The sequence below is a fragment of the Narcine bancroftii genome, chromosome 2 (genome assembly GCF_036971445.1).
Source record: "Narcine bancroftii isolate sNarBan1 chromosome 2, sNarBan1.hap1, whole genome shotgun sequence".
NCBI classification, from domain to species: domain Eukaryota; kingdom Metazoa; phylum Chordata; class Chondrichthyes; order Torpediniformes; family Narcinidae; genus Narcine; species Narcine bancroftii.
In genome coordinates, this window is record NC_091470.1 from 142,896,608 (window position 1) to 144,032,781 (window position 1,136,174).

Below are 1,136,174 nucleotides of genomic sequence, written 5' to 3' on the forward strand. Positions count from 1 at the left end.
TTCCCTGGGGCCTCCAGTTTCCTCCCACTCTTCAAAGTGTACTGGGGGTTGTGGGTCAATTGGATGTAATTGATGGCACAGTCTCATGGGTCGAAAGGCCTGTTACCATGCTGTACCAAGTTCGGGCACCTGCCTACATTTTGCCCATACCTTGATGAAGAGCTCAAGCCCAAAATAATTGGTTCTGTATCTTTACCTTTGCTATATAAAGAACACTGTTTGACTTGCTGAGTTTCTCCAGCATCAGGTTGTTACTTCAACCGCGGTGTCTCAGACTTTTGTGTTTTACTTCAACCAATTAGTTAGTTCAGGTTTTCTGAGTCCTTGGGTTGTAGATATCTGACTGGATGCCAGAGTGTGCAGGGCCGTGGACTATAGAAGTTAAGATTTGCAGGTATGGGAGGAGGCAGAGAGACAGAGGTGGTAGGGGGGGGACGGGGGGACAGAATATTACAATGCCATGTTAATGCATATTGGATAAAATGCTGTTCCTTTATCTGTTGCAGACTGCTACAGGCACTGGTTTAAGAATGGAAGCACAACTTGCATTAGGTGTGTTAATGGGACCTCAGCGCATCCATCAACCAATCAGACTGGGTGCATTAAATGTGAGTGACCAAACGCTTTGTGTCACTCAGTTTTTGTAGCTCGCCACTCGCATTAACTATCTGAGACTTTCATGTAACTAAACAATAGTTATTTACTTGTGTAGTTGAAATACTTGTCCTGCATGTGTATTGTTTGTCTATATGTGTGTTATGTCTGGTTGTGTGTCTGCATGTTTTGCACCGAGGACCAGAGAAGACTGTTTCATCAGGTTGTACTTGTATGGTCAGAAGACAATAAACGTGACCCCACCCCACAATCTGGCATGATCCAGTTCCACATTTGTGTTTTGGCTGGGATGAGATAACTTTTTAAGAAGCAATGTTTGTGCAGTCCGCTGGTGGGTTGCCCTTGTACTAAACCTTCCAGGAGAATGGTGGCATCGCCTACACTGTGTTGACTTTACTGCCAACTAAGAGATGATATTTTTAATTTAGACATACAGCTCAGTAACAGGTCCTTCCGGCTCATTAGGCTGTGCTGCTCCAATGCCCCCATTTGACCTTTTAACCCCATATGTCTTTGGGAGGAAACTGGAGCCCCCGGAATGGTAGAATGTATAAGCTCCTTGAAGACAGTGGCGGATTTGATCCCGGGTACTCCCCTAACCATGCTGTCCCGTGTTCTTGATGAAGTAGACGCGGTTGTCTGCAGGGTGCCCTGCCTCGCGACATCCCACCCATTCCACCTACATTCACTTAACCATATCTCCATGTTCCTTTACTTCTCTCCTCCCTCTCGTTGTTTGAGCTTCCTCTCTGATCCTTAATTGAATTATGTTTATTTCAGGTTTTAGGCTGGATGTCGTTCCGACACGCTGCTTTTTAAGAGCAGTGCAAGAGAGTTAGAAACTCTGCAGCTTTTAAGCAAGTTTGCTTTACCGTGACTTCAGTGTTCAGGTATCTTCTGCTCTATGGGAATTTCACACTCATTAGCTTTCCTCTTACAGTGCATTCCAGCAGTGAAAGTAGAACTGCAAATGGCACCACTCTGGGCCCAACCATCCTTAAAATTGGTAAGAGAACAACGTTGAGACTCCATGCAGCTTGCCAGCTGTTGCTAAAGAAACAGTGTCATTTACACTTAAACATAAAGTTGCTTATTTTCTTTTTCTCTTTTGTCTCTGTGTAAGGAGGACCAGGAATCGCTGCCTCTGTGTGCCTGGGAACACTAGTCACTGGCTCTCTCTTCATTCTGTGCGTGGCCGCTTTTTTTTATCTCAAGCGGTCAAACAAACTCGAGGATTTGTTTTGTCAACAAGGCAAAGGTGACTTGCTGCCTTATGTTCCTTTATGTTTGTTGAATGTGTTGTTGAGGCAAATACAATTGGGGTGACTTTAATCTGAATCTTGTATTCCATTTCATTTTCCCTCCTAGGGTTTCTTCCCCCATTTCTGTCCCTCCTTCCTCTGGTATTTGGGTAAAGAGGTGGCTACTCGATGTTATGTCCACCTTGCTGTGTAACATCCTTTATCCAGTGGATCATTCCCCACTTGCTTGTGCCGGACAGGGTCCAATTGGCTTTAGTCTTTGGCCTTGATCTTGTTGAGAACCTTCTATTTTAAATGGTGCCCAGTGAAAAAAACAAAAACTACAAATACTGGAATGATGAGCAGGTAAAGAACTGCTGGAGGAATTCAGCAGGTCAGACAGCATCTGTGGGTAGGAATGGTCAGTCATCGTTTTGGATCTGAACCCTTTATCAAGACAAGAAGGAAGGGGGTGAATTATAAAGGGGGAAAGAAGCTTGGGTTGGGCCCAGAAGTGAAGAGTTTAGGACGGAAGGTGGGAGAAGTGGAGAGCGTCAAACAGTATAAAAGTGGGCCCTTTGGTTCCATTACCCATGCCACCAAAATGTCCCACCTACACTAGTCCCACCTGCCCACACTTGGTCCCTATCCCTCTAAACCCATCCTATCTATGAATTTTTTTGTTGAAAGTTGCAATAGTACCTGCCTCACCCACCTCCTGTGACAGGCTGTTCCATACACTACCCTCTTATTTTAAACTAAAAGTAACTCCTTTGGTTCCTTGTTAAATCTCCCCCCACCCCCAAACCCATCCCCTTACACCCATATCCTTTGGTTATCAATGTCCCCTTCTCTGGGCAAAAGACTGCGTTCATCCATTCTATTGGTCTGATAGTTGTGTGAGATCACAACTTCATAACTTCTGTGAGATCACCCCCTCATCCTCCTGTGCTTCAAGGAATAAAGCCCCAGCCTGCTCCACCTCTCCCTGTAGCTCAGTTCTGGCAGCAACCTCTTAAATCTTCTCTGCACCCTTATTAAATTCGATCCATATTGCCAGTAGGGGTTGGGTATGTCTCTTATGTGAGATTAAAATTTGTTTGATTAGAAATTTATTGGCATGGCCTTCCAGTGATTTGTATGGGCACTCTCAGTCCTGACATCTGGCTGTCTAGGTCTGTCGTCCATGTGATGACGCCATTCCCTGTCTCCCACACCCCTGTTTGGAAGTTTGCTGGGGTATTTGCCTCGTCAGCCTTATCCTGGCCACAGCAAAGGTGCAGAACCCTTCACCAGAAGATGAAGGTCATTTGGGTGTAATTGGGTGGCGTGGGCTCATGGGCCAAAAGGTCCTGTTACTGTGCTGTATGTCTACATTTTTTTTAAATTTAGAAACATGACCTCGGGATCAAGACGTTGTGGCAGCTTTTGCTCAAAATTCCTGGTTCATTTGGTGCAGCCATTAGCCAGTGGTTCCAAGGCAATTAGCCAAGATTCCGTGACACAAATGTTGGTGGAATTTGGATGCAGAATTTCTGAATATATGGTCAAATATCTTCATGACTGTTCCTGGATGCTAATCCAACTTTTGACTATTTTCACACAATCTCTGAGAAGACCAATCATTCATTTGTCTCAATTGATGGGGAGAATAACATCTTTCTGCGCCGTAAAGAGATGTAGATTTTAATGCTTTAACTTGGTATTAGCCTGAGATTAAATGTTAGATGATGTTTGTAGTTTGTACACAGCATTAAAATGTTGCTTGGAAAAACAAAACTTAATTTTGTTTTAAAGAAGAACATTGGATGAAAGAATGAGAAATTACCATTCATTATTTGGCTGTAAAGTGCATCAATCTCTTACCACCTGGGAATGGGATTAAGATAGTGTTTTTGGCAAGTATTTCAAAGCTCTAAACTTCTAAAAGTTGCTTAACTTCATAAATTCCATTTATAACTTTTAAGAATTAGATTTTATTTTAAAAAGAGATTCCATCACGGAAGATCTTGTTTGATGATTAGTGTTTAGATGTGATGTCCTATCGAGTAACAAAGGTTCTCCCACCATTTTATTCCCACTTTGACTTCATCTCCTACATCTTGGAGCTGTTGCTAACTCAGTTCTCTGGTCAAAGATGTGCACTGTATCGGTAGAGGGAAATATTCGACCAGATTTGTCCTACAATCATCCCACGACATGGGGAAGGATCATTGCTGAATTTTGAGATTCCAGCTGAATAGGGGTCCACGAAGTGTCCTTGGGGAAAGTTGATGTGGCACCATTTTTAGATGAATCCGTATATCAAATTTTAAACGGGAGAGAAATTGAAAGGGGTAAGTAACTGAAATGATTACACTGGTTCACAGGAGGAAGCTATGGATCCTCTTGTGCCCAACTTGGCTCTTTGATCGGGTAAACTAATCCCGTTTCTCTGTCCTTACCACAGCACCACCATTTTTCCTCCAAGTATTTATCCATTTCTCCAAGTGTTCCTATTGAATCTGATCCCTTTGCACTCTCACAAATTTGGTGTGATGTGGATTCGACCACCGCCAGTGGGCTGATAACGCCTCAAACCGTGCATCTTGGCGCCTCACAGTTTGGCGGGCAGCAGCCTCCTTTGAAGAAGACCGCAGAGCCCACCTCACTGACAAAAGGCAAAGGAGGAAAAACCCAACACCCAACCCCAACCAACCAATTTTCCCTTGCAACCGCTGCAATCGTGTCTGCCTGTCCCGCATCGGACTGGTCAGCCACAAACGAGCCTGCAGCTGACGTGGACTTTTTACCCCCTCCATAAATCTTCGTCCGCGAAGCCAAGCCAAAGAAGAGAAATCTGTCCGCTCAATAAGGGAATTTTTATAATCCTATCTATTCACCATTTTAAGCACCATTATCAAATCATCCTCAATCTTCGCTGTATCGAGAAGTAGATTTTCCATCCTCTTTGTGTAGATGAAGCCCTTTGTGGATGATACCGAATGGAAAGGTTTCCTCCACTCCCTCGCCATAGACCTTAAGGTATCGGATGAACGGTGCTGATTACACCATTGTGTCCTCACACTTATCCAAGGGTGTTAATTAACCTCAACCAGGGCACTGTTCTATTAAAACAACTTTGGTTGAGTGTTTTTATCCTTGGTAAAAGTGTGTACAGCTGTGTAATTGACAGTGTTCACCAAATGGAAGAAGGGTCTTTCTAACTAATACTTGTTCATTTTCAGGTTCAATACTACAGCCTTCTGAAGTGGTAAGTACCATCTGCATTTCTTCCACATGGACTTGGGATTCTTCATTGGAGTGAACCATGTAAATGCAATTTATTGGACTTGGATGTAACCTAACCTGGAGGGTTTTTTAACGTTCAATTTCACCTGTTGTCTGTCTCCAGCAATGCTGCTAATCATCTGAACAGCTTGGTTACTAAATGACCATCTGTTAGATGTGTGGTCAGTAACGCTTGTAGGATCAGAATTTATTGTCATGAACAATCACGAAATTCATTGTTTTGTGGCAGCTTCACAGTGCAAACATTCATATAAACCACCTTACAACAAGAAATAAAAACAAGAAAAAGTCACAAAGTGAGGCAGTGTCTGTGTTCATTGATCATTCAGGAGTCTGTTGGCAGAGGGCAAGAAGCTGTCCTTGTGCTGCTGAGGGCTCGTCTTCAGGCTCCTTTACCTTTTTCCCCATGGTAGCAGAGTGAAGGAAGCATAACCTGGGTGGTGGGTGTCCTTGAGGGTAGAGGATGCTTTCTTAACTCACCACTTTTTGCAGATGTCCTTAATGGAGTGAAATCTGGTATCTGGGATGTTGCAGGCTGTTAACAGCTCACAAAGAATAGCCGCTGGCAAGCCTTCTTTGTGATTGCATCAGTGTGAGGGCTCCAGGACAGGTCCTCGGAGATGTTGACATCCAGAAATTTAAAGTTCTCAACCCTCTCCACTACTGAGCCCTCAGTGAGGACTGGGTCGTGTTCTCCTGACTTCCTCCTGGAGTCTACAAACATCTTGATTTTGCTAACATTGAATACAAGGTTGAGTTGGTGAGATACCAGTCAACGAGCTGATCTCTCTCCCTCCTGTACATTTCCTCCTTGCTGTTGGTGATTCTGCCGACAACCGTGATGTCATCGACAAACCTGTAGACAGCATTGGAATTGTTCCTGGCTGGCCCCACAGTCATGGGTGTTGAGAGAGTAGAGAAATGGGCCATGTACGCATCCTTGAGGTGCGTCTGTGTTGATCATCAGTGAGGAGAAGATATCTTTACAGATGTGTACTGACTGTGGTTGGAGCTGTAGCAGCTGAAGTTGTTGTGAAGACTTTGCTCTGCATAATGGAAGACTGGGAGATGGGGGAGTTTTGATTTGTGCACTGTTTCTAGAAATTGTGTGCTGTGTAATCTGGCCTGACAGGGTGGTATGTTGTTGCAAGAACAGTGTAGACACTAACATAATTGAGCAAACATGGCAGCTATTCTAGGCACAGCAAGCTCGCGGCGACATTACACTTTAATGGCCAGGTGATCTCATTTGGTTCTGTTGGTTGGGAGGTAAACAGGACAAAAAGCAATAGCTCTGCTGGACATGATGCCATCTTAAACTAATTCCACTCGTCTACACATGGTTTGCATCCCTTTGTCCCTTGCCTGTGTAATCTGTCTAACCCCCTATTAAACGATGCTGCTTCCACTGCCTCCCTGATCATGTGTGCAGTCACCCTCTACCCTCTGTGTAAATATATTAAAGAATTTCCTTAAAACCCTTCTTTTTAAACTCCCACTCCTGTCATCTTGAACTAATGCCCTCTAGTTTTTGATATTTCCATCCTGGGTAAGACTACCGACTGCCTTCCCAATATGTGCCTCCCATAATTTTATAAACAGCCATCAGGTCATTCCTCAGATGCTTCTGAGAAAATAAGTTTGACCAAATATTGTCTATTAGTTTATATAAAAGTGCTGGAGAAACTCAGTAAGTTGAGCAGCTTTTTATACATCTGGATAGATATATAACCAATGTTCCAGACATTAATGAAGTATAAGCAAAAAGCAGGCAGGGTCTGAATATCATGGTAGGGGGATGGGGGAACAGCACAGGCAGGAGATAATGGGTGGATAAAGAAGGGAGGGCACGAGAGAAAAAAGCTGAGAAGTGATGTGGGAGGGTTAGGGTTCACAAATGAGCTCTGTGAATGGAGAGGGAAGGGGATGGAGAGCTGAAGGAAAGAAGATGAATGGGGAAGAGAGGGAGAACGGGGATTGGGCTAGCAGAAACCGTAGGAGTTCATGTCAATGCTGTCCAGTTGGAGAGTGTGCCCAGACTGAATATTCGGTGTTGCTTCTCCAATTTACGGGTGAGTGTCTCGAGTGACAGGAAGACTTTCTCCGTTGTTTGAGACACTGCCGTCGTATCTTCTCAGTTTGACCCTTTAGTTCATTGACTTGTGACCAAATGCACATCTGATTGCTGCAGCAATGTGGCACTACCCTGGCGTTCCTCACTGCATTCCCTATCCCTCTGCATGACTGAGATTTGAACCCTTGATCTGACAGCAGTGGTGCAGACTATTGAATGCTAAACATAAAGCTTAACTTGGCATTCAACTTGATTAGACTTTTATGCTAATTAAACTGAATATAATGGAATTTAGAATTGGATTAGAATCGACTCACTGTATTTGATTTGCCTGACCGTTCCAAGCAATCTTTGTGCAAATGTTCTGTCAGTAATTTGTGTAATCTCCTGTCTCCTTTATAATTTAATGGTACTGTGATTCTGCTGCCATACTATCTGGAACGCTGATGTGTACATTTTCTGATCTTTCCACAGGCAGGAGCGATGAGCAGTTCCACGAGGTCAGGTGATACACTGGGACGTTACGATGGAGAGTATTCCAGACACAAATGTAATTATAAAGATTAGAGGGGTTGTCGATAGAGCACTGTGTTTTTTGTTTGCAATCCATGAATAATCTGGTACGGATTGGGCCTCTCTGATCCAGCATCCTTGGGGTCAAACTGGTCAGGCCAGAGAAAAATCCCCCTCCTCTCCTTACACTTCTTGGGAGAACTGTTCTTTTCGCAGTATCAACATTACTGGATCGTATGAGTGTTCTGGGAATTGTCTGTAAGCCAAGTTTTTGTCAGTCGGAACACTCATCTGAGATTGTAAAAGTTGACCTGCTAGGTTAATTAGCTGCTGGTTAGTAGATTTTAGTTCATTTTAGATCTTGGCTCTCAATAAAATTGAGGGTCTCAATAAGATTAAAAGTGTGCAGAGAAGATTGATAGGATGTTGCCAGGACTTGAGGAAATGAGTTATAGGGAAAAGTTAAACAGGTGAGGACTTTATTCCCTGGAACATAGAAGAATGAGGGGAGATTTGATAGAACTGTTTAAAATTATGAGGGGGACAGAGAGAATAAATGTGGGTAGGCTTTTTCCACTGAGGGTAGTAGATGAGATACAAACCAGAGGACATGGTTAAGGGTGAAAGGGACCATCAGTGGTGGGAGTATGGAACAAGCTGAAGTGGTGAATGCAGGCTCAATTTTGGCCTTTAAGAAAAATGTGGACAGGTACAAGGATGGATGGGTAGGGAGGGCTAAGGACTGGGTGCAGTTCAGTGGAATGAGGCAGAATACGTTGCTAGTGTAGATTCAAGCCTGCCACATCACAGGAGTTGTCAGAGCACAGAATGCCAGACTAGAGAGTTTCCTGCTTGAACTGCACGACGTTGGTCTCTGTGATTAGACTTGAGACCATTGCTTCCGAACAACATTTTTCCACTCTCCCTTCACCACAACAGCCACTTGATAGTCGAGAATACTTCGGCTGCTGTGTGTACAGTGTGGCATCATCATCTTTGGGGTGTTGACTACAGATGGTGCTCTGAGCATCCCCTACTGTGTCCCACAAATTGTGGTCCATGTTGAGGGACCGGTGATGCGAATCTGCTAATCCTGTCTGGTTACGTCCCACGGTCCAGTGTTGCTGGTTCTTTGAGGGACTGTTTCAGGAAACCTCAAGATCTTGGTGATAAACAGGATCTTGTTCAATCCCTCAGTCACCCAAAGGGTCATCTTAATAATTTGCTTCCATTCCATAAGCAAGGTCAAACCAGGTTTTCAGTGCAAGCAATCAGATGACCACGTTCTTCTCTATCTCCAGCAGCATTCTCCAGTAGTGATGCATTTGTATCTTTGTGCATGTTTGATATGCATGTACCAAGATGCCCGGATAGAGGCTGTGAAGATCTATGAGCAGAGTTAGAAGGTGTAGAGCAGTGGTTTTCAACTCACATACCTCCTTAAGTAATCCCTGTGCCATCTGTGCTCTGTGTTTAATGAGGGGATGAGAGTGGGGAAAAATGGTTGAGAACCACTGCTCTAGACCCAGTTGTTACTGAGATATTTTGGTTGAGAAAAATTGTCATTGGCCCATTTCCTTTGGAGTTATGAAACCGTTCACATAACGAATCAATTAGGGACGATTAAAACAGTGGCTTTTCCCCCACTCGGGTTCCACCTTAAGTAATCCCTTATTAATCACAGAGGCCCAAAGTTTGAGAACCACTGGTGTAGAACCTCCTCCAGTTTTTCAATTTCCTTTCCATTATTTGAACCTATAAGTATGTAACTCCTAGCTAAAGATGATAATGCCCTTGCATGTTTTTAACTAAACATTTTCTCTGCAGCACCAAACAGCTGTACTTTTCACTACAGATTAGACTTTTAGAACATTACAGTGCAATACAGGCCCTTCGGCCCATGATGTTGTGCTGACTATATATACCTACTCCACAACAATCCTTCCCTCCCTCACACCCATAACCCTCTATTTTTTTCTTACATACATGTGCCTGAGAGCCTTTAACTATCCCTATTGTACCAGACTCCAGCCCTGGCAATGCATTTCAGAACCCACCACTCTCTGTGTAAACAAAAAAAAACTTATCCCTGACATCTCCCCTAAGCTTTCCACCCCTCACCTTAAAGAGATGTCCTCTGGTATTTGCTATTGTTGCCCCAGGAAAAAAGCTGCTGGCTGTCCACCCTGTCTATTTAATGCACTGCCTGTTATGGGATCACAGAGAGATGCAGCACAGAACCAGCCCCTTCAATACTAACCATGCATTGATCTCAATTCCACCTTCTCATCAGCTCCCATCCAATGGCACAGGCTGTTCTATATGTTAACTTGCCTGGATAGCACGCTATAGTGTTTTTTTTCACCTTGTCTCAGTACACGTGACGATAAATAAATCACTACTGTGAGTGTAAAAACCCTTGGGCCAACATCACAGCACAGGAAGGTCGTGGTGAAGTGATGGGCCTTGGTCGTGAATGGCATGTTCCAGGGTCCTAGAGGTTGGGGGTTGGGCGGGGGGGTGGGGGGAAGTGCCACTGAGGCTCAGTGCAGCCACCACAGCCTCTGTGGGGGAAGGACCAGAGTCCGGGAAAACCTGCCATCACTGGGCACTGCAGGCACTGTGAGTCTATTCAAAACACAGAGATGCTGGAGGAACTCGGCCGATCTTGCAGCGACCATGTTTCGGCCCTGAACACTTCCTCAAGGAAGGGACTGAGGTACTGGGCCCTGTATGGTTTAATCAAAAACCTTGAATTGTTTGCTTAAGAAATATATGAAAAGAAATATTGATGTCTTTGCATTTAATGTAGGAAGGTGCCAAAAGTGGTAACAGTGGGTTGTACGGCCTAGAAACCGGCCCTGCAGCCCAGTCTGACCCACTGTCACTCCAAGCTGGTCCCATTTGCCCATATCATTCTAAACCCTCTCTATGCACCTGTCTAAATGTTTTTCAAATTTTACCATCATCCTCACCTCTGCCACTTCCTCTAGTAGTTCATTCCACACACCCTCCTCCTCCAGTCCCCTTTAAATCTTTCACCTTAAATCTACATCCTCCAAGACTCCCCTACTCCAGGGGAATGGGGTAGGTGGGGGAAAGACTGTGACCATTCACCTTACCTCTACAAGGTTCCCCTCAGCCTTCTGCACTCCAGGGGGGAAAAAAGTCCTTGTAACTCACATCTTCATGATTCGTTTCTGCACCCTTTCTGAGCTATTGTTTCATACCTTTGTGTTGAGTGGAGAGTCTATTTCTACTGTAAATTCTAATGGGCATTGAAATGTCAGTGATCTGGCAAATGCTACACAAAGCATTTGTGATCCGTGCTGAGCGTGCGTCGGGGTCTGTGTCTGTGCGTCGGGGTCTGTGTCTGTGCGTCGGGGTCTGTGTCTGTGCGTCGGGGTCTGTGTCTGTGCGTCGGGGTCTGTGTCTGCGCGTCGGGGGTCTGTGTCTGCGCGTCGGGGTCTGTGTCTGCGCGTCGGGGGTCTGTGTCTGCGCGTCGGGGGTCTGTGCGCGTCGGGGGTCTGTGTCTGCGCGTCGGGGGTCTGTGTCTGCGCGTCGGGGGTCTGTGTCTGCGCGTCGGGGTCTGTGTCTGCGCGTCGGGGTCTGTGTCTGCGCGTCGGGGTCTGTGTCTGCGCGTCGGGGTCTGTGTCTGCGCGTCGGGGTCTGTGTCTGCGCGTCGGGGGTCTGTGTCTGCGCGTCGGGGGTCTGTGTCTGCGCGTCGGGGGTCTGTGTCTGCGCCTCGGGGGTCTGTGTCTGCGCGTCGGGGGTCTGTGTCTGCGCGTCGGGGGTCTGTGTCTGCGCGTCGGGGGTCTTTGTCTGTGTGCATGTGTGTCTGTATGCACCAATCACCAAGTTGTTGAAATGTAAGCGATTGGCACATTATTCTCTCCCATCCTGATCGGGATGTACATTTTGTGTTTCAGTCCGGAAGGAGAGGTATTCGAGGAGGGAGCGGCTGTCTACCTCTGTGGCCTCTGCAGCCATGATTGATGTTTGAATTCCCTATGATGTTAGTGGTGTGCTCAAGATCCAGATCTGTGGATGGCATTTAAAGGATTTCTGTTGCCCTGCCCTCTTGTCATCCACCTACCAGATTCTCTGATCTATTGATGTCGAGGTGACAAATCCTATGCGGATAATTGGTTAAAAATTAGTGATGTGGCAGGGTTGTGAGCAGGACCCCATCCAGCCTGGATGTGTCATTCACTATTTTAACTGGCTGCCCCAGGCTCTTGTGATTTAACTTGAGGTGCCAGAAGGGACAGCGACTGTATGGCAGAAGGCAGAGCTTCTTCCTCTGAGGGCTCCATGCCTGCTGTTTGCTGTTGGGAGGAGCTGATCTCTCTTCTTTAATGAGATTTATTTTTTTTACTGAAAATGCTGTCATGTTGAAAAGGAAGATTGAAGTACCCCAGGTTTCTTTTCTGCTCAGCTGACATTTTGCAACTCGATTATGGGCAGTTAGTTCCCTGCTCGCGCCTTGGAAGGACATTGCTGCAGTCACAGGACTTTGGGTTTGACCCGGCCGATCGTTTGCTCCCTTGACGTCCACCTGCAGAACGTCACCTTGCTGGTGTCTCCCCAACCAAATGTGGCTTTCATTGAGGGAAGGCAGCTCGAGGCAAGTGGGTGATCCCAGCCTGTGTCATTCATCTCCAAACTCAGCAGGTCGGGCAACAACAGTGAGGAAAAATGGTCGACATTTCATCAAGGCTGAGAGAGTCAGTGTCATGAGGACAAGGTGAGAGGGGTTGGATAAAGGCCAGTAGGGGATGGGTGAACAGGTCAAGGCTGTTGATTGGCCAATGCCAGACTGGTGCCCCCATCTCTCTGGCACTGGCCAATCAACTGGATCATCCTTCACCAACCCCTCCTGGGCTCTGTCCAACCCCTCCTACCCTGTCCTTGCTACACAGACCATCTACTTCTCTGCACTCTCTGCCTTCATGAAGGGATCAGACCTGAAATGTCCCCATCCTCTTCCCTCCAGAATCTCTGGATGTCATTCACCTCCAGGTGGGTGAATGTAAAGGTAAATGAAACAGGGTTCACTTTCTCATCAGTCAGAGAGCAGAGAGGGTTTTACAGAACTTTTGGGTTCATATACGATGTATTAAATACCTGACCGTATTTGATATTTTAAAAGGATTGAAATAAATATTTCTCCACTGTGCTGTGTCTAATTTTGATTGCATTTGAATTTGTCTCTCAATGGTTTTATATTTCTCATGCACTCCTGCACCCATGCAGCACGTGGCATTGAGGTGGAGAACCAGGGTGTTCAACAGTGTTCTCTGAAATGTAAAACCAGGTACAGTGATATAAACTGTCACTTTGGAAGGCACGAAAATTACAAATAAAAATCCGCAGAGGCTGGAAATCTAAAGCAAAGTGCAGAAACCCCTCGGCAGGTCAGCCTGTATCTGTGTGAAGAGAAATGGCCAATGCTTCAGATTAAAGACCTTTCGACCGAGCATGATCTGTTCCCATAGCTGTGGAAGGCACGCATGGAGGCTGCAATCGCAGTGGGTCCTGGGCTTTCCTTTGAGGTAAGGCATAATCCTTCAAAACCTTGAGTAATGTATAATGCACAAGAGTGACCAGGTGCTGCATGCGCTTCGTGGAAAATGTGTCAAGCAAGAAACAACACTGCCTCAGGAAGCAATCTGGAGGGACTCGAGAGAGGGTCGAGCAGCAGTAGTGCTCGACGTTTAGACTCGTGCCTTGAGGTGGAGAGCCAACCCCAAATGTTCACGGTTCTCCCACAGATGCTGCTCGACCTGCTGAGATCCTCCAGCACATTGTGGTTTCTGAGCATCAGAATTTATTGTCATGAACATATCACAAAATTCATTATGTGGCAACATTACAGTGCAAATATTGCTGTAAATTACATTTAAAAATAAATTTGTGCAAAAGAAGAGGAAGTGAGGCCGTGTCTGTGGTTCATTGTCCATTCAGGAATCTGATGGGGGAGGGGAAGAAGCCATCTTTGTCTTCAGGTTCCTGCACCTTCCCAGTGATCACACAGTGAAGAGAGCACTCCCTGGATGGTGGGGGGGTCCTTGAGGATAGAGGCTGCTTTCTTAAGACCGCCTCATGTCGATGTCCTCGATGAAGTGAAGTCTGGTGCCCGTGATGTCACAGGCTGAGTTCACAACACTCTGGAGATTTTCCCTGTCCTGTGCATAAGCACCTCTGTACCACGCAGTGATGCAGCCAGACAGAATGCTCTCCCCAGTCCACCTGTAGAAATTTGCAAGAGTCTTTGGTGAAATAATAAATCTCAAACTCTTCACTAGGTATAGCTGCTGGCGAGCTGCCTTCATGTTTGCATCAACATGTAAATTAAATGGGTTGGCTATTTCTGGTTTATTTTTGCTGTTTTACAGCCATGATGGACCTCCGCTTGATATCTGCTTTTTGTACAACCCTGTAATTTTAAATACAGTAAAACTTACCCGAACTTCAAGCAACCGGCAAAAAAAATCATGGAAAATAAACAGGTAAAAATTATGGAATTTTTAAATTGGCACACCTCACTGTTAGTTCACCAATCACACATCACACAGTCTCAAGCAACCAGAAAATTCCCTTATCCAGCATCTACCAGTGGGGATGAGGGGGTTTCACTGAATATTTTGTTGTTCTTGCATTGAATTGTCTACAGTTACACTGGTGGCCACATGAGGGCAGACGAGACTGGAATGGAAGTCCACTAGGACAGATGTTGGATCTCCAATGGTGGGGGCAGACAGGGTCTGATGAAGGGTTCATGTTTCATAAACCAGGACCTTCAGACCTTCAGTCATTTAATGTCTTATAAGCCAACCAGTGGTCCAGGAACTGAAACAATCAATGTTTCCCTTTCCATGAATGCAGGCTGAACTGTGGGCTTTTTACAGCACTTTCTGTTTGGTCGGGGCTTCAGTAATGCATGACTTGTAAATCCACCCAGGAACAGGGGGGGGGGGGGGGGGGGGAGGGAGGGAGTGGAATGGATTCACGGGAATGTGACCAGGACTGTTTGGATTGAATCAGGAGACTCTGGGTCTTGGAGCTTAAAAGACTATAAAATTGTGTGGGGCCAAGTTCAGGTAGGTCAATCCAAATCCGGAGGGCACGGCTTTTGGTGAGATGGGGAAGATTTAGAAGGGGATTGCTCTCGAGAACATTCAGGGACATAATATGAAAGTGTTTAGGTTATTGGCCAGCCTGCAGACTTCTAAGTGCTGACCCAGAGACACAACTTCAAATCCTACCAGGGCAGCTGGGAACTTTAAGTTGGATAATTAAATAAATCTGAATTTTTTTTTTAATTAATAAGTAAAGGATGTTGGGGAATAGACGAATGCTGGCAATTCAGAATCAGGTTTATTGTCATGAACATGAAATGTGTTTTGTAGCAGCTGTATCGTGCAGAACCTCTGTCACGGTGGCCAGTGGAGAGCTCGCATATATATGGCGAGCTCTCCACTGGCCACCGTGACAGAGGTGCACCAAAGAAAAGGTACAAGGACTGCCTAAAGAAATCTCTTGGTGCCTGCCACATTGACCACCGCCAGTGGGCTGATATCACCTCAAACCGTGCATCTTGGCGCCTCACAGTTCGGCGGGGAGAAACCTCCTTTGAAGAAGACCGCAGAGCCCACCTCACTGACAAAAGGCAAAGGAGGAAAAACTCAACACCCAACCCCAACCAACCAATTTTCCCCTGCAGCCGCTGCAACTGTGTCTGCCTGTCCCGCATCGGACTTGTCAGCCACAAACGAGCCTGCAGCTGACGTGGACATTTACCCCCTCCATAAATCTTCGTCCGCGAAGCCAAGCCAAAGAAAAAAGATCGTACAGAACAAGGTGCAACGTTACTATAAATTACAATTCTGTAAATACAAGATTTTAAAAACATAAGTAGTACAAAAAAGAGAAAAAATAATATTGACCATTCAGAAATCTGATGGCAGAGGGAAAGAAGGTGTTTTTGTACCATTGGGTGCTTGTCTTCAGGCTCCTGTACCCCCCTTCCTGATGGTAGCAGTGAGAAAAGGCCATGGCCTTGATGATAGAGGCTGCTCTCTTGAGACACCGTCTTGTAAAGATGTCTTTAATGCCCATGATGGCTCTGGCCTGTTCCTGTCCTGCGCATTAGCACCTCCACACCAGGCAGAATGCTCTCCACGGTACATTTGCAAGAGTCATAGATTTCATACCAAATCTCCTACAACTTTAATGAAATATAGGCACTGGCAAGGCTTCTTCGTGATTACATTGATATGCAGGCTCCAATAACAACTACGTCCTGTGAATAAATAAACGAGGAAGAGTGAGGGTGGTGTCTCTCCACACAGAATCAGGCTCTGTAGATGAGCCTGAGTGGGCCAGATGATGTCTCCTCCTGCAGGGTCCAAGTGTCCATTGGAGAGATACCAAGGGGCACCATCCATTCAAACGACGTGCTCACCTTGACAACCTTTAGATCTGAGGCAAACTGAGGAGATTCAGAACTGAATATTGAATGATCTAATATCATAAACAAGTAACAATGCAGGAGAGGGACTTCCCTGACACATAAAACACACTAATGACCGTCTATATTTCATAACAGATCAGAAGAGAGAGAAAAGGTAAATCAAGCAAGTCAAGTTTATTGTCAATCTGATTGCACAAGTACAACCTGACGAAACAGTGTTCTCCCATCCTCGGTGCAAAACCACACAACCAGACATAACGCACATATTCATCTATACAAATAAATAAATATTGTTTCATGAATAGGAGCTTCTTGGATGGTTAATGTGAGGAGATCCTTGGGTTGTTCACCACTCTCACTGCCCGTGGGAAGAAGCTGTTCCTCAGCCTGGTGGTGCTGGCTCTAATCCTCCTGGATCTCTTCCCCAACGGGAGCAACTGAAAGATGCCATTTGTAGGGTGGAAGGGGTCCTCGATGATTTTGCACGCCCTCTTCAGACAATGATCCCGGTAGATCACATCGATGGAGGGGAGGGGAAATATAAAAGGAATTTAAAAATGCTACAGTTGACCAATAAATAGCTGTGTTAATATTGCCGAAAGTTCTGTGGAAGTCACTACTTTGTGAATAACTGACTACTGGGCACTAGGATCTTCAGGCTGAGGTGTCATTCAGCATTAAACAAGACTCCTGCACCTTCACACAAAAATATAATCATGGGCTTGTTCTATAGATTGATGGCAGTCTATAAACAGGAAAGGCTTGATATGGATTGGAAGGCAAGAGGGATAGGATGATAAAAAGATGTGCAAGGTGAAAGAGGAACTGTAAATAGAGCGTAATAAATGCAGAATCATTCACTCCATTTATCAGATGAAGGGTGGGGTAGTTCTGGCAGCTGCAACTTGCCTCATCAGAGTCAGAGCAGGACACACCCAGATTTCCACCCATAAACTGACCCACAAGGAACTGTGACAGACAGTTTCTCTTTCAATGTGACCCTGCAACATTCTCTGCAGTTCATTGCGATAGGTGCCTCAAATAGTTGCTGTTATCAGTCAGAAACTTCCCACACAATTATCAAGAAGTGCAATAAAGAATGAACCATGACAACCCTTAAACCTAAGACAACGGCTGGGCACATTCGAGAATCAGTAACACACTGCGCACACGACTTTTCAAGTATTCCATGGCTGTGTAAAGCCCAGATCTCCAGAGGCAATATCCCAGACCTCCAAATGTCTCTCTGCACCAGACATTCTCAACCTTGTATTGGCTATGACACCCCCCCACCCCCACCACTCCCCCCCCCCCACCACCGGAGGGTTCTGCTCGGTTTACAGGATCCCTTCCCTGTAAAGCAGTTAAGTTCAGTTGGTTTCTTCTGTATTTCTCTCCCACCGATGACATAAGAAACATTTTTAAAATTTATGTTGTGAGATGAAAACAAAGCAAGGCTTTTACTTAAATGTGCTCCCTGCGCACCGCCCCCCTCCCCCGTTGAGAATGGCTGGACTTTCCATGATTAATATCACACTTTTATGCAATAATTGTGAATATCTTTTATTAATTATCTTTTTCTGCTTTGCGGTGGTCATTTAATTTCTATTCATTAGAACATGGAACATTATAGCACAGTACAGGGCCTTTGGCTCACAATGTGCTAACCTCTCCAATCTAATCCTTTCCTACCTTCCACCCATATTCCTCTATTTATCTTGTATCCATGGCCCTGTTTCAGAGTCTTTTAAATGTTGCTATTGTTCCAGCCTCCACCACAATCCCTGGCAATATATTCCGGGCACCAAGCAATCTGTGTTAAAAAAAAAACCTATCCCTGATGTCTTCCCTAAACATTCCTCCCTAATACAGATATTCTCTGATATTTGCTACTCTTGCTCTGGGAAAAAGTTGCTGGCTGTCCACCCTATTTATGCCTCTATTAAGTCACGTCTAATTCTTCTTTGCTCCAAAGAGAAAACTCTGCTATCCTTGCCTCATGAGACACGTTCTCCAATCCAGGCAACATCTGGTAAATCTCCTTTGCACCCTCTCCACATCCTTGCTGTAATGACATGAGCAGAACTGAACACATTATTCCAAGTTCCAACCAAAGTTTTCAGAGGGGCAAAAACAAAAAAAGCAATAAAATAAGGACCAGTTGAACGATGGATAAATATTTTCCCTGTGCTCCAGTCAGGGGCTGTGAGAGTGGGCTGTATAAGGTCGGAGAACCATTTAAAAAGCAACGGGAGAGGGAGATTATCTTTTTAATCCCTCCATTGGCCAATTAGCTGCAGCCAATAAAAGGAAGTGGAGTGGCCAGTGTGGAGTGGCCCAGTACAGGAGTGGTCATTTGAGGCTTTGGCTCGAAAGGCTTCGGCAAGCAGAGGCTGAGTACGAACCACAGGTAAGGTTAGATAAGATCTTGGCTTAATGGAGTAAGTAGTGGAATGGCAACTGGGGCAGTGGATGCGCCAATTGCAGGATGTGGAAAATCTGGGAGAACATAATTGTACCTGATGACTACACCTGCAAGAGGTGCATGCAGCTACAGCTCCTTACAGACTGTGTTAGTGAATCGGAGCTGGATGAACTCCAGAACATTTGGGAGACAGAGGGTAACAGAAGCTATAAGGAGACTGTCACACAAGAGGCTATCACACAAGACTGTCAGGCAAGAGGCAGGTGATTGTTAGGTGAGGGAAGGGAAATAGGCAGTCAGTGCAGAGCAACCCTGTGGTCATTTCCCTCAACAATAAATATACAGTTTTAGATACTTTGGGGGGAGGTGGTCGATTTATCAGGAACAAGGCATGGTAGTCATGCTCTGGAACAGAGACTGGCCCCTCAACTAAAAAGAAAAGGAGGAAGAAGAGATAGCTATAGTAATTGAGGAGAATAGGAGAGCAAGATCGAGTCTACAGGATAGTATGAGGTATGGTGCTGGGCTCAGAAATATCTCTGATTGAGTCCATGACATTTTCAAGTGGGAGAGAGAGCAGCCGGATGTTGTGGTCCATGGTTCCAATGATAGGAGTAGGGTAGGTCCTGAACAGAGAATAGAAGAAAGAAGCTGAAAAGCAGGAAACTCAGGGGTGGTGATCTCAGCATCGCTGCCTGTGCCACGCACTAGTGGGGGTAGTAACAGGGATATGTAGCAGATGAAGAGTTAGTGCAGGGGGCAGGGGTTCAGATTTCTGGATCATTGGGATCTCTTCTGGGGAAGGAATGACCTGAACCAGAAAGGGACCAATATCCTGGCGAACAGGTTTTTGCTAGAACTGTTGGGGAGGTTTAAACTAGTTTGGCAGTGGGGGTGGGAACCCAAATGTGAGGTGTAGAAAGTGGAGCAGAAGGTGGAAAGGATGATGTAATGGGGGTTTGTGAGAGAGGACAGGCCGATGAAGCAGAAATGTAGTCAGTTGGAGGGTTGGAAATGTGTCTATTTCAGTGCAAGGGGTATTAGGAATAAAGGGGGTGAACTAAGAGCATAGATGATGTGGCCATTAAGAATGAGGAAGTACTGGATCTTCTTAAAAGCATTAGGATTGATAAGTCCCTGGGTCTGGATGAGAAATACATTGGTTGCTGAGGGATAGGGGGAATTGGTGATGATCTTAGCATCAGGGGAGATGCTGGAGGATTGGAGAATGGCAAATGTGGTCCCCTTGTTTAAAAACGATATTAGGGAAAATCCTTGGAATTACAGACTGATGAGTCTGACGTCAGTGGTGGGCAAACTATTGGAGAGGATTCTTAAGGACAAGATTTACAAGCATTGAGCGAAGTACAGTCTTCTCAGGGATAGCGTGGCTTTGTGAAGGGAAGCTCATGCCTCACAAGCCTAATTGAATTTTTTTGCGGAAGTAACAAAAGAAATTGATGAAGTTAGGGTGGTAGATGTGGTGTATATGGATAAGGTATCTGACAAAGTCCCTCATGGGAGACGCATTCAGAATGTTATGAGGCATGGGATCCATGGAACTTTGGCTGTGTGGATTCAGAATTGACCTGCTGATAGAAAGCAGAGAGTAGTACTGGAAGGGAAGAATTCTGCCTAGAGGTCGGTGACTAGTGGAGTTCCACCCAAATCTGTTCTGGGGCCCCTGCTGTTCGTAAATTACCTGGATGAAGAAATAGGGGGATGAGTCAGTTTTCAGATGATACGAAAGTTGGAGGCATTGTGCTAGTGTTGAAGGCTGTCATAAATTACAACAGGATATGGATTGGATGTAGAGTTGAGGGGAAAAATGGCAGATGGAGGTCAATCTGGATAAGTGTGAGATGATGCATTTTGGAAGGTCAAACCAGAAGGCAGAGTGCAGGGTTAATGGTCAGATACTTAACAGTGTAGAAGAACAGAGGGACGTTGAGGTCCAAAACCATAGATCTCTTAAGGTTGCCTCACTGGTCAATAGAACATTTAACAGGTCTATGGGATGCCAGGCTTCATTAATCAGGGATTGAGTTCAGGAGTTGTGAAGTGATGTTCCAGCTCTAAAATCTCTGGTGAGACCACACGTAGAATATTGCAGAGAATTCTGGTCACTTCAATACTGGAAAGATGTGGATGCTATGGAGAGGGGACAGAGGAGATTTACCAGAATGTTCCATGGATTGGAAAATATACCTTATGAGGCAAGGTTAGCAGAGCTGGGACTTTTCTCTTTGGAGTGAAGGATGAGAAGTGACTTTGTAGAGGTCAACCAGACCCTTAGAGGAATAGATAGGGTTGGACTACCTGCACCTTTTACCCAGGGTGGGAGTAGCAAACACATGTACAAAGTGAAGGGAGGGAATTTCAGGGGGGACATCAGGGGTAAGGTTTTTACACAGAGAGATGTGGGCTTCTGGAGTACATTGCAGGGGCGGTGGATGAAGCTGAAACATTGGGGGCATTTAAGAGACACGGATGAAAGAAAAATAGAGGGTTATGAGGTAGGGAGGGTTTACATTTTATTTGGTAGTTTGCTGTAATGTTTTATGTTCTAAGAACCCTCTGCATTTTAAAATAAGTTATGAGTTCTGTAGAATTAATGTGAGCGGATTGGCTTGGTCCTGGTCTAATACCTTAATCCTGTGTGCCTTTGGAGCAGAACTTGAACCCAGCCCTCTTAACTCCAAACACTGCAGCAGGAAAAAGTGTTACTTGTCTTTTAACCTTTCATCTGGAATGCACTGGAGCCCGACCTCCCGCAGACTTATCTGCATTTCACATAGACAACTGGTTCCATGTCTGTGGCAAAGTTGAGGGGCAAAATTCCAGGTTTCTCCTTGAAAATAGGAAATGAGTCAACTGACAATTAACCGATACAAAAAACAACGTGTGAGCAGAAATGCCATTCCAGTGATGCAACATCTGACTTTATTGTTAAACTATAAAAACAAATATTGCAATTGGAGGAAACCTCAGCTTTGAGTCACTCTACATAATGGAGAAAATGGCTCCAGGCCAACATACCTGCACATAAATAAGCATTTCCAGTCTCAGGAATAAAATAATTTTGTATCATTTTGTAAAAATTGCTTTACTGCACAGCATGAAGGTGCAACAGTGACTGCACTTTCTGAGAAGACAGAAATGGGCAAGGCTCCCACCCACCATCATGTCAACCTTCTACAGGAGCTTTATCGAGTGTGTCCTGGCCGGCTGCGTCACGGTGGGGTACGGTTGCTGTAGAGAAATGGATTGGAGGTCAATCCACAGGACTACAAGAGCAGCAGAGAAGATCATTGGAGTTTCCCTCCCCCCATCAACGTGATCTACCAGTATCGTCTGATGAGGGCGCGCAAAATCACTGAGGACCCCTTCCACCCCCATCCCCACACAGCATCTGTCAGCTGCTCCCATCGGGGAAGAGGTACAGCACCACCAGGCTGAGGAACTTGACCTGATACAATTCCACTGAGACTGTCCTCAACTGAACTCACGAATTCAATACTTTGATCACCTTTATTGTTTGTTTTTCCAACTTGTGACCTGTTTCCTGGGCTAGGGAACAGGTGCCTCCTCTGTAGCGGCCTCCAGGGGTCATCTACTGCATCCGGGGCTCCCGTTGTGATTTCCTCGACATCAGAGAGACTGGGCTCAGACTGGGAGATCACTTTGTTGAGCACCTTGGCGCTGTCCACCGCAAATAGCGTCGATCTCCCAGTGGTCACCCATTTCAATTCCCAATGCTGAAATGTCTGTTCATGGTCTCATGCACTGTCAGACCAAGACATCTCATCTTCTGACTGGGCTCCCTCCAACCAGATGGCATTAATATCGACCTCTGGCTTTCATTAAACTCATTTCTCCCCCCCCCCCCATCACCTTCCCCATTTCTCTCTCCCTTCCCTGTCTCCTTTCTCACAGACATGATAATTTCATACCTTCCCCCCTCATCGTATCCAATGAACACCTGGTGTTGGTCTGGATCCTCCCCCAGCCGGCTCTGTCTCTATTCTGGGATTTCTTGCTTCTGGCTCATTCTGATTATTCCTTGAAGAAAGGCTCAGGCCCGAAACATCGGCGATGCATCTTGAAAAGACTGGCTGAGTTCCTCCAACATTTTAGTTGTTTTTACTACAATCACAGAGTCTGCAGAATTTCATTTTTCACTTAGGTGCCTCATTCAAAGGATCTACATACTGAATAATAGGGATCTGGAGAGTGTCTTAGAGCAGAGGGATCAGGAGCACCAGTACAAAGTATCTTGAAGTGGCATCATAGGTAGATAGGGAGGTCAAAAAGCTTTCAGCACATTGGCCTTCGTCAGTCAGAAGACTGAGTACAGGTGTTGGGAGGTAATGTGGCAGATCTATGAGACAGTGGTGATTTCCCATCTGCCTTCTGTTTTGGTCGCCGTGCTACAGGGACAATGTTGTCAAGCGAGAGAGGGGGGAGAGAAGATTTACAGGAACATTGCCAAGACTCGGGGTCTGAGCTACAGGGAGAGGTTGAGCAGGTTGGGGCTTTATTCCTTGGAGGACAGGAGGATGAGGGGGTGACCTTTCAATCAATTCATTTTAAGGGCAGTCCTACTTCTTAAAGAGAGAGATGGAGGATCATCAGGCAAGTTGCTTTGAGCCTGAAGACGAGCCCTCAGCAGCACAAAGACAGCTTCTTCCCCTCCACCATCAGATTTCTGAACGGACAATGAACCACAGACACTGCCTCAGTTTCTCTTCTTTTCTTTGCACTAATTTATTTATTTTTAAATGTAATTTATAGCAATATTTGTGCAAAACCATGAATTTTGTGACACATTCATGACAATCAATTCTGATTCTGCTTCTAGTTCCTTGTATTGGATTTCCACTCGATGCCATGTGTGAGTTGGCAAGGACTCGGTGGGGTAAATATTAAATAGCTTAGGGCAAATCGAGGTGGACAATTAATGCCAGTTTTATAATCATCATCTCAAACTTCATAATGTACCAATGCCCATTCTGTGTCAATATCCCTTACACCATATCTCGAGTCTTGCTCACAATCTCCACTCATTAAATGAAGGGTGAATGTACCCATGAGGACTGAATGGTGTACAGCAGATGGAAATGATCAGGTGGGGTGATTAATGGCTCAGGGCAAAGATCAAATGGTTCTAAACCATCTTCAACTGCCCTGAGATTAGATGATAGGCTCTGAAGTTGCTTCCAAGTAATTTATCGCTTTATAATGTGTACACACTAATAACTTCATTTGTTTTCCTGACAGTTTTCAGGGTATTTCTGTTTCCGGAAGCAGCGATATTAAAGCTGGGAGGTTCTAGAACATGAGTTTTGTGAGAAAAGACAATCCACCAACAATGGGTTTCCCAGGGCCAAAAGGCATGGTGTAGCAGTAACATTGGCAATTTAACAGATTAGTAATCATTGCACTGGGCAGCATCAGAAGATCAGACTTAGGAGCAGAAATAGGCCATTCAGTCCATCGAGCCTTCCCATGCCGTTCCATCACGAGTTGATCCATATAACCATATAACTGTTTACAGCACGGAAACAGGCCATGTCGGCCCTTCAAATCCGTACCGGTTCACTTGAACAACTCCACCAGCTCCTCCGCAAACTCCCGAGGGAGTAGAGGCTTTCTTCATGTTCCCCACTCAGCCCCACTGCTTGGCCTTCTCCCCATAACCTTTGATACCCTGGCTCATCAAGAACCTGTCAATTTCTTTTTTATTAATGTTTTAATTTTGATTTTCCAAAGACTCGTGCAAATCTAATAAACTGAATTTTACATTTTTTATCCTCGTAATACGATTTACAGAATCCTTACACCCTCCCCTCCCTATCCCTTAAATTATACAAATACCAAAATATAAAAATACAAAAACCCCCTCAATACCGCCAAAGACAACGATTTTCCTCGAGGCCAGAGGACCTCGGATGTTAATAAAAAACGGGTCATGGCAGAAACACACGTTGTCTGCACCACATTCCCCATTTCATACTCTAAATCCTTTACCTGCTGGGACAAATTGTTTCTTTTATTTGGGGAAGGGGGGGTGTGAATTGTATCTGTGCCCCGAAATGCCTCACCTACGGTTGCCACACTTCAATGAATGTGTCATATCTAGTAGGTGATTTTCTCCAGTATTTGGAGAACCCTGTATTTCCATAATCCAGAGTGCGATATTTAGCTGGGAGTCGGGCTTCCACATAACCCTTATACACTTCCTGGCTACTGACAAGGTGACCTTCACAGTCTAAACCATGTCTTCCAGAAGGTACAACAACGGATCCTGTGGAAAATCTACCTGTGTAATTTTTTTTCAGCGTTTTATCAATCTCTGCCAATGACCTGGCCTCCACAATCACCTGTGGCATCAAATTCCACAAATTTCACACTTACTGGTTGAAGGAATTCCTCTGTTCCAAGCAGACACTCTTCGATCCTGAAGTTATGTCTCTTTTCCCAGACACTCCCACTATGAGAAACAACCTTTCTATATCTACTCTGTCCATGCCTTTCAATATTTGAAATGCTTCAATGAGATCCCCCCCCTCAGTTTCCTAAATTCCAATGGGTACAGGCCAAGAGCAGACACCCACATATATTAACCCTTTCATTCTCAGAATCATCCGTGTCTGAAACCTCTCCGACAGCACATCTTTTCATCAAATGAGCCCAAGACTGCTTGCAATTCTCCAAGTGAGCAGAGCCTGGGATGCTGTCTCTCAGTGTTGGTTTAATATGTCAATACACCCACTGTTTCCTTGTTCATCACAGTCGATCATTCTGCTCCCATTATTCAACCAGAAACAGGCCCTTCAGTTCAGTGAATCCATGCCAACTGTCCACTTAACAAAGAAGTCTGACAATGTTGTGTTTGCACAGATTGCTGGTGGGATTTTTCTTGGTGGATAAAGTTATTGGAGGTCCAATAGACTTTCAATGAAAATAAGAGCAAACTGCAGATGCTTGATATCTGAAATATCAGAGGAAGTGAGGGCAGCAAATCAGCTCACCCTCACCTTCCAAGACAGAGTTGTAGAGTTGTACAACACAGAAACCCCACACGTCCATGCTCATCGACATTGACGCCATTAGTCTACTCCTGGACCATGTTCTGCACTTTGCCTGTTCAAATGCCTATTGAATGTAGTAACCTCAAGTTGAACGCAAAGATATTTTCAGATTTGCTGAATCACATAGGAAGTTGGAGAAATATTACCATGTTTAATCGCATAATGATGCTGGCACATTTCATTAGTTCAACTGATCAAAAAATATTTTGCCACTGATTTTCATTTGTACTCAGCATCTGATGCCTCTTGCATCAGTGTCCAACAATAGTCGGCCAGCACTGATGCCATAGAACTATACTGCCCAGAATCAAGTCCTTCAGCCCTTCTAGTCTGGGCTGAACGATTATTCTGCTAATTCCCACTGACCTGCACCCAGTCTATTCCCCTCCTCTCCATGTACCTTGTCCAAATTCTTCTTAAAAATTGAGTCTGCATTCATCACTTCAGCTGGCAGCTTATTCCACACACACTCCACTCTCTGTGTGAAGTTCCCATTAAACTTTTCCCCTTTTACCCTTAACCCATGTCCTCTGGTTTGTATCTCACCGACCCTTAGTGGAAAAAGCCTTGTCTACATTTACTTTGTCTATCCCCCCCTCATAATTTTGAGTACCTTGATCAAATCTCCCCTCATTCTTCTTCGCTCCAGGGAATAAACTCCTAACCTGTTTAACCTTTCCTGGTAACTCAGTTCCTGAAGTCCTGAGTAAATCCTAGTAAATCTTCTCTGCACTCTTTCAAACCTATTGATATCTTTTCTGTAGTTTAGTGACACAGAAATATCTTATCTGCATAAGTTCAAGTAAATGCCTCCAATCTCATTGGACGGTGCTTCATCCTACAGCAAGACAATGATCCCAAATAGACCACTAAAGCTAAAAACTGGAAAATTCTCGAATGGCCAAGTCAGTCACCTGGTCTAAATCCAAATGAGCTCGCCTTCCATATGCTAAGGAGAAAAATTAAGCTCTGGCAACAAGCAGGAGCTAAAGCACAAGAGGGATTCCAGTTTTCCTGATACTGCTTTTCCATGGTCACAATTCCCAGTGAAACCTGTCACCGTGTTCGTCACTGATGGCACCAAGATCAGCAGGGAAGAAGTCCAAGTGTGAATGGAGAAAATGAATTTTCAATGACATGTTACACTTCATGGTTGAAGTAGACTTTAAAATATGACAAGAAATCACAGAAATATATTATATCTAAAAAACGGTATGTGATAGGAAATTTTAAGGCAATTTTCATGATCAGCATCTCACAATCCACAAATACAATCAAAAGTGGTCAGGAAGCAAAATCTCTCTGTCTAGAGTTATTGGGCCCAAATTATCTATGGTAAGTGCTGAGGTTTGTTGGTGGACTGTGTGATAGTACAGATTCTATCACCAATGAAGGCGTACTGAGGGTCGTGTAGGATGACTGTGATTGGCTGAGAGCGTAGCCACACCTACTGGCAGGTCTTAAAGGGTTGCTCCGAGCCAGACCAAGTCATTCTGGACTGGTTGACCTATTTGTGATATGCTACAGTCTTCTAGTTAATAAAAGCCTTAGTTTAGATCAACAAGCTTTTGATTCTTTCAATGCGCTCTACAGACCTTATTCAGCAGCAGAATCCATGGCAAGGTTATGTACAGTTTACACTTCATCTTCATCAACCTACTTCTTTTTGCTGAGAAATCTGGCCTTTGGCTTCTTTTTAAAAGATGACCTTTTTATTTAAATGACGACTGAAGGGCTTGCTGTCCCTTGGCATTTTGTAGTGAATCAGAGAATATGAAGTCAGGGTGATTCAGCAATTTCCTTTTTCACCAAAACAAATGTTCAGGGCACTCCAATTATTGTAAAGGACTCCAGATTGGCAGATCAATTGCCATGACTTTTCTTTCAGGGCAGCCTGCAGTGCAGCAAGTGGAAACACTGCCTCAAAGGCCCAGTGACCCTGACCTCCGGGTGCTGTGCGGAATTTTCACTCACCGCTGTAATCACATGGGTTTTACTGATATGCTCTGGTTTTCTTCCTCGTCCCGGAGGCATGCAGATTCCTGCTTTAATTAACTGCTGGAAATTCCCTACTGCCTGGGTGAGTGGGGTCGTTGATGAGTAAAGTCACAGGTTAGTTTGGAATCGGATTGTGCTGTGAGCTGTCACAGACTCGATGGACTGAAAGAAGCTCCTCTATGTTATAGAGACGTAGAGTCAGACAGCATGGAAACAGGCTCTTTGGCCCAACTTGCCCATGCTGGCCTAAATCTCCCACCCACACTAGTCCCACCTGCATGTGTTGGACATTATCCCTCTAAACCCATCCTATCAAAATATCTGCACACATTTTACCAGACTCATCAAAGACTCTATTGTGAGCTACATCACAGCATGAAAGTTAGTCAAAGGAAAAAAAATTACAGGATGTTTCAAAAGCTTCCTCAATCAACTATGTCATTCTCAACAATTTGGGGCTTTCCCTGCTCAAACTGAGGGCCCATGTTCATGCATTGAGGGGGCACAGGACATCTCTGCGAGGGCTTGAAGGAACATACTTTTCCATCATTACCACCCTCCTGCCTGTTTCGGGAGTCACCTCTTGCATCTCCTGAAACCAAGCCTGAGGGTCCCAGTCTACCCACATGACCTGTGAATTGAGATATCACACAGTACAGACCCTTTGGCCCACAATGGGTGCTGACCTATGTAAACCTACTCCACAATCAATCTGACCCTACTCTCCCTCCCAGTCAGCACCCCCCATTTTACTTACAATTTAATTTACTGAGAAAAGCTTTTGTGTGGTATCCAGGGGAAGTTAGCCCTTCCTTGGGTGCCACAGATGGTGCAAAATCTAACCAAGGTGCAGAGTGTAATGTGAAACAGAAAATGTTGAGTTAAACAGTTCAAGGGGAGCAACATTTTACGAGTGGGAGATCTACTCAAGAGCCTGATAACACCAGTGGGGAACCTGTTCTTGAAACACAAGAACTGTTTCAAATTCACGCATCTGAAAAATTCCTCAAATTCTACCAAGCCCAATGCAATTTATGGGAATTGCATTCATCGATAATTAGCTCCACCATCCCACAAAATACACACCTCTCAAACCCTGACCCCAAAAAATGGGGTCAATTTATGAAGCAGACCCTGCAAAACCTATTGGATGCTACTTCGAAGCGATGCATATAATCCGCACCAGTGCCAGATTTAGCTGGAGACAGTGAACGTCATAAAGCAACCCCACACCTTGGTCACAGAGCACCTATGGCATAGGGAATACTTAAGGTGGTCTGTGAGTGGAAAGAAAAAGTTTTTCAAAAACTCACTGCCCAAACCCTAACCATCAACTACTCTCGGCACAGCAAACGACCTGTCTGCATACTGAAACAGCGCCCCTTTACTTGCATTTTCCTTCCTTACTACCAACTCAACCTGTCATTAACGTTCACTCTACTGTGAAGAACTCCCTTCTCCACATGGCAGTCTGAGGACACCACAATGGCCTCAGTGCTTCACTGGAGTAGAAAAAAGCCACCCTTGACCACAAGCAATACTTAAGAAGACACCCGTCTCTTTCGTCCAGCTGCCCTCGGGATACAAGTGTAATTGTTCCCTCAAATGGTGACACAGGGAGACAGGGTGGTAAAGATGGCACTTAGCACACTGCCCTTTGTACTGACAATAACCACACCAGCAGTGCAAGTATAAGACAGCTGTAATAAACTAATATGTACACTAAGAGGTCTTGTCTCTCTGCAAGACGAACCTGGAAGGCTAGACTGTAGACAAGGTGACCGGGATGACCCCTGGTGACCTAGTGGTGTAATTACATATCACCACATTCACCCCCCCCTTAAAAAATTGTTATCCCCCCCCCCCACCCGTCCTCCTTCCCTTGTTTGTAAGTTCATGTCCAAAATTTTTCGTGGCTTCCGTTGCCTTCTGGACCTCCTCGGTAGTGGTATAGGGGTGGGGAGTGTGGTCTGCCTTTCAGCCTTTCTTGGTGGAGGTGTGGGAGTGGGAAGTACTGGATGGCCATGTGGGCTTGCCTCTTGTATGGGATTAGGTCCTGCCATCAAGTCTAGGGTGGTAAAAAAAAAAAAAAAAAAAAAAAAAGTCTAGGGTGGTGATATTTTGTGGGGTGGGCGTACCCAGGGTCTTGGTATAGTCCTCAGGGGTGACTCGATAGACGACTGTTCTAGTGACTGCTGCTGCGCTCCTTGTTGATCCGTAGACATCTGTGATTCCTCCACGTTGCTCACACATCTGGCCGGCGCGAGATCCCTGGTGGCCACCGAGTCTTCTCTTCCATCTGGGAATGTGACGAAGGCGTACTGAGGGTTCGCGTGCCCCAACTCCACTTGATCCACCAGCAGGTCTGCTTTGTTGGGTCTGCAGTGTTTCCGGAGAACAGGTCCCGGTGTCATCGTCCATTTAGGCAGCACTGTGCCCGTCGTGGCTTTCCTTGTGAAAGAAAAGATACGTTCATGTGGGGTCTTGTTAGTGGCAGTACACAACAAAGAATGTATAGAGTGTAGGGCTTCTGGCAACACTTCTTGCCATCTAGGTCTTTTGCTTTTAAGGTCAAGAGGACCGTTTTCCAGATAGTGGCATTTTCCCTTTCGACTTGTCCATTGTAACTTGTAATGCGGCTGGTAACAATCCCTCTCTCGTGCAGGTACTGCTGTACTTCTGCGCTCATGAATGCAGCACCCTTGTCTGTATGTATGTAGTTCGGGTTCCCAAATATGCTAAAGATGGGTTGGAGGCATTTTATAACAGTGGCTACTGATACATCAGAACACGGGATTGCGAAGGGGAAACGGGAATATTCATCTATCACGTTTAGGAAATAGACATTTCTATTATTGGATGGGATCAGGCCTTTAAAATCGAGGCTGAGGCACTCAAAAGGTTTGGTAGGTTTTATCAGGGTGGCTTTGTCTGGCCATTAAAGTTGCAGTTTGCATTCTGCACACGTGGGGCAGCTCTTCTTGACCTCACTTCCTCTACCAAAAATGGAAGGTTTTGGGTTTTAATGAAGTGAAACAGACTAACTACCCCCAGGTGGCCCAGCTCATTGTGCAAGCTCTGCAACTGGGACATGTGGTTAAGGATGGCACATGCCTCTGGACAGCGTGTCCGGGGGCTCGTTGAGTCTCCCGGGGCAGTATAGAATGTCGTAGTTAAATGTAGACAATTCTATCTGCCAGCGCAGGATTTTGTCATTCTTAATTCTCCCCCTGTTCTGGTTATCGAACATAAAGCCACAGACCATTGATCCGTGATGAGGGTGAAGTGTTTGCACGCCAGATAATGTCGCCAGTTCCTTACTGCTTCCACAATGGCTAGGCCCTCCTTCTCTACTGCTGAGTGTCTTACCTCTGACCCCTGTAGGGTTCGCGAGAAAAAGGCCACCGGTTGTCCGTCTTGGTTTAGGGTGGCTGCCAGAGCCACATTGGATGCATCTGTTCCTACTTGAAATGGCATCGACTCATCTATGGCCTTAGCGATATAGCTTTAGCGATATGGTCCCTAATGTCCCTGAATGCTCTGGTGGCTGCTGGGCACAGTGGGAAAACTGAGTCTTTTATAAGTGGACAGGCCCTGTCGGCGTAGTTGGGGACTCATTGGGCGTAGTAAGCGAACAGTCCCAAACGCCTTTTTAGTGCTCTCAGCGTGTGTGCACCGGAAGGTCTCGGAGAGGGCGCATACGGGCTGGGTCTGGGCTGGGCTGATTTCTCCATTCTGCATTATGTAGCCCAGGATTGCCAACTTCCTGGCGCAAAAGACACATTTGTCTCTGTTGTACGTTAGATTCCTTTCCTCGGCTGCCTGGAAAAAGCGTTTTAAATTTGTGTCATGATCCTCCTGAATATGGCCACAGATTGTCACATTGTCTAAGTAGGGGAACACCGTTTTCAGTTGGAACTCATCTACTATTCGGTCCATTTCTCTCTGAAACAAGGACACTCCATTGGTGACACTGAAGGGGAGTCGCAGAAATTGATACAGCCTGCCGTCTGCCTCAAATGCTGTGTGTAAATGCGATCGGTGTTTCTAATGGGCTGCCTTCAGGTCTATAGTGGAGAACACCTTATACTGCATAATGTTGTTGACCATGTCTGCTATGCGTGGCAAGGGTTAGACATCTAGTTGTGTAAATTTGTTGATTGTCTGGCTGTAATCCACTACCATGCACAGTTTTTCTCCTGACTTTACTACAACCAACTGGGTTCTCCAGGGGCTGGTGCTCTGCTCTATGATGTCCTCCTGTAGTAGCCTGCGGACCTTTGTCCTAATGAAGGCTCTGTCCCTCGGGCTGTACCTCCTGCTCTTTGTGGCTATTGGTGTGCATTCTGGGGTCAGGTGTGTGAACAGCGGAGGGGGTTCTATGTTCAGCACAGGCTGCAGTGTTGTTTTTTCGTATGGCGTAATGGGGGGGGTGAGGCCCATTGTGCACTATTGAAATGCTTTCTTAATGCACTGAAAATCTAACCCCAAAAATACCGGGGCACAGAGGTGAGGGAGTACTAGTAATTTGAACCCTTTGTATTTTGTGCCCTGGATTTCTAGAGTAACCCTGCAAAACTGTTTTACCTCAGCCGCAAGGCTGCTGGCTGCTAACAGGATCTGGTGCTCACTCGGGCGTGTGGGGAGGGCAAGGCAGTTGATTAACCCCTAGTCAATAAAACTTTCAGTGCTTCCACTGTGTATTAAGCAATTTACCCTCACATCATTAATTTTGATGCACACAGTGGCGTCAGATAAATTGCGTGGATTCGCCTGATTCATGCCATAACCATATAACCATTTACGGAGCGAAAACAGGCCATGTTGGCTTTTCGAGTCCGCACCGGTTCACTGATTTTGTGCACCCTCTTCAGGCATTGGTGATTTTAAGTGTAGTGTGTCTTTGAGAATTTTAACATCTATCCATACGTACTCTGTACTTTGGATGTGAAATCTCATATTAAAATATTCAAGAACATTGGCTGTGTGGGAGAAGCCAGTGAGTGGCCGTGGACAGTAGCTTCTCAGACTGGAGGCCTGTGATTAGTGGTGTGCTGCAGGGATCAGTGCTGGGACCAGCGTAGCTTGACATCTAGATCCACAATCTGGACAACAATGTGGTGATTGGATCAGCAAGTTTGCAGCGTAGGGAAGCAAGTCTGGCGTGTGCATCATGTCCTTCCATCCGATAGTACTCGGCGTCATATTCATCTCCTGAAGACTGTGTCCTCTGCTCTGTAGCATTTGTCCAAGATAGCCAGCTGCACATGGCATTCTTCTTCTTCTGTTTGTCTGTGGAGAAAGAAGTGCTTTCCTGCCTCTCATTAGCATGAGAATGGGCCTTGGCTGTGGCCTTGGGGCTTCTGCAGGCTTTTGCATAATGCCCATGTTTTCCACAGTTGGAACAGACATTTTCTCTGGCAGGGCAGAGAGCTCTGGGGTGCTTTCTTTGTACACAGAAAAAGCACTTGGGACCCTCAAGGTGCTGCTGCTGTGAATTTCTGTCAGGCAGCATACTTTTCGTGGGGCGAGAGAGTCCAGCAGAGTGACCTTTGTCCCAGTCCCAGGGTCCTGTGAGTATTCCTTCAATTCTTTCCTAATGCTTTCTAAAGCTTCTGCAATAGTCTCTGCCTCAACTAGCCCCACCATTCCTTTCTCCAGCAATCGATGTCTCATCTCAGTGGATCATATGCCTGCAACAATTCTGTCCCTAATAAGGTCCTCCGCATACTCCTGAGTTGATACTGCTTCAAAGTTGCAGCCTCTCGCCAGGTCTTTCAGAGAGTATAAAATCTCTGGCAGACTCCCCTACTTGTTGTGACCTGGTCATTGTGGAGATATGTAATTACACCACTAGGTCACCAGGGGTCATCCCGGTGACCTTGTCTATAAAGCAGTCCAGAGCTATAGTCTAGCCTTCCAGGTTTGTCTTGCAGAGAGACAAGATCTCTTAGTGTACATATTAGTATATTAAAACTGTCTTATACTCGCACTGATGTTGTGGTTATTGTGAGTACAGTCATGAGCCTGTACCGGGAGTGGAGTTCGCTATGCCCCTTACTGTAATGCCTCTGTAAAGTGCTCATTGCCTCTTGGTAGGACCTGGCATCCTGTATAATGGAGCAAGGGTGGTCTCCCAGCTGCACTAACAGCAGCATTAATAGCTCTTTATCCGATGCCTCAGCACCCTCCACGTAATTCAGAAAGCATCTCTGCCAGTGGCCGAAGAGCATGCCGCCTCCGGGATTTCTGGGGTTGAGCTCCAGCCTGTCTGGTTGCAGCACATGGCTAATCCTCAGTCTCTGGTCTCTTAGGTAATGTGGGGGCACCCCAGGGGTCGTTCCCGTTCTCCGTGTGGTCTCTGGGTCTAGGTGTAGCAAGGGTGGACCCTGGGGTACTGGAAGCTGCTGGTAGAGCCTCTATGGGGCTTGTTTCTGCTGGAGGAGTAACCTGGGTGCTTGGGGCTATTGGCTGAGTCTCTGGCTTTGGGACATTTGCAGTGGGCTTAAAGGGATCCCAGTGGTAGCGTCAGGTCTCTGTGGTACTGGGGAAACTGCTGCTGGGGGAGTGACAGTGGTGTCTGCATTCTCTGGCTCTGGAGTGGTCGGGAATTCTGCACATAGGTAGCTATCAGGAGCATGTCGTGAAGATCCTTCCACCCACACTTGTAGTGGCCCCTTTCTGATCGGACTGGGATTTAGGGTCGGTGGCACCTTTACCGGCGAACCCATAGGCAGGCAGGGCTCTTGGCCATTTTTTACCTGCCCTATCATATTTCTGTGGTCTTCTCCGCATTCCACCATGATTCCAGTACATCGGTCCCTCACCGTCTCTGTCCGTGGATGCACGTGCATGCTGGTCGTCCCCGGATTCCATTCCTCAGGAAGAGTCTCCAGGTGGTTGGGAATGCGCATTGGAGCAGAAGCAGCTTCCAGCCTAGTAGGATGGAAGTTTATTAAATTGTTTATTAGTTTATTAAATTGTACTGACAATAACCACACCAGCAGTGCGAGTATAAGACAGCTTAAATAAACTAATATATACACTAAGAGATCTTGTCTCTCTGCAAGACGAACCTGGAAGGCTAAACTGTAGCTCTGCACTGCTTTATATACAAGGTCACTGGGACGACCCCTGGTGTCCTAGTGGTGTAATTACATATCACCACACTCTTCATCGATCAGGGCAAGGTGCACAGGAGCTGTCACTTCTTGATGCAGCCAACATGACATTGGTGAGAACACACTTGGCGTAGCCTGCTCAGTTCTGGTCCTCTGGCAATAGGGAAGGTGTGTAAAAGCTCAATGCTGGGGAAATGCAGCAGGTCAAACACTTTTCTTTATGTAGCAAAGATAAAGATACATAACCAAAGTTTCGGGCTTGAGTCCTTCATCAAGGGATGAGCAAAATGTCGGCAGGTGCCCGAACAAAATGGTGGGGGGGAGGGGCAGGAGGAGGAGCGCAGTCCTACAGGCAGGAGGTAATAGGTGGATAAGAGAGGGAGAGCACATCAGCAAATAGGGAGGGGGATGGCTCTGTGAATGGAGAGGGAAGGGGTGGAGAGCTGGAGGAAGGAGACAGAGGGATGGGGAAGGGAGGGAGAATGGAGAGTGGGTCAGCAGAAACCAGAGAAGTGAAAGGTGTGATTAGGTTGGTAAGGGCACAGAAAAGATTCACCAGGATATAACCAGGGCTAGAGGGCTTGAGCTACAAGGAGAAACTGGATAGGCTGGGACTATCTAGAATCTTGTAGAGTAGTTATTTCTTTTCCACTCATTTAATCCCTCACTTAGCACAGAACATAGGTGGTGTGTGGGGTAAGAAAAAGGTTGAAAACCACTGATCTAGTAGGCATGTGGGTCAAGCTGCCAGATGTTGTCACTGGTCACTGGGAGGGAAATGCCTGATTCTTCCACAGTCAAACCCTTGACTCACCTCTGGGCTCTCACACTGACCCTGTATAGCAAACACTGGCACTCAGCCCCTTTAGCCTTGCCCATTATCTGTTGGTTGATCTTCCTAACACCATCAACCTTGCCTGGGTTCTATCACCACCAACCCCCATCTATCTCAGTTGCGAAATTTTAAGTTGACTTCTAACCTCATTAGAGTTCTGGGAAGGAATGGTTTACACTTCTCTGAAACACACAAGCCCAAGGTTTAATCAAATCCCCAAACTTGCTATTCCCAAATATTCAAAGATCAATCTGCTCTTTTTAAAAAATTTTTTTTATTTTTCACACTATGAACCATATTAACCAAAATACACACAAATATTTCCCTCTTGAATATACACAGTGTCATTTTCTCTCCTTTTTCCCCCCTCCCTTCCCTCCCTCCTTCCCACCCCCTCCCTACCCACTAAAAGTTCAACATATACAATAAACCCATTAAACAATGTCATCACACAATGAAAATAGACAAGAAAATTGTGTCATCTACTTTTTCACACTGGGACAGTTCATTTCTTCTTCTCATTCTGTCATTTTAGGGGGTGGAGGTCCGCAGTAGGCCCTCTCCGTTGTGTTCCATGTACGGTTACCAAATTTGTTTGAATACTGTGACATTATTTTTTACATTATATGTTATTTTTTCCAATGGAATACATTTATTCATTTCCATGCACCATTGCTGTACTCTCAGTCTATCTTCTGATTTCCAAGTTGACATTATACATTTTTTTGCTACAGCTAAGGCTATCATAATAAATCTTTTTTGTGCTTCATCCAGTTTGAGGCCTAATTCTTTACTTCTTATATTACTTAGAAGAAAGATCTCTGGATTTTTTGGTATGTGGCTTTTTATGATTTTATTTAATACCTGATTTAGATCTTCCCAAAACTTTTCCACTTTCTCACATGCCCAAATTATATGTACAAAGATCAATCTGCTTGTTTACATTGAAACAATTAAAGTTGCAACAGGTATTAATCATCATCCATTTTACACTGTTTCCACTTGTAAAATCATCATCCATTTTACACCGTTTCCACTTGTAATATCATCTTGCGACAAAGATAAAAGTATCAATAAAGGAAATGTCGGCTTGAGGCTCGAAGCAAAAAAAATCCTCCACAAATGTGTTTTTTTTAGTCACATAAAGCAATTTCCTGGAAAACTTTAATGCTGCACAATAGCTTTGTCAGTGTCGATAATAAACCATCCTGCTGTTTCCTCAGGGCTACTGCATCTTTGAATTGGCCAGCTCTTCTACAATTGACACAGCGACAGGAGAATCAGATTTAATATTGTCAGTCAATATTGAATGAACGCACAGAAAAACTCTTGTACTTTTGGGCTTAGTGCTGAACAGTGGCATTGGCTCCCAGAGCCAATGAGGAAACAGGCCCTTCGGTCCAACTTTCTCATGCTGACCTATATGTCCCACCCACACTAATTCCACCTGCCTGCGTTTAGCCCATCCTGTCCATGTATCCATCCAATGGTACCTGCCTCAATAACCTCCTCCAGCAGCTCGCTCCAGGTACCCACCACCCTCTGTGTAAATAGGTTCCTGGTAAATCTCTTCAACCTTGCCTTAAACATCTGTCCTCGGGTTACTGATTCCCCTTCTCTGAACAAAAGACACTGTGTATTCACCCAATTTATTACTCTCATGAGATCACTTCTCATCCTGTGTTCCAAAGAATAAAGCCCCCACCACCTGCCCCCCCCACCCCCTGCCCCCCCCACCCCCTGCCCCCCCCCACCCCCTGCCCCCCCCACCCCCTGAGTCCTGGCAACATCCTCGTAACTATAGCGCTGTACAGGCCCTTCGGCCTCGATATTGTGCCGACCCATATATTCCTTCCTAAAAAAAAGTACTAAACCCCCCCTATCCCATAACCCTCTATTTTTCTTTCATTTGTGTGTCTGTCTTAAATTGCCCCCAATGTTCCAGCCTCCACCACCACCCCTGGCAAGGCATTCCAGGCTTTCACAACTCTCTGTGTAGTAAACTTACCCCTGACATCTCCCCTAAACTTCCCTCCCTTCTTCATACACATGTCCTCTGGTGTTTGCTTTTCCTCCCCTGGGAGACAGGTGCTGGCTGCCCACCCTATTTTTGTCTTTCATAATCTTGTTCAGGGTTGGCGCCAGAACGAATGTGAGAGGGGGTCATTAGTATGCTAGAGAGGGGGGCACAGGGCAACGCTCATAAACTTGATCATTGGTGGGGAGGGTGCTGTTGGATGCTGGGTCCAACCCGCTGATGAACATTAACATCATCTGCCCCTGCAATGTAGGTGAGGGGAGGCTGCTTTTATGTGTCTGATTTCACTAGACACAAGGGACGCTTGGCACACGCCAATGACGCAGGTGGGGGCAGGGGTGGGTCTGACGGTGAACAATGGCTGTGACTGAATGGGAGGCACAGCACCTCGCTTAGGGGGGCAATCCCCATAGATGCCCCCCCCCCCTTGCCATCGACCCTGATCTTGTCTACCTCTATCGAATCTCCTCTCATCCTTCCATTAGAGAGAAGTCCCAGCTCTGCTAACCTGGCCTCATAAGACTGGTTTCCCAATCCAGGCATCATCCTGGTAAATCTCCTCTATCCCCATCTCCATAGCTTCCCCCTTCCTTCCTATAATGAGGTGACCAGAACGGAACACAGTACTCCAAGTGTGGTCTTACCAGAGATTTGTAGAGTTGCAACATGACCTCTCTACTTTTGAACTCAATCCCCCTATTAATGAAACCCAGCATCCCATTGGCCTTCTTAACTATCCTATCAACCTGTGCAGCAACCTTGAGGGATGTATGGATTTGCACCCTAAGGTCCCTCTGTTATTCTCAGGAAAGAGAGAGAGAGAGAGAAAGAGAGAGAGAGAGAGAGAGAGATCACACCCACACACTTAGAGACAACCACACACACACACACACACACACACACACACACACACACACCCCTCCATTTAATCATGAGTCATGAGTGTGGTCACACTGAACACCAGGTAAAATTCAACATACATGACCAGAGCTTGGACTGATTAAATTGGAGAAAAGCTTCAAAGCAAAATGTCGAACATCTAGGCATTGCAGATATTTGGAGAAATCTGTGAGTAATTTGGGAGAGCTGGAACAAACTGACATAATGAGTGAGGTGCGCAGATAACAAGGTTATTGGCACCTACAGAGTGTTTCGACATCTGGTTCTGCTACGCCCCGTATAGTTTCTTATCAGATCATAATATCACACTCACATCCCATGGTCAGCCAGTTCTATCCTGAATTCTACAAGCTAACACCATCTCCCATGTCCTTTTGACACTGTGTTTTCTCAGTTTAATGTAAGATTCCAGCTCAGAATCTCTCCAGAACCAGGAAATGAATAATTCAGCTGGATTTATTGTCAAGCATTTCTTTGATTCAGTACATTGGAGAAACATGAAACAAGCTGAAGGTAAACACATAAAAGATCAAAAAGCATCAGGAGAACAAACTCAGTTCCTTGTTCCTCTTTTTAAATTATACATTATTTTAACCAAAAATAGGCATTATTCACAATAAATTATTTACAAGAGGAAATTCTTTCTAAGTCTCATCCCACCCTGAGGTTTGTATCCATACATTTCTATCACTGAACATTGTTACATTCATTTCTATTTATACCATTGCCATCCCCTGTGACACTTCTCCCCCCCCCCACCCCCACCCCCACCCCCTGTTGTTTGAGGGACTTCCTCTTGATCTCAGCCCTTCAACCTTCATCTCCCAGTGATGGGAGGACTCGAGACTGTGGTCCTTCCTTGCAGCGCCCTCGTGTTGACCGCGCCAAGCCTCAGTGCATCCTCCTGAGGCCTGGAATGTGCCAGTTGGCAGGAATCCCTCTCGGACATCTCCATGTGCTGAACGACCAAAAGGGTGACTTTCAAGTTGATGCATACATTTAACCAAAGACCAAACTTTTCGAATGTGGTATTCAGTGAAACTGATTGGTGGACGTACCTGGAGCATGCTTCTCCCACCCACTTTAAACTCACCCAAACTCTGGTTCTTGTAGTCCCTTTGATCTCACCGAGGCCCATGCTACCGTTTCTATTAATTCCTCCCTTCCTTGAAACTCACCTGGATCCTAAACTCTCCAGAAACTAACGAGGTTCAACAGTAAAATTGTTAATCTACTATAGTTTATGATATTTGTAAAAAGTAAATTTTTTGTGTGTTGAAGTGGGATAGTGTCTAATAGTCTGGAAGATCAGGAATGAAGTGTGTGCTGGATGACTGGACTTTCGTTGGTAGTTTTTACACCATGTTGACTTGCTGCTGTTGTTCTTACATGGCGAACCATTCTCCTGCCGTTCCACACACGTTTACTGCAGGCAGGAAGCTCAAGGTCCAACTGTTGGCAAAATGCATCGTACCAGCGATGACCAGCGAAAGGCACAGAGAGGTTTACAAAGGTTGGCGAAAGAAAGGACGCTGTTACAGGGGCATGGAGCAAATGGGCAAAGCACCAGCAAATAACTGGAGTGGGGTCCTGAAGTTCAGTGAGTTTATGCCAGCCTTAACTGTGACCCTCAGACTGATCCTATTTGCTGCACTGTTCGCTGCCACTTTACAGCGGCAGTGATCAGGTCCCACTGCCCAGAAATACAAACAGGTTCCACAACTATTTACATCTGCCGCCCTTTCTCAGGCCATATTCAGAACGACCTGCGACCAGACAACGGCGCGGGGGTGGGGGGGATGGTTAGTGGCATCACTGAGAGGGAGGATTAGTGGTGGGGTTGAGGGGGGGGGGGGAGTTAGTGGTGGCGCTGAGGGGGGTTAGTGGTGGAGGTGAGAGGAGAGTTGGTGATGGCACATGAGGGGGGGGGTTAGTGTTGGTGCTGAGAGGGGAGGGTTAGTGGTGGGGCTGAGGGCGAGTTTTAGCGCTGAGTGTGGGGGTGAGCCATGCCAGTGCAACATGGGGGCCACCCCGAGTCTGGCCTGAAAATTACTGCACCGGTTTCTCCATTAAACTTTGCAGCAAACTCTATAGTTACCAGATGGAAGGTTCCGACCACCTCCCTCCCCACTTTCCTCACCGCCCCCTCGGATCTTTCCACCGCCCATAGGGCAGGGCATATATCGCACCAGCGCCCACCTTGGGAATCTCTCGTGTGGTGGTTCGCGCCCTCCTTTAAACAGGGTCTGTAATCCGGGTCCCACTGCCCTGGGATACGAACTCTCCCTCTCTCTCCACATGCTGCCCGACCTGCTGAGTGTTTCCAACATCCTCAACGTTCAAGCACATCACACTTCCTGATTTTCATTTTAAATTAGTACCTTACCTAAACCTCAAGTGCAATCTTCTGAACATCTGCCTATCCACTTGTTTTTTTTATTTCAGTTAAGATGTTTTGGGCAATTTAAAGGTATAATTGCTTTGTTTTTTTTTAACAAATATTGAGTCATTGTACAGCAATCAAGGAATCATTTCACAATATACTGGGATATTGATAACACACCGGCTCTTGAGCAATTTGATTTCCTTCTGGTCTGGAAGGTCATCCTGTGCCAGGAATTCTTTATCCAAACGTTTCCCCCTTCCTCTCTCATCCACGATCTTGTTCCCTTCGACCTCCTCTTTATAATGCACATAATAAATGTTGTCTCCACTGCTCAGCGACTCCTCAGTTAAAACATTTTTATTTGCCATACTGCACGGTAACAGCCCACGAGTCTTTGCTGTCACCCAATTAACCTACAACCCCCGGCACATCTCGAATGATAGGACGAAACCCGAGCCCCTGGGGAAACCCACGCCAAAGTGGCGAGAACCTATCAACTACAGACAGAATGGGTTCAAACCCTGGCGCTCTCCGATCCGCCTCGACAAGACTGGACAGAAGTGCCCGTTGGGTGAAGCTTGTGCATCTGCCGAGGGCAGAAAGGGGGAAAAGAGTTTGGTGGGTTCGAACCCACCATTGTCCGCAACAAGTTTGTCCATTCTCCTCATGTCTGCGCGGGTTTCCTCCGCCTTCCCCCCCACGTTCCAGAGTCGGACGAGGTTTGTCGATTAATGGGTGCATTTGGGCAGGCATGAGCTGGTGGGCCAGAAAGGGCTGTTTCTGTGCTGTATCCCTCCAGTAAACTGATTTACAGATGGTTATTCAGCTCTTTGAGCCGGCACCCCTTAATTTGCGCATATCTGACTAGGTTGAGGGTTTGCAGGATGACAAAGTGCGAGGAGAGGGAAAAGGTTTAAGTTTCCTGTAGCTCTGCACTTGTAGCTGTGGAGAAATACCCAATGTTAAAACCGTCTTTATCTCTCAAGTTCGCCAGCCTTTGGAAAGAGCGGTCTCAGTCCCTGAAAGGGGTTGCTCCTCAACCTCAGGATGCACTCCTGATCTACAGGTGCCCGGAGTGGAGGGGGCCACTAGGAGGTTCTCCTTGTGGGGTGGTTGTTGGCCAAACAAAAGAGCGGTTTCAGCCACGTCTAGAGTAGAGTAGGAACCATCTGGCACAGTTCCCTTCCCCTCACATCCAGGTCCTCCCCCAGTGTTTGGGGCAGCAGGTGATCTCCTGTGCCCCTTGTCAAGATGAGTGCCACTTCGGGGTGCGGGGCTTTCACCCTGCCGCATGTCAGCCCATTGATATTTCCTACCCGATCTGCTGACGGGTCACTGACCTGAAACCTTCACGTAGTTTCTCTTCCTACTGACCTGATGAGGGTTTCCAGCTTTATCGATTTTTATCTCAGATTTGCAGCATCTGTAGTGTCCTGACTTTCCATGGCAGATGGTGTGAGGGTTTCCCAACTGCTGGTCGGGCCGGCATATCCACTCCTTATTGAAGGTCGGGTCCGAGATGTTCAAGTTGGATGGCGGACCAGCGAGGGACCCCACAGGCTGCAGGCGACTTGTGGTTGAGGAACTCCCCCCCCACCCACCCCTCCCCCTCCCCACGGGCTGCTGGAGACTGGCTCATGGGATACACATGGGATACTCATGTCTGCCTTAAAGTATGTTACAAGTTTAATATATTACAATGTAACAATAAAAGGAGCCTTAAAACCTGAACTTGACTGGGATGTAAACGGAAACTAGGGATCCCCGAGGAAACTCTGTGGGCACAGGGAGAACGTGCAAACTCCACGCAGACAGGACCAAGCCTGCGCTCACCAATGGGCTAAACACTTGGAGTAGTCTCTGTTTTTATCTTATTCTTATTCACATCTGTAAATCCCCCCTGGGGACATTTTCCTCAGGCAAAGCTGGTAGTTGCTGGCAGGGAACTTCCTTGTGGGTTTCTCCTGCCACCAGCATTGAACGGGTCTTTCTTAAACATGCAGGTCTCTTAGCGCAACCATCACCGCAGATCAGCAGGAACTGGACACGGCCGGTTGCAGGCATTGTATAGTTGGCGTTGAATGAAAGAGTTAGGAAGCAAATGTAGACGATAACAGCACAAACAGGCTATGTTCGATTTCCAGCGTCTGCCATGAAGGATGGTGTGCAGGAGAGATTGTTGCATGAATAGTTCCACTGAGTTAAGCAGTTCAGTAGTTAACCAATGCTGCCCTGTTAGAATCTCACCCCCAATACACACGGCCTTCCAGTCAACAGCAAGGAGGTCCTCACTTCTATCTTTGCAGAATGCAGATTGACTAAGAGTGTGTCCGTGACTTTGTCACGGTTCATCCCCACACCTAGACCTGCAGAAAGACTTGATGGTCTTTCACTCGGTGAAAGACACACTTTGGTCTGCCCGGAATCCGTTGGTCTTCCAGAATACGGGGATGTTGGTTAGGGAATTTATTGATGGAAAAAACTCCTGCTCTGATGTCCCAGGCTCTGTCATGTTTGACCCCTTCCACCCTGCACACGGCATCTTTCAGCTGTTCACGTGGGGGAAGATCCAGGAGGGTCAGAGCCAGCTCCACCAGGCTGATAAACAGCTTCTTCCCCCGGGCGGTGAGAATGTCTGGTTGTGTGTCTGCCTGTTTTGCACCAAGGCCCTCTTCACTCTGCTGGGAAAAGGCACAGGAGTCTAAAGATGAGGACTCAATGGTACAAGGACAGCTTCTTCCCCACCACTGACTCTACCTGACTTGGACTTTTCCTGCACTATTTTAATTTATTGTTGGAAGGTGGTTGATATGAATATTTGCTCTGTGATGCTGCGCAAAACAATGAATTTCATGACTTGTTCATGACAATAAGCTGGGATTCTGATGAAGCCTCCCCCTCCCCCCCTCCCCCGGAACAAACTCTGTGCTGGAGAAACCCCGCAGGTCAGACAGTGAGCAAAGATAAGGGGTTGCAGAAATGCTGGAAATTCAGGGCAGCATCTGGGGCCAGAGGACAACGGGCTGAAGCATCAGGGTCGACGTCCCCTGTGCAGGCTGCCAGACCGGCTGGGTTTCTCCAGCACAGAGGCAATGACCTCCAGCAGCAGCAGCCTGTCTCGGTCGCGGTGCAAACTGCTCCGATCCGAATCGGAACCAGGAAGTGAAGCGCGGCCACTTTGCTCTATAAAAGAGCGGAGCGCGGACGGATGCCACATGTTCACGGCCGGTACCAGGTCCAGGGAGCCGGTAACCAGTAACCAGGTCCAGGGAGCCGGTAACCAGTAACCAGACTAGGTCCAGGGAGCCGGTAACCAGTAACCAGGTCCGGGGAGCCGGTACTAGGTTCAGGGAGCCAGTGGCCGATAACCAGGTCCGGGGAGCCGGTACCAGGTCCAGGCAGCCCCGGCCCTTCTGCTCCGGAAAGGTAAGTGAAGGCGCTTTTCACATTGAATACAGATTTCTTCCTGATCTGAATGTTTCACGCACATTTCGAGGGAGTGGAGGTTGCGAGTTCCTGTGCTGTTCTCTCTGCGAATATTCCTCCGGTTATAACGTGGTGGGGGGTGGGGAACATAAGGCCATTCAACCCATCGCGGTACTCCAAGTTGTTAAACTGAATTGTGCGTTTAGTTCCACTCCCCATGCCTGGAGACTGAAAATATTGGCAGTTTTAACTATTTGTGAACGACTTCTCTTTAGGACTGCAGTGGCTGGTCCCCCTCGGACACTGCGGGCTGGCCCCCCTCGGACACTGCGGACTGGCCCCCCGCGGACACTGCGGACTGGCCCCCCGCGGACACTGCGGGCTGGCCCCCCGCGGACACTGCGGGCTGGCCCCCCGCGGACACTGCGGGCTGGCCCCCCGCGGACACTGCGGGCTGGCCCCCCGCGGACACTGCGGGCTGGCCCCCCGCGGACACTGCGGGCTGGCCCCCCGCGGACACTGCGGGCTGGCCCCCCGCGGACACTGCGGGCTGGTCCCCCTCGGACACTGCGGACTGGACCCCCTCGGACACTGCGGGCTGGCCCCCCGCGGACACTGCGGGCTGGCCCCCCGCGGACACTGCGGGCTGGCCCCCCGCGGACACTGCGGGCTGGCCCCCCGCGGACACTGCGGGCTGGCCCCCCGCGGACACTGCGGGCTGCCCCCCCGCGGACACTGCGGGCTGGCCCCCCGCGGACACTGCGGGCTGGCCCCCCGCGGACACTGCGGGCTGGCCCCCCGCGGACACTGCGGGCTGGCCCCCCGCGGACACTGCGGGCTGGCCCCCCGCGGACACTGCGGGCTGGCCCCCCGCGGACACTGCGGGCTGGTCCCCCTCGGACACTGCGGACTGGACCCCCTCGGACACTGCGGGCTGGCCCCCCGCGGACACTGCGGGCTGGCCCCCCGCGGACACTGCGGGCTGGCCCCCCGCGGACACTGCGGGCTGGCCCCCCGCGGACACTGCGGGCTGGCCCCCCGCGGACTGGATGGGGGTTTTGAAGAATCTCTGCCAGAACATTCCCAGCAGAGATTGTCCTGAAATTAAACACTTGAAGCTGGCTGCTGCTTTGTCCCTCTCTCGCAGAAGTAAAACACGGGAATCTGAAGTAAAAACACACACAAAGCTGGAGAAATCAGCAGGTGCTTCTTTATGCAGCAATGAGGCACATTTTGCTCCCCCCTTGATGAAGGGCTGAAGCCCGCAGTGTTGGCCCTGTATCTGCTCTGTCAGGTTCGCTGTTTCACGGCTGAGTTTCCAGGACGGGTGTGTTTTAATAGTCGGAAGCAGTGAGAGGGAAACCGATTTTCTGATTCTCCACAGTAGCCAGTTTATTCATAAAGTGAAGGCTTCATTTGGCCAAACAGCCCGTCCACCCACCCCCCCCCCCCCCCCCCCCCCACCCCACCTCTGCTGGCTGTGGCCGGTTTCCTTATCGGGTTTGTTTAATTGCCCGAGGTTTTAGTTCAGAAAAGTGTTTTTCTCTGTGCGTTGAATTTCCCTTTCTCTGGCACCTTGTCCACGGATGGGCCGGGGTCCAACACCAAGGGGCAGCAGGTTACCAAAGGTGCCAAGCAGTGACTGAGCCTTTCCCCCAGGATGCTTCCCTCATCAATTCTTTGTCTGCTGGAGATTACAAAAGGTATGTGTAGTTGTGAAGTGAAAACAGGACATTCTGGAAAGTGACTGCAGATCCATAACCTAACAGACCGGGCCTGGATGAAGCAAAATAAGCCCGTGCATTGGGCACCAAGGGAATGGGCCAGCACAGAGATTTTCCCAGGGCCGATTGACCAGGGTGCAGCTGATCTTGGGGCCCACAAAAAGGGGGGAAAAACATACAGGTCCATACAAATATGGGTAGATTTAATATCGTTGTGGGGTCCGGCCTGGAAGAAAACTGGATTTTTAATCTACTATTTCACAATCAGGACTTATTGAGTATTAATGTCTTGTCTGTTAGCATCATTTGGCCTTTCTCCTGCCCTGACAGGTCAAAAGCTTTTTTAAAAAAGATTGTAACCCCTAGAGTTGGAAAGGTTAACCCCTTTTCTTTCTGTACAGATTTTTTTCTGCTCTGTGGAAATTTTCAGTGTTGAAATGTTGCCTGTGTATTACTGCTCGCTATTGGCAAGACCATGTGTTCTACAGTGGAGAATGTTAATTTGTGGGCAAACTTTTACTAGGCAATGAGTAAGGTGGGCTCCGCGGCAGCAACCTCTGGCAGTTTCTGTGCTCACCTCACCCTGGGAAACCAAGTCGAGAACTTGTTTCCAATGTGAGAGATGACACCTTTTCTGTTTTAAAAAAAAAACAAAACCTCAACCATGACCTGTTGTAGAGCTTCCCTCGTGGTCAGAATCTCACACGGGCCTCGAGTTTAGATCAGCACCTGGCTAAAACGGAAAGAGGTTTGGGTTGTGCATGGATATGCTGTTTTCGTCTGGTGTAACGTGGCTTGGAACAGGCCTCACACCCCAACACGTCCATGCTGCCAAGGTAGTGTTCAGGGCTCGTCCCATTTGGTCCCTATAAACCTTACCTGTCCATAGATATGAACAAATGCCTTTGAATGTACAAATGTACCATTTCTGCTGGCAGCGAGACACCCCCTCTCTGAGTGACATAGCTGCCCCTTGTCCTGTTATTCCAGATCCCATTAACATCCAATTCTCCAGTTTCTGCTAGCTCAGTCCCCATTCTCCCTCTCTCCCCATCCCTCTGTCTTTCTTACAGGTCTCCATCCCCTTCCCTCTCCATTCACAGACCCTCCTCCACACCCCCCCCCCTTGTCCTTCGTCCCTTATCCACCTATTACCTTCATGCGGTGCACCCTGCCCCTCCCCCCCCCCCCACACCATTCTGTTCAGGTGTCTGCCTGCATTGTGCCAGACCTTTTTTTTTTTTTTTTTATAAATTTTTTTATTTTTCACACCATAAATCACATTAGCCATGATATACACTATTTCTTTTCACACATATACAGTGACTTTTTCTCCCCCCCCCTTTCCTCCCAAACCACCCCCCCACCCCCCCCTCTCATCCATTTTAGGTATACAATCTAGGTTGCATTAATCCAGTCAGGCAATGTTGTCATTCAACAAAATTACACCAGAAATTCTACTGAGTCCATTCTTTTCTTTCCTTCTCCTTCCATCAAGTGCCAGACCTTGATGAAGGGCTGAAGCCTGAAATGTTGGATCTGCACCTTTGTTGTTTAAAGGACACTGTTTGACCTGCTGACTTTCTCCAGCATTGTGTTTGTACTGCAATCATGGTGTCCGCAGACTGTCCTGTTTTACTGCTGCCCCTTGTCCTGTTGTTCTGACTCAACACTGACCTTTTTTTCCAATTCCTCCTCAGGTTCACAATGTCTGTCACAGACCAGGTGTGGCACACCTCCAGCCCCTCTTCTCTGGAAGATGTCGCGGGGAAGTCTGCGGACTGCCTGGACAGGAATTCTGAGGAAGGGCTGGAATGCATCATCTGCTTCAGCAACTATGACAACATCTTCAAGGCTCCCAAACTGCTCGAGTGCCAGCACACATTTTGTTTGGAGTGCCTGTCCCGGCTCATGGCATCAAAGCCTGCAGAAGAGGCTGATGGTATCACCTGCCCCTTTTGCAGGCATAAAACGGTAGTGTCGGAGCCTGGGCCCCCTGCCCTCCAGACGAACCAGAGCTTGCTCGCTAAACTACCCCCACAGCTGCAACTTGAAGAGGCAGTGTGGATGGAGGGCAAGAAACTGTGTCACAAGAAGAGTGAGACAGAGACTGGGAGCACCGACTTTTGCATCTGCATTGACATTGGTGAATCCAAACATGAGAATTCACCACCTGCAGCAGAAATTGAGAACGGAGCACAAAATTGTTTTTCCTTCCTTGGTGACTGGAAGAGACTGGTCCTTTTTATCATGATCTTAATCATATTTGCTGGTATTGTACTTTGGCCAGTCCAGTGTATGATTGTCACAAGGAATCTGAGCTGTGTCCCTGACCCAGCAGCTCCAACGCAAGACCCAGCAACCACCCCTCTTCCCTTCACCAGTCCTTTCTGAGACACCCTGAGCAAGTGCTGGCTGTCGAGCTCTTGAACATTCCCTCTTCTGCTCAAACCTGAAAGATTTCTAAAGAGGGATCAAAACTGCTCTGCGAGAGCAAAACCATTACTGAAGGTGGATTTTGTTTTTCAGCTTCCTAGAGAGAGAGTAGTGACTTAACTAAAAACACGGAAGGTCTGGAGGAACTCAGCAGGTCTTGCAGTGTCCAAAGGACATTAAAACATGCCATGGAAGTTTGGAGCTTGAGCCCTTCTTCAAGGGGTTTTTACCACAATCCCAGCATCTGCAGACTTTTGACTTTCACTCCAGTGACTTTACTGTTCAGTGACTGCAATTTTGCATCAACAATAATTATGTGAGGGAAAAAATTGCATTGCATTGCAAACACTTGAGGGCTAAATCAGGCATCAGCTGGTTTAATGTTCTTTCTGTGGCCACAAGTTGACTGGAATTGACTTGCTTGTATCTGCACCTTATGTGTGCTTTTCAAAGTTTAATTTGAGAATATTTTAGTCCAGAGAACTCTTAAATCTATAAACTACATTAATATTCCCCTGGACAGGAATATGCAAGCATGTTCAATCTACATTATGTGGTTATTTGTAGAATGTGCCAACCTATATTCACAGCACGTTTGGTGGAACAGTTGGTTTTTACAGGGACCAGCAATCGGGACTAGGATTCAAATCCCAGTCTGTCTGAAAGGAGTTTGTACGTTCTCCCGGTGTCTGCGTGGGTTTTCACCGGGAGTTCCAGTTTCCTCCCACCGTTCGAAACACCCCAGGGGTATAGGTGTAAATTGGGCGGCACGGACTTGTGGGCTGAAATGGCTGTGGGTCTAAATTTAAATTTATAATTTAAAAAGATGCTTAATTCAATTGGGCAAGTAGTTTTAGAAAGAGAAGTGTATGGTAATTCCTTGGTATAGAGAGCCACAATGTGGAAAACCAGCAACTATTGGGGTAGTAAGAAGTAAATATTCAGAGTTTCTGACAGGTTAAGGTGAGACTCCAAATGTTGTAGCATGCCAAAACCTGTCAATACATTTTAAACACTGTCCCTTGTTAAATGATTGTTTATGTGATATTTGACTGTGAATGATAAGCCTTGAAAAGTAAACCTGGTGTTCATTTTCTAGGGTACCAAGACAGGAAGGATTTAGTACTTTTTATTGGTAGGACTATATAGGCCTGCACAACATCAAGGGCCGAAGGGCCTGTGCAGTGCTGTAATGTTCTATGGTACATTTGGAAGCTTGTTTCAAGAAAAAGCCCCATCATGGCTGTGACAAATTATCTTTTTCAACTCGGATTTTTCAATTCTGTGACCTCAGACATTCAAATGCAACGCAAAACCAGTCCCGCAGGATCAAATGAGCTGTATTCATGACTGTTCAATTAGGTTTCAGGTACTGGCCAGATTTTTTCAGATGTAAATAATGCTCTTGCTATTGAGGAATATCTATACAGAAATTATTTATAATATTATAATAAATCTTTTTTTTTAAATTGCCTCATGATATCTACATCACTTATAAGATATCTTACTGATTCACACCATCTGAATGATTCCCAAAACTTGTGTGGTTCCCAAGACTGGTAAGTGGAATAAATCCTCTTGACAATGAATGTGCTACGCATACAATTTAATGTGAATAGCTGTTCATTGAATATTCTCCAATTAGATTTTTTTTTAACATCCATAGTTCTTTTCTGACTCCCTGTTAATCACTTATTCAAATTTATGCTGAGAATTGAAACTTGCTTTAAGGAAAAACATGATAGATTCTGCATAAAAGAAATCCTTATCACTTCACACCATAAGACATAGGTGCAGGAATAGACCATTCCGTCATCGAGCCTGCCTCACCATTTAATCATGAGCTGATCCATTTCCCCATTCAGCCCCACTGCCCGGCCTTCACCCCCATAACCTTTCATGCCCTGGCTAATCAGGAACCTATCAATCTCTCCCTTAACTACTCCCAACAACTTGGCATCTGCTACTGCCTGTGGCAACAAATTCCACAGATTCACCACCCTCTGGCTGAAGAATGTCCTTCGCATTTCTGTTCTAAGTAGATATCCTTCAATATTAAAGTTGTGTCCTCTTGCTCTAGGACTAACCCTCCCCCCCCCCCCCCCCCACCATGGCCAACAACCTTTCTACATCTGCTCTGTCCACATCTTTCAACATTTGAAAAGTTTCCTTGAGATTCCCCCTCATTCTCCTAAATTCAAATGAATACAGGTCAAGAGCTGTCAAATGTTCCTCATATGATAACCCTCTCATTCCCAGTATCATCCTTGTGAACTTCCTTTGAAATCCCTCTAACGCCAACACATTCCTTCTTAAATGAGGAGTCCAAAACTGCCCACAATACTCCAAGCGCTGCTGAGACCATACGAGTGTGTTGGCACCTGCAGAATCAAAGATTACAAAGCTACTTGATCCTGTCAGATGTTTTTTTAAAAAAAGGAGTGTCTGACTACAAACTTTATTCACGCCAAATTCCCAACCTGCAGCATCATTTGGGGAAAACCCTTCACTGAGACTTTTCCCCCTTCACTGCTTGACCCCATGGGTTCCTCCAGCAGATGGTGTTCTCCTCCAAATCCCAGCATCTCCAGTCTCGTGTCTCCTTGCTCTTTGGGAAACCTGTTTCTGTTGCAATATGTTCAATATTTTCTGTGATGCTGTTTCAGGGTTAGTTTAGAAATTATCTAGGGTTCTTTTAAAAGTGTTGAGTGGACTTTGGGAAATAATGTACTTTATTCACAATAAATTATTTACCAAAAGAAAACTGTTCAGTCTTCTCCCACCCATAGTGTTGATCGTATCCATATATTCCCATCAATGTACATTATTAAATTTGTTCTCTAAATACACTATTGCCACCCTTGTGGCACCTTGTTGTTTCTCCTGCCCCATCCCCCCCCCAATGTTGTTCGAGGGGCTTCCTCTCAGCCTCAGTGCCCGGTGATGGGAGGACTCTAAACTGTGGTCCTTCCCCACAGCACTTGCATTGGTGGCACGAAGCCTCAGCACCTATACCTGTAGCCTGCAACAAACCTGTCGGCAGCATTCCCTCTGTCACTGATATTTTCATGTGCTGAAAGATCAACAGGTTTCGGGCAGATCAAATGCGTATTTCACTGAATTAATGGTCTTCCAGCAGTTCAGGATGTCTGTCTCTTGGTGTGCGTTCCTGGGAACACCCTGTCGAGCACAATTTTCTGTCATGCAGTCTCTGCAAATCTGCATTCACCAAAGAGGTGGGTGACTGCCTCCACTGCAATTAACTTTTTAAAAATATTTTTAAATTTTTCACACTGTGAACCATATCAACCAAAATATATACAAACGTTTCTCATTAAATATACACAGTGGCATTTTCTCCCATTTTTACCCCCTACCCTCCTTCCCCCCTCCAAAACCAACACTGCAGTTATCTTGAGGACAACGAGTGTGGTGGGAGGTGTTCTGGTTGTGCAGAAAGGATCTGATTGAGGGGACGCTGGTCATTGCCAGCCAGGCGAAGTCCTGGAGAAAGGACCTGATTGAGGGGACGCTGGTCACCGCCAGCCAGGCGAAGTCCTGGACAAAGCATCTGATTGAGGGGACGCTGGTCACTGCCAGCCAGGCGAAGTCCTGGAGAAAGGACCTGATTGAGGGGACGCGGGTCACTGCCAGCCAGGTCAAGTCCTGGAGAAAGGACCTGATTGAGGGGACGCTGGTCACTGCCAGCCAGACGAAGTCCTGGAGAAATGATCTGATTGAGGGGACGCGGGTCGCCACCAGCCAGGTCAAGTCCTGGAGAAAGGACCTGATTGAGGGGATGTGGGTCACCGCCAGCCAGGCCAAGTCCTGGAGAAAGCATCTGATTGAGGGGACGCTGGTCACTGCCAGCCAGGTGAAGTCCTGGAGAAAGGACCTGATTGAGGGGATGCGGGTTGCCACCAGCCAGGTCAAGTCCTGGAGAAAGGACCTGATTGAGGGGACGCTGGTCACTGCCAGCCAGGCCAAGTCCTGGTGCTTGTTTGTGAGAACTTGGCAATGAGGCGTTCTGCCAGATGAAGACAACAGATAATGCGAACATGAAATTTTCTTTAGTCTACTGTAAGGCAGACAAAGATTTGCCTGATGTTTGGGTGAAGTCTCCAAATGTTTCATTCTTGTTTTTCAGCCTCATCATGGCTTCTTTGACTTTCATTGGCACGCCTCTGGGCCTCATGTTGAAAAATGGCAACTATAGACTACAAAGCTTAGAAACCAGCCCAGCTCTCTTATACCTGTAATAGTGAAACAATTAACTATACCTGAGAAATCACAAACATCTGTGAAGTCAAATGTCCCAAACATTATGGTGCCATGAAAGGAGGGGACGACATATAAAAAGTGCTGTAATTTTTAGATGGTCAAACCAAAATGTGTACGAATATCCTTGAAAAATATAACATCTTCACTCATCCTTTGGATAATTTCTATATATATATATTATATATACACACACACACACAGAGACAGTAAATCCCCGGTATCCAGCACCTATTGGGATTGGTAGATGCCAGATAAGTGAATTTTCCAGTTGGTTGAGGTTGTGTGATTGATTGATGAACTAATGGTGAGGCACACCAATTTTAAACCTGTTTTCTGAGATTTTTTTGCCAGTTGCTTAAGGCTGTTGGTTGCTTGAATTCCAGAGAACAGGGATTTTACTGTATATAAATATTAAAACTAGCAATATTAATGATAATTCATTTAATCAATAGATTATGCAAGTTATTTATATCTATATAAAATATCTCCAGAATGAGGAGAAGAGACTGCAACTGGTCAATGTTGTGAGAATTGCTCCTGGCAATGAACAGAGAAGGAGAGCTTTCAGAGTACTTAAACCAGCTGCATAAATAGTACGGTTTAGAAACTAGTGGATAACGGCATCTTTCTTGTGCAGTGAATAATAATGAATTCATTGTCATACCAGTTGGAATGAGAATCTCATTTATTGCCATGAAATTTGTTGTTTTTGTTCAATGTAGAAAATTACTAAACTTTCTACTTGTTGCACCCAAACAGATACTTTTGTTTAAAAAACCCACCTTCAATCTTTCTTCTTTGGCTTGGCTTCGCGGACGAAGATTTATGATGGGGTAAATGTCCACATCAGCTGCAGGCTCGTTTGTGGCTGACAAGTCCGATGCGGGACAGGCAGACACGGTTGCAGCGGTTGCAGGGGAAAATTGGTTGGTTGGGTGTTAGGTTTTTCCTCCTTTGTCTTTTGTCAGTGAGGTGGGCTCTGCGGTCTTCTTCAAAGGAGGTTGCTGCCCGCCGAACTGTGAGGCGCCAAGATGCACGGTTTGAGGCGATATCAGCTCACTGGCGGTGGTCAATATGGCAGGCACCAAGAGATTTCTTTAGGCAGTCCTTGTACCTCTTCTTTGGTGCACCTCTGACACGATGGCCAGTGGAGAGCTCACCATATAACACGATCTTGGGGAGGCGATGGTCGTCCATTCTGGAGACGTGACCTACCCAGCGCAGTTGGATCTTCAACGGCGTGGATTCGATGCTGTCGGCCTCTGCCATCTCGAGTACTTCATTGTTAGGATGAAGTCACTCCAATGAATGTTGAGGATGGAGTGGAGACAACGCTGGTGGAAGCGTTCTAGGAGCCGTAGGTGATGCCGGTAGACGACCCATGATTCGGAGCCGAACAGGAGTGTGGGTATGACAACGGCTCTGTATATGCTTATCTTTGTGCGGTTTTTCAGTTGGTTGTTTTTCCAGACTCTTTTGTGTAGTCTTCCAAAGGCACTATTACCCTGGGCGAGTCTGTTGTCTATCTCGTTGTCGATCCTTGCATCCGATGAAATGGTGCAGCCGAGGTAGATAAACTGGTTGACCGTTTTGAGTTTTGTGAGCCCGATGGAGATGTGGGGGGGCTGGTAGTCATGGTGGGGAGCTGGCTGATGGAGGGCCTCAGTTTTCTTCAGGCTGACTTCCAGGCCAAACATTTTGGCAGTTTCCGCAAAACAGGACGTCAAGCGCTGAAGAGCTGGCTCTGAATGGGCAACTAAAGCGGCATCGTCTGCAAAGAGTAGTTCACGGACAAGTTGCTCTTGTGTCTTGGTGTGAACTTTCAGGCGCCTCAGATTGAAGAGACTGCCATCCGTGCGGTACCGGATGTAAACAGCGTCTTCATTGTTGAGGTCTTTCATGGCTTGTTTCAGCATCATGCTGAAGAAGATTGAAAAGAGGGTTGGTGTGAGTATGCCTTGAATTACCCATGGAGAGAAAGAATTAATTAAAAGATTTGATGCAAAATAAAATGCAAAGGGCCTTCTGGCCCTTTTTGACTTTTTTTTTAAACAGACTCTTCTGGCCCACGAGCCTGTGCCACCCAATTGAGGTTGGGAGGACATGGGGAGAACGTACAAATTCCTTAAAGACAGTGCCGGATTCAGACCCAGGTTGCCGGTGCTGGAAGAGATTGCACTAACTGCCACCCCTTTTTGTTGGGCTCCTGTGGACAGGGTAGGGGAGGAGGTCACATTGAAAGAGCAGGTAGCGAAAGGACAGGGAATTGGGGATTATGTGGCACTGAATGGCACAAAAGAGGAGTAGAGGTCATAACCATATTGAACAGGCTTGTGGCAGGTGATCTGCTGCTCCACCTTTGTGTTTTTCTCGAAAAAATTTAAAATATTTTTAAAGTCGTCAGTTTGGTTCTTGTAAATTTTGCAGATTTGAAGAATCACAGACAACACTGGGATTTATCATCCAGCTCTGTAAGAGTGATGGTGGGCCATATCAATTTGATGAAACTAAACAGCTTCCTTCAGGGCATAAATAGGCTAACAATGGTATCAACTGGTTATCTGAGACAGAACAAAGAAAAATGGACCATATTTTTAATAGCTTCAATGACAGCCTCATATTTCAAATTCTCTGAGGTGAGGTTTGAACTCTAATTCCGTGGATTATTAGGCCAGATCTTGGAATTTAATGTATAACAGCACAAACATATTTTACATACTCAACACGATTGTTTTCAGTGAGAGGAGGTCCCTCCTATCAAAGGGAGAGCACACTTGGGTGCTTTAATTTTTTTTTTAATTTTTAATTTTTCACACCATAAACCACATTAACCATGATACATACTTTTTCCTTTTCAAATATATACAGTGCCATTTTCTCCCCCCCCCACTCCCATCCCACCCTCCCTACCTCCCCCCTCCCGTCCATTTAAAGTACAAAATCTAGGATACATTAAACCAGTCAAACAATGTTGTCATTCAATAAAAATAAACAAGAAATTCCACTGAGTCAATTCTTTTCATTTCCTTCTCCTTTCATTAATTTAGGTAGTGAATGTCCCCGGTAGGTTTTCGCTATTGTGTTTCATGTAAGGCTCCCATATTTGTTCAAATATTTCAATATTATTTCTTAAACTATATGTTATTTTTTCTAATGGAATACATTTATTCATTTCTATATACCATTGTTGTATTTTCAAATTATCTTCCGATTTCCAGGTTGATATAATACATTTTTTTGCTATGGCTAGAGCTATCTTAACAAATCTTTTTTGTGCATCATCCAAATCAATTCCAAATTCTTTGTTTTTTATGTTACTTAGGAGGAAGATCTCTGGATTCTTTGGCATATTGTTTTCTGTAATTTTATTTAATATTTGGTTTAGATCTTCCCAAAATTTTTCTATTTTCTCACATGTCCAGATTGCATGAATTGTTGTTCCCATTTCTTTTTTACATCAAAAACATCTATCAGATACTGTTGGGTCCCATTTATTTAACTTTTGAGGTGTAATGTAGAGCCTGTGTATCCAGTTATATTGTATCATACGTAACCTCATATTTATTTTATTTCTCATCGTTCCAGAACATAACTTCTCCCATGTTTCCTTCTTTATCTTTATATTTAAATCTTGTTCCCATTTTTGTTTAGTTTTACCATTTGTTTCCTTATTCTCCTTTTCTTGCAGTTTAATATACATATTTGTTATAAATCTTTTGATTATCATTGTATCTGTAATCACATATTCAAAGTTACTTCCCTCTGGTAACCTCAGCCAGCTTCCTAATTTGTCCTTCAAGTAGGATCTCAATTGGTAATATGCCAGCACTGTATCTTGAGTTATATTGTATTTATCTTTCATTTGTTCAAAGGATAATAATCTATTTCCCGAAAAACAATTTTCTATTCTTTTGATCCCTTTTTTCTCCCATTCTCTAAAGGAAAGGTTATCTATTGTAAAGGAGTAACTGATTTTGCGTCAATATTAGTTTTGGTAATTGGTAATTTGTTTTATTCCTTTCTACATGAATCTTCTTCCAAATATTGAGCAGATGGTGCAGTACTGGTGAACTCCTATGTTGCACCAGCTTTTCATCCCACTTATATATGTTCTGGTACCTTCTCCCCTATTTTATCTAGCTCTAATCTGGTCCAATCTGGTTCTTCCCTTGTTTAATAAAAATCTGATAGATATCTTAATTGTGCTGCTCTATAATAATTTTTAAAGTTTGGCAGTTGTAAGCCTCCTCGTTTATACCATTCTGTTAATTTATCTAGTGCTATCCTCAGTTTCCCCCCTTTCCATAAAAATTTCCTTATTATTTTCTTTAACTCCTTGAAGAATTTCTCTGTCAAGTGTATTGGCAGAGTCACGTGATGGAGTAGTGGCCGGACGGTGAACTCCAGCCCTCTCCAGAAAAGTCGGGAAAAACAAGGGAAAACACAAAGGCACAGAAATAAAAGTTAAAGAAACGTGAGTATAAAGGTGGAAAGAAGATGGCGACAAAAAAAGAAAAATTAAAATCAACGGTAAGAAGAGAGGAAGAGAAGACAACGGAGGAAGAAGGAAAAGGCCTTACCTGTCCGAAGAGGCCCGCTGTGGAGAGAAGCCCGCTTCCTCAGGTCGGTAGAAATAGGACTACAAAAATGGCTCGCTGAGCCGAGTAAAAGTGCGCAACCGCGCATGAAAAAAAACACACCTACGGGAGGGGGGACCTGCTGGGGAGTCGATCTCCACAGCCGGCAACGACAGCTGCAGAACACCTGCAGCAAGAAGAGACCACAGAAGACAATAGAAACAAGAAAGAAGAGGAGGAAAGGGCAACAAAAAAACAACAGATGGCCAACCCAGAGGAAGAAGAGGAGGAAGAGTACAGTGAAATAGAAGAAGAAGGGAAAGGCAAGATAAAGGATATACTTTCTCTTGTTAGAGGATACATGGAGTCATTTAAAGAATGGCAGACACAGGAATTTAATGATTTAAGAAGAAGAATAAACAACACAGGAGAGAAAATGAACAAAATAGATATGACCTTAACAGAAATGGGAAAGAAAATGGACAAGATGGAAGAGCGGGCAGTAGCAGCAGAAATGGAGGTAAAAGACTTAAAAAAGAAATTTGAGGAATCTAATAAAAAAGCTATAGAGACACAAGAACTGCTAGCTCAAAAAATAGATATATTGGAAAATTATAGCAGAAGAAATAACATAAAGATACTGGGCCTTGAGGAGTCACGTGATGGAGTAGTGGCCGGACGGTGAACTCCAGCCCTCTCCAGAAAAGTCGGGAAAAACAAGAGAAAATACAAAGGCACAGAAATACAAGTTAAAGAAAAGTGAGTATAAAGGTGGAAAGAAGATGGAGACAAAAGGAGAAAAATCAAAATCAACGGAAAGAAGAGAGGAAGAGAAGACAACGGAGGAAAAAGGTGAAGGCCTTACCTGTCCGAAGAGGCCCGCTGTGGAGAGAGAAGCCCATTACCTCAGGTCGGTAGAAAAAGAACTACAACAATGGCTCACAGAGCCGAGTAAAAGTGCGCAACCGCGCATGCGCGATGCGCATGAAAAAAAACACACCGACGGGAGGGGGGACCAGCTGGGGAGTCGATCTCCACAGCCGGCAACGACAGCTGCAGAACACCTGCAGCAAGAAGAGACCACAGAAGACAATGGAAACAAGAAAGAAGAGGAGGAAAGGGCATCAAAGAAACAACAGATGGGCAACCCAGAGGAAGAAGAAGAGGAAGAATACAGTGAAATAGATAAAGGGAAAGGCAAGGTAAAGGATATACTTGCTCTTGTTAGAGGATACATGGAGTCATTTAAAGAATGGTAAACACAGGAATTCAATGATTTAAGAAGAAGAATAAACAACACAGAAAAGAAAATAAATAAAATGGATATGACCTTAACAGAAATGGGGAAAAAAATGGACAAGATGGAAGAGCGGGCAGTAGCAGCAGAAATGGAGGTAAAAGACTTAAAAAAGAAATTGGAGGAATCTAATAAAAAAGCTATAGAGACACAAGAACTGCTTGCTCAAAAAATAGATATATTGGAAAATTATAGCAGAAGAAATAACATAAAGATACTGGGCCTTGAGGAGTCACGTGATGGAGTAGTGGCCGGACGGTGAACTCCAGCCCTCTCCAGAAAAGTCGGGAAAAACAAGAGAAAATACAAAGGCACAGAAATACAAGTTAAAGAAAAGTGAGTATAAAGGTGGAAAGAAGATGGAGACAAAAGGAGAAAAATCAAAATCAACGGAAAGAAGAGAGGAAGAGAAGACAACGGAGGAAAAAGGTGAAGGCCTTACCTGTCCGAAGAGGCCCGCTGTGGAGAGAGAAGCCCATTACCTCAGGTCGGTAGAAAAAGAACTACAACAATGGCTCACAGAGCCGAGTAAAAGTGCGCAACCGCGCATGCGCGATGCGCATGAAAAAAAACACACCGACGGGAGGGGGGACCAGCTGGGGAGTCGATCTCCACAGCCGGCAACACAGCTGCAGAACACCTGCAGCAAGAAGAGACCACAGAAGACAATGGAAACAAGAAAGAAGAGGTGGAAAGGGCATCAAAGAAACAACAGATGGCCAACCCAGAGGAAGAAGAAGAGGAAGAATACAGTGAAATAGATAAAGGGAAAGGCAAGGTAAAGGATATACTTGCTCTTGTTAGAGGATACATGGAGTCATTTAAAGAATGGTAAACACAGGAATTCAATGATTTAAGAAGAAGAATAAACAACACAGAAAAGAAAATAAATAAAATGGATATGACCTTAACAGAAATGGGGAAAAAAATGGACAAGATGGAAGAACGAGCAATAGCAGCAGAAATGGAGGTAGAAGACTTAAAAAGAAATTGGAGGAATCTAATAAAAAAAACTAAAGAGACACAAGAATTACTAGCTCAAAAAATAGATATAATGGAAAATTATAACAGAAGAAATAACATAAAGATAGTGGGCCTTAAGGAAGATGAAGAAGGCAAGAATATGAGGGAGTTTATAAAAGAATCGATCCCTAAGGCCCTAGGATGTCCAGAACTACAGCAAGAAATGGAAATAGAAAGGGCACATAGAGCATTGGCCCCTAAACCACAACCACAACAAAAACCAAGATCTATTGTAGTAAAATTCCTAAGATATACTACAAGAGAAAAGGTACTGGAGAAGACAATGGAAAAAGTAAGAGAGGGCAACAAACCACTGGAGTATAAAGGGCAAAAAATCTTCATTTATCCAGATATAAGTTTTGAACTCCGAAAGAAGAGAAAAGAGTTCAATATAGCAAAGGAGATTTTATGGAAGAAAGGATATAAATTTACACTGAAGCATCCTGCGGTATTGAAAATATTTATTCCAGGACAACAAAACAGACTGTTCTCGGATCCAGAAGAAGCACGAAAATTTGCAGAACAATACAAAAATAGACTGAGGGATGAAGACGGGTAATGAGAGTAAAAATGATCACGATTGATATGTATGTGGGTAAAGACAAAAATAGACTGAGGGATGAAGACGAGTAATGAGGGTAAAAATGATCACGATTGATATGTATGTGGGTAAAGAGGTATAAGAGTGAATAGATACAATGTGCATACGTGAATGTATCTGTACTTAGAGGAAAATATAGATAGTATAGACAAGAATTAATAAGGGAAGGTAATGGAATAGAGGGAATAAGGAGGGAATTAAAAGAGTGACCTTTGTGACATATGAAAAGTGAAATATTTTCTGGGGGGGGCCGGGTGGGGGAAAAGAGCGGTCACTGCAAAATCAGTTGACGCTTGCGAGTGGATTCGCAAATCCAAATGGAGAGGGGAGATGTGGTTGAACGACAAGGGATAAAGGACAACTCAGGAGGGGAAGTGGAGATTGGGGATAAAGAAGATAGAAATAGGAGAATAAGGAAAATGTTGGATGTTGTAGGAATGTTGTCTGGTAAAGAGTTGAAAATAAGAAAACAGAAATGGAAAAGGAGGAAAGGTAATGATGGAAAAACGGAAAGAGAAGATAAACAAAATATAAAATGGCTACGCTGAACTATATGACTTTAAATATTAATGGAATACATAACCAAATTAAAAGGAAGAAACTACTAAATTTACTGAAAAAGGAAAAAATAGATATAGCATTTGTCCAAGAAACACACTTAACTGAATTGGAGCACAAGAAATTAAAGAGAGATTGGGTAGGACATGTAACAGCAGCATGGTATAATTCAAAAGCAAGAGGAGTGGCTATATTAATTAGCAAAAATGTGCCATTTAAAATAGAAGTGGAAATAATAGATCCAGCAGGGAGATATGTTATGATAAAATGTCAGATATATTTGGAGCTTTGGAATCTACTTAATATATATTCACCTAACGAAGAAGATCAAAAGTTTATGCAAGATATCTTTTTGAAGGTAGCTAATACGCAAGGGAACATACTAATAGGAGGGGATTTCAATCTGAATTTGGATCCAAATATGGATAAAACGAGGAAAAAAATTAACAGGAAGAACAAAGTAACCAAATTTATAATTAAATCAATGCAAGAAATGAAACTTGTGGACATATGGAGGAAACAAAACCCAAAAGAAAAGGAATACTCATACTACTCGACTAGACATAAAACATACTCAAGAATAGACCTATTTTTGTTATCAGCTAGTATGCAGGACAGAGTAAGAAAAACAGAATATAAAGCGAGAATGCTATCGGACCATTCACCCTTAATACTGACAGTAAAGCTAGAGGACATCCCTCCAAGAATGTATAGATGGAGATTAAACCCCATGCTACTTAAAAGACAGGATTTTAGAGAATTTATTGAAAAACAATTAAAAATGTACTTTGAAGTAAATATGGAATCAGTGGAAGATAAGTTTATACTATGGGACGCAATGAAAGCATTCATTAGAGGACAAATAATAAGTTATGCAACCAAGATGAAGAAGGACTATAATCAGGAAACAGAGCAGTTGGAAAGGGAAATAATAAACATAGAAAAAAAATTAGCAATAAAGGAAGATACAACCAAAAGAAGAGAATTGGCGGATAAAAAAATAAAATATGAAACATTACAAACATATAAGGTGGAGAAGAATATAATGAAGACAAAACAGAAATATTATGAACTAGGTGAAAAAACACACAAAATCTTAGCATGGCAGCTTAAGACAGAGCAAGCTAAGAAAATGGTATTGGCAACAAGGAAAAAAGACAAACAAATTACATATAATCCAAAAGAAATTAAGGAAAACTTCAGAGAATTCTATGAACAATTATACCGAACTGAAAACGAAGGGAAAGAAGGGAAAATAGATGAATTTTTGACTAAAATTGAACTACCAAAACTACAAATAGAGGAACAAAATAAATTAACAGAACCATTTGGAACAGTAGAAATACAAGAGAAAATAAAAAAAATTGGACTCCCAATAGAATTCTACAAAACATTTAAAGATCTAATAATACCGCCCCTCCTGGATGTAATCAACCAGATTGATGAGACACAAAACTTACCAGATTCATGTAAAACAGCAATAATTACAGTGATACTAAAACAAGGGAAAGATCCACTCGCACCAGCGTCATATAGACCAATATCTCTGCTAAACACAGATTATAAGATAATAGCTAAACTATTAGCAAACAGATTAGCAGAACAGGTACCGAAAATGGTAAATTTAGACCAAACTGGATTTATCAAAAAAAGACGCACAACAGACAATATTTGTAAATTTATTAACTTAATTCATGCAGTAGAAGGAAATAAAGCACCGGCAGTAGCAGTTGCTTTAGACGCAGAGAAGGCCTTCGACAGAGTAGAATGGAATTACTTGTTCAAAGTATTGCAAAAATTCAGTTTACCGGAGAAGTATATTAATTGGATTAAAGCATTATATAAGGGACCGTTAGCGAAAGTGACAGTAAATGGACATGTATCAAAGCAATTTAACTTAAGCAGGTCAACGCGGCAGGGATGCCCACTATCACCATTATTGTTTGCGCTAGCTATAGAACCACTAGCAGAATCGATAAGAATAGATAATAATATAAAAGGAATAAAAATAAAAGACAGGGAATATAAAATCAGTCTATTTGCGGATGATGTGATAGTGTACTTAACAGAACCAGAACTATCAATAAAAGAACTATATAAGAAATTGAAGGAATATGGAGAAGTGTCGGGATACAAGATAAACGTAAATAAAAGTGAAGCAATGCCTATGAATAACGCGGATTTCTCAAAATTTAAGGAGGAATCCCCATTCAGATGGCAAATGCAGGCAATAAGATACCTAGGTGTGCAAATAAACAAAAATCTAGGCCAATTATATAAACTCAATTACAATCCACTAATGAAAAAATTACAGGACGATTTAGAGCATTGGAAAGAGCTACCACTAACACTGATAGGAAGGATAAACTGTATTAAAATGAACATTTTTCCAAGGATACTATACTTATTTCAGGCATTGCCAATACAACTGACAGAAAAATTCTTCAAAGAGTTAAAGAAAATAATAAGGAGATTTTTATGGAGAGGGGGGAACCGAGGATAGCACTAGATAAATTAACAGAATGGTATAAACAAGGAGGCTTACAATTGCCAAACTTCAAAAATTATTATAGAGCCGCACAATTAAGGTACCTATCAGATTTTTATCAAACAAGGGAAAAACCAGACTGGACGAGACTAGAATTAGATAAAATAGGGGAAAAGATACCTGAACACATATTATATAAATGGGACGAAAAATTGGTACAACATAGAACTTCTCCAGTATTACACCATCTCCTCAATATATGGAAGAAGATTCATGTAGAAAGAAATAAAACAAATTATCAAATATCAAAACTAATATTGACGCAAAATAAGCTACTCCCTTTTACAATAGACAACCTTTCCTTTAGAAAATGGGAAAAAAAAGGGATTAAAAGAATAGAAAATTGTTTTTCAGGAAGTAGATTCTTATCCTTTGAACAAATGAGAGATAAGTACAATATAACTGGAGATACAGCACTGGCATATTACCAACTGAGATCCTAATTGAAAGATAAATTAGGAAGCAATTTGAGTTTACTAGAGGGAAGTAACCTTGAATATGTGATTACAGATACAATGTTAATCAAAAGATTTATAACAAATATGTATATTAAACTGCAAGAAAAGGAGAATGAGGAGACAAATGGTAAAACTAAACAAAAATGGGAACAAGATTTAAATATAAAGATAAAAAAGGAAACATGGGAGAAATTATGTTCTGGAACGATGAGAAATACAATAAATACGAGGCTGCGTATGATACAATATAATTGGTTATACAGACTATACATTACACCACAAAAGTTAAATAAATGGGACCCAACAGTATCTGATAGATGTTTTCGATGTAAAAAAGAAAGGGGAACAACAATTCATGCAATCTGGACATGTGAGAGAGTAGAAAAATTTTGGGATGATCTCAATCAGATATTAAATAAAATAACAGAAAACAATATACCAAAGAATCCAGAGATCTTTCTCCTAAGTAACATAAAAAATAAAGAATTTGGAATTGACTTGGAAGATGCACAAAAAAGATTTGTTAAGATAGCCCTAGCCGTAGCAAAAAAATGTATTATGTCAACCTGGAAATTGGAAGATAATTTGAAAATACAACAATGGTATATAGAAATGAATAAATGTATTCCATTAGAAAAAATAACATATAATTTAAGAAATAATATTGAAATATTCGAACAAGTATGGGAGCCTTACATTAAATACAATAGCGAAAACCTACCGGGGACAAACATTACCTAAGTTGATGGAAGGAGAAGGAAAGAAAAGAATGGACTCTGTAGAATTTCTGGTGTATTTTTGTTGAAAGACAACATTGTCTGACTGAATTAATGCAACCTAGATTGTATACCTAAAATGTATGAGAGGGGGGGGGTGGGGGGGGGGTGGCTTGGGAGGAGGGAGGGGGGTGGGAGAAAAAGTCACTGTAAATGTGTGAAAAAGAAAAAGTGTATATCATGGCTATTGTGATTTATGGTGTGAAAAATAAAAAATTTTAAAAAAAAAGATAGTGGGCCTTAAGGAAGATGAAGAAGGCAAGAATATGAGGGAGTTTATAAAAGATTGGATCCCTAAGACCCTAGGATGTCCAGAACTACAGCAAGAAATGGAAATAGAAAGGGCACATAGAGTATTGGCCTCTAAACCACAACCATAACAAAAACCAAGATCTATTTTAGTAAAATTCCTAAGATATACTACAAGAGAAAAGGTACTGGAGAAGACAATGGAAAAAGTAAGAGAGGGCAACAAACCACTGGAGTATAAAGGGCAAAAAATTTTCATTTATCCAGATATAAGTTTTGAACTCCTAAAGAAGAGAAAGGAGTTCAATACAGCAAAGGCGATTTTATGGAAGAAAGGGTATAAATTTATACTAAAGCATCCAGCGGTATTGAAAATATTTATTCCAGGACAACAAAACAGACTATTCTCGGATCCAGAAGAAGCACGAAAATTTGCAGAACAATTACAAAATAGACTGAGAGATGAAGACGTGTAACGAGAGTACAAAAGACTGCGAACTAAAAAGTCATAAGTTTTGGGCTCCTGAAGAAGAGGAAGGAGTTCAAAACATCGAAAACGATCTTATGGAAAAAAACTATTCTCGGATCCAGAGGAAGCACGAAAATTTGCAGAAATAGACTGAAGACGGGTAATGAGGGTAAAAATGATCACGATTGATATGTATGTGGGTAAAGAGGTATAAGAGTGAATAGATACAATGTGCATACGTGAATGTATCTGTACTTAGAGGAAAATATAGATAGTATAGACAAGAATTAATAAGGGAAGGTAATGGAATAGAGGGAATAAGGAGGGAATTAAAAGAGTGACCTTTGTTACATATGAAAAGCAAAATCTTTTCTGGGGGGGGCTGGGTGGGGGGGAATAGCGGTCACTGCAAAATCAGTTGACGCTTGCGAGTGATTTCGCAAACCCAAATGGAGAGGGGAGATGTGGTTGTCTGACAAGGGATAAAGGACAACTCAGGAGGGGAAGGGGAGATTGGGGATAAAGAAGATATAAATAGGAGAATAAGGAAAATGTTTGATGTTGAAGGAATGTTGTCTTATAAAGAGTTTAAAATAAGGAAACAGAAATGGAAAAGGAGGAAAGGTAATGATGGAAAAACGGAAAGAGAAGATAAACAAAGTATAAAATGGCTACACTGAACTATATGACTTTAAATATTAATGGAATACATAACCAAATTAAAAGGAAGAAACTACTAAATTTACTGAAAAAGGAAAAAATTGATATAGCATTTATCCAAGAAACACACTTAACTGAATTGGAGCACAAGAAATTAAAGAGAGATTGGGTAGGACATGTAACAGCAGCATTGTATAATTCAAAAGCAAGAGGAGTGGCTATATTAATTAGTAAAAATGTGCCATTTAAAATAGAAATAATAGATCCAGCAGGGAGATATGTTATGATAAATTGTCAGCTCCTAATTAACATAAAAAACAAAGAATTTGGAATTGATTTGGAGGATGCACAAAAAAGATTTGTTAAGATAGCCCTAGCCGTAGCAAAAAAATGTATTATGTCAACCTGGAAATTGGAAGATAATTTGAAAATACAACAATGGTATATAGAAATGAATAAATGTATTCCATTAGAAAAAATAACATATAGTTTAAGAAATAATATTGAAATATTCGAACAAATATGGGAGCCTTACATTAAATACAATAGCGAAAACCTACCGGGGACAAACATTACCTAAGTTGATGGAAGGAGAAGGAAAGAAAAGAATGGACTCAGTAGAATTTCTGGTGTAATTTTGTTGAATGACAACATTGTCTGACGGGTTTAATGCAACCTAGATTGTATACCTAAAATGGATGAGAGGGGGGGGGGGTGGGGGGGTGGCTTGGGAGGAGGGGGGGGGGGAGAAAAAGTCACTGTATATGTGTGAAAAAGAAAAAGTGTATATCATGGCTAATGTGATTTATGGTGTGAAAAATAAAAAATTTAAAAAAAAGTGTATTGGCAATGCCTGAAATAGGTATAATATCCTTGGAAAAATGTTCATTTTAATACAGTTTATCCTTCCTATTAGTGTTAGTGGTAAATCTTTCCAATGCTCTAAATCGTCCTGTAATTTTTTCATTAGTGGATAATAATTGAGTTTATATAGTTGGCCGAGATTTTTATTTATTTGTATACCTAGGTATCTTATTGCTTGCATTTGCCATCTGAATGGTGATTCCTTCTTAAATTTTGAGAAATCCGCATTATTCATAGGCATTGCTTCACTTTTATTTACGTTAATCTTGTAACCCGACACTTCTCCATATTCCTTCAATTTCTTATATAATTCTTTTATTGATAGTTCTGGTTCTGTTAAGTATACTATAACATCATCCGCAAATAAACTGATTTTATATTCCTTGTCTTTTATTTTATCCCTTTTATATTATTTTCTGTTCTTATCAATTCTGCTAGAGGTTCTATAGCTAACGCAAACAATAAAGGTGATAGTGGGCATCCCTGCCGTGTTGACCTGCTTAAGTTAAATTGCTTTGATGTATATCCATTTACTGTCACTTTCGCCAATGGTCCCTTATATAATGCTTTAATCCAATTAATATACTTCTCTGCGAAACTGAATTTTTGCAATACTTTGAATAAATAATTCCATTCTACTCTGTCAAAGGCCTTCTCTGCGTCTAAAGCAACTGCTACTGTTGGCGCTTTACTCCCTTCTACTGCATGAATTAAGTTAATAAATTTACAAATATTGTCTGTTGTGCGTCTTTTTTTAATAAATCCAGTTTGGTCTAGATTTACCATTTTCGGTACCTACTCTGCTAATCTGTTTGCTAATAGTTTAGCTATTATCTTATAATCTGTGTTAAGTAAAGATATTGGTCTATATGACGCTGGTGCGAGTGGATCTTTCCCTTGCTTTAGTATTACTGTAATTATTGCTGTTTTACGTGAATCTGGTAAGCTTTGTGTTTTATCAATCTGGTTGATTACTTCCAGAGGGGAGGAATTAATAAATCTTTAAATGTTTTATAGAATTCTATTGGGAATCCATCCTCTCCTGGTGTCTTATTAATTTTTTTTTATTATCTCTTGTATTTCTACTATTCCAAATGGTTCTGTTAATTTATTTTGTTCCTCTATTTATAGTTTTGGTAGTTCAATTTTAGTTAGAAATTCAACTATTTTCCCTTCTTTCCCTTCGTTTTCAGTTTGGTATAATTGTTCATAGAATTCTCTAAAGTTTTCCTTGATCTCCTTTGGATTATATGTGATTTGTTTGTCTTTTTGCCTTGATGCCAATACCATTTTCTTAGCTTGTTCTGTCTTAAGCTGCCATGCTAGAATTTTGTGCGTTTTTTCCCCTAGTTCATAATATTTCTGTTTTGTCTTCATTATATTCTTCTCCACCTTATATGTTTGTAGTGTTTCATATTTTATTTTTTTATCTGCCAATTCTCTTCTTTTAGTTGTATCTTCCTTCATTGCTAATTCTTTTTCTATATTTACTATTTCCCTTTCCAACTGCTCTGTTTCCTGATTATAGTCCTTCTTCATCTTGGTTACATAACTTATTATTTGCCCTCTAATGAATGCTTTCATTGCATCCCATAGTATAAACTTATCTTTCACTGATTCCGTGTTTATTTCAAAATACATTTTAATTTGTCTTTCAATGAATTCTCTAAACTCCTGCCTTTTGAGTAACATGGAGTTTAATCTCCATCTATACATTCTTGGAGGGATGTCCTCTAACTTTATTGTCAATATTAAGGGTGAATGGTCTGATAATATTCTAGCTTTATATTCTGTTTTTCTTACTCTATCTTGCATACGAGCTGATAACAAAAATAGGTCTATTCTTAAGTATGTTTTATGTCTAGCCGAGTAATATGAATATTCCTTTTCCTTTGGGTGATATTTCCTCCATATATCCAAAAGTTGCATTTCTTCCATCGATTTAATTATAAATTTGGTTACTTTGTTCCTTCTGTTAATTTTTTTCCCAGTTTTGTCCATATTTGAATCCAAATTCAGTTTGAAATCCCCTCCTATTAATATGTTCCCTTGCGTATCTGCTATCTTCAAAAAAATATCTTGCATAAACTTTTGATCTTCTTTGTTAGGTGAATATACGTTGAGTAGATTCCAAAACTCCGAATATATCTGACATTTTATCATTACATATCTCCCTGCTGGATCTATTATTTCCTCTTCTATTTTAAATGGCACATTTTTACTAATTAATATAGCTACTCCTCTTGCTTTTGAATTATACGATGCTGCTGTTACGTATCCTACCCAATCTCTCTTTAATTTCTTGTGCTCCAATTCAGTTAAATGTGTTTCTTGCACAAATGCTATATCAATTTTTTATTTTTTTCAGTAAATTTAGCAGTTTCTTCCTTTTAATTTGGTTATGTATTCCGTTAATATTTAAAGTCATATAGTTCAGCATAGCCATTTTATACTTTGTTTATCTTCCCTTTCCGTTTCTCCATCCTTACCTTTCCTTCTTATCCATTTCTGCTTTCTTGTTTTGAACACTTTATAAGACAACATTTCTAAAACATCAAACATTTTCCCTCTTCTCCTATTTAAAACTTCATTAACCCCATTCTCCCCTCCCCCCCGAGTTGTCCTTTATCCCTTGTCGGACAACCACATCTCCCCTCTCCATTTGGATTTGCGAATTCACTCGCAAGCGTCAGCTGATTTTGCAGTGACCGTAACTCCTCCCTACCCAGCCCCCCCAGAAAAGAGTTCAATTTTCATATGTAACAAAGGTCACTCTTTTAATTCCCTCCTTATTCCCTCTATTCCATTTCCCTCCCTTATTAATTCTTGTCTATACTCTATATATTTTCCTCTAAATACGGATACATTCATGTATGCACACTGTGTATATATATATATATATATATATATATACACACATATACCCCTTTACACACATACATATAGATCGTGGTCCTTTTTACTCTTATTACATGTCTTCATCTCTCTGCTTGTTTTGTAGTTGTTCTGCAAATTTCCTTGCTTCCTCTGGATCCGAGAATAGTCTGTTTTGTTGCCCTGGAATAATTATTTTAAGTACCGCTGGGTACCTTAACATAAATTTATATCCTTTTTCCCATAAGATCGTTTTCGCTGTATTGAACTCCTTCCTCTTCTTCAGGAGTTCAAAACTTATGTCTAGATAGAAAATTTTTTTTTGACCTTTATATTCCAGTGGCTTTTTGTCCTCTCTTACTTTCTTCATTGCTTTCTCCAATATATTTTCTCTCGTTGTATATCTTAAGAATTTTACTAAAATGGATCTTGGTTTTTGCTGCGGTTGTGGTTTCGGGGCTAAAGTTCTATGTGCCCTCTCTATTTCCATTTCTTCCTGTAATTCTGGTCTTCCCAGAACCCTGGGGATCCAATCTTTTATAAATTCTCTCATATTCTTGCCTTCTTCATCTTCCTTAAGGCCCACTATCTTTATATTATTTCTTCTATTACAGTTTTCTATTATATCTATCTTCTGAGCTAACAGCTCCTGTGCCTCTTTAGCTTTTTTATTAGATTCTTCTAATTTCTCTTTTAAGCCATATCTACAAATGTTTCTCGTTTTTCCATATTTTCCACTCTTTTTGCCAATTCTGATATGGCCACTTCCATTTAATTTATTCTTTCTTCTGCATTCTTAATTCTTCTTTTTATCTCATCAAATTCTTGTAATTGCCATTCTTTCACTGATTCCATATATTCTTTAAAAAAAGATACATCCATTGTCTTGTTTTCCTCTTCTTCTTCCACTTCTTTCTGTTCTTCTTCTTCTTCCTCTGGGTTGACCATCTGTTGTTCCCTTGTTTTCTTTTTACCCTCTTTCTTGTTGTCGTTATTGTCTGTGTTCTGCACCTGCTGCTGTGCTGCAGGTGTCTCTCTCAGCTGTGGAGATCGATTCCGCAGCTGTTCCCCCCCTTCCGTCAGTGTGTTTTTTTTCATGCGCGGTTGCGCACTTTTACTCGGCTCTGCGAGCCATTTTTGTAGTCCCGAGCCCGGGACCTCCACTGACCTGTGGGAGCGGGCCTCTCTCTCTGCGGCGGGCCTCTTCGGACAGGTAAGGCCTTCACCTTCTTCTTCCGACGTCTTTCCTTCTTCTTTTCTTCCCATTGTTTTTGGTTTTTCTTTCTTCGCTGCCATTTTCTTCACACTTTTACTTTCACTTTGTTTTGGTTTTTAAGTTTGTGCCTTTGCTTTTTCTCTATCTTTTTTAAACTTTTCTGGAGAGGGCTGGAGTTCCCCTACCGGCCACTACTCCATCACGTGACCGGTGCTTTAATTTTAAAGCCATACACAACCACCATTTAGCTGGAAATTATAAATGTCAGACTGAACTCTTGATGTGGGGTCTGCAACTGCAGCTGTTCAGTTCTTTCATAATTCACAAGGCAGTGAAAAGACAAGTTGCTTTTTTGAGTAGCTTTATATATAAAAATCACACCTCAATTTTTGGGAAAAACCAATATACAGTGTTGAAAAGAGAGATGTTTATTCTGCAGTACAGTAGACCCTGAACTACAAACAAAACGTAGTAGACAGCAACTGTGCTGGATAGATTGCACCAATCAACGAAGATTTTGCTTCCTGAACTCTTTTGGGAATATTTTATTGATTTTCGACTGCTGATCTTGAAAATCACCATAAAACTTTAGCTATAGCCTATTTTTGTAATTTCCTGTCCTATTTTAAGTCCATTCCAAGCATACAAAAACCCTGAAGTGCAACATGTCATTAAAAATTCATTTTCTGCATTCGCACTTGGACTTCTTCCCTGCTGATCTTGGTGCAGTCAGTGGTGAACATGGTGAAAAGTTTCACCAGAACAAATGGAATTCATCAATGCTGGTCAACTATTGTTCGCACTGACACAAGAGGCATCAGATGCTGAGTACAAATGAAAATCGGCAGGAAAAACTTTTCAGGTCAGTTGAGCTAATGCAATGTGTCAGCATCAATTATGCATTTAAACAAACGAAATTCAATCAAAGTTAATTTAATATTTCTCCAACTTCCTATGCGATACAGCAAATCTGAAATTATCTTTGTGTTCAACTTTAAGTTGTCTATCATAATCCCCAATTGTTTTACAGGAAGCAAACCTTTTGAAAAAATTTGTTGTGCAGTGCTATTTTGTACATCAACTAAGCCAATGAGAGTTATAAAAGTATAATTTAGCAGACACAAAAGTGCAGACCTTCCATTCACCTTTATCTTTGAAATGGGTACAAAAATTTAAAAAGCAAAGGCACAGAATTACTCTAAATTGGTCTACAATATCACTTTGCTGAGGTTTTATGCCCTTCTGAAGATTTTTTACCTCATCACCATCAGAATGAGATTGCAATCTTCTACTCAATCACCAAGCTTATGTGACAGCATAATATTCAGAGAATGTTTCTCCTTTCATAATAATCCCCACTATAATTAAAAATAATGTACAAAATACAGTTTGCTTCAAGTAATAAACCCAGAGGGGCAAACAGAATCCTACATGGGTTAACCAGCACCTGGAGATACTGGAGCCATGAAATAGTTAGTTGCAAGCAGTGAGTAAAAAACTATCTAGTCACTCCACTGATGGAATAGCTTCTTGCTATTTCACTACTTCCCCAAATATTCAGTTTTTAGAAATATTGAGGATAGAAATAATTGACTCAAAACAATCAAATTGCAATTATGGGATATTCTGCAATACGATAGAGGTACCTATACAATTTGTTTCCCAAGACAATGGTAACATAATTAACACTGTACACATGAAAAAAATGTTAGCCACCTTACCATTAATCCTTTCTTACCCTATCTTTATTCAGGACTGAATTCAGGAGCATTGAAATATCCTAAAAAAAAACTCAAGCAAATCCATTATTTTGGTGGCAGTGATTGCATAAACTAATTTTCATTATGGGAAGTGTTATACCAGCACAATACTAAACGTGCATTTACACCCAAGGCAAATCCCAGAAGGTCAAGGTTTCTTAATTTTTGAATGAACTAAATCACTCCAATAATTTGATCGGCATGCAAACATGAACTAAAAAACAGGGGATGCTGGGAATGCTCTGTAGGTCCTGTGGGGAGAGAACAATCAACTTTTCAACATCGTTATTGACCTGCTATGTGAATTCTGTCTGTGTCCCTGCAGGTGATTTTTGGACATGATTATTTCTAGCATTGTTTGCTTTTATTCAGATTTCTAGCATCTGTAGTTTCTTTTAAATTTGCAGAGAATTTAAACCAAATGTCACTATGCTCTTGTCTACAATTAAACTTCAATGAAAGGTAATATTTAATAAGAAATTTGAGGAGTGTGGCAAGGTCTATAATTTTCTATCTTTCTGTTTCTTGGTGTTTCAAATGCACGAGTACATGAAGGAGTTTGACATTGTTCTGCTCAATTGAGTGAAGTTCACATTTGACCTTCTCTTGTAGAAGCTCATGCAAACTGGAGTTGACAAAGGCTAAACCTATCAAGCAAGTCTCCACAGCAGTTCAGAGACCTCTTCACCATTATTTAGAATAAAAGTAAAACTGTAGATGCTGGAAACCTGAAATAAAAACAGTAGACTGAACAGAACATGCTGGACACCCACAGGTCATAGTAGGTGACGGAAATGGCAGAAGATGAGATGTTGGATGCGGAGACTGGTGGGGTGGTCGGTGAAGACTTGTCACCTGCTTTGCCGAACCAACATGGAGTGACTAACCTCTACTGACCAATTGTCTGACCCAAATTAAACCCGCCTTTCCTGCCACATCATCAATCTACTGACTGATCACCTCTCTCAGAATCTGTCCAATTCCTCTCAAATATCTATGCCAACTCCTCCACCATCCTCCTGGACTAACCCCAATACAGGCACTGGCCATGAACCTCTACTGACAGACTGGCACAGAGTGCCAGCTTCCCAGTGTCCCACTTGCAGAATCTACACATTTTTTTCATTGTGATGAGCAATCCTTACCCATGAGCTTGTAATCTCTCCCCTCCCACCGATTTTCTGAGCCAACACAGACCCCCTACCCTCAGCCTTGGGACTTGTTCCTGCAACATACCAGATCTAGCCCCCAGTCCTGTATTTGTGTGGCTTTCTTTATGGGCTCTGCCATAAAGGAAATGCATTTCATTGCAGACAAAATAGGCAATGGCCCATAGCAAACTTCCCCATTTTCTGGGCTGTTGGTTTTGAATTCCAAATTTCTGAGTTGCAGTACCACAGTTCCCCTGCTCAAGGTGCTGTTACCGAGTTTATCGATTCTACTACAGACAGGGTTGCTGCACCCTGGGCTTGTAACATTCTCATTAAAATTTATTTGCAAAATGATAATAATTTATCTTTTTACAGCAAAAAATAGGGACAACATAACCAAGCTTATAATTTTCAAAATCAAACATTTCTCTTTTTCTTCCTAAAGGCATTGTATGGATAATCATTAAATTTTAACAAAGGAAAATTAAACATCCACTTATCAGTTCCAAGGAAAAACACTTAAAAGCACATCTCCAAATACAAGCTGACAAAAAGCAGGCTAATTTTAAAAAATACATTGCTATTCAATAAATTGAACCAGATTTAGAGGGCAGTTTTCTCCAGGCATTTGGTTCAGAGAAGTGCAGGAACCAGGGCAAGCAGGGGTGGAATAAATTTCAACGTAGATGCACGCTGAAGCCATCTGCCAACAGAAGTCATTCTGAGAGCAAAAGGGATGATGGCAACTTGATATCGCTGAACTTTGAATGTACAGCAGGAGAAATCAAGAGTTCAAGTAAAAAAATTCAGACCATGAATCTGATAGCAAACAGTTCTGCAAATTTTTAATCAGATGATTAAATATTTTAATTATAAACAGGATACACCACATCTGATGCGAGTAATTACAAAATAGGCTTTGTAAATGCACAAATAGTTTAGGCTACACTTATATCGTCAAAGAAAAGTTGATAGTATCAATAACTTGCATTTCTAAACTGGTGGTGATGATGTGCCAAACAAAAAGAATAAAGGAGATCTTAAATATTAAATTATGAGATTATGATGGGGATGACAAGGACTGAGAAACATTGATCTGCATCAACTCTTCCAGGTGTTGATTTGCTTTCAATATTATGCATGAATTGAGAGTACTGTCTACATTTTTTAGCAGGCTGAGTCAATACATGAAGTAACCGATCACAAATATAGAATGGATTCTTGATGACATCAAACTTATGCAATGACGACTTTATGTCAATCCTGCCAGACTGTGTTGCAATGATCTAGATGTGCTGCAAATAATTCAGAATGGCTCATTTGTAAATGATTACATCCTTCACTTCTTTGTGCCTGTGTGGGTGAGTCCTTGCAACAAGTAGGTGGTGGTGGAGCAGGAAGTAATGCAGCTCACAGAGAAAAAGAGGAAGTGAAGTTAGAAGCTCCTTTCCTGCCATGCTCTTGTGGCAGTCTGTGAGCCCACCTTTTTTGCAGAATGCAGATTCGCCGAGAGTGTGTGGAGCAGGATGTCAGGGACCTTGCCACAGTTCAACCCCTGCTGCAGGGTGACAGGGGACTCTGGCTTCTAGGCTGTTCCCAGGGACGCACACAAAGTCAGACATCCAGAACTGCTAGAAAATCATCAACTTGGTGGAAGATATACTTGTCTGCCCGAATCCTGTCCACCTTTCAGCACACAGAGACGTCAGTGAGGGAAAGCTGCCAACTGGCACGTTTCAGGGTGCAGGAGTATGTGCTGAGGGATGTACTGAGGCTTGGCGCAGCCAACACGAGGGCAAAGGGGGTAGGACCACAGTCTCGAGCCCTCCCCTCACCGGGCATTGAGGGGCTTGTAGGGAAATCCCTCAAACAATAGAGGGATGTAATGACGGTCCACCACAGTGGTGGCAATGGTGTACACATAAATGAGTGTAACAATGTGCAGTTATGGTAATGTATGGATACCAAAGTAAGGGGCGAAGAGAGTTTGAATGGTTTTCCTTTTGTAAATAATTTATTATGAATAAAGTTCATTTTGGTAAAAAAAAGTTAGCATAATGCTAACCCCTCAGAAGACAAGGCACTGTTAGTATAGGGATTAGTGCAATGTTGTAACAGCACCAGTGACTGGAATTTGAATCCCCTGCTGTCTGTAAGGAGTTTGTACGTTCTCCGTGTCGGTGTGAGTTTCTTCCAGATGTTCCGGTTTCCTCACACCGTTCAAAATGTAGCAGGCTTTGTAGGTCAACTGGGTGTAATTGCACGGCACAGGCTCGTGGGCCAAAGTGGCCTGTTACCGTACTGTATCATTCAAAAAGTTGGGAGTAAAATGGCAGATTGTCATTTACAGGACAAAACTGTTAACAAAAATAAGAATTGCTGGAACACTCAGCAAGGACATGATTGCATTGGAGAAGAGTAGATGTTGCCTGGATTCGAGGAGTTAGTTACGATGGGAGATTTGACGGGCTGAGTTTGTTCTCCCTTCAATGAAGGAGGCCAGGTTGGGAGAAGATTATGAAAGGTAGAGAAGAGTTGATGGTCCATTTTTTGCTATGTTGGGGGTATTTAAAACAAGAAGGCATAGACTTAAGGGTGAGAGGAAGGAGTTTTAAAAGGTCAGGAGGGCAAATTATCTTCACACAGAGAATGGGTGAAATCTGGAACTCGCTGCTAGAAGAGGTGGTGGAATCCGATACAATCACCACATCATTGGCAAATGAGGAATATCAACGGCTGATACACTCCTTTGTGCGTAGCTAATTTCATTTGCAAAATGTTGAAGTTGCTGCATTGCTAATATGTATATCATACGTACAGCCAGTCCACTCGGTACATTTATCTTTTTGTGTTGCTGCCTCCAGATGCTTTGGAAGTTTTGATATTTAAATTTTCATAAAGACAGGACGATTCTTCTTTCAACCTTCGGAGGAGGAAGGAAGTAATAGTAACCTGATTTCATTAAAATGGAGTCATTCAGACAGAGACTCGTCTTCAACACACCTAGTCCAGACTGACCCTCAACTCTCCCAGATTCTACCACTCACCTACACTCTAGGGGCAATTTACAGCAGCCAATTACCTAACTTTGGGATGTGGGAAGAAACCAGAACCTGCAGGGAAATCTACCTGGTCAAATGTGCAAACTCCACACAAACAACAACTGAGGCCAGATTTGTACCCAGGACTTCTGGCCTTGTGAAACTGCATCTTTCTTAATGGCATCTGTATGGAACTGACATAACACATTTAAACCAACATAGAAAGACTAAGTTGTTAATTATTCCTTCTCAATATGTACTGGGAATTTAATGAGGTACTATAACAAAAAAGCAAAGTTTATCATTTTATCCACAACTTAAAATTGATTACAACAGGGCATTAAACTATGAGGTTCAGTGAAGAAACCATTAGACACCAGTGAAGTAAAAAATGATGTGTGTGAGAACAGGGTGATTTTTGAGGGCATATTATAGCTATTACTGTGCCATTGACCCAGGTTCGAATCCATCGCTGTTTGTAATGAATTCTCCCTGTGACTGCATTGATTTCCTCCCATGTTCCAAAAACATATGGGATTAATAGGTTAATTAGACACATGAGTGTATTCTGGCAGCATGGGCTGGAAGGGACTGTTTCCTTGCTGTATCTCTAAACTAAAATTAATTTTAAAATATAGCGCTTGAAATTAAATAATCATTTGCATCGGCTTGTTCTAGGCAAAATGCTATGCTCTAATCAGTGTAAGCTGGTTGGAACACTAAGCCTTGGTGTGTAAAAAAAGATATAGCATTTATTATTTTAACTGCCAGAACACAAAATTACTTACAATAAAAAATCTCGAGATGGGCCAGCGTGTCTTTTGGTCTTGACCTCCATAGGAAGATATCGGATATTTGAGTACTCGCGGTCCTTTGTTTTGCTCTTCTGGAATAAACAATATTCAGATACTTTAAGCAGCTATTTTTTTTTGTAAGAACTCTGCAATTTTAATCTCAAATTTAGTCCCAGATATCCTATTTTAGTTCACAGTGTATTTTAATCTAGCTCTAGTTACTAGTGCACTTAACAGATAAAACATAGTACAAGCGTGGAACTGGCACAGCATACATCAGATGGTATCTGGTGACAGCTTCAATTACTTCGTTTATTGCTGCTACATAGTGCAGAAAGAGCAGCGACATTTATAGATAACAGCAGTTCTGAAAGCAAAACATGATTAACACAAAACTATTTTTAGGTAACAACTACGAAAAGGAGGTGCTTGTCAATCCATGCCGCTTTACACAAAATTCAAACTACAATAAGCATTGATATAAATTGAAGCTTTATACCTTATGGAATAGCTGCCTCACTCTAATTTCAAGACAAAAGTATTGATACAAAGGTTGCTCCAAATGAGAAAGGATTCTCTCTCTGTTATTTGTTTTGGGAAGCTTAGTGGGTAATAAATGAGATGATTACCTGTTCTTCCAGTAGTCTTCTCTGAACAGTTTCAATATATTGCTGGACGGCCATATATATGAACTTGTATTGAGCCTCAGTTTGGACCATTCCTGATCTTTGTTTTCGTACTATTTGAATTGTTTTTGGGATGTCTATATCACAGTCCAAACCTATTGGGGGGGAAACGTTTCATTATTTTCATGATAATTATCCAATAAAGTGCCAGGTGAGACCAGAACGAGTGTCAAGATTCAGGGAGCACATTTATGGCAGATGAGGAAGAACTGGTTCTCTTTCCGAGAGAGAAGTAAATCTGGAATTCTCTGCCCAAGGGAGCAGTTGAGGTTGCCTCAATTAATGTGTTTAAGATGCAGACAGATTTTTGAGAAGCAGGAGAATTAAGGGTTATGAAGAATAGGCAGGTAGATGGTGCTGAGACATCCCATGATCTTATTAAATGGCACAGCAGCCTCCACAGGCCAGATGGTTGACTCCTGATCCTATTTCTTATGTTATGTCTTGTTCCAGCTATTCAATGCATACAATTACATCATCTGGAGTGCTTGCTGAAACTGGGTTAGAGATTTTGCTTTTGAAACATCACGAGTTACCACAGTAAAAAGCATTTTACACCAGACTCTGTTCATTGAAGCTGCATTATTTAAAAAGGCCCTTTAGGTCCATTGCTTTCTATGCTTTGGGGATTTAAGTACTTGTGTAGATGCTTCGTAAACATTCCAAGGCAATTTCCTTTCACCACCTCTTTAGGCTCCTTATTCGGAATTCAATCACCTCCATGTCGAATACCGCCCCCTCTGAACCTTACTAAACCTCTTACCTCTCAGTTTAAACCTTTGCCTTCTTCTCTTTGACACCCTCAACATGTCTAAAAGTTTTTTTTTTACAATCTACACCAGCCACATGATATTTAAGGGGGGGTGGGGAAGCCATGGACTGAAACCATAAAATATTTTTATGTAGTTGATGGAAGTATGAAAAAAGCCAAATAAACTTGATTGCTTCACAGGGAAGTAGAGCCATAAACTTTGAGTGGAGTCTCAAGGGGGCTATAGCCAAAAAACAGGTTGGTCTCCACATCATAATTTTACCCATTTTTGTTGGGGATCCTCAGTCTCGTCTGCTCCATTACTTCAATGCTCCAATCCAGGCAGAATTGGTGAACCTCTTCTGCATCCTCTTGGGTGAAATTACATCCTTCCAACTGGAGGGGCACACAGAATTCTAGATGCGGCCTAACCAATATTTTGTAATGCTGGCTGAGGACACCGCCAATAAAAAGTTATTGACGTTGGCTGCAAAACATGACACCAGACGGGCAGTTGGCAGGCAGCACGTATCTGTACATAATTGCTGTTCATGAATGAACTTTGAGCCAATTTAAGCTTGGACCTCATAGAACTTGATGTTCTGTGGTGACATTTTGGCCTGGTAGTAAACAGAAGGCTGCAGTAACCGGCACATGTACATAATTTTTTTTTTCTGGGGTTAAGAACAGCAATCTTGTATGAAACTAAAAAGTGCTGAAGATCTTTGAAAAAAATTAGTTTCCTTCATCAGTCCCTTTGAAGATCATCAGTTTAGTCATTGAGTGCAAGTATAAATGGCAATAACAAGTCGGGTATATGGCTTTCCATGCATACCTCAACATTGCAACTTCTCATCCAAACTCCCGGTGATTCAACTATTTATTTACCAATCATATTTATTTATTTTAATATTTGTGTATACATACTGTGCATGTGTATCGTTTGTCTGTGCATGTGTTTGCAGTGTGTTCCACCAAGGACGCAGGAAAAATGTTACGTCAGGCATTACTTGTACAGTTGGATGATAAATTAACTTAAAATTGTTTGTGGATTGAAGTAATCCAATTTGCTTGTGAACCAAAGAGATGGGCTAGATGGCTACCTAAAGATGGCCATATTAGAGCCACAATATATAATAGGTAGATGAAATAAAATAACACAAGGAGGAAAGAAAAGTTAAAAGAGCAAAATTGTTCAGGAGATGAAGACACATTTTATAAGCATTTTTCATGATTGTTGGATAAAACGGAGCATTTTCTATACATACTGTACATCTCACAGAATAAAATCTAACTGAAGAATTACTCTCTCTATGCGAGTTGTTCCTCACCTTGTCTACTGATGTCAGATATTAACATATCTATGACAATTATGGTTCCTGTTCTCCCAATTCCAGCACTGAAAAAGGAAAAAAAAAAGGTTAATAAAATATTAAAAAGTAACAGAGGGAATTTGAGGGATTTAAAAATAAATAAAATTTACCGAAAACATTCTTCTGCTACCTTCAATAGTGATCTTTTTTTGAGGGAAAAATGGGGACCATTAATGGTCAGACACAGAAATCCTAATTCGAAAGGGGAATGCTACTTTATTTAGTTGAGATCATATCTTTTCTACTTTTTAAAAATTATTTGAATAATAAAACTGTGGGGAGTTGAGGACTGTTTTTTTTTTTTTTTTTTTTTTTTTTTTTTTTATTTTTTTTTAAAATTTTTTATTTTTCACACCATAAATCACAATAGCCATGATATACACTTTTTCTTTTCCACACATTTACAGTGACTTTTTCTCCCTCCCCCCTCCCTCCTCCCAAGCCACCCCCCCATCCCCCCCCCCCCTCTCATCCATTTTAGTTATACAATCTAGGTTGCATTAATTCAGTTAGACAATGTTGTCATTCAACAAAAATACACCAGAAATTCTACTGAGTCCATTCTTTTCTTCTCTTCTCCTTCCATCAACTTAGGTAATGTTTGTTCCCGGTAGGTTTTCGCTATTGTATTTAATGTAAGGCTCCCATACTTGTTCGAATATTTCAATATTATTTCTTAAACTATATGTTATTTTTTCTAATGGAATACATTTATTCATTTCTATATACCATTGTTGTATTTTCAAATTATCTTCCAATTTCCAGGTTGACATAATACATTTTTTTGCTACAGCTAGGGCTATCTTAACAAATCTTTTTTGTGCATCCTCCAAGTCAATTCCAAATTCTTTATTTTTTATGTTACTTAGGAGAAAGATCTCTGGATTCTTTGGTATATTGTTTTCTGTTATTTTATTTAATATCTGATTGAGATCATCCCAAAATTTTTCTACTCTCTCACATGTCCAGATTGCATGAATTGTTGTTCCCCTTTCTTTTTTACATCGAAAACATCTATCAGATACTGTTGGGTCCCATTTATTTAACTTTTGCGGTGTAATGTATAGTCTGTGTAACCAATTATATTGTATCATACGCAGCCTCGTATTTATTGTATTTCTCATCGTTCCAGAGCATAACTTCTCCCATGTTTCCTTTTTTATCTTTATATTTAAATCTTGTTCCCATTTTTGTTTAGTTTTACCATTTGTTTCCTCATTTTCCTTTTCTTGCAGTTTAATATACATATTTTTTATAAATCTTTTGATTAACATTGTATCTGTAATCACATATTCAAGGTTACTTCCCTCTGGTAAACTCAAGTTGCTTCCTAATTTATCTTTCAAGTAGGATCTCAGTTGGTAATATGCCAGCGCTGTATCTCCCGTTATATTGTACTTATCTCTCATTTGTTCAAAGGATAAGAATCTACTTCCTGAAAAACAATTTTCTATTCTTTTAATCCCTTTTTTTTCCCATTTTCTAAAGGCAAGGTTGTCTATTGTAAAAGGGAGTAGCTTATTTTGCGTCAATATTAGTTTTGGTATTTGGTAATTTATTTTATTTCTTTCTACATGAATCTTCTTCCATATATTGAGGAGATGGTGTAATACTGGAGAAGTTCTATGTTGTACCAATTTTTCGTCCCATTTATATAATATGTGTTCAGGTATCTTTTCCCCTATTTTATCTAATTCTAGTCTCGTCCAGTCTGGTTTTTCCCTTGTTTGATAAAAATCTGATAGGTACCTTAATTGTGCGGCTCGATAATAATTTTTGAAGTTTGGCAATTGTAAGCCTCCTTGTTTATACCATTCTGTTAATTTGTCTAGTGCTATCCTCGGTTTCCCCCCTCTCCATAAAAATCTCCTTATTATTTTCTTTAACTCTTTGAAGAATTTTTCTGTCAGTTGTATTGGCAATGCCTGAAATAAGTATAGTATCCTTGGAAAAATGTTCATTTTAATACAGTTTATCCTTCCTATCAGTGTTAGTGGTAGCTCTTTCCAATGCTCTAAATCGTCCTGTAATTTTTTCATTAGTGGATTGTAATTGAGTTTATATAATTGGCCTAGATTTTTGTTTATTTGCACACCTAGGTATCTTATTGCCTGCGTTTGCCATCTGAATGGGGATTCCTCCTTAAATTTTGAGAAATCCGCGTTATTCATAGGCATTGCTTCACTTTTATTTACGTTTATCTTGTATCCCGACACTTCTCCATATTCCTTCAATTTCTTATATAGTTCTTTTATTGCTAGTTCTGGTTCTGTTAAGTACACTATCACATCATCCGCAAACAGACTGATTTTATATTCCCTGTCTTTTATTTTTATTCCTTTTATATTATTATCTCTTCTTATCGATTCTGCTAGTGGTTCTATAGCTAGCGCAAACAATAATGGTGATAGTGGGCATCCCTGCCGCGTTGACCTGCTTAAGTTAAATTGCTTTGATACATGTCCATTTACTATCACTTTCGCTAACGGTCCCTTATATAATGCTTTAATCCAATTAATATACTTCTCTGGTAAACTGAATTTTTGCAATACTTTGAACAAGTAATTCCATTCTACTCTGTCGAAGGCCTTCTCTGCGTCTAGAGCAACTGCTACTGCCGGTGCTTTATTTCCTTCTACTGCATGAATTAAGTTAATAAATTTACAAATATTGTCTGTTGTGCGTCTTTTTTTGATAAATCCAGTTTGGTCTAAATTTACCATTTTCGGTACCTGTTCTGCTAATCTGTTCGCTAATAGTTTAGCTATTATCTTATAATCTGTGTTTAGCAAAGATATTGGTCTATATGACGCTGGTGAGAGTGGATCTTTCCCTTGTTTTAGTATCACTGTAATTATTGCTGTTTTACATGAATCTGGTAAGTTTTGTGTCTCATCAATCTGGTTGATTACATCCAGGAGGGGCGGTATTATTAGGTCTTTAAATGTTTTGTAGAATTCTATTGGGAGTCCATCCTCTCCTGGTGTCTTATTATTTGGTAAATTTTTTATTATCTCTTGTATTTCTACTGTTCCAAATGGTTCTGTTAATTTATTTTGTTCCTCTATTTGTAGTTTTGGTAGTTCAATTTTAGTCAAAAATTCATCTATTTTCCCTTCTTTCCCTTCGTTTTCGGTTCGGTATAATTGTTCATAGAATTCTCTGAAGTTTTCCTTAATTTCTTTTGGATTATATGTAATTTGTTTGTCTTTTTTCCTTGTTGCCAATACCATTTTCTTAGTTTGCTCTGTCTTAAGCTGCCATGCTAGGATTTTGTGTGTTTTTTCCCCTAGTTCATAATATTTCTGTTTTGTCTTCATTATATTCTTCTCCACCTTATATGTTTGTAATGTTTCATATTTTATTTTTTTATCCGCCAATTCTCTTCTTTTGGTTGTATCTTCCTTTATTGCTAATTTTTTTTCTATGTTTATTATTTCCCTTTCCAACTGCTCTGTTTCCTGATTATAGTCCTTCTTCATCTTGGTTGCATAACTTATTATTTGCCCTCTAATGAATGCTTTCATTGCGTCCCATAGTATAAACTTATCTTCCACTGATTCCGTATTTACTTCAAAGTACATTTTTAATTGTTTTTCAATAAATTCTCTAAAATCCTGTCTTTTAAGTAGCATGGGGTTTAATCTCCATCTATACATTCTTGGAGGGATGTCTTCTAGCTCTATTGCCAATAACAGGGGTGAGTGGTCCGATAATAGTCTAGCTTTATATTCCGTTTTCCTAACTCTCCCTTGTATGTGGGCTGATAACAGGAATAGGTCTATCCTTGAGTATGTTTTATGTCTAGTCGAGTAGTATGAGTATTCCTTTTCTTTTGGGTTTTGTTTCCTCCATATGTCCACAAGTTTCATTTCTTGCATTGATTTATTTATAAATTTGGTTACTTTGTTCTTCCTGTTAATTTTTTTCCCCGTTTTATCCATATTTGGATCCAAATTCAGATTGAAATCCCCTCCTATTAGTATGTTCCCTTGCGTATTAGCTACCTTCAAAAAGATATCTTGCATAAACTTTTGATCTTCTTCGTTAGGTGAATATATATTAAGTAGATTCCAAAGCTCTGAATATATCTGACATTTTATCATAACATATCTCCCTGCTGGATCTATTATTTCCTCTTCTATTTTAAATGGCACATTTTTGCTAATTAATATAGCCACTCCTCTTGCTTTTGAATTATACGATGCTGCTGTTACATGTCCTACCCAATCTCTCTTTAATTTCTTGTGCTCCAATTCAGTTAAATGTGTTTCTTGGACAAATGCTATATCTATTTTTTCCTTTTTCAGTAAATTTAGTAGTTTCTTCCTTTTAATTTGGTTATGTATTCCATTAATATTTAGAGTCATATAGTTCAGCGTAGCCATTTTATATTTTGTTTATCTTCTCTTTCCGTTTTTCCATCATTACCTTTCCTCCTTTTCCATTTCTGTTTTCTTATTTTCAACTCTTTCCCAGACAACATTCCTACAACATCCAACATTTTCCTTATTCTCCTATTTCTATCTTCTTTATCCCCAATCTCCCCTTCCCCTCCTGAGTTGCCCTTTATCCCTTGTCGGACAACCACATCTCCCCTCTCCATTTGGATTTGCGAATCCACTCGCAAGCGTCAACTGATTTTGCAGTGACCGCTCTTTTCCCCCCACCCAGCCCCCCCCAGAAAAGATTTCGTTTTTTATATGTCACAAAGGTCACTCTTTTAGTTCCCTCCTTATTCTCTCTATTCCATTACCTTCCCTTGTTAATTCTTGTCTATACTTTCTATGTTTTCCTCTAATTACAGATACTTTCACATATGCCCATTGTCTCTATTCACTCTTATACCTCTTTACCCGCATACATATCAATCGTGGTCATTTTTACCCTCCTTACCCGTCTTCATCCCTCAGTCTATTTTTGTCTTTACCCACATACATATCAATCGTGATAATTTTTGCTCTCATTACCCGTCTTCATCCCTCAGTCTATTTTTGTAATTGTTCTGCAAATTTTCGTGCTTCTTCTGGATCCGAGAATAGTCTGTTTTGTTGTCCTGGGATAAATATTTTCAATACCGCAGGATGCTTCAGTGTAAATTTATATCCTTTCTTCCATAAAATCGCTTTTGCTGCATTGAACTCTTTTCTCTTCTTTAGGAGTTCAAAGCTTATATCTGGATAAATGAAGATTTTTTGCCCTTTATACTCCAGTGGTTTGTTGCCCTCTCTTACTTTTTCCATTGTCTTCTCCAGTACCTTTTCTCTTGTAGTATATCTTAGGAATTTTACTACAATAGATCTTGGTTTTTGTTGTGGTTGTGGTTTAGGGGCCAATGCTCTATGTGCCCTTTCTATTTCCATTTCTTGCTGTAGTTCTGGACATCCTAGGGCCTTAGGGATCCATTCTTTTATAAACTCCCTCATATTCTTGCCTTCTACATCTTCCTTGAGGCCCACTATCTTTATGTTATTTCTTCTGTTATAATTTTCCATTATATCTATTTTTTGGGCTAGTAATTCTTGTGTCTCTTTAGTTTTTTTATTAGATTCCTCCAATTTCTTTTTTAAGTCTTCTACCTCCATTTCTGCTGCTATTGCCCGTTCTTCCATCTTGTCCATTTTTTTCCCCATTTCTGTTAAGGTCATATCCATTTTATTTATTTTCTTTTCTGTGTTGTTTATTCTTCTTCTTAAATCATTGAATTCCTGTGTTTGCCATTCTTTAAATGACTCCATGTATCCTCTAACAAGAGCAAGTACCTCCTTTACCTTGCCTATCTTTTCTTCTTCTATTTCCCTGTACTCTTCCTCTTCCTCTTCTTCTTCCTCTAGGTTGACCATCTGTTGTTTCTTTGCTGCCCTTTCCTCCTCTTCTTTCTTGTTTCTATTGTCTTCTGTGGTCTCTTCTTGCTGCAGGTGTTCTGCAGCTGTCGTTGCCGGCTGTGGAGATCGACTCCCCAGCTGGTCCCCCCTCCCGTCGGTGTGTTTTTTTGTATGCGCATCGTGCATGCGCGACTCCTCGCGCATGCGCGGTTGGAGGACTGTTTGTTTCTGATGTTTAACTGTTTGATTTATAATCTGTAACCTTGCATTCTATGTTTCTCTTTTGTATGCTTAAGTTTAAAATTAATTAAAAAAATGGAAAAGAGAATTTGAAAACGGGGAATGCAAGTAGAGTTTTGGATTGTGAAACAATTTGTAAACCCAGAAATTTCCAGAAATCAATAAGGATACTTTTGAATTGCAAGGAATAAAAGAACAGTGTTCTGACTGAATTCTATCTCTATCTGAAATACTGGGAAATCCATGTATATTGGGGAGGAGTTCAGAGCCCTACAAATTTCCCAGTAATAAACTACTTCTCTCAAATTATATCAATGCGACTTGGACATGGAAACAAAAATTTAGTCAGATACTGTTATTTCCAGTGCCATGTGAATGAAAGCCACTTCTCTCAGAGAGGAACAAGTGGTGTACAATTGTTAACAGGTTGAATTCTCCCACTTCAAAACTTAGGTGTTTGCAACTGTAAATATTTCTTAGCTTTTTCTATATTGGAGGAATCCATCCAGGGGGTTCCAAAGCACACTTGTCACTGGGCAATCTCAGCACAGCTCATTTCCCTGCAGCACTGTGATTTTAAAAAGAAATTTGCTGACCAGGTCCCTTTAATTCAGTTATAACCTATGAACCATACCTGCAACCACATAGAACTAGTTGCCATTCCCCAGCTCACAAATGCTGAACCAACCAGACCATGAACTCGTGGCTTCTAGGCTCCAAATCTCTCGAGACTGTGCCAATCTCTTGACCTGCTAATTTCACACCCCTTTCACCCCACCCACAGTCAGATCTCCATTCAGCCCGAACCGGTCCTCATCGAGAAGTCAGCAGTGGAGAGGGTCAACATCTCTGAGGATTTGTCCTGGAGCCTCCATGTTGATGCAATCATTTTTTTTAATTATAATTTTTTATTTTTCACACTGTGAACCATAACAACAAAAATATGTACAAATGTTTCTCGTTAAATATACAAAATGGCATTTTTCCCCTTTTTCCCTCCCTTCCCCCTTCCCAGCCCACTCCAAAACCAATAAATATTCAACATATACAATACAATAAAACAATGTCTTCACACAAAGGAAAAACAAACCAGGAAAATGTGTCATCTACTTTTATACACTAAATCAAATAGTTTTGTGTTCTTATCATTTTAAAAGGTGGAGGTCCGAGGCAAGCTCTCTCTGTTATGTTCCATGTATGGTTCCCAAATTTGTTTGAACAATGTGACTTTATTTTTTAAATTATATGTTATTTTTTTCAATTTATACATTTCCATGCACCATTGCTGTATTCTCAGGCTCTCTTCCATTTTCCAAGTTGACAATATACATTTTTTTGCTAGTGCTAAGGCTATCATAATAAATCTTTTTTGCACTTTATCCAATTTGAGGCCTAATTCTTTATTTCTTATGTTACTTAAAAGGAAGATCTCTGGCTTTTTTGGTATGTTATTTTTTGTGATTTTATTTATTATCTGATTTAGTTCTTCCCAAAACGTTTTACAATAGACAATAGGAGCTGGAGAAGGCCCTTCGGCCCGTCAAGCCAGCACCGCCATTTTACAGATCATGGCTGATCACTACCATCAGTACCCCTTTCCAGCCTTATCCCCATAACCCTTAACTCCTTTGCCCACTAGAGTCTTATCTCTCTTTTGAACATAATCAGCGAATCTGCCTCTACCACCCTCTGTGGCAGAGCATTCCACAGACTCACACTTCTCTGGGTATAAAAATGCTTTCTCATCTCCGTCCTAAAGGGCCTAGCCTGTATTCTTAAACTATGCCCTCTAGTCCTCGTCTCCCCCATCATTGGGAACAAGTAATCCGACTTCACCCTGTCTATCCCCCTGATGATTTTGTATACCTCAATCATGTCCCCCCTCATCCTTCTAAACTCCATCGGATACAAGTCCAGTTTTTCTAGCCTTTCAGCATATGTCAACCCCGCCATCCCTGGAACTAACCTTGTAAATCTGCGCTGCACACCCTCTATAGCTAGTATGTCCTTCCTCAAAATTGGAGACCAGAACTGGACGCAATACTCCAGGTGGGGTCTCACCAGGGCCCTGTACAACTGCAGAAGGGCGTCTCTGTTCCTATACTCCGATCCCCTCTTTATGAAAGCCAACATGCTATTAGCCTTCTTCACAGCTTTCTGAACCTGCATGCTAGTCTTCAGTGACCAGTGAACAAGTACTCCCAGATCCATTTGCTCCTCCCCACTCCCTAGCTTGTCTCCATTTAAATAATACTCAGCTTTCCTATTATTGCCCCCAAAATGGATAACCTCACATTTGCTTACATTGAACGTCATCTTCCATTCAGCAGCCCAACCTGTCCAAGTCCCTCTGCATTTTCCTGACATCCTCCTCACACCGCCACCCAGTTTCGTGTCATCTGCAAATTTGCTCAAGTTATTAATAATCCCCTAATCCTAATCATTTACATAAATTACAAATTGCATGTACTGTTGATCCCATTTCCTTCTTACAGTGAAAACATCTATCTGATAATGTTGGATCCCATTTTTTTAATTTTTGAGGAGTGATATGTGTAACCCTGTGTAACCAATTATACTGTATCATGCGTAACCTTGTGTTTATTGTATTCTTCATAGTTCCAGAACATAACTTTTCCCATGTTTCATTTTTTATCTTTATGTTTAAATCCTTTTCCCACTTTTGTTTAGGTTTATAGCTTATTTCCTCATTTTCCTTACCTTAATATTTGTTACAAATACATATTTGTTACAAATCTTTTAATTATCATTGTGTCTGTAATCACATATTCAAAGCTGCTTCCTTCTGGTAATCTCAGTCTATTTCCCAATTTATCCTTTAAATAAGCTTTCAGTTGATGGTATGCAAACATTGCACTGTGAGTTATTCCATATTTGTCCTTCAACTGTTCAAATGTTAATAAATTATTTCCCAAAAAACAATTTTCTATTCTTTTGATTCCTTTTCTCTAAAGGAAAGGTTATCTATTGTAAAAAGGATTAGTGGGTTTTGTGTCAATCACAATTTTGGTATTTGGTAATTCATTTTTTTCCTTTCTAAGTGGATCTTTTTCCACATATTAAGTAAATGATGCAATACTGGTGAGCTTTTATATTGCACCAGCTTTTCATCCTACTTATAAAGTATATGTTCCGGTACCTTCTCCCCTATTTTATCTAGTTCTATCTTAGTCCAGTCTGGTTTTTCTCTTGTCTGGTAAAAATCTGATAAATACCTTAATTGTGCGGCTCTACAATAATTTCTGAAGTTTGGTAACTGAAAACCAGCCCGGTTATACCTCTCTGTTAATTTATCTAACGCTACCCTTGGTTTCCCCCCTTTCCACAAGAATTTCCTTATTATTCTCTTTCGTTCATCAAAGAATTTCTCTGTTAAGGGAATTGGTAATGTTTGAAATAAGTATTGTATCCTTGGGAAGACTCATTTTAATGCAATTTACCTTCCCTATCAACGTTAGCGATAATTCTTTCCAATGTTCTAAGTCTTCCTGCAATTTCTTTATTAGTGGCTGATAATTTAATTTGTACAAATGGCTTAAATTATTATCTAACCTAATACCTAGGTATTGGATTGTGTTTGCCATTTAAATGGTGATTCTTTTTAAAATTCTGTATAATCCGCATTTCTCATTGGCATCACTTCACTTTTATCTGCGTTGACCTTGTACCCCGATATTTCTCCATATTCCTTCAATTTCTTATGTAATTCTTTTATTGATATCTCTGGTTCTGTTAGGTATACTATGATGTCATCTGCAAATAAACTGATTTTATACTTCTCCTTTATTTTTATCCCTTTTATTTTGTTTTCTATTCTTATCAGCTCGTCAACGGTTCTATTGCTAAGGCGGACAATGTGGGGGTTAATGTACATCCCTGCCTAGTTAATCTACTTAATTTGAATTGGTTCGATACATATCCATTTACTACTACATTTACCAATGGTCCATTATATAATGCTTTAATCCAATTAATATATTTTTCTGGCAGATTGAACTTCTGTAATACCTTAAATAAGTACTTCCACTCTACCCTGTCTAAGGCAACAGCCACCATTGGTTTCTTAATTCCTGAGCTGCATGAATTAGATTAATAAGTTTACAGACATTATCCGCTGTTCATCTTTTCTTAATAAATCCAGTTTGATCTTGTTTAACTATTTTTGGTACACAGTTGGCCAATCTGTATGCTAATAATTTTGCTATTATCTTATAATCTGAGTTAAGTAGAGATATTGATCTATATGATGCTGGTGTTAATGGATCCTTCCCCTTCTTTGGTATTACTGTAATTATTGCTGTCTTACGAGTCTGGCAAGTTTTATGTTTCTTCTACCTGATTCATTACTTCCAGGAGAGGAGGAAATAATAACTCTTTAAATGTTTTATAAACTTCTATTGGAAATCCATCCTCTCCTGGTGTTTTATTGTTTGGCAGCTTTTTTAATATATCCTGTACTTCCTCTATTTCAAATGGTTTTATCAGTTTGTTTTGTTCCTCTTCTTGCAATTTCGGCAGTTTAATTTTAGCTAAAAACTCTTCTATTTTATCATATTTCCCCTCATTCTAAGTTTGGTATAATTGTTCATAAAATTCCTTTAAAGTTTTCTTTAATCTCTGTTGGGTTATATGTGATTTGTTTGTCCTTTTTCCTTTTTTTTTAAACTTTTTTTTCACACCATAAATCACAATAGCCATGATATACACTTTTTCTTTTCCACACATTTACAGTGACTTTTTCTCCCTCCCCCCTCCCTCCTCCCAAGCCACCCCCCCACCCCCCCCTCTCATCCATTTTAGGTATACAATCTAGGTTGCATTAATTCAGTTAGACAATGTTGTCATTCAACAAAAATACACCAGAAATTCTACTGAGTCCATTCTTTTCTTTTCTTCTCCTTCCATCAACTTAGGTAATGTTTGTTCCCGGTAGGTTTTCGCTATTGTATTTAATGTAAGGCTCCCATACTTGTTCGAATATTTCAATATTATTTCTTAAACTATATGTTATTTTTTCTAATGGAATACATTTATTCATTTCTATATACCATTGTTGTATTTTCAAATTATCTTCCAATTTCCAGGTTGACATAATACATTTTTTTGCTACGGCTAGGGCTATCTTGACAAATCTTTTTTGTGCATCTTCCAAGTCAATTCCAAATTCTTTATTTTTTATGTTACTTAGGAGAAAGATCTCTGGATTCTTTGGTATATTGTTTTCTGTTATTTTATTTAATATCTGATTGAGATCATCCCAAAATTTTTCTACTCTCTCACATGTCCAGATTGCATGAATTGTTGTTCCCCTTTCTTTTTTACATCGAAAACATCTATCAGATACTGTTGGGTCCCATTTATTTAACTTTTGCGGTGTAATGTATAGTCTGTGTAACCAATTATATTGTATCATATGCAGCCTCGTATTTATTGTATTTCTCATCGTTCCAGAGCATAACTTCTCCCATGTTTCCTTTTTTATCTTTATATTTAAATCTTGTTCCCATTTTTGTTTAGTTTTACCATTTGTCTCCTCATTCTCCTTTTCTTGCAGTTTAATATACATATTTTTTATAAATCTTTTGATTAACATTGTATCTGTAATCACATATTCAAGGTTACTTCCCTCTGGTAAACTCAAGTTGCTTCCTAATTTATCTTTCAAGTAGGATCTCAGTTGGTAATATGCCAGCGCTGTATCTCCAGTTATATTGTACTTATCTCTCATTTGTTCAAAGGATAAGAATCTACTTCCTGAAAAACAATTTTCTATTCTTTTAATCCCTTTTTTTTCCCATTTTCTAAAGGCAAGGTTGTCTATTGTAAAAGGGAGTAGCTTATTTTGCGTCAATATTAGTTTTGGTATTTGGTAATTTATTTTATTTCTTTCTACATGAATCTTCTTCCATATATTGAGGAGATGGTGTAATACTGGAGAAGTTCTATGTTGTACCAATTTTTCGTCCCATTTATATAATATGTGTTCAGGTATCTTTTCCCCTATTTTATCTAATTCTAGTCTCGTCCAGTCTGGTTTTTCCCTTGTTTGATAAAAATCTGATAGGTACCTTAATTGTGCGGCTCTATAATAATTTTTGAAGTTTGGCAATTGTAAGCCTCCTTGTTTATACCATTCTGTTAATTTATCTAGTGCTATCCTCGGTTTCCCCCCTCTCCATAAAAATCTCCTTATTATTTTCTTTAACTCTTTGAAGAATTTTTCTGTCAGTTGTATTGGCAATGCCTGAAATAAGTATAGTATCCTTGGAAAAATGTTCATTTTAATACAGTTTATCCTTCCTATCAGTGTTAGTGGTAGCTCTTTCCAATGCTCTAAATCGTCCTGTAATTTTTTCATTAGTGGATTGTAATTGAGTTTATATAATTGGCCTAGATTTTTGTTTATTTGCACACCTAGGTATCTTATTGCCTGCGTTTGCCATCTGAATGGGGATTCCTCCTTAAGTTTTGAGAAATCCGTGTTATTCATAGGCATTGCTTCACTTTTATTTACGTTTATCTTGTATCCCGACACTTCTCCATATTCCTTCAATTTCTTATATAGTTCTTTTATTGATAGTTCTGGTTCTGTTAAGTACACTATCACATCATCCGCAAACAGACTGATTTTATATTCCCTGTCTTTTATTTTTATTCCTTTTATATTATTATCTATTCTTATCGATTCTGCTAGTGGTTCTATAGCTAGCGCAAACAATAATGGTGATAGTGGGCATCCCTGCCGCGTTGACCTGCTTAAGTTAAATTGCTTTGATACATGTCCATTTACTGTCACTTTCGCTAACGGTCCCTTATATAATGCTTTAATCCAATTAATATACTTCTCCGGTAAACTGAATTTTTGCAATACTTTGAACAAGTAATTCCATTCTACTCTGTCGAAGGCCTTCTCTGCGTCTAAAGCAACTGCTACTGCCGGTGCTTTATTTCCTTCTACTGCATGAATTAAGTTAATAAATTTACAAATATTGTCTGTTGTGCGTCTTTTTTTGATAAATCCTGTTTGGTCTAAATTTACCATTTTCGGTACCTGTTCTGCTAATCTGTTTGCTAATAGTTTAGCTATTATCTTATAATCTGTGTTTAGCAGAGATATTGGTCTATATGACGCTGGTGAGAGTGGATCTTTCCCTTGTTTTAGTATCACTGTAATTATTGCTGTTTTACATGAATCTGGTAAGTTTTGTGTCTCATCAATCTGGTTGATTACATAACTTATTATCTGTCCTCTATTGCAATTTTTCATTGCGTCCTAAAATATGTTTTAATTTGGTGTTCAATAAACTCTCAATTCCTGCCTTTTAAGTAGCATGGAGTTTAACCTCCATCTATATGTTCTTGGTGGGATGTCCTCCAGTTCTATTGCTAATAAAAGGGGTGAATGATCTGAAAGTAGTCTAGCTTTATACGCAGTTTTCCTAACTCTCCCTTGAATATGTGCCAACAACAAAAACATATCAATCCTTGAGTATGTGTTATGCCTACTTGAATAATATGAATATTTCTTCTCTTTTGGATGCTGTCTCCTTCATATATCCATAAGTTTCATTTCCTGTATTGATTTAACCATAAATTGGATTACTTTATTCTTTTTGCTTGTCTTTTGTCCAGTTTTATCCAATTTTGGGTCCAAATCAAGGTTAATATCCCCTCCTATCAACATATTTCCTTGTGTGTCTGCAATCTTCAAAAAATATCCTGCATAAACTTTTGATCCTCCTCATTAGGTGCTTATATATTGAGCAAATTCCAAATTTTGAGTACATCTGACACTTTATCATTACATACCTCCCTGCTGGATCTATTATTTCCTCCACTATCTTAATTTATACATTTTTGTTAACTAATATGGCTACACCTCTAGCTTTTGAATTATATGATGTTGCTTCTACGTGCCCTACCCAGTTTCTCTTTAATTTATTATGTTCCACTTCAGTTAGATGCGCTTCCTGCACAAATGCTTTATCTATTTTTTCTTTTTTCAGTAAATTTAGTAGCCTCTTCCTTTTAATTTGGTTATGTATTCCATTAATGTTCATAGTCATATAGTTCAACGTGGCCATATTATATCTTGTTTACTTCTCTTTTCCGCCTTCTCGCCACCTCCATTTTATCTTTTATCTTTTAGTTTTACCTTTTTAAACTCAAAGTATGACAACACATTTAAAACATAAAATACTCCAACAATTCCCACACCTAATAACACCTTAACCCCAAATGCACCCCCCTTCTCTGAGTTGACCCTTAACCCTTGCCAGGTAACCATAACTTCCCTTTCAATTTGGTTTGTGATTTTGCTCGCAAGCGTCAAGATTTCGCAGTGAAGGTTATTCTCTCCCCCCACCCAGCAAACACTTTTCTTTTTATATACATATAACAAAGCTCTCTCTTTTATCCCCCCCTTCTTCCTTCCTTCCCTTCTCTTTTCCATCTTTAGTTCTTTACATATACATTATTTTTATATCTTTATATATAGTTTCTTCTTTCTTGTTACATCTCTTCTTCTGTCCTTCAAATACTCTGCAAATTCTTCTGCTTCCTCCGGATCCAAGAACAGTCTGTTTTGCTCCCCAGGGATAAATATTTTAAGTAAGGCTGGATGTCTTAACATAAATTTATAACCTTTTTTCCATAAAATCGATTTCACTGTATTAAATTCCTTCCTCTTTAAGAGTTCAAAATTTATGTATGGGTAAAAAAAATTTTTTGTCCCTTATATTCCAACAGCTTATTATCTTCTCTAACTTTGTTCCTTGCCCTCTCCAGTATATTTTCTCTTGTTGTATATCTTAAAAATTTTACTAGGATGGATCTTGGTTTTTGATGCATCTGTGGTTTCGGAGCTAGTGTTCTGCATGTAAATCTGTCGTTCCCAGGATCTTTGGGATCCACCCTTTTATAAATTCCTTCATGTCTGTGCCTTCTTCACCCTCCTTCAGGCCCACTATTTTTATGTTGATTCGCCTACTATAGTTTTCCAAAATATCAATTTTCTGAGATAACAACTCTTGTGACTAATTTTTTTTGTCACTTTCTTCTAATTTTTCTCTTAAATCATTTACTTCCATTTCTACAGCTCCTCCACGTTTTCTACTCTTTTCCCTATTTCTGTGATGACCAGTTCTAAACTTTGCATTTTATCTTCTGTTCTTTTTATTTTTCTTTTAATTGCACTAAATTCTAATGTTAACCATTCTTTTAATGATATCATTTGTTCTTCAAAAAAGGCTTTATCTATATTCTGTCCACCTGTTTTACCTTCTATTTCCCTGTGAAGATCTTAGTCTTCTTTTTCCTCTTCTGCTGTGTCTGTACTTGTGCTTGTGTCTTCTTCTTCTCTTTGTATCTGTGTCTCTTCTGTTTTCCCTGATAAATTACTTCCATGTCTTTTTCTGGCCTTCTCCTGTTGGGCCTTTTGCTGTTGGTCTTCCTTTCGTAGGCTGTCTGTCTGTCTGGCCTTCTGCTGTTGATTCTCTTGTTGACTGTCACCCCGCTGTCGTTCTTCTTCATCCGGCTCCTCGCTCCTTTCCTCTCATTTGTTTTTATCCTCCAGCTGAGTGCACTGATGCTGAGCGTCCCTCAGCTGTTCGTGTTGTACCTGCCCGCTCCTCGGTCGAGCCCCCCTCCCACCGGTGTTCACTTTTTCTTTTGATTGCACAGTTGCGCACTTTTGGCTCCAAGAGCCATTTTTGGAGTCCACCAGTCGTGACTTCGCAGGGCACTCACCAACCTCGGAGATTGGCTGCTCTTCACCACTGCAGCTCCCTGCTCCTTCGTGAAGGTAAGGCCTCCTTCCTTCTTTTCCAGTGCTTTTTATTCCTGTTGTTCTTATTTTCTCTTTCTTGGATGCCATCTTCTTGTTCTTCTCTGTAACTTTATCTTCTATTTCTTGAGTTTTGTATTCGTTGAGCCTTGTCTTTTCGAAACTTTTTTTCTGGAGAGGGCTGGTTCAACCCAACCGGCCACTACTCCATCACATGACTCTCCCATGTTTTTTAAATTAAAAAATTTTTTTTCACACTATTTACCATATTAACCAAAATACACACAAGCATTTCCCTCTTGAATATACACAGTGTCATTTTCTCCCCTTTTTCCCCCCTCCCTTCCTTCCCTCCCTCCTTCCCACCCCCTCCCTACCCACTAAACGTTCAACATATACAATAAACCCATTAAACAATGTCATCACACAATGAAAATAAACAAGAAAATTGTGTCATCTACTTTTTCACACTGGGACAGTTCATTTCGTCTTCTTCTCATTCTGTCATTTTAGGGGGTGGAGGTCTGCAGTAGGCCCTCTCTGTTGTGTTCCATGTACGGTTCCCAAATTTGTTCGACTACTGTGACGTTATTTCTTAAATTATATGTTATTTTTTTCCAATGGAATACATCTGTTCATTTCTATGTACTATTGCTGTACTCTCAGGCTCTCTTCTGATTTCCAGGTTCACATTATACATTTTTTTGCTACAGCTAAGGCTATCATAATAAATCTTTTTTTGTGCTTCATCCAGTTTGAGGCCTAGTTCTTTACTTCTTATATTACTTAGAAGAAAGATCTCTGGATTTTTTGGTAGTGGCTTTTCGTGATTTTATTTAATACCTGATTTCGATCTTCCCAAAACTTTTCCACTTTCTCACATGCAAAACATCTATCTGATACTGTTGGGTCCCATTTATTTAACTTTTGGGGCGTGGTGTATAGCCTGTGTAACCAATTATATTGTATCATGCGTAACCTCATGTTTATTGTATTTCTCGTAGTTCCGGAGCATATAGCTTTTCCCATTTTTCATTTTTTATCTTTGTTTAGATCTTGTTCCCACTTTTGTTTGGGTTTATAGTTTATTTCATCATTCTCTTTCTCTTGCAGCTTGATGTACATGTTTGTTATAAATCTTTTCATTCTCATTGTGTCTGTAATCACATATTCAAAACTGCTTCCTTCTGGTAACCTCAGCCTACTTCCCAATTTGTTCTTCAAGTAGGTTTTCAGTTGGTGGTATGCAAACATTGTATCATGAGTTATACCATATTTGTACTTTATTTGTTCAAAAGATAATAAATTATTTCCCAAAAAAAATTTTTCTATTCTTTTGATCCCTTTTCTCTCCCATTCTCTAAAGGAAAGGTTATCTATTATGAAAGGGATTAGTTGATTTTGCGTCAATATTAATTTTGGTAGTTGGTAATTTGTTTTATTCCTTTCTACATGAATCTTCTTCCAAATGTTGAGCAGATGGTGCAGTACTGATGAACTCCTATGTTGCACCAGCTTTTCATCCCACTTATATAATATATGTTCTGGTACCTTCTCCCCTATTTTATCTAGCTCTAATCTGGTCCAATCTGGTTCTTCCCTTGTTTAATAAAAATCTGATAGATATCTTAATTGTGCTGCTCTATAATAATTCTTAAAGTATGGTAGCTGTAAGCCCCCTTGTTTGTACCATTCTGTTAATTTATCTAGCGCTATCCTTGGTTTCCCCCCTTCCCATAAGAATTTCCTTATTACTTTCTTTAGCTCATTGAAGAATTTCTCTGTTAAGGGAATTGGTAACGATTGAAATAGGTATTGTATCCTTGGGACAATATTCTTTTTTTTTTAAAAATTTTTTTATTTTTCACACCATAAATCACATTAGCCATGATATACACTATTTCTTTTTCACACATATACAGTGACTTTTTCTCCCCCCCACCTCCCTCCTCCCAAGCCACCCTCCACCCCCACCTCTCATCCATTTTAGGTATACAATCTAGGTTGCATTAAGCCAGTCAGACAATGTTGTCATTCAACAAAATTACACCAGAAATTCTACTGAGTCCATTCTTTTCTTTCCTTCTCCTTCCATCAACTTAGGTAATGTTTGTCCCCGGTAGGTTTTCGCTATTGTATTTAATGTAAGGCTCCCATACTTGTTCGAATATTTCAATATTATTTCTTAACCTATATGTTATTTTTTCTAATGGAATACATTTATTCATTTAAATTTAGTAGTTTCTTCCTTTTAATTTGGTTATGTATTCCATTAATATTTAAAGTCATATAGTTCAGCGTAGCCCTTTTATATTTTGTTTATCTTCTCTTTCCGTTTTTCCACCATTACCTTTCCTCCTTTTCCATTTCTGTTTTCTTATTTTCAACTCTTTATAAGACAACATTCCTACAACATCCAACATTTTCCTTATTCTCCTATTTCTATCTTATTTATCCCCAATCTCCCCTTCCCCTCCTGAGTTGTCCTTTATCCCTTGTCGGACAACCACATCTCCCCTCTCCATTTGGATTTGCGAATCCACTCGCAAGCATCAACTGATTTTGCAGTGACCGCTATTTCCCCCCACCCCCCCCCCCCCAGAAAAGATTTCACTTTTCATATGTCACAAAGGTCACTCTTTTAATTCCCTCCTTATTCTCTCTATTCCATTACCTTCCCTTATTAATTCTTGTCTATATTATCTATATTTTCCTCTAAGTACAGATACATTCACGTATGCACATTGTCTCTATTCACTCTTATACTTTACCCGCATACATATCAATCGTGATCATTTTTACTCTCATTACCCGTCTTCATCCCTCAGTCTATTTTTGTCTTTACCCACATACATATCAATCGTGATCATTTTTACTCTCATTACCCGTCTTCCTCCCTCAGTCTATTTTTGTAATTGTTCTGCAAATTTTCGTGCTTCTTCTGGATCCGAGAATATTCTGTTTTGTTGTCCTGGAATAAATATTTTCAATACCGCTGAATGCTTTAGTATAAATTTATACCCTTTCTTCCATAAAATCGCCTTTGCTGTATTGAACTCTTTTCTCTTCTTTAGGAGTTCAAAACTTATATCTGGATAAATGAAGATTTTTTGCCCTTTATATTCCAGTGGTTTGTTGCCCTCTCTTACTTTTTCCATTGTCTTCTCCAGTACCTTTTCTCTTGTAGTATATCTTAGGAATTTTACTACAATAGATCTTGGTTTTTGTTGTGGTTGTGGTATAGAGGCCAATACTCTATGTGCCCTTTCTATTTCCATTTCTTGCTGTAGTTCTGGACATCCTAGGGTCTTAGGGATCCACTCTTTTATAAACTCCCTCATATTCTTGCCTTCTTCATCTTCCTTAAGGCCCACTATCTTTATGTTATTTCTTCTGTTATAATTTTCCATTGTATCTATTTTTTGAGCTAGTAGTTCTTGTGTCTCTTTAGTTTTTTTATTAGATTCCTCCAATTTCTTTTTTAAGTCTTCTACCTCCATTTCTGCTGCTACTGCCCGCTCTTCCATTTTGTCCATTTTCTTTCCCATTTCTGTTAAGGTCATCTCTATTTTATTCATTTTCTCTTCTGTGTTGTTTATTCTTTTTCTTAAATCCTTAAATTCCTGTGTTTGCCATTCTTTAAATGACTCCATGTATCCTTTAATAAGAGAAAGTATATCCTTTATCTTGCCTTTCTTTTCTTCTTCTATTTCACTGTACTCTTCCTCTTCCTCTTCTTCTTCCTCTGGGTTGGCCATCTGTTGTTTCTTTGGTACCCTTTCCTTCTCTTCTTTCTTGTTTCTATTGTCTTCTGTGGTCTCTTCTTGCTGCAGGTGTTCTGCAGCTGTCGTTGCCGGCTGTGGAGATCGACTCCCCAGCTGGTCCCCCCTCCCGTCGGTGTGTTTTTTTTCATGCGCGGTTGCGCACTTTTACTCGGCTCTGCGAGCCATTTTTGTAGTCCATTATTTACCGACCTTGGGGAGCGGGTTTCTCTCTCCGCAGCGGGCCTCTTCGGACAGGTAAGGCCTTCACCTTTTTCCTCCTTTGTCTTCTCTTCCTCTCTTCTTACCGTTGCTTTCGATTTTTCTTTTTTTGTCGCCATCTTCTTTCCACCTTTATACTCACTTTTCTGTAACTTTTATTTCTGTGCCTTTGTGTTTTCCTTTGTTTTTCCCGACTTTTCTGGAGAGGGCTGGAGTTCACCGTCCGGCCAGTACTCCATCACGTGACTCCTCGGGACGATATTCATTTTAATGCAATTTACCCTTCCTATCAGTGTTAGTCGTAAATCTTTCCAATGTTCTAAGTCATCTTGTAATTTCTTCATTAATGGCTGATAATTTAATTTGTATAGATGGCCTAGATTATTATCTAGTCCAATACCTAAGTATCGGATTGCTTGTGTTTGCCATTTAAATGGTGATTCTTTCTTAAACTTTGTGAAATCCACATTATTCATACGTGACTCTCCCATGTTGATGCAATCATGAAGGCGACTAACCAGCAGCTATACTTTGAGGAGCTTGAGGAGATTCGTTATGTCACCAAAGACTCTCAAAAAGTTAAACAGCTGGACCGTGGAGAGCATTCTGGCTGGTTGCATCTCTGTTTGGTATGGAGACACCAACACTCAGGAGAGGAAAAAACTTCAGAGGGTTATTAACTCAGCCTGCATTATCAACCAGTCTTCACTCCTTTGAGGACATCTACAAGAGGCAGTGTTTTAAAAAAGCACCCTCTATCCTCAAGGACCCCCACCACCCAGGCCATGCCTCCTCACTCTGCTATCATTGGGAAAAAAGTACAGGAGGCTGAAGACTCAGTGACACAAGGACAGCTTCTTTCCCTCTGCCAATGGATACTTGAATGAACAATGAACCACAGATATTGCCTTACATTGGATTTTTCTAGCACTATTTTTATATATTTTGTAAGGTAGTTTATATAAATGTTTGCACTGTGATTCTACCTCACGACAATAAATTTTGTGACATGTTCATAACAATAAATTGTGATTCTGAGTTCCTGACTCAGCAGCTAGCCCCATTCTTGCCCCTTCACTGAAGGGATCTGACTCTGTGATGCTCTCCATCTAACAACTCAGTGGACAACCCCTCACTCCTGATCAATTGTCCTACTTTGCTCAGAATTGTTCCATTAAAGACTGATCCTCATACTGTACATGATAGATATCTCTTCAGATTTTTACCCACTTCCTGTTCCTTGAGATGCTTTGATGAAATATGCAAAGGAAAAGTTTTTATAATTCAGTGGCAGTTGAAGCCTTGAGCCTGCTATTAAATTTTAAGCAGCTTACTAACATCCAGTTCACTTTGTTCTTGCAATACAGCTCATAGCTCTAGTTTCAATCAAAATACTGAAGTCCCCATTATCCTTACAGTTCCTGCTGTTTTAAGCTATACATCATGGTGATCAGTATACAGTGATCCAAAGACCAATTAGCACATTATCTAGGTACCTGCAGTGTACTATAATGGGGCCAGTATCTGGAATACTTAGTTGCGTTCTGTTTACTTGGTCCAGGAAACTCAATACTCCTCCTGGTTCATTGGGAACTCCATGGTCAGGCCAGCTGAGATACTGATACTGCCATATGTGCCGAGGCAATTCATTCTGTGTGAAATAAAACCATAAACATATTTTAATTTACTGGTTTATTTTGCAATCAAAATCCATCAATAGAAAAATCCAGATTTTGAGCTGAGCTGCAGAGTAAAATGTAGCTAACCAAAATATACAACTGCAATCAAAATAACGTGGTTTATCTTAGTTTAATAATGTCACATGCTAACCCCTGCTTATGTATTATTTGTCTGTATGTGTGTTATGTCTGGTTGGGTGTCTGCATGTTTTGCACCAAGGACCGAAAAATGCTGGCTTTGTCAGGTTGTACTTATGCAATCAGATGATGAATTTGACTTGATTTGGTATATGATTGGAAGGAAAAATTGAGAATCACCGGCTTACTAATCACATTGAAATTGAAAACATCCAAAATGACAGCAGTCACTCAACATTATTCTTTTGAAAAATTGTCACTGCATCTGCCGAGATCACCCCTGTAAATGCAGCTGCATCGAATGACTCTTTAAAAAATTCAACTAAATGATGCTGTTGATGAAATTCCAATCAAGTGCATAGTTACCCGGTCTGTTCGTGTAACCTCCAGGTCTCGTACAATGTAATCTTGTGCCATGCGTTCTCCAAGATTCTGCACTGAAATCGTGCCATACACATTTGATGTCTGTGAACTTGGCCAGTAGCGAACACATTTATTCTGTAAAAAAAAAGCAGACGATGGCAAATAACAGTGCAATTCTCATCATGAAAATTCAACAAAAATATTTATAATACACAAGTTAACTCAAATACAATAGCAGGAAAATCTCTTTCTAAAGAACTTTGGGCATATTGCTACGCATGCAAAATATTTTTGCTTGGTGATATGCTGTGCAATGATTTCATCGAAGAATGCAATTTATTTTAAAACTGCAAGGAGAATTTTGTAAAGGGGTACAGAAATGGCCAGTCAGATGTAAAAAGGATCTATTGTCAGGACCATGTCAAAATGAACACAAGGGTTTTATGGTACTCTCATTAAAATAATTGGTCTGAACTCCTGTTATGTATTAGTCTTTGTGTTGAGAATGCAGTATAGCAGGCATAGTATCACATTTAAACAGCTATTCCTGTGCCCTAAAATGCCAAACGTTCTTTTACAACAGTGCGAGTTTATAAAAACAAAATAAAATAGTTGAGCTTGGGACAGGGGTGTCAAACTCTCCCACCATGGAGAAAGGCCTAATGTGATATGGAGAGAGGGGAAATCAAATATTTCATGTTTTTAAAAGGAGGGGCATCTTTCTCAGGAGTCTGCCATCTAGGCTGCTGGCAACATTTGACAGAACACATGCCTGGCATTTGAAAAATGACAGTCATTAGCCTGGAAAATTAAATATCAGTGATCTCGTATATGTTGGAGTACTTAGGATATTATCTAGCTGACCTCAGGGAGTGGCTCCTCTTTCCACAGTGGGTCCCTGCTTCTTCGTACAGGTAAGGGCTTCACCTTTCTCTTCTGGCGTCTTTCCTTCTTCTTTTCTTCCCGTTGTTTTTGGCTTTTCTTTCTTTGGAGCCATTTCCTCCACACCTTTATTTTTTATTTGTTGTGATTTGTGTGTCTGGGGCTTTGCTTTTTCTTTACTTTTTTCCTTCTTTTCTGGAGAGGGCTGGTATTCTCCTACCGGCCACTACTCCATCATGTGACTCCTGGATACTAGCTAGCTAATGAGAAATGTTGCTTAAGATGGCCATAAAAAGAATGAATAAAAGTATCGAAGTAATGTGTCTTCAACTAGACTGCTTACCTTTATGGGTGAGAATAGAGTTCATAGGGGGTGGACAATTTCATCGTGATGCAATAATGTAGGAGCGGGGTATTCAAGTGAGGACGGTACCGAAGGCCAGTACCGAAGGCCTATAATAATGTAGGGGCAGGGTATTCAAGTGAGGACGGTACCAAAGGCCAGTACCGAAGGCCTACAATAATGTAGGGGCGGGGTATTCAAGTGAGGACGGTACCGAAGGCCAGTACCGAAGGCCTACAATAATGTAGGGGCGGGGTATTCAAGTGAGGACGGTACCAAAGACCATGTACCAAAGGCCAGTACCGAAGGCCTACAATAATGTAGGGGCAGGGTATTCAAGTGAGGACGGTACTGAAGGCCATGTGACGTCAGGGCTTATTTATCATTCCACACATGAAAAAGAATTTGAAAATGAGAGGACCACCTTTTGCCATGGTCCAGACACATGAAAAAAAGAAACTGGCACAAGATTTCTGAAGTAAGAAGAAGAATTCCAAACATAAATCTTGAACTACTACCCAAGCTTTGAGGAAATTAGAATGAGGTCACTCAGAGAGCAGAGTAATAATGATGAGAAAAACAAGGATTTTGATTCAGAAGGATAATGAGGTTCTTGAGTCATTCAAGTCGTATGCCCTTTGGCCTGACTCATTCATACCGACCAAGTTGTCTTCCTGAACTTCATACATTTTCCTCATATCCTTTTAAACAATTCTAATCATTTTAAAATGTTGTCGCTTTAGTTGCCCATTCAGAGCCAGCTCTTCAGCGCTTGACGTCCTGCTTTGCGGAAACTGCCAAAATGTTTGGCCTGGAAGTCAGCCTGAAGAAAACTGAGGTCCTCCATCAGCCAGCTCCCCACCATGACTACCAACCCCCCCACATCTCCATCGGGCACACAAAACTCAAAACGGTCAACCAGTTTACCTATCTCGGCTGCACCATTTCATCAGATGCAAGGATCGACAATGAGATAGACAACAGACTCGCCAAGGCAAATAGCGCCTTTGGAAGACTACACAAAAGAGTCTGGAAAAACAACCAACTGAAAAACTTCACAAAGATAAGCGTATACAGAGCCGTTGTCATACCCACGCTCCTGTTCGGCTCCGAATCATGGGTCCTCTACCGGCATCACCTACGGCTCCTAGAACGCTTCCACCAGCGTTGTCTCCGCTCCATCCTCAACATCCATTGGAGCGCTTTCATCCCTAACGTCGAAGTACTCGAGATGGCAGAGGTCGACAGCATCGAGTCCACGCTGCTGAAGATCCAACTGCGCTGGGTGGGTCACGTCTCCAGAATGGAGGACCATCGCCTTCCCAAGATCGTGTTATATGGCGAGCTCTCCACTGGCCACCGTGACAGAGGTGCACCAAAGAAAAGGTACAAGGACTGCCTAAAGAAAGCTCTTGGTGCCTGCCACATTGACCACCGCCAGTGGGCTGATATCGCCTCAAACCGTGCATCTTGGCACCTCACAGTTTGGTGGGCAGCAACCTCCTTTGAAGAAGACCGCAGAGCCCACCTCACTGACAAAAGGCAAAGGAGGAAAAACCCAACACCCAACCCCAACCAACCAATTTTCCCCTGCAGCCGCTGCAACCGTGTCTGCCTGTCCCGCATCGGACTTGTCAGCCACAAACGAGCCTGCAGCTGACGTGGACTTTTACCCCCTCCATAAATCTTCGTCCGCGAAGCCAAGCCAAAGAAAGAATTGGACCTGCTTTCACCACTTGCTCTGGGAGCACATTCCTCAGATCTTCCACTACCCTTTTTAATCCTACCCTTGCCATGTAACCATATAACCATTTATGGAGCGGAAACAGGCCATGTTGGCCTTTCAAGTCCGCACCGGTTCACTGATTTTGTGCGCCCTCTTCAGACTATTTATGCCTTCTAGTTTTAGGAAACTATCCTGGCAAAAAGACTGTAACCAAGCACTTTTTCTACACTCATGATTTTACACACCTCTAAAAGGTCACACCCCAAGCCTACTCCACTCCATAGAAAAAGCCATTGCCTATCTAGTCTTTCCTTTCAACTCAAACCCTCCTGTCCTGGTCAAATCCTTGTGAATCTTTTCTGTACCCCTTCAGGCTGAATGATATCTTTCCAATAGCTTTGTGCCCAGAACTGCACACAATACCCTAGTTGCTGGGTGATGTTCCAACACCAGTCCTCAAGATAAAACCATAGAAATTCGGAGAAACACAGAAGCTGCAAATGCTGGAATCTTGAGCAATTAAAAAATTTCTGGAGAATCTCAGCATGTCAGACAGAAATGTCAATGTTTCGTATTGGAGCTCCTTATCAACACTTAATCTCTGAGTGGTCATTTCCACCCATGAATGCCGTTTGACCTACTAAATTCTTCTAGAAAGTCATCTCGGGTTGGTGCTGCTAAATGCAACTTACTGCAGTACCAACATGTGTTCTGCCTCAAAATTTAATTCAATTTACCGCAGGAGTAATACACAAGTTGGTTATTAATCTGCTGTAGAGAATGGTGGTCTAAAGTGAGGGGGTTGGGGAGTGGGGCAAAGGGGAGAAACCCCAAAAGAATCTAGTGTGTGGATGGGATTAGGACCAAAGAAGAGGGTAATGCAAAAGATGTGGGAGGGGGGAAGGGAAGAGCAGAAGACAAGTAGATGAAGAGAGAGAGAGAGGGCTTGTACCCAAGGAACGAAGACTGCTCAGGTGGAATATGAAGTTGTTTCTCGAGTTTACGTTGGGCCTCACTCTGGCAGCAGTGAGACCCAGGACAGATAGGTCAGTGAGGGAATGGGATTTAAAATAGCATGCAACTGCAAACTTGGGATGGCCATGGTGGACAGAGCGTAGATGCTCTGTGAAAAGACCTCAAGTCTATGTTTGGTGTCACTGATGAAGAGAAGGCAAGCTCCTACTCTCACCTCATCTACTGCATTCAATCAACCCCATGTAGTATCCTCTACATCAGTGACACCGAAACAGTTGTGGACTATTTGGTAGAGCATTTACTCTGTCCACAATGACTATCCAATCTCCTGGTTGCATGCCATTTCAACTCCTTTCCCATTTCCACACCACATGTCAGCCCTGAGCTTTCTCCAGTGTCAGAATGAGGGACAGAGGAAGAACTCATCATATTCCAGCAGGGCAGTCAACAACCAAATGGCATGAACTCAAGAAATTTTCTAATTTCAGGTAACGAGACCCCTCTCTTCTTCTGTACCTCTTCTGGTCTTTCCCATTTCCCTCCCTTTTTTGTCCTCTTTCCTTCCAAACCCCCTAGGTATTCTCATCTCCCTCCTCATTTTTTGGCTATATCTCACTCCACTCTCATTTTCTAACAAGATTCTTCTATGCTCTCTCCTCTAGCCCTTGCCCTGCACCCCCCCTCCCCCCAATTCCCTTCGGTCCCACCTGGTCTTTCTTTACACCACTATTTTCACCTTCTCTACTTACAGATTCCAGGCCTGAAACCACTGTCTCTAATCATCCCCTCCACCCTGTGTGACTTGTCTTCCTCACATGACCCCTTTTGTTTTCTTGTCTCTCTCTCTCTCTCTCTTTCTCTAGCATCTGCCTCTGTCCCTCATATTTCATTTCCACCTGGTTGCCCAATCCTCTGTGGGGGCCCCTTTCTCATCTCTCCCACCCTGGACTATTTCACACTGTGCAGATGAAGAGTTTTGCCTCAAACACTGACTATTCTTTTTCTCCCACTGATGCTGCTTGATCCACTGAGCTCCTCCATTGTTTGATTGCTCATGGCAGAGATGGGCAGCAGGCTGCTTAGTTCTGGAGGACATCAAAGCCAAGGCTGAAAGCATTTCTCACTTGTGGTCTAAGTATAATGACAAAAAGAGTCCCGATAAACTGTTCATTTCGGAGGTTATTGCATAGACAGCTTGACTTTTCATTGAAGAATACTTACAGAAATTCCTAAATTTATACATTCTTTTTGATAGAACAGAAATAATAAATATTTTATCCATGCACAAGAAGTCACTCACCTTTCCTCTTTCTACTTCTTTGGTTGTCATGACAACCACATGGGCATCTTCCTGATAAATCATTTTCCAAAAATCATTAATGGTTTCCTGAAGACAGCCTTGTGTTGCAATGTAGTTTTTACAGTCATCTCCATTCTTTCCATTCTTCAGGTTTATGCAGACAAAGGTAAAACATTGTTCCAATGTATGGCATTTCATTTTCTTTTACTCAAGTTGAACACAAGTTAAAAAGTGAACAGTTGACGTTTTGGGTCAAAACCTTGGTTCAGGATTGAGAGCTACTGAGCATCCCACTCTTTTCTCGAGAAGGTGGAATGAGTTGCCAGCAGAGGTGTTGGATGCAGGGGTTGTTTTGACATTTAAGAGAAGATTGGATTGGTACATGATTGGAGGTGAATGGAGAGCTATGGTCTGGATCCACGTCAATGAGACTAGGACATCAAAGATTATGGGGATAAGGTCGGGCAGTGAGGCTGAGTGGGAAAATGGATCAGTTTGTGATTAAATGGTAAATCAGATTCAATGGGCTATTTCTATTCCTATGTTTTATGGTCTTAACTAGGCACAAAAAATAGTTTAGCACAGACTAGATGGGTGAAAGAGCCTGTTTCTGTGATGTAATGTTCTATGTTCTATTCATTTTCTTCCATGGATACTGCCTGACCCACTGAGTTCCTCCAACATTTGATAGGTAAACATACTCTGCAATATTGTGGATACAGAAGCCTTTGATAAAACTCACAACTCATTTATTTTCTCACAAATATAAAACATTAGAGCATCATTCACATAGGATTACTTCAGTGATGGAGGAGTTAAATCAATAAAATCCAGCAATGAGTTTTAATTGCCTTGCAATATCTGCAGAATTTAAATTTAGTTTACAACTTCAAACTTTAAAAAAAAGCTACTCTTGAAAATTATGACACAAAGCTACCAGATTATCGTTAAAGACAGATAATGTCATCCAGTTCCCTTCTTTGGAGGATGAAATCTGTCATCCTTAACCCATCACATAACCACACCAAAGTTGTCTGAAAAAGGATAGAGAACAATTCAGTGGAGAGGTAATCAGGGATGGGAAATCAATGCAGACCTAATTAGTGATGCTAATTTCTTGAAAAAAAAAGTACAAATACATAAAAATATATTCTGGAGTCTCCACAAGTGGCTGGCATAAAGGATTTCCACTACAGTTTTTCACCACGGTCATTCTGAGAGAACTGAATCCTCTTCAACCCTGGTATAGGACAGAGCCAACATGCAGATCCCATGAAGCAACGTGCTCCAGCGCCGTGGAGAAGTTTACAATAATCACAAAGCCATATTTCGTCCACTGGGCAAGACTAAACAATTGAATAGACTACCCTTATTGGAAAAAATAACCAGTTTGAAAAGAGTGAAGCTTAATCATGGTCACAATGGTCCTGATAGCACTGACAACTTTTCCTAAGCTATGGCTGTAGCTGGTGGCAGACTTCAGTCACCATGCCCTCTTCTGCTCTGCTTGTCTGACTTCAATTTCCTAATTCTGTTGGGAAATTGCAAAGGGAATGTTTCTATCACATCCATGCTACAGCATTGATTTGTCCAGAAGTCAAAGTTGCCAACAACCTCCCAGCTCCCACTTTGCCACCTCTGCATGCTTTCTTGATTCAAGAAAGCAGTATTTTTGAATAACAAGCCAATCCTGGTTACATTTCACCAAAATAAAGAATTTTCAAGTCACCTTGAAAATGAATAAATACTTACTGTGATATGATTAGCATTGATATAATCAGATCCTATTACACTTTCATCGACTTCTTTTAGCCTAACTCTGGTATTATCAACTGCAATCAAAAGGCAATGATGATCATAATCAGGATGTTCTTTTTTTTTAAAAATTACTTATCTATGATGGCAAAACAGTGTTCCAAGAAGAACAATGCGTTATAATGAGTACAGATACGTTGGATGTTGATGAAACACATGGTGTGATAAGTGCAATGCATGCCAGCTCACTGCAAACTGTGCTCTGTGGAACATTTTGTTACAATTAGTTCTGACAGGAAGTGATGAAGTTTGGAAACATTAATTCAATTTTTATATTTAATTGACATTTGTAAAAACATAAATCAAATCAGTGATAATCAATGCTAAATATAAGCTCAATATTTTTTAACAGTATGATGCAGCTTTGATGAACAAGCTCATTTTTAATCGCAAATAAATCTTTGCACTTGCCTTCCAATGGAGTGAGAGCAGGACAATACTGATAGAAGCAGGGAGGTAATCTTTACTTACATGGCAAAATGTTTTTGTATCTGTTTTTGTTTTTGTTTTCTATTCGCTGGCCCTCCTTTCTGCTGTACAACAGTTTGTATTCTTGCTGCTGAAGAAGCTGTTAAGGAAAAATGATGAAATGTATATCATATGCCTGATTAACTTTCAGTCAGCTGGGCAGCCATTTATAAGAATCCATTACAAAAACAGTCATTATATTTTCAGAACTTCATTTACTTTTTGCTACAAAGCATGTCAATAATCCTTTATTTACAATCATATATTCCTGTAGACATTTTCGCACTTAATTTTGTGACGGCTAAATAATTAATATTTTTCCCTTGCTTTGATCTCCCAAAGGAGATGGTTAAGTTATTTCAGGTGTATGCAAAACAAGATATACCAACAGTATTCAAGCAGTTGTTATGGCCAGTTAAAATAGTTTTTTCTGTGTCTTTCATTTAATCTGCCAAGTAGCTCATTTCAAACCCTTTTTCATTGGCTTTCAGTAGCGCAGATCACAGCCAAATCACTTCTACCTTACCGTTGTGCCTAAACAGGTTAAGTTTTGGAGACAGATAAAGGGCACATTACCTCATTGTCAGGTTAAAGAGCTGGTGACAAACAATCAACGTGTGGTGATGCAAGGTCATCAACCTCAAACTAAACCAACTCTGCTGGAAAAACTCAGTGGGTCGAGCAGAATCAGTGGGAGAAACAGAATGGTCAGTGTTTCAAGCCAAAGCTTTTGACTGGTGAAATGTAGTAGAAGGGGACAGGATGGGAGAGATGGGGCAGGAGTTGCATCAGGTGATCCTGATAGAAGTTAAGCATGACAAACTGAGGCAGAACATTGGCAGGTAACATAAAAAGAGCCAAGAAAAACAAAGGGGTCAGGTGGAGGAAGTCAAGTCATACAGGGTGGAGTGGGTTTGTTTAGCTTCAGATTCCATCTTCATTCCCCTGTGTCTTCATCTATCTCAAATGCTTGTTTTACTCCCAAAGCTGTTACTTAATCTGCTGTTTTTTTCAACATTTTCTGTTTTATTTTATTTTGAATGTATAGCAGCTGAAGTAACTTACTCAGTAAAGAAGAAGCATCAAATGACAGGACAGAAATAAACACAAGTCATGGATTGAATGAGGCTAAGGAGACAAATGTCGGTACCTACAAGATTGGGTGTCACCTATTGGCTGCTCAAGCTATGATTTACACCAGGCAGTTGATATGTGTGACTTCATACTATTTACAAAAATACAGAGACATTCACCTCAAACTCTTCCCAGAAACCTTGTTTGGCCTTTTCTGTGTTATCTGCTGTTTTATTGAGTTCCTTCACCCGATTCTCTATATTTGCAGCATTTATTCTTGTGGCATTAAATGGCTGTAAAGAAAAAAGCTCTATTAAAATCATATTCTTTTTCAGCTGATTTAATTGAAAAGTCATTATCGAGCACAAATGCCAGATGAAAGACGACAGTCAAGTCTGAGGGAGAAATTCAAGTTGTGCATGCACTGATTCTGAATAAAATCAATGTTAATCTAATTAGATTTTCTGTAGAGATTTGGGACTGAGAGGCTGAGGATGTGTGGATGGAGAGAGTCAGGGATCAGAATGAGGGATTGGTCAGTACATATCACACCAGGCATCCTAACAAGGAAGGGCATGCAATTGATAGAAGATTCAGGCCATGATTCAGAAAGCGGGTTGGACAAAGAGGTCAGGAAGAGTACTGACTGTCGGTGATCTGTGAAGGTGGGAGGAAGGGTTGGTGGAGGGGTGGGGGGGGTTGTTTGGTCAGCAGACCAGTGTCGGAGAGACAGGAACATATTTTGAGGTTGCTTTTGGGGGTGGGAGTTAATTGTGGATGAATGGTGTTGAGCAGGTAGAAGTGAGAGATGCAACCCCCTTACCTGGTAAATATGTGTTCAGGAGATTTTCTTTGAGTAATGCTGAAACTGATCTCAAACTCTATCATGCCTTGCAGGAATACTGGGAACAACTAAACATGGTGGGATGGTGAACATCCCTGTTCACGTCCTGGGACTCTAATCCCTCAGTGAGGGAGATAGATGCACGGGATTCACAAAGAAAAGAGAACAGAGAACACTACAGTACAGGCTCTTCAGCCGTCAATGTTCCACTGACCTATATATTTCTACTCAAAAACTACCCCATAACTCTCTATTTTTCTTTCAGCCATGCGGAAGCCTCCACCACCAACCTGGCCATGTGCAACTCTGTGGAGAAAAAAAAACTTGCCTCTGATATCTCCCCTAAACTTTCTTCCCTTCACTTTTAAGATAAATAGCGCAGAAAAACAAGATACAATGATCTAATTGTATTTTAATTTCAAAAGAATTCACCTTGTTAGCGGGAAGGAATAAAGGCAAATTTAATTGTACAATTGTTTCCCTCGCGGTACATTCACAGGTAGCACAGCTAGAGCTGTAGCTTCACAGCTCCAATGATCCAATTTCATTCCTGACCTCTGATGCTCTCTCTGTGGAGTTTGCATGTTCTCCAGGTGAGCACATGGTTCTGGTTTTCTCCCAGGTACCAAAGATATGCGGCAGGTAGGTTAACTGACCACTATAAATTGTCGCTTGTGCATAGACAAAGGGTAGAATCTAGGCGGATTTGCTGGCAATGTGGGGAAAGTAGAGGAAGTTTTATCCTGCACACTGGCCTAGACGATGGATTGACGTGGGTTCCTTCTACAATGTGCAGTGATATAAGAATTTTTTTAAATCTTGAGTATGTACTCAAATCTTTGAGCAGGGCAGGACAAGTCAAGGAGGTTATTAAAGCAGCTTATTTGGTGCTTAAATGCATTGATAAAAGAGTAAATAACAAAAGGTAGGATATTATTCTAAACTTTTATCAAACACTGGTTAAAAAGTAGATAGACAATAGACAATAGGAGCTGGAGAAGGCCCTTCGGCCCGTCAAGCCAGCACCGCCATTTTACAGATCATGGCTGATCACTACCATCAGTACCCCTTTCCAGCCTTATCCCCATAACCCTTAACTCCTTTGCCCACTAGAGTCTTATCTCTCTTTTGAACATAATCAGCGAATCTGCCTCTACCACCCTCTGTGGCAGAGCATTCCACAGACTCACACTTCTCTGGGTATAAAAATGCTTTCTCATCTCCGTCCTAAAGGGCCTAGCCTGTATTCTTAAACTATGCCCTCTAGTCCTCGTCTCCCCCATCATTGGGAACAAGTAATCCGACTTCACCCTGTCTATCCCCCTGATAATTTTGTATACCTCAATCATGTCCCCCCTCATCCTTCTAAACTCCATCGGATACAAGTCCAGTTTTTCTAGCCTTTCAGCATATGTCAACCCCGCCATCCCTGGAACTAACCTTGTAAATCTGCGCTGCACACCCTCTATAGCTAGTATGTCCTTCCTCAAAATTGGAGACCAGAACTGGACGCAATACTCCAGGTGGGGTCTCACCAGGGCCCTGAACAACTGCAGAATGGCGCCTCTGTTCCTATACTCCGATCCCCTCTTTATGAAAGCCAACATGCTATTAGCCTTCTTCACAGCTTTCTGAACCTGCATACTAGTGTTCAGTGACCGGTGAACAAGTACTCCAAGATCCATTTGCTCCTCCCCACTCCCTAGCTTGTCTCCATTTAAATAATACTCAGCTTTCCTATTATTGCCCCCAAAATGGATAACCTCACATTTGCTTACATTGAACGACATCTTCCATTCAGCAGCCCACTCCCCCAACCTGTCCAAGTCCCTCTGCATTTTCCTGACATCCTCCTTTCACCCCACACCACCACCCAGTTTCGTGTCATCTGCAAATTTGCTCAAGTTATTAATAATCCCCTCATCCAAATTATTTACATAAATTACAAACAACTGAGGACCCAATACCGATCCCTGCGGCACTCCACTCGTCACATCCTGCCATCCTGAAAAAGAGCCGCTTACCCCAACCCTTTGTTTCCTATTTCTTAACCAATTTCCTATCCATGCCAGCACCTTACCTCCAATACCATGCTCCCTGATCTTGCCCACTAGTCTCCCGTGCGATACTTTATCAAAGGCCTTCTGGAAGTCCAAATACACCACATCCACAGGCTCTCCCATGTCCACCCTCTTTGTCACATCCTCGAAAAATTCCAGAAGGTTAGTCAAGCATGACTTACCCTTAAGGAATCCATGCTGACTAGCCCTTATACTATTATTTCTGCCTAAGTGTTCTGCTATTACTCCTTTTATGATAGACTCCAATATCTTCCCCACCACCGACGTCAGGCTGACCGGTCTATAATTTCCCGTTTTCTCCCTCCCTCCCTTCTTAAAAATCGGCACCACATCAGCCACTCTCCAATCCTCAGGGACCTCCCCGAATCTATGGAACTTTGGAAAATGTCAACCAGTGCTTCCACAATTTCCATAGCAACTTCTTTAAGCACCCTGGGATGCAGCCCATCAGGCCCTGGGGATTTATCAGCTCTCAGTCCCAACAATTTACTCACAACCTCCTGTTTCTGGATCCGGATATCCATTAGATCCCCTACTTCCCCAGGAAAGTTCCCCAAGTCTCTTGACACCGCATGACCATTACCCCCTAACTGACCATAACCTATAACCTATATCCTCCTAGAATCAATTACAGGTTCCATCACTTATTACAGTATGTAGTTTAGCAAAATCTTAGAAAGAATGCGAAAGAAATTTAATGAAACAGTTGCAAAGATGAGGATTTTCAATTATGGGAATTGTTTTCTTGGAACAGTGAAGTTAAGAGATTTCCTGAAAGTTTTAGGAATTGAAAATTACTTTGATAGTGAAGAAGGAGAAACTGTTTTCATTGACAAATAGATATAAAGCTTAGAAGAGGCTTGAGGGGTTTTATGAAAGAAACAGGATTGTCAACTGAGCCAGAGACAAAATGAGCACTTTTAAAAAAATATACATATACGTTGTCACCTGGAATGCACCGAATGAGAGCAAGAGGAAGCAGATTGAATAATGCATTCGAAAAGGGAAACATTTGATAAATAGCTAAAGGCAAGATATTTGCAGGATTATGGTGAAGGAGCAGGGAAAGTGAGTCTAGTTGAAGAGTTCAGCTGAGAGCTTGGACAGGCAAGATGGAGCAATGGCCTTCTTTTGTATACAGCATTATTCTGATTCTGTGCCAAAAGGTGCAAACACAAAGTTTGTAGTGTTAATCACCAAAGTGTTGCTGCCTCTACAAATAATGGGATGTTTGCCAGATTTTCTGTCTCTGTACAAAATTATTTAGAAATATATGACTACACTTCTCACTATTATAGTACCTGCTTAAGGTGAACAACAATTCCAGAAACTTCTACCATGGGGTTTTTTTTGTAGTGTTCCACTAGATCTGTAAGTGTGTCAAATCTTTCACCTCCACCAACATCATACTTCCCAGCCTGTATGAAAACATAAACCAGACTGATTAAAATGTAAAGAAGTTTATAATATCTATTTCCAGAGTGAATTGGAGCGCAGCATTTTTCCAGTTTGAGATTTTAGCATAAACATAATACTGTAGCATTTCTTGGCTGGATAAAGGGAGGGGTGAAATTCTATAGACAGAGTGATATCATATGAGCAAATGACATCCATTCTACTTTGTCTGATATTTAATTTTGTTGATACTTCCAGTTTGAATAACCACCCGAGGTAGAACAATAGCACAGAACTACTAACCTTTTGATGATCATGTTCTCAAAGCAATATCCTTCTTCTGTATTTGTTAACTGCCTGATTTAGGAAGCAGGGCATTCCCATTTCAAACGGTAAATACGCTGATTCTCTGCTGAGCTTTAAGAACTTTCAAGACGGTGAAAGGGAAAAAATCTTCATGTATTGGACAAAATCATGTTCGAATGTCAAATCAACCCCAACCTTGTGAATTTTTCATTTTCCACACCAAATATTATGCTCTCTTGTAGGAATTGGGAGAAAAAATTGTACTGCACATCAATGGAATTGTTCACAAATTATTAGAATTTTTGAGTATAAAAGGTCACGTAATAATTTTTTGCTGGAAGATATGATCGGTGGAAATCATCTTATTTGTGAGTGACTGCAACTGAAAATTTGGAAAACTTCTGTCCTTGTGTGATATTGAACTCAAGTCCATGAAGGGGAAACATACCATTCTAACTCTGTATCATTCAACAATAACAAGTAAAATGTTGCTTTCTTACTTCTAAAATTATTTTCAAGAGGACTATTATCTGCAATGTGGCGAAAGGTAGCAATAAAACCTCATTTTATAGCAAAATCATACTTCAAAGAGGATTGAGAAAAACAAAATAAACTAAACAAATGATGGCAGAAGGACCAGCTGCAAAACTAGTTCATTAATAATTCCCTGCTGGGAAGAAGACTAGATACAAATAGAGGTCTTCAAATTCTACAGCAGTTTTACCATACTTCAGCTATAATTAATGAGAGACTAGAAAACCTGCAAAAGTGAGTAGGGACATAATACTGACTGGTATCCGAGGTTCAGGGATTTCTTAATTATTTCCTTACACCGTCAAAATGGTCTGGACAACAGGAAGAGGAGAACTACTTGCTTACCACGTTTATTTGAGCTCAGACAAGCAGTTGGCTGTTATTGTGCCATGTGACACAAGTACTGGGAGCCAAATGGAGAGAGAATATTCATGGAAGACAGGTCACCAAAACAAAAAGGAGAAAAGAGATCTTCATGCCATATGGTATACAGAGGACATGACACATATTAGAAGCCTCATTACAGGCAGGGATCCAAACTTCTGACTACGTGGTGTGCTCGGTAAACTAAATACCCTGGCATTTACCTGAAAATCAAAACAAATGATTTCGGAAAACTTACATCTGGAAGGGGCATGAGGAGGTTAAAATTATCAGGATGCCACAGGGAAATTGAATTTGGGCCATCCGCAGAATCATGAAATAAGTCAATACTTTAGTATTTGTGTTATAGTACATTTCACAGGAAAGCGAATGACAATAATTTCTCATGCATTTGGTTTACATGATTTGGTGATTCTTTGGAAAGAGAAATGAATAATGTGATTTCTGCACAACGTGATTGGATGTGTAATATTCAAATTTATCTTGCTGGTTGAAACATGGAAAGAGCTTAGATTCTATAATTGCTTTAGAACAAAACAGTTACGGGAAGATGAATAATGAATGATACAACAATTTAATGGTTGTGTGAACCAAATGAACCACTTGGAAACTTACTTTCACAGTTTCAAACTTTGTCATCATGACCTTCAGCCAGAAATCAATTTTGCATAACTATTATTTTGGTAGAAGATAGTGACTAGTATCTCATTTACCAAATAGTGGGTTTAAACAACTTCAGCAACCCCAAGAAAATGTTCATTCCAGCCCATCTACTATTTTCTTACTGGAAGCCGACATATTAATTTTTCTGCGGCTTTCAGAACTAAACACAGAAATTTGCAAAGTAAAAAAGTTTAAAATCTGACAGGGATACTCAGTATTGGTTACCATGTGTATTTTTTATAATTTTAATTGCAAATTCTTCTCTAAAAGATTCCTCCGTGGACAATGTTTAATCTTGCTGCTCAGTGACTCAACGGACAAACTGAAGCACTGTGATACCTTTGGAGTATTTCTCTATTTTAAGCTCACACAACATTATCCTGTTTAGTTTCCTCCTGTTTATTCCTGATGAACTAGTTGCGGTCAGGTATTGATTCACATGTGTCAAGCACTATGGCATTGGTTTATCCACCTGACATTTCCTTTCATGTGAAACTTGGTGTCAGCAATAAAAACAGAAAGTGCTTGATAACAGCGGGTCAGGCAGAGACTGTGGAGGGGGAAGCACGGTTGACATTTCATGGCAAATCTTAAACTGAGATGTTAATTCTGTTTCTCTCGCCACAGATGATGCCTGACGAGGTACATCTTCAGCCCTTTCTGTTATATTTCAGATTTTCAGCAGTTTTCTTTTAGCTCTCATCATTAAGGCCCTGAAACAGTACGGAATTGTTTTATTCATGCAATTCCATAAATATTTCTCATCAGATCGCAATGTTTAGTGATTGGCAGAAATAACCACATCTATTATCCTTAACGCTTGTCAACTAATTCAGTGTAAACCAGTAATTATCAGGGAATTTCACTGCCACAACGAACAGACAAAAATCCAAATGAAGGGCTCAGAAGATCCATCTGTGTCAATAAGCAGAAGCATAGATTAAAGGTAGAACAATTAGAGTGAAGCTATTTTTTTTTCCATCCAAAGAGTGGCAGCGGTCCAGAAATTATAATCTGTTAGGTCCACAAACTTTGTCAAAATTAAAAAGTATCTAAATGTAGATTGATGGATCATAACCTACAAGACAAAGTTGGAAATGGGATTCATCTGAATAGCTTTTCCAACTTGCAAGGCTACAATGAGCTCTATGCAATGAGCTTTATGTGAAAACCTAGCATTCTATGAAGTACTTACTTAAGTGTTTGTTTTGATATTATTGTTATTTACAATCAAATAGCTATCATGTAGAAGTTTGATCTTCATTTTAAAAAGTACATTTTTAAGCTTTGTTTTCTTAATAAAAAAAATTATATTAAACATGTAACCAATCTAATCAGCCCACCTGATACCCAATCATCACATGTGTTACTCTTGGTTTGCGATCTCCATTTTCAACTTTTTCTTCATTGGTTAGCACTGACAGTACAAAATCCCCTGGTTTACTGAGACTTTCACGCACTAGGAAACTTCCAGGCTTTCCTTTATCAGTCAGAAGTTTTTCTGCATCTTTACCTGATAGATGTCCATGATACCACCTGAAAATAGATGACATTAACAATGCAACAGGCTTCCTGCATTTCCCATCCATTATAATTACCTGTGAACACACATTGAGAAAACTATTATTGTATAATTTTCTTCTTTACTGGAACTGTTTTGTCCTGGAGAAATAATTTGTGTCATATGAGCCATTTTAGCACTCATACTAGTAACATGATATTCATGTCTATGAGAACCACTTCTTGAAGCTAAAAATCTTCACATAAATGATCTCCATAAAGCAAGGGGTCCTTTAATGTTTGGACTAAATTTGTTTAAAAATTCCTAATAATTTGTATGTACCCACCGATTCATAATCATACAGCACAGAAACTCTTTCACCCATTATGTTGGCCATCAAGTACCTAACTCACTCTTCTCATTCACAAACACTTGGTTTGTAGTCTTCAAGCTTTACTGATTCAAGCAGTTCTCCAGGTGTGTCTTCAATGCTGTCAGATTACCTGCCTTCTCATTCTGAGGCAATGTGTTCCAGATTGCAACCCTCTGGGTGAAAACAAATCTTCCTCAGATCAGTTTTAAATTTCTTATTCTTCACCTTAAACGTACTCTCTATTCTTAGATACTTCTGGCATAAAGTATCTCATCATTCACCCTTTCAATGCCACACACTATTTTATACATCTCTTCCCCATCTTCTTCACCCTGTGTTTACATTGCAGCAGAGATCTCTCTTTTTCCAGAACATGGAACATAAATGACCATGTAAAATAATAAAAAAAATATATGCTGAAGAAACTGCAGGTCATGCAGCATCTGTAAGAAGTAGAAGGCAACAATGTTCTAGGAAAGCCTTGAATACTTTGTATAGTTCACTTAATTTTTAATTTCATGTTCCCACACAGAGCATCTCTTTAATTTTATTCCTAATTTCAATATTAGGAGTGCTTTGAGCGACTGGTAATGGAACCTCAAAGTGCACCTAGTAGCGACAACTGACCCATTCCCCTTTGCCTATCAGCTAAACTGATCCATGGGCTATGCAATAGCCCTGACCCTCCACTCCATCCTGACCCACCTATACAATGATACCTCAAATACTAGACTGTGGTTCATTGACCATCTCGGCATTAAACACAATTGTACCTCAGAGGCTGGTGGATAAACTGGCCTCCTAGGACTCAGTACCTCTCTCTGGAACTGGATCCTGGACTTCTTGAGTGAAAAACAGCAGTCTCACTGGGTTGGCAGCAAAACATCATGCCAGGGCTATGTGATCAGCCTGCTACTGTGCACACTGCTAACTCTCGACTGTACTGCCACGTTCAGCTCCAACGGAATCATCAGGTTTGTGGATGACAGACGGCAATTGGCCTTATCGTACAGAGAGGAGGTTGACAGGCTTGGACAGTGGTACAAAGCAACAATCCGACTCTCAATGAGGACAAAGGAGATGATTATGGACTTTAGAAGGATGAAGGACCACTCCCACTACAATGGCTCTGTCATAGGGAGAGTGGGGAGCACAAAACTCCTTGGTGTCCATTTAAAGGATGATCTATCCTGGACCCACAACATCTCATTAGTCAGGAAGGAGCAGCAATGCCTACAGTTCCTCTGGAGGTATAGGATGGCAAGGCTACTGGCCACCTTTCTAAGAATGTTCAAGAGATGCACAATAGAGAGTATCCTGGCTGGCTGCATCATTGTGTGGTATGGCATCAGATCAGAGGATGATTAAAACAGCTAAGATCACTGGGTCTCCCTTCCTTCTACTGATATCTACAGGAAGAAGCGCTTAAAGAGGGATCAGAGAATCATGAGGATCCTTATCATCCAGCTCACAATGTCTCTGAGACACTACCTTCAAGGAAGAGGTACAGGAGCATAAAAACCAGGACTGCCAGGCTGGGAAACAGCTTCTTCCTGCAGACAGTGAGACTGTGGAACGATCCTAGAATCCTAGAAACCCATAAATTATTTTTATGTATATTTATTTTGGATTGCCATGTATATATGCCATTTGCGTGTCGGGTGTACTGTGTCTGTGTGTGTGCTGTTTAGACAGGTTGCATATGTATAATCAGATGACAATAAATCTGAACGTGATCAGTATTACAGTAGGAAGGGAAAGGAAGTAATTGAGAAAACTCTCCAGTGGTTAAAAATAGGTCCATTCAGCCAACTGAGTGATGGAATGCCAAAAGAAGTGGACCATTATGCCAAAGACGGTAGACAGGCCAAGAAGGAAGAAAAGGGGAACACATCTTTATCACAACCACAAGATATGTTCAGTGTTGTAACAGTAGCTACAATCTGATTGAAATAATTTAAAGACCATATTCTGAGAAGAATGGCATGAACTTGGAAGATCAGTATAACTAAAATGGATGAGAGGGGGGGGGGATGGGGGGGTGGCTTGGGAGGAGGGAGGGGGGAGGGAGAAAAAGTCACTGTAAATGTGTGGAAAAGAAAAAGTGTATATCATGGCTATTGTGATTTATGGTGTGAAAAATAAAAAATTAAAAAAAAAAAAAAAAACTTGGAAGATCATAAAATATTCAAGGAGTTTGGAGAGGAAAGGAGATTAGGGATGGAGCTTTCTTTTGTTGAAAGAGGTGATGGAACCATTCTTAGACTAATGGTTCTTTAACTATCAGAAGGAATCACATTCAAATTAGTCTTGCTAACTCGTTATATCTTGGAAACAGTCAGATATTAAAAAAGGACTATCAATAAATGTCTTAACATTCATGGATTAAAATGAAGAAAAATTACTACATGGGCCTGCAAATTGTTGGGCATTACAAGGACAAATGTCAGTAGTGACGAGGTCCAAGGAAATAGGGCTAATGAACAAGCATTGCACAATCAAAAACTTGCCTTCTGGTTCTTCTGGGAAGTCAAGGGAGAGAGAGGGGCATCTGTTGGCACCCTCTATAGATTTCTGAGTGGTTGGGGCCAAAAGAGTTGGAGACCTGGGGAAATTAGAGCCTTGGACAATTGGTGATGTGTGCTTTGGGAAGAGGGTCACTAGCAATGAGGAAATCAATATTACCGAGTTTTTGTGAAGTAGTGTCCCTTTTGATGCATACCTGATGCTGAAATCATACCTGGAGGAGGTCACTGAGTGATGCAAGACAACTGGAGTAAAAAACAATCTACTGGAGGAACTCAATGGTTCGAGCAACATTAGTCTAAGAATGGTTCCAGCCCAAAATGTTGACCATTGTTTTTGTCCCACTGAAACAGCTTGACCCAGAGTTACTCCATATCAGTTTTTGCTCCAGATTCCAGCATCTGCAGTCTCTTATCTATCCTCAAGGCAACTGGAAGTGACTTTATCATGCTTCACCCATTAAACTATATTTTCAATGGTGTCATGCTTCAATAAACAGTGGTACACCAACTCACTTGCATCCTTCAACACATTATCTGTTGCTGGGGAGTAGCAGACCAACATAGTGCACCCCCTCTGTTGAGGAGGAGAGGCACGGGGAAAGTGACCACAGCAGTGGACCAGTGGGGGGTGGGGCGGCTCAGCTGCTGAAGGCACTACACAATCTGCAGGTGGTTGGCACTTTGCGTTTGAAGGACTCAGACGTGCTGGCGATAGTTATGGGAACCAGGTATCGGAACCCGGATTTGAGAGGGTGCTGAGGACTGACAATGGTTTGAACTGGAGTCTGTGCAGTTGCAGAGGCGGCAGGAACCCTGGTGACAAATCCACGGACACTCAGTGTGTTTGAAGGGATTCCCTTTTGCTTCTCTTTTTTTAATTGTTACGGGAACTGGGCAATGATCATAGCGACTTTGTTTGCCTTATGAGAGTTAAAGGTTGAAGTACTGTATATCATGTATAACATTTTATGTATTATTATGTGACAATAGAAGGAAATTTGAACATAAATCACATATTAATGCCAAATCAAGAAGAAAAATCATATGCAGCTATGGCAATTGGCAGAGTAGGCTGCCTGCATGTCGTGAACTGTGATCCACCATGAGGTTCTGCAAATTTTCAATAAGAAGCATGGTGGTAGTCATGGCTTGCTGCTGTTGTTCATGCAGAGCAGGCACTTGCACAAAGAAAAAAATAGACCCTTAGGAGCGGTGTGGCTACATTGCTGCTCTGTGGCTCTCCTCCTCCTCCTTCCTTTCAGTCAGGCAGTAAAACATCTGAAGCAGAGGCAATAACTGTGGAAGAGGCAACATATGGAGAATGTCTCCCACCACACAGAGAAACTGCTGGACAACACATGTTCAGCATCAAGAACCTGGTAATGGTTGCTCAGTTGCTGATCTGTACATCTACTCAGCTCAATTCGTGGGATCATGGGCTCTCCTCCGAGGCAGCAAGAAATTGCAGAAGTTCCTTTTATTCTGTGAACGCTAATAGGCTAATTCAGCTGCAAAAGATGTCACATGCCCAGGTCAACCTTGACTCAAGAAACCCCCATTCTCAGCACAACCTCATTTCGCAACCAAGATGAATGACCATGCAGTGACTTAATAGGCAATGACTAAACTTTTTCAGCAAATTTAGAAGCTACCAAGTCTGCAGTGGAACAGAACAGAGAATGTCACAGACGGATAGAGAAATAGGCCTCGCAAAGTCTTTGCAAGGGAGATTAGATTGGAATTGCAGAAGGCTGTTCTTTGACTAACTGTAAAAAAGTTGTCACCTTCTCCCTCCACTTTCTCCTTTACCCTCCCTCACTTGTTTCTCTTCTTTCTGTGCCCCAGTTTCTGGCAATGACTGAACAACAATCTTGACACCCTATCATCATGGCTCCCAGCTGTTTTAAGCCTCTTGTGGGTTCCCTTACCCCTTTGACTGTCATTCAAGATCTCTTGGGACCAACAAAACTGACATCAGTTGATAATAAAATTCTCTTGCTAATACTTTGGAATTAAGATAAACCAGAAAATACATTTGCAATAATTGGTAGATCTTGATTAAGAGACACCCCTGCTGAAAGGTCTTAAGCTTGCCTTTTGCACAAATAAAAATGGAATGAGCAGAAGGATTAAAAGAATTACCTTTCTGATGTTGGATCTTGGCAGTTGAGGGGATACTTTAGTTCAATTACATCGCCATTCTTCTCTCGTAAAAGGCCTTCTTGATCTGTATAATGCTGAACCAATTCTGCTAATGTTGCAAACTTTTCTCCTCCATAAAGATCATAGTAGTCTCCTGAGTTCTGAATCTTTATATGTGTCACTTCTACATTTCGTCTGAGAGAAAAAAAAGATTAATAAAGTTCAATTATTTTCATCACATTATTGATCTATCTGAGAGGTGGGGTATATGCATGCCAGCATAGACTCTGGTGGAAAGAGAAAGTTAAGACCTCATAACTGAGCAATGCTAATGTCTGGCCTGAAACAGGTTTCTAATCTCTGGACTTACTGTAGTGGGCTCAATAAGGCACTGGAAAAATACCATCAGCACTGTCTTTACAAAATCCTGCCAATTCACTGCAAGGATAAGGCAACCAACATCAGCTTCCTATCCCAGGCCATTATTCCCATCTCAATGGCATCCCTAGCCCTGAGGCCCTGTTCACCTTTGGTCAGGTATATTGGGTATTTTGGTGGTTTGCTGAATCTTGGTGATATACACTGGCAGCTCCAGTGGTCACTTTGTTTCCATGCTTGATATGACAGTATTTTCTCTGTTGTGGAAGAAGATTATGAAATGGTTCCAAAGGTGATGACCTAAGGAATGCAGGGCATGTTGACAAACTTTGAAATCATCCAGGCAATAGGAAACAATGCAAATGCTAGTAGGTTTTCTGATTGGATGCTGGTGACCAGCAGTGTTGCAAAAGTGACCCTTGATGCTTGTAAAATACATGAGTGGCTTGGATGTGGAAGTTGGAGACAAGAGCAGCAACTCTATGGATGACACAAGATGGGCAGAGAAATTGATAATATGGAAGGTTGACTTAGGCTGCAGAGAGATATCAAAGAGTGGGTGAAATTGACAGGAAATGTGAGTTCATTCATTTCGGGAGCATGAATGAGGCAAGGGCAAGCACCACGAATGGTGGGGCCTTGGCAGCATTGAGGAAAGGAGCTTAAGAGTATGTCCACAGATCATTGAAGGTGGTAACCCAGGTAGAAAACATGGTTAGGAAAGCATACTATATAAAAGGCCTATTTAGTCGATGCATTAAATGCAGAAATAGGGAGGTTAAGCTGCAACTTTATAAAACTATGACCAGACCTCAACTAAAGCACTGCTAGCAGTTCTGGTCACCGTGGATACATTAGCAATGGAGGGAGTGCAGGGGAGATTCATCAGGATGTTGCCCACAGTTCAGTTATGAAAAGAAACTGAAGAAGTCAGAACTTTGCTATCTGGAATAAAGAGGAGATGGAAGAGGAGGAGGTGGTGCAAGAGGAGAAACTAATCACAAAGTCTTCTATGCAGTAAGATTCAAGTTTGTCACATTCACCAAAAAATACTGTTAAATGGTCTTATTGGATCTATTATACAAATACTGTACAGTGGAAATTTTTTGCAAAGAGCAGTTTTCTGCAATTTCCCTAAAGCTGCATTTACTCTAATATATGAACTGAGAAATCATCTCTAGAATATATCAAGTCTCCAAGGAGATTTGTACAGCTTTCGAACTCAAAATGAAAATTCACTTTGTGGAAGTTAAATTGCTGAGTTATTATTCTATGAGAAATAGGAAAATGGTGTAGGCATTATTGAATAATAAATGGTAAAGCTGGAAATAATAACAATGTGAAATGACATTAATTAAAAATAATGATTTATTTTAATATTTTCATAATACTGACAAAGGAGCAATCCATGAAGCATTTACAAGAATAGATTACATCAGAATACGAGATTTAAATATTAAATTTACACACTGATAATATTGAGATGAAGGGAATTGTCTTTAAAATGCTCAAAGTTTTAAAAAAAATTATGATGTGTCTACCATAGCTATTTCGCAGAGAACAAATGATTGACTGCATTGATAATAATTTACATATAATTGTTTAAAGCCACAGAGAGAAAACACCAAGTTTTTACAAAACTATTTTGTAAAAGTTCTAGAAGAAGATAGGAACAGTGGGAAAGAGGTGGGAGGGTGCAATATCAGTCAAGAAAATATCAGAGTAGTCTTTGGAGAAGTATCATGGGAGGTAATGTGGGTGGAAATCAGGAACTGAAAAGGAGTAGTCACCTTGAAGGGTGAATTCTACAGATCACCCAACAGTCACTGGGAAATAGAGGATCAAATATATAGAGAGATTGCTGAAATAACAAAGCTGTAATTGTGGGTGATTCCAGCTTCCCCAACATTGACTGGGAATGCCAATGCGAAGGGATTGGATGGCATGAACTTTCTACAGCAATATGTGAATAGGCCTACTGGGGAAGGGGCAATTTTGGATCTTGTATTGGGGAATGAAGCTGGTCAGAAACAGGAACAATTTGTAACCAGTAACCACAATTCTAACAGCATTAAGGTAGTTATGGAAAAGGATACACTGGTCCTCCAATTTAAATCCTAATTTGAGACAAAGCCAATTTCCAGAGGATTAGGCAAGAGTTAGCCAATAGCTGATTCGATGCAAATGATAGGGAGTATAAAAGCATAATCACCACATGGGAGGCGTTTAAGAGAGTGACAAGGAAGGTCCAGGATGAACATATTCCCAGAAGGGTAAAGGGCAGGAATGGAAAGGTAAAGAAACCTTAGTTAACAAGAGACATAGAAGCACAGATCAGGAAGAAAAGGGGGCAGGTTCAAGATAATTGCTTGTGAATGAAAGGAAAGTAGAAGCAGAGCGAAGAGGGGAAAAAGGATAAAAGAGGTTATAAGATAGATTTGGCAGAGAATGTAAGAAAGAATCCAAAAACATTTTGAAAGAACAAAAGAGTCTCAGTGGTAGGAGACAGAGTGGTTGTAGAAGCGAACAGTGTGGTTATAGAAGTGAATATTCAGACTATATGAAGGACCATTGGAGAGCCTCGTGATTCAGAACCTTGCTTTTTATAATAATATACAAGTGGTTTGGACTAGGATGTTTGTGGCAAGGTAAGTTTGCTGATGACAAAAATATGTGTTAGGTGTACATAGAAGAAGGTTTTTTGGGTTTGCAATGAGATCTAGACCAGATATGAAACCAGGCTTAGAAATAGCAGATACAGTTCAACTCACAGAATTGGGAAATGCTGCGATAGGATAAATCGAGCTAGAGCTGGACTTACCTTGTTAATGATAAGAGTCCTAAAGGGTGTTATGGAGAAGAGGGACTAAGGGATGCAGCTCTTTAAAGATAGCATTGCAAGTATACAAAGTGATGAAGAGCACTTCCCTTCATTGGTTGAAGTATTGAATACAAGTGTTGGGACATCATGTTGATGAGGCTACATTGGAATATTGTGTGAAGTTTGGTTGTCTGGTTATTGAAAGAATATTATGAAGTTGGTAAGGGTACAGAAAATGTTTAGGAAGCTGACACCAGGATTAGGGAAAATGACATCATTAGAGATGGGAAAATTTGGGCTGGTCTTCCTTAGACCATAGGGAGTTCAGAGGGGATCTTATTGTGGTCTGTAAGATCAAGATGAGCATTGATAAGATGAACAGTGGAAGCCTGTTTACTACAGAGGGAGAATCGAAGATGGGAGAGGTCATCTATAAGGCGAGGAGTTGGGATTTAGTAGGGATATGATGGGACAGTTTTTCATTCAGAAGCTGGTAGACATATGGAACAAGGGGGTCATCTATAAGGTGAGGGGTTGGGATTTAGTAGGGATGTGATGGGACAGTTTTTCATTCAGAAGCTGGTGGACATTTGGAACGAGGGGTCATCTATAAGGCGAGGAGTTGGGATTTAGTAGGGATGTGATGGGACAGTTTTTCATTCAGAAGCTGGTGGACATATGGAACGAGCTACCATACAAAATGATAGAGGCAAGTACATTAGCTTCCTTTAAAAAAACACTTGGATAGACACATGACTGCGAGAGCTTTGGAGGGGTATGGCTCTAATGCAGGCAGTGGGCTGAAAGCAAGAAGGCACATTTTTTCAGCTTGGACAAGCTGGGCCTGTTTCCATTCAGTAGGACTCTCTACATTTTTTTTAAAAAAGGATATTGGAGGCCTCTTTAAGGACAGATAGATTCAAATACACACTGAGCATGTTATTTGGCTGGTTTTCTCAAACTATCTCAGAGCTAGTTCTGCATTGGAACTGCCAATGTTTGGGATTGTAGAACAGAAATTCATGTTCAACCCCCATCCTTCTCAGAGAGATTTTGAATTTTCATTTTTGCTGTTCAGAATGCCTACAAGCTTGCCATCAAATTGAAATATAGGAAAACAATGCACAAATATGGACTGACGAGATGCTAAAAAAGTGTTTGAGTACTTTGGACCGGAGGCCCAAATACACTTTACAAAAATAGCTTAAGACCTCTCCAATAACTTGCAAGATCATCGTGCTGAAGTGTCTTGCATGGTGGTGAAGACGATAAATGTTTATCTAAAGACTAAAATGGACTGACGAGATGCTAAAAAAGTGTTTGAGTACTTTGGACCGGAGGCCCAAATATACTTTACAAAAATAGCTTAGGACCTCTCCAATAACGTGCAAAATCGTGTTGAAGTGTCTTGCACGGTGGTGAAGACGATAAATGTTTATCTAAAGACTAGATTATAAACTTTACAGATGTGTTATTTCTTTTCAAATCAAACACCTCGCCCCCACACGTCCTCTATGAAACTCGTAAACAGTAGTGGAAAAAGGTCACAAGCCAATTAAAAAAAAAAAATTGTCAACCAATTTCTTGGTAAAATATGAAAGGAGGGCTTTTATGCAATTATAGAAAAAGTAAAGAATTAACGTGTAAATATGGCTGGGTAATTCAACCTGGTAATCTGACTTTCATTTCTATTTAAAATTATAAGCAAGAACTTTGATCACATCTTTTTCTTGGTATATTTATTAATTAGAATTAATCTTGAATGAAAGTGTTACTTATTTAACTGCATTAACTGTACACCATCAGAACAGAAACAACCAAACCATGATGCCAGAAATCCAAGACGCTTCAGGTGCTAGAATCGAAAGCATTTTCAAGTCCCGACCCAAAACATCAACAATTCTTTTTCTTCCCATTGATGCTGCTCGACACATCGAGTTCCTCCAATATCAGTCATACTTGTATAAATAAGGTCTGTGTGTAATCTGGATAATCTGTTTATTTAAGTGAAATATCCAACTTTAATGTAGATTTCACTCAATAGGATCAACCCATTAACAAAAAAACGGAGCAGTCGCAATGGCACCATAAGATTCCATTAAGCTAATTTCATACCTTCCAAATGTCCCAAATTCAAAAAGGGGTTCACCATTCAAGATATTGAGAGAACATAGAACAAATCAGCCCTCAATGTTATGCCGACCCATATACCCCTTCCTAAAAAAAAGTACTAAACCCTCCCTACCTTGTAACCGTCTATTTTTCTTCCATCCATGTGTCTGACTAAGAGTCTCTTAAATGCACCCAATGTTTCAGCAAGGCATTCCAGGCGCCCACAACTCGCTGTGTAAAAACTTATCCCTGATGTTTCCCCTAAACTTCATTCCTTTCGCTTTGTACAGATGTCCTCTGGTGTTTGCTGATGCTGTCCTAGAAAACAGCACCATTCCTATCTATGCCTCTCATATTCTTGCAGACCTCTATTAAATTTCCTCTCATCCTTCTATGCGACAAAGAGAAATGTCCCAGCTCTCCTAACCTTGCCTCATAAAACGGGTTTCCCAATCCAGGCAACATCCTGGTAAATCTCTTCTGCATCCTCTCCATAGCTTCCCACATCATTCCTATAATGAGCTGATGAGAGCTGAACACAAAACTCTAAGTGTAGTCTTAACTATCCTATCAACCTGTGCAGCAACCCTGAGGGACATATTGATTTGGACCTCAAAGTCCTTCTGTTCATCCACACTCTGAAGTAAATGACCATTAACCCTATTTTCAGCCTTCTAGAGACTCCTTCCAAAATGCATCACCTCACACTTATCAGATTGAACTCCATCTGCCACTTTTCTGCCCAACTCTGCATCCTGTCTATATCCTCTTGTAACTTTCGACAACCTTCAGCTCCATCCACAACTCCTCCAACCTTACTGACCCATTCTTCCGCCACTTTATCACAAAGAGCAGGGGTCCCAGAACAGATCCCTGCGGAACTCCACTAGTCACCGACCTCCAGGCAGAATACTTTCCTTCCATTATTACTCTTTTTGTTTGAATATTTTATTTACAATTTCAAGCCACATTAATTTCAAATATATTCGAATATGATAATTCGTATACAAAAAATGTGGTATATACTAAATACCCCCTCCCCACACCCCCTCCCTCCCTCTCCCTACTACCCCCAACCCCAAAGACAGAAAAAGGAAAGAAAGGAGATATACCTATCAATAACATAATTAAATGCCATGGATTAGGGAAACACCACCATAACCTGCCAAAGAGAATTCAAAACTTTAAACCCATATAATCCAAATAAGGGCTCCACATGTTCCGATAAAAAAGATAATTATCACATAAATTATACATTATCTTTTCCAATGGAATACATAATCTCAATTCCATATGCTATCGTTGCAAACTTAAATCAATCTCATTTTCCGTGTAATCGCTATACATTTTCTCGCTACAGCCAAAGCTAATCTCAAAAACAGTTTGATACCTGCTTAATTTCAGTTTCAAACCCAACATTTTAACATTACCTAATAAAGATAATGTTGGTTCCATCAACAATTTAATCTTAAAAATTTTCTCTAAAACCTCCTTAAGTTGCATCCAAAAAGGTTTAATAGCACATGACCAAGTGGAATGTGAAAAAGAACTAAAACAAATCTGAAGAAATTAAATTATATCTCTAATTTTTCAGGAGTTAAATATAACTGATGTATAAAATTATAATGATCTAATCTATATCTCACATTGACAATCTTAGTCATAGTATCTTTATGGAAATTTCTCCATTCCTCCTGATCAATTGCTATTCCCAAATCTTTTTCCCACTTTAATCTAGACTAATGCAAATCTAATTTAGGCATTTTATTCTGTAATAATGAATATATTTCAGATACAAATTTTTTCTTCCCGCCTTCCAAAAGTAGAATTTCAAATTTTGACTGCCTTGGCATCTTTAAAACATCTCTTATTTTGAGATATTTAATTGAATTATGGAGTATGATATATGAGGAAATAGGTACACGGGAAAATTTCAAGTAAGACACCTCTGTATCAGAATAAACTTTTTCCTTTTACCCTGAATAATCAACTTTTGAAAATATAGGATCAGAAAGGAATTAAGATTGTCCAAGATTGCTACGAAGTGGGTCATTTTATTACTTTTCAAAGAATAAAAGAAAAATATGAAATACCACAAAGTACCCTTTTTGTTATTACCAAATTAGAGCTTTATCATTGCATAATTTTGGACATCCACTACTACTCTCTGCTTTCTTCCTACAAGCCCATTTTTTAATCCATTCAGCCAAATTTCCACTGATCCTATGCCTCATGGGTTTCTGGATGAGTCTCTCATGGGGGTCCTTGTCAAATGCCTTGATATAAAGCAACAGAGAGCCTTACAACATACATCCACAGATCCTCCGAGGTAGCTGTACGGATTAATAAAGTGGTTAAGAAGGATGAGAGAAGGGTTTTCTTTATTAGTGGAAGAGTGGAATAAAAGCAGAAAGGTTGTAGAGAACTAAATTAAAATTTGAATGAAGCACTGTGAATTATTCCATTACCACTTTTCAGGTTAGATATGATTGTACTGGAGACTTATTTTTAAATGATAGAGCATAGTAGAAAGTCCTTTAGGCCCACAAAACCCGTGCAGCCCAATTAACTACCAATTCTATATGTTTTGGAGGGTGTGTGGAGAAAACCCATGTAGGTCAAGGGGAAAACTTAAACCCGGGTCACTGGCACTGTAATAGCATTGTGGGTGCTGGCAGCATTGGAAATATTGGATAGGCTGGGATTGTTTTCTTCAGAATAGAGGAAGCAGAAAGGGAGACTAAATTGACGTATAAAATTAGAGGAGCCTTTATAGGGTAAATAGGGCTTATTTTCCTTAGCATATGGATCAAAACCCGAAAGAAAGAGTTAAAGGGATAGTACAGATCAGAAACTCTGTGTCTAGAAGGGTGGTGTAGTCAGAAACCCTTACCACATTCAAAAAGGAGTGGCTAACAGCAGCAGAACGGTGCTGGAAGTAGAATTAAGATGGGTAGACTTTTTTGACAGGAAGATATGAAACAAAAGGGACATGGTTTTCTATAATTTTGCACTTTCTATTTAAGTACTGAAATATGTATTGAATAATCAGCTTTAGGGGTTTAGAGTCTGCCAGTCTCCTAGACAATGGGTTAATGTTAGCACTTTCTCAGATGAAAACACAGATTCTCAGAGTTGTAAGAACAGTCCATTGCATTTTTTTCTGAATGAATCCAGACATCAGAATCTTCATATCTCTGAAAATCTTGATAAGTTTACTGTAAGGTTTCAAATGCTGTGGGGACCATTCTTGAATTACTTTCATACCTCTAGACATAATATTATTTTTGAATTTTAATATTTTCCATTTTATTTCATAAACAAAGTACATATTTTCTTTAGTCATACACCTTGGGTATAGGGTTTAGAATCATGCTGTATGTGGACAAAATTATTTTTGATGCAATTTTGAATGATAGTTGTGTTTTATAGTTTGTGCTGAATTATCCAATTTGTTATTAATATTATGCATTCCATAAATGTTTTGTATATACATGCTTATTTGTGAAAATTAATAAAAATAATTAAAAAGTTAAGTTCATTGTAGAGACAAGTTATATTCACTTAAGCCTTTCTTCATTACTGCAACCTGAAAACTTTGTTGGCATTCTAGTTGGCATTCATACAGTTCACTTCAATCATTACTTTTACATGCCAAAAAAACAGTAGATGGTGCCCCAAAACTAACTTTAGGTCCTCTACACCAATAGTATGTCCTTGTAGATCTTTTTTATCATCTCTCCTTTGCTTATAATATCAGTTTAATCAAAATAATTTGAATTGACATCACAGGCAAAAGAAAACATTTACGAAAGCCTAATCACCAGAAAGCCACTCTGTGGTATCCACATGCCTGAAAAGTTCTAAATTTCAATATTGTTCCCAAGATATTTAAATATATTCTGTGGAACAGATATATTGAAAACATGAGAGAAAGCTGGCTTACACAACGTGTGTCCATTAGTAATCAGAGCAACAAAAAAAACACACGTTCCTGGTAATTGAAAAGAGAAGTAGAAAATGCAGTAAACACTCAGTGGGTCGAGAGGAGTCACGTGATGGAGTAGTGGTCAGCAGGGGAATACCAGCCCTCTCCAGAAGAGAAGGAGGAATAAAGTGACAAAGTTCAAGAAACACAAAACATAATAAATAAAAGATAAAGTTGTGGAGAAAAGAAAAAAAATGGCATCCAAGAAGGAAAAAGTAAAACAACGGGGAAAAAAGAAGAAAAGACGCCGGAAGAGAAAGGAGAAGGCCTTACCTGCATGAAGAAACAGGGAGCCTCCACCCCCTAAAATGACAGAATGAGAAGACAAAATGAAGAAGACAGTATGTAAAAGTAGATGACACAATTTTCTTGTTTATTTTCATTGTGTGATGACATTGTTTAATGGGTTTAATGTATTGCATATGTTGAACATTTATTGGGTGGGAAGAAGGGAGGGGAGATAAAGGGGAGAAAAATGACACTGTGTATATTCAAGAGGGAAATGTTTGTGTGTATTTTGGTTAATATGGTTCATAGAGTGAAAAATCAAAAAATTTAAAAATAAGAAACAGTGAGCTGTGGTGGAGAAGAGAGCCCATTCTCAGAGGTTGGTGACGACCCCGTGAGTCGCGACCCCCCCGACCGCTGGACTGCAAAAATGGCTCTCAGAGCTAAACAAAAGTGCGCAGTGCGCTTACTAAGGAGAAGAACGCTGACGGGAGGGGGGCTCAGCCGAGGACTGGGGAACCACAGAGTGACCAGCTGAGGGATGCCCGACAATGGGGCTCTCAGCTGGAAGAAGAGGAAAGCAACAGGAAAGGGAGTGAAAGGAAAGAAGAGCAGCAGCAGGAGGCCCAACAGATGAGTAGCCCAGAAGAGAACCAACAGCAAGAAGCCCAGCAAGAAGAAGACCAGCAAAATGAGATAAGCAACTCATCAGGAAAGTCAGAAGAGACACAGATACAAGGAAGAGAAGAAGACACAAACATAGATACAGACACAAAGAGGAAGAAGACCAAGATCTGCACAGAGAAATAGAAGGTAAAACAGATGGACAGAATATAGATAAAGTTTTTTTCCAAGAACAAATGAAAGTATTAAAAGAATGGTTGACATTAGAATTTAGTGAAATGAAAAGAAGAATGAAAAGTACAGAAGAAAAAGTGAGTAGAATAGAGCTGGTCATGACAGAAATAGGGAAAAGATTAGAAAATGTGGAAGAATGAGAAACGGCTGTAGAAATGGAAGTGAATGACTTAAGAAAATTGGAAGAAAATGATTAAAAAAATTAAAGAGTCACACGAGTTGATATCTCAGAAAATTGATATGTTGGAAAATTATAGTAGGCGAAACAACATAAAAATAGTGGGCCTGAAGGAAGATGGAGAAGGCACAAATATGAAGGAATTTATAAAAGGATGGATCCCCAAGGTCCTGGGAATGACAGAAATACAGGAAGGAATGGAAATAGAAAGGGCACACGGAACACTAGCTCCGAAACCACAGACACATCAAAAACCAAGATCTGTTTTAGTGAGATATACAACAAGAAAAAATATACTGGAGCGGGCAAGGAATAAAATTAGAGAAGACAATAAACCATTGGAATACAAGGGTCAAAAAATATTTTTTTACCCGGACATATGTTTTGAACTCTTAAAGAAGAGGAAGGAGTTTAATATAGCAAAATAGATCTTATGGAAAAAAGGTTATAAATTTATGCTTAAAATATTTATGCCTGGAGAGCAAAACAGACTATTCTCGGATCGGGAGGAAGCACGAGAATTTGCAGAATGCCTACAGGACAGAAGGAGAGATGAAGAGTTGTAACAAGAATGAAGAACGGCGATAAAATACATATAAAGATGTGAAAATAATGTATATGTAAGAATTAAAGAAGGGAAAAAGAAGGGAAGAAAGGAAGTAAGGGGGAAAAAAAGAGGGTGTAAAAAAACATCTTTTCTGGGGGGGTTGGGTGGAAGAGAATAACCATCATTGCGAAATCAATTGACGCTTGCGAGCGGGTTCACACTCCAAATGGAGAGGGGAGTTGTGGTTGCCCGGCAAGGGATAAGGGGAAACTCAGAGGGGGGGGGAAGAGAGACATTTGGGGCTAAGGGAATATTGGATGTGGGAGATGTTCAAGTATTTTATGTTTTAAATGTGTTGTCACACATTGAGTTTAAAAAGGGAAAACTGAGAGATGAAAATGGGGAAAAGGGGGATGGTGGTGGTGAGGAAGAGGAAATGAGATGGTCAAGTTGAATTATATAACTATGAATATTAATAGAATACATAACCAAATTAAACGGAAGAGGCTATTAAATTTCCTGAAAAATGAAAAAATAGACATAGCATTTGTGCAGGAAACGCATCTAACTGAAGTGGAACATAATAAATTAAAGAGAAACTGGGTAGGGCACGTAATGGCAGCATCATATAATTCAAAAGCCAGAGGTGTAGCTATATTAATTAATAAAAATTTACCAATCAAAATAGAAGAGGAAATAATAGATCCAGCAGGGAGGTATGTAATGATAAAGTGTCAGATATATTCAGAATTATGGAATTTGCTCAATATATATTCACCTAATGAAGATGATCAAAAGTTCATGCAAGATATTTTTTTGAATATTGTAGATACGCAAGGGAATATATTGATAGGAGGGGATTTTAACCTTAATTTGGATCCAATGTTGGATAAAACTGGACAAAAGACGAGCAAAAAGAATAAAGTGGCCAAATTTATGGTTAAATCAATGCAAGAATTGAAACTTATGGATATACAGATGAGGCAAGGGAGAAGGAATACTCATATTATTCAAGTAGGCATAAAACATACTCAAGGATTGATATGTTTTTGCTGTCGGCCCATATTCAAGGGAGAGTTATGAAAACTGAATATAAAGCTAGATTGCTATCTGATCATTCACCCCTGTTATTAGCAATAGAACTGGAGGTCATCCCACTAAGAACATATAGATGGAGGTTAAACTCCATGCTACTTAAAAGGCAGGAATTTAGAGAGTTTATTGAACGCCAAATTAAAAAGTACTTTGAAATAAATACGGAATCAGAGAAAGACAAATTTATATTATGAGATGCAATGAAAGCCTTCATTAGAGGGCAGATAATAAGTTGTGTAACTAAGATGAAGAAGGACTACAATTTGGAAATAGAGCAGTTGGAAAGGGAGATAGTAAGTACAGAAAAGGAACTAGCAACAAGGGATGATAGAACAAAAAGAGAATAGGTGGACAAAAGAATAAAATATGAAACATTACAAACATATAAGGTGGAGAAGAACATAATGAAAATAAAGCAAAAGTATTATGAACTAGGAGAAAAAGCACAAAATATTAGCCTGGCAACTTAGAACAGAACAAGCTAAAAGAACTGTATTGGCATCAAGGAAAAAGGACAAACAAATTACATATAACCCAATAGAGATTAATGAGAACTTTAAGGAATTTTATGAACAATTATATCAAACTGAGAACGAGGGGAAAGATGATAAAGTAGAAGAGCTTTTAGCTAAAATTGAACTGCTGAAATTGCAAGAAGAGGAGCAAAACAAATTGATAAAACCATTTGAAATAGAGGAAGTACAGGATATATTAAAAAAAGCTGCTAAACAATAAAACACCTGGAGAGGATGGATTCCCAATAGAATTCTATAAAACATTTAAAGAGTTATTAATTCCTCCTCTCCTGGAAGTAATGAACCAGATAGAAGAAACACAAAACTTGCCAGCTTCATGTAAGACAGCAATAATTACAGTAATACCAAAGACGGGGAAGGATCCACTAACACCAGCATCATATCGACCAATATCTCTACTTAATTCAGATTATAAGATAATAGCAAAACTATTAGCAAACAGATTGGCCGACTGTGTACCAAAATAATAGTAAAACAAGATCAAACTGGATTTATTAAGAAAAGACGAACAGTGGATGATGTCTGTAAATTTATTAATTTAATTCATGCAGTTCAAGGAAATAAGATGCCAACAGTGGCTGTTGCTTTAGATTCAGAAAAAGCCCTTGACAGGCTAGAATGGAATTATTTATTCAAAATATTACAGAGGTTCAATCTACCAGAAAAATATATTAATTGGATTAAAGGTACGAGGAAACTATGGCAAGCAGGGTGAAAACTAATCCAAAAGAGTTCTACAAATATGTTAATGGTAAAAGGAAAGCTAGAGACAAAATTGGTCCCTTAGAGAATCAGAGCCTAGAGAAATGGGGGAGATATTGAACAGTTTCTTTTCTTCGGTATTCACTAAGGAGAAGGATATTGGGAGATCTGAGATAAAAAAAGGAAATTGGGTAAATATGGGGAATATAGAGATTACAAAAGATGTAGTTTTAGGGCTTTTGAAGAATATAAAGGTGGATAAGTCTCCGGGACCAGACGGGATCTTTCCTGGGACATTGAGAGAAGTGAAGGAGGAAATAGCAGAGGCTCTGGCAGTAATTTTCCAAATGTCATTAGATATGGGGATAGTGCCGGAGGATTGGCGCATTGCGCATGTGGTTCCGTTATTTAAAAAGGGTTCAAGGAGGAAGCCTGTAAGTTTGAAGTCTGTGGTAGGTAAATTAATGGAGAAAATTGTTAGAGATAGTACTTATAAACATCTGGATAGACAGGGTCTGATCAGGAGCACTCAACATGGATTTGTGGGAGAAAGGTCATGTTTGACCAATCTGATTGAATTTTTTGAAGAGGTGACTAGGAATGTGGATGAGGGTAGCGCAGTGGATGTTGTCTATATGGACTTCAGTAAGGCCTTCGATAAGGTACCACATGGAAGGTTAGTTAAGAAGGTGCAGTCTTTAGGTATAAATTTTGAGATAGTCAAATGGATTGAACATTGGCTGAAAGGGAGAGGCCAGAGAGTGGTAGTGGATAATTGTCTGTCAGGTTGGAGGCCGGTGACCAGTGGTGTGCCTCAAGGATCTGTATTGGGCCCATTGTTGTTCGTTATATACATTAATGATCTAGATGATGGGGTGGTAAATTGGATTAGTAAATATGCAGACGATACTAAGATAGGTGGAATAGTGGATAATGAAGAAGGTTTTCAAGGATAGCAGAGGGATTTGGGCTGCTTAGAAAAGTGGGCTGAAAAATGGCAGATGGAATTTAATGCTGATAAGTGTGAGGTGCTTCATTTTGGTAAGAAGAATCAGAACAGGACATACGTGGTAAATGGGAGAGCATTGATGAATACAGAAGAGCAGAAAGATTTAGGTGTAATGGTACATCGTTCCCTGAAGGTAGAAACTCACGTGAATAGGGTGGTGAAGAAGGCTTTTAGTATGCTGGCCTTTATCAATCATTGCATGGAATATAGGAGTTGGGAGGTGATGTTGAGATTGTATAAGACGTTGGTGCGGCCTAATTTGGAGTTCTGTGTGCAGTTCTGGTCGCCTAATTATAGGAAGGATATAAACAGAGTGGAGAGAGTGCAGAGAAGGTTTACCAGAATGTTACCTGGGTTTAAGCATCTAGAGTATAGGGAGAGATTGGACAGATTAGGTCTTTATTCTTTGGAGCGTAGAAGGTTGAGAGGGGATTTGATAGAAGTATTTAAGATTATGAAAGGGATAGACAGAGTGGATGTGGATAGACTATTTCCGTTAAGAGGAGGAAAGATTAAAACAAGAGGACATGAGTTAAGAATTAAGGGGCAGAGGTTTATAGGTAACATGAGGGGGAACTTCTTTACTCAGAGAGTGGTAGACATGTGGAATGAGCTTCCGGGAGAAATAATTGTATTATTTAAGAAAAGGTTGGACAGGTATATGGATGAGAAGAAGATGGAGGGTTATGGGCATTGTGCAGGGAGGTGGGACTAGAGAGGGGTATTTGGTTCGGTGCTGACTAGAAGGGCCTAATGGCCTGTTTCCGTGCTGTAAATTGTTGTTATGTTATAAAGCATTATATAATGGACCATTGGCGAAGGTAACAGTAAATGGATATGTATTGAACCAATTTAAATTAAGTAGGTCAACTAGGCAGGGATGTCCATTATCTCCCTCACTGTTTGCTTTAGCAATAGAACCATTGGTAGAAATGATAAAAACAGAAAATAAAATTAGAGATAAAAATAAAGGAGTAATAAAATTAGTTTATTTGCAGATGACATCATAGTATACTTAACAGAACCAGAAATATCAATAAAAGAATTACACAAGAAATTTAAGGAGTATGGAGAAATATCGGGGTACAAGATCAATGCAAATAAAAGTGAAGTGATGCCAATGAATAATGCGGATTATACAGAATTTTTAAAAGTATCACCATTTAAATGGCAAACACAAGCAATCTGATACCTAGGTATTAGGTTAGATAATAATTTAAGCCACTTGTACAAATTATCAGCCACTAATAAAGAAATTGCAGGAAGACTTAGAACATTGGAAAGAATTATCACTAACGTTGATAGGGAAGGTAAATTGCATTAAGATGAATGTCTTCCCAAAGATACAATACTTATTTCAATCGTTACCAATTCCCTTAACAGAGAAATTCTTTAATGAACTAAAGAGAATAATAAGGAAATTTTTATGGAAAGGAGGGAAACAAGGATAGCGTTAGATAAATTAACAGAGAGGTACAACCAAGGTGGTTTTCAGTTACCAAATTTTAAAAATTATTATGGAGCAGCACAATTAAGGTATTTATCAGATTTTTATCAGACAAGGGAAAAACCAGATTGGACTAAGATGGAGCTAGATAAAGTAGGGGTGAAAGTACCAGAACATATACTATATAAGTGGGATGAAAAGCTGGTACGATATAAAAGCTGGTACGATATAAAAGCTCACCAGTATCGCAACATTTACTTAAAATATGGAAGAAGATTCACGTAGAAAGGCTAAAAAAATTTTACCAAATAACAAAATTATGATTGACGCAAAATCAGCTAATCCCTTTTACAATAGATAACCTTTCCTTTAGAGAATGGGAGAGAAAAAGAATCAAAAGAATAAAAAATTGTTTTTTGGGAAATAATTTTTAAACATTTGAAGAATTGAAGTACAAATATGGAATAACTCATGGTACAATGTTTGCATACCATCAAATGAAAGCCTATTTAAAGGATAAATTGGGAAACAGACTGAGATTACCAGAAGGAAGCAGCTTTGAATATGTGATTACAGACACAATGATAATTAAAAGATTTATATTGAACATGTACATCAAGCTGCAAGAGAAGGAAAATGATGAAATGAGCTATAAACCCAAACAAAAGTGGGAAAAGGATTTAAACATAAAGATAAAAAATGAAACATGGGAAAAGTTATGTTCTGGAACTATGAAGAATACAATAAACACAAGGTTACGCATGATACAGTATAATTGGTTACACAGGTTATATATCACGCCCCAAAAGTTTAAAAAAAAAATGGGATCCAACATTATCAGATAGATGTTTTCGCTGCAAGAAGGAAATGGGAACAACAGAAAATGCAATGTGGGCATGTGAGAAAGTGAAAAAGTTTTGGGAAGATCTAAATCAGATATTAAATAAAATCACAAAAAACAACATATCAAAAAATCCAGAGATCTTTCTTCTAAGTAATATAAGAAGTAAGGAATTAGACCTCAGACTGGATGAAGCGCAAAAAAGATTTATTATGATAGCCTTAGCAGTAGCAAAAAAAATGTATAATGTCAACTTGGAAATCAGAAGAGAACCTGAGAGTACAGCAATGGTACATGGAAATGAATAAATGTATTCCACTGGAAAAAATAACATATAATTTAAAAAATTATTTGAACAAATTTGGGAACCGTACATGGAATACAACAGAGAGGGCCTACTGTGGACCTCCACCCCTAAAATGACAGAAGGAGAAGAAGAAATGAACTGACCCAGTGTGTAAAAGTAGATGACACATTATTTTTGTTTATTTTTTATTGTGTGATGACATTGTTTAATGGTTGTATTGTATATATTGAATGTTTATTGGTTTTGGAGGGGGGTGGGAAGAGGGAGAAGAAAGGTAGGGGGAAAAAAAGGGGAGAAAATGCCACTGTGTATATTTAAGAGGGAAATGTTTGTATGTATTTTGGTTGATATGGTTCAAAGTGCGAAAATTTAAAAAATATTTAAAAAAACACTCAGTAGGTCAATCAGCATCAGCAGAAGAGAGTTGACATTTTGAGTTTACGACTCTTCATTTCAATTGAAAAACAAGAAAACAAGCTTGAAGAGAGAGGACAGCGTGACAGTGTACACCAAAGTTGTCAAGATAATAATTACTTAAAAACCCAGTAGTTAGAGACAAACACGAACACATTTAATTTAACGTTTGATAGTTATATCTGTATATTTCTGAAAGAAAAAGAATCTCAGCGTTGTGTGATGTCATGTATTTTAAAATTTGAACTTTGAAAGTAGATGGCTGTATGTGGCTGCCTTTTGAAAGGATAATCATTAATTATATTTACAGTACCCATGATTAAAACATTATACCCATTTGATAAAATATTATGTATCTGGGGACAAATAGATCTATAAATTTTATTCCAAGTGACCAGACAAGAAGAGATCAGCTCAAGGACTTCTCACTTAGTGACTCTGCAGGGAACTCTCTTTTGCTTCTCTTTCTCTGACTGTTACAGGCACTTCAGGCAATTTTTGCTAAAGTTGAATAGGTCTACTTACAGCAAACCAAAGGTAATCTTGTGTAATATGACACTCTTCTGAACCCTTTCCAAAGCCTCCATAATGGGGTGACCAGAATTGCACTAAATTCTCCAAGTGTGGCAGAATCAAAGTATTATATAACTGGACTTATTTGCAGAAGTGCTTTGGAGCCTTACTTAAAGGCAAATAATTTAGAATTTTATTGTTTCCTTTATGGATCACATACTAAGTCAAATATTTTTAAATATTTCCTGAGCACATCATAAGTGAAAAGATAAGAAAATTAAAGAGCCTATTATTTCTGAGTAATTAAGAGAAAAAAGAATGGAAGTTTTCCATCAAAACCAAAATCTTTCAGCTTTAACTTACACATAAATTCACAGAGGTTTAAAATTCAACACTCAAGTAATTGGGATCTGTCCTTGTATGCAAAAACTATACTATACAAGCCATTTAGCTGAAATAAAAACAAACCTGGCAAGTTGATAGGTCCTGTGTGAGAGCTCCACCTCAAGTGAGTCTCCAAATTATTAGTCCTTTCTCTGGCTGCAGCTTGTTAACATCACATATCTCGTTGCCTTCTGCCTAATTTTTGAGTTAATGCGTATTGGTGTGAAAAAAAAAACAATACAGAAGTGTGTCATTTGTCCTCCAAACCATGCTCTGCTTTCTCTGCTACTGTTCCTTCATTTTCCTGTCATTGTCTTTAGACAGAGTAGGAAGGGGAGATGTTGGATGTGTCTTTCCATGCAGTAGGAAGGTTTTTTTTTAAAAAAAACAACATCGTCTTGCATGCATTTGGTGAAAAGGGTCAACACTCATGCAGACACATTTCTGGAAGGGATCATTTTTATAATCAAATAGCACATTTGAAATTTATATTGCTATGAATCGTCAACTGAGAAAACTTAGTTCTAAAACAATTCTATTCCAGTTTCAAATTATTAGTAAAAATTTGTTGTGCATTTTTCAATTATGCATTTTGATTTAGTCCTGGTATAGACAAAGCAGGATCAGTGAAATGAGAATCACTGAGAATCTTCATGGGTTGAAGGATTATGTGTTATAAATAAGAACTTTATGGAAAAAGTTTGCAAAACAAGGCTATATTAACAAGATTCTGAACCAGAGTCTTTGTGACACTGTAATAAGGGAGATTTTGTTTTGCAGTGAACAGAACTTTTATTTAATTTAGTTGACAATTGAGAGATTAATGGAGAGTTTAATTCTTCCCATATTTTGGACATTAATGTCATTTGCTTTGTGCTACAACTTTCTACTCATAGTTGACAATGTTCACACATCCTATTACACCTGGTCTAATGCCAGGCTGAAACTAAGATAGAGGTTGAGTCACATAGGCTTTCCACTTCCCCAATGAAAAAAGTACACAAATGATAGTTCCTCCTTAACTACTCAGCTGCTTCACTGCCTCCCACATCTTGCAGAAAAAAAACAAGCATAACAACACAAAAAACCAACCACACAACATTGCTTTGACTGGAATGGAAAATAAATAACTGCTCTATTTACACAAAAACTGACAATTTCTTTTCTGGTCTCTGACCCTTACTTAGCTTCTTCCAAAGAGTTAATGGACTGGATGACATCCTGGTGCACATTCCAGAGTAATATCATCGTCCTTTCCTGAAAGTTCACCTATAACGGTGTCTTTGTTCTAATACAATGACAATTTCATACAAGAGGGCTTTCACTTTGTGAAGAATGATTGGTTCTGGACCAAGTCTTCAGCAGCACAGCTGAGACGTTGCCATTGTGCTTGGCCTTTGCACTAACCAGTCTACCCGGTCAATAGAATCATGTGTACTCAATTGAATTGACCGAGGACTTATTTCTGTGATGGTGGACATCTCTGGAGTTGGCCAAGATTGGTCATTCAGTTGGTTCTTCTGCCAGAAGATGGCTCCAAATACTTTGCTTGAGTTCTGCCATTACTCAAGGTGGGATGGTCACAGAGTGTCTTGCGGTACAGGAGGATGTTGTTTGAGGAATTTCATCAGTCCCATTTCCTCCTCTCTTTATTTCTCTGTATTCTTGCAAATTATTCTTTCTCTCATTCACACAAATCCCATTTAATGATTTTTAATTGTTAATCACTTGCAATCAGAGGTAATTCACTGCAGCCAATTAGCTGACCAGCATGTTTTTTAGAAAGTGGGAGGAAACCAGCACACCATCAGAAACACACATGGTCACAAGGAGAATCTGCAAGTTCCACATAGACAATATCCAAGTTCAGCATCAAACCTGGAGATGTGAATCAGCTGTGCTAACTGCTGCACCTCATTCCACATTTGTCCTCATACCTGGTTAACTGTCGAATGTGATCCAATTGCAGAGATTTGATTGGTGATCTACCATTTAGGGAATTTATTTAGCTTGCCTAACATTAATGCTTCCACTGTTTTGTGCTTCAGTTGGTTAGCATTTTAGGTGCACTCAGTATCAATAGAGTGGATCTCCCAGTGGCCACCCATTTCAACCCTATACCCTTGCCAAAATGTCTATCCATTGCTTATACACTGCCAGACTGAGACCACCTGCAAATTGGAGGAACAGCATCTCATTTTCCATCTGAGCCCCCTCCAACCGGATGGCATTAACGTCGACTTCTCTGGTATCCATTCTCTTTCTCTCTCTCATTCCCCCATCTCCTTTCACAGAGTCAAAATCAATTCTCACTTTTTCTCTTATCATATCCAAGTAACACCTTTTATTGGCATGGACTCCTCCCCTGGCCAGTCTTCAGTCTTTATTCTTAGGTCTTCTTGTTCATTGCTTATTCCTTGAAGAAGGGTTCAAGTCCAAATCATCAATAATATATCTTTACTTTCTATGGTTGTTGCGAGACCTGCTGAGTTCCTCCAGCATTTCTGTGTTTCACTCCACTCAGTATTGCTCACGACTCAAACAAAATGGTCATGAGATTAGAGAGACTCTTTGTTTTTCAGGACAGTGGCAATGCTGGCCAGGCCAACATTTATTGTTTACCCTGTGGTGTTGGAACTACTGGTACTTCTTGAATTAATGCAGTTGAACAGGATGCTCCAACCTATAGACAAATGGCAATGTATTTTCAAATCTAGATGATGCGTGAACTGAAAGGGAATGTGCATGTGATGCTGTTCCTCTTGGGGGCAAAAGGAAGTGTTTTTGAGTAGCCTAGGTGAGTAACATCAGAATATAATGCACCAGTGTGGATAAGATGCCGACCAAGCAGGTTGCTTTGTTCTGGATGGTGTGGAGCTTGTCATTTGGTGTTGGAGTGGTGCTCATGCAGCTAAATGTTGGATACACCATGGTACTTCTGCATTTTACCTTGTTGGAAGTAGTAGGGCTACGTTTCAGGGAAGTGAACCACTCACCACAGGAGAGCCGATCTCCAACCTGCTCTGTGACCTCTGTACTTATGTGGCTGATTCAGCTAATTTTATGGTCAATGGCTCCAATAACCCTCCCTGCTCCCCACCCACTTCCCAGAATGTTTTTGTTGGGTATAATTCTACAGCCAACAGTATCCATCCCGCATTGGTGCCCGCTTTGATCCCCTTCCTCTCATTTAGCTCACAGTGCGACTGAGCTTTTCCTCATTGTGAAAAGCCTGTTTATAATATAATTATTAATAATTAGGTTAGGAAATTAAGAGTCAAGTAGGCAAAATGTAAATCATAAATGCACCTCATGACATACATTTTCCCCATCTCTCCTTTTTCCATTCCCTTTGCCCTTTGTCTAATTGTAATGGTTCCCTGATCCACCTGGTTTAACTACCAGTGTAAAACTAAGCCAAGTGTGGTACCAATCCACCTCATCTGATTTCATGTCACATAAAAGGGAAATTTGAACTGATGTAACTTTTATGATTGCCAGAATGAAATCCTATTATTTTTAAACAAATGTCAAATCCTAAATAAACGTACAAAATAAATTCACAGTCGGGAGCCAGTATTAAAACAGTTTATAACTGAAATACATACATGAGATGTTTTTAAACTAATCTTCACTTTTGTTATTCCTACCACTAAAACTAAAAACCACATATCTAATTCAATTCAAATTCGACACTGCCAATCTGCACAATACACTAATGTAGTAATCTGCTCCTTTTAATATCAAAATTGCATAGCAACAGCTTTTGAAATAATCACTAGAATTATCAGCTATGCTCATTAAGTATCTGATAACTTGCTTATTTCCATGAATCAGTGCTGCCCAGCTGTGTCATTATCTAATCCAACTGTAGTCAGAGAAATTACAAGATGAGCACATGATCAAAAGAGTCATTCGAGTGATCTTGAATTCATACAAATGACAGAAGCTTCAAGAATTATGCCCTTGTCCCAGGGATGACAATTAACTTTAGTCATTGACTTCATGGAAACACAGAAAGCAGGGGCAGGCCAGGCAGCCCTGCCATTCAATAGAATGATCACCCCTCATTCAAATTCAGTACCCTGCTCCATCTTTCTCCCCTTGTCTCTTCAGCCACAAGCACTCAAATGTATTTCCTCTTTAATATATTTAATGATTTGGCTCCAACTGCAATAAGCTGTGGTAGAGAATTCCCCTAGTCTCTCTGCTCCCCATTTTAGTCTTTTGTGCTTTACCCCTTATCCTCGTCTGTGACCCCTCGTCCTGATTCTTCTGAACGTAATTTACCTTCACTTCATTACATCAGTTTTACCCTTGCAGCAATTAGTCTGTGAAGCATCTGTGGACTCCTTTCGTTGTAAAAAACACCCTTCTTCAGATAAGGAGACCAAATCTGCATATGATACTGAAGGTGTGGTCGCAGAAAGGTCCTATTCAATTATAGCAAGATATTCCTGCTTTTATACTTGCATCTTTTCAGTATGAAGATCAGGTTCACAGTTTTCTGTTTTCCATTAAAAAAAACATTTAAGTGCCTCATCCACTAATAAAGAAAGCGGCATTATCGAACAGATACATTGAAAATGAAATGGAGAAAGGAATAGCGTTTTTATGAAAAGCTGGGTAGTCAAATTGCACAGCTGCTTATCAGATATAAAGCTTACAATGGTCATGATGAGCATTTAACCAGGCAAAGCTCACACAGAAAGGAAACCAATTGATAAGGACACCTGCATTATGGAGTATATCTCGTGGCATCTCCTACACTCAGGTGGCAGATCACAGCCTCTTTAAAACATCAAGGGGCAGAGAAATTTTATCACGATGGTAACTGATATTCCAGAAATTCTTGACTTCTGCAACACAGGATTTCTCAATAGAAATAATTATAAATTTATGAAAAGCAACAGGTAGGTTATGGTGGGTAGTCTCAAAGGAATAGCTGTCATCACAAGATCACAAAGAATAAATAGAAACAGGAATGGGGAAATTGGCCCTTCATGCCTACTTTATCTTGATTTCTTTAATGCCTAAAATTTCTTTCAAGCTCTATCTTGAATATACTCAGTGATTGTGCCATTAGTTTTCTGGGTAAAGAAAGGTCTTCACCCCCTATGTTCTGAATGGCTAATGACTAGATAGAAGATCCCACGCTGGGGAAATGCAAATTCTGAATCTAGCATAAAGCTCCTTAATGTTCAGTGAGATCATCTTCAATTTTTCTCAACTCAATAAGGTGTACTGTGCCATTAGTTTCCTGGGTAAAGAAAGGTCTTCACCCCCTATGTTCTGAATGGCTAATGACTAGATAGAAGATCCCACGCTGGGGAAATGCAAATTCTGAATCTAGCATAAAGCTCCTTAATGTTCAGTGAGATCATCTTCAATTTTTCTCAACTCAATAAGGTGTACTGTGCCATTAGTTTTCTGGGTAAAGAAAGGTCTTCACCCCCTATGTTCTGAATGGCTAATGACTAGATAGAAGATCCCACGCTGGGGAAATGCAAATTCTGAATCTAGCATAAAGCTCCTTAATGTTCAGTGAGATCATCTTCAATTTTTCTCAACTCAATAAGGTGTACTGTGCCATTAGTTTTCTGGGTAAAGAAAGGTCTTCACCCCCTATGTTCTGAATGGCTAATGACTAGATAGAAGATCCCACGCTGGGGAAATGCAAATTCTGAATCTAGCATAAAGCTCCTTAATGTTCAGTGAGATCATCTTCAATTTTTCTCAACTCAATAAGGTGTACTGTGCCATTTCTTCATATGAAAAACTCTCCATCCCAGGAATAAATATGGTGAACGTTCACTAAAGTATCTTTATCACAAATATTTTCTGCTTGGATAGAAAGCTCAGACCTGTTCACATTATTCTAAATGCAGTCTCACTAAGAACTATGAACCTGACATACGAGTGCTCAAGTAGCAAGATCTATCACATGCAGTGGGATATGCTGGAGCTCAAATGCGTTCAAATGTAATTCTTATTCTGGAATAGGATTAAACTGCAGCAGAATATCAAAAACACCAAGTTCCAACACCAGTACTTTTAGGATCTCAACTCTATATTGCAAAGAAAATTTTTATGATGTCAGGGATACTCATGTGGCTTTGACCAAGATAACTCATTTCTCCTTATCCTTCTGGATCTGTCTGCAGCTTTTGGTATGGGTGGCCTTCCCCTTCTTCAATATCTCTCCTCTATCATACACCTCAATTTCTTGCCATATTTTATTCTTATCCAGCCAGTTGTAGTTAGACAAGCACCAAAGACAGCTGTGTTTCCTCCACCTACACAGTTACTTTTTACCTTCCACCCCCTCATTTTTCTACCAGTGTCTGCAGATTGATGCCTTTGTGATAACGCCTAGAATGCAAGGTAATTATAAGCAGGATGCATTGCCTTTGATTACATACTTAGTTATATGGGACCAGATATAGTGAATCATGAGGGTCAATGCCTGATCTTAAAAATAGCAGACCCCAGTTTCATTCATATCTGTGTGCAGTGCAGATTATATCACAATTTGCCTACTCTGCATTTCCCTCCTAGGTGTTGCCTGTGCTTGCACTCGTATCCTTGTTGAACCTTGTTGGGTGTACAGCCTGACAGAAACAAGCACTCACAGACATACCACCAAAAAAAATGCATGCTATATTTTGTACTGCTGGCTTTTCACCAATATTTTCTATTGAATACAGATGCAGTTACAAAATTAGCTGTCTTGGAAGTTTATGGCATTTCCAATCACCTTCAGATACTCGTCAGGTCCATAGTCGAGTTCTTACTGAAACTACATTTGGAATAGTGTGTATAGGTCTGGTCTTCCTACCCAAGCAGGAAGTGTTTGTGATAAAGGGACTTCAGTGAACATTCACTATATTTATTCCTGGGATGGAGAGTTTTTCCACATGAAAAATATAACTATGCAGACTACACTTTATTGAGTTGAAAAAATTGAACATCATCTCAATAAAGAAAAATACAAGATACTCTTGGAAGTAGACTGAAGTTTGCTTTGTTGAGCAAACATTATAAGAGAAGGGATAGAAAGATATGTACTGCGTGTAATAGATCTTAGTACTCAAAGCTCTCTCCTGATTCCAAAATGTAATTGGAAAGAACATTTGTTATTTGCTGTTACTTTTTTTTGTGCTTGTTTTATTAAATTACTTGGAAATTTGTGATTCTCTGGCATAATGCACAGCAGTAACAATTTTGGAAATCTACTTTACAACTCTCCTGGTTTTTATTTCCAGGGACCTCTCAGAGGCCAGCCACTTCAATTCCACATCCCATTCTCATGCTGACATGTCTGACAATGCCCTTGTACTATCACGTGGATGCCACGTGTAAATTGGAGGAACAACACCTTGTATTCTGTCTTGGCAGTCAGCAATAATGAATTTCTGGTAACCCTCCCTCCCACTATTTCTCCCCACATTTCTCATTTTTTTCTTTCCTCCTTTCCTTTTGTTGATCCCTCTGACACCTTTCCATCCCTTGTTTTTCCCTGTCCATTGCCCCCACCTCCCAACCCTTCCTTCATTCATACTATCACAAAGGATCTTTCTCAGCTCCATTCCCCATCACATTAGCTTCTTCCTTCTCTTCCCTCTCCCATCACCATCCAACTCCAAGCCTGTGCTCCTATTCTCTTCCCCTCCCATCCCCACATTCTACACCAGGCATTTCCAAAGAACAGTCCAGGCTAAAACATGGACTTGACCTGCTGAGTTCCTCCTGCACATTTGTGCTCAGTTTAATTTCTAAATACCTGTTTTAGCATTGTACACAATCCTTGATCCGGAACCCTTGCGGGACAGTGTGTTCTGAATATCGGATTTTTCTGGATTTCGGAAAGCCAGATTTAAGCCCACCCGAATTGTGCTGCCATATCCACCCCCTCGCCCTCCCGAGTCGTGTTGCCGGTCTCTCTCCCCACTTGCCGGATTTTGGAGCTTTCCAGATTTTCGGTCTGGATAAAGGATTGTGTAGTTGTAGTTTCGGTCTGGATAAAGGATTGTGTAGTTGTATTAGACAAAAGGCAAAGGAGGAAAAACCCCAACGCCCAACCCCAACCAACCAATTTTCTCCTGCAACCGTGTCTGCCTGTCCCGCATCGTACTGGTCAGCCACAAACGAGCCTGCAGCTGACGTGGACATTTACCCCCTCCATAAATCTTCGTCCGCGAAGCCAAGCCAAAGAAGAATATATATTAATTATGAGAAATTGTTATGTTTAAAATCAGACTTTGTTAGTTAAAATCAAAAATGCTTTGGATCAGATTTAAGTTTGACTATATTGGATCTGGATTGGGACACAATTCTTAAGTTGGCTACTAGCTCTTCAACATGTGCTCGACATTGTATATTACATTTCATAGTGGTACACAGAGTGCATTTGTCTAAGGCTAAATTGTCTCATTTTTATTCCCATATGACTCCTGGTGTGACAGGTGTAAGAGCAGAGAAGCATTATTAATTCATATGTTCTCGACTTGTCCTAGTCTAGAAAAATACTGGAGAGAGGTTTTCCATACTTCAATATAGATTTAACACTGAATCCTTTGGTGGCCCCTCTTCAGTACAACAAGAGGGAAGGAGACTTTTTTTATCTCTGGTTCAGAGATGCGCCATTTCTTTTGGCGAGGTGCACAATTTAACTTAAATGGAAGGGGTTTTCCACCTACTCATGATCAGTGGTTGCTTTACATCTTGTCCTGTTTGAATATGGAAAAGATTTATTATTCAATTAATAATTCAGATACAGGATACCAGAAGTGATGGGGGTCGTCTATGAGTCACGACCTTACTTTATAATTTTACTTCAATGTAATTAAATTGTCCAATTCGTATCTTTTCCACATTCCTTATCTTATTTTTTTAACCTTCATTTTTCTTTTAAATATTAGTTATATATTACATCTGGCAACATGGTTAGGTAAGGGGTTTGAGTTTTTCTCCTCTTTTATTTTTTTAATATTATTAGTTTTTTTTCTTAAAAAATGGTATATATTATTTAGAATATGAATTATGAAAATGATTAACAATTTATGTACGTTAGTGAGATACAGAATATTTTTGTAACTGTCCATACTATCTTATTTGAATTGTACCCTTTTTGTTTGTATGTTCTTGATTAAAATCAATAAAATTATTTTAAAAACCATTGTCGAAACAACGAACAAGTTCAATTCTGTTGTGACACGTATATCAAAATGCTCAGAATATAAATGATAGGGCCAAAACTCTTAGTACGAACAAATACTCTGACAAGAACCAAAAAAACTAAAAGGAAAACTCATCTATTTTTTGTTGCAATAATGACCATAATATATGGGAATTTTCCCTATATAATATTAATAGACACAACCAAGAGCTTGTTTTGGGGAATTATTGTCCATACTAGCCTACTGAGGCTCCAATATGAAGCATAGATGAAATTTGGCCATCAGCCTATATTTAGCTATGATTTGGTAAAACGAAGAGGTGGCTTACAGTCCATGCTTGAAGATGTTTTTTCCCCATATTCAAATAAGGTGACAAATGTTGGAGGGCCTGCAAGAAAACTGCTGGCCCTGAGACAAATACCACTCCTGCTACCAAAAAGGTAAATATTGCCACTGTAAATGACTGAATACGCCACTCAGAGAAAAAAAAATCCTCAAATTGATATGCATTTAGGAAAAGCTCATCGGTACTCCCAAATGTTCCTATCCTAGACTCGAACAAGAACTTGGTCCTTCTCAATTTTCTTATTACTATTGCATCCCGTCTTCTTCATTTTTACCTTCCGAGTGATATCTTTCCTCAAAAACAATATTTTCTTGACTAAATAAAATAGGCAAATATAGTTAGGAGACATCAAATAAGTACAGGTCGAGTACCCCCTATCCAAAGATCCGAAAACTGAAAAGATCCAAAAACCAATATTTTTTTTAGTGCCGACAGGATGTCACAAGTGGAAAAAAATTCAACACCGAACTTGCCCATGTGGGGCATTTGTCTGCGCCTGTTTGATTACAATAACAGTAAAAAAAAAACCCCAAGATCTTTGCTACAGGCCAGGAAGATGCCATACAGAGCTGGGTCCAAGTCTTCAGCATCGGCTGCAGCCAGTCAGCAATTCCATTCTCAATATCGGGTGCAGTGCCGACCGCATCAATGAAGTCACCTTGGGCTCCCAGGCAGGAGTGGGGACCTCAGGCTCCTGGACAGGAACAGGGACTGTAGTCGAGGACTGGTGGCGGCAGATGGGATGTGGTCTTCTTTTGTAAGTAGAGATAGTTTTTTTTGGGTAAGTACTAAACATTACATCATATGAATTTTCCACTTGTGACATCACGTTGGCACTCAAAAAGCCTGCCATTGTTTGTTGTTGCTGTTTAACTTCTGATACAGGTATTCTGCTGATACTACTGTGCCATTGAGTTCCACTGTTCCAAAATCTGAAAAAAACCCCAAAAAAGTCTGGTCCCAAGCATTTTGGATAAGGGGTACTCAACATTTTAGATAGTGGGAATCAAAACAGCAATTCCAGAGTTTAGCGCTAACTCTAAACCACATAATATTAGTACATTTCTTTGCAAGTATAATTTTCTTCAATCTGCTAATTGTGTCTTACCTAATTGATAAGGTGAAGTCTCCAGGGTTGCTTTTGCTGGGTCGTGCTAGAAAACTTCCATGAACCCCTCTAGATAATAAGAGGTCCTCTGCTTCAGCTCCAGTTATACTGGGATGGAACCACCTGTGCCAGAAAAAAAGACATTTCCTTGAAATGCTAAAGAAAAAGAGAGAGTGCTCAAGGAAACTCATTTTTCATGTTATTTATTAAAAAACCAGTAGCCAATAGTTTTAATTAAATAATCTAAAACTTAGTAGGCAAGAATTCTGATGAGCAGAATGATTAGTAGTAATTAATGCATTATTTGACAGGTATTTGACAGGTATTTGACCTGTGTTTTCTGACAGGATGTGCCTCGGCAATTTCTTCACGTTTTGGAGTTGATGACATTGTAGCCAGTCTGAAACATTAACAGTATTTCTTGCAACAGTAAAAACACAATGCTGGAGAAACCCAGCAGGTCAAACAATATACTTTATACAGCACCTGCCTACATTTTGCTCACACCTTGATGAAGGGCTCAGGCCCAAAACGCTGGTTATATAACTTTATCTTTGCTGTATAAAGTACATTGTTTGACTTGCTGAGTTTCTCCAGCTTTGTGATTTTATCTCAACCTTGGTGTCTGCGGACTTTTGTGTTTTACATCAGTATTTCTCGCATCCTGGATGCTGACTGTCTGACTAAATATTTCCTGTATTTTCTGGGTTAGGGGTGCAGCTAATGCTGGGGCACAATACATCAACTCTACTTTCACCTTGTTGTATGGCTCCATCACTTTTGCTCTATTCATTGATTTCAGTCTTGTGTTTTCTCTTTCCATAGATCCTGGCAGATCTGTTCATTATTTAAATATTTTCTGTACTCAACATATATGCATACTCAAAAAATAACTAAGAAACTGGTCACCACTTTCATCACTCTGTTCATTGCTCTTAACATCTTAAATGTTGACCATAAATTTTCATTGTGCCAAGTTAACATCTTAAAGAGCTATTGCATTGGTTATAGAAAGCTGTTAATAACAAAACTATTCATTGCCATAGGCCAATAATCAGAACTTTGAATTGATATTAACATTACCATTTAGTATTTCCCTATCCATTAGTAATTCATAATTTAAGATTACAGTAATTTTAAAAAATCAGAATGCTGAATAATATACAAAAATTACTAACCAAATATACATCACCATAATCATAATTTTCATTAAGAATGGTGATATGCATTACTGAATCTTCACATTTTGGTCGAAAAACATTGTTAGCAACTTAAAATGAGTTATGTGTTTAAGGTATCAAGTATAAATGCCACATATTTAATCTATAAAATGCTCAAACCATCTTTGTTTTTTCATATCAGACATGAAACATATCAGACAGAAATCAACCATCACACCTTCACAACTGCTCTTACATTTCTTTGTGGCTAACCATATTTTCCACTAAAACTCATCCAACGTTCCATTCATCAGAAACTATATTCAGCAATAAAAATGCAAACTTTGACAAATAGTCAGGTTGCTATGATGTAAAATTGAGTTGGTAGATATTTCATTTGATGGACAGTATTCTCAAATTCAAAGGGAGTTGTAAACCAAGAAATAACAAGATTTTAATCCATTAATATGGCACAGACTAATCTATCTTTTCATATTTTTTTTTTCCTGTTCATTGACAACTGAATTATTGTAATACAATGATCACAAAATGAGGAAAAAATATCATGTAAATATCCTGATCAAGATTACTGGAAAGGAACCAAGGAAATGAAATCATTTTGCAAAATTCTAGTGATAGCAGGTATATGATTTAGGCGCATACAAGTCAAATGCAGGGATGTCATTTGTGGGACAGTTCTCATCTGGCATGTATGCTGTTGAAAATGTGCGCATGGCCAAAGCAGATTGAAGCTGCTGTTTAGGTTCCATCCACTGGATCTTTTCGTGATCTCTAAGCCTGTATTTTTGTCATGCAGAAAGACAATACAATCTGATGTTTCTCAAGCCCAGAGTAGAATTACCATCATGATGCATTTAACACTAGTCTTCCTCGACATTATCATCTGTGTGCCACTTACCATTTTTGTTTCACTATTGATGCAGATCCACAAAGTCCCTTACCATGTGCTTATTCATGGAAGTACCAACTTGTATTTTCCAAAAATGGTTAAAAAAAAGTGGCTTAGCTATACCAAACTTTAAAATTTGTTGACCCTGTTTAATTTCAACTACAGGAAATAGCAATTTAACATTGCACCAGACACTGGCAGTCATGGAAGTGATTTTCTATAAATCTTTCTGATATATAAATATTACATCACTTGAGGGGTCAGGACTTTGAAATGTACATGGATTAAAAGGATAAGAGTAATGCACCCATTGACCAAAGCTCCATGAGAACAGTGGCATAAGGTTCAAGTTACAGAATGGGTAATCAAGTAGACAGCATTAATACTTTTGGGACCCGAGTACAAATCCCACTGTGGTGGCTACTGTAAGGTAAAACATCATGAGATGGGAATGTGTAAGGAGTTACCCTGTACAGGGCTGTAACAAGATGTGAATGCATCCTTGTACTTACAAGATAAGAGAGACATTGATGGATTGAGAGGCAGGAAGCTAGCAGGGAAAGGATAGCAACAGTTTTAGTCATTGGACAAGTAATGATATGATGATGTTCTAAGCATGTATCCAAGGGTATAAAAAATCACCATTTTGCTGATAACGGCAGAATGCATTCTCCGACTAACATGGTTAGTTGCAAGTGTTACAATCCGGTAATAAAGAACAAAGAACCCTGATTTCGACTCAGTCTGGTGTTTGTCTCACTCATTCATGAACAAAGCAGACCTAACACTACCCAATTTAAATTTAGGAAATTGTATCTTTTAGAATTTTAAAAATAAACTAGTTTCATGATCATGAAATTATTAGATTGTTTTAAACATCCATCTGGCTCATTAATGTTCCAATAGGAAGAACATTTGTCACTCTTCTCTCATGCGATTCATGTGCAACTTCTGACCTACAGCAATATAGTTAGTGGTCAACTGATCTATAACAAAACATTCAATCATAAAACCAGCAAAGTGAAAACACAAGGATAAAACCTCCATGATGACCTCTTGTTAGCAATGTTATGTTGCAAAAAGTTTATCAATCTCATGCAGATAGTCAAGGATAGTAAATGTGTCTTTCAACCCCATTCTCCCACCTCATGCTCCACTCTTCAAACTCATAGCAATCAGTACAAATCAGGACTGGAATCTTGTGCCTGACACCACCCTGACATAATTATCATTAATTCAAGCTTCACATCATAGAGCATTTAGATTGTGAGCTATTCAACGAGCAGGCAAGCACACACCGTGACAACATAGGGACGAAGACAGTTCAGTTCAGATTGACACCAGTGAAGATGCCCATCCTCAGAATTATCACACTGCTACTTATGCTTCCACTGAAGTTCAACATGGAAGAGCACAAATCAGTAGCTGTGAGAAAACTGTAGGTAAAGAGCATTCACTTTTCATCCAACCTCAAAATCTAGTGTTGGGAAGTTCCACACACAAAAAAATCAGTGTTACTTGTACAACTTCCTCATCGGAAGACCCCAATTAGAACAGATTGTAAATGTTTCCTCCTCCCCCCAACCATCATCACCCTTTCTCTACTCCCACGATACCCATGATTTCCTAGCCAAGTTAGGGTCCAACGCAATCCATACATTTGGTGATGAAACCTTCATTGCTGGCCTAATTGTGGGTAATCAGGAATCAGAATTCAGAAACCAGTATCCGGTTATGTGAACTAAAACAATTTTGCTCTCAACATCACTGAGACCAAAGGGAAACACATAAAGACAGCAAAGATGCATACATCAGGATGCTCCCTTATAAACTACATCATCTCCTCAAAACTCAGCAAACTCCAAGACCTGGGAGTTAACAACCCACTGTGTATTTGGATCATGGATTTCCTCATCTCCAGACCACAATTACTGAACATTGGTAAGAACATCTCTTCCACAATCTCCATCAGTACCGGAGCACCACAGAGCTGTGTTCTGAGCCCCCTGCTCTACTCACGGCTGTGTGGCTCGGTTTGACCACAACACCATCTACAAATTTGCCGATGCTATTATGGTAGTGGGTTGCACAAAGGAAGGGGGATTGAAAACTTGGCTGAATGGTGCAGCAGCAACAACCTCCCACTCAATGTCACCAAAACTAAGGAGCTGATTGCCAAGGAAAGCCAGTGGTATTCAATCCAATTATCATTTGGGGATCAGAGGTGGAGAGGATAAGCAAATTCAAGTTCTTGGGAGTCACTGTCTCAGAGCAATTTCCTGGACCCAACACACTAATGGCATCATGAACTTCCTCAGGGGTTTGCAGAGGTTTAGTATGACATCAAAAACCCTAGCAATTTTCTACAAGGGTGTGGTGGAAAGTGTGCTGACCATCTGCATCATGGTCTGATATGGGGACACCAACACCCTTGAGTGCAAAGCCCTCCAAAATGTAGTGGACACGGCCCAGGACTCCTAAGCAAAACCCTCCCCACTATTGAGTACATCTACAGGGAACTGCCATCAGAAAGCAGCAGTAATCATCAAAGACCCTCACCACCCAGCATATGCTCTGTTCTCGCTGCTGCCATCAGGAAAGAGGTATCGGTGCCACGAGACTCGCACCACCAGGTTCAGGAACAGCTACCCCTCCACTATCAGACCCCTCACCAACAAACTCAATCAGGGACTCATTTAAGGATTCTTACTTGTGTACTTTATTGATTTTCTTTTTGTTCTCTCTGTATTGCATAGTTTGTTTACATTCGTTAAGTTTGCAGATGTTTTGTTTACGTTTTATGCTGTGTAAAGTTCACACTACCAATTAGTGGTAATTCTGCCTCTGCAGGAAAAAGGAATCTCAGGGTTGTGTGATGTCGTGTATGTACTCTGACAAGATATATGAAAGCTGAAGGGGAGGCAGAGGGACTATGCCACTAGTCTTTGTTAGCAGTGGAAAGGATTGTCAGCTTCATATTGCTGGGAGTCCCATATTGGAGGACCACCTCTAGAACCAGCTCACTGTGGCAACCAAGAAGGTATGGTGAATTGATATTTATAACATTTTATATTTACATTTATTATCTATCTTTTCTTAATTTCTAGTCATTGTTTGTTAGTGTATTTTATGGACATGTGTAGCTGCAACAAGCAGGAATAGTGGTGCATCTGTAACTCTCATATCAACACATTGCACTGCTCCCTCTGGAGAATGTAACTTGGCAAAAAACAAATCAGGACAAATTGCAATGATGAGGCCGATCAGATTGGCTGTGTATGGAGCAATGGTTGTTGCTTAGTTCTTATGTGGTCAGCCCTCCGAGATTTTGTGCATAATATTAATGAGAAGAAAATTTCTACTGGGCAGATTATGCTTGCTTTTTAAAAGTCTGAATCCCGAGATGAAGTGAATTGTGAGTGGTGTGCCAGTTTTTATTCTTACTACAATTTCTGATTTAACTGAATGATTTGTTTAATGTAGGAAAGATTTGCTTCAACATTATTGAAAGACTGCAATCAAACATAGATCAGTCAAGATGAGATTTCCTTTCCAACGGAACACAAGAAAAATGAGTTCAGGAGGACATCATCAAGCCAATCCCACTACTTCATAGATACATTGCTGATTGGCTGATCTACACTGGCCTCAACTACCCTTCTATGCCAGTTCTCCATGCCTCTCTACTTCTCAATCAATTACACTGGTCAACAAATGTTTTCAGGTTTGCTTCTTAAAAAAAATAATTGGGGATTATGAGAGGAAACTTCAAGCTGAACACAAAGACAATAGTTGGCCAGCATTGATGGATTCCAGTTGTCCTGATGTCACTGACAGCACCAAGATCAACGGAGAAGGAGTCCAAGTGTGAATGTAGAAAATGATTTTTCACGACGTTGCGTTTCATGGTTTTGTCTGCATAAAGTAGACCTAAAATATGACAGGAAATCACAAAAATAGGTTCTATCTACAAAAAAGGTACATGATGGGAAAGTTTTAAGATGATTTTTGTGATCAGCAGCCCAAACTCCATAGAATACACCCAAAAGTGTTCAGGAAGCAAAATCTTCGATGTTCTAATGATCTAGTATCCACTAAACTGCCTGGGGAGAGAATTCCAGAGATTCATTACTCTGCACAGTAATAAATTTCTACTTACTTCAGTTTGAAATGATCATCTACTTTTCTTGTACTTGTGTCCTTATTGTTTGAGATTCTCCCACAAGTGAAAACCATCTTAGGATCAAATGAACCTCACAGAAGATGTGACTTCAAAAAGTTACAGAGTCATTACTCTTTTACTTTACATTCCAGATAAAATAAATGACAAAATTTCATTTATTTTTTGATTTTTTTTATTAGTTTTTATAATAAATACAGTATAATGAAGAAAAGGGAACAAAACTGAAAATACAATGCAGTGTAAAAAAAAAATCTATTTATATCTATCTCAAGATAAAACTTCAAGCAGTACAAACTCAGTCCCCGTCCCCTCGCCCCTCCACTGGAGGAAGACCGTCCCCTCGCCCCTCCACTGGAGGAAGACCGTCCCCTCGCCCCTCCACTGGAGGAAGACCGTCCCCTCGCCCCTCCACTGGAGGAAGACCGTCCCCTCGCCCCTCCACTGGAGGAAGACCGTCCCCTCGCCCCTCCACTGGAGGAAGACCGTCCCCTCGCCCCTCCACTGGAGGAAGACCGTCCCCTCGCCCCTCCACTGGAGGAAGACCGTCCCCTCGCCCCTCCACTGGAGGAAGACCGTCCCCTCGCCCCTCCACTGGAGGAAGACCGTCCCCTCGACCCTCCACTGGAGGAAGACCGTCCCCTCGCCCCTCCACTGGAGGAAGACCGTCCCCTCGCCCCTCCACTGGAGGAAGACCGTCCCCTCGCCCCTCCACTGGAGGAAGACCGTCCCCTCGCCCCTCCACTGGAGGAAGACCGTCCCCTCGCCCCTCCACTGGAGGAAGACCGTCCCCTCGCCCCTCCACTGGAGGAAGACCGTCCCCTCGCCCCTCCACTGGAGGAAGACCGTCCCCTCGCCCCTCCACTGGAGGAAGACCGTCCCCTCGCCCCTCCACTGGAGGAAGACCGTCCCCTCGCCCCTCCACTGGAGGAAGACCGTCCCCTCGCCCCTCCACTGGAGGAAGACCGTCCCCTCGCCCCTCCACTGGAGGAAGACCGTCCCCTCGCCCCTCCACTGGAGGAAGACCGTCCCCTCGCCCCTCCACTGGAGGAAGACCGTCCCCTCGCCCCTCCACTGGAGGAAGACCGTCCCCTCGCCCCTCCACTGGAGGAAGACCGTCCCCTCGCCCCTCCACTGGAGGAAGACCGTCCCCTCGCCCCTCCACTGGAGGAAGACCGTCCCCTCGCCCCTCCACTGGAGGAAGACCGTCCCCTCGCCCCTCCACTGGAGGAAGACCGTCCCCTCGCCCCTCCACTGGAGGAAGACCGTCCCCTCGCCACTCCACTGGAGGAAGACCGTCCCCTCGCCACTCCACTGGAGGAAGACCGTCCCCTCGCCTCTCCACTGGAGGAAGACCGTCCCCTCGCCACTCCACTGGAGGAAGACCGTCCCCTCGCCACTCCAGTGGAGGAAGACCGTCCCCTCGCCACTCCAGTGGAGGAAGACCGTCCCCTCTCCACTCCAGTGGAGGAAGACCGTCCCCTCTCCACTCCAGTGGAGGAAGACCGTCCCCTCTCCACTCCAGTGGAGGAAGACCGTCCCCTCTCCACTCCAGTGGAGGAAGACCGTCCCCTCTCCACTCCAGTGGAGGAAGACCGTCCCCTCTCCACTCCAGTGGAGGAAGACCGTCCCCTCTCCACTCCAGTGGAGGAAGACCGTCCCCTCTCCACTCCAGTGGAGGAAGACCGTCCCCTCTCCACTCCAGTGGAGGAAGACCGTCCCCTCTCCACTCCAGTGGAGGAAGACAGTCCCCTCTCCACTCCAGTGGAGGAAGACAGTCCCCTCTCCACTCCACTGGACGAAGACAGTCCCCTCTCCACTCCACTGGAGGAAGACAGTCCCCTCTCCACTCCACTGGAGGAAGACAGTCCCCTCTCCACTCCACTGGAGGAAGACAGTCCCCTCTCCACTCCAGTGAAGGAAGACAGTCTCAGTCCCCTCTCCACTCCAGTGAAGGAAGACAGTCTCAGTCCCCTCTCCACTCCAGTGAAGGAAGACAGTCTCAGTCCCCTCTCCACTCCAGTGAAGGAAGACAGTCTCAGTCCCCTCTCCACTCCAGTGGAGGAAGACAGTCTCAGTCCCCTCTCCACTCCACTGGATGAATATGTGTAGAGAGAGAGAGAGAGAGAGAGAGAGAGAGAGAGAGAGAATCTATACACACACACACACACACACACATATGTATAAACCCCACCTAACCTATTCTATTAAAAAAAAATCTGATCAGCTTATCCTGTGGGTTACATATATTGTGTAGATTTTGATTCATACCGTGTATCTTCAAATTTCACCGATCAATCAAATACATGATATCTATTTTTTTTCTAAACTTATACAGGACATAATATGAGAAAACCATTGAAACACCATTGGAGGTCTAGAGTCGTTCCATTTGAATAAGATGGTTCTTCTAGCTAACAATGTAGAGAAGGTCATAACAGGTGCAGAAAAACTCCCTATGTCCGGTTCAATAACCCCAAAAAGAGGAGTTATTGGATTGGGTCGTAGTTCCACCTGAAATACAGTTGAAAAGATATTAAAAATTTCTTTCCAACAGATTTCTAAGAATGGACAAGACCAAAACAAAAAAAAGACTTTGGGATGAAAGAGATACAAAAACTGAGGCAATATTATCATTTTAACTGCATTAATATGACCTATTAAAGATAATGATAAGGAGATCATGCAGAAAAAAACAACTTCACGTTCTCAAATAGAAAAAAATTGAGCTGACATAAATCTTTAAATTGTTTAGTAATTTTAACCCCCAAGAACGTGAAATTAACTCTGACAATCTTTAATGGAACTTGAATGTAGATAGGGCCCTGCATATTCATCAGGAAAAGTTCACTTTTAGGAAGGTGTAGCGGTACGCTTGGAGGGAGTGGGCAGACCAGCACTAACAAAGGTTTAATTTATATCCAGAGAAAGAGGAGAATTGAGAAAACACAGATAATATAGCTGGGATAGATGTTTTGGGATCTGAAATATAAACAAATAAGTCATCTGTATACCGAGAAACCTTATGAGTTATTCTGCTTCTGACAATCCAATTAACTTCATGAGTGTCTCTAAAGGCTAATGCCAGAGGTTCTAAAGCTAGATCAAATAGCAAGGAGCTAAAGGGACATCCCTGTCTAGTTCCCCTAAACAGCCTAAATAAGGAGGATTTATTATTATTAGTAACCATCATAGTTAAGGGGTACTATAAATCAATTTAATCCATGATATAAAGTTCATACCAAAATTAAATCTCCTTAATGTTTCAAATTTAAATTCTTCATTTCATTGTGCACAAATGGGAATTAGGCTAAATGTTTATTACACATGAAGACCTTTAAAAGATATAGAAAATCCGAGACTGGCTGAAGCAGAACCTTTTTCCACTGTATCTGGATAATCATTAGGAAAATAGTGTAGTTGTTCACAATCTGTAGGAATTATAACCTACTCTACAAAGCAGTTCCTGCATATCATATATTACACTACAAGCTTTTTATAACTACGGTATATGGATTTGAATTAGCATTGGCAGTCTGAAAGGAATATGAAGCTTAAAAGGTCAAGGCTCCAGTGAGCTTTATATGAACAACCTTCACACAAAGCTGCTTGTCTTGAAGGCTTTACAGCTTGCATCAACTCATTGACAAAACCTTCACCTAGCCTTTGGATATACTAGCAATCGGTAATATTGTGGCATCATATTTCATTTGTACACTGTCAGCCCCTAACCTTTCCCGCACTTCTAATGCTTCTATTACCTCTGCGTTGTCAGACCATTTATCCAATATCCAGGTCTGGACATGTAGTAGGATTCTACACCAGAAGAACTAAAACCATTTTCTCTGAGTAAATTGGATAACCTTGCAGTATTAAGTTTTCTCCAAAATTAATGGTGTCACAAATGAAGAATGGTGTACCATGACTACCTTTTTTTTTAAAAAAAAAGTTAAGTGTTTGGTTTTTTGGAAAAAAAAACCAAACATTTACAAGGTGAGAGCAAGTTGTGGCATAATTTCAGGAAAGCATTTATCATTTCTCTTTGCAGATTTTAATTTACAAACATTTAAATAAGTAACTTGCCAAATATTGGGAAAGTGGGCTAAACAATCCTTCAGTCACTCCAAAATAAATTGCCTCTGCTACAACACCAGAAATTAAATAAAAGTGAGATTGGTGGAAATATCCAACAGGCCAGGGTTGGGGTGGAGGTCGGGGAGATCAGTTTGATGCTCTTTCAGCAGTTGTTACATCATTCTGTTTTTATTACAGATTTCCACCTTCAGTAATGTTTGTTTCACAAACATTGGTAATAATGTTAAATTATGAAAAACAGAAAATTTATAGGAAAGGTAGATTCATATTAACTTGCCAGATGCTGAAATGATTGCAGAATTAGAAATATTGCAGTGTCCAGTTCATTTACATTTAGCAAAGTTCATAATAGATCTCACACTAAACTTAGTCTCCTCTCCCTCGTAGAACCCTTCTCTTACTGTACTAGGTATTTCATGATAAACTTCAACTTAAACGTAAATCAAACGCAGAGAAAGTTGGCAACAGTCACCACTGAATTTTTGTGAAGTGATAAAAATGTATTCTTGTCTATCAATGATATATAATTTCATAACTTTATGAAATCATAATTTTATGAAATAAAATATATCATAACTTCATTTTTGTTTCAAGGACACAATACTTTTATTAATACCATTGACATTTTCACATGACCAAAGAATTTTAGAATGCTTTGAAATACACCTTCTTAATATTAGCAAAATCATTATTTCGGAGATGAGAAAGAATTGCCAATTAAACTAGGCAGAAGTTTCAGAGTTGGGAGTATAAGAATGGAATTATTTTGAACCAGTATTTATTTAGCAGTTTGACAAGGATTTCTGTCTGAATTATTTTTTTTTAATTTCAAGAAATATCTGGCTACGATCAACTTTCCACTCACTTTCTTGATATTACTCTGCAGCAAAAATAAAAAAGGGTACTGAAAATGCCCCAGAATTAGCACATTTAATGTTCAACATTTTTTCTGTAAATTACTTCCACTCATTTCTTCTAACAGAATGACCAACTAGCCATTGATGCAAGTCTCAGAATCAAAAGAACATAGTGAAGACATGCAGCCTTACAGGGTGTCCACCACAGACTTATCTCTTTTGTAAATTTTATCATTAATGCTATTTACCACTATAGTCTGTGCATAAGTAAATTACAACACTAACTTTTGCAATAATTATGCAATTGTAACCATGCAAAATTTATATCTCATTTAGGATTGTAAATTTACACTGTAACTTGCAACTATCTTTTATAATGATTATCTGAAATTTTTATAGGATTAAAAGTACAACAAGGAAGTATAATCATATAAAACTAGGGGTAAACATCAAGATACGTTTAGTCAGAGGAAAGTGTCACAGAATGCCTTAAAGGAGCATTGTCACAACTGCCAGAGGGAATTGCTAGTTTTTCAGCTAAAACCATAGCAGCTAAGGACAGTAAGAGGCAAAATTGGAAAAGTACAGAAATCTCAGATAGTTATAGATGGGAGCATTTACAGAAACAGGTAGGAGTGAGGCAGGAGCATTTTAAAATCAAACTGTTGCTTCCCCAAGAATCAATATAGATTAGCATGCATTAATGATTGAATGGAAAAATGGAAGCCAAGATAAAAGCATTAAGGATTTCATGTAGAGGATAGCAGATGTGAGAATTGTCATGTAATTGCTAAAGCTGGATCAAGCAAAGGTAATAAACATAGTAAATAGAGTTTACAACAGCCATAAAGCCCAACTATGTGGAATAAGGAAATGTTACTAAAATGGTTCAACATCAGACAGTAGAGAGGCCACCAACTAAAAACCTACTTAAAGGACAAATTGGGAAGCAGGCTGAGGTTACCAGAAGGAAACAGTTTTGAATATGTGATTACAGACACAATGATAATTAAAAGATTTATAACAAACATGTACATCAAACTGCAAGAGAAAGAGAATGAGGAAACAAGCTGTAAACCCAAACAAAAATGGGAACAAGATCTAAACAAAGATAAAAAATGAAAAATGGGAAAAGCTATACTCCGGAACTATGAGAAATACAATAAACACGAGATTACACATGATACAATATAATCGGTTACACAGGCTATACACCACGCCCCAAAAGTTAAATAAATGGGTCCCAACAGTATCAGATAGATGTTTTTGCTGCAAGAAGGAAACGGGAACAACAGTACATGCAATTTGGACATGTGAGAAAGTGGAAAAGTTTTGGGAAGATCTAAATCAGGTATTAAATAAAACCACAAAAAGCAACATACCAAAAAATCCAGAGATCTTTCTTCTAAGTTATATAAGAAGTAAAGAATTAGGCCTCAAATTGGAGGAAGCACAGAAAATATTTATTATGATAGCCTTAGCTGTAGCAAAAAAATGTATAATGTCAACCTGGAAATCAGAAGAGAGCCTGAGAGTACAGCAATGGTACATCGAAATGAATAAATGTATTCCATTGGAAAAAAAAATAACATATAATTTTTAAAAAATAACACAGTATTCGAACAAATTTGGGAACCATACATGGAACACAATGGAGAGGGCCTACCGCAGACCTCCACCCCCCAAAATGATAGAATGAGAAGAAGACGAAATGAACTGACCCAGTGTGTAAAAGCAGATGACACAATTTTTTTGTTTATTTTTATTGTGTGGTGACATTGTTTAATGGGTTTATTGTATATGTTGAATGTTTAGTGGGTAGGGAGGGGGAGGGAAGGGAGGGGGGAAAAAATGGGGAGAAAATGACACTGTGTATATTCAAGAGGGAAATGTTTGTGTGTATTTTGGTTAATATGGTTCATAGTGTGAAAAATAATTTTGTTTAAAAAATAGACAAATGACAAGAAGTTAAAATCAGATGTTCTCACTGGACCTGCAGAGATCAGAATGTTTTGGAAGAAATAATTGAAAGGCAGGATGTAGATAAGAAATAGAAGGTCAATATTCAGACCCTTGATGGATATCAAACATAATGTTGCAGCAATATCAGAGAAAAATATTAGAGCAATCAAAGATTTGTCAAATTTTTTGACAAATATTGATTGTATGCAATATTTCTGTATAAAAGGCTTTCATTCTAAATTAAAGATGGAAGAATAAATAAAGTAATCCCCCTTTCAAACAGCTCTTGACCTTACTCTGTACGGGAGCTTGAGAGCGGTCATTTATCATATAATATGAGACAGTTAATGAGTGATTAAGCTGCATCAGTAAATCCATAAATAATGTGAACTTCACTTATGGCACAAGGAAATGTCCAAGAGGTGAAATTCAACTGAAATCTGTAATGTAATTGATCTTTTCATTTCTGTTGTTATATTTAGAATTCAATGAACCTCAAAAGGTCCTGTTCAGAGGGTATTTGCATCTTATTTGATATGCAATGTTGTTTCAATTTTGTTTGAATTTAGATACCACACCATTTACAATGATTATGAGAGCCAGATTACAACCATATTGTAACAGCCAACTACAAAAAGGTACTGTGTGCTGCTGCTCTTGACTGCAGACAAAAACACTCTTCTTAGGAAATAAATATAAAAATTAAACAAGACAAAATAAAGGTAATGCTTGTTCTGTGTAATTCACTGACAAATAACCACTTTAGCCATACTTCCTATTTTGCTAACTTAAATTTCAAATGAAATAATGAGCACTTCAACTCACAAATAAATTTACCAAAATTTTTTTAAAAATCGACATTAATTGGTTTGCAACAACTACTCAATACATGATTGCATGTTGAATAATGCCCAATATGAATGATTTTATGCAATGAGCAGTAGCATTGAGTAATGTTGGGATTGAAAGTTCTGCTTTGCATCCAAGTTGTTCACCAAAGAGTTAATGCAGCCCTGTACTTCACAGACAGGTAGAAACTTGCATTCATAGAACACCTACTTCTGGACGCCCCTATCCACTTACTGGCGATAACTCTGGTGGTGTGAACAGTTATTCAGGAAGTGTAATAACCAATTGTCCACAGAAGTTCCCATACACAGCAATAACCTTATTATCCATTTATGAATGATAATTAAGGGATAAAAATTGTTAAAGACATAGCAGATGCTCCCCATGCAATAAGAACATGCATAGTAGGAACAGAACCTGTGGCCTCTGTTGAACAGGATGTCCAAATCAAACTGCTTGCATTTAATAGATATCTTTCCAACTCCTTCATATTTATGTTTCCATGTAGAAGCCTCTTAAATAGGATTACTGTATGGCAGTCAATTCCAAGCTCCCCCCACTGTCCGTGCAAAATATTTCCCCAACACTTCACCCTTAAACTTCCTCCCACTCAGCTTAAACACATGTTCCCAAATGTGTGATGATTTTATCCTGGAGAAAATAATTCAAAGTGTCCACCCTATCAATGCCTCTCATGATGTATCTCTATCAAATTCTTTCATGTATCAGCGTCTCACACATTTGCCACAGGAGGTACATTTCACAATTTGTTATTTATAATTAAATTAAAAAAATGATGGGTTGGGGTTCACAGAACTTAAATGGATGCTCCCTAACAGAATTGAAAAGAGCAAAACATCCGTTGAAATGTGTAAAGAAAATATAATTTGTCTTTTGCTGGTATTGTGAGTCAACTTCCACGAAAACTGAATTTTACATCTATATCATGGAAATTCGACTATATGATTCGTGGATTAATTTGTATTTTATAGAGCACTACGAATCCCCTCTAATTTTTCAATGAGCCCACAACAACTTGCATCCAAGAGAGTGATTTATTCTGAAGCTTCGGATTGTGCCAGAAAGTGAATGCAGTGCAGGAAGGCTGAGACAGTTTCATGTTTTAGCTTGTTTTCAATACAGTACTTATGCCATGGCGCCTTACTCAGAGATCAGCAGGAAAAAAAATATCTTTGTTGTTGCTGGAATATCGTAGCATTTAACTTCAGTTGCAGTTTTGCAAAACCATTTTAAGACACATTCAAAATTTCTATGGTTTTTACTTTGAACTTTTCAATCTCCTGCACATAATTACACTAATTTCCTTAAATTATAGTTAATGTTTCTAAAGCCTAATTAATAAAGTAGATCAAGTTCACGCATTTATTTTTAAACTCTGCTGTTACTGATATTTTTGTTTTAGACAATAGACAATAGGAGCTGGAGTAGGCCCTTCGGCCCATCAAGCCAGCACCGCCATTTTACAGATCATGGCTGATCACTACCATCAGTACCCCTTTCCAGCCTTATCCCCATAACCCTTAACTCCTTTGCCCACTAGAGTCTTATCTAACTCTCTTTTGAACATAATCAGCGAATCTGCCTCTACCACCCTCTGTGGCAGAGCATTCCACAGATTCACACTTCTCTGGGTAAAAAAATGTTTTCTCATCTCCGTCCTAAAGGGCCTACCCTGTATTCTTAAACTATGCCCTCTAGTCCTCGTCTCCCCCATCATTGGGAACAAGTAATCCAACTTCACCCTGTCTATCTCCCTGATAATTTTGTATACCTCAATCATGTCCCCCCCTCATCCTTCTAAACTCCATTGGATACAAGTCCAGTTTTCCTAGCCTTTCAGCATATGTCAACCCCACCATCCCTGGAACTAACCTTGTAAATCTGCGCTGCACACCCTCTATAGCTAGTATGTCCTTCCTCAAAATTGGAGACCAGAACTGGACGCAATACTCCAGGTGGGGTCTCACCAGGGCCCTGTACAACTGCAGAAGGGCGTCTCTGTTCCTATACTCCAATCCCCTCTTTATGAAAGCCAACATGCTATTAGCCTTCTTCACAGCTTTCTGAACCTGCATGCTAGTCTTCAGTGACCTTCACATTACAATTTATTGTTTTATGTTGATGTGAAATGAAGAATCAACATTATAATTCTAGGATTACTGAAGACTTAGATTATAATTCACCCCTAGTAGATAGCCATATTAATAATTTTAAAAATCACATTATAATCTGCTTTTGGAGTTCATTCAAATACAGTACAATGAATCTCAGAGGCAGAGAATAACAAGTTTAGTAATTGCGAATGCAGATGAACATCTAGGACATTCTAGGTGATATTGTTTCACACACTTGTGCAGTTGCATGTTGTTTACATGGTAACAAGATCACAAACAATTTAGAATCAATTGAGATAGAGGCTCAGATAAAAATTAAACATCAAAATACATTTTAAATTCACCTAAATACTGAAAGTGTTGTATAAATAAACTTGATAAAAATCGATTGCTATTCCAATGATAACACAAATGAAGAAATTGGATCCATCCATCTGTGTTCAGTACTTGTATAATGTGGATAGCAAGGAACCTTTAAGCTTTAAAGTCAACAATTTTGTTACGAGTTTAATGATGCGATATAAATGGTCCAGTACAAAAGATGACAAAAGGCAAGTAAATTATGTTGAATGGTCTTTTCAAAATATTAGTGCATTACAAAAAAATGGCTGGTTTTCTTAGTACACTATCATGCTGCTACAGTTATTGACTGTTATCTAATCCCTATAGCTCCGTAAAAATTCCTGCAACAGTTCAGGAAAATAATAATCATCAGTTTACAAAAATGCTTCACTGTAGCTGAAGAATTTTGTAAAGAAGTTCCAGTATGGTCAAATAAGATACTTTGAAATTGTAACCAATGTAAAATAATCTCTCAAAAATAAACTTAAATTCAAAATCAAAGTATTCCAATTAATTCTACTCACAGATGGATACCTTTCTTCATCAAGCACTTATTTGCCAAGAAGTTATAAGAATCATAAGTTTGGCCAAAAGAACTAATTTTCTGTTGAGTATTGCTTCTTGGCTGTACTCACTGCCCTAGGCATAGCTCTTCCAAACTCAATGGAACTAAATGAGTGAAGGTGAACAGAACCAACAATCGACACTTGCATTCACATTTTATGCTAACAGCCAACAATGTATTTCTATCCCACAGACTCCCAAGATCATCTAAATTCTTCCAAATCACATCTTATTTTCCCCAAATTTCATGATAATGGAACAAGCAACTCAAATTTCAATAAAAGGCATTTTTAAAAGGGTTGTTTTAGTGGCCTAGAATGGATTTAACATTCAGAGGTTTAAATAAGTTCACATTGGTTTCTGCAGTAGATTGCAATTAACAAACTATTTTTGCTGTATTTTTTTTAAACCTTTCGCACTTTATTTTGTCAAAAATCTATTTTAAGTTCTGAAGTAAGAATATGGAAAAAAATATTTTAAAACCCCCACAATTCACAATAGGAATTTGTATTTCTCAGGTGTAAAACATTTTAACACTTTTAACAGGCTAGTTAATAACAAGTATATTTAAATTATTCTAATCTATTTGATCAGCTGGAAAAAATAACTTCCTTCAGAATTACTATTAGATATAGCACATCCTTTAATAAGAAACAAATCACTATATATTTCCATACCTCACCATACTGTCCAAAGCTCTTCAGTCCTACACATAAAGCCAACAGCTGTTAATCCAATTTAAACACTCACAAGTCAAAAACTTCTGAACTGCTTGTGAAAATAAAGGAGTTTAATCAGGATTTGGTGAGCGTGGTCAGGCAGTTAGTTACATGAATATTTTTTTTTTAAAACACGTTGCAACACTTGTTTAGAGATTCTGCATTTTATATTAGGATGCCTGTAGGCTATGACGACAGCTGCTTCAATGAGGTTGAGCAGCGGAAAAGGAAATCAGATCAAAGTCCTATCTTAGAGAGAGCCGCAGGCGTTATTAGGAAGCAAAATACCAACAGGCTCGGTGCTGGCTCATGTTAGAAGACATTTAACAACGTACATTTCCCTAAACAATATGCAAACATATTCCTACAAATGTTCTATTTAGTATTTCATAAATTGACTAAGGAATAACATTTTTGCCCAGCATTTCATGTCAAGTGATAGCAATGAATTCTTACCTATCAACTGAATCTACGACCTATTTTTCTAATCGGTAATCTTGCAGCTTTCAGAATGGAGCATGTACAGACTGATAAATTGGGAGGATGAAACATTTCCTCATTTCTTTCAAACAGTTTCAAACTTAGTATGTGCAGAATACCAAAATATTCCATTGCTTATTGTAACACAGATTCAGTTCCAAGTTTAATCTTCAGATTCAGCTACCAACGATCAACAACTCATGTTAACCTAATTTCCAAACAAGACAGGCCATTATAATATTGGGGACTATAATAATTTAAATACCTTCACCCTAGTTTATTTCAATAGGTTATACTGTTAAAGCCATATTGAGGATTTTAACTACTTAAAAATCAGCATCTCTGAAATCAAGTTCAATACATTTATTTGACAATAATATCATTTGTAGAGAGTTGGGATGAACACATTTACTCTTTTACTACTGTTTGCATTCTACATCAATATGGTCATCAGTATTTCTAAATATCAGCTTTCTCATCTTGCTGTTGTAGACGTGGTTTCAACAATAAATTCAACTTCAAAAGCACAATTATACCTTATTTTTCACAACAGCTATTCTTAAACTTCAATGAAGTACAAGTCTGCTCAATCCTGAAGTTACCTTTTGAATTCAAACCATAAAATTGGATCTTCCATCATTTAATAAATATATCAGTGTGACAAGACTCATATCACCAGGTTCAGGTACAATGGCTGACATCAGACACTGAAACAACAGATCAGAGTCTAATTTGAGGTCTAATTGCACATAATTTATTATTGAATATTTTTGTAGTTTATTTACAGCTTGTTTACATTTCTTTCTTTGCTTATATTTATCTCTTTTATAAACAGATAATTTTCTTGAGTACAGATAACATTACTGCTGAGTAGAAATTCCGCCTGGCTGAAGGAAAAAGAATCTTGTACTCTTGACAATAAATTTGAACTGGAACGGGCTTTCTTATTCAGCTCTATTGATTACAAGATGCAAACATTTACAGGAAAAAAAGCAAAATTTGCCAATGTTTTGACTTTGAGAAATTCAATGACCATTAAAAGTGTATAGTTGGACAAGGAGAGCAACAATGAGTCAATCAGGGCTCATGATTAATAGAGAAAACTTTATAGTAACTTCTAGAGTTGACACATTCTGCTAAATGTGAAATCCAGAAGTTACTGACAGTATTTCTTTGCTATTATACCGTGTGTAGGAGCCATTCTTGAGAGTATTCAATGATCATCTATTGGCAATGTAAACATATTGAAAAGGTTACTCCTTGCTAAATGAAGTTCTACTGAAGTACTATTGATGTTTCTTTGGCTTGGCTTCGCGGACGAAGATTTATGGAGGGGGTAAAAAGTCCACGTCAGCTGCAGGCTCGTTTGTGGCTGACCAGTCCGATGCGGGACAGGCAGACACGATTGCAGCGGTTGCAAGGGAAAATTGGTTGGTTGGGGTTGGGTGTTGGGTTTTTCCTCCTTTGCCTTTTGTCAGTGAGGTGGGCTCTGCGGTCTTCTTCAAAGGAGGCTGCTGCCTGCCAAACTGTGAGGCGCCAAGATGCACGGTTTGAGGCGATATCAGCCCACTGGCGGTGGTCAATGTGGCAGGCACCAAGAGATTTCTTTAGGCAGTCCTTGTACCTTTTCTTTGGTGCACCTCTGTCACGGTGGCCAGTGGAGAGCTCGCCATATAACACGATCTTGGGAAGGCGATGGTCCTCCATTCTGGAGACGTGACCCATCCAGCTCAGCTGGATCTTCAGCAGCGTGGACTCGATGCTGTCGACCTCTGCCATCTCGAGTACCTCGACGTTAGGGGTGTGAGCGCTCCAATGGATGTTGAGGATGGAGCGGAGACAACGCTGGTGTGAAGATGGGAGCAACCATTCAGCAAGCAATAGTACCACATTCATGTCTCACCCACGGCATCTGTTTGAATGAAGTGGTGTTTGAATAAAATAGCGGCACCCAGGATGAAGAGCCATCTGTGCTGCTGGGGCCACTTTCCCAAAATGTCTCCTTATCACTGCTTAGTAAGAGTCTATATCTTTATTAATATATTATTAATACTTTATCTGTAAACTTGGGGGAGGAGGGGTGTTAATTATGATGGTTGCATAGTTAGCACAGTGATTTTATTGTCCAGCCAACCTTAACTATGTTGCTGTTTCCCTCATTGCATCAGGAGTGCTTCCAATTATATGAGTGGCATGCCAGTTCAAAGAAACTTGAAGTGGAGGTACACTACTATGCAGGCATCAACTGAAGAGTCGCTGTGGAGATGATTTAGCGTAAGACATGAGGCTGCATTGAAGATTGGAAGAGATGTTTTTACCTGCTGAAGGTCAGATCGTACATTTAAATTGGAGCATTGAATTTATATTTGCATTTAATTTAGCTCTGTGATGAAATGGAAGCTGCAATGGTTGGGAATAAAGGAAAAGTAAGATTAGAACTATTGTTGAAAGAGGAAGTGGAATTCTGCTTATTCTAAGTAGCCCAAAGTTTTTAATTACAGGCAAAACCAGCCAGGAAGAGGCTCTCCCAGATGTTTTCTCCCTCCCTTCTTCTTCACCACAGTTGCTTCCAGTTGTTCTGCTCACAAGAGCTGAGCCCAGATCATGCTGTTTCACAGGATAATGCTGTGTGTAGTGCTGATCCTCCAGTGGAAGAATGTAGAACCATTGACTCATCATCCCAATAGCAGGTGACACCGTGATGCTCGTTGACCTTGTAATTGTAGAATTCAACCATGTGATTTTTGTTGATTGTTCAAGATGGTTGCTCAAATCCACTAGCAAACTGTGCTTTGGAAACATGGACAACATATAGTAGATATCTCAAGGCAATAGAGAAACATCACAAGAACCCCTTCAGTCATCCAAATCCACTGGTGAACTAATGTCATTATCCTCTTCCAGGCCCACATCCCCACCATCAAGGCTACAATCATACTCAACAAAATTCAATGGGTGAGTCAGATCATTTGTTTCCCTGAAAATAAATTCCTACTCTGAGTTTCAAGGTCTGGAAAGTCACACGATATTCCTTATAAAAAGTAACATCCTCACCAATTCATGGTGATCCCTGAGCTAATACTGTACCAATCTTGCTGAGAAGCATCCATAAAAGTACCATAAACCAAGACTCTCAGGTGGGAGCACAAAGAGGTTAAGTGCAAACAATAAAGAGCATAACAGTCCAACTAACTCACTCTATGATCAAGCACTAACTGTTCCAGCTGTGGCAGAGTTTGCAGATCCAATACAGGACTCTTTCATCTCCTACAAAACTGTGGCAGAAGTTATCCTTGTCTGTGAGAGTCTGCACAAGACTCATGGCATCCAGAGCTGCATTCTGGCTTGCTGTGGTCTGTAGTAATAGAACAGTAGTTCTCAAACTTTTTTTCCCCCTACTCATATACCACCTTAAGTAATCTCTTCCTAATGACTGTGGTTAGTAAAAGATTACTTAAGGTGGTATGTGTGTTGGAAAAAAAGATTGAGAACCACTGTACTATTGGATACTTGGTAGCTCTTTTTAAGTCTAGTAGTTCTTGAGCGAGGGGTCTTATAATGTCTGCCCGATGGTAGGAGAGAAGTTCATGGTTAGGGTGTGTTGCATCTTTAATGATATTCCTCGCCCTGTCCAAATAGACTTGATGGTAGGCAATTGCATTCCAACAATCTGTTGGGCAGTTTTCACTCCCGCTGGAGTGTCTTCCTATCTTGTGCAGAACAATTCCCGTACCATGTCAAAATATTATATGTCAGCCCACTCTCAATAGCACACCTATAGAAATCCAATAGTATTCTAGGGCAGAGGTGTAACTTCCTCATACATTTAAAAAAATAAAGACATTGTTGTACCTTTTTGATCAACATTGATGAAGTCAAAGACCATGTGAGATCATCAGAGATATGGACCCCAGAAATTTGAAGCTCTATAACCATTCTACCACTGCTCCACTGATGTAAATTGGGATGTGTGTGTAGCTTCCTGCACATGTAAAATCCACAATGATCTCTTTTGACTTCTGGGTATTGAGAATAAATTGTTCTCAGCACACCACATGGCTGGGTGCTGAACCTCATGCTTATAAGCCTGATCCCCTGTGATCAGGCCTTTATAATTAAATTTGAGTTGTATATGGGAACGCAACCTTGGGGAATTCCGGTCGTTGTTCAAGGCGATACTGGAGGAGAAAATATGTCCAAACTAACAGACTGAGGTCTGTTAGTAAGGAAATCCAGAATCCAATTACAAAAGGATGAGCTGATACCATACAAACAAAGTTTGGTTATCAGCTTTGATGGTACAACAGTGTTGAAAGCCAAACCATAATCAATAAATAGTATTAATCAGATGCCGCTTGAAAAAATAAATTCAAGTTTCAAAGAACAAGCATCCTATCAAGTTCAATAGACTCCACAAAATTATTTGTATATTTGGAAATAATGTGCTCCCTGGTATTTACATTTTTACTTTAACCTTGTATTACATTATGATTTGACATTTGCCTACATCTAAATACAGTTCAGCTTTTCACATCATATCACATGACAGGATTTTGTCCAGTCATGCTACAACATCAGAGTGTAATAAATATCCTAATAAATATCCTCAGCAAGGCAAAGCTTGCTGACTTTCATATACTGCATGTTCCAACAGGTTTCTCAGAACAAACATTGCAAGTGGAATAAAGAACATGCAGAGTGAGGGGAAAATAAATAATTTGTCAATATGCAACCCATTATAAGCCTGTGGTTTTTGATTTCTTTCACTTCAATTAAGATCTGCCATCCCTCAACTGTGCATCATCTGTGTATCTGATAGTTGAGTCAGAGAGAAGAAAATGCATCAGAACTGTCATGGCATAACCAAAATTGAGGCAATCCTTTGCCTAGAAATTTTTTTTCTTTCTTTGGCTTGGCTTCGCGGACGAAGATTTATGGAGGGGTAATGTCCACGTCAGCTGCAGGCTCGTTTGTGGCTGACAAGTCCGATGCGGGACAGGCAGACACGGTTGCAGCGGTTGCAAGGGAAAATTGGTTGGTTGGGGTTGGGTGTTGGGTTTTTCCTCCTTTGTCTTTTGTCAGTGAGGTGGGCTCTGCGGTCTTCTTCCAAGACCGTGAGGCGCCAACATGCACGGTTTGAGGCGATATCAGCCCACTGGCAGTGATCAATGTGGCAGGCACCAAGAGATTTCTTTAGGCAGTCCTTGTACCTCTTCTTTGGTGCACCTCTGTCTCGGTGGCCAGTGGAAAGCTCGCCATATAACACGATCTTGGGAAGGGGATGGTCCTCCATTCTGCAGACGTGACCTACCCAGCGCTGTTGGATCTTCAGCAGCGTGGATTATAGTCCCAATAAAACACATGAAATTTTTCAGTGCATGACAGGTTAGCAAATATTTTGTTGGAGAGCTCACATATGCAAAATTAAAATGAGGACCCAAATTTTGCATTCACAGAATAGGAAGGGAGAGCATTGGCAAAAAGGGGCAGACAGAGCTGTACATGCAAAGTCATATGTTTGCATCCATTCCACTGGTTTTAATCTGCCTTCAGGCATTCCCCTCTCACGGCTAGCGCATACATATTCCACCAAGACAGCCATTTCTTTTCAACACTTTTGAAGTCCCTTCTCCTTTTGCCTTGCAGGATAAGTGTCAAGGAAGCAACCCCTCAGTATTCAGAACTTTTCTAGTCCCAGTGTTACAAAGCTGGATGATCATGTGCTGATTACCATGGGCTTGTCATGCAGCCAATCAATTATTCAGTGTTTGAATTCACAGTGATTAGACAAAGGACTAATTAATGTATCCTTTCAGATCTCACCACCCCTCATTGCACTGTTTGTTCCCACCTCATGAATCTGTGCCTTCCCCTTACCATTACTCTATTCTTTTGTTTCCATCACTCCAAAATTGCAAGAAATTCCCTCTCCTTCCAATTTTACTGAGGCCGATTGACAACCTGAATGCCAATTGCTCTGCAAAAATCTGCTGTTCTCTCTCAAGGTGCCATTTATGCTACCACTATGGGTATTCTCACAGTGGTCCGACATTTTCCCTACAGCCAGTTAGACTAGTTAGGCTAAAACCTAGCTACATTTGGTTTTATGTCCACCGGTACACTCCTCCACTGGAGATAAAGACCTTTTATTTCACAGGTAGGAATAAATAAAAATAATCATTCATTAAAACAAACTTGGAAAGATTTTATTGTCAGAGTACATCACATACAACCCTGACATTCTTTTTCCTGTTGGCCAGGTAGAATTACCCTTTATTGGTAGTGCAAAAAAAATACTCAACACTACGGTTGAAATGTTCATGTTTCCACCACTTTGAAATTTCACTTATTTTTCTAAATTACTCATTATGGAATTGTACAGAAAAGAACTGGGATAAACATATTTAAGATTCAATTTATTGTCATGTAATAAAAACACTGTCATATTACACAAAATTGCCTTTTGTCTGCTGTAAGGCAAAAGTGTTCACCATCAGCAGAAATTGTCTAAAGCACCTCTTACAGTCAAAGGAGAAACAAAAGAATTCCCCCAGAATCACTGAGAGTCCGTGGATTCCCCTCCATTGCTCCCACAGCCTCAGTCCAGTCCAAAATTCCACCATTCGGAAGGATTGTAGTCAATCTGCTGCTTCTCAGCCATATTCTTGTCCTCTCCCTTTCCCTATACCCCTTGATGTCAAATCCAACCTCTTCATAAATATATTCAATGTCTTGGCATCCACAGCCCTCTAACAATTTTTCCTGATTCAGTATTTCTGGACTGCCTGCATCATCCACCAACAAACCAAGGAAACATTTTGTCAAGTCCTGTCAGAATTTTGTACATTTTACTTTCCTTTTAAAACTTGGTTACACGATCCATTCCAGGCTATATATGTTTCAATAGCTTGTATTTCAGGGGTCAAAAAGCTGACCATCAGAGTGGGGAAATGGAGTCCAGAGACATGCAAGAGACTGCAGGTGCTGGAATCTGGAGCCAAACACAATCTGCTAAAGGAGCTCAGTAGGAGAAAGAGAACTACAGGTATGACCCCCGCTTTACGAAAGTAGAACATCCCTACGAAACTTTGCATAAGCCAAAATGGCGTAAAGTGAAGACCCACGCTCCTGTTCGGCTCCGAATCATGGGTCCTCTACCGGCATCACCTATGGCTCCTAGAACGCTTCCATCAGCGCTGTCTCCGCTCCATCCTCAACATTCATTGGAATGACTTCATCACCAACATCGAAGTACTCGAGCTGGCAGAGTCCACAAGCATCGAATCCATGCTGCTGAAGACCCAACTGCGCTGGATGGGTCACGTCTCCAGAATGGAGGGCCATCGCCTTCCCAAGATAGTGTTCTATGGCGAGCTCTTCACTGGCCTCCGAGGCAGAGGTGCACCAAAGAAGAGGTACAAGGACTGCCTAAAGAAATCTCTTGGTGCCTGCCACATTGACCACCGCCAGTGGGCTGATATCGCCTCCAACTGTGCATCTTGGCGCCTCACAGTTCGGCGGGCAGCAACCTCCTTTGAAGAAGACCGCAGAGCCCACCTCACTGACAAAAGACAAAGGAAGAAAAACTCAACACCCAACCCCAACCAACCAATTTTCCCTTGCAACCACTGTAACCGTGCCTGCCTGTCCCGCATCGGACTTGTCAGTCACCAACGAGCCTGCAGCAGACGTGGACATACCCCTCCATAAATCTTCGTCCGTGAAGCCAAGCCAAAGAGAAGAGAGAGAAGACCCATTCACTACTATTGAAGGCTATTTTCGTAAAACCCATTCAAATTTCTTTCAGATTGCAAACACAGGTTTCTTTGTAAAAGCACATTTGTGTTAAGTTGAGTATTCATAAAACAGGGTGTATCTGTATTAACAATTCAGGCCAGAACCCAAATGAGGATGGACTAAGAGTTGGTGTCATTCTTCTTTGGCTTGGCTTCGCGGACGAAGATTTATGGAGGGGGTAAAAAGTCCACGTCAGCTGCAGGCTCGTTTGTGGCTGACCAGTCCGATGCGGGACAGGCAGACACGATTGCAGCGGTTGCAAGGGAAAATTGGTTGGTTGGGGTTGGGTGTTGGGTTTTTCCTCCTTTGCCTTTTGTCAGTGAGGTGGGCTCTGCGGTCTTCTTCAAAGGAGGCTGCTGCCCGCCAAACTGTGAGGCGCCAAGATGCACGGTTTGAGGCGTCATCAGCCCACTGGCGGTGGTCAATGTGGCAGGCACCAAGAGATTTCTTTAGGCAGTCCTTGTACCTTTTCTTTGGTGCACCTCTGTCACGGTGGCCAGTGGAGAGCTCGCCATATAATACGATCTTGGGAAGGCGATGGTCCTCCATTCTGGAGACGTGACCCATCCAGCACAGCTGGATCTTCAGCAGCGTGGACTCGATGCTGTCGACCTCTGCCATCTCGAGTACCTCGACGTTAGGGGTGTGAGCGCTCCAATGGATGTTGAGGATGGAGCGGAGACAACGCTGGTGGAAGCGTTCTAGGAGCCGTAGGTGGTGCCGGTAGAGGACCCATGTCATTAGGGATTGTCAAAGTACATGAGACAATAAGCTTGAATAGTTTGTCCAACAGGTTCACCTGGCAACAACCTTAAAAGATCCTCCTGCAAAGAAAATTGATGCTTGAAAACATCGTGATTCTGAGAGCTCTTCAAGTCTTTGGAAGTGCAAGAAAGGCAACATGCAGTTCTGATAAATGTTCACAAGTCAGAGATGCTTTCTCCTGCAGGCCAGGCAGAATTATCTCTTAATGGTGATGCAAAAAAAATCAACATACAAGAAAACAAATAAGGAAATGCAACCAACTGTAATATAGAGAGAAAATAATAAAGTACAAAACTAAAAATCTCTAAATGAGTCCTGTTTGAGTTTGTTGTTAAGGAGGGGTAGTAGCTGTTCCTGAACCTGGTGATGTGAATCTTGTGACACCTTTACCTCTTTCCTGATTGTAGCAGTGAGAACAGAGCATGCACTGGGTGACGTAGATCCCTGACGATTGCTGCTGTTCTCTTTCTGAAAGAGGCATTCTCTGTATATACTCTTGATGGTGGCGAGGGTTTTGCCTCTGATGTCCTGGGCCATGTCCACTACCTTTTGAAGGGTTTTACGCTCAGGGATATAGATGTACTGGGTATTGGTGTCCCCATGCCAGACCATGATGCATCTGATCAGCACACTTTCCACCCTAACCCTAAGTTTGCCAGGGTTTCCGATGTCATACCAAACCCCTGTAAACTCCTGAAGACGTAGTGCTTTCTTCATAATGCCATTATTGTGTTGGTCTCAAGAAGATCCTCTGAGACAATGTCTCTCAAGAACTTGAATTTGCTCATCCTCTCCACCTCTGATCTCCCCTTGATCACGCGATCGTACACCTCTGGCTTTCCCTTCCTGAAGTCAACAATCAGCTCCTTGATTTTGGTGACATTGAGTGTGAGGTTGTCGTTGGTGAACCTTTCAACCAAGTTTCAATCTCCCTCCTGTATGCTGACTCAGCAAACTGAGACAAACAGTCATAGATGTATAGTGAGTAGCAGGGGGCTAAGAACACAGCTCAGGGTGCTCCAATACTGATGGAGACTGTGGAGATGTCCTTACCAATCATCACCGATGAGGGAAGGATGACAGGCAGAGGCATTTGATTGAATTGGAGCAGAGGCAAAGAAAATAAAGTGGTTAGGTGGAGGAAGATGGGTCATAGAGGGTGGAAAAGGGTGACGTGGAAACAAACGCTGCCGGTGCTAAAGTCTGATGAGATATGGTCACAATAGTGGTATAATGAGATAGATGAAACAGAAAAGGGGAGGGGGTGAAGAAAGTGGAGGGGGGGGGGAAGAATGCAATAGAGCAAATATGAGTGGAAGATGATGGAACCAAAGAAGGTGAGAGATGAGAATGGGTGGGGACTGGAGGATGAAATGGAAGTAGCTCGGAAGAAGAGGGAGGGGACTAATTATTTTGAAATTCTATAAATCAGAGAATTGAACCTTGTGAATTATGGCCGAAGCAACTTTATTTTTGCTGATTAGTTCCTTTCTATAACAGTGTTAGCAGAAGGAAAGATTGCAACATCAGATATAGATCTTGAAATCACAGTTTCCACACAAGAATGAAATCACTTTTTCTAAGATACCTACACGGCCATCAAATGAACAATTACTCATACATTAATGTTCATATCCTCATACCTTCCTCTGCTCCTGTTCCCCACCATCCTCATCTTTGTGGGTGGAGTGGGAGATCTGGAAAGTTTATTGAGATGTACAGGGTAAATATCTTAGAGTAGTTGAAGTTTGGAATGGGCCACCAGGGTTAGTGATGGAAGTAGATATAATAGTGGTATTTAAAGTAAAACACAAAAATCTGTAAACACCATGGTTGAAGTAAAAACACAATGGAGAAACTCAGTAGGTCAAATAATATTCTTTATATTGCAAAGGTAAAAATACATAACTGACATTTCGGGCTTAAATCCTTTATCAGAGTATACAAAAATGTCAGGTGTCCAAAAAAGAGTGGGGAAGCAATGGTTGCAAAGGCAAAAGGTGGAGAAGGGAGGGACATAACAGCAGCAAGCAAGGAGGGATGGCTGGGTGGATGGAGAAGGAAGGAGGGAAAAGTCGATGTTAATGCTATTTAGCCGGAGAGTGCCCAGATGGAAAAAACAAGTGTTCCTCTAATTTATGGTGGTCTTGGTGGGATAGTACACAAGGTCCTGGATAGACATATGAATAGGAGAGCATGACACAGAGCTGAAATGGTTGGCTTCTGGGAGGCCTCTATCACTAATGTGCACCATCACGATCTCTAATGTGAGGACGGAATGAAGGTGCTCAGCGAAGTGATCTTCCAGTCTGCACCCAGCATCTCCGACGATAAAGGGAGCACTGAATGCAGTCAATCGATCCAGAGGATGCACGAGAAGTATTGCTTCACTTGAAAGGCCAGTTTGGTGCCCAGACCGTGGTGAGTGAGAAGGTGTGGGTGCAAATGTGGCACCTCCTGCAGCCACAGGGGAAGGTGTAGGAGGTTATTGTGGAGAAGATGCGTCTGGCTGTGGGATCCTGTTGTAAGTGCCGGAAATTCTGTTGGATGCAGAGGCTGGTGGGTGAGGACAAGAAGGATTCTGTGTTTGTTGTGTCTTGGGCCGGGGGGGGGTTGGGGGGAGGGCAGATGAGCAGGAAATGGAGGAGATGCAGATGAAGGCTGTTGATAGTGGTGGTGGAGGGGAGTCACATTTGTGGAAGGCAGACATTTCAGAAGATCTTGATTGGAAGACCTCATTTTGGGAACAGATGCGGCAGAAAGGAATAGAATCCTTGCAGGGGGACAGGGTATGAGGAAGTGTAGTCAAAGTAGTTGTGGGAGTTAGTGGGTTGGTGGAAAGCTTGTGTCCAGAGATGGAGAGAGATTCAGAAAGGGAAGAGCGTTGTCGGAAATGGACTAGACGAGTTTCAGATTGGGGTGGAAGTTGGCCACAAAATGAATGAAGTTGACAAGCTCATTGCTGGTGCACAAATCATCCGGATTAAAAAAAAAGTGACGTTTAAGATGTTTCTCGAAAGGCACAAGTATGGAGGGAATAGAAGGCTGTGGATCACGTTCCAGCAGGAGAGTTTTAGTTTAATGTGGTATCAAGCTCAGCGCAGACACTGTGGGTCCTGATCTTCTATGATGTTCAATCTCATATGAATGCCTTAATATTCTGAAGAACACAGTGCAGGCATAGAATATTACATTATGGACTGCTTTGTCATGACAAATGGTTTTCTAGCAACTGGCAAGTCTATTATTATAATACTTTATATTATAAGTCTTTTGAGCAGCACTTGGATAACCAAATGTATTCAGGTAAATCTTGCAGTTGTTCCTATCTAATTCTGCTTTTTGGTGAGACAAGATATTTTAGTCAGGTGTTTGATTTTTTTTAAAGTTGAAAGCAGCATTCATGCAGCCAGCTGCTGAGCTTTTCTGTATTGCCCTCAATGTTTATAGAATGGTATGACTTTCTGTTTGTATAGATTCCATTTGAAATATGGAACACAAACAAAAGCACAAAACCAATCTATATCTGAAACTTACCAGGAAAGATGACCAGTCCCGAGGAAATTAAAAATCTGCTTTGAATGTCTTGAAGTCATGAAAAGCCATGATAGTTATGAATGAGGCTCAGGCCATCACACATCCTCCACCCTTGGAAAAGCAGCCAATATATTAAAAGACACATCCCACCCCAGCCACCCTCTTTCACCCTCCCCCATCAGGAAGAATATTCACAAGTACAATGTCACATACCATTAGATTCAAGGACAGTTCTTTCCTGCCATTAGACTCCAAATTAACCTAATACAGTTCTGCTGCCATTGCTCCATACTAACTGATCTCTCTCTGTAACAGCATTTCTGTACTGTATCTCACATTATACTATGCAAGAGATGACTAACTAGTCCACTTGCAAAACAACTTCTGTCATGACATCTTGGTACATGAGACAATTAGCTTGAATAGTTTGTCCGACAGGTTCACCTGGCAACAACCTTAAAAGATCCTCCTGCAAAGAAAATTGATGCTTGAAAACATCGCGATTCTGAGAGCTCTTCAAGTTTTTGGAAGTGCAAGAAAGGCAACATGCAGTTCTGATGAAGGGTCACAAGTCCATGATGTTGATGGTTTCTCTTTCCACAGGTTTTGCCGGATCTACCCAAGTTTTTATTCCAGCGCTATTTAATTTCATATATGCAGCATCTGCATTAATTACATTGTGTAGTGGGCAGTATAATTTGATCATTAGTTTTGTAATTAACATTCTTTTGAGAGCAAGAGCAAAAAGGTCCACAAGGGTGAGCGAAAATATTAACAGCACAACTGCACTTCATGCCTTCATGAAAAATGTTTGGATTTTGTTTTGCTGTCTTCATCATTTAAATACAAAATAAATCATTTCAGCATAACTTCTTTCCAAATATTAAGAGGCCGAAATCAGGCCAACATGATCACTGAACAAAGAGCTCTTATCTACAATGTCAATGTCTGATTGGTGTCCCTTACAAAATCACACCTGCAATTTGTGGACAAGCTTTGTTCAATGCAATCAGGTCGCACAAGTTCATACTCTTTTTACACTAAAAACCTGCATTACCGCGTATGCACAACCCATCTCTGGATGCTGACTGACATGTGAATGTTCATACTACTTAGAATCTTACAGGAATGGTTCAGAATTGCATTAATCTTTGCAATCTGTTGAAGGAGTTTCCCCAAACCAAAAAGTTATTGTTGCATGTAATCATTTTAAACAATGCAGTCGCTGACAAGGTTGTAATAATGCAGAAAGTTCTAAACCACTGAATAAAGAGATGCAGTTAAGACGAAAAAATGATTTCAGTTTATTATGACACAGTAAACGTATCAATTTATTCATACATTTCAGTGTAAAACAAGCAGATATTACTGTCAATTATCATCAAGAATTGCCCATGAAGAAGTCATTCTGAATGAGAATTGCATTAGTCAATACACTTTGTTACAACAAAATGCTTCAAAACTTGTTTCATTTATTCAACGTTTTTGAATGATTTATTTTTGAAATTTCAAAATATAACTAAAATTGGAAATAAATAACATAAAAGTCACCATTTATATTTTAAATTCCACCGAATAAACAAATATATAAATCAGTCACTTGTAATTAAGAAATCTGCAAACAACAAACAAGAATGAAACCCTGAGCTACAGGGAGAGGTTGAGAAGGCTAGGGCTTTATTCCTTGGAGTGTAAGAGGATGAAGGGTGATCTTACAGATTGCACAATCATGAGAGGAATAGATTGAGTAAATGCAGAGGGTCCTTTTGCCCAGAGTAGGGGAATTGTTAACCAGACTACACAGTTAAGGTGAGTGGCAAGGAACCTGTGGGGTAACTTTTTAAAAAAAAGTGTGTGGTGAATGTATGGAACAGGTTGCAAGAAGAGGTGGTTGAAGCAGATACTATTGCAAGGATGCAAGTGGGACAGCGTGGGTAATTTGGGCCGAAGTGCCAAATTAACAATATTGGTAATTCTTAGATAACAATACTGTCTCTGGAAATGGGCTGTTTCTCACTGAATTTGTTTTGTGCTACTATTGAATTGGATAAACCTAGCTGGATAAAATCTATATGGTTCATAATTTACAGATTTAATACATGGTACAACAATAGAATGCTAAGTGCACATCAAGGACTAACAGTAAATAATGATAAGGGCTATGTACTTAAATCAATTCATGGTAAATCACAGATGAATAACCGCATAATAAAGTCTGAGCTATTTTGTTCAAAACTTCTGACCAACATACATTCCTAAACAACAACAATGCTCAAAAATGGGGTTCACCACAGATCCTTGCAGAATAAAGCTTGATTTTCTGTACATGTCTGAGAATAAATATCCAGATAATTACAGTAGACAAGAACAGAAAGCACAGAAAATTCAAGCAAAAAATAGACTACACTACACTGACCTTCTGTACTAACCCCTTATCTTTCTTTTTCTTTGACAATTAACAATAAATCAGTCTCCTTTTTTTTGGTTATACCAAGCAACCCAGCCTCTACAAACTGAGTACTGAATACCAGATTTCCTATCTTCCAAGTGAGCAAATAGCTATTTCCCCCACTGACTGACCCACCCTTCCTTTTGAGACAAGTCCTTTACTCTGGGCACCCCATGCATGGGAAACATCAAACACCTGCCTATTCTGTTAAACCCCCAAGAGCTATTTTGTGCTTCGCCTCTCATTCCTTCCTCCCCCCTCCCCCATCCCATCCCACCAGCTCAAAACAATACAAGCCGAATCATCTGCTTCACTTGACAAACCCACCACTCCAGGAATCAGCATCACAAACCTTTGTGTAGAATAGGGAGACCAAGCCCATAAATAATATTCCAGACATCTCACCAGCCAATTTGCCTTCCTATATATACAGTAATTTATAGTACGTTTACTAACTAGAAAGATTGTTTTTAAATCCCAGCCTCAGGTTTTGCCCACCCCACCTATTTGCTCTCCCAGCACGCCCTCTGCCATTCAGTCGGCCACGACAGTGCTGTATCTGCGAGCATGGTGCATCCAGGAAGGTCCAGACCGCTCTCTGCTTCCTGAGGCAGGCTCGCTGGGCTCAGCAGGATGCAGGCAACTTGGCCCCCACTCATGGACGGAAACACGCTGCTATTGTTAACAGTGCAATCAGCCTCGCCAGGCACCAGGGCCCGGGGGAGCTCGGCTGCGGGCCGCGCCGGGGCCAGGAGGGCAGACGAGCAGGGTCCCGAGGCCGGGCCGCCAGCGCCCGGTGCAGGGGGCTGCGAGGGAAGGCGGCTCGCGGGGACGAAGCAGGTGGGGTCAAGGGAGGCGAGCCTGAGACCCCGGCTCCCGCTCATCCACCACCCCCCTTCTCCGAGGCGAACACACGACCTGGGGGGGGGGGGGGGGGGGGGAAAGAGGGGGCGAGGAGGAGGACGCCACGGTCTGCCTTACCTCCGGGATGTCATGGCGTTGGCGGCCGGGGATGGGGAAGCGAGGAATGGCCACAAACGGCCGCTTGGCAACCACCAGCCTATCAGCGCCCACTTCGTGAGCGCTCCGTGCGCGAGCCTCCTCCCATCACGCGCTGACCAATCAGGACGCGAATCCCGCCCTTGTCGGCGCTGGGCAAAGGTCCGAGGATGGCAGTCGCGCGCCCCCCCACCCCCAGCGTGCCCTCTGCGCGCCCCCCCCCCCATCGCGCGCCCTATGCGCGTCGCTGCAGTGGGGAATTCGAATCCCACGGCAGGAAATAGAAATTAAAGTTTTCCAACTGGTGTAAAATAAATATGCCAACCTTCTGACCGTGAGCAAGGAACTGGCTCCAGAAATTGTTGGATGGTTAACAAAGGTTCACTTACTGCCCCACCAGCCTCCGCATCCAACACATCCTCCATCACAATTTCCTCCCCCCACTACCTGACCCCACCACTAGACACATATTCTCCCCTCCGCCCCTCTCCGCCTTCCACCGGACTCCCTCGTCCACTCCTCCTTCCCCACCCATCGTCCCTCTCCGCCTTTCACTGGACTCCCTCGTCCACTCCTCCTTCCCCACCCATCGCCCCGTGGCACCTTCCGCTGTGACCGCAGTAAATGCGCGACATGCCCCCACTCCTTCCTCACCACCATTTGGGGCCCCAAACAGTCCTTCCAGGTGAAGCAACGCTTCTCTCGTGAATCCGCAAGGCTTATCTGCTGCATCCGGTGCTCCCACTGTGGTCTCCTCTACATCAGAGACTGGGAGATCGCTTCATTGAGCACCTCGGCTCTGTCCACCGCAATCACATGGATCTCCTAGTGGCTGCCCATTTCAATTCCCCATCCCATTCACTTGCTGACGCATCTTTTCATGGTCTCTGCCAGGCTGAGACCGCCCACAAATTGGAGGAACAACAGCTCATCTTCAGACTGGGCTCCCTCCAACCGGATGGCATTAATATCGACTTCTCTGGCTTTTGTTAAACCCCTCTCCCCCACTTCTTCCCCCAGCTCTGTCTCTCTCCCTTTTCCCTGTCTCCTTTCGCACAGACATGATCAATTCTCACCTCTTCCCTGATCATAGCCAATGAACACCAATGTGTTGGTCTGATTCCTCCCCCAGCCGGCACTGTCCCTATTCTGAGATTTCCTGCTTCTGGCTCATTCTGCTTATTCCTTGAAGGGCTCAGGCCTGAAATGTTGGCAAAATGTCTATCTCCTATGAACGCTGTGAGACCGGCTGAGATCCTCCAGCATTTCTGTGTGTCTTTACTACAATCACAGTGAGGACAGACTTTTGTATTTCACTCAACATAGGTTCAAACCCCAACTTGGGTGATGCAATCCCATCTCTCACTCATGTCCTTCAAAGCAGACAATCTGCTCTTCTCTGGGTAGCCTATTTGTAACTCCAGGCCCATTAATGTGAATGAGGGAAGTTGCTGGTGGCTATTTGTTCTGGAGACACAAGAGACTACAGACACTGGAATCTAGAACCTCAAAAATACAAACTGATGGAGGATCTCAGCAGGCCAGGGTGCTGGGAAATGGACAATCAACTTTTAACAAAAACACACAGAGAAATGATGGAACTCAGCTGATCTCGCAGCGTCTGCAGGAGACAAAGATACATTATAATGTTTTGAGCCTGTGTCCTTCTTCAATGTATAAGCAAGAACAGGAAGGCATCAGAATAAAGACTAAAGACTGGGAGGAGAGGAGTCCAGACCAACAAAAGGAGTTCATTGGATATGATGTGAGGAGAGAAGGGGATAAAATGGGTGGCAACCAGGAGCTGCTACATTGGACCACAATGACAGAGCTCAGCAAAGCTGTCAGTATTTGACTTCATAACTGCTACGTATTTGCTTTCAGTGACTGGTTACTGAATTTCTTCATTTATCAACACTTCTTTCTCAGTCTAACACTGTTTTAATAATGTGCTGTTTTTCTTTATTTTCTACTATTTAACTTCACATTTACTCATGTCAAACCACACCTGCCCTCTTACTCATTCTGCTAAATTTGTTCTGAAATCTCTTTACATCCCATCACATGAACACAGTTTAGTGTTGTTGACAAACTTTCAAACATTGTTCTGGCTTTCTTGATCCAATTTATATCAGTATATTGTGAATCTTTCTTTCTTTCTTTGGCTTGGCTTCGCGGACGAAGATTTATGGAGGGGGTAAAAGTCCACGTCAGCTGCAGGCTCGTTTGTGGCTGACAAGTCCAATGCGGGACAGGCAGACACGGTTGCAGCGGCTGCAGGGGAAAATTGGTTGGTTGGGGTTGGGTGTTGGGTTTTTCCTCCTTTGCCTTTTGTCAGTGAGGTGGGCTCTGTGGTCTTCTTCAAAGGAGGTTGCTGCCCGCCAAACTGTGAGGCGCCAAGATGCACGGTTTGAGGCGATATCAGCCCACTGGCGGTGGTCAATGTGGCAGGCACCAAGAGATTTCTTTAGGCAGTCCTTGTACCTTTTCTTTGGTGCACCTCTGTCTCGGTGGCCAGTGGAGAGCTCGCCATATAACACGATTGTGAATAACCTTGGGGAAAATACTGATCCCAACAATACAGCATTCATAAATATTTTTATTCAACTCTCTGTTCCCCATCCATAACCAATTATTAATCCATGCCATTAGCCCCTGTAAAATTCCCATCGTCTGGTCTTGAGTTGTTCAGAGATCCTAATGGTTTGACATCTTGTACAGTCGTTACCCCGGACTGGAGTTGGGGATCAGGAGTCTGAACAGAGTGTAGAACTAGAGCCAGGGCAAGGGTCCATACTGTGGCCAGACTCAACTGGCACATGAGACTCTGGTTTGCTTCTCTCACCTTTAAATAGCAAATTGCCATTCATAAAACAGTCCCAAATTGAGATAGCTTTGGAAAATTATCTTTGGGGCCATCTGCTTCCTGAGATGCAAGTTGTGCCTTACCCCAACGAGTTACATTAATGAAGACCATAACTTTTTCTGACTATAATAGGTTCCTGTTCTTAATAGCTCTTATAGAAAATATTGAAAACACTCCAAAAAATTTAGACATGAGTTACCTTGCTTGTCCCAATTTAAAATCTGTCAAGCCACCCTGAATTTATGACACTCTGATCTAATTAATTATCTTTGTTTTCTGCCACTTCAAAGTCACCAGCAGGAGAACTTTGTATCGTTTCCCCCCAGTTTAAAATCTGTTTCTGTTACCTAAAATGCCTAGAAATCAAAGCACTAAAATAGCATTGTACTTTCTATAACTACTTAATGATGAAGGGAGCCCTATTGAAGATGACGTCATGTGTACGATTGGCACTGGGGAAATGCACATGTACTGGAGTGAAGCTACATAAGGTGGTGAATGAACCTCAGAACATCACACCAACCCCTCCCCTCCATGGACTCCACCTACATCTCCCGCTGCCTAGGAAAGGCAGCCAATACACTGGAGGACCCACCACACCCCAGACACACTTCCTTCTCCCATCTCCCATCAGGCGGGAAATCATGCACCACCAACAGGTTTAGAGGAGTTTCTTCCCTGCAGCCATCAGGCTCTTGACTAAACCTCACAACCTTACTATCATGTTGCACTTGCTTGGTACTAATTGATCTTCCTTTTCACTACAACCTTATACTCTGTGAATGGTGTTCTTCACACCGCCCAATGTTAGAGATATCCTACTCCTAGAAGAACCCTTTTCAATGTATTAGGAATAATGTGACAAAAAAACTTAAACTAAATAATTTTGCCTGGAAGTCCCCAGATCAATTTCCTTATGAGCCAGGCTTTAATACAAGGTTGCTACAAGACATTTCAAAATATGCACAGTATGCATTTTAATGTATGAAAAATTTATGCAAATATAATGCCCCCGGTATGCTTTTAACATTCCCTCGGTAATAATGTGATTACATCATTGATCACGAAGCTTCTCCCCCCTTGCACTTCCTTCCAATTTTCCATATTTTTTCGTGGATTCTGAAGTAGAGAATCCGACATGTTACAGCCCTCTGAGGGAAGAAATTCCTCTTCATCTCTGGTTAAATGGGAAACCCCTTATTCTGAATCTGTGTCTCCTTCTAAAACCTACCCTATACATTTTCACAAGATCATCTCTCATTCTTCCAAACCAACAAGAATAATCCCGAACCGTTTAGCCTCTCATGTTCATACTTTAATCCCAGGAATTGACCTAGTGTCCTTTAATTTCATTTCATTTTAATGCAGAGATATGGCACAGTAACAGGGCCTTCTTACACACGCTACCCAAATACATCCACGTGACCAATTTACCTACTTACCCCATACGTCTTTGGAATGTGGGAGGTAACTGGAGCACCCAGAGGAAACTCATGTAGACACGGGGAGAACATACAAACTACTTACAGACAGCAGCAGATTCGAACCGCACCTCTAATAGTGTTGCGCTATTACGCTAACTGTGGCACCCTCTACATTCCGCCTCCAAAGCAAGTACTTCACTTCTTAAATATAGAACCCAAGATCTCCACAGTTTTTCAAACAGTGTGATTTACTTTGCAGTCAAACTTTACGAAGATAATAAAATGGTCTTGAAGCTAATTCACAGTTAGTAAAGATGTTAGATTTGCTTCTTAGATCTTGGCAGTCACATAATGTCTCGAAACCCTACAAGCCATGTGCTGGAAAAATTTGTTAATTGAATCTGCCGTCACGGATATGGACGCACCAACTCTCAAGACAAGAATAAACTCCAGAGGGTTGTTAACTCAGCCTGCAACATCGCAGGCATCAGACTTCCCTCCATCATGGACATGAGGCAGTGTCTTAAAAAATCAGCCTCTATCTTCAAAGACCCCCACCACCCAGGCCATGGCCTCTTCACTCTGCTACCATCAGGAAAAAGGTACAGAGGCCTGAAGACAAACACTCAGTGGCACAAGAACAGCTTCTTCCCCTCCGCCATCAGATTCCTGAATGATCAGTGAACTGAACCACAGACACTTTTCATGCTCTATTATTTTTATATATTTTTTATTTATAGTAATATTTTCTCTTTGTCGCTGCCGCAAAACATTGCATTTCATGACTTGTTTGTGGCAATAAATTCTGATTCTGATGACTAATACAGGGTCCTTGCTCTCAGCTGCAGCACATACTGCATTCGTTCTGTGCTCAAGTTTGTTTTGTTTGTTGCTTGCTCATTCAACATTTCCAGTCATAGAACTCTGGTTCCTGTACTACAATGGAAGTCCAGAGGCTGATGAAAGTCACTTAATATATTGGATATGATTCAACTGAGATTTAGAAGCATCACTATAACACATCAAATGATTACTAATTACTCACAGAATGGGTGAAAGGTGCCCATTTAATAGGAAGAAACCAATGTCTGATGGCTCTTTGGACATTGATAAATTTTTAAGGCACATTTTAAAAAGCCATGCCATTACTTCCTGATAATTGGGTGAAATTATTTTTAACACCTGTGAAATAAATTAGTATTATTTCTGGCCGATTCACAAGGTGTGCGGGCTGGAAACTATCCTTCATGACACCTTGGCAAAGCAAAAAATGGAAAAAAGTAATAGTTTCATTCCAACATTCTCTGAAGAATAATGCTCTGCAGAAATACTTGGGCAATGCAGCATGCATTGGAGTGAGATAGATCCCCAGCTTTGCTACTTCATTGGAACAAATCCCAGGCTACATGCATGTATGTGTACATCATTACAGGATACACAAAAGACCACATGAAAAAATGAAAATTGATGTTTACCTTGTTTCTCGAAATGCCATGAGTTGATGGTGTGGAAATTAAAGCCCCTTTCACACTCGCCAGTGATCCCAGGAATCAAACGCCTTGGCCTTTAAAGGGCCAAGCGTGAAAGCAAAATCAGCTCAATGTCGGCATCAGGTGACGTCATCTCACGCCAGGGATTGACTGCCTCGACCCCTAGTACAATCCCCGGAGTCTGCAGATGCTAGCATTGCAATCAGGCAAGTGTGAAATGGATTATCGCGCCAGTGGGAGATAGAACACTCCTAACCCCAGGGATGGCTCCTTGCAAGTGTGAAAGTGTTCAGTATCCCAGTTAAGAGTGGTCAAGTATGAAAAGGCAAACCCCCATTCCTATCCCAGAACACTGAACAGCCAGTTTAGTGGGATGCAAGTGTGAAAGGGGTTTTAGTGTGGAAATGTATGCCCCACATGCACTTCTAAATCTGTGGGCATGTGTACATGGAAGTATGGATTCAGAATTACCCATCATAATATAATTAATGCACGCAATTGTCTCTGGGCAGTATGTTCACCGAGTTTAAATTAAATGTTTAACACTTGCATCTCACCCAGGCAAACTACCATATATTTCGGCTTACAAGGAGACCCTGAAGCACCCAAAAAACACGCCAAAAACAGGGATTGTCTTACAGCCCAGTTACAAAAATGTGACCTTAAAATTCTGCTCAAAAATATCACTCGATTGTTCCATAACCCACTCAGACCCCACCCTATAACAAATTTTTAAGCTACCAGTATATTAGAAATAAATTTTATTGTAAAAAGGCATGTCTAAAATCCTTCAAAATCACTATCATTGTCTGAGGTAAAGAACTCGGCGAGCACATCCGGAGTCTCACTGTTTACACCGTCATCATACGGGTCCGTCTGAATCTGATGAGTCAGCTTCCACTTCATCGTCAGTGTCCCACAATAAAACATCCTCCGTATCCTCCAGTGCACTGGAGACACTGCACTTTTTGGAAGACTTTATTACAGTCTCTACTTTCACTTTGATTACAAAGTTACACAACACAGCAAGTGATGCAGCGCACACGGCCTCTCCTTTTCTAAAGAATTTTTCATCTTCTCAGTTAACGTCAAATGTCCTTGCAGTGGCACAGTTGGTCGATTCCTTGGTCACTTAATGACTTTTAACTTAAAACTTGTCTCATATTTTCTTCATTTTGCTGGAGGCTCCATGATATCACCCACCTTCCGGCCACACCCAACAGCTCAGTCAACGAGCCACCAACTCAGTCAACGAGACACCAGCTCAGTCAACGAGACACCAGCTCAGTCAACACACGTAATTTTTAGGGGGCGTGGGGGGGGAAGTTGTCCAGTATATAATAAAATCATGAAATTCAGGCTGAAATTGGGGACCTGTCTTATCTGAAGGTCAGCTTATATGCCGAAATATACGGTAAATACCCAGCACAAGTGATCATAGGTATTGTAAGGCAATCTCAACATAACTTGAAATGGCAGAGTGTTTTTGTAAATCCACTGCATTTCTGCAACAAACAAATATCGGGTAAATAATGGTTCTGTTGGAATACAACGGCATGCAGAGCTCAATGGAAACTGTGCAGACACTATTGCTTGAAAGAAGGATTAATTCATCCTGAACAGATGGCCTAAGGCCACTATTAAAAATAAATGCTGGCAAAGGAATCCATTGCCTCCAACATTAATTTCTTGGCTTACTTGGACAATAACATACATCTTATTTCAAACATCAATTGCTCAGTTTTAAATGACTGTTGACATATTTTAAATGAATTATAATTCAAAAATATAAGTACACAGTTTCTCCAAAAGTCATTACTTCTTATCTAATGAACACATTCAATAGAGTTGTTCCATTTGCAAACTTTGGTTACAAAGAAAATATTGTAGAGCATAAGCAAATAGTACCTAAAATAATCTTTTTCGTGTACTCAGGTAACAAAATACAGTAAAACCCCTGGTATCTGGTGCCTAAGGGGATTGGTAGATTATTTCAGATTTATTGTCTGAGTCCATTCATGACATCAGATGCAACCCAGAAATTCCTTTTTCCTGTGAGCGTGGCAGAATTACCACTAATTGTGGATTGCTGGATAAGTGAATTTTCCATTTGATTGAGAAACTAATGGTAAGGTACACCAATTTTAAACCCGTGTTTTTTCAACCTCTATTTTCTTCCATGTTTTTTTCTGTTTGCTTGAGACTGCTCGTTGCTTGAATTCTGGATAACAGGGGTTTCACTGTACAGCCACTGGATAGAATTATTCCAGGTGTACATTTCTTTCCCCTAGGCTGTTGAATGATTTTTGCTTAGCAAAATTGATTGTATTTTAAAAAAAATTTACTTTGAAAAGTTAGGAATTATACTGAAATAATTTCCTGGACCAATGAGTTCTGAATTTCTGAGATAAATATTGCAAATAACTTTCTTCTCCTGCTTATAAATTCTTATTTAAATTTGATCGACACAAATGCACCATTTCCTATACTCTGTGGCAAAACCTGGTTGAAATTTAATCTAGTTTTGGTATTTATAACCAAGTCTCAATGAACTTGAACACTATGCTTTTGTTCTGGGAGGTGGTCTGAGATATGTAACAAAGGCTGAGTGTCTGGTGGAACAATGCAAATCAAGGATCTTTGTCTCTCAGCTGCAAAAATCAATTTATATCATTTCATTTAATTTCTTGTGACATTCAGTCCAACAAAAAGACCCTTGCTAACTATCAACAGTGACTGTAGTCCAGCACTGCATCTTCTACTACAAGATTACAGCACAATTATGCCTTGTCCAATAGCCATGTACATTCTGTTCTTAAATACGTCAGATGTTTAAACTTCTTTACATGTTTATGTTACTGTATTACATAAATGAACATCATGAATCTTTAACATTAAAGATTTAACTTTCCTTTGTGATGCAATTTTCAAATATGAGCCACTTTCCAATTTACATGTAAGAAGCTTGCAGGTTCACCTTTAATTTTTAGGACACAGACTGTGGAAGCTGGAATCTGGAGCAATAAAGGAGTTGCTGGAGGAACTCAGTGGGTCAGCATCATCCGTGGAGGGAAATGGAGAGTCGCCATTTCAGGGCAAGACCCGGCATCAAGACTGAATGCGAGGATAAAGTGGGGGGGGGGGGGGAAGGATGAAACAAGGGTGGGTGATAGGAGTAATTCTGCTTCTGTCTCCACAGATGTTTCCTGACCTGCTGAGTGTTGCAGCATCTTCTGTATTTATTTCAGAATTCCAGTATCCACAGGAATTTGTTTTTCTTTGGTCACTATTATTGGCCAAATCTAATGTTACATTTTGAACACAACTCAGATAACTATTTTCACACAAAAAGGGAAATCAAATGTATTTGGAAGTTTTACACTTTATTTCAGGATGATTGGCCAAATGACACGAGTAATAAAGTTAGTAATGGTTACATCATGCAGTTCACATACTGTCCTTACAGATTAATTACAGCAGTTTACAATGATCATGTACCTGAAAATACATTGAATGGAAACACATAAATAATACCAGCAATTTCTCTCTTTAAAAAAAGGGCTTGAATAATTTTTACACAAGAGTTAAAACACCAGCAGTAAAACGTCAAGAAAGAAAATGGGTGCACAACACATGGTGTGCACAGTGAGGTTCCCCACAAGTACGGTGAACTTGGCATTTAAGGCATTTCCGAGGGCCCCCCCCCATTTCTCACAAACATTTCTGAAGACAAGACACAGCACTTGGAATGTTTCTGTTATACTCAATTTCTTGAATTCCCAGTTCAACCAAACACACCAGTTCCTCCCCTTGACCCCCCCACCTTGTCGAAAGCAGTGACCTGCACTTCAGAGTTTCATGCTCACTGTGGTGGGGGCTGTAATGATGAGGTAAGCAATGTGAGGACAACAGGGCTCAGAGATTTGGGTCATTGCAAGTTTCTTAAAAAAAAAGGCAACAATCTAAGTGCAGAAAAAAGCTGCAATTTGATGATAGCAGGTAGCTATTGAAACTGTGGTAGCTACCAGGGTAAATTATTGGCCTAACAGATGGTCAGCGAAGACCCATCATCTCCTGCCATTGCATTTTGCAGGATTTTTTTTGGCTGTTATATAATAAAAGATGCCAACTCCAGCAATGTAGAAGGTCTTTTAAATACCAGAAGAGTATGTCGCTACAACCCTCTCCTGCGTTTGTCCACCTTGCGTTTCCTTCAAGGACGGACGAAGTCCCATTCCCTCCTAATACAGTGTCTCATTCTTGTCCTTATAGACGACCTCCTTGCAGGCTTATATAATGAAATCCATTTGACTGTCATACAAAATAAAGAAATGCCATGTATCCACACTAATTGTTAAGGCGGAATTGTTTTAAAAAATACTATCTAGCAGAAAGAAAAATCACGTGACAGAGCCAGAATGACACCAGAAAGTAACACAGATGACACATATCACAGTCTGAATTAATCCACATTGCAGAGACCACATTTTTTACAGCAGTCAAGATACATTCAAGACCATTCATGCCACTTGCAGAATCCTTAGGTGGATTTCATAGTTCACGAGAGCAAAGCTCATTTTCAGCCAACCCTTTTCCAACAGCCGAAAGTAAAATCCCCAAGTTGGACGCGGCTTCGGAGGAGTAACCAGCACCCATGTGATTTCCGTTGACTCAGTCAGCAGGCAAGTTAGCGGCAAGAAGCAGCTAAATAGAGATTTATATCATGGGGCTGGCTCCATAGCACTCCACACATGGGACAAACTCCTTGTTTCTTTCCAGTGAAGGTCAGAATATCATTCTTTATCTATTACCATTAAAATATAGGCATATTCTCATGGTCTGGCACCTGTAGGCCTCATGCAATCTCACAAGAGTTAAGTGAAGGTATCATCACATATTGGTCTATAGTATGTACTGTACACTATACACAGTGAGCAACACAGGTGGGGGGGGTGGGGGGTGTTACATCTGTGATTGGGATGGTGTAACGGGTTGAATTGTTTCACACAAAAGTACCATTAAATGGCAGAGTAAATCTTGTAAATTATATCAGTTTGAATTCATATTTTTCCTGTTGATGGAAAGCAGTAAATGTTTACCTCAGTTTGTGAGAAAATATATTACGGGCAGATTAAGGGAGCTCATGCTGACGGAGAGACTCCAATAATATTACATTACTTAATCTAATTTAAATGATTCTCTGTCTCTTCACTTCTTGATCTCAACCAAAAGCACGATGAAGGGTATTTGTTATGAAGTATAATTTTAAAAGAAAGTCACAGGTACTTTGAATTATGTGAAAAATCCAGAATGTGTCTCTTTGATTTTTGGAAATGAATACATCTGAAAATCAAAGGGAAACTGAAATCTTCACACAAGCTGCAATTGCTTTGATCTAATGATCAGGCAGTTTTAACCCACACTTTCCACAAACACCCACAGCATTGTCTAGTTCATTCTTGAAATGTGTCTAATTCTCAAAATGTACAATTGAATAAAACAAAAATGGCATTAAAAAATCAGTAGCTTTATTGTGCATGTCAATTTGATGAAAGGGGTCAAATCTGAGTAAACGTATTTGTAATGTTGGATCTGCAGATGGCAAACATTATAGCGTTTAACTCTTCCAGTTGTCACTAAGAGGAGTTGAACCACTAGGTCTGAGGATGGGGATGCAATGATGACAGAAGGTAACACCAGCACCAAGTATCACAGGATTGAGTACAACTGAACTGACTGTGTACAGTGTAATTGTAGCCAAGGACATTTTTGATCGTTTGGTTTGCTTGTGAGATTAGCTTGATATACTGCAACAAAAACATTTTCAATATAAAAAGCAATAAAAGTATACAAAAATAGAAAATAATTACAGCAGGAGGCATAGCCTCTTCATTTTTTGGCTGGACAGTGTAATATTGTGGGATTATTCAAGGCGTCTTCTACTAACTGGAGCTCCTGGCGATCAATGACTACATCCTTTATGCAGCCAATGAAACCAGTGCTGTAAGCTTTCGGCAATCTGTTTCCAGGGGCCAACTTCTCAATTCCACCTAGACAACAAAGCAGTTATCTGTGAGAACTGTGTACAGCAGGTCTGATAAAACTCAAAAGCTTTGTGCAGGGATATGAATCTCCAATCAGAGTACTTTTGCTAGAGTACTTCTCACTTATTTATGGGAATATTACATTACAGGCTGAGGAACTCTTAATCCTAATGATGCACATCAATATGGTTGAATCCCAATTAATAAATAATGGAACCAGCATTAGAATGGGTTATTCTGAGTTCAGGAGGCCCATTAACTGCGTGACTATTTCAAGGAACATTTTCACACCAGGAGCTCAAATGAAATTTTTCTTTAGGATATTAATTGTTAAACTAAGGTTTGAAATGTGAGCCTCTTTAATGGTAACTTCATCAAGTCATGAAGAAATTAAACAGTATTTAGAAATGTTTACAGGTAGTATCTTCAAAGAGAATTTCTGTGGTATTGGAATTCACTCCATACACTTCTTATGTCCTTGCTCATTCCAGTCGAAAGGTTGTGACTGCTTTAAACTAGAGTGGCAAGGGGTTGGCAACGTGAGCAGCAGGGCTGTAAGTGGAGGGGCTGAGGGGAGGGCAGATGCTGGGGCAAGCAAGCCTGCTAAACTGAAGGGACAAAGTGTGTTTAAATTTAAACGTAGGCATACAGCACGGTGACAGGCCCTTCCACCCCGTGAGCCCGATTAACCTACAACCCCCAATAAGTTTTGAAGGGTGAAAGGAAGCTGGAGAACCTGCAGGAAACCCGTGCTGACATGGGGAGAACATACAAACTCTTTACAGGCAGTGTGGAATTTGAACCCAGGTCGCTGGCGCTTTAACGGTGTCATGCTAACTGCTACACCAACAGTGCCAACCCATGGTTTATTTTAATGGTGGATAAGGCAGATGAACTTAGAGCCCGGATCGGTATTTGGGATTGTGATATTGTGGCCGTTGTAAGGGTGACAGGATTGGCAGCTCAACTTTCCTCAGTTTCATTGTTTTGGATGGGATAAGGAGGTAAAAGGTGGTGACGCAGCATTGCTAATAGGGAGACTGTCACAGCTGCAATCAGAGAGGACATAATGGTGGGCTCAACTACTGAGGCAGTGTGGGTGGAGATCTGAAATAAGAAAGGTGCAATCACTCTCTTGGGTTTACACTATAGGCCTCCCAATAGCTACTCGAAGGTGGAAGAACAGGTATGTAGATAGATTATTGCAAAAACAACAGACTTGTCAGAGTGGGGGCTTTAATTTCCCCAATACTGACTGAGATGGGCCAGAATTTGTCAAGTGGGTCCAGGAGAGTTTCTGGCAGCAGCAAGTAGATATTCCAACAAGGAAGGGGCTATATTAGACCCTGCATTGGGAAATGATCCTAACCAGAGGAGCAGAGTTTCAGTGGGGAACAGTTTGGGAAGAGTGATAACTCTTCCCTAAGTTTCAAGATAGTTATGGAAATGGTTAAGTTTGGGTCTGGTAGAAAAGTACTAAATTGGGGGAGGGCAAATTAAGGCAGAATTAGAGGGATCAAGGGCAAGTTAATTGGGAGCAGGCCTACAACTGATGTGTGGGTGTTGTTGAAGGACCAATTAATCAGAATTCAGGACTGGTTTGTTCCAGTGTGGAGGAAAGATAGGGATGGCAAGGTCAGGAAATCTTGAATGACGAGAGTTCATGGATTTTGTCAAAAAATAAATCAAGACAAAGGTGAAGTTCAGGAAGCTACAATCAGACAGGGCACTGTAGGAATATATAGACTGCAGGACATTAGAATGGCCAGTAGGGTCCATGACATATCCTTGAAGAGCAGGATTAAGAAAATCCAAAAGCATTTTATATTTACATTCAAACGAGAGAATGGTGATGGAGAGGATAGGTCCACTCAAGGACAAAGGAGGGAATTTATGCTTGGAGTTAAAGGTGAGGTTTGAAACTTTGGTGTTTACCAAGGAGAAGGACATGGAGTGTGATGGGAGCAGAATGTGGGGCATCTTCATGTTAGGGCATTTTGAGATCTAGAAAGAGGTGATGTTGGATCTTTTGAGAAGCATTCAGGTAGACAAGTACTCTGGGCCTAATATACTGTATATGGCAGTTATAGTTTTATTTGAACATCATGATCAGTACTGACGTATGGGCTGAAGGGCCTGATCCTGTGTTGTCCTATGTTCTCCAATGGTCTTATCAGCTTTAATAAAGAATTGGTAAAGTCACCAAAATTAAACCCATGAACCACAGCAAACTGGACCCTCCCAAGACCAAGGAGAATCACAACATCACTCTACCTCAAACGTGGAAACCTGTCAACTTATTCGCTGAAAAAACTTCCCTCATTTTAACTCTGAAACTTAGGAAATCTATTCTGGAAACAGTAGCCTGAGTCGATCAGTAACTTGCCAATCCTATTTTTGAAACGTTTTGATAGAACTGCAGGGACCATCCAAGGTACTCAACTTACCGAGCCAGAGTGCTCCATCAGTATCCAGCTGTGTGGCACCAAAAGGGGAAGAGCCAGTCACGGGGGCTTCATTTCCCACTTGCAGAGTCCCATATCCATGTATTCTGTTGAATCATCAGGAAAAAAGGAGGAATTATATAACATCATTGAAATGGAATAAGCAATCATGAATTGTTATCAGCATTGCAAAGAGATCACATTGAATTAGTTATCTTTACCGGTTCGCTTTAATCCTAACCCACTGGTTTGTGTTGACTGGAATTGTAGACCGGAGGGTGACTGGCTTGGATCCGAGATCGTATGTCATCTGCACAAACCCGTCCACCACAGCCAGTGCAATGTAGTCTGATTTCTCAGCAATCTTCCCACTCCACAGAATCAGTCCCTGGGTGGCTTCTGTTTTGATGCTCATTTCAAAATAATTAACTTGTACAGCTTTCTCACTGGAGACAAAAATAAGATCCTGTTAACGGCACAAGCACAGAATTTAAAACCTGCAACTAACACAAAGAGCACACTGAACATTTATTATATTATGTCACCTTTAGGGTCCTATAACTCCTCTGTCACTCCAGTGCTTGGAAAAATAAAAGTAATTTCCATACTCCCAGAGGCCCAAATTTGAGGATTTTAGATTTGTTTAAATGGAGTAAGTATTGGAAGAATTTTAATCAGATTCAATAAAATTGGATATTATTGGCACCTAAGTTTGGCTGCTTGGTTCATTCTCTCACATGTACAGGGTTTAATATTGGGAGGAGCAGAACACTGGGTAAAAGTAGAGGTCCCAATTACAGATCACAGTCACAAATGTGCGACAATATTTTGAGAAGCCTTGAAGAAACTTCAATTACATCGTCCCCTGGCAGTGGCCTCAAGGGGTTACAGACCCCAGGGGAGCAGTGGACCGGCACAGGGCACCAGAAATGGGGAGAAACACCCTCATTGAGAAGGAGAAGCAGAGGAAACAACCCTACAGGATGGTGACCAGGACAGCGAGGGACCCACACAGGCTGCTGCAGACTGGCTCATACGAACCAGGTATCAGAGCCAGGATTCGGGAGGGTGTTGAAGGCAAGAAGGGCTCCTGAGGGGCATCATATCGGAGGTTTGGATCTGGAGCTCGGGTTGCCAGTGGATAAAATAGGGGTGTATGCAGCTGTAGAGGGTGTGGGTGTGCTGGAGGTGAATTCACAGACACTCAGTGTCTCTTGCTCCCCGTCTCTCTTATTGTAAGGGGCACTGGGCAACATTAATGGCCACTCTTTGTCTTCCTTATGGCAGGGAGAAGGAAATTTTGAGTAATATTAGATTTTCTGTTTTATTCTATCATGACAATAAAAGAATCTTGAATCTTAAGATGGAAGTACAATTCAACAAGAAGAGATTAAGTGGCTTACATCCAAACTCTGCTTTGATATTGATGCTTGTAGAGATTCCTAGTGACATCCCTTGGCATCATTCTCTGGAACAGGAATCAGGAGCGGTGGTTGGGAAATGGACAGGTTTGAGGAATCATCTGATTGGTATAAGGACCAACTGTCCATCAAAGTGAGATACTGGGAAACGGAAATGGGGAATATCGCTTGTACCCAGACCATCGGGTTCAAATCCCACACCGTCTGTAAGGATTTTGTACGTACTCCCCATGTCTGCGTGAGTTTTCCCCAGAGGCTCCGGTTTCCTCCCACCATTTGAAACATCCTGGGGATGTAGGTCAGTGGGTGTAATTGGGTGGCATGAGCTTGTGGGCCGAAATGGGCTGTTACCATGCTGGAGGTCTAAATTTGAAGATAATTAAATTTGGCACTCTGTATGTGGGTGGCTTCATCACTGGAAAATTAAGATTAACATGCAGAATGTTTGCTCAATTTCTGACTTTGTATATCCAAATAAAGATTGGCTTTTTGGGGTTATTGCTGAGCTAGTGACCCTTAGAAGGTTAACAGACCGTCCTGGCTACTTGCACAACACAATCACAAATTCCAGGGATACAGAACACTTAAAGACCAAGTAGCATCAAACACACCATCATAATAAGGTCTTTAAGTCAAAGGAACTGAGAGCAAACAGAACTGCTGCACAATCCAACAAAACAACATATTACGGATCTTTATGCCAGATAAATATTAGTCACACCAAGCAATTAAATTTATGTAAAAATGCCAATTTCTCATTTTAAGATTCAATGTAATATTCTCAGTTTACAGCTGATGTGGCAGGGACAGACATTTGTGGTAAGGTCTCCGAAGATAGGTACAGATTGCTAGAGGATCAACGAGCCGGGAGATTGTCTGTATAAATTAGGGAGATTGTCTGTATAAATTATTGCTTATTTATCCGGGCAGCATCTGTAATGGCTGCAGGCCAGTTTACTTCACAGAATACTGGAAGATTAAAAGAAAATTATTTCACCAAATGAAACTCTTTTTCATGTCTTCGTTCCCATTTGATAACATTTCTTTCCTGCAGTTACCAGACTCCTGAATGAATATTACAACAGTAAAGTTATGCTGTCTTTGCTGTCCCAACTCTCTGTAACTCTGCACTTCTGTTGTGTGTATGGGATGTCTAACTGGACTGCATGCAAATCAAAGTTCATCACTGCTCATCGATAGATGTGACAATGAACTTGAACTCTCTCTAGAGTAAATGGAAAAACAAATATTGGCGCTTCAAGGTCTTCAGATCCTTCTGACCCTGATGGTGCAATTCTATCCTGCAAGAGCGCAAGTGCATGTAGGTTTGTGCCAACTGGGTCCCCATTTCCGCTAGTTCCCCAACTGCAGAGTCAACAGAGGACGATGGCAGGTAGGAAAGGACATGTGGGGGGGGTCACAAATAGAAATTGGGCTCTTGGGTTGGTCCCACATATCTGCTGGTTTCTGTCTTTCCGAAGAGCTAAAAGAGGAGAGAAAAATTGGAGGTGGCAGTGGTATCCTGTGCCATTACATGACAGTTATCCATAGAATATTGTGATCTCCGGCTCTGTATACGCTTATCTTTGTGAGGTTTTTCAGTTGGTTGTTTTTCCAGACTCTTTTGTGTAGTCTTCCAAAGGCGCTATTTGCCTTGGCGAGTCTGTTGTCTATCTCATTGTCGATCCTTGCATCTGATGAAATGGTGCAGCCGAGATAGGTAAACTGGTTGACCGTTTTGAGTTTTGTGTGCCCGATGGAGATGTGGGGGGGCTGGTAGTCATGGTGGGGAGCTGGCTGATGGAGGACCTCAGTTTTCTTCAGGCTGACTTCCAGGCCAAACATTTTGGCAGTTTCCGCAAAGCAGGACGTCAAGCGCTGAAGAGCTGGCTCTGAATGGGCAACTAAAGCGGCATCATCTGCAAAGAGTAGTTCACGGACAAGTTTCTCTTGTGTCTTGGTGATAAGCGTATACAGAGCCGTTGTCATACCCACACTCCTGTTCGGCTCCGAATCATGGGTCCTCTACCGGCACCACCTACGGCTCCTAGAACGCTTCCACCAGCGTTGTCTCCGCTCCATCCTCAACATCCATTGGAGCGCTCACACCCCTAACGTCGAGGTACTCGAGATGGCAGAGGTCGACAGCATCGAGTCCACGCTGCTGAAGATCCAGCTGCGCTGGATGGGTCACGTCTCCAGAATGGAGGACCATCGCCTTCCCAAGATCGTATTATATGGCGAGCTCTCCACTGGCCACCGTGACAGAGGTGCACCAAAGAAAAGGTACAAGGACTGCCTAAAGAAATCTCTTGGTGCCTGCCACATTGACCACCGCCAGTGGGCTGATAACGCCTCAAACCGTGCATCTTGGCGCCTCACAGTTTGGCGGGCAGCAGCCTCCTTTGAAGAAGACCGCAGAGCCCACCTCACTGACAAAAGGCAAAGGAGGAAAAACCCAACACCCAACCCCAACCAACCAATTTTCCCTTGCAACCGCTGCAATCGTGTCTGCCTGTCCCGCATCGGACTGGTCAGCCACAAACGAGCCTGCAGCTGACGTGGACTTTTTACCCCCTCCATAAATCTTCGTCCGCGAAGCCAAGCCAAAGAAAGAAAGAAAGATTGTGATCTCCAGACAGGGTTTGTTTCAGTTTGGAGACTTTATGACACTGGATACATGAGAAAACAAGCGAGTTTTCCACACGTTTCCATTTCTGAATGAAGGTTGTTTACCTGTATCATTAACACTGTCTCTCTCTTCACTGACACCTGACCTGCTGAAAGTTTAATTGACTGCATCGACGTGAGGCACTGCCTGAAGTAGGCAGCCAATGTTGTCAAGGATTCCTGTCACTCTGGTCACAACCTCTTCTCACTGCTCCCTTTGAGCAGAAGGCACCTCTAGGTTCAAGAACTATTTCTTTCCCAGTGGGTTTTGTATGTGGGTGATGCACACTTGGAGTTATGGGGAAAAGGTTGGCCACACCTGACTTATTTTCTTTGGAGCAAGGGGGGGCTGAGGGGAGAACTGATGGAAGTTTATGAAGCTACATGGAAGGTCGAGTAGACAATTGGAATCGTTTTCCCAGGGTAAAAATGTCAAATACTAGCAGATGTGCTCATGGTGAGAGGGAGAGGGTGTCTATTGACATGAAGAATGGTGGATGCAGAGATGATAGGAGCATTTTAAGATAGATACATTAATATAGGGAAGCAGGGAATAGAGGGAGGTCTGTCATGTGCAAGCAGCAGAGTTTGATTTGACATCATGTTCGACACAGACATTGTGGACCAAGGGGCCTGTTCCTGAGGTGTTCTGTTCTGTATTCTCGGTAGTGAAAATTATGAAGTGGAGAAATATTTCAAGGACAATATGAGGGGACATGGGAATGAGCTGATATACTTTGGATGGCTTGAATAGAGAAGATTATTATTATTTATTGCAGTGTCATAAGGCAATATGTAAAGTGCACAACCTATTAATTGGTGTTGCACTTCATCTTCACCTGCTCGATGACAGACAATCTCTCAACTGATCCTGTAGGAATTATATATGATCAGGGATGTTTGATTTTGGTGGGATACATGGAATGGAAGCCTGCATTTATGTACTGTCTTTACATCCCTGAGAAGTCCTCAAGGGACAGTGATCACGGTGGCAGATCCAGTGAGGGGCTCTGCGGCTGAAGAATACATGGCGACATGAGGCGGGCTGGTGACCTGCGTCAAAGGACTCACATCAGGATGCAGATTGCTGGAGACTGGCTGAAGGAATACCAGGTATTGGAACTGGGATGCTAAAGGGTGCCGAGGGCAGGGAGGGCTCCCAAGGGGCCTCGGGCGCTGAAGGCTTCCTGATCATGTCGAAGGTTTGGATCCGAAGCTGGGTTGCCGAGCTTGGACTGAAGTCCGTGTGGCTACAGAGGCAGCAGGAGCGCTGGGAGGCGAATCCACAGACTCTCAGTGACTCTGAAGGGACTCCCTTTTGCTCCTCTTTCTTTACCTGGCAATGCTAATGGAATATTGTTGTCTGCCTTGAGGGAGACTAAATGCAATTTTGTGCAATATTACATCTGTTTTATTACCATGATAATAAAAGAATCTTGAAAATGTCCTGGTCAACAAATTGATGTTGTAGCCACTGCTGTGATTTTAGCAAAGCTTTTCATCTGGCAAAGGTTAATAATTCTCAATAATCCTCAAGACTTGCACCACCGGGTTCAGGAACAGCTGCTTCCCTTCCACCATCAGATTCCTCAACGACAAACTCAATCAGGGATTCGTTTAAGGACTCTTGACTTTTGTACTTTATTGATTTTTTTCTTCTGTCTGTATTGTACAGTCCGTTGGTCTACATTTCTTTATTTGTTTACATGTGTACGTTGCGTACAGTTTTTTTGCATGACCGATTAGTGATAATTTTGACTCGCCCACAGGAAAAAGAATCTCAGGGTTGTATGTGATGTCATGTATGTACTTTGACAATCTATCTGAATTATTTAATAAGACTCAAATTCTCTATCTACAGTAATTCTGTGATAATCTAGTGAATTCAGTGGGTTAGTGTTGATCCAAAAATATAGCAGGATCAAGTTCTCTCTCAGTTTCTTTATAGACTGGACCTGAGATGTCACAACAAAAGTCACCACACACAAGAGGGCAGGTACTGGAAAAAGCAGCGAATGTAAGCATGACAACTCACCTTTGTTCCATGGGATAATCCATGAATTCAGGACTTTAGGGGAAAAAGAAAATGCATGCACGCAGTAAGTAGCAGCGAAGATATTTTTAAATTGCTGAATCATTACGGGATATCTAAGGATCTGTAGAAAGCCAGGCTATGCCTTAACTAACCAAAAGCTTTAAAGTAAGATAGGTGAAAGCTCCAAGAACAGGACCAACCAGTTTTTTTGAGATCAACTTAGTCCTATATACCAAATGTAAAAACCAGGAACTAGTGTTCTCCAAGATAAAGCTTATGAAAGCTTATAGCAATGAGTTGGATCAGCAACTCCTGATAAAATGCAGGAGACATCAGTCCCCTTCAATTCCAAAGCATCGCACAACATTTATTTTGGAAATGAATGGATGTATGAGAATGAGATGGGGAGATCTTAAATGTTTTTTTGTGCCTGTATTTCATCAGAAAACTGGCACAGAGTCTAGGAAAGTAAGGCAAACAAGCAGTAAGGTCATGGAAACTATACAGATGAAAGAGGAAGAGGTGCTTGCTGTCTTAAAGTGGATAAATGTGTTGATAAATCCCCAGGGCCTGACATGGTATTCCTGAGACTTTGAGGGAGGCTACTGCAGAAATGGCAGGAGCCCTGGTAGATCTATTTAAACCGTCCTTAGCCACTGGCAAGGTGCTGAAAGATTGTAGGATAGCTCGTACTGTTCCATTATTTAAAAAAGGCTCCAAAAAGAACTCAAGAAATGATAAACCTGACATCAGTAGTAGGTAATTGATTGGAAAGTATTCTAAGAGATTGGATGTAAAAATATTTGGATAGTCAGGGACTGACTAGGGATAGTCAACATGGCTTTGTGCATTGTAGCTTGAGTTTAACAAATCTCACAGTTTTATGAGGTTACCAGGAAAGGCTGTGGATGTTGTTGACATGGACTTTAGTAAGTAAGATTCAGTAGTTTGGTATTCATAGTGAGTAGTAAACTGGATTTGACATTGTCTATATGAGAGAAGCCAGAGAGTGTAGTGGATAATTGCCTCTCTGGAGGCCTCAGGGATCGGTGCTGGGTCCATTGTAGTTTGTCATCTATATCAATGATCTAGATAATAATGTGGCAAATTGGATCAGCAAATTTGCAGATGATATAAAGGTTGGAGGTGTAGTGGACAGTGAGGAAGGATTTCATAGTGTGCAGAGGGGTCTAGAACAGCTGGAAAAATGGGCTGCAAAATGGCAGATGGAATTTAATGCAGACAAGTATATGGTGTTGCATTTTGGAAGGACAAACCAAGGTAGGACATATATGATAAACAGTCGGGCACTGAGGAGTGTGGCAGAACAGAGGGATCTTGGAATACAGATACATAATTCCCAGAAAGTGGTGACATAGTTAGATAAGGTCATAAAGAGAGCTTGGCAAACTGGCCTTCATAAATCAAAGTATTGAGTACAGGAGTTGGGATGTTATGGTAAAGTTGTACAAGACATTGGTGAGGCCAAATTTTGAATATTGTATGGAGGTTTGACCACACAACTACAGGAAAAGTATCAATAAAATTGGAAGAGTGCAGAGAAGATTTACTACGATGTTGCCCAGACTTCAGGAACTGTGTTACAGGGAAAGGTTAAACAGGTTAGGACTTAATTCCCTGGAGCATAGGAGAATGAGGGGAGATTTAATAGAGGAATTTAAAATTATGAGGGGGACAGAGTAAATGCAAGCAGGCTTTTTTTTACTGAGGGTAGGTGAGATATAAACCAGATTACATGGGTTAAAGGTGAAAGGTGAGACATTTAGGGGGAACATTAGGGGGAATTTTTTCAAGCAGAGAGTGGTGGGAGTATAGAATGGGCTGCCAGCTGAAGTAGTGAATGTGGTTTTAACACTTAAGAAGAATTTGGATAGGTACATGGATGGGAGAGGTATGGAGGGATATGGACTGGGAGCCGGTCAGAGGGACTAGGCAGAATACTAGTTTGGCATGGACTAGATACCTACTCCCTCGACTACGGTCGGTATGAAGGTCCTTGCAAGAAATAGCTAATGAAAGGAAAAGGAAAGTTCCTGTAATTTTTTTTAAATGTGACTGGTTAAATTGAAGAAGTTAAATTATCAATCTGGGTTTGATCCTACTTTAACTCCCCAGAATCCCATTGTTCTGATCACCACCTAATGAAGTAATTGGAAGAGGGTGATAAACCAACATTAATACAGGTTAGGATGATAAAGGTTACATTAGAAGGCAGGATGAAAAATACATCCACCATGATTCAAATGATGGAGCAGACTCGATGGTCTGAATGGGCTAATTCTGCTCCTATAACGTATGGTATAAGATCTTGCTGGATCAGAAATGAATCTCGAATGGTTCCTCTGAGCACAACAAAACAAATATTTTCAATATATTGTAATATATTTCATCAGCTTTACACTATCAAGTGGAGAATCAATGCACCTGGCAATATGCAACGGTGTCAAAGCTCATTGGTTAGGTTCAGGAGGAAAAAGCTTTGAATCGTAACTTAAGGGTTATGCTGGTGAAGTCGAACACCACATTTTCACTCCCTGTAGGGTATCAAAATATTTACATGGAGAATGGTGGGTGCCTGGAACAGGTCCCAGAGGCAGAGGTGGAAGCAGGTACAGGTAGTACTTAAGTATTAGTACTTAAGACTCTCTTGTGAATGTGCTTTATTTAAGGATTTTGAAGGAAATAATAAAATGTAAAATTATTCCTTGACTGGGTGGAAATCACTTATGGTAGTTTTTGATACGTTTTGAAGGCCAATAACTTCCTAAAAACAATTTAATCCTGCTTTTCTTTTCCCACCTGAAGTGATGGCAAGGAAAATTTGAAGGTTTGATTTTAAATCCTGGGTCGAAGCTGGCAATGCCAATTTGAGATGGACTACCATCGGGCAGCCCCTTCCCAGGTTTCCCCTTCCCCCGCTAAGATGCCTGTGCAGCTTTGCTTCTCAGTTCATGATAAATCAGACAGGCAGATGACGTAACAAAAAAAGGTACAATGATAAATTTTGATGAAGGGCTCAAGCCCGAAATGTTGGTTCTGTATCTTTATCTTTGCTACATAAAGGACCTGTTGAGTTTCTCCAGCAGCGTGTTTTTACTGCAATGATAAATCTTGGTAGGTAACCGAGGAATGTGAGGACAAACATATTGGGTGTAGGAGCAGAGAGGTGGGTGCTCTGACCTACCTCGGGCTCACTGAGCTCCAGGGCAGGGATATGGCAGATTCTCCCTGTTAGACCCAAAGCCAGAGACACCCACAATACCCCCAGCACATCCTCCTGGGAGCAGCGAGGCTGCAAGGCAACGTCAAAGGGGTTGGAAAAGGGAGCCAATTCCCCAGTTGTGGGTTCCTCAGCACAAAAGGATCTGGTAGGAATGAGGATTAAAATAAAATTAAGGATTCAAGGGCTTGTTGTTGTAGAGGAGGATAGTGATGGAGCTTGGAGGGGTCATAATGTTGGGAGCAGAAATTAACATGAAATAACTCCAGAATTGGAGATATATGTAATGAAGTCAATGTGTATCTATCAGGTGACACCACTTGTTGGGGCACCTTCCTCTTAGACTTCAGTCTACACCCTTGCCCAAAGCTCCTGGTGTACTAAAGATATTAATGTGGTTGAAGGTTCCTAACACTCTTGGTGTAGCCAAAGTTCACCACAATTGCATTACAAGTGGTATGTTACTTCTCGACATGAGGTATCAATAACATTACTAGCTGTGTGTTACACTCTGTAGATTTCAGTCTTCAATCAACAGCACACATGGATCTTTGCAGGGCCTTGAAAAACAACTGCCTGGAATGGCCAGAACATCTGTGATGATAAATGGTTTTATTTTTCTACAAGATCTGGGCCATCTATGTTGCTCAGATCTTATAGAATTGGATGTTGTAGCAGAGTTTTCAATGAGATACGCCTGGTTTGAGAAGATGCCTGTGCTCCTGCACATCTTAGTGCAGTTTTGCTGATAAGTTCATGACAAGTTAGACAGGCAAGATGATGTATAATGAAGGTGGTGTGATGATCAATATTGGTAGGTAACTGAGGAATATGAAGAGTACAATCACATTGGGTGTAGGAACAGAGAAATGGATGCACATGCCCATGAGGCTTTGTTACAATCACATTGGGTGTAGGAACAGAGAAATGGATGCGCATGTCCATGAGGCTTTGTTGCTGTCATAAACAGAGAAAGAGAATGGAAAGGCAGCTATGGTGAGCCTTTATATAAGATCCATCTGCCACAACTGGGGTCCCCATTTTAGGAAGGATTTGCAAATAGTTCCAAAGGATGAGGGACTTGCTACAAGGAACAGCTGTACTGACAGGGACTGTTCTCCTTGAAGGAAAGGAGGCTGAGCAGAGTCATGGCATCAGTGCTCAAACCAATGAGGGATCGAGTGGGAACAGAGAGGGCATCTGTTCCAATTGGTGGAAGAGCCGAGAGCAAGAACACTAGGATTTAAATAATGGAAGATGACATGGGCAACAACTGTTTGCCACAAACACGATATGGAATGTGGTACCTGAATGGGGATGGATTAGTTTCAGTGGTGAATTGGATCAGTATTTGTAGAGCAATTGGGAAAGGATGAGAGTGGATCTGGTGAAATTGTTACAGCTCCAACTGAAAGCGGTGAATGGGATCCTGTCAATATTCTACATACCACACCCTGGAGAACTGTATGATAGGTGCAGCAGGGTTGTCTCTGTGGAGCATAACCCATTGCCAATGCATGCTTCCAACACACTTGTCCACATCTGGAATTTTTGATATCATGGTCTCGTAAACATCATGCAGAAAGGAAAAACAACGCAAACGAGTTCAGGATCGGGACTTTGTACTTACTCTGGGATCTCATTTGCAAGATGGCTTGGATAGAGAAAACAAGGAGACACATGAGAGACAAACAGACAGTGATAAATCGTGACAAGTCACAATGTTGGACAACTTCCAGCAACTGGATAGTACAAACAGAGGAAGGCTTTGTTCTTTTTAGTAGACCACAACGCACAATAAATATGCTTAATATTTGGACTGAATAGTTATATGAGAACATTTAAATGTGACACACAATACATTTCAACATTAACACAATTTGGAAAGTGAGAATCAGGCTGGCTGCTCTTTTGGGGAATAAAACAGGCTCCCCGAGTCTAGCTTGGGTTGACATCTGAACTCCAGTCATTGATAACAGGAGTCTATGAAACATCAAAGGGGACCCAGTTCAATCTTGCCAAGCAGACGTTGATGGGTGCTTTTCACTGCTGGTCAGAGGGCAGCGTTGAAGGTGAATAAAGTGTGGTCCCCTCCTATTAGTCTGTATGAGCTATAAATCAAAGATGTTTAAGTTAGGAAGGAATGGTTAATGTAGTCCAGCGTCACAGTTTGTATATTTGTAAGAATGCCCTGAGATAGTTAAGAACCAAGGACAAATGAACTGAAACATCTCCTTATGTTTCAGAAATTAAGTAGATGGTTCCAACCGGCAGCTACCTACTTGCTCAGGTGATGAATCTGTTGGGAAACTACAAAGATATGATAAGGCATTTGGTTGTGTCATGACATACCTCCTCGTCACTGTGTTGTGATACTCGATGAATGTGCGTCCATTAAATGCTACAGATTCACTTCCACTGGCTGACTTCTCCTCAAGTGCTGTAGAAATGGAGAGAACAAAATAGTCCAAGTTTCATTCGTATTCAAATTCAGAGTAGAATTTATTTTCAATTAATCAGTGCCCCATGAATCTCCCTTAACAGGATGTGCATTGGCCTAGTACCAGCCCAGTGCCCATGGTAACAACTTGCCTTAATCTAACAATCAACTGATCAGACACTCAACACTCAAAAATCACTTCTCTGGAGCCAGTTCATTGAGGCACACCTTCTAAAGAGTATGAGATTTGACATGTCATCGGATACTCTATCGAATTTCTAAAGATACACTGTGGAAAGTAGACCGACTGGTTGCATCAGAGCCTGGTTTGGGAATTCGAGTGCCCAAGATCTCAGAGAGCTGCAGAAGATAACAAACACAATTAGGTCTAGCAGGCTCTGACCTCCCATCCACTGCAGAAATTACGTGAGGTGCTACCTCAAGAAGGGACCCCTTCCACCTTGGTCACAACTTCTTCTTAATGCTACCTTCAGGCAGACGGAACAGATGCTTTAAGTCCAGCTCTAGGTTCAAGAACAGTTACTTTCCAACAGCTATCAGGCTCTTGAGCTGCCCCTTGTTATACTAATCAGGGGCTGCTCCGACACCACAAAAGGTTTGTCTGCACTATTGCAAGTGACTTTTTTTGCACTAGGATTGCTGCGAATATTTATTATCTATCTACCTTATGGATTCATTGTCTCTTTTATTCAATTCAATTATTATAGTTTATCTTTACAGGTACCTGTTCAGCTACAACAAGTATGTACATTGTACAATGTATATGATAGCAAACTTATTATCATTATCAAGCAATTAAATTCCCTCTCTCATTCTTTTAAACAGTGGATATGTGCCTTGGCTGTACAACATTCCCTCATAAGATGATCCACTCATTTCAGATGTTGGTTTTGTAAACCTTTGCTGAACCGCTCCCCTTGCATAAGCACCTTCCTTCAATACGGCTTCATCTGTTATTGGTGAAGACTATTTCTTCACCCACAGATGCTGCCTGGGCTGCCTGCTGAGGTTGACACATTTTCCATTTTTGATCCATTTGCTGAATTGTGAGGTTTATTGATATCACCAATGCCCCACAGAAATGCCAGACGGATCTTGCTGCTGGTCCACCCTCCTGATCTCCAGCTGGCCTCTGCCTTCTGGATGGGTGAGAGGGTCAGCGATAAGTTGACCCATGAGGAGTTCATTGCAGAAGCTCCTATCGTCTTCCATTTGCACAACCAGATGTTTAAGGCATATTTTTAAGTTGCATGATGCCAAAGCAAATCTTGTGGCCATGTTGCAACACCAACATAAACTTAATAAACTTGTAAACTTTGTAACAAGAGAACCATAAATAAGATTCTGCGCCTGATCTCAAAATAACACTTGGACACGTCTCAAATCAGCCTCCCTGAAAATATGTTCTGCTTTTTGATGGAGATGAGACGGTGAAACAGAGAGATGACACCATGTTGAATAAAAGCAAATAGAAATGCTGCTTATACATCTGCAGTCCTCAAGAATGTTGTAGTAATTCATCTTGTGTCTCTCTGAGCAAGGAAGAGTGTGGTGAATCTGTGGAATTCGTTGCCACAGGCAGTTGTGGAGGCCAAGTCATTGGGTGTAATTAAGGCAGAGACTGATAGATTCTTGATTAGCCAGGAGATCAAAGGTTATGGGGAGAAGGTTGGGCAGTGGGACTGAGTGTGGAAATGGATCAGCTCATGATTAAATGGTGGGGAAGACTTGATGGGCTGAATGGCCTATTTCTGCTCCTATGTTTCATGCTCTTATATGGATTATTTCTGTTTTTAGGCATGTTCTGATTATTCACCATCCACTGTTTGCCCAGCGTGACACTGATTCACACAAACTCGGAAAGTCCCAGATCCAATTCCCCTCTGGCACTGAAGTAGCAGAATGAATGGCTATTAAGATGCCACATCCTAGATTGGGTGGTGTGGTGGGTGGAGGAATGATTGAACTCTGCACTCTGTTCCCAATCCTCAGAATTACTCCCTGCTCAGGAATGTGGTCACACAACCTGTTGATACTGCGCTGCCAAAGTGCCACAAACACGGGTTAAAAGTTAAGCCAGACATGGTTTGGAGGAGAGAGAATGGACAAGTTGGATATTCTTCCGAGACTCTCATATTTATGAAGCAATATTTATTTGTATATATGAATACTTGTCTTGCATACTTATTGTTTGTCTGTATGTGCATGTTATGTCTGGTTGTGTGTCTGCGTGTTTCGCACCGAGGCTGTTTCGTTAGGTTGTACTTGTGCAACCAGATGATAATAAACTTGCCTTTTTTCTCTGGAGCAAAGGAGGCTAAGAGGTGACCTGGTAGAAGTTTACAAAGTTAAAAGAGGCATACACAGGGGAGATAGAATCTTTTTCCCACGGTAAGAGTATCAAAAAGAAAAGGACATGTTTATGCTGAGAGGAGTGAGAGTTAACACGGATCTGAGCGGTAAGTTTCTTTTTACACAGGGAGCAGGCGATATTTGGAACTCGCTGCCAGAGGAGATGGGTGAAATCAGATACAATCACCGCACTTGTGATGTGTAGAGAGACAATTGGAATTAGTGCACATAGTCTAAAAGGTTAGCATGGACATATTGAGCTGAGGTGCCTGTTTCTAAGCTGTACGACTCTCACCCTGTGGTAGATTTCAACCATCGGAAGGGGAGTTCAGAAATCCTACAGAATCAGAAATCGCTATTTTCACCCTGATTTATATTTGTGATATTTTTGTCACTTGTTGAAGTCTGGTAAACACACAAATGAACATTCTGCTTGGACAGTAATTGACGTCAGGCAGTTGAAATGGCAATTATTTACACAGAACAACTACACATTTGGCTTGGTATAGAATTGTTAAAAATTCATGTTCCCATTCAATTTTACTTATAGTCTGGAACTTTAATACAATTCTGTCCAAAAATACAATGTGACACATTATTACACTGAAGAACATGAGTTAATTATGAATCATTACACATTCTTTATGCAAGACGCTCATTTATCAACAGTACAAATGTAGTTTTGATGAATTTATCCAACACTGAGTTGAGGCATACCAAAATTTGGTCACATGCCACACAGATAAATGTATAACTGGGTGCCATAATACTCTGTGATTTTGAAGGACTCTCTTTTGCTTGGATGCTGGGAAATTTCTGCTGATGGTGAATCTTTGTCTGCCTTATGGCAGCGTAAATGCAGTTTTGTGTATTATATCTGCTTTTTAACATGACAATTTAAAAAAATCTTGAAACTCGAACGCAGGACTTGGCATTCCAAATCCAAATTGCTACGCAATAACTCGAGCTGAAAAGTTGTGGCCTTTAGCTTTAATACAGAATCAGGATCATTTGTTTTTACCCTTCAAAGGCCTGTCATTATCTACTGTCAAGGCTCAATGATGTGAAGTGCTGCCTTGCAATGGTGAGAGAAGATGGATGGCACACTAGCTCATCTGGTAGAGCTGCCCTCTCAAAGCTCCAGAGACCCGAGTTCATCCCTGACCTCCAGCGCTGCCTGGATGGAGTTTGACTGTGACCACATGTGCTTTGCTCAGCAGCTCTGTTTCCCACTCACATTCCAAAGACGTGCAGATTGGCAGGTTAATTGGTGACCCACGGTGTGTGGATGAGTGGGAGAATGTGAGGGGAGTTGAAGGGAATGCGATGGGAAGAGTATAGGATTGATATGCTTAATGATTGGTGCAGTCCTGGTGGACCAATGGCCCCGTGTAACTCACAACCACTCACAGCAAACACAGATGATCCTACCTTTTTCACACTGTGGGCCTGAGAAGCCACGCTGGCACATGCAGTCATATTCCCTGAGTCTTGGGCTGCAGACACCACCATTCTGACAGGGATTCCTTGTCTTTGTGCAGGCATGCCAACGAAAGTTGGAAATCTCCATGGCATTACGAATGTTTTCTTTTTTAAGCAATGGAATGGATTTTAGTGAAAGCTGGATACAAATACAGAAGGAAAAATTACCAAAGCATAATTTGCCATGTTATTAAAAAACAAGCAGGCACAAAAGTGCAGATTATAGTAGTGAAGCTATTTTGTTTTCATAACTTCTTTTATTTGGCAAATTTCGTGAAACCACTTGATCCTGGAGCACGACTGGAGGGAAAAACTGTGTGGATCCTCAATACCTTACTCTCACCAAGATGGACTAGGGCAGAGGCACCAGGGAACCCCAATACCTGCAGGTTCCCCACCTTCATTTCAAAGCCAGCCACCCAGGTTCGAATCCCGCACTGTCTGTAAGGAGTCTGTACTGTGTCTATGTGGGTTTCCGCAATGCTCCGGTTCCCTCTCACCCTCAAAGAGGGGTTTAGGTTAATTAGGGTGGAATTGGGTTTAAATGGGCAGAATCAGCTGCTACTGTGTTGTAAATATATATTTTTTTAAATTAAATTTCATTGCTGGATTTAAATCCTCAAATTCCCTGCTGAAGAAAGTGCCTCACCCTCATCTTGGGCAGCCACTGGACGAGGATGGCTTTTACACTATTGTCCCTGGAAGGTTCAACGTGGGATCTTCAGACTCTGCTATAGGTGGAGTTGAAGGAGCAGCTAGATAGGTGATTGGAGGGGGGGTGGAGACCACTCTTTCCCCTACTCCCAGTTAATGGTTCTCTGTCTTCCAAATGTTCCTCCTCCATGAGATTGTTCCAGTTTCTCGAGAAGACTCTGGGAAACACCTTGCAAGTGTCTGTCCTCTGTTATCTCTTATAGCGATGCATCTTGGAGTGTTTTCTTCAGAGGCCCTCATCCAGCATGCAGACGTAGCTGGCCCACGAGGATCGCTGGAGTGCGAATGGGGCCTTGGTACTGGGGATATCACACAGAGATGTTGACGTTGCTTTGCTTCTCGTCAGAAGGTTTGGAGTGCTTTGGGGTGGTGACTGCTCCAGTGATTTGAACTGCCACCACTCCAAAGGTTGCCTTTGCTTTATGAAACAACTGTTATACAAGCAAGAAAATTTGGCAGGAAAGACTATAAGTCTTGGGAGTAAAATTAGGCCATTCAACCCATCAAGTCAGCTCTGCTATTCAAATCATGGCTGATGTATTTTTCCTCTCAACCCCATTCCCCTGCCTTCTCCCCATAACCTTTGATGGCCTCACTAACTAAGAACCTATCAACCTCTGCTTTAAATCCTCCCAATGACTTGGCCTCCACAGCTGTTTGTGGCAAAGAATTCCACAAATTCTTCACCCTCTGGCTGAAAAAACCTCTGTTCTACAGAGTCAACCTTTTATTCTGAGGCTGTGCCCTCTAGAGCTAGACTCTCCCACCACTGGAAATATCATTCACCTGTCCACTCTATCCGGCCCTTTTGATACTCAAAATGGAAAAAAGTTAAGGGATCCCCAGACTTACCCATACCTGTGTATCACTTGGCATTGTGGGAATTACCATTCAACCCCTTTGAAAAAATCCAGGGTCCACTTCAGAGACACACCTTAATTACAACCATTGGACATTCTCATAAATTGAAAACCCGAATCATGAGATGTGTAGACTCCAATCACCAAGCAAGGAACTTCAGGTTAATTAGTCAACAATCATTTTTATTCAGTTCTCTATCCCCAATTCCTGTTTAAGGCTCATTCAATACAGTCACTGATAGTTTTAATTATATTTACCTTTTGAATAGCTCCAGTGAAACCAGAGGTGATGGCAGCTGCGCGGGCAAACTTATTGAAATCCGGTGCTCCACCCACATAAAAGGCCTCTTTCAGATTCAGTGCTGTGTGTGGGGCCTTTGGATGAAGAACATTCCACTGTTAATCAAACGGGCTGACTGGGAAGCTATTTGCACACATAATTGCACATCAGGGATGAAGCCAATCGCAGAGAGTGGCGTAATATCTCAGCTAAAAGTCAGCCTGTCACTTTAACAATGCAATTTAATTCTCATGGTTCTTTGTTCAAATTGAAGTGCCGTTTACACCAAGAGCTTCACTCGCCTGAGTCATATTTAATTCAGACAAAAGTAATTGTGCTGAATGTGACAGGTTGACTTTAAACTTGAGTATGGTGATGAGCAAATGTAATTCTGTCGTGATAAAATAATACACCGATGAGGTACACAGGATGGCGATGGAAACTAATAAGTTAGACAGACTGAAAAGCTTTTCAAATTAAACCTCGTGTGGCTGACACCAAGACAGAATCTCTGAATAAATCTCATGGAGAAGTGCAATTTCAGACCCACAGAAGTCCCTCCAATTAAAACTGCGCCAATGAAGCTCACTTTTTGATGACAGAGCAACTATTTCTGTGTTTGCTTTCTACAATGAAATTCTGCACGTCTTATTTCAGCATAAGTTTTAATCATCAGGGATGAAGTCTCATTACTTCTGTCAAAGGGAAGTGGCCAATAATTCACCGTCTGGAAGTAGTTGAACACTCATTAACACTGTGTGTTGCTTCAGAAAAGAAATCCATCGACTTGCAGGGAATCTATTTCAGAGGGCCACTGTACAACATGCTGCCTTTGTTATTCAATTGCTATCTAGATGAGCTTTTGAAAATGATTACTTGTGAAATACATTAATAGTGAATGGGAAGCACAGTTCGCACAACGCTGTTACAGCGCCAGCAACTGGGTTAAAATCCCGAGCCGTCTGTAAGGAGTTCTCCCCATGTCTGCGTGGGTTTTCCACGGGAGCTCCGGTTTCCTCCCACTGTTCGAAAATGTTCTGGAGGTTGAGGATTAATTGGATGCAATTGGACAGCATGGGGTTTGTGGGCTGAAGTGACCTGTTACTGTGCTGTATGGCCAAATTTAAATTTAAAAATGGAATAAGGAGAGGCAGGATATGTTGGGAAACAGCACCTAATAGCCTGAATATGCCTGGGACTGTCTGATCTCAGAAGCTAAGCAGGCTCAGGCCTGGTCAGTACTTGGAGGGGCCAGACTGTTGGTTTCGGTGAGGGGCGCTGGACAAAGTGACTACTCTCTGTCTGCCTTACGGTAGATAAAAGTTAAAGAATTTCATGCATGTTACATTCTAAATGTGGTATTACATGGCAATAATGGAACCTTTTTTCCCCTGGAGAGGGAAACCATACAAAGGTTTATAAAACCATGAGGGACTGAGATAAGTTGGATGATCATCATGTTTTAGCCTGGGTGGGGAATCTAAAACAGGAGGACATTGGTGAGAGAGGTAAGGACCCAAGGGGCACCTTTCTCACACAGAGGGTGGGGGTGCATGGAATAAGCTGCCAGAAGAAGTGGTAGAGGCGGGGGATAATGGTAACATTCAGAAGACATTTAGACAGGCCTGTGGATAGGAGAGGGATATGACGCATGGGTGCGGCTGAAGGGTCAGTTTCTGTGCTACATTATTTTATGAGATGGTTTCCTGCCGGACAATTGGATGTTCAGTCAAAGGTTTATGTATCGTCCCAAAAGCTGACTCTTGATAGTTCCTGTGAACAGCTGGTGTCTTTGTGCAAAATTCTGTGGCAGGTCACGTCACCAGCATGCTCTGACTTGTCGAAACAAAATAGAATGCAATGCTTGACAGGACTGGAGTCCAAATATAAATGCTCTTATTAAATGACACTTAAGGATTTTTAAAGTTTCAGCTGTCAGGCAGAAATATGTCTCAGAACACAATCTGGCCTCAGTCCTTCCCCGATTTGTTACACTGAACAAGGTGGGCCAGGAGCTCTTTGCTTTCATTGGGCTCAGAATTACAAAGTGTCAAACTTGGCCTTTGGCCCCAAGGTTAAAGACCAGCCATGATATCACTGAAAGAAGCAGACATGATAGGCCAAATGGCCTATGCCTGCTTGTGCTTTCTGTGTAAGAACATCTGGCAGATGAATGAGCTGGTGTGTGGTAAAGTCAAAATCAACACACACCTAAATACAAGGATGCATAATATCAGATAAATCTTACACACACACACAAACACGTGCACACACACGCCCACATATGCAAACACGTGCATACACACTCACACGTGCAACACCAAAAATCAAGGTTTTGGTAAGTACATTAAGTGAGGATCTCTTTCCTCAGTGCAGTCCCAGGTGAGAGTACTGAAAGTGGGGAATGGCACAGTTTCCACTCACCTGACAACAAAAACTCTGCTGGAGGAACCTGCTTGAAAGGCTGGCCCTTCCTTTCCTCCCACAGATGCTGCTTGGACCACTGAGTTTCTCCAGCAGATTGTTTGTGCTCCAGATTTCAGCACCTACAGCCTCCTGTGTCCCTCCATCTCATTAACGGGGTCCGACCACCTACATCCCCATCACCTGACACTCACCCACTCCCCTTTCTAAGCCAACCTGCCTTCACAGCCACTGATATTCAACACTTGGTTCTGAGGAAATTGTGCCACACAAGACAAGATGCTCTAACAACTACGACTACATTTAGCAATGAAATTGGATGAACTTAGAATGGGAAAAGGAGGGAGTGATCTTTTTGTGTTGCTTTGCATGTTACCTTGCGCGATTTCTTAAATCCAGAAAGCAGATCAGAATAAAAACAAAAACAAACATAAGAGAGAAAAAGGAATCAGTAAGAGCAAGGAAATCAATCAAAAGTTTCTATGTCATTCCAATGAAAGTCTGTGGAGGAAGCATGTTAGCATCACAGGCTTTAACTTTACAGGTTATAAACATGTTTAATGTTTCATTATTCATTTTATTGTTGGAACTGTAATTTTAGGCAAACATTTGGTTAAACCAGTGGTTTTCAAACTTTTTCGTTCCACTCACATGCCACTTTAAGTATTCCCTATGCATTCGGTGCTCTGTGATTAGTAAGGGATTACTTAAGGTGGTATGTGAGTGGAAAGAAAAGTTTGAAAACTACTGGGTTAAACTAACAAATGTCACTGCCCAGCTTGTCACAATTACTCCAACACCAAGGATAAACTAGCAGGGCAGTAGCAGGTTGAATTCTGGCCATACCCTGGAAACCCATCTTTCCTGCTTCTTGCACCATATCATCACCCACTCCCACCCACCAAGTGTGGCAAGAGGGGGCAACAATGATACAGACTTAAATCCTCTCCCTCTGCCCTACACACTTGGAACAAGGCAATTGCTTTTGAAAGATTTGACCCCACATTAGAATCAGAATTTATTGTCATGAACAAGTCACGAATTCATTGTTTTGTGGCAGCGTCACAGTGCAGTTTATATAAACCACCTTACAACAATAAATAAAAAGTGCACAAAAAGTCAAAAGAATTGCGTTCCTTCCAACACAAGTTGAGCCCAACTTCATGTTCTCAGTTTTATCCAGTTTCTAAAAGTCATAAACTTTTGTTGTGAACCTACCAATAGACACTGAACACAGTTCTCAATATCTGTGTCCAGATCAAACTGAGCAAGACCCAGTGGCAACACTCTGCTTAAGTAACTGTCAGCCCAAAGTTATTTTCACTGCAAATGGAAAGATCCAATTGGTGAGTCCTGTTTTTGGTCCAGCAATGTAATTGTAAATGTAAGTAGATCAGAACAAGTCCTTCCTTCCAAATCTTGACAAGACAATCCAGCTTTACTATATTTTCAGTTGCTTCTGAATGTCTCTACCCAACTACGTCTCAACAACTATTGTCTGATTCTCCATCTCTGAAGACCCTTTGCATAGTAATAGTTGTCCCCAGCCTCCAACCCAAACTGATATTGTACTCACTCCAGTTGCACTCCTTCCCCACCCACCATTACCTGTAGGTGACATGACTGATGCATCCACAAGAAGATCTTGTACTATCACTCCCATTCTCCTGGGTCTGAGTGAGGGACCTTGACAACACTGATGCAGGATCCCCAAAGACTTCCCCGGCCAGGATAAATTTCTTGCCCATCTAAGCGAAGATATTGCTAAAGGCTTCCATGTTAACGAAGAGCTGTGTTCTTTGTTTCCTACCCTCCCATCACTAAGGCAATTGTTTTGATGGTCATTGATGACAAGCTCCAGAGAACAAAGTGAAAATACAGCAAACAAAGAAGAGTTGGAGGGACTCAGCAGGTTAGACGGCAGCTGTGGCACGAGATGGTCAGTCTCAATAAAGGCTCACAACCTGACTGGCCATTTCTCTCCAAGGACGCTGAAGAGCCCACCGAGTCCCTCCAGCTTCTTTGTTTGCTGAAGATTCCATCATCTGCTCTTCTTGTCCTTCTCCAGAGTGAAAATACAGTCTGAGAACATTTAACATGCACCTGCTCCACTGGATACCTGAAAATGTTGGAGTTGACAAGGAAAGGACTTTATTCCACCTACCGGAGATTCCCCAGAGACTAATTCATCCTTGTTAATTTTCATTAACCCTTTCCGACCATTCCTTTCCACAGTAACCACATTCCAGATATTGAGTGGGATGGGTGCCTTAGTCCTATAGTGGAGAAAAAAGTAATATGAACTTGTTTCAGCTCATTATTGCAAGTGCTGTTGCAATTAGAAGAGACAGAGCCATAGCAAGATTATCTTTTATTACATTACTCTGCATATTTGTTTAATTTTCCAACATTACTTAATGGAAATTTATTTCTAGGAGACTGTACACTTTTGACAGTTGAAGCTTAGTGATAATGATAGATTTTTCAAAAGGACCTGTCCTATTAATTAATTGGACTGGATTTTACAACCCAGTTTAAAGTGTGTGTTGTGTAGAGTAGGTTGGATATGCTTTCCACACATTCACCAATCCTTCTGCACAATGTGAACCTCTAACAGTGAATACTTCTTCTCCTGACTACACAGTGTGGCATCATGAGAGATGGGAGGAATGAGGGAAGGGTCTACAATCCTAAAACAGGTCAGAGAAACCTGTGCGTACCTGATCATATGAGAGTTTATTGCCAAATACATCATGCAAATGTCCCAAAATCCTTACCTGCTGTAGCCACACAGTAACGTAAGATACACCCACTCCAACAATATACATTAAGTTAGGAAAATAGATGATTAAATACAAAAAGATAGATAGATCTATAACATTTACAGTCGTAGTTAGTGCAAACAAAAAGTGACTTTTCAAGAGTGTAGAAGATATTGAGGTGGTCCCGTGGTAGGTTATTGTTACGGTTAGGGTGGTATGGGGATGTTCAGGAACCTGAGAGCTGTCGAATAAACACTGCACAAATGTTGAATGTGGTCTTTGGGCAAAATGAAGGAACAGCTAAAAAAAAAATAGCAGAGAATACCAGGCTTCATAAATAGAGAGGGAAATACCGAGCTTCATAAATAGAGAGGCAAAGCAGTCACATTTTACATTTAAATTTAGACGGACAGCATAGTACAGGCCCTTCCAGAAAATGGGAGCACAGCCCGGACGAAGCAGGTGGGTTTCAGCAAGGAATTCTGATGCAGGATATTGGCTGGAAATGGCGACCATCCCTCTTGCATCCAAAATAATGCTGTCCAAAGCACTGAGTTCCTTCAGCAGATTGTTTTTCAGCAACTGCAGTGACTTTTGTCTCCAGGAATCAGAAATTGATTGAAGGAAAATTAAAACTGGAGGTGCAGAGGGAAAGGCATGGACGGACTAGATTGTTCTCATGGATACACTGCAGAGCTTCCTTCTGAACTGCCACAATTCACCGATTTGATGACACACCTTTCTGCGTGAACTTTCTACCCTGTCGTTTATTTGCAGGTGAATGTCTAGCTTTTGCACAACAACCTTTCTTCAAGGTCACCAAAACTAAGAAGCAGATTGTTAACTTCAGGAAGGGAACGCCACAGGAGTACAATCCCGTGAACAGTGAGAGATGAGTACAATCCCATGAACAGTGGGGGGATCAGAGGTGGAGAGGGTGAGCAAATTCAAGTTCTTGGGAGTCACTATCTCAGAGGATCATTCCTAGACCCGACACTCTAATGGCATCGTAAAGAAAGCATGTCAGCGCCTCTACGTCCTCAGGATTTTGTGGAGGTTTGGTCTGACACCAGAAACCCTGGTAAAGTTCTACAGAGATGTGGTGGAAAGTGTGCTGATAGGCTGCATGGCAGTCTAGTATGGGGACACCAGTACCTCTGGTGTAAAGCCCTGCAAGATAGTGGACGCAGCCCAGGACATTGCGGTCAAAAGTCTCCCCACCATCAAGAACATCTACAGGGAACGCTGCTGTCGGAGAGCAGCAGCAATCATCATGAATCCACATCACCCAGCACACGCTCTGTTCTCGCTGATGCCATCAGGAAAGAGGTATCGGTGCTACAAGACTCACACCACCAGTTTCAGGACCAGCTGTTACCCCTCCACCATCAGACTCCTCAACAATAATCTCAATCAGGGACTCATTTACTTATTCACTTTATTAATTTTCTTTTTGTCTCTCCGTATTGAACAGTTTGTTTACATTCATTCTGTTTACATGTTTTACAGTATGTACAGTTTTTTTGCACTACCAATAAGTGGTAATTCTGCCTTGCCCTCAGGAAAAATAATCTCAGGGTGGTATGTGATGCCATGTGTGTGAAAGACAGCCTGCACTGTAACAGAACACACACAGCAGAACCACAGAGCATACAACCAACTTTATTATATTACGCTAGTGGGAATAAGGGATGCAAAGAGTAGACGGTGTCACCCATTCTCTGCACTGAACCTTACTCAAAGTACACAGCATTTTGACACATCTCATATGGTTCTTTTTGGCAGTGAATTTTTCACAAGTTGTTAAACGGTTGTTTTGCAGTTGATTGTTCCTGTTTCTTATTACCATCTCTGTGGTTTATTAGGTATGTAAATAACTGACATCAAACAGTTAAGCACGTAAACAGTTAATCCCGTTTAAGTTTTGGTCCTTACATATTTAAGGTGATGTCTTGAGGGTTTGTTTCTAATAAATATCTTTCGTTTTGGTCTCATTGTCTAATGCTAATTATTTATCTGCAGGGTAAATCAAATCTTTAACACACACAAAGCAAAGGAAGTTTCTCTTAGCATTTGACATTTGTGTGTGATGTTTCTGCATTCGTTGATATGAATGGTAATTGTCTATTATCAGTTTGTCCTTCCTGTGTGACTTCTTAAAAATTATTTTACATGTATGTACTCTGACAAAAAACCTGAAAATACAGATGTGGAATGATTTTAAACATTCATGCAGAATCAACCAAATACTTGACCAGTATTTACTAAGATGGTGAATTTGTCACACTGTAGGAAATTATCACTATATGATGGTTTAATGCATCAGCGGTGCTCCGATGGCTGATGTGAGAGATTGTAGGTTTACGAGAGAGAGCTTGTGTGTCTGTTGCACAGCTCAGTAGCTGGAGGGAGGGCTTCACACAGAATCTGGTTCAAAAACATGAGCTTTGGTTCCCTGGTGCAATGATCAAGGCTGCCAGGTGCAAACTCCCTTACAACACGGGAAGTCTATACGCAATGGAATACATTTAATTTTTTGTGCATATTCTCTCATTCAAGTAGATTGTGAACTCCATCCACATCTAACCAAGGCTACAAGTCTTAAATTTTAATTTAGAGATGCAAAACGGTTACAGGGCCTTTCAGCTCACGGGACCATGCCACCCAGATACACTCACATGACCCATTAATCCCATATATCTTTGGAACATGAGAGGAAACCAGAGCACCTGGAAGAAATCCACGCAGACAAAAGGAGAACAAACTCTTTCCAGACAGTAGCGATATAAACTTGGGTCTCTAGCGCTGGAACAGCATTGTGTTAACCGCTACGCTAACCGGGCCACTCAGTAAATTGTGGACAAATATATATAAAATCATAAAATGGTGAAAAACAGCTTTGAAAGAGAAATTCCCTTAATAGTGCCAAATATTGTAGTTTACAGTTTCCATCAATTAATTTTAAACTATACTGATATTAACAATACATTTAATATTGATTAAATATTTTCCCCATTATCTGGTGCAATAATAAGTGGAGATCTTGCTCTTTGTTCCGTTACCTGAGAACTGCAGGTCCTTTTCCAAGGTCATATTTAAACTCCAAGTAGCCATCACGCAGATTTAATGACACAAAATCTCCACGGCCATCAGTCTTCTGTCCATTGTAAAAGATCATTCCATTGGGGTCCTTTGCCAAGAAGACCACCTCCATAGACAGCTTCTGACTGCAATCAACAGTAAGTTAATAAATACAATGATTTATCTCACACATATCTCGAGCCCACTCTACTTCAACCCCCACCCCCATAAAGAATTTGAATGTTCCAGGTGCAAATGATCATCAATATTACTTCAAGAGTTGCACCATTTTGACAGGTACAAAGCAACAGTGCTTTTATTATCTGATGGACTAAGGACCAAATGACACATGTTTCTCAGAGGACACAATCACAGAGATTGATAGGTTCTTGATTAGTCGGGGCATTAAAGGTAATGGGGAGAAGGCCGGGCAGTGGCGTTAAGTGGGGAAATGGCTTGACTCACAATTAAATGATGAGGAGGCTCAATGGGCTATTTTTGCTCCTCTGTCTTGTGGTCTTATGCTTTCATGATTTGGGTAAGAGATGTGATGGGATATGAGGAACTATTTTTATATTGGGAATGAAATGAGCTAGAACTCACTGACAATGAAGGTGATGGAAACTGACGTGATCAAAGACTAAAAAAGGCAAATGAATATGCGTGAGGGGAAAAAATGTCGTATCACTGGGGTTAGTCAGGGAATAAGATCAATAGGAATGCTTAACCAAGAGCTTGATGGACCAAACAGCCTCCTAGAGTCCTGTAGTGATACAAAAAGAGATACCGGAGTATCAGAACTAGAACCACGAGGCTGAGGAACTGCTTCTTCCCCCGGGCACTGAGAATGTTGAACGACTCAAAAAACAACTCTGTGACTCTACTATTTATTAAGAATATTTATTCTAATATATGTACATACTGTATAGACTGTGTAGATGTATCATTTGTCTGTATGTGTGTTATGTCTGTCAGCATGTTTGCTGTTGCTTTGGGTTGGACTGGTACAACTGGATGAAAAATAAAATTGAACTAACTGTATTGAAAGGGTACAGGAGAGATGAATGATCTTGGAAACAGTAAACTTCATGATTCAACAGCATAGGTCAAAAGGTTCTCTGTCTTGTCCAGCTGGGAGGATATATCACATCATAATTCTAGTTCTAAATCAGATGTGGAAATGAAGCTCAAAGAAAATGGCCAATCTGCTGAAAATTAACACAAGATTTTCGACCTTCCATCTGAAAATTCTAGTCATCATTTTGGCAAGGTGAGGATTATTTAAAGTCGCACACCTGGGAGGACCCAAGTTCTCACCGCTTTGACATTCAGCATGCTCTCAGCATCTCCTGGATCTGGCTCAGAGTTCAGTCCATGGTGCAGCGATCAGAGAAATGCTGATAAATGGCACTCATTAATCACTGAACTCCAAGGACTGCTCTCTCCTTACTGCCTTACTAATGGGTTTTGCAGATTTATCCTCACTTCCGTAGTTTTGTCATTTAAGCTAGAGTATTAATGCCTTTTAATTTTTTATTTCCACTTGAACAGCAATATTAAAAATCAAAGCACCCAAGTTTAGAAGATTTTTCATTGAAATAAGAAATTTATCATTTAAGGTATTTTCCCCTTCAGTTGTCATTAATGCTTCGTGTATGTACATTTTATATGTATGGTCACTACTTGGTTATACCTCCTATTCAGTGGATGGTCCTTTGTAAACTTTCTGTAATTTGCCTAAGTTTGACAGCCCCACTACACCTGTAGCAGTAATAAATATCGATTCCCTCCCTTTTTATCTGAACAGATTTCCTGTTTCCAAAAGTTAAATAATCCATTTGGAAAAAAAAAACCCCAAACATCTTCTATTTGGAAATTGATTTTGGGAGGATCAGCCTTTGGGAAAAGTTGGGGACCGTGGTTTTGTGGTGTGTGTATGTGCTCAGAACATTGGCAGGTCAGACTTCAGGTTTAATTGAGAGTGAACTCACAGCAAATCACTGACAAATGTGTGGATGCCATTCATTTCCAGGTATGAAAGTCCATTGAACTCTGGGATGAAGGCCTTGCCTTGATCTTGTTCCACTTCTGAAAATGAAATACAATGAAGTCAACACTTTGAGAGTGAGTGAGCCTTTGACCTGTTGTAGAAGCATCCTTTAGAAATCCCTGTAATCCTCATTGGTTCAACATCTCATTCTTCAACTCCAGAGATTGGCTCCAATCTACTCAACCTCTCCTCACATTAACTAACCGAGACGCTCATATTTATGAAACAATATGTATTTATTTATTTGTATATATGAATATTTGTCCTGTATATGTACTGTCTGGATGTATTTTTCACCGAGGACCAGAGAATGGTATTTCATCAGATTGAACTTGTGCAATCAGATGACAATAAACTTGATATGACTTGTCTAAGGCAATGCATGAGCTAACTTAGTCCCTTTACTCATCAATCCTATGGCCACTCTGGCTGCTGTCTTTGGCCTCTTGCACTGTTTCACTCAAGACCAATAGAAGCACAAGAGGCAGAACCTCTTCCTTGATCTTAACACATTACAGCCTTCAGGATATGACATGAATTCAACAATTTCACATAACCAGAGGTGTCTATGCACAGGGCAGGTTAAAAACTCCATCGAGGACCACGAACTCCATCCATAAGAATTGGTCTCTCAAGAAAGCAGTCTTCCTAAAGGACCCCCACCACCCAAGGCCATGCCCTTTTTACACTGCTACCATCAGGAAGAAAGGTACAGGAGCCAGAAAACGAACACTCAACATTACAAAAACAGCTTCTTCCCCTCCACCATCAGATTTATGAACGAACCATAGACATGATCTCACTTTCTCCTATATTCTTTCATTTATAGCAATGCTTGCACTGTAATGTTTCCGCAAAACAACAAATTTCATGACATGTTCATAACGATAAATTTTGATTCTGATTTTAACCAGCCATCGCAATTTGTGTGAAAACGGTCCAGTTATAATGAAAGGTTCTTTTGTTCTTATGTAAAACTGGTATAAATGAGCTGAAGGGTCTATTTCCATCTTATGATTCTATATCATGCCATTATTTTCTGATGACAACCTACTCAAGATCCTTTGCTTTCTCTCCAACCACACTACTTTGTTCTCCCAGATGTAGGCTCACAAAAATCTTACGGAATTGAAAAGAAGACTCCATTTCTTTTGCAAAATACCACTGATGAAAGCTTCCATCTTCATCCTTGACACCAGTGAGAGTATTAATAAGGGACCGTAACAGAGCACAACATGACAATGATCCACAACAGCTTTGTCTCCCAATTACCATCAAGATGGCAGAATGTTCATATCTTCACGTTCTTACAACACAGAAGGAGGCCGTGACAGCTCACGGGGAAACCTCCTTGCCGTCACTGTCTTTGTAACCCTCTCCTCCCACATTCCAAACCTTTCTACCACTCTCCCACACACCAGGGACAATTTACAGCAGGGAATTAATCTAGAAACAAGCACATCTTACGGATGGAAGGGGAAAATGGAGCACCCCCTCACAGGGAGAATGTGTGAACTCCACACAAACAGCGTTGAGGTCAGGATCGAACCCAGTTCACTGGAGGTGTGTGGCAGTGGCTTCACCCAGTGCACTACTGTGCCTCCACAAGGATGATTCCCTCAAAACTCATCAGCATGATCAGGGTCTCAACACCCCACTGCGTAATTGGATCATGGATTTCCTCACCTCCAGACCACAATCAGTGTGGATTGGTAAGAATTTCTCCTCCACAATCTCCGTCAGCACCAGAGGCCCACAGGGCTGCGTTTCTAGCCCCCTGGGTCTACTCCCTTTACACCTACAACTGGGTGGCTCAGTACAGCAACAACACCATCTATAAATCTACTGACACTGCAGGGAAAAAAAATGTGATGTCAAGTATGTACTCTGACAATAAATGAGTTCTGATTATTCATTGGGAACTTGCTGTAGTCATTTGGCTGGCTGTGGAATGGGAGAGCTTAGACAAGTGTCCCTCCCTCTCTCAGTGACAACAGATGTGTAGCAAGTTTAACAAAGTCACCAATTTACTACACAGTAAAATCCTTGGAATCAGACACTTTTGGGATTGGTAGATGCTGGATCAGTGAATTTTTCCCATTGATTGAGATTGTGTGTTGTGAGACTGGCAAACTAACGGCAAGGTGTGCCAATTTAAAATGTTGTATTTTTTTAACCTGTTTATTTTCCTCAATGTTTTGCTGGCTGCTTGAATTCCAGATAACAGGGGTTTTACTGTATTTGTCACAATCCAATGTAAAAGTTGCAATTTACATCCCAGTGGATCTCAATCGTAATTTAGATTCGTGGAGAGCTTGTCTTCAGAGACCCAGCATGGGTAAAGTATTCCCTCAGGTAAGATGGTCTATTAGGTATAGAAGTAGGGATCTGGGAGGGCAAAGTGGAAATAGCCAGGGTTCTCCCTACTTAGTGGGGAACAGGGGTAGACCATGCTGGAGTTAGACTGTGATGTGCAGCACAGACGAGATGGGCCAAACAGCCTGTTTCTGTGCTGTAGTGCTCTATGGTTCTTTGGCTCTGTGTCATCCAAGTTCAATGTGGCTGCATTGTTTGCCCAATTGCTCACTCAGAATACTGTCACATGAAAGATGCTTTTTTGAAACTGTGCCCAAGCAGAATTAATCCCTTGAGTTCAGGTTTGCTTGGGCCAGTGCCCCCCCCGCCCCAATACACCAGTTAACCTATAAGCCCCGTGTGGTTTTGAAAGGTGGGAGGAAACTGGAGCACCACGAGGATGCGGGGAGTAGGGACAAACTCTGACCCAACAACGCCGGATTCTAACCGGGTCACTGGCGCTGTATAGGTGTTGCAATAACTGCTAAGCTAACCGTGCTGCGCACTTAATTTGAATGCAGAGCAACGTTAAATTTCTCATTTGCTGCACGATGCAGGGAAAAAATTTCACTCACAGTGTCATCAAATTTATGAATCCAACCCATCAGGAGAAATCCCACATTGTGGGCAGCACAGTTACCAGCACCAGTGACATGGGTTCAAATCCATCACTGTCTGTAAGGAGTTTGCATATTCTCCCTGTGACTGCCTGGGTTTCCTCCGGGTGCTCCGGTTCCTTCCACTTTCCAAAGATGATCAGGGTTAGTAGGTTAATTGGTCACATGGGCATATTTGGAGAGCGCGGGCTCGTGGGCCGAAAGGGCTTGTTACTGTGCCGTATGTTTAAAAACTTCTCTTCTTTTTTCCGAGATTAAAATTAAAACTTTTCCAAGGATTTGTTAGAGCCACAGACACTGGAACCTGGAGCTGGAAACAATTTGCTGAGGGACTCAGTGGATCAATTGGAGTAAAAGAATGGTCAATGTCTCAGGCTGGAAGCCTCCGTTGAGTGGAATCTCATTATCCTTGATTCCCTCAATGAAAAAGCACCAAATGAAACACATTAAAGCACTCATCCATTTAGCTCTTCTGCTGACAACTGTAATCCGGCATACATTGCTTTGAAGTTTGACAATGTTGGAGCATTAATATTGTCTAGGGAAAATGGTGAATAGGTTGCACATTTCTGCTCCGTGCCAAATGCAATTTAGAGTAGATTCTCAGAATAATCATCTTTAAGATGCCTGGAGAACAAATGCTTTCAAACTACTTTTAGATGCTGTTTTGGTCAATGTTTTGAAATATTTGTTCTGCTTTCTTTGGACACTGCAGGGTTTGTCTCCCATCGACAAAGCCTTGTCGCAATAACGGAGTAACAGAACCTGAGGCTGTTCGTCAGGATGAGCCTCACACAGCACCCATGAATTCTCATGCACTCACCACCAGCAATTCCCACCCCAATCTTCACTGCACCACCAGCTGCCTGTGGAATAACACCACTGGTTAGCCAGCATCTCACGGTGTAAAGGTAGCCTGCGTGACCTTGGACGACCACTGATTGGCAAAGTATTGAACAGCAAGACTCATTCATGCATCCATCCTAGATAAAAATACCAATAGCTCCTCAATATTTCTAGGTATAAGAATAATTTAAAGATAAAGTTGAACATACAATAAGTAAAGGCCTTTGTAAATACAAACTCCTTGTTTGACACATCTTTGAAGAGTTTATCCCACTGTCCCCCGAGTTCACCGACCAACCAGACAGAAGGCAGGTTGAGGTTCCGTGAGTGAAGTAAAACTGATATTTGATTCAACACAGTTCCAGTCCGTTGCATTCCACTGAACACACCTGGATGGACCAAAGTAAAAGTGGAGACACACAAGGGACTGCAGACGCTGCAATCTGCCGGGGGAACTCAGTGGGCTGAGCAGTGTCAGTGGGACCTTTCATCAATACTCTTAATGGCTGAAGAGCTACCCCCAGTGTTGCAATGATGAAATGACCATCAGCACATTTCCTAATGCCCTCAGCCCGAGCTCTGTTACTGTCAGCAATTAGATTCTGCAATGCCACTCACCTGTACAAAAACAGAATCTGCAACATATCACGGATCTGAATGCTGAGTCATCCCTTACACAACCTGAGCATCATTCTAAAACTATTCCTCTCAGGTGAGGAAATCTCAGTCACTGTTAGCAATTCCAAAGACCATCTTAAGTTAACTGGAATTTTACTTAGTGATATGTTATGCTGGCCACGTCAGATTGTTCTCATTACATGCTTTAGAGAGGAAAAAGAAAAACTGCAGAATTATGTTTAAGTTGACAAATAAGTTATTAATGTGCTGTTCACATCTTGTATTTTGATTGCACACTGATTTAAAACTGTTCCCAGGTGAACGATCAGCTCTGATTAATCTCCACACTGTGATCATTCTGTTGAGAGAGCTGTTGATGATCATTTTATCTGCTTGGTTGGCAGACTCAAGGTTATGCCATACCTCGTTCACAGAGCTCTCCCTCACGTCCCATTGGGCATTCACACTTGGCTCCACCTTCAGGCAGCACCATGCAGTTGGCTGATTGGTGGCACGGATTTGGGTCACATGGGTTGTGCTTGTCGGCACAGGTTGGCCCTGAAAGATGGCAAATTAAACATAATTAAACACCTTCTAACATGTCGCATACCAAAGCTGTAGAGAGAATCTATCAACCAACCAGGAAACACAAAAGAGTTACTTACTACAAGATTACAGATGATATACAGTGCAGAAAAGGGGCCATTTGGCCCATCATCCAGGCTGGTCCATTTGAAACTATCATTGTGTTGCCTTCCCCCTCATTTCCTTCCTAACCCTACACTTAAATGGGCACAATTTGTGTAGTGGTTAGCGCAATGTCTTTACAGGGTGTGATAGTACAGATCTATCACCAATGTACATAGTGTATATAGTTACTGTATCTAGACTGTGCTTACAGCGATTGGCTGAGAGCTAAGCCACACCTATTGACTGGGCCTTAAAGGGTTGTGTCCCTAGCCAGGTCGGATCATTCCGGACTGGTCGGCCACCTGTGAAGAGCTCCTGTCTTTTGATAATAAAAGCCTTGGTTTGGATCAACAAGTCTTTGATTCTTTCAACAAGCTCTACACAGGGTTCAAATCCAGCATTATCTGTAAAGAGTTTGTACATTCTCCCCGGGGGGGCTCTGGTTTCCTCCCACCATTTGAAATATACCGGGGGGGGGAGGGGTGTAGGTTAATTGGGCAACACAGGTTCATGGGCTGAAATGGTCTGTTTTTGCACTGTATGTCTAAATTTTAAAATTTAAATGTGTCAGCACTCATTGTGAAGTGCTTTCCACATTCCCACCACCCCTTAACTAATGAGCTTTCTGCCGAATTCTCTGTTGGATCTTGCAGTGACTGTCTGATATTCTTTGCATCTGGTTATGCTCTTTTCCAGAACGTAGAGAAGAAACAAGGCCTTCAGCCCACGATACTGGTGTCAAACCAAGTTCAACCAAATCTCCTCTACCTGCACATGGTACATATCCCTCCTAAAAGCCCCTTAAACACTACTCTTGCATGTGCTTCCACCACCACTCCTGGCAGCCCGTTCCAGACACCCACCACTCTCTTGCTGCCCACATTTCCAGAAAGAAATGCCAGGATTTCTTCTATCTGCCCACCTATGACTACTTGTTCACACAGGTCTTCAAGGTGAATTAAATGGACAAGTTCAGCTCTAGATTGGACAGTAATTTCCCCCATATTAGTGAGCTATCTGGATGGGCCAATCTTCGGCAACGATGCCCTCACCTTTCCTGAAAGGCAAAGTAGGCAGGGGAGGGGGGGGGGGGTGCTCCGTAATGAGTCAGCAGTTCCACTCCCACCTCCTGGAGACCACTGAAACTCAATTTTAACGTCACCATCAACGTCCATTCTTTTCTTATATTTACACATCACAGTAGAAGCCGATCAGGGTCATTTAAACCCGCCCAATTATGATTAACCTACAGCCCCATACGCTTTGGAGGCTGGGAGGAAACCGGAGCAGGTTACGGGGAGAACATTCAGCACCAGATTTGAACCCGGATCACTGGCGCTGTAATGAGTTGCCTAACTCTGCTGCCCATTCTTGCAGATGTCCCGGTTGGATTTTATTGGGGGAACAGTATTATTAAAGAAGATATGCTCCACGGTCTCTGGGTCGAAGGATACTGCCCAATAGCCACAGTCAGTGGTCAGTGAGCCTCCATCATGGTGAGCCTGGTTCCTGGTGGCCAACTTCCCGGATCGTCTGCCTAGAGTTGAGCATGGGCAGGAAATATTCCCTATCCCCTCTCCTCCCAAACCACTTCACCAAGTTCCCCCTCTGTTACTCAGTGAGCCCGCCTCATGCATCAAGTTCAGTTCCTTGGTTTGTGATAGATATCGTTTCCCAGGAGACAACCAATTAGAACACTGCAGAAAATAAATCACAGATTTTATTAAAAAGTTCACCAGAGATGTTCTGAAATCTTTGAAACTTTCAGCGGGAATCTTCAGACCAATGACATCAAACCTGCCCCAACCAACTGCCCAGTTAGCTTTCACCTCAAATGCCAAAGTGGTTACCTGAAAACTCTCCAATGCATTCGCAGTGGAACATCTCTGCCTCTTTCACATGGCATTTGCCCTTGTTCTTGCAGGGGTTGGGGCTGCAGGGATTATTGCCGCATTCTCCCACCCCACTGCCGTACAACACATCGCTGCTCCTCTCTTGCAGGTCGTAGATCAGGTTATTGACATCGAGCAGACGGATGCAACCCTGGAGACCCTTTGTTGCTGTCGTCCTTTCTGTAACACTGGAAATGCAAAGGGATTTTCATAACACCCAGGCAACTGACAAAACTGGAGCTGTAGATATCGACAAATTCAAAACACACAAAGAAGATGTGTGGATACTTAAAGCAAGAATATGAGTGAAAATTTCTTCTTTATCACCTGACTCAACAAGTAATGAGCTTCTGATATTTTTGACTCTGTTTCTGAATGTCAATTTTAGGAGCTCCAATTTGTATTTAAGACGGAGTTGAGGAAAAACTGTTTTCTCTAGAGATCAGCAAATCTGTGGAATTCTCTACCCAGGGAAGGAGTTGATGCGACTTCATTAAACATATTTAAGGTTCAGTTAGATAGATAGATTTTTACATAAAAAAGGAATGAAGGGATATGGGGAAAACGCAGGTGGATGGAGTTGAGTCAATGATCAGAGGAGCCATGATCTTATTGGATGGCGGGACAGGCTTGACTCCTGTTCCTATTATGTTCTTATGTACAGCTAATCAGGATCATGAACCTGCCCACCACCGCCCCCGCCCCCCCCAACCATAAACTACACTGGGACCACCAAAAGATCTGTCTGCTCTGTTGTAACACCTTTTTTTCCTTACACTAACTGGAACTGTGAATATTTATTTATCTAACCTTTATTATTTATTGTCATATACAAATGTGCTGGGCACTGTGTGACCTGCTGAGTTTCTCCAGCACATTTGTATATCGACCCCAGCGAATGCAGATTTTCTTGTTTAAATTTTAAATTATCTCTTTTTGTGCCCTCCCATATGATGGTAATTTGATTTATGCTATGGTAGATGGTATATCTGGGACAGCCGTGTGGCTGCAGCAAGTAAGAGCTTTGGGGCATCCGAACATTGCGCTTATGGATACGAAAAACTTTCTTTCTCATAATACACCTGCCTTTTTGCAGTCTGACTGACGAGTGAATCGAAATGCCTAACTCTATTCTGAAATGCTTGTCAAGTACACAGTTTAGGAGGAGTAAATTATGGTCTCGTGTTAAAGCTGAAGAGATACATCAGAGCCCCAAAGATTCAAGCAATCCTTGGAGACCTCTTACAACTTGCAGTTTTTCAACACGTGGTCTGTGGGAAACAAGTAGATTGTAATCATCAGATTGACACCACATCCTCCAATACTTCCAAATGCAAGTCCTCGCACCTGGGCAAGGGTCAATGATGCACTTCGAGGCACACAAGATACGAGACACATAAAGAGGACAGGAGCTAGCATGCAATATGGGAAAATCAAACACACTTACAGTGTCATTTCATCCTCTGGCGTTCCTCCCAGGAAGAGATCTGTGTCCAGGTTGAGTCCATCTGTCCCAGGAGGGCTTTCCCCGATCAGATGGGGCTCTCCGTCCACGGACAGCATCCCGCTGCGCCTGTTCCGGTTCACCACCACGTGGTGCCAGTTTCCGGGCTTTATCGGAGTTTTGCTGGTGATGACACCAGTCCCAGACCCCGTGTTAAACCTTCAGGGATGGGGAGGAACACAAAGTGACTACTCCCAGAAGCAAAGTCATTTAAGAACTCAAGAGTCAGTCCTCATCACAAACCTTTCCACACCGGTTTCTTTCAATCAATGTTACTTATTGTTACAGTCCATGACTTGCCAAGATCTCAAATTCACATCGATTCCCCTGGATATCCGTCTTTATATTTGCTGTTGTCAGCAATTGGCAATGAAACAACAAACTTGCATTTTTATGGAGCCCACCATCACAACCAACGGGATCCCTTTCAGCTGTAGTCATTGTCATAATATTGCCACACACAGTTGCTAACGGCACTCTCCCACTCTCATGTTATAACTACACAGCAACACAAGGACGGCAGATGCAGTACACGGAGGGACTCGGTGGGTGAGGCAGTGCCCGTGGAGGGATATGAGTCCCTTTATCAAGGGGGAGGTGGGAGTTAAGAGGAGAGGTTGGACGTCCAGCACCTCCAAATTCAAGAACAATTTTCATCCAACAGCCATCGAGCTCTTGAACCTCCCCATACTGCCCTAACCCGAACCATAAACTACTCTGCAGCCATCCAAAGATCTACCTGTGCTATTGAAATGTTTCTTTTCATGCACCAACTGCATCTGTGAATATTTATTGATCTTTTATATTTATTATCTCTTTTTCTGTCTTGGAATACTGTGGTAATTTAATTTATACAGTGGTAGTCGGTGTAACTTACGTATCTGTGTGGGTGCAGCAAGTAGGAATTGGAGTGCATCTGTACATTTTACGTGTGTATATGACAAGAAAAACTTATTACAAACTTGGGTTGTTTTTTTCAACTTTTAAATTTAGGCATGCAGCACAGTAACAGGCCCTTCTGGCCCACGAGCCTGTGCTGCCACAGCGCCCCAATTAGCCTACAATCCCCATACGTTTTGAAGGATGAGAGGAAACTGGAGCATCCAGAAGAAACAAACTCCTTATAGACTGGGCAGAATTCAAACGCGGGTTCCTGCCAATAACCACGCTGCCCTCTAGCCATGAGAGATATTGATAGAGTGTACCGTCAGATTCTCCTTCCCAGGGTAAAAGGGCCATACACTACAGGACATGCATTTAAGGTGAAGGGGAGGAAGTTTAAGGCAGCTTTGTGGGGCAAATATTTTACACAGTGTTCCTGGAATAGGTTGACGGGCCGCCAGGGGTAGTGGTGGATACGACAGTAGCATGTAAGAGACTTCTAGGTTGGCGCAGCAGTTAGTGCAACGCCTTTACACCACCAGTGATTGGGATTCCACACTGCCCATAGGAACTTGCATCTTCTCCCTGCGTGAGTTTTCCCCAAGGACTCTGGTTTGCCCCCACTGTTCAATACGTACTGGAGATTGTAGGTTAATTGGGCGGCAAGGTCTCATGGGCCGAAATAGCCTGTTACCATGCTGCATGTTTAAATTTAAAATGACTATAAAGGGGATGAGCATGTTTGAGCAGCTGAGATTTAGCTTCATATTCAAAGTCCTGAGCTGTACGGTTCTGTGCTCATGCATGAACACAAAGGAAGGCAGCAGTGAGAACGGTTACCTAGCCATAGAGACCCAATTAAATCTCTCGTAACTCCTCCCAGCTGTTTCTTTAAGGAATCCAGATGTTTCTCTCCTCTGGTAGAGTGATGCAAACATTTATTATCCACTAGGTTGACTAAGTATTTTGAAATGGCTGTTCAGGATGATAGTTATCTATGGAAAGGGACTTAAAGTGTAAAATTACATTTCAATATAAATTTTATGGTAATGTCTAAAAAAAAGCACCTCATGGGGATGGTTAAATTTCATTTTCCTCTTCAGTGGAAATGCAAATTTGCAAATGTCCAAGGCTCCAAAGTATGAACGTGGGTTACGTGGAATTAACTTATGGTTAGATTTTGTGTTTTAATGAAGCTTGTTACATGTTTGGGGCAAGACATTGAGCACAGTAGTTAGCGCAACACTGTTACAGCGCTAGTGACCAGGGTTCAAATCCCGCACTGTCTGTAAGGAGTTTGTACGTTCACCCCGTGTCTGCTCCCGTTTCCTCCCACCCTTCAAAATATACCCGGGGGTTGTAGGTTAATTGGGCGACATGGGCTCATGGGCCAGAAGGGCCTGTTACCGTTCTGTACATCTAAACACAAATTTAATGGAAGAACATCCATTCTACAGTCAACGCTCATTATTCTAAGGATGCTTTAGGCAGACTTCTAATGATGAACAAACTGTGAGAAGCTGGAGGGACTGAGCCAGTGAGGCATGAGGCTGAGAAATGGTCAGGACCTTTATCGAGACATGACCAACCAGAGATGTGGGAGGCTGCAGGAGCTGGGTCCTGAAGCTAGACACAAGGTACTGGAGGAACTCAAATCCATTGCTCTGTTTCTTCCGTTCATGCTGCTTGGCCTGCTATGTTCCTCCAGCAGATCGATAGCGAGGTACTTACTGAGTGACCAGTTCCCTTCTCGAACATTGCCTGACCTACCAAGACCTTCCAGTTTCTCAAGATTCTGCTTGCTTAAGATTCCAGTACCTGCAGATTTTGTGCTCAACTTTCTACAGGAGCTCTATTGAGAGCGTCCTGGCTGGGTGCATCACAATGTGGTACAATTGCTGTAGAGAAATGAATCAGAGGCCAATCCACAGGGTAGAAGAGAGGATCACTGGAGTCTTCCTCTCCTCCCCATCTCCAATTGACAGGATCTACCGGGATTGTTGTTTCAAGAGGGTGCGCAAAATCACTGAGGACCCCCTTCCACCCTCACACAGCATCTTTCAGCTGTTCCCATTGGGGAAGAGATACAGGAGTATTAGAGCCAGCACCACCAGGCTGAGGAACAGCTTCTTCCCATGGGCAGTGAGAATGCTGAACGACTAAAGGAGCTGCTCACACTGACCCTCCGAGACTCTCCTATTAACAAAGCAATATATTTATTTCTATGAATGAATACTGTACTTGTTCTGCATGTGTATTGTTTGTCTGTATGTGTTATGTCTTGTGTGTCTGCGTGTTTTGCACCAAGGACCGGAGAACGCTGTTTCATTGGGTTGTTCTTGTAGAATTAGATGACAATAAACTTGAACTTGATCTCTACCTTTAATTGTGCTGGGGTCAGTAATGAGTTCCTTTTGACCACCATTGCATTTCGTACCTCAGCTCCACGTAACCCCTCCGAAGGGCGAGAGAAATGAAGTCCTTGCCCTTTTTCTGTCCATTGTACAAGAGTAATCCATCCAGATTGGAGGCACGGAACTCCATGCTGATCCGCACTGTGTAGTAAGCCTTCATCGTCTTAAATGCAAGGTAGGACCTTCCACCAAACTCGGGGATGTAATACACAATGGCTGCTCGAGGGAAAATACAAGTCAGTAGTGGTCACAAATGACAGCAGTATCTGAACTAGGGTACATTTAAAAGATGACATTATGTTAACTTGAGTAACCAATTACTCATCCTTACAATGAACACCAAAATAATTTTTAAAACTAAACATTATGCAAAGGAGATACATGTTTTAATTTTATTTAAAATATTAAATTTAAACATACAACACAGTAACAGGCCCTTTCGGTCCACAAGCCTGTGGTACCCAATTACATCAATTGACCTACAACCCACGGTACGTTTTAAATGGTGGGAGGAAACTGGAGCCCCCGGAGGAAACCCATGCAGATATGGGGAGTGCGTACAACTTCTTACAGACAGCGTTATGCTAACTGCTACACTCGATCACTGGTGCTGTAACAGCGTTGTGCTAACCGCTATCCTCGATTTCAGGCACTGTAACAGCATTTTGCTAACCGCTACTCCCGATCGCTGGCGCTGTAACAGAGTTGTGCTAACCTCTACGCCCGATCACTGGTGCTGTAACAGTGTTGTGCTAACCACTACTGCCGACCGCTGGCACTGTAACAGCGTTATGCTAACCACTACTCCCGATTGCTGGCGCGGTAACAGAGTTATGCTAACCGCTACTCCCGATGCTGGCGCTGTAACAGCGTTGTGCTAACCACTACTCCTGATCGCTGGCGCTGTAACAGCGTTGTGCTAACCGCTACTGCCGACCGCTGGCACTGTAACAGAGTTATGCTAACCGCTACTCCCGATGCTGGCGCTGTAACAGCGTTGTGCTAACCGCTACTCCTGATCGCTGGCGCTGTAACAGCGTTGTGCTAACCGCTACTGCCGACCGCTGGCGCTGTAACAGCATTATGCTAACCGCTACTCCCGATGCTGGCGCTGTAACAGCGTTGTGCTAACCGCTACTCCTGATCGCTGGCGCTGTAACAGCGTTATGCTAACCGCTACTCCCGATTGCTGGCGCTGTAATAGCGTTATGCTAACTGCTACTCCCGATGCTGGCGCTGTAACAGCGTTGTGCTAACCGCTACTCCCGATGCTGGCGCTGTAACAGAGTTATGCTAACCGCTACTCCCGATGCTGGCGCTGTAACAGCGTTATGCTAACCGCTACTCCCGATGCTGGCGCTGTAACAGCGTTATGCTAACCGCTACTCCCGATGCTGGCGCTGTAACAGCGTTGTGCTAACCGCTACTCCCGATGCTGGCGCTGTAACAGCGTTGTGCTAACCGCTACTCCTGATCGCTGGCGCTGTAACAGCGTTGTGCTAACCGCTACTGCCGACCGCTGGCACTGTAACAGAGTTGTGCTAACCTCTACTCCCGACCGCTGGCGCTGTAACAGCGTTATGCTAACCGCTACTCCTGATCGCTGGCGCTGTAACAGAGTTATGCTAACCGCTACTCCCGACCCTTGGCGCTGTTACAGAGTTGTGCTAACCACTACTCCCGATCGCTGGCGCTGTAACAGTGTTGAGCTAACCGCTACTCCCGATCGTTCGCACTGTAACAGCGTTATGCTAACCTCTACGCCCGATCACTGGTGCTGTAACAGTGTTGTGCTAACCACTACTGCCGACCGCTGGCACTGTAACAGCGTTATGCTAACCACTACTCCCGATCGCTGGCGCGGTAACAGAGTTATGTTAACCACTACTGCCGACCGCTGGCACTGTAACAGCGTTATGCTAACCACTACTCCCGATCGCTGGCGCGGTAACAGAGTTATGCTAACCACTACTGCCGACCGCTGGCACTGTAACAGCGTTATGCTAACCACTACTCCCGATCGCTGGCGCGGTAACAGAGTTATGTTAACCACTACTCCTGATCGCTGGTGCTGTAACAGCGTTATGCTAACCGCTACTCCTGATGCTGGCGCTGTAACAGCGTTGTGCTAACCGCTACTCCTGATCGCTGGCGCTGTAACAGCGTTGTGCTAACCGCTACTGCCGACCGCTGGCACTGTAACAGAGTTGTGCTAACCTCTACTCCCGACCGCTGGCGCTGTAACAGCGTTATGCTAACCGCTACTCCTGATCGCTGGCGCTGTAACAGAGTTATGCTAACCACTACTCCTAATCGCTGGCGCTGTAACAGCGTTATGCTAACCGCTACTCCCGACCCTTGGCGCTGTAACAGAGTTATGCTAACCGCTACTCCTGATCGCTGGCGCTGTAACAGAGTTATGCTAACCGCTACTCCCGATCGCTGGCGCTGTAACAGAGTTATGCTAACCACTACTCCTGATCGCTGGTGCTGTAACAGCGTTATGCTAACCGCTACTCCCGATCGCTGGCGCTGTAACAGTGTTATGCTAACCGCTACTCCCGATCGCTGGCGCTGTAACAGCGTTATGCTAACCGCTACTCTCGATCGCTGGCGCTGTAACAGCGTTATGCTAACCACTGCACTAACCCTGATTTTCTAATTGTTTCCCTCTTAAAGTGACTCAGAGCTGATCTATTTCTGGTGAGGACCTTTCACAAGATGCTCAATGAGAAAACTTTTCAGATTATATCTCACATCCAAGTTCTGACCTGATGAACATTATTTCAGCTGTTGTATTCTAGCTGCCCAATATTTAGAAGTAAAACATGAAAGTCTGCAGTCACCGTGAAAACACAGCGCTGGAGAAACTCAACAGTGTCCTTTATCCAGCACAGATAAAGATACAGAACCAATGTTTCGGGCTCGAGCCCTTCATCAAGATATTTTAGCCCAATATTTAGAGCTCACTTCACACTTTATTTCTCCTGAACAGACATCCCATTAATAACATGGGGTAGAGCCTCTCTTAGATATTTTAAGATTTCTGTAAACCAAACAATGAACTTCACAGCCAACAATAAATGTTTTTTTTTAAAAACTGAGTTAAATGTGGTAATATCTTCCTGAAGAGTGATGTGGTTTACAACCAAACTATAATTAATGACAAAGTATCAGAGCACATGGTGTAACACGTGAAATTAGCAATATATTTAGGATTATATTTGTCTGAAAATGTCTAGTTTTTATGGAAAATGTTGAATTTTCAATGTTATTCTCCAACCTGGTGAGAATATGTAAAGGAGTGTTGAAATAATGGAAGGAAACAATAATCTTTTCATGTGTACCTTGACGCTGTAAGTTGTGCGCAGCTGTATGAACATTAAATATAGTATTGAGAGAGCTGTCCATTCCATGAGCTCAAGGAATGGAGGAAGAACTCAGCTGGTCTCACAGCAACCGCAGGAGGTAAAGATACATTACCGACGTTTTGGGCCTGAGATGTGAGACCCTCCAGCATTTCTACAATCAAAGCGTCTACAACTTTCGTGTTTCTTTCAGGAATGGAGGATAAGGCTAAGGAGGCTCTGTCTCCTCTGACCTCTTCAATTCATTGGTAAATCCATTCATTAAGTTGTGTGAGACACTGTGATCGTAGTAAAAACACACAGAAATACTGGAGGAACTCAGCAGCGTCCGTGGGAGGTAAAGATACTGACGTTTCAGGCCTGAGCCCTTCCTCAAGGTATGAGCAAAAAACAGGAAGGCGTAAGAATAAAGACTGAAGACATGCTGGGGGGTGAGATTGGGGGGGGGAGTCCAGACCAACAAAAGGTATTAATTGGTGGTTAGGATAAGAGGAGACGGAGGGGAAAGGGAAGAGGGGGAGAGAGAGAGAGCTGGGGGAAGGCTGTGATAGCATGGATCTCCCAGTGGCCACCCGTTTTAATTCCCTACCCCATTCCCATGCTGACACATCTGTTCATGGTCTCATGCACGGCCAGACTGAGACCACCTGCAAATTAGAGGAACAACAGCTCATCTTCCGACTGGGCTCCCTCCATCCAGATGGCTTTAACAATGACTTCTCTGGTTTCCATTAAACCCCTCCACCCACTTCTTCATCCCCTTTCCCCCTGAGCGGGCTCTCTCTCTTCCCTTTTTCCTTTATCATCTTTCACAGAGACAAAATCTATTCTCTCCTTTTGTTGGTCCGGATCCCTCCCCCAGCAGCCTTGGTTATTTTGACACCTTCCTGTTCTTTGCTTATACCTTGAAGAAGGGCTCAGGCCAAAAATGTTGGTCATGTATCTTCACCTCCTGTGGATGCTGAGACTGGCTGAGTTCCTCCAGCATTTCTGTGTGTTTTTACATTCATGAAATAGATCTAGAAGGACCCGTTCCTTACTTCGCTCACAGACAGCTCCTCCCCTCCCGGCTGGGCAGCTGCAGGTGTAGCTGACCCCGTCGTCTTCACAGGTGCCTCCGTGGAGACAAGGTTGGGAGTTACAGGGCCGATGGACCTTGACGGTGGCGGGATGCACCTCCACCTTCCGCGAGAAGGGCGGTCTCCTGGTGGTGGCTGGCTTTGTGGTGGTTATGGGCACCTTGGCGTGCGGGAGAACTTTCGGCCACCTCGTGGTGGCTGGCGGAGGGCGCCTGGTGACGGGTAGTGCCGAGGCAGTGGTTATGGGGACTGTGGTAGCAGCCGCGGTGGTGCTGGTCGTTGTAAACAGAACTGGCGCCCAGTCTACAGGGAGAAAACCGTACATTCTTAATTAAACCAACTCACAACATTCATTCAATCCAATAACTCTCACACAAATCACTTCCTCAGCACAAAAATATTTCAAAATGCTTCATAAAAATGTAATCAGCTGAAAAGAATTACATTTACACAACTAGATAGAGTGGATGAAAATAACAATGAGTCATGGAGATGTACAGCAGGGAAACAGGCCCTTCAGCCCCTCCTGTCCATGTTGACCAAGCTAGTGCCATTTGCCCACATCCCTCTCAACCTGGAGGTCAATCCACAGGACCATAAAAGCAACAGAGAGGATCACTGGGGTCTCCATTCCCCCCATCCCCCACGATTGATGATACCTACTGGAATTATTGTTTAAAAGAGGACTTGAAAATCATTGAGGACTCCTTCCATCCTGCACACAGCATCTTTCAGCCACTCCCGTCAGGGAAGAGATACAGGAGTATCAGAGCCAGCACCACCAGGCTGAGGAACCGCTTTTTCCCACGGGCAGTGAGAATGCAGAACGACTGCTAAACAACTCCTCATGACTCTACTATTTATTAATAATATTTTTTAAAATATGTACTGTGCACATATGTACTGTTTGTCTGCATGTGTGCTGTGTCTGTCCTATTCTTCACTGTGGACTGGAGAACAATGTTTCATCAAGTTGTTATAAATTCTTAAATTTAGACGTATGGCACAGGTAACAATCCCTTCCGGCCCACGAGTCCGTGCTGCCCAATTAGACCCAATTAACCCACAACCCTGGTATGATTTTTGAACAGGTGGGAGGAAACCGGAGTTTCCAGAGAAAACCCACACAGACATGGGAAGAACTTACAAACTCCTTACAGAAAGCACAGGATTTGAACTTGGGTCGCTGGCGCTGTAACAGCGTTGCGCTAACCTCCACACTAACTTTGTTCTGGTACATTCAGATGATAAGTAAACTTCAATATGAACTTGAAAAGCCCCAGTCTCTCCTTATAGCTCAAGCCTTCCAGCCCTCAAGGTATTATCTTTGAGAATTCCTTCTGCAGTTTTGAGTGATAAAAAACCTAAATTTAAATTTGGGACGTTTCTGCCAACTGGACATTCACAAATCACTGGGACTTGTGCACAACTGCAGACCAGTAATTCATCGCCCTACCACCAGGTGGTGGCATTGTGACTCATTCGACCCAGCCTTGCTATGACTTAGCAAATGAGTGACCGGCTGTTAGTAGCTGAGGATCAGGAGTGGAGCTCAGCTTCTAGTAAAACACGGGCATCTGCACAAATGCAATGACCTGGCGCACCTTAAGAAAGGCTGCTCATCAGAAGTTTTGAACAAGTGACTGCAATCCATAATCCACCAAACATTTGGAATATTCATTTGAAATATTACAATAAAAAGGTGAGCTGCAAATCCTATTATGAGACACAAATCAGACAGATCCAAAGGAATAAAACCTTGTCAGTTAACAAATTGTTCCTCTTCATTATCCAGGGGTTTATTTTCTGTTCTCCGTAAAAAGACTGAACGCCAAATATTGTTGAGGTGCGTTTTCCATAAAGCAGGGTTCGGACTTACTCTGGAGACACAGGATGCTGGATGGAACCTGGAGCAACACTCAATCTGTTGTAGGAACTGAACGGGACAACCAGCATCAATGAGAGAAAAAGAACAGTCGGTTCTTCAGGCCATCAAGACTGGCTTCTGGCGCAGAATGTTGACCATTCTCTTTCTCCCACCCATGGAGTTCCTCCAGTAGATCGCATGCTGCTTCAGACTGCCCCTTGTGCTGTGACCAAGGTCATTCATTGGGGCAGGAGAACTGGGCGAGACTCCTGCCCCCGGGACATTCCCAGGTGTCCTGTGGCAACCGGGCTCAGGAGAGATGTCTCCACCTTTGGTAACAAAGACGTGCATGGTTAAGGCACGACAATGAGATTCACCAGATTGTTTCCTGCATTGGAGGACCTTAGTTATGGGGAGAGATTGGATAGTGGGTCCATTTTCCCTGGACTGAATGAGGCCAAGGGGTGATCTGATGGAAGTGACAGATAGTCAGAGGCTTTTTCCCAAGGTAGGGGGTATCATAAACAAGAGGACATAGGTTTGAGTGAGAGATAGGGGATTGGAAGGGATACGTCTGACACAGAAAGTGGTGGTCAAAGCTGGAAGAGGTATAGAATCTGACACAATTACTAGTTTTAAGAGACATTTAGACAAACCCTTGAATAGACAAGCCAGACAAGGTCCTAATGTGGGCAAATGGGAGTGGTGAGATGGGCAAACACGTTAGCACAAACAAGTTGGCTTGAGGGCCTGTTTCTGAGCTTTATTGCTCTGACTTGATGAGAGCAGTGAACGTTTACCGAAGTCCACGATCTTGACGTTGTCCTGTTCCGGTTTCTTCAAAACAATGGATTTTCTCCTGGACTGTTTCACTTGTTGAAGCAGGGCCCTTTGTACGTCATGGGAATTGTAACTCGTTCCTGGAACGATTATAAAACAGGGAAATTCAAGGTGTAATTATCCACCCATAGAAGAGAACAGGCCCATGAGGAATCGCGCTCCTGCATTTGAGGCCGACATAATGAAACATCAGCACTTACGTGGATCAAAGTGGACTTCAACAATGATGCGCACAGGGTCGCTGGGGCCCAGGCCATGCACACGGACACTCTTGAAATCTTTCTTGACATTTGAGTTGCCCAAGAGTTCGTTCAGCTGGGTGGGGTTAAGATGGTGGAACATGGGATTAAACGATCAGAGACACAAACTTGGCTGAAAGCAAGATGGTTCTCAACCTTCTTTCCACTCACATCCCACTTTAAGTAATCCCTAGGCCATTGGTGCTCTGTGATTAGTAAGAGATTGCTTCAGGTGGGATGTGAGTGGGAAGGGAAGGTTGAGAATCACTGCTCTAGACCTAATTGTTCCTGAAATATTTTGCTTGAGAAAAATGGTCATTGGCCTATTTCCTTTGGAGTTCTGAAACCGTGCACATAACAAGTCAATGAGGGACGATTAAAACAGTGGGTTTCAAACTTTTTCTTCCTACCCACATCCCACTTGAAGCAATCCCTTACTAATCGCAGAGCACCAATGGCATAGGGAATACTTAAAGTGGGATGTGTGTGGAAATAAAAAGGTTGAGAACCACTGCTCTAGTCAGAAGCTACCAATGTCCAAACCTGTACAAGGTCCCCATATGAGAACCCATTGAGGAGCAAGTCCCAAGCTCAGCCTTGCTCACCACCCTAACCCTACACAGCCCCTGACCAATGCTTTGAGAGACCTCAGAGTGCAGGAAAATGAATAGATAATAGGTGTAGGAGTAGGCCATTCACCCCTTTGATCCAGTACTGCCATTCACTGTGATCATGGCTGATCATCCGTTCCTGCCTTCTCCCTGTACCCCTTGACTCCATTATCTTTAAGAGCTCTATCTAACTCTTTCTTGAAACCATCCAGAGAATTGGCCTCCACTGCCTTCTGAGGCAGAGTGTTCCACAGATCCACAACTCTCTGGTTGAAAAAGTTCTTCTTCAACTCCGTTCTAAATGGCCTACCCCTTATTCTTAAACTGTGGCCTCTGGTTCTGGACTTCCCCCAACATCGGGAACATGTTTCCTGCCTCTAGCTTTTCCAATCCCTTAATAATCTCATATGTTTCAATCAGATCCCCTCTCATCCTTCTAAACTCATGTGTACAACCCCAGTTGCTCCAATCTTTCAACATATGATAGTCCTTCCATCCTGGGAATTAACCTCGTGAACCTACGCTGCACTCCCTCAATAGTGAGAATGTCCTTCCTCAAACTTGGAGACTAAAACTGCACTCAATACTCCAGGTGTGATCTCACCAGGGCCCTGTACAACTGCAGAAGGACCTCTTTATTATGAAGAGCAACATGCCATTAGCTTTCTTCACTGACTGTGGTACTGGCACACTTAGTTTCATTGAGTGATGAAAAAGGACACCTAGATCTTGTTGTACTTCTCTTTTCCTAACTTGACCCCATTCAGAGAGTAATCTGCTTTCCTATTCTTGCCACCTCACATTTATTCACATTAAACTGCATCTGCCATGCATCTGCCCACTCACCCAACCTGTCCAAGTCACCTTTCGTTCTCATAACATCCTCCTCACATTTCACACGGCCACCCAGCTTTGTGTCATCTGCAAATTTGCTAATGTTACTTTAAATCCCTTCATCTAAGCCATTAATGTATATTGTAACTAGCTGTGGTCCCAGCACTGAGCCATGCAATTCCCCACTAGTCACTGCCTGTCATTCTGAAAGGAACCATTAATCCCTCCTCTTTGTTTCCCGTCTGCCAACCAATTTTCTATCCACGTCAGTACCCTACTCCCAAAACCACGTGGTCTAATTTTGCCCACTAATCTTCTATGTGGGACCTTATCAAAGGCTTTCTGAAAGTCCAGGTACACTACATCCACTGGCTTTCCCTTGTCCAGTTCCATAGTTACATCCTCCAAAAATTCCAGAAGATTCGTCAAGCATGATTTCCCCTTCGTAAATCCACGCTGATTTGGGCCGATCCTGTCACTGCTATCCAAATGTGCTGTTATTTCATCTTTTATAATGAAGATGAATCATCTCTCCAAACCATCACCCGGTTCCCAAACAATAGCATTAGGAAACATCTGGTGTGGCTGGGGACTTCTGATGGGGTCACGGGAGGGCAGATGTGCAAGAAATTGCACCCATCGATTTGAATCTTAGAAGTAATTTATTTTCAGCTCGACAGCACCTGTTTCATTTGTCCCTCACCCACGGAGTGACAAGTGAGTCTATTTTAGTCCAGACTAAAGGCTAGCACAGTCAAGAGCTGATGGATATAAATGAAGCAGAGTGCTATGGAATGAATCTGTTACCCCAGTACTCAGTGGCATTAATACCCAATTCGTTCCTCACAGATAAGCCGACTCTGGACCAATATCTTACACGCGCAGCAAATAATTAGTCTGGCATGTGAAATAAATGGATGGCGAAGGACCCGGGATGCGGTGTCAGCAGAAACCAATTGCTTCATCTAAACTTTAATCTTCCTCTGTCTAACGTTAAGATAAACAAAAGGATGCTAATTGCTGATGACCAGGGAACCGATATCACTTACAGCATTCTCAATACTTCTGGCTGTTTCACCAAACAGCTCCGATTTTGGGTCATCCATCTCTGGTGTGTAAAAAAGTTCTTGACCCTCCACCTCTTCCACAATGAGGACTCCTTGGAATACCTTAGTAGCTATCAAAAGCACAAAAACAAAGAGGTAAAATTGGGATTAGTCTGCACCCTGATTTATCATGTTAAACCCAGTTGCATCAGCTCTGGCGAAGGGGAATGGTTGGTAGTGCCAGTCTTGGGGTTAGTAAGATGAGCCTTGGAATTAGTAGTTTGTAGGACACTTGGAGTGGATGTGAATGTACGTTTGGTTGGTAGCGCATAAATACCAGATGTTACCATCGCCTTGTCTCCAGAGTTCCAAACTACTGAGGCTGGCAAGACGTTAAGTAGACAAAGAGAAAGAATTATTAGAGAAAAGACAGATGGAAATGAATAAGTAACTAAATTCCTCGAGCAGTTCACGTTTACATTGAAGTTATAATGCATATTGCGTCAGTAGCGATTCAGATACGTCAGAATGAATACATCCCTGATTGATTCAATCAGTTGGACTAAATTGGCATCACTTGCTTTTTGTCCTTGATTGGAAGTTTGAGGAAGAGAAACATATAACCCACTTCTCTGTAATTAATTCAAAATTTACACCTTGCAAAATATGAGAAGCAATTTTCCTACTTCTGTGCCTGAATGTGCTCGCTGAGTCTTGGCAAATTTCAAACTTGACATTTTGAGGTTACGGATTGCCTCGGTAATTTAGAAAGAAAATAACTTGCCCAGGACACAATTCAAAACTGTCACAATATAATTATATTGCAGGCAAAACGATTAGAGAGTATATTCATGACCCCCATGTTACTCCCATTTCACAATTACTACGCCGAATAATGTTATTTTAACACAGCAAATGTATAAAGATAATCCAGGCAAAAATGTTTTAAGTTGCAAGGTTAAAAATGCAGAGATAGAAGTTCAGCTTTTGGAATAATTTTCTTTACAATGTTACAAGTTCAAATATTCTTTGTGAGTTTGATGTGAAGAATCAATGTTCAAGTCATCAGAACAAATTTTTTTTTTGTGGGGGCGAGTGTTAATGTGGGTGCTGACCAAGACTTCATCACAAGTTCCACAAGGTAACCTTCCTGGGAAGATGCTGATGACACCTGACAAGTCCATCCCTTGCATCTTTAAGGCACTTACGTGGGCAGTTGCTTCCCTCACCATCCACAGATGGGGTCTTTCCATCAGAGCAGCAGCCGAACTCTGTATTATCACACGTTGACCTCTCATTTGGAACTGGAGTTGGAGGCTCAGTCGAGGACTCGTTGAAACCTGCAGATGACAAAGGTTAATTGGGGTCATCTGAACGCTAAACTGCCGTGAACTATATTTCTACTTCATTCCACAATCAACAAGTTCATGAAGGACCTGTGATCTCCATGATCACAGCATCCATAGAAGGTTAAGGTATAGAACTGACAATTCAGGGCTGAGCCCTTCAAGATAGGAGTATATTCATGGCAAAGATTGCTGTGGCAAAAGATCGTCAATGTTCTGACTGAAGGGTTCAGAGCCCAGAATAGCCACCCTTGCTTCTACATTTAAAGTTATGTTCTCCAATATGAGGTCCGTGGTGAGAATGAGATGACACATCTGAATATCTGGCACAAATCACAGGAAGTTAATTTGGTCAATTATTTTTAAAAGAGGAGTTACCAAAGGCTGGATGTTATGGTGGCAAGGGATGTTGAACCAAGCCAGCAAGTTGGGAGAAATCAGTCTGGAGACACAAGGGATGTGTCAAGGAGGAGGATCTCATCAGTCCTTTCCATGGACGCTGCCCGACCTGTTGAGTACCTCCAGCTTCACCATTGGTGACAAATAAACCTCCCTTAACTTAATTTTAAATTTTAATTAAATTTAATTTTTAATCCTTAAAAATATAATTTAGACACTTAGCAATGTAACAGGCCATTCTGGCCCACGAGCCCATGCTGTTCAATGACACCCAACTGACGCACAACCCCTGCATGTTTTGAACGGTGACAGAAAACTGGAACCCTCAGAGGAAACACACACAGACATGGAGAATATTCAAACTCCTTACAGACATCGCTGGATTCAAACCTGGGTCACTGGCACTGTAATAATTTTCGCTATGCACTACGTTACCCATGCTGGCCAAGGGAATTCCCTTCTGACCAAGGGAATTAAATGTTTCAATTAATTCTGAGCGTCTCTGAAGAATCAGGTTAAGAGAGAACCTCTATCCGGTACTTGTAAATGAGATACAGTGCTAAGAACATCACCCTGGCATCTGAAAACCTTCTATCACATCATCTGGTCACCTGATACCAAATCAATCAATTTAAATTTACCTATTTAATTTCCACAACATTGCCAAATTATATTGGGTAGCACAGTTAGTGTAGCAGTTAGCACAATGGTGTTTCAGCTCCAGCGATTGGGACTCTCCCCATATCTGCATGGGTTTTTCCTGGGGGCTTCGGTTTCTGCCCACCCTTCAAAAATGTACCGGGGTTGTAGGTCAACTGGGTGTAAATTGAGTGGCATAGGCTCGTGGCCAAAAGGGTCTGTTACCATGTTGTATGTCTAAATATAAAATTTAAATTTAATAAAATTAAAATATAAGAAATTAATGTTTTATTGCAATTTCCTTGTTGCAAATGCAGAAGGTATGCACTAGAGATGAACAGATAAACTTGATGTAAGGGATGAATTATTTAATTACATCTGTCTGCTTGATAAATATTGAAGTTAATGAGTGTAAAATTGCACTTTTCTTTCACTGCGCACTTTAATGGGTATTGAGCGTCACAGAGTTAATTGAAAAGAAAGCATAAAATGGAATTCTTGCACTTTTTAAAGAATTTCCTTGTTAGTTAAAAAATCAGCAATAGGTTGCTCCAGACCTATGTAGAAACATAAGAGCAGACACAGGCCATTCAGCCCTCGATCCTGTTGTGCCATAGAAGGTGATTACGCTGCTCCTCTGTCTCAACTACCGCTCTCATCCCAAACTCCTTCAATGGTCATTGAATTCCTGGGAAAATATATTGATGGACGAGTCATCACAAGTCCTGTGGGCCAGGCTGCTTGGAAGCCACTGATTTGTTTTTGCTACACCTTGATCCCTCTCTGTCAAAGATTTTCATTTTAGACGTTACAGAACTTTCACACACCAATCGGGTGCCCAGCACACATGTTCTTTGATCTGTAAATCTTCTTCTAAATTACAATTGACCCTTTGAACGTGTACTGCCATTGATTGTCACGGCCGAACCTTCCCCTTTCTGCCGTGTTTCTATATCCCTCCATTCTCCTGGACTGGGAGATATAAAATCCATAGCATCCATGCACTTAATGCAAGGACAAACATGTGTTCTACGTCAGAGCAGTTAGTGCAATGGTGAGCACAACTTTATTACAGGGCCAGTGACCCAGGATCCAATCTCATGTTGCCCGTAATGAGTTTGTACGTTCTCCCCATGTCTGTGTAGGTTCTCCTCAGGTGCTTCAAACTCTCCAAAACGTACGAGCTGTAGGTTAATTCGGGTGTAATTGGGTGGCACGGATTTATAAAGGGCTGGAATCGGCTTCTACCGTGTGGTAAAAAAAACTGCCGAGAGTTCCAGTCTTCTGAGGTTAAATCCCATGCTTGCTAAGGAATTACTGGTTGTACATTGAAATTTTACATTTAAAAATTTTAATTAAAAAATATATTAGACATACAGCATGGTAACAGGCCCTTTCGGTTCACGACTCCATGACGCCCAATTACACCCAATTAACAAAGGTTAATTTTAGATGTTACAGAAAATTATTTAATAATTTTGAAGGGTGGGAGGAAGCTGGAGCCCCCAGGGAAAACCCACGCAGACACGGGGAGAACGTGCGAACTCCGACAGACAGTGCGGGATTCGAACCCAGGTCACTGGCACTGCATCAACTATTGCGTTAACTGTGCCACCCTTTCAATAAGTTTCCTTCTACCACTAAACCAAACTTTTATTCTAAGTGGACGTACGACACTGGCTCCAGAGGACAACTACCCATAATTGTGATTCAATAATTCAGGAGGCGCTCTGACGTTATCAACTTTTACATTCTTGCCTTATTTCACTAAAAGGAAGTCAAATTACGTTACCCATCGGCTCAACTCCACTGCCTTCCAGATTACCGCTTGCTTCCAGATCCGTGTCTCCACTGAAATCCCCACTGCCTGACAGATCAGGGGGCTCAGATGAAGTGAGTGAGGCTGGAGGCCAGCCAGTGGTGGGGTGGCCAATGACGCCAGGACTTGCGGTAACTGTGTACATCTTATGGACCTGTGGGCCTGTTGTATTGTCAGTCATAGGAAAAATTGTGTTAAGATTTGGTAAGGTCTCCAGTGGAACAATTTCGGACAGGTTGGTATGTTCTTTTGGTGATGGTGTGAGATCGGTTGTCTGGATATTGCCAGTGGAGGGTGTGGTTCCTGTTGGTGAAGACAAGAAGGTTTCCATTTAGTTATAGAGATAAACACAGATTTACTCAGGGAAACAAACACTGAGGTGGATTGAGGCAGCCAATCCACTGTCTGAGTAACTCTAAAAGAGCAATTCAGAAATCTGCAGACACTGGCATTGTAGTAAAAACACAGAAATGTCAGAGGAACTCAGCAGGTCTCGCAGCATCTATCAGAGGTAAAGATATGTACCTGAGGCTTTCTTCAGGGTATGTCCTACCTTGATGAAGGGCTCAGATCCAAAGTCGGTCATCTACCTATACGTCCTATGGATGCTGCGAAACACAGAACACTACAGCACAGTACAGGCTTTTTGGCTCTCGATGATGTGCTGACCTGTATATTCCTACCAAAAAAAAACCCAAACCCTCCCTACCTCGTAACCCTCTATTTTTCTTCCATCCGTGTGCCTGTCTAAGAGTCTCTTTAAGGGCCTCCACCACCATACCCCCAGCAATGGATTCCAGGCCCCTACATCTCTCTGTGTAAACACATCCCAATGTTTCCCCTAAACCTTCCTCCCTTCACTATGCACTGATGCACAGAGACCTGCTTTCTTCCAGCATTTCTGTGTTTTTAAATCAATATTTTAAAATCATGACTGAGAAGAATTCTCTTTCATAATTTTATCAGACGGAATAATTAACTTATGCAAGAATACATCTCCTAACATTCGTGTTTTTTAAAAATCTCCAGGAAATGGAATGCCAAAAGCAGTATACATAAAGTTCAGAAGAGAAAATAGTTTCTAACCATTTTGGGATCATTCCCCCTTTGACACAGTCACCAGGCCTTGCAAAGACTCCAGGACAGGACTGCAAGACCTGCAAGCACGTCTCTGTGCATCTCTCGTCGTACTTGCTGTTGGTTCTCGCCAAATGGCAGAGCTGCACTCAATTGGCCATGCGGTCACCCTGGTTGTTTTGTCAAACGCTTTTGCTGCTCGGAACAGACACGAATCATAAAGAATAGGAGCAGGAGTCGAGCCTGCTCCGCCATTCACTAAGGTCAAAGCTGTGGACTCAGCTCCATCTACCCGCCTGTTTCCTGTTACCCATAATCCCCCTATTCTTCAAAAATCTATCTGCATCCTAAAGAAATGAGGCTGTCTCCACAGCTTCCTTGGGTAGAAGATTCCACGGATTCACCGTTCTCTGGGAGAAGCCGTTCCTCTTCACTCTCAACACCCCACTGTGTAATTGGATCCTGGATTTCCTCACCTCCAGACCACAATCAGTGAGGATTGGTCAGAACATCTCCTCCATCTTACCGATCAGGGCTGTGTTCTTAGCCCCCTGCTCTTTTTGCTTTACACCTGACTGTGTGGCTCATTACAAAAATTACACCATCTACAGATTCACTGACGATACCACAGATGTGGGTTGTATAAAGAAGGATGATGAGTCAGCATAAAGGAGGGAGATTTAAAACTTGGCTGAATGATGCACCAACAACGACATTGCACTCAATGTCACCAAAACCAAGGAGTTGATTGTTGACTTTAGGAAGGGAGAGCCAGAGGTATACGAACCAATGATCATTGGGGGATCAGAGGTGGGGAGGGTGAGCAAATTTAAGTTCTGGGAGTCACTATCTCAGAGGATCTCTCATGGACCCAACACGCTGATGTCATCATGAAGAAAGCACGTCAGCGCCTCCATTTCCTCAGGAGTTTGCGAGGCTTGGAATGATATTGGAAACTCTGGCAAAATTCAACAGATGTGTGGTGGAAAGTGTGCTGACTGACTGCATCACGGTCTGGTATGGAGACACCAATATCCCTGAGCGTAAAGCCCTCAGCCCAGGACATCTCAGGCAAACCCTCCCCACTATCAAGAACATCTACGGGGAATGCTGCCGTCGGAGAGTAGCAGCAATCTTCAAGGATCCACACCACCCAGCACACGCTCTGATTTCACTGGAAAGAGGTATCGGTGTCACAAGACTCGCACCACCAGGTTCAGGAACAGCTGCTCCCCCATCACCATCAGACTCCTCAATGACAAACTCAATCAGGGTGTCATTTAAGGGCTCTTACTTCTGGACTTCATTGATTTTTAAAAATTCTCTGTATTGCCCAGTCAGTTTGTGAACATTTTGTTATCTGTAGTTTTTTATTTGTTTACATGTTTATGCTGTATACGTTTTTTTTTCACTACCAATAAGTGGTAATTCTGCCTCGCTTGCAGGAAATAGAATCTCAGGGTTGTATGTGATGTCACGTATGTACTGACAATAAATCTGAAATCTACGCTAACCCCGTCGTTGTTGGAATCAACCTGGCGAACCTCCTCTGCACCACATCAAGGTGACGCACCGGTTTCTGTCTTGGCTGAAATCAGAGAATTAAACAAAGATCTAAAATCGGAGCTGGTTATTTTGTGCGGTTCTGTATCACAGAAGAGAGTGCCTCTATTTCTCGGACTAACTGCACCAAGCGCACTCATCTGCTCATCACAATGCGTTAATGATCAGAGCATCTAACTACTTTATTTTACTGCAAGTGCACTTTTGAACAGATCTCACAACAGTTGCTCAGTTATTTTTTTTTCCATTCTTCACTGAATCCACAACTATTTCCTCCAGATGTTCTGAGTGAAACCTCTGTCGTAATATTCAGTTAACGGTGTTCAAAATATGAAACACCTCATGGCGTTTAACTGAAGAGCAGAAGAGTAGATGGTATCGAGTCAGGATGGGATTATACTGCCATGACGTGTCCACCGCCCCCGTAACAGTTCCCAATGCAGGGAAAAAGGCACCTATGATTTCACTTGCTGCTGGTTGCACAAATGTATTCATAAAAGCACGGACATTCTGAATATTAACCAGGCCACACAGGAGGTGAAAGTCCGCTAAACATTTTTGACTGCAAATACAATGTAACAGCCTAAGGAACAAATGTATTTTATGAGATGTAAACGGAAAATTGGAAAGTCACAGCGGTAAAGTATTGACCAGAATGTGTGTTGAGGCCAAGATCCATGTCGACACAGGACAGCAGGCTGTGTCTCAGACACAACTGTGGGCTGGAGGTTGGGAGAGTTCAGGGAGTTACTCCTGTTTGAAAAATATACAATCAGTGAATGAACATCTGCAGAAGATATCCATTGTGCTTGGAATCTTCCCTGAATGTGTATTATACATTTCCGATGACTATTGCAAAGTATGTGAATTTCCGCTGACAGGATCAGGAACGTTTTCCAAACCTGGACACGTTTTAGCTTGAGAATGCACTTCCATTTTTAATTCCTCAGCGAGCGGCAGCAGATGTGATTCATTTCCACTGCTCTTCTCAGAAAGAACGAGGAGAAAACAACAACATCTTAATTCACAGGCAGCCAATAGCATTCACTCTGCACTCTCTCCATCCATACTGAATAGTTCAACAGATGTTGTGCTAAAAAACAACTAAAGGAACTAAATGTAGATCCAATGAAATCCCCAGAGGAAATATTTCACAACAATTGGCAAAATGTTTGCATAGAAGTTCAGTTGAAGAGTATGACCTAAATCACAGCGCATTATCAGCGTGTTTGGCAGCATGCAGACAGGTCGTTGCGTCCAATATGCTGACCCTGCCTGCTCCATTAGCCTGTTTTCAACATGTATCCCTCTAACCTTTCTAATCCACACACCTGTCTCACTGCCTTTTTTTAGACATACAAAACAGTAACAGGCCCTTCCACCCCACAACCTATTTTGGAGGGAGGGAGGACACTGGAACACCTGGAGGAAACCCCTTGCAGACATGGGGAGAACATACAAACTCCTTACAGACAGCACCAGTTTTGAACACGGGCCGCTGGCGTTGTAACAGCATTTCACTAACTACTAAGCTAACCGTGCTGTCTTTGAAATGGCACAAAATCTACCACTGTCCGGCATTCCATGTACCCACCATACTCCGTGAAAAACGTGTCCCTCAGGTCCTCCCGACCTTGTTTAGTGTTACAATCACCTACCCTGGGGAAAGGCCATGTCTACTTACCTTATCTATGACCCTCAAGGATTTACAACACCTCTACAAGGTGCCCCCTCAGCCTCCTACTTTCCAGGGAGAAGTCACTGGGTTACCAGAGCTCTGCACGATATTCCAAATACTGCCACCTTCCCAGTGTTTCATTTCCCAAAATGGCTTGGCCTTATATCCCACTTAAGAGCATAAGACAGGAGCAGAAATAGGCCATTCAGCCCATCGAGTCTTCCCCTCTATTTAATCATGAGCTGATCCATTTTCCCACTCAGCCTCACTACCTGGGCCTTGTCCCCATAACCTTTCATGCCCTGGCTAATCAAGAATCTATCAATCTCTGCCTTAAATACACCCAATGACCTGGTCTCCACAACTGCCTGTGGCAACAAATTCCACAGATTTACCACCTTCTGGCTGAAGAAATTCTGACTCATTTGTGTTCTAGGTGGATGCCCTTCAATCCTGAAGATGTGCCCTCTTGTCCTAGACTCTCCCATCATGGGAAACAGCCTTTCTACATCTACCCTGTCCGTGCCTTTCAACACTGGAAATATTTCAATAAGATCCCCCCTCAGTCCTCTCAATTCTAGTGAGTACAGGTCAAGACCTGTCAAACGCTCTTCATGTGATAACCCTTTCATTCCCGGAATCATATATGTGAACCTCCTCTGAACCTTCTCCAACATCAGCACATCCTTTCCTCAATGAAGAACCCAAAACTGCTCACAATGCTCCGTGGGGTCTCACCAGTGCCTTATTAAACCACATCCCTGCTCTTGTATTCTATTCCTCTTGAAATGAACGCTAGCATTGCGTTGGCTTTCTTCACCACCAACTCAGCCTTCAGGCCATCCTGCACGAGGAGTCTCAGGTCTTTTTTGCATCTGGGTATTTTCTCCCCACTTCAAGAAAAGTCTGCCCATTTTTTTTCTACCCATACACTTGCAAGTTGTCTGTCCACTTGGGTAGGGAGTTGAGTAAGGGGAGTGCATTCTTTCTCCCTCTGACCCTTTCACAGTTCACTGAAACACTGCTCAATCGTCTGCCTTACCTTGACAAGAGCCCTGGTGCAAAATGTTGATCACTGACCCTTGACGACATGCAATCGTTTTGAGCTGGCACTCATTTGCATAGGTCACTCCATCAGAGCCACAGACCTGACAAGATACAAGGAAGTTATAGAGCGAAGATCACACATCATCGTTACAAACAGCAGCAAAAAGGATGAGAACAGGTCAAGGTCATTCAGCCCCACTGCTATTTTTTTTTAATTAAATTTAGACATACAGGACAGTAACAGGCCCAATTTACATCCAGTTGACCTACACCCCCAGATCTGCATCCATTTGGATTTGGAGCTCGGGTTGCTGGTGGACTCAACAGTCTGTGTGGCCGAAGAGGATGCGGGAGAGCTGGAGGTGAATCCACAGACACTCAGTAACTCTGAAGGGACTTTCTTTTGCTTCTCTTTCTCTTGTACTGTAAGGGGCTCTGGGCATCATTTATGGTGACTGTGTCTGCCTTACAGCATGCAGAAGGCAACTTCGTGTAATATTATATTTTCTGTATTATTATTTGACAATAAAAGAATCTTGAAATCTCAAACTTTGAAATTCCCTTGCCTGTAATGTTCCCCAGAAAATCTGGTTCCTCACATCTGAAGAGCTTTCCTTCTTTTTCATGACATCATTATTTGATCATTCATCAAATTTGTCAACTCAGGTAAAGCAAAAGCAAGATTGTGTAACTTGCCTTCAAAATTTAACCCTTCAACATCTGGTGAACCTGTACAATACTTCTCCCGAAGGTAAGTGCACACACAGGAACCATCAAAGCTGTCGTCGAGCTGGGGGTCACACTGAGTTCATGTACACCTGAATCATCACTTCTTTAATACTGAACTTGAACTTGAGCCTCATGCCCACTAAGTGATTTCTAGTTTACTGTGTTCGACTCTTGTTTGTCTCCCTCTCTCAACCATGAATAAAATCTGAAAATTATCCATTTACATTTTTTATTATAGTTTTGACTGACCCTGTCTTGAACAGACCCAAGTTCCCTATTCTTCTGACTCATTTTATAGAAGAACCATAGAACGCTACAGTATAGAAAACAGGCCCTTCTAGTCAGTGCCAAAACATCATTCTGCTAGTCCCACATTCGGGCACCTGCCTACATTTTGCTCTTATCTTGATGAAGGGCGCACGCTTGAAACGTTGATGATGTATTTTTGCTGAACTTCTCCAACATCGTGTTTTTACTTCAACCACAGGGTCTGCAGACTTTTGTCTGGTTATTAATCTTTACCTCCTATGAATGCTGCAAGACCTGCTGAGTTCCTCCAGCATTTCTGTGCTGTCACACCAACATTTGGTGCAGTGTGAAACACGAAACGTGCAGACTCTGTGATTGTAGTAAAAACACGATGCTGGAGAAACTCAGCAGGTCAAACGGTGCCCTTTAGAGCAAAGATAAAGGTGCATAACCAATGTTCTGGGCTTGAGCCCTTCATCAAGATGAAACCAAAATGTAGGCAGGTGCCCAAATAAAATTTTATCAAAGGTTTTCTGTATGATTTGGTTTTTATACCAGTTTCTTGACACACATTAATTCCTTCACAACTTGTAACTCTCCTAATGCTTTGGATATAAAATTTTTCCCCCTTAAAGCTTATTTCTTCATTGATTTTATGACCAAAAGATCACACTGGACCTTAAATGTCCAGGTATTCTGAATTAATAACCTGTGAGAAACAAGTTGCCTAAAGCATATCCAGAATTTTGGAGAGGAGAAGTGAGAATTATCGCTTCTGATGATCTTACCTTAAACTGTTTATTTTTCGGGCAGATGGATGGAGGACATTCACAATAAGCTCGCCCAATACTCTGCACACAGGTTGCTCCGAACTGACAAAGCAGGTCAGCACACGTTCTGGACACAGACGGATCTGTCGGAAGGCAGAATTTAAATTTTTTTAACAATTTAGACCTCCAGCATAGTAACCGGCCCTTCTGGTCCACGAGTCCACGCCGCCCAATTGACCTATAACCCTTAGTACATTTTGGAGGGTGGAAGGAAACCGGAGCCCCTAGAGGAAACCCACGCAGACACGGGGAGGGCATATAAACACCTTACAGACAGCGCCAGTTTGGACCCCAGTCACTGGCGCTGTAACAGGGCCTCCCACCCCATGTTCATTCAGCGGCTGACCAGGATTTGTGACATGGGCACGAGTTAGCCAGAGGCACAGAAGGAGGTCATTACAAGTGACCAAAAAAAGACAGGAAATTCACATAAAATCCAACAGGATTGTGCCCCATAGAATCTGGTCACTGACATCTGTCCAAAGAGCCTTCCTTATCTTTCATGACATCTTCATCTGATCATTCATCAAATTTGGCCACTCAAGAAATGCCAAGCTGAGTTCATGCAACTGGTCTTCAAGATTTTAGGAAGTATGTGGACAGGGTGGAGAGCCAGCACCTTTTCCCCCCAGGTTGCAATGGGCATTCGCAGAGGGCATCTGTTTAAAGTGAGTGGAGGAAAGTTTAGGGCAGATGTCATAGATACATTTTTACTCAGAGTATTGAGTACAGGGCATTCATTTGTTGCCTGTGGTGGTGGTGGTGGAGGCTGGTACAATAGGGACATTGTGAGAAAAATAGAGGGTTCTGGATGTGAGGGAGGGAAGGGTTAAATTGATCATGAAGTAGGTTCATATGGGTTAGCACAACATAGTGGGCTGAAGAGCCTGTACTACATTATAACCATCTGTGTTTCTTTAAATAAAATCCTGTTGAATGTAGGGTCTAAACTTGGGATGTAAATCTTTTCTTAGAGAATGCCAACCACATCTAAATCTTTTAAAGGACCTTTCGTTGAAACATTGACTCTTACCATCCATGGAGATTTGTCTCCGATTTGTGGTATCTGCAGCTTTTTATTTCAATATTTAATATTTTGTTATTTGCTCCAATTGATTCATGACCTTGTTAACATAGAATATGGAGATCGGTAACAAGGCCAGCAAATGATGGTGTACAAATCGAGCATCTGCCAAGGGACTCAGCAGGTCAGCCAGCCCTCTGTGGAGGGAAATGAAGAGTCGACGCCTCAAGACGACACCCAACGTCTGAAGCAGGTGGTGCCTAACGGTTCGGACTTTCTCCTGCGGCCTGTCTTATGCTCCTGATTTCAACATCTGTGGTCTCCTGTATCACCAACAATTCCCCTTACCCAATCCCCGAGAATGCGCGTCTCGTCATCCGAGGGAGGTTAAGATCAAGGTTGAGGGTTTGGAGGGTCAAAGATGGTTAAACAAAGTGTAGAGGTCAATATTCTTCATGCTCCTCAGGGTTGTCATTTACCCTCCTCTCACGTCTAACCTCTCCAAATGCAACGCTTCCACACTTGCCCTGGTTAACCTCCACTGCCATTTCTCCATCCAAGTTTACAATGAATCTATATCCTGCTGACCTCCCTCATTATCCACCGCTCTGCCAGATTACACCCAGATCACCAGTGCGCATCACCCAGAGGTTGAGCAGGAGTTGGCTTTCACCTTGATTACAGCCGTTGGGTCCCAGTTTGCTGCCGTTGGGGCACTGGTTGCACTTTGTGCCGCTGATGCCAGCCTTACAGGAGCACAGTCCCGACATCTGCTCACAGTCATCCCGAACCGCCCCAAAGGGCTCGCAGTTACACGCTGTGCAGGGAAGACAAGGAACAGCATGGGTCAGACTGCAGGAACAGTGGGGATATCACAGCCCACGACCAGAATATTGCATTCTCCTCCCTTTGGCTTGGTTAGAAATGATGGTCACATTTAAAACAACGCAGACTAAACCCCAACAAAGGCTACACTTTGAAAGGGCTGTGCTGAAAACAGAAATGCTTAGCATGTTTTAAATGGCGAGAGATTGGGGAATGTTCATGTTGGAACCTATCAAAGTTCCTGCTCTTATTTTCCAGTGAAGGCTTTGGATGGTGATCAGGAGAAGCATCTTTGTCCGGTCATTTCCTCCCTCAATTGGAATGCAGAGACTGGCTGAAATGTCCCAGCTGTTCCCCTGGCTGGGACATCTGAAACCCAGTCTGGAAAAAAGTCCAGAGGGTAACGAACTGCCTCCTCTGAGATTGCATGCTGAGCATTAGTGCCCTGCTGCAGTGTAAATGTATTTGTGGTATTCGTGCTGCAACAGCTACTGGCAACTATTTCTCACAGAGGTTCCCCATCATGATTTAAGATTCCTTTATTGTCTTATAATAGTACAGAACGTGTACTATTACATGAAATAGTCGCCATTAGTGTCGCCTGGCACTTCTTGCCATACGAGAGAAAGAGAATCTAAAGGGAGTCCCTTCAGAGTCACTGAGAGCCTGTAGATTCGCCTCCAGTTCTCCCGCAGCCTCTGCAGCCGCACAGACCCCTGTCTGATCCATCGGCCGCCCTAGCTCCAGATCCAAACTTCACATCCTCTTATCACTGCTTCAGGCAGAAGGTAAGAAGCCTGAGGTCTGGCACCACCTTACTTCTTCTCCAACAGCCATCAGACTCTTGAACCTCCCTGTACTCCCCTAAGACTATTCCAGGACCATCAAAAATCTCTCTGCGCAACTGGCATAGAATAATTTTTGTGCTACCTGTTAACTATGGAAAGTTATTTATTTCTCTTTCTTTTGTATCTATTTTCTTCTTTTGTTTTATCTTGCAAGTTGAATTGTTGTTGGTGTATTTAATGTTCCTGGAAGCTGCAGCACAGAGAACATTCAGTGCAACTGAAATATATTCACAGCAATAAACTCTTAATTCATTAGTTAACCAACTAACCAATTTATTCATTCATTCATTCATAAGACCAAAAGACATAGGAGCAGAAATAGATCATTCAGCCCATTGAGTCTGCCCCACCACCAATCATGCGCTGACCCATTTCCCCACTCAGCCCCACTGCCCCAGCCTTCTCCCCATAACCTTTGATGCCCTGGCTAATCAAGCATCTCCCAATTTCTTCCTTAAATACACCCAATGACCCGGCCTCCACAACCGCCTGTGGCAAAAAATTCCAATTCCTCTATATCTCTGTTCTAAGTGATAGCCTTCAATCCTGAAGTTAAGCTCTCTTGTCCTAGACATTCTCACCATGGGAAGTAACCTTTCCACATCTACTCTGTCCACTTCTTTCAACATTCAAAATGTTTCAATGAGATTTTCCCCTCATTGTCGTAAATACCAACGAGTACAGGCCAAGAGCCTTCAAACATTCCTTGTATGGTAACCCTTTCATTTCTGGAATAATCCTTGTGAACCTCCTATGAACCCTCTCACATTCTTTCTTTGTCAACACAATGTGCTGAGAGATGGTCCCACAATGTGACATGCAGTTTGGCTCCCGGACTTCCTTGATGGCCAGTCAGCCGATGTAGTTATTGATCCATTTGACAGACAAGCATCAGGAACAGAAAAACCACCCAATCATTGCCCCCTCTGCTGGATCCTACAATCCAGTAAGAAAGGCCTTATTGTTCCACTTACGAGTACATCCACTCTTCTCATCTGTGACAATGCCTCGGAAGTTCCAGAACCCGGGCTCACAACGGTCACATTTCAGACCTCCCACGCCAGGTTTGCAGGAGCACTGACCACTGCTGGGGCTGCAGGTTTTACTGTACGATCCATATCTATTACACTCACAGGTGCCTGGAAGGGATAAATCAACAAATGTTTTCATCTGCTGCCTGCATAAGCAATGCTGAATCTTGATTTACTTAAGATTACATTTTTAACCATAAAAACTTCAGAAAGTTGGGGAAAAAGTAAACACCACCAATACAAGAGAGTGGAGTGATTTTAAATACATAGCTGGAATAAGTAGAAACAGATTGAGAAATCAGTTGGGGAAACTTGCCGATTGGTAAATAATGGTCAACATTTTTTGAAGGTACCTTGTAATTTACCACACACATACATTCCACTTGAAGTAAACACTCCAACAAAACCAGTTAAAGCATTTGGAATGAGTGGGTGCACCATCACTGTGCAGTCCCTCCCATGTAAAAGTCGACTACTTACCCTTTTTTGTCGCTTGTGTTCTGTCTGACCTGTGTAAAAGTTGACCCCCCCCCCCCCCGATTTGTGGCCCTGACCACTTGCTCATCCAAGCCCCCATTACCCCAACTGCGAACCCTTGCCTTGGTCATCCGCCCAGAGCCCCTGACATCCTGACTGCCCACCCATTCGAGCTCCCAACGCCCCAACCATGAACCCTCGTGTCAGCAGCCCACCCACCTGACCAGCCAGACTTAGACTCTCTCCTAGACTCCCATCCAAGCTCCCGACACCCGGAACGTGGACTTACCACCCCGGTTCCAGCCATCTGAACTCCCGATGCCTTGGAAAAGCACAGGTACTTACCACAGTAAAAAATATGACCAATTTAAAAGTCGACCTTCCCCCCTCAAATTTGTCCCAAAACATTGGTCAGAACAACATGACTACTGCACAAGAATTGTATATACGATATCGTCAGTAAAAACCATGAAATGCTGGAGGAACTCAGCAGGTCTTGCAGCGTCTATACCAGGTAAAGACAGATCACTGGCACTTCAGGCCTGAGCCCTTCCTCAAGGCATATCATTTTATTTTTAATTTAGACATACAGCATGGTAACAGGCCCTTCCAGCCCACGAGCCTGTGACCCAAATACCCCAAATAATCTACAACCCTGAATGTTATGGCATAGAGATTACTTAAGGTGGTATGTGAGTGGAAAGAAAAAGAGAACCACTGCTCTGGAGTATTGTTTTGACCTGAAGAAGGCAGCATGTAGCCGATTCACCATGGATGGCCAATCATAGTGGGGTAAAGGGAGAAGGAACATCAGTCAATGTTCATTGGAGCTTGAGTGGTCATTTCTACATTGCAGTTCTGGAGGGGATTAATGATGTGGATGAGCAATTTAAAATTTAAATTTAGATATACAGCCCAGTAACAGGCCCTTCTGACCCACAAGCCCATGCCATGCAATTACACCCAATTGAACTACAACCCCATGTACATTTTGGAGAAAACCAAAGTCCTCAGGGAAAACCCACGCTGACACGGGCAGAACGTACAAACTCCTTACAGACAGGACGGGATTTGAACCCCGATCCCGATCGCTGGCACTGAGAAAGCATTACGCGAACTGTGATTTTGCTTTGGAGAGTGCAGAACCTGGGGGTCAAGTCTCACGGTGAGGGGTCAGCCATGCAGATCAAGAGGAGGAAGAACTTCCTTATTCCTAGTTTCTGGATCTTCGGGAGACTGTGCACGCTCGATCATTCAACACATTCACATTCAAGGTTGCAGTCTGACGGATTTTTGGATAAGGAAAATATAAATCAGGGTGCTGGCTGAAAAGCTGACTACCAATAATCTTACTGAATGATGAAGCCCTAATTCTTTATTGTTTCCAAACCTTACTGGAACCCTACACACCAGAAACAATCCACCAAGAACACACTTTCCACTCTTATTTGGAACAGCCAATGTTCAGGAGGAATTCAGGATATTGCGATTGTGAGAAACTTCTCAGTAGGATTACAGGTGATCTTTTGTGTGGTAATCCCTTGACAGTACAGATAGTGAAAAGGGTGAAAATCAAGAGTAGGCAGACGCTGTGATTACAGTAAAAACACACTGAGTGCCAGTCTTTTGGTGTCCATAGGAGACAAAGATACATTGCCAATGTTTGACCCTGAGCCCCTTCCTCACAGAGTAATCAGAATAGATAACAGAGGCTTCATTGAGTTTGTAGACAAAGGGGTTAAAAATCCCAATCATCACAGTCCTGCGTTAAAGAAGAAAGAATGGAACCATTAGCTCTGCCAAGGTAGGGCCTTGTCATGGGCGTGAGATTATCAGCAGATCTTAAGAGGGATAGATGCTTGGGTTAGAGGAGGGAGGAGGAGATGGTTAGTTACACCACAAGCTGAGAGTTATCTGAGGTCAGCGGACCCCATGTGGCTCAGCCTTGGAGTCTGACAGTCCTGTCCACCAGCCACTGAGTAGCTGATGGGAAACTGTGATTCTCTTTGGTCTTGTTCAACCTCTTCATCAGAGCAAGCTGGGCTCCTGGCTGCCAAAATTCTTGGCTCCTTACAGCACCCAAGAACCAGGTTCAATCCTGACCTCTCGCGCTGTCAGGGTGGAGTTTGCGCACTTTATCTGTGACTGTGTGGGCTTCCTCCAGGTGCTATGGTTTCCTTCCACATCCCAAAGATGTACAGCTTGGTAGGTTAATGGCCCACTGTAAATTGACCCACCCCCCTGTGGGGGGTGGGGGGGGGTGTTGATGGGAATGTGGGGAGAACAAAAGAAGATGGGATTAATGTGGGATTGGTGTAATTGGGTGGATAATGGTTGGCACAGATTTGATGGGCAGAAGGGCCTGTTCCTATACTGACCATGACAACTCAAAAACTGATGTGGTCACCCCAAAATTTCCTGCCTTATTTCATCTCTGACAGTGACAATGATCCAGATTTCAAGTTCAACTGCCCCTCCCTCTCTCTCAACCTCACTGAAGCCCCTGAGAATGGGCTTCACACATTTTAAGGCTTTAACATTTGGGTGTGAACCGTAATAGGAAGCCACCATAAAACAATATGGCTTCTTTGCTTCAAGGTGCTTCAATGAGAGATTGTTGTGGATTGTGAATCGGAGTGAGGGGGGGTGGGGTTTGGACCGATATCTTTGAACCACAGCCTCAACAGTATCCTTTTGTGCCATCTGAGGTCATCTGGTTGGTACAAAATCCAGTTGTTTTAACAAAAGAAACCGACTTACTTGGACATCCTGCAAAGCCGACTCCCTGAGCAGCCGTAACATTGTCACGGCAACACCCGTAGACCGATCTGCTGCAATGCAACTCTGGAACCGACGAGGGGCTGGCATCTGCAAGAAGGAAAGCAGGTCCGAATGAATACGTGTTGCACACAGGTCTGGCAGAAATGGAAGAATGGAGTTATATCACACAGTACAGAAACAGGCCCTTCAGCCCAGCAGGTCCTGCTAACCATCACACCCACCTATGCTAATCCTGTTGACCTGCATAAGTCCACACCTTCTATGCATTATAAACACCATGAGGACTCCCCATTGCTTCAGGCAGCTCACTGCAGACTGCAATCACTGCCTGGATGAATAAAGAATCCCCTTCTACTCCTCAACCTTGCATATTCACATCTTTGTCTTAGATAACACCATCCCAGAAAAAAATATTCTTTCTGTCGACCCTCACAATTCTGTTTTGCGTTCTGGAGGGAGCCTTGGGCTTGGGGAAGGGATATGGAGAGCAGGGAGCCGCAGGGGAGAGGAGGAAAACCAGAGGTTGCTGGATGGAGAGGGAGGAGTGGGGGTGATGAGTAGGAGGGTGTGGAGTGGGAGGGAGGTGTGGAAGGGAGGAGAGAGGCAGTGAAGGGAGTGGGAGGGAGGAGTGCAGGGGATTGGGAGGGAGGGGAGTGGGAGAAAGGAGTGAGGGGTGAGGAGTGGAAGGAAATAGGAGGGGAGTGGGAGAAAGGAACGGGGGTGAGGAGTGGAAGGAAGTAAGAGGGAAGGCAAGAGGGAGGGGAGTGAGAGGGAGGACAGAGACAGGGGTGGAAGGGAGGGTAATGGGAGGAAGGGACAATAGACAGTGGGTGCTGGAGTAGGCAGCACCGCCATTTTTCAGATCATGGCTGAGTAGGAGGAGGGGAGTGGAGTGAGGAGGGTGGGGGGAGGGGAGTGGGGGAGAGGAGTTGGGGTGAAGGGAGTGGGAGGGGTCGAGGGGAGTAGAGGGCAGGAGGAGAGTGTGGGAGGGGACTGTGGGGTGAGGAGTGGGAAGGAGAGGAAGTAGGTTCCAACTTCATGCTTCACATTTCCTAACAGACGCACAAATGCCGGTAAATGTTTGATGCAGAAATGTGTTAATTGCAAGCATCTTGTAGAAGAAATGCCTGTGGTGCATTCCCTCATGCTCACACTGAACACACAGTTGTATTATTAGTGGTAAAGAAAACTCTCTTGTGAAATAGACAATCTGACATTCTGGCAGAGTACACAAGGTGCGTTATGTGCTGGGAATGCTTTAACCAGCCAAAATGCAGTTGATGAAGTAATTTCCTATCAATTAACCTTGGTAGGTCCTTCTACACATTGAATGCACATTATTTATATGTAATTATTCTCTTCTCACTGATTTTTTTTCTGGAGAAGTTATCTCGTATTTATTGGTAGATGTCGTAGTTCTTTCATTCAAAATCAACGTTGCTGTTTAAGAGACTGCCGTCTAAACTGTTATTGGCCAGCACTACGCTGTTAAAGAAACTCTGTAAATAACACTTCCCCCTGTTTATTTAATGTATTCACTGGAAGAATTATTTTGAGGACTTGCTCAGAGTTTGCACCGTTTTCAACTCTGGGCTTCGGTTGAGACAGGCAATTTTATTTATTTCTAAGCATGTAAAAACAACTTGCGAAGAACAGCATTTGATCCTAGTCATCTGCAGCCCACACTGCATCTGGATCCAGAACCACATTCCAAACCAGCTGCCTGCCACAGGCTGACTGAAGCAAAGGCAGGCAATTAACAAGCTGTGCTTTCCACCCACAGATCCCGCTGCCAACTCACAGGAGCAGATCGCAGGCCATGTCTTCCAACACTCAAGGTTCCGCGTTATGCCGTGTACACAAATACTGATCATAAAACATATTTCCTGTGTAAGCTCACACACAGAGGGGCCACTAGACCAGAGTCCCCACCCCCCTCCAATCGAGAAAGAGCAGCAGTGTCTGTGGATCCTGCCACCTCCTCCGTGCCACCCTCTCCTGCGCCCCAGTAACCTCTGCAGCTGCACGGCCTCCGTCTGTTCCAGCCGTGACCCCAAACCCCAAGCTCCTGAGTCTCCATCTTCGGCCCTTCGGGAGCCATCAACATCCTCATGGATCCTAGTCCTGATCCCTGGTTCCCACAAGCCAGTCTCCAGCAGCCCACAACCTGGTACGGATCCCTTGCTGGTCGGCTGGTGTGTTCTCCTACCCGGTGGGGTCCTCTTCCAGGTTTCTCCCTGCTCGCCAGGAGGCTCGGGGAGGATGGACATGAAAAATATGTCCATTCAGATCCCTTTTAAATCTTTCCTCTCTCAACTCGACTCAATGCCTTCCAGTTTTCGATCCCCCTAAAGTGTGGGAAAAAGACGATGACTATTTCCCACTTTGACGCCCCTCTTGATTTTATAAACCTCTGGAAGGGACCCCTCGGCCTCTCAGCCTATCCAGCATCTTCTTATAATTCAGGCCTGCCTACCTCAGTAACAAGGCTGGCTGTCCCTGTGGAGGATGTCATTGGGATTTATAGTGGAGGTTGATAGGTTCTTCATTAGTAAGGGTGTCAAAAGTTGTGGGGAGAAGGCAGGAGAATGGGGTTGAAAGGGAAAAATACTTCTGCCATGATCTGAATGGTGGAATGGACTCGATGGGCCAAATGGCCTAATTCTGTACTATGTATTATGTCTGGCCAGGTTGTAAAAATGATTAATAAGGCATATACAATATTTATCAATAGAGTATAAAAGCCAGAAATTCATGCAGAAGGTTCATATACACTGGTGCAGTCTCAGGTGGAGTATTGTGTTTGGTTCTGGTTGCTTCATTTCTGGAGAGGTTTATGAGAGTGGCTCCAGGAATGAGGCCCTGGAGTTACATTGGAGAGTGGGACTGTTTTCTATGGAGAAGCTGAGGGCAGATCGGAGAGAAACAAGGAGGGAGGTCTGGCCAGAGTGGACGGTGGGAATCTGCTCCTGTTTTGGCAGAGAGGCTGAGTGCAAGATCATGGAGTTGAGAAGTAAGAGCAATGTGGAGAAAACCCTTTCTTCACCGATTGTAGTTGAATCGGGAATGCACTGCTTGCAGACATGGAGGCAGGTTTTGGATAACATCCAGTGAGGAAATGCTTGCAGGGTTGCAGAGAAGTGGTCGGGCAAGTGAAACTAACACTGACAAAGAGCTAGCACAAACCATTTGGGCTGAGTAGCCTCCTGTGCTGCATCCATAATTTTACAGTAGGTGAAACTGAACTGAGGAGGCAAACGTCCAAATGTTGATGTTAAAATTGATTTTGAACTCATTTTTTCTCTTTTGTTTCACATCTGATATTTCGCTAATTTACTCAAATAATTAATTGGTATAAAGAGGGTGTCACAATTGGCATCCCCTCAAACACCAAACCTTTTAACAACTCAATAAATCAAGCAGTTGTTTTTCCATATGTTTTCTAGTACTGGGTCTTCATTATGCCAGCAATGTCCTCACTGTAGCACCAGCAGCGTGTGGAGAGCTAAAAGGAAAACCTAGATGACAACGTCAACCTGGACTTACATGTCATTTAGACCTACAGCCTGGTAACAGGCCCTTCCAGCCCATGAGCCCAAATACACCCAGTACGTTTTTGAAGAGTGGGAGCACCCGGAGGAAACCCACACAGACATGGGGAGAACTTACAAACTCCTTACAGACAGTGTGGGATTCGTACCCTGTTCACTGGCGCTGCAATGGCGTTGCACTAACCGCTATGCCAACAATGGCGCAGTGGTTTCTGACTCCACTCAGAGAGTGGTGGGTGTGTGGAACAAGCTGTCAGCTTAAAGCGGGCTCAATTTTAACATTTAAGAAAAAATGGATGGGAGAGGTATGGAGGGCTACAGACTGGGTGCAGGTCAGTGAGGATAGTTCGGCACAGACTAGAAGGGCCAAAAGGCCTGTTTTCTGTGCTGTTCTGTGTTCTAAGGGAGGTGTTCAACCATGCCGAACTGCTAAGAGGTGTAGTTCTTTGTTGAGGACGTCCCAGCACTCGGGGATCCTGGATCTGAAAACATGATCATCACTTTGGCAGATGCTCCTTACTTTTCTCTCTAATGTTCCTTACCCCTCCCCCCACCACCACACACTCCACCTTTCCCGCTTTCTGTCCAGCCCCCTCTCCCCTCTGCCTCTCCCCAGCTTCCACCACCCCTGGATATAGGTGACATCTCCCCATTTTAGTCTCAGTTCACCAACCACTTTCTCCCACCTCACCTGCTGAGATCATCCCTGTCAGAGCGAAGAAAATTAAGAAAGTGTCGAGGACTCAAGTTTGCCACAGAGTTTGACAAGGTGGTAAATGTTAATATTATTCCTCTCTCTGACTGGAAGTTTAACATCTTCTCAAGGGACCATTACAATGGAAGTTCTGATGACAAATGACCATAAGTTAAAGGAGCAGAAAGAGGCTGTTCAGCCCATCAATTCTGCTCTGCCATTCCATCATGAGCTGATCCATTCTCCCACTCAGCCCCACTCTTCCCACAACCTTTGATACCCTGACTATTCAGATACCTATTAATCTCTGCCTTAAATACACCCAATGCCCAAATTTCAGAGGTTAAAGAAATCTCTCTGGATCGGTTTTAAATGGGCACCCTTCAATCCTAAAGTTGTGCCCTCTTGTCCTAGATTCCCCAACCATGGGAAACAACTTTTCCACATCTACTCTATCCAGTAGAAATGCTTCTACAAAGTTTCCCCTTCATTCTTCTGAACTCCAAGGAGCACAGTCCAAGAGCCGACAAACGTTCCTCATACACTAATCCCTTCATTCACATCAAATTCCTCCATATCTCTGTTTTAAATGGGCTCCTTTCAATCTTGTGACTTATTGTCCTAATGTAGTTACTCTGGACCCACACACACAGGATGGAACATCTGCATGGATGCATTTCACCACACAAGGACACCTACAAGGACACTGACAACTTCATTTGATACACAAAAATATACTGGTGAAAAGGTGTATTTGCAAGAGGTAGCACAGATGTGTCCCAGTAGGAAGCTCAAGGATCAGCTTCAGCTAAATTTTTTATTTAATTTAGAGATACAGTATAGTAATTGGCCTGTGCCACCCAAATACAGGCACGTGACCAATTAACATATAAACCACATACGTCTTGGAATGAGGGAAGAAGCCAGAGCACCTGGAGGAAACCCATGTGGCCATGGGGAGAGCATGCAAACTCCTTGCAGACAGTGGGGGATTCGAACCTGGGTTGCTGGCACTGTTACAGCGTTGCACTACCTGCTACGCTGACCGTGCCGCCCTGTGGATGTTGGCTGGAATGGTAGAAATGAAAGGGTGGTGAGCAGATTGTGACTCCGTGGTAACAGATGGCCACGTTACATGGACAAAGGGCTTTACTGGACAGATAATGACTGGAGCACACTAGGATTCGTCTCTGGTGATTATTAGCATGTTAAATTACTTATCAACTGTCACTGCATTATTGTGCAGCATTGCAAATGAACATGAGTAGAGATCAGGAAGGATTTTAATAGAATGGTATAAAGTTTGATGTGATTGAAGGTTAATTAAAATATGGCAGATTGGTGAGAGTGTGAGTGCATGTCTGCATGCAATCAGAGCTTTAGGGACTCAGTGGGTCAGGCAGCATCCATGGAGAGAAATGCTCAGTCAGTGTTTTGGGTTGGATTCCTTTTACAAATTGCAATAAAGAGTTCCCTACCCAACTGTCCATTTCTCTCCGTACACACTGTCTGACTCACTGAGTCCCTCCAGCAGCTCACTGTTTGTTCATGTTCCAACACTGGCATTTCCTGTGTTTCTCGTGTGTGTGCACATTTGTGTAGGCGCGCGCATGTATTTACTTGTACGTGTGTTTGCATGAGTGTGTGCATGGGTGCATGTTTGTGCACGTGTGAGTGCATGCGTATTTGCGCGTGTGTATTGGTGTGTGCGAATATGTTTGTGCACTCGAGCACGGAGCACAGATGAAGAACTTACTTTTGCAGGGACTGAGCATAATAATGTGCAGGTCCTTTTGAATCATACATCGCATCAACTTCAGACCACACTCATTGTCGTAGGTTACCCCATCTGACCCACAGACCTAGAAAGAGAGAGGAGAAAAGCAGTAGATTTTTAAAGGAAAATACTCATCACCACATTGGGTAACTGACATCTCATCAGTCTCAGTGCTTTTTAAGAACAAAACACTGAATGGGAACAAACTGCAGGAGGAAAAGGATGCCTGTTTGTCTCACAAACGGCAATGTGCTAAACAGCGAACTGCCTCATTAAACGTACTTAAGACTCAAATAAAGAGATTTTATTAAAATAGAGGAACGAAGAATTGATAGAGCTGAAACCATGGCCAAATCAGCCAGGACAGAGCAGGTTCGATGGGCTGAGTGGCCTACTCTAGTTCTTATTTTTTATCTTATGAACGCGACCATCCAGAATCATCTAACACCCTCTCCAATTCTGACCAGGAACTAAGTTTAAAAAAAACTATTCTCCTCTTATTTTGTAACTTGACATCTGCACACAGTGCCTCTGAGCCCAGGGACAAGTGACCTATCTCTGACCTCTACTAATAGCTCATGAACTCCGTCATTAAAATACCCCCAAAGGGGTCTTGATCCTTGCACCTGCTCAGACCTCCACCTTGTAGTCGAGATGGAATTAATCCCCATGGACGCGCTGAAGCCACGCGGGACGTGCCCCGTGTGCACTTATCAACAAGTGAATCCTAGTCAACACCAACACGGAAGGCCATTCGGCCCATTTTTGCCAGTGTTGGTAGCAGCTCCCTTTCCTGATCCCATCTTCTAACACTGGGGCCAGCTCAAATGCACATCCACGGACTGATTAAATGTAACAGTTGTGTCTGACTCCACTTTCCTTAATGTAGAAAATACCAGCATCAACCCTGGGTGGGAAGTTTTCCCTTCCCTCCCTTCTAATCCAGTCACTAGTATTTTTAATTTAAAAAATAAACTATTCATAATTTAAAAATGTTGAAAAAAGGAACCTCTTTGCTCACCATTGCTGCTCATGAGACCCCCCCTTCTTCTGTTGATAGAAGGGGGTTTGCCACCGGACTCGGCCCGTTCCAAAAGCAGAAGGACTCCAGACAGCGCTGCACCAAACCCTGCTAATCCTGACTTCCGAACCCAGAGCTCAGGGAAGCAACCTTCAATTGTTATCGCTATCCCAGCCCCTCCTGATTTGATCAACCTCAGTTGAGTGTCTGCTTCCGTCTCCTGCTCTGGATAAGCCAACCCAACATCCAATCTTCCATGATGAGCCCCTGCAGCATCTCCTTCATCAAAGTTCCTGAGGTTAGGAATTCTTCAGACCCACAGATGACAGTGTGTTCCCCGGACCCTGACTCTTCAATTAAAATTCCAATCGAATTGTGCTTCTATCGCGCAAGAAAAACAGTCCCGGCCCCAGTGGCCTGGCTCGAGATGAGGAACCCACACAGGCTGCAGGCTGTTGGTGACCTGCGGTCAAAGGATTCACACCAGGCTGTGGACTGAAGGGTACCAGGTATCATAACCAGGATGCGAGAGGTGCCAAGGTTGGGAGGGGGAGTCCCAAGGGGGCTTGGGTGTTGAAGGCTTCCTGATTGTGTCGGAAGTTTTGATCTGAAGCTCAGGTTGCCGATGGTTTGGACTGAAGTCTGTGCAGCTTGAGAGAAGGCTGGAGATGAATCCATGGACGCTCTGTGACTCTGGGGGTGGGGGGCTCTCTTTTGCTTCTCTTTCTCTGACTGTAAGGGACACCGGGCAATTTCTGCTGTTGGCAGATCTTTATCTAATCCAATTCATGTAAGGTTACACCTGTTTTATTACATGATAATTTAAAAAAAATCTTGAATCAATTAACATTTGACCTCTCAACTCTATTTCAGGCAATCGGCTGCCCAATTATACATGCTGTGAGATCCAGGCAGATGGGCATGTGGTCCTCTCCTCTGTTGAACTCATCTAACAAATCATTACTGTCTCAAGAAATGTATCCTGATGTTGGAGTGCCCAGCCGCACTGCGGGAGGGTCTTCACCAGTTGCGCCGCTTCCCTGGGGAGGGTGGAATAGTGGTGGATCAGACCAGTTGGACTGACGACACCGTGAAGGGGTGGGACGGGGGACACGATGCAATTCCTGGACTGGACAAGCTCATCGGTCAGAGGTGAGGGAGGGGGGGAGGGGGAGCGTTACTACAGTCTGCACAGGAAGTGCTTAATAATAATCAAATCATGGGAGCTGCAGGACTGACCACTGCAGAGAACCTCGGGAGGATGCCGACAAGGGGCCATTAATAAAGAGAAGATTTACTGAAGGGAAACAAATTCAGCAGAAGTCAATTTAAATAAGAGTAACACACTGCTGCTGTTCGTCATTAATATCTCCAGTCTCAGCAGAGCTCAAAGTAGAAACTAGGTTAGCAACAACATGTTTATTTACTCAGAATTAATTTCTGCTCCTGTCTCAGAAAAGCCTCCCCATTTTACTTCAGTCACCATCTCAGTCACACTAGTCTGGCTGATCCCAGCACCACTTTGTTCTCTCTCTCTCTCTCTCAAGCCCAGAGTTATCGAGCTCAGAAGCATGCCATTCGGCCCATTTTGTCCATGCTGACCTCCTTATCCAGCTTAAATACTTTCCAACCCAACCTGCACAAAAAGAGTGTCCAAATGATCATGTATTTTTCTTGCATGAGGATCGTTGTCAATAGTCAATATCTATTGTGCATTTATGTTCTTAAGTTTTACTATTATAATTTTCTCATATGTGGCTGCAGCAAGCAGGAATGTTGGTTCATCTGTACATTGAATGTGTATATATGACAATAAACTTATTACTTTATCACTCCAGAGGGAGCAAGTTCCAGATCCTCACCTCCCTCCCTCTGGCTAAAAAAAATCTATTCATCTGCAGATTTATTGATGATAAACGCACAGAGATGCTGGAGGAGCTCAGCCGGTCCCGCAGGATCCAGAGGAGTTAAAGATATATTACCGACGGTTCTGACCCGTGTCCTTCCTTGAGGAATAAGCAAAGTACAGGAAGGTGTCAGAAATTAACGGTTGAGTTCCTCCAGCATTTCTGTGTGTTTTTACTACAATCAGACTTTTGTGTTTAGATTTAAATTAGATTTAGATTTCAGGTTTATTGTCAGAGTACATAAGCGCCATCACATACAACCCTGAGATTCTTTTTTCCTGCGGGCCAGGCAGAATTACCATTTACTGGTCGTGCAAATAAAACCTGTACTCCATGTACACATGTAAACAAATAAAGAACTGGCTGTACAATACAGAGAGAATTTAAAATAAAAATCACTACTGTACACAAGTAAGAGTCCTTCTCTCACTCCTTATTGAGAAGATGAACTAGTGGTATAACTAGGCCTGAGCTCTCATCTCCCCTCACACCCAGCCAGAGAAACATTTCTGATCAGCACGTCACTAAACTGAGGAAGTTCAATGAAGAGTAATCCTTCCTTTGTTAATAGGAGAACGGCTTTGGCCAAATCAAAAACATTTTAAACACAAACCTTTTCTTTGATTTCTAAAGCAGTGTAGCCTGAAGGATTATTTTACAGGCAGTAGCTATAATTTATAAGCACAGGAACACGGCAATGAATCATCATCAATCATCAGTTTGTATTTGTTTTTACAAAGAGCAAGGAGAAACAAATCAGTTTCACACCAGGTTTTGCCTTAATTTACGGAGATGCTTGTAGCAGGCCAGCACAAACAGAAGGTGATTACTCACAGGAGACAAAGGGACACCTTGGCACGAGATTCCACAATCGCACGGTCCATCTTCTGAGTCTTCATCCCACATCCCTCCGTATTTTCGGCATTTCTCCTGCTCACACTCATTATTGTCACCTGAGCCAGACCCTCCCGACCCACATTCTGCTGCAAGAAGGAGACAAAGAGGAACGGGATTGAGATGGGAATACTGGTTCGGACACTAACGGGGCAATTATAGCCCCACCCACCAAGCAGGGCTCGCCTGAGGTCACGCTTAAAACTGGCGCCACAAACTGCAGGTGCTGTTAATCCAAACACAAAATGGGAAATACTGGAAACTCTCAGCATCTGAAGGGAGTTAATGTCTCAGGTGAAGGACCTTTCATCAGAACTGGGAAAATGAAAAGGCAACCCTGTTCTAAGTTGCAGAGAAGATGGGGGTGGGGGGGGGGGGGGAAGGGGGCATGGTGAAGAGAAAGCCAGCATCTGTGGAGAAAGAAATAAGTTCCTGTTCTAAGTCAATGCTCCCTTCAGAAATACCGTATTTCTGATGACGTGAATGGGACCACCCCCAGATTTTCCACCTAAATGGAGGCTTCGAGCTATACCCTTTGTATAGGACAACCCCCTCAAAGTCTAGCACTGACCAGTGGAGTGATACTGTCACACACAACATTTTAATACCAAATGACCCTGTAAAGGTTTTAATTTTATTAGCATATTTTAAAATAAACCAATGCTGTAACAGGCCATTTGAAGCGTATACAGAGTCAACGACAGTTGGACTGGGTGGATGGACTCTGGTGGGGAGCGGTGAGACTTCTTTGGACACACGTGCAGGTTTGCCCCTTCAATGCACACGCATTCTCGCATTCTTTTCACTGTTGCCACTGAAGTCCTGACCGGGACACTTCAGTCAGAGCCAGTGGGATGGAGATAGGATACGGAGAGTGATGGAGAAGATGGCAGTGTTACTGAGACACCACTGTCAAGAGGCGGATTTCAGACCCGGCGAATAAGATGACCTGATTTTGAGGCGACAGTTTTTTAAGTTTTGAATTGTTGTATATGCTGGTATAAACGGTATATTATGATGAAAGGCCGTTGACCGAATTGTTAGCTATTTCTCTCTTCACTGATGTTGCCTCATTGTTGAGCATTTTTCTTTTTACATTTCAGATTTATAGCATCTGAAGTTTTTATTTTGCTTTACAAGAATATCTGTCCACCTCCGACTCCAGTGGATCAATAGAGACGATGAGCGCTGAGGTATATTATGAATAAACGTCAGTTGCAGAAGGTTTTGCTTTGAATTATGGCCATGTATGAACTGAATTTGAGAAGTATGTCAACAGCAGTACCATGTGGCAATAAAAATGGAAAGTCACTCCTTTACGAGACTGATAGAATCAAGTATCAATTGGACAGTTCATAAATGAGCAATTGGCTTGTGAAGTCCCCACACCTTCATGCTCTTAATGTCAAGTGGACCCTGTGACCAGCCCTCCTCGTTCTGCGACCTGGCCGAAGTTTCTAAACTCATTGCATTGGCCTTACCTCCGCTGACAACTTAATTTCACCACCAGGCATTGAGCCATGCTTGGAATTAATGAATCAATGCTCTCGATCCTCAGTTAGAACTTGTGTTCATTAAATATATATATATTTTTTTTCTTTGGCTTGGCTTTGCGGACGAAGATTTATGGAGGGGGTAAAAGTCCACGTCAGCTGCAAGCTCGTTTGTGGCTGACAAGTCCGATGCGGGACAGGCAGACACGGTTGCAGCGGCTGCAGGGGAAAAATGGTTGGTTGGGGTTGGGTGTTGGGTTTTTCCTCCTTTGCCTTTTGTCAGTGAGGTGGGCTCTGCGGTCTTCTTCAAAGGAGGTTGCTGCCCGCCAAACTGTGAGGCGCCAAGATGCACGGTTTGAGGCGATATCAGCCCACTGGCGGTGGTCAATGTGGCAGGCACCAAGAGATTTCTTTAGGCAGTCCTTGTACCTCTTCTTTGGTGCACCTCTGTCACGGTGGCCAGTGGAGAGCTCGCCATATAACACGATCTTGGGAAGGCGATGGTCCTCCATTCTGGAGACGTGACCCACCCAGCGCAGCTGGATCTTCAGCAGCGTGGACTCGATGCTGTCGACCTCTGCCATCTCGAGTACTTCGATGTTAGGGATGAAAGCGCTCCAATGGATGTTGAGGATGGAGCGGAGACAACGCTGGTGGAAGCGTTCTAGGAGCCGTAGGTGATGCCGGTAGAGGACCCATGATTCGGAGCCGAACAGGAGTGTGGGTATGACAACGGCTCTGTATACGCTTATCTTTGTGAGGTTTTTCAGTTGGTTGTTTTTCCAGACTCTTTTGTGTAGTCTTCCAAAGGCGCTATTTGCCTTGGCGAGTCTGTTGTCTATCTCATTGTCGATCCTTGCATCTGATGATATGGTGCAGCCGAGATAGGTAAACTGGTTGACCGTTTTGAGTTTTGTGTGCCCGATGGAGATGTGGGGGGGCTGGTAGTCATGGTGGGGAGCTGGCTGATGGAGGACCTCAGTTTTCTTCAGGCTGACTTCCAGGCCAAACACTTTGGCAGTTTCCGCAAAGCAGGACGTCAAGCGCTGAAGAGCTGGCTCTGAATGGGCAACTAAAGTGGCATCGTCTGCAAAGAGTAGTTCACAGACAAGTTTCTCTTGTGTCTTGGTGTGAGCTTGCAGGCGCCTCAGATTGAAGAGACTGCCATCCGTGCGGTACCGGATGTAAACAGCGTCTTCATTGTTGGGGTCTTTCATGGCTTGGTTCAGCATCATGCTGAAGAAGATTGAAAAGAGGGTTGGTGCGAGAACACTTCTCCATTAACAATGGCGTGAAGCAAGGCTGTGTGTTCATTAAATATTAACACATTGTGAATAGGATCATATTGTCTTTGTGGATTACTCATTATTCAATCAACCCAAACAACTCTGTATTTATCATGCACAGGTTCTCCTCGTGCAAACATTGGGATTTCATTCTAGACTTGAAAAATCAATGCACTTTGATTCAATGGCCAACACTCTTCATTGAATAACAATGGACAATTGAAAACCCTTTGCTTTTGCCACACAATACTTGACCAGGACAGGTTTAACACAAGAGTTTACCTTCAAACTTTGAATCTTCTCCAACCCTTCACAACACAAACAATCTAATGCAGACACTTCAGTTTAAATTTAATCTGTATTCCTCGTGTTATTTCATTTGTAATTATCGTGGAGGTGATTTGTGGAGTCACTGAGTAGATACAAACTCTTACTGTTCATTTAACTGTGAGGATACCAGACAGCTCCCACTTGCTATGTAGCCATGGCTAAGAATTTCACAGCACTCTGTTAATCATAGGCTTACTGGTTCGTGAGTATTACAAAGTAGAAGAGATTATACAACTTGGAAAGAGCAGTGAATTAGGACATTTGAGCGTTTCTGTGTTTAATGCATGGTTGATCAATGTTTTTTTGTGCTCGACTTCCTGTGCTCAGTCTATTAGTTTCTTGACACCAATCTATTAGTTTCTTGACAGAAATTGCAATAAATCTCTTGAAATATATTCACAGTCTCTGCTGGATGACTGAGCCCAGACCTGGTAGAATGTGGTTGGGGGACAACGTCCAGCCCCCCAAAGGTCCAGGTGATAAAAAAGGTCACAGAACGATCTTAGATTCCAGGATTCACCCACTCCAAGCCAATTGGAAAGGATCTCCAGTGCTCTGCAGTTTGATCAAACGCATTAACAGAGAGCAGAGGGCAATTGTTCATCACTTCTGCCCCTCCCTCTGTGACTGGGAATGCAGGGACTCACAGAGATGAGGCCGAATAAATCTGATCAGCTCATCAGATAATTCCCTGCTGCAATGAAGTCCTGTCACTTTCAAATACTTTCCAAAGAGGGTGTAAAACCAATAAAACTGTCAAAACAATTCCCTAAGAATGTTCCTTCCGCCTGGAACATTAAGATTCAGTATATCTGAATGGGTTTACAACATGGTCAATTACATTACACTGGACATGGCTATCTCTCCTTTGCTTTATGAAGGCACACTCACATTTAATTTTATTTCATTTGGGCGTACAGCGCGATAACAGGCCCTTTTGGACCACAAGCCCGTGCCCCCCAAATATACCAATTAATCTATGATCCCCAAACATTTTTTGGAGGGTGGGAGGAAATTGGGAGCGCCCAGAGGAAACCCACGCAGACATGGGGAGAACTCCTTACAGACAGCACTGGATTCATCCGCGAGTCAGAGAGAGATGCAGCGCTGAAACAGGCCCTTCACCATCGAATCTGTGCTGACCATCAAACACTCAATTTTTTTTATACCAATCCTCCATGAACCTCTGTCTTCTCCCCACGTTGCCAAGAATTTGCTGACAGACTCAGTCCCCCTCACCCAGATACCAAAGCTCACACAGAAGCAGTAAACTCTCTCCATCTCTCTCTCTCTCTCTAAGACCACTCAGGAACTTAGAGCAAATAAATAACCTTCTGGAAGAATTTAGCAGCGAGAGCAGCAGCAGTGTGAGAGAAAGAATAACCAGGGTTTTGGCTTGGAACATCGTGAAACACAAAAGTCTGCAGACACTGTGACTGTAGTAAAAGCACACTGAAACGCTGAAGGAACTTGGCTGGTCTTTTCAGCGTCCTTTACAAACCAAGATACATCACTGGCGTTTCGGGCCTGAACCCTTCTTCAAGGAATAAGCAGAATGAGCTAGAAGCAGAAATCTCAGAACGTCACAGAATACAGACCGTCCCGGCTGGGGGAGGGGCCCAGTCTATAAACACTGTTAACTGGATACAGTAAGGGTAGAGGTGAGAATTTATCATCTGTGCAAAAAGAGACAGGGAGGGAGAGGCAGGATTGGAGGAAGGTGATGGGGAAGGAGCGGCAGGGGTGGGAGGGGGAGGGAAGGGGAGGTTTAACTCAAGCCAGATATTAATCAATATGCAACATCAATCATTCTTTTCCCCCCAGAGATCAGGCCAGAAAAGTTGGTTATATCTTTACCTCCTGTGGACGCTGCGAGACCTGCTGAGTTCCTCCAGCATCTCTGTGTTTTTACTACAATCACAGCGTCTGCCGGCTTTCATGCTTCATTCCTGGCAGGTATATAGATCGTGACGCCCCTCCAACCTACCGTCATCGCACGGACCCTCTTTAACAATCTCGATTTTCCTTTTCTGCTGACAGGAAGCAGACTGCAAGTCACAGAGGTGCAGGTAGGTGACACCATCACTTCCACAAACTGACGAGATGACTTGGATCTCACACTGGGGACACACACACCGATCAGCATCGCACGTTGCCCCAAACAGGCAAATGGATGAGCCACATTTCTCTGAGAAAAGGAAGAGCAAGAAGGTGAGAGACAGATGGGAACTGGGCAGAGAGACTGCCACATCAGAACCTTTTATCCCAAGGGACGGTACTTCCCATTAATGCAATCTTAAAGGTGCCTTGATATTCTCAGGGCATTGCAGTGTGAACTACCACCAGAGATTTCTTTACATTGCATTTAAGGCAAATAGGCCATTCAGCCCATCTGATTTCTGCACTCCTTGAGACATTGCAAGTTGGTTTATTGTCACATATCCCAATTTGTAGTGGGAAAGTTTGATTTGCAAGCAATCCAGCCAGACATCCAGAATCAAAATTTATTGTCCTGTTGTTTTGTGGCAGCATCACAGTGAAAATATTTATATAAACCACCTTAAAATAGTGCACAGAAAGTCAAAGTAAGGCAGTGTTTTTGGTTCATTGTTCATTCAGGAATCTGATGGCAGCAGGGAAGAAGCTGTCCTGACCAATCAACCACCCATTTTTTTACACCAATCCCCCTTGAACCACTTTCCCATCAATTTGCTTACAGATTTGGTCCCCCTCACCCAGACACCAAAGCTCTCTTCTCTCTCTCTCTCTCTCTTTCTCTCTCTGTGTTCCTCTTCAATCTCCTGTACCTTTTTTCCTGATGATGGCAGAGTGAAGAAGACATCTCATACATAATACAGTAAATAAAACACAGATGTGGTTTTACAGGGAGGCACAACATAATTCTACTGTTGTGAGGGTCATCCAGGAGTCTATCAAGGGAGCATTATCCTCTGTCAGCAACAGGCCAAGACAGCAAATTAACTGTATGGACAATGTGAAGCTTTAAATGGTAACTATGAAAGTATTGAATTATTAGTGTCCTCCAAAGTTGAAAGCACAAACTTCTAGATTCAAGGACGGTTTTGTTCCTGATGTTATCAGACTCTTAAATGAACTCCTCGTGGGTAAAAGATGTTTCCTCTGCACTATTTGATGAAACTTTTCTCTATACCCTTTACATTCATTGGCTTTGGAGGCGGTGCAGAGGAGGTTTACCAGGATGATTCCAGCAATGAGGGGGTTGGCTTATGAGGAGAGATTGAGGCGTCTAGGACTGTGCTCACTGGAATTTAGAAGAATGAGAGGGGATCTTATAGAAACATAAAATGATGGAAGGTTATCGATAAGATCAAGGACGGTAATGTTTGTATTGGTAGGGGAAACTAGAACTTGGGGACATAGCCTCAAGATTCATGGCAGTAAATTTAGGATGAGAGAAATGGCTTTTCCCAGAGAGTGGTGAATCTGTGGAATTCACTGCCTACTGAAGTAGTGGATATATTCAAGACAAGGATGGATAGATTTTTGCATAGTAGAGGAATTAAAGGATATGGGAAAAAGGAAGGTTTGTGGAGATGAGCCTATGACCAGATCAGCCATGATCACATTGAATGGTGGAACAGGTTCGACGGCCGATTCCTGCTCCTACTTCTGATGTTCTTTGCAGCATTCTTTGACTTACTGTAACACAACACACTGCTCGTTTGTCTTATTGTGGCACTAGTTACTGTACAGGTTGAGTGCCTGGATATCACGCAAAACAAAGCTTTTCACTGTTTCTCTGTGCACATGATAATAAACAATTCAATTGAATTTAATTCAAATTCAATTCACTGTCCTTCCTTAGACTAGCTGAAACATGACTTCAGACCCACCAATGTTCCTTGATTACGGATAGACTGTAAACACTGGGATTGCCAGCATTCCACCGAGATCCAGATCCAAAACATTCCTTTGGTCCTCTCCACCCTATTGGCTGAGACAGTGCTCCTTCTGGAGAAGGTGCAGACAATACCTAAAACGGTGTTTAACTTTATTTGATTCCTGAGCTGTCCAAGAAACTATGCCCTAGTGGATTAATGACACAGTTACCTCATTTAAATAACCCTTTAATCACAGTGGCATGTTATAGACTTCAATAATAACTGAGTAACATTTTTCTGAACGTACTAATACCTCCCAGTGACTGGGATGAAGGATCAAGGACAAAGCATATTTGTCAAACATCAGATGGAATTACAGCTCAAAGTGCAAGATCAGGCAAATCAGCACAGTTCACACATAAAAATAACCAAAATTTCAGCACGTCGAAGTCCCTCTACTTAAACAAACCCTTCAAATTTAATTAAATAATTGTATTTACAGGAAAATTCCAATAATCTGCTATCCAGCTATTCAGGAACCTCATGGTTTGGCAGCGGTCTCATCAGGTATTGTTGCCTCTCTCCCTTTAAACTCACTGAGACCTTTGTCCCCACCCTCCCTTTCAAATCAACAGCAGTCCCCTCACTGCATCCCCTTTCAGCTGAGAAGGGCCACGGTCCCCACCCTCTCTTGAAACTCACTGGGGCCCCAGTTCCTGTGAACCACTGAAACATTCCAAGTGCACTGGAAAATTTACTATATTGCCATTTACATTTATTATCTAAAGAATTTAATTAATGTTGTGCTAGGATATTAATAAGAATAACGTGCAAGAGTCTGGGTGATCTGCTGGGCACAAACACCAAACTCATAACCGGTTGTGGAGCTTTCTGGCATGTTGTACACAAGATGATGAAGTGTCCCTTCATGTGACGGATTATTTCTACAGGGTGTGGTGGAAAGTGTGCTTTATGGTCTGGGACAGGGACACCGATACCCCTGAGCATAAAGTCCTTCAAAAGATAGTGGACACAGCCCAGGGCATCACAGGCAAAACCTTCCCCACCATTGAGAACATCTACAGAGAACACTCTTGTTGGAGAGCAGCAGCAATCATCAAGGATCCACACCACCCAGCACCCACTCTGTTCTCGCTGATGCCATCAGGAAGAGGTATCGGTGTCACAAAACTCGCACCAGCAGGTTCAGGAACAGCTGGTCCCCTTCCACCATCAGACTCCTCAACAACAAACAATCAGGGACTCACTTTTCCACTTTATTGATTTTTTAATCTCTGTATTGGACAGTCAGTTTCCTTATAGATTGTTTACTTGTTTATTTACTTGTGTACGTTCTGTACAGTTTTATTTTGCAATGCCAATAAGTAATTCTGCCTGGGCCGCAGGAAAAAGAATCTCAGGGTTGTATGTGATGTCATGTATGTTTTCTGATAATAAAAAAATCAGAAATCTATTTTAGAGTTTGAATGAGTACTCGGGAGAGTCGAGGCAGTAGGACCTCTCTCTACACTTTATGGGGCTGGTGCTTCATGCTGCTGTAGATGAAGGGAGGAACATTTCCAAGAACAACATGGAGAAATGCCTTGAAATTATTAGCATCCCACAAGGCTGGAGCTTGACTTAATGTCCCATCTTAAGTGATACTTCCAGCCTAATGACTCTGCTGTCAAATACAACCATTTCTGTTCAAGGGGACTTACTGCATTCTCCCTGGCCTGCTACTTGGAGATCTGTTTGCTTGATGCAGGATTGAACATGAAGCTCACACTCATTCTCGTACGTGTTACCATCTGTGCCGCACACCAGCTGCTGAGAGCTGACGCACTCTGTGGAACAAACACATTTCCCCGTCTCTGCCTCGCAGATGGCCCCAAACTGGCAGTTTCCACAACGATCTGGAAGCAAAACAAATGATGAGATCATTCGAAAACCAAAATGACACCTTTTCCATGAGGATCGGGGGACAGAAAATCGAGTTCCACAATTCCCCAAATGTTTCCCGGACAAAGATGGATAGCAGGTACTCCAATATTTCACAGATCCTCCTTTTCAATATTCAGGATTCTTCTGGCCACCAAGATTGTCCATGCAGCTAGAAGTCTGATTTGGCACAGTTCTGCAAGGACTCAATGAGGTGGGGCTACTGATTAAGGGAAATGTTGCTGCCCCCCCACCCCTCCCATGATGTGATCCAGCAGGATTGTTGTATAAAGAGGTCGCGCAAAATAATTGAGGACACCTTCCACCCTGCATACAGTATCTCTTAGCTGCTCCCGTCGGGGAAAATATATAGGAGTATCGGAGCCAACACCACCAGACTGAGGAACAGCTTCTTTCCACAGGCAGTGAGAATGCTGAACAACCAAAGGAACTGCTCACACTGACCCTCCCAGACTCTCCGATTCATGAAACAACATCTATTTTTTTATTTGCATCGATGTATACTTGTATTCTTGTCTGTAGATGTGTTATGTCTGGTTGTGAATCTGTGCACTTTGCACCAAGGATTGGAGAACGCTGTTTCGTCAGGTTGTACTTGAACAATCAGATAATAGTAAACTTGACTTTACTATTATAGCAACCAGGAGAACATCCTTAAAACAACAGATGCAGGTCAGACAACATCTGTGGGTGGAACTGGTGAGTCAATGTTTCAGGTCTTTCATTACAGAGATTATATATGCCAGGTTTTTAATCTACCTAATATCACCCACGGAGATCCAGTGCCAACACAATCAGGTCCTGATGACAATGTTACATGGAATTACATGCAATCTACATGAGGGAAACAACTCATTCAGGTTTTATTCTCCACCTACACTCCAGTTCATTAACTTGATTCGCTTTTCCCTTCCCCTGTTTACCCTCTTGCACATGCCCAGCATTAAATGTATCTCGACTATGTGCTTCAGCCAATCCTCCAGGTGGTGATCAGCACCAACTAATGGGATCAGCCGTTCCATTTGGAAGCCTGGCTATAAAGCATTAATGAGATGACTTCATGTTCTCAAGAACCATTTAATGACAAGCAAGACATAAATCAATCCAAGTACAAGAAAACTCTGTAGATTTTCATTACAATATCTGTTTTTTAAATAATCCCAAGGTTTTCACCACCTGCACTGTCAGCATTGAGGGAACTTTTGATTCCTCTTAATACAAAAGAAAAATCGAAGAGAAACTTTGCCTGTTTGCAGCTCACTGGAGTAACGAGACTTTTAGTTGGTCTCCCTGGGAGCTGTTCTCTCAGTCTTAATTTTACACCAACTACTGCAAATTGGATGAGCAAAATCCAATTCCATCAGTGAATCGTGAAGAATATTGCCCTCAAATTTCTCTCTCATCTGCAGCTCTGTGGTGAGGTCATTATGGATGGACCTCCCACCCCCCCCCACCCCCCCCACCCACGTCCATTTCACTAAAGACAAGGAACAAAGCCTCCCACAACATCGTTCGCTACCACTGGATGCTCTAAAGGATTTTTTTTTCTTACCTATAAATCAAATCCATTTGAGCTCAGGTTTTGAGCGCAAATGATTTTTTTTCCCCTCACTCTTTTGTAACATGAATGCACTATTTCCAGAAGGAAGTAAAAGATGAAAGTCTGCAGACACCATGGTCGAAGTAAGATCACAATGTTGGAGAAACTCAGCAGCATCCTCCAAGTAGCTTGAGATAAAGACGCATAATAACGTTTTGGGCCTGAGCCCTTCATCCCTTCGTCAAGGTGTTAGCAAAATGTAGGCAGGCACCCGAATACCTTGGTGAAGGGCTCAAGCCTGAAACGTTGGTGATGTATTTTTATCTCAAGCCCGAAATGTTGGTGATGTATCTTTACCTTTGCTACATAAAGTACTCTATTCGACCTACTGAGTTTCTCCAGCATCATGTTTGTACTACTTCCAGAAGGAAATTGGTCTGGGGACTTCTGCCGACAAATGTACAAATGGAATATCCCTATTGTAATATAAATACATGATGATATTAACATAGACAATGCTTATTTCAACCCGGCCTGTGGAAATTGAACCAATAAAGTGAAACTTACCACTTCGCTTGCATTAAAACAAGGGGCAACCATACGCAAGGTCGCCAAACAGATGTAACTTAAAGTGTTCTGGGTGCTTCAGTGCCCCTCTTTGAACCTTGTACTGCTTGTACAGAGATTACTTTGAGCATCTCAGTGCTTACGGACTTTTGTTGGGGAAAGATTCAAGCTGCAACTCTGCCTAAGCCATTAGGTTTACCTCACAGAGGTTGGGGTCATTTGTGAAATGTCTAGTATCTCAATTTTAAATTACCGGCATCTGGAAACTATGTCCCTCATTTGAGAGTCTCCCACCAGCAGAAATGTCTCCACATTTCTCAACATTTGGCAGCACAGTTAGCACAACGCTATTACAGCGCCAGTGAGCCGGGTTCGAATTCCCCGCTGTCTGTAAGGAGTTTGTACCTTTCCCTATGCCTGTGAGGATTTCCTTTGGGTGCTCTGGCTTCCTCGCACATTCCAAAGACGTATGGGGTCGTTGGTCATGTGGGTGGAACTGGGTGCGGCAGGGTCATAGGTCAGAGCAGGGTCATAGGCCGGGGGTGGGGTCAGAGGCTGCAAATGCCTGGTACTGTGCTGTATTTCTAAATTATGAAAACATCTATCCTGTGGGACCCTTATGGGATCTTGTATGCTTTAATAAACTCCAAAGAATACACACACTGTCTGTCTCACCTCTCTTGACAGCAGAATCTCTTTTGGAAAGCCTCCAATGCCATCATATCCTTTCTGAGCTAAATGAATTAAAATTGTACGTAGTTTTCAAGTGTGACCTCCAAAATAGTACGTCAAAAATAGATGAAACCCACCATCATATATTTTCAAACAAGGAAGTCCGTTTATAATTCTAACTAAGGCTGAAAAACCTGGATCTTAAAACTTAAATGGGTTTTGCTATTCGATAACATTGTGGCTCTTCAACATTTCCTGACCTTCCCCAGCCACCAATGAAGACTCAGATTGCATGGATCCTTTTGAAATTCTCATTCATCTCTACACTTTGGGGCTGTATTTGGAACCAGGACCCAAAAGGCAAATCGTTGTCTCAACCAGCGCCTTCCCTTATCAGAGGAAGGAAAATTTAATCAGATTATTTCCTTCAGATCAGTAAATTATGCATGATCCAAGGTTACATTCGCTCAACGGAACATCCATTTGTAGATTTAAATTAAGGCCATCTCACATTAAAATATAATGCCTTCCTATCAGCATCCCCTGTCTCCTGAGTTATAGAGATAACTGTTTCAACAGCATGTCAGGGTCTTTATGAAGGAGTGTTATTGATAACACCCACAGCCCTGCACTAACATTGTAGAGAGATTAATAACAGTACATGACAATGGGGAGAAATTCGATTCAATAGAACACCTTAATGGAATGTCATTCTGCTTTCTATGCAGATGAATCCATGAAGAATCCAATAACGCGACCTAGCACAGATTCTACTCAACTGCCACAACTCACATTAACAGAATATGATACCTCAAATGGAAAGATTCAGGGCCGGCGGGGGGGCCCTTTTAATTTTTAATTAAGACATACAGCACAGTAACAGGCCATTTTGGCCCACAAGTACATATTGTGGTGTAGGTGAATTGGGTGGCACGGACACATGGGCCAAAATGTGTCCTGTAGGTCAAAATTAAAAATTAAAAGGTTGCCCCCCCCACCCCTCCAGGTAGATCATTTCACTGTTAGAATGGAAATGGGACATTTACAAAAAAATAATTTAACTCCTAAAATCTACAATCTCTCCCCCTCCATGAGAAATTGTTGTTTGGTTGAGAAGGGTTTTAAAGTAATTGAAAGTGAATTGAGCTCTAAAAATCCACTGGTAAACCCAAAAAGGGAATTTTGTCAGCGGTTATTATTTTTGTCAGTAGGTTTACAATTGTAAAAATGAATATATCAAAACATTAAACAATAAGTAATATACACAATGGATAACTCGTTAAGGAAACAAATCGCAAAGTTTGAGGGACACCTTGGTAGGTTCTTCGATTGATTTCCAATAGGTAGGGGGTTAACCCAGCTTCAAGAGGGAAGTAATTTGGATCAATGCTGGGTTTGATCCCAGCAAGAGGTCAAGCAAAATGCAAAACAGAAAGTGGTTAAATAAAATGAATATTCCCAGGCAATTCTCTAACATCCCATCTGATGCGTTTTGAGGAATGGATGGAGGATACAAGGCATTGGTTTGAATTCTGAAGTAAGTAGAGTCAAGAGGAAGGTGTCCATCCTCTCAGTCACTGCAAGACGAAGCAAAGACCCTGAAGGGAACAAAAGTCTTATCGTTGGAATTTGGAGAATAAGGAGGATTTCAATTAAACATTTTGAATGTTGGAAGCCATGGAATGTTGGAAGACATGAACGGCAGGAGGAAACCGGAGCCCCTCAAGGAAACCCATGCAGACATAGGGAGAACATACAAACTAACCTTACAGACAGGGATTTGAACCCTGGTCCTGTTCGCTGGTGCTATAACAGTGTTGTGCCTCACTAAAAATATATTTTTTTCACCTTTATTGGAATTTAGGAGAATGGTGGGGTGAGGGTGAATCTCACATTGAAACATTTTGAATGTTAAAAAGCGTGGACAAAATAGATGTAGAAAGGTTGTTTCCCGTGGTGGGAGAGTCTAGGACAAGAGGGCACAACTTCAGAATTGAAGAGTGTCTGTTTAGAACAGAGATATGGAGGATTTCTTCACCCAGAGGTTGGTGAATCTGTGGAATTTGTTGCCACAGGCAATTGTGGAGACAGGGTCATTGGGTGTATTTGAGGTAGAGACTGATAGGTTCTTGATTAGCCAGGGCATCAAAGGTTATGGGGAGAAAGAGAGGCAGTTGGGCTGAGTGGGAGAATGGATTGGCTCATGATTAACTGGAGGGGGCAGACGCAAAGGGCTGAATGGCCTATTTCTGCTCTTTTATCTTCTGACTCGGGCTCGAAACACTGGTTATGTACCTTTGCTATAAAGAAAGCTGCGTGACCAGCTGAGTTTCTCCAGCACTTTTGAGTATGAAAAGGCAAAAACAGATTCTTTTGGTGGACTTTATAATTGGAGAATTGACAAAAACTGCTGGAAATGTAAAATAAAATCAAAAATGTTGTAAGGCCACAGCAAGACAAACCAGATCTGCTGATTGAATCCGGAATGAACAGAAATGGTGACCAAGAAATTATTTGTCTTTAAAAATCCATCTGGTTCATTCTGGGGGACAGAAACCTGCTTTCGTTGAACAATTTGGCAAACAAATGACTCTAGATCCACCAATGTACAAAACTGTTAACTGCCTCCTCAGCTGAAGGCCCATTCGGAATGGGTGGTGAAAGCTGCTCCTGCCTTCCATGACCAACCTAGATTTGGGGATGGATTCATTGACCTTGATCATTCTTCAGAAGAGTACAGAACAGAAACAGACCCTTCTGCCCAAATATCTGTGCTGACCATGATGCCAATTTAAACTCATCCCACCTGCCCACTCATGGTTTATATCCCCTCCATACTCGGCCCATCTCATCAGCTTCCCCCACCTCCCCTGACATCATGCTCCAGACACCTGTATAAAAGATTTCTCTCATAAATCCTCTTTAAACTCCCTCCCCCTCCTCTATTTAACATTTCTACCCTGGGAAAAAGACTTTAGACCTAACCCTGCAAGACCATGGACCCTATATTGAAATCTTACATTTTTGGCACCAACAGTCACTGTGAATATTTGTCTAATCCTTCTAAATTTATTACCTTTTCCTTCCTTCCTGTATGGTCATCTAATTTATATTTATTGCAGCTGGCAGCAGGTAAACTTTTTGGTGTTTTTATGCATTGTACGACAATAAACTCTTATTCACATAGTCAAAATTTTGTCAGGTCGCCTCAACCTCGAATGAAAACAATTCAACCTTGTCCAACCTCTTTTTTTAGACACCCAGCACGATAACAGGCCCTTCCGGCCCACAAACCCACAATTAACCTACTCAGTGGGTCAAGGAGGATCCATGGGAGAGAAAGAATAGCCGGAACCTTTCATCAGGACTGAGTGTGGAGCAGAGACGGCTGGGAGGGAGGGGATTGGTGAACCAGGGAGAAAATCAACAGGTCATGAACAGATGCTGAAATCTCATAGCAAGTTTTGGAAACTTATCCCATGAACGTGGAGACTGGTGGGATGGAAGGGGGGGAGTGTTCTATTACACTTTCAAGTGTATTTTTATCCTATACTCCATAGGATTTAGTAGTTTTAATTGTAATAGTTAATGTTACTTATATTTTTACATTATATTAGTGGTCGGTTTACTTTGTTTCAATAAGGATTTTTTTAACCTGTGCTTGTCTAGGCTGGTTTGAATGGGTTTAAGATTAACATAGTTATCAGGGAGAACTACTTACAAACCAGTTACCCTGAGTTTCATCCTCAAACTTTAATTCTCCCAAAGTGAAGATTCATTATTTTCTCTCCTCTAACCACTGATTATATTTTTGCAAAATAAATCTCCACTGGTGTACACTGCTGGCAATAAACAATCATTAATCTGGAGCGTCAGATTGCAAAATAACTTCCCACTGTGAGCGAAAGTGAAAAGATCCAGAAATGAAATCAAGAAAAGGATCATTTTCGTGCTCGACAATTCCTGCATAGTTGTTGCCACGGCAATGCCAGGAAATGCCACACTTTCTTCTATCAGGCAAGATTGAGGGAGACCAGGGACATGAATAACTGAGACAGCAAGAAACAGACGGGACGAGATGGAATGAGCAGAGGAGATGTGAATCCTTAATTCCCCTCTGTCACAAAGTTTAAGCTAAAAAAAAACCAAGCCTTAACCAGTCCACTTCCCACTTGAACAGAAGGTGGGGGGTGACAGGATGTGGCCAATGAGGTAAAACCAAGGTAACCATGGAGATAAACTGCTTACAAGGCTGTCTGGTCAATGAGTGAATGGAAAGAGAGAGTGAGAAGACAGACAAGCAATGAACAAAAGGATGTAGACAGTGCAAAATGTAGAGCTGGAAGTCAAACCAGTTTGACCTGCAGGTCAGAATGGGCACGATATTGTCTGCCAGTGAATAAAAAGGGGATAATGAAAGTTAAGTCAATTTCACATCCCCTTTGCCCCACCCTACCTTCAGCTTAATGAGCATTCTGACAAGCGGTCCTTGACTTGAAATCTTAACTCTGTTTCTCTTCCCACAGATGCAGCCTGACCTGCTGAGCATTAAAAACATGATGTTGGAGGAACTCAGCAGGTCAAACAGTGTCTTAACTATAGCAAAGATAAAGATTCATAACCAGCACTTTGGGCTTGAGCCGCTCATGATACCTTGATGAAGGGCTCAAGCCCGAAACATTGGATATGTGTCTATCTTTGCTATGTATGGGACACTGTTTGACCTGCTGTGTTTCTCCAGCATTGTGTGTTTCTTCAACTACGGTGTCTGCAGACTGTCGTGTTTTACTGCTGAGTATTTCCAACATTTTCTGTTTTAATTTCAGATTCCTGGCATCTGTAGTTATTTTTGATTTTCGAAGGTTTGGAACTCTTTTCTGTGCTGAACCAGTCCTGCATTCCTCTGATTCCCTCCACATATGCTTCCTGAGTTGTTGCAGCAAATTGTTTGTTTTTGGCTCCAAATTCCAGTGTCTGCAGCCGCCTGTGTGTCCTATCACAATTATTCCCCTGGCTCCTCTCCGGCCACCCTCGCTGCAGACCATCACACTTACTTTCACGCCTCCAGCTCTAATGAAAGTTGACTGAGCTGAGGAGTTCACTTTGATTCTTTATTATTCTCCAGCAAACTTTCCAGCATTTTTTATTTTGTTTGTGATTTTCAGCGCCTGCAGATCTTTAAGCCTCTGAAGGACAAGGCAGCAGTTGGCTACACCATATTTTATTCATTGCTAAACCATCCTGAGTGACAACCATCAACAGCATCTGGAACGATAACGAACAGCCATTTCCTGAAAACTAAGTACTGTCTCTCCATGGTTTTCTCCGCAGGCCAAAAGCCAGCGACCAGGGGTTAGTATTCAACAAAGGTGGTCCTTTGATTTGACCTGCACTCTGAGCTGAGTTAAAGATCATACCAAAAATTAAAAAAAAATTGATTTGTTTTAATGCTCCTTGCTGGCTGCAGTTCCCCCAGGTGGGTGTGGAGATTGAGGTCAATGTACGAGGGGAAAAACACGGACTGGTTAGCAATGTTCCCTCTAATTTTCAGTAGTCAGTGGGCGCAAAAATCCTAGGTTGTGCAAATTTTTCTCCTGTGACAAAAGTATTTATCCACTGAATATTTGTGCAAATGTAAATTTGAAATGGTTTCAAGATCATTTGGGCACGGACTATCTCTCATGGCTGATAAAAGTGTATTTGGTTATTTTAATATAAATATGATTGCATTCTACGAGGTGACGTATTTAGTTCAGATTTTAATTCTACGTTATTTTAGGGAACTAACCTTTTGTAAGCACATTAATTTCCTTTGTATGCTGGTTGCAAAACGTGAGTGTTTGCACACCTGCACAGCTTAGAGGGAACAGTGGTGGTTCAATATTTTAAAATGATCCTTTCTGCACGTCCAAACAAGCAACTCTTATGTTATGAAGAGTCACAGAGACAATAGGGCAAGTGGCTTTAATGCCACTTGTCATCATTCTGCACGTCTATGAGTGTAGGGATCCACACGCAGCACAATGGTTCAGCTGGAGGTGTTGCTGGGGCTTGTTTGGAGGACATCCTTGAGGAGATAGCAGGTAATAATAAAAATGAGATCCAGTGTTCAGAAGCTATTTCACAATGTAAACTACAAGCAGTATTCCATTTTGAAATTAAAAATACAGCTATATAAATAAACAGTCCTGTCTCCTGAGAACAGACTACAAGCCTACAGCCAGAGATCACACAAGAGACCTGGTTTGTAAACTGACTTGACAGCGAGATTTCCTCATACGCATGAGTCAAACACGAGACTTTGATGCTGTATCAATTGGCCGACATCAAATCAGCCATTGCCAGTTGTGTTAAGATCAAGTCAAGTTTATTGTCATCTGATTGTACAAGTACAACCCAATGAAACAGCGCTCTCTGGTCCTCAGTGCAAAACTCGCAGGCACACAACCAGTCATAACACATATACAGACAAGCAATACACATGCAGGATAAATATTTCACCTACATCAATAAATGAATAAATATTGTTTTGTACATATGAGAGTCTCAGATGGTTAGCGTCTGGAAGAATGATGCCAGTCCAGACAGGTTAGCTTATTACTTAGAACCTCAAACATGGTCTTCAGCATATTTGTACTGTCAATAAATAACTGGGGTATGTGTGTATCCAGACAGTCATCCCTCACAACACCGATGCCTGAAGTTTGTATCTCCAGATGCTGTTAGACCATTGAAGTGACCAAGAAACAAACTGCTGAAGGAACTGAGGGGGGGGGGGGGGGGTGGGGGGTGGAGGGCTTCAACCTGAAATGCCGACAGCCATTTCCCTCTATGGATGGTGCCTGACCAGTTGCTCCAGCGTCTGTATTCCCTTGAGCATTCCTGTTGACAACACTGTCTCAACAGTGGAGGGTGACGACCTTGTCATTTGAGATGTGCTCCCATTGTAAATATGTTTCAATGGAACAATATCTCTGCACCGAGAATATTGAAGTAAACTGTCATTGTAACCATTGAAATTGTGTGCAATCACACTGCATTCTTCATTTTTAAGACCATACGGAGCAAAGGAGGCCATTCAGCCCATCAAGCCCCCATCACCATTCCATCATGAGCTGCCACTGAGCTGCATTTCCTGGCCTTCTCCCCATAATCTTTGATACCCTATTCAGATTCCTGTCAATCTCTGCCTTAAATACACCCACAGCCGCTCGTGGTAACAGATTCCAGAGGGCCACCACTCTGGCTAAAGAAATTCCTCTGCTTGAAATGAACACCCTTCAATCTTGAAATTGTGCCCTCTTGTCCAAGACGCTCCCTCCATGGGAAACAACTTGGCCACACCTACACTGGCCAGACTTTTCAACATTAAAAATCTTTCTATGAGGCCGCCCTCATTCTTCTGAACTCCAAGGAGTCTAGTCCAAGAGCCGTCAAACACTCCTCATGTGCTAATCCCTTCATTCCAGGATTCATTCTTGTGAATCTTCTCTGAACCCTCTCCAATACCAGAAGATCCTTTCTTAAATAAGGAGCCCAAGACTGTACCCCATACACCAAATGAGGCCTCACCTGTGCCTTATGAAGCCTCAACATCAATTCCCTGCTCTTGTGTTTTATTCCTCTAGACACGAATGCCAACATTTCATTCACCTGCTTCACCACCGACTCAAACTGTAGGTTAACCTATAGGCGGGGTGGGGGGGAGGGTGGTAGTATTCTGCATGAGGATTCCCAAGTCCCATTACACCTCCGAATCAATTTTCTCCCTATCCAAATAATAGTCTGCCCTTAAAATCTCATTACACGTTGAGTTCAGAGAAATTCATCTAAAGAATTTTTCCACAATCTGCTTGTCACATTGAGAAAGAGCCTTTCGACCTCCAGCTTCATTCTCTGTGGAGCTCATTGAAATTCACCATAGCTGCTGTCTCATGGCTCCTGTGATGGATTCAATCCTGACCTGTGGTGTTGTCTGTATGGAGTTTGCACACTCTCGAGGTGAACCTCAAAGACGTGTGGGGTGGTGGGTTACCAGCACTGTAGATTTCCCTGAGAGTTTCTGGGTGGTAGAAATCTAGGAAGGTGGGGAGGGTGAGTGGGGGAGAGATCAATTACAGGGAAAATGGATTGTTTTGTGAGCTAGTACAACCTCAAAGGGCCGAATAATCTCCTGTATTGTAAGGAGTTGAGGTGGCCCACTGTTGGGTTAACCATCTTGCCTACAGGTTATTGATAAAATAAAAGGTGTCCCAAACCCAACCAGACCTGCTGCATCTGGGATCAGAAGCCTGGAACATCACAAAAGGTGGTCTATGAACCAGTTGATGCCTTTACCCTGACAATTAATGGCTTTGTCATGCTCCCCACACTGTGTTTAAAATGGTTTTGTCACCAAATGGCCATTTTTCAAGCAGAATAAAAACAGGGAGGATTATTCATCACAACCAAGACTAGATTGGCCATTAATCAATCCATTTTCTGTGGCCTAGATTAACTGAACGACAGGGGGAGGAAAAAAACTGCAGATGTCAAAAATATGAAAGAAAATGTTGGAAAACGTGAACCATGTTTTTCTTTCCACAGATGCTGCCTGGCCAGTTGAGATCTTTCAGCATTTTTAGTTTTATATCAGCCTTTGCTGGGCAGCTTTGCAAAGCATGAGCAACGCCCATGGATTCACTGGGACTGTCGCCCTCACCAGACATCACCCTCCATCTGAATTTATGCAGCACCGGTGAGACCTCACAGAGTGTTGTGAGCAGGTTTGGGCTCCTCATTTAAGAAAGGATGTGCTGACATTGCGGAGAGTTCACAAGGATGATTTCAGGAATGAAAAGGTTATATCATATGAAAAGTTTTTGACATCTTTTGGCCTGCACTCGTTGGAAGTAAAACACGAAAGTCTGCAGACAACTTAGTTAAAGTAAAACAGAATGCAGGAGAAACTCTGCCGGTCAAACAGCAAAGATAAAGATACACAACCAATGTTTTGGGATTAAGCCCTTCATCAAAGTATAGGCAACATGTTGGGGGGAAGGGGAAAGAACACAGGCTCACAGGAGGTAATAGGTTGATAAGGGAGGGAGGGCCCACCAGCAAACGGGGGGAGGTGGGCTGGCTCTGTGGAGAGCTGGAGGAAAGACAGAGGGTTTGAGAAGAGAGAGGAAGAATGGGGAATGGGTTAGCAGAAGCCAGAGAAGTTGACGTTATTGCCATCTGGTTGGAGAATGCCGAGATGGGAAATTATGTGTTGTCTCTTCAATTTATGGGTGGCCTTGGTCTGAACAGTACATGAAGCCATGGACACATATGTCAATGCAGGAGTGGGGATTGAAATAGTTGGCCACTGGGAGATCCCTGTCACTGATGCAGACAGAGCAAAGGTGCTCAGTGAAGCGAGCTCCCAGTCTGTCAGTGCTTCCTGAGGAAGTCGGCCGCTGAAGAGCTTTCTTCACTATGACATTTGTGTGTTGGGTCCAGGAAAGGTCCTCTGAGGTAGTGACCCCCAGGAATGCTGTGTGACCTGGGGAATTTCTCTGACGTGTTGTGCATTGCCCATAACCGCAGCATCTGCAAGACCTTCTTGTACAATGGCATACGTTGCCTGCAATCTGCCAAGTGACTGCAGAGAACAACTGTAAGTTAACAAGAAGTCTGCAGATGCTGGGGTCTAAAGTTGCACACACAAAAGTGCTAGAGGAACTCAGCAGGTCGTGCAGTCATCATGGAAATCATAGTCAGTTGACGTTTTGGGCCTGAGCTGATGATTTTACTTTCCACAACGCTGCGTGATCTGCTGAGATTTTCCAACATGCTTGTGTACTGCACTGACACACCTCTCTGTGTTTGCTGCCGATCTGCCTGTTGCTTATGGAACAACAAATACCATCATAAAATATCCCCTTCATTCAGGCGATCACATGCTTGAGCAGGGCAAGGCTGCCAGCATCCATTCCCTCTGGGTTTCCTGCCATCGGACCAGCCCCATGCATTCGACACTCAAACCTCGGTGACCTTGACTGTCAGACACTGCTCCTGTTTCAGTTCAAGACCATCTGGGCTGCACAGCCCACGCTGTTAATCTGAAACCATTCAGCATCTTCCCAAAAGGCTTTCATGCTTCAGAAGTTCGATAGGAATCAAGCAAAAGTGTGGAACACAAATCCAGGTTCCACACGGAGTGGAAATAGAGAAAAAGAGAAAATGGACCCACAGTCCCCAGACCATTACGGAGTTCCAAAATTAAAAATTACTCACGGGATATTACACATGGGGTAGCCAAACTCACTTTGTTGGTGATAAGAAAGTAGGGATTTGCTTTTTTAAAAATCTGTTTGACTGAAGCAAAAATCACATAAGTTTGTTTGGTTTCCAACTGCTCTGTGAGAGTGAAAGAGGGAGGGGTGATGGGCAAATGGGGGTGGGGAGGGTGGGAGAACATGGTTAAACTACCCAGAGCCCATCCAACAAACCCCAGGTTAGATACAAAGAGCACGGAGGGTTCAGGAGCCCCTCTCTACTGTAATGAGTACTGACCTTGCGATGGTTCCCAAGTTTTCTGAAGTGAAAACGTAGCCTTGAGCTTAACCTGGTGAGTTCTCCTCACTTGCTACCATCTGATTTGTTATCCTTTCACCTTAAGAGGTCAAAGGCTGGGTGAAACAAGATCCCCATTCGTAAAGTGCACACGCTATCTCACATCATGAAGAGAACACTCGCGTTAAAATGTTGGGAAAGGTGTGAAACATTCTGCAATGTCTTGATTGCAGACAAAGCACAGAAATGCTGGAGGATCTCGGCCGGTCTCCCAGCATCCATAGGAGGTAAAGATATATTACCGACGTTTCAGGCCTGAGCCCTTCCTCAGGATATCAGGTATTCCTACCTTTAGGAAGGGCTCAGGCCCGAAATGTCGGTAATAGATCTTTACCTCCTATGGGTGCTGTGAGACTGGCCGAGTTCCTCTAGCATCTCTGTGTTTTGACATTAAAATGTGAAAACTGAAGAAATAAGTTGAATCCATCTGTTGAAATGAACTCAGGCAATGAGTTGAAGAGGAAGAGGGAGCGCTTACAAGGAACAAAGACCTTTATGGAATGTTTATACCCGTGAGATGTGAGCAGGTTGTAAGCAGAGAGACATTCCGATTGGAATTTGTTCTGTAAAACTGGGAGGGTTAGATTTCCAGTCCATATGCTGGGTTCATCATCCAGATGAAATAAGAGGCAGTTGGCGTTTTGAGCCTGGCTGATTTTCAACACTTCTGATGAAGGACTCAGGCCCGAAATGTGGATGGCCTTTTACTGCCTGTGGATCTGTGGATGCTGTGTGACCTGCTGAGTTTCTCCACCCTCTGTGTGTGTGTGTGTGTGTGTGTGTGTGTGTGTGTGTGTGTGTGTGTGTGTGTGTGTGTGTGTGTGTGTGTGTGTGTGTGTGTGTGTGTGTGTGTGTGTGTGTGTGCGTGCGTGCGTGCGGGCGGGCGGGCGGGCGGGCGGGCGGGCGGGCGGGCGTGCGTGCGTGCGTGCGTGCGTGCGTGCGAGTGAGCAAATGAGCAAAATCAGTGCATTTATTTGAACAAAATCTTCAGGAATATCCACTTGACTTACCACAAGGACCTTTGTGCTTGATGGCGATGTGCTTTTTCAGGGTGCAAGCCATGGCTTCTAATTCACACTCATTGCCGTAAATGTGTCCGTCACTGCCGCAGACAGGCTCGTATATGCTTGGGCAGATCTGCTGGCACTCACACACAGCTTTATTATTCTTCACTATGCATTTGGACCCAAAACCACAGTCAACGTTCAGGCAGGGGCTTAGAGTGTTCAGGTCTGTTTGAAGAAATCAGGCAGGAGGTTAAGTTTGAATTGATGCATTTCCCTTTGCAGTGGCTTGGTTAACAAGAGACCAAACATGAAATCCAAACAGCCATTAGTTGACCCATCCTTGACTCTAAACAGTGGTGCATGGATATGCATGATCTGGGACAGCCCCAGTGCTGTGAACTTTTGTAGCTGCCCATGGAAGCTCTTGTGCTTTTCGTGGACCAGCTTTGCATTATTTGCACATTTTGGCTTCGTTGTTGCCTCCCAGGGACAGCATCTGATACTGGAAAGATGGGCAAACTGAACAGAAATTCTCGAGATACCGTGGGCCTGGCTTAATCTGGGGGAGAGGGAGGGAGAAGGGTAGAGAGAGGAAGAAGGGAAAAATCAGAGAGAGAGAAAGGAAGGAGGTGGAAGATGGAGAGAGAGGAGGGAGACAGAAGAGAAAAAGAGAGCGAGAAAAGGTTGATTAACAAAGTAACAGAGTATCACCAGCCCTGCTTATGTGGTGTTGTAAATTCTGCTCAAAATAATAAATTAGGGAGGAATAATTACTGATTTCAACGCAAATGGTTCCCCAGTCACAACAGAGTGGCTTCGTGAGAGATGATTGGTGCAGAAATGGCTACAAAGTCCAATAAATCATGATTAATTGTGCAACTGCTGTTGAGATCATATTCCTGTTGCATCAAAATCTAAGCTGTGCCAACAACCTCCTCAACTCAGGAGACTGCGCACAGAGCTTTGATCTCGGGGCGGGGGATTCAGGAAGCAGAGGCTGACATCAAGTTGCTGGGGAGGGGAAACTGATCAAAGTATTGAAGATTATGAGAGAGGACAGACAGTCAAATGATTTTCCTATGATAGGGGTATTAAAGACAAAGGGCATAGGTTTAACATCACAAGATCTGGGAGCAAAAGTCAGTTCACTGGCCCATTGAATCTGCTCCACCATGACTGATCCATCCTCCCACTCAGCCCAACTCCCTGTAACCCTTGATGCCCTGACTAATCAAATACCTGTCACTCTCTACCTCAGATACACCCAGCGACCTCTCTTCTACACCCTCCCTTGGCAACAAGTTCTACAGACTCACAATCCTCTGATGAAAGGTGAAACATGGGAGATTTAAAGGGGTTATAACCGCTGCAACCGTGTCTGCCTGTCCCGCATCAGACTTGTCAGCCACAATCGAGCCTGCAGCTGACGTGGACTTTTACCCCCTCCATAAATCTTCGTCCGCGAAGCCAAGCCAAAGAGATAATGGTAAACTTCTTTTCAGAGTATGCCTTCATCTGAACCCCTCCGTTTCTGGGAATCAACCTGGTGAACCCCTTCTGAACCGCCTCCAAAGCCAGTCCATCCTTCTTCAAGTAAGGAGACCAGAACTGCACGCAGTTCTCCAGATGCAGTCTCACCAGTACATTGTACAGTTACAGGAGAACCTCCCTGCTCTTAAATTCAATCCCTCCAGCCATCCTTCTTGATGATCCACTGCAACAAACTATTAGTGATTAGTGCACAAGAATCGCCAGTTCTCTCTGCACAATAGCATGCTGCAATTTTTCACCAATTAAGTAATAGTCTGATCTATTTTTCTTTCCAAAGTGGATGACCTTACACTCACCAACGCCATACACCATCAACTAGACCCTTGCACACTCATGGACCCTTATGGGACTGTGGCTGAATGGACTGCTTTTTAGAAGAGATTGTTGCTTGCAAAGGAGCCTCAGAATCACTCAATGTCTCCACACCTGGAGAAAGAAAAACTGGGGCCTCTTCTGTTCAGACCTTTCAAAATGTGGAACCGTCCAACAGCTTAAAAGAAAGCAAACAAAGGATAGCTTCCCCCTCAAAACTACAGTGTCATCTCAGGTGGTTGTTAAACACCCCTCACGTTTCAATAAGAATCTATAATAATCTGCTCCTTTTGGAAAATAAAGCCTGTTGCATTTCCTCATGATAATTTCCTCGGGGACAACTTGACATCATGTGACAAAGAGATGAAAACTGAAGCAGTCAGGTATTAGCATAGCTGGGACTTGATTACACATTCAACTAACCTCGGTTTTGTAGTTTTAATTCAATATGGATCAATTCAGATTGAAGCAGAGCTGCTGGAGAGACGCAGTGATAAGTTATTGTGTACTGATGCAACCCTGGGTTTAAACCCAGCATTGCCAAAGCCGCCCTGCAGCCAATCTCCCCTTCCACAGGGTGAGAGAAAGATTGATGATAACATCTAATATTCTTCATCGGTGAAACTGGCTTAAAATAAATCTGTACTGGTTACAAACCAGCGATAAAATTAAAAAAGCTCAGCTGGAGTATATACTACATCACATCCAGAGGCCTTGGTTCAATCCTAACCTCCAGCGTTTTCTGTGTGGAGTTTGCAGGAGCTTTCTGTGACTGCATGCTCTGGTTTCCTCCCACGTCCCAGAGAAGAGTGGGTTAATTGACTGCTGTAAAGTAACCCTATCGTGCAGGTGGGGGGAGTTGATGGAAATGTAGGGAGAATAAAAAAAGGCTTGAGTGCATGATGGCTGACACGGATTCAATGGGCAGAAGGGCCTGTTTCTGGGCTGTAAAATTCTCAGCCAGACAAACCTTTTAAAGGGAGCAGAAGTGCGACTCATCAGCTGACACCAGCTGTGGGGAGTATTTACTCATTTCCACACCTCACCTTCTCCAGAGCCCCTGCACCACCTGGGCACTTTGATGCATGAACCAAGGAAGGAGAGTTAAAGCGGAAAGCCAGCTTTGATAAGGGAAAGTTTGCTGGCCCAATTTTACAGCAACAACATGAGTCCACCTAGACGACTGATAGTCCATGATCCTTGCACCATCTCCTCAGAAGGGCAGTCCATTCAACCCCATTAGAACCACAGAATACGACAGCACAGAAATAGGCCCTTCAGCCCTTCTAGTCTGTGCCAAACTATTATTCTGCCTAGTCCCACTGACCTGCACCTAGTCCATAGCCCTCCAAACCCCTTCCATCCATGTACCTGTCCAAATTTTTCTTCAATGTTAAAATTGAGCCCATAATCACCACTTCAACTGGCAGCTCATTCCACACCCCCACCTCTCTCTGTGTGAAGACGTTCCCCTTTCACCCTTAACTGATGCCCTCTGGTTTGCATCTCACCTAACCTCAGTGGAAAAAGCCTACTTGCATTTACTCTGTCGAATCCCTTCATAATTTCGTACACCTTCATCAAACCATTCCCACCGCTCTGTAACTGCTCCAGTTATTTAACTTTACTTTTGCCTCATTTCCTTCCACCTCCGTCTCCTTCCGCCTGTTCAGCTTCTCTCCCACCACTGGAAACAGATCCCATCTTATTGTCAGCCATCCTTTAAAGCATTAAACCAAGGTACTATTGGACCAAATGCTTCCCTGGCCAGTGTTTACAATCTGAAATGTGCGACATTCAAGGAGCGAGCAGCTGGAATCGTCATGCTCCTCCTACCCCACCCTCTACTCCCAATGATAATCCCAACTGGGTGAAGTACCTGGAGGCTATCAGTATACCAGCAGGTGCCGGTGACACACACAGAAACATTTCACAAATGATGTAGGAAGAAATCACTCCGCTCAGCCCGAAGCAGACGCTGCTGTCAATGCTCAAGAAGCAATGATGAAGATTGCTAAAAACCGGACAGTTTCAAAATGCCAGCTCCATGGACGTAGCCCGCATTGGGAGCACCTGCAAGCAACCCTCTGAAACAACAGCATGAAGGACAGACCGATCCCATACACACAAAGCTCACAGCAAAACCAGGGTGTAAAAAGAAACTTCTTCCATTGCAAAAGCAGCATACCTTGCCTCCCCTTCCCTCCTGACTGCTGATTGGTGATGGCTCCGTCCGGTAGAACATTTACCCCCCCCCCCCCCCCACCTCTATCTTCTGATGTCACACTATCCAACTGGAGATGGCATCTCGTGCCCTGGCTCAAGACGTGTGCTCTGAGAAGCACCTTGCCTTTCCCTGGAACTTGCTGCATGGGAAAATACTCCAGGATGTTTCGGAGATGGGTTGGGAAGGGACAAGTAGTTACAGAGGGAGGAGAGCTGGGAGAGGTGAGGGTGGAAAAGCTTTTGAAGGAAGCTCCAGAAGCCAATGCCAAAGGTTTTCCAATCGGTTCATGGAGGAATGTTTGTAAGAATGTGAAGTTGAAGGACTGAGGTTGTCCCAGGTGGATGGGAAAGGCCGAGAAGGAGATATCCTTTTATTCACAATAATTCACTTTTAAATGAAAAGTTAAAATAAAACCTGCAGATGCTGGAAATCTGTAATAAAACCAAGACCATGGGAAGGGGGGACGTTGTACTGGAGAGGGTGTAGAGGATGTTACCTTGGATGGAGAGTTTGAGCTGTGAGGAGAGAGAAGAGGCTGGGTTTGGTTTCCTTGCAGCAGAGGAGGCTGAGAGTGGACCCAGTGGAAGGATTATGACAGGTTTGGAGATCAGGCAGGGAGGTTGACAACACTGAGCTGAGCTGGGGGGGGGGGGCGGGGGTGGTCAGCAGGAGGTGCTCGGAGTCACTTGTGAACAGGTATCGGGAGCAGATGTCAAGGCTGATCTTGAGACAGGGAAAATGCAGATGGTGGAATCTGGAGCAAAAAACAATCGGCTGGAGGAAGTCAGACGACCGAGTGGTATCCGTGGGAGAATAAGTGCCAATGTTTCGGCTTGACCTGATACCTGAATGAAGGGGTCATCCTTTTTTCCCTCGGATGCTGCTTGACCTGCTGAGATCCTCCGGTAGTGTAGTCTTTTGCTCCAAGGCTAATCTTGCTGCTCTCTTGGTCTGGGAGTACTGGAGCCCCATCGCCACATACCCCAGAAATGTTCAGTCAAATTTTATGGGAAAGAACCAGACAATTCTGATGAAGAATGATGGGAAGGATTTTAGGGATCATTAATCAGGCCGTGCTTTTTACATCCTAATGAATCAATCAAAAGAATTCAGATTGGTTTCACAATTCATTGGCAGTGGTAATCTCTTCTTAAGGAGGATAAAAGGGTTTTCATTGAACTGCACAGTGAGGAAGATGAATTGGTGTGGTCTGCAAGGATTTGAAGAGCTGCTCACATTTTTACCATGTTGCATGTCACACCATTTCCAGACTGCTTCCCTAATTAGGAGCTCCTCTCCAGAGGTTTTTGCAGCCTTTCCCATATATTACATGGACACAATTGAGTGCTGATTTTATTTAATCCAATACTATCAGCAAATAAGATGGTTCATAGTCTCGATAGAGGTTCCCGTCTCGAGACGCTGATTGACCATTTCTCTCTGGATGCAGCCTGGCCCAATGAATACCACCACTGCTGGCGCAAGATTCCAACGTCTGCAGGCTTTGCGTTTCTCAGGCTGGTCTGTATTCAAGTTAGAAACGAATGCAGAATCTCTCACCGAAGCTTGTAGTTAAAACTAAGGTCATAAGTATGCTAGCTTCATAGCATTCCCTGAAATTCCTGGAGATTTCATAACTTGCCAAAATTAATTCCTATTCAGGAACTGAAAACTAATATTCATGTAATTAATCAAGGGGCATCTTCAGAGAAATGGGAGGAACTTTAAAGCCTGATTGTTACATTGCAGGAACAGAATATTAATGTCCCTGAAGGCTTAAATTACGTATTATGCCTTCAGGATTTTGCACATTATGTTAATTTAATAAGGCCCCCAGGTAAGTGTAAACAGGAGGGAAATTTTACAGAATCAAAACTGTTTGTAGTGCTAAGTCTGCTTCTCAAATGCCAACACAAAGCCCATTAATGAAGAGAATCGAGGACAATGGACCTGGAATTTGGTTCATAAATAAATACCATTTACTCCGGTTGAATATCTGGTAGCCTCTGCTGACGGCAAGTCAGTAATTGTGTTACTTGGGAATGATCGATGTGGAGAATCTGCTGTGAGGAGTATGCTTCAAGACACTTCGTGATGGAATTAGCAGTCTGTCCAATAAACAATTCCAGTCTGACGCTGTCAATCTGTCTGAAATCTGCTGTTTTTTTCTACACCCCTGATGCAAACTCACATATCATGCACACAGAAACAGCTCATAACCAAAGATGCCAGGCAGCTGGGCAGATGATACATGCACAATTTCATCAGCTGTGATTCATGAGGACAAGGGTGGGAGGGTATCCATGCTCAGGAGGTCCTGGCTGATGCAGGAACGTACGTGCCCAAAACATCACCTCCTGTTCTCTCCCAGCTAAAGTCAAAACTGGGCAAATCATTTCAGGAAAGGGTTCAACATTCAATTATCATCTGATACAGACCTTTTACCACTTTGCTCTGACCAGTTTACTATTTAATTGGATTGTCAGCTGTGAAAGGTTTCCTCCAGATCTCTGTAGCCCTAAGTTCCTTCCTTCCAAAACAGGAGCCCATCCAAAACTCAGCTGCCAATACCTCACCTGTACTGTCCCTTTCTTGTGCCCATTGGCTGTTTAATACGCCATGCCTCAACTAAAATTAAAATTCTCATCCTTGTGTTCAATTCCTTTTCCCACCCCTGCCAGTCACCAAACTCTCCAATATCCCTGCATTCTGACCATCTTATATTTCCTTCAATTCAATATCCCACCATCAAGCCTGGGCGCTAAGCTCCTGAATTCCTTAAACCCTACTGGCTCGCCTGAGTTTTAGTTCACTAGAAATCTTTGCCTGGCTTGGGGCAGTCTCACAATATCGCTGGGCTTCACGTTGTTAAGTAAGAAAATGTGTGGACGCTGGGGTTGAGGGCAATACACAAAAGTGCTGGAGAAACTCAGCAGGTCACACAGCATCCGCAGGAAGCCAAAGCCAGTCAGCGTTTCAGGCCTATGCCCTTTAACTTCCGAAGTGGGCCGTAAGGGCCTGTGACTACATTTTTAAGAACTCCTATCAAGCCCAGAATTCTGTAAGAGTTCAAAAGTCCTCCAACCCTCGGATTCCCTACTGCACCTGCTCCCTAAAGCTGCTGTAATTTTATGCACCTTTATCAAACTAACCCTGTTTAAGATCCACCTTGGTTTCAGGTCTTCATTATTCCTGCAGCAGAGCGATTATTCCTATGTTACCACACCCTCCTTCCACTTTAAACTCACATCACTCTGTCCTTTAACCACATGTCTGAGATCACACACCACCAGATTCAATGACAGATGCCTTCCCACTGTTATCAGACTCCTGGACGACCCTCACACTCAGAAAATGATGTTGCCCTTGCTCTGTTCTAACTGATGTCTGCACTCTGTATTGGTGGGCGAGGTACCCAATGATTGCTCACGAAACAAACGTTCTCACTGCACCTCAGCACATATGGTGATAAACATGAACAATGATAAGGGGCGTCACAGTTAACATAGTGGTTAGCACAACACGGTTACAATGCCAGTGACCAGGGTTCAAATCCCATGCTGTCTGTATGGAGTTTGTACATACATGCTCACTCTTTATGAAACAACTGGAAAATTAACTTGTGAACCAACTATTTAATCAAACTTTTGGCTGAAAGCTGGCCATGTTATTAGCAGGCCATGTTGGGAGGTAGGCATTCAAAAGCAAACCATAAAATGTTTAGATTTGGATGTGTACATGGAGGTGAGAGAGTTAAAGGGTTATGGGGAGAGAGTGGGAGGGTTCAGCTAGTGGAGTTGTTCAAATGAACCAGTTCAGACTCGAAGGGCCGACATGGCCTGTTTCTGCGCTGTAAATGGTTATACGGTTATGGTTAAACCTCGTGTAGGTTTCCTTTGGGTGCTACGGTTTCCTTCGGGTTGTAAGTCAATTGGATGCCATTGGGCGGCAGGGACTCATGGGCTGAAAGGGCCTGTTACTGTACTCTATGTCTAAATTTAAATTTTAAAAAATTGAAATAAAAAACAGAAATGCACCTTTATTTATATGTTAATTTTCTGGCTCCTCTGTCAAAATTCCTCAAAGCTGATCCTGTTTATACAAAATCTATTCTTTTTGGGCTTTGTGTCCCTAATAACAGACTAGGAGAAGACAACAACACATGATGCCCGTGACATTACTGGTGATCCCTACCATAAAGAGAGCCTCATCTAGCTGCTCGGATCAGCATGCAGAGTTCCGAAGCTCAGCTGGATTAGAACTGGAGCCTCTAATTAGGAGGAAGCTCTGACTTCAGGGGAAGATTGAATATTCGGTCACCCAGTTTGATACCAATCTGAGAGCAGCGGAGTTTCACGTTCCCATCTGTCAAAACATTGCTCCATGAGTGTTGTGTGGAAGACCAGGAACGGGAACTATGTGGTCTCGGCCAAAGAAACCCACTAAAATGAGTAAAAATCACATCAACATTTAGCCAGACATTCTGCTCGGTAACAGACTCCTTCAGCCCAAGAGCTCGTACCGCCCAATTATACCTAATTGACCTACAACCCACAGTTCATTTTTTGAAGGGTGGGAGGAAACCAGAGCCCCCGGGGAAAACCCACACAGACACGGGGAGAACGTACAAACTCCTTAGAGACAGCATGGGGTTCGAACCCCTGTCCCAATCACCGATACTGTAACTCTATTGCGCTGACTGCTCTGCCAACCGTGCCACCCAGAGAATCTGCAGAAAATTTGGAGGACGGGTTGCTGCCGGTTGTACCCACTTCTCTTGTGTTGCAGAGTGGGAAGAGTAAATAAAATTAATCAGCAAGGTTGGAATGATGCTTAACATTTTGCCTTGCTGTCATAAATGCAAAAAACACTCTTGCACTGATGTGGTGGTGAGAGTTGTGAATGCATGGCTGCAGGGACCAGGTTTCTTTGACCCTGGTCTTGGGTGGTTATGCACATAACTCTGTGACTGTGTGTCTTCATGGGTAGTCTGGTCAACTGGCTACTGTACATCCCCCGTTGTGCTGGGTAATGGCAAAAAGCTGAAGGGGAGGAAGCTGCAGAAAAGTTGGGGGGGGTTGGGAACAGGACAGATGGGATTCTTCCCTGGATGGACTTGATAGGCCCAATAGCCTTCCCCTGTGTTACTTCAAGGAGTAAACCAGTGTTCCTTTCTCACTGACCTGACGTGTTACGGTGCAACTCAACTCTGCAGTAACAACTACAGCCAGGTTGATGGGGAAATGATTTGAAAGCAGGTCTTTTTTTTTTAAACCACAGTCTCAAGGAAGGAGAAGCAACAACATTCTGAACAGGAAGAAGCCTCCAACCTTCTAGAAGCTCGCTAGCTTCTTGTTAGCAGAAAGTATAAGACAAAACACAATCGAGACCTTGGGGAAATATCATTTGAAGGATCCCAAAATAATTCACCAACTTTAGAAACATTTCACTTCATTTTAAGTATCGAGGTCTTTTTTTTGGTCTGAGGGGTTCTGATGGTGCCTTTTCCATCAAGTATAATTGTTTTTCATGGAGGAAGTTATATACTTTAGAGCAAATCCTTTTGGGTCAGGAACAACCTGACCTTTCCCCTCAGATGACCATGGTCCGGCAAGGTTACATTCAAGGTCCGAAGAGCTCTCACAGGTAAGGTCAGAGGTCGAACTCGCAGAGACAGTGATGCGCCGCTCCGACTGTGATTGGACAGTTTCCCAGACAAGACAAAAAGATGTGGTCGTCAGTGAGACACTGCATACGAGAAAACACATTTGACATAAAGGAAAGGAACACTGTTGAAAGGCAGCACATGAATGGAACTGTGGTCTGGCACTACCAGATGTAATGAGCATGCACAACGATGGTTCAACGTGATGAGATGGGAGGTGGATTTAGAAGGGAAATGGAAGGATGGTGAACAGGAGTTATCCTGCAACATTACTCTCGGTGAGTTGAGGACCCAACAATGCAAACTTAGAGCAAGGATTCTTTGTCAAAAGCCAAGTGAGGCAGTGTTGCACACAACAGTTTTACGGAGGTCAGGACAAGCTTGCCCTCGCACACAGGCCGGACGGTCTGAGTGCGTGGCAGAGCATCGCTACTCCTTACCGCAAGGCCCCAGGTGTTTGACCGGAATGAAGTTCTGCCCCACACATTCAGCTTGTTTGCGCTCGCAGTCGTTGTTGTAGCTCTGGTTGTTCTGGCCACACACGGGCGTGTAGGCTCCGTCGCAAATGATGCGGTCACAGGAGCAGCGCGCACTCCCCCTTCGGTTGAGACATACAGCATTGAACTTGCACTCTTCCTGACACTTGTCTGCAACAAAGGGAATAGGCCGATATTAACCTCACCATTCCACACACTGCAGCAGAGATAAGCTTTTCATCTAATGCTCAGAATCACAGAGGTTGACCCAGGGAAATGAATGGCACTGAATTTCAGAAAGGGCAGTATAGTTGGCGAAGTGGTTAGCACCACGCCTTTATAGCACAAGTGATTGGGACCGGACCTGGATTCGAATCCCGTGCTGTCTGAAAGGAGTTTGTATGTTCTCCCTGTATCTGGGTGGGGTTTCCTCTGACCCTTCAGAAATGTCCCGGGGTGTAAGATAATGAGGTGTAAATTGGGCGGCACGGACTCATAGGCCGAATTGGCCAGTTACCATGATGAATGTCTGAATTTTTTAAAACAATTCAATTGTGCAAATCTTACTCCCTGGTTATTTCCAAATTCAACAGAGAACACACCTTCATGGTTAATGAGAAGCTGGAGAGATCAGTGGCTCAGGCAGCACCCACAGAGAGAAATGTTTCAGGTCCAGACCCTTTAGCAAAACTTGGAAAATGAGTTTGTGGAGGTTTGGTGTGACATCAGAAACCCTGGCAAATTTCTATAGATGTGTGGTGGAAAGTGTGCTGACCGGCTGCACCATGGTCTGGGATGGGGACACCAATATCCCCAAGCGTAAAGCCCTGCAAAAGGTAGTGGACACAGCCCAGGACATCACAGGCAAAACCCTCCCACTATCGAGAACATCTATGGGGAACGCTGCTGTTGGAGAGCAGCAGCAATCATTAAGGATCCACACCATCCAGCACATGCACTGTTCTCCCTGCTGCCATCAGGAAAGTGGTATCGGTGCCACAAGACTTGCCCTACCAGGTTCAGGAACAGTTACCCCTCCACTATCAGACTCCTCAACAACTCACTCAGGGACTCCCTTAAGGACTCTTATTTTTTCACTTCAGCATTTTTTTCCTCTCTGTATTGAACAGTCTGGTTGTTTACATTTCTTTATTTGTTTAGATGTGTACGTTCTGTAGAGTTTTTTTTGCACTACCAATTAGTGGTAATTCTCCATTGCCTGCAGGTAAAAGAATCTCAGGGCTGTATGTGATGTCATGTGTGTACTCTGACAATAATCTGAACCCTGAATCATAAATGTCTCAATTTCTCTCCACAGACACTGCTTGACCTGCTGTGTCCCTCCAGCCTCTGTTTGTTCACTCAAGATCCCAGCATCGCCTGTAGAAGGGCTCAGGCTCAAAACGTTGACTGCCTTTTATTTCCTATGGATGCTGCGTGACCTGCTGAGTTTCTATGATATGTTTGTGCACTGCACCAACAGCTCCAGGTTTTCTTCTTTATCACCTTCAGACCCCTGCACCTGCAGCTTTTTGTGTGATTACAAGCGGCACATTTAACAGCATCATCCTGGCAATACTCAGGTATCCAGAGGTTAAATCAAATTCCAGCAAGCCAATAAATTCAGAAAATGCAAGACACTGCACACCAACAATTTCACTGGTAGAATGTGATTTCGATCCCAATAGGTGACTCCTTTGTTTCAGATATGGGAAGCTACTTGTTCATTCCAATCCACTACTCTGCCATTGGCTCAGGAGCCCCAGGGCCAGGTACACTGTGAGCTGTCCTTCCCTGGGGATGGACAGATAGTGTGACCTTCTCACTCTCAGCTACTTCCTGACATGAAACTTTGCAGAAGACCCGGCTCCAGTAATTAGTTTTGCCTGAGGTAGGTGAGAATTTATCTGAGGAAAGGACAGAGATTTAAGGTCTTCCGCTCGTGAAGTTTTCACCATTGTGCTGAGGTTAATCGCCCGATCAAATTCTGAAATGGAAACCAATACTGAACATTTTTTTAACCCGACACCAACCACAAAAGAAGCCAGGTTTTCAAGAGGGGCTTGATTCCAGGACTGCTCACCTCTGGGCAGACAGGGACCTGAGCGAATTTTCTGGAGGTTGATGCCTTTCAGAGCGCCCACTCTCTCCATGATGCACTTGTTGCTGTAGGTCTGCCCATCGTCTGCGCACACCGGCTTATCTTCCTTCGGGCAACTCTCTGGTCGTGACAGTACCTCAGGCTGACGCAACCGGGGTTGGACTCTGCACGCTTTGTTCAGGTCACTCTGTGCATCCTTGCATGGGTCTGCGAACAGGAAGAAATCAGTGAGTGACCCCGCATCACTTCCTTCTCCACCTGCCAGCTGTATGTACTTACACAGGCAACTAGCAATTGAATTGTTTATTGTCACCCGTACTGAGTTCAGTAAATAGATTAATTTTGCGTGTTATCCAGGCAAGTCAACTCAGACAGTAACAAATAAATAAATTGCAAGGTGTAGTAAAACTTAGTGCAGGGTACAGCAGAAAATAAGTGCAAGGTACAGCAGAAAATAAGTGCAAGGGCATCATCTTTTGCCACGGAGAGGTCTGTTTAAGAGTCTGATAACAGCAGGAGATGGACTGTTCATGAACCTGGAGGTTCATGTTTACAAGCTTGTGTATCTTCTATCTGACACAAGGGGAGACGAGAGTGACCGGGGTGGGACGTGTCTTTTATTATGTTGACAGCTTTATCAAAGCAGCGGGAGGTGTGTAGATGGAGCTGATGGAGGGGAGATGTGTTTGTGAGATGGACTGCATTCACAACTCTGTGGAGGCTGGATATTTAAAGGTATTTACAAAGGCAGATTAACATTCAACAGATTGGGCAGTTGAGGCTGAGAGGAACTGACATTAAAATAGTCATTAAAACCTGGAGATCAGCCATTATCACATTTAATGGCAGGGCAGGCTTAGGGGGCCATGTGGCCTCCTCCTGAGGGGCTGTGTCTTTCTCCTGAGGGGCCAAGTGGCCTCCTATATCACCATATTCACCATAAAACAATTACAGCACAGAATCAGGCCAGTTCGGACCTTCAAGTCCATGCTGAAGACCTTCTCCAAACTAATCCCATTGACCCGCACTCAGCCCATAACCCTCCACACCTCTTGTCCATATACCAATCCAACTTTTCCTTAAATAATAAAATCAAAACCACATCTACCACTTTGGGCAGAAGCTCATTCCACACCCCCACCACCCTGAGTGAAGAAATTCCCCCTCATGTTCCTCTAAACCTTTCCCCCTTCAATCTCAATCCTTGTTTGGATCTTCCCCCACTCTCAATGGAAAAAGCCTGTCCCCATTTACTCTATCTGTCCCTCTCATAATTTTATCAAATCACCCCTCAATCTTCTATATTCCAGGGAATAAAGTCCCAGCCTGCTCAACCTTTTCCTGTAGCTCAAACCCTGAAACCCTGGCAACATCCTTGTAAATCTCCTCTGCACTCTCTCTATACTGTTTATATCCTTCCAATAATTCGGTGACCAAAACTGCACACAACATTCCAAATTTGCCCTCACCAATGCTTTATACAACTTCCACATGACATCCCAACTCCTGTACTCAATACTCTGATTTATGAAGCCAACATACCAAAAGCTTTCAGGGAATTATGTATCAGAATTTCTCAATTGTTTACCATTTAACATGGATGATCTTTGCTGATTAGTCCGACCAAAATGCAGCACCTCACACTTATCAGTATTAAACTCCATCCGCCATGTTTCTGTCCATTCTTCTAACTGTCCGATATCCCACTGCAAGCTTTGAAAACCTTCTTCACTGTCCACAACATCATCAATCTTTATATAGTCTTCATACTTACTAATCCAATTTACCACCCTACCACCCAGATCATTAATATATATGACAACAACAGTGGACCCAGTAGCGATCCCTGAGGCACTCCACTAGCCACCAGCCTCCAATTTGACAAATAATTTTCTGCCACTACTCTCTGGCATCTCCCATCCAAACATTGTTGAATCCATTTCACTACTTCAACATTAATACCTAACGATTGAACCTTCCTCACTAATCTCTTATACAGAACCTTGTCAAAGGCCTTACTAAAGTCCACATAGACAACATTTCCCTTTGTCAACCTTCTTAGTAACCTCCTTGAATAATTCTATAACCTTTGTTAAACATGGTATACCATGTGCAAACCTGTGTTGACTACTCCTAATCAATCCTTGTCTTTCCAAATAATTGTATATACCATCTTTAAGAACACTCTCCATTAATTTACCCACCACTGATGTCAGATTCACAGGCCTATAATTACCCAGTTTTGTTTTGGTGCCTTTTTTAAACAATGGAACAACATGAGCTACTCTCCAATTCTCCAGCACCCCCCCTCCCCCCACCCCACTGTGACCAGTGACATTTTAAATATTTCTGTCAGAGCCCCTGCTACAAAGTCCTATGGAATATCCTGTTAGGACCCAGAGATTTATCTATCTTTATTCACTTTAAAATAGCCAGTACTACTTCCTCATTAATCTATAAATTTTCCAAGACATCACTTTTTCCTTACTTCACCTGGCTCAATATTCCTTTCCTTAGTGAATACTGAAGAAAAAAATCATTTAAAGTTTCCCCCATCTCTTCTGACTCCTCACAGAGGCTACCCCTCTGATCCTCAAGGGGCCCAATTTTATCCCTCACTATTTTTTTACTTTTAATGTACCTGTAGAAACCCTTGGATTTATTTTTACTGTCCCTGCCAAAGCAGCTTCATATCTCCTTTTAGCCTTTCTAATTTAAGATTTTTTTGCACTCTTTATATTCTTCAAGCATCTCATCTATTCCCTGCTGGTATCTATTCTACACATCCCTCCTCCTCCAAACCAAATTCCAAATATCCCTTGAAAACCAAGGCTCCCTATATTTTCTAACCTGAAAATATAGGCCCTCCTGAAGGGCTGAGTGGCCTCTTATTTTCTTGTGATCTTGTATACGGACTGGTGTGAAGTATCAATCCTTGTCTGTCTGTTGATTCAGAAACTTGACGTAAATCTCTGGGAGACTCAGTCCAAATCCTGCCCCAACAACTAAAGAGTACAGTGGTGCAAGGGTTAACTGACAGGACCAGCAGCCAGCAATCCCGATTTGGAACACGAGTTCAAATCCCTCCGTGGCAGTTGGGGAGCTTAAATTCAGGTAATTAAATAAAGCTGGAATTTGAAAAAGAATTATTCTCCATAACGGTGACAATGAAACAACAGGATTCTTGTAAAAACACATCTGGTTCAGTAATGTGAGTGAAGAGAAGAAATCTATTGCTCTTACCCTGCCTCGCCTTTCCCCATCTTAACTGCCTGCCCAGTTCAGGGGTAATTAGGGGCTGTAGAATAACTGCTGGTATTGCCTGTGATATCTCCAAGACTGCATGATGTTTTAAAACTTCAGCAGGTCTTTTGATTCATAAAACATCTTGTAAATTTGAGCCACGGTTTTCCACAATCTTGCCGTGGGCTGAGCAACAGACGGCAACTGAACTCTGCCACAGCGTGCACTAATACAATGAGGCCATCCGAGGGCGGCAAGTTAAATTGGGGCAGATAAATAACTTCAGTTTAACGGCCCTGTGAGCAATCTGGAGAAGTATCTTTGGTGTGGGGTTATATGAGCTCGGTACGGTGGGTGAGGGGAAAATCTGCGGCTCAGGTGCGGAATAAACCTCAGAGAGGGAAGGTCACCAGAACAGAGATTGGACGGTAAAGAAAACATTGGATCACAATGATCCCAGGGACCGGAGTGGCCTCAATGCTTCACCATTATATTTGATTAGTTCCATTTCCCAGAATTGGTTCTGTGTCCTCAATAAGATGAAAAAAATCTACTGATCCGCATTTTGGATTTCTGCCTTTGAGCTTCTGCTCTGGAGTGGTTCCACATTTCACTGGGTGATGTCAAGCCAGCGCTCCATGTTCTCCTTGTTTTTTTTGTCACACTTAATGATACAACAGTCTCAAGCAGTTGAGGCCATTACATTTCCAGTGTTCCTAAGATTCTCAAAATTCCAAGGCTGACTCCCAGTTCTCCACTGACATTCTCCAAGGGTGGCACACCCTTGCTCTGCTCTCTATCAGTACAGGGAATAGCTCAAAAATCTCATGACATTATGTCCTTAATCACTTCAGGAAGCCAACATAAAGAGCCCCCCCCCACACCCCCCCACCGTCACCCTGGTCACAACCTCTTCTCACTGCTTCCTTCGGGCAGAAGGTACAGAAGCCTGAAGACTAGCAACTCCAGGTTTGAGAACAACGTTTTTCCAACAACAATCAGGCTCTTGAACCTCCCAAAACTACCCCAAACTCAAACCGTAAATTACTTCAGGATGCCAAAAGATCTGCCCACACTTCTGAAATGTCACACTGTTTTTTGCTTGCATGAACTTAACTAGGAAATATTTCTTTATTTATCCTTAAAATTTAGACATACAGCACGGTAACGGGTCTTTCCGGCCCACAGACCTGTGCTGCCCAATTACATCCAATTGACCTACTATCCCCGGTAACTTTTTTGAACGGTGGGAGGAAACAAGATCCCCTCCAAGGAAAACCCACACAGACATGGCAACAACGTACAAATTCCTTACAGACAGCGCGGGATTCACATCCTGGACCCGATTGCTGGTGCAGTAACGGTGCTCCACTAACCACTGCACCAATCACGCCACCTTTATCTCTGTACGATCATTTATACATTTGCAATTGATGCATCTCTTGTACCTGTTTGGCTGTAGAAGGTAAGAATTACAGTGCCTCTGTACAATGTACTTGTCTATGTGACAATAAACTCTCATCCACATCAGGTACATCAGTTAGACTTCTCCTAATCCAAGTCTACCCGCTCCATTCTGCCTCTCCTTATAATTTAGCTTCTTTGAACTCTGACGACTAAACTGCGACCTTCATCTCTCCGCAACCTTGGATTGTGCTGGGTTCATCCCCGCTCACTTACCACAGAACCCATCGGACTTCTTGTAGATGTTCTTGTTTTGGTCACAGGCGTACTTGTTCAGTTCACATTCGTTCCTGTAATCCTGCCCATCACTTCCGCACACGACCTTCTCCAGCTGCCCACTGCAAGTAGTGGGGCAGACACACTTGGCTGACTGCCCATCAGAAGACTGGATGCAGGAGCTGCCAAATCCACAGGTCACCTCACTGCAGGGGTCCTTCAGACCTGGCACACAGAAAGCAAGAGGCATTTTATCAATGGGAGCAATCCAACAGTGCTTTTTGCCTCAAGCTCTGAGGTTTCTACTCCCTCCAACTCATCTTGAGTGCAGTTATACTGCAGAGGCCATGAAACGTACCTCACTCCAACTCTGGACACTTGCTCTGTTCAGATGCCAGATGGAGTTCAACTGCAGTAAGGGAATTAAAGAGTGCCCACAAGTTCAAGGCTGACAATGCGAGGCTGAAGCTGTTTGAGTTCATTGGCACATATCTCAAGGTGAAATTATGGAGTTTGTTTTACGAGTAGTCCAGCTAGATATCCCAAAAATAGTACAGGTAGAACACAGTATGTAGGATTAAGCTTGAGATTTCAAGGTCAAGGGTGACTCAGCAAGGTCGCCAGGTAGAGAAAGGTCTGGGCAATTGAGAAAGTTCAAAAGTACCATTGTAAGGCCAAGGGGCAGAGAAAAGTTGGGGGAATGGAAAAAGGTCAATTGCAAGGTCAAATTCGGCAGTGATCCATCGAGTGGCTGTGTTTAATTGTCTTCCTTTGGGATCTTAGTGCCACATTGTTTGCAGGTGCAGGTTGCATGTGGCTTTTGGGAGCCAGAGCACTGGGAGGCCGAGATTAACCTTGGAGTTGGTCTCCAGTGTGCTTCAGTCTGCAGACAGACAATTAGGAGCTCTAACCTGCAGGATGGTCAGGGAGAACAGAGGAACTCGTGCTTTCCCCAGCAGTAACAACTGATCACAAGAGCAGTGACAGATGAAGGTTAACGTCAGCCCCACCTGCGGAGGTGGGGGTGGGAGAGAATGTTATTAATTGCATATTGTCCCAAGGATGTAGGTGAGTGGTGGAATCTGCCAAAGGGGGTAAAGGGAGGCGAACGTTTCTGGCCTGGGCCCTTCATCTGATTACAGGTCTTTCAGCCCACAACATCTCCACTGACCAACAAGCACCCACTGCGGACACAAGGAGAAGCTGAGCATCTAAACAATTCGGGCAGTGTCCATATTTTGGGCCCTTAATCGAAACATCCTGGTGAAACACACTCTTCCTTGCGATGTGGGAGTTGGCTGTGCACCTGAAGGGAACAGGCAGCCACAGTGGGAGCATGCAAACTCCACACAGTCACCGCTGGAGGTCAGGGTAGACCCTGGGTCACTGGAACTGAGAGTCAGCCGTTCTACTTGCTGTGGCACTGTGCGTACCCGTAATCTATGACCTCCAAATGCTGGCCTTCCCCAGAAACCAGATCTGGGAATGGAGACTACCACTGAGACATTCAATAAAAGTGGTTTGAAAATCAGAAAAATTCCCACCTACTAAACATCCCTCTGAACAGTGGTAAGGACACCGCAGCATTCATATAAAGCCTGACACTATATACCTTCATTGAGAACAGATGAATATTTATAAAAAATAAACAAATGCAAGTCCTATTAAAATAACAAAATATCTAAGTGTATAATTAAATGTAATTTGCAATAGCTTGAGCAATTTAAGTGAATATTCTGAAGAAATATCACCTGTAGCAAATGTCTGATTTAATTATCACTGAGACACGCTGTCTTCAAGTTACTGCTGGCCTGCTGCCGACTGAAAACCGAACTGTGTATTGTTGTTTGACAGCAAGTCTACTCTGTAGCGCTGAGAGGGAGTCAGATTTAATTAAGGAGATGATATTTCTGCTGCTGGTAGATATGCCAAACACCACAGCCAGTAATTATCAAACTTACCCTACCATTTCCGAACAGCTTTTTTTTGCTCATCCCTTATGATGCCAGGATGGTTGAACATCAACAATTCTGCCTGCTGATTAATAACATCTACCTTACACCTTAAAGCCTTCCTCAGGATTCTTTGCTGGCACATTTTCGTGAACCTCAGTCACATCACTTATCGTTGTGTTTGCCCCGATGTTATCAGGCCGTGTCCTCCTGCCATTCACACAGAGTGGTGATATTCCAGAATTACCATCAACCTTTCCAGCTTTCTCCCACTGCTGTCCCAATCTCCATCATCTAGCATCTCACGTGTTGGGAATCCTTCAGGGCCCGAAGCACATGTATTCAGCAACAATAATACAAATTTACTTCACTCCTCTACTCCAAGAAAACATCCAGAGGTGGCTGGTGGGAGCGTCATTATGTGACCTCCCACTCTGGCTGATGTGCTCCACTCTGTCCTGATGTGCAACTCCTTAGCACCATCACCCATCTGAAAGCACAGAACTCCAGTGAATATACAATCGTAACAAAGATCTCAAGTATTGTCCACAGGTTTGGTTTTTTAATCTGAGGAAGGATGTTCTTGCTATTGAGGGGGTGCAGCAAAGGTCCACCAGACTGATACCTGGGAAGGCAGGACTGACGGATGAAGAGAGACTAAATAGACCATGGTTATGCTCACTGGAGTTTAAACGAATGTGAGGGGATCTCATTGAAACATGTAAAACTCTGACAGGACTAGGGAGGTTGAATGCAGGAAGAATGCTCCCAATGTTGGGTCACAGTCTAAGGAAAAGAGGGAAGCCATTGAGGACTGAGATCTGAGACGAGAAGAAACTTTCTTCATTCAGAGAGTTGTGAACTTGTGGGACCCACCAATCACAGAAAGTTGGAGAAGACCGGTTCATTAGATCCATTCAGAAGGAAGTTGGTGTCGTCCTTGAGGCGAAAGGAATCAAAGAGTGTGGAATAGAGTAATGAGGTCATATGATGAGCCATGATTGCACTGAATGGTGCTGCAGCCTCAATGGGCTGAATGGCCTTCTCCAGCACATATTTTCCATAATTCAATCTACCTACATGTCACCATTCTCACTGCTGGACTGACGACAAGTCATTCAGGAGGTTAAACCTTTCTAAATTAGCATTGCCAAGGCTCATGAAAAATGTTTTGCTGCTGCTCTCCGACTGCAGTGTTCCATGTAGATTTTCTCAATGCTCATGCCCAAGGGTTGAAGATGTCACTGTAATTATTATCAACCACAACCACTGGAGGAACACAAGAACTGGATGAGATCCTGCAGGGACCCAGTGGTCAGGCGGCATCTATGAAGAGAAATGCCAGCCAATGTTTTAGGTGGAGACCATTTATTGATAACGATGACTGACCATTCTACCCAGGATGCTGCCTGACCGACTGAATCCTTCCAGCTTCTCGCTGTTTGTTCTTGATTTAGGCTAAACTTTTTTTCAGGCAATCTACTGAGAGCATCCCGGCCAGCTGCATCACAGTGTGGGACGGTTGCTGCAGAGAAGTCCACAGGACCATAAGAGTGGCAGAGAGGATCACTGGAGTCTCCCTCCCCCTACTGATGTGATCTACTGGGATCGTTGTCTGAAGAGGGCACACAAAATCATTGAGGACCTCTTCCACCCCGCACACAGCATCTCTCAGCTGCTCTCGGTGGGGAAGAGATCCAGGAGGATCAGAGCCAGCACTACCAGGCTGAGAAACAGCTTCTTCCCACCGGCAGTGAGAATGGTGAACGACCCAAGGAACTGCACATACTGACCACCTGAGACTCTCATATAGACAAAATAATATTTATTTATATAGATATAATACTTGTCCTGCATATGTATAGTTTGTCTGTATGTGCTACTGTTTTGTACAATCAGATGACAATAAACTTAACTTGACAAAGTAAAACCACAGTTTTATCATATAGTTCTAACTCCATTCAATGACTTGACATTGAAATGTTCTGCCTGAATTTGTATCTCTGAACAAATGTTGAGAGCTTCAAACACCATCTTGTTGCATAACCAGAGCTACAGTAACTCAATGAACAGTTTGGGGAAAATCCCCTGGGAAGGATGTAATTTTAATTTTTTTTTAATTTAGACATACAGCACATTTTGGCCCACAAGTCTGTGCCACCCAATTTACACCCCATTAACCTACATCCCCAGTACATTTTGAACCCTCGATGTTGTCCAACCCATATATTCCTTTAAAAAAGTGATAAACACTCCCTATTCCATAACCCTCTATTTTCTTCCATCCATGTGCCAGTCTAAGAGTCTCTTAAATGCCCTGATGGTTCCAGTCTCCACCACCATCCCTGGCGAAGCATTCCAGGCACCCACAACTCTCTTCATAAAGACCTTACCCCTGATGTCTCCCCTAAACTTCCCTCCCAACCCTGAGGGGTGGCCCCTTTAGGCTCCTACACCAAGCGCAGTTGATCCAACCTCCCCAAAAGAGAATTTAAAAGTTCTGAATGAGGAGAAACTGGATGAATGTTTCCCATCAGTTGGCATTAGCACAAGGGGATGCCTGATCACTTGTAGTGTTGTGTCACGATTCCAACATTACGGCAAACCTCCCTCTCTGCTCCCACTGGCCTTCTAATCTTCACTGTGCAGTCTTACACACTTTCCCTTGCCCGCTTCTCCCCTCCTAGTCCATGTTAACTCCCTGAGCACACACACCACAGCTATCAACACCACCAGTGACCGATACTTTTAGGGTAACGTGATCTCCAAAGGCAGAATGCAGCAGTATTGTTCAAGAAAATTTGACACTGAGCTAGAGAAGAAGATATCAGGGCAGAAAGCCAAAGGTCAGCTTGGAGACAAAGACTTTAGAAAGAGTTAGAGCAAAAGAAATCAGGACCAAATAGAAGAAGAGCTTCCAGAGGTGACACATGCATCACCAGGTTTACACGTGAAGATAAAACTGGAGCTGAAATATTGCAGGACTGCGGAGATATGGAGAGGTTGAGAAATGAGAGATGAGATCACAAGTAAAAGTAAAGATGAACTGAAATTCTTACTTGCTGCAGCCACACAGGTATGTCACGGACTACAAGGAATAAATTAAATGGCCACAATATGCTAGGACAGGAAGAGAGATTAAGAAAATAAAAGGATAGATAAACGAACATTCACAGTTGCAGTTGGTGCAAGAAAAAAGTGAAATTTCAGTAGGGCAGACAGATGGTTTATCCGGGAGGTTTACGGTTAGGGTAGGATGGGGAGGTTCAAGAGACTGGTTGCTGAGCAGGTGGAGATTAGAGAGATGAAGGGACAACTGTGCTGTAAAAACACAACGCTGGAAAAACTCAGCAGGTTGAACAGAGCTCTTTATGCAACAAAAATAAAGATTCATCACCAACATTTCGGCCCCGGGCCCTTCATCAAGGTATAAAAAAATGTTGGCAGGAGCCTGAATAAAATGGCGGGGAAAGGAGCACGGTCCCACAGGCAGGGAGTAATAGGTGGACAAGGGAGGGAGGGCACAGCAGCAAACAAGGGGATGGGGGGAGCTCTGTGAATGGAGAGGGAAGGCGGTGGAGAGCTGGGGGAAAGGGAATGGAGGGGAAGAGGAGAGCAGGTTAGCAGAAGTGGGAGAAGTCGATGTTAATGCCATCAGGTTGAAGAGTGTCCAGACAGAAAATCAAGTGTTGCTCCTCCAATTTACGGCTGGCCTTGGTGGGATAGCACATGAAGGCCATGGACACATGCTACTGAATGGTGAGCTTGAAGAAGGGCTCAGGCCCAAAACGTCGGTAATATACTTTACCTCCTATGGATACTGTGAGACTGGTTACCGGAAACTAGTTTTGCGAACAATCCTTGTTGTGTTTTTACTTTCCCAATGCAATGGCCGTCCCAAATCAAGTCAGTAAAAGAGCTGCTATTGCTTCTTCCTGGTGTGTGTGACTTTGCTCAGCACATTTCATGAAACATCCAAATACAATTCTTGTTTAATCCATTGATTAACTGTCAGTGATATCACAGCAGCTTTAATGTTGTTTAAAAGTTTGAGAACAGTGCAGTAATGCTCCAATAACAATGACTCCATTTAAAACGAAGAGCAAAATGTTAACAGATTTTTTAGAAGCAAGATTTGATGCTGTCTGCCTCTTAACACTATCCAATTCACCTGAAGAAAATTACTTCGTAATGCATTATCATTCTAGCATTGCTTGCTGCTGTGTCATCCTTGACTGAAGTTCCAGATTAATGTCGAGCTGCTGTTATGCTATCGAATGCAGTGTGGGAGAAAGGTCAGCCTAATTTACACGGTATCCGCAGGATTTTAATTTCACATCCAACTCACCTAGAGCAGCTGCTGTGAACTAATCACTGGCCAGCCACCTCGTTAACTTCCGTCCGAGAGGCCAGGCACAGTATTAGCAGCACTCTGCAGAGAGACTGGGACCTTGGAAGCTACATCACAAGAATTCCCACAGAGTGGACAGCTTCGCTATGAGCCAAAAGACATGTATTACCAATGCAGGCCATTCCGTAATGGCCTACTCCCCAAAGATGACGCCCTCTCCTGCTCCTTCCTTTCCAAGACTCGCACCATTAGAAAATGTTCTGACTCTTCACAACATGGCTGGCACGGTTATCATAGCATGTTACAGTGTCAGTGATCAGGACTGGGGTTCAAATCCCGCGGTCTCTGTATGCTCTCCCTAGGTCTGCATGGATTTCCTCTGGGGGCTCCGGTTTCCTCCCACTGTTTAAAACATACTGGGGATTATAGGTCAACTGGGTGTATTTGAGTAGCATGGGCTTGGGGTCAGAATGGCCTGTTACTGTGCTGTATGTCTAAATTTAACATAAATACAGATTTTTTTGTATTATCTATAAGTAGAAATTCTGCCTGGTCTACATGAAAAGAATCTCAGGGCTGCATGTGATGCCATGTATGTACTCTGACAATAACTTTGAACTGTGGTCCGTTGCCAAAATTCCTCACTCATTACTCCGACATTACCTCACGGTCTCTCCCATTAAGAGGGGAAAGGGCAGAAAGCACAGAGTAGGATCCCCTCCCAGTCACACGGAAATATATGACTAATTCTTCACCAACACCCAGGTCGAAATCCTGGACCACCCTCCTAAGCAGTACCGTGAGAGCTCCTAGCAACTGTTCAAGACAATTGGCAGTCAAGGATGGCTTGCAAATGGCGCCCACAACTTTAAGGAAAAGACAGCACCACCTTCCCAAAAAAGTACATTCTTTATATTACTGAGACAGGCTTTAAATACTAGGATTAGTTCATAACTTGCATTTAAATTTCACTCTTGCCCTGATGGGGTTTGAACTCATATCTTCGGCTTCTTGATTCAAATCCAATAAGGTAACCACATCAGAAACGAGTAAGATTCCTAGCTCATTAGCCACAGAGGAAGGGATCTATTGCTGTCTGTAAAACCTACTTTTAACAAAGGTTCTGGTCACCTGTCTTAATAAGTGGATAATGGCAAATTGTATCCAATAGATGCCTTGGGGCATTTTCCAATGTTGTCAACTCTAAGTCAATTCAAGTTGTTGTCTAGTGCATGTGTTGAGTAGCTGCAGACATAATCGATATACAGTATACCTTCCCAGCCGAGTTATTCAATATGCTGCATATTTCAGATGAAAGTTCTTGAATGTAATTTTCATAACACTTCTGAGTGACAAGTTCAAACAATTGTACAAGGCACATTTAATGAAGCAACAAGTGTTCAAACAAAGCTAACTGAAAAATTGTTTCACATTTGAAGTCATCTCTCTGAAAGCAACAGAAAACATTAACTAGTCAAGAAAGCCTCTTCACCCTGTTAAAGAGCTGCCGTTAATCAGGAAGCAGAATGGTGGCCAGATGGACTTTGCAAACAATAAAGTGCACGTTAAGAGTTAGGCGTGGAGCATGTATGGTGGGATAGCTGATCCCAGAGTCCGACATCTGGAACTACTGGAAGACCAGTAAAAGGCGCACTTCAGCCTGCCCAAAACCCATTAGTCTTCCAGCACATGGAGATATCAGTGAGGGAACATTGCCAACCAGCACATTCCAGTCTGCAGGGACGCACTGAGGCATGGTGCAGCCAACATGAGGGCACTGTGGAGAAGGGGCACATTCTGGAGTCCTCCCATCGCCGGTCATTGATGGGCTGAGACTGAGGGGAAGCCCCTCAAACAACAGACAGCAAAGAAACGACAAGGTGCCACAGAGTGGGTGCCAGACTATTTTGTGCCTTAGGCAAGGCCAACTACTTGCATCAACCCACCCCCCCCCAAAAAAAATTGCCAACTTCCATTTTCAAAAACAGTTGTTTTGTAGAAAAAAATGAAAAGCACTAAACAAAATTGCTAAATTTAATTTAAATTGCAAGAATAAGTAATCGATGTTTGATTATCTTTCTCAAATACAAAAGAAAATATTTTGGCACACAAATCATTTTAATCCAAAGGGCACTTGGTAGGATGCATCCCTCCACCAAGGACAACACCACATTCAAACCTTTTACTTCACACACCTTCAAGTCCATGTACCTTCCCATGTCCATTTGCTTTCCATAAGAACAATGCAGTATGAAAATGCCCCTTTGGCCCATCAAGTTTGCTCTGACTTTCCTGGAACCATTTTTACAAATCTATGTTATTCCCTTTTATTTATTTTCCCCACATTTCTAGTATTTCTACAATTCACTTACATATGACAGTGGCCAATAATCTACCTGCCCACATCTTGGAGATTCAAGAGGAAACTGAAGCCTCCAGAAGAAGCTCACATGGTCACAGGGAGAAGGTGCAAATTGCACACAGAAAGGGCCAGAGTTCAGGGCAGAGGCCAGATCGCTGGAGCTGGGAGGTAGAAGCACTATTCATTGCAGCCCTGTGAGATGGCATCGACTAGAGCAATAATCAAGTTGATAACATGTCCATTTAAGAACTGCCTGGAAGGAGAATATCTCTGTATTACACAAGAACAACTGGGAGAACTTGCAATACATTGATAGAGAACCATGAGCAAAATGTAACTATATAATTTCAGTGTGGCTTTACACAGAAATTCTAGAATGTTTTCTGTTAGTCTGCCTTTTGAAGTTCTCATGTTTTATGAAACTTTGACAACTAGGTGAAACAAAGTCATTAATGTAATGACAAGAGTAGCCTAGAGTAATTGATGAGGATTTCTTTTAAGAATTTATATATATTTATTTCTCATCTATGAATATTGATTGTTATTCTGTTATTAGAAACCAGCTGGTACCTGTCCTGAGCTATCCTTTACGAGTGACTCTGGACCACCTTGGTATCCAATCTGCTTGGTTCCTCTTCTCATGAATTATGATCCCCTAAAAAGGGGCTAGTCATGGATGAAGTGTTAATGAATTGCTCAAACCAACGTTAGAATTATTGGATCAATTTATGTAAATACCTCACTTATTCAAATAACTTACATTGACTCCCCTTGGCAGTCAGCCTACAGGCAAACACTGGAGCTCCAAAGCTGACTCCAAACCCTCCCCTCGGCCTACTACCGCACATTCACTCCTGAGTCCAGTGTGTGCGTGCGGTAGGCCGAGGGATCAGTGAGGGTTCAGAATTGGGACACAGGCATCCTTGTTTTAAATTTTTTTTTCACACTATAAACCATATTGATCAAGATACATACATTTTTCTTTTCAAATATATACAGTGTCGTTTTCTCCCCCCTCCCTCTTCCCATCCCACCCTCCCTACCTCCCCTCCCATTCATTTAAAGTTCAGAATCTAAGATACATTAAACCCGTCAAACAATGTTGTCACTCAATAAAAATAAACAAGAAGTTTCACTGAGTCAATTCTTTTCATTTCTTTCTCCTTCTGTCATTTTAGGTGGTAGATGTCCCCGATAGGTTTTCTCTATTGTGTTTCATGTATGGCTCCCATATTTGTTCAAATATTGTAATATTATTTCTTAAATTATATGTTATTTTTTCTAGTGGAATACATTTATTCATTTCTATATACCATTGTTGTATTCTCAAGTTATCTTCTAATTTCCAGGCTGACATTATACATTTTTTTGCTAGAGCTAGGGCTATCCTAACAAATCTTTTTTGTGCACCATCCAAATCAAGTCCAAATTCTTTGTTTTTTATGTTACTTAGGAGGAAGATCTCTGGGTTTTTTGGTATATTGCTTTTTGTGATTTTATTTAATATCTGGTTTAGATCTTCCCAAAATTTTTTCACTTTCTCACATGCCCAAATTGCATGAATTGTTGTTCCCATTTCCTTTTTACAACGAAAACATCTGTCAGATACTGTTGGGTCCCATTTATTTAACTTTTGAGGTGTAATGTATAGCCTGTGTATCCAGTTATATTGTATCATACGTAACCTCGTGTTTCATAGTTCCAGAGCATAACTTCTCCCATGCTTCCTTCTTTATCTTTATGTTTAAATCTTGTTCCCATTTTTGTTTAGTTTTACCATTTGTTTCCTCATTCTCCTTTTCTTGCAGTTTAATATACATATTTGTTATAAGTTTTTTGATTATCATTGTGTCTGTAATCACATATTCAAAATTACTTCCCTCTGGTAACCTCAGACTGCTTCCCAATTTTTCCTTCAAGTGGATTTCAGTTGGTAGTATGCCAACACTGTATTTTGAGTTATATTATATTTATCCTTCATTTGTTCAAAGGATAGTAATTTATTTCCTGAAAAGCAATTTTCTATTCTTTTGATCCCTTTTTTCTCCCATTCTCTAAAGGAAAGGTTATCTATTGTAAAAGGGATTAGCTGATTTTGCATCAGTATTGGGTAATTGGTAATTTGTTTTATTCCTTTCTACATGAATCTTCTTCCAAATATTGAGCAGATGATGTAATACTGGAGAATTCCTACGTTGTACCAATTTTTCATCCCATTTATATAATATATGTTCAGGTATCTTCTCCCCTATTTTATCTAGTTCTAATCTAGTTCAATCTGGCTTTTCCCTTGTTTGATAAAAATCTGATAGGTATCTTAATTGTACGGCTCTATCATAATTTTTAAAGTTTGGCAGTTGTAAGCCTACTTGTTTATACCATTCTGTTAATTTATCTAGTGCTATCCTCGGTTTCCCCCCTTTCCATAAAAATTTCCTTATTATTTTCTTTAACTCCATGAAGAATTTCTCCATCAAGTGTATTGGCAATACCTGAAATAGGTATTGTATCCTTGGGAAAATGTTCATTTTAACACAGTTTATCCTTCCTATTAGTGTTAGTGGTAAGTCTTTCCAATGCTCTAAGTCGTCCTGTAATTTTTTCATTAGTGGATAATAATTGAGTTTATATAGATGGCCGAGGTTTTTATTTATTTGTATACCTAGGTATCGTATTGCTTGCATTTGCCATCTGAATGGTGATTCTTACTTAAATTTTGAGAAATCCGCATTATTCATTGGCATTGCTTCACTTTAATTTGCGTTAATCTTGTAACCCGACACTTCTCCATATTCCTTCAATTTCTTATGTAATTCTTTTATTGATATTTCTGGTTCTGTTAAGTATACTATAACGTCATCTGCAAATAAATTGATTTTATATTCCTTGTCTTTTATTTTTATCCCTTTTATTTTATTTTCTGTTCTTATCAATTCTGCTAGTGGTTCTATAGCTAACACGAACAATAAGGGTGATAGTGGGCATCCCTGCCTTGTTGATCTGCTTAAGTTAAATTGCTTTGATATATATCCATTTACTGTCACTTTCGCCAATAGCCCCTTATATAATGCTTTAATCCAATTAATATACTTCTCTGGTAAACTGAATTTTTGTAATACTTTGAATAAATAATTCCATTCTACTCTGTCAAAGGCCTTCTCTGCATCTAAAGCAACTGCTACTGTTGGAGCTTTATTCCCTTCTACTGCATGAATTAAGTTAATAAATTTACAAATATTGTCTGTTGTTCGTCTTTTTTTAATAATTCCAATTTGGTCTAGATTTACTATTTTTGGTACATAGTCGGATAATCTGTTTGCTAATAGTTTAGCTATTATCTTATAATCTGTGTTAAGTAAAGATATTGGTCTATATGACGCTGGTGCGAGTGGATCTTTCCCTGTCTTTGGTATTACTGTAATTATTGCTGTTTTGCATGAATCTGGTAAGCTTTGTGTTTTATCAATCTGGTTGATTACTTCCAGGAGGGGAGGAATTAATAAAACTTTAAATGTTTTATAGAATTCTATTGGGAATCCATCCTCTCCTGGTGTTTTATTATTTGGTAGTTTTTTTATTATCTCTTGTATTTCTACTATTTCAAATGGTTCTGTTAATTTATTTTGTTCCTCTATTTGTAATTTTGGTAGCTCAATTTTAGTTAAAAATTCATCTATTTTGTCTTCTTTCCCTTCGTTTTCAGTTTGGTATAATTGTTCGTAGAATTCTCTGAAGTTTTCATTAATCTCCGTTGGATTATATGTGATTTGTTTGTCTTTTTTCCTTTTTTTTTAAATTTTTTATTTTTCACACCATAAATCACAATAGCCATGATATACACTTTTTCTTTTTCATACATTTACAGTGACTTTTTCTCCCCCCACCCCCCCCCTCATCCATTTTAGGTATACAATCTAGGTTGCATTAATTCAGTCAGACAATGTTGTCATTCAACAAAAATACACCAGAAATTCTACAGAGTCCATTCTTTTCTTTCCTTCTCCTTCCATCAACTTATGTAATGTTTGTCCCCGGTAGGTTTTCGCTATTGTATTTAATGTAAGGCTCCCATACTTGTTCGAATATTTCAATATTATTTCTTAAACTATATGTTATTTTTTCTAATGGAATACATTTATTCATTTCTATATACCATTGTTGTATTTTCAAATTATCTTCCAATTTCCAGCTTGACATAATACATTTTTTTGCTACGGCTAGGGCTATCTTAACAAATCTTTTTTGTGCATCTTCCAAGTCAATTCCAAATTCTTTATTTTTTATGTTACTTAGGAGAAAGATCTCTGGATTCTTTGGTATATTGTTTTCTGTTATTTTATTTAATATCTGATTGAGATCATCCCAAAATTTTTCTACTCTCTCACATGTCCAGATTGCATGAATTGTTGTTCCCCTTTCTTTTTTACATCGAAAACATCTATCAGATACTGTTGGGTCCCATTTATTTAACTTTTGCGGTGTAATGTATAGTCTGTGTAACCAATTATATTGTATCATACGCAGCCTTGTATTTATTGTATTTCTCATCGTTCCAGAACATAATTTCTCCCATGTTTCCTTTTTTATCTTTATATTTAAATCTTGTTCCCATTTTTGTTTAGTTTTACCATTTGTTTCCTCATTCTCCTTTTATTGCAGTTTAATATACATATTTGTTATAAATCTTTTGATTAACATTGTATCTGTAATCACATATTCAAGGTTACTTCCCTCTGGTAAACTCAAATTGCTTCCTAATTTATCTTTCAAGTAGGATCTCAGTTGGTAATATGCCAGCGCTGTATCTCCAGTTATATTGTACTTATCTCTCATTTGTTCAAAGGATAAGAATCTACTTCCTGAAAAACAATTTTCTATTCTTTTAATCCCTTTTTTTTCCCATTTTCTAAAGGAAAGGTTGTCTATTGTAAAAGGGAGTAGCTTATTTTGCGTCAATATTAGCTTTGGTAATTGATAATTTGTTTTATTTCTTTCTACATGAATCTTCTTCCATATATTGAGGAGATGGTGTAATACTGGAGAAGGTCTATGTTGTACCAATTTTTCGTCCCATTTATATAATATGTGTTCAGGTATCTTTTCCCCTATTTTATCTAATTCTAATCTCGTCCAGTCTGGTTTTTCCCTTGTTTGATAAAAATCTGATAGGTACCTTAATTGTGCGGCTCTATAGTAATTTTTGAAGTTTGGCAATTGTAAGCCTCCTTGTTTATACCATTCTGTTAATTTATCTAGTGCTATCCTCGGTTTCCCCCCCTCCATAAAAATTTCCTTATTATTTTCTTTAACTCTTTGAAGAATTTTTCTGTCAGTTGTATTGGCAATGCCTGAAATAAGTATAGTATCCTTGGAAAAATGTTCATTTTAATACAGTTTATCCTTCCTATCAGGGTTAGTGGTAGCTCTTTCCAATGCTCTAAATCGTCCTGTAATTTTTTCATTAGTGGATTGTAATTGAGTTTATATAATTGGCCTAAATTTTTGTTTATTTGTACACCTAGGTATCTTATTGCCTGCATTTGCCATCTGAATGGGGATTCCTTCTTAAATTTTGAGAAATCCGCGTTATTCATAGGCATTGCTTCACTTTTATTTACGTTTATCTTGTATCCCGACACTTCTCCATATTCCTTCAATTTCTTATATAGTTCTTTTATTTATAGTTCTGGTTCTGTTAAGTATTTTTTCCTTGATGCCAATACCATTCTCTTAGTTTGTTCTGTTTTAAGCTGCCATGCTAGAATTTTGTGCATTTTTTCTCCTAGTTCATAATATTTCTGTTTTGTCTTCATTATGTTCTTCTCCACCTTATATGTTTGTAGTGTTTCATATTTTATTTTTTTATCTGCCAATTCTCTTCTTTTAGTTGTGTCTTTCTTCATTGCTAATTCTTTTTCTATTTTTACTATTTCCCTTTCCAACTGCTCTGTTTCCTGATTGTAGTCCTTCTTCATCTTGGTTACATAGCTTATTATTTGCCCTCTGATGAACGCTTTCATTGCGTCCCATAGTATAAACTTATCTTTCACTGATTCCGTATTTATTCCAAGTACATTTTAATTTGTCTTTCAATGAATTCTCTAAAATCCTGCCTTTTAAGTAGCATGGAGTTTAATCTCCATCTATACATTCTTGGAGGGATGTCCTCTAACTCTATTGTCAATATCAGGGGTGAGTGGTCCGATAATATTCTAGCTTTATATTCTGTTTTTCTAACTCTGTCTTGCGTGCGAGCTGATAACAGGAATAGGTCTATTCTTGAGTATGTTTTATGTCTACCCTTTGGGTGTTGTTTCCTCCATATATCCAAAAGTTGCATTTCTTGCATCGATTTAATTATAAATTTGGTTACTTTGTTTTTTCTGTTAATTTTTTTCCCAGTTTTATCCATGTTTGAATCCAAATTAAGGTTGAAATCCCCTCCTATTAGTATGTTCCCTTGCGTGTCTGCTATCTTCAAAAAAATATCTTGCAAAAATTTTTGATCTTCTTCGTTAGGTGAATATACATGGAGTAAATTCGAAAACTCCGAATATATCTGACATTTTATCATTATATATCTCCCTGCTGGACCTATTATTTCCTCTTCTATTTTAATTGGTACATTTTTACTGATTAATATAGCTACTCTTCTAGCTTTTGAATTATATGACGCTGCTGTTACATGTCCTACCCAATCTCTCTTTAATTTCTTGTGCTCCATTTCAGTTAAATGTGTTTCTTGCACGAATGCTATATCAATTTTTTCTTTTTTCAGTAAATTTAGCAGTTTCTTCCTTTTGATTTGGTTGTGTATTCCGTTAATATTTAAAGTCATATAGTTCAACGTAGCCATTTCATACTTTGTTTATCTTTCCTTTCCGTTTCCTCATCATCACCTTTCCTTCTTATCCATTTCTGCTTTCTTGTTTTGAACACTTTATAAGACAACATTTCTAAAACATCTAACATTTCCCTTATTCTCCTATCTAAAATTTCTTTGACCCCACTATCCCCTCCCCTTCCTGAGTTGCCCTTTATCCCTTGTCGGGCAACCACATCTCCCCTCTCCATTTGGATTTGCGAATTCACTCGCAAGCGTCAACTGATTTCACAGTGACCGTAACTCCTCCCCACCTAGCCCCCCCCAGAAAAGATTTCAATTTTCATATATAACAAAGGTCACTCTCTTAATTCCCTCCTTACTTCCTCTCTTCCCTTTCTTTCCCTTATTAATTCTTATCTATACTCTATATATTTTCCTTTAAATACAGATACATTCATGTACACCCATATATACATACACACACACACACACACACACACACACACACACACACACACACACACACATATATATATATATATATATATATATATACACCCATATACACACATACATATAGTTCGTGGTCAATTTTGCTCTCGTTACATGTCTTCATCTCTCTGTCTGTCTTGTAGTTGTTCTGCAAATTTTCGTGCTTCCTCCGGATCCGAGAATAGTCTGTTTTGCTGCCCTGGAATAACTATTTTAAGTACCGCTGGGTACTTTAGCATAAATTTATATCCTTTTTTCCATAGGATCGCTTTTGCTGTATTAAACTCCTTTCTCTTCTTCAGGAGTTCAAAACTTATGTCTGGATAGAAAAAAAAATTTTTTGACCTTTGTATTCCAGTAGCTTTTTTTCTTCTCTTATTTTCTTCATTGCTTTCTCCAATATATTTTCTCTCGTTGTATATCTTAGGAATTTTACTAAAATGGATCTTGGTTTTTGTTGTGGCTGTGGTTTAGGGGCTAGTGTTCTATGTGCCCTTTCTATTTCAATTTCTTCCTGTAATTCTGGTCTTCCTAGAACCCTGGGGATCCAATCTTTTATAAATTCTCTCATATTCTTGCCTTCTTCATCTTCCTTAAGGCCCACTATCTTTATATTATTTCTTCTATTATAATTTTCCATCATATCTATCTTCTGAGCTAATAGCTCTTGTGTCTCTTTAACTTTTTTATTAGATTCTTCCAATTTCTTTTTTAAGTCCTCTACTTCCATTTCTATGGCTGTTTCTCGTTCTTCCACCTTGTCCACTCTTTTTCCTATATCCGACATGACCATCTCTATCTATTCATTTTTTCTTCTGCACTTTTAATTCTTCTTTTTATTTCACTGAATTCTTGTGATTGCCATTCTTTTACTGATTCCATATATTCTTTAAAAAAAATATCCATTGTCTTGCCTTTCCCTTCTTCTTCCATTTCTCTATGTTCTTCTTCTTTTTCCTCTGGGTTGGTCATTTGTTGTTTCCTTGTTTTCTTTTTACTCTCTTCTTTCTTGTTCTCGTTGTTTTCTATGTTCTCTTCCTGTTATTGTGTTGCAGTTGTCATCCTCAGCTGTGGAGATCAACTCCTCAGCTGGTCCCCCCTCCCATCAGTGTTTTTTTTTTCATGCGACTGCGCACTTTTACTTGGCTCCGCGAGCCATTTTTGTAGTCCCGAGCTCGGGACTTCCACTGACCTGAGGGAGCGGGCTTCTCTCTCCGCGGCGGGCCTCCTCGGACAGGTAAGGCCTTCACCTTCTTCTTCCGATGTCTTTTCTTCTTCACTTCTTCCCATTGCTTTCGACTTTTCTTTCTTCGCTGCCATTTTCTTCCCACTTTTACTTTCACTTTGTTTTAATTTTTATGTTTGTGCCTTTGTGTTTTGTGTGTTTTTTTAAAACTTTTCCGGAGAGGGCCGGAGTTCCCTGACCGGCCACTACTCCATCACGTGACTCCCTGGGACACGGGCATCCTGATGCAGACGCCAAACCCTTCCCTCAGTAGTCAGCCTACAGGCACACGCCAGAGCATCTGATGCCGGATCCGTACCCTATCCTCAGCCTAATACACACCTGAGCGCCCGATGCCAACTCCGAACTCTCCACTGAACTATGGGGCACAACTTACTCTCTTCAACAGTGCACCTCTGAGCTCTGCACCCTCGGCAGTTGCTTAGTTGGCCCAATAGTATCGCCGGCCCTGGGTACTACAGTGGTGGTAATGGTGTATTTAGAGAATAAATTAAGAATGTACATTGATGGGAACATATAGATTGGGGTGGGCAATCTACAGCCTGTGGTCCGCATCCGGCACACAATCCAAATTTATCCCGATGGCAACCCAAAGGAAAAGTCTTTCCCTAGACTGACACCTATGTGCATGAGCGCCACAGCCAAGCAACAAGGTCCCTACTATTTGGCGGGGGGATGAGCAGTAGAATGGATGGGCAGGAAGCTGCATGGCATTTGCGGGGGCACCGCAGGCTGTCTGAGCCCTGCTCCGGCATAGCTGGAGAAAATCACCTTGGAAAACCACAGTGAGCCTGATGTGTTCACTGTACCAGGGATTCAGCACAAATGGGCACTTTTTGAGATGGAGAAAGCATGACGGGAAGCAGAAAAAGCCAAGCTGCAAGTAAACGGAGGGAGGGTGGGGGAAACACTGAAAAGAAACTGGCCTGGTACACCCGGCTTAATCCTTACCTCACAGGGGATCGATTGCTGAGGTAAAGCAAGTTTAAAAACGTTTTTATGCAGAAGGCTGCAGATTTTTTTTATCCTTCTCCTGTTGCGGAGGGTGGGTGGTACACTGTCATCTTGAATTTAAAGATGGCGTCCCCTGGTTATATCATTAGCCAAGAGACCCCAGGCAAGAAATAATTGAAATTACTATTTATTGTACATAAAGTGTAATTTTGGTTAACAAAACATATGGTACAATAGCTCATACTTGTGAAAGTCAGCACAAGGATCTTTACACAGTGAACTTACATGGACAAGGAGAGCAGAGAGAGTGGAAGGTTGCAGAGTTGATGGTGAGGAAGTAAAGGGGATTGGGAGACGGTCGTAGTTAGGATGCAGCGAAAGAGGAGTCCACCCAGTGAGCTGGAATCTGGTTGTCGGTCAGGCAAACCTGGCAAGGTAAACCCAAAGATGAACCCATCTGGTAGAGGTAGAGGACCTCCAGTGGAGGTCTTGTTGGGAGCAGACCCTTTAACCCACACAAAGGGTGGTACGGTTAGAGTAGCGGTTGCCGCAAGGCTGTTAGTGTTAGCGATCAAGAGCAGGGTTTGAATCCCACGCTCTGTGTCAGGAGTTTGTATGTTTTCCCCGTGTCTGGGTGGATTTTCCCCGGAGGCTCTGGTTTCCTCCCACCCTCCAAGATGTATAGGGGTTGTAGGTCAATTGGGTGTAATTGGGCGGCACGGGCCCGTGGGCCGAAAGGGCCTGTCAACATGATGTATGTCTAAAATTTTTTTTTAAATTCTCAACCCCTGGTTTGGACTTGCTTCAACATCAAAGGCTCTGCAGCTATCCTAAGCAATGAATCCCACAGATTCACTGAACAGCTGGCCTTACCCAAGGTAGATGATGAGGAACAGGTTGAACCTACATTTACTAATTCCACACATTTCACACCCTCAGAAGGTGCCAAGAATGGATTAGGTCTGCAGCACTCTTAGCTGTGATCAAGGTCCAGTGGCAGATTAAATGGAGCAACACCTATTTTTAAAAAAACATTCACATGCCCTCATCTTTTTGTAAACCACAGTAAGGCCCTGTTACAAAGCATTGCAGAAGATTTCAGTCCTTTTCCAGAAACAAATGTAAAAAATGAATTCATTGTGGAGTTCGAAAAAGACTAGCTGCTGGATCAATGGGAGGATTTGTATGCAATATTATTGAACAAAATTGCCTATGAATGTATCCCCGGTTGGACTAGTTAGCACACCCTGCCTCTGACATTCAACCCATTTTTAAATTCATTGTGCTGCATGGATATGCTACAAAGGCATGGGAGTGAAGGTGCTCCCACACAGCTGTTGGATGACAACTTCAACGATTGGTACACAGTGATGGCGAAGGAACTGCAATTTATTTCATTCGGAAATTAGCACCACCGGATGGAGTTTAGCCAAAACCTTACTGAGAAGTGGATCAAGCAAAAAGGAAAAGGGTCGAATGGCCTTCATGCTCTTTGCCAGCCTCATCTCATTTGCTGGTACCCTATAACCCTCAATTTGTCTTCATCTTAAATATATTGAATTATATGGCTTCAACCAGGCCACATCAGCCCTTCTAATCTGTGCTGAACCATTTTCTTTTGCCTAGTCCTACTGACCAACACCCAGTCCGCAGCCCTCCATACATATCCCATCCATGCATCTGTCCAAATTCTTCTTAAATGTTAAAACTGAGCCCCCATTCACCACTTCAGCAGGCAGCTTGTTCCACGCCCCCACCACTCTCTGTGTGAAGATGTTCTCCCTAAACCTTTCCCTTTTCACCCTTAACCCATGTCCCCTGGTTTGTTTCTCACCTACCATGGAGGAGATGCTGCCAGAATGCAGATTGTTTGAGGCCGGGTGTTTTTAATCACCTGAAACCATTTCCTAAATCAATCTCAGGACTTACCACAAGGTCCTTTTCTGATAACCTTGATCCTGCGTTGTTGAGTACACTGGGCCGTTTCAAGCTCACACTCATTGCTGTAGGTGGAATAATCTGTCCCACAGACCGGGGCCACAACGGTCGGGCAGGCGCCTCTCTTGCAGACACACATCCCCTTGGCTGGATCCTTGGGATCCCTTTCACACATGGCTCCAAATCCACAAAGGACCCCTCTGCATACTGGGGGAAAAATGGGAGAATCATGTTAGAGGCAACATTTTTTTTTTCCTCACGATTCTGCTCTACTGCACAAAATGGATGAGACTGCGAACACAAAATGACCTTCTCATCAACTGATCTGCACAGTTACCTTGATACGAGACTGTACCTGTAATCGTGCAAAGCTGCAGGAACATCAACAAGGACACACCAGCAGCAGGGATATTTATCCAAATCCATTTTGAAAAATCCTACTAAATCTGCATCCTCTTCAGGCAGGGATTCCAAATCCCAGCCACTCTTGTGAGTATTTCCTGTGTGTGTGTGTGTGGGGGTGGGTGGGTGTGTGTGGGGTGGGGGTGAGTATATGTGTGTGAGGGGTGGGTGTGTGTGTTGGGGTGGGTGGGTGTGTGTGTGTGGGGGGTGGGTGTGTGTGTTGGGGGTGGGTGGGTGTGTGTGTAGAGTGAGATGATAATAAATGAATGAGCGGCCAGAGAAAACTATAGAAGCGGGCATAAACAGCACATTCAAAATACATTAAGAAAGATATATGGATAAGAGTGATTTGGAAGACATCATATGATATGAAAACTAATTTAGTTCAGACTTTCGGAACCTGCAGTATTTTGCTTTTGAAATGTGATCCCTCACTTCATGAACTAGACTAATTAACCTTCCATGTACTCCCTCCTCAGCATTCACACCCTTCCTTAACTGCAATGCTGGAGTTCAGGGCCTTCAACCTGACATGACCATGCTGACCACATTGGCATTCAGCAAGCAGGAATTCGGCACACCTTTATGTTGCACCCCGTACATAACAATAGTTTTCATATCATATGATGTCTTCCAAATCACTCTTATCCATATATCTTTCTTAATGTATTTTGAATGTGCTGTTTATGCCCGCTTCTATAGTTTTCTCTGGCCGCTCATTCATTTATTATCATCTCACTATACACACACACCCACCCCCCCCCCCCCCCCACACACACACACACACACACACACACACACACACACACACACGAAGTGCTATATGTAAATACTTTGAGATGATATACTCAGTTATAGGATAATATTCAACAATTTCACAGCCTGTGGGAAAAAGGTATTCCCCATCCTGACTGTCCTGATTTTGATGCTCCTGTGCCTCCTTCCTGATGGCAGTGGGTCAAAGACACTGTGTGCTGGGTGGAAAAGATACTCTATAATTCTCTGAGCCCTATTTCAGTAAAGCTTCTGGTAAATGTTGTACAATAGAGGAAAGGGAGACCCCAGGATCATCTCGGCTGTTTTCATGATCCTCTGTATTGACTCCCAGCCCGATGTTACCGTTCCATGCAATGATGCAGCCAGTTAGATTCAGGCTACCTTCTGAGTGAAAAAGATAGCATCAAGTCCCCCTTATTTCTCTCTCATCTCACCTTCAAACTTTGCCCTATAGTTCTAGAGTCATCAACCCTGGGAAAAAGTCTGTGACCATTCACATTATCCAACCCTACTAGGAATGAAGACCCAGTCAATCCAACCTCCCCCAATAACTCAAGCCCTAAAATGCAACACAATATTTGTGCTTTAAACAAGCTTAGTATAAAAACCTAGTTATTTATGCATGTTGTTATAAAGTTTGGATATATTTACTTTTTAAAAATGCTTGCCCTGTTAAATTTTTGTGAGATGAAACAACCTTAATTCTTTGGCCCTCTCTGAAGTATTGCCATTTAGTTTTCTCAATCTTCTTACCAGCATTTACACACTTCTGTGTTGAACATCCTTGGCTGTGTGCCTGCCCGTTTACAAGATATAAACAGCGAATGTGTTGGCTTAGCTTTAAAGAGGCAAAATTGCCTCTGAACCAAGATCAGACAAGTTGGCCTGCACACGCAAAGTACTGCACCCACACAACAGTTTGGTTCACATCCAACTAGAGTAAAGGGAGCTGAATCAACTCATCAACCACAACAAGCAAACAGAATGAGATGAAAGTCGGTAGGGAGAGGAAAACACATTAATTAATCATTTCCCACCTTTACTGTCCACATGCACCTCTCTATTGCTTTGTATTGTATTCTCTGAACTTGCCTTTGCTTCGACTGCACGGAATAAAACTTCACACTGTCATTATTAACAAGCCAGCCCCTTACACCTTTGTTGCAATGTAATATTGCTCAGTTCCCCAGGATAAGATCATCCTCGTAGATGGCTAATCTGTGCATTAATCTGATTGCCCACTGTAACAAGTTTTGATGTGCAGTGACAATTTTGTAATTTTAACCGTTATATTGGGAACTGGAAGAATATAAAAAGAGGATCCATATCAATCTCAAGCCATTTCTCATTCGCCATTTTCAGGCGAGGGGATGCAGAGCTTTGGAATCATCGTTCAGGTGGCAGGCCTGAAAGTGCGGCGCTGTCCACCTGAAAGGGACAGCTGCACGGGAGCGCAGTCTGACTCCTGTCCACTGTAGCTGTACTCCCGCTGCATTCAGGTGCCTAGGGTTGGGTCTTCAGTGCTCTGGCGATTATCCCTTCCAGAGGAGGGTTAGAAAGTGCGCCTCGGAGGCGCCTCCTGCTCCTTCAGGTGGGTACCCCGAGAACCGCATCGGGGTATTCTGGCCACCTGAAAGAGCCTATTGACTCTGTGACTGTTTTATGGATTACATAAGCAAGCCAGGTAACTTGAGATCAGTTCAAAAGCAGCTGTGATATAAGTGATGTGGAATTTGATACAAAGTTTGCGATAAGAATAAGAAATGCTGGAAAGACTCAGCAGATCAGGCAGCATCTGTGAAGGAAGAGCCTTCACCTGGACAGGGAGAAATCATGGAGAGAAGAGTAGAGCCTCTTCTCAGGAAGAGAAGTGGCAATGGTTAAATGTGGATAAAAACAGAAAATTGCAGCTGATGGAAATAAAACAAAAACCTGCTGGCCGTTTCTCAGGCATCTCATCGAAAAAAGAGATTTACAATTAGCATGGCAGGTCAAAGAAACTGTTTCCCTTTTAATTGAATTGGGTACATATTCTAGAATTAGGGACATCATTTCAAGATAAGGAAATTTATGTCAGACAGAATGAAGAGGAATGTTGAACTAGAGAGTAATTCAGATCAGAAACAAGTGCTTGAGTTCATTGACCATCAAACGCCCATATACACTCACCACATTTTATTCTCCCTATCTTTCTGTTAACTTAACAATAACAAATTTATTGTCATATGCTCCAAAATGTTTACCTTCCACAATGCACCTACATTAGGGACAATTAACAGAGGCCAATTAACCTACCAGCCTACGTCTTTACAACGTGGGAGGAGACAGGAGGATTGGGAGAAACAGGAAGAAAGAGGAAACTCCACACAAATAATGGCAGAGGCCAGGATGGAACCTGCGTCACGGGAGCTGTGAAGCAGTGGCCATATTCTCTGTGCCTTGTTGGCTCCCTGGAATTCACAGTCCCAGAATCAAGTCCTTATATTCATGACTATGACATGTTTCGGTGAAAATGAAGCTGAAACCAAGATCAGATCAGCCATTAAAAGGCTGACCTTGGAGGCTCCTGGCTACTAAAGAATGCGTTGAATTGGTGTGAGTCAGCTCAGAATAAGAATTTATTGTCATGAACATGGGACAGTCGAAGTAGGAGGAAACCACTTGGACAGCGGTGAGTACAGGGAAGCAGATGAGGTGAGTGGGCTTTAGGAACATAGGAACATAGGAAGTAGGCAAAAAATAGCCCATCAAGCCTGCTCCACTATTCAATACGATCATGGCTGATCTAATTTATGACCTAACTCCACCTACCTGCCTTCTCCCCATATCCCCTAATTCCTCTATCATGTAAAAATTTATCTAACCGAATTTTAAATATGTTGAATGAGGCAGGCTCAACCACTTCCCTGGTTAGAGAATTCCAAACATTCTCTACTCTCTGGGAAAAACTATTTTTCCTCATCTCTGTCCTAAATCTACTCCCCCGAATCTTGAGACTGTGTCCTCTCGTTTTAGTTTCCCCGGCCAGCTCAAAAAACCTTCCTACATCTACCCTATCCTCTTCTTTGGCTTGGCTTCGCGGACGAAGATTTATGGAGGGGATAAAAAGTCCACGTCAGCTGCAGGCTCGTTTGTGGCTGACCAGTCCGATGCGGGACAGGCAGACACGATTGCAGCGGTTGCAAGGGAAAATTGGTTGGTTGGGGTTGGGTGTTGGGTTTTTCCTCCTTTGCCTTTTGTCAGTGAGGTGGGCTCTGCGGTCTTCTTCAAAGGAGGCTGCTGCCCGCCAAACTGTGAGGCGCCAAGATGCACGGTTTGAGGCGTTATCAGCCCACTGGCGGTGGTCAATGTGGCAGGCACCAAGAGATTTCTTTAGGCAGTCCTTGTACCTTTTCTTTGGTGCACCTCTGTCACGGTGGCCAGTGGAGAGCTCGCCATATAATACGATCTTGGGAAGGCGATGGTCCTCCATTCTGGAGACGTGACCCATCCAGCGCAGCTGGATCTTCAGCAGCGTGGACTCGATGCTGTCGACCTCTGCCATCTCGAGTACCTCGACGTTAGGGGTGTGAGCGCTCCAATGGATGTTGAGGATGGAGCGGAGACAACGCTGGTGGAAGCGTTCTAGGAGCCGTAGGTGGTGCCGGTAGAGGACCCATGATTCGGAGCCGAACAGGAGTGTGGGTATGACAACGGCTCTGTATACGCTTATCTTTGTGAGGTTTTTCAGTTGGTTGTTTTTCCAGACTCTTTTGTGTAGTCTTCCAAAGGCGCTATTTGCCTTGGCGAGTCTGTTGTCTATCTCATTGTCGATCCTTGCATCTGATGATATGGTGCAGCCGAGATAGGTAAACTGGTTGACCGTTTTGAGTTTTGTGTGCCCGATGGAGATGTGGGGGGGCTGGTAGTCATGGTGGGGAGCTGGCTGATGGAGGACCTCAGTTTTCTTCAGGCTGACTTCCAGGCCAAACATTTTGGCAGTTTCCGCAAAGCAGGACGTCAAGCGCTGAAGAGCTGGCTCTGAATGGGCAACTAAAGCGGCATCATCTGCAAAGAGTAGTTCACGGACAAGTTTCTCTTGTGTCTTGGTGTGAGCTTGCAGGCGCCTCAGATTGAAGAGACTGCCATCCGTGCGGTACCGGATGTAAACAGCGTCTTCATTGTTGGGGTCTTTCATGGCTTGGTTCAGCATCATGCTGAAGAAGATTGAAAAGAGGGTTGGTGCGAGAACACAGCCTTGCTTCACGCCATTGTTAATGGAGAAGGGTTCAGAGAGCTCATTGCTGTATCTGACCCGACCTTGTTGGTTTTCGTGCAGTTGGATAATCATGTTGAGGAACTTTGGGGGACATCCGATGCGCTCTAGTATTTGCCAAAGCCCTTTCCTGCTCACGGCCTTCATAATCCTACATTCTTCTGAACTCGAGCGAATACAATCTTAGACGATTTAATCTTTCCTCAGAAGTCAACCCCTTCACCCCAGGGATCAACCTAGTAAACCTCCTCTGGACCGTCTCCAAAGCCAGTATACCTTTCCTCAAATATGGAGACCAGAACTGGACACAGTACTCCAGGTGCGGTCTCACCAGTACCTTATACAGTTGCAACATTACCTCCCTACTTCTGAATTCAATTCCTCTAGCGATGAAGGCCAACATTCCATTTGCCTTCTTAATAACCTGCTGCACCTGCAACCTAACTTTTTGCGATTCATGCACAAGCACTCCCAAATCTCTCTGCACAACAGCATGCTGTAGATTTTCACCATTTAAATAATATTCAGCTCTTTTATTTTCTTGCCAAAGTGGATAACCTCACACTTACTAACATTGTACTCCATCTGCCAGACCTTTGCCCACTCATCCAGCTTAACTATATTCCTCTGCAGACTCTCCATATCCTCATTACAATTTGCTCTTCCACTCAATTTGGTGTCATCCGCAAACGTGGCTACACCACATTTTGTACCCTCCTCCAAGTCATCAATGTAAATGATGAAAGTTGTGGGCCTAGCACTGACCCCTGCGGCACCCCACTTACCACTCTCTGCCAACCTGAAAAACTCCCACTTATCCCAACTCTCTGCCTCCTGTCAGACAACCAATTTTCAATCCATGCCAATATACTTCCCTGGACTCCACTTTCCAGTAACTTACTGATAAGTCACTTGTGCGGCACCTTATCAAACGCTTTCTGGAAATCAAAATATACAACATCAACCTGTTCCCCTCTATCCACCGCACCCATTATATCCTCAAAGAATCCTAACAAGTTTGTCAAGCAAGATCTTCCCTTTCTAAAACCATGCTTACGTTCCAAAATTTTCACTATTTCATCTTTAATGACGGCTTCAAGCATTTTTCCAACTACAGACGTCAAGCTAATTGGCCGATAATTTCCAGTCTTCTGCCTACATCCCTTCTTAAAAAGTGGCATGACATTTGCTGTCTTCCAGTCTGCCGGGACCTGCCCAGAGTCCAAGGAATTTTGGTGTATGACCACCAATGCATCAACTATAACTTCTGCCATTTCCTTCAGAACCCTTGGATGCATATCATCAGGACCAGATGATTTGTCTGGCTTTAGTCCCATTAGTTTCTCCATCACTACTTCCTTTGTAACAACTATTTTATCAAGGCCTTCCCCAACATTCGCATCCTTAACTCCGCACTTGGGCATGCTGGACGTGTCTTCCACCTAGAAGACTGACACAAAATATTTGTTCAATGCCTCGGCCATTTCCTCATTTTTTGCTACCAGTTTTCCTTTCTCATCCTCCAAGAGTCCTATGTTAACTCTGGCCACCCTCTTCCATTTTATATATTTATAAAATTTTTTGCTTTCTGTTTTTATATTTTGTGCCAATTTACTTTCATAATCCTTTTTCCTATTTCTTATTTCCCGCTTTGTAACCCCTTGTTGTCTCTTAAAGTTATCCCAATCTTCCAGTTTCCCACTTCCCTTTGCAACTTTGTACACCTGTGCCTTCAATTTTATACTTTCCTTTATTTCCTTTGTTAACCATGGTTGATTTTTCCCTCCTTGCTGCCCTTTTCCCTGACCGGAATTTATTTTTGTTCAGCATTACAAAATATTTCTTTGAAAATCTTCCACTGTTCCTCAACTGTTTCATCAATTAGCCTGTGCTAATTCTTTAATTTTCCCTCCTTGCTGCCCTTTTCCCTGACCGGAATTTATTTTTGTTCAGCATTACAAAATATTTCTTTGAAAATCTTCCACTGTTCCTCAACTGTTTCATCAATTAGCCTGTGCTCCCAGTCCACTCTGCCCAATTCCTCCCTCATCCTATGGTAGTCACCCCTGTTTAAGCATAATATATTAGTTTTAGATCTAACTATTTCCCCTTCCATTTGAATGAGAAATTCAATCACACTATGATCGCTATTTCCCAGATGGTCTCTGACTATTACATCATTTACTCTACCTATCTCATTGCACAACACTAGATCCAGGAGAGCATTTTCTCTTGTGGGTTCCTTAACATGCTGCTCAAGAAAGCTATCGCGGATGCATTCTATGATGTCCTCTTCCAGACTCCCACGACCAACTTGATTTTCCCAATCTATGTAGAAGTTAAAGTCCCCCATGACTACTGCCGTATCATTATTACATGCCTCACTTATCTCTCTATTTATTTCCTGTGCCACTAAACTATTGTTAAAGGAGCACGGAGGGCAATTGAAGGGTTAAAGAGTGGGTTGATTTGTTGGAGTGAGTAATTGAGATAATTGGCAAGGACAAATAAAAGGAGGGGTAATTTACGGGTGTGTGTTTGTGTGTATGTGTGTCTGTCTCGAAATGAGGAAGAGCTTGCTTCCAGCGAGGTATGGCCAGGATTTTCTTTAATTAATTTAATTAACAGGCATAGGTAATGGAGGCAGTAATTAGGGGAGTCCAGTGCTCTGGCTGTAGGATGTGGAAAGTCAGGGACAGCACATTTATTCCTGATGACTACACTTGTAAAAGGTGCATCCAGCTGCATCCCCTGACGAACCGAGTTAAGGAACTGGAGCTGGATGAACTTCAGATATTAAGAAAGCAGAGGTAGTGATAGACAGGAGATTCAGGAGGCAGTCACCCATAAAAGTCAGGAGACAGGTAACTGGATGACTGTCAGGAGAAGGAAGGAGAAGGGGCAGAAAGAGCAGAGCTCCCCTGTGGTCATTCCCCTCAACAAGAATACTGCTTTAGATACTGTTGGGGGGATGACCTATCAGAGGGTTACCTCTCCGGTGCAGAGGCTGGCACTCCCCCACCCCAGCTCAGAAGGGGTAGTGAAGAGGAGAGGTATGGGAATTGGGGACTCATTGGTTAGGAGAGCAGATAGGAGGTTCTGTGAATGAGATTGAGGCTCTGGATGGTATATTGCCTCACAGGTGCCAGGGTCAGGGATGTCTCTAATTGAATTCATAGCATTCTGGTCTGAACCTGGTCAGGGGGCGGACCTCTCAGTGGGGGAGCATCTTGGTGAGAGTGACCACAACTCCCTGAGAGGTGGTCGACATGGATTTTAGCAAAGGCATTTGACAAGGTCCCCCACGAGAGACCCATCCAGAAAGTCAAGTGGGGACCAATGACATAGATAGGTGTAGGGATGAGGTCCTGAAGAAAGAATATAGGGAGTTAAGAAAGAAGTTAAGATGCAGGGCCTCAAGGGTGGCAACTCAGGACTTCTGCTTGTGCCACACATCAGAGAGGGTGGGAACAGAAAGTTGTGGCAGATAATATGTGGCTGACGAGTTGGTGCCAGGGGCAGGGGTTCAGGTTTGTGGATCATTGCAATCTCTTCTGGTGAAGGTCTGACCTGTACAAAAAGGATGGGCTGCACCTGAACTGGAAAGGGAGTAATAATCCTGGCGGGCAGGTTTGCTAGAGCTATTGGGGAGGGTTTAAACTAGATTGGTGGGGGAGGGGGATGGTTGGGAATCAGAATGTGAGTACAGAGACTAGAGTAGATGGACAAAAGTATGATGCTAGGTGGTCTGAGCTGGTGAGGAAGGACAGGCAGGGGACAAAATATAAAGGAAGCCAGTTCGAGGGGTTGAAATGTGTCTATTTCGATGCAAGGAGTATTAGGAATAAAGGGGATGAACAGCATGGATTAGTACGTGGAACTACGATGTGTGGCTGTTACAGAGACTTGGCTGGAGGAAGGGCAGGGTTAGCTGATGTGGGTACCAAGGTTTAGATGTTTTGAAAGTAATAGAATGGGAGATGTGGAGGGGGGATGAGTGGGGGAGGGGGAGAGGGAGTAGCATTACTGGTCAGGGATAGCTATCAAAAAGGAGGAGGCTGCAGAGGGAGGGTCCACTGAGTCGATGTGGGTGGATGTCAGAAATAGGAAGGGAGCTCTCACTGCGCTGGGAGTCATTCTATAGGCCCCCAAATAGCCCTTGGGACACCGAGGAGCAGATAAGCAAGCAGATTTTGGAAGGTGCAGAAACACAGGTTGTAATTATGGGTTATGGGTGATTTCAACATCCTAATATTGACTGGCACCTCCTGACTACAAAAGGGATAGATGGGACTGAATTTGTCAGGTGTGCCCAAGAAAGATTCCCGACACAGTATGTGGACCAGCCGACAAGAGGAGATGCCAGACTGGATCTGGTTCTGGGCACTGAACCTGGTCAGGGGGCGGACCTCTCAGTGGGGGAGCATCTTGGTGAGAGTGACCACAACTCCCTGAGAGGTGGTCGACATGGATTTTTGCAAGGCATTTGACAAGGTCCCCCATGAGAGACCAATCCAGAAAGTCATGAGGCATGGGATCAGTGGAACCTTGGCCGTGTGGATAAAAAATTGGCTTGTAGGAAGAAAGCAGAGAGTAGTAGTGGAAGGAAAGTATTCTGCCTGGAGGTCGGTGACTAGTGGAGTGCACACAGATCTGTTCTGGGACCCCTGCTGTTTGTGATTTTTATATGACCTGGTCGAAGAGGTGGAAATTTGTCAAAGTTTACAAGAGGATAAAGACAGGATGCAGAGCTGGACAGAAAAGTGGCAGATGAATTTCAATTCAGATATGTGTAAGGTGATGAATTTTGGAAGGATTAACCGGAAGGCTGAGTACAGGGTTAATGGTTGGTTACTTAAAGGTTGGATGAACAGAGGGACCTTGGGGTTCAAAACCACACATCCCTCAAGGTTGCCACCCAGTTGATAGGATAATTAAGAAGGCCTATGGGATGCTGGGATTCATTAATAGGGGGATTTAACTCAGGAATAGAGAAGTCATGTTGCAATTCTACAAATCTCCGGTGAGTCCACACTTAAGAATATTGTGTTCAGTTTTGGTCACCTCATTATTCAAAGGATGTTGAAGCTGTGGAGAGAGTGCAGAGGAGATTTACCAGGATGTTGCCTGGATTGGAAATCAAGTCTGATGACGCAAAGTTAGCAGAGAAGAGACTTGATAGGGGTCTGCAAGATTCTGAGAGCCACAGATAGGTTGGAAAGGCAGCACCTGTTTCCTAGGGCAGGATCAGTAAAAACAAGAGGACATATGTACAAAGTTAAGGGAAGGAAGTTTCAGGGAGATGTCAGTGATGGTTTTTTTTTTACACAGAGAGCTATGGGTGCCTGGAATGCCTTGCTGGGTATGGTGGTGGAAGAGGCATTTAAGAGACTCTTAGACAGGCACATGGATGGAAGAAAAATGTAGGGTTACAGGGTTAGGGTGAAGGACTTTTTTGTTAGGAAGGAATATATGGGTCAGCACAACATTGAGGGCTGAAGGGCCAGTACTTTGCTAAATTGTTCTATGTTCTATGAACATGTCACAAAATAAGTTGTTTTGCGACAAATTTTCAGTGCTGATATTACTATATATTTACATTTAAAAATAAATAAATTACTGCAAAAGTGAGGTAATGTCCGTGGTTCATTATCCATTCAGGAATCTGATGGCAGAGGGGAAGAAGCTGACTTTGTACCGTTGGGTACTCGTCTTCAGGCTCCTGTACCTCCTTCCTGATGGTAGCAGAGTGAAGAGGGCATGGCCTGGGTGGCCTAGTTGGTGGGGGTCCTTGAGGATAGAGGCTACTTTCTTAAAACACCGCCTCTTGTAGATGTCCTCGATGGAGTGAAGTCTGGTGCTGGTGATGGTGCTGGTTGAGTTAACAATTGTCGGTAGCCTTTTCATGTCCTGTGAATTGGCACCTCAATACCAGACAGTGATACAACCAGCCAGAACTTCTCCACGGTACACCTGTAGAAATTTGCAAGAGACTTTGGTGATATGGCAAATCTCCACAAAATCCTCATAATATATACCTGCTGGCGAGCCTTCTTCATGATTGTACTGACATGAAGGTCTGAGGACAGATCTTCAGAGATGTTGTCACATAGGAATTTGAAGTTCTTAACCCTTTCCACTATTGACCCCTAGATGAGGACTGATCCATAATCTCCTGATTTTCACTTCCTAAACTCCACAATCAGTTCCTTAGTTTTGCTAACAATTAGTGCAAGGTTCTATCTGGGCACTCTCCTGCTGGATGGCATTAACATATCCGATTTCTGTCAGGCTACTCTCTGTTCACCCTTCCTTCCCTTTCTCCATCTTCTTTCCCTCAGTTCTCCATCCCTTTCCTCTCTATTAACCGAGCCATTCCCCGCACACCCCCCCCCACAACTACTGCTGCTGCTCTCCCTTCTCCATCTATTACCTCCTGCCTTTGGGACCTTGCTCAACCCTCTACCCCTCCCCCTTACCTTTTTGTTTGGATGCTGTCGACATTTTTCTAAGAAAGGCTCAAGCCTGAAATGTCGGTTTTATATCTTTCTCTTTCTGTTTGACCTGCTGAGTTTTTTCCAGCATTGTAGTTCTTTTTCAACTACAGTGTCCACAGAGTTTCGTGCTTTACTTTTGAATGCAAGGTTGTCGTGGCACCACTCAATGAGCTGATCTAGCTCCCTCCTGTACCCTTCCTCTTTGCCGTCTGTGATTCTGCTGAGGACTGTGTTTACAAGCTTAATAAGTACATGGCAACTGTCTGTCTGCCTTAAGGCAGGCAAAAGTTAAAGAATCTCATGTATGTTATACTTTTAACATATTATTTGAGAATAAAAGGAACCTTGAACCAGGAAGATGATGTTGCATATTTCCATCAAGAGCTGGGAGAGTTTTAAACTTCAGCAGTAGTAATGGTTTTATCTCTACAAAGATACTGCAAGCAGGATGAGTTCAAGGCCAATGGGTCAGTGGCAATTGAGATGGATTATAATTGGTGTCTGGGAGTTATCACTTCATTACCTTCCAGTCTCTGGAATAAATTCCATCATCTTCTCCTTTACTTTTAGTTATTTCTTAACAATTAAGTGGATCTGACAGAAATGGAACGTTTAATAGTCAATTGGTTTCACCTTGTTCATGCACTTTAGATTCTAAGCAGCTAGCCATGCCTGAGCGCACAATGAAAATTCGACCATTCTTCAAGATGAAGTTCGCCGTAATTTTTTCCCTCTATTTTGTAAAAGGAAAATTACTTCATCTAATTTCTCTCCTTGACTGCTCCAGCGCAGCCAATCTCCAGCACCCACCCCACTTGGTGCATGCTGTGTCACTTGGTGCTCAGGGGGAACCATTCATCCATGAAGGGTAAGATGGTCCCCTTTGATCTCATCCCACAAGTGATTCCCAGCCAACACAAGAGAACAGGATCGCGTGTAGTCCATTCACCCCCTCCCCCTCCCAATTCACCAAGATCATGGCCAATCTGCCCGAGGCCTCATCTTCTCTGTGCTGGTCCCCCCAAGCTTCTCAAAAATGTATCTACCTCCACATTAAATACTTCTGATGGAGAACCTGCCCACGCCTCTGGAGGTAGAGAATTCTAGAGATTTGCTATCTTCTGCAAGAAGAAACTTCTTTGCAATTTTAGGTCAGGACCCCTTCTCGAGATTATTGTTGAGTTTCAAAGAAAAGGTCCCAAGCTGAAACATTGACTGATTATTTCTCTCCACGGATGCTGACCGACCTGCTGAGACCTGGAGGCAAGAAGGGCTTTGTTACCGTGCCTTATGTGTAAATGTCAAATTTAAATTCAAAATTACAGTACTTGCAGCTTTTTCTGTTTCTCCATTCTATACATTTATTCTTTCATTTTCATCTTAATTAGTTAGCTCTCTCCAGATCTGACCTCCCAAGATCTCATGCTGTTGTCACAGAATGAGATTTATCATGGAAAGAAACCATTTGGCCCATTGTGGCTGTACTGCCTCCATGTAAGAGCAAAATGACCCATGCAAAATGAACGTTCACATAGTCACTGGCTGGGCAACCATTAGATAATCTGTCAGAGATGGAATGTGAAGAATATTATCCCCATTTCCCACACCCTAAGGATTCCATCTTTCCAGGTTTTCTCAGCATCCAAACAAAGTTGGGAAACGCTGCCATTTTTCCTGTGGATATTCTGAAGGTAAGGATGTGGGTAAAAAGGTCAGAAGGCAGTGTCAGCAAAAGGATAAATGCATCCAAACAATGTTAACACCGCAGTAGGTGAGTGAAGGTGATTAGATGGTGACAGGTTCTTTCCCAGTGGAGAGCAGCCAGTAGATTGCACATCGTAGCAGGGATCCACTTGAAGTGCATTACTCCAGGCAAAATTATTTACTCACTGATCCACTGGAGATCTGAAATTTTAAACAAGTTCTGTCTGCAGTCACCCAGAGCTCGGATGTAAAACACATGGTGTTCTGGTTCACATGAACAGGGAGGTTATATTGAGCTACGTTGAAGCAATCCAGGCATTGAACTCGAGGGAGGATATGAAGATCCTTGATAGGCTGGAGAATGTTTTCTATGAAAAGGGAATTCAGATCCAGATGACAGTAGAGAAACTGGAATTCTCCTTGGAGCAAAGAGGTTTGAGAAAAGAATGGATGGAGGTTTAGTTATTTAATGGATTAGGGGAAAGTGATGGGGCTGTATCTAAAAAACTTGTTCTACCAAGTGAGTGGTTCTGATAAGAACAGTAGTAAAGACAAGATCAGCTAAGGAGGAGACACAGGAAAGACAATCCACAGAATTCCTGCAGATGCTGTAATCTGGAGTAAAGATCTGCAGGAATTCTGTCGATTGTCTTGCCCCTTTCACATCGCACACTCTTTTAGGAAGCAGGTAAACTTACTGGACATGCAGTACCCAGGAAGCCATTCACACTGTCCTGGATCTCTTGGATCTAAGTGGGGGGGGAGGGGGTCCCACCTCCATGAGTGATGTATCACGTACTCACAGGGCAGTGAAATCATAGCAGGAATAAAGCACAAACACACTCAATATGTAAAAGACTGTGGGAAAATCTACCGCAGGGGGCTTCAGATTGTTCAAACTTAGGACAAACCCACAGACCAGCTTGTCATTATTCCCTAAACAATAGGGAACAAGTATTCACATAGCATGACATTGTATTAGCTATTTATTTCAAGTAATCTTGAGATGATTTAAAGCACAGGTATGCGGTCCGACAGCCCCACCAGCCGTGCTATGAAATATAACTGTGCAGTGACAGGGCTGTGAGCCGGTGGTGCTATCAGTGTGTACCTGTGCTTTAAATCATCTCAAGACTATTGACAACACTACCAGCCCAACGCAAACACGCAGGCACGAACCTCACTAATGGTACTGGGTAATTCGAGTAGATCATTCACACCGCCACAGAGTGGTTATCGAGTTAATGTGGTTGAGCTCTGATATTTGCCCCACCAAGAATCGGAGCTTAGTTGGTTTTAACTCACCCTACCCGGTTGGGACATTTCCCACCACATGATTACCAGGTATGGACCTGCTAAGTTACCTGGCTCAACCCACATGCACTCGGCGATGTGAAAGGGAAAGATTGTCAGAGTGATTGACCCATTGAGTCAGAACACTGACTGAGAGTGTGAAGAGGAGAGAGCTGGTTTAATGAGGGTGGAAGGGGTTGGATTGGGAGCAGTAGGGAATTAATGAACCAGGGAGGAGATGAAGGATGATGGACCAATGGGAAGATGATTGGCAGTTGCCAGAAAAAGAGAGAGGCAAGAGAAAAAGGAGTGGGCGAGTCCCCTGATGATCTCATCCTATCCATATTTGAGGATGACGTGCATGCTGCCTTCAAGAGAGTGAATCTGAGGAAAGCATCTGGCCAGACGGAGTACCTCGCTGAGTATTAAAAATCTGTGCTAACCAACATCCAATGTATTCACGGATATCTTCAACATCTCACTCTGGCAGGGCGCGGTACCCACCTGTTACAAACAGACATTAAATAATACCAGTGCCCAAGAAGAGTGCAGTAACCTGCCTTAATGAATGTTGACCAGCAGCCCTTACATCAACAGTGATGAAGTGTTTTGAAAGGTTGGTATTGAAACATATCAGCTCCTCTCTGAGTGGAGCCTATCGTAGCTGCAGGTTTACGGCACATGCCATCTCACAAAGCCCTGGAACATCTGGACAGCAAAGATGCATACATCAGGATGCTCTTGTTCAACTACATGTATGTACTCCGACAATAAATCTGAAGTCTGAAAAGGCACTGAGGAAGTGACGTGATAGAGATTGGCCTTCTGTACAAGGAATTGAATGAACTTTATACATGGATAAAAGAGCCTCCTTTAGTGCTGTAACAGTTCTACAGGTCCATGTGGTGTTACAGCATGATGCTGTGAATAGCTCTGTTATAACCATAACCATATAACAATTAAAGCACGGAAACAGTATCCCAAGTCAAATGATTCCAAGTCAAGGTCCACGTATTGAGTCCTCAAGACAGCACTGTATCTGGTTCCCCACGCTAAATGAATAATACAGAGGCATGCATATGACAAAAACAAGGTTTAACAGGGAATACCAGAACTCGGAGGGTCTAATAATCAGGGAAGACTGTAAAGTTTAAAGCTCTTTATGAGAATGCTGAGATACAAGCAGATAAATCTCCTCACAATTATGAAAGGGCTGAATAGAGCAAACATAGAGATTCAAGATTCAATTTATTCTCATTGTAAAAAAACAGTGTCACATTACATGAAATTACTTTTGTCTGCTATAAGGCAGACAGATTCGCCATTGGCAGAAATCAACTGAAGTGCCTCTTATAGACAGAGAAAGAAAAACAAAAGTCACCGAATCTCCGTGGATTCGCCTCCAGAGTTTCCGCAGCCTCTTGCAACCTGAGCTCCAGATCCGAACCTCCAACACGGTCACCCCCTCGCATCCCGGTTCCGATACCTGGTACCCCTTCAGCCAGTTTCAAGCCAGTCTCCAGCAGCCCCCAGCCTCCGTGGGTTCCTCATCTCGAGTTGCCGTGGTCACCGTCCTGTGGGTCATTTCCTCTGCTTTTCCTTCTCAAACAGGGCATGGTCTCCCTGGTCCTCCGCTCCCCTGGAGTCTGCAGCCCCTTGTGGCTGCTGCCGATCATAGGCACCACCATTTTGGGTGCAGACCCCGCAGTCGCGGGATTTTAAATAAAGCTACCATTGGCTCCTTTAACGGGCTGTTCAAAGTCTGTGTGGAGCTGACAGCAGTTGACTGGGTGGTTAGACCCCACGGGAGTGCTGTATCTCTGCTCCTCACTCCCCGTGGGTCTGCACCAGTGGCAGCACTGCCATTACAGCGGTTACAGCAGTACCGCCATTTTCCATTTTGATGGTGTCTCTGCCATGGAAGATGGTTATGAGTAAATGTTCCTTCATTGAATGAGCTGGTGACTGATCTACCTTTGCCCCTTATCCCGTAGTAACTAGCTTCCTTGGGATGTCTGACAAGCTGTCCTTACTCCACTACAAATCATACTGCAAAATCACTGGTCAGTAGGTCCACGTTACATTATCTTCATTAATAATCTCCAGATCTCAGATTTATTGTCAGAGGACATACATGACATCACATTCAACCCTGAGATTCTTTTTCCTGCAGGCCAGGCAGAATTACCGCTTATTGGCAGTGCAAATAAACTGTACCCAATGTACATAATGTAAACATGTAAAAATGTAAAGAAATGGGTGGCATAATTAACGTAATGGTTCGCTCAAAGCTGTTATAACACCAAAGACCAGGGTTCAAATGCCGCGCTGTCTGTAAGGAGTTTCTACATTCTCCCCGTGGATTTCCTCCAGGTCTTCCAGTTTCTTACCTCCCTTCATAACGTACTGGGGGTGGTAGGTCAATTTGGAGTAAATGGGTGGCATGGGCTCATTGGCTGGGATTGCCTGATACTGTGCTGAATGCTAAAATAATGTAAACAAACTGACTGTTAATACAGAGAGAATTTTTTTGAAAATCAGTAAGTTAAACAAGTATGATTCCTTAAATGAGTTCCTGATTGAGTTTGTAGTTGAGGAGTCTGAAGGTGCAGGGGGTAGCAGCAGTTCCTGAACTTGCTGGTGCAAGTGTTGAGGCACTGATACCTGTTTCCTGATGGCAGCAACGAGAATAGAGTGTGTGTCGCACTGGTGGAGTGGCCAGCCCACACCAGTGGTCATTCTACTCCTGACCAAACTATTTCCCCCAATGAAGCTGTAATTGTTCTGTTAATTGCGATGCCCAACGCAAGTTACTTTTCACATAATCTTTTCAAGTTCTTTGAAGTGCAGCACGAATGGTTTAACGGTTTGCAAATCAACTTTTCAGCACCAGCGATCGGGACAGGGTTTCAAATCCTGTGCTGCCTGTAACGAGTTTGTATGTTCTCCCCGCGTTTGTGTGGGTTTTCTCCAGGGCCTCTGGTTTCCCCCCACCATTTAAAAGGGGTGTAGGTTAATGGGGTGTAATTGGGTAGCACGGACTCATGGGCCAAAATGTCCTGTTACTGTCTAAATTTTAAAGCTTTTTAATTTAAAATGTTTTAAAATTAAATTAAATTTAAAAATTTTTAAAAATGTTTTGCTATTTTATCAAATTGTATACCCCTGCAACCGCTGCAACCGTGTCTGCCTGTCCCACTTCAGACTTGTCAGCCACAAACAAGCCTGCAGCTGACGTGGACATAAATCTTCGTCCGTGAAGCCAAGCTGAAGAAGAGATACTCATGTCTGATACCATCTCTCTCTTCCCTATTTGATCGTGGCTTTTCTTTTTTTGGGGCACAAACAGGTTTCTTTATCACAGTAAATTATGTTTTGAACAGCACCTCCTGATCATCTTCAATTTCAACAATTCATGTGCTGCCTTGCTAATTCTGTTGATTGTTCACCCCCATCAAATTGTTATTGATCCAAGTCTGGAATTTTAATGGCTGTTTTGTGTTGAGTTGCTCACTTCATTATTGCTACTTGATAACTTTGCGCATATTGAAAGGATGCTCCCTCAATCTGGTCATTATGAAGTCCAATGTGGTCTGCATTTGGCATTGAAAGTCACTTTGATTACATTCATTGCACTTACTTATCAAGAGTCCTTTTTAAATCATGCATTAAAATTCTGTCTTTATTACACACTGGTCGAATTTTAGAGGTGACACATTTGTCTGTTTGGGTTTAGAATTCTTTTCGAGCAGGGGGTCCCCAAAGTGGTCGATATCGACCACTGAGCATCGATAAAAGTCAGGGGTCGATAAATCCTGGGGGTGGGGGGGGGGGGGTTATCGATTGAACTTTTGTGGTGGAAAGCAGGGGCATATCTATGGAAAATAGCATCTGTGGCAGGGTGGCCAACCTCTCGCGAGAGCAGGACAGACGTTCCTTAGGTAGTGGCTCCTCTCTGTCCAGTCACCCCCTCTCCCCGTCCAGCACCGCCATTACCCCCCCCATCCAGCACCACCACCAGCCCCCCCCGTCCAGCTCTGCCATTCCCGTCCAGCGCTGCCGTCTCCTCCCCATCCAGCGCCGCCACCTCTACTCCATCCTGCACTGCTACACCCTCCCCCACCTGTTCAGCGCCACCACCACCCTGCCCGGATTCCATGCCTGGGGGTCCACGAGGATATCAAGGATTCCATGAAGGGGTCGATGGTCTAAAAAGTTTGGGGACCCCTGTTTTAGAACACAGAACACTACAGCATAGTACAGGCTCTTCAGCTGTCGATATTATGCTGACCCACATGTACTTCCCAAAAAAAAGTACCAAACCCTTCCTATTTCATAACCCTCTATTTTTCTTCCACCCACGTGCCGGTCTAAGAGTCTTTTAAATGGACCTGATGTTTCAGCCTCCTCCACCTCCCTTGGCAAGGCATTCCAGGCACCCACAACTCCATGTAAAAAAAAACCCTGGGATAGGTAGGGCATTATCGCCTCCAATGGGAGTGTCTCTGTCCCAGACGTTGCATGGCCTGCTGAGCCTTTCCACACTGTATCTCAGACTTTCAGCATCTGCATGGTTGGATTTGATTTTCAGCAGAAGAGGTTATCTCATCATTCAAATTAGGTGTTTTAATGAGGACTCATTTCTCCACTGAGATTGACAGAACAAATGCAATGCCAACAGTTATTTAAACAGACACATTATTCCCCCATTCTAGAATAATCCAGATTAATTGAACCAATGTAGCCAAGATCTTCTGGGAGTGGACTTGCATTGCAACATGCAGCAAAACACCATTTGTTTTGTGCTGTGCAGGGCATTGGGGTGGTGAAGCCAATCTAACGAGTTCTCATCTCCACCGCGCACTCGTGAGTTGTGAAACCCCCAAGGTGCTGACACTTGGCTGCTCTAACTTTAGGAGGTTGTTGGTTGGTTGTTCCTCCAACCACATGATTAACAGCAGCTGGCAAATGACCTAGAAATGTCGGAAAAGACTTTCTATTTATAGACCACCATCAAGGACCTCAATGCATCCCAAAATGCTTCTCAACTCATGAATTACTTTCCAATGAAGTCACTGACACAATGCAAGAAAGACCACAAACTGCATCCAGATAACCTGATCTGCTGATGTTGATTTGAGGGTAACATTGGCCATGGCACCAGGGAGAGCTCAGTCCCTTCGTTGAAATAATGTTGTTGCATTTTTCAGTCCACTTAGAGGAAACATTTAGTGCGTCGTTTGAAAAACAAGCAAATTTCAACCTGCTTGACTGCTTTGTCAGAGGAATGAATCCTCTGCCTCCTCTACTTCGCCTTCAGGACCTTTATTTAACAATCCCTGTGTTAAATATTTCAGAAACACTTCAGTCTGTGTCCACCTCAAACATGACACTCCCAAATCCTGCTGCCCCTTTAAGATTTCTCACTGGACATATTTTCAATCAACAGCATTTAAATTCAAAATTGAAAGTTAATTCGCTTGCCCTGGTTTCCAGAGAGAAAGGTCACGTCTGATTTAACCTGTCAACTACCTGCCTGTGTTATTTAAAACCTGCCAATCAAGCTGAGTTGTGAACCAGTCTCTGACTGCAGTCCTGTGCATCAACAAGACCTGCCTCGTGTGGCAACGGGTTTGCTGAATTTCTCTCGTTATCCGGCTCCATCTTGCTGCTTTTAGCCCAAATGTGGTCAATTCGACCCTTTCAATTTTATCCACCCTTCAACTTGGAAAACACTAAAGTCCCGTGATTAAGTAAAAACACAAAGCTGGGGAAACTCAGTGGGACAAACAGGGTACTTTATATAGCAAAGATAAAGATACTTGAGCCCTTCATCAAGGTATGGAAAAATGTTGGCAGGCGCCTGACCAAAGCTGTTCGGGAGGGGGAGGAGCATGGTCCCAAGGCAGGAGGTAATAGGTGGATAAGGGAGGGAGGGAACACCATCAAACAAGGGGAGGGGGGATGGCTCTGTGAATAGAGAGGGAAGGAGGTGGAGAGTTGAAGACAGGAAAGGGGATAAGAGGGAGAATGGGGAGTAGATGAGCAGAGAAGTCAACGTTAATGCCATCTGGTAGGAGAGTGCCAAGTCAGAATATAAGGTGTTGCTCCTCCAATTTATGGGTGGCCTTGATTTGGCCATGCATGAGGCCATGGACAGACATGTCAGCGTGGGAGTGGGGTGCAGAATTGAGATGGTCAGCCACTGGGAGATTCCATCCTTGATGTGGACGGAGTGAAGGGATGAGTGGACAAGGGAGTCACAGAGGGAGGGTTCCCTACAGAGGAAATCTAGGTCAGGCCCATCCAGAAATGGCCTTTGGGAAAATGGGGGTGAACCACCTTCTTGAACTGCTGCAATCCTGGTGACGGTGTTCCCCGGTATGCTTTGGGGAGGGAGGTTCAAAGATTCAGAACCAACAATGATGAAGGAACAGTGATATATTTCCAAGTTAGTGGCGTGCCATCTGGAGGGGACCTGCTGGAGTGGTGCTCCCATGTACCTGCTGCCCTTATGCTTTTAGGTGGGAGAGGTGGAAACAGATTGGGTCATTGTTAACCCTCAACGTGCTCCCTCAGAGGTGACATAGGCAAGGAAGAACCTGAACCTGAGGGGGGACAAAATCAGGAGGGGCATCAATAAGGTGAACTGTCACAGTCTTTTACTCAGGGTAGCAGAGTCTAGAAATGCAGGGCAGAGACACGGAGAAAGGGGAACTTTTTAAAGGTACTATGTTCACTGAAAGGGTGGGGGGATGGGGTATGTGGAATGAGTTGCCAGAGGCAGAGACCAGTAGAATGACACCATTTAAACTCTATTTAGACCGATGCGTGTATATGGTCAAAACACAGTGATACTGGAGGATCTCAGCCAGTCTCGCAGCATCTATTGAAGGTAAATCAGGATTTCAGGACCAAAACATTGGGAATATATCTTTACCTCCTGCGTTTTGACTACAATCATGGTATCCTCAGACTTTTGTGTTTCACTCCTTAGAGGGATATGGGCCAAACACAGGCAAATGAGACAATCTAGGTGGACAACTGGGTTAGCATGGACACATTGGGCTGAAGAACCTGATCCTGTGCTGTAAAACCTTTAGAGATGAAAGAAGATGGAAGCTGCTTATGGGCCGACCTTTCACCAAAAATCCCACAATGAAAACCATACAAACTAACTGGGAGAAAATAAAAACATGAATAGTTGTTCAAAGGGGCTTGGGAATCCTAGTGTAAGATTCCTTAACGTTTAACTCACAGGTTGAGTCAGTTGTAAAGAAGACAAATTTCAAGAGGACTAGAATATAAAGCAAAAGTGTAATCCTGAGGCTTCTCAGGCGTTAGTCAATAAGATCAACAACTCTGTAGTGGAGAGAACCAAGTTCCTTGGAGTTCATTTAACTAGTGACCTCACGTGGACTCACAGTATCTCCTCACTCATGAGGAAGGCGTAACAGCAACTGCAAATCCTGAGAAGACTGAAGTGGGCAAGGCTACCGGCCACCCCCATATCAACCTTCTATGGGAGCTCTATCGAGAGCGTCCTGGCCAGCTGCACCACAGTGCAGTACAGTTGCTTCAGAGAAATGGATCAGAAGTCAATCCACAGGACTATAAGCTGGAGAGGATCACTGGAGTCTCCCTTCCCTCCCGACCCCAATTGACGTGATCTACTGGGATCGTTGTCTGAAGAAGGCGCGCAAAATTATTGAGGACTCTTTTCATATCACACACAGCATCTATCAACTGCTCCCATCAGGAAAGAGATACAGGAGGATCAGAGCTAGCACCACCAGGCTGGGGAACAGCTTTTTCCCTCAGCCAGTAAGAATGCGGAACGACCAAAGGAACTGCTCACACTAATCATCCGAGACTCTCATATTCATGAAATAATGTTGATTTATTTATTTATTTGTCTTCATATGTATTGTTTCTCTGTATCTGTGTTATGTCTGGTTGTGTGTATGCGTGAGAACCAGAGAACACTGTTTTGTCAGGGTGTACTTGTACAATCAGATGACAATAAACTTGACGCCTCCCGACCTTTTTCCTTACCTTGATGAAGGGCTGTAGCCTGGAAGGTTGGTTATGTATTTTTACTACATAAAAGACCCTGCTTGACCTGCTGAGTTTCTCCAGCTTTCTGTTTCTACTTGACTTGTTAGTCAGACCACATTTGAAGTATTGTGAACAGCATTGGGCCCCATATCTAAGGCAGGTGTTGGAGAAAATCCAGAGGAGGTTTACGAGAATAATCCCGTGAATGAGGAGGATTTGATGGCTCCTGGCTTATTCTCACTGGTGTTTAGAAGGATAAGGGGAGGATCACATTGAAGCCTACCAAATCTTGAAAGAGCTGGATCGAGCGGATGTGGAGATGTTTCCAGTAGTGGGAGAGTCGAGGACCTGAGGGCACAGACTCAGAATAAAAGGACTGCCTTTAATACAGAGATGAGGATAGATGGAATTCGTTGCCCTAGATACCAGTGGAGGTCGACATTGGGAAGATTTAAAATGGAGGTTGATAGGTTCTTGATTAGTAAGGATGTCAAAGGTTGTGAGGAGAAGGCAGGGGAATGGGCTTGAGAGGAAAAATACATCAGCCATGATTTGAATGGTTTAGTAGACTCGATGGGCTGAATAGCCTAATTCTGCTTCTTCATTGAAGTCTTATGATATTTCCTGAAAGTAAATGCCTTTCAGATGCATTGGTACTTTGAATTAAATCTTGCCCTGGTATGCAGCAGGGGAAGACGAATGATTTGTTAAATGATTCTGCTAAAATTAAGGGAGCCCGGGGATATCATCCAGAGGACGTGCTACTCATTAACCAACCACAGATTCGATTCAGGAATGGAGACTAATGATGTGTTAATGTGAAATACCATGAAATGCTTCAGGATTCTAAATTCCTTACGATTTCAGCAAGATGTTATGGTCCTTTTCTCTCTTGCACATTTCAGAATCTTCGACATTAGTTCAGCCAAATAGTCGTTGGATGCCAAGCTCGGACAATGTACACGGAATTTTATATACAATGTCATGTACAATGTGGGTGTATGACAATAAACTCATTATCATAGTTAACCCGTTGTACATCCCATGAAGGAATTACACAGAATGAAAGGTACAGAAACAGCCCTTTGCTGTAAATTCGGAGAAATCGCACTTAGAAACATCTGAACATGAAGATGAACAGAGGTACAATATCTGTTACTTTCTGCAAAGTTTGAATGACCGGAAAACTAACCAATCATTTCCACTGTTCCTGTCTTTCCTACTCTTCTCCTCAAGGCAGGCACTCCTCACTGGATGCAGTCACCAGTGGCGTACGCGTGAGATTTAGCAGTTAGGTGCTGGTGAAACAGTTAATCGTAAGAGCTTCAGACACACTCTAAGCTCCCCGACTGACAGAAACAGTTTACATTCATGGAATATAAATACTCACCCAACTGTTTCGCTCCTCCATTTGAGAAGAAGAGATTTTGTTCAACTGCATTTCCCCAAAAATCTCTCAACATCAGCTTTGAAATTTTCAACTGTTCCCAACACCCCCGCACCCACCCCCACCAACCTCAGGAGGTTTAAGGGAGGGAAGGATTTTTCAATAACCTGATTAAGAAGTCCTTCCTGATGTTCTCAATGACGTTTTAAATTTATCTTGCTTTGGTTGTCTCACACCAGGAGAACTGTTCCTTTTCCTCTATATACGCTTCCAACCCTTTAAAACAAGTCTCAGGCCGATTGGATCACAGTTAGACCTTCGAGACACAAAATAAGAATGTGGTCTTTCCACACTGTCCTCAACTAATACATCCGTAAAGCCATGGGCAAACTACTTGTTAATTTCTATTGGTGTAGATTAGAAGGCCATCAATTAAACAGCAGATATTGCTAGTTTACAGCGCCTTGTGCAAAGGCTACAGAAAGTTGTGACCTCAGCCAGCACCATCATAGATATCAGTTTTCACTCCATTGAGAACATCTCTAAGAGGGGCATCTTAGAAAATCAGCCTCTATCCTCCAGAATCCACCCCCCACCACCACCACCCAGTCCATGCCCTCTTCACACTGCTACCAGTGGGAAGGAGCTACAGGAAGCTGAAGATGAACATGCATGCAGTGGCACAAAAATAGCTTCTTCCCCTCCGCCATCAGATTTCTGATCGGACAATGAACCACCAACACCAACTCATTTTCTCTTCATTGGCTCTAATTTGTTTCTTTAACTGTAATTTGTAGCAATATTTGTGCCTGTGAGACCGCTGCAAAACAACAAATTTTGTGACACGTTCATGACAATAAATTCTGATCCTGAAATTCTGCTTCAATATTACATCATCAACTTAAGTCCAAAATCCCTTGATTATTTATTTAGGTTTTCTTCTGGGGGAATCAATGTTCACAGAGTAAAAGGGTCTCTGACTTTTATACTTCACCTCCTACCAATCCTCAAGATACCTCAATGGAAATATCCTTGACAAAGATCAAAATGGTCATTAAACCTGAAACACACAAGAAGCCGTGACTCTGGGAGGCCAGATGCAAACAATTCATGTAGCTTTGAGACAATGAAAAACGGAAACTTATTTGAAGGACCCCTTAAGGTAAGGTCCAATGATCAATATCCGTGACAGTAGGAATGACACACTGGAGAGGCTCGGGTATTCTGCCAGAAAACAAAGGCAGGTGAGAATTCTTTCTTGTGGCAATGCTCAGGTTTTCAAATTAATCCAATATTGTTGATGGTAGAAATCCTCACTAAAAACGTGCAATTTTTTTGGAGAAATTCTTGTTTGTAAATGTCCAGTTTTCAATTTCTTGAGGAGTTAGTGATATAGAACACATTTGTCTTCTCTTGAGACAAGAGCATACACAGCTTGCATTGTCCAGATTCTAATAGGGTCTACTGCACAGCTGAATAACTGCTGTCAAAACAATTTGAGAGGGTACTTATGAGTTGGATGGTGGTATTACAGCAATATGATCTCCTATCTTTAGATGTGTCCTTCTATCTGAAGTGTTGCAGACAAATCCCTGTTAACAGAGTCACTGGAGTGAGTGTAACAGAAGCTGAGACAAATCCCCAGACCTTTTCAAGCTTGAGAAGAAGGGTTACATTTATCATCTGGAAGAGGTAATAGGATATTAAACAGGCCTTTCGATGAGGGCTGGTAGGACACAGACAAGAGTGGTTTAAGCTAATGTTTTCAACCAGCAAACTCCAGACCCTTGAGAGTCTGTGAATTGAATTGAATTGAATTGTTTTATTGTGAACCAAGATACAGTAAAAATCTCATTTTGTTTGCTATCGACAAGACCAAAAGGTATAGGAGCAGAAGTAGGCCAGTCGTACTCTGCTATTCCATCATTAGCTGAACCATTCTCCCACTCAGCCCCATTTCCTGCCTTCTCCCCATAACGTTTGATACCATAACTATTCAGATACCTATTAATCTCTGCCTTAAATATACCCAATGACCTGGCCTCCACAGCTGCCTGTGGCATCAAATTCCATAGGTTCACCACTCTCTGGCTGAAGAAATTCCTCCGCATCTCTGGTTTAAATGGGAACCCTTCAATCCTGAAGTCATGCCCTCTTGTCTTTGACTCCCGAACCATGGGAAACAACTTTGCCATAACTACTCTGTCCAGGCCTTTCAACATTCCAAATGCTTCTATGAGGCCCTCTCTCATTCATCTGAACTCTAAGGAGTACAGTCTGAGAGCTGTCAAACTTTCTTGTATGATAATCCCTTCATTCCAGAATTCATTCTTATAAATCTTCTCTGAACCCTTTTCAATGCCAGCACATCCTTTCTTAAGCAAGGAACCCAAAACTGTAACCCATACTCCAAGTGAGGCCTCACTAGTGCCTTATAAAGCCTCAATATCACATCCCTGCTCTTGTATTCTATTCTCTAGATATGAACACCAACATTCCATTTGCCTTCTTCACTACCGACTCGTCCTGGAGTTTAACCTTTAGGGGATCCTGCACGAGGGCTCCCAAGTCCTTTTGCAGCTCCCCCATCCAAATAATCGTCTGCCCTTCTGGGCAAGTTAACTCACATGGCAGGTAGTGCAATAATAATAATAATAATAAAATATGAGATTTGTGCAGGGAGTGGCATTACAAGTGTGCAAGGTACAAATAGAGAAAGTACAAAAACATAGAGCAGGGTGTAGAGAAGTCAAGTTTATTGTCATCTGATTGTACAAGTACAACCCAACGAAACCATGCTCTCTGGTCCTCGGTGCAAAGCCTGCAGACACAACACACATGTACAAACAATACACATGCAGGACAAGTATTCATATATACAAATAAATAAATAAATATTGCTTAAAGAATAGGAGAGTCTCATATGATTAGTGTGAGCAGTTCCAATGGTTGTTCAGTGTTCTCACTGCCCAGTAAGTATAGTATGACAGGCTTTTTTGCCAGTATGATAGATTATGTTATATTTTACATTATGTATAGGTATGTATTTTGGAGATAAATTGTGGCAGGATTTTTAGGGTCGGTCACATACAAACAAATACCTCAAGACAGATCACATTTAAAATGCTAGAGCTCTGCTCAAGCCAGACAGTCCAACCTCTGGGTTCCTTTGAAAAAAATGGCTACGAGAACTTCACAAGTAAATGTTAATTGAATATGCTGTGGAGTAATGGATTATTGTTTTGGAAAGCAACAGATAAACAACTCAGATTAGGTCTGGAGCTGCAGTGTGTCTGAGTGCAGTTGGCTGCTCGAAGAGGCTCATGTGTTTTTTTCTGTGAGAGAGAGAGAGAGAGAAAGAGAGAGAGAGAGTTCTAAGTTCAGCAGCAGCTGGGACTGGAACAGGACAAGCTGGCAAGCTTGTGGCAACCCATTTTGAAGCCAGGATTTGAGTTCTTAGTTCAGCCCTTGTCCATACAAGAGGAGAGGACTGAAATAAGGAAAACAAAAAGGAACTCGTTAGTGACCTGAAAGAAAGAGGTTATCATCTGGAAAATCCTGATGGGACAAGTTTCTTCAGCAAGAAACTGAAGTGGCTGATCAGAAGGAATGAGTTGTGGGTGTCTCGCGAGCAACAAATCTCTCTGAAAACTGACAAGAACCTTCCTGGGCGGTAATCATTTACCTTTCAAGCACCAAAGCCTGGTGAACTTTATAAATGTTAAATTCTGTGAACAGCATAAGAATTGCCTGATACATTGCCAATACACTTGACAGAGAAATTCTTCAAGGAGTTAAAGAAAATAATAAGGAAATTTTTATGGAAAGGGGGGAAACCGAGGATAGCACTAGATAAATTAACAGAATGGTATAAACAAGGAGGCTTACAACTGCCAAACTTTAAAAATTATTATAGAGCCGCACAATTAAGATACCTATCAGATTTTTATCAAACAAGGGAAAAGCCAGATTGGACTAGGTTAGAACTAGATAAAATAGGGGAGAAGATACCTGAACATATATTATATAAATGGGATGAAAAATTGGTACAACGTAGGAATTCTCCAGTATTACATCATCTGCTCAATATTTGGAAGAAGATTCATGTAGAAAGGAATAAAACAAATTACCAACTACCAAAATTAATACTGACGCAAAATCAGCTACTCCCTTTTACAATACATAACCTTTCCTTTAGAGAATGGGAGAAAAAAGGGATCAAAAGAATAGAAAATTGCTTTTCAGGAAATAAATTATTATCCTTTGAACAAATGAAGGATAAATATAATATAACTCACGATACAGTGTTGGCATACTACCAACTGAAATCCTACTTGAAGGACAAATTGGGAAGCAGTCTGAGGTTACCAGAGGGAAGTAATTTTGAATATGTGATTACAGACACAATGATAATCAAAAAATTTGTAACAAACATGTATATTAAACTACAAGAAAAGGAGAATGAGGAAACAAATGGTAAAACTAAACAAAACTGGGAACAAGATCTAAACATAAAGATAAAGAAGGAAACATGGAAGAAGTTATGCTCAGGAACTACGAGAAACACAATAAATACGAGGTTACGTATGATACAATATAACTGGATACACAGGCTATATATTACACCTCAAAAGTTAAATAAATGGGACCCAACAGTATCTGACAGATGTTTTCGCTGTAAAAAGGAAATGGGAACAACAATTCATGCAATCTGGACATGTGAGAAAGTGAAAAAATTTTGGGAAGATCTAAACCAGATATTAACTAAAATCACAAAAGGCAATATACCAAAAAACCCAGAGATCTTCCTCCTAAGTAACATAAAAAACAAAGAATTTGGACTCGATTTGGATGGTGCACAAAAAAGATTTGTTAGGATAGCCCTAGCTGTAGCAAAAAAATGTATAATGTCAGCCTGGAAATTAGAAGATAACTTGAGAATACAACAATGGTATATAGAAATGAATAAATGTATTCCATTAGAAAAAATAACATATAATTTAAGAAATAATATTACAATATTTGAAGAAATTTGGGAGCCATACATGAAACATAATAGAGAAAACCTACCGGGGACATCTACCACCTAAAATGACAGAAGGAGAAGAGAATTAAAAGAACTGACTCAGTGGAATTTCTTGTTTGTTTTTATTGAGTGACAACATTCTTTGACGGGTTTAATGTATTCTATTTTCTGAACTTTAAATGAATGGGAGGGGAGGTAGGGAGGGAGGGAGTGGAGGAGGGAGGGGGGGAGAAAACAACACTGTATATGTTCAAGAGGGAAAATGTATGTATCTTGATCAATGTGGTTTATAGTGTGAAAAATAAAAAATTTAAAAAATAAAAAAAAAGAATTGTCTGATTCTGGTGAATTTGGAGGAGTGAGATTGGATCAAAGGACTTTTCTGAACTTAACACACACACATTACATACACATGTGCTTAGAATTAGAAAGGGGTTAAGTTAAGTTGTTAATAGTAATGTTAAAGTTTGATCCTATTTTATATTTAAAGAAAATTAAAAGTAACTTTTGTTTAAGTAACCATTTCTCAGTGAATTTCTATTGATGCTGGGTTTTCAAATCCTCTGGGCTCATAAGACCAGAATGCGAGCCATTCAAGATTCTGAAAGCAGCAGGAAAGAAACTTGAAGCTGGAGGTTTGCATTTTCCTGGTCGTGTACCTTCTACCCAATGGGAGGGGGTGAAGAAATCTGCCAGTATCGTGGTACCCATGTTAATTCAGGCTCAGGATTCATTTGTACATTGGAAGTGACAATGTCAACCAACATTCATGGCCGATGTCTCAATGCTCCTGGACTGAAAATCAAAACAAAAAAAAATGCAGATGCTGCAGAACTGAAAATAAAACCTCAAACTGTTGGCAATATTCAGTTCACCTCTGTGGGAAGAGAAACAGAGTAAATGTTTTAGTTCAGAGATCTGAAGTGGCCGAAGCTGCTGAGTATTCCCAGCACTTCTGCTTCTATTTGAGGCAGTCCCTGAAAACCATGAGTGAAGGAGATGGGTTCAGCAGCAATCCAGGGGCAAGATTGTTCCTTGTTGCCTCTCAGGTTGCAAACGTACTTATTTTCTGAATCTGCATCAATGGCCCAGAATTTTGACAGGTAGTTCTGCATCTGTACTGGTATCCCTGAGGAACAGGATGGATAGCAGTCACAAAATTTGCAATTAATGCTGTATTTTGAAAACTTCACTAGGCCCTTTAAAACTGCCATGTACAATGGGGTTAACTGGGCAATTTGTCCGATTTGCACCCCAGTTACGCAGCAGTTAGAGAGGGTCTGACCCAGTCAACACTGTCGGAATGCAACCGGGTCCCTGACCTACCTCAGAGGGAGTCGGAGAACCCAGTTCAACGTTCCTAGTCGCGTCCACAGGCGATTTGAAAATGAAAATGGCTAACTCACTTCTTCCAATGATGTTGGCACTTGCGTGCGTGCGTCACCAGGCAGCCAGCATCTGAACATCCAGCAGTACTATTGGTGAGTACATGACGTGTCATTCCAGGGGCGGGATCTCCCTTAAATTGCTGGGTTGGCAATTTAATGGGTCAATCCCCCTGCAATTTAAAAGGTGCTTCCAGCACCTTTGCCCCATTAATTGCATCTGGGTCCCAGGAGGGTTACCCAGGTGCTGCAGTTTAAAAGAGGCAAGTACTGTCGCACTCCAATAATAGGGAAGCTGTAACATACAGTAAAAGTCCTAAAAACCAGACTGCTCGGTGATTGGGTCAGTCCAGATTTTCCAGATTCTTGGGGAATACAGCTAAAGATTCAATTTATTGTCATGTAATAAAGTGTCATATCTGTGGCGCACACACACACACACACACACACACACACACACACACACACACACACACACACACACACAAAGGTGGGCTGGCTGAAAAAAAGGCATGGAATAATGTTACATCAGCGAGAGCATGAGTAATGGGTTGGTTATTTACTTTGCCAGAGACCACCATCTCATTGAGAGTTTGATATTATCCCACATAGTTGAGAAAAGGTCAGTGCAAAGTGATCCATGCCTTGCTATGTCGAAGGGGAAAGATTTCAAGGGGATCTGTCAAGCTTTTCGCACAGGAATCACATTTGTATAAGGCAAGGGCAACTACAGTGGGCTTCATTCAGATGTCTGATGCTTGCACGGAAGAAGCTGCCTTTAAGCCTGTTGGTACATGCGTTTGTGTTCCTTAGCCTTCTCCCTGAGGGGAGGTGGGAGTGTGCAGTCCCTGTTGGAGAATAAAAATCAGAGAGCTCTCTTCATTCTGTCTGCATTGCCAAAGAACCCGTAAGCTCGGGACATCCAACACTTCAGAGAGTGCGAATGAGAAGACAGCTGCAGACCCATCACGGTGACCATGGCAGATGATAACATTGCCATGGAAACAGGAGTACAGAGTGCCAAATACTCCTGTTCACTTACAAAGGGCAAATAACAAACGATAAACAATTCAAATTTTATGTGAAAAATAACACACGGAATATGGAGTTTAAAAAATCAGCGATGATAAAGTATGGAGAGATATTGTGGAATTGTTCTATGAGGACCTCGTTTGCATATGTCGAATATTCAGCTGCACATACATTATATATGAACCAGGGGATGAGAGCGTGGTACAATTTTGCTCCAATTTAGTTCATAGAGGGAAAGTTTGTCAGTACCACAAATGTTGGTCTGTAACAAGCCTCCTGGCCATTGCTCAGTTATTCTGGAGAAGTGACTACACCTTTTTCTGAACCAATTTCTTTTGCAATTTATCATTTCGGTCATTTGAAACAGGGGCCAACATCAGTGCAGTGACATATCTGTCACGGATCTTGGGATAAAGCCTCTCCACCCCAAGTGTACTGCTGACAAGGAGCACTGCAGGTGGAAAGGTGTTTAAACCCTGTGGTGCGCTGTTAGACAGAATAAGGCACACACAAGGAAAAGACTGAACAACAGGCTTTAATCCACAAAAACCTCCACAGAGCCAGGCTGGCTGTGGCTACAACAACTCAGTGTGAGGCCTCGGGAGGCCAGCACAGGCTTATATCCCAGAGGGTGATTGACACCCAACCGGGTTTGATCCATTCAGGCCGGCTGATTGGCAGCCGATCAGGTGTTGTCCTGTCCCCGTACACTCCTACAGGTACAGAGGTTGTCCCCTGCAGTAGGCCGGTAATGTATGTTCCACCACAAAACCGAATCTAAGTGTGCTCTCGAGGGAGAAGTAAGTAAACGATTGTGATAAAGGAAGAAGACAGGAGGGATACATGTGAAGCACAAACAGTTGCCTTGGTGCTATAAATACCGCATTCAAGATCAACAGGGAATGTGCAGAATCTAATAAGTAGGGCATGGGTTTCATTTTTAATCTGTCAGGTTTTTTTTTCATTATTTTGCAAATTCAAGCATTTTGAGCCATTTTTAGATAAATACACCAATTTTAGACATGGTTATAAATTACAATGAATGGCTAACAGCATAGATTCACAGTTACCCAGCGCTGAGAGCACTTTGTGAATTATCCATTCCTGTCAGCAGTCAAGGATTCTATCAGAGTCTTCACAATGTACTTGGTCACTGGGCTATGCAAGAGACTTGCATTTAAAAAGCTGCTTGCTTGAATTAAAATGCAGGGTTGCCATCAGAAAATGAAGGAAGAGCAGTTTGTATCAGTGTAACCTGGCACTTTAGGGAGTTTTGGGTTATTTGAAGTTTTAAAAAAAAGAAATTGCTGAAGCCAGTGTGTTGAGTAGTATTTCACAATTCGAGAAGGGATGTTTATATTCCATTTTTAAATTGTATCTTATTGTTGGTAGGTTGAAATTTTTTTTTAAATCAAGCTTTAAATATAAACCACTCTGCCCTTGCTCTAAAGATTCACTGCAACAAAATCGAGGCTGGCAGACAAACCAAACATCAGAAGAATCGAACAGCGGTGTCCTCACTTTGAATAGGTTTTGCATCAAACATCAGAAGAGCAGGTAACTTCTTATGAATAAACACCTCCAATGACCTGACCTTGGGTCAAGAAAGCACCAAAGCCTCTAATTTCTGGGGATGTTAGGCATGTCTCTCTATTGTCCCACAGCTTTTGCAGGCGCACCATCGAGAGCAGACTTGCTGGATGCATCACAACATGGGATGGGAACTGCTCTGCTCACAATCAGCAGGTGCTGGTGAATGTAGCTCAGAGCATCACACAAACTTCCCTCCCCTCTGTGGACTCCATCCACACCCGGAAAGGCAGCCAACACATTGGACCTATCCCACCCCAGACACTCTCTTCTCCCTCCTCCCATCAAATGCTCAAGGAATGTGAAATCCCACACCAACAGGCTTAAAAGCAGTTTCTTCTCTGCTGCCCTCAGGCTCCTGAATAAACTCCACAACATGCTGTCTTGGTTGGTCTTTCTTTTCATTTTAATTCTGTAGTCTGGATGTGAGTGGGAAGGGAAGGTTGAGAACCACTGCTCTAGACCCCAATTGTTACTGATATATTTTGCTTGAGAAAAATTGTCATTGGCCCATTTCCTTTGGAGTTCTGATCAGGGGCTCATTTAAGGGCTCTCACTTGTGCATTTTATTGATTTTTTTTCTTTCGATTGTAGTCAGTTTGCTTTGTTTTTTATTTCTTTTCATGTGTAAGTTATGTACAGTTTTCTTTTGCACAACCAATAAGTGGTAATTCTGCCATGCCTGCAGGAAAAGGAATCTCAGGGTTGTATGTGATGTCATGTACGTACTCTGACAATAAATCTGAAATCTGAACCAGCCACTGTTTGTGCTCAGTGCGCGTGTTGTGGCCTCTCCTGTAACTGTTAACAAACCATGGGATGGAATCTGCAATAGTCCCCTGGGACACGGCAGGCACTGGGACCTGGGGGGGGGGGGGGGGAATAATCTCCAGTTTAAAGACCCCACCGTTTTTGTTAATGTCCCATCATCTAATGCCTTTTGCTTAAAAAAAAGTATAATTTGGTCACCTGATGTTGGGTTGTTGACTGAAAATTGTTCTATTTCTGGGGCCTGTGTTTGAAGAGAAAGGTTGCCATGAATAGTGTATGAGAGCAGGCTGTTTGTCACCATGGTGATGGGTCAGGCCTAATATCCAGCTGAGACCCTCTATCTGTTCCCATTTCCTCCTGCAGGCTTGTCACACTGAGACAGCTTAAGAGAAAAAAGTGTCCAATCAAAACATCTGATATTTTAATTATAGGCCTGATATTTAAAGGGGAAGGGGGGAGGGTTGTAGGCTGAGAGGAGGGGGAGAGTCTCTTAGCAACCTGGTGACATGTAGGCCCTTTAATTTGAGAGCCTCATTCTAATCCTTGCACTTTGTTTTCCTGCCAATCTGAGTGGACCCAGTGAGGAGGGAGGAGATGAGGTGGGGGAGGGTTCAGATTTGGAGGAGTGGGGGTGGGGGGGGGGTTGGATCTGAGTCAGAGTCGGAGCGAAGAGCTGCTGATGTTGGCCTCAAAGGGTCACCTATTCTGCTTTGGTATCCTAGGACATCTCTCTGGATAATCCAAAATGTCCAATAAATCTCACTACCCTCACATCTGTTACCTTTCCCCACAGCCCTTCTAAAATCAAACTCCAAATATTCCAATGGTTGATCTCATTTTAATGCCATAGGCTAGGCTTGACCCCTCCATTAAAATTCTTCACTGGGTATGAATGTGAAATGTGCTGTGTAAAGGGTTAACTCTTGAAGCAGCCAAACCACTCTGTGTTCATTTTTTGGCAGTTGTGTGTTCCCTGTAGTTGATGTGTTTAGTCCAGACAGACTAATTTAGAGACTATTGCTGTTTTAATTAAGCATGAGTGAATGGGCTGTCAGTGAGTAGATGAAAACTGAGAAAAAGGGAAGGGGGAAGAGAGAGAGAGGGAGAGATGGGGAGAAAAGGGGAAGGGAAAGAAGGGGAGAGAGAGGAGGGGAGGGAGGGAGCAAGGAAGGGGAGAGGGAAGGAGGTCAAGAGGGAGATGAAGGGAAGGAGGAGAGAGCAGGAGAGGGCAGAGAGCAGGAGCGAGAGAGGAGGAGGAAAAGAGGGAGAGAGTAAGAGAGAGAAACAAAATGCAGAATTTGAAGACAATCAAAATGTGAAGCTAGATTTTCTTCAGTGCCACATTTCCACAACACGTACACATACTGACACTCATTCCTAGGCACACTAATCAATGTATACCATGTCCCCAGAAACACAGACACTTACAGGCTCCTCTGCACAATGCGCCTACCCATAATCCACGCCCGTACACCACGAAACTTGCACTCCACTTTTGTTTTCTCCATAAAGACGCAGACATCGACATACAAACACATACATGTGTCTCACACTTGAAGTAGCATTGTTATGAAGGGCAGAAGGGGAGCAATCCCAAACCTTCGGGCTGGGGTATGAGGAAGGTACATGCACCAAAGGTGCAGCAGTAATATGTGGAATGAAGGAGGGCAGGAATGTGGGTGCAACAAGATCCAAGAGGACAATAAGCCTGGAGAATATTATGGAGAAGAGGAGTCACGTGATGGAGTAGTGGCCGGTCGGGGAACTCCAGCCCTCTCCGGAAAAGTTTAAAAAAAACAGAGAAAACGCAAAGGCACAAACACGAAAATTAAAATAAAGTGAAAGTAAAGGTGGGAAGAAAATGGCAACGAAGAAAGAAAAGTCGAAAGCAACGAGAAGAAGAGAAGAAGAAAAGACATTGGAAGAAGAAGGTGAAGGCCTTACCTGTCCGAGGAGGCCCGCTGTGCAGAGAGAAGCCCGCTCCCTCAGGTCAGTCAAAGTCCCGAGCTCGGGACTACAAAAATGGCTCGTGGAGCCAAGCAAAAGTGCGCAACCGCGCATGCGCGATGCGCAAGACAAAAAAAAACACTGACGGGAGGGGGGAACCAAGTGAGGAGTCGATCTCCACAGCTGAGAATGACAGCCACAGCACAACAAGAAGAGAACATAGAAAACAACGAGAACAAGAAAGAAGAGAGTAAAAAGAAATCACGGAAACAACAGATGACCAACTCGGAGGAAGAAGAAGAAGAACACAGAGAAATGGAAGAGAAGGGAAGGGCAAGACAATGGATATATCTTTTTTAAAAGAATATATGGAATCAGTAAAAGAATGGCAATCACAAGAATTTAGTGAAATAAAAAGAAGAATAAAAAGTACAGAAGAAAAAATGAATAGATTAGAGATGGTCATTTCAGATATAGGAAAAAGAGTGGACAAGGTGGAAGAACGAGAAACAGCCATAGAAATGGAAATAGAGGACTTAAAAAAGAAATTAGAAGAATCTAACAAAAAAGTTAAAGAGACACAAGAGCTGTTAGCTCAGAAGATAGATATAATGGAAAATTATAATAGAAGAAATAATATAAAGATAGTGGGCCTTAAGGAAGATGAAGAAGGCAAGAATATGAGAGAATTTATAAAAGATTGGATCCCCAAGGTCCTAGGAAGACCAGAATTACAGGAAGAAATGGAAATAGAAAGGGCACATAGAACATTAGCCACTAAACCACAACCACAACAAAAACCAAGATCCATTTTAGTAAAATTCCTAAGATATACAACAAGAGAATATTATGGAGACAGGGAAAGGTAAAACTATGGAGGAACTTGAATGCAGACTCAGGCACTGCATCACTGGGAGCTGGTGGCGATGTCAGGGCTCAGCGTGCTGAGTAAATGGTACTTGGCAATGTTATCAAAACTGGAATTAAAATTCTCACCCACGTATTTAAATTTCCCCGATGACTTCTCCTGATGTTATTCACCCAAGTTTTCTCCATTCAATAAATGTTTCGCTAGATTGGGAAATTGCAGATCAGTCAATTAATTTTTAAAAAGTGAGAAAGAGAAACTAGGGAATTTTTGATGAGTTCGTATAACATCTGTTCTCTGGAAATTACCAGATCTATAATTAAAGATCAAGTAAATGAACACCTTAAAATGTTCTACTGATTGGAATGAAGCAGCGTGGGTTTGTGTAGGTCACGTCATGGTTGAGAAACCTGGCCAGATTAAGGAGTGACAAGGAAATATTTACATGTGTTAATTGTTTGGACTTCTGGAAGGAGTTTGATAAACTCCTTGACAGGAAACTGCAAGCCAAATCCAATCTGGATCTGGCCAGGACCTCGGCTGTGTGACAGATGACAGCAACTTGGATTGGCAAGATACGAATATCGGTGCTCCAATCATCAGTATTGGGCAAACAACTCTACATGTGTTTATACTTACCTGAAATGATGGGACAGAAAGCCGCATGTCTAAGTCAGGAGCAATTCTGGCATTGAGTTACCATTGTACAGAACATTATGTGGATGGGCAAACCTGAGGCTAGTGCAATCAAAGGGAATATGCCCTTCGACCAACATATTCAGGATTAGTCCAATTTTACTGCATTTGAACATAGAACATAACAGTACAGGCCTTTCGGTCTACAATGTTGTGCAACCGATAGAAACCTTCTCAACAAACAGAACCTTCCCTACGTCACACCCATAAGCATCTATGTGTCTGTCTAAGAGTATTTTAAATGCCCCTATTGTACAGCCTCCACCATGACACGACAATGCATTTCATGGACCCACAACTCTCTTGTGTAAAAAAACCCTCCCTGATGTCTCCCCTAAACTTTCCTCCCTTCTCTTTGTACAGATCTCCTCTATATGCCAATCAATCCCTCCCCATCTACATCTGCGACACCTCACATGCTCTCCATCTCTTCAATGACTTCAGATTCCCCAAACTGGGCCACCTCATCATCACAGAGGATATCCAATCCCTTTATACCTCCATCCCCCACACAGAAGCCATTAAAGCACTGCTTCTTCCTAGACCAGAGACCCGACCAGTCACCCTCTACCACCACCTTCCTCTACCTGGCTGAACTTGTCCTCACTTTAAACAGCTTCTCCTTTAACTCGTCTCACTTCCTCCAAATTAAAGGAGTAGCCATGTCTACTCGTATGGGTCCCAGCTACACCTACCCGTTTGTGGGCTTTTTGGAGCAATCCATGCTGCAAGCCTACACAGACAAGGACCCTCAACTCCTGCAGTATCAAGGACACTGTTGACCTGCTGAGTTTCTCCAGCACTGTGTTTTTACTATCCTGGTGAAACTCCTCTACACCCCTTCCAACTTGTTGATATCCTTCCTCGAGCTATTTAGGGCATATAGGCACATGGGACCCCCAGTGTGGTCTCCCCAAAGCCTTGTACAACTGTATCATGAGGTCCCGATGTGAGTACTGAATGTAAAAAAAATACTAGGTTTACTTAGATACTTCAAGGTTCAGGCAAAGTCTATCAAAACTGAGAAATATCTAAAGACGAGGACAACAAGGGATAGAAGTTCTGTTACAGGAGCAGAAAGTTCTGGGTAAAGCAAACCCAGGGACTGTAAGAAATTCTTTAGGAAGGACAAGTTGGGCCCAGAAGAAATGAGAGTGAGAGAGAGCAGGAGGGAGAAAGAAAAGAGTCATTCAGGGTTTTTGGGAATCAGGTAGTGGGTTAAGGTGTCGTTGGTGAGGAAAGGGTCATGAAAACCCTTGGATGTTGATGGCTTCCAAATGATTCAAGGATTCGGAACGAGTGGTGAATGAGGTCTACTTTGGATACCTCAGGTTCTCTGCTGGGCTGACAAGAGGCTGTGCATTAACGGAGAAGGTGGTGGAAGCCATGGATACTTGATGTCGCTGAAGGGACTCTCTTTTCCTTCTTTCTCTTGTCTTGTTAGTGGCACTGTATCAATATCATGTTTATGAGTGTCTTCACAGGGCAAACAAAGGAAGGAATGTTGCATATTTTGTGTGCATGAGAATAAATGGAATCTAGATCTGGTTCTGAACTGAGAAGCCAGTGGTCTGGATGCCAAGATTACATCTTGAAACTGGGTCTTTTAGGATTGAAGTTGGAAACACATCTGCCTCCTGAGACTGATGGAATGTGGAACTCACTAGGATGTTTGTTGACCGGGGCAGGGCTTATTTAGAGCGGAGAAAAAAGAGAGGTGTGTAGAGCCAGCCATAATCTCACTGCTTGACAGGCCTGAGAAGATAAAAAGCCTCCTCCCGCTTCCTTGGCAACAACCTCTCCCAGGGGGCTAACGCACATGTCGGGCCTCAGCACACACAACGTGCCCCTGTGGGCTTGCTTTCGGCAGACTGATAGCCAGATGCTCGATGACATCAGAATCCATGGCAGGCATTTCGTTGGCAAAGCAAATGCTATCCCAACTCTCCCACACAGCTGTGGGATGACCTACAGGAAACATCTGCAAATCCTGGAACACCAGAACTTTTTTCGGGAAGATTGTCGATGAGAGCGCCGAGGATTCTGCATGGAGCACAGTGTCTTCATGGAGAAAAAGCAATTTACAGACGACAATGCCTGCAGTCGTATCGAACATTTTCTTTCCAGTCCAACTTCTCAACTGAGTGTAAGTTTGGGATTATTGCATCTGGAATTGCTGCATTAATGTAATATTTTATCTTGGATTCAGCATTTGTATATTTCCTTCCAAACAGCAAATATCCAAAACTCCAGTTGAGGAGTTGGGAGAATTCTTGTTTCTACTTCACCTCATTTTTTCTGTATTGCACAAGTCAGTTTGTTTACATTTATTTCTTTGTTTACATTTCTCTCTCTTGCATAAATATCTTTCTTGAGTACAGTTTCTCGCACTACTGATAAATAAAAATTCTGCTGGGCCCGCAAGAAAAAGAGCCTCAGGATTGTATGTGATGTTTGACAATCTCCAAAAACTCTGCCAGATGGCCCTAGCAAGATGACTAAAGTTGGGCATTTTGTTCGCAGGGGATCAACGTTTGTTTTTGAGTCTCATTTATTCTTTCCTTCATTAAATCTTGAGTTTTTATGAACCCTAAAACAAGCCTGAAGTTTCCACAATCATGTCCATTTATCAATGGTGGTTGAGCACCAATACTGAAAGAATTATAGTCACCAACTCTGGAAACAGGCCAAGGAAAACAAAAGAAACAGTGAGCGATCGTTCATTTGTACGCTGGAACAGTACTGGGAAAAAAAAAACTACTCTAGCCTAAAAAACACCAGCACTAAGGGCCCCACTTTTATCTTGTCACAAGCCTCAATGTTTTGACATTTCCAATTTTGGATTCCCATGTCTGTTTGAGCGCCAGTGAAATACGATGCTGGAAGAGAGGCTCAAATTTGCAGAGTCACCTACTTTGTTGGCTGATGGAGAAGGGGTTTGCCGGGATAATCAAGGGTGACTGTTTTGACCACATTCCAACATTGAAACAAGTGGTCCCAGCCTCGGGGAAGTTCAGAAGTGCAAGGAGGCTCATGCTACCTGACACCAGTAAACAAGGCTGTATTCAAAGAAAGACAGCAAGAGATGACTGTGGGGGTGGTGGGAAGGCATTGGTATTTGATATAGGATTACAACTCACTGACGCTACAGAGTGCAGCTCTGGTTCTCATGTTACATACAACGCTTGGCAGTAGGATCACGAGAAGGATATCAAAACTGCAAGGGTGAATTAGTCCAGATTTACTTCTCTCTCAAGAAAAGGTTGAGGGATGCCAGAATAAAAGCCTTTAAAATGACAAAGGGTGTGAAATGAAAAAGTTTGCAGATGCTGTGACTGCAGTTAATACACAAAAGTGCTAGAAAGACTCAGCAGGTCCCACAACGTCCATATGTAACCAAGGTTTCAGGGCTGGGCCATTCTTTGTTGGTGTGGCATCCTGGGAAATTCCAGCTAAGAGAGTCAGACTGTTTGGTGGACGGACAGCCACTGGAGATGGTTGGCAATAGTTGGAACTGAGGCAGTTGCCTGGGCTGGGTCCTGGAGTAAACCTCTGTGCATTATCTCACGGTTCGGTGTGGAGGGGCTGCCTGTCGCAGAGCCCTGGGTGAGCAGTCGGCGCTGAGATGCGACTCTTTGGGTGGCCGACACAGTGAGTGCAGCCTTTGTAGGACTGGCAGCACCTACACCATGTGTTGAGAGACCTCTGGGATCCAGCATCATCCCTCATCCGTGTTGGCTGCTCTCTCTCCTCTGCTTCTCCCTCTCTACAACTCTATCTCCCCCTCCCTCTTTAACTCTCTATATCTTTGTTCCTCTTTCTCACCCTCTCCTCCTCCATCTCTTAGAGGTATCTTTGCCTCAACGTCTCTCTTTATCACTCCTTCCTTTCCAGTCTCTCTCCCTAGCCTCTATTTCTGTTTCTCCCTCTCCCTCCCTCTCTTTATTTCTCTTTCCCTCTTTTTCCTTTTCCACACTCTCCTCCTGTTTCTCTTTCCCTCTCTCACTTTCTGTTTCTCTGCCTCAGTCTCTCTCTCACTCCTTCTCCCTCTCTCCTCTATATCTGTCCCAGTCTCCCTCTCTACCCCTCCCATGTCTGTCTGCCTGTCTCTCTCTTTACCCCCACCCCCACTCCACTCCCTCATAACTCACGGATAATTTCCCTGCCCTGAGTTCATAGCTTATTGTCAGATTCATTATCAGGTGCCTGGTACAGCAGAGAAGACAGCAGTTCACACCAAGTTCCAAGGACACTGGTGAGGCGGCCAGGGAAATGAGCCAGGTTCCCAGGACAGCAGCACTCCCAGTAATGCATCACTTGTGTGTAATGCTGCAATGACTTCTTTCAGCACTGATTCCACCAGTGCCCTTGCTCGTGGGAACATACTAAGTGCTGAGTGAGGTAACAATGTAACCGCAATATATGACGTGATCACCCTTTTTTTAATTGCTTCAAGTTCGGCAACCGTGCCATCAGCTGCCTGGGCCTGAAATCTGAAATTCCCACCTTCAATCTTTCTGCAGTCCTTTGCCATAGAACATTACAGCTCAAAAGCAGAATCCTTCAGCCCTTCTAATCTGTGTCAAAACATTTTTTTTGCCTAGTCCCACTGACCTGCACCTAGCCCATATCCCTCCCATCCATGTACCTGTCCAAATTCTTCTTCAATGTTAAAATTCACCACTTCAGCTGGCAGCTCGTTCCACACTCCCACTGCTCTCTGTGTGAAAAAGTTCCCCTTCATGCTCCCTTAACCCATGTCCTCTGGTTTGTATCTCACCTACCCTCAGTGGAAAAAGCCAACCTACATTTACTCTGTCTACCCCCCTCATAATTTTAAAAACCTCTATCAAATCTCCCCTCATTCCTCTACACTCCAGGGAATGAAGTCCTAGCTTGCTTAACCTTTCCCTGTAACTCAGTTCCTGAAGTCCGGGCTACAGATGCACCTTAACCCCTAACTCTTTAGATGGGCTTTAGACCACCTGCTGCAATATTTCCTGAAGAGCCATGAAATTAGACTTTGGAAATGTATCGGAGAAGGCTGTTTTTCTAAGTTAACATTATTCATCAAGTTTTCAAGGAGAATATTATTTTTCATGGATAGAAGAAAATGTTTTATCTAATAGGACTGAAGAAATTCAATCAGGAAATTCCAATAAATCCAGAATTTCCATCACCAAGGACTGAAATTATGTCAAGAATCCACTCCATTCCCATGTAACAGTTGGCTGGTCCAATTATCTAATCAAACCAGTGTGTGCCACATCAGCAGAGAGTGGTTTTATTTCAAGCACAGAATCATACTTGTCAAGAAAATTAGATTCATCAGAAAAGGCCAATTAATCTGCAATATATTTAAAACCATTTCCAGCTTTGTGAGATCAGATAGACTTCAAACCCATTCCTGTACCTCCCACTGGCAAGCAAATTCCAAGGCAGTTTTACCCCACTTGAGGTTTGACCTCTTGCTTATCTCTTTCAAATAAGCAGAGCATTAATGTTTACAGTGTCATGGTTTCAGATTTCAGATTTACGGTACTGAAGTGCATGCACTATGTTCTATATGACATCAAGTACAACGCCGAGATTCTTTCACCTGCGGGCCAGGCAGAATTACCACTTACTGGTGATGCAAAAAAAAAACTGTACACAACGTACACATGTAAACAAATATAGAACTGTAAACAGATAACAAATGTAAACAAACTGATTGTTCAATACAGAGAGAATAAAAGAAAATAATTTTGTTTTAAAAAGAGCTGTCACAGCCATAATTCCCAAGCCAAACTGCAATGACCACCATCTCACACCTCTAAGTGATGGGGGGAGTCGGGGGGGGGGGGGTGGGGGGGATGGCCAGGAGGTCAGAAGGTGAACAAACAAACACTACAAAGACAGCACCAGATTTGCTTCTCTTTCTCCTATTGTTAGGGGCACCAGTTGACACTAATGGTGACTCCATGTTTACTTCATGGCAACCCAAAAATAAAGTACATCATGTATTTTATAGTTTTAATGGATCATTACATGATAATACAGAAACCTTGAGATGTTCAAATCAAACCTGGGTCACTGGAGCTGCTAGATAGCTGCACTAACTGCAGCTTGACTGTGACGCACAAGATATCAATCGAAAACCCCTGATGTGCTTCCACATGAAGCTGCAAATAGCCTCAAGATACTATTCTGAATGAAAGGGTCTTGACAAGAGCCCTGGTCAATATTTATCCTCCAACCAACATCACTCAGATTATCAAAGCATTCTCTAGTTTCTGCTTTCAATCAATTTGGTTTTCAGGATCTTCTCTTCAAAAGCAGGGCACGGAGACCCTCAGGGGCAGTGACAGGTACATTATAAATGTACCTTCCCACTTCAAACGTCAGTCAGACTTTCTGAAACAATCTGGATTGACAATGCATGAGGACCTGGAGGGAACTAGTTCTGAAGGTGTTGAAAGCATTCACAGGAACATTGTTAATTCTCAGTCCACTGCCGCAGAGTCCATCAGCACGGGACTGCTCCTTCGTCCAGCTCATCCATGCTGACCAAATCGGCATTGCAGCCCAGTCCCATTTGCCTGCATTTCCTTCGAAGCCCTTCCTATCCACCTACCTGAGCAAATCTCTTTAGGATATTCTACAGTCTTCGAGCAGCTTATGTCAGCTCCATGATGAAAAAGTTGCCTCTCAAGTCTCTCTAAAGTTTCCATGAAACACGAAAGTCTGCAATCACTGTGAGGTAATTTAACAAAACCACAGAAATCCTAGAAGAACTCAGCAGGTCTCACTGTGTCTATAGGAGGTAAAGATGCAGAACCAACAAATCGGGTCTGAGCCCTTCCTCAAGGTATGAGAAAAAAACCAGGCTGGTGCATGAAATAGAAGGCTAGGGTGAAGGAAAGAATGGATGAGGGAGGAGCAATGACCAACAGAGAAAAGGACCCATGCTTCTCTGGCTCTAGAATTCACAGGGCAAAAGGCTACAACCATTCACTTTATTCACGCCCCTTATGAAATTATAAACCTCTCTAGGTCACTCCTCAGCCTTCTATCCTGTAAGGAATAAAAACCCAATCTGTCCAATTTCCCTCTATAACTCTAGCCCCAGCAACACCCTGATGAACCTCATCTGCATCCCTTTGCTACCTCGGTGATTAAAACAGCACACAGTACTCCACCCGAGGCCTTCCCAATGTCTGGAACAGATGTATCACGAGGCCCCAATTCTTGTGAGCAAATACCTGAAAAGAGCAAACGTGGCAAATGCCTTCTTCACCACTGGAGTTACCATTTTCATCATCCACGCACCCAGACCCCTTGGTCCCTCTGTTGTACGATGCTCTCGAGGGCCCTGCTCTACTTCGACTTACAAAAGTGCAACACCTCACACTTCTCAAGTTCAATTCCATTTGTCTCTCCTTGGCCCATCTGATCTAGATCCTGTTGTAAAATTAGATATCTCTCTACACCATCTACTCTATCACCTTTGGTAGTAAAAACACGATGCTGGAGAAACTTAGCAGGTCACACAGCATACTTTATACAGCAAAGATCAAGATACACCCAGCATTTTGGTGCACCTTGATGAAGGGCTCAGGCCTGAAACGTTGGTTATGTATCTTGATCTTTGCTGTATAAAGGACTGTTTGATCTGCTGAGTTTCTCCAGCGTTGAGTTTTTACTTCAAGTCTGCAGACTTTTGCATTTTACTTTTACCAGTCTCAACTAGTGTATCACTGTTAATATGGAAAACATTGCTATCACCTAAGACACAACAGGATCCCAAAAAGAGTGATAAAATCATCACCAGGTCACTTGATTTGCTGATACAGGGTGAACTACACAGCTCTCCTTGGAGATAATGCATCTCAGGCCAGAGCACGAGTAGTTCGATCTTGTGTTCCATCTGAAAGCCAGCACCTCTAGACAGTTTGTTCAGTGCAGCATTTGAATTTAGTACCTTCTGACTCAGAAGCAAAGGGTGTTAATCACCAAGCCATGACTGGTCATATCTTATCATTACTCAAAATATTTCTCCTCCACTGTGAGTACCTCCCGACTTCCAGGGGAAAATAATTTACCGTTCTACATGAACCAAAACCTTTCGATTTACCCTGCAGCAGACCTGACAACAAAAATTGAAAAGCAAAGATGATTTGCATCTACTCATGTTACACACCATTTCCTTCAAATGCTCATTTCTGTTTTCACCTTGTTAGAGATGTTTAGAGCACGGTCTACCTTGTAAATATCTAACAGACCACATAATGCAAAGAATGTTCAGCAATCATTCTTCAGGTGATCAGACAGTTACATGTTATGGATTAGACAGGAACCAATTGACCAATGTCCTTGTTAATCAGTTGATGGCCACACTGCTGTGACCAAGTTTGCTTTTATATTGTACATAAATGTATTTGTATAGTGTGTGTGTGTGTGTGTGTGTGTGTGTGTGTGTGTGTGTGTGTGTGTGTGAGAACATCTGCACTTGCCCTCCACTCTCTGCTGGAGAAATTGCCCTGCATTTACAGGGAGGAATTGCTATGATTTCTGTTTCACCCACTTTTCTTAAGCTGAGAAGTGATCGTAGCTAAGAGCTGTCTGCCCAGCCTGAGCAGATCGGAGTGTGAGCATCAGCTGTGGTCCGATAGTTCAAAGGAAAGCGAAGTCCTTCCAACCAGAGATTCAGTTCCTTCATTAATGCTAAAACAGAAAATGCTGAAAAAATGCTGTTTCCATTTAAAAAGAAAGCTTAGCAAAAACCCCTCACTTTTGCCAAAACACCCCTCTCCTCTAAAACATTTGTCTGAGTTCCTGTTCACACATTTGGGTGGGTAGTCAGAGACATAGAACAAGAACAATACAGCGCAGTACAGGCTCTTCATCCTCGATATTGTGCTGACCTATATATTCCCGCCCAAAAAGTACTATACCCTTCCTATCTCATAACTCTTTACTGTTCTTTCATCCATGAGCCTGTCAAGAGTTTCTTAAATCCTCTAATGAACCAGCTTCACCACCACCCCTGGCAAGGGATTCCAGGCACCCATAGCTCTCTGTAAAAAATATCCCTAATGTCTCCCCTTGAACTTCCCTCCCCTCTAGTGTTTGCTACTCCCTCCCTGGGAAAAAGATGCTGGCTGTCCACCCTATTTATGCCTCTCAGAATGTGGTAGACTTCTATTAAATCACTACTCATCCTTCTATGCTCCAAAGAGAAAAGTCCCAGCTCCTGCTAACCTTGCTTCATAAATCTTATTTTCCAATCCAGACAACATCCTGGTGAATCTCCTCTGCACCCTCTCCATAGCTTCTAAATCCTTCCTGTAATGAGGTGACCAGAACTGAACAGAATACTCTGTGTGGTCTCACCAGAGTTGCAACATGACCTCTAGTCTCTTGAACTCAATCCCTCAACTTATGAAGGATTGTGTTTTATCCAATGTGTTACTGTTCAACAAGGAGCTTTCATAAGGCACAGGAAATAGGAGGGAAGAGGACACATGGCCTTTGAAGTTGCTGTTCTCTTCATTAAGATCATGCTTATCCTCCGTACTCCAGCCCTGATGAATTATCCGAGTTGTTTCCCATTGAACATCGCCACTTTACGTTAACTGCTGAGTGGCCTTGTTTGTGGGATTTGAGTGGGCATGGCCGACATGTCATCAATGAATGGATATCCAGAGGAATGTTGTGAATAATCACTAGAACTGTAGATGGTGGCATCTATGCGCAAACAATGAGAAGCTGGAGGGACTCAACGGGTTAGTCAGCACACATGGAGGAATTAGTGCAACACTATTACAATGCCAATTACCCGCGTTCAAATCCAGCGCTGTCTATATGTTCTCCCTGTGACCTGCTTGGGCTTTCCCCAGGTGCTCCAGTTTCCTCCCACCCTCCAAAAATGTACAAGGTTGTAGTTTAATTTGGGTGTCATTGGGTGGTTCGGGTTTAAATGATCGGAATCACCTCCTACAGTGTTGTAAGTACAAAAAGATTTTAAAACTGCCTTAAATGGTCAGTCAACACTTCAAAATTGGGAGTCTTTATCGAGACTGAGAACTTGCTTCTCAATATTAATGAAATCTCGATTTTCAAGTGCTCTTGTATAACGTTTTGCATCTCTACATTATTCCAAACTTTTTTATCCAGTTTTCCCAAACTATGTCATCCCTGCGGACTGGAAGGCATAAAGAGTTTATTTTTTTATATGTACAGACATAAAAGATTAAACAGCAAGAGAATATTCTGGGATCATGAGATCAATACAGGCAGTGGTGCAAAGGACTCAATGTCTTAGTTGAGTTTAAATCATTTATTGCACTGGTTTAAGATTTTGGATGGTAGAAGTAATGCTTTATGCTTACCACCGTTTTATTTGGAACAATCTGTGCAAAGACACAAAACAAACCCATCAGGACAAGGATGAAATATTTTCCCTCAACTGTCACTTTTTTCAGAGAAGATTATTTAGAATAACTTATTTATAATCCATTATAAGAATCTGAACTATGGAGAGAAATTTGCATAAGACACAGGAGCAAAAATGGGCCATTCAGCCCATCGATTCTGCCCCATCATTCAATCATGAGCTGATCCATTTTCCCACTTTCCTGCCTTCTCCCCATAACTCTTGATGCCCTGGCTAATCAATCTTTGCCTTAAATACACCCAGTGACCTGGCCTTCGAGGCACAGCTGCCTGTGGAAACAAATTCCTATGCATATCTATTTTAAGCAGATGCTTTTCAATCCTGAAGTTGTGTCCTCTTGTCCTAGACTCTCCCACTATGGGAAACATTCTTTCTACATCTACTCTGTCCACACTTTTCAACATTTGAATGAGATCCCATGTCATTCTCCTAAATTCCAATAAGCACAGGCCAAGAGCTGTCAAATGTTCCTCATAGGATAACCCTTTCATTCCCAGAATCATCCTAGTGAACCTTCTTTGAACCCTCTCCAACGTCAGCACATCTTTTCTGGAATCTGGAAGGAGGGGATGAGAATGCAGAGAGAAAACAATGGAAATCATGTTAATAAGGGATTGATGGTCAGAATGGGTTGTGGGGGCTGAAGGGCCTCAGTCTATGCTGTTTGATTTGATGTCCCTATGACTGCCTGCTAAATTTCATAAACAAGAAATCCAGACTGGATATTGGTATTCAGTAGCTCACTAATCCCTCTGAAGGACAAAACACAACACTGGAGAAACTCAGTGTCCTTTATACAGCAAAGGTAAAAATACATAACCGATGCTTTGGGCTTGAGTCCTTCATCAAGCTGAGCTTCTCCAGTATTGTCTTTTAACTTCAACTACATTGTCTGCAGACTTTCATGTTTTATCTCTTAAGCACAACTAAAGAAAGATATGAAATGCTAGCCTTGTAACTGAAGTCCACATCTCATGAATGATTCCAATCCCACAATTCCAATGTCATTACAAGTTTGCATTTGACACCACAGTTGTTGGTAGAATCACAAATGGCAATAAGAAAGCATACAGGAGGGAGATAGATCAGCTCGTTGAATGGTATAACGGAAACAACCTCGTGCTCAATGTCAGCAAAACCAAGGAGATGATTGTGGACTTCAGGAGGAAGTCTGGGGACCACAACCCAGTCCTCATTGAGGGCTCAGTTGTGGAGAGGGTCAAGAACTTCAAATTCCTGGGTGTCAACATCTCTGAGGATCTGGCCTGGAGCCTCCACATTGATGCAATTACAAAGTAGACTCACCAGCGCCTATACTTCATGAGGTGTTTTAGGAGATTTAGAATGTCACTGAAGACTCTCGTAAACCTCTACAGGTGGACCATGGAGAGCATTCTGGCTGGTTGCATCAGTGCCTGGTACAGAAGTGCCAATTCTCAGGACAAGAATAAACTCCAGAGGGTTGTTAACTCAGCCTGACATCACCAGCACCAGCCTTCACTCCATCGAGGGCATCTACAAGAGGTGGTGTCTTAAAAAAGCACCTCACCACCCAGCCCTCTTCACTCTGCTACCATCAGGAAAGAGGTACAGGAGCCTAAAGGTGAGCACTCAGCAGAACAAGGACAGCTTCTTCCCTTCCGCCATCAGATTCCTGACTTACTTTTCATGCACCTATTATCTTTATTTATTATAGTAATGTGGTTATAATGTGAATATTTACACTGTGACGCTGCCGCAAAACACTCAATTTCATGACTTGTTCTTGACTCTGTCATTCAGACTCTGATGAGAAAAATTATTTAGGATCCAAGCATAAAAGCATCAGGTGTGATGACAGGTTTTAGATCACTAGTAATTCAGGGAATCAAGGGACATGGGGTGAGAACAGACACTGTTCTCATCAATGGGAGAGTGACCTCAAGAGACTGAATGACCTACAAGCTGCTCTGTTGTTTTGTCAACTGTCTATATCAGCCATTCTCAACCCTTTTGTGACTATGGCCCCCTTTGGACTCTGCTCAAAGTTTATGGGCCCCCTTCGGACTCTGCTCAAAGTTTATGGGCCCCCTTCCGTGGGAAGCAGTCAAGTTTAGTCCTACTGACTACATAAAAACCAAAAAAACATTGCTCTCTCTCCTACTGACTACATAAAAAACAAAAAAATTATGATTTCATTATGATTTCAGTCTGTGGTCCCCCCCTCCCCTTAAATGAGCTGTGATCCCAACCCCTCACCCCCGGGGGGGGGGGGTGGGGGAGGGGGTTGGGGGGGCTGTATGGCCCCCTCGTTGAGAATGGCTGGTCTATACAGATGGTGAAATATGCAAATGGAAATATGGAGAGAAAATGCAAGACACTGAGGATTTAAACTTTTTGGAATAAGTTTCGAGAGAAATGAGGCATTGGGGCTGTTGAATTTTCAATCGAGGGAACTGGCTAATACTGGAAATCTGAAACTAATTTTGGAAACTTTCATCCAACACATTCAATTCACACCATTAAAGAAATTCCTTTTGTGTCTCCCTGCCCTATTCACTTGACAACACTTCCTTTATTCAGAAAGCAAAATATAAATGCTTTATGAGCCTCAGATTGACAATGGTTTGAAATGAACTGTGTGGCTTTAGAGGCCGCGGGAGTGTTGGAGGTGAATCCATGGACATGCAGTGACACCAGGGGCGGGGCGGGGGGGGGGGCGGGGGGACACGACTTTCTTTTGGTTCTCTTTCTCTGACTGTAAGGGGCACTGGGCAATGCTAACAGCAAATCTTTCCCTGCCCTTTGACAGACTAAAGGCAATTTTGTCTAATATTATATATCTGTTTTACTACATGACCATATATAGCATCAGGTTTGATAAATCTCCAAAGGTTTATCTTCGTTTTAATCCTGCTAGCCCTGCATTTAGATGTATTGCTTAAATTGGATGAGCCTCATTTGAACAAAATACAAGCACCTGATTCAAAACAAATCTCCTAGTAAAACCTTCCTTGCATCCACTTAACTAAAGCAGTATTAATGATTAAATTTGGTGTTTTATAGTTGGAAGGCACAACCAATGATCAAGTAATGTTACAGCTGTGTTCATTTATAACAGCAGGCTGATTTAAGCACGTGTTGTAGAGTGAAGAGAAAAAAAAATCTCGTTTCTGTCAAGTTGCTGAAATTACAGAAAAGAGCAAAAAGAGGGGGAAGATGGGAAGTCGAACTGGTCTTCAGCCAACATTGGTAGCAACTGCTCGCAGAGTAAAGCAATGTTTTAATGTGCTTAATAACATGTCAGTGGAAGACATGTTTGGTGGTTAAAGTTACAATGCAGCACTTCGGCTGTTCAAAGTTTGGGCAAAAATAGACGTAAACTGACTGCACCACATTTGGTCTTCCATCAGCTGCTCAGTGTGAGGACCTCCACAGAGCCTTTAGCCATAGGCTGGGACGCACACAAACACGCACAAAAGTAAGGACAAAGCCAGTAGCTCGCAAAACAGATTTTCATTCCGTTCAATGAACCCAATTCTCATTGAAATTAGACAAATTCCTTTACGGGAGACATGAATTGTACACAAGAATCAAAAATATAGGGAGAAAGGTGTCCATGACATGTGTTTACTGCTGATACAGCAATGGCTGTATAATGCAACTATATTTTGGAACAATGTGCATTCAGTAAGTGATATTTTTAATGCAATTGACCAATAATGAGTTTCTCCCTCAATATCTTTAAAACATAAAAATTAAATGTACTTTCCACAGGTTGGTGAGGCTAGAACTGAGGGACAGTTTCAAGAATCAAGAGGGATGGGGTAGATTCAATACAGAGATGTGGAGGAACTGCTTCAAGGTTCAATTTATTATCCTTGTAATAAAACAGTGTCATATTACATGAAATTGCTTTTACCTGCTGTACCAGATTCGCCAATGGCAGAAATTGCCTGAAGTGCCTCTGACAGTCAGAGATAGAAAAGCAAAAGACAGTTCCTCTCAGAGTTACCGCGTCTGTAGATTTGCCTCCAGTGCTTCCGCAACCCCCGCAGATACACAAAGTCCAATGCAAACCATTGGCAACCCCAGCTCCAGATCCGAACCTCCGACACAGTCAGGAATCCTTTGGCATCCCTTCAGCCAGTTTGAGCCGGTCTCCAGAAGTCCGCAGCCCGGCGTGAGTCTCTCGACAGCAGTCTCCATCAGCCGTAGAGCCGTAGAGCCCCCTCACTGGTCCGCCACCATGGTCACCGTCCCATGGGTTGTCTCCTCTGCTTCTCCTTCTCCCTGTTTTCTGGTGCCCCGTACCAGTCCTCTGTTCCCCTGGAGTCTGCAACCCCTGGTGGCTGCAACTGATCATAGGCGCCGCCATCTTGGGCCCAGACCCCACAGTCATTGTATTTTAAATGAAGTTACCGTCAGTTCCATTTATGGGCCGTTCAAAGCCTGCGCAGAGCTGACAGCAGCTGACTGGGCAGTTGGACCCTGTGGGAAGGCTGTATCTCCATTCCTTGTTCACCACAAGTCGACACCAGCAGCAGCACTGCCATTTGTTACCAAAACTTCTTCCTGAGAGTAGTCAACCTGTGGAATTCTCTGCCCAAGGAAGCAGAGGAGTCTGTCTCATTGAATATATAGGTAGATCGATTTTTGAATAGTGTGCTACAGGGAAGAGGTGGGTAAATCAGAATCTATTGACATGAACAAATTATGAAACCCGTTGTTTTGCAGGGGCATCACTGTTCAAACATTCATATAAACCACCTTACAAAAAGTCAAAGTCAAGCAGTTTTTGGTTCATTGATCATTCAGGAATTTGATGATGGTGGGGAAGAAGCTGCCCTTGTGCCACTGAGTGCTCGTCTTCAGGCTCCTGCACCTTTTTCTTGATGGTAGCAGAGTGAAAAGGGCACAGCCTGGGTAGCGAGCTGAGCTGAGACCACAGCCTGATCAGCAAAGATCTTAGTGAATGGTAGAGGAGGTTTGACAAGCCAGGTTGTCTACTCCTGTCCTTATTTCCTATGTTCTATGCATTAGAACTGATCTGTCACATTGATGGCCATTTGGTTGCCAGTCTGAACCGCTCGGCCACGTCAAGATAAAGAAAATCTAATCAGAAGCAGGAAGAGGCCTCAGCCCCTTAAGCCTACGCTGAACATCGACAAGATAGTGTTTGATCTCACTGTCTACCCATGGTACCCTTCCATCCATTGGCTGATCAAGATTCACCAAGGTGTTGCTGAGACTGGGGGGGACTTGAGTTATAGCGAGAGGTTGGATAGGCTGTGTCTTCATTGGCCAGAGTGAAGGAGGCTGAGGGGAATCTTCTTGAGGTTTATAAAACATGCGGGGCATGGCTAAAGTGAATGCTCAGGGTAGACGATTCTAGAACCAGATGCTAAGGGTGAGAAGGGGAAAGATATAAGAGGGACCGAAGGGGTCATTTTTTCACTTGGAGAGTGGTCCGTACCTGGAACGAGGTGTCGGAGGAAACTGTAGAAGTGGGCACATTAACAATGTTCAAAGGGCATTTGGACAGATTTATAGACAAAAGGATTATGAAGAATGATGACCAAATGCAGAAAAATGGGACGAGATCAACTTGGTCAGCGTGGGCCAGTTGGGCAGAAGGGCTGATCCATACTGGATAACTCTATAATCCTACGAATCCATGGAAATCTTGGCATTCTGTGGGAGTAACATTGGTTCTGCATGGAATTACTGGCAGCTCTCCTTGGATGTGCTGGTGGTCAGTGGTTCTCTGTGGAAATACTCATTGCTTATCCCTGCTACACCTCAAGGTCACTCAGAATCCTCACAGGGCTGTTATCCTGGCCCACATGGGCCCTCGATAAACTACCCGGATATCAGCATAGTGAGGGGTCCTGAAAGGGGTGTGCAGATTGCTTCCTTCCTAATTTATCACTTATCCTTCCAACCAACTTTGTTCACCTTGAGTGGACAACAGGGAACTTGGTTTTGACAGCCCTTTCCTGAAACACTGCGGGAAGTTTGCTTGGTGCTCTAAAAGCCTTGACTCTTGTTGGTATGCTGAGCGCTAGGAAAGACCAAGGCATGCATAGTGGTTGGGCTGACAGGGATCACTTTCTTACGTAACACCACTGGATTCAGAAAGCTAGTGTGCAGGTGGACCAAAGCCATCAACCCCACACCCAACACCCCTCTCCCTCCACTTTAAGGGGAAGGCAGGAAGTAAATAAGGGATCCAAAATAAAACTGCAATGTTTTAAGAATGTGCAGGACCACAGTGAGAATGCATGCAGCTAAATTAATCACAGATGCAGCTATTTTCTCAATATCACTGGCAGGCACAGTTTTTAAACAGTATTTACAGAGTCTGGCAGACCCCCCCTCAATTTTACTGCTTCCCTTTTTGTTCTCCTGTTTCTGCAGCTTGGAATTTCTGCACCAAACCTACTTGCCCACCATTTCCGCCTGGCCGCTCTGCAGAGTCCAGTGGTCTGCAGGTTTAACCGGAAGACAACGGGCAAAGCATGAAGCTGGTGTTGTAGCCCTGGAAGCACCATTTGCAGAAGGGGCCATTCAGCCGATTGAATCCATACTAGTTCAATCCAATCAGCCCCACTCCTCTTTCCTCTCCCCACAGCCCTACAACATCTTTCCCTTTGAACACCTATTCAGCTCCTTTCTGAACACCACAATTCACCCAGCCAGCACTACACCCTGGTCACTGGGCTCCAGACCAGAGACTGGCTGCAGTAAAAATGCATCCTGGGGCACTCAACTCAGAACCTTTGCCAAACGTGGCCTCACCCAGAGGACTTGGTGCACTGCACACCCACTCCCGTTGATCAAGCACACATAATGGTACAGAAGCCATTTTGACTGGGACTGTCCTGGGATGCATGGTCTGGCCCTCCCTGACTCGAACCAGACCAGACACCAACTGACCTGTTGTGCGTTTCCACCATTTCCTGTCTTTATTTCAACTTTCCAGTATTTGCATTTTCAACTTTTTGATTTTTCACTCATCCTAACCAGGATATTTCTCCTCAGGAGATAGAGCCAACCCTGGCCAAATCTGACAGCACTATGACTTTGGACACGGAAGCTGGACTTCATTCCCAACCACTGATCCTGCTTTTCATTTGACCATCCTAGTTCTGTACCTTAATTCATGCTGCCTTTCCTCCTGAACTTCCTTTGACACTCTCTGAAAAAATCCCAGCGTTAACATTTTTAAATTAATTCCCAGGCTGGCAACTCAGAGGGCAGGGAGCTGGTTTCCAATCCCCCATATGAGGAATTGATTTATAGCATTACTCCTGGATGGCTCTGGCCCTAATGCTCTTCCCCATGTTCTGGATTTCCCTATCTCCCTCTGCACAGTCAACTCCTAATCTTTCATGTGTTCATACATGGCACAGTGCTGAGGACATGGGATAATTACCCCTGCCTCACAATTCCAGGGACCTTGGTTCAAATCTGATCACTGGATCCATCTGTCTCCCTGTCGCCCACCCCTCCCCAGCTGCTGCAGCCTCTCCCAAGTTCAAGTTTATTTATCATCCAATTGTACAAGTACAACCAGACGGAGCAGCCCTCTCCCAACAAACACTGCAAACGCACATACAGACAAACGATACACATGTATCCCAAACCGAGGCAGAGTTATTCATTGTCTGCTGTAAAGGATTCCAGGCATAGACAAATGGAGCTGATGGGTGTGTAAGCGAGATATTGGGAAGTAAGAGGGGGAATGTTTTTGACCCGGTGAGAGTCAGCAATAGCCCATTGGGTCAAATTACCTCGTGTGTGTCCCGATATATAAAGAAACATTAATCATATCTGGGCGGTACAACAATACATGCTGATTAAGTAAAATTACCGACTTACAGAAGCTGACGCAGTGAGTTTTGTTTTACAAAAACACACTTTTCACAACTTCAATTTCCCACTTACAGATACACCAAACTTTTTACTTGCTATGGCCACAGTCAGGTAAAATACACTAACAATGGCATTCTAATTAATGGCTCCATGAAGAAAGCACGTCAGCTCCTCTACTTCCTCCAGAGTTTGCAGGGGGCTGGTGTCTCATTGTTAATCCTGGCAAATTTCTACAGACGTGTGATGGAAAGTGTGCAGACCAGCTGCATCATGGTCTAAGATGGGGACACCAATACCCCTGAGCATAAAGCCTTGCAAAAGGTAGTGGGCACAGCCCAGGACATCACAGGCAAAACCCTCCCCACCATTGAGAACATCTACAGGGAACGCTGCTGTCTGAGAGCAGCAGCAATCATCAAGGATCCACACCACCCAGCACACGCTCTGTTCTCGCTGCTGCCGTCAGGAAACAGGTATCAGTGCCCCAAGACTCACACCACCAGGTTCAGGAACGGCTGCTACCCCTCCACCATCAGACTCCTTAATACAAACTCAATCGGGGACTCATTTAAGGACTTTTCCTTTTGCCCTATTTTGTTTCTTTTCTCTCTACATGTTGTACAGTTATTTACATTTCCCAATTTGTTTCCATGTGTACATTGAGTACAGTTTATTTTGGATTACCACAGGAAAAAGAATCTCAGGGCGATGTCATATGTTTATTCTGACAATAAATTTGACATCTGATCTGAAATAAATGATCACAATGTGCCTGAAATATATAAGGGATGGATAAATAAATATTCACAATTTGTATGACTATGCAGACATTCTGTGAATAACCTCAATAGTTGTCCACGTCTTGCATTTTATATTCTCTTTCCAGCTGGTGAGAGGATTCAGGGGTCATCGTGGTGGTGAAACGTGGGTTTCAGGAAGTTTGAAGGGCATCTTCAGAACAGAAACGCGGAGGTATTTCTTCAGCCAGCTTTGGAATTTGTTGCCTCAGGTGGTTGTGGAGCCGGGTCATTGGGTGTATTTAAGGCAGAGGTTCCTGATTAAAGGTTATGGGGAGAAGGCCGGGCAGGGGGTGAGAAAATGGATCAGCTCATCATTGAGTGGCAAGGCAGACTCGATGGGCTGAATGGCCTATTTCTGCTCCTATGGCTGATGGTCCACTTCCAGGAGCGTGGTGTAAAAACCGAGTCAAAGCTCAATCAAGAATCCCGTCAGGCAACACTGCCCAGAATCAAATGTGAAGCAGGGAGATGAGGAGGGACAGCATCAGGAGCTGCCTAGAGGTAAAGTGGTGCCTTTTTGTTTAACAAGCTGTTATAATTAAGGACAGCATGCTAATGAGACCCAGTCAATCAGATTAAAATGTTGACGATAGCAAGTTCCATGACTTTAAACAATGCTTTTGATAATTGAAGCAGTTCCCATTACTGCATAATTAGTGGCTCAGATTAATAACGTCGACACACATCACACGGAGAAAATACTCATTACGTGCTTCGCCTCCAACATTGCTCCTGTTAGATTTTGAGGAAGGGTTACTTACCATCCTGTGAGGTTGGTGGGGCTGGAGTGAAGTGCATCACAGGCTTATCTGGAAGACAGAAACCAGAAGCATAAGGATACAAGCAAGAACTCCAGCGGTTCCCTGCCATGGAACCCAGAGACAATGCAGTAACACTTCATTCAGACATGATAGTTACTCATTGTTTGAGAGGTGCAGGCATTAGTGCAAGGCCAAAATTTATTACCCATCCCTAATTGCCTTTCACTTGCTGCACTGTTTAAGAGAGGCAATAACATTCTAGTGGGTCGGGCATCACTGAGAACAAAATAAGGTCTTTCTTAACACAGTAGTTTTACAGTCACCATTAGAGAGACCAATGCTTCAATTATACTTGAAGTAATTGAATTTTTAAAAACCGGGTGGCTTTGGTAGGATTTGAACTTGCGTCTGCAAATCAACAGACCAGGTCACAGGATAACAATCTGGTAACTTCACAGTGCGGACAATTGCTTCTGTTCTCCATTTCCCCTTTACGATAAACAATACGTTTATCAGTGAAATTCTATTTCTCAATCCTAAAATTTGAAGACTCTGATGGCTTTTATAAAAGTTCTAGCTCCCTAAAACTGTACTAAAGTATATCTATTAAGGCTATGAAAGATCTCCCCTAGGTGATATTCACAGCAGACTTCAACCTAATGGCTATTCTCTGAGTGCATTCGAACATAAGAAATAGGAGCAGGAGCCAGCCATTCGGCCCATCAAGCCTGCTCCACCACTCAGCTACTTTGATGAGAGGCTCATCTCCATCTACCTGCCTTTTCCCCATATCCCTTAATTCCTCTATGATGTAAAAATCTATCCAACCTTGTCTTAAAGCAATGTACCGGTTTTCCAGGACTACTAATAAGTGCATATACTCCATGTCCCGGTTTTCCAAGACTGGTTTTATATCCAACCTCCAGTTGGTTCATACGGTGTATATATGATGAAAGGTTAAAAATAGCCGGAGTCAAAAAGGTTAAATATATTTACTGAGGTCATCTCCACTGTTTTAATGGGCAGCGAATTCCACAGATTCACCACCCTCTGGGAAAAGCAGTTCCTCCTCATCTCTGTCCTAAATCTATTACCCTAAATCTTGAGGCTATGCCCCTAGTTCTAGTCTCCCCCACCAATGGAAACACTTACTGACCTCCATCTTATCTATGCCTTTCATAATTTTATATCTTTCTATAAGATCCCCTTTCATTCTTCTAAATTCCAGTGAGCATAAGGAACGTGAGCCAGTGTGGGCAGAATATTTAATCCGGAACTATCTGACTGTATAATCCGGAACTACCTGACTGAATCCTGAATCTTTAATCCAGAACTACCTGACTGAATCCTGAATCTTTAATCCGGAACTACCTGACTGTATAATCTGGAACTACCTGACTGAATCCTGAATCTTTAATCCGGAACTACCTGACTGAATCCTGAATCTTTAATCCAGAACTACCTGACTGTATAATCCGGAACTATCTGACTGAATCCTGAATCTTTAATCCGGAACAACCTGACTGAATCTTTAATCTGGAACTACCTGACTGAATCTTTAATCTGGAACTACATGACTGAATATTTAATCTGGAACTACCTGACTGAATATTTAATCCGGAACTATCTGACTGAATCTTTAATCCGGAACTACCTGACCATGCTTCATCTGACAACAACGTGAGCTCCTTTCTTCAGCCTCTTGTGTCACGGGAGGGAGTTACACACATGAGCAGCAGCTTGGTCAAGGGCTCTGCCACATCTGGGTCAGAGGCCCGTGCGTTCCATGGAATGCAACACACAGGGCAAGCCTCTGGCAGTGGGAAGGTGCTGCAAGGTCAGACACACCCTCTTTTGCAGAGCTGTGAAACGGAAGGCTTGTCTCACTTCTTGCAAGTGGTTTCATGGGACCAGTCAAAGGTGCCCTGGGCAATACTTAAACCTTGACAAAGATCATAAAGCCAACTAACTTAGCCACATGCCTTATTGCCATTTCTGGGAGTTTGCTGCCTGCAAATTAGCTGCCATGACCTCAAATATTAAAGTGACTACATTTTAATTTAATATTTGTTTCACATTAACAAGTTACCATGGCAATGAGAATCTGCCTTTAGAGGGGATTTTTTTCAGTGTTTTAATATGTTTGAATCAAGTGCCTTTTATTTTCATTTTTGATTCAATTGATGAATGAAGCACCAGTTTTTATTGCACTGTTACTTCAGTTAATGAGCCGGAGGTAGAATGGACGGCAAACAGTTTATTGTAGAGCAACAAATTTCCTCAGTCAACAGGGCCTGTGCATAGAGCAGAGGAAACAAATGAGATCAAACTCTCCCAATAAAAGAAGATAGTTCCTCAAGGAAAGCTGTAAAGACTTGTGAATATTTGCATTGAAATTATTAGATCAATTTCAGTCACAGCAATGGGAGCACCTGTCTTGATTGATAGACCAATACCCAATGATCGCAGGTTGATAGGAGAGTAAAGGAGGCCTATGGGACCCTGAAATTCATTAGTCGGGGGGATTAAGTTCAGGAGTCCTGAGGTGATGCTGCAGCTCCGTAAGTCTCTGGTGAGACCACACTTGGAATATTGTGTTCAGTTCTGGTCACCTCATAATTAGAAGGATGTGGAAGGTGTGGAAAGGGTGCAGAGGTTTACCAGGATGCTGCCTGGATTGGAAACATCAAAATTAAGACAAGGTTAGCAGATCTGGGACATTTCTTTGGAGCAAAGAAGGGTGAGAGATGACTTAATAGAGGTCAACAAGATTCTGAGAGGCATAAATAAGGTGGACGACCCGCACCTCTCTCGCTGCAATTCTTTTCCCTCTGACTATTGTAACACTCTTTTCCTTCTTTCTCCACCTTTATGACATGTATATTTAAAAAAATAATTAATTTGCAAGGATGAGTTCTCAAAATGTTGCACAAGTCCGTAAACAGAGGTAGGAGCAGATGAGGCAGAGGAAAGCTGAAGAATGGCCTTCAGTTCTCTGAAAACCAAAAAAAAAAACACAGATGCTGGAAACCGTGTACCCAGCGGATCAGGCTGCACCTGCTTTAACAATGCAGATGAAAGGCAACCATGGTTTCTATCTCCTCAGATGCCGCCCGATCTGCTGAGGTGGTGGCACCATTTACTGCTCTATAGTCTGGCCCTCCGAGTCTCTGACCCAGGCAGTCGTGTTCCAGCTACAGAGGCCAGAAATCTTTCTTATTTTAAATGTTCAACAGCTGACTGACCTTAGCGGAGTCACCTTCACGAGCTTATCAGCATCCGAATTACAAACAGGAGTTTGGCCTTGCAGTCCCTCCCATCAATAGGATCGAGACTGATCTGATTCTAACCTCTTTGTGGTTAAGCCATCTTTTTTTAAATTTGAGGTCCTCTCTCATTCTCTAAAGTCTAGATCATGAAGACTTTTCTCTCCAAATGCATGCCACTGTCTCCCAGCCGCAAGAGGACGGAAGAATCCCTTGTCCCGGCGTCTTCAAGGAGAGCAGCCTCCTGGGTGGGAGTAGGGACCTCAGCCCCCCAGGCACGAGTGGGGCCTCAGTGGGGAGGTGTCAGTGATCGGCAGCAGCTGGCATTTTTTTTGGTGAGAATTAAACATTAATTTTCATGCTTAAAAAGCCTTCCCTTGTTGTTTGTTGTTGCTTAAACACCGTTACAAGTGATTTGCTGTGGCTACTGAGCTGTTTTTAAAAAATGACTAGTTCTCCGAAAAAATGATTTATCTGACATAGGCCCGGTCCTGACCATTTTGGATGATTGGAGTTGTTCTATACTTCACCTTAACTAATTCCATACTAACTTAGAGCACCTATGGCATCCCATGTCAGCGCTGGCATCACTAAGGGGGTGTGGGAATGGGGTGCAGACTGCATCAGGTGACACCAAAATGACTGTCTATAAAATATTTGTGCAGTGTTTCAGCAGGAATTTATTTTTTATAAAAAATATCCCTGTAGTTAGTTATAACAACAAAAACATTTTCGTAAGCCCAGCTAACATGTATCAATGTACCTACAAGGCTAAAACTCAATGCTAAATTACTTTTTGAACCTTCTAATGAGCCCCGGTCAGAGCCCCCCCCCTTCCAGGCTGAGCCCTGCTGCCACCCCACTCAGTCACTTGGTCATGGGGGCAGGGGGGGAGGGGTGTTTGAATGACACCATGAATTACCACTCTGAGTGACACTAACCCGAGTGACACCAATGTATATCATAGGTGTTCTGTGGTTAGTAAGGTATTATTTAAAGTGATATGTGAGTGGGGGAAAAAAAGTGAGGTTCACTGGCATAAACGATGTCGTCGAGAAATGGCCACTGCCCTACTTGGGGGAAGAAAGGATCTTGGCTGACATGCTCCCAATTTGCCCTGTTTGGGTGAGAAGGTTTTGGGTTGTCAGGAACTTTATCATTCGTGACTGACCTAGACTCTGACTGGTTCATGGAGCCACAAATTTTTGTAGCTGGACCAGTTGGGTTTCTGGTGAATGATGACCCCCCCTAGATGTTGATGCCATTGGACGCTGAGGTCAAGCGGTCAGACTCTCTCTAGTTATTGCCTGCAGGTTTAGTGCTGTAGCTCATAGAGAATATAATTTGTGAATTTTGGACACTTGAGTAATTTCAGTGATGGGAAAACAATTCCATTGCTGAAATTCCTCAAGTCTCTCAGGCACTAATTGGACAGTGTGTGTGCTCTTCACCCAACACCACAGCATCAGTGGAAACCACATTTCAGGAGGACTTCAGTGGGGCTGCTTCATACTTCACCATTACACAAGTGACCAAGACAAACATCCCCACAGTGTCTCTAGTCACAGGAGAAGGGAGCAAAGAGAGGGTTGGGGGAGGATAAGCAAGGTGGGAGGAAAGAGGAGCAAAAGAGAAAAGAAAGCAAAGGAAACAGAGAACAAAATTGCACAAGATGTTCACTGCTCCTTCCCCTGCCTTTTGTTCAATCCCAACACCCCAAACATAATTTAATAAACATCCATTCTTGATTTATATCAGAAATGTAAATAAAAAGCAATTGAATCAGCCGTGCTGAAAAAGCTGAAGCAAATGTTTCATGAAAGAAATTTAACATTGCCATGGCAACTCATTAACATAAGAAACAATTATAAATAATAAAACACAGGCTGAAATGGATGAGAATTATTCAGAAGCATATTTACTTTTGATGGTGCGACAGGAATTGGTTCCCAGGCCGTTTTACCCTTGATGTCCCATTGTGCTTTCCAGTGCTGGATTTCCAGCTGCCAATGTCCATCTTTGTTGAGCTGAGAGATGATGTGGACCTTTTCAGAATTGCCTGCACCCTCCCCTGACTGGGTCGGAATTGTGCCTGCCACAGGAGACGATAGACAGCCCATTCAGACCATGAGGTCTTGAACTACAAAGGCAGATGGGGAAGCTCACACAGCTCAGTCTGCAGCTCCCTTGACAAGAAAGTGTTTTGAGATGCCCTGTGACACAAGTCCTCTTTGTCCTTTTATAGGCACCATCTCACCACTGGAGTGCAGAAAATGGCAAACAGCTGAGTTCCCCAAGTACAAGGAGATTTGCTCTTCACTGGGCTTTCAAACTTCAAGTGGCTCTCTTTTCCACCAAAGTAGCAAGAGGGCCCTGGTCCTCTGACACCCCTGGGACTGTGTTATCTCTCTGGTTCTTAACCTGTTTGCTGCAACTGCCCACTGTCCAACATTTATTCAATGATCACTCAGTCCAGCTAACACTCAGGGAGCTGCAGATGTGACCCACAATAGCAAGTTGGGACCCACTGCATCAAGGACTGTCACTCTGTGGGAAAGGAGCCAAAGTTCCATGGAATAAACGTGCATTGTCGCCACCTCAGCAGCAGCCATTCAAGGTGCCAAAGGTCCTCTAAGGGAAGGTTGATAACACAATAGCTTTGCATCGGGGTTTGCCCTGAACCACAAACTCTGCACTCACCTTGTAGCTCAATCATGATGTGACACCACTCATTCTATTAGACATAAAATAAATGCCACACAATATTCTATGGCATTACATGTTGTCCCACCCAATATCATTTATCTGGTTCGTACTGCATGACTGTTCGAGAAGCTTGACAAAGGGCTCAGGCTCAAAACATCGGTTATATTTCTTTGCCTCCTATGGACGTTTCAGGACCTGCCGAGTTTCTGCAGCATGTTTGTGTATCATCTACAACTGCAGCGTCTGCAGAGTTTCTTGTTTCACTGCTCTAGGAGCTTGCTACGCACAAACTGAGTGTCAGATTTTCTGCATTAGGGGAGATACTGCAGTCCATAAATGCCTGCGTCAAGTTTAGAATTCAGCTGAACGTTGTCGGTGAGGAGGCTGCTATTATAAATGAAAGACTTCCCACTATTGCTCTCAAGCTAGGATTATAGTATCAAGGAGAGAATCCACGGTTAAACTGGTTAAACTGGAAGACTTATTACAGGCACCCAAACCTCCAACTGAACAACTTTGTCAAATGTACACAGGGGATTCTTGCCACTTTGCATTCAATTACTTACAGTAATGATTGAACTGAAGGTACTTTTTATATCCATTTTATCACTGTATGGTACTAACCAATTATTATCTAAATTGAATATATATTTGAAATATAAATCACAGTCCTATCTTTCATTGTTCCAGCAGGACTTCAAAGAGATTGAACAATAAGAGTAAATGTCCCGCAACAATACAGTTAGGGAATGTCTCCAAAGTTCCCAGCGAAATCATTAGGCGATGTTCTTGGCTTCAAGTACATAGAGGGCATTCTCCAGCAACCCTATTTCTTTGAACCACAGTACAACCTTGTGCAGGATTGTGAAGCGGGGAGTGCAGTTACTACACAGTGGATGAAGAACAATTCAGCCAGTGTCTATTATACCACACCGCACGTGGGCTCTGCAAACATTATTCTGAACAATGCCTCCATGGCCTGGTGTGAAGTGAGAAACGTAGCGGCAGCAATGCCTTTTAAATGTGATCCTGCCTATACCACACTACATTGGATGTCCAGATAACTTCATTAAATATGCTGAAGTGAAACACGAAAGTCTGCAGACACTGAGGTTGAAGTAAAAACACAATGCTGGAAAACTCAGCAGGTCAAACAGTGTCCTTTATACAGCAAAGATACATATAGATTGAAAATGGCGGCACTGCCAGAGCTGCTGGTGCGGACCCACGGGGAGCGAGGAGCAGAGCTACAGCGCTCCTGTGGGGTCCAACTGCTCAGTCAACTGCCATCAGCTCTGCATAGGGTTTGAATGGCCCGTTAAAGGATCTGACAATGGTTTTATTTAAAATCCCGCGACCGCAGGGTCTGGGCCCAAGATGGCGGAGTCTATGATCGGCAGCAGCCACAAAGGGTGGAAGACTCCAGGGGAACAGAGGGCTGGTGCAGGGCACCAGAAAACGGAGGGACCATCCCTGTCTGAGAAGAAGCAGAGGAGATGACCCACGGGACAGTAACCACGGCGGCGGAATAGTGAGGGGTTCCTGACTGTATTGGAGGTTTGGATCTGGAGCTCAGGTTGTCGATGGTTTGGACTGGACTCTGTGGGGCTACAGATGTGCTGGAGGCAAATCTACGAACACTCGTGACTCTGGGGGGACTCTCTTTTCCTTCTCTTTCTCTGACTGTAAGAGGTGCTTCAGGCAATTTCTGCCACTGGTGAGTCTGTCTGCCTTACAGCAGGCAAAAGCAATTTCATGTAACATGACACTGTTTTATTATATGACAATAAATTGTATCTTGAACTAACATTTAGGGCTTAAGTTCTTCATTAAGGTATGAGGAAATGTAGGCAGGTGCCCCTACATTTTGCTCACAACTTGATGAAGGGCTCAAGCCCAAAACGTTGGTTATACACATAAAGTCCACTGTTTGACCAGCCGAGTTTCTCCAGTTTCACTAAATATGCTCTCAGTAGTGAGGGGTTGCAGGAAATACTACCATTAATTTGCTTGATTGAGGAAAACGGCAGGGTGATTAATGCTGTTGCGTGAGAGTTAAACCTCGTCAGGGGTCACAAGGGAAAGTTCCCTGCTCTCCTTCAGCACTGCCCCAAGGAGCCTCTCATGTCCTGGAAAAGCATTAACTCTGCAAGTGCTAGATTCTTGAGCAAACTACGGGCTGCTGGAGGTACTCAGCAGATCAAGCAGTGTCCATGGAGAGAAATGGATGGTCAACGTTCTGAGTCGGGGCCCTTTCTTGAGACTGGATCCCAACCTGAAACTGACCATTTCTCTCCATGGGTGGTACCTGACCTGCTGAGCTTTTCCAGTCTCTCTTTGTGCATTCAAAACAACATCAGGCTGGTTCAGTGCTACATTTGAATGACAGCCTCGAATCTCTGTAGCTTACTTCAATGCATGATCTTCTTACACAAATCCATGGCTGCTACCCATTGAACCAATTCAAACCTCTCTATTCATTTCGAGTCATGTCCCCTCCATTTCCATTCCACTTGTCCCATTGAATCAATGCCAGCTCACAAGGCGAATCCATCCCCACTCCACTCCTTTTACTTGTTAAACTATTACCCCTTTAATCTACCATCCGACTACACACTGAGGGCAATTACAGCGGCCAGTGGGCCTACTTCACCAGGATGGGTGAGGAATCCAGATTGTAATGTAAAGCTCCACATGGTTAACGGGACAACACACAAACTCCAGCAGACAGCGCCAGAGGTCAGGATTGAATTGAGTCTCTGGCGCCAGAAGGCAGTTGCACTAACTTAAAGCTTCCACCCTATAGTTTGCCCATTGGGTTTGTAAGAACATGAGCTGTGCATCTATTTTCATTGATAATATAAAATTACCTTTTTTCCCCCAACTAATTCAGTAAGATTTATCTACAAATAGAATACAGAACAGTGGAGCCCAGTACAGGACCTTTGGCCCACAATGCTGTGCTGCCCTATATCAACCTACTACACCCACCCTGCTGTGCACATTCAGAAATCTGTGTTTTGGACAGATGGTCCTTTTCTTAAAATTTTCAGTCACAATGTTTGCTGCATGGTGGTGTTGGTGTGCAACTGGCATTGCTGGTTATCACACAACAGCTGATGGATATTTTGGCTGACGCTATCGTTAATGAATAAAGATTATGTTTTTCAGTGTGGAATAAAAGGTATTAAAACATTTAATTATAAAATAGGCTTTGTTTTAGATAGATTTGCCTAGCTGTAGGCTATGTTGTCGGTAAATGAACAGCATTCAGATCTAGTGTTAATGGAATAGCAACAGAAATGCTGGAAGCACTCATTTGATCAGCCAGTCCCCATGAAGAGAGAAAATGATTCAAAAATCCCCTTAACCTGAAACATTACTTCTCTTCCCACAGATACTGCCTGACAAGCTGAGCTTAGTGCTTCCAGCAGCTCCTGCATTTATTTCCGATTTTCAACATCTGTGGTGTTTTGGTTTTTCTTTGACAGCTTCCGAGATTGAGCTGTTTGACAGAACCAGCCATGGTTTTGAGGTAGTTTCTGACTTGGAAAGGAATCGGAAAGAGGAACTGAATGCCCAAATGTTGCAATGTTTCTATAGGAAGCGCTAATGTAAAATTATAACCGCACCTTCCTTACTTTTACTGATAGAAACATAGAAGATAGGAGCAGGAGTAGGTCATTCGACCCTTCGAGCCTGCTCCGCCATTCAACGAGATCATGGCTGATCTTAAAGTTCAGTACCCCGTCCCCGCCTTCTCTCCGTAACCTTATACTGAAGAAATATATCTAATTCCCTCTTAAATATATTTAATGAACCTGCCTCTACTGCCCTCTGTGGCAATGAATTCCACAGATTCACCACCCTCTGGGTAAAGAAATTCCTCCTCATCTCAGTCCTAAATGGTTTGCCTATTATCCTCAAACCATGGTCCCGGGTTCTGGATTTTCCCATCATTGGAAACATCCCATCTGCATCCATTCTGTCCAGTCCTGCCAGAATTTTATAGGTCTCTATGAGATCCCCTCTCAATCTTCTAAACTCCAGCGAGTACAATCCCAATTTGCGCAATCTTTCCTCATAAGTCATTCCTGCCATTCCAGGTATCAGCCTGGTGAATCGCCTCTGCACTCCCTCCATTGCAAGAACATCCTTCCTTAGATAAGGTGACCAAAACTGCACACAATACTCCAGGTGGGGTCTCACCAAGGCTATGCAAATTGGTCTATGATGTGATCAAAGTCCTTTTTTCTAAAGTTTCTTCTCTTTCTACACTCAGCAGAGCAAGATCACAGAGTCTGCCTTGACCCGTGGAGGCTCAGTGCAGTTGCTCCTAATGACCAGCAGGACGGACAGGCAGTCTTCAACTTGTGTGTTGTTGAGGAGACGCTGGATGAAGAGCTCCTGAAGCCTGTCGTCGCAGCTCAGCACCTCCTCGAAACACTTGGGCTCGCTCAGGCTGGATGCCTCCTAAACGTAGCCCTGGAGCAACTTGAGGTGGGGGAGGGATATCATCGGTTGACATGGCTGGATCGGGCAGGGCCGCCGGATCCGTGCTCTAACAGCTGAGATTGCGGCCTTGGGCCTTGCCAGAGGCCCATGGAGATCACGGCATTTACTCTCATTCCCATTGAAACTGACATATCTCCCGAGTTTGAACCGTTTAGTGGTAACAATGTTGATGCACAGGCACAAGTGCCCAAAAATTCTGCTCCTCAGAGGTGGCTTGTCTGACTTTAATAGAAACTGCTCAGCCTTCAAGTGGCACCCAGGACATGAGCCATCCCTTAGATATGCCACTGTCAGCAGGTCAGTGTACTTCATAGAGCACAGATAAAGATACATAACCTTGGTTATGTATACACCTCCCTCCATTTTGCTCATGCCTTGTTGAAGAGCTCAAGCCTGAAATGTTGGTTATGTGCCTTTATCATTGTTTTATAAAGGACACTGTTTGACCTGCTGAATTTCTCCACCATTGTGATTTTACTGCAGCACTATGTCTGCAGACTTTCGTGTTTTACCTCAAGTGCTAATGTACTTGCGGTCAGGTCCTGTGGTTCTTCACCATATTTAACTAGTTTCTCATTCTTCTCAACAGAAGCCCCAAGTCATGACTTAGCCTGGAATGTTCCAAACACTTCATCAGATAGCAGTCAATCTCTCTCTCACTGCTCTGCCAGATGCCACTGTCAGATTCACAGCATGCTAGTGGGAGGCCACACTGTGAGCACATCATAAGTGCAGTTAATGGTCTAATGGAACACCATCATTCACTAACCAGAGTATCCATCGGCCTCTTAATAATGCACCTTGTGTGGATAGAGTAGAGGCAGGGAGGCAGATTGTCCACACCATAGGTCATTGAGTACATCGACCCCCCCCCCCTTCCCCATCTGTTTCTTGGAAGACATTATCATCAACCCCTCTCCTTCTTGTTTTTGGAAGGAGTTACCATTCCCCTGCAAATCTTCCAGAGAAGGAACCTGCTCACTGGTACCATTGGGATATAGTAAGATGGTAGGACATTACTGGGCCGAGTATTCATATGGGCCAGTTATTGACTTGAATATTTGGGCTCAAATCAAATAGGGAAATCGACATAAGTAATTAACCTGAAAAATAAACACTTTGCATCGGTGAGTGGAATTTCAAAAAATTGCCTTGCTGCTCACTTTTATGGAGTAAATCTACTGTCAAAATGTCACCCTTAACCTACCTACTAAAATGCCCAAAGGAAGAATTGAGAATGAACAAATACGCCCCAGTCTTCTTACTGATATCGAACAAAATATTGACAATCCTGAAAATAAAAAAATGACTGCAGATGCCAGAAAACTAAAATAAAAACATAAAATGCTAGAAATACTCAACTGGTCAGGCAGCATATGGGTTGGAAGAGATTCCAGTTGAGTTCAAATGAAGGGGCTTTTTGACATGAAACATGACATAAAAGTGTTGGAGAAACTCAGCAGGTAATGGTGAATTTCTCCAGCACTTTTGTGTACTGCTCAACAATCACAGCGTCTGTAGACATTCACGTTTAATGGCATAAAACATTAGTTTTGTTTCTCTTCCCTCAGATTTCCAGCATTTTCTGCTTTTTTTAAAAAAAATGACAATTCTATTGATGGGCCAGGAGAGCTGAACATTCCATACAGGATGACCAAAGGTGTCACCACTGGCAGGATAACAGGCCATTCTGGAGACTAGGAGTTGGGTCATCATGCTACAGCAGTAGAGGATATTGGTGCAGTTCTGGCTGCCCAACTGTAGAGACGAGTCACACTCTTTTCTCCCCTCTCTTGTCAGGCAGACGATACAGGTTTGGAAACACAGTGCTCCATATTCAAGGACCGTTTCATTCCTGCTCTCTTAAAACAGAACTCATGTTAATAAAAGTCGATGCCTCGCACCATTAACGCTACCTTTCTCTTTATGCCACGCTCTGCATACGTTGTTATTTTTATGCTGTTGTACAATGTATAGAGATTAATTTGCCAAGATTGAACGCAAATCAGTTTTTCACTGTATCTTGGTAGAAGGGACAATTAAACTGAAACAGGCGCTGAAAAGGTTCAGGAATACATCATCAGTACTGGATTGAGTTAAAAGAGGTTGGGACTTTTCTCCCTGAAGTGTGAGAGGTTGAGGGAAAACCTTACAGAAGTTTATAAAATAATGGGGGCATAGCTAGGATGAATGGTCATAGACGACGTCCCAAGCAAGAGGAATCTAAAATTAGAGGGCATTTGGTTTAAGGTGAGAGAGGAAAGATTAAAGGGGACCTGAGGGGCAGTATTTTTCACACAGTCCATGAAGTAGGTACCATTTCAACATTGAAAACATTAGACAGGAACATGGATAGGAGAGGTTTAGAGCAGTGGCTTTCAAACTTTTTCTTTCCACTCATGTAATCCCTATGCCATAGGGGCTCTGTGATTAGTAAGGAATTGCTTAAGGTGTTATGTGAGTGGAAAGAAAAAGTTTGAAAACCACTGTTTTAATCATAGAAGGAGAAGGTCATTTGACCCTTTGAGCCTGCTCCGCCATTCAACGAGATCATGGCTGATCTTAAAGTTCAGTACCCCGTCCCCGCCTTCTCTCCGTAACCTTTAATACCCTTAACCTGAAGAAATATATCTAATTCCCTCTTAAATATATTTAATGAACCTGCCTCTTCTGCCCTCTGTGGCAATGAATTCCACAGATTCACCACCCTCTGGGTAAAGAAATTCCTCCTCATCTCGGTCCCTAATTGACTCGTTATGTGCACTGTTTCATAATTCCAAAGGAAATGGGTCATTGACAATTTTTCTCAAGCAAAATATTTCAGTAACAATTGGGTTTAGAGCAGTGATTCTCAACCTTCCCTTTCCACTCACATACCACCTTAGGTAATCCCTTACTAATCACAGAGTACCTATGGCATAGGGATTGCTTAAGGTGGGATGTGAGCGGAAAGAAAAAGTTTGAAAGCCACTTGGAGGGATATGGCCCAAATACAGGCAAATGGGACTTGCTCAGATATGCAATTTGAGCATCATAAACAATCATAAAACCATTAGACAAAGCCCCACTGCCTGGAAATCTCCCCATAACCTTTGATGACCTGGCTAATTAAGAACCTATCAATCACTGCCTTAACTACATCGAATGACCCAGCCTCCACAACTGCCTGTGGCAACAAATTCCACCAATTTACCACCCTCTGGCTGAAGAAATCCTATGCATCTCTGTTCTAAGAGGATAGAGTGAAGTCTAGAGAAAACCTCAACCGAAAAATAAATCAATTCTTCCACCGTGGGAAACAACCTTTCTACGTCTTCTCTGCACATGCCTTTCAACATTCAAAATGTTTCATTGAGATCCACTCTCATTCTCCTAAATTACGAGTACAGGCCAAGAGCTGTCAAACATTCCTCATACGATAACCCTTTCCTTCCCGGAATCATCCTTCTGAACCTTCTCTGAACCCTCTGCAATGTCAGCACATCCTTTCTTAAACGCAGCCCAAAACACTCTAAGTGAGGTCTCCCCATGAAGTTGAACCGAAGGACCTGTTTCTATGCTGTGTACCTCAGTGTCTCCATCACCTGTCTCCCTCTGCAGGTATGAAGTCCCCCTTCACCACTGCCGGTCCCAAACATCAGACAATATTAGGTGTCTGTTGTATGACATGGTATCTGATCTGAGTATCTGAGCCAGGATTAAATCTGTTGAGTAAACTTGACTCTATCACCTGTCTCCCTCTGCAGGTATGAAGTCCCCCTTCACCACTGCTGGTCCCAAACATCAGACAATATTAGGTGTCTGTTGTATGACATGGTATCTGATCTGAGTATCTGAGCCAGGATTAAATCTGTTGAGTAAACTTGACTCTATCACCTGTCTCCCTCTGCAGGTATGAAGTCCCCCTTCACCACTGCTGGTCCCAAACATCAGACAATATTACATGTCTGTTGTATGGCATGGTATCTGATCTGAGTATCTTAGATTAAACTTGATAGGACACAGAGAGAACAAGAGGTTATCTGAGCAAGTACAGAAATAAAGCTGTTCACCTGAATAAATAACTGAATACAATGCATGAAAAGTAAATTAATCATCAACAATTCAGCACGACTCAAAGCTGCATTCAGGGTGTGAACAACCTTTGGAAGATCGGAGGATGCCAACCTACAGTTGTGGAGGAAGAGGAGGACGGCGAAGCCCAGCGTGGAGGTTGCCAGCAGGATCAGGCAGATGTTACACGGGATCATGAAGTAGCGCACCACCAGCGACACTTTGTGTTGGTACATCCTGCCCCCTCGGTGGGCAGGCGGGGCCGGGTAGCGACCCCCGGTCATGCTGCCGCTCTTCTCCCGACACCAAGAGAGGGTGGTGGGTGGTGGTGGTGGTGGTGGGGTGGGGGTGGGGGGTGGAGAGGTTGGAGCCTCGGGGCGAGGAACAGCAACTCTTCAGACTCGTCCTTCCCTCCGAGATTCTTCTCGTTTCAGAGCAAACGGCCAAAGCTCATGGAACATCTTCCACCTCCCACTGGCGACGGTTCCTTCGAATCACACGCCGTCCCCTCTCTCGGGAGAAGTCGGAGGTCCGTCTTCATGGTGCTGGCGAGCTCCAGCGACAGGGGCACCCCGCAGCGAGCTGTCCACCAAGCCCCCCTCCTCTCCAGCAGGACCCGTGCGCTGTCAGATCCAGGGGCTTGACCGGGGTCACGGGCTCAGCCCAGTCCAGTCTCAGCGCCCGCAGACTTTCGTCTTTCACTCACAGTCTCAGCCGCCGCTTTCAGTAGCGCGTCACCCCGCCGTGATTTCCCTCCACTGCTCTCATTTACACCGAGACATTGTTTGCATCTCCCAAATGAGAGGCAGGGGTTGACGCCGAGCGCTGAGTCCGTGTGGACCGGGCTGCAGCCCCAGCGCTGTCTCTCTCGCTCCGCGGGACAAGGGCGAGCAGATTTCAGACAGCAAGTTCCACGCCTTGGAGGATCTCACTCACAAACCCCCCCTCAACCGGAGCCCCAGTTCCCGCAGGGCCACTCAAGTTCCAAACGACCCTCTCCCCCTCTGTCCGCCTCGACCTGGACACGGTTCCACCGCAGGAGTCCCGCAGCCCACGCCACTTGGAACACAAGCCGCCGCTTCCACCCCTCTCTCTCTCTCTCTCCCCCCGCCGCCCTGCGCTCAGACAAAGGCGCTGCTGGAAAGGGGAGGGGGGGGGCTTTCAGTCCTGCCCGCACCCCCAGATTCAGCCGCAACGAGGAGCGAGAACCTCCCGGCGTGTTCCCCGGGGCTCAGTCCTTCCCAAGTTGCACGGCCTGGAGTTCCCGCAGCCGAAACGTGCGGACAATTCCCCCTCCTTTGTCCCGAACGAGCAGTGTGCCAGGCGTCGCTGAAAGTCCGCTTCTGTTCTGGGAAAGAGGGTCGGCGGTTCCCCGGAGACGACCAGGATCCAGGGAGAGGGTTCAGGCTGGTGACTGCCTCCCTCCCTCCCTCCCTGATCGCCCACACGCCCGTCCACAGCCAAGAAGCACCAAATTCTGGTCAAGAACTGATTTTTCTCCGGAGGTACGGTAACGCCTGGCACTTTCTACCTGAGAACACCGCGCAGAGAGCTCCCCTAATGCTCTTCTGGTTGATCCATCACCCTCCGCTCCAACCCTTAATTGCAGAGGAGCCCTTTGCTCTTGGAGCATTGGGGTTAGATTTCCCAAAGGAAAACCCCCTACCCTGCTGCATCTCTTTGGATCTGCTCCGTGAGGACCCAGCCTGCTGTGACAAATTTAACATCATAAATTGGGATGGTTGTTACCCGACTGAGCAGGAGCTGACCCCCCACCCCCCGCCACCACCCCCAGCCGTTTCTCACCCTCAGCCACCCTTCCCCTTCAATCTCTTCCCCTCTCCCATCTCCACGTCCAGTGCCCCATCATCTTGGTCATTCCAGCATTGTTTTACATTCGCTATCTCTCTTCCCCACCCCTCCACGATTCTCTTCATGGACCCTGCCTGACCTGTCCCCAGCCTCCTTGTTGAGTTGAACGTTTATTGTCATATACCCGAGCACAATGTACAGATGCCCTGAAATTCTTACTCGCTGCTGCCACAATCCAGCAAACGACAATAATGTTAATTAAATTACAATATGCCAAGATACAAAAAAATTATAAATATCAAAGGATAAACTGTTCCAGTTGTGCAGTAAACACACACAACGCTGGAGAAATTCAACAGGTCAAACAGCAATGATAAAAAAAAACCTTTTGGGCTTGAGCCCTTCATCAGGGTATGGAAAAATGTCTGCAGGTTTTTGAAAAAAAGAATAGGGGGTGGTGTGGTCGAAAAGGCAGGTGATAGGTGGAAAAGGGAGGGAGGGGACAGCAGCGATCAAGGGGAGGGGAGATGGCCTTGTGTACTGTCCCACCAAGACCACCTGCAAATTGGAGGCACACCTGATTTTCGGTCTGGGCACTCTCCAGCCAGATGGCATGAACACTGACTTTTCCAATTTCTGCTAACCTACTCTCTGCTTCCCCCTCCCCTCCCCTTTTTCAGTTCTCCCTCCCTTTATTGACCTAGCCCTTCCTCCTCCTCCCCTTGATCGCTGCTGTCCCCTCCCTCCCTTCTCCTGCCTTTGCGACCACTCCTCCTCCCCTACTGTTTTGCTCAGATACCTGCTGATATTTTCTTGTACCCTGAGAAGGTCTTCTGGCTCCTCCATCTGAAGGCAGCAGTGAGAAGACATTGTGATCAGGGTGATGTTGGCTTCCATCTTGAGGCAACACCTTACAGACATCCTCAGTGGATGAGGGAGAGTGGTGGACAGTGCCGTGATGGACATGGTCAGCTTTGCCAGTTTCCACAGCCTTCCGCATTCCTGGGCACTCGTGTTTGCTGCTCAGGAGTTTAGAAGCTGAGAGACCCACTGAGCACTAAACATGACACCTAGCACTTGGGCAGGTCCACATTTAAGATAATGGCCTATTCACTTTCCCTTGGCCCCAATGGGAATGAACTTAGCACTTGGGACCCACACAGGAACACAGATCTGTTGGTATTCACACAGTTAAACAGAACAGGCCCTTCAGCACCTGCATCCATGCTGACTGTCAAGTACCAATCTAAGCCAGTCCCATATAACAGCACATCAGGTGAAGCCCACAGTGCCTTGGTGATTCATATGTTCTTCTTAAGTGCTCTGAGAATCTGTCCCTGTCACCTTCTCAGGCAGTGAGTTCAAGATTCCAAACATCCTCTGGGTGAAAAAATCCCTCTAATTGAACTGTTAATTGTCATTTAAAACAAAGAACAGTACAAGCTATTCGGCCCTCGGCGTTGTGCCAACCTACCAAAAAAAATCCTAAACCCTTCCTATCTCGTAACCCTTTTTTTTCATCTATGAGTCTGTCCAAGAGTCACTTATATTCCCTTAATGCTCCAGCCTCCACCATTACCTCCCCTGGCAAGGCATTCCAGCACCCACAACTCTGTAAAAAAACCTACCCCTGACATCTCCCCCTAAACTTCCCTCCCTTCACTTGATACAGATGTTCTTCTGGGGATGCTGTTCCTGCCCAAGATTCAGTGAAAATGCTATCAAACAAGTTAAACCATACTTAAGTAGAGCAGTTAGAGTCTGGTCGACCAAAATTAAACAAAGGTGCTGAATTTTGTGCCACTGGGAAAAGGTTCAGTTAAATCAGAGCAAGGGCAGCCTCGTTTTATGAGAGGTCCTTTCGACAGCCAGATAATTGTGCGGAAGGAACTTCAATGAACATTAACAAAACAAAGGAGATGATTTGTGGACTTCAGGAGGGGGAAATCAGGTGAACACAAACCAGTTCTCACTGAGGGGTCAGCAGAGGAGAAGGTCAAGAGCTTCAAATTCCTGGGTGTCAACATCTCCGAGGATCTGTCCTGGAGCCTCCATGTCGATGCAATCACGTGGAAGGCTCGCCAGAGGCTATACTTGGTGAGGAGTTCGAGAAGATTCAGTGCATCACCTCAGACTCTTGCAAATATCTGCAGATGGGCATTCAGGCTGGTGGCATCCCAGTCTGGTATGGAGGTACCAATGCAAAAATATATATCCAGATGGTTGCTAACTTGGGCACCATTCTTCACTCCATCTACGACATCTACAAGAGGAGGTGTCCTCAAGGACCACACCACCCAGGTCATACTCTGCAAGGTTCAGGAGCCAGAAGACGAACACTCAGCAGCACAAGGACAGCTTCTTCCCCTCTGCCGTCAGTTTCCTGAATGGACAATGAACCACTTTTATTTATTTTGAAGTGTGCTTTATAGAATGTTTACACTGTGATACTGCCGCAAATCCACAAATTTTGTGACATGTTCATGATATATTTTATTTCTGATGTTGATTTTGGCCATGGTATTGCACCGGTTATAGTCCGTACCCTTGGCTGTCCCCTGAGAAAGTGAGTGTGAGCCCCTATTTGAACCTCTGCAGTGTATGTAGTGAGAAAAAGTTTCTGGGAGGAGTGGTGATAGATTGCCATGTCGGGCTGGTGGTGTGTTGTGGAGAGGGAACCAGCAGAGAATGATGCTCCCATGTGTCTGCTGCCATTGCAGATGGTAGAAGCTGTCAGTGTTTGTAGGTAGTCAGATTCCTGGAGAGGTATCTGCAGTGCATCTTGTGGATGGTGCAGCCATTGACTTTTGTGTTTGTAACGACTCATCTGGATCTGAGGAAGAAGTTCCTTTATGGGACACTAACAGACATTCTTTCAGATTTCAGGTTTATTGTCAGAGTATATACATGACATCACAGACAACTCAGATTCCCTTTTCTGGGAGGCGCAGCTGAATTACCACTTATTGGTAGCGCAAAAAACTACGCAAACAAATTGAGAAATGTAAATAAAAGACTGCAATACAGAGAGGAGAATAAAACAAAGTGCAAAAGTAAAGCTGAGTTGGTTGTTGAGGCGTCTGATGGTGGAGGGGGAGCAGCCGTTCCTGAACCTGGTGGTATGAGTCTTGTGGCTCCTATACCTCTTTCCTGATGGTAGCAGTGAGTAGAGACGTGTGCTGGGTGGGGTGGATCTTTAATGATTACCGCTGTTCTCTGACGGCAGTGCTCCTTGTCGATGCTCTCGATGGTGAGGAGTGTTTTACCGGTGATGTCCTCAGCTGTGTCCACTATCTTTTGCAGGGCTTTACGCTCAGGGGTATTGGTGTCCCCATCCCAGATCGTGATGCAGCCGGTCAGCTGTAGAAATTTGCCAGGGTTTCCGCTGTCACACCTCATTTGCAGACTTCATTGTGAACCTCCATACGCATCTTTTCTACACATTCCAAATCACCACCCTGCCTCTCTCTCACCAGATGAATGGTGGCAACTCAACTAAATTAATTTATCAGACAGCAGCAAAATCAAAATGAATATCTGACCACAGAGTGACCAGGAGGGAGCAAACAGCTTGACCCATCGACCTGAACCTGGATGCACGGTTGACAGCGGAAAGTTGCAATAGTGAGGAGCATCTTTAAAATTCAAGCAACCTTCCTTGGATTTACTTTGAACCCGATTTTCTGCTCCCTGAACATCACCCTTCACAGATCCATTAGTGAAGAGTAATGATAACTCTGTAAGATTACCGGAGATCAGGCATCTGAAATCCATGTCTGATGACTTGAAACACCTACAGATCCACTTAGCCTGTGACCCCAGGGCAGACCGAAGCTGAGGGCTCAGCAGGTGTCGATTTTCAAACAACACGAAAGTCCTAAAAAGCTGCATTAAATAAGTCAAAAAAAGAGCCGCCCACCCCATCTGTTTAATTGCTGGACAGCACCACAATCTGCTAAAAGGGGGAATAACCATTAAGAATACCATTGGGATTACAAAGGCCCAATTCTGCTCTCTCCTAAGTGCACATCAGCTGTTTGCATTGTGAACTGTAGGTCTGTCCGAGCATTCAACGACACAGTTTTGTCACTGGGTCATTGTAACCGAGGTGCCATCATTGTCAAATCCATCATTTCAAGGACAAACAGTGCTGAGATGCTCTTGAAGATGCATCTTGGGGGCGTTTTTACCCATATGCAAATGTACAACGATCGGCCTCTTTTCTAAAGGCTGCCAGATCACACAGATGTTCAATGAAGATCTGGATGGTAAATTGTTTAAACCATCTATAGCTAGGCTGAAGGTGCTCTCCCCTCATGAAGCTGTCATCGCGGTTTCAAGTTCTGTTCCAGAAGGCTAATTATTAGGCGTTCCAGGCAAAAATGAGAGTGCTGAACTGACTGCAGAAGCACAAACGGCAATGAGAAAGCGTACAGGAGGGAGATAGATCAGCTTGTTGAATGGTGTAACAGAAACAACCTTGCGCACGGTATCAGCAAAACCAAGGAGATGATTGTGGACTTCAGGAGGAAGTCTGGGGAACACGACCCAGTCCTCATCGAGGGTTCAGTAGTGGAGAAGGTCAAAAACTTCAAATTCCTGGGTGTCAACATCTCTGAGGATCTGGCCTGGAACCTCCACATTGATGCAATTACAAATTAAGCTCACCAGCGGCTATACTTCGTGAGGTGTTTGAGGAGATTTGGAATGTCAGTGAGGACTCTTGTAAACCTCTACAGGTGGACCATTGCTGGTTGCATCAGTGCCTGGTACGGAGGCACCAATTCTCAGGACAAGAATAAACTCCAGAGGGTTGTTAACTCAGCCTGCGACATTACAGGCACCAGAATTCTTTCCATCGAGGACAGCTCCATGAGGCAGTCTTAAAAAATCAGTCCCCACCCTCAAGGACCCCCACCACCCAGGCCATGTCCTCTTCACTCTGCTACGATCGGGAAAAATGTACAGGAGTATGAGCACTCAGTGGCACAAGGACAGCTTCTTCCCCTCCGCCATCAGATTCCTGAATAATCAGCGAACCAACGACACTGCCTTACTTTTCGTGCATATCTTTTACATAGTAATGTTGTAAGATCGTTATACTATGAATGTTTGCTCTATGATGTTGCTGCAAAACACTGAATTTCATGACTTGCTCATGACAACAGATACTGATCTGAAGAGGTGCTGCTCTGTGAATATTAGGCCAAGTCCCTATTATCTCCTGTAGGTGGGTGTGAAAGATCCTTCGCAACCAACAAACGATCCCAGACCCAAAATGTTCATTGTTGCTCTCTCTCCATGGATGCTGCCCAGCCCCAACTTAAGATTTCTTTTCCATTATTTCAGAATCACAGCGTAGACTCTTCGTCTTTTGGAAGTTTCGAAACAGGTAGCACCTCCCGGATTTCTCTTGGAGCCAGCTCACTGAGGCAACCAAGAAGACGGGACCCCAATGCCTCTCCTCTCTAAGGATTCTGAGGAGATTTGACATGCTGTCGAATATTCTATCAAACTTCCACAGGTGTACCGTGGAAAGGGGAACAAACATCACATCACAGCCTGGTCTGGCCATTCGACAGCCCAGGAATGCAGAAAGCGACAAAAAGAGCCAGGTCCATCACAGGCTCTGACCTCCCATCCAGTACAGATTCTATGTGAGACTACGCCTCTAGAAGGCAGCCAACATTATCAGGGACCCCACCCCCTTCGTCCTCAGCACAACCTCTTCTCATTGCTCCCTTCGGGCAGAAGGTACAGAAGCCTGATGACCAGCACAAGAACAGTCTTATTAGGCTCTTGAACCTCCTCGCACTCCCCTAACCACGAACTACTCCAGCATCACAAAAGACCAGCCTGCACCATTGAGGCACCTTGGGTTTTTTTTTCTCATACTAACCACAACTAAACATTTATTATGCATCCATTTTTATACTAATTATCTCTTTTCTGACTGTGGAAATTTAAGGATTTAATGTATACGATTGTAGCTTTTTTAAAAACCGAAAATACCTCTTTGGCTGCAGCAAGAATAATAGGACACGTGTGCCTTGTAATTATGTATATGATAATAAACTCATTACCGTTATCAAATTTGGAACGTGCTAGGGCTGTTGATTGTGGGACCTAGTTGTGCATAAATGGCTGCCTGTTTACATGAGACTGATACACACTTATCGGAGACACGTCATTGTAAAGCAGCTTGGGGCGTCAGGTGGTTTGGAAAGGTGTCCTTTTTTTTCCATCATTGCTGCAGGGGCTTCTGCTTGAATGCAGGTCAAGCCTTTGGGATGAAAGATTCCTATCACTGCCACCTGCAAGGACTTACACGGAGAGGTGCACTGAGTGTCTCAACACAGTGTCCCAGGGGCACAAGACTACAACTCCTGCTCACACGATAGGGTGCAAATACAGCAGGAATTTAATAGCCCGCTCTTTGATTTATTCAAGGCAAGCATTTCTGGCTCATTCCTCAACAACACACATGTCTGACTGGGCAAAGAGAACATATTTCCATCTCTGAGGCACTTTCGTGAACTAACATATTCAGGTGGGAATCAAAACCAATTTCAAAAGTTGATCACCTCTGGTTTTAACAAGTCTCTGGTTATCCAAGACTCTCTTATGTACAAGACACTGTCTGTTTATTTATTTATTTATTTGTAGAGATGGAACACTTGTCTGAAATATGTATGTGTGTTATGTCTGGTGGTTTTGCACCAAGGACCAGAGAACATTGTTTCATCAGGTTGTACTTCTACAATTAGATGACAATAAACTTGACTTGGTAACAAGCCCTTCATTCATCAATTCCACACCGCCAAGCCAGCACCTCATATACTCCCATTGGATTCTCCCCACATTCCCATAACTCCTCCCCAGATTCGAACATCTACACAGTTGGAGCAATTTACACTGGCCTGATTCACATACCAGACACACCGTGAGGACATCGGAGGAAACCAGGGTACCCGGAGAGAAGATGCAGTAACAGGGAGAACATGCAAACTCCACACAGACAGCACCTGAGGTCAGGATTTAACCCAGATCCACAGGAACTGAGAGGCAGCGGCTCTACTTAAAACTCTCACAAGACCAAAACTTTCCCATTGTTGCAGTAAGAGCCACTCAACAGAGCAACGCATTCAACTTTCTTCCCTCCCCTCACCAGCCAAACTCCCGTTCCTCAATACTCCAGATTATTGTACAAATTGTCAAAATCTTGTTCTTCTGGACTTTGCAGCTCATACACCAATGGTGTCAAAACTAAGCTAACAGTCACCGACTTCTTCCACGTCTATGGGACTTATGACCTTTTTTCTTTACGTACAAATATTTATGGAATTTCTGTTTAGCCTGGATGTGACCAAATGGTGAAATTATAAGATGGAGCACTTATCAGTTTGGGGAACGATATGCAAGGTGTGTGAACAGTGGCTGAAGGGAAGGCATTGCTCTGGTCTAACATTGCACACAAAGTCACAGAGGATTCATTGGCAAAAGGCTAATGGTTCTCACGCCAGAGGTAAGGAGAGGAATGTTATTTTCTGTGATTGATGCAGTCGTTACTGTGCAGGGCTGGCAGGTAGACAGAGCTTTGCCAGCTCCTCCAGCCGCCTTTCAGGCCAATCTATAAATTGCTGACAGGAACCCATTCGGGAGGTGGGAATCAGGTTCTGTGCCTTTTCTCACCTGCGATGGAATTGGTTGTTAATTGACCTCACTGAACGGAGGCTGGCAGGCACAGCAAGCACTCAGACTGCTGCAGGAGGTGGCCAAGTGATTAACCCTTGCACTGCTATTACACACAGGGTACATGGATGTAACGAATGCTTCTCGTGAAGTCCTGCACCATTTCAAGGAGACGGACGGACACTCAAGATCTCTTAATGGTCTTCCTTTTGCTCCTCTCTTGTTTTGACAGTGGGGCTGTATTTCTAGCACCCTTTGTGGGCCTTTAGAGGACAAAGGAAGTACTTTTTTGGTGTATTTCTGTGCACCCAACACTAAAGATCTTGTATCTCGAGCAATTTTGAAATCTTGACACAGTAAGAACTCAGATAAACTTGGTTTCTTCTTTAACAGAGGGTTTGAAATAAAATATCGGCCAGAATAATGGGAGTATCCTGCTGCACTTCCTCAACTGCACAATCATAAGCATGGAAACACACCCTTCGGCCCACTGAGCCCATCCTGACCATCTATCCTATTTACACCACTTCCATTCCCCTCAACTCCACCAGCTAGTTATTTCACCTACTCACTATAGTCAATTTACAATGGTCAGTTGCACGTTTTTGGGAGATGAGGAAATCAGAGGATCTGGGAGATGGGTTGGGGGTGGAAGGGAATCCCACGCAATCATGGGGGGACGTGAAAACTCCACACAGGCAGCACTGGAGGTCAGGATCACTAACCTGTAACCATACCCCGTTGCAAGATCTCAGCTGTCACGGGTAGAAACAGAAGGGGCATTCAGTGTAGCGTCTCATCCACAGGATTGTGCCTCTTATGATGCAGACCCTCCGCATTATGCGCCATCATTCCAACCCAGATGTCTGATCAGGTAGACCTAACCCTTGACTCCAAATGTTGGGAGTTTAAGACCTATTTCCAAGGCTAAAGCACAAAAAACAGGCTTCCCCATAGACTCCCTATACATGTCCCCCACTGCCTCGGGAAAGCTGCCAGCACCTGTAGGACCATTGTGCCCACCCCTGTAACCTTCAGAGTCACGGAAAGCTTTTCCTCCTGCTGTTATCAGACATTTGAGTGGACCTCTCACTGGCAAAAGGTAACGGCATTGCTTTGTTGACTTGTCTGGATAGCATGCAAAAAAAAAAGCTTTTTTTTTTCTCCCACTGTAAATGTGACAATGAACAAATCATTTCCCTGGACTAAGGAGGGTGGGGGTGGGGGGGTGGGGTTGGAGGACTGGTAGAGATGCTGCCTCAATCCTCTTTCTCAAGGCCAGTGAAGTACAGAACTCTGCAGAAGAGTGCAGATCCTTCAGCCTTCAATGCTGTGACCACCTACTACATGATCAAATCTAATCCTTTCCTCTGTCAGTGTCCATTACCCACTATTTTTCTCACATCCATGTGCCTGTGTAAGTCGTTTAAATGCCCCTATTGCACCAGTCTGAACCATCACCCCCAATAATGCAGCCCAGGCACCTCTGTGTAAAAGGTCTACCTCTGATGTCTCCCCTAAACTTTCCTCCACTCACCTTAAATCAATGGCCACACTAGGAAAAAAGGTGCTGGCTCTCCACTCCTTTAATACTCCTCATGGTCTTACACTCCTCTTTATAGTCACTCCAGAGAAAAGCCATGGTTCCCTCAACCTTAACTCAAGACATGATCCAATCCAAGCAGCTCTGGTAAATCTCCTCTGGACCATCTCTAAACCTTCCAATCTTTCCTAATAATGAGGCAACCAGAACTGAACACAATATTGTCTGACCACAGTTTTATGGAACCGCAACATTCATTTCATCAAGGACATCTACAAGAGGGTAAAAGGAAACGGTTCCATTATTGTCACATTTAGATTGTAACAATACATGAAATATTTTAACTTTTGCGTAAGGCAGACTGAGAGTTGCCACCTTTGTCCAGCGCCTCTCACCGTAACCTACAGGACCAGGTGTTCCCAGGTGCTGTCCCCTCCAAGTACTGACCAGGCTCAGGCCTGCTTAGCTTCCGAGATCAGACAATCTTAGGCGTATTCAGGCTATGAGGTGGTGGCTGAAGAAAGCAGCCTCTATCCTCAAGGACCCTCACCAACCAGGCCTTGCTCTCTTCACGCTGTTACCATCAGGAAGGAGGTACAGGAGCCTGAAGACAAGCACCTAGCAGCACAAGAACAGCTTCTTCCACTCTGCCATCAGATTTCTGGATGGACAATGAACCACAGACACAGCCTTGCTTTCTCTTCCTTTGCACGGATTTATTCATTTAATGTCATTTACACCTATGTTTGCACCTGTAACACTGCAGGGCACCTGCCTACATTTTGCTCATAACTTGACGAAGGGCTCAAGCCCAAAATGTTGTTTCTGTATCTTTATCTTTTATCGATAAAGTTCACTGTTTGACCTGCTGTGTTTCTCCAGCAACGTGTTTTTGCTTCAAATGAGATCACCTCTCATTCTCCTAACCTCAGGAGGATCTGCCTGATCATCTGCTTCACATGACAGACTCATTGCAGAATTCAATCTCTCACAGTGCATCCTGTTTGGTTTCGCTCCCCCCCCCCACCCCCAACCCCCCACTTTCTTCAGTTGGGAGACCAGTCACATACATACACAATATTCCCACCACAATCTTGCGAGGTCTCTAAATTGGAGCAACACTTCCATACTCTCCATAACTCTTATATAACCATATAACCATTTAAATAGGCCATGTTGGCCTTTTGAGTCCGCACCGGTTCACTGATTTTGTGCACCCTCTTCAGGCATTGGTCCTGGTAGATCTTCATTCAATAACAATGGGCGAATTCAATGCAGGTGGAATCAGATAATAGCAAAACGTCCCCAAGTTTTTTTTTTGACATGAACACCTCTGCATTTTATTTCCTCTAAACACAAAGAGTGGCTGTGAGGAAAACTGATACGACCATTCCACTGAATATTTAAGATCACAGCAACGGTTACCCCAAATACCTCAGAGTCTATTCAACTGAATACACCTAATGTGAACCATGCACAGATGAGGAATACCTAAGCATTGTATCTTCATTTGGATGATCACAGCTCCATTTCTCATTTGATGTATTCATCACCAATTAATGGTTTGATTGGCTAGGTTGGTATTAAAATGTTTCTGTTCATTCCTTTTATGGAACTCCTGCCTGTTAACAAAGGTCACTTGTGTTTTGCCTTCTTAATTATTTACTGAACGTGCCTGTTAACATAATATGGCCAGATCCTTCCAACCAAGATACAACATTTTAAAATACCTCCTTTTTATTGATTCTACCAAAGTGATCACCTCATATCTTTCCAAACTGTGGTCCATCTCCCATGCCCATTCACTTAGCCTGACCATATAACCCCTGAAGCCTCTCTGTATCCTCCTGACAGCCTTTACTACCTCTGATTTTCTGATATCAGCACCAAACTTGGATAGACTACACTTGATCTGCTCATCCCAATCAGTGATACAGGTTGTCAACGTGTGGAGCCCAGCAGTGATGCCTGCAGCACACACTGGTCAGCCTCCCAACTGGAAAATAGGACCATTTTATTCCTTTATTAAACAATACCGTTATACCATTTATTAAACTATCTTTAATCCACACCTGTGTATTACCTGTGCAAACAATGATAACACAGCCCAACCCAAAACCATTTCTCTCCGTGGATACTGCTTGACCTGCTGACTCTCACCAGCTTCTAGTTACTGCCTCAAGATGCCAGCGTTGCAGTGTTTCTCTCGTATGTTACCTTGTGCAGCATCTTATTAAGAGCCCTTCATGGGCTGCTTCAGTGAAGAACCACTATTCTGCTGGTTGCAAACACAAAAAGTTCCAATGGGTTTGTCAAGAAGGACTTCTCTTCTATTGGTCCAGATAACCCTGCTTCTACTTTCTGAATTAAAAGATTCTTGCATTTCCCCTGCTTCTGTTACCAGGCTACCTCCCTCCTTCCACAGGATATTGGAACAGGCATAGACTATTTGGCCCATCAAGTTCGCTCCACCATTCCATTCTTTTCTTTGGCTTGGCTTCGCGAACGAAGATTTATGGAGGGGTAATGTCCACGTCAGCTGCAGGCTCTTTTGTGGCTGACAAGTCCGATGCGGGACAGGCAGACACGGTTGCAGCGGTTGCAAGGGAAAATTGGTTGGTTGGGGTTGGGTGTTGGGTTTGTCCTCCTTTGTCTTTTGTCAGTGAGGTGGGCTCTGCGGTCTTCTTCAAAGGAGGTTGCTGCCCGCCGAACTGTGAGGCGCCAAGATGCACAGTTGGAGGCGATATCAGCCCACTGGCGGTGGTCAATGTGGCAGGCACCAAGAGGTTTCTTTAGGCAGTCCTTGTACCTCTTCTTTGGTGCACCTCTGTCTCGGTGGCCAGTGGAGAGCTCGCCATAGAACACGATCTTGGGAAGGCGATGGTCCTCCATTCTGGAGACGTGACCCACCCAGCGCAGTTGGGTCTTCAGCAGCATGGATTCGATGCTTGCGGACTCTGCCAGCACGAGTACTTCGATGTTGGTGATGAAGTCATTCCAATGAATGTTGAGGATGGAGCGGAGACAGCACTGATGGAAGCGTTCTAGGAGCCGTAGGTGATGCCGGTAGAGGACCCATGATTCGGAGCCGAACAGGAGTGTGGGTATAACAATGGCAAATAGTGCCTTTGGAAGACTACACAAAAGAGGCTAGAAAAACAACCAACCATTCCATTAGGAGCTGATCAATTCTCCCACTCACCACCACTCCCCATAACCTTTCAGACCCTGACTATTCAGATACCCATCAACTTCTGCTTTAAATACACCCAATGACCTGGCCTCCGCAGCTGCCCATGGTGGCAAATTCCAAAGGTTCACCACTCTCCAGCTAAAGGAGTTCCTCGGCCTCTGTTTTAAATGGGATAGAAAATTCAGAGACCAGGAATAGATGCAAAAACCCTTTTTGTTAAATTTTCACAAAAGGTTCTACCTTGGTGTTTACTCTATACCTATCAAAGCACCCTGAGGTTCTGCAGTTCAGAGTTTCTTGTTAACATGACTGGAACATCATTAACAAATAAACACTCAGACACAAATTAAGCTCGAGCTGAAATATTAATCTTGTTTATCAACACCATCTCATTATTTCCCTTATTTCAGTCAGATTGCTTCAGATGCCCCTCCAACTGTGCAAATCCACTGGGTACATTAGCATCTGATCCATCATTTCAAAGTCTCTGCTTTTGTTTGAATAGGTTTCTATGTTTAACTGAGAGAAGCGGCTTAAAAGAGATTTGTTACTGAGTCTTCAGCAAAGGCCAAGGCAAGCTGCACCTTCTCAAACTTCATCAACAGCAATCTTGGAAGAATTTGCAATCTGATGCTGAATTTTAGATTTCTTTTCCTGCTCAGAAACACAAAAGTCTGCAGTCCTCGTGATTGTAGTAAAAACAGACTCTGGAGGAAACTCAGCCAGATATATTGCCAATGTTTCCCTTTGGCTGAGTGTGAGGGTAGTTGAGAGCTCAGGCCTAGTTAAACCACTGGTTCATCGTCTCAATAAGGAGTGAGACACAAAAGTCCGCGGAAGCACAGAAATGCTAAAATAACCCAGCTGGTTATTTCTCACCCCTTCCTGTTCTTTGCTTATCACTTGAAGAAGGGCTTAGGCCTGAAGCGTCGCTTGGACAATGCGAGACCAGCTGAGGTTCGCCAGCGACTCTTTTTACTTCATTCCCGGCTCTGCTTTCTGTGGCACGGTGGTCTGTGTGAGGTCTTGCTTCAGGAAGAGCAGCCATCACCAAGAAGGGCTCCCCACCACCCTGCTACCTTCGGCCATCTCTCGGTACAGGAACAATTTTATTTCCAGCATTGCTCTCGAAGATCCCTCAACTTCCTGGACCATAAACTACTCCATGACCCGTCTGCACCACAGAAACATCACATTCTCCCACCACTTCCCCTTCTTTCCTCCAGCTGTATACAAGGGCTCAAGACTGAAACATTGGTTATGTATTTCTCTGTGCTATTTAAAGTACACTGACCAGCTGAGATTCTACAACTTTGTGTTTTTACCCACAGTGAATATAATATTCAATACTTTTCTACTCTTTCATAAGACAGTACCAGAAATAGGACACTCAGCCCATCAAGTCTGCTCTGCCATTTAATTGATAGTTCATGTATTTTTCCTTTAACGTAATTAATCCAGCGTGCATCTTACGTACGAGTGTGAATGGGTAAGTTCATCTGTACATAGTACTTATGTATATGATCATAATCTGTCATCTCGTCTCGAGCGTGAACGAGCTCCATTCATTGTGCTTGGGTTTGGGAACATTAGCCCTTAATGGCCATGATTTGGGAGATCGGATTCTGATTGGACACTATTTCCTTATGCTGCGTGTGACTGGGTACCTGTATCGCGAACGACCGCTTGTGATTGGACACTATTTCCTGCTGCTGCGTGTGACTGGGTAGCTGTATAGCGAACGACTGCATGTGATTGGACACTATTTCGATCCGCTGCGTGTGACTGGGTCCCTGTATCGCGAACGACTGCTTGTGATTGGACAATATTTCCAGCTGCTGCATGTGATTGGCTACCTGTATCGCGAACGACCGCTTGTGATTGGACACTATTTCCTGCTGCAGCGTGAGACTGGGTACATGTATCGCGAACGACCGCTTGTGATTGGACACTATTTCCTGCTACAGCGTGTGACTGGGTACCTGTATCGCGAACGACTGCTTGTGATTGGACACTATTTCCTGCTGCAGCGTGAGACTGGGTACTGTATTGCGAACGACCGCTTGTGATTGGACACTATTTCCTGCTGCAGCGTGTGACTGGGTACCTGTATCGCAAACGACCGCTTGTGATTGGACACTATTTCCTGCTGCAGTGTGAGACTGGGTACCTGTATCGCGAACGACCGCTTGTGATTGGACACTATTTCCTGCTGCTGCGTGTGACTGGTTACCTGTATCGCGAACGACCGCTTGTGATTGGACACTATTTCCTGCTGCTACATGTGACTGGGTACCTGTATCTCGAACGATCGCTTGTGATTGGACACTATTTCCTCCTGCTGCGTGTGACTGGGTACCTGTATCGCGAACGACTGCTTGTGATTGGACACTATTTCCTGCTGCTGCGTGAGACTGGGTACCTGTTTCGCGAACGACTGCTTGTGATTGGACACTATTTCCTGCTGCTGCGTGTGACTGGGTACCTGTATTGCGAACGACCGCTTGTGATTGGACACTATTTCCTGCTGCTACATGTGACTGGGTACCTGTATCGCGAACGACCGCTTGTGATTGGACACTATTTCCTGCTGCAGCGTGAGACTGGGTACCTGTATCGCGAATGACTGCTTGTGATTGGACACTATTTCCTGCTGCTGCGTGAGACTGGGTACCTGTATCGCGAACGACTGCTTGTGATTGGACACTATTTCCTGCTGCTGCGTGAGACTGGGTACCTGTATCGCGAATGACCGCTTGTGATTGGACACTATTTCCTGCTGCTACATGTGACTGGGTACCTGTATCGCGATCGTCTGCTTGTGATTGGACACTATTTCCTGCTGCTGCGTGTGACTGGGTACCTGTATCGCGAACGACCGCTTGTGATTGGACACTATTTCCTGCTGCTTCGTGTGACTGGGTACCTGTATCGCGAAGGACCGCTTGTGATTGGACACTATTTCCTGCTGCTGCGTGTGACTGGGTACCTGTATCGTGAACGACCGCTTGTGATTGGACACTATTTCCTGCTGCTGCGTGTGACTGGGTACCTGTATCGCGAATGACCGCTTGTGATTGGACACTATTTCCTGATGCTGCGTGTGACTGGGTACCTGTATCGCGAACGACCGCTTGTGATTGGACACTATTTCCTGCTGCTGCGTGTGACTGGGTACCTGTATCGCGAACGACCGCTTGTGATTGGACACTATTTCCTGCTGCTGTGTGTGACTGGGTACCTGTATCGCGAACGACCGCTTGTGATTGGACACTATTTCCTGCTGCTGCGTGTGACTGGGTACCTGTATCGCGAACGACCGCTTGTGATTGGACACTATTTCCTGCTGCTACATGTGACTGGGTACCTGTATCGCGAACGACCGCTTGTGATTGGACACTATTTCCTGCTGCTGCGTGTGACTGGGTACCTGTATCGCGAACGACCGCTTGTGATTGGACACTATTTCCTGCTGCTGCGTGTGACTGGGTACCTGTATCGCGAACGACCGCTTGTGATTGGACACTATTTCCTGCTGCTACATGTGACTGGGTACCTGTATCGCGAATGACCGCTTGTGATTGGACACTATTTCCTGCTGCAGCGTGAGACTGGGTACCTGTATCGCGAACGACTGCTTGTGATTGGACACTATTTCCTGCTGCTGCGTGTGACTGGGTACCTGTATCGCGAACGACTGCTTGTGATTGGACACTATTTCCTGCTGCTGCGTGAGACTGGGTACCTGTATCGCGAACGACTGCTTGTGATTGGACACTATTTCCTGCTGCAGCGTGTGACTGGGTACCTGTATCGCGAACGACTGCTTGTGATTGGACACTATTTCCTGCTGCAGCGTGAGACTGGGTACCTGTATTGCGAATGACCGCTTGTGATTGGACACTATTTCCTACTGCAGCGTGAGACTAGGTACCTGTATCGCGAACGACCGCTTGTGATTAGACACTATTTCCTGCTGCAGCGTGAGACTGGGTACCTGTATCGCGAACGACCGCTTGTGATTGGACACTATTTCCTGCTGCAGCGTGTGACTGGCTACCTGTATCGCGAACGACTCCTTGTGATTGGACACTATTTCCTGCTGCAGCGTGTGACTGATACCTGTATCACGAACGACTGCTTGTGTTTGGACACTATTTCCTGCTGCAGCGTGTGACTGGGTACCTGTATCGCGAACGACCGCTTGTGATTGGACACTATTTCCTGCTGCAGCATGTGACTGGGTACCTGTATCGCGAACGATTGCTTGTGATTGGATACAATTTCCTGCTGCTGCGTGTGACTGGGTACCTGTATCGCGAACAACTGCTTGTGATTGGATGCAATTTCCAGCTGCTGTGTGTGACTGGGTACCTGTATCGCGAACGATTGCTTGAGGTTGGACACTATTTCCTGCTGCTGCGTGTGACTGGGTATCTGTATCGCGAACGACCGCTTGTGGTTGGACACTATTTCCTGCTGCTGCGTGAGACTGGCTACCTGTATCGCGAACGACCGCTTGTGAGTGGACACTATTTCCTGCTGCAGCGTGTGACTGGGTACCTGTATCGCGAACGACCGCTTGTGGTTGGACACTATTTCCTGCTGCTGCGTGAGACTGGGTACCTGTATCGCGAACGACCGCTTGTGATTAGACACTATTTCCTGCTCCAGCGTGTGACTGGGTACCTGTATCGCGAACGACTGCTTGTGATTGGATGCAATTTCCAGCTGCTGTGTGTGACTGGGTACCTGTATCGCGAACGATTGCTTGTGGTTGGACACTATTTCCTGCTGCTGCGTGTGACTGGGTACCGGTATCGCGAACGACCGCTTGTGATTGGACACTATTTCCTGCTGCTTCGTGTGACTGGGTACCTGTATCGCGAAGGACCGCTTGTGATTGGACACTATTTCCTGCTGCTGCGTGTGACTGGGTACCTGTATCGCGAACGACCGCTTGTGATTGGACACTATTTCCTGCTGCTGCGTGTGACTGGGTACCTGTATCGCGAACGACTGCTTGTGATTGGACACTATTACCTGCTGCAGCGTGTGACTGGGTACCTGTATCGCAAACGATTGCTTGTGATTGGACACTATTTCCTGCTGCTGCGTGTGACTGGGTACCTGTATCGCGAACGACTGCTTGTGATTGGACACTATTTCCTGCTGCTGCGTGAGACTGGGTACCTGTATCGCGAACGACCGCTTGTGATTGGACACTATTTCCTGCTGCAGCGTGTGACTGGGTACCTGTATCGCGAACGACTGCTTGTGATTGGACACTATTTCCTGCTGCTGCGTGAGACTGGGTAACTGTATCGCGAATGACCGCTTGTGATTGGACACTATTTCCTGCTGCTACATGTGACTGGGTACCTGTATCGCGAACGACTGCTTGTGATTGGACACTATTTCCTGCTGCTACATGTGACTGGATACCTGTATCGTGAATGACCGCTTGTGATTGGACACTATTTCCTGCTGCTGCGTGTGACTGGTTACCTGTATCGCGAACGACCGCTTGTGATTGGACACAATTTCCTGCTGCTACATGTGACTGGGTACCTGTATCTCGAACGACCGCTTGTGATTGGACACTATTTCCTCCTGCTGCGTGTGACTGGGTACCTGTATCGCGAACGACTGCTTGTGATTGGACACTATTTCCTGCTGCTGCGTGAGACTGGGTACCTGTATCGCGAATGACTGCTTGTGATTGGACACTATTTCCTGCTGCTGCGTGAGACTGGGTACCTGTATCGCGAACGACTGCTTGTGATTGGACACTATTTCCTGCTGCTGCGTGAGACTGGGTACCTGTATCGCGAATGACCGCTTGTGATTGGACACTATTTCCTGCTGCTACATGTGACTGGGTACCTGTATCGCGATCGTCTGCTTGTGATTGGACACTATTTCCTGCTGCTGCGTGTGACTGGGTACCTGTATCGCGAACGACCGCTTGTGATTGGACACTATTTCCTGCTGCTTCGTGTGACTGGGTACCTGTATCGCGAAGGACCGCTTGTGATTGGACACTATTTCCTGCTGCTGCGTGTGACTGGGTACCTGTATCGTGAATGACCGCTTGTGATTGGACACTATTTCCTGCTGCTGCGTGTGACTGGGTACCTGTATCGCGAACGACCGCTTGTGATTGGACACTATTTCCTGCTGCTGCGTGTGACTGGGTACCTGTATCGCGAACGACCGCTTGTGATTGGACACTATTTCCTGCTGCTGCGTGTGACTGGGTACCTGTATCGCGAACGACCGCTTGTGATTGGACACTATTTCCTGCTGCTGTGTGTGACTGGGTACCTGTATCGCGAACGACCGCTTGTGATTGGACACTATTTCCTGCTGCTGCGTGTGACTGGGTACCTGTATCGCGAACGACCGCTTGTGATTGGACACTATTTCCTGCTGCTACATGTGACTGGGTACCTGTATCGCGAACGACCGCTTGTGATTGGACACTATTTCCTGCTGCTGCGTGTGACTGGGTACCTGTATCGCGAACGACCGCTTGTGATTGGACACTATTTCCTGCTGCTGCGTGTGACTGGGTACCTGTATCGCGAACGACCGCTTGTGATTGGACACTATTTCCTGCTGCTACATGTGACTGGGTACCTGTATCGCGAACGACCGCTTGTGATTGGACACTATTTCCTGCTGCAGCGTGAGACTGGGTACCTGTATCGCGAACGACTGCTTGTGATTGGACACTATTTCCTGCTGCTGCGTGTGACTGGGTACCTGTATCGCGAACGACTGCTTGTGATTGGACACTATTTCCTGCTGCTGCGTGAGACTGGGTACCTGTATCGCGAACGACTGCTTGTGATTGGACACTATTTCCTGATGCTGCGTGTGACTGGGTACCTGTATCGCGAACGACTGCTTGTGATTGGACACTATTTCCTGCTGCTGCGTGAGACTGGGTACCTGTATCGCGAATGACCGCTTGTGATTGGACAATATTTCCTGCTGCTGCGTGTGACTGGGTACCTGTATCGCGAACGACTGCTTGTGATTGGACACTATTTCCTGCTGCTACATGTGACTGGGTACCTGTATCGCGAACGACCGCTTGTGATTGGACACTATTTCCTGCTGCTGCGTGTGACTGGGTACCTGTATCGCGAACGACCGCTTGTGATTGGACACTATTTCCTGCTGCTGCGTGTGACTGGGTACCTGTATCGCGAACGACCGCTTGTGATTGGACACTATTTCCTGCTGCTACGTGTGACTGGGTACCTGTATCGCGAACGACTGCTTGTGATTGGACACTATTTCCTGCTGCAGCGTGAGACTGGGTACCTGTATCGCGAACGACTGCTTGTGATTGGACACTATTTCCTGCTGCTGCGTGAGACTGGGTACGTGTATCGCGAACGACTGCTTGTGATTGGACACTATTTCCTGCTGCTGCGTGTGACTGGGTACCTGTATCGCGAACGACTGCTTGTGATTGGACACTATTTCCTGCTGCTGCGTGAGACTGGGTAACTGTATCGCGAATGACCGCTTGTGATTGGACACTATTTCCTGCTGCTACATGTGACTGGGTACCTGTATCGCGAACGACTGCTTGTGATTGGACACTATTTCCTGCTGCTACATGTGACTGGATACCTGTATCGTGAATGACCGCTTGTGATTGGACACTATTTCCTGCTGCTGCGTGTGACTGGTTACCTGTATCGCGAACGACCGCTTGTGATTGGACACAATTTCCTGCTGCTACATGTGACTGGGTACCTGTATCTCGAACGACCGCTTGTGATTGGACACTATTTCCTCCTGCTGCGTGTGACTGGGTACCTGTATCGCGAACGACTGCTTGTGATTGGACACTATTTCCTGCTGCAGCGTGAGACTGGGTACCTGTATCGCGAATGACTGCTTGTGATTGGACACTATTTCCTGCTGCTGCGTGAGACTGGGTACCTGTATCGCGAACGACTGCTTGTGATTGGACACTATTTCCTGCTGCTGCGTGAGACTGGGTACCTGTATCGCGAATGACCGCTTGTGATTGGACACTATTTCCTGCTGCTACATGTGACTGGGTACCTGTATCGCGATCGTCTGCTTGTGATTGGACACTATTTCCTGCTGCTGCGTGTGACTGGGTACCTGTATCGCGAACGACCGCTTGTGATTGGACACTATTTCCTGCTGCTTCGTGTGACTGGGTACCTGTATCGCGAAGGACCGCTTGTGATTGGACACTATTTCCTGCTGCTGCGTGTGACTGGGTACCTGTATCGTGAATGACCGCTTGTGATTGGACACTATTTCCTGCTGCTGCGTGTGACTGGGTACCTGTATCGCGAACGACCGCTTGTGATTGGACACTATTTCCTGCTGCTGCGTGTGACTGGGTACCTGTATCGCGAACGACCGCTTGTGATTGGACACTATTTCCTGCTGCTGCGTGTGACTGGGTACCTGTATCGCGAACGACCGCTTGTGATTGGACACTATTTCCTGCTGCTGTGTGTGACTGGGTACCTGTATCGCGAACGACCGCTTGTGATTGGACACTATTTCCTGCTGCTGCGTGTGACTGGGTACCTGTATCGCGAACGACCGCTTGTGATTGGACACTATTTCCTGCTGCTACATGTGACTGGGTACCTGTATCGCGAACGACCGCTTGTGATTGGACACTATTTCCTGCTGCTGCGTGTGACTGGGTACCTGTATCGCGAACGACCGCTTGTGATTGGACACTATTTCCTGCTGCTGCGTGTGACTGGGTACCTGTATCGCGAACGACCGCTTGTGATTGGACACTATTTCCTGCTGCTGCGTGTGACTGGGTACCTGTATCGCGAACGACCGCTTGTGATTGGACACTATTTCCTGCTGCAGCGTGAGACTGGGTACCTGTATCGCGAACGACTGCTTGTGATTGGACACTATTTCCTGCTGCTGCGTGTGACTGGGTACCTGTATCGCGAACGACTGCTTGTGATTGGACACTATTTCCTGCTGCTGCGTGAGACTGGGTACCTGTATCGCGAACGACTGCTTGTGATTGGACACTATTTCCTGCTGCTGCGTGTGACTGGGTACCTGTATCGCGAACGACTGCTTGTGATTGGACACTATTTCCTGCTGCTGCGTGAGACTGGGTACCTGTATCGCGAATGACCGCTTGTGATTGGACAATATTTCCTGCTGCTGCGTGTGACTGGGTACCTGTATCGCGAACGACTGCTTGTGATTGGACACTATTTCCTGCTGCTACATGTGACTGGGTACCTGTATCGCGAACGACCGCTTGTGATTGGACACTATTTCCTGCTGCTGCGTGTGACTGGGTACCTGTATCGCGAACGACCGCTTGTGATTGGACACTATTTCCTGCTGCTGCGTGTGACTGGGTACCTGTATCGCGAACGACCGCTTGTGATTGGACACTATTTCCTGCTGCTACGTGTGACTGGGTACCTGTATCGCGAACGACTGCTTGTGATTGGACACTATTTCCTGCTGCAGCGTGAGACTGGGTACCTGTATCGCGAACGACTGCTTGTGATTGGACACTATTTCCTGCTGCTGCGTGAGACTGGGTACGTGTATCGCGAACGACTGCTTGTGATTGGACACTATTTCCTGCTGCTGCGTGTGACTGGGTACCTGTATCGCGAACGACTGCTTGTGATTGGACACTATTTCCTGCTGCTGCGTGAGACTGGGTACCTGTATCGCGAATGACCGCTTGTGATTGGACACTATTTCCTGCTGCTACATGTGACTGGGTACCTGTATCGCGAATGACCGCTTGTGTTTGGACACTATTTCCTGCTGCTGCGTGTGACTGGGTACCTGTATCGCTAACGACTGCTTGTGATTGGACACTATTTCATGCTGCAGCGTGAGACTGGGTACCTGTATCGCAAACGACCACTTGTGGTTGGACACTATTTCCTGCTGCTGCGTGAGACTGGGTACCTGTATCGCGAACGACTGCTTGTGATTGGACACTATTTCCTGCTGCTGCGTATGACTGGGTACCTGTATCGCGAACGACCGCTTGTGATTGGACACTATTTCCTGCTGCTACATGTGACTGGGTACCTGTATCGCGAACGACCGCTTGTGATTGGGCACTATTTCCTGCTGCAGCGTGTGACTGGGTACCTGTATCGCGAACGACCGCTTGTGATTGGACACTTTTTCCTGCTGCTGCGTGTGACTGGGTACCTGTATCGCGAACGACTGCTTGTGATTGGACACTATTTCCTGCTTCTGCGTGTGACTGGGTACCTGTATCGCGAACGACTGCTTGTGATTGGACACTATTTCCTGCTGCTACATGTTACTGGGTACCTGTATCGCGAACGACTGCTTGTGATTGGACACCATTTCCATCTTCTGCGTGTGACTGGGTACCTGTATCGCGAATGACTGCTTGTCATTGGATACAATTTCCTGCAGCTGCGTGTGACTGGGTACCTGTATCGTGAACGACTGCTTGTGATTGGACACCATTTCCTGCTGCTGCGTGTGACTGGGTACCTGTATCGCGAACGACTGCCTGTGATTGGACTGCTTTACCAATGCTTCCCATTGTGGCAAGTTGTTGAACGCTGGCAGGCCATTGTACAGGACCGATTGGACAATAAAACTCCCAATGTGTCCATGGTCAGTGTCAACACCAACACCTATTGCAGGACGAGACCATAAGACATAGGGGCAGAAATAGGTTATTTGGCCCATCGTTCATGAGTTTATCCATTTTCTCACTTAGCCCCACTGTCTGTCCTTCTCCCCATAACCTAATCAATACCCTGTCAACCTCTGCCTTAAATACACCCAATGACCTGTCCTCCACAACTCCGTTTGAACAAATTTCCACAGATTTACCATCATCTGCCTTATCAACTGCACCGTTCCCTCACTGCCATGGCCACTGCAGCCAAATGCAGCACAGACTACCATCTTAGAAACAACTCCATCAGTTGGTAAAACCTAACAGTGTGTACAGTGAAACAACGAATTGAGTGCCTTGTTCATGACAATAAATTCTGATTCTGAAGCCGTTGAGCTGATTCTGAGGATCTGTAATGGTGAACATTCAGCAGGTCCATTACGGTCACCTTGTGACATGTTACAGTTGTGAGTTCACACTATACTGAGCAGCAACTTCTACAGTGCAGACGACAGTAAACAGATGCAATTATTTCAGGATCGTATTTGTGGTTGAGACATTAAATATTTCAGATTAATTGTCAGAGTACATACATGACATCTCACACAACCTGGAGATTCTTTTTCCTACGGACCAGGCAGAATTACCACTTATTGGTAGTGCAAAAAAAAAACCTGTATACAACATACGCATGGAAACAAAAGAACGAAACATAACAAAATGTAAACAAACTGACTGTGCAATACAGATGAAATTTTTAAAAAATCAATAATGTGCAAAGTGAGAGTCCTTGTCTGAGTCCCTGATGGAGTTTGTTGTTGTGGAGGGGGAGCAGCTGTTCCTGAACCTGCTGGGGCGAGACTTGTGGCACCTCGACCTCTTTTGGTGTTACCTCTTGAACTACAGTGATTGGAGCTACCGGCATGATCAGAGTGAGTTCTGCTGGTTCTGCACTACAACGTATGTTCTCCTGATCAATTCATATCCAGAGAGTCATACGTCCTTTTCTTTCTCTGGAACCCACTTGTGTTGATCCAACTCCCTTTGAATTGATTCTGTTCCTCGTGACCTTCTTATTGCTCTCGTTTCCTCTCACATCCCAGATGGCTCTGTAGCTTAACCAGTTACTGTAATACTGCCCCTATAGCAAGGAATGGGAGAATTGAGAGGGGACTTGATGAGGGGGTGGGGAATGAACAATAAGAAGATGGCCCAGCAGGCCGGACAGCATCCACAGAGAGACATGGCCCATTGATGTTCCGGGGCGGCACTCTCTTGCGAGGTTAAAGTGGGCAGGGGAGATATCACATTAAAAAAGGGGCTTTAGCATCCATGAAGGAGAAAGAATGGTCAAAGTTTCAGGTCAGGACACTTCAAGACAAAAATGGTGACAGTAACTTTCTGCAAACATTTGGTGAATGTTCCAGCCTGAAACTTCGATCAATCTTTTTCTCCCTGTTTGACCTGCTGAGTTCCTCTAGCAGAGTGTGTGTTGACCCAGATTGAAGCATCTCTGGTGCACTGTGTGTCTCCGTGGAAATAGTGGAATCGAGTTGAGCTGTGGTTTACTTAAAATTGGAATATTTAGTGTTTGCTGTAGAGAACAAAATGGGTTAGAGTGGAATTAGTGTAAAAATGTGCACATAATGGATCTTGTTTCCGGCTTCAGATTTCTCTCACTTTATATTTTACTGAGAGTGAATAAACAGGGCTCTTGTCCACTGTTTTATACAACTGTGGGACACTACAGTCCAGAAACAGACCCTTCAGCCCTTCTAGTTTGTGCTGAACTATTTTTCTGCCTTGTCGCACTGACCTGCACCCAGTCTATATCCCTCCATACCTTTCCCATTCATGAACCTGTCCAAACTTTTCTTAAATGTCCAAATTGAGCCCACATTCACCACTTCAGCTGGCAGCTCATTCCACACCCCCACCACTCTCTGTGTGAAGAAATTCCCCCTAATGTTCTTTTTAAACTTCTCACTTCACCCTTAACCCACATCCTCTAGTTTGTATCTCACCTACCGTCAGTGGAAAAAGTCTACTTGCATTAACTCTGTCTATACCTCTCATAATTTTGTATCATCACCCATCTCTCTTCTTTTATCTGAGTGTAACCAGAAGAGGAGCAATCATTCCTGGCAGACCCAGTATCCTCATCCAAATGCTGGGAGAGATGGCAGGATCAGTACTTAACTACACTGGCTTTCTGCTTCTGCAGATTTATAATGGACTCTGTACATTTGGTAACAAGGATAGAGGAGAAAAACGTCTGGCCAGCTCGCCAATCCAACCCTTCAGCAGGAGTGAAAGATTGTGCAATGAAATGCAGGAACCCGCCCACCAAAGCAGATCGGAAAGACAGAAGGAGGATTTAGGACCAGTGACCAGGACACAGGAGATCACATCCCACTCCAGCAGCTGCGATTTATAAATTCAAATAATTAAATACGACAGGAATTTAGAAAACAACCAGTTTGTCATAAACACACATCAGGTTCAGTAATGGGAAGGAAATGTTCAGTCCTTTGCTGGCCTGGGTAATACAGCCTCTGTATCAAGGAGTGGGAGACTCAACATCGACAATGACTGTGCTCTGTCCAACATTTAGTGGAGCGTATCGAGATAGACAGCAGGTTCTGTCAGCCTCTTGATGCCACGAAGATGTGAATTCAAGAATCTCAAAATCTAATGCTGACTGTATCTACGGACGATGCAGTTTTTGGAGAACACTTTTCCGTCACACCGCTCATTATCAGGAAGGAACTGCCCGAAAATGGTCACTTCTAAAAGAGAATTGGAGGAGTAAAAAGGGGACAAGGGCCAGCTCAAAGGGCTAGGATTGTAGTTTGAGGGGAGAATGACCTAATTTGGGGGGGGGGCATTGCTTCAGTTATGGTATGGTCCTAAAGGGGACGGTGGAAGGTTGGCATAGTGGTTAGAGCAACTCCTTTACAGCGCCAGCGATCAGGTCCGGGTTTAAATCCCACGCTGCCGTAAGGAGTTTGTACGTTCTCCCTGTGCCTGCATGTGTTTTCCCTGTGGGCTCCGGTTTCCTTCCACTCTTCAAAACGTACCAGGGGTTGTAGGTCAATTAGGTGTAATTGGGCTTGTGGGCCGGAAGGGCCTGTTACCATTCTGTATGTCTAAATTTTAAAAATTTAAAGAGCATGACAAAAAAGAAGCAGAAATGGGCCGTCCTTCTCCCTGAACTTGTTCTGTCATTCAGTGCATCGTGGCTCCACTTCACATAACCCTCGACCCCTCACCAAACAAAAAAAAGTCGTTCTTGTCTAAACGAGGCCCCACAAATCTCTGGTGTAAACAATTCCAAAGATCCTCCACTGGCTAAGAAAGATTTCCTCATCTCTGTTGTACAATCTCTCTGCAGAATGTGCGACTCTTTCATCTACATTACCAAGAATACAATGTGTGGGTTCAACTGTGAACCCATGCCCTCTTAATAAAGCTTTGATTTACTTGACACCATATTATTTATCATTTCTGCAGTCTCCGCTGCCTATGAGAAGTACTGTTGTTTGCCCTAATGTTGACAGATATTTTTAGTAATAAAGTGTGTAATTAGCTGGAGGTTCTCAGCAGGCCAGGAAGTATCTGTGGGGAAATATGGTCAGTCGGGACCCTTTAGATATGGAGAGTTAGCACTGAAGGGTCTCAGTGATCAAACCCCCTCCTTTACATACTCCTCAGGTCCAGCAGAGTTTCTCCAGTTACTCCCTCCACTGTGGGTCCTTGAAGGGAGTTCAAGAATCCAAATCAGAATTTATTGTTATGAACATGCCACAAAATTCATTGTTTTGTGGCAGCGTCAACAGTGCAAATAAATCACATTTTAAAAATAAATAAACAGTGCAAGAAAATAGGATGCAGTGAGGTCGTGCCTGTGGTTCATTGTCCGTTCAGGAATCTGATGGCGGAGGGGAAGAACCTGTTCTGGTGCTGCTGAGTGTTCAATTTAGGCTCCGATACTTCTTTCCCAATGGTAGGAATGTGAAGAGGGCATGGCCTGGGTGGTGGGGGTCCTTGAGGATGGAGGCTGCTTTCTTACGATACTGCATCATATCCTCGATGGAGCAAAGACTGGTGCCCGTGATGTGGCAGGCCAAGTTCACAACCCTCTGGAGTTTTTTCCCATCCTTTTCATCGGCATCTCTGTACCAGACAGTGATGCAGCCAGACAGAGTGCTCTCCATGGCACACCTATAGAAATTTACAAGAGTCTTTGATGACATATCAAATCTCCTCATACTCACTTTGATGAGATTTTGAGAAGTATAGTTGTTGGCGAGCCTTCCTCATGATTGCATTGACATGGAGGCCCCATGACAGATCCTCAGAGATGTTGACAGCCAGGAATTGGAAGTTCCTGTCCCCTTGATGAGGACTGATACATGTTCTCCTGATTTCCCCCTCCTGGAGTCCACAATCAGCTCACATGTCACTTTGAAAACATCCACAAGGACAATGAAGAGATGAGGCTGAGTGAAAGCTCTCGTGCCACTCAAATGATTAACTCAACTGGGAAACAGGTTAAAACGGCCCACACTCCTCCACATACAAGGACCCTTGCTGTTTCCACATAGATGCATGCACCTGTGTTTTCTTGTCATCAGTTTATAATTTCAGCTGCACATATTGTAATTATCTTGTGACTTTGAAGTTAAATGATAGTTTAGACATTTTTGGTCGAGGTACTAATTTTCAATCCACAGTCGGCAAGCTATTAGTAGAATTATTTTATTGTTTGATTCTCCACCAGAATCCAAATCTCGTTTAATAGCCTGATGAACCAGATTGTGCAATGAGGTGCCTCTGGGGAAATCAGTGAATCTTTCCTGCTTTTTCCCATCATCTCCAATGAATTTTATTAGTCTATCTCCGGCCTCATTTAAACTGGGCCTCTAATAGCCCAACCCTATCAGAGTGGCAAAGCTAATCCAGTCATTCAGATCACTTGGCTTTGCTTCCAACTCCATTAATTACACTGGATAATTTTTTTTAAAAAAAGGCTTGCCTCCTGAATAAAAATTTGCGATTATGATAGATAACCACAAGATGAATACAAAGATAATTTCAGATTTGCTGTATTACGTAGGAAGTTGGAGAAACGTTAATGTTGACTGCACTTGTTGCACAAAAAATGTGAGGAGCCCAGGGTCACCAATTTTTACAGCCGAAGTAGAGCTCACAGGCTTTCTTAATAAGTGCAGTCATGCTGCATCTTTGAGCCTTAGGCAAACACTCACCACAAATTTAACAGAATGTATGACAGCTGTTGCGACAGTGACGAGACATTTCTGCTGCATTGAATCTTCCTGAAGACAATAAATGCTATTGTTCAGTACATTTACTCTGCTATTGCCTGAATGCATCAACATGCATTCAATCTATAATCAATGTAATGCACAGCACCTGTATATGTGAGCTGCTTTTATAGCCTGTCTGCATCTATCCTCACTAGGCCCACCCAGGAATAAGACAACATCTGCATAGCACTTGCACTGAGTTCATGTCCAGGCATGTTTGGACTGACCAAAATTGCTTGCTTCATGGGCAATATACGAGGAGACTTAAAATATGACATGAAACCACAAAAATAGGTTATATCTAAAAATTGGTATGAGTTAGGAAGGTTTTAAGGTGATTTTTGTGATCAGCAGCCCAAAACCCATAAAATACTCCCAAAAGTGTTCAGGAAGCAAAATCTTCGTTGCCAGTGTTAATCTTTTAATCACCTCAAAAATCAATGTGGGCTATACATTTCTTTTCCCCATAAAGTTTGGTTTTTTACTCATGGAGCTGTTATATTGGAGATATTGCCTGATCATTAACTTTCCCCCTCCTGACAAAGGCTCATTGATCTGAAGCGTTGACCGTTTCGCTGTCCACGGACGCTGCCTGACTTGCTGAGTGTTCCAGCATTTTCATTTTTCATTTCTGTTGTCCATCAGGGTTGACATCAGACCACAAAACAACATGTGGAGGAGCAGAACTAGGCTATTCAGCTCATCGAGTCACCCCTCCCATTTAATCATGAGCTGATTCCTTTCGCCACTCAGTTCCAGTGCCTGCCCTTCTCCCGATAACCTTTGATGCCCTGGCTAATTAAGAACCTATCAATCTCTATCTTAAATACACACAATGACCAGGCCTCCACAACCACCTGTGGCAACAAATTCCACAGATTCACTACCCTCTGGCTGAAGAAATTCCTCCGCATCTCTGTTCTAAGCATACATCATATCCTTTAAGCAATGTCTGGTATGTCAAAGGAGACAGGGAAGTTGAGGGTGGAAATTCCAGATTAATAAGAGTTCTGCAGCCTGGAAATGGGCTTTATGGCCCAACGTGTCTATGCTGGGCAAGCTTGTTCCATTTGCCCACGCTTTGCCTTGGTCCCCCTGAATCTTTTATCTTCTTGTACCTGGCAGACACGACAAACAGCGATGAAAGGGTTAAGTTGGAGAATGAGCGAGTTGTAATCACTTGTTGATCTGAGGGAGTAGTGTGACTGAGGATGAAAGTGACAGCAAAGCAGCTGGTCTGACAGTGACTACTTCAGATCGTGGGCCAAAGTCGGTGAAAGAAGTGAGGCGCTGCTTCAAGAGGGCAACCAACACCAGAAAGGACCCTCATCACCACACAACACAGAAACATCTAGTCTGTACTGAACTAATTATTCCAATGACCTTCACCCTGGACACAACCCCTCTGCTACCTGAAGCCTGAAGTACAGCACCTCGAGGTTTAAGAACAGTTTCTTTCCCAACAGATATCAGGCTCTTGAACAACCCCAATCTACCCTAACTCGAAACATAAACTCTCCTAGGATCACCCAAAAATTAGTTTAGACTGCTGAAACATCACTTTTTTTGCACTAATTGTTACTATGAATATCTTTTTATATCTATTATCTCCTTTTTGGTTCAATGAAGTAGTTAACATATAGTATTTTTGTCGGTGTATCTTACGTACCTGTATGGCTGCAGCAAGTAAGGGTTTCAGTGCATCTGTCAATAAGTTCTCATGTGAAAGCACATCAGAAGGGTGTTGGGATCTGGTGGTGAACATGCACAAAGGGAGCCATGTTTTGTGGGTCCGATGGAAAATTGGAGTTCATCTGGAATTGGTACATTTAGAAGGAAGGTGTGATCCAGGTTTATCTGTTGTCGAAAGCAGCAGGTTGCCTTTCATTGCTAATATCCCACCTACATACACTCCACTGGGCATTATTATGAGGCTTCAACTCATTCTACACGCACCAACTTCCAACAACCCAACATCTTCACGGCTGACCATCTTACAACAGCTAATCACCCAGCACATTTCATGAGTACGGATATTTTGCAGTACCGACAAGTTGAAATTCTTCCTGGCCCGCAAGAGAAAAGAATCTCCGGGTTACATGTGATGTCATGTATGTACCCTGGCAATAAATCTAAACTTTGACATCACCTTTCTAATTCTATCTTGCTCACAAATCCCTGTTTGCTCTGCAATCCTCTCTTTCCCAAAGTCTCTGAGATACCTGTGCATCTCTGACTTAAATCCATGAAGGATCTCATATTTGAACTTTCCTGCAATGTTGCTGTGCTCTCAGCATCCAATGCCAAGAGCTTCAAGAATCAATGGGTCAAGTTGCAACTCTACAAATCTCTGGTAAGACCACATTTGGGGAATTGCATTCAGTTCTGGTCAGCTCCTTATAGGAACGATGTGGAAGTTACGGAGAGGGGGCAGAGGAGATTTACCAGGATGTTGCCTGTGATGGAAAATATGACTTATGAGGCAAGGTTAGCAGGGCTGGGACTTTTCTCTTTGGAGCGAAGGATGAGAGGTGACTTAATAGAGGACAACAAGATTCTGAGAGGCTAAGATAGGGTGGACAGTCAGCACTTGTTTCCCAGGCCAAGAATAGCAAAATCCAAAGGACATGTGTACAAAATGAAGGGAGGAAAGTTTAGGGGAGACATCAGGGGTAAGTTTTTTTTTATGCACACAGTTGTGGGTGCCTTCCCAGGGATGGTGGTGGAGGCTGGAACATTTCGGGCATTTAATAAACTCTTCGACCGACACATGGATGAAAGAAAAATAGAGGGTTACGGGGTGGGGGGGTGTAGTGTGCTTTTTTTAAAAAAAAGGAATATGTGGGTCGGCACAACATGGAGGGCTGAAGGGCCTGTACTCTGCTGTAGTGTTCGATGTTCTAACTATCAAACTTTATCCTATTTGCTGGGGAAAAAAAAGCATTAAATTTTTTTTAAGATACATTATCAATGTTTGACAAGATTGAAATAGTTAGGAAATTATGCAATTAAAAAGCAGCACTGATTATTTCATCGGCCATTGCAATGTAATAATCATCTTTATTGCAGTCAGGGGAATGTGAACAGAATACGTGGCCTGAAACAATGGCTGGACCTCTACTGCCACCTGCTGCCACATGATGGTCTTACAGACAGAAATGCTGCCACAGAACATGGATGCTGTGAAACACCAAAGTCCACAGACGCTGTAATTACAGTCAAAACACAGAAATGCTAGAGGAACTGGGCCAGTCTCGCTGCGTCTATCGGAGGTCAAGATATATAACCGACGTTTTGGCCTTGCATCCTCGTGGATACTGACTGGCCCATTGAATTGCTCTAGCAATTCTTTGTTTGCTCAAATTGATATTCTCTGTTGCTAACACTCAGCTCCCTCTGGGGTTGTGTCAGGTCGGATCCCTGTCTGGTACGGAGGTGCCAATGCTCAGGACCAGAAAAAACTCCAGAGATTTGTTAACTCGGCCAGTGACAACATAGGCACCAGACTTCATTCCATCGAGGTCACCTACAAGAGGCAGCGTCTTAAGAAAGCAGCCGCTATTCTCAAGCACTGGCGTCACTAGGGGATGGGTTCGGGGGGGGGGGGGGGGGGTGCAGACCACACCGAATGACACCATCAGAGGGGTGACAGAAAAATGTCTATAAAATTTCTGTGCAATGTTTAGCAGAAATTTTTTATTTTCTTATAAAATATCCCTGTAGTTATATCAAAAATATTTTTCAACAGCCCAACTGACATGCATCAATGTATGGAGAAGACTAAAACTCCACGCTCATTTACTTTTTGAACCTTTTGATGAGCTCCGGTCGGAGCTGTTGTTGTTACCCAATAACAATGACCCTTCGAATCACGTGGTTCCGTCTGCCCGCACCAACAGCATGCACTGTGGTTTTTGTTGCTGCTTTTGGCAAATTTTCTGGTGTTTTAGCTGCAGTGCTGTGGTCATTAGTATTTGTGACTCAAGTAACAAAGTTTAACATTAAAATCAACATAATTTTGATGTAGTTTTTATTTCAAATTCTTTTGTTTTCTTACTGAATTTTCACTTTAACCACATGAACTTGAGCAAATGTAAATACATTGAGGCTGCACGTATGATATTCTAATTTAAAGGTGTAATTTTAATTTTGCTAGTTGTTTATCTCACTACTATTGTCGTTACATTCAGTGATCTATGGGAATTACAATTGACAAGTAACATTAGTACAAAATACATTACTAAGGATTCTGTACAGTCTGGTCCAGGAGAAGGTCCTGAGTGGGAGAGGGTGACACCGTGAGTTACCGCACTGGGTGACACCAACCCTAGAGATGCTGCTATCCTCAAGGACCAGGCCCTCTTCACTCTGCTACCATCAGGAAGGAGGTCCAGGAGCCTGAAGACGAGCACTCAGTGGCACAAGGACAGCTCCTTCCCCGCTCCCATCAGATTCCTGAATGATCAACGAACCACAAACATGCCCTGACTTTATTCTATTCTCTTGCACTATTTATTTATTTTAAAATGTAATTTATAGCAATATTTCCACTGTGAAGCTGCCACAAAACATTGAATTTAGTGTCATGTTTGTGACAATAGATTCTGACTTCTGTTAAATATTCACCAGTAGCTCACAACATCAGACACATGTTGAGAGATTTCACTTCAACTTCATCAGGGGTTGCTTTTTTTATTAAATCCTGCAACCACAGAATTTGCCCAAGATGGCAGCTCCTGTGCTTGGCAACGGCCACGAAGGGTTCACATTCTGGGAGGGAGCAGCAGACTGGCGCAGGGCACCAGAAACAGGGGGTTGTGGGGAGGGGTTAAAACACCCCCCTGTTGGGAAGAAGTTTGGGAGATGAATGAACCTAGTGACAGTGACCATGGCAGCAGACCAGCAATGGGCTCAGTGGCTTAAGGACCCATAGAAGCTGCTGATAACCTGGGGTCGGGGGACCCACATAGGCTGTGGGCTGCAGGAGACTGGTTCGTGGGAACCAGGTATCGGAGGTGGGATTTGAGAGGGTGCTGAGGACAAAAAGGGCTCCCAAACGGCCTCGGGCGCTGAAGGCTTCCTGATTGTATCTGAGGTTTGGATCTGGATCTCTGGCGGACAATGGATCAAACAGTAGTCTGTTCGGCTGCAGAGACTGCGGGAGCACTGGAGGCAAGTCCATGACACTCCACGTCTCTGAAGGGACTTGCTTTTGCTTCTCTCTCTCCTGTTGTCGGGGTGCCGCCCGGGCAGTGCTCACAGCGACTCATTGATGAAGTAGATCATGAACGTTACATTTTTAATATACTATTATGTTACAATAAGAGGAACCTTTGAACTTTTGAGGTTACAGTCCCAAGTGTTTTACTGGGAGGGTGGGGGAAGACGGCAGGACAAAAATTCACTCCGATGTGGGGAGCAGCAAAAATAAAGGCCCTGGTCAATCCAAGACAGCAGTTAGGGGAATGACTGAACGACAGACATTCTGAACCAGGTTTATTAACAATTTCATTTTTAAATATATTTACAATGCAAGCTGATTCCAGCCATTTTAAACCCTTGCCACCCAATTACAACCAAATTAATCTACAACCCCCAAACGTTTTGGGGGGATGGGAGGAAACCAAAGCCCCCAGGATAAACCTGTGCAGACACTGGGGTGAGAGTGCTGGGTTCAAACACGAGTCATTGGCATTGTAATAGCCCCGCGATAAACGCCTTCACACTTCCTAGTTAAAGGATTTTTTGCCTCATTAAAAAGTCTTGTTACACGATATCACAACTACACAAACTCATCACGTCATGCAGGATCCGTGGGAAGGGAAGGGCAAGCAACATTTCTGGCTGACCCTGCATCAGGTTTGCTAAGTGTGTGTGTTATTGGAACACAAGCGTGACTTTTGTTGAGGTTCTGAGACGTGCAGAGGATCGACAGCAGACAGCAGAATCAGGGTGGTTTCCCTGCCTCTCCTGCACTATAGAGCAGCTCAGCATTACCACTGCTGGCAGTTTAGGTAAAGTCAGCCCTGACCTCTCACCCCTGCCCTCTCTCTTCCCCTGACCACCCTTCCTCTCTCGGCGCCTGACCTCTTCTCCCAACTTCACTCTCCCCAATCTCATTCTCTGACCTTTCATTCCTACCCCTCTCCCCCGACTTCTCCCTCCCTTCCTCGAACTCTCCCTCCTCCTGACCCCTCTCTCCCCGTCCACTCTCTGCCTAACCTCAATCTCCCCAACATGTTACCCCTGATTTCTTTCCCCCAGACCTCACCCTCTGACCTCTCCCTCCACCTGATCTATCCTTCCCCAAGACCCCTCTTTCTCTCCCCTCTCCCCGTCCTCTTTTCCAGCCCTTCCTCTCACCCTGGAGCTCTCCACCCCAACCTCTATCCCCCTTCTCTCACCTGACCTCTCTCCCCCTACCTCACTCCCCACCAACACCCTCACTGCCCCCACCCCACTTATCTGCAACCAAAGGCATCCTCCCAAACGAACAAAGCAATTGGTCACAGTCTCCCCTTGGAACAACCTTTCCACTGACAACATTTTTAAGAATTCATGACTGATGTCGTAGAGACCTCTAAGCTGATGAAGGGCTCTAAGTAAGTGAGCAACAACTTGAATTTATATAGCACCTTTACTTTTCTCTACCCATTGAGCAGGAGGCCCCTGAAAAGAGGCAGCAAGTTGAGCCAGTTATAGACCTGTCAGTAGCAGGAATACTTTGGGGAAACTTCCTGAGTGACCAGGAACAGCATGGATTCTGAATGACTTGTTTAGGTGAGTGTTTTGTTGATCGGTAACTAACTATATTGATGAGGGAAGTGGCAGATTTGCCAGTGAAGTTGGGTGGCAGGAAAATCAGGGCAGACATGTGACGGACAATGGGTTACAGAGATATCGGATTGTTCTGGAAGCTGACATGAACTCAATGGACTGAATGATCACACTCAAAGTCATAAAAGAGGCAAAGCCCCAGCCAGAACAGACTCTGCAAAATCTAAAGCAGATTACAGTATCTGGGATGAGACAAAATAAAACAAGTTTAAAAGGCTGGTGATTGAGATGGGAGTTTGTATCATTCTCTGGAGGTTATCTCAGTCTAGCGTAGGTCAACTGCAAAGATCTCCAGGGAATTCTGGGAAGCGCGCATTGAACAGATGTGGGATCCACTTCACCAGCTAAACAATGGCCTATGTCTCACGCCCTCTGAGTACAACTTAATTATCCAACCCCACAGCTGGTGCGGTTCCAGCCATTGGTGAATGAGGCCTGGTACAATCCATACAATCGAAGAGTAATTGATCACCTCCCCCGTTCGAACTTGGACACGAAGGCTAGGGGGGAGAGGCATGGGACTGTGTACAGGACCAGGGACAGTACAATGCTGAGGCCTGTGCACAGATCTAGTCAACCATCTATAGGAAAGGGATAATCAAGCTGGAAATGGTGTAGTAAAGTTATCCGGTCCGAATTACAATAAAACATAGAAATGCTGGAGGAACTCAGCAGCTCTTGCAGCGTCCATAAGATGTCAAGAACATAACTGATGCTTTGGGCCTGAGACCTTCCTTAAGGAAGGTCATACCTTGATGAAGGCCTCAGGGCTATATCTTTACCTCCTATGTGCACCGTGGAACCAGCTGAGATCCTCTAGAAACACTTTGTGTTTTCACTACAATCACAGCATCTGCAGACTCTCATGTTTCACTGCAGGCTTGAAATATAAGGAGAGGTGAGACAGGCTGAGACCTTTCTCCCTGCAGTGTCCAAGGCTGAGGGGGGCTCTTACAGTGGTCAATAAATTCATGAGCAGGGATTAATCAGTTTTTTTCCCAGGATATGGAGTTAGAGGGCATAGGTTTAAGTTGAGAGGGGAAAGATTTAAAGGGGTCCTGAGGGTCACCTTGTTCACAGAGGGTGGAGGACGTGCCAGAGGAAGTGGTCGAGGCGGGAACAAATGTAATATTGAAAAGATATTTGGACAAGTGCACAGGAATAGGCAGAGACAGGATAGGAAAGGTTTACTGCAGGAGTCCATCATGGAATCCTGGATCCCTCATGGACCCCCAGGCATGGAATTCTGAGGTGGGGGCAGGTGGCCATGGACGGGGGGGGGGGGCATTACCAAAGGTACAAAGAGCACATACATCTTTCTTCTACGAGAAGTCCGCCCTCCTGTTCGCTTTCAGCTCATTAGGAGGCCAAAGGCAAATACAACATGACGGCCACCAAGGCCTGCTCTTGCGAGAGGTTGCCCACCCCTGATGCAGGCACTATTTTCCGAATATACACCTCTGCTTTCCATTGCAAAAGTTTAATTGACCCCCCCCACCCCCCACCCACCAGTGTTTATCGACCTCCTGACATTTATCGACCCCTTGGATAGTCCCATCAACCCCCAGGGGTTGATATTGACCACTTTGGGGACCCCTGGTCCAGACGGATGTGGATCAATTGTGGGGAGGTGGGATGAGAGTCAACCAGGGCAGAAAAGGCCCTTCAGCCCAACTCATCCATATTGACCAAGTTGACCTTCTGGGCTAGCCCCTTTTGTCCACCTCCAAACCCATCCTGTCTACATATCTGTCCGAATGTCTTGAGAATGTTGTAATTGAATGCACTTCCACGGTTTCCTTTGGCAGCTCATTCCAAATGCAGGCCACCCATGGCAAACTATACAGATGCACCCAAGGGTTGACTTGGCAAGGGTATTAGCAGGGGGTCACTCTGAAGGTACAGATTGGGAAAGACAGGGCAAGGGTCATGAGGTAAAAATGGCATATGGTTAGCACAACGCTGTTACAGCATCAGCAAACCCAGGTTCGAAACCCACGCTGTGAGGAGTTTGTGTCTGTGTGGGTTTTCCCTGGGTGCTCCAGTTTCCTCCCACCCTCTAAAACATACCGGGGTGGGGTGGGGTTGCAGGTTCATTGGGGTACTTGGCTTGTGGGCTGGAAGGGCCTGATATGTTGCTGTATGTCTAAAATTTAAAGAAGAGCTGGCAGAGATTAAATGGGTCAAGTGGCCTGCATCCATGTCAAGCAGCCTGTGTCTCTCAATGCCACACATCAATGTCACTTCAGCACATCTCATATCAAAATCAAGCACATTTTCTACCTTGCTGTGACACTGCACTTCGCTGGGTGAAGTATTCTTTGGCAGAGATCTCAACTCCGTGAAGAGTTCATTCATGTGAAAATGTAAGTAATATCTATACGATTTTTTTGAGATATCAGTTTACTCACCATAAGTATTCCTCCTATGTTCTGTGAGCAGTACAAAATAAAATGGAAAGGCATATGTTAAAAAAGTCAACTCCAAAATGTTTTACATCACACAAGCATCCTGCAGTCAAACACACAACTTGCTGACAGAAAAAGGATGAAGTTGAAATGCCGTGCTAATTATAGTCAAATGTAAATCTGGCACAACAGGAGCTGTGGTCAAGTTTAGATTTATTTATCACATTATACCGAGTACAGTCAAAAGAATTCTTGCCCGGTTGGCATAGCGGTTTACATAACAATTGGGACTGGGGTTCGAACCCCATGCTGTCTGTAAGTTTATACATTCTCCCCATGTCTGCGTGGGTTTTCCCCAGCGGCTGTGGTTTCATCTCTCCGTTCTAAACGTACTGGGGGTTGTAGATTAATTGGGTGTCAATTAGGCAGCATGTGGGCTCAAATGGCCTGTTACCTTGCTGTGTGTCTAAATTTAATTTAAAATTTAAACTGGCAGGTTATATCTAACATTCATTCAGCTGTGTAAAGTGCAAAATTTAGAGCGTGGGGTTCCAAAGAAAAGGAGGATCTTCCGCACTAAGCAACATAAGAGCACTGCTGGGGTTCATTCAGGAGCCTGATGGCTGTGGGGGGGGGGGGGGGGGGGCGGATATGTCTTTAAGCTTTGTTGGTGCACCATGCCACACCCTTGAACCTTCTCCCTGATGAGAGAAGACGTGAGAGGGACAAGACTTTATCAACACTCCAACATAGTTTTAATTCATTTTTCTAAGTCACTGTGATGGGTTCAGAGTGTGGGAACTGAACCAGAAAAGTTTCTAAATTTAAATATTTTTTTAAAATTTAAATTTTTTATTTAGACACACGCACACAGCACATAATAGGTCCTTTTGGTCTATGAGCCCATGCCACCCAGTTACACCCAATTGACCTACAACCCCTGGTATGTTTTGAAGGGTGGGAGGAAACCGGAGCCCCCAGGGAAAACCCATGCAGACAGAGAGAATGTACAAACTCCTTACAGACAGCACAGAATTTGAACCCCAGTCCTGATCACTGGTGCTGTAACAGCGTTGCGCTAACCTCTTAGAGGGAGCATTGCCAACAAAACTAGGTGATGTTAAAGGGCAGTCAGAAAATAGAAGTGTAAAGATCACCTGATGAGCCAAATTTCAAACCTTCAGGAATTCTGACAGGATAACAGATCGTCAGAGTTTGACTGTACACAGGTGAGGGGTGGACAGTTGCCAGAATAACAGATCGTCAGAGTTTGACTGTACACAAGTGAGGGGTGGACAGTTGCCAGAATAACAGATCGTCAGAGTTTGACTGTACACAGGTGAGGGGTGGACAGTTGCTAGGATAACAGATTGTCAGAGTTTGACTGAACACAGTTGAAGGTGGGCAGTTGCCAGAATACTAGTAAAACTTTCTTTTCTATTTCCATTCAGGTGTGATCAATAATAGTTCCATTTTGATCTCTCAGCTCAACTAAAAAGTTGTACAAGCAGCACAAAAGCCCCTCAGCTCTTTCTTCTGATTGGATGCCAGGTTGAATTATCCCTTTCTGGGTTGCATGGTGCCCATGACCAGCCTACATCAAGGACAGGCCCAGGATGAAGATTTGAACCAGGGAAGGAACACGGCAATCCCTTCCTTGTCTGATGAAAATGTGATCTGAAAGAAAGCCGAGTGATAAAGGGACTCAGACAAGGGCATATCTGGGAAATACGGGTCCATGTTTGGGAATCAGTCCCAGCATGCTTACTGGTTAACTACCTCACTACTCCACACTAGATCACAGCCTGAACGTTCTGGCAAGTGTGGCAAGACCCGATCTGAACCCACCTCATCCACCAGCCGATCCGAACCCACCTCTGCCACCAGCCGATCCGAACCCACCTCTGCCACAAGCCGATCCGAACCCACCTCTGCCACCAGCCGATCCGAACCCACCTCTGCCACCAGCCGATCCAAACCCACCTCTGCCACCAGCCGATCCAAACCCACCTCTGCCAACAGCCAATCCGAACCCACCTCTGCCAACAGCCAATATGAACCCACCTCGTCCACCAGCCGATCCAAATCCACTTCGTCCACCAGCCAATCCGAACCCAACTCTGCCACCAGCCGATCCGAACCCACTTCGTCCTCCAGCCGATCCGAACCCAATACAACTACTGAATGAACATTTTGTCATATGTTTCTACTTCTCCAGGACTAGGAACAATCTCACCTCACAACTACTGGGCAGGACTATGAGCTGATGGACATAGTGAAGAGTTTGCTGTTTTCTCCAGCCTTCCGTATTTCTGGGCACTTGAGTTTGGAACGCAACCAGTCAACATGCATTGCTGAGATAACACTCGAGGGCAAGTGATATAGACGGTCCACCTGAGAGACAGTGATGCATTTTATGATGGAAGTTTGGAAATAATGAGAGAGAGCAATGTGAATTAACAGCGTTACAGTTCTCTTATTGCTCAGAGGAACAGATTCTGCCACGTCCGTGAGGAAAGGTGATCGCAATCCTCTCTGTTGTGAGCTATTATTTAGTCTGAACTACAAGTGGATCACTAGTTCCAGCACAATCCAGAAACTGGAAGGCCATTGCAGCAACAGGGACAAAACATTCACTGGGTTTTTGAGGCAGCACGTAGGGTCTTGAAAGACCTGAGCAGAGATGTATTTAAAGCAGTAAAACAGACCATTCTGCCTACATTTATTGCTGGTTCTCAGATCACATGCACCTCCTCCACGCTCCTGTCATTTACAACCTTCAGGAAGAGGGGTGGGGGAGTGAAGCCAACCTATTTTGGAGAGCTGCTCAGAAACAATGAAGTTGTTGAGGGCGGCATGATGGTGTGACTCGACCTGCATTCCTTCCTGAACTCAGGCACTGTCTGTGTGGAGTTGGCACATTCTCCATGACCATATGGGTTTCCCCTGCATACTCCAGTTTCCTCCCACATCCCAAAGACCTGCGGGATGGAAGGTAAATTGGCCATGGTTCCCAGTGCACAGGAGAGTGGCAGGATATGGGGGCATGATTTAAGAAGGGGGAGAATAAAATGGGATTTATGGAGATTTAGTGATGGTTAGCATGGATTATTTGTACCGAAGGGCCTGTTTCCATGCTGCACGGTTCAACATCCCTCCAATGGAACTAGTAGTTTACTCATCCTATGGCCCAACTGCTCCTAAGCTACTTTAATAGTAAATCAGCCAGCGTCAGGGTTCTGAGGATGGACCTTAAAGTCCCGATAAGGGATCCTGACCCCAATCGTTGACCATCTAGTTCTCTCCACGGACGTTGCCTAACCTGCTGAGTCCCTCCAGCTTTTCAGGTTTACTCGTAGATTCCAACATCTGTACTTCTTCCAAGAAAGGTCTTCCAATCAAAACCTTTATTTTATTTCCCCAGATGTTGCCCAATTTGCTGAGTACTTGCACTAACGTGTTTTTATTTAAGGCTTCCAGGAATTTTAATATTTTCTTTCGTACGGGGTTCCATTTCAAAGGGTTGGGGGGGGGGCAGTTGAGAAACTACAGAGTCTGGAGTCGTATATAATCCATGCTGGGCAGTGTGGGAGATTTAAGGTATGTATGTCCTGCCTATATCTTGATGGTAATTTGGCGATCTCTCCTGGTCAAGGTCTCTACAATTCCAGATGTATTTAATGACTGGAATTTAAAGTCCTCACCTGCCAGGGTGGAAATTGAACTCTTGTCTGAATCATTGATCCAGCGTCCAGTTACTAGTCCACTAATGCTTGATCTGCATGAAGATCAAACTTGGCATTGCCTGATGACCTGAATACCCATGCTTCGGGGCTGGGGGGGGGTGGGGGGGGGGATAAAGATTTTGGAAATATCCCCCTCCCCTTAATGCAGGAAGCTAGGGTGCAATTGACGTAAAGATGGTACTCATGACTACAACTGACACAACTGTTTTTGCTCCAAACCTACGAAAAGAAAGAAATTGCCTGAGATTTAAAAGGTCAACTTAAAATGCTATGTACACTCCTCAGGGGTGAGGATCTTTGCAAGGCAGAGAATTCCAACTATTTTCAGTATTTAATCTTGAGCACCCACAGTGAGCCTTCTTGATATGTCCAGTCATGGCTACTCTGGGTAAACTGGTGGAAAGAAGCCTTTTTGAACTACTATATTGTCTAAACTAAACTCTGGAAAGGATTGGGATTTTAACTTAGTCTCAGAAAGCAGAAATCAACACCATGTGAATGAATTTAAGAGTGAATTTATCCGAAGCTGGTGTCCCACAATTGACTATTCAGAGTAGACCCCCGTGTGTAATTTGCATTGGGAGAAGGGTCTTTAGAACAAGAAATTGCAACTCCCTCCCACAAAACAAATTTGCTCCTTTATGTGGCTATCAATGAGTTGGGGTTTAGTGTGTAGAGATCACCTCGCCGCTGCTCCCTCCTCAACCTCCTCAGGGATTGGTGCAGACAACCTTTGCCGAGCCCGTTACTGTGGCAACGTGGCTTTTCACATGGAGATCACCCACCGGACTGCCTTTGATTGGACCTTTTAGCGACGACAGAGTACAAACGGGTCACTCAGTTTAGCTCTGAGAGTTTTCAATGGCTGTTTTGCAGTGGTTCCAAAACTGAGACTCTTGGACAATACTGGAATGTAAATCAGATATCGGAAGCACAATGAACATGAGGCTCCTTCAAACCCATTGCATTATGGCCAAAACAGAACAATTTCTGTATGCAATGACCTATCACGGTGCATTAGATACTGTAAATCAAACACCTTACTTTCACTGCTCTATTCTAAACATTCTCCATGAAATCTTTCACCAAGGGGCTGGTTTTTGTGCAACTTTACAAGCATGTAACAGAGGGACAACCAGGCAATGAAGAGCTTAACCATTTTCTGACCAAGAGTTTGGAGACTAGCCACAATGCCATCCCTCAACCAAAAATATTGACGTGACAGTGAAGCTGTCTAGTTTCGAGAAGTAACACCTCAAGGGATAGGTGATGGTGCTTCTCAACCAGTCTGGGCCGCAATATCTTTTCATGTTTGTTCTTTTAAATTTTTAAACAAAATTAGATAAAGATGTGTTTCTTACAGGGCTGCTTTTGGCTTGAAAATCTTGCTCAGCCATTGCCACCTGTGAGGATTGGCATGTTAGGCTGGAAGCCAGGTGGGCCTCTGACCGCTGTAGTTCATCCATGCCGTCTCCTTGGTGACAATCTAGATATTAGGGATTGATCTGCTGAAGCATTTAAGAACATGAAAAGATTGGAAGGGACAGAGTGTTGGGGGTGGAGGACAAGAGTGAAGGGTGATGAGAACCAAAACCAGGGGCCATCAGTAATTTTCGCAAGAGATTTAGCAGAAACACCTTTAACTGGACCTGGTCCTTCTGAGACGGGGTTAAAAATCTCAATCGCTGAAGTCTACAGACTGCAGTAATTCAAAAAGGCTTCCTACCACCAATTATCTCAGGTAGTTGTGACTGTACTAATACACAGAGGTTGCTAGATACTGCCGAGGGGGGCTGGTGGAAGAATATACGACGCCAACATTTAGAGGGAAATTAAAATGTAGGAAGTAGAGGGACAGACCATAATTCAGCCATTCTCAACCTTTTTTTGGGAAATGACTCCCTTAAGACTCTACTCAAAGTTTATGGACGCGGTCAAGTTTAGTTGGTTTCTTCCGTACTTCTCTCCTATATAAAAAACATTTGAAAATATTGTATGATTCCAGTCTGTGACCCCCCCCTCAATTAAACGTGTTCCCGTTAAGAATGGCTGGGTTAGATCGTCATCAGGGTGTAGGCACAGGGCCTTATTCTGTCCTGTTCCTTTTTTTGAACTTATTTCCATATACAGTCACGTCATGTGAACATACAAGCAAAACACATAGGTCACATAACACATGTATACAGCGCATCTACCTTTTTCGAGTTCTGTTCATAGAGGCAGCGAAAACTTCTGCATGGGTTCCGTGGAGAGCATTCTGGCTGGTTGCATCACTGTCTGGTACGGAAGCGCCAAGTCACAGGACAGGAAAAAACTCGGGGTTTGTTAGCTCGGCCTGCAACATCACGGCAACAGACTCCACTCTACTGAGGCCATTTAAAAAAGCACCCACTATCCTCTAAGAACCTCACCACCCTGGCCGTGCCCTCTTCACTCTGCTACCGTCAGAGAAAAGGTCCAGGAGCCTAAATACGATCACTCAGTTGCTCAAGGACAGCCTCTTCCCCCTCCGCCATCAGATTCCTGAATAATCAATGAACCACAGACACTGCCTTACCTTTCGTGCCCTATTAATGTTATTTTTTATATATTAGTGTTGTAAGATGGTTTTCATATGAATGTTTGCACTGCAATGTTGACTTTTGTGGCTTGTTCATGACAATAAATTCTGATTCTGATGTGCCTGTCACTGGCTTGTAGGACTTCATGATTCAGTCTTGTGAGGAGTTGGTACCCAACACAGACCCAGTGCAGCAGGATTGTGGGATCGAGAGGTTTTGTCCGATCCCATTACCATCCTCATCCAGAGAAAACTGTGCACAGCTATTTTCACAGCAACAAACGCTCCTCCGGTGCTCTCCCACCATCTATTGAACCTGGTGCAAATCCACGGTCTCTATCTCCACTCATTCAAAAGAAGGGCTCCAACCTCAAAGCCCAGGCGCATTATAACCAAATTCATTCAAAATATTTGAAAATTTCTGAACAGCCTTTCAGATGAAATGTTCAGTGATTTTTCAAATAGTTCTTAAGATGTCTTTGAAAGTCAGAGACATTCAGAAACATGATCCTTGAGAGCTTGGACAGCTAGCTAAGCCTATTCCTTTGGCATGTCTGTTTTATAGAGCTGGGACTTGTCTTGTACTGCCAACATGGTGATATAGTGTTGCACAAGGCTCAGAATCTCAGGGCACTTCCTCTTTTGGATCAAGGCAGCAGTCAACAGCAAATCGACAGCAATTATGTCTGTAGGTGACACATTTCAGTGACAAGCATGGACAATTCACCCAGTGGCTGCACGCTCTGACAGATGTCAGATAAAGATCCAATCTTGTATTTCAGATCAAAGACCTTACACGACATTCAAAATCTGTATATTATTTCACAGTTCTTACTCCAGAGGAAGACAACAGGGAAAATGCAGAGACCAAGAAGAGAAAATGGGAGCAGAAGTGGGGTTCTTGGCTGGCAATCCTGGCTTGCTCGTCAATCTGTCATTTCCCCAACTTTTTAAAGTTTATGTACCACCTCTTTAAATACCCACAAGTATCTAGCCTCCACAACTCTCCAGGGTAAAGAATTCCAGCAAATCACCTTCTGCAAGGGGTTTCTGCACACAAAGAGCTGTTCCAAGATCTGCATCCCCTTGTTCGTGATTCTCTTGCTGGTAACATCATGAAATCTCACTGTCATCTCCTTTCATTTTTCTAAACCCCACAGAATGATTTGAACAGGAGTCTGCACGGCTGCAGAGGCTGCGAGAGAACTGGAGGCAAATCCACGGACTCTCGATGACTCTGCTTTTATTTGTCCTCTTGCACGGGATGACGGGCCCATGGCGGCCATTTGGTGGAGTCTGCTCGGGTGCAGAGGCTGTGAGAGAACTGGAGGCAAATCCACGGACTCTTGATGACTCTGCTTTTATTTGTCCTCTTGCTCGGGATGACGGGCCCATGGGGGCCATTTGGTGGAGTCTGCCCGAGTGCAGAGGCTGTGAGAGAACTGGAGGCAAATCCACGGACTCTCGATGACTCTACTTTTATTTGTCCTCTTGCTCGGGATGACGGGCCCATGGGGGCCATTTGGTGGAGTCTGCTCGGGTGCAGAGGCTGCGAGAGAACTGGAGGCAAATCCACGGACTCTCGATGACTCTGCTTTTATTTGTCCTCTTGCTCGGGATGACGGGCCCATGGGGGCCATTTGGTGGAGTCTGCTCGGGTGCAGAGGCTGCGAGAGAACTGGAGGCAAATCCACGGACTCTCGATGACTCTGCTTTTATTTGTCCTCTTGCTCGGGATGACGGGCCCATGGCGGCCATTTGGTGGAGTCTGCTCGGGTGCAGAGGCTGCGAGAGAACTGGAGGCAAATCCACGGACTCTCGATGACTCTGCTTTTATTTGTCCTCTTGCTCGGGATGATGGGCTCATGGCAGCCATTTGGTGGAGTCTGCACGGCTGCGAAAGAACTGGAGGCAAATCCACGGACTCTTGATGACTCTACTTTTATTTGTCCTCTTGCTCGGGATGACGGGCCCATGGCGGCCATTTGGTGGAGTCTGCCCGGGTGCAGAGGCTGTGAGAGAACTGGAGGCAAATCCACGGACTCTTGATGACTCTGCTTTTATTTGTCCCCTTGCTTGGGACAATGGGCTCATGGCAGCCATTTGGTGGAGTCTGCGCGGCTGCGAGAGAACTGGAGGCAAATCCACAGTCTCTTGATGACTCTACTTTTATTTGTCCTCTTGCTCGGGACGACGGGCTCATGACAGCCATTTGGTGGAATCTGCACGGCTGCGAGAGAACTGGAGGCAAATCCACGGACTCTTGATGACTCTACTTTTATTTGTCCTCTTGCTTGGGACGATGGGCTTATGGTGGCCATTTGGTTGCCTTACAGCAGACAAAAGTTAAAGTATATCACGTATATGACATTTTTAATTTATTATTGCGTGACAATAAAGAAAACCTTGAACGTTGCTTATAGATCCAATTGCTTTTGTGGAGCAGTCCTTTGAACCCTGTACAGTATAAAATCTTGCCAGAATTTCTCTGAAAAGCAGGTTTCTGTCTGGCCTCCTCTTGACAGTGGCCTCGTTTCAGCTGGTAAGTGTTCGTTTGTTGAAATAACGTGGGGTATGTTTAAAAAAACTGCTCAACCCATTTCCACCCAGAACTTGGACCTTAAACACAGTGCCCGCTACTCTACAGGCCATCTCATCCCATTTCCAATCTTGCAAAATTCATGAGTGTTTTCATTCACAAACTAAACTTAGTGATGGGATGTGAACCGCATGTTGTCAAGACTTAAACGTCTAGCTAAGAGTAGATAGGGTTTAAATAACAAAGGAGTCTGTTTCAGTCCCCAAAACTGCCTGGTGCATAATCTACATATTCGTTTTGGCTGTATTTACTGATAAAACTGCTCTGAAGCACTTAGCAAACTTGTATGGAAGAGTTTGTATGAACTAGATCCAAGACACTCAGAGTTACAACCCTGCATAGAATCGTGAAACAATACGTCAGGGAGAGAGGCACAGTGCCAAATGGCTTCACACCACCAGAACTGATCACTTCACATATCGAGACTGTTGTTTCTAAAATTATCACTGATCCCATGTTTCAACCATCTTTGGGAGTGTGCATTTCAGACCACAGCAACTCCCTGTGTAAACTTTTCCCACTAGGCACTCACTTACCCTTTGAGAAGCACCTTACTTGCTTCTGTTAATTAGTTGGCAAAGCAGGAAGGGTTAAACAGCTCCAACTGTTGGTTGTTTATTCTCCTCTGGGCTCTTAGCAGCAGTTCCTTTGGACAACTTGCTGAAGGAAATCAACAACATTGCGGTGTCTGGTTCCCTGTGGATTTGGTCTTGGTCCTGATGTGAACTAACCAGTTCCCATGAACAGAGTTCAATGGAAAATGTGGATAACAGCATTTAAAAATGTCCTAACTCATCCATCACCTTAATTTTTGCTAACCTTTACTTCAATAGCATCATGTGAGCGTCCAAAACCCAAACCACTGTCTTGGAGGATTGATCTGAAAGCACGGGGTGAAATCCCACTATTGTACTTACAGTCCCGACAGGTAGAAATTCTGCCTGGCCCACGGGAGAGAAAATCTCTGGGTTATACGTGATGTTATGCACATACTCTGACAATAAATTTTAACTTTACAGCCAGGAATGTAAAGTTACAATTGCTTCTCATAGGAATTCTCTACCCTGGAGGGTTATGGGGGCAGGACCATGATGCAAGAGGAGAGTTTGTTGTCATATACTTAAGTACGATGTACAGATGTACTGAAATTCCTATACTTGCCACAAATGTAGACACACCAACAACAATATTAATTGAATGACCATAGTTTGCTGTGGGAGTAGTAAGGAGAGGTTTAACTTCAGATTTACTGTCAGGGTACAAACATGACATCACAGGTAAAACTCTCCCCATCATTGAGAACATCTACAGGGAACGCTGCTGTGTGAGCGATCATCAAGGATCCACACCACCCAGCACACACTCTGTTCTCGCTGCTGCCATCAGGAAAAAGGCATAGGTGCCACAAGACTCGCAGCAGCAGGTTCAGGAACAGCTGCTCCCCTCCTCCATCAGACTCCTCAACGACAAACTCAATCAGGGACTCATTTTTGCACTTTATTGATTTTCTTTTTGTTCTCTCTGTATTGCACAATTTGTCTACTTTATTCTAATATTTGTGAACATGGATACATAACTTCTTAAGCACAGTTTTTTTTTTGCACTACCAACAAGTGGTAATTCTGCCTCGCCAACAGGAAAAGAACCTCAGGGTTGTATAAGATAGGAGTAAAACGTGAGAGTCTGCAGATGCCGTAATTGAAGTAAAAACGCAACGCTGGAGAAATTCAGCAGGTTAAACAGTGTCCTTTATGTAGCAAAGATAAAGATACAGAACCATCATTTTGGGCTTGAGCCCTTCATCAGGGTGCAACCAAAATGTAGACAGCACACGAGTACCCTGAAGGCACCAAGGCCAAAGTGTTGTTATGTATCTTTGCTAGAGTACCCTGTTTGACTCTAGCATTGTGTTTTTACGTCAGGGTTTTATGTGATATCATGTATATACTCTGACAATAAACCTGAACTTTGAACTTAATATAGGGGAGAAAAGATGGAAAGGGTCCAGGGTACAGTATTCCATTCCAGTCATTTTCTGCCCAGGAGTGGTGAACTAAACGACCCAAATGACGAGAAACTTACGTGATCCCCTTCTGTTCACTCCTCTATGCCAAGAACAGACACTCCAAGGGCATCCTGAAAAACAGCCCCCACTCCTCTCAAAGGGGCAGGAATTTGGGACCAGCAGACTGAGAAAGGAAAGTCCCAAATAAAGGGTCTGTCTGACCTCAGCGTCCACTACCATGGAGAGGCCAGCTGTAACCTTGAGGAACAATCATAATTCTCCTCCTGGTCAGCCGATACCCAACAGCACAGATTATGATTTTTAGAATTTTCAGTGCCACTCCCCACCCCTCTCTGGTTCAACCAAGTGGTATTTTATCACACTTGAAGCAGCTATTTCAAAGCTTTTGTCTTCAGACTTCTATGGAGCACCCAGAGGAAACCCATGCAATCATGGGGAGACCCCTTATAGACAGCGGTGGATTCGCTGGCATGGTAATAGCATTTCACTAACTGCTGCACTGACCTGTTGGATTATAAAACCTGGTCTGTTCTCTGCCTATTGGCTTTGATCTCCAATTCTTCCTCAGTTATCTCTCCTACTTCAAGATCAGAATCAAAAGTTATTGTCATGGACATGTCAAAAATTCGTTGTCTGTGGCAACATTACAGGTGAAAATATTGCTATAAATTACATTCATAAAATAAATCTGTGGAAAAGAAAGTGAGGTTGTGTCTGTGGTTTATTGTCAATTCAGAAATCTAATGGCAGAGGGGAAGAAGCTATCCTTGTGCCGCTTCAGGCTCCTGTACCTCCTTTCTGATGGTGGTAGTGTGAGTGGGCACAGCCTGGGTGGTGGGGGTCCTTGAGGATAGAGGCTGCTTTCTTCAGCCACCGCCTCTAGTAGCCGTCCTCGATAGAATGAAGACTGGCACCTGTGATGTTGTTGGCCAATTAACAACCCTCTGGAGGCTCTTCCTGCCTCTCCATCTCTCACTCCTTTTGTCTAATATCTTGTCACCGCTCAGATACTCCCCAGCTTCTATACCCCCTTCATCCACGTAATGGCAGGGTGGCACGGTTGGCGCAACTCCTTTATAGCGCCAGCGATTGGGACTGCATTGGGGTTCAAATCCCGCACTGTTTATAAGGAGTTTGTACGGTCTCCCCATGTCTGCATTTGCTTTCTCCGGAGGTTCTGGTTTCCTCCCACTGTTCGAAATGAACCAGGAGTGTAGGTTAATTGGGTGGGATGGACTCTGGGCTGAAGTGGCCTTATACCGTGCTGAATGTCTTGATAAAGGGTCCCAACCAGAAACACTGACTGACCATCTTTCTCCCCGGATGCTGCCTGACCAGCTGAGTCCCTCCTCCAGCATCTGTTGGACTTTTTTTGGTTTCTCCAAAATAAAAGGTGAATGAAAGAAAACTCCTCACCCCATCCTGAAGGTCAGTGAGTGTTGTCCCATTGAAGGAACTTTCAGTTTTCAGGAAGAGACTGTTTTATAATCCAACAGGTCAGTGCAGCAGTTAGTGAAATGCTATTACCACGCCAGCGAATCCACCACTGTCTATAAGGGGTCTCCCCATGACTGCGTGGGTTTCCTCTGGGTGCTCCATAGAAGTCTGAAGACAAAACCTTTTTGAAATAGCTGCTTCAAGTGTGATAAATTACCACTTGGTTGAAGCCCATTGCAAGTCACAGTGGCAAGGATATTTAGCTCCAATATTGTTCATGAGAAACAGCCACGCTCAACTCATTAATCCCAAAGGGCAGGAAATCCTGGGCACTGGAATTTCCTGGTCTTTTTTCCTTCGACTCTCTCTCTCTCTCACGCCCCCATATTCTTACTCTAACCACACACACACCTACGCAAAGGAGGCATGAGTGTTTAAAACAAAAAAAAACTTCCTGATGGACTCAATGCATCAGTGACTTGTGTCCTGGTGGGTCTCAATCAGTAAAAACTCACAGCAAATGCTGAAGGAATTCAGCGGATCTCACAACCTCCTGAGCCCGAAACGTCAGTAATATATCTTTACCTCCTATGGACGCTGCGAGACCCGCTGAGTTCCTCCAGCCTTCCTGTGTTTTTACTCCAATCACAGAGTCTGCAGACTTCTGTGTTTCACTCGGTCTCCATCAGTGGCAACGCCAATGGACTAGGTTAAGGTCCAGCAGCGGAATCACTGGGGCTAACTTGATTTGTCCACTGCAGCCTGGGTCAGTGAGACCGAGAAATGGACGGTGACCACCATGTCTTTATCAAAGATTTGTCCTCTTTCAGAATATGAGGATAATAAAAAATAAGGTTAATATAGAATGAGTATTGGGTGTGGGAAAGAGAGCCTGAACAAAGTGGGCCAAAGGGCCTTGGTTCTGAATGAATAAGAGTTTACATCATATACATAAGTTCAGTAGAATCTCCATTATCCAGAATTCAATCAACTGGAAACTCTAACAACTGGCAAAAAAAATTGAGGAAAGAAGTAAATAATTTTTTTGAAAAGTAATTTAAGAATAAATAAAATTTTAAATAAAAGTTTAAAATTGTAAAAGTCAATGTTCTCCAAAGCAATACACAACCCCTCGATGAAGATGGGAGCAAACATTCAGCCAGCGGAGCATCCTGGTCGTGTCCCACCCGCAGCAGCTGTTTAAGTGAAATGGCGGTGTCCAGGATGAAGAGCTGGCCAATACTACTCACCACTGGGGCAACTCTCCCAAAGAGTCTCCCTGGCCCTGCCTGGTAAGAAAATCTTTATCTTTATTAGTATTAAAAATATTAGTAAGGCTTTATCTGTAAACTTGGCGAAGGGGGTTAATTAATGGCACGGTTACAGTGCCAGCCAACGGGGTTCAAATTTAAATTTTGTAAGTTACAGGAATTACCTGATTAAAGTGAACTTTTAATTAAAGACTACAATACTGATTTTTTTTTCAAATTACTTTACATTTTGTACTCTCTTCTGTCTTTTAAATGGTGTATTCTTAATGCAAGTGTATTTGTTAAGCATTGCAAGAATGTGTCTCAGTTAAACGGAAACTTTGCATAGCTAGCATCTGCGATCCCTGTAGGCACCGGATAATGGGGATTCTACTGTACACTATACAGCTTCCATTAAACTTCCAATGGACATAAAACACAGAAACAATAATATACATTCAATTAACATTTGACACCACTAAAAGAAAAAAAATAAAGATAGAAGATACAACATTACAGCACAGTTCAAGCCCTTCGGCCCACGATGTTGTGCTGGCCCATATGTACCCAACCAAAAAAGCTAAACCCTCCTGACCTCATAATCCTCTATTTTATTTCATCCAAGTGCCTGTCTAAGAGTCTCTTAGGAAAATTTAAAAAAATAAATAGTGCAAAAATATGTGCTCTGACACTAGTGCAAACAAATCTACACGATCCAGAGTGGTTCAGGATAGTGTAGCGTGGGAGGTTCAAGACCCTGACAGCTGTCAGATAAAAAACTGTTCTTGAGCCTCAAGATGCCGGACTTCAACCTTTCTTCCCAAAGATAGCAGAGAGACCGGAGAGAGAGCTGTGGATATTGGGTTTTGTGTGGATGCTGTGACAGCTGTTGAGTTTCCCCAGCACTTTTGCGTACAGCTCTGGGCCCCCGAATTTGCAAATACCTTGTTTGTCATTATAGCATGAGTGTGAGGTCTATTAGGAGACTTCTAAAGGCAGAAAGAAACTGTTCTTAAATCTTTTGGTGCGTGACCCCACACTCACAGATCAGAATCAGGTCTATTGTCATGTGTCGTGATATTTGTGGCTTTGCGGCAGCAGTATTGTGCATTAGAGATGCAAAATTGCTATAAATTAAGGTTCTGTAAATGCAAGTTAAAAATAATTTGTGCGATAAAAGTGAGGCCACGTCTGGCTCATTGTCCATTCAGAAATCTGATGGCGGAGGGGAAGAAGCTGTTTGGGTAACATTGATTGTGTGTCTTCACCCTCCTGCATCTCCTTCCTGATGATAGCAATGAGAAAAGGTCATGGCCTGGATGGTGGGGGTCCTTGAGGATAGAGGCTGCTTTGTGGAAAAACCGCCTCTTAAAGGTGTCCTTAACGGAGTGAAGACTGGTGCCCGTGATGGCACTGCCTTGTTAAATCTGGTGGTGCGTGTTCTCACACTCGCCTTCCCGTCCTTTAATATATTGCCTGCTTCTCCGAGGCAGCGGAGAGTGCTGATGGAATCGCTGTTTCAAGTGCAGACACTATTGTAAATGAACTACTACAGCAACTGAATTCTGACCAGCAAGCTCACATGGGTAGCATTGTTAAAGTGGCCAGAACAGCTGATCCAGAGAGGTTTTAAGTAGAAATGATCAATGCTCTCGGCTTGTAGTCTCCATGGGAAAATGTATGAAACATAATCAGACAAAATCATCTAATAAAAATGAAACAATTTATATAGCCCTGCAAACAAACAGTCTTCAACCTGATCAACTTTGCCAAAGAGCAGAAAATGATACGTGATATTACTGAATAAAATCTGTTTGGATCTGCTTACCCATCTGCTATCTCAATCCTTTATTAACCCTCCTTCGTAGAACAGTAGCACAGTAATTAGGTTACCGCAATGGGATCGAGAGACCTGAATCCCTGATCTGGAGAAATGTTCAAATCCCAGCGTGGAAGTTTGAGAATTTAAACTGAAGCAGTAATTAAATAAACTTGGACTCAAAACTTGGTATCAGTAATATAAAACCGGAGAATTGTTTTAAAAGTCCATATGGTTTACAAATGTCCCTCGGGAATGGAAATCTGCCATTCATTCCCAAAGTGCTCTGATGTGGTTCCAGACCAAGCAATGTTTTAAGTGCCCTCTGAAATGTCCCAGCAAGATCATTATTCAAACCTGGACGACAAATGCTGACCAGAAAAGTCCCGACATTCTGAAGTTCAACAAAAATGGCACATTTGTTAGAACAGAGGGCTGGAAACTTATAGTATGTGTGTAATAATTGACCCATTGCTGAAGGCGTTCAATGTTCATGCAACAAGATTTTTTAAAACCAAACTGATGTGAAGTCTTGTGAATTTTCAGTGTCAAATATTCTTCCCATTGCCCTTTATCATCAGAGCTTTGAACCAGCCAAGTAACAAGATACCAAAAGCAATTATTTTATATCCGACTTTCCTTTAAAAGCTCCAGGAAGTCCAACAGAAACAGATGTGGTTTATTAGAAATGAATCTGCTCAGAAGCAGAGTTTAATAAAGTTTGCCGTCCCAATACCGATAATTCAGAGAAAGGCCACCATCCCTCCCTGGATCCAGAGTAAAGGCCCTTGCACCTCTCCCTGGAACCAAAGTAAAGACTGCTGCACCTCTCCCTGGATCCAGAGTAAAGGTTGCTCCACCTCTTCTTGAATCTCCAGAAAGGGCACACCCACGGCCAAGTGTTAAAGTGTTTGTACTGGTCACCTTGTTTACCTGTTGCCACGTAAATTGTGGGCTCAGCTCAGGGCTACACTTTGCATGCGGAGATGACAAGGCAGCATACCTTTCTTGATTTAAAAGGTTCTGCGATGAATCAATGAAATCTGCCCACTTATTTCTCTGTGCCCGATGCTCTCAACTGCCCAACAACTCCCCTCCGTTGCTACAGCTGCACACCTATACTCAGGACCATTACACCCCGGACAAATAACACCAACAACCATTTCTTCAGGACGTGGGAGAAACGACAACGTGCAAACTCCGTATGGACAGCACCAGAGGTCAGCATCAAAGCCTAGTTCCTGGCACTGAGTCACATTTGAAGATTTCACATCCAGTGATGAAAAAACCTACATTTCAATGACAAAAGCAGAAACCCTTGAAAAAAACTCTGTACTTGTCAGGACCATTTACTGGGGTCATGTAGGAAAAATAGCACTGCAAGATCCCACAAACACAAACAGTGTGACATGCTACGCCAACCAAGACAGTGCTTCAGCATTAAAGATCCAAAGGGAATCATCACGCTTTCTCTGCACGAACTCAGCTACAAATATTTATCCATCCTTTTCTATTTCTAAATTCGTAATCTTATTGGTAATTTACCTTATACTTATCGTATGCCCTGTGTTGCTGCGGCATGCAAGAGGAATCTCAAGTGCATTTGAACTTTGTACTCACTTGCATGACAACTTCTCTCTCCTGTGCATTGGTTGAGACAGCAAATTGAACAATGCCTTGCCTTGTTCTGCCAGATCGAAGTGGCCACCTCAGATGGAAACAAGACCTCAATTTAACATCCCAACTTCTAACTAAAAAGCAGCTCTATACTGTTCCTCACTGTCTACCTAATGTTTTTTGTTCAAGTCTGGAGTTGGTATTGAACCCACAACCTTCTGAGTCAGAGGTGAGGGTGCTGCTCACAAAACACGAAGAACAAGAATGCCATTCAATGACATTCACAAAGCTTTGTTCTGCTGGGATGAGGCAATGTTCCTCTCAGGGAACTATGAAGTCCATTATTCATGACTCACAAGCCAAAATGCGACCGTCGAATTGCTGTGGGTCAGGAGGTTGTGGAGACTAGAACACGCCTGACAGTGTAAAGATGTTACAAAGGCAGACAGGGCTCTGGCCATTGCTTGACAACTGCCATAAAGCACCATGTCTGTGAACAATCAAATAAAGCATCTTACAATGCTGTGCTTTTCTCCCATGATCTCCACGAATCGGCTAAATGTACTGGCATATCTACAGCGTGATGGGAAAAATCTAAATTGAAATTTCATATTCTTTAATTTCTCACAACAAAGTTGGAGATTGTTCAGCCCATTGAATCAAACCACAGAGATGCTGGGGGAATTCATCCGGTTTCGCAGGTGGTAAAGATATATTACCGACGTTTCGGGCCTGAGCCCTTCCTCAAGGAATGAGTGAAAACAGACAGGCGTCAGAATTAATAACTGGGGAGAAGAAGGGGAAAGAATGGGAGGGGAAGGAGTCCAGACCAACAGAAAAAAAGGTGTTCATAGGGGAAGGGGGAGGAGGGAGGGAAAGAGACAGAGTGAAGGGGAGGGAAGAGAGAACGAGCACACTCTAAAGGAAAGGTGGGCGGAGGAGAGAGAGAGAGCACTAAAGAGATGGAGAAGATGATGTGGGGAGGGGTGGGTTTAAAACAAAAACTGGAGAAGTCAATGTTAATGGTGTCCAGTTAGAGGGTACCCAACAGGAAGACAAGATGTTCCTCCTCCAATTTTCATTCTGTTCAGCCCATGAGTCAATGTTGGCCGAGTAACTCATTAATCCTATTTCCCATCCCTATTCTCTCTCACATGCTCTTCAACTGCCCCCTTCCCTGATTCTCCTACAGCCACTGTCACGAGAGGGTAATTCACAGCAGCTAATTAACCCTCCCAGACATCTTTGGGAAGAAACCGAAGCTCCAGTGATGTGAATCACAGGGAGAACATGCAAACTCCACTGACAGCACGAGATCAGGATCAAACCTAAGAGACTCAAAGTGCAAGGCAGCAGCACCAGGAGGCACTGGGCAGAATGGTTGAGCAGAGGTTCAGTCCTCCAGCTCTCCTCAGTAACAAGCAAAGGGATCATGTTCTGCTGTGGAAAGTCTGATAAGAGGCTGCAGACAATCTGGCTCATGTTTCCTGACAACCAGTTAGAAGGTCTGAGCGGCTTGGGGCTTTCTTCCCCCACTCATGCCATTCCTAGAATTGCACTGGAGAGGAGATTAGCCAGAGTGTTGTCAGGACTGGAGAATGGGAGCTATGAGGAGACAGCCAGCAGTCTTCTCTGGAAGAGAAGAGGGTGAATGGAGATTATATGAGGGGTATAAGATAATGAGACCAGATGCACTAAACAGGACGGAGCAGGTTCGCTTGGCAAATCCCATCAGGAATAGAAGTAATTGATAGAAGGATTTGAGGGGAGGGGATGAAATGTCTGACCCAGGGGGTGTTGGGATGTGGAACTCTTCAGCGATAGCAGCGACTCTCAGCAGATTTCAACGTGTCCTGGACATGAAGGGTCATGGCCTTTGGGGCAAAGAACCATGTGCTTGAGAGTCAGATTAGGCTCCTCTTCCATGATTCAATGGGCAGAATGGCCTTCCTCCAGGTTGTACATTTTCTATTTTTCAACAGTTTTTCAAATTGACAAGACTTGATAAAGGGCTCTCATGTTATAGGGAGTTTAATGGAATGGTTGGAGGGAAAATGCTCCCATTTACAGAGTATCCCAAACCGCACAAGGCAGTCATCAGTATTTACAGAACCAAGTTTATTGGTCATGAAATTCGTGGCGGTCGCAGTTTTGTGCATTACAGTAGAAGAGAGAAAGGGCATGGCTGATTGGTGAGGGCACTTGATGACTGCGATGGCTTTGAGACTCTGTCTCTTAAAGATGTCCTAAATGGAGAGAAGACTGATGTGTATGATTGTACTAGCCAAGTTGACAACCCTCTGTAGCTTGTTCCTGTCCTGTTCATTGATACCTCTGTACCAGGCAATGATGTAACCAGTCAGAATGCTCTCCATGGTACATCTGTAGAAATGTTAGAGTATCTTTGGTGACACACCAAATCTCCTCATGAAGTATAGTTGCTGGTGAGCCTTTGACATGATAGCCCAAGAATAGTTTTTTTTAGATTTAGACATGCAGCACAGTAACAGGCCCTTCCGGCCCACAAGCCTAAGCTGCCCAAATACCCCAATTTAGCTACAACCCATATGTTTTGAAGGGTGGGAGGAAGCCAGAGCACCCGGAGGAAATCCACAGACATGGGGAGAACGTACAGACTCCTTGAAGACAGTGCTGGTTTCAAACCTGGGTCACTGGTGCTTTAACAGCATTGCACTATCCGCTACGCTAATCATCCCACCCCCACACTAACAACATCTTCCGAGATGTTGACACCCAGAAATTTGAAGTGAGGAATTCAGGCAAATCCTCTTTACCCAGACAGCAGTGACATCCATCTCAGTTCCTGAGGAGAATACAGGGATGGATCCAACTGAACCTCCTAAATATCTGATTGACACGTCCACTATGGAACAATTCTCTGCAAACATTTGTATTCGACTGTATGTGAGAAAAGGAAGTTAGCTGCCTCGTTTAGACACTTGGCTAAAATAAGATCAACAGAACAATGGGATTTAAGTTTACTGTGCAGCATGGAACAAATCTGGTATTCAATTTTCCTGAACACAAACATGATTTATTAATGGTGAACTCGGTTCAGGCATTGTGTTTTGTGGCTGGGGACTCATTCATCAGACTGCACAATAATCTCCCATATAAACATGAATGAATATATAACAAAAGAACAAATATTGAATTGGACTGCGTTGCTGGCCCGACAACATTAAAATCTGAAATGTAAACCACTTAAATGGTTTCCACAAAGTACAGCCAAGTCTCTTAACCAGCCCATTAAAGTGTCACGATGTTAATGTTGTCAGTCTCTGTTTGCTCCCATTTGCCATATAGCTCCATTCTCCACTCTAACCTTGTAAATTTTGCTCAGCTCTGCAAGAAAGGCTACATGCTGTGCACCTCCCTAGGGGTCACTTAAAACCAATTTGTTTAAGTGTTGGGCTCAAAGCTGCAAAGGGAAAATTAAATTGCTGCAGGTCTCCTGATTTGATGCACTCCTCCGTCTACCAGCCGCAGACAGGGGTGTGACAGTCTGTCTCACAGAGCTCACCACACACCTCCATGAAATGTGACAAAGGCACTGAGAGAGTGACAAGGTCATTGGAATGAACTGCTTCTGAATCTCTGTACTTCTTCAAACACCCAGCATTTAAACAACAAATCTTCTCACCAATGTCCATTTCCTCAAAGGTTCTGGAATTCTAAATTGGTTCTGTGTCTGTCCATGGTCTCATGCGCTGCCAGACTGAGTCCACCTGCAAATTGGGAGAACAATACCTCATCATCTGACTGGGCACCTTCCAACCGGATGGCATTAATATCAACTTCTCTAAGCTTTTGCTAAACCCCTCACTCCATCGCCTTCCCCCAGCTTTGTCTCTCTCTCTCTCCCTCTCTTTTCCCGGTCTCCTTTCACACAAACATGATGAATTCTGACCTTCTTCCTTGTCATATCCAATTGACACCTTTTGTTGGTCTGGATTCTTCCCTCAGCCACCACTGTCTGAGTTCTGAGACTTTGAAATTTCATGCTTCTGGCTCATTCTACCTATTCCTTGAAGAAGTGCTCAGGCTCAAAACATTGACAATATAGCTTTGCTTTTTATGGACGCTGAAAAGACCGGCTGAGTTCCTCTACCATTTCGATTGTTTTTACTGCCTGAACGTTCCCTAGATGAGAGTCCGGTCTGGGTGAACAACCCTCCCAGATGTATTCTTCCCTTCCTTCTTCAACTTTGACCTCAGGAATTAACTAGATGGCACTAGTTTAAGATGACAGGGGAGAGATATAAGAGGGACCTGGGGGGCAACTTTTTCACTCTCGAATGACCTACCAGAAGAAATTGCAGAATGCTGGCCAAGTTTACAACCCTCTGTAGCCTGTTCCTGTCCTGTTCATTGGTACCTCTGTACGAGGCAGTGATGTAACCAGTCAGAATGCCAGCTTAACCAGCACAGACAAGTTGGGCCAAAGGGCCTATGCTGTGCTGTGTGACTATGAATTCCTGAAGTCATTGGTGCTCTCAGTACAAGTAACATTGCTGACAGAGAGACTGGGACCATTGTAACTGCAGGCAACAATGCAGTCCTATCCACAGCTCCAGTGCAGCCATATTGTTCTCTGATCTGTCTCCCCTTCTGTACTCGAGCACTGGATTTGCAAAGCTGCAGCAGGAAGTCATCGCAGGTTCAAACCAACCCAAACACAAACTGCACAAAACACAGAGTACAAGTAAAAATTAGTCATAGGAAAGAAAATGTTGAAATTACTGAGGGAGACCATAAAAGTCTGCAGACACTGTGGCTGAAGTGAAAACACAATGCTGGAGAAACTCAGCAGGTCAAACAGTGACCAAAGATAAAGAACGTTTAAACTAGTTTGGCAGGGGGGTGGGGAACAGAGTGTGAGAGCAGAGTCAAGGGAGCATGGCCACCTAGATAAGAATAAAAACGATAACAAAGGTAGGATGGAGATTAGGGTAGAAAGTAGAAAAGAGAATGTATGTGAGGGTCATTCTCTGAACTGCATATATTTTAATGCAAGAAGCATAGTGAACAAGGTAGAGGAGCTTAGAGCATGGACAGATACTTGGGGTCACGATATTGTGGCAATTAGTGGGACAGGATATTTTCAGGTGAGGGTGTAAATGAGAAATGGAGGATATTCAAAAAATAAATTTTGAGGGTACAGAGTAATGTCCCAGTAAGGATCAAAGGAAAGGCTGGAAGTCATAGGGAGGCTTGGTTTTCGAGGAATATTGGAAATTTGGTTAGGAGAAAAAGGGAGGTATACAAGAGGTATAAAGAACAGAGAGCTGACAATTAGAAGGAGGACTACAAGGAGTGTAGAAGAAATCTTAAGAAAGAAATTAGAAAGGCCAAAAAAAAGGCACAAAGAGGCTTTGGCAGACAGAGTAAAAATAAATCCAAAGGGTTTCTACATTAAAACATTAAAAGTAAAAGATTAGTGAGGGATAAAATTAGACCCCTTGTAGATAGTGAGGGTAGGCTGAGTGAGAAGTCAGAGGAAATGGGGAAAAAAATATTGAACCAGTTGAGGTAAAGAAAAATTCTTCTTCTTCTTCTTCTTTGGCTTGGCTTCGCGGATGAAGATTTATGGAGGGGTAATGTCCACGTCAGCTGCAGGCTCGTTTGTGGCTGACAAGTCCGATGCGGGACAGCGGTTGCAGGGGAAAATTGGTTGGTTGGGGTTGGGTGTTAGGTTTTTCCTCCTTTGTCTTTTGTCAGTGAGGTGGGCTCTGCGGTCTTCTTCAAAGGAGGTTGCTGCCCGCCGAACTGTGAGGCGCCAAGATGCACCGTTTGAGGCGATATCAGCCCACTGGCGGTGGTCAATGTCGCAGGCACCAAGAGATTTCTTTAGGCAGTCCTTGTACCTCTTCTTTGGTGCACCTCTGTCACGGTGGCCAGTGGAGGCTTGCCATATAACACAATCTTGGGAAGGCGATGGTCCTCCATTCTGGAAATGTGACCTACCCAGCGCAGTTGGATCTTCAGCAGCGTGGATTCGATGCTGTCGGCCTCTGCCATCTCGAGTACTTCGATGTTAGGGATGAAGTCGCTCCAATGAATGTTGAGGATGGAGCGGAGACAACGCTGGTGGAAGCGTTCTAGGAGCCGTAGGTGATGCCGGTAGATGACCCATGATTCGGAGCCGAACAGGAGTGTGGGTATGACAACGGCTCTGTATACGCTAATCTTTGTGAGGTTTTTCAGTTGATTGTTTTCCCAGACTCTTTTGTGTAGTCTTCCAAAGGCGCTATTTGCCTTGGCGAGTCTGTTGTCTATCTCGTTGTCGATCCTTGCATCCGATGAAATGGTGCAGCTGAGATAGGTAAACTGGTTGGCCGTTTTGAGTTTTGTGTGCCTGATGGAGATGAGGGGGGTGCTGGTAGTCATGGTGGGGAGCTGGCTGATGGAGGACCTCAGTTTTCTTCAGGCTGACTTCCAGGCCAAATATTTTGGCAGTTTCCGCAAAACAGGACGTCAAGCACTGAAGAGCTGGCTCTGAATGGGCAACTAAAGCGGCATCGTCTGCAAATTTGGTTAGGAGAAAAAGGGAGGTGTACAAGAGGTATAAAGAACAGAGAGCTGACAATTAGAAGGAGGACAAATTGCTCTTGTGTCTTGGTGTGAGCTTGCAGGCGCCTCAGATTGAAGAGACTGCCACCCGTGCGGTACCGGATGTAAACAGCGTCTTCATTGTTGAGGTCTCTCATGGCTTGTTTCAGCATCATGCTGAAGATTGAAAAGAGGGTTGGTGCGAGAACGCAGCCTTGCTTTACGCCATTGTTAATGGAGAAGGGTTCAGAGAGCTCATTGCTGTATCTTACCCGACCTTGTTGGTTTTCGTGCAGTTGAATAACCATGTTGAGGAACTTTGGGGGACATCCGATGCGCTCTAGTATTTGCCAAAGCCCTTTCCTGCTCACGGTGTCAAAGGCTTTGGTGAGGTCAACAAAGGTGATGTAGAGTCCTTTGTTTTGTTCTCTGAACTTTTCTTGGAGCTGTCTGAGGGCAAAGACCATGTCAGTAGTTCCTCTGTTTGTGCGAAAGCCGCACTGTGATTCTGAGAGAACATTCTCGGCGACACTAGGTATTATTCTATTTAGGAGAATCCTAGTGAAAATTTTGCCTGCAATGGAGAGCAGCGTGATTCCCCTGTAGTTTGAGTTGGGAGGTGATGAAGCATATAAGGATAACCGAGGAGGTAGTGATGGCTGTGTTGAAAAAGATAAAAGTGGATAAATCTCTGGGACCAGACAAAATATTCCCAAGGACACTCAGGGAGGCCAGTGGACAGATAGTGGGGCCATTAACAGAGATATTTAGGATGTCACTGGACACGGGGCTAGTGCCAAAGGATTGGAGGGTGGCGCATGTGGTTCCGCTGTTTAAGAAAGGGTCTAAATGTAAACCTGGGAATTATAGGCCCGTGAGTCTAACATCTGTGGTGGGCAAGTTGATGGAAAGTGTTCTGAGGGATGGTATTTACAAATATTTGGAGGTACAGGGATTGATAGGGAGTAATCAGCATGGTTTTGTCAGGGGTCGATCATGCTTGACAAATCTGATTGAGTTTTTTGAGGGGGTTACAAAACAGGTTGATGAAGGGAAAGCTGTGGATGTTGTCTATTTAGACTAGTAAAGCTTTTGACAAAGTTCCCCACAGGAAGTTAGGAAAAAAGGTGGAGGAATTAGGTATAAATGAGGAGGTAGTGAAATGGATTCAGCAGTGGTTGGATGGGAGGTGTCAGAGAGTAGTGGTAGAAAATTGTTTGTCCAATTGGAGGCCAGTGATTAGTGGAGTTCCTCAGGGATCGGTCCTCGGTCCACTTTTGTTTGTTATATATATTAACGATCTGGAAGTAGGGGATGGAGAATTGGATAAGCAAGTTTGCGGATGATACAAAGATTGGTGGTGTTGTGGTCAGTGAGGAAGATTACCGTAGATTAAAAGGTAATTTAGGAAGGCTGGAGGTGTGGGCTGAGAAATGGCTGATGGAATTTAATACAGATAAGTGTGAGGTGTTACATTTTGGAAAGGCAAATCTAAATAGGTCATATGCATTAAATGGTAAGCTATTGAGATGTGCAGAGCAACAAAGGGATTTAGGAGTTGTGGTAAATAGTACCCTCAAGGCTGATACTTAGGTAGATGGTGTAGTGAAGAAGGCATTTGGAATGTTGGCCTTCATAAATCGGAGTATTGAATTCAAGAGTAGGGAGGTTAAGATGAAATTGTACAAGGCATTGGTGAGGCCAAATTTGGAGTACTATGTACTGTTTTGGTCACCAAATTATAGGAAAGATATAAACAAAATAGAGAGAGTGCAGAGAAGGTTCACGAGAATGTTGTCAGGATTTCAAGGTTTGAGTTACAGGGAAAGGTTGTGCAGACTGGGGCTTTTTTCTCTGGAGCGTAGAAGATTGAGAGGGGACTTGATAGAGGTGTTTAAAATTTTAAAAGGGACACACAGAGTAAACGTGGATAGGCTTTTTCAATTAAGAGTGGGGGCGATTCAAACTAGAGGGCATGGTTTAAGATTGAAGGGGGAAAATTATAAGGGGAACATGAGGGGAAATTTCTTTACACAAAGGGTGGTGGGGATGTGGAATGAGCTTCCGACAGACGTGGTCGAGGCGGGATCATTGGTTACATTTAAGGAAAGACTAGATAGTTACATGGATATGGATAGGAGAGGACTGGAGGGGTATGGACCGGGTGCTGGTCAGTGGGACTAGGAGGGTGGGAATTTGTTACGGCATGGACTAGTAGGGCCGAACTGGCCTGTTCTGTGCTGTAAGTGGTTATATGGTTATATGATTGGCATAACAGCTAGTGCAACACTTTTACAGCATTGGTGATCGTGACCGGAGTTCGAATTCTGCACTGTCTGTAAGGAGTTTATATGTTCTCCTTGTGCCTGCGTGGGTTTCCTCCCGCCCTTCAAAACGTACTAGGGCTGTAGGTTAATTGGTCAGCATGAGCTCGTGGGCTGGAAGGACCTGTTAGCGTGCTGTATGTCTAAATTTAAAATTTATATTTAGAAACATAACCATCATCTCAGGTGTCTGCCCACATCTTGCTCATACATTGATGAAGGGCTCAAGACCGAAATGTTGGTTATGTACCTTTATCTTTACTATACAAAGGAAACTCTTAGATCTGCTGAGTTTCTCCAGCTTTGTGTTTTTTTTTTACAGGAGACCTGAGAACATTTATAAAACAGAGATAGAGATAAGGTCAACAGAATACTTTCCTTGGGGTGGGGGTATCAAGGAGAAATGTGGGACAAATTATTTTTACTCAGAGAGCAGTGGGTGACTGGAATGGGCTGCCAAGGGTAGTAGTGGAAGTAAGTACAGTAGTAATGTTTAACGAGCACGTGAATATATGGAAAATAGAGGGATCGGGTGTAGGATTCAGCTTAACTTGGCATCACGTTTGATGGTGAGATAATGGGCCAAAGAGCTCTTCCTGTGATGTACTACATTTTCAGGAGGTCAGACAGAGTTATTGGGAGAAGAACTCACTTAACATCTGACATCAGACTTGGGGGAGCAGCAGACAGTGCAGGGCAGCAGAAATGGGGAAAACATTGTCCCCCACCACTGTTGAGAAGGAGAAGTACAAGATATGACCCTACAGAGAAGGTCACCACGACAGTGGGTCAGTGAGGGGCTCAGTGCCTGAAGGACACACACGGGCTGCAGGCAACTTGAGGTCGAAGCACTAACACAGGCTGAGGGTTGCCAGAGACTAGCTTGTGGGAATCAGGTGCTGGAAATGGGATTTGAGAGTGTGCTGAGGGAAGGAGGAGTGGGTCGTGGTGCAGGGTAGAAGAGAGGGGACTTAGAAGGGTGGGGTAGTCAACAAAGCTCAACAATGAATTGTTACTTAAAAAGCAGATTGGATAGAAGCTTGTTCACTTAAAGGATGAAGGGCCAGCGGTTGGTGTGTAGTTAGGTATCACATGATAAATAGCTCCCATCCCAATGGAAAGGAACAAGAGAATTGTGAGAAATCTTTGAGGATGAAACAACTTGAAAGGATTCAACATCTGTGCACATTGAGATTTGTTGCCAGGAATTCTGCATCTCCAATAGCTTTAAAGCTAAAAGAGCAACTTGTGAGCAAGGTGGTCCTTTAGTGGGGCAAGGTCATCGGAAATGTATGGATCGACCTTGGAGGCGTTCCATTCTCTGCAGGGATTCGCTGGCCTCATGAGGCACAGATATCTAGTCTTGCTGGACAGTAAAGGCTGAAGTAGCTGCAAGGTTCAGCTATGATTGAGACGAGAGACAGGGGGAGATGTGGCCACACTTGTACATGCCAATACAACATGAACGTGCACACAAATACTAAAATGGTATTGTGTGCGTTAACGACACTCCTTCCCTTCCAATGCTGGTCAAAGCCAGGAAGTATGACTGAGGAAATATTTAGCTGTGTAACAAAACATTTATCAACCTTTGCCTGCCCTTGCTATATCACTACAAACACACATCTGTAATCTTGCCTCTTGCCAGATGAATTTCCAGCTGTGTACAAGTGGAAGGGAACTTTTGAACAGAAGTAATACTATCTTTCCCAACAATGATGAACAAGTCTCACACCAACAAATCCAACAGATGCCACCAGAGGGACCTTCACATGAAAAAATAAAATAAAGGCACCCATTGGGAAATTTCCAATTGCACTGTTTCATTAAGCAATTGATCAAATTGGACTCAGTAGATTAAAATCAAATTAAGTGGAAATTCTCTGTACCCCTGAGAGGCAAAATTTAATTGGAGGAAATGGAACAAATCTTAACAAGGGGCATACATCCCTGAGGCAAGACAACAACTTCACCTGTTAAATATATTCAGTTCATATCAAGATATGAAGACTACACAAATGTTGAAAAATAATTTGGGTCACCACATTACATAAAGAGATCTATCTCCAACTAGTCGTTGTATCGCTATTTGCCTTAAGAACACAGAAGTGTCGGAGGGACTCAGCAGGTCTCACAGCATCCTTCGGAGGTAAAGATATATTACTGAAGCTTCAGGCCTGAAATATTGGTAACACATCTTTCCCTCCTATGGACACTGTGAGACTGGCTGAGTTTCTCCAACATTTCTGTTTTTACTACAATCACAGCATCTGTCAGCTTTCGTGCTTCACCTGTTATCAGTCTTATTTGGTCTTGGTAAATGCAGCAGGAAATTCAGATCAAATCAAAGCAAATGAGTTCCCCATTGCAGTGCTCAAGTTGTTGAGACATTAGCAGATTCAGTGATCTTCACACCTGTGGGCCGGTTCCCAACATTCATGTCAGAGAATCCTTCAATGCTCAGTGGCTTACTACATTCAAAACTGATTTAAAACCACTGAAATTCTCTACCTCAGACCATCCATTTAGAGAGTCATAAGTGACATGTGTCAATTGGGCTAATGATTAACTAGAACCGTGTGCACAACCCAGGGTACGAAACACAAAACAATGTCCAATGTACAACATGTGTGAAATGCACATCGCATGTACAATGCACAGCACGTGTATGATACACAGAACAATTTTCAACACACAGCATGTGTACAATCTACAGTGCCTGTACACAACTCACGGCGCGTAGTCAATATACAGCACAGCGTTGAACTGTGTGGTAGCTTAGCGTGCAGACAGTAAGCTTCAACAATTCAGATAAAATATAGTGACTATTCCTGAAACAAGCCTTCTCTCTCTGTTCAAGTTTAATGACTCACTTACAACAATACAGTGATAAGGTTTGTTTTGCAAGCTGTCTGTCTAGACATCTCAAAGACAGTACTGCAAATATTTTAATTTGGTTTTGTATTCCATTAATATTCAAAGTCATATAGTTCAACGTAGCCATTTTATACTTTGTTTATCTTCCCTTTCCGTTTTTCCATCATTACCTTTAGCCCCAATCTCCCCTTCCCCTCCTGTGTTGTCCTTTATCCCTTGTCGGACAACAACATCTCCCCTCTCCATTTGGGTTTGCGAATTCCCTCGCAAGCGTCAGCTGATTTTGCAGTGACCGCAACTCCCCCCCACCCAGCCCCCCCCAGAAAAGATTTCACTTTTCATATGTAACAAAGGTCACTCTTTTAGTTCCCTCCTTATTCCCTCTATTCCATTTCCTTCCCTTATTAATTCTTGTCTATACTATCTATATTTTCCTCTAAATACAGATACATTCACGTATGCACATTATACATATACACACTTATACCTCTTTACCCACATACATATAAATCGTGGTCATTTTTACTCTTATTACACGTCTTCATCCCTCAGTCTATTTTGTAATTGTTCTGCAAATTTTCGTGCTTCTGGATCCGAGAATAGTCTGTTTTGTTGTCCTGGAATAAATATTTTCAATACAGCTGGATGCTTTAGTATAAATTTATACCCTTTCTTCCATAAAATCGCCTTTGCTGTATTGAACTCCTTTCTCTTCTTTAGGAGTTCAAAACTTATATCTGAATAAATGAAGATTTTTTGTCCTTTATACTCCAGTGGTTTGTTGCCCTCTCTTACTTTTTCCATTGTCTTCTCCAGTACCTTTTCTCTTGTAGTATATCTTAGGAATTTTACTAAAATAGATCTTGGTTTTTGTTGTGGTTTAAAGGTCAATGCTCTATGTGCCCTTTCTATTTCCATTTCTTGCTGTAGTTCTGGACATCCTAGGATCCTAGGGATCCACTCTTTTATAAACTCTCTCATATTCTTGCCTTCTTCATCTTCCTTAAGGCCCACTATCTTTATGTTATTTCTTCTGTTATAATTTTCCATTATATCTATTTTCTGAGCTAACAGTTCTTGTGTCTCTTTAACTTTTTTATTAGATTCCTCTAATTTCTTTTTTAAGTCCTCCACCTCCATTTCTACTGCTGCTTCTCATTCCTGCACCTTGTCCATTCTTTTTCCCATTTCTGATAAGGTCATATCTATTTTATTCATTTTCTCTTCTGTATTGTTTATTCTTCTTCTTAAATCATTAAATTCTTGCGCTTGCCATTCTTTAAATGACTCCATGTATTCTTTAATAAGAGAAAGTATATCCTTTATCTTGCCTTTCCCTTCTTCTTCTATCTCACTGTACTCTTCCTCTTCCTCTTCTTCTTCCTTTGGGTTGGCCACCTGCTGCTTCTTTGTTGCCCTTCTCTTCTCTTCTTTCTTGTTTCCATTGTCTTCTGTGTTCTCCTCTTGCTGCAGGTGCTCTGCAGCTGTCGTTGCCGGCTGTGGAGATCGACTCCCCAGCTGGTCACCCCTCCTGTCGGTGTGTTTTTTTTCATGCGCACCGTGCACTTTTACTCGGCTCAGCGAGCCATTTTTGTAGTCCGGATTCTACCGACCTGAGGGAGCAGGTTTCTCTCTCCACCGCGGGCCTCTTCGAGCAGGTAAGGCCTTTTCCTTCATCTTCTGTTGTCTTCTCTTCCTCTCTTCTTACCATTGGTTTCGACTTTTCTTTTTTCGTCGCCATCTTCTTTGCACCTTTATACTCACTTTTCTTTAACTTTTATTTCTGTGCCTTTGTGTTTTCCTTTGTTTTTTCCGACTTTTCTGGAGAGTGCTGGAGTTCACCGTCCGGCCACTACTCCATCACGTGACTCCCGACAGTACTGCAAATATGATGCAGAACACACGTGTAGAGTTTCAGAGATCCTTGGGTATGGAGCAAAGGCAGTGTAGTATTAGTACACGTGTAGAGTTTCAGAGATCCTCAGGTATGGAGCAAAGGCAGCGTAGTATTAGTACACGTGTAGAGTTTCAGAGATCCTCGGGTATGGAGCAAAGGCAGCGTAGTTTTAGTACACGTGTAGAGTTTCAGAGATCCTTGGGTATGGAGCAACGGCAGCGTAGTTTTAGTACACATGTAAAGTTTCAGAGATCCTTGGGTATGGAGCAAAGGCAGCATAGTTTTAGTACACGTGTAGAGTTTCAGAGATCCTTGGGTATGGAGCAAAGGCAGCGTAGTTTTAGTACACGTGTAGAGTTTCAGAGATCCTTGGGTATGGAGCAACGGCAGCGTAGTTTTAGTACACGTGTAGAGTTTCAGACGTCAAGCGCTGAAGAGCTGGCTCTGAATGGGCAACTAAAGCAGCATCGTCTGCAAAGAGTAGTACAAGGACAAGTTGCTCTTTGTGTCTTGGTGTGAGCTTGCAGGCGCCTCAGCTCCCCACCATGACTACCAGCCCCCCCATATCTCCATCGGGCACACAAAACTCAAAATGGTCAACCAGTTTACCTATCTCAGCTGCACCATTTCACCGGATGCAAGGATCGACAACGAGATAGACAACAGACTCGCCAAGGCAAATAGTGCCTTTGGAAGACTACACAAAAGAGTCTGGAAAAACAACCAACTGAAAAACCTCACAAAGGTTAGCGTATACAGAGCCATTGTCATACCCACTCTCCTGTTTGGCTCCGAATCATGGGTCCTCTACCGGCATCACCTACGGCTCCTAGAACGCTTCCACCAGCGTTGTCTCCGCTCCATCCTCAACATTCATTGAAGCGACTTCATCCCTAACATCGAAGTACTCGAGATGGCAGAGGCCAACAGCATCGAATCCATGCTGCTGAAGATCCAATTGCGCTGGGTAGGTCACGTCTCCAGAATGGAGGACCATCGCCTTCCCAAGATCGTGTTATATGGCAAGCTCTCCACTGGCCACCGTGACAGAGGTGCACCAAAGAAGAGGTACAAGGACTGCCTAAAGAAATCTCTTGGTGCCTGCCACATTGACCACCACCAGTGGGCTGATATCGCTTCATACCTTGCATCTTGGCGCCTCACAGTTCGGCAGGCAGCAACCTCCTTTGAAGAAGACCGCAGAGTCCACCTCACTGACAAAAGACAAAGGAGGAAACACCCAACACCTAACCCCAACCAACCAATTTTCCCCTGCAACCACGTCTGCCTGTCCTGCATCAGACATGACAGCCACAAACGAGCCTGCAGCTGACGTGGACATTTACCCCTCCATAAATCTTCGTCTGCAAAGCCAAGCCAAAGAGAGAAGAGAGTTTCAGAGATCCTTGGGTATGGAGCAAAGGCAGAGTAGTTTTAGTACAAGTGTAGAGTTTCAGAGATCATTGGGTATGGAGCAAAGGCAGCGTAGTTTTAGTACAAGTGTAGAGTTTCAGAGATCCTTGGGTATGGAGCAAAGGCAGAGTAGTTTTAGTACAAGTGTAGAGTTTCAGAGATCCTTGGGTATGGAGCAAAGGCAGAGTAGTTTTAGTACAAGTGTAGAGTTTCAGAGATCATTGGGTATGGAGCAAAGGCAGCGTAGTTTTAGTACACTGTGAGCTTCATTCAGTAGTCCTGATAAATTTTTCAAGTCCCAGATTTATTTAATTGTTTGAACTTGAACCTCCTAGGCTGCTGCATTGGGAGGAGAACCTTTAATTCTTGATCAGTGGCCCAGATTTCAAGATGAGTATTCAATAATGCAATTGCAATATGACTGTGCTTTTAATTAAATTCCTTCATTTAATCCAAATGGTGCAGATGCAAGCAAAGGAACCTCTGCATCCCTCACAGGTTCACCAGGCGGATTCACACTGACTGCCCTCAGCAGACTGCTGGGAAGGGTACATCCTTCACCCAGTGTACACAGCAGAGGACAACTCTCCTCTGAATGCAGAAACAACCCCATCGTCTTCAGTCATCTTGACCTGATGCGTGGGAACCATGTGAACCAAAGTAATTTATCAGATAAATTACTGTGAATAAAATAACGATGGAATTCACACCATCTGCAAACTTATCTGGAAAAGAGTTGTGATGAGACCCTAATCTGGAGATGAGATCAAACAAAAACAGGCTACAGTAAGTTGGACTTAAGCCCATCTGTTGAGACATCCTGGCTGGTTGTGTCACAGTGTAGTACGGTTGGTGCAGAAAAATGGATCGGAGGTCAATCCACAGCAGCAGAATATCACTGGAGTTTTCCACCCCACCCTGATGTGATCTACCAGGATCGTTGTCTGAAGGGGGCACACATAATCATTGAGGAACCCTTTCACCCCACACGCAGCATCTTTCAGTTGTTCCCGTTGGAAAAGATTCCAGGAGGATCAGAGCCAGAACCACCAGGCTGAGGAACAGCTTCTTCCCACGGGCAGTGAGAACGCTGAATGACCAAAGGAACAGCTCACACTAACTGTCACGAAACAAAATTTATTTATTTATATAGATGAAAAACTTTTCCTGCATATGTATTGTTTGTCTGTATATGTGTTATGTCTGGTTGTGTGTCTGTATGTTTTGCACTGAGAACTGGAGAACACTGGTTTGTTTGAAAACCACGGTTTTAATCGTACCTAATTGACTCGATATATGAACGGTTTCATAATTCCAAAGGAAATGGGCCAATGACAATTATTTTTTCATTAAAATGAGCAAAATATTTCAGTCACTAATGGGTCTAGAGCAGTGGTTCTCAACCTTTTTCCCCCACTCACATACCACCTTAAGTAATCCCTTACTAATCAAAGAGCACCTATGGAATAGGGATTAGGTAAGGTGGTACATGAGTGGAAAGAAAAAGCTTGAAAAGCACTGATCTAAACAAAACCATGTACTGTACATGCACCGAGAGCATAAGGTTTAATGTCTGTTTCCAGTAGGTTCCACTTCACCTTGAAAGGACAAATCTTCAAATCTGCTGGTGAAATAGAGTGTGACTCATGTCCTCCCTCTGCAGGCACTGCCATATCTTCAAGGTATTCCCTAGACTCAACAAGTCTAGGGACAGCACGGATAGCGTGATACTATTACAGCGCCAGAGACCAGGTTCAAATCCCGCCCTGTCTGTAAGGAGTTTGTACATTCTCCCTGTGTCTTCATGGGTTTTCCCTGGGGGCTCTGGTTCCTCCCACCCTCCAAAACGTTGGGGATCGTAGATTAATTTGCGCGATTTGGCTGGCACGGGTTTAAATGGCCAGGATTGGCTTCTACTGTGCTGTAAATAAAGAATTTTAAATATTTTTTAAAAGTCAGGCAGTTAACGATTAGGTCAATGGCCTTCCGCCATAGCATAGAACCATAGACCTTTACAGACAGAAAACATCTCCATCTTTCAATGGAGATAGAAAAGTAGAAATGATCACTGTCCTTTCTCAGGATAGAGGTGTTCAGAACTAAAGGATGTAGGTTTAAGGTGAGAAGAGAAAGATTCAGAAGGGTTCTGAGAGGCACTGTTTCCACACAGAGGGTGGTAGGGCGATGGAAGGTGTAGAAAAGGGCACAAATAGAATGTTCAAAAGTCATTGAGACAGTCAAAAATGGATCAAACGCAGGGAAATGGACTACTCAGGTAGGGTGTAGATGAGTTGGGTCTGTGCTGAATGACACTGACTCAAAATATCCTGGCCAGTTCTACCTGCTGAGGTGCCTCAGTAGGTCCGACGGACTGAGAGTTTTTATATGTGGTGACTATCAAGGGTTTGCATCATTGCACCCATCACACAATAAGTTCTTCAACATCTCCCATACAGAAACAATACCTCTTGAAAACAAATTCTTGTGACCTCTCCAGGTAAAGTGTTACCCAGATCATCTTGCACCACCTCAACTGTTTAGCACAAGTTTCTTTCTCATCTTTACCAGATCAGCCAAGTTCAAGGAGAAAGAGCCCAAACAAACAACGTGAAATGCAATCTCTGCTGGGGTATCAAAGCCTTTTTGAGAAGTGTAAGCTGTTTGATTGTTAAATGCCACATTGACTTCCTGCGAGGGAAATCTCACAGAAACCAGATGAAGTCCGTAAACAAGTGAACAATGTGGAAACATGGCCCAAACAAAACAGGGTGGATTGAGTTCTACTTTATTTGATTTGTCACCCACACACAAATCAATTGCAGAAAGGTCTCCAACCTGAAGCTTTCACTTCTCACAGCTGCTGCCTGATCTGCTGAGAACTTTTCTAATACTTGGAGAGCATTGTTCCTGTGTGGGAAGAAATGTTTTAGATGTGTAATGGGTGCTATGATCTAAACCAATGGTTCTCAACCTTTTTCTTTCCACTCACATCCCACTTTAAGTAATTCCTCTGCCATCGGTGCTCTGTGATGAGTAAGGGATTGCTTAAGGTGGGATGTGGGTGGGAAGAAAAAGTTTGAAAACCACTGTTATACTTGTCCCTAATTGACTCGTTATGTGCATGGTTTCATAACTCCAAAGGAAATGGGCCAATGACACTTGTTCTCAGCAAAATATTTCAGTAAAACAATTGGGTCTAGAGCAGTGATTCTCAACCTTCTCTTCCCTTACACATCACAGAGCACCAATGGCAGAGGGATTACTTATAGTGGGACATGAATGGAAAGAAGAAGATTGAAAACCACTGGTCTACACCTTTCGCTTTCCAGTCACCACTTTGTGACAATAATAATAACTCTCAGCAAGTTGGACCCACTGAACACCCGTAGGTCCATGACCCCTTGAGCCCAATGTCAATGCCGTCCAGATTTTTCCCTGAGGTAAAGCCCTTTCTTTTTTCAGATCCATTTGAAACATTACACTTTTGTTTTTAAGTTCGCACTCGGCCCTGTCTACTTTCTACATTTGTTCACATGGCTCCCCACCACCACCACCCCCGCATGTTTCTCCTGTTTCCTCCCACATTTCACAAATCTTTAGTGAGACCACACTTAGAATATTGTGTTCAGATCTGGTAATCTCCTTACAAGAAAGATGTGGAAGCTACAGAGCTGAGACTTACCAGGATGTTGCTTGGATTGGAAAATAACTCTTATGAGGCCAGGTTAGCAGAGCTGGGACTTTTCTCTCTGGTGCGAAGAAGGATGAGAGGTGACTCAATAGAGGTCGACAAGATTATAAGAGGCCGAGATGAGGTAGAGAGTCAACACCTTCCCCTCCCCCCCCCACCAGAGTGGGAGTATCAAACATCAGAGGACATCTGTACAGAGTGAAGGGAGGGAGATTTAGGGGTAAGGTTTTTTTTACACCAAGAGTTGTGGGGGCCTAGAATGTATTGCCAGGAGAGGTGGTGGAGGCTGAAACATTAGGAGCACTTAAGAGACTCTTAGACAGGCAAGTGGATTAAAGAAAAATAGAGGGTTATGGGGTAGGGAGGGTTTGTTTTTTTTTGGTAGATATATACGAAGACACAAGAGCAACTTGTCCGTGAACTACTCTTTGCAGACGATGCCGCTTTAGTTGCCCATTCAGAGCCAGCTCTTCAGCGCTTGACGTCCTGCTTTGCGGAAACTGCCAAAATGTTTGGCCTGGAAGTCAGCCTGAAGAAAACTGAGGTCCTCCATCAGCCAGCTCCCCACCATGACTACCAGCCCCCCCACATCTCCATCGGGCACACAAAACTCAAAACGGTCAACCAGTTTACCTATCTCGGCTGCACCATTTCATCAGATGCAAGGATCGACAACGATATAGACAACAGACTCGCCAAGGCAAATAGTGCCTTTGGAAGACTACACAAAAGAGTCTGGAAAAACAACCAACTGAAAAACCTCACAAAGGTTAGCGTATACAGAGCCATTGTCATACCCACTCTCCTGTTTGGCTCCGAATCATGGGTCCTCTACCGGCATCACCTACGGCTCCTAGAACGCTTCCACCAGCGTTGTCTCCGCTCCATCCTCAACATTCATTGGAGCACCTTCATCCCTAACATCGAAGTACTCGAGATGGCAGAGGCCGACAGCATCGAATCCATGCTGCTGAAGACCCAACTGCACTGGGTAGGTCTCGTCTCCAGAATGGAGGACCATCGCCTTCCCAAGATCGTGTTATATGGCGAGCTCTCCACTGGCCACCGTGACAGAGGTGCACCAAAGAAGAGGTACAAGGACTGCCTAAGGAAATCTCTTGGTGCCTGCCACATTGACCACCGCCAGTGGGCTGATATCGCCTCAAACCGTGCATCTTGGCGCCTCACAGTTCGGTGGGCAGCAACCTCCTTTGAAGAAGACCACAGAGCCAACCTCACTGACAAAAGACAAAGGAGGAGAAACCCAACACCCAACCCCAACCCACTAATTTTCCCCTGCCACCGCTGCAACCGTGTCTGCCTGTCCCGCATCGGACTTGTCAGCCACAAACGAGCCTGCAGCTGACGTGGACATTTTACCCCCTCCATAAATCTTCGTCTGCGAAGCCAAGCCAAAGAGAGAGATATGGGTCAGCACTACATTGTGGGCTGAACAGCCTGTACTGTGCTGTAATGTGTTTAATTGGTCACATGGCTGTAATTGGGCAGCGTGGGCTCATGGACTGCAATTGCCTATTACTGTGCTGTATCTCGGAATTAAAAATGTTTGAATATAGTTCTTGATGAGAACTGCTTTGGATTCAGAAACCCATTGTCAGAGTGGCTTCAGATTAAAAACACGATTGGTCAATGTCACTTCAAGTTGAGTTGGTGACTAATCTTGTTTCGTTCATCGGTTCATGGATGGCAAGATGCAAAAATCAATCAGCTGTTTGATCATTGGATGAGTGAGAGGAACGAAGCCTGCTCTAATAATTTTGCAACGTAACCAGGCGCTCATAAAGAGATTCCCCAGCGAGCACGTATTTGCAAAGTTACTAAATTCAAATTGAGAAAGCAAATGCTGTTCATTTAGAAGGACCCTTCAGCTGTTCTAAGCCAGTGCCGCAAATGTAAGTGATTTCTTTCAGTTTTAACGACAAAGCTTTGATATAATATTGAATAAAAAGTTAAAAGAAACAGTTTATTGAAGCAGCTGTTCAAACAGTCGGAAACAGCAAAATAAACACAAGCAGCAGGACTTCAGAGTCGTTCCAGTTAATTCTGCCAAGCCCGACACCATCTATTTCCTCCGAAGCTGCTGGAGGACAGAAGCATCACCCAGCTCGTCCCCATGTCCACCTTTTGCTTGCCCAATGCCCACAGGTCCCTGTTCAGCTAGTCTTACAGAAACTGCCCCAGCTCATCAGTTGTGCCATCAGGAGGGGGCGTTGGGGAGGAGGACTGCAGAAATGGATGAAACATCATGTTCGCCAATAACTTGAGAAAATTAGGCCAGCGAAGGTGCAAATGGAGTTGCTGTCGACTGTGCGAGATTGAAGCAGGGAGCTTGTTCTGACTGGCAGGCGACAATGGAACCAGTGGACAGAGCCTCAAAAAAAAAAATCAGGGAAGCAGACAGAGATGAGAAGGAACCGCTCCTCCCAGAGAGCAGTGAATCTGTAGAATTCTCTGCCTGAGGATGCAGTGGAGACTGCCTCATTGAATTTATTTCAGATAGAGTTAGATTTTTGAAGTCTAGGGGAATTAAGAATAGTGGCAAACAGGTAGGTAAGTGGTGGTGATTCCATGGCCAGATCCTATTGAATGGTGTCATGTTCATATTGCGCAAAACCACCTCATCAGCAGAATTCTCCTCCTCTCAGCATTGAGGACGACTCGCTTCCTCTGAGGACAAGAAGGCACGATATGTCCGAAATCAGTTAGACGTTAGCAACCTCGTGGTCTTATCAGAGCGAATTCTTAACACAATGGCTAGAAGGCACAAGACAATTGGAAATCAGTCTGCGCCACAGACTTTAGCGTACTCACAGTCTACTGAACTTAACCTAATCAAAGTTTGCTCTTCACAGATGAACCACAATTTTATGAAGTCCTTCCATCAATGAAGACAGGCTGATGCATATAAAGGGTTCAGACATGGGACATTGCCGACTATTCCTATCCATGGATGCTGTGCGACTGATTTCCTTCAGCAACTCTTATGTACTGTAGTTTATGTTACCTATGTTACAGATGCATTTGAAGCTACTCCAATCAGCTGTGGATGGAAAGATGTTGAGATATGGAGGTGGTAGTTTAATGCACTGAAACTTCCATAAACACATTCAAGCAGACACGGCAGTCCTACCCCAAGATGGCAATTGGCTCCAGGAATGCTGGAGGCCCTTCTCTTGCCAGAGCTAATGACACCCTCGCCTCATTGGTGGAACGGACACAAGAAGTCAGGATCTAACACAAATACAGAGTGTTCCTCCTGAGACACAAAAGGTCCCATCGTTGGAGACACAGTCAAGTGGCATTGCCCGAAGTTCAGGTTTATTGTCCAAGTACATACATGACAGCACACACAATCCTGAGATTCTTTTTCCTGTAGACCAGGCAAAATTTCTACCTATTGGTAGTGCAAAAAAAAGTACTCAAGAAAATATACATATACAAATGTAAACAAGAAGGAAGTGCAAACAAAATGTGCAATACAGAAATAAATATTCAATAAGAAATAATGTGCAAAGTGAGAGCCCTGAAATGAGTCCCTGATTGAGTTGGGGTAGCAGCTATTCCTGAAGCTGGTGGAACACTGAATGGATAAAGAAACCACCGAAGCAAAAAGGTTACAGAGGGTTGTGTACTCAGCTACCGCCATCACAGGCACCAGACTTCACTCCATCGAGGACATCTACAAGAGGCAGTGTTTCAAGAAAGCAGCCCCTATCCTCAAGGACCCCCACCATCAGATAGAAGGTACAGGAACCAAGTGGCACAAGGGCAGCTTCTTCCCTTCCATCATTCCAGAATGGACAATGAACACGGACACCACCTCACCTTCTCTTCTTTTGAACGAGTGTATTTATTTTTAAATAATGCATTTACAGATCTGTAATTTAGAGCAATTTTTGCAGCTGTGATGCATGACGCCGCTGCCACAAAACGATGAATTTCGTGACGTTTCATGACAATAAAAACCTGATTCTAATTCAATCGATCAGAAAATAGACAGGAAAGAGGGATAGAGATAGGTCAAGCAAATGGGACTGGCTTAGATGGGCAAGGTGGTCAGAACCAATGGGTTGGGCCAAAGGGCCTGTTTCCATGCCACAGTGCTCTCTAACAAATTTTAAAAGTATTTCACAGGCAGGGTTAATTTGTGACAGAGATTCCTGTTGAAGTATTTCTTACAAAGGGATGAGAATGAGTTAAGCTTTGTATACAACTGTGGTAATAATTCACAGGCTACCTCAACAACCTTTGTTAATTTTCACAAAGGACGGATTACGAAGCACAAAATCAAGTTACACCACGCCAACTAATGTACAGTGGACAATAGCTGCTGGGAAAAGTGCCAACCTTCCAATTCTCAATGTCGTGCCTCAATGCTGGCCCACTCTTGTAGAGTTTCCAGGCAACTTTGGGTTTCACTCTAGAATGTCTAGCTCCAAAAAGATGCCACCAGAAAGCAGCTTTTTTTTTAAAACTGCAGTGAAGCATTGTGGAGCAAATTTGTCCTTCCCCAAAAGGACATCTCATGCTTTGCATTACTCAGCATCGAAACGCCCTCTCCCACGATGTCCAAAAGTAAGTTACCATGATACATCAGTGAGGTTTCGCCACTCTTGAATGGAGAAATCATGTCAGCCAATTTGAGCCCAGCAAGATCCCACAATCTGTAAGGTGATCAGGAAGGAATGAGTACAGATGGTCCTTTTGTCTGCAATTTTAATTTAGAGATACAGCCTGGTAACAGGCCCTTCCAGCCCACGAGCCCACCACACGGATTCTTTGCTGCTGTTATCAGACTTCTGAATGAACTTCACTCCTGTACTAACTGATCTCTCCCTGTTATTCTACCCGTCTGCATTGGGGTTTTTCGGCTTTCCTATGTGTGGAATATCTTGCGGGATACATGTGACAATAAATTGAACTTCAGAAGGAAAAGCAAATTATTACTTTAACGGAACAAGACCTTACAATCGACAAGTGAGATTGCAGCTGGAGTAGTTTTATTTTCCAGGTTTGGGAAAGGATAGACTTACACTGCAAAATCGCTTCATTCAGTTGAATCTTGGCATGAAGGGGTGGACACATGCAGGTTGGGCCTATTGCCTGTTAAGAACGAGGGGTGATTTGATTGAAACACAAAAGATTTTAAGGGGTGCTGTAAGGATGGATGCTGAGAGGCTGTTCCCTCTCGTAGATTATCGAGAACTTGGGAGCAGAGTTTCAGAATAAGGGGCATCCATTTAACATGGAGATGAGGGAACATCCTCTGAAGATTGCAAAACTTTGGAATTCTCCATCCCAGGGAGATGTGGAGATGGAGTCATCAGAAATATTTGGGTCAGAGACATTTAAACTACATGGAAGTCAAATTGCATGAGAATGTGAAGGGCTTGATCCCATCTAACAATGCAGCAAGCCACTCCTGTTTTTCACGTTCCAATGTCTTTAGTGACTGATGACGAGGCCATAATAGTCCGAAAAACTCAGGAATCAGAAGAGACCTAAAGCTGAGATGCACGGAGATCTCTGAGACAGTCGAAGGGTTCTTCTGCTGAGATCATGATTGATGCAGCTACCGGGGCATTAAAACTGAGAAAGGGAAGAGAATGAAGGTGAACAAGTGCAGCGGTGATCAAGGTGGATCCAGACCAGTTGAGAGGATTTGAAATCCATTTTTATAGCATTTAGTCATTGCTGGTGTGTCCTTCCCATCATGAACTCTCCTTGTGGTGAGCCATCTTCTTGGACCACTGTAGTTCATCTAGTGAAGGTAACCACACCATCACCAGGAATATGTAGAGCAGTATGAGGTTAGCAAATTTCCCAGAGACCCTCAAAGACCCGTGTTCAGACAACCCTGCAAATTTGGATTTTATTAGTTTGAGGTTACATCTATTTACACTTCATTTGCTTGAAGTGAAGTTCATTTATGATCTTATTAATAATCATAAACTCTCTTCCTTCAGAAACCAAAAGTGTTACCATTTTTCTCTCATAATTGAGGTATCAGCTTTATGGTTCAGAACCATTTCTAACCCTGCAATATCTCATCAGTTGTCTCCACCTGAAGTATATTTAAAATTTACATGGTTACAGGCACTTTCAGGCCACAAGGCTGTGCCACCCAATTACACCAAACCCAAGTACGTTTTGGAAGAAACTCATGCAGACTCGGGGAGAGCGTACAAACTCCTTACAGACAGTGCCGGATTTGAACCTGGTCACTGGCATTGTAACAGCATTGACATTTCATGGACACGGTCAACAATTTGTGGTCTAACCACAGCAAAATACTGTTTGTGTATGATCTTTCCGCCCTGTACAAACTGCTTTGACGGCATATTTCTACACTGCATTGACAATTGATTACACTAGACAACAAATTTTTTCATAAGGTTTGCTTCCTGAAAAAAAAAGGATTATGATTGACAACTTCAAAGAATACAAAGATAATTTCAGTTTTGCTGGATGATGTAGGAAGTTGGAGAAACATTAAACTAACTTTTATTGAATTTAGGGCTCTCAGGTTGACTGAACTTGTTGCACAACAAACGTGAGAAGCCCAGGATCACCAATTTTATAATTGAAGCAGAGCTCACAGGCTTTTTTAATAAGTGCAGTCCTGCTGCGTCTTTGAGCATTAAACAAATATTCACCACAAATTTAAGAGAACCTATCACAGCTGTTGTGACAGTGATGATATATTTCTGCTGTCTTGAATCTTCCCGAAGACAATAAATGCTATTATTTACTACATTCACCCTGCTATTGCCTGAAGAACATGTGCATCAACATGTGTTCAATGTATATCAATGTAATGCACAGCAGCTGTATATGTGAGCTGATTTTATAGCCTGACTGCATCTATTCTGACTAGGCCCACCCAAGCCTAAGACAACATTTGCATAGCACCTGCACTGAGTGCATGTCCAGGCATGTTTGGACGGACCAAAACAGCTTGCTTTGTGGGTAATATACTTGTAGACTTAAAATATGACAGAAAATCACAAAAATAGGTTATATTGAGAAAATAGTACAAGATAGGAAGGTTTTAAGGTGATTTTTGTGATCAGCAGCCCAAAATTCATAAAATATACCCAAAAATGTTTTGGAAGCAAAATCTTCGATGTTCTGTGTAAGCTTCTAATCACTTCTAAAATCAATACGGGCTGTACATTTCTTTTCCTACTCATGCAGCTGTTATATTTAATTTGACAATGTTCCTATTGGACCTTAGAAGAATGAGAGGGGGAGAGTTCTTATCGAAGCAAATATGAAAGGAACATGTAAGAAACAGAGAGGTTGTTTCCACTGGTAGGTGGACTAGAAGTAGGGGACATAGCCTCAAGATTCAAGGGAGTAGATTTAAGCCAGGGATGAGGAGGAGCTACTTTTCCCAGAGGGAGACAGCAGAGGTTCCCACATTGAATGTGTTTAAGATACAGATAGGTCGCCTATAGGCGAAGGGTCATAAGGGAAAATCATTTCTTGATTAGTAAGGGTGTCAAAACAGATATGGGGAGAAGGCAGGAGAATGGGGTTGAGAAGAAAGGTACATCAGCCATGATTTGAATGGTTGTGAAAACTCAATGGTGATGGGCTGAGTGGCCTAATTCTGCTCCTACATCTTATTGTCTTATCTCACTGAATGTTGGAGGAGGCACAACAGGTCATGCTCCTATTTCTAATATTCTTCCCACACATATATTTGTGTTCGAATTCACAAGCTGCATCAGTTTGAGCCTCCCCTGCCGATTTGATGCTGTGTACATATGATGAGTGAGCTTTGGGATTCATGTTGATGGTCATTTCTATTTCACAAGTTAATCCTCTCATTGTTTCTCCAGGTTCCTCTCCCCTCAGCTAAGTTCTCGGAGCAGCATCGACTGTTCAAACCCAGAATTCTCACTCATAGATTTTAATTTAATTTTTTAATTTAAACGTACAGCAATGGTAACAGGTCCTTTTGCCCCACAAGCCTGTGCTCCCAATTGACCCCAATATGTTTCAAACAGTGGGAGGAAACTCACGCATACAGCAGACATGGGAAGGATGTACAAATCCTTACAGTGTGGGATTCGAACCCCTGTCCTGGTTGCTAGCGCTGTATCAGAATTGTGCTAACCACTAATGATAACTGTGTCACCCTTGAGAGACTTGGTCATCTGTAAAATAAAGAGGAGCAGACCATTCATCCCTTCCTGTCTAGCCTCCACTGTGCAAGAGTGTCGTCTTCCTGCACTTGAACACAAGAAAATAGCAGCATGAGGCCACTCTGCCCTTCAAGATTCTCCTGCTTTTCATCATGATTATGGAGCTCTATGCAGGCCTCTTCTCTACCAGTTCCCCATAAACCCTGATCTTTCAAATGTTTATTTGTCTCCACCTGAAGTATATTTAAAATTTACACGGTTACAGGCACTTTCAGGCCACAAGGCTGTGCCACCCAATTACACCAAACCCAAGTACGTTTTGGAAAAAACTCATGCAGACTCGGGGAGAGCGTACAAACTCCTTACAGACAGTGCCGGATTTGAACCTGGTCACTAGCATTGTAACAGCATTGTGCTAACTGCTACGCTTAACGTGCTGTCCTATATCAAATGACATGTCCTCATTTGCCCCCAAGAGCAGAGGATTGAGATGCACTACACCCTCAGACAAGGTTCTTGATATCTTTTATCTCTAAAAAAATCAGTCTCGACAACAACATTCTGCAAAACCCTCATGCGTAGTTTGCCAAAGATTAGTAATTCTCTGGGTTGAGAAACTTCTCAGTGCAGAATGGCTGATCTCTTGATTTCTCACCATGCCTGTATCTGTCAAGTCAAGTCCCAGGGGAGTCGTACAGTTTTAAACTCTAAAGGTACAGACTTGGCCTGTTTAACCTCTGCTTACAATCAACCCTCCGTCACAGAACCATCCAGGTAAACCTTCACTCACTCGCACATCTCGAGATTTACCTTACAAAAACTAGGTGCCTAACTATGTTCAAAAGATTGGATGGGATTAGTTTAAGTGGCATTGTGGACATGGGGAGCTGGAGGGCCTGTTCCATTTTTTTCTGGTTTTAACCTTTGGACTCCAGCCCATTTTTTACTTTTCATCATACATACTCCAGACTGGGGATATTGGTAGTCCCTGAAAAAAACCCATTTATTCCTTACATAGTTTATAAGAATTAATGGTCCTCGAACAGCTGATACCACTTCTGTTTGTATGCTCGTGTGATGGAGATGACACTGTCTTATTTGACCATCATTAAACCTGGTAAGAAAATACCAGGATTGCCGTAAAGTTTATTATTTAAAAGTGAGCTTCACTCTGACTGGATGATGCAGTGTAAAAGTACTGCAAACAGAAATGCAACTTAATTCCAAGAGGAAGCAAAGTGTGTGGTTTACATGGAAAAAGGATCTGAGGTGGTACGTGATGTCACGTATGCACACTGACAAGGAATCGTGACCTTCGAGTTCCTCGGGACTTCTGAGTAGAGGCTTCTGGCTGCAAATTACCCCAAACATCTGTAAATGGGTGAAGGTGCCGTCAATTATAGCAGATGGTACACACAAGGTCAATGTGGGCCAAAGGGCCTGTATCTCCATTGTAGAACTCTCTCAAAATTTTCTTTCTTCTCTCCTGTCTGCAATCCATCACTCCTGTCTCAGATATACCTGCACAGCTCCTGTAGATGGCAGAGCAATTTATCCCCATCAGTGTAGCAATAATGATCAAATGATCGGATTTATCTTTTGGGTGGTACATCTGGGAGAGCAGCTGCCTCACAGGGTCAGAGATCCAGGTTCATCCTGACCTCCAGTCCTGCCTGTCTGGAGATGGAATGATCTCTGACCATGTGGGGTTCCTCTGCGATTTACGGATCCTCCCACACCCCAAAGACGTGCTGGATGGTAGATTACTTGGTGGCTGGAAATTGTCTCAGGTGTGTCAGATGAGTGGTTGAGACTAGGGGGAGTTGATGGGAATGTGGGGAGGGGAAAATGGGATAGGTGTTACTGGAAGGTTGATGGTCGGCATAGATTTAAATGTAGATAGTAACAGGGCTCAGGCCTGAAACATCATTCATACATCTTGTCCTCCCATGGACGCTGCGAGACCTGCTGAGATCCTCCAACTTTTCTGTGTTTTGACAACAATCACAGTGTCCGCTGACTTTTGTGTTTCCCTTTCTTCAAGCCCAAGGGCCCATGCCCCACAAATACACCAATTAACATACAACCCCCAGTACGCTTTGGAGGATGGGAGGAAACCGGAGCACCCAGGGAAAACCCACGCAGGCGCGGGAAGAACGTGCAACCCCCATACAGTGCTGGATTCAAACCCGGATCGCTGGCGCTGTAGCCCCTATGCTGTCTGACTCTCCGGCTTGAAGCTTGTATCTAAGCTGGCAGCTACATTTTCCTGAATGCCCAGAAACCAGTGATGGGGCAACACAAGTTAGCTTTCCTTCTTTCCAATTCAACCACCAGATGTGTTCACTTTTCACTGCTGCCAACAGATTCTATCAAATCATGCAGAAACTAAATTTGCTTCCAAGTGAAGATAAACAAAGCCAGTGAGCAAACAGTTGCACCATGACCCACACACCTATCGTGTGTGCACAGGGTTTCACCGGAAATATTTCAACACCAATTGCATTCCATAAACAAAAGATGCAAACCTGATGAATTTATGGACCTGATTACTTTAGCACCAAGCCCTGTGAACTACCATGTAACATTTATTGCACATCAGCCACAAAACACCCCAAGCAAAGATAGAGTAGCATGTTCAGTGCCATTGAGGATAAGAGCGGGCAGGAACAGGCAGGTTATCAAAAACAGCGTGGCTGTGACATTCCTCCTGATGAACCGTGGCTGACAAACAGACCTCCATTCATTAGAGCTCTCACATCCGCTCAGCCAGGCTTGGCCCAAACTGAATCAATGCGTTGTCAGTTGCCATCACAACCTGGTCTGGTAATTCAAGTGTTCAGGAACGCAGAAAGAAGCCACCCAGGCCAAATCGTAACAGACTCCAACCTCCCATCCATGGATGACATTGACGTGAGGAGTTGACATCAAGAAGACCTTCCCCCTCCCGCCTCCCCAATCACCCTGCTACCTTTGGCCAGCAGGTGCAGACACTTGAAGTCGAGCACTTCCAGATTAAAAAAGTTTCTTCCCAACAGCTATTAGAGTCTTGAACCTCCCAGCACCACTAAAAGACCACCACCAAGAGAGGCTAAAAATGGCAGCACCGAAGCTGCTGTAATTGCACCGCTGCTGCGGACCCACGGAGAGCGGGGAGCCGTGTTGCAGCGCTCCCATAGGGTCCAACCACCCAGTCCGACTGCTGTCAGCTCCATACAGGCTTTAAACTGCCCATCAAAGCAGCCGACAGTGGCTTTATTTAAAAATACCACGACCACAGGGTCTGCAACCAAGATGGAGGCACCTATGGCAACGGCCACATGGGGTTTCAGAGAACTGGCGCAGGTCACCAGAAAACAGGGAGACTACCCACTCACCCATCCCCAGCTGCAGGCGATTGCAGTTGAGGGATTCGCACCGGCTTGCGGACTGCTAGAGACTGGATGAAGGGGCACCAGGTATCGGAACTGGGATGCGAGAGGGTGTCGATGGCTCTGATCATGTCAGAGGTTCGGATCTGGAGCTTGGGCTGCTGATGGATTGGACTGGACTCAGCGTGGCTGTGGAAGCGCTGGAGGCAAATCTACGGAGACTCGGTGACACAGGGGACTCTCTTTTGCTTCTCTTTCTCTAATCTTTGCCTACCTTTATAAGAATGCTGACGGCAGATGCTGGGTGGAGTCTCTGATTCGTCCAGGGGATAGTCCCCAGAGGTAAAGTGAGTCACTCCACCTCACTCCATAAAGGCCAAGCCACTGAAGGTGGCTGCTTGGGGGGTGGGGGCTGATGATGCCAAGAGCCTGTGCCCCAGGAGCTACCACCAGGTCTCTCACGGTGATTGGTGCTGGGGTTAGGGCTCCCTCCTGCCAGCCAGAAATGTCCTCCCTGTTCCCCCTCCACTCCTCACTCCTTCACCAAGTCTGCCGAGACCGAGGAGCAGGAGGGCAGCGAGGAGCCGGAGAGAGTCAGGAATGGACATGCAAGGTGAGGGGGAGTGGAGGGAGTCCGACTGAAGAGCACGGAGGCCCAGTGGGGACAAGGAGAGTTGGAGCCCACTATGCCGCCAGGGCCAGAGGTTAAAGGGACCTGGGTGCTGAGCTCCACAGTCTGGGAGGAAGGAGGAGAGATGTCGAGGAGTGGACACGAAAAGGCGGAGCTGGGGAGACTGATGGACTAAAGAAGGGAGCGAGGAGTCGGGCAGAAGTGCTGGAAGAAGGAGCCTCATGTTTTATAACGAGAACCTCTTTTTGTTTTACTATGGGATCAATGACCGTCTACTCATAATTCCCCCCAAGCAGCTGGAACCACTATATTTCCCAGAGTGGTTCCAGCTGCATGGGGGATAATGGGTAATGAAGACAGCCATTGCACGGCGGGTACGTTTGACCTCACGGCAACAGGCAGCGACACTGACTCACTCGCCCCAACACCGCTCTCCATAAAAGCCACGCTGTAGCAGCCTTCTAGGCCTTCTCCATAAAAGTCAAGTCCGCCATTTTTCCTCTCGTGGAGGCAGCTTCAATGCGCCATCGCTCCATAAAAATGGCTACTCTCTGCGGGAGAGGGGATTTTTGAACCTGGACGATGGAAGAAATGGCCACTGGTGCTGAGGGGTGGAAAAGTAAAGAACACAAGGCCAGTATGTTTGTGTATTGCACTCGACCCCAGCATCGGCAGGCCTTCCTGTTTAACTGTTCAACTGCCAATTTTCCCCTTCCCCTTAATCCCCTGATGCATACCGAGATGGCGGAGGCTGCTGAACAGGACGGTGACGGAGTGAAATCCAAAATACTAGAGCGAGGCAAAGAACAAGCCTGAAGACCAGTATCTCAGATCGAGAACAGTTTCTTTCCAAGAGAACCTCCAACACCACAAAAAGACAGTTGCAAATCACTTACTTTGCACTCAGAATATACTGTCCAGATTTATATCTATTTTTGTGTTTATTGTGTCTTTTTAATTTAATAAAGTAAACTTGCAGTCATTGATTTTAGCTTTTTTTTTAAACCAAGTACCTGTCCAGCTGCAGCAAGTAAGAATTTTGGTGTATATGTACATTGTACAATATTATTGTGAACAACTGCCCATATGCTGCTGGTATGGCAATGTTCTGGCCTCAGCAAGAACTCTTGAAGCCCAGTGATGAGGAGTACGTTTCCCAGGGCTGCAGCAAGGGTTCATCATTCACCCATTAAAATTCCGAAGAAGTGGTTTGGCCAAACTCAGCAAAGAAAAATGTTAGGCATTTATTCACCTTAGACTGACAGACAACCCTGCATTAGGGCTCCCTTCAAACAAAGGAATTCGAATTGTCGGTAGGATTGTAAATACTTTGCAATTTCAAGAATTTTTATCTTTCTTTAAAGAATAGTGAAAGACAACTAATTTTGCTGTCTTGTTTAACTCTGTATGCAGTTAATTAACCTGACGTTACAACTTCTGCTGCACTGGGGGACTTTAAACTGGTGAAAACTAAATTACTTTTATATGTAAATGATTATTTTTAGATTCTCCCAATGTCTGTCAATTTAGAAATGTCCTTAACCAATCAAAAAATATATTATGGCTGACTGAAGCTGCATAAACTTGGTACACAAAATGTCTGTGGTACTCTCAACTTTGGGGAAGAGAAGAGCTTCCTGACTGAGTGGTAAATGGGTTTCTTTATGTAAACTGATCCTCTTGCTCCAGAAAGATTCAGATCTCCTCTGGAAAAGGAGAGCACAGGTGCAGAAGTTTAGAACAAAGTAGGGCATGGAGCCAGTTGATCAGATGGAAGAGTTGAGCAGCCTTCTTGCTACAATTCCACATCAAGAGATGGGAGGTATCGAGTAGCAAACAAAGAAAACTTCAACTGTCTATTTGGAAAAACCAAGGAGCTGATTGTTGACTTTGAACCACAGTACATTACAGCCCAAACAGGTCCTTCTAGTCTGTGCTGAACTATTCTGCCTAGTCCCACAGACCTGCACCAGTCCATAGCCCTCCATTCCCCTCCCATCCAAATTTTACTTAAATGTGAAAACTGAGCCTACATTCACCACTTCAGCTGGCAGTTTGTCCCTCACTACTCTCTATGTGAAGTTCCCACCAATGTCCCCCCCTAAATGTTTCCCCTTTCACCTTAACTCATGTCCTTCAGGAGGAAATCAGGAAAACATGAACCAGTCTTCATCGAGTGGTCAGCAGTGGACAGAGCCAAGAACTTCAAATTCCTTGGTGTCACTATCTCTGAGGATCTGTCCTGGGACCATCATATCGATGCTTTTGTGAAAAAGGCTTGCCAGCGGCTATACTTCATGAGTATGAGATTTGGTATGCCACCAAAGACTTTCAAAAATTTCTACAGGTGTACCATGGAGCGCATTCTGACCAGTTGCATCACTGTCTGGTATGGAGGGGCCAATGCACAGGAAAGGAAAAGTCTACAGTTGTCAACTCAGCCTGTGGCATCAAGGGCGTCTACAAGAAGTGATGTCTTAAGAAAACAGCCTCCATCCTCAAGGACCCCCAGCACCCAGACTATGGCCTCTTCATTCTGCTACCATCGGGAAGGAACTCCCAGAGGCACAAGATCACCTTCTTCCCCTCCGCCATCAGATTCCTGAACAATGAACCACAGACTCTGCCTCACATTTTCCTATTTTCTCACACTATTTGTTTAGTTATTTTGAAATTTAGTTTATAACAACAAATGACGTAACATGTTAATGGCAATAAATTCTGATATTTCTATCCCCAGACATGGCTTGACCTGCTGAGTTCCTCTGGCGTTTGATGTGTTTTTACTGCATGAGTGGACAGTTTAGTTTAAATTCATTTGTCATGTTGCATCCAGTGCAGTGAGAAGGGTACTTCTGCAAACAGTCTAATGGGCTAACTCTGACGTACCCACATCAGTATAAAGTAGTGTAGTACAAGTGCACAATTAAAGAAGATAGACTTGCAATTAGTACCAAGCAAGGGTAGCGTGTCACCAGTGACACTCAGGAGCCATCTTTCAACCTGCTGATGTACGATATCACACTCTTGAGCTTTCTCCCAAACGAAGGGTGTAGGTTCTTGCCGCTACGTTCAGGAAGGTACACAAGCCTGAAGTCCGGGATCTCTAGGTTTAAGAACCGCATTTTCTAACAACTATAAATGTCTTGAACCTACCTTTATTATCCTCACCGTAAATACTCCAGGACCACAAAAAAACCTCTGTAGAATATTTCCCCCCTTAACTGCGGGGGATATGTTCCCAGATCTCCAGCAGATGCCTGAAACCGTGATAGTACCAAACCCTAGACAGGGTATGGGTCATTTAACGTCACGATATGCTCTGTGAAATTGGGTGGTATGCGATGTGGACATTGTGCCAACTCCATATTATTTTATTTAGCAATATATATTTATGGGATACTGTAGTCTACCTGTAAACTTTTTATTTGTAATTAGGGATCAATGTGGGGGTCGACGTGGGGCTGTGGGGAGACAGTGGGGCAGTAGGATCAGTTTTGGACCGTGATTGACCGCGGGTAACTGAAACCACGAAAAGCGAAACTGCGGATTGGGGGGGGTTCCACTGTACTACTAAAAGGCCACTTTTTCCTTACATGAATTATAACTGTAAATATTCATGATCTATTCATCTTTTATGTGATAATTTAATGCATTCTCCTGGAGTTGTTTCTTGTTTGGCTACAGTATTTAAGAATTTCAGTGCATATGAACATTGAACTTGTGTGTACGACAATAAACCCACCATTATCAGTTCGTTGGCTGCTTTTCCTGGGCAGTCCAAAGAGAGGAGAGGTTTGCATTAGGTTCTCAGCTACATACACTACCTCTTGCTTCTCCTGATCTTGAGCAATGCAGCTCCTGTCCTGCGCTGTGATGCATCCAGCAAGTCTGCCCTCGATGGTGCCCCTCATTGCACTCATTTTCATATCGTGTTGAACTTGTCTCAAAACTCTGCCCACTGAAGGCAGACACCCTCATTATCACTGGTTTACTTGTGTGGCCACTTTCATGGACCTATGAACCCCAAATCCCTCTGCATATCAATGCATTTAAAAGGCCTGACATTAATTGTGTACACTCCCCTGATATTTGACCTCCTAAAATGCAACACCTTATACTTGTCCAGATTGAACTCCATCCACCATTTCGCTACCCATCCTGATCAACATCCTACTGTATCCTTTGAAATCCCTCTACACTGTCCACAACTCTATTAATCATTTTTTTGAATAAAAGCTGAACAGTCTCAAAGATGTAGCCAGTATTGTCTTGATCTATAATAGGCTGCCTGACCTGAACCAGCTGACAACACTAAACATCCCTAGACATGAACTTCATGCGGATAGACATTCACGACTTGGATTTTTCACTAAACAAGCTGACAAAAGCAGTGTACAATGCTCAGTCCTATTCTCACAAGGGTTTAATATGTGTAACGGGGGTGAATTTCAAAGCATCAGTTTTTGCTGTTCACGCAAAAGGTATTTGGCTGTTATTCAATCTCAAGGTCACCATGCCCTGAACTCCTCCACCAATAACTTACCAAATTGTGAAAAGTTTACCCCTAACCGTGGCTGTGAACATAGGTTGCACACCAGAGGAGGAACAATATGCAAAACCTACTTTACCATCCCACTCTGTAGAAAGATCAAGAAGGGCGGCATAGTCAGGGTAGGGGTTATGCAACGCCGTTACAGCGCCAGTGATTGGGACTGGGGTTTGAATCCCAAGCTGTCTGCCAGGAGTTTGCACGCTTTCCCCGAGTCTGCATGGGTTTTCCCCAGGGACTCTGGTTTCCTCCTGCTGTTTGAAACATATTGGGGTTGTAGGTCAATTGGGCAGCACGGCTTGTGGGCCGAAAGGGACTGTTACTGCACTGGAAGTCTAATTTTTAAAATAACAAAAAGCTACCTTTTATTCAGACATTTCAAAAGAGCACATAGTGAGGCACTGTAGATGGATGCATCAGCAAGGGAGGCTGCGAATTAAAGATTTAAAGGCTTCTGTTGGACACCAGTGCACGTAAATCAACTTGGGCTGGGTGTCTGCTGCATCTGATCCCAGGGACCAACTACTTGAGTCTATTGTACAAGTGAATCTTAAATTCTATCAGGTTACAGCCATGTTTTGACATTGAAATCAAGCTCTGGCCGAATGGTAGTAGCACACAGCAAACCTGTTCAACACCAAACACCCGACTGACTGACAATGTCCTTCAAGACGCAAGATGGGCTGCTCAGTGGGATTTGAAACTAGCTGATCAAATGTTGCAGAGTCACAAATTACACACTAAAGTGTTGGTCTCCAATCTTCACTACACCTCTGTAGCTTCACTATGACACAGAAGGCTATTTGGTCCATCAACCTACCAGCAGAGCCATGCCAATCATCTCATTCCCCTGTTGCACTTATTCTCTTCCCTTCAACTTACTTTTGATTTGTTGACCACTTAATAACACAAAAGTCAGTTAACCTGCCAGTCTTTGGGACATAAGAGATCAATGAAGCCCGCAAGGTGAAATCCATTTGGCTGGGAAGGGAACATGAAAACTCCACACAGCCAGCAGTCGTGGTCAGAATTGAACTCTGGTCCCTGGGGTTTGGAGGCAGTGGCATTAGCTGGGGTACTCCTGTGTTCTTTGGCCAGTCCAGGGTAAGGAGTTCCATGCAGCAGACACCTTGATGTCAGCGTAGAGTAAAATTCCAACCCAAATTTCCCTGTAACCCTTCCAGATCCAATCCTCTACCCTTCAGGTCCAGGACCCCACCACACAGCTAGAGTTTTTTAGATTTAGACACATAGCTCTGCTACTGGCCATTTTGGCCCACGGGCCTATGCCACCCAACTACACCCAATTTACCTACAATCCCTGGTATGTTTTGCACGGTGTGAGGAAACCGGAGTCCCTGGGGGAAACCCATGTAGACACGGGGAGAACGTACAAACTCCTTACAGACAGCGCGGGATTCTAACCCCAATCCCGATCACTGGTGCTGTACAGGCGAGGAGCTAACTGCTACACCCACCATGCTACATGAGGGACAATTCACATCGGCCAATTAACATCCCACCTACACATCTGGCATGTGGGAGGAAACTGGAGCATCCAGGAGAAACACTTGCACAGGGGAAAACGTGCACACTCCACACAGACTACACTGGAGGTCGAATCAAACTGAGTTCAGACAGAACTGGGGGTCAGGATCGAACCAGGGTCTCTAAAGCAACCATTCTCAACAGGGGCTCTACAACCCCCTCACTGGGGCTCACAGAACCTTTAAGGAAAAAACCTGGTTTTCTTTTCACCTCGCGCAGCATAATTTTTTGAAAATTTTTAACGTGGTTGGTCAGAGAGAAGTGCAGAAGAAACCAAAACGACTGCTTCATAGGGAAGGGGGCCCATAAACATTGAGCAGAGTCCAAGGAAGCCCATAGCCGACAAAAGAATGGCTGCTCTCAAGCTGTGAGGCAACAGCTTTACTGGTTGCACCACGGTGACACTAATAGATGCTGTCATTCACAAAAGGTAACATTCCCTGTAATGTTACCCTTAAACACTTCACCTTTCACCCTCAACCCATGCCCTCTAGATCCTGTCTCACCCAAATCAGTGGAAAAGGTCTGCTTGCATTTACTCTGTCTAGCCCCCTCACGATGAACGCCCCAGCTGCTGATATAGATGTGAGTGGAACATGAAAGTCTGTAGATACTGTGATTGTAGTCAAAACACACCTAAATGCTGGAGGAACTCAGCCGGACTTGAAGAAGGGCTCATGCCCAAAATGGAGGCAATATATCTTTGTCTGCAGCTGAGTTCCTCCAGCTTTTTGGTGTGTTTTTACTGACATAGATGTGACAGCCATTAAAGAACCACTCATTCACATGACACCTTGCCAGTGAAACTTCCACTGCTTGGTCAAAGGGAAGACTGCAAAGAGAGATACAACTTTCACCCTCTGACCTCAGGAACTCCAGCGTAACCAGCAGTTTCAATCCACATGGACAATGAGAGGAAGAACATTCATCAACTGGTAATCAGTGACCAAAATACATGCTGCTTACTGTACTGGTGGGAGGATCTTTCTTTCTGAGAGCCAGCCATTATGGTCAGTGTTTCGACACAAAGCAACATGGCTTTATCCTGCATTGGTTTGTTTACTTATTGCCCACATCAACCACATTGTGACCTTCTGAGCTGATAAAACTAGATATAAAACTAGATTCCAGCTAGACAGACCCCAAACTTTTCAGGAAATTCTGACACCTTCAAGAAGTAAATGGTATTGAAGTAAAGAACAGTAGAAAAGATTCATTGCACTAAATCAGTGATTCTCAATCTTTTACTTTCCACTCACAGACCACCTGAAGTAATCCCTATGCCATAGGTGCTCTGTGATTGCTTAAGGTGGTCTGTGAGTGGGAAGGGAAGGTTGAGAACCACTGCTCTAGACCCAATTATTACTGAAATATTTTGCTTGAGAAAAATTGCCATTGGTCCATTTCCTTTGGAGACCTGAAACTGTGCACATAACGAGTCAATTAGGGACGATTAAAACAGTGGTTTTCAAACTTTTCCACAGAGCATCTATGGCATAGGGATTACTTCAGGTGTTATGTGCATGGAAAGAAAAAGTTTGAAAACTACTGCTCTCAATGTCTACTCCAGTTCCAAAGCCAAACGAGCAAAGGATCTTGTAGTCGGGCTCTATAGTTCCAGTTTATTTGTCAGAATAACAGCGCTTTCCAGTCTACAGTCTGCTGTCTACTCAGCAGAACAATGCAAAATGCATAGACATACGCACAAATGATTCAGCTTCGGAAACAAAACTAAAGGGAGAAAATAATATGTTCCACCAAGGCCATGCACCAATCATAAATTTGCAGCAGATGAAAGCAATTGTCTGAGTTTAGAAAATTTAAAAAATTATAAAAAATAAGACTTTCAATATTTTGTGATAAACACCTGTTCTTGGATTCTAGGTTACACATATGTATATTTTACAAACTGCATATGAGACATCAATTTTCCCCATGAAGACAATGTGTATCATACTAACAGCTTATCAGTTGAGAGCTAGCTATCAATATTTATTAATATCGTTAGCCTTTTAAGAGCAGGTTTAATGCTCTTGACAAATTAGCAATGATCTTACCTGGAAAGATACAAAAGGCAACCAGCAGGAGAGGAGCACATGCAAAAAAAAAGAAAAACAAACATTAAACCCAATGCCAAAAATTGCAAAATAAACTTCAATTAAAACATATCCTTTACAAGGAAGATTCAGTATAATTCCTTTCTCATCTCACATTCATGAAAATATGGACCAAATCTGTTTGTAAGAAACATCTCACAAATTGAACTTCTCTCGAAAAGGAGGAGAGAGAATCGATGGGGTGAGAAGGTGGGGGGATGACTTGGAGTTGCACCACATATCCTCCAAGTTTTGCAGTTTAACCATTAGTCCACCCCCAGACCTTCCTGAATCAGTTGGCCAATTTGAACTCCTGAGACAATGCAGAATTGTGCATTGCAATCCCGTTGGACACGTGTGCAATTCATCCACCTGTTTTGCAACCGGCCCATTAGTGGAGTATTCCTTTCCCACGAATGTCTAAAACAAAGTTGTAAAAAAAAGTGCACCTTCTGCACATTATTAATTCAAAGTTACAAGTACAACATTAATGTCTTATCCAGGGGGAATCTGCTCAAATTCCAAGATTGTGACCGTTGTAAACAATTGTGAGGTTGGATGAATACATCCATCCACAGTCCAGGGTACTGACTGAACCTCTGCAGATCATGACAAATTAATTCCTGCAGCTGCAATATCTGCATCGACACTGAACCTTACAGAACGTGTACTTCCTTAAGCTCTTCACAACCAGAATTTATTGACAGGAACATGTCAAGGAATTCATTATTTTCTGGCAGCATTGCAGTACTTATATAGAGTAACATTTAAAAATGAATAAATTAGTGAAAAAATAAGTGTCTGTGGTTCATTGTCCATTCAGGAATCTGATGGCAGAGGGGAAGAAGCGGTCCTTGTGCCACTGAGTGCTCACCTTCAGGCTCCTGTACCTCCTTTCTGATGTTAACAAGAGTGAAGAGGGCATGGCCTGGGTGGTGGGGGTTCTTGAGGACAGGGACTGCTTTCTTAAGGCACCACCTCTTGGAGTTGCCCTCTATGGAGTGGAGACTGGTGCCCATGATAGGGATGGCCAAGATCACAACTCTATTTTTTTTTCCTGTCTTGTGCATTGACAACTCTGTACCAGTTTAGTGATGCAGCCAGTGGTCTCCATGATACACCTGTAGAAGTTAATAAACTTGAACTTGCACCATCTGAGAGGGCTGGCAAAGCTTTCATCGAACTGGCAATCTGAAAGGTGTTCTTGCTCGCACATGACGTGTACTCACTCCATTGTGGAAATCTAGATCCAATGAAGTCAATTTTGGAAGCATACGCTTAATTACACGGGCCATTCACTGCAAACGGCTGGTGAAACTGCTACTTCCCCAAGCCCTGGTTAAGTGTCCGAGGAAACTGTAAATGATCTGTTGCTTTTCTTTCTTCTTATTTGTTCATTCGCCAGAAGGTGGACCTCACTGCTAATGCCCACACTTACTGTCCATTCTCAACTTCCCCTGATCCAAGGAAAGGCCCAGAACCTTAAACATTAATTGAGTAATGTAACCACCTAGTTTAGTACTGTATCTTGAAGAAGGGCTCAGGCCTGATACATCAGTTATATACCTTTACCTCCTCTGGACTCTGCAAGACCAACTGAGCTCCTCCAGCATTTTTACTACAATCACAATGTCTGAAGACTTTCATGTTTCATAATGTAACCACAGCGATGTGGTGCACAACACTTGGGGTTGCTGCCTCCCAGTCCTAGAGACCGGTGTTCAATCCTGACCTGGGGCGCTGTCTGTGATATCGCGTGGGTTTCCTCTTGGGGCTCTAGCTTCCTCCTGCATTCCAATGGTGTCCTTGAGGTTCGATTTGGTGCTGAAAATTACCCCGTGTGCGTGTTAATGTCAAAGGAATCAAAGAGAACAGTGGGCATGTATAAGAGAGAAAATAAATTGCAGCTCGATAAGGGAACAACTAGAGTGAGAATGGATCTGAGGGGTTTGCTTTGCTGGGAATCAGCACAAATATCAAAATTCCTTTGTTGTCATGTCATGGTACAGAATATGTAATATTACATGAAACTGCCTTCGGCCTTCCCGTAAGGCAGACAAAGAGTCACTATGAGCATTGCCTGGTAGTAAGAGAAAGAGAAGCAATAGAGAGTCCCTTTAGAGTCACTGAGTGTCTGTGGATTCGCCTCCAGCTCTCTCACAGCCTCTGGAGCTGCACAGAGTCCAGTCCAAACCATCGGCAACCAGAGCTTCAGATCCAAACATGATCGGGAAACCTTCAGTGCCCGAGATCCTTCAGGAGCCATTCTTGCCTTCAGCACCCTCTTAAATCCCGGTTCGATACCTAGTTCCCTTGAGCTAGTCTCCAGTAGCCCACAGCTAGTGCAGGCCTCTCAAATCTGATGGGGTGAATGGACTGCTTCAAATTGCAATAAGTAAACTTGCCCCACACAAGACTTTGTACAACACTGACATGGTCACAACCAATGCATCTAAATAAATTTAGTCATACAGCAGGGTAACGGGCCCTTTCAGCCCAGGAGCCCGTGTCACCCAATTGACCTACAGCCCCCAGTATGTTTCAAACAGTGGGAGGAAACCGGAGCAGCGGAGGAAACCCACGCAGACACGGGAAGAATCTACAACTCCTTACAGATAGTGTGGGATTCGAATTCCGGTCCTGATTGCTGGCAGTGTAACAGCATGGCACTAACCATGCCACCCTCTGTCCCAAAAAAATTCAAACAAGCAAGATAATGTTCTGGGAACATTAGAAAATAAGCAAATATTCTTGGTTTAGACCCTAATAACCATTTCAGGAAGCATTTCTCACTCACTGTGCACCACAGTCCAGCTACAAAGGAAGAATTGGCTTAAGACAAGCTTTGGCATGGAAAATTAAATAGAATTCTCTCAACTTTAACCCAAATATTGAAAAAGCCCTTGGATGTGTTGAATGACAGAAACTACAGATGGAATATTGTAGCAAGTGTTCCTAGTTATATTCCAAAATGCTGTCAAGAGCCTGAAGATTTCTTATTATGCACTCTACATCTGGAATAGATATTGTATTTTTGCATGCAGATCATTTTAAAAGTAGATAAAGATGAGGGGTGAAAGGAAGGAAGGTCGGGGTGGAGAATCGGAAGGAGGGCTGGAATACAGGACGTGGGAACAGGAAGATGAAAGGACCTCAGCTAAGTCGAACATTTTTGATCCCTGGTCAATGAGCCATCTGGAAGCTGGGGTTTTGGAGAGGACAGCATTAGGCTTGGCTGTGAAACAGTTCATAATCACACACAAATGAAGAGTTGTACTGAGGATGAAGGAGTGAAACACAAAAGTCTGCAGCCGCAGTGATTGAAGTAAAAAGACAAGTGCTGGAGAAACTCAGCAGGTCATACAGTGTTCTTTATATTAGAGAACAGTCAAAGTATGCTGTGTGACCTGCTGTGTTTATCATGCATGGTGTATTGAGGACACTGGGTGAGGATCATTTATGGTTATGGTCATGTAAACCACACCCTCAGCACACAACAGTGACATGATAAAGATTCCAAGCACTAATTCAAACCATGTATTGCCTACACATCATTTTCTGCACAAACCCATTCCATTAGCAAATTCTATAAACGAAACGAAGGTCTTTAAATAAGTGGTGGTTACAAATGGGTACTTTAAAGTAGCACTAATTGTTAATTAGTCGTGGAAATATCTCCAGGGATTTTATCATCTAATGTTACAATTAACATTTACGTTTCCTCCCTTCAGTGTATTCATAAAGTCATTTCCGTGCTCTGTGACTGAGGCACTGCGCAACAATAACTTTAGAGCTGCACCAACACAACGAGATTTGATCTCACAGAGCCTTCAGCATGAGGACAGGCCCTTCAACCCAAATTGTCCATGCTGACCAAGCTAGTTTCATTTTACCTGCATTCAGGCAATGTCCCTCCACCCTCACAAACAGCTATTTGGTGAGGAAGTAACAGAAATCTTTTGATTTTCATGACATTTGATGGGACTGGAGACAAGACCAACCATGGACATCGTCCTGGTTTTATGAATGCTTAGCTAGAGGATTCCATAGAAATTCAAGCCCAGTATGATATTACGATCTTGAAGATTCACAAAGAGAAGAGATTTTTCCTCATCTCCCAAGGGAATGTCCTAAGTTCTAGTTTTCCCTTGAGGAGAAACATCATGTCAGCATGGTCAAATAACAATAAATGCTGAATTTGAAGACTGGATGGAGATTGAGAATCTGGTTGGATGGTGCCAGGACAACAATCTTGTTTGCAGTGACAAGAACACCAAGGAGTTGATTGTAGATGTTAAGAAGGGGAAAGCCACGGGACCACTCACCTGTCCACATTGATGGGACAGGGGTGGGTACCTTCAAGTTCCTGAAAGTCCACATATCAAAGGACATCTCCTGGAGCCAGCCCATTTAAGCAATCTTGAAGAAGGCACATCACCACCTCCAATTTCTGAGGTGATTTGGCTTGTTGTCACATCCTCTATCAAACATCTACAAATGTACTGAGGAGATTATACAGACTGGTTGCATGATGGTCTAGTTTGGGAATGCAAGAGCACAGGAATGTAGAAAGCTGCGGAAGGTTGCAAACAAAGCCAGGCCCACCTCATATCCAATGCAGAAATTTTTCAAGTCAAGTTTATTGTCATCTGATTGTGTACTAGAACCTGACAAAAGCCACAGACACACAACCAGACATAACACACATACAAACACAAATACGTATGCAGGACAAGTATTTCATCTGTACTATACAAATAAATAAACGGGTTGTGTTTTGTGAATATGGGAGTCTCAGGTGGTTATGTGAGCAGTTCCTTTGGACTAGAAGGGCCAAATTGGCCTGTTTACTTGCTGTAATTGTTATATGTTCAGCATTCTTACTGCCCGTGAGAAGAAGCTGTTCCTCAGCCTAGTGGTGCTGGGTTTGATACTCCTATATCTCTTCCCCAACGGGAACAGCTGAAAGACACTGTGTGCAGGGTGGAAGGGATCTTCAATGATTTTGTGCATCCTCTTCAGAAAACAATCCCAGTAGATCACATCGATTTGGGGGGGAGGGGGGGGTTGGGGTGGGGAAGATCCCGTGATTCTCTCTGACACTCTTATGTCCTGTGGATCTGATCCATCCATGTGAGATGCTGCCACAAGAAGGCAGCCAGTCTCATAAAAGACCCCCATCACCCCCTGGTCACAATCTCTTCTCACTCCTTCAGGATGAAGATTCAGAAGCCTAGTGTCAAAACACAGAGATGCTGGAGGAACTCAGCCGGTCTCGCAGTGACCATAGGAGGAAGGGGGTCAGGCTTGAAACATCGGTAATATACCTTAACCTCCTATGGACCATACGAGACTGGCTGAGATCCTCCAGCATTTCTGTGTTTCAACTACAATCACAGCATCTGCTGTCTTTTGTGTTTCACTCCAAAAATCTGAGGACCAGCATCTCTAGGCTCCAGAACAGTTTGATCCAATGGCTATTCCAGCACTGTCCTGACCATAAACTACTCTGGGACCACTGAAACACCTGCTTGTATTACTGCCACAACGTTTTTTTTCTTCATTAACTGTAACTGCGAATTATTATTTATTTATATTTACTATTTATTTATAATTATTTATTATCCTTTATATTTAATAGCTCTTTTCATACAAGGGTATTCAAACTTATTGTCAGAGTACATACAAGGCATCACATGCAACCCTGAGATTCTTTGTTCCTGCGGGCCAGGCAGAATTTCTACTGATCAATAGTGCAAAATAACTGTGCTCAAGGAAAGATTTGTGTACAAAATTGAGAAACATAAACAAAGAAAGGAATGTAAATTAACTGACTGGGGTTGGGCAAGTACCCGTTCGACTGAAGCAAGTAAGAATATCAGTACACGTGTATTGTACAATGTGTATGACACATCTTCAGCGCAAACTCCGGGAGATCCAAAATGAGTGGTGGACTAGCCTCGCCAAACGAACACAGCTCAGCGCGGACATTGGCGACTTCAGGGGTTTCTACGAGGCTCTAAAGGCTGTGTACGGCCCCTCACCCCAAGTCCAAAGCCCGCTGCGCAGCTCAGACGGCAAAGTCCTCCTCAGCGACAAGATCTCCATCCTCAACCGATGGTCAGAACACTTCCAATCTCTTTTCAGTACCAACCGCTCAGTCCAAGATTCCGCCCTGCTCCAGCTCCCTCAACAGCCCCTAAGGCTAGAGCTGGATGAGGTTCCCACCCTGGATGAGACATATAAGGCAATCGAACAACTGAAAAGTGGCAAAGCAGCAGGTATGGATGGAATCCCCCCAGAAGTCTGGAAGGCTGGCGGCAAAACTCTGCATGCCAAACTGCATGAGTTTTTCAAGCTTTGTTGGGACCAAGGTAAACTGCCTCAGGATCTTCGTGATGCCACCATCATCACCCTGTACAAAAACAAAGGCGAGAAATCAGACTGCTCAAACTACAGGGGAATCACGTTGCTCTCCATTGCAGGCAAAATCTTCGCTAGGATTCTACTAAATAGAATAATACCTAGTGTCGCTGAGAATATTCTCCCAGAATCACAGTGCGGCTTTCGCGCAAACAGAGGAACCACTGACATGGTCTTTGCCCTCAGACAGCTCCAAGAAAAGTGCAGAGAACAAAACAAAGGACTCTACATCACCTTTGTTGACCTCACCAAAGCCTTCGACACCGTGAGCAGGAAAGGGCTTTGGCAAATACTAGAGCGCATCGGATGTCCCCCAAAGTTCCTCAACATGATTATCCAACTGCACGAAAACCAACAAGGTCGGGTCAGATACAGCAATGAGCTCTCTGAACCCTTCTCCATTAACAATGGCGTGAAGCAAGGCTGTGTTCTCGCACCAACCCTCTTTTCAATCTTCTTCAGCATGATGCTGAACCAAGCCATGAAAGACCCCAACAATGAAGACGCTGTTTACATCCGGTACCGCACGGATGGCAGTCTCTTCAATCTGAGGCGCCTGCAAGCTCACACCAAGACACAAGAGAAACTTGTCCGTGAACTACTCTTTGCAGATGATGCCGCTTTAGTTGCCCATTCAGAGCCAGCTCTTCAGCGCTTGACGTCCTGCTTTGCGGAAACTGCCAAAATGTTTGGCCTGGAAGTCAGCCTGAAGAAAACTGAGGTCCTCCATCAGCCAGCTCCCCACCATGACTACCAGCCCCCCCACATCTCCATCGGGCACACAAAACTCAAAACGGTCAACCAGTTTACCTATCTCGGCTGCACCATTTCATCAGATGCAAGGATCGACAATGAGATAGACAACAGACTCGCCAAGGCAAATAGCGCCTTTGGAAGACTACACAAAAGAGTCTGGAAAAACAACCAACTGAAAAACCTCACAAAGATAAGCGTATACAGAGCCGTTGTCATACCCACACTCCTGTTCGGCTCCGAATCATGGGTCCTCTACCGGCACCACCTACGGCTCCTAGAACGCTTCCACCAGCGTTGTCTCCGCTCCATCCTCAACATCCATTGGAGCGCTCACACCCCTAACGTCGAGGTACTCGAGATGGCAGAGGTCGACAGCATCGAGTCCACGCTGCTGAAGATTCAGCTGCGCTGGATGGGTCACGTCTCCAGAATGGAGGACCATCGCCTTCCCAAGATCGTATTATATGGCGAGCTCTCCACTGGCCACCGTGACAGAGGTGCACCAAAGAAAAGGTACAAGGACTGCCTAAAGAAATCTCTTGGTGCCTGCCACATTGACCACCGCCAGTGGGCTGATAACGCCTCAAACCGTGCATCTTGGCGCCTCACAGTTTGGCGGGCAGCAGCCTCCTTTGAAGAAGACCGCAGAGCCCACCTCACTGACAAAAGGCAAAGGAGGAAAAACCCAACACCCAACCAACCAATTTTCCCTTGCAACCGCTGCAATCGTGTCTGCCTGTCCCGCATCGACTGGTCAGCCACAAACGAGCCTGCAGCTGACGTGGACTTTTTACCCCCTCCATAAATCTTCGTCCGCGAAGCCAAGCCAAAGAAGAAAAGAAGATGACAATAAACTCATCATTATCAAATCATCCAAACTCAATTGTTTCTGATTAATAAATGTGTTGGGACTGCAAACTATTCTTTCATGTCACTGTTTCTGGGATATCAATGGGGAATAATTCCTAGTTTTTTGCCACATACAAATGTTCATTAGAGTGCCCGCTCTCTGCCAAGTTTCAGGTGCTGCCATCCAAGCTGAACAACTTCCCACACTGAACGGGCAGCATCTGTCAAATCTGGATTTGGGCCAACATTTCTGCAGTTTAATTTTAAAGAATGCAATTACATCGGGTCTGCTCCCACACACTCCTTGGGTCGAAAGATTCCAAACCATTTCAGAAATGAAACCACAAGCTTTGTGCAAACCATTGTGTGAGTGGAGGAACTTCAAAACTTTTACTTTATTGCAGTCAACAGGAGTTGGGGGTTAACGGCACCAGATTACCAGTACCAGTGACCTTCACGGGACAACTAGCAGATTACTAACGTGAACTCCAAGCTGGCAAGCAAGGATGTAAAACACGAAAGTCTGCAGATTGTAGTAAAAACACAGAAATGCTGCAGGAACTCAGCCGGTCTCGCGTTGTCCATAGGAGGTAAAGATTATATAACCGACGTTTCGGGCCCGAGCCCTTCTTCAGCATCAGTCTGATGCTTCTGGAGAAGGAATGCACCAGCAGCTATCTATCTCCATGATGAAATCTTGACATGTTGTTATATTCAGTGGTCTCACTTCTTCCAAAAGTAAACTTTATTCACGGTAAAACAATGTACAAAATAAAACCATGCTAAGTCTTTTTGCATGCTCAATGCCATAGTCATACATTCCGTTACTGTACATTGTTACTTCATTGTCGAGAAAAGCCTTTTTTTTTGGCTCTGGCCCCCTTCCTTGTGAAGCAACGAAGTTTAATCCACAAGGCATAAGATATAGGAGCAGGCCATTCAGCCCATCGAGTCTGCCCTGCCATTTAATCATGAGCTGATCCACTTTCCCCACTCAGCCCCACTGCCCGGCCTTCTCCCCATAACCTTTGATGCTTCAGCTCATCAAGAGCCTGTCAACCTCTCTCTTAAATACACCCAATGACTTGGCCTCTACAGCAGCCTGTGGCAACAAATTCCACAGATTCACCACCCTCTGGCTGAAGAAATTCCTCCGCACCTCTGTTCTAGGTGGATGCCCTTCAATCCTGAAGCTATGCCTCTTGTCCTAGACTCTCCCATAGTGGGATAATTCTCTCCTACCGACTACATACAACATTTTATTTTTTCAGCCTGCACAACCCCCCCCCCCCCACTAAATATGTTGTGCCCCCCAGGGGGCTGTACTGCCCCTGTCGAGAATGACTGCTCTAGATTGATACAAAGCACCGTTGCCACGACTATGCTCCATTGCATTTTCTCCTCATTCTGTTCTTGGAGGGGCCTTCCCCCCGACCTCACCTTTACCACCTGAGAGTGTAAAGGTTCCATTATTGTCGCATAATATTACATTTAGAATGTAACATTTGTCTTACAGTGTGTTGAACCTTCCATTCTCAGCCCTCCATGCAAGGACGAACTGACCCCAGTAGATGACCAGCACACAATGGTCAGTAACCAGCAACTCCAGCAAGACAGCATCACAACCTATCAAAAGTTCACACAGACAGGCAAGAGAGTTGCAGAGAAGCAAACCCCAGCATTACCAGTAATGGCTCTGACTTCAGATCTTTGGTTCCCTCAAGCTTTGATCAGTAAAGTGTTTGACATTTGTTTTGAAACTTGACAAATGCAACGTTCCAAAGTGCCAGCTGATCAAGACAGACCATGAGTGGGAGACGGCAAATAAAATAAATTATTCTGGAGGTGCTTCTTTTTTTGCAGAAGGTACAAAAGTGTGAATGAGGAAAGTTTCCATTATCACCGAAACCTGCTGTCTACAGTACTTGGTAAGGGACTATGTAGATGGGTTTGAAGTCTCAGAAAGTCAAAGCCCTACATCAAATCTGGTTACACAGCACACTCTGTTCCAGAATACTCTAAAAGATGTGCTGGCTAATGTTACTGAACATTTCAGTACTCAGAAGAAATGCTTATAGAGAGATTTATTGAGACATTAAAGTCAATTGTAAAATCAAATCATTCTAATTGAATTCTTGGAACTATACATTCCATAATACTGTCCATCACTGGCATTAACAATACAGCCATACTTTACTTTGTGACTAACAGTAAACCCTCTCAATTTTTTTTAAATTATGATTTCATTCTGCACACCCCACCCCCCACCTTTAAATGTGTTGAGATCTAGATTTCTCAGGCAGGAGAAACATCTTGCCCCTATCTACCTTGTAGAATCCCAACAAAAATAAGTTTGTTTCTCATTTTTCCAGACTCAAGGTAACACCTAAAGGATAATGGGACGTTACCCAAAACATTGACTGATCATTTCTACCCAGAGATGCTGCCCGACCTTCTGAGAGTCTCCAGCAGCTCAGTGTTTGCTCTAGAAAGGGCCTGTTTGGTTGATTCAATTTTCCTCATTCTGCAAATACAGGATTCCTCTAACAGTCTGTGAATCCTCTCCACACTTCCCTCTGGCTCAAGAATATCCTTCACGTAAGGAGATGAAAACTGTAATAGAACATTGCCTGGATTTAAATATCATATGAGGTAAGATTAGCTGGGACTTTTCTCTTTGGAGTGAAGAAGGATGAGAGGAGACTTAAGAAGTCTACGAGATTTTGAGAGCCACAGATAAAATGGACAGCCAGAGCCATTTTCCCCAAAGCAAGAACAGCAAACACCAGAGGACATCTGTACAAAGCGAAGGGAGGAATGTTTAGGGGAGACGTCAGGGATAAGGTTTTTTTTTTAATATATATATACAGAGAGTTGTGGGTGCCTGGAATGCCTTGCCAGAGATGATGGTGGAGGCTGAAACATTGGGGGCACTGAAGAGACTCTTAGACACATGGATGGAAGAGAAGTAGAGGGTTACAGAGTAGGGAGAGTTTTTTTCCAGCACAACACTGAGGGCTGCCAGGCCTGCACTGCTGTAATGTTTGATGATTTATGCTCTAATAGTCCAGGCCTTATATAATTACAGCATTACACCTGTATTCTTGTACTCAAATCCTCTGACTAGATGCATCACACCCCAACCATTGATTCTGAGAAAATGGGGTCATCTCAGCCAGGATGCTGATGGACAGTGGTTGACAGCAGTGCAGTGCACAAATGTGCCGGAGAAACTCAGCAGGTCACATGTAATCAGAGGAAGTCAAAGGCAGTCAACATTTTGGGCTTGAGCCCTTCTTCAGGAGTGTCAAAAATCAGGTAGACATCCTGAAATAAAAAGGTGTGTCCGGGTGGGTAGAAGAGAAGGGCATGGGAAGCTGGAAGAGGGATGAGGGAAAGAGAGATGAGGGAAAGAGAGAGACTAGGGGGGTTAGTGGATATTGATGCCATCTGTTTCAAGGCTGTCGAGATGGAATACAAGGTACTGTTTCTCCAATTTGCGGGTGGCCTCAAATTGGCAGTGCATGAGGCTGTAGACAGGCATGTCAGTGTGGCAGCGGGGTGTTGAATTGGCCACTGGGATGTCTTGCTGTTGTAGCGGATAGAGTGAAGGTGCTCAACCAACCACCTTTAGAACAGTAATGAATTGCACATTTTCTTGTTTGCCTCCATTTGACAATGAGGGATGTGGGGGGGCTGGCTTGCTGCTCTCCCACAGACAAGTGTATGTCCCTGCTGAAGTTAACACAAGGAGCCTTGGCCGGCCTGCCTCAGGCACCTGTTGGATAATTCTTCCACAGACAGGTCATGGTACTGTTCAGAAATGCGAGAGATACCTTGACAGGGTGGAAGTGGAGAGGCTGCTTCTTCTAGTGGTAGTATTTGGAACAAGAGGCCCACCACTTCAAAATTATAGCATTGCCCAATCATAGAGATTCGAGGTGAAATCTTATCTCCTGTAGAGCAGAAAGTCTCTTCCACAAAGGACAGCAGAATATCTTGAAGGCAAATTCTTGAGGGGCATGACATGCCCCTGGGTGGACGGATATGTGGTTATCAGCTCAGCCATAACATAGAACATGTCTGAGGGACCAAGTGGCCTGCTTGTACTCATGTTTTTGGCTTTCTTTCATGGAAGAAAAAGACTGGCCTTCAATCCCTTGGACCAGAGAAGAGAAGAGCATCAACCACCAAATTCATCATCATTCTTGTTCAGGCTAAACACCAAGGACAAACATTCCCTCCCCCACCACCCCCGAGTCTAACTGCAGAATGTATCTTGGCATCTGGTGATTGGCAGAAGAACAGAGAAAGGCAATGAATAAAAATGCTCTCTGCAATGTACAGTGCAGTTGTTACTGGATCAGCGGCCAGAGCTCTTGGGCCTCAACCACTGAACCCACAATAGTGAAAACAAATTCAAGTGATTGAATAGATGAACCATTCTCAGCCTTTTTTTTTTACTATGGCTCCCTTAGGACTCTGCTCAAAGTTTATGGGTCCCCTTCCCTATGAAGCAGTCTAGTTGGTTTCTTCCGTACTTCTCTCCCACCAGCACACAAAAATCAAAGAATACAGATAGGTCAGACAATTCTTCCACAGACAGGACATGGTACTAATTATAAATGCGAGAGGTGCCTTGACAGGGTGGGTGTGGAGAGGACACCTCTTCCAGTGGGAATATCTGGTCCCTGTTAAATGATCTGTGGCCTCCAGGCTGGTCGTTTAGTCCCCTGTTGAGAATGGCTGGAAAAGATCTGGAATTGAAATTAGTCTCACGACTGATGACCATCAAATGACCAGATCAGTGCGAAAAGCCATCTGATTCACGAACACCCTTCAGCGAAGGGACTCTTGTGGCATCAGACCCAATCTACATGGTCAACTCCTACCTGCCTCGCCACTTTAGGGGCAAGCAGGGAACGGCGATAAAAACTGACAGCTTCTGAATCCTGTCAACCAATACACAAATAAAGAGCTAGCAATTGCAAAGTTCCAAAATGAACAATAGTTGCGTCCACACTGAGGGCCTGCAAAGCTGAACCAGGTCCGAGATTAACTGTAGGAAAATAATTGGTGCAAAGCTGAAGCCACCCATCAGAGAGACGGACAGCGATAGAGCAGGGCAGCACTAAAAGGACACAAGAGACATGAGTGCTTTATCCTCATTAGAGCGATGAATGTCCACATGACACCAGGCAAGAACCTTCAGATTGCGAGACTCATGCAGACAGAATGTGATGCGTTACAGAAGACCAGGGAAAACACTCACTGAAGTTCTCCCATTAATATTATTCTGCCAGCTCTCTGTTATCAGTACATAATCAAACTGAAATGTCAAAGGAGGCACTAAAGGGCAATCATGGGAAAGGCAGCAGTGACTGTTGGTTCTGTCGGGTGTTACTCATTACCTTTCTGATTGCGATACCCTTTTGTAAAATAAGCCTAACACCAACATGGGCACTTAGCAGCTCAGCTCTCTGACAGCTAATAGTTTCCATCACAATACGAAACTAATCTGATGGTTTCAAAACTGCAGTCCAATTAAAGGGTTCAGAAGATTTCAATAGTGGAAGAACAACATTCCAGTGGATTGGGAATGTTTTAGTTCCTTGGATAGCACCAGCAGCAAGGGCAGCAATTTACTGCTCCGAATGATTTGCTGGAGAGTCCCACTCAATAATGAACCTGAGCAAATTGGCACAGGCTACTTCAAGCTCAGCTGACAGGGCACATGTTGAGTGGGGGAGACTGTATGGGCAATCTGCCTGCACAGAGCCTTCACACTTGTTTGACAATCCTGTCCTCACCTCACCCCCCCCCCCCTTTCCACCTCATCTCCCCCTCCCTTCTGCTAGCATCTGCCAATCAACTGCCTCCATTCGTCACTCTTGGTTCACCAATCCCCTGCTGGTCCCTGTCCAACCCCACCCACCCACATCCTCTTTATTTAAATATAGACATACAGTACGGTAACAGGCCCTTTCCGGCCCACAAACTGTCTAATTGCACTCAATTAACCCACAGCTCCCAGTATGCTTTGAATGATGGGGAGGAAACTGGAACATCCAGAGGAAACACACGCAGACATGGGGAGATCATACAAACTCCTTACAGGCGACGCTGGATTCGAACCCCGGTCACTGGCGCTGTAAAAGTGTTGCGCTGTTATGCTAACCATGCCGTCCATCCACAACCTGCCTCTTTCTCTCTCCCCCCCCTCTATGAAGGGTTCCTGCCAGATGCTGCTCAATCCACTGATTGTTCTTTGCTCCATATTCCAGCATCTGCAGATAGACGTGTGACTCCAATTAATTCTCTCTTTCTCTGTGGTACCAATTATCTTTTCCTCTTTCGAACATAGATTGTATTTCCTTCTAAAAAGTAGTTACTGTATTCTGGAATACAACCTATCGTTTCCAACAAGTCTGTCTGTGCTCATCCCATGTGGATTAATATTCAATGTGCAAGATAAAATGTACAAATTAAGCCATCGAATTTCATTTTAATGATGGTAGCTTCTATTCTTTTGTGGAAGGATACAGCAGGCAAATGCAATCAGCATCACTCGCTGAGCTCTGCACTTTCACAGATGCAAACTGTTCGTGTAACAAGAAAGCTGAGAGAATCCTGACCACTCAGTGTGCCAAGCACGTGAAGGCAGGGGAATTTCTCTTTTTGGAAATGTATTCTGCAGAGGATTTCATAATTACACACACCCCCACCCACGCCCATCCCATTCTTTACAGAATGGCCTGCATTTTGTGGAGACTACAGAGGACACTGTATACTAACTAATTCCACATTTTCAAGCTTGCAAGGAAGCAAAATTGAAGACAAGAGTTTGCAGACACTGGAATTTGGGGTAAAAAAAAAACCTACTGGTACTGGAGGAACTAAGCAGGTCAAGCAACCACTGTGGGAGGGAAAGGAATTGTTAACGTTTCTGTGGGAAGAAGAGGAATTACCGATGTTTCAGGACTGAGACTGGTCAGTACAAGGAGGAGCGGGGAAATGGGCACCAGTGGTTGAAAGGTGGATGGACTGATGAGTCAATAGCAACTGTATTTGCCCTGGGATTTGAACACAGTGTGAAACGAACTAGAAATTTGGTAAACAGTGGCGCTTACAACGTGGTGTTGGCACCAACCATCAAGACTGAATAAAATGGTTGAGATTGAACATTGATTGGAGTGGGATAAGCTCATTAGCAGGCAGACAACCCACACTGAACATGGATTGCCTGCTCAGTGGAGACACTACAATCTGCCATCCGGCTTTTCTGGAATGGACTTATTTCCGACTCATTCACCTTAGCTTTAGTTTCCCTGAAACCGTCCTGGAGTTGGACTGTGTCAAGTGGGGATGAGGCTTGCTGCTACAAAAATTGACACTACAGATGGTAATGGCAGCATTGGGAATAGATAATTAGGGAGAGAACGAAACCTCAAATTACAACATGTGGAGAAATACAGTTGCCCTCACGTGACTGAGCAGATCTCAAACAAATGAGTTTTGCAGACAGGAACCAATAGAGTATCAGGCTTCTAAAACAACTTGGGCATCCAACCAGAGTCTGGGTCAAAAGTCAAAGTTCTAAAGGTTAACACTGCCATAATGACCATAATCATTTTTAAAATGGTGCACAGCAGGTGAAGGCAGTCCTACATCTTCAGGTTACTAGGGAGGCAGAGAGGCGAGGAGAGAGAGTGAGAGCACGCGAGAAAAAAGAGCGCGAAAGAGCTATATATTTCCCGTAAAACTTTGATACAGCTCCATAGTTGTGCAGTGTTTTAAGGTATTTTGCTCGACATCTAGCAGAATAGTACTGAGGAGCAAAGAAAACTGTCAGAGGATGAGATATAAATGCTCAATAAACTCAGCAGAGGGTTTAATTGGATTTCCAGTGGTGCAATTTAAATAGGGGTCCAATTTATTCTCATCCCAAAGCAAGTTTAGCAGAATGCCATGGAGGGCTCACTTTCAAAGGCAGTGGATGAGGAAGAACTCCCCATCTCCATTCTCCAGGGTATCTCAACTCTAATTTATTTCTTTGCATGAACTTGATTTAATTTGCTGCCCGAGTGAGATTTGAACCTGTGTTCTTGCATTAATGTCCCAGGACTTGGCAGCGAGTCACCAACCTGCCTAATCCTATCCCCATGGATCAACGAGTTGGCCTGAATTGTGAACTATCCTTCCTTGGACATTGCCTGGCCGGCCGGCTGAATTCCTCCGGCATCTAATGTGCTGCCCCAGTTTTCCTGTCTCTCTCATTTATCCAATGTAACTACATAGTCCATCATTCATTTTCTTTTTAAGTATGGACTTCCTATTGCAGTTGAGGAAACATGATTGCCAATCTGTGCAAAACGTTACCACAAATGGTTTTGCAAGTTTTCCTCCTTCAGAGGGAAAACACTGCTGATGGTAATGAGAAAGGTACCGAGCACCTTTGACACATTGTTGGTGGATTTTAATTTAATTTTAAAAAATTTTTTAGACATACAGCATGGTAACAGGCCCACGAGCCCATGCTGCTCAGTTACACTTCATTAACCTACACCTCCGGTACGTTTGAACGATGGGAAGAAACTGTCGTCCCCAGTGAAAATTCACATAGACACGGGGAGAACGTACAAACTCCTTCCAGACAGCACCAAATTCGAACCCTGGTGCCAATCACTGTGCTGTAACAGTGTTGCCAACCGTGCAACCCCATCTTCTGCACTTACCTCTTGGGACAAGACCCAACATTTCATCTGAAAGTCCGTTCTTCTAATAGTGCAGTGTCCCTCGGAACTGCATTAAACACCAGTGAAAAGTTTGCCTGGAGTCCAACCCAAAACCTCAACCTAGTGACTCGAACAGAAAACTGCCCACTGAGCTACGAATGACATTCCTGACCATCTCTTCCCATGTTTTGGTACCAACCAAAGCAAAACAAATGCCAACATTGACATGAATGCGAATTTGCTTCCCAAATAGGGTGGATTTAGCTGGCTTCATTGAACCAAATCGTGGTGATACTTTCATCTGAATGCATCTGCATTTTCAGTGAGTTGGAGTGGAAGTTGGGAAATGAACCCATTTCAAAAATGTCATCACCCAAATCAATCTTTCACATAATATTTGAACTTATAGGATGCAAAAAGAAAAGCTTAAGAGTATGAGGAAATTTGATATGTCACCAAAAACTTGCAAATTTCTACAGAAATGCTCTCATGGAGAGCATTCTGTCTGGTTGCCTCACTGTCTGGTACAGAGGTGCCAACGCTCAGGACAGGAATTAAAAACTCAGATAGCTCCATCATAGGCATTAGTCTTTCTCCATTGAGGATATCTTTAAGAGGTGGTGCCTCAAGAAAGCAACCTCTATCCTCAAGGACCCTCAACATCCAGGCCATGCCCTTTTCTCACTGCGACCATCGGGAAGGAGGTACAGTCAACGTTACAAAAACAGCTTCTTCCCCTCCGCCATCAGATTTCTGAATGGACAGTGAACAATGGACACTAGCTCACTCTCTTTTCTTAAAAAAAAAACACCAAAACAATATTTTACTTATGTCATTGTCATTTTATAGTAATTTGTGCACATTGTTCTGCATGTGCCATAAAACAACACATTTCAAGACTCTTGTTCAGGACCATCAACCCAATTTTGATTCGACTAAATCACAGAAATGTGATGGCGGAAGATATTTTCTGTGCAGGGTGAGGGTAAGGGTGCAGTACCTTTGTCGTGTGATGTCTCAAGACAAAATTCATCATTCTGCACAGGGAGCAGAGAATGGGCCAGAGGGGACACAACACGGAGCTGAGGGTCTCAGAGACAGAAATCAGACACCAATGGGGGAGCCATGAAAACTGGGGGTGAGCAGATAGGAAGCAAACAAGCACGAGCATCTGTGTGGATCATGAGCTCGCACATCTGCGTAGCCTCCCATTGAAAACCGTGCGTACAAGGTATTCCTGACAATACCACAACCTGTCCCTTAAATAAAAATAATGAGATAACAACATAGGTGAATATCAAAGATTTTTTGTGGTGTTGTACTGAGGCCAGTATAAGGCAGGAATCACGTTCCATCCCCCAGCTGATTGAACACCACTGCGAAATGCATATATATCAGTCACACAGCTGGCAGGAATCATTTAACTTGACCACTTCACTCTGAATTTACTGGGGTAAAGCACTTCAGGAAGTAATTGAATCTGCCACATTAAACAAACACAATCTCTTAGGGATGGAATTTGCAAATAGAAATTCTAGCCAAGTGGCATTTATAAAAGAGTTGTTTTATAGATGGTCATGAGTGTCAGGGCCTTCAGCTGCTGCCAACTGCAGTATATATGCAGCACCCTCTCCAATGAGGACTCCATCTCGCTGCGGTGTGATTGAACAGACCCTGCTAAAAAGCACATAGTCCCCAGCAAGTCCCTGGTTCAAATCCCAGGGAAGGACATGTTCACCATTTCAGATGGAGAACTGCAGATGACAGAATCCTGGACAGCGGGACAAGCAGTATCCATGGTGAGAAACAGACAGTCAATATTTTGGGTTGGGCTCGGTGTGCTCCACTTCGTGCTTCAGTGCCCCTGATCCAAGGAGAGCAGGGGTCCGTGGCATTGAGCTGCCCAATCTGTAGCTTCCAGGTGCTGAGAGCCCTGTTTGCCAAACCGTAAGGGAGGCCCATCCTCCACTGCTGACAGACTGTAGCCTCACTTGTAAGCCGGATCTGAGCCAAGTACTGGCAAGTAACCTTCCTGAGATTTATGGTGCACCTGCATCCCTGGGGAGTCTGAGAAGTCATGGGCTAGAGCAAAATCCTGGGAACCTTCTAGGGGACACGAAGGAGGTAGGATATCTGGGAGGAGAACCAGGCGAAGGAATATCTTGCTAGGATTTGGAGCCACAATGGAAAGAATGTTGATGGGCTTTCAAAGAGGGTAAAAATACAATTCCTCTCAGGTGACTACCTTCAACCACAGAGCCCAGTTCCACCTGATTTACTCTGGTTACTGATACACAATATTCAGGGTTTATTTATTACCAGTGACTCATTAAAACATCCATATGATTTTGGCCCACATTGGCATAGAGAGAGAGCATTTATCTGCCTCTGCCCATCACTCCTTGCTGGTTCATCTATCTCCCATTGGCCCTCCCACCCTGTCCTCGTTATAACCATATAACCATATAACCGTTTACAGCACGGAAACAGGCCATGTCGGCCCTTCAAGTCCATACTGGTTCACTTGAACAACTCCACTAGCTCCTCCGCAAACTCCTGAGGAAGTAGAGGCTTTCTTCATGATGCCATTGGTGTGTTGGTTCCAGGAAAGATCTTCTGAGATAGTGACTCCCAAGAACCTACATTTGCTCATCCTCTCAGACAATTAAAATTTGACTTTAACAGTGGTAACATATGTAGGAAGTTGGAGAAGGTTTGTGTGACAGTGACTGAGAAAGCATGCAACTATTAAGGCAAAAGAATTCCTAAACATACAATGTAACTGGCACCCACAGGGAAATCAGATGGAAAGTAAATTATTATTGACAGGTAAATAACATAATGCTGATAGTTTGATTTTTGCAACAATCAGTGATTAAAATATAAGCCCGAAACCTGGATGGTTTCTCATTCTTTGAGATACAGTATTCGAAAACATGATTCAAAAAAAATTTGTGATAATGATTTTTGTGGTATTATGCTAGTCATCTCTCATCTCCTCTGCACTCTCAGTCTTGGAGGCCTCCAACCTGAAATCTTGAATGTTCTTTTTCAATCACGGATGCTGCATGACCCACTGAGGTACTCCACAGGGTCATTGGTCGCTCCAGTTTCTGGAGTCTGCAGCTTCTCATGTGTCTGCAACATTTATTGCATACCCGTCATTGTGAAGGTGTTGGTGAGCTATTCTGGTGAAGGTATCTTTGTGGTAACGTTGCAGAGGAGTCACAAAATTCAGAAACACAATCTATTTCTGATCGGGACAGCGGAGTGCGGTGGGGGGGGGGGGGGGGAGAGTGGATCTGCAGAGACAACCTTCCCAAACCATGCCCCTCATGTTCCTTGATGATTGAGGATGAGAGGTGCTATTGAAGGAGCATAAATAGGGCGCACTTTGTTCTGTCCTCAAGTCAAGTCACCTTTATTTAATCACTCAAATCATGCTCGTATGGTAAAGACAAGATAGCATTTCTCCAGGACTACGGAGAATATTTACATAAATATGTTAGAAATTAAACACATTGAAATATTAAAATATTAAGACATAAAAGTCCATGTACCCTATCCACATACTTTCTGGGAATTCAGAACTCTGATGGCTTGAGGGATAAAGCTTTTGCCCAATCTGGACGTATAGGCCCAAGTGCAACATTGCCTCCTATCAAATAGCAGAAGGGAGAACAGTTTACGTGAGGGGTGTGTGGAGTCCTTCGCTATGTTTATTACCTTTCGCCTGCATCGAGTGTTGTAGATGTTCATCGTGGTAGGAAGAGAGCCCCCAATGATCTTTTCCACTGACTCCACTATCCTCTGCAGGGTCTTGTGGTCTGAAGAGGTACAGCTTCCAAACCAGGCAGTGATGCAGTGGCACAGGGTGCTCTCAATACATCCGCTGTTGAATGTAGTGAGGATGGAGGGTGGGAGATGAACTTTCCTCAGCCTTCGCAGGAAGTAGAGGCACTGCTGGGCTTTCTTGGCTATGTTGCTGGTGTTAAGGGACCAGGTGAGATTCTCTGCCAAGTGCACTCCAAGGAACTTGATACTCTTGACAACTTCAACAGAGGAGCCGTCAATGGTCAGCAAACCCTCATGAAGTTGACAATCACCTCTTTTATTTTTTTAATGTTCGGATACATGTTGTTGACTCTGCATCAGTCCGTTAGAGACTGCACCATCTCTGTTTGCAGACTCATCATTCTTACTAATCAGGCCCATCGCGGTCGTATCGTCAGCGAACAATGATGTGGTTCGAGCTGTGTTTAGCTGCACAGTCATGGGTCAGCAGAGTGAACAGCAGTGGACTAAGCACGCAGCCCTGAAGGGGGTCCCCATGCTCAGTGTGATGGTCTTGAAGGTACTGTTACTGATCTGAACTGCCTAGGGTCTCCCCAACAGGGAGTCGAGAATCCAATTGCAGAGGGAGGTGTTTAGTCCCAGCAGGTTCAAATGCCTTATCAGGCTCCGAGGTACGTTTGTGTTGAATGCCGGACTGGTCAATGGAAAGCATTTGAATATGCAAGTCCTTGTTTTCCAGGTGGGTGAGTGCTAGATGGAGGGTGGTAGTGATGGTATCATCCATAGAGTGGTTGAATCTATGTGTGAACTGCAGGGGGTCCAGTGACAGGGGCTTGATGTGCCCCATGAAGAGCCTCTCGAAGCATTTAATGACAATGGACATGAGTGCAACAGAGTCACCGAGGCAGATCACAGACAACTTCTTCAGCACGGGGACAATGGTGGCAGCTTTGAGGCACGTTGGGGCCACGGCACTTCTCAGGAAGATGTCATTGTCACAACAGCTGCAACAAATCCCTCGTTTCATACTCTGTGCTTCTCACGTTCAACAAGTAATGGAGAAAATTCCTTAAATCTGTCTTGACAAAGCATCCAGGATTCAAACTGGGTTAATAGAGCCTGTTCCAGCAAGAACAGATTCAAGAGCAGAGGACTGCTAACTTCGTGCATGTTTCAATGACGACAGTATCCTGTTCGATCAGAGATGAGAACACCAATGGATTGTTTACTTACTACAAAATTGTTGCATTATCCTTCCTGCATTTAGGCAGATTCATTCATTTACTGGATATGGGAAGATTAATCCCAAATTCAAGATTAGAATGGTTCAAGGTAGTATTTCACTGCTTCTTTGAGGCCATTAGGTATTAGCAATAAATGCTGGCATTGCCAGAGATGCCAAGATCATAAAACATGAACAAATTGAAAAGTCCCAGTATTGATGCAGGGTCACAACCTGTATTTTTAAGAGGCGATGCCTCAAGAAAGCAGCATCTACCATCAAGGACCCTCATCACCCTTTTCTCGCTGCTACCATCAGGAGATACAGGAGCTTGAAGACTCATACATCTTTTCTTCTTTGGCTTGGCTTCGCGGATGAAGATTTATGGAGGGGTATGTCCACATCTGCTGCAGGCTCGTTGGTGACTGACAAGTCCGATGCGGGACAGGCAGGCACGGTTGCAGCGGTTGCAAGGGAAAATTGGTGGGTTGGGGTTGGGAGTTGAGTTTTCCCTCCTTTGTCTTTTGTCAGTGAGGTGGGCTCTGCAGTCTTCTTCAAAGGAGGCTGCTGCCCGCCAAACTGTGAGGCACCAAGATGCACGGTTGGAGGCGAGATCAGCCCACTGGCGGTGGTCAATGTGGCAGGCACCAAGAGATTTCTTTAAGCAGTCCTTGTACCTCTTCTTTGGTGCACCTCTGTTTCGGTGGCCAGTGGAGAGCTCGCCATAAAACACAATCTTGGGAAGGCGATGGTCCTCCATTCTGGAGACCTGACCCACCCAGTGCAGTTGGGTCTTCAGCAGCATGGATTCGATGCTTGCAGACTCTGCCAGCTCGAGTACTTCGATGTTGGTGATGAAATCATTCCAATGAATCATACATAATGGTACAAAAACAGCTTCTTCCCCTCCGCCATCAGATTTCTGAACAGGAAATGAACCAATGGACACTACGTTTTTTTTTACACTACTTTCTTAAAATCTTGTATTGGTGGAATCCTAATTTTACACCTTGTCTGCACAATACTGCTCCCACAAAACAACAAGTTTTGTGACATGTTCGTGACAATAAATCGGATTCTGATTGAAACATCAGCCTTTATTGCCTCCACGGATGCTGCCTAACCCATGGAATTCTTCTAACAGCTTGCTCGTTGCAAGGACTTGTACCTGCATAGCCAAGACCAGCTCAATGTAACTACTTCACTCATGAAGCCACCATTGTTTGGCAAATGACAGGAAATGATGAGTCAGAACATAGGATGGAGATTAGGAACCTGGTTGAGTGGATGGTGCCAGAACAATAATCCTCCTCTCAAATATGGTTTTTACACAGCCCACTGTGTAACGGGAAATTTTTGCAAAAACTCCCGCAACGCAGGCGGTGTAAAAGGTACGGAACAGAAATGAGTGCTCATTCCCATTCCACCATTTTCCTAGACGTTATTGCAGACTACCTTCAGTCTAAACTGAACTGCAGATGGGCTAACGTGTTGGTTGTATCTGTATCTTTGCTCTATAAAGGACACTGTTTGACCTGCTGAGTTTCTCCAGCGTTGTGGTTTTACTTCAATCACAATGTCTGCAGACTTGTGTGTTTTACCAAAGATCTATAACATCCCTTTATGCTGCAGTATCTACAACTGTGAATATTTATCTATCCTTACAATTCATTATCCTTTTTTCTCTTTTGTATAATTTAATTGATATTTGTTCATTGGTTTTTTTTGTAACAAACAGAAAAAAATTGTACATTGTCATTTTCAAGATTTTAATTGACAGGGCACTAGTGTGCTAGATATCCAGTCAGTGATGCACGTAAACCATGTTCAGATGAGCCGTGTGGTTAAATAGAGAAACTCACCGTAGCTCAGGGCTAAACCAATCGTGCCTTTTATTAAGAACATTACCACAACCAAGTTGCATGTGTTAGAAATAACCTGACGATGAAAATTGTCTCATTCATTTCAAAACATTTTTCATGCCATCAATAATAAGAATAAATTATTTCATTCCATTCATTAATGACCGGATACCATACATCTCCCATTCGCTTTATTCTGGGTAATGTTAGTGTGATGGATCAATGAGGTAAAATGATTTTTTTGTAAGTGTATGTAGAGTAATAGAAGTTCTTTTGGAAAACAGACATAACTGATTTGCAGGGAAATCAGGTCATGGACAGTTCTCAGGGACGGAACCTTACATTATCAGGGGACTATGTGCACAAGGTATGGGCCAAATACCAAAAGGTAGTGGAATGGAAATAACAGCATTATGGGTTTATATGCTCCAGCGGGGGCTGGGGACACTCAATGTTAAACAGCAGTAGGAAACCTGACAATTGTTTGTGCTACATAACTTGGATAAAGAACCACAGAACACTACAGCACAGAAAACAGGCTCTTCAGCCCTTCTAGTCTGTGCTGAACTACTGTTCTCCCTAGTCCCACTGACCTGCACCTAGTCCATAGCCCTCCATATCCTTCCCATCCATGTAACTAACCTGCCCAAATTCTTCTTAAATGTTAAAACTGAGCCCGCATTCACCACTTCAGCTGGATCCACTGTGTGTGAAATAGTTCTCCCCAATGTTCCCCCTGAACTTTTCCTCTTTCACCTTTAACCCATGGTTTGTACCACACCTACCTTCAGTGGAGAAAGCTGACCTATTTACTCTATCCCCCTCTTAATTTTAAATACCTCTATCAAATCTCCCCTCATTCTTCTACAATCCAGGGAATAAAGTCCAAACCTGTTTCACCTTTCCCTCAGTTCCTGAAGTCCCAGCAATACCCTAGTACTACATGTTAGAGCTGCTTGTGAAGTGAACCCTTCTCATTGTACCAGGTGTAAAATGACCTTGAACCGCCTAAGCTGTGAGCCACTGCCTCACAGCGCCAGGCTTGATCCTGATCTTAGGCTCTGCCTTTGAGGAGTTTGCACATGCTCCCTGAAACTGTGTAGGTTTCCCCTGGAGCGGTCCAGCTTTCTCCCACATCCCAAAGACTGTGGGATAATCTCCGTAAAATATCTCCAAGTGGTAGAATGTCTCCAAGTGGACACTGATGGGGATGTGGGAGAATAAGAAGTACAATCAATGTAGGATTTGTCTAATGAGTTATGTAGATCATTACCGCACAGTACAGGCCCTTCAGCCCACAAAATTGTGCTAATCTATGTGAACCCACCCTACAATATAATCCTTCCCTATCTCACACCCATTACCCATTTTTTTTAAAAAGCATCTATATGCCTATCTAAGGGTATTAAACGATGGTCAATGTGCATTCAACAGGCTGAAGGGCCTGCTTCAGAGATATACAACATAAGAAATTGGAGCAGGAGTATTCTTGGGTTTTTCCTCCTTTGCCTTTTGTCAGTGAGGTGGGCTCTGCGGTCTTCTTCAAAGGAGGTTGCTGCCCGCCAAACTGTGAGGCGCCAAGATGCACGGTTTGAGGCGATATCAGCCCACTGGCGGTGGTCAATGTGGCAGGCACCAAGAGATTTCTTTAGGCAGTCCTTGTACCTTTTCTTTGGTGCACCTCTGTCACGGTGGCCAGTGGAGAGCTCGCCATATAACACGATCTTGGGAAGGCGATGGTCCTCCATTCTGGAGACGTGACCCACCCAGCGCAGCTGGATCTTCAGCAGCGTGGACTCGATGCTGTCGACGTCTGCCATCTCGAGTACTTCGACGTTAGGGATGAAAGCGCTCCAATGGATGTTGAGGATGGAGCGGAGACAACGCTGGTGGAAGCGTTCTAGGAGCCGTAGGTGATGCCGGTAGAGGACCCATGATTCGGAGCCGAACAGGAGTGTGGGTATGACAACGGCTCTGTATACGCTTATCTTTGTGAGGTTTTTCAGTTGGTTGTTTTTCCAGACTCTTTTGTGTAGTCTTCCAAAGGCGCTATTTGCCTTGGCGAGTCTGTTGTCTATCTCATTGTCGATCCTTGCATCTGATGAAATGGTGCAGCCGAGATTCCACTACCGTGCAAACATCTATGCAACCTCATCTTAAACATAAATTTATAACAATGCTTGTGTCAAAACTCATCAATTTCCCCAATGCTTAACTGACTGCCTTGGTAGGGTGAAACAGAAAAGTTCCAGGTGCTGAAACAGTTAACCCTTCCACTGGACTGTGAAGTACCTTGCAGTAGGTGCATGTACAACAAAGAGAACATTAACTGGACCATTGCACAAACTCTCAACCAAAAGCCACAGTGAAAGTTTGGAGAAAGTACAGAGTTCCCATTGATTTCATAACAGCAAAAGTTAACAGCAATCTTAGGCTAACATTTAATAAAATCACTACATTAAACATCTGGCACGGAATCAGTTCAGCAAGTCCAAGCTTGTAACTTGAGCCTTTGCAGTGAACTGCTTTGCTATAAATCTTGTGGGGATTTTGGAAAAGGCTTCAAAGTTTCAAAAAGTTCCACTCCAGGGACTCAGAGATGAACATGCAGACCTGTACTGAGGGAGATTGACACTCCTGCTTTGTGCTGTCACCAGCATCACACAGAGGGCAACAAACAAAGCATAAAACTGCAACTGCTGAGAATCGGAACTAAAACTTGCAGCTGCTGGAAACACTCAGCAGGTCAGACAGCACCTGTGAAAAGAGAAACAGTTCATATTCAGGCCAAAGAGCCTGCTTCAGACCCTGAAGTCCAGCACTTCAAAGTCTCCAGACATCATAGGTTTATGGTGAAGGGAGGAGAGATAACAGGAACCTGAGGGGTGACTTTTTAAAAAAAAACAGAGGGTGATAGATGTATGGAACGGGCTGCCAGGAGGCAGTTGAAGTAGATAGTAATATTTTTTTAAATTGTATGGATACCTGGAGAGCAAAGGTTTCCATACATGCATTCAAAAATACTTTAGATAAAGATGCATTTATTGCAGGGCTGCCTTTGACTTGAAAATCTTGCTCAGTCATTGCCATGAGCAATCCATGGCATTGTTAGGCTGGAACCCAGGTGGGCCTTGGCCTGAAAAAGGTTGAGATCCACAGGTTATGGGCTAAATTCAGGCAGGTGGTCAGCACGGGTAAGTTGGCCTGAAGGGCCTGTTGTCCCACAGTACGATTCTATAACAGTTTTTTTTCCCCCAACTGCTATCAGGCTCTTGAAACTCCCCACACTACCCTAACCAGAAACTACTCAGGACCACCAAAACTATTGAAACACTTTTTACACCATCAGGCAACTGTGAAAACTTACAATTTATCTATCCATTCCTTTTATATCAACTTTCCTCTTCCTGGCGTCTTGCACGTTAATTGTACTTATGATGTGTGCTATATGTACCTGGAGAAGGATCTTCATTACATTTGTACTCTATACTCATGCAGATCACAATAGACCTCAATCATCTTCTTGGAGGGTCCTAATTGCTCTCTCAATCCTATGTGACATGTCAAAGAAGAATTTAGAGATTTATAACAGTGCCCTTGGGTGAATATTTCTCTCTCCACAAATCTCCAATACAGGTGAGGTGGAGGGATCAGGTAGTGAGGAGAAATCGGAAAGGCTGCAGAGACACTTAGATGAGGAGAATGGGTAAAGTAGTGGCTAATGAAATACAATGTTAGAAAGTGTGCAGTCATGAAAAGTGGGGGGTGGGGGTGGAGTAGCATTACTGGTCAGGGATAGTATCACGGCTATCGAAAGGGAGGAGGCTACAGAGGGAGGAGTGGAAGTCAGAATCAGGAAGGGAGCAAACACTGTATTGGGAGTTATCTATAGACCCCCACATAGCCCTGGGGACAAACACAGAGGACCAGATAAGCAGCCAGATTTTGAAATGATATTGGCAATACAGGCTTGTAGTTATGGGCAATTTCAACTTCCCTAGCACCTACTGATTGCAAGAGGAAAAGATGGGGTTGAATTTGTCAGGTGTGTTCAGGAAAAGTAACTGTCACAGTGTGTGGACTAGCTGACTAGGAGAGGCCTCACTGGATCTGGTTCTGGGGAATGAACCGGTCAAGGGCGGGACCTCTCAATGGGGCAGAGTGACCAAACTCCATTAGTTCCAACATAGCTGTGGAACAGTCAAACTTGGAGAGTGCTTAAACGGAGAAAGGCTAATTGTGATGAGGCAGGAACTAGTTTACAGGTGAAAGCACAGAAGTAATGTGGACGAAGTTTAAGGACCACAAGCAGGGTTCAACATAGGTTTGCTCCACTGGGACAAGGAGAAGATTGAGGGAAAAGGGATGAGAGGTGACTTAATGGAGGTGTACATGATTCAGAGAGGTATAGATAGGGTGGATAGCCAGTGCCTTTTCCCAGGGCAAGAATAGCAAAAACCAGAGGACATATGTACAAAATGAAGGGAGGAACGTTTAGAAGAGACATCAGGACTAAGTATTTTTTAAAAACAGTTTTGAGTGCCTGGAATGCCTTGCCGGGGATGGTGATGGAAGCTGAAACATTGGGGGCATTTAAGAGACTGAGACACATGGATGGAAGAAAAATAGAGGGTTCTGGGATAGGGAGGGCTTAGTACTTTTTTTTGGCAGGGAATATATGGGTTGGCACAACATCGAAGGCCCTGTGCTGAATTGTTCTATTTTCTATGCCTTTTAGTGGAAGGAGTAAAAGGGCAGACTATTATTTGGATGGGGAGAAAATTCAAAATTCTCAGGAACTTGGGAGCCCTATAGATTAACCTCCAGGTTGAGTCAGTGAAGAAGGAGAATGCAGTATTGGCATTCATTTCTTGAGGCATAGGATACAAGAGCAGGGATGAGACTTTGAGGCTTTACAAGGCCCTGGTGAGTTGTTTCCCATGGTAGAGAAATTGAAGGGTGTTGATTTAAAACAGATATGGAGGTATCTTTTAGTCAAAGACTGGGGAACCTCTGGAATTTGCTAACACAGGTGGCTGTGCAGGCCAGGTCATTGGGTGTATTTAAGGCAAAGATTGATAGGTGTCTAATACTCAGGGTATGAAAGATGATGGGGGGGGAAGGCCAGGGAGTAGAGCTATTGGGAGAATGGATCAGCTCATGATGGCACAGTGGAATGGATTCGACAGGCAGAATGGCCTACTCCTGCTCCTAATCTTAGTTATCTGGGCTCGAGATTTCATTGCTGTTTTGAGGAAATACCCATGCATAAATCGGTTGTCATATTTTCAACTTCACCACTTCGCATCTATGAAAGTTGGAAAACTGCAAGCATCACAAAATGGAAAAGAGCTCATTAATTACAAGCTCTACTCTTCACTGAATACGAACTCCAACAGAAGACCCTGGATCCAGGGAAACACTAGCCAAACCATGAGATCAGCGAAAAGGATTCCAGAGTAGGACACTGAACAGGGATCATCACACATATCTGAGGCTGGGTCTTGTTCTGTCTTAAATCTACACACATCAGCAAACACAAGTGATCAGTGGATGTCAATCTGAATCAATATTCTTCATCATTGTCTTAAAGGGCAATAATTATGGTGATTAAGACATTGATCAAAGTGATTTTTTTATTGCTAGTGATGAAATATGAACATCACTGGCAATGACAGCATGAGCTGAATAATTTACAGCTGAGGATAAGGTCAAACATGCGTCCAAAGATGAGCTGACGGCATGAGAGATTAAATATTGCAAGGTCCTACCTACACTAAATAACATGCAAGGTCAGACAGTCTGTTTTTCATTCAGTAAATGATAGTGGACCACAGCCCATGGCCATCATTATGCCTGAAACACTCTGGATTCTGCAGAAGAATATCTCTGACAAGGTGGAACACACCGAGCTGCAATGAGATCTTGGGATTTGGGAGATAATGTGAAGGTAAACCCAAAGGGTTTCTCCAAGTATGTTATGAGTAAAAAGATAGCAAGGGACAAAATTGGCCCCCTGGAAGATCAGAGTGGTCGTCTATGTATGGAGTCTCATGAGATCTTAAATAGCTTTATTTTTAAAAATCAATATTTACTCAGGAAACTGGCATAGTTTATAAGGAAGGAAGGGAACCAAGCAGTAGTGGCATGGAGCATATAGAGATTAAAGAGGAGGAAGTGCCTGCTGCCTTACAGCGAATAAAGATAGATAAATCCCCCAGGCCTGACATGATATTCCCTCAGACCTTGAGGGAGATGTGTCAAAATTGCAGGGGCCCAGGCAGAAATATTTAAAATGTCCTTAGCCAAGGGTGAGGTTCTGGAGGATTGGAGGGGAGCTCATGTTGTTCCGTGGTTTTAAAATTTGACTCCAAAAGTAAACCAGGAAATTACAGGCCAGTGAGTCTGACATCAGTCGTAGGTAAATTATTGGAGGGTGTTAAGATATTGGATTTACAAGTATTTGGACAGTCAAGGGCTGATTAGGGATAGTCAACATGCTTTGTGCATGGCAGATTTAACAAATCTTAAGAGTTTTTTGAGGAGGTTAGCAAGAAGGTAGATGAAGAAAAGGCTGTGGATGTTGTCTACATGGACTTTAGTAAAGCCTTTGACAAGATCCCACATGGGAAGTTGGTTCAGAAGGTTCAGACACTAGGTATCCATGGAGAGGTTGTAAAATGGATTCAAAATTAGCTGAATGGGAGAAGACAGAGAGTAGTGGTGGGTGATGCTTCTCAGACTGGAGACCATTGTTGTTTGTCATCTTTTTTTCAATGATCTGGATGATAATGTGGTAAATTGGATCTGCCATTTTGCTGATGGCACTGAGCTTGGAGGCGTAGTGGACAGTGAAGAAGGATTTCAAAACTTCCAGCTGGAAAAATAGGCCAGAAAATGACTGACAGGTGGAATTTAATGCAGAAAAGTGGGAGGTGTTGCATTTTGGAAGAACAAACCAAGGTAGAACATACACAGTAAATAGTGGAGCACAGAGGAGTGCAGAGGAATAAAGGGATCTGGGAGTACAGGTACATAATTCCCTGAAAGAGAATGAGACAGAGTTGTAAAAAAAGCTGGTCATCTTGGCCTTCATAAATCAAAGTATTGAGTACAGGAGTTGGGATGTTATGGTCAGGCCAAATTTGGAGTATTATGTGCAATTCTGGTCACCTAACTATAGGAAGGATTTCAGTAAGATTGAGAGAGTGCAGAGAAGATTTACTAGAATGTTACCGGTGTAGAGCACGTCGAAAGTACCAAAGACTTGTTGATCCAAACCAAAGCTTTTATTAACAAAGTCTGGAGCATATCACAAGTAGGTTGACCAGTCCAGAATGGTCTGACTAGGAGCAATCCTTTAAGACCTACCAGTAGGTGTGGCTACACTCTCAGCCAATCACAGTCATCCTACACTACAATCTGTACATATACACATTGGTGATAGAATCTGTACTATCACAGCTGGGTCTTCATGAGTTGAGTTACAGGGAACAATTAAATTATTTAATTCTTGGAGTGTAAAAAAAAATCAGGGAGATTTAATAGAGGTTGACAAAATTATGAGGGAATAGACAGAGTAAATTTGAGTAGGTTATTTTCATTTAGATTAGGTGAGATAAATACAAGAGGACGTGGTTTTAGGGTGAAAGGGGAAAGGTTTAGGAGGAACATCTACACTCAGAGTGGTGGGAGTTTTAGGAATAAATTGGATAGATACATGGATGGGAGTGGTCTGGAGGGTTATGGAATGGGGTGCAGGTCAGTAGGACTAGTGGAAGGATGTTTCAGCGCAGATTAGAAGGGCCAAATGGCCTGTTTTCTGTGCTGTAGTTTTCTATGGGATAAGTCATGTGGTCGGATCAGAAGTGCAACTTCAACCCATGTTTTCACTGCTTGGAAAAGCCATGCAAGAAGAGGTTATGTTACAGAAGCAAAAACCTTCAATCTGAGATTGGGTCCAAATCCCACCAATGTCAGTTGGGAAATTTAAATTTGGGTAATTAAATAAACGGAGATTTTAAATTTTTTTCAACCTAGCACCACCAGGTGAAGATGACTGGAGCCCTGATCTGGTCTGGTCTACATGTGATGAGATGGTTCTCTGCAACCTCCTCGGTTTGGGGGTAATTAGGAGAGACAATACATGGGACAGCAGAGAGGATCACTGGGGTCTCCCTGCACCCCCATCGATGGGATTCATCAGGATTACTGTTTAAAGAGGGCGGCAGAATCCAAGAGGACCCCTCCCACTCCACACATAGCATCTTCCGGTTGCTCCTCTTTGGAAAAGATGCAGAGATGTCATCTCAGAGCTAAAAGCATCAGCTGAGGAACAGCTTCTTCCCACAGGCAATGGAGTCTCCCAAAACAGCTCCCCGTGACTCTGCTATTAATTAGGTTTATTTTCATATATGTTACATATCTTCTGTGTACATGTATCATTTGTCTGTGTGTTATGCCTGCACACTTGGTTTGCACTGTTCTGCATCGTGGACCAGAGAACGCTGTTTCTCCAGGCTGTACTGGTGCAATCAGGTGATAAATAAACTTGAACTGAATTGCAAGCAATACCCACATCCCACAAGTTAAACTTTAGAGAGCACTATGGCCTGGTTGCATCACTGTCTGGCACGGAGGTGCCAATGAACAGGTCAGGAAAAAACTCGAGTTGTTAACATGGGCCGTGCCATCACAGGCACCAGTCTCTACTCCATCAAGGACACATACAAGAGGCAATGTCTTAAGGAAGCAGCCTCTCTCCTCAAGGAAGCCCACTACCCAAACCATGCCCTCTTCACATTGCTACCATCAGACAGAAGGTACAGCAACTGGAGATGAACATCCAGTGGCACAAGGACAGCTTCTTTTCTGAATGGACAATGAACCACAGACAGTACATGTTGTACCTCTCTTATCCAGCACTCTGAGGTCTGGCAACTCCTGTGCTCCAGCATGTTGAATCTGACGTCATTAGTACCAACTGATGGTGGGGGCTCAAACCCTGGCTCCAATCGCTGGTGCTGTAAAGGCATTGCGCTAACCGCTGTACCAGCCGTGCTACTTCCTGTTTTAAGCCTTGTTCTACCTGTGATACATTTGCATAGGGGGCTCCCCGAGAAGTCAATTTCTGTTTTCCGACATTTTGTGTGTTCCAGCAACGGCAACGTCCCAACGTTGCTGGAGTTAAGAGGTACAACCTTCATCTCGATCTATTTCCTTGCACTATTTAGTTTTGAAATGCAAGTTATTGCAAAGTTTGCACAGTGATGTTGCCCCAAAACAACAATTTGCATAACATGTTCACGACAATAAATTCTGATTGGGACTTTAACTTATATCCACTCATGAAAAAGGAATAGATGGGCGAGGTGAGGAACCCACGTGGGCTGTGGGCAGTCGGAGACTGGCTTAAAAGTGGTTGAAGGGCTACCAGGTATCAAATCCGGGATGTAAAATGCTGAAGGGTTCCTGGCGGTTCATATCTAGAGCTCGGGCTGACGGTTTGGACTGGACTGTGTGGCTGTGGGAGTGAGGGAGGCAAATTCACGGGCACTTGGGGGGGGGGGGGGTGGGGTTCTCTTTCTCTGACTGTAAGAGGCACTTTGGGTAATTTCTGCCAAAGGCAAATCTATCTGCCTTACGGCAGGAAAAAGCAATTTTGTGTAATATGACACTGCTTTATTCCTTGGATTTTAGAAAATTGCCTGCAGAGCGAGATAGTGGTGTGGTATGCTCACATCTGGGGACCTGGTTCCATCTTGATCTACACTGTGCAATTGGGTGGGCTTCTTCAACATGCTTCCGTTTCATCCCAAAGTCCTCTGGCTTGGCTACTGCAAATTTATCCCTTCGTGTAGCTAATGGACAAAGAAAGAGAGGGAGAGAGAATCTGTGGGCTGCTGGAGAATGGGATCATGGGATTCTTCAGCCAGAACCCACCATGGGCCAAACAACTGGCTTCTGCATGGCAGGGGGGTTGTCAGCGTTTTAGCAGGAACATGAAAGACTGTAGATTCTGGGAAAAGACTGTAGATTCTGGGCTAAACACGACCTGCTGAGGAACTCCGTGGATCAGGTAGCATCATTGGTAGAGAAGAAATGGTTAACCTTTCAGGATGAAACCTTTCAAGACCATAGTGATGTACAGTTTCCCCATGACCATGAGGGCTTCCTTGGCTGTTCCACATTCCAAAGAGTTAGTATGTTCATTGGCTACATGGGTGCAATTGGGGAGCACAGGCTCATGGGCCGGAAAGGGCTGCTACTGTGGTGTGCCTCCAAATTAAATCAAAAATAAATCTCACAGCCAGTGGAGACATTTTCCCCACAACCAGCCTGCAAAATCACGTTAATAAAATATTTATTCCTGACCGTGGTTTAAATCCTTGCAAAATGCTTCACGTTCATGCTCAACACAGATTTAAATAGTCACTGTATTCAGAACTCATTAAAAATGAACCAGGGCTTAAGCAGCTAACTCCAGTTATTGGAAGGGAAAACTATTGATGCAGATGCTCTGATCAAGCCTGCACTAAATAAAATGTGTCCAAACACAGAGTTTCAAATAATTACAAGACAACCCAAAATATACTCATTGCTCTGGCCCATTTAAACATACTATTAAAATGCATGGTAACATTTTGGCATTCTGTTCCTAAATCTTCTCAATTTTTGTGGAAATCTGACAGGCAGGTGGAGCACTCAACACTCCATGGTACCACAAATCATTTCAAACTGTTTTTCCAGCTGCAATCAAAGCCTTCTGGGTGGATCCAGGAAACTGCTCCCATCCACACTGCAGTTGGGTAGTTCTGTTGATAATCTGCATTGTACTTTGATTGAAAAGAAAATCAGAGAAGCAAAAAAGATTCCCCTCAGAGCCACTGAGTGTCTGTGGATTCGCCTCCAGCTCTCCCACAGTCCCTGTAGCCGCACAGACTCCTGTTCGATCCATCGGCTTCACATCAGGACACGATCAGGAAGTCCGAGGCCCTTCAGGAGCTCTTCTTGACCTCAGCACTAGAAATGCTACAATTACCCCAGCAAACTCATTCAAACACTTATCCAGTCCGCCACAAGGTAGCCGAGTAAACATTAATTGGCAGCGAAAGAGATAATATTGTAAATACTTAGTGGGTCAGGCAGCATTTGTGAACAGGGAAGCCGGCAATGGTCTTTGGTTAGAGTCCAGAAATTCATCCAAAACACCTCATCAGTTGGCAACTGCACTGGTGCAAGAAAGACCAATTACAACTCTGCTGAAAGTAAAGGTGACTCCAAAGCATCCTGGGATGGAACCCCCCCCCCCCCCCCCCCCAGACCACTTGAAACCCCTCGCATGCACGGTGAGGGAATTTACCCCAAGTTGGGTGGCACTTAGCACAACGCTGTTACAACATCAGCAACCCCGATTTGAAACTGATGCTGTCTGCCAGGAGTTTGTATGTTCTCCCTGTGTCTGTGTGGGTTTTCCCCGGGGACTCAGGGTTTACTCCCACTTTTCCAAATGTACTGAGGGGTAGGAGGTCAAGTGAAAGGCCTGGAAAGGCCTGTTCTGATTTTTTAAAAATATATAATGTTACCCATCGCCGTGGGTGAGTATGCTCAGGTTTCAGGTTCCCATTATTCCCAAAGACTGAAATTTGTAACTGAAGACATTGTAAATGAACTTCCCATTGAAGCAACAACAACTTTTCTCCAAACACCAATCTTTGTTCTCACTGATTCGTTGGAAGCTGCCTGTTGAGGACTGGGGTGTGTGGGAGCGGAGAGGGAGCAGGGGAAGCGAAAACAATCAAGGACACTGTGATAGGGCTGGGAGACTTCCAGCAGATCTTCTCTGCACATGTAGCGTGACGATTCAAAGCAAGCAAAGCAAACACAGCCAGCAGGAAGATGAGGCAGAGAAGGAAACAAACAAAACGACGGAATCAAATCCATTCATTTCCCAACACATGGAAAAGCTGCATAAAAGAAAGGACAAACTCGAGTTGCCTCTTCTGACATCAAAAGCTTTCAGTGGTCAACATTCTCCTTGTTACAGCTGGCAACATTTGCTTTTCAATGCAGCATTCAAGTTAAAAGACAAAAGCTGGAATTAAATTCTGCATCTGCACTGTTTGCTGAGCAATTTCCAACGAGTCCATGAGGACTCAAAATTAATTAGTGCTTCCCAGATATAAGCACTAAACAAAGATTTGCTGGAACTGAAAGCAGCAAGGATTCTTTTCAAGAGCTCACATTAAAGAGCACTCAGGCTCTGTACTCACTGATATTACCAGTTCTTGCCTACCCTTTGAAGGGGATATTATTTGACAATTTTATGCACATATCCTACCTCAATGAATCTGCAAAAAAAGTCTCATTGTGATATCACAGCTCCTTCACTGATCGACAATATTACAGAAGGTGACGAGGATTATGGACAGATTTTCATCCACAGTGACCAGGCTCTTGAATCTCCCTGCACCTAAACTACTCAAGGACCACAATATGATCTGTGGGCACAACTAAAATCTCTTTTTCTTGCAAACTTTTATATTTATCATCCTTTTTGTGCCTTGGCATATGGTGATTTTAATTATACTACTGTAGCTGTTGCATCTTGTATATCTGCTTGGCTGCAGCAAGCAAGGATTTCAGTGCATCTGTACTCACATGTATGACAATAAACTGTTATCATCAACACCATTGGTATCCACACCCAATGCTTCAGCCTGGAGCATTAGAAACACGCGTGCACACGTACATAAACACACTCGTACACATACGCTGGGAGTCACCTGATAATGAAAGAGTGTGGATTTGTTGGCAGTTCTTGGATAGTATGGAACTAATAGTAAACTGACTTGTTCCAACAATCCCATCATTGGATGCATTGGAATTTCAATTCAGTGACAGATCTGGAATGAACAGTTCAACCAGTCGTTTTTGGCGAGACCAGAGAGCTACCCAAACATAACTTGGTGAAGAATCTCTGCCACAGCTACCTGATCAGGTCTACATCTTCCCTGCTCCAATTCCTCCTTGAAGTAACCGGAATAAAGAGGACAGACAATGAGCAGTTTCGTTTGGATTTGAAGGTCATCCATCTCTCTGAAATTGTTCCATTTAGATAGGATACTGCATTTGAGCCACAGGAATAGTGATAATTACTGCCATAGAACATGTAGTACAGGATGCTACAGAGGCAGAGACATCCCCGCATTAGTTTCCCCATTGTTCCCAACCTGCTCGATCTCTGCTGTGCTTCATCCAGGTCCCTCAACTTCAGCCATCAAGCTGCAGTACTCAAGCCACACTTCCAAGGACTCCATGCTCCTTCCTGTAATGGGCCGAGCAGAATTGCATTCAACGTTTATCTTGCAGCTGGTAAGACAAGTGAACATTTTGATGGGCTGGAAGGTGTTGGTCAAGGGAAGTGAATGCTTGACAAAGGTCAGCTTGTATAGAAACACCAGCCAGAGTGCAAAGGGTCAAAGGAAGAGGGAAGCTATTCCACCCCATACAACGGACTTGGCAGATCAAAGGGCTCGTTTCCACCCTGACTATCTCTGTACCAGGAGAGCCAGAGGTGAAGTGGGTCGAGCTACTGCCCCACAGAGCCAGAGAGCCTGGTTTAATCCTGGTGCTACTCACATAGAGTTTGCACGTTCTCCTGGGTGCACCCCAAAGTGATAGGGATCGTTGGGTAATTCTATCCTGTAAATTGCTCCTGGTGTGCAAGGAAATAGGAAGATAAGGGTGGGGGTTGACAGAGCGTAGGGACAATGTAATAAATTAGTGGAAATGGGCAAGAGCTGGTCGGTGAGGGTTTGGAGACCTGACGCTCAGGCCTCATCTGTTTAACTTCACTCAATCAAACAATTTGACCATGTGCTCATAAAAATCATCCCCAAAATAAATGGCAGTGCTCCCACAGGGTCCAAATGCCCAATCTGACTGTTGTCAGTACGGTACTGCCTTCAAATGGCCTGTAAAAGGACCTGACGCTCAGGCCTCATCTGTTTAACTTCACTCAATCAAACAATTTGACCACGTGCTCATAAAAATTATCCCCAAAATAAATGGCAGTGCTCCCACAGGGTCCAAATGCCCAATCTGACTGCTGTCAGTACGGTACTGCCTTCAAATGGCCTGTAAAAGGAGCAGACAGTGGTTTTGTTTAAAACCCTGCAACCGCAGAGACAGCATCCAAGATGGCAGCGCTTGTATTTGCCAGCAGCCATGAAGGGTTGCAGACTCCGAAGAAGTAGAGGACTGGCACAGACCATCCCGTCTGAGGAGAAGCAGAGATGGCAACCCTGAAGACAGTGACCTCGGTGGCAGACAAATGGGGTGGTCGCTGAGGTGAGAAACCCACGAAGGCTGTGGGCTGATGGCGACTGTGGTCAATGGGCTCACACTGGGCTGCAGACAGCTGGGAGACCGGCTTGGAACTGGCCGAAGGGGTACCAGGTATTGGAACCAGGACGTGAGGTGCCACTGAAGAGCTCCTAATCATATCGGAGGTTCGGATCTTGAGCTCAGGCTGCCGATGGTTTGGACTGTGGGGGTTGCGGGAGCACTGGAGATGAATCCACGGACACTCAGTGACTCCGTTGGGACTCTCTTTTGCTTCTCTTTCTCTGGCTGTAAGAGACGCTTCAGGCAATTTCTGCTGATGGCGAATCTGTCTGCCTTACAGCAGGCAAAAGGCAATTTTGTATAATATGACGCTTTTAATTACACGACAATAAATTGAATCTTGAAATTCACGCCCTTTTGCTTCACTGGAACCTGCCAATTTCAGAGTTAAATTTAACTATAATCACAGAATACACTGCTGTGTGCATAATTCCAAGATGTTAACATCGTATGAGCAGTTGCTTCTCTGCATATCATTCCAAATATTCTTCATTAAATTACATTGCTCTGCATCAGGCACTATGGAAACGCATACCCACTTCAGACAGAGTCCAAACTCTACAATTAGCCAGATCCCGAGAATGAGTGCAAGTGGGCAAGAAAGAATAAGAGCAAAAGGGAGCGCAAAAGAGGAATTATGTCACAGGGTGAATGGTCAGCTGTTGAAGAGAGAGATAAGGAGAGATGCCTTCAGAGATGGCTGTAAATGTTTAAAATTCTTTACCCTGGAGAGCTGCAAGCACATTCAAGACAGAATGTTCTGAGAATGCAAGGATGGGGTGGGAAAGTGGACAGCAGAGGATAGTGCAGGATCGAGGGGCAGAATGGCCTGCAGATTTGGTTTCTCATGACCTAACCAAAGGTGGTCACAGGAATGGATTGAAGGAAATGGAGATTTGGGTGCAGAGGGGTGGATGGGGTGGGAAGGGGGTGCAGAGAGAGAATGGTGGGCACAGACGGAAAGTAAGGGACGAGGGCAGAATCATGGGAATGGACTCAGAAGCAGATGAGTGGAAAGAAATGGCCCAGATTCAGATGAGAGCAGGGTCTGAATATGATGCCACTTTGGACCTAATCTATGCGCTGTGTGGAGACTCCACATTCTCCCTGTGATTCTATGATACTGGACAGATAATTAGCTGCAGCAAATTATCCCTAGTGTGAGTGAAGACCAAAATAAATCCAGGGGGACTGCTGGGCATGTGTGAGAGAACGATGGATGGAGCTTTTTTTTTTGAGATCTACACAAGTGTTTATGTACTGAAAATCAGGCTTGGTGCAGTGTCCCACTTGCATTAGAGTAAGACACACCAACAACAATTCCAGTCTAATTAAGTCACAGGGATACCAGAAAGAAAGGGGAGCATAAGAATGGTGGCAGATGGCATGGATCTAATGGGCTGAATGATCTCATCCATTGCAGAACAAGGTAACGTCTCAGCTGATGATTGAAAGGAGAAAGGGAGAGAGAATATTTGACATTCTTTTAACTAGATTGTTCATTAAATATTGAGAACTTAAATTCAATCCATGCATTGCTCATTTCACCAGCTTGTTGAGAAGGTGGAGGATATTGGAGAAATTTGCAGCCTCAGCTACACAAACTGTATAAAACTAGTTCTCCTTCAGGCCACAGGGACAACCAAGGGTATGCGTTACTGGTTCTTGCAAGGAAATCTATTGTAGGCACAATCTGTGGGAGAAACCTACTGCATCCAGTGCTCCTGTTGTGGCCTTCGACATCAGAGAGACTTGGCATAGATTGGAAGATCATTTAGCTGAGCACATTTGCTCTATCTGCTCTAATTCCACGTCCCACTCACATATCTGCCCATGGCCTCATGCACTGTCAAACCCAGGGTACCCATAAATTGATGGAGCAACATCTAATATTGCACCAAGGCACTCTTCAACGGGACGGCATCAACATAGACTTCTTTGGTTTCTACTAGACCACTCCTCATTCTCCCTCCCTTCCCCACCCCCCTGTCACCTTTCCTCCAGCTCTCCATTCACAGAGCCACCCCTTATCCAACTATTACCCCGTCTCTGGGCCTCAGTTCCTCCACTGCCTCAACTCCCCACCATTTTATTTGGGTTTCTGCCTACATTTTTCTCAAACCTTGAAGGGCTCCAGCCCAAAACATTGGTTCTGCATCTTTATCTTTGCTGTATAAAGGTCACTGTTTGACTTGCTGAGTTTCTGCAGCCTCGTGTTGTTACTACAACCACGGAGTCTGCACACTTCATGTTTCACTCAGTTCAGCATATTCCTGTTCTTGAGGATACCCTCTTCCCACTGCTCCATATGTTGGTGTGACTGCTCTTGAAGTACGCTACAAAACACAAACACTGGAGGATCTCAGCCGGTCTTGCAGCGTCCATAACCAGAAGTAAAACATGAAAATCTGCAGACACCATGGTTGAAGTAAAAACACGATGTTAGAGAAACTCAGCTGGGCAAACAGTGTCCTGTATAGAGCTGGACATAGAGGTTCGATCCGTGCTTAGCGTCACTGAACTGATGGCTCCGTCCTCTCAACAATGATTAAGGCTGAGAAAAGGCACTCTCAAGTTCCAGCTTAGGTTTACAGTCACGTGTACTGAGATACAGGGAAATGGTTTATTTTATAGGCATCCCCATACATACACACAAATACAGCAGATGTTGGGGGAGGGGGAGGCGGGGGGGGGGGGAGGGTATGGTTAGCATTGCGGTTAGCATAATGTCGTTACAGTACCAGCTATCAGGACCAAGTTCAAACCCTGTGCTGTCTATGGAGTTTGTACATTCTCCCCATGTCTGCATGGGTGTCCTCCAAGGGCTCCAGTTTCCTCCCACCATTCAAAACGTACCGGGGGTTGTAGGTCAATTGGATAGCACAGTCTCGTGGACTGAACGCCTGCTATCATGGTATATGCCTAATTGTTTTTAAAATTAAGAATAAAACACAGTATGGGAGTAGGATTACACTGAGATCAGTTCAAACAAAGAAAGAGCAACATTGTTTACTGATGTGAGATTAATTCAGGAGTTCGATAACTGCTGAATTTGGTGGCATGTGATCTCACGAATCTTCTTCCCAGCGGGAGGAGGGAGAAGAGAGGCTGGCAAAAGGGAGGAGGGGGAGTAGAGGGATTTCTTTGGTATGTTGGCTGCTTTTCTGAGGCATTGGGAGCCATTCGATGGAGAGAAGGGAAGTCCGAATGATAACCTGAAATGCTCTTTCAAAAGTTGTATTGTTTGTTGCAACAAAAAAAAATTGAACAGGGAAGGAAAGACAGGGAAAAGCGTTCTGGAGATCCACACTTGTTGAAGGATTAGATGAGAGTAGAGAAAAGAAACTACTCCTATTCAATGAGTGGTTGATTCTGGAATCACTACCTTAACAAGAGTTGGAGACAAAAACCCTTCGCAGAGTGAGAGGATCCCTGGATGAGAATGTGAATACCTGTGACCGCAGGACCTTCAGGGTGAAGACCAAGAGCCTGGAAATGGATTTAATTTGTATAGATATAGATAAGATAGGCCAACTGAATATAAACTATTATAATGAAAATCCACACTTTCAGATGGATTTTACATTACACAGTCAGTTGATCTCTTTATTAAAAGCTGATATATATTTTGTTTCGTTAGAAATAATGTCTGGCATTTACATAGCAACTTCCCAGGCTTGAAGCTTCAGAGTGCATAACAGCCGCATTTATAGTGCAGTCGGTGTTGCTTCAGACTTCACCTGTGTGTCCTCAGACTCTTGGTTTACCCTCCACCCACATCAGTGTCAACTTTCTATGTTCAAATTGTGGTTAATGGTGCTTCACTTTAGCACAGCTGTCACAACTGCAAGTTCCAAACCAAAAAAAAAACAAGGAAGGACCACACACTCATCTGCATTGATGGGACGGAGGTGGAGAGGGTCAGAACCTTTGAGTTCTTGAGAGTCCGTATTTCAGAAGGCCCTTCCTGGACCCAGCACATCAGGGTAACAGGGAAAAGGCCACACCAAAGGCTCTGCTTTCTACAGCACGACATCAAATACTCTATTGAACTTCTACAGGTGCGCTGTGGTAAGCCAGGGATGCAGAAGGTAGTAAACGAGGCAGGTCCTTTACAGGCTCTAAGCTCTCATCCACTGCAACTAACATCATAAAGGACCACCATCACCCTGGTCACAACCTCTTCTCACCACTACCTTCAGGCAGAAGGTACAGAAGCCTGAAGTCCAACACAACTCTTGTTTCTTTCCACATACATGACATCACATACAACACAGATTCTGTGGCCAGGCAAAATTTCTATTTAACAAAAACGATAATCGAGGTATGTACACAAAAGAGAGAATTGCAAAGAAAGTGCAAATAAACCGACTGTGCAATACAGAAAATAAATATTCAGTAATAAATGACATGCAAAGTGAGAGACATTCAACGAGTCCCTGATTGAGTTTGTCGTTGAGGAGTCTGATGGTGGAGGTGGAGCAGCTGTTCCTGAACCTGGTGGCGCGAGTCTGGTGGTGCCGATACCTCTTTCCTGATGGCAGCAGCGTGTGTTGGATGGTGTGGATCCTCGATGATTGCTCTGCTCTCCGACAGCAATGTTCCCTGTGGATGTTCTCGGTGGTAGAGGGTTTTGCCTGAGCCGTGCTGTTTGGTTTGTCACGTGGACACTGCACTATATTGCTACTCACTTTTTATTTTGATTGAGGATTATTGTAAATATTTATAGATATTAAGAATTTATTGCCACTTAATTTAATTTTTATTTTACTATAATAATTTGGCGCTCCAAGTACCTGTTTGGCTGCAGCAAGCAAGAATATTGGACACACTTAAATCGTGCAATGTGAATGGTAGTAAACCCATCATCATACCAGTCTCAAACGTTTCTTCAAGGGGTGAAGTGTATGGATGGGGTGTATATGTCATGACACTGCTGTTGCCTGAGTCACTACCTCCAATAAAGGATGTTCTGTTGATCTCTCTGCCGCTTATTTGCTCTTGGAAGCAGCAGCAGCACCAAGAGAAACCACAGAAATCATAACTCACGCCTGTGGTTGAACAAGATCGAGAATGACGGAATGAGTGATTGAACAAGATTTAAAATGACGAGTCAGCGCACAGCGATGATCTGCAGTCACTCACGGACTGGTGCAGAACCAACAACCTGTATCTGAACTTTTTTTTAAAAAATGAAAGAGATGGCTGTCGACTTCAGGTGGGCCCAGGGGGACCACATCCCTCTGACCGTTTATGGCTCCACTGCTGAGGCCATCAACACTATCAAGTTCCTTGGAGTGCGCTTGGTGGAGAATCTCACCTGGTTCCTTAACACCAGCTTCATAACCAAGAAAGCTCAGCAGCTCCTCTACTTCCTGCAAAGTCTGAGGAAAGTTCATCTCCCACCCTCCATCCTCACTATATTATACAGAGGATGTATTGAGAACATCCTGTCCACCTGCATCACTGCCTGGTTTGGAAGCTGTACCACCTCAGACTGCAAGACCCTCCAGAGGATAGTGATGTCAGCAGAAAAGATCATTGGGGGTTCTCTTCCTACCATGACGGACATCTACAACACTCGATCCAGGCAAAAGGCAATCAATATTATGAATGATTCCACACACCCCTCATGTAAACTGTTCTCCCTTCTGCCATCTGGTATGAGGTTCTGTAGCACTCAGGCCCATATGTCCAGATTGGGCAACAGCTTCCCCACCCCCCCCCCCCAAATCCATCAGACTCCTGAATTCCCAGAACATTTATGGATAGGGTATCATGGACTATTACTGTATACATCTTAATATTTTTAAATGTGTTGAACTTCTATTCTAACTTATATTTAGAAAAGAAGTTCAACACATTTAAAATATTAAGATGTATGTTTTTGGTCCTGGAGAAACACTATCCCATCTTTACCGCACAAGCATGGTATGAACAACAAATAAAGGTGATGACTTGAGATTCTCAGTCTTTGCATTGATGACTTATGCACCCTTTAGTGGATAAGAAAAATACCAATATTGCACTTCCCAGGGCTAGGAGAATATAACCTGATGATGAGAAAATGGGAAAGTGTTAAACTGTTTTTGAGAGGAAAACCAGAGGTATATGATCCAGTGATCATTAGGGGTCAGAGGTGAAGAGGTTCAGCAACTTTAAATTCCTGGCTGTCACTATCTCAGAGGACCTGTCCTGAACCTATCATATTAAATGCCATTGTGAAAAGACACAACAGCACCGTTACTTCCTCAGGAGTCTGTGTGAGGGTTGGTGTGACATTGGAAACTTTGGCAAACTTCTACTGATGTGTGGTAGAAAGTATGCTGACTGGGTGCATCACGGTCTGGTATGGGGGCTCCAATGCCCATGAGTGTAAAGCACTGCAAAAAGTAGTGGACACAGCCCAGGACTGCCCAGCAGGCAAAACCCTCCCCACCATCAAGAACAACTAGGGATAAACGCTGTCATTGGAGAGCAGCAACAATCATCAAGGATCCACACCACCCAGCACACGTTCTGTTCTCACTGCTGCCATCAGGAAGGAGATACAGATGCCACAGGACTCACACCACCAGGTTCAGGAACAGCTGGTACCCCTAAACTACCAGATTCCTGAACAATAGACACATTCAGAGACTCATTATTGATTACTGTCGATTCATACCTTTCTCTTTTTTCTTTCAGTACATTTGACAGCTACCAGTATAGAAATTTGGCCACGCCCACAGTAAAAGAATCTTTGAACTGTTCACCAACTTTCAAGCAAGCTAAACATTCAATGATTCATGATGACGTGACATTCTCGTCTTGACTCCAAAATTTAGCTTTCAGTTTAAGGCCACATTAGTAATTCTATCAGCATTTGCAAAAAAAGATACGTTCAAGTTCATCATCATCTGCCTGAAGCTTTCTCCCCACCCTCATCCACTCCCTAATCTCTTCTCCATTCACTCATTCTATTTTGTATTCTTGGTGGCTACAAAATTCTCTTCCTCCATCAATAAATTGCTCTGTCAAATCCAAATGCTCAAGGAGGGAGCACTTTAAATGAAATATAACTCGTCATGCGAATGATCAACTCAGCTCAGCACGTAAGGAAGGTCATAAAGTTGGGCTTGGTGTTTGCACTGCCCCATGTGGCCAGTATAATACAGTACAATTTCAGTGCAACTGAAATTATGCCCATTAATCACATCATGGGATTCTGTCAAACCACTGATCATTCAGGAGATGTTACACTTCTGGGTCAGTAGCAGCCCTCAGATGTTCCCAGTGATCTCCTAGGTTTTGTGCATACACTAATAATTTTACATGGTTCACCTCGGGCAGTGTTTCTGCTGGAGGGAGCAAAGTTAAAAGTCCAGATTTATTGTCAGAAAACATAAATGACTTCACATACAACCCTGAGATTATTTTTATGTGGGCGAGGCACAATTACCACATTGGTAGTGCAAAAACATTGTACACAAGATGCGTATAAATGTAAACAAATAAAGAAAAGTCAACCAACTGACTGTGCAAATCAGAAAAAGTTAAAAAAAATAAAGTGCACAAAAGCACTTTAAATGAGCCCCTGATTGAGTTTGTCGATGAGGAGTCTGATGGTGGAGGGGGAGCAGCTGTTCCTGAACGTGGTGGCGAGAGTCTTGTAGCGCCGATACCTCTTTCCTGATGGCAGCAACAAGAACAGAGCGTGTGCTGGGTGATGTGGATCCTTGATGAGCAAGGACCAAGGAAGGAATTTCTCAGCCAGTTCCTGTGCATCACCACACCTAGAGGGGTATCTGTGATTGCAACACAGCTGCCTGACACCAAACAAAAGCTAATTCCAGGAAATCGAGCAGACAAACAGAGTCTCCTCACTCTCAGGTTGTTTGTATTGGGTTTGGGGGGGGGGGGGGGGTGGGAAGAGAACAACTATGGAGAGGATGTCTGCAGCTCATCAGAATCCAGTTACTCTCTGCAAGCAATAGCTCAAGCGTTCACCCATCGACTTGTTTAATTTGCTTTCTTCAATCCCCTCCCATCTTTTTGCAGTCCCAAGGCAAAACCATCCTCACCGATAGGACACAGTTACAAATCTCTGGTATTCGCAAGCTGGGCGTTTGGACTACACTGACTGTGTGTGAAGCCACCATGTCCAAATAGTTCACTGGGAGGACAAGTGGCCCTGACCACTTCTAGGAAGATGGATGGGGTGAGAGCTTGCTGCTCCTACCCTCAGTGATAGAGGCTGCCAGGTTGGGAAATGCTATTGGGAATCGTGCTGATTCATACATTCAGTGCTCATGTTATATCATTGAGATTTGAAGCCACAAACTACAGCTGCTTCCAAGCAAACCACTGCAGAACCCAGATATAAACCCTTAAGAGAAATTCCAGAAAGAAGCAGAGTCGTCAACTTGAGAGACAAGCACATGAAACACTCAAGCAATCACAAAATATAGGAGCAGAAGTAGGCCCATCAAATCTGCTCCATCATTCAAGTCATTAGCTGATCTATCCTTGCACTCAGCCCCACTCCCTGGTCTTCTCCCTGTAACCCTTGATGCTCTGACTAATCAAATACTTGTCACTCTCTACCATAGAGACACCCGATTAACTTGCTTCCACAGCCCACTGTGGCAACAAGTTCCACAGACTTGTGACCCTCTGACTAAAGAAATGTTTCCACGTCTGTTTTAAATTGATGCCCTTTTATTCTGAAGTTATGCCCACTTATCTTAGAATCCCCTTCCATGGGAAGAATCCTTGTCACATTTGCTCTGTCCAGGTCTTTCAGCCTTTGAAACGGTGACTATGAGACATGTGTTGTCATATGGAATTGGTCAGTATGGAAGAGGTGGGTGGAAAGGCCGGTTTCCATGCAATATCTCCAACCCAATCTCACCTACAGCACTATATACTTTCTTAAATTGTGGAGTTCACTGGTTGTTTATAATGGTCATACAATAACCAGGGAGCTTCATTCTTCACCATTCCCACATATTCCACACAGACTCCGCTCTCATGGAAACAGTCAGGACTTGCCCTCTTTCAGATCAGCCTTGCGAATGGATGTAATAGTGAGAGAGAAGGTCAGGAGTCTGCCATACAATACCCAAACCTCCTCTGCCATTAGAACCAAATACAGCACAGAAACAGGCCATTCGGCCCAACTCTTTCCATGCCAAAGACTTTGCCATCCAAGCTTGCCCCAGCATTCAACAAAAACCTGGCATCAGTACCACTTCCCAGCCCGGTTTCCACGATCCTCAAATATCCTGCAGACCAAAAGTACGCCCAACTCAGCCCACAATACATTCCGCAATTTATTCTCCACTCTTCTGTGGAGGCTTGAGGATTCCAGACTCCCCATCCTCAGGGAGAAATATTCTCTTCACCTCCATTCAAAACACATCCATCTTTTTTTAATTAATCCTGCACCAGTTCTCGAATAGCCACAGAAGCATGCTTCCTGTTTAACCATCTGCATTTGACATAGATCTATTAGATCATCTTTCATCCTCAAAACTCCGGAGAATGCAGACACTAGCTACTCAACTGTTCTTGTACAAGATAACTATTTCAACCCATGAATCTAACCCAGTGCTAATGCCACACTGCCCCCAATGGAAGTCATATCCTTCCTTAATTAAGACGAAAATTGACTGCAATTAACATGGTTTCATGTTCTTCCAGTTCCTCTGGGGAGCTACCAATTTGTGCAGCCTTTCTGATGAGTGCTTCCACAAAGCTGTTGGGAAGATCCAGGTTTAGAGCCCACAATGAAAGACCAGCAACATATCCAAGACAGGATGGTGCACAGCTTGGAGGGAAATCAGAGAGTCTGGTATTCCCATGTTCCTGCAGCACTTGTCCTCCTCAATGAGGGAGGTTTTAGAGCTGGGATGTGCTGGCAGAATTGTGTCAGTTGTGAAGTTCCTTTTGCACTTGCATCACATTGTAGGAACATCAACGAAACCCATGCAGGACCCACACGTAAAATCTGGACTAGTCTTACCAGGTTTGGGAAGTACCTGCTTTCAAGGTTAATGTTATAATCTGTTATAATCATAACTGTTAACACTAGATAACAAAGATTTTGCTTCCTGAACACTTGGGTTTGGAGCTGCTGATCAAGAGAATCTCCTTAAAAATGTCCTATCAAGTACCTTTTTTTTAAAAAAAGATACAACATGTTTTATGTCCACTAGTCTATTGGCCACAAAGCAAGCTGTTTTGGTCAATCCAAGCATGCCTCAGTGCAAGTGCTAAGTATTCGCATGTGAACTTCTTCCCTGCTGATCTTGGTTCAGTCAGTAACCCCTTTTTACACTGAAACCCTGCATTAGAGCCGGCTCAAGTTGGAAAAAAGGCACATTTACCTTTTAGGGGGACAATCTACAAGGTGGACCTTCATGCAGACCTTAGCCGGCATCCAGAGCTGAAGGAGGTGGGGGTGAGTGGAGCAGTAGCCACCATGACCTCAGACTCGCCGGGAAGGGAAAGTGGCCTTTTGTCAAAATGGTGACTGAAGAGCAGGTACAAGCACTAGTGGATATCTGTGCAACCAGCCTTAGGACTCCAGCAGATCTCCTGCGCAACGTAATCGCCTCTTATGACCATATGGGTTCTTTAAAATTCGCACTCCTGGGGTCACGGTTCATCGCGACATCATTAGCCCTCCCCTTTGGAGCCGCATTCAGCAGCAATCCTTTTATAGAGGAAGTGGAGTGACTTTGCTCCTCCTCTGAGTCTACCCCCACCCCCCCCCCCCCACCACCACCAAGCGGATAGAAGCTGGAGTGAGTTCAACCAGTCAATCCTCCTTCGGACGTTTTATGGAGGAAAGTGAAGTGATTTAAAGACAGAGAATCTCTGTCATTACAATCGCTTTTTTCCCCACCCCCATTATAAAAGGGCCCAGTAACAAACATGGTGAAAGGTTTCATCAGAACATTGCGACTATGGAAAAGCTGGATCAGGGCAACTGGAATCCATCAAAACTGGCCGACTATTGTTTGATCACTGACATGAGAGGAATCAGATGCTGAGTACAAATGAAAATCAGCGGCAAAACATTTTTAGGTCAGTTGAACTGCGATCGCTATGTGATTAAACATGCTAAATTTAATAAAAGTAAATTCAATGCAACTCCAACTTCCTACATGAAATCTGAAATTATCTTTGTATTCAACTTGAAATTATCTATCATAATTCCCAATTATTTACAGAAAGAAAACCTTTTGAAAAAAATTTGTTCTCCAATGTAAGCAAATGACTCGCAATGCCTTGCAGGTTGGAGCAAGTCTTCCCTCCTTTGTAAGAAAGGTCAGCATTCCAAATTACTTGTTGAAGATGCACACAGGCTTGGCATCTCGTGCTCAGGACACCCCGATCTCTCCATTAAGTAGTCTCACGCACACCAAGTCACTTTTTGGGGCTTCAGTAATTACAAACTCATTTCATTCCAAGGCCGAAATGGCTGGGGAGCTGCTAAGATCCAACAATCTGAGGAAAATCATTTCAAAAAATGTGCCTCTTTTGTGCAACAAATCTGGTTTAAAAACCAAGCCCAGCCTCTCAATAAAAGGGTGCGTTTTTCCAAGGGATCGCTGCCTTGAATCCATATACATCAGATGGTAGGGGGAACATGCATGAAGAGTGCAGAGGGTTCCCAGCAACACCATCTTTCACCTTGAATAATGGACAGGAAAAAAAAAGCACCATTAATTTTAAAAACTGCAAGACCTGACAAATAAATTGCTGCTGTCAGCACAATCGGCAGACACAAAGAGTCACGGGGTGCCACAGCTTTGCTATTCACAGCGATTGCCGGTCCCACACATTCAAGCCACATCAGTTGCTGGAGAGGTTTGCCTTGGTGTTGCTCTGTGGTGAGTCGAATGTATTGTGTGGTCATGTTGCAAGGTCTACTTTGTTGGTCTGTAGAACTGGACTTCCTGCTTTTCAATTTAAACATACACCACAGTAACAGGCCCTTTCAGCTCACGAGCCTGTGTCACCCAATTAACCTGCCACCCCAGTACATTTTGGAGGGCGGAAGGAAACCGGAGCACCCAGAAGAAATCCACGCAGACACAGAGAACGTACAAACTCCTTACAGACAGCGTGAGATTCGCACCCTTATTGCCAACCTCCTCAGTTGGAGCTCACTGATAGAGCGGTGGGATACATCAGAGAGGAGCAGTCTGGGGTGATCCCTCAGTTAGGAAGATGATAGTGGCCACGCTAATGAGCACCATGAGGGAAACAGTCAGGTGCAAACGTCTGCCTGTGTTTGAGGTCAGAGAGTGGCACAGTGAAGTGAATGCAGTTCCCTCCAGCTCCAGTGCTCACCTCGGGCGTGACTGCGTGGGGCTGCATGTTCTCCCTGTTGATGTTCTTTTGTGGCTAAAACACACCTTCAAGCAGTCAATGTACAGAGAGAGACAACATGAGAGTCATCACAGAGACAGGGCTGCAGAGAATCACATACGTGCAACTTTTTTTCAGGTAAAAAAAATTTCCAGAATTACTTTATTATCCTGTAATAACACACAATTTAATAAACATGAGATATGTCAACTTTCTCCTGCCATAAAGGCAAACAAAGAGGCACCATTAGCATTTGCCCGGTGCCCCTACAATAAGGGAAGAAAAGAGTCCCTTCAGAGACACACGGAGTGTCCGTGGATTCACCTCCAGCACTCCTGCAGTCCAGTCTTCTCCATCGGCAACCCGAGCTCCAGATCCAAACCTTTGGCAGGATCAGGAGCCTTCAACACCCAAGGGTCTTTGGGAGCCCTTCCTTGCCCTCAGCACCCTCTCAAATCCCAGTTCCCATGAGCCAGTCTCCAACAGCGTACAGACCAGTGTGAACAAATCACTGAGGATTTCAAATATGACTAATATCGAAGCTATCAACATTGCTAGCACACGGCCAACTGCTGCACAAATGGCCTTGGAGAGGCAGTGGGAGCAGTGTGCACCTGTGGGTTTGACTGCCTCCAAGCTGGAACCTGTCCAATCACAGTGCCTTTGATCTTGTCCACTGAAAAGCACCAACATCCCTTCCTGATAAATTGTACCTGACAGGCTCTGGAACACAGACACACACTTCCCTTTCACTCATTGTACTCTGAAGCGGTTTTCAAATTTTAATTTTTTAATTTAATTTTAAATTTAGACTTACAGGCCCTTTCAGCCCACGAGCCCAGGCCGCCCAATTAACCTCCAACCTCTGGTACATTTCGAACGGTGGAAGGAAAGTGGATCCCCCCAGGAAAATCCATGCAGTTACTGGGAAAATGTACAAACTTCTTAGAGACTGTGCAGGATTCGAACCCGTGCCCCGATCGCTGGCGCAGTAACAGCATTGTGCTAACTACTACACTAACCGTACTGCCCATGTTCTGCAGGTCTGAGAATTTAATATGCATCGATCTACTCCCAGACAGAAGTAGGTGGGATAATTCATGCCACCAAAAAGCTTTAAGAAACTGCCCTTCACCCCCAGATCCCTGCCTGTTGATAATCTAATCAGTCACCATCTTACTGAATGGGAGTGGAAGTATGCTCGAGGAACTAAATGACAAATGTGTGCGGGGTGGGGGGGCATGTGGCTTCAATTCAGGGGAATGGGGGGACAATAATGAGGGCATTGCCTGTGACACACAACACCCATCATTTAATAGCTCACTTGGGAGCCACCATTGTCAGTGCAGGTTTAATGGCTTCTGCCTTAGTAAGTACATAGGGCATCCATTTGACATTGCAGATGGTGGAACTTGGGCAAATAATGAGTGAGTGGAGGAATTCAGTTGGTGAGGAAGAAATGGTCAATGTTTCAGGATGGGATCCTTTATCCAGGCTAAAGGAGAAAGGGGGTAATCCTCCCTCTATCCGTCTCTCCACCTCACCCAAGACCCTATCATGTCTTGGGTACTCTCCGGATTCTTTCTCCCTTCATATATGTGACATCCTCCCCTTCATCAACCTGACTCACCCCAGCATGCATCTATTTAGCATTACTTTCTGAAGATTATATAAACTGCAGTTGCTGGAAAAATTAATTAAAAATATTTGCTCTTCTTAAAAGTGTATGAAACACTCAATGGATCAGGTAGAAAGAAAAACTGATTTAATTTTCAATCTGAACCTACAGTAAACAGGCATTTCTGGCTCACGAGCCCAAGCTGCCCAATAAATTGTCCTACAACCCCTGCATGGTTTTTAAAGGCTGGGAGGAAATTGGAGCACCCGGCAAAATTCTATGTCGACCCAGAGAAAACATACAAATTCCTTACAAATTTCGGATTTATTGCCAAAGTACATACATGACATCACACATGATTCTGAGATTCATTTTCCTGCAGGTGAGGCAGAATTACCACTTATTGGTAGTGCAAAAAAACTGTACATAGCATATATACGTGAACAAATAAACTGTAAATAGAAAACAAATGTAAACAAACTGACTGTGCAATGCAGAGACTTTTTTTGGGAGAAAAAAAAAATCACAGCACCGGATTGGATCCCACATCACTGGCACTGGAATAGTGTTCAGATTTGAAACCCCTCATCAGGAGAATGAGGCAAAAATTATCTTTAAATAAAATTAAACTCCTTTTGGCAAAAACTCAGATAAATGCTGGGGAATTCAAGATTAAACCTTGCACAATCACCTTCTCCAGCTGTACAAGACGTAGAGAAACAGGGGAGAGGGAGTTCCAATGTCAAGCTTAGGCCAGAGTAAGGAGGAGAGAGACCTTGCAAGCTCAAAATCCAACCATCTGCCTTGGACCAATTGAAAAGGGACTCACATCTGTGATAATTACTACAATACATGACATTTCTGAGTTTGTCAACATCCACACAGCAATTTGATGCCCTTCAAACATTATCTGTCCATTTCATACCCAGAAATCCATGGATAGCAAGTCTCATTGGTTCCAAGCCTCCTTGCCTTGAATATGCCTGCATGGTACACACATGCAGATAGGAACAAACGTCTTCAATGGTCTGACTTGGGACAAGTATAGCACACCAATGCCTCCTCTTTCCTGGAAGACTAAGGAGGCTCATCATATCCCTTGTCCCTCAACAACTTCAACAGGAGCACCCTCAAAACCATACTCGCTGGGTGCATTACATCGAGGGACGGGTGCTGCTCAGCTCAAGTGGGAAGAAGCTGAAGAAGGTGGTGAATGCAGCTCAGAACATCATGGAAACTTCCCTCCTCTCCTAGGAAAGGCAGCCAATACCTTGAAGGACCCATCACATGTTGGACTCTTCCCTCTCCACCCATTGGGGAGAAGGCTCAAAAGTGTGAAAACGTGTACTAACAGAATAAAATTAGTTTCTTCCCCGCAGCCATCAGGCTCAGAATGAATCACATAATAGTCCTCTTGTGCTGTCCATGCTTGGTGCTAACTGGTCACCTTTTTCCCCCCCCATGGTAACTCTATACTCTGTGCCCCTTCTATGTTGGAGTAGACCTGTAGAATGCTTGCAGAAGAATTCTCACAGGACAAAAACAAACACACAGAGGTATCTCTTCATCCCCTCTCCCTCACACATGATGACCAGAAGGGGTGGCACGGTTAACACAATGCCCCTACAGCGCCAGCTGCCAGAGTTCGAATCCCACGCTGTCTGTAAGGACTTTGTACATTCTCCCTGTGTCTGTGTGGGTTTCTTCCCAGGGTTCCAGCTTCCCTCCCCACCCTTCAAAATATACTCGGGATTATAGGTTAATTGGGCAGCATGGGCTCGTGGGCCAGAAGGGTCTGTTACTGTGCTGTAGGTCTAAATTTATGGGGAGTTTTTTTAAGGCTTTGATTGAAATATTAATTTTGTGTTGAAGTATACAGCTTCCTGAAGCAAACCAGTAAGGAACAGCAGGACCATTCACACAAATATGTGGAACAGAACAAAGAGAAGTAATGTTTTATCTGTACATTTGTATTTGCCTTCCTTCTCCATTACAATCCATCCAAAACAGTCCAGATGTGTAATGTATCCTTCATTATTACTTCCAGCTGTGAACACGAGTGGAAATCTACAGCCCTGTCCCTGGAAATACACCTTTCATTAAAACATAGCCAAACACGCCAGAAATAAAATATTCAGTGCCTGGGTCGGATGTCATGGCTTGGCAGGAAGTTAGTCCCAAGGGACCCGCACAAAACCGCAACACCAAAAAAGGGAATTGGAAGTTATTACTCAATTGTGAGCCATTCTCCTGGGACTTGTCCCCAATTCGAAGATAACAGTTTGTTTCATCATCATCCAACTGCAATTTCAAAAGTACACTTCAAACCCAAGAATAACATCACATTTATTAGTTGGTTTCACAAGTCTGAATGAAGAACACTTCTGCACAGGACGGATTAGAGGAATTATCCTAATTGGAAGCACTGTTGGCAATTATTTTCTTAATAAAGCGTGGACATAATCCAAAGTGTTCAATGAGTAAAGTAATTTTCTTAATAATTGCTTCAACCTTGTCAAAATTACTTTTAGACTAGTAGTTATTCTCAAACATGGTTACAGCTTCCGGAGAATTTTACTCCTTTTTTGTAAGATAGACAATCGTGACAAGATCAACAATCACTGACCATCTCAACTTAGCTTTGAACAGACATGAGGGGTTGCAGACTCTGGGAGGAGCAGCAGGCTGGCGCAGGGGACCAGAAACAGGGAGAACGAGCCCCATTGAGAAGGAGAAGCAGAGGACACAACCCCATGGGGCAGTGACCACAGCAGCAGAAGCAACAAAGGGGCTTAGTGGCTGAGGGACCCACACAGGCTGCGGGCTGCTGGAGAATGGCTCATGGGAACCAAGTATTGAAGCCAGGATTTGAGAGTGTGCAGAGGGCAAGAAGGGCACCTGAAGAGGCTCGGGTGTTAAAGGCTCCCTGATTGCATCGGAGGTTTGGATCTAGAGCTCGTGTTGCCGATGGATTGAACAGGAGTCTGCGCAGATGCAGAAGTGCTGGAGGCGAATCGACGGACATTCCGGGTCTCTGAAGGGACTTTCATTCGCTTCTCTTTTCTCTTGTACCGTAAGGGGCACCAGGCAATGCTAATAGCAACTGTTTGTCTACCTTACAGCAGGCGGAAGGCAATTTTATGCAATATTACACGTTCAGGTGAAAATGAAGGAATCTGGAAATTGTTTTGATGAGCTATTCCAGAGGGAATTTAAGCCAATGCCACGCTGTGGATCTGGAGTCCAGCAAACAATGGAAGTAAATCAATCAACATCTAAGAAATATGACAGTCTGGCTCTCCTATTGTTAACACCGTTGGCACCAGAATGTTTTTAAATTAAATTTAAATTCCTCAGCTGACATGATGCAATTTGTACTCAGAACATGGAACCACAGAGCAGAGGAGCACGACGTCTGTTCCAACATGATGCCGATTTAAATAATCCAGCAGCCTGCATGTGGGGGTCCCTATCACTCCACTTAGTGCCTGCCCACGTCCATGTCTAAATGCCTCTCAAGCATCTAGTTCCACCACCTCTCTTGATGAGGCAATCCATGCTCCTACCATTCCCTGTGTAAAGAACAAGCCTTTCAAACCTCCTGTAAATGTTCCCCCTCTCGTCTTGTATTGAAAGCACAGTAGAAGCGGATTCCAGACATTTAAACCCGTGCCACACAATAAGACCCAAATTCATCTATATAGCCCTGTACGTTTTGGAGAGGAGAAGGAGGAAACCTGAGCTCCTGGGGAAACCCCACACAGACACTGGGAACATTCAAACTCCTTTCAGACAGCGCTGGATTAGAACCAGAGTCGCTGGTGCTGTAACAGTGTTTCACTAACTGCAATGTGAACGATGACGCCCCAACACATGCACACGATAAGAGTTGACCAAGGGGAATGTGACGGAGTCGACTGGGTTGGGGGTGGGTGTGACGACCTGAGTCATGTTCACAATCCTTTGGAGTTTTCTTTGGTCTGGGATGGATCAGACCCCGTCCCATGCAGTGATGTACCCTGACAGGATGCTCTCAATGATGTACCTGTAGATGTTAAGGGAAGCAAGTGACGTGCCAAATTTTAATCAGACTCCTGAGGAGGTAACTGGTGTGATCTTTTGGCCAGTAACTCAAAGGAAGATTGTTTAACTCACACACAAACAATCTGACCTTATTAAACGTTCTCAGCTTCAGTATCATTCTGGGGTGTTATTACTGTTCTACACAAAGGTTCCCAAACCAGCACTCCTGATAGCTGATGTGCCTTTGGATTCAGTACCATTTACTTCCCCGTTCCCCATCACCCTTAATTCCCCTATTGTTCAATGATCCATCTACCTGCAACTTAAACACTTTCAACGTTACAGCCTCTGCTCCCATTTCTTATGTTCTTCTCAACAAACCTGTGCTCACCATCTTCGATCAGCTGACTCTTTGCCCAAATACACAGGTGCTCTATCCCACCCACCCCACCCAATTGCAGATTCAGATAACCTCCCCGTTGCTGACATCATAATGTTGGCTCCCGGGATGGGCAAGTGAGCACAAGCCCAAGCATTTGCCCACTAAACCACAGGGAACTGATCCAGCTTTCGACCAACAATGGGTTAAGTGATTGCTGAGTGCAGTCTAAACATAAAAGGAGGTCCAATCCTCGATAAAAATAATAGACACAATTGTACAGTGTGTGGGACCATTTAGAGCCAAATAGTGACAGGACAATATGCAAAGACTAAAACTTCATTGGTTATAATGCTCCATCTGTGTGCGCACTCAATGGTCTCCTCCCATCCTCTTTGAAGTTGGACATGAGTGTGTCTGGAAGAATGTGAAAATGAAAGGCTTTCTTTAAGGATGAATGGTTGATTCATTCACCACAAAATGCTTCCTCGCTGCCTTCAAATTTATTAAAAGTTTCCAAAATAGATTTTGAGAAAGTTATGCAAAGGTTTAAGAATTCACTTTGGGGCTTGAGATGAACTCTCTAGCCCAAGTACAGGAGGTTTCCTGATTTGGTGGACATTTGCTCTTTACCCCATTCTGTCAGTTACTTGTTCCACAGGCTAACCTGGCCTTCCCATCAAGACTCCCAAAGGTGCCTTCTCAAATTCAGGAACAAACGGCTGATATTACAACCCAATAGCGGCCTCATACCCTGAGGGGGATGCAGTAACACAAATTACACAATGAATTAAATGACAGGAGAGATCCATGCATACTACTTGCAGCTTCCATTTCACATCTTAGATACGGAGGCCAGGGACATCACTGCGGATTCAGCCCATTACTGTGACTTTTGTAACAGTCCAGTGATCAAAATGTTTTCTTTGTAGCAGATGTCAGCCCTGCCGTGCTTGGTGACTCTTGGGAGATGAATGTCAGAAGCTTCAGGACCAGCTCTGTTCCCTGAACCCCACCACCCCCTCCATTTCGTGAGGGCCCTGTACATAAAACTTTACAGCCACAGGAGAAGATGAGGGTTGTTCTGCTTAGGTCAAAGGTGGAGAAATTTGAAGGACAGGCCAAAGATCACAATAGGTCAAGAAAGGGGCAAACAGAGAAGCTGTCAGCACAAGGTTCAAGAAAAGAGGTGATCAGGGAACCTATCAGCACAAGGTCCAGGATCAGTATTGAAAATAGTTCAGCAAAAGATGTAGAGTGTTGGGGAGGGAGAGATCAGGAAAGCCGTGTTAAGCAGAGTACAGTTATGAACCGAAAGTCACTGTGGGCCTTTGAGTTAATGAGGGCATTCAGGGGAAGGCAGTGATTGGCTACTCCCTCCAGGTCTAAGGATAAAGAACAGGCAGGGTAATGGCACTGATGAGACTGCACAAAGAGTTGCCTTGGACTCAGAGCTGAAGCAAGTGAAGAATGCACTGACCCATATGGAACAATAGCACTGATATATCCCCACAGACTCCAGATAAAACTGGATAATGAAGATTTTGCTTCCTGAACACTTTTGGGAGTATTTTGTGGATTTTAGGCTCCAGATGACACACACAAAAAATCACCTTTACATTTTCCGTTTTTTTTTTAGATAGAACCTATTTTTGTGATTTCCTGTCATATTTTTAAGTCTACTTCAAGCACAAAACCCTAAAGTGCAACGTATCATTGAAAATTCATTTTCTGCCTACCCTGCAGATCTTGGTGCAGTCAGTGATGAACGTGGTGAAAGGTTTCACCAGGACATTGCAACCATGGAATCTATCAGTGTTGGCCGACTGTTGTTGGACACTGACACACGATGTTGAGCACAAACGAAAACCAGCAGCTAAATATTTTTCGGTTAGTTGAATGTGTCAGCATTATTAGGTGATCAAGCATGCTAAATTCAATGAAAGTTAATTTAATGTTTCTTCAGTGCAGCCAATCTGAAATTATCTTTGTGTTCAGCTTGAAGTTGTCTATTATAATCCCCAATTTTTTTTTGTCAGGAAGCAAACTTTTTGAAAAATTTGTTGCCCAGTGTTATTGGACAATGATTCCATCCAAAATAAAGTGGAGGTTGAATAAACATGCAGACTAGACCACTGATTACACAGGATGTGGACAGCAGAGGCATTTCCTGATGATCCAGCCCAATTCCCTGACCGGAGGAGACAGCAGCGTTAACCCACTCTGGTGGGTCTTGAGTCGACCAGTTCCTTGCAGCAGAGCCATGAGTGGCCATTTTCAACAATCCAGTAGGATAATCTCCTCACTGTAATTGAGAGGTCAACCATCATCTTAAATTTCATATTATTTGAATCAGGCAGATTCAAACGCATTGTAAATTTTAATTTAGAAACAGCATCATAACAGGCCATTTAGGCCCATGACCCCAAACTGGCCCATTACACTCGTGTGACAATTAACCTACTAACCACATAGGCTTTTGGAATGTGGGAGTAAACCAGAGCACCTGGTAGAAACTCACTCAGTCTTGGGGAGAGCGTACAAACTCTTTGCAGACAGTTGCTGGTACTTTAAAAGATACAAAGGGAAACCTTGTTTTGAGGGATGTCCAGCCAAGTCAAAATCTTTTTGATGACACAAGGGCAGTGGTGAACCTAGTCTCACCTTAAAGTTTTCTGGACAATGTGAACCGTGTTGAAATATTGTGTATCTTCAAACAGTTAAATGGAAATTTGGAAAAATTTGCAGGTGCAGGAATACCTAAACAAATGCAAAACATGCTGGGAACATTTAAAGAGAAACAGGTTGGACACCCTTCACCAGTGAAACAAAGGCAAATTGTTCGGTGACATGATGCTACTGATGCTCCGCGAATTGGATTTGAATCCCCTGGTGTCCATAAGGAGATTGTACCCCCTCCCCATGTCTGCATGGATTTCCTCAGGAGCTCCGGTTTCTTCCCACCTTCTGAAGACAAACAGGGTTAGTAGGTTAATTGGTCACATTGGGATATTTGGGTGACACGTTTTGTGGGCTGGAAGGGCATGTTATCTCTAAATTAGAATACAGAGGGGCATAGATGGAGATGGTCGTCAGTCTAAAACAAGAGGCCAGATATTAAAGAGGGAGGAAAGATTAAAGGGAACCTGATGGGCTGGTTTTCCTCAGAGGGTGATGGGTATGTGGAATGAACGATCAGAGGAAGTGGTAGATGCAGGGGCGAACACAACTTTTAAAAAGCATTTGGACATGTACATTGATGGGAAAAGTTAAGAAGGATATAGGCCAATGGGAATAGTTCAGATAGATGTCTTGGTTGGCCTGGACCAGTTGGGCTGAAGGGCCTGTTTCCGAACTGAACCAAAAGGACCAGAGAGAAGCATCCGTGACATTCTCTGCCCATCATTGATGGGCCTTGATCCACTGATTCAGTTAGATCTGCTACAGCACAGAACTATTATTCTGGCTGGTCCGATTGCCGTATCCTTCAATACCCCTCCCATTTGTGTACAAGTCTTTTTTTTTTCTTAAGCTTGGAGTCCACTCCATTCCCAAACCCGCTCCACAGGAAGTTACCCAAAATTGCGGCTGGGCCTGGAATCCAGTGAAGACCAACACTCAAGATGGGATTGTATCCTACAGTGCAGCTGAGGGAATGCATTGGCGTTAGTCATCGCTGGTCTCCAGGACCTGGGAGCGAAGGAGCCCAAGAGTAGGCATAGAGGTTTAAATATCATCAGTTGGATAGCTGGTGATGTGATGGCATACATGTCATGGAGGTATGCTGGAACTGGTTACGTAATGTTAGGAGTAAGGTCAGATCCAGATCCAAATGGCCATGGCCCAGCTGTGAACTTCAAAATAGTGGTGCACTCTCCACATTTTCAAGATTTGAACTATTCACCTTTTTCTAAACCCTCCCCAAAAGGACTTCCTTTCAACTTCAATTTGCACTACCCTAGGAAATAATTTCTTCAAAAAAATTCCTTGATGCTCCCCCTCACTTCCCAGGCTGCACTGGAGTGGGTGGAAATCGGGTGGGGGAGTGTGGGAAAAAAAATTGGAATTTTGCCCAAAATGAGAAACTCAAAGTGTGGGAAATAATCGGCAGTTCATTTGTCCAAAAGTAAAGCAGCTGTTCTATACTGTACTGGTAAGGAGTAGCTGATACAAATACTCCCTCAATTGTTGCCACCGAACTTGTCTCTGCCAGATCACGTTTTGAGACTACAGCAGAGACCTGGTTGTGACAACATAGGAGTCAGATGTCACTGGAGACCAGCAGCAAGTGCATTTGACCACTTGACAACTCAGTTCTTGACTATATCCCCTTACACCCATAACGCCCCCTCCTCCCCCCCCCCCCCCCCCCGCCCAGCTAAACACTTCTACATCTGTGAACAGACATTTCAAGCTAACAACACTGTCACAAGCAGGATCTCAAGCAACAAGAAGGGAAAATGAGGGAACTGGCACTTGATGCCAGGTCCACACCTTTCCTAATGGCATCAAGACCGAGAAGCTGGATAAAGACTTCTTTTGGTGGGGGGGGGGGGGGGGGTAGAGATCACATCCCAGTCTGCACCAACAGTGCAGAGGTGCAAATAGGAGGAAATATCTCCAATGACTCCATTAAACAAACATACAGAACTCGAGCCTGGATGGAAATCCTGACCCTCCTTCAGGCACCTTCCTACATTTGGCCCATACTTTGATGAAGGGCTCAAGCCCAAAACATTAAGTTATGTGTTGTTATCTCTGCTAAATGATACACTGTTTGATCTGCTGAGTTTCTCCAACATTGCGCGGGTGTGTGTGTGTTTTTTTTTATATATACAAACAAATCCTGACATGTCAGCTTCACACACAAATCCGAAAAGACAATTAAATCAAGAGTCTGCAGGGAACACGGAGTGTGAAACGATGTTACGGTCAACAGCCCAAAACACCACCTTTTGCATTTTGACCTACAGCATGGTAAATGGCCATTCCGGCCCACCAGCCCAGGCCGCTCAATTACACCCAATTAATCTACAACCAGCGTACATTTATTCTTTTAAAAAAGAGGTGGGAGGAAACTGGAGCATCAGTCACACACTTTTAATCATAATGAATAATACATTTATTTTAATAGTTATTGCATTGTTATTGAGCCTATGTAAAAATTATTCATATCTACTCGAGACTCGAGTTGTTTGGTAGTTTGGGCAAGACCTCAGGATGTGGTTGCTGATCATATACTATTCCAGAGTGCTGGAATCCAGAAACTTTATCTCATGTTATAATCATAGAATGGTGCAGCACTGGAACAGGCCCTTCAGCCCATTGGTCCATGTTGACCCATGTCACTCACTACCCCACAGTAAAACCCGTTATCTGGAATTCAAGCAACAGCCAGCAAAAAAAACCGCACAAGATAAACAGGTTAAAAAGCCTGGAAGTTTAAAATTAGTGCACCTCACATTTAGTTCCCTAATCCACGCAACCAGAAAATTCACTTATCTGGTATTTATCATTCCCCACATGTGCCGGATACCAGAAGTTTTACTGTAATTGCATTTACCAGCTCTACAGGTTGAGAAATACAGGACAAGATCTGGCCATTATTGGCTCAACCACCCATTTACACTGTACATTCCAACCACACCCCCCCACCCCCCAACCAACCTTCCTCAAATCTAATCCTCCCATTTCCTTTATCCTAAGGCAATGCCTTTTAATTTTGTTCTGAGGAAAAGTTCCCTACTTTCTACCCCAAAGTGTCCAGGTGGATGGAGGTAAGGCAAGAATATCTGCTGCACACTGCTTCCAAAACCAAAAGTCCATGGTTCAGCACACAGCACAGAAGATGCTGGGAACTTCCAGGTTTGTAACCTCTTGCTCCATCACCCCGCAATTAGCAATACACCACAATAGAACTCATTCAGGAGGGGACAATTCCAGCCTCCTCACACCCCAATCCCATATGATGTAATGCAACATTCAGAAGTGATAGCACAGGCACTTACTCTAGAGTCAGGTAACAGGTGCAATGGTATAAGGAACCAGTTCCAACAACTCCAAAACCTTGCCACACATAAATATCGTCAATGGGGGAAAGGTGGGGGTTGATGATGAAGGAGGTAACAGGCAGTGCTCTGGTAGGCATGTAGGTAGGAGAACCAGTAAGTGTCAAAGTTGACCAGCACAGGAGGACCTTCTGCCCACCCTATCCATGCTAGCCATCTACACTGATTTGCCTTCAAGAGGACCGTATCATTCTCTGCTTTGCCTCTTCAAGCTCCTGCTTCGACACCTTTCAAACGTAACAACTGTATCTGCCTCCACCCCTTCCTCTGACATATTCCAGACACAAACCACTCTGTGCAAGCAACCTTTTTTTTTTAAAAAAAGACAGTAGGTGAAATTCTGTTCAAAACTCGCAGTCCAGCGCCTGTGCATGGGAAGGCTGGGATAAAAGTTGTAAACAAAAATCTTGCCACAGAATGCTATCTGAACAAGAACATTCTGCATGGAATGTCTTACAAGCTGAACGGGAATTCAATCAGATAACTGATCAAGAGGAATGCGATGAAAGTTTCATTTATGATAAATATTTGGACGAGAACTATAGCCCTAAATGCCACTCCTATTAGTCGTTTCGAGGAAGCGGCTTTCCTCTCCCCTCCAACATCAAAGCAAATGGCAGGTTTGCAATCTTCATGTACTGGCTTGTCCCAGATTAAATGAAGGACTTGAAGCTCTCGTTCGGCAGCAGCGACGTATTCCTGGTATTTTCTGCAGAGTGGGACAGAAGGTGAAAGGCTGGGTAGACAAAGGTGAGGGGGGCTGGATAAATGAGGGGGAGGGTTGGGAGGACAATATAAAAGGAGTTTGTGTTCCAATTATGCAGCTAGAGGATGGAAGCTCATCAGGATGCAAATCATATTCCAAAGGACCCTCTGAAATGTTCCTGGGGGTGGGGGTGGAGCAGCCTTCTGCATCTCTACAGTCTCTGGAAGGCTGCCTTCATATCTTTCAGTCATCGGCTCTCTGAGACAAACTAAGCCAGGTCATCCTTCAAATGCCATTTTTTGCACTGAATGAACCCAGCTATGGGCAGTGCTCCTCACCACGACTGCTGTATGAGTTCCTTATCTTGATGCTAGCAGCCCCTTTACTGGTTTGCCCAACCCAGATTCCCAGACAAAACAAATCCACCATTTGGAGTGCTTTTGTACTGGTCCCCTTTGAAACGATTCATGAGCAAACTGCTTCAATGCAAGGGAAAGTCTGACAAGATGCCACGCCATTCACAAAGGAAGAGGCCAGAATGTTTGCTCTTCCTGCATCTGAGCTGATGAGTGAAGTGAAATGGGGACACGGGACACTTTTATATGTGTTTACTGGCACCAGCACATGGATAGTGAAGAGAGAATGGAAAAATTGAGGACAGATCACAGACGCAAGATCACACAGAAGGTGATGGGAGTGTGAAACAAGCTGCCAGAGGTGATGGGAGAGGAGGTATAGCATTTGATTTTAATTTAATTTAGAAGTACAGCATAGTTACAGGCCCTTTCGGCCCACGAGCCCATGCCACTCAATTACTCCCAATTAACTTACAACCCTGTACATTTTGAATGGTGGGAGGAAACCAGAGCCCCCAGGGAAAACCCACACAGACATGGGAAGAACATACAAACTCCTTACAGACAGCACAGGATTCGAACCCTGGTCGCTGCCGCTTTAACAGCATTGCACTAACCGCCATGCCAACTTTGCTGTTTAAAAAGCATTTAGACAGCTTTGTGGATATGTGTCAAATGACACGAAGTGGGACAAGAATCTCTGTGAATATGGATTGGCCTGTTTCTATGCTGAGAGACAATCATTCCATGAGGTAAAGTGGTGCGAGTCACCAATGTCAATGGCTAGGGAACAGGACCCAGGCATCCCAGGGCAACAATGGCGCAGATTTACTTTAATAGTAAATGCCAGTGCCTGTTACAAATCCTTGCATCATTGAAAGTGTTCTGTCTGGATGCGACACTGCATGGGACGGGAACTGCTCCACTCATGAACACAAGAAATTGCAGAGGGGTTGTGAACGTGGCTCAGACCATCACCCCAATCCCCCGCCCCCTCAACTCCATCTACAACTCCTACTGCAATGCACAAGCACCAATGTATTAAAATACTCCCACCCTCTCCAAGACTGAGCCCTCAATGAGGACTGGGTCGTGTCCTTGGTTTTGCTGACGTAGAGCACAAGGTTGTTGGTGTGACTCAACAAGCTGATCTCTCTCCCTCCTGCACGCTACCTCATTGCGGTTTGTGATTCTACCAACAACTGTGTTGTCCTTAGCTAATTTGTAGATGCATTGGAATTATGCCTGGCCACACGGTCATGGGTGTATAGTAAGTAGAGCAATGGGCTAAGCTTGAGGTGCACCTGTAACGATCCTCAGAGAGGAGATGTTGCACACACAGCAAGAAGGACATAATGGCACCTAAGAAGGCACAAAGGAGATGTAGGGGTTGTCAATCAGTTACGTGGGGAAGACCAACAAGGCTGAGTCAAACTGAAAGGAACCATCTCACTTGACACACAGGACATCAACAGACGTGGAATTGGTCAATGGAGGGAATATAGCAGAGGTGGAAGGGGTCTGTGATTGGAGGAATTACTTTTCATTCAGGGTGGAGGTAGGTGGGTCTGGAAGAATAATAGTTTAGCACAGACTAGATGGGCCGAAGGGCCTGTCTTCTGCAATGTTATGTTCTGTGGTTCTAAGGAACAATGATGGCCAGGAATTGATTGTCTGAAGGCCTGGTGGATGCAGGAAATTTCATTGCCATGCGTTAACCTACCAAGCTAGCGACTGAGAGACAGACAGAGGAAGCAGCAAATTATATCTGCTCCAAATCAACTGGGGCCTTCCCTGAGAGGTCTGTCAATCTACAATAAGTCAAAAACTACAGAAACTTATCCCAATAAAAACAGGGAAATTTCTCTGGAGAAGAAAGAGGGTCGTGAATGTTGGATAAATTAATCTCAGATTGTGGTCGGCAAACATGATTGAGAAGAAATTCACTGAGTGACTAGCTTTGGTGCTGAGCCTAACCATTTCAATAATGGACATGTGAACAAGATACAATGAAATCATCAATCATGGGATCACACAGCGACAAAACCAAGTCTGTGGAAAAACAAACCTACCATTTATACAAATTCACCATCAACCCCCTGCCTTTGGAAAAGAGGCCACTGCGTTCAAGGACTCATCCCACCCCGGTCACAAACTCTTCACTCCCCTACTCATCAGGGACAAGATTCATGAGGAGTGAGATCACACTCTACCAGATTAAAGGACAGCTTCTTCCCTGCTATTATCAGATTCCTGCATGAACATCACACTGGCAAAAATTTTTGGACAGACCCTTCATCTGGACCTTTCGGCCTAAAACGGTGACCATTCGCTTTCTCCCAGTGATGCTGCTGTACAGTTTGTTTTTTGCTCCATATTTCAACATCTACAGTATCTCCATAGTAAAATGACATTGCCTTTGACTGATCACTCCCTCTTTTTCTAATCCTGTAATCAGTATGGTTTTTAATGCTGAGTATGGGTTGACTTGCTAGATTGCACTCAATACAAACTTCCTTGCTGTAGCTTGTGTAGCAGAGTTAGCACAGCTGTTAGTATGACACTATTACTGAGCCAACAACCTGGGTTTGAATCCGACGCTGTTTGTACAATCTCCCCATGTCTGTGTGGACTCCCACCAGGTGCTCAGATTTCCTCCCACCGTCCAAAATATAATGGGGGTTGTCACTTAGTTAGTGTATTTAAGGCAGCATGAGCCACTTGGTGAAAGTGCAAGGCACGCTGTGGGTGTGAGATTGCGAGGTATTGTGCGGTCGTGCGGGCTGGAAGGGCCTGTTACCGTACTGCATGTCTAAATTTAAAAATATTAATTTAATGACGATAAACTTGACCCGAATTCCTAAACCAATCCTAGTTTGTTCTCCCCATATTCCAACCCTCTTCTACACACTAAGCACATTTAACAATAACCCATTAACCCTCCAACCTACAGGAGAGCAAAACCAAGGATGCTGAAAGTGTTTTAAATTCCAGAATAAGGCTACAATCTCCCTGATCGCCTCAGTCAGTCTCCCCTGGAACCCAGCACCCTCCCTCTCACAGCAGGAACTGGCTCGCTGTCATCAACTGTGCAGAATCTGAAATAGCATTGCGTGGGTTAATGTAGAAGGGGAGAGAAGGGTTATTTAAAATCCCAGGAGAATGGCCTTCACATGTAGACCCACCAACTTGGCACACAATGCTCTTCCCATGAGTAATACACACTGTTTATGTGGAATTAGTCCCCCACGTTTTTTTTAAAAATCATGACCCTAATTGATCAAGTTGCATTATTATCATACCAATTATTGCACAGCACACAGCTAAATAAAACAGTTAGTGATTTTTCTTTCATCCTGGCCAAGATTACCCACTTTCCAGAGTCTGGACCTTGAACCTATAGATCTTGGGGACACAATCTAAGGACAGTATGATAATGTAGCAGTTAGCACACATTGTTACAGCACTAGCAATTGGGACCAGTGACTAAGGAGTTTGTATGTTCTCACTGTGTCTGCTTGGGTTTTCCCCAGGGGCTCCAGGTTTCTTCCACCCTCCAAAACGTACTGGGGGTGTAGGTCAATTGGGCGGCACGGGCTCGTGGACCGAAAATGCCCATTACCTTGCTGTATGTCTAAATTTTACCCCCTCCATAAATCTTCGTCCGCGAAGCCAAGCCAAAGATGTCTAAATTTAAATTAAACAGTGCTGGCTTAAGAAGCCTCTATCATCAAGGACCCCCATCACCCAGGCTATGTCTTCTTCATTCTGCTACCATCGGGAAAAATGTACAGGAGTACGAACACTCGGTGGCACAAGGACAGCTTCTTCCCCTCCGCCATCAGATTCCTGAATGATCAATGAACCACAGACACTGCCTTACTTTGACTTTTCATGCACTCTTTCTAAGGTGGTTTATATGAACTTTTGCTCCATGACGCTGCTGCAAAACAATGAATTTCTGACTTGTTCATGACAACAAATTCTGCTCTGATCTCCTTGCTGTTTGTTGGTGGACAACTTCTTCCTACTATCTGAAGGAAGACCAGGAGATAGGGCCATTTGTAACACTGTTAAACAAAACCCGGTGGCATTCAGATAGGAAAACAAAGTTAAAGCCAGATAAAGCAGACAATTAGTGACTGAATTGGAATTCCACGCATGAATAGCAAGTTTATTCAGCAAGATTCCACAAAGCAGCCAGAAATGGGAAGGAAAATTCACATTCACAGCCAGTTGATTGCATTTATTGCTACAGGACTTCCCAGCAGTTTACATGCACCATCAAGCACAAGAGCTAGGCCTGGGGGCAATAACAAACAACCCTCTTTTCATGGACCCAGTGACTGCAGTTAAAATTCTCAAACTGTTAACAACATGCAGATCCTCACCCAAATGTCCATTTCCATTGGTACAAGCAATATTCATACTTGAACAGCAAGAACACCTGCCTCAAGGACATGATTTCCATACCTTTCTCATGCAAATGTTATCCTGTCAGATTTCAATGACGCCAAATCTAGCAGGGTGCAGAGCGAGGAATTCCGACAAACAAATGCATGCAGTTTAATTGCACAGAATGTTCTGACGTACTCTGCATAAAAATCATCTTTCCCAATTCTTCTGTTGGTGGCTATCTTTGCATTTGTCAGCTGACAAAGCCTTGCATTCACACAGCATCATTCAAAGTAAACCAGAGTGCATTATTCCCTGTTATCTCAATGTGAGGTTATTGTCATGTACACAAGTACAATGTACAAATGACCCAAAATTCTTACTTGTGCAGCCACACAGGTAATCCAACAGAAGTTTACAAAAGTTAAAGAGATCATTAAAATGTGTCGATTAATATTCACAGTTTCAGTTGGTGCAAGAAATGAAGGAACATTTCAGTCATACAGACGGATCTTTTGGTGGTTCCGGAGTAGTCATGTAGAAAATGCAGTGAATTGTACACAACAGCTCTCACTCTCTCTCATCTCTTTCTCTCATTGCTTGTGGCACCCCTCTGTTGACATATTTTGTGTATTATTATTACATTACATGCATTAGTATAAGACAATAAAGAAATAACAATGCCAGAACAGCAAGTTAATTATTCGTAGCAATCTGTTAATCGTATACACATTAAATTTTCTGATTCTAGGAAACCCACACGCCGTGCTCACCTCTCCCACTCAGCCATCCACTCATTTATTCCCCCTCCCATCCCCATTCCCCAAATGGTTCTCATCACCCTCTCCCATCTGGTCCCACCCATCACCTACCAACCTTTGCTGCAGTCCCTCCCCACCTGACTCCACCATCCTCATCTCCCAACCTCCCTCAAATTGCCTTATTCTACCAAGCTTTACTTTTTAAAAAAAATTTAGACATAAAGCACGGTAACAGGCTTTTCTGGCCCTCGAACCCATGCCGCGCAATTGCACCCAATTAATATTCAACCCCCCAGACGCTTTCAAGGGTTGGAGGAAAGCAGAGCATCCAGAGGAAAACCCATGAAGATACAGAGAATACGGGAACTCCTTATGGACAGCTGCAGATTTGAACCCTGGTCAGCAGCGCTATAACAGTGTTGCGCTAACTGCTACGCTATCTGCGGCACCCTCCTCTTAACCCTTCCACAGTCTCAGTCCTTGTCCTGAAGCCATTGATCTATAACTTGCCCTCCATGCGTGCTGCTTGTCTGTGTTCTCCCAGCTTTTTACTCCTGATCCACATTCCAGCTCCTGTAGCCTCCTTAACCAGCACTATTGCAACACGACTCTCGACGCTAGTGTTTATTTGTCATTATTGCACTAACTGCTGAGTCAACACTTTTCCATTCCCCAGCGTCAAGATTTAAGATTACTAATTCCACTCTCTCGCGTTTTTCTTCAGCTTTAGTGAAGCTACATCCCTGCTGGAGTGACCTTCCAAATCAAAAAGAAGGACCTGGGCTCCAGGCTCCCACCAAGGCTCAAATGCAAGGGGAACCCAATTCCCAGGAGTTTCATTCACTGGCACATCTCCCTTCCATTTCAGGCACCACATTCGTAGACCAGTGACCTCAATTACCTGTTGCCAACTTCCCAGACCCCCCTTTGCCCACCAGAGCATCCATAGTCCAAAGGCCTTGAAGCCCTGATGCCAATTCACAAGCAAGATCATGCAAATCCCAAGTCAGGAAATAGTTTCTTTTCTCCTGAATGAACCTCATAACAGAAAAATTAGTAAAATCACGATGCTGGAGAAACTCAGGTCAAACAGTGTCCTTTATTCTGTTAACTTTATACAAGTTTGGGCACCTGCCTACATTTTGCTCATGAAGGGCTCAAGCCCAAAACATTGGTTTTGTATCCTTGCTTTATAAAGTGAGCTGCTTGACCTGCTGAGTTTCTCCAGCTTTGCTTTTTTATTTCAATCACATCGTCTGCAGACTTTCGTGTTTTCCTACCGCAAAGCTCTGCAAAATCTCTTTGAGGGATGCCTGCCCTGAAGAAGTTCTCCTTTGCTCTCCAAAGGGAGTTCTGTGGGAATCTCTCCCTGCTCCCTGTAATCTCTGCTGCTTTCACCCAGACTCATTTCCACAGCCACATTGCCATCCTCGCTATGAACCCAAAACATTGGTTTTGTATCTTTGCTGTGTAAAGTGAGCTGCTTGACCTGCTGAGTTTCTCCAGCTTTGCTTTTTTATTTCAATCACATTGTCTGCAGACTTTCATGTTTTCCTACCGCAAAGCTCTGCAAAATCTCTTTGAGGGACGCCTGCCCTGAAGAAGTTCTCCTTTGCTCTCCAAAGGGAGTTCTGTGGGAATCTCTCCCTGCTCCCTGTAATCTCTGCTGCTTTCACCCAGACTCATTTCCACAGCCACATTGCCATCCTCGCTACGAACCCAAAACATTGGTCATGTATCTTTACCTTTGCTATATAAAGTACGCTGATTAACCTGCTGAGTTAATCCACCATTGTGTTTTCCCTTTAATCATAGCGCCTGCAGACTTTTGTCTTTTATTAGTAAAATTAGGTTGACTTTGCTCTATACAACTGATCTCCCTCTGTAACTCTGCATTTCGGCACAGTGTCTGAGCTTGTACTATGTACATGCTGTGTAACTGGAACCCCCATCACTGCATCTTAGTACACGTGAGAAACTTGAATTTGAAACCTGCCTGGATAGCTTGCAAACAAAGTTTTCAACCATATCTCAAGGCACATGATGAAAATAGCAATTCAAGTCTGCATCAGTCTTCAGAGATCTCAGTGGAGGGATATCTTTCAGTTCAGACACTAGGAAGAGCCTCCTGGTCCTTCCTCGATGGAGTGAGGAACATTTTCCAAATTCATGCCTAGCCATGAGATCATTGGTTTATAGGGTTTCATTTGCACCTCCCACGCCAAAATGTAGCCCCAGTCCTGCGTTACGCGAGTTTTTTTATGCTGAGCAGTGAGAACCTCATTGGTCATCCAGATCCAGGATCAAGTGCAATGATCAAAGACAAATAAAACAAGGAGAGCAGGAAAACTGAGGTTTGAATTTCTACAAAGGGAACAATAGATGGTTTGTTTTACATTAATGTGGAAGTCCAGACATTAGAAAAAGAATAAAATGCCCAATTTAAGGCAGATTTTTACAGATTTCTTGTGGTGTTCAGGTAAACAATTTTCTTTTTCTTTGGCTTGGCTTCGCGGATGAAGATTAATGGAGGTAAACAATGGAACACCCTTAAATAGTAAAATAAAATTCAAATTTGTTTTCAAGTCACTTTAACAGTGACATTTTGTACTGACCACAAACCTCACCCTTTGCCATCCAAGGGTGCATTAACTTTCTTATTGCTCACCAAGGCAACGATTAAATCTTATAATCTTATTTCAATGCTGTCACATCCTTGGCAAGCATCATTATTTCAACAATACTCCACCATTCCATCACACTTTCCCAACTATTCAATCACTGTGGACGGAAACAAAAAGTGACCTTGTTGGAATAAATAGCTGTGTTTTCAGGCCAGTCTCAGAGGACTCCACCACTAGCAGTGGGAATATGCAACGGTTTCCTCCCAGTTTTAGAAGCAGGGCACGTCGAAAGCATTGTAGCTCCTTTGCTGGGCAGTCAGCAGAAACACAGTCCCAGCACGTTAAAACCGAGGCAGCTTCTCGACCTGAAAAGGGCAGAGGAGGAATCTTTTCCCAGGTATTTTTTGGGAGGGAAGATTGAGCAAACTCGCTCTTCGAACAGTTTGCTGAAAATGACAAAGTTTGCCTTGATTTCGTCCTCCCCCAATGTACACATTCTACCCCCAACATCACACTTAAACAATTCCATCCTATCATTCAATCACACCTGCACCCTCCATCTTGTTGACGTGGACACCCCCCCCCACCCTTCTAATGTTCGTGCAGGTCCTACCTGCAAGGAGGACCATTTGAAAGGTTCCGAATGAAAAGGACAAGATTCTCTGCAAAGATTATGAGAGGCATAGACAAGGTGGACAGCTAGAACCTGTTTCCCAGGGCAGGATCAGCAAACGCCAGAGGACATCGTACAAAGTGAAGGGAGGGAGGTTTAGGGGAGACATCAGGGGGTAGCTTTTTTTATTAAAAAAAACAGTTGTTGATGCCTGGAATCCCTTGCCGGGGTAGTGGTGGAGGCTGAAACATTAGGGGCATTTAAGAGACTTAAACAGCTACATGGATGGAAGAAAAATAGAGGGTAAACAGGCACAGGACACTAGTTCACCAGCTCCACCATCCAAAAGGACCTGAGCCCCTTTTCGGTACCATTTCTCCACAACTTCAGATCCTTAATCAGCCAAATATTCATTTACCTTCTTCGTAAACACATCAAATAACCTGACTTGCAGACATTCACTCCCCTACGACACACCAGTGTTGTAAAGAACCAATCCTTTATTTTTCAGCTACATTCCCCTCATAAAAGAGCCTCTCTCAATACATACCCCGTCGAACCCCCTTAAGACCCACATATGTTTAAATAAGGTCATCCTCAATCTTCTAAACTCCAAGGAATACAGGCCTATAGAGGTTAACCTCTCTTAATAGGATAACACTCTGATCTCAGGAATTAGCCTTGTGAATCCTCTTTGAACTAACAATGGTACTATAATCCCTATTTAGGTAAAGAGATCATTGTATCATCTTTGGGTCACTCCTTGACTTTTGTCCCATAGCGAGCTGCCAAACATTACCTCGGTTGTGTACATAAATCTCTTTTGATTCAGCTTCCACCAGAACATACATGCTGGATAATAAATACAACTCATTACTTCCATTCCCAATTAACAAATCTGTATCTGTGGGTTGTCAACGTTCATAATGGTACAAAGTGTTTGTTCATTTAAGCAAAACTATTTGCAATGTTAAAACTTGTCTGAACTTTAAGGAATGTCTTTTTCCTCTGCTCACTCAAAACAACTCAATGAACAACAACATCCTCTCTTCTCCCTTTCCCTCAAACCTCCAGGTTCAAGGACCACTTTTTTCCTGCAGTTATCAGGCTCATAAATGGACCTCACTCTGGCAAAAGATGACTCTCGTTTATGACTGTATTTTGCACTATTCCATGCACTAGGTTTTCATAGTTTCCTCCACGTGCTGCACTAAGATGGAAAGTATACAGGCTGGTTTGGCCATTTGAGTGCCCAGAAACACAGAAGGTAGCAAATGCAGCCAAGTCCATCCTCCTGTCCATTGAACACATTATGAGAGGCATAACCTCAAGGAGGCAGCCAAAATCATAAAGGATCCTTTCACCCTGGTCGCAACCTCTTCTCACTGCTACCTTCTGGTACAGAAGCTAGAGACCCAGCACCGAGGTTTAAGAACAGTTTCTTTCAAACAGCTGTCAAACTCTTGAACCTCCCCTTGGCACATTAGTCACAGACTGCTCTGACCCCACACAAAAAAAAACTATCTGTGCCATTCTAACACCACCTTTTTTCTTGCTCTATGATAACAGTGAATATTTATTAATGATCAATCTTTGTATTATCTTTTAATTTACAGGATATTATTGTAGTTGTTTTAGTTTACAAAGTGCCCATTTGGCTGCAGAAAGCAGTACAGGTGGACCTTATACAATATGCATGCCAAGAAACTCATTATCTACACTTATTTGTTATCACACTACCTGCTATATGAATCATCTTGCCTGAATGGTGCACAAAACAAAGCTTCTCGTATTATTTTAGGGCGCTTGGCAAACAATTCAACTCAACACACACATGGTGGGGTGAAGAGCCGGTTTCCATGCTGTACCGCATTATAGGACGTCAAGCGCTGAAGAGCTGGCTCTGAATGGGCAACTAAAGCGGCATCGTCTTTGCGGAAACTGCCAAAATGTTTGGCCTGGAAGTCAGCCTGAAGAAAACTGAGGTCCTCCATCAGCCAGCTCCCCACCATGACTACCAGCCCCCCCACATCTCCATCGGGCACACAAAACTCAAAACGGTCAACCAGTTTACCTATCTTGGCTGCACCATTTCATCAGATGCAAGGATCGACAATGAGATAGACAACAGTCTCGCCAAGGCAAATAGCGCCTTTGGAAGACTACACAAAAGAGTCTGGAAAAACAACCAACTGAAAAACCTCACAAAGATAAGCGTATACAGAGCCGTTGTCATACCCACACTCCTGTTCGGCTCCGAATCATGGGTCCTCTACAGGCACCACCTACGGCTCCTAGAACGCTTCCACCAGCGTTGTCTCCGCTCCATCCTCAACATCCATTGGAGCGCTTTCATCCCTAACGTCGAAGTACTCGAGATGGCAGAGGTCGACAGCATCGAGTCCACGCTGCTGAAGATCCAGCTGCGCTGGATGGGTCACGTCTCCAGAATGGAGGACCATCGCCTTCCCAAGATCGTGTTATATGGCGAGCTCTCCACTGGCCACCGTGACAGAGGTGCACCAAAGAAAAGGTACAAGGACTGCCTAAAGAAATCTCTTGGTGCCTGCCACATTGACCACCGCCAGTGGGCTGATAACGCCTCAAACCGTGCATCTTGGCGCCTCACAGTTTGGCGGGCAGCAACCTCCTTTGAAGAAGACCGCAGAGCCCACCTCACTGACAAAAGGCAAAGGAGGAAAAACCCAACACCCAACCCCAACCAACCAATTTTCCCCTGCAACCGCTGCAACCGTGTCTGCCAGTCCCGCATCGGACTTGTCAGCCACAAACGAGCCTGCAGCTGACATGGACTTTTACCCCCTCCATAAATCTTCGTCCACGAAGCCAAGCCAAAGACTGCATTATAACCCTTTATTCATCAGTTTTAACAATCACCATTGTTTATCCCGGGCTTTGTTTGCTCATATTTTTCCTGTCCTCTGAGCAGGGCCAGGTCCTTTTAAATTTAAATTTTAAAAATTTAGACATACAGCACAGTAACGCAAGCCTGAGCTGCCCGATTAGACCCCAATTGACGTACAACCCCCAGTACGTTTTGGAGGAAACCGGAGCCCCCAGAGGAAACCCATGAATATACCAACTCTTCATGGACAGTGTTGGATTCAAACCCCAGATCCAATTGCTGGCACTGCAACAGTATTGAGCTAACCCTTGCGCTAACCACGCCACCCTACACAAACCGTGCCATTCAACCATTTCCATCAAAATTCAATCAGCAGTGCAAATCTGTGTTAAAAATGTTCCAGAGCTGTGATTGGAACTCTTCTTCTTTGGATCATATGGGAAAATCTCTTCGGTTCCATCTTGTGGACAACAGCACTGGTCTGAAAGATGTTAATGCCTCTGACGGAAGCAGCGACAGGACCAATGAATATGTTTGGTTCTCCTTGACCAATAGACGGCACTCCATTGAGAGCAACAATAAACAGCATTGTCCATTCCCCTGGGTTAACCAAACCAGGCCAAGGCACTTCACAAGAGGGTTCATAACTTAAGCCCAATAAAGCAATTAGAAGTTTGGTCAGACACAAGGGCTTTAGAATGGCAAGATGGAATGTTCCACGATTAGCTGGAACTCAGCTACAAATGTGGCCACCAATGGGGCACATGAGGCATGGGGTGAAGAAAATCACAGTTCAGGAGGGCTGCACACTCAAGAAAGGCCACCCTGGGAAAAAGAGCATGCCTATTTACCTCATGTCTACATGCCTAGACATCGAAATCGATAGAGATTTTCAATGGTAGGCAATTGGATTCCAATAATCCGTTGGCCAGCTTCCACTACTTGCTGGAGTGCCTCACAATCTTACGCAATATGGTTCCCATCCCACACCAAAATACCAGATGTTAGCACACTCTCAATTGTGCATCTATAGAAATTCAACCGTATCCTGGGGCAGAGGTGGATCTCCCTCCATGCTCCTCACTAAATAAAGACAGATACCTTTAGAATCAGAATTGAAGTGTGAAAGAATCTGTGGGATGTCTGGGCAGGGCAAGAAACATCATCAAAGATGCACCCAAATCACACATTATTTACTCTTCTCCCATCGGGCTGATGCGACAGGTGCCTTCGATCGCGCACCAGTAGGCTCAAAGTCTTTTTTCAAATGAAGCTGTGACTATGTTGAGTGGTACTGTATTCACATCACAGCTTGTTGTAGAATAGTGTTGTTGCTTTTAATTGGACGCTTTATGGTAAAGTATTCAAATGATTTTTTTTTGACTTCCGGTCGATGCTGCTTGTATTTCATTAGCTGGTTTATTGGTACAAAGGGAATCATCGCATGCATAATATTGGCCCTTTATTCCTTTACTCATGATAAACCCCCCCCCCCCCCCACCTTTCCTCCACAAATTGTTATTTTCACCTGTCAACTGCACAGATTCGGCTCTAAATGTTATTGTGCCTCCAGGGGCTGGGAATCAGAGTCTGAGAAACAAAGGGTTTAATTCATTCAGAAGATTCAGTGCTGGGCCAGCAGATAAAGAAAGGCTGCTGGGTTTTCTCTTGCCAAGTATTATCCTTCACCCTTCTCATTGCCTCTGCAGGAGGAGCCTCTCCACCAAATGAAGAGATTCAAAAATTAACAATTGTGGAATTTAAACAAAATATATGTTAAAAGTACACTGTAGATCTTATTAGCATTTGTAAAGAAGAGTTAAAAAAAAGATCAGAACCTTTGTCTGAATTTTGGATTACACTTGAAAGATCAACTTCCCTTTAGAGCATTGCTGGCAGACATGCCACAATTCCCCAGCTGTGCACTTTCGAGCTTCAACTCAAAGCCACGCTACACAATGTTTGAAAACTTGCTTTAAGTCACTTAGCACACACTTGAGCATTCAACAGATGCATGGCAAGGAAGCCAGAAATCAGAAAAATTGACTCGGAATAAGATTACTGTTTCAGAAACGGCAGCAGAGCAGCTCACTTTCTAGTGCTACATCCAGTGGGAATTTTCAGGCCCATTTAGAGTGAAAATTACCAATTTCGAAAGACAGGTTTCCTCTGCCTTAAAGACGCTCCACTTAGCTCCATAAAAGGTCCAAAGGAGGACTGGCTGGTCCAACCTGCTCCACGTTCCCTTCGCACTGAGGGAGTAGTGTCAGAAGCGGAGCGAAGTCGCTCCACCTCCTGCGTAAAAGGATTGCCGCTGAAAGCGGCTCCAAACAGGGAGGTAAGATGATTGACAGCCCTGTCGCCCCGCTGCGCTGTCGCAGATCAGGTGGTGGAGCTGTCAAGCTGCCCTTGCACCGCCACCCACCCCCCCCCACCATGCCGCCATTCCCTCGCGCTACCCTTTGGACCAAATGGCTGGTACTCTGCAGGCTCCTGGCGGCGACACCACTTCATTCAATGAGGAGCAGGGGTGGCCATCAGGGAGCAGGGCTGGGGGGCTGACATGTGGTGGGGATCAGGGATCAGGGCAGGGTCTGTTAGGCAGCGGGGTGGCAGGGCTTTTGCAGGGCACATTCTGCCCTCTTTTTCCCTGGGAAGACGCTGCACTGCTCTGGGCTACGTAAAAGGACTGTGCTATCCGCGTCTGCACAAAAGGTAAATTTGTCTTTTTTTTAACCTGAGCAGGCAATAATGTGAGTTTTGTGCATAAAACCCCCTTACCACTAAACAGAAGATCAAGATTCCACTTATTGTCAAACACATAAAAACCTTTCTCCTTCCTTTGCCCTGTAAAAATGCAAAAACAATTCTTAATCCTCGAGTTGCAGAATGAAATGTGGTTAAATGCTTTGCTGGATTATGACTGCAGTTACACAGCCTCCAACCACACTATTTTATAATTATAAAAGTGGACATTGCTGATCTCTGCTGGGCATTCAAAAGGAATAAGAATCTGGACTAACATATTCCTTTCAAGTGTGTAAAGGTTCAGTCCATTGCTCCCTGCTACCTCGAATTTATACATACCATAATCAACATTTCAAAGGTGTGAACTGCCTCTGAAGATACAATTATTTCAATTGGATGCAACTCACTAACCAGAGGGATGGAAATTTCAGAGGGTTGCTAGTAGAATTAGACCCCAGCCAATTCCACAGCTCAAACTCCTTCCCACGGGATTCTGAAAGTCATTTTGGCAATTACACTGGACAACTATTTTTTTCATCTCCACATGGTTTGCTTCCTGAAAAAAAAAATTGGGGATTCTGATGGACAATTTCAAGCTGAATACAAAGGTAATTTCAGATGTGCTGTATCACATAGGAAGTTTGAAAAACATTAATTAACTTTTATTGAATTTAATCGCATAATGATGCTGACACATTGTGCTAATTAAATTGACCTAAAAATGTTTTGCCATTGATTTTCATTTGTACTCAGCATCTGATGCCCTTTATGTTAAGTGTCCATCAATAGTTGACCAGCATGAATGGATTCCAGTTGCCCTGATACCATTTTTCCTTGATTGCAATATCCTGGTGAAACCTTTCACCCTGTTCGTCACTGACTGCACCAAGATCAGCCGGGAAGAATCCCAAGCGCGAATGCAGAAAATGAATTTTCAATGACACATTGCACTTCAGGGTTTTTGTATGCTTGCGGTAGACTTAAAATAGGATAGGAAATCACATAAATAGGTTATATCTGAAAAAAGGTACATGATAGGAAATTTGTACAGTGGTTTTTGTGATCAGCAGCCCAAAATCCATAAAATACGCCAAGAAGTGTTCAGGAAGAAAAGTCTTGTTGTCCAGTGTTATTTTACACCACTAGTTGGTGCACCTAGCATCTATGCCACTCAGTCACTGAGGGACAGGAGAGAGGAGGAGGCAGAACAATATTAATAGACGTCTGATGAAAAGACCTCTTAGCCAGCTTGGAATTGCTCCTGCAGTTAGTTGGTGCCAGAAACCTCAGCCAGAGCCCCAATAAACCAAAGCTTCTTTGGTATGACAAACATTTCATTCCACATATCTTGACTGCGGTGTTGCTCCACAGTCTCTAGCATTAGCTCTACAGCCCAGTTTCACTGCCACAGATGTTGGGCTCTACACAAAACAAGCCACTTTTCCTTCGCGTTAAAGAGCCAGCACAAAACCAGCCACTTTTCCTTCGCGTTCAAGAGCCAGCTGTGCTGGTCATCTCCAAAACTTAAAGAGTGCAGGACTAAATCAAAAATGGGGGGGGGGGTATTATCTGTTCACAGACAGCGCAGGGGTGTGGGGTCAGATTTTCTTGAATGATGATAAAATTGCACCACTCTGTATTTTTCTTTGATGCTCAATGAGGGAATATATATGTGTGCCCTATACCTCCTGGACAAAGATCTTCGCTTCCTCAATCTCACCTGATGCACCTTTTCTGCCTTCCTTCCCCGAACCCCCCCCCCCCAGCCACCAACTGGCCACACCAGCTCCCCAATCTCCACTTCAGTCCCTAAATCGCAAAGCCTCCATTCTCCTTTTATGACATAAAAGCCTTGCTCTTCCAGCAACCTTCCCTCGAGCCGACATCAATTCTCATACCATTTACATTGCTGTATAAATGATCCATTGATAGTTACAGCTGCAAGATAATCTCTTCAAAGAAGGGTCATCACACATGCCCTCAGCCCCTGGAGCAACAGGAAGAGGGAGCACTGCAAAGATCCCATGGCTACAAACGTACATGTGATTTCGTTGGCTGCGATTTCTGAAATAAAAAAGACATGCTGGAAATATTCAGCAGGTCAGGCAGCGTCTGTGGAAGAAAGTCAATCTTTCCCACCATAACAGAGCAAGATGCAAGTTAGTTTCCAGCAGGGGAGGAAGTGGAGGAGGGATGAGTGGAACGTAAGGAATGTATGTGATAGGATTAAACAAAATGGTCTAATGAGGACAGAATCCAAGCATTCAGCTCATTGGTCGGTCTAACAAGTTGTTACAAGTGATGGGTTCTACTGACTTGTGTATTAGAGCCAACATTGTGGAAAAAACAAAAATTGAAAAATGCTGGAAAATCCAAGCAGGTTGGGCATCGTCAGTGGAAGAAGCAGCAGAAACCCTTCATCAGAGCCAGTCAAAGATGGTGGGCTAATCAGGAACGTCGAGAAGACAGTTTAACTTCTAAAATCATATCAGACTTAGTAAATTACATTCGCATCTCAGGAAAGTCCCGCGTTTAATACACAGCTGGTGACGGAGATCTCAGCAGCTGATGTCACAACAGTGATTATGGCCTTGCTATTTTTGGACCTGACTGGAAAGTAAACGGTGTAACAGGGCTCAGCTGTGTTGATGTCTGCGAGTTTTAGGGTGAGAGGTAACTATGAGCTGAAGTTCTGCACCAAATAGTAGACTTGAGAAGTCATTTCTTTGCCATTAACGTTGGGAGAAAACAATGGAATTGGAAGCATGGTGGAAAAATCTCAAAGCAGTGGAAAAATATTCTGGAAAATTACACCCAAACAGGGACAAGGTTCCACTCCTTGTTGTCCTTCTAATCCTAACTTGGAAACATCCTGGGCTCCTCAGTTTGCTGACGTTTCTGGATTGGCCTGAGAATTTCGCACCTTGGGATCAGATCACTGGGGGGCCTTTACAGTTCAGCACAAACCAATGACTCCTGAAACTGGTGAGCAGATGATCTATGCCATTGGGTCAGACTTCTCAAGAGTAAACAATACTGATGCAGTAACATCCACAAATCCTCCATTTCCTTTAGACCACCTTACTGCACAGAGGAAGGACTCCCATGTGCACATAGTACTTGGGGCCTTAGAAAGTCTCAGCTATGAACAATGTTGAAGCTGTTAATTTGTACGAAGTATATTTTGGAGTCATTGCCTCATTGAATTCATATCCATGCAATGAATTTTACACCAGAAATCAAAAATACAAGGATGGAAAATGTCTTGTACGGCAAAGTTAGCAGAGCTGGGACTTCTCTCTTTGGAGTGAAGAATGAGAGGCGACTTATTGGAGGTCTATAAGATTATGAGAGGCATAGATAGGGTGGACAGCCAGTGCCTTTTTCCCAGGAAAAAAGTAGCAAATTTCCCTGTACAAAATGAAGGGAGGAAGGTTTAGGGGAGATATCAGGGGTAAAATTTATTTTAACCATAGTTGTGGATGCATGGAATGCCTTCTCAGGGGAGGTGGTGGAGGCTGAAACATTAGGGCATACAAGAGGCTCATAAGCAGACACATGGATGAAAGAAAGGGTAGGGAGGGTTTTGTTTTGTTTGGTAGGAATATATAGGTTGGCACAACATGGTGGGCTGAATGGCCTGTGTAGTGTGATCAGATTAAAGGATTACTATCCAAAAGTTTGCATCCATGGTTGACACCAAGAGATCAGCACAATGTATGGGATCAGGCTGCCACTAAGACAACAAATACACCTTTACCTCCTATGGATGCTGCGAGCCCACCCGAGATCCTTCAGCATTTCTGAGTTTTTAACCACAATCACAGCTTCTGCAGACTACCTTGTTTCACAAAAGTAAGCCTGCATTCCAAAACCCTTCCCCAAATGCCTTCTCTCGCACGTAACTTCAGATCAGTGGGACTTCTTTTAAATTAATTTACAACACAGCAGAAGTTGATTCCAGCCATTGAGACTTATGTCACCCAATTAACCAACAACCCCATACGTTTTGGAGGGTGGAAGGATACTGGAGCCCCTGGGGAAAACCAATGCAGACAAGGGGAGAACATACAAATTTCTTACAGGTAGCGCCGTATCGAAATGCGGGTTGCTGGGGCTGTGTTAACCATACCAGCCACTCAACCAAACAGGCAACTTTGCATTATATCGAACAGGCATATTTTACACAATGCAGAGGGATTCACCTAATTGATCCCAGAAATGAGGGGATTACCTTAGGAGAAATTGGTAAGAGTGAAATTAGAGGGCTTAGCCTCAAGATTTGGGGGGAGTAGATCAGAATCAGGTTTATTGCCATGAACGTGTGTCACAAAATTTGTTGTTTTGCAGCAGCAGGATTGAGAATAGCAGGCGCAATTACATTTGTGTAAATACACTTATTTTTAAAAATAAATAAATTAGTGCAAAAGAAGAGGAAAAAAGTGAGGTGGTGTCTGTGGTTCATTGCAGGACAGAGACAAGAAGGAACTGCTTCTCCCAGGAAAGCAGTAGAAAGTGCCTCGTTGAATGTATTAGCTTTTTGAAGACATGGGAAATTATGGGTTACGGGGAAATACGCGGGTAAGTGGAGCCGAAACCACAGCCAGATCTTATTGAATGGCGGAGCATGCTCGATGGGCCAGATGGCCAACTCTTGGTCCTGTTTCTTGTGTTCCTTTGTAGAAGACCCTGTCCTTCCACATAATACTGCTGCCTGTGAGAGAATGGTAATAATGTAGGCTGCTCCGTGCACCAGATTACCTCTCTGCACTGCAAATACACAGCCTCCTTTGTTTCTCTGCCTTGATGAACCTCACCCAAGATTGTGAATAGGTGCAACACACAAAAACCTTGAGAATCAGGCCATTTAAATAATGCATGATCCAAACCGGAGTCCCAGCAAAGTGCTAATATTGTGCACATTGGTTCTATTTTAAAGGTAGCATTTGTTGCCCAACTTCAGTTGTCTCTGAGATTTAAAATACTTCCACCGACACGCACACAAAGTCGGTTTTTCTTTCTTTGCCCTGTAAAGATACACTGAGACGTCACTAGTCCAGTGCCCCTATCAAGGCGAGAAAGAGATACACGAGGAAGTCGCTTCATGTTATTCACACAGCCATCCCGCCTAGGAAGTGGGTAAAACTACCAAGGATGCAAGCCATTCACACTGGACCATGATTTACTTGGTTCATCTGGATCTCTTGGATCTAAAGAGGGGGGGTCCCACCTCCAGCAGTGACGTCCCGAGTGACATATCACGTACTTGCAGGGCAGTGAAATTGTAGCAGGAGTAAAGCACATACGCACTCAATGTATAAAAGACTGTGGGAAAATCTACCGCAGGGGGCTTGACTGTTCAAACTTAGGACAAACCCACAGAGCAGCTGGTCATTACTCCCTAAACAATAGAGAACAACAACTATTCACATAGCATGACATTGAATTAGGTATTTATTCCAAGTAATCTTGAGATGATTTGAAGCACAGGTATACACTCCCAACAGCTCCACCAGTCGCGCGCTGTGAAACACAACTGCAGTTGACAGGGCTGTCAGCGCGCGACCGGTGGAGCTATCAGTGTGTACCTGTGCTTTAAATCACCTCAAGACTATTGATAACCCTACCAGCCTGACGCAAACACGCAGGCACGAACCTCACTAATGGTACTGGGTAATCCGAATAGACCATTCACACCGCCACAGAATGGTTAATGAGTTAATAACTCAGCCGGGCTCCAGCACTTGCTCCAGCAAGAGTCAAGAGCCTGGTTGGTTTTTAGTGGCACTGCCTGGTTGGGACCTTTCACGCTGCCAGGTTACCCGCTACGGACCTACTAAATTGGCCAATTCAACCTACTTTATTTGGCGGCGTGAAAGGAGCTTTAAAGTGTCCGTGGATCCTGCCACCCCCTCCAATGCCTCCTTCTCTTGCGCCTTCGTAACCTCCACACTCACGCAGCCTCCCATCCGCTCCAGTGGTGACCCTAAACCAGAGGTATCCAAGTCACCAGCCTCAGCCCTAGGAGAAGCAGGTGGTGAGCCACTTTCTTTGAACTTCTGCAGTCCTTTCGATGGGGGTGTTGCGGAAAGAGCTCCGAGGTTTAGACCTGGCACAGTAGTAGAGAAAGTAAACAGTTGCCTCATGGCTCCGGTGATTGGAATTCAATCCTGACCTTGGGAGCTGAGTGTATTGAGTCCACGTGATCCCTACATCTGTGTGTGTGGGCTTCCTTCAGGTGAGCTGGTTTACTCTCATTCCCAAAGACACTCAAGTTGATTGGTTAATTGGCTACAGTAGATTGCCCCTGGAGTAGATGATGGGTAGAAACTGGAAGGATGGGAACATGGGGAGAATAAAGTGGGTAGGATCAACACAAAAAAATAACTGATCAAAAGTACTGAATAATGAAGACTTTGCTTCATGAACACCTTTTGGTGTATTTTATGGATTTTGGGCTGCAGATCCCAAAAATTACCTTAAAGTTTTCCTATCATGTATCGGTTTTTAAATCTAACCTAGTTCTGTGATTTCCTATCACATTTTAAGTCTACTTCAAGCAGACAAAAACATGAAATACATGTCACTGAAAATTCATTTCCTGCATTCACACTTGGACGTCTTCCCTGCTCATCTTGGTGCCGTCAGTGACGAACAGGGTGCAAGGTTTCCCCAGGACATTACGACCATGGAAAAGCAGGATCAGGGCAACTGGAATCCATTAATGCTGGCCGACTATTGTTGGACACTGACACGAGAGGCATCAGATGCTGAGTACAAACGAAAATCAGCAACAAAATATTTTTAGGTCAGTTGAACTAATACAACGTGTCAATACCATTATGCGATTAAACATGCTAAATTCAATAAAAGTTCATTTAATATTTCTCCAACTTCCTACATGATACAGTAAATCTGAATTGCTTTTGCGTTCAGCTTGAAGTTGCCTATTATATTCCCCATTTTTTTCACTTTTGGAAAAAAAGGTGTTGCCTAGGGCAAAGCCATGGCAATAATGGAACAGGGTCTTACATCCAAATTAGAATGGTGTGCAATTTGGAGAAAAATACCCCAATCCTACTAACTTTCTTCCCTCCAACATAGAGGTCCATTGAATATAATTTTACATGGGCATGATAAACAGGGAGAGTACTCCCCATTGAGAAGGTGAGGCATAGGACATGACCACAGTGGCGGACCAGCAAGGGGCTCAGTGACTGAGGGACCTAAGTGTACCTTGGAGAAGATTCTGAACAGTTGCATCATAGTCTGGTATGGACGTGCCAATGCACAGGACAGATAAAAACCTCTAGCTTTGTTAACTCAGCTAGCGACATCACTCACACCGGTCTTCACCCCACCGAGGACATCTACATGAGGCGATTGGTGTCTTAAGAAAGCAGCCTCTATCCTCAAGGAGTCCCACCACTTCGGCCAACCAGGTCATGCCCTCTTCACACTGTCAGGAAGGAAGTACAGGAGCCTGAAGGCACACACTTTAAGGTACAAAAACAGCTTCTTCCCCTCCACCATCAGATTACTGAATGGACAATGAATCACAGACACGACCTCCCTTTCTCCTTTTTTCTTGCATTATTAATTTTGAAATGAATTTGTTATAAAATTTGCACCTTGATGCTGCTCCAAAACAACAAATTTCATGACTTGGTCACAAAAAAAAATTCTGTTTCTTCAGTGCCTAAATGTAATATGATATAAAGGAAGCAGAGATGCATTTCACATTAAACTAATATCTACAATCTGCCTGGCAGCCCAGCCCTAAGATGATCATGGAAAAGTGTGGTCAGTCTTAGCCAGGGGTTTTCTGATGCTCGTCTACTGACTGGGTGGAGGCAGAGGTCAATCAAGAGCTATGAAAAGGCTTTTCCTTTTCTCCATACCTCCTGAGTTAAACTCATTGAGAACACTTTAGTTTCCCAATTGTTGCCAAGTGAATGCCAACCTCAGAACCCCAGGAAAGGACAGCGCGGTCAGTGTAGCAAATAGCGAATGCTATTACAGCGCCAGCGACCCAGGTTCAAAGTCTGTGAGGAGTTTGAACCTTCTCCCAGTGTCCGTGTGGGTTTTCCCCAGGGGTTCTGTTTCCTTCCACCCTTCAAGAACATATGGGGTTTGTAGGTTAATTGGGCATTATTGGATGGAATAAACATGGGCCGGAGGGCCTGTTACTGTGCTGCAGGTCTACATTTTAAAATAAAATCTAAATATTAATAATTAACACATGAGGACACCAAGAGGAATGGAATCAAGTTCAGCTCATTATTTGTGCTCCGTAGATGAAGTCACACAAAACCAGTGGCCTGAGGGGTATTTTGGTGGACCCAACCTGGAACTCTGCATCAAACAGGGAACGTGTTGTTCACCTGGGTTCGCCATGATGTTTGCATGAAGTCCAAACTTCAACGCACACATCGCTGCTCACTCTGTTAAATCCCCATGACAGCAAATTTCAGACAGAAAGATGAGCTTCAGGTTGGAGAGAAGGAACGTCTTGTGTTTTGTAAAGCCATACAGAGGTTGGGGGGGGGGGGTGAAAGAAATAAAATATGAACAAGAAAAATCAGGAAGGAGGAGTAGAGAAAAAACAAAAAGGGGAGATGATAAGGGAGCCCCTTGAGACATCAACATTTTACATTCGTCAGCTGTAGAATCAGTTATTTTTTTTGTTAGCTGCACAGAGACACGACTGAGAACAGAAATCAAGCCCCACGAAGGAAGAAATGGAACAATCTGACAGCTCCAAAGTTTGCTAAGGCTGTGTGCAGGACGAGATGGCCTTTTGCCTCTCTCAGGACAAGGAGAAGCCTGTACATGAATGCTGTTGACTGGCACTTTCGAGCAGGTGCTAATGGACACCCTGATGCTCAGCAAGGCCATCATCCAGGTCTCTGCCATTCTCAATGGGGGTGGGGGGGGGGCGCACAGACTGGAATAAAATATTATTTATGTAGTCGGCAGAAGAAATCACTGCTTCAGAGGGAAGGGGACCCATAAACTTTGAACAGAGCCCTAAGAGGGTCACAGCCAATGAAAGGTTGAGAATGGCTGCCCTAGTGTGATGCCACCATTGGACATGGAGGGCCCATGCTCTGTGTAATAGCCTCTCAAACATTTCACTGACGCCATGCTTCAGGAAGAAATGCCAGCAGAATTTATCGGGTTAATGCATTGATCTCCTTTGTGGAGAATTGAAAATACTAATGCCCCAACTTTACTTCTGTATATATTCTGAATCAAGTATATTTTTGGGGGGAAAATATTTCTTTTCACAGCCATTTTATTTCTCAACTGAATAAATAGCTTGTACAGGGAGCCTGGCCCAATTCAATTACTGCTCAATCAGAAGTGATGACAGACACTGTCTACAAAGCACTCAAGAGGCACTTACTCTTCAAAGCCCTGCACCTTGGAAGTTGATTGTGGCTGCAGGAAGTCAATCATCCCAGCTCTTAGACCCAATCATCTTCAGCTACTTCATCAATTCTCTTCCATTCCATCTCAGAGCCGGGGATTTTCACCGATGATTGTTCAACTCACAAATCCCCAGGAAATAAAACCACCTATAGGTACCATTCAGGCATGGGCTCATGAGCAGCAGGTGATAATTGTGCTACACAAGTTCTCAGCAATGACCATCTCCAGCCAAGTCCACCACTCACTCAATGTCCAAAGTTATTCTCACCACATTTTCCTACAGCCTTGCAGGACACATTGACCAGATCCTCAATTGGACATGAACACTGTGGCTACAAGAGCAGGTCAGAGGCAGTATGCTGTAACCTATTACCCAATGCCTCAAAACCTTTCCACCGAGTAGGAGGTACAACTCAGGAGGTTCTCCACTGGGCTGGATGCAAACAGCCATGACACTCATGTAGCAAAATATTGCCCAGTCCACCAATCTAGACATTCATTCCTTCCACCAATGCACAGCATACAAAACACACTGCAGTTTCATCAGGAGCACCGACTGAAAAAGTCACCAGCACCACCAAGCAAGGCAAGGGCAGGAGACCAATTGAAACACCATCCCCGGGATTCTCTCAGAATGGCACACTCCACAGCAGTCGCAATATCACTGGCTCTCCATTCAGCTCTGGATCACCTCAAAAACAGCCACTCATGCCTAAAGCTACTCTTCATAGACTACACCTCAGTCTTCAACACTATTATTCCCTCAGTGCTGGTCAACAAGCTTGGGCCTCTGTACCCCCATCTGCAACTGAAGACCAGTCAGTATGAATTGGAAACATCAAGGCTTAGCCCACGACTCTAAACACCCATGACTATGAGGCCAGACTCAATTTCAGTGCTATCGATAAATTTGCCAATGACATCAGGGTTGTCAGCAGAATCACAGACGGCAATAAGAAACGTAAAGTTGGGAGATAGATCAGCTCGTTGAGCGGTGTCACACCAACAACCTTGTGCTCAATATTAGCAAAACAAAGATGATTATAGAAAGTCAGGGAAACACGACCTCGACCTCATCGAGGGCTCAGTAGTGGAGAGGGTCAAGAACTTCAAATTCCTGAGTGTCAACATCTCCCAGGCTCTGCCCTGGAGCCTCCATGTCAATGCAATCACGAAGAAGGCTCGCCAGCAGCGAGGTGCTCGAGGAGATTTTGGATGTCACTGAAGACTCTCGAAAACATCTACAGGTGTAAATATGGAGAGCATTCTGGCTGGTTGCAACACTGTCTGGCATGGAGGAGCCAACTCTCAGGACAAGAATAAACTCCATAGGGTTGTTAACTCAGCCTGACATCACCAGCACCAGACTTCACTCCATCGAGGACATTGACAAGAGGCGGTGGCTTAAAAAAGCAGCCTCTATCCTCATGGATCCTCACCACCCAGGCCATGCCCTCTTCACTCAGCTACCATCAGTAAAAAGATTCAGGAGTCTAAAGGCAAGCCCTCAGTAGCACAAGGACAGCTTCTTCCCTGCTGCCATCAGATTCTTGAATGAACAAGGAAATTCAGACACTGCCTCACTTCAACTTTTCCTGCACTATTTTCATTTATTTTTGTAACTTGGTTAGAATATGAATGTTTGCACCGTGATGCTGCCACAAAATAACAAATTGCGTGACTTGCTCAAGACAAATTCTAATCCTGATGGAGGTCTGGCACTCCCTCATAACACTAATACTTTGTGCGGCTGAATGCACGGAGTCGACTTGCCCAAAGAAGAACCACCTTTATCACTGAATCAGGTGGTAATGTAACAACAAACTTGAATTTGACACTAAATCTTCAAATCTTGATCATGGCTGCATTTTTTAAACCGTTCAAAAATTGACAAAAGTAATCACAATTGTATTAATACCTTAATTAATATTTACAACCATGGTCTGAGTAAGCCTGTGCTTGTACATCTCATTGATACCACACTGTCTAATCTTTGAGAGGCAAACTCCGAGATTGGAGTTCAAAGGGTGAATTAGGATACTTAAGCATTAGCACATTGACAGAACTAAAATAAGCAAGACTTTCCGTCCAATTAACTTGAAGGATTTACAGCAATTCACCTAATCCATCGAGTTCCAGGGAAACATTTGGAGCAGAGCCCATTTTTAATGCCTGCTCTTTACTTGGGCATGAAATTGGCAGCAGAGCAGAAATATATTGATAACCACTTTTATTTCTTTGGTCTAATAAAGTGGGCAAATAGCTTGGACGATAAATTATCTTGTTGGATGAAGGCAGGTGGTCCCTGCTCATTCCTGCCTTCCATTTTGCCGTTGGCCCTTCCACACTTGCCTGCTATCCATTTGCCTGCTCAGTGAAGCTCTTCGGGAGAAACAAGAACTTTGTGCTGGAATCTACAAACAATGAGAGGCTGGTAGGCCTCTGCGCATCCAGAGAGAAATGATCAGTCAACACTTTACATACATAATTCTCTGAAAGTGGTATCACAGGTGGATAGGGTCGTAGAGAAAGCTTTTGGCATATTGGTCTTCATAAATCAAAGTAATGAGTACAAGAGTTGGGATGTGACAGTAAAGTTGTATCAGACATTGGTAAGGCCAAATTTGGAGTACTGTGTGCACAATTGGTCACCTGACCACCAGAAAGAGATCAATAACAGAATGCAGAGAAAATTTACTAGGATGTTGCTGGGACTTCAGGAACTGAGTCACAGGGAAAGATTTAACAGGTTAGGACTTTATTCCCTGGAGCGTAGAAGAATAAGGGGAGATTTGATAGAGGTGTACAAAATTATGAGGGGGATAGACGGAGTAAATGCAGATAGGGTTTTTCCACTGAGGGTGGGTGAGATACAAACCAGAGAACATGGATTAAGGGTGAAAGGGGAAAAGTTTAGGGGAAACATTAGGGGGAACTACTTCACTCAGACAGAGATGGGAGCGTAGAATGAGCTGCCAGCAGAAGTGGTAAATCCAAGCTCAATTTTAACAAGATTTAGACAGGTGCATGGATGAGAGAGGGCTATGGACTGGGTGCAGGTCAGTGGAACAAGACATAAAAGTGGTTTGACACAGACGAGAAAGTCCAAAAGAGCCTGTTTCTGTGCTGTGATGTTCTATGGTTTTGAAATTAAAGCAGGAAAATGCTGGAGAAATTCAGCGTATCCATAGGAGGGAAAACATACAAATGATGTTTCAGGCATGAGCCCTTCTTCAAGGTACAAGTTAAAAAGTGGGCAGGTGCCTGAATTAAAAGACTGGGGAGAAGGGAAGAAAGGGCAGGGGGAAGAGCAGAAACCAACAGAGAAAATGTGATAATTGGCCATGGATGGGAGAACAGGAGAGGAAAGGTGAGAATTGATCAGGGCAGGGGGTGGTTCTGTGAATGCAGAGCTGGAAGAACTTTTGAGTCTTGATAAAAGTCCCCATCTGAAACATTTATGCTTTTTTAAGACTGCAATGTTGGGAAAAATCGCAGAAATATTGAACATAATTATTGCCTGTGTGGTCGCTCACTCTGGGCACATTTTTAGACTGTAACAGTCCCTGTGGTTGGACATGCAGCAGAGTGAATGATAGTCAATGAATTTTTCCGATATGATTGACACGACAGGCTTCCTCCAAAAAGTAGTCGGGGTCCTGCAGGATCAATCGCGGGGCAGGAATTGACTCCAAATTCATGCCGACACCTCTCTAGACTGTCCGTGTAGCGGTAAAATTCTTTGCTTGTTCATGGAGTCTAAAAACCATAGTTGACTGGCTATTTCTCTCCTTGGACACACTCTGACCCAAGTTCCTCCAAATTTTCCATGTTTACTCCAGCTATTTGGGAGGTTTTGTCGCATTCAGAATATTCTTAGTGAACGAATGTTAGGATGAGTTCAGAGATAAACAAGAAGTCTGCAGTTTGGAAAACTGAAGCAACATTTAAAGAGCCAGAGGAACTCAGCAGGTCAGGCACCATCCAGGGGAAGTTATTGAATTAACTTATTGCAATGGAGGAGTCTGCCATTAAGTACTTTACCCACACAAAGCCTCTCAGAGTTCCTTTCTAACACTGCATCAGCTATAATTTAGCGCAATCCCAATTTTATTTTCTTTTAAATTGTGCTTTACTGAAAGGACAATTGACCTTGTTATAAAGCAGCCAGCTTGTACATTATATTCCTCTTCCTCACGTCACCTCTTGCAATCAGTGAGTTTTTTATCATACCCACAAGTGCCGTGGACATAGGCACTGAAGTTCTTGCAGCCAAACAGGTACTTTGGTCAAAAAATACCCCAATAGTGTACATTAAATTACCCTAGCATGAAAAGAGAGAATATACAAGATGGATAACAAATATTCACAGACACAGATGGTGCAAGAGAAGAACAAGTGGTGTTTTAATCGTGCATGCAGATTTATCTGCAGTGCTGGAACAGTTTGGGGTAGTATGGGAAGGCTCAGAGCCTGATAGCTGTTGGAAAAAACTGTTCTTGAACCTAAAGATGCTGTACTTGTTAAAAAAAAAAACACTGGTATTAAAACAGTCAACACACTGCACTTTAAAATTGATGGAGATTTTATTTTCCCATGGTACAGAAAACAAGGTTTAACAAGAAATTCAGCAGATGCTGAGATTTTAGTTCACACAAAAATGCTGGAGAAATTCAGCCAAGTCCCGCAGTGTCCTTTATGTAGCAAAAAGATACATCACCTACATTTCGGGCTTGTGGCCTTCAACAAGATATGAACAAAATGCAGACGGCCACTCGAGTAATTGGTGGGAGGAGGGGCAGGGGAGGAGCACAGAGAAAATATGAAAAATAAAATTGCTTTCCTCTCAACTAGAACAGTGGCCAAACTCAGTCTCATATCCCTCCCCAAGCCTTGCCTGTACAGGGCAGTAACAAGAAGGGGAGGTGTCCTTGTACTCCTGTTAGGTAAAACATCATGAGATGGGAATGTACAGGGCTGTAACAAGATGTAAATGCATCCTTGTACTTACAAGATAAGAGAGACATTGATGGATTGAGAGGCAGGAAGCTAGCAGGGAAAGGATAGCAACAGTTTTAGTCATTGGACAAGTAATGATATGATGATGTTCTAAGCACATATCCAAGGGTATAAAAAATCACCATTTTGCTGATAACGGCAGAATGCATTCTCCGACTAACTTTGTTAGTCGCAAGTGTTACAATCCGGTAATAAAGAACAAAGAACCCTGATTTCGACTCAGCCTGGTGTTTGTCTCACTCATTCATGAACAAAGCAGACCTAACAATTCACTTTTAGAACAAAATCCTAGTCAGTCCTCCCCTCCACCAACTATCACATCAATATGTAGAGGAGTAAAACACCATTTCAGAGGTGGCTCATGGGGGCCCTGGTCTGCGTAATGTGGCCCCATTGTAAGTGTTCAAACAGTGCAGGGTCTCCAGAACCAAAGTAAGAACATGGTGAACACAATGGCTGCAACAAAACTGAAGTGTGGGTAAGCCACTTGGCACCTCAAACCTGACTCACTGATCAATGTGATCATGGCTGGTCCTTTGTGCCAGTTCCCCATGCCCCTCAATAATAACAACAATGAATTCATTGTCATACACTTTGTATGATGTCCCTCTGCACTGAAATTCTTGCTTGCTGCAGCGATACAAGTCCTTATTTTAAAAAAAATAAACAAATTGAATTAAAAATTAAATACACAAGATAGATAATAAATATTTATGTAATCCCTGAGAAAAATAAGTGACTTGTAATAGGGCAGTAGTGTCAGAGCAGTCTCTGATTAGTGTAACAAGGGGAAGTTCAAGAGCCTGATAGCTGTTGGAAAGAAATGTTCTTAAACCTGGAGGTGCTGGTCTTCGGGTTTCTGTACCTTCTGCCCCAGAGTAGCAATAAGAAGAGGTTGTGGCCAGAGTAACAGGGGCCCTTTATGATGTTGACTGCCTTCTTGAGGCAGAACCTCACAGATATCTGCAGTGGATGGGAAGACCTGGCTAATGTTTATAATTCCCAAATCTTTCAAGAAAATTATCTTCTCCTTTAAACATTCCCCCCCCACTCCCCAGTTACCTTACCTTCATCACCAAGCGAGTACCAGAGATTCACCACTGTGAAGAAATTTCTAAAACCATGTTTTAAATGATGGTCCTTTTTTTGTGACTGTTCCCTTGTTCGAGTCTCCAACAAGTAGAAACACCTCAGCATCACGTCTTCCAAAGTCTAGAGTTTCAATCATTCTTCTCAACTCCAAAGAATACACATCTATCTCTGCAGCCTTTTGTAACACAATAACCCTCTCACCTCAGGAATAAGCTGAGTTAATCCCCTTTCAAAACTATCTCGAGACCTGGGTATATCCTTTCTCAGATTAACAGACCAGAACTGTATACGTTCTGTCAGTGAGACTTCACCAGCTCCATGTACATTTCTACAGCAATCTTTATGATCTCGTGACAATGCAGGACTTGCTAGGAGAGGCCAGAGTAAAACCTATTTAAAGAAATTGAAGGACAATGCTCCTTTTTCCTCACCGTTACTGCCCACGTTCTGGTATCAAGAACGAACCATACATGTGAGATGAGTGCGATGAGACCAGAGTACAACAAAAAAAAAGCAAGGATCCTCAGATGAGGAGCAAAATTGAAAAGAGTTAGCATGAAAGAGAGTGTTTCTTTCCAAGTTTCCAACATACACAATTAGGTGCACTGTTCTATCCATTAGCATTTGCAGACAGCATCTGGCCTCCACTTGAAGGATGCACTGACAAAGTCAGAGCTCGTTAGAGATGGGCAAGTTTCCAGAAGCATCGAGGCATTCACAGCCTCAGAAATCTGTTCCAGGAAGCAGCCAAAGGCTTTGAGAAGTGAGATGTGGAACTGAATCATTAGGAAAGATGCAAGATCTGTGCATTATTTAGAAATATAGTATTATTCCACAGATATGCCTTACACACATCAATTCCAATAAGACTGCTTGACAGATACACGTTAGGGAACGGATACTGAACAGACCCTGACTGAAGACGATAGCTCTTCAGCCGAAGAAACAAGTGAACAAGTCAGTTTCACTGAAATTAAATCCACTCAGCTATGCAGCACTGACAAGCAGAGAAACAAATCCCTCATACCCATTCATCCTGCTTCAGATGAAGCAAACCTGCCTGTGAAACGTAAACACACCACTATTGTGACAAGTCAGCTATCAGGCAGAACAGAAGGCAGTTATAGATCAGGAAGACCACCATCTCCTACTACCTCCCCTCTTCAACAAGCTTTACAAACCCCCATCATAAATCTGTCCTTCTGACGACAAAATTGAGTTTGCTCACTCTGCTACCATCGAGAAAAAGGTAGAGAGAGGAGCACTCAACGGCACAAGGACAGCTTCTTCCCCACCGCCATCAGATTCCTGAATAATCAGTGAACCAAAGACAACTTTTTGTGCGCTGTTTTTTTTTAATATATAGTAACATTGTAAGATGGTTATAATATGAATATTTGGACTATGATGCTTCCATAAAACACCAAATTTCACAACTTGTTCCTGACAAATTCTGATTCTGAGATTGAGAGGCAAGTCCATTTTTTCTTGCCCAAGGTCAGACACATTTATTTCTATAAAAACACGACGCTGGAGAAACTCAGCAGGTCAAACAGCGTACTTTATACAGCAAAGAGGTATACATAACCAATGTTTCAGGTTTGAACCCTTCATCAAGGTACCTTGCTAAAGGGTTTAAGCCCGAAACATTGGTTCTGTATCTTTATATTTGCTACAAAAAGGACAGTTAGACCTGCTGAGTTTATCCAGCATCATGTTTTTACGTCAACCACAGTGTCTGAAGACTTTTGTGTTTTACTTACATTTATTTCTGTCATTGCAAAGGAAATGGGAGTGCAATGACAATGCAAAATGGACATCAGGGTGGGGGGTGGCAACCAAGTCCCTACAATTCAGCACAAAGTGTTTCTCACTGGTTAAGTCAAAGTCCAATCCTTATGCTGAACATGAAAATGTTTTCCCAGAGTTACTTTGTGGTTGTTAAATCTCCTGGGCTGACACAGGCAAGAACAGCAGGTGTCTCAAGCTTTCACTCAGGTCACAGCTCAACTTCACTCAACCCCTTTTCCCTGCCAGTTCCCCAATCTTTCAAATATTATCTTCCTCCACCTTAAATATATCCAATGATCTTTCCAATAACAGGACAGAGAATTGCAGGGATTCACAATCCTCCCAGAGAAGGAATTCCTGTGCACCTCAGTTTTAGTTTACAGCTCTGCCTCCTTGCTCACAACTCGCCCACTCATGAAAACAAAGAAACTTTCTCTCTGACTCAGCAATTATCATCTGGCACTCTGAGCTTTTATCAGCAAACAAGATAATCAGGTGCTGTTTGACAACTGCTTAAATGACGTGGTTTCTCAATGACTTGAAACCGAGCAAGAACTGCTCAAGCTAAATGAGCCCACATCAGGCAGCACATGATACAGGCAGCGATTAGATTTCCTTTCAGTATCAGTGCTCATTTTGATAATACTTCAACATTTTCAGCTGAATTTCCATTATCTTCTCACTAAATCCAAGCCATTTCAAAGAGAACCTAGCAAGTGTAAATCATTCATCTTAGTCTACACACATAATCTGATTCCCTTGAAGGAGTCTAGTTTCACTAACTGACACCAGTGGCATCAGACCTCCCTCCAGGAACTTCAAGCAGGGGGGTGGTGGGGGGGGGGGGTTAAATCCTTGGCCCAGTTTCTCACTAGTGTTTGGGTGAAGCTATCTTGCTCTTAGAGATTTGGTGAACTAACATTTCATTTAAAGTAAGACATTACTGTCTTTCACAATGAAAAGCCATTTGAGATTGAGAGACTATTAGACATTTAATTATTGATAAACTAAGATGTGCCAATGAATAGATGTACTGCCACTACATAAACCACTTTTCTGACATTACTAATCTACCACCAGAACCCTGTCCAAAACTCAAACTCATTTCTCGTTCCTCAGACAGGGACTGACCTGCGGAAGCTTTCCCACATTCTTTGGTTTTCATTTAAGATTTCCAGTAATGCTTTTGATTTGTAAAGTTAAAGCAAATTTTCACCAAGGTAAACATCACCTGTTGTGCCACTGGTTTGCTCTCTCCTGTCCATGGTACCCGCAAACAATTGTTCACAGTGCCAGTGTGAGCTCAGTGGTCAAACTTTGTCTCAACCCAGAAACGTGAACTCAGGATCCCATCCTGGCATTCTGCTACACGACTACACCAGTCCATACTGTGGGAAGTGCAGCAAGTCAGCATGTGTAATTTAAACCGAGGACCTGCTAAAATCTCAGGCAGAAAAACCCACAGGGCTCTAACGAAGAGCTGAATTTATTCTTCTCAGTGTTCTTGCCAATTCAGTCCTCAGAGTTAGACACTGACACATTTAAGACTTGGATAGGCACATGGATGCAAGAAAAATAGAGGGTTATGGGTGCATGGTGGGTTCACATAGATCGCACAATATTGTGGGCCAAATTGCCTGTACTGTGCTGCAACATACGGTGTATGCGTTTCCTCCTGGTGCTTTGGTTTCCTCCCACGTCCCAAAATCATGTGAGTTGGTCAGTTAGCATGCCGTTGTAAACTACATCCAGTGTGTGGGTGATGGGTGGAATCCAGGGGGTTTGGATGGGAATGTGGCATAGCTTGGGTAGATGGTCAGGGTCATTTCCCCAGGGCAGAAATGTCAAATACCAGAGGGTGTAGGTTTAAGGTGAGAGGAAGGAAGGCTTACAAGGTGATGGTTTCGTTTTACACAGGGGGTGATGGGTGTCTGGGACACTGCCAGTGGAGGTGGTGGGAACAGATACTGTTGCAACATGAAGGTTTTAGATGGACACATAAACAGGTAGGGAATGGAGGGATATTGTCCATGGGCAAACAGGATTCGTTTAATTTGACATTCCAGACAGCACAAATATGCTGGGCTGAAAGGATAGTTGCATTTTCCAATAAAACAGGATTATTGTTGCATTAGGGGGTGCTTAATGATCGGTGTGGACTTGTTGTGGGCCAAAGGGTGTGTTGCTGCCTGCTTCAATCCTTCTCTCTCAGGCACCCTCTGACAAACTGGTAAGAACGGATGATCTGATAGTTGCCATGAGTGTGATCCTGCTTTGCACCAACTGGCCAAGGAATTTCCAACCTCAATTCCAACTTTCACAAATAATCCCTTTGTTTTAAAGTGGGGATAGCAAAGTTTTGAAAATGCTCTCGAAATAAAATATTTTAAATTTTGCCCCTCCCACATGACAACTTTGCAAGAGAATCTACATCAGTGTTAACAGCAGAGTCGGAACCTCTGCACATTTGACATGCAGAAACCATCAGGTTCTTTCAATTTTCCTCTCTAAAAAGGAGTTTGAAGGAAAAACACATTTTTCATAAGCCAAACTTCATGGTCAAGGAACAATTTCCTTCTGATTAATTTGTCACATGTACAATTTCTGCTTGGATTCAGAAGAATTAAATTGTAGTCTTTCGACATAAAGAATTCTAAAGACCTTCTTCTCAGTTCTATTGCTCCATCAACAGCGACGTCGCTGATTAACTGATCCTCAGAAAAATCCAAATCCCACTCTGGCTGTTTAGAAATCCAAAGTCATGCAATTAATCATATCTGAACTTTTAGGAAGGCTCAGCTTTGCGAACATAAACTACATGATTGCTGCAAAAACCCGTCAGGTTCACCAATGAGGAAGGTGCCCAGTATCATCATCCAGTCTAGTCCACAAGTTACCTCAGGCATACAAAACTCAAAACACCTTGGAAACAGACCCTTCAGCCACTGAAATCGCAAATTTAACAAGCATTTTGGCCCACAAGTCCATGCTGCCCCCCATAAACCTACTTCCCCTGTACATTTTGAACAGTGGGAGGAAACAGGAGCCCCTGGGGAGAACTCATACAGACACAGGGAGAAGGTGCAAGCTCCTTGCAGACAGTGTGGGACTCAAACCCTGGTCCAGTCCAAATTGCTGGCACTGTAAAGGATTTGCGCTAACCGCTACGCCAACTGTCCTGCCATCAAGTACCATTTCCCTGCACTTTACCTACAGCTTTCTCTGCCATACGATTTCAAGTTTTTTCATCATCTGAAGTTTACATACCCAGACGACACAGTAGTGCTCTGGTCCACAGTACATATGTACATGCATAATACATTTCTCACACTGTGCATAATAATCCCAAACATAGAAATAGGAAATAAATATGTATAAATATTCTGGAATAATTTGCTCAATGTCATTAATATCATAACAGGATACCACCCATCAAGCTATTTTCCAGCTTGTAGTCCTGATTTCGATGCCTCTATTTAAATATTTTGTGAACGTTGTGCCGCCACTGTCCCCTCCAACACTCACTGGGTGTAAAAATTCTTTCTCCAATCCCTTTTAAACCTTCTACCTGTTAAATCTATGCCTTGTGGTTCAGAAACAACCAAGGAGAAAAATCACTATCAAAACCCTCCGTGGATTGCAATCAAAATCCCCCTCAGCTACACCACTCCAAGGAACCTCAACTCAGCTTTGTATAGTCCCTCCTTGCAACTGCAACACTCCTGCCCAGGCAACGTCCTGGTGGAACCCCACTGCATCCTCTGGAGTGCAATCCATTCCTTCCCAGAGCAGGGTAACCCGAAGTGATCACAATCCTCCAGAGGAATCAGAGAGAACCCCAGCGACCTTAATGAAGATGCCCACCAGTCCATGAAGGCAGCAGTACGTCGATAAGGTGGTTAGGATGGCATGCTGGGCACCCGCCAGCTTTCGCTGACATATGGAACAGAAGAGCAAGGAACAAAAATACCAGCACAAGCAGGCAAGTACCCAGCTTTCCCACACTGCTGTCTTCATCAATCTTTGGACATGACATTAAGGCGCCTGTGGTCCTCTGTACTTCCTCGGTTTCAATATTTTGCATACCCTAACCTTGTTAGTCCCTCCAAAGTCCAATTCTCCTCAATTTTCAGCATTACATTCTATGTGTCTTTTCTCTGTCCGTTTTAGATCACTCTGCCAACACCATCACCAAGCTTAGTGTCTTCTGCAAAGTTATCATTCTTGCCTCCTACAGATCACGTTGATGATTAACTGCCTCATCAGCTTCAGCATCTATTGGGGTTGAGAATCTAGAAAGCTTCCTCAAATTGGCGACACGATTAGCATAGCAGTTCGCACAACGCTGTTACAGCGCCAGTGATCCGATGCTGTCTGTAAGGAGCTCATGCGTTCTCCCTGAGTCTGCATGAGTTTCCTCCGGGTGCTCTGGTTTCCTCCCACCTTTCAAAGAAGCGTACTTGGATTTTTGGTTAATTAGTGTATTTGGGCGGCACAGGCTCATGAGCGAAAAGGCCTGTTACCGTGCTGTACGTCTACATTTAAAAGGATGGTAGAGGCAGTCTGAAAATTTTATAACGCTGCTGCACAGATTCCTGTTAAACATGATGGTGAGAAGCAACTCTGGGCAGGCGAGAGCTCAGAGTTGAAGTTACAATCTGACCTGCTGGAACAAGTTGGAGGGAACATGGCCTACATTCCACACAACAGGCACTTCCAATGACATCCACACCGGATTGCTATAATCTTCACTGCATTAGCTGTGTGGCCAACAATTCAGTAAACACCCTTGACTCTTTGACCTATCGATCTTGGATTCTATTGATTAGTAATGCAGGAACCACACGATTCATATCGAAAACACTCAGAAATCAAAATAGCCTCTACTTCAGCTCTTCACCACTTGCGCCATAATCACCTTGAAAACAGGCCCTTCTGCCCAGTTATCCATGCTCACCTAGTTGCCAATCTCAGCTAGTTCCACTTGGCTGTCTTGGGCCTTCTCCCTCTATTCACAAACCTATCTGAAAGCCCTTAAAACATTGTACAGTAGAAACCCAAAAATCCTGATATCAGAAATCTGGACCACCAGAGGTTCCAGAATTTTTCAAAAACTCTAAATTTGGAGGGCTTTTGTGTGTGTGTGTATACAGCAGCATTTCAATTCATCTTTAAAACTGCTTGTTTTTAATGAAATTGAGCATGCCATATTTGCTAATGAATAAACTATCAAAATTTACCTGTTCATCTCTTTCTTATCCTCAGTAAATTTGAATTTTAAAAGTACTGTCCAAGACCCAATCCCCGAGCAGCCCGGATTTTCAGATCTATACTGTGATTGACCCTGCCTCTACTGCAGCTTGTTCTTGTAGCCACCATCCTCTGTGTGAAAAAAAACTGTCCCTCGGGTCCCCTTCAAGGTTTTCACTTCTCACCATAAACCCATGCCCTCTGGTTTTACACGCTTGGGGAAAACGTTGTCACCATTCATCTTATCTACTCATGATTTATAACCTTCTACAAGGTCATCCTCTCACTCTCTCATATTCCAGGGAGTAAACGTCCCAGCCAATCCAGTCTCTCCTGTCAACTCACGCCCTTCAGTCCTACCAACATCCCTTTGAAAGGTTCCGGTGCTACTATGTTCTCTGAATAAAATTACTGCAAACCCTCCTACACCCTAACACAGTGGAACAAGCCTAGAAACAAAAAGCAGATGAAGCCAAACAGGAGGGATGAACTGAGAGACCACAAATGTAGGAGCAGAATTAGGCCAATCAGCCCATCAAGTCTGCTCTGCCATTAAATCATAGCTGATGTATTTTTCCTCTCAACCTTATCATCCATCCCATAACCTTTGACACCCTTACAAATCATGAATCTCTCAATCACTGCTTTAAATTATGGAAGATGGCATCTTGCCCCGTTTCAGGTTTTGGGTACACGGGAAGTCAATGCTTCAGTACTGACGGAATGTAGTCATCTTCACAGAATACATTCAGCTCTAGTCTCTCCCACCAACCCAGAAGCAGGCAGATTTTGTGTTATCCTCTTCTGGCCCTCATCCTTCTCAAGTAAGCTCAACATTGGTTAGCTGGACACTGACGTCATGGTAGGGCATTTTTAAGAACACAAGAAATAGGAACAGGAGTTGGCCATCCGGCCCATCAAGCCACTTCCACCATTCAATGTGATCCTGGCTGATCTGATGATAGGCTCATCTCCACCTACCTGCTTCCCCTCCAACCCCCCCCCCCCCACACCACTCCATATCCCTTAATTTCCCTACAAACTTGTCTTAAATATATTTACTGAGGTCACCTCCACTGATACAATGGGCATTGAATTCCACCCTCTATGAAAAGCAGTTCCTCTCATCTTTGTTCTAAATTTACTACCTTGAACTGTGACCTAGTTCTAGTCTCCCACACCAATGGAAACAACTTACTTACCAGATCCTTAATAATTTTCCATGTTTCAATAAGATCCCTTCACATTCTTTGAAATTCCAGTGAGTACAGTTCCAGACGACTCAATCTCTCTTCATTGTCTAAACCCCCTCATCTCTGGGACCAACCTGGTGAACCTCCTCTGCACTGCCTCCAAAGCCAGTACATCCTTCCTTATGTGAAGCTGGCAGCATCACATGTCCACACGACAAACTGGTGACTTCTCGACAAATGTAATTTTGATTGAACACAGGACTTCCAAAGCAGTTATTGTTGCCAGGGTTACACAAGTGTCTTGGTCCTGAGAACCGTGCGCAAGCTGATGTCTCCAAGTCAGAGACGTCTGATTTTGATAACTATCCAGATTGTATTGCTTTACATGCACTTACTATATTTCTTTCATTTAATTAACTAATCATCCTAACATTATCTGTAATTAAACTAATGGAATATATAATGTATCCATTAATCACTGAAATGCATAAAACATTTTAATATCACTACCAGCTTGAAAAATACTTCAAAAATGCATTGGAAATTTTGTGGAAAGTCAAATTTCCAGAAGTCACATCATTTGTAAGCAGGAAAGCCCCTGTATTTGGCAGACTCCTCCAGGCAATGGAGCTGAAATGAAAACCTCTTATTTTTGAACTTTAACTGAAATTGCAGAACACACCTTTGGGGAACCAGGTTTCCGATACAATCAATTGAAGCTGCAGTATCCTGCACACAGGCCAAAATTCAGTTGTGCAGCTATGTATTAACATCAGTTCTGTTGTATCAAGTTTACAATAGACTCCTGGTTAATTATCAGTATCAAGAAGAGTTCAATTCCCACCTCAGCACAGAAATCAAATTAATGCAATTAAATAAAAAAACAGCACCAATAACGTAACAAACTGCTGGAGAAACTCAGCTGGTCAAACAGTGAAAATTTTGCAGCGCTAAGATAAAGATATAAAACGATGTTCTGGGCTTGAGCCCTTCATCAAGGTATGAGCAAAATGTAGACAGGTGCCCAATCAAAATGGGGTGGGGGGGGCGGTTGAAGGAACACAGTCCCACTGGCAGGAGGCAATTGGTGGATAGGACCAGCAAACAAGAGGTTGGGGGGGGGGGGGGGGGAAACAGCTCTGAATGGAGAGGGAAGGGGGTGGAGAGCTGGAAAACAGAGGGTTGGGGAAGAGAGGGAGTACAGGAAGTGGGCTTGCAGAAACCAGTGAAGTACGTGGTCTCACGCACTGCCAACCAAGGCCAGCCATTAATTGGAGGAGCAACACCTAATATTCCGACTGGACATTCTCCAACCAGATAGCATTAACATCATTTCTCCTTCCCATTGCTATTCCTCTATGACTCCTTTCCTCCAGCTCTCCACCCCCTTCCATTCACAGAGCCATTCCCCCTCCCTCTCTTGGCTACTGTGCCCTCCCTCCCTTCTCCCCATTTTGATTGGGCACCTGCATAGATTCTGCTCATAAAAGTTAGGCATCTTTATCTTCACTATACAAGGTTTGCTGTTTGACCAGCTGAATTGCTCCAGCATTGGGTTTTCATTTCAGTAACAGTGCCTGCAGACATTCACCTTTTACAACAATAACGTAACAACTGAATTATTGATTAGAAACCCAATCAGGTCGCTATCATCTCCCAGGAAGAGAATCTAGCAGCTTGAACCAATGTGGGGCAAGAGCGACTCCAGACACACATTGTTTTGTGGTAGACTCTGGGAAATGGAGATTGGATAGAATTGTGAGGCCTTGTTATGACACGCCTATAGCTCAGAAATAAGTGAATGGAGATTACACTGGACAACTAACATTTGGCTTCCTGAACACGTTAGGATGCATTTCAGATTTTGGGACGCTGATCACGAAAATTGTCTTAAAATTTCCCTATAACATACCCTTTTTTAAAAAGATACATCCCATTTTTGTGACTTCTTGTCACATTTTAAGTCTACTTCAAGAATACAAAACCACGAAGCACAACAATGTCATTAAGAATTCATTTTCTGCCTTCACACTTGGACTCCTTCCCGGCTGATCTTGGTGCCGTCAGTGATGAACATGGTGAAAAGTTTCACCAGGACATTGCAACCCTGGAAAAGTGGCATCAGGGCAACTGGAATTCATCAATGCCAGCCGACTATTGTTGGACGCTGACATGAGAGGCATCAGATGCTGAGTACAAATGAAAATCAGCAGCAAAACATTTTTTGGTTAGTTGAACAAATGTGTCAGCATCATTATGCGATTAAACAGGCTAAATTCAATAAAAGTTAATTTAATGTTTCTCCAACTTCCTACATGACACAGCAAATCTGAAATGTTCTTTGTGTTCAATTTGAAGTTGTTAATTATAATCCCCACTATATTTTTTTAAGGAAGCCAACCTTTTGAAAAAATTTGTTGCCCAGTGCAGTTGGCATGGGGAGGGGGTGGGGGGGGGGGGGGGGGGTAAGCCCTCCAAGACTGGAGAATCACTTGCAGGATGCCCCCAATGGATTCATAAGCCAGTGCCTGGAGGAGCAGATGCAACACCACAACACAATGAGAGGAAACAGACAGATAAAGGAGTCCAAACCTTCCACGCAGTTCTCCACTCTCTCCAGGTTTCTGAGCGTTATCCTCATGAGGCTGGAGCTGAGCATCAGCTCATTTTTGTGAGCCGGCCACATGGATTCCGGCACCATGTTGACGAAGAAGATCCTGGTGTCACCCGTGGAGACTTGGTTGTCACAGATCAAGGGGTCCCCAAAGCCACAGATCATTACTCTCTTCCCACCATCTAAGAGGATCTCATTCTTCATTGTGTCCCTGCCTTTCAGATACCTCCAGACACGCACCTGGGACACAACAAACAGAATTTAGTCACAAAGAGCCAATGCAATGGACATCATCCAAAAGTTCTGATATTTAACATCCTCTCTCATCTGGCAGCAACACTACTACATCATACAGACTCCTGGTGGCCAGAAACCACCCCCCTCCCAACTAGAGAGCTCCCCCCGATCAACTGGATTGGAATAGTTGATGTTGGGCATGTATACATTGGGATGGGAACAATTACACGCAATTTTCTCCAAAGGGATACCTAAATAGACATCCGATTTCCAACACAGCAATACAGTTTGTGCCACCACTAAAGCAATTTTAACAAATTTAATTTGGTGAAATTATCATTTTAATGTAGGCATTATTCCTTCTACGTTTCCCAAAAGAATAAGTCTGGGTTTTGTGGAAATACAACCCCCATTATTCGACCTAAAAACTTACTCAGATCTACACACAAAAGCCTAACCTTAGAATGTGCCATAGCATATTCACCACATCCAAAATATTGATCTGATAAATCAGATTTCATTTTATACAGCATTTAGGTGTTAAATATAGTTGATGTATATAGTTACATTGAACTAAACTATATCTAACATTAATGAAATTAGTATTACACTCATGACAAAGTTCAGCCCAACGTTTCTCACTAACAATCATGTTCAAAATAAAATCACAAAAAGCAATATACCAAAAAAACCCAGAGATCTTCCTTCTAAGTAATATAAGAAATAAAGAATTTGGACTCGATTTAGATGGAGCACAAAAAAGATTTATTATGATAGCCTTAGCTGTAGCAAAAAAATGTATTATGTCAACCTGGAAATTAGAAGATAACCTGAGAATACAGCAATGGTACATAGAAATAAATAAATGTATTCCATTGGAAAAAATACATATAATTTAAGGAATAACATCACAATATTCGAACAAATATGGGAACCATACATGAAACACAATAGAGAAATCCTACCACGGACCTCCACCACCTAAAATGACAGAAGGAGAAGACAACAAAATGAACTGACCCAGTATGTAAAAGTAAAAGACACAAATTTCTTGTTTATTTTTATTAAGTGTCGACATTTTTTTTAAAAACAGGTTTAATGTATCATATAGATTGAACTTTGAATAAATGGGGAGGGGGGAAGGGAGGGGGAAAGGGGAGAAAATGACACTGTATATATTCAAGAGAAAATATCTGTTTGTATTTTGGTCAGTATGGTTCATAGTGTGAAAAATATTTTTTTTTAAAAAAAACATCATGTTCAAATCCTCCTCCCATTTCTATCTTGGCTTCAGAAGTCCCTTTTTAATAGTACTTGCCTGTAACATGTTATACATTGTAGAATTTCTTAGTACAATCTTTCCTAATATAAAGCTCTATCTCACAATATGGCAACGTCAAAGTGGTGCCTAACTTTTCTCACAACTACCCCCTCCCCTGTAGATAACAGAAAAAGCATATTTCGCAAAATTCCATATTTATTTCTTAATTGTTGAAATGACATCAAATGTCCCTGTTCAAAACAATCTTCCACTATCTTAATTCCTTTATGAAATTAACTATTCATAAATTACTTATCATTCGTAAAAGGTACAAGATTATTTTGGGGGGAAAAAGGCATTTTTGGAAAGATACTACTCTTTGAGCCAACTCCATTATTCAACTTTGTCCAAATGATTATCAAATGTTTAAGTAAGGGTGCTTTCCTGGAACCAGTTAACAATTTTGAATCCAACTTGTAAATAACCTAGGTCCAGTTCTATTTTAATCCAGACTGGTATTTTAGAATCTTCAAACAGAGAAGCAAGAAATCTCAGCTGAGCAGCTTGATAATAATTTTTAAAATGAGGAAGCAGCAAACCCTTCCCATTCATACTTCCAAGTTCACTTTTCCATAGATACCCTAGACATCTTGCACTTCCACAAAAATTCCTGATATACTTAATTAGTTTCTTAAAGAACTTTTGTGGTAATATTTGAAAAAGATATTGCACCTGTGAGAAAATATTCATATTTATATAATTTACCTTACCCACTAAAGTTAATGGAAGAGTAACCCATTTCTTTAAATCCTCTTTTTAAGCAACGGTACATAGTTAAGATTATACAAGTTGTTCGATCAAATTATTATCTATCCGAATACCCAAATACTTAATCACCTCTTTTGGCCATTTAAATCAAATATTTCTTTGGCAGAAACTATAATCATCTTGATTAAGAGATATAACCTCACTTTTATCTCAATTAACCTTATAACCTGAAAGTTTACGATCTTCTTCCAAACTTGATGCAATTTAGGTAAAGTCAAATAAATCAAAACATCATCAGCAAATAAACTAATTTTATGTTAATCTTGATCAAGGTTTTTAAGGTTGATATCTACATCACTCCTAATTACTTCTGCTAATGGATCAATGGCTAATATAAATAGAGCTAGAGATAAAGGGCAGCCCTGTCGGCTAGATCTCACCAAAGAAAAAGGATTAGACATTTGCCCATTGGTTACCACTTTTGCTTGAGGATTGGGATATCATGCCTTAATCCAATAAATAAATGTTTAGCTAAACCCAAATTTATCCAAAGCTTTAAACAAAAGGCTCTACTCTAATCTGTATCCAAGGCTACAGCCACACTCAAATCCTTCCTTTTCTGCACTGCATAGATGAAACAAATTAATCTAGATACATTATCTGCTGAAAGTCTTTATTTAATAAATCCAGTCTGATCCATTTTTATTAATTTAGGCAATAGTTTAGTAAACCTATTTGGCAAAATTTTTGCCACTATTTTATAATCTGAATTCAACAATGAAATTGGTAAATACGAAGAAGGTTTTAAAGGATCTCTATCTTTTTTGGGTATCACAATAATTATTGCTGTAGAAAATGAATCTGGTTAAGTACGAATCCTCGCAGCTTGATCCAACACTTCAATAAAATGAGGTAACAATTCCTCTTTAAATTCTTTATAAAACTCAAGAGGGACGCCATCCTCTCCCGGGGATTTGTTACTTTACAAAGAACTTATTGCTTGCTGTACCTCTAATTGTGTAAATGGAGTGCTAAGCTATTTTCTCTTCTAAACTCAATGAAGGTAAATTTATATATGATAAATATCTATTTTACCCTCACCTTTTAATAATTCTGAGCTATATAATTTTGAATAAAAGTTTTATTTATCTCTCAAGGTTTATATGTTATGGTGTTAAAATTGTCTTTGATTGCATTAATTGTTCTTGAAACTTGTTCAGATTTCAATTGCCATACAAGTACTTTATGAGCACGTTCCTCTAATTCATAATACCTCTGTTTAGTTCTCGTAGTCACTTTTTAAGGTCTCTAAGTTTGCAACGTATTAAACTGAAGCTTCTTATTGGATAACTGTTTATGCTTATCTGCTGACGGTCGTTTTTGGAGATCTGTTCTCCCCGTGCCTGCATAGGTTTTCCCTCAGGGCTTCCGGTTTCCTCTCACCATTCGAGATATACTGGACATTGTAGGTTAATTGAGTGTAACTGGGCTGCATGAACGTGAGGTGAAAGGGCCTGTTACTGTGCTGTATGTCTAAATTTAAAAATTTTAATTTAAAATTATGGCTGGGAAGAAGATTGTTAATGGTTACAATAGGATCTATAACAACTGGAAATGTGGGCCAAAAATGTTAGATGATGTTCAACTCAGACAGGTATGAAATGATGCATTTTGGGCAATTTTTATTGGGGGAAGTGATACACAGGAAATGGCAGGGACCGAGAGAATATTATAGTCCAGAGACACTTCATGACACAAGTACGCAGTCCCCCAAAAGTGGTGACACAGGCAGTCAGAGTGGAAGGTATTTGGCACACATGCCTTCAATAGTCAAGACATTTTGAGTACTGGACTGGGTCATCATGTTACAAATGTACAAGATGCTGGTGAGACAACACCTGGTCACTCAAAATTATTGCGCACAGTTCTGGTCACCTGGCTATGGGAAGGATGTAATGATGCTGGAAAGGGCGCAGAAAACATTCACACATATGTTATTGGGACTGCCTCCTAAAGAGAGCTTGCATATGCTGGGTCTTCTTCCCTTGGTTGCTGAGAGGAAACCTTAAAGAGGTTTATAAAATCATGAGGGGTGATGGTCACAGACATTTTACTCCAAGGCAGGGGAATCTAAAACTACAAGGCATAAATTTTTAAGAGGGGAAACATTTAAAAAGAAACTGAGGGGCAATTTTTCCCCCCATACAGAAGGTGGTGAATATATAGAATGAGCTGCCAGAGAGGTGAAAGAGGTAGGAACAAGTACAATTCAAGATTATTTTATTGTCAGATATTACACAAGTTTTTTTGTTATTTACTATAAGGCAAAGATTTGCTATCAGCAGAAATTGCCCACGATTCTTTACATCCAGAGAAAGAGAAGCCAAAGAGACTTCCCCCTGGGATCACGGAGTGTCCCCTCCAGTACTTCTGCAGCCACATGGACTTCAGTCCAAATGATCAACAACCTGAGCTCCAGTTGCACAGTTCTGCTACCCCTTTTACACAGAAAACTCAAGCTGAGCCTTTCAAACGCTTCGCCAAGGGTGTGAATGTGTCGAAGGCGGATGGGGAGTGGTCTGAATTTAGCTGGCTTTTATCTGCCAAGGTAGGTAGTGTCAGCAGTGAAACGGGGCTGTACTACAGGTCCCATCTCTTTTGCTTCAGGAAGCTGGCTTGCTGTGTAAAAGGACTCACCGACCTGGCTTTTCTTCTGTTCTGTGTGAACAAGCAAGAGGGATTCCAGGGACGGGTCGCGTATGTGGCAAAAACGCAGCTTTTCAGTGTAAAAAGGGTGTGACGTGATCAGGAACCCTCCACCACCCTTGGCACCCTCTCGCATCCAGGTTCCAATACCTGGCTCCCCTTCCATTCAAATGTTCAGCAGCCTTTGGGCAGGTGTGTGGAGGGTAAAGGTTTAGCAGGCGATGGGCTGAACTTTCGGGAAATGGGACGGGCACAAGTGGCCAACATGGGTGAATCAGGTTCAGTCGACTTTCCAGCTCTCCATCTATGACCGCATAACTCAGAAAACAAAGATCACTTCTTCAAAGTAGTACCCCAAGGATGTATGAAATCCAACCAAGAGAGATGACACCATCCCCTCCAACATTGCAACACACCCTCTGCACTGGGTGGGGGTTGTGCAGATACCCCAGAAACCGCTCAGTCTCAGAGGGGAGAGTGTTTCACCACCGAGCCCGTTTGGTGGAGAAGCCACCTTAGTGGAATGCTGTCGTCTGGAAGACGCGAGTGAATGAAACCAATCAGACTGGTTATGGGGATTCCAATCCAGGAACAGTTCGCCCTGTAGCTACTGTATTTCGAGGGCGGTCTTTGTCAGTTTAGCAGCCTGGAGCCATGTTAAATGCAGCATGCTCCCTCTCGCCCGGCTTACACAGGGGAATAGTCTGCCCATTGTCACCCACCGCAGCCGCCAACTTTTTCTCAACCAACTTTCGCCAACTTCGAGAAAGTGCTGGTTTTTTTGTGAGAAAAAGACCCACGCCTGCACGGAAATCTGGACACAGATCCAAGCCGTCTGCCCCGAGTAAAGCACGAAATCCCGCAGACGTTTGAATGAGGTAGAAACACACCGAAATGCTGGAGGAACTTCGGAGTTAGAAGCCCAAATCAAAACTTCAAGTCAACGCCCGATAAAAGTTACTTCGCCCCAATTAACATCTCGCTCCATCCGAATATGTTCAATTCAATCTTAACAATGCAGGGTTTCCCTTTGCAACCTTCAAGAGGGGGGGTTAAACGAAACAAAACCAGTTCAACAACAAAGACATGAAATTATGGAAACCCTGTGCCGGGGTTTGGCCAGGAACTTCTGTTCGCCCAACCCCTTACCTTACAAGAATAGGTATTGTACACGGGATCCAGGTTCATAATCTCCTCCACTGTGCCGGTCAGCACCACGTTCGCCTCTTCTTCCCGGTTCTCCAGCTCCTTCTCGGGGCACAAGCGGCAGGAGACATGGGCTGCCAGCGAGAGGCAAGCCAGGAGATGGATGAGGAGAGTCCGCCGCTCGGCGCCTTCGCCTCTCATACTCCTTCGGGGGGTTGGGGGAAGAAAGGGTCGCTCAAAAAGGAAAGATTTCTGTCCCTTTACTGGGTGGGAGCGGCGTTGTGTTTCAGACAAGAGCGTTGAGCAGCAGGGCAGGTTCACAGGTGTATTGGTGGGTCTGTGCGAGAGGGGCTGCTTCACATCAGCCCGAGGTGAGGCAGAATGCACGACCAGTCGTCTCTCTCGCAGGGATTTGCATAATCAGATTGCAGAACAGTCATCAGCTCCCTCCCTCCCTCTCATTGCACTGTGTTGTAACACCACCCCCGGAAATGCAGCGAAAACTCGGGCGTTAATCAATAACCGCACGCTGACGTGATCGGACTGCTGTCCGAGGGGCTGCCTGCGAAGGAGCCGCGTCCAGGTGGGAGTTGGCAGCTTTTTGTCGGGCGCCTCTCCAGCCCTCGTAGCGGGGACGAATGCAAACCACCTTCCCCCACCCCGGGTCTGCAATGCAAGTGGGTGGAGATGCAGATCTCAGCTGGGGTCGAGGGTTCCCCACCCCCCCACCTACCGTGACCGCCCCACCCCGGAGCTCTGGGAACCGTCTGGCGGTGGGAGCCTAGGCCGGACACACCAGCAATCTGGTTCATCCACCGTTCGCCGAAACTCATTTCATGGACTCACGGAACTATTGCAGCACGGAAGGCCCTTCAGTGTCTAGCCCAAACTGGCCCGTCAGTCGCCTTCCCTTTCACGGTTGGTGGAGCCATTCTCTCTCTCTCTCTCTCTCTCACACACACACACACACACACTCAGCACTAGAGACGTGGGTTCGATCCTGACCTCTCAAAGTTTGTCCACTTCAATGGCGTGGATCTCCCAGTGGCAACCCATTTCATTCCCCTTGTTGGCATGTCTGTGCATGGTCTCATGCACTACCAGGCTGAGACCACCCCTCAATTGGAGGAACACCGCCTCATCTTCCGATTGGGCACCCTTCAACCGGATGGCAATAATATCGACTACTTTGGCTTTCATTAACCTCCAGCTCCTGCTTCCCTCAACTCTGCCTCTCTCTCCCTTTTCCCCGTCTCCTTTCACACAACCAATTCTCACCTCTCTCTCCCGGCTCATATTCAGTTAACACCTTTTGTGGGTCTGGACTCATCCCCCCAGCCAGCCAGCACTGTCTGTATTCTGAGAGTTCCTGTTTTTTACTTCTTCCTTGAAGAAGGGCTCAGACTTGAAACATCAGCAAAATGTCTTTATCTCCTATGGACGCTGCGAGATGAACTGAGTTCTTCCAGCATTTTGATGTCTTTATTACAATTAGTGTCTACAGACTCTAGTGTTTCTCTCCTATACACAAGTATAATGTGCAGATGTATTGAAGTTCTGACTTGTTGCAGTCACACCAAAAACAAAAGGATAAATTAAACTTAACATAGGGACAGGAGGTAATAAAAATCAAAATATTCACAGTTGCAATTAGTGAAAAAAACTGACATTCCAATAGTGCAGACAGATTCGGTGATCTTGTAGAAACACAATGTTGGAGAAACACAGCAGGTCAAAGAGTGTACTTTATGTAGCAAAGATACAGAACTGATGTTTCAGACTTGAGCCCTTCATCAAGGTATGAGCAAAGTGGGCAGATGCCCCCAAAAAATGGGGCAGGGGGGAGGATCAGAGGCCCAAAGGCAAGAGGTAATAATAGGTGGAGGAAGGAGGGAGGGAACACCAGCAAACAGGGGTGGGGGGGGGTGGCTCTGTGAATGGAGAGGGAAGGTGGTGGAGAGCTGGAGGAAGAAGACAAAGGAGAAAGGAGAGAAAACAGAGCGTCGGAGAGCAGAAATGGGAGAAGTCAATCTGAATGCCATCTGGCTGGAGAGTGCCCAGATGGCCAATCAGGTGTTGGAACTCCAATTCACGAGTGGTCTTAGTGGGAGAGTACATGAGGCCATGGACAGACATGTGAGTATGGAAGTGCGACGGAGAACTGAAATGGTTGGCCACTGGGAGATCCTTGTCATTGATGTAGACAGAGCGAAGGGCATGTATTTATAGTGAGATGGGAAAGATTTGAAAGGGACCTGCTGGACATCTTCTTCGTAGAGGCCAGTGGGTATGTGGTACGAGTTGCCAGAGGAAGCAGCGGAGGCAGGGATAACTAACTTTTAAAAGACATTCAGACAGGTACATGGATTGGAAAGGTTTAGAGAGATATGGGGTCAGTGAGGCAATCTGAACATTACAGCACAGTAGAGAGATTTCAGCCCACAATGTTGTGCCAAATGTTTGGGTTTGGTTAGTTTAGGGAGTTTCAAGCTTTTGGGAAATAAGCTGTTCTTGTACATTGAGGCATTGAACTCAGGCTTCTTTACCTTCTGCCCGAAGGTAGCAGTGAGATGAAGCTGTGACTGAGGTGATGGGAATTTATTGTAATGTCTGCCTTTTTGAGGCAGCATCTCACATTAATATCTTTGATGGATGGGGTGGGGGGTGGAGAAGGGATAGTCAATGGTTGGCTAGTTTAGCCATTTTCTGTGGCCTTCTGGGGTTTCCAAACTGGTTTTCTAAATCTCACGACAGTATCATTAAATTGGTTGCCTCCCACAACCCAAAGACATGGAGACAGGCCCTTCAGCCCAATTTGTCCATGCTGACCAAATTGCCTATCTGAACTGATCCCATTTCCCGCATTTGGCTTGTATCCCTCTAAACCTTTCCCGTTCATGAATCTGTCTTTTAAACATTGTAATTGTACCTGCCTCCATAGCATCCTCAGGCAGCACAATCCACAGACTCACCACCATCATTATTGGAAGGATGTGGAAGCCTTGGAGAGTGTGCAGAGGAGAATTACCAGAATGTTGCCTGGATTGGAAAATGTCTAATGAGGTAAGGTTAGCAGAGCTGGGACTTTTCTCTTTGGAGCGCAGAAGGATGAGAGGAGACTGAATAGAGGTCTTCAAGATTCTGAGATACATGGATAAGGTAGACATGGAAAAACCCAGTGCCTTTTTCCCAGAGCAGGAGTAGAAAATAGCAGAGGACACCTCTCCAAAGTGAAGGGAGGAAGGTTTCGGGAAGACATCAGGCGCAATATTTTTTACGAAGAGTTGTGGGTGACTGGAACACCTTGTTAGAGGTGGTGTGGAGGCTGAAACATTAGGGGCATTTAACAGACAGGTTCATGGAAGAAAGAAAATAGAGGGTTATGAGGTCAGAAGGGTTTTGTTTTAGTAGGTTGGCACAACCAATACATTCACTTTACCGTGAGACCACCACTTCCTTCTGAAACGTACCAGCAAATCATTTAGTTGAAGGGCGCTAGAAGGTGGTCAGCCTCTCATCTCCATTCTTTCATAACCACTGCCCCAAGGATACTATTTTCCAGCCTGTGGTCCTTCTCCTCTCATTGGGCAGGATGTGTAGGGGATGGCAACAGCATGGCACTAGCTCTGCCCAAGATCACAGAGGTTCCAAGAGACTTCCAGACAGCTGAGATAATTTTGACTGCAAAGAACAAGGAGAGAATGCTCATTAGGAGAAGTGGGATCTCTGGAGGGAGGAACAGAATTAATGTTTCAGGCTGGTGACCTTCTGCAGGATGGGGCAGAAATAAACATTTTAAGGTGAAGAGATAAAGGCAGAGGTTTAAAAAAAATGGTTTGTGTCCATGTCAAAGGCAAGATTCTTCTTTGGCTTGGCTTCGCGGACGAAGATTTATGGAGGGGGTAAAAGTCCACGTCAGCTGCAGGCTCGTTTGTGGCTGACAAGTCCGATGCGGGACAGGCAGACACGGTTGCAGCGGTTGCAGGGGAAATAGTGCAAAGCAATGGGAAATAATGAAGGCAATAAAATATGGAAGGGCCAATGAGATTGTGAGAATCTGAAACATCATCAGGGAATTGTCAAATCAATGAATAGTGGATAACTTAAAATTTCAACAAAAACTGAAAATAATTATTATCGGAAATGGTTGAACTTAAAATAAGCATTTCCATCGTTTTCTGTTTCATTTTCTAACATCGACAACATTTTCCTTTCATGCTACAATAAGGGGTTCAACTTGCAGATCACTGGAAAAATAGCCAGTGAATTCAACAGGTCTGGAGATTGTACAGGGCATTGTTCACGCAGCAGTCCTCAGTACAATAGTTTTCCAATTAGTCCCGTTCCCCACAGTCTGACTGTGTGAAACACTATGTTCCATCTTCCTGTTGTATCTGTCTCATGGAAGCAGTGAAATTGTTTTCTCTATGAGTTCTCCCCCTGTATTTATGTAAACTGAGCTATATTTCACCTCTAAAATTAGTAGGTACTTATTTCCCAAGGCCTTCAAAAATGTTATTTTTCTGGCTGGGAAACAGGTCATTCACAGGATGTGCCTCTGGAATAAACAGTGACAAAACAGACCAGCCGACAGCTTTGACCAGCCATTCTCAACCTTTGAGTCAGGACTCTGCTCAAAGTTTATGGGCCCTTTCCCTGTCCAGCTGTCGTTTAGTTGGCTTCTACCGTACTTCTCTCCTACCCACTACATAAAAACATATAAAATATATTATGATTTCAGTCAGTGCCCCCTCCCCCCGAGGTACCATATGGCCCACCATTGAGAATGACTAATTTAGCGCGATGAATCTTTTCTACTTTTCTTTGCTTCAATGCCATTTCCTTCTTGAAAGAGTCAGAATTTCTTGTAAAGTTTGAGATGTGTCTTTGCTGGAAACTGCCGAATATCCCCGTTGAGAATGGCTGGTTTAGGATATCTTTCCTTTGTCTCGTACATTTTAATGTGCTTTGCTATTGACTAAGCTGTATCGACACCTTTCCGCACAAAGTCAAAAGATCCAAGGTTTGCAAAATACAAACCTTGAAAGAAGCACAAGAGTTCGATGTCCAGTTCAACACAGGAGAGCCCCTGCAGTAAGTTCCCAGAGACCAGGGGACCTGCTCCATCTGAAGTAGTATGCTCTATGTTGGAACCTTAACCCTGCTGACCCAATTCACTTATTTGCCTCTAGAGATGGGAAGCTCAGTTGAGGTCAGATTTCAACCACATTCCAGTTCCTGCTTGCCATCGACTGATCACATCTGGCTGCATGCAAATGCAGATGTCAACTGAAGACAGGATTGAGGTTTTCATGAGGGAAAGAGCAGGAGTAGGCCATTTAGTCCATCAAAATCATTGCTGATCTCATCAATCATCCTGGACTCCATTCTCCTCTCCAAAGTCCAGTAATTTGTCTCAGTGATGAATGTGTTCAAAGTCATAGTTTCCACTACTTTAGAGTCGTACAGAATGGAAACAGACCCTTCAGCCAACTGAATCCATTCCAACCATCAAACATCCACTAGTCCTATACAAAACCCATTTTATTCTCCAACCACCAGGCTGTGGAACAGCTTCTTCCCAAAGGCAGTGAGAATGCTGAATGACCCCAAAGGAACTGCCCATACTGACCACCTGAGACTCTCATATTGCATGTGTTTGTTATGTGTCTGCATGTTTTGCACCAAGGACTGGAGAATGGAGATTAGGTTATACAATAAACTTGACTTGATGTTTCCATCAACTCCCAACCACACACCCACAAACTAACAGTAGCCAATAAGCTGACCAACACACACATCCTTCCAGCAACTCAGAAGTCTCTGCCAGTTGGGGCCCCTTTAAATCCTTGCCTCTCCCCCTTTCCGTATCTCCCTGCTCACACCCGAATCCAAAGAAATGAACAAGTCAATCCATGGGAGTTCCGACCTTATTTAGTGACCAGAGGGTGACATATCAATGCTTTGATTTATTTTTGGGATCAGAGATGACAAAGCAGAGAGTAATGAAAGAGAAAGGAGAAAAAAAATAGTGGATCAAAAGGATCCCTGACCCAAAACGTTGACTGGTCATTTCCTGCTGAGTCCCTCCTCAAAAGTCCCATTGATTGGCTATTTCTCTCCATGGATAGTGAGTGACCCACTGAGTCCCTTCCAACACAAGCAGAACAATGATCCTCTCATGATCATCCCCCCAAACTGTGGATCTCACCGTTGGTTTACTCTGCTTTGGAGTCAAGACGACATGAGTTCAAGTCCCACTCCTGCCACCTGATCAATCTATTATCATGCACATTGTACAATGAGCACATGCACCAAAATTCCTTCTTGCTGCAGCCAAACAAGTACCTTGTTAAAAAAAATCTACCATAGTAAATATTAAATTAAAATAAAAAGATAATAGCTACAAAAGATAAGTAGAGTAAAAACCCCAGTATTCGGCAACTATAGGGATTGGTAGATGCTGGATATGAAAATTTGATGGTTGTTTGAGATTGTGTGTTGTGGGATTGGCGAACTGACCACTAGGGGCATCAATTTTAAAATTTGTTTTTTTACCTATTTATGCCAGTTGCTTCAAGCTGCCATTTGCTTGAATTCCAAATAACGGGGATTTTAAGAAATATTAATAATTGGCATAATCCAAGGTAAAATGTGGCATTACAATCGTGTGGATAATATCTGCAGTAAGGGTATACTAAGGCTCTGTCTCTCAGATCAATGTGAAAGACTCTCTCGTAAGTTCTTCCCAGAGTATTGCCTCAATCAACATCTCAAATAAATTTAACTGGCTATTATTCAATTGTTTTAGTGAGGGTTCCTGTGCACAAGTACTGCTGCATTTTCCATTTACGTGAAAAGAAATCCTTCCCTTCATTGGCCCGAAGGGCCAAATTTATTGAAATGCTTTTTGGGCCACAAAGTGCCCATCTCACTGGTGCAATGGCTTGGGGGGGTGGGGAAACGTCCAAAAGTAGTGGACACAGCCCAGGACATCACAGGTAAAACTCTCCCACCACTGAGAAACTCTACAGGGGACACAGCCATCAAGGATCCAGCACATGCTCTGTTCTCGCTGCTGCCATCAGGAAAGAGGTATCGGTGCCACAAGACTCACACCACCAGGTTCAGGAACTCTTATTTATTCCTGAATATTTTTAATCCATTTGCACAGTTTGTTTACATTTATTTATTTGGTTATATACTACCAATAGTATAAATTCTGCCTGGCCCACAGGAAAAGGAATCTCAGGTTGGATGTGAATGTACTCGGACAATAAATCTGAACTTTAACTTAAAAGGAAAGCACAAGTGTTTGAAATAAGAACCATCTTTAATACATCCAGCCTATTCACTGGTTCCACAAAATGGTTGAACTTGCAAAGGGATGGTTATAGAGCAAGAAGGCCTTTTCTCCCATATGCTCCTGAGATTTGTGTGCACTTTTATGGCTTCAGAACAATCAGCTTCTTGTTGACCAGATGGAAGGGGCTGATAAAGGCACCACCTCTGCAGAGATGATTCAAAGCCCAGGGATGACCCACTTCTCCAGTCTGTCTGACCTTGACTCATTGCAAATGTCGATGCTTCCTGAATTAAGCCAGGAGAACAAACTCAGACACAATCCCCCCAGGTCATTGAAAATGACCATGAAGTATTTCTATTTATTCCTAAAAATCCCAGGAGGTGACAAGAAATTAATCCTTCAGCACTTGACTATTCAGAAGGGAGAAATGCTTTTCCAACTGTTTGACGTTGGAAAGGGATAAACGACAATATGTTACATGATGTTTTTCTGTAAATGATGGGAAGTCACTCAGCCAGGTGAGCGGTGGTTTGGCCGAGGGTAGAAATATTGGCCAAAAGGTAGGAAGGATTCCTTATTTACTCTTTAATAGTGTTATGTCCATCCTTCACACACAGGAGGAATAACTCATGGAGACAGAGAGAGTTGGTGCCAACCTGTTGTGAGTTTTTTTTTCCTTTTTAGGGTTGAAAGGAGAGTTTATTGTCATATAGAGTACATCTGCATGGTGTGTAAACAGACGGGAGTTCATACTTGCTGCAGCAACAGAGGTAGGTAAAATACCCCTACAATGAGTACAAAAAATTATCACACGAGAGAAAAAAAGATAACCATGAAATGATTGATAAATATTCACAGTTGCAGATGTAATGTTGAAATCGTGCTGAGAGATTTGAGAGGGGTGTGAGAGGAATATGGGGTGAATGATAAAGGTTCCATTATTGTCACGTGATACCACATTTAGAATGTATCATACTTAAAATTCTTTAACTTTTGTCTACTATAAGGCAGACAGAGAGTTGCCTCTTTGTCCAGTGCCCCTCACAGAAACCTAGAGCGCCTGGTGTTCCAAAACAGTCTCCCCTCCAAGTACTGACCACGCCTGAGCCAGCTTAGCTTCTGACATCAGACAAATTCAGGCTATTAGGCTTCTGTCAACATTAGGCTTAGAAAGTGGATCCAGAGATTTATAAACTTCTAAATAAAGACAGACTCTTCATCCCAAATCATCCATGCTAACCATATTGCCTATTTGAGCTGGTACCATTTGCCTGCATTGGATGATGTGAGTTTATTGTCATACACAGAAGTGGAGTGTACAGATACACTGACATTCTTGCTTGCTGCAGCTACACAGGTAAATAAAACACACCAACAAACAATAATATAGATTAAGATGCCTCACGAGGAGGTAAAAAAAAAGGTGATCAATATAAAGGGAAAGATCAATATTCCCAATTGAATTTTGTACTATAAACAACGTGATGCTTCTAGAAAGCAGACATTTCCTCTCCATTCCTTACAACCCCTGAACTAAATTGCCCACTGGGTTCTTTCAGAGGCTAATTAATATATTGTTCTGGCTTTGGAATTTCATGTACGCCAAATAAGTCAACAAAGGCTCATTTCCTTCTCTGACAATTTAATGGTCAACATTATGACCCATCTTTTTAATTTCAGTATTAATTAATTAACTGAATTTAAATTACCCAACTGTCACACAGAGATTTTGCCTCCTGTTCTGTATCATTAGTCCAATCCTCTGCATTACTAATTCAATATTTTAGCCAACAATTCCTTGCTTTAATATTTTATTTGATAGATGGCCCAACATCTTCTCTCTCCTGCCAGACACATGGCTGAGATTGCAAGCTCAAGAACCATAATGTGAATTGAATCCAAAACGCATTACTCAGTGAGGAGACAAGACTATCAATGATGCATTAAAAGCAGGCTCTTTCCCTCCAGGTGCCAGAGCAGCCAGCTCGTAGTCACAGCTCTGGTGACTTGGGTTCAGTCCTGGTCACCGATGCTGTCCAATGTGGCCTTTTCTACATCGGAGAGACTGCGTGCAGACTGGGACATTGCTTCAATGAAAAGGGAACTCCCAGTGGCCAACCATTTCAATTCCACACCCCATTTCCAAGCTCATGTCTGTCCATCGATTCATGTACTGTCCCACCAAGACCACATAAATTGAAGGAACAACACTTGATTTTTCTGTCTGGAATAATCCCCATTATTTGATGCCTTAGCATCAACTTCTCCGGTTTCTGCTAACCTACTCTCCATTCTCCCTCCCTTCCCTTCCACCTATCTTCTTTCCCTCAGCTCTCCACCCCCTTCTCTCTATTCACAGCCATCCCTTCCCCCCCCCCCTGCTCTCTGCTGTGTCCTTCGTCCCTTCTCCACCTATTAGCTCCTGCCCTTCCCCTCCTCTTTTTTTATGGACAGCTACTGACATTTTGCCATACCTTGATGAAGGGCTCAAGCTAGAAACGTTGGTTATGTGTCTTTTCTAGAAAAGGTACACTCTTTGACCTGTTAAGTTTTTCCTGAATTGTGGTTTTACACCAATACTGTCTGTGTGGAGTTTGCACATTCTCCTTGTAAATGTGTGAGTTTTCTTCAAGAACTCCAGCTTCCTCCATCATACTGAAGATGTACATGTTGGTTGGTTAGTGGGAGTATGAGCTTATGAGCTTTGATTCTGTCTGAGGGAGAACTTACAAGGTAAAGGCTATGAAGATTGAGAATGTTGCTCATCCCCCCCCCCCCCCTCCCGGTGACTGAGAACTCCTCATGTTTGCATTCAACTGATAATGATTCAAACCACTGATAAACACAGAGTGCAGATGAGATGAAGCCGGCCAAACCTTGATGAGTAGTTGAATTCAAGAGCCACAAGGTAATGTTGCAGCTCCATAAAACTCTTGTTAAGACCAGGAAGATCAGAACCAGCACCACCAGGCTGAGGAACAGCTTCTTCCCACGGGCAGTGAGAATGCTGAATGACTGTGAATTGCTCACACTAAAAAAATTTATTTATGTTTAAACCACACAATAAAACACATAATTAAATATAATTCCAAACAATACAAATGCATGTGGTATATAAAAGAAAAAAGAACCCCCCCCCCATATACCACCTCCCATCCCCCCTCTATCCCCTTACAAAAAGAAGAAGGAAAAAAGAAAAGAGTAAGAATGGGACAAGAGACCCTCAGCAGGGGGGGGGGTCTATTACTTTAAAGTCTCTTATAATATACTGAGACCCTTAAGGAGAAGGGAATGTCAGAGTTTCATTTAAATATTAACACCCATATTTTGTAAATAAGGGCTCCATATCTTACAAAATATATATTTGTCTCTAAAATTATAAGTAATTTTCTCAAGTCATATACAACTCCAAACTTCAACATCTGTGTCAGACTTCCAAGTTTGGGCAATACATTTTCTTTCTATTGCAAAAGCAAATTGAACGAACTTCTTTTGATACATGTTCAACTTCATCTTCGGTTCAATATTCTTAATATCATCCAATAAAAATACCATTGGATCCTGTGGGAATTTAATCCCCATTATTTGTTCCAATAATTTACCTATTTCTAACTAAAAAGGTTTAACTTTGGGACACTTCCAAGTCAAATGCAAAAATGTACCAATTTCCTATCCACATGTAAAACATAAATCCGAAAGGATATGAATCAAATTTTTAAAAATTTATATGGTGTTAAATATAAATGGTGAATAAAATTATATTGCACCGTTCTATATCCCACATTTATTGTACTTTTCATATTTTCTCTACATATCCCAATCCAATCTCGTTCATCTATTTGTTTATTCAAATCTACTTCCCATCTTTGTCCAGAATTATGAAGCCCTATTTTTCGGACTTCCTTTTGTATTAACCTATACATAATTGAGATAAATTTCTTTATATTTCCATTATGTAACAATAATTCTAATTCCGTCTCCTCTGGTAATAATGGCTCTTGACCATAATTTTCACGTAAAAAAATTTCATAACTTGATAATAACAAAATCTAGTATTTTCAGGTATCTTGAACTTCTTCATTCTTTTAAAAGAAATAAATTTCCCTGCTTTAAAAACATCTATCTTCTTAATTCCCTAACACTGCCAAATCTTTAAAAAATTATTTCCCATGGAAAACAGAATCAATCTATTCTGTAATAATGGTGTTTTCCAGACAATAAACTTCCTCCCCCAATCTCTTTATCAACCTTATCCCAAAGCTCAATTAAATGCTTCAATACAGGAGCCCCTCTATTCATTGTTAACAACCTTAAATTCCATTTATAAATAAAATCGTGGGCTTGGTTCCCCTATTTTACTAAGTTCTATATATACCCAAGATGGAATTTTATTTAAATCATACATTACATTAACAAAACGCAACTGGGTAGCTTTATAATTCATAAAATTAGGGAGCTGCAAACCTCCTAGGTCAAGTTAATTTATCCAAAGAAACTCTTGCCTCGTCGAGTTGTACTTATGTCTTCTTCTTCTTTGGCTTGGCTTCGCGGACGAAGATTTATGGAGGGGGTAAAAAAGTCCACGTCAGCTGCAGGCTCGTTTGTGGCTGACCAGTCCGATGCGGGACAGGCAGACACGATTGCAGCGGTTGCAAGGGAAAATTGGTTGGTTGGGGTTGGGTGTTGGGTTTTTCCTCCTTTGCCTTTTGTCAGTGAGGTGGGCTCTGCGGTCTTCTTCAAAGGAGGCTGCTGCCCGCCAAACTGTGAGGCGCCAAGATGCACGGTTTGAGGCGTTATCAGCCCACTGGCGGTGGTCAATGTGGCAGGCACCAAGAGATTTCTTTAGGCAGTCCTTGTACCTTTTCTTTGGTGCACCTCTGTCACGGTGGCCAGTGGAGAGCTCGCCATATAATACGATCTTGGGAAGGCGATGGTCCTCCATTCTGGAGACGTGACCCATCCAGCGCAGCTGGATCTTCAGCAGCGTGGACTCGATGCTGTCGACCTCTGCCATCTCGAGTACCTCGACGTTAGGGGTGTGAGCGCTCCAATGGATGTTGAGGATGGAGCGGAGACAACGCTGGTGGAAGCGTTCTAGGAGCCGTAGGTGGTGCCGGTAGAGGACCCATGATTCGGAGCCGAACAGGAGTGTGGGTATGACAACGGCTCTGTATACGCTTATCTTTGTGAGGTTTTTCAGTTGGTTGTTTTTCCAGACTCTTTTGTGTAGTCTTCCAAAGGCGCTATTTGCCTTGGCGAGTCTGTTGTCTATCTCATTGTCGATCCTTGCATCTGATGAAATGGTGCAGCCGAGATAGGTAAACTGGTTGACCGTTTTGAGTTTTGTGTGCCCGATGGAGATGTGGGGGGGCTGGTAGTCATGGTGGGGAGCTGGCTGATGGAGGACCTCAGTTTTCTTCAGGCTGACTTCCAGGCCAAACATTTTGGCAGTTTCCGCAAAGCAGGACGTCAAGCGCTGAAGAGCTGGCTTGAACTTGACCTGGTCAAGATGTTATGGGCTAAATGTCTTCCTTCTTTGCTGCAAACTGTGGAAATGCCCTCTTGCCCCCTGGAATTGTGACCTTCCAAATGAGGAGTCTGTTCTCCATCCCCAGAATGGCCTGCCTGTAATTCTCTAATCAAATCCTGAAGCCAACTCCGAAGAGGGCATGCAAAATCATAGAGGTCCCCTACCACCCTGCCTACAGCCTCTTTCAGCTGCTCCTGTCGGGGAAAAGATACAAGAGTATCAGAGCCAGCACCACCAGGCTGAGGAACAGCTTCTTCCCACGGGCATTGAGAATGCTGAACAACCAAAGGAACTGTCACACTAACCACCCGAGACTCTCATCTTCATGAAACAATGCTTATTTATTTATTTGTTTATATAAATAGTTGTCATGCATGTCTATAGTTTGTCTGTCTGCGTGTTATGTTTGGTTGTGTGTCTGCATGTTTTGCACCGAGGACTAGAGAACACTGTTTCGTCGGGTTGTACTTGTGTAATCAGATGACAATAACCTTGACCTTGATGTGTTCAGTTCATGTTCCTTCATTAAAGGGTGCAGGGGACATTTACCAGGATACTGCCTGGATTGGAGAACATGTCTTATGAGGTAGGGTTGAGTTAGCTTGGCCTCTCTCTTTGGAGCGACGGAGAATGAGAGGTAATTGAATAAAGGTGTAGAAGATTATGAGAGGCATAGATAGGGTGGACAGAATCCCAAGGCAGCACTGGGCAATAACAGAGGACACCTGTTTACAAATATTTCAGGGAGATGTCAGAGGTAGGCTTTTTCCCACCCTGAGAGTGGTGGGTGCCTGGAATGCATTGCCAGGAGTTAGTGGTGGAGGCTGGTACAGTAGGGATGTGTAAAAGACATTTAGATAGGCTCATGAATGTATGAAAAATGAAGGACTATGAGAGAGATATAGGTTCGATGTGGGTAGGGTAGGCTTATGTAAGTTGACAAAACACTGTGGGCTGAAGGGCCTGTACTGTGGCCTATCAAACCAAGTTGTCCCTGTCCAATGAAAAGATGGAAATTGCAATTGTTCTGACATCTAGGTTAGGAGCCCAGCATTGTCTGACCAAACTTGAGAACTTTTCAGATTTTACAGCAAACAAAGAAGTTCTTTAAATCCAACCGTGAGGCAGAAGAAGAAAGTGATATCCTGAGGGGCCTACCTAATATACGATCATGAGAAAGTAATACTTTGTCTGTGTTTGAGCCATGGGAATAAATGAACTCTCCCCTACACATTATTGGGGGTTGCTGCAGTGTAATGAATCGGAGGTCAACCCACAGGACCACAAGAGTGGCAGAGAGGATCACTGGAATCTCCCATTTCCCTCCCCCCCCCACCACCTCGATGTAATCTACTGGGATCGTTGTCTGAAGAGGGCATGCAAGTTCATTGTGGACCCCTTCCACCCTGAACACAGCATCTTTCAGCTGCTCCCATCAGAGAAGAGATACAGGAATATCAGAGCTAGCACCACCAGGCTGAGGAACAGCTTCTTCCCACGGGCATTGAGAATGGTGAACAACCCAAGGAACTGCTCACACTAACCATCCGAGACTCTCCTATTCATGAAACACTAGTTTCATGTGTATAGGTGAATACTAATCCTGCATTTGTGTTTATCTATCTCTATATTATGTCTGGTTCTGTGTCTGCATGTTCTCTGAGGACTGGAGAATGCTGTTTCGTCAGGTTGTACTTGTACAATCAGATGACGATAAACTTGACTTGACAAATGCACTCTCCAAATGTACAAATGCATTCAGGAATACAAAAGAATTTAAATTTCACTTTAGAATATCTAATTGACAACCTGTAGCTCCTGGATTAAGAGGCAATTAAAGCAATTTCAGTGGTAGTATGAAATGAAGTTTTGAACTTCATTAGTTAATGAGTCACTGGATGTGCACAGTATCCTGCCTCAGGCAAACATGTTAATTAACAACCACTAAGGATGCTAACATGAAGCATGGTGCTGCTGCAGACCGATTAAGAGATAATATTTACCCCGGCATGTTCCGCTGAATGGTCTTGTTGGAAAGTCTGCCACACTAAAATTCCACCCGGGGGAGGCGTTCAGCCAATGTAGAGCAGAGTGTAACACAAATATGATGCCACTGTTCAAGAAAAAGAGGCCGACGGGAAGTAAGAAATTAAGGGCCAATCACCCCACCTTTGGGTATTGAGAAAATAATGGAATCTATCATCGAGGAGGAGCTGGATATTTGGAAAATTTCAGATTTCAGATTTATTGTCAGGGTACATACATGACATCACATACAACCCTGAGATTCTTTTTCCTGCAGTCCAGGCACTTATTTGCCACTTATTGGTCATGCAAAAAAACACCTATACACAGCTTACATATGTAAACAAATAAATATAAATAAATGTAAAAAAATGACTGGTGGTGGAGGGGGAGCAGCTGTTCCTGAACCTGGTGGTGTGAGTTTTGTGGCTCCTATACCTCTTTCCTGATGGCAGGAGTGAAAACAGAGCATGTGCTGGGTGGTGTAGATCCTTGATGATCGCTGCTGCTCTCCAATGGCAGTGTTCCCTGTGGACTTTCTCAATGGTGGGGAAAGTTTTGTCTGTCATATCCTGGGCTGTATCCGCCATCTTTTGCAGGATTTTACACTTGGGGGTATTGGTTGAGATAGTTTCATGAGAAAAATGTCAAGTCAAGTTTATTGTCATCTGATTGTACAAGTACAACCCAATGAAACAGCGTTCTCCAGTGAAAAACACGCAGACCCACAACCAGACATAACTCTCACACAGTCAAACAATATATATGAAGGACAAGTTTTCATATGTACAAACAAATAAATAAATAATCCATAATGTTTCATGGAACTTGACACATTTCTGGAGTCCTTTGAGGATTTAACAAACAGGGTGGATAGAGTAGGAGATGTTAGGCTCTTTCAGGTGGACCTTCTGCCTTAAGGCCGGCGGCAGGAGCGGATTTTAATCTGCGGACTCTCCTTTCAGGCTGCAGCTCTAAAAGGCTGCTTGCAGCTTTTCCTGAGGTCCACCTAAAAGGGCCTATTCAACCAGAGTGGCCACGGAGCACCTCCTGGTGTCCATGGAGGATGGCCGACTGAAGCCATAGCTCCACCTGCCAACGTGATGTCAATTGAAGCGCGCTGAAGCAGAATAGCACTGGATTATGGTGGACGTGGAGCAGGCAAGACAAATACATATCATATTATCAGCCTGTCTCAGTGTTCAGTCTGAGATATTCCGAATGCTCGGTAAGGCCATTAATTCTATTGAAACTCTGATCTCCTCTGCCTCCTGCATCTCAGGCTGACAACGTCATCAGCTCACCCCTAAGCTTACAGTGGCTGCACACTCAGGTGGGTCAGCGGAGTCCCTCCCAGAGGAGGGTGCATTCAGGTGAGAATATCTTTAGCCGCAAATGAGGAGATACTACGACTTTACAAGGGGGGTGTTCAGGCCATTTGAAAGGGCCTGTAAGTGTAGGGAGATATTCAATAAGATGGTAGATAACAATTACTGCACAAGAAAAGTCTATTGCACGAAGGTCTGGGAACGTGGCTTTGTGGCCAGTTTGCGGATGATACGGTGGAGGAACAGGTGGTGTAGAGGCTGTAGAATGACTTGGACAGATTAGGATAATGGGCAGAGAAGTGACAAAAAAAATGTCAGAAAGTGTACGGTCATGCACTTTGGTAGAAAAAAATAAATGGGAAGAATATGTTTTAAATGGAGAGAAAATTGAAAATACCCAGATGCAAAGGGACTTGGGAGTCCTCGACAGGATGCCCTGAAGATAAACTTGCAGGTTGAGATGGTGGTGAAGAAGGCAAATGCATTGCAAGAGGAATAGAATATAGGAGCAGAGATGTGATGCTAAGGCCCTGGTGAGAGAATTGTGAGTAATTTTGGTCTCCTCATTTAACAAAAGATATGCTGACATTGGAGAGGATTCAAAGGAGGTTCATGAGGATGATTCTGGGAATGAGAGGGTTATCATACAAGGAGTATTTGACGGTTTTGGCCTGTATATATTGGAATTTAGGAGAATGAGGGGAGATCCCATTGATATATTTTGAATGTTGAAAGGATTAGACAGAGTAGATGTAAAAAGGTTCTTTCCCCTGGTGAGGGAGTCTAGGACAAGAAGGCCACAACTTTAGGATTGAAGGGCGTCCACTCAGTATAGAAACGTGGAAGGAATTTCTTCAGATAGAGGGTAGTGAATCTGTGGAATTTGTTGCTACAGACGGTTGTGGAGGCTAGGTCGATGGGTGTATTTAAGAGAAAAGATTGATATGTTCTTGATTAGCCAGGACATCGAAAGTTATGGGGAGAAGGTTGAGTGGGGAAATGGATCAGCTCATGATTAAATAACAGGGCAGGTTCGATGAGCTGAGTAGCCTATTTCTGCTCCTATGTCTTATGGTCTTAATATATTGTTGGGAATAGGGTCATAGCTAATTAATAAATAACAGATTGTTAGGATAGGAGGATCATTTCTAGACTGGCTGTGGCAATCCATTACTAACAGATTATCACGGGATCAGTGCTGGGGCCTCAATTGTTTAAAATCTATAATTAATGACAGAGAAGGGACTAGAAGTATTGTAGATAAATTTGCTGATATTATAGATAGGTAGGTTAGGAGTCTATAAAGGAATAGATCCTCCTTGATCATATTAGTGACTCCAGCACAGCTAGTGCAATTCACCAACATCTTAAAGCCATTTGAATTCTTTTACAAGATGTCCAATTATTTGAAACAGAATGCAATAAAACAGGGGCTACAATTAACCTCAAGTTGGAAGAATAAGGGAGGAGTCACGTGATGGAGTAGTGGCCGGAAGGTGAACTCCAGCCCTCTCCAGAAAAGTCAGAAAAAACAAAGCAAAACACAAAGGCACAAAAATAAAAATCAAAGTAAAGTGAATATAAAGGTGGAAAGAAGATGGTGACGAAAAAAAAATGTCGAAATCAACGGTAAGAAGAGAGGAAGAGATGACAACGGAAGATGAAGGAAAAGGCCTTACCTGTTCGAAGAGGCCCGCAGTGGAGAGAGAAACCCACTCCCTCAGGTCGGTAGAAATTGGACTACAAAAATGGCTCGCTGAGCCGAGTAAAAGTGCGCAACCGCGCATGAAAAAAAACACCGACGGGAGGGGTGACCAGCTGGGGAGTCGATCTCCACAGCCGGCAATGACAGCTGCAGATCACCTGCAGCAAGAAGAGAACATAGAAGACAACGAAAACAAGAAAGAAGAGAAGAAAAGGGCAACAAAGAAACAACAGATGGCCAACCCAGAGGAAGAAGAAGAGGAAGAGGAAGAGTACAGTGAAATAGAAGAAGAAGGGAAAGGCAAGATAAAGGATATACTTTCTCTTATTAAAGAATACATGGAGTCATTTAAAGAATGGCAGACACAGGAATTTAATGATTTAAGAAGAAGAATAAACAATACAGAAGAGAAAATGAATAAAATAGATATGACCTTATCAGAAATGGGAAAAAGAATGGACAAGGTGCAAGAACGAGAAGCAGCAGTAGAAATGGAGGTAGAGGACTTAAAAAAGAAATTAGAGGAATCTAATAAAAAAGTTAAAGAGACACAAGAACTGTTAGCTCAGAAAATAGATATAATGGAAAATTATAACAGAAGAAATAACATAAAGATAGTGGGCCTTAAGGAAGATGAAGAAGGCAAGAATATGAGAGAGTTTATAAAAGATTGGATCCCTAGGATCCTAGGATGTCCAGAACTACAGCAAGAAATGGAAATAGAAAGGGCACATAGAGCATTAGCCTTTAAACCACAATCACAACAAAAGCCAAGATCTGTTTTAGTAAAATTCCTAAGATATACTACAAGAGAAAAGGTACTGGAGAAAACAATGGAAAAAGTAAGAGAGGACAATAAGCCACTGGAGTACAAAGGGCAAAAAATCTTCATTTATCCAGATATAAGTTTTGAACTCCTGAAGAAAAGAAAGGAGTTCAATACAGCAAAGGCAATTTTATGGAAGAAAGGGTATAAATTTATACTAAAGCATCCAGCGGTATTGAAAATATTTATTCCAGGACAACAAAACAGACTATTCTCGGATCCAGAAGAAGCACGAAAATTTGCAGAACAATTACAAAATAGACTGAGAGATGAAGACGTGTAACGAGAGTACAAAAGACTGCAAACTAAAAAGACATAAGTTTTGAACTCCTGAAGAAGAGGAAGGAGTTCAAAACATCGAAAACGATCTTATGGAAAAAAAACTATTCTCGGATCCAGAGGAAGCAAGGAAATTTGCAGAACAACTACAAAACAAACAGAGAGATGAAGACATGTAATAAGAGTAAAAATGACCACGATTTATATGTATGTGGGTAAAGAGGTATATGTGTGTATATGTATAATGTGCATACATGAATGTATCCATATTTAGAGGAAAATATAGATAGTATAGACAAGAATTAATAAGGGAAGGAAAAGGAATAGAGGGAATAATGAGGGAATTAAAAGAGTGACCTTTGTCACATATGAAAAGTGAAATCTTTTCTGGGGGGGGCTGGGTGGGGGGGTGTTTACGGTCACTGCAAAATCAGCTGACGCTTGCGAGTGAATTCGCAAATCCAAATGGAGAGGGGAGATGTGGTTGTCCGACAAGGGATAAAGGACAACTCAGGAGGGGAAGGGGGGATTGGGGCTAAAGAAGTTTTAAATAGGAGAATAAGGAAAATGTTTGATGTTTTAGGAATGTTGTCTTATAAAGGATTCAAAACAAGAAAACAGAAATGGATAAGAAGGAAAGGTAATGATGGAGAAACGGAAAGGGAAGATAAACAAAGTATAAAATGGCTACGTTGAACTATATGACTTTAAATATTAATGGAATACATAACCAAATTAAAAGGAAGAAACTGCTAAATTTACTGAAAAAAGAAAAAATTGATATAGCATTTGTGCAAGAAACTCATTTAACTGAATTGGAGCATAAGAAATTAAAGAGAGATTGGGTAGGACATGTAACAGCAGCATCGTATAATTCAAAAGCAAGAGGAGTAGCTATATTAATTAGTAAAAATGTGCCATTTAAAATAGAAGAGGAAATAATAGATCCAGCAGGGAGATATGTAATGATAAAATGTCAGATATATTCGGAGTTTTGGAATCTACTCAATGTATATTCACCTAACGAAGAAGATCAAAAGTTTATGCAAGATATCTTTTTGAAGATAGCAGATACGCAAGGGAACATATTAATAGGAGGGGATTTCAACCTGAATTTGGATTCAAATATGGACAAAACTGGGAAAAAAATTAACAGAAAGAACAAAGTAACCAAATTTATAATTAAATCGATGGAAGAAATGCAACTTTTGGATATATGGAGGAAACAACACCCATAGGAAAAGGAATATTCATATTACTCGGCTAGACATAAAACATACTCAAGAATAGACCTATTTTTGTTATCAGCTCGTATGCAAGATAGAGTAAAAAAAACCAGAATATAAAGCTAGAATACTATCGGACCATTCACCCTTAATATTGACAGTAAAGTTAGAGGACATCCCTCCAAGGATGTATAGATGGAGATTAAACCCCATGTTACTTAAAAGGCAGGATTTTAGAGAATTTATTGAAAAACAAATTAAAATGTATTTTGAAATAAATACGGAATCAGTGGAAGATAAGTTTATACTATGGGATGCAATGAAAGCATTCATTAGAGGGCAAATAATAAATTATGTAACCAAGATGAAGAAGGACTATAATCAGGAAACAGAGCAGTTGGAAAGGGAAATAGTAAATATAGAAAAAGAATTAGTAATGAAGGAAGATATCACTAAAAGAAGAGAATTGGCGGATAAAAAAATAAAATATGAAACACTACAAACATATAAGGTGGAGAAAAATATAATGAAGACAAAACAGAAATATTATGAACTAGGGGAAAAAACGCACAAAATCCTAGCATGGCAGCTTAAGACAGAACAAGCTAAGAAAATGGTATTGGCATCAAGGAAAAAAGACAAACAAATTACATATAATCCAAAAGAAATTAAGGAAAACTTTAGAGAATTCTATGAACAATTATACCGAACTGAAAACGAAGGGAAAGAAGGGAAAATAGATGAATTTCTAACTAAAATTGAACTACCAAAACTACAAATAGAGGAACAAAATAAATTAACAGAGCCATTTGGAATAGTAGAAATACAAGAGATAATTAAAAAATTACCAAATAATAAGACACCAGGTGAGGATGGATTCCCAATAGAATTCTATAAAACATTTAAAGACTTATTAATTCCGCCCCTCCTGGAAGTAATCAACCAGATTGCTAAAACGCAAAGCTTACCAGATTCATGTAAAACAGCAATAATTACAGTAATACTAAAGCAAGGGAAAGATCCACTCACACCAGCGTCATATAGAACAATATCTTTACTTAACACAGATTATAAGATAATAGCTAAATTATTAGCAAACAGATTAGCAGAGTATGTACCGAAAATGGTAAATCTAGACCAAACTGGATTTATCAAAAAAAGACGCACAACAGACAATATTTGTAAATTTATTAACTTAATTCATGCAGTAGAAGGGAATAAAGCACCAACAGTAGCAGTTGCTTTAGACGCAGAGAAGGCCTTTGACAGAGTAGAATGGAATTATTTGTTCAAAGTCTTGCAAAAATTCAGTTTACCGGAGAAGTATATTAATTGGATTAAAGCATTATATAAGGGACCATTAGCGAAAGTGACAGTAAATGGACATGTATCAAAACAATTTAACTTAAGCAGGTCAACACAACAGGGATGCCCACTATCACCTTTATTGTTTGCGTTAGCTATAGAACCACTAGCAGAATTGATAAGAACAGAAAATAATATAAAAGGGATAAAAATAAAAGACAAGGAATGTAAAATCAGTTTATTTGCGGATGATGTTATAGTATACTTAACAGAACCAGAACTATCAATAAAAGAATTATATAAGAAATTGAAGGAATATGGAGAAGTGTCGGGTTACAAAATCAACGTAAATAAAAGTGAAGCAATGCCTATGAATGATGCGGATTTCTCAAAATTTAAGAAAGAATCACCATTTAGATGGCAAATACAAGCAATAAGATACCTAGGTGTACAAATAAACAAAAATCTCGGCCAACTATATAAACTCAATTATTATCCACTAATGAAAAAATTACAGGATGATTTAGAGCATTGGAAAGATTTACCATTAACACTAATAGGAAGGATAAACTGTATTAAAATGAACATTTTTCCAAGGATATTATACCTATTTCAGGCATTGCCAATACAAATGACAGAGAAATTCTTCAAGGAGTTAAAGAAAATAATAAGGAAATTTTTATGGAAAGGGGGGAAACTGAGGATAGCACTAGATAAATTAACAGAATGGTATAAACAAGGAGGCTTACAACTGCCAAACTTCAAAAATTATTATAGAGCCGCACAATTAAGATACCTATCAGATTTTTATCAAACAAGGGAAAAGCCAGATTGGACTAGATTACAATTAGATAAAATAGGGGAAAAGACACCTGAACACATATTATATAAATGGGATGAAAAATTGGTACAACATAGAAGTTCTCCAGTATTACATCATCTACTCAATATTTGGAAGAAGATTCATGTAGAAAGAAATAAAACAAATTATCAATTACCAAAACTAATATTGACACAAAACAAGTTACTCCCTTTTACAATAGATAACCTTTCCTTTAGAGAATGGGAGAAAAAAGGGATTAAAAGAATAGAAAATTGTTTTTCAGGAAATAGATTATTATCCTTTGAACAAATGAAAGATAAATACAATATAACTCAAGATACAGCACTGGCATATTACCAATTGAGATCCTACTTGAAGGATAAATTAGGAAGCAGTTTGAGTTTGCCAGAGGGAAGTAACTTTGAATATGTGATTACAGATACAATGATAATCAAAAGATTTATAACTAATATGTATATTAAACTGCAAGAAAAGGAGAATGAAGAAACAAATGGTAAAACTAAACAAAAATGGGAACAGGATTTAAATATAAAGATAAAAAAGGAAACATGGGAGAAGTTATGGTCTGGAACGATGAGAAATACAATAAATACGAGGTTACGTATGATACAATATAACTGGATACACAGGCTATACATTACACCTCAAAAGTTAAATAAATGGGACCCAACAGTATCTGATAGTTGTTTTCGATGTAAAAAAGAAATGGGAACAACAATTCATGCAATCTGGACATGTGAAAAAGTAGAAAAATTTTGGGAAGATCTCAATCAGATATTAAATAAAATAACAGAAAACAATATACCAAAGAATCCAGAGATCTTTCTCCTAAGTAACATAAAAAACAAAGAATTTGGAATTGATTTGGAGGATGCACAAAAAAGATTTGTTAAGATAGCTCTAGCCGTAGAAAAAAATGTATTATGTCAACCTGGAAATTGGAAGATAATTTGAAAATACAACAATGGTATATAGAAATGAATAAATGTATTCCATTAGAAAAAAATAACATATAGTTTAAGAAATAATATTGAAATATTCAAACAAATATGGGAGCCTTATATTAAACACAATAGCGAAAACCTACCGGGGACAATCACTACCTAAGTTAATGGAAGGAAAAGGAAATTAAAAGAATGGACTCAGTGAAATTTCTGGTGTATTTTTATTGAATGACAACATTGTCTGACTGGTTTAATGTATCCTAGATTTTATACCTTAAATGGATGGGAGGGGGGAGGTGGGGAGGGTGGGAGGGGAGGAGGGAGGGGGGGGGAGAAAATGACATTGTATATGTGTGAAAAGGAAAAAATGTGTATCATGGTTAATGTGATTTATGGTGTGAAAAATAAAAAATTATAATTAAAAAAAAGTTGGAAGAATAACGAACTGGAGGACATCCCACCAAGAACATATAGATGGAGGTTAAACTCCATGCTACTTAAAAGGCAGGAATTTATAGAGTTTATTGAAAGCCAAATTAAAACATATTTTGAAATATACACAGAATCAGTGAAAGATTCTGGGACGCAATGAAAGCCTTCATTAGAGGGCAGATAATAAGTTGTGTAACTAAGATGAAAAAGAATTACAATCGGGAAATAGAGCAGTTGGAAAGGGAGATAGAAAGTACAGAAAAGGAACTAGTAAAAAGGATGATATAATGAAAAGGAGAGAATTGGCGGACAAAAAAATAAAATACGAAACATTACAAACGTATAAGTGGAGAAGAACGTAATGAAAACAAAGCAAAAGTATTACGAACTGGGAGAAAAAACACATAAAATATTAGCATGGCAAATTAAAACAGAACAAGCTAAAAGAACTGTCTTGGCATCAAGGAAAAAGGACAAACAAATTACATATAACCCAACAGAGATTAATGAAAACTTTAAGGAATTTTATGAACAATTATACCAAACTGAGAACGAGGGGAAAGATGATAAAATAGAAGAGTTTTTAGCTAAAATTGAACTGCCGAAATTGCAAGAAGAGGAGCAAAACAAACTAATAAAACCATTTGAAATAGAAGAAGTACAGGATATATTTAAAAATCTGCTGAACAATAAAACACCAGGAGAGGATGGATATCCAATAGAATTTTATAGAACATTTAAAGAATTATTAATTCCTCCTGGAAGTAATGAACCAGGTAGAAGAAACACAAAACTTGCCAGATTCATGTAAGACAGCAATAATTACAGTAATACCAAAGATGGGGAAGGATCCATTAACACAATATCTCTTCTTAACTCAGATTATAAGATAATAGCGAAATTATTAGCATACAGATTGGCTGATTGTGTACCAAAAATTGTAAAACAAGATCAAACTGGATTTATTAAAAGACGAACAGCAGATAATGTCTGTAAACTTATTAACCTAATTCATGCAGTTCAAGGAAATAAGAAACCAATAGTGGTTGTTGCTTTAGATGCAGAAAAGGCCTTTGACAGAGTAGAATGGAACTACTTATTTAAAGTATTATAGAATTTCAATGTACCAGAAAAATATATTAATTGGATCAAAGCATTGTATAATGGACCGTTGGCGAAGGTAGCAGTAAATGGATATGTATCGAACCAATTTAAATTAAGTAGGTCAACAAGACAGGGATGTCCATTATCCCCCTCATTGTTCGTGTTAGCAATAGAACCTTTGGCAGAACTGATTAGATTAGAAGATAAAATAAAAGGGATAAAAATAAAGGAGAAGGAGTATAAAATCAGCTTATTTGCAGATGACATCATAGTATATCTAACAGAACCAGAGATATCAATAAAAGAATTACATAAGAAATTGAAGGAATATGGAGAAATATCAGGGTACAAGATCAACGCAAAGAAAAGTGAAGTGATGCCAATGAGTAATGCGGATTATACAGAATTTAAAAAAGAATCACCATTTAAGTGGCAAACACAAGCAATCTGATACCAAGGTATCAGGTTAGATAATAACTTAAGTCACTTGTACAAACTAAATTATCAGCCACTAATAAAGAAATTGCAGGAAGACTTAGAACATTGGAAAGAATTACCGCTAACGTTGATAGGGAGGGTAAACTGCATTAAAATCAATGTTTTGCCAAAGGTACAATATTTACTTTAAATGTTACCAATTCCCTTAACAGAAAAATTCTTTAATGAACTTAAGAGAATAATAAGGAAATTCTTATGGAAAGGGAGGAAACCAAGGATAGCGCTAGATAAATTAACAGAGAGGTATAACCAAGGTGGTTTGCAGTTACCAAACTTTAGAAATTATTATAGAGCCGCACAATTAAAGTATTTATCAGATTTTTACCAGACAAGGGAAAAACCAGACTGGACTAAGAAAGAACCAGATAAAATAGGGGAGAAGATACTGGAACATATACTTTATAAGTGGGATGAAAAGTTGGTGCAATATAAAAGCTCACCAGTATTGCATCATTTACTCAATATATGGAAGAAGATCCACTTCGAAAGGGAAAAAAACAAATTATTAAATACTAAAATTATTATTGATGCAAAATCCACTAATCCCTTTTACAATAGATAACCTTTCCTTTAGAGAATGGGAGAGAAAAGGAATCAAAAGAATAGAAAATTGTTTTTTGGGAAATAATTTATTAACATTTGAAAAGTTGAAGTACAAATATGGAATAACTCATGGTACAATATTTGCATATCATCAACTGAAATCTTATTTTAAGGATAAATTGGGAAACAGATTGAGATTACCAGAAGGAAGCAGCTTTGAATATGTGATTACAAACACAATGATAATTAAAAGATTTATAATGAACATGTACATCAAGCTGCAAGATGAGGAAAATGATGAAATAAACTATAAACCCAAACAAAAGTGGGAAAAGATTTTAAAGATAAAAAATGAAGTATGGGAAACGTTATGTTCTGGAACTATGAAGAATACAATAAACACAAGGTTACGCATGATACAGTATAATTGGTTACACAGGTTATATATCATGTATCAAAAGTTAAAAGAATGGCATGCAACATTATCAGATAGATGTTTTCGCTGTCAGAAGGAAATGGGAACAACAATACATGCAATTTGGGTATATACGAAAGTGAATACGTTTTGGGAAGGACTAAATCAGATATTAAATAAAATCACAAAAAATAACATACCAAAAAATCCAGAGATCTTTCTTTTAAGTAATGTAAGAAGTAAAGAATTAGGCCTCAAATTGGATAAAGCGCAAAAAAGATTTATTATGATAGCCTAAGCAGTAGCAAAAAAATGTATAATGTCAACTTGGAAATCAGAAGAGAGCCTGAGAATACAGCAATGGTACATGGAAATGAATAAATGTATTCCATTGGAAAAAAAAACCATATAATTTTAAAAAATAAGTCACATTGTTTGACCAAATTTGGGAACATAACAGAGAGAGCTTGCCTACGACCTCCACCCACCTAAAATGATAAGAAGACAAAATTACTTGATTCAGTGTGTAACAAATAGATGACACATTTTTCTTGTTTATTTTCCTTTGTGTGAATATATTGTTTTATGTTTTATTGTATTGTAAATGTTGAATTTTATGGATATTGGAGGGGGTGGGTAGAGGGGAGGGAGGGAAAGTTGGGGAATAAAGGGAGAAAAGACCACTGTGTAAATTTAATGAGATACGTTTGTACATATTTTGGTTCATATGGTCCATAGTGTGAAAAATAAAAAATTATTTTAAAAAAGGTGGAAGAATAATGGGCCTCTAGTGGATTGGAATGTACCTCACTGCATGAGTGCACTTCCAGATTTTCTCAGAAATATTGTGACAGATTAATGCCATGGGACACAACCGATGGTCAACCAATATTTCAAAATCGCAGGCATTAAATTAAATTGTTTTACCTCCTGCCCTGTCAGAGAACAAGACAAATTGGCTCCACTTTGAGGGGAGAGGGATATAGTTGGTTTCCAATTGATTCCTTTCATAAAGTTATTTGCATTTTTGCAAGAAGCTCATGAAAGAATTTAACCTGCTGCTTCCTGTACCTCTCTTCCAAAGATGCAATTCTCTACATATATCTTCATTAACAAAAACAAAAAAACTGCTGGGGGAACTCAACAGGTTAAGCAGAATCAGAGTCATATCCCACACAGCAGGGGAACAGGCCCTTTGGTCCAACAAGAATTTCTACCATTTCCTGTTTTTATTTCAGATTTCCAGCAAGAAGTTCATACGAATACTAGGCTAGGTCCTTGTCAAGGGGTCAGCAGATGAGAGGGTAAGAAACTACAAATTCCTGGGTATCATTATCAGCATCTCTGTAGATCCCCACCATGACTACCAGCACCCCCCTCCCCCCACATCTCCATCGGGCACACGAAACTCAAAACGGTCAACCAGTTTACCTATCTCGGCTGCACCATTTCATCGGATGCAAGGATCGACAACGAGATAGACAACAGACTCGCCCAGGGTAATAGTGCCTTTGGAAGACTACACAAAAGAGTCTGGAAAAACAACCAACTGAAAAACCTCACAAAGATTAGCTTATACAGAGCCGTTGTCATACCCACACTCCTGTTTGGCTCTGAATCATGGGTCCTCTATCGGCATCACCTACGGCTCCTAGAACGCTTCCACCAGCGTTGTCTCTGCTCCATCCTCAACATTCATTGGAGCGACTTCATCACCAACATCAAAGTACTCGAGATGGCAGAGACCGACAGCATCGAGTCCACGCTGCTGAAGATCCAACTGTGCTGGGTAGGTCACGTCTCCAGAATGGAGGACCATCGCCTTCCCAAGATCATGTTATATGGCGAGCTCTCCACTGGCCACCGAGACAAAGGTGCACCAAAGAAGAGGTACAAGGACTGTCTAAAGAAATCTCTTGGTGCCTGCCACATTGACCACTGCCAGTGGGCTGATATCGCCTCAAACCGTGCATCTTGGCGCCTCACAGTTCAGTGGGCAGCAACCTCTTTTGAAGAAGACCGCAGAGCCAACCTCACTGACAAAAGACAAAGGAGGAAAAACCCAACACCCAACCCCAACCAACCAATTTTCCCTTGCAACCGCTGCAACCGTGTCTGCCTGTCCCGCATCGGACTTGTCAGCCACAAACGAGCCTGCAGCTGACACGGACATTACCCCTCCATAAATCTTCATCCGCGAAGCCAAGCCAAAGGAAGGAAGATCTATCCTGGGACCATCATGTTGATGCAATCATGTAGAAGGCTCACCAGTGGCTAGATTTCATTAGGAGTTTGAGGAGATTTTGTATGTTACCAAAGACTCTTGCTAATTTCTACAGATGTACTGTAGAGAGAATTCCAATCAGGTGCATCACTGTCTGGTACGGAGGAGCCAGCATACAGGACAGGAAAAAAGTACAAAGTTTGTGAACTCATCAGTCTTCACTCCATTAGGACATCTCTAAGATGCGGTGTCTCAACAAAGCACCCTCTCTCATCAAGGACACTCACCACCCAGGCCATGGCCTCTTCTCACTGTTACCATCAGGAAGGAGGTACAGGAGCCTGAAGATGAGCACTCAGCATTAAAAAAACAGCTTCTCATCTGATTTCTGAACAGATAATCAACCACAGACACTAGCTCACTCTTTTGCTTTTTAGTACTAATTATATATTTTTTTAAATTACGGAATTGTCATTTTTGCACTTTGTTCTAAACCATACTGCTTCCTTCTGCAAAACCTGACATGTTCATGACAATAAACCAGATTCTAATTCTGCTTCTGATGTACCAGCGAAGGGGTTGAGGGAGAGGATCTGACTAAGACTGAAAGTGTTCCACTGATCCTGTGAATATACAGATGCAACTGGGTGCATGTGAGCATTATATATTGGAGGAATGAGGATGGGAAGAATGCCACCTTATTTCCAACTCAGCAGTCTCCATCAATTTCTGTTAACACCCCCCCCCCCCCAACATTTACCCTCATCCTTCTCACCTCTTTCCTCTGCCCATCACCCACACCCTTTCTCCAGCTCCCACCCCCTTCCCTTACTTCCTCCTATCAGAGATCCTCTTTCTCAGCCCTCTGCCTTTTTTGAGTCTTGTCGCAGTTCTCCATTATCTGTAGACTTCAGGCTTAACTGGGGTTGAAGGAAAAGTTGATTAATGTGAGGATGTTCTTCCAGTCAAAGGAAAGTGAGGGAGGAAGGGAACTGAGGGGACCTCTGCTCAATGAAGGAACAGAGGACCATCACACCCTTCAGAGGAGGCATTGAGGTAGAGGGTGATTGGACGCCCCTTGAGGTATTGACAACATGGCCACCTCTACACTGAAGGAAGTAAATGTGGAGTGGACGATTGCCCTGTGAAGAACCTGCACACAGTCCTGAGCTTCCTGCCACTTGCCACTTCAGTTCTTCATCACTCCCTCCCTGAACTCTCCATCCATCACTTCCTGCACTGTTACAACGAGACCCAATACAAACTCAAAGGCCAACACCATATCTTCTGTCTGGACACCTTGTACCTTTATGGACTCAATATCAATTTCTCCAAGCTTAGTTAACGCGCTCTTTCTTCTTCCCTTTAGAAAAAACACTTCTGCATACCTTCCTGTTTTCCTTTCTTCTCTGTGTATAGTCTGGCCTGCTGGGCATATCGCAGCATATTGAAACCATAAACTACACAAACCCTGCCTTCCACATGTCTTCTCTCGGTCAAGGAAAGTCCCTTAGTTTCACCCTCATTTCATGCTCCTGATTCTTGCATTTCTCTCTCAGGTCTGTTGGAATGCCTCACCACAAATATTTCTCCATCCACAAATGCTGCCTGATCAGATTAAATTTTGCTGTATTTTCCATTTTCTGTTGGCTGAGGTTTTCTTATCATCCAATAGTCTGGCCTACTGGACAGTATCCATCTGCTGAACAACTCACTACACAAAACAAGGTTTAATGTGCTGTTAACAGTCTCCATTAAGCCATTTTCACTCATCCTATCTCAGAATTTCCTTTGTTCTAAAGACACACAGTAAATGCTAGAGGATCTCAGTTGGTCACACAGCGTACATAGGAGGTAAAGATATATTACCAACGTTTTGGGCCTGAGCCCTTCTGGTCATGCAGTGTCCATAGGAGGTGAAGATATATTACCAATGTTTCAGGCCTGAGCCCTTCCAGTCATGCAGGCCCAAAACGTTGGTAATATATCTTTACCTCCTATGTACGCTGTGTGACCAACTGAGAACACTGCGTGACTGGTTGAGTTGCTCCAGCAATTACTGTGTGTCTTTACTACAATCACAGCGTCTGCAGAATTCCTCATTTCATTGCTTTTGTACTGCACATCGTTCCCTGCCTTCTCCCTCCCCTGCTGGAAACTCTTACAAATTTTTCTGTTTTTATTTCAGATTTCCATCATCTGCTGGATTTTGATTTTAGATTATAGTCAGTTTATCTGTCCAGATGGTATGTGTAAATTTGAAATGGGAACAATATCAGAGCAGTTGTGCAGGACCAGGCTGTTACAGGGAGATTCTGGCAAGTTACTGATGCTGAGAAGAGCATGATCTATGAACTGAAGGAGCCATTGTTCCTCAACCACTCTCAGAAGGTGCTGTCAATTAACCCTGTGAGCTTCCGCAGCTCCTGTTCCACTACTCCTTATTACGAGCTTCCTGAATCTGTATTCATATCTTTCATTGTTGAGCTTTGCTCTGGAGTTCATTCAGAAGTCTGATATCGACAGAAAAGAGACGTCCCTTAAATCTCAAACTCGTGAATCTTCTTCCTGGTGGGATGGGGTGAAAAGAATGTGTCTGGGGTGGGTCAACTCTTTTGCTGCTGGTTGTGTCCATTTTATTCAGCATCGGTTCAGGGTATGAGCTGAAATCAATGGTCGGACTATTCCTAACCAGATTGGAACAAGTCACACATTTACAGTTACCGGTAATTAGAAATTCTGCCTGACCCACAGGAAAAAGAATCTCAGGGCTGTTTGTGATGTCATGTATGTATTCTGACAATAAATCTGATTTTGACTTTTGACAAGTCAGAGCTAATTAAGCAGTAACCTCTTCTCTAGCAGGGCACTCTGCAAAGGATTGAACAACCAGCCTTTAACTGGTGCATTTGTACCAGTTATTGTCAGAAAACATACATGACATCACATACCACCCTGAGATTCTTTCTCCTGTGGGCCAGGTAGAATTACCACTTATTGGTAGTGCAAACAAAACTGTACTCAATGTAAAAGATTTAAACGAATAGGGAAATGTAAACAATTGACTGCAATACAGAGAGGAGAAAAACACAAAAAAGTGGGGATGTCTATGACCAGATGGCACAGAATAAAAGCATTTCCTTTTAGAACAGAGAAGAGGAGAAATGTATTTAGCTACAGGGCGGTGAATTCATTGTCACTGAGGTTGTGGAGGCCAAGTCATTGGGCAGATTTAAAGAAGTTGATAGTTTCTTGATTTGAATGCTGAGGCAGCCCGTGGTGTTGGAGATTCACACCAATGAGACATTAGCACAAGGAGTTGTGGAGAAGGTTTCAGCTTCAGGGTGAGGAGGAGCATGGACGGGGCTATGTTTCTTGGTGAAGGAAGATATTTTGGACAGTGAAACCGAATGGGGGTGCAAACCAAACAATTTGGAAATGGAGGGAAAAAAATCCTTTCAATATTTCAAATGATTCAAGATTCAATTTAATATCATTGTAATAAAACAGTGTGATATTACATGAAATATCTTTTTGCCTACTGCAAGGCAGACAGATTCACCACCTGCAGGAATTGCCTAAGCTCCTCTTAGTCTTACAGTCAGACTTACAGTCAGAAGCCCCTTTCACACTTGCCAGTGATCCCAGGAATCGGCCTTTAAAGTGACAAGTGTGAAAGCAAAATCTGCTCAACACCAGCATCAGATGACATCATCTCACGCCGGGGATTGCCGGCCTCAACCCCTAGTACAATCCCCAGTGTCTGCAGACACCGGCGTTGATATCAGGCAAGTGTGAAACGAGCAATTGCATTGCAGACCAAACCTGTTTCCCCTCTACGTCTCTCCCTATACCTGTCTCCCCCCCACCAGTCTCTACATGACTCTCCCTCTTCCTGACTCTCCACCTTCCTTTCAACACCTTGTCATCTCTTAGCCCCTCTCCAGCTTCTTTGCCCTTCATCAATCCTTCCCACTTTAGTTTCATTAAAGGATCCGAAACCATTTCTACCCACGGATGCTGCCTGACCCACTCAATCTTTGCTCGAGATTCCAGAGCCCGCAGTATTGGTGTCTCTCTTGCACCTTTCTACACTAAACAGCCAGGGAGGGATGTGATGACTCAATATGAGTTAAATGTTCCCCTTCCAAGGGCTGAAAATAAATCCCAGAGTAAGGTCAGCTGCCTGTAAAGTCCGGTTGAGAGTATATAACCTTCAAAAATACCTCCTTGTGATCAAGTAACAAATAGATGAAAGCCTAGGACCTTCCTTGAATAAGAAGCTAGATCGTCCGAGCTTTTACTTCCTGAGGGCTGAGAGGAATCTCCAAATGTTTCCAGACTCTGTCTAGCTTACAGTGGTAAACAGGAAAGGTATCGGCCAAGATGTAAATACTGAGGGGCATTCTAAGTGGAAATGCTCAATGTACAGAACTAAAAATGGAAACACGAGGAAAAGCAGAAGGTGTTGCAAACCTAGAGTTAACAACTGCAAGATTAAACCTTGAGGTTTAAAGTCAACATTTACACAGATAACCAAATGGCTATTTATCCAAATAAATCTATAATTTCAATTAAGAAACATCAAATGACTGTAGTTAGTTTCTACCTCATAACTATAGAAAGTTAACATATCAGATATCTATTGAAGCCAGCATCTAGTTCTTTAGTTCTTGTTATAATCAAGATGGAGATCATTGATGTTTAGATCTGAAGCAAGTCGAGAAGGGGGGCAAGTGCATGAAAGAGTAGCTGGAGTATAAAATGTATTATAGAATGGTAGAGAAGTTAGAGGGGCCAAATATCCTTCTCCTGCTTCTGACATTAACAAGTGATGAATGGTATTTATCTCCAAGTTTATCTCATCATCACCCTCATCTTCCACCTCGTGGTTCCCTCTGTAATTTTCCCTTTTATTCCTTCCCCCTTTGATTGCTTCCAGCCTCTATCTCCCCTCCAACCCTCCTTCTCCCTGGCCTGGTACCCTCTGTCCATCATACTTCATCCCTCCCCAGTCCGCCATCACCTACCCCCCGCCCCCCTCTCTTTACTACTACTTGTCCTCCCTCTCTTTTCTCTGTCCCCAAGCAGAGGTTTCATCAACAGTCCACTTCCCTCTGTGGATGGTGCCTGACCCGCTGAGTTCTTTCAACGGTTTGTTCTGTTGTCTCATCCTTTCTGGTCAACGTTTTGGGCTGGAACACTTCATCGAAACAAGCCCAGTCTTGATGAAGGGCTCCAGTTCAAATTGTTCGATAATACCACTATCAAACACCTTACTGCATTTCACCACATTAAAGATGCTATATGAATGAAAGTTATTGTTGAAGCAAAGTGAAACTTTCATCTTTGGCATTCAAAGATTTATTTGTTTTCTGAGAAAATGGTATGGTAATATCTCCAATCAATATTATGAATAAAATTTGTTTTGTCTCATTCAGATTTATGGCTTATTGAGAAAATGCCAGGATATAGTTTAACTGCAGACTCAGGGGAATTGAGGATTATGTAAAGGAATCGATATGTTAATTAGTGTGCATTTCCTAAATGACTTGGCAGAAGAAGACAGCCATCAGCCCTGCCTCATATAATTAATCACAATACATGCAGTTGCCTTTAATCTGCTTGGAGACAAATGAAATGTTTTTTTTGTGGAAATGCAGGCCAAGAGGAAAATGCTCGTTCATTCTACTGAAAGTGCCTAACAGTGTGAAATGGCCAAGACCTTGACGTACTGATGTATGAGAGCTAACCAGGGCAATCTCATTAACTCAACTCTGCTTGGAGAGGAACTGTACAAAATTTAATCTTGCGCATTTTCCCCAATATTCTTGAATGGGTGAGTGATTGGAGGGTTAAAAGATAGACTTAGTCAAAATATTTTGCTGTTACCCCAGACAACCAGGCCACTGGCCAAAATCGTTGCCTTGAGTTTGTCATGAGCTGAGCAATGTACCAGAGATGGATGTGCTTGTCTCTGATATTTACAATGGATTTTACAATCAGTCAACAGATTCCCAAGAGCAGAGGCCAGAAAAAGGAGATCAAAATGCATTGGGTTTGAGTGAGGTGATTTCAATCAAGGAAGAGGTTGAGGGTATTGCCATTGAGTTGGTTTTGGTCTTAGTTCCATGGTGGACAAATGGTCTTCAAGATAGCTAATCAGAAACCACATTCCAAGTGCTGAAGAATCACTGAAGTCTCCCTCCTGCCTTGCCCCCCCCACCCCCCACCCATCCACATGATCTACTGAGATCATTGTCTGAAGAGGGTGGGGAAAATTTTTGAGGCCCCCTTCCACCCTGCGCACAGCATCTTTCAGCTGCTCCCGTCGGGGAAGAGATCCAGGAGGATCAGAGCCATCACATCCCTCCCTGGCTGTTTAGCGTAGAAAGGTACAAGAGAGACACCAATACTGCGGGCTCTGGAATCTGAGGAACAGCTTCTTCCCACGGTCGGTGAGAACGCTGAACGACCAAAGGAACAGCTCACATTAACCGTCCGAGACTCTCACATCCACAAAACAATATTTATTTATTTATCTGTATAGATATAATACTTGCCCTACATGTGTATTGTTTCTCTGTATGTGTGTCATGTCTGCTTGTGTGTCTGCATGTTTTGCACCGAGGATCAGAGAACGCAGATTCATCAGGTTGTACTTGTACAATCCGATGACAATAAACAATCATTAGAATGGGTTTATTGTCATATACATATAGTGAGCTCTCAGTGGCACAAGGACAGCTTCTTCCCCTCTGCTATCAGATTCCTGAATGGCCAATGAACCAATTAATGGCTACCTTTACTTTTTTTGCACTGTTTTTTATTTTGTAAGGTGATTTATATTATACGTTTGCACTGTGGTGCTGGTGCAAAACAGTGAATTTCACGACATGTTCATGACATTACATTTTGATTCTGATTCTGATAAATACAATGTACTGAGACATAAAATTCTTATTTGCTGCAACCACACAAGTACGTAAGATACACTAACTAAAATAGTATAAATGAAACAACTCCAGAACAGAGAGAGATAATAAGTATGAAGAGTAGAAAGCTCAATAAATAGTTAGTGAGTGCAAGAAGATAAAGTGGGGCAGTGCAGACAGGCATTTTGGTGGTAGTTTATGGTTGGGGTAGTAAGGGATGGTTCAAGAGCCTGACAGCTGTTGGATTAAAAACTGTTTTTGAACCTTGAGGCTTCTGCACCTTCTTCCCGAAGGTAGCAGTGAGAAGAGGTTCTGACCTGGATGATGAGAGGCCTTTTAAGATCCGTCACAGCCACAATGGGAGGTTGGGGCGCATGATGGACTTGGCCAGATTGTCACTTTCTGAAACATTCTGTATTCCTGGTCATTCGAATTCACAAATCAGGTCGTGATGCAACCAGACAGTATACATTCCACAGTGTGCCCGTTGAGGGTGAAGACGTCAAATTTCCTCAGTTGCCAGAGAAAGTCAAGGTCTTGCTGTGCCTTCTGCACAGTTGTCTCAATGTGCTGGCACCTGGGAAGGTGCAGCCCATAGTGGTGACTTTTTAAAAATCTCATTCCTATTTTAATTTAATTTAGTTTAGAGATACAGCACCGTAACAGGCCCTCCCGGCCCATGAACCAGATTTGGCACTACCCAATTACACCCATGTGACCAATTAACCTACTAACCCTGTGTAGAGCGCGTCGAAAGAACCAAAGACTTGTTGATCCAAACCAAGGCTTTTATTAACTAAAAGACTGGAGCATATCTCAAGTAGATCGACCAGTCCAGAATGACCTGGTCTGGCTAGGAGCAAGCCTTTAAGACCTGCCAGTAGGTGTGGCTACACTCTCAGCCAATCACAGTCATCCTATACTACAATCTGTTCATATACACATTGGTGATAGAATCTGTACTATCACACCCTGTACTTCTTTGGAATGATGGAAGAAACTGGCGCACCCGGAGGAATTCCCCGTGGACACAGGGAGAAGGTACAGAGTCCTCATGGACCACAGTAGTTTGGAACCCGGGTCGCTGGTGCTGAGCTTTTTTCCCTATTTCCCCCAAAGTACAATTCATCTTCTTAAAACCACTTTTTCCTGAATCAGTAGTCCATCTCCTTCCTTGGTAGTCATAACAACTAGATATGGCTTTCCTCTAGTTGGTGTCATGACTACCAAGGAAGGAGATTGCTTCATTGGATCAGGAATTGTTGGGTTCGTGCTTCTTATTGTTGGCAGGAGTTAGAGTAAATTTCTCCACCATCACAACTTAAATGAGGACCTTTTCATTCATTCAAGGGCATGAGCTTCACAGGCTGAGCAAGCATTCAATCATCCATCCCTAACTGCCTTTGAGAAGCACTGCAGTCGCTGAGGTAGAGGGTAGACCCACAGTGCTATTGGGGAGAGAGACCCAGTGACAGTCAAATACTCAATAATAACCTGTGCTCTCTGTACTGTATATAATGCATAGGATGTCTAGCTGAGTTGCTTACAAAACAAATTTGGGCAGCTTAGGCTCGTGGGCCAGAAGAGCCTGATACCATTCGGTATGTCGAAAAGAAACACATCCAACTTTCTCACTGCATTTTCTGACAGATGACAATAAACTTGAACTTGCAGGTGACACAATTGGTGCAACACTATTACAATGCCAGCGATCAAGGCCAGGGTTTGAATCCTGCACTATCTGTAAGGAGTTTGTATGGTTTTTCATGGGGCTCCGGTTTCCTCCCACCATTCAAAACTTAACGGTTTTGTAGGTCAATTGGATGTAATTGAGCTGCTTGGGCTCATTACCATGCTGTATGTCTATAACTAAAAATCTAAATCTAGTGCCAAACTTTTCCTGCTCTCCCTTCTCAAAGCAAAGTGGATTTGACCAGCCTGTTGACCTGTCTCAAGAAAGCATGAAATTTGCCAACGTTTCTCTCTCATTGGACCTTCGAGGATGCCTCTGTTGTTGGCAGTTTTGGGAAACTTTGGTAAGACCACATGACCTAAGAGCAGGAGTTGCCCTCTCGAGCCTGCTCCAGCATTCAGTGAGATTGTGGCTGATAGTCATGAAATCAAAGAGCAAATCAGCAGGGGTGGACACGGTTAGCGTGACGCTATTACTGTGCCAGCGACCCAGCTTCAAATCCCACCCTGTTTGTTAGGAGTTTCTATGTTGTCCCCCGTGTCTATCTGGGTTTCCTCCGGATGCTCCAGTTTCTACCCACATGTTTCAAAATGTAGGTTAATTGGCTGTAATTGGGAGGCACGGGTTTAAACAGCTGGAATTGACTTCTCCCATGTGTCAAGAAAATTTAACAAGCCTTTCGGGTCAACTCTTCCATAATGACCAAGATGACCATCTGAACTCGCTCCATTTGCTTGCATCCTTCCCATGTCCCTCCATGTCCTATCCCTGTATCTGTCTAAAATGTCCCTGCCTCTGGCAGTTCGCTCCACACACCCACTGCCCTCTGAGTAAAAAAGGTGTCCTTCGGCTCCCTGTTAAATCTCCCACTCCCCCCACTTTAAACTTCTGCCACATTGCTGCACTGTCCCCATTTTCCTCATTTCCTCTGATATCCATAAATTGATTGATCTCAGTTCTGAATACAATTACTGAGTCTCCATAGCCCTCTCCGGAAGAGAAATCCAAATATTCACTTTCTGAGAGCTGATTCATAGATGATACATCGATTCATAGTTTGAGGCTGATTCACAAGTTAAGACTCCTCCTGGTATTTACCTTTTCTGAGAAATTTGAAAGTTTCAATTGGGTTGACTTGAATTCTTTTACATTCGAGAGAAGAGACCTCACCTACTTATTATCACCTCATATGATATCCCATGAATCGGCATGAATATTTGCCACACTCCTCTGTAGCATGTCAATTTTTTAGGCAATGATCATAGTGTGGTACAGTTGCTGCAGAGGAATGGATCAGTGGTCAATCAACAGGACCATAAAAGCAGCAGAGAGGATCACTGGAGTCTCCTCCCTCCAATCAACATGATCTACTGGGATCGGTGTCTGAAGAGGGCGTGGAAAATCATCGAGGACCCCTTCCACCCTGCACACAGCGTCTTTCAGCTGCTTCCTTCGGGGAAGAGGTCCAGGAAGATCAGAGCCAGCACCACCAGGCTGAGGAACAGCTTCTTCCCACGGGCAATGAGAATGCAGAAGAACCAAAAGAATTGCCCACACTAACCCTCCAAGACTCTCCTATTCATGAAACAATATTTATTTATTGACTTGCATATATGAATATTTATCCTGCATATGTACTGTTTGTCTGTATGTGGGTTACGTCTGGTTGTTTGTCTGCATATTTTGCACCGAGGACCAGAGAACGCAGTTTCGTCAGGCGGTACTTGTACAATCCGATGTCAATAAACTTGACATGACTTTTAGGAGCCCATGTCTCATCATGGTTCCTCAATGAAAAGGACATGATCAATGGACTAAAGAGCAAGCATTGGTTTTTTCGAACGTTAGATTTAAGGTTTCATTTGTTTTCAGACATACAGCATGGTCACAGGCCCTTCCCAACCAAGAGCCCTTGCTGCCAAATATCCCAACCAGCCTACAAATCCAGTACGTTTCAAAGGGTGGGAGGAAACCGGAGCATCCAGAGAAATCGCATGCAGACACAGGGAAAACATACAGACTCCTTCCAGACAGCGCTGGCGCTGAAAAGCGTTCCTCTAACACCGCTACACTAACCGAGCCGTTCTCCCAGGGTCCAATTGATAAAATCAACATATCACAGGTTCAAGAGAATGGGGTGACTCAGATTTGGTTCCGGACATGATTCTATCAGGGTTTATGTCATGGTGAGTAGCTGCTGCTGGTTCAGTCCGAAAGATGAGGTGCCACCCTCGATGGTTCAGAAACCCAGTCAATAAGAGGAAATAATGGCAAAAGGAGAAAAAGCTCTTATTCAGAGAAAGCTGCACTATGGAATATTTTAAATCTCCTACCTCCTTAACATTCCAATTACTGGGCAGAAAGAATTGTAGAAAATCAATTCTACAGTGTTGATTCTGAAAGAAAGCGATTTGCTTACATCAAGTGTACAAATAGCTAATCCTCACTCCAAGACTCAATTCCACTGATACGTAAATGCTCCCATTCCTCATTGCATATTTTGCATCTCACTTTTCTGTTTGAAAGAGAGGCAGGGGAGCAACAGATGCTGAAATCTTCAGCACACAAAGAATTGCTGGAGGCAAGCAGGAAAGCAGAGCCAATGAAGGGTTTTGGCCTGAAGGTTGACTGTATTGCCTTCTGTAGATGCTGCCTGACCTGCTGAGTTCCTCCACCACTTTGTGTGTTGAAAGAAAAGCTGGAGGGTCTCAACAGGCCAGGCAGTATACACGATAGAAAGAGTTAGTCAATCTGTTGGATTGTCCCAAAACATTTCTCTCCAGAAGATCTCCTTTCTGTACGATAATTCTCCTTTCTTCCACTCTCAGGATGCCCCAAAGCGATGCACTTTCAACAAGACCCTTTAATTTAATCTGAGGCAAAGTTATGAGGGCAGACTTCCTTGCTTCCTTTGGGGCGGTTACGGTTAGCACAACGCTGTTACACCGCCGGAGATTGGGACCGGGGTTCAAATCTAGCACTGTCTGTAAGGAGTTTCTATGTTCTCCCTGTGTCTGCTTGGGTTTTCCCCAGGGGCTCTGGTTTCCTCCCACCATTCAAAAACAGACCAGGGATTGTAGATCAATGAGGCGTAATTTGGTGGCACGGGCTTGTGGGCTGAAAGAGCCTATTACCATGCTGTATGTCTGAATTTAAAGCCTCACCAGATCAGCTCAGTGATTAAACCGCTGACACAGATTCACTGGGCCATTGAGAATGCATGGTACATTTTTATAAATGATCCTCTGTGGTCTGGCCAGACAGGAAGGCTGTGGTGGTTATCTGGAAGGTTGTGTTAGGTGGATCAAGGAACTTTCACACTGGACAGCTGTTGGGCCTGGCCAAGAAGATCACCCAAGTTCAGACAGCGAGCCGCTGGGAGATGACTCCCATGATCCTCCTCGACCACTGCACCTGAAGCCTTCTCTGTCCACTGGACACCAAGAGGGTCAGAATGTAATTATGGCCTCATTCAGAAATTTTGTTGGGCAGAACTTGGTTGACTAATGCCCTGCAGAGCGGGAAAACCTCCCACCTCACACTGACTCCAACTTCCCAGCCCGGGGATAATGGCCGATCCACTCCCCTTAAAGAATTGTGTGAAACCATCTGGCTCACCATCCACCTGTCAGTCAAAAACAGCAGAGTGTTCTGTACCACAATTCCTCTTCCATTGGCACATCTGAAGAATGATGTTGAGCAAGACCATGGCAATTTAATCAATTGCAGTCTTTACTTGCATGAGTTGTAAAGTATTTGGCCTGTTGAGAGGCTGTGACAAACTGGCCAATTACAGAAGGTTGGACAACCAGTTGGCAGAGACAATGCAAAATTCCTTCTCTTGCTTCTCCGTGGCTCTGCCTTAGACCCAACTGCCTTGGCTCTTGGGAAATCAGAATATTGAGTGCTCTTAGGCACATTTGAAAACTCATTGACAGTTTGACAAGTTGAGCAGTTGATTTGTTTATGTTCAGACATCCAAGTTCTGAAGCTTGCACTCTCTGCAATGAATCAGATGCATTGAATTTTTATGGGAAGGTGGGGACAGTGCTGGAGTGGCTGAGTACTAGAATCTAGGGGGAGTAGAATGGATGTGGGGAGAATAAACGGAAATGGGTATGAATGAGAGTTTGGTGGTCGGTGTGGACGGGAGAAGGAACACAAACACTGCAGATGTTGGAATCTCAAACAAGCAAGCTGGTCAGGCATGGAGAAAAGTGGTCAGTCACACTTTCAGATCAGGACCCTTTATCATGTGTGAAGCTGAAGGGGGGGGGTGCAAGAGGAGACAGGATGTTGGATAGAAGGTGGAGAGGCAAGTAAGGCAAGTAAAGGGAGAGACCACCAGGATGGGGGTGAGTGGGAATGTTTGGAAAAAAGGTAGTTAAGAAAGAGATGGAAACTGTGGAAGCTGATGGAGGTGAAGGTTAACTAAAATGAGAAAAATGGATGGTGGTCAAATTGTTAGGTTTAAGGCTGCCCGGGGGAATATGGTGTGTTGTCTTCAGTGTTTGGCCTTACCCTGGTGACGGACGAGGCTGAGGACAGGCATGTCCATTTGGGAATGGTGAAGGGAGTTGAAGTGATTGGGCACTCAGAGCACTGACAGGTCTGTATCCATGCTCTAAATCTCCATGAGGCCCAATGGTCTCAGGCAAATAAAGACAATGAAGACTTGTATGTCACAGTAGCAAGAGGTGAGGAAGGTCAGAGGTACTTGAATCTTGAATCTACGTATAAACAAATCTTTGGGCAGTACAGTTAGTGTGGTGGTTAGCACAACTCCATTACAGCATCAGCGATGCGGGTTCGAATCTCCAGGATTTTTCCCGGGCGCTTCAGTTTCCGCCCACCATTCAAAATCTATGGGTGTTGCAGGTTAATTGGAAATAGTTGGGCGGCTCAGACTCATGGGCTGGTAGGGCCTGTTACCATGCTGTATGTCTTAATTACATTTAAAACCATCGATAGGATCTTGGGTTTTATAAGTGGAGCCACGTCATTCAAAGGCAGGGAGCTTCATAAAACACGACAGTCTGCAGACACCGTGGTTGAAGTGAAAACACGACACTGGAGAAACTCAGCAGATCAAACAGTGCCCTTTACACAGCAAAGGTAAAGATACAGAACCAATGTTTCGGGCTTGAGCCCTTCGTCAAGGTGTGAGCAAAATGAATAAAATGGTGGGGTGGGGTAAGGGGAGGGGGAGGAGCACAGTCCTACAGGCAGGAGGTAATAGGTGGATAAGGGGGAGGGGGGGATGGCTCTGTGAATGGAGAGCTGGAGGAAAGGAGACAGGGAGATGGGGAAGGGAGAGAGAATGAGTGGTCTAGCAGAAAATGGAGAAGTCGATGTTAACGCCATCCTTTATAAAGATGGTCATCGGGGAATGCAGGATGGATGATAAATGTAGGCTTTCCAGATCTATCCCCGTCCTGAGCTTGAATGGGTTAAAATGCTTGTGGAATGTATCGGATGAGGTATGGGCAGATTCTCTGTTGCCAGATGTTGCATGTGGAATGGGCTGTGTTGATACATGCTTGGTTCTGGTGTGTACTGTTGCAGTTAGTCATGCAGAGAACCCATGTGAACCACAAGCCTCTCTGCCTGGGGCTCTGAATCTGCACCGTGAATCTCATAATAAGCTGACTGGGATTGCCAACAGTGACCCACAAGGAACTTCTGCCTGATGCCTGCTCTCCTCCTGTCCCTGGAGTCAGTGGACAGACTAGGAGCACATTTTCGAGTGCTGTAAATACCCAAATCACTCAATCAACATAGAAGCATCATGGGAAATAGGTGCAGAAGGCCATTCAGCCCTTCAAACCTGCCTGACCATTCAATACGAACATCATACCCTGTGTTCTCACCACACCCCTTCAGCCACAAGGATGACATCTAACTCCCTTCTGAATAGATCTAACAAATCGATCTCAACAGCTTTCTGTCATGAAACACTAGTCTGCAGATGCTGTGATTGCAGTAAAAACACACCGAAACGCTGGAGAATCTCAACCGGTCTCGCAGCGTTCATAAAAGGTAAAGATATACTACCGACGTTTCAGGCCTGAGCAATTCTTTCCCTTTGTTGGTCTTGACTCTTACCCTGTCCAGTCTTTAGTCTCTTTATGCTTGCACCTTTCTGTTCTTTGCTTATTCCTTGAGGAAGGGCTCAGGCCTGAAATGACAGCATTATATCTTTACCTCCTATGGATGCTAGATAATCCAGCATAACACACTTAGAGACAAATGATTGATCCAGCATTTCTGTGTATGTTTTCAATAACTTTCTGTGATAGGGAGGTGCACCAAGCTCACAGGTCTCTGAGAGTGAAAATATTTCTCCTCATCTCAGTCCTAAATTGGGCCCCCCTTCTTAGATTGTGACCCTCCCTGTTCTGGCTTTCCCCAATATCAAGAACATTCTTCCTGTATCTGACCTGTCCTGTCTTGTCAGAATTTTACATGTTTAAAACCATAGGACCTTAGAACATTACAGCACAGAAATAGGCCCTTCAGCCCTTCAAGTCTGTGCCAAACGATTATTCTCCCTAGTCCCACTGACCTTCACCCAGTCCATAACCCTCCATACCCCTCCCATCCACAAACCTGTCCAATTTCGTCTTAAAAATTAAAATTGAGCTCAAGTAAATTGTCTCTGCACTCTTTCTATCTTACTGATATCTTTCCTGTAGTTAGGTGACCAAAACTGCACACAATACTCCTAATTTGGCCTCACCACTGTCTTATACAACTTTACCATAACATCCCAACACCTGTACTCAATACTATCCACCTTAATGCCACTTTCACGGAATTAAGTATCTGCATTCTCAGATCCCTCTGGTTCTACTTCACTCCTCAGTGCCCCGACCATTTACCGTGTATGTCCTTTCTTGGTCCTTGCAAAATGCAACACCTAACACTTTTCTGCATTAAATTCCATCTGCCATTTTTACCCCACTTATATATTTGGTCCAGATCCCCCTGCAAGCTTTGAAAACCTCTCTTCGCTGTAAATCTTTGTGTCATCTGAAAATTTGCTGATCCAATTTACCACAGTTTAATAAATATGTCAACTAATCAGTCATAAAATCTCTGAAATTCACAATCCAAAAGCATCCCTCCTGATACTGGTTTAAGCAGCTTCACCCTGGGGGGAATGGGTTACACTTACTGGGGGATGAGATTGCTCTGTGAGTACTATGAGATGTCTACTGACCTGCCCACAAAATAACCTCTGTCACTGTATTTTTCATAGGAGTGCCAAGAGCAGCAGAGAGGATCATTGGGGTCTCTCTCCCACCATCAAAATGATCTGAAGAAGGCACGCAAAATCGTTGAGGTCCCCTACTGCACTGCACACAGCATCTTTCAGCTGCTCCTGTTGGGGAATAGATCCAGGAGGATCAGAGCCAGCACCACCAGGCTGAGGAATAGCTTCTTCCCACGGGCCGTGAGAATGGTGAACAACCCAAGGAACTGCTCACACTAACCCTCCGACACTCTACTATTTATTTAACAATATATATTAATATATGTATATACACACTGCAAATCAATCATTTGTCTTTAAGTGTGTTATGTCTGGATGTATGCCTGCGTGATTTGCACCAAGCAGACGATTTTGACAGGTTGTATTTGTGCAATCTTAACCTTGAATAAACTTGAATTTGACCTGGTCTAGATGTTATGGGCTAAATGGCTTCCTGCACTGCAGCAAACTGTGAAAATGCCCCTTAACCCCTGGAATTGTGACCTTTCAATTGACGAAAGAAGTAATTGAAGTGGTTGAAGTGAAAACAGAAAGCTGGAGAAACTCAGCAGGTCAAACAGTGTCCTTTATACAGCAAAGGTACAAATACAGAACCAATGCTTCGGACTTGAGCCCGAACCTGATAACCGGAGAACACTGTTTCATCAGGTTGTACTTGTACAATCAGATGACAATAAAATTGACTAAAACACAAACATGCCAGAGGAACGCTGTTACAGCACCAGAAACCCGCGTTCGAATCCCGCGCTGTCTGTAAGAAATTTGTATGCTCTCCCACGTCTGTGTGGGTTTCCTCCAGGGGCTCTGGTTTCCTCCCACCGTTCAAAACATACCAGGGAATGTAAGTTCATTGGCGTATTTAGGAGGTATGGGTTCGTGGGCCAGAAGTGCCTGTTACCGTGCTGTATGTTTGTTTAATATCTAAATTCAGCAGGTCTCTCAGTATCCATAGGTCGATAGAGTGCTTCAGGATATTCTATGCTAAAGTACAGAGATGTCATCTTGTTTAACTGTGGATTTCTTAGAGGTATAAATGTATTTTTTCCCCAATGCTCATGTTTTACGTTGAATGCTCTGGATAGTTGCAGGCATACTGACTGCCAGCTCATTTTCCGTCCTTCTGATGGGTTCTCCTCAGACCTGAAGCAGACATGATGTTACATAAAAGGTCGGGAAGGAAATGTCAATCTCGGTGGTGTCTGCTCTTTCCTTTGCTGTTCTGTGCAGCCAGCCTTGTGAAAGGACTGGCTCGAACCTTGGTCCTCTCTGCTAGAGGCAAAGGTCTGGTGCAGGACTCAGCAAACTGCAAAATGGAAGGGGTGTCCATGAAGACTTGACACCATCTCTCATGACCTGATGAAGGCTTCTGGCCCGAAACATTGACCATTCTTTATCTCTCACTGATCCTGGTCGAGTGTGTTTCACTCATGGCTGCGGATGAGGGACTCACACCAGGGTGCAGGCTGCTGCAGACTGGCTGGAAGGGCACCAGGTATCGGAACTGGGATGTGAGAGGGCGCCAAGGGCGCTGAAGGGTTCCTGATCGTGTCAGAGGTTCGGATTTGGATCTCGTGCTGCTGATGGTTTGGCCTGGACTCTGTGTGGCTGTGGGGACAAATCCATGGACACTCGGTGACTTTGGGGGGATTCTCTTTTGATTCTCTTTCTCTGACTGTAAGAGACATTTCAGGCAAGTTCTGTCCGCCTTACAGCAGACAAAAACAAATTTTGTGTAATAGTGGTACTGACAATAAAGGAATCTTGAGTCTTGACTAGAGGTGGGTTGTGTACAAATCCAAGAGTGGAAATCAAGTAAAGTTCAGCTGCTGGAACTTGTCAGTGGACCTGGCCCCATCTCCACTCTGTTTCCATTTAGTTTCAATCGTGCAAGGGATATGGGCTTGACTGTTTGAGGCCCATTGATAACTGCCCTTGAGTAGGTGGTGAGAAGCTGCCATCGTCAAGTTTATTGTCATCCAAATGGACAAGTGCAACCCGATGAAACAGCGATCTCTAGTCCTCGGTGCAAAACACGCAGACACACATCCAGACACTACACACATACAGACAGCAATATACATGCAGGACAAATATTTTTTTTTTGTAAATTTGAAAGTATCAGACGGTTAGTGTAAGCTGTTCCTTTGGACGATCACCATTCTCAGCCTGGTGGTGCCAGCTCTAATACTCCTGTATCTCTTTCCCGATGGGAACAGCTGAAAGATGTTGTGTGTAGGGTGGAAGGGGTCCTCAATGATTTTTCACGCCTCTTCAGACAATGATCCTGGTAGATCACGTCAATGGTGGGGGGGGGGGGGTGGAAGAGAGAGAGACTAGAGTCATCCTCTCTGCCACTCTCATGGTCCTGGGGATTGACCTCCAATCCATTTCACTGCAGCAACCATCCCACACTTGCAGACAAATGGTTCTGGCTTAAGAAGACAATTTGATCAGCATGGGCAAGTAGGACCAAATGGCCTGTTTTTAAGCTGTAAAACTCGACAACTTTCTGACTGGTTCTGAGCAACGGAGAACAGATCTTATCCACAAAATGCATCTAAATCTCCCACACTTAGGGGCGCTGAGTGTTCCAGACCACAATTTTATACTTTTTTGATTAAACTGAGGAAACTCAATAACCTCCAACCAAAGAAACCAGCCTTAAGACCAAAATCCTCTAAAGCTGATGTCCCAATGGAGATGGGAGGAGTCCGCTGGGATGGAATCTTAGCGCCATCGTGTGGTACAGAAGTGAATTGCCTGCAGAAAGAATTCTCACAAAGCTTAATTCCACTGTTCACAACTCTTCAGGAAAAGGTGCCATCATACATACAACTTTGTCTACCATAAGGAAGACGGTGAGTCACCACTTTTGTCTGGTGTTCCCTCACAGAAATGAGACCCCAGCAGTGAGGAACAAACTCACAACCCTTGGTTTACAAGACCAGTGTTCAAACTCTGAGCAATTGGATCAGAATTCATCGTCATGAACATGTCACAAAATTCTTTGTTTTGCAGCAGTGTCATCGTGTAAATATTGCTACAAATTACATTTCAAAAATAAATAAATCGTGCAAAAAAATAGGAGAAAGGTAGTGTCTGTGGTTCATTGATCATTCAGGAATCTGATGGCGGAGGGGAAGTTGTCCTTGTGCCGTTGGGTGCTCATCTTCAGGCTCCTGTACCTCCTTCCCTATGGTAGCAGAGTGAAGAGCCCTGGGTGGTGAGGTTCCATGAGGATAAAGGCTGCTTTCTCTAGCCACCGCCTAGATGCTTTTGATGGAGTGGTGATTGATGCCCGTGATGGTGCCAGCTGAGTTCACAACTCTGTAATCTTTTCCTGTCCTGTGCATTGACACCTCTGTACCAGACAGTGATGCCACTGATCAGAATGCTCTACATCTGTAGAAATTTCCGAGAGCCTTTGGTGAGCCTTTAACAATTCCCTTTACCTTTCTCTCTAATCATCTTCCCTCCATGTGGCCTCTCCCTCTACCTGTCTCTCCGCCTCCCCCATCAACTGCTCAACACAGTCACATCACAGTGCAGTATGGTTGCTGCAGAGAAATGGATAGGAGGTCAATCCTCAGGACCTCACTAGATTCTCCCTTACCTCCCCCCCCCCCCAAATTCACGTGATCTACGGGGATCATTGTCAGAAGAGGGGATGCAAAATCATTGAGGACCCCCTTTCCACCCTGCACACAGCATCTTTCAGTTGCTCCCGTCAGGGAAGAGATACAGGAGTATCAGAGCTAGCACCACCAGGCTGAGGAACAACTTCTTCCCACGGGCAGTGAGAATGATGACCAACCAAAGAAACTGCACATACTGACCCCCGACACTCTCATATATACAAAGCAATGTTTATTTATTTGTACAGATGAAATACTTGTCCTGCATTGTTGTCTGTATGTGAATTATGTCTGGTTGTGTGTCTGCGTGTTTTTCACCGAGGACCGGAGAACACTGTTTCGTCGGGTTGTACTTGTACGATCAGATGACAGTAAACCTGACTTGACTTGAATACCCTGTCACCTCTTAGCCCTCCCCGGAAATATTTGACATCACCGTTTCTCACCAGTCACAATAAAGATCCTGAGCCAAAACCTGATTGACTATTTCCCTCCATGGATCCTACCTGACCCATTGAGTTCCACCATTAGTTCATTGGCTCAGGATTCCAACATCTGCAATGTTTGTGTTTCTCAATGTAGGATTATATTGGGTTTCAAGGTCTTCGCGTTCAAGTTTATTTATCATCCAATTGTGCAATCACCCAATGAAACAGTGTTCCCTGGAACACACTGAAAACACACATACAGATATAACACACACACACATAGGCCCAGTATATATGTACAAATCTTAAAATAAATAAATGATTGTTAAATAGTTGAGTCATGTAGGGTTTGTATGAGCAGTTCCTTTGGTTGTTCACCATTCTCCCTGCCCAATGGGAACAGCTGAAAGATGCTGTGTGTGGTGTTGGTGGTAGGAGTTCTCATTAGTCATAGATACAGCAAAGAAAGAGGCTCCTCTGCCCATTTATACTAATCCTACAATAGTCCCTTTTATTTATTTTATTCTTCCCATAATCCCATCAATTTCTCCCAAATTCCACCACTCAGCCACACTCTAGGAACAATTGACCGACCACCTGTACATCTTTGAGATGTGGGAGGAAGCTGGAACACTTGGAAGGCCTCTCGTGGTCACAGGTATATTGTGTGAACTCCACGCAATCAGTGATGGAGGTCAGGACGACCTATCAATAAATCACAAGAAAGATTCCTGGAATGAAGGGATTAGCGCATGAGGACCATTTGACAGCTCTTGGACAGTACTCCTTGATGTTCAGAAGGGAATGTTGAAAGGCCTGGACGGAGTAGATGTGCCAAAGTTGTTTCCCATGGTAGGGGAGTCTAGGACAAGAGGGCGCCACGTCAGGATTGAAAGGTGCCCATTTAAAACAAAAATGTAAAGGAATTTCTTCAGTAAGAGAGCGGGGAACCTCTGGAATTTGCAGCCATGGGCAGCTATGGTGGCCAGGTCATTGGATGTATTTAAGGTATCTGAAAAGTCATGGTATGAAAGATGATAAGAAGGCAGGGGAATGGGGCTGAGTGGATCAGAGCAGACAAGATGGGCTGAATGACCTACTTCTGCTCCTATATCTTATGTTTCTGATCTATAGATTAAAAATGTCAGTGTAAGTGAAAGAGGAGTTGTGCTAGATGATCTGAAATGAGATATATCCAGGTTTCTGATACTGCCTCCTAATGAATTCCAGGATTTATAAGATATACAGACCAGGACATCACAGGCAAAACCCTTCCCACCATCGAGAACATCCACAGGGAACGCTGCTGTCGGAGAGCAGCAGCAATCATCAAGGATCCACACCACGCAGCCCACGTTCTGTTCTCGCTGCTACCATCAGGAAAGAGGTGTCGGTGCCACAAGACTCGCACCACCGGGTTCAGGAACAGCTGCTCCCCGTCCACCATCAGACTCCTCAATGACAAACTCAATCAGGGACTCACTTAAGGACTCTGGCTTCTTGCTTATTTTTATTCTCTCTGTATTGCAGTCACTTTGTTCACATTTCTTCATTTGTTTACCTAAAATGTCTCTTCTTGAATACAGATTTTTTTTTTGCCCTAACTGAGCCGCAGGAAAAAGAACCTCAGGGTTGTATGTGTTGTCATGTGTACTCTGACAATAAATCTGAACTGATGAACTAATGCCACCAGAGGGAGTCAGAACCCCATTCACAGTCTCCAGACAATTTACCCCAATTCATTCACAGTGGACAATCTGATCTGCTGATAATTCACAGCCAAATGTAACCAGGACTGACTAGATTGAATTACAAGGAGAGGCTCAAAATGCTGAGACTTCTGTCCCTGGAGACTGAGAAAGGACCCTATAAAGTCTCGAGGGGGGTGGATATGGTAATATATCTTTACCTCCGGTGGATGCTGTGAGACCTGCTCAGTTCTTCGAATTTCGTGACTTGTTCATGACAATAAATTCTGATTCTGATTAAATAGTCCTCATCTGTTTCCCGGGGAAGGGGAACGTACTAAAAATACAGAAATGCTGGAGGAACTCAGCAGGTCTCACAGTGTCCACAGGCAAAGGTATTTTACTGACACTTCGGGCCTGTCATTCCCAGAAAGGGGAATCTAAAACTAGAGGAGAGAATGTTGTGTTTAAGAATAAGTTTGATGACTTCAAAGAGAATCAAGGCTGGTCAAATGTTATCAACAAGCAGTGAGTTATATTTACATGCAGGGGAATTCACAGAAGGGCACACACTCACACAGACTAATGTATACAGCAAATGGGCACGGCATATGGAGAAACGAGGGTTTAACTTCTTCAGCACCCACAGGCACAGTATACCACGTAACTAACGAGTGCATACACATGAACCTAATCTCCAGTGTCACCACTCCTCAGGCTCCAGGCTGGACCCATTGAGCCGGCCCTCCGGAGCTGTCCGTGGTTTGCAGCCTGGAGTTCAGCAATGGTCATAATTAATGAACACATACACAGCAATAATACAAAATAACTACACTTCAGATGCGAATAAATCAATGCGAAACAATCTCAACTTCCAATACAGAACCGAGGGTTAAACACACTGTACCATCAACTTTCTCTATCTCTAGCAGGCACAGCACACTAAAAAACAGTAAATTAATTACAACCAACAAATCTATCAAATGAACAAGGTTTCCAGCATTGCCCACTGCTCAGGATCTGGGAGGGGCCCATTGCATTCAGCTCTCTGAAGCTGCTTGTGGTCTGTACCTGGAGTTCAGTGATGGTCTCCATGCAGCAGCACAAACAAAGAGGCAGAGCAGAGACTCTATGTGCCCATCTTTTTCAATGCAAGACCCATCCGCGTGACCTGCGAGGACCAATCATGCATAAGCCTCACCTGTGGGCAGGTGAAACCCTTGATTGGCAGGTAAAGTGACTTCTGACTTCAGGTTCCAGCCAGATAGGTCACATGACATGAGTCTCCACAATCCACAGTCCCACCAGGTACCAGCTGAAGAGGTCATATGACCCTCCACAATCCACACTATACAGGGTTAAACTGAGAGGGGAAATTTTACAAGGAACCTGAGAAACATAGAGCACTAATGCCCTTCTAGTCTGTGCCAAATCTTTTTTTTTTGCCTCATCCCATGGACCTATACCCAGTCCATAGCCCTCCACACCCCTCCTATCCATGTTCATGTCCACATTCTTCATTAATGTTAAAATTGACCACATATTTACCACCTCAACTGAAAGTTCGTTCTACACTCCCATCATTCTCTGTGTGTAGAAGTAACCCCTAATGTACCCTCTAAACTTTTCCCTTTTCACCCTTAACCCATATCATCTGGTTTGTATCTCACCTACCCTCAGTGGAAAAAGCTGACCTACATTTACTCTGTCTATCCCCCTCATAATTTAAACACCTCTATCAAATCTCCCCTCATTCTTCTACGCTCCAGGGAATAACCTGTTTAACTTTTCCCTGCAACTCAGTTCCTGAAGTCCAGGCAACATCCTAGTAAATCTTCTCTGCACTCTTTATATCTTATTGATATCTATCCTGTAATTGGGTGACCCAAAACTGCACACAATACTCCAAATTTGGCCTCACCAGTGTCTTATGCAACTTTACCATAACATCCCAACTCCAGTACTCAATACTTTGATTAATGAAGGCCAATATGCCCAAAAGCTCTCTCTACAACCCTATCCATCTTAATGCCACTTTCAGGGAATTACATATTTCCACTCCCAGCTCCCTCTGTTCTACCACACTCATCAATGCCCTACCATTTGCTGTGTACATCCTTTTTTGGTTAGTCCTTCCAAAATACAACACCTCACACTTGTCTGCATTAAATTCCATCTTCCATTTTTAGCCCATTTTTCCAGCTTGTCCCAATCCCTCTGCAAACTTTGAAAACATTCTTTGGTGCTCACGATGACTCCAATCTTAGAGTGTCGTCTGCAAACTTGCTGATCCAATTTACCACATTATGATCCAGATCATTGATATAGATGACAAACAACAATGGTCCCAGCACCAATCCCTGAAACAGACACTCGTCACAGGCCTCCAGTCTAGAAGCAATCATCCACCACTACTCTCTGGCTTCTACCATCCAGCCATTGTCAAATCCAGTTCACTACTTCACCACGAATACCTTGCATCTGAACCTATCTGACTAACCTCCCACGTGGGACCGTGACAAAGGCCTCACTAAAGTACATGTAGACAACAACCACAGCCTTTCCTTCATCAACTTTCTTGGCAATCTCCTCAAATCTTTAAAATTGGTTAAACACGACCTAGCATACACAAAGCCATGTTGACTATACCTAATCAGTTTCTGGCTATCCAAATAATTGTATATCCGATGTCTTAGAACACCTCCCAGGAATTTACCTACTATTGATGACAGGTTCACTGCCTATAATTTCCTGGGTTGCTTTTGGAGCCTTTTTTAAACAACAGAACAATGCAAGTTACCCTCCAATCCTCTGGTACCACACACGTAACTAAAGGACATTTTAAATATTTTTTCCAGAGACTCTGCAACTTCTACATTAGCCTCCCTCAAGATCTGAGGGAACATCTTGTCAGCCCAATGGGATTTATTCATCCTTATTTGCTTTCAGACAGCAAGCACTTCCTTCTCTTTAATCTGTATAGGTTCTATGACCTCACTGCTTGTTTTCCTTACTTCCCACAACTCTGTGCCCATTTCCTGAATGAATACTGATGAAAAAAATCATTTAAGATCTCCTCCATCTCTTCATTCCATACAAAGCCGACCACTCTGATCTTCAAGGGGACCAATTTTGTCCCTGATTATCCTTTTGCTCCTAATATACCTGTAAAAACCTTAGGATTTTCCTTCACATTGTCTGTCAAAGCAACCTCATGTCTTCTATTTGCCTTCCTGACCTCTATCTTGAGGTTTTCTTGCATTTTTTTATACTCTTCAAGTACCTAATTTTCCCCATGTTGCCTATACCTTCTATACATCTCTCTCTTCTTCCAAACCAGATCGCAAACATCCCTCAAAAACCAAGGTTCCCTCTGCCTGCTAACTTTGCCTTTAAGCCTGACAGGAACACAAACTCTGTCGTCTCAAAATTTCATATTTGAGTGGGGGTTATTTCCACGCAGAAGGAGGTAGGTACATGGAATGAGCTGCCAGAGAAAATGGGAGAGGAGGGGATCATTGTAATGTCTAAGAGACGTTCAGACAGGAACCTGGATAGTAGAACAACACCGGCTGAATGCAGGCATTTTGGACCAGACTGCACAGACAAATTGGTTGGGCTGAAGGGCCTGTTTCCATGCTGAGAAACTTTCAGGCGATAAGGAATAAAGAGAAGCACAAAAACTGCTAGTGCTGGAACATTGAGGGACTCAGAGGGTCAGGCAGTTTCCATGGAGAGAGATGGTGAGCCATGATGTCCTGTAATTACTATTTGAGCTTCAGCTTTATCCGCTGGACTTTGGGACGTGGGAGAAAGCCAGACTGCCCCGTGGAGGGAAGAATGTCCTAACTCCACATGGACCATTCCTGAAGATGGGATTGAACCTGAGTCTCTCGAGCACCAAAGCCACTGCTCCAGGCCACAGTGGATGTATCAGTCCAGAGGTTCAGTCAGCCAGGCAGGGAACCCAAACGTGCACATTTCCAACCGAAATTTAACCCGAATAAATGCCACTCAGGAAGTAACTGAAGCATTGTGGAGGGATTTACGGCTCCATTAAATTCGGAAAGCCAATTATCTCCTCCACGAGAAGAATGGGTGCGGAGATTCAGCAAGCTCTAACAGATGCTGAGAAACCTGGTTTGGCTTTGAGTAAAGGCAGCCTCCTGTTGGACCCCAGCTGTTTGCCACCTATGGAGCACAGTTACTAAGGCAACATCAGCTGTTCCTGTACTGCCTCTCCAGATGTCAGCAGTGCGGCTTCTCAAAGCATGAACATTGCCAGTTGCTGGAACCATATTGAGCTCGGGACACTGAGACTGAAGTTAGTGGGGGCGGGGAGGGGGGAGGCACATCAGGAGGAGGGGAAAGCTAATAAATCCTTCTGCACACCGACAGGCTCCTGAAGTGATCCATCGCTTGCCTGATGCCCCGTCCTGATGAGCCACCCAGCTTTTCCTGCTTTTTCCTTCCCTCTGAATAGATGAACTCATTCATTTCCCATTGCAGCTGTGAAATGCTTTGGCCACTCACAATTAGATCAGCTGAAGAAAGAATGGGATGAGGATCTTCGATACAGGCATTAACAGGGAGGCTTTTGTAGGAGTGGTGGCGAATCTGCAAGTCTGAGTGACAAAATGTTCAATGAATGCCAAGCCAAGTGTTCACTGTACTTCCCATGGATGCTGCATGTCCTGCTCTGACTGCACCAAGCGTCAGTGTGTCCCGCAGCCTGGAATGTGCCAGTCGCCAGCATTGGCTCACCGACATCCCCACGTGCTGGAAGACCACCAGGTTTCGGGCAGACTCAAAGGGCTACTTTCACCCAATCGAAGGGCTTCCACCAGTTCTGGTTGTTTCACCCCTATTTCCTGCCAAGATTCTGGAAGACCCCTGCACATCTCCATAAATTTTTCAAACAATTATCTTTAAAGATGTCGTAAGTTTTGATGCAATTAAAATTGGAAGATTTTTTTTAGACACACAGCACGGTTACAGGCCATTTCATGCTGCCCAATTTACACCCAATTAACCTACAACCCCCAGTACATTTTGGTAGGTGGGAGGAAACCAGAGCCCCCAGGGAAAAACCCACACAGACACAGGGAGAACTTTCAAACTCCTTGCAGACAGTGCTGGATTCGAATCCTGGTCCCGATTTTTGGTGTTGTAATAGCATTGCGGTGACCACTTCTCCAACTGTGCCGCCTATCCCATATCTATAAAGTAACTCGTAGACAACTCTGGTTCACCTTATACTTTTGCACGGCATTTATATGAAGGAAGCTAGCCCATTGCATAGTTTTTGGAGTTGGAATGGAGGGGGCAGAGTCATCGGGTGATTGGTGGATGGAAAAGAGGTGAAGGATGACAGACAGATGGGCTGGAGTTAGGTGGAAGGACAGAAAGGGAAAAATGAAGGAGAAGCTCATTGTTATTGTTAACATCGATCAACCACTCCAATCAGGGATCCAGTGTTTGTAGTGTGGAACACTATAGAAATAGGTGATTCAGCCCACACAGTGTGTTCCATTCATGCTTTTCAAAGTTCAGTTCTTGTCAGAGTGCATACATGACATCACATATAATCCTGAGGTTTTTTTTCCTGCGGGCCAGGCAGAATTTCAATCAGTAACTATAAATGGTTCTCTTTTCTCTGCTAAATCTAATTAAACTCCACCTGCCATTTCTCTGTCCGCTGACATTCAACACAGGCGCACCTCAGGGATGTGTGCTTAACCCACTGCTTAACTTGCTCTACACCCACAACTGCGCAGCTGGGCACAATTCAAATGTTGTCGGCAATGAGGAAATGTACTGGAGTAAGAAAGATCAGCTGGTTGAATGGTGCCACGATAACAACCTTGCACTCAACATTAGTAAAACTAAGTAGCTAGTTGTGGACTTCAAGGAAGGGACATCAGGAGAAAACAAACCAGTCCTCATCAAGGGGGCCAGCAGTGGAAAGGGTTAAAGTGCTTCAAGTTCCTGGGTGTCAACATCTCTGAGGATCTGTCCTGGGTCCTCCATGCTGATGCGATCATGAAGAAGGTTCGCCAGTGGCTATACTTGGTGAGGAATTTAAGATTTGGTATGTCACCAAAGGCTCTTGCAAATTTCTACAGGTGTATCATGGAGAGCATTCTGACCAGTTGCATCACTGTATGGTCCAGAGGTGCCAATGCACAGGACAGGAAAAAACTACAAAGAGTTGTGAATTTGGCCAGCACTATCACAGGCATCAGTCTTCACTCCATTGAGGAGACTCAAGAGGAGGTGTCATAAGAAAGCAGCCTCTATCCTCAAGGACCCTCTCCACACAAGCCGTGCCCTCTTCACTCTGCTACCATCAGGAAAGAGGTACAGGAGCCTGAAGACAAACACCCAACAGTACAAAGTCAGCTTCTTCTGAATGGACGATGAACCACAGGCACTACCCCACTTTCTATTATTTTTGCACCAATCCAGTTATTTTCAAAGAAGTAAATCACAAAAATCTGCAGACACTGTTGGAGAAACTCAGCTGGTCAAACAGTGTTCTTCATGTAGCAGAGGTGAAAATACATAACCAACTTATTGGCTTGAGCCCTTCCTCAAGTTATGAGAGAATGTTGGCAGGTGTCCAAACAAAAAGATGGGGGAAAGGGGAGGGGGTGGCAAAGGCAGGAGATGATAGGTGAAGAAAGGAGGAAGGGGACAGTAGCGATTAAGGGGAGGAGGGATGCCTAGGTAGGTGGAGGGGCATGGGGGAGGACTGGAAAAATTGGAAAGGGGAGGGGAAATAAAAGGCGAGCCATAAGTTGATGTTAATGTCATCTGGCTGGAGAGTGCCCAGACGGAAACTAAGGCGTTGTTCCTCCAATCTGTGAGTGGTCAGATATGTGAGTTTGGGAGTGTGACTTGGAATTGAAATGGTTGGCCACTGGGAGTTCACTGTTGTTGTTGTGCTCAGCAAACTATTTCCCAGTCTGTGCCCAGCCTCTCCAATGTAACCCACAAAGGAAGCAACGGATGCTGTAAATCTGTCTTGCAGATACACAAATGAAGTGTTGCTTCACTTGAAAGGCCTGTTTCGGGCCCTGGACTGTGGTGAGGGAGGAGGTGTGGGCGCAAGTGTTGCATCTCCTGTGATCACAATGGAAGGTTCCAGAGCAGATGATAGGTGGGGAGGGATGAGTGCATGAGGGAATCACAGAGGGAGTGACCCCTGTGGAAGGCCGAGAGGTGAGGAGAAGGAAAAATGTGTCTGGTGGTGGGATCCTGGGATAAGTGCTGGAAATTCTGGGGGATAATGTGTTGGATGTGGAGGCTGGTGGGGTGGTAGGTGAGGATGAAGGGGGGGGTTCTATGTTTGTTGCATATGAGGGCAGATGAGTGGGAAATGGAGGAGATGCAGGTAAGGGCTGAGTTAATGGTGGTGGAGAGGAAGTCACATTTGTGGAAGAAGGCAGACATTTTGGAAGATCTGGACTGGAAGACCTCATTCTGGGAACAGATGCGGCAGAGAAGGAGAAATTGAGAGACGGGAATAGAATACTTGCAAGGCGACAAGGTGTGAAGAAGTGTAGTCAAGGTAGTTGTGGAAGTTAGTGGGTTTGTAGTATATGTCAGTGGAAAGTAAGTCTCCCAAGATGGAGGCAGAGAGATCCAGGGAGGGGACAGTGTTGTCAGAGATGGACTAGATGAGTTTGAGATCAGGGTGGAAGTTGGCCACGAAGTGAATGAAGTTGACAAGCTTATCGTGGGTGCACGAAGCATCCCCAATGTAGTCGTTGATGTATCAGAGGAAGAGTTGGAACCTTGCCTGTGTAGACTTATAGCTCCCTTCCACCACCACCCTCTGTCTACAATGGGCCATCCAGTTCTGCATCCAAACTATCCCATTCAACCCTTTCTCCCTAATAGTCCAGTCTCTGTAACGGCCACAACATTGTATTTTCAAAAATTGCCCCAGTCTCGAAGTTCATCTGGCCTTACCCACACACTCCAATATCTTTCATTTTCCTTACATTCACAGCTTTTCTCCTCTGCTAATTTAAGATTTTAATCTTGTCCAAACATACAGGGGTTTCATATGAAAAAAATTTGAAATAAATGTAATTATCTATAAAGGCCTCTTACATTCCAGAATGAAGACTACACAGGAGTCACATTAAAGGCTGAATCATGTTTCTCCATCTTGAGTCAGTGCCTCTGACCTAGAGGAAAAGAAAGCATTCATTGTGAAGATCTCAGGACTGCGAGCAGATCTTCCCTACCTTTGGAAAAGGGAATTAGTTTTGCCAGTTCACATGGACAAGAGAAGGCTGTGTGTTGGCCCCAGAGGTTAGTCAAACCTCAAACTCTGTCCCAGTTGCTGGAGGCCATGTGCACCTCATTAAAAACTCAAGGTTCTTGTTGGGCCAACTTGCTGGTCAAGTAACCACAAATGAATCGACTTAAAATGCAGAGATTTCAGTGACCACTTGAATGTTGATTTCACACAAACGTGCTTCTTTTCACCTGCCTCTGCAGGAAGTATCCAATTGAGTTTCAGATTAGGAGGATTATTTCAGGGCATGCTTTCTTTGTGCCCTGCACTCATTGTTGGGATAAATTGAGGGATTAACTGTTTTTCTTTCAAGGTGGAACATTTGGCAATGGGAAGCATTTAGCTGAGCAATAATTACCCTGTCCTCTTCCAACGGAACGGGAGAAAGATATCAGCCATCTGTTTGCAGATGGAAGAATTTTGCTCATTAAATTAAATCTGCACAAAGTGGGCCAACCTTAGTTCAAATATTGGGGTCAAAACTGAAACAGTAATTGTTAAAATGCAATGTCACTGCGCAGCAAGTTGCGGCCAGGGCTTGCGGTTTTTGAGAGCAGAGTTTGGCATTCTTCTCTGCAGAGATAGGATGGGCTTGAGGAGAGATGAATTCATCTTCTGTGTGCTCCTGCTGTCCGGTGTTTGGCATCATTTGGGGTTAACTGTACATTAACCAGGGCAGTGCGGAGAGTGGTGAGGTTTTCTTTAACTAATTGAAAGGAAATGCGAGAGAGAGAAGAAAACATTGAACGTGAAAGAAGTGGAGAGAGAGAGAGAGAGGGAAATGACAGAGCAAGAAAAGTAAAAGAAAGAAAAAAATGAAAAGATGAAGAAAAGAGAGAGGTTCAGAAAAAAAGAGAGAAAGAAGAGAAAAGAAAGAGAAAGAAAGAATGAACGAACAAACCTGGGAATGGGAGAAAGCTATAGTACCTACAGCAGCCCCATCAGGACACTTTGTAGAAGGGACCTTTGTCCACTTCAACAGACTCTCTGCTTAAAGAAAGCTCAGCAGCACTGAGAAAAACAGATTCCTATGCTAACAAAACTCACAGAAAGATGCCAAAATAAAGTGGCTTTGCTCCTGGTGTCTGATCGACATTGGTAGGAAGTGCTACATTTAATCCACAAGTGTGGATTATTGGCATGTGATCAGTAAATCTCCAGCAATAAGCTGTTTAAAGAGCCCTGAAATACCTTCCTTTCCTCTTTGCTGTTGCCCCAGGGGAACTTATGTCAACACAGGCAAGTTCAAAGGCTCAAAATCACCAGAGGGTGAACCCCCACAAAAAAAGGTGAAGAAATATTGCAGATGCAGTTTAAAAAATCATAAAAGACAAAAAAAAATACTCACTTAAAATAATTTTCTAATTTTTGATTCAGTTCGACTAGCAGAGGAACTCCGCAGGGTGAAAGTCCACACTGACAGGCACTTCCTTTGGAATCTGAAGGTTACTCAGATGCAAAGAGCGTGCCAGAGAAAAGAGGTAGTTTCTTGAAGGACAAGAAACAACGGAAGAGATTATTGTTACCGGCATGGGTCCTTGACTTTACTACTGTCAGGAACAGATTAGCTGTCATGCATTTGAGAAGCAGCCCACAGCTTTCTGAGACGTGTGGTTTTGATTTTGCTTTGAGGTAGACTCTAAATGTCTGGATTCAATAACCATCCAGTTCCTTTTTATATTGAGAAGTTGGGATGTTATGGGTAGCATTGTACAAGACATTTGTGAGGACAAATTTGGAGTATTACAGTTTTGGTCACCTAATTACAGCAAGGATATCAAAAATAAAAGAGTGCACAGAGTCCCTCCCACCATCGAAGGAATAGCTGTCTGAGGAGGGCATGCAAAATCATTGAGGCCCCCTTCCACACGCGCCATCTTTCAGCTGTTTCCGTTGGGGAAGATCCAGGAGGATCAGAGCCAGAACCACCAGGCTGAGGAACAGCTTCCTCCCACGATCAGTGAGAACGCTGAATAACTAAAGGAACTGCTCACACTGACCCTCCGAGACTCTCAGGTTCATGAAACAATGTTTATTTATTCGTATGGATGAAATACTTGTCCTGTTTGCTGTGTGTGTGTTATGTTTGGTCGTATGTCTGTGTGTTTTGCACTGAGGTCTGGAGAACGCTGTTTCGTCAGGTTGTACTTGTACAATCAGATGACAATAAACTGGACTTGAGAAGATTTACCAAGATGTTGCCAGGACTTGAGGAATTGAGTTACAGGGCAATCTTTAACAGGTTGAAACTTTATTCCATGGAGTGTAGAAGAATGAGAGATTTGATAGAGGTATTTAAAATTATAATAGGTACAGATGGAATAAATACAAGTAGACTTTTTCAACTGAGGGTAGGTGAGATACAAACCAGACGACGTGGATTAAGGATTAAAGGGGAAAGGTTTAGGGAAACATGAAGGGGAATTTCTTCACACAGAGAGTGGTGGAAGTATGGAATGCATTGTGAGCTGAAGTGGTCAATTTTAACATTTAAGAATTATTTGGGGAGGAGTCACGTGATGGAGTAGTGGCCGGACGGTGAATTCCAGCCCTCTCCAGAAAAGTCGGGAAAAACAAAGAAAAACACAAAGGCACAGAAATAAAAGTTACAGAAAAGTGAGTATAAAGGTGGAAAGAAGATGGCGACAAAAAAAGAAAAATCGAAAGCAACGGTAAGAAGAGAGGAAGAGAAGACAAAGGAGGAAAAAGGTGAAGGCCTTACCTGTCCAAAGAGGCCCGCTGCGGAGAGAGAAACCCGCTCCCTCAGGTCGGTAAATAATGGACTACAAAAATGGCACGCAGAGCCGAGTAAAAGTGCGCAATGCGAATGAAAAAAAACACACCGACGGGAGGGGGGACCAGCTGGGGAGTCGATCTCCACAGCCGGCAACGACAGCTGCAGAACACCTGCAGCAAGAAGAGACCACAGAAGACAATAGAAACAAGAAAGAAGAGGAGGAAAGGGCACCAAAGAAACAACAGATGGCCAACCCAGAGGAAGAAGAAGAGGAAGAGGAAGAGTACAGTGAAATAGAAGAAGAAGGGAAAGGCAAGATAAAGGATATACTTGCTCTTATTAAAGGATACATGGAGTCATTTAAAGAATGGCAAACACAGGAATTTAAGGATTTAAGAAAAAGAATAAACAACACAGAAGAGAAAATAAATAAAATGGAGATGACCTTAACAGAAATGGGAAAGAAAATGGACAAGATGGAAGAGCGGGCAGTAGCAGCAGAAATGGAGGTAGAAGACTTAAAAAAGAAATTGGAGGAATCTAATAAAAAAACTAAAGAGACACAAGAACTACTAGCTCAAAAAATAGATACAATGGAAAATTATAACAGAAGAAATAACATAAAGATAGTGGGCCTTAAGGAAGATGAAGAAGGCAAGAATATGAGGGAGTTTATAAAAGAGTGGATCCCTAAGACCCTAGGATGTCCAGAACTGCAGCAAGAAATGGAAATAGAAAGGGCACATAGAGTATTGGCCTCTAAACCACAACCACAACAAAAACCAAGATCTATTGTAGTAAAATTCCTAAGATATACTACAAGAGAAAAGGTACTGGAGAAGACAATGGAAAAAGTAAGAGAGGGCAACAAACCACTGGAGTATAAAGGGCAAAAAATCTTCATTTATCCAGATATAAGTTTTGAACTCCTAAAGAAGAGAAAAGAGTTCAATACAGCAAAGGCGATTTTATGGAAGAAAGGGTATAAATTTATACTAAAGCATCCAGCGGTATTGAAAATATTTATTCCAGGACAACAAAACAGACTATTCTCGGATCCAGAAGAATCACGAAAATTTGCAGAACAATTACAAAAATAGACTGAGGGAGGAAGACGGGTAATGAGAGTTAAAATGATCACGATTGATATGTATGTGGGTAAAGGCAAAAATAGACTGAGGGATGAAGACGGGTAATGAGAGTAAAAATGATCACAATTGATATGTATGCGGGTAAAGAGGTATAAGAGTGAATAGAGACAATGAGCATACATGAATGTATCTGTACTTAGAGGAAAATATAGATAGTATAGACAAGAATTAATAAGGGAAGGTAATGGAATAGAGAGAATAAGGAGGGAATTAAAAGAGTGACCTTTGTGACATATGAAAAGTGAAATCTTTTCTGGGGAGGCGGGGTGGGGGGAAATAGCGGTCACTTCAAAATCAGTTGACGCTTGCGAGTGGATTCGCAAATCCAAATGGAGAGGGGAGATGTGGTTGTCCGACAAGGGATAAAGGACAACTCAGGAGGGGAAGGGGAGATTGGGGATAAATAAGATAGAAATAGGAGAATAAGGAAAATGTTGGATGTTGTAGGAATGTTGTCTTATAAAGAGTTGAAAATAAGAAAACAGAAATGGAAAAGGAGGAAAGGTAATGATGGAAAAACGGAAAGAGAAGATAAACAAAATATAAAAGGGCTACGCTGAACTATATGTCTTTAAATATTAATGGAATACATAACCAAATTAAAAGGAAGAAACTACTAAATTTAAATGAATAAATGTATTCCATTAGAAAAAATAACAGATAGGTTAAGAAATAATATTGAAATATTCGAACAAGTATGGGAGCCTTACATTAAATATAATAGCGAAAACCTACCGGGGACAAACATTACCTAAGTTGATGGAAGGAGAAGGAAAGAAAAGAATGGACTCAGTAGAATTTTTGGTGTATTTTTGTTGAATGACAACATTGTCTGACTGGCTTAATGCAACCTAGATTGTATACCTAAAATGGATGAGGGGGGGGGGTGGGGGGGTGGCTTGGGAGGACGGAGGGGGGGGGAGAAAAAGTCACTGTATATGTGTGAAAAAGAAATAGTGTATATCATGGCTAATGTGATTTATGGTGTGAAAAATAAAAAATTTAAAAAAAAAAGATCTACGACAAGAGAAAACATACTGGAGCAGGCAAGAAAGAAGGTTAGAGAAGACAATAAGCCGTTGGAATATAAGGGTCAAAAAATATTTTTTTACCCAGACATAAGCTTAAACTTTTAAAGAAAAGGAAGGAATTCAACATGGCGAAAACAATCTTATGGAAGAAAGGTTAAACTTTATATTAAGACATCCAGCAGTACTTAAAGAATTTATTCCTGGAGAACGGAGTAGACTGTTCACGGACCCAAAGAAAGTCCAAGAATTTGCTGAGCATTTACAGGACAGGAGAAGAGAGGAGGAGGAGTGACAAGAAGGATGACCGGCAAGAAAATATACAAAAATATGTAAAAATATAAAGTAAAGATAATGTTTTTATATATAAAGATTTAAAGATGGATAAGAGAAGGGGAAGAAGGGAAAAAAAAAGAGAGAGAGCTTTGTTATGTATAGGAAAATAGTGTTCATGGGGGGGCTGAGAGTGGGAGAATAATGGTCACTGCGAAATCGAGTAAGTTCGCAAACCGTATGGAAAGGGGAGTTGTGGTTGCTGTCAAGGGACAAGGGGCAATCCAAGGAGGGGAGGTTCATTTGGGGTTAAAGGGTTATTGCTTGTGGAGATTGTTGGAGTATTTCATGTCTTAAATGCATTGTCATATATTGAGATTAAAAAGGAAAACTTAAAAAACAGTAATGGAAAATAAGGGGATGGAGTGGTGAAGAGGCAGAAAAGAAGTGAAGATAAAGATATAAGATGGCCACGTTGGACTATATGACTATAAACATTAATGGAATATATAACCAAGTTTAAGTATATCCCATTGGGAAAAAAATCACATATAATTTAAAAGACAAAGTTACAATATTTGAAAAAACCTGGGAACCATATATGGAACATAACAGAAAGAGCAGGTATCGGACCACCACCACCTAAAATGATAAGAAGATAAACACGATCAGATTTAATGTGAATAAGAAGATGATACGTCTTTTTTGTTTATATTCTTTTGTATCAAGATATTGTTTTATTGCAGAAATGGAAAAGGAGGAAAGGTAATGATGGAAAAACGGAAAGAGAAGATAAACAAAATATAAAAGGGCTACGCTGAACTATATGACTTTAAATATTAATGGAATACATAACCAAATTAAAAGGAAGAAACTACTAAATTTAAATGAATAAATGTATTCCATTAGAAAAAATAACATATAGGTTAAGAAATAATATTGAAATATTCGAACAAGTATAGGAGCCTTACATTAAATACAATAGCGAAAACCTACCGGGGACAAGCATTACCTAAGTTGATGGAAGGAGAAGGAAAGAAAAGAATGGACTCAGTAGAATTTCTGGTGTAATTTTGTTGAATGACAACATTGTCTGACTGGCTTAATGCAACCTAGATTGTATACCTAAAATGGATGAGAGGGGGGGTGGGGGGGTGGCTTGGGAGGAAGTGGGGGGGGGGAGAAAAAGTCACTGTATATGTGTGAAAAAGAAATAGTGTATATCATGGATAATGTGATTTATGGTGTGAAAAATAAAAAATTTAAAAAAAATAAAAATTAAAAAAAAAGATATTGTTTTATTGTATTTTATATGTTCAATTTTTACTGTTTTTGGAGGGGTTGGGAAGGGAGGGATGGGGGGAGGAAAGAGCAAATGTCACTGCGAATATTTAAAGAGATGCATCTGTAAATATATTGGTTGATACGGTTCATAGTGCGATAAATAAAGAATTACAAAAAAAAGACAGCTTTCCTCTGGCTTTTATACGCTTCATTCACCTGCATAAACACAGAAAAGATGGAATGGCAGGTCCATTTCACTCTGGGTTTCCTCTGCCAAGGGACCTCATGTCATAGGAGGAGCAAAGCAAAGTCACTCCACCTCTTCTGTAAAAGGATTACCGCTGAAAGCGGCTTGGGGGGTGGCTGATGATGGCATCATCAACTGCCAACCGAAGAGCACGAATTTTAAAGTTCCCATCTGCAAGAAAGGAGATTACGATGCGCAGAAGATCTGCTTAATTTCTAAGACCGCTAGTGCCAGCGCTCACACCTGCTGTTCAATTGCCATTATTATGTGTAGGGCGCTTTCATTTCCCAGCGCGCAAATTCCACATGACAGTGGAGGGTGGCACCATGGGAAGCTGGCTTGCAAATTTCAGCTATGTAAAAGGACAGCACAATCTGCCTTTTCGGCTTTCAGCATGAACGCTAAATTCACTTTCTTTCACCATTTATGCACAACGTTAGCAGGCAATAACGCGGCTTTTCTATATAAAAAAACCGTAACACTGTAGAAACACTGCGGACAAATATTTTGCAACCAGCGCACACCCAAGTTGCTGTCACCAGAAATTGGCAAAGATTGCTTCAACATGATGTCTTAATTGTTGGCTTTGGATCATTGGTGTTTCAGCCTGATGAACACCTAGAGGGTTCATAATCAGTCTGAAACCATGAAAAGGCGTGCCACTACCACAGGGAGAGTTGCACGTTGACCTCAAAGGTCACTACTAACATATCTGCTCCAATACAGTAATCGGGCAGAAGGACCTTTTTGCTTTACCCACAGCTTAACCTTTTTTTATGAAAGACCTTTCTCAGCAGTAGAGAATCTCCAGTCCTGCCCCATTGGTCACTTGGCTTTGCATCCTTTCCTTATCCATTTAAATCCTGAAGAAAAGGAGGAGGATGTGACCATCCCCTGAGACAATGACCTGAGTTAATGCTCTCTGACCCACGTCTGACCCTGTTTGCCATCTCTTCAGGCCAGGAAGATGGGCAGGTGGGTAGCTATCGTCTTCGAGTACACAAGGCTGCTGTGTTTTCCCCTTTAAAACAGTGCGAGGACTTTCAAATGTTTTCTTTGGCATTGTTTTCTGATTCAGCAATTGAGAGGGTCATCTGTCACAGGGGGCCTGGTGAACAGCTGGGAATCCTTTTACAAGGCAGGCATGGCCCAGAGCGTCCAACAAGCACCATGGTTTCAGGAGGTTACTCCTGTTCTCCAAACGAGAGGAGCAATTTGCCCCAGTGTGTGTTCTCTGGGCTCCAGGCCCTGAGCTCTAGTTTCCTCCTAAATCAACACATTTCTGACTTTAGAGTGCCTTGTGAAACCTGTGGCTGGCAGTTTTACCCCAAAATTATGCAAGGAGGCCATTCAGCTCATCATATCAAGAACTGGCATGAATAGATTATATGTAGAAAGATTATTTCTCACAGGAGAAGAATCTAGGAGAAGAGGGGACAACTTCATAATTGAAGGGTGCCTGCTTAGAAAAGAGATGCGGTGGAATATTTTCAGCCAGAGGGTGGTATATCTGTGGAATTTGTTGCTACAAGGAGCTGTGGAGGCTAAGTCATTGTGTGTATTTAAGGCAGAGACCGATAGATTCTTGATTAGTCAGATCATCGAATGTTATGGGGTGAAGGCCATTCAGTGGGGCTGAGTGGGAAAATTAATCAGCTCATGACTGAATAGCGGGACAGATTCGATGGGCTGAATAGCCTATTCCTGCTCCTGTGTCTTTAGATCTTATGGTCTTAACTTGGAATATCAATGACTGAAGTTATTCAAAGCATTCAGAAGCCAATATGTCAGGCATTTAGTGAGAGATTGAAGGGAACTGGGGAGAATTGTGTCATAGAATCTTGTACATAATGGAAGGGAAGAGTCAGAACTCTTATTAGCGCACTGATGGTGGGAGATTTAATCAGTGTTGCATGATGTGGTGGCCTAGCTCTGTGAGGTGGGATCTCTGGAATACATACTTTGATGGAGGACTAAGGCCTGAAAAGTTGGTAATATGACTTTGTCTCCTCTGGACCCTCCAGGGCCGGCTGGGTTCCTCCAGCACTTTGGTGTATTTACTACAATCACAGCATCTGCAGACTTTCTTGTTTCAAACCCAGGATATCTGGAATACACTGCAACCCATGGACTTCAAGTTCAGAGGGAAAAGAGCTATCAAACTAAACCCTGGTTAGGGTGTTTTTGACAAAAACTTTAGTTCAAGCAAAATGCATTTATAGTAAGACTGATAATCTGCAGTCTGACCAATTGTAAATTCTGATGGTTCTATGGTTCGGCATCTACCTCACCAGGTAATGTTTACTGAGTCACCTGTCCAATCACCCTAGCCCTTGTTCCCTCATATCCCTCCCAATTCCCACGTTCCTTTTCAACTCACTTCTTCCTGTGGCCCTGTTCCCTTGAAGCCTACAAAGGGAGCTGAATGTGTGTACCAACAGTCTGAAAGATCGTTGTGAGTTCAGCACAAGCAAACTCCAAGAGTACTGGAGTAACAGAGTTTGTAAAACATGAAAGGAATATACAACTGGTTCTGTGTTCGAAGGAGCAATTAAGGATGGGCAATTAAGTATTGCTTCAAAATTTAAATTTAGACATATAGCACGGTAACAAGCCCTTCTGGCCCATGAGCCTGTGCCATCCAATTTACACCCAATTGACCTACAACACCCCCACCCCCGCCACGGTACATTTTGGAGGGTGGGAGGAAACTGGAACCCGGGGAAAATTTAAATTTTTTAAAAATAATTAAACATACAGTCTGGAAACAGGCCCTATCAGCCCACAAGTCTGTGCCACCTAAATACACCTAATTAACCTACAACCTGATACATCTTGAATGGTGGGAGGAAAGCAGGCAAAACCCACACAGACACAGGTAGAGTGTACAAACTCCTTACAGACAGAGTGGGAGTCAAACCCCGGTCCTGATTATTGATGCTGTAACTGTACTCCACTACTCACTATGCTAATCATGTCTCCCCGCTTAATGGTTTAATGGTATGCTGGTGCATTTTGTTAAAGTAAGAAACTTTCAGACATTTCTTTGCAGGAGGAGATCCTTTTTCTTAATCAACTTCACTTTCCAATAGAAGTCTCTGTTTAGGAATGCAATTTTGAAAACTCCACTCTGAATGTTATTGTGTAAAATAACTGGAAATGTTAATGTTCTGCATTGACTCTTTTGCGATCCACACTCTTGGCGATATCAGTTTTCTGCAGACCCTGCTGCGTAATGTTAAGCCCATGTATTCTCTTCCCGATAACAGGTGAAGGGGCAGCTGGTGCACATCTTGCCCACAGTTGGGATCCAGTATATGTCTGGCGGAGCTGAGGAGAGATGCACATTGCCCTTACTGTCTCCGCAGCTGGCTGAACTTTCTTCCTTTGTCCCTTGCTAAATTCACCCATTTATCAGTGTGTCAGGTCACTCAAGCACTTGACAAATGTCCACCCGGTCTGGAGAAAACCATTTCTTGTTTAAAGAAACTGCTTGGGCTCAGATTTCAGAACAATGCTTGCTCTTCAACAGGAGATGCTCGAAGCAGATCGTCTGGTTGATGCTATATATGATTCAACCACAAAGAAGGCTCGCCAGTGGGTATACTTCATGTGGAGTTTGAGGAGATTCGGGATGTCACCAGGTCTACCGTGGAGAGCACGCTGGCTGGTTGCATCTCTGTCTGATGTGGAGGGGCCAATGCACAGGACAGGAAAAGGCTACAAAGAGTTGTGAACTCAGCCTGCGACATCACGGGCACCAGACTTCACTCCATTGAAGACATCTGCAAGAGGCGGTGTCTTAAGAAAGCAGCCTCTAACAAGGATTCCCACCCCCCCAGGCCATGCCCTCTTCACTCTGCTACCATCGGGAAAAAGGTACAGGAGCCTGAAGACGAGCACTCAGCGGCACAAGGACGGCTTCTTCCCCCCCGCCATCAGCTTCCTGAATAATCAATGAACCAAAGACACTTTGTCTTTTATTTTTTCTTGTACTATTTTATTTATTTTGAAATGTGGCTTTATACGAATGTTTGCTTTGTGATGCTGGCATAAAACTATGAATTTCGTAACAAGTTCATGACAATAAACATTCAGTTGTTCACCATTCTCACTGCCCCTGGGAAGAAGCTGTTTTCCTCAGCCTGGTGACTCTTGCTCTGATACTCCTGGATCTCTTTCCTGGTGGGAGCAGCTGAAAGGTGTGGCGTGTGGGGTGGTAAGGGTGCTCACCGATTTTATGCGCCCTCTTCAGGCAATGATCCCAGTGGTCATGTGGTCCATGGAACCTGTGCCAACTCATTCCCCCTCTTTTCCCTTGGCAGCACTCTACCTTCAAACATTTACCCAAATCAATTTGCAAAGCCTCAAATGAGTCTGGATCTCCTGTACTCGCAGAAAGCCACTTCTACATCATAACTTTTCACATCTCCCGGGATCTTTCATCACCAGGAAACTGTAAAATAAATAAGACATTTAACATGTAATCACATTATAATGCAGGCACATGACAAAAGTTATAATGTCAAAGAAAGGCCATACCTCCTGCCATGAGAATGTATCTCATCTACCCCTTCCTCTCTTGCTAATGCTATCCGTTCCAGGGAGGGGTATGTATGGAGGAGACTGTCATTGTACTTCAAATGGAGATTATTTATTCTTATTCAAACCAATGGCAAGTCTAATCAGTATTGCCATTCAAAAGCAATTAACACATTCCCAAGTAGTTCCAGAATCCAGGCATGTCAGTGTATTTGCCTTGGGCCTCACAGGCTGCAGAGGCAGAACCCCTTCTATTGTCATTTGTTTGGGTCAGATTTCAGGAAACCAGCATAACATCTGAAATCAGCTCAGAAATCCTGGTTATTACCTTCTGAACAGCTGGGTTTAGGATTCAACAATTACACAATGGTTTACCTACTACCATGGTGTCTCAAAATTAGACAGAGCCTGTTTTAAAATTCTCAGCCTTCAACCTTCAAAACTATTAAACCTCTTTCTCTTTGGTCTCTGTACCTTCATTGCACACTTATTAAAAGCCCAGAGCTTAGTTAAATGTTTGCTTTTTTGTGTTATTTGCTTATTTCAAAATTAAATAATATATCTTTTTATATATATATATATATATGTCATATGCCTGCATTATAATGCTGATTACAGGTACACATGTGTGTGGGTGGGTGTGGGTGTGGGGATATGTGTGTGGGTGGGTGTGGGTGTGGGGATATGTGTGTGTGTGTGTGTTGGGGGGGTTGTGTGCATATATGTGTGGGTGGGTGGGTGTGTGTGTGTGCGTGCGCGTGTGAAAGAGAGTATGTGTGGGGAGGGTCATCGGTGGGAGACTGCCAATATCAATGGAAACCTTGAAGCTCAGCTGCTTTCACCAGAGACTGCCACACTGGCACCAGGAACAGCCCAGAGACTAAAACCGCGCTGCCTACCTAAAGAATCATCATGACGGGAAACCTTATCCCTGCGGTGATGGATCCAACACTGGTCAACGTTGGTGGTGTTTCTCCTTCCACACTCTGCCTTCCCTGCCTGACATCCCTGTCTCTCAGCCCAGTGGTTCCAGTCTCAGACAGCTTCATCCACAGAACAGGCTCTAGCCTGTGTCCATGCCAACCAGCAGTCACCCACATATCCAATGCCCTCCCCCCTCTGGACAGCTCCGTTCACCCTGAATTGCACTTTCCCACCCTTACCACAGTGAAGCACAAGATTATCTGGACACACATCTCCTTCACCATTTCATACTTTTCCTTACTTAGGGACTCAAAAGAAGAGCAGGAGTCGGCATCTGGCCCATTGAGCCTGCTCAATCATTCAATATGATCATGGCTGATCTGGTATTGGGCTCAGCTCCACCTACCTGCCTGTTCCCCATAACCCTTAATTCCCCCACTATGCAAAAATTCATCTATCTGTGTCTAAAGTATATTCAGTGAGGCAGCCTTCTACAGCTTCCCTGTCCAGAGAGTTCTCCTCTCTGGGAGAAGCAGTTCCTCTTGAATTTCAAAGCCATATCCCTTGTTCAAGTCGCACCTATCAGCATTTTGGAAGCATCTTTGCTTTTACACCATTTTTTGGGACAAAATGGCAGGAGATTAAACTAATCTGGGAAACAGCTGAAGTTCCCAGACCTCTTGCTGTTGGGAGGTTAGACAACCTTGAACAGGCCTCTTTTAAACAAGGTTCTATTCTATTTCTTGTTTTCCCGCTCAAGGACATTCCCTTCCACCTGTCCCCCCACATTGGCAGTTGAACATTGTTGGTGACATCTGCAGACATCTAGTGTCTGATGAGAACAAGCAACACTTTGGGGGGTGTGTAGGGGGGAAGGAGTTGGAGAGGGTGAGGGTCTGGTCACACTGCAGATGTAGATTGACAGACTCCACAGCCTGGCATCTCCTATTCTTAAAGGCACACTGCTCCATTGTTCCCACACTCAGTGAGAAAATCACTTTTTCATCAACTTGTTGCTGAATATTTTTTACCTGAAAGAACTCTCCAGACCATTGCCAGGCAGATTGCTCTGTTGATGCCCTCAATTATTGAACTCAAATTTCCCCCAGCACCAAGGGCATGTTGTTTTTGCTGGATGCCCTGGTCAATCTCAAGCAACACGGCATATTACACCTAGATTCTCTACTATCCTAATAGTTCACCCCTCCACACATTTCCCCCTTATCCCTCCATGTTCCCTAAGAATCAACACTCTGCCCACTCCCCCCACCCCTCCTCGTATCTCCCAGAGATTCACCCCTCCACACATTCTCCCTCAGAGACGCAAGCATTCACCCACTTTCCCCTCATCCCTCGGTGTTCCACCCGGGGCTCACCACTCAGCCCACTCATCCCTTAACATAGCCCCGGGACACACTTCAGCCTCATTCCTCTCAGCATCACCCTGGTCACAACCTCTTCTCACTGCTCCCTTTGGGCAGAAGCCTGAAGATCAACTCCTCCAGGTTTCTCTCCATCAGAATATTGACCCTCCCCTTGTTGCACTAACAGGGCCTGCTCTGACTCCACAAAAGGACCGTCTGCACTGTGGAGCAACTGTTTTGTTTTGGTGTGGGTAAAAGGGGACGAAAAGGAGGCCAAGGAGGTAGGCTCTGCAAGACCTGCTGAGTTCCTCTAGCATTTTTGTCATAAATGGGAATATTTATTCTCTTTTTTTGTACATTATCTTTCAATTCAATTCAGTCATTTTTTTTTGTTATGTCATTTTCTACAGGTACAGCTGTTGTAGTGATTAGTGACACACTGTTACAGTGCCAGGGAACCAGGGTTCGAATCCCACGCTGTCTGTAAGGAGTTTGTACGTTCTCCCCGTGTCTGCATGGGTTTCCTCTGGGGGCTCCGGTTTCCTCACACCTCCAAAATGTACCAGAGTTGAAGGTTAATTGGGGTATTTTGGTGCCACGGGCTCGTGAACCAAAAGAGCCTATTACAGTTCTGTATGTCTAACATTAAATTTAAAAAATTAATTTAGGCCCCTGTCCAGCTGCAGCAAGTAAGAATTTCAATGCATTTGTACATTGCACGCTGTGTATGACAATAAATTCATCGTCATCACCATTACCTGTTGAAGTTCAGATACATGACATCACATACAACCCTGAGATTCTTTTTCCTACTTGCGAGGTCGAATTACTATTTATTGGCAATGCAGAAAAAAAAACTTAACTCAATGTACACATGTAAACAAACTGACTGTGCAATACAGAGTGAGAGTCTTAAATGAGCCCCTGATTGAGTTTGTCGTTGAGGAGTCTGATGGTGGAGGGGGAGCAGCTGTTCCTGAACCTGGTAGCATGAGTCTTGTGGCACCGATACCTCTTTCCTGATGGCAGCAGTGAGAACAGAGCGTGTGCTGGGTGATGTGGATCCCTGATGATTGCTGCTGCTCTCCAACAGCAGCGTTCCCTATAGATGTTCTCGATGGTGGGGAAAGTTTTGCCTGTGATGCCCTTGGCTGTGTCCACGATCTTTTGGAGGGTTTTTGGTAAGGGGTATCAAGCAGACCATGATGCAACCGGTCAGCACACTTTCTACCAACTTCTGTAGAAATTTGCCAGATAACCTAATGAATGGACAGTTTCTACCAAATTCAGACCTGTTTCTGATTAGCAGAACTCTACTGTGAATAAAGTGTCTGCAGTAAAAACATAATGCTGGAGAAACTCAGCAGGTCTGACAGTGTCCTTTATACAGCAAAAATACTGTACATAACCAATATTTCGGGCTTGAGCTCTTCATTAAGGTATGAGCAAAATGGAGGAAAATGCTAAATTTCAGGCACCTGCTTACATTTTACTCATAACTTGATGAAGGGCTTAAACCTGAAACCTTGCTTCTGTATCTTTATCTATGTTACATAAAGGACACTGTTTGACCTACTGACTTTCTCCAGCATCGTGTTTTCACTTCAACCACGATGTCTGGAGACTGTCATGTTTTACTTCCAAAGTGTCTGCAATACTCAATCCACAAGATGTTTGGATCTTTTCTTCAAGACCCCCCATAAACAAAGTCTCAAGCCATCTATCTTGCTTGTGCATCAAAGGGCCTCTGTCCTCTTCAAAAGCCAGTTGTCAGAGTCATTGTTCCTTCAGAAAACAACAGAAAGAGGTCTGAGGAGCAATTAAAGCCTCAATCATGTCACATTGAAACCAGGCAGTCCCTGTTAAATTGCGAATGATTTAAATTTTTCAACATACAGCATGGTAACAGTCCTGATTGTTGGCCCTGTAACAGCGCTGAGCTAAATGCCACACCAACCATGCCAGCCCTAACCAACTACCAACTCGGAACATTTAGGAAAAGCAGAGTGTTGCCAGAGAAGCAACATCATTCTACTGTTAATTATTTTTTATCCAATTGGACTTTATTAGAGGAAAATCCAGAGATACATCATCCAATTGTAGATGAACCACCTATCTTTTTAAACTGCTAGAGGTTACAAGACAAAGCCACCAAAACCTTCTTCATAGTGATGTATCTGAGGAAATTGAGTGCGAGTGAAGCATACTATGGCTCACAGGGATGTGGGGTGTTACGCCAAAGCCTGTGCTTATCTGCATCCCCACTGACCCCAAATTGACCTTAGACCAGCCAGGTCTTGAACAGAAAATACATAAAACTGCTGGAGAAACTCAACAAGACCCGCAGTGTCCATGACGAAGGTAACTTGACGAAGGGCTCAGGACCGAAACGTTGGTTATGTATCTTTGCCTCGTATGGATGCTGCAGGATCTTTTGTGTCTTAAACTGTCTACAGAGTGGCCAGAATCTGCTTCTACCATGTTATAAATAAGTCCCACCAATCCAAAGTTGCATGTGGTGTTGGGGGAATTTTGGAAGGTGTAGATTTACCTAATCGTGAAACCGCAAAGTTTGCAGATGCCGTGATTGCAGTAAAAACGCAGAAAGGCTGAGGAAATCAGTCAGTCTTGAGACATATTGAGTTCCTCCAGTATTTCTGTCTTTTTTTTAACTTGTTTCAGCTTTTGTACAGTAACAATATCTCATTCCTCACTCTGGAGCACAACTATTGGATCTGAGCCCAAAGTGACTTGACTCTGCAGTCTTGAGGATGAACACTTACTGACAACTTTGCTTTCACCTTTTTCCATCCCCATCCTATCTGTAGGTAACCTGGGTTGGGTTGCATTGGGCGGACTCACCCTTGGGAGTCATTTCTCTTTCCACCGTCAGAGGGCACTCTGACACAACAATGCGCCTATTACCATAAGTCTCTGATCAGTTGGTTGATTGGTCAACAACATGCTATGTCAAGTCTATTATCATCTGATTGTACAAGTACAACCCAACGAAATGGCGTTCTCCAGTCCTTGGTACAAAACACACAACCAGACATAACACATACAGACAAGCAACATATATGCAGGACAAGTATTTATACATAGAGATTTGTAAATATAAGAGTCTCGGATGATCAGTGCAAGCTGTTCCTTTGGTCATTCAGTATTCTCCTCAGCCTGGTGGTGCTGGCTCTGATACTCTTTTTATCTCTTCCCTGATGGGAGCATCTGAAAGATGTTGTTTGTGGGGTAGAAAGGGTCCTCAATTATTTTTGCGCTTCCTCTTCAGATAATGATTCCAGTAGATCACGTCAATGTGGGAGGGGAGGAAACTCCAGTGATCCTCTTTGCTACTCTTATGGTCCTGTGGACTGACCTCCATCCATTCCTCTGCAGCAAACGTATCGCAATGTAATGCAGCCAGCAAGTTTTCTTCTTTGGCTTGGCTTCGCGGACGAAGATTTATGGAGGGGGTAAAAAGTCCACGTCAGCTGCAGGCTCGTTTGTGGCTGACAAGTCCGATGCGGGACAGGCAGACACGATTGCAGCGGTTGCAAGGGAAAATTGGTTGGTTGGGGTTGGGTGTTGGGTTTTTCCTCCTTTGCCTTTTGTCAGTGAGGTGGGCTCTGCGGTCTTCTTCAAAGGAGGTTGCTGCCCGCCAAACTGTGAGGCGCCAAGATGCACGGTTTGAGGCGTTATCAGCCCACTGGCGGTGGTCAATGTGGCAGGCACCAAGAGATTTCTTTAGGCAGTCCTTGTACCTTTTCTTTGGTGCACCTCTGTCACGGTGGCCAGTGGAGAGCTCGCCATATAATACGATCTTGGGAAGGCGATGGTCCTCCATTCTGGAGACGTGACCCATCCAGCGCAGCTGGATCTTCATAAGCGTGGACTCGATGCTGTATATTCTCGATAAACCTCTTACCTGTATAAAAGGTTGACATAATGGTGTCTGGTAGCCTTCCCTTGTGGTAACAGGTCCCTGTCTATTAAAAGATACCGTTGCAAATGAACTAGTAAATTGAGGAATTATGGACTCAGTATTGAACTTTGTGTAACGAAATGGCTATTTGCATTTGCATCGTTATCTTGAACATTGCAAATGACCTCAAGACTTTTACAAGAATTGAAACTGAGCCATGTGAAATAGGAAAAATATACCAAAATGCTGGAAGAACTCGGCCAATCTGTTCCACGTTCATATAGAGCAAAGATATATTGCTGACATTTTGGGCCTGAGTCCTTCTTCAAGAAATAAGCAGAAGAGCTTTTTTAACAGGTTTTAAGGTGCCTCATTTAAGTAGTGCTCATCCCATGAGAGTTTAGAATGGCAGGCTTGGTCAGTTCAATGTGGGGAAAGCCTTTTCCAAGATATCCCTGATTCAAGCTGTTCTGACAGGAGAGGAAGAAACCCCAGCCATCTGTGCCAAGCATCCACGAGTCTTCAGCTTGTCATTGAGATATTTGCTCAACTCATTGCGGAACACAAAGGAACCATCATTTTCTGGTCCCTGAAACCCATGCTGCCGAATTAATCTACTAACCTGCCACATTTTTGGAGAGTGGGAGGAAACCAGAGCACCCAGGGGAAAACCCACACAGGTCACGTGGTGAACGTAGAAACAGTTTACAGGCAGTAACGGATTTGAGCTTAGATTTCTGGGGCTGTAATAGTGTTGCAGTAACCCCACTAAGCTAACTATAGAAAGGGAATGCAGTGCCTGAGTTGTTTACAAGATTAGAAGACTAATAGCCAGATGGGGAGATTAACAGATTGGCTCTTCCATAAAACTTTAGCTGAGAGATAAGTATTGGCCAGAATCGTTTGAGTTCATTGGACCTCACTTTACTAGTGACCTATCATGGACACACATCTCCTCACTTGTCAGGAAACCACAACAGCAACTGCAACTCCTGAGAAGTCTGAAGCAGGCAAGGCTACTGGCCACCATCATGTCAACCTTCTTCAGGATACCTAACAAAAGCATTCTGGCCAGTTGCATCAGTGTGGTACAGTTGCTACAGAGAAATTAATTGGAGGTCAATCCACAGGACCATAAGAGTGGCAGAGATGATCAATGGACTCTCTCTCCTCCCACCACACCCTCACCCCCCCCCCCCCATCAATGTGATCTACTGGGATTGCTGTCTGAAGAAGATGTGCAAAATCATTGAGGACCCCTTCCACCCTCCACATAGCATCTTCCAGTTGTTCCCGTCGGGGAAGAGATACAGGAGTATCAGAGCCAGCACCACCAGGCTGAGGAACAGCTTCTTCCCACAGGCAGTGAGAATGGTGAACGATCAAAGGAACAGCTCGCACTGACCACCCGAGACTCTCATCTTCAAGAAACAATATTTATTTATTTTTATGTATGAATACTAGTCTGCATTATGTCTGTAGGTGTGTTATGTCTGGTTGTGTGTCTGCTTGTTTTGCACCAAGAACCAGAGATGGCTGTTTCGTCGGGTTGTGCTTGTACAATCCGATGACAATAAACTTGACCTGACAAAGCAGTTTATTGAATGTGATTCTGACAATGCAAAAAGACTTGTCAGTTGTTGACCAAATGGGAAACCAGTAGGATTGTTTCTGCCTCACCACAGGGGTTAGGGGAACTGTGGAACCCTGTGTGGGGACAACTTACAGTCGTGTTCCTTTGATCGGACTGCCTGAGGAACATCCCTCTGTCCAGGAACGGTAGTCAGAAAATGGACTGAAGGTCCCATCACACCATGGGCACACTTTCTCCTACCACTTCCCATCGACGAGAAGGCTCAAGGCTGTGATAGCGCACACCAGTTTCTTCCCCACAGCCATCAGGCTCCTGAATGAACCCCACCACATGCACTTGGTACTAATTCATCTTTCTTTTCATTGTAATACTATATCTTGTGAATTGTACTCTTTACACACTGTATCAATTTGAGAGTTAACCTGTTAGACAGAAGAACCTTTCTCACCACATGAAGTATTTCATGACGATAAACTGAAAGCTAAAGCTTATTAATAGGAGCTGGAGAAGTCACTCTGTCCCCCCCATTCAACACAATCATGGCTGATCTGCCCTAGTTCTCATCTCCTTCTATGTGCCAGTTCCCCATCACTTTTGTTTCCCCCAATCTTCCTGAAATTTACCTTCCTCCTCTCTAAATAGATTTATTTTGTTTTGTCATGGATGGGAGAGGTATGGAAGGATATGGACTGGGGGTAGTTCAGTGGGACGTGGCAGAATAATAGTTCAACACAATCTAGAAGGGCCAAAGGACCTATTTTATGTGCTGTAGAGTTCTATGGTCTCCCAATCTTCCCAGGAGGTGACGTCCAAAGATTCTTCATCCTGGTCACACATCTCAAGATTCAATTTATTGTCATGTAATAAAAACATTGTCATATTACATAAAATTTACTTTAGTTTGCCGTAGGCAGACAGATTCACCATTGGCAGAAATTGCCTGTAACTCCTCTTACAGTCAGAGAAAGAGAAGCAAAAGAGAGATCCCCCCAAAGTCACTGAGTGTCTATGGATTCATGTCTCCCACAGCCCTGCAGCAGCAGAGGGTTCGGTCCAAACCACTGTGGCAATCCAAGCTCTAGATCTGAACCTCTGACACAATCAGGAAGTCTTCCGCCCCCTTGGCACCCTCTCTCATCCCATTTCTGATACCTAGTGCCCCCTTCAGTCAGTCTTAAGCCAGCCTCCAGCCCAATGTGAATCCCTCAACCATCTGATGCATTTGTTGAGCCCCCTTTATGCTTCACCTGGTCTCTATGATGACAAGATTTTGATGGTTTCTCTGTCCAACCAATGAACCATCTGAAATTAAGGGCAGTCACGGATGCCTCTCAGAGCTGTGCTGGTTGCAGTTCTCGGCGTGTAACACTGGAGGGCGGTTCGAGCCCAGGATACATCAGCAAACCACAGTGAAATTTTCTGCAAGCAACAGGAATGAGCATTTCAGCAAAAATTCTGCCAGAGAAACTCAGTGGGTCAGGCAGCATCTGTGGAGACAAAGCATTGGTCAACATATCTACGTCAGGATTCAGCTGCGAAACATCAAGCATCCCGCTGCCTCCACAGATACTGCCTGACCCACTGAGTTCCTCCAGCAGTTTGCTTTTTCCTCCAGATCCCTGGATCTGCCTATATTTCAGAAGACCTCTCCTGGAGCCAGCACACTGGGGCAAATGCCTCTATTTCCTAAGGAGTCTGAGGAGGTTCAGAATGTTGTCAGATGCTCTATCCCACTTTTACAGGTGCACTGCGGAAAGTAAACTGGCTGGTTGCATCACAGCCTGGTTTGAGAATTTGTATGCCCAGGAACTCAGAGGGCAGAGGGCTGCAGAAGGTGCCATACACAGCCAGGTCCAGCACAAGCTCCGACTTCCCATCCACTGCAGACCTCAAGAAGGCAGCCAACATCCTAAAGGATCTCCATCGCCCTGGTCACCACCTCTTCTCACTACTACCTTCAGGAAGAACGTACAGAAGCCTGAAGACCAGCACCTCTAGGTTCAAGAACAGTTTCTTTCCCACAGCTATCAGGCTCTTGAATCTTCTCTTGTTACACTGATCAAGGACTGCTCTGACACCACAAAAGGACTGTCTATGCTACTACAAGTCACTTTTTGCTCTAGAATTACTGAGAATATTTATTATCTATCTAATTTATTATTTATTGTCTCTTTTAATTCAATTAGTTTACAGTTATAGCTTAATTCAATTAAGTTTACTTTTATAGTCCTTTTTTACATGTTTGGCTTCAGCAAGTTTCAGTGTAAATGTTCATTGTACAATGTGTACGACAATAAACTCATTATCATTATCAAATGTCAACAATTCCTTTTCCTGCTCAGATGCTCTTCGTATCACAGAGCTCTTCCAGCAGTTTATTTTTCCTTCTGTTTTTAAATGACGTTTCACCTCTCAAAGCAGCAACCAATCCCACAATGCAGAATGGCCAAATTTACATGTTAGCTCACTTCTTGGCTCTCATTTCTCTTGTGACTTTAAACCAATCTTTATGAACTAATGTTCCACATCAGTGTTTTCTCTTGGTTCAGGATGCTGTGTCCTGGTTTCAGTACTGGTTCTCTCCTGCCCCTCCATCCTATTTCCAGTCCCACAATCGATCATCTTGCACCTGTAGACCAGATCTGGATTTAATTATCTTGGGGTTAATTGAGTGAACACATGGGTATGATGTTACAGCTAGCGGACGCAGGAAGCACACACACTCTGGCAGCAGTAACAGAGTTTTATTCTCCTGATATATTAGCTTTACTGACACAGATCCCACATTCTGATAAGATAGGTTCTGATATTACAATTAAATCCAGGGTCATTGCAAAGAAAATACGGGGATTAATAACAGTACCGGCCTGGTTAGCGAGGCGGTTAGCACAATGCCAATTCAGCGCCAAGGACCTGTGTTCAAATCCAGCATGGTCTGTAAGGAATTTATATATTCTCCCTGTGTCTGAATGGGTTTCCTCAGGGTGCTCCAGTTTTCTCCTACCTTTCAAAACATACAGGGGTTGTACATTTGGGTTTAATTGGGTGGCACGGGTATAAATGGCCGGAATCAGCTTCTACTGTGTTTTCAATAAAACAATTTTTTAAAATGTAAATGAACAGCTTGTGGTAAAATGGGTATCTTAATCTCTCCCCCAGTGTCGTCTATTATATGCTTTACCTGACTCTGAGCAAAGTGGAGAAGAGATGGATTTATTCCCAGGCCATGGGTCTTGATGTGAAGCCAACAGAGCATCCATTTGTGCACAAGAAGCCACCATCATGACCCCCAACCCCCCGCATCACCTTGTCCAGAGTTTCAGCCCCACCTGTGGTATCAGTCACCCCAGCATGCAGCTGTCTGGATGTAAGTCACCCTCCATCACCCTCCATCCCAAGGACCAGATCCAGAGAAGAGAAATTTATTCCCACTGTCTCAGCATTGTATACTTCTTGTCTTCATGGGTGGAGATGTAATACAAGATATCAGAGGCTTAATGGCCTGAATATGCATGAGATTGTCTGATCTCGGAAGCTAAGCAGGCTCAGGCCTGGTCAGTACTTGGAGGGGAGACAACCTAGGAACACCAGATACTGTAGGTTCCTGTGAAGGGTGCTGATAGACAAAAGATAAAGATGTGGGGCTTCCAGCCTGTAGAAAATTCTTGTACCAAACACATGCCAATCAAATTGTAATTGAATTCTTCAGCACTCTTGACAGGGTCTGGGCCAGTTTGGGGGACTCAGGGAGTTGAGTACAGAAGCTGGGAGGTCACGTTGCAGTTTTATAAGACACTTGTGAGGCCCCGTTTTGAAGTATTTACAAGGATGTTGCCAGGAGCTACAAGGAAAGATTGAATAGACAGGGGCTTTATTCCTTGGATGAGGGCAAGACATAGCGGCAATCATGAAAGGAATAAATTGAATGAACAAAATAGAAGAATCAATAACCAGAGGACATAGGTTTAAGATGAAGGGGGTGATATTTAACATGGTCCTGAGGGATAATCTTTTTACACAGAGGATGATGGGTGTATGGAGCAGACTGACAGAGGAGGAGGTTCTATTGCAACATTTAAGAAACATTTGAATTGATAAATGGATAGGATGGGTTTAGAGGGATATGGGCCAAATGCAGACAGGTGGGACAAGTGTGGATGGGGTATTTTTGTTGGCATGGACAAGTTGGGTCAAAAGGTCTGTTTCCACATTGTGTGACTCTAGGGCTCTTACAAAAACTTCCACCAAGCACTGCTTTGTGAATTGATCCCAAAGGCTGAAGACACAAAGTTGGTGTCAGACAGACCAGGAGTTGTGAGCAAAGAAAGAATTGGTAGAGACTCTCAGCAGGTTGGACAGCATCCAATCAACGCTTCAGATTGGGACACATTATCAAGACTAAACCAGTATGGGTGAAATTACATAATAATGGGGAAAGAACTGGGGGAGGGTCCATAAGTGATAGGGTATAAGTCTGAGAGGTAGAGGAACATGTTGATGAAGAAACCACTGGAAGGTAGGAGGGGAGACAAGATAAGAGAGAGAAATAAAAATGATAAGGCAGTAGGGAAAGAAGAGATGGGAACATGGAATCAGATTTGGGTAGGGAAGTTGAAATTGTTGGCCACAGAAAGCTCCTGTTTCAACCCACGCACAGAGCGCAGGTGTTCGTAGAAGCAGTCACCCAATCTGCATTTGGACTCACGAATGTAGAGGAGGCCACAGCTGGGGTAAGGGATGGGGGAGAATTGCTCAGCCATGGAGTCAGTGTATATCGGGTCACTGGTTGGAGGAAGTGCTTTGCCAGCACTTCCATCTACAAAACCTTGCCAGGTATCATTCATAATCTCAGCTGATGTCAGAATATTCAGGAGGTAGAGATGAATCAGTTAAAGAAGGGTTGATGTGATTTCCTCGGGAATGTCGATGTTAAGCTCCATTGCCCAAGCATCATCTGCACACAATGCATTGACAGCAGTTAACAAAGGGCAGAGAGGAGAGGTGTGTGTGACTGTTGATCTTAGATGCGGGGACTTGCCACTCCTTACCTGTGTACACACAGGTGATCACAAGGTCTCACACCAGTGAAGGGCTCAGGCACGAATCGTCAATTTTATATCTTTACCTTCTATGGAGGCTGCAATAACTGTGGAGTTCCTCCAGCAGGTTGTAAAATACGACAGTCCGCAAACACTATGATGGAGGTAAAAACACGACCTGGAGAAACTCAGCAGGTCCAACAGTGCCCTATGGTCAAGATAGAGATGCAGAACCAATGCATTGGGCTTGAGCCCTTCATCAAGGTATGGAAAAACGTTGGCTGTTGGCAGGCACCAGAACAAAATGGTGAGGGGGGAGGGGGCAGGGGGAGGAGCACAGTCCCAAAGGCAGGAGGTAATAGGTGGATAAGGGAGGGAGGTCATACCAGCAAGGAGAGGGTGGGAGGATGGCTCTGTGAATGGAGAGGGAAGGGGTGGAGAGCTGGACGAAAGAAGACAAAGGGAAAGGAAAGGGAGGGAGAATGCAAAGTGGGCTAGGAGAAACTACAGAAGTCAATGTTAATGCCATCTAGTTTGAGAGTATAGTTCCTTCAATTTACAGGTGGCCTTGATGGAATAGTACATAAGACCATAGACAGACATGTCAGCATTGGAATGGGGCACAGAATAGAAATGGTTGCCCACTGGGAGATCCCTATCACTAATGAGGACAGAGCAAAGGTGCTCAGCAAAGCGATCTCCTGATCTCCATGCAGTCTCTGATGTAGAGAAGGCCACAACAGGAGCATCGGATGCAGTGGATGACTCCCATGGATATACAAGTGTTGCTTCACTTGAAAAGACTGTCTGGGGCCCGAACGGTGATGAGGGAGGAGGTGTGGATGCAAGTGAGGTATTTCCTGTGGCCACAGGGTCATGTGCCTCAACCACCTCCTCCAGTAGCCCGTTCCATACAGCCACCACCCTTGTGTTAAAACATTACCCCTCAGTTTTCTTAAATCTCTCCTCCTCACCTTAAATTTATGTCATAGAACATTACAGCACAGAAAACAGACCCTTTAGCCTTTCTAGTCTGTGCCAAACTATTATTCTGCCTAGTCCCACTGACTTACCCCCCAGTCCATAGCCCTCCACACCTCTCCCATCTATATACCTGTCCAAATGTTTCTTAAATGTTCAAATTGAGCTCGCATTCACCATTTCAGCTGGCAGCTTGTTCCACACTCCCATCACTCTCTGTGTGAAGAAGTTCCCCCTCATGCTCACCCTAAACTTTTCCCCATTCCCTCTTAACCCACATTCTCAGCTTTGTATCTCACCTACCCTCAGTGGAAAAAAAAGCCAATCTACATTTACTCAGTCTAGCCCCCTCATAATTCTGTCTACTTCCATCAAATCCCCCCTCATTCTTCTAAACTCCAGGAAATAAAGTCCTAACCTGTTTAACTTTTCTCTGTAACTCAGTTCCTGAAGTCTGGGCAACATCCTAGTAAATCTTCTCTGCACTTTTTCAATCTTATTGATATCTTTCCTGTGACCAAAACTGTACACAATACTCCAGATCTGGCCTCACCAATGTCTTATACAACTTTACCATAAGATCCCAACTCCTATACTCAATACTTTGATTTATGAAGACCTCTGGTTACCGATTTTCCTCTTCTGGGCAAAACACTGAATTTAATTTGCCATTGGCTTCAGCTCTAAATTTCTTTGTCGACCTTTCTGCCTTCAAAACATCCCTTTAACACCCTACACTGGACCCCAGCATCTGCAGAATCTTATTAGATCATAGAACATAGAGCCCTTCAGCCCTCGATGTTGTGCTGATCCATATATCTCTTCTTCTCTCTTTGGCTTGGCTTCGCGGACGAAGATTTATGGAGGGGGTAAAAAGTCCACGTCAGCTGCAGGCTCATTTGTGGCTGACAAGTCCAATGCGGGACAGGCAGACACGATTGCAGCGGTTGCAAGGGAAAATTGGTTGGTTGGGGTTGGGTGTTGGGTTTTTCCTCCTTTGCCTTTTGTCAGTGAGGTGGGCTCTGCGGTCTTCTTCAAAGGAGGTTGCTGCCCGCCAAACTGTGAGGCGCCAAGATGGGTCACGTCTCCAGAATGGAGGACCATCGCCTTCCCAAGATCGTGTTATATGGCGAGCTCTCCACTGGCCACCGTGACAGAGGTGCACCAAAGAAAAGGTACAAGGACTGCCTAAAGAAATCTCTTGGTGCCTGCCACATTGACCACCGCCAGTGGGCTGATAACGCCTCAAACCGTGCATCTTGATCCATATATACCTTTTTTTAAAAAGTTATAAACCATCCCTATTCTGTAACCCTCTATTTTTCTTTCATTCATGTACCTGTCTAAGAGTATCTTTAATCCCCCTGATGTTCAGCTTCCACCACCACCACTGGCAAGGTGTTCCAGGCACCCACTACTCTCTGTGTAAAAAAAACTTACCCCTGATATCTCCCCTAAACTTCCCTCCCTTCACTTTGTACTCATGTCCTCTGGTGTTTGCTGATCTTGCACTAGGAAGCAGGAGCTGGCTAACCAACCTATCTCTGCCTCTCATCAACTTGTAGACCTCTATCAAGTCTCCTCTCATCCTTCTACACTCCAAAGAGAAAAGTCCCAGCTCTGCTAACCTTGCCTCATAAGATTTAATTTCTCATCCTAAACCGCCTTTAAAACCTATCTCGTCCATCTTGCCGGATATGTGGCACGTTGCTTGATGACTCTTCCGAGTCTGCAGATGCCATGAGTGAAGTAAAAACACAACGCTGGAGAAACTCAGCAGGTCAAACAGTGAGTTTATATCGCAAAGAAAAAGATACATAACCAACATTTCAGGCTTGAGCTCTTCATCAAGGTATGACTCAAAAACCAATGTTTCAGGCTTGTCAAGGTGTGTGCAAAATGTAGGCAGGTGTCCGATCTCAGGTACCTGCTGACATTTTGCTTATACCTTGATGAAGAGCTCAAGCCCGAAACATTGGTTATGCATCCTTATTTTTACCAAATAAAGTACACGGTTTGACCTGCTAAGTTTTTCCAACATTATGTTTTTATTCCCCCCCCCCCCCCCCCCACTCTGTGAGGTGAGGCTGTTGCTGGAATTACCTGAGACTGGCCTGCTAATGCAGCGCCCATCCCCACCCTCAGCCATGACCCACTAGAGTCTGGTTCCGCACTACACTCTCAGTCTTTCAGCCTGAAAACGTCGACCATTCTTTTTCTCCCACTGATGCCGAGTTCCTCCCACAGATTGCTTGTTGCTTGAAGCAGATATGTCCATCTCTTGGCATCATAAGCTCTGTTTCAGCAGATTAAGCATTAGATAGCAGGTGACACACTGCTCTGCAGGTTATTTATAGATCTAGTCAGGGCCAGGCAGGGTGGAAGCGAGTGCTAACTCCCACAAGTGACCTGAACCATATTCCCAGCACCTTTAATAATGAGAAAAGCAGTCATGGCTCTTCTCACTTCTCTCTCTCTTTCTTATTGAAATTCCTCAAGAGAGAAAACACAGTACACTTGAAACTGTGCGAGCAGCAGCTGAGCATAATGGGAACCGTATGTGGATCCCACAGGTTGACCCTGGAGAACAGTGAAACGCTATTAGTTTGACGAGGTCCAACAGTTCGCTCAACATAAAAATTCTCAGCATCAATTTTCCCTGATTTGCTACCTTCCTTTTGCAGCTTGTAACCGTGGATTTCTAAAGCGCCTGGCAACACATTTAACCCCTTCCCTTCAAGAGAGCAGACTACATGGATCATGTAGGAAAGGTGCTGGAATAATCATGGGGGATTTTAATCATCAAAAAACAATTAAAGTCCAGTAATGCACCAGCAGCTATAATATTTCTTGTAAATTTCTACAGGTGTACTGTGGAGAGTATTCTGTCTGGGATGGAGGTGCCAATGCACCAGACCGGAAGAGGTTAACTCAGCCAGTGCCATCATGGGCATCATGTCATTCAGGACATCTACAAGAGGTTGTCCCTCTCTCATCGAGGACACTAACCACCCAGGCCATACCCTTTTCTCACTGCTACCATCAGGAAGGATGTACAGGAGCCTGAAGACATGCACCCAACGTTACAAAATCAGTTTCTTCCTCTCTGCCATCAGATTTTTGAACAGACAATGAATCAAAGACATGACCTCACTTTCTTCTCTTTTTGCACTAATTATTTATTTTTTAGAGCCAAAATTTATTGCAATATTGCATTTATAATACACAATACTGCTGCTATAAACCAACACATTTTGTGATATATGTTTATGACAATAAACCTGATTCTGATAATCCGGCAACTGGTTGTCCGAATGTGAGGCAGGATCCAGAATGTAGTCAGGAATCAGGAATGTTGCCAGCTGGAGCTGGGATCAGGAACATGGGGAGGTCCACAGCTGGAACAAGGGCCCAGGGTGCTTGTATATTTCCCCCTTGTGTACCTTAGGCTCCTAGAACGCTTCCACCAGCGTTGTCTCCGCTCCATCCTCAACATCCATTGGAGCGCTTTCATCCCTAACGTCGAAGTACTCGAGATGGCAGAGGTCGACAGCATCGAGTCCACGCTGCTGAAGATCCAGCTGCGCTGGATGGGTCACGTCTCCAGAATGGAGGACCATCGCCTTCCCAAGATCGTGTTATATGGCGAGCTCTCCACTGGCCACCATGACAGAGGTGCACCAAAGAAAAGGTACAAGGACTGCCTAAAGAAATCTCTTGGTGCCTGCCACATTGACCACCGCCAGTGGGCTGATAACGCCTCAAACCGTGCATCTTGGCGCCTCACAGTTTGGCGGGCAGCAACCTCCTTTGAAGAAGACCGCAGAGCCCACCTCACTGACAAAAGGCAAAGGAGGAAAAACCCAACACCCAACCCCAACCAACCAATTTTCCCCTGCAACCGCTGCAACCATGTCTGCCTGTCCCGCATCGGACTTGTCAGCCACAAACGAGCCTGCAGCTGACGTGGACTTTTATCCCCTCCATAAATCTTCGTCCGCGAAGCCAAGCCAAAGAAGATCGGGTTTGGAACTGAACCTAAACTGAAAGGATGCAGTAACAATGGTCTGGGGTCAGAGTAGGACTGACCATTGCAACAATGTCATGCTTATTGTCATGCATGTTGAACAATGTGCATATGCACCAAAATTCTTAACACAGTAATCCTAGTGCAGAAATAGTGACACAATAGTGTAGTCTGTTATGTATCGGAGCAGTCTACGGTTAGGGTTTGGTTAGTTGTAGGGAGGTTCAAGAACCTGATAGATATTGCAGTGAAACAGCTCTTGAACCTAGAGATGCTGTTTTTAAGGCTTCAGTAACTTCTGCTGAAAGGTATCAGTGAGAAGAGTTTGTGGGCAGGCTGATGGGGGTCCTTTATAATGTTGGCTTCTTTCTTGATGCAGCGCATCATTTACATGACTGCAATGGGTGGGAGGTCAGAGCCTGTGATGGACCTGCTGGTGTTTGTTACCTTCTGCATCCTTTTGGGTAACTGATGAATCAGTGGAGATGATCCACAGGACAGTGACCACAGTGGTGGACCAGTGAGGGGCTTTGCAGCGGAAGAATTCGTAGGCAACTCGAGGCAAGGAACCCATACAGGCTGAGAACTGCTGACAATTGTGGTCAAAGGACTCACACCAGGCTGCAAGACTCACAGAAGGTATTGGAACTGGGATGTGAGTGTGTGCTGGAGGGTTCCTGATCATGTCGAGATTCGGATTTGGAGCTCGGGTTGCTGATGGTTTGGACTGGAGAAAATGTGGCTGCTGAAGCTGTGGGAGTGCTGAAGGCAAATTCAAGGACATTCAGTGGCTTTGGGGGGGGGGACATTTCTTTTGCTTCTCTTTCTCTGACTGTAAGAGGCCCCGGGAAATTTCTGCTGATGGCGAAGCTGCCTGCATTTGGGCAGAGTAAAGCAGATTTTGTGTAATAGTTCACTTGTTTTATTACATGAATGTGGTGATATGTAATGACATCACTAGGTCACCAGTGACCACATTTGCTTACAAGGGTATTTTCTCACAATGGTGTTCCGATGCTGAAAATTTGTTAATTGGCAACTGTCTTGTTCATAATTGTGCAGTGTTGAACAAAGTAACTACTCCTTTCGAATAAAAAAAATTCTCCACTTTTGAATAAAAAAAAGAATGACAAAATCCTGCGCTGGCAGATAGAATTGTCTTCATTTAACTAAGACATTCTATACCGCCCCGGGAGACTCAACAAGCCCCCAGACACGCTGTCCAGAGGCACGTGCCATCCTTTTTTTTTTTAAATTTTTTTATTTTTCACACCATAAATCACATTAGCCATGATATACACTATTTCTTTTCACACATATACAGTGACTTTTTCTCCCCCCCCCCCTTTCCTCCCAAACCACCCCCCCACCCCCCCCTCTCATCCATTTTAGGTATACAATCTAGGTTGTATTAAGCCAGTCAGACAATGTTGTCATTCAACAAAATTACACCAGAAATTCTACTGAGTCCATTCTTTTCTTTCCTTCTCCTTCCATCAACTTAGGTAATGTTTGTCCCCGGTAGGTTTTCGCTATTGTATTTAATGTAAGGCTCCTATACTTGTTCGAATATTTCAATATTATTTCTTAACCAATATGTTATTTTTTCTAATGGAATACATTTATTCATTTAAATTTGGTAGTTTCTTCCTTTTAATTTGGTTATGTATTCCATTAATATTTAAAGACATATAGTTCAGCGTAGCCCTTTTATATTTTGTTTATCTTCTCTTTCCGTTTTTCCATCATTACCTTTCCTCCTTTTCCATTTCTGTTTTCTTATTTTCAACTCTTTATAAGACAACATTCCTACAACATCTAACATTTTCCTTATTCTCCTATTTCTATCTTATTTATCCCCAATCTCCCCTTCACCTCCTGAGTTGTCCTTTATCCCTTGTCGGACAACCACATCTCCCCTCTCCATTTGGATTTGCGAATCCACTCGCAAGCGTCAACTGATTTTGCAGTGACCGCTATTTCCCCCCACCCCACCTCCCCCAGAAAAGATTTCACTTTTCATATGTCACAAAGGTCCCTCTTTTAATTCCCTCCTTATTCTCTCTATTCCATTACCTTCCCTTATTAATTCTTGTCTATACTATCTATATTTTCCTCTAAGTACAGATACATTCATGTATGCTCATTGTCTCTATTCACTCTTATACCTCTTTACCTGCATACATATCAATCGTGATCATTTTTACTCTCATTACCCGTCTTCATCCCTCAGTCTATTTTTGTCTTTACCCACATACATATCAGTCGTGATCATTTTAACTCTCATTACCCGTCTTCCTCCCTCAGTCTATTTTTGTAATTGTTCTGCAAATTTTCGTGCTTCTTCTGGATCCGAGAATAGTCTGTTTTGTTGTCCTGGAATAAATATTTTCAATACCGCTGGATGCTTTAGTATAAATTTATACCCTTTCTTCCATAAAATCGCCTTTGCTGTATTGAACTCTTTTCTCTTCTTTAGGAGTTCAAAACTTATATCTGGATAAATGAAGATTTTTTGCCCTTTATACTCCAGTGGTTTGTTGCCCTCTCTTACTTTTTCCATTGTCTTCTCCAGTACCTTTTCTCTTGTAGTATATCTTAGGAATTTTACTACAATAGATCTTGGTTTTTGTTGTGGTTGTGGTTTAGAGGCCAATACTCTATGTGCCCTTTCTATTTCCATTTCATGCTGTAGTTCTGGACATCCTAGGGTCTTAGGGATCCACTCTTTTATAAACTCCCTCATATTCTTGCCTTCTTCATCTTCCTTAAGGCCCACTATCTTTATGTTATTTCTTCTGTTATGGTTTTCCATTGTATCTATTTTTTGAGCTAGTAGTTCTTGTGTCTCTTTAGTTTTTTTATTAGATTTCTCCAATTTCTTTTTTAAGTCTTCTACCTCCATTTCTGCTGCTACTGCCCGCTCTTCCATCTTGTCCATTTTTTTTCCCATTTCTGTTAAGGTCATCTCCATTTTAATTATTTTCTCCTCTGTGTTGTTTATTCTTTTTCTTAAATCCTTAAATTCCTGTGTTTGCCATTCTTTAAATGACTCCATGTATCCTTTAATAAGAGCAAGTATATCCTTTACCTTGCCTATCTTTTCTTCTTCTATTTCACCATACTCTTCCTCTTCTTCTTCCTCTGGGTTGACCATCTGTTGTTTCTTTGTTGCCCTTTCCTCCTCTTCTTTCTTGTTTCTATTGTCTTCTGTGGTCTCTTCTTGCTGCAGGTGTTCTGCAGCTGTCGTTGCCGGCTGTGGAGATCGACTCCCCAGCTGGTCCCCCCTCCCGTCGGTGTGTTTTTTTTTCATTCGCATCGCGCATGCGCGAAACTTTTGCTCGGCTCTGCGAGCCATTTTTGTAGTCCATTATTTACCGACCTGAGGGAGCGGGTTTCTCTCTCCGCAGGAGGCACGTGCCATCCTTAACCACACGTCCCAGTTGCAGAGCTTGCACAATGAGCTGGGCCACCTGGGGAAAGCTAGACTGTTTCACTTCATTAAAACCCAAAACCTCCCATTTTTGGTAGAGGAAGTGAAGTCAATGAACAAGAGCTGCCCCATCTGTGCGAATGCAAACCGCAATTTTAACGGCCAGACAAAACCACCCTGATAAAAGCTAACAAACCTTTTGAGCGTCTCAGTCTCGATTTTAAAGGCCCGATCCCTCCCATCCAATAATAGAAATGTCTATTTCCTAAACGTAATAGATGAATATTCCTATTTCCCCTTCACAATCCCGTGTTCTGATATATCAGCAGCCACTGTTATAAAATGCCTCCAACCCATCTTCAGCCTATTTGGGCACCCGAACTACATACTCACAGACAGGGGTGTTGCATTCATGAGCGCAGAAGTACAGCAGTACCTGCATGAGAGAGGGATTGTTACCAGTCGCACTACAAGTTACAATCCCATGGGGAATGGACAAGTCGAAAGGGAAAATGCCACTATCTGGAAAACGGTCCTCTTGACCTTAAAAGCAAAAGACCTAGATGGCAAGAAGTGTGGCCAGAAGCCCTACACTCTATACATTCTTTGTTGTGTACTGCCACTAACAAGACCCCACATGACTGTATCTTTTCTTTCACAAGGAAAGCCACGACGGACACAGTGCTACCTGTGTCACCAGGACCTATTCTCCGGAAACACTGCAGACCCCACAAAGCGGACCCGCTGGTGGATCAAGTGGAGTTGAGGCACGCGAACCCTCAGTACGCCTTCGTCACATTCCCAGATGGAAGAGAAGACTCTGTGGCCACCAGGGATCTTGCGCCAGCCGGATGTGTGAACAACACGGAGGAAACACGATGTCTACGGATCAACAAGGAGCGCAGCAGCAGTCACTAGAACAGTCGTCCATCGAGTCACCCCAGAGGACAATACCACCCACCCCGGAAATCAGGACCCTGGGTACGCCCACCCCACAAACTACCCTAGACTTGATGGCAGGACCTAATCCCAGACAAGAGGCCAGCCCACATGGCCACATGACCAGTACTTCCCACTCCCACACCTCCACCAAGAAAGGCCGAAAGGCAGACCGCACTCCCCACCCCTGTACCACTACCGAGGAGGTCCAGAAGACAACGGAAGCCACAAAAAATTTGGACTTATGAACTTACAAACCAGGGAAGGAGGACGGGGGGGAGGGGAGAATAACAATTTTTTTAAGGGGGCGGTGAATGTGGTGATATATAATTACACCACTAGGTCTCCAGGGGTCATTCCGGTGACTTAGGATATAAAGCAGTCCAGAGCTACTGTCTAGCCTTCCAGGTTTGTCTTGCAGAGAGACAAGACCTCTTAGTGTACATATTAGTTTATTAAAGCTGTCTTATACTCACACTGCTGGTGTGGTTATTGTCAGTACAATAGACATTAAAAGAATCTTGAATTGAACAGGACTATGTGCAGCTGTGGAGGCACTGGAGCCGAATCCATGGACACTCAGTGACTCTGATGGGACTCTCTTCTAATTTTCTTTCTTTTGTACTGTAAGGGGTACCAGGCAACACTAACAGTGATTTATGGCAGGCAAAAATTAAACTTTATTATGTATTTTACATTGTTAATGTACTTTCATGATTATAAAAGGAACCTTGAAGTGGAACTGAGCCCATAGCCAGAGCAGCCATGATCAGGGATTGTTTAGGTTTGGAAAACATTCCTCCCTCATTTCATGTATGGAAATGGGGATAAACGACCACTGCTTCCATAGCTGAAACCTGAGTTATCCATCAGGTAATGGGAGTTATCCATCAGTTCTGGTCATCTCACTAATGGAAGGATGTGGAAGCTATGGAGAGGATGCAGAGGAGATGTTGCCTCGATTGTAAAATATCTCCTATGAGGCGAGATTAACAGAGCTAGGGATTTTCTCTTTGGCTCATAGAAAGATGAGAGGAGATTTAATAGAGATCTACAAGGCTATGAGGGGCAGGTCCAGCACCTGTTTCCCAGGACAGGGAGTAGCAAACAGCAGAGGACATCTGTACAAAGAGAGGGGAAGAAAGTTTAGGGGATATCAGGGTAGGTTTTTTTACACAGAGAGTGGAATACATTGCCAGGGATGGAGGTGGAGGAGCATTTATGAGATTCTTAGACAGACACATGGATGAAAGAAAAAATAGAGGGTCATGACGTAGGGAAGGCTTAGTTTTTTATATAGGTAAATATGGGTTGGCACAACATCGTGGCCGAAGGGCCTGTATTGTGCAGTAATGCTCTATGTAAGAACACAGAAATGCCAGAGGAACTCAGCTGGTCAAGCAGTGTCCATAGGAGGTAAAGATATATTACCAAAGTTTTGGGCCTGAGCCCTACTTCAAGGTAGGAATAAACAGCAGGCAGGCATCTGAATTAAAAGAAGAGGCAGAGGGAAGAGCACAGAGCAACAGACAAGAAGTGTTGATTGGATATGGACGGGAGGACAGGAAAGAGGAAAGGTGATTTCAAGCACTTCAACGGGGTGCCCTCTCAACACCTTGCTTATCTGGATGCATGATGGTCCAGGATCCAGCATTCCACACTGCTCCCCCCTCTCAGGAGGGTTGGAACCACCTGCTGGGAGCGTGTCTCGACCTAGTTAATAAACTCCACTGTTCACTGAGGATTCTTTTCCTAGTGAGGAAAGAAATGCCCTCACTCAGCAAAGTTTCCTCAGCAGAGTGTAAAATATGTTGCTGGTGGGAATGTTAATTTGCTTTTTCTGTCAGTGTTTACCGCAGGCTTCTTTATTCATCCTCTGTGTGAGCCTGGAGCTCATAACTCCCTTCTTTAATGAGAAACAACAAATCAGGCAGCCAGCATATAAAACCTTCCATGAGTAAATTACATGGAGCTGGTGCACATTGTGCTAAACCCACAGCCGTGTCCGACTGCTGTGTATGTTGTCTCTGACCTCTGCGTTAGTATTTTAATTAAAGATAATTAATATTGGAATGGTAACCTTGGCATGGGTGGAATTGTCACACACAGCCCAAGCACATTCACCTCTGTAGCTTCAGGTTTCATTTCTTCTCCCTTCACCTCTGCCACTCCAACATCTATCTCATTACCACTTTTCAGCTCTTGTTACACCCATATAGCCCAGAACCATCATCTGGGACCATTCACAGGGATGGAGTGTCTCTGGATAGTCACTGAATAAGAGTGTCACTTGGTGGAATGTCACTGGATAGAGTGTCAGTGGATGGAGTGAAACTGGATGGAGTGTCACTGGATCTAGAGAAATTGGATGAAGTGTCACTGGATGGTATCTGAGCATGGAGAGTTAGTAGATGAAGTAACACTTGATGGAGTGATACTGGATGGAATGACACTGGATAGAGTTTCACTGGATGGAGTGAAACTGGATGGAGTGTCACTGGATGGTATTTGAGGATGGAGTGACACTTGATGGAGTGATACTGGATGGAGTGTCAGTGGATAGTGTTTCACTGGATGGTGTGATATTGGATGGATTGTCAGTGGGTGGATTGCCACTGGATGGAGTGTAGGGTGTATGGAACAAACTTCCAGAGGAATTAATTGAGGCAGGGACTATTGCAACATTTAACAATCATTTAGACAGATGCATGTATGCAGAAGGAATAGAGGCTGACCACAGGCAGGTGGGACGAGTGTGGTGAGATATTTTGCTCGGCGCGGGCAGGTTTGGCGAAGAGCCTGTTTTCACGCTGTGTGACTCCACGTTGATTTGGCCTGCTGTCAAACAGTTGGAGTTATTCAAAGTGGGATGTAGCAACATTGCAGAAATGCCAAGCAAGTTTTGCCTTCATCCCTTTATTTCCAGCTGTAATAACTGTGACATGTTGTGACTTCATTCCCCCCCACCAGGCCCCAAGATACACCTGCGGTCAGACTGAACAACCCACCAGCCATCACATCACTGTAATCACTGCAAGAACTTAATAAGAAGCCAGGAGACTTGCTTAAGAGGGGGTCCATTTCTTAATAACTAAAGAACAAACCAAACCTGTGCATTAACTCCCTTACAGTGTAGGCTTGCAGTAAGGTGATTTTATTAGCTGGGGCAGACATTGTCTACCATAAAACACTAAGAGTGCTTTCATTACCAGCTAATGATGGTGCATTTGATGTACAAAAGCCTGAGTTTACAGCCCCACATTATGTATTAGTACGAGTTTACAATGTGTATTAGAGAGCTGTCTGCCCTTCAAGTGACACCAGTATTCTTTGATGGGAAGATTTGGTATTGGGATCAATTATTTTCTTTTCCATGGTCACAAGGAGTAACTTGTAACAACACAGCTTGCATTTAGCATCATAACATTGGGGGGAAAAAAAGCTCTGTATAAAACAAAACTAAATACTGAATCTCGTAAAGATGTATTCGTAAAGTTGAAAATTGTCTTTTAATTTCTCTTCCCCTCCCCACTTCTCTAGAACTAGAACATTTATTCTGGAACCTCCACAGGTCTTGCTGAACTATTGTAACATCACATTATTTTCTGCCACACACAATATATATCTATCATTATCATTTTTATTATCTTGCTTTTCTCTTGTGCCCCTATTTCTTATGTTATGTTGGCTGGAGTATTTTATGTACCTAGGTAGCTGCAGCAAGTATGGTTTTTAGATTGCAGGCATGTAACAGCACAAGCAACAAAATTTGCCATTACAAAGGCAGTCTAAAAAGGAAAGTGCAGGAATTTTTAGTCAATTCCTGCACCGCAATTTATCCTGAAGGACCCCTACAACTTTTCGGGGGAAGCCTGCAGTCTAAATCGCACTGCAAAACTTAACCATGAATTCAACGTCCAGCTGATGATGTGCTCAGCATGGGACAACCAGCCTGGTCCTTTTCTCTCCTCAAATTCATTCCTCTCCACATCACAAAGGCATTTACGAAATGTGTGAATTCTCAGTTCGTGCGAATAATGCCATACATACTCATTGCTACCTTCAGCATGGTCTGAGGATTGAAAGCCATGGATGCCTTCTAGGATGTAGAGTAGTGACATCAGTGACGCCACAAACGAGATGACGTCATACTTCGGACATCAGTTACAGACACAGGTCATGTTGCTCCTTTTAAAAGCACCGACCGGGACTAACACACACACACAAGAATTTAAGGCGTTCAATATAAACGACCAAGGTGAGTAATTATGTTAATTTATGTTAAATTTTTTAGAGATTCTTCAGACATTGCTGTCTAAATAACACTAAGGAGATGTATCTATAGAAGAGCACTCAGCAACACAAGTACCGCTTCTACCCCCCCACCATCAGATTCCTGAATTACTGAATGATCAATGTACTAAACCAAAGTTTGACTGACTTTTCGTGTCTATTTTTATTTATTGTTGTAGGTGGTTTATATTAATATTTGCGCTGTAACGCTGCCATAAAACAACGAATTTTATGACTTGTTCATGACAATAAATTCTGATTCTAATTCTACAAATGTATATGCCAATTAACATTGACTTCATCTTATCCCTTGAGTATCTGATCTTTTCTCGGTTCTCTGCAGGTCTTATCAGCTCTGCTTCCATCACTCTTCCACTCCACGACATCCAAAATGTTCTCTCCTTTAGTCTCTAATGAGGTCCTCATCCCAATCTCCCACTCCTCTATTCCCAGGATAAGTCTTCCACTCCAGGACATCCAAAATGTCCTGCAGAATAATAACCATGGATTCCCCTTACATTATTGATAACACCCGCAATCATATCTCCTACATTTCTCATGCTTCTGCCCTCACCCCTGTAAGGTAAAACATCATGAGATGGGAATGTGCAGGGCTGTAACAAGATGTGAATGCATCCTTGTACTTACAAGATAAGAGAGACATTGATGGATTGAGAGGCAGGAAGCTAGCAGGGAAAGGATAGCAACAGTTTTAGTCATTGGACAAGTACTGATATGATGATGTTCTAAGCACATATCCAAGGGTATAAAAAATCACCATTTTGCTGATAACGGCAGAATGCATTCTCCGACTAACATGGTTAGTCGCAAGTGTTACAATCCGGTAATAAAGAACAAAGAACCCTGATTTCGACTCAGCCTGGTGTTTGTCTCACTCATTCATGAACAAAGCAGACCTAACACCCCACCTTCCCCTGGGCAGAACCAGGACAAATCCCTCTGGTCCTCTCCTTCCACCCCACCATCCTCCGTATCCGACGCATGATTCTCCAACATTTCTGCCAACTTCAGCGCGAGCTGAAGATGTGGCTGTCCCACTAACAGCCACATCTTCCCTGCTCTACTCCTATCTGCTTCTTTCAGGGATAAGTGTCTCTGAGACTCCCCAGTCCCCTCATCCCTTCCCACCCACCCTTCTACTCCCTTAGGTCCCTCCTGCTATAACCACAGAACGAGCAAAAGTTTTCCCACATCTCCACTCACACCTCCATCCAGGGCCACAAACAGTCAAGTTTACTGTCATCTGATTGTACAAGTATAACCCAATTAAATAGCATTCTCTGGTCCTCAGTGCTAAACATGCAGACACACCACCAGACATAACACACATACAAACAACCAATGCAACATTCGTATAAACAAAGAAATATATAAAAATTGTTTCATGAATGTGAGGGTGTTGGAGGGTCAGTGTGAGCAGTTCCTTTGATCCTTCACCATTCTCAATGCCCATGGGAAGAAGCTGTTCCTCAGCCTGGTAGAGCTGGCTCTGATCATCCTGGATCTCTTCCCCAACGGGAACAGCTGAAAGATTCTGCATGCAGGATGGAAGGAGTCCTCAATGATTTTGTGCACCCTCTTCAGACAACAATCCTGCTCCAATAAGAATGAAAGATGTAGATTTCTATGATTTTCACCCTTTATCATAAATTCATTCCACGGGGTAACTTGAAGTTATAGCCTCTTCATCTCTTTTGCTTGCCTTTGATTTGTTTCTTTATTCAAACTCTGTCTTCTTTTTTTCATTCTGCTGCACTCCTGGCTAGACGTTAATCTTAGTGACTTTTGTGTCAAGCTCTTGCCTCCCACCAGAGCTCTAGCATTAAGACAAAGGGCTGTTTAAACTAATAGACTCCTGGCTCTTTCAGGGCTGAAAGAAATAGCACAGTGGTGACCAAACAGAATTGAACATCTCCACATTTTTCCATCTGTGGCCAAAACCAATATTGACCTAAGCCCCCCCACTGAACGTCTGCTTTTATCAAAGGTTTACCAGACAAATAAGGCTACTGGAGGAGAGAGTGGGAAGGGGGGGGGGGAAGGGAAGAGGCTAAAACAGAGAGGATAATAGGATCCCCAGGATGTTCCCTCTTAACGAGCTCAGTGGCTCTCCAACAGTCTCTTGTCTTAGCCTGCAGGAATGTGGCTTATCACAGGAAGTTTGACGCCAAGCCACCTGACTCAATGAGATGATGTGAGGCCATTCATCATTTTGGTCCTGAGGTGACGCAGATTGTCCCCATCCCACTCCCTACAATGGCTTCAGGGTGAGCTTTGAGCAAAGCAAACCCTGTTTAATTAGAACCTGCCTCAGTCAGAAGTGGTCAGAAACCACAAACATTCAATGTTCCTGTCAACATCCGATTCATACAGTGTAAATAAATTTATCTGCTGATCATGTGTTTTCTTTAATAGCTTACTGAATGATGGATAGCTCTTTGTGTATGAATGCAGAGGAGGGGCACATCAGCGACATTTATCGGTTCCTGAACAGCATGGCTAGCTACACAACTTATTAAAAGGCAACTTGAGTCACAAGTGTGTACCTGTGATTTTCCCTCCTTAAAATTCAAGATTTAAGATTCTGTTATTGTTATCAACAGAAAGAAGTTATTTCCTTTGTTTTATCCTGTAAAAGCAAATGGATGTCCTTGAAAGACATCAGAGAAGTAAGTGAGATACTTAACAAGGAATAGATAATTCTGCAAATGCATTGTTTAACTGTATGTGTGTAATTTCTTGTTGTGGGTTTGTGTGTTTTGCACTGAGGACTGGAGAATGCTGTTTCCTTGGGTTGACAATAAATGAGTCAGGTGCCTGCCTTCATTTTGCTCAAATCTTGATGAAGGACTCAAGCCCGAAACGTTGGTTATGTGTCTTTATCTTTGCTACTGTTTGACCAGCTGAGTTTCCACAGCATTGTGATTTTATTAAAGATACATCATTTAAGGCCTGAGCCCTTTCTCAAGGAATACCTTAAATTGGAAAGTGTGCTGACAGGCTGCATCATGGCCTGTTGTGGGGTCATCAATTGGTCTGAGCGGGAAACCCTGCAAAAGGCAGAGGGTACAGCCCAGAATATCACAGGAAAAACTCTTTCCACCATTGAGAACATCCATGGAACTCTGACAATAAATCTGAACTTTGAACGTTGAGAATGTCACCAGGGATGCAAGCTTGGATTATGAAGAGTCGAAAATGAAGGGGGACCTAGCATGGGTTTATAAACCCATGATGGGCATAAATAGTCATAGTTCTTTTATCTGGGGTGGAAAAATCTAAAATGAGGGCATATATTTATGAAATAAAACTCAAAAATTTACAGACAACATGGTTGAAGTAAAAACATAATGATGGAGAAATTCAACTGGTCAAACAGTGTCCTTTATAGAGCAAAGATAAAGATACATAACCAACATTTCAGGCTTGACCCCTTCATCAAGGTATGGAAAAATGTCAGCAGGCATCTGAATAAAAAAAGTGGGGGGGTGGAGGAGGAGCACGGTCCCAAAGGCAGGTGAAGAAGGGATGGGGGAGGAGGGATGGATTGGTGAATAGTCAGGGAAGGGGATGGAGAGCTGAGGGAAAGAAGACAAGGGAAAGGGAAGGGAAGGAGAATGAAGAGTAAGTTAGCAGACATCGGAGAAGTCAATGTTAATGCCATCTGGCTAGAGAGTGCCCAGACAGAAAATCAAGTGTTATTTCTCCAATTTACAGGTGGTCTTGGTGGGATAGTACATGAGGTCATGGACAGACATGCGAGTATGGAAGTGGGAGAGAGAATTGAAATGGTTGGCCACTGGGAGATTCCTGTCATTGCTGCAGACAGAATGAAGGGCATGTATTTATGGTGAGAAGGAAAAGATTTGAAAAGGACCTTTTGGGACATCTTTGTAGAGAGTGCAGTGGGTATGTGGAACGAGCTGCCAGAGGAAGCGGTGGAGCAGGGATAAGTGTAACTTTTTAAAGACATTTAGACAGGTACTAGGATTGGAAAGGTTTAGAGAGATATGGGCCAAATGCAAGCAAATTGGACTTAATTTGGTCAACATGGGCAAGATGGCAAGATGAGCCAAAGGCCTATTTCTGTACTGTAAAACTACACTACGCAGGGAAGGGGACTTCCGTTGAGTTTGTGGGTTAAGTCTCGTGTAGAAACAGCTTGAAGTTTGTGCCATCCCAGAAGGTCACGAGTGGCAATAGTTCTCTGCACACAGAATGTGTCAACACTGCTAAACATATAGAAACATTTAACATGGATTGTATAGATTGAACAACACTGAAGATTGAAACAAAGCCATGCCCTCATTTTTGTAGTTCGTGCATATTTTTTGTGAATAAAGACTTTTTTGACAAAAAAGAGGGAATCAACCATGAAACTCAGTGAAATTGACATTCATGATTTGACTCTGACAAGTTGGGTTAGGTTCTGCTGCTCAAAGCAATCTTTTGATAGGGCCACCTGTGGTGGGTCACCTTTCATACAGAAACCAGAGCAGAGAATGTCAATAGGTTAATTAACTGGGAGCTGTTGTCCCTGATCAAAATTCACACCACACCACATTAACAGCTTGCATTGATATAACATAACAGAAAAAAACCATCATAGTGGTGAACTGGACCAGCCATTTTCAACGGGGGAGGGGGCATTCAAACCCACCCACCCGCCCCTCTGTGGGGACCACAGCATATTGAAAATGGAGGACACAGAGTGAATTTATAAAATCTTTTTAATGTCGTTGGTAGGAGAGAAGTAGATAAGATAGACAGCCAGCACCTTTTCCCTAGGGCAGGAGAAGCAAACACCAGAGGGCATCTGTACAAAGTGAAGGGAGGAAAGTTTTGGGGAGACGTCAGGGCCATGTTTTTTGCACAGAGTTGTGGGTGCCTGGAATGCCTTGCCAGGGGTGGTGATGGAGACTGGAACAATAGGGGCATTTAAGAGACTCTTAGACAGGCACACAGATGGATTATGAGGCAGGAAGAGATGAGCAATCTTTTTGGTAGGAATATATAGGTCAGCGGAGACAACGCTGGTGGAAGCGTTCTAGGAGCCGTAGGTGATGCCGGTAGAGGACCCATGATTCGGAGCCGAACAGGAGTGTGGGTATGACAACGGCCTCAACATCCATTGGAGCGCTTTCATCCCTAACGTCGAAGTACTCGAGATGGCAGAGGTTGACAGCATCGAGTCCACGCTGCTGAAGATCCAGCTGCGCTGGGTGGGTCACGTCTCCAGAATGGAGGACGATCGCCTTCCCAAGATTGTGTTATATGGCGAGCTCTCCACTGGCCACCGTGACAGAGGTGCACCAAAGAAAAGGTACAAGGACTGCCTAAAGAAATCTCTTGGTGCCTGCCACATTGACCACAGCCAATGGGCTGATATCGCCTCAAACCGTGCATCTTGGCGCCTCACAGTTTGGCGGGCAGCAACCTCCTTTGAAGAAGACCACAGAGCCCACCTCACTGACAAAAGGCAAAGGAGGAAAAACCCAACACCCAACCCCAACCAACCATTTTTCCCCTGCAGCCGCTGCAACCGTGTCTGCCTGTCCCGCATCGGACTTGTCAGCTGACGTGGACTTTTACCCCCTCCATAAATCTTCGTCCGCGAAGCCAAACCAAAGAAAGAAGAATAGGTCAGCACAACATCAAGGGCCCAAGGGCCTGTACTGTTCTGTAGTGTTCTATGTTCTAAACTTGGACTGCTTCACAGGGAAGGAGTTATAAGCGGGGGTCATGATCACAAAAAGGTTGAGAATAGCTGAACTAGAGAATTCAATGATGGCTGATGTTGGAACTGTGAGCAAACAATGGGGAACTGGAGAGATTCAATGGGTCAGGCAGCATCTATAATCTAACCTATAACCTGATAATCTACATCCTAGGGTACTTAAGGAAGTGGCCATTCAGATAGCAGATGCTTTAAGAATTATTTTCCAGAACTCGATAGACTCAGGATCAGTACCCATGGATTGGAGGGTAGCTAATGTTACCCCACTATTGAAAAAGGGGGGTAGAGAAAAAGCGGGGAATTATAGGCCGGTGAGCCTTACATCAGTAGTGGGCAAAATGATGGAATCCATTATTAAGGATGTAATAGCGGAGCATATGACTAGCAGAGAAGGGATCGGACGGAGTCAACATGGATTTACAAAAGGTAAATCGTGCTTGACAAATCTAATTCTTTGAGATGGTGACAGGTAAAATAGATTGGGGAGAGCCAGTGGATGTGGTGTACCTGGACTTCCAAAAGGCCTTCGATAAGGTCCCGCATAAACGACTGGCTTCCAAAATCAAAGCTCATGGGATTGGGGGCAAAGTATTGATGTGGATTGAGAACTGGCTGGCAGGTAGAAGACAGAGAGTTGGGATAAATGGCTCGTTTTCTGAGTGGCAGGCGGTGACCAGTGGGGTGCCACAGGGATCTGTACTGGGACCCCAGCTGTTCACAATTTACATTAATGATCTGGATGAGGGGATTGGATGTAACATCTCCAAATCTGCAGATGACACTAAGCTAGGAGGGGTTGTGCGCACGGAAGAGGGGGTCAGGAAGCTCCAGTGTGATTTGGATAAATTGAGGGACTGGGCAGATACATGGCAAATGCACTACAATGTGGATAAATGTGAGGTTATCCACTTTGGTAATACAAACCGGAGGGCAGATTACTATTTGAATGGCAATAGATTAAGAGATGGGGAAGTGCAGAGAGACCTAGGGGTACTTGTACACCAGTCTCTGAAGGGGAGCATGCAGCTACAGCAGGCGGTTAAAAAGGCAAATGGTATGTTGGCCTTCATATCAAGAGGGTTTGAGTATAGGAACAAGGATACCTTACTGCAGCTGTACAGGGCCTTGATGAGACCCCACCTGGAGTATTGTGTGCAGTTTTGGTCACCTTATCTAAGGAAGGATGTTCTTGCAATGGAGGGAGTGCAGAGGCGATTCACCAGGCTGATACCTGGAATGGCAGGAATGACTTATGAGGAAAGATTGCGCAAATTGGGATTGTACTCGCTGGAGTTTAGAAGATTGAGAGGGGATCTCATAGAGACCTATAAAATTCTGGCAGGACTGGACAGAATGGATGCAGATGGGATGTTTCCAATGATGGGAAAATCCAGAACCCGGGGCCATGGTTTGAGGATAATAGGCAAACCATTTAGGTCCGAGATGAGGAGGAATTTCTTTACCCAGAGGGTGGTGAATCTGTGGAATTCATTGCCACAGAGGGCAGTAGAGGCAGGTTCATTAAATATATTTAAGAGGGAATTAGATATATTTCTTCAGTATAAGGGTATTAAAGGTTACGGAGAGAAGGCAGGGACGGGGTACTGAATTTTAAGATCAGCCATGATCTCGTTGAATGGCGGAGCAGGCTCGAAGGGTCGAATGACCTACTCCTGCTCCTATCTTCTATGTTTCTATGTTTCTATCTGTGAGGAGAGGACGATCAACGTTTTGGGTTGGGGTTCTTTTCGAGACAGAAACTGGGAAATCTGCAGAGATTCATTGGGCTATTTGAGACTCAATAACGATTATGACCTGAAACACTACAGCACAGAGACAGGCCCTTTGGTCCTTCTAGTCTGTGATGAACTATTATTCTGTTTAGTCCAACTGACCTGCACCTGGAACATATCCCTTCCATCCATGTACCTGTCTAATTTTTTCTTAACTCTGAAAATAGAGCCTGTATTTGGCAACTCATTCCACACTCCCACCACTCTCTACATGAATAAGTTTTCCTAAGTGTTCCCCCTATATGGCGTCATTTGTGAATTGAGTTCAGGAATCATGAGGTAAAGTCGTATCTCTTTTTTTCCAACGTTATTTAGGATTTTTTTTAAAGTACATAATATAAAAATCAGAAAGAAGAACTACAATTAACCCCAACCCACCCACCCCCCACCCTCAACAGACCCTGCAAGGGGAGCATACAAAAAAACATAGTAGAACACATACAGTAATTTAAGATATTACTAAATCCATACATTTCAAATCGTCTGCAAAGAGTAGTTCACGGACAAGTTTCTCTTGTGTCTTGGTGTGAGCTTGCAGGCGCCTCAGATTGAAGAGACTACCATCCGTGCGGTACCGGATGTAAACAGCGTCTTCATTGTTGGGGTCTTTCATGGCTTGGTTCAGCATCATGCTGAAGAAGATTGAAAAGAGGGTTGGTGCCAGCTCTTCAGCGCTTGACGTCCTGCTTTGCGGAAACTGCCAAAATGTTTGGCCTGGAAGTCAGCCTGAAGAAAACTGAGGTCCTCCATCAGCCAGCTCCCCACCATGATTACCAGCCCCCCCACATCTCCATCGGGCACACAAAACTCAAAACGGTCAACCAGTTTACCTATCTCGGCTGCACCATTTCATCAGATGCAAGGATCGACAATGAGATAGACAACAGACTCGCCAAGGCAAATAGCGCCTTTGGAAGACTACACAAAAGAGTCTGGAAAAACAACCAACTGAAAAACCTCACAAAGATAAGCGTATACAGAGCCGTTGTCATACCCACACTCCTGTTCGGCTCCGAATCATGGGTCCTCTACCGGCACCACCTACGGCTCCTAGAACGCTTCCACCAGCGTTGTCTCCGCTCCATCCTCAACATCCATTGGAGCGCTTACATCCCTAACGTCGAAGTACTCGAGATGGCAGAGGTCGACAGCATCGAGTCCACGCTGCTGAAGATCCAGCTGCGCTGGATGGGTCACGTCTCCAGAATGGAGGACCATCGCCTTCCCAGGATCGTGTTATATGGCGAGCTCTCCACTGGCCACCGTGACAGAGGTGCACCAAAGAAAAGGTAAAAGGACTGCCTAAAGAAATCTCTTTGTGGTGCCTGCCACATTGACCACCGCCAGTGGGCTGATAACGCCTCAAACCGTGCATCTTGGCGCCTCATAGTTTGGCGGGCAGCAACCTCCTTTGAAGAAGACCGCAGAGCCCACCTCACTGACAAAAGGCAAAGGAGGAAAAACCCAACACCCAACCCCAACCAACCAATTTTCCCCTGCAACCGCTGCAATCGTGTCTGCCTGTCCCACATCGGACTTGTCAGCCACAAACGAGCCTGCAGCTGACGTGGACTTTTTACCCCCTCCATAAATCTTCGTCCGCGAAGCCAAGCCAAAGAAAAGACATTTCAAATAAGGTGACCACATCTTAATAAAGAACTTATAATTATCTTACAAACTATATGTTATTTTTTCCATATAAATGCAAGATCTCAGCTCATTATGCCAACGAGCTACATTTACCTCAACACCATCCTTCCAAGGAATTGCCACACATTTATGTGCTACAGCCAATGCTAAACGAATAAAAGTTATCTGAAACTTATCTAACCCCAAATCATTAAATATGACAGTACAATCCAACAAAAAATATTTTGGATCTAATAAAAATTTAATCTTAAACAATTTTTGAAGAAATTCCCTAATTTTTTGCCAAAATGGTTGAACTTTATCACAAGACCAAACTGAATGTAAAAATGTTCCTACACATGATCCACATCTAAAACACACTTCTGACTTAATAAATCCATATTTTTTCAATTTCTCAGGGGTTAAATACAACTGATGCAAAAAGTTATAATTAACCATACTATATCTTACATTAAGCAATTTAATCACTCCATCAAGACCCAATCTCCCAATCAACCTGTTCAATATCACAAATTAAATCACTTTCCCATTTAATCCTAGATTTATCTAAATTTATTTTATCCATAGTATCTTGCAACAATGTATACATCTCAGGATTAATAAAATCCTTATTTAGTGAATGAGAAATCAAAAATTCAAATTTTGTTAACCTAGGTATTTTCATTTGTTTTCCAAAATTACCTTTCACTAATGCTCTAATTGACAACACACAAATAAAGAATTCACTGAAATTCCAAATTTGATAATGTCGTATTTCTATAAATCTCTGGTGAGGCCACACTTGGAACATTGTGTTCAGTTCTGGTCACCTCATTAAAGGAAGGATGTGGAAGCTATGGAGAGAGTGCAGAGGACATTGACCACAATAACCATATAATCATATAACCATTTACGGAGCAGAAACAGGCCATGTCGGCCTTTCGAGTAATGTTGCCTGGATTGGGGAACAAGTCTTATGAGGCAAGATTAGCAGAGCCAGGGCTTTTCTGTTTGGAGCAAAGAAGGATGAGAGGTGAATTAATGAATGTCTACAAGATTGCAAAATGTATTGATAAGGTAGACAGCAAATAACTTTTTTCTCAGGGCAGGAATAGCAAACACCAGAGGACATCTTTACAGAGTGAAGGGAGAAAAGTTTAGGGGAGATATCAGGAGAAAGTTATTTATGCACAGAGTTGTGGGTGCCTGGAATGCATTGCCAGGGATGGTGGTGGAGGCTGGAATAATAGGAGTATTTAAGAGACTCTTAGATAGGCACATGGATGAAAGAAAAATAGCGGGTTATGAGATAGGGAGCATTTCAGGTTTTTTTAGGTAAGTATATACAAGACGGCACAACATCGAAGGCCCTGTGCTGTGCTATAATGTTCTATGTTCCAAGCATTTCCCCATTCACTCTTTGGGCAGTATGATTAGCGTAGCAGTTAGTGCAATGCCATTACAGTGCCAGCAATCAGGACCAGGGTTCGAATCCCGCGCTATCTGTAAGGAGTTTGTACATTCTCCCTGTGTCTGGGGGCTCTAGTTTCCTCCCACCCTTTAAAACGTACTGCCGTTGTAGGTCAATTGGATGTAATTGGGCAGCATTTCTCTCCATGGATGCTGGCTGATCTGTTGAGTCGCTTCAGCCTCTCATTGTTTATCCTGGTGGTGACAACTTGGGAAGGAGCAGAGGGAAAGTGTCCGAGGAGTCCTTTTTCTTGCTAATCCAAGGAGTGACGTAACTATTTATTGGTCTCCTGCACCACCAAATTCAAGGTAACATGACCCACCCAAGGGTTGACACAGACCAAATGTACAACAAAATGGGAACAGGAGCTACGGGGCAAACAATATTAAGCCGCAGTTTGCAACCAGTCACACTGCAATAAAAATGGTATTTTAGACCAGAAAACCCCTGTGCCATTGAAAATTAATTTCCTATCAAAATAACTATACAATACTACTGGACAGTACAATTGTTGACATTACAGTAGTTTATTGATATTACAGTGGGTATTTCTGTATCTGCTGCTCTTAAATTTAATTTAAATGAAGACAATAAAACTCTTTAAAACTTTCATTCAAAAAGCAGTGCAAAATAAAAACAGGAGAAAAGGTCAAGAAAGGGACAAAGCCATCTCCAACATTCCTCCACAACTCTCAGTGAATACAGTTCATGGCCCAATTGTCCACCTTAATGATTATGATGCAATGTGTAAATCTGTAAATAAGCTATTAAAGATAGGCGATTAAAGTTAACAGATTCCTTGCAAATCAAACAAACACACTTCCCCATGACTTCTATGAAAAAGTATTTATTTTCCCACCATGTCTAAAATTTTCAGCACTCCCTTGCTATTTTTCGTCTTTTTGTTCTTCCATGCTTCATCAACTGAGGTAAAAAAAATTATCTAAAGTAAATTTTTTTTAACTGAGGTAAACATTTAACATTGCATCAGTGGGTCTAGTAGTTGTTCAAAATGGCAGCGACATCTAGTGTTGAAACTAAGAAAAACAATATCTATATAGTGTAATTTATTGTTAGAGACTATGCTGTTATGGACCATATTCCATTTTATTTTTAAAATTCACCCTGAGCTACTTAAAATGGGCAATGGGCTGCAGTTAGCTCGAGGGTTGCAGCTTAGCCACCCCTGAACTGAGGTGACATCTCTGCTTCCAATAGTCATGCACAGTTTCCATCTGACTTGGAGCCATCCACCGTGCATGAGTGAGCTTGAAACGAAGAGATTTTTAGTCAGAGGAAGAGGTTGGGTTTATTCCAGATGATGATTTCATTTCTGGTTACCCTCCAAGTTTCTGCACTGTTGCTTCCTAAACAGGCTTGGACATGGCTTCATAAAGGCTCCCCGAAGACCAAGCAGTGAGCTGGAATTCACTCTCCTCTGCCTCCTCCATGCAGTGCCTGCAGTGTGTGTGATTTACAGACTGCTCTGCACGCACTTGCTCAGGCTATTGCTGAACTTATGACTTTGATCACAATGTAGAACAAGGCCCACATCTAATCGAGAACACCACCCCCATCAGGTTCTCCTTCAACCCTTGGAGAAAGGGATCCTGGTGAAAATGTGGACTGATCATTTCTCTCCATGTATGCTGACTGATCTGCTAAGCTCCTCAGTGTTTGCTCAAGATTCCAACATCTGTAGTACATGTGTTTTTCTTGAACTCTGGCGTGGGTTAGGCAAAGACAGCAGAAAGCTTTGGACAAGTTCGAGTGCAGAAAGTGTGCAAGTTAAAGTAAAACCAGACCTACTTTAAAATTTGAATGGAATTGTTTATTGTCGCATACACAGAGAAAGGCTTTGTTTTGTGTGCTATCCAGGCAGGTCAACCTGTACTTAAATTCAGCAGGTAAACCAGAAATCTGCAGATGCTGAGGTCCCATGACATACATACTGTAAAAGGCCTGGAGAAACTCAGCAGGTCACACAGCCTAGTGCTCTCCATGGATGATCCATGGCCTGCTGAGTTTCTCCAGTAGTTTTGTACTTAAGCACAGCAATAATAAAACAAAGTCCATGGTCTAATGTTGCAGCAAGTCAAGGAGTGAAGGGTGTAGTGTTTCAAAATCCAGAATACAAGGAAAACATAAAACAGTGTAAGGACACCATCTTACTGGTGTACCGTGTACCTGGGGAGTAGTCTGACTGGTTGCAACACTGTCTGGTATGGAGGTGCCAGTCCACAGGACAGTAAAAAACGACAGTTATGAGCTCAGCCAGCACCATCATGGGCATTTGTCTTTGCTTTATCAAGGACATCTACAAGAAGCGGTGTCTCAAGAATTTAGCCTCTATCCTCAAGCACCCTTACTACCCAGATCATGCCATCTTCTCATTACCATTGGGAAGGAGGTATAAGAACCTGAAGACGAACATCCAATGGTACAAAAACAGCTTCTTCCCGTCCACCATCAAATTTCTGAACGGACAATGATCTAACTAGACACTGTCTCACTTTTTTCCCTCTTCTTTTGCACTAATTTATTTATTTTTTACATAATCTATTTACAGAAATGTAATTTATAGCAATTTTGCACCTGTAATGAACGTTACTGCTGCCGCAAAAGAACAAATTTCGGGACACATGTTCATGACAATAAACCTGATTCCGATTCTTTTACCAATGACAGGCTCTTTACAGAATCTGATAACATACAGAAAGAAATTATCCTTGATTCTGATTCAGATTCATATTTGAGATTTATTATCAGAATACATATATTATCCTGAGATTCTCTTTCCTGCAGGCGAGGCAGAATTACCACTGCAATACAATATAACTGAGCACAATGTACACATGTGAACAGATTACAAATGTAAACAAACTGACTGCAATACAGAGAAAACAAAAAGAAAATCAATAAAGTGCAAAAATAAGAGTCCCTGATTGAGTTTGTTATTGAGGAGTCTGATGGTGGAGGAGGAGCAGCTGTTCCTGAACCTGGTGGTTCGAGTCTTGTGGCACCCATACCTCTTTCCTTATGAGCAGTGAGAACAGAGTGTGTGCTGGGTGGAGCGGGTCTTTGGTGATTGCTGATGCTCTTTGATGGCAGTGTTCCCTGTAGATATTCTCGATGGTGGGGAGGGTTTCACTTGTGATGTCCTGGCCTGTGTCCACTACCATTTTGGAGGGATTTATGCTCAGGGGCTATTGGTGACCTTGTACCAGACTGATGCAACCCACTTTCCACCACACATTTGAAGAAATGTCATATAACAAACCTCCACAAATTCTGGTTTAGTTTTCAAGCTCATGCCCAATGGAAGGGGAAAAAAATGTATGAGACCCAGATGGGATGGGTCCTTTAATATCCTCTCAGGTTCTCCAAGATGGCGGAAGGTGCAGAAGGAGTCAATGTGGGGGGGGGGCGGGGGGTGTTGGGGCGTGGGGGATGTCGTGCGAGATGACCCGAGCTGCATTCACAACTCTCTACAGTTTCTTCCAATATTTGGCAGAGGTGTTCCCATACTGAGCAATTTAGTTTGGAGTAAGGGGAAATGATTTCCTGTGCACTTCTGTTCACAAACCTCAAACCAGAGCCCTGAACAGCAGTCAGGGAGTGATTTTACGAGATGGTGTTTTATTGGAGGGTGGGGGGGGGGGGGGCGTGGTATTGAGCTGAGATCCCAGCTGCCTCTTGTGCAGGTGGACATTTCAACCAGAGTGGTCAGGAACCTCTTCTGGTGGGCTGCCCCCTCACCAATGCTTAGTTCAGCTGCTGTGACGTTGATCGTGAAGAATTTCAGTGAGGGACGCAGGGAGAATTCCCTGCTCTTTGTCCTGGGATCTTCAAGATCTTGAAGAGAAAGAGAGTTTTGGAGAGGCAGCCAACAACTGTACCTCCTGAGACTAGTCATGAATGGCTACTAACAAGAGTCAAGCCAACACCAGGCACGCAAAGAGCCTCTCACTGAGGGCTGTGCTCCAACCTTTAGTCAGGGAACAGCTGCACCCAGAACTTACAGCCAAGTTTTTGGTCTATAAATAGAGAGATGTACAAGTTTGGTGTCAAGGCACTTTAGAAACTTACATTTATAAATGACACCCCCCCCCCCCCCCCCCACCCTACCATGAGCATGGGAATGAGGGACCTTTCAAGTGTAATCTCTGATGTAACATGAAAACCTGGCACCTAGATTATGTCACAAGCATCCAAAACCAGCAGTTATAATGACCAGTTGAAATGTTTTAAAGGTCTTTTCTCACAGATAAATACAGGGCAGGGCAGGAGAGAGATGTACTTTTCTGTTAACTACAGGTTGCATTGTAGGAGACCAGATCAACTCCCTTGAACTCCGCAAGCTATCTCTGATCTAACCCCGTAGTCCATTGGACAAAGTGTTCACAACTAAACGACTGTGCAAGAAAGCTACAACTGCACAACGGTTATATTGACAGATTGGTCTTCAGAGTATGAGCTGGAAATGGGAACTTGTATCTATCTCATCACCTTGGCCAAGAAACGTTAGTTCACATGATTACAAAAACCTGCACTAAAAAGCCAGGATCAGTATTGGTGGACAAGGAAACTGTTGCTGGGGGTTCTCAGTGAGGCAGGCAGCATATCCATGGATTTGAAAGATTAGGCAATGTTTCAGATCGAGATTCTTTATCCAAACTAAATTGGAAAGGGGTGTAAAAGGAGAAAGAACCTGAGGGAGGGACCGCGGTGATAGAGTGAAGGACTGATATAGGGGAGAAGTGGGTGGAGAAGAATTAGAGAGAAGAAAAAAAGTCCAGGAGTAGGTGAAAATTTTAGACATTCACATGTTAAACAGGCCCCCTTGGCTCACGAGCCTGTGCTTCCCAAATGTACCCAATTAACCTTCAACTCATGTACGATTTTGAACAGTGGGAGGAAACCAGAGAACCCAGGAAAAACCTATGCAGACATGGGGACAACGTATAAACTCCTTTCAGACAGGATTCAAACCAGGTCGTTGGTCTTATAATAGTGTCGTGCTAACTGTCACCCTACGTTAACCATTCCAGCCCCACTTTAACCGTGCTAAAGTGGTGGAACAATATAGTGGGGATTAGCTAAATTTGGAAATGTTGATGTTCATGATGCGAGTTTAAGGCTGTCCACGGGGAGTATGATATGTTGTTCCTCAGGTTTACATTTGGCCTCACCCTGACAATGGTTGAGGCCGAGGTCAGTCATGTCTGTGTGGGAAGAATCTAGGACCAGAGAGCACAGTCTCAAAATAAAAGGACATCCCTTTAGAGCAGAAATGAGGATGAATTTCTTCCACGAGAGGGAGGGTGAATCTGTGGAATGCATTGTGTCAGACAGCTGTGGGGGTCAAGTCATAGGACATGGAACACTACAGCACATTGCAGGCCCTTCAGCCCTCATGTTGTGCTGAACCATATATTCCTTTTAAAAAAAGTACTAAACCTACCCTACCTCGTAACCCTCCATTTTTCTTTCAACCTCCAGCACCTCCCCTGGCAAGGCGTTCCAGGCACTCACATCTCTGTGTTAAAAAAAACAAACCCCTGATGTCTCCCCTAAACTTCCCTCCCTCCACTTTGTACACATGTCCTCTGGTGATTGCTGATCCTGCCCTGGGAAACAGGTGCTCACTATCCACCCTATCTATGCCTCTCATAATCTTGTAGATGTCTGTCAAGTCTCCTCTCATCCCTCTAGGCTCCAAAGAGAAAAGTCCCAGCTCTGTTAACCTTATGTCATAAGGCTTGTTTCCTAATCCAGGAAACATCTTGGTAAATCTCCTCTGCACCCTCTCCATAGCTTCCATATCCTTCCTCTAATGAGGTGACCAGAACTGAACACAATGTAGAGCTGTAACATGACCTCTCTACTCCTGAACTCAATCCCCATATTAATGAAGTCTAGCATCCCATAGGCTTCCTTAACTATCCTATCAACCTGTACAGTGACCTTGAGGGTCACCTCATTGGGTAGATTTAAAGCAGAAGATGGTAGGTTCTTGATTAGTAAGGGTGTCAAAGATTATGGGTAGAAGGCAGAAGAATGAGGTTGAGAGGGAGAATTTGAATAGTGGAGCATACTTGATGGGCTGATTGGCCTATTTCTGCTCCAACATCTTATAGTCTTGTGGAATGATTGGGGAGGTTGAAATGTATTGGTGAATACTGGTCCCAGTAAGCTTGCAAATGTCTTTCCAAGAAGGAATCTATCATCCTTATTCACTTTGAAATTAGTTAAAGAAGGATTGGAAACAGCAGGTAGAATTGAGGGTTATCTGAAATTAGAAAAATTGACATCGATGCCATTGGGTTAAGGCTGTGCAGACAGAATGATGTGTTGTTCCTCAAGAGTATGTTTAGCCTGACCCCGACGATGGATAAGAATCAGAATCAGAATTTACTGTCATGAACATGTCACGAAATTTGTTGTTTTGCGGCAGCGTCACAGGTGCAAAATTGCTATAAATTACATGAAATAAAGTGCAAAAGAAGGAAAAGTGAGGGAGTGTCTATGGTTCATAGTCCATTCAGAAATCTGATGACGGAGGGGAAGAAGCTGTTTCTGTACCGTTGGGTGCTCGTCTTCAGGCTCCTGTACCTCCTTCCTGATGGTAACAGAGTGAAGAGGGCATGGCCTGGGTGGTGGGGGTCTGGTCAGACATGACTGTGTGGGAATGGGAAGGGGAACGGAAATGTTGGCACGACATCAGAGATTGCACTTTGAAAGGTTCCTCGTTCCCATGCTAATAAATCTAAATTAATTGAGTGCCTTGACATCAAACTTTTACATCTCTGTATTGTTTTAAATAATTTTTTATTTTTCACACTATGAACTATATCAACCAAAATATGTACAAACGTTTCTCATTAAATTTACACAGTGGTCTTTTCTCCTCTTTTTTTCCCCCTTTCCCTCCCTCCCTCCCTACCCACCCCCCTCCAAAACATACATATACAATACAATAAAACCATAAAACAATATCTTCACACAAAGGAAAATAAACAAGAAAAATGTGTCATCTATTTATTACACACTGAATCTAATCATTTTGTTTTCTTATCATTTTCATTCTCATTCTAGGATATGGAGGTCGTAGGCAAGCTTTCTCTGATATATTCCATGTATGGTTCCCATATTTGTTCAAACATTGTGACTTTATGTTTTTAATTATATGTTATTTTATCCAATGGAATACATTTATTCATTTTCATTTCCTGCATTGATTTAACCATAAATTTGCCTACTTTATTCTTTTTACTTGTCTTTTGTCCACTTTTATCCAACATTGGGTCCAAATTAAGGTTAAAATTCCCTCCTATCAATATATTTCCTCGTGTGTCTGCAATCTTCAAAAAAATATCCTGCATAAACTTTTGATCCTCCTCGTTAGGTGCATATATATTAAGCAAATTCCAAAATTCTGAGTATATTTGACACTTTATCATTACATACCTCCATGCTGGATCTATTATTTCCTCCTCTATTTTGATTGGTGCATTTTTGTTAACTAGTATGGCTACACCTCTGGCTTTTGAATTATATGATGATGCTGCTACATGTCCTACCCAGTCTCTCTTTAATTTGTAATGTTCCACTTCAGTTAGATGCGTTTCCTGCACAAATGCTATATCTATTTTTTTCCTTCTTCAATAAATTTAGTAGCCTCTTCCTTTTAATTTGGTTATGTTTTCCATTAATGTTTATAGTCATATAGTTCAACATGGCCATCTTATATCTTGCATACACCTCTTTTCCACCTCTTCATCATCTCCATCCCCTTTTCCCCATTTTCATCTCTTAGTTTTCTCTTATTACACTTAATATACGACAACACATTTAAGACAGTTCCCACATCCACTAATACCTTAACCCCAAAAGTCCCCCCCCCCCGAGTTGGCCCACATCCCTTGCCATATAACCACAACTCCCCTTTTCATTTGGATTGCGACCTTAATCGCAACGTCAACTGATTTTGCAGTGATGGTTATTCCCCTCTACCCAGCCCTCTCCAGAAAAACTTTTTTTTAACACATATAACAAAGCTCTCTTCTTTTTTTCTCCCCCTTACTCCCTTCCTTCCCTTCTCTTTTCCCTCTTTAGTTCTTTAGATATATATTGTTTTTACATCTTTATATATACTTTATCGCCGTTCTTCATTCTTGTTACATCTCTTCTCCTGTCCTGCAAATGTTCTGCGAATTCTTGCGCTTTCTCTGGATCCGAGAACAGTCTGTTTTGCTCCCCGGGTATAAATATTTTAAGCACGGCTGGATGTCTTAATATGAATTTGTATCCTTTTTTCCATAGTTGATTTTGCTGTATTAAACTCCTTCCTCCTCTTTAAGAGTTCAAAACTTATGTCTGGGTCAAAAAATATTTTTTGACCCTTGTATTCCAATGGTTTATTATCTTCTCTAATTTTATTCCTTTCCCGTTCCAGTATATTTTCTCTTGTCATGTATCTCAAAAATTTTACTAAGATGGATCTTAGTTTTTGATGTGTCTGTGGTTTCGGAGCTAATGCTCCGTGTGCCCTTTCTATTTCTTCCTGCATTTCTATCGTTCCCAGGACTTCGGGATCCATCCTTTTATAAATTCCTTCATATCTGTGCCTTCTTCATCTTCCTTCAGGCCCACTATTTTTATGTTGTTTCGCCAACTATAATTTTCCAACATATCAATTTTCTGAGATAACAACTCGTGACTCTAATTTTTTTGTCACTTTCTTCCAATTTTTCTCTTAAGTCATTTACTTCCATTTCTACAGCTGTTTCCCACTCTTCCACACTCTCTACTCTTTTCCCTATTTCTGTCATTACCAGTTCTAACCTTTGCATTTTATCTTCTGTTCTTTACATTTTCCTTTTAATTACATTAAACTCTAATGAGAATTATTCCTTTAATGATCTCATTTGTTCCTCAAAAAAGATTTTGTCTATATTCTGTTCATCAGTTTTACCTTCTATTTCTCTGTGAAGACCTTGGCCTTCTTCCGTGTCTGTACCTGTGTTTGTGTCTTCTTCTCTTCTTTGTGTCTGTGTCTCTTCTGTTTTTCCTGATGAGCTGCTTGTATCTCTTTGTCAGGCCTCTTCTTGCTGGTCCTTCCCTCCTGGGCTGCTCATTTGTTGTGCTTCCTGACATTGGTCTTCTTGTCAGTCTTCCCTCCGTCTATCTTCCACATCTGTTTTGTTGCTCCCTCTTCTGCTATCTTCCTTGTCCTCCAGCTGAGATCCCTGGTGTCGGGTGTCCCTCAGCTGTTCGCTCAGTGACAGCCCGCTCCTCCGTTGAGCCCCCCTCCCGTCAGTGTCCTCTTTCTCCTCTGATTCCTCACTTTGGTTTGGCTCCGAGAGCCATTTTTGTAGTCTATCGGCTGGTGGGTCACGACTCCTCAGGGCAGGCACTGACCTCGAGGGTCGTGCGCTCCTCGTCACCACAGCGTCCTGTTCCTTCATGCAGGTAAGCCCTTCTTCTTTCTTCTCTGGTGACTTTTTTACTTCTTTTTTTCCATTTGTTCTTACTTTCTCTTTCTTGGAAGCCATCTTCTTTCTCTTCTCTGTATCCTTATCCTCTATTTCTTATATTCTACTTTTGTTATGCTTTGCTTTTTCCTAACTTCTTTCCTATTTTCCTGGAGAGGGCTGGTTTTCCCGACCGGCCACTACTCCATCATGTGACTCCTCCACATCTCTGCATTGAGAGAACTGAAACCAAGCCATAAGTTCTGGGTGAAACACAGAAATTTGCAGATGCTGAGATTGTAGTAAAAGCAAAAAGAAATGCTGGAGGAACTCAGCAGGTCTCACATCATCTGTAGGAGGTAAAGATATAAGCAATCATCTTAATTAGACCAGAGATGCAGCTGCTCCCTGACTAAAGGGTGGTTCACACCTGGACCCAAAGACAGGGTGCAGGTGTTCGGCGAAAAGGTTTATATCTCCTAGCCGATACGTTGACCGATCATTTCCCTCCATGGTCGCTGCCTGATCCTCCAGCTTCTCATTGTTTGCTCAAGATTCCAGACTCTGCAACTTCTTGTGTTTCAATTATGGTTTTTTTGACTGCAGGCATGTAACGGCACAACCAAAGAATTTTGCCTCCACAGGAGCAGTTTAAAAAGGAAGGGGCAGGAATTTTGAGTCAATTCTTGCACCGTGATTTATCCTGCAGGACCCCGACAACTTTTTAGAGGAAGCCTGCAGTGTAAATTGTACCGGATAAATTTGTTGACAGTCATCCACTCCACTGCACGTCCAACCCCTGGGACGGTTGCACTCAGGGTCTTGCAGTCTAAAAAGGGGCCCAGTTTGAATGACCACACATGTTCATTTTTTCTACGATTTTCCTGACATTGCAGACTAAAAACCATAATGTGAAAAATAGGTCCTGCTGTCATTGAGTACACATTTCTCTTGTTATCAGAGTCTCCTGACTACCTCCCTACGCATACCGGCTGGATGGGAGTGGCTTTATCTCACTGAGAATTGCCCAGAGCTGTTTCAATCTATTATTCACCAGTTTCTTTCCCTGCATGTCAATCTGACCTCTGTGCCTATCAATTACTTAACACCTATTGATTACAGACACAGCAGCTTCAAGTTAACTCATCCTTCCTACTTCAATGCAGATAGTCAGTTATCCAGATAACAGATTCCTATAGCAAGGAGCAACATAAGGAATTTGTACATTCTTCTCGTGTCTGATTTATGGGCTGTTCCTGGGACAGACATGGACATAGACATCCAGTGCTGTTGGAAGATCATCAACTCAGTGAAAGGCACCTTTCAGTTTGTCCAAAGCTTGTCTTCCAACACAGTCGGATGCCAGTAAGGGAATGCTATCACAATGTATAATCATGCTGGTGGAACTCAGCAGGTCACGCAGTATCAATGGAAAGCTACAGGCAGTCGATGTGCTGAGCAGGAACCCTTCACCGCCCTCTTGAGGGAACAACTGCTGACTGGCACATTCCAGGCTGCAGGAGGATGTGCTGAGGGATGCACTGAGTCTTGTCGCAGCCAACGCAAGGGCGCTGTGGGGAAAGAACACGGTTCCACCACTGGGCATTGAGGGGCTGAGCCCGGTGGGGAAGCCCCTCAAACAACAGAAGGGGGTGTAACCCCAAAGAGGTCATGGTAGTGGTAACGGTGCCATGTCCTATAATTAACAGCTTCACTTTCTCTGACTAAGGGGCACCGGGCAATGTTAATGGTGAATTTTTTTCTGCCTTATGACAGACTAAAGGCAATTTCGTGTAAATAGTATCTAATCTGATCTAACACTGCAATGTTCCATGATGAAAGATAAGACAATGTGACACTAAGAATATCAGTAGACTGCATTGTATTGGCTCTTTTATTGTGAATAAAGTTTAATATAGGGGGGGTGGGGGAACCGGGTTACTAGGTCCTGCCTTAGGAAGATGAACAGGAGCAGGAGGAGCTTGGATGCCCTTGTTTTCTTCTCATCTGTCAACGGGCACATTCCTGACTGCTGCAGGAATACGTCGGCAAACATGGAGTGTGTAGATGCGGGAGGAGTGGAACCACTCACAAAGTGCTGGAGAAACTCAGCGGGTCAGGAAGCATCTGCAGAAGGCAACCGTCAGTTGTTGATTTGGGTCGAGATCCTTCAGCAGGCTGAGAAGAAAGTGGGTGTTGCTACAGGAATACATACAGCCAATTCAAAGGCTCTGTGGAAGATGAAGAGATGTTGTCCATGCAGGTTTCTGAATCACAGGATCAGTGGGGCAGGCCACAGAGAGAAGAGTTTCAGGAATCCATACAGATTCCTATGACCCACCCCAGTAAGTTTTGAATGGTGGGAGGAAACCAGAGCCACTGGGGAAAACCTATGCAGACACGGAAAGAAGGTACAAACTCCTTTCAGACAGCGTGGGATTTGAACACCAGTCCCGATGGCTGTAACAGTGATGCGCTAATCATGATGTCATTCGTGCTGCCTGTTTACCTCGAAGAAGGGCTCAAGCCCAAAGTGTCAGTTATGTATTTTTATCTTTGCTATATAAAGTTTGAACAGCCGAGTTTCTCCAGCATTGTGTCTCTCCTTCAACTGCAGTGTCTGCAGACTTTTGTGCTTTACTTCTGGTTGGTCTGAGGTCAGGTGTCAGTCAGAGGACAACAGATTTCCTCTCTAAAGAAACATTAGTGAGCCAAATATTTTTGTAATGAAAGCAAACAGCTGAAGGAATTCAGTGGGTCAGGTAGCAGCAATGGAGGGTTGATGCTCGTGTCCAGATACTTCATCTGGGCTGTGTCCTGACAGAGGGTCTCAACCAGCAACGTCAATTCTCCATTCCCCTTGCCTTACCCATTCCTGATGATCCAAAACGACAGCTGTCTACCCTCCCTACACTCCGTGATGCTGCCTGACCTATTGAGTTCCTCCAGCGTTTCATGTTCCTCTGCAGAGCACTCCAGCAGCCCCAAATCTCAGCACCTGCAGTCTCCTGTGTCTGCATTTTTATAAGCACAATCTGTTTGTTTCATGCAATCTGTAATGGAGATAAATTATCTTTATTTAATGTTCGAACTTGACCCCCCCCCTCCCATCCCAGCTGTTGAGTGGGATTTGAACTCATGTCCCTGGACCAACAGCCTAGTTCTTAAATTTTAAATTAAATTTAGACATGCAGTACAGTAACAGGCCATTTCAGCCCATGAGTACATGCTGCCCAATTTACATCACATCTACAGGGAAAATCCATGCCAACACAGAGAGAACATACAAACACTTTACAGACAGCGCAGGATTTGAACCCTGTTTCTGATAGCATTGCACTAACCACTACCCCAATAGTGCCACCCTATCACTGCAAAGCTAGTCATTTAACCACTACACCACTGAGCCCCCTGTCCTTTGTCATGGCTTCTATGGTCTGCTGCAGGAATACGTCGGCAAACATGGAGTGTGTAGATGCGGGAGGAGTGGAACCACTCACAAAGTGCTGGAGAAACTCAGCGGGTCAGGAAGCATCTGCAGAAGGCAACCGTCAGTTGTTGATTTGGGTCGAGATCCTTCAGGAGGCTGGGAAGAAAGTGGGTGTTGCTACAGGAATACATACAGCCAATTCAAAGGCTCTGTGGAAGATGAAGAGATGTTGTCCATGCAGGTTTCTGAATCACAGGATCAGTGGGGCAGGCCACAGAGAGAAGAGTTTCAGGAATCCATACAGATTCCTATGACCCACCCCAGTAAGTTTTGAATGTGGTTTTGTGTCCAAAAATTAGCAACTAGAGGGTCGAACACCATTAGTGGCAGAAAATGAATGGCCAACGTTTCAGGTCAGAATCATTCATCCACATTCATTCCTTCTCTCCCACTGATGCTGTTCGACTTGCTGAGTTCCTCCAGCAAAGTGCTTGTTGCCCCGGACTCCAGCATCTGTGATCTCCTGAGTGTCTGCCCTTCTGTGGGTTGGACTTCATAGACCGTAGAACACTACAGCACAGCACAGGTCCTTCGGCCCACGATGTTGTGCTGACCTATATATTCCTACCAAAAGGAAAACGTACTAAACCCTCCCTAACTTGTAACCTTCAATTTTTTTTTACTGTGCCTGTCTCTTAAATCCCCCTAATGTTCCAGCCTCCACCACCACCCCTGGCAAGGCATTCCAAACACCCACAACTCACTGTGTAAAAAACATATGCCTGATGTCTCCCTTAAACTTCCCTCTCTTCACTTTGTACAGATGTCATCTGGTGTTTGCTATTCTTACTCCTGCCCTGGGAAAAAGGCACAGGCTGACCATCTTATCTCTGCCTCTCAGAACCTTGTTGTCTTCTATTAAGTCACCTCTCATCCTGCTTCGTTCCAGAGAAACTTTAAGCTCTGCTAACCTTGCCTTTTAAGACACCTGCCTACTGAAGCAGCTCTCCCAGAACTTTGTTTTATACTGTGGTGAGGCTGAAACAAGAACTCTACCCCTGTACTCAAGTCACTTCCCCAACACCACCACCCACACCCACACCCCCCCCCCCCCCCCTTTCCTGCATCACACAAACAGACTAGGAGTTTTGGCCCCTCCGAGACCTGGCCCACTTATTTGAAAACGGTTAAATAAGGGCCATCAATTAACTGCCCAGGCCATTCCACATCTAACAGCTCAAAAAGCATTAGCATTCCAATTACTAGTTGAGGATTATATTGTGTGTTCTTAAATCCTGCTAGCTTCCTGATTGCATAATGAAGCAAAAGGAGCATGGTTTACGAGCTTTAAAACTTTTTACACTAATTTCCTGAGTCACAATGTAGACTGGACAATGAGACTGTGACCCATGCAGTCTGAACAATTGCTTTCCTCCCAGTCTCTTCCTGTCGATGGGTTACTGAGCATATTTGAATGGAGCTTTTCCCACAGTCTTTGGAGGTGCTTATCATAGTAAATAGATGCAGGACAGGCCATTCAGCCCTTCAAGCCTGCTTTACCATCCAATACGATCATAGAGGAAGCATATAGGACCAGGGGAGACAGGTTTTAAATGGTCCAATAAAGGAGTCGACAGTGTTTTATTTTAAACTCATGCAGTGAAGGCTTCCTGATTGTGTCAGGGGTTTGGATCTGGAGCTCAGGTTGCTGATGGGTTGAACAGGACTCTGTGCAGCTACAGATGTTGTGGAAGCGCTGGAGGCGAATCTACGGACCCTGTGTCTCTGAAGGGACTCTCCTCTGCTTCTCTTTCTCTTAATGTTAGGGGTGGGTGCCGGGCAATGTCACGGTGATTCTTTGTCTCACACAGGCAAAAGTTGAACTATATAATGTATATTAAATTTTATGTTTAATTACTTGTCAATAAAAGGAACCTTGAACCTTGATCCATTTATTAATGAATCTAAAACATTTCATTAGTATTATTACTGTCTTAAAATTTTAAAAACATTGTGGAAGAGTTTGGGTAAAGTCTGAAGGTCAAGTTTTCTTTAACCACAAGAGACCCTGTGATTGTAACCAGTGACCCCTGGTTCTAGACGCTCCCAAAGGAGGAAACATCATCTAAGTGTTCACCCTGTCAAAACCACTTGGAATCTTTTATGCTTCAATTAGCATGCCCAATAACTCTCCCACCCCCACCCTCACTCTTCTAAACTCAGGCTGATTTATTTTAAATTGTATCTTTATGTGATTATTGCATACAGTAAGTATTGTGGGTGTATGTTTGTGCACCATGATCCAGAGAAACGAGACGGTTTCGTCGTGTGTATATATACAGTCAGAGAATAATAAACTTGAACTTGAATTTGATACAACTTTGCTCTGTCAACCTTTAAGACAAGCTGTCAGTCTGGTAAACCTTCTTTGAACTGCTTCCAACACTAAGTTCCTTCCTTAGATGCGGAGACATATTGTACACAGTACTCCAGATGTGGTCTTACCTACATCCAAAATCACTGAGTCTTGGCCTCCCTACTTTTAAATGTAAATTTAGACATACAGCACGCTAATAAGCCCTTCCAGCCCATGAGCCTGTGCCACCCAAATACACCCAATTGACCTACAACCCCGGTTTGAAGGGAGGGAGCACCCAGAGGAAATCCAAGCAGACACAGGGAGAACATATAAACTCCTTACAGACAGCATGGATTTGAACCCCGGTCACTGCCATTGTAACAGCGTTGCGCTAACCTTCGTGCCCTTTTATTCAATTCCCCTTGGAATAATAGGTAATATTTCCACCAGACACAAGAAAATGCAGATGCTGAGATCTGGAGTAAGTATGAATCAGCCGGAGAAACTGGGCAGGGTCAGGGCATTAGTGGGGGAATACAGAGTGTTGATATTTCCCGTCTGAACCCTTCATCCAAATGTTAGTTTTCTGAACTAATTGCTTCACTTGAAAAGATGATGAACAGAAGACTATGTTTAACAACTTTTTCAGGCCACTTTAAAATTAATTTTAATTTTAAAAACTTCAGAGTCACTGCACAGTTACAGGCCCTTTTAGTCCACAGCTCCGATCTGCCAATTGCACCACATAACTAATTAACCTATCAACCCCGCACATCTTTGGAATGTGGGAGGAAACTGGAGCACCCGGAGGAAACCCACGCAGACACAGGGAGAGCGTACAAACTCCTTCCAGACTGCAGCAGATTCAAACCTGGATCACTGGTGCTGTAATAGCGTTGCAAACATACATTCCAACCATATCCATACATGGGCTAAGGTGATTTAGATCCCTGACCTTTAATTTGGCGCATCAGACTTCCCGGATTATTGGATGTTGTAACCCTCTACATTCTTTTGATTAATTTTTTTAGGCAATAGGATGATAAATTTTCAATGAATCCAGCAGGTTTAGAGAAATTATTATGATGAGAACTTATTGTCATACACCCAAGCACTATGTTCAAAAGCATCAAACCTCTTACCTGCTGCAGCCACACAGGTACATAGGACACACCAACATAATAGCATAAATTGGAGTATGGGACCATGGGAGTCATTCACAGAGGAGTTTCAGGGCTGTCAGAAACTGATACCACGCACGTAAAAGGACTGTGGGGATCGGGGCCCCATTGTATGAATGGGAGGAGAGGGGATGAGGCCCCAGTGTGATTAAAGGAGACTAGGAGCTAGGGCCAGAATGAATTAACAGCTGATGAGCCAGATATCACCCCATTGTTATTTCCAAATCATCGGGTAGAGGATTATTGGAAACTGTGGTCTAGATTACAGCAGTGAAGAAGAAGCTGCTGTCTCAAGAGGCGATGGACACAGCATCGAGAGGAACTCGGGACCACATCCCTACCAGCAGGGAGACCACCCACTGTGTTGTGCTTCAGCTCCTGTCAGAGCAGAATGCCTGTCGTGGGAGCGTGGTGTCAGACGCAAGCAGAGGAGAGTCCAAGCAAGAGCAAGGCCACACACTCTCCCCATTAATCATGTTTAATGCTGCGTGTCCATTCGTAATTAATGTTTAAAATCACCATAAAAGGCAGTCAACTTCAGACAGACACGTGGCTCTGTCATGAACCAAGCTTCTGGACAAGACATTGATGCTTTAATTACAGCAGTCAGGTTACTGTCACATCTGACGCCAGAACTTCTCCTCTGACCTGTGTCACAGCAAGACATCACCATTTCACAGGGCCTCCGTGAAGAGGTTTTAACACTTCTACCCCCCCAACGAAGTCACTGGCATCAAGGAGAGCAAGGAGAATGTGTGCTTCCTTATTGGGAGAGCACAGAAGCCCAGCAAAATAAGCAGAAGGAATGAATTCTCACCCAAACTATACACCCTCTCCATCCTGCACCTTGGTAAGTCATCGGTGAAACTCCACCTGGTTTCTCCGGCTGATTCATACTTACTCCAGATCCCAGCATCTGCATTTTCTTGTGTGAAGTTCTGGTTTCCATACCTAGGGAAGGATGAGGTCAAGGTGGTAAAGGACAGAGAAGATTCACAAGCATGTAGCTGAAGGTCTCTTTGCGTCGATCTCCATCCCCCACAGTCACGTATATCACCTCTCCCAGAGCCCTGCATCTCTCTCTCTCTCCCCCCCATTGATCTGCATGTCTATGATGGAGACCCTCATCCCCATGCACCATTCCCTAAGCCCAACCACCCACCCAATCTCTAACCCATAAATAGATGTGGACCAGCTGCCTCTCTTTCCACCAGGACCCCAGGATGTGTTCTCAGCCCCAAGTCAATGCCCATTTTAATCCTGAGAAATTCCAACATCAATTCAGGGGCTCTCATGGGTTTGATCTTTAGTCACTGCATATTTTGGGTACCTAATGGAGGTGGACATCTACGTCCAGGAAGAAACTGGAGATGCCTGCAAGGCAGGAATTCAAGTGGTTCAGAGTCTCCCTGGGGTTTGGAGGAGGAGACGAGCAACATAATTGTTGGTTTGATGAGTCAATGTCACAGTGTAAAGATCTGGTATGTCACCATCTTCATGCAAATTTCTGCAGGTGTACCGTGGAGAGCATTCTGACTGGTTGCATCACTGTCTGATATGGAGGTGCCCATGGACAGGACAAAAACAGGTCACCGATAGTTGTGAACTCAGCCAGCACCATCATGGGCATCAGCCTTCATTCTATTTGGACATCTAAAAGATGTGGTGTCTCAAAAAAGCAGCCTCTACCCTCAAGGACCCTCACCATCCAGGTCATGTCCTCTTCACACTGCTACCATCAGGAAGGAGGTACAGGACCCTGAAGACAAATAAACTTTTTCCCCTCCATCATCAGATTTCTGAATAGACCATGAAGCAGAGACACAACTTCATTTTCTGTTCTTTGCACTTTTTTAAATGTAATTTATATCAATATTTGCACTTTGATGCTCATGCAGAACAATGAATTTCGTGACATATGCATGACAATTCTGATTTAATCAGTACAAACGGGGAGAATTTCAAGATGTTGTGGGTCCAAGTACACCCAAATAATAGAAGGACTGGGAAAGAAATGAAGATGCACTCTGTGTGGTGTTGACTCCAGCTGGAAACCACGAGACCAATGGATCAATGTCCCATGTGTTCACAAGCTGCATGAGTGAATCACACGTTCCTTTCATGTCCGTCTCTGTAAACCCGCAGTAAACAGCCCAAGTTTCTGGGCATCGACTCCTGTTGCTTAAAGAAGGAACTTGTGTTTATTAGATTCTTTGGGTTTCCTCAGAAAAGAAGGAAGTAAAACTGTGTTTCTGTGGTCTCTTGACACCCTAGGATGCACTGTAAGTAACTGGTGCAGTCAAGCTGGAAATGTGGAGAATGTAGCACTCAGCAAACAGTGATGTGATCACAACTCGATCTTTAGGGTCTTTTGGTTTTTCCAAAAGTATGCTTTAATAAACACAATAAATACATTCAGGGCATGCCTCTCTCTGCACATATTGTTCCATCAATCCAATACACTGTCAATGTCACCAGTGTTTCCTCAGGAACAAGTGTTTAAGAGCCTGTCAGTGCACAGGCATCCCTGTCACTGCACAGGGATGGCAATCAGTGCACAGTGATGGTAGGACCTTAGACTGTGGTCCTTTCCCTCAGAGTCTCAGTGAAGGCTGCACCGAGCTTCTGTGCACCCCTCAGCATGTCCTCTTGATCCCTGAAGTCATTCGCTTTGAGATAATTTGATAGACGATATGATTAGGTTGAGAGAAGTGGATGGTGCTGGGAGCAGAGGATCAGGTACTAAGCGATAGGGATGACCATGCAAGGAAAATCCTTTAACTCAGAGAGCATCTCACACCTGGAACACACTGTCTGTTGGCCCTAGTGGAAGTAGAATTCATCAGGATTGTAAAAGGGATATGCTTACAAAATTGCAGGAAAGTTCCAGGGATAAGAGGCAAGATAAAGGGAGCTTCCTATTATAAGAGTCTTATCTATTTGGGCCAGTGAAGAGCTTGTGCTTCTGAGACTAGAACTGCCTCGTGGGAAACTCATGAACAAGGGGACCCAGCTGCAAATAAAAGGGCCAATCATTTAAACCTGAGGTTATCGAAATTTCTTTTCTCAATTAATCTCTGGAATTCTTTGCCTCCGAACGCAGTGGAGGATAGATCATCAGATATTTTTGAGACAGAGTTAAATATTTGACAGATTGAGGATTATGGGGAACTGGCAAAGAAGCAGGGTCAAGGTCGGTGTAGATTACCCATGATCACATGAATATTGGGGCAGGCATGAAGGCTGAGTGCGACTTTAAATCCACAAGTCATATAACAGTATTGCTCAGCTAGTACCAAGTAAGATTAACAGTCGACCTATATGAATCCAAACTTTAATTTTGGAGTGAATTCCTTCACTTCCCCTCCCACACCTTGCTTGCTGAGAGTCTGAGATGATCTCCTGTCACTTGCAGTGTGAAGATCTAATCCCACTTGTGAATCTGGGCGCTGCATTTCCTCCACATGACCAATGAAATGACATCTCCCTTCATCCATACTCTGAGGGGATTTGCTTCATAGAGATAACACCTTCAATCACAAACTCACATCAAGCCAAAATAGAAAGCCACCTCCTTCCTTCCCTGTCTTGCAACACATACACTGAATAGGAAAATACATTGTCCAATAAACAATTACTTCATTCTCCTGCTAAATCTTGCCTTGGAAACTGCAAATATCTCTCACAGTGGGAACAGGGGAAAGAGCTTCCTTATGTGAAAAGTCCTCAAGACACAGTCACAGAGAGAGGATGGTCCCGTGGCACAGTCACAGTGAGAGGATGGTCCTGTGGCACAGTCACAGAATAATTAAACCATAGAACGCAGAAAGGGATCATTTATCCCTCAGTAAGGCCATGAATCACCCAGTTACACTAATCTCACATTAATTCCTTCTTTTCTCCATTTTTTTTATCAACACCCCCCCCCCCCCTCCTCACCATATTCTATCTTCACTCCCACACAGGGGGCAGCTTACAGCAACCAATGAATCCTCGTCTTTAGGTCGTGGGAAGAAAGGAGCATGCAGGGAAGGGGGGAACATGCGTATGCCTACTGCACTTCTTTCATGCGGTCATAGGAACAACGTGGCAACTCCACACAGACATCACTGGATGAACCTGAGTCTCTGGCACTAACCTGTTGGGTTAGTGGTGCTCTCCAGTTCCCAAAACTCAAAGCAGGTGCCGGCAGAGGGTCTTTGCTCTTATTCACCTGGAACTCTGGATGCATTGTGGATAAGTGCGATCTGGATAACAACAGGGAGATAGGCCTTTGTTTAGTCCTCTCACATAACAAAGTGCCACAAATTGCTTCAAAGGGGTGGGAGCAGTGAAGTTAGCAGTGAACACAATGTCTGTCATTTATAGTTTTTAGACTGCAGGCATGTAACAGCACAGTCAAGGAATTTTTCCGCCACACAGGCAGTCTAAAGAGGAATGTGCAGGAATCTGGAGTCAATTCCTGCACCATGATTATCTTGCAGGACCCCAACTACTTTCTCCTGCAGTGTAAATCGTACCGGAAAAATTCATTGACAACCACGCACTCCACTGCACGTCCAACCCCCGGGATGGTTGCACTCAGGGTCTTGCAGAAGTCATTATGTTAATTTTTCCATGATTTTCCCCACATTGTAGTCTAAAAACCATAATTGATAGGGTTTGAGGGAAGTGGAAATAGAGGAAGGCAGAGAGACATAAGGAGAGAAGGGGGGTAGAAGCTGGCGGTGGGGGGGTGGAATTTGGGCCTTGATTGTTAAGTGCCTGAGATTATCTTTCTGTCACTTGCAGTGCAAGAATCTAATCACCATTGTCGCCCCTGAGTGCCACATTTCCTCCCACTGACTAATGAAGTGACATCTCCCATCAGCTGCCTTTTGACTCTGTGTATTCCACTCTCAAGGCAGGCAGACTCCCTGTGATCAGGGGATGTGGAGCAGACAGTGGATGTTGACTCTGCTTGGACTTATTTCAGCATTATACCTGTAACTGCAGGAAGAAGAGAGAGAGATATAGAAGGAGAGAGGGTGAGAGGAAGAGAGACAGTTGCAAGGAAGAAGAGAGAAGAGATAGGCACACGCTCTGTTCTCACTGCTTCCATCAGGAAAGAGGTATCGGTGCCACAAGACTCACACCACCAGATTCAGGAACAGCTGCTCCCCCTCCACCATCAGACTCCTCAACAACAAACTCAATCAGGGACTCATTTAAGGACTCTTACTTGTCCACTTCATTGATTTTCTTTTTGTTCTCCCTGTATTGCACAGTTTGTTTACATTTGTTATCTGATTACTGTTCTTTATTTGTTTACATGTTTACACTGTGTACAGTTTTTTTTCCACACTATCAATTAGTGGTAATTCTGCCTCGCCCACAGGAAAAAGGAATCTCAGGGATTTATGTGATGGCATGTATGTACTCTGACAATAAATCTGAAATAGGAACTGAGGGAGACAGAGGAAGAGGGACAGAGCAAGACACAGAGAGAGCAAAAAGAAGGGACCAGAACAAAACTGAGGATAAAAAGGAGAGAGAGATGCAGATTTAAGGAGACAGGTCGATGAAAGTCAGGAATGGATAAGGTGAAAGAAACACCTGATGTAACTAACATGAGAGCTTATTGCCCTATACATGCGTATGCCTACTGCACTTCTTTCTTGCTTCAGTCACACAGGAGAAACCAACTGTAATAGTCGAAATTAGGTTACTGTGTTGTGCTGAGGCAACAAAAAAAATTCAACGGTAGATAAATAAATTCACATTTGCAGTTTGAATTGTTATTTGTCATGCATACTGAGATATTTTGTGTGCCATCAATTCATTCAGCAGGAAATGTAATAATAAATAAATAAACGTTTAAGACAGTGCAGGCAGTAGTGTTACAATAAGTAAAATAGTGTAAGGTATAGAGACAAGTGGAAGGGTATCATCTCTTACCTAATGAGAGGGCACAGAAAGAAACTATGTTCAAGTCTGTCAGCCCAGATTTTAACCTCATGTATCTTCCACCCAATGAAAGGGTGGGGGGGGGGGGGAAGAAGAGAGTGGGCCGGGGTGGGATGGGTCATAAAAATTTTGATTTCTTTCCTGAGCCAGCAGCATGCTAGACGCAGTTGATGGAGGGGGTTGGGAGGGGATGGTTTGTGTGATAACCTCAGCTGCGCTCACCACGCTCTGCAGTTTCTTGTGTTCCCAACAGTCGTTGGGAATCTGGGGAAATAAAAATGGAATTAATGTAGGGTTTGTGTAAATGAGTGGCGAATGGCTGGCATGGAGCCGATGGGACAAAGGGCTTGTGTCTGTGCTGTATTGCTGTCGCTCCAATAAACAGCCTGAAATCAGCCTGACGACCAGTGTTAAACAGGAAAGTTTGCAGGCGCTGGGTCACATGCAACACACAGATGTGCAGAGTTTGGTATAACATTGGAAACCCTGGTAAATTTCTACAGAGGTGTGATGGAAAGTGTGCTGACTGGCTCCATCATGGTCTATATCAATATCCCTGAGTGTAAAGCCCTGCAAAAGGTAGTGAACACAGCCCAGAATATCACAGGCAAAACTCGCACCACTATCAAGTACCTACAGGGAACACTGCAGTCAGAGAGCAGCAACAATCATCAAGGATTCATACCACCCAGCACACGTTCTGTTCTTGTGCTACCATCAGGAAAGAGGATTCGGTGCCACAAGACTCAGACCACCAGGGTCAGGAACAGTTACTACCCCTCCACCATCAGACTCCTCAACAACAAACTCAATCAGGGATTCATTTAAGACTCTTACTTGTGCACTTTATTGATTTTTTTAACTCTCTGTATTGCAGTCAGTTTATTTACATTTCTTTATTTGTTTACCTGTGTACGTTGAGTCAGGTTTTTTTTGCACTACCCATTAGTGGTAATTCTGCCTTGGCTTCAGAAAAAAGAATCCCTGGGATATATGTGATGTCATGTATGTACTCTAACAATAAATCTGAAACTGAGGACACAGCAGGTTATGCAGCATCTACAGGAAGTAAAGGGTAGCCAACAATTTGGGCAAGGTATGAGGAAAATAAATCAGAATTTATTGTCATGAACAATCACAAAATTTGTTGTTTTGCGGAGGCATCACAGCGCAAACATTCATATAAACCACCTTACAACAATAAATAAAATAGTGCACAAAAAGTCAAAGTCAGGCAGTGTCTGTGGTTCACTGGAGTGACGACACTAGGGTTTGTGTTACCCAGTTCAGTAACTCATGGTATCACCCACTGGGGGGCATCTACAGAAAATAGCGCCTGTGCCAAGGGTGGCCAACATCTCACGAGAGCTAGATTTGGTAGTCACCATGTTGTCCTTGGCTTCAGCCTTTTAGTAAGTTGAGAGCAAACGGGTGGATGGAGCGGAGAAGAAAGAGGTGTGTGCTTGTTGGGGGTGTGTGGTTGCGGCAACACTGGACAGGGGGAGTTGTGGTGGCTGAGTGGGGCAGGGTGGGGTGGTGTCGGGAGGCTCTGACCAGAGCGCATTAGAAGGTTCAAAAAGTAAATTAGCATCAAGTTTTAGCCTTGTAGGTATATTAATACTTGTAAGCAGGGCTGATGAAAAATATTTTTTTAAAATTAATAAATTTCTGCTGAAACACTGCACCAACATTTTATAGAGAGTCATTTTGGAGTTCCCCCCCGATGGCATCACCCAGTGCGGTCTACACTACCCCTTGTGAAACCAGTGGTTCATTGATCATTCAGGAATCTGAAGCCAGCGGAGAAGAAGATGTCCTTGTGCCACTGAGAGCTCATCTTTAGGCTCCTATACCTTTCCCCCCAATGATAGCAGAGTGAAAAGGGCAAGGCCTGGATGGTTGGGGTCCTTGAGGATAGAGGCTGATTTTTGTTTAAAAGACCGCCTCTTGTAGATGTCCACAGGCCGAGTTAACAACCCTCTGGAGTTTTTTTCCTGTCCTGAGTGTTGACACCTCTGCTTTCCACGGTACACCTGTAGGTTTACAAGAGATTTCAGTGACCTACCAAATCATCTCAAACTCCTTCTTTGTGATTCTTTATGACATGGTGTCACGTTTGGCATAGCAGTTAACGGAATGCCTTTACAGTGCCAGCGATCGGGACCGGGGTTTGAATCCTGCATTGTCTGTAAGGAGTTTATACGTTCTCCCCACTGCTGTGTGGGTTTCACCCAGGGACTTCAGTTTCATCCACCCGTTCGAAAGGTACCGGGGGTGTGAGTTAATTGAGTGTAATTTGGCACAAGCTCATGGGCCGAAATGGCCTGTCACCATGCTGACTGTCTAAATTTAAATTTTTTTAATTTAATTGAAAATTGAAAATTTAATGATTTCGTTCAGCCATGAGATTCAGAATGGGTTTTCTTCCCACAGGTGATGCTTGCTAAAAAAAAACTTCCAGAGGCTGAATATTGACCAGCACATCAGGTGAGGAAGAAACTCATTCCTGGCTACAATCACAGTGTCTGTTCACTTTCCTGTCTAACTTGACTTCCTGCTTTTCAGGGACTGAAGATCTGCACAGACAAACTTTAATGTTGTGTCAAGTACTGGAGATAATAGAATGTGGAAGATCATTGTCTGGAGAAATGACCTTTGTGGTTAATTTAATCTCCCTCATTTCCAAATTCCATGGATTGTTCAGAACCTTCTTTCCTCATTTAAACTTCCAACAACACCTGATAATTACTCTCATTTCCTCTGTCCCATTGTCAGCTGGCAAAAACCACCCCGGTCCCCATTTTAAAGTTAAGAATAATGACACTTTGATGGGTCATGTCAGACTCTATTGAACAGATGAGGAAGTCATCTGACTATACAGGACAGATCACAACACCAACCCCCCCCCCCCCACCCCCCATTCCCCATAATAAACTGACACTCTCCCAATTGAAATTTGTAACCACCAATTCCCTGCTGCTCAGCTTGACAATACAATACCTGAATTTCTTTCTGTTTGAGGGTGACTGTGGGAACTTAGGTTATACCACAGATGGAACAATATGGGATGGAGTGTGGTCAGCTGGTATGGGGAAACATTATCCTGCCTTTTGCATTGAGCTATGTGTTCACCTGACACATTGACTTGAGATCTGCAGAGTGATCCTAATGCTCCTTCTCCACTTTGAGGATTCATGGGCCACAAACTCTGAGGAGTTATGAGAACATAAGAAATAGGAACAGGAGTCAACCATCTGTCCCATCGAGCCTGCTCTGCCATTCAGTAAGATCTGGTGATGGGCTCAGCTCAGCCTTTTCCTCATATCCCTTAATTCCCCAATTCAAAATTCTATTTGCCTGTTTGTGTCTTAACTACAATCAATGAGGCTGCCTCCTGGGCAGAGAATACCACAGATTCACTGCTCTCTGGGAGAAGCAGCTCCTCATCTGTCCTAAATCTATTCCCCTGAATCTTGAGGCTCTGTTCCCTAACTCTGAGCTCACCTAGCAGTGGTAACAACTTTCCTGCCTCTATTTTGTCTATCCCTTTCAATAATTTTCTATGTTTCTATAAGATCCCCTCTCATTCCTCTGAATTCCAATGAGTGCTGTCCCAGATGACTCATAGGCTAACCCCTTTAAGAAGAGCTAACCCCCCTCATCACTGAAAACAACCTAGTGAACCTCCTCTGCACTGCCTCTAAAACCAATACATCCTTTCTCAAGTCAGAAGACTAGAACAGCACACAGTACTCTAGGTTCAACCTCACCAGTCCCCTTTACAATTACAGCAGAATCCCCCTGCCCTAAATTCAATCTCTCGAGCAATAAAGGCCAACATTCCCTCTCGGCACCCACCATGCTTCAGTCTTTCTCCATTTATAATAATCTGATCTTCCATTTTTCCTTCCAAAGTGGATGACCTCACATTTACCAATATTGTACTCCATCTGCCAGATCCTTGCCCTATCACTTAACCTATCTATATCTCTCCACAGCCTCTCCGCACAATTTGCTTTTCCACTCAATTTAGTGTCATCAGCAAACTTGGACACACCACACTCCGTCCCCTCTTCCAGATCATTGGTGTAAGTCGTGAACAGTGGTGGGCCCAGCACCGACCGCTGCAGCAGCCCGCTCACCACTGATTAATACTGATTTATCCCAACTCTTTGATACCTTGAAGGGCTCAGGCATTGGTTCTGTATCTTTATCTTTGATCTATGAAGTGCACCGTTTGACCTGCTGAGTTTCTTCAACATTGTGTTTTTATTTCAATCACAGACTTTCCTGCTTTACTTTTATCCTATTTCTTTGCCTCTGTCCTTTAACCAACTTTTTATCATATCTCACCTCCACCTCCATGCATCTTTATGGATATGTCTTTGATGTGGCACGTTATCGAACACCTTTTAGAAATCCAAGTACATATCATCCACCCATTTCCCTCCATTCACTGTGCTCGTTATATCCTCAAACAACTCCAGTAAATTTGTCAAACATGACCTGCCCTTCCTGAATCCAGACTATGTCCGCCTGATGAAACAATTTCAACCTAGATGTCTTGTTATTTCTTCCTTTATGATAATTTCAAGCACTTTCCCCACTACAGAGGTTAAGCTAACATTAAGCAAATGGCCTACATTCCTTTTTATACACCTGTGTGACGTTTGTGAGGAGATGCCACTGTCGAGAGAGGAGGGTAAACTGAGGTGAGAAGAAACAGTGGAGGAAAACATTCCCTATTGTTTGTCCAGATTCTTCTTTGCTGCACATAATCCTTGCTCGGAGGGTGTGCTACTTGAATATCCGAAGGATAATTATCGGATTATCCGCATCAACCTCCTGTGCAATAGGTCAACCTTCTCCACATCAGAATCTTTGCTGGAGGCATGGCTGGTTAAAGCATTGAATAACTGTGGGAAATTGTAGGTTCAAATCCCTGTACTGCGCTGCATGGAACAAAGGAGGGAGATCCCTCTGATTGGCATTGGCATTCTTGATTAGAGATGCAAGGATGGCCAGAATTCCCTGTTCCACCTACAATATCCTGAGCTTCTATTATATGACAGAGGAGCAGAAATAGACTATTTAGCCCATAAAGTGTGCCTTGCCATTTAATCATGAGCTGATCCATTTTCCCACTCAGCACCACTGCCTGGCCTTCTCCCCATAACCTTTGATGTCCTTTGAACCTGAGCGTAAAGCCCTGCAAAAGGTAGTGAACACAGCCCAGAATATCACAGGCAAAACCCTCCCCACCATCGAGTACATCTGCAGGGAACGCTGCCTTCAGAGAGCAGCAGCAGTCATCAAGGATTCACACCACCCAGCACACGCTCTGTTTTCACTGCTACCAGGTTCAGGAACAGCTGCTACCCCTCCACCATCAGACTCCTCAACAACAAATTCAATCAGGGACTCATTTAAGGAGCTTTACTTTCGCACTGGGTGGACAGACCGCAGGTCGTGAGCGGTGAGAGATGTTTGGGGTCACTCGTTGGTTGTGTTCGGGGAGACGGGAGGGTGGTTTAAAAGTTGGTTATTATGGACCGTGAGGGAGGGGTGGGGGCCCATATTATTCCATCAGAACATTTTTAAGTTAGCACTGGAAGTCTAGCCCCAGTATGACCAGTGCAGAGTTGTGGCATCATGAGCGATTTAAAATTCTTGTACTTGGTGCGACCCACGGTAAATGCTACTATGCAGGCACCTCAGATTTTGGTCAAGTGGGACTTGGAGGCTAATGAGATTTTACACTGGACAGGGATTGCTGTGAGGGAGCAACGCTGTACTGTGCTCGGGTGTATAAAGCTTTTGGTGCTTCCCATGTAAAACAAGCAGTTTGTAATGTGGCCGTTTACCTCAATGTCCATGTGGACCTTGCTAATTGATGTGGGCTGCTCTCGTCCAGAATGATAGACACCAGTGCCAGCTCATTGTCTGATTCGCTGCTACTGTTATGTGTGCCTGGTGACGTCCTGGATGCCCTCCCCGAAGATGGCTGCCACCATGCTTTGCACACAGTTGCTGCTGGAAGTGAAGCCAGAAGTGACACTGATCTGGGCCATCATCCCTGAGTTCCTGCCGCGCTGTTCTCTGCGACCGGAAATGGAGCCGGAAATAACACGCTCCAGGATGGCTTGCACACAGCACTGCGAGGGGAAGGTCTGGACCTACATATCTCATATAGTGTCCTTTTGTTCCTCAGCTGGAGCAGGTCACACTTCTGGCAGGGCAGTTCTTCTGTGGGAATTTTGCTGGCTGCAGCAATAGCAATTAAGGTGCTTGGCGATAGCAACTGCTGTTTGGGACTCCGTGTCCCAAGGTGGCGGCACCCATGCTCCCCACATGGCGGCCGTGTTGCCAGAGGAGTAAGCCTTTGGATTCTGTTAGGCTGTCTCTAGTGATTTGGCGAGATCATCCACATCCTGCAGGGTCCGATCACCCTTCTTCTCCAGGAGCCTTTGCCTGATATGGTCAGACCTGAAGCCGGCTACACATGTGTTCCTGATCAGCTCCTCCTGGTAGATGGCTGCCGAAACATCAGTGAAGCCACAGGCTCACCCCAGCTCCTGCAAGGCCCGAATGTATTCATAATAGACTCACCAGGTGCTTGTTGACGGCTGTCAGGAGGTATCTGGCATAGACTACTTTCTTTGGGACCAAGTACTGCTTTTGCAGGAGCCCTTAGCGGCTGAGTCGCTCTCATAGTCTCTAATCATCTGCAAAACGCGGTGGCTGACCTGTGCAAACAGGTCTCTCTTGTCAACTTTTTCCTGAATATCATGTCACCTCATAAAGGCGGTCAAGCAGTGCACCCATTGATAGAATTTTATGGACCCTTCTGGATCCTTAGGGTCAGCGTTCAGTTTCTCTGCTTAAATAGCCTTGTCCATGGCACAAAATTATAGCAATTAAATTGTGGTGCTATCAATTAGACCTGACAGACCAGAAGTCAAGATTAACAAGCTTCAATTGCTATAAACTTACAGGCATATCTTACATGCTGTCAGCCCAATTCCAAGGCAGTATTGAGGGAGGGGATTGGGCAGCACCACTTTTATTAAGGATCCTAGAGGGGGCGGAGTTACAGAATCAGGGGCGAGCCAAACAGTATAACGCATGTATTACTATGTTCCACCACACCCCTTTTAGCTGCAGGATTGATGGCAAGGCTAGAACCAAAGAACACCACTGTACAGGCCATTCAGCCCATCTACTCTGTGCCGAACTTATATTCTGCTCAGTTCATTGACCTGCATCCAGACCATAGGCCTCCATCCCCCTCCCATCCATGTACCTATCCAAATATTCTTAAATATCAAAATTGAGTCCGCATTCACTACTTGGAGTTGGTGTACAGAGATCTGGTGTGGGGTCAATGCAGAGTTGTAAATATTACAGGATTTAAATTAGTCTAGATTCAACTGGAACTCTAATCTGATAAATGCTGCCCATTTTATGATGTCCCTAGTCGTGGAATTCCTTGTTGATCTATCTTCCTATCCATTACCGCCTGGTAAGTTCAGTGTAGAACTTGCCCTTTAAGAAGAGCAAAATGGATCGGAGCTCAATCCACAGGAACATAAGAGTGGCAGAGAGGATCACTGGAGTCTCCCTCCCCTCAGGATTGGTCTAAAGAGGGAGCACAAAATCATTGAGGACCCCTTCCACCTGCACACAGCACCTTTCAGCTGCTCCTGTCGCAGAAGAGATACAGGAGGATCAGAGCCAGCACCACCAGGCTGAGGAACAGCTTCTTCCCACGGGCAGTGAGACGCTGAACGACCAAAGGAACAGCTCACACTAACCATCCGGACTCTCAAAGATACAAAACAATATTTATTTATTTATCTGTATAGATGAAATATTTGTCCTGCATATGTATTGTTTGTCTGTATGTGCGTTATGTCTAGATGTGTTTTGTACTGAGGACGGGAGAACGCTGTTTTGTCGGGTTGTACTTGTACAATTGGATGAAAATAAACAAACTTGATAACTCGCCTGGCCTACAGGAAAAAGAATCTCAACTGATGCTATGTATGTTTGTATGTAAAGCAACCTCTATTCTCAAAAACCTCTATCACCCAGGCCATGCCCTCTTCACTCTGCTACTCAGGGAAAAGGTACAGGAGCCTGAAGACGAGCCCTCAGAGGCACAAGGACAACTTCTTCCCCTCTGCCATCAGATTCCTGAATAATCAATGAATCAAAGACACTGCCTCACTTTGGCTTTTCGTGCACTAGATTTTTAAAATGTATTTGTTGTAAAAGTGGTTTATATGAATGTTTACACTATGACGCTCCCACAAAACATCAAATTTCATGACTTGTTCATGACAATCTGAAATCTGATAGTTTAAAGATCCCAAACCAAACAGGGATAGAATGAGACATTTGGTGCAATAGTATGCCAATGCAGAAGATCCTGCCAGAGATCACTGCTGAGGACTGGCGCATCCTTTTCCACGATGAAGCAGAGGTGGGAAACAGGTTGAGAAAGCGCTAAGGAGCGAGGTCAACGTTCAGGAGAGCAAAGGAGAAAAGAAAAAAAATCAGTGAACAATTAGTTCCAGAGAAAAGATGACTCAACTAGGTCATGCTGTGCTGAATGGTAAATTCTTCTCAGAAGCTGCGAATAAAAATATGTCACAGAACTGACCGAACTTGTAATTTGATGGAATTCTCTATTACCTTTTATCCCTCCTTTCCCTGGTGAAAGGCATCGATGGGATCCCATCGATCTCCCTCACTTCCCCTGACACTTATGCACTTATGCCTGACTGGAATGCCATTGTTTGCAGAATCACATTCAAATACAATCCTGGGTGCCAGTGTTGGGTTGGGCTCTCTATCCTTGCGTGGGTGGGTGTGGGGGGGGAGGTAATTGGGATGTGTGGCAGGGAGGGTGGGGGGTTGAAGGTGGTGTTGGATGGGATGAGAGAATAGGACATTGAAGAAGAGGAAATGATTCACCCCTTGAGGCTGCTCCACCATTCAATCAGAATCTTCATCAAATGTCTGTCTGGTTCCTTAAACATTTCTGTTGTTATTTAAAGGAAAACTTAGTCATACTCATATCCCCTGACCCCAGGATTTGTTACCCTTGTCATTAAGTACACCTTTCTAACATTACCACTTCCCTTAACAGAAAAATTCTTTAAGAACTAAAGAGAATAATAAGGAAATTCTTGTGGAAAGAGAGGAATCCAAAGGTAGTGTTAGATAAATTAACAGAGAGGTATTTATCAGATTTTCACCAGACAAGGGAAAAACCAGACTGGACTAAGATAGAATTAGATAAAATAAGGGAAAAGGTACCGGAACATATACTTTATAAGTGGGATGAAAAGGTGGTGCAATATAAAAACTCACCGGTACTGCATCATTTACTTAATACATGGAAGAAGATCCACTTAGAAAGGAAAAAAAAAGAATGATCAAATACCAAAATTATTATTGACGCAAAATCAGCTAATCCCTTTTACAATAGATAACCTTTCCCTTAGAGAATGGGAGAGAAAAGGAATCAAAAGAATAGAAGACTGTTTTTTGGGAAATAATTTATTAAGATTTGAACAGTTGAAGTACAAATATGGAATAACTCATGGTACAATGTTTGCATTTCATCAATTGAAAGCTTATTTAAAGGATAAATTGGGAAACAGCTTGAGATTACCTGAAGGAAGCAGTTTTGAATATGTGATTACAGACACAATGATAATCTAATGATTTATAACGAACATGTACTGTACATTAAGCTGCAAGATAAGGAAAATGAAATAAGCTATAAACCTAAGCAGAAGTGGGAAAAGGATCTAAACATAATGATAAAAAATGAAGTATGGGAAAAGTTATGTTCTGGAACTATGAAGAATACAATAAACACAAGGTTATGCATGATACAGTATAATTGATTACACAAAATGGGATTCAACATTATCAGATAGATGTTTTCGCTGTAAGAAGGAAATGGGAACATTACATGCAACTTGGGCAAGTACTAAAGTAAATACGTTTTGGGAAGAATTAAATCAGATACTAAATAAAATTACAAAAAAATAACATGCCAAAAAAACCAGAAATATTTCTTTTAAGTAACATAAGAAGTAGGGAATTAGGCCTCAAATTGGATAAAGTGCAGAAAAAATTCATTATGATAGCCTAAGTGATAGAAAAAAAATGTATAATGTCAACTTGGAAAATGGAAGAGAGCATGAGTATACAGCAATAGTACATAGAAATGAATAAATGTATTCCATTGGAAAAAATAACATAGAATTTAAAAAATAAAGTCACAATGTTTGAACAAATTTTGGAACCATACGTGGAACATATCAGAGAAAGCTTGCCTAAGACCTCCATCCCCTAAAATGAGAATGAAAATGATAAGACAAAACAACTAGATTCAGTGTATAATAAATAGATGACACATTTTTCTTGTTTATTTTCCTTTGTGTGAAGATATTGTTTTATGGTTTTATTGTATTGTAAATGTTGAATATTTATGGTTATTGGAGGAGGTGGGTAGAGGGGAAGGAGGGGAGGGGGGGGAAAAAGGGAGAAAAGACCACTGTGTAAATTTAATGAGATACGTTTTTACATATTTTGGTTGATATGGTTCAGTGTGAAAAATTTAAATTTTTTTTTTAAATGTTCACCTTTCTGTTCCTCTTTGAACGACATTCTACTTCCTCATGCCACCACCCAGCTTTATGATTAAAATTTCTTCCCTTCATACATACAGAATACCATGCCCCTAAATGCCTCGAAACTTCATTGCTCCAGCTTCTCAGATCTCAGACCCTTCCTCAGATTCTTCACCCTTCTCTCCCTCTCACATGAGAACAGCAGAGAGAGGAGCTGGAGCAGATTGTCTGCATCCTTGAAGCTGTTTCGTCATGTTTTAGGGAGATTAACCTCAATGGGAACATCTGTTCCATAGGAGTTTAGGAACTTGCTCATTTTTGTATCAGCCCTAGTGTTGCATTTCTGTGACATCAATTAACCTTTTGTGTTTTTGTCTCAGTTCCAGTCAGGAGTCTGGTTTCATAATATCCAGTGCAATCATGTTGCAGCCACAAGCATTTGGCCAATTTGTTGTCAGCAGCACTGGGTGGGATGGTTAGCAATGCTGTTGCAGTATCAGAAACCCGGGTTCGAATGCACTTCTGTCTGTAAGGAGTTTGCACGCTCTCCCTGTGTCTGCATGAGTTTCCTCCAAGTGATCCATTTTCCTCCAATCCTTCAAAACATACCAGAGTTTGTAGGTTAATGGGGTGTAATTGGGCGGCACGGGTATAAATGTCCAGAATCAGCTTCCTCTGTGTTGTAAATAACTTTTTTTTTAAATGGGAAGAAGGTCATTACCTCACAGTGGGCCATCAAGTCTTTTTCCATATCTATATGTTTGTCCATGGCCTCATGTACCTGCTGAACCGAGACCACCCGTAAATTGGAGGAACAATTATATTCTGTCTCAGAAATCTCTAACCAGACAGCATCAATGTCGACTTCTCCATTTTCCATTTATCCTCTCCCTAGTCCCTCTCTTTTCTTATCCATTTATCTTCTTTCCTCCAGCTCTTCACCTCTTCCCTTTCTTCTCCATTCTAAATCCTCTGCCCTCTCCACCATCACTTCTCAGCTTCTTTCATTTCTACCCCCCACCCCCCCCACCTATATCCATCTATTATCTCTAACCTGTTAGCTTGGGTTTCTCCCCCTTCTTCTTCCCATTGAGTTAGGAGACAATGGATAAGATTCCCCCCCCCCCCCCCCGGATCATAAGAGGGCTGAGGAGTGACCTTATACAGATGGTCTTTATAAAATCATGAGGGTTAATGATAATTTGAACAGTCATCTTTTTCCCAAGGTAGGGAGACTGAAACTGGCGTATACAGATTTAAGGGAGAGGCAAACGATTTAGGTGATTGGAGTTTGGTGAACACATGGAACAAGCTACCAGAGGAAGAGGAAGAGGAATCTACCATGAAAATGTTTAACCCTTTGAACTCTGGCCACTTTTAACCCTTGATAATGTATACTCTGGACTGGGGTCATGGGTAAACTACAGTATGAACTGGTGGTTTGGCATAAAATTAGACCCAGAAAACAGGGACACAGAATATATGTGCTTGTTGGTAGTCCCTGAAAACCAGGGCATGGAGTCTAAAGGGTTAACAAGCATTTGGCAGATTCATGGATGAGAAGGGTTTAGAACAGTGGTTCTCAATCTTTTTCTTTCCACTCACATCCCACTTTAAGTAATCCCTATGCCATCGGTGCTCTCTGATTAGTATGGGTTTGCTTAAGGTGGGATGTGTGTTGAAAGTAAAAGTTTGAAAACAACTGTTTTTACTCGTCCCTAATTGCCTCGTTATGTGCACGGTTTCAGAACTCCAAAGGAAATGGACCAATGACAATTTTTCTCAAGCAAAATATTTCAGTAACAATTGGGTCTAGACCAGTGATTCTCAGCCTTCCCTTCCCAATCACATATCACCTTAAGCAATCCCTTACTAATCACAGCACCAATGGCCCAGAGATTACTTAAAGTGGTATGTGAGTGGAAAGAAAAAGGTTGAGAATCACTGGTTTAGAAGGATATGGGCAGAATACAAGCAAATGGACCTAGTTCAGCATGGATGAGTTGGGCCAAAGGGCCTGTTTCCTTGCTAGATAACTCCCTGACTCAGGAAATAGGGAGTCTGGACTTGAGGAAAGAAATTAGATTATTTTTTTCTAAGGCCAGAGAATTTTTGGAAATCTCTTTCTCAAAGAGTGGTGGAAGGAAAGTACTGTATTTGAATATTTTTCAGGCAGAACAGGAGCAGATAGATTCTTGATAAGCAAGGTAGCGAAAAGTTACCACAGATAGAAAGGAATGCAGAGTTGATGTTACAACCAGTTCAGCCATGATCGTATTGAAAGGAGCAGCCAGTTAAATGGTCAAAATTAGCAACGCTTGTTTCTCAGTCACTTGTGTGAAAATATGTGGTTTTCTACGCTGATTTTTGATTGTTTATGACCACTTTCCTGTCCTTTGCAAAGAAAGATTTATCTTTGAAAAATCCAATGTAGTATTTCAGTAGGACTCAGAGAGAAGTTTAAGGGTTAATATTTACCCAAATGTCTTGTCAGATCAGGCAGGTGAGAGCAGAAATGTTCCCACAGCCTTCAGCGGGAGTTAGGCAATGTACGTCAGATGATCTGATGATAAGTGAATGCCAGAAAGTTTGTACAGGCCTGTGTACTTGACTCCTGAAACCAGTTTCTCTTTTACCCATTAACTCACTGGGCTGATCCCAGCCACAGGTTAGTGATAAAGGCTGGCAGTGAGTCAAGAAGGAGGAGATTTCCCACAATGTTCGCTTGCCTTTCTCACAGGTGGGGATTGCATAGTGCAGTAGCACAATGATACTGAATGCCATTACATTACACAGCAGGTGCCCAAAGCTGTGGGGGCAGGCTGCAGGTAGCACACAATGAAGCCCAGGCATTTTCCCAGTCTCATAACGTTGCATTCACTTTACACCTTGATGTCTTCGATCAAATTATACCACAACACCCTTATTCATTTTCAGTATCTGTTGAAAAATAGAAGCTACAAAGGCCAAGTATTGTTAGGTAAACATTTTTAGAGCTGTATTGTATTTCCAGACGCAGATGCTTTATTTGGAACAGTGGAGACATTATATCCATTATTATTCATACACTTATTGTTGTGCAATATAGACGGGAAGCAGTGCCATATTGGAAGTTATTATGATGTATCAAGGTTCATGAACAACAATGCCTTTTGTTATATAAACTCTTTGTTTTAATGTAATCTGAACAATTACAAAAAGTTCCTTATGGGCTAGATGTCAATAAAGAAAAAAAAATTCAATTATCTTGATGGAGTTAGGAATTTAATACTCTGTTAACCTCTTGAGTACCAAATAATTTTTTTTTGACAAACTGCACAGTAACAGGCCCTTCCGGCCCAAGGCTGTGCTGCCCAATTACACCTACAGTCCCCGGTACGTTTCAAATGGGGAGGGAGGGAAAACTAGAGCCCCTGGGGGAAAACCACGTAGATACAGGGAGAACGTACAAACTCCTTACACAGCACGGGATTTGAATCCCAATCTCAAACACTGGTTTGATAACATTGCACTAAACCCTTCTCCATTAACAATGGCGTGAAGCAAGGCTGTGTTCTCACACCAACCCTCTTTTCAATTTTCTTCAGCATGATGCTGAACCAAGCCATGAAAGACCCCAACAAGGAAGACCCCAACAATGAAGACGCTGTTTACATCCGGTACCGCACGGATGGCAGTCTCTTCAATCTGAGGCGCCTGCAAGCTCACACCAAGACACAAGAGAAACTTGTCCGTGAACTACTCTTTGCAGACAATGCCGCTTTAGTTGCCCATTCAGAGCCAGCTCTTCAGCGCTTGACGTCCTGCTTTGCGGAAACTGCCAAAATGTTTGGCCTGGAAGTCAGCCTGAAGAAAACTGAGGTCCTCCATCAGCCAGCTCCCCACCATGACTACCAGCCCCCCCACATCTCCATCGGGCACACAAAACTCAAAGCGGTCAACCAGTTTACCTATCTCGGCTGCACCATTTCATCAGATGCAAGGATCGACAATGAGATAGACAACAGACTCGCCAAGGCAAATAGCGCCTTTGGAAGACTACACAAAAGAGTCTGGAAAAACAACCAACTGAAAAACCTCACAAAGATAAGCATATACAGAGCCATTGTCATACCCATGCTCCTGTTCGGCTCCGAATCATGGGTCCTCTACCGGCATCACCTACGGCTCCTAGAACGCTTCCACCAGTGTTGTCTCCGCTCCATCCTCAACATCCATTGGAGCGCTTTCATCCCTCACGTCGAAGTACTCGAGATGGCAGAGGTCGACAGCATCGAGTCCACGCTGCTGAAGATCCAGCTGCGCTGGATGGGTCACGTCTCTAGAATGGAGGACCATCGCCTTCCCAAGATCGTGTTATATGGCGAGCTCTCCACTGGCCACCGTGACAGAGGTGCACCAAAGAAAAGGTACAAGGACTGCCTAAAGAAATCTCTTGGTGCCTGCCACATTGACCACCGCCAGTGGGCTGATATCGCCTCAAACCGTGCATCTTGGCGCCTCACAGTTTGGCGGGCAGCAACCTCCTTTGAAGAAGACCGCAGAGCCCACCTCACTGACAAAAGGCAAAGGAGGAAAAACCCAACACCCAACCCCAACCAACCAATTTTCCCCTGCAGCCGCTGTAACCGTGTCTGCCTGTCCCGCATCGGACTGGTCAGCCACAAACGAGCCTGCAGCTGACGTGGACTTTTACCCCCTCCATAAATCTTCGTCTGCGAAGCCAAGCCAAAGAAAGAAAAGAAGAAAACACTATGTCAACTGTGCTGTTTCAGTATCTTCACAAACAACCAATCCCCGCTTAGGATGGTGTTAGTGGTGGATCTATGGGTTGCATGTCCATTTTAGAATTTAAAATCACAGAACACTACAGCACAGTACAGGCCTTTCAGCCCTTTATGTTGTGCCGATCTATATATTCCTACCCCAAAAAATAAACCCTCCCTGAATCATCACCTTTTAGTTTTCTTTCATCCACGTGACTAAGAGTCTTTTAAGTGCCCCTATTGTTCAAGACACCACCACCACCACCACCCCTGACAAGGCAACAACCACCATCACCCCTGACAAGGCATTCCAGGCCCATGCCACCCAATTTACCTATACCCCTACATTTCGAACAGTGAGAGGAAACCGAAGCCCCCGAGAAAAACCCACGCAGACACAGGGAGAATGCACAAACTCCCTACAGACAGGATTCGAAGCCCCGGTGCTGATTGCTGGCTCTGTAATGGCATTTTGCTAACCGCGACACCAACTGTGTTGCCCCATTGTCTATCTCTTTTCCCACATCACAGCAGTGATTACTCTTCACGTAATCTTTTGTAGCTGAACATTTTGGGATATCCTGAAAAGTGCTAAGAAAATGTAAGTTTTACATTCCTTAGTGCGCTTTGAAGGTTGTTTGCTACATTGATGGTTGTGACTGGCACTATGCAAATCCAAATTTTTTTTTGTTTTGGACAGATAGCACTGGACGACAATTTTTTTTCCGAAAAGATTTTCTTCCTGAAAAAAAATTGGGGATTTATGATAGACAACTTCAAGTCAAACATGAAGATAATTTCAGATTTGCTGTATCATGTAGGAAATTAGAGAAAGATTAAATTTAGCAGGTTTAATCGCATAATGATGCTGACACATTGCGTAGGATCAAGTGACCTAAAATCGTTTTACTGCTGATTTTCATTTGTACTCAACATCTGATGCCTCTCACGTCAGTGTCCAACAATAGTCAGTCAGCATTGATAGATTCCAATTGCCCTGATAACAATTTTCCATGGTCCTAAAGACCTGGTGAAACCTTTCACCAAGTTCGTCACTGACTGCACCAAGATGAGCAGGGAAGGAGTCCAAGTGCAAAGGCAAAAAATGAATTTTCAATGACACATTACACTTTATGTATTTGTCTGCTTGAAGCTGACTTAAAATATGACAGAAAATCACAAAAATAGGTTATATCTAAAATAAAAGGTACGTGTTAGGAAAATTTTAAGTTAATTTTTGTGATCAGCAGACCAAAATCCATAAAATGCACCTAGAGTTCAGGAAGCAAAATCTTCGTCATGCATTGAATCAAAGAATTGCGTATCTGTGGTGGGGTACAGCTCAACCGGAACAATCTTCCACTGTTCCCTTGTCAACAGGAAGATCTAGTAAAACTACTACAAGGACTGAAAATCATGACCCAAGTCTCAAATGTAAATAAAAAATATCAGGGCAAACTTGGAACTGAGTCCACATCCAGGGACTGGATTGCAAATGGTTCAGGAAAGTTTGCTTTGGTTGGTCACTGACCTGAAATGTTAAGAAGTCGAGTCTGATTTGCTGTTTCCTGTGTACATTGCTTCAACAGTAACTGGAATTTTCTTTGACCTACGCACCAACTGAGCACAGCCAATACAAAAGTGGCTGGCATTAGGTCAAAGAGGTCAATTTTAATTGGTACCCATGAGGAGGTCTGCATGGGCAACAGAGATTCAGGATGGGTGTCAGCTCACAGGAGGTTGGAATCTGGACCCGCTGAGTTCCTTCAGCAGATGGAGGAACTCAGCGGGTCACGCAGCGTCTGTGTGAGAGAGAGAAAATGGTCAATGTGTCGTCAGGCCAAGTTTATTGTCATTTGATTGTATAAGTACAACCCGACAAAACTGCGTTCTCTGGTCCTCGGTGGAAAACGCGCAGGCACACAACCAAACCTACAGACACACAATAGATATGCAGGACAAGTATTCATATATACAAATAAATAAATATTGTTTCATGACTATGAGAGTCTTGGATGGTCAGTGTGAGCAGTTCCTTTGGTCGTTCACCATTCTCACTGCCTGTGGGAAGAAATTGTTCCTCAGCCTGACCCTGATACTCAGGCAGCGGGTGCGGACTGAGGGAATGGTGGGGCCTTTCACAAGGATCTTCACTATTGCAGCAACCTCCTTTGAAGAAGACCGCAGAGCCCACCTCACTGACAAAAGACAAAGGAGGAAAAACCCAACACCCAACCCCAACCAAGCAATTTTCCCTTGCAACCGTGTCTGCCTGTCCCGCATCGGACTTGTCAGCCACAAACAAGCCTGCAGCTGACGTGGACAGTACCCCTCCATAAATCTTCGTCCGCGAAGCCAAGCCAAAGAAGAAAGAACAGGAGGACTTGTATGGGGATTCGGGGAGGGGAGGGCAAGGAGTGCAGGTCACAGAGAGTTGGGAGACTGGGTTGGGCGAGTCCCGGAAGGTGAATCATTCCTCTGCACTGGTGAGACTTGCAATACAGGCCAATCCACCTGGTAACAAAGGTGTGGACGAATGGCGTCACTCCCTCGGGAAGCTAACATTTTTTGGTGAAATAAAAATGTGTGACGTTCAACATCAAGTAGTTGCATAAACAAATTTGATTTGGAAACGATAAAGAAGGCATGTTCTTTGTTTGGCCAACTGCCTTGGAGCAGCAGAGGGGTACAGGTATGCGCCAGGGCTGCTGGCTGAGCATCTTGGCCCGGGTAGGGCGCGACTTGTGTCAGCGAAGCGTCCCGTCAATCACCGGCTCCCGGGACGGTCTCTGCGCCCCAGGACAGCTCGCCTGCTCAAGGTTGAGGAGGAGCACGGCTTTCCCACGGTCAGCAGCAACGCAGACGGGCGGTGCGGTTCACATTCCTTGGCTGACAGGCTTGGTAAATGTTTGGACAGTCTTGTACAAATACACCTTGGAGAAGCCGGAGGGCGATCGGATTACAGAGAGAGAGAGAGCGCGCCACACGCGCGCCGCCTGCACTGCAAGTGACAAGGAGCTGGCAGCTCGGCCACATTCGGCGCAGACCTGCTGCCTGGGTGTCTGTGTGTATGCAACCTGGGTTAGGTAGTCCGAGAAACATACAGAATAATATAGGCACTCGAATATATCACAGGTCCATCTTAGACGCAGGAGTGCACACATCGCCAGCCACCCCCTCGCTCCTCCAGCAGGCTCTCTATTCCATCTGTCACTCCCTTCCTCCTCTCTTAACACTCTCTATTCCCTCTTCCCTTACTCCTTCTCTCCCATCTCTCTGGCTCTCACCTCCTTACTCCCTCTCTCTCCCTTTCTCCCTCCCTCTTCATTCCCTTTTTCTCCCTCCCTTTCCTCTCTTGCTCTACCCCTCTTTCTATTCCCTCTAATTCCTTTTCTCTCTCTCCCTCCATTTTTTTCCTCTCTTTATCTCCCTCTCTCCACTTGCCCAAGGCAATGAAGGTACAGATGGAAGGGAAGGAGGTTTCTCAGCACCAAATTGAATGTTTCTTCTCTACTGAGAGCTGCCTTGGGCCCTGAATAGCAGGGAGATACTCAAAGAAACTTACACAATGGAAACAGACCTTTACCCCACTGATTTCATGCGAACCAGCAAACTCCCATTTACATTAATGCTCTCTGCCACATCCTCATCAACTCACCGTCAAACAAGGGGCAATTTTAGCAGCCAGTTCAAAATGTACTGGGGGTTGTAGGTTAATTGGGTGTAATCGGGCAGCGTGGGCTCGTGGCCAAAAGGGCCTGTTACCATGCTGTATGTCTAATTTTAAAAAAATAATTAACCCACCAGCACCAACATTTTTGGGATGTGGGAGCAATCTGGAGCACCCAGAAGAAACCCTAATGGTTATGGAGAATGTACTAACTCAACTCAGACAGCTCTGAAATGCATGAGAGTTTATTGCCATTGTACACAAGTGTAGATGCACTAAACTTCTCACTTGCTGGATCCACAATGGGCATAGTATAACTTGAATTACCATAATATGACAGAAAACAAGGTACTAAACGTAAAGGCCAAAGTTCTACAAATGGAACACCTTGTAAGCCCATTTTTTTCAAATTTATCCTTACATTTTTTTTCCTTACTTCTGAGCTCAGAAAAGTGACCATTTGAGGGGTCTGGTACTAGGAATGTGAGTGATTCACAGGCCCAAGGGAGGGTAATTAATCCCTTGGTACTCAAGATGGTCAGTCTGGTTCTCTTGTCAATGGATTTGGAGGATTTGACAGACAGAGCTTTGCTGTTACCTTTCCAACACATTCCCACCACCCTGGTCACAACCTCTTCTCACTGCTACCTTCGGGCAAAGGTGCAGTAGCCTAAAGTCCAGCACCTCTAAGTTTAATGTTTTTTTTCCCCCAACAGCTATCAAGCTCTGGAATCTCCCCTTACACCCTGAACTCTGACCATATACTCGAGTATCACCAAAAGATATTTTTGAAACATCACCTTTAGTTGCTTGTATCGACTACAACTGTGAATATTATTTACTCATCCTCAGAAATGTATTTTTTCCTGTTCAATCCCTCCATCTCCCTTTATTTCCCCCCCCCACCCGAATAAAAAGGTCGGTTCAGGGGCTGGGGGAGCACAGGCTGGTAGATGACAGGTGAGTACAGGTGGGAGGAGGAAGAAAAGAAAGGAGCTGCAATGGGGTAAGGAGCAGACGGCTGGGAAAGATGCCCTCTGATGGGAGGTGGGGAAGGGTGTGAGTGACAGGTGAGGGAGGGGAAAGGAAAGGAGGAATAGAGCCAAGAGATAAAGGAAAGTACAGGGTACAGACATGAAAAATGAGTAGGAGGGGCAACTGGAATTTTGAGGTTGATATCGTTGCCTTCCACAGATGCTACCTGGCCCGTTGAGTTCCTCCAGCATTTTATGTGTTGCTCCAGTTTTCCAGAATGCACAGACTTCTTGTTTACCTCTGTAATAAATGTGACCCTTGTGTAATTTTGATTTATCAAAGTGAAGCCACCTTTCCTTGGAAACCACACTTCACAGCAACTTTATACTAAACAGCGAGATCACTGGTCCAGTTCCTGAGTCACAAAATTGTTCCAGAGTCTCTAATTGGTGTGGAATGCTGCAAGCAATTACGAGTGACATTTTACTTAAATTTGTGATTCCTGGATTTAAAGATCTGCTCCTTGTGATTTTGGTAGCTAAGTAAATTACACTATATTTAGAACCAGAGAACATTACAGCACATAAACAGACCCTTTGGACCTTCTAGTCTGTGCTGAACCTTTTTTGCCTAGTCCATAGCCCTCCATACCTGTCCCTTCCACGAACTTGTCCAAATTTTTCTTAAATGTTAAAATTGAGCCCCTATTCACCACTTCAGCTGGTAGGCAGCTCATGCCACATGCCCACCGCTCTTTGTGGAAGAAGTTCCCCCTCATGTTCCCCCTAAACCTTTCCTCTTTCACTCTTAACCCATGTCCTCTGGTGTGTATCTCACTTAATCTCAGTAGAAAAAGCCTATCTACATTTACTCTGTCGATCCTCTCATAATTTTAAACACCTCGTGGTGCACACAAATAATCACATCGACATGATGGAGTGATTAAACAGCTTTAATTACCAAAAACCTGAGCATTACTGATACACGACTTGGCAAGGTTCCAGGTACAGGAGCAAGAGGGGGGGCAAGTCCGAGCATGCCAGCCTTTATTTGGAAATCTGGGGAGGAGACCAGGGAGGGGTTAGGGAAGGTCAGGTAGGTTCAGACTGGCCAGTCCATACATCTATGCAAATACCTTTCATTACACTTCATTAAATCTCCCCTCATTCTTCTATGCTCCAGTGAATAAAGTCCAAATCTGTTTAACTTTGCACTTTAACTCAGTTCATGAAGCCCGGGGAACATCCTAATAAATTGTCTCTGAACCTTTTCAAATTATTGAACTTTTTCCTGTAGTTAGGCACCAGAACTGCACACAATACTCAAAATATGGCCTCACCAATGTCTTATACAACTTTACTGTAACATCCCAACTCTTGTACACAATACTTTGATTTATGAAGGCCAATATGCCAAAAGCTTTCTTTACAACTCAAGCTACCTATGACACCACTTTCAGGGAATTATTTATGTGTATTCCCAGATCCCTCTGTTCTACTGCACTCTTTCTTTTTTCTTTGGCTTGGCTTCGCGGACGAAGATTTATGGAGGGGGTAAAAAGTCCACGTCAGCTGCAGGCTCGTTTGTGGCTGACAAGTCCGATGCGGGACAGGCAGACACGGTTGCAGCGGTTGCAGGGTAAAATTGGTTGGTTGGGGTTGGGTGTTGGGTTTTTCCTCCTTTGCCTTTTGTCAGTGAGGTGGGCTCTGCGGTCTTCTTCAAAGGAGGTTGCTGCCCGCCAAACTGTGAGGCGCCAAGATGCACGGTTTGAGGCGTTATCAGCCCACTGGCGGTGGTCAATGTGGCAGGCACCAAGAGATTTCTTTAGGCAGTCCTTGTACCTTTTCTTTGGTGCACCTCTGTCACGGTGGCCAGTGGAGAGCTCGCCATATAACACGATCTTGGGAAGGCGATGGTCCTCCATTCTGGAGACGTGACCCATCCAGCGCAGCTGGATCTTCAGCAGCGTGGACTCGATGCTGTCGACCTCTGCCATCTCGAGTACTTCGACGTTAGGGATGAAAGCGCTCCAATGGATGTTGAGGATGGAGCGGAGACAACGCTGGTGGAAGCGTTCTAGGAGCCGTAGGTGGTGCCGGTAGAGGACCCATGATTCGGAGCCGAACAGGAGTGTGGGTATGACAACGGCTCTGTATACGCTTATCTTTGTGAGGTTTTTCAGTTGGTTGTTTTTCTTTTTTTTTAAAATTTTTTTTTCACACCATAAATCACATTAGCCATGATATACACTATTTCTTTTTCACACATATACAGTGACTTTTTCTCCCCCCCCTCCTCCCAAGCCAACCCCCAACCCCCCCCCTCTCATCCATTTTAGGTATACAATCTAGGTTGCATTAAGCCAGTCAGACAATGTTGTCATTCAACAAAAATACACCAGAAATTCTACTGAGTCCATTCTTTTCTTTCCTTCTCCTTCCATCAACTTAGGTAATGTTTGTCCCCGGTAGGTTTTCGCTATTGTATTTAATGTAAGGCTCCTATACTTGTTCGAATATTTCAATATTATTTCTTAACCTATATGTTATTTTTTCTAATGGAATACATTTATTCATTTAAATTTAATAGTTTCTTCCTTTTAATTTGGTTATGTATTCCATTAATATTTAAAGTCATATAGTTCAGCGTAGCCCTTTTATATTTTGTTTATCTTCTCTTTCCGTTTTTCCATCATTACCTTTCCTCCTTTTCCATTTCTGTTTTCTTATTTTCAACTCTTTATAAGACAACATTCCTACAACATTCAACATTTTCCTTATTCTCCTATTTCTATCTTATTTATCCCCAATCTCCCCTTCCCCTCCTGAGTTGTCCTTTATCCCTTGTCGGACAACCACATCTCCCCTCTCCATTTGGATTTGCGAATCTACTCGCAAGCGTCAACTGATTTTGCAGTGACCGCTATTTCCCCCCACCCCACCCCCCCAGAAAAGATTTCACTTTTCATATGTCACAAAGGTCACTCTTTTAATTCCCTCCTTATTCTCTCTATTCCATTACCTTCCCTTATTAATTCTTGTCTATACTATCTATATTTTCCTCTAAGTACAGATACTTTCACGTATGCACATTGTCTCTATTCACTCTTATACCTCTTTACCCGCATACATATCAATCGTGATCATTTTTACTCTCATTACCCGTCTTCATCCCTCAGTCTATTTTTGTCTTTACCCACATACATATCAATCGTGATCATTTTAACTCTCATTACCCGTCTTCCTCCCTCAGTCTATTTTTGTAATTGTTCTGCAAATTTTCGTGCTTCTTCTGGATCCGAGAATAGTCTGTTTTGTTGTCCTGGAATAAATATTTTCAATACCGCTGGATGCTTTAGTATAAATTTATACCCTTTCTTCCATAAAATCGCCTTTGCTGTATTGAACTCTTTTCTCTTCTTTAGGAGTTCAAAACTTATATCTGGATAAATGAAGATTTTTTGCCCTTTATACTCCAGTGGTTTGTTGCCCTCTCTTACTTTTTCCATTGTCTTCTCCAGTACCTTTTCTCTTGTAGTATATCTTAGGAATTTTACTACAATAGATCTTGGTTTTTGTTGTGGTTGTGGTTTAGAGGCCAATACTCTATGTGCCCTTTCTATTTCCATTTCTTGCTGTAGTTCTGGACATCCTAGGGTCTTAGGGATCCACTCTTTTATAAACTCCCTCATATTCTTGCCTTCTTCATCTTCCTTAAGGCCCACTATCTTTTTTTTTTTTTTAATTTTTTATTTTTCACACCATAAATCACAATAGCCATGATATACACTTTTTCTTTTCCACACATTTACAGTGACTTTTTCTCCCTCCCCCCTCCCTCCTCCCAAGCCACCCCCCCACCCCCCCCCTCTCATCCATTTTAGGTATACAATCTAGGTTGCATTAATTCAGTTAGACAATGTTGTCATTCAACAGAAATACACCAGAAATTCTACTGAGTCCATTCTTTTCTTTTCTTCTCCTTCCATCAACTTAGGTAATGTTTGTTCCCGGTAGGTTTTCGCTATTGTATTTAATGTAAGGCTCCCATACTTGTTCGAATATTTCAATATTATTTCTTAAACTATATGTTATTTTTTCTAATGGAATACATTTATTCATTTCTATATACCATTGTTGTATTTTCAAATTATCTTCCAATTTCCAGGTTGACATAATACATTTTTTTGCTACGGCTAGGGCTATCTTGACAAATCTTTTTTGTGCATCTTCCAAGTCAATTCCAAATTCTTTATTTTTTATGTTACTTAGGAGAAAGATCTCTGGATTCTTTGGTATATTGTTTTCTGTTATTTTATTTAATATCTGATTGAGATCATCCCAAAATTTTTCTACTCTCTCACATGTCCAGATTGCATGAATTGTTGTTCCCCTTTCTTTTTTACATCGAAAACATCTATCAGATACTGTTGGGTCCCATTTATTTAACTTTTGCGGTGTAATGTTTAGTCTGTGTAACCAATTATATTGTATCATACGCAGCCTCGTATTTATTGTATTTCTCATCGTTCCAGAGCATAACTTCTCCCATGTTTCCTTTTTTATCTTTATATTTAAATCTTGTTCCCATTTTTGTTTAGTTTTACCATTTGTTTCCTCATTCTCCTTTTCTTGCAGTTTAATATACATATTTTTTATAAATCTTTTGATTAACATTGTATCTGTAATCACATATTCAAGGTTACTTCCCTCTGGTAAACTCAAGTTGTTTCCTAATTTATCTTTCAAGTAGGATCTCAGTTGGTAATATGCCAGCGCTGTATCTCCAGTTATATTGTACTTATCTCTCATTTGTTCAAAGGATAAGAATCTACTTCCTGAAAAACAATTTTCTATTCTTTTAATCCCTTTTTTTCCCATTTTCTAAAGGCAAGGTTGTCTATTGTAAAAGGGAGTAGCTTATTTTGCGTCAAGGCCCACTATCTTTATGTTATTTCTTCTGTTATGTTTTTCCATTGTATCTATTTTTTGAGCTAGTAGTTCTTGTGTCTCTTTAGTTTTTTTATTAGATTTCTCCAATTTCTTTTTTAAGTCTTCTACCTCCATTTCTGCTGCTACTGCCCGCTCTTCCATCTTGTCCATTTTCTTTCCCATTTCTGTTAAGGTCATCTCCATTTTATTTATTTTCTCTTCTGTGTTGTTTATTCTTTTTCTTAAATCCTTAAATTCCTGTGTTTGCCATTCTTTAAATGACTCCATGTATCCTTTGATAAGAGCAAGTATATCCTTTACCTTGCCTTTCTTTTCTTCTTCTATTTCACTGTACTCTTCCTCTTCCTCTTCTTCTTCCTCTGGGTTGGCCATCTGTTGTTTCTTTGGTGCCCTTTCCTCCTCTTCTTTCTTGTTACTATTGTCTTCTGTGGTCTCTTCTTGCTGCAGGTGTTCTGCAGCTGTCGTTGCCGGCTGTGGAGATCGACTCCCCAGCTGGTCCCCCCTCCCGTCGGTGTGTTTTTTTTTTCATGCGCGGTTGCGCACTTTTACTCGGCTCAGCGAGCCATTTTTGTAGTCCATTATTTACCGACCTGAGGGAGCGGGTTTCTCTCTCCGCAGCGAGCCTCTTCGGACAGGTAAGGCCTTCACCTTTTTCCTCCTTTGTCTTCTCTTCCTCTCTTTTTACCGTTGCATTCGATTTTCTTTTTTTGTCGCCATCTTCTTTCCACCTTTATACTCACTTTTCTGTAACTTTTATTTCTGTGCCTTTGTGTTTTCCCGACTTTTCTGGAGAGGGCTGGAGTTCACCGTCCGGCCACTACTCCATCACGTGACTCCCCTCAGTTGGTTGTTTTTCCAGACTCTTTTGTGAATTCTTCCAAAGGCGCTATTTGCCTTGGTGAGTCTGTTGTCTATCTCATTGTCGATCCTTGCATCTGATGAAATGGTGCAGCCGAGATAGGTAAACTGGTTGACCGTTTTGAGTTTTGTGTGCCCGATGGAGATGTGGGGGGGCTGGTAGTCATGGTGGGGTGCTCTTTAAAGCCCTCCCATTTACCATGTACGTCCTTTTTTGGTTAGTCCTTCCAAAATGCAACACCTCACACTTGTCTGCATTAAATTCTATTTGCCATTTTTCAGCCCATTTTTCTAGCTGGTCCCGATTCCTCTGCAAACTTTGAAAACCTTCTTCGCTGTCCACAACACCGCTAATCTTTGTCATCTGCAAACCCCCCCTCCCCTCTATCACACACCCCACTCCCTCCCCTCCATCACACACCCCTCCGCGCCATCGATTCCATCACAAACACCCCTCCCCTCCATCACTTCCATCACACATTCCCCCTCCCCTGACTCCTTCACACAGTTCCCGCCCCTCTGCTGATTCCATCACACACCCCTCTTTCCTCCCCCCACTGACCATCACACACACACCCCTTCCCCTCTTTGTCTCCATCAATAATTTCCACTACCTTGGGAAAGCAACCAACATACTCAAAGATTCATCTCAACCCAACCACACTCTCTTCACCTCCCTCCTATTGGGAAGAAGAATCATACACCAGCATATTCAAGGAGAGTTTTCCCTACTGTTAACTGACTCCTGAATAAACCCCAAAAATATTAACCTTTCGCTGTAACTCCATCCTCTGATTATTTGGATGCTAAAAAATAGGCGGTTTGACCTGCTGTGTTTTACCTTGTGGATGTACTGTGTCTTACTTTTTGTTTGTACTATGTATGAGCTACCTTCTGCTTGCAAAACAACCTTTGTCACTGCATTTTCGAAATATGTGACAATAAACCTGAACTTGAAGTGCTCACTGCCTTCCTGGAAGCTTTTCCATTTTGATCATCCACGAGACAGGAATCCCCACATGCCATCCAGGATGTTCCATTTGTTTCAAGAGAGATTTGGGAACCTTTGAGAAGTTGATTCCTCCCTCATCCTGGAAATCTCTTTGTCTGCCAGTGCTTGGAGCAGAATAGTTGTTTTCAGACATCGATGTCAACATTGTGAATGATCGAATGATATTTGTGGTGGGGTTGTTGGTCTGGGAGATGGCACTAACATCAGTTTGCCTCTCCCAACAATGTATGTCACATGGATACAACTGAACGAGCCCATGCCACCTAATCACACCCAATTGACCTAGACCCCCGGTACATTTTGAATGGTAGAAGGAAACTAGAGCCCTCAGGGAAAACCCATGCAGATACAGGGAGAATGTACAAACTTCTTACAGATAATGTGGGATTCGAACCCAGGTCCCAAATACTGGCACTGTAACAGCATTGTGCTAACTGCTACGCTAACCATGCCGCCCGAATGTTGGCATCCATATGTATAAAACAATGATGTTTTGGGTTGGTTAGGCCTCGATCTTTGGGCATCACTTTCCTCAGTGAATAATAATTTGCTGGAGGAACTCAGCAGGTTGAGCAGCATCAGTGGGAGATAAAGAATGGTCGCTGTTTCAGGTTGGAACCCTTCATCAAGATTTGTCCATGTGTAACATCATGCAGTCCTTTTCTCCCATTGAAGCTCCTCACTACACTGTGGTTTGCTGCAGATTCCAGTGACCGCTGTCTCCTTCATTAAATCTCCCCTCATTCTTCTATGCTCCAGTGAATAAAGTCCCAATCTGTTTAACTTTACCCTTTAACTCAGTTCATGAAGCCCGGGGAACATCCTAATAAATTGTCTCTGAACCTTTTACCCCACCAATGTCTCCTTCATTAATAGGTGTGTCTCCAGTGTACAACTACTTTCCTTCCATGGCCCAAGTCTGGGCCATTGAAAGTGACACTGAATTTCCTCATCTGTCTCTGTTAAGAGGTGACTCCTGAGATGTCGAAAGTGTTGCACCTTTTTGTGGACTGTACAGTGAAGAAGGTTGTTAATAGCCTTTAGTGACATGCTCAGTGGGAAGGTCAATGCAAGAAGCCTCCTCCCTGTGCCCAGAGTTCTTCCCTCAGTTCCTGTACAGATTGCTGACAGGAGTGTCTGCTCTCCAAATATTTTTGGCTGTGAAGCACTTGATGACATTGTTAAGGCTGCTTTAGAAATGCAAATCCTTCATCTCCTTTGCACCCTTTCACTGAAACATCCTTTTAAAAAATTACTGTATTTATTTATTTATTGTATTTATAATTTCTGCCATTTTGAGATTTTAAACATAGCCTACTGCTCTCTAATCTTTTACTTTTCACATGCATTGGAATATTCATCCATAATCCCTGTCAACAGATGTGGAATTGACCTTTAGATTCTGAAGGGGTTAAGTATCAAGTCTCACTGGCCAGTAAGCACCATGTTACATAGGAATGGATATAGAAAGTGTATCTGGTAGGGTGATCAGAAATCAAAGAGGTTAACTGCTAGACAAAAGGCGCAGACACACATATTTCAGAACCACCCCCAGATCAGGTCAAGAGAGACAACCATTATGGGTGGTCAGATTCCATTTGTAAGAAAACATTCCAAGTCACTGTAAACAAAGAAAATATTCTGTTTAACCAGGCACTAAGAGTTTGCAATTATGCCTCATTGTACCACAAACAAATCACTCCTTAAAAGCCACCACAGCCTGTAGCTGAACTCAAGCGACCCAAAAGTATACTTTTACATCAGTGATTTGCGACTGAATTTTGAGGTTCCTCTGAGAAGGGGTTCCCTCGTCCCAAGATCAAGGTAAATTTAAACAACAGAAGAATCAGTGAAAGAATCCTTCATTTCTATTTAAGTGTTTATATAATTGACTGTTTCCCTATTTATTAGCTGTTACCATTAGAAATTGATTGCTGGTAGTAGGGACAGCTGATTCTGATTAAAGAGGCAGGAAGGTTACCCTGGTACTTGAGTTCATTGAGTCATGACTGAGCTACAGAGAGTGGGAAGGCCCAAGATTTATTCCCATCGATATGCTGAGTTTGTAACAGCTAATTAACCCCAAGACCTGCTGCAGAGGTTGGAGAGGGTCCCTTCCTCATCACAATTCAGATGTTTCTGGAGGGAGTGTGCCAGGGCAGAGCAGCATAAAACCTGGGTGTAATTATTCCGGCAGATCCGGCAAAGTAGGCCCTCACAGGGAGAGCACGCAAACTCCATGCAGTCAGTGGCGGAAGTCAGGATCTAACCTGAGTCTCAAGGGGTCAACTCCTAACCTCATGTGGCTGAGTCCAATATCAAGATTGCCTGCCCCAATAGCTCAGCACAAATATTTATTCCTTATTTTTGTCCTTCCCTTTCTTCATTCTTAGAGACACAGCACAGTTAGAGCAACACTAATGCAGTGGCAGCGAACCAGGTTCGAATCCCGCTGCTTTCTGTAAGGAGTCTGTAGGTTCTCCCCATGTCTATGCGGGTTTTCTCTACGTGCTCCAGTTTCCTAACACCCTTCAAAAACATACAGGATTTGTAGGTGAATTAGTGTATTGTTTATCTGTGTGTTTTATGTCTGGTTGTGTGTCTGCATGTTTTGTACTGAGGACCAGAGAACGCTGTTTCGTAGCGTTGTACTTGTATAATCAGATGACAATAAACTTGACTGATTTGAGCGGCACAGGCTTGTGCTTGTATAACCATGCTGTTGTCGAAATTGAAATTGAAATTGAAAATTTATAAAATTTAAAGACCATTCCGGCCCACGAACCCACGCCACACAAGTACTGTAAACTTGTGACCAATTAACCAACTAACCCCATATGTCTTTGGAATATGTAAATTGCAGGAAGGTATTGAATGACAAAGGAACAAAGTTTGATAGTTTAATGCAACTTTATTTTAATCAGATAGTCTGCACTGTTCTCAAGACCAAACCACATTCAAATAAACCGACCATATGACTGAATCACCATTTTGAAGATCCAGTATTTACATGGTAGATTGATTGGCTCCATCAAAGAGCTCTCACACAGGTATCGAAGGCAGGATCTGTGAGGTGGGAGGGATGGAGAGTTGGGGCGAAACGAGTTATTTATTTTCAGAGATAACCCCTGACAAATTTTTGGCTCTCTGAAAAAGTAGTTAATGATTGGAAGTAACAATCCAGACACACAACAAAAAAAGACTTTGAAGAGCACATTCAGGACAAAAGGCGCATTGTGCCTGCCGTAATCAGAGAGATGTTACTGCACAAAGCAAGGACATCATCACTCACTTAGCTACAGCTCAGTTAACCTATTCCCACAGTGTGTGTGTGTGTGTGTGTTTGCATGTGTCTGTTATGTCTGTGACTGTGCGGTGTGTGTGTGCGTGTCTGTGTGGTTGTGTGTATGTTTTTATGTGTGTGTGAGTTTGTGTGTTGGCAGGTGAGTGCATGTTTTTGTTTGAGCATATATGTTTGAGTATGTGATTTTTTAAAATCTGTTTTCACGTGAATTCAGCAGATTCATGTGAATGCATCAGATTGAGTGTGTGGGTGTGAATGTGTATACATGCATGTTTTAATGTGTATATGTGATTGCAAGAGAGTACATGTTTATGTGTATATGTTTGAGTGTGTGAATTTATGTGCATTCTTGCAGATGAATGCATCAGCTTGAGTGCGTGTGAGAGTGAGTGTGTACCAGTTCCATTCTAATTGCAAAATTCCCAATGTTTTAATTGTCCAATCATTAGATTTACAGGTTAAATACATGGAGTGCACCCTTCTGTGTTTTCATTGGACAAGAGCTGATCACAGCTCTAATGGGATTTCTTTGGAGAAGGCACACTGTGTACTTGGGTATGATGGCTCTCACCTAGGCAAAAGGCAGGCTGGAAGATGCAGCATAGATAATGTTGCAAACTGACAAGCCTGTGATTTTCAGATGCTCGTTATTTGTGGTGAAGTAGTGAACTGGATTCAATGTCGGCTAGACAGAAGCCAGAGAGTGTTGGTGGATGATTGCTTCTCAGACTCAAGGTCTGTGACTAGTGGTGTGCCTCAGGGATCAGTCCGGGACCATTTTGTTTGTCATCCATATCAATGATCTGGTTGATAATGTGGTAGTTTGCAGATCACACTAAGATTGGAGGTGTTGTGGACTGCAAAGAACGTTTACAAACCTTGCAGATGGATATGGGCCAGCTGGAAAAATGGCAGATGGAATTTAATGCAAACAAGTGTAAGGTGTTGCATTTTTGAAGGACAACCAAGAAAGGACGAATATGGTAAATGGTGGAGCACCGAGTGCGGAAGAACAGAGGGATACGGGAATGCAGATACATAATTCCCCAAAAGCTGCGTCACAATTGGATAGGGTTGTAAAGAGAGCTTTTGGCATATTAGAGCGACCAACAGTCACTAGGAGTGGGTGCTACCATTGGAACCATCAATCAACTGAATGGCTCATGAGACTGTCTTGTACCTTGAAGTCAAACTTGTGTAAATTTCTATAAATAGCTCACACCATTTTTTGGAAAATAGAAGAGAGTTCGGGTGCGGTTTGGTGAAACTCTGAGTCTGTCGTTAATTCTCTGAGTAAACTCAAAGTGGGAGTTAGATTCCTCAGCTACGCGTGCAACTCAAACATTTTGGGCACAGTTACAACATATTTTGGTGACGAGGCTGAAGAAAAATGTCAGTAACAATGGAACAGCTCAAGGCTGTCCTCAAACAACAGCAAGAGAGCTGTGAACTGATAGAAGTGAAGCTAATGGACCAGCTGGCAGCAAAATGTCCGTTGGAGCTTCAATCATTGAGGAAGGTGAGCCTGCAGTTAAAACAAATTCTGCAGATGCAGTAATGAACTCTATTATGAACTAATTATGACTCAGAGTCATGCTCTTTTGAAACTTGGTACAAAAAGTACGAAGACTTATTTTCAGTAGACTTTTCCAAGTTCAGTGAGGCATGGAAGATTAGGCTGTTGTTGAAGAAGTTAGGCACTCGAGAACACGAGCGCTACATAAACTTTATTATGCCAAAACTTCCCCGAGAGCTCAGTTTCAGGGAAACACTTGATGTAATGGTGGAAATATTCAGTGAACAAACATCACTGTTCAACATTCAGTATCAGTGTTTAGAAATGACCAAGAGAGATGCCGAAGATTTCGTGGCATAAGAGTATGGTAAATCGAGAGTGAGAGTGTTTTAAACTCTCAATGCTGACTGAAGATCAGTTCAAGTCTCTAATCATTGTAGCAGGAATGCAGTCGCACCAAGATGCAGACCTCATAAACCGGTTGCCGGTGAAGATTAACCACCGAAAGCCAACATTTAATTAATTTAAAACATGACAGCAAAATGGTGGAAGCGGCACACCCTTCAAGTCAGCAGACCCCGCAAAACCAGTAAAAGTTTGACCCGCCCAGCCAAACTGCCTAGCGCCTGTTGGAACTGCAATGAGTGCACTACACTCATGACTGCCAATACAGACGGCAGCACTGCAGTAAATCCAAGCATTGGGGACATAAAGCAGAATGCTGTAGAAATGGCAGATGGAAAACACCTGATAAGTTAGCTTTGTACACGAAAGTGAAACCAATCAAAGCAACTTTCAAGGTGGCAAACCCCAAATGCAGGAAAGATGTGAAAGTGGACATTAACAGGATCTTAGTGAGGCTTCAAATTGATAGAAGGTCTGACATTACCCTAATATTGAAGAAAACGTGGAAACAGATTGGTCAGCCAGAGATGACCCAACCAAAAACACAGCACAGAACGCTTCTGGGGAGATCCTGGAGTTGCAAGGCAAAGTTGACTGTTCCGTCAGCTTAAACAAGGCAGGAGGAAATGGATCACGTTAGCTGGTAAAATGTCCTAACCTCAATCTCATGGGTCTTGACCGGATTGAAAGGTTGAACCTACTGGATCATCCACTTAATGATATTTGTCAAAAGTTGGAAGTGGCACATACCCCAACAATGGAAAACACAGCACAAGAGTTGCTGATACAATTAAAGCAACACCATGCAACGGTATTTTCCGAAGGCCTCGGATGGTGCACAAAAATGAAGGCAAAACTCTGTCTTTTGCCAATGTGAAACTGACTTTCAAGCCAAACGGACCTGTCCCCTACACAGCACTGCAAGAAGTGGAGCAAGAATTGGAACAGCTGCAACATGAAGTAATTGAACTGGTCGACTACTCCTCACGGGCTGTATCTATCTTGTTGGTGAAGAAATCGAATGGATCCACACATGTGTGCTGATTTTTCCAACTGGTCTGAATGCAGCATTGAACACCCATCAATACCTACTGCCATTGCCTGATGACCTTTTCACAAAGCTGAATGGTGGTAAATACTTTGGAAAGATTGATTTAGCAGAGGCATATCTACAGGTGGAGGTTGATGCTAAATCCAGAGAATTGCTAACCATCAACACAAGGACTGACCTGATACACTCATCTGCCATTCAGAGTGAAGACTGCTCCAGCTATCTTTCAACAGATCATAGACACAATGGTGAATGGTAATCTTAGAGTTGCAGTGTACCTAGATGATATCCTGGTCATGGGAGCACACGATCGAGAATTGTTTGATTGTCTTGATTGCATTTTGTTCCGCATCAGAGTCTATGGTTTTCAAGTGCATCTTTAAAAATGCACATTTTTCATGAAGTCAGTGAAATATTTGGTTTTTATCATTGATGAACATGGAGGGCGGCTGGATCCACAAAACATTGATGGTATCAGGCGCATGCCTGCACCCACAGATGTGATCACACTATGTTCATCCTTGGGTCTTATTATTCATTATAGTTAGTTTCTGCTGGAGATGCATAAACTCTGTGATCAACTCAACAAGCTCCTTACACAAGGTAGGAAATGGAATTGGACTTCAAAATGTCAAAAGTGGTTTAATTGAGTTAAGACAATGCTAAATTCGAACCTTCTTTTCACACACTATGATCCAAACTTGGAGATTGTCGTAGCTTCAGATGCATCATAGTGTGGGGTGGGTGCAGTCATTTTTCACATATTCCCAGATGGGAATCAAAAGGCTGTAGCACACATAGCATGCTCTCTAACTGCCGCAGAGCGTAATTATGGACCAATTGAAAAGGAGGATCTAGCAATTGTTTTTGCAGTGAATAAATTCCATAAAATGCTCTATGGACAGCAATTCACTCTTCTGACAGATCACAAGCAGCTATTAGCAGTATTTGGTTCAAAGAAAGGAATTCCAACTTACACAGCAAACCAACTACAAAGTTTGGCAACTATGCTCGGGTATGATTTCAAAATTAAATACCTGCCAATTACAAGTATCGGACAAGCTGATGCACTGTCACAACTCATCAGTGAACAGGAAATAGAGCCAGAAGATATTCTTGTCGCTGAACTCTCGGTAGAGGCAGAGATCAACCAGGTATTCAAAGATGTTATTAACTCACTGCCGATTACAGCAGAAAGAGTCAGACAAGCAAAGGGTGAAGATGATATTCTTCAAGATGATATTCTTCAAGAGATAATGTGTTACCCAACTGACAGAAAAATTCTTCAAGGAGTTGAAGAAAAAAAAAGGAGGGAGTCACGTGATGGAGTAGTGGCCGGACGGTGAACTCCAGCCCTCTCCAGAAAAGTCGGGAAAAACAAGAGAAAACACAAAGGCACAGAAATAAAAGTTACAGAAAAGTGAGTATAAAGGTGGAAAGAAGATGGCGACAAAAAAAGAAAAGTCGAAAGCAACGGTAAGAAGAGAGGAAGAGAAGACAAAGGAGGAAAAAGGTGAAGGCCTTACCTGTCCGAAGAGGCCCGCTGCGGAGAGAGAAACCCGCTCCCTCAGGTCGGTAAATAATGGACTACAAAAATGGCTCGCAGAGCCGAACAAAAGTGCGCAACCGCGCATGCGCGAAGTTTCGCGCATGCGCGATGCGAATGAAAAAAAACACACCGACGGGAGGGGGGACCAGCTGGGGAGTCGATCTCCACAGCCGGCAACGACAGCTGCAGAACACCTGCAGCAAGAAGAGACCACAGAAGACAATAGAAACAAGATAGAAGAGGAGGAAAGGGCAGCAAAGAAACAACAGATGGCCAACCCAGAGGAAGAAGAAGAGGAAGAGTATGGTGAAATAGAAGAAGAAAAGAGAGGCAAGGTAAAGGATATACTTGCTCTTATTAGAGGATACATGGAATCATTTAGAGAATGGCAAACACAGGAATTTAAGGATTTAAGAAAAAGAATAAACAACACAGAAGAGAAAATAAATAAAATGGAGATGACCTTAACAGAAATGGGAAAGAAAATGGACAAGATGGAAGAGCGGGCAGTAGCAGCAGAAATGGAGGTAGAAGACTTAAAAAAGAAATTGGAGGAATCTAATAAAAAAACTAAAGAGACACAAGAACTACTAGCTCAAAAAATAGATACAATGGAAAACCATAACAGAAGAAATAACATAAAGATAGTGGGCCTTAAGGAAGATGAAGAAGGCAAGAATATGAGGGAGTTTATAAAAGAGTGGATACCTAAGACCCTAGGATGTCCAGAACTACAGCATGAAATGGAAATAGAAAGGGCACATAGAGTATTGGCCTCTAAACCACAACCACAACAAAAACCAAGATCTATTGTAGTAAAATTCCTAAGATATACTACAAGAGAAAAGGTACTGGAGAAGACAATGGAAAAAGTAAGAGAGGGCAACAAACCACTGGAGTATAAAGGACAAAAAATCTTCATTTATCCAGATATAAGTTTTGAACTCCTAAAGAAGAGAAAAGAGTTCAATACAGCAAAGGCGATTTTATGGAAGAAAGGGTATAAATTTATACTAAAGCATCCAGCGGTATTGAAAATATTTATTCCAGGACAACAAAACAGACTATTCGCGGATCCAGAAGAAGCACGAAAATTTGCAGAACAATTACAAAAATAGACTGAGGGAGGAAGACGGGTAATGAGAGTTAAAATGATCACGACTGATATGTATGTGGGTAAAGACAAAAATAGACTGAGGGATGAAGACGGGTAATGAGAGTAAAAATGATCACGATTGATATGTATGCAGGTAAAGAGGTATAAGAGTGAATAGAGACAATGAGCATACATGAATGTATCTGTACTTAGAGGAAAATATGGATAGTATAGACAAGAATTAATAAGGGAAGGTAATGGAATAGAGAGAATAAGGAGGGAATTAAAAGAGGGACCTTTGTGACATATGAAAAGTGAAATCTTTTCTGGGGGAGGCGGGGTGGGGGGAAATAGCGGTCACTGCAAAATCAGTTGACGCTTGCGAGTGGATTCGCAAATCCAAATGGAGAGGGGAGATGTGGTTGTCCGACAAGGGATAAAGGACAACTCAGGAGGTGAAGGGGAGATTGGGGATAAATAAGATAGAAATAGGAGAATAAGGAAAATGTTAGATGTTGTAGGAATGTTGTCTTATAAAGAGTTGAAAATAAGAAAACAGAAATGGAAAAGGAGGAAAGGTAATGATGGAAAAACGGAAAGAGAAGATAAACAAAATATAAAAGGGCTACGCTGAACTATATGTCTTTAAATATTAATGGAATACATAACCAAATTAAAAGGAAGAAACTACCAAATTTAAATGAATAAATGTATTCCATTAGAAAAAATAACATATTGGTTAAGAAATAACATTGAAATATTCGAACAAGTATAGGAGCCTTACATTAAATACAATAGCGAAAACCTACCGGGGACAAACATTACCTAAGTTGATGGAAGGAGAAGGAAAGAAAAGAATGGACTCAGTAGAATTTCTGGTGTAATTTGGTTGAATGACAACATTGTCTGACTGGCTTAATGCAACCTAGATTGTATACCTAAAATGGATGAGAGGGGGGGGTGGGGGGGTGGTTTGGGAGGAAAGGGGGGGGGGGGGGAGAAAAAGTCACTGTATATGTGTGAAAAGAAATAGTGTATATCATGGCTAATGTGATTTATGGTGTGAAAAATAAAAAAATTTAAAAAAAAAAAAAAAAAAAAAAAAAAAAAAAAAAAGGAGTTGAAGAAAATAATAAGGAAATTTTTATGGAGAGGGAGGAAACCGAGGATAGCACTAGATAAATTAACAGAATGGTATAAACAAGGAGGCTTACAACTGCCAAACTTTAAAAATTATTATAGAGCCGCACAATTAAGATATCTCAGATTTTTATCAAACAAGGGAAAAACCAGACTGGACGAGATTAGAATTAGATAAAATAGGGGAAAAGATACCTGAACACATATTATATAAATGGGATGAAGAATTGGTACAACATAGAAGTTCTCCAGTAATACATCATATCCTCAATATTTGGAAGAAGATTCATGTAGAAAGAAATAAAACAAATTATCAATTACCAAAACTAATATTGACGCAAAACAAGTTACTCCCTTTTACAATAGATAACCTTTCCTTTAGAGAATGGGAAAAAAAAGGGATTAAAAGAATAGAAAATTGTTTTTCAGGAAATAGATTCTTATCCTTTGAACAAATGAAAGATAAGTACAATATAACTCAAGATACAGCGCTGGCATATTACCAATTGAGATCCTACTTGAAGGATAAATTAGGAAGCAGTTTGAGTTTGCCAGAGGCAAGTAACCTTGAATATGTGATTACAGATACAATGATAATCAAAAGATTTATAACAAATATGTATATTAAACTAAAGAAAAGGAGAATGAGGAAACAAATGGTAAAACTAAACAAAAATGGGAACAAGATTTAAATATAAAGCTAAAAAAAGGAAACATGGGAGAAATTATGTTCTGGAACGATGAGAAATACAATAAATATGAGGCTACGTATGATACAATATAACTGGATACACAGACTATACATTACACCTCAAAAGTTAAATAAATGGGACCCAACAGTATCTGATAGATGTTTTCGATGTAAAAAAGAAATGGGAACAACAATTCATGCAATCTGGACATGTGAAAAAGTAGAAAAATTTTGGGAAGATCTCAATCAGATATTAAATAAAATAACAGAAAACAATATACCAAAGAATCCAGAGATCTTTCTCCTAAGTAACATAAAAAACAAAGAATTTGGAATTGATTTGGAGGATGCACAAAAAAGATTTGTTAAGATAGCTCTAGCCGTAGCAAAAAAATGTATTATGTCAACCTGGAAATTGGAAGATAATTTGAAAATACAACAATGGTATATAGAAATGAATAAATGTATTCCATTAGAAAAAATAACATATAGTTTAAGAAATAATATTGAAATATTCGAACAAATATGGGAGCCTTACATTAAATACAATAGCGAAAACCTACCGGAGACAATCATTACCTAAGTTGATGGAAGGAGAAGGAAAGAAAAGAATGGACTCAGTAGAATTTCTGGTGTATTTTTTTTTGAGTGACAACATTGTCTGACTGGTTTAATGTATCCTAGATTGTATACCTTAAATGGATGGGGGGGGGGGGTGGGGGGGGGTGGGTTGGGAGGAGGGGGGGGGGGAGAGAAAATGTCACTGTATATGTGTGGAAAGGAAAAAGTGTGTATTATGGCTAATGTGATTTATGGTGTGAAAAATAAAAAATTAAAAAAAAAGAGATAATGCGTTACCATTGTACAGGGTGGCCAAAAACTTGTCCAAGTACAGAAATTCAGCCATTTTTTAAAAGACGAGAATCATTAACAATCTCTAATGGCTGTCTTTTGTTTGCAGAAAGGATTGTGACACCAAAAACTCTGCAATCAGCAATCCTAAAATGAGTTTCACAGGGGACATCCTGGAATGAATCGAGGAAAAGCACTTGCACAAAACTACGTTTATTGGCTTCTGATGGATGACCAGATTGAACGACTAACACGGTCATGTATCCGATGTGGTTCGGCTGCAAAATTCCCTGTCAAGATGAATTTACATTCCTGGCCACAAACGAGCAGGCCATGAAATCATCTTCATATAGACTATGCAGGACTAATTAATGGGGAGTACTATCTAATCGTAGTGGACGCATACTCCAGATGGCCGGAGATCATCAAAGTAACCCAACCAACTGTGTCAGCTACAATTATGGAACTCAAGTCCATGTTCAATTGTTTTGGTGCTTCTGCAACATTAGTTTTGGACAATGGGATACAATTCATGGCAGCTGACTTTGATTTATTCTGCAAACAATATGGCATCACTCATATTCACTCGCCTCTATATCATCCACAGACCAATGGTCAGGCAGATCAGTTTGTGGTTACGTTCAAACGAGCTCTATCAAAGCCAAGGGGGAGGGACTAACGGAGGAGATCCTGCAGATGTTCCTGTTAAATTACAGGATCACTCCAAACCCACAAACTCCTAGTGGGACTTTGTCTGCTGAAAACATCTTCAGTAAGAAAATTAGAACCCAAACAAAAGTAGGAACAAGATCTAAACATAAAGATAAAAAATGAAATATGGGAAAAGCTAAGCTCCGGAACTATGAGAAATACAATAAACATGAGGTTACGCATGATACAATATAATTGGTTACACAGGCTATATATCACGCCCCAAAAGTTAAATCAATGGGACCCAACAGTATCAGATAGATGTTTTCGCTGTAAGAAGGAAACGGGAACAACAGTACATGCAATTTGAACATGTAAGAAAGTGGAAAAGTTTTGGGAAGATCTAAATCAGGTATTAAATAAAATCACAAAAAGCAACATACCAAAAAATCCAGAGATCTTTCTTCTAAGTAATATAAGTAAAGAATTAGGCCTCAAACTGGATGAAGCGCAAAGAAGATTTATTATGATAGCCTTAGCAACAGCAAAAAAATGTATGTTGTCAACTTAAATCAGAAGAGAGCCTGAGAGTAACAGCAATGGTACATGGAAATGAATAAATGTATTCCATTGGAAAAAATAACATATAATTTAAGAAATAACATCAAAGTATTCGAACAAATTTGGGAACCGTACATGGAACACAACAGAGAGGGCCTTTCGCGGACCTCCACCCCCTAAAATGATAGAATGAGAAGAAGATGAAATGAACTGACCCATTGTGTAAAGGTAGATGACACAATTTTCTTGTTTATTTTCATTGTGTGATGACATTGTTTAATGGGTTTATTGTACATGTTGAACATTTAATGTTTTTGGAGGGGGGTGGGAAGGAGGGAGGGAAGGGAAGGGGGAAAAAGGGGAGAAAATGACACTATGTATATTCAAGGAAATGTTTTTTAAATTTTTTTTTAAAAAGTAAGAAAATTAGAGAACCATTTTACGTTATTTTCCCACAAAAGTCAGAAGATTTGGATATGGAAAGACAGTTCAACCACCAACATGGATCAAAACAAAGAACATTTTGGGATGGACAACATGTGCTGGCTTAAGTCAGATGCATGGCAGCTGGGGAGAATCCTGAGCAAGATTGGGGAGGTTCTCTATCATGTGCAGGTTGGACAGATGGATTAGATATGCCAACCAGTTGCCACCGACCGAATGTAACTTCGCTGAGGTATTTGAGCAACTCAGCTTGGATGCTCTGTTGGAGACTTTTGAATTGCAGAAATCAGTAACCAACCAAGCACAACCATCACAAGAAAACGAGATTTTACCCGCGCCACCACAGGAACCTGTACGAACTTCATAAAGAGTTTGCAAATGAGTAAGTCCCTTCCATGTTGACCCAAGTCTCCACTCTTATGAGTAAAACATTTCATAAGGGGGAGGTGCTAGGTCATCCTAATCAGAGCGACCCACAGTCACCAGGAGTGCGTGTGACCACTGGAGTCATCAATCAACTGAATGGCTCAAGAGAGTGTCTTGTCCCTTAAAGTCAAGCTTGTGTAAATATTTATAAATAGCTCACTCCATTTTTTAAAAATAGAGGTAAAGAGAGTTCGGGTGTGGTTTGGTGAAACTCTGTGTCTGTCGTTAATTCTCTGAATAAACTCAAAGTGGGAGTTAGATTCCGCAGCTACATGTGCAGCCCAAACATTTGGGCACCGTTACAACACCTTCATAAACCAAAGTATTAAGTAGAGGAGTTGGGATGCTATTGTAAAGTTGTATAAGACATTGGTGAGGCCAAATTTAGAGTGTCGTGTACAGTTTTGGTCACCTAACTACAGGAAAGGTATCAATAAGATAGAGAGAGTGCAGAGAAGATTTACTTGGATGTTGTCCAGACTTCAGGAATATTGTATGGATTACCATTTATTGGATCTAGAAATGTCGTATTTTTTGCTGCTGTACCACATGTTATTATTTGTAAATCTGCAAAGGTTTAATTGCAATTGATTTACTGCTTTTTTGTTTATTTTCCTGATAATAAAAATAATTTCAAAAGAAAAGGAACTGAGTTAAACAGGTTAGGACTTTATTTGCTGGAGCCAGGAAGAATGGGGGAGATTTGATCGAGGTATTTAAAATTATTAGGGCGGGGGATAGACAGAGTGAATGTAGATCGACTTCTTCCACTGAGGTACGGAGCAGAGGACCTGGGTTAAGGATGAAAGGGGAGGAACTTTATGCAGAGAGTGGTGAGAGTACAAAGCAAAGAAGAAGAATAATTTGGACAGGTACCTGGATGGGAGAGGAATGAGGGCCATGGTAGGGGATGCAGGTCAGTGGGACTAGGCAAAAGACAAGGAGGACCAAAGGGACCTGCTTCTGTGCTGTCATGTTAAAAAGAAAAGCCATTTTACCAGGACATGTTAAAGCAGGCCTGTGGATTGTAGGGTTATCTGGGATAGAGACTGGTCTGGGAAACTTCTCCCCATGGGAAATACTTCATTACCTCAAGCCACTTCTGCCTTCTACCTGTCCACATTCTCTTGACAATATAACATGTTCCATTTATCCTTTACCTCCCCTGACAGACACTGGTTAAAAACTGGTCTCAGTTAAATGACATCTCGATCATAAAAGATTCATCCTTATGCTAGCTCCTCCCTACCTCTGTAATCTTCATCAGAACTGCCACCCACCAAATTATTTGCCTCCTCGAATTCTTGGTTCTGAAGGGACTCTCTTTCTCCTGTTGTTAGGGGCGCCGGGCAATGGTCATGGTGACTCTTTTATATTTTTTTTACACAGCCGATGCGTTCCAGGAAATTATTTTCCCAGAGCACAGTCTGTGTAAAGATATCAGAACAGGAATAAGGAGTCATTCCCATTCTGATATTTTACCTCCTCAACCCCTAGTAAATTTCCCCGAACGCCTGCAGTCTAAAGTTAACTGTAGGCATTCTGTGAACAACATATGACGCGCAATTCACGTCACACTTGACATCGCCGCTATAGCGCTGTACATCCCATGTACATCAGACGTCAAGGTCGACGTCTTTGCAGTGGCGTTGCAAATCCAGCCTCCTTAAATACCGTACTTCTGGTATTCTGTTTATATGTGCTATGTGATACGGACATTTGGAGTTTTGGTTGTTCCTATGTGAACGGCCACTCAGAAAGGTAAGTGCGATATTAGCTGATGGAAAAAAAAACGTTAGTTATATGTAAAAAAAAATTGTTTGTCTCACGAGCAGACAAAAATTTAAATATGACATTAATGTTTTATTTTTAATGTATTATTACATATTAATAAAAGGAACCTTGAATCTTGGAAGTGCAAGAACAAATGAAGTTTCAACAGTACTGATAGATCTTTTAGTGGTACTGAAGTAGTTCATGGTCAGGATTTTGGCAGTATGGAGATGTTCATGAGCCTGACAGCTGTGGGGGTAAAAACTGTTCTTGAACCCAGAGGTGAATTTAGTTCTGAGATGCAGTCACTATTGTTCAGTGAGTCAAAATTGGAAAGCAATTTGCACATAGCATCAACATAGTTGAAATAGCAGTTCATCTGTACCTGGCAGCATGCAAATGTTTGTTGGCCAGGTTATTCGATGAGCTCCATGTTTAGTTATCTAAAGATCATGGAGTTCCTCACATCAATACAAATGTGCAGACAGAAGTTAATTTTGCATTGGAAGGAGACCAGGTTAGAAAATGTGTCCTGCCCAGTGTGTGCTGAATGTCTGATGTAGTGATATATGCTCATTGCATTCCCAATAACAGTTCAAGTGGCTTCAATGCAAGTCGTTTTGTGAGGAATTCACCTAACATGTACACTCAGCCCCATATTCTCTATCCTGAACAACAGCTTTGACTGCAGTGTTAGTAGTGGCTTCTGCAGTTCATGTAGACCCTGGTCCAGATCCTGGATTCAGTGGGCCAGGAAAGAATCTGGAAGTTTGGGTTTTGTTTGATTTAACATCATTCCACATTCTCCTCCCAAATTATCCACAGTTGCCAACCAGCACCTGTGAAACTAAACTGTGTTAAAATAATCTTCAATACTCTGTTCATCCTTGTTGGTTTCTTAACAGTATTAACTTACAGAAAGTGGTGAATGCAGCTCAGAACATCATGCAAACTTCCCTCCCCTCCAAGTACTCCCTCTACATTTCCCTCTGCCATGGAAAGGCAGCCAACATACTGAAGGACTCATCACATCCTGGAATCACTCTCTTCTCCCATTGGAGAGAAGGCTCAAGAGTGTGAAATCATGCACCAACAGGCTGAAAGACAGTTTCTTCCCTGCAGCCATCAGGCTCCTGAATGAACCCCACAACAGTCCTCTCAAGTTGCCCTTGCTTAAGGCTAATTGATCTTCCTTTTCACTGAATCCTGCACTTCATAATTGTGTTCTTCACACAGCTGTATGAATGTTAGAGATAACCGGTAACTGCTCGCAGAAAAGCCCTTCCCACTATACTAGGTATTATGTAAAAAACAAATTTAAACAGTCTTACACTTAAACTTGTGGATGAAATTATCTTTATACAGCAGCTTATGTTTAGAGAATCATGTAATTTCCATTGATGTATCAAATAGAAATTAATCATCCTCCTTAAATTAGGAGATGGCATGATGGCATGAAGAACATCTTGTGCTTTATGTATGCGGGTAAAGAGGTATAAGAGTGAATAGAGACAACGGGCATATGTGAAAGTATCTGTAATTAGAGGAAAACATAGAAAGTATAGACAAGAATTAATAAGGGAAGGTAATGGAATAGAGAGAATAAGGAGGGAACTAAAAGAGTGACCTTTGTGACATATAAAAAACGAAATCTTTTCTGGGGGGGGCTGGGTGGGGGGAAAAGAGCGGTCACTGCAAAATCAGTTGACGCTTGCGAGTGGATTCGCAAATCCAAATGGAGAGGGGAGATGTGGTTGTCCGACAAGGGTTAAAGGGCAACTCAGGAGGGGAAGGGGAGATTGGGGATAAAGAAGATAGAAATAGGAGAATAAGGAAAATGTTGGATGTTGTAGGAATGTTGTCTGGTAAAGAGTTGAAAATAAGAAAACAGAAATGGAAAAGGAGGAAAGGTAATGATGGAAAAACGGAAAGAGAAGATAAACAAAATATAAAATGGCTACGCTGAACTATATGACTCTAAATATTAATGGAATACATAACCAAATTAAAAGGAAGAAACTACTAAATTTACTGAAAAAGGAAAAAATAGATATAGCATTTGTCCAAGAAACACATTTAACTGAATTGGAGCACAAGAAATTAAAGAGAGATTGGGTAGGACATGTAACAGCAGCATCGTATAATTCAAAAGCAAGAGGAGTGGCTATATTAATTAGCAAAAATGTGCCATTTAAAATAGAAGAGGAAATAATAGATCCAGCAGGGAGATATGTTATGATAAAATGTCAGATATATTCAGAGCTTTGGAATCTACTTAATATATATTCACCTAACGAAGAAGATCAAAAGTTTATGCAAGATATCTTTTTGAAGGTAGCTAATACGCAAGGGAACATACTAATAGGAGGGGATTTCAATCTGAATTTGGATCCAAATATGGATAAAACGGGGAAAAAAATTAACAGGAAGAACAAAGTAACCAAATTTATAATTAAATCAATGCAAGAAATGAAACTTGTGGACATATGGAGGAAACAAAACCCAAAAGAAAAGGAATACTCATACTACTCGACTAGACATAAAACATACTCAAGGATAGACCTATTCCTGTTATCAGCCCACATACAAGGGAGAGTTAGGAAAACGGAATATAAAGCTAGACTATTATCGGACCACTCACCCCTGTTATTGGCAATAGAGCTAGAAGACATCCCTCCAAGAATGTATAGATGGAGATTAAACCCCATGCTACTTAAAAGACAGGATTTTAGAGAATTTATTGAAAAACAATTAAAAATGTACTTTGAAGTAAATACGGAATCAGTGGAAGATAAGTTTATACTATGGGACGCAATGAAAGCATTCATTAGAGGGCAAATAATAAGTTATGCAACCAAGATGAAGAAGGACTATAATCAGGAAACAGAGCAGTTGGAAAGGGAAATAATAAACATAGAAAAAAAATTAGCAATAAAGGAAGATACAACCAAAAGAAGAGAATTGGCGGATAAAAAAATAAAATATGAAACATTACAAACATATAAGGTGGAGAAGAATATAATGAAGACAAAACAGAAATATTATGAACTAGGGGAAAAAACACACAAAATCCTAGCATGGCAGCTTAAGACAGAGCAAACTAAGAAAACGGTATTGGCAACAAGGAAAAAAGACAAACAAATTACATATAATCCAAAAGAAATTAAGGAAAACTTCAGAGAATTCTATGAACAATTATACCGAACCGAAAACGAAGGGAAAGAAGGGAAAATAGATGAATTTTTGACTAAAATTGAACTACCAAAACTACAAATAGAGGAACAAAATAAATTAACAGAACCATTTGGAACAGTAGAAATACAAGAGATAATAAAAAATTTACCAAATAATAAGACACCAGGAGAGGATGGACTCCCAATAGAATTCTACAAAACATTTAAAGACCTAATAATACCGCCCCTCCTGGATGTAATCAACCAGATTGATGAGACACAAAACTTACCAGATTCATGTAAAACAGCAATAATTACAGTGATACTAAAACAAGGGAAAGATCCACTCTCACCAGCGTCATATAGACCAATATCTTTGCTAAACACAGATTATAAGATAATAGCTAAACTATTAGCGAACAGATTAGCAGAACAGGTACCGAAAATGGTAAATTTAGACCAAACTGGATTTATCAAAAAAAGACGCACAACAGACAATATTTGTAAATTTATTAACTTAATTCATGCAGTAGAAGGAAATAAAGCACCGGCAGTAGCAGTTGCTTTAGACGCAGAGAAGGCCTTCGACAGAGTAGAATGGAATTACTTGTTCAAAGTATTGCAAAAATTCAGTTTACCGGAGAAGTATATTAATTGGATTAAAGCATTATATAAGGGACCGTTAGCGAAAGTGACAGTAAATGGACATGTATCAAAGCAATTTAACTTAAGCAGGTCAACGCGGCAGGGATGCCCACTATCACCATTATTGTTTGCGCTAGCTATAGAACCACTAGCAGAATCGATAAGAAGAGATAATAATATAAAAGGAATAAAAATAAAAGACAGGGAATATAAAATCAGTCTGTTTGCGGATGATGTGATAGTGTACTTAACAGAACCAGAACTATCAATAAAAGAACTATATAAGAAATTGAAGGAATATGGAGAAGTGTCGGGATACAAGATAAACGTAAATAAAAGTGAAGCAATGCCTATGAATAACGCGGATTTCTCAAAATTTAAGGAGGAATCCCCATTCAGATGGCAAACGCAGGCAATAAGATACCTAGGTGTGCAAATAAACAAAAATCTAGGCCAATTATATAAACTCAATTACAATCCACTAATGAAAAAACTACAGGACGATTTAGAGCATTGGAAAGAGCTACCACTAACACTGATAGGAAGGATAAACTGTATTAAAATGAACATTTTTCCAAGGATACTATACTTATTTCAGGCATTGCCAATACAACTGACAGAAAAATTCTTCAAAGAGTTAAAGAAAATAATAAGGAGATTTTTATGGAGAGGGGGGAAACCGAGGATAGCACTAGACAAATTAACAGAATGGTATAAACAAGGAGGCTTACAATTGCCAAACTTCAAAAATTATTATAGAGCCGCACAATTAAGGTACCTATCAGATTTTTATCAAACAAGGGAAAAACCAGACTGGACGAGACTAGAATTAGATAAAATAGGGGAAAAGATACCTGAACACATATTATATAAATGGGACGAAAAATTGGTACAACATAGAACTTCTCCAGTATTACACCATCTCCTCAATATATGGAAGAAGATACATGTAGAAAGAAACAAAATAAATTACCAAATACCAAAACTAATATTGACGCAAAATAAGCTACTCCCTTTTACAATAGACAACCTTGCCTTTAGAAAATGGGAAAAAAAAGGGATTAAAAGAATAGAAAATTGTTTTTCAGGAAGTAGATTCTTATCCTTTGAACAAATGAGAGATAAGTACAATATAACGGGAGATACAGCGCTGGCATATTACCAACTGAGATCCTACTTGAAAGATAAATTAGGAAGCAACTTGAGTTTACCAGAGGGAAGTAACCTTGAATATGTGATTACAGATACAATGTTAATCAAAAGATTTATAAAAAATATGTATATTAAACTGCAAGAAAAGGAAAATGAGGAAACAAATGGTAAAACTAAACAAAAATGGGAACAAGATTTAAATATAAAGATAAAAAAGGAAACATGGGAGAAGTTATGCTCTGGAACGATGAGAAATACAATAAATACGAGGCTGCGTATGATACAATATAATTGGTTACACAGACTATACATTACACCGCAAAAGTTAAATAAATGGGACCCAACAGTATCTGATAGATGTTTTCGATGTAAAAAAGAAAGGGGAACAACAATTCATGCAATCTGGACATGTGAGAGAGTAGAAAAATTTTGGGATGATCTCAATCAGATATTAAATAAAATAACAGAAAACAATATACCAAAGAATCCAGAGATCTTTCTCCTAAGTAACATAAAAAATAAAGAATTTGGAATTGACTTGGAGGATGCACAAAAAAGATTTGTTAAGATAGCCCTAGCTGTAGCAAAAAAATGTATTACGTCAACCTGGAAATTGGAAGATAATTTGAAAATACAACAATGGTATATAGAAATGAATAAATGTATTCCATTAGAAAAAATAACATATAGTTTAAGAAATAATATTGAAATATTCGAACAAGTATGGGAGCCTTACATTAAATACAATAGCGAAAACCTACCGGGAACAAACATTACCTAAGTTGATGGAAGGAGAAGAGAAGAAAAAAATGGACTCAGTAGAATTTCTGGTGTATTTTTGTTGAATGACAACATTGTCTAACTGAATTAATGCAACCTAGATTGTATAACTAAAATGGATGAGAGGGGGGAGGGATGGGGGGGTGGCTTGGGAGGAGGGAGGGGGGAGGGAGAAAAAGTCACTGTAGATGTGTGGAAAAGAAGAAGTGTATATCATGGCTATTGTGATTTATGGTGTGAAAAATAAAAAATTTAAAAAAAAAAAAAAAAAAGAAAAAAAAAAAAAAAAGAACATCTTGTGCTTTCACACTGAGGTCCCAGTAAATTTGCATGTCAACAACCTGTGTTTAATGCCAGGTCGGGTCAGATTGGAGCATTCACACTGAACCAAGAAAAGCCGGTTCAGTGAGACCTTTTACATAGGGACCGAGCATCCTGGTGCCAAAGGAGGAGGGATTTGCAGCATTACAGCGTCGGCATCCCGGGAAGGTGGGTAAGCCTTTTACGCTGAAGCTGTATCAGCTCTGATACTACCTACTTTGGTGGGAATGTACCAGACCTGTGTTCACACAGGTAACTGAAATGGTAAAAAGGCAATTAAATACCAGCTTTCATATTGTTCTACAACTTGAGACTAGCTCTCCCTTCTGCGTTCAAAGGAAACGGTGGAAATCTCGCTCTCTCTGGATGCAGATATAACTATTTTATGTCTCTCTTCAAACTTACCTTTGAGACACTGTGTATATTCAAGAGGGAAATGTTTATGTGCATTTTGGTCAATATGGTTCATAGTGTGAAAAATAAAATAATTTTTAAAAAAAATTTTACCTTTATGCTCATCAGATTGAGCGAGGGCAGCACCAGGGAAATTCCCAGTTTGCGTTTTGAGCTGATCTAGATACATTTTTGAAAGATCAAGGAACTACGTGCTCTGGGGAACTAATATTAAGCCAGGGCCAGATCTGTCATGATCATATTGAATGGTGGGGCAAGCCTGAGGGACCAAGTGGCCTCTCCTCCTGCTCCTACAGACAGTGTAGGGGTGACACAGTTAGCACAACACTATGGCAGGGTCAGTGACCAGGATTCAAAACTGGCACTGTCTGTAAGGAGTTTGTACCTTTCCTGTGAATACGTGGGTTTCCTTCCATGTTCCAAAGATGTACGGGGTTAATAGGTTAATTGGTCACATGTGCCTATTTGAACAGTGTGGAAATTTGGCCTGTTACTGTGCTGCATCTCTAAATTAAAAATGTTTTAAATCATCTAACGTTCTTGTGTATAAACAGGTTCTTATAAATTCAGCTTCAGGAGGACATGGAGGCATTGAAGAGGATGTAGAAGAAGTTCACTGGGATGTTTCTTGGGACTAGAGAGTACAAGCTAATCAAGAGAAGTTGGACAAACTTAAAACCTCAAAATCTGAGAGAAATGTACAAAATTACAAGAGAGAAAGATAAGATAGAATGTAGAGTCATTTTCCTGAGGTGAATGAATCATATACTAAAACCCAATAGCTTTTTTTTTAAATTTTTTTTATTTTTCACACCATAAACCACATTAACCATGATACACACTTTTTCCTTTTCACACATATACAGTGCCATTTTCTCCCCCCCCCTCCCTCCTCCCATCCCACCCTCCCTACCTCCCCCCTCCCGTCCATTTTAAAACCCAATAGCTTAAAGGAGATGTGTGAGATGAGTATTTTTACCCAGTGAGAACAGAGATGAGCAGGTGCCTCACACGTGTTGCAGGGGATGTGGTTGAAAGCAGATGCCAAAGCAACATTTAAAAGGTGTTTAGACATGAACAGGCATGGAAATGGAGGGCCCTTGCTCATGGAGGTGGGAGCAGTTTAATTGCAGACATGATGGGCTGAAGGGTCTGCTTCCATTCTGTACTCTTCTACATCCAAATCCCAGCAAGCAGAAAAATCAGAATATGTTGGACATACTGACAGGTCAGATGGCATCAGAGAGGGAGCGATTCAAAATATTTTGGACATACTGACAGGTCAGATGGCATCAGAGAGGGAGCGATTCAGAATATGTTGGACATACTGACAGATCAGATGGCATCAGAGAGGGAGTGATTCAGAATACGTTGGACATACTGACAGGTCAGATGGCATCAGAGAGGGAGTGATTCAGGCCAATCCTTTCCTATCAGAACTTGAAATGTTAACTTGGTTTTATTTCAGATTTTCAGCATCTGCAGTTGTTTTTGCTGAAAGTAAAGGTAAAGGGTAAAGATCCCATTATTGTCACATAATACTACATTTAGAATGTAACATACATGAAATTCTTTGACTTTTGTCTACCATAGGGAGACACAGAGTCGCCACTTTATCCCACGCCCTCACAGAAACCTCCAGCACCTGGTGTTCCAAGGAGACCTCCCCTCCAACTGCTGACCAGGCCTGAGCCTGCTTAGCTTCTGTCTGTAATGCTGTGAATATAGTGAAAAAAGAAATGCTGAAGGAACTCAGCAGGTCTCGCATCATCAAGGTATATTAAATTTTATAGGAAATATCAGAGCATGCAGAAGGCTGGAACGAGGTGTCCAGGAGGAAGGTTTAAGGATGGAGAAGGGCTCTGTGGTGGAGAATCCTGGGTGTAGAGGTAGACATGCAGATGGAGCCGACAGAAGAGTTTGGCTTCATGGTGTGTGCAGAACTCGTTGAAGTGAGGGAGAAGGGGAATGAAAGTAAGGCCTCTACTTAGAACAGAGCGTTCCGTCTCTGAGAGGGGAAAGTTGGAGGGGATGGTAAAACTAGGCAGGTGTTGAAGGGTTGGAGTAGGGATCAATGGGGTGGAGAGTAACTAAAAAAATTAAAGAATTTAATTTTAGACATACGGCATGGCAACTGGCCATTTCGGCCCATGAGTCCATGCCGCCCTAATTTACACCCAATTAACCTATAATCCCAGGGAGACAGCGCGTAATTTGAACCCCAGTCCTGATCGCTGGCACTCAAAAGGCGTAGTGTTAATCGCTACGCCAACCGTGCCACCCTAAAGAAAGGCTCAGGCCCGAAACACCGGTTATATATCTTTACCTCCTATGTACGCTGCAAGATCTGCTGAGTTCCTCCAGCATTTCTGTGTTTTTACAGAGAAGTGCTGTAGGCACATTATAGAAAAATTATGCAGAGGATATAAAAGAGATTTAAACCAGTAGGGCTGGGTATTTTAGCTGTGGGAAAGATAACATCAGCTGGAGTTGCTTTCTATAGGACCAAGGAGGCTGGAGAGAGATTTACTCATGATATTTACATTTTAAAAAATTTAGACATACTGCACAGTAACTGGCCATTTCGGCCCATGAGTCCATGCCTTGAGTACAGGCCTTTCAGTCCACAATGTTGTGCCGACCAATAGAAACCTACTCAACAATCTAAACCTTCCCTACAACACAACAATAACCCTCCATTTACTTGCATCTAAGAATCTTTTTAATGTTCCTAATGTACCAGCCTCCACCACTGCCCCTGGCAATGCATTTCAGGCACCCAAACGATTGTACCATTTTAAGAGAGGGTGGACATTTTGCAAAGGGAAGTTTTTTTGTGTGTGCGTAAAGCTGAAAGTAACTTCTCAAAACTTGAAAGCTTCAATGAGCCCTCTGCAGATCCAACGTCTGGAACACATCAAAGAGTTCATTCATGCTGCAGTGGTCAACTCCATAGCAACTGTGCAGAAGTCAGTCAACATGGACTGCTCAAGTACATAAGACACCAACTGTGTAAATATCCCAAGGTATATCCACCTGTAAAAGATTATGCATTGACTAATTTTATTTAAAAAATAGAAAAAATTCTCTACTTGTGTGTTCTTTCTTATCTTGAGTCAGCATAGAAATGATTTGTATTTATTGAGGGTTTGACATTGATAAGGTCACAAAGTGCCAAGGAAGAGGCAAATAACATCCACATTTTACAAGACACATGAGTAGAAGTTGGCTCTTTGACCCATCAAGTCCATGCAACATTCCATCATGAGCTGACCCTTTCTCCCACTCAGCCCCATTCCTCAGCTGATCCAACAAAAGAATAAATAAAAACATAAATGAACATGGAACTCAGGAGTTCTGGGAACCAAAATATCCATTTGGGAAACTTTTAAATGGAAGGAGGAATCCAAAATATGTGTTGGAGAATTCATAAGACACGGGAGCAGGAATCAGCCATCTGGTCCTTGAATCTGCTAGGCCATTTAGGTGATCTGGCCATGGACTCAGCTCCATCTATATACCTTCTCCCCATAACCCTTACTTCCCATAGAATGCAAAATCTATTTGTGTCTTAAATAGATTTAATGAGGCAGCATCTGGGCAGAGAATTCCATAGATTCGCTCCTCCCTGGAAGAAGCAATCCAGTCCTGCTCAATTCCTTCCACCCTCCATATCACTAATCTTCGCCACACTGAACTCAATCTCCACAATGTTTTCTCCATGTAAATACAAAAAATTCAACTGCCCACATCCTGTTTTTTGATGCAATGTTGTCCCCACTCATTATCTTGCACTGGGCACTTGTTCCCTTCAGGGTAGTACAGTTGGCGTAGCAGTTAACGCAATGCTGTTACAACGCCAGCGATCGGGACCAGAGTTTGAATCCCGTGCTGTCTGTAAGTACTTTGCATGTTCTCCCCGTGTCTAAGTGGGCTTCCTCAGGGTGCTCTGATTTCCTCCCACCTAGTATTCAGTAGGTTAATAGGGTGTAATTGAGCAACACAGGCTCTTGGGCCGAAATGACCTGTTAAAATGCCTCTACTGACAGCTGCGTTAACTGAGTCTGGCAGAATCATGGCCAGAATCACGACCATTCCTTTGCCTCTACAGGTACCATCTGACCCACTGAATTCCTCCAGAAATTTGTTTTTTTTGCTCTAGTTCTGCAACAAGGTTAGCATAACACTGTTACAGCGCCAGCAACTTGGGTTCGAACCCAGGGCTGTCTGTGAGGAGTTTTTATATTCTCCCCGTGTCTGTGTGGGTTTCCTCCAGGTGGTCCAGTTTTCTCCCACCCTTCAAATGTACAAGGAGGCTGTAGGGTTAATTGGGCAGTATGGGCTCATGGGCAGAAAGGGCCTGTTACCATGCTGTATGTGTAAATTTAAATTCTCCTGCAAGTCAGCAATCACTGAACGCTCACCCACTCCAGATAACCTTGCCTCACTCAAGTTCTGCAAGCACCATGCTTTCTCAGCGAAACCTGGTTTTTTGCAGAAACCCCTTCCCGCCCCCAGAACTGGTAGAAGAACGGTCAGTGACCAGAGTACTGCGTGTAATCCTGGGCACCTTACTTGAGAAAGTATATATTGGCCTTGGAGGTAGTACCGAGAAGATCCACCAGGATAATTCCAGGGATGGGGGCGGGGGGTAGCCTATAAGGAGAGATTGAGCCGCCTGGGGTTCTACTCGCTGGAATTCAGAAGAATGAGAGGGGATTTTACAGAAAAATATAAAAATAATGAAAGAGAGAGACAAGTTAGAGGCAAGAATGCTGTTTCCACTGGTAGGCGAGCCTAGAACTAGACGACAGAGCCTTAAGGTTCAGGGGAGGACAGAAATGATCAGGAACTGCTTTTCCCAGAGAATGATGAATCTGTGGAATTCTCTGCCCAGATGCTGCCTCATTAAATCTATTTAATACACAAATAGATTTTTGCATCCTAGGGGAAGTAAGGGTTATGGGGAGAAGGGTTATAGATGGAGCTGAGTCCATGGCTATATTACCTAAATGGCCTAGCAGATTTTTTTTTAAAATTTTTTTATTTTTCACACCATAAATCACATTAGCCATGATATACACTATTTCTTTTTCACACATATACAGTGACTTTTTCTCCCCCCACCTTTCCTCCCAAACCACCCCCCCACCCCCCCCTCTCATCCATTTTAGGTATACAATCTAGGTTGCATTAAGCCAGTCAGACAATGTTGTCATTCAACAAAATTACACCAGAAATTCTACTGAGTCCATTCTTTTCTTTCCTTCTCCTTCCATCAACTTAGGTAATGTTTGTCCCCGGTAGGTTTTCGCTATTGTATTTAATGTAAGGCTCCTATACTTGTTCGAATATTTCAATATTATTTCTTAACCAATATGTTATTTTTTCTAATGGAATACATTTATTCATTTAAATTTGGTAGTTTCTTCCTTTTAATTTCGTTATGTATTCCATTAATATTTAAAGACATATAGTTCAGCGTAGCCCTTTTATATTTTGTTTATCTTCTCTTTAATGGCCTAGCAGATTCAAGGACCAGATGGCCGATTTCTGCTCCTGTATCTTATATTCTTATGAATTCTCCAACACATATTTTGGCTTTTCGGTATTCTTCCTTCCATTTAAAGGACAATTTTTGAAGAATAGGTAATTGAAGGTTATGAGGAAGTGGAGCTGAGTCCTTGGCCACATCAGCTATGAATGAACGGCAGAGCAGGATCAACCTATTCCTGCTCCTATTTCTTATGTTCTCATGCAGAGTGGATGAAATGGAATTAAATAGAAAATGCAGGAAATATTCAGCAGGTCTGGCAGCATCGATGAGAAAAGAAACAGTTAACATTACAGATTTCCAACATATGTAGTTCTGTTTTATGAATTTACTGGCTAGAATGAAGATTGAGTTACAGGTAGTGCACTTGCTTATTAACAGAAATGAATTAACTGTTAAAAAGAACACAGTCATAAAACAATCTCTAGCTTCATGCTGTAGCCAAGGGGAAGGTCCCATAAAACAGTACACCTACACAGAAATAGCTGCCAAACATAGCCATCTTTCATGGGCATTTGCAATACAAATTTAAGTCAGTTAAGATGCCTTACAAGCTCACAATCCTGGTCTCTGTGGTATGGAGACACACAACTCAGGAAAATCGTAGGTTTGATCTCAGTTTGCCATTTTACAGCAGTTTTTCTTCATTGTAGATGCTTTAAATGTTTTGGAGTACCCCTGGAGAATCCAAGGACAGTCCAGTCTTAGTGAGAAGGTGCCCCTAGGGAAGGAGTCATAACTTTACAAAGTACTTTTCAGAATCAAAATTTATTGTTGTGAACGTGTCGTGAAATTTCTTGTTTTGCGGCAGCGTCACAGTGCGAATATTGCTATAAATTGATTTTAAAATAAATAAATTAGTGCAAAAGAAGAGGAAGTGAGGTTGTGTCTGTGGTTCATTGTTCATTCAGGAATTTGATGGCAGAGGGGAAGAAGTTGTCCTTGTGCTTTTGGGGGCTCGTCTTCAGGCTCCTTTTTCCCGACGGTAGCAGTGTAAAGAGGGCATGGCCTGGGTCGTGGGGGTCCTTGAGGATAGAGGCTGCTTTCTTAAAACACCACCTCTTGCAGATGTCCTCAACGGAGTGAGGACTAAACTAAGGTTTTATCTTCTACTTCGGGGGATGCAAAGGATTCAATCCCACTTTTTTTTATTGGCTTATCTGAATTTTTACGGGTTTCCTCTGGGTGCTATGGTTTCCTTCAATGTTGCAAAGATATAAAGGGGTTAATAGTGTAAATGGATAGCGCAGGAAGAGTACATGGATAAGAGGGAGTTAGAGGGTTATGAGCAGAGAATAGGCGGGGGGAGCTAGCGGAGTTGTTAGAGTGAACCGGCATGAACTTGTAGGGCCGAGATGGCCTGTTTCTATCCCATCAACTGTTATATGGTTCTAAGGCTTGTGGGCTGCACTGTGCCCTCTAAACAAATAAATCACAGTTTGCTTTCTTTCCTTCTTTCTTTCCATGTGTAGGTTGTGTACAGTTTTTTTTTGCATGACCAGAAAGTGGTAGTTCTGCCTGGAAAAGAATCTCAAGGGGTGTATGTGATGTCATGTATGTACTCAGACAATAAATAAACTTGAAATCTAAAATAGAACTATTAACATTTTTTTTGCAGCAAGTAAAAATTTTGGTGCATGTGTGCATTGTACAATGTCAAGATTCAATATATTGTCATGTAACAGACTACAATAGCACAAAATTTGGTGGCAGACAGATTCGCCATCAGCAGAAATTGCCTGAAGCACCTCTTGCAGCCAGAGAAAGAGTCACTGAGTGTCCATGATTTGCCTCCAGCATATGACAGTAAATTCTTTATCATTATCAGAGGAGCGTGAGCAGGAGAAGGAGGGAGCAAGAGGGAAGTTGTGCAGTCTTATGCAGATGCAACTGATTAGCTGTGTCCCCTTTCATTGGATATAAAGGTGACAGACAACACTGAGTGGAATGTGGAAACTGGCCTGATAAGCATTGGGCAAGATCTGCTTGACAATGCAGTGTTGTGAAACAGGTAAACTTAGCCAACTTTGCATCTCATTCAATCTTAAATTCAATGGACAATGAGCCAAGTAACAGGAGTGGTCTGAAGTCAGATTCAAACATGCAGCAGATGACTGTACACTGACGGCATCACCAAAACCATCTTAACAAACTCCACCTATCTTATTTCATGGAGGGAACCCATTCAGCCTATTGAAGCAGTGATAGCTCTCAAAGTAATTGGATCTGTCCCATTTCCTCACGTAATCACTTCTCTCTTAGATTCCCATAAACTCTCCTTTCCCCATTCTCCTTCCCTTGACCCCTTATACACGGGGCAACTTACAGTGATCAACTAATTTAAAGCTAGCAGGTTCCTCTGCCTCACCCGTGATAGAGTATGTGGGTCCTACCCTGCCAGGTTCTGCTGATTTACCTGTGGTAGATTCAGTGGGTCCTACCTTGTCAGTGAATGCCTGCCTCCCCTGTGGTGGAGTCTATGGGTCCTACCTTACTAGATTCCCCTGCACCACCTGTGATAGAGTATCAATGTCTCCTCAATCACCTCAAGTCTCACTGAATGACATTTTCGAACCTGATGGAGTGCCGAGGTTAAATGGATCACAGACAGTCAAAGTCCAAACTATCAGCACCAATGGAATCATCAAAGTGGGAAAATTGGTCTGGCCACGGCAGAAGTCTCCATTCTGAGTTGAAACACAGGCTTGGGGAGTGAGAAACTCACCACTGTTGGTATAAACAGCACGTGTACTTCTCCTCAGCTGCAGGCTGTCCTAGGGCAGTCATGCTATCCTTCCCACACATATCAGATGTCAAACCACAGCTGTGTCACTGAAGGAAACAATGTCATGAATCAACACCACAAACGTCAAGAAGATTACCCAAAGCACAACACACTCAAAGCTCTCCGACTCCACTTTTGTTTCTTATCCAGAATAAAGCTAATTACAAGGAGAAAATGGCTGTTTGTTTAAAGTTGCTGACGTAACAATTCAAAAATCTCAAAATGCTCTGGGCTTCCAATTGATGAAGGGATTGCATTTATCTAGCATCCCTGATGACATCATATTTTAAACCAGGGCACACTTGTGGACTGTAAGAGACAAGCTCTCTTAATTACATGGGAGTCTCAAACCTGAATATTAGTGATAGGTGTCTGACAAAAGAACATTAAACATTTTAAGGCAGGCAGAAAAACATCCAGGAAAACTCAACAAATTCAAAATTATATCAATTTACATCTCTTCCCTGGACCCGTTTCACTCCAATGAAGTGAAATTAGTCACAGTCCCTCTGCCAAGTCTCACCCAGCATGGATTCAGAGGTTCCATTGCCCCATGGAGGTGAGGAGAACTGTAAGGTGCTAACACTTGCTCACTAGACAAGCTAACAGAGAGCAGCCATTGTAAGCAGTTTGGGGCTCCTCATTTAAGAAAGGATATGCTGACCTTGGAGAGGGTTCAGAGGAGATTCACAAGGATGATTCTGGGAATTTAAAGATTATCATATGAAGAGCATTTGATGGCTCTTGGCCTGCTCTCATTGGAATTAAGGAGGGATCTCACTGAAACCTCTCAAACCTTAAAAGGCTTGGACAGAGTAGATGTGGAAAGCTTGTTTCCCATGGTGGAAGGGTCGAGGACAAAACTTCAGCATGTAAACGCACCCGCTTAGAACAGAGATGTGGAGGAATTTCTTTAGCCAGAGTCTGGTAAATCTGTGGAATTTGTTGCCACAGGCGGTTGTGGAGGGTCAGGTCATTGGGTGTATTTAAGGAAGAGATTAATAGGTTCTTAATTAACCATGGGGAGAAGGTCAGGCAGTGGAGCTGTGGGAAAATGGGTCAGCTCATGATTAAATGACAGGGCAGACTCGATGGACTGAATGGCCTATTTCTGTTCCAATGTCTTAGGGTTCTATAGTCTTATATATAGTTTGCAATGGCCATCCCAAATATCCCAACATTTATTGGGGTTAGTGATGGAGAGATTGGGGGCAGAGAAATCCTGGTATTTTTCAGGAAAATGTAGGTCAATAAAAAAAGGAAGAATATTAATCACAAAAGAGAAGTAAAAGTTAAAAATTAGAACAGTTAAAAATCTTTCCCATCCAAATATTTACCACTGATTTAAACTATAAACAGGGAATGTTGGATATTTAGTAGGCTGCATCTGTGGACGGAAGGTAAAACAGTCAATGTTTCAGATAGATAGTCCTGGAAAATATTAGAGGAAACACTCAGATGGGGGGGGGGGGGTGGAGGAGGAGAACAGAAGGGAGGATCTGTGATAGGATGAAAGGTAGGAGACACGAGGGATGGATCCACCATCTCCCCTCCAGACATGGGACAGGCTGTCCAAGAGCCAGATGCAGCATTCATTCCCCTCGATCATGGAGAGGCAAAGGGACTGCTAAGCTCTCTCTCTCTTTCCTCTTAACATCAACAGGGCAGCACGTTTAGTATAGCGGTTAGCACCAAGCTACTACAGTGCCAGCAACTCGGGTTCAAATCTGGCGCTGTCCATAAGAAATTTGTACATTCCCTTCATGTCTGCGTGGGTTTCCCTTGAATGCCTCAATTTTCTCCCACATTTGCAAAGACGTACAGGGGTTGTAGGCTACATATACATGGGTATAATTGGCTCCTGGGAAGGAAGGGCCTGTAACCATGCTGAATGCCGACCCTAAACTAAATTAAGAAAATACGCAAAGGACTATCCAAGGCACTCAAGGAGGTAAATTCTGGTTTACCGATTTCCTATTACCCCTTGCCTCACCCTTCTACCCTGTCCAAATTATACTAGCTAAATTCCCCCCTCACCCACGGACTTGAAGAAGGGTTCCATCCCAAAATGTTGACCATTCTTTTTCTCCAACCATTGTTGCTCAAGCTGCTGAGTTCCTCCAGCAAAGTGTCTTCTGGAAGGTAAGATAGAGCCTTCCCCCTCCTGCTTAACATGAGGTGATGGAGCTTGGTAAAGAAGATGTGTGACCTGAAGCTTGTCACCCGATATCTGGACCCTCTGTGCTTCAGCCTCTTGCTTTTTTTTTAAATGTAACTGTAGAAATATAGCATGGTAACTGGCCCTTCTGGTTCACAAGCCCGTGCCACCCAGATACCCCAAATAACCTACAAATCCCATACATCTTTGAAGGGTGGGAAAAAACCGGCGGACCCAGAGAAACAAGGAGAATATACAAACCCCTTTCAGACAGAGCCAGATTGTAAACTGGGTTACTGGAGCTGTAATGCCATCGTGCTAATGGCTACATTAACCATGCTGAGTAAGCAAGATCCACGCCATTACACCTAGATGAATCTCTTTATTGAAATCGAGAGAGGACCAGGTATCAAGCCCTAGAGTTGTGGAGCCTACTACTGGGACCCATGTCGGAACCCACTGCTTTCACCCACAAACTTCCTCTGCTCCTGGGGACCCTTAGAGCTCACACAGGGACGAGGGCTACCCCAGACCTGCCCTTAGCAACCCACCACACCACGACAATGCTTGAGGGTTTTGTTTGCTCCTGGCAGAAGAGAGGCCTCCTTGTGAATACAGTGTTTTATTCTCATGAGCAGTAGATTATTGTAGTTCTGAAGTCGTGGGCATAGAACGTGTGTGACTCAATTGTTTATCATTGGCTTTGTATTGCTCCACTTGCGCGTGTGTCGTGCGTGTATATATAGTACGAGTATATTCGTGTGTGTGTGTGTGTGTGTGTGTGTGTGTGTGTGTGTGTGTGTGTGTGTGCCCGCGCGCTTGTGTGTGTGTGTGTGTCCATTCCCAGATTTATATTTATGTGTGTGTGTGTGTGTGTTTCCATTCCCAGATTTATATTTACGTGTGTGTGTGTGTGTGTGTGTGTGTGTGTGTGTGTGTGTGTGTGTGTGCCCGCGCGTGTGCATGCGTGCATGTGAATAAACACTGATAAAGGACTGGGTCAAACTGGCTCGGTGTCGACTGCTGCAGTTTGAATTAATTGCCTGGCAGTAATCATCACTCCCATATGATGCAGGTTTTCTGGGACAGGGGGTCGCTCTATGTCTGAACATTGTCACCATCCCTGGGTGGAGAAAGAGAGTGAGAGAGAGAGAGAAAGAGAGGGAGAGTGAGAGAAGGAGGAAGTAAGTAAGAGAGTGACAGAGAAATGGGATGAGAGGGAGGGGCCGAGAGAGAATGTCAGAATGGGGGAAGAGAAAGAGATGGGGAGAAAGAGAGCAAGAGAGAGAGCATGAGAGAGAGAGCGAGAGAGAGAGAGCACCCAGAAAGTAAACTATTCAATATTCATTAAATGTCCATTGGTCAGTGTGGGGACCTGGTGAAATCTTGCTGCTTGTCTCTCACCCCATGCAGACTGAGGCAGACCAAACGAGTGAGTGGACCCAGGGCAGGTGCCTCTCTCTACGTTACATTTCCGAGCTTTTCCTCACCCAGGCAGATGTTTCTCAGATGTTCACACAACCGGCTCTTTCTCCCAGCAATGGGAAACTGCACGTTCCTCACTTTCTCACACGTTTCATGCTAGCTTCCCACACCAGCTGTTTAGGTAATAAAATGACTTTTCCATTAGTTCTGTTTGGTTAATTTAAAAAAAACTGCCTATACCAGAAAGCTTGTATCTAAATCCCAGGGGTGGACTTACAGGGGAACCCTGTCCCACATGTTACAGGGATGACTTCAGCCTGCACACTGCCGGCACTTGTTACTAAAAGCAACTCTCTGTTTACACCGCACTGAAGCCCAGAGGTACATTTTTCTGTAATTAGCCTTTCATGCTCAGCAGTTTTGCAGCTGTGATGACATTTGGGTGTCGCCCCCTTCGTTCCCACAGTCTTCTTGCCAAATTGTCTAGCCTCTGGGCAGCAGCCAAGGTTGACGACTGCTTCTCAACCCCCGGTGAATGTGTACACAGTGAAAGAAGGTGCTTTTAATTCCTGGCAAGTGTAAGTCATCCATGGTTCCTTGTCAAGGTCATCATTCATGGCTTAACTCACTACACTCAACTTGACAGGGATAGAATAGATTAAAGAGGCATGCACTTGGCTCTGCACTCTCCCACACGCCCATACCCATAAACATACTACAAGGGCTTTCATGCCTCTCTGTGTCAGGACAGAGCGACTTAACTCTTTAACACATGTAAGCTCATTTATTCACTTACTGCATAGAATAGCCCAATGTGCTTTGTTTTCTCCTTTTAAAGCCCCCGCAAGACCCACTCACAGCGTAGAATTTTACAAAATGAGGAACTTTAGGCCAACCTGGATTATGCTCTACACAGCTTCTAGAATATAGAACATAGAAATCTACAGCACAGTACAGGCCCTTCAGCCCACAGTGTTGTGTTAACCAAATATCCTTCTCCAGCAACTGCCGATAATTTCTACTCATATTCCTCGAGTTCCCTCTCAAAAGGTTCTGTGCTAGCAGCGATATAAAGCTTTGGTGCAGCCGCACTTGGAGTACAGTGTGCAATTCTAGTCACCCAATACAGGAAGAATGTGAGGCTTTGAAAGAGGTACAGAAGAGGTTTACCAAGTTTTAGAGGGTACGAGCTATAAGGGGTGACAGTTAGTGTAGCAGTTAGCACAACACTGTTGCAGCCCCAGCAACCCCGATTCGAATCCAGCACTGCCTGTACGTTTTCCCTGTGAACTGTATGGGTTACGTCCAGGTACCATTCAAGATGTACCAGGGTTTGTAGGTCAATTGGGTGTAATTGGGCAGCACGGGTTTGTGGGCTGGAAGGGCCTGTTATCATGTTTAAAATTTAATCACTTTTTTTTAAATTGGGTTGTTTTCTCCTGAGCAGCTATTCTCAAACTTTTTTTTCAACTATGGCCTCCTTAGGACACATATCAGGTGCAAAGAGCAGAGTTATTTTAAATTGGCATCATATTTGGCACAGATATAGTGGACTGAAGGGCCTGTTCCACGTTCAATGTCTCAGGGTGTTCCTGATCAGAGGTAGTTGGGGAAGCAAAGGACATGTCCTTGGCTGTGTGGGCTGTTCTTCTTCAGTTTAAGATGCCAGGCCGATGACCTCACACCCTGCTGAAGCCTTGCCTTTACTCTGTTGCTAGGCAGCAGTGAAGCCAGCAGTGTGAAACATCAAGAAGCTACGCCTTTATTTAAATGTTAAATTTAAATGTTTAAATTTAGCCACACAGCATTATAACAGGCCATTTCAGCTCATGAGTCCTTGCCACCCAATTGACCTCCACCCCTTTACATTTTGGAGGGTGGGAGGAAACTGGAGCCCCTAGGGAAAACCTACACAGACTCCTTTCAGACAGCATGGGATTTGAACCCTAATCCCGATCGCTGTGGTGCTGTAAAGGCTTGGCGCTAACCACTACACAAACCATGCTGCCTTATGTCATTGCATTTGATCAGCACACACCCACAAGTAGAGAGCTGTGGTACTCTAGGGCGCGAATTTGCACACGCGTACACTTCGGATCTCACACCACAATCGGAAAGGTTTCGTGAAATCGTCGATGTCATTCAGCGCATTGAAGTGATACCTGCCAAAGTGAGAGCGATCACCCTGCCCAGGGACAGGGATGCAGAGAGCGGCCATCCTCTACCATGAAGGACCTACCTCTGGACACCACCTCCTTTAATGAAGTCCAGCACCTCTCGGTTCAAGAACATCTTTTATCCAGCCGCTTTAGTTGCCCATTCAGAGCCAGCTCTTCAGCGCTTGACGTCCTGCTTTGCGGAAACTGCCAAAATGTTTGGCCTGGAAGTCAGCCTGAAGAAAACTGAGGTCCTCCATCAGCCAGCTCCCCACCTTGACTACCAGCCCCCCCACATCTCCATCGGGCACACAAAACTCAAAACGGTCAACCAGTTTACCTATCTCGGCTGCACCATTTCATCAGATGCAAGGATCGACAATGAGATAGACAACAGACTCGCCAAGGCAAATAACGCCTTTGGAAGACTACACAAAAGAGTCTGGAAAAACAACCAACTGAAAAACCTCACAAAGATAAGCGTATACAGAGCCGTTGTCATACCCACACTCCTGTTCGGCTCCGAATCATGGGTCCTCTACCGGCATCACCTACGGCTCCTAGAACGCTTCCACCAGCGTTGTCTCCGCTCCATCCTCAACATCCATTGGAGCGCTTTCATCCCTAACGTCGAAGTACTCGAGATGGCAGAGGTCGACAGCATCGAGTCCACGCTGCTGAAGATCCAGCTGCGCTGGATGGGTCACGTCTCTAGAATGGAGGACCATCGCCTTCCCAAGATCGTGTTATATGGCGAGCTCTCCACTGGCCACCGTGACAGAGGTGCACCAAAGAAAAGGTACAAGGACTGCCTAAAGAAATCTCTTGGTGCCTGCCACATTGACCACCGCCAGTGGGCTGATATCACCTCAAACCGTGCATCTTGACGCCTCACAGTTTGGCGGGCAGCAACCTCCTTTGAAGAAGACCGCAGAGCCCACCTCACTGACAAAAGGCAAAGGAGGAAAAACCCAACACCCAACCCCAACCAACCAATTTTCCCCTGCAGCCGCTGCAACCGTGTCTGCCTGTCCCGCATCGGACTTGTCAGCCACAAACGAGCCTGCAGCTGACGTGGACTTTTACCCCCTCCTTAAATCTTCGTCCGCGAAGCCAAGCCAAAGAAGAATCACTCCCCTAAACTTTTCTGGGACCACCAAGAGATCTGTCTGCACTATCAGGCCACAAGATTTGAGCAGAAATAGGCCATTCAGTCCATCAAGTCTGCCCCTGCCATTCAATCCTGAGTTGACCCATTTCCCCATGGCCCCACCGCCCGGCCTCCCCCCCCCACCCCAATAACCTTTGTGATGTCCCAGCTCATCAAGAACCGATCAACCTCTGCCCTTAACGCCCCTGGTGACCTAGCCTCCACAGCCACCTGTGGCAACAAGTTCACCTACCTCTGGCTGAGGAAATTCCCCCGCAGGCGGACGCCCTTCATTCCTGAAACAGTGTCCTCTTCTCCCAGATGTGATGTTTCTTTTATTACAATAAAGAACCTTGGGTTCTCTTTAAAACAACTGAGCAACCACCTCTCACACACACACATGCAGCCATGGGAGGGCATCCATCTTGAATCCTCAACAGTCCCCAGATGATGCACACTCCCCCTCTGACTCCCCCTGGTGGTCGCTCACCCATCAGGGGAAACATCCTTTCTACATCTGCTCTGTCCACGCGTTCGAACATTCTCAAAGTTTCAGTGAGATCCCGCCCCCCCCCCCCCACAACACTGGAGCATTGCTTTCTTTTTTGTACCGGCTGCAGCTGTGAATATTGATTCATTTATAGTCCAGTTTATTTTTTTTTAATTGAAAGAACAAGAGTCTTATGCCTGCCATCGCCGTGTAGGCAGACGCTGTGATATCTCGAGGAAGGGTGCAAGCCCAAAACGCTGGTTAAATGTCTCTACCTCCTATGGATGCTGCGAGAATGGCTGAGTTCCTCCAGCATTTTGGTGTTTGTGCATCTGTCTGGCTGCGATGAATGAAAAGTTTGCTAAATCTGTACATTGCACCGTCAGGAATTCAAGAAACCAGCAAAAAATATTGCGGAAAATAATTAGGTAAAAAATACCAAAAGATTAAAATTGCACCCCCTAGCAGTTAGTTCGCCAATCTGCACACTATGTAACCTCCTTCGAAGAAGACCGCAGAGCCCGCCTCACTGACAAAAGACAAAGGAGGAAAAACCCAACACCCAACCCCAACCAACCAAATTTTCCCCTGCAACCGCTGCAACCGTGTCTGCTTGTCCCGCATCGGACTTGTCAGCCACAATCGAGCCTGCAGCTGACGTGGACATTTTCCCCCTCCATAAATCTTCGTTCGCGAAGCCAAGCAAAAGAAGAAGAATCTCAAGCAACCAGAAAATTCACTTATCCGGCATCTATCGATCCCCATAGGTACCAGATAATGGGAGTTTATTGTATCATGTCCATGACAATAAATTCTCATCATCATCACTTTTTGGGAACGTGGGAGGAACCCACAGCACCCCAGTGGCCACAAGGAGAGCATGCAAACGCAATACTCAGCACCAAAGAGCAACTTCACTTGCAGACTCTGTTCCACCATGCAATGGGGGTGGGGGGGGATGTAATAATGAGATCTGATTATATGAAAAGAAATCAAAAACTACCATTTTACTGGATTAGATCCAATGAATCAATCCCAATTGAAAAAAAGAGCTTAACCTTTCCGATTTCTTGCCACGAAATCTCATAGCAACAGAATAGGCCATTCTACCTCTTTCAAAGAGGGTGCCCATCGTTAGGCCATTAACACCACACATCTTTTTCCCTCGATGAAGTGTTCACATCAGAAACATTGACCATTCTCTCTCTCCAACGGATGCCACTCGACCTGCTGAGTTCCTCCGGCAGGTTGTTCCTTTCGCCAGATTCCAGTTTCTGCAGTGTGTGTCATACTAAATATGTTTAAGAAAAGGTTAGATTGATTTCTACCTAGTAAGGGAATTAAGGGATATGGTTAAAGATGAGGTGGCGATAAGATCAGCCATGATCACACTAAATGGCAGAGCAGGCTGGACGGGCTCCTGCTCCTCGTGTTCTTATGTATCTACATCTTTCCCCTGTGGTCTACGATTCACTCACATCTCCATGGATTCCATATTCTTTATCAACACGACCAACCTATACTAAAGCCTAAGACCTAAAAAGACTAAAAAAAGGGAGCGAGTTGTTTGACACTCACTCCCTCCAGGGATTCATTGATCAGAGACTACAACACCCACGCACCGCACAGCGCAAATGCCAAGAATGCTCAGCTTTCGTGGGAACACTCCTTGGATAAAGAGAGCATTGTTGATTTTAATCTACAGGCAACAACCTTGCAGATGGAGGAAATCCAACAGAAAAAAAAAGAAAATGCTGGAAATGTTTGGTGAGCCAGATAGCCTCTGTGGAGAGGTGAATCAGCTTCATCACATGTGGCTCAGTATGACAACAACCCCATCTACAAATTTGCCGATAATACCACGTAGTGGGTTGTATGAAGGAAGAGGATAAATCAGCAAACAGGATGGAGACTGAAAACTTGGATGAATGATACATCAACAACAACCTCACACTCAATGTCACCAAAACCAAGGAGCTGATTGTAAACTTCAGGAAGGGAAAGCCAGAGGTGTACAATCCAGTGATCAAGGGGAGATCAGAGGTGGAGAGGGTGAGCAAATTCAAGTTCTTGGGAATCACTATCTTGAAGGAGCTTTCCTGGACCCAATACTCTAATGGCCTCTTGAAGAAAGCATGTCAACACCCCAAGTTTGCGAAGGTTTGGCATGATGCCAGAAACCCTGACAAATTTCTACAGATATGTGGTGGAAAGTGTGCTGACTGGCTGCATCACGATCTGGCATGGGGACACCAATACTACTGAGCATAAAGCCCTCCAAAATGTAGAGGACCCGGCCAGGACATCACAGGCAAAACCCTCCCCACCATCAAGAACATCTACAAGGAACGCTGCCGTCAGAGAGAAGCGGCAATTATCAAAGGCCCTCAACACCAAGCACATTCTCTGTTCTCGCTGCTGCCATCAGGAAGGAGGTACAGGTGCCACAAGACCCACACCACCAGGTTCAGGAACAGCTGCTCCCCCTCCACCATCAGACTCCTCAACAACTAACTCAATCAGGGACTCATTTAAGGTCTCTTATTTTGCACATTGCATATTTTTTGCAATGCCCAGTCAGTTTGTTTACATTTTCTTTTTTATAGACACGTCTTTTCTTGAGTGCAGTTTTTTGCCCTACTGATAAGTAGAAATTCTGCCTTGTCCGCAGGAAAAAGAATCTCAAGGTTGTATGTGATGTCATGTACTCTGACAATAAATCTGAACTTTGAACTCTCTCATCTGTCAAACAACACCTCTGCTGAGGGAGCTCAGCGTCAGTGGGAGTAAAAACGGCCAATCACTGGGGCTGGGACCTCATCACCTGTTGTCTCCTGCCTCTCATCCAACATCCTTGGACCCAGCTCCCCCACCCTCTTCCTCCTCGTCCTCCTCCCTCTACCATTCCCCACTCCCACTTCCTCCCCCTGACATCACCTACCCCCACCTCCTGCTCTCCCCAACCTCCCTCCCCTCAACACTCCACCTCCTCCACCTTCCATCTCCACCCTCTGACCTTCCCAACCCTCCCTCTCTCCCCAACACCCTCCACAACACCGATTCCCACTGTGACCCCTGCTTGGTTTTACTATCCCCTCGGTCCTCAGCAGAGGCCACACCTTTTCCAGCACTGTGTGTTTTTACTGCGACCACAGGTTCTACAGATTTTCATTTTTTACTCCTAGGTCCTTGATCTGTACTGGGTCACAGAAAATCTGGATGACAGAAATTGTCCCCAGTCATCTTCCTCTGCACGGGAGAAATGCTCTTTTTATATATAGACATGCCCCAGGTCAGGCTAGTGTCTGAGAACCGTTTGTTAACTGAAGTGTACGTAAATTTGAAATGCTGTTTACCAAGATCACAAAGGTCCCACTAGTTGGTTAATAATAATATCTTAGATGACACCTGTTTGCATGTTTTCACAAGGCAAACAAAGGAAAACAAATTTTAGCAACATGACGATAAAGAAATTTTGAATCTCAAATCTTGGTTAAAATTAGTTAATTACAATAGATCTGTAACACAGATTTAAGGCATACCAGACCACAGCAACTGGCCAACCACAGAATACCAAACTAAAGAGTTTCACTCCAGATTTCTCTCAGATACCCTCCAGATATTCAACGGAAGCCCTGCACTGCTAAAGTGAGTGATCCAGCCTATTTCACATTGATGTGGGTGGAATCTTGCTGTGTGAAAGTTGTCCTTCCTTCTTCACAACACATTTTAATTCAGCTCATCGGCTATAAAACACTTAGAGATTTAAAATGCATGATCTTTTCTCAGAGGAAATTTTCACGTGAAATCTTCCAATGATCTAAGTTCTCTGCATTCATCACTCTTGTAGATGCACCATCATTGCCAACCTGGCCAACTCAGGCTGCATCCCCAAGTTTAGAATTCCCTCCCTAAACTTCTCCCTCTCCCCCCTCTCTCTTTCTCTCTTTCTGTCTCTCTCTCCTCCTTTCTTTATCTGTCTCCCCATCTTTCTCTCTCTCTCTTGACCTCTCTTCCCCCTCTCTTTTCCCTCCCTCCCTCTCTCTCTCTCTCTCTCTCTGTCACCCCTCTCCCCCTCCCCCCTTCTCTCTCTCTAGCTCTCATTCTCTATCTCTCTCCCTCTCTCACTTTATCTTGCTCTCTTTTCCTTTGCCCACCCCAATCTCTCTTCCCACCCCCCCCAACCCCCACTGCATTCCAGAAGTGAACAAAGGTCCTGAAGACACTGTCACAATCGCCAGCATGGGAAGCAGGAGTATCTACGAGGCCCAGAGCAAAAGTCTTGAGTGGATGGAAGGTTCCGGTGTGTGGCCAACACTCACTCCATCAAGTAGAGACTTTCAGTTCAGCATTCCTGGCAACCTTCCCACTGTCACTGGCTGCAGTCCAGCTGAGCTGCTCTGTCACGGGCGATCCTTGCCACAAATCAGCTCGTGGGAAGGGGGAACTGCCAGGGATAAGCAGCTCTGCTCACTGTGTAGTGAACGAGATCCGGATGCTTCACTCTGGGTGACAGAGTCTGGTGTTGATCACATCCTCCCTCGTTGGACAAGAAACTTACTCATTCCCTGGCTCTCTCTTCCAACATCTTTTGTGTGTTTTGAAGCTGTTTGTGTCCACATCCCTTGCAGAATCAAAGCCCCTGCTCCCTGCTCTGCCATTGCTCGAATCATGGCTAACCTTGCACTGAAGATTCTCAAAACCTGGAGCCTCCACGTTGATGCCATCATGAAGAAGACTTGCCAGCGGCTATATTTTGTGAGGTGCTTGAGGAGATTCGGAATGTCACCAAAGACTGGAGAGCTTTCTGGCTGGTTGCATCACTGCCTGGTACAAAGGTGTCAATACTCAGGACAAGAAAATACTTCAGAGGGTTGTTAACTCAGCCTGTGCCATCATAGGCACCAGACTTCACTCCATTGAGGACATCTACATGAGGCAGTCTTAAGGAAGCAGCCTCTATCCTTAAGGACCCCCACCACTCTATTTCCTTCGGGAAGGAGGTATAGGAGCCTGAAGATGAGCACTCAGCGGCACAAGGACAGATTCTTCCCCTCCGCCAACAGATAGGCAGATACTTTTCGTGCAGTATTTTTATATTTTTTTAAGGTGGTTTATATAAACATTTGCACTGTAACGCTGCCGCAAAATGTGTGACTTGTTCTTGACAATAAAATCTGATTCTGAAGTCAGCGGTAACTAAATTAAAGAGGAATTGATGAGACACAAGAGCAAGATGAGACAAGAATGGGATTTATGGTATTGCACATTTGGGGATTGGTATAGGTCCAGTGGACAGAATGGCACCTAAATTCTTACTTGTCACAGCTGAACAGGTACAGGTAAAATAAAACTTCCATTTTTAAATTTAGACACACAGCATGGTAACAGGCCTTTCCAGCCCATATCCTGTGCAGCCCAATTACACCCAATTGACCTACAACCCCTGCATGTTTTTTGAAGGGTGGGAGAAAACCGAGCACCTGGGGAAAACCCATGCAGAAACAGGGAGAACGTACAAACTCCTTGCAGACAGCGCCGGATTCGAACCCTGATGATGGTGCTGTACAATGGTTGCACTAACCATGCCACCTTTAGAAACTAGAATAGTCAACTAATTGACTTAAATTAAAGGAAACAATAAATATTCAGAGTAATCCTAGTGGAAAACAATGTGGCTTGCAATAGTGCAGACAATCCTTGTGTGGTGGGGAGCAGTCCCTGATTAGTGTGACAAGGAGAGGAGGTTCAAGAGCCTGGTAGCTATTGGAAACTGTTCTTCAACCTGGAGGTCTTTAGGCTTCTGCTTTAAGGGAGCAGTGAGAAGAGGTTGTGACCAGGGAGATGGGGATCCTTTCTGATGCTGGCTGCCTTCTCAGTCAACACAAGAGGTTTCAAAGCTCTGGATGAAAAAGTCAAAGCTACACCAGACTCCCTGCAATTTGCTGCCTACATCTGATCTCAATCCAGTGTTTGGATGGATAGATTCACTGGGCAGACAGCTGTTGCTTGGTTGGCAATGGTTCATTCGGAATCATAAATCTAGCGAATGCAGAAAATCCATTGGTAACCAGTTGACTCAGGCTGCAGGTGAGGGAGGAGAGATTTATCAGAAAAAGGGAGGGTGGTGGGTGCATGAAACAGATGCATCGAAGACGTGGTTGCAACGTTTCAGAAAAGTTTGGACAGAACATGCATTGGATGGGTTTCGAGGGACACCGTCCAAGCACAGGCAGATGGGACTATTGTGGGTGGGACTTTGAACGGATATCAAGATCCCAAGGAAAAGGAGCAGAAGTGGTCCAATCGGCCCATCGAGTCTGCTCCGCACTCTCAAGGGGACATGAGAATGACTGGCTCTGACAAACAGGCAGCCCTTGACCAACTGACTAACAAGGGTTCAGGGTACCCTGGGAAAAAAATGAAGTTGAGAATTGAGGGGAAAAAATTTATTCACCAAAGAAGGCCGTGTTGTTAATCAATCATAGCAGCCGAAAGACGACGCTACAAGGAATCATCCTGAGCCCAACCATTTTCAGCTGCTTCAATCACATTGTCATACACATTGTACAAAATTCTTGCCGCAGCCGAACAGATGGTTCCTTAAAAAATAATAGTTTACATCAAAGGAAATTGAAGAGATAACAAATACAAAAGATATTCCTGTATATAACAAATATTCACAGTCACCATCATGCAGAGAAAATTGGATTTGAAGAGTTGGGGTTGTTAGCTGATTGTTCAATTTCAATTACAGCTTATAACAAAATAGACTGCTGGCCCATGACGAACATTCAAGTAGGGACTGATCGTTCGGAAGTAACATTGACTCCAACTGCTCAAGTGGTTCGGTTGGGTAATGGTGATGGTCAATGATGAGAAACTGAACTGAACCAGTAAAATAGATATCAAATAAATCTGAGGCTGGGTGTCTGGTCCAGCCCAATTTACACTCAATTAAGCTACAGCCCCTGGTATGCTTTGAACAGTGGGAGGAAACCCAGGGAAAACCCACGCAGACAAGGGGAGAACGTACAAATTCCAGACAGCGCGGGATTCGAACCCCCAGTCCCGTTTGCAGGACCTTTAACAGCATTACACTAACATGCTGCCCCGAAAAACTAACTTCAGCATGAATGCGGTCCCCCAATACCACAAATTTTGCAGTCGAGTATCCCGCATTTGGGGACATGCACATGTGATGGGATATCCTGGGAGATCAGCCATCCTGACCACCAATTCTCCCCTACAGCAGGCCTAAATATTTCAGTCAAAGCAAAGACATGGAGGAGGAGAAATAAAGTCTGCCTTGTGCATTCAAGTCCTCAATTGCATGTTGAATTCTTTCCAAACAGTGTGATGAGAGTGCATTAAGTTTTATGGAATGAGTTGAAATTTCATCCACCTGCAGGCAACTGTGAGTGCTCCAATACTTCACCCACAGGAGTGTGTAATGAATAGACCTGCCTGTGAGCATCATCTGCAGCCCCACTCTGGTCCAGGAACACAGCTCCAGCTGTTTCTAATTGCCAAAGGCATGTCTCATTGGGATGAAAGGCAAGATTAACGGCCACATTAATGTACACTAACAGCTCGTTCAACATGTCAAGCACCGCGCTGCTTCTGTGCCAGCCTATAGGTATTCAGTCTCTGAGACTTGACTCCTGAAGAACATGAGAAATAGAAGCAGGGGGTGACCATTCTGCCTTCGTCACTCTTCAATAAGCTCGTGGGTAATCGAATCTTGCTAGCAAGTTTACCTTGTCTCACGCAAGCTCTGACTTCCTCATAGTCCAAAATTCAACCTTGAATATATTCCATTGTTCTCCGACCTTTGGCTGAAGATTCACAAAGAGCATCTGCAGCTCAGTTTGAGGTGGGCAGCAGGTTGTCGCAGCGGTTAGTGCAACTCCTTTACAGCATCATGAGCAGGACTTGGGTTCGAATCCCACGCAGTGTGCAAGGAGTATGTACGTTCTCCCCGTGTCTGCGTGAGTTTTCCTTGGGGGCTCCAGTTTCCAACTAAAGTTTGAAACGTACAGGGGTGTCAGTTAATTGGGTGTAAATTTGGTGGAATGAAGTCTTGGGCCAAAATGGCTTGTTACTGAGCTGTATGTGTCTAAATTTAAATTTTTAATTGAACCCTTATTGTGATGCAATGCCCAGAGTTCTAGTTTTCCCTTGAGGAGAAACCTTGTCTCAGCATCCACCATGGACGGCATGGTCGCCTGCATCTAATTCGTTTCAATAAATTTCCCCTCTCTAAACTCCAGAGGGTGTTGGCCAAATCAGCTTAATCTTTGATCATAATCCATCCCTTCTGTCTGAGGAATCGCTCCTGTGACCTCGCTCTGTGCCACCTTCAAGACAACCATTTTGGTTTGACCATGTAGAAATTAGACAAACCCTCAGCACGGTAACAGGCCCTTTCGGCCCACGATCCCGTGCCGCCCAATTTACACTCGATTAACCCTCTCCTCCCGGTACGTTTTTTGAAGGGCGGGAGGAAACTGGAGCCCCCGAGGAAAACCTCCACAGACATGAAGAGAATGTACAAACTCCTTACAGACACCGCGGGGATTCAAATCCCCATCCCGGTGGCCGGCGCTGTAGCAGCATTGCACTAATTGCTGCGCCAGACGTGCTGCTCCTTTCTACAGTGCTAGATGGTCAAAATGTATACAAATACCTTTTAACAAAATCTGGAATGTGCACTTTAATCATATGTAAATTGTTTAATTACAAATTTAAAACTGTAGAGCACAGGGGAAAATAAAGGAAAAAATGTTTTTGTCCCAACCATTCTAGAGGGCGCTGAATCCTTCCCAAAAAAATGGCAGCACTTCTGGAGTTGCTGCAATGGCTGGTGTGGACCCAGGAGAGCAAGGACAGGAGGCACAGTGCTCCTCTGCAGGGGATACAGTCCAGCTACCATCAGCTCTCCACAATCTTTAAGCAGCCTGATAAAGGAACCAACAGTGGTTTATTTTTAAATCCTGGGGCCACAGGGTCTTGGTCTAAGATGGCATCAGGCTAGAGGGGTTACAGATTCCAGGGAAGCAGGGGTCTAGGAAACGGGAAGACCACCCACCTGTTTGAGAAGGAGAAGCAGAGGAGATGACCCTGCATGTTGGGGACCACTGTGACAGACTAGCAAGGGGTTTCTGCGGCTGAAGAATGCAGAGGCAGTGGGCGAGCTCTTCGTGACTCGAGGAGAGGAACCCATGCAGGCTGAAGGCTGCTGAGGACTGCAGTCAAAGGACTGAGGACTGCTGGAGAATGGCTTGAGACTGGCTGAAGGGGCAACATGTATCGGAGCCAGGGTACAAGTGGCTGCTGTAGGATTCTGGAGGTTTGGATCTGGAGCTCAGGTGGCCAATGGGGTGCGCTGGAGGTGAATCCATTGACAATCTATGGGGACACCCTTCTGCACTCTTTCTCTGACTGTAAGAGGCGCCCGGCAATTTCTGCTGATGGCAAATCTTTCTGTCTTACAGTTTTCTAAAGGAAATTTTGTGTAATATTACACCTGTTTTATTACATGACGATAAAGGAATCCAGAATCTTGAAGCTTAAAGTCAGAACACAGTGCACAGTTCTCCAGATGCGACTCACCAAACCCAAGCAGGGCTCTAGCAAGACCAGCTAATTGTTACACCCCAGCCTTCTGATAATAAAGGCCAACCTTCCACTCCCCAGTACTTTTGCCATTCTCCATGTCTGAATTCTGGCCCAGCTCCCCTCTTCACAATCAACCCGCTTGTCTTCCCATTCCCAAGGCTCCCAGCTCCATCTTCCCCACCATCCAGTTGTCAGTATTAAGGGTTCTTTTGCGATCAGTCTAACAGGTTAATCCTAGCATTCATGAAGCCATGTAAAGTAAACTGTCAAGAGCACAATTATATTGAATTAGAATGAAAAAGATCAATTAGCCACAAGCAAGGGCAGCATGAAAGCCCTGCTTTGGGGCTCATTCAGGAGCCTGATGGCTGCAGGGAAGAAACTGTCCTTAAGCCCATCCATGGACGGCTTCACACTCTTGAGCTTTCTTGGCGATGGAAGGCAGGAGAAGAGAATGCGTCCAGGCAATGATGGTCTTTAGTTTGCCTTTAGTGTCAGCACTCATGTTTCCCCCCCTCTCCTATTCTAGCTTCTTACTGACTTTTGAGCAGCAGGCACAAAGTTCCCTCTCTGTCAAAGGTTCTTCATTCTTAAACAAGTCAGGTTTATTGTCATCTGATTGTACAAGTACAACTTGAAGAAACAGCGTTCTCCGGTCTTTGGTGCAAAACACGCACCAGACATAACACACATACAATACATGCAGGACAAGTAATTCATCTAAACAAATAAATAACTATCGTTTTATGAATATGAGAGTCTCGGATGGTCAGTGTGAGCAGTTCCTTTGGTCGTTCACCATTTTCACTGCCTGTGGGAAGAAGCTGTTCCTCAGCTTGGTGGAGCTGGCTCTGATACTCCTGGATCTCTTCCCCAACGGAAACAGCTGAAAGATTCTGCATGGAAGATAGAAGGAGTCCTCAATGATTTTGTGCACCCTCTTCAGACAATGATCCCGATAGATCATGTCGAAGTTGGGGGTGGGGGGTAGGGAACTCCATTGACCTTCCATCAGTCACTCAGGTTGAAGGTGTTTGCTTCCACTCCAGTTCCCTAGGTCTGGGGTGGCTGAGGGGACCTGTCCATTAGGACATCCAGGCAAGACTGGGGACAGTACCTAACATGGGTGCATTTGCCATGGTTGTTGCGGAGAGTTTGAACTGATATGGGAACTCAGCATGGAGACAGAGGAAGTGGAAACAAACACCTGGAAGAGAAAAGTGTAAGACTGAAAAAGCAAGGAGATAAATAAATGGGGTCATGGGGTAACATAGTGGTAATGGCCTAAAACTGCTAAAAGTTGACCCTGAAGCCTGTGCCTCTTGATGAGTGGAACACTTCAAATGGGTAATTCATAGCACAAATGGACATAAACAGGTCCAGGGGAACTGGGATTAAGGACAGGTGACTGTTAGATGGCATGTGTTAAAGGGGAGGGGGATGTTTAAAGAGGATGTGAGGGGCAAGATTTTTATCCAGAGAGTGGTAGGTGCCAGGACAGGCTGGCAGGGGAGGTGGTGGAGGCTTCCAGAGAGACACATGAATATGAAGGGATCAAGGGACATTTGTTCATTCAGGCCAGCACTGTTAGTGCAATGCTGTTACAGTGCCAGCCATATGGGTTACAATCCAGCATTGTCTGTAAGGAGTTTGTACATTCTCCCCGTGACCTGAGTGGATTTTCCCTGGGCGCTCTGATTTCCTCCCACCTTCGAGATTAGTTGGTAGGCTAATTGGGTGTAATTGGACAACACAGGTTTCATGGGCCAGAAGGGCTTTCTACCATGCTGTTAGTTAAAAAAATTAAATCACGTGCAGAGATTTAATTTAATTTGGTCAACATGTTTAGCATAGACACATAGTCTGGACTGGTCTACAATCCTGTTACCAAACAGGAACAATGCAGGAAATGTTCATCCAAGATGAGATTATTTTAAACAACTAATATTCAAGAGGGCGTTGTTATTGACTGGGCTAAATTTCCATTATGTTTTAAAAAAATATTTTATTTATAATAAACATGTATAAGTACAATTTTCATATATCAAAATATTATATCGAATAAATAATCAAAACATGTTAAATTTATATATAAAAAGAAAGAAAAAGGAAAAAAGAAAAACTAACTAGAACACCCTCCCATCCCCACCCCTTCCCCAAAAGCCCCCACCAACCCAAAAAAACTACAAGAATATATATATATATATATATATATAAACACTCATGTATTAAAATAATAAGAATACATGTTAATTTGGATTGGTCTTGGAAACACTCGAAGATCTCATGTGAAAACATTTCAGATAATTAATCAAGGGAAGACTTCATGAAACCAGAGGAATCAAAGGAATTATTTATAAATTTAAGCCTAATATTTGAGCATACGGGCTCCAAATCTATTAAAAAAAATAGAATATTTATCTAATTTTTTTCTAATGGAATACAATTTTGAATCTCTGCTTGCTATCTTCCTAATGTTAAAGAAACATCAGATTTTACCAGAGCTATTACCAGAGCTAACTTAACCAATTTTAATTGAGAATCTGATCAATCTAATTAGGAATTATATTTCCAAAATTTCTAGTTATTCAAAATTTCCAATTGCCATTATAAAATGTGCAAATATGTGAGGTTTACCCTTGACCCCCATTTGTAACAGTTCACATCTAGAATACAACACGAGAGGTGTGGAGCTCTGTCTGAGAGGTCGCTGGTAAATTTGAGGAAGACGTTATAAACCAGTTTGGAAGATTAATGGTTAAACAGGATCTGTCAGATTAGGTGGATTTTTAAATATACCTTGGTTCTCTCTGCAGGGAGTTCCCAGTCTTCCTGACCAATCCTTCTCCTTTAACCAACTTCACAAATGTTCGCATTAACAAGTTATCCATCTCATTTTAGCGTTATTTGTTTCTGTCATTATTTTCAATTACTTGTGTCTCGACAATGCGCACAGAGCTGCCTCCAATCTTCTGTTTGATAACCAGCATTATCTTAGTGGCTGGAGGGTCAAATCTGGAGCAGGCAGAATTCTCAGTGCTAGTTAACTGTAATTTTAAAAGTAATAACTACTCTCATTTGAACCTTTGCGACTTTCAAAGGAGCATAATTGCAAAATTTCTCATGCCTTTTATTCCCAATGGAATGAAATGACAGCTTCACAAGAGTCCCCTTCATTACCTCGGTACTGGTGCCCATCAGGGCAGTTTTAGCTGCATCCCAGAAGGTTATTCTTTTGCCTCCAGCTTCTCCCTCACTCTTGACACTTGAGCAGGGATCATGACTCAGCTCGTGGAGCCAAAGCCTCAGGGAGCCAACAGCCAGGGTTCACCTCCCATGCTGAGCGGATGAACCTTGCACATTCTCACTGTATAGATGTGGGGGTTTCTCCCGTATCCCAAGGACCTACAGGACAGTTGGATAAATGGCCACTGAAAGCAAGAAATTTAATTTTTAAATATTTAGACATAGAGCGTGGTAACAGGCCCTTACAGTCCACAAGTCTGTATTGCCCAAATATCCCAATTAACCCAATATGTTTAGATTGGTGGGAAGAAACCCGCAAAGACACAGGGAGAACATACAAACTCCTTACAGACAGCGTGGGATTCGAACCTGGGTTGTTGATGCTGTAATAGTGCGGCACTAATCTTACCGCCCAAAATGAGATGTGATGAGAGTTTATTGTCGTGTACACAGTACAATATACAGATACACAGAAATTCTTGCTTTCTGCACACAGGTGCACCAACTGCATGTGCATAGATTAAATTAGCACAATGATTAGATTTAAATGTGTATTTTTCTGCTGGCAACATGCACCACTTCCCAGCGCCATCTAAGAACAGCCCAAATTTTCCTCTCATGTGCAGATGAGTGGTAGAATTTAGAGGGAGTTGATGAGAATCTGGGGAATTTTTTTTTGTAAATTGGTTCAGGTGGGATTAATATATAAAATTGGCTGAATAAAAGTCAGTACAAACTGGGTGGATTGAAGGGCCTGTGGCTATGCTGTATCTCATGACTCTATTAACATTAAATAAGGATGTAAGAAATAGAAGCAGGAGCAGGTCATCTGGCCCGTCGAGCCTGCTGTGCATTCATTCGTTCAGACCTGGCCATGGACCCAGACCCTCTTACCCACCTGATTTCCTTTACCCTAATTCTCCTATTTTTAACAAGTCCACGGCTGGGCCTCGTCAGCGACCAATAGAAGCACCTTTTGGTGATTCTTAGGACCGAGTATAAGTTGGCGGGATGGAATTACAGCGGCCGTTGAAACGGTGGAAGGGGAAGCATGATGAAATGACTGGTGCTGACTGGAGGAAATCAAGAGAAGCCAGAAAACGTGCTCAAAAGGAATTAAAAGAATACATATTCTTGAAGAAGCTTGAGAAACAAAGGGCAAAACTGCAGGAAACGATAAAGGAGGAAGAGTTAAAAAAAGAACCGAAAGGTCGTCTTCATACTGTTAGTGTGGCATTACCAGGGTCAGTTCTGGACAATGCCCAATCTCCGGAACTCAGAGCATACTTGGCTGGACAGATAGCCCGTGCATGTACTGTGTTCTGTGTGGATGAAATTGTGGTCTTTGATGAACAAGGAGAAGATGCAAAAACGGTGGAAGGCGAATTCCGAGGAATTGGGAAGAAAGGACATGCCAATGTGCATCTTGCCCGGATCCTGCAATACCTTGAATGTCCACAGTATCTAAGGAAATTTTTCTTTCCAAAGCATCAGGATCTATAGTTTGCAGGTCTTCTGAATCCGCTGGATAGTCCACACCATGTGAGGATTGATGAAGGCCATCCAAGCCCAAAAAAGGATAATTTGTCAATTGTGGCTTGCGAAAGGAAGTGCAGATTGACAGGCAACTTCAAGCTGGCCTCCGAGTTACTGTTCGATTACACAAGAGCGAACATTCAGAGAGCAAAACTTTGAAGGGTACAGTTGTTGCACCTCATGTTCCCCGGACGGAGTCTGGTCTTTACTGGGGTTACACAGTTCGACTTGCTTCTTGCATCAGTGCTGTATTTGCAGAGTGCCCATTTGAGGATGGCTACGATCTTACAATTGGTACATCTGAGCGAGGGTCGAACACTGACAACACTATACTTCCCTCATTCAGGCATATGTTGGTGGTGTTTGGTGGTCTTCAAGGCCTTGAGGCCAGTGTTGATGCTGACCAAAACCTCGAGTTTACAGATCCTAGTGCCCTCTTTCACCATTACCTGAACACCTGTCCTGACCAAGGTAGCCGTGCTATTCGCACTGAGGAAGCTATTCTCATCACTCTTGCCACATTGAGACCAAAGATTGACAAAGCACTCAAAGGAGCCGATTCAAGTTGAATTCATGGAACCAATTTCAACATGCCACCTTTTCACTGCAATCCTGGAGAACTGTTATTATCAACCACTGCTCATTCCCCTGACTAATTCTGGAGCTTATCTCTAGGTTAGAGATTCACTCCACCATGTTACAGTTTATGTAGGAATCTACAAAATGTTAATCAGATTAAAAGTATTGGGGAAAGATTTATAATGCATATTTTCCAACATATTTTCAAGCATTCAAGTAATTATATAGAATGTGTAGATCAGGACAACTGATGTGTGGGTTTTGCAGACTAGAGGATCATAGCATCAGAATGTAGGACCATGAAATAGTATCACATTTAAGTTGCAATGGCTGATTCTTGACTTTTTAATGAATGATTGACATACATGGAGTAAAATCTTATTTTTCAAAAAAAAAACAAAAAAAAACAAGTCCACCTGTCTGTATTTGACATACATTTAATTAAGCAACCCCGACTGCTTCCTTGGACAGGGAATTCCACAGATTCACCTCCTCTCTGGGGGAACCAGTTCCTCTTCATCTCCATCTTAAATCTACTCCCCTGAATCTTGAAACAATGTTTCCAAGTTCTAGTTCTGGGATGAAGATCTACACTGCGGGAGCACTGCCCTTTCCTTTGGATCAGATGTTTTAAAACATGGCTCCTTCTCCTCCCTGGATGTAAAATACCCGATAGCATTATTTTCTGGAGTAGGAGAGCTTATAGACAGCGTGGGATTCGAACCTGGGTTGTTGATGCTGTAATAGCATGGCATTAATCTTACCGCCCAAAATGAGATGTGATGAGAGTTTATTAATTACTCAGAAGCATCAACACAAATATCTGGCCAATGTAAAATTAATGAAGTTTGTGGGAAATTGTCCAGTGTGAATTCCCTTGAGAGGATGGTGATAACCACTTCCTGAAGCACTTCAGATCTTCTTGGCGAAGGTTCTCCCACAGGGCTGTCAGGGACAGAATTCCAGGATTTGGACCCAGTGTCAATGAAGACCAGGTCAGGTTGCTGCGGAGTGGGTCTTGAACCTGCCAAATTCCAGCTCAGAGTGAGAACCTTAGAACAACAGAATACATTACAGCAATGAAAACAGGCCCTTCGACCCTTCTAGTCTGTGCTGAACTGTTATTCTGTCTAGTCTCACTGATCTATACCCAGTCCATATCCCTCCATTACCCTCCCATCCATGTACCTGTCCAAATATTTCTTATATCTTAAAATTGAGACCACATTTGTCACATCAGCAGCCAGCTCGTTCCACACTCCCACCACTCTCTGTGTGAAGATGTTTCACTGAAACTTCTCCCCTTTCAGGGATTTTCATGGCTGCGCCCATGAACAACTGCCTCTAGTTCTCCTCCAAACCATCTAGGATGGCACAAGGTCAGGGACTTTAACATTCTACCCACTTTCAAAGTATGAGGAGGAATACGTCCTGTCGTCAGGTACAGGAACATTCATTAAAAAATTTAAATAAAAGACTCTAAAGCCTTGCCCAATGCAGAATCTCAGGGTCAGTCTCAGTGCCAGGATCAAGACACCAGCATACCATGTCTGCTATATACACATCAGCTCGTGGGAGCGACCCTTTCTCTCTGGTACCAAGTCAAAGCAAGCACATAGAATCTGAATAAATATAATCCAACAACTAGATCAGATCCAATCAGATTATCTTATGCTGTTCACACAAGAGTGTCTGGCACTTAAACTGGGAAAATTGACTCCCTTGAAATACCTTGAGTTTTCCCAGCGCTGATATTAACCCATTCCCACCATAAGGAAGAGAGAGAGAGAGTTCCAAGAGTCCACTCATTGAAAGCAGGTTAAAATGAGCACCTTTGAGTGAGAAGGCCATGCTGCACTTTGAAGCTTCACCCTAAACTGCACCAGCAGGGTGGTGCCTAGTCAGCAGGGTGACCTTCTGGGGGGGTGGGGTACTTTTCCCAATGTTCGGTGCCTTAAATATGGCTCAGCACAAATAAAACAAGGTGCAAACCCCCAGCCAACTTCCCGACCTCATCCCAAATTTAAATCTCTTGCTGCACGATGTCATTGACTCGGTGAAGGTCACGGTTTGGTCTGCCCACATTATTCTTCCAGTAAAACAAGATGTCCATGAGTCCATGAGGGGAGAGAGGGACGGAGAAGAGAAAGGAAAGAATGAGGAGAAAGGAGGGAGAAAGGAGGGAGAGAAAAGAGAGAGGGAGAGAGGAGCTGAGGAGAGAGGGGGAGTGGGAGGGGGATAGAGGAGGGGAGAGAGGAGGGTGGGAGAGAGAGGAGAAAATGAATGGAGGGGAGAGAGAGAGAAAGAGTGGGGAGAGAGGAAGGGGAGAAAGGGGAAGGGGAGAGAGGAGGGGAGAGGAGGAGAGAGGGTGTGGGGAGAGTAGGGGAAGAGAGCAGAGAGATAGAAAATGGAGTGAATGGGGGGGAGAGAGAGGAGAATGGGATGGGGAAAGGGGTGGGAGAGAGGAGGAGGGGAGAGGGTGAGGGAGAGAAAGGAGAAAGAAAGAGAGGGGAGAATGGATGGAGGAGAGGGAGAAAGGAAGGGGAGAGAGTGAATGGGTGAGAAAGGGAGGGGAGAGAGTGAATGGGGGAGAAATGGGGAGAGGGAGAAAGTGAAAATGGGGAGAGGGGAAGGAGGGAGGGGAGAGTGAGAATAGGGGGAGAAAGTTAGAATGGGGAGGGGGAGAGAGTGAGAATGGGAGGGGAGAGAGATGGGAGAGAAGGCTAAGGTTGGAAAGGAGAGTAAAAAGGAGGGGAAAGGGAATGGGAGAGAAAGAAAGAAGAGGTAGGGCTGTGAGGGGAAGAGAGAGGATGAGTAGGAGAAACTTGCTCAGTCATTTGTGGCCCCAGGCTTGTGTCAGTCATTCTTTCTGAAAATAATTGGTGCTAATGTGTGACAGCTCTCTCTTCTCTCACAGAATGCAGAGTTTACCAAAATGAAGGGGGTGGGGGTGGTTGGAAGAGAGGATTTGTTAATTGTCCTTTCAAACATCAAGCAGCCAATGTGCTGGAGATTTTGTCCTTCTTCCTCCTGCTGAATAGATTGATTCGACTCACAACAAGGTTGTGGTTACACTGGGAGTGGACATTTCAGTGATGGGAGGGAGGCCTTGCATTAAATGAAATCTTTCCATGGTCCCCCAGCCCCCAACACTCGTTACATTTCTTCAGGCATTATCACTCAGTATTTTTAATTTCAAAAATATTCTATTTATAATATATCCGGTAAATAAAATCAAGCCATATCTTTTCATGACTTTTGAATTAGAATCAGGTTCATTGTCATGAAGAAATTTCATGAAATTTATTGTTTTGAGGCAGCCGTGTTGTGCATTGTGGTGCCAAGATTACTGTAAATTACACTATTTAAAGTAAATAATTAGTGCAAAGTGAGGCTGTGTCTGTGATTCATTGTTCATTCAGGAATCTGATGGCGGAGGAGAAGAAGCTGTCCTTGTGCTGCCAAGTGTTTGTCTTCAGGCTCCTGCACCTCCTTCCCGACAGTAGCAGAGTGAAGAGGGCATGGCCTGGGTGGTGGGCATCCTTGGTGGGCTTTCTTCAGCCACGGCCTCTGGGAGATGTGCTTAATGGAATGAAGACCATTGCCCATGATGGCACTGGCTGAGTTCACACTCTCTGTGACCTCTTTCTGTCCTGGGCATTGGCCCCTCCGTACCAGAGAGTGATGCAACCAGTCATAATGCTCTCCACGGTCCACCTGTAGAAATTGGCAAGGGTCTTTTGTGACATGACAAGTCTCCTCAAACTCCTTATGAAATAGAGCTGCTGGTGAGTCTTCTTTGTGATTGCATTAATGAAGTTTAATTTGATGCCCTTTACCCTTTCCCCTGCTGACCTCTCGTTTCCTCTTCGTGAAATCCACAACCAGTCCCTTCGTTTTGCTAACGTTGAGTGCCAGATTGTTGTGATATCTCTCAACCACCCTGTGCTGAGGTTGCCACTGGTACAATAATAATACGTTCCTTTAATAAAGTAAATGTCCCAAATATGATTCAGCTTCAAGACACTTCTGGTGATTCTCAGAGAATGTGAGTTAAAGGAGGAAGATTTTATGGAGCATCTTAAAAAAGTCAGGCAGGTTTAGGGAGAGAATTGAGGAGTGAACAGTGAACAGTGATAGGGTGCATGTAACTGGAAGGCAGAAACTGAACTAGAGGAGCAGAGATTTATTGGAAATATTTTGGTCGGTTGTAAGATGTGACAGAAATGGGGAAAGGGGAAACTATGGACATGATGGTGATTTTATTAAAATGCATGGACAGGAAACAGGCCAAATGCAGGAAATATCTATAGTTATTATTTCTTTCGGTACTGGGGTTCATTAGAAATTTTTGTAGGCTGTTGAGAGTTGTCGTTCGCCAGCACCATGAAGGTTTAAAGGATACGACTGTAGTTGGTGCATCGAAGGTTTAATGGATATGACTGTAGTTGGCGCATCAAAGGTTTAAATGGATACGACTGTAGTTGGTGCATCGAAGGTTTAGTGGATACGACTGTAGTTGGCACATCGAAGGTTTAGTGAATACGACTGTAGTTGGTGCATCGAAGGTTTAATGGATAAGACTGTAGCTGTGCATCTTCACATACCTGTATGGCGTCAGTAAAAATTTCAGAGGATCTGTACCATAAACTCGTTAACATTAAAAAGGGGGTTAAAAAGGAGGGCTTCTCATCAGCATGCTGGGGTCAAGCAGAAGGGTCTTGCTACTTAGCTCTAAGACTCTGGATCAATCTTAATGAAGGTTTAGAGATAATTCACACACAGAAATTACTCAGCAAGTATTCATCGCTTATCTCCTTCCACACGAGCAGTCTAACATACCGTCAGACAAACACAAAAGTCTGCAAATGCTATGAATGTAGTCAAAACACTGGACAAACTCAGCCACTCTTGCAATGCCCATAGGAAGTAAAGATACATCTCTGACGTTTTGGGCCTGAGCTCCATTACCTGGCTCCCATGGGCTGGTCTCCAGCTGCCCGTGTGGTGGATTACTGGCGAACAGAGAGAGAGAGGGGGACAAGACTTCTAGGACTCCTCCACAGCAGACGGCAGGGAGCCGATGGGCCAGACCATCTCCTTCCACATCAAATTCACTGACATGGTCCATGGTGTTCACCACATCAGCTGAGCAGAGGAAGCGAGGAGGGCAGGCGGCATTGTTCCATAAATGTTCACATGGAGTTGAAGTGTCTTGTGGAGAATGTAAACCTCTTTCCCAAGCTCTGCTGAACTGACATCTACCACCTACATGAAACATAGCAGATCATCCCCACTGATTTCTCTGTAATAGATGCTGCCTTATCCCATTCATCTCTGGGTTCTCTGATTGTTCTGCTTGTGAGGCTTAAACTGAAGTTGACCACAGCATCACAGCTATCACCTAATGCTTGCATCTTTGATGTGGTGTAAACGCCATAAAATCCCTTCTGAATAAAATGCACTTTTCTTTTCTGCTGCACCCACCCCCACTGTCCTGATTCGGGCTGCGCACCAATGAAAGCAAGAGGCTGCTTGAAAGTCCTAAAGTCACATACGCTGAATGCGAAGAAGATTCATAAATCAAGATCACTTAGTGAAAAAATAATCAGGGGACACAGTGGGATGGAGAAGGCCCTTCTGAGTCTGGGCTCTGTTGCATTATGTGACCCAGCAGTGGAAGAATTCATCACAGTGTCACTCTTTCTCACAGAAGCAACAAAGATCTAGGGGTTGCAATCAACTTTGTGTAAAATTGGAGCTCTGTCTTGCTTTCAATGGGGGACAAAGGCGGCAGGCTGGTACCCCAGCCTGAAGTAAACGCTGCACAGCTGTGACCAATGCCAACACAGCTCCCATCAATATGGAGTGACCTTGTCACTACAGCAACCTGCTGTTTTGTTCTACTTCCACAGACTCCCCCGACAAAGCAGCCAGAAACCCCTTTGTCAGCACCGAAAATCTTAAATATTTCATTAGCTTCCCACCCCCCCACCCCCCTTTCCTTTCCCTCCCTCTCTTGATCTTGACTTTAAAAAAGTGTACTTTTACTTGAGTAAAAACCTTTGGCTAACAAAGGATTAGCCCCTAGAGCTGGTAATGTTAAAAAGTGGAAAGCAGACAGAGCACGTGCAAAGTATGTGCAGAGTTAGTTACTTACTTGAAAGTTTCAGTCAGGTGAGGGGTGGGGGGGGGGGGTGGGGGCAGCTAATCTCTCTGCACTGTAGGAGAGACCCGCAGTATTTAGACAGTAACCAAGCAAAGGAATTTGTATTAAAACCAGTACTTGTGATTTCAAGTTACTGTATCTTCTTTCAAATAGAGCCCTGTCTTGAGTGAACGGAATTAATTTCATTCTGAATCCTCAGCCAATGCGAGGGGTTAAGTTCGAAGGTGCCATTTAGACAGGGCTGGATTAAGCATTAAAGCAAAATAAGCCTGTGCTTAGGGCACCAAGGGAAGGGGGCACCACAGAGTTTTTCCCAGTGCCGATTGACCATGGTGCAGCTGAACTAGGGGCCCACAGAAAGGGGGTTCCCACGATAAATGGGGGGGAAAACATACAGGTCCATACAAATATGGTTACATTTAATATAGGGTTCGGCCTGGAAGAAAACCAGGTTTTTAAATCTATTTTTTCACATTCCATCTTCTAAGGAATGGGGAAATGTCACTTCCAAATTTCCGATTTTATTGTTGGGCGTTTAATTTCCCTTTATTATGAAAATTTGATAAATTAGCAAAGTCATAACATAACATAACAATTACAACACGGAAACAGGCCATTAGGCCCTTCTAGTCCGCACCGAACCAAATACTCCTCTCTAGTCCCATCTACCTGCACAATGACCATATCCCTCCACCTTCTTCTCATCCATATACCTGTCCAGCTTTTTCTTAAATAAGAAAATTGACTCTGCCGTCACTATTTCTCCCGGAAGCTCATTCCACACCGCTACCACTCTCTGAGTAAAGAAGTTCCCCCTCATGTTACCTCTAAACCTCTGCCCCTTAACTCTTAACTCATGTCCTCTTGTTTCAATCTCTCCTACTCTTAACGGAAATAGTCTATCCACATCCACTCTGTCTATCCCTTTCATAATCTTAAATACCTCTATCAAATCCCCTCTCAACGATCTACGCTCCAAAGAATAAAGACCTAATCTGCCCAATCTCTCCCTGTACTCTAGATGCTTAAACCCAGGTAACATTCTGGTAAACCTTCTCTGCACTCTCTCCACTCTGTTTATATCCTTCCTATAATTAGGCAACCAGAACTGCACACAGAACTCCAAATTAGGTCGCACCAACGTCTTATACAATCTCAACATCACCTCCCAACTCCTATATTCCATGCAATGATTGATAAAGGCCAGCATACTAAAAGCCTTCTTCACCACCCTATTCACGTGAGTTTCTACCTTCAGGGAACGATGTACCGTTACTCCTAAATCCTTCTGCTCTCTGTATTCATCAATGCTCTCCCATTTACTACGTATGTCCTGTTCTGATTCTTCTTACCAAAATGAAGCACCTCATACTTATCAGCATTAAATTCCATCTGCCATTTTTCAGCCCACTTTTCTAAGCAGCCCAAATCCCGCTGCAATCCTTGAAAACCTTCTTCATTATCCACTATTCCACCTATCTTAGTATCGTCTGCATATTTACTAATCCAATTCACCACCCCATCATCTAGATCATTAATGTATATAACGAACAACAATGGGCCCAATACAGATCTCTGAGGCACACCACTGGTCACCGGCCTCCAACCTGACAGACAATTTTTCCACTACCAGTCTCTGGCCTCTCCCTTTCAGCCAATGTTCAATCCATTTGACTATCTCAAAATTTATACCTAAAGACTGCACCTTCCTAACTAACCTTCCATGTGGTACCTTATCGAAGGCCTTACTGAAGTCCATATAGACAACATCCACCGCGCTACCCTCATCCACATTCCTAGTCACCTCTTCAAAAAATTCAATCAGATTGGTCAAACAGGACCTTCCGCCCACAAATCCGTGTTGAGTGCTCCTGATCAGACCCTGTCTATCCAGATATTTATAAGTACTATCTCTAAGAACTTTCTCCATTAATTTACCTACCACAGACGTCAAACTTACAGGCCGATAATTGCCAGGCTCCCTCCTTGAACCCTTTTTAAATAACGGAACCACATGCGCAATATGCCAATCCTCCAGCACTATCCCCATCTCTAATGACATTTGGAAAATTACCGTCAGAGCCTCTGCTATTTCCTCCTTTACTTCTCTCAATGTCCTGGGGAAGATCCCGTCTGGTCCTGGAGACTTATCCATCTTTATATTCCTCAAAAGCCCTAACACTACATCTTTCGTAATCACTATATTCTCCATATTTACTCAATTTGCTTTTTTTATCTCACATATCCCAATATCCTTCTCCTTGGTGAATACCAAAGAAAAGAAACTGTTCAATATCTCCCCCATTTCTCTAGGCTCCACACACAGTTTTCCGCTCTGATTCACTAAGGGACCAATTTTGTCTCTCGCTTTCCTTTTACCATTAACATATTTATAGAACCCTTTTGGATTAATTTTCACCCTGCTTGCTATAGTCTCCTCGTACCTTCTTTTAGCTTTCCTAATTCCTCTCTTAAGATTCCTCTTACATTCAATGTATTTTTCAAACATCTCCTTAATTCCATGCTTCTTATACCTAATGTACGCCTCCCTTTTTCTTCAAACCAAGTTTCCAATATTCCTTGAAAACCACGGCTCTCTCAAACCTTTTGCCTCTCCTTTTAACCTAACAGGAACATAAAGCTTTTGCACTCCCAAAATCTGATCTTTAAAAGACTTCCATCTCTCTACTACATCCTACCTATAAAACAAATTGTCCCAATGCACACCCTGTAAGTCCTTTTGCATCTCCTCAAATCTAGCTTTTCCCCAATCAAAAACCTCAACCCTTGGCCCTGACTTATCTCTTTCCATAATGACATTGAAGCTGATGGCATTATGATCACTGGACCTGAAGTGCTCGCCAACACTAACCTCCGTCACTTGACCCATCCCATTTGCCAACAGTAGATCTAACACTGCTCCTTCTCTTGTCGGCACCTCTACATATTGTTGTAAAAAACTATCTTGCACACATTTCACAAACTCTAACCCATCCAGCCCTTTCACAGAATGTGTTTCCCAATCTATATGTGGAAAATTAAAATCTCCCATAATTACAACCCTGTGCTTATCACAAATATCCTCTATCTTCCTACAGATTTGCTCCTCTAGGTCTTGGGCAGGAATTTTCTAATAGATTGTCAACGTTGGTAATTTTGCTTTATCCTTTACATTTTCTAACACATAATCCAATAGTGAGAATTAGATTGAGAATATGGCCCAGTTTAGGAAAATTTTGGGTTATAATCATTTTTCTCTGGCTAGTTCTATTATAGATAACCATCCATTCCCCCCCCTTCAGTATTAGATAAAGGTTTTAAGATTTGGGATTAAAAATGTTAAAGATTTGCTTTGTCTGTTAAATTTAAGCTCTCAAATAGACATTTTTAAAGATATTTGCAAGTTAGGAATTTTGTTCAGACTAAATTGAACACTTTTCCTCGAATCGCAGATCCGAGTATACTTGACATACTTTTCGATCTACAGTTTGTCCATAGCGGATTGATATCACGTATTTCACATTCTGCACTTATTGAGTCTTAATGTCTTGTCAGTTAGACAATGGAAGGGTCGAGGGGGAACCATTATTGGGTGTGCTTCATTTAGCCTTAATCCGGCCCTGCATTTAGAGGATGCAGCAGCTGTCCAAAGAGTGGCTCATGGTCTTCCAGGGTTTTCTCATTTTCCTACACCAGCCAATCAACTCTGGGCCTCTCTGTGGATGAGGTAAACTGCTGTGCAGGTTGATTGGGGTGTTGGGCATCATTAATTGGGGGATGAGTTCAAGTGTCGAGCGGTCACGTTGCAACTCTACCAATAAGACCACACTTGGAATACAGATACTCCCTGACGTACGATCGAGTTTCGTTCTGACCGACTAGTTGTATCTCAAAATGGATGCAAGTCAGAAGAATGTTACCAAATCAAGTCATTTTCAATTCCAAATGAGCGACTTCCTTGGCTTCTTGCCATATCTATCAGCAAGGGATGGAATTTTCCTCTTGCTTGCCATCTTCTTTGGCGAGCTTACCGAATGGCAACTGAGAGATGCACACACCTGATAATATTTTTCAGACTTATGTACATATGGTCGTAAGTCACATAGGTCATAAGTCGGGGAGAGCCTGTGTTATGTTCAATTCTGGTCACCTCATTATAGGAAGGATGTGGAAGTTATGGAGAAGGGGCAGAGGAAAGTTACCAGGATGTTGTCTAGATTGGAAAAAAATTAAGTCTTATGAGGCAAGATTAGCAGAGCTGGGACTTTTCTCTTTGGAGCGAAGAAGGATGAGTGGAGACAATAGAGGTCGACCAGATTCTGAGAGGCGTAGATAAGGACAGCCAGTGCCTTTTTTTCACGGCAGGAATAGCAAACACCCAGTGACATTTGTACAAAATGGAGGGAGGAAAGACATCAGGGGTAAGTTTTTTTTTTACACACAGAGTTGTGGGCATCCACAATGCATTGCCAAGGGAGGTGGTGAAAGCTGGAACAATGGGGACATTTAAGAGACTCTTAAGACAGAAAAAGAGATGGTGATGAGGTAGGGAGGGTTTAGTTTGGGATTTTTGGTAGGAATATATAGATTGGCACAACATCGAGGGTCATAAAGCCTGTAATGTGCTATAGTGTTCTATCTTCTCCCCCACCCCTCAACCATTTTGTTCAGGCATCTATCTGAAACATTGGTTCTGTATCTTTATCTTTGCTCTCTAAAGGACACTGTTTGACCTGCTGAGTTTCTCCAGCATCATGCTCTATGTCTAAATTTAAATTTAAAAAATTTAATTTAAATTTAAAATTCAAATTTAAAATCGGTGGCATATATTTGGATTGAACTGTGAGATGACTCCACTCATGTGATTTACATTTGTCCATTTCAAAACTGGTCCTTGGACGTAACTCCAGCTGTGAAATACCTCATCTACGAGTTGGACACTCCCGTTCTGCTCCCTGTGTGAGGCTAGCTCAACCAGGCTTCATGTTCAGCTGCTTGGCTATGATCAACCATCGTGCCCAGGATGCTACGAACAGTTCCAGTGCCCCTGGTACTGAGCAGGGGGGAAGAGAGAGGAGCTGCCGAGCCAAAAAAGAAACTCCTGGTGCATGCTCTTCAGCCCAGACCTTGGGGTGAAGTGTGAGGGGAAAGGTCAGCATTGGCAGTAATGCCTTTTGTGCTCAAATGTCCAGGTCAAACACTCGGTGGTTTCTGGAAGCTCACAGAGTTAAAGTAAAAATGGCAAAACAGTGGCCTAGACAGGAGAGTATAAATGGTCAGTACAGACTAGTGAGCTGAAGGGCCTCTTTCTCTGCTGTTCTGTTTTTATTATATATTAATTTAGTTATAGTGCATTGCAAATAATTTCTAGTATATTGTACATTAGTTATAGTGTATACAGTTTTTATTATTTCATTATTATTTAATTTGGATTTAGTTCAATTTTATTTAATTTAGACATACAGCATGCTAACAGGCCCTTTCAGTCCACAATCCGGGCCACCCAATTAACCTACAACCCCAGTACGTTTTGAACAGTGGGAGGAAACCAGAGCCCTTGGGGAAAACCCACGCAGACACAGAGAGAACGTACAACTCCTTACAGACAGTGCAGGATTCGAACCCCAGTCCCAATCGCTGGCGCTGTAATGACATTGTGCTAACCACTACACCAACTGTGCCATTACTATGCCAACTGTGCCACCCATCTATAATTATCAGGTTGTGAATCACAGATCTCAGCCAGGTTCACTCTCTGTAATCAACAGAAAACCAGGCTTTTTACCTCAGTGAACAAAACCTCCCTGGAGTTTCGCCCTGGAGTTAAACAGGAAAGTCTGCAGACGCTGGGGTCAAGTGCAATACACAGATGTGTTGGAGAAACTCAGCAGGTCACACAGCGTAGGAAGTAAAGGGTGGCCAATATAACCATAGAACAATTACAATACGGAAACAGGCCATCTTGGCCCTTCTGGTCCGCACCGATTTATGTGAAACTCTACTAATTCCACCTACCTGCTCCCTGCCCATAACCCTCCTAGCCCCTCACATCCATGTACTCATCCAACCTCCTCTTAAATGACAAAACTGACCCTGCTGCATGCACCTTCTTCTGGAAGGTCATTCCACTCAGCCACCCCTCTCCGAGTGAAGAAGCTTCCTCTCATGTTACTTCTAAAGTTTTTCCCCCAACCCTTAACTCATGACCCCTTGCTCCAATCGCCCCTACCCTCAGGAGAAAGAGCCTATTCACATCTACTCTGTCTATCCCCCTCATAATTTTAAATACCTCTATCAGATTCACCCCCCCTCAACTTTCTACGCTCCAATGAATAAAGACCCAGTCTAATCAATCTTTCTCCATATTCTAGATACTGCAACCTAGTCACCATTTTAGTAAATCTTCTCTGCACCCTCTCTACCTTATTGATATCCTTCCAATAATTTGGAGACCAGAACTGCACACAATACTCCAAACGTGGCCTCACCAGTGCCTTGAACATGTTCCGGGGCTGAGCCCTTTGTCAAGGTATGAGCAAACCAAACAGGTGGATGCAAGCTAGCTGTTTCTCACATAAAGAGGGAGGTGCATCTGGGAGACCCTCCACTGAGGGGATGCCAGAGGGAGTCCCACCTTTCAGAGCTGATGCTGCAGTGAACTCCAGTCTGGTGGAAAGGTTGGCCAGCGGAAACATAGCCTGGTGGTCAGAAGCTTTTGGACCTTCCTATGCACAGAGTGACTTTCCAACACTGGACACAGTTCAGAGGTACTGCACTGGCCTGAGCCATCCTGGGATGGGTACAGTTGTTTTATCATTGCATGACATTCTTTTTGTGGCAAAACATCCACGGAAACGCTGGAGGAACTCAGCCGGCCTTGCAGAGTCCACAGGAAGTAAAGCCCTGGCAAAGAACATGGAAAACAACTGCCCCTGCTTAGTCACCCTGTCTCTGAACCCCCTGGGCAGGTTTTCCCAGCTGGGAGCAGATAGCTAACCCTGGCTAAGAGTCCACACATATTTCTAGGTGTACAGGATCTACCATAAGATGATTCGTGTATAAGTCAACCCCCCTAAAATTCCCCTTACAATGTAGGTTTTGAGCTAAGCTCACTGCATGTATAAGACCACCCGAATTCTGGCACTGACCATTGACTGGGGAGAGATGTTGTCAGAATATTTTAAAAGCAAATTACCCAAAAAGGTTTACATTTTATTAGCATATTTTAAAATAAACCACCATCGGCTCCTGTAACAGGCTGTTTAAAGCCTCTACAGAACCAATGGCAGTCAGACGGGGCAGATGGACCCCACGGGAGAGCACTGAGACTTCGCTTTTAAGGTTCGGAATTTAGACTTGGTGTATAGGACAACCCCTGGTTTTGGGGTGGCATTTTTAAGATTCAAATACCATCTTATATGCTGACATATACGGTATAGAGTATTTGATATCCCATCAAAATAATTGCATATCTGTATCTTTGTCTTAAACGTGTTCCACTGAATCTAAAACACTTCCTCTGTCACTTTCTCACAGAAACATCTTTCTGAATTGTTCCCACGTATTTATGTGAAGAATTTAAAAAAATAAGCATCCCACAAAATGTATTTCCCTTCTTTTGTTATCCGGTTACAAATATTAAATGTTTCTTAATAACTCTGCCATACAGCTGTGGTCACTGGAGGCAACAGTGTCTGAAAGGATGTGTTTCATTCTGGGGCTTTTACACTGTTGCACATTGGTGATGCGGAACAAAGCCGGCCTTTTGTTGAAGATTTGATTTATCTGTGACTTTAAGAACCCTAATGAATAATTCAGTGTTATCATTCAGTTCAGTCTTTGATTATTATGTTTTTACTCTTTTCACACATGATAACCACAATTGATAGCAGTCCATGAATAGACTGCAAAAGACTTAGGCCAGTAATGTATATGTTATAATACAAAACAAGAAAGCCTGTTGTTGGTATCTTCACTGTCAGTTTGATAAATATAATGTGTCACCAATTAAAAACTCATTGCCATTCTTCCGTTTATTCACTGCCTTGCTTCTGGGGCGAAGGCATGGCCTGGAACCAGCTTCAGTGTTGCTCCCCAGTCGTTTTTCCCATCCCTTTAAATTTCTTTGGAATGTAAATAAGATATTCAATTGCCATTTATTAGAGACAAAAAAATGTCCATCAAGTCTTTTTTTTTGTCAGTTTGTGAGTGTTTGTGAATCCTGTTGCTGTTTGCAATTATAACTATTCCAACATAAGAAAATCGCTGACCACTTCCAGAGGCCACACTCTTTATAACGTCAACTCGAGAAATCCTTTGGTGATTTAGGATTGTTGGGAGCCGGTCTGGATAACTTGTGGAAGTTGGTTTTAGCGGGCCTGTTACAGAGTTTTAAAGATCAGAAGCTCAGAAGCCTTTCATTTTATTTTAAAGAACACGATGATGGTGTATACCTCCCCCCCGCACCCCCCCCCGGCCCCATCATAGACAATGAGGTCCAGGTTGAGAAGGTCATTGTTAGGTTGCAGGGACAACCCAAGATGCAGTGACAGAGCCACCAATTGGCAACACTGTGACACCGTCAATAACATGAGCTCAAATCCACTGCTGTCTGTAAGGAGGTTGCGTGTTCTCTCTGTGATCTGCGTGAGTTTTCCCCAGGGGCTCCAGTTTATTTAGAGCCCCTTTCACACTTGGATCCCAGTAAATCAGCCATTCAGTGTCCCAGGATAGGAATGGGGGTTGGGCCTTTCACACTAGACCACTCCTAACCAGCACACGGACACTTTCACACTTGCAAGGGCTTATCCCCGGAGTTTGGTCTGTTCTACCTTTAATCGGAAATGCCTGGAATGCAATTGCCCATTTCACACTTGCCTGATCTCAGCACCGGCATCTGCAGATGCCATGGATTGTACAAGGGGTCAAGGCTGGCAATCCCCAGCGTGAGATGATGTCACCTGATGCTGGTGCTGAGCAGGTTTTGCCTTCATACTAGATACTTTAGAGGCTAATTGGCGTTTGATTCCTGCGATCACTGACAAGTGTGAAAGGAGCTTTAGACATAGATGGTAGTGGGGGCTGAAACATTAGGGGCACCTACAGGCCTTTTTATGGTGCTACCCCGCATTAAAGCCAGTTCAACAAAACAAAAAGTTAATTTACCTTTTCATGCAGAAGGCCTATAAGGCAGATCCAGCGTTGCCTTCACAGAGCAGTATCTGGAGCCGTCTTCCAGAACAGAGGGAGGCAGGGCGAGTGGTGCAACAGCTCCGTCCATCGCCGTGACATCATCCATATGCACCGGCAAGTGAAAAATTGATATAGACATTCCCTCCCTCCCCAAAAGAACAAGAAACATTAGCCAATCACTCATATGAACTGAGTAATGATGTGATTGATGTGAGCAATAAGCATCTGAACACACAGAGCTTTTGGGTCGCAGGGCTGATGACATCATGGTGATGTCATCAGCACACCCCTTTGCAGCCACTTCCGGTGGCATTGCCTTCACGGAGGAGGCGACCTTGCTCCACCTCTGAGTGGACCCCTCTAGACGGATCGGAGTTCGCCTGTTGATTCCGGCCTCGGAGCTTTCATGAAGGGGCAGCGAAGCGATGTAAAGGTGGGGAATATTCACCTTTATGTTCAGTTTTCTCACTATGAAATAAAAATAGAGGGTTGTGAGGTATGAAAGTATTTCCTTTGATAGGAATATATAGGTCAACACAATATTGTGGGCCCAAGGACCTGTGCTGTGCTGTACTACACAACACGATAACAGGCCCTTTCGGCCCACGAGTCTGTGCCACACAATTACATCAAATTAACCTACAACCCCCGTTAAGTTTTGAACAGTGGGAGGAAACCCACAAAGATGCTGGATTTGAACTGCGGTCACTGGCGCAGTAACAGCGTTGTGCTAACTGTGCTATCTTCCCAGGTCCCAAAGACGTACAGGATTGGTAGGTTAATTGGTTCCATGGGGTGTGTTTAGGTGGTGCAGAAAGGCCTGTTACTCTGCGGTATTTTGAGCATTCTGGCTAGTTGCATCACTGCCTGGTATGGAGACACCAACTCTCAGGACAAGAATAAACTCCAGAGGGTGGTGGCTTAAAAAAGCAGCCTCTCTCCTCAAGGACCCCCACCCCCCAGGCCATGCCCTCTTTAACTCTGCTATCATCGGGGAAAAGGTACAGGAGCCTGAAGACGAACATTCAGCGGCACAAGGACAAGTCCTTCCCCTCTGTCGTCAGATTCCTGAATAATCAATGAACCAAAGGTACTGCCTCACTTTTTGTTCACTGCTATTGTTATTTTTAATTGTAATATTGTAAGATGGTTATAATATTAATGTTTACTCTGTCTTTTGCTTGGCTTCGCGGACGAAGATTTATGGAGGGGGTAAAAAGTCCACGTCAGCTGCAGGCTCGTTTGTGGCTGACAAGTCCGATGCGGGACAGGCAGACACGATTGCAGCGGTTGCAGGGGAAAATTGGTTGGTTGGGGTTGGGTGTTGGGTTTTTCCTCCTTTGCCTTTTGTCACTGTTTACTCTGTGATGCTGCCTCAAAACACCGAACTGTTCATGACAATAAATCCTGATTCTGTAAATTAATTTTGTTTTCTCTGGGTTACAACTCTGGAAGGTGTATGCATCGTTGATTGTAGGCAGAGTAGAAGACACTTGGCCCTTTAAGCAAACTCTGCTATTCATTTAGATCATGAAACCTCAACTGTGTATTTTTGCCAAATCCAGTAACTGTACACCCTTTCCCTAATTTATCCACCTTTGCCTTAAGCAAATATTCAGGATTCTGTAAAAACACAATGCTGGAGAAACTCAGCAGGTCAAACAGTCCGTGCTGCCAAATTACACCCCATTAACCTGTCGTATCTGCTTCCAATGCTACCCCCATTCCAGGGACCCACCGATATGGAAAATAAATTGCCCTACACATCTCCCTTAAACACAGGTCTTCCAGTATGTGAGATTTTTACCCTGGTGCCCGGCTGTCTATTTGATCAATGCCTCCCATCATTTAATGAACTTCAATCAACTCTCCCCTTGGCCTCTGATGCTCCAGAGAAAACACAGTTTCTCCAGCACTTTTGCAATGTGCCAGAGGGAGAAAATAGATCATAAATAACAAAGGATAACAGATAAGTAAATATTCACTGTTGCAATTAGTGTGAAAAAAGGTGAGATTTTGATAGTACCCATGGATCTTTTGCTGGTCCAGGTCCCGGGGTAGTTTGTGGTTGGGGTCAGGGTAATGAGGAGAGGAGAGCTCCAAGAGCCTGTTGGAATAAAACTGCTCTTGAACCTCGAGGTGCTGGACATCAGGCTACTGAGGGGAGGATTGGGTTAGGCTGAGATCTACTAAGGTGGAGGGTACCATTAGTCTCAGTGGAATTAACTCTCCCCCCCCCCCCAACACACCCCTCCCCCACCTCACCCAGGAGGAGAACACAGTGCACAAATACTGCAAGAGGATTGGCTCGGGCCCAAAACATCGATTATGTCTTTATCTCCTGTGGACGCTTCGAGACCGGCTGAGTTTATACGTGGCAGGTTTATCAGTGTCCCATTCGTCTGTGTTTGGCCCATGTCCTTCAAAACTCTTCTTAACAACGCATCTGTCTAAATGTTTTTTAAGCATTGTAATTGTCCCCACCTTGACCATTTCCTCTGGCAGCTCATCCCATCAACCTATCACCCTCTGTATGGAAAACCCTGGTCTTTCTAAACCTTTCTCCTCTCACCTTTCATCAAGTCCGGTTTCTGTTAGCCCCACACCACATAAACACACCCCCCACATACCCAGCCCTATGAATTTAAATTCAAATTTAGACATATAGCACGGTTACAGGCCATTTTGGCCCACGAGCCCATGCTCCCCAATTTACCTACAACTCCCAGTACATTTTTCCCCAGAGCCAACACGGACACAGGGAAAAAGTGCAAACTCCTTACAGACAGCGCGGGATTTGAACCCCTCGATCACTGGCATTATAACAGTATTGTATGTCTCCTTTTCTCTTGCCCCATCTCTCTCTCTCTCTCCCCCCTTTCCCCCCATCTCTGCATTTTCAGAGCCAGACCATCCCCCCAATCAATTCTCACCTTTCCTCTCTCTCCATATCAACTAACACCTTTGTCTATTACTCTGCACTTCTCCCCCTGCTCTCTCTTTTAATTCGAGCACCTGCCAGCTTTTTACCCAACGCATATCTGGAAGAGGGGCTCAGGGCTGAAACATCAATTATGGATCTTTGCCTCCATTGGACTCTGGGAAATGTGCTGTTCATATGAACATAGAAAACCTGCAGCACAGTACAGGCCCTTCAGCCCACAAACTTGTGCCGAACATGTACCTACCTCTGAAATCACCAGGTTTACCCATAGCCTTCTATTTTTCTAAGCTTCATTACCAATCAAAAAGTCTCTTAAAAACCCTATTGACTCAGCCTCCACCACCGTGGCTATTCCACACACCCACAACTCTGCGCTAAAAAACCTATTCCTGGCATCTCCTGTGTCCCCATTTCCCAGCACCTTCAACCCGTGTCCTCTTGTGGCTACCATTTCAGCCCTGGGAAAAAACCTCTGATTACCTACACATCATCTTGTGCACCTCTATCAGGTCACCTCTCATTCTCTTTCACTCCAAGGAGAAAAGGCCGAGTTCACTCAACCTGTTTTCACAAGGCAGCTCCCTAATCCTCCAGCATCTCTGTGTTGTTACTAACTCAACTTGGAGCATCCTGGGATGGCCAAGTCCTTCTTCGCTGCTCATTTGGGGCTGGGATTGTTCTTGCCGGGGTTCATGTTATGGTATTAATTTAATTGGTCAGATCAAATTGTTCCAAGTGTTGTAAATATATAACTCTTGCCTTTGTGGTGCCAATGCAGAGAGCAGTGACACATTGTGGATGAATAGGACTCAATTTATTCAGAGTTAATTCAGCCAAATGCACTTTTTGGCAGGTCTGCTTCTCTTTCTTTCCCCCCATTTAACACTGACATGAACAAAGCGGGCTGTGTAACGAATGGAGTGAATTTCTGCTTTTATTTCCCCTCCTTGGTTACTCAGGGCTGCGTTTGAAGTCTGTTGTCACCAAGACTGAAAGCACAAGGACTTGATTCTTCCCCCGGTTATTTTTTTATTATAATACTCTGTCTCTGTATTTACCCTGCTTTTACTTCAAGGACATTTCGGACGCTGGTGGTGGGGGATGCTGGGGGTCGGGGGAGAGGGCGGGAGCAGGGCTGGTGGGACGGGGTTTGGAATGGGTGGTGAATATTTGCCCACTGTCACTTTATAAAGACACCTCACTAACCCCAAAGGTCAGCGAGGATTGACACCTTCACCCAGAGGCTAAGAGCCTGCTTGATGGCTCTTAGAGATGCAATGGTCTGTCAGTAATCCAGGCGTGGATTCTTCATTTACTGATCTCAGAGACTCAAAGGATAATCTGTGAATAATAAGGATTTAAAGAACTCAGATCTTGACTGTTATTCAACTAACAGATGGACATCTTATTTCAATTTAATTTCAAAGGCTTGCTTGACAAAAATACCCAGGGGTGTTACAATACAAAGCAATAAAGTGCAATGGACCATGGGAGCGTATAGGGTTAAATTCCCCGTCAACCTTACTCCTGCCTTTGTATCTAATTCAGCAATGTTTCACTGTTCTACATTTCATCTCTCTTAAAGGGTGCACAATTGGCAGTCAAGAGAGTGGCTTTTGCCCAAACTTCTGCATTAGACGTTAAAATGCCTCTTGACTGGTAGAAGTAGGAATTGATTGTATAAAATGTCATTTATTTTGTGAAGTTTACCAAACTTGTAGATAAAAGCCATTAAACCTTATGCTGTAAGATTCACCTGAACAAAAATAAAATCTTATTTTACCAGCAAGTCTGAACTGAATTGTGCAGTGCACGGCTCAGAAAATACAAAACTGCTTTCTATCCAATACATTTCGCTAAAATGTCCTGGGCAAATTTGGGTTTTGGAAGCAACACCGATTTGATTGGATTATGTCCCCTTGTTCTGCTGTGAGGTGACTTCCTTTTTCTTCTGAAGTTGCACCGAGAAATCTTTTGCATTGCTAAGAGACAGACCCTGGTTTAACATTTAACTCAACATTCAGATCCTCAACAGTGCAGGCTTCCCTATGCACCACATTCAAGGTCTTCAGCTTCTGGGGGAAAAAAAAAACAGGTGAGTGACTGGAGTGCCTTGGGAGGAGTAGTGGTGGAGGCTGGTGCAATAGGGACATTTGAAAGATTCCTCGACAGGCACATGGATGTAAGAAAAATAGAGGGTAATGGGTGTGAGGTCAGGAAGAATCAGATTGTTGTAAAGGTTTGCACAAGTTGGCACAACATTGTGGGCCGAAGGGCCTGTACTGTGTTGTAATGTTTTGTGTTCTAACACGCAAACCTCCAACTCATTTTTGGAGAGTTGCAGCTGGTGTTATGATCCTTCAGTATAGATCACTTCTGCATCCCCCACCACCCCTCTCCTCCGCCCTGTCACCAAAACACATTTCCAGATGTATGTCAGTATTCTGCAATTCTCCTTTTTGAAACATTCCCTCTTCTCTCCTCCTTAAAGATCTTCTTGGAAATCTGAGCCCCCCTCCTACCTCACCATCCATGCTGCCCCAAATAAATAAATGAATATCATCTTCTGAACATCTCCACGAGAAATTTGGGGGGGTGGGGGGGGGGGGAGAAGTATTCCCTTACTCTTTCAAAATATTTGCAGATACCAGAAATGTGAAATGAAAGAAAAAGCGGTCAGCCAGCAGATACACTGTCAGGATTTTGGGTCCAAGACCTTTCATGGTCAGCACAAGTGAGGAGACCACCTCAGTACCCCCAACAGGTCTGGCACACTACAGGGATGATGTGATTGGAGGTTGCCAAGGTATCCAAGTCAAGTTTACTGTCATTTGATTGTATAAGTATAATCCAAAGAAACAGCATTCTCCGGTCCTCGGAGAACACGCAGACACACAACTAGACATAACACACAGACAGGCAAATAACACAAATACAGAATTAGTATTTATCCATGCAAAAAAAAAATATAAATAGCGTTTTGTGAATAGGAAAGTCCCGGATGGTCAGTGTGAGCAGTTCCTTTGGTCATTCAGTCTCACTGCCTGTGGGAAGAAGCTGTTCCTCAGCCTGTATCTCTTCCCTAACAGGAGCAGCTGAAAGATGCTGTGTGCGGGGTGAAGGGGTCCTCAATGATTTTGGAAGACCTCATTAACTGGGGAGAGGGGGTGGAGAGAGAGGGAGACTACTGTGATCCTCTCTGCCTCTCTTAAGATCCTGTGGATTGACCTCTGATCCATTTCTCTGCTGCAACCGTACCACACCGTGATACAATCAGCCAGGACGCTCTTGATAGAGCCCCTGTAGAAGGTTGACATAATGAGGGACAGTAGCCTTGCCCGCTTCAGTCTTCTCAGGAAGTGCAATCCTGACAAGTGAGAAGAGGTTGTGTTAAAAACACGCTGAGATGCTGGAAGAACTCAGCCAGTCTTTTCAGCATCCATAAAAAGTAAAGATCTATTGCTGACATTTCAGGCCTGAGCCCTTCAACGAATAAAGAAACCTCAGCAATAGATCTTTGCTTTTTATGGACACTGAAAAGAGCGTCTGCAGACAGGAAATGTGTGTCCACGATAGGACACGAGCTGAGTGGACTATTGGATAATTTAGCTGTGAAGAGAGATTGGATCGGCTCGGATGGTTTTCTTTGGGACAGTGGAGGGGAGGTTTGATTAACGTGCATTAAGTTATGAGGTGTGCAGATAAACAGGAAGGATCTATGGTCATTACAAAGAGACCCACAAAAGTAGATAGAGCTTCAGTGTAATCGGTGAACGAATGGAAAGCTAGATAAAGAGTTTTACCTCACCCAATAAAACTTCCCACCAGTAGCTCAGAATTTACATTTTTAATTTACTCAAAGAACCCCATTCACAACTTTCTGAATGGACACAAAAAAAGCAGCATCTACTGGTTCGTGAGACATAGTGTTGTCCAGGTGGATTAAATATTTTAACGTTAATAGGACCTTGAATACGCCTGATTTTAATTTAGCCATGTTTGACGGAGACCATCGGGTGATCCAGTTGCTCATCAAGTGGGGGGAGTGTAGAATAAAAATGTGGATGGGTGGCACAGACATGACAGGCTCAATAGCCTGTCCTTATACTGTCTGACTCACTGCTACTATGAGTGTGGGAGATGAATGGAGTAGACTAGCAACACAATTTCTGATTAGCTGTAAAATGCTTTGTAATATCTTGAAAAGGATGTTAAAGGTACAATATACAGTAAAACCCCTGGTATCCGACTTCTACGGAGGCTGTTAGATGCCTGATAAATGAATTTTCCATTTGCTTGAAGAGGCGTGTTGTGTGAATGGCAAACTAACAGAGAGATGCACTAATTTTAAACTTCCATATTTTTAAAATTCAACTTTCAGTCCACAAGTCTGATTTACACCCCATTAACCTACACTTTAGTACGTTTCAAATGGTGGGAGGAAACCCACACAGACACTGGGATAACGTACAAACTCCTTACAGACAGCTCAGGATTTGAACCCCGGACCCGATTACTGGCTCTGTAACGCTAGGCCAACCGTGCTGTCCCAAATTTTTTACCTCTTTATTTTCCACAATTTTGTTTTGCTGGTTGCTTGAATTCTAAATAACAGGGGTTTCACTGAAAATGCAGAAAATACTGGTAATACTCAACAAATCAGACAGCACCCACAAGGATGGAATGCGTGAACACATACTCGCTAAGATGCCAAAAAAAGGTTTTGAGAATTGTTGAGCAAAACAGAACAATTAGCAAGTGTCTATTTTATTCAAATTCCTACTTTGGGCATTTCACACTGTACATCAATTTCCAAGAAGAGCAGCATCCATGAGTTTTTTGTTGACAACCTGTAATTAACTGTCAACAGTAATTTTTTTTAGGAATTTCAGTGGTAATTGTTGATATAATATGGATGTAAATAATTGTTACGGGCATAAATTCAATATTGTCAGGGCACTTAACTCTCACACATGCACCAACCAAACTCCAATAAGCAGACCCATAGCACATGTACCAACCAAAGACTCGCACATGTGCGCAGGAATCAAGATGCCAACCCCCAGTCAATATACCCCATGGGACCAACTAACAAGGTACATCCGCACATTTTGGCTCTTGCATGCCCTGCATCCCTGTTATAGTTTGTCAAATACAATAAAGCACACAAATGTTACATTTTTCTTTACTTTAAAAGAAATGTATGCAATTCTGACTGACAAGGATGCATTCCGAAATACGGCCAATCCTGCTGTCCGAATTACGGTTATAAATCAGGAAGTACCTGTATATATTCATTCCCTCCAGATGCTCCCTGTCTTGAGTATAACTAGCAGTTTCTGCTTTTACTTTGTATTTTTATGTACAGAACTAAGACATCTTGGACAAGATCCATTGTGTGACACTAAGTTGATGTACACTACACAGAAAGAATACATCTGAGAAACTCTCATGATGACCATTTGTGATCTGCTGTATCATCTATTGAATCCAGGACTTTATTTTAATGTTCCCCATTTATGTAACCTGACGAGGCTCCAAACATTTACAGTGAAGTCAAAACATGCCTGAAGCCTCCCCTTGAAAACATTAGAATGGAGACCATCAACTCTGCTCCACCATTCATCAAAATCATGGCTCTTATTCAATCCCAGCTCCCCAATCTTCTCATTATCTTTTTTGATTCTAGAAACATTCAGAGATGCATCATTCTTGGTGGTGAATGAATTCCATAACTGCAGAGCCTTCCAGGATAGAGAATTCAAAAGGTTTATCATCTCTGAAGTCAGGACATTTCTCCTCATCTCAGTCAGAGATGACTGACCCCACATTCTATGCCTGGAAACCCAGCTAGGGGAAACATTCTCTCTCCATCCACCCAATCCCTCCCTGTAGGAAAGATAGGTTCCAATGCGATCCCTGTGAGTTCTTTGCACCCATGGCTGGCCTGAGGACAATATGAGGAAACGTTCAGAAGCAAATCTTGACAAGGCAAAAGTGGCTCTGTGACGATTCAAAATCTCTCTCTGGTGACGAGAGTGATTTAAAGATGAATCTCCCATAAATTCACCCTCAAACACCATAGGAAGATGCAAGGACTACAGATGAGGGGATTCAAAATACAATGAGAGGTATGCCCATCACCCCACTAGCAGTTGGCCACAATATAAAATGTGGAACCTTGATAAAAATTGTAGCCTCTGTACAAAATGCAGCCTGCTATTTCTTTCCAATAAATTATCTATTAAAAATGCACAAACAGTGAACGCCATTTTTACACCACCAGAAATTATAAAGCAATGATTTTTTGCAATTTTTTTCTTGCATTTGAACAAAATGAGGAGTGAGGGAACAAAATGAGGAGAGAGGGAAAAAATAATTGAAGCAGAATTACAAATAGTAAACAAACAGATTTTGTGTTCAGAAGTTAGAGAGAGAGAACGAGCGAGAGAAGTCAGCCCTGCAGAGAAATTTACATTTGATTGGAGTTTAATGGGACCACATCAGATCAGTCATCTGATGTAGTTTCCATGGGAACCAATCCTTTCTCAAGATTTTCAACAGCCCAAACCTGCCTGCATTGTCTGTTGAAAACATGTTGTATAAGCCCAACAGGCAAGAGCTTCCATGTATCAATTTGTTTCTGTCTCAAGACCCCATGAATATATGGGGTTATTGCAGCCCAGGAGACAAAGGCCACAGCTGATGTGGTTGTTATGGTTACCCAGCCGGACTATGGGCTGGAATGGTGACATATGGTCCCAGGCTGACCCAAAGGACAGGCCCTCCAATAGAACCACAAAAGCCAGTACCCTCCATTTGACTACTCATTTCATGGTGAAATATACTGTTTTCTCAAACTATAAAGTTTTCACTCCTGTCAACCAAATTTGTTTGGGTCGTAACAAAACGGAAACCAGTGAGGGCTTAAGCAACTGAATTATTCACTGTTCAAAGAAAATCAACAACAGATATTGTCAATCTGGTGAAATAATGGCAGAGGCAGGTCTCACTTGGGCGCGGGCCCCGCCCCCCCGAGAGGGCGCGGGCCCCGCCCCCCCGAGAGGGCGCGGGCCCCGCCCCCCCGAGAGGGCGCGGGCCCCACCCCACCGAGAGGGAGCGGGCCTCACACCTGAACAAAGAGGGCTTATCCAACATCCCTAATGTTGGGAGGAAGGTCACTGGTTGAAAATGGATGGGTCAGAACTTTGATGAGGACACTGAAGAGATATCCCAGAGCTGAAACGATTGGCCTCCAACAGCCCCTCTGTGGAGGGAGCAAGTTGCAATCACAGTAAAAACCCAAAGGTAGCAAACACAAGACAGTAAAAGAGAAGAAAGAACATTTCTAGAATTCCAAGTGAAACACAAAAGTCTGCAGATGTGGTGAAAACAAATACTGGAGGAACTCAACCAGTCTCAACGTCCACGTGAAGTAAAGACTGAGCCCTTCTTCAAGGTAACTTTTTTCAAGGTACAGAGTTTTTAAAAAAAACTTTAAATTTAAAGTTTATTTACAGCACAGTAGAAGTTGATTCTGGCTGGTGAAACCTTTCTGCCCAATTACACCCAAATCAACAAGCAACTCCATCTGTTTTGGATGGTTGGAAGGAACCTATGCAAACATGGGGAGAACATAGGAACTCCTTGCAGACAGCACCAGACTCAAACCCAGGTTGCTGCCGCTGTAATAGCATTGTACAAACCGCTACACAAACTGTACCATGCTGGGTAATAAATAAATGGTCAAGAACTGATCAAAGTAGGATTAGTGATCTCATTTTCCTACTCTCACTACTGCAACAGATTCTTTTATTATATTTCTCTCCTACAGCACCTTGTATGAATTTATATTTGTTGTTTGTGCTGTTTCTCGTGCCTGTTTTGCTGTACATTGTATTTGTGTATGAGACAATAAACTTCTCATCTACTTGTTTCCCAATGGTTAGTGATTTACATAGCCAGCAATTTATCAGAGTGGAGGTTTAAACAAGTTCATCTTGCACAAATTGGAAGAACAACAACCTGATTTTCTCTCCTGCTGGACAGAATTAACAGCCAACTTTTCTGATTTCTGCTAACCTGCTCTCTCTTCCCTCCTCCCTTTTCTTCCACCTGTCAGGTCTTCCCTCCCCTTCACCATCTATTCACCTAGCCATCCCTCCCCACCCCCCCACCACTTGCTGCTGTACCATCCCTCCCTTCTCCACCATCATGTCCTGCCTTTGACCACAGCTCCCCCCCTTACCCTTTTGTTTGGGTGCCTGTCGACATTTTCCCCATGCATTACTGAAGGCTCTAGCCCGAAATGTTGGTTCTGTATCTTTGTTCTATGAAGGATACGTTTGACCTGCTGAGTTTCTCCAGCGTTGTGCTTTTACTTCAAGCGTGCTATCTGCAGACTTTAGTGTTTTACTTCTTAAATCTTGCACGCTGTCCAGCTCTCTGTCAAAGGAGAAAGATTAAAGTATCTGTGAGAAGCAGACAGCTCTGTGGAGTTTTTTAAAAACAAACTCAGAAAGGAACCAAGAAATGTTAGAGCTACAACTGGCACTTGGACTCGACTGACATCTCATCTATCAACCTCCTCTCTCTGTTTCAATCTAGTGTTAACCCACTTCAAATGTGGCTTGAAGATGTGAAGGCCCGTCATGGAGAAGCTGGTCTCATTGTAATCACTACCTTATGATGGTCCTACACTAACATTGACTTCTCCAAACGTGTGAAGTGGGAACATGGCACACTGCTGAGTTAAGTGGATTCAATCCCACCACAGACACAATTCAATTAATTAACTTAATTCGGGAATAGCGATGGTAACCGTGAAGTCACCAGGTTGTCGTTGAACGCCCATCTGGATAGCCGAGGTCCTTCAGGGAAGAAAGTTTATCGTCGTCACCTGCTCTAACCTGTGAATGACGTGGTCTATTCTTTTTTCCACACTGTGAACCATATCAATCAAAATACATACAAACATTTCCCTCTTAAATATACACAGTGGCATTTTTTCCCCCTTTTCCCCCCTACCTTCCCACCCCCCCAAACCCATTAAACATTCAACATATACAATACAATAAACCCATTAAACAATGTCTTCACAGAATGAAAAATAAACAAGAAAATTGTGTCATCTACTTTTACACACTGGATCAAGTCATTTTGTCTTCTTATCATTTTAGGGAGTGGAGGTCCACAGTAGGCCCTCTCTGTTGTGTTCCATGTACGGTTTCCAAATTTGTTCAAATAATGTGACTTTATTTTTTAAATTGTATGTTATTTTTTCCAATGGAATACACTTGTTCATTTCCATGTACCATTGCTGTACTCTCAGGCTCTCTTCTGATTTCCAGTTGACATTATACATTTTTTTTGCTACAGCTAAGGCTATCACAATAAATCTTTTTTTTACGCTTTATCCAATTTAAGGCCTAATTCTTTACTTCATGTTATTTATAAAAAGATCTCTGGATTTTTTGGTACGTTATTTTTTGTGATTTTATTTAATATCTGATTTAGATCTTCCCAAAACTTTTTCACTTTCTCACATGCCCAAATTGCATGCACTGTTGTCCCCGTTTCCTCCTTACAGCAAAAACATCTATTTGATAAGGTTGAATCCCATTTAAAAAAAAACTTTTGTGGTGTGATATATACCCTGTGTAACCAATTATACTGTATCATGCGTAACCTTCTGTTTATTATATTCTTCATAATTCCAGAACATAAAGAAAAAATGAAACATGGGAAAAGTTATGTTTAAATCTTTTTCCCACTTTTGTTTGGGTTTATAGCTTATTTCATCATTTTCCTTCTCTTGCAGCTTGATGTACATGTTCGTTATAAATCTTTTATCATTGTGTCTGTAATCACATTCAAAGCTGCTTCCTTCTGGTAATCTCAGTCCGTTTTCCAATTTGTCCTTTAAGTCGGCTTTCAGTTGATGATATGCAAACATTGTACTGTGAGTTATTCCATATTTGTACTTCAATTTGTTCAAACGTTAGTACATTATTTCCCAAAAAAACAATTTTTAAATTCTTTTAATTCCTTTTCTCTCCAATTCTCTAAAGGAAAGGTTATCTATTGTAAAAGGGATTAGCTGATTTTGCGTCAATAATAATTTTGGTATTTGGTAATTTGTTTTTTCCTTTCTAACTGAATCTTCTTCCATATATTGAGTAAATGATGCAATACTGTTGAGCTTTTATATTGCACCAATTTTTCATCCCACTTATAAAGTAAATGTTCTGGTACCTTCTCCCCTATTTTATCTAGCTCTATCTTAGTCCAATTTGGTTTTTTCCTTGTCATTTTTTTTTTTTTTATTTCTCACACCATAAATCACAATAGCCATGATATACACTTTTTCTTTTTCACACATTTACAGTGACTTTTTCTTCCCCCCCCCTCCCTCCTCCCAAGCCACCCCCCCACCCCCCGCCTCTCATCCATTTTAGGTATACAATCTAGGTTGCATTAATTCAGTCAGACAATGTTGTCATTCAACAAAAATACACCAGAAATTCTACTGAGTCCATTCTTTTCTTTTCTTCTCCTTCCATCAACTTAGGTAATGATTGTCTCCGGTAGGTTTTCGCTATTGTATTTAATGTAAGGCTCCCATACTTGTTCGAATATTTCAATATTATTTCTTAAACTATATGTTATTTTTTCTAATGGAATACATTTATTCATTTCTATATACCATTGTTGTATTTTCAAATTATCTTCCAATTTCCAGGTTGACATAATATATTTTTTTGCTACGGCTAGGGCTATCTTAACAAATCTTTTTTGTGCATCTTCCAAGTCAATTCCAAATTCTTTATTTTTTATGTTACTTAGGAGAAAGATCTCTGGATTCTTTGGTATATTGTTTTCTGTTATTTTATTTAATATCTGATTGAGATCATCCCAAAATTTTTCTACTCTCTCACATGTCCAGATTGCATGAATTGTTGTTCCCCTTTCTTTTTTACATCGAAAACATCTATCAGATACTGTTGGGTCCCATTTATTTAACTTTTGCAGTGTAATGTATAGTCTGTGTAACCAATTATATTGTATCATACGCAGCCTCGTATTTATTGTATTTCTCATCGTTCCAGAACATAATTTCTCCCATGTTTCCTTTTTTATCTTTATATTTAAATCTTGTTCCCATTTTTGTTTAGTTTTACCATTTGTTTCCTCATTCTCCTTTTCTTGCAGTTTAATATACATATTTGTTATAAATCTTTTGATTAACATTGTATCTGTAATCACATATTCAAGGTTACTTCCCTCTGGTAAACTCAAATTGCTTCCTAATTTATCTTTCAAGTAGGATCTCAGTTGGTAATATGCCAGCGCTGTATCTCCAGTTATATTGTACTTATCTCTCATTTGTTCAAAGGATAAGAATCTACTTCCTGAAAAACAATTTTCTATTCTTTTAATTCCTTTTTTTTTCCCCATTTTCTAAAGGAATGGTTGTCTATTGTAAAAGGGAGTAGCTTATTTTGCGTCAATATTAGTTTTGGTATTTGATAATTTGTTTTATTTCTTTCTACATGAATCTTCTTCCATATATTGAGGAGTTGGTGTAATACTGGAGAAGTTCTATGTTGTACCAATTTTTCGTCCCATTTATATAATATGTGTTCAGGTATCTTTTCCCCTATTTTATCTAATTCTAGTCTCGTCCAGTCTGGTTTTTCCCTTGTTTGATAAAAATCTGATAGGTACCTTAATTGTGCGGCTCTATAATAATTTTTGAAGTTTGGCAATTGTAAGCCTCCTTGTTTATACCATTCTGTTAATTTATCTAGTGCTATCCTCGGTTTCCCCCCTCTCCATAAAAATCTCCTTATTATTTTCTTTAACTCTTTGAAGAATTTTTCTGTCAGTTGTATTGGCAATGCCTGAAATAAGTATAGTATCCTTGGAAAAATGTTCATTTTAATACAGTTTATCCTTCCTATCAGTGTTAGTGGTAGCTCTTTCCAATGCTCTAAATCGTCCTGTAATTTTTTCATTAGTGGATTGTAATTGAGTTTATATAATTGGCCTAGATTTTTGTTTATTTGCACACCTAGGTATCTTATTGCCTGCATTTGCCATCTGAATGGGGATTCCTCCTTAAATTTTGAGAAATCCGCGTTATTCATAGGCATTGCTTCACTTTTATTTACGTTTATCTTGTATCCCGACACTTCTCCATATTCCTTCAATTTCTTATATAGTTCTTTTATTGATAGTTCTGGTTCTGTTAAGTACACTATCACATCATCCGCAAATAGACTGATTTTATATTCCCTGTCTTTTATTTTTATTCCTTTTATATTATTATCTATTCTTATCGATTCTGCTAGTGGTTCTATAGCTAGCGCAAACAATAATGGTGATAGTGGGCATCCCTGCCGCGTTGACCTGCTTAAGTTAAATTGCTTTGATACATGTCCATTTACTGTCACTTTCGCTAACGGTCCCTCATATAATGCTTTAATCCAATTAATATACTTCTCCGGTAAACTGAATTTTTGCAATTCTTTGAACAAGTAATTCCATTCTACTCTGTCGAAGGCCTTCTCTGCGTCTAAAGCAACTGCTACTGCCGGTGCTTTATTTCCTTCTACTGCATGAATTAAGTTAATAAATTTACAAATATTGTCTGTTGTGCGTCTTTTTTTGATAAATCCAGTTTGGTCTAAATTTACCATTTTCGGTACCTGTTCTGCTAATCTGTTTGCTAATAGTTTAGCTATTATCTTATAATCTGTGTTTAGCAGCGATATTGGTCTATATGACGCTGGTGAGAGTGGATCTTTCCCTTGTTTTAGTATCACTGTAATTATTGCTGTTTTACATGAATCTGGTAAGTTTTGTGTCTCATCAATCTGGTTGATTACATCCAGGAGGGGCGGTATTATTAGATCTTTAAATGTTTTGTAGAATTCTATTGGGAGTCCATCCTCTCCTGGTGTCTTATTATTTGGTAATTTTTTTATTATCTCTTGTATTTCTACTGTTCCAAATGGTTCTGTTAATTTATTTTGTTCCTCTATTTGTAGTTTTGGTAGTTCAATTTTAGTCAAAAATTCATCTATTTTCCCTTCTTTCCCTTCGTTTTCAGTTCGGTATAATTGTTCATAGAATTCTCTGAAGTTTTCCTTAATTTCTTTTGGATTATATGTAATTTGTTTGTCTTTTTTCCTTGTTGCCAATACCATTTTCTTAGTTTGCTCTGTCTTAAGCTGCCATGCTAAGATTTTGTGTGTTTTTTCACCTAGTTCATAATATTTCTGTTTTGTCTTCATTATATTCTTCTCCACCTTATATGTTTGTAATGTTTCATATTTTATTTTTTTATCCGCCAATTCTCTTCTTTTGGTTGTATCTTCCTTTATTGCTAATTTTTTTTCTATGTTTATTATTTCCCTTTCCAACTGCTCTGTTTCCTGATTATAGTCCTTCTTCATCTTGGTTGCATAACTTATTATTTGCCCTCTAATGAATGCTTTCATTGTGTCCCATAGTATAAACTTATCTTCCACTGATTCCGTATTTACTTCAAAGTACATTTTTAATTGTTTTTCAATAAATTCTCTAAAATCCTGTCTTTTAAGTAGCATGGGGTTTAATCTCCATCTATACATTCTTGGAGGGATGTCCTCTAGCTTTACTGCCAGTATTAAGGGTGAATGGTCCGATAGCATTCTCGCTTTATATTCTGTTTTTCTTACTCTATCCTGCATACTAGCTGATAACAAAAATAGGTCTATTCTTGAGTATGTTTTATGTCTAATCGAGTAGTATGAGTATTCCTTTTCTTTTGGGTTTTGTTTCCTCCATATGTCCACAAGTTTCATTTCTTGCATTGATTTAATTATAAATTTGGTTACTTTGTTCTTCCTGTTAATTTTTTCCCCGTTTTATCCATATTTGGATCCAAATTCAGATTGAAATCCCCTCCTATTAGTATGTTCCCTTGCGTATTAGCTACCTTCAAAAAGATATCTTGCATAAACTTTTGATCTTCTTCGTTAGGTGAATATATATTAAGTAGATTCCAAAGCTCCGAATATATCTGACATTTTATCATAACATATCTCCCTGCTGGATCTATTATTTCCTCTTCTATTTTAAATGGCACATTTTTGCTAATTAATATAGCCACTCCTCTTGCTTTTGAATTATACGATGCTGCTGTTACATGTCCTACCCAATCTCTCTTTAATTTCTTGTGCTCCAATTCAGTTAAGTGTGTTTCTTGGACAAATGCTATATCTATTTTTTCCTTTTTCAGTAAATTTAGTAGTTTCTTCCTTTTAATTTGGTTATGTATTCCATTAATATTTAAAGTCATATAGTTCAGCGTAGCCATTTTATATTTTGTTTATCTTCTCTTTCCGTTTTTCCATCATTACCTTTCCTCCTTTTCCATTTCTGTTTTCTTATTTTCAACTCTTTACCAGACAACATTCCTACAACATCCAACATTTTCCTTATTCTCCTATTTCTATCTTCTTTATCCCCAATCTCCCCTTCCCCTCCTGAGTTGTCCTTTATCCCTTGTCGGACAACCACATCTCCCCTCTCCATTTGGATTTGCGAATCCACTCGCAAGCGTCAACTGATTTTGCAGTGACTGCTCTTTTCCCCCACCCAGCCCCCCCAAGAAAAGTTTTCACTTTTCATATGTCACAAAGGTCACTCTTTTAATTCCCTCCTTATTCTCTCTATTCCATTACCTTCCCTTATTAATTCTTGTCTATACTATCTATGTTTTCCTCTAATTACAGATACTTTCATGTATGCCCATTGTCTCTATTCACTCTTATACCTCTTTACCCGCATACATATCAATCGTGGTCATTTTTACCCTCATTACCCGTCTTCATCCCTCAGTCTATTTTTGTCTTTACCCACATACATATCAATCGTGATCATTTTTACTCTCATTACCCGTCTTCATCCCTCAGTCTATTTTTGTAATTGTTCTGCAAATTTTCGTGCTTCTTCTGGATCCGAGAACAGTCTGTTTTGTTGTCCTGGAATAAATATTTTCAATACCGCAGGATGCTTCAGTGTAGATTTATATCCTTTCTTCCATAAAATCGCTTTTGCTGTATTGAACTCTTTTCTCTTCTTTAGGAGTTCAAAGCTTATATCTGGATAAATGAAGATTTTTTGCCCTTTATACTCCAGTGGTTTGTTGCCCTCTCTTACTTTTTCCATTGTCTTCTCCAGTACCTTTTCTCTTGTAGTATATCTTAGGAATTTTACTACAATAGATCTTGGTTTTTGTTGTGGTTGTGGTTTAGGGGCCAATGCTCTATGTGCCCTTTCTATTTCCATTTCTTGCTGTAGTTCTGGACATCCTAGGGCCTTAGGGATCCATTCTTTTATAAACTCCCTCATATTCTTGCCTTCTTCATCTTCCTTAAGGCCCACTATCTTTATGTTATTTCTTCTGTTATAATTTTCCATTATATCTATTTTTTGGGCTAGTAATTCTTGTGTCTCTTTAGTTTTTTTATTAGATTCCTCCAATTTCTTTTTTAAGTCTTCTACCTCCATTTCTGCTGCTATTGCCCGTTCTTCCATCTTGTCCATTTTTTTCCCCATTTCTGTTAAGGTCATATCCATTTTATTTATTTTCTTTTCTGTGTTGTTTATTCTTCTTTTTAAATCATTGAATTCCTGTGTTTGCCATTCTTTAAATGACTCCATGCATCCTCTAACAAGAGCAAGTATATCCTTTACCTTGCCTTTCCCTTTATCTATTTCACTGTATTCTTCCTCTTCTTCTTTCTCTGGGTTGGCCATCTGTTGTTTCTTTGTTGCCCTTTCCTCCTCTTCTTTCTTGTTTCCATTGTCTTCTGTGGTCTCTTCTTGCTGCAGGTGTTCTGCAGCTGTCGTTGCCGGCTGTGGAGATCGACTCCCCAGCTGGTCCCCCCTCCTGTCGGTGTGTTTTTTTTCATGCGCGGTTGCGCACTTTTACTCGGCTCTGTGAGCCATTGATGTAGTTCTTTTTCCACCGACCTGAGGTAGTGGGCTCCTCTCTCCACAGCGGGCCTCTTCGGACAGGTAAGGCCTTCACCTTTTTCCTCCGTTGTCTTCTCTTCCTCTCTTCTTTCCGTTGATTTTGATTTTTCTCCTTTTGTCTCCATCTTCTTTCCACCTTTATATTCACTTTTCTTTAACTTGTATTTCTGTGCCTTTGTATTTTCTCTTGTTTTTCCCGACTTTTCTGGAGAGGGCTGGAGTTCACCGTCCGGCCACTACTCCATCACGTGACTCCTCCGGTTTTTTCCTTGTCTGATGAAAATCTGATAAATACCTTAATTGTGGTGCTCTATAATAATTTTAAAAGTTTGGTAACTGCAAACCACCTTGGTTGTACCTCTCAATTTATCTAACTCTATCCTCGTTTCCTCCCTTTCCATAAAAATTTCCTTATTATTCTCTTTAGTTCATTAAAGAATTTCTCTGCTAAGGGAATTGGTAACGATTGAAATAAGTATTGTATCCTTGGGAAAACATTCATGTGGTCTATTCAAAGGACTCTGCAAGAAAGGAACTGAGCATTCAAACAAACCACAGATGTTGGAATTCTGAAATAAAAACAGAAATTGCTGGAACCAGTGACCCAGGTTCTAATCTGGCACAGTTTCTGAGGAATTTGACTGCAGGTTTCCTCGGATGCTCCAGTTTCGTCCTATATGCTAAAGATGTATGGAGTTAGGTTCATTGTTCACGTGGATTTATTTGGGTGACACGGGCTCATGGACCGGAAGGGTCTGTTACTGTGCTGGATCTCCAAACACATTCCACAGGGCAGGCACCATGTGTGGAGGGATTTACTGTGGTTTCCCTTTCAATGTACCAGGACTGCTGAGTGTCCTGCATTTTCTTGACCCTCAACAAGAGTCTGTTAAGGGACAAGATGTGCTGTACTCTACCTTGGCTAGCAATGTAGGAATAAGACCAGATGCTTCTCATTCCCATGATCATTGACCGAAGCAATCTCTGTTCTAGCAAGTTTATCTTGACCACTTCTCTCTACGGATGCCACCTCACCAACTGAGTCCCTCCAGCTTCTTATTGTTTGGTCTAGATCAGTCGTTCACAACCTCTTTTTCCACTTGCATACCCTATAACCATCGGGGCTCTGTGATTAGCAAAGGATTGCTTAAAGTGAGATGTGGATGGGAAGGTTGAGAATCACTGCTCTAGACCCAACAGTTACTGAAATATTTTGCTTGAGAAAAATTGTCAGTGGCGCATTTCCTTTGGAGTTCTGAAACTGTGCACATAACGAGTCAGTTAGGGACAATTAAAACAGGGGTTTCGAGTTTTTTCTTCCCACTCACATCCCATCTTCAGTAATCCCTTACTGATCACAGAGCCCCAATGGCAGAGGGAATACTTAGAGTGGGATGCGAGTGGAAAGAAAAAGATTGAGAACCACTGCACTAGTTCCAGCGTCTGCTTTTCGTGTGTTTCTTGTTCTTTCAGAATTCTATCCATCCTACCTTAAGTGCTGAGCAGGGCCAGATGTTTACAACATTCACATTTAAAATCTCTTCCAAGACATTTTCTTAAAAATAAGGATCCAATTCCAGAGTTCTAACTTTCAGAAGGTATTTTCGAGGGGAAAAATTTGCATTCAGATTTATTGACATAATATACAACCTTGACGTTCTTTTTCATGCAGGCAATGAAGAATTTCCACTTGGAAAAGCAAAAAAGGACTCAACATAAACATGCAAATAAAGAAATATAAATAAACTGACTGTGCAATACAGAGAGAAAATCAATAATGTGCACGTTAGTCCTTAATGAGTCTGAGTTTGTTATTGAGGGGTAGCAGCTGTTCATGAACCTGATGGTGCAAGTCTTGTGGCACAGATACCTCTTTCCTGATGGCAGCAGCGAGAACAGAGCATGTTCTGGGTGGTGAGGTTATTTGATGATTGTTGCTGCTCTCCGACAGCATCGTTCTCTGTAGATCTTATTATTGGTGGGGAGGGTTTTGCCTGTGATGTCCTGGGCTATGTCCACTGCCTTTTGCAGGGATTATTGCTCAGGGGTATTGGTGTTCCCCTACCAGACCATGATGCAGCCAGTCAGCACACTTTCTACCACATATCTGTAGAAATTTGCCAGTTTCTGATATCATACCGAATCTCGGCAAACTCTGAGGAAGTAGAGGCACTGATGTGCTTTCTTCATGATGCCTTTAGTGTGCTGGGTCTAGGAAAAATCTCAGAGATAATGACTCCCAAAAACTTCAATTTGCTCACCCTCTCCATTTCTGATCCCCAATGATCACTGGATCAAACCTCTGGTTTTCCCTTTCCTGAAGTCCATCAGTTCCATGGTTTTGGTGGCATTGTGTGTGCAAATTTTCAATTTCCCTCCTGTGTGCTCACTTATCACCCCTTTTTATACAACCCCCTACCATGGTATCATCCGCAAATTTATAGATGGTGCTACTGTCATACTGAGTCTAATGACCCAATTCCTAGAAAACATGAAACAAACATCAAAAACAATAACAACAAAATGAACAGAAGGGCCTTGGTGCTCTTGGAATTCAGTCTATTTTTCCCTGAAAGTTACAAGACAGGTAAACAGGAAGGTGGCAAACATAACCAGGCCTATCACAGGTACCGACCTCCATCAAAAACTCGAGGTTCCACATTGAGAAGGCAGCCAACATCAAAGACCCCCATCACCCTGGTAACAGCATCTTCTCATTTCTCCCATCAGACAGAAGATGGACATTTAGAGACCTCTAGGTTCAAGAACAGTTTCTTTCTAATACCCATCAAATTCCCTTGGTTACACCAATCACGGACTGCTCCATGCAATATTGCAGTCACTTATTTTGAAGAGGGATTACTCTAAAAATTTATTATCTATCTGATGCATTTATTGGTTTATTTTAATTTAATTTAAATAGTTTACCATTGTCGTTTAGTTTAACAAGTGCAGCAAGTAAATATTTCAGTGTGTATGATAATTAACTTATTACCTTTAGCCAATGACCCAGGTTTGAATACAACACTATCTGTGTGGAGTGTGTACACTCCACGAGTCCATGTGGGTTTCCTCCAGGTGCTCCTGTTTCCTTCCACATTCAAGACATACAGGGTTATTAGGTTCTTGGTCATGTGGGTGTATTTGGGTGGTGTAGGGTCATGGATTGGAAGGACCAGTTTCTGTGCTTTGAATTTAAACAGGCAGCTTTGTCTTCACCTGATTCTAGTGCTCCCTGTCTCAACCTTTCTGCCTCAGTGCGTCCGCCTTTACAGACTCCCATGCAAGGCCAAGGCAATCTGCTAGAAGAACTCAGCATGTCGACTATTCTTTTTCTCCCACCGGCACTGCTCGACGCACTGAAATACCCTGGGCTTTAGATTCCAACATCCGCTGCCTCCCACGTGTTCCCCATTGGACAATTGAGTAAAATAGGTGGGCTTGCGCAATCAGGTGGCCCAGCAACTTTTGAGCAACTCAGCATTAAAGTTAGGCCTGATAAGACACTTGTGAAACACCTTGGACAGTTTCTACTGGGTTAAACCTGCCTTTATTAATGCAAGCTGTTCTGGCCAAGGGTACTCAGTTTACTGAGGTTAACCCCTCGGGAGGGTTAAAGTGGTGAAAAACAGTTACAAAGGAAAGTTCCTAAAAGAGCTGTTTTGATAATTTTTAACAAGGGAGTTTAACAAGACATGTCGCAAGTCTGCCAGGGCTGGGCACTTTATTGAAGTGTTGTTGGCTGATGTAACTCTTGTGGCTTTGTTACTTTTCATTCTGTGGGCAGATTCAGCCTATTCATTGCTTTCAGAGTACTCTACAATGGTGGAATTCATGACTGAGAAGGCACGATAACAAGCTTCACGGGCGCTGAAAGCATCCCAGCAATATGGATGGTGGGCTATAGTGAATCATGCTTGCATCTAATCTGATTAGTATGAAGTGCCTTGTGTCTGGAGATCACCAGGGACAGCCTCAATAAAAGTATGGAGGGAAATGGCTGCAGCAGACCTGAAAGGAAATATTTTCCCAACAATTGGCCTTCAATTTCCCATCACTAAGTGTGAGGGAGGAAGAGAAAGGGGGTCATCAGCAAGCAGCCTTTGGGAAAGATCAAGAGTGCTGTGGGCACCTCGTTAAACAAACAGGAAGACAGCGCAAAATGCTTCTGAAGCAGAGATGAAAATTTGTGGACATTTAAGCCCAGTTTTACCCTTTTGGAGACTGTGCTGGAAGAAACTAAGAAATAGAAGCAGAAATAAATCATTCAGTCCCCCTCCCATTCATGGCTGGTCACTTAGTGCAGCACCAACCCACATCCCTCCATTGCTGAACATCTATCGACCTTACCTGCCTCATCCAACCCCACTGCTGTTTGCAAGGATCCTGCTTAAAACTAAACCATACAAAATAAACAAAAAGGTGGCTCTTCCAACAATCCGGTGACAACTTCAGCCTCACCAGGTCCAGCACCCAGTGGTACACAAACAGCTTCTTCCCCTCTGCCATCAGATTTCTGAACAATGAACCAGACATCACCTCACTCTCTCTTTTGCACGGGATGAGTGATTAGCCACAGCTCTTCTCTCGCTACACCCATGACTATGGGGATAGGCACAATTTAAATTTGCTGATGACACCGTGGTTGTGGGCAGAGTCGCAGATGGCAATGGGGAATCTTTCAGGAGTGAGATCGATCAGCTGGTCAAGTGGTGTCCCAACAATAACATTGCATATAGCTAAGGAACGACTGTGGACTTCAGGAAGGGGAAGACAAACCAATCCTCATCCAGGGGTCAACAGTAAGAAACTTCAAATTCCTGGGTGTTAACATCTGAAAAGCTATCCTGGTCAATGTAATCAAGAAGCTATGCCAGCAGCTATACTTCATTAGGAGTTTGAGGAGATTCGGTATGTCACCCAAGACTTCCAAACATCTACAGGTGTTCTGAGGAGAGCATTTTGATTGGAGGTGCCAATGCACAAGACAGGAACAAGATGCAGAAGATTGTAAACTCAGCCAGCGCCTCATGGGCACCAGTCTTCAGTCTGTTAAGGGCATCTTTAAGAGGTGGAGCCTCAAGAAAGCAACTTCAGAATAGACACTGAACATGGGAAGATGCTCTGCCCAAGCTACCACTTTCTGCTCATTGCTACAACAAAGGTACATCACTGGCTTCAGTGCACCACGACAGAATCGAGAGAGGTGCTATATAAATTCTAGCCATTCCTCATCCTTATGGGATGAGTGAAGAATGCATCTTCGTTCATCCACAGAATAAGAAAATTACATTTAGACATGCAGCACAGTAACAGGCCCTTTCGGCCCACGAGCCATAAAACCACAGCAAAAAAAAAAACCCAGCTCCTTTGGCCCTTCAGCACAATTCAAACCCTGTGTTGAGGTTAGAACCTTGTGTTTATGATTTGTGATTGTTTTTTGTACTTTCCCTTTAAGGATAATTGTTTTTGTAGTTCCCCTAGTTACTATGAAGTCATGTCATAATATCCCAGCGGACCAGGAATGACCTTGGAAGAGATGCAAGCTCTTGAGAAACCTTTTTTGAATTTATCATTATTAATCATTTCTTACTTTGAAATGTTTATATTTGTTTGAAGTTGAGTAACATCATCATTTACAATATGCTTCATTTTACTCATCGTTATGAAGAGCAAAGCTATGAAAATGTTTATTCGCTTTTATCAATGACAAATTAAAGCTATTTATTTGGATGAATAAGATACAGTTCGGAATATCGAGGCTTACTTCTCTTGGAAGAAGACACGTTTTGAGATTGGGAGATGTATAGAAGTCGGGAAGTATCACCTACACCCTGGCCTGGTCCCAATTGCTGGCGTTGTAACAGTGTTGTGCTAACTGCTACACTAACCATGCTGCCCATCACCAATTGCCTCTGAAAGCGTAACGACCTGATTGGTGGAGACAGACTGCAAATGCTGAAATTTGGAGCAAAATGCACCAGATTGGTCGGCCTGGAGTCACACATAGGCCAGATTTTCTTGAAGCATATTCTTCTTTCTCATCTTTGGCTTGGCTTCGCGGACGAAGATTTATGGAGGGGGTAAAAGTCCACGTCAGCTGGAGGCTCGTTTGTGGCTGACAAGTCCGATGCGGGACAGGCAGACACGGTTGCAGCAGTTGCAGGGGAAAATTGGTTGGTTGGGGTTGGGTGTTGGGTTTTTCCTCCTTTGCCTTTTGTCAGTGAGGTGGGCTCTGCGGTCTTCTTCAAAGGAGGTTGCTGCCCGCCAAACTGTGAGGCGCCAAGATGCACGGTTTGAGGCGTTATCAGCCCACTGGCGGTGGTCAATGTGGCAGGCACCAAGAGATTTCTTTAGGCAGTCCTTGTACCTTTTCTTTGGTGCACCTCTGTCACGGTGGCCAGTGGAGAGCTCGCCATATAACACGATCTTGGGAAGGCGATGGTCCTCCATTCTGGAGACGTGACCCATCCAGCGCAGCTGGATCTTCAGCAGCGTGGACTCGATGCTGTCGACCTCTGCCATCTCGAGTACTTCGACGTTAGGGATGTAAGCGCTCCAATGGATGTTGAGGATGGAGCGGAGACAACGCTGGTGGAAGCGTTCTAGGAGCCGTAGGTGGTGCCGGTAGAGGACCCATGTTAATCATATTAATCATATTAATCAGCAATCAAATGGGTTTCTGGTTGCTGACACCAACACCAAATTCATTTAATGACTTCATCTAAATTTCTCTGCTGCTGGGAATATAATTCATGCCTCCAGATCAGTGGTCCAGAACTCCAGCTACAAACCCGGCAAAGTAACTCCCATCCTCCCAATCTTTCAGGAAGGGTACTGTGAATGCAGGGTATTCAACCAGAAAGGTTTACTTAGAGAAACTCGCACTTTAGGGCTCCCTGCCAATCTTGTTTACCTGAACCCAACAGCCAACCCACTCACTCTCCATTCATATTTGTATTTTCCTCCATACATCTTCTCTCCATCTCCCTCTTGAGAAGGTAGATTCTCACTCATTGTGGCCACCATGCGCTGATTTTATCCACAGAACCTAATCTTTCAAAATTTTCTTGACCTGCCTCAACAAACCCTTTTGATTTTTAAAATTTAGACATACAGCACAGTAACAGGCCATTTTGGCCCACGAGCCCATGCTGCCCAATTACACCCAATCGGTGGGAGAAAACTGAAGCTCCATGGAAAACTCACACAGACCAGAGGAAGAAGAAGAGGAAGAGTACAGTGAAATAGAAGAAGAAAAGATAGGCAAGGCAAAGGATATACTTGCTCTTATTAAAGGATACATGGAGTCATTTAAAGAATGGCAAACACAGGAATTTAAGAATTTAAGAAAAAGAATAAACAACACAGAAGAGAAAATAAATAAAATGGAGATGACCTTAACAGAAATGGGAAAGAAAATGGACAAGATGGAAGAGCGGGCAGTAGCAGCAGAAATGGAGGTAGAAGACTTAAAAAAGAAATTGGAGAAATCTAATAAAAAAACTAAAGAGACACAAGAACTACTAGCTCAAAAAATAGATACAATGGAAAACCATAACAGAAGAAATAACATAAAGATAGTGGGCCTTAAGGAAGATGAAGAAGGCAAGAATATGAGGGAGTTTATAAAAGATTGGATCCCTAAGACCCTAGGATGTCCAGAACTACAGCATGAAATGGAAATAGAAAGGGCACATAGAGTATTGGCCTCTAAACCACAACCACAACAAAAACCAAGATCTATTGTAGTAAAATTCCTAAGATATACTACAAGAGAAAAGGTACTGGAGAAGACAATGGAAAAAGTAAGAGAGGGCAACAAACCACTGGAGTATAAAGGGCAAAAAATCTTCATTTATCCAGATATAAGTTTTGAACTCCTAAAGAAGAGAAAAGAGTTCAATACAGCAAAGGCGATTTTATGGAAGAAAGGGTATAAATTTATACTAAAGCATCCAGCGGTATTGAAAATATTTATTCCAGGACAACAAAACAGACTATTCTCGGATCCAGAAGAAGCACGAAAATTTGCAGAACAATTACAAAAATAGACTGAGGGAGGAAGACGGGTAATGAGAGTTAAAATGATCACGATTGATATGTATGTGGGTAAAGACAAAAATAGACTGAGGGATGAAGACGGGTAATGAGAGTAAAAATGATCACGATTGATATGTATGCGGGTAAAGAGGTATAAGAGTGAATAGAGACAATGAGCATACATGAATGTATCTGTACTTAGAGGAAAATATAGATAGTATAGACAAGAATTAATAAGGGAAGGTAATGGAATAGAGAGAATAAGGAGGGAATTAAAAGAGTGACCTTTGTGACATATGAAAAGTGAAATCTTTTCTGGGGGAGGCGGGGTGGGGGGAAATAGCGGTCACTGCAAAATCAGTTGACGCTTGCGAGTGGATTCGCAAATCCAAATGGAGAGGAGAGATGTGGTTGTCCGACAAGGGATAAAGGACAACTCAGGAGGTGAAGGGGAGATTGGGGATAAATAAGATAGAAATAGGAGAATAAGGAAAATGTTAGATGTTGTAGGAATGTTGTCTTATAAAGAGTTGAAAATAAGAAAACAGAAATGGAAAAGGAGGAAAAGTAATGATGGAAAAACGGAAAGAGAAGATAAACAAAATATAAAAGGGCTACGCTGAACTATATGTCTTTAAATATTAATGGAATACATAACCAAATTAAAAGGAAGAAACTACCAAATTTAAATGAATAAATGTATTCCATTAGAAAAAATAACATATTGGTTAAGAAATAATATTGAAATATTCGAACAAGTATAGGAGCCTTACATTAAATACAATAGCGAAAACCTACCGGGGACAAATATTACCTAAGTTGATGGAAGGAGAAGGAAAGAAAAGAATGGACTCTGTAGAATTTCTGGTGTAATTTTGTTGAATGACAACATTGTCTGACTGGCTTAATGCAACCTAGATTGTATACCTAAAATGGATGAGAGGGGGGGGGGTGGGGGGGTGGTTTGGGAGGAAAGGGGGGGGAGAGAAAAAGTCACTGTATATGTGTGAAAAAGAAATAGTGTATATCATGGCTAATGTGATTTATGGTGTGAAAAATAAAAAAATTTAAAAAAAAAAAAAAAAGAAAACTCACACAGACATAGGGAGAATGTATAAACTTATTGCAGACAGCATGGGATTCAACCCCCTGTCCCAATCGCTGGAGCTGTAACAGCAATGTGCTAATCACGATGCCAACCGCTCTGTCCTTTCATCTCCTCCTACTCAACATTTTCTGATGGTCGCACCTCTGAATTTGGTATTCACCCTTTTTTCTGGATGCAGCCCACTGTTTTCACTCTCACAGAGCCCACCCCGTGATTTAAAACACAAACATCTGCAGACGCAGAGTTTGAAGTAAAAACAATGCCGGAGAATATTCTGGTCGTGAGTTTTTAAACACTCCTGTGATCCCTTCTGTCCCGAATGGAAGTTGATCTGGAATCAGATAATTCTCTACCTCTCCCCTGACCAGCTTTGCCAGCTGTCAAAAATTCTGGCAGTATGTGAATGTCTCTGAAATTCAGAAACAGGTAGAAACTGCTAAAAAAATGAAATTAATTTTAAAAAAAATTATTGTTCAAAAATAGCATCAACTTTATAACATTGAAAGAATTAAAAATGTTACTCCTTTTCCTCAGTCTTTGATGCTGCAGCCACATAATGGCCATGCAGAATGAATGGCCTGACAGATCCATGTCACCTTGAACCTGGTGCTGAATCCAAAGGCTGATTCTCCATGCCAGGATTGGAGAGGAGCCAGGTAAAAAAAAAAGAGGTGCAGCTCGATCAGGGAGTTCTGCTCCCAGCACATTCACACATCATAAGTTCCAGGCATTGACGATATCCAACAAGAGAAAATTCAGCTCCTGACATTCAGAATTAGCATCACCGAATCCCCTGCTGTCTATATTCTGAGGATCAGCATGGACCTGAATCTGAACTGGAGTAGCCATCCTAAAGGCCAGGTCAAGGGCTGGGGATCCTGCATTGAGGAACTCACCTCGTTACTCTCTGATGCCTGTCCCCCATCTCCAAGAGTCGTGACAGGAGTGTGGGCGAAACACTCCATTCACGTGGGTGAGGGCAACTTCAAAACTAGAGAAGCTTGACACCATCAGGACATGGTAGCCCATTGGATAGACATCCTGTCCCACCCATTCTCTCACTCCACCACCACCAGGAGCAGCAGTTTTTTTTTTAACCATCTACAGGATGCCCTGTAGCAACTCCTTAGACACCACCTCTACCAACTAGAAGGACAAAGGCAACAAAAGAACGGGGGATCACCCCCCCCACCCCTCCAGAGGTTGCCCTCCTATGCACACACCATCCTGTCTGGGAAATGCATCAACATCCTTTCATGGTCAATTACAAGGTCACAATCCTGGACCTTCTTCCCCAACACCTCAAAGACTGCGATGGTTCAAGAAGGGAGCTTTCCATCACCTTCTCCTGGGCAGTTAGGGATGGACGATTAAATGCTGGCTCAGCCTGTGAAACCCACGCACTTTGAATGAATAAAAATGTGTTCAAAATCCAAGGTTTGAATGTGCCAAACCATGCCAGAATCATTGCTGAGAAACTCCAGTCGCCTTGCTACAGGAAGGCGACAATTAAGCTGGAAAAGGTGCAGTAAAGTTTCCAGTATGTTACTTGGACCGGAGATTTTTGAGGCAGGACAGACGAGAACTTGTGTTCCCTGGAGCTTTAGAAGCTGAGGTGTGAATTCACAGCGATTTACAAATCATGACAGGCAAATCGTATATAATCATGTACAAGTCAGAATTTGGCGTCAAATTTAGTAAGGGCTTGACTTTTACATGGTTGTACTTTTGACCATAGTAAGTATCTGGGTCATTCAAGGCACCTGGAGCTTGGATGGGCAAGCAATCAGGGTGTTGGGAGCTCAGCTGGCTGGGTGAGGATTCATGGTCAGGCATCAGGAGCTCTGGTTGGCAGGAGGGCAGGAAAAGGATCCGTGGGCCAAAAGCAAGGGTAGATCAACTATTACGTGGAATAACCATTACACACATGATAAACACCCACAGCCTTTCCCCAGGGTTGGGAAGCCCAAAACCTGAGTTGAAGGTAAAGTGGCAAAGAGTTAAAAGGGAGCTCTCACACAGAGAGTGGTGGGTTTATGCAATGAACTGCCAGAGGAAATGACAGGGCCAGGTACAATTATGACATTTAACAGACATTTGGACAAGATTGGAAAGACTCAGAGAGCTTTGGGCCAAAATGGGATTAGATTAAGTAGGCAAGTTGGGCGGCAAGGCGATGTTGGACAAAGGGCATGTTTCTGTGCTATAAAACTCTAGGACTCTATACATCCATTGTGGAACTGCCTGGAAAATCCAGCAAAATGCTGAGAATTGCTTACACCATTCACACTACATCTGAATGCTTTTCATTACACAGAGCAGTGAACCAAATCAAAGTAATGGAAAGCAGAACTTGAACATTGGAAAACCAGACAGGACTCCCTTATTACATTTCCTGCTTTGTTTCGAGTATTCACTTCGCTCAGGTAACCTAATACTTTCAACTCAGGAACGAAGATCAAACTCGAATGATCCTTTCGAAAATTAATTGACCTGAGTGAGGCAGCCGATACCTCAGAGACCTGGGTTTGATCCTGACCTCCGGTGCTGGAGTTTGCACATTCTCCCTTCATCAGCACAGGAGATCTCTGGGTGCTCCACTTGCCTTGCACATCCCAAAGATGTGAGAGATGGATTAACTGGCCTCTGTAAACTGCCCCTTGTGTGTAGGTAAGTGCAAGATCTGGGAGGAATTAGCAACAAGGATCCACACCACCCAGCACGCTGTTCTCCCGCTGCCGTCATCAGGAAAGCGGTCTAGGTGCCACAAGACTCGCACCACCAGGTTCAGGAACAGCTGTTACCTCTCCACCATTAGACACCTCAACAACAAATTCAAATTAATTTAAGGACTCTTGCCTTTGTAATTTATTGATTGTTTTAAAATTCTGTTTTGCACAATTTGTTTACATGCGTACGGTTGTTTGCATTACCAGTAAGCAGTAATTCTGTCTGCCCATAAGAAAAAGAATCTCAGGCTTGTATGTGATGTCATGTATGAAGTCTGGCCACAAATCAAATTACAAATCATGTCAAATTACTATTGATGGGAGATTGATGTAGACTCTAAGGGCCTGTTTTCAAGCTGTTTCTGACTCCGTAATGATGGATCTTCAAAAAAAAAAATGTGGGGATTGTCAAATGAATCCCAGAGGAAAAAGATGCAACCAGTCGTTCGCAATTGAATTGAGCTGCCAATTGTCAGATACATCGAGATACAACAAAAAGATTTGTTTTGCATTCTATGCAGTCAATGAACTCACTTAAAAAGAGCAGGTGTAAGCCTGCAATCCCAAACATTACGTCTTTGAACTGGTCTACAAGTCACGCTAAAAAGCTGGATGGACAATATTGGTGGCATCACATACATTCTGAGACGTAATCTTAGAGGCTTAAGAAGGATGGGAACTGGGCACAGGAGAAGTAATGCCAGCCTAGTCCTCGCAAGATCATTGAGTCCAATCCTTTCTGGAGTCAGAGAAGGAGGGTTTGAGAGGGGATGTGGACATGGACACAGAGTAAGTATGACAAATATTTCCCCCACTGCACCTCTGGCAGCAACTCACCAAAACATCCTTGCAAATTATGTGTCTTGGAGCATTGTCTCCAATCTCTGTGCAATGTTCCCATCAAGTCAGAATTTCCATCCCAAAAGAGATGCAAAAGAGCTCCAAATTTTTTTTTTTGAGGTTCTGTTTCCAATATACTAACCTCAGGGAATTCTCAACCATAATTGCATTAGATGCCATGAATGGGTTCTCAAAACTTCCTGCAAAAAACACGAGCAGAAAAATTTAAAGTATTCTCATGAGTCATATGGTTACTGCATCCCCATTAATTCACCACCTTTCATGAGCTCACTGACCTTCTCTGGGATGGAACTTCTACAAGTGACCTTCAAACCTGTCAAGGAGAAAATGAAATAATGGAATAACATTTGTCTGATGTCTGGATGAACACAAATAACCAAAGTAATTCTGTGAGGGTGAGTACCTGTTCTCATGATCATGGTTTTTTGTGATGCACGATCATCTTGGAGATAGGAGTGAAAAACAAGTTGCCATGTTGATTCTGTGGGATTTTATTCAGTATCTCAGGTGTTCCTGATAGCAAACAAGAGAGGACTTGAGAGTCACGATGACTAGATGCAGAGAAAGCCTTTGACAGACTGGAATGGAACTTTTATTCAAAGTGCTGGAACATTTATTAATTGGTCTAGAGCTCTATATTCTGAGCCTAAAGTAATAATTAATTGTCAAACTTAATCAGCATTCAGATCTAGTAGACAAGGTTGTCCATCATCTCCAGCTCTTTTCCTCCTGGCTATTGAACTGTTAGCTGAATCCATCCATCTAGATCCAGGCAAAGGGTTTCAGGATCAATCAGGAAAAACATAAAATTAATTTATTTGCTGATGACGTTCTGATACATCTGATAGAGCCAGTTAACTCATTCCAAAAATTGCAGTCTAAATTGGAAGATTTTGGGATTATATCCTGTTATAAAGTCAATTGGAACAAGAGGGAAGTTATGTTGCTTACAGGTGGGAATTATGAACAGATTAAGAGAAATTCTCAATTTAAGTGGCTGCTCAATGGGATTAAGTATCAAAGTAGATAACAACCTGTAGAATTTACAAGTTGAATGGTCTTCCCTTGCTTCATAAAATTTCCCTGTTCCTATACCTCAGATTCTTTCAAAACCTTAATAAATGCATCAGGAAGTTTATGGAAATATGGAGAAATATCAGGGTACAAGATCAAGACAAATAAAAATGAAGTGATGCCAATGAGTAACGCGGATTATACAGAATTTAAAAAAGAATCATCATTTAAATGGCAAACACAACCAATCCGATTCCTAGGTATTAGATTAGATAATAATTTAAGCCACCTGCACAAATTAAAAGGAATTGCAGCAAGACTTAAAGAATTACCACTAACATTGATAGGGAGGATAAATTGCATTAAAATGAATGTCTACCCAAGGATACAATACTTATTTCAATCGTTACCAATTCCCTTAACAGAGAAATTCTTTAATGAACTAAAGAGAATAATAAGGATATTTTTATGGAAAGGGGGAAACCGAGGATAGCGTTAGATAAATTAACAGAGAGGTACAACCAAGGTGGTTTGAAGTTACCAAACTTTAAAAATTATTATAGAGCAGCACAATTAAGGTATTTATCAGATTTTTAATCAGACAAGGGAAAAACCAGATTGGACCAAGATAGAGCTAGATAAAATAGAGGAGAAGGTACTGGAACATACTTTATAAATGGGATGAAAACCTGATACGATATCAAAGCTCACCAGTATTGCATCATTTACTCAATATATGGAAGAAGATTCACGAAGAAAGGAAAAAGACAAATTACCAAATACCAAAATTATTATTGACGCAAAATCAGCTGATCCCTTTTACAATAGATAATCTTTCCTTTAGAGAATGGGAGAGAAAAAGAATCAAAAGAATAAAAAATTGTTTTTTGGGAAATAATTTTTAAACATTTGAACAATTGAGGTACAAATATGGAATAACTCATGGTACAATGTTTGCATACTATTAACTGAAAGCTTACTTAAAGGATAAATTGCGAAACAGACTGAGATTACCAGAAGGAATCAGCTTTGAATATGTGATTACAGACACAATGATAAAAAGATTTATAACGAACATGTACATCAAGCTGCAAGAGAAGGAAAATGATGAAATAAGCTATAAACCCAAACAAAAGTGGGAAAAAGATTTAAACAAAGATAAAAAATGAAACATGGGAAAAGTTATGTTCTGGAACTATGAAGAATACAATAAACACAAGGTTATGCATGATACAGTATAATTGGTTACACAGGTTATATATCACGCCCCAAAAGTTAAATAAATCGGACCCAACATTATCTGATAGATGTTTTTTCTGTAAGGAGGAAACAGGAACAACAGTACATGCAATTTGGGTATGTGAGAAAGTGAAAAAGTTTTGGGAAGATCTAAATCAGGTAGTAAATAAAATCACAAAAGCCACATACCAAAAAATCCAGAGATCTTTCTTCTAAGTAATATAAGAAGTAAAGAACTAGGCCTCAAACTGGATGGAGCACATAAAAAATTTATTATGATAGCCTTAGCAGTAGCAAAAAAATGTATAATGTCAACTTGGAAATCAGAAGAGAGCCTGAGAGTACAGCAATGGTAGATAGAAATGAATAAATGTATTCCATTGGAAAAAATAACAATTTAAAAAATAGTCACAGTATTCGAACAAATTTGGGAACCGTACATGGAACACAACAGAGAGGGCCTACCGCAGACCTCCACCCCCTAAAATGATAAGACAAAATGATTTGATCCAGTGTGTAAAAGTAGATGACACAATTTTCTTGTTTATTTTTCATTGTGTGAAGACATTGTTTAATGGATTTATTGTATTGTATATGTTGAATATTTAATGGGTTTGGTGGGGGAGGGAAGGGAGGGGGGAAAAGGGGAGAAAATGCCACTGTGTATATTTAAGAGGGAAATGTTTGTATCTATTTTGATTGATATGGTTCAGTGTGAAAAATAAAAAAAATTAAAAAAGGAAGTTTCTGTGGAAAGGTAAGCCTTCCAGAGCCTACTGATGAATTAATTTGGAATTATGAATTGGGATAATGCTCCTGATTTCAAAGAAATATTTTTGGGCAACCCAATTGAAATTTGTCACTTCCCTCTTTGACAGAGGAGGCAAGTCTCCATGGGGCCAAATTAGAGTTGCACAAGGTTGGTGAGAGGAGAACAGAAAACCGTGTGTGTGTGTGTGTGTGTGTGTGTGTGTGTGTGTGTGTGTGTGTGTGTGTGTGTGTGTGTGTGTGTGTGTGTGTGTGTGTGTGTGTGTGTGTGTGTGTGTGTGTGTGTGTGTGTGTGTGTGTGTGTGTGTGTGTGTGTGTGTGTGTGTGTGTGTTAACCCCTTATTAAAGCATATAATTACAATATGGAATAAAATGATCAAATTGGGGACAAGGTTGGGGGGGGGGGTGGTTTCACCTCAAACACCCTTTGCTCAAAATATGTTAATTCAATTAGTGAATGATAATAAAATCCCAGAGAGGGGTCAGTGTATTGAGGATTGTTATGAGCAGGGACCATATATGACATTTGAGCAAATCAGGAACAAATATGGAGTTTTAAATACATCTCTTTTCAGCCATCTTCAGTTAAGATTTTATTTAAGATAAATTAGGTCCAACACTAACCTTACCACAGTGTAGGTTATTCTGTGTATTCACAGTGTATAGAGATTCTGGTTCGAAAGGGAGCACAAAACAATGTATTCCTTACTTATAAAAACTTGTTCCTTACTTCAGGCAGGTACCCCAAAACAAGGGCTTGATAAATCAAGACAAAGGTGGGAATCAGATTTGGGTATAGAAATTCTCCAGTTTGCTGGTCCAACTTAATGTAAGGTAATAGCTGGTCCAATATAACTTCTTCCATACACCATATAACAATATAACAATTACAGTACAGAAACAGGTCCTCTTGACAGCGCCGATTTAAGTGAACTCCTCTAGTCCCACCTACCTGCTCCCTCTCCATAACCCTCCAATCCCTTCACTGATCACTGAACAGGACACCCAAACTAAATTCTGCTGTATCCACAAGATGCACATTCCTCTGTTCTCTGCAAATTAATGTGTCTATCTAGAAGCCTCTTGTACATTTGCTTCCACTACTGCCCCTGTCAGCTTGTTTCAAGCAACCAGCACTCTGTGCAAGTAACTTTTTTTAAAAAAAGCAACAAATAGCACCGTGACAGGCCCTTTCAACCCATGAGCCCATGCCAGCCAGTTTACACCAAATTAGCATACAACCCTGTTTTGTTTTGAAGGGAGGGAGGAAACCAGGGAAAACCCACACTTAATTTGTCCTGCTATCTCCATAGAATGTTACAGCATAGAAACAGGCCATTCAACCCTTCTGGTCTGGGCCAACCAATAAAACTTGCTAGTCCCACTGACCAACTCTCATTCCATAACCTCCAGACCTCTGCTATCCATGTATTTATCCAATTTATTTTTAAAACTCAAGATTGAATCTGCATTCAAATCAGATGGCAGCTCATGCCACACTCCCACAAATCAGTGAAGAACTTTCCCCTAATGTTCCCCTTATACCTCTCCCCTTTCAGCCTAAAGCTATAACCTCTCAGATTTATCTCCCACAATCTAAGTGAAAACATCCTACACACATCCTTTCTGTCTATACCGCTCAATCTTATAAACCTCTATCAAGTCTGCCCTCACTCCTCTTCATTCTAAGGAGTATGGTCCTAACCCGTTTAATCTTTCCTGGTAACTCAACTCCTGAAGACCTGGCAACATCTTAGTTATTCTTCTCTGCACTTTTTCACTTATTGATATCTTCCCTGTTGCTGGGAGACCAGAACTGCACAATATTCTCAGTATGGCCTCACCAATAAATTGAACAACTTCAACATAACATCCCAATTTCTATATTCAATACTTTGATTTATAAAGGCTAAAGATGCCAAAAGTTTTCTGTACAACCCTGTCCACCTGTAATACTACCTTCAGGGTACAATGCACATGTATTCTCAGATCTCTTTGCTCCTATGTACATCCTACCTGGATTCTCTCTTCTAAAGTGCAACACCTCACATTGCATTAAATTCCATCAGCCATTTACTGGCCCAATTTCCCAGCTGGTCCAGATCCCTCTGCAAGCTTTGAAAACCTTCCTCACAGTCCACAACACCTCCTATCTTTGTGTCATCCGCAAACTTGTTGATCCAATTCACTACTACATCATCTTGGTCATTTACATAGATAACAAACAATAATGGTCCCAACTCATATCCCTGAGGCACAGCACTCTACACAGGCCTCCAGTCTGAGAAGCAACCATCCACTACCAGTGTTTTCTTCCACCAAGAAAATTTCAAATCCAATTTGCAACCTTTCTATGTATACCTAGTGTCCTAACCTTCTGAACCAACCTCTCATGTGGAACCTTGTCAAATGCCCTAAAGTCCATATGAACAGCTACAGCCTTTTGCTTATCAACCTTCTTGATAACTTCCTCAAAAAACTCAACAAGATTTATTAAACATGACCTACCACAAACAAATCCATGATGACGGTCCTTAATCAGACAAAATATCTATATATTCCATCTCAGAAATCCTTCCAATAATTTACATACTATTGACATCAGGCTCATGGGCCTATAATTGCCTGGTTTACTTTTGGAGCCATTCTTAATCAGTGGAACGATATCAGATGCTCTCCAATCCTTTGGCACCTCCCCCATGACTAGGGACATTTTGAATATATCCACCAGGGGCCCTGCAATTTCAGCTTGCTCTTGTTGCCCTCAAGGTGTGGGGGAAATATCATATCCAGGGAATTTGTCCATCTTTATTCGTGGCAAGGTAGCAAGCACCTCCTCCTCCTTAAACTCCATCTGTTCCATCACACTTCTATCCATCCATCCTTATTCCCTACACCAGTTTCCTGCATAAACACCAATGCAAAAAAAAAATTCAAGATTTTTCAAGGCTCCACATATAGTTGGCCCTCTTATTTTCCAGTTTTGTCCCTTACTTTTAATATACTTGTAGAAACCCTTTGGATTTTCCTTCACATAATCTGCCAAAGCACCTTCATGCCTTTTTCCTTTCCTGATTGCCTTCTTAAACATTCTCTTACATTTCCTATAATCTGCAAGTAACTCATTTGCTCCTTGTTGCCTATACAGCCCCCTCCAGTTCTCCAATATCCCTTGAAAACCAGTATTTCCTATGCCTGTCTCCCTGAAGCTCCTACAATCAGAACCTCTGCTTCCCAAATGTTCCTGAGTTCACCCAGAAGCTGCAGCTGGATGCACCTCTTACAGGTGGAGTCATCAGGGACTCCTGTGCTGCACCAACCTCCAAAATTCTGCAACCAGAACTGCTGGCAACAATCACAATTAATTAAAGAAACTTACCACCTTTTCCTTAGGAGGAGAGAGAGCTCTTCCACAGTCACTGCTTGACAAAGCCACATCAATGCCCCCATTTTGTCAGAGCTGCTCCAATAGCTGGCTCTCTTTTATTTACTCTCTACCTGTTAACTCAATTGCTTTCTAGCCCTAATCAATTGTCTCAACTAAACATATCTCTAATCAACTAATCTCTCACTGCCTCCACACACAGCAATTCTTTCTTCTTATCTTTGGCTTGGCTTCACGGACGAAGATTTATGGAGGGGTAATGTCCACGTCAGCTGCATGCTCGTTTGTGACTGACAAGTCTAATGTGGGACAGGCAGACATGGTTGCAGCGGTTGCAAGGGAAAATTGGTTGGTTGGGGTTGGGTGTTGGGTTTTTCCTCCTTTGTCTTTTGACAGTGAGGTGGGCTCTGTGGTCTTCTTCAAAGGAGGTTGCTGCCTGCCGAACTGCGAGGCGCCAAGATGCACGGTTTGAGGCGATATCAGCCCACTGGCGATGGTCAATGTGGCAGGCACCAAGAGCTTTCTTTAGGCAGTCCTTGTACCTCTTCTTTGGTGCACCTCTGTCTCGGTGGCCAGTGGAGAGCTCGCCATAGAACACGATCTTGGGAAGGTGATGGACCTCCATTCTGGAGACGTGACCTACCCAGCGCAGTTTGATCTTCAGCAGCGTGGATACGATGCTGTCGGCCTCTGCCATCTCGAGTACTTCGATGTTGGAGAGAGGACGCTCCAATGAATGTTGAGGATGGAGCGGAGACAATGCTGGTGGAAGCATTCTAGGAGCCGTAGGTGATGCCGATAAAGGACCGATGATTCGGAGCTGAACAGGAGTGCGGGTATGTCAACGGCTCTGTATACGCTAATCTTTGTGAGGTTTTTCAGTTGGTTGTTTTTCCAGACTCTTTTGTGTAGTCTTCCAAAGGCGCTATTTGCCTTGGCGAGTCTGTTGTCTATCTCGTTGTCGATCCTTGCATCCGATGAAATGGTGCAGCCAAGATAGGTAAACTGGTTGACCGTTTTGAGTTTTGTGTGCCCAATGGAGATGTAGGGGGGCTGATAGTCATGGTGGGGAGCTGGCTGATGGAGGACTTCAGTTTTCTTCAGGCTGACTTCCAGGCCAAACATTTTGGCAGTTTCCGCAAAACAGGACGTCAAGCGCTGAAGAGCTGGCTCTGAATGGGCAACTAAAGCGGCATCGTCTGCAAAGAGTAGTTCACGGACAAGTTGCTCTTGTGTCTTGGTGTGAGCTTGCAGGCGCCTCAGATTGAAGAGACTGCCATCCGTACGGTACCGGTTGTAAACAGCGTCTTCATTGTTGAGGTCTTTCATGGCTTGTTTCAGCATCATGCTGAAGAAGATTGAAAAGAGGGTGGGTGCGAGAACGCAGCCTTGCTTCACGCCATTGTTAATAGAGAAGGGTTCAGAGAGCTCATTGCTGTATCTGACCCGACCTTGTTGGTTTTCGTGCAGTTGGATAACCATGTTTTTTTTTTGTTTTTTTTTTTGGATAACCATGTTGAGGAACTTTGGGGGGCATCCGAGGCGCTCAAGTATTTGCCAAAGCCCTTTCCTACTCACGGTGTCGAAGGCTTTGATGAGGTCAACAAAGGTGATGTAGTGTCCTTTGTTTTGTTCTCTGCACTTTTCTTGGAATTAAAGCAATTAAAGCAATTAAAGCACGTGGAAAGGAGCTTACCTTTTTAAACCTTGTGCCCGAACCCTCCCTGCTGACATCAAAGAGTTGCAGGAGGAATTCAGTGGGTCATCCAGGGAACAAAATGTTATTTGATTTCAAAAGAGACTTTAAATTTAAAAAAATCTTAAATTTAGACAAACAGCATGGTAACAGGCCTTTTGGCCCATGAGCCCATGCTGTCCAATTGACCTACAACCCCTGGTACGTTTTGAACAGTGGGAGGAAACCGGATTCTGACAGGCAGCACAGGATTTGAACCCTGGTGTGCGCTGACCACTACGCCCACTGTGTCACCCACCATTATTCACAACAAAAAAATGTACAGTACTAAATGAAGGGCCCAGGTCTGGCACGTTGGGTCCCCTTTACTTCCTGTGGATGCTGAGTAATCTGCTGAATTTCAGCTCGTGTGTATACTGCACGCAATCCCTGCATCTGCAGACATTCTTGTTTAACAGAGTCAGGTCTTTTCACATTCATTCTGAATGTGGTAGTTGCGGTCACAGGAAATACAGAGGAAAGTTTTTTTAACATTCATGTTCATTGTGTTGAACAAGAGTCAGTAGATGTTTATCCTGTGGATTTTTAACTTACATTTTGTTACTCCGCATTGTCACCCCAGCCCCCACCCCCCTCAGCCCACCCCAGGATTACTCTCTCTTCTGAAGTTAAAGCAGAAAATCTCCATATAAGGGTCTGGTCAAATCCACAAAAGTGCTGGAGAAACTCTGCAGTTCCTGCAGCATCTAGGTGAGTTTCTCCAGCACTGATGTGGATTGCCTTACTCCCTCTTTTGTTTCCCGCCAATCTCAGCCCCTCTGCGTCTTATGCGAGATCAGTTGAGTTCCTCCAGCATTTTTTCCCAGACTGCGATCTTTCCCCACAGAGGGAATCAGCAAGTCGGGAGCCATCCATGGGTAGTCAACATTATAGGACAGGGACCTTTATGAAGACCAAAATTAAAAAGGTGGATAAAGGGGGGAAACAGGCCAGGGAAAAGCTGTTTGTTTGCCACTGATAAAGCCCATCATGGCCTTATCCTGCCCCACAATTCAGGAATCTTTAAACATGGTTTATCTTTGATTCAAAATGAGATTTTAGTGTCCCCCACAACCACAAAGGATCCCCAGGAGATTCAAACACCAAGGCCTTCTCATTTCCCACACTAGAACAGTGCTTGCATTTCAGAAAGAGTAAGGAGTTTGTACATTCTCCCCATGTCTGCGTGGGTTTCCTCCCACCGTTCAAAACGCACTGGGGGTTGTAGGTCAATTGGATGTAATTGGGCAGCATGTTACCATGCTGTATGTCTAAATTAAATTTTTTAAAATAAAAATTACATTTCAAATTTAAATTTAAAATATAAAGTGTTTAACTGACGATAAGATTGGGTCCTCAGAAGGGGATGGTATCTCACACGCAAAGAGTTTACCTAGATGTTGCCTGGATTGGAAAATGCGTCTTATGAGCAAGGCTAGCAGAGCTGGGACTTCTCTCTTTGGAGCGAAGAATGATAAGAGGAGACTTAATAGAGGTCGACAGAATTATGGGAGGTATAGATAGGGTGGACAGCCAGCACCATCCTTCCAGGGCGGGAGTAGCAAACACCAGAGGACATCTGGACAAAGTGAAGAGACACCAGGGATAACTTTTTAACACAGAGTTGTGGGCACTTGGAATGTATGGCTGGAGGTGGTGGACGAAGCTGGAACATTAGGGGCACTTAAGGGACTTTGACAGGCATGTGGATGAAGAAAAATAGAGGGTCATGAGATAGGGAGGGTTTAGTTTTCTTTGGTAGGTATATACAGGTTGACTCAGCATTGAGGGATATAGTGCTGCAGTGTTCCATGTTCTATAAGTTCTATGTGTAGGAACAGTTCGAGCAGTCAATAGCAATGTGGCAGTTAGTGAAGTTCCAGCTGTGATTGAAAGAAGGGCAGAAAGTCGAGAACTATGTTGGGAGCTTCAAGGAGAAGGTTAAAGGGCTACTTGAATCTGAAACCTATTACAAGTGTCTGTCAAACAATCAACAGGCATTAGGATAAACGCTGAAGCAATAAAATAAAAATAAATAACATTCACAGCCTCCCAATCAACCTCACAGTCAATTAAACGCCTTCTGAAGAGTTGGCACTGTAGCAGCATGGGAAATTCAGCATCCAAGCAAACTCCCACAAACATCTGTATGAATACAGACTCCTTCAATGGTTTTGATTGTCGATGCAATCACAAAGAAGGCTGGCCACCACCTATACTTCGTGGGGAGTTTGAGGAGATTCGGTGAGTCACCAAAGACTCTCGCAAATTTCTACAGGTGTACTGTGGAGAACATTCAGACTGGTGGCATCACTGTCTGGTATGGAAGTGGTGATGCACAGGGCCAGAAGAAAACTCCAGAGGGTTGTTAACTTGGCCTGCAACATCACGGGCACCAGACTTCCCTCCATCAAGGGCATCTACAAGAGGTCAAGTCTAGTCACCTTCATGTATTGTTCGTACCCTGCTTGCACAGTAAAGATGAGATAATGTTTCTCCAGGACCACAGAGCATATTTACATAAATATAAGTTAGAATAGTGTCTTAAGAAAGCAGTCTCTACCCTCAAGGATCCTAACCACCCAGGCCACTTCTTCTTCTCACTGCTACCATTAGGAAGGAGGTACAGGACTGAGATCAAACACCCAACGGCACCAGGACGACTTCTTCCCCTCCGCCATCAGATTTCTGAATGGCCAATGAACCACAGACATGGCCTCACTGTCTCCTATTTTCTTGCACTTTTTATTTATTTTTAAATGTAATTTCTAGCAATATTGGCACTGTGAAGCTGCCGCAAAATCAACAAATTTCATGACATGTTCATGACAATAAATTCTGATTCTGATTCTGAGATTGGGTGTCCACTTTGCCAAACTCCTACCGTCAATCTGTGGGGTGAAGCCGGCTATTTCAATTCCCTCCACCTTTCCCACACAAAAGGGTCCATCCTTGGCCTCATCCATTGTCAGGCTGAGTCCACACAAAAACCCGAGGAACAACGCATCATATGACCTTGACCTCAGGAGTTGCTCGAGAGCCCTCCCAAAAGCAAGGCAACTTTCTCAGTCCAAATGTCCACATTTTAATATCACAACAATGTAAAAAACTTTCTGCTGCACTTTATCATTCCTTATCATCTCAAATTGGGGCTAAATGTAAAAAGAATCTTACGTAAGCTAAATAATCCCAGCATTTCCCTTTAATGTGGCCCAGAGAGGGCCCGCTGGTGATAAGCCAGTGCATGTGTACAGTGGAAGGTCTAGTGTGCAGACAATACTAAACACACCCTCCATACAATCACTTCTCCAGTGTGTGTTTGGTGAGGGAAGCAATTTATTGCAGCCTGAGAAAGTTAAATAAAAGAGACCAAAGAAAGTTTTTAAGGACAGTTTCACAATCAGCTCTCAGGGACACTGAGTGCTAACTGCTAAATTAAAATTCTTTCCCCTTCGGAGTGGGCTACTTAACCCTTTGCTTCCCCAAACTGAAGCAAAATGCTACAGGTGCTGGGAATCCTAAATAAAGTCACCAAGTAAGCAGTAGGCTGGGCAGCTCTCGTAGAGGAGCAGGAGTGTTGTACACTTGAAGTGCTGAGCCTCTCGAACCCGTCTCAGACAATGTTCCTTCTCATTTTTAGTAGTCGGTTAGCGCAAAAATCTTACATTGGGCAAATGTTTCTCCTGTGACTAGAGTATGTGTCCACTGAATATTTTTGCAAATGTAAACTTGAAGTTGTTTCAAGATCATTTGGGCACGGACCCTCTCTCACAGCTGATAAAAGTGTATTGGCATGTTTTAATCTAATGCAAGTACAATTCTACGAAGTAATGTATTTAGTTAAGATTTTATTCTATACTTTGTTCAGATTCTGTGCACATTAATTTCCTTTATGCACTGGTTGCAAAACGTGTGTGTGTGTGCACAACTTAGAGGGAACAGTGGGCTCAGGTGTTCCTGAAGCGGGTAGAGGAGAAGGGATGGACTCAGGTGAGATAGGATGAGGTCTTGGAAAGTTGCTGGTTTCTGTGATCCTCAGCTTTATGCACAAAGAGTTCTTAGTCTCAGCTCAAGAGGGAATGGATGAATGAGTTTATTGTCATATGCATAAATGCAATGTTCACCAACACAACCGCTTAAGATACACCGAGAATTGTATACATTACAAGAAAGTGCTGTGAAAGTTCACTGTCATACACACGAGTACGAGTACATTAGACTGCACTTCCTGAGAAGATTGAGGCGGAAAAGGCTACCAGCCACCATCCTGTCGACTTTCTACAGGAGCTCTTTTGAGAGCATCCTGGCCGGCTGCACCACAATGTGTTACGGTTGCTGCAGAGAAATGGATCAGAGGTCAATCCACAGGACCAGAAGAGTGGCAGAGAGGATCAGTGGTGTCTCCCTCCCCTCAATTGATGTGATCTATCGGGTATTATTGTCTGAAGAGGGCATGCAAAATCCTTGAGAACCCCTACCACTCCCCACATGCATCATCTTTCAGCTACTCCTGTTGGGAAAGAGATCCAGGAGGATCAGAGCCAGCATTACCGGGCTGAGGAACAGCTTCTGCCCATGGGCAGTGAGAATGCTGAACAACTAAATGAACTGCTCACTCTAAACCTGTAGATGTTCTCGATGGTGGGGAGGATTTTTCCTGTGATGTCCTGGGCTATGTCAAGTACCCTTTGCAGGGCTTTATGGTCAGGGGTATTGGTGTCCCCGTACTAGACAGTGATGCAGCCGGTCAGCACACTTTCCACCATACATCTGTAGAAATTTGCCAGGGTTTCTAATGTCACACCAAACCTCCACAAATTCCTGAGGAAGTAGAGGAACTGACATGTTTTCTTCATGGAACAATGAGTGTGTTGGGTCCAAGAAATATCCTCCGAGATAATGGCTCCCAACAACTTAAATTTGCTCACCCTCTCCACCCTGACCCCACAATGATCACTGGATTGTCTACCTCTGGTTTTCCCTTTATGAAGTCTACGATCAGCTCCTACCTGCATGACATCACATACAACCCTGAGATTCTTTTTCCTGTGGGCCAGGCAGAATGACCACTTATTGGTCATACAAAAATAATAGGTTGGGTGATGTGCTGGTAAAGCTCTGTTTCATCTGGAATGTCCGTGTGTGGTCCAGGATGGAGATGAGATGGGAGATGTAGGGATGAGCTTTTTACTTTCTGTGATCAGCAACTCATTGTTTACCAAGGACAGAGATTAGGTTTGGGATCTTTTGGATTAAATATTCAACTGTCTGCCCTCTCAGCCAATGTGAAAATCTCCCAGCACTGTTTTTACTCAAGTGTCCTGGGTCAATATCCCTTGTCACTATTACAGAAACTGAATTGGGTCTCATGAAATGAATTATCTGTTCTTCTGGGGATTTGACAAAAGGTAAATTTCCCAAGCACCTTTCTCATCCTCAATACTTTACAGGACAAAGGGTCTCAGACCTGAAACATTAACTCTGTCTCCATCTCTCTGTCTCTGTCTCTCTCTCTCTCCCTTCAGTGCCGCTGCCTGACCTGCTGAGTAATCCAGTATTTTCTCTTTTTTATTTCACTGAGAGCAGAGAAAGACAGTAGAGCAGTTAGCGTAATGCTACTGCACGAAAACCAACAAGGTCGGGTCAGATACAGCAATGAGCTCTCTGAACCCTTCTCCATTAACAATGGCGTGAAGCAAGGCTGTGTTCTCGCACCAACCCTCTTTTCAATCTTCTTCAGCATGATGCTGAACCAAGCCATGAAAAACCCCAACAATGAAGACACTGTTTACATCCGGTACCGCACGGATGGCAGTCTCTTCAATCTGAGGCGCCTGCAAGCTCACACCAAGACACAAGAGAAACTTGTCCGTGAACTACTCTTTGCAGACGATGCCGCTTTAGTTGCCCATTCAGAGCCAGCTCTTCAGCGCTTGACGTCCTGCTTTGCGGAAACTGCCAAAATGTTTGGCCTGGAAGTCAGCCTGAAGAAAACTGAGGTCCTCCATCAGCCAGCTCCCCACCATGACTACCAGCCCCCCCACATCTCCATCGGGCACACAAAACTCAAAACGGTCAACCAGTTTACCTATCTCGGCTGCACCATTTCATCAGATGCAAGGATCGACAATGAGATAGACAACAGACTCGCCAAGGCAAATAGCGCCTTTGGAAGACTACACAAAAGAGTCTGGAAAAACAACCAACTGAAAAACCTCACAAAGATAAGCGTATACAGAGCCGTTGTCATACCCACACTCCTGTTCGGCTCCGAATCATGGGTCCTCTACCGGCACCACCTACGGCTCCTAGAACGCTTCCACCAGCGTTGTCTCCGCTCCATCCTCAACATCCATTGGAGCGCTTTCATCCCTAACGTCGAAGTACTCGAGATGGCAGAGGTCGACAGCATCGAGTCCACGCTGCTGAAGATCCAGCTGCGCTGGATGGGTCACGTCTCCAGAATGGAGGACCATCGCCTTCCCAAGATCGTGTTATATGGCGAGCTCTCCACTGGCCACCGTGACAGAGGTGCACCAAAGAAAAGGTACAAGGACTGCCTAAAGAAATCTCTTGGTGCCTGCCACATTGACCACCGCCAGTGGGCTGATAACGCCTCAAACCGTGCATCTTGGCGCCTCACAGTTTGGCGGGCAGCAACCTCCTTTGAAGAAGACCACAGAGCCCACCTCACTGACAAAAGGCAAAGGAGGAAAAACCCAACACCCAACCCCAACCAACCAATTTTCCCCTGCAACCTCTGCCACCGTGTCTGCCTGTCCCGCATCGGACTTGTCAGCCACAAACGAGCCTGCAGCTGACGTGGACTTTTTACCCCCTCCATAAATCTTCGTCCGTGAAGCCAAGCCAAAGAATTACAGCACCAGTGACTGGGATTCATATTCGACACTGTTTGTAAGGAGTTTGTACCCGAGTCTGCATGGGTTTTCCCTTGGGGGCTCTGGTTTCGTCCTACATTCAAATCGTACTGGGGACTGGAAATCAATTGGGTGCAATTGAGCAGCACGGGCTTGTGGGCCCAAAGGGTATGTCTAAATTTAATTTTTTTTTAAATTCCCCTGTTGCTCATCTCTACTCTGCAGTGGTAGAAATAGGACTAAACTGAATTTCAATGGAATAAGTGAAAGAGTCCATTTATACAGTGATCCAATTGGGCCAGGGACAGGTTCCTGCCATTACCGAGTTACACAGATGAATGGGTGTGATTCCTGGCTGCCTCAGTTCCCAGAGCAATAGGTTTCCCTCGGTAATGATGTCTAATAGTAAGAGGGTTTCAGGTGAGAGGGAGACGTTTTAAAGTGGAACTGAACAGCTAGATTTTTCACACCCAGAGTAGTTGGAATCTGGGGAGATGGGGAATGCAGGAGCAACATTTAAGGGCTATTTGGACCCGAAAGAACAGGGCAGAGAGGGATAGAGTAAAATCACGATACTGGAGAAAATCAGCAGGTCAAACAGTGTACATTATATAGGAAAGATAAGGTGCATTAATAGCCTTTGGACGAGCCCTTCATCAAGGTGTGAGTAAAGTGTAGGCAGACGCCCATTCAGGCCTTGATGAAGGGCTCAAGCCTGAAACATTGGTTATGTATCTTTGCTGTACAAAGCAGACTGCAGAGTTCCTCCATCATTGTGCTTTTACTTCAATCACGATGCCTGTAGACTTCTGTGTTTTACTATGGAGGGATATGCAATTGATGCAGGCAAGAGGTGCGGAGAGGCACAGTTGGCGTCGCGGTTACTGCCCGTAATATCATTGCGCTAACCACGACTCTAGCTGTGCTGCTAATAAATGACATGACAATAAATGCTGTCTGATCTGATCTGATATTAGTAATTCCCTTTCTCCCAGTTATTAATAAAAAAGATCCTCTGGTTATTATTGCACTGGTGTCTTTGGAAACTTCCGGCACCCGAAATGGCAGCTGCTTTTCCGATATTAAAACAGGGGAACTGTGACTATAAATTGCTTTGGGACATTCTGCAAGGTATGCAAACTATGTCATATACTTGCGTGGCTTTTTCCCTCACTCCCATAACTCTGAATGTCATTTACGTCTGGTTGCTATGGAGACTTCTAATTGTAGTTAACCGCCTCGGTTATCCTAGAACTGCCAATTTCAACCACAGCTCTGAGACACCCAGAACCAGTCTCTGAAAATTCCGATCTAAATTCTTGACTGGCGTGGCCATACGAATACCAATACAAAAATTTGCACATACATTACACCTAGAGGAATCGTGAAGTGTTTTGAATTTTTCATTTCCTGATGCAGAGAAATGCAGTCAGAAGGAATGAGTGCAAACTCGATTCACAAACTCATTGGTCGGTTCACTGGTTGGGCTCAATGTTTCCCTGTCAGAGTGGGTCACATGATCTCATTTGGGGATGTGTGTGTGTGTGTGTGTGTGTGTGTGTGTGTGTGTGTGTGTGTGTGTGTGGAGGGGGGGGGAGTGTATGTGAGAATTTGTGGCTGTGTTTATGTGTGTGTGAGACTGTGTGTGCGTCTGTGAGTATGGTAGCATATACATGTGTCTATTTCCTGAAACACTGAATGTGGATGAACAGAGGGACCTTGGGGTCCAAATTCATGCATCCCTCAAGGTTGCCGCACAGGTTGATAGGAAGGCCAATGGGATGCTGGGCTTCATTAATAGAGGAATTGAGTTCAAGAGCGGAGAGGTCATGTTACAACTGCACAAATCTCTGGTGAGCCCACATTTAGAGTATTGTGTTCAGTCTGGTCACCTCATTACAGGAAGGATGTGGAAGCTATGGAGAGGGGGCAGAGGAGATTTACCAGGATGTTGCCTGGATTGGAAAATAAGTGTTATGAGGCAAGGTTAGCAGAGCTGGGACTTTTTTCTTTGGAGTATAGAAGGATGAGAGGAGACTCTACCAGATTCTGAAAGGCATAGATAAGGTGAACAGTCATCCTCTCTTTCTCATGGCGGGATCAACAAACACCAGAGGACATGTGTACAAAGTGAAGGGAGGTAAGTTTAGGGAAGATATCAAGGGTAATATTTTTACTCACAGTTGTGGGTGGCTGGAATAAATTGCCAGGGATGGTGGTGGAGGCTGAAACATTAGGGGCATTTATGAGGCACATGGATGGAAGAAAAATAGAAGGTTATGAGGTAGGGAGGGTTTAGTATTTTTTGGAAGGAATATATAGGTCAGCTCAAAGTCTTTGGCCGAAAGGCCTGTACTGTGCTGTAATATTCAATATTCATATGTTATTCAAGGAATCTGGGGCAAGGGTAGGAATGTGAAGTTGAGTCTGCTGCGGTTTCATTAAAGGAGGAGGTATTAAAGGTTATTCTGTGCCTTTGTTCTCATGAAAGATCATCATGTCTGTTTACATCAATCCCAGCAACGCTTCAGAACCTGCCTATAAATATTATTGCTTGATTTCCTTGGATTCCTTCAAATGTAGAAGGCTGAAGGACAATCTAGTCAAGGTGCAGGCGTGAAAGTTTCAACAGTGACATGTATATTTGCCCTGATGGAGAAATAATAATATCAGTATCATCTTCAAATCGTCAACTCCATCTGTAAACGTGGATCTCACTGTCACCACACGACCTCTAACAGCAACATAACCAAGTGGAGAGAGAGAGGGACGTGGCTTGGTGCCAGACCACAACCACTCTCTCAATGCCAGCAAGACCGAGGAGCTGGTTGTAGATTTCAGCAAGAGTGATGGAGCTCACTAGCCAGTCCGCATCAACGGGCCTGAGGTGGAGATAGAAGTTCCTGGGAGAGGGGTGGACATCTCCAGTGACCCCTATGCCAGTCCACATCAATGCAATGTCCAAGAGAGTGCACCAGCACCACGACTTCCTCAGGAGCCTGAAGAGGTTTGGCCTGTCACCCGCCACCTTTTAAAAACCTCTGCAGGGGCACCATGGAAATGATCAGGGTGTCAGGGTGCATCACTCTGGCCAGGGCAACAAGGAAATGCAAAGAGTTGTGCATGTGGCTCAGGCCATCACACATCACCTCTCCTCCATTAACCCCATCACACACCTCCTCCCCTCCATCGACCCCATCACACACACCCCTCCCCTCCATCGGCCCCATCACACATCCCCTCCCCTTCTTTGACCCCATAACACACCCATTCTCCTCCATCGACCCCATCACACATCCCTCTCGCCTTCATCTACTTCATCACACACACACCCCTCCCCTCCATCAGCTCCATCACACACGCCCTCCCCTTCATCGACCCCATCACACACACTCCCTCCCCTTTATCGACCCCGTCACACATGCCCCTTCCCTCCATCAGCCCCATCACACACCCCCTCTCCTTCATTTACTCCATCACACAACCCCCTCCCCTCCATCAACCCCATCACACACATCCCTTCCCTTCCATTGATTCTATCACACAGACCCCCCCCTCCCTCCACTAATTCCATCCATAATGCCCGCTGCATTCAACATACTAACAGGCTCATTGCACCCCAGCCACACAAACTTCATCCCCTCCGTCAGAAGAAACCTCATGAGGGTAAGATCACGCACCAGCGAGATATTGTGGTGTTGCTTGGCCTGCTGAGTTCCCCAGCAGATTAATTTTTGTCATTCTGATTCCTCGATGACGACCCCATATTGATAACAGGACAGTTTCTTTCTTGCTGTTGTCACTGAATGAACCCCAACATAGTAAAGTTCTGTTGCCTTTTGAAATTTCAGATTCCTTTATTGTAATGTACTAATGGACAAAAGAAATCATGAACTAAATTTGTCAACTTTCACCTGTGTAAAAGGCACCCCACGAGACACCACCAGCCCTGCAGACACCCCTTCCAATGAAAATGGAGAAGAAAAAGAGAATTATTTCAGAGTCACTGAGTGTCCGTGGATTCGCCTCCAGCGTTCCCGCCATCTCTGCAGCCGCACAGACTCCTGTTCATTCCAGCAGTGGCCCCGAGCTCCCAGATCTGAATCAGGAAATGTTCAGTGACCAAGAGCCCTTTGGGAATCCTTTCACTCTCAGCACCCTCTAGAATCCTGGTCCCCAGACCTGGTCGCCAGGAGCTGGTCTCCAGCAGCCCGCAGCCTGCTGTGGGTCCCTCAGCCTCCAAACCCCTCGCTGGTGCGCTGCAGTGGTGGCCTTCCCTGTAGGGTCGTCTGCCATGCTTCTCCCACCATGATGTCCTGCGCCAGTCCGCTGACCTCCCAAGTCAGCAACTGCTCGTGGTCTGTTGCTGAGATTGGGTGTGAACCTTCGTGCTTTCGTGATGTAAAAAATACACCATCAGCCCCTTTTCCTGGAATCACATGCAGGAAGTAGGACCCAGCAGAGGAGTGTGTGTCTCCACTCCCTGCTCTCCCAGGTCCATCAGTAGCAGTGCTGACATTTTCACCTGTACCAACAGTGTATATCTGCCCTTCTGTATCTTTATACGGTGTCTTGCTTGTACTTAGTATGAGTTGTCTGCTGACCTGCTTGAAAAACAAACTCAATCACTGCATTCTCAGTATATGTGACAATAAACTTGAAGCTCGGCGCTGGGGGTCTGCAATCCACCGCGTGCTGAGTACTTGGCTCACTGTTTGAAGGCCAATTAACCTACAGAGCAGGAGACCTTGGATGTGGGGTGAAGCAGGACAGTCTGACTCCAATGGGTTGAATGGCCTCTTCTCTGTCTTGGATTCTGCGATTTGATCCTTCTATCAGAATCAGAATTTATTGTCATGAACAAACCACAAATTTGTTGCTTTGCGGCAGCGTCACAGTGCAAACACCTTACAAAAATAAATGAGGCAGTGTCTTTGCTTCATTGATCATTCAGGAATCTGATGGCAGCGGGAAAGAAACTTGAACATTTTGAATAAACATAGAACACTACAGCACAGTACAGAGACCCTTCGGCCCACAATGTTGTGCCAACTGATGTCTACCCAAAAAAACTAAGCCCTTCCTAGCCTATAACCCCCTATTTTATTTCATCCATGTGCCTGTCTAAGAGTTTTTTAAATGCCCTAATAGTTCCACCCTTGGCGATGCATTCCAGACACCCACAACTCTCTGTGTAAAAACATATCCTTGGTGTTTTTTTCTAAACTTCCCTCCCTTCACTTTCTACAGATGTCCTCTGGTGTTTGCTACTCCTCCCCTGGGAAAAAGGCATTGGCTGTGATCAGAACTTCTTGTAGGGTTTCTATTCTATCTCCCTCTGTTAACCTCACCGAAAGACCGAGGTCAGCATGCCCTTTATCTCACTGTCCTGTACACGCAGAATGATGCGTGACTACATGCGGATGCCTCCTGAGAGATCTGATGAGGTGCCAAATGAAAGTATTATTTCCAAATCATTCTTTATTGGCATGTTGCATGAATATCTTCTTACATTACAGCTCAAAACAGATGAGAATTGATTTTCTTTGCTTTATGAACAGGGTAATGTTAATCATACTGACAGGTTTGCGTGGTCAAACAGCTCATGTAATAAATACAAAGCAACTTGTTGTTTGCCTTCATATTTTGGCCATTTTATCCTCTTAAATGGGCTGGTGTGGAGCCAACAACCTGTATCTGAATGTTAATAAAACAAAAGAGATGGTTGTCATCTTCAGGAGGGCCTGGGGGGAACCACACTCCGCAGACCATTGATGGCTCGACCATTGAGGTCATTAGGAATATCAAGTTCCTAGGAGTGAACTTGGTGGAGAATCTCACCTGGTCCCTCAACACCAGCTTCATAGCTAAGAAAGCCCAGCAGCGCCTCCACTTCCTGCGAAGGCTGAGGAAAGTTCATCTCCCACCCTCCATCCTCACTACATTCTGCAGAGGATGTATCGAGAGCATCATGTATACCTGCATCACCACCTGATTTGGAAACTTAGATCACAAGACCCTGAAGAGGATAGTGGTCAGTGGAAAAGATCACTGGAGGCTCTCTTCCTACCACGAAGGTCATCAAACACTCGATGCAGGCGAAAGGCAATAAACATTGTGAAGGAATCCACACACCTCTCATGTAAACTGTTCACCCTTCTGCCATCTGGTAGGAGGTACCGTAGCACTTGGGCCCTTGTGTCAGATTGGGCAACAGCTTTTTCCCCCAAGCCATCAGGCTCCTGAACTCCCAGAACATATGTGGATAGGATATTGTGGACTTTTACTGCACACATCTTAATATTTTAATGTATTTAACTTCTATTCTAACTTATAGTTATGTAAATATGCTCCATGGTCCTGGAGAAATGCTATCACGTCTTTACCATGTGAACATGGTATGAATGATAAGTAAAGGTGACTGGACTTGAAATTTAATTTTAAACAGCATGGTAACCGGCCCTTTTGGCCCACATTCACGTGCTGCCCAATTGCACCCAATTGACCTACAACCCCCAATACGTTTTGAATGGTGGGAGGAAACCAAAGCCCCTGGGGAAACCCCACACTGACATGAGGAGAACGTACGATCTTACAGACAGTACGGGATTTCAACTCTGGTTCCGGGAACAGCATTGTGCTAACCGCTACACCATCCATGCTGTCCTATTCATGATGTTTCTCTGCATTTCGATGTTTTTGGATGGCTTATTCACTAGCGATGACTTAAGATGTCTCTCCTCAAGGACCCTCACCACCAAGGCTATGCCCTCTTTTTAAAAATTTTTTATTTATTTTTCACACTATGAACCCTATCAATCAAAATACACACAAACATTTCCCTCTTGAATATATACAGTGGCATTTTCTCCCCTTTTTTCCCCCCTAACTTCCCTCCCTCCTTCCCACCTCCCTCCAAACCCATTAAACATTCAACATATACAATACAATATGCCCTATTCACACTGGAAAGAGGTACAGGAGACTAAAGACGAACACCCAGTGGCACAAGGACTCAGTAGGCCCTTTCAAACTACTGTGTAAAATGGGGTTAACCAGGCAATTTGCCCAATTAGCACCCCAGTTATGCAGCAGTTAGAAAGGGTCTAACCCAGTCAACCCCATCGGAATCCAACAGGGTCCCTGACCTACCTCAGAGGGAGTCAGAGAACCCAGTTCAACTTATAGATCCCCGTGCAATTTGAAAGGTGCTCCCCCCCCCCACTTCGTCCCCAGTAATCGCACCCGGGTCCCAGGAGGGTTACCCAGGTGCTGCAGTTTAAAAGAGGCGAGAGAAGCAAAGGATATGATGGTTATGCTGGAAAATAATGCTGATGTAGAAGACCTGGCCTAATCTCGATGAATGGTGGAGCATGTCCATGGCCAAATTATCATGAGAACATGAAAACACCCCAATTTTTACTTGCTGCAGACACTTTTGCACCTGTAAAAAAAAACTCCTGCATTAAATTACCCCAGTACAGAGAAAGATAAAAATATAAAAGATGAATAGAAAGTCAATATTCACAGTTACGGTTTGTAGGAGATAATCCAGTCAATCAAAGGAGAGGTGCAGAGAGGTGTCTTTTGTGGTCCCGGAGAAGTTTATGGTTCGGGTAGCAGGGGGAGGTTCAAGATCCTGATAGCTGTGGGACAGAAACTGTTCTCGAACCTGGAGGTGCTGGTCTTCAGGCTTCTGTATCTACTGCCCGAAGGGAACAGTGAAAAGAGGTTGAGACAGGGCCAAAGCGCTGACTGATCATTTCTCCCCACTGACGCTGCCTGAGGTAGACCATTGAATATGCAGAGAGCAGAGGGAAATGAATCATGTTCTGCAGGAACAGATTTCATTTAATCATGGGCATCATGTTCTGCACCAACAATGTGGGACGAAGGGTCTGTTCATGTACAATGCTCCAGGGTAAACTCAGAATCTTTCTCCACAGACACTGCCTCATCTGCTGAGTGGTTCCAGGACTCTTGGTTTCACTTCATAGAGCCATGGAGTCACAGAGCACAGAAACAGGCCCTTCGGCCCAACATGTCCATGCAATCCAGTTGCCCATCTGAGCTAGTCCCACTTGCTTGTGTTTGGCCCACACATGTAGCTGTCCGATGAATCAGAATCAAGTTTATTTTCATGACCATATGTCATGAAGTTTGTTGTTTTGTGGCAGCAGCAGAACAAGCTTCAATGTTACTATAAATGACAATTCCTTAAATACAAGTTTTCAAAAATCAGTGCAATGAAGGAATAAAGTGAGGCCGTGTCTGTGGTTCATTGTCCATTCTGGAATCTGATGGCGGAGGAGAAGAAGCTGTCCTTGTACCACTGGGTGCTCGTCTTCAGGCTCCTGTATCTCCTTCCCAATGGTAGCAGTGAGAAGAGGGCCTGGTCTGGGTGGTGGGGGTCCTTGATTATGGAGGCTGTTTTCTTGAGACACCACTTTAAGGACATCTTTGCCCTTAATGAAGTGAAGACTGGTGCTAATCAAGTTTACAGCCCTCCTCAGCCTTTTGCTATCCTGTTCATTGGCACCTACATGCGAGTCAATGCAATGATGCTCCAGTCAGAATGCTCTCCAGAACACCTAATGATGTCCAGTAGTTGTCCTGATTATACCCACTAAAATCCCCACATCTACTGATAGGATGCACACACCTCATCCAGAGCTCCTGACTTTGACTGCTGTCTGTGTGGAGTTTGCAAGATTCATCGGTGCCTTTGTAAGTTTCCACCAGTTTCTTCCAGTTAAGTAGGGCAGCACGGCAGTGCAGCATTGCTGCCTCATAGTTTCAGGGACCTGGGTTCGCTCCTGACTTTGAGTGCTGTCTGTGTGGAGTTTGCACATTCCTCCATTTGAAACATTGGTGCTCCTCCCACATCCCGGAAGACTTGAGAGTCTGTTAGTGAATTAGCCACTGTAAATTGTTGCTGGTGTGCTGGGGAGTGGTTAAATCTGGAAGAGCTCAAGGTGGTTTGAGTAGATTAAAATGGGAATTGTGCGGGATTGGCAAAAATGGACGATTAATGGTCAGTGTGGGCTGAAAGGGCTGAAGGGCCTGTCTCCATGCTGTATGACTTGCACAATGACAAGAAAATGTTCAATGGGATTTCTCCGATGACACTTAATATGGGCTGGATGGGTTGAATGCCCTCTTTCATTGAAATAAGCATGTAAACTAAATTGACTTGCTTATCCATCTCTATCACAAGCTATAGTCACCTCAGTTGTTCATGGCTGCAGTCAACAGTGGCTGATGTTTATTTAGACAGTACTGAGTTTTCCCCACAGAAAGATTCTCCCCTTCAAGGCCAAGATGTTTTGGAAGGTTTTCAAGTCTCAAAGTGTGTGCATGCCTGAAGAATAGTCAACAATAGCCATAGGAGAGCACTAACCAGGGCCACTCAGCTCAGCAGTCGAGCTCCAAGCAGTGCTGGAGGTGAGGAGGAGGATGTACAAGGTTGAGATTGACACCAGCTGTGAGGTCCTCATCAGGACTTGGCTGCAGCTCCACTTCAAGCAAATGCTCTATTCCCAAGACCACAGGCAGCTGTTCTTGCCGATCCCAGCACTGCCATTAAACAGAGCAAGTCTCACCCACACACCTCATTCATTGGTCAGGGGTGACCAAGCATTCCAAACACCCACAAGGGACATCTAAACAGCCTTCACATTTAGATACTCTGCAAAGAAGGAAAAGTTGTATTAACCTTTAAGTTGCAACTATTATTCCTTAAATGGACTTCTACTCCCATCTTACACTCTGATCGAGGAGGATCAGAGCCAGCACCACCAGGCTGAGGAACAGCTTCTTCCCACAGGCAGTGAGAATGGTGAACGACCAAAGGAACTGCTCACACTCACCGTTTGCGACTCTCATGTTCATGAAACAATATTTATTTATATCTGCTTGTATATATGAATACTTGTCCTGCATATTGGGGCAGCACAGTTGGTGCAACGGTTAGCACAATGCTGTTACAGCACCAGTGATCAGCACTGGGGTTCAAATCCAACACTAACTGTACAGAGTTGTACATTCTCCCCATGTCTATGTGGGTTTCCACCAGGGGTTCCAGTTTCCTTCCCCCGTTCAAAAAACATGCCAGGGATTGTAGGTGGCTGTAAATGGGCAGCACGGGCTCGAGGGCCGAAGTGGCCTGTTATTGTGCTTTAGGTCCAAATTTTAAAAAAAATTAAAAATGTATTTTCTGTCTGTATGTGTGTTGTGTGTCTGCGGGTTTTGCACCAAGGACTGGAGAGCGCTGTTTCGTTGCGTTGTATTTGTACAATCGGAGGACAATAAATGTGACGAATTTCCAGAAGTGTCTCACACTTGAGGCAAGAGAGCTTCATTTCGAAGAAGAGACAATGTTCTGGGGTCATAGCCAGAAAAGGGAAACTTGATTAATGTGACTTTTACCTGAATCACTGAATTCAATTATTGTTGCTAAAACCCCCATGGGCTGTTATTTTTTTCCCCATTACAATGCAGTTTAAAGATTAATAATTTTGCCTGTCATTGTGGCTAAGTTCACTCTTAATTCCCTTCCCCATATATTTTATTACAGGGTCAGACACTCTTCGTAATTGAACAATTTGCAATGAGCAATTTGTCAGAGGAGGCTTGATGGGCTGAATGGCCTTCTTCTACCCCTCTACCTTATGTATTAATGTAGCCAAAGTTATAATACTGGAAACAGCAAAACGGGCTGCCTCAATAGTGTGTGAAACAGAGAGTTAGGCCATTTAAAGGAGATGTGGGGGATGTATTTGTTAGAGAGTGGGGGTGCTTGGAACAGGGTGGCAGGGTATTGATGGAAGCAGATATTGCAGTAGGGTTTGAGAGCCTTTTAGGTAGACACGTGAACACGCCAGGAATGGAGGGCTATGGATCACGTACAGACAGAAAGAGTTTAGTTCTATGTGGAATTGTGTTCAGTGCAGACATGGTGGGCCGGATGGCCTGTTCCTGTGTTCTATTTCAAGTTGAAGGCACTTCTGGCAGACCTCAACTCCCCACACATTGTCATCAGAGATACTGTGCCGTTATCGGTGACACCATCAACCCAAATCTGGAGGTAGCTCAGCCTGAACATTTATTTTCAAAAAAATGTCTATTTCAATGGTTTTCAACCTTTTTCTTTCAACTCACATACCACTTTACGTAATCCCTTACTATCCACAGTTAGTTAAGAACTACAGGTCTATTTCAAAGTAATTACAAATGAAACTACTGTAAGGTCCGCCAGTAAAAGCAGGGTAATATCCCCAGAAAAGGTGGTGAATTGTCACAAATAAATTAGGAATGTAAAATCAGTCCCAGGTAGCAGTGTAAGACCCCAGTCTCGTCTAACTGGGGGATCACACGAGCAACCCAGATTGGTTACTTGTCACTGTGTGAAACAGTTAGCCACTGGATCAGAAGCTCTACCGTCTGAAAGCTTCCTCAGTACAGCACGGAGAGAAGTGCACATGATTCACTCTGTCAGCACTTGGATAAGAATTTAAACACAGTTCACCCTCAAAGATTACAGAAAAGATTCCTTAATGATATACAAAGGAGGATTAGTTTCTCTCATTTTGGCAATCTCCAACCAGAAAGCATCAACCATTTGCTGTAATCTACCCCCTTGTTTTGTCAACCCACCACCACAACCCCACCCCACAGCATTCCCTATCTCTCTGGCCTCATTCCTTCTTCTCCTATCCTAGCCTTTCCCCTCCCCCGCCCTCTCTACCTTCTCTGTCACCCACACCTTCCTTCCTTCCTCCAATCAGACTGTCTCTTCCTCAGCCCTTTATCTCTTCCTCCTATTACCTCTGACTTTTTATTCATTTCCTCCTCCTATCTGTATCCACCTATCACCCTCCAGCCTGTGCACTTCCCCCCCCTCCTGCTCCCACCCCTTAATTTGGGTGTCTGCCTGTCTCCTGATGAAGAGTTTCTGTCAAAACATCAACTACCTCTTGCCATCCATGGATGCCGGCTGACCAGCACATTGTGCGTGGCCCTAGTTCCTCCCAGTATTCTGGCCAGTATCTTTCTCTCAGCCAACATGACTGATATCATTATGTTCTTCCTTGTGGGACATTGCAAGAAGGCAATACAGCTGTGACTACATTTCCAAACTGCTCCATTCCCTTGAAAACAGGGGTTGGGGGTGGGGGGGGGGGGGTGGGGGGGGGGGGTCAAAATTTTTGGTTGTAGGCAACATACAGAAAAATATAAGGAGTCACTTGCCAAAGAATTTTTAATTTTTAAATTAGACATACAGCACGGATACAGGCCTTTTCGGACTACGAGCCCGCACTGCCAAATTATACCCAATTGACCTAAGCCCCTTACATTTTTCTGAAGGGTGGGAGGAAACTGGAACCCCTGGGGAAATCCCACGCAGACACGGGGAGATTGTACAGACAACGTGGGATTTGAACCCTGGTCCCAGTCGCTGGCTCTGTAACAGCATTGTGCTAACCGCTACACTCACCATGCCCCCGGCAGTTTTCAACCACGATCAGCTCCTTTAACAGGCCGTTTAAAGTCGACGGTAGTCGGACTGGTCGGTTGGACCCCACTCACCCATCTCCACGGCCCACATCAGCGGCAGCATGGCTGTTACAGCAACTCTGGCAGCGCTGCCAGTATTTTTCTTCTAACAGGCCTCCACCCCACCCCCCCCTCACCTTAACCTTATGTTCTCCGGTTACCAATTCCTCTACTTTGGGCAAAAGACTCTCTGCATTCCTCTCATGAGTCTGTCCACCTCTGTGAGATCACCCCTCATCCTCCTGAAAGAGTAAAGCCCCAGCCTGCTCAACCTCTCCCTACAGTTCAGGCCCCCAAGTCCTGGCAACATCTTCTTAAATCTCCTTCACACTCTCTCCAGCTTGACAACATATTTTCTGTAGAATGGTGACAAAATCTGAACAGAATATTCCAAATGGGCCCTCACCAGTGTCTTCTACAACGAGACAAATAAACTTGAAACTCAATCACCCAAGGGATTACATATTGAATTCCAGTTGTCCTGGAGTCAGACAGATCATCACCCTCTTCAAACATCAAAGGCCCATTTACACTCATCCTTCACTGATCCCATTTGATTCTTCTCCCACCTCCATCAACTACCCCCCATCCCCTGCTCCCCCAGATCCTACTCACTGTGACAGAAGATTCACCAATCCACACAGTTTTGGTTGTCATCTTTGGACCCAAATTCACCCACACTCTGGTGTTTTCAAGAGAAGTGAGATCAGAAGGTCTCTTAAATATTCAAAAATAAAATTGGAATTCACCAAGAGACGCAAAAATCTAAAACAAAAATGGGTAAGTGAGGCTGAAAATAGACATGTCCATGTGGGAATCACCTGACAGGCTGGATCTTGAAAAGTAAAAGATCTGCTCAATTAACAACTTTGTGCTGCGGATATTTGTGTTTACATTTGTGTTGAACTTTAAATTGAAATGAAATCTGTATTAGTGTGTCATGTCGTTAGATTAAACATCTCAAAGAAAAGGGATGTAATGATTGAGTGCTAGTGACAATCCTGACCACTAGAGGGAGTCAGAATTGAGTTGTTGCAGCTAGGGGTAGATTCAAAATGGATGTCTCCACGAGGTCGTGACCACTTTAGCTAATAAAGAATAGTTATAAAAGAACCAAAGTTTCTTTATTACAATAAAAGAAACATCACAGAAAAGGTAAAGGGAATTGAAAGGATCGGCTGCTGGCTGCTGGGAGTTCAGAGTGTGGGTGTCTCACCTCAATCAGCGTTGGGATTCACCAATGTGGAGGAGGCCACAGCGAGTTCACTGAATGCAGGATAAACGATGTGCAGGTAAAGCTCTGCCTCACCTGAAAGGTCAGTGTGTGGCCATGGAGGGAGGTGTAGAAACAGGTTTTATACTTCTTACGCATACGAGAAAGATCTGATTGGGAAAAAAAATGTATTTCTGCTCAAAACCATGTCAGAAGCAGATCAGGAGGAGGTTATGAGCCACAGCCAGATATTATCAAAGGCCACATTATTATTAGTGTGATTGAACCAATTATATTCAGCAGGTACATGGTTAAGTGACCACAGATTATTTTCATAGAGAAAAATATTTTTCTTGGCGGAACTGGGTACAGTATTTCAGTTGCAAGTTGACTCCCACAACTCACTATGCTGTCTCTCTTTTCTTCTTTATATTTAAAATAATTTTGGATTTGCATTTGCTTTCCTTCCGCCTGTCCTTTGCTTCCTGTGCCTGACACAAGGATGGGTGTAGGTCTCGTAGCTGAGCAACTTCAGCCAAGTCACTCTCCCCCGTTTTTTCAGCTACTTCATTGCCTGGACCTGATGGAAACACTGCTCACAGAATGTACAGAGGAAATATCATAAAATCTTGGAACTGGATGAAATAGTTTATTGTGCTGTCTGTTAAATATTTGTAATTTTAATAAATCAAGGCGATTTTTGGAAAAAAAGTTTGCTTTTCCCTGGTAGAAGCATTTATGTAGTGTAGCAAGTAGTGTGGGTCAGCTGTTTTTAAAAATATAATTTATTCCTAAAAATCATACAGAAACAAAAGATAAAAGGCTGTGCTTGGTTCTGTGCATTCACAGTGTTGCTCTGTCGAAACTTTCACTGTGTTATTGCTTCGATGCGTTTATAGTGTCAACACATTTTTTTGCACATGGCACCCTTGCTGTTTGCCTGGGCTCCTGGGGTAAGACACTCTTCTGAAATTTGAGGGGACTCAGCCCCTCAATGTCCAGTAGTAGAAGGACCCTAGACTGTGGTCTTTCCCCACAGTGCCCTCGTGTTGGCTGCGCCAAGCCTCAGAGCACCCCTTGACACCTACTCCTGCAGCCTGGAATGTGCCAGTTGGCAGCAGTCCCTCGCAGTCGTTCTCCCTGTGACTGTGCGGGTTTCCTTCAGGGGGTCCGGTTTCCTCCCATGTTCCAAAGATGATGCATTAATCAGCCACTGTAAATTGCATCTGGAGTGTAGATGAGTGGTAGATCCTTGGGGAAAACTGATGTGAGAGGTGGGAAGAACAATGTGTGTTTGGATAGGATTAGTGAGATGTTCGGTGTATAATGGTCAGCATCGACAGACGAAGCCAGAAGACCTGTTTTGTGCTGCATCTCTTTATGAATATGACAATTCTGTCTTCGCTGACTCCAGGGTAGTGGAGATGATGTTCACCCAAATGTGCCTCCAAATTCTCAGTTGAGTGTAAAAGGTCCCCCATTTTGTCAGTTAACATGGCAATTAGCACAGCACTCTTATACTGACAGCGACCCAGATTCATCCCCAGCGCTGTCTGTAAAGAGTTTGTATGTTCTCCCCATGTCTGCATGGAGTTTCCCCAGGCTCTGGTTTCCTCCCACTGTTCAAAGCGTACTGGGTTCAAAGCTCAATTGGGTGTAATTAAGTGGTACGGGCTCATGGGCTGGAAGGGCCTGTTATCGTGCTGCATGTCTAAATTTAAATTTAAAATTTAAAATCAATCTGATCACTATTCCTGAAAGAAACAATGGAGTGGCATCTTCAAATGGATGGTGGTGTGAAGCTAACAAGAATCAGTGTGTAAAAGCACAGAAACGCTGAAGGAACTCAGCAGGTCTTGCACCATCCACAGGAGGTAACAATATATAACTGACGCCTCGATTCTGAGCCCTTCTTCAAGGTGAGAGTGAAAAGCAGGCAGACGCATGAAATTAAAAGGCTGGGGAGAAGGGAAGAAAGGGCAGGAGGAGGAGGGCAGACCAGCAGACAAACGGTGACAATTGGAGAGGGGCTTTGGTCTTTGAATGCAGAGCTGGGGGAAAGAATCAGTATGTGTCTGAATCATTGGAGAATCTCTGGAAGGGGCTAAAAGTGGTGCGGCCAGTCTGAGCTGCTTTGTGCAGTAAACCCAGGCTGTGTACAATTCTACATTTATTTTTTAAACTGCTAGTTCTTGTGGAAGTAAAGTTCAGTAAATTATGTTTGCCCACAGATTGCAGAGCATGAAACAAGTAAATGGTAAAATATATCATACTTAGCTAGTGAATGAATAAATCAGGTTTGAAAACCTAATTTTATTTAACCGCTGATGTTAAGTTTACAAAGGGAGAAACCAAAAGCATTCTGAACCCCACAAAAGGAGCTGTGCACCAAATATGTGGTTAAGTACTGGGTCATGCCCACCCTCCCATACACTTGACTGTATTGAGGTCGTCAGGCAAATGGAAGTCAGGGGTGGGCTCAGAGAGGGAGAGATACCATCAGATTTTTCCCAAAGCTACAGAAAGTGATGAATGCAGCTCAGGACACAAAGAAAACCTCCCTCCCCTCCATGGACTCCCATCTACATTTCCGCTGCATCACAAGTACTGAAAGTCCCTCCAAAACAACCCCTCCCCCAGAAGGCTTAAGAGTCTGAAAACAAGCACCATGAGGCTTAAAGACATCCACACAGCCATCAGGCTCGTGAATGAGCCCCATAACCTTGCCTGGTGCTAATTAAACTTCCTTTCTACTGCAATCATATATTACGTAAATTGTCTCTTTACACGGTCCATCTGTTAAGCTGTTTGCAGAAGAAAACTTCTCACTCTACCAGGTATAAACTTAAATTAGTGTTCAACTTGTGGAATAAACATTGCAATTAGTCGAATTATCAGAGGCCAATTAAATGTTGCAACATAAAATGGGCTTTCAGATGAGGAATGAGGACTCTTATGCAAGGAATTTGGTTCTGGCCTGGGGGGAAGAGTTGACCTCGATGGAAAATGCTCCCCATTCCCTCTTGCCCATACTGGGCTAGCATTGAAGATTAATTTCCTCCACCCCCCTCCCCCGGCCCCTCCCTGCAGACCACAGAAGAGGATTCATTAAATCAAAATTCCTCATGTCATGGGTTGATGTATTTGTTCACTGCCTGTGTGCTTCCCCAGACATTTGGATTAAAACAACATCTGCTCGAACTGTTTTTCCTTTGTGGAACTGACACTCGAATTTCAGTGATTAGGACAGAGAGAGTTGGTCAATACTTGCTGGAGGTCCCCCACACAGAGCAAATTGGAAACCTCTGGACCAGGCGGAATTATTAAACTTGCAGGCCAATTTTAGTGGAACACACACCCAGTAAAATCCATTATCCTGCTAAATTAAAACAAGTCATTAAAAGCTTGCGTGCTTTGACTTAAGCCAGTGGGGAATCTTGACAAATTTTTCTCTGTACCCAACTCCATATACATTTGCTTTTGTTCCCACTGAGCATCCATGGTGATTGCCAGTGAGCTCAGTTGACGAGATCACCAGGTGTACAGGAAAAGATTCAAGATGCATTCAAAGCTTCCTTGAAAAGAACTCCCTGCTGAGTCCTGGTATCCTGTGGCCCATGACAGCTTATAGTGAGGAGGAGCATTGGGATGGTCTTGGGAATCTCGAGTCCCTGCGTTGGGCGCAAGGAGAAGCCCAGAGATGATGGCACTTCTGTAACTTCCCATTTGCCTGTTCCGTCAGACTCTTCCTGCTTCATTTGCACTAGAAGCTTGGGTTCCCACGCTTTGTACCCTCAAAACTGGTGGGCAAGCAGGTCATCACTGATGCCTAGAGTGCACACAGAAGATTGATGAGGGTCTGTGCCCAAGATGGCATCACCCATTCTCAGCAGCTCAGCAGCAAGGGGAGCAGCTGACCAGCACAGGGCACCAGAGCAGGAGAACACACCTTTGGACAAGGAGGAGGAGGCTAGGAGAGGATACAACAGAGAGGACCAGTGAGGGGATCGCCAGCCGAAGAACTCACGTCAGGCCAAGGGCTGCTGGAGATCAGCTTGTAGCAAGCAACCAGGTATTGGGACCGGGATCCATCAAGGTGCCGATGACGAGCAGGGCTCCTGACGAGCCTTGGACGTTGTTAGCTTCTTCACCGTATTGGTGGGGGAGGGGGGGAGTTTAAACCAAGGGGCTGAGACGAGAGACTCAGATGCCTGAAGCACAGGACTAGACAGGAGGTCAAGCAGCTGCAGAGGTTGTAGGGCCACTGAAGGCAGAGGCATTTGGGAAACAGTAGGATCTACAGGCACTCCGTCTTTGAAGAGACTCCGCTTTGCTTTGCTTTCTTGTCTTGGTGATGATGCTTCTTTGAATGTCTTTACAGGTCACTAAACTTTGTATGGCCTGTGTACATGACACTAAAGCAGTGGTTCTCAACCTTTTTCTTTCCACTCATATAACATTTTAAGTATTCCCTATGCCATCAGGGCTCTGTGATTAGTAAAGGATCACTTAAGGTGGTATGTGAGTGGAAAGAAAAGGTTTGAAAACCACAGCTTTATTCATCCCTAATTGACTCGTTAGATGCAGTTTCATAACTCCAAAGGAAATGGGCCAATGACAAGTTTTCTCATGCAAAATATTTCAGTAACAATTGGGTCTAGATCTGCGATTCTCAACCTTCCTTTCCACTCACATCCCACTTTAAGTAATCCCTAAGCCATTGGTGCTCTGTGATTAGTAAGGGATTGCTTAAGGTGGGATGTGGGTAGGAAGAAAACATTTGAAGACCATTGCACTAAAGGAACATTGAATGTAGAGGAACCCACTTGGTTGTGAGAGGGAACAGTGTTTGTCCTGAAAAAGAATCATTGTGGGGTCCAGTCCCACTTTATGAATTCAACCCAAAATTGGGCTAACAGATGAAAAGTATAGCCTAAGACAGCCATTCCACAATGCCTATCTGTATCAATCACTTGGTTCCTGCAACCCCAGGATGCCAAAGCAGTTCTCAAACCCTGGAATCCTATTGAAATTGTGCCCACAATTTGAACAAGCAAGCATATTGCCTGTTTTGGGAAGTGTGGGAGAGCCCATCCAGTTTCCTGGTCAGAGCCAGAGTCTGGCACAGAGATGGAGAGAAAAGCAAAATCATCAGCTGGTTTCAACCTGCGATACTCACCCCAGGTCAGGTGTATTCCTTTGGAACCACATTTCCTGCCTCACTTTGCAGTGGGGACTCCCATCTTCAGTTAAATAACTCTCACTGAAGCTGAATTGCATTCTTGGAAAAGGTGAGCCAAGGAGGAAGGAATGTATTTCATGTGCCTTGTGCAAACTATGCAGTGACTTCCTTGAACAGCCTGTCAATTGGGTTTCTCGCAGGTGTATACAATGCGGCATGACGTCATCAAACTTTTAGCCTCCAGATAAGTTGCCAACATTCCTGTGACTATCCAGTAGAGAACTGCATCATTCTGCAAAAGGCCTGAGGGAAATATTTACATTGAAATAGCACCCTTGCATATCTTCCATAGAATGGAAGTTCTAAAGCACTTTTCAGCCAATAAACTATTTCACAGAGATGAGAGTTTATTGCATTATCTGTAAATGTAATTAATACTGTTGTAGTTGGTGAATCATATGTACCTGTGTGGCTGCAGCAAACAAGAATTTCGGCACATCTGCACACTGTACTTCTGGATATGACAATAAACTTTCTTCTGATCTAAATGGTGTAACTGAAGGGCCTGTACCATGCTATGAGCCTACATTTAAACAAAAACATGAAACCCTGCAGCACCGAAACAACCTATCTAATTGGAGCTGAACTATTATTCTGCCTCGTCCCACTGACCTGCACCCAATCATCCAAAGGCCTCCGTACCCCTCCCATCCATGTACCTGTCCAAATTTTTCTTAAATGTCAAAACTGAGCCCACATTCACTACTTCAGCTGGCAGCTTGTTCTACACTCCATCCACTCTCTGTATGAAGAAGTTCCCCTGAAGTTCCCTTTAAACACTTCATCTTTCACCGATAACCCATGTCTCCTAGTTGTTGTTTCACCCAACTCAAAAAAAGCCTTAAGTCTAGATGAAAGGTAAATACCCAAAACACTGACCATTCTTGTTCCCTGCTGAGTTCCTCCAGAAGACCGTTATGATAAAATTTTTAAAATGTCACCACATTGCACGGTAACAGGCCATTTCAGCCCACCAGCCCATGCCGCACAATTACACCCAATTAACCTACACCCCTGGTACGTTTTGAAGGGTGGGAGGAAACCGGAGCCCCCGGGGAAAACCCAGTCAGACACAGGGAGAAAAACTCCTTACAGATAGCGCGGGATTTGAACCCTGGCCCCAACTGCTGGCGCTGTAAAGGTGTTGCCCTAACCGCCATGCCAACCGTTTGCTCCAGATTCCAGTGTCTGCTGTCGCCTGTGTGTCCTCTCTGAACCAAGCCTGGTCCTCAGCTTTTTCACTATTTGTGCTTCTTCTCCCCCGACCATGTTCCAGGATCATCCTTAAAAAAAATCTGTCTTGGCACTTCATCCAAGCGCCTTTTGTAATGTGGAGTCCAGCATTCTGTCCAGTTCTCCAAGTGTGGTCTAAGCAAGGTTCTCTCTGCGTTTAATATAGCCACTTCATTTTTCAACATTCGTTCTTTGAAAATCAGTACTTTGTGCTTTTTTATAGTGATTTTTATGACATTTTCTGTCTTATTTCAACACAGCCACGAGTGCCAACTTGTGTTAAAGTTAAAAGAGCAAAGACGAGTTGTGTATGAATGTAATATTTGTCGAGGGTTCTTTCAGACATCAACACTCTCTCCCACGCAGTGGGATGGAGTGGAGAGGCCAGAACAGGCTGGGCTACAGAGTTCCTTTGGCCTCCTCGACTCTCTGCAGAAGGTGTGATTCAAGCTGGTCTCTATCAGTTAGTTGTTCCATGCCTCCCCAAGCTGAAGTCATTTTACTTCTTTCTCATGGAAGTCCCCTGGCTGACCAGACCAAGAAACTGACATAACTCACACAAGCCTGGGTGGAAAATTAGTCACATGAGGGTGTTTTTTCATTAACCCGCTGATTGCGGGCATTCAATTTCAATCTCCCTTCAGAGAAATAGAGATTAAAATAAAATTGGAAACATGTGACATTACAAGAGGGCTGTTTGTTGGAAAAGGGGTGGGGTCAGTGAGGGCTTCTGCAGAACTCAAGTGCAAAGAGTTAGGTAGGGAAGGCATGATGGGTTGAATCACTCTTCTGACTCCCAGGAGAGGGAGTTTTTTGAGTGGGATAAAACCTTTCTTGGCTTTTATCTTGCATTGACAACCTCAGGCAGATTTTGAAAATCTTGAGCAGGGTGGTCCTGATGTTTACCTCACTCAACACAAACCAGAATAGAAGGAGAACTGTCTCTGGGCAAGAAACGGCCCATTTGGATAACATTGTGATGACAACTTTGTAAAATCAGCAGCGACAAACTCCTGCAGGAAGGATGTGTGGGTACAGATGGAAGGGGCCATCTCCGTCACTGTAACATGACAAGTCCATGCACCCATTCCCTCCAACATGAAATAGGTGTTAGTCCTCCAGTTTCATTCTCAACACACTAATGGCATCATCAGCGCCTCTATTCCCTCGGGAGTTTGTGGAGGTTTAGTATGATATCAGAAACCCTAGCTAATTTCTACAGAGGTGTGGTAGAAGGTGCGCTGACCAGCTGCATCATGGTCTCATATGGGGACACCAATATCTTTAAGTGGAAAGCCCTGCAAAAGGCACCTGACACAGCCCAGGACATTACAGGTAAAACCATCCCCACCATCAAGAACATCTATAGAGAGCAGCAGCGATCATCAACAATCCACACCACCCAGCACACACTCTGTCCTCGCTGCTGCCATCAGGAAAGAGGTATCAGTGTCACAAGACTCACACCACCAGGTTCACGAACAGCTGCTACCCCTCCACCATCAGACTCCTCAATAACAAACTCAATCAGGGACTCGGTTAAAGCCTCTCACTTTTCTACTTTATTGATTTTTTTTCTTTCTGCATTGTACAGTCAGTTTGTTTACATTTTGTTATTTGTTTACATGTTTTACATTGTGTACAGTTTTTTTTTGCACTGCCAATAAGTGGTAATTCTGTCTGGCCCGCAGGAAAAGAATCTCAAGATTGTATGTGATGTCATGTACATACTCTGACAATAAATCCAAAATCTAATAACACAAGCAGGTGGATATACCTTAATGCAGAATGTAAGGTTCAATTCATTTGACAGCTCTGCATAGTCCTGCTACAGACTGCTGGCCCTTTATCAGATCATACAACACCCTCTGTATCTGTCCCTGCTCTTTGTAAAGATTTATCTATTTTTAAACTGCACAGAATGCAGGTGTCAAGAAGGATGAGAGGTGACTTAATAGAGATCTACAAGATTATGAGAGTCATCTGAAGGGCCAATTCCATGCTACATTTTTCTATGACTGTAACTGACCACAATGCAAAGTCCAAAGTTACACCTGGGTCAGACTCAATAAAGACGGGAGATTTTCTTAAATGTAGACATACAGTAACAGTCTATTTCGGCCGATGAGCCCGTGTCACCCAATTACACCCAATTAACCTACAATCACTGGTATATTTCGAAAGGTGGGAGGAAACCAGAGCCCCCGGGAAAATCCACGCAGACACAGGGAGAACGTAGAAACTCCTTACAGACAGCGCGAAGATTTGAACCCCGGTCCCGATCACTGGCTCTGTAATGGCATTGCACTGACCATTACGCCATCCATGCTGCCCCAAAGAGAATTGGAGAGAGGATGGAGTTTTACAACAAACCAAGAATTTGATGGTCACTGTTAATTGCTTTTTTTTAAAGAAAACATCAGATTTATTTAATTACTAGAATTTAAACCCCCCCAAAAGAGCCTTTTGGGGTTTGAACTCCTACCTCTGGATCATTGGTCCAGGACTCACAACTTCACCACATTTCTATTTCATAGGCCACCTCACTTTGCCCTCTAATTCCCTGAATTTCCTTGAAACTTCCATCGAGCAAAAGTTAAGTGAATTTAAAAACACAAACCTCCAGATTCTGCTCTTATCAGACACTTAAATGGACCTCTGATTGGTAACAGATGATGCCTGCACACTGCGTTAACCTTACTTCCCTTAATTCATTGTCTTTGTAACACTAGACCCTGCACTCTTTGACTTCCTGCAACATTACACCCTACACTTTTATAATTGCACTACCTATTGTACCTAGTAAGGGTTGACCCTGCCTGGATAACAGTTTTTCACTGCACCTCGGTACACATGACAGCAAACAATTCATTTCAGCACGATTCTGAAGTAAAGCACAACACCAACACAGGCTCCCTCATTGGATAATATTCACACTCCCTTCTCCATTGCAACTGTACAAGGTACTGGTGAGGCCACATCTGGAGAGCTGCATGCAGTTCTGGTCTCTTGACTTGAGGAAGGATGTACTGGCTCTGAAGGTGGTGCAGAGGAGGTTCATCAGGGAATAAGAGTTGGCCTATGAGGAGGGATTGAGTCGTCTGGGACTGTACTCTCTGGAATGTAGAAAAATGAGAGGGAATTTTATAGAAACACATAAAATAATGAAAAGCATTGATAGGATAGAGGTAGTTAAATTGTTTACATTAGTAGGGGAGACAGGAACTAGGGGACATAGCTCAAGATTTAGGGCAGTAGATTTAGCACAGAGATGAGGAGGAACTGCTTTTCCCAGAGGGTGGTAAATCCAGTGCTTTCACACTGTCCTTTAAAGCCAGTATTTGATTGCCTTTTTACCGTTTCACTTACCTGTGTGCGCACAACCAACTCAAGATAGGGAGTCATTTTCAAACTGGTACTTCCTTGCCAAGGTAGGTTGCATCAGAGCTGATACGGCTCAGGTGCAAAAGGCTTACCCGCTTTCCCAGGGCACCGATGCTGTAATGCTGCAGGTCCCGCCTCCTTTTGCACTGGGATGTCTGGTCCCTGTGTAAAAGGTCGCACTGAGCTAGTTTTCTTGGTTCAGTGTGAACGTTCCAATCTGACCCGACCTGGCTTTAAACACGGGTCTTTCACATGCCAATTTACTGGGATCTCAGTGTGAAAGCATATGGAATTCACTGCCCATTTGGAAGCAGTAAATATATTTAAGGCAAGGTTGGATAGATTTTTATATAGTAGAGGAATTAAGGGATTAAGGGATGTGGGGAAAAGGCAGGTTGGTGAGGATGAGCCTCTCATCAGATCAGCCACAATCTCATTGAATGGTGGAGCTGGTTTGATGGGCCGAATGGCCAACTCCTGCTCCTATTTCTCATGTCCTTACCTTCTTATTACTGGTTACATGAGTGCGTTGCTTAGTCTTGCCAACTAAAGGATGAGACACATTCACTGCTGAGTGAGATGATTTGTAGCTGGGAACAGCAGCAGATGCGATGTTGTGGTGGTTATGTTTACTCAGCTTATGACTAGGAGAGCATGGGATCAAATCCCAGCACAGCATCTGTGGAATTTAAATCCACTTATAATCGTAACTGTTATATAACAAGGCCATTGTCCACGGAAAGCCATCTGGTTTACCATCGTCCAATTGGGATTGAGTTCTTTGTGTTCATAGATTTGGCCAATAGGTGACTCCATACCATGTAGGATGAAGTTAGCTCTGTGGTGGAGTTCACCGACGTCAGTCCCGGAGAGGAAGGAGACTGACACAAGATATTGTGAAACTGGCAAATTGTTCTTGACTCAGAATGTGTGTGTGGGGCTTCAGTCCAACAAGTTCAAGTTCAAATGTCTTGTCGTGTGCACCAAGTGATCAAATTTGCTTTGTGAGCAGTCCAGTCTTATACATAGTTCAGCAAGTAAAACACAGTACAGCAGTGCATAATCACAGCGAGATCAGGTGAAGCAGAAAAATACAACATTATTTTACAATAGAAGTAAAGCTGGAGAAACTCAGCCGGTCAAACCATGTCATTCATATAGCACAGATAAAGATACAGAACCAACGTTTCAGGCTTGAGGCCTTCATCAAGGTAAATGCCCAAAACATTGGCTATATACCTTTATCGTTGTTGTACAAAGGACACGGTTTGACCTGCTGAGTTTCTCCAGCATCGTGTTTTTATTTCAACCATGGTATCTGCAGTTTTACCTCATTTTGCAGTTGTGAGTTTCATCCAGGAGTCTGATAATGGCATGAAAGAAATTGTCCTTTAATCTGCTGGTGTGTGATCTCTTCTTCCCCGACAGGAGGGGGGTGAAGGTAGTGTGTATGGGGTGGGATAAGGGATGCTTTCCAAGGCAGCGTGAGGTATAGGTGGAATCAACAGAGGGGAGGAGTGTGTATGATGGACTGAGCCAATCCTCACAACCATCTGTTGTTCCTGCACTTTGAAATGACGCACCCCAATAGGAGGCTTTCAATGGTGCATCTGCAGAAATTGTGAAGCAAAATAGGTGACCTGCCAAATTTCCTCAGACTTTTGAGTAAAGCAGCAGAGGCTCTCGTTCACTTTCTTGGCCATTGTGTCGACGTGGGTCCAGAAGTCACTGGAGATGTTTAATCCCCGGAACCTCCACAATGCAGACCAGGGAGTGTACTTGGCCGCTCTTCTGGAACAGACAGACTTCTTGATGGTCCACACTGTGAAGGAATGGCTTTGAAAAATGTTGATAAATAAGGAAAATCTGTGACTATAGGCAGATGAGGTCATTGCTGGGAGGTCACAAATTCAAAGCATTCCCAAAGGGTCCAGAAATTGGACCAATTTTTAGTTTTGTTTTAATGTGCAAGTCACACGCCAAAGGTAGTTTTCCCCACAGTGGAATTGGCAAACTGGCCTGGGCTCTGCTGTGAGTGATTCACTTTAGAAAGGTCAGTGCTTTCTTTGCATTAACCCTGGATACTCCAGCACCTGGAGGCCACCGTGCGACACACCGTCACCTCTGCTTTGTCATCAGATTCAGCATGTCATCAGACACTCCAATTTCTACAGGCACACTGTGGTTGCATCACCGTCTGCTTTGGGAATTCAGGCTGCAGAAGCTAACAAACACAGCCAGGTCCATCATGGGCACCATTGCAGACATCTGCATGAGGCGCTACCTCAACGTCATAAAGGACCCCATCACCCTGATCACAACCTCTTCTCACTGCCCCTTCAGGCAGAAGGTATTGAAGCCTGAAGACCAAAACCTCTGGTTTCAAGAACAGTTTCTTTCCAACAGGAATCGGGCTCTTTAACCTCCCCTTGTTACACCAATCAGGGACTGCTCCCACACCACAAAAGATCTGTCTGTATTATTGCAAATTCACTTTCTTCTTGTACTAGGATAACTGTGAATATGTATTTTTAACGTTTGTATTTATTGTGAATGAATTCTGCTTGGAGAATATTTTAGTGCTTATGTAAACTGTACAACGTGTTTGACAATATCGTTACGAATGGGGACACTGTATCACTTTTTTTTAACCTGCCTGCTGCTTCTAAGAATCTGTGCCGATACACTCCCAGTTGCTTTGTCCCTGCCCTGCCATTTATTCCATGTTTCCCAAATGCTTCCCCTTCCAGTTCTCGGGATTAAATTCCACTGGCTTTTGTCTCTCTGACTGATCGGACCATCAGTGACTGCACAAGTCAGGCAGGGCGGACATCATCTGCAATGTCATGAAGTGCTATAATCCAGCTAATCCACATGGATGCAGATGATTCTTCTCCAGTTCAATGAGAAAAACCACGGGGAAGAAAGGGGAACAAATGTCACCAAATCATGTGAAAGCCTCTTCCCAGATTTTGATCAACATTGAATAATCTAATATGAATCTCCCTTTCCACCTGAACCCTCACCATAAACTACTCTGGAGCCAACAAAAAAAATCTGTCTGCACTATTGAAACCCCACCTCTTTTTTCTTGCTCGAATTGTAATTGTGAATATTTATTTATCTATCCTTTTGTATTTATTACCTATTTTTTGTCCTGGCATAGTGTAGTAATTTAATGAAGACTATTATCGATGGTAGATGGAGACGCCAACTCTCAGGACAAGAATAAACTCCAGAGGGTTGTTAGCTTGGCCTGCGACATCACAGGCACCAGACTTCCCTCCATCAAGGACATCAACATGAGATGGTGTCTTAAAAAAAGCAGCCTCTATCCTCAAAGACCCCCACCACCCAGACCATCACTCTGCCACCATCGGGGAAAAGGTACAGGAGCCTAAAGATGAGCACTCAGTAACACAAGGACAGCTTCTTCCCTGCTCCCATCATATTTTTGAATAATCAATGGACCAAAGTCGCTGCCTCACTTTTCAGGCACTCTTATTGTTATTTTTATTTTTTTTTACATTAATGTTGTAAAATGGTTATAATATGAACATTTGCTCTATGACGCTGCCGCAAAACCCTGAATTTCATGACTTGTTCATGACAGTAAGTTCTGATTCTGATTCTTGTGTGGCTGCAGTAAGTAAGAATTTGAGTGGATCTGCACATTGTTCTTATGCATATTGACAATAAACTTATATTGACATTAATATTAATTCCAATATTATTTTCCCATGATAAAAGGAATAAAAGAAGCTACTGATGTAGAGGGATTAAACCATCATTATTAATAAAACAAATTTAGTTTAATGTTTGATTCTCATCTCCAAGAAGTGCTTAAGATGGGTAAGGAAAAAGGTGGCAAGTTGAACTCGCTCTTCTGGGAAGAGAAGGAGAACTTCCCTGAAGATCTCCAGTAACTCCTCGATGCGGGATCACTTCACCCCATATGGTTGTTGAAGTGTGTTTAAACTTCGAGCTGACTGGCACCATGGTAAGAATGCAGATCCCTCGTCTCTGTAATAGCCTTCAGATTCAGACAGACAGACAGGATACTGGTCTCCCTTTCTGCAGCCTGAGTAAGATCCAATGTCAGACGCGTCTGGCAATGTTAATCCAATTCCCAGAGAGCAGGAGTCGAAAGCTGTAACACTATCAGCGAGTGGCACTGTATTCATTCAGGGCTCAATCCCTGCACCTTCAATAAAAAATGACCTGCTAGGATGAGCGAGCTCTACATCACTCTCTGTGAGAACTGCCAACCAAAGCACAAACCTCAAGGCCACTTCCTCTCAGAGACCCATGGAACAAGTCACTTTCTCTCACTGAAACCACAAGAGCTTGTAGCTTAATTCAGAAAGGCAAGCAGGACAGGAAAAAAAAAGACCACATGGTTTATTTAAAGGACAGCAAAATTCTTCTCATTTGAAATGCCATCACCCATTCTTGCAGTGGGTAAATACTAATGAATTAGTGCCCCTTCACAGAGTCAGTCCCTCCACCACAATTGCAGAGTGGCTGCAGGTTGGATAATTGTAAATCGTGCACTGAAAGTACATGCTTCAGCTGCTCCAGCAGTACGTTCCAAGCCCATGGGCTAATAGTAAGGGCAGTGCCTGCAGACTTCCCTCCAAGTCACATGCCATCCATGCTCAGGAAAGTATCATCATTTCTTCAGAGTCACTGAGCCTATAGGCTGCAACTTTCTCCTCAACAGGAAGGCTCAACTGTGGTTTAAGGGAGCAAGTCACCACCGTCTCCATGGCCATAATCTCTAGGTCCACCTTCACAATTGTAACACCACTTTTTTCTTGAACTATGAGAACTATAAATATCTATATTGTTGTAGTGTTTTTTACCTGTTTAGCTGCAGCAAGTCGGAATGTCAAGGTATATGTACATTGTACAATGCATATGACAATAAACTCATTTCTCACAAATGAAACCAGTCATGAAGAAGGCTTTCCAGTGGCTATACTTCATGAGAAGTTTGAGGAGATTCAGTATGTCACCAAAGACTCTTATTAAATTCTACAGATCTACCTTGGAGAGCATTCTGACCGGTTGCATCACTGTCTGCTATGGAGGTCCAGTGGCGTCACAAGGGTTGGTGTCATCTGGTGTGGTAACTCATGGTCTCACCCCTCCCACCCCATGGACTGAGTGTACAAGTGTACCAAGCTTGTAATGTCCAGGGTGGTGAGAACTTAAAGGCTTTGAAGGCTGTAGCTGGGTCGATATCAAGTTTTTCTGGCTGAGTTAAATGCTCCATCCCTTTCAAAAAAAATTCTTTTTTATTTTTGCTAATAAAATTGTAGAGCTCGTCGAAAGAACCAAAGACTTGTTGATCCAAACCAAGGCTTTTATTAGCAAAAGAAAGGAGCCCTTCACAGGTGGCCGACCAGTCCAGAATGATCCGACCTGGCTAGGGACACAACCCTTTAAGGCCCAGATAGTAGCGTGGCTAAGCTCTCAGCCAATCGCTGTAAGCACAGTCTAGATACTGTAACTATATACACTATGTACATTGGTGATAGATCTGTACTATCACAGGGTGTGTGGGGTATCACTGAACAGGAAGGGTGGTGGTACTAAGGGGGGTGTGGCAGCACTGACATGGAGGGGGTAAGCGGTGGGGGGGGGGGGGGCTCTCACCAGGGCACATTAGTTGGTTCAAAAAGTAAATGAGCATCAAGTTTTAGCCTTGTAGGTACATTGATACATGTAAGCTGAGCTGTTGAAAAATGTTTTTATTGTTATTTCTAACTACAGGGATATTTTTATAAAAGGTAATACATTTCTGCTGAAACATGGCACAAAAATTTTATAAGGCAGTCATCTTGGTTTCATCTCCTCTGATGGTCCACACCCACTGCACCCTCCTAGAGAGATTGCCACAGGTCAGGAGAAGGCTACAAAGAGTTGTGAACTCAGCCAGTGCCATCACGGGCACCAGTCTTCACTCCATCGAGGACACCTACAAATGGCGGTATCTCAACAAAGCGGCCTCTATCCTCAAGAAGCCTCACCACCCAGGTTATGTCCTCTTCACTCTCCCACCACCCAGGAGCCCAATCACTCAACAGTCCAAAAACTCCGCCATAAGATTTCTGAACGGATATTGAACCACAGACATCGCCTCACTTGTTCTCTTATTTTTCACTAATTTCTTTGCTTTAAAAAAACTAATGCATAGAAATTTGTGCCCATAATACTGCCGCAAAACGACAAATTTCGCGACATGTTCAAGTCAATAAATTCTGATCCTGATTCTAAATGCTGGTCTTTGCCAGCAAAGTCCACATCCATAATTTATATTAATGACCCTAATAAACATTTCTCTCCCTTTAGTTTGATAATGATAATGTTATATTATTTTTATCCATGATAAAATAATGATCATTATCTTTAGTAATGATGAAGTATAATAATAAAATCCAACTTTAAAGTTGATAAACGTTTCCTTCCAGCAGTTGAAAGGAACACTAAAGAAACTATTTCCTTTGGTGAGTGTTAATGTGTCATTAGTCGAACAAATTTGGGAACCGTACATGGAACACAACAGAGAGGGCCTTTTGCGGACCTCCACCATCTAAAATGATAGAATGAGAAGAAGACGAAATGAACTGACTCAGTGTGTAAAAGTAGATAACACAATTTTCTTGCTTATTTTCATTGTGTGATGACATTGTTTAATGGGTTTATTGTATTGTATATGTTGAACGTTTAGTGGGTGGGGAGGGGGTGGGAAGGAGGGAGGGGGAAAAGGGGAGAAAATGACACTGTGCATATTCAAGAGGCTATTTGTGTGTATTTTGGATAATATGGTTCATAGTGTGAAAAATTTAAAAAATTAAAAAAAATATGTCATTAGGAGTACACCTGGATCCTGCTGAATGAATTTTTTCAGAAAGTATGTGAATGTTAGGTTCAAGATGGATCCAGTTCAATATTTTTTTGAATTTTTAATTTTTCACATTATGAACCACATTAACCAAAATACATACAAACACTTCCCTCTTGAATATACACAGTGTCATTTTCACCCCGATCCAGTTCAATAGTGAAGTCTTAAATTTAACTCACCATCAAAGCAACCAAACTCTCTGTTGTTGGAGATGGACACTTCAAAACAGATCTACCGTGATTGTTGTCCGAAGAGGGTTGGCAAAATCACTGAGGTCCCCTCCGCCCCAGTCACAGCATTTTTCAGTTGCTCCCATCAGGGAAGAGATAAAGGAGTATCAGAGCCAGCACCACCAGACTGAGAAACAGCTTTTTTCCACAGGCAGTGAGAATGGTGAATGACCAAAGGAACGGTCACACTAACCATCCGAGACTCTCATATGTACAGATTTTTATTTAATTATTTGTATTGATGAAGTAATTGTCCTGCATATGTATTATTTGTATGTGGGTTATGTCTGGTTGAGTGTCTGCATGTTTTGCACTGAGGATTGGAGAATGTTGTTTCGTTGGGTTGTATTTGTACAATCAGGTGACAATAAACTTAACTTGACAACCATTTGAGGCAGTACTTTAATAACGGGAGTTCAGTGCCAGTGATGTACCTGGCCAAGTTTGCCACTCTCTGTGTTCCTGTGCACTTGAGTTTCAAGGCTCTGATTTCATCTGTCATTCTTTCCACAGTACACCTGTATCTGACCGCATGCTAGACTTAGAAAGAGGAGGGGTTGGCGTGCCTTCTTCGTGGTTGCTTCATTACTGCAGGGGAAGCCTTCTCTTATGCGGATGCTCTGGAACTTGAAGGTAATGAGGGTCACTTGCAAAAGTTGGAAGCTGTGGAGTTGTCCTTGAGCCAACAGAGAGTTTTGACGGGCGCGGTTAAGGAGTCAGACATGGGAACTGAAATGGGCTGAAGAATTAAAGGGCCTTTGGCCACTTTCCCCCTTGTCTCATTCTAAGGGGCTTTGTAATTTTTTTCAATAAAAATGACCTGCTAAGATGAGCGAGCCTTACCTCACTCTCTGTGAGAACTGCCAACCAAAGCATAAACCTCAAGACCACTTCCTCTCAGACAATGCTTCGGAACTTTTCATTATTTTTCCAGGTGCTAAATGAAGTTTTGTGTCTTGCCCTAGAGCAGTGGTTCGCAACCTTTTTTTTCCCACTCACCACTAACCACAGAGCCCCTATGGCATAATACCAACTATCTGTTGCTTTTCATGTTGTTGTTGTCTGCTGCATGAGTCTTGCGCCTTTTGCTGTCTGGTCAGAGTCCATGGCATGTATGATAAGAACACACAGTTCCAATGGTCAAGAACACGCTCCAATGTCTCAACTTTCTTCAAAGACAAAGAATGTTCGCTATGTCCTACTTTTCCCTCCAGCCCATTTCGAAGCATACTTGAATCACATGGTCCCTCATGGCTGCAGAGAAGAAACTTAACTTTTAGCCTGTTGGTGCATGTTTTCACACTCTTGGGCCTTCTCCCCGATGGGAGGAGGGAGAGGAGAGCGTGTCCAGGGTATATTGGTTGCCTTTCCTCGACCTACAACATATTCCCACCACCAGACCACATCCTCCCCTCTCCACCTTCTGTAGGGACCGTTCCTTCCATGGCTCCCTTGTCCATTCATCCCTCCCCACCAATTAACCCCCGGCAGCTTCCCCTGCAGCTGTGGGAAATGCCACACTTGTGACAACACCTCCTTCCTCACCACAATTCGGAGCCCGAAATAGTTCTTTCAAGCAAAGCAACATTTGACTTGTGTATCTGCAGAGAATTATCTAGTGCATCCGATGCTCCTGTTGTGGCCTTCTCCACGTTGGAGAAACTGGACACAGACTGGGAGATCACTTCACTGAGCTCCTTTGCTCTGTCCGCTTCAGTGACAGGGATCTCCCAGTGGTCAACCATTTCAATTCCATGTCCCACTCCAATGCTGTCATGTTTGTCTGTGCCTCATGTACTACCCCTCCAAGACCACCCATAAATTGGAGGAACAACACTGGGCACTCAACAGCTGGATGGCAACTTCTCCGGTTTCTGCAAGCTGACTCTCCATTCTTCCTCCCTTCCCTTTCCCCTTCTCTTTCCTCCAGCTCTCCACCCCTTCCCTTTCCATTCACAGAGCTATTCCCCCCTCCCCGTGTTTGCTGCTGTGCTCCCTCTCCCTTATCCACTGATAACCTCCTGTCTGTGGGACAGTGCCTCTCCCCCCTCCCATCATTTTGTTCAGGCACCTGCTGACATTTTGCTCATATCCTGATGAAGGGCTCAAGCTTGAAACATTGGTTATTTATCTTTGCTGTATAATGTTTACACTGTTTGACCTGCTGAATTTCTCCAGCTTGGTGTTTTTACTTCAACTATGGTGTCTGCAGACTTTTGTGTTTTACTTTAGGATGTTCCACAAACTCGCCACCCTCCCTGTGAGTAATTTTCCTCTTTGCGACATGTGCAAACTCCACACGTCAACACCAGAGCTCTGGACTGAAACCAGCAATGCAGCTGTGTGAGGCAGCTGTGGGACCCATGGCAGCATGGCACTGAGGTCCCGTTACAATCTCTGTGCCCATCTCTCTGACTTCACTCCCTTCTGTGCCAGAAGAGTTGATTCCCTCCCTATATTTACTCCGCCACCAAAACCAATGCATTCAGCTGCCTTCGCTGCCCCTGCCCCAGCTGAGCACTGCTGCCTGAGACCATCACCCATAAGTGACATTTCCAATGCTGGACATACAATGCAGAAGGAACTCTGTGGGCCAGGCATCACCTGTGAGGAAAAAGAATGGTTGACGTTTCAGGTTGAGCCCTGCATTGGAACTTTCTGGTAACAGGACACTATCCCAAAGCTATGTTTGCCTGCTTCTCTTCTCCCACTCTCATTCAATGGGATTCCAACCCCCCCCCCCCCCAATAAATGGAAGGTTCATCACCAGCAAAGAAAGCAAAAATCAATACAACAACCATTGTTCGACGTGATGATGTGAAGTTTGCTCCACTCTATCAAGAACCCATCAAAAAATTGGCCAGTCCCATCATGAACTGTCTCATTTAAGAAGTGAAACACAGAAGTCTGCAGACGCTGTGATTGCATTCCGGCTGGTTGCATCACGGTCTGGTACAGAGGTGCCAACTCTCAGGTCAAGAAAACAACTCCAGAGGGTTGTTAACTCAGCCTACAACATCACAGGCACCAGACTTCACTCCATCGAGGACATTTAAAAAAGCAGTCTCTATCCTCTAAGACCCTCACCACCCAGGCTGTGCCCTCTTCACTCTGCTACCATTAGGGAAGACGAGCACTCAATGGCACAAGGACAGCTTCTTCCCCTCTGCCATCGGATTCCTGAATGAAGCACAAACACCGACTTACTTAGACTTTTTCTCGTGCACTATTCTTGCTTATTTTGTCAGGTGCTTTATATAAATGTTTGAAACATGAAAGTCTGCAGATGCTGTCATTGTTGCAAAAACACAGCAAAAAGCTGGAGGAACTTGGCCGGTCTCGCAGTGTCCTTAGGAGATAAAGATATATTGCTGACATTTTGGGCCGGAGCCCTTCTTCAAGGAATAAGCCAAGAACAGGAATTCTCAGAATACAGATAGTGTTGGCTAGGGGAGGAGTCCAGACCAACAAAAAGTGTTAATTGGATATAGGGGGGGGGGGAGATTTTCTCTGTGTGAAAGGAGACAGAGGAAAAGGGGGGGGGGGAGAGAGAGAGAGAGAGCTGAAGGGGTGGGGGAAGAGAGAGCTGGGGGGGGGGGGAAGAGAGAGCTGAAGGGGGAGGGGGAAAGAGAGAGCTGAAGGGGGGTGGGAGGGGTTAAGGAAAGCCAGAGAGTAGATGTTAATACTCTCTCGTTGGAGGGGGCCCAGTCGGAAGATGAGGTGTTGTTCCCCCAACCTGCGGGTGGTCTCAGTCTGGTGCATGGACAGACGTGTAGGCAAGGGAATGGGGTCGGGAATTGCAATGGGTGGCAAATAGAAATGTTCGCAATGTGATCCTGCTGCATTGCAACGAATTTCGTGACAAGCCCAAGACGATAGATTCCGATTCTTGCTCAGCTGATGGTTAAAACGTTACTTTCTCCCTCTGGTCGTTACAACCCTTCGCGGGCGGGTTTCGAATCGTCTAATCTGCAAGTTTTCTGGTTACTGTCTTCCAGCCTGTGTGCGGTTGCATCGATTGGCCGCCGCTTGCTGCCTGATCGCCGACTGCCTGCGCCTTGAGCTGGCTGCGGTCCCTCGCTGTGTCTGGGAGCGCTGACGGCACGCACAAGCGCACTTGGCCATCGCCCGCCAAGCGGCAGAGTTCGCTGCTTTCTCACGACCTCTCGGCACTCCCGTGTCATAGGGGGTCCATTAACCACTTGCCAAGCGAGCAAACGGACTTTGGCCGCGGGGGATACAGATGAGCCAACTTTTCTTGTCTGTTCTGTTCTTCCTCGAACTAAATGCTGAATTATGAAGATGGCCCCTGCCAGCTTTTATTCTAGGATGGAAACATTTATCTCAACACAAACACACGGTTTAAAAGAGCGAGGAGAGGCTTGGAAAAATTAATTTTCGTTTCAATTTCAGGGAGGGAAACCTTTAAGCTCCAGTGTTGCAATCCGTGCATTTAAATCGAGAGCAGATTGGTTTTAAATCGTGTTTGAAAATGAATTGCAAGGCAGAAGTGGCATGGGAGGTTTTGAGTTCACGGAAGCAAGCGAGGGAGACCGTGCGGAGAGCTCAGCGCGGTTGAATTCGACCGGTAGCGAGGTGGGCCGGTGCGGGAGCCGGCGCTGTCACACTCGTCCGGCCAAGGGCGCCTGTACGCGGGGCCGGCACACGCCACCTCGCAGCCGGCGCGCCCCGGCTTGGGCGCAGCAGGGCTCGCTCCCGCCCGTGCGCGGCGGCGCGTGCGCGTGTGCCGTCCTCGAGGGTGAGCGCATCATTTTGCAGAGCTGCGGGCTGGACAAATGGTGAACGCGTGTGATCCTGCGAGTGGGCAAGATGGTGTTCGCGGTGCAAAGGCGTTGGAAGGATGTGCCCAATGTACCACTGTGTTGAGTGACAGTGGATCCGTCCAGCTGGGTGTAAGATCAGGTTTGAGGCTTGTGATCTGGTTCTAATGACTGGGTGAGAGTTGACCCAGCCCTGTGATCTTTTAAAATAATTAGAAATACAGTACAGTAACATGCCCTGTCGGCCCACGAGCCTTGTGCCGCCCAATGAACATTTTGAAGCCGGAGCCCCGGGGAAACCCCACGCAGACACGGCGAGAACGTACAAACTCCTGACAGACAGCGCGGGATTCAAACCCTGGTCCCGATCGCTGGCTCTGTAGCAGCGCTGCGCTAACCGTGCCGTGATGTGGGCTTACAATGGGGGAGGTGAGTTGACCCCAGCCCTGTGATGTAGTTTTAAATGGGGGGGAAATTCGGACTTCAAGGCTAGATCAGCAAGGAGCAAGCCATTCTCCCTCATTCATCAAGGATAACCTTATCTGACCTCAATGTTTGTTTTCCAAAGTCCCTTGATTCCTCGGAAATCCACTGCTCTGAATGAATTCAACGAGTTTCCACTGTCCTCCTGGGCAGAGAATCAAGGGTGAACACTCCATCCCTAACCCTGCCACCCCTGGTTCTAGGGTCCTGGGCAAGGGAACCATCATAATGTTGGTCACCTCTTTGACTTCCTTTGGACGCTGTGTGTCCTGCTTTCGTTTGTGACCCCAGCGACCTCAAGCTTTCTTGTTTAACCGTGAATCCTCCTCCTTGTAACTCCCGAGTGAAACCCTTTGGGAGTATTTTATGAACTTCAATCAGATTTTCTCCCTCCATCGAATTCCCCCTCCCACAAATAATCTCAACTATCAGAGAATCATCCCATCCTCCCAAACACACGAGCTATTTTCCCCCTCTATCAATATCATGCATTATGTGTATCGGTCAAAGGACCGCCATCAGATTCTTGAATGAACAATGATCCACAGACACTGCCTCTCTGACTTTTTCTTGCTCTATTTTCATTTACTTTGCAAGGAGGTTTATAGAAATGTTTGTACTGTGACGCTACCGCAAAAAGAAAGGAATTTTGTGTCATGTTTATGACAGTAAATTCTGACGTCTGTACCCGTCAGTTTAGTCTCTCCCATCTTATGTTTGTTGGTATCTGCTGGCTCTTGGCGTGGGTATTTTTATCTAGTTTAGTTTGACAAAGTGCTCATTAATAAATTTTTAAGATTCCTTGATATTGTGCGGTATGAAGATTAATGTTGTTTTAAGCGTTTTGGCTCTGAGGAAAGGTAGTCCTTGTGTGTTGGCGCGGGCTACGGACTGGACAGGGTTGCTCCAGTACGACTGCAACTTTCTGCTGGGAGTTATTAACCTCTCGGCGCTGCATTCCCATGGACAACAATGGCCCACGCCGCTGGGAGCAAGCCATTGCAGACTCGATGCGCCTCCTTTGATACTTCACTTTTAATTGCTTTTATTCAATGGATATAAATTCCCCGCCTTTTAGATCCCTCTATCCATTCTTCAGGACAATGTTCAGACATTTCCCGCCTTTTGCGATTTTCTGCATTCATATAAAAACGTGTTGGTGCAGGAAATGACCGCCTTTGTCAACCCTGCATGGCAGATGGCACCGCTTATCCTTAAAGTTTATTGCAGCTCCTCTTATTAAACTTTCTTCCCCAACTGTTTGGGGATGCATTGAACCTTGCAGCACACGACGATTGTTGGAGATGAGGGTGTGTTTCATGTAATGGGAACTTGTGCCTGGGGTTTATTTAACCTGGTCCCCTTTCAAAATCAGCAGCTCGGCCACCAGACAGTTCAGAAAATGCCCCAGTAATTTCCAGGGCTTGCGGGGCAAGTGTTCAAATCCTCCTCCAGGATCCAGTTACAAATCTGATTCCGGAATGAAGTAAAACGATCGTGCATCCCTAAACACCCCCAGACTCGTTTTAAAGAAAAAAAAACTTTCAATTCCAAAGCGATAAAGTGCAAGATCCTTACTTAACCTGCCTGTCACTAAATAATTCATGCAAACTCACTGGCCAGCTACACCTCTAGAATAGACAGGCAACTTCTGGAGTATAGTGTTCTTGTCCAACATCAAGGGACACTTTTTACATGAACAAATGTTTTATTTCTTTGCGTCAGAGGCAAATTTACAGAAGACTTTGGTATATCGCACCCTATTATAGAAACAGGTTACAAATTTTACAAGACTCCTCCACGGCAAAGCATTTTAAAAATGGCATGTTTATAGGGAGATGAGACCGGTACAGAAAATAAATATCTTATGATAATAAGTACAAATGTCCCCAACAATGGAACAGGTTTAAGTCCAGTGATTTCCTGGGATTACCAGGGTCTCCAGACAGACTGCGAGCTTTCGGGGCCCGTGCTAACGCCCAAAGGGCTGTGGCTCTGGGACACTGCGGTCAGGATACTGTGGGGGACCAAGGAGACCGAGGTCAGTCCATGTACCGGCGAGCCGGTCAGCTTGCAGCTGGAAGGCAGCGAGTTTGCACCGGCCGTGGCGCTTGCATTGGCGTAGAGGGGGAGAACGGGGCCGCCGGCCATCTGTCCGCCGGACGATGCGAAGGAAGGGTTGGGGATGAGGAAGGCGAAGTGTCCGTCCGCCGCGGGCAGGAGTTGGAAGCCTCCGTACACTTTGGGCGAGACGCCCTCGGCCGGGCTCAGCTTGCAGGGCATGCCCGCGCCGCCGCTGGCCGGCAACTGGACATGCAAGGGCTGCCCGAGGTGACCCGAGGGCACGGGCGCAGGGTTGGCCGCAACTTGCGGGTAGTTCATCGCCACCATGTGCCCCATGCAACTCGACAAGTGGCTGAGAAGCCGGCTCCGGACATCGGCGTTAACCCCTTCGCAGCTGGACAGAAAGCGAGTCACCTCGTTCATGCATTCGTTAAATCCAGCTCTGTATTTCCCCAGGACAGTCGGATCTGCAGTCAGCGCTGCTGCAGGGTGGGGGGTGGGGAAAAGAAAGAGGTCATTAGAACTTAAATTAGCATCTTAAAAGTTACCAAGCATGCCGCAAAAGTTTAATCTGTTGAATTTCTCCAGCATTCTCTTTACTTCAACTACTTTCGTGTTTTAACTTTAGCACAAAAGGCTTATAGAGTTGGTACAAAGAGTTAGCAAAACTTGCCACCAAAGCTTGTAGAGTTGGTACAAAGAGTTAGCAAAACTTGCCACCAAAGCTTGTAGAGTTGGTACAAAGAGTTAGCAAAACTTGCCACCAAAGCTTGTAGAGTTGGTACAAAGTTAGCAAAACTTGCCACCAAAGCTTGGAGAGTTGGTACAAAGAGTTAACAAAACTTGCCACCAAAGCTTGTTAGAGTTGGTACAAAGAGTGAGGAAAACTTGCCGCCAAAGTTTGTAGAGTAGCAAACATTCGTGTGAAGGTTACTTTGACTTGTTCCACGTACCTGTCATCTGCACCCGTTGTAGATTTCGCAGGTGTTTCACTGTCATTTCCAGGATATCCGCTTTCTCCAACTTGGAGTGCCTGGAACTCTGCAACGGAGACAAGTGTTGAGAATGAGGCCGGCCCTGCGCGCATCCACGGCTCGGCCGCACTGTACGGGCACGGACGCGCCGGCCTGCAAACTTACATCTTTCTTCAGTGCGTCCAGGATCAGCGTTTTCAACTGAGCCAGGCTCTCGTTGATCCTCGCCCGGCGCCGCTTCTCCATGATGGGCTTGGAAGACTGTGGGCGGGAGAACAACGCATGCAACAACTAGTTAGCTTCGGAAACGTGTAAGAGGGGCGAGATTAATGCTAAAGGTGGGCAACCACAGATGCATTTACCTTTCTATTGTCACTTGCACTTTTGGGTTTATCCGGAGTCTGCGGAGAAGATGCAGAAGCCCCAATAATGGGGGAAATAGAGGATTTCTCTATGGAATCAGCGGGCATTTTTAATGCAGTTTGACGATGGTAGATTGCAATAGAAAGCCGTCCCTGTAGCAATTGCAAGTAGCTTGCAACCTTTTCCTTGCACGGGTTCAGTGGCAAGTGTTATTGCGGCCGCCCCTTATTTATAGCCCAGCGCCGCAGTCCAGCTCGTGTGAAACCGTCTCAGGATTCTTTCCCACACTTGCGCCGGCCAATGGGCGCGGCGATGCCCCTCGTGGGGCCGCGGTCCCATTGGCTGCGGCTCCCGCCAGCTGTCAATCACGCCGGGGTGTTGCGAAAGAGAAGCGGAGGGAGGGAGGAGGAGGAGGAAGGGGGGGGGGGGTTGTGCCCGGCACGCGAGGCGGGGTGCGGAGGGGAGGGGGGGGGGGACGCCGCCCGGCAGCCAATAGGCGGGCGCCGGGCGCGCCGCGATTGGCCGCCGAGAGCCGGGGCTGTCAATCAAGCGAGCCTGCGCTAAATCACTGCTGACAGGTGACATCTGTCGGCGCGCGAGGCAGCCGGTGTCAGCCCCCTGGAGCACGTGCCAAAGTGCTTTGCTCAACGTCTTCCCCTCGCGCTTTAACCCTTTACTCACCTCACGGAGAGGGCTTGAAGCCACTTTTCCTCACTCAATCTGGCCGCGTTAAACAGTTCCCCCAGGCGGGCGGAGAAACCCGCCTCCGTTGGCCTTGGCCTCTCCGCCCGCTGGAAGCGAACTTATTTGCAGGAGACGCGGAAGGAAATCAAGAAAAAGAGAGTGAAGGCAGAGATGGAGGGTGCGAGCCCTTCGTCACGTCGCATCCCAGCCAGTTGGTAAATCTGCTGGGGGGGGGGTAAGGGTGGTTGCATAAAATATCTGTGAGAAACAAATCATTCCTTCTTTTAAATGCATTAGTTCTGTTAATTCTGGAGGAAAACGTGTAATTACTGCAAACAGCGTCTGCAGACTTTCCTGTTTCATTGCATGAGTCATCCAGCAAGCCGACTAATGATTAGTGGTTCGCTGGATGCATTTAACATAGAAGATAGGAGCAGGAGTAGGTCATTCGGCCCTTCGTGCCTGCTCCGCCATTCAATTAGATCATGGCTGATCTTAAAGTTCAGTACCCCGTCCCCTGCATCGGCGGGATTGTTGAATGCATCTTAATGCTTGAGTTGCATTGGTGGGTTCGCTGGAGGCCTTTCGCTGCATGAGTTGCATTGGTGGGGTTCTCTGGAGGCCTTTCACTGCTTGAGGTGGATTGGTGGGCGTATCTTGCTGCATGTTGCATCGATGAGGTTTGCTGGAGGCCTTTCACTGCATGAGTTGCATTGGTGAGTGCATCTTGCTGCATGAGTTGTATCGATGGGCATGCTGGGGGCATCTTGCTGCATGAATTGCATTTGATGGGCTTGCCGGGGGCATCTTGCTGCATGAATTGCATTTGATGGGCTTGCCGGGGGCATCTTGCTGCACGAGTTGCGTTGGTGGGCTTGCCGGGGGCATCTTTCTTTTTTTTCTTTGGCTTGGCTTCGCGGACGAAGATTTACGGAGGGGGTAAAAAGTCCACGTCAGCTGCAGGCTCGTTTGTGGCTGACAAGTCCGATGCGGGACAGGCAGACACGATTGCAGCGGTTGCAGGGGAAAATTGGTTGGTTGGGGTTGGGTGTTGGGTTTTTCCTCCTTTGCCTTTTGTCAGTGAGGTGGACTCTGCGGTCTTCTTCAAAGGAGGTTGCTGCCCGCCAAACTGTGTGGCGCCAAGATGCACGGTTTGAGGCGTTATTAGCCCACTGGCGGTGGTCAATGTGGCAGGCACCAAGAGATTTCTTTAGGCAGTCCTTGTACCTTTTCTTTGGTGCACCTCTGTCACGGTGGCCAGTGGAGAGCTCACCATATAACACGATCTTGGGAAGGCAATGGTCCTCCATTCTGGAGACGTGACCCATCCAGCGCAGCTGGATCTTCAGCAGCGTGGACTCGATGCTGTCGACCTCTGCCATCTCGAGTACTTCGACGTTAGGGATGTAAGCGCTCCAATGGATGTTGAGGATGGAGCGGAGACAACGCTGGTGGAAGCGTTCTAGGAGCCGTAGGTGGTGCCGGTAGAGGACCCATGATTCGGAGCCGAACAGGAGTGTGGGTATGACAACGGCTCTGTATACGCTTATCTTTGTGAGGTTTTTCAGTTGGTTGTTTTTCCAGACTCTTTTGTGTAGTCTTCCAAAGGCGCTATTTGCCTTGGCGAGTCTGTTGTCTATCTCATTGTCGATCCTTGCATCTGATGAAATGGTGCAGCCGAGATAGGTAAACTGGTTGACCGTTTTGAGTTTTGTGTGCCCGATGGAGATGTGGGGGGGCTGGTAATCATGGTGGGGAGCTGGCTGATGGAGGACCTCAGTTTTCTTCAGGCTGACTTCCAGGCCAAACATTTTGGCAGTTTCCGCAAAGCAGGACGTCAAGCGCTGAAGAGCTGGCTCTGAATGGGCAACTAAAGCGGCATCGTCTGCAAAGAGTAGTTCACGGACAAGTTTCTCTTGTGTCTTGGTGTGAGCTTGCAGGCGCCTCAGATTGAAGAGACTGCCATCCGTGCGGTACCGGATGTAAACAGCGTCTTCATTGTTGGGGTCTTTCATGGCTTGGTTCAGCATCATGCTGAAGAAGATTGAAAAGAGGGTTGGTGCGAGAACACAGCCTTGCTTCACGCCATTGTTAATGGAGAAGGGTTCAGAGAGCTCATTGCTGTATCTGTCCCGACCTTGTTGGTTTTCGTGCAGTTGGATAATCATGTTGAGGAACTTTGGGGGACATCCGATGCGCTCTAGTATTTGCCAAAGCCCTTTCCTGCTCACGGTGTCGAAGGCTTTGGTGAGGTCAACAAAGGTGATGTAGAGTCCTTTGTTTTGTTCTCTGCACTTTTCTTGGAGCTGTCTGAGGGCAAAGACCATGTCGGTAGTTCCTCTGTTTGCGCGAAAGCCGCACCGGGGGCATCTATAACCATATATAACCACTTACAGCACAGAACAGGCCAGTTTGGCCCTACTAGTCCATGCCATAACAAATCCCCACCCTCCTAGTCCCACTGACCAGCACCCGGTCCATACCCCTCCAGTCCTCTCCTGTCTATGTAACTGCACGCACGAGTTGCATTTGGTGTACTTCCTGGGGGCATCTTGCTGTACAAGTTGCGTTGGTGGGCTTGGCAGGGGCATCTTGCTGCACGAGTTGCGTTGGTGGGATTGGCGGAGACATCTTGCTGCACAAGTTGCATCTGGTGGGCTTGCCGGGGGCATCTTGCTGCATGAGTTACATCTGGTGGGCTTGCCGGGGGCATCTTGCTGCACGAGTTGCGTTGGTGGGCTTGGCAGAGGCATCTTGCTGCACGAGTTGCATTGGTGGGATTGGCGGAGACATCTTGCTGCACGAATTGCGTTGGTGGGCTTGCCTGGGGCATCTTCTGTACGAATTGCGTTGGTGGGCTTGCCGGGGCATCTTCTGCACAAATTGCATTGGTGGGCTTGCCGGGGGCATCTTCTGCATGAATTGCGTTGGTGGGCTTACCGGGGGGCATCTTGCTGCATGAGTTGCATTGGTGGGCATGCTGGGGGAATCTTGCTGTATGAGTTGCGTTGGTGGGCTTGCCGGGGCATCTTCTGCACGAATTGCGTTGGTGGGCTTGCCGGGGCATCTTCTGCACGAATTGCGTTGGTGGGCTTGCCGGGGGCATCTTCTGCATGAATTGCGTTGGTGGGCTTACCGGGGGGCATCTTGCTGCATGAGTTGCATTGGTGGGCATGCTGGGGGAATCTTGCTGTATGAGTTGCGTTGGTGGGCTTGCAGTGGGCGAGCTGGAGAACACAGGGTTAAACGTGAGCTGGCACGTTGGGCAGTATCCTCTGGTGTACTGAGCCTCTGAAGCCTGGGAAAACCCCACCCAGGCGAGCTCCTCCATCCGGATGGGGGTGTGGGTGGGGAGGGTCGGGATGGCCGCTGTGTCCCCCAGCCTGCAGCGCGTGTACACGGCGACTTGGGAACCTGTGGCACATACCCAGCACCTCGCTCTGCTGCGGAGGACTGCCGGCGTCGTGACCACTGAGCACCCGCCACAACTCGGGAGCCGGCGCTGCCAGTGATGCAGCAACTGAGCACAGTGCAACTCTGCATTTAGAACCATAGAACACTACAGCACAGAAACAGGCACTTTGCCCCCCTCGAGTCTGTACTAAACTATTAATCTGCCCAGCCCGTACTCCTCCATACCTCTCCCATCCATGAAACTGTCCACATCTTTCTTAAATGTTAAAATTGAGCCCATATTCACCACTTCATTTGGCAGCTCGTTCCACATTCCCACCACTCTCTCTGCGTGAAAATGTCCTAAACTTCTCCCTTTTCACCCTTAACCCATGTCCTCTGGCTTGTATCTCACCCACACTCAGTAGAAGAAACCACTGTCTATCCCCCTCATAATTTTAAATACTGCTATCAAATCTCTCCTCATTCTTCTACACTCCAGGGAATAAAGTCTTAACATGTTGAACCTTTCCCTGTAACTCAGTCCCTGAAGTCCAGGCAACATCCTAGTAAATCTTCTCTGCCTTCGTTGATCTTATTGGTATCTTTCCTGTAGTTAGGTGACGAAAACTGCACACAATACCCCAAATTTTTCCTCTTCAGTGTCTTACACAGATTTAACATCCCATTTTCTGCACTCAGTACTTTGATTTATGAAGGCCATGCAAACTTTGAAAACATTCTTTGGTGCTCACGATGACTCCAATCTTGGAGTGTCATCTGCAAACTTGCTGATCCAATTTACCACATTATCATCCAGATCATTGATATAGATGACAAACAGCAATGCTCCCAGCACCAATCCCTGAAACAGACACTCGTCACGGGCCTCCAGTCTGAGAAGCAAGCACCCACCACTACTCTTTGGCTTCTCCCATCCAGCCATTGTTGAATCCAGTTCACTACTTCACCATACCTACCATGCATCTCCAATCACTTAAAGACAATTTAAATATTTCTGCCAGAGACCCTGAAATTTCTGCTTCCCCAAAGGTCTGAGGGAATATCTTGTTAGGCCCTGGGAATTTATCCATCCTTATTTGCTTTAAGACAGCAAACATTTCCTCCTCTTTAATCTGTGTCAGTTCCATGACCTCACTGCTTGATTTCCTTCCCACCACTCTGTTCTCGTTTCCTGAGTGGGAAAAAAAACATTTAAGATCTTCCACATCTCTTTTGTCTCCATACAAAGCCAACCACTCTGATCTTCAAGGGGACCAATTTTTGTCCCTTACTATCCTTTTTCTCTTAATACACCTGTAGAAACCTTTAAGATTTTCCTTCACATTATCTGCTAAAGCAACCTCATGTCTTCTTTCATTTTATTTCTGAATACATTTCCTTCTTCAACTGAATACAGGTGTTGAAAACAGCAAACATTTGGCAAGGATGTATTAAATGAACAAGGTTAGTAAATTTGACATATTGCATTATTTTTCCCCCCAAACACTTAAATCATTTCCATTTATAACCAAATCATTAAAAGGTCTGAAGCAAATGAGAAAATTTTTTATTAAATGTAATTTTTTACAGTTTAAAGACCTTGCATTGCCTTGCCTCCAAGGACACATTTTTTTCGGACCTTGACAAAGGGCTCAGACCTGAAACTTTTGTTAAGGGTCAAGAACTTCAAATTCCTGCGTGCCAATATCTCAGAGCATCTTCTTTGAGCCTCCACATTGATGCAATCATGAAGAAAGCTCGCCAGCAGCTATACTTCGAGAGGAGTTTGAGGAGATTTGGTATGTCTCCAAAGACTCAAAAATCTTTACAGGTGTACCGTGGAGAGCATTCTGCCTGGTTGCATCACCATCTGATATTCAGGTGCCAATGTTCAGGACAGGAAAAAACTCCAAAGGGTTGTTAACTCCGCCTGCAACATCACGGGCACCAGACTTAACTCCATTGGTGAAAGAAGCGGTGTCTTAAGAAAATAGACTTTTACCCAAGAAAATAGACTTTTACCCTCCAGGACCTCACCACCCAGGCCATGCCCTCTTCACTCTGCTACCATTGGGAAGGAGGTATACGAGCTAAAGACGAGCACCTAGCGGCACAAGGACTGCTTCTTCCCTGCTGCCATCATACTCCTGAATAATCAATGAACCACAGACACTGGCTTCCCTTGACTTTTTCTTTTTCTTGTTCCTATTTTATTTATTTTGAAATGTGGTTTATGGAAATGTTGGTACTGTGACGCTGCCACAGAACAACAAATTTTGTGACATGTTCATTCTGATTCTGACCCAGTGATTATGGATTTATGGATGAATGGCGAGATATCCCAATGCTAAGATGGTGTGCCACTTGGAGAGGAACTTGATGGGAAGTGAGTGAAACTTGAGCAAGTAATTACAGTGCGTTGAATGGATGATAGAAAATGGACCTGAGGAAGTCAACGTTTTTGGCGATGGATGGGGTGTTGAATCATTCTCCTAGGTTGTGCCTTAGAGATGCTGGAGTGAGCCTGTGGAGAACCACAGTTAGCAACACACCAGAATGGGCAATGAACCACAGATTCGGATGTATCTGATTCATATGAATGCTGCATGACTTGCTGAGTTTCTCTAGCTTTTGTGTGTATGAACTACAATCATGACGTCTGCTAGCTTTCTTGTTCCATTCCAAGGGCAAAATGTCCACTTTACCCCATCTCTCTGTCTCAGTAGGTTCGAGCATTGGTTTGATCTCCCTTTGCAATGGCTTTGTGTGTGTTTGCGCGCAAAGATGTTTTTTTTTCAACATTTATGATTTCAGCAAGAGCCTCCCATGTATTTAAGGTAAACAGGACACTAACATCTCCCATCGCACACAAAAAAAACAAAGGACACAATAGGGATTTAATTTTTTTTGGCCAAGAGTTGTGGTCTCATCCTGCAGCTAACAGCTGTGCAAACTTCGCGAGAGAAACCTGTCGTTTAAGTTTCAAGTTCTCTGAGAAAAATAAAGTTGGAGAAATTCAAAAATTAACTTTCTTCTTTTGAAGGGGGGGGGTGTAATTTTGGTGAAAAAAAAATCAGTCACCACCTGACAGTAGCGTGTCAAGAGAATTACTTTGGGCTTTCTCTGCAGTTTAATATGATGACGACTGAATTAAATTGCAGCCATTCTCCGAGGGCCACAGCATATTGAAGTAAACGCCTTTCACCTCGTGTGACATAAATTTTTTTTAATATGTACGGAAGAAACCAAAACTTCACGGGGAAGGGAGCCCATCAACTTTGAGCAGAGTCCTAAGGGGACCGTAGCCAATTAAAGGTTGAGAATAGCTGGCCTAGACATAACTTGAAGCTGGGAAACAGTGGTGGCAATACGACAAGCAAAATTATAATGGAACACACCCGTTCATTACTATTCATGGGACACTTTTCACTTAATCCCAACATTTGCTTTACATTTAAATAACGTACAATTTCTTTTTTTCATATTTATCCAGGGTGAAACAATCAGATGGTTTTATTTCTGTCTGTGCTAACTCGGTTTGCATTTAACGTATCAAAAACCGAAGTAGAGGGATACATGTAGGGGGAGGTACAGTTAGCGTAGCAGTTACAGCACCAGCGATCTAGACTTGGGTTCGAATACCACACAGTCTGTAAAGAGTTTGTACGTTCTCCCTGTGTCTGCATTGGTTTTTCCCTGGGGCTCCCAGCAAAATGTACCAGGGGTTGTAGGTTAAATTGGACAGCACGGACTCATGGGCTGAAATGACCTGTTACCGTGCTGTATGTCTAAATTTAAATTTAAAAAATTAAATTTAAATGTAATCTGCTTCACCCTTCTGAACCTGGTATTGAACCTGACATTAAGGGTGGCATGTTTGGCGGGAAATGCCTTTACAGCGCTTGCAATAAGGACTGGGGTTCAAATTCCGTGCTGACTGTAAAGAGTTTGTACGTTCTCCCCATGTCTGCTTGAGTTTCCTCCGGAGACTCTGGTTTCTTCCCATCATTCAAAACATGCCAGGGGTGTAGGTTGATTGGGCAGCACTGGCTCGTGGGCTGAAAGAACCTGTTACTGTGCTGAATGTCTATAGTTTAATTGTTGGCTGCATTCCACAGTTTGTTTATGAATGATTTTTAGTGCATGATTTATAATTCAACAAAAATAGCCATACCCCTATATCCTGAATCAGATTAACAAACAAAGATCTATTGGTGTTAATTTATAACCTTCAATATTTATTGTATTTATATTTATAGGCACAAATCCTGTCCCTACATCTCCACCCACACCTTCATCCAGGGCCACAAACAAAGTTCAAAGTTCAGATTTATTGTCAGAACATCACATACAACCCTGAGATTCTTTTTCCTGCGGGCCAGGGAGAATTTGTACTTATCGGTGGAGCGAGAAAACAGACCTTTCAGGTGAGGCAGAGCTTCACCTGCACATGGTCCAAACTGATCTACTGCATCTGGTGTACCCGCTGTGACCACCTCTTTGTCGGTGAGACCTAGCACACATTGGGTGACCACTCCACTGGACACCCACGCCCTGTGAGTCTCCAGCTATTTCAGTTCTCTTCACTGTTCTCACAGATCCTCATTGATAGGGTGAAACCAAACATAGACCTGAGAATCGTTTTCCTTCTGGATACCCTTAAGACTCAGAGCATGAATATTAATTTTTCTAGTAGCTAAAATTTTTAGGTAAGATAAAATTTGGGATTGTTGTATGAAGAGGGTGTGCAAAATCACTGAAGACCTCTTCCACCCTGCTCACATCATTCAGTTGCTCCTGTCAGGGAAGAAATACCTGAATATCAGAGCCAGCACCACCAGGCTGGGGAACAGCTTCTTCCCACAGGCAGTGAGAATACTGAATGACCAAAGGAACTGCTCTCACTGACCCTCCAGGATTCTTTCATGAAACAATATTTATTTGTTTCTTTGGATAGATGAAATACTTGTCCTGCATATGTATTGTTGGTCTGTATGCGTGTTATGTCTGGTTGTGTGTCTGCGTGTTCTGCACGGAGGACCGGAGAACACTGTTTCGTTGAGTTGTACTTGTACAATTAGTTGGTAAATAAATAAACTTGAACTTTCTGGTTCCTCCATTGATTCCATCTCTTTATCTACTCTCGTTCCTTTCTCCCATTCCCCCACCCCCACCATAGTGGTCTCTCCCTTCTTTATCTGTGTTTCCACCTCTCACACCTATTGTCCAACCCCTTATCTTCCCCTCTTACTTTAGACTTGATAAAGGGTGCCGGATGCAAAACGTTGATTTGACCATTTCTACTCACCGATGGTGACTAACCTGCAGAGTTCCTCTGACACCTCCAGGTGTGCCCAAGATTCCAGAATTTTCCCTTTTTGTGTTTCCCTACTCCCTGCCCTCTTTTTGGTTTATTCAGTTATTTTCGAACTCCCTGCTGCATGGATTGACTTGCTTGGATAGCAAGCAAATCAAGCAGTTTACTCCTTGTGAATAAACAATTCAATTCAATAATCTACCTTTTGCACCTTTAATCCATATAGTGAACCTTGAAAACCTGGTCAACTCATCACATCCTGAGAGCCAAGAGCCAGAGAAGGCAAATGAGGAAGTTCATCATCTTCGGCAGCACAGCCTCTGGTTTCCTGAAGAAGTTAGAGAGATCAACCCTAATGCCAAGCCTATGGTGTACACAGCAGCGGTGATCCCTGTGCTTCAGTATGGTCCTCCTATCGAGAGCAGGCGCCTCAGCGCTGGAGAAATACTGCCAACCTTGTTCTCTGCAAAATCCACTGACAGGATAACAGCATCCTGCTCCAAGCCAACTTTCCCAATGTTCGGGCTGAAATTACACCCAGTCAGTCAGACTGTATTCTCCATTGTCCCAGCACCAGACTCACAGAACAGGCACTCTGATTCGGCCTCCTTCAACAGCAAGAGATACCAGTCCAAAACCTTGGAACATAGTTAAACATGAAAGTCTGCAGACCCTGTGATTGAAGTAAAAACACAATGCAGGAGAAACTCAGAAGATCAAACAGTGTTCTCTATGTAGCTTCGGGCTTGAGCCCTTCATCAAGGAATGAGCAAAATGTTGGCAGGCACCTGAATAAAATGGTGGGGGGATATGGCGGGGGAGGAATACAGGCCCGCAGCTAATCGGTGGATAAGGGAGGGAGGGCACACCAGACAACAGGTGTAGGGGGAATTAGTTCTGTGAATGGAGAGGGAAGAGGGTAGAGAGCTGTAGGAAAGAAAAGGGGGAGTGTGGGGAGTGAGCTAGCAGACTTCGGTGGTCCATGGGCTCATGCACAGCCAAACCAAAGCCACCCATAAATTGGAGGAGAAACAGCTCATAATCCGTCCGGACGGCATTAACATTGACTTCTCCGGTTTCTGCTAGACCACTCCCCATTCTCCCACTCTTCCCCATCACTCTCTCCCCTCATCCTCCAACTCTCCACCCCCTCCCACTCCCATTCACAGCCATCCCTCTTCCTCCTGTTTGCTGGTGTGCCCTTCTTCCCTTATCCAAATGTTACCTCCTGGTTGTGGACCGTGCCCCTCCCCTACCCCTCCCTCCCAACCATTTTGTTCGGACACCTGCCGTCATTTTGCTAATACCTTGATGAAGAGCTCGGGGCCGAAATGTTGGTGATGTATCTTTATTATATAAAGTACACAGTTTGACCTGCTGAGTTTCTCCAGCATTGTTTTTTTATTTACAGCAAAGAAATTACAGCACAGGGACAGGCCTTTTGGCCCACCTGTCTGTGCTGGACATGATGTTGGCTTTGCTGAACATGGAGATTGAAAATATGGATTTGTAGTGGCAGCTACACTGCTACTGAAAGAACACAGAACCAGACAGGTTGAGCTCAGTGAGCAGAAAAAACTGGTTTATTGCTGGCTGCCAGGCTGGACTTGTACTCCCACCCCGGACCTGGCTGAGAACTGCGCTGGGGGGTGCCGACGTCACTTAGGTGTCACATGGTCCCCCAATGCGGGCTTCTGAGCCGGTGCTAAGAAGAAGGGGAAACCTCTGATGGCATCATTATGGCCGGCTGCCCCACCGCGTGGATTACAAGCGGGGCTGGTTCGCTTGCCTAGTGGCATGCCGCCACACAGCTGTCCCCCCCCATCCCGAACTGGTGCCAATTACCTTTTTTAGCTGGGTGGCCTTGCTTCTTGGGCTGGGTCCCAATCACTGGTTCGGTGGGATCGAGGAGCTGGCTTCAGCTTATCCACAGTAAACAGCTTCCGCCTGCTGCCGATGTGCAGCGTGAACATGGACTCAAACTCTGGACGGCCCCTCATAAAGTCTCTGCAGAGGTGTCGCGGGTGAGCCCTGCAGAATAAAAACATAATCTGCGGAGACATAAGATGGCAGTGTCTGGGCGGCGGTGGAGGTGCGAAGGAGTCCAAATGGGCCTGGAGATTGGGAAGAGGCATGTGCGGTGACCACTGGGGGTTGTGAGGCGTATTGATGAACTCACTGGGTAGTGCCAGCGGTGTGCCATAGACCAGCTCAGCTGATGATGCCTGCAGATCCTCCTTGGGCATGGAGCGGATGCCCAGGAGCACCCAAGGCAGTTCATCCACCCAGTCGGGACCGGTGTGTCGGGCCATAAGTGCTGACTTAAGGTGACGGTGCAGACGCTCAACCAGCCCTTTGGCCTGCAGGTGATAGGCCATGGTGCGATGTAGCTCTATCCCCAACCTATTGCCGAGCTGTGCCCAAGCGCAGAGGTGAATTGGGTGGCCTGATTGCTGGTGAGGTGATTCGGAACGCCAAACTGGGCGACCCAACTGCAACAGTGCTCGGGCGCAGGAGTCCGTGGAGGCGTCCGACATCAGGATTGCCTCAGGCCAATGAGTGGTGGGGTCTACCACCGTGAACAGGTAAAGGTTGCCCCATGAAACTGGTAAGGGCCTAACTATGTCCACGTAAATGTGGCTGAACCATTCCTGGACGTGCTCGAATTCTTGCACGGGCGCCCTGATGTGCCTGTGCACCTTGGACATCTGGCAATGGGTGCATATTCTGGCCCAGCCCGGGATCTGCTTCTGCAGCCCATGCCAGACGAACTGCTCTGCCACCATACGGACCGTGTACCTGATGGACAGGTGTGAAAGGTTGTGGGATGTGATGGAAGACTTGCCTGTGCCACTGCTGGGGAACCACTGGCCGTGGAGTGCCCATGGAGACATCACACAGGACGATACCTTCAGCGCTAGGAGTCGGGAGGTGTTGGAACCACAGGCCTGTGATGGCAGTCCTGAAGACTCGCATCTCCTCGTCAGACTTCTGGTCCTGGGCAAGCTGGTCGAAGTCGAGGCCAGGTGTCAGCGTGTAGATGGCCGGTCGTGAGAGTGCATCGGTGACCACGTCCTTCCCATCCTTGTGTCGAATGTCAATGGTAAACTCTGTCACGAAGGAGTGATGAGGCTGCTGGCGGGCCGACCAGGAATCCTTTGCCATCGCGAGCGCCTGAGAGAGGGGTTTATGGTCAGTGAAGATGGTAAAAGTCTTCCCCTCCAAGAACTAGCGGAAATGCCGCACCGCCAGGCACATGCCTAGTAACTCGCGGTCAAAGGCACTATACTGTGCTCTGGTGGGCGGAGAAGCTGGCTGAAGAATGCCAGTGGCTTCCATTGTCCATTCACCTGCTGCTCCAGGTTGGCACCAACGGCTGTGGCAGAGGCATCGATGGAGAGCGCCATATGCAGGTCAGTGTATGGGTGGGTGAGCATGGTAGCCTTCGCGAGGGCGTCCTTGGTGGCCTCGAATGCATTTTGTGCTTGGCTGTGATGAGGGCGAATAGCGGCTGCATGATGCAGGCGGCTCCTGGGATGAATTAGTTTTAGAAGGTGACCATACCCGCGAACCCCTGCAGCCCCTTGCGGTTGTCCGGGCGTGGGAACTCCTTGATAGCGGTGACCTTCGTAGTTGCGGGCATGGCTCCTTTGGCCATGATGGTATGTCCCAGGAACTGCATGGACTCTTTCCCGAACTGGCACTTGGCTGGGTTGATGGTGAGGCCAAAGTCGGCCAGCTGGGAGAAGAGGGTGTGCACGTGGGCCTTGTGTTGCGCCTGATCCCTGCTGGCAATGAGGATGTCGTCCAAGTAAATGAAGATGAAATCCTGGTCCCTGCCCTCTGAGTCCATGAGGTGCTGGAAGGTCTGAGGGGCGTGCGTTAGCCCGAACCCTCTCACCCCTCGTTGAGCCATCGATAGTCTCCGCAGGGGCACCAGCTGCTGAAGGCTTTCGGGACCAGGTGGAGCGGCGAGGCCCATGGGCTGTCGGAGCGCTGAATAATTCCCAGCTTCAGCAGATGCGAAAACTTCCTTCACCACTTGGAGCTTGTCAGGCAGGAGTCGGCATGCCTTGGCGTGAACCGGTGGACCCTGGGTGGGGATGTGGTGGAACACCCCATGGCGTGGTGAGGCAGCAAAGAACTGTGGCCTGAGGAGGGTGGGAACTCATCCAGGATTCGCTGGAACTCTTTGGGCGTGCTGATCATGGCCACCTGTGGCTGCTCTGTGCAGGAGACGTCAAGGCGAACGGCTTGGAAAGTCTGGGCATCTACCAGGTGCCTACCTCAAATGTCCACCAGGAGGCTGTGGGCGGGAGGAAATCGGCACCCAGGATAGCGATTGGAAGGGATGAGATGGTGAACCTCCATGAAAACTTTCTCCGGCTGATCTGGAAGTGGACTGTCTTGTTTCCATGCGTCCGGACTTCTGTTGCGTTGGCCAAACGGAGGGGAGGTCCTCGAAGTCGGTTCCTGGACTTGATGGCTGTGATGACACTGATATGGGCCCCAGTGTTGATGAGGGAGCGCCAGCCGCTGACTGCTCATTTCCCTGGAACGCGTAGGGCTGACGACACTTCCGAACCTTGGTTCCCCAGCTCTGGTGGTAGAAGCAGAGACCCAGAGTGGATGCCGTGCCCCTGGTTGTGCTTTAGATAGCCCCTGAATGGGCTGGATGCTCTGCCGCAGAGCTAGGGGTGGGCTTGGCGTGGTCATGCCCATACCTCGTGACTTGCTGGACTGCTGAGCCCTCTGGGAATCGCTCGAGCCATAGTACTCGGGCCTTCTGAGCAACCTTCCTCGTGTCGGTAAAGTTCTCTTGAGCCAATAACGGCCGGATGTCGTCGGGCTGATGGTCGAGGAAAATTCGCTCACAGAGTGGGCAGTTGGTGTGATCACCCATGAGCGCGAGCATCTCGTCTATCAGCTCCACCGGGGACCTGTCCCCCAAGGCGTCGAGGTACATGCGAGCGGCATGTTGATGCCTGGATAGTCCGAGGGATCTGGTGAGCATTCGCTTGATGGTCCTGTATTTGTCTTCGGCAGGTGGGTGCTGAACGAGGTGCAGCACATGTTTGGCGGTGGCCTGGTCCAGGGCAGCAACCACATGGTAGAATTTGGTCGTGTCAGACAAAATCTGGCGAAGGTGAAACTGGGCCTCCGCATGGTCGAACCAGGTCTTCGGCTCCTGAACCCAGAAGTCAGGCAGCTTGATAGCTTTTGCACTGATCCCAGGTTCGCTCATGTTGGGTTAAAAGACATTTGAACCAGTCGGGGTCACCAATTGTAGCGGCAGCTACACTGCTACTGAAAGAACACACAACCAGACGGGTTGAGCTCAGTGAGCAGAAAGAAATCGTTTATTGTTGGCTGCCGGGCTGGACTTGTACTCCCAGCCCGGACATGGCTGAGAACCACGCTGGGGGTTCTGACATCACTCGGGTGTCACATGGTCCCCCAGCCCGGTGGTGAGAAGAAGGTTGCTGAGAAGAAGGGGAAACCCCCGACGGTGCCATTTTGGCCGGCTGCCCCGCCGCGTGGATTACAAGCGGGGCCGGTTCGCCTGCCTAGTAGCATGCGCCACAGATTTTTGAAAGGGTCTCCCAAAACAGAGATGATAGTGGACTTAAGGGGGATGGATAGATGGAGAATTAGGTTTGAGTAGCTGAAAATAAAAGATGTATGAAGGCAGGAGTCAGTGTAGGATAGGTTTATGGATCAACTGCTGGGTTGCTGTGGTTCACCTCTGAAGAGCGGCTGAGACAGGTTGGATAACTGAATATTTGATGAGCAAGAGGTGGAATATTCTACATTGACAGCAGGTCCTGTTTCCTCTGTTTGGAGAGTCCGGAACTATTTGACATGTCCCTGGTATGATGAATTAATGTCAAAGCACATTTTGTTACTCAGAGACTTGTGAGCCTTTGGAATTTCACCCTATTGACTGTGGATGCTGTCTCACTGAGATTGTGGAGAGAGGAGACACAGCACTCTGCCATGGGATCCAACAGCTCAGACTGACTGGTGATGGGTCCGTACAGGCTTTTAACATCTATTTTAAAATCCTGCAACTTCAGGGTCTGGACCCAAGATGGTGGTGCCTGGGATCGGCAGCAGCCCCAAGAATTCAGGGAAGAGGAGGACTAGTGTAGGGCACCAGAAAATGGGGAGAATTCTCCCCCCCCCCCCCCGTTTGTGAAGGAGAAGCAGATGAGATGACCCATGTGATGTTGACCACAGTGGTGGACCAGTGAGGGGCTCTGAGGCTGAAGAACACTCAGATGCAGGCTGTGGGCAGCTGGAGACTGCGGTCAAGGGACTCGCACCAGGTTGTGGGCAGCTGGAGACCGCTCAAGACTGGCTGAAGGTGTGCCAGGTATTGGAACTGGGGTGCAAGGGGTTGCTGGGGGTTTCCTGATCCTGTTGGAGGTTTGGATCTGGAGCTTGGGTGGCCGATGGAACTGCAGTTTGTGCAGCTGCAGGAGCGCTGGAGGCGAATCCATGGGGGTGGGGGTTTTCCCTTTGCTTCTCTTTCTCTGACTGTAAGGGGTTCCGGACAATTTCTACTGATGGCCAATCTTTATCTGGCCTTACAGTAGACCAAAGGAAATTTTGTGTTTTATTACATGACAATAAAATAATCTTGAATATTGAATTTTGACAGATTTTTAGCTCACTGAAAAGAGACTGAGATCAGGAACGACTGAAAGCAGAGAAGCAGTTATTTTAGTGGCATAGAAGGTTTAAGTGCTCCTCTATCTTGCATCTGAGATGCACTAAATGCCAGTCAGCAGAATAAATAAATGGGAGGAATGGATGGGTTGAGCTGATGAAAGGGAGAATGATAAAAGGTTCAAAGGTGTCTTTTATTGTCACATAATAATACATTAAAAATAATACACATGATATACTTTAACTTTTGCCTGCCATAAGGCAAACAAAGGATCGCTATGAGAATTGCCAGGCGTCCCTAACAATAGGAGAAAGAGAAGCAAAAGAGAGTCCCTTCATTGTCACTGAGTTCCCGTGGATTTGCCTCCAGCGCTCCTGCAGTCTCTGCAGCTGCGCAGATCTGTTTAAACCATCGGCAACCCAAGCTCTCGATCCAAATCTCCAACACGATCTGGAAACCTGTGCCCTAGCCCTCAGCACCCTCTTGAGTCCTCATTCCAATACTTGGTTCCCATGAGCCAGTCTCCCGCAGCCTGTGCGGGTCCTTCAGTTGCTGAGCCCTTCACTGGGCTGAAGGGTCACCTCCCATGCTTTTCCTTCCTAATGGGAGTGTTCTCCCTGTTTCTGGTGCCCTGTGTCGGTCTACTGCTCTCTTATGGTAAACTGATATTTTCAGAACAGTCCCTGTGGTTGCAGATTTAAATACCATTGGCTCCTTTAGCAGGTCATTTAAAGCCTGTACAGAGCCGTTGACATTAGACCTGGGCAGTTGGACTCTGTGGAGCAGCACTGTGTAGAACAGTCAGGAAGAAGCGAAGACCCAACCTTTTCACATGAGACTATTTCAATGAAGAAAACCCATCTTTAAACAGTGAAATAAACTTTGTAGCCAATTACTACGGAGCTTTAAAATGTTCTAACATGTGCCTGTCAATGTTTTGCAGCAAAACCTCCTCTCCTCCTTTTTGTCAGACATTTCCTGAGCATCAAGGATGAGTTCTGGCTGCTCTGGCCTTGTGGATGGATGCTGACTGACTGATGAGACTGATGTGCCATCTATCGACTTGGCTGCAGCTGGGCAGTCTGGTGAGGCAGGCGGTTTATAAAGTTGTGTGTTCCTTAAACTTAACCCTGAATCACCTCAACCTCAATGCCTTCCGATTTATCCTTGAGTACGATGAGCAATAAATGATTGGGGATTCCCAAAGTCTGTTGAGCACACACTGTCCCTGCCTTAAACAGAGGTAGAGTCCCCAATAGATGGCAGCATTGAGCAGCAATGATCATTGGAACAGAAGACCAGACAACTTTATACAATAATAGAGTTCTATTAGAAGGCCCTTCAGCCCTTCTAGTCTGTGCTAAACTATTATTCTGCCAAGTCCCACTGAGCTGCGCCCAGTCCATAGCCCTCCACACCCCTCCCATCCACGTACCTGTCTAAATTCTCCTTGAATGTTAAAATTGAACCCACATTCTCCACTTCAGCTGGCAGTTCATTCCACACTCCCACCAGTCTTTGTATGAAGAAGTTCCCCTAAACCTCTCCCCTTTAACCCTTAATTCATGTCCTCTGGTTTGTATCTTGCCTACCCTCTGGAAAAACCTACCTACATTTACTCTGTTATCCCCCTCATAATTATAAATACCTCGATCAAATCTCCCCTCATTCTTCTACGCTCCAGGGAATAAAGTCCTATTCTGTTTAACCTTTCCCTGTAACTCAGTTCCTGAAATCTGGGCAACATCCTAGTAAATCTTCTCTGCACTCTTTCTATCTTATTGATATCTTTCCTGTAGTTAGGTGACCAAAAGTGTACACAGTACTCCAAATTTGGCTTCACCAGTGTCTTATATAACTTTCTCATAACATCCCAACTCCTATACTCAATACTATGATTTATGAAGGCCAATATACCAAAAGCTTTCTTTAAAACCCTGTCCACCTATGACACCACTTTCAGGGAATTGTGTATCTGTATTCCCAAATCCGTCTGTTCCACTGTACTCAGTGACCGATCATTCACTGTGTATGTCCTTTCCTGGTTTGTCCTTCATCAAATCCTATTTGCCTGGGTTTCCTCAGAATCAGAATTCATTGTCATGAACAAGTCATGAAATTTGGTGTTTTGCGGCTGCATTATAGTGAAAACATTCGTATTATAACCATCTTACAACATTACTATTAAAAAAAAACTGCATGAAAAGTGAGGCTTTGGTTCACTGATTATTCAGGAATCTGATGGCAACGGTGAAGAAGCTGTCCTTGTCCTGTTGAGTGTTCATCTTTAGGCTCCTTTACCTTTTCCCCGATGGTAAGAGAGTGAAGAGAGCATGGACTGGGGGTCCTTGAGGATAGAGGTTGCTTTTTTAAGACACTGCCTCATGTAGATGCCCTCGATGGAGTGAAGTCTGGTGCCTGTGATGTTGCAGGCTGAGCTAACAACCCTCTGAAGTTTATTCTTCTGAGAGTTGGCACCTCCATACTAGGCAGGAATGCTCTTCACAGTACACCTGTAGAGGTTTACGAGAGTCTTCGCTGACATATCGAATCTCCTCAAACACCTCACTGGTGTAGGTGCTTGTATAGCCGCTGGTGAGCCTTCTTTGTGGTTGCATCAACATGGAGGTTCCAGGACAGACCCTTGGAGACGTTGACACACAGAAATTTTAAGTTCTTGACTCTCTCCACTACTGAGCCCTTGATGAGGACTGGGTCGTGTTCCCCTGATTACCTCCTGAAGTCCAAAATCATCTCCTTGGTTTTGGTGATGTTGAACGCTGATCTATCTCCCTTCTGGACGCTTCCTCATAGCTGTTTGTGATTTTGCTGACAACTGTGGTGTCATCGGGCAACTCGTAGATAGTGCTGGAATTGTGCCTGGCCCAGTCATGGGTGTCTAACGAGTAGAGTAGTGGGCTAAGCATGCATCCTTGGGTGCCTCTGTGTTGATAATCAGTGAGGAGGAGACATTTCTTAAACCTTTTTTAATTTAGACATACAGCATGGTAATTGGCCATTTTGGCTTATAAGTCCATGCCACCCAGTTTACACTCAATCAACCTACAACACAGTACATTTTCGAATGGTGGGAGGAAACGCAGAACGTACAAACTTCTTACAGACAGCGTGGGATTTGAACCCTGGTTGGAACCCGATTGTTGGCACTGTAAAGGCGTCATGCTAACTGCTATGCCAATTGTGCTGTCCTCTATGCCAACCAGGCCACCCTTCCTATCCGCGTACCAGTCTAAACGTCTGTTGACCGTCACAATTATCCACCTGCTTTTTCCACTCCTTTTGACAGCTCGATCCACCAGGGGTGCAGTGTTAAATGTTTAGGTGCTGGGACTTACCAAAAACGGTGACAAGGAGGTCTCGTGAGACCTCGCCTTGGTGGCCACCAAATTATATAATTGAGAGTGAACAGTAGGATGAGGAACAAGAACGACCAGTCATGGAAGAAACTGGTTCTTTGTATATCCAGAATAGTACTCAGCCTGAGGGGGATGGCCTGTCCACAACAACCACAAGAGGTGCCAGAGTGATGCTCTGGTGAGCTCTGGCAGCACTGCACTGCTGTCTACCACCCTCTGTGGGAAAAACTTTCTCCTTGTGCTCTTTTAAATCTTTCCCCTCTCACCTTATACCCTCTGCTTTTAAATTTCCCTACCTTGGCTAAAGTCTATTCACCTTGTCTCTCTGGCCTTCATGATTTTATAAACCTCTATAAGGTCCCTTTCAACCTCCTAGACAACAGGGTGAAAAATCACCAACTTATCCTGCCTCTACTTGCAATTCAAGCCTGCTAGTCTTGGCAACATTCTTGTGAATCTTGTCAACGTCTATTCCATGCTTTCTGTAGTTGGGAGACACACAATACTCCAAGCGTGGTCTCACTGACATAATGTGCCTGCTCCTGGTGCAGGCCAACGTGCTGAATACCTTCTTCACCACTCTGCCTACCTGTGTCGACAAGCATTTCAAGATTCAAGATTCCTTTATTGTCATGTAATAACATGGGATATGTAATATTACACAAAATTTCCTTCTGCCTGCCGTAAGGCAGAAAAAGAGTCGTCATAAGTTTTGCCCAGTATCCTTTACAGTACAAGAAAAAGAGGAACAAAAGGAAGTCCAATTAGAGCCACTGAGTGTCTGTGGATTCACCTCCAGCACTCCCTCAGCTGCACAGATCCCTATACTACCATCCATCAGCAACCCGAACTCCAGATCTAAACCTCTAACACGATCAGGAAGCCCCCAGCACTTGAGGCCCTTTGGGAGCCTTTCTTGCCCTCAGCACTCTCTGGAATCCTGGTTCCGACACCTGCTTCCCATGAGTCTCCTGCAGTCCGCAGTCTGTATGTGTTCTTCATCCTCAGAGCCCCTTGCTGTTACTATTGTCACCATCCGTAGGGTTGTTTCCTCTACTATTCCTTCTCCACAGGGGGTGTTCTCCTCATCTCTGGTGCCCTGTGCCGGTCCGCTGTTGCCCCCAGAGTCAGCAACCCCTTGATGAGCACAGGCACCACCATCTTAGGCACAGAGCTCTGTGGTTGCATGGTTTTACAAGCACCATCGGCTCCTTTAACAGGCCGCTTAAAACCTGTATGGAGCTGCTGGTATTAGGACTGGGTGGGTGAACCCTTCAGAGCAGCACCATGTCTCCGCTCCCCACTCTCCCGGGTCCACACTCGCGGCAGGTCTGCCGTTAAAACAGCTCTGGCAGCCCTGACAATTTTATTTTGATGATACCAAAAGAAATCCAATTCTGAGAAGCTGAGCGCTTTATTTAACTTGTACGTCCGGTACCGCACGATGGCAGTCTCTTCAATCTGAGGCGCCTGCAAGCTCACACCAAGACACAAGAGCAACTTGTCCATGAACTACTCTTTGCAGACGATGCTGCTTTAGTTGCCCATTCAGAGCCAGCTCTTCAGCGCTTGACGTCCTGTTTTGCGGAAACTGCCAAAATGTTTGGCCTGGAAGTCAGCCTGAAGAAAACTGAGGTCCTCCATCAACCAGCTCCCCACCATGACTACCAGCACCCCCCCACCCCCCACATCTCCATCGGGCACACAAAACAGTCAATCAGTTTACCTATCTCAGCTGCACCATTTCATCAGATGCAAGGATCGACAACGAGATAGACAACAGACTCGCCAAGGCAAATAGCGCCTTTGGAAGACTACACAAAAGAGTCTGGAAAAACAACCAACTGAAAAACCTCACAAAGATTAGCGTATACAGAGCCGTTGTCATACCCACAATCCTGTTCGGCTCCGAATCATGGGTCCTATACCAGCATCACCTAAGGCTCCTAGAACGCTTCCACCAGCGTTGTCTCCACTCCATCCTCAACATTAATTGGAGCGACTTCATCTCCAACATCGAAGTACTCGAGATGGCAGAGGCCGACAGCATTGAATCCACGCTGCTGAAGATCCAACTGCGCTGGGTAGGTCACATCTCCAGAATGGAGGACCATCGCCTTCCCAAGATCGTGTTATATGGGGAGCTCTCCACTGGCCACTGAGACAGAGGTGCACCAAAGAAGAGGTACAAGGACTGCCTAAAGAAAGCTCTTGGTGCCTGCCACATTGACCATCGCCAGTGGGCTGATATCGCCTCAAACGGTGCATCTTGGCGCCTCACAGGTCGGCGAGCAACAACCTCCTTTGAAGAAGACCGCAGAGCCCACCTCACTGTCAAAAGACAAAGGAGGAAAAACCCAACACCCAACCCCAACCAACCAATTTTCCCTTGCAACCGCTGCAACCGTGTCTGCCTGTCCTGCATCGAACTTGTCAGCCACAAACGAGCCTGCAGCTGACGTGGACATTACCCCTCCATAAATATTCGTCCACGAAGCCAAGCCAAAGAAAAGAAAGGAACGCTGCTTTATGTTGTCTAGTTAGCAAAGCGAAAAGGAATAAAAAATCTGCAAAGTTCTGCTCAAGAGTTCTACTCAGCTAACATCTTGAGGTAGGAGATACACAGAAGAGGCATTCCTATAAGACCATAGATGTGGGAATATAATGACCCTTTCAGCTCTTCAAGTCTACACCATTTGAATATCGGCTGATTTTTCCTCTCAATCCTAATCTCCTGCCTTCTCCACATAACCTTTAACACCCAAACTAATCACCTATCAACCTCTGCTTTAAATCTACACGTGACCTGGCCTCCACTTCCATCTATGGCATCGCTTTCCACAGATTCACCCTGCTCTGGCTGAAGAAACCTCCTCATCTAAAGAGACATCTTTTTATTCTGAGGCTGTGCTAGATTCTGGAACTAGATTCTCCCACCACTGGGAACATCCACTCTATTCAGCCCTTTCACTCTTGGATTTGAGTTAGGTAGCGAGATAACATCTCTCATTCCATCCCAAAGTGCTTTACAACCAAGGAAGTATTCTTGATGTGGCTGCTTAAATTGGAAAGAGAGCGGTGTTCTGTATACACAAAAGTTCCCACGAAAGAACAACAGAGCAAATGTGACAGGTGGAAATATCCAGTTCCGGCACAGAACGAAAGAAAGGGTGGATGGCAGCAATGCTGGGTCATTAGGACTGGGCTGTAGGTCCCTAGAGAAAGTTGAGTGGAGGCACAACACTGATCCGCAGGGTCATACCTAATGCCAGTGGGTTGCAAAATCCTGCAACCACTTAGGTCTGTGCCCCAGGTGGCGGGGTTTGTACTGGGCAGCACATCAGAAGGAGTTGTCTGCTTTGAGGGATCAGCAGACCAGTCAGGGCACCGAAAACAGGGAGAATGCCCACCGTTGAGAAGGAGAACCCTGGGAGACAACCCTATTGGGAACTGCGGCATCAGACCAGCAAGGGGCTCAGTGGCTGAAGGACCCTCGCAGTCTGCTGCCCGCTGAAGACTGGGGACCAAGGATCAGAACCGGGATTCAAGAGGGAGCTCAGGGCAAGAAGAGCTCTCAAAGAGCCTCTGGCGCTGAAGGCTTCCTGATTGTTCCAGAGGTTTGGATCTGCAGCTCGGGTTGCTGATGGATTGAATTGGAGTCTGTGCAGCCCTGAAGGCTGCGGGAGCGCTGGAGGACAATTCATGGACACTCAATGTCTCTGAAGGGACTCTCTTTTGCTTCTCTCTGTTAGGGGAACTGGCAGGCAGTGCTCATGGTGACTCTTGATTGACTTATGGAAGTCAAAGTATATCATGTGTATTGCATTTTTGTGTTATTACATGACAAAAGGAACTTTGAACCTGAAGTTGGAGTGTTTGATTTGGTGGACTGATTGCTGTCACATGCCCAGATAGAAGGTGAGGGATTGCTTCTCAAGGCTTGTTGTAACAGTGCAGGAGCACACATGATCTATGTCCCTCCATTCCCTGTATGTTCACGTGTCTATTGAGAAACCTCAAACTCTACTATAGCATCTGCTTCCACCACTACACCTGGCAGCCTGTTCTAGGTACCTACCAGTGGAAAATAAACTTGTCCTACACATCTCCTTTAAACTCCCCCTCTCACCTTAAATGCATGTCCTGGAATCTTTAACATTTTTACCTTGGGACTATCTACCCTATCAATGTAGAGAAATAGAGGGACCTTGGACTCCAAATTAGTGGATTGCTTAAAGTTGCCACGCAGATTGAGAGGGCAGTTAAGAAGGCCAGTAGTAGGCTGGGCTTCATGAGTTGAGAGGTAATGTTGCAGCTCTAAAAATCTCTGGTGAGACCACATAGAGTATTGTGTTCAGTTCTAGTCACCTCATTTCAGGAAGGATGTGGAAGCTATGGAGAGGGTGCAGAAGAGATTTACCAGGATGTTGCCTTGATCGGAAAATAATATTTATGAGGCAAGGTTAACAGAGCTGGGACTTCTCTCTTTGGAGCAAAGAAGGATGAGACATGATGTCATTGAGGTCCATAAGATTATGAGAAGCCTAGATACGGTGGACAGCCAGCACCCTTTTCCCAGGGTGGGAATAGCAAACACCAGAGGATGTCTTTACAAAGTGAAGGGAGGGATGTTTAGGGGGACGTTAGGGGTAGGTTTTTCACACAGCAGGTTGTGGGTGCCTGGAATGCTTTGCCAGGGGCGGTGGTGGAGGCTGGTAAATTAGGGGCATTTAAGAAACTCTTAGATAGGCACATGGATGAAAGTAAAATAGAGGATTACAAAATAGGGAGGGTTTAGTTTTTATTTCTTTGGTATTATGTGATGGCACAACATTTAAGGCTGTAGGGCCTGTACTGTGCTGTATTGTTCCAGGTTCTAATGCCTCTTAATGTTGAAGAAGTATCTGGATGTGGGAAATGTTGATAAATGGGATTTGTGTAGATGGCATGCAGAAGATGGGCTGAAGGGCCTATTTCTGTGCTGTATGCTGGCTCTGTGACAGAGCAATGTGACTAGAATTACATTGCTCTTTATGGGAGGTTGTAAGGTTTCCTGAATTATAGACAGGCAAACCGAAATTCCTGAGCAAAGACCACACTCCACAAAGTACTAAGGTGCAAAAACCAAGTAAGTCTTTCCTGAGCTTTTAAAGTCAGCTGCCTGTCAGAAGTGCCAGTGTTTTGACATGAGCAGAAGGAGCCTTGTTCGGTGTAACCCACACTCACTGAGCTCATCAGCACCTGCAACCAATTTACTGAACTGCACGGAGACCTCCAGTCACCGACTCCACTCCAGACTGCCAAGGCCCTGTTGGAGTAATTTCAACACCCACTCCAGTCTATCAAATTGGTGTCAGAATCCTCTCCACTTCAGCACAGACCTGGTGTGAAAATTTTCCCCTCCCACGGAGGTGTGTTTGATCCGTTGCTGTTCTGACATTAAATTCAAGTAGCCACTCTGATAAGAACCTTCCCTGCGTTTATAACCTAATTTAATTTTAAGTATTTAATGAACACTGAAATTCTGCTTTTTGAAGTTATTTAACTGATTTTGTCTTTTACAATGGCACTTACTTACTTCACTCTCCACTAAGAGAACAGTGAGTACGTTTCAAAATCCTTGCTATTGAGGGGGGTGCAATGAGGGTTCACCAGACTGGCTCCTTGGCCGTCAAAGACGAACTGGGTGGACCAGGGTTATAATCACGAGTAAAACACAAAGGCCTGCAGACACCAGGGTTGTAGTAAAAATTTAATGCTGGAAAAACTCAGCAGGTCAAACGGTGTCCTTTATACAGCAAGATAAAGATACATAACCAACATTCTGGACTAGCCCTTCATCAAGGAATGGGAGCTCTCCAACTAGATGGTATTTACATCAACCATTCCCTGTTTTCCCCTCTCCTTCCTATCCCCCTGTCTCCTTTCCTCCAGTTCTCCACCCTCTCCATTCACAGAACCATCCCTCCTCCCCCGCTTTTGTTCCACCCCTCCCCTATCCACCTACTAACTCTTGCATGTGGGACTGTGCTCCTCCCCCTGCCCCTTCTCCTTCCAACAATTTATTCGGACATCTGCCTGCATTTTGCTCATACGGCAGCCAGAAGTTCATATATCATGTTTAAAGTATTGTTACATGGACAATAAAAGGAACTCTCCTTTAATGCAAAGGCCAGTGATGTACCTTTTCCATGTTGGAAATGCAGTTGCAATGCTGTGCACAGCAAGATCCCACAAGTTCTTTAAGTGCGGTGGCGCTGAATGAGTGGACCTTTGCGTGAATCCATGGTGTGAGGATGACAGGCATGGAGCACGCAGAACAGCTAATGCACCCAACCAGTCCATGCCAACCTTTAGCATTCTGAGCTGGTCCCCCTCCATACATCCATCCATATGTCATTTGGAGATCATGTGTGCCAACTTCTACAGTTCCTCTTGGCAGCTCGTTCCAGATACAGTCCGCTCTATGAGTGGGAAAAGTTGCCTCGCAGATCTGTCTTAAATCTCTCTCCTCTCACTTTCAACCTCTGCCCTTTAGTTCTGGAACCTTTTGCTCCAAGATAAAAGACGAGCATTAACTTTATTCATGCCCTACATGAGTTTTTAAACCTCTGTAAAAATCACCCCTCAAACTCCTGTGCCCCAGGGAATGGAGACCTAGCCTATCCAGCCCTGGAAATTCCTGGTGAACCTCCTCTTGCACATTTTCTAACTTTGATGACTTCCTTCCTGTTGCTGAGTGACCAGAATTGAACGTGTGTACTTCATCTGACAGATTTCAGACTCTAATTCAGATTTCAGATTTAATATCAGAGTCCATGCATGACATCACATACAACCCTGAGATCTTTTTTCTGTGGGCCAGGCAGAATTACCACTTATTGGTAGTGCAAAAATAACTGTGCACAATGTACACATGCAAACAAATAAAGAACTGTAAACAGAAAATGAATGCGAACAAACTGACTGCAATACAGAGAGAATAGAAAATAATAAATGAAGTACACAAGAGTCCTTAAATGAGTCCCTGATTGAGGAGTCTGATGGTGGAGGTGTTGCAGCTGTTCCTGAATCTGGTGGTGCGAGTCTTGTGGCACTGATACCTCTTTCCTAATGGCAGCAGCGAGAAAAGAGTGTGTGCTGGGAGGTGTGGATCTTTGATGATTGCTGCTGCTCTCCGATGGCAGTGTCCCCTGTAGATGTTCTCGATGGTGGGAGGGTTTTTTGTGTGATATCCTGGGCTGTGTCCGCTACATTTTGGAGGGCTTTCCATTCAGGGGTATTGGTGTCCCCATACCAGACCGTGATGCAGATTGTAACAGGCACATCTGTCCCTTGAGCCTGTGCCAACCAAATACACCAATTAACCTACCAGCCCCGTGCGTTTCTGGAGGATGTTTTGTTGAAAGATGAAGTGGTGAAATAAAGTCAATGTCATTCATCAGCAGTGCTGCATCTTTGCCTGAGATTTGTGTCAGACATCCTTAAAGCTTATGGAACAGGCTGGAGGTCAGATTCGCCCATGACGCAGAAGTGAGACATCACTTGTGCAGCTCACATTTCTGGTGTGCAGGCGTGCCATGGAGAACATCTGCCAAACAGATGTGACTCGGCCTTTGCCAATACTCACTGGAGGTGCATTCTATTCATTAACAGCTGCCTCTGGCCAGATTTATGTTTCCTGCTGAGAGAGTCCAGAAACCGCCTCAGTCTCTGGGTTGCTGCCACAACTGATGCTCGCTCTCCCTCCGAAGGAAGTGTCCCTGACAGTAGGCTCATGGTGCTTCTGGAATCTATTTTAAAGCAAATGAGAGGATGGGGGAGTTGGGGTTTCTGACAGTCCCCACAGCACGAGGGACCATTGAGTTCAGGGGGATCTGTGGGTTGAATAAATGCTGGCAGACATCCTGCCGGTGGGCAGAATGACAAAGGTTGGCATGCTGGCATTCAATTCAAATTCAGATTTACTGTCAGGACACACATGACACAACATACAACCCTGAGATTCAGGGAAGGGGCAGAATGACCACTTATTGGTAGGGTAAGAAAAAAACTCTACACAATGTATACCGGTAAACAAATAAAGAAATGTAAACAAACTATTGATTTTTTTTCCCCTCTCTGTACGGAAATCGGATTCCTTAAATGAGTCCCTGATTGAGTTTGTTGTTGAGGAGTCTGATAGTGGAGGGGTAGCAGCTGTTCCTGAACCTGGTGGTGTAATTCCTGTGGCACCGATACCTCTTTCCTGATGGTAGCAGTGAGAACCTTTTTTTAAAATCAATGTGGTAATTTTGCCTGGCCTGCAGGAAAAAGAATCTCAGGGCTGTATGTGGCATCATGCGGCGAGATTTAGCAATCTACAGTGTAGGCAGGCTTCTTACACTGAGGTTGGGTGAGAGAAGAACGAGAGGGAATGGGTTAAAGGTGAAAGGTGAAATGTTTAAAGGAACATTAGGGGAACTTCTTCACTCACAGAGTGGTGAGAACATATCTGAAATCCAGCTGGACTGCTTGCAAAACAAATCTTATCACTGCAAACTCAAGTTTCAGCCAGAGGCTGGGCCAGATAAACGAGGTAGCAAAAATAGCTAATGGTACAGGTTCTGTATTTTCAAGGACCCACTCGCTAAATGTCTGCTGACCTGCGTTATTATTTTATGTACGATGAATTGTGAACGACTTCAGCATTTTTTTCATCTTGCCCAGCGTCTATGAGATACCCCACTGATCGTCTGTGTAACCCCAATTAAAGGTGATCAATGGCTAAAATCGCTAACCTTAAATGTTTTAAATTTAAATTTAATTATTTATCTCATAGAGACTGCACAATTTGTTGATTCCCAACTTGTGAAAGAAATTGAGACTGAACCACAGTAATGGGGCACACTCTGAGAGCGAATATTTTTGATGTTTGAAATTGATACCTACATGTAAGTAATACTGTCATTCTTATAATGGCTGTTTGGGTTTGGGGAATGGAGAGATTGGTGGGAAATATGAAAGCTTAAAGGGGTGGTAGTGAAAAATTATTATAACTTTTCATTAAGGATGTAATCACTGAATATATAGTGATCTTTTGTTAAGAATAATTAAGACTGTTTCAAACTTACCAAAACGGAGGACATGCAGGGTCAGTGTCAGAAATTCTTTTGGGGTGGGAGTGTGCACCACCATCACACTTCCCCCTCACTGCAGATGTGCCAGCCGGCACTATTTAGGGTCCCTGATACAGGCTGTGCACTATCTTAATCCGGCCCTGGCCAGAGGTTAGTAAAGGATTCTGATGGAAAGAACAAAGGATTATATGAGATAGATGCTAAGGCAAAGTTCCCCTGGTGATGGAATCTGGCACCAGGGAGCATCATCTCTGAATAAAGGGTCAGACATTTAAAATGCCACAGAAATGTTTTCTCTCACAGGGTGGCATAACTTTAGAGAGGTGTCCAGGTGGATTTATTGAATATATTTAAGGGTGCGAAGTTTGGTTCTCAAGGGTTATAGAGAATAGGTGAGAAAGTGATGCCAAGGACAAGATCAGATGAATTGGCCTCGATTGATTGATTCTCCCAGACTTCTGCAGCAACGGGAGCCATTGGTTTTAATGTATCTCCAGGACTGGTGTTGAGTGTCACTGGGACCTGGGGTTACATATTTGGTTCAGGGCACCACCAATGAACTTCATTCATGAAGACACATTTTACTCCCTTTCCTGCATGGTATTGATAAAATATACAGATCTGATGTATACTCTCAATTGCACACCTGTTTTAAATCAGAGTTCCATGTAATTGGTGAAATTGTACAGACTCTGATCTTTGATGATTTGCAGAAACTGTATATTTCTGCTTTGGGTTCATGTACGCCTCTGAAGCAAACGCATTCAAAACAGCTTGTTGTAATCCTTTGGTTCCAGAACTCTTTGCACTACATTCCAGTCACTGCGGCTTTCCAAGGTATGGTTTGACAGGGGCAAGTCAATGCTTCCTTTAAGTGGAATAGCCCATAGATTCATATATCTTCAACCCACCAAATCCATACACCCATTAACATGTCCTACATTGCCATAGAACACTACAGCACTGAAACAGTATTATAGCTAGTCCCATTGACCTGCACCCAGATGATATCCTTCCATTACCTATCCAAATATTTCTTAATGTCAAAATCCAACCCCCATTTACCAACAGCTGACAGCTCGTTCCATACTCACCACTCTGTGAAGAAGTTTCCTATAATGTTCCCTTCAAACGTTTCACCTTAGACCCTTAATCCATGCCCTTTAGTTCTTGTCTCACCCAACCTTAGTGGAAAAAGCTTGCTTCATCTATACCCCATATAATTTTATATATCTCTATCAAATCTCCCTTCATTTTTCTATGCTCCAGGGAATAGTCCTAACCTGTATAACATACCCCTGCGACTCAATTCCTTAAGTCCCGGAAACATCCTTGTAATCCCACCCTGTTCTCCCCATCTTCTGGGAGGGGAGAATATCTTCCATCTCCCCCTCAAGTTTGAACCACTCACCTGCACTGTCACGGTAATTTACCGTGGCCCATGGTCCATTTAAGTGGTCAACTTGCCTGCCTTCAGGATGTGGGAGAGAACGGGAGCATCCAGAAGAGGAGGCACATCACGGGAAGCTGCTGAGGTCAGCATTGAACCCAGCTCGCTGGGTTTCCGTCAACATTATTTGTTCAGTCAGTTTCACATTTTGCCCTCAGGTTTGAAGCCCGGCCTCACAAGAGTAGAATACCGTAACATCGAGTGGAGGAATTTTCTTCTGCCTCAGCCCGATGAATAATCTCATCTAACTTTGCTAAACTTTCTGCCAATGCTGGAAATCTGAAATAGCAACTGAAAATTCTGGAAACACTCAGCAATCTAGGCAGCATCTGTGGACAGAGAAACAGGGCAAATATTTCAGATTGAAGACACAGCCTGCAGTGTTAACTGTTTCTCTTTCCTGCAGCTGCCAGCTGTGTTTCTAGAATTTTCTGCAATGTCTTCTCTCTGTCAGGAAAACATTTAATTCCCTTTTCCTCTATTTCCTGGCGGTTGGGGTGCTATTGAACCTGGGTTGGGTCACAAGCAGCAGATTTCCAGGATTCTGCGTTCGATGCGCCTCTGCAGAACAAGGAGATTTATATTCTGACCATAAATTCCCTCCGGATGTCCCGAAGCACTTTATAATTCATCAAAGTTCCTTCTCTGATGTGCAGTCATTTTTGGAAACATGACAGCCATTGTATATGGAGCCAAGCTCGACCAACAGCAGAGAGAAATGACCAGAATCTGTTTTTACTGTGCTGGTTGAGAGATAATATTGGCCAGTATACAGGAGAGAACATAAATTTAAAATTATAGACATGCAGCACAGTTAAAGGCCCTTTCAGCCTATGACCCTGTGCCACCCAATTAACCTACAACACCCGGTATCTTTCGAATGGTGGGAGGAAACCAGAGCACCCGGAGGAAACCCACACAAACAAGGGGGAATGTATAAAGTCCTTATTGACAGTGTGGTATTCAAACCCTGGTCACTGACACTGTAACAGGAAATCAGGAAAGAAGTATACATGCCACAAGATTTGTACCTCCAGGTTCAGGAACAGCTGATACCCCTTTACCATCAGACTCCTCAATGACAACAAACTCAATTAGGGACTCACTTAAGGACTAAAAACACAGAGCTGAAGAAACTCAGCAGGTCAGGCAGTGTCCTAGATAGAGCAAAGGTAAAAATGCATAACTGATGTTTCGGGCTTGACCCCTTCATCAAGGTATGGGAAAATGTTGGCAGGTGTCTGATCAAAAAAGTAGGGGGGTGAGATGTGGTCACAAAGGCAGGAGGTGATAGGTGGAGAAGTGAGGGAGGGGGCAGCAGCGACCAAGGGGAGAGGATAGCAGAGGGAAGGGAGGGAGGAGGGCTGGACAGGGGAAGAGGAGAGCAGGTTAGCAAAAAACAGAAAAGTGGATGTTAATGCCATCTGGCTGGAGAGTGCCCTGATGAAGGGCTTAAGCCCGAAACGTTGGTTAATATTTTAACCTTTGTAATGTTGGACCCACTGAATTTGTCAAGCATTGTGCTTTTACTCATCCACAGTGTATACAGATTTTCGTGTTTTACTACTCATTTAAGAACTCTTACTTGTACTTTTGATTTTTTTTTCTATTGCTCTAATGCACAATCAGTTTGTTTACAGTTCTTTATTTGTTTATAAGTGTAGGGTGAGTCAGTTTTATATTTGCACTATCAATAAGTGGTAATTCTGCCTGGCACGCAGGAAAAAAGAATCTCGAGCTGCTTTCACACTGAAATCCCGGTAGATTGGCGAGTCAACAACCCGTGTTTAAAGGAGTGTTAGGTTGGATCGGAGTGTTCACACTGAATCAGGAAAAGTTGGTTCAGTGTGACATTTACACTGGAGCTGATGTGAAACATATTGGCTCTGATACTACCTACCTTGGCAGGTAAGTACCAGGATGAAAATGACCCCGCCACCCCCCCCCCCCCACCCCCAATTCCATGTTCATTGTGTTCACACAATTGAAGCAGTAAAAAGGCAGTTAATTACCGGCTTTCAGTTGCAGTGTGAAATCACACAGGGTTGTATGTTATGTAACTCTGAAATCTGAACAGCGCTGCGGTAACCATGCTGACCTTTCATACCTGATGTGAACCATTTTATGAAGGGCTCAAGCCTGAAACATGGGTTATGTATCTTTATCTTTGCTGTATAAAGGACACTGTTTGACCTGCTGAATTTCTCTAGCATTGTGCTTTTACTTCAATCTTAGATTTGCTGGGTGTTTGGCCAGGGTCTGCTATAAATTTTGCACACATCACAGCACCAACTCTGCTTCCCACCGGATCAACAAGCTGCATTTCAAATCCCATTTGGGTCTCAAATCCTCAGATAACTAGAAAAAAGATAGCACACGAGTCACCCTTAATCCCAGGATCCAGCCTTCCGCCTGCAGTCTTTTGTCCTTCGGTGTTTGTTCCTCATTTGAAGCTGGGTCCGGTGCTGAGCTGATGTTTGCTGAACATACTTCACGGGCCAGCTGTGGCCCTTTGTACAGTCCATGTACTTGGGCCAAGCTGGGGAAGTCTGTCCCAGCCTTTTCTTTGGGGCTTATCTCGTCCCCTAAACAAAGTGCAGGCTCACCAGACAACGCATCATGAAGAAGACTGAAGTGAGGAGAAATAAAACCACACTATTGACAAACTGATGAAGCATTCAAACCGAGGCAGCAAATCTTTGCAGGATTACATCAAGAAGATATTGGACTTTACTAAAGTCTGGCTCATTTATTCCTCACCATGTTTCCAACAAGATTAAAAGTTTTAAATTTGACCCAATTAATGGCTGCAGAGCAACTGAATATTTACTGACCAATCCTTTATTTAAATTTTTTAAAAATGTAACTTTAGACATCCAGCATGGTTACAGGCCCTTCCAGTCCACGAGCCCATGCCAGCCAATTAACCAACAACCCCCATATGTTTTGAAGGGTGGGAGGAAACCGGAGCACCCGGAGGAAACGCACGCAGACACGGGAGAATGTTCGATGGTGTACTTTTTTAAAAATCGTGGAGGTATGTGGCGAAGATGGCACCGCCCATCCTTGGCAGCAGACCACAAGGATTGTGGGAACAGCAGATTGGTGCAGGGCACCAGAGCAGGGGAAGACCTCCCCACCCCCACACCCACTGAGAGGAAGAAGCCTGGTAAATGATCTGACAGGGAAGGTGACCACAACAGAGGACCGAGGTGGGGTGTCAGAGAGTGTAGGATCTGCACCAGGCCATGAGCTGCTGGACACAGGCTCGTGGGATCTGGGCATTGGGACCAGGATCCATGAGGGTGCCGATGATGAGGGGGTTCCTGAAGGTCCTCTCATCAGCAACTTCAAGATCTTATTAGGGGCATCTCTTGCCTGCCTTTGCAGCAGGTGAAATTTGATGGATTTTGTGTATTATGCATATGAAAATAAAGGAATCCAGAATCATCTCTTTTTCTGTCTTGGCATATTATGGTAATTTAATATATACTTGTGTTGTTGGTGTATCTTGCATACCTGTGTGGCTGCAGCAAATAAGAGTTTTCATTCATCTGCACACTGTACTTCTGGATAGACAATAAATTTTCATCTGATCTAAATGGTGTAGCAAATCTAGCAGAACAATGTTGCACCAAGATATTCAGAGAATATCTTTTTATAAATTTTTTTATTTTTCACACAATGAAGCATACTGACCAAAATACACACAGACATTTCCCTCTTGAATATACACAGTGTCATTTTAGAGAATATCTTGACATCAAATTCGAGAATCCTACAACCAAGAAACAGACCATTGGACCCTTCGGGTCTGCTCTATTCCCTATTAACCCAACACTATTTGCCAGCACTTGGTTCATATGACTATTTCAGGACTATTTCAAGTTCTAATCCTGCAACTATTGCACGGTGAGAGTGTCTGTCTTCACCACCTTTGTTTTAACTTTTTTTTCCATAAATACACTTATCAAATATTTCCATTTTCTACACATATATAACTTTTTCTTATGAAACATCTTCTCATGCAGTGCGTTCCAGATTGTCTCCATACTCTGGGTAGACGAAGGAATTCCTCAGACCCTTTCACAGCTTTTTTGTTTCACTTTAAACCCAGGGTCTTGGGTTTAAGATGTCTCTGTCATGGGGTTCATGGGAGGAAACCGGAGCACAAGGAGGAAGCTCATGTTGTCACGCGAAAACATACAAACTCCTTACAGACTGCGAGGGGATTAAAATCTGGGTCACTGGTATGGTAAGAGTGTTGGACCAATGAACAGTACAAAAACAGCTTTTTCCCCTCCGCCATCAGATTCATGAATGGACAGTGAGTCACAGACACTGCCTCATTTTTTTCTCCTCTTTTGCACAAATTTATTTATTTTTAAAAAATGTAATTTATAGGAATTGGTGCACTTGTAATGCTGCATCAAAGCAATACATTCATGGCTCTGTTCGTGACAATAAATTCTGATTCTGAGTGCAACCTCAGCTTCACTTTGTTCACTCAAGATTCCAGCATCTGCATTGTGTGTGTGTACGCGTGTGTGTGTGTGTGTGTGTGTGTGTGTGCGTGTGTGTAGCCAAGTGCAGAGCCAAAACTGCTCATCACATTCACCCTATGCCTCTGCACCTCCTCACAGAACCCGAGGGTCTTTTGACCACAGGGGCCTCATTAACTTGGCTGTGAAGAAGAGGGTCACTTTACTAGTAATGTGTGTGTGTGGAGAACAGGAGTCGGTTAATTATATCTGTATTAGTGGGTCCTGTGAAGAAAATCTCGTTACGCACATTGTGTCCACATTGCTCGTAATTACATCCAGTGCGACTGTGACAACTATGAAATTAGTTTAATGTGAAAAGAGTCCAGGATTGTGTAGAATTATCTCCCTCTGTCCTCTGACTCCACGTAAAACTCTATGGTAAACACTGCTTTATGTTGAGCCTTTGAAAGACTTGATTTGATTATCAATTCTCTTTCACATTCCATGACTGAAGATTTGAACTACTTGACACGACCTCACTTTCTCTAATTTTTGCACCAATTTATTTATTTTTAAATGTAATTTTATTGCAATGTTTGCACTGTGATGATGTCAAAAAACCAACAAATTCGTGACGTGTTCTTGACGATAAATTTTGATTCTGATTCTAACGTGATGTCACGTTCGTGTGGATGAGGGTCAGTTGGATTCTCTCATTCAAAGGGGTTTCCTGTGGGATTGCAGTGTTTACAGGCCATCTCCCTGGGCATTGACCCTTGGGCATTCTGCCAAACACCTTCACTTTGGACATTGGGAGAACATTCCCCTTTTTAAGAAAATATCTGTTGAATCATTCTTTCAGCTACTTCCATTGGGGGAGAGATACAGGAGCATCCAAGCCAGCACCACCGTGCTGAGGAAACACTTCATCCTACACTGAACAATCAAAAGAACAGCTCACACTAACCATCCGAGGCTCTCATAGTCATAAAACTATTTATTTATTTATTTGTATCTATGAATTTTGGTCCTGCATATGTATTATTTGTCAGTATCTGTGTTATATCTGGTTGTGTGTCTGCGTGTTTTGCTTGTACTTGTACAATCAGATGATAATAAACTTGATTTGACTTTATTCTTGGCAGGAGCATTCTGACAGCAGAGGGATCAGGGGTTTACTGCACTGTATTACTGAGTTCCTGCAGGCTGAGGCAATCGCAAACCAGAACAGTACACAATATTCTAAATTTGGCCTCACCAGTTCAACATAACATCCCAACTCCTATACTCAGTACTTTGATTTATAAAGGCTAAGATGCTAAAAGCTTTCTTTACAACCCTGTCCACCTGCGATTCCACTTCATGGAACAATGTACCTGTATCCCCAGATCGCTGCTCCTCCGAACTCCTCAGTGCCCCATCATTTACTGTCTATGTCCTACCTTGGTTTGCCCTTCCAAAATGCATCATCTCAAACTTGTCTGCATTAAACTCTATCTGCCATTTCTTTTTGGCCCATTCTTCCAGTTGGTCCAGATCCCTCTGCAAACTTTGAAAATCTTCCTTGTTGTGTACAACCCCTTCTATCTTTGTGACATCAGCAAACTTGCTGATCCACTTTACCAGATAATTGATATAGATAACAGACAACAATGGTCCCAACACTGATCCCTGAGACATATCACTCATCACCGGCAATCATTCACTACCACTCTCTGTTTTCTCCCACACAACCAATTATGAATCCAGTTTACCTCTCATGGATACCTAGTGTCTGAACCTTCTGAACTAACCTCCCATGTGGGGCCTTGTCAAAGGTTTTACTAAAGTCCATGTAGACAACATCCACAGCCTTTCCTTCATCTACTTACTTGATAACGTCCTTGAAAAAATCTACAAGATTCGCTAAACGTGACCTACCTTGCACAAAGCCATGCTGACTGTCCTTAATCAGCCCATAGCTGTCTAAATACCCTATCTCCAAGAACTCCTTCCAATAATTTACCAACTAATGACGTCAAGCTCACCAACCTGTAATTACCTGGTTTATTTTGGAGACTTTGTTAAAATGCTTCAACATGCTTCTTCATTCTCTTCATGAATCATTATAATTCCTGGCACCACATGCAATTAAAATAAAGCATCCACACAAGAGTTACAATTGGGTTCCAGGATAAAAATCGTATCTGGCCTGAAGCAAAAAGATTGAGCAAGAAACTTCATCCCTTCTCTGGGATGGCTGTGCGGCAGCGTGAGCACTCGGTCAACAGGGAGCTCGCCGCTAAGTGCTGGTATACAAATCAGTAGAAACTCTACCTGGGTGGTGTCACAGTTTAAGCTCTTTGGGAAAAATATTGAAGAGATTTCTTTGGAAAACACCAAGGCATGATGGATATTTTATCCATTCATCTTTCAAGATCTGGACATTGCTGGTAAGGCCAGTGTAGATCAGTCACTGTGTTTATATCCTGTACATCCACATTACTGGGGTTCTGGGGCATTCTTTATGAGTGCGCCATGTTCTGTTACTTTGCATCCTTGATGTATACAGTTAATGAAGTCAGTTTGAAGTTCATCCACTTATTTATCTAAACACGCAACAGTCAGTATTTGTTACCCATCCCTAATGCCCATTCTTAAATGTCTGGTGATGGGGGCGGCTGTGTGTCTTTCTGTGTGCGCGGGTGTGTATGAGGGGGTGTATGGGTATGTGTGCCTGCTCACAATGGATACAACTGCGTCAGAATCACACATAAAATGAAGGCGCTGTTCCTTTAATACATCAGGCTGTGAAGCTGTTAAATAATGAGGCACAAAAATAATGACGTTTTGTGCATTCTGGTCCAACCGATTTGGTTTTAGGAAGAATGGTATTAGAAGAGGACTAACTGCCAGCTCAGACACAAGCTGGTATATTTGAAGCCTTGGGGTATATGACTGGGTGCGTGAGTTTTTCAGTTCATGTGTGGAACATATGGAAATGTTTTCCACAGCAAATAACAGTGGAAATTGAGGGTAATGATGAAAATCTGCTGCACCAAACAGCGCTGTACAGAAATGCAAGAGCACTTTTCTCTTAATTAGTTGAAAAACATACAATTGGTTTGCAAATCTTCTCATGCCTTAGAAAGGAAAGATATTTCAAATGCTACAAAAATCACAGGATAGTTTCAGTTCTAACCTCAAGGTTGTTTGCGAGCGGACGTGTGAGATAGCTCATGCACAGTTCAAGTCAGGCACAATACAAAAGTGCAGAGTCACAGGAAGTGATCAGTTGATGTGGAGCAAAAGTAGTGCAGTTTGACACGTGTGGGGTTCATTAAGGAGTCTGATAACAGCAGCAAAGAAATTGTCCTTGAATCTGGTAGTGCGTGATCTCATACTTGTGAATCTCTTTCTGACAGGAGGGTGATGAAGAGAATGCGCTCAAGGTGGGGTGAATCTTTAATATGTTGGCTTCTTTTCGTGTGTGTGTGAGAGAGGGAGAGAGATGGAGGGGAGAGATTGTGTGATGGAGTGGAGGTGTGATGGAGTCGATGGAGGGGAAGGGGTGTATGATGGAGGGGAGAGAGGTGTTTGAGGGTTTGAGCCACACTCACAGCCTTCTGCAGTTTATTGTAGTCTTGGGTGGAGCAGTTCCCTCCCACCCAGTGATGCACCCAGGATGGTTTCACTGGGGCACCTGTAGAAGGTGTTAAGGGATGCTGGTGACATGTTGAATTTGCTCAGATTTCTGAGGACATGGGGGCACTGTGTACCTTTTAGTCCATTATGTTGGATGTGTGGACCAGGACAAGCAGGTGGGAGGAGTGTAAACAATGCCTCAGACCTGTTCCAAAGTCCAGTCAGTAACCTTGCAGCCTATATCCTCTTTGTGTTTTGTCACCAACTCCATGATCTTCTGACCTGTCCATGTCTAACAGCCTCACCCCTAAATATACTCAAAGATTGAGCATCCATAGCTCTCCCAGGCTGAGAATTCCAAAGAAATGTCCCCTCCCCTCAGTCCCAACACAGCTAGCTGCTTAATCAGAGGTGTAGTTCTCTGTTGGATAGTGTTAGGTCTGCTTTGTTCATGAATGAGTGAGACAAACACCAGGCTGAGTCGAAATCAGGGTTCTTTGTTCTTTATTACCGGATTGTAACACTTGCAACTAACAATGTTAGTTGGAGAATGCATTCTGCCGTTATCAGCAAAATGGTGATTTTTTATACCCTTGGATACATCCTTAGAACATCATCATATCATTACTTGTCCAATGACTAAAACTGTTGCTATCCTTTCCCTGCTAGCTTCCTGCCTCTCAATCCATCAATGTCTCTCTTAAACTGTTGCTATCCTTTCCCTGCTAGCTTCCTGCCTCTCAATCCATCAATGTCTCTCTTATCTTGTAAGTACAAGGATGCATTCTGTTACTCCTTAGTACTGGGTGACTCCTTCTCCGGTCCCATCTCATGATGTTTTACCTAACAGGAGTACAAGGACACCTCCCCTTCTTGTTACTGCCCTGTACAGGGTAACTCCCTACACATTCCCATCTCATGATGTTTTACCTTACAATATGGATCTCAAGGAAACTCCAGATCTCGCTATAACATTTTTACCTTCAACTTTGCTCTGACCACTTGCAGCTTACAGCTCACTCATTGGGACCACTTTGTGTACATGACTGCAATAATGTGAGACCATAAGATGCAAGAGTGGAAATAGGCTATTCAGCCCATCGAGTCTGCCCTGAAATTTAATCATGAGCTGGTCCATTTTTCCACTTGGCTCCCCTGCTGACTTTTTCCCCATAGCCTTTTTGATGCCCTGGCTAATCAAGGACCTATCATTCTCTGCCTTAAACACACCCAATGACCTGGCTCCCACAGGCACCTGTGGCAACAAAGATTTTCCACCCTCCAGCTGAAGAAATTCCTGTGCACCTCTGTTCTAAGAGATGCATGGCTCTGTGGTCAATAATGGATTACTTAAGGTGGCATGTGAATGGAAAAAAAAGGCAGAGTACCACTGTCCTAGACTGTCACTTCATGGGAAACTACCTTTCTACAACCTTTCTGTCCAGGCCATTCAACATTCAAAATGTTTCAATGAGATCCCCTCTTGTTCTTCTAAATTCCAATGAGTACAGGCCAAGAGCTATCAAAAGAATACATGGAAAACTTTCTTTATTCCCAATCATTTTCTCCCAAAGTCATTCTCACCTTCAGGGTTAGGGTTGAAGAATTTTTTGGTGTAGCTCCTCAGAGTTTTGTTTAATTTCATTGTCTTTGTTCGCATGTATTTCTCTTCAGTTATATTATCCCCTCACTCAAGGTTTGCTCTGTTTTAGCCATCTGTTAACTAGTTTGAGCAAAACAATGATCTTTGTTGTCCTGTATAATGCATGCCTGGTGTCTGTAGGACCTGCTCCCAACATCCACACCCGTTCCCACAACCCCCCCCCCAAAACTATTCTGCCCAACCATCCCACACAATTCACAAACCACTCATCCTTTCGACGGTGCAGTTGATGAGGTTGGCGTAATCGGATTATCTCAGCCAAATCCAAGCGGTGACGTTTACTTTCACTCTGCTAAAGCCCCGTGACATGTCGCAAAATATTTTTTTTGTAAGCCTTTCCTTGCAAGGGAGAGGAGAAAGGGGGGGGGGGGATGCCTTTGTAAGCTGCTTCAAATGTACCCTGTGAACAAAGCACACTTCAGTTGATGAAGGGGATTCCTAATGGGTCACTGCACTAAGAGTCGACTGTACCTTTCATGTGGTGTAGTGAAGCATCTACAAACTTGGTTGTGGATTTTAAGGAGTGATTCAAGTTCTCCCATCTGCACTGTTGATGTCATTTTATTTTCCAAGAATGCAGAATGTTCTTGTAGCTATCTTCCCCATTGCCGGGCCAGTTGCAGGGGCTTTATTGGTAATCTGGGAGGTAGAACAATTAATTTCTACTTCCCATGGCCTTTCTCCTTCCTTGCTGCCCTTGAACAGAGTCGAGGGAAAGTTAACAGATGAATGCAGCAAGTAATTTAAGAGTGAACAACGTTTAATACAAAAGGGACATGGATTTCAATTAGTTGGGGCTTTGATGAAACCATACTTTGTGTAGTTATTGAATGTGGAACAATACTGCACCGTACAGCCCCTTCGGCCCTCAATGTTGTGCTGATCCATATATCCATTCCAGATCCGGGATAGGATATACTCAGAGGGTGCTGAGGGCAAGAAGGGCTCCCGAAGGGTCTCGGGCACTGAAAGCTTCCTGACTGTGTCAGAGGTTTGGATCTGGAGCTCAGGTTGCCAATGGTTTGAACTAGATCACAGAGGCTGTGAGAACGCTGTGGGCGAATTTACGAACACTTGGTGTCTCTGAAGGGACTCTCTTTTGCCTCTCTCGTATTGTAATGGGTGACACTAATGGTGACGCTTTATCTGCCTTATTACAGGCAGAAGGCAATTTTGTGTAATATATGTTCTATACTATTAAAAGAGAACTAATGGCATCTTGAACCTGTAGAGAGGTTTTAGTAGTGTTATAAGATTGATTCCTGGAAAAAAATTGGTTAGGGCCCCTATCCGTCTAGCTTGATGATTATCCTGATGTCGGCCATGGAGTCACAGGGCACAGAAACGGGCCCTTTGGCCCATCATATCTATACTGACCATCAACTAGCCATCTAGACTAATTCCTTTTACCAACTCTTGATCCATGGCCTTCCTCACCTTGGAGATTCAAGTATTCATCTTGTTTTTTTTTAATAATGTGCAGGTAATTGCACCAACAACCCCCTCAGTTAGTGTTCCAGAATCCAGGTGACAAGATAATTTTAAGATCCCCTCTATACTCTTCTCCATTACCTCAACCTATCTCCTCCAATTTAGAGATACAATTCAGTAACAGACCCTTCTGGCCCATGAGCCAGCACCACCCAAATATAGCCATGTAAACAATTAACGTACCAACCCCGTACATCTTTGGAACATGGGAGGAAACTGGAGCAACCAGAGGAAACCCATGCAGGCATGGGGAGAATGTACAACCTTCTTACAGACCCCGGTCCCGATTGCTGGCGCGGTAATAATGTAATAATAATTAACTGCTATGCTAACCGTACATTGTCCACCTTCATACCTTGAAGGGCTGAGGTCTGAAACATGAGCTCTATATCTTTACCTCCTATGAATGCTGTGAGGCCTGCTGAGTTCCTCCAGCATTTCTGTTTTTATTACGTCCTATTGCTGATATCTCTGTGACTGACAGCAATTTATTTGCTGCACAGAGTTCGTGGATAAGTATCCTCTTGTAATGCAAAAATAAATTGGTGTTTTGCATGTGGCTGAGATGGTGAATGTTCTGCACAGCTGGACAAATAAATTTACTTTCAGTCTCTCTAAAAGGCAAAGGAAATAGAATACGGCAACTTATTAGGATAAAATAGAAGGTAGTTAATGTAGAATAATTATTCTCTGAATATTCTCAGCAAAGACAGTGGATCACGACTACATTTCAAGAGAGATCTTACAATGGTTTCCTTTCTGCACATTCATGTAATCTGTCCTCCATAATATGAAATTGCGCCAAGTTTCTCATAATCTGATGTTTGCATGAACCCTGCAACACATACAAAGTAAATCATTGAATGTCATTATTAGATGAGTAATGAAGGAGTGGAGGTTTGACAGACCTTCTGCTCAGGAGGATTGGAACATCATCACCTAACTGCATTGACAAGCTAATGGTAGTTGTCATATCTGCCCTAAGTGTCAACCACCAGTAGAACGTTTAAAAGTGGAGAGTGGAGATGGAAGGTGTTTAGAAGCTTAAGATTCTTCTTTTTGTCAACACTTGGTTTACTCCAGATCCTTTGATCTCCATGACCTTCCATCTCAGTAACATTACTTTTTTCTCTGTCAAGTCGCTCACAGAATGTTTGTCTAGTTTATTGACAGCTGATTGTACAAATACAACCTAACGAAACAGCGTCCTCCAGTCCTCAGTGCAGACACACAACCAGATATAACGCTCATACAGACAAACAATACATATGCAGGACATGTATTATATCCATACAAATAAATAAATATTGCATTGTACATATGAGAGTCTTGGACGGTTGATGTGAGCAGTTCCTTTGGTCGTTCAGCATTCTCACTGCCCATGGGAAGAAGCTATTCCTCAGCCTGGTGGTGCTGGCTCTAATACACCTATGAACAGACAAATGGACCCATCAAGCCTATGCTGTTCCAAGCTGAACAATCCCATTTGTCCCTTGACTATACTTTCCTAGAGCCCTGTAATTAACATTCTCTCTTATATGCCTGTTCAGATCCCTCTTGGAAGTCCTGATTGCTTGTTCCCACTGTGAGACAGGCAGTGAGCTCCAAATCACAGCAGCATCATCTTCTACTCATAGTCACACAGGCCTGCAGGTCTCTTCCAACAACCCAAACTCCTTCCCAGAGATATCACATCTTAAAACAATCGATAAATTTTAAGAACTCACACTCTTCCAAAGAAATAAAACCAAATGTACAAAGTGTTGCATATCAGATTGAAATTCTCTTCAGATTCCCAACTGAATGCTGGAAACAGTTTCCAGGATGAAAAATAAGCTCCTCCATTGGCTGAGGAAATTGTGTATCGCTTCACTTTAGCTTTCCATCAGGGAACGTGAAGTCCGCCCATCCTTAGCGTGTATTTGGTGGGGCGTCTGATGGTCAGCAGCTCGTGTGACATTGAGCTTGTAAGAAGTGGGAGGTTATGTGAAGTAATGATCTGGAATACATCAAGTTAGGGTTGGCAGCCCCACTTCCTGCATGCATCACACTTTAGATCTGAATATTAACATAGCAAGCTGAGTTACAATGCACAATGGAATTTCTGCTGAATCATATCCAAATCAGCAATGCAGATGTTGTGTATGTATCTCTCAGTCCTGCCCTGCCGCAGGGATTGTCTATTCCTCTTTCACTTTCACCACAGGGCACCCACAAAATTGCTGGAGAAAGCCACATATTGAAACTAAATTACTTGAGTTTGAAATGGACAATGCAAACCCAGGAGGGTGTAATCCCTCTCTGAGCATTGCTCCAAGGTGTTCAGATTTCATCCTGGTAAATTCACACATGGTATTTCCTTTCTCCACACATGGGGTGCACTGGTGAACCAATCGGGGCTTTGCAGCCACCCCCTCACATTGTGCTCACCCCATTGCTGACAGCTTTTTAACACCATAAAATTTCAGATCAATAACTTGAATTTAAATTTCTCAAGATTTGAACTCAGAAGGTGGGCGTTGTTCCTCCAGTAAGTGAAGGGCTGCACAATCAGCACGCCACTTCCAACAAGGGAGTTTAAAGATGGTTTCTGTGACAGAGCAGCCCTCCCTCTGCTTCTATGTGATTGATTATGTTGGAGAATTGCCAGTGGCGTTTACTAGCCCATTGTCTCGTGTTTAAATTTTTTATTAAAATCTAAACATTGTCGCTCCAAGTTATCGTTTAGTCAGAGGGTTGTGAGTGTGTGGAAATTCTTGCCACAGGCAGCTGTGGAAGTGAGGTCGTTGGGTGTATTTAAGGCAGAGATTGACGGATATTTGAATAGGGTTATGGGAAGTGGGGCTGATTGAGAGGATGGATCAGTTCATCAGTTCATGATAGAATGGTGGAGCAGAGTCGATGAAACAATTCTGCTACTATATCTTGAGATTTTAAAAATTTAGTCATATAGCACGGTAACAGGCCCTTTCGGCCCATAAGCCAGTGCTGCCCAGTTGAACCCCTGGTACATTTTGGAAGTATGGGAGGAAACCGGAGCCCCCGGGGAAAACCCACACAGACATGGGGAGGTCATACAAACTCCTTAAAGACAGTGCAGGATTTGAACCCCATTCTCGATCGCTGGCGCTGTAACACCATTGCGCTAACCACTACGCCAACGACGTCGCCTTCTTGTGATCTTTTACCTGGTTTTAGCATGGGGTTGAAACCAGTTATGCTGGAGCATGAAATAAGTGGCTTGATTTTCCAAGGAGCTTATTGAGAAAAGTACCTCTAAAAGTCTAAAAATATTTCAGTGGGTCAGGCAGCATCTGTGGGAAGAGAAGTGATTTCTTTTTCCCCACAGATGCAGGCTGTGCTTTAGAGTATTTCCAGCATTTTCTGTGATTTTAAAATTTTTTTTAGGTTTCCTACATTTGCAGTACCCCTTAAAATATGTTGGACCTATCATTCTGCAAGTCATTCAGCCCATGTCAGTAGGGGCATCATGGGCCAAATAAACTTAAAAGTTTAAGATCAGATTTATTGTCAGAGTACATACATGACATCACATACAACCCTGAGATTCTTTCTCCTGCGGCCAGGCAGAATAGTCACTCTGTGCAGAATCTTACTGATCTCAGTTCTTATCAATACAGTGTACCTCTTGCCAAAAAAATGAATGCTTTTTGGTAATAATTAACACGAGCAAAAGTTGAAACTGACAGAAATATGTGACAACTCGTTGCCTGGAAGTCCGACTCCTACCTGAGCATTGAATGTTGGAACACAAAAATGCAGAGCTGTGTTCCCCTGGAGAAAATTACCTGCAACCTAAAGAAACAATAAGGCACTTTTTTGAAGGTCCGGCAGCCCTACTTAAACTACATAGGGGCACAATTGTAGTGATGACCACCGTGCCTCGCCGCCCTACCCTACCCTCCTAATCCACCCCTCAAATGGAAGGGGAGCAGAGGGGATCCAGCCCATTCTAAACCAGGGAAAGCCATGGAAAAAAGAAGGCAGCAATGCGACAAACTCATAACCCCCGCCCCCCCCCCCCCCCCAAATATGTTTCATACCTTGGTTGTGAGTGTTTTGGTTATTGTGTGTAAGTGTAATTAGTTTGGTGTTAAGTGTTCAATGTTGGGGGAGGAGGGAAGGGGATAAAAGAACTCAAACTTTTTGAGAAGATTGTATGGAATGAACAAATATGAAACAAATAATGTTGATATTGCTGATATTAATGATATTGATAATAGTTGGAGTATGAGTGGAAAAATTATAAATAAAATATTTTTTTAAAATGTGACAAGGCGGCCAGGATCTGTGCAGAAAGGACAGAGTCATTGCAGTCATTGAATGCAAGGAGAGTGGCAGAGAGCGTGAATCGAAGGCCAGTGGTTGTCTACTGATGAAAGATCATTGACCTGACCCCCCAGCTCTGTTTCACTCTTATCTGTTTCTGTTTTACCTCCTGAATATTTTTAACCTACCTTTGTATATGTGAGAGGGTGGAAAACAAGAAGAAATTAATCATGAGGTGATTACTGTGCAAGGTGCATTTGTCGTTTTGGGAAGAGTATCAGGTTCGGTGGATTCACAGAGAGACAAATCTGATCACTAGAGTTAAAATCACAAGACTAATTAATACATGGGAGACAAATTGGGGAGAATGTAAATGGTACTCGATTATTATTTATTTAAACAACGATATAGACATTGACATCGGACCTTGGTTGGACTCCGATACCAGTGACCGCCTGTACTCTACACACTCACTCTCTATAGACAGGAACTTTAACACACACGGTTCCCTGTACCAACGGGGCTGTGGCTTTCTACACCTTTCTTAGGACACTTCCAGTCATGCCTACAGTAGCGACCTGGCATGGAGTGATGTTTGGGGCTTGGACGACGAGGCAGAAAGAAAGAATGTACTTGTGTGTTGGATTTGAATACGGTGCTAATCTGTGCTTTACCCTAGGTGCTAATTTGTGCTTTACCCTAGGTGATTTAAATTAGTCAACGGCAAGGTGTGCACTAATGGATGGTCATAGCCCAACCTTGATTGCAGCTGATGTGACTTCTGAATAAATTCCAGACAGGGAGGACACATGACCACATTCCAGACAGGCAGGGAGGCCATGTTCCCTCCATCTTACACAATCCGCTTAAGTGAAAGGTAATGCATTTTGGTAGGTCAAGCTTGAAGGCAGGGTACATGGTTAATGGCAGGATTTCTTAAGGTCACCGCGCAGATCGTTTGGACAGCTAAGAAGGCCTATGGGATGCTGGGCTTCATTAGTCAGATGATTGAGTTCAGGAGTCGTGAGGTGATGTTGCAGCTCTGGTGAGACCATATTTAGAATATTGTGTTCAGTTCTGGTCACCTTATACAAGAAGGATGTAGAAACAATGCAGAGGTGATTTACCAGGATGTGATATGGATTGGAAAATATGTCTTATGAGGCAAGTTAGCACAGCCAAGCCTTTTCTCCTGGAGTAAAAAAGGATAAGAGGTGACTTAATAGAGGTTTACATAATTATGAGAGACATGGATAAAGTGGACAGCCAGCACCTTTTCCCCAGGACAGGAATAGCAAACACCAGAGGACATTTGTGGAAAGTGAAGGGAGAAAATTTTAGAGAAGACATCAGGGGTAAGTTTCTTACACAGAGAGTTGTGGGTGCCTGGAACATTCAGAGTATTTAAGAGACTCCCAAACAGGCACATGGATTAAAGAAAAATAGAGGGTTATGAGGTAGGAATGTTTTTTTTTGGTATGGGTTGGCACAACATCGTGGACCAAAGGGCCTGTACTGTGCTGTTCTAAAGGTGACAACAGAAGGCCCAGTGAAGATTTAACTTGGAAAACCAGGGAACATTATACCAAATGATTCGGGAAGGTTGCAATCTGCCAAGTCAGAAGATGAGGTGTTATTTGCCATTGAAGCTAACATGGAAACAGTGTTGGGGTCAAAGTTAGAAAAGTCAGCGCGAGAGAACAAAAGAACTACATTTGAATAGAATAAAACAAACCAGCACTTTAAGAGTCAAGGTAAGGCCTACCCTAGAGCTTGCTGCATCATGTCATTGATTTAAAATGGACCCATTGAACGTAAACCATCAAGAATGTTGTAAATTGCCAAGCTAATTTGAAGATTGAAGTGTTGGGCAAATGGAATTAAGTGGGAGAGATGTTTGTACAATAATTAATCTAATAACAGTCTGAGGTTGAGAAGAAGTTGCTCACGTGTTTTCTCAGAGACCTTTCTCTCCGTCATCTGTAACTGGAGCTGTGGTTCAATAGCTGTCAGCCATCCTGGCAGCGTTCCTAGTGAGAACAAAAAGGGAACAAAACATACAGAGATGCCTTTGTCTGCATTTGAACCAGCTTCACGTCAGGGCAACGTGTCGCACGCTTCGCAGAGCCCTGCCCAGCTCACCACTTAAATATTAAAAGAGGCCAAGACCTTCTCCATTTCCACTCTGCTTAAAGCCTCCCTCTCCCTGATCTCTGACCCTCCCAGTGGCATGTTTGACTGAATCGCCGACTCGTGAATGGGCTGCAATGAGTCATGATAGAGAACAGCAGCCTTGAAGAGGCTAATGAACATGAATGGGGTCAAGTGAAAATAGCAGACTTTTAGTTTGATCTGGGAATGGTGTACAGCACAGATATGTGGGCTGAAGGGCTTCTTCCTGTACTGTTCCTGTAGTACAGAGTTGTGAGCTCAGCCAGTGCCATCATGGGCATTAGTCGTCACTCCATTGAGGACATCTACATGAGGCAGTGTCTTAAGAAAGCAGGCACTAATCTCAGGGGCTCTCACCACTCAGGCCATTCCCTCTTCACTCTGCTACCATTGGGGAAAAAGGTTCAGGAGCCTGAAGATGAGCAGTAGAACAAGGCAGCTTCTTCTCCTCTGATTTCTGAACAGACAACAAACCACAGTCACTACCTCACTTACACTTCTTTTGCACAATTATTTATGTTTTGCACGTAACTTGTGGAATATTTGCACTGTGATTCTGTGACTTGTTCATAACAATAGATTTTGATGTTCTTCTGTGTCCTATTAACGGCTGTGGAAAGTCCCCATCCTAACACAGTAACCCTGAATATAATAGCACAATTGAAGAATGAGCCGATTCTCGTGCAGTTCTGATCAACCCATCTTTGGTTCATTATTTTAATATTCATGGCATATAACTATGGATTTCAATACACAGAAATGCAGGAGAAACTCAGCAGGTCACCCAGCATCCCTTGAGGCAGCACGATTAGCACTACACTGTTGCAGGCCCCAGTGATTGGGACTGGGATTCGAATCTGACGCTGTCTGTAAGTTTATACGTTCTCCCCGTGTCTGCCTGGGTTTCCACCCACCGTTCAAAACATACTGGGGGTTATAGGGTAATCGGGTGGCAAAGAAAGGACCCATTACCATGCTGTATGTTTAAATTTAAAATTCAACATATAATCAAAATTTCAGGCCTGACCTCTTTGTCAAGGTATGAGCAAAAAGCAGGCAGGTGGCTGAATAAAATGGTTGGGGGGGGCAGGACAGAAGGGGCAGGGGACAGAGCACAGGCCACAGGCAGGAAGTGCAAGTGAGTGGGGAGGGCAGAAGAGGAAAAAGGTGGGAAATGATAGGGGGAAGGGGGCTGGTGTCTGAATGGAGAGGGAAGGGAGTGGGGAGCTGGATGGAAGGAGACAGTGGGTTGGTGATGAGACAGACAGACTCAGGAGAAGGCCTAATGGAAACTGGAGACGTCGATGTTAATGGATGATGTGTTTAATTCAAAGCCACAATGACGTGGCTTTTGGGGAAGCACAGCATATTAATCAATTTGTATCTTCTTTCTATTAACATTTAAAAATTTGATGAATCAAATGTGGGCACTCTCATGGTTGCTGCACAGGTTAAGAAGGCCTATGGATGGTGGGCTTCATTAGTCAAGGTTTGAGTTCAGGAGACATGAGGTGATGTTGCAACTCTTCAAATCTGGTGAGACCACACTTAGAACATTCAGTTCTGGTCGCCTCATTATAGGAAGGACGTGGAATATATGGAGAGGGGGCAGAGGAGAATTACCAGGATGTTGCCTGGATTGGAAAATAAGTCTTATGAGGCAAGGTTAGCAGAGCTGGGACTTTTTTCTTTGGAGCAAAGAAGGATAAGAGGTGACTTAATGGAAGTCTGCAAGATTATGAGAGGGATAGATAGGGTGGACAGCCAGTGTCTTTTTCCCATGGTGGGAGTAACAAATACCAGAGGACATCTGAACAAAGTGAAGGGCTAGGTGAGACATCAGGAGTAAATTTTTTATACCGAGTTGTGGGTGTCTAGAATCATTGCCAGGGGTGATGGCGGAGGCAGGAACGATAGGGATATTTAAGAGACTCTTAGACAGGCACACAGATGCAAGAAAAATAGAAGGTTATGAGGTAGGGAGGGTTTCGTTTTTTTCAGATATATATAGTTGCACAACATCGTAGCCTGATGGGCCTGTACTGTGCTGTAATATTCAAACATTTTGGGTTTGGTTTGCATTGTTTTGAATTAACAAGGCTCACATTTATGCAATACAAATATTCAACCTATGGAATCGACAAAGTGAATAAAATTATTGCATAAATATTGAGGCCAGTCAGGACTGGAATCTACACATTGAGAGTTTTCTTATCGGCAGCAGCCTGCACTCCCTTTGCATCACCAGCAGATTCTCTGTCTGTAAATCCCCCTGAGTTTGCTCTGGTTTGAGCCTATACTCAGGTGGCCACCAATCAACTGTTTGTTGTTAGGCCACAGTCAACAATGATTCTTGATGAACTGAAATCCGGCTTGGAGAAAGTTCATGTTTGTGGTCACATGTATGAAGGTGTAATGATAAAGTTGGTTTTCTGAACTGTCCATCTGGGTATCTCACACAAAGTATAACAAGCAGTCAAGTTCATCTAATTGTATAAGTACAACTGACGAAACAGTGATTTCAGGTCCTCGGTGCAAAACATGCAGACATACAACCAGACATAACACACCTACAGACATACAATACACATGCAGGACAAATATTTCATCCATACAAATAAATAATTGTTTCATGAGTCTCAGATGGTCAGTGTGAGCAGTTCCTTCTAGACACTGAAGTGTCACAGAAAAGGAGTGCAGAATGACGGAAAAAGATCAGCTGATATGGAGCAACCGTACTGAGAAGTATAAAAATGTGGGTTTCTAGTCATTGCAGCTTGCTTGTTATGTGCAAGGACATCAGTGCTTCCTTGCTACTTTCTCTGTTCTGCCAGTTTCTCCTTCCCCCCACACCCCCCCCCCAACTCTACAAGAAGTGTCAGCCCTCTCCATCCTTCACCAACTCACTTCCTCACACAGACTTCACCCAGAGGAGCTGGGTTCTGAACATAGGCAAGGAAAGGTGGGGGGCACAGTCAGCGTAGTGTTCACCGCAACGCTCTCACAACATCAGCGATCGGGACTATGGTTCGAATATCACGCTGTAAATTCTCCCTGTGTCTGCATGGGTTGTCCCCAGGGCTCCAGTTTCCTCCCACTATTCAAAAATGTGCCAGGGGTTGTAGGTCAATTGGGTGTAATTGGGCTCATGGGCCAAAATGGTCTGTTACTGTATTGTATGTTTAAATTTTAAAAGATTTTTAAAAAGAAATATGTCACCTTGTGGAATATTTGCCAATGCACCCCTTTCCTACTCTTACCCCCAGAATTCAAAGACCATCCAGGATAGCAGCCAGGAGGAGCAGGAATCTAAGTCGGTCCATTATTTTTTTCTACCCAGATACACAAATCAGATACTATTTATTATCATGTTGTAAAACAGAAATATAATCTTACACGATATTGCCTTTAGCCTGCCATAAAGTCTGAAGACAAAGTGAGGTAGTGTCTGTGGTTCATTGTTCATTCAGGAATCTGATTACAGAGGGGAAGAAGCTGTCCTTGTGCCATTTAGTACTTGTCCTCGATGAAGTGAAGTCTGGTGCCCATGACTTCACAGGTTAATTTAATGACCCTCTGGAATTTTTTCCTGTCCTGAGTGTTAGCACCTCCATTCTACGGTACACCTGTGGAGGTTTTTGAGAGTCTTTGATGACGTACCAAATCTCCTCATGAAGTATAGCTGTTGGCAAGTCTTCTTCATGATTACATTGACATGGATGCTTCAAGACAAATCCTCAGAGATATCGACACCCAGGAATTTGAAGCTCTTGATTTTATTGAAGGGCAGAGCAGGCTTGGTGGTCGACTTCTGCTCCTATTTCTTATGCTATGTTCTTATGAAATGATGATCTTCCAGCCGCACTGGGTGTCTCTCTTCACGTGTCCCTGGGAACAGCCCATAAATCAGTATTCCGTTTTTCTCAGAGGTGTAGGATGATCCACAGCAAGGAATCTTGCACCCTTTTCCAACCTTCTTTCCAATCTCAGTGAATGCAGTCCAATGATTGCAATAAGAACCAGCAATGGCCATGTAGTGAACATAATGCAGAGATTGTTATCCATGGTAATCCAATTTTACTGATTGCAACATACTGGTTTCTATTCAGTGGATTGTACCATACAATTACAAATCAGTGATTGCTATCAAAGTGAATGTGAGCAGTGATTGCAATTCCTCAATGGCTATCAGTATCAGGATACAGAACAACTGGAAGTGGACCACTACTCTTATAGCACTGAAACAGGCCCTTCGATCCATCAAGTCCATGCCAAACTATTATTCTTCTCCCCTCCCCGTATCCCAGATGGATTGAACTCAAAGTACAATAAAATCCTCGTAATCTGGAATTCAAGCAATTGGTAGCCTTAAGTAACCAGTTTTAAAAAAAACGCAGAAAATAAAAAGGAAAAAAAAGTGAAATTTAAAAACTGGCGCCCCTTGCAATTAGTTCGCCAAACACGCAATCTCAAATAACCAGAAAATTCATTTATCCAGCATCTACCAATCCCCACAGGTGCTGGGTAACAGGTGTTTTACTGTATCTTTTTTTTAACCAGGACCTCCAGTTCTTATGTGGGTGAGAACAGGGAGCACAGATCTTAAAATTGCCCAAGATTAAAAATAACTTTTCTAGCCCTTTTTCCACTGGCACAGGAATTAACCGAGAATTTAATGGATCAGGGTCCTGTGGAAAAGGAACATTGTCCCGAACACCGGTGTCAAATGACGATATTTCATGCCAGTGGTTAACCGCCTCTAGCCCCTACTATTATCCCCAATGTTTGGTGATGTCAGCGTGCTGATAAAACCAGTGGAAAAAGGAGAGCAGAAAGTCACCTATTTCCATCTGAAGGTGGAATACTCTGATCCCTGGGGATGAGGGTGATGAGCAGAAAAGCAATTAGTGTCCCAGTTAAGGGTGGTCCAATGGAAAGGGCACAAAGGGCTTCCTGTCCCTGGACACTGTACAGCCAATTAACAGGGATGCCAGTGGAAAAGGGGCTATGGAGTGGGAAATTTCTCGGTTATCTGTATATACCAGTGTATAAGATGGTGCCTAAACATTAAAAATGTCCTCTTATGTGACAAATATAAAATCCGAACCTTAACAGTGAAGTCTCAGTGCTCCCCCATTGGGTCCATCTATCCAGTCCAACTTTACTGGGCGATTTGCTTATAAAATATTGTGAATTAGTATATTAAACGAGCCTAGCAGCATCAGTCTACTGGTCAGCGTTAGGTGCCAGACTTGGGGATCTTCTTGTACAGCAAGTATAGCTCAAAATCTACATTTTAAGTGAAAATTGGGTCATCCTATACACTGGCATATATAGTAATACGTTTTAAAATATTAGACGTACTGTACAGCACGGTAACAGGCCCTTCCGACCCTCAAGCTCATGCCTCTTAATTTGCACCCAATTGACCTCCACTTACAGACAGAGCCGGATTCAAATCCGGTCACTGACGCTGTAACAGTGTTGCACTAACAAAGCAACTGAGCTGAGGTTAATGTTGCTCCTTAGTGTAGGTTGCACGTGTTATCATTTAGGGGATGAGATTATGGGTGTTCAACCACACCCATAATTATATTTGTGCCCTCTCTGGTAGTGTGTCAGTAACCATTTCACATTAAGCCTTTGTTCATAAACAATAAGAACAAATGGCAAAACGAAACAGTTGACAATAATTCTGCCTGCCTCACTTCCCAGGTTGGGATTAGTACCTGCTGGTGACATTGAATGACACTGCTGGCATTGTGTTCCATTTGCCTTCAGCAGACCCCAGATACTATTGTACACCAGTGTGTCTTAAGTATCGGTTAACATGACGATGAAGGGGGGAGGTGGGGGGATGGTCAGAATGCATCCTACCAAGAATAAATCTGTCCAAAACAATGGTTTTCAGTTCAGGCTTGTAAAACTCTTCCTTATTGTCAGGAATTTGTTACTGGCAGTGGTTAATCAGATGCTTGAAGAAGCTTCTTATTCAAGGTTTTCAGTGTGTCCAGAAGCCCATTTAGCCCTTTTCCACACCAGGAGTAGTGGTCCACTTCCAGTTGTTCCTCATCTCCCCACCAGCAACCTTCCCTCCTCCCTGTCTCAGGTGAGGGGAGAGTGACTCATCCAGAGACTTTGGCCCCTCTTTTTCACCCCTCTGTTTCATTGGAGTCAGCTCCCCTACTGTGGATAAAAATATTTCTCCTGACTTGTGTGACTGGAGCAATTTGTGCGATATTGGTGAAGTTGGCCTGTGTCTTGCACCCAGCATTGACACTGACTGTAGGACACAGCATGCATGTTGCTGAAAGGATAGCAGTCTGTCTCTGAGGCATTGCTATGTGAAGCCGTGGTAATTGGTGTGATCAGCTAGGGTAGCACACAGTTATAAAACCAGCATTTACTAATCCCATTACCTATCTCATTCTGGTGGGAACAGGTCTGTCACTGTGTAACATTAGGGTACAGTACTGGTAGAGTAGGTTTGTTACAGTATAACACTGGGGTACAATACTGGTGAGGACGGGTCTGTACGAGTGGGGAATAGTATTGGTAGGGACTGGTTTGTCACTGTGTAACTGTGGTACTGTGGGGATGGGTCTGTCACTGTGTAACAATGAGGTACAGTATTGGTGGGAATGGGTCTGTCACTGTGTAACACTGAGGTACAGTACTGGTGGGGACGGGTCTATCACTGTGTAACACTGGGGTACAGTTCTGGTGGGGACGGGTCTATCACTGTGTAACACTGGGGTACAGTTCTGGTGTGGACGGGTCTATCACTGTGTAACACTAGGGTACAGTACTGGTGGGGACGGATCTGTCACTGTGTAACACTGGGGTACAGTACTGGTGGGGACGGGTCTATCACTGTGTAACACTGGGGAACAGTTCTGGTGGGGACGAGTCTGTCACTGTGTAACACTGGGGTACGGTACTGGTGGGATGGGTCTATCACTATAACACTGGGGAAGTTCTGGAGGGGCCATGCCCATTGCTGGTAGTAACTAGTAATTTCAAAGAGTTCTTCCATCCATAATGAGCTCTAAGAAGCTGTGAATTACTGTGCTACCCCCTGATATTATTCATGTGAGACACAGGCATGCGTATGTGAACCTGGGGAATCCCAGATAGCTGCCAGGGTACAGTCATCACTGATGTTGAACAGACAGGAAATTGTCTGACTTCCTGAGATCAGGCGGTGGGACAAGTCTACCTTCTCAAAGAAAGGTGTGAACAGTGAGCTTTATATAGAAAACCCCTTTGCAGTTATGTTTTCTTTTGCGCAGTTTTATATTTATCTCTGAATTTAATAGAAGTGCTTTCAAAAACAAGAGACATGTCAGGATTGCATAACTGCTAGATTGTGTAAGACATTTACACTGATATGGGCAGTCCTTATTGAGGGCTCAGCAGTGGAAAGGGTCAAGAACTTCAAATTCCTGAGTGTCAACATTTCTGAGGATCCGCCCTGAAGCTTCCACACCAAGGTCTGCCAGTGCTATACTTTGTGAGAAGTTTGAGGAGATGCAGTACATCGTCCAAAACCTCTACAGGTGTACCCTGGAGAGAATTCTGGCCAGTTGTATCCCTGGTACAGATGTGCCAATGCTCAGGACAGGAAAAAACTTCAGAGGGTTGTTAACTCAGCCTGTGACATCATGGGCACTAGGCTTCACTCCGTCGAGGTGACATCTACAAGAGGCGGTGTCTTAAGAAGCCAGTCTCTATCCTCATGGATCCTCACCACCCAGGTCATATCCTCTTCACTCTGCTACCATTGGGAAAAAGGTACAGGAGCCTAAAGATGAGCATTCAGTGGCACAAGGACATCTTCTTTCCCCTCTGCCATCAGATTCCTGAATGATCAATATATCACATACACTGCCTTAGTTTGTAATTTTCTTACCTATTTTTAACATTTATTTTGTAAGCTGGTTTATATAAATGTTTGCTGCTGTAAAACAACAAATTTTGTGACTTGTTCATGACAATAAATTTTGATTCTGATTCTGAAATGTGAGGAAATTGGAAAACCAGCAAAAATGCAGATGCTGTAATCTTGAGCAAACAATGAGGTACTGGAGGAACTGAGAGGGTGAGGCAGAAAGGGTCAGTCAATGTCTTGGGTCAGGACCCTTGTAAAATCAGTAAAATTATGCTGAATTTGTTCTGTACCAACTGATCTTTCTAAATTACTCTGCATTTCTGTGCTTGTTGCACTGTGTGTGAGATGCCCAACGGGCCGCAAAACAACCTCCTTCATTGCATTAGGGTTCTGCACCAGTGACAGAGATCTCCCAGTGGCCAACCACTTTAATTCCGTGCCCCACTCCCATTCTCACATGTCTGTGCATGGCCTCATAGTACTATCCCATGAAGACCACCTGTGAACTGGAGGAACAACAGTTGATTTTCCATCTGGGCACTCACCAACTGGACAGCAACCTCTCTGGTTTCTGCTAGCCGACTCTCCATTCTCCTTCCCTTCCCTTTCCCCTTCTCTTCTTTCCTCCAGCTCTCCACCCCTTCCCTCTCCATTCACAGAGCTAACCCCCCCTTGCTCTGAATGCTGGTATGACCTCGCTCCCTTATCCACCTATTACCTCCTGCCTGTGGTACTGTGCTCCACCCTCTGCCCCTCCCTCCCACCATTTTTTTCGGGCACTTGCTGACATTTTGTCCATACCTTGATTAAGGGCTCAGGCCCAAAACGTTAGTTATGTATCTTAATCTTTGCTATATATAGGACACTGACCAGCTGAGTTTCTCCAGCATTGTGTTTTAACTCCAACCACAGTGTCTGCAGACTTTCGTATTTTACTTCTTTCATTGCATCTTGGTACATGTGACAATAAACGAACAGGAGAAGCAGGGTGGCCAACTTGCACTCAGCAAGCTCTGTTTTCTGAGATTAATAACAATACACATTGACCACTCCAGAAGGAGCTCTCATGCTCCAATGAATAGTGGAGTCTTTTACATCCACCAGAGAGAAAAGCACCTTCATCTTCCTGCCTCAGTTAAAGGCAGTACCTTCATCAGTTCAGCATGCTTTCACTGTTGGGCTGGAATTTCAGCCTAACCTTCTGAGCTTAGTTGACGATTGGTTTGGTTACCTTAAACCTTAGACTGAAATGGTTCCATCCACCAATCTAAGCTACCAATCCATATAAATACTTTCATCTATCACGTTTACTTTTAGAAATACAAACACGATCCTTAACATTTAGGGATCCCTAGGGAAAATCTGCCTGCTAACAAGGTAAGCACCTAATTCAACATTTCAAAATGTTGAAACACATGGACATATTGGATCTAAAAAGGTTGTTTCCCATGGTAGGATAGTCTAGGACAAGAGGATTGAAGGGTGTCCATTTAGAATTTCTTTCGCTTGAGAGTGATGAATCTGTGGAATTTGTTGCCACAGGTGGTTGTGGAGACCAAGTCATTGGGTGTATTTAAAGAGAGGTTGATCGGTTCTTGATTATCTGGGGCATCAAAGGTTATGTGGAGAAGGCTGGGCAGTAGGGCTGAGTGGAAAATTGACGACTCATAATTGAATGGAAAGTCAGACCCAATAGGCTGAATAGCCCATTTCTCCTCCTATGTCTAATGGTCTAAACCAGTGATTTTTAAACTTTTTCTTTCCACTCACATACCACCTACTAATCACAGAGCACCTATGGCATAGGGATTTCTTAAGATGGTATGTGAGTGGAAAGAAAAAGTTTGAAAACCATTGGTCTAAACACTCTGGCAGTGAAAGAAAAGGTAAACTCGATGATGATTCAAGTGCTGTGATCCTTGCCTGAGTCTGTTTTACTGAGTCGTGGGAAAGTTCTGCTCATCTGAGCTTTGCCAAGCAATCTTTAACCTCAGGCAGCAAATGAAAGATATTAGTCAAAGATAAGCCTGTGTGATTATGCTGGCAACATGTCAGAGTATTCATTTAATGTAGGCTTCTGGCATTTTGTACCAAGCTTATCTCTTCTGTTAGTTTCAGGACAGAGCGGAAACCTTTTGCAAAATGACTATAAATGATTATGCTGTTCACAAAAACATTAAGGCTCGGCATCCATCATGGACAGGGGTAAATTATTTGCAGTTAGAAACAATTTGTATTTAAAGAGAAGGAATCACATTTGGCATTCCAGTGGGAAATTTCGAAATATCTTTCAGGATTAGATCAGAAGGACTCTATGCTTGGGAGTGGTGATGGAACTTCTTTGCATATGGAATTAAATTTAGACATTCAGCACGGTAACAGGCCATTTCGGCCCCTGAGTCTGTGCCGCCCAATTTACATCCAAACAATCTACACCCCCGGTACGTTTTGAACGGTGGGAGGAAACTGAAGTTTCCGGTGAAAACTCATGTAGACACGGGGAGAACAAGCAAACTCCTTACAGACAGTGCGGATTTTGAACCCCGCCCCTGATCACTGGTGCTATAAAGGAGTTGTGCTAACAGCTACACCAGCCATGCCGCCCTGAATGATTTATAATTTAGGAGAACTTCTATGAAGAGTGATTTGACAGCATCGAGTCCACGCTGCTGAAGATCCAGCTGCGCTGGATGGGTCACGTCTCCAGAATGGAGGACCATCGCCTTCCCAAGATCGTGTTATATGGCGAGCTCTCCACTGGCCACCGTGACAGAGGTGCACCAAAGAAAAGGTACAAGGACTGCCTAAAGAAATCTCTTGGTGCCTGCCACATTGACCACCGCCAGTGGGCTGATAACGCCTCAAACCATGCATCTTGGCGCCTCACAGTTTGGCGGGCAGCAACCTCCTTTGAAGAAGACCGCAGAGCCCACCTCACTGACAAAAGGCAAAGGAGGAAAAACCCAACACCCAACCCCAACCAACCAATTTTCCCCTGCAACCGCTGCAATCGTGTCTGCCTGTCCCGCATCGGACTTGTCAGCCACAAACGAGCCTGCAGCTGACGTGGACTTTTTACCCCCTCCATAAATCTTCGTCCGCGAAGCCAAGCCAAAGAAAATGTTATAAATGTGGAAAGACTGGTAAATTCCATTCTATCTGGCTGGAACATTAAACCTGGTTCTCTCTCTACAGGTCCTGTCTGACCTGTTGAGTGCTTCCAACATGTTCTGTTTTTTTTAGATTTCCTTTTAACCTCAAGTGTTTATGCGCATACTTTTATGCAGGGTGAGGATCTGTGCTTGGGGCAAAAAATAAGGGGGGGGGTCTACTTTTACACAGGGTCATATGGAAACACATGATTTTTGTGCCCAAAAAGTGAGGGGAGGGGGCCGACTGTTAGACAGGATCAACTATTACACAAGTATATTTGGTACTTGGTGGAAAAAAAGTCATTCTCAAACTTTATCTGGCTATGGCCTCCTTTAGGATTCTGCTCGATTTTCATGGGCCCTAGTCCCTGTGAAGCAGTTAAGTTTTGTTTTTTTTGTTCTCCTCTCCCACCGGTCCATGGAAAACATTAAAAAAAAATCACATTGCAAGAGGTGAAAACAAAACAAGGCTTTTACTTCAATGTATTGTGTGACAAGATGGGGGTGGGGGGGGGGGGGGGGAGGGGGTCATAGGTCATAGGTCCCATTGAGAATGCTGACTCCACTTTACTGCATTATTTTGGACAAACTACTCTGATTTGATTGGGAGAAGTTGTAGTTACTGATCTTCCCAATCTCTCAGCAGATGGGTTTATGAGCTATGTTGCTCATTGGTTGTACATTAAGTCTTGTGCTCCAGTGCACCCAGAACCTCCCGAAGCTAAAGTTCTCGTGAAAGGTCATAATAGCGAAAACAGAGTTAGAAGAGATCTAATTGTGGTAACTGTGGAGGGGCACAAACTGCCATTCAGGAACTAACTTGGGGGGGGGGGGCCAGACCTGTCGTGGACCTCCTTTGTCTGCCGCTCTGTCACACTTCTCCCTCCCTCCAGTGCTACAGACAAACGTGCATGCTTAGAGCGCCTGTAGATGAAACCATGTGATTCCTTTGGGTGACAGCCCGTCGGATGGCACCTGGTGTGTTCCACAACCCTCTAATGACACTAGTGCTCAGGTGGGTGGAGAGGCATAAGAACTCATTTTGGGGAATGGCCCGCGAATGCCCCCTCGTGATGCCAAGCCTGAGCTGAAACATTATCTCCATTTCTCTCTGACCCATATCCGTCTGACCAATGACTTTATTTTTAAAGTTGCACACCAGAGAGTGCAGAGTAGGTTCACTAGGATGTGACCTGCTTTGAAGGACTTTAGTTTTCGTGATACATTGGACAGGTTGGACCTGACTTTGTAGTGAAGGAACAGCATAGAGAGGGCAGGTAGTCCAAGTCTTTTCTCCGTGATAGGCATATCAAACAACAGGTTTAGCGTAGCGGTTAGTGTAATGCTGTTCTAGTGCCAGCGATCGGGACCGGGTTTCCAATCTGGCGCAGTCTGTGAGGGGTTTGTACGTTCTCCCTGTGTCTGCGTGGGTCTTCCCAGTGGCTCCAGCTTCCTCCCACCATTTAAAATATACCAGGGCTTATAGGTGTATTTGGTCGGCACAAGCTCATGGGCCAGAAGGGCCTGTTATTGTGCTGTATGTCTAAATTTAATTTTATCTAAAAAAAATTTTCAATTGTAGTTTTTAAATTGAGAGGAAGGGGTTTAAAAGGGATCTGAGGGGTACAGATTTTAAGTAGAGGATGTTTGATATGTCTAGTATTTGACATTTCCATCCTTGGAAAAAGATTCTGACCATCGATGCCTCTATACGGGGGGGTTGATGATATAACACCTTCATCGTGATTACACCTTTCTTATTTCTCCGATTCATTCCTACTGCCCCTCCAGGATATCCTCTCTCAGTGTAGCTGTGATACCCTCCCTGAACAGCAGTGGAACTTTCCCAACACTTCTACCTCCCTCTCTGCTGCATCTGAAGTATCGACGCCCTGGAACACTGAATTGCTAGTCCTGCCCTCAGTCTCCATCAAGTCCCTGTGATGTCTACAAAATGTGCTAATCAAAATGCCTGGCTGATGGTCGGTGAAAATTCTGTTACCACCCCCCACCCACCCCCACAAACAGCTGTTAGACCACTCCTTATCTCTGTAACCTCCCCCTCCATCTCCAACTCCCATCATTGTCTGTAACTCTCTCCAATCCCTCTGTAACTCCCTTTTGTCCTTACACCCCTCCCTCTGTAACCCCCTCTAGGCCCCCACAACCCTCCCTATCTCTGTAACCACTTCCAGACCCTGCACACCCCGCTATTCCCCCTCCCCAAGCTCCAACACCCTTGAAGGGTCTGTTTCTGTGCTGTCTCTCTCCATGACAGTCTGAACTCGCACCGTGAAAGCTGTTTGGACACTGCTGACAGCAAATCAACTGCCTCAGCACCAGGAGATGAGGAAAGAAACACCAAACAGATGAGCAAATTGAAGCTACACTGCCTTTTTATTAACGATACAGCTCAGTAAAAGCCCTTGCAGCCCATGCTGTGCTGCTCAATTACACCCAGGAGGAAACTGGAACACCCAGGGAAAACCCATGCAGATCACAGGGATGACGTGCAAGCTCCTCACAGATAGCAGTGGATTCGAACCTGGGTTGTTAGCTCTGTAACGGCGTCATACTAACTGCAAAGCTAATCGTGACACCCTTTCTTGTTATGGGCAGTCAGGAGTGTGGAAAGAAAATAAATCATCACTCACGTAAACCCCATCCACCTGCAAAACAAAAAGTGTAAATTTTCACCGCAATCAGTCTGGGTTGGAACAGATTACATTTATAGTCTGTGGTTAAACTACTAATTTCAGTGCTGTATGCCGAGTGTTTCTTTGAATACAGTCTGACTCATAAACACAATATCACTGGTTCAATGCAACCAAGGAAGCACTTTGTGGGTAGGTAAAGACCTATCTTTTCTAAGCTGTGCGACACAACGATAAGTTACTTTTATCTGGCTGACTCTCTGCCTCAATGCGGCAGGGATCCATCACATTCTTTCACATATCGAGGGAAGGATCTGCACAAGCACAGATTTAAAACCTGAATAGACTGCAGCCAAATCGAAACCACCCTGACTACAGCAAATCCAAAATCCACCTGTATTCATCTGTCACCTGCCTGCTTCTGATCCTCCCCCTCACCCACCCCTTCATTTGCCTTGGCCCTCGTTCTTTCTATTCCCGATTAAGGGTTTTCAGCCCGAATTGTCCACTGTCTTTTCCCTTTCATGGATGCTGCCCAACCCACTGAGTGTTCCTTCATCACAGTGTGTGTGTGCATGGCTGCACAATGGCAGACATTCTGATTTAAGTTTGTGGATTTAAGATGCAGATAAATTGCAGAAACCACTGACTACTATCATCGGTTTACAGACATGGCATTGATCCTGTAAGTTAGTGAGGTAGCTAACAACTCAGGGTTGGGGGTGAACAACTCAGGGTTAATATCTCAGGGCATGGGGACAGGTAAGGTGGAGAGAGAAGAAGCCCCAGTGTAGCAAAATTCCAAATGCAAATGCAAATATCCATGAGGATATTTCCAGTTTAGTCAAAGTTCAAGCATGTTTTTTTTTAATTTTTTATTTTTCACACCATAAATCACAATAGCCATGATATACACTTTTTCTTTTTCACACATTTACAGTGACTTTTTCTCCCCCCCACCTCCCTCCTCCCAAGCCACCCCCCCACCCCCCCCACTCTCATCCATTTTAGGTATACAATCTAGGTTCCATTAATTCAGTCAGACAATGTTGTCATTCAACAAAAATACACCAGAAATTCTACAGAGTCCATTCTTTTCTTTCCTTCTCCTTCCATCAACTTAGGTAATGTTTGTCCCCGGTAGGTTTTCGCTATTGTATTTAATGTAAGGCTCCCATACTTGTTCGAATATTTCAATATTATTTCTTAAACTATATGTTATTTTTTCTAATGGAATACATTTATTAATTTCTATATACCATTGTTGTATTTTCAAATTATCTTCCAATTTCCAGGTTGACATAATACATTTTTTTGCTACGGCTAGGGCTATCTTAACAAATCTTTTTTGTGCATCTTCCAAGTCAATTCCAAATTCTTTATTTTTTATGTTACTTAGGAGAAAGATCTCTGGATTCTTTGGTATATTGTTTTCTGTTATTTTATTTAATATCTGATTGAGATCATCCCAAAATTTTTCTACTCTCTCACATGTCCAGATTGCATGAATTGTTGTTCCCCTTTCTTTTTTACATCGAAAACATCTATCAGATACTGTTGGGTCCCATTTATTTAACTTTTGCGGTGTAATGTATAGTCTGTGTAACCAATTATATTGTATCATACGCAGCCTCGTATTTATTGTATTTCTCATCATTCCAGAACATAATTTCTCCCATGTTTCCTTTTTTATCTTTATATTTAAATCTTGTTCCCATTTTTGTTTAGTTTTACCATTTGTTTCCTCATTCTCCTTTTCTTGCAGTTTAATATACATATTTGTTATAAATCTTTTGATTAACATTGTATCTGTAATCACATATTCAAGGTTACTTCCCTCTGGTAAACTCAAATTGCTTCCTAATTTATCTTTCAAGTAGGATCTCAGTTGGTAATATGCCAGCGCTGTATCTCCAGTTATATTGTACTTATCTCTCATTTGTTCAAAGGATAAGAATCTACTTCCTGAAAAACAATTTTCTATTTTTTTAATCCCTTTTTTTTCCCATTTTCTAAAGGAAAGGTTGTCTATTGTAAAAGGGAGTAGCTTATTTTGCGTCAATATTAGTTTTGGTATTTGATAATTTGTTTTATTTCTTTCTACATGAATCTTCTTCCATATATTGAGGAGATGGTGTAATACTGGAGAAGTTCTATGTTGTACCAATTTTTCGTCCCATTTATATAATATGTGTTCAGGTATCTTTTCCCCTATTTTATCTAATTCTAGTCTCGTCCAGTCTGGTTTTTCCCTTGTTTGATAAAAATCTGATAGGTACCTTAATTGTGCGGCTCTATAATAATTTTTGAAGTTTGGCAATTGTAAGCCTCCTTGTTTATACCATTCTGTTAATTTATCTAGTGCTATCCTCGGTTTCCCCCCTCTCCATAAAAATCTCCTTATTATTTTCTTTAACTCTTTGAAGAATTTTTCTGTCAGTTGTATTGGCAATGCCTGAAATAAGTATAGTATCCTTGGAAAAATGTTCATTTTAATACAGTTTATCCTTCCTATCAGTGTTAGTGGTAGCTCTTTCCAATGCTCTAAATCGTCCTGTAATTTTTTCATTAGTGGATTGTAATTGAGTTTATATAATTGGCCTAGATTTTTGTTTATTTGCACACCTAGGTATCTTATTGCCTGCATTTGCCATCTGAATGGGGATTCCTCCTTAAATTTTGAGAAATCCGCGTTATTCATAGGCATTGCTTCACTTTTATTTACGTTTATCTTGTATCCCGACACTTCTCCATATTCCTTCAATTTCTTATATAGTTCTTTTATTGATAGTTCTGGTTCTGTTAAGTACACTATCACATCATCCGCAAATAGACTGATTTTATATTCCCTGTCTTTTATTTTTATTCCTTTTATATTATTATCTATTCTTATCGATTCTGCTAGTGGTTCTATAGCTAGCGCAAACAATAATGGTGATAGTGGGCATCCCTGCCGCGTTGACCTGCTTAAGTTAAATTGCTTTGATACATGTCCATTTACTGTCACTTTCGCTAACGGTCCCTCATATAATGCTTTAATCCAATTAATATACTTCTCCGGTAAACTGAATTTTTGCATTACTTTGAACAAGTAATTCCATTCTACTCTGTCGAAGGCCTTCTCTGCGTCTAAAGCAACTGCTACTGCCGGTGCTTTATTTCCTTCTACTGCATGAATTAAGTTAATAAATTTACAAATATTGTCTGTTGTGCGTCTTTTTTTGATAAATCCAGTTTGGTCTAAATTTACCATTTTCGGTACCTGTTCTGCTAATCTGTTTGCTAATAGTTTAGCTATTATCTTATAATCTGTGTTTAGCAGCGATATTGGTCTATATGACGCTGGTGAGAGTGGATCTTTCCCTTGTTTTAGTATCACTGTAATTATTGCTGTTTTACATGAATCTGGTTTGCGGAAACTGCCAAAATGTTTGGCCTGGAAGTCAGCCTGAAGAAAACTGAGGTCCTCCATCAGCCAGCTCCCCACCATGACTACCAGCCCCCCCACATCTCCATCGGGCACACAAAACTCAAAACGGTCAACCAGTTTACCTATCTCGGCTGCACCATTTCATCAGATGCAAGGATCGACAATGAGATAGACAACAGACTCGCCAAGGCAAATAGCGCCTTTGGAAGACTACACAAAAGAGTCTGGAAAAACAACCAACTGAAAAACCTCACAAAGATAAGCGTATACAGAGCCGTTGTCATACCCACACTCCTGTTCGGCTCCGAATCATGGGTCCTCTACCGGCACCACCTACGGCTCCTAGAACGCTTCCACCAGCGTTGTCTCCGCTCCATCCTCAACATCCATTGGAGCGCTCACACCCCTAACGTCGAGGTACTCGAGATGGCAGAGGTCGACAGCATCGAGTCCACGCTGCTGAAGATCCAGCTGCGCTGGATGGGTCACGTCTCCAGAATGGAGGACCATCGCCTTCCCAAGATCGTATTATATGGCGAGCTCTCCACTGGCCACCGTGACAGAGGTGCACCAAAGAAAAGGTACAAGGACTGCCTAAAGAAATCTCTTGGTGCCTGCCACATTGACCACCGCCAGTGGGCTGATAACGCCTCAAACCGTGCATCTTGGCGCCTCACAGTTTGGCGGGCAGCAGCCTCCTTTGAAGAAGACCGCAGAGCCCACCTCACTGACAAAAGGCAAAGGAGGAAAAACCCAACACCCAACCCCAACCAACCAATTTTCCCTTGCAACCGCTGCAATCGTGTCTGCCTGTCCCGCATCGGACTGGTCAGCCACAAACGAGCCTGCAGCTGACGTGGACTTTTTACCCCCTCCATAAATCTTCGTCCGCGAAGCCAAGCCAAAGAAAAAAAAGACATGAATCTGGTAAGTTTTGTGTCTCATCAATCTGGTTGATTACATCCAGGAGGGGCGGTATTATTAGATCTTTAAATGTTTTGTAGAATTCTATTGGGAGTCCATCCTCTCCTGGTGTCTTATTATTTGGTAAATTTTTTATTATCTCTTGTATTTCTACTGTTCCAAATGGTTCTGTTAATTTATTTTGTTCCTCTATTTGTAGTTTTGGTAGTTCAATTTTAGTCAAAAATTCATCTATTTTCCCTTCTTTCCCTTCGTTTTCAGTTCGGTATAATTGTTCATAGAATTCTCTGAAGTTTTCCTTAATTTCTTTTGGATTATATGTAATTTGTTTGTCTTTTTTCCTTGTTGCCAATACCATTTTCTTAGTTTGCTCTGTCTTAAGCTGCCATGCTAAGATTTTGTGTGTTTTTTCACCTAGTTCATAATATTTCTGTTTTGTCTTCATTATATTCTTCTCCACCTTATATGTTTGTAATGTTTCATATTTTATTTTTTTATCCGCCAATTCTCTTCTTTTGGTTGTATCTTCCTTTATTGCTAATTTTTTTTCTATGTTTATTATTTCCCTTTCCAACTGCTCTGTTTCCTGATTATAGTCCTTCTTCATCTTGGTTGCATAACTTATTATTTGTCCTCTAATGAATGCTTTCATTGCGTCCCATAGTATAAACTTATCTTCCACTGATTCCGTATTTACTTCAAAGTACATTTTTAATTGTTTTTCAATAAATTCTCTAAAATCCTGTCTTTTAAGTAGCATGGGGTTTAATCTCCATCTATACATTCTTGGAGGGATGTCCTCTAGCTCTATTGCCAATAACAGGGGTGAGTGGTCCGATAATAGTCTAGCTTTATATTCCGTTTTCCTAACTCTCCCTTGAATGTGGGCTGATAGCAGGAATAGGTCTATCCTTGAGTATGTTTTATGTCTAGTCGAGTAGTATGAGTATTCCTTTTCTTTTGGGTTTTGTTTCCTCCATATGTCCACAAGTTTCATTTCTTGCATTGATTTAATTATAAATTTGGTTACTTTGTTCTTCCTGTTAATTTTTTTCCCCGTTTTATCCATATTTGGATCCAAATTCAGATTGAAATCCCCTCCTATTAGTATGTTCCCTTGCTTATTAGCTACCTTCAAAAAGATATCTTGCATAAACTTTTGATCTTCTTCGTTAGGTGAATATATATTAAGTAGATTCCAAAGCTCCGAATATATCTGACATTTTATCATAACATATCTCCCTGCTGGATCTATTATTTCCTCTTCTATTTTAAATGGCACATTTTTGCTAATTAATATAGCCACTCCTCTTGCTTTTGAATTATACGATGCTGCTGTTACATGTCCTACCCAATCTCTCTTTAATTTCTTGTGCTCCAATTCAGTTAAGTGTGTTTCTTGGACAAATGCTATATCTATTTTTTCCTTTTTCAGTAAATTTAGTAGTTTCTTCCTTTTAATTTGGTTATGTATTCCATTAATATTTAGAGTCATATAGTTCAGCGTAGCCATTTTATATTTTGTTTATCTTCTCTTTCCGTTTTTCCATCATTACCTTTCCTCCTTTTCCATTTCTGTTTTCTTATTTTCAACTCTTTACCAGACAACATTCCTACAACATCCAACATTTTCCTTATTCTCCTATTTCTATCTTCTTTATCCCCAATCTCCCCTTCCCCTCCTGAGTTGTCCTTTATCCCTTGTCGGACAACCACATCTCCCCTCTCCATTTGGATTTGCGAATCCACTCGCAAGCGTCAACTGATTTTGCAGTGACCGCTCTTTTCCCCCACCCAGCCCCCCCCAGAAAAGATTTCACTTTTCATATGTCACAAAGGTCACTCTTTTAATTCCCTCCTTATTCTCTCTATTCCATTACCTTCCCTTATTAATTCTTGTCTATACTATCTATGTTTTCCTCTAATTACAGATACTTTCACGTATGCCCATTGTCTCTATTCACTCTTATACCTCTTTACCCGCATACATATCAATCGTGGTCATTTTTACCCTCATTACCCGTCTTCATCCCTCAGTCTATTTTTGTCTTTACCCACATACATATCAATCGTGATCATTTTTACTCTCATTACCCGTCTTCATCCCTCAGTCTATTTTTGTAATTGTTCTGCAAATTTTCGTGCTTCTTCTGGATCCGAGAACAGTCTGTTTTGTTGTCCTGGAATAAATATTTTCAATACCGCAGGATGCTTCAGTGTAAATTTATATCCTTTCTTCCATAAAATCGCTTTTGCTGTATTGAACTCTTTTCTCTTCTTTAGGAGTTCAAAGCTTATATCTGGATAAATGAAGATTTTTTGCCCTTTATACTCCAGTGGTTTGTTGCCCTCTCTTACTTTTTCCATTGTCTTCTCCAGTACCTTTTCTCTTGTAGTATATCTTAGGAATTTTACTACAATAGATCTTGGTTTTTGTTGTGGTTGTGGTTTAGGGGCCAATGCTCTATGTGCCCTTTCTATTTCCATTTCTTGCTGTAGTTCTGGACATCCTAGGGCCTTAGGGATCCATTCTTTTATAAACTCCCTCATATTCTTGCCTTCTTCATCTTCCTTAAGGCCCACTATCTTTATGTTATTTCTTCTGTTATAATTTTCCATTATATCTATTTTTTGGGCTAGTAATTCTTGTGTCTCTTTAGTTTTTTTATTAGATTCATCCAATTTCTTTTTTAAGTCTTCTACCTCCATTTCTGCTGCTATTGCCCGTTCTTCCATCTTGTCCATTTTTTTCCCCATTTCTGTTAAGGTCATATCCATTTTATTTATTTTCTTTTCTGTGTTGTTTATTCTTCTTCTTAAATCATTGAATTCCTGTGTTTGCCATTCTTTAAATGACTCCATGTATCTTCTAACAAGAGCAAGTATATCCTTTACCTTGCCTTTCCCTTTATCTATTTCACTGTATTCTTCCTCTTCTTCTTCCTCTGGGTTGGCCATCTGTTGTTTCTTTGATGCCCTTTCCACCTCTTCTTTCTTGTTTCCATTGTCTTCTGTGGTCTCTTCTTGCTGCAGGTGTTCTGCAGCTGTGTTGCCGGCTGTGGAGATCGACTCCCCAGCTGGTCCCCCCTCCCGTCGGTGTGTTTTTTTTCATGCGCATCGCGTATGCGCGAGGAGTCGCGCATGCGCGGTTGCGCACTTTTACTCAGCTCTGTGAGCCATTGTTGTAGTTCTTTTTCTACCGACCTGAGGTAGTGGGCTCCTCTCTCCACAGCGGGCCATTTCGGACAGGTAAGGCCTTCACCTTTTTCCTCCGTTGTCTTCTCTTCCTCTCTTCTTTCCGTTGATTTTGATTTTTCTCCTTTTGTCTCCATCTTCTTTCCACCTTTATACTCACTTTTCTTTAACTTGTATTTCTGTGCCTTTGTATTTTCTCTTGTTTTTCCCGACTTTTCTGGAGAGGGCTGGAGTTCACCGTCCGGCCACTACTCCATCACGTGACTCCTAAAGTTCAAGCATGTTTATTGTCATCTGACTGTACATACACAATCCGCCAAAAAGCTTTTCTCTACACACACGCATGTGCACACACACATATCAATTTAAAATAAATATATATAAATATTTTGGGATGATTTACTCGGTTACAGGATACTGTTCATCAGTTTCACAGCCTGTGGGAAGTTATTTCCCAGCCTGGCAGTCCTGGTTCTGATGCTCCTTTGATGCTAGTGGTTCCAAAATGTTGTGGTCTGGATGGAAGGTCACATTTTCCAACACCAGTCTAGTTTCAATTTCTTCACAGCCAAGACTGATCCAAAGTTGATGTATTTACGGAAAAATACTTTCTCCTAATTGAAAAATACTGTCGAACAACGGTGAAATCGGCACAGAATTATTAATAGAATTTTTAAAAATTAAGCCCGACTCAAAATTTAATTTTTGACTGAAAATGCTGAAACTATTACAAGGTTCATATGAAATGGGTAGGGGCACTTTCCAGCAATAGAGGGATTGAGATCAGGAAGAATGATTGACGATTACAGATAAGGCATCTCTCTTGCACAGTCATAAGATTCAAGTTAGTAATGCAATTGGCTAGAACTTATCAATTTACATTCCTCAAGTCCTTTGCTGGAATATAAATCAACAAGAGAGTGAAAAGTTTATCAGCTCTGATTCTATTTTGGTCTTTAATTGATGTCCTTGCATTTGATGAGGAAATGCACACGTTCCTTATGAGGGAGGGAATCAAACCATACAAGCTTGGCACAGCAAGAGGAAGCCGATACAATCTTGAATGTGGAGTTCAACCAGAATGTGCAGGTGATATTGTCTTATTTTTGTCTGTCTTCCTCTCACCCCACCTCTTCTGAAGGCTGTGACCTTTTGTTGAAATTTAGTTCTGTTGGGAATCAGGAATTTCTTCCTGAACTTTACTGTCCCTCTCCATTAAGATAACATGATTTTGGATATCCGTTTGATTTCAGATTTATTGTCAGAGTACATACATAACATCACATAGAACCCCGAGATTCTTTTTCCTGCGGTCCAGGCAGAATTACCACTTATTGGTAAGGCAAAAAGTAAAGAAATATAAACAAATAGATTGTGAAAGACAGAGAGAGAAAAAGCAATCTAAGCCTTAATTGAGTCCATGAGTAAGTTTGTTGTTGAGGAGTCTGATGGTGGAGGGGAAGCAGCTGTTCCTGAATCTGGTGGTGCGAGTCCTGTGGCACCTACACCTCTTTCCTGATGGCAACAGTGAGAACAGAGAGTGTACTGGGTGGTGTGGGTCCTTGATGATTGCTGATGCTCTCCAACGGTTAGGAGAGTTTTACCTGTAATGTCCTTGGCTATGTCCACTACCTTATGCAGGACTTTACACTCAGGGGTATTAGTGCCCCCATATCAGACCGTGATGCAGTCAGTCAGCACACTTTCCATTACACATATGTAGAAATTTTGCCAGGGTTTCCAATGTCATGCCAAACCTTCACAAACTCCTGAGGAAGTAGAGGCGCTGGTGTGCTTTCTTCATGATGCCATTAGTGTGTTTGGTCCAGGAAAGATCCTCCGAGATGGTGACTCCCAGAACTTAAATTTGCTCACCCTCTCCTTCTCTCATTCTCACAATGATCACTGGATTGAAGACCTCTGGCTTTCCCTTCTTTTTTAAATTTTTTTTTATTTTTCACACTATGAACCATATTGACCAAAATACACATAAACCTTTCCCTCTTGAATATACACAGTGTCATTTTTTACCCCTCCCTTCCCTCCCTCCTTCCCACCCCCCTCCCCACCCACTCAACGTTCAACATATATGATACGTTAAACCCATTAAACAATGTCATCACACAATGAAAATAAACAAGAAAATTGTGTCATCTACTTTTACACACTGGGTCAGTTCATTTCGTCTTCTTCTCCTTCTGTCATTTTAGGTGGTGGAGGTCCGCGGTAGGACTTCTCTGTTGTGTTCCATGTACGGTTCCCAAATTTGTTCGAATACTGTGATGTTATTTCTTAAATTATATGTTATTTTTTCCAATGGAATACATTTATTCATCTCTATGTACCATTGCTGTATTCTCAGGCTATCTTCTGATTTCCAGGTTGACATGATACATTTTTTTGCTACAGCTAAGGCTATCATAATAAATCTTTTTTGTGCTCCATCCAAATCGAGGCCAAGTTCTTTACTTCTGATGTTACTTAGAAGAAAGATCTCTGGGTTTTTTGGTATGTTGCTTTTTGTGATTTTATTTAATACCTGATTTAAATCTTCCCAAACTTTTCCACTTTGCCCAAATTGCATGTACTGTTGTTCCCGTTTCCTCCTTACAGCGAAAACATCTATCTGATACTGTTGGGTCCCATTTATTTAACTTTTGGGGCGTGGTGTATAGCCTTTGTAACCAATTGTATCATGCATAACCTCGTGTTTATTGTATTTCTCATAGTTTCGGAGCATAGCTTTTCCCATGTTTCATTCTTTATTTTTATGTTTAGATCTTATTCCCACTTTTGTTTGGGTTTACAGTTTATTTCCTCGTTCTCTTTCTCTTGCAGTTTGATGTATATGTTTGTTATAAATCTTTTAATTATCATTGTGTCTGTAATCACCTATTCAAAACTGCTTCCTTCTGGTAACCTCAGCCTGCTTCCCAATTTGTCCTTCAAGTAGGTTTTCAGTTGGTGGTATGCAAACATTGTACTGTGATTAATGGTTTTCCCTTCTTGAAGTCAGCAATCAGCTCCTTAGTTTTGGTAACATTGTGGAAGGTTGTTATTGCTGCACCATTCACCCAAGTTTTCAAGCTCCACCTTGTACGCTGACTCATCCCATCTTTTATACAACCGATTACCATGGCATTGTCAACAATTTTGTAGATGATGTTGTCATTACTGAGGTGTAAAGTGAGTAGAGCAGGGGGCTAAGAACACAGCCCTGTGGTGCTCCAGAACTGATGGAGATTGTGGAGAAGATGTTCTTACCAATCTTCACTAATTGTGGTCTGGAGCTGAGGAAATCTATGATCCAAATGCACAGTGGGGTGTTAACTCCCAGGTCTTGTAGTTTGCTGATCAGATTTGAGGAGCCGATGGTGCTAAATGCCGAACTGTAGTCAATAAAAAAATCTTTGCAGTCACCTTATATTCATCTTTGCTATCCAAATGTTCAAGGGCTTTGTGTAGAACCACTGAGATGGCATCTGCCATTGACCTGTTGCTACAATAGGAAAATTGGAATGGATCGTGTGAGAGTACAATGGATTGTGGTTGTTTCCTCAAATGAACAAGTCACATGCCAGGACACTTGGGGTGAGAAGGATTCCATCATTTTCAATACTGTGCTGGAACGAGATATTGCCTGACTTTGGCTTCCCATGGATGCTGTGTGGCCTGTGTAGTTTCTCCTGCACCTTTGTGTAGTGCACTAGACCCCGTGGCTTCTTGTTTACACTGACTGCTTGCTCCTGGGCTTCACCCCCCTCCCCGTTCCCCCAGCTGCCCACAGATTCTCTGAGTCCACCCACACCAGATCCACAGCACTCCTATCCCCAGAGGCAGGTTCACGGTCTCAGTGTCCGTGAAAACAGTCCAGGAACAGTCAGTGAGGCAGCAGACATTTATCCACTCCAGGGTCAAGCACGGTCCCCATCTGAGCCTTCATCAGGACCCTCATCTTGTTGCTTTTCAGGAGATGGCAATAAGCAATAGAGGTAAAATATTCTGAAGCTATTTACAAAGGTGTGGTTGAGATTTAATTTAATTGCATTAACAATTTTTTAATACCATTAAATCAAATCATCTCCTCCCTTATTTCCTTTGTTTTTAAAGCAAAGACCTTCCATTGTTATGCAGGGGGAGTGGGGTGGGGTCGGGGGTTGGGAGAAATGTCAAGGATAAAACTACATCCTGCTTCCTAATGGCCTGGATTGCTAACAGACAATGCAATGAGCTTTCAGCTGGCCTGGGGTCTCAGATGGAGGCAGTTTGTGCAAAGAAGACAAAACCAAGATGAGCTTATCTTGCCTTGGCATCTAGATTAGTTAGTTGAAGGAGGTTGGATTTATTTTGCATTCTCAAAACAAGCATACCCAAGAGGCCGATTGTAAGAGGCCAAAGACGAAGAGAAAATTGAAGTGGAATGAAGGGGAAGAATGGATGGGCAATTGTGATTGTTGAAGAGAATTCTTCGAAGCGGTGTACTTTCTCGCAACAAGATCACACAAGATAATAAGAGCAATCGACCCGTTGGGTCTGCTCTAGCATTTGATCATCACTCAGCCCCACTCCACAGCCTTCTACCCCTAACCCTTGGTAAAACACAGGATTCTGTTGACACCGTGGTGAAGTGAAAAAGCACACAAATGCTGGAGAAATATGATGTTCCCTTACACTTTGACGAAGCCTGAAATGTTGGTTCTGTATCTTTACCTTTGCTATATGAAGGCGCTGTTTGACCTGTTGAGTTTCTCCAGCATTTGTGTGGTTTTTTTTTACCCCTAACCCTTGATGCCCTGACTAATCAAGTACCTGTCAATTTCTGTCTTAAATACACCGGATGACTTTACTTCCACGGCAACAAGTTCCACAGACTCATGAGCCTCTGGCTGAAGAAATTTCTCCTCATCTCTGTTGAAAATTGACGCCCTTTTATCCTGAAGTTGTAGAGGGACAGATTGTCCTGAACCCTAAACAGCACAATTGAAGGTCTAAGCACAAAATGAGTTTGGGATCTTATTATCATATCCATGAGAACAACATACAGATTGCACTGAAATTCTTAATTGCTGTGGCCAGACAGGTACATGAGAAGCAGCAACTACCATAGCACACATTAAATTGCCGCAATACTTGTCATAAATAATATGTGACAGAAGTAAAATTAAATGTGTACACTGTAATCTTGAGGACTCTATAAACTTGAGGGATATGTATCCTATTCAGCAGAGAGATTGTTTAATTCGGCATTATGTTCAGCACAGGTGTTGTGGGCTGAAGGCCCTGGGCCTGTGTTGTAATGGTCTATGTTCTATGTTTTCTCAATATCCACATTGATTGTTCTGTGGCTTGGTGGGTGTAAACTGTTTGGGGGAAAGTCCTAATCCAGAGTTTGAACTGTGACCCTGTGAGATTACCCTGGCTCCGTCCTACATCCCAAAGTAGTGCAGGTCAGAGGGTGAATTGGCTGCTGTAGATTGCCCTGTGAGAATCTCAGGGAGTTGTGAACACAGCACTGACCTTCACACAGACCCACCCCCCACACCTTCCCCTCCATCCACATTTCTCTCTGTCTTGGAAAAGTAGCCAACATGTTGTTATTTACACTTAATATTCCTTGAAGAAAGGCTCATGCCCGAAACATCGTGAATATATCTTTCCCTCCCAAGGATGCAACTAGACGGCTGAGTTCCTCCAGCATTTCTGTGTATTTTTACACTGTCTGAGCACTCTCCAACCAGATGGGATTAATTATTGCCAGGCCACCCCCCTTTTTCTCTCTCCTTCCTATCCATCTGTCTCCATTCTTTGAGCTCCTCACCCTCTTCCCTCTCTATTTACTGATCACCCATCCCTCCCCCTATGCACCTGTTATCTCCTGCCAGTGGGTCTGTGCTCCTTTCCCCTCCCCACTATTTTATTCAGATGCCTGGCTACAATTTGCTCATACCTTGATGAAGTGCTCAGGCCCGAAACATTGATTATGTGTCTTTATCTTTGCTGTATAAAATGCACTGCTGGACTTGCTGAGTTTCTCCAGCATTGAATTTTTACATTATATTGATAAACAAACCAGCCTGGTCATACTCTCTTCCCCCTCCTTCCATCAGGAAGCAGATTGATAAGATTGAGATTACACACCACCTGATTCAAGGACAGTTTCTTTCCCATCATTATCGGACTCCCGAATCACCCCCACACAAGTAAAATTAAGTTGTGTTTGCTCTGGCATAACTAATTTCTTTAACTTTAAATTTAGACATACAGCACGGTAACAGGCCATTTCGACCTACGTGCCCGTGCTGCCCATTTACACCCAATTAACCTACACCCCTGGTACGTTTTTGAACTGTGGCAGGAAATCCCTGGAGAAAACCTACGCAGACACGGGGAAAACATACAAGCTCCTTCGGGAAGGAGGTACAGGGGCCTAAAGACGAGCACCCGGCAGCACAATGACAGCTTCTTCCCCTCCGCCATCAGATTCCTGAACAGACAGTGAGCCACAGACACGGCCTCACTTTCTCTTCTTTTGCACTAATTTATTTATTTTTAAATGTAATTGGTTGCAATGTTTGCACTGTGACGCTTCTATAAAATAATGAATTTTGTGACATGTTCATGACACTAAATTCTGATTCTAAGCATCACCAGCTGTTAAAGCTGTTGTTGACCATAAAAGTTTGTGAAACCTTTGACATTCACAAATCTTCAAAAAGGCTCAAGAACTTTTAACCAACAAAATATCAAAATTTCACTCTTAGTGAAAAAGGATTACTAGATAGATTTTCAAGCCCGAGTTTTATTTTTCAATTTAGCACCGTAACAGGCCCTTGCACTCCACAAGCCCGTGCTGCCCAAAGACTCCAATTAACCCTGTACACCTTTGGAATGTGGGAGGAAACCGGAGTGGAAACTCACGGGGAGAATGTAAAAACTCCTGAAAGTCAGCGCCTGATTCGAGTCCAGGTCGCTAGCGTTGTGCTAAACCATCAATGAGAATTAACTGCTGCACTGGACAGAAGAATGAACTCACATTCAGCACTTTGGGATCCCAAGCTCCTGTTGTGGGATGTGGAGACCACTGGGCATATCCAAGCAAGATAGGAAAGGAGAGGTAAAGATGGGGATACACTATGAATCAAATGTTTGGGCACCCCAGCCAATGCCAAATATTCCAGGCTGATTGAAGGAGAGGTTGATAGCCTCATTAAGGGAAATGGCCACTCTTACCAAGCTTGCTGTGTACTAGCTCACAATATCTGAATCCATTCCAAGTCACGCACCATGGTTCTATTAGGCGATCCATCAAGATATCCAAGGGTGCCGGGTGATTTAGTCATCATACATCCATTACCTGAGGACTTTGTGGTTCATCTGATTGTAATTTACTGCAGGACTTGGCTCCATAAATATATTTAAGTAATAACAGTGCACTTTTTTTGGACCTTCTACACAAGAAGACTGGGGGCACAGCAGAATTCCTCACTCTGATAATAATAACTCCATTTCCAGGCACTTAAATGCAATGACTCAACAGCGCCAGTTACTTGATCCTCGTAAAAATATAGGGAACACTTTTTCTCATGTTTTAGTATAAAATACTGTCCTCACCGAGGGGTCAGCAGCAGAGAGGGTCAAGAATGTCAAATTCTTGGTTATCACCATCTCTGAGGATCATGAAGAAGGCTCGCCCAGTGGCTATCTTTCATGAGTTTGAATTAATTTGATATGTCATCAAGAACTCTTGCAAATTTCCACGTGTGCCATAGAGAGCATTTTGTCTGGTTGCATCACCGACTGGTATGGAGGCGCCAACTCTCGGACGAGAATAAACTCCAGAGGGTTGTTAACTCGGCCTGCGACATCACAGGCACCAGACTTCACTCCATCAAGGACATCAACATGAGGTGGTATTTTAAAAAAGTAGCCTCTATCCTCAAGGACCCCCACCCACCACCCTGGCCATGCCCTCTTCACTCTGCTACCATTGGGGAAAAGTCACAGGAGCCTGAAGATGAGCACTCAGCGGCTCAAAGACAGCTTCTTTCCCTCTGCCATCAGATTCCTGAATGGTCAATGAATCAAAGACACGGCCTCCCTTTGACTTTTTAAATTTTCTTGCACTATCTTTATTTCTTTGGTAAGGTGGTTTATATGAATGGTTACACTGTGACGCTACCGCAAAACAACAAATTTGTGACATGTTCATGACAATAAATTCTGATTCTGCACTTCTTTTTTACACCGACGACAATGGGGTTTCTCTGACTACTTGCTCCTGGACTTCATCCTCCCCCCCCCCCACCAGCTGACCATAAATCCTCTGAGCCCACCCACACCAGATTCATAGCACTCCTCTGACTGTCCCCAGAGTCAAGTTAACAGTCCCAATGTCAGCCAAAACAGTCCAGGAAAACCATCAGTGATGCACCAGGCACTTGGCCACCCCAGGGTCAAACACACACACACACCACCCCCCCCCCCCATCCGAGTCTGCATCAGGACTCCAAATCTCATTGCTTTTCGAGAGTCTACAATAAACCGTTAAGGAAAAAGTTATTCACAAAGGTGTGTTCGAGATTTAATTTAATACACAGGTGTTCTTTCTTGTTCTGTGGAGTCAAGTATAACTCCATTGCCTCCATTGCCATGTTGACGTGCCCTCTCCATGGTCTCATCCATTGCCAGACTGAGACCACCCACAAATTAGAAGAGCAACACTTTGTTTCAATCTGGACACCCTCCAACCAGATGGCATTAACACTGACCTCTCCAGATTTGGTTAAACCCCCTCCCCCCTCCAATCTTTCCCTGTCTTCTTTGCTCTAGTTCTGTCTCTTTTCACGGTGACAAAAACTACCCCCCCCCCCCATCAATTCCCACCACTCCTTCCTAAAGCCCTCATCACACCTTTTTTCTACTCCTCCCCCTCCCATTCTTCCCTTTTCAGCAGTTGGTCTTGCAGCATCCATAGGAGGTAAAGATATATAACTGACGTTTCGGGCCTGACCCTTTCTTCAAGGTTTGAGTAAAAAGCAGGTAAGGGGTCTGCAGACCTGTGAGACTGAGTTTATGCAATATTTCTGTGTTTTTACTGCAATCACAGCATCCACAGACTTTCCTGTGTTACTCTAGCACTTCACTGCTTTCTGACACGGAAACAGTTATCCAGGCAGTTATGGGTTGAGAGTAAATGGGCTGCTTAAAAGATCAAAATGTCACGATTGTCATTGGGCGTCACGATTAGCGTAGCAGTTAGTGCAACGCCATTACAGTGCCAGAGATTGGGGCAGGGGTTCGAATCCCGCACTGTCTGTAAGGAGTTGGTACGTTCTCCCTGTGTCTGCGTGGGTTTCCCTGGGGGCTCTGGTTTCCTACCACCATTTGAAACGTACAGGGTAAATTGGGTGTATGACTATATATTTAAAAAAATCAACAGTCCCAATAACAACAGCTATGTGCAACTGTTCAGCTCTAATGTAGCAAGGTCCTTTAAAACATTGCCAATCAAGATCTGTCACAAAGCCACATGTCAGGGCAGGCGTGGATGATAAAGAAAGTGTTGTCCTTTCCCAGAGTATAAATTAGCAGAAGCTGTGGGTAGCAGGCAGTGGTTGAGAGGTCGGTTTCAGTTTGCCTGTGAACAGTCCTGTGAACTAAACCTGCTTAATAAATCTCATTGTAATCCTCTTCCACCCCCTTCCCAATCCTCATTAGCATCCCCAGGGGCATGATGACTTCATCATAACATGTGGGTGCAGTACTTAAGTTGCTGAATGAATAACTCTGAGGCTTAGACAGGTCAGGAGTTATGAGTTCAAACCCCACCAAAGCAGCTGTGGAATTTAACTACAATCCGGAGTGATTTTTTTAAAGTGGCTGATTTAAGTAATGATATTTTTTAAAAAAGCTATTCAGTTCACTAATGTCCCATGAGCACAAGAAAACAAACCTTATTTCATGAAGGACAAAAGATCGGTCACATTGATAGCTTTAATGAGTGCACAATGAGGTGCACTCTGACAAATATCTCAGAGGTGATGGGCCAGGAGCCGGAAGGAGGCAGCCAACATCATAAAGGACCCCCATCACCCATGTCACAAACTCTTCTTGCTGCTGCCTTCAGGCCTAAGGTACAGAAACCTGTTGTCCGACACCTTTAGGTTCAATAACACCTTCTTTCCATCAGGCTCTTGAACCACTACTTGGTACATCAACCACCAACATTACAAAAGGACTCTGCACCATTGCAAAGGACTCGGTCACTTTTATTGCATGAGGATATTGATCTTTTTGTATTTATTGTTCTTTTTTAATTAAATTATGTAATTTTTTCTACAAAGTACCTGTTCAGCAAGTAAGGATTTCAGTGCATTTCTATCTTGCACAAAGTTCATGGTAATAAAAAAAACATCATTATTAAAATTACCATCACCTTTAGCGGAGGCTGAGAGTCCAGACCAGCCATTCTCAACTTTTTTTCAGCTCTTCTCCCTGCTCAAAGTTTATGGGCCCCCTTCCCTGTGAAGCAGACAAGTTTTGGTTTCTTCCATACTTCTCTCCTACTGACTCCATGAAAAACATTTCTAAACATTCTTATTATGTGACGTGAAAAGAAAGCAAGGCTTTTACTCAAGCACGATGTGGACCCCTGAAGGAGGCCGCAGGGCTCCCTTTGAGAATGGCTGGCCAAGACACTCTGGATGGATGTAAATATAGTTCCCTTGTCCAATTCTGATTACAGGGTCACACACTCTGCAGCGATCTACAGACCATCCAACACATTGAACATCAATAGAGCATCAAACTCAGTTAAAGATATTGGTCCATTGATCTCAGGTTTCAGATTTATTGTCAGACATGACATTAAATGTCATTACATGCAACCCTGAGGTTCTTTTCCTGTGGGTGAGGCAGAATTACCACGTACTGGCAGTGCAAAAAAAACTACACATGTAAACAAATAACAAAATTGAAACAAACTGCTTGTGCAATACACAGAAAAAAAATCAATGAAGTGGAAAAGTAAGAGTTTTTAAATGAGTCCCTGATTGAGTGTTGTTAAAGAGTCTGGTGGTGGAGGGGTAGCAGCTGTCCCTGAACCTGGTGGTGTGAGTCTTGTAGTACCTACACCTCTTTCCAGATGGCAGCAGCGAGAACAGAGCGTGTGCTGGGTGGTGTGGATCTGATGATTGCTGATGCTCTCCGACAATGAGGAGAGTTTTGCCTGTGATGTCCTGGGCTGTGTCCACTACCTTATGCGGGGGTATTAGTGCCCCCATACCAGACCGTGATGCAGTCAGTCAGCACATTTTCCATCACACATATGTAGAAATTTTGCCAGGGTTACCAATGTCATGCTAAACCTCCACAAACGCCTGAGGAAATAGAGGTGCTGGTGTGCTTTCTTCATGATGCCATTAGTGTGTTGGGTCCAGGAAAGATCCTCTGAGATAGTGACTCCCAAGAACTTAAATTTGCTCATCTTAAATGTCCACATCTGATTCCCCCAATGATCACTGGGTCATATATCTCTGGGCGGCATGGGCTCGTGGGCCGGAAGGGCCTGTTACTGTTCTGTAAATCCATTTAAAAAAAAACTCTTGAGTAATAGGGAACATTCCCCAAATTCACTTAAGTGGTGGAAATGAAACTCAATGTGTTTAATATTTCTCTCGCTATAATTGGTTATTAAATAATTTGGGAGAAGCATGAAGGGGTGGATATGATGCGTCAAACCAAACAAACTCCCCTGTCAGCCTCACAGAGGTAGAGCAGCTCTGAGAAGCAGCTGAGCACAGCTGCCAGTCACATCAGCAAGGCAGCGATGTTCCAGAGAGGTTAAACACAGTCTGCAGATGTTTGAAACCGGTCCCAATAATTGTAAGGGATCCGTGAACTGAGCTGTGCTGAAGTGAACATCTTGTAAAAGTTCGAAACAGGAAGCCAGAGAGGGTCAACATTCCAAGAGGGGATAATTACTGAATTCCCACTTGGAGCTGATTATGTGTCTGCTGCGCTGCAGTCGACCACAGAGCCCACTGACCACGAGTAGCCGTGGTGCACAACATTCCGGGTCATTCTGCTAGACTGATTTGTCACTATGCCAACCCCTCCCCCCTTGTCTGACAGATAGAGGACACTGGGTCAGTGCTGGTCCCACAGGCAGGGGTGATCGCTGCCCTGAGTTATAACCTTGATGGTGCATTCTACTCCTGGGTGTCCCCAATCCTGATGCCAGTGGAGCATCTGCTGGACACACTCATTCCCCGCTGCCACACAGTTCAGCACTTCATCTTCCCCTACATGATGGAGCTGATGGCACATCCCAATCTCCTCTTGAATGGAGGGGATTGATAGGACAAATAGGTGGCAACATATGATTGTGGGCTAGACCAGACGAGGCCTAGACAGGTGGTGCCCTTCTCTCAGTGACACCAGTGAACAGGGGCGGTGTACGAGTGTATTTACTTGCTTGCAGTTAGATTCCCTCCAGCTACAACACTCCACGAACCTCTCCCCATCCATTCACACCTCTTGTATCTCCAACTATTTGTTCTCAGAAAAGATCAAGCATCTCCATTAATCAGACATCTCCATCCATTGGGCACTGGAAGAAAATCCACTGACACTCATCAACTCTGAAAGGGCTCTCTTTTGCTTCTCTTTCTCTCGCACAGATGGGCAGCCGAGGTTCCAAGCAAGCTCATTACCTGAGATCAGGGTGTGACCCACTGCATCATGTAAGAGATCTAACTGAGTGGAATAACTGCAGCCAAGGTACCTTTCACAGGGGCAAGGTTACATTAGAAATCTGGCTGGCACAGCTCTAACGATGATGCTTCTTACAGTCTCTCTGCCAGAACAGGGTGTTGAGTATAGAGACTGGAGCCTGGAGCTCAGTGTTCAACGGGTAGGTGGAGGGAGAGACTCTCACAGGATTGTCTAGATCCTTTATTGACACGTAACAGTACAGAACATGTAATATTACAGGATCTAGACAATCCTGTGAGAGTCTCTCCCTCCACCTACCCGTCATGCACTGAGCTCCAGGCTCCAGTCTCTATACTCAGGTCCCCAGGTCGTGACAACACCCTGTTCAGGCAGAGAGACTGTAGGAAGCATCATCGTTAGAGCTGTGCCAGCCAGATTTCTAATGTAACCTTGCCCTTGTGAAAGGGACCTTGGCTGCAGTTATTCCGCTCAGTTAGATCTCTTTCATGATGCAGTGGGTCAAACCCTGATCTCGGATAATGAGCTTGCTTGGAACCTCGGCTGCCTATCTGTACATTTCTGAGACAAGTCGCTAAATTATTAGTATCTGACCCAATGGCAGAGAAGGTTTAGCTGAGAGGAGGAGTGATCACTATCTCATAGCAAGCTAACATTTAGCAAAACCCCTTGGATTTGCAGGTAATGTAGGAAAGAGTCTTTTCCTCTTGTAGGTTCAGCACAGTGAAGCACTGTGGAAAATTCCTAGTGAGGGAACTTGTTCTGTCTCACCTCTGCGATGGTGGAAGATTACCATCTCCAGGGTAATAGAGCACACCCAGAACACTACAGCACAGTACAGACCCTTCGGCCTTTGATGTTGTGCTGTCTCAGATATTCCTTAAAAAAGTACTAAACGCTCCCTCCCCCGTAAGCCTCTATTTCCATTTGTCTAAGAGTCTCTTCAATGACCCTAATCTTCCAGCCTCCACCACCACCCTGGCAAGGCATTCCAGGCACCCACCACTCTCTGTAAAAAAATCTTGCCCTGATGTCTCCCCTAAACTTCCCTCCCTTCATTTTGTTCATATGTCCTCTGGTGTTTGCTGATCCTGCCCTGGGAAACAGGCACTGGCTGTCGACCCTATGAATGCCTCTCATAATCTTGCAATACCAGACGACAAAAGCCTTTCAGCCCTCTGAGTACCACTGACATTCCACTGTCCGTCTACTAATCCTACACTCATCCCATTTTATTCTCTGCATATTCCCATCAACCCCCCCTCCCCCACCAGATTCTGCACTCGCCAACATATTGAGGTAGTTTACACCAATTAACTTCCCAACCTGCGTAGGTTTGGGACGTGGGAGGAAACCCGAGCTCCTAGTGGGAAGTCGCAGGGAAACTGTGCAAACTCCACACAGACAGTAACAGAGATTGAACACAGGTGATACCGGTGTCAGTCAGTCAGACCGTGTGTGCTACCTATCAGTCACTCTCGTTGTGCACATCTCGTTCATCAGTCACACAGAGACCGTGTCCAGACCATTAGTATGTCTAGTCTGAAAGTCACAGCAGTGCAGGCACGCGTGTGTGAGAGAGACACCAGTGTGTGTGTGTGTGTGTGTGTGTGTGTGTCTGGTGACCCTGTCTGAAGGAAATAACTCGTTTCACTGACTAGAATTGTCACACTGGAGACTGTATTTCATCGACAAGGGAACACAAATTATACTGATGAAAATGGTCTGAAATTTCAGTGGAGAAATGTCACTTCAAAGCCTTCCTCAATAATTCTGCTCCCAAATTATTTTTGGTCCAAGTTAAATCCTTGCTTGTGTTTTGACTGATGACTGTTTCTGCTTCCATCACACAGGCACATCATTATGTCTTTAGTGGCTTTGCCAGATCGATGGAGAAGGGGAAGTTGATGAGAATCGGGTGTGCGTTGGCTTTCTCACTGTCCCAAAGCCAGGAACAAGTCTTGCTTGCGGCACTGTGTCAGTGGTCTGATCAACAAGCCTGCTTCCGCTCCTAGGTATTACCCAGCTTTGAAACGATTTCCCTTGAGGAAGTTCAAGAGTGTGTGCTGAAGACAAGTTGTTTGTTTCGATTCTGTGAGCAAAAATACAGAACAGGAATGTGGATTTGTTAGTAGCACTTTGAAGAGACTATTTAAATCCTACCTTGCCCAAGTTGTCCCTGAAACAGAAAGGAATCACACCTTTGAACTCCCTCCCTCAGTCAAGGCTTGTCTGTTGTCTGTTCTAACAGTTCACCTCCCCTCTGATGCTCCCCACTGCAGAAGATGAATGGGAAACTGCTCAACCATTGTGATCCAGACACCAAATGCTCAGTGCTCTCAAGCATTGACCCACATTAAGTCAGGGTCCCTTGTGGGCCCCGACCAAATCTTCTTCCCTGAGGGTTGACCATTTGAGATAAGTCTTCAGGGGCTGGAAACTCGAATGCCCAGGATCAGGCTGCAGGAAGTGACACACCTAGCCCCGTCGTTCACCAACCTCCCGTCCACTTCAGGCATCGATCTGAGGTACTGTCTCACTTTATCCATTCATTTATTAATAACAGTTGTCACGTAAATGGATTCTGTGAAGTGTGTACATGTATCGTTGGTCTGTATAGATGTTCGCACTGTTTTTGGACCCCGGACCGACCGGTCGGAGAAAACTGTTTCATTGGGTTGCACCTTTATAGTCGGATGACAAATGAATTTGAAAAAGGCAGCCAATTTCATACAAGTCCCCCACCACCCTGGTCACAATCTCTTTCCACTTCTCGCTTCAGGCAGAAGATACAGAAGCTTGACACCCAACATCTCTAGGTTCAAGGGCAGTTTTTACCCACTGTTATCAGGCTGTTGAACCTCTCCCCTGATCCTGACCTGATCCTCACCATAAACTACTCCGGGACCAGCCCAATGTTATTGTTTTCCTCCCAGTCACTGCAATGAAGTAGAGTTATTTACTTATCCTTTTATATTTAGGGTCTCGTTATTTCTCTCGGCGAATTGTGGCAATTTAATGAATATTATTGTTGTCGGTGTAACTTGTGTACCTGTGTGGCTGCAGCAAGTAAGAATTTCAGTGCGTCTGCACTTTGTATGTTACAATAAACTCTCATCTTTTCCACAACCACTTCTGGAAAATCAAAATCCAAGATGATACGCTGCATACCATGGATAATTTTCTACATCTCAGGGACCTGCTCCCTGTGAAGGCAAATGAGGCTGGGTAGATTCCCCACTGATTCCATTACACCAGCACAGATGGCAGCCAACGGGGGTAACCAGGCCACAAACTGGTAGCCTGTTGAGCTCTGTGGTTTACAGACCCAGTGCCAGGCAGTTACAGGTGGACAGAGAAAAGAGAAAGGACACAAGATCCAAGATTCCTTGAGTGTCATGGACAAACAAGGTTTGTCATTATTTGGTTTGCTGTAAAGGCATGCAAGGAGGCGCTCTCACCAGCAGGGGGAAGAGGAACAAAAGAGAGTCCCTTCAGAGGAGCATCACTTGATTTTCCGTCTGGCCACTCTCCAACTTGATGGCATTAACATCGACTTCTCTGGTTTCTGTTAGCCCACTCCCCATTCTCCCTCTCTTCCCCACCCCTCTGTCTCCTTTCATCTAGTTCTCAACCCCCTTCCCTCTCCATTCACAGAGGCATCTCCCCCTCCCCCTGTTTGATGAGATGACCTCCCTCCCATATCCATTTATTACGTCCTGCCTTTGGGCCATTTTGTTCCAATGCCTGCTGACATTTTCCCATACCTTGAAGGGCTCAGGCCTGAAATGTTGATTCTGTATTTTTATCTTTGCTGTATAAAGTACACTGTTTGACCAGCTGAGTTTCTCCATCTTTAAGTTCTTACTTTTCCCTTCAGAGTAACTGAGAACCCGTGGATTCATCTCCTGCTCTCCCGCAGCCTCTGCAATCACAGGAGCCCTGCTTCCCTTTGGGAAACTTCAGGGTGAATGTTTCTTGAAACATACTGCTGTAATGTTGGTCGCCCACCACACAGTTCTGACCGGATAACGGCACCTTCACGTTCCCAACAACCTGTTCCCAACAACAGGTCCTGTTCACATTAACCCCAGGAGTGAAATACAAAAGTCTGCAGGTCCTGTAATTGTTGTCATGCCTTGAAGGAGGGCTCAGACCCAAAACATCAGAAATGTGGATGTTGAGAGACCAGCTGAGTTCCTCCAGAGTCTGCATTTTTACTACAATCACATCTTCTACAGACATTCATGCTTCACTCTTTCATACATTAACCCCAGGGCCTGGCAATGGTCAAATTGAATTCGGAGAGGGGTTTACTTTAGACGTGAGCAAATCTGTATCTCCACCTCAAGTCTCCTTGTCTTGGTTTGGAAAAATCCTGCCTGGGCTCATCAACTTTGTAATTTTTTTTTAATGGGAGCTTGCTATGCATACATTGAATGCTGCAATCCTACAGTGACTGTACTTCAAAGTATTTAATTGGCTGAAAAGGGTATTGAGATTGGGTAAAGTGCTGTGGAAATTATTTCTATAGTACCATGTGGGGAATGGGTCAGCAAGCGGCAGGAGGGCACGTTAATCTTTTGGCTCTGTGGCCCTCTGCTGGTGAAGGGTAGTGGTGCGGCTGCAATAAGTGGGCTCAGTGCCCAACTTTAAGCTACCCTGAATGACTGAAACAGATATTCACAGCCGTGCGGAGGCTGATCAGCTTGAACGTGAAGCTGAAGTCAGGATTTGAACAGCTACCACTACACAGTGGGATAGACTCGAAGTACCCCTCCACCCTCAGACTCCTCAACAACAAACTCAATCGGAATCATGTAATGACTCTTAACTGTGCACTTTATTGATTTTTTAAAATTCTTTCTGTATTGCAATCAGTTTGTTTACATTTCTTTATTTCCTTATATGTGTAGGTTGAGTGCAGTTTCTATTGCACTGCCAATAAGTGGTAATTCTGCCTCTCCCGCAGAAAAGAAATGTCATGGTTGTATGCGATATGCATGTTCTCTGACAATATATCTGAGATCTGAATGTCTCCTTCAGTCTGTGCACTTCTCCTCAGTTAAACACAAAACTCTGCAGAAAAGTATTGGAGAAACTCAGCAGCATCCCTAAGAAGAAAAGATGTACAGTAAAACCCCAGTTATCTGGAATTGAAGCAACCCGCAGTCTCAAGCAACCAGCAAGAAAATTGGCAGAAATAGATATAAACATGGAAGTTTTAAATTGGTGTGCCTCGCCATTAGTTTGCCAATCCATGCAACATGCAATCTCAAGCAACTGGAAAATTCATTTATCCGACATCTATCATAGGTGCCAGATACCAGGGGTTTTTCTGTATAACCAACTTCACGGATCTGAGCCCTTCGTAAAGGTATGAGCAAAATCCAGGCTTGCGCCTGAATAAAAATAAAGTTGGGGGGGGAGAGGGAGGAAGGGGCAGGGGGAAGAGCGCAGGCCAATAGACAAGAGGTGATGGGTGGATATGGGTGGGAGGGCATAAGAGAAAAAAGCTGGGATGGGGGGGTTCTCATTTCACATAATGTTTCCATGAAATACTTCGCTGCCGACTCTACTGCCTCCTGCAGTCCCAATTAACATTATATTGCACTGCCTGCGAGGGTTTGACTTGCCTGACCAGCACTCAAAACAAAGCCTTGCCCTGTGCCTTGGTGCCTGAGACAATGGATAATTCAATGTCACCCCAACCCCTCCCCCTCCAGCCTGCAGCTCCCTTGTCCACGTCACTCACGCACACCCAGACAGATGTAAATAAACTTGGCCGATCTCCATGAGTTTCTGCACTAGGAGCTATTGATTCAGGCACTGACTCAACCCCAGAGAGAAACAGAACGATCGCCTGGGCCCAGCTTCCAGAGAGGTCACATTGTAAAACAAGGTCAACACCAGTGTGGAACACGCAGCAGTCTCGTGACAATTTGTGTCTGATGAGTAGCAAACCCCTCAGAAATTGGGTAAATTGCTGAAGCTTCCAGCAGAGGATTAGCCAAGTTTATTGCTAATACAGTACACGGAGAAGGGTTCTTCTGTGAGCAAAAACACAATGCTGGAGAAACTAGGCAGATAAAACCGTGTTCTTTATGTAGCAAAGATAAAAATACAGAACCAATGTTTCAGGACTAAGCCCTTCATCAAGGTATGTAGCCAGATGTAAGCAGGCCCCTGAATGTTTCTTCAGAATGTTTTCACTTCAGTCACAGCGTCTGCAGACTTTCATGTTTTACTCTTCCTTCAACGAGCATTCTAACAGGTTATCTCTAACATTCATACAGCCTCGTAAAGAGCACACTTTACAGAATGTAGGATTGGAATGAAAAGATAAGCAGTAAGCAAGGGCAGTGTGAGAGGACTGTTGTGGGGCTCGTTCGGGAGACTGATGGCCGCAGGAAGAAATGGTCTTCAAGTCCATTAGTGCACGCTTTCACACTCTTCAAAGCCTTCTCCCTGATGGGAGGAGGAGTGGTTCGGACGCCTGTTGACATTTGTCCATACCTTGATGAAGGGTTCAAGTCCGAAACATCAGTTATGTATTTTTACCTTTGCTATATAAAGGAACTGCTTGACCTGCTGAGTTTGTCCACCTCTGTATGTTTTTTATTGTTATGTAATATTATGTGAAATTGCCTTTAGTCCTGCTGCGGCAGGTAGAAGTTCATCATCAGAGAAATTGCCTGGCATCCCTTACAGGAAGGAGAAGAGAAGCAAAAGTGAGTCCCTTCAAGCCCATGGATTAATCTCCAGCCCTCCCTTCCGTCACACAGATCCATCGGCCACCTTAATTCCAGATCCAAACCTCCAACACGATCAGAGAGCCCTCTTGGGTCAAAGCTCCGAAGCCCGATACCCCTTCAGCCAGTCTCCAGCAGTCTGCAGCCTGGTGTGATGGGTCCTTCAGTGTGCTGGCTCCCTTTCCCAGCCAGCGGAAGATATGGATGGAGTCCGCGGAGGGGAGGGAAGTTTTGCGTGATATTCCAAGCTGCATTCACTCAAGCAATGATCCCCAGGAGCCAAAGACAACTAGGGTGTGGTGCTGAACTAGAAGAACATATAAACCCAGGGATTAAACTGTTGTGACACTAATCATGGGTCATTAGTTTGGGTGTGAGTTTTGTCTGTAATTTGGCTCTGATCAATAGGATTTGGTGATACCATAAATCTTCCAATCTAACAAGCCGTTTAAAAGGTGCTTTTCTCCCATCCTCATCCACTGCCCTGCACTTTGAACACAACTCAAAACTATCATATGTACCATTCTTGCCCAGCACACACTTCTTTGACTCAGGGGAGGTTAAAGTACTGTCTAGCTGTCGCAATAGCCTCCTTTAAACTGTAGCACCTGGGTAACCCTCCTGGTGCCCAGGTGTGATTACTGGGGCAAAGGTGCTGGAAGCACCTTTTAAATTGCAGGGGTATCCACCCATTAAATTGCCAACCTGGCGATCTAAGGGGGATCCCGCCCCTGTGAAGAGGCATCACATACTCGCTGGAAGTACCACCGGATGTTCAGACGCTGGCTGCCCAGCACTGACGTCACCAGAAGAAGCATGTCAGCCATTTTCATTTTCAAATTGCCTGTGGACGTGACCTCGGTAAGTTTAACTGGGTTCCCCAACTCCCTCTGAGGTAGGTCAGGGACTTGGTTGGATTCCGACAGTGTTGACCGGGTCAGACCCTTTCTAACTGTTGTGTAACTGGGGCGCTAACTGGGCAAATTGCCCGGTTAACCCCGTTTTACACGGCAGTTTGAAAGGGCCTTATGTATAGCAGAGACTCTGGGCTCAAAAGCTTGAGTGGTTTGGTGGAGATGGGCAGGATCATTGCACAAATGCAGCCATTCTAAACAGGGGCCCAAGGACCCCCCTCCCCTGGAAGCACATTGAAGTAAAACCTTTGTTTTTGTTTCACCTCATAACATAACAAACATATAACATAACAATTACAGCACGGAAACAGGCCATTAGGCCCTTCTAGTCCGCACCGAACCAAACACCCCTCTCTAGACCCACTTCCCTGCACAATGCCCATAACCCTCCATCTTCTTCTCATCCATATACCTGTCCAACCTTTTCTTAAATAATACAATTGACTCCGCCGCCACTATTTCTCCCGGAAGCTCATTCCACACGGCTACCACTCTCTGAGTAAAGAAGTTCCCCCTCATGTTACCTCTAAACCTCTGCCCCTTAATTCTTAACACATGTCCTCTTGTTTTAATCTTTCCTCCTCTTAACGGAAATAGTCCATCCTCATCCACTCTGTCTATCCCTTTCATAATCTTAAATACTTCTATCAAATCCCCTCTCAACCTTCTACGCTCCAAAGAATAAAGACCTAATATGTCCAATCTCTCCCTATACTCTAGATGCTTAAACCCAGGTAACATTCTGGTCAACCTTCTCTGCACTCTCTCCACTCTGTTTATATCCTTCCTATAATTAGGCGACCAGAACTGCACACAGAACTCCAAATTAGGCCGCACCAACGTCTTATACAATCTCAACATCACCTCCCAACTCCTATATTCCATGCAATGATTGATAAAGGCCAGCATACTAAAAGCCTTCTTCACCACCCTATTCACGTGAGTTTCTACCTTCAGGGAACGATGTACCGCTACTCTTAAATCTTTCTGCTCTTCTGTATTCATCAATGCTCTCCCATTTACCATGTATGTCCTGTTCTGATTCTTCTTACCAAAATGAAGCACCTCACACTTATCAGCATTAAATTCCATCTGCCATTTTTCAGCCCACTTTTCTAAGCAGCCCAAATCCCTCTGCAATCCTTGAAAACCTTCTTCATTATCCACTATTCCACCTATCTTAGTATCATCTGCATATTTACTAATCCAATTCACCACCCCATCATCTAGATCATTAATGTATATAACGAACAACAATGGGCCCAATACAGATCCTTGAGGCACACCACTGGTCACCAGCCTCCAACCTGACAGACAATTATCCACTACCACTCTCTGGCCTCTCCCTTTCAGCCAATGTTCAATCCATTTGACTATCTCAAAATTTATACCTAAAGACTGCACCTTCCTAACTAACCTTCCATGTGGTACCTTATCGAAGGCCTTACTGAAGTCCATATAGACAACATCCACTGCGCTACCCTCATCCACATTCCTAGTCACCTCTTCAAAAAATTCAATCAGATTGGTCAAACATGACCTTCCTCCCACAAATCCATGTTGAGTGCTCCTGATCAGACCCTGTCTATCCAGATGTTTATAAGTACTATCTCTAAGAATTTTCTCCATTAATTTACCTACCACAGACATCAAACTTACAGGCCGATAGTTGCCAGGCTTCCTCCTTGAACCCTTTTTAAATAACGGAACCACATGCGCAATGCGCCAATCCTCCGGCACTATCCCCATATCTAATGACATTTGGAAAATTACCGCCAGAGCCTCTGCTATTTCCTCCTTCACTTCTCTCAATGTCCTGGGGAAGATCCCGTCTGGTCCCGGAGACTTATCCACCTTTATATTCTTCAAAAGCCCTAAAACTACATCTTTTGTAATCTCTATATTCCCCATATTTACCCAATTTGCTTTTTTATCTCACATCTCCCAATATCCTTCTCCTTAGTGAATACCGAAGAAAAGAAACTGTTCAATATCTCCCCCATTTCTCTAGGCTCCACACACAGTTTTCCGCTCTGATTTTCTAAGGGACCAATTTTGTCTCTAGCTTTCCTTTTACTGTGTAACCTAAATATTTTAAAATGTTTTTTATGTAGTCGATAGAAGTACAGACAAAACCAAAACTGGACTGCTTCACATGGAAGGGGCCCGTAAACTTTGAACAGAGTCCTGGGTGGGGGGGGGGGGGGGAGGTGTCCATAGCCGAAAAAGGTCAAGAATGTCTGTGCAATAGGAGGTGAAAGCAATGAGATGGGCATTTCAGGTAACTGAGCAGGGTTCCAACCTGAAACAGTATAGAGACTGCCTGATAGACATTACGTAAACCGTTCTTCAGTACAAAAATAAATGGTATTGACATTTTATTATTCCCTTTACAACCACTTACATATACCTCACGAACAAACACACATCATTATTCCCCTCATGAAGACCAGCACTTGGATTTCATTCTAGAATTTTCATCGGACATACGGCACATTCAAGAGAAGGCGAATGCGGTGGCCGACGCCTTATCCAGACGAGACATACATACATACGATGACTACCATTGACTTTACTACTCTAGGCGACGGTCCCTCAGCCACCATGAGGAACACCAGAGTTCCTCTGGTGTTTGTTTTCTACTCCAGCCTCTTGTGCCTCCATGGACAGGGTCGTGGGAGAGAGAGGATGGAGCAGGGCACACAGACTTTAAAACGTGGATGCAACTCGAAGGGAATGCGGGGAAAGTGTCGCTGGTCTGGGAGTGATTGGGACCTGGTGCTTGCTGCCCATGAGGTGGAAATGCAGCTTGACAAAAGCATTGGAAAGAGAAGGTAACCTGCAAGGTTATGGGGAACCAATGTGACAGTTGGATTGTATCCAAGTGGCAGTCGTTCAGTGTGGAAAAGGCCCTTCGGCCCAACTCATCTGTGGAGACCACATTTTGCCATTCTAGGCATTGAATCATTGATCTGTTGGGTGTAAAATTAAAACCTCATCAAACCAATCCTGAGGGAACCTGTAGCTCAAGAATGTTTCAAGTTCAAGCTTATTATCCTCCGATTGTACAAGTACATCCTGGCAATTATACCAGTCCTCAGTGCAAAACCATGCAAACAGATCCAGGGCTAACACACATACAGACAAATGATACATATGCAGTATGTATATACAAATAGAAAATAAATCAATATTGTTAAATAAATAGTATTGTCTTGGAAGGTTTGGACGGCATGATTAGTGTAGTGGCTAGTCTTTGGCTTGGCTTCGCGGACGAAGATTTATGGAGGGGGTAAAAAGACCACGTCAGCTGCAGGCTCGTTTGTGGCCGACAAGTCCGATGCGGGACAGGCAGACACGGTTGCAGCGGTTGCAGGGGAAAATTGGTGGGTTGGGGTTGGGTGTTGGGTTTTTCCTCCTTTGCCTTTTGTCAGTGAGGTGGGCTCTGCGGTCTTCTTCAAAGGAGGTTGCTGCCCGCCAAACTGTGAGGCGCCAAGATGCACGGTTTGAGGCGTTATCAGCCCACTGGCGGTGGTCAATGTGGCAGGCACCAAGAGATTTCTTTAGGCAGTCCTTGTACCTTTTCTTTGGTGCACCTCTGTCACGGTGGCCAGTGGAGAGCTCGCCATATAACACGATCTTGGGAAGGCGATGGTCCTCCATTCTGGAGACGTGACCCATCCAGCGCAGCTGGATCTTCAGCAGTGTGGACTCGATGCTGTCGACCTCTGCCATCTCGAGTACTTCGACGTTAGGGATGAAAGCGCTCCAATGGATGTTGAGGATGGAGTGGAGACAACGCTGGTGGAAGCGTTCTAGGAGCCGTAGGTGGTGCCGGTAGAGGACCCATGATTCGGAGCCGAACAGGAGTGTGGGTATGACAACGGCTCTGTATACGCTTATCTTTGTGAGGTTTTTCATTTGGTTGATTTTCCAGACTCTTTTGTGTAGTTTTCCAAAGGCGCTATTTGCCTTGGCGAGTCTGTTGTCTATCTCATTGTCGATCCTTGCATCTGATGAAATGGTGCAGCCGAGATAGGTAAACTGGTTGACCGTTTTGAGTTTTGTGTGCCCGATGGAGATGTGGGGGTGGCTGGTAGTCATGGTGGGGAGCTGGCTGATGGAGGACCTCAGTTTTCTTCAGGCTGACTTCCAGGCTAGTGCAGTGCCTTTAAAGCACCAGTAATTGGAACCAGGGTTCAAATCCCGTGCTGTCTGTAAGGAGTTTGTACGTTCTTCCTTTGTCTGCGTGGGTTTTCCCTTGGGGCTCCAGTTTTCTCCCACCCTCCAAAACATATCAGGGGTGTAGGCTAATTGGTTGTAATTTGGTGGCATGGGCTCGTCAGCCAAAAGGGCCTGTTACTGTGCTGTGCATCTAAATTTAATTTAACTTACTTTGTATATACAGTTCATTCAGTCATTTAGCATTCTCTCTGGAAAGAAGCTGTTCCTCAGCCAGGTGGTGCTGGCTCTGATACTCCTATATCTCTTCCACGATGGGAGCAGCTGAAATATGCTGTGTGCAGAGTGCAAGGATCCTTAACGATTTTGCAAGCTCTCTTCAGACAACGATCCTGTTATATCACGTCGATGGAGGGGAGGGAAACCATCCTAATCACACCCAATCCTAGTCAAAGGCTTTTGCAGCATCTTGTGCCTAGATCCCAACTGGGCCCACATCCTTTCGGCCCCCCCCCAACCCCATTCACTCTTCCCCTCAACTTTGGCTGTGTCTCTGCCCCTCCCCCCACCAAATCCACTCCCTTCCTGATTGTCAACCCCCTGCCCTACTCTGATGTAAACCTGGAACTGACAGCCAATAACTGCCTTCCTAGCCTGGATCAAATTCCTCATTCAGTCCCCGGGTTCATGATAGACGGTCTCTAAACGCTCTTCCAGAAACTAGCATGAATGATGGGCTGAACAGCCTCCTGGTGGCAACAGTTCTATAACTTCCCCCTTTCCCCCCCAACTCTTTTATTCAGACACTTCCCAGCATTTTCTCATACCTCAATATCTTATGTCTCTGCCTTTGCTACATAAAGAAAACAGTTTGACTTGCTGAGCTTCTCCAGCATTCATTTCAACAACGGTGTCTACAGAATTTCGAGGTTTACTTCTGCCTTTCAATGATTTCATGGCTGATCTGATGACGGGCTCATCTCCACCGACCTGCCTTTCCCCCCTATCCCTTAATTTCCCTACTATGTAAAAATCTATCCAACCTTGTCTTAAATATATTTAATGAGGTCACCTCCCCTGCTTCATCGCCTTCTGCCTTTCAATGAAATCACAGCTGATCTGATGACGGGCTCATCTCCACCGACCTGCCTTTTCCCCCTATCCCTTAATTTCCCTACTATGTAAAAATCTATCCAACCTTGTCTTAAATATATTTACTGAGGTCACCTCCCCTGCTTCATCGCCTCCAAAGTCTGGGGGGGGGGGGGGGGAACCAAGAAAGAACATGCTGCATTTATATATCTCCTCTTACATCCTCAGAAAGGCTGAAAATATTTTGGAGCCAATGACTTGAGGAAATGGTTTACTGACTACTTTGTTCTCGCAGGATAGATCCAGATCAGCCTTATGCCAATGTTCACACATCTTTGTGTCTCAGCTCAAGAACAACCCCTTCTATCCCCCTCTCTTGCATGACCAATTCCAGTTTCCCATCAGATTAGTGGACACCATTCATCTCAACTATTGCCTGCAGAGTGAGTTCACCATTCTGAATTCCTGATGGAGATCCCATTCTGGAGTGGGTTGCCACATCCCTGACCTCCATCGTTTCACCATCCCTGGAGATAATGGGGTGACCGAGTTTTCAACCCCCACCCAGCAATGTGGACTGCTCCCTCTGGGCCATGGCCTGAGGCTTCAAGACTCCTTCCTGACATGGCTGCACCAAAATGCAACTCCTCAGTGGAGTGCTCCTTGGTCAGAGCATTTACCTTGTAATTTGGATGTGGAACCAAATCCACATCTGCCCTTAGGACTGGAGGCATTGTATTGCAGGGAGAGGTAAGTTAAACAGAGAGTGGTGGGTGCCCAGAATGCATTGCCAGGGGTGATGGTGGAGCTGATACATTAGGGACATTCAAAAAACTCTTCGACAGGCGCATGGATGCAAGAAAAATAAAGAGTTACAGGTGTGAGGTTGGGAAGGATTAGATAGTTGTGGAGTAAAATTATCTAAGTTGGCACAACATTGAGGCCAAAGGGCCTGTACTAAAGTGGAACACACTGTTCTATATTCTCAGAGTTATTCCCTGGAGTGGTGGAGGCTGAGAGGGGATCTTACAGGTTATAAATCATGAAGGACATGAAATTTGCTGGGTTTTTTTCCCTCCAGGATAGCTGGTTCTAGAACTAACAGGGGCATAGGTTTAAGGGGAGGGGAGAGAGACTGAAGATGCCGCTGGGCAACCTTCTCACTCAGAGGGTAGTCTGCATCGGCAACAAGTTGCCAAAGGCAAAAGGAAATGTTTCAAAGGATACGAACCAATTGCAGGCAAATGGGAAAGGCAACTTGGTCAGCACGGACGGGGTGGGCCAAGGGGCCTGTTCCATGCTGTACGAGTCTAAACTCCGTCAATTACAAACGAAAGATTCCAAACTAGGAAAAGGAGGTGTTTTCTCTCGGCTACCCGTGAAGTTTACTGCAAGGTCTTCGACCTGGAACTTTACCTCTGCTTCATTCTCTACAGAGGTTAACTCACCAGCTGAGTGTTTCCAGCATTTCCTGGTGTTGCCCTTTGTGTGACCTTGCTGTGTAAAAATTGGCTTCCAACTTTCCTCTGAGCTTCAGGGGATTTACATGTGGAAATCTTTCAATTAATTGAATAAATGCTATCGGAGAATTCTGAACTCCTGTTTAATCTTCTCATTGTTACTTTCAGGTTGAAGGTACAGAATTATGAAGACCAGCACCTCTAGGATCAAGAACAGTTTATTTCCAACAGTGATCAGGCTCTTGATCCAGGACTACACCCAACACCACAAAAGGTCTTTCTTCACTAGGATCACTATGAATATTTAATATTTATCTTATGTATTTATTGTTAATGTAGTGGTTAGTGCCGTGGCCAAGCGAGCTGGGACGTGGCAGCGAGGTCCTTGGATCGTAGGTTTTATATCGGAGTGGCCTTCTCCTATGCAGGTTTCTTACCCGGGCTGGAGGGGTCTGCCTCCCCTCCTAGGTCGGTCCATACTGCCCAGACCGGGGCCGAGGCCGCCGCAGCTCTCCCTGTGCCCGGACTGGGGCCGCCGCCTCCCACTCTCTGCCCGGATCGGGGCCTCCGCCTGCCTCACTCGACTGAGGCTGGGGCCGCCGTCTCCCCCTTGCTCCTGCCCGGATCGGGGCCGCCGCCGCCTACCCTTCGCCCAGACTGGGGCCAGGGCTGCCGCAGCTCTCCCTGTGCCCAGACTGGGGCCTCCGCCTCCCACTCTCTGCTCGGATCGGGGCCTCCACCTGCCTCACTCGACCGAGGCCGGGGCCGCCGTCTCCCCCTTGCTCCTGCCCGGATCGGGGCTGCCGCCGCCAACCCTTCGCCCGGACCGAGGCCGGGGCCGCTGCAGCTCTCCCTGTGCCCGGACTGGGGCCTCCTCCTCTCACTCTCTGCTCGGATCGGGGCCTCCGCCTGCCTCACTCGACCATGGGTGTAAAGGGTGGGGCCAGTACTGCGCGCACTGCACTCCACCTAAAAGCTCCTTTGCGCAGGCCCGAGGACAGGTCCACGTCCTCCCCCTCCACGTCCTCCCCCTCCACGTCCTCCCCCTCCACGTCCTCCCCCTCCACGTCCTCCCCCTCCACGTCCTCCCCCTCCACGTCCTCCCCCTCCACGTCCTCCCCCTCCACGTCCTCCCCCTCCACGTCCTCCCCCTCCACGTCCTCCCCCTCCACGTCCTCCCCCTCCACGTCCTCCCCCTCCACGTCCTCCCCCAAAAGATGCTCACAAACTCAAGCTAGCATGCTGGAACATCAGAACCATGCTAGACAAGGCTGACAGCCACCGACCTGAACGTCGGTCTGCCCTCATTGCACATGAACTCCTCAGATTTGACATCGACATAGCCGCTCTCAGTGAAGTCCACCTGGCAGATGTAGGCAGCCTCCAAGAACGCGGCGCGGGCTACACGCTCTACTGGTCTGGCAAGCCTTCGGATGAATGACGCCTATCTGGTGTAGGCTTTATGGTCAAGAACTTCATTGCCTTCAAACTCGAAAACCTTCCGACAGGCCACTCGGACCGAATCATGTCCATGCGACTCCCCCTTCAAAACAAGCATTGCATCACCCTCATCAGTGTCTATGCTCCAACCCTCCAGGCGGAACCAGCAGAAAAGGACAAGTTCTACTCTGACCTGCGCAACCTCATCCAACGCACCCCTACAGCCGACAAGGTTGTCATCCTTGGCGACTTCAATGCTCGCGTCGGCAAAGACTCAGAAACCTGGCCAGGAATCCTGGGCAAGCATGGCGTCGGCAAGTGCAACGACAATGGGCGCCTCCTGTTGGAGCTCTGCGCAAAACAGCGGCTTGTCATTACAAACACCCTTTTTCAGCAGAGGGACAGCCTTAAGACTACCTGGATGCATCCCCGATCCAAACACTGGCACCTCCTGGACTACATCCTGGTGCGAGAAAGTGACAAACGAGATGTGCTCCACACCAGGGTCATGCCCAGCACGGAATGCCACACTGACCACCGGCTGGTTCGCTGCAAGCTCAACCTTCTCTTCAAGCCAAAGCCCAGGAACAGTAAAGCCCTCAGAAAGAGGTTCAATGTTGGAAACCTGCAGTCAGACGAAGCGAGAGGAAACTTCCAGGCAAACCTCAAAGCAAAGCTCGACGATGCAACCCGCCTCACGGACCCGTCCCCTGAAACCCTCTGGGATCAGTTGAAGACTACCATACTGCAATCCACTGAAGAGGTACTGGGCTTCTCCTCCAGGAAAAACAAGGACTGGTTCGACGAAAACAGCCAGGAAATCCAGGAGCTGCTGGCAAAGAAGCGAGCTGCCCACCAGGCTCACCTTACAAAGCCGTCCTGTCCAGAGAAGAAACAAGCCTTCCGTCGTGCATGCAGCCATCTTCAGCGCAAACTCCGGGAGATCCAAAATGAGTGGTGGACTAACCTCGCCAAACTAACCCAGCTCAGCGCGGACATTGGCGACTTCAGGGGTTTCTACGAGGCTCTAAAGGCGGTGTATGGCCCCTCACCCCAAGTCCAAAGCCCACTGCGCAGCTCAGACGGCAAAGTCCTCCTCAGCGACAAGATCTCCATCCTCAACCGATGGTCAGAACACTTCCAATCTCTTTTCAGTGCCAACCGCTCAGTCCAAGATTCCGCCCTGCTCCAGCTCCCTCAACAGCCCCTAAAGCTAGAACTGGATGAGGTCCTCACCCAGGATGAGACATATAAGGCAATCGAACAACTGAAAAGTGGCAAAGCAGCAGGTATGGATGGAATCCCCCCAGAGGTCTGGAAGGCTGGCGGCAAAACTCTGCATGCCAAACTGCATGAGTTTTTCAAGCTTTGTTGGGACCAAGGAGAACTGCCTCAGGACCTTCGTGATGCCACCATCATCACCCTGTACAAAAACAAAGGCGAGAAATCAGACTGCTCAAACTACAGGGGAATCACGCTGCTCTCCATTGCAGGCAAAATCTTCGCTAGGATTCTACTAAATAGAATAATACCTAGTGTCGCCGAGAATATTCTCCCAGAATCACAGTGCGGCTTTCGCGCAAACAGAGGAACTACTGACATGGTCTTTGCCCTCAGACAGCTCCAAGAAAAGTGCAGAGAACAAAACAAAGGACTCTACATCACCTTTGTTGACCTCACCAAAGCCTTCGACACCGTGAGCAGGAAAGGGCTTTGGCAAATACTAGAGCGCATCGGATGTCCCCCAAAGTTCCTCAACATGATTATCCAACTGGAGGAGTCACGTGATGGAGTAGTGGCCGGACGGTGAACTCCAGCCCTCTCCAGAAAAGTCGGGAAAAACGAGAGAAAATACAAAGGCACAGAAATACAAGTTAAAGAAAAGTGAATATAAAGGTGGAAAGAAGATGGAGACAAAAGGAGAAAAATCAAAATCAACGGAAAGAAGAGAGGAAGAGAAGACAACGGAGGAAAAAGGTGAAGGCCTTACCTGTCCGAAGAGGCCCGCTGTGGAGAGAAGACCCCACTACCTCAGGTCGGTAGAAAGAGAACTACAACAATGGCTCACAGAGCCGAGTAAAAGTGCGCAACCGCGCATGCGCGACTCCTCGCGCATGCGCGATGCGCATACAAAAAAACACACCGACGGGAGGGGGGACCAGCTGGGGAGTCGATCTCCACAGCCGGCAACGACAGCTGCAGAACACCTGCAGCAAGAAGACACCACAGAAGACAATGGAAACAAGAAAGAAGAGGAGGAAAGGGCAGCAAAGAAACAACAGATGGTCAACCTAGAGGAAGAAGAAGAGGAAGAGGAAGAGTACAGGGAAATAGAAGAAGAAAAGATAGGCAAGGTAAAGGAGGTACTTGCTCTTGTTAGAGGATACATGGAGTCATTTAAAGAATGGCAAACACAGGAATTCAATGATTTAAGAAGAAGAATAAACAACACAGAAAAGAAAATAAATAAAATGGATATGACCTTAACAGAAATGGGGAAAAAAATGGACAAGATGGAAGAACGGGCAATAGCAGCAGAAATGGAGGTAGAAGACTTAAAAAAGAAATTGGAGGAATCTAATAAAAAAACTAAAGAGACACAAGAATTACTAGCCCAAAAAATAGATATAATGGAAAATTATAACAGAAGAAATAACATAAAGATAGTGGGCCTTAAGGAAGATGTAGAAGGCAAGAATATGAGGGAGTTTATAAAAGAATGGATCCCTAAGGCCCTAGGATGTCCAGAACTACAGCAAGAAATGGAAATAGAAAGGGCACATAGAGCATTGGCCCCTAAACCACAACCACAACAAAAACCAAGATCTATTGTAGTAAAATTCCTAAGATATACTACAAGAGAAAAGGTACTGGAGAAGACAATGGAAAAAGTAAGAGAGGGCAACAAACCACTGGAGTATAAAGGGCAAAAAATCTTCATTTATCCAGATATAAGCTTTGAACTCCTAAAGAAGAGAAAAGAGTTCAATGCAGCAAAAGCGATTTTATGGAAGAAAGGATATAAATTTACACTGAAGCATCCTGCGGTATTGAAAATATTTATTCCAGGACAACAAAACAGACTATTCTCGGATCCAGAAGAAGCACGAAAATTTGCAGAACAATTACAAAAATAGACTGAGGGATGAAGACGGGTAATGAGAGCAAAAATTATCACGATTGATATGTATGTGGGTAAAGACAAAAATAGACTGAGGGATGAAGACGGGTAAGGAGGGTAAAAATGACCACGATTGATATGTATGCGGGTAAAGAGGTATAAGAGTGAATAGAGACAACGGGCATATGTGAAAGTATCTGTAATTAGAGGAAAACATAGAAAGTATAGACAAGAATTAATAAGGGAAGGTAATGGAATAGAGAGAATAAGGAGGGAACTAAAAGAGTGACCTTTGTGACATATAAAAAACGAAATCTTTTCTGGGGGGGGCTGGGTGGGGGGAAAAGAGCGGTCACTGCAAAATCAGTTGACGCTTGCGAGTGGATTCGCAAATCCAAATGGAGAGGGGAGATGTGGTTGTCCGACAAGGGATAAAGGGCAACTCAGGAGGGGAAGGGGAGATTGGGGATAAAGAAGATAGAAATAGGAGAATAAGGAAAATGTTGGATGTTGTAGGAATGTTGTCTGGTAAAGAGTTGAAAATAAGAAAACAGAAATGGAAAAGGAGGAAAGGTAATGATGGAAAAACGGAAAGAGAAGATAAACAAAATATAAAATGGCTACGCTGAACTATATGACTCTAAATATTAATGGAATACATAACCAAATTAAAAGGAAGAAACTACTAAATTTACTGAAAAAGGAAAAAATAGATATAGCATTTGTCCAAGAAACACATTTAACTGAATTGGAGCACAAGAAATTAAAGAGAGATTGGGTAGGACATGTAACAGCAGCATCGTATAATTCAAAAGCAAGAGGAGTGGCTATATTAATTAGCAAAAATGTGCCATTTAAAATAGAAGAGGAAATAATAGATCCAGCAGGGAGATATGTTATGATAAAATGTCAGATATATTCAGAGCTTTGGAATCTACTTAATATATATTCACCTAACGAAGAAGATCAAAAGTTTATGCAAGATATCTTTTTGAAGGTAGCTAATACGCAAGGGAACATACTAATAGGAGGGGATTTCAATCTGAATTTGGATCCAAATATGGATAAAACGGGGAAAAAAATTAACAGGAAGAACAAAGTAACCAAATTTATAATTAAATCAATGCAAGAAATGAAACTTGTGGACATATGGAGGAAACAAAACCCAAAAGAAAAGGAATACTCATACTACTCGACTAGACATAAAACATACTCAAGGATAGACCTATTCCTGTTATCAGCCCACATACAAGGGAGAGTTAGGAAAACGGAATATAAAGCTAGACTATTATCGGACCACTCACCCCTGTTATTGGCAATAGAGCTAGAAGACATCCCTCCAAGAATGTATAGATGGAGATTAAACCCCATGCTACTTAAAAGACAGGATTTTAGAGAATTTATTGAAAAACAATTAAAAATGTACTTTGAAGTAAATACGGAATCAGTGGAAGATAAGTTTATACTATGGGACGCAATGAAAGCATTCATTAGAGGGCAAATAATAAGTTATGCAACCAAGATGAAGAAGGACTATAATCAGGAAACAGAGCAGTTGGAAAGGGAAATAATAAACATAGAAAAAAAATTAGCAATAAAGGAAGATACAACCAAAAGAAGAGAATTGGCGGATAAAAAAATAAAATATGAAACATTACAAACATATAAGGTGGAGAAGAATATAATGAAGACAAAACAGAAATATTATGAACTAGGGGAAAAAACACACAAAATCCTAGCATGGCAGCTTAAGACAGAGCAAACTAAGAAAACGGTATTGGCAACAAGGAAAAAAGACAAACAAATTACATATAATCCAAAAGAAATTAAGGAAAACTTCAGAGAATTCTATGAACAATTATACCGAACCGAAAACGAAGGGAAAGAAGGGAAAATAGATGAATTTTTGACTAAAATTGAACTACCAAAACTACAAATAGAGGAACAAAATAAATTAACAGAACCATTTGGAACAGTAGAAATACAAGAGATAATAAAAAATTTACCAAATAATAAGACACCAGGAGAGGATGGACTCCCAATAGAATTCTACAAAACATTTAAAGACCTAATAATACCGCCCCTCCTGGATGTAATCAACCAGATTGATGAGACACAAAACTTACCAGATTCATGTAAAACAGCAATAATTACAGTGATACTAAAACAAGGGAAAGATCCACTCTCACCAGCGTCATATAGACCAATATCTTTGCTAAACACAGATTATAAGATAATAGCTAAACTATTAGCGAACAGATTAGCAGAACAGGTACCGAAAATGGTAAATTTAGACCAAACTGGATTTATCAAAAAAAGACGCACAACAGACAATATTTGTAAATTTATTAACTTAATTCATGCAGTAGAAGGAAATAAAGCACCGGCAGTAGCAGTTGCTTTAGACGCAGAGAAGGCCTTCGACAGAGTAGAATGGAATTACTTGTTCAAAGTATTGCAAAAATTCAGTTTACCGGAGAAGTATATTAATTGGATTAAAGCATTATATAAGGGACCGTTAGCGAAAGTGACAGTAAATGGACATGTATCAAAGCAATTTAACTTAAGCAGGTCAACGCGGCAGGGATGCCCACTATCACCATTATTGTTTGCGCTAGCTATAGAACCACTAGCAGAATCGATAAGAAGAGATAATAATATAAAAGGAATAAAAATAAAAGACAGGGAATATAAAATCAGTCTGTTTGCGGATGATGTGATAGTGTACTTAACAGAACCAGAACTATCAATAAAAGAACTATATAAGAAATTGAAGGAATATGGAGAAGTGTCGGGATACAAGATAAACGTAAATAAAAGTGAAGCAATGCCTATGAATAACGCGGATTTCTCAAAATTTAAGGAGGAATCCCCATTCAGATGGCAAACGCAGGCAATAAGATACCTAGGTGTGCAAATAAACAAAAATCTAGGCCAATTATATAAACTCAATTACAATCCACTAATGAAAAAACTACAGGACGATTTAGAGCATTGGAAAGAGCTACCACTAACACTGATAGGAAGGATAAACTGTATTAAAATGAACATTTTTCCAAGGATACTATACTTATTTCAGGCATTGCCAATACAACTGACAGAAAAATTCTTCAAAGAGTTAAAGAAAATAATAAGGAGATTTTTATGGAGAGGGGGGAAACCGAGGATAGCACTAGACAAATTAACAGAATGGTATAAACAAGGAGGCTTACAATTGCCAAACTTCAAAAATTATTATAGAGCCGCACAATTAAGGTACCTATCAGATTTTTATCAAACAAGGGAAAAACCAGACTGGACGAGACTAGAATTAGATAAAATAGGGGAAAAGATACCTGAACACATATTATATAAATGGGACGAAAAATTGGTACAACATAGAACTTCTCCAGTATTACACCATCTCCTCAATATATGGAAGAAGATACATGTAGAAAGAAATAAAATAAATTACCAAATACCAAAACTAATATTGACGCAAAATAAGCTACTCCCTTTTACAATAGACAACCTTGCCTTTAGAAAATGGGGAAAAAAAAGGGATTAAAAGAATAGAAAATTGTTTTTCAGGAAGTAGATTCTTATCCTTTGAACAAATGAGAGATAAGTACAATATAACGGGAGATACAGCGCTGGCATATTACCAACTGAGATCCTACTTGAAAGATAAATTAGGAAGCAACTTGAGTTTACCAGAGGGAAGTAACCTTGAATATGTGATTACAGATACAATGTTAATCAAAAGATTTATAAAAAATATGTATATTAAACTGCAAGAAAAGGAAAATGAGGAAACAAATGGTAAAACTAAACAAAAATGGGAACAAGATTTAAATATAAAGATAAAAAAGGAAACATGGGAGAAGTTATGCTCTGGAACGATGAGAAATACAATAAATACGAGGCTGCGTATGATACAATATAATTGGTTACACAGACTATACATTACACCGCAAAAGTTAAATAAATGGGACCCAACAGTATCTGATAGATGTTTTCGATGTAAAAAAGAAAGGGGAACAACAATTCATGCAATCTGGACATGTGAGAGAGTAGAAAAATTTTGGGATGATCTCAATCAGATATTAAATAAAATAACAGAAAACAATATACCAAAGAATCCAGAGATCTTTCTCCTAAGTAACATAAAAAATAAAGAATTTGGAATTGACTTGGAGGATGCACAAAAAAGATTTGTTAAGATAGCCCTAGCTGTAGCAAAAAAATGTATTATGTCAACCTGGAAATTGGAAGATAATTTGAAAATACAACAATGGTATATAGAAATGAATAAATGTATTCCATTAGAAAAAATAACATATAGTTTAAGAAATAATATTGAAATATTCGAACAAGTATGGGAGCCTTACATTAAATACAATAGCGAAAACCTACCGGGAACAAACATTACCTAAGTTGATGGAAGGAGAAGAGAAGAAAAAAATGGACTCAGTAGAATTTCTGGTGTATTTTTGTTGAATGACAACATTGTCTAACTGAATTAATGCAACCTAGATTGTATAACTAAAATGGATGAGAGGGGGGAGGGATGGGGGGGTGGCTTGGGAGGAGGGAGGGGGGAGGGAGAAAAAGTCACTGTAAATGTGTGGAAAAGAAAAAGTGTATATCATGGCTATTGTGATTTATGGTGTGAAAAATAAAAAAAAAAAAAAAAAAAAAAAAACATGATTATCCAACTGCACGAAAACCAACAAGGTCGGGTCAGATACAGCAATGAGCTCTTTGAACCCTTCTCCATTAACAATGGCGTGAAGCAAGGCTGTGTTCTCGCACCAACCCTCTTTTCAATCTTCTTCAGCATGATGCTGAACCAAGCCATGAAAGACCTCAACAATGAAGACGCTGTTTACATCCGGTACCGCACGGATGGCAGTCTCTTCAATCTGAGGCGCCTGCAAGCTCACACCAAGACACAAGAGAAACTTGTCCGTGAACTACTCTTTGCAGACGATCCCGCTTTAGTTGCCCATTCAGAGCCAGCTCTTCAGCGCTTGACGTCCTGCTTTGCGGAAACTGCCAAAATGTTTGGCCTGGAAGTCAGCCTGAAGAAAACTGAGGTATTCCATCAGCCAGCTCCCCACCATGACTATCAGCCACCCCACATCTCCATTGGGCACACAAAACTCAAAACGGTCAACCAGTTTACCTATCTCGGCTGCACCATTTCATCAGATGCAAGGATCGACAATGAGATAGACAACAGACTCGCCAAGGCAAATAGCGCCTTTGGAAGACTACACAAAAGAGTCTGGAAAAATAACCAAATGAAAAACCTCACAAAGATAAGCGTATACAGAGCCATTGTCATACCCACACTCCTGTTCGGCTCCGAATCATGGGTCCTCTACCGGCATCACCTACGGCTCCTAGAACGCTTCCACCAGCGTTGTCTCTGCTCCATCCTCAACATCCATTGGAGCGCTTTCATCCCTAACGTCGAAGTACTCGAGATGGCAGAGGTCGACAGCATCGAGTTCACGCTGTTGAAGATCCAGCTGCACTGGGTGGGTCACGTCTCCAGAATGGAGGACCATCGCCTTCCCAAGATCGTGTTATATGGCGAGCTCTCCACTGGCCACCGTGACAGAGGTGCACCAAAGAAAAGGTACAAGGACTGCCTAAAGAAATCTCTTGGTGCCTGCCACATTGACCACCGCCAGTGGGCTGATATCGCCTCAAACCGTGCATCTTGGCGCCTCACAGTTTGGCGGGCAGCAACCTCCTTTGAAGAAGACCGCAGAGCCCACCTCACTGACAAAAGGCAAAGGAGGAAAAACCCAACACCCAACCCCAACCAACCAATTTTCCCCTGCAGCCGCTGCAACCGTGTCTGCCTGTCCCGCATCGGACTTGTCAGCCACAAACGAGCCTGCAGCTGACGTGGACTTTTTACCCCCTCCATAAATCTTCGTCCGCGAAGCCAAGCCAAAGAAAAGTGGTTAGTGCAACGCTATTACAGCACCAGCCTTCAGGACCAGGGCTTAAATCCCATACTGTCTGTAAGGAGTTTGTGTGTTCTTCCCATGTTTACGTGGGTTTTCCCCAGGGGCTCCAGTTTCCTCCCACCGTTCAAAAAACATACTGGGAATTGTAGGGTAATTGGGTGTAAATTGGGCTGAAAGGGCCTGTTACCGTGCTGTGTGTCTAAATTAAAATTAAATTCATTCAATTCATTTACTATTCTCGTATTTCTTTACAAGTACCTGTTCAGCTACACCAAGTATGAATTTTGGTGCAATGTTTATGATAATAAAATCAACTCAATTTTATTGTTACCTGATTGCACAAGTACAAGTTGACATAACAGTGTTCTCCAGTCCTCAGTGCAAAAACACAACCATTTCCAACCCCTCTCCCAGGCAGGCTTTATTGGATGACGCATCCCCACAAGGGTCAAAGGACAGCACCCTCCGGCAGTGGGAATCAGCAGAGAACGGCAGGCAGAAGTTTATTTAAATGGAGTGAGATCAGACAGCCCTCATCAGCTCCATGCTCCCAGGCTACAGACCCGATACGCCAGAGCCACGCCTCGCAAAGCGAAACCTCAATGTGTCAGGCCTCTCATGGTTTCGGTCAGGTGTAATGAGCTCACTTCACCCTTTCCTGCCCCTTCCCAGGAGTTTTCTCTGGCTGAGTCAACCTGCCTGCCTGCTTTTTGTTGAAAGAGCACCTCCCACTACAAATCAGGCAAGGACTCTTGAGTGGAAATGATGCTTTGAAGCAAAGAGAAGTGTTTATCACCCCTCTGTAGAGACCCAAACATTCAGACAAAAACAAGAAGAAGATTGTGAGGAGCCTTTCTATGTGTCTCATTTGCACGTGTGTTTATTTAAATAATAAAAAAGGCAAAAGGGAAATATGTGTCTGTTGGGGTGGGAGTATCAATCTCAAGCTTTCAGGATTTTCAACATTCTTTTATTGTCATGTGATAAGACAGAAAATATAATATTACTCTTTTAAATTTAATTTAAATCTAAATTTAGACATAGAACATGGTAACAGCCCGTTCTGGCCCACAAGCTCGTGCTGCCCAATTATACCCCATTGACCTATAACTCCTGGTACGCTTGAATGATGGGGGGGGAAACCGGAGCTCCTGGGGAAAACCCATGCAGACATGGGGAGAACGTACAAACTCCTTACAGACAGCACGGGATTCGAACCCTGGTTGCTGGGGCTGTTACAGTGTTGCACTAACTGCGAACAAAATCTCTTTTAGTCTACTGTAAGACAGACAAAGATTCGCCACAGGCGCCCCCTAACAGTCAGAGAGAAGCAAAAGAGAGTCCCTTCAGAGTCAGGGTTTGATGAAGGGTTCAAGCCCGAAACATTGATAATGTTTCTTTATCTTTGTTCTATAAAGGACACTGTTTGACCTGCTGAGTTTCTCCAGCATTGTGTTTTTATACCTTTTCTGTAACTTGGTGATCAAAACTGCATACAAATTTGACCTCATTAATGTCTTGAACAAATTTACCATATTATCCCCTCTCCCACTGTTCAACATTATCTATCTCAGCTCTTTCCACGTCAGTTCTCCAGAGCCCTCAACCATCCTCTATCTTCCTAAGATTTATCTCCCCTCTTCTTTAAATAGTGATCTCGCCTCCAACCCTCTAGGACCATAAAAGAGAGGCAGGGTTGGAGAGACAAATCCCATGGGCCACATTAACCTGGACTCCAGTGAGATTAGGGAACAACTTTTACATTCACTTTGACAGAAAAGATGAGAAAAGCTGTCCGTGGTTTTAAAGCAAGTCTCAACATATCCCAGGCATTCCTGTGAATGGGTAGAGTCGCTATTTCCCACGAAACTTCATGTGTTTGTGAGATCTCAGCTTCTGGGAATGTTTTGCAAATGTGTGAAAGGTATTTTACAAATAGAAAGATGAGATTATTCCAATAATGGAAAGGATGAGTGATTGTGGGAGTCAGGGTGTGAAATGACTGATTGTACAGGATACTGTGTGAGTTGTGTGTGTTCACTGCCTGGTTCCCAGGACAAATGGAATCATAGAAGCATAGCACATTACAGAAAGCAGGCCCTTTGGCTCTTTATCTGCCTGGTCACACTGACCGACACCTGGTCCATAGCCCTCCATACCCCTCCCATCCATGTACCTGTCCAAATTCTTCTTAAATATTAAAATTGAGCCTGCATTCAGTACTTCATCTGGCAGCTCATTACACACTCCCACCACTCTCTGTTTGAAGAAGTTCCCTTAAACATTTCCCCTTTCATCCTTAACCCATGTCCTCTGGTTTGTATCTCACCTACCCTCAGTGGCAAAAGCTGACCTAAATTTACTCTGTTTATCCCCCTAATAATTTTAAATACCTTCATCAAATCTCCCCTCATTCTTCTATGCTCCAGGGAATAAAGTCCCAACTTGTTAATTGACCTGTTCAGTTACCTTTACGCGTCCTCTGACCCTGCTCAAACATTTCAAACCAAATCTGACAAACATATAACCAAAGGGTCATTGTATCTAGTTCAAATCCTAACACCCTGATCTCCAACCTCAACACTATGCCCTTCCCAGCTGTGTACACTGATCCCTTTCTCCTTAAGGGACCAAGTCCTGACTCTTAATCCGGACCCTCTCCTCTGGTCCGTCACTTCTGAACAAAAGACCCCACCCTCCCCAGCTCAGCATCTTGACCCTTGACAAGATGAGACCACGCTTGGAGTATTGTGAGCAGTTTTGGTCTCCTCATTTAAGGAAAGGTATGCTGATGTTGGAGAGGGTGCAAAGGAGGTTCACTAGGATGATTCCAGGAATGAAAGGACTGTAGTATGAGGAAAGTTTGACAGCTCTTGGCCTGTATTTATTGGAATTTAGGAAAATGAGGGGAGATCGCATTGAAACATTTTGAATGTTTTGAATGTAGATGCAGAAAAGTTGTTTCCCATGGTGGGAGAGTTTAGGACAGTGTTTTTCAAACTGCCCCCTAAACTCACATTCCACCTTAAATATTCCAGAAAAAGTTTGAAAACCACTGTGTTAATCGTACTTAATTGACTCATTATATGTACGGTTTCATAAGTCCAAAGGAAATGGGCCAGTGTCAATTTTTCTCACACAAAATATTTCAGTTACAATTGGGTCTAGAGCAGTGATTCTCAACCTTCCCTTCCCACTCACAGACCACCTTAAGTAATCCTTTACTAATCACAGAGCACTTGAGGCATAGGGAATACTTAAGGTGGAATGTGACAGGCAATGCACAGTCTGACTGGCAAGGGTGCAACTGGTCCTCTAATTCTGACTGACGCAGACCATGGACCATCAATATATGTCGTTTCAACCTGTTGATTGAGACTGTGTCAGATGTTCTTTTAACTTCATTGTGTTTTACAAGATTTCAGGAACATTCACCCTTGGCAGAAGCATCACAAAGAAAAGTGTCAATGCCAGGTTTTGGCACCAGAGGGCGAGCAGGGTCAGGTCAATAATGTGCAAACACAGTAATGCTGGAGGAACTCAGCTGGTAGAGATATATTACTGATGTTTCAGGCCTGAGCCCTTCCTCAAGGTGTTAGTGTAAAAAGACAGCCGTCTGAATTAAAGGCTGTGGATAGAAAGGGAGGGGAGCAGTCCAGACCAACAGACAAATGGTGTTCATTGGATAGGATAAGAGGAAAGGTGGGAATTGGTCTCCCCTACATCAGAGAGACTGGGCGCAGACTGGGAGATCGCTTCATTGAGCACCTGTCCACTGCAATAACGTGGATCTTCCAGTGGCCACCCATTTCAATTCCCCATCCCATTACCTTGCTGATATGTCTGTCCATGGTCTCGTGCACTGCCAGACTGAGGCCACCCGCAAATTGGAGGTACAACAGCTCATCTTCTGTCTAGGCACCCTCCAGCTGGATGGCATTAACATTGACCTCCAGTTTCCATTAGAAACCCCCTCCCCAATCTTCTTCCCACTGTTTCCTTCCCTCCAGCTCTCTTTCTCTCTCTCTTCCCTTTTCCCTCTGTCTCTTTTCAGAGCCAAAATTAATTTTCACCTTTCCTTTTATCATTTCTGATTAATACCTCCTATGGACACTGCGAGACTGGCTGAGTTTCCCCCAGCATTTCTGTCTGTTTTTACTACAATCACAGTGCCTGCAGACTTCTTTGTTTCACTCAACTAGAATATCCTTCCAACTTAGAGGCACGGCACCACGGATCTTAAGCAAAATAAACCAATACGCTCAGCGTATTCGTGGGGAGACAGGAATTGTCGATGTTTTGGGTCGCGACCCGAATCAGGATCCTCTTCGAAGTTCCTGTCTCGTGTACTTTCTATTTCCATCAGTGGCCTGTAAAGCAGTAGCACTCTGCTGACGGCAAGCTACAAAGCTAAATGAAGTCCACATGATGATAGGCAGGTCTATTTTTAATTTTCCAGTCGAGCTACTGCTGCAAGATTCCATGTCCAATCAAAGGTCAACCTCTGATATGTTCACATTGGAGAGTGGAAGCAGTCCTCACTGTCCTCTGCTAACTGACGCTGCAGGAAACAAGGTGAGTAACTTTCTCTCTTAAACTACATAGATCTCTCACTGCTTCAATGAAATGGGAGCAAATCACAGCACAGGTAATCACATTGCTGAGACCTTTTTGGGGGTTAATTTTAATAAGGGTTTGCTTTTTACTCATGACCCGATGCAGATATAAGATTTTGATTCCTGAATCTCCCTGAGAGATTCCGAATAGATGCATTTATTGTACCTTTCTTCACGAGGGGGAGTCCCATTTAACTCATTTCCCTGGAGTATTAGTAGAGGCAGCATCCACGGGTATATTTATGATTGTTAGATTTCTGATCAGGAAGTGAACCCAAGGTTAAGATCACAATCAGAAGATATTGGAACAGAAGTAGGCCAATTGGCCCATTGAGTCTGCTCTGCCATCCTAATGAGCTGGTCCATCCTCCCACTCAGCCCCACATCCTGGCTTTCTCCCCATAATCCTCGATGCGCGCGCTGACTTATCGTATTCCTGTTAATCTCTGCTGTAAATACACCAAACGACCTCGCTTCCACAGCCGTCTGTGGCAACAAGTTCCACAGACTCCTGACCCTTTAGGAGAAAGGACAGGCTTGTCCGGTCAGATCAGCCATGATTCTTTTGAGCAGTGGAGGTGACTTGATTGGTTGAATGGCCTACTCTTAGATTTTCTAGAATGCAGGATGAATCATTGATTGTCAAGGATGAAATTACAGAGAACCTACAGAGGTTTGCTGGACAAACCTACTGCAATTTTTGAGGAATCCACAAGCAGGCTGGACAGGGGAGATGCAGTGAGGGTGTGCGGTCGGAGGTATCGACCCGACAAGCAGTGAAAGGCAACAGGATAGGCCTGGCTATGGCGGGGAGCAAAGGGCAGCGGGAGTGGCCTGGGCCACAGTGGGGATCAAGGGGCAGCAGGGGTAGCCAGGCTTGTGGCGGGGAGTGAGGGTCATCGGTGATTGCCTGAGCTGCAGTGGAGAGCGATGAGTGTCAGAGCAGAGCAAGGTCGAAGGGCCTTAATAAAGCTCATCCTAGGGTCAGGTGACAGTTAATCTGCCACTGGTGAGTTTATTTATTTTCTTACTTTGCTTGTGTATAAACCAGGTATTTTAAACTGTAAATGATGATTGGGGTTCCGTGATTTCCAAGTGCTCCCCAAAAAGGGTTCTGTGAGCTAAAAAGTGGATTAGAATGGGTAAAGAAGAGCCAATTGAAATACATTGTTGGAAAGTGTACGATCACGCACTTTGGTAGAAAGAATAAAAGGGCAGATGATTATTTGGATGGGGAGAAATTATAAAATTTGGAGGTGCGAAAGAACTTGGGAGCCCTCGTGCAGAATCCTCTAAAGGTTAAACTCCAGGTTCAGTCTGTGGTAAAGAAGGCAAATGCAATGTTGGCGTTCACATCTAGAGGATAGGATACAAGAGCAGGGATGTAATGTTGAGGCTTTATAAGGCCCTGGTGAGGCCTCACTTGGAATAAGGGTTATAGTCTTGGGCTCCTTGCTTAAGAAAGGATGTGCTGGCATTGGAGAAGGTTCAGAGAAAATTCACAATAATAAATTCTGGAGCATATGAGGAGTGTTTGATGGCTCTTGGACTGTACTCCTTGGAGTTCAGAAGAATGAGGGAGGACCTCATAGAAGCATTTTGAAAGGCCTTTGCAGAGTAGATGTGACATTTGTTTCCCATGGTAGGGGAGTCTGGAACAAGAGGGCACAACTTCAGGATTGAAGGGTACCCATTTAAAACAAAGATGCAGAGGAATTTCTTCAGCCAGAGAGACAATAGACAATAGGAGCTAGAGTAGGCCCTTCAGCCCGTCGAGCCAGCACCGCCATTTTACAGATCATGGCTGATCACTACCATCAGTACCCCTTTCCAGCTTTATCCCCATAACCCTTAACTCCTTTGCCCACTAGAGTCTTATCTAACTCTCTTTTGAACATAATCAGCGAATCTGCCTCTACCGCCCTCTGTGGCAGAGCATTCCACAGATTCACACTTCTCTGGGTAAAAAAATGTTTTCTCATCTCCGTCCTAAAGGGCCTACCCTGTATTCTTAAACTATGCCCTCTAGTCCTCATCTCCCCCATCATTGGGAACAAGTAATCCGACTTCACCCTGTCTATCCCCCTGATAATTTTGTATACCTCAATCATGTCCCCCCTCATCCTTCTAAACTCCATCAGATACAAGTCCATTTTTTCTAGCCTTTCAGCATATGTCAACCCCGCCATCCCTGGAACTAACCTTGTAAATCTGCGCTGCACACCCTCTATAGCTAGTATGTCCTTCCTCAAAATTGGAGACCAGAACTGGATGCAATACTCCAGATGGGGTCTCACCAGGGTCCTGTACAACTGCAGAAGGGCGTCTCTGTTCCTATACTCCAATCCCCTCTTTATGAAAGCCAACATGCCATTTGCCTTCTTCACAGCTTTCTGAACCTGCATGTTAGCCTTCAGTGACCGGTGAACAAGTACACCCAGATCCATTTGCACCTCCCCACTCCCTAGCTTGTCTCCATTTAAATAATACTCAGCTTTCCTATTATTGCCCCCAAAATGGATAACCTCACATTTGCTCACATTGAACGTCATCTTCCATTCAGCAGCCCACTCCCCCAACCTGTCCAAGTCCCTCTGCATTTTCCCGACATCCTCCTCACACCCCACATCGCCAGAGGTGAACCTCTGAAATTTGCTAACACGGGCGGCTGTGTAGGCCAAGTCATTGGGTGTATTTAAGGCAGAGATCGATAGCTATCTGAATAGACAAGATATTAAAAGTTATGGGGAGAAGGCAGGGGCATGGGGCTGAGTGGGAGATTGAATGATGGAACAGACTCAATGGGCTGAATGGCCAACCTGCTCCTTTATCTTGTGGTCTTACGCGTGGTACTACCCAAACAACATGAACAGGAAAAGCTCTTGCATTGATTGTCCTCAGTGCTGCAGACTCAAGGCACTGAAGCCTTGCTCCATGGAAGGACATGGGCAGCTGCCCATATCTACAACTTGTTTCTGAGCAGCTACAATACCTTTCTCTGTGTCTGGACACCATTTGGAGACAGAGCTTAACATTTAAGAGACTGGCAGACGTCAGCATCCTGAGATACTGAAAGGAAGAATTGTGAATGTCTTCTCAAAGAAGGAATCCTTGGCTAGAGGCTCACCAAAGTGTAGAACTCATAAAAAGAACCTCAGAGTTGTATGAGATGTCATTATGTACTCTGACAATAAATCAGAAATCTGAAAATTAGAAGGATTAGATGCTAGCTCCCACAAACCTTGGAAGCAGGATCTTTATGCAGGAAAAATGACAGTATCTTGAAACTCCTTCTAAAAGCTAAATGCAGGAGGCGCTGAAAATCTGCGATAAAAAGAAAACTGCTGGAGATATTCAACAGGCCAGGCAGCATCTGTGGGGGGAGGAAGAGAACTAATGTTTCTGCTAAAGGCTGGTGTGTCCTGCAAGCATCTGCAGCATTTTTGGATTGACCCCTGAACTCTGCTCTACCCAACACCACACGGCAAAGTCATAGAGGATCAAAAACAAACCCTATGGTCCACTAACCCATTTTACACTGATTCTGAATCCCAATTTTATTCTCCCAACATTCCACCAGGAGCAATTGACCAACCAGCCCCATGGGCCTTTGGAATGTGGGGCGTGGGGGGGGGGTGGGTGGGGGTGGGGGAAGAAACTGGAGCTCCTGGGGGAAACCTACGCGGTCATGGGAAAAATGTGTAAACTCCACACAGTTGAGACATTACTCCCACAGAACAAAAAGCCAATTCACTTTTCTCATGTTCTGATATTGGACCAAAGTAAATTAAAGACGTGTGCATCACAAACCACTTTGATGCTTTTTTTCTGACCCAAGACCATTACTTCAGAATCAGATTTCGGATTTATTATTAGTGTACATACATGACATCACATACAACCCTGAGATTCTTTTTTCCTGCTGGTGAGGCAGAATTACCACTTATTGGTAAGGCAAAATAAACTGAGCTCAATATACACATGTAAAAAAATAAAGAAACCAGATCCCCTGGGGAAAATCCACGCAGACACAGGGAGAACATACAAACTCCTTACAGACAGCACCAGATTCAAACCTTTGACCCAGTCACTGTAATAACTGTTTCACCCTTAATGTTGCTCTTGGAATCCTTTGCATTTCCTTTGTTACATCTTCATCCTTTCTGGTTTCAGGGATGGATAATTTTGGGTACAGCTTCGACCAATGTGAGAGAGACTGGCATTTATTTGACTGTGTCCCTGAGGAGTGCAGGAGTGTCCAACAGGCTTCCCTGGTCACCTCTGAAGACACTGACCTCAGTGACAATTCCGACCCGATCCTGCCTTCTCGCCACAAACGCAGCAGAAGGATCAACTTCCACAAGCTCCACCAGACCCCTGACAGACGTGCGTCAACTGAGTGGAGAACCGTGGGAAGGGTTCTGGGACAGCCAGTGTTGCAAGACAGAACGTTGCCCACGTTGGAAAGCCGCTTTTCTCCAGAAAATAAATGTCAGTCATGTCCCGGTGAAGATGTTTGGTCTGGCAGCGAAGAGGAATTTGAACTGGAAATTGTAAATCAGTTTCTCATGGCCAGAAGTCAACTGATCTCAAGTAACAATTCAACCAGGAGTCCACAGATATTTGTGATTTCCGGCAACCAAGTCCATTCCTCCAGAAGCCAGTGTCCCATGACTTCCACAGGTGAATATTTGCGCTCTACACCAACATCCATTTCTCAGGCACAAAACCCAGTATGTCAGTCTAAGGTTGCAAATGCCAGTGCTGGGCCCAGTACCATATTGGAAATGGATGACTACATAAGAGATGACCTTCACGGTGACCACTATCCAAACCATATAGAGAGGGCCAAGGATGAGTTCATAGGCACTGGATTTGAGCACACAGAGGTTGCTCAGGAATCTGGGGAGGGTGACAAAGCAGTCCAGGAAGACGTGAGCTCACAAAAGCAGCACAGTAAGGACAGCCAGCATCCTGAAGGTCATTGTCAAAGCCCATGTGGGGAGGATTTGATTGCACAGAGCTTTGTCACTGTATCCAACAACAGCCAGGTTTTGATGACCAGGGAGCCATCGAATGGGGCAGAATCAATGTCTGAAAACTTGGTAGCAGAAGGAAAATGCAAGACAGACTATTCCATCACAGTCCCAGAGATTTATGAGTATTTTTACATGGACTATGGAGAGGAAAGGGATCAAAGCTCTCTCCTCTTGCATGTGCCTTCCAAGCACACTGATCCAGACAGCAACCAGCGCAGGGAAATTAATTTATTGACAGCTATTAAGACCTTTGTATGGAATTACTTACAAACCACAAAGAAAAGGCAGCCAGCATTAGTGCCTGCCAGGGTGACAAACACCACCGAAAGAGTGAAGGTCGAAGCTTACCCTGACCTTGGGTCGTTGGACGGGACGTTGGTGACGTACTCACCAGTTGACAGAAGCCTGGCTGTCATGGAAAGCATTGTGCGGAGAGGTACCTTGTAAAAAATTCTCAATCTGTATAGATGGCCGATCATTGACAAGAGGGTAATTCAACATCTGAGGAAAAAGTAGGCTTGTCCAGAACCATAGAACATTACAACACAGGAACAGGCCCTTTCGGCCCTTCTAGTCTGTGCCAAATCATTTTTATTCCTAGTTCCACTGAGCTGCACCCAGACCATAGCCCTCCATACCCCTCCCATCTATGTACCTGTCCAAATTCTTCTTAAATATTAAAATTTAGTCTGCATTTACCACTTCAGCTTGATCCACACTCCCACCACTCTGTGAAGATTTTCCCCCTAATGTTCCCCCTCAACTTTTCCCCTTAACCCATGACCTCTGGTTTGTATCTCACCTATCTTCAATGGGAAAAGCCTACCTACATTTACTCTGTCTATCCCCCTCATAATTTTAAATACCTCTATCAAATCTCCCCTCATTCCTGCCTCCATTTCATCTTGAGCTTCCATATTGTAGCAAGTGGTTACTAATTGACTGAATGATCCTTGAATTGATATATCGGTTGAAATTCCACCACGCGTCAGAAGGTGAAATGAGAATCTAGGCCACTCTGCCCTTCAAAGCCGCCCTGCTGTTTTATGTGATCGTGTCTGATGTGTCCTAAACCTCATCTCCTCTTCTGCACCACCTTGCATTGCCAGCTCGAGAAAATCAATTTATTAAAATAAATGATTTAATATAATCTGCGCCTCCCCTTCATTGATCTGGCCTATGTGTGACCCACAGTCAAATGCCCCCTGAAGTGTTCAGGCAAGCCTCTACGTTCAGGGATGATGAGAGAAGGGCCTTGTTGCAGCCTCGGGCCTTGGTGAGGAGACCATGAGTACTGGGTGCACTTTCTGTCTCCTAATCAGAGGAGGAGCATGCCTGCTATTGAGGGGGTGCAGTGAAGGTTCACCAGACTGATCTCTGGGATGACAGGAGGATGGATGAAGAAAGACTGGGTACACCAGGGTTATACTCACAGGGATTGAGAAAAATGAGTGGGGTTCTCATGGAGGCAGGTATAATTCTGACAGGACTGGACAGGTCAGATGCAGGAAGAATGTTCCCAATATTGGGGATGTCCAGAACAGGGGGTCACAGTCTAAGGAGAATTTTTAAATTTTAAATTTTATTTCACAGCAAGGCAGAATCTGATTCCTGCCAATTACACCCAATTAGTCTACAACCTCATATGTTTTGGATGGTGGGAAGAAAGTGAGCACCTGTGGGAAAAAGACCCATGCAGATATGGGGAGAACATATAAACTCCTTTCAGACAGGAAAAGGGGAAGCCATTTCACAATGAGATGAGGAGAAAAATCTTCACTTGTGTGAACTTGTGGAGAGTTGTTGAGGCCAGTTCGTTAGATATATTCAAAAAGGAGTTGGAGGTGGCCCTTATGGCTCAAGGAGTGTGGAGGAAATAGGATATGGAGGATATATAATCAGGTAGTGGAGGCACAAAGGGCAGAATGGCCTCCTCCTGTAACTATTTCCTCTGGAAAAAAACAAGGCAAAAAATGTTAACATTGGTGAATTGCCAGACTGCAAGGGTGAAGTGTGAATGGAACTCAATGCCGATCTGTTATGCAGGTGATAAGATTTTTGAGGTGTCAACAGTCCTCACCTTGTTTCTGAACAGTAAAAAATGCATTGAAATGTAATTGAGTCAGTGTAACAGAGAGACCTACTCAGCAGATCTATTAACAAGCATGCAGAAATATTGTAACATTGACTCATGCCATTTTACTTTTCCAGTTATCTCTCCCCAATCCTTGTTTGCTAACTCCAGCCTTCAGGCTGAACAGGCAAGCAACCATCTTTCTGGCCCAGCTAAATAGTCCCAGAATCTGCTCCAAATCATGGAGTCAATTAGCGTCAGTTATAGCTGCAGTCATGGGGAGTGACCAGTGATGGGCCATACAGAGAAGGGCCATTTCTTGGCTCTTCTGTTTTTCTCAACCACTATTGTAATCCTCAGTATATTTTAGACCTTCTGAGGAAAAGTGCCTGAGTATAGTTTGGATTTTTTTGGACCCTGTTTATCTTTTGTTTTTAACTCTGCCCAATATCTAAGATACAATTAACCTGATAGTCTTCTACCTATTGTCCATTTTGGGGTGATCTCAACACCAGTAAGTAACATTTACTCCCCCAGGTATCAGGTGCAAAGGGAGAGGTATACTTGAATTTGAGACAGTCATAATGATATTCAGCTTGGAAACAGACCCTTCAGCCCAACTCACCCATGCTAGCCAAATTGCCAACCTGCAATAATCCCATTTGCCATAGAAAGGCCCAGAGCTACATTAGAAATTGAAAAGAGAGATCTAGCATGGTAACGGGCCCACCCGAGCCATGAGCCTGTGTCACTCCAATACGCCCATGTGACCAATTAACCTACTAATCCCACACACATTTTGGAATGTAGGAGGAAACCAGAACACCCGGAGGAAACCCACACAGACACGGGGAGAATGAACAAAATCATTACAGATAGTGTGGAATTCGAACCCGGGTCACAGGTTGCACTAACCGTATGCTAACCGTACCAACCATTCTGTCACACCTTACTTCATCCCTGAGGTTTCCAAAGCCAATATTATGGATCTGGAGTTCAGAATCAGAATTTATTGTCCTAAACACATGTCACCAAATTTTACAGCTGCAAAAAATTGCTATAATTACATTTTAAAAAATAAATAAATTAGTGAAAAATAAGAGGAAAGGTGAGGTAGTGTCTGTGGTTCATTGTCCATTTAGAAATCTGATGGCAAAGGGGAAGAAGCTGTTTTGGTGTTCATCTTCAGGCTCCTTCCCGGTGGTATCATTGAGAGGAGGGGATGGCCTGGGTGGTGAGGATCCTGTAAGGTTTTGGAGAAACAAGGCAGGGCAAGAGCAAAAAATGAAATGGGCACTGGATACATCTGTTTTCATCAGTTGGAGAGGGGCATGAGGAAACTCACCACCTGTCTTTTCGAATGATGCCTTGAACTTTAGATGAAACCACTGCAGGACCTCTGCTTTGAGATTAACGTAATGAACAAGAACATAAAACAGTAGAGCACAGGAGCATGTCTGTGCCAAGCATGATGTCCAACCAGAGGGCATGGAGCAGATGCTTTAACCACCATTCACTATTGTCAGCAGTTTCCAGTTTCTGGGAAAAACACAGACCCAAAGACTGGATGATTTCAGAGAAATATACAGTAAAACCCCTATTATCCAGAATTCAAGCAACTGGCAAATAAAATATTGGCAGAAGATAGAGGTCAAAAATACAGAATTTTAAAATTGGCACGCCTCACTGTTAGTTCATCAATTACGCAACACACAATCTCAAGCAACTGGAAAATTCACTTATCCGGCATCTACCAATCTCCACAGGTGCCAGGTTTTACTGTATTATATAATAGTAGTACAGGTAGTTTAACTGGGACATTATAATCGTACACACATTGAACAATTTTATAAAAAAGTTTTGTTTCCTGAAAACAAATTGGGGATTATGTTTAGCTTGAAGTTTCAAGCTAAACACAAAGGTAATTTCAGATTGGCTGTATCATGTAGAAAATTGGAGAAATAGGAAATGATTTTTTATTGAATTTAGCATGTTTAATCAGATAATAATGATGACACATTGTGTTAGTGACCTAAAAACGTTTTGCTGCTGATTTTCATTTGTACTCAGCATCTGATGCCTCTCATGTCAGTGTCCAACGATAGTCGGCCAGCATTGATGGATTCCAGTTGCCCTGATACCATTTTTCCATGGTCACAATGTCCTCGTGAAAATTTTCACGTGTTCGTCACTGACTGCACCAAGATGAGCAGGGAAGGAGTCCAAGTGTGAAGGCAGAAAATGAATTCTCAATGACATGTTGCATGGTTCTGTCTGCTTGAAACATATTGTCAATCAGCTGGATGTAGTTTGGTCTCTGTAGTTGCCATGAAAACAGTACGGGATAGGAAAATTTTAAGGGGATTTTAATAATTAACAGCCCAAAATCTATAAAATACACCCAAAAGTGTTCAGGAAGCAAAAATCTTCATTGTCCAGTGTAATGCTTTAGTGTAGCACTAGAGAAGATTAAAAAAAAACAGTAGATTATTTACACCCAGAGTATGATGGGGGTCTGAACTCACTGGTTGGAAGGGTGATGGAATCAGAGACTCTTACCCCAGTTGCTGCTTTGGAGAGCTGTGAGCCCCAAGGCCATAGACTGGTGCAGGAAGGTGAGTTTACATTCTGTGTTGATCAGCATCAAAGCCATGGGCCAGGTTTCCATTCCCAAGCATTCTGAGGAGAGTGGGGATATGGGGAGAAATAAACATTTGGTGGAGATATGGAATGAGGATAATTGTAAAATTGAAAAGACATTTAGACAGGAAACGTGGATAGATAACAATTCAGATTTCAGATCTATAGTTAGTGAACATACATGGCATCACACAACCCTGAGCTGCTTTTTCCTGCTGGCAAGGCAGAATTATCACTTATTGGCAGTGCAAAAAAAACCCAGACTCAACGTACACATGTAAACAAGAGGTAAAACATGAAAGTCTGCAGACACTGTAGTTGAAGTAAAAACATAAAGCTGGAGAAACTCAGCAAGTCAAACAGTGTTCTTTATACAGCAAAGATAAAGATACAGAACCAACATTTCAGACTTGAGCCCTTCATCAAGATAAACAAAACTGACTGCAATACAGAGAGGAAAAAAAATAAAGTGCAAGAGTCCTTAAAGGAGTTCCTGATTGAGTTTGTCTGGTGGTGGAGGGTTAGCAGCTGTTCTTGAACCTGGTGGTGCGAGTGTTGTGTCACCAATACCTCTTTCCTGATGGCAGCAGCGAGAACAGAGAGTGCGCTGGGTGATGTGGATCCTTGATGATTGCTGCTGCTGTCTGATAGATATAAAGTTTTGAGGTTTATGAGGTCAATCCAGGCTTGGGATCGACTGGAGAAGTTTGGCCAAAGGGACTGTATCCATGCTAAAAAATCTATGACTTTTCTAATACAAGATGGGTGGTTAGTGGTCAGTGCTGGCTGGTGGGCTGGGTGAGGGGGGAGAGGTTGATTTTATGCTGTACCTCTCCATCACACTTTCTGGCTTTGACCAACTGTTCCACTCAGAAGCTACGGAATGGGAAAGATTTGTAAACTTTGTTGTTTCTCCCATCATGTTCAGGGAGACGAGGGTTGTGTCGGTTCTGCACAAGGAACGACCTGTGTTTATTCTGCTTCGCATGTGCTTCCTGGGCGATGAAATCTGCAGCCTCCCAGTCCGATGTGTGGAAAGCTGGTGAGTGTTAACTTGGCGCGGGTTAGCACCGGAACCTCTTGAGGGCTGTCCATAATTAGAGGAGGAGCTTGCGTTCACAAGACCATCCTGCAGCAGGTAATGCATTTGACCTCAGTAACCCTTCTCTAGCAAGATGGCCTCAAAGGCAGGCAAACCCTGAGATTTGCCTTGGTTTGTTCTTCCAAGGTTTAATTGGCCAAGTCAATGAGGATGAGGGTTTATTGTCATTACCTGACGTACTCACTACCTGCTCCCTCAACACATTGGTTCTACATAAACCCACCCACCACATGAGGGCAAACTAGTCCCACTGATGAAGCTGCAGACCTTCATGAGGCAAGAGGGCTAAAAGAGGCTCAGTCACCAAGTCCAGACAGATCAGTGCATTCTCTGGATCTAGGATATGAGGGCAAACTAGTCCCACTGATGAAGCTGCAGACCTTCATGAGGCAAGAGGGCTAAAAGAGGCTCAGTCACCAAGTGCAGATAGATCAATGCATTCTCTGGATCTAGGGATATGGGGGTCAATGGAAGAATGTAACACTGCAGAATAAGGTTAGCCTGGTGAAGCAGGCACAAGGGAAGGACAGCTTAACCTTGCCTTTATTTCCTTGGTCCTGATAGCACTGTTCCCTCTAAGTTGTGCACTTGCTCACATGCACAATTTGCAACCAATGCTCAAAGAAAATTAATGTGCGCACAAAAGGTTAGTTACCTAAAATAATGTAGAATAAAATATTATCTTAATACGTTACTTCGTAGAATGCAGTCATACTTGTATGATATTAAAACATGCCAATACAGTTTTATCAGCCATGAGAGATAGGCTGTGCCCAAATGATCTTGAAACAATTTCAAGTTTACATTTGCATAAGCATTCAGTGGACACATTCTTTTGTCACAGGAAAACAAATTTGCACAATGTCAGATTTTTGCACACACTGACTACTAAAAATTAGAGGGAACATTGTCTGATAGTCCCCTTTCATCTCCAACTTTGCTCCTCATCCCCAGCATCCATGTAATTGCCAGTAGAAGATACGGGTACATTATCCTTTATCCGGACATCTAAAATCTGAAAGCTCCAAAATCCGGGAAATGGGGAGAGAGACGGGCAGCATGAGTCGGGAAGGGGGCGAGGGGAAGAGATGGCAGTGTGAGGGGGTGGGGTGAGGGGGAGAGATGGCAGCACAAATTGGGGGATGGGGCGAGGGGGAAAAACCGGCAGCACGACTCAAGCGGGTGGGAGACCGGCAGCACGACTCAGGCGGACAGGGCGGGGTCACACTGGCAGCGCAGTCGGGCAGACGAGAGGAGTCCGGCAGTGCGAGTGGATGGGGGGGGATGACAGCGTGATTCGGGTGGGTTTAAATCTGGCTTTCCGAAATTCGAAACACACTGTCCCCCCAAGGGTTCCGGATAAAGGATTGTGTACCTGTATAATGTAGGCTTTCTTATGGTTATGCGTTAATATCGTTCTGCTGAGTGTTCAACTAGAATTGACCTTGGTTCCTAGAAAACCAGAGTATCTCTATATTTAAAATTTTTTATTTACAGTGCAGTAGAAGCCAATTCCGGCCATTCAATCCCATGGTGCCCAGTTACACCCAAATTAACCTACAGCCCCTGTACGTTTTTGGAGGGTGGGAGAAAACCGGAGCACTCAGAGGAAACCCATGCAGACACGTGGAGAACGTACAAACTTCTTATACAGAGCAGCAGATTGGAACCCAGATCGCTGGCACTGTAATAGCATTGAGCTAAACCTCCAGCTGATGATGTTAGTCTGTTCAAGCCAGTGATGTCAGTAAGCTTTAGCTGATAGATATCAAGAGTAGCTTCAATCTAAAGAAAGGATTTTTCTTTATAAGGGGGCACAGATGATCTGATGGAACCATAAGAGGGCCAATAATCTTTAACAAAACTAAAGAGCAAAAGAGATGATACAAAGGGGAACAAAACTGTGTTGGGACCAAGAGGTGATAGGGTATGGGGCAGAGGCTGTGAACCCACTCCATGACCTTTCCCCTCTGCATCCTTTCCAAGGTATTTGTTCCAAATATAAAAAACCTGGATGAAACAGCGTACCTCCAGACCATAGTGCACACATACAGACACAGTACACCCTACACACAAACGTATGTAGCAGAACACTGTTACAGCACCAGCAACTGGATTTAAATCCCGCACAGTCTGTGGAGAGTTTGTACGTTCTCCCTGTGTCTGCGTGGGTTTCCTCCCACCCTTTAAATGGCTGGAATTGGCTTCTACCGTGCTGCAAATAAAACATTTTTAAATGTAAAATTCAAATTAAAAAAATAATTTGTGGGTTTCTAGGATTGTTCCACAGTCTCACTGCCTGCGGGAAGAAGCTGTTTCCCAGCCCAGCAGTCCTGGTTTTTATGTTCCTGTACCTCTTCCTTGAAGGTTGTGTCTCAGCGATACTGGGCTGGATGGTAAGGGCCCTCAATGACTCTCTGTGCACAGAAACATGTGAATGGAGACTTCTTGGCTGATAAGATATTAACACCACTGCTTCACATCTCCAGAGAGTCTGGCTCAATCGTGACCTTGGGTGCTGTTCATTTGGAGTTTGCAAGTTCCTGTGGTTGTTTTCTTGAGGGTGCTCTGGTTCACTCCCACTTCCTCTGCTGCTATGAATTGGCTCCAGCGTCAGTGAGTGGAGGAATCTGTAGAGAGCAGACATCGACAAAATGGATGCTTGATGGTCAGTTGTGGACTCAATGGGCTGAAGGGCCTGCTTCAGTGCCGTGCGACCCTATGGCAGGTAGCCCATGGATACGTCCCTCAACACCAAACTGGTTCACCAGGCAGGTGTTGTGTGGGAAGGGAAAAGTTCAGTGGGTTCAAAGAGCAACAAATTTGGACACAGGCTGAACACAGGAAGGATCTTTATTAAAACACACACAAGGGGATCGCAACAGGAATAACACACACTAGTACTCTCAATCACAAAGCACAGATGAATCAGTCACATCGGACTCAAACTACCAATATGAGCAACTGCTAACACTCATAAGGACAATACAATCCAGTCACATCGAACTTAACACTACCAATACTAGCAACTGTGTTCAGACTTATAACAACCAAGGATTAAAATATGCTACCCATCGTTCCTTGCCTAACATGGGCACAGTTCCAATGCTATCTCAAGGCCTTGATCCCTGTGAAGTGCACACCTTACCAATGACTCCTCTGGCATTGTCCACAGTTCACAACCTGGGTTGGAGCAGGACTCGTCTCAAAACCAAAGAGCAAAAGAACTATTCCATGTGGTGGATTTTATAGCACAGTATGCTGGAGTGTCCGGCCCAGTTAATCACTAGGTGTTTAAAGGGACCAATGGCTAGGTGTGCACTAATGGGTGGGTAGAGTCCAACCTTGATTGGCAGGTGATACGATTTCCAATTGGGTTCCAGGCAAAGAAGTCACATGATCCTCCACAATCCACACTACAACAAGGAAAGGGAGTCAGAGTTGGGACAAATAATTGAACTACATTCTTTTGTTTATTGTCATATGTACTGAAATACAGAAAAAAAATATTTGTTTTGCACACAACCCAAGCAGGTCAACCCATGCTTAAGTATGAGTTACTGGAATGATAACACCAAAGTGTAGGGTGTAGAGTTGCAGTAAGTCAAAGAGTGCGCGTATTGTATTACCAAGACAAAGAAGTAGAGAATTACCAATGGGAGGCCCATTCAAGAGTCTGATAACAGCAAAAAGAAACTGTCCTGAATCTGGAGGTTTGTGTTTTCAAGCTCGTATCTTCTACTCAACAGAAGGAGGAAGAAAGTGTTACTGGATGGGAAAGGTCTTTAATATATTGGCAGCTTTCCTGTGGCAGTGGGAGGTAGAGCCGGAATGAATGGAGGGGAGGTCAATTTGTGTGGTGGTCTGAGCTGCATTCAGAACTCTTTGCAGTTTCTCGTGGTCTTGGCCAGAGCAGTTCCTGACCCACGCAGTGATGCATCTGGACAGGATATTTTCTGTGGTACATCTGTTAAAATTGTTAAGAGACCTCAAGGATGTGCCATATTTTCTCAGGCTTCTGAGAGTGTAGAGTCGGTGGTGTGTCTTTTTTTTTGTGCACCCAGGATTCACAAATGACAAACGATATTTCATCTGCTGGTCCTGTGGATGTGTTTGTGTTTTTGCAGCATTGTTTGTGAACCTCAGTGCGATTTCTGCTGTCAGATACTTCAGGAGACACGTCCAAAGAGAACGCAAAAAACTCTTGGCCCTTCAGCACACCACGTGAAAAAGCCTCGAGATCAACGGATACTTCAGGTTTCTCTGTGAAACTATTAAACCATTTCAAACAACAGGATGTGTATCTGGCCACTATTTTGACTCTGTAATTGGAAGTCCACTTTTTGGCGTTCAATGTTTCAAATTCAAGATAGAGAACAAGCCAAAATATTACCATCTCTTGGAAATCAGCAGGTGCTGAATTTGTAATGAGTAGAGTTTGTTGTCATGTACATGAGTACAATATACAAGTGTAGGAAATTCTTACCTGCTGCAGCCAGACTGGTGCATAAGATACACTAACTACAACAGTACAAATTAAATTACCACAATATACCAAGAACAAAAAAAATTATAAATATAAAAGGATAAACATATATATATATATATATATATATATATATATTTGGTGGACCCGGACTAGTTTATGTTCAGGGATAGGGTAGTATGGGGAGGTTCAAGAGCCTGATAGCTGTTGGATGGAAGCCCCATCAAAATCAGGTTTATTGTCATGAATGTGTGGTGTTTTGCAGTAGTGCTATGGTGCAGAACAAGGCGCAAAAATTACTAACAATCACAATTTCCTAAATACAAGATTTAAAAAATGAATTTGTGCAAAATGGGAGAAAGGGAGGTCGTGGTCTGTGGTTCACTCTCCATTCAGAAATCTGATGGTGGAGGGGAAGAGGCTGGTTTTTTTTAATTTTTAAAAATTTAGACAGGAGGGACTCACCACATTTGGTGCAACCTCCTTTGAAGAAGACCACAGAGCCCACCTCACTGACAAAAGACAAAGGAGGAAAAATCCAACACCCAACCCCAACCAACCAATTTTCCCTTGCAACCGCTGCAACTGTGCCTGCCTGCCCCGCCTCGGACTTGTCAGTCACCAACGAGCCTGCAGCAGACATGGACATACCCCTCCATAAATCTTCATCCGCGAAACCAAGCCAAAGAAGAAAGAAAGAAGGGAGAAAGAACGACAGAATCATTCTTTGGCAACACTTTGGGCTTGAGGATAACTTATCTCCAGTTCTGTGGGCACTGAGGCCGCCAATGAGGCCAAGGGGGGAACTCCAGACTCAACCTGATGTGTACTAGGGATCTAGTACACAGCTCATTGAAAGTGGCCGTATGAGTAGATCAGGTGGTAAAGAGGGCAAGTGGTGTGCTTGGTCTCATTGGATGGGGCAGCTACTGAAAATTTCAGTATTTGCATTTTTGTGTTACCACCTACAGGAAGGGTGTGAAGGCTTTGGAAAGGCTTCACATCCAGGAGGTTGCCTGGTTTAGAGGGAATGAGATATGGGAACAGGTTGGACAAACTTGGGTTGTTTACTCTGGAGCGTCGGAGGCTGTGAGGAACTTGACTGAGGTGTATGAAAGATATTGATGAGGGACAATCAGAATCTTTTTCCCAGGGTAAGAGCATCAGACAGTAGAATTAATCCATTTAAGGTGAGGGGGTGGAAGTTCAGGGGAATTGTGCAGGGCAATTTTTATTCTTTATCCAAAGAGTAGTGGGTGCCTGGAACGGGCTGCCAGGAGTAGAGGTGGAAGCAGGCACAATAGTTGTATTTACAAGGCTTCTAGAGAGACACTTGAACATGCAGGGGATGGTGTTAGATTCAACTAGAAGAGTTTTACTTTGATTATGTTCATCACAGACGTGGCCCAAAGGGCCTGTTCCTGTGCAGTACTGTTCAATGATCTATGTTCTATTCTCAGTTGGTACAGGAGGTGGCTGATGGGTGAGTAATAAGTGGTACACTCCTTCTGCCGCTAACATTGGGGTTCTCTGCATGCTTCCAATTCATAGAACAATACAGCACAGTATAGACCCTACGGCCCTCGATGTTGTGCCAACCCATATCCTCAAAGTTCCCAATACTATCCCAAATGTCCCTTCATCCACTTTGGTGATGGGCCAGGGGTTAGGAGTCAACTGGGGATGGGGCGTTTTGTCAAGGAGGCACTGAGCTCCCCCTTGAAACTTTTCCTTTGTCCACCTGGTGATCTCTTTTCCCATGACAGAGCAAAGAATAGAGAGTATATTTCGGGAATCTGGCGCATGAGTGAGATGTTCTACCCAACATCACAATGTAAGTCAATAACCCGTGCCTTAGTTCAAGCCCACAGACCAGGAAGATTCCCAGTGCTGTGATCGAGACCTCAGCAGGTTTTGACAATAAACATGAATGATGATGTGCTCTGAGACATTTTATGCAATTAGCAGAGAAGTCAGAAATAATGAATCAATGTGGAAGTTGCCAAGTCTGTTCTGCCTGAGGCAACAAGGTCATTTGCAGAAGTGATGAATGACTTTGACACACAGGTGCTTAAGTAGATTTTTATGTTTCTCCCTGATGTGGACAACACCGGGAAAGTCATCAGTTTTGAACCATTTCCCCTGGGGATAACGGCCTGCTGGACCATTTCAGAGGAATGTTACCGTATATATTTGTGTAATCATCGAATTTTTTGGACCACCTTTTCAGAACAACAAAGGGAGTGGGTCAACTTTTACATGGGTCAAACTTTTGACCTCAGTAAGTACCTGCGTCGTTCAAGGCGGATGGCCGGGACTGTTTGGGGCATCGGGAATTCAAATGGGAAAGAGGCCGGAGCGACTTGAGGTCGATGAGTGGGCGGCCGGGAGTTTGGATGGTGGACAGTTGGGATGAGGATTTGCAATTGGGAGATCCGGTGGGTGGGAGGGCAGCTGGGGTATGGATCTCTGGTCGGGGTGTCAGAATGGGCGGTTGGTTGGGGCCAAACGTGGGGTGGGGGGGTAAATTTTTATACGGGTCGTACTAAAACACCCGATCTTTGGGAGGGGAAACATCAACTATTACATGGGATCGACAATTACTAGAGTATATAGGGTATCCAGCATTGTCATGTGGAGGGAAGGTCAAGTAATAATGGCAGAATGGAATGGTTCACACACTTTGAATTTCTTTGTAAAATTCTCCCAGAAAGATCTCTCAACAAAAATACATGACCCAATTTTATTACAGTGAATGACTTTGGTCAAAGACACAGTGACCATTTAAAAAAGCACGTCATTACTTACGCTGTACATATCTAAGCAAGGTGGCAATGATCAGGCTGCAGCTGAACTGTTCTGAGGAGGAATCATGTGCCTTGTCTTCAGAATCAGAATTTATTGTCATGAACATGTCATGAAATTCATTGTTTTGCAGCACCTACAGGTGGAAATATTGCTATAAATTACTTTAAAAAAAATTAGTGCAAAAAGAAGAGAAAATGAGTTAGTGTCTGTGGTTCATTGTCCAGTCAGAAATCTGATGGGGAGGGGAAGAAGCTGCCTTTGTGCCGCTGGGTCTTCAAGTTCTTGTACCTCCTTCCTGGTGGTAGCAGTGAGAAGGGGGTATGGCCTGGATGGTGGGGGTCCTTAAGGTTAGAGGCTGCTTTCTTAAATTTATATTAATACAGCATGGTAACAGATCCAGTCCATAAGCCTGCACTGCCCAATTACACCCAATTGACCTACAACCCCTGGTACATTTTGAAGGGTGGGAGGAAACCAAAGGACCCGGAGGAAATCCACACAGACACAAGGAGAACGTACAAACTCCTTACAGACAGTGAGGGATTGGAACCCCAGACCCGATCGTTGGTGTTGTAACAGCATTGCACGAACCACTACGCTAATCCTGCTGCCTCTTGTGGATGTCCTCGATGGAGAGAAAACTGATGCCTATGATGGTCAAAGCAATGCAGAATCAATTGCACATACATAAGCATATCTTCGACCTGTGGACGGGAATCCATGTTGCCTTGTTCTTGACTAAAGGAACTTCCATCTTCCTCCTGTATCTTACCCATTCACACATAAAAGCCACAGCATTTTTCAGCCCTAATAAGTAATGTCTTTGTTTAAACATATGTCAGAATTCTAAAATAAAATCTAAATAATCTTGGCATAAACAGTCCATTTGTTGTTACCTGGAGACAATGTACAAATGGAATGCTTTTAAGAGTTGGAAACACTTGCCAAAAAATACGTAGAGGAGATATTTTTTGAGTAAACTAAAATACTACAAAAAATCTTGAAGGCAATGGAGGTGAGGGGAGACCCGATATATTTGGACAATGAGAAGATTAGATCGAGTGGATCTCAAGTTTCACACCGTGGTTGAGGTGCGAGACCTATAAAGGAGATCTGAGGAAGGATATTTTCACGCAGAGGTGTTTGCAACCTGGAACACACAGCCTGGGGGGTCAAGCAGCAGAGATGCTCACAGTGGTGAACATTCATTTGGATTGCACTTCATTTACAGATGTGTACTACATTGCAGACCAAGCACTGGTAAGTGGGGTTAACATGGATGGATCGTTGACATAGAGGTGGTGAGCCGAACGACCTGTTTCTGTGCCATTATACTTTGAAGTCACCTCTCCTCGTTCATTTCAATACCTGAGCTGGTGGAGGGGCAGCCCGAGCAGAAGAGTGCAGGGTCCTGAGCTGCTGAAGGCTGTGCTCATTCTTACGGAGTCCTGAACTCCTCCATCCCAATCCTTCAAGTTCCGAACTCCACCCCCCTGCCACAGAGTCACAATCTCCCCCAGTCCAACATGCCCCCACTAGTCCTGAACTACTCTTGTCCCAAACACTTCTTCCCCCCATCCTGAACTCCAGCTCTGAAATCCTCCTAATCCCCAAACTCCCCCCCCATCCCCAGAGACCCGAACAATTCATGAGTCCTGAACTCCCCTCTGAGAGCCCTGAATTTCTCCCAAGACCCCAAACATCCCTGTCTCAAACTCCCCCAAGACACTGGATGCTCTCGAGTCTTGAACTCCCCGTCCTGAATTTTCTCCCTAAATCCCAAACTCCCCTCATCTCAATATCCCCCCCCACCCCCAAGCTCCAAATCCAAACCTCAGGAAGCCTTCAGTGCCCAAGGCACTTCTGAAGCCCTTCTTCCCCTCAGTACCCTCTTGAATTTTGGTTCCAAGAGCTGGTTCCCATCAGCCAGTCTCCAGCAGGCTGCAGCCTTTATGAGTCATTGGAACATAATTCATCTGCAGCCCGAATGGATCCTTCAGCCGCTGAGCCCCCTCACTGGTCTGTTGCCATGGTGACCGCTCTGTAGGGACATCTGTTTCTCAACTGGGGGTATTCTCCCCATTTCTGGTGTGCTGCGCCGGACCTCTGCTCCCCTGGAGTCTACAATCCCTCGAGGCCACTGCCAAGCACAGGTGCCATTGCAGGATTTAAAATAAAAACACTTGGCTGCTTTAACAGGCCGTCTAAAGCCCGCATGGAGCCATCAGCATGGTTGAACTGTTTGGGGCAGTGTTTTGTCTCCACTCCTGGGCAGCTCCAGCAGTGACACCATTTTTCTAAATCTTCAAATGTTTTGCTGACATCAACAGAAATTGTTTATACTGTCATGCAAAGGCTCCAATGGATAAAGAAATTCCTCCTCATCTTTGTTCTATCCTCATAAAACAATCCGAAAAGACTGAGGATCGATTTAGCACATGGAATCCATTCTGGGATTGCAGTTGAGCTCGCATCTCCCAACTTCAGTTAACAAAAATTGGGGATTTAAAACTGATCTGAGATCAACTACCCTCTGCAGATGAAACCTCCAAATTTTCCCCACTCATTGAACATACACGGGAAGGGATGTATCTAATTGTTGGACTCTGGCCCACAGACCCAGATTCCAAGAGAACATTTCTCAATCTGCCATTGAAGCCCCAGTAACATCTGAAACAAAATGTATTCTCTGCCATAAACCAAGGACTCGGGACTTGAATTGTCAAATAGGATCGTCAATCTGAAATTGCAAATCCCACTGGGGTCAAGAATTACAAAAGGTTCTGCAACTTGCATGGTGATATTCACAGGAGAGAAACATGAGGACAGTAGATGCTGGAATTTTAAGTGAACAGAGAAGTTAGAAGGACTCAGGGTGTCAGACAGCGCCCGTGGAGAGAGATGATCAGTCATTGTTTCAGGCCAGGACCCTTTACAACCCTAAATGCTAACAGTTAGATATGCAATTTTAGACAAATTATCTCAACAATGTTATCTTTATAATAATCTCATAAACTAGATTAAGCAACAATAATTCTTAGAAACCAAATATGATTAATTTAAAAATAGAAAATAAAATATTAATAAAATATTACAGATGACATAAGACCTGCTCACATCATGTATATCATGAAATATTTTCGAGTGATTTTTGTCTGGTCCCAAAAAGCTCGTAGCTGAAAGCTCGTAGCTAAACTGGTAAACTTTTAACCATGTAACAGCTATTATTAATCAGCAAGGAATCTAAGGAAACCTTTCTGCCCATTCAACCAGTCCCACCAGGACTAATCTTGACCCTGACTCCATCTGCCTGAGCTCCAGATCACTTAAATGTTCTCACAGAAATTGTCCACTGATTGTGCTATGTACATTTAACTCTGGCAGATAGAGTGCAACATCGGTGAATGTGAGTTCATCCACTTTAGAAGGAATTACTTCGGAAGAAAAATTGCAGTGTAGTGGGTCCCTGTACAAGAATCACCAAAAAGTGAGTTTGGAGGTGCAGCAGGTCATCAAGAAGGCAAATGGGATGTTGACCTTCATTGCTGGACGCATTGAATTTAAGAGCATGGAGGTTACCCTGCAACTCTTCAGGGTATGGGTGAGGCCGTATCTGGAGTTCTGGATGCAGTTCTGGTCTCTTTACCTGAGGAAGGATGGACTGGTTTTGGATGAGGAGGTTCACCAGGTTGATTCCAGAGATGAGGAGGTTATCTTATGCACAGAGTCGTCTGCGATAGTACTCATTGGAGTTTAGAAAGTTGAGGGGGAATATAGAAACATAACATCATGATATTGAATAGATAAGTAGCAGGGAGGTGGTTTCCACTGGGAGGTGAGATGAAAACTAAGGGTCAACCTCAAGATTCAGGGGAGTAGATTCTAGACACAGTTGAAGATCAATTCCTTCTCCTAGAGAGTAGTGAATCTGTGGAATCTCTGGCCTATGAAGCGGCAGAAGCAGCTTCATTGAATGTACTTAAGACAGTTAATTTTTGGAAGAATGTGGGAGTTAAGGGTCATGGGGTACTGGTTGGATAAGTGGAGCAGGGTGTATGCCCAGATCAGCCGTGATCTTATTGAATGGTGGAGCAGGGTCAATGGGCCAAATGGTCATCCCCTGCTCCTGCTTCGTATGTTCATATTGTCACTCTACCCTCAGCCGCACTCTAGCTGACATATGTTTAAGCAGATGAGACTTTGCATGAGGTAGTGCCCTCTATCACCAACACTCAAGGGTGTTTTAAAAATACACAAGTAAAAATACAAAGGCCAATCATCACAGGTTGGTAAAGTGTTGCAGCTTCACATTTTGTCAGGAGAATGCACAGTGTTCCAAACAAATATGGCCAGATACATTTTCCCACAAGACATTCATGACCATCTGTACAGCATTGTCTGCAGTCTCGAGTCCACCATTCCCCGCTGCTTCAACTTCCTGAGCGTGGTGGGAGAAAGATGGGGAATTATTTGCTGCTTGAAGTCCCAAAGTTCATCGTCGGTGTCAGTGTGGGGGCTCTCAAGCTCTGCATAGGCAGGCTCAGATGAGGTGAAGGAGAACTTGCTGTCATCACTGTACCAGCTCACCTCCTTCTCTGTGGGACAAGGAACAGAGAGTTAAACACCACCTTTAACATTGACCCCTAGTTTCTGTTTGAAACCCCCTACCCACCTTCTTACCCTGTCTCCTTTGAACATAGAATATACCAGCACAGTACATGCTCTTTGGCCCATTCCTCTAGCTCTGACTCTCTTCCCTTTTCCCTCTATCTCCTTTCACAGAGCCTTTTCACTCACACCTTGAGGAAGGGCTTAGGCCCGAAACGTCGGCAATATATTTTTACCTCCTATGGACGCTACAAGACAGGCTGAGTTTCTCCAGCATTTCTGTGTTTTGACTTTAAACACCACCAAGCAGCTGCATTTGCAACTTGATTTAATTTTTACTGGTGTCAGTAAACCTCAATAAAAAATAAACATTTATTAAATGCTTTGCTGAAATATTTGGACTGTTGCCAGAGAGAAGCATCCCCCGAAAGAGCAATGCCACCTCGCTGAGGGTTGATGAATGTTTTAGATACTGAACTCGCGCTCCCCTCCCCAACCACCTTTTCTCCCTGCTTCTCTTCCTGATTCCCTGACACTGGGGGAGACGTCATCAGTTTGTTTCCTGAAGCATTCAAGAGAATGGCCTGCACAATTATTATTCACAAAACAAAGCCCCTTGACCAGACTTGCCCCAGTACATAACCTCACCCACTGACCAAGATGAGCCTTTAAAAAAAATGCAGGATCATTCATCATGTAAAACACAGGTCTGCAGACCCTGTGATTGAAGTAAAAACAAAATAGTGGAGAAATTCAGCAGGTCAAACAGCCTATTTTATGTAGCAAAGATAAAGATGCAAAACCATCGTTTCAGGCTTGAGCCCTTCTTCATGGTACGACCAAAATGTAGACAGGCGCCTGAACAAAAATGCAGGGGAAGGAACACTGTCTCACTGGCAGGAAGTGGATAAGCGAGGGAGGGGACAACGGCAAATGGGGAGGGGGTATGGCTCTGCGAATGGAGAGGGAAGGAGTGGAGAGCTGGAGGAAAGAAGACAAAGGGAAAAGGAAGGGTGGGAGAAAGCCTGAAAATGGTGGGGAGAAGCATAGATCCAAAGGCAATAGATATGGGATGGCAAAATAGAGAAGTGATGGGGAGGGGGGATAGCTCTCTGAATGGAGGGGGGAGGGAAATTGGGGGGGATGGAAGATTTGGGAAGTCAAAAGGGAGAGGTGGAGGATTGGCAAGGTAAGAGGTTGGAAATGGCAGACGGGAGGTACAGGGGAGGTGGAGCTAGGTAGTGTCAGAGGAGAGGCTCTTGATCTGATTATTCCGCTCGTAGCACAATCAGTGGACAATTTCTGTGAGAACATTTAAGTGATCTGGAGCTCAGGCAGATGGAGTCAGGGTCAAGATCAGTCCTGGTGGGACTGGTTGAATGGGCAAAAAGGTTTCCTTAGATACCTTGCTGATTAATAATAGCTGTGACATTTTTTCTTCTGTGTCTGACATGGAAATGTGTAAACCTTTATGTCCTCACTTATTTTCCAACCCAGTAAACACAATGACAGACATCTTGCCCCACTGCCACCAGGAAGGAGGTATAGGACTACCAGGCTGGGGAATGACTTCTTCCCACAGGCTTGTTTACTAAGAAAATCATCCTAAAATATTTATATTAATTTTAAATTACAGTATACCTTTATGTACATATGTGATTATTATGCAAAAACAAAGCTGGAGAAACTCAGCAGGTCAAACAGTGTAGTTTATACAGCAAATATAGAGATGTAACCAACGTTTCGGGCTTGAGCCCTTTATCAAGGTAATTATGAACAAAGCAGTATATGTTTGCCTGTGCACGTGCACCATGGTCTGGGGAAACGCCGTTTCATTGGGTTGTATATGTACAATCAGATGATAATGAATTTGAACGTGATGTGTGGTGGAATGCTGGCCCACCTTCTGTACCTGTAGCTCCTCCCTGTAAGATCCCTGAAAAAAGCCTGAGAGCCGTAGTGTCCTCCCTCATACCTGCCTTGGACATGAGCCGACAGCATGTAGAGGCATGCCAAGGTTTTCTGATTGATATTTGCTTCGTGTCTGCAAGTGGTCATTGATTGTGCCACACGGTGTAGTGACAAAAAAGCCATAAGGCTGAATATTAGCTCCCATAGACCAATGTGCACAATCAGGCCTGTGACTATCCCAGAGAATATTGAATAATTAACTTATTCAGACAGGGTGTAAACTTGTTCAAAAAACATGTCTGTATAAGGCAATTCTACACCAACCGTGAATTAATATTTACACAAAGGCACAAGCCCCCACTCCTGGGACCACAACCCTGTGACTGCTTCAGATAAATAAGCAGCTGAGGCCTTGAAGTTACTGAGAAGAGGAGCCTGCATTTTCCTAGTAATCAGATTTTAAATCTTTCCTAGATTGTCAAAAGAGAATAATGCAGTCATCTATCACTTCTCAGCCTTTTGGCTAAGATCATGTGTGTAATAATGGAGTTGGGAGAAACTTGGGATCCTCCAAACCCTTTGGCCTTTCATAAGAATAAGTCAGATGACACTTATAAAGCTGGCTTCATCACACTTTTGTTTTCTGGTGGATTACCTTTCAGGAAACCGTGTCCTCAGTGACAGTAAATATTTACACCCTGTCAAATATTTATGACACTTTTCTCCAAAAAGTTTATTTTTTGGTTGCATAATTGGGTATTGGATAATTCAAATGTCAATCAAATCTGTTTCCCCTCCCACAGAAATGATTGGAATTGGTTTGATTCACAGTAGTTATCCACCACTGGATCTTTTACAGAGAAACTTTCTGGGAAAAATTATATGAGCATCTGTTGCTGCTTTTCTGCCATTGGTTGATATTAGTCACATGGCCCATATACTTTGTCTTATTAGTGATACATTCTGGTTAATTAATGCTCCGATTTGTTTTATTTATTTAGACATGGGCCCTTCCGGCCCATGAGCCTGTGCTGCCCAGATACCCCAATGAACCTACAACTCCCGTTTGTCTCTTTTTGAAGGGTGGGAGGAAACTGGAGCGCCCAGAAGAAACCCACATGGACACGGGCAGAATGTACAAACTCCTTATAGACAACGCCAGATTCGAACCTTGATCACGATCACTGGCGCTGTAATAGTGTTGCGGTGGCCATTATGCTAACTGTGCTGCCCTGATTTCAGTTGGAGTTGGAAAGGGGCAAGAGGCTTCTGATGTTAGTTCAGTTCAAAACCCAACCCAGTCTTGTTTTATATCCTGTCTGCTTTCCAATTAAAACAAACCAGGGGCAATCCTCCAATTGATTTCTACTTCATCCTCAAACCCAAGTTTCTCCCAACTCCATTATTACACACATGATCTTAGCCAAAAGGCTGAGAAGTGATAGATGACTGCATTATTCTCTTTTAGGACTTGTATAGATCCCCACAATCCCAAAAAAGTTCATTTTAGGCAGGAGCTCATTTTCAAATAACAGGTTGAAGCCATGCAACAGATATTCAATGTGAATACCACTGGAGCAAAGTTTCGTCAGCTTCCAGTTGTTTTGGGTGTGGATTGGGGTTAGATAATGTGATGCACTTACTGTTTGTTACAAAGAGGAAAAACAAAGAGCCATACCTTTGTTCCCACTCAGGGAAATAGGCAGAGCTGTTCCCTGTGGGCACATTGCAGCCAATTCCCAACCTGACCATGGATTCCACAAGCCCTTCCGTCAACCTGAGTCCCCTTGATTGCAGTTTCTAGACTGGGAAACCTGTTGAAAACTCACAGCTCCAAAGAAATCCAAGACCCAGGAGCAGGGAGGCTATTTGGTCCAGTTCAAGGTCTGGATGCTCAGACCCATATGAAATAACTAAGTGATTCCAGGTTGGGGAATAAGCTGGGATCATTTAATCTTGTACATTCCTTAAAACCTTTGACACCATCATTAAAAGGGATTTTCAGTACAGGCTATTTGATAAGATGGAAAATGAGTTACCTTCTCTGTAGCTATCTAAGACTTCCATAATTGCAAAATATTCAGACGTGTCATCTAGAAAAAGAAAAGGAAAAATATGCAAAGTTTCTTTATGAATCAAATTTAATGCATTAAATTCAATTTTAAATCTTTATATTTCAATAGCATATCAATAGTGGTTTTTCCTCTTTGTAACAAACAGCAAGTGCATCACATTATCTAACCCCCAATCCACACCCAAAACAACTGGAAGCTGACGAAACTTTGCTCCAGTGGTATTCACATTGAATATCTGTTACATGGCTTCAACCTGTTATTTGAAAATGAGCTCCTGCCTAAAATGAACTTTTTTGGGATTGTGGAGATCTATACAAGTCCTAAAAGAGAATAATGCAGTCATCTATCACTTCTCAGCCTTTTGGCTAAGATCATGTGTGTAATAATGGAGTCATCCAACAGGGAAACAGGCCCTTCGGCCATTGAGCCTGTGCTAATCATCCAAAATCATTTATACAAAATCCACATTTTATTCTCCTACATTTCTACCAATGGCCCCCAGATTCTGCCAACAACCGACACACTAAGGCAACTCACAGTGGCCAATTAATCTACTAACCCCCACTCCTTTGGGATTGTGATCACTAAAGTGTGAATTTTAATGACAAGGAATCTTTCGTTTTGGCTTATAACAAACATTACAAGCTACAACAGGGTAGATCTTTCCTCTGACACCAGGACTATTGCCTGGAATTACCCAGGTATGACTACAACGGCATCAGTCCATACCAGTGGTGGCATCTTCTGGCTCATCCCTCAGAGTCATAGATCATGGAACAGGCCCTTCAGGTGGAATAGATGGGGAGGGGGAATTCCTATGGGTGAACTGAAAGAGAATTTCCTTGTTATGTTTGTGAATCCTGAGCTCCTGCACAGTAATCTGGTCAACCACTACATGGCTATTTCCTCTGGCTCACCTCAGCAGGCTTTGTAGGGTTGCAGCTTGGGACAGGCAGTCGGAGGCGGGGTTGCTAAATGAAACACCTGGTTACAGCAGTTTGGGAGACACAGACCCAGCCAGAAGCATGGAGTTGAACTGACATTACTAAGGACATCCTCACCTTGGAGGAGGTTTGCCAGGTTGATTCCAGAAACAAAGGATTATCTTATGAAGAGAGATTGAGCAGCATGGGACCTTATTCATTGACGCTTAGAAAGATGAGGGGTGATCTAATGAAAGGATTAGATAATGTAGAAGCAGGGAGGTTGTTTCCACTGGCAGATGAGACTAGAACTAGGGGACCCAGCCTCAAGATTCAGGTGAAAAGATTTAAGATGGAGAGGAGGAGGAACTGCCTCTTCCAGAAAGCAGTGAATCTGTGGAATTCTCCGCACAAGAAAGCAGTAGTCTGCTTCATTGAATGGATTTAAGACCCAGATAGATAGATTTTTGAAAAATAAGGAGGTAATGGCCGTGGAGAGCAGATGAGTAAATGGATCGGCCCTTATTGAATGGTGGAGCAGGTTCAATGGGCCACTTGAGCAATTCCTGCCCCTGTGCTTTGACCTTGCGTTCATTGTAACTTTACAGGGACAAAGGAAAATGACATTTGACAATAAATGGAATCTTAAATTTTGAACATTGATTCATGGCTGCATTATCTTCCCACGAGCCCGAGTCACCCGAATCTGCCCATGTCACAAATTAACCTACTAATCCCATAGAGCTTTTGGAAGGTGGGAGGAAACCAGAGCACCTGGAGGAAATCCACGTGGTGATGGGGAGAATGTACAGAGTCCTCACAGACTGCAGCGGATTCAAACCCGAGTCGCTGGGGCTGTATAGCGAGCGCTGCACTAACCACTATGCCAATCGTGCTGTCCATTGTCAATGACTGTATAACAACTTAATTCAGTGGGCTTTTAAATATCTAAGAAACTGTGACTCTCACCCTCTTCTCCAGAGTGACAGCACAATAGCACTTTTTAAAATCTAGACCCATAGCATGGTAACAGGCCCTTTTGGCCCACGAGCCTATGCCATTCAGTTACACCCAATTAACCTACACCCCTGGTATGTTTTGAACGATAAAAGAAAACCAGAGCCCTCAGGAAAAACCCACGCAGACATGGTGAGAAGGGACAAACTCCTTGCCGAACTCTGCTTTCGATTGCTGGCGCTGTAACAGCTAACCACTATGCAAGCCCCGCTAACTATGCCGCCCCTTGACCAGATAGATATCCCATCTCATTGCAGATGCCACAGTACTTGACCAGATGTATGTCCCATCCCACTGGAGAGAGCCATACTGTTTGGTCAACTGCCATCAGACAAAAGCTGATCGTCCAGAGATGCCGGTCGATTGGAGGACGCACCTTGCAGCAAAATTATTCATCACTTTTTAAAGGGGATTTGTACCTTTGGAACAATGGACAGGATAATCAGAACTTCGATTTCTGGATACTTCCTGCAAAAGATGAGGGATGGATCAGAATAGGACACTGTACAGGTTGAATAAACAGTTGTTTAAATAACCAAAATGATTGTGAATGCAATCTTCTCTCTCAAAGGGAGACAAAAATATATTTAGCAACATTGAGGCTTAGAAATTGAACCTATTCTTAATTTCTAATGCACAACATCACCCACAAATCTTGCTTCTAATGAAAGATTCTCCTTTGGGTATTGCCATCCCCAAGGTGAAATTCACCCCCGATGCAATGACTGTTTCCCTGAAAATGAATTGATGTCAGCAAATTTGCATGATTTGCACCTGGGCCTCACCAACAGAACTTGGCGTGTCAACATGCAACCTATAACATGCATTTTTACCTTAGGGTGAAATGAGAAGCAAGAGAGCATTGTTACATGGCTCCACTGCCATTGTCTGCACATGGTGTACTTTAGTTTTCAAGTATTTCTTGCCTAGATCGCTGCATCTCCGTGCTGTGGCCTCTGACCCTCAACAACCCTTCACCTTACAGCCACGAGGTGGCATTTGTGGCCCCACATGTGGAAGGGGATGTCCCTTCATATCACGCAGCCCCACCCTCAGTGCTCCCCGTCCACTGGGAATTTCACCAATGTCCCTGGGTCTTTGGAGCTTCCGTAATGCACGTCAACTCAAATCCCAGGCAAAACGTGCACAAAAAGAACAACTCGCACTTTCAATCGCCAACAGGTTTCTCAGGTGCTCCTCCAATTTATGGATAGCCGTGGTTTGGCAGGGCACGAGGCTATGGACAGACATGCCAGCACAGTGTTCTCTGTTTGAAGATTCAGCATTCTCCTTGCAATTACCCTCAGATGGAATCCAGCAGTTCTCTTGTGTATTTCACTCTCCCTTTCTTTAATAGTGGGGTCACACGTGTTACCCTCCAGAATTCTGAAATGTGTCCGCCAGTGCAATCCACAAGTTCTACAACCATTTTCTTTAAAACTTCACGGATAACGATTATCAACTTCTTGGAATACAGCAGCTTTCATCTCCAGAATTATATGTTTCACCATTAATTACTTCCCAATTCTTGCAGGATCTAATAATTTCTGGCACATTTGCTCTGCCATCTCCTCATCCCCCATTATAAAGTTCTCCCCATCTCTGTCATTAGAAACAGGGGCAGGAACATACCACGATGAAAAGCTCCAAACTGAAGCGTTGATTGTGTATCTTTACCTTTGCTGTATAAAGGACACTGACTGACCTGCTGAGTTTCTCCAGCATTGTGTTTTTACTTCATTCACAGGGTTTGTCGACTTCTGTGTTTTGCTTCGAACCCCAACTCCCTCCAAACCCCACCCCGTTCAAAGCTGAGTGCTTTAATCGGCATACGCACAAGATTTTGATCTGATTCTAATGGCTGTATTGCTACCCCTCAGGGACATTGTACACAACACTTACCTCTCTGATCCAGAAGCAGTCTGTGGGAGATGCTGGCTGATACTTAAATGAATTGTAGGGTTCAGTATACACAGGGGAAAGAGGATTGTTTGAGGGATTCCCATCCATATATGCGCAGGAGCTGCTCTCTGATGCCAAACAAGACCTTCCCTCTGTCGATGATTGCATGTGGCTCCATCGATCCATATCCAATGAACTTTTCTGTCTGAAGTTGGGCTGCAATAAGAATGAATTTTACTCTTAATTATTTAGTTTTACGATTTGTTGTGGAAGGTAACAGGACATACATCACTGTTTTCTTCAACCCAAAGGGCCTGTTTCTGTGCTGCTCTACTCAATGGAGTGAAACACAAAAGTCTGCAGATGCTGTGATTGTACAGAAATGCTGGAGGAACCCAGCCGGTCTCACAGAGTCCATAGGAGTTAAATATATATTTCCAACTTTTCATGCCTGAGCCTTTCCTCAAGGCGTGAGTGAAAAGACAGGCGTTTGAATTAAAGGCTGCGGAAAGAAAGGGGGAAAATGGGAGGGGGAGGAGTTCAGACCAAAAGGCAAATAGGATAAGAGGAAAGGTGAGAATTGATTTTGGCTCTGTGAAATGGGGGGCGGGGGGGGTGGGGGGAAAGAGTGAGAAAGAGAGAGAGAGCACGAGAGCGAGAGCTAGAGGAAAGGATATGGGGAAGAAGGAAGCCCCCCAACAAAGGACAGTTTGGGATGAACAAGTAATTGGTGGCTCTGTCTGTGAGGCCCACACCCCTTAAATAAAAGATCTAGCTAGAGACTCCTGTCTTCAGTGGAATTCTGTAATGTAGTACTTCAGTCACGAACCAATCTGCATTTGTTACAACAATGCAATGGTTACATTGAGTCACCTTTTAATTCGAGCATGAGTTATGAATTGTGCAGTGCTAGCATATCTCACAATCTTTGCAGATAACAAAACCATTTCCTGTTGTCCTTTACCTAGGGATAATTCTCATATTCATTCATGAACTCTGTAGAAGAAGGGCTCAGCCCGAAATGTCGGTAATATATCTTTACCTACTATGAACACCACAAGATGGCTGAGTTCCTCCAGCATTTCTGTGTTTTTACTCCAAACACAGTGCCTGTAGACACTCACACTTCACTCTGGTAAATAAACTTGAACTTGAACGAGCAGGCTGTTAAACTAAACTGCAGTGAACCCACACCCATGTGAAATGCACTTACATCTGGTGCAGAGAGTCTGACCGCAGATGGACCTGGCTCATTCTTGATCGCTGTGAAAGGCTCAGCATACAGTGGTGAAAAAGGGACATCCTGGTGTCCAGATGTTAATGAGCAGTGGTCCTGTCTGAAACTACAGCTGTAGAATCCAGGCAGCTGTGACAAAACCAGGGGCTTTCGAAGCGATACCTTCCTATCACCTCCACCGGCTGTTAAATGTGAAGAACTGTGCCTGGCTGAAGGCTGAAAAGCAAGCAAATGATTCATTTTCTCCATGTTTCACGAGGATTTCACATCATAACAGTGGGTTTATATAGGGAGATGGTGGAAATTTGAAATGAAAACATCAAATGCTGGAAATACTCAACAGGTCGGGCAGCATCTGAAGAGAGGGAAACAGAGCTCGAAACATTGGTTATATATCTTTACCTCCTGTGGACTTGCTGAGTTCCTCCAGATTTTCTGTGTTTTTACTGTGCACTTTAGATTTCCAGTTGGTTCTGATAAAAGCTCAAGAACCTTGAATATGAACTCAGTTTCTCCCTCCACAGATGCCACCTGACTTGCAGCATTGTCTGATCTAACCCATCTCTCCATCAATAAGGTTGGAAGAGGGATGGTCATTGCATTAACTGACTGCTGGGTTTGATTTTTGTGTGATAAAGAATGGAAATGAAAATAACTCGATTAAAAAAAAAATCTCATCACCTGTCCAATGTCATCTTGGTGAAACACAGTCGTTTGCTTTGATATCACCTTAATTGTCATGCCAGGGTTTTACAACCAACTTTATATCTTTTTGTTATTTCCTCCTCTTCCCCTTGGCCATTGTTATACACAGCCATGACATTGACTGTCAACATCTTCAACTACCCGAGGCATTACATCTGAACAGAATCCATCCCTGACTCCTTGAAGTTGCCATTGAAATGTCATCTTAGATCAGCAGTGTCTGGAGTGTGCCTTGAATCCACAACCTCTTAACAGCAAGCGTGATACCATTGAAACTCTTGCTGAAAGCAAGGTTGGGAATTCCTCCATAACAACTATCGATAATAAATATATTGGAATATGATAGCCTCCATCCATTAAACTTCTACAGTATTTAGCTCAGCACAACAGGAATGAATACTTATACTGGGCAACACAACTTAATTAGCTGCTTTAAAATTCACTAAGATTAAAATATTTTACTTGAGGATCACCTCATCACAGGAAGGATGTGGAATCTGGAGAGGCAACAGAGGAGATTTACCAGAATGTTGCCTGGACTGGAAAATATATCTAATGAGGCAAGATTGGCAGAGCTGGGATTTTTCTCTTTGGAATGAAGAAGGAGATTTACAAGATTCTGAGAGGCATAGATAGGGTAGGCAGCCAGCACCTTTTTTTCCTAAGGCAGGAGTAGCACCAGAGGACATGTGCACAAAGTGAAGGGAGGGAAAATAAGGGGATGATAAGATGGAGGTGCTGCCAGAGTTGCTGTAATGGTAATGCTGCCACTGGTGCGGACCTGAGTGAGTGGAGTCACAGCACTCCCGCGGGATCCAACCACCCAGTCCGACTGCAGTCAGCTCCGCACAGGCTAAAACAGCCAAAATGAGCCGATGATGGCTTTATTTAAAAATCCTGCGACCATGGGGTCTGCAGCCAAGATGGCAGCACATGTAATCAGCAGTAGCCATGAGGAGTTGTAGACTCCAGGGAAGCAGAGGACTGACACAGGGCAACAGAAAATGGGGAGACCACCCTCCTGTCTGAGGAGGAGAAGGAGAGGAGATGACCCATGGGATGGTGACCACAGTGAGAGGTTCTGCGGTTGAAGAAACACACAAGCGGTGGGCAGTTGGTGACTCAAGGCGAGGAACCCACACAGGCTGTGGGCTGCTAGTGACTTCAGTCGAGGGATTCTCACTAGGGTGCAGACTGCTGGAGGCTGGTTCAAGACAAACTGAAGGGGTACCAGGTATCTGAAATGGGATATGAGAGGGTGCTGAGAGGATTGAAGGGTTCCTGATCGTGTTGGAGGTTTGGATCTGGAGCTTGGGTTTGGACTGCACTCTGTGCAACTGCGGAGACTGCTGGAGGAAAATCCACGGACACTCCATGACTCTGACGGGAACTCTCTTTTGCTTCTTTTTCTTTGGCTGTAAGAGGTGCTTCAGGCACTTTTTGCCAATGGTGAATCTGTCTGCCTTACAGCAAACGAAAACAAATCCGTGTAATATTGCACTGTATTTATTACATGATCATAAAGGAAGCTTGAATCTTGAGACATCAGGGGTAAGTTTTTTTTACACCAAGTTGTTGGTGTCTGGATTGTGGTGGGGCTTTAAAAGACTCTTCGGCACATGAATGAAAGAAAATTGAGTGTTATGAGGTAGGGAGGATTTATTTTTATTTTGGTAGGTATATTGGGTCAGCACAATGGGCTGAAGGGCCTGTACTGTGCTGTAGTGTTCTATGTTCCATGTTAAGTGAGTGATATTTCATCACACCTATCTTCAAGAACAAAGCATTGTATAACTGACCAAGTACCATTCTGACATTTAAATTTAGACGTACAGCACGGTTACAGCCCCTTCCGGCCCATTACCCTGTGCCCCCCAAATACACCAATTAACCCTCCACACCCGTATGTTTTTGGAGGGTGGAAGGAAACTGGAACACCAGGGGAAAATCCACACAGGTCGAGGGGAGAACGTACAAACCCATTTCTGACAGCGGCAGATTCAACCACGGATCGATCGCTGGCGCTGTAATAGAGTTGCGCTAACTTCCCAAATTGGTGCAGCTCATCTTACCTCTCGGAGCCACAGTGGCCTTGCAGGAGGAGCAGGTTGTAATTTAAGAGGCGTATAAGGCTCAGTGTACATTGGAGAGAGTCGGTTGCTTAAACATTCACTATTGGACGAACGATGGGTAACAGTCGTGGTACTGGGCTGCAGCGAGGGGGGAAATGATCTGGAGATATTGACTCCTGATGTCATCTTGTTACTCTGTTCCAATTTTATCAAAGGATTCTGAGAAATGACCAACTGAAATTAATGAAGGAAATACTTGAGTTAGTCCTTCAGGCAAAGCCAAATTAAAATATTTCACCGCGGTGCAACAAATCCGAATGCTGAGGGCAAGTACAAAACAACAGTGATGAAGCCACTCTAGACCCAGGTCCTCGACCAGCAAGAGGGTCAACACCCCCGGAATGTTTCCCTCCTTCTCACACCCCATCGTCACTCCTCCTCCATTACTGGGTCACAATCCCTCCCCAACAGCACAGTGGGTGCACCCCCACCTCAAGGACTGCAGTGGTTCAAGAAGGACCACCTTCTCAGGAGCAATTAAATGCTGGCTCAGGTTTGGAAGCCCATCTCTTGAGTGAATAAAACATTTGTATGGAAGAAACTAGAGTCATCAAATGTGATCAGTACAAGTGTATGATCTCATGCATCCTTCAGTGTGGATGTCTGGCCCTCAACAAGGGCCACAGCACATTTAAGTAAAAGCCTTGTTTTCAGCTCATGTGACATAAATATTTTTCATGTTTTTTTTAATGTAGCCATTAGGAGTGAAGTATGGAAGGAACCAAAACTTGACAGCTTCACAGGGAAGGTGGTCCATAAACTTTCAGTAGGGTCCTCAGGGGACCATAGTCCAAAAGAAGGTCTTATTGCACAGCTGATTGGGAATAGAAGTTCCATTAAGGAAAGAGTCGAGTACTGGGCCCTTAAAACTTTCTCCGCCACTCAAAGACATTACAGCTGATCCTGAACTTACACGTTTATGAGGAAGGGCTGGCTCTCTTTTCAAAGCGGCAAAAGGCTCTGCGTAACCAAACGACAGGCGGTTTCTCATCATCACCAGATTATCATAAGTGGTGCTTGATAAGGGCGAAGGCTGGGACAAAGAATGCAGCTTCCGGCCAGCTAATCTCACGCTGCTCCCACAGGCTGGCAAGGGCGAAGATGTGTGCTTGTGTGCAAACTGAAATGAATGCAAGAAGGTAACCAAACCATGTCACTATCCGACACATTGAGCCAAGTGGTATCAGTGATGAAGTAGCAAATCCAATGCAAAACACTCATATCACATTCTGCTCATCAATCTCTTCATTCACCAGTGCATGCCAAACTGAAGAGGTCAAACTGTTTTTTACTTCAATGGCCTTTGGTCTCACATGGGTTAAGAGTGAAAGGGGAAACTTCTTCACACAGAGAGTGGTGGGGGTTCGGCACGAAATAGAAGGACCGAAGAGGCTTGTTTCTGTGCTGTAATGTTCTGTGGTTCTATGTAGACCAAAAGATTACTTTTTAAAAAGCATTAGTGAAACAGATGTATTTTAAAAATATAATACAGCAACTTCACCATTGCTGATACTAGCTTCATTTTGAGTTCCAGCTTTCTTTAATTCCCCAGCTGCTATGGTAGATTTAAAGCCATGTGTCTTAGATACAAATTTCTGAATGTTAATTCAGTAGCCTTACAACAATTCAACTGGAATAATATGAATCAGGTTGGAACTGGACTTCTTACAACTTTAAATCTCTCCTGGCTCTTGCTTTTGATTAAAATTATAGGAAAATTCCTGTAATCCGTAATTCAAGCAACTGCCTGCCTCGGAAAATGATTAGGTTTAAAAAAAAGTTTAAAATTGGCGCGCATCACCATTCATTCATCAATCACACAATGCGCAATCTCAAACAACTAGAAAATACACTTATCCAGCATCTACCAATCACCACAGGTGCCAGATTCTGGGAGGTTTACTGTACTGTGTGCACTTTTGGTCACCTAACTATAGGAAAGACATCAATAAGATAGAAAGAGTGCAGAGAAGATTTACTACAATGTTGCCCAGGCTTCAGGAACTGAGTTACAGGGAAAGGTTAAACAGGTTAGGACTTTAATCCCTGGAGCAGAGAAGAATGAGGGGAAATTTGATAAAGGTTTACAAAATTATGAGGGGCATAGACAGAGTAAATGTAGGTCAGCTTTTCCCACTGAGTGTAGGTGAGACAAACCAGAGTATATAGGTGAAGGGTGAAAGGGGAAAAGTTTAGGGGGAACTTCTTCACACAGAGAGTGGTGGGAGTGTGGAACGAGCTGCCAGATGAAGTGGTGAATATGGGCTTGATTTTAACATTTAAAGAAAAATGTGGACAGGTTCATGAATGGCTATGGACTGGGTGCAGGTCAGTGGGACTAGACAGAATAATAGTTCAGCACAGACTAGAAGGGCCAAAGGGCCTGTTTCTGTGCTGTAATGTTCTATGGTTCTCAGAGGGACCTGAACTAGACAATGCTAATGGAGAATCTTTGTCTGCCTTATGGCAGACTAAGGCAATTTTCATGTAATATGACATTTATGTTTTATTACAGGACAATAAATAGTATCTGATCTGACTTGTGCAGATCCTAGCCCTGATGAGATGTTTAACTGTGTTGAGGTTGGCATACGCAGCATGTTGGAAGAAGAGAATGGGAGTTTTTCTTCCAAACAACACAATCAAAAGAAATCAACTGTTGAATGACCTCGTGGCTGTAAAGTGTAGACAGTTTATCTGTGCAAAAGTGGTCAAGTAACTCAGTTGGTCATCACAAGGAAAGAGCTTTGCAGTTCTAAATAAGAAACTCTGCAGATGCTGGGGTCGATATCAAGGCGCTGGAGAAACTCAGCGGGTCCCACTGGAAGTAAAAGCAGCCACATTTTTGGGCCTGAGTCCTTCTTCAAGCAGAAGCCTGAAATGGAAAGGCAGGGGGAGGAGAAGGGGGGAGGAACACATGCGAGTAAGGAAAGAATTTTTGGGGGTGTTTTGGAGGGAGATGATAAATTGCTACATAACACAGTTGCCTTTTTTCTTGATAATTACACAAATCATGGAAGCCTCCCTCCCCTCCATCAACTTGCGTAGAGTTTAGCGCAACACCTTTATAGTGCCAGCGATCGGGACCGCACCGGGGTTCCAATCCTGCGCTGTCTGTAAGGAGTTTGTACTTTCTCCCCGTGATTGTGTTTTCTCCAGGGGCTCCGGTTTCCTCCCACCGTACAGGCAGTGCAGGTTAATGGGGTGTAAATTGGGAGGCACGGATTTGTGGGCTGAAATGGCCTGTTACCATGCTGTATGTCAAAATTTTTAAAATTAAAAATAACTTCATCTACACTTCCCGCTGCCAGACTGGTCGCAGAAGACTTCGCATTGCAGCAGGTATAATATAACAATAAACCTGAACTAAAATGAACGAATTAAAACAAATTCTAATGTCTGAGCAATGTTAATGTGAAGTTGTGGAATGATGTCGTGACATTTTCACGGAAAGACGTTCACTTACAGGAGGAAGGTTTGAATCATCAGCAGGTTTGGAGAGCCGCGATGGAGGAGGAGTGTAGGGCTCTGAGTAATCGGGGGAAAGGAGCGGTCCTCTCTCAATTACCAGTGCGGGCAGGTTTTCCGAGGCCGAGAGCATTTCCATTGGCTTTTGGGGAAAGGTGAAGTTTCCATACACCTTTTCTGGGGTACTTTTACCTCCTTCTGTCCACAGCAAAGTAGTGCTCGTGTCTACAAACTAAAATTGAGAAAAGATTCAGCTGTTGAGAAGCAAAAGTAAATCTTTGGGATATTTTTTCTGATGTAGAATGAAGATGTGTGTACCATCAGAAGTTACTGCTGGAATGATCATGGCAACTTTCATTTGTAATCTTTCATGTGGTAAAAATGCCACAGGAGGGCGAGCTCGTGAAGTACTCCCCTAACCCTAATCATAAACTTCTCCGGAACCATCAAAAGATCTGTCTGCACTATTGAAACATTTTTATTTCAACAAATTTCAATGGATCTGTCTACACTTTTATATATTATATTTATTATCTCCTTTCCTGTGCCTTGGCATATTGTAGTAATTTTATTTATGTTACATTCCTGTGTGGCTGCAGTGAGTAAGAATTTCAGTGGAACTGTACATTGTACTGGGGTATATGATAATAAACAGTCACATCATACTCAAACCTTTACTATTAACACAAAACTAAATAACTTGATCTCCTGACTATGAGAATGCTACAAGCAAACAATATTTTATGACATTCGAATACGAGGAAGGTGCACCAGTGACTTCACTTGCTGAGAAGACTGAGTCGGGCAGGTCTACTGGCCACCATTATGTCAACCTTCTACATGAGCTCTTTCGAGAGCATCCTGGCCGGCTGCATCACAGTGCGGTACAGTTGCTGCAGAGAAGTGGATCGGAAGTCAATCCACAGGACCATGAGAGTGGCAGAGAGGATCACTGGAGTCTCCCTCCCCACAAATCGATGTGCTCTACCAGAAGATCACAAAATCGTTGAGAACCCTTTCCACCCCGTCCACAGCATCTTTCAGTTGCTCCCGACAGGGAAGAGATACAGGAGGATCAGAGCCAGCACCACTAGGCTGAGGAACTGCTTCTTCCCACAGGCAGTGAGAATGGTGAACAACCAAAGGACCTGCTCACACTGACCATCTGAGACTCTGCAATTTTTAAAACAATATTTATTTATTTTTGTATATATGTACTGTATATGTATCATTTGTCTGTTTATGTGCTATGTCTGAGTGTGTTTTCGTATATAGTTGCAGCAAGGACACAGTTTTGTCAGGTTGTACGTGTACAATCAGACGACAATAAACTTGAACTTATCATCAAATCAGAACATGCTTAGATTAAGGAAGGTAACGTTATCTAAAACAAAACATGTCAATCTCCCTTAAAATGCCATTATTGGCAGCTCATAGGCATTCTTCCTGTTGGATTTTTGAGGGCTTTGTGTGGATTGTAAATGGCACTAACCTGGTCTCTGCTTTGCAATGTGTGCTTGTCATCACATTCTGTCTCGATCAGCGAATACTTGTGAACCGTGACTCCCGCGGAGTTGAGATGATAGATCAGGCTCTGATGGACTGTCTTGGTTGGGCAGGACACTACAATTTCATTGATCATTTGACCTGAAATGCAAACAATTATTAGAGAGAGTGAAGGTGAAAGAACAAGTGCAATGCCGAACATTCAGAACTGGAGCAGGTGATGCAGGACAATGCAATATGTAGGTGGTTTTATTTTAAGACCATTACTTCTTAATGGGCTCTCTGGACTGCAACAGAAATTGCAGAATCTTCCTGAGTTGGTCCATTTGGACTTGAGTGATGCGTATAATCTTTAGTAATTTAAGATCCAGATTCTATCACTGTTATGTAATACACAAAATGTCATAGTATGTAAACTTTTGCCTGCCGTAAAGATACACACAGAGGCACTACTACCATAGTTCAATGCCCCCAACAATAAGAGAGAAACAAAAGAGAGTCCCTTCAGAGATACTATGTCCATGGATTCGCCTCCTACAGCCACAGACTCCTGTTGGATCCAGCTCCTGGTTCCGAGCCTCCAGATCAATCAGGAAGTTTTCAGTGCCCGAGGCGTGATATGCGTAAAATGTCGTGTTCAAGGTATTGTTCAGGGTGAACATTATGACTGCACCCACCTTTTATTAACAATGAGCCTGAATTGTTGTTTGATGCATCCTTCTCAGATATTGTTATAACATTGAGGGGAAGCTCCCCCTGCGAACAAAGACAAAACAGAATAAATGCATGAAACAGGTTGTACTTTTTAATTAATTCAACGGTTGTGGGCTCATGTTTAACTGCCCTTGAGAAGGAAGTGGGGAGCTGCCTTCTCATGCCACTTCAGTCCTTGAGGTGTCAGAGCTGTTTAGGAGGAAGGTCCAGGATTATGACCCAATGACAGTAATATATTTCCAACCCGGGATAGTGTGCGCGTAAGAGCCAACGTCCAGCGGGTGCCATCCCTATGCTTTTGCTGCCTTGTCTTTTCAGCCATTGGGTTTGGAAGGTGGCATCTAAGCAGTCTCGGGGAGTTCAAGGTTCCTTTATTGATGTGTAATAAAAACAGTGCAATATTACACAGAATTCACAGAAACTGCCTGAAGCGCTCTTACAGTCAGAGAAATAGAAGCAAAAGAAAGTCCCCTCAGAGTCACTGAGTGTGTGTAGATTTGCCTCCAGCTCTCCCGCAGGCACTCAGAATCCAGTCCAAACCATCAGTAGCCCTAGCTCTAGATCCAACCCGCCAATCGGTTCTGAAGAGCATCCCGTAGACGGTATAAACTGCTGTGCCTGTGGGTTGGTGGCAGAGTGAGGGAATGGATGGGGATGAGGGTCTATTAAATGGGCCACCCTGTCTTGGATGCTGTCGAGCCTATCGATTGTTGAAACTGCCCTTGCCCAGGTGAGTGGAGCGTGTTCCCTCACTGTCCTGACGTGACCCTTGGAGATGGGGGACAAGTTGCGAGGAGTCAGTGCAGATACATAATCCTTACACTGCAATTTTTCAGCATAAAATGAAATGCTTTCTCTTCTCCCATATCATTCCATTCCTGGTCCAATTCACCTCTTTGTCAACCAAAGGCTGGAAAAGTCTTAGCACAGCCAATCATAAAGCTATATTCTCTTCATTTGTCTTCTCAATAAAATTCAATACTAACAAAACTGTGCCAGCTCTCAAAGGTTAAAAAAAAGTAATGTCATCATCAACCTTTAACCCTATTCAAGGTGGCTTTGATTGATTTATCTTCTGTCCAAAAGAGCTGTCAAAACAGATTTACTTTCAACTTGCCAGAGCGAGTTGAGTTTTCGCCGTGAAAGGAAACAGTTATGGGACAATTGAGATGCTCCTTCCAGCTCCAATGCCTGCTCTTCAAAGTCCTGCCCCATCTCTCTGTTCATCCACGGGGCCCACACAGGCTTGAATTCTCCTTCTCCAATTCCACAGAGGTCTGGGATTCCATGACTCTTAGTGCTCCGGATTTCAAGCACCCTGTTTGAATCGGCTCTGATAATCTGGGCATATCTTCCCTGCAATACACAAAAATGCTGGAGAACTCAGCAGCTCATGCAGCATCTGTAGGATGTAAAGGGTAACCAACGTTCTGGGCCTGGGTTCTTCAAGCTCTTTATTTCCTATAGATGCTTTGTGACCTGCTGAGTTTCTCCAGAACTTCTGTGCATTGCACTACAATCCCAGCGTCTGCAGACTTTAACAATATGTCTTCTGTGTGTCCACGTACAAAAAGGAACAGATTCTATAAGGGTTATACCTTAGGATACCCCAGAGCGCTTTCCAACGTATTAAGAACACTTCAAGAGCAAACCTTGTAGTATTGCAAGAAATGGATTACCCAGTTACCAATAGCTGAAAACCTCACTGCTGTTAAAAAAAAATGTAGATGTTAGAAATTGGTGAGATGCTAAGAATGCTCATGAGGTCAGGCAGCATCTGGAGTTGTGAGTTATGTCCAACAACTGACCCTTTGGAGTATTGTCCTCCCAACATTGAAGCAAACTCTCTGCAATGTCTCACAAACAACGTCGAAAATGGCAATAATGTCCTATCAAGAGAAAAGCTCTCCCTCAGTACGGTCTCTCTGATAGAGCAGCTCTCCCTCAGTATGGTCTCTCCGACAGAGCAACTCTCCCTCAGTACGGTCTCTCTGATAGAGCAGCTCTCCCTCAGCACGATCTCTCCAACAGAGCAGTTCTCCTTCAGTACAGTCTCTCCGACAGAACAGCCCTCCCTCCATAATGTCCTGACAAGTCAGCCCTGGATTTTAACTAGAAAAGTCCCTGGGTCTACATCCAGTTGGTTATTCAGTGAAAATGCTACAACTCAGCCACTCAGAGTTAGTGGCGGTGAACGATTTTGCAATATCTTGAGTCCAATGCATTTGGTCTCTGACAGAATCTCAAAGTTTGAAAATTTGCTTGATGAGTTAAGGAATATAACAGAGTATAATTTCCATGCACAACTGGCACTGGCCACTCTGCAACATACTGTTACATATTTCTTGGTTCAGAACAATGTCAAGTTTAGGAACTCCTTGAGGAAGCGCTAAGCAAGAGATTTAAAGTGCACAGAAGGAAAGATTTGAGGAAACAGTGCTGCAGAGTTACAAAGCATGTCACCAATAGAACAAGTTACTGGAATGGGTCAACATCTCTGAATAAATATTGGAGAAACCCAGGGCATGAGAGCTGGAAAGTCAGACTCTTTAGAGGTAACCATGTCTGATATTTACCTTGTATTGAAGGGCATGGTCCTCTTGAGACAGGATGAGGAGTGTTGTTGGGAAGAGGACCAAGAGGCGATCATGTTTCTCCTGCAGTGAAGGAAGCCCACAACATGGGTTCATTAGGAACATAAAACAGGTGTATTCCCTGCCTTGAGACCAAACATTAAAAAAAAATTCACAGGGCACCAACACCGTTGGCAAGGTCCAGCATTTATTGCCCATCTCATTATCCTGTAAGGCTTGCAGGTACATTTCAATGGGCCATTAGGAGTGAACCTTAGGATACCCCAGAGCGCTTTCCAATGCATTAAGAACACTTCAAGAGCAAACCTTGTAGTATTGCAAGAAATGGATTATCCAGTTACCAATAGCTGAAAACCTCAGTGCTGTGAACCCAAAATCATATACAGTCCAAACCAGTAATGGCAGCCAACTTACTTGTCTCAGGGCCATGACAAAACCAGATGTGTTTTAAGCAACATCTGCTTGATTTATGACCATTAGCGTGTAGTCCCAGGTTGACTTAATTGCAGGAACTTGAATTCCCCTGGTGTTGTGATGGGATGGGAACTCGCGTATCCAAAGCAACATTCCAAGCATCTGGTTTCTTGTCCAAGAACTCAGTCACTGCACTCCCATATGCCATATATCTCTGGGAGCCGTGCAGGTTTGAAGGAACTCAAGTGGAAAGGTGACCCATCCCACCACCAGATTATATGTACCAGTGGCAGGAGGTCTCATGGTCTTCCCCTGAAGTTTCCATGCAAGTACTGGATCCGTGGTATTGGTTCCACCATTCTATCTCTCCTTCGCCTACCGACAAGCCTGAAGTTCAAAGGCAAGAACATTCTTGTCTAAGAAGTGTGCCTATTCTAGGTTTAGGGTATGATATCCCAGTTTCAAACAGCTCCAAGGTGGGAATGATTGATACAGCTTCTTCCTGCCCCAGCTCCTGAATCAACCATCCTCCTTTTCACATGTCACTGAGCTTCAACTTCCTGCCACTGCTTATTGCCATCAAGTGATTACTGATGCTGGAGGACTCAGTAGGCTAGCTAATGAGTAGCTCGCAACTGCACTCACTGGAGTTATAAGACCATAAGGCATAGGAGCAGAATTAGGCTATTCAGCCCATCGACTCTGCCCTGTCATCTAATCATGAGTTGATCCATTCTCCCACTGCCCGGCCTTCTCCCCATATCCTTCGATGCCCAAGCTAATCAATCTCTGCCTTAAATACACCCAATGACCTGGCCCTCTACAACCGTCTGTGGCTGATGAAATTCCTGCACATCTCTGTTCTAAGCAGACACCCTTCAATTCTGAAGATGTGTCCTCATAGAAGGGGAATTAAGGGCCTTGGAGAACAGGAGGGTAAGTGGAGCTGAGTTCACGGCTGGCCATGATCTTATTGAATGGCAGGGCAGGTTCGACGGGCCAGATGACCGACTCCTGTTCTTATGTCCTATGTACTTTTGAAATAACAATGAATACATAAAGGTTATAGCGTTTATTCATGATTAAAATGCTATCATTGTGAAATTGTTTGTATGATATTCAGCCAATCAGTGTGTGTGAAAGGTTTGTCTACTGTTTATTCAGCACTGGGTAATCCAGCAACATTTGTGGAAGGATGACCAGTTAATGAATGATCATATTTGCAGTTCAACCAGCTGTACTGATATAAACTGTGACAAAGACTGAGTGATAATTAAAGCATTGCTCCTTGTTGAGGATGCAATCATGCAGTACAGATAGGGGCCCCTTTCTGCCCACCTTACCCATGCTAGCCTTGATGCCTATCCACCCTAATCGATTTGCCTGCATTAAGCATGCACCTCCCTCTGCCAAACACCTGTTCAAGGACTTATTAAATGCAGTAATTGTATCTGCCCCCATCTTCTCTTCTGCCACTTCTTTCAAATAGTCACCACCCCCAACTTGCTCCTCAGATCCCTCCCTCTCATTGTAACCCAGTGCCCTTTAGTTCTAGACTCCCCTTCCCTGGGAAAAACCAAACTTATCTATACCTCGCATAGTTTTATAAACCTCTATAAGGTCAACCTTCAGCTGTCTATGTTCCAATAAAAATAAACCCAGCCTATCCAGTCTCTCCTGAATCCCTCCATTCCAGCCAACGTCCTGGTGAATCTCTTCCACTCTCTCAAGCCAGCCTGGAGAGGGGGTTTGTAATGCTAGCTGGGTTTTCAAGCCGTCGGCTTCACCCTCGGGTCGATAGGGATTGGAGATGATGCAATTTGACGCAGGGTGGGTGGAGGGAGAGCTTGCGTGTGCAGAGCTGCTCACCCTGCCCCACATTGATATTGGTCACATGGATCCATGTAAAAACACACAGAAATGCTGGAGGAACTCAGCTGGTCTCGCAACATCCATAGGAGGTAAAGATATATGACTGTTGCTTCGGGCCTGAGCCCCTCTTCAAGGTAGAAGTAAAAAAAAACAGGAAGGCATCAGAATAAAGAGAAAGAGGGAAGAATGGGAGGGGAGGAGTCCAGACCAACAGCCAAAAGGTGTTGGACATAAGAGGAAAGGTGAGAATTGATTTTGTGAAAGGAGAATTAGGGAAAAGGGAGAGAGACAGAGCTGGGGGAAAGGCGACGGGGGGAGAAGATGGGGTGTACCTGAGAAGGTAAATGCTGCAATTTTGCTTCTGATATCCAGATGATGTTCCCCAGGGAACTGAGGCAAGTCCTTTCACCTCCGTGGATTGGCTGGCTCAGTACTAAAGTCTTCAAGTCCACATTCTGCAAGCCTTGACCCATGGAGTTACACTGCGGGAGATTCATTTGCGATTAGTACTATTAAAAACAACTGCAGATGCTGGAGCTCTGAAACAAAACCAGGAATAAACTTTGACTGACGAATCCACGCTAACCCTACTCTTCTGCATTGCTGCTGGCAGACCTGAGTATTTCCAGTAAGGTTTTGCATCATAGCAGCTGACTCTTGTTCCGACTCCTTATGTTCTTATTAAATAGGATTGGGAAGGCACGAGAGAGAATGATTTGCAGCTGTAGGTAAATGGGGACCGTACGATTGATGCAACAAAACTGAGGGCTCGTGATTTCAATCCTGCACTTTTAAATTTAGACATACAGCTCTTTTGGCCGATGAGCCCGTGCCGCCCAATCGGAGTACAACTCTGATTATCCGAAATCGGATTCTCTGAAATCCTCATTTATCCAAAATATTTTTGGAGCCGAACTGACCGCAGACCTCGGTGGGGGGGCTAGCACGAACACAACTGTGCTCTTGCTTGGAACTAATGATCTTCCTTTTCATTGTAACCTTATACTCTGTCAGTTCTGCTCAATACACAGCTGTATTAATCTATTAGACTGCTCGCAGAAAAACCCCACTACGTATTCTGTGACAAGTCAACGTAAACATTGTGGTAAAGAATTTCCTTTAGTTCACGATTACTTTATTTAACTGATTGCAGTAGCAGTCTTCAAAGTGGAATGGAAGGGAAAGAGTTAATAATTGTGGCAAAGAGATTTTTAATTCATTAGGTAAACCAGAAGTCTACAGATGCTTTTTATTTCTGCCCCATGAGGTATCAGAGATGAGAATGATACAGGAACACAAAAGATTCAGATGCTGGAATCTTGAGCAAAGAATAATCCCCGCCCACCCTTCCACGTGGCCTCTCCCACCTTCTATCTTATGATCTCCTTCGGATTCTTTCCCCCTTTAGATACATAACATTACCCCTCTCCCTTTCATAAAGGGCTCAAACCCTTAAGAAGCAGTGAAAGATACTTCAGTAAATATATTTAAAACAAGGTTGGACAGATCTTTACATTGTAGGGAAATTAAGGGATATGGGGAAAAGCCAGGTCGGTGGAGATGAGCCCGTCATCAGATCAGCCATGGCCTCATTGAATGGCGGAGCAGGCTTGATGGGCCAGATGGCCAACTCCTGCTCCTATTTCATATGTTCAAGTTCATTCCGCTGGGGGAGTTCAGCGGGTCTCGAGAAAAGCATTCAGCTCAAAGTATTGACCGTTCTGTTTGTCGCACTGTTGCTGCTCGCCCTGCATGCTGCTTTCTCAGAGATCCTTGCAGGGTTTGCAGCAGAGGACGAGACATAGAGGCACGCAATCAATGGGTGTACGCATTTCTCTCCCGCTTCACACACCCAGCAGTGACAATTGAAGAACCCTCACTGAGGACACACCTAGTGTAATCCTCCTCCTGCCCTTCTCAAATAACCAGCAAGTCATTTAACCTGGAGAGATGATGGAAGGTTCAGTAATCCTAGATGTAAAAGCCTCGGCTTGTGCACAATATAAAGCTGAGATAAGGCTGGGTTACAGTAGAGAACGGCCTTTGTGTTAACGAAGCCCCAGGTCCCTGCAGGGCTCAGGTTTCCCACTTATAAGGAACCTGCACCTCAGGGTACAACCTACTTGACCCCTGGTGCATGGGTAGCAATCTCCTGAGAGCTCCTATTCCATCTAGGCTTCTGCAGCTGGTGCACTGTAACATGTTAGTATCATGAATAAAATATCTTTACCACTTGTCAATAGCAAGGCCCCAATCTGAACTGCATCGTGACATCCTTCACAAGCTTACGCTGCTGCAGGCAATGTTACCAGTGATCCAACCTCACTCTGAACCCATTCTCTACATTCAGCTTGTGGCAGAGAGAGCAAGATGAATATCGGGGCTTTGCTGATTGATTGAATGAAAGGAAGGCATTGATTTATATTGCTCTTTCCATATCTTAGAAGAAACCCAAGAAATAGGAGCGAGAGAAGGCTATCTGACCCAATGAGCCTGCGATGCCATTCAACCAGTCTGGCTGTGGACTCAGCTGCACTTACCTGACCGTGCCTCTACATCCTTCCTTCCCCTACTGTTCAATATCTAACTACTGTATCTCAGTTCAAGTCATTGTCATTGTCTAGGCCTCAGTACAAACATGTACTGTTATAATAACAGATATAACTAGATATAACACACATACAGACAAATAATACATATGCAGGATAAGTATTTTATCTATACAAATAAATAAATAAAATTGCTTTGTGCATAGGGGAGTCTCGGATGGTTAGTTCCTTTGGTCGTTCAGCATTCTCACTGCCTGCGGGAAGAAGCTGTTCCCCAGCCTGGTGGTGCTGGTCTGACACATCTGTATCTCTTGCCCGAGCATCTGAAAGGTGCAGGGTGGAAGGGGTGCTCAATGATTTTGCACGTCCTCTTCAGACAATGATCCCGCTAGATCGCGTTGATGGGTGGGGGGGGAAGAGAGACTCCAGCGATTCTCTCTGCTACTCTTATGTGTCGATCCACTTCTCTGCATCAACCTAGCTGTGTCAAGAATACCTTCAATGAGGCATCAAATGTTATGGGAAAAGGCTGGGCACTGGGGCTGAATGGGAAGATGGATCAGCTCATGATTATCGGGTGGGGCAGACGTGATGGGCTGAATAGCTTATTGCTGCACCTATGCGCTATAGCCTCTACAATTTCCTTGGGCAGAGAATTCCACTGCTCTGGGAGAAGCAGTTCCTCCGCATCCCTGTCCCCAACCCCAACCCAAAGCAAAACTACAGTCAGTTTTTGTGAAAAGACAGCTAAATAAACTTACATTAGTTTTCCTCGAAGTGGGTGCCCAAGAGGTTCCCAACATCTTGCTGTTCTCTTCCCTCTGTCTGTCAAGGTAATGAAGCCACTCCTTCACTTCCTCTTTTGATGAGCAGTGGACAGTGAAGGGATGTAACAATGGGCCTGGAATAATAATATTTAGAGAGTGGAAGGTTAACATACACATCACTTTCTTTTTGTTCCTTATGTGTTCAAAGCACTGAAGCATCTGATGCAAGGGCATCATTTATGACAATTCCTGCTGGAGGCAAATCTACCTGCCTTGCAGTAGGCAAAAAGAAATATCCAATTTCCCACATTATCATCCAGATCATCATATAGTTGACAAACAACAATGGTCTCAGCACCGATCCCTGAGGCACACCACTAGTCACAGGCCTCCAGACTGAGAAGCAACCATCCACCACTACTCTCTCGCTTCTCCCGTTCAACTATTGTCGAATCCAGCAATACCAAGTGTCTGAACTTTCCTGACTATCCTCTCATGTGGGACTTCGTCAAGGCCTTACTAAAGTCCATGTAGGAAATAACCACAGCCTTTCCTTCATCAACTTCCCTGGTAACCTAAAAAAGATTGGTTAAACACGACCTACCACGTACAAATCCACACTGACTGTCCCTAATCATTAATTAATGAGATACCACTGAGCCAGTCTAATGGGTTACTGAATAGCTAGGGGTCTACAAGATAAAGGATCCTCTAGCAGATTAAATGAACACAATGGACCTCAAACTAAACTCGAACCAGCAAGGTCAGAGCTCGTGTGCTTTATAATTATCTCCATCCCGGGATGAGATCCAAGCCTTAAATCATTCTTGTCCCTTTTTAAGTTTGCATGTCCATCCTGAATCAATGTTCTGCTCAATGGTCAAAGATGTCATCCCCAACATCGACTTGTGCTCCTCAAACATTACGATACCATTACAAAAGGAGTAATAATTTGACACAGTCATAATGAATGTAAAGATTAATCAGCTTCCTTGATCAACAGATGTGTCACAGAGCAGACAGCATAAGAATCTGAAATGGAAATTGCCACACAGGTGTTGACTGGGCTCAACAACCTCAAACTCACCAAAGGAATGAGAATGCACTGTTTATTTTACATTTCATTTTTTGTTCAACAAAACAGTCTCTTCCTAATACATCAGAGCTAGTAATGGCAGTTCTCAAGCCACAGATGATCCTGAAGTTATTTACAAAAGTTCATTTTTACTTCAATTACTTTTGCGTCACCAAGACTTTTTTGAAATTGAAAGTTGTGAAATATGATTCCCAAAACTTAGAATCACTTACAGTGAAAAATAATTATGGAGTGAAAAGCCTAGACATTGGAATCGCATATCTGTGTCTGGACATTGGACACTTTTCATGCAAAATTCTGATTTTTTTGGAATATAAAGAAGGCAGGGCTGTAAATGATTTTTTTTGGAGAAATGTTAGCCAAGGGATTCTGCTGGATAAGAATGGATTGGAAAGTTGCAGATGCAGTTTAAAGCAGCTAATGCCACTGTGCCACACTGCCCTAGTGCCTAGGGTTCAATCTCGACCTCTGCCGCGATCCTCCAGTGAAGGATCCCCTCCGACGCTCCAGATTCCTCCCACGTTCTAAAGGTGTCAGAGAGCTGGGTTAACCCACTGCAGCAAATTATCCCTACTGTGAGAATGGGGTTCTGAACGGTCAAATTTACGAGTCCAAGATATTTCTTTTAGAAGGTATTATTTTGTTCCCAAGACAAATGATTTTTGAATGAGAAGTCAGAGGTCATAGGTTCAAAGTGAGAGGGGAAGGATTTAAACAAAAAGGCAATACAGTTAGTGTAGTGGTTTGTGTAACGTTGTTACAGCAACAGCTCCCTGTGTTCAAATCCCACGCTGTCTGTAAGGAGTTTGTATGTTCTCCCTGTGCCCATGTCTGCGTGGGTTTCCTCCAGGCACTCCTGTTTCCTCCCACCCTTCTAAATGTACCACGTGTGTAGGTCAATTGGGTGTATTTGGGCAGCATGGTCTCATGGGCTGAAAGGGAGAACTACCATGTTGTTTGTCTAAATTTAAATTTAAAATTTAGGAAGATGGGGAGTTAAACAAGACAGTCTGCAGAAGCTGGGGTCAAGTACAGTGCACAAACGTGCTGGAGAAAGTCAGCAGGTCATGCAACATGCATAGGAAATAAAAAGGCAGTAATTGTTTCAGGCCTGAGCCCTTCGTCTGGAATGCGATAAAAAAGGCCGACACCTGATTAAAAAGGAAAGGGGGGGGGGGGAGCAGGAGAGGAGGGAGGGAGGGAGGAAGGGGAAGGGGGAGGTGTACAGGCTAACAGGTAAGAGGTCATAGGTGGATCCTGGTAGGAGGGTAGAAGTTGAGAAATGAAAGGGAAAGGGGTCAGCTCTCCGATAGGAGAGGGAAGGGAAGGGGAATGGGAAGCTAGAGGAAAGGACACAGAGGGGCAAAGAAAGAGAGAGACCATAATAGAAATTGGTGAAGTCCATTTTAATGTCATCTGGTTGAAGACTGCCAAGACAGAACAGAAGATGGCCTCCATTTGTCAGTGCATGAGGCCATGGATGGACATGTTAGCATGGCATTGGGGTGTGGAATTAAAATGGTTGGCTATTGGGAGGTCCCAGCTGTTGCAGCGGATAGACCGAAAGTGCTAAAAAAAATATGTTCTCCCAGCCTCCCCAAAGTAGAGGATGCCACATCAGGAGCACTGGATGCAGATTCACGGGATCATTTACAAATTGGCCACTTACCCGTAATTTGAAAAGCGTTGCTCTGCACAGAGTTGTCACTGAGCATGTCCACCTCCTGTAACGAAATTCCCGCTAAAGGCAGTATACCCTGCGCACAGAATGGAGATGGAGTTACACTCACCTTATTGCTGTGTTCTTCAGTCATGCTATTCATTACTGAGGCCTCTGCCACCGACCACACTTGTTGGAAATTCCTTCACTCACCAATTTGTTAATGTTAAACAGGCCAATCTCAAAATTTATACTTTAAGGAAGATGTTGGACTCAGGGAAATTGTCCATGGGGTAAAGTAAGGGAGGGAATATTTCCAACTCAGAACACATACTGAAAAATCACAAACCCTAGCCTGCAATATTCTCTATTTGGTAGAATTAAATTACCCATTAAGTGGGATATATCCTGAAGTGAACGCTCGTGGTATAATGGAAATGTTCAAGCTTCTAGAAATCCATTCGTGAAGTGAGCAGATATTTATAATAGGGTCTGCTTCAGGGTAAGAGTATTTCTTTGAACTTTCATATTGTTTCCATGAAACGGCAAGAGATTCAGGCTCCCTCTTAGCTTGAGACAAAGTAGAGGGAAGGGCAGATACCAGAACCAACAATAAGCACTGGACAAATTCAACACCATCTGTGGAGACAAGTTGACATCACAGGTCAAGCCACCAACTGGTGAGACCTCACTTGGAGTATTGTGAGCAATTTTGGGCTCCTCGTTCAAAACAGGCTGAGCTGACATTGGAGAGGGTCCAGAGGGGATTCACAAGGATGATTCTGGGAATGAAAGGTTTATCATATGAGGAGCATTTAACGGCCTTTGGCCTGCATTCATTGGACCTTAGGAGCATCAGGGGAGTTCTTGCTGCAACATTTCCAATGGTGAAAGGCATGGACAAAGTAGATGTAGAAAGATTGTTTCCCACAGTGGGAGAGTCGAGGACAAGAGGGAACAACTTGTTGCCACAGGCGGATGGGTGTATTTAAGGCAGAGATTGATTAGCTTGGACATCGAAGGATATGGGGAGAAGGCCGGGCAGTGGGGCTCAGTGGGGAAATGGATCAGCTCATAATTAAATGGTGGGGCAGACCCAATGGGTTGATTGGCCTATTTCTGCTTCTGTGTCTTATGGTCTTAAGACAAGGATCCTGATCTCAGCCTGGAACATTGACATACACCGATTTCCTCCACAGTTGTTGCCAAATGCTTCCAGCAGTCTATATTTTGTTCTCTCACACATCCTTTGGGAAATGTGACTGATTCAATGGAGGCACTGTAATAAGTTGCCAACAAAAGATTTTTTTCCCCACATTTACAATCCAGTGCAGTGAGGAGGGTTCTGAAGACACAATTTAATTCCCATTCATTCATGTGACTTGCTAAATCCACCCATGACCTCTAAACACAAGAAGACAAAAGTTTTAGGAGAAAGGGAATGCTTTCAGCCTTGCAATGTACCTTCATGATTTGGAAATGTGGCTGCATTGTCCTGGACAACATCTTCAACAGAATGACTGCAGTGGTTCAAGTTGGCAATTTGGGGGTGGTGGGTGGGGGGGGGGGGGGTCCCTAACTGCTCGGGTTCAATGCATTGTTTGAACCCATGAAAGGCTCATAAATAACTCTAAATAAATTGAGTTGAGTGTGGAGCACGGTTAACGTAGCAGTTAGCACGGCTCGATTACAGCGCCAAACACCTGGGTTTGAATCCAGTACTGTTTATACTTTCTCCCCATGTCCTGCATAGGTTTACCCTGGGTGCTCCAGTTTCCTCCCACCCTCCAAAACATAGAAGGTTAATTTGGGTGTAATTGAGTGGCACGGGTTTAAATGGCCAGAATCAGTTTCTAAATAAAATTTTAAAATGTGAGAATTACCTGGTAAGTGAAGCCATGTGAATCATCAGAGAGGATAAGCAGGTGATTATGGAAAAGCACCAAGCATCTGTCATATATTTCCTATTAAAAGAGAGACTTTTATCACCAGGAAAGCTGAAACAAAAGTGATATTGGAACACGTCCTGTGAACCTCTTATAAGTGGTAGGGGTTAAATCTTCCTTCAGTTGACATTGAAAGATTGGGTTTCTGACATAAGCATTCTATGAAATTCTACTCTTAAGAAGAAACACAAGGTCTAATCTTACACATTCCAACAATTTTATGCTCGGATTAGTAATTCTGTCGAGCAGCCAGCCATTCCTCACTTGGTTTGACAACATACACCAGAGCAGCGACGTGATCAGCTGAGGTCAAATGGTGCTCACCGCATTATTCTTGGCAGCATCGAAGGAAGGACGGCAAGGGAAATAGGATTGGCCAACACTCCTGATTCAACTGGAGGCAAAAATAATCCTTGTATTCCAGCTCAGCTATTCCCGGGATTGAAATACAAGAAGTATCTCTCAATCTTTATTTCTAAAATAAACTGTATTCATGATAAAAAAAAATCTATACTAAAGAAGAAATATAGTGCAGAGTCCATTAAGACCATAAAATAGAGGATTAGAAGTAGGCCATTTGGCCCATCGAGTCCACTCTGCCATTCCATCATGAGCTGATCCATTCTGCTACTCAGCCCCGCCTCACATAATCTTTGATACCCTATCAGCCCTATCACCATGGTCACTCGTGGACACCCCTGGGATCACAAAATAAAGGAGCAGAAGTAGGTCATTTGGCCCATCGTGTCCGCTCCGCCACACCATTCATGAGCTAAACCATTCTCACATCCAGTTCCAATTTCTGGCCTATTCCCCATATCCCTTGGAACGATATCCCCTTCGTTTGTTTGAGGAGCTTCCCCAGCATATCTCTATTTGGATTGTGCCCTATTCTGTCTGTACCAGTTTCTTGACTCTGGACCTCCTTTCCCACCCTCTGATATCACCCACAACCTGTGCTTGTGAAATAATCACAATTTACTATCAATTCCATTATCATTCCATCTTGTGACCTCTGGAATGTTGGAAGAAAAATAAGATAGCAGGGCATTCTTTATCATTTGGTAATTAAATGGCTGGGAACCAGGTTTGTTTGACTCATGGAACAGTACAGACAACTGAGCTAAGTTCTAAGAAGAACAAGGCTTGGAAGTTGTGCCTGGACCTGATTATCTTTTTCTCTTCCATTCCTCACAACAAGGCTCCTCTGACAGGATGTCCCATTGGCAAAACACCCTCATTCCAAATAGATGACACCTACTTACCTTGCAGGGGTGGCGATTGATCTTGACCTTGGAACAATGGATAATTTTCCCCAAATCTTCCAGCTTCATCCCACTTTGATCCCATTCCTTGATGGGCCTGTAGAGCAAGGCGGTTTCCATGTCACACTGACCATTTTGCTCTGCCATCTAATTGAAAATGCAAGGTCATGGAGTTAAAAGCCGCACCCCACACCACAGGAGATTAATGACAAGACCATCTGGGCTCTTCTAGAGGGTTGGAACCGATATGTTTCTTTTCTCCGATTATCCAGAATCCGATTCTCTGACATCCTCCTTTATTTGTCATTTATTTGGAGCCGGCCCCCGGTGGGAGCGGACCTCGGGCCCCTGGCAGTACGGACCTCCTCCAGCGGGAGGAGCAGGACCTCAGTGTGGAGGCGCCGGCTAGCATTTTTTGAATGAGAAATAAATTTTATTTTAATGCTTTAAAATCCCTCCCTGTGGTTTAAACACTGTTAAAGGTGATTTGCTGTTGCAGCTGGGCTGTTTTTTAAAAATGGCCAGTTATCCAGAAAATGTGTTTGTCCTTAATGGGCCCGGACCAGAATATCTCCATAATCGGAGTTGAACTGTGTGTGTATAAATATATATAAATTATACACATCAAAAGATCAACATTGAGCATCCATTTCAGCAAAGCATCATGTCTGATCCCCAGTAAAATCAAATAAGGGTGTTTATTGCTAGACTTTGGGATGAATCTTTCAGTTTAGCTTCCAAAATCAAAAGTTTCCTGTTATTTTATTTACCATAATAAAATCATGTTGCCTTTTCTCTGTACCATTTGAACTCTGTCTGCAACTTTGCTTTTGTTCAGTATCTCACTTCCTGTATTCTGCATGAGATGTCTAGTTGGACTGCTTCCAAAACAAACATTATCACTGCACCTTGGTACATTGACCTGGACCTAAAAATGGAGTGGGGTGAGAAAACGTATTTGAAGATCTACTTCCAACTCTTCCCAAATTTTACCACTCACTTGCACACCCAGCAGCCAATTAATCTACCAGCCAGTACAACTTTGGGATGCAGGAGGAACCTGGAGCACCTTGGGTCACTGGGAGAACGTGCAAACTCCACGCAGACAGTGCCCGAGGTGCGGATCAAACTGGGGGTCTCTGGAACTACGAGGCAGAGTCCCTACCATCATGTGCCATCGTGCCGCAACATAGTTATTGAAAAATATGCTGCTGATGTTTAGAGCAATCCTCGCTCTGCGGAAGCAACTCAACAGGTTGAGCACCATCAGAGGGAGAAAGAGAACATCAGAACCCTTCATCAAGATGCCTATCCTGGCCACACCTTTCTCCCCATGTCCAGTAAATCATTTTTTTTGCTCTAAATTGAAAAAAAATATTATTCCCATGTCTTCCTGGGGACAGAGTAGGAATGAGTAAAGATTAACAAATTTTGGAAGCGAGGTGAGTCAGGTGTGTCTGGAAAGCATCAGAACAGTGTTACCAAGGCAGCCTTTTCATTTCAGCTCAAATCGATACAGGTCCCACCCAAATATAATTTCTTCAGCATCTGATCTGGATAACAGAATCATTGAAAGCCAGATATATTTTGATTCAGGTTCTGGAGAAGTCCAGGGTTTGGCTGGAAGTAAGCAAAGGGAGCCCCTGATGTTAGTTTAAGCAGTAAACTGAAAAACCGAAGTTTGAAAGAAAAGGGAATGAGCTGACATTGATAACCTTCCAGACTTTCACAACAGCACTTCACAAATGATTCTGTGGTTGAGCAGACTGTTCACTCCCCTATCAAGTTCCCACAAACCAGAATTATCGAGGTTACTTCAGTGCAGTCATCTCAAGTTCAAATTTTTTGTCAGCGTTCATGCATGACATCATATACAATCCCGAGATTCTTTTTAAAGGATCTGAGATCCCACGAGCAACCTCCTCTTCTCCGCTCCTTTCTGCTTCCTGTGGAGGTACATTTCTCCAAAGCTCCTGGTCCTCTCTTTTCTCTCAAACCACCCTTTCACCCCCTGAGGCGTTTCCTGCTGTAACTGCTGAACGTGTATCCCTGACCTGACATCCCCATGCTCACCTCCATCCAGGGCCACAGATGGACTTTCCAGGTGAGGTGTAGCTTTACTTGTACATCATCCAACTACATTCGGTGCAGCCACCGTAGTTTCCTATATGTCAGTCAGTGAGATCGAACACAGATTCGCCCCACACCACCCTTATCCCTCTTTCTCCATTCCTCCAGCACCCTAGCGCCTTCCCTTCCTTCTCTTATCAGAGATCTCTGCCCTCTCCCCCATCTCCTCCCAGCTTCTTTCTTTTCTACCACCTATTCTCCATCCACTTAGTACCTTTTACCTGTTAGACTCCTTCCCCTTGTCCCTTCCACCTCCCCCACCATCTTTTTATTTGGCCATCTGCCTGATTTTCAGCCTCCTGGAGAGGGGCTCAGGCCCAAAACTTCAACTTCTTATGGATACTCCATGACCTGCTGAGTATCCCCAGCACCTGCAGACTTTCTTGTTCACCCACCATTGGGTCCAGTCTACACTCATTAAATATTTTTGGTAAATATGCCCTGCTTAAATTGAGAGTTTGATGGAACAAATCTGGAATTGTATAGTCACAGAGATTTACAGCACAGAAAATCTGTGGGTGGCACGGTTAGGGCAATGTCTTTACAGCGCCAGTGATCAGGACCGGACCGAGATTCGAACCCTGAGCTGTCTGTAAGTGTTTGTACATTCTCCCAGTGTCTGCGTGGGTTTTCTCTAGCGCTCCGGTTTCCTCCCACCCTTCGAAACACACCGGGGTGCAGGTTAATTGGGTGTAATTGGCAGCACGGGCTTGTGAACTGAAAGGGCAGTATGTCTACATTTAAATTAAATTAACGTTTAAAATTTTATAAAATTAAATTAAAAAGAAGTTGATTTGAGGACATCAATTTAGGGTAAGGGCTAAGAGATTTAGAATGGATCCGAGGGAGACCTTTTTCACCCAGAAAGTGGGCAGTACCTGGAACACATTGTCAGAGGGAGTGGAGAGAGCAGGGTCCTGACACTGTTAGTGGTGGGTCTGGACAAGAATTCGAATCACCCAGGTATTGAATGATCTGTGCTGAAAGATTAATATGGACAGGTGCCCTTTGATTAGAATGGATGTGGTGGGCTGAATGGCCTGTTTCTATGAGTATTGGTGACCGTGATATTTTCGTTGTTTTAAAAAACAACAGGCTCACTAATATTTGTAAGGATATGAAAATCCATGGTCCTTGCTCAATCTGGCCTACTTGCGAGTTCGGACCCAAAGCAAAGTGGATGATTCTTAACCACCCCCTGAAGTTGTCATTTGAGGGCAGTTGAGGATAAGGAACCCCCACATCATTAACACCCACATTCTGTGGATGAAGTGAAAAACCTTTGACATTCAGTTCTCATGAACAACAAGCAAATGTTGGAAAATACACAGTGAGCTTTCTCGTGAATCCTCGCCTTCTGTAAGAATGGACAGTGGGTTCTCAATTTCAGAAAGAGGAACAGATTGAAGGTATTAAGGCATTCCCAGCATGTCCCGCAGAGAAACTATGTCCTCATCTGACAGGCGTGGTGCTACGAGCTGTCACACATCAGCCGCGCACTGGCTTGTATTTAACAATATGAGGGCTGAGCTGCCAAGAAACACACAACTTGCATTTATACATCAGTGATGGAAAACACATCTTTACACAGCTTTCACTGAGGTACAGTATGTCGAAACACTTAGCATAAATGCACAGATCTGGAAACCAGAGCTAGTGTGTGTACAGACATGTTCAGCAATAATCTGAATTAAACAGGAAAGTCTGGAAACACTGAGAGTGCTATGCAATACACAAAAGTGCTGATGAAACTCAGCAAGTCACAGGGCATTATAGGTAGAAAAGAGCAACCAATGTTTTGGGCCTGGGCCGGTGGTTCTGAACTTTTTTCTTCCCACTCAGATCCCACTTTAAGTAATCCCTATGTCATCAGTGCTCTGTGATTAGTAAGGGATTACTTAAGGTGGGATGTGAGGTGGAAGGGAAGGTTGAGAATCACTGCTCTAGACCCAATTATTACTGAAATATTTTGCTTGAGAAAAGTTGTCACTGGCCCATTTCCTTTGGAGTTATGAGATCGTGCACATCACAAGTCAATTAGGGACGATTAAAACAGTGGTTTTCAACCTTTTTCTTTCCACCTTAAGCAATCCCTTACTAATCACAGAGCACCAATGGCATAAGGAATACTTAGTGGTATACGAGAGGAAAGAAAATGGTTGAGAACCACTTGCCTAGGCCCTTCAAGGCATCACGGTTGGCATGATGGTTAGTGCTACACCTTTACAACGCCAGCGATTGGGACCAGGGTTTGAATCTCGTGCTCTCTCTCTCAGGAGTTTGTATGTGGTTCTCCCTATGTCTACGTGAGTTTTTCCCAGGGATCCGTCAAAAAAAAGTACAGCGGTTGTAGATTAATTGGGTGGCATGGGCTCGTGGGCTGAAAGGGCTGTATGTATAAAAATCAGTAAAATAACAGGCAAAAAGGTGAGGGGGGGGTGAATGAGAATACAGGAAGGGGAAGGGGGAGCAGAACAGGCTAACAAGTAAGAGGCCATCGGTGGATATGGGTGGGAGGGTAGAAGAGAAAAAATGCTGAGAAAAGACAGAGTGCTTTCTGAATGGAGACAGGAAGGCTTCCAATATATGGGGAGGAAGGGCCAATTGCTTTGGCTTTTGGCTGGAAAACATTGGGCGATATTCTTAGCCTGTTTGCAAAGATGCATCTCAAACTCGCAGAACACATGAACACTAGAAAATAGGAGCAGGATGAGGTTGTTCGATCCTTCAAAAGCCTATCCCACCATTCAATAAGATTACAGCTGATCACCTCCTGCATCAACACCCCTTCAGCGCTAGTTCCCCTTTCCACCCAATTCCTCGATCTATCAAATGTTTCTCTCTCTTCACCTTGCATGTATCTCATGATCTGACCCCCATCACCCTCTGAGGCAGAGGATTCCAGGGGTTCATGATCCTCATACCTGTTGGTCAGTCTAATCATTTAGATGTTTCACTTTGGAGGACATTGTTTCATTTTGACAGATGTCCTGGCCAACATCCATCGTTCAATCATCACTACAAAATTTGGTGTTGCACCATGCAATTGTACAGCATAGAAACAGGCCCTTCAGCCCATTGTGTTCATGCTGTCTGTCAAGGCCTACCTACAGCAATCCTATTCATCAGCATGCAGTCGATAGCCTAGAGGAGAGGACAGGGAAGGAAATTAAATATAAATGAAAATGGACTGGCTGGGTTATCATGGACAAGTTGGGGTGTAGGGTTCCATGCGGTCAAACCCTACTATAACTCTGTTGTCCAGATATTTCTTTGAAGTTGTGGAGACTCTGCCTTCACCACCTCCTCATGCGGTATGCTGCAGATTCCAACAAGCCTCTGGGGGAAAAGTTCTTGCTCGAATCTCCTCTAAACCTCTGGTCCTCACCCTCAACCCAAGCTCTCTGGCTTTAGAAGGGGATGGTGTCCTATCCCACCCATGCCCCTCATAATTATTATGCACCACTCTCAGTTTTCCCCTTCAAGCAAATAAAAACAGCCTGTCCAATCTCACCAGCATGTTTCATCCCAGATATCAGAATCTCATTTCACACCTTGCAGACCAAGCCCCATGCAAGGCACCCCCAGAGCAACACACAGAAATCCTGGAGGAACTCAACCGATTAGACGGCATCCGTGGAAGGCAACAGTTGGACAATATTGGCCACAGACCTTCATCAGGACTGAGAAGAAATGGGCTAGAAGAAGCATCTTATTCAAATGGAACGACTCTCAACCTCCAACAGTCTTTCTTTTTTTTTCTTTTTTTTTCCTTTTTTTTTTAATCAGTACATACCATTTATTTTCAGTTAACTTACTTTTTTTTTTAAATTTTTTTTATTTTTCACACCATAAATCACAATAGCCATGATATACACTTTTTCTTTTTCACACATTTACAGTGACTTTTTCTCCCCCCCCCCTCCCTCCTCCCAAGCCACCCCCCCCACCCCAACCTCCAACAGTCTTTCAATGGCTCTCTCATGTCCTGTTTAAGTTTAGAAAAAAAATTAGATATCGTGTATTTGATTCATCGGTGAAATTTGAAGATACACGGCAAACTTTTATGTCTTTGTTTTGACGTAAATGTTTTCAATGTGATTAGATATACTCACTCTTCCAGGTAAGATATGGACTTACCTTAGTTTTTTGATTCACGATTCAAAATCTACACAATATATGTAACCCTCAGGATAAGGTTATCAGATGTTTTTTTTTGGTTAGTTTTTTTTTCAATAGAGTAGGTTAGGTGATTTTTAAAAATATATATAATAGTTTTGATGTCTTCTGTGTCTTCACCTAGTGCAGAGAAGAGGGGACTGAGTTTATACTGCTTGAAGTTTTATCTTGATTTATATACATATGTGATATTGTATTTTCAGTTTTGTTCCATTTTCTTCATTGTACTGTATTTATTATAAAACCAATAAAAAAGATTGAAAAAGGACTGAGAAGAAAGAGGGTGGACACCAGAATGAAAGGGTGGGGGAGGGTAGGAGCAGGACTTGGCAGCTGATTGCATAGGCCATAAATTATTTCAGCATGGACATATTTGGTGAAAAAGATGTGGGGGCTTCCTTCTTACTGGAAGTACAGATAAAGATATATTGATAACACTACAAGTGATTCAACATTGATATACTGTACATCAGTGCATGTATTAAAGTCATAAACATTACAAATTATGATATCTTACCTTTGCCAAACATGTTTCTGCCTGCAAGCTGTAGTAATCTTGATGCTGGTTGCTCTCTAACCCGTTCTGCAACTTGCCATAAATCTGCTCCTGTATTTTGTCACTGAGGGAAATAGATAGAGAGAGAAAGAAACTGTAAACAAAGTCCATTTATTTTCGAGGGATTACTCTAGCTATCTTTCAGCTGCAAGTGAATCCAGCGATTAGGTTAGAGAGGGTTTCTCCTTGGAATAGAGGTTGTGGGGAGAATTGATTGAGGACAAGGCAGGTTTAGATGAGTATAAGAGTTTATTGTCATTTACACAAGTACAATGTACCGACATTCCAAAATTCTTACTGCTGCAGCCACACAAGTATATGAGATACACCAACTACATTCATATAAATTGTTATCACAAGATGCCATGAGAGAGTAAAAGACCTAATAAATATAAAATACAGTGAAACCTCTGGCATCCGGCACCTATGGGAATTTGTCGATGCCAGAGAAATGAATTTTCCGGTTGCTTGAGATTGCATGTTGAGATTGGCAAACTATTTTAAACTTATGTATTTTTAATCTATTTATTTTACACAATTTTTTTGCCATTTGCTTGAATTCCAGATAACAGGATTTCACATTTGCAGTTCATGAAAAATATCCTGATGTTTCTATCATTTTGGAAGTCCCTGAGTAGTTAATGGTTAGGGTTAGGGTTGCACGGAGAGGTTCAAGAGCAGTTGGAACAAAACTGTTCTTGAACCGAGAGGTGTGCTATTGAGGTTTCTGTACCTCGCCATGCAGCAGCGAGAGGAGGCTGTGACCAAGATGGTGATCTCTTTCCAATTCTTCAATTCCTCAAGATTTGGAACAGACATCTAAAATGATAGGCAAAATGTACAGGAGGGGATGTGAAGAGTGAAATTCATGCCCTGTAGGGGTGGCCTAAACAAAATCAATGAGATCTAAATGGAAAATAAAAATCTAACAATTGCTGATGTGGAAATCTTGTGATAGTACAGATTCTATCACCAATGTGTATATGTACAGATGGTCGTGTAGGATGACTGTGATTGGCTGAGAGTGTAGCCACACCTATTGGCAGGTCTTAAAGGATTGCTCCTAGCCAGACCATTCTGGACTGGTCGACCTACTTGTGATATGCTCCAATCTTTTAGTTAATAAAACCCTTGGTTTGGATCAACAAGTCTTTGGTTCTTTCAATGCACACTACAAATGTGAAATAAAAACAACAATACTAGAACAGCTCAGCAGGTCAGGCAGCATCTGTGGAGAGAGAAACAGTTCCTGTCCAAGACCCTTCATCAAAACTACCCTTCAAAAAAAGGGGTTGGAAAGGAACATGATGGAAATTAGTTCATAGGCCCATAGAATAAAATGTGGGGGAGATAGATGATGTGATGGATTGACGGGAAGTCAGCACAGACCTGATGGGCTGAATGGTTTCCTTCAGTGCTCGGAGTTCTGTGATTTTAAGCAATGGGAAGCTGCTGATAATGTTAATGGTTGACTGACAATTGTTGGTCCTCTTCTCATTGCGCCCATTTAACACAGTTCTTAAGCAGGGAGCCCTGTGAATGAGTTTCTCTCTCTCTCCTTTGGAGGCCATTTTGGACGGTAGCTGTAAACCATTGGATCGGAAGTCAAGGCAAAGGGTCAACAAAATGGCTGAGAAGATCACTGGGGTTACCCTTTCCTCTATTGACAACATTCACTGAGATCTTGCTTAAATAGAGCTTAAGGAATTAATTGAGGTCCATTTCCATCCACACACAGAGAATCTTTGACCCACTACCATCAAAAAGGAAATACAGGGGAATATCAGGCTGGGAAATAGTTTCTTCCTGCAGGCTGTGAAATTGATGAACAGTATCCAGTCTGAGTAAATCAACCCCAAATATTTAGATATTTATTTTGAATAAATTTAAATAGGGCAGCACGGTTAACCTAGTGGTTAGCATAACATGATCCGTCACCGCCTATAAGGAGTTTGTACTTTCTCCACATGTCTGTGTGGGTTTCCTCTGGATGCTCCGGTTTCTTCCCACCATTCAAACCATACAGGGGTTGTCGGTCATTTGGGGTATTTGGGTGGCATGGGCTCATAGGCCTGAAGGGCCTGCCTATTAGTGTGCTGGATACCTAATTTAAAAAAAAATTCTATATGTGCACAGAGAATACAATTATTATGTACTGGGTATTCTGCTTATATGTGTGCTTCGTGGACTGGAGAAACATTGTTGCGTCGGGATGTCATCAAGTTTATTGTCATCTGATCTCACAAGTACAACCTGATGAAACAGCCTTCTCTGGTCCTCGGTGCAAAACACGCAGACACACAACCAGACATGAATCACGTACAGACAAACAGTACACATGCAGGGCAAGTATTATAATTGTTTTGTACAAATGAGAGTCTCAGATGTTTACTGTGATGTTTAGTTTAGTCAGATGATAATAAACTCGATTTGATATTTGGTGACACTTTTAGACGTAAACATAAAGTTTGGAAAAATCAGCCTGATGTGAGGGGGCCCTCAGCAGTGCCAGTGTGGAATCTCTTGCCTGGCCACAGTTCCCCTCTCACTAATGGCACAGAGCAGCCACACTAGTGACATGAGGCAGCTACACCAAGGGTCTGTCCGACCAACAGGTGGCATTTTACTATGATGGCCTTTTCCGCAGATTCAAAGAGCATGACCCAGTGAGGCCTCAGCAACATCAACCACACGATTACCAATCCCATTTTATTCTCCAGTACATCGTGTTGGAGAAACTCAGCAGACTGGGAGATCTCTTTGTTGAGCACCTTTGCTCTGTCCACTGCAACAGCAAGGACCTCCCAGTGGCCAACCACATCAATTCCACATCAACATACCTGCCCATGGCCTCGTGCCAAGTTGAGGTCACCTTCAAATAGGAGGAACACCTTAACTATGTCTTGGCTGCCTCCAGCCGGACGGCATCAATATTAACTTCCTATATCTATTAATCTTCTCCCCTGCCTCTCTCTTTCCTTCATCCCTTCCTCCTACTCCCCACCCTCTTCCCTTCACTCTCCTGTCAGAGAGATATCTCTACCCTCTCCCCCATTACTTCACTTCCATTCTCCTGCCAGTATCCACCTAATAATGTTCCTCACTCTTCCATCGTTCCCCCTCTCCCCCCACCTTTTTATTCAGGTGTCTTTGTGATTTTTGGAGGAAGGACACGTGGTCCAAAACGTTGACTGCCTTTTACTTCCCATGGATGCTGCATGACCTGCTGAGTTTCTCCAGCACTGGACTCCAGCACCTGCTGATTTCCTTGTTTATTCTCATTATATTTTCCCCTTTTCCCCATCTTTTAAACTGAATTTCCTTCCTTTCATCCTGCCTCCTCCTCTTTCTCTCATCTGCTTTGTGGAGCAATTTCAACAAGGAAGGAGACCCACTGGAACAGGCTGCTATGATCACCTAAAGACGAGGTATGATCTGCAAGGAGATCTCAAGACACTTTCTCGGGAGCGTCAGAGAAAGAGGAGACCCAAAAGAGGTTTACAAAATGATGAGAGGCGTAGATAGGGCTGGCGATTGGAATCCTTGTGCAAGGGTAAAATTGTTCAATTCCAAGAGGATGTGCGTTTCAAGTGAGAGGGGGAGAGTTTAAAGGAGAAGTTCAGGGTAATTTTACACTGAGAGTGGTAGACTCCTGGAACAGACTGCCAGGGATAGTGGTGGAAGTATTTAAAAGGCCTTGAAATAGACACATTAAAATGGCAGGAATGGAGGGATATGGATCATGTCTAGTAGAGGAGATTTAGTTTGATTTGGATATGATGTTTGGATCCTTTTCTGTGCCGTGATGTTCCATGGTCTATGCTGCATGTCATCAGATAAGGTTAAATTGTGAACACAGGTTTACCCAGCAATATCAGACCTGTACACGATTGTTCCGACAAAGAGCAGTCGCATTTCGAGTTTTGTCAAGGGATGACCCACCTCGGGCACTTTCTGTGTGGAGTTTGCACGTTCTCACTAAGCTTCCTCTAGGTACTATGGTTTTCTCCCAAAAACCAAAGACGTGTGGGTAGTAGGTTAGTTGGCTGCTGTAAATTACCACTAATGTAGATGAGTGGTGGAATCTGGGGGAGTTGAAGAGAACACAAGGAGAATAAAAGATGAGTTTAATGTAGAGTTCATCTGAATGTGCAGAAAATGGTTAATGCAGTCACATTGGGCCGAAGGGTCTGTTTCCATGTTGTCTCCCTTGATGACTCTTCAATGATTGCGACAGTAATGAGCTCCTCCCCCCTTTTCCACTAATCATTCCTCAGTCATCTAAAGATGACACACAGTTTAAACTCAACATTTGAAAGGTGGATGAATGTCAAAACAGCAAGCTATTTTTATGGGCGCACGGTTAATGTAATGGATAGAGCAATGCTATTACAGGCCAGCGAGCTAGGATCGAATCTGGTGCTGCCACGTCTGTGTGGGTTTCCTCCGGGTGCTCCAGTTTCCACCCACCCTTCAAAACTTATGGGGGTTACAGTTAATTGAGGTATTTGGGAGGCACGGGTTCACAGACCAGAAGGGCTTGTTACCTGGCCGTGTATCTAAATTTAAACTAAAAAGGTCTCAGTTGCTCAGTCGGAGAAAGCGCCCGTTCTTTGGAGAGTGTCCCTTTGAACAACAAGCCAGGCAGGATCACCAGCAGGATAAACTTCCAGGGTTGTTGGGAGATTCGGGAAAGTGAGACAGCCAGAAGACAAAATTGCTCTTCAAAGTGACATTAGTAAAATGAAAAGATCAATTGGAGGAAGTCAGTGAAAAGGCCCAAAAAGAACCAAAAGGCAAAATGAAACACTTTATGAATTGAAGCGCGTCCTGTGGCTCAATATTAATGCAGAACAAAAGATAAAAATCAGGAATGGGATTGTATGTTATTGTAAGACATGGATATATTCAAAGTTCATTACAATTGAGTAACTATACAGCAGACTATTTCCTCTATCGTAGCCCAGACACTCCCAAAACTTCAGCAAAACATTGATCCTACTGCCATTGCAAAGAGTGCGGATCAGAGCACACTGATTAATTTGCTCTGTGGACATTACATTTGGGTGTTATCTGAAGGTCAAAGCCAAGTCTCTGCAAAGAAAATCTGACTGAAGGAAAAATAATGTAAATCCAGGAGATGCCATATCACGATTTTGTGTATTGTTAAATCTTCCCATTAAACACTTGAAAACAAATGTCTACACAACAAATTAATCAGAGAGCTGTTACCCTCATACTGAAGTTCAGTCAATGAGAATTAGTCTAATCTATGAAGTGAAACTCTGCAGGCGCTGTGATTGTAGTGAAAACGTAGAAATGCTGGAGGACGCTGCGAGGCCTGATAAATTCCCCAGTATTACTGTGTTTTCACTAGTCTAATCCACGAGTTCGTATATCAGTCACTCATGTCGTGCAGTTAAGAGTTCATCCGGATGGGTGATTAGGTTTCAGTTTTGTCAGTCACTTCCATTCGGCTGTAATCCTACACATTCCGTGCTTATCTCACTTTATTTTTGTCCTGTTCTAACTTTCAAAATGAATTTCGTTCTTAAGGTTTTATTCTGAAGATTAGAAATAGAATGCTAGCTTCTTAACTTTCATTATTCAAATAAAATCATGAAATCAGTGCATTACAATATTTAGAACATTCACAAGATCAAGCTAAAATTCGGTGGGTAATTTACCATGTTTATTGTATGTATGTATGACTCCCTTTGACAGCAATAGGCTCAGTGCTGTGCTGGTTAAAGTATAGCTGAGTTTTGTTGATGTTAACATTTTGGCACATTATATGTCTACATACCGATTTTCTCTCAATCTTTTTCTCCTCTTCTTCGACTGTTTCCACCTCTTGGGGATGCAGGAATGTTTGTTGCCCATTCTAATTGAGAGCTTTGACTCTGTCACCCAGGGAGTAACTCTCGATCCCAGGGAGACTCACAGACTGACAGCAGAGCTCACGCACGTCTGCTGGCACTGGGTTTTTAACCACAGTCAGTTTCCGCTTATAAGGTAATGATTGTAGTAGGTGGGGCCTGCGAGTCAACCTGACTCAAACCTGTTGGAAGAAGAGGGAGAGAGAGAGGGGTCAAAGGACACTCGTTCAACACATCAGGAAGCCTCAAAGGCAGACAAATGTGGTTCATTGTGTTAGTGGAAAAAACATATTTGCCACTTTGTTTTTGTTCAGCCTCTACCCAGCAGAACTGACGCTAAGATGGTATTTACCATTTAATTGTACTGCTTGTTTTAGGATGCTAAGGACATATCCCCTGCCAGTTACTAATTTTACTAAGTATCAAATTGCACTCAGTTGATTTCTACACCCAAAAATCTCATTGGATGTAACAAATGGAAGGGAACTCACTTTCGAGAGTGTCATTTCTTTCATGAGCAGGCTGATTAGTGTACAGCATGAAGGCAAGAAACCCTGCCATACCATTCAAAACCCACCAGGCAGTTAGAACCCAGAACAGTTCAGCATAGGGACAGGCCCTTCAGCCTACATGTCTGTGCTAAACATGATGTCCAAATCAAACTATAACTCTCCTGTTTATACCCGATATATATCCACCCCATCCCCCAATTCTCTGTATATCTATCTAGAAGCCTCTTAAATGCTACACGTGGTATAAAAGTAAAGGAGAAAACTGAAGCCTTATAGGCATAGATGATACTATAGAGGGGGCATAAAATCAACCTCACACACAGCATCTTTCAGCTGCTCCCATCGGGGAAGAGATACAGGAGGATCAGAGCCAGAACCACCAGGCTGAGGAGCAGCTTCTTCCACGGGCAGTAAGAATGGTGAACAATCAAAGGAACCGCTCACACTAACCCATTCGAGACTCTCATATTCATGAAACGACATGAGTAGTTTGTCTGGTTGTGTGTCATGTCTGGTTGTGAGTCTGCGTGTTTTGCACCGAGGACCGGAGAACACTGTTTTGTCAGGTTGTACTCGTACAATCGGATGACAATAAATTGGATTTGACATTTGGAACGGTTTTTGACCCCAGATGTAAGGAAAGACGTGCTGGTGTTTACCAACCTAAAAACAATCCTTTTAACTATTACTGAAGGGACTGTTTTGCTACTTTTTCTTGTATCGTTGGGGATGCTGGGCAATGCTTGGTGGTCTTCTTGCCAGGCAAGCGTTGAGAAATTCTGTGTTTTATTGGATTATGCGCATTAGGACATGGCAATAAAGGTACCCTGATCTACTCTTCCACCTGTGCTCTGACATATCGCCCTGAGCGTCTTGTTCCCTCGATGTGTCACCCTATCAAATGCCAGCAGAGTTTCTTCCAGCAACTCGTTTTTTAGTCCAGGAGAAAACGTTCCATGACTAATGGTCCCTTTATTTAAAAAAAATTAGACATACAGCACGGTAACCAGGTCATTTCAGCCCACAACCCGTGCTGCCCAATTATACCCAATTAATTTAAACCCCCTGGTACGTTTAGAGTGGTAGAAAGAAACTGGAGCCCCCAGAGGAAACCCACACAGATACGAGGAGAATGTGCATACTCCTTACAGACAGCACAGGATTTGAACCCTGCTGGTCCTGATCGCTGATGATGTGGACAGCATTGCACTAACTTCTACGCTAATCATCTCACCCTAACTTCTGTAGTCAGTGGTATGAAGTGCAGTTGAGGAGGGAGCTCCAGGATTTACTCCCAGTGACAATGAAAGAACAGCAATATCCAAAATATTCTGCAGGCATACGGTGGAGAGTATACTGCCTGGTATAGAGGAGCCAACTCTCAGGACAAGAATAGACAGAGGATTGTTAATTCGGCCTGCAACATCACAGGCACCAGACTTAACTCCTTCAAGGACGTCTACATGAGGTGATGTCTTAAGAAAGTAGCCTCTATCCTCATGGATCCTCACCACCCAGGCCATGCCCTCTTCACTCTGCTACCGTCGGGGGAAAAGGTATGGGAGCCTGAAGAGGAGCACTCAGTGACACAAGGACATCTTCTTCCCCTCCGCCATCAGAGTCCTGAATAATCAGTGAACCAGACGGCCTCAGTTTTCGTGTACTATTATTATTTTTGTTTTCTATATTATTGCTGTAAGATGGTGATAATATGAATGTTTAGATTATGATGCTGCCACAACACAGTGTTTCATAACAACAGGTCCTGGTTCTGATTTGATTATAAACATATACATAAAGATGGAATTTATAGTGAATATGTGATTACTACGTGTGTGTAATGTGTGTGCACTATGGCCTGGACAATTCATCTGATTGCATCCTGCAATCAGAGGATCATTCAAGATACAAGATTCCTTTGTCAAGTAATGCACGTGAAATTGCCTTCTAAGACAGGCTGGAGTTTGAATTGGAGGGGCACCTCTCGGTGGTAGTGGTTCTTGTGCCTACGGAGAGTTCCTTGCTATGGAAGGTGGTGTCATTATGCCCTAGGTGAGAAATTGCAGATGCCACACCAGAGGGGATGGGACGTTGCTCTGCGGACGATAGAACTCCCATTATCTTGGCTGCTTTGCCTGGGATGGGGCAGAATTCCTCGACAATCATCCAAGCAATCAGAGCACATTCCACCGCACTCCTGAGTGAGCCTCAACAAATAAATCAAATGAGTCACTCACAGAAAAACACTCAGACCTCCTCAACATTTTCCCACAACATTTCACGCACTTGCCTGCTATTCCAATAAACTCGAGCTGTTGGAAGTAAAACCCAAAAGTCTGCAGACACTGAGGTTGAAGTGAAAACACTATGCTGGAGAAACTCAGCAGGTCAAACAGTGCCCTTTATATGGCAGAGATAAAGATACATAACCAATGTTTCGGGCTTGAGCCCATCATCAAGATTTTGGAAAATGTCGGCAGGCGTCTGAACAAAAGAGTGGGGGGGGGGGAGGTGTGGAAGCAAAGTCAGGAGGTGATAGATGGAGAAGGGAGAGAGGGGACAGCAGCGATCAAGAGGAGGGGAGATGGCTCAGAGAAGGGGGGAATGGAGAACTGGACAGGGGAATGGAAGGGGGAGGGGAAGAGGAGAGCAAGTTAGCAGAAAACAGAAAAGTCGATGTGCTAATACCACCTGGCTGGAGAGTACCCTGACGGAAAATCAGGTGTTGTTCCTCCAATTTACAGGTGGTCTTGGTGGGATAGTGCATAAGGCCATGGACAGATATGAGAGTGTGGGAGTGTGACACAGAATTGAAATGCTTGGCCACTGGGAGGTCTCTGTCACTGGTGTGGGCGGAGCGAAGGGGGTCAGAAAGCAATTTCCCAGTCTGTGCCCAGTCTCTCCAATGCACCTCCTGCAGCCACAGGGAAAGGTGCCGGGGGTGATTGATGGGGAGGGATGAGTGCATGAGGGAGTCACGGAGGGAGCAGTCCCTACGGAAGGCAGAGGGGGAAGATGCATCTGGTGGTGGGGGGATCCTGTTGTAAATTCTGGAAAATAATGTGTTGGATGTGGAGGCTGGTGGGGTGGTGGGTGAGAATCAGGGGTATTCTATGTTATTTGCATCTGGAGGCAGAGGGGACCAGGGCAGATGAAGAGGAAATGGAGGAGATGCAGGTGAGGGCTGAGTTGATGGTGGTGGAGGGGAAGCCACGCTGTTGTATCTTTGCAAGAGAAAAATGTTTCATGACTTTTCAATACTACATTAAACTCTCAGTTGTGGGAATGCACATTAAAAAAAAAAAGCAATAACTCTAGCAAAGTGCCAAACACCACAGAAATTGGAGTCTGAGGGTGTAAGGCATCGGCACAGGCCTGGCCTATTTTGTCATTCAAACTCGTTTTGTTATTCACGGCTGGAGATCAGTTCCAATACCCATTTCCTTCACTATTCCCAGACCTCTTGATCTGTTGATAATCTGAAATCAGTTATTTTCTGTTTTGAATGAACAATTACATTTTTTCATAGTGTTACAACATAGACCAGCAGCAATAGAAATTCACCAAGACAATGGTATCTTGAGAACAATAATTTTTATTAATAACAACGTTTCAAATCATTAAAGTTCAGGCAAATTCTTAACGGATAATTTTAGAAATCTTTTGTGTTGAAATTCAGAGTCTTTAAAGTATTATTCAAAAGTAATTATATAGTTGAGACACCAAGACCTCAGACTCCTCAAAACTCATGAATTCTTGAAGAGTTGCTTTCAGAGAAATATTTCTTCATACGAATGACTTTTTTCACAATCCCCTCTCTTGCATAGAAGTTACAGAACTTTTGGTTTCCACGATGATTTCACAAATCCAGGCAGGGATTTAGATGAAATGACCATTACAAACGGCCCCAGTAGCACTGCTCTCTATTAACAAAGAAAGACAACAAAGTGGCCATTTTTTCCAAAGTCACTTTGATCATGTATTCCTCTCTTGACAAGGAGAGCACAATAGCAGTTCTTTTTCTCACAGTTGACCTTGTTTGATCATCACCAGCTTTTTTCTAAAAACACAACTCATGGCAGTGGTCTCTGACGTCTCCACAGGCTTTTTGTCTGAACAGGTGCCTCTCTCAGCAAACAATCCATTGTCTCTAAATTTATTGGAATCATCATAAGGCTTTTCATGGCTTCTACTCAACTTTGAATAAGCAGACACTTTCTTTCTGCTGACATAAATGTGTGAGGTGTAAGTGTCTTTCCCTTGTTCATCCCACAAAGTAATTTTACTAAGAAATATATATATATATATATATATAAAACCTAAAGATTAATGTTTATATCTACCTATACTATATTACCTAGTCTGTCTAATAGCACAAGTCTGTCTTAATAGAAATACAGACCCTTCTGGTCTGTATTGGTCACCCATGTGACCAATTGACCCACTAACTCCAAACATGTTGAAGGCAGGGGGGGAAAACTGGAGCACCCAGAGGAAACCCATGCAGGTCATGGGGAGAATATAAAAACTCTGCAGAAAGTGGCGGATTGTTGCTGCTATAGACTGATCTTCCATAATCCCGTGGGATAGAGAATTCTGAACATTCATGAACCATTGAATGAAGAAATTTCTCCAGTCCACCTATCAGCAGCCCATTCTGGTTGTCTACTCTTCAACCTCCAACCTGCTGCAAGAATGTTGTTAGTTTCAATGATGTTACCTCACATTCTTCTGAACGCTACTCAATTTCACTCATATTGCCAGCCAATCAACCCCACAACCAGGCCAATAAATCTACACTCTTTGGAGAGCGAAATGGCACATAATGAAAAGGTCCCGTCTCTTCAAGACCTGACATACTTATAGTAAGGCTTTTTTAATCCTGTACTCAAATCTTCTTTTAATTAAGACTAACATACTAGTTTCTTCCCTAATTGCATGTGATACCTGCACCAGTGACATGTACAAACAAACTCTGGATCTTTCAAACATCAACTCTTGCCAATCTCAAACAAATACCCTGATATTCCGTCGTGCACGCCCAGACAAATAGTTCATATTTTTCCACTTTATGTTTCAGTTGCCATGTTCTCACAGGATTGTCCATGTCCCTCAAAGCCTCTTTAATCCCTTATCCCTCCTCACAACCCCACCTAATCATCAATATAGGCCATAGGCAGCTAAACTCTCTAGCCACAGCCTGTCAAGGTAGGAACAAGCCTCCTTACTGGAGAAGGAGCATCCTGGCTCTGGAGGTGGTGCAGGGGAGCTTCATCAGGTTGATTCCAGAAATGAGGGAATTACCTTAGGAAGAGAGATTGAGTAACCTGTGACTATACTCATTGGAGATTAGAAGGAAGAGGGGGCAAACTGATGGAGACTACAAAATTAGGAAAGGAATAGATAAAATAAAACACAGAAATGCTGGAGGAACTCAGCAGGGCTTGTAGTGTCCATAGGAGATAAAGATATGTTTCCACCTTTCAGGCCTGAGTCTTTCATACTAGTAATATCTCTTCACCTCCCATGGACAATGCAAGGATCCTGCATTGATCCTGAGATCCTCCAGCATTTCTGTGTTTTGACTACAATCACAGTGTCTGCAGACTTTTGTGTTTCACGAGATAAGATAGAATCAGGGAGGTTGTTTCCACTGGCAAGTGAGACTAGAACTATGGACACAGCCTCAAGATTCAGGGAAGTAGATTTAAGACGGAGATGAGGAAGGACTGCTTTTCCCAGAGAACAGCGAGTCTGTGGTATTCTCTGCCCAAGGAAGAGTTCTCTATAGAAGCTCAGTCTACAGCGCCAACAACTCAGGTTCAAGTCTGCTGCTGTCTGTGAGGAGTTTGTACATTCATTAAATGTTTAACACACAGTTAGATATATAGATTTTTGAATAATTGGAGAATTAAAGGTTGTAGGGAACAGGCGGGTAGGCAGACCTGAGTGTACGGTTTCATAACTTCAAAGGAAACTCCAAAGTCTGACTGTAAAAGGCACTTAGGCAATTCCTGCCGTGGCGAATCTGTCTGCCTTGCAGCAGGCAAAAAAAAATTCATAGTAATAAAACAGTGTCTTATTACATGATAATAAATTGTATCTTGAAATGGACCAATGACAATTTTTCTCAAGCAAAATATTTCAGTAACAATTGGGTCTAGAGCAGTGATTCTCAACCTTTTTTCCCCCACTCACATACCACCTGAAGCAATCCCTTACTAATCTCAGAGCACCTATGGCATAGGGATTACTTCGGGTGGAATGTGAGTGGAAAGAAAAAGTTTGAAAACCACTGCTCTAACATATCACATATGCGTGCCCACATTGAAAGCCATTCAGAAATCAAAGCATCTATCCTACAAGTCACATCCTCGAGGAATTTCAATAGAAATGATTTTCCTGTCATCAATCCATGGGTACTGCACTCAGTCCTGTTACTCTTTTCAAGGTGTAATTCCAACTATCATTACATTTATCTCTGGAGGGTGAGTGGCGGAGTGGAGCCATGATAGAGGTTTATTATAGGCACAGACAGGAGGAGAATCTTTATCCCAGTGTAAAACTGTCAGTCACTAGAGGACATGGGTTTAAAGTGGGGGTGAAAGATGTGTGGGGCAGGATCCTTACACAATGAATTGTAGGTGCATAGAACGAGCTGCCAGGAGTAGCATTTATGAGGTCTCTCGATCAACACATGACTATGCAGGGAATGGAAGGATATGGATCATGTGCAGACAGAAGAAATTGAGTTTACTTTAGGCATCATGTTCAGCACAGATGAGGGGCCTGTTGATGTGCTGGACTGTTCAATATTCTATGTAGTAAAACTCAAAAGTCTGCAGACCCTGTGGCTGAAGTAAAAACAATGGTGGAAAAATTTAGCAGGTCAAACAGTGTACTTTATGTAGCAAAGATAAAGAAACATCACCAACGTTTCGGGCTTGAGCCCTTCATCAGGTGTGAGCAAAATGTAGGCAGAAGCCCGATAAAATGGTTGGGGGGGGAGAGCATAGATCCACTGGCAGGAGGTCATAGGTGGATAAGGGAGGGAAGCCGTAAGAGAAAATAGGTGGAGAGGAAGGATGGCTTTGTGAATGGAGTGGGAAGGGGGTGGAGAACTGGAAGAAAGGAGACAGGGGGAATAGGGTAGAGTGGGAAAATGCAGAGTTGGAGAGGGCCCAGACGGAATATTAGATGTTGCTTCTTCAATTTACGGATGGTCTTGGTTTTGGTAGGGCACGAGGCCATGGACAACACGTCAGCACGGTGTTCTCTGTTTGAGGATTCAGCATTTTCCCTGCAATTACCTCCAGATGGAATCCAGCAGTTCTTCACCATTATTTACTTCCTAATTCTCGCAGGATCTTGATTCTCTAATAATTTCTGGCACATTTGTTCTGCCATCTCCTCATCCCCCATTATAAAGTTCTCCCCATCGCTGTTATTAGAAACAAGAGCAGGAGAATCATTCATTCATTAAAGTCAGGGCTGAATGTCTGCCTCAACAGTGTTTTCCTACCTGAGCAGAGAGATACTGGAGGGACTCAACTAATCAGGCAGTGTCCGTGGAGAGAAATGGTCAGTCAACGTTTCAGGTCAAGAATTTATCAAACATTAGTCCCAATAAAGGCCTCCAACCCAAAGAATTGACAGCCCATTTTCTCTCCACAGATGATACCTGACCCACTGAATGTCCCAATCATTCCCTGTTCACTCAGTATCTGAATACGTGCTGGTTTTGCACTTCACAATCTTCCCACCCTTGTTCCATTTCCTTTGATTCTAACATCCGAACAAGAATGAACATACTTAGAACATTACAACCCAGTACAGGCCCTTTGGCCCATGATGTTATGCTGACCCATATATACCTACCAAAAGAAACAAAACCCTCCCTACCTCGTAACCCTCTATTTTTCCTTTATCCATGTGCCTAAGAGTTTCTTAAATGCCCATTTGCTTCAGCCTCCACCACCAATGCATTCCAGGTACCCACTACTTTCTGTGTAAAAAAAATCTCTGATGTCTTCCCTAAACTTCCCTCCCTTCACTTTTGTACAGTTCTCATCTAGTGTGCTGGCTTTAATCCACCTTAATCTTGTAGACCTCTATTAAGTCACTTCTCATCCTTCTTCATTCCAAAGAGAAAAGTTAACCTTGCCTCATAAGACAAGTTCTCCAATCCAGGAAACATCCTGGTAAATCTCCTCTGCACCCTCTCCACAGCTCTTACATCCTTCCTATCATGAAGGTTTTAAATCCCAGATGTTGTTCAACCAGCAGGTTAACATGAAGAACCTAGCTCTTGATCTCAAAGAGACATGCAGAGATTGTAGATGCTAGAATCTAAAACCAAAAGAAGAACATGGGAGAGTTACCGTACACCAAACATTTTCCCAGGCTCGGCTTCAGATGATCCAAGACTCATACTGATGAGTGTTACAACACTGGAATATTGCAGTTTGACGCACTTTATCCAGTCTTCCTGGTACTTGTGCAACTCTGAACAAGTGCAAGCAGTTTCCAGATCATTCCTTAGTCCTGGCTTCAGAATGGACTGCAGCAAACCTGACCACTGAACCAATCAGAATTTGCCGAATTGTAGTAATCTAATCTCAATGTAACGAGTTTTAACATGTTACTCTGTGACCTAACTGTGAACTGTTTGAGTTTAGTGTGGATAAAATTTTTATTTCTGAAAACAGAAAGAAAAAGTGAGACATGTGTTAATGCAATACCTTTGGCAACTTCAGAAGCCGTTGAGACAATTTTCTGAGGATCTCATGCTTTGGATGAGAAGTCACTTGTGTAAGGAGCATTGTGGAAGATGGGGCTCACATACTGTAGCTTTTAGACTCAGAGCATTCAAAGGGTTCTGGGACCAAGGCAGGAAGTTGTACAGGCTCACAGGCTCAGTGTGCTGATTAGAGCACAAGGACAGCTTCTTCCCCTCTGCCATCAGATTCCTGAATAATCAATGAACCAAAGACACTGCCTTACTTTTCGTCCACTGTTATTGTTAATGTTATTTTATTTTTATAGTAATATTATAAGATGGTTAAAATATGAATGTTCACACTATAACCCTAACTCAAAACAACAAATTTCATGACTTGTTCCTGACAATAAATCCTGATTCTGATTTGGACTTTTCTTCTTTCTTATGGTCTTGCATCTGTGACTTTGTTGCAATTTTCTTGGAAGAATAAATATTTTCCAATTTCCCTTAATCATCTTTGAAAATATACCTGTCAACATCCACCCAAAGGAGGAAATGGGAGCCAACATTTAATGCCGGATCTGAAACACAGGACTTCTGAGAGTGTGGCATTCCCTCAGTACTGCTCTGGTCCTTGATGCAAAACATGCAGACACACAACCAGACATAACACACATATGGACAAACAATTCATACGCAGAACAAGTATCCATCTATCAAAATAAATATAGTTTCATAAATATGAGAGTCTCAGATGGTTAGTGTGAGCAGTTCCTTTGGTCATTCACCATTCTCACTGCCTGTGGGAAGAAGCTGTTCCCCAGCCCGGTGGTGCTGGCTCTGATCCTCCTGTATCTCTCCCCCAATGGGAACAGCTGGAAAATGCTGTGTGCATGATGGAAGGGGTCTGCAATGATTTTGCATGCCCTCTTCAGACAACGATCCCAGTCAATCATGTCAATGATGGGGAGGGAGATGCCAGTGATCCTCTCTTATGGTCCTGCGGATTGACCTCCGATCCATTTCTCTGCAGCAACTGTGAAGCAGCCGGCCAGGATGCTCTCGATAGAACTCCTGTAGAATGACGATGGTCAGAAGCCTTTCCCGCTTCAGTCTTCTCAGGAAATGCAATCACTGTTGTGCCTTCCTGACAAGTGAGGAGATGGTGTATTCACAATAGGTTACTGTTAAATAGACTTCAAGGAACTTGGTGCTCTTTGCTCTCTCCACTACCAGCTTATTGATTTATAGTGGAATGCGGTCATTCTTGGTCATCCTAAAGTCCATGATCATCTCCTTCATCTTGTCTATGTTGAGACTCAGGTTGTTACTCTTGCACCATTTCACGAGATTTTCCACCTCTTCTCTGTAGTGCGACTCATCGTTGCTGTTAACGTAACCAATCATTGTTGTGTCATCTGCAAATGACGTCTCCGTCGGGGTTGGACCTGGCGGCCAAACGACTGCCGGTCCGACGACTCTGTTGGAGCTGGACCTGGTGGTCCAATGACTGGCGGTTCGACGACTCTGTCGGAGCTGGACCTGGCAATGTAGCCGTGAGTCAGTAATGTGAACAGGAGTGGGCAAAGCACACAGCCCACTGGGGCATCAGAACAGAATTCCATGTTTTTTTTTTGTTTTTTTTTTAAATTTTTTATTTTTCACACCATAAATCACAATAGCCATGATATACACTTTTTCTTTTTCACACATTTACAGTGACTTTTTCTCCCCCCCCCCTCCCTCCTCCCAAGCCACCCCCCACCCCACCCTCTCATCCATTTTAGGTATACAATCTAGGTTGCATTAATTCAGTCAGACAATGTTGTCATTCAACAAAAATACACCAGAAATTCTACAGAGTCCATTCTTTTCTTTCCTTCTCCTTCCATCAACTTAGGTAATGTTTGTCCCCGGTAGGTTTTCGCTATTGTATTTAATGTAAGGCTCCCATACTTGTTCGAATATTTCAATATTATTTCTTAAACTATATGTTATTTTTTCTAATGGAATACATTTATTCATTTCTATATACCATTGTTGTATTTTCAAATTATCTTCCAATTTCCAGGTTGACATAATACATGTTTTTGCTACAGCTAGGGCTATCTTAACAAATCTTTTTTGTGCATCTTCCAAGTCAATTCCAAATTCTTTATTTTTTATGTTACTTAGGAGAAAGATCTCTGGATTCTTTGGTATATTGTTTTCTGTTATTTTATTTAATATCTGATTGAGATCATCCCAAAATTTTTCTACTCTCTCACATGTCCAGATTGCATGAATTGTTGTTCCCCTTTCTTTTTTACATCGAAAACATCTATCAGATACTGTTGGGTCCCATTTATTTAACTTTTGCGGTGTAATGTATAGTCTGTGTAACCAATTATATTGTATCATACGCAGCCTCGTATTTATTGTATTTCTCATCGTTCCAGAACATAATTTCTCCCATGTTTCCTTTTTTATCTTTATATTTAAATCTTGTTCCCATTTTTGTTTAGTTTTACCATTTGTTTCCTCATTCTCCTTTTCTTGCAGTTTAATATACATATTTGTTATAAATCTTTTGATTAACATTGTATCTGTAATCACATATTCAAGGTTACTTCCCTCTGGTAAACTCAAATTGCTTCCTAATTTATCTTTCAAGTAGGATCTCAGTTGGTAATATGCCAGCGCTGTATCTCCAGTTATATTGTACTTATCTCTCATTTGTTCAAAGGATAAGAATCTACTTCCTGAAAAACAATTTTCTATTCTTTTAATCCCTTTTTTTTCCCATTTTCTAAAGGAAAGGTTGTCTATTGTAAAAGGGAGTAGCTTATTTTGCGTCAATATTAGTTTTGGTAATTGATAATTTGTTTTATTTCTTTCTACATGAATCTTCTTCCATATATTGAGGAGATGGTGTAATACTGGAGAAGTTCTGTTGTACCAATTTTTCGTCCCATTTATATAATATGTGTTCAGGTATCTTTTCCCCTATTTTATCTAATTCTAGTCTCATCCAGTCTGGTTTTTCCCTTGTTTGATAAAAATCTGATAGGTACCTTAATTGTGCGGCTCTATAATAATTTTTGAAGTTTGGCAATTGTAAGCCTCCTTGTTTATACCATTCTGTTAATTTATCTAGTGCTATCCTCGGTTTCCCCCCTCTCCATAAAAATTTCCTTATTATTTTCTTTAACTCTTTGAAGAATTTTTCTGTCAGATGTATTGGCAATGCCTGAAATAAGTATAGTATCCTTGGAAAAATGTTCATTTTAATACAGTTTATCCTTCCTATCAGTGTTAGTGGTAGCTCTTTCCAATGCTCTAAATCGTCCTGTAATTTTTTCATTAGTGGATTGTAATTGAGTTTATATAATTGGCCTAGATTTTTGTTTATTTGTACACCTAGGTATCTTATTGCCTGCATTTGCCATCTGAATGGGGATTCCTTCTTAAATTTTGAGAAATCCGCGTTATTCATAGGCATTGCTTCACTTTTATTTACGTTTATCTTGTATCCCGACACTTCTCCATATTCCTTCAATTTCTTATATAGTTCTTTTATTGATAGTTCTGGTTCTGTTAAGTACACTATCACATCATCCGCAAATAGACTGATTTTATATTCCCTGTCTTTTATTTTTATTCCTTTTATATTATTATCTATTCTTATCGATTCTGCTAGTGGTTCTATAGCTAGCGCAAACAATAATGGTGATAGTGGGCATCCCTGCCGCGTTGACCTGCTTAAGTTAAATTGCTTTGATACATGTCCATTTACTGTCACTTTTGCTAACGGTCCCTTATATAATGCTTTAATCCAATTAATATACTTCTCCGGTAAACTGAATTTTTGCAATACTTTGAACAAGTAATTCCATTCTACTCTGTCGAAGGCCTTCTCTGCGTCTAAAGCAACTGCTACTGCAGGTGCTTTATTTCCTTCTACTGCATGAATTAAGTTAATAAATTTACAAATATTGTCTGTTGTGCGTCTTTTTTTGATAAATCCAGTTTGGTCTAAATTTACCATTTTCGGTACCTGTTCTGCTAATCTGTTTGCTAATAGTTTAGCTATTATCTTATAAACTGTGTTTAGCAGAGATATTGGTCTATATGACGCTGGTGAGAGTGGATCTTTCCCTTGTTTTAGTATCACTGTAATTATTGCTGTTTTACATGAATCTGGTAAGTTTTGTGTCTCATCAATCTGGTTGATTACATCCAGGAGGGGCGGTATTAATAGATCTTTAAATGTTTTGTAGAATTCTATTGGGAGTCCATCCTCTCCTGGTGTCTTATTATTTGGTAATTTTTTTATTATCTCTTGTATTTCTACTGTTCCAAATGGTTCTGTTAATTTATTTTGTTCCTCTATTTGTAGTTTTGGTAGTTCAATTTTAGTCAAAAATTCATCTATTTTCCCTTCTTTCCCTTCGTTTTCAGTTCGGTATAATTGTTCATAGAATTCTCTGAAGTTTTCCTTAATTTCTTTTGGATTATATGTAATTTGTTTGTCTTTTTTCCTTGTTGCCAATACCATTTTCTTAGTTTGCTCTGTCTTAAGCTGCCATGCTAAGATTTTGTGTGTTTTTTCACCTAGTTCATAATATTTCTGTTTTGTCTTCATTATATTCTTCTCCACCTTATATGTTTGTAATGTTTCATATTTTATTTTTTTATCCGCCAATTCTCTTCTTTTGGTTGTATCTTCCTTTATTGCTAATTTTTTTTCTATGTTTACTATTTCCCTTTCCAACTGCTCTGTTTCCTGATTATAGTCCTTCTTCATCTTGGTTGCATAACTTATTATTTGTCCTCTAATGAATGCTTTCATTGCGTCCCATAGTATAAACTTATCTTCCACTGATTCCGTATTTACTTCAAAGTACATTTTTAATTGTTTTTCAATAAATTCTCTAAAATCCTGTCTTTTTAGTAGCATGGGGTTTAATCTCCATCTATACATTCTTGGAGGGATGTCCTCTAGCTTTACTGTCAGTATTAAGGGTGAATGGTCCGATAGCATTCTCGCTTTATATTCTGTTTTTCTTACTCTATCCTGCATACTAGCTGATAACAAAAATAGGTCTATTCTTGAGTATGTTTTATGTCTAGTCGAGTAGTATGAGTATTCCTTTTCTTTTGGGTTTTGTTTCCTCCATATGTCCACAAGTTTCATTTCTTGCATTGATTTAATTATAAATTTGGTTACTTTGTTCTTCCTGTTAATTTTTTTCCCCGTTTTATCCATATTTGGATCCAAATTCAGATTGAAATCCCCTCCTATTATTATGTTCCCTTGCGTATTAGCTACCTTCAAAAATATATCTTGCATAAACTTTTGATCTTCTTCGTTAGGTGAATATATATTAAGTAGATTCCAAAGCTCCGAATATATCTGACATTTTATCATAACATATCTCCCTGCTGGATCTATTATTTCCTCACAGAATTCCATGTTCAGGTCTTTAGGGTTCCTCACTCAACACCACAAGGGAAAAGATTTCATCTGGGCCTTGCTGCTGGTGGAAACGTGCAAAAATTAGCTGCCTCATTGCCAGGACTCCTGTAGTGACTACTCTTTGAACCTCTTCCTAGATTACACCAGCCAATCCCACTTTCTCCACTTAATGGTTGAAAACCATCTTTAATGATATCTGATGCTGGATCAGGCATTCACTTTAATATCCCTGGCCAAATTAATCACAAATTATAAAAGGTGTAGGCTGGTAAACCACACTAAATCATTGGATTATGGAACATTAGTATGTGGTTACAGTTTAGTACCAGTATGAGTGTGCAATACTCAAACGTGCTGGAGACTCTCAGCAGGCCACGCAGCATCCATAGGAAGTAAATCGAAACCAACATTTCAGGCCTGACCCCTTCGTCAAAGTACGAGCACCTGAATAAAGTGGTGGGTGGTGGGGGGAGGGGGTGTGGAGGAGGAGGGAAAGGTAATAACACTGGCCAATGGGCAAGTGGTCATAGGTGGGAGGGCAGAAGAGAAAAAAGGTGAGGTGATTGGGGTGGGGGTGGGGGGGGAAGGTGTAGCACAGTTGGCTTCGTGGATAATGCAATGCCATTACAGCACCATCAATCAGGAGCAAAGTTCGAATCCCGCGCTGTCTGTAAGGAGTTGGTACGTTCACCTTGTGTCTGCATGGGTTTTTTCAGGGGCTCCGGTTTCTTCCCACCCTTCAAAACATATTGGGGGTTGTAGGTCATTTGGGTGAAATTGAACGGCACAAGATCGTGGGCTGAGATGGCCTGCTTCCGTGCTGTATGTCTAAAAAAATTTAAAGACAAGGAAGTCTCTGAATGGAGAAGGAAGGGGGTGGGGAACTGGAGGAAAGGAGACAGGGATAGGGAAGAGAGAAAGAGGGAGAGAACTCGATATCCACCCCACCCCTTCACCACCTCCTGAGAGAAGACCCTACAGGATAGGTGACCATGACAGCAGGCCAGCATGGGGCACGGTCACTGACGAACCTATGCAGGCCACAGCTACTGGTGACTGGCTTCAGGGAACCAGGGATTGGCCCAGGATTCATGAGAGTGTTGATGGTGAGCAGGGCCCCTGATCAATTGACTGTTCCCTTCCACTTCGAGGGTTTAGAACCAGGGGCAGGGAAGGTGGACAGGATATCTGGAGGTTGGGTTCACCACTGAAGTCAACAGGAAGCCATGAGACTGAGGAGGAGCTGGTGGAATCCACAGAACTCGATGTCTCTGTCGGGACTGTCTTTTGCTTCTCTTTCTTGACTTGGACTAGTGTTCAAGTTTATTATCCTCAAATTGTACAAGTACAAGCTGACGAAACAGTCTCCGATCCTTGGTGCACAACGTGCAGTCACACAACCAGGCATAATTTTAAATTTAGATAGACAGCACAGTAACAGGCCCTTTTGGCCCATGAGCCCATGCCACCCAATTACCCCACATCCCCTATATGTTTTGAATGGTGGGAGGAAACCAGAGGAAACTCACGTACAAACTCCTTACAGATAGCGTGGGATTTTAAGCTGGGTCGCTGGTGCTGTAAACAGCGTTGCTCTAACTGTTATGCTAACCCAGCCGCTTTCTGGACAAAAAAACACATACAGACAAACAGTACATATGTTGGACAAATTTACATATATATTGTTGAGTGAATAGTGTAATCTTGGATGGTTAACGTGAGCTGTTCCTTTGGTCGTTCAGCATTCTCACTGCCCGTGGGAAGAAGCTGCTCCTCAGCCTGGTGGTGCTGGCTCTGATCCTCCTGGATCTCTTCCACTACGGGAGCAGCTGAAAGATGCTGTGTGCAGGGCGGAAGGGATCCTCGATTTCGTGTGCCCTCTTCAGACAACATTCCTGGTGGATCATGTCAATGGGGGGGGGGGGAGCAAGGAGACCCCAGTGATCTTCTCTGCTGCTCTTATGGTCCTGTGGATCGACCACTGATCCATTTCTCTGCAGCCATCATACCACACTGTGGTGCAGCCGGGCAAGACGCTCTCAATAGAGCTCCTCTAGAAGGTTGACAGGATGGTATCCCATTTTAGTCTTCTCAGGAAGTGCAGTTGCTCTTGACAAGTGAGGTGGTGTTGTGGCACCTCTGTGAGCCTTAACAGGGCTTCTATGTACTTAATAAGAAACAAAATCTTGAATCTCACACTGATCCCATTGTATTCTCTGCACATTCCCACCAGCTCCCACCAAGGTCGACCGTTCATCTATACACAAGGGGTCATTTACAGCAGGCAACTAACCTACGCTCCCCGACATATTAGGATGTGATAGAGACACAGATCCCATCAAGGGAACCCACATGGTCACAGGGACATAGTGTGCCCATCTTGTGTGGTGTTTGCACAATCAATAACTCAAAAGACTAGAGTTAAGGAACTATCAGCTTTTATTTACACCAAACTTGAAGGTCATCCTGTGCTGTGACCCAGGCTTTCTGGGGAGGGGTTATGGTGTTGAAGCCTTTATACAGGGTCAAGAGGGAGGAGCCACGGGTTCAGTCACAGAACGAGGCGCCACCCGTTAAACATGTGTACAGCAGTTCACCACAAAGATCAAGATTGAAACAGGGACTGTAGAGTAGTGAGGCAACAGCTCTACTGCATTGAATAACCAGGTAACACAAAGCAGCAACCTCTGATGAATACTTTACTGTTAAATTTAACAATATACTGAATAACAGGAGCCCCTGGAAATGGCGTCCACCACCAGCCAAGCTCCGCCTCCTTCTTTTAACTAGCATGCTTCGCGGGGACTCGCACATGCACAATAGCATCGTAGCGAGTACAGTGGCTGCAGATAGCCAAGAGGAGCGGCCGTCTACAACTGGCCGCTCATGTATTTCGGTTTGTCAACTCCACTATGAATCTTGATCCACCGAGGTGGAGCTGAAGGACACGATGGAGCACATGAATGATGCTGATCAGAAGTTAATGCCATGAAAACGTCACCAAATTTGTTGTTTTGCAGCAGTATATCAGAGGTGAAAAAATTGCTATAAATTACATTTTAAAAATAAACAAATTAGTCCAAAAGAAGAAAGTGAGGCAGTGTCTGTGATTCTTTATCTGTTCAGAAATCTGATGGCGGAGGAGAAGAAGCTGTTTTTCCAACGTTGGGTGTTTGTCTTCAGGCTCCTGATGGTGAGAAGAGAGCATGGACTGGGAGATGGGAGTCCTTGATGATGGAGGCTGCTTTCTGATTTGACTCAGTGGACAGGAGTGCTGGAACCATACCTTCAGTTTTCCCTTTAGGGTTTCTGAGAGTCTAGATTTAAATGAGTTTCACCAGGCACTGCAAGTTGTAGCGCTCTCTCTCCCCCCCCACCCCCCAAGGTTCTCTGCAGGATCTTCTCTTAATTAGAGTTTTGTGAAAGAGACTCGATTTCTACAGGCAACTAATTAAACTTACCTTAAGGCAGGAAACACCAACCTCTTGCTATCAGACTGCACACTGCATAGTTTGAGGTTGTGGTCACACATGAAAGGGTTTCTTTCCTGAGCACGATAGTTCATTGGGTCAGCAAGGAAGACCCAGGCAGTTCCTCCAGCATTGCCCTATTACCTTAAGGTTCCAGCATCTGAAATTACTGTCTTTTTTACTCTATCTCTAAGTTTGAAATCACTTCCTGACGACTTCCGCTGAACTGAATATTGCAGAGAAGTTATTATGGATTCTAATATAGAGATGAGGGCTCACACCAAGGTTGGGGGAGATAAAACTAGAAGACGGGTGAAAGGTGGAAAAGGGAAAGATTAGGGGGAACTTCTTCACATGGGGAGTGGTGGAATGAAGTGCCAGCTGAATTAGTAAATGCAGACTCAATTTTGGCATTTAAGAAACATTTGGACAGGTATGTGATGGGAGGGGTTCAGAGGGCTATGTACTGAGTGCAGGTCAGTGGGACTAAGCAGAATAATAGTTTGGCACAGACTAGAGGGGCTGAAGGGTCTGTTTCTGCGCTGTAATGTTCTATGCTTCTGATCTCACTCTCCTCCTAGCTTCACCCCCCCTCCTTTCTACTCCAGATGTTCACACTACGGAGGTTCAGCCATAATGAAATTGTAATGAGAGTTCATTGTCATATCCATCAGTACAATGTACAGGGGCACCAACATTCTTGCTTGCTGCAGCCACACAGGTACGAAACACAAACAGCAACAGCTTTCATTAAATCAACACAACGTGCCAAGTCACAGACAGAGGTAATGAATGTAAAAGGTTCAGTCGATAAATACTCCATTTCACTCAGTGCAAGGAAAGTCATGTTTCAATAGTGCAGACAGAACTTTTGGTGCTCCTGGACTCATTTATAGATTCAAGAGCCTGATAGCTGTTCGATAAAATCTGTTCTTGAACCTGGAGGGGCTGGACTTCAGACTTCTGTAGTTTCTGCCTGCAGGTAGCAGTGAGTTCAAGTTCTGATTTATAAGCAGTGTACATCGCACACTGAGATTCTATTCCTATGGGCCAGGCAAAATGTCTACTTCTCAGTAGGGCATCCACTTAGAACAGAGATGCGGAGGAATTTCTTAAGCCAGAGGGGAGTGAATCTGTGGGAATTGTTGCCACAGGCAGTTGGGGAGGCCAAGTCATTCGGTGTTTTTAAAGCAGAGATTGAGAGGTTATTGATGAACCAGGGCATCAAAGGTTAAGGGGAGAAGGCTGGGCAGTGGGGCTGAGTTGGAAAATGGATCAGCTTGTGATTGAATGGTGAGGCAGACTCGATGGGCTGAATGGCCTATTTCTTCTCCTACGTCTTATGGTCATGACCAAGGGGAGAAGTTTTGACCAGGTTGTTGATATTGGCACGTCTTCATGACTGGGTAACAGACAGGAAACAGCATTGAGTGTAAACAAGCTCCTGCTGGGTTGAAGAGTTATGAATGAACAGTGACACGGACATTGGGGTTGGCCACAGCTGTTCAAAGTCTTTTTGGATGAAGAGATAATACAAAGCTAGGTGGTAGAGTTACCTGTGAGAAGGATGCAGACAGAAGCCTTTTGAACACATAAACAATTTAAGTGCATGGTCAACAAGATGACAGATGCAATACATTACAAGGGCGGTCACTTTGCTGCACAAAAGCAGGGCAATTTAAATAGTGGGACGGTTAATGGTTGGATACTTAATACTGTGGAAGAACAGAGGCACCTTGGGGTCTAAATCCATCGACCTTTCAAGGTAGCCGCGCGGTTGATAGGATAGTTAAGTGGGCCTATGAGATGCTAGGCTTCATTAATGGGGGATTGAGTTCAAGTGTCTGGAATCATGTTGCAGCTCTCTTGCATTCAGTTCTGGTCACCTCAGGGGGCGTGGCAAGATGGCGCAGAGGGCAGACGTGCGATCCCACTCCTCAGCCAGTTTTTTAAGCACCCGTCTTTGAAGCTTATCTAAGTGAATAAAAGTTGTATATTTATTTTTGGGAACATAAGTGGGTCACAATGACGACTAATGATAAAAAAAATGAAAGCTCAATTACAGAAGAAATTACTTTTTAAAAGTCCTGAAGAATGAAACCTACCTGTCCAGTTGAAGTCACGGAATTGTCATTTGGAACCTCCAAGGCACAGAGAACTCCTGCCAGGCTGAGTATTACACCGGTGCCGACCTGGTCTCCACAAGATGGCGCCAGCATGTTGACGAGCTAGGCCGGAGTTGATTTGCGCGTTCGCGATGTCGGACGCACGGGCGACCCAGCTGAGAGAAGGGCCCTCGAGCCCGGGCTGCCGTCAGGTGAGCTGGGGATGCACAGAATGGCATTGGAAGCTGCCTCTGCACGGTCCCTGGCCTTGCCGGGCGCGCAGTGCCTCAAAGGTCCGTGAATTACTGGACCGCATATGGGCCGTCGGGTGTGCAAACCCTCAGCCACACCAGGAAGGGCCCTACAATGCTGGAAGAAGAAGGCGACTTACCTTTAACGAGCAGTTCACAGGAACAATTGGAGGTGGAGTCTAGAGAAGGTAGGCCTCAAGATGTGGAACTGGAACCTGGAATGGAGTTTGTTTGCACAGTTTTGAAAGGGATTGCCCATCATATGGACAATATATCTAAACAAATGACTCAAGGATTTTTGGATATGACAACAAAAATATCTAATATGTCTGAAAATATATCTACACTTAAGAGGGATGTCAGTAAATGTATTAAATCAGTGGATTCAGTGCAAGAAAAGTTTTTTAAAAATTGAAACAGCTTTTTCTGAATGTAAAATTCAAGTTGTACATAATAAGGAAAAAAATAGAGAAAGTGAAAGATTCGTTTGTGGATTGGGGAATCCAGAAGAAAGACTTACTGAAAAAAATTGATTTTTTGGAAAATCAAAGTCAGATAAACAATGTGAAAATTGTGTGTCTTCCAGAAGACATTGAAGGGTCTGATCCAATAAAATTTTTCAAGAGTTGGATTCCCGAGGTGTTGGGCAAAGAGTTTTTTTTGAGAGGTTTAGTATTTGAGAGGGCACATAGAGCGTTACGAAAGAAACCATTAACCGGGACAACCACCACGAGCGGTCTTAGTTCAATGCCTGAACCATCAAGACAGAGAAATTATATTATGGTTGGTGGTACAGAAGGCAAGACAAAGTCAATCTCAAATGATGATTCAAAATTACAGTATTTTTTTTTTAAAATGCAGATTTGAGTCAAAAAATTATTAGGTGACGACAGGAATTTAATTCGGCTAAAGAAATACTATGGCTGAAAGGTTACAAATTTGCTTTTCGATATCCTGCTGTGTTAAAAGTATTTTATGGTAACTTTCAATCTCAAATTTTTGAGAATGACCATGATGCATTAATTTTTGCTAATTCATTACTGGATTTGTGAGGACATGGAAGAGTTTCACATCATCGCCCAAGAAGAAGACAAATGGAAATGGAAATGAGCAGAATGGGAAGAATGGAAAAAATGGAAGGAAAGAGGTTTTAACACAAAGTCTTATTGACATTGAAGACCTGAAACAATCATTGGGAATGGAGTCATTGGGTTGAATGTATTTACAGTATTGTATTAATATGAATGATGTATTTCTGGCTGGGGGGGTGGATAGCACTGAAATCTTTGATAGTCATCTGCCACTAACGGGATGTACCACACCCAGTTTTTTAGGGCATTACTACCTTTGGGTAGTTTTTTTTTGGGGGGGAATAATTAAAATTTTTTCTATATATATATATTTTTTAAATATTTAGGGGAAGGAGAGTGGTTTTCATTTACTAGAAGGGGAACGATATTTTGTAGTAAGTGATTATATTGTTAGTTTATAAGGATGTCTAATTTGAAATTTGCAACTTTTAATGTTCAGGGGTTAAATAATCCGATTAAGCGAAAGCGAGTTTTGGTTTATATCAAGAAAATGAAAATTGATATTGCCTTTTTACAAGAAACACATTTGACTGAAAAAGAACATTTGAAATTAAAGAGAGATTGGGTTGGACATGTGTTTTATTCTTCATTTAATTCTAAGGCAAGGGGTGTAGCAATTCTAATTCATAAGAATTTGTCTTTCGAGTTGCAAACTATGGAAGGGAATTCTGGAAGGGTTTTAAAGGTGAATTGTAAAATTTTTACTGAATCTTGGACTTTGCTTAATGTTTATGCACCTAACGTGGACGATGAGTGTTTTATTTCGGATGCTTTTTTGTTATTAAAACAAGCTAATGACAATATTTTAGTTGGGGGAGATTTTAATTGTGTCTTGGATCCTTTGTTGGATAGATCCCCAAAAAGTATAAAGAAATCAAAGATGGCGATACATATGGGGTCCTTGATGAAGGATTTAAATTTGGTGGATTTGGAGAAGGGTTAATCCTACAGAGAAGGATTTTTCTTTTTATTCGTCTCGACATGATTCATTTTCTAGAATAGAGCATCGGCACATTTACAAGGGTATCACAGGCAGAATATAAAAGCAAGGTTATATCAGATCATTCTTTATTTTTTTTTCTTATGTAAGTTCAGAAGTGGTACGTTCATCTTATAGATGGATGTTTAACAGAATTTGTTGAAAAAAAGTGTTATTTTTGTTAAAGAACAGATTACTTTTTTTGTCTGAAAATGTTAATTCAGTAAAAAGTCATTTTGTGTTATAGAATGCATTAAAAGCTTATTTAAGAGGACGGATTATTAGTTATACCACTAAAGTTAAGAAGCAGTATATGGCAGAAAGCTTTGAATTAGAAAAGCAAATTGATGAATTGGAGAAGGAATTTCAGAAGGAAGTGACAGAAGATTTAAAAAAAAGTGGCTTTGACTAAATTGAAATTGCTTTATAATACGTGGCAGACTTATCAATTTGAATGTTTAATTAATCGATCTAAGCAGCATTATTATGAGTTGGGTGAGAGGGCACATAAGGTACTTGCATGGCAGTTAAAGGAGGAACAGGTTTCTCTGATTATTAATGCCGTAAAAAATAATTCAACAGTTACCTATAAACCTCAGGAAATTAATGACCAGTTTTATTCATTTTATAAAAAATTATAGACTTCTGAGGGGAAACAGGATAGTGGTTCTATTGATTCTTATTTATCTAAGTTAACGCTATCAGCGTTAGAAGAGGAGGGTGTTATGGATCCAGAAGCTCCGTTTACAGAATTAGAGATTAAGGTGGCTATGTTGGAAATGCCCGATGGGAAGTCACCAGGCGATGATGGGTTTTCGGTGGAATTTTATAAAACTTTTTATGAAGATTTATCTTCGGTGTTTGGGGAGGTATTACAACAAGTGACTGAACAGTATGTTTCTTTCTCTAGTGCTTTAATTACTGTAATCCCGAAAAAAGATAGAGACCTGTTGAAAGTGTCTTCGTATAGACCTATTTCTTTATTGAATGTTGATTATAAAATAATAGCAAAAGTGTAAACAACTCGACTTGCTACATATTTACCTAAATTTTTTTTTTTAATTTAAATTTTTTATTTTTCACACCATAAATCACAATAGCCATGATATACACTTTTTCTTTTCCACACATTTACAGTGACTTTTACTCCCCCCCCCTCCCTCCTCCCAAGCCACCCCCCCACCCCCACCCCCCCCTCATCCATTTTAGGTATACAATCTAGGTTGCATTAATTCAGTCAGACAATGTTGTCATTCAACAAAAATACACCAGAAATTCTACTGAGTCCATTCTTTTCTTTTCTTCTCCTTCCATCAACTTAGGTAATGTTTGTTTCCGGTAGGTTTTCGCTATTGTATTTAATGTAAGGCTCCCATACTTGTTCGAATATTTCAATATTATTTCTTAAACTATATGTTATTTTTTCTAATGGAATACATTTATTCATTTCTATATACCATTGTTGTATTTTCAAATTATCTTCCAATTTCCAGGTTGACATAATACATTTTTTTGCTACGGCTAGGGCTATCTTGACAAATCTTTTTTGTGCATCTTCCAAGTCAATTCCAAATTCTTTATTTTTTATGTTACTTAGGAGAAAGATCTCTGGATTCTTTGGTATATTGTTTTCTGTTATTTTATTTAATATCTGATTGAGATCATCCCAAAATTTTTCTACTCTCTCACATGTCCAGATTGCATGAATTGTTGTTCCCCTTTCTTTTTTACATCGAAAACATCTATCAGATACTGTTGGGTCCCATTTATTTAACTTTTGCGGTGTAATGTATAGTCTGTGTAACCAATTATATTGTATCATACGCAGCCTCGTATTTATTGTATTTCTCATCGTTCCAGAACATAATTTCTCCCATGTTTCCTTTTTTATCTTTATATTTAAATCTTGTTCCCATTTTTGTTTAGTTTTACCATTTGTTTCCTCATTCTCCTTTTCTTGCAGTTTGATATACATATTTGTTATAAATCTTTTGAATAACATTGTATCTGTAATCACATATTCAAGGTTACTTCCCTCTGGTAAACTCAAATTGCTTCCTAATTTATCTTTCAAGTAGGATCTCAGTTGGTAATATGCCAGTGCTGTATCTCCATTTATATTGTACTTATCTCTCATTTGTTCAAAGGATAAGAATCTACTTCCTGAAAAACAATTTTCTATTCTTTTAATCCCTTTTTTTTCCCATTTTCTAAAGGAAAGGTTGTCTATTGTAAAAGGGAGTAGCTTATTTTGCGTCAATATTAGTTTTGGTATTTGATAATTTATTTTATTTCTTTCTACATGAATCTTCTTCCATATATTGAGGAGATGGTGTAATACTGGAGAAGTTCTATGTTGTACCAATTTTTCGTCCCATTTATATAATATGTGTTCAGGTATCTTTTCCCCTATTTTATCTAATTCTAGTCTCGTCCAGTCTGGTTTTTCCCTTGTTTGATAAAAATCTGATAGGTACCTTAATTGTGCGGCTCTATAATAATTTTTGAAGTTTGGCAATTGTAAGCCTCCTTGTTTATACCATTCTGTTAATTTATCTAGTGCTATCCTCGGTTTCCCCCCTCTCCATAAAAATCTCCTTATTATTTTCTTTAACTCTTTGAAGAATTTTTCTGTCAGTTGTATTGGCAATGCCTGAAATAAGTATAGTATCCTTGGAAAAATGTTCATTTTAATACAGTTTATCCTTCCTATCAGTGTTAGTGGTAGCTCTTTCCAATGCTCTAAATCGTCCTGTAATTTTTTCATTAGTGGATTGTAATTGAGTTTATATAATTGGCCTAGATTTTTGTTTATTTGCACACCTAGGTATCTTATTGCCTGCATTTGCCATCTGAATGGGGATTCCTCCTTAAATTTTGAGAAATCCGCGTTATTCATAGGCATTGCTTCACTTTTATTTACGTTTATCTTGTATCCCGACACTTCTCCATATTCCTTCAATTTCTTATATAGTTCTTTTATTGATAGTTCTGGTTCTGTTAAGTACACTATCACATCATCCGCAAATAGACTGATTTTATATTCCCTGTCTTTTATTTTTATTCCTTTTATATTATTATCTATTCTTATCGATTCTGCTAGTGGTTCTATAGCTAGCGCAAACAATAATGGTGATAGTGGGCATCCCTGCCGCGTTGACCTGCTTAAGTTAAATTGCTTTGATACATGTCCATTTACTGTCACTTTCGCTAACGGTCCCTCATATAATGCTTTAATCCAATTAATATACTTCTCCGGTAAACTGAATTTTTGCAATACTTTGAACAAGTAATTCCATTCTACTCTGTCGAAGGCCTTCTCTGCGTCTAAAGCAACTGCTACTGCCGGTGCTTTATTTCCTTCTACTGCATGAATTAAGTTAATAAATTTACAAATATTGTCTGTTGTGCGTCTTTTTTTGATAAATCCAGTTTGGTCTAAATTTACCATTTTCGGTACCTGTTCTGCTAATCTGTTTGCTAATAGTTTAGCTATTATCTTATAATCTGTGTTTAGCAGCGATATTGGTCTATATGACGCTGGTGAGAGTGGATCTTTCCCTTGTTTTAGTATCACTGTAATTATTGCTGTTTTACATGAATCTGGTAAGTTTTGTGTCTCATCATCCCCTCCTATTAGTATGTTCCCTTGCGTATTAGCTACCTTCAAAAAGATATCTTGCATAAACTTTTGATCTTCTTCGTTAGGTGAATATATATTAAGTAGATTCCAAAGCTCCGAATATATCTGACATTTTATCATAACATATCTCCCTGCTGGATCTATTATTTCCTCTTGTATTTTAAATGGCACATTTTTGCTAATTAATATAGCCACTCCTCTTGCTTTTGAATTATACGATGCTGCTGTTACATGTCCTACCCAATCTCTCTTTAATTTCTTGTGCTCCAATTCAGTTAAGTGTGTTTCTTGGACAAATGCTATATCTATTTTTTCCTTTTTCAGTAAATTTAGTAGTTTCTTCCTTTTAATTTGGTTATGTATTCCATTAATATTTAGAGTCATATAGTTCAGCGTAGCCATTTTATATTTTGTTTATCTTCTCTTTCCGTTTTTCCATCATTACCTTTCCTCCTTTTCCATTTCTGTTTTCTTATTTTCAACTCTTTACCAGACAACATTCCTACAACATCCATCATTTTCCTTATTCTCCTATTTCTATCTTCTTTATCCCCAATCTCCCCTTCCCCTCCTGAGTTGTCCTTTATCCCTTGTCAGACAACCACATCTCCCCTCTCCATTTGGATTTGCGAATCCACTCGCAAGCGTCAACTGATTTTGCAGTGACCGCTCTTTTCCCCCACCCAGCCCCCCCCAGAAAAGATTTCACTTTTCATATGTCACAAAGGTCACTCTTTTAATTCCCTCCTTATTCTCTCTATTCCATTACCTTCCCTTATTAATTCTTGTCTATACTATCTATATTTTCCTCTAATTACAGATACTTTCACGTATGCCCATTGTCTCTATTCACTCTTATACCTCTTTACCCGCATACATATCAATCGTGGTCATTTTTACCCTCATTACCCGTCTTCATCCCTCAGTCTATTTTTGTAATTGTTCTGCAAATTTTCGTGCTTCTTCTGGATCCGAGAATAGTCTGTTTTGTTGTCCTGGAATAAATATTTTCAATACCGCTGGATGCTTCAGTGTAAATTTATATCCTTTCTTCCATAAAATCGCTTTTGCTGTATTGAACTCTTTTCTCTTCTTTAGGAGTTCAAAGCTTATATCTGGATAAATGAAGATTTTTTGCCCTTTATACTCCAGTGGTTTGTTGCCCTCTCTTACTTTTTCCATTGTCTTCTCCAGTACCTTTTCTCTTGTAGTATATCTTAGGAATTTTACTACAATAGATCTTGGTTTTTGTTGTGGTTGTGGTTTAGGGGCCAATGCTCTATGTGCCCTTTCTATTTCCATTTCTTGCTGTAGTTCTGGACATCCTAGGGTCTTAGGGATCCATTCTTTTATAAACTCCCTCATATTCTTGCCTTCTTCATCTTCCTTAAGGCCCACTATCTTTATGTTATTTCTTCTGTTATAATTTTCCATTATATCTATTTTTTGGGCTAGTAATTCTTGTGTCTCTTTAGTTTTTTTTATTAGATTCCTCCAATTTCTTTTTTAAGTCTTCTACCTCCATTTCTGCTGCTATTGCCCGTTCTTCCATCTTGTCCATTTTTTCCCCCATTTCTGGTAAGGTCATATCTATTTTATTTATTTTCTTTTCTGTGTTGTTTATTCTTCTTAAATCATTGAATTCCTGTGTTTGCCATTCTTTAAATGACTCCATGTATCCTCTAACAAGAGCAAGTATATCCTTTACCTTGCCTTTCCCTTTATCTATTTCACTGTATTCTTCCTCTTCTTCTTCCTCTGGGTTGGCCATCTGTTGTTTCTTTGATGCCCTTTCCTCCTCTTCTTTCTTGTTTCCATTGTCTTCTGTGGTCTCTTCTTGCTGCAGGTGTTCTGCAGCTGTCGTTGCCGGCTGTGGAGATCGACTCCCCAGCTGGTCCCCCCTCCCGTCGGTGTGTTTTTTTTCATGCGCATCGCGCGTTGCGCACTTTTACTCGGCTCTGTGAGCCATTGTTGTAGTTCTTTTTCTACCGACCTGAGGTAGTGGGCTCCTCTCTCCACAGCGGGCCTCTTCGGACAGGTAAGGCCTTCACCTTTTTCCTCCGTTGTCTTCTCTTCCTCTTTTCTTTCTGTTGATTTTGATTTTTCTCCTTTTGTCTCCATCTTCTTTCCACCTTTATACTCACTTTTCTTTAACTTGTATTTCTGTGCCTTTGTATTTTCTCTTGTTTTTCCCGACTTTTCTGGAGAGGGCTGGAGTTCACCGTCCGGCCACTACTCCATCACGTGACTCCCCCCCCATATTTACCTAAATTGATACATGTTGATCAAACAGGTTTTATTAAAAATAGAAATGCTTCAGATAATATTCTTTGATTGATTAGTTTGGTCAATGCATATCAACAGCATTGCGCTTGATGCGGAAAAAGCCTTTGATAGGGTCGAATGGGATTTTTTAGTTAAAGTATTGGAGAAGTTTAAATTTGGCCCTTTTTTTATTGGTTGGGTTAAAGCTTTATGTACGAACCCGACTGCTAGGATGGTGACATATGGTGAAGTTTCATCATCGTTTAAATTGACTCGTTCAACTCGACAAGGTTGTCCATTGTCACCAGCTCTGTTTGCATTGGCTATTGAACTGTTAGCTCAAACAATAAGGCAGAATGAACAGATAAGAGGGATAAGAGTTATGGTTGAAGAGTATAAGATTAATTTGTTTGTAGATGATGTTTTGATATATTTAACAAACCCAGAACAATCATTGCCACATATACGGGAATGTTTATTACAATATGGAACATTATCTGGATATAAAATTAACTGGGATAAGAGTGAAATTTTACCAGTCGGAGAAGGAGATTATTCAGAGTATAAAAATATTATAAAACTGAGATGATCTGATAAAATTAAATATTTAGGAATAATTGTAAATACTGAGATCAATCTTTATACAAGTTAAATTATGTTTTCATTATTAAAGCAGATTTAATTAAGTGGAAAGATCTTCCGTTAACTTTAATTGGTCAAGTTAATTGTATTAAGATGAATATTTTTCCTCATATTCAATATTTATTTCAATCAATACCGTGTTCTCTTTCAAAGAGTTTCTTTCAAGATTTAAATAAAGTTATGAGAGAATTTTTACGGGAAGGTAAACTAACACGGGTAGCATTAAATAAACTTACTTGGAAGTTTGCTCTAGGTGAGCTTCAATTACCTCATTTTCAAAATTATTATGAAGCAGCTCAGTTGAAATTTATTAGTAGATTGATGGATTTGGACCATCCCCCAAGTTGGGCTAAAGTTGAGATGGCCTGTATTTCTGAAGTCGAAGTGTATCAATTTATATTTTGATGGAATTTAAATTTGTTGAGGGAATATAATATGCTGATATTAAAACATTTCTCAAAATTATGGATTAAAAAAGTAAGATTTATATGATTTCTTTAAGGGGATTAGGGTTGGATAAATTTCAAATTGCATTTATATATTTAGCATTGTCTGTAGCTCGAAAATGTGTAGCAAGTACATGGAAAGATAATAGTAATTAATATAATGCAATGGCATAATGAATTGAAAGCTTGAATTATTATGGATAAAATTACATATAATCTACATGACAATTTTTTTGGTTAAAATTTTGAATATATGCATTTAGATATATTTTGATTTATTATATATTTTTAGTTTCTGTTTATATATTTTTAGCTCTCCTTAAGAGAGTTGGCTGATGGAGTGGGGACGATTTATTTTTTTTAATATATA

The 1,136,174-nt window shown here is 43.3% G+C and overlaps 7 protein-coding genes and 1 pseudogene across 19 annotated transcripts in view; 4 read left to right on the forward strand and 4 right to left on the reverse strand.

The window, feature by feature from the left end:
• c2h1orf159 (chromosome 2 C1orf159 homolog) overlaps positions 1 to 12,923 on the forward strand; it is a 19,990-nt gene extending 7,067 nt beyond the window's left edge. For all 3 annotated transcript variants that reach the window (XM_069918341.1, XM_069918340.1, XM_069918339.1), the window contains 6 exons: positions 507 to 608; positions 1,556 to 1,621; positions 1,739 to 1,873; positions 5,084 to 5,109; positions 7,696 to 7,771; positions 11,664 to 12,923. In XM_069918341.1, coding sequence (XP_069774442.1) covers positions 507 to 608; positions 1,556 to 1,621; positions 1,739 to 1,873; positions 5,084 to 5,109; positions 7,696 to 7,771; positions 11,664 to 11,737 — 479 coding nt within the window. In that variant the 3' untranslated portion in view covers positions 11,738 to 12,923. The remainder of the gene's footprint in view (positions 1 to 506; positions 609 to 1,555; positions 1,622 to 1,738; positions 1,874 to 5,083; positions 5,110 to 7,695; positions 7,772 to 11,663) is intronic.
• Positions 12,924 to 44,013: 31,090 nt separating this feature from the next.
• LOC138754298 (RING finger protein 223) lies at positions 44,014 to 50,062 on the forward strand. The gene is made up of 2 exons (XM_069918349.1): positions 44,014 to 44,433; positions 47,858 to 50,062. The coding sequence occupies exon 2, from the start codon at positions 47,865 to 47,867 to the stop codon at positions 48,549 to 48,551; it is 687 nt and encodes a 228-aa protein (XP_069774450.1). The 5' UTR covers positions 44,014 to 44,433; positions 47,858 to 47,864; the 3' UTR covers positions 48,552 to 50,062.
• A 21,394-nt stretch (positions 50,063 to 71,456) lies between these two features.
• Positions 71,457 to 186,822, reverse strand: ptpn11b (protein tyrosine phosphatase non-receptor type 11b). 2 transcript variants are annotated; one of them, XM_069918350.1, is made up of 15 exons: positions 186,741 to 186,822; positions 152,959 to 153,081; positions 123,968 to 124,162; positions 118,767 to 118,959; positions 115,443 to 115,559; positions 111,396 to 111,509; positions 110,146 to 110,242; positions 109,612 to 109,691; positions 107,860 to 108,003; positions 102,637 to 102,768; positions 101,950 to 102,104; positions 80,559 to 80,626; positions 78,420 to 78,571; positions 77,785 to 77,882; positions 71,457 to 76,878 (listed from the first exon to the last, which is right to left on the reverse strand). In XM_069918350.1, the coding sequence occupies exons 1-15, from the start codon at positions 186,752 to 186,754 to the stop codon at positions 76,794 to 76,796; spliced, it is 1,767 nt and encodes a 588-aa protein (XP_069774451.1). In that variant the 5' UTR covers positions 186,755 to 186,822; the 3' UTR covers positions 71,457 to 76,793. The 2 variants fall into 2 exon arrangements, with proteins under 2 accessions (XP_069774451.1, XP_069774452.1); XM_069918351.1 differs by lacking the exon at positions 186,741 to 186,822 and adding an exon at positions 170,690 to 170,911.
• Positions 186,823 to 195,902: 9,080 nt separating this feature from the next.
• agrn (agrin) lies at positions 195,903 to 620,919 on the reverse strand. 7 transcript variants are annotated; one of them, XM_069918355.1, is made up of 37 exons: positions 620,797 to 620,919; positions 611,187 to 611,448; positions 397,007 to 397,054; positions 339,454 to 339,669; positions 319,342 to 319,566; positions 314,401 to 314,625; positions 312,282 to 312,488; positions 302,090 to 302,311; positions 287,461 to 287,655; positions 283,864 to 284,064; positions 278,708 to 278,856; positions 274,925 to 275,030; positions 268,903 to 269,010; positions 265,609 to 265,773; positions 263,635 to 263,778; positions 261,896 to 262,020; positions 260,125 to 260,230; positions 254,738 to 255,067; positions 251,770 to 251,901; positions 250,565 to 250,692; positions 248,032 to 248,146; positions 247,792 to 247,911; positions 245,086 to 245,427; positions 240,701 to 240,893; positions 237,325 to 237,540; positions 235,836 to 236,065; positions 233,719 to 233,853; positions 228,801 to 228,897; positions 226,791 to 226,955; positions 223,131 to 223,242; positions 221,343 to 221,354; positions 218,521 to 218,637; positions 216,638 to 216,827; positions 212,746 to 212,833; positions 201,248 to 201,472; positions 201,030 to 201,133; positions 195,903 to 198,588 (listed from the first exon to the last, which is right to left on the reverse strand). In XM_069918355.1, the coding sequence occupies exons 2-37, from the start codon at positions 611,410 to 611,412 to the stop codon at positions 198,428 to 198,430; spliced, it is 5,880 nt and encodes a 1,959-aa protein (XP_069774456.1). In that variant the 5' UTR covers positions 611,413 to 611,448; positions 620,797 to 620,919; the 3' UTR covers positions 195,903 to 198,427. The 7 variants fall into 7 exon arrangements, with proteins under 7 accessions (XP_069774456.1, XP_069774454.1, XP_069774453.1 ...); XM_069918353.1 differs by lacking the exon at positions 620,797 to 620,919 and adding an exon at positions 617,330 to 617,749 and having other exon boundaries at positions 278,708 to 278,853; XM_069918352.1 differs by lacking the exon at positions 620,797 to 620,919 and adding an exon at positions 617,330 to 617,749.
• A 204,135-nt stretch (positions 620,920 to 825,054) lies between these two features.
• Positions 825,055 to 826,373, forward strand: LOC138752464 (putative methyltransferase C9orf114 homolog pseudogene; annotated as a pseudogene).
• A 99,619-nt stretch (positions 826,374 to 925,992) lies between these two features.
• Positions 925,993 to 927,922, reverse strand: her9 (hairy-related 9). 2 transcript variants are annotated; one of them, XM_069915297.1, is made up of 4 exons: positions 927,705 to 927,922; positions 927,508 to 927,603; positions 927,322 to 927,409; positions 925,993 to 926,847 (listed from the first exon to the last, which is right to left on the reverse strand). In XM_069915297.1, exons 1-4 carry the CDS (start codon positions 927,810 to 927,812, stop codon positions 926,234 to 926,236), a joined length of 906 nt encoding a protein of 301 aa, XP_069771398.1. In that variant the 5' UTR covers positions 927,813 to 927,922; the 3' UTR covers positions 925,993 to 926,233. The 2 variants fall into 2 exon arrangements, with proteins under 2 accessions (XP_069771398.1, XP_069771397.1); XM_069915296.1 differs by having other exon boundaries at positions 925,993 to 926,850.
• A 403-nt stretch (positions 927,923 to 928,325) lies between these two features.
• perm1a (PPARGC1 and ESRR induced regulator, muscle 1a) lies at positions 928,326 to 1,054,113 on the forward strand. Its single transcript, XM_069918359.1, has 7 exons — positions 928,326 to 928,604; positions 1,011,277 to 1,011,951; positions 1,023,992 to 1,024,097; positions 1,038,810 to 1,038,925; positions 1,043,140 to 1,044,441; positions 1,049,648 to 1,049,761; positions 1,053,949 to 1,054,113. The coding sequence occupies exons 5-7, from the start codon at positions 1,043,142 to 1,043,144 to the stop codon at positions 1,054,047 to 1,054,049; spliced, it is 1,515 nt and encodes a 504-aa protein (XP_069774460.1). The 5' UTR covers positions 928,326 to 928,604; positions 1,011,277 to 1,011,951; positions 1,023,992 to 1,024,097; positions 1,038,810 to 1,038,925; positions 1,043,140 to 1,043,141; the 3' UTR covers positions 1,054,050 to 1,054,113.
• A 7,292-nt stretch (positions 1,054,114 to 1,061,405) lies between these two features.
• On the reverse strand, positions 1,061,406 to 1,115,266 carry plekhn1 (pleckstrin homology domain containing, family N member 1). Of its 3 annotated transcripts, none has more exons than XM_069918361.1 (19): positions 1,115,119 to 1,115,266; positions 1,106,148 to 1,106,402; positions 1,100,303 to 1,100,405; positions 1,093,477 to 1,093,623; positions 1,092,149 to 1,092,229; positions 1,090,275 to 1,090,362; positions 1,087,504 to 1,087,643; positions 1,084,526 to 1,084,675; positions 1,081,890 to 1,081,970; positions 1,079,277 to 1,079,355; positions 1,078,586 to 1,078,740; positions 1,077,194 to 1,077,325; positions 1,074,539 to 1,074,745; positions 1,073,566 to 1,073,799; positions 1,070,765 to 1,071,004; positions 1,069,552 to 1,069,767; positions 1,068,069 to 1,068,117; positions 1,065,674 to 1,065,727; positions 1,061,406 to 1,061,710 (listed from the first exon to the last, which is right to left on the reverse strand). In XM_069918361.1, exons 2-19 carry the CDS (start codon positions 1,106,222 to 1,106,224, stop codon positions 1,061,490 to 1,061,492), a joined length of 2,454 nt encoding a protein of 817 aa, XP_069774462.1. In that variant the 5' UTR covers positions 1,106,225 to 1,106,402; positions 1,115,119 to 1,115,266; the 3' UTR covers positions 1,061,406 to 1,061,489. The 3 variants fall into 3 exon arrangements, with proteins under 3 accessions (XP_069774462.1, XP_069774461.1, XP_069774463.1); XM_069918360.1 differs by having other exon boundaries at positions 1,077,092 to 1,077,325; XM_069918362.1 differs by lacking the exons at positions 1,106,148 to 1,106,402; positions 1,115,119 to 1,115,266 and adding an exon at positions 1,104,284 to 1,104,384 and having other exon boundaries at positions 1,077,092 to 1,077,325.
• Between the last annotated feature and the right edge of the window lie 20,908 nt (positions 1,115,267 to 1,136,174).

Coding starts and splice junctions, on each gene's coding strand:
- plekhn1 (XM_069918360.1), bottom strand. CDS start 1,106,224: ATGGGCAACAAACATTCCTGCATCCCCAAGAGGTGGAAACAGTCGAAG. Junction 1,100,406..1,106,147: donor AAAAGATTGAGAGAAAATCG/GTATGTAGACAT, acceptor TATTTCCCTCAG/TGACAAAATACAGGAGCAGA. Junction 1,081,971..1,084,525: donor TGCAGCATTTACCTTCTCAG/GTACACCCCATC, acceptor CCTTCACTGCAG/GAGAAACATGATCGCCTCTT.
- agrn (XM_069918352.1), bottom strand. CDS start 617,527: ATGAGAGGCGAAGGCGCCGAGCGGCGGACTCTCCTCATCCATCTCCTG. Junction 269,011..274,924: donor TATGCTCAGTCCCTGCAAAA/GTAAGTTCTTCA, acceptor TCCTTCTTGCAG/ATGCCAGCCCCTCGTCGGTT. Junction 226,956..228,800: donor ACATTTGTCAGTGATTTGCT/GTGAGTTCACTC, acceptor TGTTGATTGCAG/TCAGAAGCTGTCTATGGAGG.
- ptpn11b (XM_069918350.1), bottom strand. Junction 109,692..110,145: donor ATACAAAAACATTTTGCCAT/GTAAGTAAAGAT, acceptor TTTTGATTGCAG/TTGATAATACCAGAGTTAGG. Junction 102,105..102,636: donor AGGTTACACGAACAGACCGG/GTAACTATGCAC, acceptor TATTTCACACAG/AATGAATTGCCTCGGCACAT.
- her9 (XM_069915296.1), bottom strand. CDS start 927,812: ATGCCCGCTGATTCCATAGAGAAATCCTCTATTTCCCCCATTATTGGG. Junction 927,604..927,704: donor GTGCAAGTGACAATAGAAAG/GTAAATGCATCT, acceptor TCCCGCCCACAG/TCTTCCAAGCCCATCATGGA. Junction 927,410..927,507: donor TGGACGCACTGAAGAAAGAT/GTAAGTTTGCAG, acceptor TCTCCGTTGCAG/AGTTCCAGGCACTCCAAGTT.
- perm1a (XM_069918359.1), top strand. CDS start 1,043,142: ATGGATAATTTTGGGTACAGCTTCGACCAATGTGAGAGAGACTGGCAT. Junction 1,044,442..1,049,647: donor GGAAAGCATTGTGCGGAGAG/GTACCTTGTAAA, acceptor CATCATGTTCAG/GGAGACGAGGGTTGTGTCGG. Junction 1,049,762..1,053,948: donor GTCCGATGTGTGGAAAGCTG/GTGAGTGTTAAC, acceptor GTGTTTTTGCAG/CATTGTTTGTGAACCTCAGT.
- LOC138754298 (XM_069918349.1), top strand. CDS start 47,865: ATGTCTGTCACAGACCAGGTGTGGCACACCTCCAGCCCCTCTTCTCTG.